This window comes from Mustela putorius, unplaced genomic scaffold, assembly GCF_011764305.1.
Source record: "Mustela putorius furo isolate JIRA1106 unplaced genomic scaffold, ASM1176430v1.1 tig00000551_pilon_pilon_pilon, whole genome shotgun sequence".
Classification (NCBI taxonomy): Eukaryota; Metazoa; Chordata; class Mammalia; order Carnivora; family Mustelidae; genus Mustela; species Mustela putorius.
In genome coordinates, this window is record NW_025421412.1 from 4,088,240 (window position 1) to 5,241,672 (window position 1,153,433).

General features: G+C 41.1%; 4 protein-coding genes, 2 long non-coding RNA genes and 1 pseudogene across 10 annotated transcripts; 3 read left to right on the top strand and 4 right to left on the bottom strand.

Annotated features, from left to right (window-relative positions):
* Window positions 1–1,940: 1,940 nt before the first annotated feature.
* On the bottom strand, window positions 1,941–49,659 carry TNFSF13B (TNF superfamily member 13b). 2 transcript variants are annotated; one of them, XM_013053086.2, is made up of 8 exons: window positions 49,614–49,659; window positions 47,749–47,860; window positions 35,338–36,649; window positions 35,134–35,221; window positions 21,152–21,208; window positions 9,694–9,806; window positions 9,460–9,610; window positions 1,941–5,674 (listed from the first exon to the last, which is right to left on the bottom strand). In XM_013053086.2, the coding sequence occupies exons 3-8, from the start codon at window positions 35,854–35,856 to the stop codon at window positions 5,562–5,564; spliced, it is 1,041 nt and encodes a 346-aa protein (XP_012908540.2). In that variant the 5' UTR covers window positions 35,857–36,649; window positions 47,749–47,860; window positions 49,614–49,659; the 3' UTR covers window positions 1,941–5,561. The 2 variants fall into 2 exon arrangements, with proteins under 2 accessions (XP_012908540.2, XP_012908539.2); XM_013053085.2 differs by lacking the exon at window positions 49,614–49,659 and having other exon boundaries at window positions 35,338–36,376; window positions 36,568–36,649; window positions 47,749–48,225.
* A 49-nt stretch (window positions 49,660–49,708) lies between these two features.
* Window positions 49,709–60,029, bottom strand: LOC123392390. The gene is made up of 3 exons (XR_006607119.1): window positions 58,953–60,029; window positions 55,546–55,760; window positions 49,709–49,758 (listed from the first exon to the last, which is right to left on the bottom strand). It is a non-coding gene; the product is annotated as an uncharacterized LOC123392390 (long non-coding RNA).
* A 6,025-nt stretch (window positions 60,030–66,054) lies between these two features.
* Window positions 66,055–83,827, bottom strand: ABHD13 (abhydrolase domain containing 13). 2 transcript variants are annotated; one of them, XM_045081328.1, is made up of 2 exons: window positions 83,546–83,827; window positions 66,055–68,888 (listed from the first exon to the last, which is right to left on the bottom strand). In XM_045081328.1, the coding sequence occupies exon 2, from the start codon at window positions 68,866–68,868 to the stop codon at window positions 67,855–67,857; it is 1,014 nt and encodes a 337-aa protein (XP_044937263.1). In that variant the 5' UTR covers window positions 68,869–68,888; window positions 83,546–83,827; the 3' UTR covers window positions 66,055–67,854. The 2 variants fall into 2 exon arrangements, with proteins under 2 accessions (XP_044937263.1, XP_004746104.1); XM_004746047.3 differs by lacking the exon at window positions 83,546–83,827 and adding an exon at window positions 78,103–78,126.
* A 2,218-nt stretch (window positions 83,828–86,045) lies between these two features.
* Window positions 86,046–94,632, top strand: LIG4 (DNA ligase 4). 2 transcript variants are annotated; one of them, XM_004746049.3, is made up of 2 exons: window positions 86,046–86,145; window positions 90,807–94,632. In XM_004746049.3, exon 2 carries the CDS (start codon window positions 90,835–90,837, stop codon window positions 93,568–93,570), a length of 2,736 nt encoding a protein of 911 aa, XP_004746106.1. In that variant the 5' UTR covers window positions 86,046–86,145; window positions 90,807–90,834; the 3' UTR covers window positions 93,571–94,632. The 2 variants fall into 2 exon arrangements, with proteins under 2 accessions (XP_004746106.1, XP_044937264.1); XM_045081329.1 differs by lacking the exon at window positions 86,046–86,145 and adding an exon at window positions 86,345–86,476.
* A 22,165-nt stretch (window positions 94,633–116,797) lies between these two features.
* LOC101689872 lies at window positions 116,798–128,415 on the top strand (annotated as a pseudogene).
* A 189,612-nt stretch (window positions 128,416–318,027) lies between these two features.
* On the top strand, window positions 318,028–928,337 carry NALF1 (NALCN channel auxiliary factor 1). 2 transcript variants are annotated; one of them, XM_045081331.1, is made up of 4 exons: window positions 318,032–320,281; window positions 893,540–893,711; window positions 926,255–926,300; window positions 928,035–928,145. In XM_045081331.1, exons 1-3 carry the CDS (start codon window positions 319,388–319,390, stop codon window positions 926,275–926,277), a joined length of 1,089 nt encoding a protein of 362 aa, XP_044937266.1. In that variant the 5' UTR covers window positions 318,032–319,387; the 3' UTR covers window positions 926,278–926,300; window positions 928,035–928,145. The 2 variants fall into 2 exon arrangements, with proteins under 2 accessions (XP_044937265.1, XP_044937266.1); XM_045081330.1 differs by lacking the exon at window positions 926,255–926,300 and having other exon boundaries at window positions 318,028–320,281; window positions 928,035–928,337.
* Window positions 924,036–928,137, bottom strand: LOC123392391. The gene is made up of 2 exons (XR_006607120.1): window positions 928,048–928,137; window positions 924,036–926,781 (listed from the first exon to the last, which is right to left on the bottom strand). It is a non-coding gene; the product is annotated as an uncharacterized LOC123392391 (long non-coding RNA).
* Window positions 928,338–1,153,433: the final 225,096 nt, after the last annotated feature.

Here is a 1,153,433-nt window from a genome sequence, read left to right on the forward strand (position 1 = left end):
GGCGCCGGGCTGCGCATGCGCCCCCTTCCAGCGCATGCCCGCCCCGCCCCTCTCGCCTGGGAGGCGCCTGCGCGCGCATCTCTCTCCCGGGACACGTGGTGAGGCCGGTGCCCGGAGCAGGTCGCAGGGACTCATGGACGGCCACGCGGACGGCCTCTCCGCGGGCGCGCGCTCCGAGGCCGAGGACCGCCTTCGAGGGGGCGGACTGGAGTCCGGGGCAGGCCACGCTGTTCTGCAAACCTCTTGTGCGCTCTCGCTGCGGTTTTTGGACTCGCGTGGGGCCGCCCTGCCGGCCCGGAGGCTACGGCCCTGTCCGCTCCGAGGCTACGACCCTGCGGGCTCGGAGGTTACACCCCTGCCGGCCCGGGGGCTACACGTGACCCGTCATCAGTTGGTCCTAACGTCCAAGGGAGTCAGCGCCGTGCGGGAAGCAGCCGGCGTGCCTGGAAGGCAGCTCAGCTCCAACGCAGCCGGCTCCATGCCCGCATGACTCCCGCTCGCACTGAGTGTCCGCCCGCCCCAGCGGGTGCCCGCGGGCCCCGCAGGTCGCGCCCTCCCCGACGAGACTCGCTAGAAGGGTCAGCTGTTTCCTCGGCATTTGGAGGGAACCCCGTGGGGGGCGAGGCCGGGGGTGCGGGCAGAGTCCCTGGTCCCTTGGGTCCCGGAGTCCCTTGTCCCTGCTCACACCTGCAGGTGGGACTGGGACGGGTGTCCCCAGAGCCCGGCAATCTCCTTCCTGCGGACGTTTTCTTTCTCCGCAACTCTCCCCTCCCCCACGACGTTGTCTAGCCTCTCCCACCTGATCCCGGGATCCTGGTTCTTTGACTCCAGTGGGGTTAAATTTAGAAAAGCCTTGGCTCCCACACTGACACTCGGGCCCCACCCGTCCCCTAAATCCTGGAAATACTTAGCCTCCAGGGCAGGACGTAGTCAGAGCTGCTGTCTGTCTCAGGGCACTGTAAGGTAGAGGCAAGTGTCCTTCTGGGACTGAAGGCGGATGGACAGTGGTATTCCCCAGCCCGAGCGGGGGCACGGGTAGGTGCTTTCTGGTTCTCCTTTCTTTCTTCTCTTTTTATTTTGGGTCTATTCAAGGTCTCTTAAAACCAAACAAAACCAGATTTAGCTTTGGATCTTTTGCTAAAATAAAACCAAACAGTGCACGTCTCTTTACTTCTTTCGAATTCCATTTGCAATCCCTCCCTTCTTTGTGTGTGTGTGTGTGTGTGTGTATCTTTCGAGCAACAACATTTAGCATGTGTAATGTGCCAGGTACCCGTCTAGGTGTTTTCACATGTTCATCTGTTTCTCCCGGCAGCTGGGGGAGTTCAGCAGGACTGCTATCCCCGGATCCTAAAGGATACAACCACTGAACAAACAGCCTTCCAGGGCCTTGAACTCCAGGGCACACCCCTAGGGACATGCCCTTACTTGCCATCCTGTCCTTCTCTCCAAGAGCTTCAAGCGGGACAGGACAGCTCCCTAATTTGCAGAGCCCAGGGCAAAACAAAAATGCAAGACCCCTTCCTCAAAAATTATTACAAATCTCAAGACGGAGCAGCAGAGGATTAAACCAAGATTAGGAGCCTCTGGAGTGCTCTAGAAGAGCTGCTTTCTAGTGTGTGTGTGTGTGTGTGTGTGTGTGTGCGCGTGTGTGTGTGCGCTCGCACATGCCTGTGTTGCAGTGTGTGTGATGGTGTGTGTGCGTGTATGTGCATTTGTGAAAAAGATTATTGCTAGTTTAATGTAGAGGGAAAAGGTGACACCGAAATTGTTCTTGCATCCCAGGTGTATCAGTATTTTTGCATTGTAGTTCTCCTTTCTTTATTCCTCTAAAATGACAAGTTAACTAGCCCTTGGGCTAGTTACAATAAGATTGTAAAATAAGTCTATATAAGCAAGAAATCCATACTCGTGCTACATTATTAATATGCATATATGATTTTATTTGATTGTCTTTATTTTTAATAATAATGATCTAAAACATAATTTCATTGCATTAATTTTAAAATAACCAAAGACTTAGTTTACTTGAATAAGGACAGTGGTGATGGTGAGGACCTCAAACCAAACCTAAAAAGTTGGTCTGGCCATAGCTGAGCAGGGACAGCCCCCAAGTGTGGCATCGCTGACCCCCCTATGGGGCCCCTCACTCCCATGCTTCACCCATGGAAGACAAGGAACCCCAAAGGAGCAGCTGCCCTGATAGCAAGACTGGGGACCTTGGGCCACTTCCTTTTAACCAATGATTCGTTTGTAAAATTAGCCCAATGCATACAAAGTTACAGAACTGATTTGTGAAAGCAAATATGCCCAAAGGTAATCAGCAGTAAAGTGTATTTGATAATCGCCAGCATCCTGGTGTGGGGCCAGGCACAGGACAGGTGGAAAAAGAGAGTCCCGTGCGGTCTGCAGCCCAGTGCTCGCCTGCGTGGCTGCAGCGGGCCACCAGAAATTAGCCCAATGGGTTGTTGCCTCCAACAGCCTGGTTTGGTGCGATTTTCTGTTAACTGTTTATCATTCAGAGATCTCTCTGGCAGTATTTACTGAAGCTGAACATAGGCGCATCCTCTGTCACAACAATTCAATTTCTAGGTGTCAGTCCAACAGAAATGTGTACATAGGTTTCTCCAAATATTTTTGGAGGCGCATCCTCTGTCACAACAATTCAATTTCTAGGTGTCAGTCCAACAGAAATGTGTACATAGGTTTCCCCAAATATTTTTGGAGAATATTCATAGAATGTTTAAATGTCCTGTTTTCATGAAACAAGTCTAGATTTTTATATTAGCAAATCAGAAGCCAAAGCAAACGCATCAGCCGCCTGTGTTGGTGCGTCGTTCACGGGTTACAACCTCAGTCCCAGGACAGCAAGTGTGATTCATAGCTCACGTTACAATAGGATCCCATAAGTTCTTCTGACAGTCCACTGCTATCCCCCAAACCAATCCTTTCTCTGCACCCCAGCTGAGACGGTGCATCGGTCTCTCCAGGACCCAGGTGGGGCTGCCCGTCACTTCATGGGGGCTTGCTGGCTTGTCCCTCTGTCCCACGCAGGTGAGCAAGTCAATACTCAAGTGCTTAGTTCCCAGCATCCTTTCTAAGTTTGCTTATAAGACAACTGTCTGGGGTCTGGGTCCATACAGTGAACCTTAGAAACGTTCTGTTATAGGAAATCTCACTATGACATCATTTTTCCTGAAGAAAATTGGGAGAAAGCTAGGGAAAGGGAGACGCTGGACCCAGTGCTGCCGGGAAGACCCCGCCTCCCACTCTCCCCACTATGGGACTACCTCCTCTTTGTCCTGTTTCCTCACTGTTAAATAAACTCTTAGAGAACCTCCCTGACTTCCCTCACAATTTCACGCATGAGGAAGACATGATTTACATTTCAATGCTGGTTTAAACTCAAAGCAAAGTAAAAGTTAAGGACGCTTTATGTGGCAGAAGGCAGCATCTGCCCATAGACTGCGCTCAGTCATTGAAGAGGAACACGGGAGAGCCGGGTGGAGATGAACGGCTTGACGGGAAAGCCTGCTGAGCCGGAGCACTACCTTCTTTACCCAGACACTCCAAGAATTGCTTCTTTTCTATCTATCTATTGTACTGATGTGAACAAATCCTTTTTGAAATATATAAGCTATGCATGACCTCAAATGCTTTGTTTCCTACCCTAACGCATATTACTTAATAATGTTTTATGGTATGTACTGTTTTATTTATTTATTCATTTTTAAAGATTTATTTGTTTATTTGAGAGAGAGAGTGTGTAGGTGCCCGCAGCAGGGGAAGGGGGAAGGGCAGGGGCAGAGGGAGAAACTTAAGCACACTCCCCGCTGAGCGTGGAGCCTGTTGTGGGGCTCGATCCCATGACCCTGAGATCGTGACCTGAGTTGAAACCAAGAATCGGAGGCTCAACCGCTGTGCTACCCAGACACCTCAGCACTGAATTTTTAAAACGTCATTTAGTTACATGGAGAGAAACCGAAAGATGAAGGGTGTTAAGCAAACTCCATCAAAAAGCCAGCCAGAAGGCACTGAGATTTTCTCTTCTGCAATTCAAGTTAGCAGCAACATGAGGACAATGACTCACCTCGTAGATCAGGGCTTCTGCTCTCCCTGTACTTTTTAACTATAATATTGTAACACAGTAAGTTTGAAAATACATTTGATTTTAACAAAAAAATCCAAAATTGTGGTAATCAGAGTTTTAAACGTTTCATCTTAGACATCTTAGACACAAAGTACAAATCGTCTTGTTTTGTTTGGAAGAGCATTCCAATGTGGACTGGAGAAAATGAATCTAGATCGGGGTCTATTTTTTCCACCTACTGTTTAAACGAGAGACGGAAATTGTTTAATGAAGTAAATTCTTTTTTGTAAAAAGAGAAGCAGAACAAGGGAGATTGATGTCATAAAGACGGTTGTGACAGCGTTTGTGAGTACGATTCTCTATTAGGTGGAAAGAAGGTGATGTTTCTGGTGTATCGAGAGCCGGGTAACAAGCACATGGCACGAACACCTTTCCGGACGCCAAGAACTTTAACGACAGTTCAACTTCCATAAACCTAATAACATGGGTGTGCTTTATAATAGCAGCAGTTTAAAACAGAAGATTAAGAAATAAAAGGCAAATAGATCCCATTATTATAAAGGTATTCATTAGCTTCCATTGGAGATTTGATTTTTACAGAAGAACAATCACGGCTATTTTTTCACTCTATGCTCGTGTACGTAAGAACTGGAATTACCCCACAGTAAAGTTTCTGAAGTGACTGACATTAGCTAGAAAAAATATACAAGTTAAGTGTAGACGCCAGAGAGAATGACTTCCCTCCTGCGAAAAATGTCTGGTGCTGCAGCCGGTGATACAATGTTACCGATAAAAAGGGCAGCCGGTGATACAATGTTACAGATAAAAAGGGCGGACTTGAAGTAAACTGGAGGAATTCAAATAGTGCCTGCGTTTTAAGTGCAAGAGCTTAATGTATCTCCGTGTAAGCTTTTAGGTACTTTTTCATGTGCCAAATGCAAGATTTTTTTTTTTTTCCCTTTTCTTTCTCATAAAACACTTCTCCGCACGTTCACGGCGGAAGGACACGGCATATTTCTATGTCACGTGAAGCCTCGGGCGGGCCGCGGCGGTTTCCCAGGAACGGCCCAGCGCCCCGCGGACACGACGGACTGTCGTTCGCAGGAGGACACGACGGACTGTCGTTCGCAGGAGGACACGACGGACTGTCGTTCGCAGGAAAGGGCGACGGCCCCGGCCACCGGCCCCGCCAGGCCGAGCGAGAGCGCGACCGCGCCCAGCCGGCTCGCAGCGGGCGGCCTCCCTTGGGTCTCCCCGGAACGGCCGCTTCCGGGCGTCCCCAGGTCATCCCCGGGCTGCGGTTGTCCGTGAAATTTCCTGTTTGGTCTAGTGTCAGGGAATCAAAATAAGCAGCTCCCAGAAAAGGCGAGTCAACCACTGCTTTTCTCCCTTCGGGTGTTTCCCGGGGAGCGTCTCCTCCTCAGAGGCGCGGAGCGAGGAAGGACCCGGCCGCGGCGCAGGTGTCCGCGGGTCACAGGAGCTTCAAGGCCCCAAAAAACGTGGCGTCGCCGTCTCGCGATATCTTGGCGTCCTCCCGCGGAATTGCGAGCTGCAGCTCGTCGCCCTCCTCCAGCCTCGCGATGCCTGGAAAACAAGGGATGCACAGGGACTTTGAGCGGGCGTGCGGCGCGGGACGCAGGGGGGTGGGGGCGCACTGGATAAAACGATGCTGTTTGGGGGAAATGTTAACCTACGCATTCACACTTCAAGGCACACCAGCGGACTGCAAACCAGTTACAATTCCACCGGCCTAAGACCAGAGTAAAAAACAAACAAAAAGCTAAAGCAAATGAGCAGAAAGACAGCAGACACAAATAAATGTATTTCTCACCTACTGTCTATAAGATGAGACTCTGAACAGAAACCAATGTTTTATTTGAAGAAGAAAAAAAGTCAGATCATAGCACATCCCTCCTTGGGATATTATGTGGTTAAAAGTGGTTTTGCTTCATTTTATTGACAAAAATGTTTATAACAGTGTTAAAAAAATAATGATGTTACATAAAAACAAAATAGAAATACAAAAAAAATGATGTTAAATAAAAATACAAAATAGAATACACAAAGTACACACACACTATGCAGATGTATAAACTGCATAGATATCACATAAATATGCACTGAATGTGCATATAAAATGTGTATATTTTTTATGCCAGTAGCATGCTGTCTTGGTGATCACAGCTTTGTAGTAAAGCTTGAAATCAGGTAACGTGATGCCCCCAGTTTTATTTTGTTTTTCAACATCTCCTTAGCAATTCAGAGTCTCTTCTGATTCCATACAAATTTTTGGATTATTTGCTCCAGCTCCTTGAAAAATAGTGGTGGGATTTTGATCAGAATGGCATTAAAAGTAAAGACTGCTCTAGGCAGTATAGACATTTTAACAATGTTTGTTCCTCCGATCCAAGAGCATGGAATGGTCTTCCAAAGATGCCCTTCAACGGACGAATGGATAAGGAAGATGTGGTCCATATACACTATGGAGTATTATGCCTCCATCAGAAAGGACGAATACCCAACTTTCGTATCTACATGGACAGGACTGGAGGACATTATGCTGAGTGAAATCAGTCAAGCAGAGAGAGTTAATTATCATATGGTTTCACTTAGTTGTGGAGCATAACAAATATCATGGAGGACATGGGGAGATGGAGAGGAGAAGGGAGTTGGGGTAAATTGGAAGGGGAGGTGAACCATGAGAGACTATGGACTCTGAAAAACAATCTGAGGGTTTTGAAGTGGCGGGGGGGTTGGAGGTCGGAGTACCAGGTGGTGGGTATTATAGAGGGCATAGATTGCATGGAGCACTGGGTATGGTGCAAAAACAATGAATACTGTTACGCTGAAAAGAAATAAAAATAAATAAATAAATAAATATGTGTATATTACTAGGAAGACAAAAAACAAAACACCACTTATCAGCAAAACCCATCCATTAACATAGTGTTTCTCTGGAGTCCAGACCATGGGGTTAGGAGACATTTGAATTATTTTTGACAGTCTTCTTTGTTTCCACGTTCCCTTAAATGACCATATTTGTCCTCATAATCAAAAGCAATAAAATACTTAGCTTCTCAAAACTAACTAATAAATCTGTATGTGCCTATTTTACAAGGATGTGTTCTGTGATTCAGGAACACAGAATACAATTCAGGAACTACCCTCGGTACATCCGTGGGGACCCGTTTTAAAAGACAAAGATGACAGAGAAGAAAGGATGATTAGGGGAGAAGAAACAAAGAAAGTAACAAACAAATTACTATCGATGTTGTTCCTATTTTCAACCAACAATTTAAAAAAGCAGTTGTATTTTCACGAAGATGCCCTGAAAATGTATTTACACGAACGACATTATGTATGTTAACATCCATCAGGCCCAAAGCACCCAGATCTCCTCAGGCGACAGCTAGTCAGTGTTTACTTATCGGAACTTACGATGTACCAGACACCTTTCTAGACACGCACAGGGCTGTGATCAGAATGACAGAAGATTCTGTCTCCAAGGATCTTGTTTTTTTGTCATGGACTATGACAGACAACAAACAAAAGAACATAGTTTCAGGTATTGCGAAGGGTAACATGCACACTTTTTAGGATTAGCAAAGCATTTGATGACTACATAAAACAATAAAAAAAAAAAGCTGGAATTTACTTGTTGAATAGATCAGTTGTTATCATAGAGACTGAAGAGAATCTAGTATTTTAACAAAAGCTATCGATCACGGAGCATTAAGTAATACTAACGCAAAATAAAGGCCGCGTGAACTGACAGTTTTCAAGAAGGTTCTGTCTGAAACTCTAACTCTGAGTTATTGGCTCTTCCAGTCCTTCCCGATCGCAGCAGCTGAGCTGTCACTTCTACAACAGACACTCGATTTGAGAGGGAAACAGCGCGATCCAGCTGTGCGTAAGACCAGTGTTTGGTGCCAGCTGGGCTCTTCCAAGGGACCGTTTGCATTTTTTCCCAGGTTATGATGTATGGGAGCATGTCCGGCTCTTATATACTAACTGGTTTGAAACAGACTGGCCCTAGAACAGATGAGCACTGCAACCCGGAATGTCCTGGAGAACGGTTCTCCTACCTAACCTACACTCTGGCACCGGGGCACAGCCCAAAGGTCCAATAAACTAGTCTTCAAAGTTGAGGCCCCGGGGAGGCGTGGCGGAGGGCAGGAGCACTGAAGGGCAATGAGCAGACACAGTCCGTGTTGAGTACTGCTGTGCCTAGAGTCAGTCCAGACGGGGTGGCCGTGCCTTTCTGTGGGTTTTCTGCAATGCCAGGATACTGGTCATCGCTGAGCGCAGGGGAACATCTCTTTATGAAAATTAGGGAGTTTGAATTCAACACACTTCCTCATCATCCCCTTACAGCTGTTCATGGCTGCGGGTCCACGAGGACACTCCCTCCAATTTCCCTTCCTTCCTGATGAGTGATTGTGCACTCGGTAGCAAACGCCTTTGAAACTTAGGGCTTCAGAGGAGGCGGCCAGGCCTCGGGCCTGTGTTTCAGGGAATACGGAACTGAAGACATGCCTCAGGGTTCTCAGTGGATGTGTCAAATCACCAGAGAGGAAAAAATGTGTTCAAGGCTAATATGTTTTTTTTTCTCCCCTCATACCAGCTTTGATGAATTTACCCCCAAAATAAAATGAAGACTCTGTTGCAAGAACAGCCTGAAGACCGGATGGGAACAAAGTCCTCCCTTTCCCTTTCCTTCCTCTCCTCATCCTCACTGCCCCGAGCCGAAGGAGCCTCGCTCCTGCAAACTCCCCTCCCAAAGTCACCTGTCTGGCCTATGTGCAGCACATGTCACCTGAAGGAGAGGGAGAGGGAGAGAAAGCCGCCGGGCAACCTGACCAGACCCTTGATTTGGTTAAGGACATGTCTTCAGCAGCACATAAAACAAAAACACAAACAAGAAAAGCTTTGGGGGCTCCCACTCTGGGGTCAGACCTGTTGGTTTCATCCAGGCTCTGGAACTTGGAAGCTGTGCCCTCTGGGGAAGCATGAGCTACCTCTCTGTGTCTCAGATGCCGCCTCCCTTAAACGGGGCGGGGAGGGGGTCAGGGGGGCGGTGGTCGGACGAAGGAGCCCAGGTCAGGATAAGACAAGGATGCCTGGCACATGGTAATCATTCCCTGGGTTCTTACGCAGCGTTATCTACGGAAGGAAATGCAGCTTGGAACTGCTCTCCGTGCTGATCGCCAGCGCGTTACGGCCCCTTCTCCATGTACAGAAGAACGATAAAACCATTACTAATGATTGTATCCGTTTCGACTCAAAAGAGCTAGCTTATCCTTCCAGAGAACAAACGCCGCACAGCATACCGAGAACCGTCCTTCTATTTACACAGAATTGTTATTTACCAGCCGAATAACAGGAATTGTTGGGTAGTGTTTCAGGCATATTTTGAATACATCGGAACAAAGTCACCAGACTCAATTCGTCCCCAAAGACGTGGACTTTCTTCCTCTGTATTAGGTGTCCCATGGCAAAGGTGTTATCGGTGTATAAAACCTGAGGAACAAACCAGAGACGCGGGTCAGAAGTGAGCACAGCAGAGAGAAACAGGCGGAGGCAGCAGGGGGCAGGGAACCTACCTGCCCATATATAAAGAAATAACCCGTTTCCTTCACCAGGATTTTGTTTTCCTTCTCCTCCAGGGCTCTTCCTCTTTTAAAGCTCAGCAGCCACGGAACGAATGTGTAAGCCCCTGTGATGAAGACAGAGCACTGGTGAGAAGAGCGGTTTTCCACGTCTGCTTGGCCGCTAAACCGGAGTCTGAAACTTAGAGGAGAAATTCATCTTTTACAAAAGAGACAAAGGAGACCATCAGGACATTCTCCTGGTGTTTCAGCAGTGGTTTTGGGCACACGACCTCCCGCACCCCTGTATTTGGGGACCCGAGGGCCAGTACATCTCAAGCAAAGTCTGTGTTTTCTTCAAATCTTGTGTATTTCAGCGACGTTCGCCAGAAAGCCTGGTCTGGATGGGGCCAAACGGACCAAATGTCTCTGAATGACACACTCACAGAGGTTTTCTGGTTTTCCTTTGGTTCCCGGAGAGGACCGAGTTAGGATGGGAGACTTTAGCGAGGGGCCTGGGGAGGCCCCCTCCCCACCAGGCACCGTAACTGGGCTTCAGGGCAGCGAGGGAAGGGACCAAGACACAGCCTCTACGAGGACAAGGTCAAGGAACTCGGCAATAGTCCTCTGCGATATCCAAGTTGAAGTGCTTCCAGGTCAGCACACACATTCTCCTCTGTGAGCCCTCAGATTTCATGGGGGAGTCGTGGGGGGGTCCGCAAAGACAAGAGCCCAAGGAAGGGGACACAGAGCCGCCAGCGGCTACAGAAACGGGTAGACAGGAGGGGGACCTCCCTCTGGCGTGGGAACACCATGCTCAGGGACAAACACCCTCTCCTGTGAATTCACAGCATTAAATTCCCTGGATTTCTCACCATCGTGTAAAAATACCAGAGTAAAGGGTAAAACTGAGGCTAGGTCAAGAATGCAGGGGCATAAATAAAATGGCATCTAACAAGTGAAAAGAAGATTAGGGAAGTGGTAATATAAGGAGAGAAAACAGTGAAATGAAACTGTGGTCTAAAATAATCTAAAAATGTTCCTTATAATGGATAATGCTGGACAACGCATGTCCCCAGGCTTCACCTCGGCCACAGCAAAGAGGGAAATAATAAAGACGATATGCCAGAAGTTCTGGGAAGAACGACTTGTCCTGGGTTGAGTTTCAAGAACAACTTTCCTGTGGAGTTTTGTCAGGGGGTGGCACGGTAGGAACGGCTGAGTGAGCGTCCCTGCCTCAGCTAGCTCCCCCAAACCCATCCTGTCTGAGCTTTTTCCGAATAGGATTCAGGAGGGAAGAGAATAAAACAAAAACCCCATATTTTCTCAACACTTCAGAGAAGTAAAGAGCCTGAGGTGATCACACAAAGCGAAGGACACTGTGAATCTGAGATCTGTTGCCTCTCGCAGCCCTCCACGTCGGCATGGCCCACAGGTGGAAGACAGGCGGCTGTGAGGGAGACCACGGAAGGAGCCACAGGTGCCTGTGGACACAGGTGGTCTTGTCCGTCCTCTTGTGTGCTCACAGGACGCGCCTCTGTTTCCCATGGGGAGGGAGGAGGGCCCCCCAGTGCTCGGCAGGCCTGGTCACCCAGCTCTGCTGTTCCCAGGAAGGCCCGTGAAGAAACTGGACTTGGATGGAAGCCCTCCGGTGCCCCACTGGAAGGGGACAGTCTCTGGAGGAAAGGTCTCCTCAGGGACACGTCGCAGAGGCAATCTTGTCATCCCGTTTTGACACAGCAGCAAGGCAGTGGGAAGATGACAATACCATCGTTTTCTGTTGGTTTAAGTGAGATCTGTGCTCACGGCATTTTTAAACGCAGACTGCCCAAAACATGGGAAGAATGAATTCTCGTGTTGTGACTGCTGTGAAATGCAGCGGATGACGAAAGGGGCCTCAGTGGTCCTGAGGACACCTGTCGGATGCTCCGACCAGCGAGCACATTTTCTCCCTCCAAAACAGCACATGCCTGAGACTGGGACCTCTCTGACCTCGGGACCCTGTAAGTCAGCTCCCTGCTGCCTTCTGCAGCCTGAGATGATGCCCCTAGGGGACAGGCAGCCAAGCGTCACTGAATTAATGACCTCAACTTTAGACATAAACTAACTCAAAATGGTGGTGTGCTATACAGTTGCCCACAAGCATCCCGCTGCATTTTAAAAGCATCATATTATTTATTCATTTATTTCTGAAAGGGTTTCATGAGCTGGTTGCCGGAACTGTGCGAGATGGAAGCTACCACAGACGTAGGACATACTCAGGAGGTGAAGGGACAGGCTCATTTCCAAACCTGCTTGCTCGTATCCTGGCTGGAGGTATTTCTTGGCTGCACATTTTTTTTTCCAATACTTTAAGTTGATTTCCTATTTCTTGAGGAAAGGCTTTTCTTTACATCTTTAAAATTAGTGAGCCAGCTTGTACCAACTTTCACTGCCGCATTGTCAGAACAGAAAGCAAAAGAAGTAGTTATTAGGTATATTCTTATGTTCTCTTGACATGTTCTTTTAGCATTTCATCCTACCTTGCTGGAAATATTCTTATTAGAGACAGTCCATGGTTACTGGTTTGTATGTACTGTCTGTATTCCTGTTCCCTGCACACACACAGTGCACACACACATACACCAGCACGCACACCCATGGACCGCACTGCATGAGGCCAAACGCCAAGAACACAGCCCTGCCCGGGGTCTGCACTCAGGGGGTACATGTGGAGTGAATCTCAGATCCATTAAGAAAACAGATGAAAGAATACATTAAGAGCTAAAGTGATTATAACTTAAGCATAAATATTATAACGTTTCTACATCTTAAAATTTACTGAGACTTTTAGCACACTAATTAGACGATGGATAAAGGCTGACAAAAAAATATGCATAAAGAACCCATTCCAGAGGATGCTTTTCTAAACTGGAATGCATCGCCACCAATAAATATTTGAGAATTTGTAAGTAAACTCCAAGAGTTACTGCTTCTCTTTATCTCCATTAGTCCACAGCTAAACACAGATGTGCTGTGGTGTATAAAGCCTGAACTTCCCAGCTCCATGGAGCTGTAAATACTTGGGGTATTTAAATGTCTCTGAAAACTTAAAATGGATGTGTACAATAATAATGAAATGAAATCAACAGAATGCCAGTATTAACATGTGAAAATCATTTACACTATATTTGAAAGCATCTGCTCTTAAGAAGAGTACGTCTTTCGTGATCTGACTTACATGAAAACATAAATTTTAGGTTGATAACATTTTATAGAAATATGATGAGCACTGGGTGTTATGTGCAACTACTGAATCATTGAATACTACATCAAAAACAAATGAGGCTATATGTTGGCTAATTGAATATAAATTTAAAAAAATTTAAAAATGCCCAATTAAATCTTGAACAAAAAAAAGAAAAATCAGATGTATTTCATGAATACTTGTTTTTTTTTTTAAATTTTACTTTATGAACAGATTTCCTTGAAAACATCCATACTTCTGGTGTTACCTCCCACAGTAACTGCAAAAACGCTACAGAGAGAAGCTGTCAATTGGCTACCTTTCTGATTTTTTAATCTTAGTATCATACAGCTGCTGAAAATAGTTTTAGGGGATAAGATAATGATAATACTTTCTTAGAAGGCAGATTATGTCAACCAATTCAAGAAGTAGTAATTTTTTTAATATAAAAAGAGTGCTTTTTGGCATGGAAACCCACAGTTATGACAGGTGTGATTCTGTAGCTGGGGCAGAGCAGGGGAGTCAGGAGAGCACGCGCAGCCAGGCAGGGCCATGGAGGCTGAGTTATATGAAGGGCCATTGGAGGCCCCGGTTGGGCTATAATCACTTTGTGGTTACCAGACAAGAAAAGGTACAAAATGGGGGCCAAGGAAACCAGCCAAGGGGAGAGATGATGGGGGTCTGGGAAGATGGGAATTTAAGGGAATGGATTTATTCAGGTTATGTTCATGGGGAATAACTGACAGAGTTTTGAGATTAATGTACTGAGTCAGAGGGAAGAGATAAGAATGCCACCTAAAATTCTGCCTGAAACAACCGAGGACACAGTCGTCACACTCACTGGAATAGGATTGCTAGAGGAGGAAATGTGGGGACAAGTCCTATGGTCTAGGCTGAGATGTCACCAAGTTGAAGGAAGATATGTTAAAAAGACAGAGTGTATATGGGCTTGGAGCTAAGTGGTTTGGGCTAAAGATCTATGTTTAAACCATCAGCACATACCTGCTAAGTGACGACATAGTAGCACTGAAAAACACCAAAGGAAAAAGAAGAATGAAAAGAGAATATGATTGTACTGGAGGACTGAAGGACATCTCTATTGAGGAAAGACATTTAAATGTAGTAGTAGTAGTAGCAGTAGTAGTAGTAGTAGTAGTAGTAGTAGTAGTAGTAGTTTTCAAAGAAATTTAAAAAGGAATGGCCCAAAGGGTAAGGAAATGATTAGAGAAATAAACCAAGGGCAGCGTGTATTTCAAGAAGGGAGTCATCAAGTGTTAAAATTCTACTGGGATATTGAAAGTAAAGTTCATCATTGCCTATATGAAATAATTAGATGGCAAGGCAGAAACAAACGAGACTTCTGCAATCAACACGATTGTGGAAATAACATCTGTCCTTTTTTACCTCCTATTGGGTCATGTGAAAGAAGCAGACAGATGTTCTCCAGAGTAGCTGTACAGGCTGCCAGAAGTCAGGGGCTCACACTGGGGCTGGGTGTGGAAGGGGAGGGGTGCAGCCAGAAAACAGTGAAAGGTCCTGGCATTGGTCAACTTACAAAAAACCAGCAAGAATCAACTCTCTAATGGTGAAGAAGCCCTCGTAGGCACACAGAAATCTCTGCAAACTCACAGTCCAGGAAATTTCCATGTTGGCTAGAAGAACGTGGGAGGCGAGGAGGCAAAATAAATAAATAAAATTTAAAAATAAATAAATAAATCATTGAAATGAAAATAAAAGTTTCAGAATGGGAAACAGGTATTGCAAAAACAAAGAAATAAAGAGTTTAGAATTTGAAAAATACATCTAGAACTATAAAGTATATAGGAGCTATAAGACAGGTCAAGAACAAGCACATACAAGTAATTGGAACCCTGACAGACAAAACAAGCCACAACAAAAGTCAAGCAGAGCCACCACAGATGAAGGGGTGCCCCTCAGGCCAGGAAAGTAGATTCAAGATAGCTTCATTAGTTGTGGGTTGCTGCTATAACAAACCATCAAGTATTCAGTGGCTTAAAAAACAGACATTTAGTATCTCACAGTTCAAAACATCAGAAGTCTCACTGGGCAAAAATCAAGGTGTTGGCAAGTCTATGTTTTTTCTGGAAGCTGCAGAGCCCAACCCTTGCCTTTTCCAGCTCCCACAGTCTTCCTGCTTTCCTTGGTTCCTGGCCTCCTCTGTCTTCCCAGGCACCAAACCCATCATTCCCATCTTGAATTTCAACCTCACATCACCTCTCTGACTCTGACCAGACCAAGTTGCTCTGCGAGGACACTTGTCATTACCCTGGGCTCACCCAGATCGGCCAGGGTAGTTCCCCCAAATCTCTTATCTTCATCACACCTACAAAGCGCCCTTTCCTGTGTGACCTACAATATTCGAAAGTCTCAGGGATGAGACTGTAGATGTCTTTGGGAGCTGTTGTGCTACCTACTCAGCAGTCAACCCTGAGATATAGAATAAAACAAGTACTGACTTTTAAAGGTAAATAAATAATTCTTTGTAAAATCAGGCAAAAAAGTCAAGCCACTTATAAGAAGAAATATTTCTCTTACCTTTGTTCTCTTCAAAGTGCATTTAATGCCAAAAGAGAGTGGAGAAATTCCTACAACTCAAATAAATAAAGGGGAAACTGGGGATTTTGTATCTAGCCATCTGTCCTTAACATATAGAAACTACAAAGATAGAGCTTTATCAGTGCAGAAGCTTAGTGAACATTTTTCTCCTGAGCCCATTTTGAGTAAAATAGAGTGAAATTCAGGAAACTAAGACATGAATGAGGAAAGCACAATAAAAGCACTTGGGTTAGGTATTGACTACATTTATCTGTAAAACCAAGCAAAAAGCACATAAAAAGAATGGTTTGAACACAAAAGTACATAAAGAGAATGACTTGAAAGAAAAGAAGGAAACAGTATTATGTCATGACAATGTAGAAATTATAAAATTTACAAATACAGAGAAGTAGAGGAGGAAAAATATTGGTAGTAAATTCATTCAACTGCCTCATTTGTAATACCTGGGGCTCCAAGGCTGTGTATTAAAGTTGACCTCAATGGATAGAAACATAGATATTTTAATAGTACATACATAACATATAGAAATATAACATTGGTACCCCAAAAATGTATGGTAGGGGAGAGGAGGAATATGTAGAATTAAGAGGAATCATATTAATTTTATTCTAGACCAGAGTGGTCAATAGATATTCCCTAAAGATGTAATTATAGATGTCAGAGTAATGTCATATAAAATGGCAGCGTAGAAAGCTCAAATAATCAGTCCCTCCACCAGAATAGCAATTAAGCTGGCAAAACTTACAGAATCAACATCTTTGGATACATGAAATCTAATAAAAAAAAAGTTACAGCAACCAAGACAGTAATTAATGAAAAAAGAAAAAGGCTATTAAATTTCATTATGGAAGTATTGTATTTTTGCTTACACACTTGCCATCTCCCATTCTCCAACATAGCAGCAGCTAGGGAGATGAAGCCCTGAGTTCTAGGGGTCACCTTGCTGGAACTATTGAGTATAATACTTACTTTGTTCTCAAATCATTGTGGCTATGCATTTTGACCTGTCTGGAGATTTCCTTTCTTTCTTTTTTTTTCTTTTCTTTTTTTTTTTCAAGATTTATTTAATTTTAGAGAGAGAACAGGGAGGGGGAGAGGGAGACTGAGAGGGAGTCTTAAGCAGACTTCATGCTGGGCATAGAGCCTGATGTGTGACTTGATTACATGATCCCAAGATCACAACCCAAGCAGAAACCAAGAGTCAGATGTCTTACTGACTGCTCTCTCCCACCCCTGGTGCCCCTGCTTAGAGATTTCTTTCTGATAGGAGCAAATCCCCAGCCTGGTGTCAATCAAAAACTTTAAAGATGTCTACTACACATAGCCTTCTGGAACAAGGGACAGCAGACTGACAAAAGCAAATAAAACAAACAGAAAATTATGGGCCATTCCAAGGAAAAAAAAGAAATTGGCAAAACCATTTTGAGGAAACCCAGATATTGAACTTACTGGACAAAGATTTACATCTTTTAATATGCTTAAAGAGTGAAGGGAAACCATAGACAAAAAGCTTAAGAAGACTAGGAGAATTATGTATAAACAAATGGACACTCTTAGTAAACAAATAAAAAATATTTTGTTAAAAAAGGAACCAAATAGAACATGAGAGCTAGAAAGTAAAATAGCTAAAATAAAGAATTCAGTAGAGAGGTTACAGATCAAATTAAGCAGGAAGAAGGCAGAATCCACAAATTTGAAAATAGAACAATTAAACATATCCAGTCTGAGGAGCAGAAAGAAAAGAAATGGAAGTGGTGAACTGAGCAGGGGACTCTCAATCAGACTAACATTTGCATTATGGGAATCCCAGAAGGAGCCCAGAAAGGAGCAGAAAGAGTATTTGAAGAAATAAGAGGAGGTCTTCTTAACTTTGAAGAAAGATTGCATTACACATCCAAGAAGCAGAATGAATTCTAAAAAGGGTTAACATGGGGATGCCTGGGTGGCTCAGTTGGTTAAGCATCTACCTTTGGCTCAGGTCATGATCATAGGGTCCTGGGATTGAATCTCACATCATGCTCCTTGTTCAGCAGGGAGCCTGCTTCTCCTTCTACCTCTGCTCCCCCCTGCTTATTCTCTCTCCAACAAATAAAGGAAATCTTTAAGTAAATAAATAGATAAATAAATAAATAAATAAATAAATAAATAAATAAAAAGGATAAACTCCAAGAGATCCATACCAAGGTGAATTGTAATTAAGTAGCTAAAAGAAAGGACAAGGAGAAAATCTTGAAAGCAGCAGGAGAGAAGCAATCATTCCAGTATAAGGGATGCTCAATAATATTAACAGTTGATTTCTCCCTTGAAACCATGTAGGCAAAAGGCAGTGGGATGAATGGTTATGTCAGCAAGGTGCAGCACAGTAAGCCTTACACATCAATCCTTCACAGAAACAGTGATGTACCAATACCTTGTAAATGCCAACTTTCTGAAAAGAAACTCAGAATCCAGCTAAGAAGTAGGAGTTACGTAGTAAAGCACAAACTGAGAAGCAGTTAACATTTATATAGGTAAGAGGAACAATTTCAATTTATTCACATCAGTCCCTCCGCCAGACAGGCTTTTGTCAGCACCAAGAAGACGGCCTCCATCTGTGATGGGGAGATCTGAGTGTATGCTTAGCCACATAGCCTCTCAGAGTGCCTTCTCTGGAACTGGTTTCCATCTCACCCCATACTTTGTGCTGAATGATTCAAAGAGCTTGGTCCCTGCAACAGCAAGAATCAAAGAAAAGGGGAGGACATTCTTTTATACCCAGCAGTTTGCTTTGCTTTGTTTTGTTTTGTATGACTGAGGAAAAACAGACAACAGATTCTTTTCCTCCAGGAAGGTAGGGAGGAGGCAAAGTGGGCCTTGCTCCTAGCCTTAAAGTGGCTAATATCAAGCACTGCTAACCAGTAAAAGTATCTCCCAGTCAAAATCAGTCAGTGAGGAGTAGGAGAGGTACCTGAATAGACAACAAAACAACTCTTCAAGGAAGGTGAAGAACAAGGAAAATCCAACACAACCGAAGGGATAAAACAAATCTCCAGTAAACCTGACAGAAATGGCTATAATGAGTATAGATCACTCTGAACTCTAGTATAAAAATTAAAAGACAAGGTACTAAAAGAATTATAACTATAGTAGTTTGTTAATAGACACACAATACAAAAAGATCTAAATCAAAGTTAAATTCTTATCAGCTTAAAATAAACTACTGTAACTAAATGGCTTTATGCAAGTGATATGGTAAACACAAATTTAAAAACCTGTAGTAGACGCCCAAAATACAAAGATAAAGGATGAAGACATAACAAATACACAAAGCTGATAAATTCTTATCAGCTTAAAATAAACTACTGTAACTAAATGGCTTTATGTAAGTGATATGGTAAACACAAATTTAAAAACCTGTAGTAGACACCCAAAATACAAAGATAAAGGATGAAGACATAACAATACACAAAGCTACAAAGGAAGACATCAAGAGAGGAAGAAAGGAACTAAAAAACAGCCATAAAATAATTAACAAAAGGAAGATAATAAGTCCTCACTATCAATGACTACTTTACGTGTAAATGGATTAAATTTCCCAATCAAAAGGCATAGAGTGGCTGAATGAATTGGAGGGAAAACAAAATCCAACTTTATTCTGCCTACAAAAAACTCTCTTCAATTTTAAGGACACTCAGAGTGAAGGGCTGGAAAATGAGATTTCATACAAATGGTAAACAAAAAAGACAAGAAGTGGCTATTCTTATATAGACAAAATAGACTTCAAGTAACAAAATGTCACAAGGGACAAAGAAGGTCATTATATGATGACAAGTGGATCAATTCATCAAGAAAGTATAACAAGCATATATATACTTGTTACCCCTAATGAACTGAAGCCCCTAATGTATACAGCAAATATTAACAGATTTGAAATGAGAAATAGACAGCAACACAGTAAGGGTAGGAGAATTCAATACCCTACTTTCAATAATGGATAGGTCATCCAAAAGAAAATAAGTAAAGAAACAGTGTGCTTGAACAACACTACAGACCAGAAGGACTTAACAGATATACAAATATTCTATCCTACAGTAGCAGAATATGCATTCTTCCTAAGCGCACAAAGAAAATTCTCCAGGATAAATAAAATGTTAGGGCACCGAACAAATCTGAACAGATTTAAGAAGACTGAAATCATATCAAGTATCTTTTCTAACCACAATGATGTGAAAGTAGGAATAAGTAACAGGAGAAAAATAGGAAAACTCAAAACTACATGGAAATTAAGCAACACACTCCCAAACAACTAATGGGTCAGATGGAATCAAAAGGTTAAGTTAAAAAATATAGTGAGACAAGTGAAAATGGAAACACAACATAGCAGACCTTACCGGGTGCCAGCAAGCAGTGGCGCTAACGACTAACAGTCCCATGCTGCTCAAGGCCTGCTGGTCTCACCGGGCTAACCTACATGTCTAAAGGGTAAAGCATGCAGATAAGCACCTGAGGTCAGTGGAGAGCAGCCACCAACAGGGACATCACACATAGTCCTCTGTGAGACTCACACTCAGGACCAAAAAGCAGCTTCATCTTTCCATGTGACAGGCAGCATTTTTGTTTTGGCCAAACGTATAAACCAAACTTTCCCTAAGTTATATTTTTCAAATTTTATCTTTGGTCCTTAAGGTCTTCTTCGGACTTTATTTTAATTCTTAGCAAACAGTCCACTGCCTACTAAAATCGCAAAGATAGAACTTTGGAAAATGCCGAGTGATAAATGATAACAGGGTTTCAAAGAGTTTAGTACTTGCGCTACATTTGGGAGAATTACATCCCCTTAGAAAAATACAGATGTAAGACAGCCCTCCTGGCACTCAGTACAGAGGCCCGTCCAAATCCATCCTCTGGGCTCCTTCTCGTTTCCCCATTCCTGGCTCCTGGCTTAGCCCCCAGACACTTGTGAACTCCCTGTTCTGGTTCACAGCCCAGATATTCCCCAGGCCCCCGCCTGCTGGAGTTTTTCCCATTGCACTTAATTTTATCATTTTACATTTCACTTGTTCATTAGCGTTTTCCCCGGTTCCCCTCATCAAAAGGTAAATTCCATGAAGGTGAAGAACAGTACACATCTGACTTGTCACGAAGCCCCAAAGCCCACACGGTACGTAGAACGTCGCGTGTCTTCAACTGATACGTGCAAAATACAAAGCAATCATTTCACATTGGATTATCATAACAGTGTCATGTTCATTTGCACAATTACATATTCACTAGTAATTGATATAAAAGGTTTATGACTTGTTCAGTTTCATCCTCCCCCTATTGTGAGTTCTAAAACCTAAATAAAACAAAAACCAGTTAATATTCATGAAAACGATCTTGAGTCATCAGAGAAGCCAAAGTGATTTCTAAAAATCTAAAACAAAAACCTAAGCATGGCTTAGTATTGGTTCTATCATAGGCTAATTATTTTACATTTCTAAGTATTTGTGTCTTTAAGGTAATTCTGTTTGTTAGATTATTACAGTAGCCTAAACATGTATTCCCCAACCGGTTTGAAGAGATTGAAGGCTCTTATTCACATCTGATTCTGAGATGTTTGCAGGCAGACAGCGGATTCGAGATGAAGTCTGAATGCAGTCTTACAAGTGACTAACGTGTAAGAAAAGTTACGGGAGGGGCTCTCATTACCTTTCCGTATGGTAGGTGTGTCATTGTCTGCAATCAGTTGCAAGCAGTCCTGAATGACTGAAAGGCAAAAATACATCCTTTTAGTTACTTGATGAGGAACAGTAAGAGAGGTAAGAGTGCACAAGGAGCACAGGTGCTCTTCCAGAAGCACGAAACCAAGTCTGCTTCCAACAGAGCCTGCTCTTTGTTCTCAAACTGCTTTATGATGTCCATGCCCAGATTTTTTATTATAACTTTTACTTAAAATATACTATGTTCTTGAAATCCATGGTTTAGAAAAACTCTATGTGCTGTTGGAACACGGCAACTATATCATCCTTAGAGTTCAATCTAACTTGCCTGAAGGTCAAGCGGGGACAGAAGGCTGGTTTAGTAATTATCACATGATCTTCCCGTCCATCATATGTATGAGCCAAACTATCAGACTACGTGAAAGTGATTTTTTTTTGTTTCAGAAAAGCCTAACATGAAGGAGAGCTTGGGTGGCTCAATCGATTAAGCATCTGACTCTTGATTTTGACTCAGATCATGGTCTCAGGTTCATGAGATCGAGGCTCTGCACTGGGCATGGAGTCTGCTTGAGATTCTCCCTCTCTCTCTGTCCCTCCCCACCCCCCCCCCCGGCATCCCAACTCACATAGACTCTCTCTCTCAAAAAACAAACAAACAAACAAACAAATAAAAACAACCAACCAAACAAAAAGCAAAAACAGAAACAAAGAAAAAGTTAACATTAAATAGTAATTCACTGTTACTGCTAATACAATGACTATTCCTGAAAATAAAAACAATTTCTAACATTTACTGAGCAGATATAAATACAAGCGACTTCACAAAAATCTTAAAAATTACATACGGGATACTAAGTCCCAGAAAGTGTAAACAGCTTGTTTTGGGGCCTGTGGTGGAAACTGACGGGGTCAGATAGAGACCCTGCCTGCTTCGCTTTGGAGCCAAAGTCAGGCTTTGGGTAATATCTCTTGGACCAAGAAGAGAAGAAAGAAAGCATCTTTAAAAATAAAATGGGAGATTTCCCTGGAACTGCAGAATCAGTCAAGCTTCTGGGAAGCTTCAATTTGCACCACATATCACGTGTATGATATTCCAGACAGCATTCAAGGACACAGAGAACGCTTCTCTCAAATAAAGACAGAAGCCCCCAGGTGAAAGCAAAATGAGAACCCTGCCTATGGGAAAAGGAAGCAGAGCAGTAAATATCTGTGAAAAATATGAAACAGCCATTTAAGCGTGCCTATTTTTAATTAAGAAAATATTAGTGTAGAGTTTTTCTTACCACAAGTATTTTATTCAGAGTTGAAGTGATCCTTTAAAAACAGGCTTCTCTGTGGTCACATTTTAAGAGTGACACAGAGAATTCCTGCTTCACTTATTAACTGAAAACGTTCTGCATGTTAATACTCACAATACAACACCCCATAGATGTAGCAGTTGTAAGCTACCCCCAAGCTGTACAGGCACACAGGCCTTCAATGAGTACCTGTGCAGGGAGTAATCGCATCAGAAAACCCGCTAAGAAGAATACCCTTGGTATTTCAAAGTGGAAACACAATGTTAAAAGCTGTCATTCTTGGGGCACCTGGGTGACTCAGTCGTTAAGTGTCTGCCTTCGGCTCAGGTCATGATCCCAGTGTCCTGGGATCGAGTCCTGTGTCAGACTCCCCCCTCAGCGGGGAGTCTGCTTCTCTCTCTCTCTCTGCCCCTTCCCCCCCACCAACCCCCACTTGTGTGTGCTCTCTCTCTGTCTCCAATAAATAGAGTCTTAAAAAAAAAAAAAAAAGAAAGCTATGATTCCTTTATAACCCTGAACCTTTTCTAACATATTTTTATGTTATCTCATCATTTCAATTGGAGCAGAACATTCTGGAGACTCTGTAATTCTTTCATTGGTCTGCAAAACGACAGTGGCCATGTCTGTGCCACAGGGAAAGTGTGACTCGTTGGTTCTGTCACTACGGCAGACCGTCTGCCACAAAAAATACGTAAAAGCATCGTTAAGAGGCAGAACGGCCATGAATAAGGACAGCGTGTAAGAAGGGAGAAACCAAACGCCCATAGCAGGGAAGTCTGAAGCACAGGCACAGTGTCTAGGGCAGCCCACCCAGCCCTACTTAAACATGTTCCTATCTTTCTCACAAACACTTCTTAAGGAATCACTACTCACAGGGCACTGTGATAGGTTCTATGAGGACAGATGTTGACAGAAGTCGAGGTCAGATTTCCGAATGTTCCATCTTTCCTGGGCTGTATGTGCACATGCATAGAGAGATTAAATGAGATAAAGCGTGTGGCATAGTTAGTACTATTCTTGGCCCACAATACTTGCGAGATATGTCTTGGCTATTATCATGGGAGCGGTGCTAACATCATTCTCGTTCACAGTATTGAACCCAATAAACTGGGCACATAAAGGAAGAGTACTAGGAGGCCATGAAGACCAAATGAATAAAGACCACCTGATAGAGAGAAACAAGAAAATCTTTAAGACATTACTCCTGATTTCAATGATTCCTTTCTTAAATTCAATGAATTTAGGGGTAAAATCCTTTCCTAAATTCAATGAATTTAGGGGTAAAATCCTTTCCTAAATTCAATGAATTTAGGGGTAGAAAAACTGGATTATAGAGTTTTAGTGGACCAGTGATAAACAGTTTGCCAACACAAGTAGGCAGAGTTTTAAAAATATTTCTAGGGAGCTAAACTGAGAAGCATGTATTTGCCTTATAGAAATTTTTTTTTTTAAAATCAGGAATTTTTAAACTTGAGGGGGCCCATCTGATACATATTGTGCTTTAAGAAGGTCATACACGCGTTCTCGTGTAGAATCAATGGTCACGCAGACAGAATGAAAGCCAAGGTTCAGCTGTTGAGTGGTAGTAACCAATATGTGGATGATCGGGTCCCAGAAGCAGTTCCATAAATATGGCGTCCAAGATAGAGTGTGGGGAAAAGAATTAAAGGTCTGTGACTAACGATTGTGTGTCTGAAGGAGAATTAAAAGCTAATAATGAAAACGAGCTTTCCATTCTGGATAATTCAGAAAGATGGCAGCATTACAGTGGCCTTCAGGCAGTACCGGGGGGGGGGGGGGGTTGTTCTTTGAGGGTTTTGGAAAGAGGTGGATAAAATAACACAGAAATCACAATAGTCAACAGGAGTAAATAAAGATATCTGAATGGAAGGTGTGTGTGTGTGAGTGTGTACGGAGTCCTAAGCACTAACATTGTCACACACCATTTAGAATGTGAGCATCTTTTATGTCTAAAGCAACTGTAAGATATGTAAAATGGTAACCCTCTGCCTTGCCTCATAAACACCAAGAGTAAAAACATGAACAGAACAAAACAAAACCCAGGAAAACAAAATGCCATCTTCATAGGTTATTTCATTTTACAATTGATGAACTATTTTAATTTAAAATTACTAATTTTGTAGTTGAGTCCCCATCTCCACAGGGTATTATTTTTCTTTGGCCATGACTTCTTTGAATTATTAGACTATTTCTCATTATTAATGGTGTCTACGCATAAAGCGCTGGATATCGGTAACTTACCAGAGAAGAAAACTAACTTCATGACATAACATGCAAACATACTTGAAGTCAAGGAAGTTCAAAACCAAGATAGAAATATACCTGAGTGTTTGAAGAAAGATAACCGGGGAGTTGCCCAATTGGCTCTTACACCTTTGACTCCCCTTTGGACACTTCTGTCTGGATATCACAGTGACGATTCGAACTCAACATGACCCAAATCTATTTCTTTATGTTCCTCCCACACACGCGCCTCTCACTCTTCTGTTTTCTCTTAGTGCTTATGGCTATCCTCTGAGCTGCCCAACCGAGACACTTTGGAAACATGCTGATTCCTTCCCTTGCCATCTTGAAACCCAGAAAATAACCCAGTTCTAATGGTTTGAATTTTCAAGTTTTGCTCCGTTTGGATTCTGTCTGTTATTTATCTCATTCAATAATTTTACTGAACACTAAATTTAGGCCACGTGTTTTGCTCCAGATAGAAAAAGAAAAGAAAGAAAAGAAAAGGAGAGAAAAAGAAAGAAAAGAGGAAAAGAGAGGAAAGGAGAGTGAAGGGATAAGGAGAAGGAAAAGGAAAGAATCAGAGGAGACACAATCCCTAGACTCATGGAGCATCCCTATGTCCATGGAGAACAGGTATGAGAGCGTCACAAATACAGAATTGAAGTTTCAAGAGAGATAAGCAAGGTTTCTCAGAATGGGGTGCTTAAACTGAAGTCAGAAGAAAGAAGGGGGTAGGAGCATTCCAGTCGAAACTAATCGTCATGAGTATACGTAAAGGCCGAGGTTGGAGGGGCACCGCTAGTACGACTGAAGGGGGAGAGACAGACAGACAAACAGGGAGGGGATGATAAGCAGGGGCAGGACAAGCACGGCAGGCGGTGCAGATCTCCACCCTCACTGCTCTGGACGACAGCACCTGCCACTGGGCTGGGGCTCTTCTCTTGTCTGACGTTTCCACTCTATCTCTTGCGTTTCTTCCAGATTGGCCTTCCTAAGCCCGAATTTGATCTTGTCCTTCCACCGTTTCTAACTCCTTCAGTGGGTTTCCCTTGTACACAAACCCAAGAACCTTCATGACCCCAGGACCTCAGCACCCCCACCCCTTGCAGAACGGAGCTCCAACTGCGACTGCGTGTCTGCCATTCCCTTGGCTACATACTCCTCACCTTGGCATCTGGTGAAACCCATCCCTCCTTCAGGGCTCAGACCAAATATCCATTCTTTCCCTCATTCTTCCCGCTAAATATTGGATCCCACTACACTATGCGCAAACATCTACTGAAATAACATTTCACTATACATCCTCATTGTTTCTATTACTGTCTCTCTCCCTAGGCTGACACTTGATGTTAAGGAGCACCGTTTACAAATCTGCACGGGGTCTGGCTTATGTCAGACTAGAAAAAAAGAAAGAAAACCCATGCAACAATTTAGTAAAAGGCAAAAAATTTATACTATCTGAAGAGAAACTTCAGATTGTGCAAACATTTAGAACAAAAATAGACATTATAATAATATCCACCTTTTCCAAATGGTTCTTTGAAACCTCATCCTTATATCCAACTTTATAATACACATTATATCAAACTGAATTAATGCTTAGGGAAAATAGGTTTCATAAAAGAGAAACAACCACTGACATCTGGACCATCTAACAAATCCTTGGTTATAATCCCAGGGTTATACAAAAAACATTTTCCATATCAAATAATCCTCAATAATAAAGATTTTGAATTTTTTTTGTAGAATCATAGTACACTATATTATTTTTTGAAGCCAATGGTTGTGTAGTTTTTCTCCAAAATTTCTCACTCTCTATTTCCCAGAAGAAGTTCTAGTGTGGCAGACAGAAAAGAAACAGAATGAGCTGTGAAGAGTGACTTCTCAGCCAGTGTCAGAAGCTGTCACTGCGTAGTCACCTGCGGTAGTCTCCCTGTCTACCCCAAAAGGCCCAGCCATAGGAGGAGGAGGAGGAAACCTGAACGTGTGAAAACACTTCCATCAGTGTTCCTTTGCAAAAATCCAAGCAAAGGAGCAATGTCAAGATGCTGGCCTATATTCTGCCTGAGCCATCCCTGATCCCTTTCCCTGGGATACTGTCTCCCCTTCCCCAAATTGACTCATACTTCAAAACTCAGCTCAGCTCTTATCCATCATGGTGTCCATCATCTGTCAGTCTGTGGTCTGATCTCACATCCTAGGATACCATTGCTTAATGGCCTCCTGTTGGTACTCATGTTAGTAACAGTCTAGGCCTCTTGGGGACCCAACAGTTTTTTTGTCAAATCCGTTATATTACTTGGATGTTAAGACATACCACTCGCACAATGAAAAAAAAAACTGAGACTTAGTAGTCAGTATATAATGGATTCAAATGTTAGTTCTCAAACCAACTTAGCTGTTTAATCATGAGATTAACACTTAACATTAAAATATTTTTTCTTCTCTGTGTAAGAAGAATAAAAATATCTGCTTCATTGCGTTGCTGTGAGAACCAACGGGAGTGGTACTTTACATGTGCTTTGTAAAAGGTAAAGAGCTTATTGATTACAGTGTTATTTTAAAATTTACGTTAATTTTTAAAAATTTCTCCAACTCAGTATTTAGCTTGTGAAGGTAAGGGACCGGTGATGTCTTGGCTTCAATTCTCTCACCTACAATGAAGACAGTAATGCCAACCTAACAGGGGTTACTGAGAAGGTGAATGGTACGCGGTGTCATAGACCCACAGAGCCCAACCCAGAGTTTGTGAGTGCAACACACCCAGTAACTTAGTTTCTCCCTCCCCTTTTCTGTAATTCTGGAGTGCCCACCTCAGACCTTGGCACAGTGGATGTTTCCTCTAGTTTTGAGTGAACCCTGTTTCTTTTCTAAGAAATGAGAATATCTTTTGTTTTCTTTTAAAAATTTAAAAAAGATTTTATTTATTTGAGTGAGAAAAAGAAAGTGTGTGCATGCAAGTGGAGGCAGAGGCAGAAAGAGAGGGAGAGACATTATCTCAAGCAGACTCCGCACTGAACGTGGAGCCTGAGGTGGGACTCGATCTCATGACCCTGAGATCATGATCTGAGCTGAAGCCCAAAGTTAAGTGACAGCCACGGAGGAGCCCCAAGAATCCCTTTTAAAAGAAAATCCAACCACAACAAAAGTGCAGCTGTTCGATACCGTTCTTTTAAATAGGACTTGACTCATAAAAATAATAAACATCGAAACTAATATTATCCTATCCTACAGCATTATTAATGAGAACTTATTCCCCAACATTATGAATTTATTTTTGAAATATCAACCCATATCTTCAATTCTTTTTAAAGTTGAAAGTATAAAGAATTAATGAGCCTTAGAGGAGGAACAGAAAGACTTGCCCCGGCCTCCCTGATGCACACTCTTCCTCTTCCCCACCCTTCATGCTGCCCAAGATACTGTACTTTCCCATGATCTGTGCCATTTTCTGGTATCTAGTAATCTATTCATTAATTGTGTCTACTGACTACTTTCTGTGTCTTTCTACCTCGCTATAACGTAATCTCCAGCGGGCAGGAAACTTTTATCTGTTGTGTTTTCTGATCAACACCCACACCTAGAACAGTGCTTGAGATCTAACAGGCCTGTGGCATGCATGGAAGGTATGAGACATCGCTTCTGGCTGCTTTGATTGACTCACTTCCTGTTCCTTCTATTTCCCAAAACTTTAAACTTGACAAGAACAGGGTTCAGAGATTTGATTATGAGATCACTATTTTATTTTATTACTTTTTTGGAAACTGAACAGAAGCCAGCTCTTGCAACACTGAAAAAGAAGCCACTATTGATGCGGAGTGGGGGGGGATAGCACTCAGGTCAAAGATCATCAAGACAGCAGCCAGCTGTTTCTGTTCTAGGAAGGAACATACCCTTACTGGGGAAGAGGCACCAGTTAACCTGATTCTGGTACAAAGTGGATGATTGAGATCTTTTTTTTTTTTTTTTTTTTTTTTTTTTAAGATTTTATTTACTTATTTGACAGAGAGAGAGAGACAGTGAGAGAGCACACACAAGCAGGGAAAGTGGGAGAGGGAGAAACAGACTTCCAACCAAACAGGGAGCCCGATGGGAGGCTCGATCCCAGGACTCTGGGATCATGACCTGAGCTGAAGGCAGACACTTAATGACTAAGCCACCCAGGTGGCCTGGATGATTGAGTTCTATATTGAATATGCTTTTAAATTTCTTTCTATAGTCTTGTAAGATCCAGCCAACCCAGAAATGTCAATGAAACAAAGACTAGATGTTATAGACCCATCAGACCTCCCATCTTTCCTTGCAAAGGAGATGAACTATGGTTAAAGAAAAAACCCTCAAATATGCAGTTCAGTTACTTGTTAAATACCAGTGTTGGTTTCTTACTTGTGACAAAGTATAGTAATATAAATTAAAGGAGATTCTCAATGGGGGGGTATATGGTAACTCTCTGTAATACTCTTTGTATTATCTGCAACTTTTCTTTTATTCTAAAATACTTCCAAACCAAGAACCATTTATTTAAAAATGGAGAAAAATAACTGAAAGTAGATTGGCCCAAATCTTACAACAGATATTTACAAGATAAAATATGGATAATTTTTCCCTATTCTTGTTTTTACATTTTGTTCATGTTTTCAACACCGTTTTAGTCTTATAACTTGAGATGAGTATGATACACACAATCAATAAAAATACATTCTGTATTTCTATAATCTTTTTTTTAAATTTTATTTATTTTACAGAGATCACAAGTAGGCAAAGAGGCAGGTGGGGTGGGGGTGGGAAGCAGGCTCCCTGCCGAGCAGAGAGCCCGACTCGGGGCTCGATCCCAGGACCCTGAGATTATGACCTGAGCCGAAGGCAGGGGCTTTAACCCACTGAGCCACCCAGGTGCCCCTGTATTTCTATAATCTAAAACACATGCAATTCTAATAACTTTTAAATTCCCTCATGAATAACAAGGGAAAATTATAAAGTTTACCTGATTTTATTAATAAAACCTGGTTTTAGCTCAGTAGCGATCCATTGGCAAGAACCCTTTCTCTTGACGGCTCCTAGTATGGTCATCTCCACGTTCTCTGAGTGGACGGGACCGTTAGATGAGCGCTGACTACAGGTATCATGATGATTCCATTTGTGAAGAAACTTTAACAGGAATATTTCAAAGCTAGATCACTTTAGTTAATAGTTTTAATTGGGAATATCTCCAAATACACTTAGGGGCTGAAAAGTGAACTTTGGGCTAATCTGAGCCATTTGGCAATTCTTTGATCCTGGATTTCCCCACATTTCTGTTTGTTATATTACAATCAGGAATTATCTTATGAAATACAGAAACCTAGTAAGGCCTCCATTTGAAACAACACAATTAAGGAAAACAAAACCAGAGCCAAGCACCCAAACAGTACAACTACAGAAGAGCAGAATTCGCCCTTGGGGGGTCTGGGGGCTGACGGTGATGTCCGCCCTCCACCTCACGTTTATTCCGGGAACTCTCCCCAGGACATACCCTTACGATCTGTGCCCTTTTCCGAACGTAAATAATATTTCAATTAGAACCAAAGCATTAAATAAGGACAGAAATCCACAAAATTAGTCACACAGGTTGTTGAACATGAAAGTTTCTTCAGCGAGCCCTAATTGTGCCTCTGTCTGGTAAACCAAGAAGGTCTGGGGCAAGGGGTCCCCAGGTGCCCCCTGCAACTCCAGCCTTGCTGTCAGACTCATCCTTTGGTGAGTCGGCTGTTTCAAATGTCAAGTTAAAGAACTGCATAACACAGCCTCTGATCAAAACCTGAGAAATGAAGAAATATGGGAAAATCCCCCCTTCCAGGGACGCCAAATCATTGCATCTTACTGCTTCATGAGCCCCAAATCCATCAGCAAATATTCACAGAACACCTCCGTGTGCAAGTATCATAACGAATGCGCCAGAGACACAGGACCCAGAGCACAGAAGCCTCTGGTCTCTAGCTGGACAGAAAGGACATGTACAAACCTCCAGCAGGTGATACGTGACGCCAGGAGTGCTGGTTGCTGAGGACCTGCAGCTTTCTAGGCCCAACACGCTGGAGTTTACTTACAAATTAGATAGACAAGCGATAAAACCGTAGTGCCTGCTGAAATCAAGGTTGGATTTACAGAGAAGTAAAAATGCACAGCAGTCTGGCATATTACTGAGCAGTACTTAGCTCTGAACCTTTCTGACACAAAGTGACAGCACAGTGATACTAAGGAGTATAGAAAACAGAGGATCCTAAAAACAAAATCTGAAAAAATATTGTAATTCTATTAAGTATAAATCCAATAAGTGTGTGGATGTGGCTTAAAACTAACAATGAGATCGGATGCTGCATTATTTCTTGACAATTCTGTACCTTCTCAAAGAGTTTAACAACCTATTTGAAAATCCCAGGACTTCGAAATCACAACAAAACCTCTTTTATAATTAACTATGAAAGAATAATAAAACCTATACAAGGAAAATTCTATCTAATTAGGAAATTCAAAATTTGATATTTAATAAAGAGATAGCTAAGCAATTAAACAATGTGAAAATTCATTTTCTTCTTCAGAGTTACAATTTTTATAAAGTCCCAACCAAAAATGTCAATGGTTCTAGAATGTATATAGAAAATTAATAAATAAGCACATGAATGGATACTTTGAAAGTAGAAGGGAGTTGGGGGAAATTGAAAGGGGAGGTGAATCCTGAGAGACTGTGGACTCTGAAAAACAATCTGAGGGGTCTGAAGTGACGGGGTGGTGGGAGGTTGGGGTACCAGGTGGTGGGTATTATAGAGGGCACAGATTGCATGGAGCACTGGGTGTGGTGAAAAAATAATGAATACTGTTTTTTCTGAAAATAAATTAATTAAAAAAACAAAATAAAATAAAATAAAATACTAAAACAAACAAACAGAACTAGGGGCACCTGGGTGGCTCAGGGCTAAGCATCCAACTTTTGGTTTTGGCTCAGATCATGACCTCAGAGTCCTGGGATTGAGCCCCGAGTCTGAGTTGGGCGCCCAGCTCAGTGGTGAATCTGCTTGTCCCTCTGGGTGTGGTGAAAAAATAATGAATACTGTTTTTTCTGAAAATAAATTAATTAAAAAAACAAAATAAAATAAAATACTAAAACAAACAAACAGAACTAGGGGCACCTGGGTGGCTCAGGGCTAAGCATCCAACTTTTGGTTTTGGCTCAGGTCATGACCTCAGAGTCCTGGGATTGAGCCCCGAGTCTGAGTTGGGCGCCCAGCTCAGCGGTGAATCTGCTTGTCCCTCTCTCTCTGACCCCACCCCTCCAGCTCATGGTCTCTCTCTTTCTCTCTCTCTCAAATAAATAAATTAACAAGTATCTTAAAAAATAAATTAGAACTAGAATAGAAACAAACAAAAAACAAACAAAAAACAAAGAAAGCTGCATAGATTCAGAATTTCCTCAATTCCAAAAAAGGACCGTACTGAAGAGAGGAAAAAAAAATCAAGGAGTTTTGGATAAACCTCTCGGTTATAGATACATTAATTTGGTCGTGCTAAACAAAATTTATTTTCCCTGCACAAAACGATAGTGTTTAAAACAGCATTCAACCCAGTTTCATGAATGAGGAAAAGTAAATATGACTGTCACCGAGGTACCCTCTTCAAGCCTCCCATCTCAGATCTATGACTGCTGCTGTGTGTGTGTGTGTGTGTGTGTGTGCGCGTGTATGTAGAGAGATATACTATTTACTGCTACATTAATCATACATATATATGATGAATTCTTACACATACTGTACACACATATACCATGCAGATACATGCATTTTATGAAAGGTCTAAAAAACATCTCAGGCAAACCTCGAGAATGACAATAGCAATTCCATCTGGACGTGGGAAACTGGGTGAATTTTCATTCACTCGATAGAATTTTGTATTACTTTCCAAACTTTCTAACAATTACAAATTATTTAGGGAAATTTTTAATCAGTACTTAATTTTTGGATGCCATAAAATCACAAATTTGTAAAAATCTGCACATGGGAGGAAATTTTAAAATAGAACAGAGGGTATTTGGGGGAAGTGGAACTCTGTAAGTTAATTAATTTCTTACTCAATATCCTTTCTTCTTAAATCTGCTATAAAGACACCCTCTTTGAGATGGTCAAGTTAAGGTTTATTTGTAAAACTAATGTGCGGAGGCTGGGAATACTAACAAAGAGGTTGAAGAAGATTGAGGTACTAGATATAAAGCTCATTATATTACAAAATACTTGAGTATTTTATTTAATACAGATAAATAGAATAATAAATCAATAAAAAGACAGTCCAAAATAGATTCAACTATATATGAGAAACTTAATACAATATAGTAAGCTGCCCAATGCAAACAAGTTAAAAAAATCATCCAATAAATTTAGTTGAGATATTTAGCAGTAATTTGGAAGGAGAAAATTAAAGAAAAAAGGGGAAGTTAAAGCTAGTAGACATGATCTACCAAATGAATGCCAGGAGGATTAAGGAGTTAAAAACCAAACTAAAACACCAAGTTATAAAAAAGTCAAAGTAGCAGCGAATAGAACAGGCTATGAAAGAGATTTTGAATAAATACAATTTTAGCTTAAATGTGTTTAGCTTTAATGTATTAGAGAAGATGAAAAGGAAAAGTTTATCATATTAAATACACAGACAAAATCTCTATACAATTAAAAAAAATATTGTGAAAATATTTACAGCAAAATTTTGATAAGCAGTATGCCTAACATAGTTTCTTCAAAATTACAAAGAAAAATTAGGACAAATGAGGGAAGTTATGAATAAAAATTAGCAGGACATAAAATTAGAAATTATCCAAATATGCAGAAAAAAATTCTTCTTTGTAAGCAAGCAACAAATTACATTTGAGATAGTTTTATAACCACTAAGTTAGCCAAAATAAAATTTAACAGATAAGATGCTGTAAGAATGTGGAGAACCCGTCCACGACATTTCTGACTGGATACATTTATAAGTCATTTTGAAAGCTAAATGGCGCCAGGCAGCGAGGGTGGTAAAGATGTTCATCCTCTTTTAGCTCTGATAGTCTATCTACAGAATTTAAGTGAAACATGTAATTCAGAAACAAGAGACCTGCACAAAATTTTGGAAGTGGTCACATTAAATAACTGTATGATATAGCAAACTAATATGGAATTACTTAGAAGTAGGGAAAAGGCTTATTGTATGATAAGTAAACACAAAGATATACCACAGTTTATGTTGTATTTTTTCAATTATGTAGGAAATACAGGTAAAATGCAAAGTATGAAAGTAATTCATTTATTAAAGTATAATAAAAATATTAGTGTTTCCTAGTTTATATATGTTTCAACCCATCTGCTTTTGATAAGACATAAAAATCATGGTTTTATCGGTTAAGAATTTTGCCCATGAACAAGGCAGGTAGTGAAAAGAGTTTCCAGCCAGAGCATCTAATGTATGTGTGTGTGTGAGTGTGTGTGAGTGTGTGTGAGTGTGTAGTCTGACGGAGAAGCACTTGGCGGGTAAGTCAGGCCCTTCCCTCCCCAAACACACACCTGTACCCACACAGCTACACCTGTCCTGCGGCCTCACGGGCAGGGTGAGTGTTTAAGGACACAGTAGCCGTGACATCGGCTATCACAGCACGTACCTGTCCGACACACCGTGTGCTCCAGACACGGGAAACGATACCACGGATTTCCTAAGTAGTGATGCTACTGAATGTAATACAAATGCTCTTTTTCATCTCTGAAGTGCAGGAACTAGAATCGAGCATTTTGGGAGGCCCTGCCCAATCCGAGGCTTGGGACTCTGGGATTCTGGGAATTAAGTGGGACATGAACATAAGCAGGAATCACTGGAGAACTCTTACAAGATTATAAACTTGTGGATTTCCTGGAAAAGCCTTAAAGAGAAGCTTTAAAATCTGTGTGTGTGTGTGTGTGTGTGTAAAATGAACTTTTTTTTTTTTTTTTTAAACAAAGGCAATAAACAAAAGAAATCACAAACACACCTGTTGCGATAGGAGCTTCCTGGGCCGCAGGGCCACCACACGCCCTCAGGACGTGTTCTCCTTGCCCTGGCTTTCTGGACTCAGGGAGACAGAATCTGCACTAACACGCGCGCTTTCTCCCGGCAGGGCTGGACCCGGTTTCTGACACAGGCATGATCTATGAGGAAGACTACGCGGCTCATTCCTCCTCCTCTGCTCTCGGGACAGCTCAGCCCCTCACACTCTGCTCATTGGAGGACAGACGTGCTGTGCACCGGTTGTGCCTAAAAGCTTCCCCTGGTTTAGATGCAACTTGCACAGTCTCCGTGCCCGGGTCGGCTCCCGGGCCCCCAGAGCAAAGACCGTCCTCCACACCTGTGGACGCAGGCTCCCTGACTCCCAGATGCTCCTGTGCCGGAAACCTACCTGCTTCTTCTGGACCCTGAAGGGCACGCGTGTTCCTGCGGCTTTGGCTGGAGTTGCCCCCTCCTGCAGCAGGTGGTGCGAAGATCCCCTAAGAAGAGAAAAACCCCAAGTTACTGCAAAGACAGCTGAGGTGCAGGAGGCAGCTGTGCGGGGCGAACCCACCCACGCCCGGAGGTGGGGGGGAGGCAGCTGCTGCAAACTCACTTTGAGAGCCGAGGGGACAGCTGGGGCCTCCTGCACAGCTGCCCTCGGAGCTGCAGCTCCGGCCTGGGGGGCGCCTGGCAGCTGCTCAGCCCGGTGGAGTTCCCGCAGCTCCGCCTGGAGGCTCCCCAGCTCGGCCTGAAGGGCGGCCACCCTGCAGAACGCCAGCACCGAGAGGCAGCTGGCCGCCAGGGCCAGCAGCAAGGTCACGGCCAGCAGCGTCCCATCTTTGGAGACTGGGACAGAGGGGCTTTCCTTCAGGGGGAGGATGGAGACACACTCCTTCAGTTTCATTTCTTCTCCCCTCTCCAGGCAGGGAGAAAGGCGTGACTGCCGGCCTGCGCAGCCATCCATGGCACTCCTGGAACTTTGCAGGTTCGGGCCCTTCGAGTAAGCAAGCGCAGGGAATGGCTCATTTCCTGTGAGCTGTGCTTGCTGGTGTCGTACACTGACTCGGGGGCCTGGCCCTGCGGTCGCCCTCAGGACAGCTCTCCTGCACTCCCCTCCGCCCACCGGCCGCATCCTGGCCCCGCTGCAGGATAGGTCTTCCCGGCACCGGCGCTTCAATCCGATTGCCCAATCATTTCCTCATTTCACTTTCAGTTTTTGTAAGAATTTCAATGGCATCTCAAGACACACACACACACACACAGGCCCCTGGTGTGACGGGACCGGGGTGCGGGCTGGCCCGCTGGGGAGAGCCCCGCAGCCGTGCAGGTGCGGGACCAGCTCTGGGTGGCACGGCCCGAGCTGCTGCCTCGGGGCGCGGGGTTCAGACCGCCGGAGGGAAGGAATGTTCAGGTTCTGCCGGAGTCAGAGTAATGACTGTGCAGGTCAGATAAGCTCAGTGCTGGCCGTGAACAGTCCCAGCTGGAGAACGATATAGGAACGGTCTCGAGGGAGGAAACAGGCGGTCCTCCGAGGAGGCACCGGAGGCCACCGGGCCATCCTCGCTTTATCCTTAGCAACACCACACAGAGAACGCGGCGAGATCCTGCAGACGTGTCTCAGCTCCACCCAAGGGCTGCTTGCTCTGCAGGGGCTGCATTTCCAAGGGGAACCTGTGTCTGCTTTTCCTTCTGGGACTCGACGCCCCCAGGACGGCCACGCCGGGAGGTCGGCCCCCCCAGCCGCAGGTGTCGGTCGGACGGGGTCTGGGAAACCCGGCCTCCTCCCGACTCCCAGTGCCTCGGTCCAGCCCCACCGCGAGCGACCCTCTCCCTACCCACTCACCCCGTGAGCTGTCTTACAAGCAGCATCTCCGCAGACGTCCTCGCGCGCGTCTCCCTGCGACCTGCGCCGGGCTGCCAGACACCTGCAGGAGAGGAGGCACACGGCCACCTTGCCCAGGGTCATGGAGCTCCCCCCAAGGAGTTCCCGTTGCCTCCCCAGGAGCCAGGGGGACACCATCCGACACTCATTTTAGGACGGTTATTTTTTTCTTTGGGTCTATGAATTTTGAAACCTTTTAAAGTGACTTTTAAAGAAGATTAAAAAAAAAAAAAACTTTGCAAAGTTATTTCAAAGACGACCGGGGTCCCCACACCAGCCGGCGGGGACCCCCGTCTCTGAAGTGGAGAAGGACACCCTCTGCGAGCACCAAACATCATGTGATCACGTCTTCGGTCACAGCCCTGGTCTCCAGGCCCGTCAGGGTGATACACGCTAGATAACGTTCCAGAAAACAGAATAATTATTCGGGGGATTGTATTAAAGCCTTCTGACTGAAAGTAAGGGAAACTCACTCAGCTTACGCGTGTGGATCTGCATTACCTCCACACACGCAGAAATAAAAGAGCTCAGGGCCGAGCTGGAAAGCGATGGCTCTCCTCTCCTACCCAGGACACGCGCAGCCGCTGCTGCTTTCTGTGAGCCGACCCTCCTCCCCGTGCGGGGGGCCACAGCTCTCCATATTCCGCTGTAAAAATTCCAGAGACGGGGAATAATTTGATCGCATTGGAGAATTAGCTCTGCCTTCCTTGCTCTTTTGGGCAGAGACCTTCATGGCCCACGATCTCCAGAGAAAACGACTGACCAGTCCACGTGCAGGTCAACTTACAACAAGCGTCTCAACTTGGACCAAGCCGTGGGCAAGCCTAAGCCTGCAGAGGGATGGCGCTTCTTCCACGGAAGACGGCAGGTGGCCGCTTCCCCTGACGCAGTGTGAGACTCGCGGCCATGGCCATGTGCGTGTCGCCACAGCGGTCACACCACCGAACTTCTCTAAAGACAGGTAGAAACTAAGTGACATTCATGTGCTCCTGAGTTTCTTGTTAGAGGAACCTAAGGAAGTTATTACCCCATACATCAAGGATCTGTTTCCTGCTGGGGACATGGTTTGATGATAATTTAACTGAAATTCTGTTCCACACATAGCATGCCGCTCATTGACTAACTCTCCACACCGCAAGTGTGTTCAGGGAAGGAAGCCAGGGTGCCTGAGATGTGCCGTGCTCTTGGCCAGGATGGAGCTATTTTTACCCACTTCTCTTTCTCACTTGGGATAGAAAACATTCCTGTGTAGTACAGCTGTAGCTACCCCAGATGGAATACATGTTCCTGTCCCTCCACTCAGGACTGAGCAGATAGGAACTTGTGAGAGTATATGTGAAAAGAACTTAAGTGAGGAGTTTATCCAAGAATGTGAACCAGAGAGTAAAACCAACATACAATCTTTGGCTGTCTACTACCTATATAGATGACCTCAAAAATATGCAAAAAGCTTAATTAGAAACTTCTGGCTTAATAGTGTTTTGAAGAGTCAGCACCTTTAGGACACCTCTCTTACACCACTTCTTCAAAGGCGAGTTTTCTTTCCCTAGGATCCGTACCACTCAGGCATTGCACGCCTTTCCCAGACATGTGGATGGACCTAGCAATAGATCTCGGTAAAACCAACTTCCTAAAGGGCTCAAAATACGGTAAAAAGGTGGATACAAGGCTCCATTACATTTGGGCAACAATCACGTTGTCTCCTGTTGGAAATATGTATGCAGCCAGGGAAATGGATTTGTAAGGCTTAGTGCTAATCACTTGGTAACTTAACTGTAAAGTCATGGTAGATCCATATACAAAAATTAATGTCGGTCATACTGATCCCTAATACTCAATAGTTTTATTAAAAATAGGAGCACGTGCATTTACTGGAACTTAATTACCCTCACTGCTGGGAAACATAGGCACGTTTGTTAAGTATTCATTTTCATTTGCAAGTATGTCTTAGTTTGTCGTGGGACTGCTTCCGGATGTAATGCTCTGAAGGAACCGTGCTTAAGGGGGAGCTTTCAAGACACTTCTGTCGGCTCCGACACCATTTCCAAGGCCCGTGCAGCTTAGTCTGCTTGTCTTGACCTTTATAATACCAACACAAATAAAATTCTAATTAGTATTAAGACAGATATGGGCAGTCAGTGCATCATCTGCTACTCCACACCCACGAATGACTCTGTCCATGTCACAGATACAGACACAGACAACACATGGACACCCTCGGACACTTGACTAAAAAACCTGGCATGATTCAACCCATCTCAGAAACACTGGGAGAAATGACAGCGTGATGACACCCATGCTAGAAACACTACTCTCTGCCTCGAAAAATTAATAAGGCAGAGCTTTCAAACATTTAAAATAACTTACTTGAAATTTTGCTGAGTAGATGTTAGAAGCAAAAGGATGGAGGTGGACACTGAGGTCAGGCACGTCTGCATGCCCAAGGGGCTTCACGACCTTAATAGACTGTCTCCTGCCCAACATCTAGAACCTGATTTCTTTCTAAATTCTGCACTACTTCATTTATTTTATTTCATTTATTTATTTGTTTGCTTGTTTATTTTTAACATCTTAATTTTATTTTATTTTTTCAGTGTTCCAGTGTTCCAGACTCATTGTTTATGCACCGCGCCCAGTGCTCCGTGCAATCCATGCTCTCCTCAATACCCACCACCCGGCACACCCATCCCTCCACCCCCCCTCCCCTCCAAAGCACTCAGTTTGTTTCTCAGAGTCCACAGTCTCTCACGTTTCTTATCCCCTTCTGATTTCCCCCAATTCACTTTTCCTTTCCTTCCCCTAATGCCCTCCTTGTTATTCCTTACGCTCCACAAGTAAGTGAAACCATATGACAATTGACTCTCTCTGCTTGACTGATTTCACTCAGCATAATCTCCTCCAGTCCCGTCCATGTTGCTACAAAAGTTAGGTATTCATCCTTTCTGATGCCTGTATAATATTCCATCGTGTATATGGACCACATCTTCCTTATCCATTAGTCCATTGAAGGGCATCTTGGTTCTTTCCACAGTTGGGTGACCGTGGCCATTGCTGCTATAAACATTGGGGTACAGATGGCCCATCTTTTCACTACATCTGTATCTTTGGGGTAAATAGCCAGTAGTGCAATTGCAGGGTCATAGGGAAGCTCTATTTTTAATTTCTTCAGGAATCTCCACACTGTTTTCCCAAGTGGCTGCACAAACTTGCATTCCCACCAACAGTGTAAGAGGGTTCCCCTTTCTCCACATCCTCTCCAACACATGTTGTTTACTTCCTGTTAATTTTGGCCATTCTAACTAGGGTAAGGTGGTATCTCATTTTGGTTTTGACTTGAATCTCCCTGATGGCTAATGATGAACATTTTTTCACATGTCTTTTAGCCATTTGTATGTCTTCTTTGGAGAAGTGTCTGTTCATGTCTTCTGCCCATTTCTTGACTGGATTATTTGTTTTTTGGCTGTTGAGTTTGATAAATTCTTTATAGGTCCTAGATACCAGCCCTTTAACTGATATGTCATTTGCAAGCATCTCCTCCCATCCCGTGGGTTGCTTTTTAGTTTTGTTGACTGTTTCCCTTGCTGTGCAGAAGCTTTTGATCTTGATGAAGTCCCAATAGCTCATTTTTGCTTTTGTTCCCCTTGTCTTTAGAGACGTGTCTTGCAAGAAGTTGCTATGGCTGATGTCAAAGAGGTTACTGCATAATTTGGCTATTGTTGATAGTGCTGTTCTAAACATTGGGGTGCATGTGCCCCTTTGAATCAACATTTTTGTATCGCTTGGATAAATACCTAGAAGTGCAATTGCTGGGTTGTAGGTAAGAAGCTGATTTTGTTTAGACGTTGGTCTTTGTGAGACTCTGACCAATCGCATGTTTCGATCCTAATCACAGAAATGTGGCTCTGCCTTTGGTTGCTAAGTGTGGACAGACTCATGAGGTTTCTAACAAGCAGATGGGAAAGAGTTCATCATCTTTAAAGAGAAACACAAGAAATACTCGCTCTGTCACATGACCTCACGGGACAACGGAGAATGGTGGCAGCCATCTGCCAGTTGCTGGGATGCCCGGGCTGACAGGCTGAGGGTAGGAGAGCAAGGTCATGGAAGACACCGGGTCTCTAACCCCACTACTGAGTGCTGAAGTAATCAACCTTCCTGCTCCACATTTGGACTTCTTATACTAAGTAACACATTTGCCTTCTTCTTTAAGCCAACTTGCTACATGATTAGGTGCTAAGCCTCCCAGAAGCGGCCTAACTAATTCTGCTAGCTGGAGGATATTTATAGTCCCGCAATTAAAGACTTTTTGTACAGAACAGTTTTGAATGTTCTTTTAGAATTTTTTCCACATGTCCCCATTTTAAAAACTATAATATAAACAGAAAAGGCCAGCATCTGCAGCTGGAAAGAAAAAAAAAAATTGGATGCGCTCGGTAAGAGTCTTCTTCCCAGTTTTACTTAGTTATTTTTCGATAACTTCAGGTATTTCGTAGTGTTAGGAAACTTAAGAAAACAACAACTTTACAACTGGTAGTTAGCTTCTGGAAAGGTAGGGAACAGATTGTCTTATCTGTGGAACCAGAAAACATTCAGTCACCTCTTCCTGAAGGGAAAATAGGAAATCAGGACTGTAGGTCTCTGTGCAGGGAGGGAAGCACCTCAGGCACACCAAGGGGACCCCAGGGCACTCTTGGGGAAACGCAGTGTGAATCCATCCCACTGTCCTTCCGACCGGCTCCCCAGTGACCTGTCTTTCGGAGGCCCAGAGGCAGCTGGACAGGAGGGATGCGCAGCGTTCGAACTGGTCTGGGACGGAAAGATGGTGTGAGGTTTTCCGTCAAGGGGCAGCTTCCAGTCCGGATGTGAGACGGGAGGCTCAGTGGCTCGGTGCTAGAAGGGGGAGCGGGGCGCTGTCATCAGTGCCACAGGAGCAGGCCACGTTTCCTGGACCCCCAGCACGTACGAAGGAACCAGATGGGGAGAGACTTAGTCCTCTTGGCCCAGGGCTGGGAGAATGGAACCAGATGGGCGGAAAGGGGCGCCTGCCCTCGGGCCTCAGGGGCAGACTGCCTTTGCTCTGCGGGCACAGAGCCGACTGGCTTCCCACTAGCAGGGCCGAAGAGACTGCAGCCACGTCATGCCTTTAAAGGATGCCAAGGACATGTTCAGGAAAGGCGAGTGGTCCCAGAAAGAAAGAACACAGACATCTCCCTGCATAGGCACAAAGGTGGGGGCAGACGACACGAATTTTTTAAATTGATAGAAGATTCAGTTGCAGATAATTTGTTTACGAACTGAGAAAGACTCCAAATAATTTTCCAGTTAAAGAGTTTAAGAGATGAACCCAGGGCACGGATGGTCACTTCAAAGCTCTGACTTCTGGCCTGCAAGCCTGAGGGGACATCACGCCTCGGAACACAGAGCACAAAAGACGGGACGGAAAGTGGTGATTAAAGACACAGTGATTTGAAAACACAAAGGGGGGAGAAAAAACTGCCTTAATCCAACAAAGACCTAAAACTAGTTTGAAAGTGGGTACCAAGTGGTAGCTCCGAGGAAAACACACCCAAGGAAACCTGATGAAATCCCTGCACAAAGTATATGGGCCCCGCGGGAAATATGCCAAACCCCGGGGGTGCACTTCAATCTCTTCTTACCGGGGACGTGACAGCTTCGATTGTGTATTTTACTAAAAGGTGGAAGATCTATGTGATCTGAGCACTGTAGCAAAGCAGAAAGGCAAATAATGAGCTAAGCATGCAATTCACAAAGTCCTGAAAAATTAAAAAAGTAACACCAAATTAAGCTTAAAGATAGGAGATAAAAAGAAGATAAAATATGAACAAAAGGGGCGCCTGGGTGGCTCAGTGGGTTAAGCCGCTGCCTTCGGCTCAGGTCATGATCTCAGGGTCCTGGGATCGAGTCCCGCATCGGGCTCTCTGCTCAGCAGGGAGCCTGCTTCCTTCTCTCTCTCTCTGCCTGCCTCTCAGTGTACTTGTAATTTCTCTCTGTCAAATAAATAAATAAAATCTTTAAAAAAAAAAAAAAAATATGAACAAAATAGGGGCAGCTGGGTGGCTCAGTTGGTTAAGCATCTGCCTTGGTTCAAGTCAGATCCCAGGGTCCTGGGATGGAGCCCCACATCGGGCTCCCTGTTCTGTGGGGAGCCTGCCTCTCCCTCTGCTGCTCCCTCCTGCTTGTGCTCTCAATCTCTCTCTCTCGCAAATAAATACAGAAAATCTTTAAAAAAAATAATGAAACAGATAGCAAGTAACAACACAATAGAGAGGATAAAGGAATCTGGTTATTCAAAACAAAAAAATGAGTAAATTTTAGGAAGACCAAAAAAAAAAAAGAAAGTACAAATTATCATTAACAAAAATGACAAATGGGACATTTCTAGAGAGACTACAGATGCCAGAAAGATAGTAAGAGGGTTTGATGAACAAGTTTTTGCAGTACTGATAAGGGGAAATGGGAGTATATATATAGAGATATATATATCTCTATATATATATATTCTGTACAAGAAAAATGAAAAAATAAACCAGGGAGAGCATGGTGGCTGAACTACCATTTGGTCCGTCATTAATGCTCTAGGTGCCAGGGATGAGAAGGAAAGAAAGAGAAGATAGAAAAAAGGAAAGAGAAACTTTAAAAGAAAGTTTGAAAACTCCTGCTTTCTGGAGGTTAAATTCTGCTGTGTGAGGTCATCTATTTTAAATAATTTCAAACTACAATGGATTTATACAAAATAGTTTCTATCTGGTTTTCAACTTATTTTGTACCTGTGGTGGTCTTTTACTATTTTTTAAAAACTGTTTATTTATGACTTCTCCCTTTATTTTGTGAAAAGACAGCTAAAAGGTATTTGGTTACTGTTATCTAAGTAATCAACAGATGGTTTTACTTGTTATCTTTGGGATCTGCTTCCTTCTACTTTTCTTAAGTTTGTTTTGTTGTTCCAACTTCTTCAGCTGAATGCTTAAATCATTCATTTCCTTTGTTATTTGATATAAACAAACAGGCTATTAAGTTTCCTAAGAGCATTGCTTAGCAAAATTCAATCATATTTGATACGTTTTTATTGTTAATATTTTCAAGAAAATTTCACCATTTGGTTTGGATTTCTACTTGGACTCAAAAATCATTTAAGAGATATTTGCTAGGGCGCCTGGGTGGCTCAGTGGTTAAGCTGCTGCCTTTGGCTCAGGTCATGATCTCAGGGTCCTGGGATCAAGTCCCGCATCGGGCTCTCTGCTTAGCAGGGAGCCTGCTTCCTCCTCTCTCTCTCTCTCTGCCTGCCTCTCTGCCTACTTGTGATTTCTCTCTGTCAAATAAATAAATAAAATCTTTAAAAAAAAAAAAAGAGATATTTGCTAAATTGTCTTAATTTCCAGGCATTTGTTTTTCATTTTCGTTACTAATTTCTCACTTACCATACTGCATTATGGTTATTTTCTCCTCTTATTTCTATCAATAAAAATTAATGAAAGCTTCTTTTTAGATTAATATTTTCATTTGTGTGACTATGACACACATACTTTTATTAAAGTTCACAATATCCTTTGTTTATATAATCTGTTACAGACTAATTAAGATGGATTAAAGTCTCCTACCATCAGTGTTTTACTTGTCTATTTCCAGTGGTTTCTCGATGGTTTAGGTTCATGAGAACTGATGCTATAATATTTAACACTGTATTTTTTAACATTATATATATATACATATATATATAAAATTAGTGGAAACATAATCAAAAGAGGAAGGTAATGACTATATCTATGAAAAAGAGATTTTTTTTCAAAACATACAAGAAACACAAAACTTACTCAACATTAACAACTCTCAAAAAGGTAGCATTTTCTATAAACTGTTGTGATGTGTGGTTTTGGAAGAGTGAGAATAAACTCTCTGGTGAAAGTCCATTTGCTGTGAGACGCCGCAGCTCTTCCTACCCAAAAGTTTCTCTATTTCCTCACCCCCTGAATCAGAGCTGACCTTGTGAGTTGATTTGTGATCAGGAGACTACAGTAGATGCAACCCAGTTCTAGTTCACCCTCTCTTGGGCTGCTCTCCTGAGATTACCACGTAAGAAAGCCAGGGCATCCACAGGGAGATGGGAAGACACATGGGGAAGCACCCCAGTGTCACAGACCCAGTGTGTCCACTGGGGGATGGGCGCACACATGGAGAAACACCCCAGTGTCACAGACCCAGTGTGTCCACTGGGGGATGGGCGCACACATGGAGAAATACCCCAGTGTCACAGACCCAGTGTGTCCACTGGGGGATGGGCGCACACATGGAGAAACCCCAGTGTCCCAGTGTGAGAGTCCGTGTGTCCACTGGGGGATGGAGAAGCACCCAAGTGCCCCAGCCAAGAGCCAGCATTAATGTCAAATGTGTGAGGGAGGCTAGCTTGAGCCTAGAAGTCCAAATTCACCAGCCATGATGATGAGTTAAGGTGGGACCAGCAGATGCATCTGCCAGAAAGCCGTGGAGTCACAAAAGTAATAAACCATCATCTTTATATGCCACTGAATTAGGGTGGTTTGTCGCTTAGCAATAGATAACTGAAATACCACATTCACTGCTCTTGGTGTAATAAAAATTGAAATCATTAAAAAAAGCTGATCAAAGAGTTATTACTTGAAAATGTTAAAAATATAGGGTCAGCTGGGTGGTTCAGTCTGTTAAGCATCTGCCTTCAGCTCAGGTCATGATCCCGGGGTCCTGGGATGGAGCCCCACATCGGGCTCCTTGCTCCGCAGGATACTGGCTTCTCCCTCTCCTCTGTGTTCTCACACTCTCTCTCCCCAACCCCCCTCAAGTATATAAATAATATGTTAAAGAAAAAAAAGAGTCTTTAAAAAATGAAAAAGGAAATGATAAAAACTACAATCACAGATAAAATCTGAATCAACGAGATGTGCAAAACTGAAGTTAGAAGCTACCTGGCGAGCACCGAGAAGGGAAACGAGTTATATGAAACGAGCACGGCATGGATCACTAATGAGAAAGGAGCACTGCACACAAAGCTATCACCCAAACACAAGAGTATTCCGCAGAAATCGGGAAAGGAATAAAATAAGTCAAAATAACCCAGGAAGTGAAAGTTAATGAAGGTAACAAGCACTGAGGGTTAGTTGTTAATTAGGTATTGTTAGTTAGAACGTGGGAAAAGAACTCTTTCAAAAGTGCAAAATAAATTGTTTTAGAAACCACTCTGGAATTACCTAGTAACACTGAAAACACATTCTCACTTCGACTCAACAATTCTGCGGCTGAGAACTTACCCATGGGAGGAGGAAAGAGTACAGAAGGACAGACAGACCGGGTCTCAAGGAAAATTAACTCTCGTTATGTTGAACCCTTTATTGGCCATTGGCAACTTCTTTTCTTGTGTTTTCTTGATCCTCAAAATGCAAAGCTAAAGACTCTTCATTTCTCAAACCATCTTATTACCAAGTCTGAGTGTCCAACATATTTATAAGAAGATTTGTAAAAGCTGTATTACATAATTGTGGGCAATCATAAAACTCATCTAAGACGTTAGTAAAAAATCATCTTATTGTTGCTTACTTCTGAATTTTCTGCATTTAAAATGGGCTGACTTTTTTTCTCTGTTCCTCTTAAAAATAGGTCTCTTTGTTCTACCACTAGAGTAAAAAAAAAAAAAAAAAAGGAGGGTGATTTCCAGAATTTTAACCAAAAGCATAATCTGTTATCTCACGGCTTCAGCTGTTTACATATTTTAAACTGAATAATGGGCTTTAATCGTTTCAAAAATTAAACACAATCCAGACCCATGTTGGTATTTCCACGCTCAGGACAGGCAATCATGATGCCGTGCAAAGTTCTGGTGAAATTCTCATTGTCGCTTATCCACCAGCAGGACTCAGGATAATTAACCAAGGATGACAACTGACATGGAATAAAGTACAAACCGTATCTGCAGGTGACTGTCAAAATCTTTTCCCATTTCAGGGCACCTGGCAGGACCAGCCAGTAAAGTAGGTGACTCGATCTTGAGGTGGTGAGTTCGAGCCCCCCATTGGGGGTAGAGATTACTTAATAAATAAAAGTTTTTAAAAACTCCTTCACCATTTCAGAACACTGATGTTCAATCATTAACTCTAGGTTATAAAATTGCATTAATATGCAAAGAACATAAAATTTACCATCTTACCCTTTATACAGGTACTCTTGAATTTCTCTTTAACATAGCTGACTTTTGAATTTATAATTTTCACCCTCACTCAGACAAGGAAACCTTCTTCACTTTGGGAAAGCTCCGCATGTCATGGATTTTGCAGCACAAAGAGGATTTCTACATCATCTCAGGCTCCAGAAGGTGGCAACATGTGTGGTCCACTCCACTGTACTCACTATGGAGAAACGTGTTTTCATTCCCAGGACTGTCCTTTGCCTGTAAGGCTGCCTCTGGCCCTAGATTTTTTTTTTTTTTTTTTATGGTGATGAAAAACATACAACATAAAATTTACCATCTCTCACTGGTGGGCAACCATCACCACCGTCTGTGGCCAGCACTGTTTCAACATGCACAACTGAACCTCTCTTTTCATCAAACTAACAAGCACCCTGCCCCCAACCCCTGATAACCATCATTCTACTATCGGTCTTTATGGTGCGGACACTCTAGATCCTCAGATCAGTGGAGTCATATGGTATCTGTCTTCCTGGACTGGCTCACTTCACGGAGCATGATGTCCTCAAGGTTCATCCACGTCGGCTTCTATCGGGGTTTCCTTCCTTTTCAAAGCTGGATAATATTCCACCGTATGTATGTCTGTGACTAATGTAGGTGGCCCTTACCCACTCCCTTGATAGCCCAAATAAAACAGAGGGTGACCTTCCCTCAAAGAAAAGGGAACTCCTCCTGCCTCCCTGCTGAACTGGGAAACAGGTCTTTTCCTGCCTTCAAACTGGAACTGGAACATGGGCTCTCTGGGGTCTGGAGCCGGCTACCTTTCAGATGGGAACTTAGAGCAGCAGCTCTCCGGGTTCTTGGCTTTCGTATTTGTACTAGAATATGTGCATACATATGCATATCCCATTGTTTCTGTGTCTCTGGGGAACCCTGGCCAACGCAATACCACATTTTGTTTATCCACTCACCCATCGGGGAGGGAGGACGATCGGCTTGGATGGCTTCCACATTTGAGCTATTGTGGATAATACTGCTAGAATGTTCTTGTGCAAATACTTCCTGGAGGTCCCGTTTTCAGTCCTTATGGAGAGATACACAGAAGCAGAATTGCTGAATCAGAGGGTAGTTCTATTTTTAGTCTTTTGAGGACCCTCCATCCTGTTCCCCACCGTGGCTGCCCCAGTCTGCATTCCCACCAACAGGCCAAAGTGGTTCCAGCGTCTCCACAGCCTGCCAACACTTGCCACTCTATTCCTTGGTGGCGGCCATGCTAATGGATGTGCGGTGATAGATCACTGTCGTTTTGACTTCTATTTCCATGATTAGTCAAGAACTATGGACAATTTTTACAGGTCAGGGAGGCTGATGCAGGTCAATCTGATTTAGGTAAACAAGGGAGCACGTGGCTGGCTCAGTCCACAGAGCGTGTGACTCTTGAACCTGCGGTTGTGGGTTTGAGCCCCACGCTGGGGGGTCCAGATTACTGAAAAACAGATTCTTAAAAAAGAGAAGAAGAAAGAAAAAGAGAAACAAGGACACGTAATGTTCCCTGCTTCCAAGAGGAAGGGAGACAGTTCTTTTTCGGGGAAAACTATGCTTTCCAATCACAACACTTACCGCACGTTTGTACCGCGTGTGCGTATATTTATTTACTGATCTGCTAACTGTTTACCTCCCCGAACCCCATGAAGGCAGGAGCTGCCTGTTTTGCTTGCCTTTACAGAACTGAAATCTAGCACAATGACCGATGTACGCAGATGCTCCATTCCCAGAAAGAAAGCGATCAGCAGTCCGCACTATGCAGGCCACGCGTGCTTCATACGGCCCTATCTATAGCATCAAGAACTTAGGCTGGCTTATCTAAATGCACAGTTGTCTATTTATGGAAAGTTATAGATCAGAACCTTATCAGCATGCCTTAGATTTCCAGTAACTTATTATACTTCAGTAACCCAACTGGTGATTTATTATACTTCAGTATCCCAATTGTGATGCACACTGGTTAAACAGACTTAATGAATTAAGATGGGTTAGTTATTATATAGAGTGTCCTTGTCTGTGTTACATCTTAGGTTTTATAAGAAACATGAAGATTGTGAGATACATGGGCACCGGGGTGGCTCAGTCGGTCAAGCATCTGCCTTCGGCTCAGGTCATGATCCCAAGGTCCTGGGATTGAGCCCCACATCAGGCTCTCCACTCAGCAGGGAGCCTGCTTCCCCCTCTCTCTCTCTGCCTGCTGCTCTATCTACTTGTGCTCGCTCTCTCTGTCAAATAAATAAATAAGATCTTCTTAAAAATGACTTTTAATTGGCAAAACCAGTGGGCTTCAAGATATGCGACCATTCTCCTGTGGAATGACAGGAGACACTGCCTTTGTACCGACAAGGATAAGAAGCCGACCGGCCCAGGCATCATAATGCTCTGCAGGCATGGATTCTATTAACCTTGTGTCTCCCCATTTCCGGGGAGATCCTGCTATCTGAGCTGCTGACCACAAAGCTGATCCTATCTCAAAAACATCGAACAACACTAGAGTGACCCAATGATGGAGGTTTTAGAGGGCAGAGGAAGGCACCTCACTCCTCTATTCAACGTGGCTGAGCCTGCTTAATCACTCGAGTCTGCGCACTTGGAAGAACCCCGTCTGGCATTCTCATCTAACCTCCTGTCTGGTCGCTGGGTGAAGGGGTCGGGGCTCATGGGTTTCAGCCTCTAACAGCTAGAGAATATAGATACTCACAGAGAAGCTCTATGGTGCTCTACAGCTGATGAGCTAACAAAAATGTCAAAACTCTGTTAAAGGGACTTGAAATTTGAAGTTCAGGGGTACCTGGGTGGCTCAGTGGGTTAAGCGTCTGCCTTCAGCTCCGGTCATGATGACAGGGTCCTGGGATCGAGCCCTGCACTGGGCTCTCTGCTCAGTGGGGAGTCTGCTTCTCCCTCTCCCTCTGCTGTTCCCCTTACTTGTGCTCTCTCTGTCAAATAAATAAATTAATAAAATCTTTTAAAAAATTTGAAGTTCAATATAAACTTTTATATATTCCAATTATGTTTAGATCCTTAAAAGTTCAACAACATGAAAGTGCTTCTCTTATATTTTTAAAAATATTCCTAAATATATTAAGTGACAAATGCATAGTGGAATAAATCACATACAGAATACAACCATTTCTCTAAGAAAAGGTCAGTGGGGGTGAATAGGCAGATAGATAGGTAGGGGATATATGGAATATGTTACAGATAGAGATGTGTGTATGCATAAACATATGTGTATACATAATGACTGTTGTTTGGTAATTCACGACTGACATATTTAAAATACCTTCTCTCTATTTCAGACGATTTTACCAGCCACAACACCCCAACTTTTAACACCATATTACTAGAAAGACTTCTATGAACTAGGGGAGGGGAAAATTATTAAAGCAATCACACACACCCCCCCCCAACTTTATCTTTTCAATGTTAGGTAAAACAAAACCCATATTTTTGTCTAAAGATCTTTTTTATTAAACATTTTTCCACTTACGCCTTAGGTCAATACAATTTTGAGTTCCATCCCAACTCACGCTGTTTCTTCTCTCTCCTACCTACAGCAAGTTTTCTCTACATGTAATCAATATCAATAGTTTAATGTATTAATGTGTATATTTACATATGAGTCAGATAACACATACAAATTCTAATCCAACCCCTCTGTGTGTGTATTTTTGTTTTGAACCTTTAATGAGAAAAACATGTATAGCTCAAGAACACTGTGTGCTTGGTGTGTCCCTGGGGCAAGGGCCGGTGTGCATTCACACAGATCTTAACATCTACAGGGTTCCTGACAGATGCTTATTATTCACATCGCACTGCAATGGATTTGCTTCAGTGACTATATCATGAGTACTTCTGCAGATCACAAAAAAAAGTTAATTCTTTCTGTAATTTGTTATTTCCCACTGTAATTTGTTATTTCCCAAGCTGTTTTGTAGAGTTTTTTTTTTGTTTGTTTGTTTGCTACTCCAAAAATGCTACATTAAAATATAATTTTACACATGCCTTCATCTAATTATATTTAGGGGATAGACTCTCCAAAGTGAACACACTGGCTAGAAGTGATGAAACCAACCTTCATGTTCCATACATAGATGTAATTTGGTCTCCAAAATGTAACAATTCATAATCCTGCTGACAACAGTTTCTTGTACCCTTGTTGGCACAGGATCTTAACCATTTAAAGACTTTATCAACCATTTAAATTTTGTTCCCGTTAACCTTGAAAAATGAAGCAGTTCATTGTTCATACACTGACACCAAATTAAATTGTTTTCCAACTATCTCCGTACTGAAATGTCCTCATGCTCCAATAACTTTACTAACAATTCAATTCTTAAGGTCTTCAAATACAATTGCCAACAAATCCTCCTAGAATTCATATATTCCAAGAGAAAGATACTACACTGAAGATACCTATCATGTCCTCTCTGGGTTCCCTCTCAGACAGCTTGCCCCATGGATACCCCGATCACTGAGTAGTGGAGCTGAGGTCACCGCTGATGGTGCCATTTACGGGCCAAGTCCAAGCACAGCAGAACCCCATCTGCCAAAACAGAGCAGAGATATGAGTGCATGTGACCCCAGAGCCTGCCACAGAGAAGCTTTGTCCATTGGTTCTTTGATCAAAATTGTCATGCGGGGCTCTGCTGTGGTGTTTAACAAAATTCTGCACTCTTTCCTAACAAAAACACTCAACAAACTGAACTAGAAGAAACTTACCTCAACACAAAAGCCGCATATTAAAGCGTGTGTCTGACATCATACTCCATGGTGGAAAACTGAGGGCTTTCCCTCTAAGGTTAAAAATAAAGGCAGAATGCCCATTCTTGACATTTTTACTTAAAACTGTATCAGAAGTCCCAGCCAGAACAATTAGGCAAGAAGAAATAAAAGGCGTCCAAACTGAAAAGGCAGTGGTAAAACTGTCTCTGTTTACAGGTGACATGATCTTATACGTAGAAAACAATAAGATTTTATGAAAAACCTACTAGAACTAAAAAATAAATAAACTCGGTAAAGTTATACCATATAAAATCAACAGAAAATCTGTACGATAACAATGAACAACCTGAAGGAAATCACAAATACAATCCCATCTACAATAGCATTTAAAAAGAATAAAATAATCAGTAATACCTTAACCAAGTAGGCAAAAGACTTGTAAACTGAAAACTACAAGACATTGATGAAAGTGATCAGACAAGACACAGATGAATAGAAATATATTGTGTTCATGGATTGAAAGATTTAATATTGTTAAAATGTCCATAATACGCTCAAAGTAAACCACAGATTCAACACAATCCCTGTCAAAATGTCAGTGGCATTCTTTGCAGAAATAGAAAGAATCATAGTAAAATTTGTATGGAATTTCAAAGGACACCAAATTGCCCAAACAATCGTAACAGAAAAAAACAAAACAAAGCAAAACACAACTAGAACCTTCACACTTCTTAATTTTAAAACATCATATAAAATCACAGTAATTAAAACAACATGTTTCTGGTATGAAAACAGATATACAGACCAACAGAACAGAACAGACACAAATAAATGCATGACCACATATGGGATCAAAGGACAAAGCTGCCAGAGCTGAACAATGGAGAGAGGAGTCTCTCTTCAACAAATGATGCTGAGAAAACGGAACATCCACACACAGTAGAATAAAGTGGGACCCTTACATGAACGCCACAAATAAAACTACCTCAAAATAGATTAAAGACCTAAACTTAAGACCTCAAACTATACCCTTGTAGAAGAAAGCATTTGGGGAAAAAATCTCGTGACGTTGGATTTGACAATGATTTCTTAGACAGGGCACCAAAGGAACAGGTATAAAAAGCAAAAATAGACAACAGGGACTATATGAAACTTGAACACTTATGCACAGCCAAGGAAACAGCAAAATGAAAAAGCAACCCAGTGAATGAGAAAATACTGCAAACCACATATGCAATAAGGCAGTGATATCTAAGATATACAAAGAACAACAACTCAGCAACCACAGCAGCAAGCCCCAAATAACCTGACTTAAAAACGGGCAAAACACTTGAATAGACATTTCTCCAAAGAAGATACACAGATGGTCAACGAGCACGTGAAAAAGATGTTCAACGTCGCTAATCGTCAGGGATATACAAATCAAAACCACAACGAGATACCACCTCACACCTATTGGGACGGTCACTGGGATGACAAACAAAGCAGAAAATAAAGTGTGGGCAACAATATGCGAAAAGTGGTTCCCTTCTGCTCTGCTGGTGGGGACGTGAAACAGTGTAGCTGCTATGGAAAATAGTACGAATGTTTCTCAGAAAACTGAAAATCGAAGTACCATATGATCCAGCAAATCTCACTTCCAAGACATACCCAGTATGATGGGAAATGGAATCTCAAAGAGATATTTGCACACCTATGTTCACTGAAACATTACTCAAGAGAGCCACATCGCGGAAACTGAATGTCCAAGGACGGATGGCTGGATAAAGACAATGCGTTATACACATACAATGGAATGCAGCTTCAGAATAGAAGGAAAGTCTGTCTGGAGTTGCAGGGACATTATACAAAGTGAATACGTCAGATGCCTGCTTCCGCTCGTATGAGGATTTGACGCAGTCAAACTGATAGGAACCAAAATGAGAATGACAATTGTCAGGGGCTGGAGGAAGGGGAAGAGAGAGTCGTTCACTGGGTACAGAGTTCCAGGTCTGGAGGATAAAAATGTTCTCGAGGGCCATGCACAAGGCACATGTACCTATCCCTACTCACTGCTCACTTAAAAATGATTAAGATTGTAAATTCTATTAAGTGATTTTTGCCACTGAAAGAAGATAATTAACTGATGACTAATAATTATAAAATGTGTAAGCTCTATAAAGGGAAAATACATGACAAAAATAGCACAAAGGCAAGAGATGGAAACACCACAAAGTATTATTTGAAGATAAATTATAATTTTTTTAAAGATCTTATTTATTTATTTGTCAGAGAGCACAAGCAGGGGGAGCAGCAGGCAGAAGGAGAACCAGACACTCCCTGAGCAAGGAGCCCAATGTGGGATTCGATCCCAGGACCCCAGGATCATGACCTGAGCTGAGGGCAGGTGCCACCCAGGTGCCCTGATAAATTATAAACTTAAAAAGGATGCTGAGAGAACTTAAAGCCTAAAGATGAATACTGCCGGGATATTAATGTGGCTCAAATTGATAAGTTCATCAGCTTGCAGGCTTTTTCTTGTTAGAAAGTAACGTGCTGATTTCAATATGTTTAGGAAAATGTAAATGAATTAGAACCGCCAAAAATTTTCGAAAAAAATAAATTTCAAGGATTTGCACTAAAAGATTTCCAAACTCCAAGAGTCAATAAGAATGGTACCGAAATACAGAGAAGCAGCGAATGAGTGCGCTCCCCTCTCTCTCGGAGTGCAGTAGGAGACAGTCAGTACTGGAGCAGACAGTGCCTTGATCTGGTGAGCTTCAAATGACTGGTTATACTTCCAAATAAAAAAATTTCAAGGTACCGGAAAGTCCAAACATAAATGCCACCATCTCTCTTTCTTACACTTTATCTGAATATGCTTGTTTCTCTACCCCCTATGTGTCCAGCTAAGGAGAAAAAGAAAACATACGAATTAACTTGGACATCATTTTTATGGTCACCATAAAGGAGCTGGCATTATTAATTAAATAAAGGTGTGGTAGTCCAGTAGTCGTGAAGGTTGTTAATAATGACCTAAATTCATGAATAAATCTTACTGGACACACAGTACACGGAGTTGGAGTGTGTGTTTTCAGGGAAGACTTTTAGCCAAAGTATTTCAGAGGTGCTGCCCGGCTTCTTGTGACACACGGAGTCAGCAAGACGGGGCTGAGAATCTCCTCCCCTTCTTGGGTTCCTGTGGACTCTGCACTGTCATAAAAGGAGCTGTTCGTTGCTGCAACACCGATTTGCTGATCTTTTTCACCACCATGCTATGTACTTTTATAACCCGTGTGTATTTGCATCAGCAATCAGTGCTCAGCAACCTCCGCAGCTCTCAAGCTGGGCGTGAAGCTCACTCATTCATTCATTCATTCCCATTTGAACAAACCTTGTTCTAAACTGTCAAGTGCTGGCTGCTCTGCAAAGACCCCAATAAAGCTTCTCCCTCTCTTTCTCTTCTAGGGCTATCTTCTGTCCTCCTAGCCTTTAAATGTTCAGGTTCCTCAGGCTAGGTCCTAGGTTCCTCCTTCCCTTTCAGACTCTTGCCCTCAACATTCTCTCTCTCTCTCTTTACGGCACCAGAACCACACACCCTGGAGTGACCACTTTCTCTGCTTCTTCCATCGCATTCAGCGCACTCACATTGCCCGCCCGGTCCATCCATGAGGGAAGCGCGGGTGGCTGCCCCGGGGCCCATCTTCAGAGCTCTTCCCAAACCTCCGTGCCCTCTCAGGTATCCTATGCCTCAGGTTGCTCTTAGCAGCAAGTGACAAAAACCATCTCTAGGTAATTAAATAGAAAAGAACTTCACTGAACAGATTCGGGGTAACTTCCAGAATCTTTGTAAAGAACTAGAGAAGTATGCTTGGGGACTCAATACCCATATATCCTCTCCCCGTCACGATACAGAAATGGGCCCATAAAGATACCACTGCTGTGGCCCCCGGCCCAGATCCTTCGGCACGCTGCCCCGTCGGCTTGCCCACAAGGGCAGGAGGCTCAGAAATCCGCACCTGGCTGCTCTCCGCACAGGCCTGCATTAGTGTGGGCTGCCCATGGCCTTCCTCTTCCACGTCACCGCTCTCCACCTCCAAGCCTGAGCAAGTGTGTCTGGTCGACCAAGTCTGGGTCACGTACAGAACCTGCGTCTTTGCTGTGAGAGGAGCGTCCCACACGGGGAGACCAGCTCTGACAGGTCAGATAGAACGACCAAAGCACAGGATGGGTGCTGGGCAGTGAAAAGAATGAAAAATACTCGTTATTTTGTTTTATAGGCACTTCATACTCATTATAAAGTTAACGTGACCTCCTGATATTTCTGTCAAAACTTTCCTGCGCTCTCCTAGTCATCCAGGTGCTAAAGAACTATCGGCTCTGTGTTCTTCCACACTCCCTCCATCAGCTTCCTCCCGAGGGTATCTTGAATCCATCCAGTTCTCTCCAGAGTCAACACTATCCTTTGAACCGAACGCCTTCTACTTAGACTATTCCTAAATGGTCTCACCCACTGTAACAGCTTTACTAAAATAATTAACATGCACCACTACTCACCCATTTAAAGGTGCAATTCAAAGATTTGCAGCATTTTTGTATAGTTCAGATACAGATAGATAATAACCTATTTTAGAATATTTCCACTACCCCCAGAAGAAACTCTTTAATTCCCCTCAGTACCCGCTTTTGGACAGACATTAGTCTCCTTCTCGACTCAACCGAGCTGCCTCGTTGGACACTGCTAATGACTGGAAACACAGAGTACGGTTGAACTGTCAACAAGGGGATTAGGCCTGCTGACCCGCCACCGAGTTGAACATTCATGTATAACTTTTGACTCCCCAAAAACGTAACTACCAATAGCTTACTGTTGACCAAAAGATAACCGTCAATTAATATATATTTTGTAGGTTATCTTATTATATACTATATTCTTACAACAAAACTAGAGGAAGAAAATCATAAGAGAAAATACATATACAGTATTATACTGTGTTTACATTTTTAAAAAATCCATGTTCATTGCAGTTTAAACCTGTATTGTTAACAGTACATCATCTCCTGTGACTCAATTCTTTCACTTTGCATGTTTTCAAGGTCCCTTCATGTCGTAGCATCTAAAAGTACTTCCTTTTTATTGTAGCATAATGGTAACTTCACTGTAGGGATACATCACATTTTTAAAATTTAATTATCACTTAATGGATATTTGGACAGGTTCCCCTTTTTTTGCTATTATGAATAATGCTTCAGTGAACAATCACGTACAATCAAGTTTTTGTGTGAACACGTATTTTCAATCCTCTCAGATATATCCCAGGATGGAAACCCTGGGTCATAGGTTAACTCCCTCTTTAACATTATGTGAACTGCTACACTGGTTTCCAAAGCGTCTCCTCCATTTTACATTCCCACAAGCAATGTGAGTGCCCACAGTTTCTCCACATTCTTGCAGACACTTGCTGTCACCATCTTTGATTATGTCCATCCCAGTGGGTGTGAAGTACTGTCCTATCGTTGTTTTGATTCACATCTCCCTCACCCCTAATGACACTCAACATCTTTTAATGTGCTTATTGGCCACCTGTATTCTTCTTCGGAGAACGTTTTCTCATCTTTTGTCCATTTTAAAATGAGATTGTCTTTATATATTTTTTTATATCGTTGCATATGCTAGAGACAAGTCCCTTATCAGATTTGTGATGTCTACATATTTTCTACACTATCACTATGCGTGTTTTTTTTTTTTTCATTTTCTTGATAATGTTCCTTGAAGCACAGTTAAAAAAAAAAAAAACCAAAAAACTTTTTTATCAAGCTCAATTTCTTTATTTTTTTTTTTTTTTTTCTTTTGCTACTTGTGTTTTGATGTCATCCCTGAGAAACCATTACCTAATCCAAGGTCACAAAGATTATGGCTATGTTTTCCTCTAGATTTTTTCCATTTTGAGTTACTATATGGTGTGTGTAGGAATCCACATTATTCATCTGCATGTGGATATCCAGTCTATACATCCATTTGTTAAAAAGATTGTCCTCTCAAGAATCTTGGTACTTGTGTCAAAAATCAGTTTTGGGGGAAATACAGAATCCAACCCAAAACACTATCTTATTTGGATTATTTATTAATAGTGCATTGATATAAAATTGATTTTTCCACTTGATCTTGAATCCTGAAACCTTGCTAAACTCATTTATTAGTTCTGATTTTTGTTGGATTCCTTAGGATTTTCTACATAGAAATCATTTCATCAAGAGTTTCACTTCTTCCTTTTAACCTGCCGGATTTTTATTTTATTTTCTTACCTAATTCGTCTGCATAAAACCCCTGGTATAATGTTGAATAGAAGTGCCATGAATATATACCCTTGTTTTGTTCCTGATCTTAAGGAGGAAGGCTTTCAGTTTTTTACCCTTAAGTATGATGCTAACCACAAGTATTTTGTAAATGCTCACTACGGGCGTAGGCTTCCTTCTATTCCTAGTTTGTTGAGTAATTCTCATCAAGATGGTGTGTTGAATATTGTCAAATGCTTTCTTCTGTTCATATAGCTTTATGGACTAAACTGTGTCCTCCAGATATACCTACATTGAACCCCTGACCCCCAGTGTGACTGTATTTGGAGACATGGCCTTTAAAAGGATAAAGCTAATGGAGAACCTCGGTGGCCCAGTGGGTTAAGTGGCCGACTCCTAATTTCAGCTCGGGTCATACTCTCAGGGTTGTAAAGTTAAGCCCTGTGTCAGGCTCTGTGCAGGGCATGGAGCCTGCTTAAGATTCTCTCTCTCCCTCTCCCTCTGGCCCTTCCCAACACTCTCCCTCTTATGAGGAAAAAAAAAATCCTTAAAGGAATAAAATAAAATAAGGTCGTAATCATGGTACTCTATCTTGATAACTGGTGTCCTCATAAGAAAGAAGAGGAAGACATCTCTCTCCATCTACTCACAGAAGAAAGGCCACATGGAGACACATCAAGACGGAGGTCATCTACAAGCCAGTAAGACAGCTCTTACCAGAAACCAAATTTACTGGCTTCTTGATCATGAACCTCTAGCCTGTGAGAAAGTACATCTCTGTTGTTTAAACCACAAATCTCCATTCTTTTATGGCAGCCCAAGCAGACTAATATATGTGTGTGTGTGTGTGTGTGTAGTGTATTGCATTAATTCAGATTTTTTGTTTTTTTTTTTAAGGATTTTATTGATTTATTTGGCAGAGAGAAAGCACAAGCAGGCACAGTGGCAGGCAGAAAGGGAGAAGCAGGCTTCCCAGTGAGCAGGGAGCCTGACGCAGGGCTTGAGCCCAGGACTCTGGGATCATGATCTGAGCCGAAGGCAGATACTTAACCAACTGAGCCACCCAGGTGGCTTAATTCAGATTTTAAACTGAATGGTTTAAATGGTTTAATTCAGATTTTAAACTAACCTTGCATTCTTGTGACAAAGTTCACTTGGTTGTGATCCATAATTCTCTCATATTTTGCTAGATCCAGTTTGCTAGTATTTTATTTTGCACCTATATTCATAAGATGCTTTGTCCGTAAATGATGCTGGGATACGGGGGATCTGAGGCTCCGGTAATCCACTTTGTTGATTTCCTGGTTTTAATGTTTGCGTTATGAGGATGTGCGCAGGAGAACCTGCTCAGCAAAAACACATGAAAATATTCAGAGATCAGGGGGCATCAGCTTGGAGATGAACTTGCAAATGTTTCATTAAAAATTCTTCCACTGTACCTTCAACTTCTTCTGTAGATCTGTGATTGTGAACGGCGACAACAGAATGAAAGGGCGGGCGGAGGATCAAGGAAGGGGGAACGCGGGCCTGACAGACGGACGCCGCCCGAGGACGGAGGGGTTCGGGAGGAGGGGGTTCGACACGGCGCCGGGGGCTCTTTAGTTCTGAGGAAAGTAAATTAAGAAAAGAAAAAAAACAGGAGGGCTATTTTCTGTGCTACGTGATGAGGGTGTGCTTTTCTCGCGCGTCAGGATCATTCCTCCTTTGCATTTTCCCAAAGCTCAGTAGGCGATAAGAACACACTCTGCCAAAGTGACCTTCGTATGAACTCTTCCTCATCAGACTTGCCCTCGGCCTTTCTACTCCAGTTCTCCTCATAATAAATAAAAATTAAAGGGCAATGAGTTACTCATGAATATATTTTCTTACATTTTAGGCTCTAAGCAACAATTATTCTAATAAAGGAAACAAATTATATATTAGAATGCAAACGGTTTATATTTTAGATTAGCTCGGCCTTAGAAAATGGAAGACAAGTAATTAAGGTATGCAAAATACATACAGCGAATACGAGGTCAAACTGAGCAAAACTAGCCTTCACAGGACAGTTCTATTAGGATCTGCAGGAAGACTGCCGAGAACCTACAATTCTTCAAGAGTGTAGGACTTGCTTAAATCACCCCTCAAGACAGCCTGCATTTTCTTTCTTTCTTTTTTTTTAAAAGATTTTATTTATTTATTTGACAGACAGAGATCACAAGTAGGCAGAGAGGCAGGCAGAGAGAGAGAGAGAGGGAAGCAGGCTCCCTGCTGAGCAGAGAGCCCCATGCGGGACTCGATTCCAGGACCCCGAGATCATGACCTGAGCCGAAGGCAGAGGCTTAACCCACTGAGCCACCCAGGCGCCCAAGCCTGCATTTTCTTTAAAAAAGTATAAAACATCATTAGCCATCTATCCCAACTACCTGGTATTCTAGTTAACGAAGTATGTCACTTCGTTTCAACAGAAACACTTTCTGTGTTTCGGGCATGAAAACATCACTTGCACGTGGCTATGACCTTCGTACTCATCCTAACTTCACTACCTAGCTTAACTTCGGAGTGCACGCTGCAGCCTTTACAAGCTTTTGAGAGGACACACGGATACAGAGGCTCCTGAAAGTTCTGGGGGCCTCTGCTCTCACAGATAGAGTCTCTGGAATGCAATGTACTGATATATATTTTCCATCGATATCATCATATATTGGAGTATTTGCTATACCCAAGGGATATTTTTTGCTCATTTGGTATTTACTGAATTCCAGCTGTGTGCCCAAGCCAATGAGGAGAGATGAGAAGAACTGTGCCCATCTTCACCAAGTTTAGTCTGCTTGATGTTTGTGGGTCTGTAATTCACATTAACGAGGAAAATGCTGGAAGCCCAAATAACAGATAATGGTGAAATACAGTACAAGACTAGAAGGGATTTTAACAATACTACAACAGTTGTCATTCAACTTCAGGTCTGCTTTAAGTGAGAATGACAACTGTTTACCAACTGCTCCAGAGATGCTGAACTTGCCCCTGGGCTCTCCCCTAACTCAGTCCATCCTGTGTTCAGAGGCCTGCCTGCAGGATGGCTACAGAGGAGCCTGGAACTCCTAAAACATATGTCCTGGAATTAAGGCCACAAAAAATACCAATATGCCACATTAAATGCATACCTTATTTTTTTTTTTAAATGGCTATAGGGATCATGATAGATTTTTTTTAAAAAGTGAATTACAAGTACATGATTAAAAATAAATGGAAGATAACAAAACTGGGACATAATCTCTATCACCCAGAAGAGAGATCCCGTGACAAGGGGTCCTGTGGCCTTCCGCTGGTGTGCCTGCTAACACTGCAGTCCTGTATCAGCTCTATTTACGGCCAGGCTTAGTGATCACGTCTGATCTCTGTTCCATACCCTCCTTCTGTGCGGTCTCTTTTTAAGTGTGTTTTCATCTCTGCCTCTTTCCTCTGCTCAGCTGAAGTTAGATCCTGCAAGTGTCACATGTCCTGCATAATCGCTCCCCTGCCCACCTCTGAAGGGTGATCTAATCACACAGGCAGCTTCTGATGTTTCTACGTTGATGACGGGCTAGGGAGTGTGTGTGTGCGTGTGTGTGTGTGTGTGTGTTTACCTTCACTTGTTGCTATTCTAAATCTAAACCTTTAAGAAATATACAATGTTACATTAATTGCCTTTGTGCATCTTCTTTGTTCTTAGAGAAGGAAAAGCGTGGACCAATTTCAGTGAGCACACGCCACATGGAAAACACACTCAGCACTACAAGGTGCTTAGCACGGTGCTAGGCACTATGTCAGACAGAGAGAAATCGCATGCAGGCTGCCGCACCTTGATTTACTGCGAAGCCAAGACATACAAACAGGAAACGAGACAGTGTGTTTAAAAAAGAACCGAATTGAATATAATCAACTACCAAACTACAAAAGGCAGTGAGTGCCATAATCTTCAGAAAGAGGAGACACTGTTCCTAAAGCTACCATGGATTTGGGTGATGGGTGTGGGAGCTCAGCAAGGTGAGAGGACATTGGATGTACAGGTTGACGCACAGGGCATAAGTGCGTAGTAGAGAAACGAGTTTGATTCACGAAAGAGTAGCCACTTTTTAGAAGGTTAAGATCACCTTGTAAAGGACCCTACAGACCAAGAAGTCTGACTCTGATCTAATGAGAAATGCAGTCACGAAGTGCCCTTTGATAGGGAAAGGTGTGGAGCTGTTTTTGCAAGTTAAAACAGGACAAAGACCAAGGAGTGAGATCAGCCAAGTCAGAAACCAGTTCACTGTTTAGTGATCAAGAACTAAATGTCAAACAGGAGTCAGAACAATACTTAGTATGTCGCAATCATTCAGGAAAAGTGCTAGCTGTTATAAAGTAATGTCAGGGACCCGTGTGGCGGGGCTAGGGAAATACACTGGGAGATCGGTGTCACAGCATCTGTGGCGCAACCTGGAGACTGACGTCCCTATTTCTTTTGAGTTTGCTTATCTATCAAGGGCTGAAAGAGAGAATGAGAAGTCTTAGTAAGGTTAACCTCTAGATCTTCCACAGAAACACAAATAAATGCTCTGGGAAAACGTGGCTTATTGTGTAACATTCCTAATTTTTGATCTATGGCCCATTGTTTGGAAGTGTTCCTAACGAGTAAATCACTCGAGATTGTCTCAAAGCTTTGCTGTGGGAATTCCGTGATCATTAACGCGCCCTACATGCAGGTCTTACACTTGTAGGTGTTTAGAAAATGTCTTTCCCTCCTTTTTCGTTAATAAGGTGACTGTTCTATTCTTTAACTGGATCCAACTGCCCATGACTTTCAGCAGGTCACGGGATGTAAAGCGAGAGTTGGGAAATAGGACTGTGAAGGTATCTTTTTTGAAAATAAAAACGAGTAGTTCTTAGTTTTTTAAACTACTTTCTTGGGCGCCTGGGTGGCTCAGTCGTTCAGCGTCTGCCTTCGGCTCAGGTCATGATCCCAGGGTTCTGGGATCGAGCCCCGTATCGGGCGCTCTGCTCAGCGGGGAGCCTGCTTCCCCTCTCTCAATGCTTGTGTTCCCTCTCTCACTGTGTCTTTCTCTGTCAAATAAAAATAAAAAATCTTTAAAAAAAAAAAAACAAAACAAAAAACAAACTACTTTCTCTTCGGATTCAGGTCAGCAGTCTTTGAGGAAAGTACACGGGAGATCGCCTCTCCCACCACATCTGCAGTGGAACGGTGGCCTCCGATAAGGGATCTCCTCACCCTGACTCATAGGGGCCGTTTAAAATGGTCTGTCACGCATTTCGTTATCATCCAACTGGTTCTGACACTACTGGAGCGTGTGAGTTTCTTGTCAGAGAAACCAAGATACAGACTCTGCAAGACTGAACACGCATCAGGCCATCTTACATCGTCCTACACCCCCAACCCCATAGTAACGGAGGAAAAAGGACCAGAATCCCGTGAGAAAGCACTTTGTGAGATCTGAAGGCAATAGGACTATCAGTAGTTAAAATGTATTCATTCCCAGATTCATTTAACTCATCAAATGCTTTGGGGCCTATTCAATCACCAGCGGTTCCTATAGAGAAAATATTCACGGGGCATCTGGGAGGCTCGGCCGGGGAAACGTCTTCCTCCGTCTCAGGTCCCGATCCCAGGGTGCTGGGACTGAGCCCCACAAGGGGCCCCTTGCTCCGCTCGAAGCCTGCTTCTCCCTCTGCCTCTGCCCTTTCCCCTGCTTGTGCTCTCGGTCTCTGACTCTCTCAAATAAATAAATACAATCTTTAAAAAAAAAACTGAGAAAAAGAAAACCTTTGAAAAAAAAGAAAATATTTACTATGAGCCTACATGAAATGTCTTCTGTGGGAAGATAATACGAAGAGAATATAAATCTCACTTCTACTTATCAACCATACCATTACAACAATAAAAATTCATTAATTTCATTATGCATTCAGAAATTTTATTTAACCCTTAGGAAACCTTAATGTCCTACTATATAATTTAGGTTAATAGAAAACTGGGGGAAAAAAAAGACTGAATACAAACTATCTTAAGACATTAATCAAACTTTTAATGTTATCAATTTATTGCATATGTCAGTACAGAAAAATAGAAAGTATATTCTAAATGAAATTTATTGTAAAAAAAAAAAAACAAATGTAAATGTTTGCTTGCCATGGCCAGCACATCGTGTACGATAACATTCAAATCTGAGTCATAAAATTGTATTACTGCTTCAAATAAAATATGGCAAATAACAAAAATATGATTTACATCATGAAACTGGGTTAACTTATTTTATCCTGGATATACTTGAATAAGTCAAAAACAACTTGACTTTCCAGTATTCACTGTACTGACGGAAACTGTCATAAATGATGTTGAACACCACACACTCATCCCCGTTACATTGTGTGCATATGGCACTTTTTGTAAAAAGTGTCTCTTATACGTAGTCCTATTTTTAAACTACATTTTTAGATACAAAATATAAATGGAGGTATATTTGTGCCTTTTGGCAAAAATGTGTTGACTGTCGTTAGGATGAATGCATTCATTTTGCTATATAAATGAATATATTATTTCTGATTAGCTTAGATGATGTGCATATATGGTAGTATAAATAAACAGAAGTGCTCTTCATTTTCTACCCTACTGATTTAAAAAATAGATGTCTGTGCTCTGTCATTTCCAACTTTACCTGAGTGATATGAAAATACATAAATTTAAGTGGATAATCTGAAAGCATTATAACGAATATTTCTCACAGTTTTTTTTTTTCTCTTCATTATTTTGTCAAACGTAATAGGAAAAACGGAGAAGGGGAGGTCAGTGCAAGAGTTCAGTATATCTCAATCATGATCTAATTTTAAAAGTGACTTCTGTGACATCCTAGGTAGAAGTTTACCTTATTTTTTTCCCAACCTTAAGGAAGAAAGGGACTCAATGCTAAAAACTGTCCTTAAACTGAGATTGTGAGAATATTTATATAAAGCTGAACGTGTCCTTCATTCTGTAATTTGACCAAACAAACCTATTTCCACCTCAAACTAAATCTTACAAAAATAAAAGATGAATATAAAAGCATCCGGTGGTATGAATTTTCAACACAAGAATGTAACTGACATATCACCAAAGCTGGAATTTGGGTAATCACCAAGTATCCACAGCTCATCATGAAAAAAATAAGCTAAGTTGCCCAGTAAAAAGAAAACTGAAAATACCATTTCAGTAAAAATATCAATTTTACAAAGTTATTTGCAACATCAGGTGCTCCAGTCAGTTTCTTGGTTAGAGACGCTTTGCATACAAATGTATTGTTTTGCACCATGAGGTATCCTTTTTGCCGACCTATTCAGTCAATCGTTTCCTGGACCTACACTCAAGAACCAGATCACGTTCCCTTTCCAGCTAGTTCTATTCATTTAGTATCTTTTATCTCTCGCCTGTCACAAATTTCTTCTCCCCATCTTTTGCAAATCCTTTTTTAGTATTTTTTGCCATTCACCCCTCTCCCAACAATCCCTTTTAAAATCATGAATTTTGATCTAAATACAATTTGTATTTTGCCGTATTTAAAATCATCCTAGGATTTCCAAAACTATAGCAGCTTAATAACTTAAAATTCATTCCTCATCTCTTAGAGCCGCTCTTCCAAAACGAGCCAGAAATTAATACACAAGGCAGAAACACCTCTATTCCCACTAAGACATGGGTCCAAATGAAGGAGTGACCCATGAAGAAGTCACATCTGATTAAGACTAACTGTTTTGGCCACAAGATTCGATATGTTTTGAAAAAATGATGCCAGAGGATTCATGGGCCCCTCTCCCCATCTAAGGACATCTCAAATACAGAAGCCAGGAAGGAAAGATGTACTACAACCCGGAACACACTCTTCCCTCTGCCGCAGGAAGAAATGCCCCTTAATCCCAAGGGAATGAAAGTGGGGGTGGACACAAGTACTTTAGGACTTTTGAAATCCTAGCTTTAGGGAAAATAAAAACAAATATTTATAAACCCTAAAAAAGGAAACAAACAACCAAAAGCAGCATATGACCAAATCACTGGTGAAGAAAAAGCTTTTATACTTCATCAGCATAATATTTACAACTGAAGTCCAAAAGCCCCTCCCCAAGCAGGAGACGGAGCCATCACAGGAACACACACAGAGTGCTCTGCAAGCTTCCGAGAATGATACACATCTCGGGTGTGCCACGTGAGCTCACGTCTAAGGACACTACATTTGTTGTATTAACTCTTTTCTTTTTAATACATTACTATTTAGGATAATCATTCTACATAGCAATGACTGACAAGATGAAAAGTATCCTTTAATCGTGGTGAATTTATACATAAAAATACACCTTCCACGATATGGATTACCAACTTTTAGAAAAGCATGACTTTCTAACAGTAATTTATAGAAAAACAGCATCCTTTAGCAATCACAGTTGCTAGAATGTATTTTTTTCTGAATACTGACATAAAGTGAATAAGAATGCTATTTGGCAAAGTATTTCTAGCCCTATCTCCATGGAAAGATTTTATAATTAAGGTCAAGAACGTTGACCCATTATTTCTCTGCTCTAGCTACTTGCACAAAGCCAATAAATATAGCTGAAATATTCAAAATATGGTATGCTAAAGCTGACGTAATGTAATGGACAGAGCTCAATTACACCTAATTTTTGAGGACGACTTGAAACAACTTAGCACAATAATACCTCATAGCTTATATTTTTTAAGGTAAATCCTGCAAGTTTAAAGGGGCTCTTTTTTTTAAGTAAGATTTTTCTTACTCTTCTATATGTCTAAATGCTATTTCTCACTTATAGCCACTTAATTGTTAGATCTGGTAGTAGGTTCTGTAAGAAAAAGTTCTATAGTTCCTTCACTCCCACATTCCTACATGTAGGAGAGAAATAAATAAGACTTCCTGACACTGTCGTTCAATGCTATCGTAACAACTGGAACATTAAACCAAAGAACAGCTTTTTTGCTTTTGTTTTTGTAACTTTTATTTTCAGAAAGTCCAATAAATGATACCTTGACTTTAGTGGGCTAGATATACCTAGATACTGGACTTAAAAAAATCAAATGTGGGAATTTCTGTAAAATAGTATGTACAATCATGTAATGTAAGACTTGCTAATTTAATTCTTAAACAAGTTCTAATTGTCATTATGACTGCTATTAATGGTTTAGCTGTAGACGTACAAAATTGACAGAAGCTAAAATTCTCTTTGCCACCAAAATTACAAATGTTAAAAAGTTCAAATATGCACATCAAAGCTGCAGTAAAATTCTAAATTTCTATTTTTACATGCCATGATCCAGACTGTACCTAACAAAACACGGTACATTTATATTGAAAAAATGGGGTCCCATTTATTTGTAAGAAAAAGCTGGATCTCAGCATTCACCAGAGCAAAAGTCAATGGCAACCTGCACACAGGCCTCAATTTCACTTCTTGCCAAGAACAAAATAGAGTTTACATAAAAATAGATATGACCCAGGTTACCATATACATTGGTATATGACCGGTAGTATTTACATTAAAAACATTGCATTGCATAATTCAAGGAATAAAATACCATCATGCATTTCATTTTAACTGGTAAGGGGAAGAATGCAGTTAACAGACTACGTTTGCTTACCATGATTGTCCCGGTATTTACTAAAGGCAGAATACTCAAAGGTTTCTCGCTTACGACTCTCCTTCCGCACCCCGCCATTAACCCGAGTGTCACACAGGGCACACCACGTAGGCAACAAGAAACTTTTGAATACAATATGCTATTACACTGGCATATTAAACTAAAGGTATGGGTACATAACCACATTGAAAGGTTGGATGAAAATGTATGAAAGAATCCCAAGAATTCTAGTTCTTCAAATGTAAAAAACTATTTGGATCATCTCAGAGGAGCACTGAAGTCCATTCAAAGTTTAATGTCACTCTTCAGACAAGTACAGACATAACACACTTCTAGGAAGGAACATTCTTTATCATTCTGCACAAATTAAAATACAGTGCATGAATCAAAAGAAACAACATTAGATGATTGTTACGTTAGAGGAAGTTTTTGCCATTTCTTCCGGAGAATGACTTTTGAGGACTTCTCTGATGAACTGTTCGAGGGCAGGAAAGTAGCCCTGGCATTGCCACGTGTCGTTGTGAGTCCCGTCAGGAAAAATGGCCAATCTCTTAGTCCGAGACGGGGACAGCTCATAGAGTTGCTTCATCATCACTGGCGGAATTAACTGGTCAGAGAGTCCAGAGATGAAAAGAGAAGGCATTCTGCACTGAGAGATTTTTCTGTAGGACAAGAATTTATTTTTGTAGCACCACAAAGGAAGGTAACGCATCGGAAAGAAGGAAAATAAAGTGCTGGCCATATGCGGTATGCTTAGAAACGTGTTCTCTACCATAATGGCTGAAATCCTGTGTGAATTTTCAGAGGCCAAGTGAATAGCCACGGCTCCTCCCAAGGAACGGCCGAAAAGGAAAATTTTTGTCTTGTCAAGGTCAGGTCTAGTCATCACATAGTCCAGGACGGCCTCGGAGTCCAAGCAGAGTCCGTCCTCGCTGGCTTCTCCTTCACTCTTCCCATAGCCTCGGTAATCAACAAGCAAAAGATTGACTTTGAGGTTCACCAACATAAGCAACGCATTCGGTAACCTGTGACCTATGTTGCCTGCATTTCCATGGAAATAAATTATAGTTGGGGAATAGGGCGAATTGTCTCCAGTGTATCTTATCAAAATAAGATTCAGACGCACTCCATCTTTGGTTCTGATGAAAATGTTTTCATGGGGAATCCCAGTGGGCATGGGAACATAAAGGCGTGAAGAAGATGGCTGTTCTGGAAAATAAAGCAATACATCCTGGAATTTATATAGAATACCTGCTATTGATACGAATATTAACAAAAGTAAGATAATGCCCCCGTACAGATGAAAAGTCACGATCAAAGGTAAAAGAGAAATACGGCAAAGAGCCCAAGACCAGGAAGCCAAGGCTATTAGCCATCTTTCAACAAAGTTCCACAGCATCCAGGACTTTTCCATGGCCACTCTCCGTAAGTATCCTAGAGAGAGAGAGAGAGAGAATCAGTAATTCGACATACGTTATTTAAAAAGTCAGATTCACGATATAATAAATTATGCTACTGGAGACTCCTCAAAGGGCCCACCCACTGCTGTCCGGATTCCCCTGCTGCTTCTGTCCCCTCAGTCTCCTCTCTCCTGCCACTGCTGTATTTATGAAACACAGAGTTATCAAATGATACTCCTCTTTTAAAAAAGTGCTTAATTACTGCCTGGTACTTTCATTAAGGCATTCTCCTTGATTTGACAGAAGAATCGGTTGAGGCCATGTTCCCAAATTTGTATATGAGGGAAGGGAGGCTCGGGGGCGTAAGTCAACAGCTGTGCTCCCAGCTTCTCAGGCAGAAGAGGCCAGAGGCCAACCAGCAGGATTCCAAAGCTCCTTGTGTGCCCACCAGTGAGCCAGGTAGGCTGAGAAAAAAAATTTCTTTGTACTGACGTCTGACATGTAACACTGTATTATTTTCAGGTGTACAAAATAAGAGTATTTATATATTTTGGGAAATGATCACGACAGTAAGTAGCTAACATCTGTCACCACACACAACTGGAAATTTTTTTTCCCCCTGTGATGAGAACTTCTAAGATCTACTCTCTTAAAACTTCCAAATAAGCAATACAGTATTAATGATAATTGCCAAACAGTGTATTGTATCCCCATGTCTATTTATTTTACAACTGGAAGTTTGTACATTCACCCATTCCATCCATCCCTGACTCTGGCAACCAACAATCTGTTCTCCGTATCTGTTAAACTTGGGGCTTGGGGGTTCTGTTTTGTTTTGGGTGTGGGAGAGGGGTTAGTTTTTGCAGTTTGTTTTTTTCTGGTCTTTCTCTGACTTAGCTCAGGAAGCACAATGCTCTCAGGTCCATCCATTTTGTCACAACTGGAAGACTTCCTTCTTTTTTATTTTCCTTGTCTGTATGTATCACATTTTCTTTACCCATCCATCCATCCACCAACAGGACGCTTAGGTTGTTTCCATATCTTTGCTGTTGTAAGTAATGTTGCAATAAACATGTGGGTCCACATATCTTTTTGAGTCAGTGGTTTTGGATAAATAGCCAGAAGCAGAATTGCCAGATCATATGGTAGTTGTATTTTTAATTTTTTGAAGAACCGCCATATTATCTTTCATAGTGGCTGCACCGTTTACATTCCCACCAAAAGGGCACAAGGGTTTCCATTTCTCCACATCATTGCCAACATTTATTTCTCGTCTTTTGGTAACAGCCATTCTGACAGATAACGAGAGGATAACTCACTGTGGTTTTTGATTTGTATTTCCCTGATAATTAGTGATGCTCAACATCTTTTCATATACCTACTGGCCATCTGTATGTCTTCTTTGGAAAAATGTCTATTCAGATCTTCTGTCCATTTCATACTCATACTGTTTGCTTTGCTGCTACTGAGTTGTGTAAATTCTTTATATACTTTGGGGACTAACCCCTTATCAGATATATAATTTGCAAATATATTCTCTCATTCAGTAGGCTGTCTTTTCATTTTGTTGGGCAGAAGCTTTTTAGTTTGATGCAGGCTCACTTACTTATTTTGTGCTTTTGCTGCCCCTGCTTTTGATGTCACAGATCCAAAAATCTTTGCCGAGACAGATGTCAGAGGCTTATGGCCAGGTTTTTCTCTAGGAGTTTTATGGTTTCAGGTCTTAAAAGTCCTCAATCCTTTTTGAGTTAATTTTTGTTTATGGTCAAAGATAGGGTCCAGTTTCATTCTTCTGCATGTGGACATCCAGTTTTCCAGCACCATTTGTTAAAGAAACTGACCTTTTCCCCCACTGAATATTTTCTTCTTAAAAAAATACTAAATTCTCTTTTACTCACTAATAAAACTACCATAAAGAGGTTATTATTGAATCTAATGTTAGTGACTGATTTTTTAAAATTTTACTGTATTCCATAAGCTAATAAATGTGACATTTTCATTCACTGAATTAAACACTAAAAAAAAAAAAAATCATAAAACCAAGTTAAATTGGATTGGCTATAAAGATGAGTTAGATGACTTAACAAATTTGATTTTTACCATTATCTCACCAAACACTACTTTACACTACTTCGCTAAACACAGACTTTCAAATTTGAGTTCTTATCCAAATGACTGTGAATGTATACCGACAACAGGACATTTTTCTGAAGTTTCTCTGAAATCAACACTGCCACCCAGTTGTAGCAAGTTTTATTACAATGAGCTCCGTGGTAAGCCAGAGAAAAGCAGGGATGTGAGGTAAAAGAAAAATTCAAGCTTAACTATTGTAGAAGCAGCAATCCCTGAGCAGCAGATATCAAGAACTGGTTAAAAACCAGATTGAAAGTGGTTGCATTATAGCAGCCAAATAATCCAATTACATTCAATCTGACAACTTTTTGCAGATCAGTAATCAATCAATGCCTTTACAACCTATAACAGCAATTTATCTACAGCGCTCAGATCAGTCAGAGCTATTCTATATTCCTTCAACACAGCGGATACGTCTCAACAAACACATCTGGCCCACTTAAACTTTTCATTATAAGTGATACCAATGATTGTCATTTGTACCCAACAGGTGTACTGGAGAAATGCAAAAACACACCAGCATTAACTTTTTACATCAAAATAAAACTTTTGTGTGTGTGTAATGATTAGGATTAACAGGGTTTGAGATAAAAAACAAACATATTAGAGCATTGCACTATTTGGAAAATAAGATACCATTTAAGAAATTTCTTTGTGAACAATTTTTTCTTTTTCATGGTTAGAGCCAATCATTTATGACAGTTATCAGAGAGAGGAGTAACTCAAAGTACCATTTATTTGGAGATTTAGTAGGAAAAATACACAGTAAAATTTCATCCACTTAAATTCTGCTCTACCGGGCGCCTGGGTGGCTCAGTGGGTTAAGCCGCTGCCTTCGGCTCAGGTCATGATCTCAGAGTCCTGGGATCGAGTCCCGCATCGGGCTCTCTGCTCAGCGGAGAGCCTGCTTCCCTCTCTCTCTCTGCCTGCCTCTCCATCTACTTGTGATTTCTGTCAAATAAATAAATAAAATCTTAAAAAAAAAAAATCTGCTCTACCATGTATTTCCTGAATAATCTTATGTTTATCACTTATTTCCAATCTAAAATTTCTTTTTCAGTAGAATGAGAATTTTTAAAATGCCTATATATAAGGCCGGTCAACATTACCAAATGAAACTAATTTAAAAAGCATTTACAAATGCTATAGAAATATGTTAACTGTATTTGCTTTTGTGACTCGTATTTCTAGCTGTACTACTATGTTCCTAAGCATGTTCTACTCAAATTAGCATCAATATCTGAATGTACCAAGCAAATCTAGAAATTTGATAAGGGCCCCTATATCCTGGATAATCAAGAATTGACCAATTTTCAAATTAAACAAAAACTACCGCACTATCTCATATATATAAATAAATAAAAAACATAGAAAAAAGAGTTACAATTTTCAATTATTCAAACTTAGAAAAATTATCCTTTTAAAGCAGGCTCTGTAATATCTAATTTCAACATAAAATATTGAACTTAAATCTATAAGCCTAAGAACTATCTTTCTCTTTTTCACTACTCTATTCCCTACTGGGTAGTACACCACTTTACATACATTCAAGACTAAAATATTTTTTGAATGAACAATCTAGTAATATACCTTATTACTGGATTGTTTCAGTAACTTATTAGACTTCTGAGGAAACATAACTGTATTCTGAGCACTGGACATATATATATTTAAGACGGGACATCAGAAAGATGGCATATTTGAGTTTACTTATGGTTAGAAATAAGAGGAATTAAATTTGCAGTTTTCCACAAAGCAGTCCTGAAAAGTCACCTTAACTAAATGACTTTGTGATAAACAACATAAACTTATATTCTTAAACCGTGGAAGACAGAATCGAAGTCAGTCCATTTGGAGGAATATCAAATGGAAATCAACTTTAAGGACAGGTGAATAAAAACTGCTCTGAAGTGTGTATGCTGTCTCTTTTTTTTTTTTTTTTTTAAGATTTTATTTATTTGACAGAGAGAGAGCGAGCACACACTTCTATGATCTTAAGAATTGAGGCAAGCAAGCCTAATATATGGAAAGACTTTTTAAATTTCCTAAATGTATTAAAACTATCGGCAAAATACAATTACTAGAGCCATCTGCTGGCATGTAAAAACAACTTCGTGTAGACCCAGATGTTATGAAAGGCAATGAAAATGAACAGTGCCTCTAATACAGTCCACTTCACAGATCATACAGCTAGTGATACGCAAGTTTTCCACGTATTTTGTCAATAACTTAGTGTGAGTAAAGGGTTAACAAAACCTCTTCTCCAGCATGAAAAAATGACCTCTGGTTAACCTTCTAGTACTGTTTCCCTGGAAACCTCATGAAGGTGGGATGCCAGCTTTTTCAAAGCAACATTTTGTGTGGTAAACTTGACCCCTAGTGGTGAGCTACACCTGGATTGAGCAAACACTGAGTAGGGCTACACATGTCCCGTAGGAATCAAAAAGAAAGCCTTCTCTCCGTGGGGACTGGACTTGGAACTGGTGTGCTCTTTGCACCTGGATGCGATGTCCTGGTGCTGTTACAGAAGATACTCTCTCCCACGGAGCAGGAAGCCGCTAAGTCAGGGTGGCACGTGCTCCCGCCCACGTCACCTTTCCTCTAACCTTAGCTATTACTGGGGACCAATGCACCTGATGCTGACGTGCTGCGTTTGTATCCTCTATCTTTCAAAAAGGGGAAAGACAGGTATGGCCTCTCAGGTCTTGAGCGTGAATATCCAGTTGAACCCAAGACCACTGCTGCCGGTCATGGACAATAAACAAGGCGACTGTACATTTTATGGGGGCATCTATGGGGCAAAACATTTATGAAATGTGATGCTAAATTTACGAAATGTGTTGCCAAAAGAGATGCATTATCTGCCAGGTTCTTCTGTATGCTCAAATGCATTTGCTGATATCACCTTCGTATACTGAACAACCAAGAAAGATGATGAGATTATATATGCAAAGTTAAACCAAAGTTTATACGAACTAGAAGGGTTGCTGAGAGGGAAAGAGCATCAGACCTACAGATAACAGAAACTCAGTCAACCAGTATCTTCTCATCTTCCATGCTTCTACATTATTATGTTTTAACCTTATGCCCACATTTAAATATCTGACTTATTCCCATTTCTCAGTTCTGCTCTTGCTATGCTATCACACAAGGTCTCACATGTCAAATGTCTCTCAAATTCGTCTACCTGTGGCTTTAACCACTCCAAAAACTCTCTACTTAGTGTCTAAGAACCTGGTGCATGAACCTTCACCACGATCTCTCATAAAAAGTAAACCTCACACCACCTCACACCAGTCAGAATGGCTAAAATTGTCAGGAAAGGACAGATGCTAGCGAGGATGCAGAGCACTGTCAGTGGGGATGCAAACTGATGCAACCACTCTAGAAAACAGCATGGAGGTTCTTCAAAAAGTTGAAAATAGAGCTACCCTACGACCTGGCAATTGACCCTAAAGATACAAATGTAGTGATCTGAAGGGGCACGTGCACCCAAAGGGTCATAGCAGCAATGTCCACAATAGCCAAACTATAGAAAGAATCTAGATGTCCATCAGCAGATGAATGGATAAAGATGTGGTGTATACAGTGGAATACTATGTAGGCATCAAAAGAATGCAATCTTGCCGTCTGCAAGGATGTGGATGGAACTAGAGGGTATTATGCTGAGCAAAATAAGTCAATCAGAGAAAGACAATTATCATATGATCTCCCTGATAAGAAGGATTTGAGAGGCAACATGGGGGGCTTTGGTGGGTAAGGAAGGAAAAATGAAACAAGACGGTATCGGGAGGGAGACAAATCATCAGAGACTCTTTTTTTTTTTTTAAGATTTTATTTATTTATTTGACAGAGAGAAATCACAAGTAGGCAGAGAGGCAGGCAGAGAGAGAGAGGAGGAAGCAGGCTCCCCGCTGAGCAGAGAGCCCGATGCGGGACTCGATCCCAGGACCCTGAGATCATGACCTGAGCCGAAGGCAGCAGCTTAACCCACTGAGCCACCCAGGCGCCCCATCAGAGACTCTTAATCTCAAAAAACAAACTGAGGGTTGCTGGGGAGAGGGGGTAGGGAGAGGGGTGGTTGGGTTATGACATTGGGGAGGGTATGTGCTATGGTGAGTGCTGTGAAGTGTATAAACCTGGCGATTCACAGACCTGTACCCTTGGGGCTAATAATACATTATATGTTAATAAAAAATAAAAAATTTAAAAAAAAGTAAACCTCATTTACTAATAAATCCAATGGATTTTTCTCAATTCACACTGCAACACCACAATCCTCAGCAGCACTAGACACTGACTCCTCCTTGGCTTCCAGTATACCCAAATCCCATGTTCCTCCCTCTGCTACACCCCTAAAAGTCGGAATCTTCCCAGGTCCTGTCCATTTATCTACTTCCCCTCCCTCAGCGATCTCATTCTCTCTCATGGCTCAAACTATCACACTTGTGTATAACTTACTTCAATTCTCTGTGTCTACTGCATCTCCAATCTCAATTTATCTATTCCCTGAGTATCTGATGCTCACTGACACCTCAAACGTATCTACAAACAACCACATCCTTTCTCCTCCCCTCACATTTTGTATGTTTTATTGTCAATTACTAAAAACAAACAAACAAACAAACAAAAAAACACATGGTGTGCAAACAAATAACTTTTTTAAAAAACACAGGTGAAATCCTGGAGTTCAATATATAATAACGTGTAAACTAAAATTTAATTAATGTGTGACAGTTTCAAAAAATGAGCACATCATTAGAACATGCACAGGTCTTAACTTTGAATGAAAAAAGTCAACATTAAAAATAATCTCGTGCTTTTTATTTAGATGAAGTGATCAGAGTCATCAAACGGATATTACTACGCACTTCTCAAGAAATGATCTATTGAGGGGCGCCTGGGTGGCTCAGTCGATGAAGTGGCCAACTCTTGATTTTTTTTTTTTTAAGATTTTATTTATTTATTTGACAGACAGAGATCACAAGTAGGCAGAGAGGCAGGCAGGGAGAGAGAGGAGGAAGCAGGCTCCCCAACTCTTGATTTTGATGCAGGGTCAGGAGACCGAGCCCCAAGTCAGGCTCCCAGCTCAGCAGGGAGTCTGCTTCTCTCCCTCTCCCTCCGCCTCCGCCCCTGCAGGAGCTCGCTCTCCCTCAAATAAAAATCTTTAAAAAAAAATCTGTTAGAAGCACTACTAATTTTTATTATAATGTTTAGATAAAGTAGATACGATCATTTTCCTTTTAAAAGAACAGTTTTGAAGTACCAGCCACATCCTGATGTACTACAGAAGCACTTTAATCAGGAACAGAAGCCCCAGACCTGGGATGATCCCCTGGAGAATGTATGGTCCTCATTAACTTGTTCTATTCACCTTTAGTGCTCCATGTGCTTCAGGTTTGTAAATGTTAGACCGTCCTGAGTACACAGTCACCAATTTAAGACTAAAAATAAAAACGATCTGAAGCCGTGAAGCTGTCAGAACCATCACGTTGGCTGCAGCGTGAGCGGGTATAAGTCACGGAGCCGGTGACAGGAGCGCTCACCTGACCTCCATTAGTCACCTCAGGCGCTCCCTCGTTTATATGCACTTGGGAGAACTGCAAATGGTTCCATTTTATTTAAATAAATATTGTCTAAGTTGATGCTCAAAAAAAAAAAAAAAAGAGAGAGAGAGACCAGTACCAAAGTAACGCCCCTGGTCAATGACACGAGTCCTCAGAACACAAGCACAAACCCCCGTAGAGGTTCTCAAAGCCAGCCCAGGCCCCTGGAGCGGACCCAGAGTTGGTTTCCCAGGCCCGGCAGATTCCAGGGCATCCTACCTGCTACTTGAAGATGAAAGACAACGCCACAAATACATGCAGATCCTACCTCATGTGACTCTCAAGTGACTCACGATCTACTCAGGGGCACGCGTCACAGCACATGTCTAACATCCACCGATCTAATCACAGAGGACACGAAGACAATCAAAGATCACAACTGCCCTTAAATACAGCAACTATGTGTCCTTTACAACAGAATTTGAGTAATCTCTACATTTCAACATGCTTGGTTACTTACAGAAACCAAGTGGAGATTTACGCAAACTTTTAAAAACAGGACAAAGCACAACTCCACGTTTAAGGATTTCTCTTACTTGCCATCAAATGGCTATCTATGCCACTTATTTTTATTACTGAGCACAACTGTTCTCAGGAACTAGAAGTATTCAAGCATAATCTAAGTAAATACTTGGCAATCAGTGTCCAGGAAATCAGAGCAGTCGAAGTGGATGATCTTTAAGGTCCTTATTAGGCCTCAGACCTTTCTACGCCAGTGGCTGCACTGCACAGTCCTAAGGGCCACAAGACCCTTCTGAGGTATCTTCAAGATCCATGTTATAATGGCACTAAGACACGATTTGCCTTTTCACTGCGGCATTAACTGTAGGAAACCACTGCGGGAGAACGGCAGCCGCCTGAGCAACAACGAAGGCAGCGCCACCCAGAGGCAAGAGCCTGGGAGTGCCATTCTTTATCCCCACGAACTCCAGGAAAGGAGCCAAAAGGCAGTTTTACTTAAGAATGTCACTGAAAAAGTCGTAAAAATTATTAATTTACTTATATCATAGCCAATAAGTATACATCTTTAACATTTTGTGTGATGAATGTGTGACAAAATGGAGAGGACACAAAAAACCCTAGGGCCCTGCACTGAAATTCAGAGTCGAGAGCTGAACTAGCTGCTTTTTTTAGGTGACAACAATTTTACTTAAAAAGATCACTGACAAACTATGGCTATTCAGACTTCGGTGCCTGCAGACATGTTATGGAAAACGAATGTGAAGTTGCCAATAGCCTCCCATGACTTCAGAGGCTTTCCGGCTGGCACCACGGTAATGATGGTACCAGCAAATGCAATTTGATAACCTTTTCGATTACCAACATTTGAAAGAATCTGCCCAACACAGCAAACAAGTATGTTCCAAATGAGCAATGAATGCTGTCACATCAAGCAGAAGTAACAGTCCATTATAAGACAAACCTATGGATTTTAATGTAACAAAGACAAAAGTTCTTTGATCCAAGTTTCAGATTCCACAATGTAACCAGCCCTTAAGAAACTACTACCTGTTGGGCGCCTGGGTGGCTCAGTGGGTTAAGCTGCTGCCTTCGGCTCAGGTCACAATCTCAGGGTCCTCGGATCGAGTCCCGCATCGGGCTCTCTGCTCAGCAGGGAGCCTGCTTCCTCCTCTCTCTCTGCCTACTTGTGATCTCTCTCTGTCAAATAAATAAATAAAATCTTTAAAAAAAAAAAAAAAAAAGAAAAAAGAAACTACTACCTGTTGAGTATCGGACCAATATCAAAGAACATCTGTAATACTCTTCTCTTTACAAGTTTTGTGTGAACCTGATTTGCTTCACACAGTTCACCTAAAACAACCTATCTTCGGAGAATAAATACAGAAACATGATAATATACCTTCTGCTAAGCAGACATTAAAGATATTTACAGAAATGTAAAACAATGCCATACTCCTCAAAACAGCTGCTCTCGACAAAAAATATATTAACACGTAATGAACTTTTTACTGCCATTTTAAAATGTTATATACGTTAAAAACTCCCAACTTTAATTTCTAACACAGTAAATATCTCTCTCTAGAGTACACATATAAAGAAACACTTCGGCATCCTTGATAATTCTTTACAATGTAAAGAGGTTCTGAGACCAGAAAGTTTGAAAACCACTGTTTCGGAGAGTCTAACTATACAACCTTACTGTCTTTTTCCTCCAGAAACTTGACTCCTTCAGATTAAGAATGAGGTACTATAGGGGAGAACTAGATAACTAGATAACTATCATCCTAAATACCCCAGAAATCTACTTGAAGACTGACAGAATAAACTCCACAACGAAGGGAGAGCAGGGGCCACATCGAAGTGGATTCCTACAGTTGGGACTTCCAAGAACTAGGGGAATAAAGTGGGGCAAGAGCACTTCCTTGGCTCGTTCCGGTCCTTAGGTGAAAAGCATTCAGTCTTTCATCACTGAGTAGGATGTTACTTGTAAGTTTAACATAGTACGGCCTTCATTATGTTGAAATAGATCCCTCATACCCACTCTGTGGACAGTTTTTATCATGAAATCAGATGTCCAATTTTTTCAGAAGGTATTTCTGAATGCTGAAATGATCTTATGATTTTTATCCTTCACTTTGTTAATGTGTTGCATCATGCTGACTGAGAATAATGAACTATTTTTGCATCCCCTGAAAAAAAAAATCCCTGACACTAATATAACACTGTATGTTAACTCTACTGGAATTAAATAAAAACATAAAATAAAACCAGAACCTTCCCCCCCAAAAGAACAATGTACTACAGTAATTTAAATATTTTGTGTCTTATAATATAGACAGGTTGCTAAAACTTGCTAGATTCTGGAAGAGAAATATCTTTAATAAAAACACCTAGCATTCTTCAGGTTCCCAAGGATCATAAACTAGAAGACAGATGGCAAACTCTGGAGGGAGAACTTTCTGCCTAGGCAAAAGTTCTATGTCACTCCAGGCGAGACTTGTACCCAGTGACTCTTGCTTCACACATTCTCAGATCACTAGCCAAGTTCACATTTAACCCACTGATCCACCCAGGTGCCCCGCAAGTCCACATTTAAATATGGCAACTCATTCTGAATGGGTATTCCCACATATCACTTTTTTACCTTGGGTCTTGGTTCCCATATTTGAAGAAGGGAGCTCTTACCTGAATAATCCGTAAGATCTCACAAATTCTATTTTATGGGTGACAGAGAAAAAGTAAAGGTAGAGTTGGAAAATAAGCACTAGATTATAAATAGTCTTTGTTAACTAGTACAGTAGAAGGTTGGAGGGCCCAGTTATATGACTTTAATGAGTAACTGAAAAGTTAGTGAGTGAGCTAAGTATGCACCAAGATTAAAAATGAGTCTCTAGAAATCTCCAATGTGCACAGACACAGTGATTTTATATTTCAATTAGGGTTTGTGAGGTATTTTATTCATCATACATTTTTAGTCTCCTTCCCAGACCACTACTGTCAAAGTCACATATTTTTAAAGCACACAGAGTTAAAGTTGTAGAAAATGACTTTGGCGGAGCAACCTTCACATAAAACACAGCATGTTTTAGGAGTACGTGATTACTGAGAGGGGAGAAAGAAGAGTCAGGAATATACAGGGAACTACCATGAGTTTTCATGAACTCTGAAATGTCTTGTTTTTTGCTTTACTTAATGGAACTCAGGTTAGTCTCTCCAATAAAAAGTAATGACACGATGGCAAGTGCTACATTAAAGATTAATTTCAAGTCTAGAGTAACAAGCACCATCAACTTTTTCCTTGCCAAGAGATATTATCACTTCCCTCTGAAGTCTGTAATCTATTCAGATCAGTTATCTATCCAGCTATATTTTATCCCCAAATCATAAAGAAAACTTAAATAAATCAAGAACTAAAACTTAAATTATGGGAATGAATACATTTTAATTATCACTGCCTCAATAGCAGAGTAGATCAGACAAATATGTTATTCTTTCAATCGTACTTAAAATCATATTTTAATAAAAGTTGGAATTCTCATACAAAAAAGTAAATGCTAACTATCTTGATTATTTTAATTGCGAGTGCTTACATTGTATTATACAGTGTGTAGTGATTTACTGATTCTGCCAACAGTCCAAGATCTTTGAAAAGTACAGAAGATGTTTACCAGTCCGTGAAAGAGAAATTCCCCCTGAGACTGACTGAAGGGTCACCAATTACACACATGCCATGGAGAAAGTCCTCAATCATGAATGTACTATTATTTTTAAAGGCCCCTAAGTCTATCTCAAACTGGTAATTTTGGGAACAGCTTGTTTAAAAATAAAAACTCATCATTTGTTAACAAGCATACCTCCAAGTGACAGAATGGGTTCACGTGAAGGCTGGAAACCACAGACATCAAATCCATGCGTCATTGTTAACGGCCAGATCACAAGGGACAGGAGGGTCCCAGGCTGCTCATCAGCTACTCTGAGGGAATTCAGTTTCCAATCACATTTCAAGTACCACAGCACTCGGGTTCAACCCTCCTACATCAACGTATCTCCTTCTCTGCTAAGCAGGGAGAAGCGAAGAAACCATGGCAGCCGCACAGCGGACGTGGAAACACAAGCAGCTATCAGTGTGCGGGAGACACCACACAATGAATTATCTACTTCCCTAATGGGTACCCACATGTCATCAATAATGAAAAAGGGGGTATTAATAGTCCTCGGGGACAAATGAACAACAACGGCCTACAGAAATGCTGGATAGGAACCGAATCGTTCAGAGCGCGCTCTGAACTGGGATTTAAACCCGCCTGAGCAGAAACCTCAGACACATGTACCAACAGCCACACGGAGAGCATGTGTGTGCTTCGGCTTTACTTGTAACATGAGAGACTTGGCAAATACAGTCAACTCTGACAGAACAAAGATGACAGATTATTGTCACTATGCAAGCCAATCACAGTTTGTTCTGAGATTATAAATAGCTACAAGGAAGAAAATTGTTTAAAAAGATTCACAAAGGCTAAAAATGCAAATAGTAATGTTAAATTAAGACTGATAACGAACTTCAAAACACTTCCAACTTATGAAGCGGGTACAGTTCTAGCCACTTTATATTAACTAGATGGATGAAACTTAAAAATTATTTTCTTCTAATGATTCTCAGGCTACCTCATTAATGCATTTAGTTCAAGCGCTAGAAATACACCTCTGCAACTTTAGAACGTACTGCTGTAGGAGTTAAGACATATTAGAAAAGGTAACAAAATATAACAATTCATTATGAAGTGTATCATTTGAGGGAAAATCATCTTAATTAGAAGAATTAGAAAAACTAGAAACTCTTTTGGTCTCAATTTAAGAAGGGCATCTATGGGCCTCAGGCCTTCCTGGGGTGATTAAACAAGAACTAGAAAGATTTTTAGAATCTGAGTTATCACTGAGTCCTAAATGAGTGAAAGACAGAGACACAGGAATAGATTCCCCTGAGATGAGAAACAAGAGACGGGCGATCATAGGAAAACCTATCTCTAAGTGATACTGTTAACCCAGAACAACTTGGTTCCTAAATGCTGTCACTCAGAGGGCAAAGGGGCTGGAGGTGTGTCTGAGAAAGCATGTGGGCCACAGGATGGGGAGGTAGAGACAGCCAGGAGCTGCCTTACAGGCACCATCTCAGATCAACGACCAATGGGCGGCAGTGCCACGCAGTGGAAAGAGACGTTTTCCAGCTTGGTCTGTTATTACCTGGGTGACTTTCGTCCACTCACTTAGCTTCTCTAAATGCATGTTTCCGCACAGATAAGGGCGAGATGAAACGTGTAATTGAAACACTGCTGGGATCAATGTAATAGGTAGTGTGTTATTGCAGCTGCTTCTACAAAACAAAATTTAAAGTGATTTATGATCCACCAGAGCCGGGTGAGTGAAAGTTAAGCACAGCTACAGGTCCTGCTAGACTTGCATTAAATAATGGGTACGACTCACCGGAGAATACCTGAGTCCTTGCGCACAGGAAATAACTCGGGCAATGCCCTACTTGTTCTGTCAAAACCCAGCTCGGGTAGCAGCTCCTTCAGAAAGCCTTCCCTGGCCCTGGCCCTGGCCCGGGGCGCCCGCCCCACGCTCTGCGCCCGCACGCGGACGGGGCACTGGCTGCCGCAGCAGGGCCGGGCACCGGTCTCGCACCGGCGGGCCGTCCGCGAGGCCCGGGCGGCACCCACTGGGTCCCACGCTATCGGCAGACCGTGCCGGGCGCGCAGCGAGGCTGCACAGGTACCGAACGGAGCAGCCGGGGGTCCGGGTCGGCCCCGGGGAGAGGACAGCGCCCGGGAACGGCCAACGGCTCCTTCCTGAAACGAATCGGACTTTCCCGCAGAAAACGCGACGCGTGTGAGCGCGCACACACACAAGTACGACCCCGAGCGGGACGGAGCCGGGAGGGGCTCCGCGCGGACCCAACCCCGAGCTCGCCGCCCGTCCGGTCTCCGGGTCTCACTCCGCGACCGGCCCCCGGCAAAGCTCCGTCGAGCGGCCGCAGAGCCACCGGGGCTGCGGGGTCAGGACACCGGGGCAGGCACAGCGCGGATGCGTTTTGCACAATAAGAAACGCCGCGGGGAGCCGCAGCACGACGGGCTCCGGCCGCGCCGGGTGCGCTCGCGCGGCTTCCCCGACGCCCCGAAACTTGCCCGCGTGCAGCCGCGGGTCCCCGCGCCCCAGCAGCCGGCGACCTTCCGGCGCGCGGCGCCTCGGGGCGGGGGAGGCCGGGGTGGGGGCGGGGCGCCGCGGTCCCCCAGTACCGGTCCCGGGGCGCCGCTGGGAGCGCCGCGGCGCGGGTTCGGACACCGGCTCCGGGGCCGGTCGCCGCCCGGCACCCGGGGCCGTCGGTCACGGCGCGCCCGCGTCGCGCAGCCCCGGGGAGGCCCCGCCGGCCGCCCCCCGCGACCCTGCCCCGGCGGGAGCGCCCCGGGCCCGGCGGCCGCGCCCCGCACTTACTTAGACCCGCTCGCAGGCTGCGCAGTCGGCCGCGGACTCGGAACCCGGCGCCGCGCAGCAGCGTCCCCCCGCGCGGCTTCCGTCGCTCCTCATCGTCCTCCGCCAGCCGCGGGGCCGCCGCCGTCGCCACGGTCGAGCCCGGAGCGCTTGCGGCGCCGCTCTCGGCTCCTCCACTTCCGGCCCACGCTCGGTGTCGCCGGCAAATGTCCCCGCCGGCTCCCACATCACCTGCTCTCCTCTCCGCCTTCCTCCCCCGACTGGGAACCCGACCCGCCCTCCCGGGCATGCGCACAAACCGCAGTCGGGGGAGTCCCCGCGACGGTGGCCCGCACGGACAAGATACCTTGGAGCCCGGCCCGCGGCGTGCGGGAGCTCGCGGGTCGCTCCCCGGTGGCTTCTGCGCCCGGGGTCCCTGGAGGCCTTCCAGCCTCATCCGAGGACCTCAGGGTGAGTGTTGGTAACGCACCAGACTTCCCTTCAGGACACAGTCTAAGCGTGCGCACAAATAAGCATTAATTACATAAGAAAGCGTGTCTGCCTGGTAGAGTTACCGGGTAGTAGAGTGCGTTCCCCCAAGTACTTAAAAGGCGTGCATAGCTCACGTTGTTTCGGTTTCTCGCAGCCCTGCCCTCTCCTGCCTCTATCAGAGGCCTGAACCTGGGGACCCTAGAGGGCCTTTCAAAGAAAAAGAATACAAACTTTATCTTATTTTTGCAAATTTTACAAAAGCACAAGACCAGAGGAACATGCGAGAGCCCAAGTCCTGGGAAGTGGCTGCACAAATGGGCCCTTAAAGCTGGTGTTTCATTAGATTTGCTCTTTTTCTTTTTTTAAGATTTTGTTTATTTTGAGAGGGAGCGTAAGTAGGGTGAGGGACAGAGAGAGAATCTCAAGCCGACTCCCTGCAGAGCATGGAGCCCACCTCAGGGCTCCATCTCACCACCCTGAGATCATGACGTCAGCTGAAACCAAGAGCCAGAGGCTTAACCCACGGAGCTACCCAGGCATCCCAAATTAGCTTCACTATCAGCCCTTCTAGGCACTCAATTGGTTTTCTACAGAATCTGTCCCTCTCCCTCAATCATTCCCCATTCTCCGTGCCCTATTTTATATATACAAAGGATATTTCATATTTAAAAACAACAGACCAACATGTATCCTCCATCAGATGGAGAGCTCCAGGTCAAGGCTCTGATAATAGCTTCTTGTTATTTGGCACCAATAATGCCAGGCACTAAGGGAGACCACTAACATAAATAAAGTAATAATCACAGCACCTCTAGAAAATACTTGATGAAAAACCCCTGATTATCTTTGAACCAAGCATTAGAAAGGCTAAAATATCATGCTGAAATGGAGACTAAGATTTGAATTAATTTGGAGTTTGGTTTCATAATCCTTGGCTCTTCTCTTGTATGAAAAATATAAAGTGAAAACTCTGACATTTTAGGAGCTCAGTAGATGCTGAACAAGGTGCAAATGTGCACAGACAAATGCCCTTTCCTAAGATGGGCAACTGTGGGGGGGGTCCTCTACCAACACTGTTGGGTGCTACTCCAAAACAAGTTGATAATTAAGTTGAATAATTATAAAGGTTGTTTCCCCATCGTCATGGATAATTTCTCAATTCTCCATGAAAGGAGACAACCCGTAACAAAACACTGGTAGAAATCAACAGCTCCTGCAACATAAGGACTGAGTTTGTTTTCTCTCAATCTTGCATGCCTAGCACAGTTACTGTATCCGTGCTGAATAAGGGTTTGCCCAGTACTTTTATTTGGAATCCTCGAACAGATACTAGAAGAGTCCATAGTTGATTTCTGGACATGCAATTCTTTATGTTTGTATTAAGAATTATATGTTATGTATTTGCATGAGTTACATATTATTTCTGGACGAAGAGACAAGAACTCACACCAAAGTTGTACCATCTTGAGAAACAAATAGGAAAGGACAGCCTTAGGCAATTTTGCAAAAAGCTTATTTTTCCATTTAAAGGAAACCGCAGACATTTTGGGTGGGAAGATGCCCCTTTTCAAATCAGGGCATTTTTCACAACAACCAGTGAGATGAGGGTTGGTACCACTGCTTACAGACAGAGAACAGAACTCTATGAGGCCGCGCAGGGAGAGGACTAGGTTCATAGTCCAAGTAAGGGTCAGTACACAAGATGCTTCCGGTTGTCGCTCGGAGACGGAACCCACTCTCTTGGGTCAGCCACTTGCGAAGAGCACCTGCTGCTTTGGGAGGCGACCGGGAGTTGCTTGTAGTCACACGGATACCAGGACTCCTTGGGGACCTCCGCAGCCTTGCAAGGCGCGCCCGTCCCGAGCGCCACTGCGCCTGCGCACATTATCCCTATGACGTCACGGACTGGCGCTGTGACGGCGGCCGCTCTCATCATCTTCATGACGTCAGGGACCTTTCTCCCCCCCCCCCCCTTCAGGGGCGATTGCGTCTGCGCCCGGAGCAGCTGGCGGAACAGCCCTCGGCCGGCGGCTTCCGGTTCGGTGACCGCTCCCGGGGCTGCGCTTCCGGTCGGCCGTGTGCGCGGCTGCGCAGCGGGGCGCGGGCGTCGGAGTCCGCGGGCCGCGCGGGCGGTAAGTTCCCCGGGACCGCGCGGGCGCCGTCCCTCGTCTTCTCGGCCCGCCACATGCTTTTGGTCTCGAAAGTTCGTTTTTGTTTCCGGACAGAAGGTCTTTCAGGCCCGCTCCCCGGCGCGGTCACAGGGGCGGGCCCGGGCCCCTCGGGGACCGCGCGGGCCGGAGGGCGGCCGTCCCTCGGGGCGGGGTTCTCGGGCCGCGGGCGAGGCTCGGGGTTGTCCGCGTCCGCCTCCCGGGGCGCGCTGGACCCTGCGACGCCGCGGTCGCGCACGTCCCGACTCCGGGACCTCGTCCTCCCCAGGCCCGCGGGGACGCTCGGCTCCGAGAGGTGACGGGACCGTCCCCGCGGCGGCGTCCGCCGGGATCGGGGCGGGGATCCGCGGGGATCGGGGCGGGGGTCCGCGGGGGCGGGGGGACGGGGGTCCGCGGGGGCGGGGATCCGCCGGGATCGGGGGCGGGGGTCCGCCGGGATCGGGGGCGGGGGTCCGCGGGGGCGGGGGTCCGCGGGGGCGGGGGTCCGCGGGGGCGGGAGTCCGCCGGGATCGGGGCGGGGGTCCGCGGGGGTCCGCGGGGGCGGGGGTCCGCGGGGTGCGGCCCCGGGGGCAGCCGCACGGACGTCCGGGGGCCCGTTTCTCTTCTTAAGTCCGTCCGTCGTCGGCCTCCGGGCTCCCTGTCCTGGCCTTTCCCCTCCGCGGACGGCTTCCCCGGGGGTCCCCGCGCCGTCAGGGGAGGCAGGCGGGTCGCACGCTCTCCGGGAAGCGGCGGGGCGGTCGCGGGCATCCAGCCCGTCCTGCTCTAGGCTCTGCCATGCCGCCTGAGGACAGCGGGGCGGCCGGTGGTCGCTGTGTGCGTTGTTAGCCTCTACGGTCCTGGTGGTGTCCGTCCCCCGCGTGTCCTGCTGCGCCGTCCGAGCCCAGCGCCCGCGCTTGTGTCCCTAACCCTTTATACAGCGTTTTATTTTACTTATTTTTTTTATTAAATTGATTTATTTGTTTTCAGAAAAACAGTATTCATTATTTTTTTTTTCTTTATTTGACAGAGATCACAAGTAGGCAGAGGCAGGGGGGGGGGGGGTGGGGGTGGGGGGGGCAGGCTCCCTGCTGAGCAGAGAGCCCGATGCGGGGACTCGATCCCAGGACCGTGAGATCATGACCTGAGCGGAAGGCAGCGGCTTAACCCACTGAGTCACCCAGGCGCCCCAGTATTCATTATTTTTTCACCACACCCAGTGCTCCATGCAATCTGTGCCCTCTCCAATACCCACCACCTGGTTCCCTAACCTCCCACCACCCCCACCCCCCCCCCCCCGCCACTTCAAAACCCTCAGACTGTTTTTCAGAGTCCATAGTCTCTCATGGTTCACCTCCCCTTCCAATTTCCCCCAACTCCCTTCTCCTCTCTAACTCCCCATGTCCTCCATGCTATTCCTTATGCTCCACAAATAAGTGAGACCATATGATAATTGACTCTCTCTGCTTGACTTATTTCACTCAGCATAATCTCTTCCAGTCCCGTCCATGTTGCTACAAAAGTTGGGTATTCATCCTTTCTGATGGAGGCATCATACTCCATAGTGTATATGGACCACATGTTCCTTATCCATTCGTCCGCTGAAGGGCATCTTGGTTCTTTCCACACTTTGGCGACCGTGGCCATTGCTGCTATAAACATTGGGGTCCAGATGGCCCTTCCTTTTCACGACATCTGTATCTTTGGGGCAAATACAGCGTTTTAAACGTTGCTGCGTCCGCCGGCGGTGCGGTGCCGGATTAGCCGAGTTTGCTGGCCGCGCCGTCCAGGGTCAGCCCGTGTGCGGGCGTCGGACGCCGCCTGGTCTCACCTTCCAGGGGTGGACCCCGCTTCACACCCACGGAGACTGGGCGAGGGTGCGGGGCTGGCCCGTGTGGCACTGCTCACGGTGGAGCCCCCGCTACACTCAGGTCGGTCGGACTCGGGGGCCCGAACCCTCGCCACACGCTGTTCAGTTGTTCTCACGAATGTAGACCGTCGGCGGACAGCCTCAGATCCAGACAATAAAATTAGAGAACGTTTACAAGGAAATCCTTTTATGTGTAATGTTCGATGGAAATCCCAATATATTTGACTTTTTTGTACATATTTTTATTTTCTTGTGCAGTTTGACACTTGATCTTAGCCAAAAGGCTGAGAAGCGATTTTCTTGTCCATTTTAAGGAGTAAAAACATTTGTCTCCTCATTTCATCCTAACTCTGGGGCCCTTGTTACATTTTTAGTAGTTTTGGGCGCCCATGTGTAGGGTCGATTTCAGTGTTGTTATAAAGTAGTTGAGTCTTTCCCTGGAACTTGTTGAGGGGAACTGAGACCACGTAGACTATTCAAATAGATCAGAAACTGTGTACCCATCTCGAACATTCCAAGAAGTGTTTCTTAATATCCTGCATTGCATAATGCACTGGCTTGAAGGGGCGCGTTTTGAGAGGTAGACGGTGAGCACATCTGACCCGTGTTTCAGTCAGTTATGCAGATGAGACCGGGGGAGCAGTCACTGTATTCAAAGATCAAAGGCTGGGAAAAGTGGTCTCTCATGGGTTTTGTCTCATGGTCTACCTGACTCCATAGAAGCGGAGTTTCCTTTGTCAGGCATTGGGTGAGAAGTGTGGCCTTTTTCCCCAAAGGCCATCAAATGGCTGTTGTGGCACTTTCCCAATGCAATCATAGCTGCTAAATGTTTTTCACAAAACTGAATCCCACGAGGCATAGTGGGGCTGGGGGTGGGGAGGGTTGTGCCAAGTGTGACCAGCCCCTGGCCTTTGCTCCTGTGCTTCTCCAGGAGCTCAACTCTAGTGCTCCGTAATTCACTCCACAAACAAACCTACTGTGTACCAGGCACTACTGACGCAAAGTACTGCTCCTGACCTCCGGGGCTGGCAGTGTGGTGACAGTGGTACCACAACCAGCTGTTGGATTTCTTGTGCCAGCTGTCAGACAGTGCGGCCTGTGCTCCTAGTGTGTGCTGTCTTGTTTGCTGCCATGGGGAATCTCCTGGTCTCTGAGAGTACAGTGCATCTCCCTCCTCCCTCTCCTCCTCCCTGCTCTCTAGGGGGACACAGGGATGTGCCAGGAGGGGTCTAAAACCGCAAGATAGGACACAGTTTATATTCCTGGAATGCACATTTTTACTTGAAGTCTTTCTTGGAAAAGTTAGTTGATTTTAATGTTACATAATGTAAATCATATAGTAGCTCTGATATCTTAGAGATTCTGATAGAATTTGCTGGGGTGCCTGGGTGGCTCAGTTGGGTAAACTTCTGACTCCTGATTTTGGCTCAGGTCATGATCTCATGGTGTGAGGTGGAGCTCTGTGGCGGCATCTGCACAGGGCAAGGAGCCTGCTTAAGAGTCTCTCTCTCCTGCTTCCTCTCCTCTGCTCCCCCCCCCTAAAAAAATTGCATGAATATTTAAAACTTCAAAGAAATTTCACAGTTGTGGTGATCACTTTGGGAAACAATCTAGACCCTAACCCAACAAGGTACCTGTTATTTCCTCTCTGACTTAAGAAGATGCTTCAGTGAAAAGCTGTCTCATGACATTTTACTTTTGTTAAAACACTTAACATTTTATAATAAGTTCCCGTTAGATCCCCTTTCTCTTTATAAAATGTATGCTTGCTCTCTCTCTCTTTTTTAAAAATGTTATTTATTTTTTTGAGAGAGAGAGAGAGTGAGAGAGAGCACAAGCCAGGACAGTGGCAGAGGGAGAGAGAGAAGCAGGCTCCCTGCTGCAGGAGTCCGAGCATCCGCACCAGTCCCAGGATCCTGAGATCAGGACCTGAGCCGAGGCAGATGGTGCACCCACTGAGCCCCCCCCCAGGCGCCCCAGAACTCAAGCTCTCTTGAGGCAGAAACAGTATGGAGCCTGGCGCATATGTAGTCAGTGAATTGTTGGGGGGTAGTTGCATGTGAATAGGAGCAGAAAGGTGTGCTAATGAGTTTAAGTTCTAAAGCCATTGAGTAGCTATGATAAAATAGAGTTAAAAGAGGTAGGTCAGGTAAGGATTTCATAGGAAGGGTGTTCTGAGTTGGGTTTTGGGCACTGGAGTGATTTGGCTTTGCTAACAGTGAAGTGAAAGTAAACACAGATAATGGGCTTTTTTTGGCTGAAAGAGAAGATAAGTTCTTTGGGTGAACTCCTACAGTACCCGCAAAGCCAAATTTCAATTCAGTGATTTGTTGAAAACGCCTGTTTTTGATGCTGTGTGGTGGTCTGACAGAAGAGGAGGAGAAGTGTCAGGAAAGGCCTTACCTCAGAAGCCCAGAAATGAAATGAATTGAGCCTTGTTTTTGTGGTTGTGTTCTTCCTTTGCACGTTGAGCTAAATGAGGAATGGAATCATTAATTGAAAAGAAGTTGGAACTTAGGGAGAAAGACAAAGTGGTCAATTTCGGTATTGTAAATGTACAGAAAGGGGCTGGTTATACTTTTGATAATAAATTCTAAATAGGATGGAAGTAAAATAGTTGATTTTCATTAAATGTGGAGAATGAAAAGAGAAGTTTCTAGCATTAATTTGGTTTCGTTTAGCAAGCGTTGATCACGAATGAGACACTATCTGTAAGGTCTTTACATGAAATGTTGAATTTTATTTTTAATTGAAAATTACTCTCTTTTTGCCTTCCTAGTTAAACCAGAGAATTCACCATCGCCTCCATGGCCGCCTCGCAGACTTCACCAACTGTTGCATCTCATGTTCCTTTTGCAGACTTGTGTTCAACGTTAGAACGAATACAGAGAAGTAAAGGACGAGCAGAAAAAATCAGACACTTCAGGGAATTTTTAGATTCTTGGAGAAGATTTCACAACGCCCTTCATAAGAACCAAAAAGATGTCAAAGACTCTTTTTACCCAGCAATGAGACTTATTCTTCCTCAGCTGGAAAGAGAGAGAATGGCGTATGGAATCAAAGAAACCATGCTTGCTAAACTTTATATAGAATTGCTTAATTTGCCTAAAGGAGGAAAAGATGCCCTTAAACTTTTAAATTACAGAACGCCCACCGGAACTCGTGGAGATGCTGGTGACTTTGCAACAATTGCATATTTTGTGTTGAAACCAAGATGTTTGCAGAAAGGAAGTTTAACCATACAGCAGGTAAATGACATTTTAGACTCAATTGCCAGCAATAATTCTGCCAGAAGAAAGGACCTAATTAAGAAGAGTCTTCTTCAGCTAATAAGTCAGAGTTCAGCACTGGAACAGAAGTGGCTTATACGGATGATTGTAAAGGACTTAAAACTCGGTTTCAGCGAACAGTCTGTATTTTCTGTTTTCCATAATGATGCTGCCGAGTTGCATAACGTCACCACAGATCTGGAAAAGGTCTGTAGGCAGCTGCATGACCCTTCCGTAGGACTCAGTGACATCTCCATCACTTTATTCTCAGCCTTTAAACCGATGCTGGCTGCTATAGCAGACATTGAGCGGATCGAGAAGGACATGAAACACCAGAGCTTCTACATTGAAACCAAGCTCGATGGGGAGCGCATGCAGATGCACAAGCAGGGTGGGGAGTACCAGTACTTCTCCCGAAACGGATTCAACTACACGGATCAGTTTGGCAAATCTCCACAGGAAGGTTCTCTCACACCGTTCATTCACAGTGCTTTCAAAACAGACATACAGATCTGTATCCTGGATGGCGAGATGATGGCCTTCAACCCCAACACACAGACTTTCATGCAAAAGGGGACTAAGTTTGATATCAAAAGAATGGTGGAGGATTCTGATCTGCAGACTTGTTACTGTGTGTTTGATGTGCTGATGGTTAATAATAAAAAGCTGGGACGTGAGACCCTGAAGAAAAGGTATGAGATTCTTACCAGTGTTTTTACACCAATACCCGGTAGGATAGAAATAGTGCAGAAGACACAAGCTCATACTCAGAAAGAAGTGATCGATGCTTTGAATGAAGCAATAGATAAACGGGAAGAGGGGATCATGATTAAACACCCTCTGTCGATTTACAAGCCCGACAAAAGAGGCGAAGGATGGCTGAAGATTAAACCAGAGTACGTGGACGGGCTGGTGGATGAGCTGGACATCCTAATCGTCGGGGGCTACTGGGGGAAGGGTTCCCGAGGGGGCATGATGTCTCATTTTTTATGTGCCGTAGCAGAGACACCGCCTCCTGGTGAAAAACCATCGGTGTTTCATACTCTGTGCCGTGTTGGTTCAGGTTACACCATGAAAGAACTATACGATCTGGGTTTGAAGTTGGCCAAACACTGGAAGCCTTTCAATAGGAAAGCTCCACCGAGCAGCATTTTATGTGGAACGGAGAAGCCAGAGGTGTACATTGAGCCCTGTCATTCTGTCATTGTTCAGGTTAAGGCCACAGAGATCGTCCCCAGCGATATGTATAAGACTGGCTGCACACTCCGTTTTCCACGAATCGAGAGGATCAGAGAAGACAAAGAGTGGCATGAGTGCGCCACCCGCGACGGGCTGGAGCAGCTTCGCGGGAAAGCCTCGGGAAAGCTGGCTTCCAAACACCTGTACGTCAGCGACGGCGATGAGCCACAAGAAAAGAAGCGGAAGGCTGCCCCGAAGATGAGGAAAGTTATCGGAATTATTGAGCACTTAAAAGCTCCCAACCTTTCTAATGTAAACAAAGTGTCTAATATATTTGAAGATGTGGAGTTCTGTGTCATGAACGGCACGGATGGCCATCCGAAGCCCGACCTGGAGAACAGAATTGCCGAATTTGGTGGTTACATAGTACAGAATCCAGGCCCAGACACGTACTGCGTCATTGCCGGGTCCGAGAACATCAGAGTGAAAAACATAATTTCTTCGGACAAACATGATGTCGTCAAGCCCGAGTGGCTGTTGGAGTGTTTTAAGACCAAAAGCTGCGTGCCGTGGCAGCCTCGCTTTATGATTCACATGTGCCCGTCGACAAAAGAGCATTTTGCCCGTGAATACGATTGTTACGGTGACAGTTATTTTGTTGATACGGATTTGAACCGACTGAAGGAAGTGTTCTCAGGAATTAAAAATCCCAGCGCACAAGCTCCTGGAGAAATGGCTTCTGTGATTGCTGATTTAGAGCACCGGTATTCCTGGGACGGCTGCCCTCTCAGTATGTTTCGGCACTGCGTTATTTACGTGGACATGTATGCTGTTGTTAATGACTTGAGTACCAGCATCGTGGGAACAAGATTAGCCGTTACAGCTTTGGAGCTTCGGTTTCATGGAGCCAAAGTGGTTTCTCATTTAGCTCAGGGAGTGTCTCATGTCATCGTTGGGGAGGATCAGAGTCGTGTGGCAGATTTAAAAGCTTTTCGAAGAACTCTTAAGAGAAAGTTTAAAATCCTGCAACAAGATTGGGTCACTGATTCAATAGACAAGTGTGAATTGCAGGAGGAAAATCGGTACTTGGTTTAAAGCTAGCTTTTCTGTGGAGGAAAGCCTGTGGTCCGGTGGCCTCATTGTGATGAGGAGTCCTGATAAAAAATGAAACTATATTTTATTTTTAATCCCTTAAAATTTATACTTAAACAGCATTATGAGATACAGAAAAACAATTTAAATGTATGAGATAGATAAGACACTGAATGGACCAAAGCCAAGAAATAAAAAATTCTTTTAGCCGTGTGGTATTTAGTGACTTTTAAAACCAAGATGAAATAAACAGTTTAAATAAGAGACATTTATATAATATCCCTACAGAGATTTTGACTCAAATATTAGTTACATTCATGAGCTTTTAGAGTCATTAAAAGTATTGATCTAAGTGGATTTTCCAAGATCAAAATTTTAATAGTTTTTATCTAATTACAGCATTACAAGAAAGAAGCAGCAAAATTGCTATAATCGGACTTATAAAAAATATTTCTTTTAAATTGAAGGCTAACATTCTTTCCAGTGTGAAATGTAAACAAATTTATTTTTTAAGGTTAAGGGCAAGCTTATGAATGAAATCTTGTTAATGATGTCATTAGGTAAATTAGGAGAAATAACTTAAAATTAGATGAATCTAATTAAAAGAAACTTGAAGTTTTAAAGTACTTGGCCCACTTTTTTTTTTTTTTTTCCTGCAACAGAGTATGTTTTAAAGAGAATGTTTTCACGTGAACTGTACTCCAGGATAGATCGTATTCACAAGGAGTGGTTTTCCTAGATGTAATCTGTTGAGTACATGTCAAGATGGCATAAGTGTTGTAACTTCCATTACAGAGAGGTAAATTGCTCTGTTTACAATGATTTTATCCCTAGATTATTTAATTTTGTGTAATATGTATTATGTCTGGATTTATATACTAAATTTTAGAATGCAGTCTATTCATTTTGAAAAATATGTTTTCATGACATCTTTGTGATACTTGAAATATAGTACCCAAGGAATTATTATTATTATTATTTGTAAATAATTTGAAATTTTATCGATACAGTGGAACAAATGTTATATTTCTTTATTTAAATAAAATATTTAGTATACTATTAAAATTTATGATGTATTTATTTTAAAACAATTCATAGTAGTTATTTCAATCAGACATTTTGTTATTGATATAATTTTTCACCAATTCAAATCAGGTTCCTACTTGAGGTCTTTTGTATTTTGTATGACTGAATGAACTTTATTAGAAACTTAGACTTGGGACAGCTGGGTGGCTGAGTCAGTTAAGTGTCTGCCTTTGGCTCAGGTTCTCATCTGAGGGTCCAGAGACGGAGCCCCCAGCTCACCGGGGAGCCTGCTTCTCCCTCTCCCTCCGCTCCTGTTATCTCTCGCACACATTCTCTCTCTCAAGAAATAACACTTCAAAAAAAATTTCAACATATATTTTTATAATACCCATTGAGGAAAACTATAAAACAGATACCAGTAAGGGAAATAGGGGGAAAGGTACATTATTTTACCACCAAAAATAGTAACATTCACTATTTTAGGTTATTGATAGTATGGGAAGTGCAAAATACATTATTTACAGTGTAACAGATAAAGATAAAACTGTAATGCTGTATTTGATCAGCTTTTCTCAGTGGGAGAATTTACGGGTCAGTAAAACATGTCTGCATCACATTAAACTGTTGTACACAATTCCACTGAATGAGTGTAATGTATTCAGGTTGGCCGAATGGTATTGTAAGACGAACAGATTATTTGACCTTGCACCATCCCCCGGCTGCACCTTTGTACTTTCCTAGTAAGCATTGTGATAAGTCTGTATCATGGTCTGCGTGTTCTAGTCCTGTTTTCTCCTTAAACATTCTTAGTACAGAATTGCTGATTCAAAGTTACGTATTTTTTAGTAAATTGATACGCAGTTATGTAAATTTGACACGTAAAATACCTTTCATTCATCTCTGAATGTTGGAGAGTTCCGTTTCCTAGTACCGGCCCTATTCTCTGTCTTCATTCGCTCCGTAAGTATTCTCATCCTATCCCTTGGCTTGAATATGCCGATAACCGCTCACATATCTCTAGCCCTGAGTTCCTTGCTGAACTCCAGTTCACGTAGGCAGCCACATAACGTCTCCACACGAAGTCTAATGAGCCTCTCATACTTAATGTGTCTAACTGCAGTTATCCTGGCAGGATCTTAACTGCACGAGAGCACAGTATAATGAGCGTGTGCATGCACACGGCTCAGTGTGAACGGTTGTCTGTGACCATCTTTTCCGTGTTTACAGACCTCTGGATTATTCTGCAGTCATGGCACCTAATTTAATGTACAGGTATTCTGTGTGCAGCTCTGGGTTTCTTGAACACACTCACGCTCTGCCAGCGGTCCCCTCCTCACGGCGTGGTGCGTCTGTTTACTGCCCTGGTCAAACTGAAAACTAGGGAGCCATCCTTGCGGCACCCCCCCCCCCCACCGCCATTCTCATGTTTCCAAAACACAGCAAGCCTTGTTGGCCTGACTTTCCAGATGATCCAGAATATGAGCTCTCAGCACGCTCCCCAGTCACATCGTCTTCCCCTTCCACTCACCGGACTGCGGACACCTTCCTATTTTGCACTGTTATCACTGTGTGTTTTGCACGACACCATTTTTCCTTCTAAAGTTGCAGTCAGTTCGTTTTTCCTCTACTGGTCACAACCACTGAATCCCCATCCCATAACTTCCAAAGCTAATCAACGGCCTGTTGGACCTGGCCCCGGTGACCTATCTTCTGTGAGCTCTCGGACTTGACTTCCTATCAGGACACCCTTGCTCACCGTACTGCAGTCTCACTGGTCTGAGTACCTTGCCTTTCAATTTCATTCAGGTCTCCTAGTTTGCCCCACTCACATCCCCAACACGTACTATCCCTTCACTCTGCTGTAGTTTTTTCCAAGGCGCTGAATCTTTATTTCTTACTGCTAGAATTCAAATTCCATGATTGAAGACGTGCTGTGTTTCATACACTGTTGTGATCAGTCACTCAATAAATATTAAAGGAATAACTCCTCTGAATCAGACGGAAAAGCCTACTTTGCTCTTCACCAAGGCCATGGGCTCTTCCCAGAAAGCAGGATGAGATATTTACCTTTCAAGAACTCTACCTTCTGCATCCTAATGACATAGCACCATTGTGACTGAGTTCGTATCTTTAGGCTGATGGCATCTTGTTTAAAAATCAGGTGGCTGCCCCAGCTGCTTCATAGCCCTGCCCTTTGGCTGACACTGGAGTGAGCATGGCTGACTGGGAAGCTTGGAATTCTCACTCTGGGGGAAATAGGCTGAGCATTGCTTTGAAACATCAATATGGAATTCCCTGAGCACTAGAGCTATTCTGTAAACCATCACCATTCAGTTTCAACGAACATATATGAAGTTCTTACTTTCTTTGACAGTCATATCAGTAAAAGAAAAGAGAGAGAAAGAAAGAGAGAGGAAGGAAGGAAGGAAAGACAAAAAGACAGCCTCTGCTTTCAAGGAACACAGAGTACCAAAAGAGAACGATAATTAGAATACAAAAGTTAAGTGCTTTCCTAGTTAAAGGAATGATGGATTCCCTGGAAAGCCATATGCCATAATGAAAAGAATACAAGCTTTTAGAATTTAGTTATCCTGGGCTCAGTTCCAGTTATGCCACCAATTATCTGTGTTATCTGAGAAAATCACAATGTCTTGGAACCTTAGTTTCTAAACTTTCAAATGGAAACGGTCTCCGTCTCACCCAGAATGTTTGAGGACAGAATTCGAGCACCTAACACACAGAATGGCGCCTCCAGCTTCTATCTGCTGCTCTTACCTGGGCCTCTACAGAGGGGTTTAATTCTGCAACGGGGGTTAATAAGTGAGTGAATTCTGGAACCATACGTTGAATTCCTTCTAACGTAGTGGTATGGAGGGGTTTCCTGGCAGAGGGAAGAGAATGAATAACAGGTATGGGGAATACAAAAATTGGGGGAGGGTGTTTGTAAAATACTCATTGGGAGGGAGAGATATAGGTAAATCAGGATTGATTTGGAAAGATTTTATTCTTTTAAGTTTTTTAAATTCACTTATTTGAGAGAGAGCAAGAGTGCATGAGCAGGGGCGGGGGGGAGGGCACAGTTGGTGCAGGGAGGGGCAGAGGGAGCGGGAGAAGCAGACCCCCCACCCAGCAGGGAGCCCTAATGCAAACTTGATCCCGGGCCCCTGGGATCATGATCTGAGCTGAAGGCAGACACGTAACGACTGAGCCCCCCAGGCGCCCCGGTAGAATTTTTGTCTCGTGTGGATTAACTAGTTCTGCCATCCTTGAATCTTTTCTTCCCTAGGCATGGCAGCAAATGTCACATTTTGAAGTAGATTGAAAATAGCTTAAATTCCTTCTTTGAGTGAGGTCCTAGCCATTCTTTTTAGAAAGAGAGAGGGCGACGGCGGGGAGGCCGAGGGGGAGGGGAGAAAGGATGTGGAGCAGGCCGCAAGCCCAGCGCAGAGCCCCACGCCAAACTCCATTTCATGACCCTGAGGTCGGGACCTCAGCCGAAATAAGACTTAGGTGCTTAACTGACTGAGCCACCCAGGCATCCTGATCCAGCAATTTCTTAGTATGGTTTTAGCTACATTGATTAAACAGCTTAGAAGTCGCTAATTTGGCAAATGTATTTTGCACATGGGAAGGAGGCGGGATCATTGAAGGTCACAGGATCGAGTTGGATGGGCGGATTGTAAGGTGACCCCCATGGTCCCTACGTGATGGTGTTCACACCCTTGTACAGTCTTCTCCCCTCGATGATGGGCAGGTCCTGTGACTTGCTTCTTATCAGGAGAAAATGACAAAGATAGATGGCACTGTGTACTCCGTGAGAGTGTGTGGGTCTCCGTCTTCCTAGCCGGCTTCCCCCAGCCTCGCTCTGCCTCCCCTCCTGTCTCCCTCCCCCTTCCTCTCTCGTCTCTCCCTCCTTCCATCTCTTTCCTCTCTTTGCCGCCTTACACAGAAGAAAGCCGCCGTGGACCCCACCGCTGACGCCACCATAGGCGTGGGAACAGGAAGAAAACGCTTTCCCCTTTGAGCCTCCAGTTGGAAATGCACCAACAGAAGTCTAGCGCACGTCCCATCATGCGCTCCTCTTCCTGAGAAGCTTGGGGAACTAAGTGAGGAATGTTATGTCAAAGTGCTAGCCGCGTTTAGGGCAGAGGAGACGGTGAAGAAATACTTCCTCCCCCTTCTCCATTTGTTCCATAAAAAAAAAAAAAAAAAAAAAAAAAAAAGTCCGAATCGTTTATAGCACATTCATATCCTGACTTCAGCCTTGTCTCTCTCTGTTTGGCCTATTCCAGCCACACCGACTGAGGACACTGTGCCTGCCCTCTCTGCCTCCACGAATATCCCGTTTTCTCTTCCGACATGCCCCCCCCGCTTTAGATCCTATTCATCTTCGAAGACTGGATACACCACTTTGACCATGTCATCTGCCCCAGTTCCCCAGCCATGACCCGTCGCCTCCCTACCACCCAGGAACTTGTCACTTTTGTGCTCTTTATAATTTTCCGCCCCCAAATCTATTTATCTGATGTTATCTTTTGAGGTAGCACTTTGAGGATCTGAAGAGCACTGGGCGACTCCTGCTTCAGAGTGCCTTGTGTTTATGGAGGCCCGGACGTGTATTTGAAGGACAAGGACCCAGGCTGCTGCACGACTTTCCATTTCTGAGACTTTGTTCTTTTCTTATGTGTAGAGTCATTGTTGTTCTTAAGGGACTTTATACTGACACTTAGAACATCAGCGTCGTTCACTGCTTACCAACTCTCCGCTGGGGGTTGGGGGGAGACAGACTTACAGGTGTAACTCAGCGGTCGAGAGCAGAGACTCTGGAAACAAGGGGCCCCACTCTGAGTTTGGACTTCTGTACTTGGACAAGCCATGCAATTTTTTTTGTGCCTTGGTTTCTTCTTGTATAAAATAGGGTAAGAAGGGTTCCTAATCTATCAGGCCGTGTTGACTAAGCATGTGTGTGTGTGTGCGCGCATGTGCGCGTGCAAATGTGGATGTGTCTGAGAGCAATGCTTGGAGGGCTGCATCATTAAATGTATTATCTTGTCTGGTAGAAGGGGGGTGACAGGTGCACGGGTACTGTGATACATGGAAGTAACAGAATGTAAATTGGAGAAAAGGACTGTTCTGGTAAGGAAAACCTTCCAACAGGCAGGCAGTCATTTTTTTGCCCTTTCTTCTACATGGTGGTTCACAACTGGGGATGATTTTTTTGCACACCCTCCTCCTCCCACCCCCCAGGGCCAGGCAGCATCTAGAGTCTGATTGTCAAGACTGGGGTAGCACAGCTTTTGTGTGGTGGGACCAAGGATGCTTTTAAGTAGCCCACAATGAAGAGGAAAGTCCCCCACAGCAATGAACCAGATGCAAATCTCCCTCTTGTCGAAGTGGAGAGAGTTGTCCCAGAATCCAGTGAAATGTGATGGGGAAGACATTTTATGATCTGTGAGTAATGCGTTCAGACCAGCCATGATCACAACTTTATTGCGAGTCAGTTTTTCATTCATAAAACGAATGCTCATTCCTGCTCATTTCTTTTAAAGGGGTTAGTATGTGGGTTAATTAGTGTTTGCAAAGTCCTTTGAAGATGTAAAGTCCTACCTAAGTGCTATTTATTATTAATTACCATTCCAGAAGACCTACGCTGTGACCCTGCTCACTTACTAGCCCAGCCAAACCTCAAAGACCTGAGCAATACTGAATGATTTTGGTAAGTTGGAACATTGATAATGAGAAAGATAGGCATCAGGGACCTAAGCTGATTTGAGATGGCTGGGATATGACTGTATACAAATTGGCTCATTAAAATCAAGAAAACTATAGGTTTTGCTTTGGGGCCTCTTTGCTGAATTGGAGTAAATTTCTTCCAACTTTGCAACACTGTATATAGCAAAGGAGGGTATAGCCAGAATCCATGATACAACCTCAATGATTATGAAGAAACAAAATAATTCATAGGAAAAATTATATTACTCATATTTATAAACTGATTTTCTTGGGCCCATGAGTCACTGTGTAATTTACACTGTCTGATAAAATGAAAGCAATAAAACAGATTGCAAAAACCTCAAGAAACCAGGACACTGGGTATAACACAAAATGCTGTTCTTTATAAGTATGAAGCATGAATTATGTCATAAATACAGTTGTACACTTTCACTGAATGTCTTTACATTTCAAAATAGCTCTTAGTCTCGCCTAATGGAACATTTTCCTTTTAGATCAAAGAGTCCAACCTGTAGATTTACGTAACAATGTTATCTTCAACTCAGCATCAGTCTTAATAAAAGTATTTGCTGGTAACATACTGGACTGAATCTGGGTGGCTAGCCTGATGAGGCATCAACCCGAGCTGTGGGGTTTAGCTTTGTTGAATTCTGCCGGAAGACCGTGTGTGAGCTTCAGTGTAAAATAGAGGGGACATTCCATGTCAATGGGGGAAAACATGCATTTTTTTTTTAGTATTTATTTATTTAGTTAGTTAGTTAGTTTAGAGAGAGTATGTGTGGAGGGAAGGGATAGAAGGGTCAAGGGAGAAAGAGCCTTTCCAGCAGACTCCCTGCCGAGTGTGGAGCCTGATGCTGAGCTCCATCCCAGGACCTGAGATCATGACTTGAGCTGACATCAAGAGCCAGAGGCTCAACCGACTAAGTCACCCAGGCTCCCCGAAACATGGATTATTTAATAAACAGTTTGGAGACAACTATGTAGTCATCTAGAGAAACACAGTCAATTTGGAGCCCTCACTGCTTAAACCAAATATATTTCGTACAAATCAGATATGCAGAAGCAAAAACCAGGAGTGCCTGGGTGGCTCAGTCAGTGAAGTACCGGCTCCCGATTTCGGCTCAGGTCGTGATCTCAGGGTCCTGGGATCCAGCCCCAGGGAGGGAGGAGAATCAGCAGGGGGTCTGCTTGAGACTCTTTCCCTTTGCCCCTCCCCTGCCCACACTCACTCTCTCTCTCTCTCTCTCTCTCAAATAAGAAACATTTAAACAATTAAAATTAAAACAAAACAAAACAAAGCCATACAAATAAAACAAATTTAGGAGAAGGGTGTCTTTTAAGTATTGAAAACAAAAACAGAATAGAAGCCAGAGAAGAAAAGATTGCTAAATTTAATTTACAAAATTTATTAAAATACTCCACAGTCGGTACCATAAATAAGTCACTGGAAGTGACCTAGTCGAGAAGATATTTGTGACTTTTTTCTTTGTGATACGTAGAGTGTCTGTAAGAAGGGCTATCATCTACATAAGAAGTAACAAATATGACTTTACATAAAAATTTTCAAAACACAAAAATATACATTAAAGAAAACAGCTATTAAACTTATATAAAGATAGATTGCTCATCCACAATAAAGACATACTAAAATGTGTTTTTCTTTTTGCTATGAAAATTATAAGCCAAAACTTTTATTTTTGTTTTGATGAGAATGTGAGAAAACAGATATTCTTATGCTTTTTGAATGCAAATATGTATTTTTATCATGTATATATTAATCCTCTATGGGGGTAGGTGGCAGTACCTACCAAAATGTAAAATGCATTTATGTTCTGCCCAAGTTATTCAGTTTGCAAGGACAGATGTTGTTACACATATACAAAAGACACGTTCACAAGGACAATCACTGTAAATTACTATGATGAAGGAAAAGAAATAAATGTTAACAACACTTTGATCACATAAGTGATGGTACATCAGCTCATGCAAATATGAAACTCTGAGATACATAGAAATGCCTTTTGGGGACACCTGGGTGGCTCAGTCCATTAAGTGTCCACTTTTGATCTCAGCTCAGGTCTTGATCTCACGGTTGTGAGTCCAAACGCCACACCCAGCTCCACACTCAGCGTGGAGCCTGCTAAAAAAATAAAATGTCTTTTCTTTTCTAAAACTTTCCCCTTTTTTCTCCTGACTCTATCTCAGGAAACTGCGGGGCACTGAGGAAAGTTTTAACTTTTGTATTTCTTTAAGGAGGAGAGAGACACACTGGTTTCCCCCAATATCCCGAAGTAGAGTGTTCCAGTGAAAACTTCTCCAAGCTCCACATGATGTGAAGAAACCATTACCATTAATTTATACAGAAATATTTTTGAACATTCTAAGGCCCCCAAAACTCGACTCTCTCTGGCTTTTCTGGGACCTTAGGACACATCTTGCTAAAACAAGCACAGAATAAATCAAGGTCAAGCCCAGATGCTCACAGAGAGATGTCAAAGCTCTGGCAGCAAGATGGGGAGATGCTGAGTATGTTTGCTGGGGAAGGAGTGGGCAGCATACAATTTACCCATGTGGAATTTAAGAAACAAACAAGCAAAGGAAAAAGGGAGAGAGAAAGAGAGAGAGAGAGACAAACCAAGAAAAGACCCCCAACTGTAGAGAACAACCTGACGGTCATCAGAGGGGAGGTAGGCTTGGATGGGGACTAAGGAGTGCATGTTGCACCTGTTGTGATGAGCACCTGGTGATATAAGAAAGTGAGGCATCTGATATTGTGTACTGGAAACTGATATAACACTGTATGTTAATTAACTGAAACTTAAATAAAAACTTTTTAAAAAAAGGAAAACCTTGTCTAACCACCGCAGAGACCCACCACTTTCTTTCCTTGTTATCATCGCCATGGCAGTGACCATACTTGCATGTTGGTCCACTTATTGTAAATATAGATTAAAGGGTAAGGTCTGGCTCATCCAAAAATGGATACTCTAGATTAGGGATGAGATGGAAAATTAAAGCACTCAGCGATTGCCAGGTGGACTGGCCTCCACTCAGGAGTGCCGCCTTTCTCTGCCCCACAAAACTAAGGGACATGCCTGGAGACGATACCAGACGATACCATGTTGACACCTCCTCCTCACCATGTCTCAGAATGACTGTTTTCCAGCACATCCTGGACTGTAATGTAAATTTATTAACTGAAGGAGCTTCCCCTTTTGTATTGGCAATCCCAGTGCAAAATCAGTTTAAACTTTTCTCAGTAGAGAACTTGATCATGTATTTCTTACAACATTTTCTCCTAAAAATAAGTTCATTAGAAGATCATCAGCAAAATACTTTTTCAGACAATCTGTTAACAGCCCGATATAATGCTTGTCTCGGTAGTAGCAGCTGCCAGACTCAATGACTCACTGAACAGGACAATAAATTTCAAGCTTATTTGATTCTGTTAATTAGTGTAAATGAGATCACTGCAGGAGCAGTTCCTAATTATCAGTTACCGTCAAATACCTGATGGGAGAGGTGGAGATGATACGCATAATCTTAATCATATTCCTTTATTTGAATGTAGTGAGAATGATCCGGTTCTCAGTTGGCGTCCCTCTTGAAAGTGAAATCCCGTATACATGGCTGGCTGCATGTGCAAGGTTGCTCATCATAACATTATCTGCAACAGAAAACAACTGGAAATGATCTGAGTGGTGATGTAAAGAGAACGCTTGGTAAAAGGATGTGGGAGGCAGCCATTAAAGGATCGAGGGAGAAAATTTCATGGCATGCAGTGTATGAAAAATATACGCCAGTCTGCAATTTTTAAAAAGTGGATATATATATATATATATATATATATATATATATATATATATTTAAGATTTCATTTATTTATTTGACAGAAAGAGAGAAAGAGAGAGTATACAAGCAGAGGGGAGAAGCAGGCAGAGGGAGAAAGAGAAGCAGACTCCCCGCTGAGCAGGGAGCCTGATGTGGGACTCGATCCCAGGATCCAGAGATCATGACATGAGCTGAAGGCAGACACCCAACCACTGAGCCACCCAGGTGCCTCTAAAAAGTATATTTTAAATGCATAGAAAAAATATAGCCTTATAGATCTTGTATCAAAATAAGACCACCTAATATATGTAAGTGCTGTCCCTATGACTTATTTTTCTCCTTTGGATTTGTCTGACTTTTCCAGTACTTTTGTGCTGAGGGAAAAATGCCAGTGGAATGGCATTACTGTGTACTTAAAAATTTAACACTGAACACTGCGCTCAATGAAAATCGAACCGTGAAATCAGAGATCTTACTTTTTTCTCCCACTGACATCCATAAGGGATGTTCATTTTTTTTCCTCTTGGCTAATCAAAGTTTTCAGACATCTATTCCTTTCTAGAGATTCCTGCATTCAGTTCACAAAGTTTTACTTAGTAGGAAGACGGGACCTGTGTTTCATTCGAATCATAACCTGGTAGGTGCAGCCCGACTCTGACGGACGCAATGCTGTTCCTGACACCACGCAGGGACAGCGGGGTCACAAACCTAGCAGCTGGGCCTGGCCCCTCCAGGGGAAACACTGTCAGAATGCGCCTCACCAACACGTTTTTTCCTGCTTTCTTTAGACAACGAACTGATTTTGTAGCACAATATACTAGAGTAAAGGTATGAAAGAGAAATTCCCCAAGTGCTCCTTGTGTCGGTGATAGGAACCATAAATTCGGAAGCTGAGAACGTGTTTCAAACACAGGATGGACGCCTGGCTCAGTCAGGTAAGTGACCGACTCTTGGTTTCCGCTCAGGTGATGGGCTCAGGGTCCTGCGATGGAGCCCTACAGCAGGCTTCATGCTGAATGTGGAGCCTGACTGTCTCTCCCCGCTCCCTTCCTCTGCTCCTCCACCAGCTTGCACAGGCACTGTCAGTAAATAAGGAAGTAAATAAAATCGTTAAAATAATGCATTATAAGTGAGTCACAGTATTGTTATTTCCAGCCTTGCCTCTGTTCCCAGAGATCTCAGGGCACCTCTGGCCCCTCTCTGCTCCTGAATGCCCGCCCTACCTGTGGGGCCCAGGCCCACCCGTACCTGCCCTCCACCTCCTCTAGCCCTGCCTCTCTGAAATCCGCCTGTATTTTTAGCCCAAACCAAACAAGTCGGTACTCAATCCCTCTGTTTTACTATAGTTATAGTAGTCTTTGGTAGGTATTTCAGGGAAATGCAAAATTTTACCTACATTTTCAGGGGTTTTTTCCTGCTTCAGTTATAATTCATAGAGCTTCATGGCAAACACCTGTTGGTTAGCTGATTAGATATTATGGTACCATATTACTTTGATGCTTGCACTTTTATCTGCATAGTGTAAAATAAATAGAAAATAAAAATAAATAAAACAAGAAATAGACATAGTGCTGAAAGGTTGGCAAATAAATAATATTTCACAGGATTGCTGATGAATAATTTATGGAACTATACTTTTTAGTAGAGATTTATAAAAATAAAAACCAGCTCCCTGGTGGAGCAATGACCTCTAATTTCAAAGGCATATATATATATATATATATATATATGTATATATTCATATTCTTTTTTTTAAGATTTTTTTAAAAATTTATTTGACACAGAGAGAAATCACAAGTAAGCAGAGCAGCGGGCAGAGAGAGAGAGAGGAGGAAGCAGGCTCCCTGCTGAGCAAAGAGCCTGATGTGGGGCTCAATCCCAGGACCCTGAGATCATGACCTGAGCCGAAGGCAGAGGCTCAACCCACCGAGCCACCCAGGTGCTCCAATATATATATTCATATTCTAACAAGGAATCATCAGAGGGAGGCACTGAACTTAACTTTAGAACATATTTAAAAACTAACCACAGAAAGTAGATGATTTACATGTGATTGGAGTGGGGTCTGGGGACTTTGGCTGGCAGGAAACACCTGCTACCAGTTTTAAGTTGTGTTAGTGCAATGGTTTCATGCCGGACCCTGCACCTGGTATTGCTGGCAAGATGACTCTGGGCTGCCAACTCTGCTAGCTCTGAGCTGAACTCTATCTCTAGAATTGTGATGATAACCAGCTTCCTTCAAGGGATTGTGGTGAAGATTAGATTAATACCTGTAAAGGACTTAAAACAGCTGGTTGGCACCAGGGATAGATTCATTTTTATGGAGGCCTCATACAATTTTTAAAATATTTTATTTATTTATTTGTCAGAGAGAGAGAGCACAAGTAGGAGGAGCAGCAGGCAGAGGGGGAAGTAGAGTCACTACTGAGCAGGGAGCCTGATGTGGTACTCAACCCCAGGACCCTAGGATCATGACCTGAGCCCAAGGCAGACACTTAATTGATTGAGCTACCCAGGCATCTCAAGCTTATGCAATTTTCCAGCTCTTCTATAAGAAAAATTTTTAAACTTTATTTATCCAAGCAATCTCTGCACCCAACATGGGGCTTGAACTCAAAACCATGAGATCAAGAATCTCACACCATTCTGAATGAGCCATCCAGGCACCCCTTTAAAAAAGTAATACAAAATTAGATATGACATCAAGTGATAACATTGGGAAAGGCAGAGTAATGTGCTTCAGAAGTCTTCTTCTCCGTAAAAGCAACAAGAAAATCGCAAACCTTGTCAAGTTCTTTGTGTCTTAACTTGCCCTGTTCCCATTGTCCTCTCCCTGATTCCATGGCAACCCTAGAAACCAGCATCTGCAGTGAAAATGGAAACCAGGGGGGTACACACCCTTTGGAGAGACTTGGCATGATTTGGCCTATCTGTCAGCTCCCTGGAAAACCCAACTATAAGGCTAATTTTAATTTTACTAGACTCAGAGAGGGCCCAGGTAAAAAGCTTTTCCCTGGGAACATTGATGAGAAACAATCAGGGGCAACTGTTTGATGTTCCGTCTGCCTCAGGGGGATGATACTGGATGAACTGCAAGCTAAGCAAAACCCTGAAAGGAAGAGAAAGGATGAAATAGCAAGGAGCGTGGATGTCCACAGGGGCCTTTGAAAGACTCCCACACATTCTAAGGAGACTCTACTCCATACCCAGGGGTGGGGGGCCTCCAGAGAGGCCCCAGGCTCTCACCTGTGGCTGATCTCAAGACTCCAAACCAGCAGGAAGTGAAGCCTAGGGCATCCTTATCAAGGCCCGGCTGAGTGTTGAAGACATATTCCAGCACACCCACACACAGAGCCCTCACTCCTGAGAGACCTTTTGTAAAATAAAGCCCTCTCAGCTCCAACTTCATCATCCAGGCTGTTGGTGTCTCTGAAAGTGTCTCCTCCTCTAGGTACATCAATGGAAACTGGCTCATGCACATGCGTCAGAAAAAGACAATATTGAGGAAAACGAGAGAACTGCCTGTATTAGGTATCACCCTATGTTCAAGGGATGCTACATTTTATACAGGTGAGATAAGAAAGCAGGTATGATAGGAAATTATTTGTTAATTACTATTTTCTAATCTTTTAAACAGAAATGGCTATAAGATTCACTTATAGCCAACAAAGTAGTTGACTTTATACCCTTGAAGACTGTATTAAATACTTGGCATTATGACTTTAAAATTTTAATTAAAAGTGAAGAAAGAGATTAAAGGGAATGGAACCTGAAATTGGATGCTGGAGGCTCTTGGACAATGGGCTTGAGGAGAGAATTTTAGAGGATACAAGATGGCTTTGGAATTGGGGAGTGACCTATGTAGGAGTAACAATGTTCCCTGTCCTGCTCAAAGCCAACTGAATGAGAGTAGATATAGCCCAGGTCCGTCAGTACACTGAAAATATCATTTTGTAAATTTGAAGTAGCTTTGTTTATATTTCACAACAGGAAGAAATGGAGTGTCATGGTGATTGAAATCTTGCCTTGCTGTGTGAGCAGAGGAAAAGAGTAATGTTATGATAGAGACACCTGACAGACAGTGCATCACCAGGTGAGGAAATAATATAACCAGCAGAGAGATGAGTTGATAGCAGGTACCCTGGATACGATGTGATGAGAATAGCACTTTACTTCTATGGTCTTGCTCCCCAAATCCCATGACCCAGATCTAACCTAAGAAAAATAGAAGGCACATTTAACAAAATACCTGACTGGTAGTCCTCAAGCTGTCCAGGTCATCAAAACCAAGGAAAAAACCTGGGAATCTCTCACAGCCAGAGGAGCCTAAGGAGACGTGTGACTAAATGTAGTGTGTCCTGGATGGGACCATGGGGGCAGAAGAGGCATATTTGGTAAAAACTAAGGAAGTTCAGGGGATGCCTGGGTGGCTCAGTCAGTTAAGCATCTGCCTTCAGTTCAGGTTATGATCCCAGGGTCCTAGGATTGAGCCCTATGTCAGGCTTCCTGTTCAGTGGGGAACCTGCTTCTCCCTCTACTTCTGCTGCACCCCCTGGGGTGTGTTTTCTTGCTCTATCTCTCTCAAATAAAATTTAAAAATCTTAAAAAAAAAACTAAGGAAATTCAAATAAAGTATGGACTTCACTTAATGAGAATGCATCAGTACTGACTCATTAATTATGACAAGTGTGCTATGCTAATATGAGATATTAACAGTACAGGAACCTGCAGGGTTTGTAGGAACCCTCTGTATTATCTTTGCACCTTTTCTGTAAATCTAAAACTATTCTAAATAAAAATGTTTATTTTTAAAAATTCCCTTAGCGAACATGGTTAGTATCTGGTGAAATGGAGATTCAGACCCCTGGTCTCTGCGCTATACGAAGGCACAGTATTGGTTTTCCAGGATGCCATCCCAAAGTCCCACAGACTTGTGGCTCAAACAGCAGAAATGCGTTCCCTGTCGGGTCCGGAGGCTAGGAGTCCAGTATCAAGGCGTGGGCAGTGTTGGCTCGTCCTGGGGCTTCTCTCCTTTGCTGGCAGGTGCCGTGTCCTCGGGTGTTCTTCTCTCCCCACACTCATCCCTCCTGTCCTCTGTGTCCCAGGTTCCCTTTCCTAGAAGGACATCAGTTAGACTGAACCGGGGCCTGCCCAAACAGCCTCATTTGATCTAAATCACCTTTTTAAAGGTCCTGTGTGAAATGCAGTCGCCTCCTGAGGTACTGGGGGTTAAGGCTTCAAAATAGGAATTGAGGGGAGCGCAATTCAGACCATTACGGTACTGTTCATTTGTGGGGCTAAAGCAGTGCATATTTGAGAACTATCTTAAGTGCATTTCCCATTTTACATTTCGGGCATGTACTCTGGGCAGACATACTGTGTGAAAATCTGGGCTGGAACTCGAAGTCCCTGCTTTTCACAAGCATTTGTCTCATATCTACAGGCCCTGATGCTGCCTCCCTTCCTTCCGCCTGCCTGTCTTCTCTTGCTCTGTATTTTATTCTCGTCCAGCTTCTCCCCTCCCTGCCCTCACGTACCTGAAGATGTACTTTTCTCCTGACTGAACCCTCTTCTTTTAGAGGCTTGTGCTACCCACCCCCACCCACAAAAATTTAACCCCCTGGAAAAATCAACATGTACCAGCACTTTTAAAGAAAGGTATAGAAAGTTCTGTGACTTTTTTATGATAACATAAACCTTTTCCCTCCCTTTTCTAGGTCTGAATGCCAACCCCAAGATTCATAGTCTCTCAATCTTTAGAACTGTCTAGAGGTAATAGATGGGTGGACATTTTTTTCTGCTCTAACTCTTTGAAAATTATAGCTGCTTGAGAATGTTTTATAGGAAATATAAAAAGGTCAAAAGACTTAAAATGGCCAATAATAATTTGGACTGAGGAATGTTTTGATTAAGCTTTTAAATTATGTTATATAAATAAATTATATGGGTTCGAATGAGCTGTGAGATTTCCCTAAACATCTAAAGAATTTTCAAAGAGAGAGGATGTCTATAATTAAAGTAGTAAATCTTTAAATAAGCAATAAATTATGCAGAAGGTCTGGAAGCACTTACTGGAAATAAAGACAAGGTAGAGATTTAGGGTGTGAATAGGTAAACGTATATATGTACGATTACGTATAGATGCCTTATGTGGTTTTTTGGTTTGGATTGGTGTGCTTCTGAAACATTGGCTATATTAAATATTCTTAATACTACAAGTATATTACACATGGTGACAAAATAGATTAGTATGTTAGAATCACGGGGTCTGAAGAAGCAATCATTTAAGTTCTTACTATGAATTTAATAATAAGAAAGTTGAGACCTGGAGAGATCACATGCATTGTTCATCACTAACAAAATATAACACAGAGACAGAATTTGGAGATAAAGAGGAAGAGGAAGGAGTCTTATGGCATTGCCGGGCCAAGGAGGCTGTGGCGGGCTAACGCTTCAGAACTGCCCACTGGGAGTAAGAGGCTAAGCTGTATGTATGGGAAAATGCAGGACCTGGGCTGTTTCGAGGATGCTACCACCCAGCTGCATTCCTCATGTCTTCAAGGTGGTCTCATGACTGTCACTGGTGCCCTGGCCATCTGGGTGTCGCTACTAAGTAAGGAGGCTGAGTTCCTAGAACAAAGGATTCTACAGAAAAACATGAGACATGGAGGGAGAGGAGTCAAGATGGAGGAACACAAAAATGTGTTCCAAGTCAAGTCTTGCTGGAGCCCGAGCCTGCCCGTCTTAATCTCCATCCATCTCTACGCTTCTATAGTGGTTTCTTCCAAGTGAAAGGAAGGAAGATGGATGCAGAGAAAGCCAAGTTGAAAATGTGACCAACTTTACAGGGGAAAGAATTCAATGGAAATATTCCAGTGCTTTCTACCCCTCCACACAAATACGCAGTCACGCCCTGAGCCCATGATGTTGATTTGCTTGCTGATATATGTTTTTTAAAGATTTTATTTATTTGTTTGAGAGAAAGAGAGAGAGAGAGAAAGGCAGAAAGAGAGGGAGAGGGCAGAAGCAGGGGAAGGAGCAGAGGAAGAGGGAGAAGCAGGCTCCCCGCCAAGCAGGGGGCCCAACACGGGCTCGATCCTTTGACCCTGAGATCATGACCTGAGCCAAAATCAAGAGTTGGGTGCTTGACTGAGCCTCTCAGGCGCTCCTGTGGGAGACTCATGATGGCTGCACTGACACTTCCTACGGTGAGAGAGGGGCTATTTTCCCTTCCTTGGAGCCTGGCCTTTCCACCCGTAGTCTGGACTGAGAGAATACAGTGGACATGACGCCACCCTAGTTTCATGGCTCTCTCTTACGGGGGCTGGCAGCTTCTACCCTGATCCTGAATCCTGAACCACCCTGTAGGCCTATCGTCGTCCTACTGAAGAGACCATCCAGAGGGACCCTGAGACCCGGGAACAGGAGTCATTCGGCTGAGCTCAACCTACAGACACTTGAGCACAGTCCCCTGGGGACCTCAGGGAACACCAGTCTGAACTCCCGGCCACAAAACCACAGGGTGACATGATGCTGTCCAAAGGCACTAAGTTCTGGGAGGCTTTGTCATGTAATCAAAGATCACTAAAATATGACACTTTGATTTAACTTTAGGAATAGCTACAGCATTAATTTCAGTAAATTACTGTATTTATCATAAATATTCAGTAAAATGACTTAGCTTAGTCTGTGAAGTCAAAATACAGTTAAGAAATACTCATGCCTTGAAGATTCAATTGGAGACCATCACACACCTATTAATGAGCACAGACACAAGTCATACTTGTTTTTAAAGTTCTGGAAATCACTGTCCCCCAGATCCTGCTGAAATGGTAGTCCAGAGGGCAGCTCCACCAGCCTCCCCAGGAGCTTGCTGGACATGCAGGGTCTCTGCACTTGCCCCAGACCCTGGCATCAGAAGCAGCTTGTTAACACGCTACCAAGTCCCTGGGTGATTTCTATGTAACTCTGTAACCCTAAACACCAAGAATCACCAGTCCAAATAGTTGTAGTAAAAGGAATGGAAGTTCATGAAAATAAATGTGGGAGGAACATTCTTTTTAAAATTTTTTTTTCTGCATAACAGTATTCATTATTTTTGCAGCACACCCAGTGCTCCATGCAATCCGTGCCCTCTATAATACCCACCACTTGGTTCCCCCAACCTCCAACCCCCCCACCACTTCAAAACCCTTAGATTGTTTTTCAGAGTCCACAGTCTCTCATGATTCACCTCCCCTTCCAATTTCCCTCAACTCCCTTCTCCTCTCCAACTCCCCATGTCCTCCATGCTATTTGTTATGCTCCACAAATAAGTGAAACCATATGATAATTAACTCTCTCTGCTTGACTGATTTCATTCAGATATTGTATCGCAGAGCACCCCTTTCTCTGGAATGTTTCCACGGTGGTTATCATAGCAATGGTTGCTAGCTTCGGGTCAGTTTTTTCCTCTAACCTCTGGTCGCTGGTAGGGGCACAATCTCTTCAAGCCACAAATATTCCAGAGTAGGAAAGTACACTTTCAAATTGGGGCATGTGTCGTATGTGTATTTCAGCTGTAGCTTCATCATAAGAATACAATCTATAAACCCTTCTATCTGTTCTTTGAACATAAATATTTTACAAGATAGGCTAGTGAAGAAATGCAACAGAAGTAGCATTACAAGTGGAATAATTAAACCCGTTCTAATTTTATGGTGCTGGGAAAAGATGCATCAAATCTGGAAGGCATCTAGAGAAGAGTAACAGTAACTGTGCTAATGCAATACGGTGACTTCCTCGGGCAAAACACTGGTAGTTCGGCTGCACACCCCGCAGGAAAAGACCTGGTCCCTTGCGGGCATCACTCCCTTGATAGCGGTCCATTGTTGCCACCTACTGGTCAGGAGTGAATTTGCCTCTGTTGGCCTTGCAGTTGTGTGGTTTGGTTTTGCTTTTTTTAAAAATCTTATTTATTTATTAATTAAATTTCTTTTCAGTGTACCACTGGGAACACCCAGCGTTCCATGCAATCCGTGCCCTCCATAATACCCACCACCAGACTCACCCAACGCCTGACCCCCCTCCCCTCCAAAACCCTCAGTTTGTTTCTGAGTCCAGTCTCTCATGGTTCATCTCTCCCTCCAATTTCCCTCAACTCCCTTCTCCTCTACAACTCCCCATGTCCTCTGTGTTATTCCTTATGCTCCGGAAGTAAGTGAAACCATATGATAATTGACTCTCTCTGCTTGACTGATTTCACTCAGCATCATCTCTTCCAGTCCCGCCCATGTTGCTACAAAAGTTGGGGATTCGTCCTTTCTGATGGAGGCATCATACTCCATCGTGTATATGGACCACATTTTCCTTTTCCATTTGTCCGTTGAAGGGCATCTTGGCTATTTTCACAGTTTGGCGATTGTGGCCATTGCTGCTATGAACACTGGGGTACAGATGGCCTTTCTTTTCACTACATCTGTATCTTTGGGGTAAATACCTAGTAGTGCAATTGCAGGGTCATAGGGTAGCTCTATTTTTAATTTCTTCAGGAATCTCCACACTGTTTTCCAAAGTGGCTGCACCAACTTGCATTCCCAACAGTGTAAGAGGGTTCCCCTTTCTCCACATCCTCTCCAACACACATTATTTAATATCTTGTGAATTTTGGTCATTCTAACTACTGGAACTCATACAGAAATTCAGTAATGTGGCAGGATACAAAGCCAATGTACGGAAATCAGTTACTTTCCTATACCCTAACAGTGAAAATACAGAAAGGGAGATTAAAGAATTGATTCCATTTACTGTAGCACCAAAAACCATAAGATACCTGGGAATAAACCTATCCAAAGAGGTAAAGGATCTGTACTTGAGGAACTACAGAACACTCATGAAAGAAATTGAAGAAGACACAAAAAGATGGAAGACCACTCCATGCTCATGGATCGAAAAAATAAACATTGTTAAAATGTCTATACTGCCTAGAGCAATCTATACTTTTGATGCCATTCTAATCAAAATTCCACCAACATTTTTCAAAGAGCTGGAGCAAATAATAATAATAATAATAATCCTAAAATTTGTATGGAATCAGAAGAGACCCTGAATTGCTAAGGAGATGTTGAAAAAGAAAAACAAAACTGGCGGCATCACGTTTCCTGATTTCAAGCTTTACTACAAAGCTGTGATCACCAAGACCGCATGGTACTAGCATAAAAACAGACACACAGACCAGTGGAACAGAGTAGAGAGCCCAGATATGGACCTTCAACTCTATGGGCAAATAATCTTTGACAAAGCAGGAAAAAATATACAGTGGAAAAAAGACAGTCTCTTCAATAAATGGTGCTGGGAAAACTGGACAGCTGTATGTAGAAGAATGAAACTCGACCATTCTCTTACACCGTACACAAAGATAAACTCGAAATGGATAAAAGACCTCAACGTGAGGCAGGAATCCATCAGAATCCTAAAGGAGAACGTAGGCAGTAACCTCTTCGATATCAGCCACAGCAACTTCTTTCAAGATACATCTCCAAAGGCAAAGGAAACAAAAGTGAAAATGAATTTTTGAGACTTCATCAAGATCAAAAAATCTTGCTGTGCAAGATTCCTGCACAGCAAAGGAAACAGTCAAGGAAACAAAGAGGCAACCCATGGAATGGGAGAAGATATTTGCAAATGACACTACAGACAAAAGGTTGATATCCAGGATATAAAGGATTCCTCAAACTCAACACACACACAAAACAGATAATCATGTCCAAAAATGGGTAGAAGACATGAACAGACACTTCTCCAATGAAGACATACAAATGGCTGACAGACACATGAAAAAATGTTCATTATCACTAGCCATCAGGGAGATTCAAATTAAAACCACATTGAGATACCACCTTGCACCAGTGAGAATGGCCAAAATTCACAAGACAGTAAATAATGTGTGTTGGAGAGGATGTGGTTTTGCTTTTATTAAGTGGGCTCTGCACTGGGCCTGGAGCCCAATGGTGGGGTCTGAAGCCAATGCGAGGTCAGGACCTGAGCCAAGATCAAGAGTCAGACATTTAACCAATGGAGCCATCCAGGCACCCCTGGCCTCGCTGTTTCAATATTCATTGGCTTAAACATCTGTCTTTCAGTAATTCAGGAATTATAAATGAAGGCCTGTTTAGGATAGGCACTCATAGCACAGCAGTCAGACACCGTGGCTGCCTCGGAGTTCATAGTTTGGTTCAGTAAAATGTCGGGGCCAGGCCAGGACATGGAGGGGGGCAGAGTGACTCAGGGTGAGGCGGCCTCCACGGGGGAGACATGGAATCCAGTCTCGGAGATCAGGGAAGGAGTTTCAAAAAGAAGTACAAAGCAATGGTTCAAATCTGTGGTTCTGGCATCAGATCACCTGGGAGCGAAGGCCTACGTGTTACATGGAGACAGAGCTTCGCCTCCCCCTGCCTCCACTTTCTCGCCGGGAACAGGGACACCGGCCTCCAAGAGCTGCGGGGGCAGAGAGAGAGGGCGAGCAAGGGGTTGAGCAGTGTGCCCGGTCAGAAGGAAGGGACCCCAAAATTAAATGTTAGTCTAGTTCATCGTATTCTTCCTGGGCTCAGGGCACACCGTGGCAGGGGTTTAAAAGTACGCCTGCTAGTTCCACCACGCCAAGAAGCCCGTGTGGGCAGGTGCGGTTTGCCCGAGATAAGCAGGGTCCTGGGATTGGAGGTTTTACCTCGTCTGACCCACATGCCTACCTTACGCGGTCAGACCAGCTGATTCCTCTTCCTGATCAAGAGGGGTTTTGTTGTTGTTGTTGTTGTTGTTGTTGTTTTGTCTTTTGTTTGTTCAGAGAACACGTTTTTGTTTCATTTTGTCTCTTGCCATATTTTTCTCACCATTGTGCCCTGACTAAATATTTCTGTTTCCTGTCTTCTGAACTTACTGTGATTTCACATCATGCTGTCTGGATTCTGGGTAACTTAACCGCTGGTTGCTCTCCTGAGTCACCGACATTGAAAAATATGTATCTACACATTGCCCGTTATAGACCTTCCAGTCCAGGAACCTCTTCACCATTGTGCCAGTGCCTGACTTGGGCGTGCTCTAAATTGATCCCAATCTCTTGAGCATTTCAGAGTCTCTCATCACACAGCAGTTCGCCCGCTACTCTGTGTGGCCATGGCACACCGTTTAGCTGGGACTTGGTAGCCTGTCTGAAGTAACCCGTTGGCTATTGCGTGGACCCTTCCCCACCCTTGTGGTTTATTGGGTTTTTATACATTTCTGGGTGGACTACTGGACACAGGAGCAACCTTTCTTTATTGTATGGATGCTTTCCCCAAATACCAGCAGGAGTAGGAATGACTGTTCCTGACTGCCATATGCTTTTGTGGGGTTTTTATTCCCCCTTTGGAAACAAGAGTATTGTGACTTTGAGTGTTTCTGCTTCCTGGATTTCAGACCTGCAGGTGAGGTGAGCATTGCCAGATGGAGAGCTCTCAGAAGGCCCGCCTTATGTTAGTTATCTATGTGGAAGTCACATGTCCATCTTTCAAGACCGACACAGAAGAATGGCGGCACCTTCTTACCTAGGTAGCACTGTACATGGTAGTGGAGAGCTTCTGAATTTCCTTTTTCTGTGAGGGTCTGCTGTGCTCAGTTAGAAGAGATGGGACCCCTGAGAATTAACAGCAAGGCCCTGGAGTTCAAGCTCCTGTCGGATCGTTTCCTGGCAGGCAGTATGCCCAGCCCTAGGTGAGTCAGGGGAGAGTTGGATGAACCTGGGGTACAGGCTGGTCTTCAGCTCTGGTGAGATGCTTCCAGCAAGCCCACTGGGAAGGCACCCAGCCCTAGGCCAATCACTGGTCTTTATGAGAAGGGATGGTAGAGAGGGAATAATTAGGGCCACCTCACTGGCCCATCTGAAGAGCTCTGCCCTCCGCAGTGAGAGGAGCATGCTCTCTCTGCTGCATTCCAGCCTCTGTGGGAACAGGTTGCAGGCTCACTTCCTCCCACGACTGTCCCAGCAGCCAGTCCGGTGACTGGCACAGAGCTCAACTCGTATTTAGTGATGGACTAGCTAATGGGAGGAATGGCCCCACCAGACAGTAAGGACAGGGAAACATGGACCAAGGTCACAGGCTAGTTGGGGAGTCAAGCTGAAAGGTGGGGGCAGCAGCAGCAACAGTAGCACTGGGTGGCACCAGGAAGGCTTTCTGTGGCTGAGCAGGGACTGGTAGCCACAGAGGGTCCCAAAATCAAGAATCCACTGGCCACATCAGCTTGTTTGCTCTGGACAGGGAAGGTATCTGGGCACAAAGGAGTAGTATATGCCTTGCCATTTTTTGTTGCTATCTCATGACTGGTACTGCCCATGAAAGTCCAAGTTACAATTCACCTTATATTTCCACCAGGTCATGTAATAAACTATTGTTTCATTTTATCTCTTTCTCCAAGCCCAACTGAAGTGCCTCTTACTCTATACTTAGTAACTACAAGGAGTAGATTTGCTACTTGTTACATTTCTCTGTATTGATGGCTGATATAATCAGTTCTCATTTCTATGTGTAAAAGGAACTGGGCGGGTGGGGTGGGGCGCCTGGGTGGCTCAGTGGGTTAAAGCCTCTGCCTTCGGCTCAGGTCACGATCCCAGGGTCCTGGGATCGAACCCCCCATTGGGCTCTCTGCTCAGCAGGGAGCCTGCTTCCCTTCCTCTCTCTCTGCCTGCCTCTCTGCCTGCTTGTGATCTCTGTCAAGTAAATAAATAAATTTAAAAAAATATTTAAAGAAAAAAAGGAACTCAGGGAGGAAAGATAACTGAAATTTGCATGGATTAAATAAATTCTATAAATTGAGGTATAAATCTATTGATCAAACAATATTACCATTTGGAGAAACTACACAAAGGAAGTGGCTTTTGTATGAGTCTCAGAAAGAATATAAAAATAGGTTTATTTCACAAGAGTTGATGAAAAGTAAACAATATATATCCTTCAACACACATTTATTTATTTATTTATTTATTTATTTATTTATTGAGGTATAATTGACATAAACATGGTATTAGTTTCAGGTGTACAATGTAACGACCGACTATCTGTATATATCACAAAATGACCACCGCAGGAGGTCTTGTTAACGTCTGTCTCCACACAGAGTTACAGAATTTTTTTTCTTGTAATGAGAACTTTTAGGGTTTAGTCTTTTAACAACTTTCTTTTCTTTTCTTTTCTTTTTTAAGATTTTATGTATTTATTAGAGAGAAAATGCATGCACGAGACAGCGCAGGAGCAGGGGCAGAGAGAATGGGGGTAGCAGACTCCCTGCTGGGAAGGAAGCCCAATGCTGGGCTCCTTCCCAGGACCTTGAGATCATAACCTGAGTTGAAGGCAGATGCTTAACCGACTTAGCCACCCAGGAGCCCCTCTTTTAACAACTCTCAAAGTAGGCAATGCATTATTACTCAGTCTCCATGGTGTACATCACATCTCCACGACTTACTTATGTTATAACTAGAACTTTGTACTGTTTGACTGCCCCTGCCCTGTGGCCCCAGCCCTGAGCGCTTATAGACCACAACCACTGTTACATTCTCTGTATCTGCGATTTTGATTTTTTGTGTTTTAGATTCCATGTGTAGTTGAGATCATACAGAATTTGTCTTTCTCTAACTTCCTTCATTTAGCATCATGCCCTCAAGGTCCAGCCGTGTTGTCCCAAACGGCAAGTTTAAGTTTTTTTCAATAGCTGAGTAATTCTCCAATGGATACATCTACCGCATCTTCTCTATCAATCCTTTGTTGGTGGAATGAATATTTATTAAACATCGGCCGTATACCAGGGCAGTGGGGCTGCTGGGAATTAAACACTGATCAAGACGTTGATCAATCATGAAAATGTTCACTTTCGTTGTTCTTTCAGATTCGCAGACTTACAGAAAACTAATCGAGAAGTCGCACTAAAGAATGGAAATATTTATAGCAGCAATGGCCACGGCCGCCAAACTGTGGAAAGAACCAAGATGCCCTTCAACGGACGAATGGATAAGGAAGATGTGGTCCATATACACTATGGAGTATGATGCCTCCATCAGAAAGGACGAATACCCAACTTTTGTAGCAACATGGACGGGACTGGAAGAGATGATGCTGAGTGAAATAAGTCAAGCAGAGAGAGTCAGTTATCATATGGTTTCACTTATTTGTGGAGCATAACAAATAGCATGGAGGACATGGGGAGATGGAGAGGAGAAGGGAGTTGGGGGAAATTGAAAGGGGAGGTGAACCATGAGAGACTATGGACTCTGAAAAACAATCTGAGGGTTTTGAAGGGGCGGGGGGAGGGGAGGTTGGGGTACCAGGTGGTGGGTATTATAGAGGGCACGGATTGCATGGAGCACTGGGTGTGGTGCAAAAATAATGAATACTGTTATGCTGAAAACAACAACAACAACAACAAAAAACTCAGTAGCACCCACCTACCCGATTTTTAATTAAAGATGCCAGCCTTCAAGAAAAAAAAAAAAAAAGAATGGAAATGTTTGGCTTGGAGAAACAGAGGTTGGAGCAAGGCTTCCTACAGGACGTGGTGTCTGAGTCTGTGAGTGGTGATTCCTGGCCTTGGGATGTGTGGGTGTAGACAGTCCCAGACAGGCAGCAGCCGTGAGGATTTTTCTCTCACCCCCAGGGTGAAGGGGTGTTTACCTGGGGAGTGACACAGGCAGCGACTCACTATAAACCTGACTCGATGGTGGAGAACACACTGCAAAGGAGTAAGGACAGGGAGTCAGATGACCTGTTCGAAGGCTGTTTGTCATTCATCTTCACAGTTACGACGGGCAGGCCCGGAAGTGGGAAGTCTTTGGTGGACAGCACCGCCTGCCTCTTTCCCTGCCCATGAGCACTCGGTTTTCTTTCCATTTCATTCCGGTCATTGAACACTTTTCCTTCTTTCTAACTCCTCATTCGCCTTTGGTGAAGACACCCCCATCATTGCTGGCGAAGGCTTGTGACATGCAGAGTCCTGCGTGTTCTTACGTGGTGTTGGCAATAATCCTGTGAAGCAGGCGATCTGCATGCCCCAGAAAGCTTGAGAACGGCTGTTCTAAATCTTTCAAAACCCTTATCAGTGATCCACAAGCCTGCGACCCACCTACCTCTCCGCAGCCTCATGTGTTCATTAACTACAAAGCAGATTCACAAGTCCACAAACACCACACTGAGGGAGAAATTCTGGACATAGGACCTCAGCTCTATGGTTTTAGACATTCTCTGTACTGGGGTGCTTGGGAGGCTCAGCGGCTTGGGCGCTGGGCTCTTGGATTCAGCTCAGGTTGTGATCTCAGGGTCATGAGATCGAGCCCCGTGGCAGGCTCCGCACTCTGCAGGGGGTCTGCTTGAGTCTCTCCCTCTGCTCCTCCTCCCACCCACTCGCTCTCTCTAACAAAAATAACTATTTTTAAAAATTCACCTTGTAATTCCGATGCACAGACATATCTTAACCCCTGATAAAGGCAAGAGAAACCTCCAATATCTGCATGGGTTTCTATACTATTTACATACTGACAAAATTGTTCTTCTTGCAGAACATTTGGAGCAAAAATATTGCATAAATTTGGTCCCATTTTATTTATGAATTTATGAATTTATTTAGGTTCTGTTGTGTGATAAACACCTGTCTGGAGACTCTGGGCTGTGTCTTCAGACTTGTAGCTATTCCTAGAAAGCTCGGGGGAAGCTCCGACGCCCGTTCAAATTCCCAGCGGTCTTGACCTTTTAAGGCATTTCATCATGGAGTTTCATAACATGCAGATACTAAACTCAAATTGTGGAAACTCAGTGTTTTAAAATTTTCCATTTCTATCAAAGCATCACATTTGAGGTTTTTCACACCAACAAGTGAAAGTCAGTGAAAAATGCACAAAAGCAAATGAAATGGGATCCTGTTTGTTACTAGGTTCAGAGCTGAGTATTACTTCGTTCCGTGTGACAAAGGCCAGAGTGCTTCAGGCACGCACCCCGGGATGCTAGCACGTGGCCTGGGTGACAGCACCCCCGGGGCCATGGGGCTTGCAACGCTCGAATCCCCGAGAGTCACCTGCTCATTAGAATTGGGACACGACGGTGATGAAAGACCATTTTCTTTGGTATCTGGAGTGCCTGTGTTAGTATTCTAAGCTTTAATACCCTATTGTGGTAGATCAGTCATTCATGTAGGAAATTTAGGCAACTCTACCACAGGGAGTTATTTAGATGGGAATGATGTTGGGTTTTATTAGCATGTTCAATCTCTTAGGCTCACACCTGCAGTGGAGATATGTTCCAAATGCTTTGGACACAGTTTTGAGAATCTTCTATTTCAGCCAAGATGATCTGGTACACAACTGGGAATCAGCTGCTTGTCCTGCATAATTTTGGAAGGTTTTCTGCCATTCCCACCATGACTCCTTCTGTTTAGCAAGAGATTTAATTTCGTTTTGGGTTCTGTGATCGGGTTTCTTTCTTTCTTTTCTTTTTTTTAAGATTTTATTTATTTATTTGACAGACAGAGATCACAAGTAGGCAGAGAGGCAGGCAGAGAGAGAGAGAGAGGAAGGGAAGCAGGCTCCCTGCTGAGCAGAGAGCCCAATGTGGGGCTCCATCCCAGGATGCTGGGATCACAACCCAAGCTGAAAGCAGAAGCTTTAACCCACTGAACCACCCAGGAGCCCCTGTGATTGGATTTCTGATAAAAATGACCACCCGGTAGGAAGAGCAGCGAGCTTCAGGAGCTGTTGTAGCTTATCGGGAATGAAAGTTCTCAGGCTAGTTCTTCCTCCGTGGCAAGCGTGCACAGTGGGGCAGCTCGTGTTGTCCATCAATGGGTGGGGGTGGGGAGCTGGGTGGGTCTGCACTTCCCAGCCCCTTGGCAGGAGGTGTGGCCACTAGCTCTCCAGCAGAATGTGAGCCTGAGTGATGAGTAGCATCGCAGAAGCAGGGGCTTCTAGAAGCAGACACTCCGCCTTCCTCCCTCTTCCCTTCCACTCCCTAGAAGAGCCACAGAAGGAACCAACCCAGATCCCGAATGGACAGGGGCAGGGAAGCTGCCGGTGACTCCATCCAACACCTGACACTTCCGATGGAGAAATGAGCTGCCCTTGTTCTGAGCCGTTATCCTTCCCAGACTAGGGTCACAGTCATTGTCTGCCAGACGGACAGAATGGCTTGGGGGGGGATGGAAGGACCGCCGGCCAACGGCGCCACCTGGAAGGAAGGTGCCTCGGGGCTAACAGAGACGGGCTCGCGAAATCCACGCAGCTGTCCAGGGCTGGTCCTCGCTTCCAGGAGTGCTATGGTGTTTAGTTTTGATGTTATACCATTTGGGGGGGCAGCATGTAAATAGTAAATAAGTTTTCTTGTTTACCCATTGGTTCAGTAATAAAATATTTCCTGAGTGCCGACTATAGGCCAGAGCAGTATGTGCTGAGGGCTGGGCAGATCGCCAACACAGAACCAGCTCCAGCCCACAGGCCTTAGCGACCAAGGGTTAGGCCACAGGGGTCGAGGAAGGGAGGAGGACGGAGTCGAACATGCTCACAACGGAGTATGACAAATGCTCTCACGGGCAGACGTCCAGAGAATCCTGGGAGCCTCCGGTTCCCCATGAAGCCCATGGGGAGTGATTCACCATGTCCAGCTGTCGGTGCTTAGGACGAAAAAACCAGCTCACTTTAGATTGAGGACATTTTTAGTGAGCAAGAACAATTAAAAATAATCACAACGGGTGGATAAAATCAGAATACCTCGCTTTAAATACTTGGAAATATTTATAAGCTGGAAAGTAGAGAATGGGATGGAACAGGAGCAAAGAGCGCCCACTGCGTGAGGACTGATGATGGGCCCGGCGGGTGCTGCGGAAGGACCTCCCACGCCGTGGGGCTTCTCTCCTCCACTCACTAGCCTTCGCGTCACCGGTGGATGCAATGCGCAGAAACGAAATTCTGTATCTTTGGCGTCGTGGTTTCATCCGCACACTTCTACTCTTGTGTCCAGGGCTTTCTGTCTGAACAGCTGTCCGTCGCGGTCCATATCAGGTTTGGAGAATCAGACAAGGTCTCGGGCACGGACGCACGTCCGCTGCCTAATGGGCCCCGTTTCCAAAAGTTCGCTGACATTCCAGTTCCTATTTGAGGAATTGTTACCTAGTGAAAATTCTATTTACATATGTATTCGATGACATAAATCAATTTTCTTTGTTTGTTGTTTTTTTTTAAAGATTGAAATTTCCCAATTAAAATTCTTTGGTGCTACCATCGCCTGAAACTGGGTGTCTCCCCACCAAATCGTATGTATCCTGTATTAATCAAATGAAGGTACTGATAAAACAGTCAAGATTTTGTATACATATTATTTATTAACTCAAACATTTTAACAGATTTTACTGACTTATTTTAGAGAGAGAAAGAGAGCGCGGAGGAGCAGAGGGAGCACAAGGCAGACTCCCTAGTGGGCACAGAGCTTCACGCCGGCTCGACCTCACTACCCTGGGATCATGATCTGAGCTGAAATCAAGAGTCAGAAGGTGAACCAATTAAGCCACCCAGATGCCCCTTAACTCAATTTTTTCTATCCCTTGTTGCTTAGCTACATGTACATGACAATGTAAACCACTAATTAATGCTTATAAAAAAGAAAGACGGGGAGGCCAAAAAAGGGGGATATAAAGTAGCTACATATGTGCAAATGAAAGCTTTATCTTATGTTAATTCTGAATTTAGAAGAGGTTTTATTAAAAAGCCAATGCAAGACTGACACTTTACGAGTGAATCTACGTATGATGAATCACACAATAAAGATCTGAAATTGCCAATGAAGAGAAATTCCCAACAAAAGATACTTTCATTTTAGCCCCCAAATAAGGGTCACCTCTCTGCAAAGTGATTTTTTTTGACCCAGCTCCAATAAATACAGATATTCAGGCTAAAAAGAGCAAGGAGAAAGCCCGAGGTTGTGGAAATCTTGAGTGTGGAGCCCAGGAACATGCCAGGAAGGTGGGCACTGCAGGGACACCTGGGCGGCTGGGGTTAAGCCTCTGCCTTCAGTTCAGGTCATGATCCTCGGGTCCTGGGATCGAGTCCTGTGTCGGGCACCCCGCTCAGCAGGCAGCCTGCTTCTTCTTCTCCCTCTGTCCTCTCTCTCTCTCTCTCTCTCTCTCTATCCTCTCTCTTGCTCTCTCTCATGTAAGTATATTTTAAATTCTCTAAAAAAAAAAAAAAAGAAAAGAAAAGAAAAGGAAGGTGGACATCCCTTAGCTGGGTAAGAGAGAGGAAAGAATGCCCCTGCAGAGGGCAAATAACTTAGGAAAGAAATATTTTTCCTGAGTCCCTATGCTGTAGTGTCCAGTATTCAAGAGATTTTCGCACACTGTCTCGTTTCATTCCCTGGCCCTGCAGGGTGGACGGCATCACCCACTCCAACTCGAACCCATGTTCTCTGACCCTAAGGGCACGCTGTTTCTGCCGGGGGTGTGCATTGCAAAGAGGGGATTCCCAGAAGTCATAGAATTAATGGCACATGCCACAATGTTTGCATTTCGCAGGGCTATGAAGCTGAAGGACAATTTAGGGATTTTTAAATTCAGTAGTGTCACCTTACATTTATTCATCCATTAGAAACTCATGTCAGAAATACCTTGACATTCTGTCCTAACCACTACCCCCACACACCTCCATAGAGACGGCTATTTCAAGCCACCATCATTTCCTTGACTTACTGAAATAGCATCTAATTGGTTTCCCTCTCCCACTCTTGACCCCTTAATGTCTATTCCTCCACACCATCCCTGATGACATTTGTCAAAAGTAAAACTCATCACTCTCCTCCTCTGAGCAAAGTTGTCCAAAGATTTCGCATCACTTGCAGAACAAAATACAAATTCTTACATGACCATTAAGGTCCGAGATACTTTTAAAAGATTTTATTTATTTATTTGACAGACAGAGACCACAAGTAGGCAGAGAGGCAGGCCGGAAGTGGGGGAGCAGGCTCCCTGCTGAGCAGAGAGCCCAATTCGGGACCCGATCCCAGGACCCTGACATCATGACCTGAGCTGAAGGCAGACACTTAACTCACTGAGCCACCCAGATGCCCCCTTAAGATCCTATATTAAAAAGCATCAAAATGCCTCTCTGATTCCATTTCTTATGTCCCTTATGCTCACTGCTTCATTCAGCCTTTCTACTGCTCAGAGATATACCAAGAACACTCCAAACCTAGGTCCTTTGCAAACAGAGAGACACGGGGTCAAAAGAACAAGGCAGAGATGATTCAAAGAATTTTGTTCACAGTAGCTGAGTTAACAGTGTTGTCTTTTATTTGGATGGTGAAGAGGTAGTCTCTTTTAAGATTTTTATTAGGGGGGGGGGCACCTGGGTGGCTCAGTAAGTTAAACCTCTACCCTCAGCTCAGGTCATGATCTCAGGGTCCTGGAATCGAGCCCCGCATCGGGCTTTCTGTTCAGCAGGGAGCCTGCTTCGCCCTCTCTCTCTGCCTGCCTCTCTGCCTACCTGTGACCTTTGTCTGTCAAATAAATAAATAAAATCTTTAAAAATAAATAAAATTTTTATTAGGGAAAAATGTAAACATAACCCCAAATTAGAAGGACAATAATATAAAACCCCACATATTCGTCTGTGATGAGAGGAACAACCCTCCTAAGTGGGTGTCTAGGATTTCACATATGGTAGCCCTGCCCACGTCCCAAGTCTGGACCCTTAGGGACCTGAGCGTAGGATTCCCACCCCCAGTTTCCACCTCGTTTTTTCCTGGGACACCTTTTAAAATAACCAGTCAGCGTTGAGTCTCTGAAATTTAGAGACCTCTGGCCACAACTACCTTGTAAGTAACAGGTGCTGTCATCCTGCTCTCTATCTATCTCCTGCTCACTCGTGACCTGGGACCGCCCTTCCCCTGGTTTGCTGAGCACCCTCAGCCCCCCACCCTTATTTGGGGGATCTGCAAGTAACACATCTTATGACTTTACCTCCTTTGTGTGGCTCTGCTAAAACTGTGCCTTCAGTCAAGGTTACCCGGAGTTTCCTTTACCCTAAAGTGGGAGATCGGATGCGGAGGGAGCTACCTGCCCACCTCATCTGGCCTGTGCCCCCTCAAGCAGCAGGCCATGATCTGCAGTTCGTAATCTAATACTCCAGCTCTGGCTTCTCAGGACATCCTCACCCAGTTGAGGCGATCAGCGGCTCACTGAGCTTGTGTTCCATCGGTACTTTAATTAGATTCTTCTGCTGCTACCTCCCACCACCGTGAGCCACACAAGCAAATCCCAGACCTCACATCCTGTAGTCTTATCACTTATTTCAATCACTTCATTATTAAATTTGTTACGCATATCACAAGGAATCTTTTTTTAAACAACCACAATTCTGTTATCATCTCTAACAAATGAACAGTAATTTCCTAATAGTATCAAATATTTATTGATGTTCAGATTCAGAGAATTCATGATGAGTCATGAGAATCAAAAGCTTTCTTGAGCTCTGTTAAGTTTTAGATGCTTATTGGAGACCTTTTTAAGATGCCAGGTAGGGAGATGATCATATGGTTGTGGAGTTGGTGGGGGGCCATGGTGGGAGATGTGAATTTTGGAATCGACAGCATATGTGCATAAAATCGTATTTTAAATGACATTTCTGGAGGAGATTCCAAAGAGAGCCAGTGTTCAGGATCTGGGTCCGCAGGCATGCCAACTCTTAGCGGATGGAAAGAGAAAAGAAAAAGTAAACTTTCAGATAAAAAAGTGAAGCCTAGAAAAGGTAAGTGATTTGGCCAAGACCCACATTGCAATTTTCATCAAGGATAGATGAAAGTTGAAGATTCTTATTCTTTTTTGAGTCATTTTATGATAGAAGTTCAGGGACATATATTTCACTTTTCAAGTCAGTTATTCCATACATCGACTGCTTCCATATTGTTATTAATTTCATTATTGCTTATATTGTCGCAGACCAGAAAGCTCATTGTGTCACAGAGAAAGCACTTCTTGTCTAGAGGCTTTGCTCGCAAAGGGATTTCTGAGTGGGGAGATATGGCGACATTGTTATTGCCTGAGCCGGAGCCTCCACGCAGGCAGGAGGGATTTCTGGACGAGGATTCAGTGAAAGGAGAGCACGGAGCCCACTGAACGTCTCGAGAAATCATAGCAACACCTCCACGTATCCCAAACCATCCAGTGCTCTCCTTCTGGTCTTCTCTTGTGGAAAAGTGACACTATGAGTGCTTATGTAACCGATTCAAAGCAAGATCTTATTCACAAGTGGAAACTTATTATTTATAATTTAAACTTTAAGGGCAAGGGGGTCTCAGAACAATACAATGTGGCTCTCTGCTCCTCTCCACTCCACAGACAGCTGCATCTTCTGGTGCGGTCCTAGTCATGTCCCCAAGACACGAGGGTGAAGGTAGGAGTAAGTGGACTTGGCCCGATTGGGTGCCTGGTCACCAGGGCTGCTTTCAGCTTGGGCAAAGTGGATATTATCGCCATCAGTGACCCTTGCACTGACCTCAACTACATGATCTACATGTTTCCAGTATGACTCTACCCACAGCAAATTCCATGGCACAGTCAAGGCTGAGAATGGGAAACTTGTCACCAATGGAAACCACATTTCCATCTCCCAGGAGCAAGATCCCGCCAACGTCGAATGGGGTGAGGCTGGTGCCGAGTCTGTTGTGGAGTCCTCTGGGGTCTTTACCCCCATGGAGAAATCTGGGGCTAACTTGAAGGGTGGGGCCGAGAGAGTCATCATTTCTGTCCCTCTTTTTAATGCCCCCATGCTTGTGATGGGCATGAACCATGAGAAGTAGGGTTTGGGGAAGCTGTGGTATGACGGCCGAAGGGGCTGCCCAAAGCATCATCCCCACTTCTACTGGCTCTGAGGCTGTAGGCAAGGTCATCCCTGAGCTGAGTAGGAAGCTCACCAGCATAGCCTTCCATTTCCCCACCCCCAAGTGTTAGTCGTGAATCGGACTTGTCACCCAGAGGAAGCTGCCGGATATGATGACATCAAGAAGGGGATGAAGAGGCATTGGAGAGCCCCCTCAAGGCCATCCTGGGCTACACTGAGAGCCGGGTTATCTCCTGCAACTTCAACAGTGACACCTACTCTTCACTTTCAATGCTGGGGCTGACATTGCTTTCAATGACCACTTTGTTGAGCTCATTTCCTGGTGTGACAATGAATTTGGCTACAACAACCAGGTGGTAGACCTTGTGGTCCACATGGCCTCCAAGTAGTAAGGGTTCCCTGGACCACCAGCCCCAGGGAGAGCACGAGGAAGGGAGAGGCCCTCAACTGCTGGGGTGTCCTTGCTCCAACTCCTCCTCCAACACACCGATAACCTCCCGACCTGCACCATTTCTAACCCAGGTTCACTTGGGGAGTCCTACTTTGTCATATATCAATGAAATATCCTGTATCCAGTGAAAAAAAGAAAGAAAAAAAAAAAAAAAAAGAACAACACGGTGTCAGGTGTGCCGGCATGGAGACACTCAGTATCTCACAGTTTCTTTATTAACTTTAAGTTTCAAGTTGTGCTATCTCTTGGATTACACCTTTTAAAGCAAGAAACTTGTGGTTTGAATTTACAGTTCCATTTGGATTTGTAGCCATAATGGCAGAAGACAGAGGACTGGCTGCTATGACCTTTATGTGGGCCCTTTTATCTGGGGAATGGGAAGCTAACGGATATAGAGAAGAAGACCACAAGGAAATGACAGCCATCTTTATTATCCAATCTTATTCCAATAAAGTCATTGAAAGCATTAACTACTCAGAAATTATGAATCTGAAAATTAGTTATGATACCGTAGTTGGTAAGAACGTTGATTAACAGCGCAAACAAGCTAGAAAAACAACTGAAGTTACTTGGTGTCTTAGCAGATGTTTTTGTGAAAATGTGCCCCCAAAAGTGGAAGTAAACTCAAGGATACAGTGTCTGACAGAACAAATCAATCAAATTTATCAGAAGAAATCACCCCATTTGGCATTTACATAACACTGTCTTCTGACAATTTGAAGTCAGTAGGCTAACGATATTAGATCTCATCCTCAGTGAAGTTCAAATATTAATTTACAAAAAGAGGAGGGGGCCTGATCCCATCTGCACAGGTTTCAGCCATGCAGCAGTGAGAACGGAATAGTCTAGGGGTGTTGGCACCACACGTATCTAGACTCCTGGTCGGCCTCTGAATAAGACAGTGAACCCTGTGAGCCCCAGTTTCCTCGTCTGCAATACTGTTCCTGTACTGTCGCTGTCAGATTTAAAAGGGAGATGTATGCAAATGCACGTACACCTCGCACAAGGGTCTGACCTACTGAAGGTGATCCAGGTATTTTAAAATCCTAAGTATGGTCACATTTTGCACTCATTTGCCAGCCGTGCCTCCTGAATGCTCAGGATAACTGCCCACCCAGAACAGCAGCCCCAGCTCTTCTGACCATTCCTCGACGCTCAGGTCGTGCTTCTCCATGATGAGTCAAGTCACCTGAGAACAGACATGGGTCTGGGCTTCCTTAAGTGGCCAAGACAAGGGAAGCAAAATGTGTTTGTGTGGCAGGACTGGGGAGTCAAGTTCTCACTTGATAGTCTAGAAATAGACTGCAAAGGGCTATAAACATATGGGTCATTGTGGATTCGTGGCAGACCACTAACAGCATTAGGAATATGAGGGGACCACTTCTTTTAGTAGAAGGCTGTGGAGGATAAGCAGCACACACCATTACTTGATGATTCAGACAAAATTGGAAAGTGAGAGGGACAAGCCTGCTTCTGACCAACATGTGTCTTCTCTAGTGCAATCACCACCAGCATGCATGAGCACAGGTCCCCCTCCCATGCCTCACGTAGAAGTTTTGGGGCTTCCTGATGGGCCAAGGAAAGGTCTTTCCCTGTGGGTGCCTGTCTGGAGAGCTGAAGAGCAAAGAAACAGGAAATACACAAACCATTTCAAGGTATGTCATCCTTCCAGCTTCCTGATTCTAGGACATTGTGCATTCTCCTCTTACACACTGAGGTTAGCCAGGGTTATCCAAAATATATGCATTTCTTTCTTATAAAGAATCTATGTGTGATTAGGGAGGCTGCGAAGTTCTAAGTTCTGAAGCGAACAAAACGGAGACACAGGAGAGCCAGTGGTGCCAGTTCCAGTCCAAGCCTGTCCAAAGGCAGTTGAAGACCAATGGCCCAAGCTGGAAGACAGAGTGAAATTTCCTCTTCCCCAATCTTCCTTTTCCACTAAGACCTCCAGTGGATTGGGTGAAGCCAACTCACATTAGGGAGGGTGATCTGCTCTGCTCAGTCTCCTGATTCAAGTGTTCATCTCATCCATACACCTGCAGAGACACACCCAGAATCATGTGTGACCAAATGTCTGGCCATCCAGTCAAGTCGACATATAAAAGCAACCATCACAATGCCTCCCCCTCCCCCGGCTGGGACACGTTAGACCAGATGTATTACTTGGGATTTAGTATTGGAAAGTTGCTTACATTTGATATGGTCATGGATTCTTTACTCTTAGGGGATCCAAGAGAGAGATTCATGGGGTTAACAACTGTGTCTGTGTATGTGTGAGTGTGGTGGATATTAGAATTTCAGAGGGAAGCCTTCATATGACTTTATGACTTCAGTTGGGTTCATGGCCTTCATTTAACTCTCGGTTGGATTCTTGACACCCAGCATGTTAACCACAATGTGGTCTGATACCCCAGGTTATAGATCAGAGTCCCAAGGTGGGCAGAGGTATATCCAGATGCACAGACTTCTTCAGAAGGAAAGCTTGGAAGACAGCTGCCACATTTCCTAACCTGAGGTTCATGGCTCTAAGCTTCTGTGCTCCTTCTAGACAGAGAATTCGATATTTAATGTTTTAGTGGTTGTTAAGTCATATGTGCTGATTCACTAATATAATTCACTCTTAGGAATGATCCCAACACTCCACTACTTGGATTTGTGACCTTTGGGGAACAGGTACTTCATTGTTTTTGAGGACTCGTGTGATGAGAGAGGTCATTGTTCCCAGAGTCTGGTTGGGGTTAAGTAATTTTAAATCATGAGAGTTATATTTTCTAAGCTTTACTCATGAAAGTCTGCCATATTATTTCCTAAGCCTCCATATGGATTTGTCTCTCACTTCGGCTCAAAGCTTGGCCATGGTATATAACAAAAATATGGCTCCCATCACAGAACCATAGACCCTGTGAAACAAAAATCTGATCAATAGTGGGAAATCAAGGAAAGATTCTGAAAGCATATTTTATATTTTCCTTAGCATTCTGAGATTATTGACTTTTTATCTCAGTGTCTCCTGGTTGTTTAGCCATTTTCCTTATTTTATGCTAAAGTATTTAAATAACAAAAGGAAAACTGCTTTATGATATCAGTAACTCAAATTCCTCTTAATTTAAGAAATGCAGTCTTTTAAATGTCACATTTGTCTCACATTCTACTTTTCATTACAACAGTCCCTGAAGCATGGCTCCCATATCTAAGAGAGCCTTTGACGGTCATTACTGTAAATACCAGGTTACCGTAAATACCAGGTTGCTCATCAGCACATCGGTGCAGCCTTTTGGCCGACCACACAACCTTCCAGAGCATTTTCAGATAGCATTTAGCTACTCGTCGAGCCACCCAGTGAGAGCAATAGCTCATAGGAATATTAGCTGAATGCACGCTTTGAGTAATATATTGTACTTGCTTTATTTGGGGTTAACGTTAAATTCTTTTTTTTTTTTCCCTTTCAGAGTTAAAATTCCTTCAATCTTTATTTGGAAAAAAAAAAGTAGAGGGTGACTAATGTCAATGTCATCGAAATGGTCATACCAATAATGGTGACTATATTTCTCTTCTTTTTCTTTTTTTTCTTTTTTTCCATTTTGGGTATAATTGACACACACAGTGTGAAGAGATGATGCTGAGTGAAATAAGTCAAGCAGAGAGAGTCAATTATCATATGGTTTCACTTATTTGTGGCGCATAACAAATAACATGGGGGACATGGGGAGTTAGAGAGGAGAAGGGAGTTGGGGGAAATTGGAAGGGGAGGTAAACCATGAGAGACTATGGACTCTGAAAAACAGTCTGAGGGGTTTGAAGGGGCGGGGGGTGGGAGGTCGGGGTACCAGGTGGTGGGTATTAGAGAGGTCACGGATTGCATGGAGCACTGGGTGTGGTGCAAAAATAATGAATACTGTTACGCTGAAAAGAAATAAATTAATTTAAAAATAAGGGGGGAGAGGGAGAGAGAGGCCTTCCGTAACTGAACAAGTAAGTCATGGGAATAAAAAGCAGAGCACAAGGAATAGTCGATGATACTGTAATAGTGATATAATAGGACTGGTGATAGCTATACTTGTGGTGAACACAGCATAATGTATAACCTTGTCAAATCATTCAGTTTAACGTGAAATTCTTTTTTTTATATAATTTTTTATTTTTTATAAACATGTATTTTTATCCCCAGTGGTACAGGTCTGTGAATCACCAGGTTTACACACTTCTATCAAACATCAGGACCCGGTTTGTCCGTTCAGGAGACGGGCACAATTCCTGAGAGGACCAGCAGGTGGCAGCATAGAACACCGCAAAAGCGCAGAAGTGCCTCAAAAAGTCTAGGCTCTCACAGAGGGTTCTCTCCTTACTGTGACGGAGTCTTCCTGCCCGCCTCCCAGCCAGCCTCAAGTGTGAAAGCAGCAGGTGTCCTTATGCTGATGATGAATTAGCTTCGCAGTATGGAGATTACATATCCTGTTAGGACCAATAATCCTAAAAATAGCTAAAATGTACTGAGGGCTAAGTCACTCTCGCTGTTCCCGGCACTAGGTACCATCTATCCAATGTGCATAACAACCTTCTGTGGGTGTTATTGTCGTGCCCACTTTACAGACAGCCAAAAGGACGGAGGGGCTTTGTCCAAGCTACTGAGTCTACTGCGTGGGACTTTAAACCAGGCTGTCCGCCTCCAGTGTTTGACCACAATAAATATCATGTTGCTTAATGGTGGGATATGTAGTAACTGATTAAAATTTAACAGGTTAGGGGAAATACGATGAGTTTTCAGAAAAGAAACTTGAATATTAAAGATAAGTGTTCATTGATGGCAAAAACACTACGTCGTTAAGGAGTTACCCAGTAAGAAATAAAGAAATGCATGAGTAAAAGCAGAAGTCATTCAATCAGGAGATAAAGCGGGATTTCACAGAATTCTGGAGTGGCGGGGCGTGGCACCTGATGGAGAGCAAAGGGAGGTGCTGTGGAAGGGCAGGAGAAGCAAGGGAGTTGTTGTTGGCACAGAGAACTTCACATGCCCATGGGGGCCGTGGGGACTGGCTCTGGAGCCTTACGGAGGGATCAGTCTTTCCTGTGTCCTTGTGCTTCGCCAACGCCGTCTAATTCCAAGATGACTTCTGTATCCTAGCTCGATCTGTGCTGTAACAAGATTACATACCTCACAGGAGGGGAGTCGGACAGAGCTTAGGGAATATTTCGACCCTTTCTTCCTTGTGTGAGCACTGGGAAGAGTGAGCAGGTTTACTGATGACCTCTGGTTGAATCGTTTACTGACACGTCCGCTCATGTCTTCTCTCCCTAAAACCTGGCAGCCTGGCTCATCTCTGAATGCATCCCTCTCTTTCATCCTGTGTATTAGTTTATCTTGTTTACTCGACCCGGAAGGGCCCCTCCCTCCCGGAGCTCATCTCAACGCCGGTTCTTAGACGCATGGCAGTACTGACCAGAGAGGCAGAATGATGGGGACGAGAAATGGGGGTGTGGAGGAGGTCAGAGGAGCTGGTGTGAAGAGCGGCCTGTGTTTTAAAAGCAAGGCGACAGAAGCCGCCTCTTGGCACTGCCGGCTCCCTGCTGGAACAGTGACTTCCCCAGCCACACTGCAGGATCTTTGAGAGGTGAGGCCACTTTTTATTTCACTTTGAGTCCCTTGTAACCTTATCTGCCGTACTTTGTGCCCAGTAGGCACTCAATGACTGGTCGTAGAAGCGGTATGCCCGGTCCAGCTCCTGGGGCACCTGGTCTACCCTGGCAGAACACGGACACCGCTTCCCCAAGTTTCTAGAGCCCATGAGCCAAGCTGAAATCAGGCAGAAAGGCTTTCTTGAATTTGGAGGAGAGAATAAACCGCCACAAAATGTGACCGTGAAGAGAATGGGCAGGTGGTCTAAGTCACAGTTGACAGAGTCCGGAATATGTTCAGGGAGGCTCTGCAGGCCCCTGTCAGAACCAGGAGCTGCACTCTTTCACTCACAGATCGTGAGAAAAATTAAAGCACCACAGGAGAGCGAGCTCTGTCAGTCTGCAAGGACACCTCTGTCGGGGGCTGGAGCAGGAGGTCGAGGTGGGGTCAGGCCTCTTGGAGGGAGGCTGGGGACGCCGAGCAGCTCAGGAAATCTCCGCTGGTAACTAGTCCCACCTCCTCCCCCCAGCACGTCGGAGCCAGGAGCTCCCCCATCTGGGGGGATACAAACCTTCGGTCCGGTCCAGAACTCTCACCATTGGCAGCGCCAGTCCTCTGGGAGCCACTGCGTTAAAAGCTTTGTGTCCGGTGTAGACTTCTTGTGAACCTTTCTGTCACTCCACCCTCTGGCATAATTCTCTCTCTCTCTCTCTCTCTCTGTTTCCCCCTACTCACCACTGGTCTTGGAGGGCAGGAGCTTCTTTCTAATAGCACTTGAATATTCTGAGATGAAGTTATATGTCCTTTAAAACTGAATAAAAGTGTAATTACGAGTGAAAGTAAAGTACACTAAGTAAAATGAAGAGGACAGAGGCCGTCAGTGAAATCACCTAAGAGAACCCATGATTGTGTGTGAGTTATAGGACTCACCTTATCGTGTAATGTTTGGACAGTCTTTTTGCACTTGAAACGTATATTGTGCTGATGACACCTGGATCTACTGGTATATATAAAACAACATTATGAATAGGATCCCAAAAGGGGCACCAGGTGGCTCAGTGGGTTAGTCATCTGCCTTTGGCTCAGGTCAATCCCAGGGTCCTGGGATCGAGTTCCACATCAGGCTCTCTGCTCAGTGTTTCTCCCTATCCCCCCCCCCCCCACCCAACTCGAGCTCTCTCCTGCTCATGCACTCTCTTTCTCTCTTTCAAATAAATAAATAGAATCTTAAAAAAAAAAAGAGTAGGATAATAAAAACTTACCTATGTACTCTGAAGTATTTTTGTCACAAAACCTAAATACAAGCAAACCCCTCTGTATAACCCATTTCACAACATACACAGGGATTAGAGGAACAAGTTAAACGACAAGCATGAAATTGGCAAAATTGAGGATGTGGGAAATTCTTTTTTTTTTTAAGATTGTATTTATTTATTTGACAGACAGAGATCACAAGCAGGCAGACAGGGAAGCAGGCTCCCCACCAAGCAGAAAGCCTGATGTGGGGCATGATCCCAGGACCCTGAGATCATGACCTGAGCCAAAGGCAGAAGCTTTAACCTATTGAGCCACCCCGGTGCCCCGAGGATATGGAAAATTCTACACAGAAAAAAAAAAAAAAAAAAAAAAAAAACACTCAAAAACCAAAAAACCAAAAAACAACCTACTTATTAAATTATAAATGAAAATGACATAATAGAGAAGGGATTGTTATAGATTAAAAGAAACATCAATAAAATGCAACATTTGGGCCTCGTTTGCATCCAAACTCAGGAATGTTTTGTTTTTTCTTTTTTTTTTCTTTTTTTCTAGACAATTGAGAAGACATGATGTGACCATTAACTTGATATTGAATTATGTTAAGTAATGGTGATTTTTATGGTAATAGACTTGTGTTAAAGCAACAGCATATCTGCTGGTAGTACATATTGAAGTATTTATAGACAAAATGATACAGTTAGTTGGTTTTGTTTTAAATATAACAATAGATACTTGTGTTTCCAGCTATAATGGACCCAATTCCAGTAAAGCACATTTTCTGTATCCCCCCAAATTAGAAAAGTAACATGTAAAACCACCTTTGTCCCCCATCTCCCTACCCTCCAAAAAATCTGTTCAGAGACATCAGAAAGCAGCCGAAGCCGCCAAAATTTGAGGGTCCAAGATCACTGGGAGAAGAGACAATCAGTGAGTCGAGCTTGACCTTCCATGCATTCCCCATGGACATTTGTTGCTATTTAACATAAGCTGGACAAGGGGCCAAGAAACCAAGGAGAAATCTGAGCAGACCACAGAGACCGTGCTGAGCTCGTAGCTCTCCTAGAATCAGGACGCTAAATGAAAGACAGCTTACCAAACCAGCAAGGATTTGGAGGACCAGTTCCTCAGGCTGAGGTGTAAGCAGGGTTTTTGTTAAGTTTCACCAGCCTGGACAAATGAACTTGGGTTTGGGCCTGCCAGGGAGGAGGCACTCTCTTAGACATCCCAGACTCTTTGTTGGAATGCTGGAAGGACTGCTTTCTAAGAAAAGTGTAAACCTGAAATCAACCATGTCTTTTAGAGTCTGAAATCCCAAACTCACCTCAGAGTCGAGAGCCTTCCTCTTGTAGCCACAGACTGGAGAGGAAACAACCTCATCCCCAGGGGGCAGACAGAGGGGCCCATGCTGCAGAAATCAGTTCCCCATCAGATAAGGAAGTTCTGTCTTTATTAATACTGCTGTCGAAAGCGAAGTGTTCACACACTCCACAATTCCTTGTTAATATCCAGCATTAAATCATTAATTACCAGGAATGTCAAACAGCAGAGAAAAGAAAAAACAAACCGTAGAAGCAGAACATGGAAACAAGTGCTCCAGATGGTAGACTTGCTAGACACAATATTGACAAAAGTCAATACAATAACTGTGATTGTGAGGTTCAGGGAAATGGGTGACAATCTGGAGGATTTCTCCTGAGAATCTGAGTGTGGTAAAAAGAATTCAAGGGTCTTCAACTGAAAAATGCAGGCAGGGAACTACATGGTTTTAATTGCAGATTATAATCGAGGGGCAGGGAAGAATTGTCCATTGAAATATCCAGAGAGAAATGGGGTGACATGCAGAAAAGTACATGAGAGACATAAATGAAAGAGGTTTCATGCGAAATTGAAGTCAAGAAGGGGAAGAGACAGAATAGGGCAAAGGAAGTGTTTGAATGGATAAAGTAGAAACAAGTTGAAAAGATAATGTAAGATAAACCTTAAAAACTTGTGAAAACGAGTGTACCACAGATTGAGGCAGGAGGAATGCAAAGGGTGTCACACCCGGGCAGATCATAGCAAACCTGCTGAAGCAAAGTAGAAAGTCAAAGAGAAAACTCTTAAAGGTAACAGAGGAAGACGATGCATTACCTTTCGAAGGCTCCAGCTCCAAATGCCATTCAGTTAGGGATGCAGGATTTGACATGAGATTTTAAGGGTGCACAAATATTCAGACCATAACAGTGAATTTGCAAAATAATAAGTAGCTGAGCATTACTGCTGCATAAATTCCAGATGGAGAAGAAAGTAGATGGAGATGAAAAACTGGGCAATATTCCATCTTGAAAGGTCTTACTAAGAAACTCAGGTTTTATTATGTAGGTTATGGGAAGCTATGGAAGACTTTCCACTGAAGAGAAGCATGGCGAGAGCAATGTCGTAAGGTTCATTCAGACAGCAGTAACAGAGTGGATGGATGATAAGGAGTAGCGTCAAGGAGGCCTTTGTGAACCCAACTACGAGGGCTGAACCAAGGCAGGGTCTAAACAGTGAGGATAGCGGGGACAGAGCAGCTGTGAGATGGACAAAGCAAAATCCACCAGACTTGGAGAAGACCAGACAGTGGAGAGAGAAGAAATGAGGGATGGACAGTTGGCAGCAACACTACATACCTGACCTGCAAAGAGAAGTAAAATTCGCTCATACGGGTGATGAAGCTGACTGAGGAACACATGTTTGGATTTGTTAAGTAGGCGCTGAAATATTTGTCCATTTGAACTTGGAAGACAGAACTTTTAAGGGCAGTAGATAGTGTCACATCCTAGAAAAAATCAGAAAATGTAAGGACAAAACACTAACCATTCAGTCTAGCAAATGTGTAAGTCAGCGGAATCCACGAGGCCCTTGTGAAAGTTGGCATTGCTTTGAAATGTGGTATAACACAGCCATGGAAAAAATTCTATATATTTATCCAGAAGTGTATTATCTAGGGGATAATTTACTGAAAAGTAAATTGACTGCTCTCCACTCAGAAAGGGTAATTACCAGGTAACACGGTGGCAGGAGCTTGGACTCACTAGTACCGGGTGCCTCGAGTCAACGGTTTCAGTGGTTGGATGTAGTTCAGTTTATTATTTTTTACTTTTTGGAAGTGGTTTAGTTTAACTTGAAGCTACCGTCATTCCAAAATAGATAAAACCAATGTGCCTTCTAAAGGTCACAAGTAATATCCACGTGAATCTCCAAAATAGTATAAAATTAATTTACTTTTCATCTAGGCTACTCTGCTATCTACCTCTGAGAAAAAAATAATAAAATTGAAGTTAATTTAACTATTTTCTTGTTGAACTTTCCTAGCCTTTCTTATTAAAACTCCAAATGAATATCTTTGATCATTCTCAGAAAATACTTTTCAAATGCCAATTCCCTTGCTGGGCCAGTGTGCATTAACAAACAGTGACCAGCCAGCGGGACGTCAGAGCAATTTAATATCAAGGTGCAAAGCAATTTAAGATGCCAGAGCACCCTACAGGAATGCAATTATTTCCTATGAGGATTTCATCATTCTCGAGCTGGAATGAAGTCTCCTCAAGTAGGATTGCCCTTTTTACTTGGGAAAATACGAGTTTCTCTGCTCATAATATTCTATGTACTCACATTCTATTGGAGGGAAAAATTGTTTTGGCTGATCTGAAAACACTTCCGCTTAGAAAACTGCAGGTGGTCTGTATAGGAAAATAATGTCCATCCATATTTATTCATCTTGAGAGATTTTTAGGGCACACGAAACTAAAGTCTGATAACTTCAGTTTAATTTACATGCACTCTGCTTTGTTTTGACTTTGAGCATCGATGCTCCTCGGCAAAGTGTGGTGGACCAGCTGGGATGGGAAGGAGTTTGTACCCAATCCTTGCTCCAGGACCTGGGGTTGTTTGTTGGCAATGTTAGTGACTATATTCATTCATTGTTTGTTTCTTTCTTTCTCTTCCTTCTTTCCTTCTTTCTTTTAACTTAAATTCAATCAGCTGGGGCAACTGGGTGACTTGGTAGGTTAAGCATCTGCCTTCGGCTCTGCTCATGATCCCAGGGTCCTAGGATCCAGTCTCACAGTGGGCTCCCTGCTCAGCAGGTGGTCTGTTTCTCCCTCTCTCTCTCTGTCTCTTCCCCCCTGCTCATGCTTTGTCTGTCATTCTGTCTCTCTCTCAAACAAATAAAATATTAAAAAAAAATAAATTCAAGTAGCCAACATATAGTACATCATTAGTTTCAGACAGAGTTCAGTAGTTCATCAGTAGTGATGATTTTCTGTAAGACTCGTTACAATATGTAAATCCATATCTGAGTGTGTCTAACACCAACACTACCATCTGGATTGTGATGACTGCATTTTCCCGTAAGTGAACACGTTCCTTCATTATAATGCAGCGAGCCTTATCCAAAACTTGGGCGATTACACACCTGGGCTTGAATCTGGACCGTGCTGCTTGCTAGCTGAGTAACCTGGAGAGTCAGCCAGCCTCTCGGTGCCCAAGACCTGTGTCCATGTGCCTGCCACATGGCCGTGGTGCACCTCTTAGAACACTTCCTGCCAAAGTATAAGGGCCCCAAATGTTTAGTATTCTTCTTCATTTTTTCTTCTCTTTCTTTTTCCCTCTACATATTGTTTTCACAATTATTATTTTTCAACATCTGTTTTAGTAATGTTTAAAATACACTTAGGAAAAACACTGCAGTCTTAAGCTATATGGAAATATCCACAAGATGTTTCCGTTTTGTCTGGAGGAAACCTTACTTTGGAAGGTGTCAAAGTCACGGGCTTAGGTTTCACTGCCATTCCTCCCGCATAGTGTTTATCCTCTGGAAGGAAAGAGCCCAGAGTCTCAGTAACCTCATTATCTTTGCTGAGCAGGGATGCAAGTGTTTGGGGATTTTCCTGGTGGCCTCCAAGTTCCTTTCTGGCTCAAATTTACTTATTAAGGTTCAATAAAATAAGAGGCTGAAAGTCTATTTGGTGAGCTGCAAAGTAGTGGATTCTGCTTGATAGACACCAAGCGCTTAGTAAGGCTGCTCTAAGCCCCTCATACGGGGTTAACCGATAAGAACAAAAGTTTGAATGAAATAGTTTCTGTCTTCAAGAAGTTTCTAGCTAAAGTGGCCAGTGGTTTGAAACAAGGGCAATTTACCACATGGTAAATCCTTTGACATGGGGTGCGTAAACAGCTGTGGGTAAAGAGAGACAGTTCTTCGAGGTTGAGAGGATGTGAGCTCAGGCGGGCGTGAACACACCGCACACACGGTGCCTGAGGGGGTTGTCAAAGCACAAACCGCACAAAGGTAGACAGGCAAGGAGATTTTGTTCAAGGTCATTGCAATGGGGGCGAGAGGCTGGAGCTCAGGCTGAGCTTCTCTCCACCACAGCAAAGGGCAGGGGATCCTTCAGGCTAGAGGAGGGGGCAACACGGCTGCCGGTGGTTGCAGAAAGGCAGCAACCGAAGTAAAAGTAAACCCGGGTCCTCGAGACAAGAAGTAGTTTTGCAAAACGCCTGCCAAAGTTAGGGTCTTACCCTCCAACAGAACCTGGGAGAGGAGGGTGTTACCTCCTGGGATGTTGACATTTCAAAGGGAGGACTCTGGGTCCTTAAGAAAGACAGTCCTGGGTTCTGTAACTTTAAGAGGCCGTTAAAAAGATGAGCAGACATCACAAACAGGAAGAGGAGGAACTCGCAGTTTTCCAAAGCAAGCACTCTAAGCAAAAGAGTAGGAGAAGCCTGACTCAAGTTTCCTCTTGCTGAGGGAACATTCGGGCTGTTCAGGGCTGCCTGTGTATCCTGAGCATGCGGCAGAAGGTGTGCCACGTGACCGGGGGTGAGCAGGTGGCCTGAGGCCCGATCGAGGACAGTGGCGGAAGTCCTGACGGCGGTTCAGGCTTCCTTCTGTAATCACCGAACGGTTTTAAGCACGGGAATGAAATGATCAAACTTCCAAATTAAGAAAGTATGAGAATTTGCAGATGAGTACAAAAGAAGAAGAAGAAGAGGGTGAGACAGGTCACGAGAGGAATAAACATGTGGAAGGGGTTCTCTTGCTCGGGGCTCAAAGCTGTGCTGTGGGTGTTTATTGTTTCCGCTTTCACAGGATAAATTCAAGGCTCCAAGTGTTTAAGTAACTTTTCCAAATGTCATGTATTTAGCGAATATGAGTAATTTCACACCCATCTGTCTCCCAGAGAGCTTCCCACTTGGCAGTGGGGCTACTGAACCAGTGACCATCACGCAGAGCATGTTGTGGGCTTACGTTGGGAGATGCGAGGTCACGTGTGAAGGGTGGTAATTCGGGGCCTACGGCACACTGTGTGGTTCTGGAGAACTGCAAAGGGAATCACTATCCCCATAGGGCAGATTGAGATGGATGTCGACGCTTCCTAGAAAACACTACCAGGATCTTGGCCACCGTCAGCTTCGTTTGGTTTCCTAGATGGAATGAGATAATGTGCGTAGCGCAGCTTCACGAACTGTGAAATCCTAAGAGATAAAGGGCATTACTTCACGTTAGAAGAATATGAATTGTTTATGAACCAGTTTGGATCGTCCTATTTTGGGGGGCTGTCTGTGGATGAATCAAAAACCACCCCTGAAATCCAGAACAGTATCGTTGAGAAAACATCCTTTGAAATCTGTGTCACAGTGTTCTGTATTGCAAGTTATAGAAAACCCAATTCAAGCTGTTCTAAACACACGGCGGGTGAATTTACTGGGCTTGCCACTAGAAATCTGGCCTTGGGAAAGCCTTCGTGTAGGAAGGCGTATAGCGCAGGCTCTACGCCCAGACCACATTTCGTCCTGAGTGTGCCCTTGGCCTCTCTGTGTCTTGGGCTCGAGCTCTCCCGCAGGCTGCACAGCGGCCACCGTGCTCCCTCCCAATCACTCCACCTGCCGCAGCAAAATGACTTCAACACCTCAGCTGTCCTTTCTCACATCACACAATTCACAAGAACGAGTCTCTCCCCGTGTCTTCTGTGGAAAGAAGAGAAAACTTTCTTTTCCCAGAAGACCTTCGTGAGTATCCCCTCACATCTTAAGGCTTTCCGTTGGCTACTGGATTTTCCCTGAACCAGCTGCTGTGACCAACACATAAGTAGGCTTCTTGACCCATTTGAGTTAGTCGGTCCCTCTCCCCACCTCATGCCTATGGCCACGGTCGGTGCAGTCCTGCCCCCACCACGGTGGTCCCAGAGACTGCGGAACCACGGCAAGAAGCAGGAGATGGACTTTCCCCACAAACCTCCTAAACCATCTTCGTGGTTGAACTTAAATTCAGCCCGTTTCACAAAATGGATCCATTTTCTTTGAGATTTCCTTTTAATTACTTTGAAGTTCATTGGTTCCTCCCCCGGCAGGTTTATTAAAGACTGTTGCATTTCCTTCAAATTATCTATATTTAATTAATAGCTTCATGTTTTGTTTCGTTGACCCTGGAATTTGTCTGGAATTCGTTTTGGTACAATGTGAAGTGAGGATCCGAGACTTTGTTTTTTGGCCAAATTGTTCTAAGTCCTTATGACCCTTTATTGAAAGTTCTTCCCTATGCGTTGTGCTGTCTCACTTAATGTATATCTTTTTAGGTATCTGTTTCATTCTGTTTATTTATTGGCCATTCTCTTGCTGTAACTCTATTTTGTTTATTGTAACTGTTAGTCAATTCTTTTTAACTTGTCTTCTTTTAAATATAAATGCAAGATATTTACATGGTGATTTTTTTCTCCATTAAGGGCATATAAAACAAAAACCCCTTCCTGTACCCTCATTTCATTCCACAGAGATAATAATTTATTATAATTCCTTCTGGAGACATCCAATGCATCTACTCATACATACACGTAGAAATCTGCAAAGAAGACTTTGCACTGCATACCGTTCTAAACCACAGTCTTTACAATTGACAACATCTGGAAATGATTTCGATATTAACAAGTAAAAACTTTATTCTTTATAGTAGAGAATGTACATTCATGGGGGTACTGTAGATTAAGTAACTAGAATTCTCTTAAAGGACCCTTAGCTTATTCATTGTTCATGCTCTGAATAGATTTCCATTTGTGTACAAGTAAATTAATAAGATAAATGCTATAGGTGGGTGACCGGGTCAAAGGACAAAAAAGGTACAAATCGTGAAGAGCTAAGTTGCTGTTCGCATCATTCCAGCAAGAGGGGCCGGCGGGGGGGAGGGCTGTGTCTTACACTCTTCAATGTTGCAAGTCAAGCGCTTCAAACTTTACCAACATGAGAGTAAAGATAGTATCTTACCCTTTCAAGTTTGTATCTGAGTAATTCTATTTTATAATAACATGTGATTTTCATGTTTCTTATGTGTAAAAGCAATGTGTCTGCCCTGCATTATCAGTTGTATTTTTGTATCTTTATTTAAAAACACGGGATGTCAGTCTTTTCCTACAAATTTAGAGTAATTCTTTATACATTTTAGGTATTATCCTTTGGTCTGGCCTATGTTTTAAAATAAATGTTTCCTTAATGTACGCTTCCCTTTCCACTTAACGTTATGGGGGGAGAGGGGTTGCCTTTCCATAGTTTATGAACGTTGACATGTTCAAGTTTTTCACTTTTTTCTTCATGACTTGTGGTATTTGTTTCGGTTTTCCTGAGCTTCTCAAACTAAACTAAACATCAAGCTCTAGGTTATTGTTGTATTACAAAGTTTTAATATCTTGCTGTTTGCTTTTCAGAACTCCAATAGTTGGGTTGTAAGCTCTGTTTTCCCTGCATACTTCAGAATCAGATTCCTTAGCTCCCCCAGAAATCCAGTTGGTGTTTTTGTTGGGAATTTTCAAAAGCATAAATCTGCAAAAGAGACAAAGAGAAAGAGTGAAAAGACAGAGAAGGTAAAATTTTGGCAAAATCTTACCGGGAGCAGGAAAGCAGAGGTACAGTAGTAATTAGGGCTGCATGGACAGGAAGCATTAATTCTAAACTAAAAATGGGCAAAGCCAAGAAGCGACCCAACTCCTACAGCTACTCCTCTGGGGGCTCATGGTGGGGAACAAACAACCTCAACAAGGAAGGTCAAAGGCCGCCCTGGGAGAAGCGCTTTTACCTACTGAGCTACCTTCTGTCCTTCCCTACAAAACGTACCCCCCAAAGAGGGTGCAACACAGACTTGCCTGATGGGTCAAAGCAGGAACAGCGGAGGATGAGGATGAGCTCAGGTATTTTAAAACACCCGGATAATGTCTTCACACACAATATCCTTTCCCGACTCCTGCTACGAAGCCGGGCCCTATCAGAGTGACCGCGGGGCAGGGCGCAGGTGTCGGCCCCGGAGGTCCCGGAATCTGGAGACCTTCCTGCGGACTGAACGTGGTGTCCGTCAGAATTCGGGCCCGGCCGTAACCCCACTGTGAGGCCGTCTGGAGCCCTTGGAGGTGCCTGGGGTCAGACTCCTGCAGCAAAGGGAGCCCCTCCCTTAGTCCACGGGAAGAGGAAGAGACACCTGAGCTCTTCTCTCTGCTTCCTGGGGAAGAAATAACCACCTGTTTCGTCAGCCAGCATCGGTCCGCGGTGTTTTGTGACGGTAGCCTAAACTGACAAGACAACTGTCTGGGAAAGGGAAAAAAAAAAAAAAAAAATCGAGGGTATGATCTTTCTAAATCAGAGGACCCCGTGCTCACGCCGCTCAGGCCCCCGCCTCCCCTGGAAGGGCCCCGCACCCTGGAGCCCGGCGCCTCCTTGGTCCCTCCGCCCTCGCTCTGCCCCGGGCGAGGCTGCTGGGTGGAGCCTTTCCCTCTCTCCTCCTCCCCCTCCTCCTCCTCCTCCTCACTCTTCCTCCTCCCCCTGCTCCTGGCCCTGGCTTCTCCAGGTCGGCTCCGGGATCCGACTGCACTCACTGATTCAAGCCCGGTCGAATTTAACTGGGTTTTGGCCACATAGGCCAGACTAACCGACTTTTGTTATTCGAAATTCAAATACAATTCGGGCCGGCAGCTTCCCTACAGCATCCGAGGTGGCCTCTGGGAGAGCCACTCTTCACGTCTTAACTAACTCTGGGTCCGAGGGGAACTTTCTCCTGTAAAATTACATGAATATCTTCTGAATAAAAGGACGTTTGGGAAAATACGGAGGAAAGATGGTCTTAATATAAACCAAAATAAACACCATCCTTTCTTGGGTATCAATCAGCTCTTCTGAAAAATGTTAGTTCAGAGTTATCTTTCAATAACTAGTATGCTTTCTGCATACTAATACAGTTTGCTCTGCAAAAATTGTCAGGAAGACACTTCGAATACCATATAGTTCTTTCTGACTTCATCTTAAAGAAGCTTGCAAACCTCTACCTAATTGACTATCAATATCTTGGAATAGACCAATAAATTACAGAGGCAAAGGAAATTTATGCCTTATTCACGTATTTTAAAAATGCACCCACCTCTCTTTTTCATGGGAGATGTGTGCATACATGGGACATATGCATTATATGTTTCTCTCCGTAGGAACACACACATATCGTCCTGTAATGCGTATGTATGGAACCCTCGATTTTGTGCTCTCCAGGCCATTCCTGATTCCTTGACTTAGATGCCTTGTTTCTTCTCCTTTCTTGTTGAACTTTCATTTCCACTCTTTCTCTCTACTTATCCAGTTTTTCCTGTTTTAGGATCATGTCTGGAAGTACGGAGTTCGTTGGGGTCAGGAGCTTCATTCCAGGTGCAGCAAAAGGGGAGCTCCGGCTGAGCGGGAGGGGGAAAGTGCAGTGTGGTTGGGCCAGCTTGGGTGCTGGAGGCACAGGGGCAGAGCCCGCCCAGGGCACAGAGTTGACATCTCCATATATAATGTGTCTTTACACTATACATTATACTAACGATGTATAATGTCATCTTCTCTATAACCCTACACATCCTTATTGGCAGGTCCATTTAACAGATGCGGAAGGCAAGGCACAGAGCGTGTGAATATCTACTCCAAGATCGGCGTAGCGGTGGGGCGTGTACTCCGTGCGGGTCTTCCGATTCCCAGCTATGTCCTGTTCTGTGCCTCATGCCACCCCAGCCACTCTACCTGAACAGAGAAACGTCCCCAGTTACTAGGGAGCGAATGGGGGGCTCGGCTCCTATGAGCATTGCACTTCAGTGGTGGGCGTCTGAAAAAGGATGGAGTCATGAAAATGGAGCCTGTGAAAACTGGTCAAAGCATCCCTGGGGAATGATTTGGCGGGGGGGCGGTATTTGCTTTACTATAACGTGACAATGATATTAAACCAGCAAGAAGGCATCTAAAATAATATATAAATACTACTCTATTTTAATTTTCTTCAGCTCACTGTTCATCCATGAATTGCTTATTTATACATTAATGTTTCCATGAGTTTAATGTTTTCCCACATATATGCTTGGTCCTATATATATTCCTGTATCTTCTGCAGAGGGTTCTATCCCAGCCAGGATAACATGGCTATTTTAACGCTGATTCTCCTTGACCGCCTGGGGACCTGCCTGCAGAGCTATTAATGAAGTCATATAAAGGAATTTGTCGGGAAGACGGATGCGAGCACCCAGCTCTGGGCCACACACAGAGAAATCTCGAGAGATAATGATAGTGTCTTTCACTGAATTAACAATGTAGCTGGTATGCTGGGCACTACTCCTTTCCCTTGATGGCGGTACTATTTCAAAGTAACCCACCATAATGTGTGCAAGGGTCAAACCTGGAGGCACCTTGCTGAGGAATCACTGATTTTTGAGAATATTTGCTCTCTCAAGCGAGAAATTACAAATGCATTTTGCAATTATGCAATTTCTACTTACATAATGAACTTATACAGGCTGCTGTCCAAGAATGCTCTGTATTATATAGAGTCTCCAGATGCTACTGAAAGCACGGAGTAAAATGCAACATTATTTCTGAGAACCAAGGTATGAACAAATCTTTACCCAAAACACCACATCTTTTTGGGCCTTGCAATTCAACAAACACTTTTGTTGATAGACTATCTAAATGACGAAGGATTTTAGTAAAATCAACTGCCTAATAATATATTTTCCTTTGAGCATTAAGCATTTTCCTCGACAAACTTATGTGAGACCTAAATTCAAGTCTGCGTTAGAGGGTGGGGTCTGCCAATTGGCAGCTGCTGGGGAAATAAAAGGAATATAACCAATAGTAAAGACAACCCTATGCCTGGTGAATAATTTAATTATCATTGTACTATTTTTTTAAGGTTTTATTTATTTATTTATGAGAGAGAGAGAGAGAGCACGCGCGTGCGCACAGGATGGGTGAGGAGGAGAGGCAGAGGGAAAGGGAGAAGCAGATCTTCCCTGAGCAAGGAGCCCAATGTGGGGCTCAATCTCATGACCCTGAGATCATGACCTGACCTGAAACCAAGAGTCGGACCTCAAGTAACCAAGCTACCCAGGTGCCCCTATCATTGTACACTTGATAAAAATATATTTTCATAGTTGATTCTCTGCAAGTGAATTTTGAGTTCTATAAAGTTACATTTCATTCACTTACAGGAAAGCAGATAGTATCCTGATGTGCAAAATAACAGATAAAATGGGAATAAGGTACTCTCACCTAGGTCACCTGCCCTAGTCACTTAGTTAAAACCCACTTTGAACAGCTGTTATTTTTATGATCTCATTTACTTCAACCAAGACCATCATTATTTTCGATATTTCTTCTTTAAGAGGCATTTTTTCCTTGACTTCTTGACTCTCTCTGTTAAATATGTTTTAAGTGTCTTTATTAAATGCAGATTTCTTCCCCCCAAGTGCAGATGAATTTTAGTTGATTTATAGATGCTCTGTAGTTTATCGTTGCTTGTTCTCCCTGGAACTGCATCATTTTAGAGCTTTTAGAACTTTGCATTTGTTGTTATTTATACCCAATAAGCATTCAAGAAGAAACGTCAAATAAATGGAAAATTGCATTTCATATAGTTAATATGTTAAGTCCTAAAGTGACATAGCATTAAAAATAGGAAAGCGTAATAGACAGATGTAAATGATCACCCTTTTCCTGAAATATTAATAGGGCTTTAATCTTGTCATTATCAAGAGCTTTGTGCCATTTCTAGGGTGAATTAAGCCTTGCTCTTTATCCCAGGATTTGACTAAAACTTTAATTATTGATATAATTCATCCCCTTTATAACATAGCTCATTATTCAAGCCAGATCTGTTAATTTATCTTGAGCACCTATTTTCCACTGGAACTGTGCAAGGTGCTTTTGGGACACAAATTAGAACAAAAGACAAAATGTCACAATCTGAGCTTTTTGATGTATCTAGAGAGATAGTAGTCCAAAGATTACCCCTTGGAACATTACAATCACGTACTGCAAAAAATAGGAAATGATATGTAGAGCTTATAAATTAATAGAGGAGACATTCACAGATATTATAATATTGTATTATTATTGTTTTCAATTGCTGAGCTGCTCATGTGATAAGGAATGACCCTTAGCTAGGGTTCAGGAAGACATGACCAACCAAGCAACGCTGTATGTGCTGCTTAAGAGGGTTTCTGGAAGCAATGTAAGTTTGGAAGACTTTGGTGGAACCAGGTCACATGAGCGAGATAGATGTGGTGTGTGTTGGAGATGAAGCTGGAAAGTGGAGGGTGACCTTACCGGTACTCACTGAATTTTACTAGGCTTTGTTGTGGTGACAAGTTGCAAATATTGACCACGTAACCAGCTACAAGTTGAATTTTTGATCAGGTCGTCTGCCAGGTATTGAGACAAATCCCCAGCATTGCTACAGTATGAAAACCTCACACTGACGTTCCAGTACAAAGGACAGACACCAGAATATAGAATCTGGAGAGAAAAACAGATTTTCCTAACGGAGTCTCATCTTGTGAAGGCGCACCTGTCCAGGACACAGACTGCACTGGACCAAAAAAGAGCGGCCCGTTCCTGAGCCTGTCACAAGGGGTCGCAGTGAGAAGGCGTAGAAAGCTGTAAGTCCCTCCTCTCCTGCCTTCCTGCCCTCCCCAGCCGTAGGTTAGAATTCCTCAGGGAATGGGGTGGTTTTTTAAGCTGCTTTAACTTGAATTTCAAAGGGCATCTGGGTTACTATTCAGACAATGCCAGACTCTAAGGATGGTCTCCATCAGAGTTAGTTTCCCCTCCTCTCCTGCCCCAACCAGGGCTGAAGAAAAGAAAACGTGTTAGCTGGCGAACTAAAATGGCAGTAATTTCAAGGCACACGCAAGCTGTGTGTTTGATAATCTAGGTTTTAGGGAGGGAAGTAGCAATTTAGTGAATTACAAGTCAACGTGAAGTGATTTCTTTTTCTTTTTACAGAGAACTGCAACACTTTTTATCCTTAAAGTTTATTAAGGAAGCCACTGTATCTCTACCACAGACATCTGCTGTTGCCATACTTCATGACTAGGACTCATATTTTAGTGTTTTGTTTCCAGTCCTGGCTATAACTTTCTCGAATCTAAGAGTCTTGTGTTACATCCATATCTTTGCCGTCACGTAAAGATTTTCAGGATGTTCCGTACATCTTTAGGGATGGCGGTGTCAGGAAGGGTCTCGTTTTGTCTTATTTATCATTCGACGTGCTATAGTGGTTTTCCTGTTCATCTTAGACCGAGTCTGGGAATATTTTAAACAAGAACTTGTCCTTAAAATTACAAATATCTGGAACACATGTGGATTTTGCTTCTGGTATGAGCTATAAGGTAGCGGGCACAGCTGTATTTTAATAGCATTAATGTGTTAGAAGGATAGGGGAAGAGTGAGAAGGGACATTTTCATCTAATCACGAATGTCCTTAATCAGAGCCCTGCCTTCCGCAGGAGGTTAGCACTAGGGAGATGGAAGAGAATGGCGAATAGAGACTCCACCTCATTAGAGAAGAAAAGCAAAGGAAATGATGTTACTGGCAAACCGTGGGATGCAGGATGAGAAAGCTCCAGAATGCGACAGCTGGAGGGAATCCTGAGGAAAAGGGCGAGCAGGCGCGGCCCCCCGGCAGGACAAGAGCTCATGGAGTGAAGAACGTGCCTTGATTTCCGCTGCCTCCCACATGTACTCATTAATTCAGTAGGCTTCCAGCATCATGAAATGGAGCTCAGAGACACTTTGAGAACATTGAACTAGGGGGAATTAAGGCATTAATAATAATATTAAATAGGTTATGATTTTTTTCCCCACCTGCATGCACTGAATTCTTTTTAACCATTGCTTTTTTTCTTTTTTCTTTTTTTTTAAGCTCGGGAATATAATGAACATTGAATTTTTAAATATTTTAGGAATATCAAGATGAAGAGAGACTCAGGAGTTTCCCTAAACACTCAGTTAGCTTTCTTATTTCTGCTTTCATGAAGGGTTGCCTTCTGCCTGCCTCATCTCTAAGCCCCAGTTCAAAGCCACCTGTCATCTGGATCACTCTGTGATCTCCTTTGATCCTTGCAGAGGTGAGTAGTATGTGTCTAGTATGGTTGTTACAGTGTAACCCTAGAGGTTATAACTTATGTTTCCTTTTCCTGTGAGGCCCACTAGGGTAGGGATGATGTCTTGTAGTCGTTTGGTTAGTGTGGCGCATAAACAGTGTAAGGACTTAAGAAACATCAGGAGAGAAAGTCAAGGTCTTGAGCAGAAAGAGAAAGACTCTGAAATCAGAGTCACAATGGGAGGGTTTTATTTCATTGACTCTCAGTGGTCTGCTTTTTATATTCCTACGTTGAAACTCAGTCTCCTCTCCCCACGTCTGAAGGGAAGGGACCTTAAGTTGGGACTCAGAAACTGAGGTCTCGTGGCTGGGTTTGTGGACATAGAGACTTTGGTGTGATAGTAGCCATAAAAGGAATGGGTTTGGGAACCAAAAAACCCACCCTTTCTTTGAATCTGTTCCCTCCCCATTTCTGTCCTCAGAGGACCCCCATTTCTGTCCTCAGAGGATGGTTTCTCCATCCTCCGACAGAAGGACCGTCTTAATGGTCATCATCACAGCCCAAGGCAGAATATTGTAAAAATAGATGTTGGTTCGATCATGAATAAAGAATAAGAACCAGAAATGAAACACAAACAGCAAATAAAACCAAATACCTGGAAAACAAAGAAACACATTTCAAATATTTCAGAACACACCAATACGAGAATTGGCACAGCTTTGCAGATATTGACGTGCTACGATTTTCCCATGATCTCTCCAATGAAAACAGAGCACTTCTATTATTTGCCCGGGTACCCACCTTTGGTTTCCTTTGCCTGAACAGGATCGAATGTTTGTATGATCTCTTAAGGCTTCAGTGAGATTTTGCCAAAACCAACAATGAGCTCTGGTCACAATTAGTTTCCCTTCATCTCACGAGTTTCTAGGTCTGTTGGAAAACTACTTTTGTATCCAGGTTATATCTCACATAGAACATTAGAAATGTATTCACAAAAGGTAAGATCTCTGGGTGAACTGCCTCCTCGCTGTAGGAAAAGGCTGTCGGTTCTGTTAAGTCAGCCCTCAGGAATTCCCACCTCTCAGGGCCCCGATGCCACGGATCGATCAGACACAGTGCTCGATCAGATACTCACTCTGTAATTCCGTTTATACGTTATTCTAGAAAAGGAGAAATTGTATTGACAGAAAGAGGAACAGAGTTCCCTGGACGGGCTGCAAAGGGGGCGTGGAGAACTCTGGAGGTGGTGGAAATGTGCTATAGCTATCATGTGGCAGGGACTAAATGACGTCACGCATCTGGAAACTTCATCAGATCGTGCATTTAAAGTTAGCCATTTTTTTTTTTTTAAAGATTTTATTTATTTACTTGACAGAGAGAGATCACAAGTAGGCAGAGAGGCAGGCAGAGAGAGAGGAGGAAGCAGGCTCCCTGCTGAGCAGAGAGCCCAATGCGGGACTCGATCCCAGGACCCTGAGATCATGACCTGAGCCGAAGGCAGTGGCTTAACCCACTGAGCCACCCAGGCGCCCTAAAGTTAGCCATTTTTATCGTCGGTCAGTTCTACTTCAACAAGGCCACTGAAGTCTAAGGGCCAAGTTGGGTGCATGATAACTTGTGATTCTTATAGCTTGTCATTGCCGTGTCCTTACATTTCAGTGCTATGTTCTGAAGAAATCTCAAAAACTCAAGTGTTTCTCACTCTTTCACAGGCAATGCTATGGGTGACAGCTGGGCTAAAATAAAACCAGTTTATAGAGGAAGCAGTTGAAGATGGGGAGCTGTGGAAGAAATGTAGGGGTAGGAATCAGTACAGTCCCTATCTCGGTTTCTGGAATAAGAATTGACAGCTTGGTTAGTGGATGCCCTGGAGTTTACTGACTTCCAAAGCTTTGCTTTTTATATTGATTAATCCACTGTGTGTGTGTGTGTGTGTGTGTGTGTGTGTTCACACGTATGTGCACACTCAAGCAATGTGTAATGGAAAAAAAAATCAGAACTAGAGTCCCAGTTCCATCCCTTACTGGCTGTGTGGCCTTGAGGGTATCATTTATATTTCGGAGCCTTTTCTGAGAGGGGACATAATGAAATTAAAAACAAAATCCTGATGCCCGATATTGTGAGAGCTTCAAACGATAGTGTTACTTTTACCAACAAAGTAATAACGCAATCAATGAAGTCCTTGGGAGTTCATGGCCTTGAGGGGAAGGGCCCATGGACTCATTCTCCAGCCCTCATTAGAGCGGGTGCGGGTTATGCTGTGCGCTGACATTGACACTGTCTGTCTGTCTTCTTGTTCTCACAGCTAATGAGACATTTTAATAATCTGCTTGATGACTTCAGGTGTTGATCTCTATGAAGCTATACCTCTGTCACTCTCATTCTCTTAAAATAACGCTAGAAAAGTGTATTAAAGGACATGCCGGTTTTGAACTCACTCAGTTAACAGAATCACCAACAAAAAATTCTCTATTTCTCAGAGGCGAATGCTTCAGTTAGTGGAATAAATTCAAAGAGAGAATAAGTAGAATCATATCTTTCTATTTGTCAATCTGTTAACACAATACATTTTGCTGTTTTGCCACATCCTCTCCATTTTAAGTGGGCCTTCAGGTAATTTGCTTAAATTAATGTTTCTCATCCTTGCCCTTCTTCTTCTTCTTTTTTAAGGTTTTATTTGTTTGTCAGATAGAGAGCACACAAGCAGGGGGAGCATCAGGGGCAGAGGGAGAAGCATATTTCATGCTAAACATGGAGCCCGATTTGGGGCTCGATCCCAAGACGCTGGGATCATGACCTCAGCCGAGGGTAGATGCTTCATGACCTCAGCCGAGGGTAGATACTTCATGACCTCAGCCGAGGGTAGATGCTTCATGACCTCAGCCGAAGGTAGATGCTTCATGACCTCAGCCGAAGGTAGATGCTTCACTGATGGAGCCATCCCGGTGCCTCTGTCCATGCACTTCTTGCTCAACAGATTTCCCTTCCTCACATGACTTTCTGGCAGATAAAAGCCTCCTCAGCCCATAACTCCTGGATCATCTTTCATTAAATCAACTCTGTTGTGAATAATCACAATAAATCTGCTTGACTCTTGACTCTTACACTTCCTGACACCTCATGTGTGGCCCTCATTGTTTGCTCGTGTCTTACAAACCTTGTCTCCTGATCTGTGGGTACGAGTTACTCCAACTCACTGGTTGCTGGGCACGCTCCGTGGATTACGCAGTGAGCTCACCACATGCTTCCATGAGCAGATGCCATTGCTACCTTGCTTCTGTAATTAAGGAAATTGAAGGAAAGAGACGCTCAGTGTGTGGCCATTGTCTCACATAGAGTAAATGAAGACCAGAAGATTAGGAGGGTCAAACTGATTGCCCCTTTAACACGTGTATTTGTTGAAATATTTGTGCCTCCAAATAGACTGATTGCTCAGAAGGCAAAAGATGTTTCCTCCTTATGTCTCAGGTGCTTCACACATGACTTCACCCATAATAAATCCTTGGTAAGTGTTTGTTGAATGACTGAATGGAAAGACTTATTTGCAAATCATGACAACCAAAATGTATTACTTTTAATAAGTGGAAAATAAATATTACTGCAGATCAACAATAGATGATTAATAGGAAAGGTAATCAGAGATTTTCAAAAGCAGTGCAATGAAAAAATGAAGGTAAACCGTGTTCAGCTGCATCAGAACTGAAAAGCAAGAACATCAATTTTCAATTTTTACTTATATTATCAGAAAACAGACGGTGCTAGAAACCATCTTCTGTCAAATACTGGGCTTTGTAGACCAACCAAGTGGTTAAGAACACAAAATCTTAAGCCAGGCTGACCAGCTTTAAGTCCCCGCTCTGCAGCTTGGTGGTAATATTCCTGGGCCTCAGTGTTCTCATCTATAAAATGGGAGGCTGATGTGCTAATTGTGCTTTCTTTAGTGGGTGAATGTGAGGATTCGGAGAACTGACCTTCATAATTTTCATAAAAGTGACATCATAATGTGTTATGTAAATGTTTGTATAACACGTAATTCTGGTGTCTCCAGGAGAGGCCAGACAGAACCCCATGTCTGCTGACAGCCAAACATGTTCTAGGAGCACCATGTCTCATGTTCTCAACTGAGCCTTTTCGTACAGATGCTGAAACCAAGAGCAAGAAACCGGGAACCCATCCGGGGCCCACGTTGAGTGGAGGAACTAATGTGACTCCTAACCCCACCTGTTAACACGACACCCTCCCTCGACTGGCTGTAAGCTTCTTGATTAACCTGGGTGTTTATTTTTGATCGGCACATTATGTATCTTATGGTATTTCACAATCATCATTGTAGGAACACATATAGATTGAGAACCGAGAATAAATTTCTGTCCTTAAGAGACTCACAATGTATTTGGATAAGATAAATGAGACACTTCAGGACAAAACCAATGATATAAATAAATTTGACATAAATGCCAACTGAATTAGAATTAAGAAGTATTTTCAGGAGTCAGAGACAATCCCTTGTGTGCTTATTTAATACTTAGTAGTTTTCTTTAAAGCTAACTCCTTTAAATCTCTATTTTTTTCTTTCTATCTCTGAGATGATGCAATCTGCGGGATGGACTTCCTTTTGTTATGGTTTTCCAGGATGGTATTCATTGGTTTACAATAACTTCAGTGTTTCTCACTCTACATAGATAAACTTAGTATTGGTCATATGGCTTTAAACATCCATTTCCTTTTAGTACTCCGTCAGAAAATATTCAATGATATTAGACTCTAGTGGGCTACATGACACGAGGTATGAGACAGAACTCCCTTTTGTCTTCTGAGCATTAGAAACCATGCTGAATATGAAACAATCAGTTATCAATTAGTGGAGGACACAATATCTCTATTGATAGAGAATAAAGTCAATAGGTCTCGGTTCAAACACCTATATGAAGGGCTGAACACACAGGGAAAACAGTGACCCTTTAACAGGTTGTGTCTCCTTGAGTAGGATCATGGGGAGCACTTCTGCGACATGCACACCTGGGCTGGCAGGGGACCCAAGATGGTGCGACTTGCCGTGGGTGTTCTGCCTGGTGACATGGAGGGCGAGGAGTTTATTTTTTGTGCAAGGATGTCAAATGGAACGCAAACTCAGGTTTTGAGAATCAAAAGGACATTATAAACCCTCATTCCTCAGAAGACAACAACTGGGGACCCCAAGAGGCGAACAGATGTTCTCCAAGTCATACTGTTAGGTAATGCCAGCTCTGGAACGGAGACAGAAAGCAGGGTCTCGACGATTAAAATCATGTCTTTATTCTAGATTCTGCGCTGGCCCTCTGAAACTTATGCCAAGTATAAGGGGTTTTGATTATTTTTTTCTCCATGTATCACCTGTCTACCTGGGCTGCTGCCCCACCGTCCGCCCCAATAATTCCTCCCCTCACCTCCCCATTTCCTCTTCCTGTACTGCTTTTAGCCGAAAATGGCAGTACTTAATTATGGATGGACGTACTGGCTGAGAGGTAGTGCTGGAAATCTACTGGGAGGTTTCGGAGACTGAATCCTCCCCCGTATGCCAGGAGCGGGGCTCCGATTGGAAATGGCGAGGTGCGGGCGGTGACTTTAGACACACGAGGCCAGTATGTCGCTTGAGGCCAGTGGAAGGCAGGAGGTCCACCCGACATCCTGGCTGAGGGGACGTTTCCCATTAGGTGTGACCTCCATTACCTGGTGGCTCCCCCTGCTTGGTATAAAATGCAAGAGGACAGGAATCGTCAAGGAAGGACTTTCAATGAAACGAAATCGTGACTTGCTGGCTTGGAAGGCTCCCAGCTCTCCAGATGCCAAACAAGGCTAAAATTTAAAAATGGCTTCGGAGCAAACCTCCAATCCAGAGCACTGTCAGGAAAGCCTGGTGCGAAGAAAAGGGTGAGAAAGTCGCTGTGAAATTCGCCATGAAAGCTCGGAAAGATCAGCCTCTGTTGCTCTCGGGGCCCCCTAAGGCGATGGCGGTGTGCCCCGTGGTCCTCGACACCACATGGTGGCCTTCTAGCCACAAGAAGCCCGAGAGCTTATTTTTTGCGCAGTCTGGGTGAAGTGTCGCAAAATTCAGAGACTTGGTTCCTAGCAAGGGTGTTAGTCAAGTTGTTAAATTGTGCAGACTTCTCCTCAGAGCTGGAATGCATTTCTCTCTCCCAGAGAGGCTCCAAGCAGGGACAAGACGGAGCCCGAAAGAAAGGAGCTCTTCTCACTCTGGAAGCAGTGTCACCCTCTTTCCCTTTCTTTCTCCAGCGGCCTTGGGGGGGGGAATGCAGCTAGGTTGCCCCCTTCGAAAGCCAGCACCTCTCCTGTGGTGAGGTTTCCTCCTAGCCTGGCCTAGCGTGGACCCCAAGACTCCCAATTCTCGTGGAGGCTTTTTAGTGAGCAGGGGAGCCCTTTCTCTGGGCAGGTTTTACTTTCAGACTCCCTGGAGAACGTGGTAGAGAAAGAAAGCAACAACAGTGATGTGGGCAGTTGCAAAGACTCCTGAGTTTCACAGACAAGCTCCTTCCGGGGCCTGATACCCAGGGGGCGCGGAGCAGGATGTCTTAATGAGGGTCTGGGGACTACACCACTTCGTGGACAGGTTCTGGGTTAAAGTGTAAAAGTTTATTTTTAGCCACATGTTGGAGTTTTTGTAGGCAAATGTTCGTAGTACTTTTACTTTTGAAAAGTTAAAAACAGCCTGTGTATATAAGCTGGTTTGAAAGGATATGTCTACACACGGACTCAAAACAGACTTCTCAAGTGTACTATCGAGCGTTTATAAAAATTACAACTGACTCCTAAAGCAGGTATTAACAAACAAATACCAAATAAAGTAACTGGTACCATACATTCCATGAACCTAATGCGATTTTATTTTAAATAAATCAAAGAAAAAGAAGAAATGAAAGATAACCAAAGAAAGCTCTCATAGTTTTATAAATTTGAATGTAGTCCTCAGTCATATGGGCTTATATCCCACAAAGCTGAACTGACAGTCGGTGCTGCTAAGGGCCCCTGTACCAAAGCAGAGACAGACGCCGAGTCCCGGATAGAGCATCATTGGCTAGTGGCAGGCTAACTCCATTGGCCCAGTTCCCTCACCGAGGGGGCCCGTAGACTTACTTTCAATATGGATCCAACTTCCATGCCTGCTCTATGTCTTCTGGAACCACCCTGTAAACTCACGAAATGTCTTCTTCTCTTTCATAGTATTCCATACGATGCTATTTCTGAGCAAGTTTTCTCTCTTTCCTTTTTTTAATTTTTTTATTTTTTAATTTTTTAAAATTTTTAAATTTTTTATTTTGGCAATGTACACGAGGCCATACACTTGTACCATGGCATTCACTCGTGTTCTGCTCCCCGTTAGGAGATGCACCTGGTTCAGGTACAGCATCAGCTGGAAGAAAATAGCTCCTGAGTGTGGGCTGTTGTCCTGTGGGGTGGAGTGAATGCCCCGAAAGATTAATGAGGAAATAATGCTGTCTCTTCCATGGCCAGAACATTGAATCAGAGAATTAGTGGTAAAAGAAGAGATAGCACTTCTCACTCTTACACCTAAGGCCCATTTGCAAAATCCTTGTTATCCATCACCAAGAATTTAGCCTCTGCTCTGTCAGAGGTCTAGGCCTAAGGGAGAGGTGGTTCCTCAGAGGACGTAACGTTTCCACTGAGACTGCCATTTTGGTTTCCTCATGTGTTGATCCAGAAGCACCACAACACTCCATGTCAGCCCAGCTTGTTTGTCCTGACGAGCCTGTGGAGCTCGTGCTCCTGCTGACGGGAGGCGTGAGCGTCCGGGATAATCATTTGGGGTACCACATTCCAATGTCAGGTCCAGTGGGAAACATTCATGCAAGACTTCAGCAAGTCCATACACACAAGTCCACGAGGGGCTCACACCCTGTGGAGATGAAGATGTGCGTCCTCCGCTTCAACCTTCCACGCAAATGAAGAACTCACCCAGCTAAGGTGCTTCCGTGAAAGGTGTGGTAGGAAAATACATTTTAAACGTCACCACGATCTCTTGATTAATTGCAGAAACTAGAACCCTGGTAAATACTCGTTTTCAGCTTTGTTTTCTTAAGCATGTATTTGTAAAAATGAAACAATTTCCTTCTCCCTCTTTCACAGCATGAATGAAAGGAGTGCCAATAGGCATTAGCCGTTAAGTCCTTAGGTTACAGGCCAGTCAGGTGGGATTATGACCGACCAGAAGAGGAATGGATGTTACCCAGGGATGCGTACAGTGATCGGTGGACTACGGTCTCCCTTTTAAGGGAGTGGGAGAGTATAAACAAAGATGACTGAGACTAAGTAAGTGTCCATGGAAGAGTTGGTATGTTGGAGAGGAGCCACAGCACTGGCTCTCAGCATACCTTCTAGTAAATCTGCAGGAACTCAAAAGCAGAAATCTAAATTTCCCAGCTTCCTTCACAGATAAGGTTCTGAAAATGAATTAAGTCCTTCCAGTTAGATAAACATAGGAAATCTGGAAGGTGGAAGTTGGGTGACAGCTACGTTCCTGGATATCTTAGAAAGCCACGTCAGCATATGTATGTATTTTCTTGCATGAATAGTCAAGACTCCACTACCCCAACATTTTAAAATATTTTGTAAGTATTAACTAATTTTGTGCCTAAATTAGAGTGGTTTCATTTCCTTAATGGAATCCTTACTGCCATAATTCTTAATAAAGAAATGTTACAGGCATTCCCCCCTTAAAATAAGAAAGTTTACAAAAATGGCCACACGTTCACAACTTCCATTTACTCTGAAGAGTGGAGTAAGGCAAGAAAAAAGAAATAGCATGTATAAGAACTGGAAAAGAAGAAAAAAACCCTCATAGACTGCTGTCAAAAAGCCTATTGTCAACACCGACTCCTGACCTTGAGGATGTCTTCTAGGTACGACCCCTGAGTAGTCCCACTCATGGATCCTGTTCATAATATTTTTGCAGTAACACGGCAACGATTTGGTCTTCAAAGTCGTAGGTATCTTGAGAATTCCAATCTCTTTCTTACCTGTTAATATGTTGGACAAGATATTTCCCCAATGAGCATATTTTGTAACACTGTACCCTTTGCAGAGGAAGATCATTCTATTTTTGTTTGGACAATTCTACGACTGGAGAAAGGGGAAAAGTCTTCGTATTTACAGAGTATAAATTCTGAAACTTTAAATTATTGGTACTAGTTCCAACTCCACAATTTCTTTAAATTCACAGATTTAGCTCTTTGTCTACATTTTTTAAACAGTGCTATACTCATTCGTATTTTTCTATTTCAGGTTAAACCTAGTCCTGCTTTTCTATAGCATAGTTAGAGATGATCTTGAATTCTGACTACTGATCTCCATTTAGTATGTCCTTGTGTCTTCTTCCGTCTTAACCTTTATGCTAAGAACACAACATGACATTTTTGGTGTGAACTTGACAGTTCAAAAATAGAGTATCAGTTACATATTTTATTCTAGATAATATATTTTTATTAATTTATTCTTATTCCTGAAGATTAGTGCCAAGCTGCCTATAGTAGCCATGTTGCACTGGTGACCCTATGTTCCATCTTTATCTGTCCTGACATCCCTCTGCTAGAGGACCTGGCTGAAATAGCCAATAGCCATTAGAATCACCACTGCCATCTGGGAGAGGAGAATAAATCTCACTCTCACTTTTTAGCTTGGCATCTCTTGTTCATAGTGGGGATTTTTCCTTCTGTTCTCCCCTCTCCTGTATCTGTAAACACCCGGCAGCCACCTAATCTTAATATCCCACACTGTAATCTCCTAGCCCAACAAGTGGCCTCCCCAGACCCTGATATACACTCTTTTATCTCACTGGAGATGGATTCCACTAATGCATTTGGTTGTGGCTCTATAACCTGTCTACCCTTTGCCAGTCTTCTCCTGCATGTGGCCTAAAGTATGAACCACATTGAAAACCCTGTCTTGACCCTCATTAATGTGACTACGAGGACGTGAGGTGAGGAAATGTTGCCCCTCTGACTGGGACACCTCAACACCTCAATCAACCGAGTAGGGTAGAAAATCGTCTCCAGGCACATCTCCTGGGGTCTGGTGGACTTTGCCATCTTTCTTCCCTATCTTACTTCCCATGGAAGAATCCTGTTCTCCAGTGTCAGAAGGAAGGTCTGTGGATAGCTTGAATCACCTTCCTCCTGAGTTCCTCCTATCTTTTCTCTGCACCTAAGTACTTTTCCTTTTTATGTACCTTCCCATTGATATCTCATCCATTGGAGAACAGCCTTTACGGCTACATCAGCCTGTTCCAATAGGTATGTTTCCCTTAGTTAGGTCATACATTAGTGTATCTTCCCGATTTCATTATGAGAGTCTTCTATCACTCTTGAGCCCTCCTCCCTGGTGTTGGAACATACCTACCTTTGACATCCTGAATCTTTTATTTGACTCAGCCAAAATTGCTGGTGATTCAAAAATCAATGATACAGCCTGCCTTTGAAGACTCATGCCTGGTTAGGTTCGATGGACAAGGTAAGACAGTGCCTTACAGTATAAATTGGGAAGGGCTCCAGTAGACGGTGTCAGCACGTATGTGAGGGCACTGACCGAGGGAAGACTGGGCCACCCTGCAGAGGTTTTGCAAAGTGAGTAGGAGTTTGCCCAATATAAATTTCTGTATTTTCTGACTAATGAGGCAGCCTACATCAAAGCCTGGTTACATGAGAGAGCGTCTGTGTCCAGAGAGCAGGGGAGACACTGTTCTGCCTGGAAGATGGTGTAGAGTAGGGGAGTGATCCACAAGGATGGCGGGAGCGAGATCATGAAGGATCCCGCTAGGGTAGGCATCTCATCAGGAAATAAGAAGCCTCCACATAAGAATCTTCAACCAAGAAACGAACAATTCTGTGTTCTTGGGAGGAAACAAAAGACCTCTCTGAGATCTTACAGTTAGTCTGGGGGAATTCTAACATTTCACTTTTATAGCATAGGTGGCTTGAAACAACTCTTCTGGAGAGTACCTCCCCTTCCAGCAGTGGTTATGGAGCAGCGCTCACATGTGCTGGGAATCGCAGTTTCTAGGGTTAATGTGTCCGGAGCGTTTATCTGCCCCGCCTCGACATGAGGATCCCCAGGCCCAGGTCAGCATTCACATTCCAATTCAGCTACCTTAGCCCTGGTCTACAGCAATGGGAGTTGCTTATTAAAGCTTATTTGGTGTTGTACAGAAGTGTTGGGTCACCACAGTGTAAGCTTGAAACTAGTATAACACTGTGTGTTAACTAACTGGAATTAAAATAAAAACTTAAAAAAAAAAAAAAAACTTACTTTGGGACCATGAGAGACAAGATTGAACATTTTCTTATCGTTGGAAGGCGTCTCTAGATTCCCCCAGCACGTTTTCCTGTGTTCCTTAGATGCTGTGAAAGACATGCTGTCTGTAAGTCCGACTTGAACTTGTCATTATTGTATCCCTGTGGCCCTGTCACAGGGCCTAGGAGCTAGTGTCGGCATTCAGTAGCATTGAGTACATGAGCGGAAGGAGAGCCGGAGTGTCACCGAGCCACAGCGAGAAGCGTCCGGGGAGAAGGCAGGGGAGGAGTTGTGAACGTGAGGGCGAGTTCGGACAGGATCCTGTCAGGCAGGAATGCGGTGCCCCAAACTGGACCTCGAAACGTTCTCTTCTTCTTCGGGCATGTCCTGTCAGAGACAAGGGGGACCAGAGTTTCAGGTAGAGAAATTGTCTAAATTCATGAACTAATCAAAGGTTTAAAGGCAAGTTCAAAGATTCCAGAAGGTTCTAGGGAAAGGTGACTTTTTCTATTACTTGTGTTTCTCAATTCTTTCTTTCTGGGTTATGCCTGAGTTATGGAGCGCATGAATGTGTACCACGACTGGGGCTATACAACAAAAGAATGCCATACCTGGGAGTGGAGACAGTGCAGGACAGTAGGATGAGAAGTATTTCCTTGTCACCGTATGGCTCCTTATTTTCTGAGTCTTACCCATCTTTAAAACAAGTAACCTTGAATCTTCCTTCATATACTCAGCCTGAATTTAGCACCTAATATTGCCATAGACTATGCTTAGGGTTGAAGGAGGTTAGTCTTCTTATGTCTGTTTATGTCTTCAGAATTCCCCAGGACGTATCGCCTCGCCTCATGGTAACTACCACACAGTAACTAGTGTATTGATCGGTGTGTCCCGGAGCAACAGGAAATGTGTAGGGACGGTAGGGGCAAGAGTGAGGCCATTTTCCCGCTGGTGGCTGAAGCATTGTGTCCGCTGAAGAGCCGCCTCCCCTGCGTGTCTCAACGCCGTGAGCGGCTTCCATACTATTCACAGACCAGCAACTCCGACAAGGCAGAGGATGACATTTAATCTCTGGAAAGGCGCCTAAAGGCTACCTAGGCTTGCCCGATGTTATACTTAGGAGACATCGGGATTGAGAGACGTTACAGCAAAGTACCCCGCGTCCCACACGTGACTGATAGCCGAGTGGAGGCGAGTACCGTGTCTTGATGGTCCAATGTGGTTTCTGCGACAGCTCGTGAGGGTTAGCGTCATGTGGGGCCATGATCTGCAGAACTTGTTTCCGTGGCCTGCACCCTCATGAAGCAGTCATTAATCATGAGATTTCAAGCACTGCGACTCAGAACTGAAATTTATTAGGCGCTTTTTGTATACAAGGTACTTTATGCTCATATCTGAGCGAATGTTCGTGACAGCCTCCTACGATGGGTATCCTCCTTCCTATTTTGTAGGTAAAACCAGTGGGGCTTAGGAAAGTCAACAGCCTCGCCCTACCCCCCTCCCCACCCCAGCCATGCTGTCGTTAATCATGAAATGAACACCCGAACCCAGATTCCATCTAACAGACATCTCAGTGCCCCTCACAAGTAAACCATCTTTCCTGAGTCAGATTTAGCCTGAAGAGAGAAGATTAGCCCCTGTCTACTGTACCTTTCTACTGCAATAATGAATGATTTGGTTCCCAGTGCAATTACGAAAGTGTGTGCGCTCAAAGACAATCATTACCTCTTAAGTTAGAACTACGGGGGTTCAGTGTTAAAACTCTCCTCACCGTCCCCTCCAAGACTACAGGGCACCGATGTCACAGCTCCCGCCCCTCCCACAGACGTTTGCTGTTGTCGCACTGAGAGAAGGCTGCCCTGATGGGAACGGACTGCAAGGTGACCCCTGCTTGCCTGTCCGTTGACATTCCTCCCTGTTTTTAATTGAAAGGATGGCACACCTAAGATTTTCCTTTGAAACTGTACAAGCATCATGCTGACAAACATTGATCTTTTCCAAATACCAGAAATGTTTGACTTTTAAAAATATTCTGCCTTCTTATTATTTTAGAGGGACTGCTAGCTGCCTTTGCAGGGGAGCCGGCGATCCGGTCAGTTCATTTTCCATGTCCTGGTGTCCCTCCGTCTCCTTGTTCTGCTATCTTTGAAAATGTTGTGCTCATTAGCAACCCCGTCGCACACCGAGGAAAGGCAGGACTGACAGAGTTTCTTCTGCCTGCTTCAAAGCGGTGGAACAGATAAACAAGGTAAGTAAAACCAGGGTCGGAGAGAGTCCCTGATGTTTCTCCATTTTACACCATCTCTCATCTACACGAATTTTGCAAGTCACTAGCTGAATATTTAGCTTTATTTCCTGCAGGCTCTGTTTCCTATAAGAAAACCAGAGAGTAGCAATGGGTAACGGATTTATTTAGAACCTCGATAATGTATTTAGCTTCTTCAACTAGTTTCTTGCTTTTACATTTCTACGTAAAGGCAATGCATTCTCAGATTTCGCTTACAAAAAGAACCTTAATATTTTTATCAGCAATTAGGCTCAGAATCCAAATTTCTCAAATGGTGGCCCCAAGTCACCTCCTAGCCCAGGAAATACTCTTAGAGGCTTTCCGCTTTTCCATGTTTTTACATTAAATGTTTGACTTTATTTTTAATTAAACATTTATTATAAGCATATTCTGGATCATCTGAATGAGCCTCAACCGAATCCCAGCTGTTTGTTTCTGCTACAATAATTACCTTCGTGTTTAACTTCATTTGGGGTAAAGACCACATGTAAACATTTGTGGTGCGCTGGAGAAAGGAGGGGTTTGCAGCCGTCTGAGAAAATTGGTGGAGGAATTAGGCCATAAGACATCTCTCTCTGGCAGAGGGTGGCTGAGTTCAAAAAGACCTCTGTGATCACAGACATTACCGCCTCCAGACTGTGAGCAGACACAGTTGTCAATTTGCAACAGTTTCTTTTCAGTGAAGACGTCTGCTCCAGGTCCTGGCAGTGATTACCGTATAGACTCAGGAAATGCAGAATTCAGTAATGCAGCTATGCAAACTTTGTATTCAAATAACACATGAATGCTAATTAAAATCATCATTAGAGAAACTTTTGTGACAGAGTTTCGTTAAAGGGAGAAGCTTGATGAGCTCCACCAGTCAAGTCAAAGTGGTTAATATTTTGTAAAACATACCAATGCAAATAGGCACTTTATATATAGTATATTTAAGTCAACATGGGAAAAAATGTTGCAATAGAAAGAGAGAGGGCCAACTTTTCCTTATTAAACACAGATTCTTTATTGTTAAAATCAGCTTTTGTAGTTTAATTTCAACAAAATAATCTAGTTAAATACACATTATTGATTGGAAATAAATTTATTTTTCTAGTTTTATTTTCATTTATTTTATAATTTCCTTGGGTTTTATAGGTATATTGGACTGGTAGGAATAAGGAATTTATACACGTCTTACAGATTTAAGTATGTGATGGGGACATGAGGAAATTTTTATTTATAAGGAGACTCTATGTTATAAAAGTCTGAGAATATAACATGATATGCTTCACAAATGGTAGCCGCCCCATCGAAATTCTTCAATATATTGGAATCACAGAACTGGAAGAGAGCTTAGTTTACATCTGTCCTGCTCCCCCGGGTCAGGAAAATGTGGACTCAAGGAGTTAGAACTCATGTCCAGACCATATAGCAGGTTAGTCATTCAATCAAGTCATGTTTCTGAGCACTTAAGACCTCGGAGCTGAGAATAAAATGTACACATGTGGCTGGTAGAGCCCTACTTGGAACCTACACCTTTTGTGACCAACCCCTAGTTCTCCGTCAGTCTTTCTAAGCTGCGCACCAGCCAAGACGAAACCTGACATCCATGCAGAAATCCAGCAAACTCTAGGGACCTTCTCCATTCTGGATTCTCTTTCCATTAACACCACAGCTCATTCTGAAGTTAGTTGAGGGGCTGAAATTTTAATTCTAATTATAGAGAAGGAAAAGCAAGGGAATGAGTTAAAAAAAAAAAAAAAGACAAATCTGACCTCAGACTGCCATACAAACTGAACTGTGGGTCTTTCTTAACCAAAGACAGCATTGTATTTTCTTGATATGGAAGGACAAGGTTTGGTTATCCTCCATGGGTCTCTCCAACTTTGAGGACAAATGACAAATTAATGTGGAAAATGTTGAAATAGTGGAAGGTGTCCATGTTATGCCTCTGCTCAGACTCTGGGGAAAGTTACAAGTGACGTTTTATGTCATTGGACATTTGGTTTGAGTATCAAACTGCATTTCCCATCAGTCCTCTGAGCTCTGCTCTCACTGATGTTTGACCTATATCAACTTGAATTCCTGGGATTTAGGTCCAAGAGGGCTTGCAAATAGTGGGTATTTCCTTTCCCACATTTTGTAGTGAATGTGGTAAATGGAAAGTTCAAAGTCCCTGTGTGTAATAACATGGCGTGTTTTTTCTCAAAAAAACACAAAAAACAAAAACAAACAAACAAAAAAACTTGCTTTCATCCAAGGGGCACTGAGTCTTTGTGACAGTTGGGTGGGAAGTTATGACTTCTGGCTAGATACCCCAAGAAAGGCATTTTATAGTCAACACTAGTACTCATCACCAAATATCCTCAACTCTCTTCCGGCAAGTGTGGGGCAGAATGGCTCTTTGTGGTCCCTGGAGGGTCTGACCCTGCAGCCCACCACATCATGGAAAATTGCACAGTTGTTTTCTTTAACTGAAACCTAGAGAAACAATTCTGATTAACGTAAGGAAAAAAGGTATTTATTGGAAGGATAGCGAGTAGCTGAAAGGATTGAAACAAGACGGGAGAAGCAGGCTCCTCCGAGAGGAGAAGAATAAACCATCTCAGGTACCAGCAATGAAACTCTTGAGCATCTCTCTGGTGTGTTGGTTTTGAACTCAGAATGAATCCTGGCTACACAGCAGACTCACCTGCAGAACCTGTGAAAAAAACTGATGTTAAAAAATTAGCAAGACAGGAAACAACATGTGTTGGAGAGGATGTGGAGAAAGGAGAACCCTCTTCCACTGTTGGTGGGAATGCAAGTTGGTGCAGCCTCTTTGGAGAACAGTGTGGAGATTCCTCAAGAAACTAAAAATAGAACTTCCCTATGACCCTGCAATTGCACTCCTGGGTATTTACCCCAAAGATACAGATGTAGTGAAAAGAAGGGCCATCATGTTCCCCAATGTTTATAGCAGCAATGGCCACGGTCGCCAAACTGTGGAAAGAACCAAGATGCCCTTCAATGGATGAATGGAGAAGGAAGATGTGGTCCATATACACGATGGAGTATTATGCCTCCATCAGAAGGGATGAATACCCAACTTTTGTAGCAACATGGGCAGGACTGGAAGAGATTATGCTGAGAGAAATAAGTCAAGCAGAGAGAATCAATTATCATATGGTTTCACTTATTTGTGGAGCGTAACAAAAAGCATGGAGGACATGGGGAGTTAGAGAGAAAGGGGTTGGGGTAAATTGGAAGGGGAGGTGAATCACGAGAGACTGTGGACTCTGAAAAACAATCTGAGGGGTTTGAAGTGGTGGGGGCAGGGTGGGAGGTCGGGGTACCAGGTGGTGGGTATTATAGAGGGCACGGATTGCATGGAGCACTGGGTGTGGTGAAAAAATAATGATACTGTTATGCTGAAAATAAATAAATGAAAAAAAAATAACCCACAAAACAACAAAACAAAACAAAACATGGAAAAAACTTGGGGCATCAACTTAAGGACCCCATGGCTGAAATTAGTTGACAGTAATACAAAGAACTGTTTTCAAGTCTAAACCTGGCAGCTAACATCTAGAGTGTGCCAAGAATTCCTGGAAATGAACAATAAATCAAAAGCAAAACTATGACCAAAATTTAGTAAAAAATCAAAATTTAAACTCTGATCTCACAGTGAATGAAGGTTATGAAGGGATAATCCCTATATGGGGAAAAACAAACCCTAAAGCTAACCAACTTATGAAGAGTTACTCAGAATCATTGACAAATATAGAGATGAAACATAAAACAAAAATATCCCCTTTGAAATTGGAAATGAAAACAATGAACACACTGGTTGTTGCCAAGAGTTAGCGAGGATGGGAACATATATAAAGCTTCATGCCTTGCTGTTGGGAGTGTGGACTGGGGCAGTCATTTGTAAGCGCTTTGGCCATCTGCCATTTAGCCAAATTATGCACATAGCACGGTATTCCTCTTAGCTGTCTATCCCCCAGAAAATGCTCACCCAGGTCCCTAAGGGGACGTGTTGAAGAATACCCATCACCGCATTATTTGTGTTACAGTGAGCTGTTTTCAAGTTGACCATCCATCCCTGGAAGAAAAGAAAGTCAAATTGATAGATATACACCAAGGGGTATTGTGCTGCTGTGAGAAGCAACAGTTAGAGGCAATGAATTTTATATTAATAGAAATGTCTAATCGGGGGTGTTAGGTGGAGAAGGTAGACAGATAAAAGGATAGATAGATAATAGATAGATGGCTTTTAAAAGCATTAGCTTAGTGAAGAAAGAAACAGTAGAACATATTTAGCTCACTATCATTAAAAGAATTTAAAATGCATGCACACCAAACAAAGATACACAATTTTTTTTTTCAAGAATGCAGTAAACAGAAGTATCCTATAGGGTTAAAGAAGATAATTAGAGTGTAAGATAAAATACATCTCTCTCTCTCGCTACCCTTATTTTTGGAGAGCTCCCCAGGAGATAATAATGTGCAGTAGGAACTACTATTGAACAAGAAATGAAAGTTAACAAAAGAATAAATAAAAAGTCTCCAGTGGTTTTTACCCCTTGTAAATGTTCTCACACCAGTTCTCAGCTCCCCCATGGGAGAATGTGATCACTTGAGCACGGGCGATGTGTGCACCCCAGCAGGTTCCTGGACTTCTACCTTCATATAGAGCAAGAGGAGCTGTTTCCCAAGAAACAAATACTGGACGGCCCCAAGCCCCACATGGGCCCTGCAGCCCCCAGTACTAAGTAGAGTAGATGTTTGGATGTTTTGATTCTCAAAATATATTTAAAACAAGATTTTTGCTTCCAAGGTGATAAAGATTTATTAATGTATTGACAATGACTCTCCATACATTCAGGATTCAATTTATTTCACTTAAAGAAATGGTGGAGGAATCTTATGTGCTTTCTTACTATGTAAATGCAGGGGACAGAGCACAAATACATTTGGATCTTGCCAAAGGGAAGTCCAGGCTAGATGGATTTCCACCTCCCATTAGTGCTACATCATGTCTTAGAATGAGATATTTACCAGAGGTTTATGAGTGATTAGGAAAAACTATCTAAAGCGATCAGTTGTATGATGTGTTTGGGTAAAATCCCCAGTATTTGTCCTGAAAGTGCTTGACAATGATCTTGAATTTCCAGCACTGGGTGGGACTCCGTTCCCTGTGCTCTTCTCTGGCACCTACACAGGCAAAATTTAGATCATGACTTCGTGCAGAACTCCATTGTAATTACCATGCATGTGTTCTAGCCACAGAAACAAATTTAGATCCAGAAGTGATCTCTGGGGTTCTTCTCATCCTTGTTTTCACTTTGATGAAAGAAAGAAGGAAAGAAACTCAAGTCCAGAGAAATAAAGTCACTATAGCTAGAATGTGGGAAATCTAGGGTCTCGTTCCAAGCTTTCTCTTGGATATCAGGACAATTTCATGGTTCTTCCCACATTTGTTTTCCCAAAGGGGATGATGTGTTCCTGGTGCATTCATGGTAGATGATACACAGTGGTGTAGAACCCTCACGTCTGCATAAATTATATGGAAATGCTCTGTCACTGTATTTTGACAGCTTAGTTGTTTAAAATTTGATGTATTCTTCATTGGAGAAGTGTCTGTCCATATCTTCTGCCCATTTTTTGATATGATTATCTGTTTTGTGTGTGTTGAGTTTGAGGAGTTCACTATAGATCCTGGATATCAACCTTTTGTCTGTACTGTCATTTGCAAATATCTTCTCCCATTCCATGGTTTGCCTCTTTGTTTTCTTGACTGTTTCCTTGGCTGTGCAGAAGCTTTTGATTTTGATGAAGTCCCAAAAGTTCATCTTCGCTTTTGTTTCCTTTGCCTTTGGAGACATATCTTGAAAGAAGTTGCTGTGGCTGATATCGAAGAGATTACTGCCTATGTTATCCTCTAGGATTCTGATGGATTCCTGTCTCACATTGAGGTCTTTTATCCATTTTGAGTTTATCTTTGTGTACGGTGTAAGAGAATGGTCGAGTTTCATTCTTCTACATATAGCTGCCCAGTTTTCCCAGTACCATTTATTGAAGAGACTGTCTTTTTTCCACTGTATATTTTTTCCTGTTTTGTCAAAGATTATTTGACCATAGAGTTGAGGGTCCATATCTGGGCTCTCTACTCTGTTCCACTGGTCTGTGTGTCTGTTTTTATGCCACTACCATGCTATCTTGGTGATCACAGCTTTGTAATAAAGCTTGAAATCAGGTAACATGATGCCCCCAGTTTTATTTTTGTTTTTCAACATTTCCTTAGCGATTCGGGTTCTCTTCTGATTCCATACAAATTTTAGGATTATTTGCTCCAGCTCTTTGAAGAATACCAGTGGAATTTTGATTGGAATAGCATTAATAGTGTAGATTGTTTTAGGTAGTATAACATTTTAACATGTTCATCATCACTAGCCATGAGGGAGATTCAAATTATAACTACATTGAGATACCACCTTACTCCAGTTAGAATGGCCAAAATTAGCAAGACAGGAAACAACATGTGTTGGAGGGGATGTGGAGAAAGGGGAACCCTCTTACACTGTTGGTGGGAATGCAAGTTGGTGCAGCCTCCTTGGAGAACAGTGTGGAGATTCCTCAAGAAATTAAAAATAGAATTTCCCTATAGCCCTGCTATTGCACTACTGGGTATTTACCTCAAAGATAAAGATGTAGTGAAAAGAAGGGCCATCTGTACCCCAATGATTATAGCAGCAATGGCCACAGTCACCAAACTGTGAAAAGAACCAAGATGCCCTTTAACGGACAAATGGATAAGGAAGATGTGGTCCATATACACTATGGAGTATGATGCCTCCATCAGAAAGGACGAATAACCAACTTTTGTAGCAACATGGACAGGACTGGAGGAGATTATGCTGAGTGAAATAAGTCAAGCAGAAAGAGTCAATTATCATATGGTTTCACTTATTTGTGGAGCATAACAAATAGCATGGAGGACAAGGGGAGATGGAGAGGAGAAGGGAGTTGACAGAAATTGGAAGGGGAGGTGAACCATGAGAGACTATGGACTCTGAAAAACAATCTGAGGGTTTTGAGGGGGCGGGGGGTGGGAGGTTGGGGTACCAGGTGGTGGGTATTATAGAGGGCACGGATTGCATGGAGCACTGGGTGTGGTGCAAAAATAATGAATACTGTTATGCTGAAAATAAAAAATAAATTAAAAAAAATTTGATGTACTCATGCTCCAGTGTTTTCAATCATAAGTAACATAGGACTCCTGAGCTGTTAAATACATTTGTCCAGTGTGTATGTATATGTGTGTAAATGTGCTATGTGAACACATGCATATGTTTTATATGTACGTGTGCATATAGAACCTTCTATATGTTCTCCAAGACACTAGTCTGGACTCAGGAAATATCATGATGAAGAAAACAGATATAATTCATGCCTCCAAGGAGTTCAGGGGAGGTGATTCTATCAAAACAAACAAACAAAGCAGTCCCCAACTCAGAGTGTGATGTGGCTTTGGTGCTGAAGTGTTTGTGCTTATACTTGTGTGTGTGTGTGTGTGTGTGTGTGTGTGTGTGTGAAAGAGAGAGAGAGAGAGAGACTGAAAGAGGAAATGTGGAATGGGACACGTGATAAAAAGAAGCTATACCTTTCTTTTATATAGGTCTTAGAAACTTGAATTAAATTGTATTTGTTTGGGTAGATTTAGGTGAATGTTTTCACAAGAACACTTTCCAGGTGCCAGAAATCACTGGGCTGGCGAGGCCCAGCACCCATGTGGGGGTTGCCTTCTTTTCTTTCCAATATCTTCCCACCAGCCCAGAGCGTGATTTACCAACTGATTACTCACTTTGCATTTTATGAGCTTTCACCATGGTGGTAGTTCACCTGAAAACATTTCTCTGGTCTTGTCTAAGTGTGTGTGTGCTTTATGTGAAGGCACAGGGACTCCGGGTAGACTACAGCTTCTGATGACCACGTGTTCTTTCGTACACATGGATGTCCGCACGCAGGACCCTGATTGCTGAGTTGACTTCCTCTTGTGGCTTCTCTCCAAGGCGTCCTCAAATCTGTGCCCCTTCTTCATAGAACAGCACATCCCTAGCAGACCTGTATGAATTATTCCCTTCCCAAAGCTGCAACCTTGGACTATGCTCTGAGCATGGGTTTCACTTGTCCAGACGCTGGTGAGCTTTTCCACGAGCAACAGCGGACATGCATACAGGATGTGGTAATTTCCTGAAAGGTGAACTACCCTGACTTCTTCATGTCTATGGAGACCCTGGCCTTCTCTTGGTCATTGTGGCTTAAGAACTTAAAAGCATTTTAACTCATCTTACACTTTTACTTCTTTTATCCATTCAGTCCCAGACATTTCTGATTCTTTTTTTGCAATCCTTGTCCCTGAGATGGAAGTAAACTGATGATGTTTTTTATAGAGACACCAATAGGCTGAGAGCCATATGGGCGCTGACCACTGGGAAAGACTTTGGCTGGGTTCCTTGTCCAGGAGAACACTGTGCGTGCTTCGCTTTGGTTCCGATTTCAACACTGCGGCTGGAAACTCGACTAGTTTTCATTTGATCATTGAGAAGATATTTTTGAAATTCCAAGCAGGTGAATGTGTTTGGGGGAATGCATTGCTGTGAATGATCTCTTACCTGTAACCAATCTCTAAAAACCACTTGAATTTCCTGGGCAGAGGGCAACTCCTAGCTTCTGTTGCTACTGTTCAGCACCCCCAACGCCAGCAAGCATGCAAGCCCAGCAGACCTGCTCCCAGACATGAGTGCCGTGCTGCTGAGATCCACCAAGCAGCTGCTCTGGAGCCTTGTGAGGTGGGTGCAAATTCGAGGTCCACCTACTAAGTGTGCAGAGACGAGAGATGCGGAAGAACCTGCTTCATTATTCTCATCTCTCAGTCGGAAAGCGTCGACTTTATCTGTTCAGTTGCCGCCGGCTCCTTGAGTCTGACCACGTCCTCTTGTCCCCACCATCAGCAGCTTTGGCAAAGTGAGGATTACTATAAAAATATTATAAAAATCTCTGCTTTGCAGGCCTCTCTTTGTGTGCACAAAGGTTTATTCTTCAAAGGCTAAAATTTTAAAATCACATATGCTACCGCTCTGTGCCCTCTGTGCTCTCAGCCTTGAGTTCCACCTTATTGGATGAGACCGTAACACCTGGGGCTTTCTTCGCGTTTTCCTTTGCTTGGTATGCCCTTGCTGTCCACTTTTCTTTTCTTTCTCTATCACCTTATTTTGCGTGCTTTTGTGAAGAATAATAAATAACAAAGAGCTTTTCTTGTGTCTAATAGAGTCTGACACTGTACGTGACCCATTGACATTTTGAGAAACTCTAAATCTTTGAGTTGTACTTACACATAATGATTAGTTGATGCTGTGTTCTCTTCTGCCCTTTCTTTATCTTCATGGCTTGGATTCTTGTCTTTTCTTCTTCTTCTTCTTCTTCCTTTTTTTTTTTTTTTAAATTTTTCCCAGTGACTTTGGAGGTTCTGTTTCCCAAGCCTTCTTCCTATTTTATAAGAACATATCCACGCTCACTAATTCTTGTACACCCTCCCTCACACACTGACTTGCCGTGTCCATGTGCTCCAAGATGAAATCTTGAGAATACTTGGGATTTCCCCGTCTCTTTTCTCTGAGAGACTCTAAAATCATTTATTTCCAGAACACTAAACACCCCCGTGACACATCTCTTTTACTTTAGGAAGCTCCTAGAACAATGATTTTTCAGATCCCCATGTTCATATCACCGTCCACGGATGTTTAGCGATGGCTTGCGAGACCCATTGTTCCCGTGTTTTCTGCCCTGTAATGTGGCTGCAGATACCTGCTCCGATCTGATGGTTGTTTTCTTGGAGCCTCCAGTGGATTGAGTGATGGCAGATGGCAGACAATGAATCAGGGTTTCATCAGAGAGAGAGGGTCCATGGGAGCTAGTTCAGGGGCTGAGAGACCTTCACAGGCCATGGGTGTCAGAGGCGTGTGGAGCAGGGAAGCAGCCGCTGGTGAGCAGTGATGAGAAGCCAGTCATGTTTCAGGGCTGGTGGGACCAGGGTATGGGTGGTGTTGCCAGCACAGCAGTGGGAGCTGGGACCGTGGGAGAGCCAGTGCCAGCCAAAGGACGCAACAGAAAGCCAAGAGGAGGAGGAAGAAAGATCCCAGTGTCTCCTTTTCTTCCCCTCCTGGTGGGTCCTGAAGAGCCATCTGGCGAGGGGGCCTGGGACACAGCCCCTGGGGAAGGGCAGGGCGTGGGGTGGGCTGACAGCCAGCAAGCCCACACCAGCACAGGCAGACACTTCCTGAACTTTGCAATCCCAGACTATCTTTATTTTGCACGAGCAGATGGATGCTGTCTTGGCTTGCCACCGTGTTCTTGGTTCCGGTCCTGGTCTTCTCCATAATTTATAATATTGCTCCACTGCCATCCAGCTCCCAGGCTTTCCCATAAAGAGTCTGATTTCATTTTTATCCTCGCATTTGATGTTTCCCATCACACAACGCACATTGTATTTCCTTTTCTCTTGGAATTCAGGAATTCCACCAGACAGGTCACCAACTAATCCTGGAATCTGGGGAAGACGTTTAACCTACAGATTCAACTGTGTTTTCATTTTCACCTGCAGCTAATTCTTTGTATTATTTTGTCTGCTGGTGCTCCTTTCAGGCTTCTCATTACCGGTGGGTTACGTCTCCAGCATCTTCCTTCCAGATCACTTGCATCATTTTTCCCCAATAATTTTCATTACTATGTTCTTACCTTAGACACTTTCTCCACCTGCTTCTCAAAGCAAGGGGTAGGGTTTCTAAACTAGACTTTCTGGGAGGCTATCATTTCTTCACATATTCAAACATGGTGCAGTCCATAGCAGGAGCTTGGTAAGCACGTGTGGATGAAAGAATGTGTCGGTTAGTCAGCAACACACTTGCTTTCAGGTTGCAGATTACAGAATATGTGGACACAGGTATAGAGGTAGAGGGATGTGGGTGTACATGTAGATGACTGTTCAAATATAAAAATAGTGCTGAATTTGGAAACATTTAGATTTCTAAGAGCTCCATGGAATACACAGATAGGACCCCTACATAAAGGCAATCACAGAAGGATATACAAGAAAATGCAGACTTTTCAGTGCACTCTGCTATTCATTTTTTTCTTTTCTAGTTCAAAACAGGAGGCGAGGGTTTGCATAAATTTATTGAACATTGTACTTATAGAAATCTATGGGTTTCAGGCCTCAAGTGATAGCAGAATACAATCTTTTGAGTTCTACTTTTTTTCTTAAACCATTTATAATGTTACTTTGTTTTCTCGACTGGGAATGAATATAATAATGCTATTCTAAGGAACAGAGTTTTTTTAATGATACAGAGGAGACTAGAATTTTAAAAGAGAACCTGGGTGATATTTTAACCGTACTAATATTAAAGCCCCTTTTACAGAGCAGCTCACAGCAGCTCCCCTACTCATCTATGGATAAGGACAATGGAAGAGCTTACCTAAATACTGCAGACACATTTGATTCGTAAATGTGGATGTTTGTGGAATCCTCCAGCTTTTGTCCATTAATTCGAACTTAGAAATAAAAAAAAAATATCAAAGGAAGCCACAGTGTGTGTCTCTTCCTCCTGAATTTCTTCTCTAATTGAATGGTAGATTGTGATACAGAACTCTATTGGAAGCCTGATTATAAATTACATACTATTTTGGCAGACAGTGTAATTGAGTCACTGAGGCATTTCTAGCAAGTGGTTTATTTGTTTATTAGTGCACTTTACTTATTCAGAATTGATATGTAATAAGCTGCACACACCCGGAGCATTCAGACGGGTGGTTTCTGACGTGTGTGTGGCCATCCCCCAAATCAAGATGTAGAATATTTCTATCATCCTATGAAGTGCCTGAGAGGATCCCAAATGCCATGCTCTAATTAGGGCTGGGGACCACAGTGCCCTTGTGGGTTGTGGTGTGTCCAGCATCCTGGGACAACAGTCTCCCCGCACCCACGACCCCCCGCCCCAACACACTCAGTGTGGAGTTCTGACCTTAGCATGGAGACATTGCCCAGTAACATGAAAAATTCTCACAGAGGAACTGAACCTCAGTGAAGACCCAGGAGTAGAGGCTGCGGGTGATCTTCACTCTGATGACAATGCCGGAGAGCAGCTCTCATTGGCCCTGGCTTCACAGGAGGATCACCCTGGGGGCTCTCAAAAGGACCCTTCCCCTTCCCCCCAGGCTTCAGACCTTGGGTTCTTTGATCTTTCATTTTATGAGCAAGTCTCCCAAGAGAGAAAATAATGAGACCCTGGCTTACTAGAATGGGAAAGGAAAGAGAAGCAACAATCCCACAATAAAGATCATTTTTCAAAAACTTTACTAACGCTCCTGGCACCATGCCACGCAGGTAAAATGCATTATCCCCTTCACACGTACCTCATGAGGTAGGGGCAATTATTGTCATCAGCTCTGTTTGACATGAAAAAATAAATGGGAGTCTGAAGGATGTGATGTGCTCAGACTCATCACTTACCAACAGCTGAAAACAGATTTGAATTCAGTTCCGTCTGAAACAAAATTTCATGTTCTAAACTGCCCTGCCGTATCACCACTCCGCAGGGTGTAATGGATTTGCGTGATAACGCCGTAGTTATTCCAACAATTCTTACTTCGCCTTGATGGGGAGAAAATTGAACCCAAAGTATGTTTTTCTCTGATAGCAATACTAGATTGTACATATAATTCTATACAAAATAAAAATGTAATTAAAAAAAACACAAGAATTTTGTCGACACCTTTGAGAACTGGGATGTTATACACTCCTCTTTAAATGCATTAGGTTTCTCCAGGTAGCCTCCAGAAAACAGACTGGCCTCTGACATAACACACTGTGTCGTGGCATAACACACTGTCTACAGTCATTGTGTTTAATTTCCAAGTACGACTTTCTCTCATTTGCCACATGATCCCTAAAGTCAGTAATAACATTCCCAATAACAACCACCAGGGAAGCACTGTTGTGTTATGGTTCTCGGCAAGTCACACCAAGCTTCAGTCTTCTTTGTGTAACCCCCAGCCCCCAGAAGAGAGACAGCGGGGAGGCTGTGTTTGTGTAGGTGTGTGTTGTGTGGTTGTCGTTGCCCCCGTCCTTTGGGTTCACATTTATGAAAATTTAGAGATGAATTTCAGAAGCCTACCTGGGAAGTCACCTTTGGAGAAAAGTAAGTAACATTTCTGGAATGCCTCACCCTGCTGTCTTAGCTTTTCCTCCCCAGCAGGGATGAGCTGAAGAACATGAAATCTCCACGGGTTGATGCAGCCTTGATTCCATGCCTTGCGGAAGCGTTCCAGAAGCCTCACTGTAGGCAGGTGCTGTGCCCGAGAGGGACTAGCTCCATGCACATCTCTTACTGTCCTGTAGACCTTGGTGCCCGACCCTAACCCAAAGGACTCCCCGTCCTCACCGCCAGCCTTCTGTCTCCCTTGGGGGGGTGGTCAGAATTGAACAATCATCCCATCATTATCACTTTTTGTCTTATTTTCACCTGTCCAAAAATTATTTTGACCTGGACATATTTCCTTAAAAGAATCAGGCATTTTGTGTGGTTCTATTGATTTGCATACTTTCTCCTAATAAATCCAAACACACAAAATATCTTCTGGTAGGCACTAACAAAGACAAAAGCCTTTAAATTAAGATTTATAAGATTTCTCACTTGTAGACAGAACCTTATAATGTCTACTTTAAGACAATTGTCCTATTAATTAGAATTTTCCATCAACATCTCCCCTTTATTCTAGGGAAATTCTATTTCTGTCAAGTCTGACAGGAGATACTTTACTTTTCCTTAATGATCTGTATGTTAGTATCAAAATGTGGATACAACTTTTACTTTTTGTACAGCCTGACAATCTCTATGCTCCCTTCTGGAAATTCAGCAAAGAATGCTCAGTGTGTTGCCTTCATTTGAATAGTCCAGTACCCTGGGTGCAATATGATGCCTGCTTAAAGTCCACCTAGCTGATGACCTATGTGTGGCATAAAGAAACCATAAAACCAATCTTTGGGGAAGATTCTAACTCATAATGACTGACTCGTTTCTTCTAACCGACTCTAGAACTCCTATCTTGCCACAATTCTACACGCCCTGAGTCAACATCCACTAAACCAACTGATAGGAGCTCTGAGTGGGTGATCTGTTTGTTCCATCTGTACAAACATAAAAAAGCATCCTTTAGATTTTTTAAGAAACATTTTCCCTGATAAAACAAGTCTAACGTTGGCCACATGAGAATCAGGCAGATATTTGGAAGACGAGATCGTGATAAGAAGATAACAGGACAAAGGATATGAAAGAACCCATTTTCCACTTAACCTTCCTCACTCTTCAAAAAAATTTCTACATTTTCTTTGGATTCTCTCTTCAGAATGTCACCAAAGGCAACAAAACTCTGAAAAGGAATGTTGCCATGAGAGTTAATGAGGAAATGATGGTAGACGTCACTGTCACCGTGTACTTCTTCCTTGCCAGGCATGAAATCAGAATGAGCCTGTCACTTGCAGTGACCTGTGAGATTAAAATAGTCTGATGTAAGTCAGGAGAAGCCAGGCCTATTCTTGAGGTTTGCCCCAAATTAAAATAAAACAATATATTTGAACTTTGATTATAGGATGAATTCATTTTGTATAATTATAATTTGCTAAAAATAATTGACTCAGGGTCATTTTTCTCTGTGTCATAATGAAGTTCTGTGAATTTCAGGGAACAAAGAACAGATTGACTTGTTATCATCGGCGATCCCTGCAGTTTATCTGCAGAAAAAGAGTGATCTATTCGACGGGCCAGCTTAGTCAAAGGTCTCTGGCGCTTGGAAATTCAATCATGCCATAAATTGGAATATTGTCATTTAAAACTCACGGTTGACCATCATGTTTACTTCTCTCAGTACTCTTTGCAATGTGACTTTGGTATGTGACAGTGATGGGGAGAGAGTGAGACACGGTTGGTCTGACGGAAACAGTTCAGAAGCCACTTGAGGATCATGGGTATCAAGTAGGAGTTACCTCTATAAAAGGTACAGTGTACTTTTACCTACCGAAAGGTAATGACCTACTGAATTACCTACTGAAGATACAAAATGGACACAGTTTATGTAAAAAAGCAGAAAATGGAAAATAAGGATACAAAAAAAATCAATTTCTCCAATTTAATTTCTACACATCCAAATCCTGTGACCTATGAAAACTCTGGATTAGAGCCTTTCAAATTATTCATGTTTAAAACACTGAAGACTTCTTTGTGCATGGAGCCCCCAGCAAGGAAGATCTCCACGTGCTTCTGGGGGTGCCCAGGGCACAGCTGCTAAGTGACCCATCTATGGGTGAGAGGTCAGGCCAGAAGGTGTGAGGCCTGCGGCTGAGAAACAGAGGTGGGGGGCGGGGATCAGAGGGTCGGAAAGTTGTCCGTTGGCAGAGTTGACCAGATGTACAAGTGGGGCCAGGAACGGGATTCTGTAAGACCCACAGCACCGAGCCACACTCGGGGTCAGGCTTGGCTAGGAACAAAGCACTGGAAGAGGAAGGACCTGGGGTTCCAGGGACAGACTGAATAGTGACAAGATCTTGTTTTCTGTGCACCTCCCAACTTCCCTTCCCTTTGGCCCTGCATCTTAATTTGGGCATTTGATTGCCCAATAGACAGCTATCAGAGGCATTTATATCTTAGTTGCCGAAGTAGATATCAGCTGTGAGAAGAAATTGTAGCAAAAATCCATTTATAACCACCCTTTCCCACCCCTTGGAAATACTATCTCCAGTCTTTCCTCAACACATGATCCAAACATTTTGTTAGGCACGCTGATTTTGCTTTTAAATACAAAAGAACTTGGGGGAATATTTACAAACACCTTGCTTGTGAAAATCAACCTCCAACTTTCTTTATATATTCCCAGTGGAAATCTAATAGAGCTGCCCAGAGTAAACATTATTTCTGGGTGCGTCTGTGAGGAAGGGTCCAGATGAGACCAGCCTTTGAATTGGCAGACTGAGATACAGGGATTGGGCTCCCCCAGGGCCGTGGGCCTTTTCCGATCCACGGATGGGGGAAGTCACCTTTCTGCTTCCTGCCTGCCTGCTGGGGCTCGGGCGGCTCCTCATCTTCTTGGGCCCTCAGACTGGGATCGGCTTCCTGGTTTCCAAGGCTTCAGACTCAGACTGAATTACACACCAGCTTTCCCGGGTCTTCAGCTTGCAGATGGCAGATCGTGGGACTTCTCAGCCTCCAGAATCGCTGAGCCAATTTCTCATAATAAATCTCCTATATATACCCTCCCTGTTCTGTTTCTTTACGAACCTTCACTAGTAGACACTGAGAGCAGGTTTTCTTTTTTTTTCTTTCTTTTTTTTTTTAATAATCAGAACATCTCTCTGAGAATGGCCAGAGATGATCAGAAGTTTCCCTAGGAACATGGACCTTTAAACGGATGCAGGAAAAAAAAGTGACCTTTGCATGAAATGTGGCCATATCGGGTCAGATTTTGCCCTTTCTCTCAAAAGCGAGGCAAACACAAACATGAAAATGGAAAAACAAAACAAAACACCAAAGCACGCTTCTATTTCTGTCAAGAATCAAACCTGAATGGGAAGGAGTATGAGACAAGTTTCTCCTCAGCTGGGCTGAGTTCAGGGATGCTGAGGAGATGGGCCCCATGAAGACACGACAGAACAAGCACAGTTGCTAGAAGCAACCGTTTTGGGAGAGCTATTCCAGCACCGTGACTTCTGTTCCCCTGTTGGCATCCATCACCTCCCCCGTGGTTTATAGGAGGACCCACAAGAAAGACAAAGCAACGGTGCTCTGGGATGGAGTCACCTCCGTTTGAGCAAGGAACAGTGACTGTCTCCCACCATCAGATAACTCTCCCAGCCTCCTTGGAGAAGATAAGGCGCTGGGTCAAGAGGCCTGGACGTCTTGGAGGAAACATTTCCAACTCGGAAACCCAGGCAGAGAGAAATTATCAGCTCCCATCATAGGAGTTATCATTATTCTTAATTGTCTAAGAAGTGGATTGCTACTTAAGCTATGGAAGAAAGGAAACCGCCATGTTCTGAATACCTACTAAAGTCAAAATTCTTTCATTTGCCTCATTTAATTGCCATCCTAATCCATGTGTACTCTGAGGAACGAAGGTTTCAACAAATTTTATCTACAGACATTATAGGACACATTAGGGCAGCTGATGGGAATTGAACAAGGATGTCTGCCCTGTGATAGTCTATTCACCAGTTTTCTGTTTCCATCTAAACTGTCTGAATTATTGGAGTCCTTTCCTCATTTCAAGGAAACGGAGAGGCCATCAATGAAACATTACACTGTGATGCCACAGATGTCCAGTAGGAAAGGCAAGGCACCTCCAGCTAAACCAGGATATGTATTGATGATGATAGGATACATATGACTCCCAGATATTAAAATACGAAAAGAAAATTAGAACTGATGAAAATCTGATCTTCTTAAGCTGATGTGAAAGTCAAACGTGTAAAATAACTCTCACAACTTTATACATGAGAGAATTTACTGGACTTAGGTTAAAAACCCTGAATCAGCCCAGCCTTTTGATAATAATTACCCACAGAATAGTTGGGTGCTGATTGCTGACACACAGTGTGCTTCCATTTCAGCAAACCCTGGAGAATAGTGGAGTCATTTTATTTGTGCATAATAAGAATGAAATAAAAGTTAGACACATCAATTAATGCATCTCCCATCATGTGCACACTTCCAGATACTAGAATGATCCTTGCTGCTAAACCCTCACTTCTGATCGACATGTTTTGAAAGTTTGTGTTGTTGATTCTTGCCTTAGCCAATGCCTTTTAAGATTTTTTCTGTTGATTACATTATCTCATAGGTCTTTCTTTAAAAGGATTAGAGTTTTGTTGCATTTGCTGGGTCTGTTATGTTAAACACAACTTCAAAGATTCAGGTTCCTGCAGAGAACGTTAGGGGAGAAAATAAGGTGATGCGGGTTTAGAAAGATGCAGGGTTCAAATTCTTTCTAGCTGCTGTGATACAGCGTAGCTTTCCTTCGTAAAGCACGTTTCCTAGAGCTGAAATAGTTATGCAGGGGTGTATCAATGCACAAGTATTGTAACCAGTAGGATGTTGTACATTTCCAATTAATACCACTTGAGAGTGAATCTAATGCTTGTGAAAGTTACTCGTATAGTAAAGACTGTGTTTGTTTTTATTTGCAGGTCATTATAGACAGCACCCACTTTATCCTTTGGAGGCATCCTTTGTCTTTACACCAATTCCAAAGTCTATAATCAGTTGTTCCTCAGGATCCCAGAGCAGCTCTTTCTGCCTGCGCATCCTGTCCCTGTGCTTTAACGAAAACATCTTTTTTGCACGGAGACATCTCAAGGATCCATTCTTCTCCATGGGTTCTGAACCCCAACATATCTACCTCATGCCTCTGGGCGACATCAGCAATGCTGTGTGATACCATTAGGGGTCAGAAAAGCCATGAAACTTAAAAAAAGCTCAGTTGTAGATGAGCTTCTCTCATCCTTCCAAGAACAGCAGAAATGCCATCGGGAGGATTCTTCCTGTCCTCTGAGCCACCAGATATCCATAGCCAGCTTATGGAAGCCCATTCCTGAAACCAACCTTTCTGCCAGATGCCGTCAGGGCCCAGAGTCAGCATCAGGAGGATAAAACTCGCAGGATACTATTTTTAAAAGCCAGTGAGGCGGGAGAGCAAGGTTCTTTTCTCGTGGAGTCGAAGAGTGAATCCCAAGGACAAAGGAGTGTGAGTAAAGCAATAGAGTTTGAGTGAGGATACAGAAAAAGCTCTCAGGAGTGAGGGGTTCCTGACAGGGTTGCCTCTGAGGGCCTTCTGGGTTGGTCTTTTATAGAAAGCTAACCAGGGCACATAAATTTTTTGACTTCTCTACTGGCAGCACCATTGAGTAAGAACTAGTGATAATGGCTTACTTCTTTGTAGGGTCTGGTTATTTTCTGTGGACCACAGAAGACTGTCCTAAATAAGACTTACCCCTCGGACACTTAGGGCAGAGTGGTCTAGATGTTCCCTTATCTCTGGTTTCCTTACACCTCTGCATTTTGGGGGATTTCTGTGAGCCTGATCACAGAGCCCCCCATCTGTCTCTCCCTGCCTAGCCCTGCCTGTCCTTTACTCGTCACCAGGAAGCACCCCACCTGCTTCAGTGAGAAGCTGTCATGTCTGTTTTGCAGACAAGAACACTGAACCGTAGAGTGGTACACCAGGCTTGAAGGGATGGTCCAGGAGACTTGAGCTGATGGAAGATAATACATGTCTCCAAGACCCTTCCATGGCAATGCTCATGGATGAGAATGTTGAAAACAATGAGCAATGAAAGCAGTTGTCAAAACTTGTGCATCGAGGATCTCCGGCCATTCTTGCTACGACCCTAGGACAGAGAGAATTGTGGTCAGATTGTGAGTCTGGCATCAGAATCACAGAGGCTGGCAGAGAGAGACAGAGCTGATATAAATCAAGGGGAGGAACAGAGGAGGTAGATCAAGCAGCTGAAGTAAAGAATCCGAACACTTAACCTATCTGCCCACTCTTGACAACCCCTGTTTTTCCAGGGCCTGTACGGAAGGCTGTGGGCTCCACAGGCTCCTTGGGGCAGGAGCTATAGCGGCCCGTGGTAGCTGCAGATCACGTAGATCGCAGGTTCTATCTTCCACCAACCCCATGTCCCCTTGGGGTAACAAACCCATCTTCTTTGTGTGTAACTCGCTTCACGTGGTTTGCGCAGCTCACTCTTCTCCCAGTCCTTGGCTGGAGTCGGGCAACACTGGGAGCTGTTCACAAAAGCCCAGTATCCACCTGGTGTACAGTAATTAGCAAACAGATTAGCATTTGACCCAAGCAGGGCTCATGAGAACCCTCCAAGGTCATCTGCTCGAACAATGACGTGATTTAATTTCCCTGGGCTTGTTAGCTGGGAGGATGATAGGAGCAGGTGCTTCCTGTCTCTGTCTTCACCACACCAAGGCAGCCTGCCAGCGAAAGAGATTATTTTAAACTCTGGGTACAGAGGAGCTCAGGGACTGACCCACTGCATGCCAATAAATTCCTTTTGCTTCGTGTAAGTTAATGTGTCTTGGGTTTGTATCATCTGCAACTAAAGTCTGAACACAGAAATAAGAGCAGTTAAACACAGTGGTGCCACAACCTTCATACTCACCTTCACCCTGAAAACGTTGTGCAACTTTCTCTTCTTCAACTAGTTTTTTATGGGTTTTGATGATGTATTCCTGCTTTGGTCCTATTGTCTGGCTGTGATGTGAACATCGAGCCTACCTTATATTTTGTATCTAAATCAGTATACCACGTGTCCTGAGTTTTTGTTTTTAAGTAGACTCCATGCCTACTTACTCCATGTCTCCTTGTGTGGAACCCAATGGGCTTGAATTCACAACACTGAGATCAAGACCTGAACTGAGATCAAGAGTCAGATGCTTAACTGACAGAGCCACTCAGGCATCCTGTGTCTTGAGTTTTCTTAGTGAAAGGAAGTGGACTAATACTTTATGTTGCTGATTAATTAACATACTAAATGTTAACATATTAATTAACATACTGAATAGAGAAACACATATGGTCACTCCCACTCTTAGAAGAGGCTATCCATACATTGCATGACTACATAACGCACACATGGCATTCATCCTTGCTAACGTCCTCCATGCAAGAATGAAGATGTGTATCATTAATAATATCACTAAGAAGGAAAATCTAGGGAATTCCCTAATATCATTTTTTTAAAGCACAGTGAATTGCAGAAATGCAGTAAAGAGAAAATATAAACTTCCTTCAGCTTCAAACTAATGGAAACATGTTTCAAAGTAAAGAACACAGTAAGTAAAAGGACACAGGAAAAATGGACTTTTGAATTTTCAACACATTTAAAGGTAGTGGAAAAGGCAGGAGTATCTTCAAACACATAATTAAATAATTAAATGGAAGACCTTGAAACAAAACCCCACAAAATGTAAGTCAAAGAGAATATAAACATTTTTCACTTTAGGAATGATTAAGGGATTTCACATTTTAGAAATATTATATAGATAATGACACAACCTTGTTCAAGATATGATACAGTGTGGAACAAACCCACTCAATGTGCAAAATAACTTCATCAAAGAACTCGATGTCCAGAAGCTGAATTAACCCAAGCCAATTGATGAAGTCTGGCTGATGAGCTACCAGGCAACAATTTCCTCTGGCTTACTCTCCCATAGATTTTCAACAAATCATTTGTCAATCATGATACCCTTTGCCATAATTATCCCTTGCCCCTGCTCAGGACCATCACTGGGCAGATGTTTGTGCTCATTAATTTGGGGTAATATTTACATTTACGGTGAACCTGTGTGAGACCTTCGGGTCTTCGTGAAGACTGCCATCACTAGAGATTTTAGAGCAAAGGAAAAGTTGCATCATGGTTTTTTGGGGTTTTTTTTTTTTTTTTTTGGCTGTCTCTTTTTGTCTTTGGCCAGCGCAAGTCTGTGAACATGAATGGCACCTTGCACAAGCCCTGCTTGTTAGCCGCATCATAGGCATGAGAACAGTAGACAGCATGTGTTCCTGAGACCCCTGTGATTTGATGGAGAATGTGGGCACACACTCTAGACTCTAGAGCAGATGGTCTTCATGCACATATACTCTACCCATTATTTATAGAAAACCCAGGACCAACATTTCAATATTGTGAGAGTTTTTCTATAAAATCAGGGCTTACAAGTTCTCTTAACTCCTATGGTAAAGGGTGTTCAGTATCAGCTCAGAAATTCTAAGTATTGGGGTTGCAGAGCTCCTCACTCATAGGGCCATAGTCGTGGGGTGAATGCCTCTGCGCTTCATTGAATTTCTAGGACAAGAATGAAAAGCCCATGATATCATTTAAGAGATTTAAATGAGTCTTCCCAGCTAGACACTATGGGACAAAAGCATACTAAACCTGTTCTTGGTGTTTTGATTTGTTCATTTATTTATTTCTTGGTGCTTTGATTTCTTCTAATGTGTTTTCATAGTGTAAGACATACAAAGAATGAATGTAAAAATACAGGAGTTCAAACTATGACCTTGGAATTGTTAAAAGGGTACATTTATGTTATGTGTTTCCCCCAATTAAATATATATATGTAATGTATAATATATGACTTAAAATGTTATATTACATATAATTAATGTAATAGAATAGATATGCATAATCTTATTGGATTATGGATTGTAATCACATCTTACAACCACACCTCACAAATTATAAAAGTATTGGATTTAAACTTGAGAGGTCCTCACTGGTAACTAACACAGAAAGAAATGGCTAGGACTCCAACATGCTCAAGTTCAGGAGCGGAACATGCATAGTCACAATCTCATTTCTAGTTTCACTGAAATGCCAGCTGGGGTACCAAATAGTCATATCCTCTCCAGCTCCCAAGAATCACCCTTATTATCCCAGATCACACAAGAAATTCCCAGTCACACAATGGGCCGGTCACAATAAGCTTTCACTGAATCTTCTCTTAGTGTTCCAGAACCAGCATCATGAAAAATGCAATATTTGCAATGTTAGTTTGGCAACTCATTGTCCTGGGGATTTTTTAAATTCATATAGCAATTAATCAAAAATAGTCCTGCCAAATACAAATTGCTATTGTAAATTATGAGTACTTTAATCCACACTCAAACGACTTCTCATTGAAGTTCTTCTGGGGTGTGATTTATGTGCCGAGTCTTACATCCACTCAGTAAAGAACAATTGTGTTCTGTTCTTAAAATAAACACATTTCTCAGAGCTGAGAATATGATTTTCCTCTTTTTTCTTTTCCTCCCAGTATCTGGGTTTTCCTTTAAAATGTTCTAGGCAGCTTAAGAATTCCATCTGAGTGATGAATATAACTGGGGATTCTGTGGAGACTGTAGCCCACAGTTGAGAGCCTTCTGGCAATATTGTTGAGTGATTACTGCACACTGGCGATAAAATTTGTTAAATGTTTTGGTGACAATGTATGGAAAACAGCAAAGAATTGTCTTGGTTTGGGGGTTTATTTTTATTTTTTGTTTTCTTTTGGTAAATAAATCCCCAATGGAAGGGAAATTAAGTTCTACCTCCTGGAATAAAGGGTAAGTACAGATGTTATTTGGAATTCTTCTGTAAGAACTTGTCTCTCCTTACCTGTTTACTTACACCAGTGTGAACTCCTGCATGTTTTTCTATACTTCAGGATATAAACAATTTTACATTATGTATTTTGTTGCCAAGTTGTTTTGGATGTATCCACTGGGAGATCTTTTAGATTGGCTTCTGGGTCATTTCATATCTCCATCATTTTGTGTGTTTATTTAGTTTAGGGCCCTTTCTTACATGGTGAGACACAAGTCTAGGATCATCTTTTATTTTCCTTGCCACACTCCCAGAATCAGCCATTTCTCTGAGGTGCTTTGGTTTCTTTTAGCGGACAATAGTATCCAGAAATAAGAACTGGGTACTTGAGTACACTTGGTCATACTGGGGTGTCACTGCTTCTAGATTCTCTCAGCAGACAGAGCTAGGAAATTGTGCATGCATGATAACCTACACATACACACATATCTGTAATTATTTCTTCATTTTCTATACACACACACACACACACACACATTCATTCTAATATCTGATTCTAATCCATTCTAAGTCTTCCATTCCTTAATTAGTTGTAGCTTCTTTCTCTAACAGTAAGAAAGATGGATCTCATTATCCACATCATTTTTTAACTGATAGAAACCTCATTCATCTTTGAACAATAGTTTGCAACAATAAAACCATTTATCCAAACCCTGACAATCTTTCCAGAGACTGGCCTATGACTGAGATCATGGCCATCACAGCTCTTTCTTATTATAGATACTATTATTAATGAGGGCAAAGATGGCAATAACCCAAAATACTTATGATTCATCAATCTTTAATAAAAATACCTCTTCATTCTTGCATATTTCTAGCACTTCTGTAAATGGTGCTCAGTATTCATTTCTCACAGCAGCAAGGCCCTATAGGGTTAGATGTATTTTCTTAATCATCAGGGTAAACTTATCATTGTTGGCCACAAAACTAATAAAAAAGGTCACCTGGTCCTGGTACTTACACAGACTTACAAACTGTCTTTAAAATTTTTTATACATCTAGTTAAAAACTTACAGAAAATTTACAAGAATGATGCAAAGAAGTCCCAGAGAACTTTTATCCCAAACCCCCAAATATTTTTTAAGGTTTATTTATTTGACAGAGAGAGACATCACAAGTAGGCAGAGAGGCAGGCAGAGAGAGGGGGAAGCAGGCTCCCCGCTGAGCAGAGAGCCTGATGCAGGGCTTGATCCCAGGACCCTGAGATCATGACCTGAGCCGAGGGCAGAGGCTTAACACACAGAGCAACCCAGGTGCTCCCCAAACCCCCAAATATTAACATTCCTTCATCAGTTTTATGTTTTTTCAACCACGTTGGAGTGAGTTGCAAACTGAACGCTCCTTTTACTCCTAAATGCTTCATTGCATGGTCCTCCAAGTGGATCCCCTCCAATACATTGTCCTGTTTGATTACTATTAGTAGGAGAAAGAATAAGAATATTGAGTGCAGAGGCAGAAAAACTGCCTTTTGGAACAACTAAGACAAGACAGTCAGGGTAATGAAGATGGCATTGGTGGTAATTATCGTGAAAAAGTGGGGTTGCATGATTTTAACCCTAAAGTCTTCATCAATGGTCTCATGCATACTTGGTCACCAAGACCATGGAGAGATGTATACAAACTATCACTGATTAAACAAGCACTAGTTACTAGTTAACAGAATCCATAAAGTTTTTGAATAGAGCAGTCTTGTAATTTTCAGTTATATTAAAATAATGACAACGTTTGCTCTAAATGCAAATGAAATGCCAAGTGCCTCTCTGGTTTGAGTCGTCCAACACTTAAATTAGTCTTCTTCCTAAACGATTGTATTTTTAATCCTACATTGATTCCTCTTGCCATTTAAAGTCAGAGTTTTAAAGTTTTTGCTTGGCCTGACAAAAATCTTATGTAGCTATTGCTGACACAGGGGCACACATTTTCTTCTCCTGCATGAGACACTAAAATATGAATTTTTATTATGCTTGTCTTTGGACAGTAGCTCAGGACTCTATTTCTCTAGAAGGTATTAGCATTCTTTAACAAGGTTCCTGTTCATCAGGGATGTAAATTTGTTTTATGACAAATAGAGAGTGGTGTCTCATTATAAAAGAACTGGGTAAACATACATTCTTCTCCACCTGCATTTGAGGAGGCTTTTTCTGCTAATTCGTTAAGAGTAATTAATGCTGGAGGGTTTGGCTCTTTTCACTGCCACCAACTCACTTGTAATTGGAGGCAAAGGTTCTGCTGTTCATCTTTTAGGAAATTGGCCAGATTTTACAGGATGGAAAAGTTTGTTCTGTTCTTTAACAGTGAATCTAGGTATAAAAAAAGTCACTTCCTAATCATAACTCACATTTATAGAGTTCTTTTACTCCTTAACTCCAAAATAGCATCTTTTTTTGGATCAAAGGCCCTTTTGATTCAAGACTGAATTTCAGGTTTTTAGGTTATTGTCGCTCTCGGCCCGCAAGAACGACCCGCAGACGAGGTGAGTGGCAAGCTTCTTCTTAATCATGGCGGCCGCCGCGCCAAGCACACAGCGATATTTATACGCGCGCGTTCTCCCCCCCCCTCTCGCCCAATCACAATGCCGCGCACGCAGCGTCCTCGTGGCACTCTTATGTAACCATACAGGACTCTATTGTTCTCTAGCGGTGATCATGCGTTTCTCTCTTGGCTCCTGGTGCTGCTCATGCGTCAGCCACGAGCGCACTCACATCCTCCTAAACCAATCATTCTTAATTCCTCAGTCTACAGGCACTGCCGTCTCCGTGACTCCCTGCATCTGCTGGATGGCTCTCCACAGGTTATTATTGTAAGTTTCTACATTTTGCTTAGGTAGCAAAATATCCTAATATTTTTTATATGTGGCCTTTTGGGCAAAATTGAAAAATCTCTAAGAAGTAACAGAACAAGGATTTAAGTATGTTTTGTAAGAGTACATAGATAGTATTTGTCCCTAATAGAATTGTGCATATTTCCAAGCTTCTGAAAGTCTTCATCGAAGTGATCATGCAGTTAATCAAGCTTGAGACAGATCGTATGTATATAGTTGATCAAATTAGATTTGGTATCTATAGGACTTCACTTGGGGAATATAAAAACCAAATATATATAACATTTATTTGCCTAAAAATAGGATTTAGTCTTCAAGCATCAGTTGACTCATTTGAGAGAGACATACTTGTCAATAGAGGTTGTGTTGTGCCATAGAAAGAGGATGAAATTTGGGACCAAGCAGAAACAACTTCAAATTACCTAGAAGTTAATTTTGTCACTGTAAAATGGTGATCGTGATATTTGCTTGGGAAGATCAGCTTTAATAAGTGCCAAGATGCTGTGTCACTTTCAGGTGTCCAAGGAGCAGATGTCATGGTGGGACCAGGTATGCAAAAAGTTTATTGAGGGAGGTACGTGAGGACCAAAGAAAGAGGGACGAGGAACAGGCAATGATCAGGGAAGTCTCCAGGTCATGATGCATGTCAGACAGCCACGGGAAGAGAGGCAGAACAGGCTGGGTAGGGAGAGGGAAGTCATCCTTCCACAGACTGATTTTGAGGTCCCAAGCAAGGCTGCCCATCGCAGGGCTCTCAGGTCAGGTAGGAGCAGGCTGGCACTGGTACCTCAGCTGACAGCGGGCAACCCAGAGAGCGCATGGCCTCAGCATAAACCTGGTACAGATGCCAAGGGTCAGCCAGTAGAGGTGACTGTCAGTATGCTCTCCACGGGGAGACTGAGAGCAATATCCCTGACAACCTCTGGTAAGGAGAGTCAATAAGGATCACATATATCGTGAGGTCCCTTTGATCCGAACGAAAATGCTGGATTTTCAGGAAAAAAGAAAAAAAAAGGTTGATTCAGAATCTTAAGTTATTTGAGGAAAGATATACTGTCCAATAAAGCGATGTAGAGAATCAGATTAGGAAGTAGAAACTGTAGACTTTACATTTTACAAAAGAAAATGCTATAGACTGAATGTTTGTGTCCTCCCTCGAATTCATATGCTGAAACCTAACCACGAATGTGATAGTATTTGGAGGTGGGGCCTTTGGGAGGTGATAAGGTCATAACGGTGAAGCCCTCAGGAATGGGATTCTTGTAAGAGACGCCCCAGAGTCCCTTGTTCCTCCTGCCAGTGGAGGACACACTGGAAAGATGGCAGTCTATGGACCCAAACCAGCCCCCACCAGACACCGATCTGTCAACATCTTCATCTTGGACTTCCCAACTTCCGGAACAGTGAGATGTAAATTTATATTGTTTATAAGCCATCTAATCTATAGTATTTTTGTCACAGCAGCCAGAACAGACTAAGACAGAGCGAAATGGCTGTGAATATAGGTGTTTGTGACCGGCTCAGTTTCTGAATTCTTGTTTCCAAGAATGCCTTCCTCGTGACAATAATGTTTATTGTGAGAAAAACCATGTGCAAATAAAATACGGCAGCCAAGACAGAGAAAAGCACACGGACTAGCTCACTCCAACAGAGAAGAAGATTGTGTCCTTGAGTGTACAAAATTCACTGGTAAATTTCTAAAGCCCACCTAAAATATCATACCATATTGGGGGCAGCTTAAAGATTTCAAAGCAGTATATTCTGAATTTCTTCCTCGAATCCCTCCTGCCAATTTTTTTTTAAAGTTTTATTTATTTGAGAGAGAGAGAGAGAACATGAGTGGGAGGAGGGGCAGCGGGAGAGAGAGAGAATCCCAAGCAGACTCTTGGCTGAGCTCAGATGAGCCTGATGTGGGGCTTGAACTCTCCACCCTGAGATCACGACCCGAGCAGAAACCAAGAATCGGAAGTTCAACTGACTGACCCAATGAGGCACCTCTCTCCTGCCAACTTTGTCACATGTTTTACTGTCACAGATTATAATCACACAATCCATTGCTAATATTATTTCTTTAACAGTGATTTATCTTTTAGAGAAATTAAAATAGGATAATGCTTTATTTCCTTTCCAAAACTCTTCATTTCTTTTAGACCCAGGTTTCCAACCTGCATCTTACTTCCCCTCCATGAATGACTTCCTTTCATGTTGCTTATCCAGTAGATGGGCTGGCCATGAGCTCCATCCGTTTTTGTCTACCTGGGAAATTTTGTTACTTCCTTTCATTTTTGAGAAATGTTTTTTCTGGATATAGATCTCGAGGATGACTGTTCCTTCCTTTCAGTGCTCTGGATCTGTCCTTCCTGCTGTCTCCTGGCTGTGTGGTTTCTGAGGAGAAGCACGCGGTTAAGTCTTACCCTTGTTTCTGTGTAGGGGAGAGTCTGCCTATGGTTGCCTCCAGGATGTTCTCTTTGTCTTTTGTTCTAGAGTTCGAGAGTTCTAATGCAACATGCTCGAGAGTGTGTGTGTCTGTGTGTGTGTGTGTGTGTGTGTGTGTGCGTGTGTGTGTGAGCACGTACGCAATATACCATGTCCAGTATTCTCCAGCTTTCTCGGCCGGCTGTTCGGCCTCCATAAGAATCTTGGAAAGTCCTCGGCCTCCCTTCCTTTGACTAGCTCTTCCCTCACGTTCTCTCCATCAGCTGCTTTGGCTTTCCAGCTGCCCACGCGGTCAAGTCTTTGATATCATCCCACAGGGGATGGCCCCTCCGTTCTAGGTTTCTTAGTATCTTTTCTCTTTTACATTTGCATTCCGGTAACTCCTCTCGACCTATTTCAAGGCCAGCATTTATTTCCTCAGCCATGTCAAGTCTACCGATGAATCCATGCAGTTTCAGCCACGGTGCCTTTTTCTCTAACATTTCCATGTGGCTATTCCTCGCAGTCTCCGTCTCGCAGCTGAAATTACCTTCTGATCTTGCACATTATCTGCCTTTTCTGTTTGTAGCCTTTAAAATATTGATCAGGATTACTTTATATTCTGTCTGATACTCACAACATCTGTTTCCTAATGGATTTGGGTCATGATGATTATTACATTGACTCTCCAGACTGTGCTGGTACTTTCTGTCTTTACTTTCCGTATCTCACGAGTTTGTGGATGATGGTAGATACGGAGGCAGAGCTCATTCTGTTCCTTCTTCCATGCCTTTAGTCTAGCATTTGTTTTCTAATGGGTGGGATTTGGGCTGGATTTGAAGGGTATTTTTCTCTAGTTATTGGAGTTGAAAATTGTTGTGGTGGTGGACGCCACAGACGTTCAGCTGCCAGTGGTATCTTATTTTATCTCCCTGGTTGGTGCTAGGTCGTGCCTTTGTGTTTCTCCCTTGAGACTGTTTCCCTTTTGTGGGTGTGTCCCCTTATTTTTTGCTGGAGCCTTGTTAGTGTGACTGTGGAGTGGGGGCAGAGAGGAGGTAGGTTTTCAATTGCATTCTGGTTTGATTTCAGACTTAGGGAAGTCCTGGAGACCTGGACCTTGGGTGTGTGGCCTTCACAAGGCCTCCTGCCCTCCTGAGGTTGTCAGTCTTCCCCACCCCTGCCTCCCCCAGCAACAGAGCCCCCAGGCTACTGTTCTGTCCCCCCTCTTCTGCAGATTAGCCTTTTCCTACCAAGGAAAGAAGGGAGGAATGAGTCTGTGCTGTGTCTAAGTGGGGCCTCTGTCCCTCCTCCAGCAGTGGTGGGACACCTGTCCTACCTTTTCTGCTGACTCAGGTGGAGTTTTCTCTAGTGAGAAAAGACGGGTTAGGTCTGGGTAGATTTTTACAGCGGGGTGCGAAGAGAAGAAGCGGGTTATTTCTGATTTCCCTTGAGATGCTGGTGGATGTGTCCTGGGGCAAAGGCCCATAGGGGTGTGACAAGCCCTCTAGGTCAGTGTCCCCCATGACACTCACATGAGAGCCCCCGTCCAGCTTTTAGCAGCTTCTTAAATTTTTCCAGTTAAACTTTATAGCAGATCCATATTGCACCCAGACAGGTCTGGCCCCAGGCAAATGCGTGAGTTCTATTTCTCTCTGCAGACTTCTGGGTCTCTCCTGTAGCCTCTGCTCTGTGGCTTCAGGTCTCTGTGGGGTTCAAGAAAAGTCATCAATTTTCAGTTTGCCTTGCTTTTTCTTCCTCTAGAATGTGAATGATACAATTTTCCAGCTCCGATACCGCTGAGGCATCTTTTTGTTGTTGATGAAATGGCAGGATTTGTTTGAAAAGTTTTATTGTCATTTTGATGAGTTAGCCAGGTGTTGCCTCTCTGGGGACCCATATTTCTGTCTTAATCAGAAGTCCAAATTTCCCATGACAACTGTGATTTTTTCATGCTTCCATTGGACCTTAAAATATAGAAAAATGATAATTTTCAGGATATCTTTTAAACCCAAAAGTAGCTTGAGGTTTCCCAGAGGGGCCCTGGATAATCACAAAGATTTGTTCTCTCATCTATAAAAAGAGGCGAGCTGGAAATCATTAGGTTTATTTAATATGTTACTATTATGGTTGAATGGGAAGATGCATCGAATTGGAAGGGATGCTGACTGAGCCTTGCTGAGAGGGAAATGCTGGTACAGTAAATATTTCAGAAATGGCATATTTTACAGAAAGTTCCTCAAGTTTTGTCCACGCCTGCACTGTCCGCGACCCGTCCTGCCCGTTCTCCATCCCCCAGACCTCCCGCTCCCCCGTCCCCCATGCCTCATTCTCCCCATTCTTCAAGCACTTCTGGTTGCCCTAAAACTAAGGAGAAAAACAACAACAAGGCAGATGGTTTGCCAATAGAAGTCACAGTCGAGCAGAGCTGAGCATCCCTCAGTTTACCAAGGTCTCATTGATTTACAAGAAGAAGCTTTCTTATCAATAACCGAACTCCCAGAGACCCATAAACTCACTTGCCTAGAGCCTTAATGTCACCCACCTACCCATAGTGATGGGAGAAACGACGTTAGAAGGGAATTTAAATAAAAATAAAATTCCCTTATGACCTGCAGCCCATTGACAAGGATTTGTGATAGGAAGAGAATAACATTCCTCCTGGAGTATCTTACTAAAGAGAAAAACAACCTTCCCTTGACAATGGCAAGGCTTCCAGTATGGTACAGGTCCTCTTTACCATATAAAAATTCCTCGAGGGGTGCCTGAGTGGCTCAGTTGGTTAAGCATCTGCCTTCGACCCAGGTCGTGATCTCAGGGTCCTGGGATCGAGTCCCGTGTTGGGAATTCCTCCTCCGTGGGGAGTCTGCTTCTCCCTCCGCCCCCTCACCCACTCCCACCCCATGCAGGCTTGCGTGCTCTCTCTTGCTGAAATAAATAAATAAAATCTTTTAAAAAATTCTTTTGAAAACCTCCCTTTTTCCTTACTCTCAACTCCCAAGTACACAATCAGTCACCCTTCACCTTTCTAATGCAGTTCTTTCTGCCCATGGGTCTTGTCCCCATGTTTTAATAAAATCACTTCTTTGCACTAAAGATGTCTCAAGAAGTCCTGCTTGACTGTCAGTTCCGGACTCACCTATATTCAAAATCAACATCAATATGTTTACTTATTATTTAAAACTATTACTTGGCTACAAACTTACTTAATTTGAGTCTGTTACTGGAAACTGGATTTGCCTCTTGGTGGGCATTGAGCTCCCAGAGACAACCAAGCCAAAGAATAGGGCAAAGTAGCGTTTTGTTTGCAACAAGAAGGGAGAACACCAAGGATCTTTCCCCAAACAGTGTCCCCTGAACAACAAAACTGGGGAAACATAAGCCCAAGGTGTATGCATGTTCATGAAGGGGTTTGCACAGTGGGAATTCAGCACAGACGGGGCAGAAGCCACCTTCAGGTGCAGAGTTTACGTGGAAGTCTCATGGGCTGTGAAGATCAGCGCGCTCGATTCTCTGGCTCTGCTGGTTGGAACCTGAGTGCTCAGAGGTTCAAATCCTGCACAAGTAGGTAACGCATCGATGTGTGTGTCAGGTCAATCTTCACTTCTGAACCAGCACTGGCTATTTTACCACTGATTTGTCGCCCTGGATGTGACAAGCTCTCTCCTGGCCCCCAGTGGGCTCTTTGCTCTTTAAATTCTCTCACAAGATGGCCTGGGGCTTAGAAGGACTTTTCTTGTGTCAGGAAAGCTGTGTCTCATCTTTCATTTTGGGGGGACTCCTAACTCCTTCTGCCCACAAATCTAGCATCTTCTAGGCCAGATAGTCTCAACTGCTGACACACAGACAGCTGGGATCAAACAGCACCAACACCCTGTTTTGCAGCTTGGCCAGGACCACACGGACATTCTGAACAACTTCTGCAAAACATCCTAAATAAGACAATGAGCCACCAAAGTGTGTGTCAACATCACGGGCAAAGGCCAGTTAAGACCTAAGCCCCCAGATGTCAGCAAAGAGAGACTATCAGCACGTGGATATTAACCTAACAGGCACACAGACACGTGACCCAAGACCCGATCGGCATCCCTCAGCACTCCTTGATTGCCTAAGAAAGTTCCACTGAAGAGCTCATAAAACCCCCTAATCTTAGAAACTCTGGGGGCAACCCCCTTGGGTCCCCCTGCCTCTCTGGGGGCTGTGTCCTCCTGCTCAGTCAGCTGTGCTCACTGCACACCACTCTCGCTCTCATCCAGCTCTGCCTTCTTCGAAGTAGCGCGACCCGGAAAGGGGGCCCTGTGGGAACACAGAATCCTGTCACCTTACAACAGTAGTGATCAAAACTTACTGAATTTTCTCATTATACGTCTTCTCAACCAAGAAACATCGAAGTACACTTGCATCATTGATGTCCCCAGACGTTTTTGTTAAATTTGGAATGTTTTCATAAAAAGGAGTTTTCATTTGAACCGAAGATTTGGGGAAGAGGAGAATTCACGATCCCCAGACAAAGGAGCCAGACCTCAGTCCTGCAGGAGGCTCCTGCCTAAGTCATGAAAGGGAAGTTTGTGTCCTAGAGCAGGAAGCCTGGTGGCCAGGACCCACTGCCCAGTGGCGAGAGGCTTCGGGCAGCGAGGCTGCTTGTCCTGCCCCAGTCCCTGCCCTCCGCTGGTGGCCGCCTCCCTCTGCATGCTGCTTTCCCACAGTACCTTGTACTTGTTTTTATTATTTATGGATTGTGAGTTCCCCGGGCTACGGAGCAGTCCGTGTTTTCCTGTGGCCCCTCGGGGTCCAGAACAAAGAACTAACCCTGTGCTTCCCTTTTGAACTAGTTCCCAACTTACAGAGAATTCCTGTGAACATACAGAAATGGCCAAAAATTTGACAAGATGCTGGTGGCATAATGGGAGCTGTATTCCTTACACTAGCACACGCATGTACACACACACACACACACACACAGACCCATGCGTGTCACACCCACGCACACATGCTGCCCATATACAGACAGACACAGACTCACACACACACAGGTCGTGAAGTCCTGGGGGAAATCCCTCAGGCACCGTCCAGAGCTTTCAGGGGCTGAAAGGAAATGACCTTCCTGCCAAAGGGGCTGCGGCTTTGGCTTATCCTCTCTGGTGCCACAGGGCTTCCAGCGTTTGGAAGCCAGGGCTGGCCTTCCTGCCTCCCCAGCCCGAGCGCCCCTCCCCCAATGTCAGTGCTCGCGTTGGCCACCCTGCACCCTGCGCCGCTCACCGTGACCTTCTCTGCCTCTGCGAACGCCATCTCCTCCGCCCCCTCCCGTGCTCTCCGTGCCGCCTCCGCCCTTCCTTCCCCGGGACGCCTGCCCCCCCAGAGAGACGGCCCTGGCCTCCTGGCCTCGGCCCGGTGGACGCTCCTTCTTTGTCCTGCCATGCGCTGTGCGTGTCGTCCTCTAAATCCTGATTTACTTGTCTTTCTTTCTCACCAGACACAATTATCTTTGAAAGCAGAGGCTGTGTTTTGTTTGACTCTGTGTCACCCGCACTTATTTTAACTCCTAGCAGCAATATTTGTAGAATTAATGAATTATTTATGAGTGAATAAAGGCAAGTAAGAAATAAATTTGACTTCGAAATCTCTTGCTCCTGTGCCTGGGAGGGTAATAAGATTCAGATCGGATAAGTGGGTGTAGAAACAGGCTTTGGGAAGAAAAATTGAATTCAGTTCAGACTGCAGAGCACGAGTAAACTGTGGGACACCTAGGCAGGTAGTCAGTAATATTTAACAAATATTTATTCAGAGCCTCCTGATTACCAGGCCCAACATTACTCATTAAAAGGGGAGTCACCCTGGGACGCCTGGGTGGCTTAGTCAATGAAGGGTCTGCCTTTGGCTCAGGTCATGATCCGAGGGTTGTGGGATTGAGTCCTGCAATGGTCTCCTTGCTCAGCGTCGAGTTTGCTTCTCCCTCTGTCCCCCACACCCCCTGCTTGCGTTCTTTTTCTCTGACAAATAAATAAAAGAAAATCTTAAAAAATAAAATAAAATAAAAGGTGGGGGTAGGGGACGTCATTCTGCCCAGGGCATATGGTCTTTGAGCCCTCTCTCAGGCAACCAGTAGGTCCACAGCTGAAAGACAGACCGAGGGCTCCGAGGGCTATGCCAGCCCGCAGGATGAGCCCAAGGGGCAGAGCCCACGGCAGAGCTGCCCCGGGTTCGCACCGGGGCCCGGTGCGCATAAGGAGGTGTTCTTGTCAGCTCTGTTCAACCGTGGAGGTGAATGTCTCCCAGTTCTCTACAATCCCGAGCCCGACTGGAACAGCTGTTGGGTTTTGTTGTTGTTGTTGCTGTTTCTGAATCACGGATTCTTCCGCAGACAAATTTTACACACAACTATTTTAAGAAGCCACTGTCACAAGTCTGCAAAAAGAAAGCAAAATGCCTATCCTTTAGGAGCTTGTATTCTAAAGAAACCCCCACACACACCATAAAATACATGCACAATAAAATCCCACCAACTTGCTCGTTAGGAATGAACGGAGCACGATGACTGTTTAATGTGGAAAGACGGAGTTTGGAGGTATTTTTGTGTATTTCAGAATTGTTCCTTGGAGAACTACATTAGGGTTAGGAGAGCACTTCCTCGTATGTTCTGTGTTCTTATTTCCACGTTTCTTATTACCTGCCGGTGAGTTGCGATGTGATTATTATGGAACATTGTTACTGGCTCTCTATGACTTCACTTTGTTTACCAGAATACAGCCACGAATGGTGGATCTCAGCGCGTTCTCCTCTAATGGCCTTGACCCTCGGGTCACCACCCTTATTTTGCCTTCACCAGAGCCCCGAGTTTCCTGTTCAGATCTGTGTGTCTGGTTTTTTTTCTTTCTTTTCATAACTCATGTATTACCCTTCTGTCTTGGAAGAGATAATTCTTTAAGAATTATCCCAGGAGAAACTATTTGGGATATTGTCTTAAATACTCAGCCATATGAGAAAGAAGGAATATTTCCATAGATCTCCTTATCACCTGCACTTTGATTAGGCTTATGAAAGAGATGGAAAGGACATTATTTTAATATTATTTAACATCTAAGATTTTAGTGAAACATTAAAAATATTGTTGCATCTTGAGGTTTCTGTGTTATTTAATAATATTTAAGGAATATTTAAATAATAAAACCTTTAATATAATTAGAAATAGTGAAAAATTGCTAGTTTTGAATGGTATAAATACTTTTGAATGAATATAGAATATACCAACAGGTTTGATAGTTATATACAAATATATAAATACATGTATGTATAAATACATGTGTATATATTTATATTTAGAGAACTTAGGAGACACTCCACTGAAGACATTTAACCCTGTAACAAACGGATAAATCAATATTCCTTGTCTCTTCTGCCCCCTCCCAACCCTCCTAGCTCCCTCTCTCTCTCTGTCGTACTGGGTTCATTGAGTAGACATTAGTCGCATGCGTGCACTACGAGAGAGTTCAGTAATGCGAAATCCTATTTTTTTTAAAGCAAAGACTTCGATGGTTTATTTTAACTCTGCATTTATTTAGCACATTTATAAAAATAAGTTCACATGGAAACATTAGGAACAAAATTCACAAGTTTACAGGAAGAGAAGGAAGATTCTTTTTTTTTCCTCTAAAGGTTCTGGTAATTAGATTTTTCTCTTTTTATCTAGTTCCATTACTGAATAGTTTTATTCAGAGTAATCTTAAATAGTGAGATTTTTGGCAACAATAAGGCCTCATATATATTACCTCTGTTTCAACTCATACCTGTATTAATAACAGCTAATTCTGTTTTGCTGTTATATATGGTTTTATTACAATTTTAACACAATTTTGATATGAGACAAAATGGAAAAAACACTCAAAGTTTGATTACTTTTGCACAAAATTTTTTAATATGTTTTTAATTATAGGACAGGTATGTTCTTTTTTTATTGATTTGGTTTTATGTAAACATTTTGTCTACTGTTATATCATGCGTATTTCTTCTTAACCATCTTAACTTATTTTAAATAATTTTATATAATATCCTACTGAAAAACTTCCTTTACTATTTCATAGTACTGAAAAATCATTTCATTTCAGATTTTTAATAATGTCCAAAATGCCATAAAATCTTTCTGCATTTATGCATCTTTTATATTTAATAATGTTTCTTTGGAATTGATTACAGAAGAGGGGATTACTAAACACTTTGATTACAGAACATGAGATTACTAAACAGCATGAAAATTGAAATGTTTCTCACAATGCACAGTCTTAGCATTTTAAAGTAACAATATGATTTTATAACATGTTTTGGCAAAGTCTGAGACAAACAGAGTCACTACCATTCTGTAGACATGAGGCATTTAAACTTTCCTAAATGCTTCTTCAATAGGTCAAAGGTTTATATCAATTCAGTTATAATTTACATGAAGTTGCATATTTTTTCATATAGAGGTTTACTTATTATTTTTACATTCATGTAAATCATATCTCAAGAATTTTACAAATTAATTTTCTCAGGTTATATATCTCCTTAGTAAAAAGGAAAACACTGTGAAAAAAACTAGAAGTTTAAATACATATGAAGATTTCCTATTGGTAAGAAATGCTGATATAACTTCTGAAAATTAATGTGTAAAATAAAATAAACTTTTGACAAAAATGAAATGATTTTTCAGTTTTATGAGAAGGATAGATTTAATGTTGAATTTGCAAAAATGGAAATACTTTAAGAATATTTAGTTATTTTGTCTAAGTCATCATTATATTCTCTTTACTTAAAGGAATGTCAGTAGTCTTTCATTATCAATCTATGAACATTTCAATGCGTGTACATTAATTCTGTTAGGAAGTGTTTTCAGTCCATGACATCAGTCAACGAAAATTAAAACAAGGGGTCTCAAGGAGAACAACACGTTCCAAATGTAAGTGGATAATTTAATGAAAAATCATATATTCAATATATCTAAGATTAATATGATTGATTGTGTCCTTGCCATTGTGATATAGGTTTTCTAAGGCACGTGGTTCCCCAGCTAGTTAGTTGATGTGGAGGTCTGCGCTTGAAGGACGGAAGAATTCTGTTGTTGATGATGGAAGAGGACAGTGGAAGCAAATAGAGAGAGAAGCTTAGAGAAATTTCCTATGATGAGATCAGCTGACCAAGTGTCTGTGTGCCTGTGAAAGAAGGGAGACAATGTCATGATATATCCTACTGATAAGGGATACAGAAGGCTGAACATTATCAAAAATATCTTGACCTGAGAAGATTAAATATGAGAAAATCTTAAAGGAGTAGAATCTCTACTTAAGTGTAGGGTATTTAAAAAAAATTACCAGAAAATTTCTTTAATCTTGTCCAGTATTTCCTCTATATTTTTAGGTGATTATTTCCACTGTTCTCTTAATGTGGTGAGTTACATTAATTAACATTTGAATGTCAAGCCTTTTTGCAGGATTTCTTATTTCTGCTCTACATATAAAGTTCTCAGAAGTCCTGTCCTTACAACAAGAGAAAAGTTAAAGAAAAAAACAAAAAGCAATGACTTTCCTTGAGCTCATCAGAGAACCGAGGTCACAATGAGAATGACTTCCTCCAAATCTGGAGAGACAGTAAATGCAGAGAATCAGAGCTGAGATCAGCTTTCCTGGAGCACAGCTGGTTGGAAGCACAAGCTGGTAAGAACCCTAACAGGGTGATTTTGAGGCAATGCTGCGGGTGAGCGTGGGCTAGCAGGAGTGAGAGAGACCTGGTGGGGGGAGCCCCACAATTGCGGAGGTCCTAGGTCTAGCAATTCCACCAGACAGAAGTGGCATGGGATGTTCAGAGTAGGTATCAGTCCAACTACATCAAGTATATCAATATCAATTAAATGTCAATAGTCCAAAAACACCAATTAAAAGACAATGATTATCAGAGCAAATTAAAACCAAGCAAATGTGACCTCACAATATGTTGTCAGCAAGAAACCTATTTAAAATGTAAAGACAAGGGGTGCCTGGGTGGCTCAGTGGGTTAAGCCTTTGCCTTCAGCTCAGGTCATGATTTCAGGATCTTGGAATCAAGCCCCACGTCGGGCTCTCTGCTCAGCAGGGAGCCTGCGCCCCACCCACCCCGCCACCTGCCTCCCTACCTGCTTGTGATCTCTCTCTCTCTGTCAAATAAATAAATAACATCTTTAAAAAATAAAAATAAAATTTAAAGATAAAAATCAGTTACAAGCAAAGAGTTGGAGAAAGATACCACGCTAATATGAATCAAAAGAAAGCTGGAGTAGCTGTATTAATTTCAGACAAACATACTGTAAACAAAGGAAATTGTCAGAGACCAAGAGACAGACATTACAGATGATAAAGAAGTCTAGTCTCCAAGAAGACGTAACAGGCTTCGTGTGCGTACTTAATTAAAAAAAATCAAAATAGTGAGACTTGCTATCCGAGCAAGTATTTTAAAACCTACAAATAAGACTTATCTATTTTCTTTTTAAAGAAAAGTGATAATATTCTATGATTTTCCTTGGATTCTCTAATTCTGTGTTCTACCAATCAACTGAACCTCACTGCTGAAATATATAGCAACCACAACAAAATCCAACAGCTTTATTTTGGGGACATGAGTGTAATTTTAGAAATATTTGCACTTCAATCTCTGAAATCTTTATTTAAATAATTTAAAATTCTATTTTAATTAAGAACATATACTAGTCATAAAAAACTAAGAAATTTGCAATAATAAGATTAAGATCATTGGACATGTGTAAGACACCAAGGGAAATTTGTTACCTCCTGACGCCATTGAAGCTTTTGTTTCAACTGAGGGACTTCTAAAGAATGACAACAGAGGCCAGAAACCCTTGATTTTGGAATAAATAGTAACAGTCACCATAGCGTGTGTCAGTTTTATTTCCATGAGAATGTAAACCCAGGCACAGCTTTGCCTTTGTAAACAATTAAAAAGTATACAGCATTGGAAGGAAAATCAACTAGAACTGGTTTCAAGTAATAAAAAAGAAAATTTTAAATGTGGAGCAAAATTCAAACTAGATGCTTTTGAAGATGTCGTAAAGACAGTTTTCAAAATAACCTTGGAAAGTGGGTGTTAAGTAACAGGGGAGCTTTTGGGAAGAAAGGCTCTTGCTGTTGGTGTACCCCAATCTCTTTGAGGGGGCCCAGAATGAGCCAATCGAGATGGGATCTGCAGGTCAGCTGCATCCAAGGACACATTTTAATTGTTTGAAAGAGAACAAATGATTAACCAACCTGGATTTTTAAATTACAGTTAAATCCAAGTCTTGGGTTCAGTGATTGCACCATTAGATTGGTTTTTGTTACTGTATTTCTACTTATAATTCTGGAGAGGTTAGTTTTACATAATTGGTAATAACACAGTTAAATTTAATGGCCTTTCCTAGTACTCAAGTTTTAAACTATTCCAAGAAATGTCCTTTTCTATTGCATTATGATTGAGAGTATATTAAAAACTAGAAAGCATCACAAACATGGGAGATGTGTGATACAATGTTTATTTTCTTCTTTCCATCACATTTGCATGCACGCGAAAGCTGGCAGATTATCGCTTATTGTATTATCAGAGATTTAAAACAGTTTTAGAGCAGCCTTGAGACTAGCAGTGAATACCTTGCAACTTTGGACCACCTCATTTCCGTTCTTGGTTCTGTGCAACATAAATTCTTTGTATCATTCTGGTCCTTGCGTACAGTGTGAGGGAGCTGTGGGTCATGCCCAGTAGAGTTTTTGGCTATGAGGCCTACCATTCTGGCAGGCATGATAATGGTTAAAAGGTATTGGGGGCTTAAATGTTTCAGCAAAATGTTCCAATGTAACTCTTATTTTGCTACATTGAAGCTAGAATTCATGGCGGTATGTTTCAAAAAAATAAGTACAAAAGATGAAATCAAGCTCTGGAAATGGGCTTCATATTTAAAGGCCTTAATATACTATATAAAATCAATGTGCTTTTCACTTACGAGCTGCTCCAAATCCCCCTCATTCTTTACGAAATGGAAACAGGAAGCACAAAACTTCCACTGTAATTACTTCAGATAATAGAAAAGACTCCTTTGACCTGGTTTTTCTTTCTTTCTTTTCTTTTTTTCCTTTCTTTCTCTCTCGTTCTTTTTTTTTCTTTCTTTCTTTTTTTTCTTTTTTTTTTTTTTTTTTGGTGAGTGGTGTGCTAAAAAAAGCTTGTCTCTAAACCCAATGTAGGGAAAGACTTACAAAGAGCTACCCTTTGATCACAGTAGGGACAGCCTCCTTATCCTCCCAATTAGCCTATGACAGACAAGGCAGTTTCAGTCACGTGGTTGGTAGGATTTAGTTTTTCAGGAGGATTCTCTATTATTTTGATACATGAAAAATAGGGGAAAGTGGCTCATTCCTGTTGATCTTCTTTGTTTTATCAGCTCCTTTTGATACAACGGTCCCTGCACTGTACCTTCTCACACTCAGAAAGCCTGTCACTGATAATACCGTGTGAGGATAGGACAAAACAGAACTGCAGGGAAACTTGGCTTTGTTCACAATCAGTGAGCTGCTGACCCTATTGCTTTTCTCCCTCCAAGTAATGTTGCCATGCCACGGCAGAAGCTGCACCCGGGCCCCAGGGTGCTAAGTACGTAGGGAGAAATCTTAAGCAGCTCCTTCCTAGTGGCCAAGTTCAACCCATCATCATCCCACTTTTTTGTTGGACACCTTTGTTTTCAGTTAGAGGCAAGACACAGAGTTTCAGTGAAAAACCATTCACGAGAGCGACTCACATAGATGAGGTTCACTCATGTTCTGTGGATTCCAAGGCACATTATTAAAGAGCACTTAACCCTTGGGAAGGGGTGGGGAGGGGTGGCTTTGCTCTGTGTCTATAGGTCACAACACAGGGGTTTAAAAGACATGGGTGCTTCCTGAGTACCAAGCACTCTTTTCCAAATACTGTGCTCTCACGAAAGGTTTCTGAAGTCGATGCTGTCATTATCTCTCATGCTGAACAATAAAACCAACGGAGGCACAGAGGTTAGCTGTCCTTGGACCCGGGCTCTCTCTGTCTACCTCAATGTGCAAACTCTTTACCACCATGCTCTGGGCCTCCCCATGTCAAAGGTGATTAGAATTTAAGACGTTATGATAGAGCAGAGTAAACATTTTTTTTTTTTAAAGATTTTATTTATTTGACAGACAGAGATCACAAGTAGGCAGAGAGGCAGGCAGAGAGAGAGGAGGAAGCAGGCTCCCTGCTGAGCAGAGAGCCCGACGTGGGGCTCAATCCCAGGACCCTGAGATCATGACCTGAACTGAAGGCAGCGGCCTAACCCACTGAGCCCCCCAGGTGCCCCCAGAGTAAACCTTTTTCAAGTCTGGTATCTTAGGACGGAAAGCACCAAATATTCTCACCTGAGGGACGAGGCTGGGAGGGGAGTGGGGTAAAGGCCTGTTCCTTCTTTGAAAACAGAAAGTGGCTGGACAGTTATTTTTTAGTTAAAAATACTACCAAAATTTTTATTTAATTGAACTTGTCCTGAACATATAAAATTGCCTGCATAAATTCAAGCCAAAGAACCATCTGTTTTCTTCCTTTTTAATGACTTTGCCAGCATGTGTTTTTCCAACATTTGTGCAGAATTCCCGAGAGCCTTGTAGAGACATGCTAAGGAACCCCATGGGCTCCATTTGGAACACCGGGTAATATTTCATGTTCTGATTACTGTGAAGAAAGCAAGAAGCTTTTTAATTGTGTTAGAAGAAGGGAGATAAATATTTTTTAAAAACAGCGTAAGCTTTTAGAGTCTCATGTAAAAATCAAATCTACTTGATCCGACATGCTCTAAAATTGGACACAAACGTCAAGTCTTGCAATCTTTGGTTGCAAGTGAAAAATATCATGTAAAAAGACTTGGTATTTTTACAAAGTTTTCCTGGGAAAAAAGACATAATACTCGGTTAGGTTAGGTTAGCTTGTTTCTGTGATTTGGTTTACCTTTGACCTATTTCTTGTGGCATTTATCAAACAAATACTTCTTATTTTCAGAAATGTGCATTAGAGATATGACAAGACTGTCAATGTTTATTATAAGAGAAAGTTTATTACAAGGTTCTTGGTTATTTAGATTAACCTCATTATAAATTTTCCTAGAACTTTATATGCAGATACACAAAAATAACCTATATTTGCAATCATGTTTTACTTTATTGCCTTTGTATTTTTTGTGTGTTTGTGTGTCTACACAGTACAATGAAGTAAAAAAATGTGAGTCTAGCTTGAGGTAAGAAAATAGAATCACCTAATGAATTGGAAGACGGTCTGAGACTTACGACCTGTGCTGAAGACCATCGGATGTGTGGTCAGGCTCCCATCGAGGACCACATGCCCTCCTATTGGCTCTGAAGGAAATTACCTAAACAAGCCAGTTTTTCTCACTGTGTTTACCTGGGTGTACATAGTTTGGTGCCTAGGAACATACTTGTAAAAGTAAAACCAGCCATTTAGATACACATGGGTGAGCAATTTCTTAGACTGCACCTCTGTGATACCATCACCCAAAACGGCTGTGAGTAGATGTGTTTTACAACGTAGAGCCGTCTGCTCACTAACACTGTTTGCATGCCATTTAGTATTTTAGAATGAAAGATGATGCCACTTCAGCCAAAAAACAGATCGGAAGAAATTCAGTCTGCTGGGAATCAGGTATAAAAACCATACAGTAGGGGTGTCTGGGTGGCTCAGTGGGCTAAGCCTCTGCCTTCAGCTCAGGTCATGATCTCAGGGTTCTGGGATGGAGCCCCGCGTCGGGCTCCCAGCTCAGTGGAGCGTTTGCTTCTCCCTCTCCCTCTCCCTCCTCCCTCTCCCCTGTGCTCTTGTTCTCTCTCAAATAAATAAATAAAATCTTTAAACACACACACACACACACTGCAGAGCTATCCATCATGATGGTGCATTTCCCAGGGTTGTAGCCTATGTTGCCCGTTGTACTTGGAGAGGAAAGGGTTAGGAGCTCAGGCGTTAGATCTAGACAACTGGTTTCCAGTTTAGGCTCTGCTTCTTTCAGGGCAAACTCTGAGTGTCTCTGTACTTCCTTCTTGTGGGAAATGAGCAAATGATGGTCACCCCGACTGCTGGTTTGCTCCTTCTCACGGCGTAAATAAAGGTCTCAGCATATCACTCATCCTCATTCCCTCCTGGGCTCATTCTGAAGTTTTCAGTCTCTGTGCACATGATCCCCGCAACACCCCAGGCTGTCATGTTCTTGCCCTCCTCCCTACTGCAACAACATAGTCGCATGTTTGAAATATAGACACGTATTATGTTTTGTTTGTAAAAATAGAGCACCCCATGCCATTGGAAGTATATGAAAGACTCATTCGGTAATATGCTTCTAGATACAAGAATTACACCGTAATGATAAAACAGAATGAACTGTATAGTTCTTATGTTTCTACAACCACAACAGGAGGAAATTGAGATGCAGTTTGGGGAAATTCATACAGAGGAGAATCCCTGAAATAATGGGGAAGTGGTTGGTGTGGCAGATAAACAGGACTAGATTGAACTTGAAGATTTCTCAAGATCACGTTAGACACTGCTCCTGCTGCTCGTTCCTCTTGCTACATGGGCTGAGCAGAGAGAAGAATGAAAAAGACTAAATTTCTGTGCATCACAGTGGCTCCGTTTTTCTCTCTGTTGCAAGCTACTGTTGCCTGGAAAGATGCTCTAGGGAGCAGGGTGGGAGAGGCAGCTGTCAAAATAGATTTCTTTTTGTATTGTTAGCAGAGACAAATTCAGTTGGGATGTATAGAAAATTATTGCCACAAAAGGAGATGAGAGCATATGTGAAGAACGCAGGAAAAATACATATTTCTGAAATAGGTTTTTTGCAAAACCCAAGTACACTATGGTTTCTCTATGTTCTCAATAAAGAAAAATTATCTATGATAAAAGTGCGGGTCATTCTAGAGACAATAAAAGCAAAATTAAGAATAGTTGGAATGGAAAGTCTTAACAAAAATTTTTCAAAGACCAAGAAGATAAACAAGAGATTCTAAATAACAGGTTTTATATAACAGAAATCGAATTAGTGACTTAACACATTTGTAAGCCAATCACAGAAAGGAAAGAAGGTAAGTGGGGTAGGATAAGGTATAAGGTAATGAAGATATGACAGAGCCTTTACAATGCATAAGGAAAAATAGAACAACTGTAGGAAAACATGTAATCAAATATATAGAGAAAAAAAGGTTCATGGACGAATAAAACATTATATGATTTTGTAGAAGACTTGCCAATAGGAGACAACAGAAGCAAAGATTCACACCTGGTCATAAACAGGCGACCATGTAATTGGCATTCAGATTTTTTAAATAAAATTAAAGTTATTTACCAAATAATACAAATAAAGTGACCGCACCCTTCTTCACAGTTACTTAACGAACCAGGAAAATAATGGTGTTGGGATCTACAAACGCTGAGTGGAAAAAATGTTTGAACCAACATAGCTCCTTATTCCCCACAGGCAGGTAACTCGTAACACTGAGCTCCTCTGCAGTGCCTGAGAATATCCCTTGAAGTCCGAGCCACTGAGAAATAAGTCCTTAAGGGGAGGAAATAAAAATATACAGGTATTTATTGATTTAGTAGGTAAATATGACAGTAAGAAACAGACCAGCCATCACCTGTAAATCCTATCAAAATCAAAATTGCTATTTCAATGGAGAAATTGAATGCAGAAGATGAATAATATTTTAAAAATTATTTGTGTTTCTATCAAAGTGACATAATTTATGTCTTTGATAAAACCAACAAATACCATTTCAGGTGTAGGTTTAGAAAACGAAAGTAGAATAAGATAAGCCGTTCCTTTTTTGTGAAGGAGAAGATTCAGTTTGACAGCATATAAAATGTGATTTAAGAATTCACTGGGCCCTGGAAACTTTTTTATTTTTTTTTCAGAGTTCTGGAAAACTCTTAGTATTTATCTCTTCAAATATTTCCACTGACCCATTTTTTTTAATCTCTTTTTGGAATTCTGGCTTGATATGTTTTTCGTTTTTTCCTTCCTTCCTGTATGTCTCTTTTTCTTTTTTTTTTCTTTTTCTTTTTTTTTAAGAACACATTATTTACTTAGCCTTCTATTTTAAGAGAGTGTTTTGGCCTAGCTTCTTTATATTTTCTATCTCTTTGTCCGTCTGTTCTGTTTTCTGGATAATTTATTCAGATCCATTCTCCAGTGCATGAACTTTCTCTTTTTAATCTGTTTTGCTTTAATTCCTGTTTATTGCTGAATGGCATTATTTCATGCATGCAAATAAAACCCAGGGCCTTGTTAAAATAATCTTTTGTTTTTTCGTCGACATAATCATGCTTAAGATGAACTGTGCATTGTGGGGCCAAATTTACGTGGTCACTGCCACGCCCTTGTCTGCTCAAACGCTGGAATCCCTGGACTCGAACTTTGTTGGTTCTGCTTTTGTAACCGTGGGGTTTTGTTGCACGAGGATGCCTTTCATCCTCACACGCAGTAAAGTTAGAAAGGGCCAAGGAACATTTCAAAACTTTTGGCGTCTGAGATCTCTTAGAAATGGCTGAGCTTCCAACAGTAGTTGAAATCATTTAAAATATAGTTTTAAAATACACGGGATTTTTCATTTAAATCATTGTTAAGAGGGAAAAAAGGCAGAGATTTGGTGTTAGGGGTTATGTCCCCCCAAAAAGACATGGTGAATTTCCAGCCCCCAGGACGTCAGAATGTGCCCTTCTTTGGAAGTAGGGTCTTCATGTAGATCAGAGAGTGCAAGTGAACGAAGTAGCTGCAGGGGGCTTTCTGCTCCCTGATAAGCTGTATCTGTTGGACCAGGGTGGGAGTGAGGTATGAATGCTTTCTCTTCTCATGTAGCAAACAGCGGGACCCGGCATGGCCTCAGTCGGTGTCCTCCTGCACCCTAGATCCTCCTCCTGTTCCACATTCGTGGGTTTCTGGAATCACAATCCTCTCCATGTTTTCTCTTCCGGGCTCCCTGATTTTATAAGATGTCTTAATTCCTGTTCAGATGCAAAGCAAACAACCAGCCAAGGGCCCTCTCCAATTCCTTCCGGCCCTCTGGCAGAATGTTCCAAAGAAAGCGATGTTCCTTGTTCTAACTCAGTGTTTCTCAGTGGGCTTGACTGGCGTTGGGGTACCATGATTCTTTGAACCTGTGGAGCCACTCGATGCTAGAGGCACTCATGGGCCGGTGATACCATTAAGCAGAACTGACATAAAGATTTCCAAATGCCCTTCAGGGTCAATACTATCCCCGCTGAGAATTCCTATGGTTAATGCTATCAAAATCAGTTCAGTTGGGAGTGTTGTTCCCTAGTTATGGGGGAGGGGGTGTGTGCATCTCTGCATCTGAGGAGTGGATGATCTATTGGGGGGAAAGGGAGTACTATGAAGAAGCAGTGTATGCTTGTGTGGCAGGTAGTCAAAATTATCAGTGTATCCACATTATAGGATACATACAAATATGGTGGATTCTCAGATCCCCGCCGCATCTGGCTTTCAAGGGGAAAGAGCTCTGTGTACATGTGGAGGAGCAAGGTGAGAGTCCACAGACAGAATTCGCAAAAGACAGTAGAGGCCACCATGAAGTTTGAGACGTGATTGGCGAAAGTAGAAGGGTTGTGGAGACTTGAAAGCTGGGGGTGAACACGGAGCGGTAGGGGCAGCTGCCATTCTGGGAAGATGGTGGGCTGGGCTCACCAGAATAAGAGAAGGTTTAAACAACTTCTCGGCAGCAAGCATATACTTTTATCTCCCACGGGCCTTTTCTAGAGAAATTTAATAAAGATAGAAATGCTTCTAATTTCCTTTTGCTTGATGTGTGTGATTTTTTTTTTGTTTAATTTCTTTTTTAAAAATTTTTTATTTTTTTTAAAATTAACATATAATGTATTATTAGCCCCAGGGGTACAGGTCTGTGAATTGCCAGGTTTAAACACTTCGCAGCACTCACCATAGCACACACCCTCCCCAATGTCCATAACCCAACCACCCTCTCCCGACCCTCCTCCCCCCAGCAACCCTCAGTATGTCTTGTGACATGAAGAGTGTTTTGATGTATGGAGGAGACGGGAGAAAAAGCTGCACCAAGCCTCGACCACGAGGATAGTCATTAACTACGTGATTGTCATTAAGAACACCAGTCCCATTTTCACCAGCATTACTTATGTTTTTAAAGACATGTTTTTGAAATTTAGAAAAACTCATGTTAAGGCCTTGACATTTGCTTTACTGGATGTCCATTCAAATAAAGACATAATGGGAAAAATTTCATTTGAACATTTTCTATACAGACAATATAGGGCATCCATTTGGCAGGATAATAATAATTATTATTATTGAAACCTATGAAAATGACTTTGCAGTTGGCTTGACCATTTCAGAAAAATGATCATTTTAGATTTCCTGAAATGAAAGCCAATGCTAATACTTTCATTGTATACTTTATTTCCGTATAATACGCCATGAAGAAATATTGCATTAGTCTGACATAAAATTAAATATTTAAAGTTATAAATTGGTATTTGGGAAGATATAAACAGGCACAGTGTTAACAGAAAATATTCAGAAATACTGCTTCGCATGTGTCCTACTATTTTTATGGAAATTAAAATATTCACTGTAGTCTATCGTGCAAATCAATGTTCCGGCTTTTGTCTCTCATTGTGTGTACTGATTTAGCAACATGCACGTAAAGCTCACAAATAATCACCTTAGATAATACAAAGTTGTTATAGAATTAGGATTGGAGTATGCTGCATGCAGCATTTTGGACGGAATGTTTCAGCTGGATAATATTGAAAATTTGCCCATGAGTTTATGATTGGGTTGGCATTAAAAAGCCCCATCTGTATTTGGGCGCATTACTAAAATTAGTTGAAGTGTTTCCACCCTAAGACTGAGCATCACCCCCCTTCCCCATGACCCCGATGGCCACTGTTGGGGACGCAGGCACCGCTTCTGAAATCCTGGGGCTTGGATGTTACAAGCCGAAGAAAAGTGATTTTCATGTTTGATTAGAAATGGCCCATCGAGTCATAAATGTATTGGGTTCTAAGGAAGAAGATGTCTGTCTGTTCACTGTGCAACACGCTGAGCTCAGCCGAGGTGGAAACCAACAGCTTTTCAGAGGGCAGTAGCTGTCCCTGGTCGGTTCACACAGTGTCAGAAGAGGTCTGTCACACTGCTGGCGGGGGTGGGGGGAGGTACTGGAGGACGATGTGGTCACAGTGCACTGGGGTTTCCTATCATTGAAATGCTACATTTCCCTGAATTTTCATGACAGGTTCTGGCAGGGCTGGTGCAGGATTAAGCGAGACACTTGCCTCCAGCTGGTAAGAAGGACTTAAGAGAAAAAAGAAAACTGTAAATAGTATCAATTTCAGAAAGCAGAGAGAGGACTTGGGGGCCGTCCGTCTGCCCACCATCTGCTCACATGTGGGCAACCTGGGACCCCCTGTGTGCAAAGAGACATGTGTGGCAGGTAGCACGCTGGCTGCCGGGACCTCCGCGGAGGCAAGGGAGATGGGAGAAAACACACTGTCGGCAGCATCATTTTCACTCACTTCACCGTGCAGGAAACCAGCTAAGCCAGCCCTGGGCTTTCCCAGGGAGACACTTTCTTCCACTTACTAGTGGAATGCTGAAAGATCACTTCTGGAAGAGGAAAAAAATAAATTGCATAGTCTGCAAATCGGAGAGCAGCTTCCCAACTGGTAAATATGTTTCCCTTTCGTTTGCTTAGCTATTCCCCTAACCTGAGGAGTGGCTCCTGAATTCCCACCTTGTTAGCCCGACCCATCCTGCAAGGTGTGTGTCAGACACCAAGACACAAATGAAAGATGGCACAGTTGTATTTGGAGCAATAAAATCAATGGTCTATTTTGGGGGACCAAAGTTGCACCCTGAATTTAGGCTGGAGGACGTGGTGACAACGATTCAGGCTCTAGGACTTTCTGAGTAGTAAACCATATGAGAACATTTGCCCAGGGTTTATTTTCAAAAACCTGAAATCCGGTTAAAAAAGTCTTAACGAATGTCTTCTGTAATTGCCCAAGGCATAAAACCCGTAGTATTTAATGCAACTCCTTCTATTTGGCAGGTGAGGAAATGGAGATTGGGGCCATAGATGTAAGGTATGTGGAGGAGGTAGCACAGTGTTGGGAGAAAATAATGAAAATGTGAATAGAAGGTAAGAGAGGAAATTGATCAATTGATCACCTTGGAACAGCTGATCTAAGAAACCCTTTGGCACAAGATTGAGCAGTAAAACGTTACAGCGGATCTTCAGAAACTAATCAAAGTTCAGGTCAGCCTCCCTGTACTTCTGCTGAAGAAAATCAGATTTACCCGCCTCTGGACGTGGGATTAGAGATGTATTATCAACAGGGAAGACTAAAAACTTAATCCAGTGTGAAAAGGTAGGTCGTCGATTCCTTCCAGTGGAGCAGCATTTTGCCCAAAACAAGGTTTTGATTCTCCCAGGTCCCATGGGCCAGTCTTTGCCACCTTTGGTACCAATTTGCTACTCCTGTGGGGTTTGGAGGCAGTGGTTTGCTGGTGGCCTTCCCAGGTAGGTGCTCCGCACTGGGCTGTTGGCAGGAGTGCATGGTCGGCGTGGGCTTTGCCATGGCACTGTCTGTGTACGTCCAGGAGATCCACGGCTGTTTGAGACCTCTCCCACAGAATCCGAGGCAGGAGGTGTTCCAAACATGGAGAATGGCTTTACAGAATTGTCAGGTTGACTTCTGCTCACGCCCAGCCCCGCACACATGGGTAAGTCCCAGAGAAGTTAGAGGTGGTCTTTCCTTAATGCCATTGGCTATGGGTTATTTAGATTCTTGGGGATCCCTTGTGGGTTTCCCAATCCTTGTTTTTGTAGCTACAACTTGGTACAGAAGTTGGGATCTACAAACCAAATCTCTGGCGGTGCCTGTGAGGGAAATTGCTGGTGGTTTTTCAAGAACACTAATGCCGTATGACCACAGACGCTGTAATGCTAAGTTTCAGTTGACAAAGGATGGGGACTGTGTGGCTGAAAAGACATGCGCAGCTAAGTGGGCTGTCTGAAATTAACACATGTTGTATTCAAATCCGTGTCAGAAGCAACCACTAGATTTTTCTCTCTGCACACACTTCCTTTATAAATTTTCTCTGTTATAACTGCTTCAAAATTAAATAACATTAAATAGCAAACACTTATTAAAATTAAAATGAACCAATGATGACAATGCATTGGTAAATGTGATAAAAACAAATGTGAGCTCAGGCCCTGAAATCTCACGTGGTTCTCGGAAATACATTAGAAATCCAGATGAACATTTTTAAATGTTTATTCAAGTCATGGTGAAAACATTAAATTTTCATGAATGACTGATGTTGGAATCCAATTGGAGAGACATTCACTAAAAGATGCCCCGAGGTAGTCATATCAAAGATTTCTTTTTTAATGTCTGTGTAAGTGTAGTAGACACGATTGACGTGCATGGTGGCTAAAGTAGGTAAATGATTTTTATTGGTTCTTATAACTCTGATGATTCAAGACACAGAGAATGGATATAGATTTGAGGCGTTTCATACAAACAACAGCATGACTGGCTGCACCAGGAGATCCCATGGACACCCCTTCACTCATCTGTGACCTGAGGACTGAGGCCATGAGCTCTGACTCATGTTGGTACAACGGAAGACCCATGGGCCCCCAATCCTCTGTGGCAGGGACAGGAGACTATAGAAGCTGGAGTCAGAATATAGAAGCTGGAGTCAGAAACTAGCTGGAACTTTAGAAACTGAAGTTACGTGCGCCGTGGACATGATACCCATCCCGATAAGCCTGTCTAAATACTATCTTTAACAGAAAGGAATGTGGATGGATGGGCTGCCCACAGGGGTCACAGAGACTCATTTCCATGGCTTGCTAACTTAGAAATACTCATTTATTTCTGGGAAAATAAACACACTTCACCTCATGGTGCTGTTCCTTTAGATCTCAGGTTCGGAGACAGGCCTTCACTATTCCCAAGGTAAAGGTATTGCCCTGATGGCATTGGTTTTAAGTAAGAGCTCACCGCTTTTTCCTTTTCTAAAACCTAGTATCAGGATCGTGCTATTGTTATACATTTATTTGGTCTAAGAAAAAAAAGTTAATTATTCATTTGCTGCCCACAATCTAGGAAAAGTCTGCCTGCTGATCCTTATAATTGTTATTAACATAATTGTCCAGTGAATAGGGCATGTCACAGCACCCAGCTTTGTTTCTAAAGAGATGACTGGGAAAAACAACAACAAAGCTTATGATGCCTTTGAGTGAAAATGAGAATTTAGTATAATCCTGATACATTTGTGTTCACGGATCTCTTTTCCTATTATGCTTTCAAATTAGGAGGCTTGATATCTTACCACACAGGATCAAGGTGGGAAGACAGAAAGCTGAACAGTTTGGGTTGTTTTGTTTTGGTTTGGTTTGAAAGTATTTAGTACAGGATCCTGGTTGCACAGGAAAGGGCGCGGGTGGACAGCTGCTGGAACTCCAGATCTCAGACAAGGGCTCGCCAGACCGGGAACCACATCTGAGGAGTGGGAGGTGCCCCCCTCCCGGCTGGTGCTACTATTTCTGAAAGATGTGATGAAGCGGTTCTGGCAGGGAGGAAAGTGTCTGGAAATAGAACCAGCTGCTCCTGGAACCCACAGCTGCTGCTGTGGAGGGACGTTGTCGGTGGAAAACCGGCAGGACAAACAGAACAAGCCAAGCTACCTCCTCCTGCCTTCCCTTCTCCCACGGGCAGCCCTTGCCAGCAGTGTGAGCTAACAGAGAGCCAAGAGGTGTGGTCTGTAAGTACCCCCAGCACGGCTGGGGGGAGGGGTAAGAGCACAGCCGCTAGCACATGCCCATCCCACCCGCTCCCCGCCCTGGATGTTTGGCAGCCAAGCACAGCCCGCCACACGCACAGGTATATCCCCGCACGGTGGAGATCGCGCTTGTGCTCCCTTGGCTGATGGGATGCACGTGTCCTTTATGCAAACGAAGACTTCTGGTCCTCTCTCCAAAACAAGGGGGGATCAAAGAACAAAACAAAATTCTATGAAGTCTGTATCCCTTGAATAGTTATGTTGGAAGGACTCACTCACGAGGCATTGGACTCACAATGTGGGCAAGGGGCTCTGACCGGAATCCAGAGATCCTCTGGGACATCGCTCACCTCCTGACAGTGAAGGCAAGACTATGGCAACCAAAGCAAACCAGGGCCCCAAAGGGTTTAGGAACGAATGAAGATCCAGCCGTTCCTATACTTACAGACACCTGTTAGCTGAGACTCCAGGAGGCGGTGAGGCCAGAGGGAATGGCTCGCGGAAGAAGGATGCTGGAGGTACTCAGAGAAAGGAGAGCTTTGGCAGCTAAGGCGGATCATTTCTGTCTCACGTGTTTGGTACATTCATGTTTGTGCACGGGCCACATTCTTGCTTGTTATCTCCTCCTGTGTGAGTGGTGGGGGAGGCGCCTCGCATCTCGCTCTCTCTCATCATCATCTACTCACCCATCTGTCATCTATACACCAATGTTTGCCTGTTTTCTTTCTCTTACTAATTTACATAGGAGTTGCACGTGAGAGGTAGTTACAATTTAACCTTTAGGCTATGGAGTATTCAGTTGGGACCATGACTGAATTTGAAGAATAATTAACATTGCCCCAGTGATACATTCAGTGAATGTTATGGTAATCAACCAAATTGATCCATGTGTTTAGGAGAGATGAAACCCTACGCCCCCATGAACTGGGCTGTCAGGCATAAAACTAATAATACAATGAATATTTATCAGTGTTAGAAGCCATTTGTAATGTACTCTTGAATGATTTTTTTCTCTAAGTACCCAAAGTCACAGGTGAGATTTCCATTTCTGTGATGGTAGCGGATCTGCTCTCTCACTGCAAACACCTGCAAATCTAGACAAGAAGTTAAATGAACATTTTCGCAGACCTTAGAAAGGAGGCAGACAGGAGACTGATGCGGGAGCCCCATGGCTGCCCCACCTGACGTCCTGGTGGAAGGCACCGTCCCAACCCCAAGCAGGACTGGAAAGCAAGCAGCGCATGGTGGGCTTGCTGGGCTGAGGAGAGGGACAATTTGGGAAGACCAGCAGCTGAGTCAGCGAGAGAGAAGGGTACGGGAGGGCTACACAGAGCGGGCGTCAGAAATTTGCTAGGGTGTCTTTTAGGTCCTTGTCGGAGTACTCAGCTGTGCCTATGATGCTGAAAGCCCATGAGACTGGGGGTTCATGGGAGCAGTTCCTGTCTTTGGCCATCGCTGGGCAATTCCCAGAGCCCTCGAGAGCTGGAGAGGAGATCACCGGGGTGCTCAGCCTTCCTAAGTCAGGGCTTTTCTTGACGCAGACTGATAAGCTCAGGAGGAAGGCTCACTGCCTTCTCCTGAAGATGCTGTGATGTTACAGCATTTACCATTGCTCGAGACCCATTCTGGGCCCTGCAGAGTTTTAAGCATGCTGCGTACATTACACACTCTACCCTCAAAGAGCTCCGCGACTTAGACACTGGTATTAACCCCACATCACCGAGAGGAAGGGAAGGCACGAATAAGCAGGTGTCACCGTGGTTCCAGAGAAACTGGGATCTGCACATTCACACGCTGCCTTGCCTTCTCCCTCTCAGCAACTCTCACCCCTGCCTGGAAGCAGGTAGACCAGGAAATTAACAATGACCATGTCATCGTAACCGGATGGTGGTTACTTTAAACTCTTCCATATTTCACTTATATGCATCTTTATGCATTTTGTAATTTAAAAAACTTTTTAAATTTAATTGGTTTTTGTATACATTTTTAAATGTTTCCAAAATGAATATTCTCAGATTGTAACACAAAGAGATTTTTACCTGAGAACATAACAATGGTTGTGAAAAATGTACAGAGGTGCAATCTTTCTAAAGAGCAATTTGGCAGTAAGAATCTGGAACAAAAACAAGACAGTTCCTGTTGTAGGTAAAGTTGAATCCTGCCTTTTAAAAAATGCACAGTATATATAAACTTAAAAACTGAGAAAAGCATAGGATTATGAATAATTTTGAGTATTTTAATCTTGCTTTCTGTGCATGTAACATATGTTGTGCAAGGAGATATATTAAATATTAATTTTAACTGAAGAAAATGGTGTGTTTTTAAGTTCACATTATTTAGCCAGTAAGCTCATTTGTAGGAACTTTCCATAATAGATATTTAAGATGGTAATGTTTATAATAATAAAACCTCATGAGCAACCTCATGAGCAATAATAAAACCTCATGAGCAATCTGTAAAAAACTGAGATTAATTAATTCAACAAAGGCACAGTTATGCAATAGAATATTATGAAGACATTAAATAATCATCTTTTTTGAAGGATATTTAAGGACTTGGAAAATAATTCAGAATATGTTGCTAAAAATTCATATTTTCAGCCATATATAACCTCTATTTCCAGTTTGAAAAAAATAAGTTACAAAGATAAACATATCCCTCCACCCACAACCTAGCCCTTGCACATAACCTAGACAGACATCAAAGCTATAACAAGTTCTTTCTGGATTGTGAAATCAGAGGGATGTTAATTTCTTCTTTATTCTTTTTGTCACTTTCCCAAGTTTACCAAAAGATTTTGTTTTTCTCTCCAGAGACAATTGCTATGTATTCCTACTGCAGAGGCAAAACATTTAATCCTATTTTTATACAGTTGTCGGGAACTTAGAATAGATACAAAAACATTTTTCTGCTTCTTTGGTGCCTCCAGTGACGGTGACTTCTGGATGTCCGCCTCCTTATTGACAAAAGTTCCAGCTTTCTTTTGTGCCACCATTTTAAAGTTATGATTTGAATGTGAGTAAACTAACCATATATGGGGAGACTATGTAGATTTCTGGCTCATCATAGAATTAGCTGAAGAGAATAAGCTGTGTATATTTTATTTATTTGGTGTAACATTTTAGGTCATTTTTTTAATTCTCCAAGAATAATAAATCACTTCAGTCACCCAGCATTCAACCAGCATAATGAATGTTCACATTTTGTGTGGCAATCTTTATAAAGTAAAGGACAACTCACATTTTCACCACTATTTGGTTTTCCTCTACATGGTACAGTTGCAAAATTGTTGGTAGTATTAGTCTCCAGAAAGGTCATTATCTGGTTGTTATGTTTTGAACCGTTACTGTTCTACTTTTATTAGTTCTTTTGTCTCTTTTCTCATTTCATTTCAGAGAAAAAATCAGTCACTGGTTGGTCCCTCAAAGGCTAAAACCCTTAATTGGCAGATATGCCTACTGCTTGAGCAGAAGATAAGAGTGAAATTCTTGAGAGGGAGAAGTAAGTGTTCTTTAGAATGGTAGAAACCGAAATCTGGAAAATCTGAAAATGTTTGGTGTTTGCATTACCTGAGAAGTGAAACCATCACGACGTGTGTAAGTTTGATGGACTATCAGACTTTCAAAGATAAAGGCAGGGAACATGTTAAGAAGTATTTGTGATTATTTGAACCCTTGTCTGCAATGGAGCCCTGTAACTTTCTCTAGGATGCTCTCACGCCGATGCAAACTGCCTCAGGTTTCATCAGCCACAGTTTGCAAACAGGCTGCATAGGTGGTTTCTAACGTAGCATGTTCATTTACCCAACTCAGGATATTTATGTTTTTAAATACTAAAAAAGTGAGTTCCGGGGCTGTGAGAATCAAAACTGTTGTGTCCTTTGCAGTATCCTGAGGGTGTGGGGGTCTCAGAGGCGGGTGGTCTCCACCAGTAGACGGTGCATGAAGAGAAGAACGTGGCACCACGTTTAGGAAACACCGCATAGGCTGTGTCTGCGTGATGTAACAATTACTCAGCTGGGCAGGAAACGGACTTTTTCTGTTTTTATTAAAGCTCTTAAATTTATAAAAAGACTACCCATTTCCCTGGAATTCAAATTTGGCCATTTGAGCTTCCATATATACATTTTTTTAGGTGAGTGACTGGAGTACAGTGAATTTTTAAATCTTGCAACTTACCAATTAATAGGGTAAATCAACACACACACATTTAAGACCTATCAGTCAGTGGGTTTATATTTTTCCAAGCCAAGAATTAAGATTTAAAATATCTGATCTGGGGCACTTGGGTGGCTAAGTCTGCTAAGGTCTGACTTCGGCTCAGGTCATGATCTCAATATCCTGGGACCAAGCCCTGAATCAGGCTCCTTGTTTAGTAGGGAGTCTGCTTCTACCACTGATTGTGCTCTCTCTCTCTCTCTCTCTAAGAACTACATAAAATCTCGTAAAAAAAATAAAATATCTGATCTGACATTCACATGTTCTTTGTGGGAAATCAGAGTATTTGAAATCAGGCCTGCTTCTGAAAACCAGGACTTTTCCTGCTATACTTGTAAGCAGCTTCCCTTTTGCAGACTCCATTTTGCTATCACCATATGTGGCTGTGATGTTTCAGGCACACAGTCAGGGGCGTCCAGCTCAAGAACACTGTGTGTATCGTGCTGTTTACACCCAGAGGCAATTCAGCCCGGGGTGCTGCACGGTAGGAATGTCCAAACATAGAACTTCTGAAGAATTTATTTAAGCTGTTTAATTTATTAAGTTTTAAAAAGACAATCAGACAGGAGCATCTGGGTAGCTCAGTGGGTTAAGCCTCTGCCTTCAGCTCAGGTCATGATCTCAGGGTCCTGGGATCAGGCTGTCTGCTCCTCAGGGAGCCTGCTTCCCCTCCTCTCTGCCTGCCTTTCTGCCTACTTGTGATCTCTCTCTCTCCCTGTCAAATAAATAAATAAAAATCTTAAAAAAAAAAAAAGAAAAAGACAATCAGACAAAGGAGCTAAACACCCCCCTCAAAAAAAAATCAAAAATATAAAACAAAGAATATCATAAATATGGACATGTTGTTTGACAGATTGAATTCGCTAAATGCCCAGGAACCAGGAGCACCCCTTCTCCAACTTCAGGGCTCAGCCTAAGGATTGTTTTTTAAAAATTTTATTCAGCAAGTGAGAGTGACCTTACTGAGCTTACACTTAAAATATAGCAAAGCAGAAATTTCAGGTACCCAAAGTGCTACGCCAATTCTTCAAATCTGATCAGCAAGAATTAATGATTCACTGTGTAGCCCTGTGTCCGCAACCTCAGGACCTCCTGCTCTGACTGTTGTTGTATCCATACTGTCCTACATGCTAACCTCTAACCACAGGATGCTATTTACAATTAGATCACTTAAAATGAAATCACTTGAGGGGGGCACCTTAGTGGCTCAGTGGGTTAAGCCTCTGCCTTCGGCTCAGGTCATGATCCCAGAGTCCTGGGATTAAGCCCCACATCGGGCTCTCTGCTTGGTAGGGAGCCTGATTCCTCCTCTCTCTCTGCCTGCCTCTCTGCCTACTTGTGATTTCTGTTTGTCAAATAAATAAATAAAATCTTTTTTTTTTTAAAGAAATCACTTGAAAAAAATCAATTTCTCTGTTGGGCTACCCACATTTCATTGTTCAATGGTCACTTGAATGCAAGGCTATTGTACTAGATGACTCAGATATAATGCATTTGCCTCATCTCAAAAAGTCCTATTGCATAACCCACAGCTAATCCCTCCAAAAATGATCTGAGCTGAAGACCCTGAAGGGAGGTGGGTCTTGCATTTTACAGCTTTATTTATCCAATATGTGTGGGGGTTTTTATTTCCATATTGTAAAGAAGGATATTGGAATTCAGAGAGAAAATAATTTGCCAAGAATCAAGAGATTAGTTGGTAGTGTACCTAGGACTTGAGCTTGGGTCTTCTCTTTCCCAATGCAGTGTGTATGTACCACTGTGGTAGGACTTGATGCCCACGAAGAGGAGAAACGGGTGGCTAAAACTGTGGGTGGGTGTGGAATGGGGGAAGGTCTGGGAAGAGCTGGGATAATTCACAGATTTAGGTGCCTGTTGATTGTGCCATTTAAATATTTAGAAATTCTGTTGAGGTTCCAAAGAAAACTGAATTTGGGACAACAAAGTTAAAGAAGTGTGGCAATGAAGCAAAAATGTGTGTGGTACATTCCTTTAATGTCACATGGGGTTGAGGGCCAGGAGAAGACCCAGAGTTCTGTTCACTACTTCCTGTTGATTACAAGTTCTAGACTACATAAAGTTACATTTTAACTTGTAGATTTTTGTCTGGTAGAGATGCAAATGATTTTTCTCCCAAGATAAAACAGAATAGGCTTTGTGTATATGGCTTTTTTTTTTTTACATTAATCAGGTTTGTATCTTAACCCAACATTCTTACCCTCTTTTTATACTTGTCTTCTTAAGGGCCTTTTGAACTGGTCATAATATCTTACTAGTTCTTCAACTGATGGACTAAACAAATCTTTGGCCTACATTCATCTCACTTTTATAAACTTCATTTTAAGAGTGTATTTGAGGGGTGCTGGGATGGCTCAGTCAGTTAAGTGTCCCACCTCTTGGTTTTGGCTTAGGTCTTGACAGTGGGGTCCTGGCATCGAGCCCCCTGTCAGGCTCTGTGCTTAGTGGGGAGTCTGCCTGGGATTCTCTCCCTTTCCCTCTGCTCCCTACCCCCACAGCTTTCTCTCTTTCTCAAATAAAGAGGTCTTTCATTTGTTTGTTTTTAAAATATATTTGGTAATGACGCATTGAAAGTTTTGGAAGTTTAACCAAGAAACCCAGTGGGAACAAAGTCAACTATTTTGCTTAGGAAAAACACCTCATGGGACTGTTTAAACTCAAGTACACATTTTCTTTCCTCCCAGAGTGCGTTGTGATGGGGCACCGGGGTGGCTCAGTGGGTTAAAGCCTCTGCCTTCAGCTCAGGTCATGATCCCAGAGTTGTGGGATCGAGCCCCACATCAGGCTCTCAGCTCAGCGGGAAGCCTGTTTCCCTTCCTCTCTCTCTGCCTGCTTCTCTGCCTGCTTGTGATCTCTGTCTGCCAAATAAATAAATTGAAAAAAAAATCTTAAAAAATAAAAAAGACCTGTCATGCTTTAAAATGTTCTACTCATGCCAGAGTGCGTTGGGGGTGGCAATAAAACTGAACTCCTGCTCTCCTCTTTCTGATGTTTTGTTTCTGCCTCCTGCCTCGACAGGAAGTCATTCCCTTTCTGTGGTAGCATTGGTAGGAAATTTGATCTAATGGTCTGAGTATTTGGTGATGTCTACTGCATAAACTTGGACAGCTGTCATCTGCCGGGTGAGAGAAGGCGGGGAATGCAGTTTCTCAGTCACTGGAGTTTCGTCTGACTGTGAGCTCGCTGAGGTCCATTAAGATACTGAGTTCACTGAGAAAGGGAATAGCTCTTTCGATCTGGTAGAATTATCTTTCTGTCTTTCTTTTCACTGCTAACTGAGGTTGGACTCAAGTTTTGCATCTCTATGTGTCTGTGGGCCTGTGTGTCTGCATTTCAGAACTAGCTCCCAGAAGAGCGTGAACTATTTTCCTAACTGCAGGAGACACCTATAAATATGAGGGAACATCTCTTGAATTAAAGGTGCCCTCTTTGATTGAAGCTTTAAAAAAAAAAAAAAAAAAAATCTAATAGTTTCAAAATTCATCCCAAATAAGAAACTTCTGATTCTGTACATGTGCTAGACTTTTAAGAAAGAAAACCCCTGCCGATTCAGATACATTTTAAGAATCTAAGGAAAAAACTGAGGTGACTCTTTCAGTAAACAAGACCAGCTTAATAATTTTTGCTTAAAAAGGAAAACCAGCTTTTCTTTGATTTATCCATGTGAAGAATAATGCAAATATACTTTTTTTTTTTTTTTGAGGAGACTTCACGCCCCATGTGGAGTCCAGTGTGAAGCTTGAACTCACAACCCCGAGATCAAGACCGGAACTGAGATCAAGAGTCATATACTTGTATGACTCTTAGAACCATCCAAGTGCCCCATATACACTTTATTTTAAAAATAAATTCTGGGGCGCCTGGGTGGCTCAGTGGGTTAAGCCTCTGCCTTCGGCTCAGGTCATGATCTCAGGGTCCTGGGATCGAGCCGCGCATCAGGCTCTCTGCTCAGCAGGGAGCCTGCTTCCTCCTCTCTCTCTCTCTCTCTCTGCCTGCCTCTCTGCCTACTTGTGATCTCTCTTTCTCTGTCAAATAAATAAATAAAATCTTTAAAAAAAAACATTAAAAAAAATAAATTCTGGATTTCTTTCATCATGAAAAAAAAAAAAACCTTAGTAATCTGAATTTCCTAAATTTTTCTTATGTGTTTACTAATCAAATAAGTTAACATCATCCCTATATAATAGATACAATTACAAAAACTTATTTACTTTATTCAATTACATTAAATCATTACTCTGGCAACTTTTTAATATCAACAATAATGTTTTGTAGTCCATCAACTTAAGCATAATTTTAAAGATCCTTGGATATTTTACTTATGAACTTGGTTTTATAAAACAGAGTAGATTAATGAATAATCCCTGAATGCCTAAATAATTTCTAAGTATCTGTAAGTACTAAAACTTTGACTACGAAACATTCTTTGGTGTTCACGTACTGCTGCTGTTTAAATCTTGATATGCTATGGAGTGGTGCTACCTTTGGGTCCTGTTGCCAAACATGGTGGAAGCGTAGCATTGGCGGGCGTAGAAGGATGTGTAACAGGTATCAGACATTTTGCTGATCTGTAAATTGATAGTATATTCCACACGTTTTCACATTTCACATCCACGTTCTCACATTTGTGGAATATAAGTTTCTTTGGCTTAAAGTTAGAGTTACTGTGGATCGTTGGGACTACAGCAGGAGTGCAGAGTGACAGACATTCAGCCATGTGTGCGAGCCATTAAGGTGAGCTTTTGTCATTTAAGAGAGAAAACTAGTACTTTGTCACAAAGTGTGGTCTCCCCAGAATAAAAGAGAATGTGACAGACACACGTGTATGGATAGAAAATGTTATAGAAGGTAAGCAGGAAGGAAATTTTAAAAAAACTTTCTTGAGTTTATAAGAACTGTATATAAGAATTCTGAAAAGAAGGAATAAAATGTATTAAACTTTTTTCAAAATTGGCTCTTATCCATAAGGAATAAAATGTTTGTGAAACTTTAAATATTTAGTAATGCAAAACCAGACTTTAGCTTTTTCCCTGTTAAAACTATAAGCTGGCCTTAGAGTTCTTGACAATGGATAATTGAAATTCTTAATTACCTTCTAGGTAATCTTCCCAAGTAGCCCGGACTCTGTGTCACTAGAATAAGTCATCTGCCAGAGCTAACTTTATTATATCATTGATTTTAAAAATTATTCTATAACTCCTTCACTTTTGAATGTGCTAAGGTATCTTCTGTTTGTTTTCAGATATATTATTGATGGGATGCTCAATTGGTTAGTTAAGCTTCAGACTCAATTTCAGACTCTTGGTTTCAGTTTGGGTGTGGGATAGAGTCTGTGTAGGGCTCCACACTTTTGGGAGTCTGCTGGGGATTCTCTCTCTCCCTCTGCCACCACCCCCCTCACTCACTGTCTCTCTAAAAGTAAAAAAAAAAATAAATCTTACAAAAATATGATATTGTCAGATTGATGAAATGGGTATTCAAGTATTGTTTCTCAGGCATGCCTTAACTAGGTGAGCTGTCTTTCCAATATCACATCATATATTTAGGAAAAGGAAAAAAAAATCCATCTATCTTCCACATATGAAACTATCTCTGAGATTTTTCCAGAGTCCTGGAAAATTACAAAGATTTTTTTTTAAAATCACCTTAAGAAAAGAGAGATGCTATATGTAATTAAGTTTGTTTGGAGATTATATATCTCCAGTATCGTTTACTGAAAAGACATCAAATAGATGCATAAGGAGAAGAGTTGGGTATGATGTGGAGAAATTCTAGAACTTGTGCATTGCTAGCGGGAATGTAAAAAGGTGCTCTCCTTGCGGAAAACAATAGGATAGGTCTCAAACAACTAAACACAGAACTCCCATATGATCCAGCACTTCCTCTTCCGTATGTGCCTAGAAGAATGGCAAGCTGGGACTAGACCAGATATTCGTACCCCCAGGAAGGCAGAAACCATCCCAGTGCCCACCAACAGATGGCTGGATACACGGAATGTATGTACGCACACTGCAACATTATTCAGCCTTAAAAATGGATGAGATTGTGGTACAGGCTGTAGTGTGGATGAACCTGGAACACGTTACAGCAAGTGAAGGAAACCAGACACAAATAGGGCAAATGCTGCAGGACGCCACACACGCAACAGACTTACCTGACAGGCGAATTCATAGAGAGCAAAAGTGGAATGGTGATGGCCAGGGGCTGGGAGGGTGGCCATGCACAGTCATTACTTCGTGGGTCCGGAGTTCAGTGTGGCATGATGAGTGACACTGAGGGGTGGTAGTGATGGCTGGACCACGTGAAAAAGGTGCTCTTAATGCCACTCAAAATGATGAAAATGGCAGAAAAAACACACAAAAAAACCCAAACCCCAAAACTTCTTTTCTCCTTGTATGTCATTTTGGATAGTATTTAGTGTTAGCTATTAAATTCCCTAATCTTTCTGTTTACGATGTGGAATCCGCCTTTAATATGATGTCTTTTGTATCTCAAACACTGTAGCTTGTGGAAATTTAATTTGTTTCTTTTCATATCTTTTCTGTCTCTCCTTAACTTTTGTGACTAGGAAGTATAGTTATAACTGCTTTAGTGTCTGTAAATTTTCAATCGATTGAATGATTGTCTCCCTATTTGGGGCCCTGTTTTCCTGTTTCTTTGCATCCCTGGTAATTTCTTATGGGATCCCAGCCATTGTGAATCTTACCGTACTCAGGAGTGAATAATATATATCCCTAAGAGTATTATTGCTCTGCGTTCTAGGATGTAGTTGTTATTTGGAAAGAGTTTCATCCTTTCAGATGTTGCTTTGAAGACCTCTCAGGCAGGACCAGAGAGGTGACGAGTCTAGGACCCATTGTGACCTGCTCTGGAGATCAGACCCCCTGTACTCTCTGCCCAAAGTGCCATGCACTGTGAACAGGCGCTGTCTTCTTCCTGCTTTTCTTTCCTTAGTTAATATCAGTCGATGTTGGACATGCCAAATATTCCTAAATAACTAAAGATTCTGCATCCCAACATGCTCCCTGATAATAACCCTCCTGGAAAACACACTTGCTGTGAAGCTGACCATAATAGAAAATGGCAATATCAAGTTTTCTATTTGTCCTATCAACATACCTTTTTAATTCATAGATTTTTAACATTTCTGGTTCATCTTTGAAAATTCTTTAGGACAACAATAAAGTTGAATTTATTATTTGTTTTATTAATAAGGAAAATTAATGGATAATCACACAACAATTTCCAGAACTGAAAAGGAATCCAGCTACCTGGATTTATTTTTCTTGGTAAAAGCAGAAGTGTGTGCAACTATCATATTTTCAAGTCTCTCTAAAGCCACACAACTCTGAAAATACATTTTAAAATATCTAGTTGTTATTATTATTATTATTATTTTCTTAAATTTGGGGCAAAACCCCACCATCAGTGAAGTCACTTAGAGACTCTGAATAAATGGCATTTTACCAAATTCCTAATTCATTTGCTGCCCCAGGATTTGATCCTGTCAAAGTCCAGTGTATAAAACAAGACAGAATACTTTTGCATACTTTTGTGACTTGTGTAAAGAAAGGTCAGTTGTGTGTAATTTACAAGCCTCAAACTGCAGTAGGAAACCAACAAAGTAAAAGCATGTTTTCTGAGAAGATATTGCAATAAAACTAGAAACACTTGAAAGAAAGAACCCATGGGTCCAGAGTTGTAGCAGGAATCGGATGTGAGACATATAATTTGGGAGGCTCAGCTTTTACACAAGGGATATATCTCTCAACTGGTGTTCACACTTCAAAGTCCCTGTATTTTAATGTATGTGAAAAAAAGGAAAAATAAGACATGTGTAGGCTAATATAAACAGAATAACCAATGGGATTTTCTTTTTCCATTTAATATGTGAGAAATAAAACACAGATAACTGTCTACCAAGTTTTAAACCTGAGGGATTTGAAGGGGCGGGGGAGGGTGGGGTTGGGGGAGCCAGGTGGTGGGTATTATGGAGGGCACGCATTGCATGGAGCCCTGGGTGTGGTGCAAAAACAATGAATTCTGTTACGCTGAAAATAAATAAAAAAAGAAAGAAAGAAAGAAAGAAAGAAAGAAAGAAAGAAAGAAAGAAAGAAAGAAAACTATAAACACCTAAAAAAAATAATAAAAGGGAGCCCCACTGTCCATGTTAGCAATCTATAACTGGGATTTGAAATGGTCACATAATGTGCATGAAAGCATAACTTCTAAAGGCTGGTGGACTTGTTCCCAGTTACTATTCAATCATGGAAGAGTTTTAGCTTGGATACTGTGTAGGACACAATTAATAGTCTCTGAATATGAAATAAATAGTTCTCAGTTAAATGCAATGTCACCTTTCCCTTGTAAATAAAAGTTTAAAATCTATTAAAAAAAACCCTTCCACTTTCAGAATTGTTTTGAATTTAAAGAAAGTTTGCAAAGAGAATTGCAAGGAGTTCCCATGCATTATATATGGTTTCATTCATTCACATCTTTCCTTAGTATTACATATTTGTCAAAATTAATGAATCAATGTTAATACATTATTATAATTATCAGTTACTAATTATTAATGCTATTAACCAGGAGTTGAGGTAGTTATTTCTAAAACACATTTCACACAACATATTAAACTATTTAACTCTTCTTTAAAATCTGGGGTCATTTTCCTCTGGTTTAGCAAACTGAACCCTGGCAATGTTGGCCATCTTCCGATGTTATGCTCTGAAAGCTGTATTGCATCCAGCAGCATGCTGGGGCTTACTAGATCATGTCAAATTTCTCTGGTGTCATGATTCTCCCTGGAATAGATTTCTAATCCTTGGTCCTTTCAGCGTTCAGTCAAAGAAAATATTATACTCTTTCCCTGGAGGAGAGTTTGAAATAGAAGACAGAAAAGAAAAAAAAAAGTTTATCTGGAGCTTTTAGAGAATATTGCAAATTTTCCTCACCCTCCCTCCCCCAACCCATTCAGTGGTCCTCTGGTCTGATGGAAGAAAAAGAATCAGGGGCCAGCAGGAGACGTGCAGACCTGGTGGGGCCAGGAGGAAGCTTTGAGACAGGGACAGAATGAACAGAAAGGTTCGTGGAAGCGGAGAGTGGAGGGTATGTGAACCCAGTGCTTTGGGTGGAACCCTGGGGAGGCAGTAAGTATCCAAAGGAATGAGAGCTCCACTAATGACTATTAACATCTTCTCCCCCAGAGGACTGAGTCCACACCGCTGGTGAGAGAGTACGCAGAGTGGGCGTTGTCTGGAAGGACAGACCTAAAACAGTCCTACAACCTTCCCCCTCATTCCAACAGGGCACAAGAGAAACAACAATTTCCATGGTTCCAAAGGAGACCCAGTAAGTGAAGGGTACCAGGGGGCTGATGAGATTCGCTGGCAGGAATTTCAAGTCATTCCCCCTCTCCTCAAAAGTTGAAAGTCACAGATCCTCCAGGGACCCTGTAGACAAATCCTGAATGATAACGGAAAGACTAGAATAGGTCAACAAAGACCAACTGGGTCACAGGACATGGAGGGGAAGAAACTCCTCTCACCTCCGCCTTCCTCTGGTCCTCACTCTGCGTACTCTCTCACCAGCGGTGTGGACTCAGTCCTCTGGGGGAGAAGATGTTAATAGTCATTAGTGGAGCTCTCATTTAGAAGTTTAGTTATAGAACTGCATACTGTGTTTTATTTTACTTTAGAGGCTTAAGTTAAAACTTTGCTGAATATTTTATTTACAAATGAAAGTGGAGGCGTGCGCGCGCGCGCGTGTGTGTGTGTGTGTGTGTGTGTGTGTCCCTGTGATTGTCTATATTTGGACCTCCTGTTCTTTTAATTCTTCTTTTGTTTATCTTTCATCACTTTCCAAGGCTTAGAGTATTTAAGGAAGTGTTTAAATTTATCTTGGAATCATTTTTAGATGTTTAAATGTTCTGATAGCTAATATGATTTCTTGCTTTGTTGAAACAACAGCTGTGCACGAACATGTCGTGTTCTTTGTATTTAAATGGCTTGAGCTCCATCCTAAGAAACAGCAATACTATTATTGTTGTGTTATGATATTGATAGAAACAACTGTAACATGAAAGTTGGAAATTAAGTTAATTTGGTATCAAGTTTCCCGCATATGTAAATACTGAAATCAGCAATGAAATGAGGCACGTGCCAGCTGCCCAGAGAAAGTAGTCAGACTTGTGAAAGCAGGCATAGAGACCAGTGAAATTCAGACTTTCTTCTGAGGGTTCTCATGAATCTTTTGTTCCACAATTATATAAAATGTGCAGACAATTTTGAATAACCCTGTCCTTTTCTATATTTCCCTTGGTTATGTCATGATTCAGTGCTTAGAAAATTGCCTTTCAGTCATAGAAGCAGGTTATGGCTGCAGTAAACAATAACTGAGTACTTAGGATAGACCGGATACTACGATGACCATTTTCATGCATCAACATATTTAATCTTCACAATGAACTGTTACATTTTTAACATTCCTCTTAATTAATTTGTCTTAAGTGCATCTGCAGGGGGTCAGGATCAGAGACAGTCCCTTCTCCTAGTCCTTAACCCTGGATCATTATTAGGAAAGCCAGGGCAAATGCCCTACTCCAAAGAATCTGCAGTGTAGGGAGGAACAGAAGAAAATCCATGTTGCTTGCATAGAATGGGAAGGAGACCGTTGCTCTGGCTCCCTTTGTGCAGTCTGCTTTGAGCCATCTTACTCTAACCCTTTGGGATGGAAATAAGTATCTCCAGGAGGTGACACGTCTGGTTTCTCGAGTTTTGAAGGACATAAGGTTGTCCTCGTGGTCTGGGGACTCTCCAGGGGAATGTTAATGGATCTCTTTAGGGAGATCTCTGGAGTTCTCGCAGGGTAGACAGCACCAAATTCACTTCTGGGGCTTGCTTTCAGTTCAGTCCAAGTTCCAGTAAAGTGTGTGCGGAAAGCCCTGACTGCGCGGAAACATCTGCATCTTCTCTTACAGTATCACCCCCATCCTGCGTTATTTTACAGATGAGACAAATTAGACAAGTGATTTTGCCCTGGGTCAAATTTTAAGCTATGGAGAAAGCCAGGATTTTGACCTCATCCAAACTCTTTACATCACAGTATGTTACTTGTCTATTGGTTGGATAGATGAATGAACCGATAAAATGGCCATTCCTCATCCCCACAATGAACTGGTACCTCACATTCTCTTTCTTCCCCCACATTCTCAAAATGACCTCCTTTCTCCAGTCAGCCGTGGAGAGCCTGTCCTACCAGTCTCCGGGTCATTTTAATGGGTTATTTACAATGATGTCGTGTTGTCTAGGTGTATCCGGAAGTTGAGGGATTGCTTAGGGTCCTCCTAGTCTGCCATCTTTCCCCAGAAGTCTTCTCACATTCGTTTTCAAACTTGTCTCATAGTAATGTAGAAAAGTGGTTGCAACTTGCATACTACTTTGATATCACTTATTCATTCATGAGAATGAGCTCTGGACTAGGGAGAAAAATGAGTGCATACAGGCGTCATTAAATAAAGATAAGGATTAAGTACAAATTTGGTAAATCTTAACATTCCTCTTAATTAATTTGTCATAAATGCACCTCTAAGGGGTCTGGATCAGAGACAGTCCCTTCTCCTAGTTCTTAACCCTGGACCATCATTAGGAAAGCCAGGGCAAATGCCCTACTCCAAAGAGTATATATTGATCTATAGATACAGTATAGATTTAAAAAGCTGTATTTTCTGATCCTTCCAAAGGGATATATAATGTAATAAATAAACTGACAAGCATTGTGCATCACACAGCATAGATGCCTGTAATTAATAAATGAATGGAAAATGAATAAAAAATAGCACTTGCTTAAAACACCTAGGTATATATGAGCATCACGAATGGTATGGGGAAATAAATTTTTGTAGTAGATACTTTGTTAGGTAAAACCATAATTCGTTGAAATACAATATTTGGCTTTGCATCTACTTTGCTCGTCTTTGCTTATAATTTTTCTTGAGAAAAGGTATTTAAAATTACATATTTAATATATTTACATTTATTATGCAATTTCTAGACATCAATACTTTTTCTATCTTAGAATAACTGACATGTGGACTGAAGAGTTATCTTAACATCTGACCATAAGTGATAGGGTGGAATTGTTTCTGCCCTTCCCCCCCAGGATAGTTGGTTTCCATAATGGCTAAGACATAGTGTGAGAGGAAGGTGGAGTGTGGAGAGACTCACTCTCATGCCTTGCCCCACCTCTAATAATGTCTGGAAAGGAAAGAGAATTTGTCGTTTTGATGTCAATACATTCCTAAAACATTTCCTTTTCAAATTTGGACATAATATGTGGGTTTTAACCCAACTACTTTGAGGAAACATCTGCTGACAAACTGGCAAATATTGGTAGCATAACAATATTATTATTGTTACTATTCTCGACAGTTTAGTAAGTGCCGGGCACTCCGCAAGGGCACCAAGACTCTGTCCTCCTGAATATTCTGGACAAATGGGGACAAGAATCCATGTGAATTAGAGAGGGTAGGAGTTCCATGGGGAAGAAGGAATGTCCGTAGAATGGAGAGATTTGGGGAATGGTCCACTGTGATTCAAAGGCATAAACCATGAAGATAGAGCAACAGATCCAAGGAAACGATGCTGAAAACAATCCTGTAACTTCGTACCTGGTTGTCAAGGAGTGGGCAAAGATGAAGTGGCCAAAGGAGGCTGAAATGATCATTTCGGGATTAAGGATTAAGTACAAATTTTATACATGAGAAACTGAAATCAGGAATCAATAATGTGCTGAGGGTGACGTTAATAGCAGAGCAAGGTTTTGATCTATTTACAGGGTAGATTTTCCTATCATATCAAACTACCTCCAAGAATTATTTCTATACATATCATTTTGCTAGTAAGTTCCACTTTAAGTCTCCAAGGCTATGGCAACCATAAACTGATGTCACTAATAAACGTCCTATTGCCTTGCTTCCCTGAAAGTAACTGTGCAAGAATATATAACTTATATTACATCTGACAAGATGGAGGTAAATATAAAATTCCAACAAATCAGGATTGCTGAAACCATCAATACTGCACAGGAGAATTAGAGGTGGCCCTAATGATAAAATCAGTAATTAGAGAAATATGGTTAGGAAATCTCAATCTTCCACAAGGAAGCAAATGAAATACCAGTATTCCATCTGGTTTCCAAAAGAATTTGAGATCATATGCATGAATTTACTAAAACCCACTGCAAGATGCTTTAGATTGCATTTAGGGAAAAGCAGAGCTGAATATGGCATTTCAGTCTACTTATTCCTTAGGAAACTTCCCTCCTTTGTGTGGGAGAGCATTTGTTTACACCCGTGGGTGAGGAAACAGGCTCCGCACCCCAAACCCTTATGCAGGAGGCAATGATTTCATCTCCTTGCCTTGTAGCAAAAAAAGAGTCAGGAAACAATTCTATGGTGTTAGAGAATGATATCAACTTAGAGCTCATTTTAATCAAGGTAGGATTTTCTTTCAATGCGAAGTTCCATTTCCTTTGCAAACATCTTTGCGTGGTACTTGTATCTGTCATGTATAAATCTAAAAACTATGGCTGGATCGCTAAGCCTGTTAATTTCACAAAAATATGCAAAGAGTCCATGGAGTCAGATGCCCGAGACAAATGCTTTGTTATGTATTGAGGGGAAAAAAAGGCAACGGTGGTGAAGAGAGAGCTGGAGAGAAGCAAATTAAATATAATAGCATATTGTAAGTTATCAACCTGACGTGCTTTACACAGCTTCTGAGAAGACTGACATCTTCATACTTTGCAATATACTTTCGATTGATAACATTATTCTCTAAGATAAAAAGTTGGATGAAAACATATTTAGTTGATTCCAGGCATGCATCCAGGTTTTATGGGGCCTGAAGTTTATATAATTTGGAGAGTCAACTTGAAGGGGAAAAAAAGCATACACAGAGTTAAAAATAAAAACACAGACATAGGGACTTGAAAGGACCATGTATAAATGCAGGACGTTGATGTTTTAAATACATTAACTAGTCTCTGATTTAGATACACAGAAAAGTTTTGGAGATTAACGTTTTATTCTAAAAGAAAACTTTAAAAAAATTAATATGGGTTTTAGTAGTACAAACCCCAGCAGCAACCAGATTCTTTGGGTAAATGGTATTTTACTTTGTTGTTTTACTAAGTCATTTTGCTCTAGGATATCTGACACTCAGGTTTAAGGGACTAGAATGATCGCTGCCCTATTTTCATGAGTAGAGCCTCCAATTTGCCATCTGCGGATGGAAGAGGACATCAAATGACAATTTGAAGTTTTTGGTCTGTCATAGGATGAAATACCATGTAGCAAAACAAAACTGTGTTGCTAAGATATGTTACATAATTATTCATTAATCCTTTTCAAAATAGCTTACATGGTGCCATTTCAATAAATAAAAAAATAGATCTATAATTTGAAATGAGAGTTAAGTTTTATTTCATTCTTCATGATTTTTCTACAATTTTTAGTTTTTAGTGCTTTCTTATTTTTTCAGATTTTCTAACCTTCCTTCAATAAGCAGATATTATTAGTATTATTTTATTATTAATTAATATAATATTATCATTTATTTTATAAATAAAAAATTTTAACATTGAGACAACAGTAAAATGTGAGCTAAATGTCAATTCTTTAACTCAAAATAAATGAGGAATAATTATTCTCATGAAATGGTATAAGTAGAATGTCTGTTGAATCAACAGTGCATTGTGCCCTCAAAGAAAATTTACAATGTTGTCTCTATGCACAAGTAAAATCTTGGTAACATATGTGCAAGCATTCACAATTTTCCTGGTGTGAAAAAAACTACAACTGTCCTATTTTTATTGCATTGAAGCAATAAAAATATAACTCTTCCTTAACTGACTGACACACATGAATTCACTGTATTTTTAAAAAGAAAGATTAAATCAGAATCCATTGTGCTTTTATCTTACACACTCCCAGGCAGCTGTCATGCTCCCACAGTGAAAGTTTCCGGTCAATGATGTAGATCTTCATTTTTTTATATACCATTTAACTTCAGTTTACCACTTAGCAATCTGGTTCACATGAGTTTCTAGCTTATACAGTGGTTTAATTCATGGAACAACAAAACCACAGGTTGTTTTGACATACAACATAGTCTAATGAAGGAATATCTAATATCAAGAAGATTTTAGAGGGAGTTAATAATCATTGAATATCCATATCATAGTTACATTGCTTTATCCAACATCTTAGCAGGTTATAAATAGCTTTAGTAAAAGGACATAAGTGCAAATCATTAAGATGACCATATAAGGGTTTTTTAAATAATAAAAAGAGAAAGAGTCTTCTGAAAACGATGGCACTTATTAAACAGTAAATATTAAAATACAAAAGCTCAGCATTTTAGACTCTACTTTCTATGGATGAGGAGAAACGGTAATGCACTGTCCAAGATATTCTCTCTTCTCTCACCCTATTTGTGAAACTTTTAAGAAAGCACAAATGCCTATCAAAATTTATTGAGAAAATTTTAAAAAGAAGGCATATTTATGCGCAAAATTTGGCAATATCCCGCTACCTCCTTTTAAAGCATAAAATATAACAAATAATCCAAAGGTAAATATAAAGAAATGTAATGTAGATGATAAAGTGTTAATTTCTATACTATGGAAAGTGCTCTTTGGTAATTGAAAATTAAAGAAAGAAATGCATAGGAAGTTAGATAAGGATCTAAGTATGCAAGGTCCACTATGATAACCAGTAGATGTATGTAGCCATTTAAATTAAAATTAATTAAAATTAGGCAAAATTTAAAAATTCAGTTTCTCAGTCATGTTGTTACATTTCAAAAAATTTTTTTAGTATCTGATAATTCTCCTGAAGAGTGCTTTCTTACATGGTCGTTTATAGAAGAGCAAAGACAAATCACCTGCTAGGGAACAAATGCCCACATTTGCAAGCAGTGGACACAACACTGATGCAAGTGGCTCAGAGTTGTGCTGAACACGCACGAAGCTAGAGAAGAGCAGTAAGACTCTCTCTGCCGGGGATTCATTTATTCTCACCCTTACCAGAACACCATGGACCGGTGTATCAGTTTCAAAAGCAAAATAACTATTTATTTAATAACCTATTTTATAACATATATGTCTATGCATGTGCCATGCATAAATCTCTGGACGGCACTCTCCACCCTGGCAATCTGTCCCAGAAATAAAAGCGCAAGTCCACGTGACCGATGACGTTTGCCCCGCCCCTCTCCCAAAACAAGAAAGGCAAAGACACAAACAAAAGGAAAAGCTAAAAACAAAGATCGCCCATCAAAAGAGAAGCAGAGGAAGATAGTACATTGCACTCACATCTTGCAATATTCTACAGCCATTGAAAATAAGTTAAAACATCACAAGTTGGCTTGGAAGGGTGCCAACCCAGAGCTGTGAGAGAAAAATGGAAGATTTAGAAAAATGTGCATGAAGTGAACCCATTTTTAGCAAAGCAAAAGTGAGAAGTAATACATTTGTGCCCATACATACATAATATGTGCATATATATATACATCAATACATGAATATCTTGTCTGGTATATGTGAGCATGGAAATGTACAAAGACTATGTACTAGACCATTCACTTTGCTGACATGTGAAGGTGAGCATGAAAATATGATGTAGGAACATGGCCAGTTAGGCATGAAGGTGCTTAGAAAGATAACGGGTTGATTTTTCATGCAGTCAGGTACAATTATATATGTCTCTATATGTGTAAAGACATTAAAATAATTTTAAAGTAGATTCATGCTTCCTAAAGCCAGGAAACATTTAAATTATCCAGATTGAATTTTAATGCACATTTCTCTTTCAAAACTCTCATGTAAGATTTTTCTTGCAGCTTATTGGTTAATTGCTTTATTTAGGTGCCATCTAATGCTTTCTCTTGTTTACATAAAGACTTATTTCACACATCCAAGGAAAAGTAGAATTTTATTTAAGTAATCACAGTTAGAAGGATTAATGTGCAAGACCAGCATTTTCCAACAGAAGTTAGTACAAGGTTGTAAATGAAAGTCACGTGGTCATTTAAAATTTTCTGATTGTTGGGCTGCCTGGGTGGCTCTGCCTTCAGCTCAAGTCATGATCTCAGGGTCCTGGGATTGAGTCCTGCCTCGGGCTTTCTGCTGGGCAGGGAGCATGCTCCTTCCTCTCTCTCTCTACTTGTGATCTCTCTCCGTCAAATAAATAAAATCTTAAAAAAAAAAAAAAGAATTTAAGGGGCGCCTGGGTGGCTCAGTGGGTTAAGCCTCTGCCTTCGGCTCAGGTCATGATCTCGGGGTCCTGGGATCGAGTCCCGCATCAGGCTGTCCACTTACCGGGGAGCCTGCTTCCCTCTCTCTCTCTGCCTACTTGTGATCTTTCTCTGTCAAGTAAATAAAATATTTTTTAAAAAAAATCTTCTGATTGTTATATTTAAGAAGTGAATGGATACAGGAAAATTTGAGTAATTTGAGTAATTAATAATTTTAGTACTAGGTTTTATTTAATGTCAAATATTAAAAACATCTTTATGTCAATAAGTACTTAACATACAAATTATTAAAATATTCCACAGTGTTATTTTATACTGAGCTTTTGAAACCCAATACACATCTCTTTGAACATTTGGCAATGTGTCCAGCCTACATTCTTGTTGGTAATCGGGGTATGGGACAGAGTTGGACTCAAGAGCTGGCAGAAAGGAAGACATTGATTGCAAAAAAGTTGCAGTCATAAATCATTTGCTCACGATATAGAGTGACTGAGAGCTATCAGATTTTTCTTTTCATAGGCATACTCCACACAGGTGAGAAATATCTCCAGATTAAAAATTTTGCCCAGTGCTTAACAAATCACTTCTTTTTCCCCCAAGTTTTACTGTGATTTAATTGATGAACAACACAGGGTAAGTTTAAAGATAATGATGATGTTTAACACATATTGTGAACTGACCACAATGAGCTTAGTTAACTTCTGTCACCCCATATAGATACAAAGAAAAAAATAAAAGAAAGAAAGAGAAAAGGAAAAAAAAATGTTATTTTTCCCTTGCGATGAGAACTCGTTCAATGGTCCAACACACCAGAGAGCAGTGGTGACTGTAGTCATCATCTTGTAAAACTCTTCTTTTAGGAGGATCCATGAGGACCTTTTTCCTTAGTGCCTGCAAAGCTACACTTCCCTCACACAAATGGTAATTTTAGAAAAAAGGGTACAAGAGAGAAACACGTGTGCCTGTGTGCGCACGTGTGTGCTTCTGGTAGACTGCGAAATTCCTCCTTTAACGAAGCAACTCATCCCAGTCATCAGGAGAACTGTTGTTTCTTACAATGCAGAATCTTGCGCCAATCCAAACTCATGGATTTAAGATATTCCCAATGGGTAAGTGAATGCCCGTGGTTTGATTTTTAAAAATCAAAAATCATTAAAAAAAATGCTCACCTCAGGGCGTTCAGTCTGTGAAGCGTCAGCCTGGGTTTCTGCTTAGGTCGTGATCTCAGGGTCCTGAGGTCCAGAGTCTGCTTCTCTTCCTCTGCACCTGCCCACCCACCACCACCCAGCTTTCTCTCTCTTTCTCTCCCTCTCAAATACATAATAAACCTCTTAAAAATATATAAATAAATAAATAATGCTCAACTCATGGTTCTGAGGTGATAATCTCGACCGGTCTTTGATGAGCCCTGTTTTAGGGAGGTCTCCCTTCCAACTTCAGCCTACACGCATCTCGGCATCTAAGTTGCACAGATGCTCCTACTGTGTCTGAATCCCCAGCTTTAAAACCCCACTGCTACTGTCCTTTCAGTTTGAATATGAACTTTCCCAACCTAATGCTGACCCACGGCACATTTTCAGCACAACTTTTCCAATAGAGAAAAAGATGGAGAACTATTAGTGTGTCTCTGTGAAACCCCTTGAACGCAGGACTGAAGGCCTGTTTGCCCCCGGCAGCTCCTTTGCTTGCAGAGATTAGCCATGTTGCAGAAGAAGCACATATACAAAGTTTCTGCTGTGAAAAACAGAATTTTGCAGCAAAACAGTCCATTGTGCAAGCCCTTTTATGGTGTGGCTAAACACTACGGTTTTTCTTCCCCTTTTCCTCTGTGTTACAATCCACAACCATGCCCTGAGTGCCCTTGAAATTCCCCCATGGTGCAGAAAACCTATGTTCTTCTGCTTACGACGGCACACAGGTAGGAGATACAGCAAGGAGGGAGTACAAGAAAGTTGAGGGGCCTTGGAAAGGAACCGGGGTGGGAGGTGGAGGCAGGACAATATCCTCATGCCCAAAGTTGGGGGGTGCATATCCAACAACCGACTAAGGCAGCACTGAGATCCCCTTTTAGGATTTGGTATAGCCCCTTCCTCTGAGGTCAGCATTGACCCACCCAGGGAGCAGAGTGTGCAAGGAAGCATGCCACGTGGGCAAGCAGTCACCTGCTTCTGGTCCCACCCCCCCTTCTCCCTCTGCCACACGTGCACAAGGCAGTGTGGGCTACAGTGTGCTCAGCAGCATGGCTTATGGTAAAAAAGAAAATGATAACAACTCAAATGGTCACAGATGGAAAATGACAAACTTGATCCCCAGACCATGGAGTATAACAGAGCAATGAAAACAGATACAGCACTTCCATCCCCTGAAAACAGATCAGAGTGAAGGCTCCACACCTTAGGGACTGAACACACAGCAAAATATAAAAGAAAACACAGAAGTGACTAAAATGAAACTGAGATTAAGGGTTACCTGCGGGAAGGTAAGCAAAAGGAAAGAATTAGGAAGAAAGAGGAAGCAAAAGCAAAGAATTAGGAGACTATGTAAACCATGGCTCATTTCTGATTTCTTAAACTGTGTGGGAGGCAAAAGTATATTATTTAAACTATTTTAAAGTCATTTATTTATTTATTTATTTTAGAGAGAGAGAAAGATCAGGGGGAGGTACAGAAGGAGAGGTAGAGAAAGAAACTCAAGCAGACGGTGCAGCGTGTGCAGCCAGAGAGCTCAGTCTCATGACCCTGAGATCACAACCTGAGCTTAAACCAAGAGCTGGACGCTTAACACATTGTGCCACCCAGCTGCCCCACTACTGTTTTAAATTGTGTGTGTGTATATATATGTTACATACACATTATATATGATGACATATATATGTATGGCATTTTATAAATATTTGCATAAATTTTATATCGATGACATTTTAAAAATTAAAATTACAGACCTGGCATTATTATAAATTTGAGTTTGCATTTCAACTCTCATATTTCAGAGGTGACCTCGATCACTTCTTTCTTTGTTTGTTAAGTGGACTTCCATGTGCAGTGTGGAACCCAATGTGGGGTTCCAACTCATGACCCTGAGATCCGGACCAGAGTAGAGATGGAGAGTCCCATGCTTAACTGACAGAGCCACCCAGGAACCCCCACCCTGAGCACTTGTCGACCATTGTGAGCCACTTTTTCCCAACTTTCTAAAATGGGAAAGATATTTTATTTAAAGGGAAAGAGTCAACAGAAACATTTTTCATTTCTAAGACTTTCATTTCCTTAAAACATTTTTTTTAACATGAAAAAACGTCAGGCTTGGCAGTGTATCGATAGAAAGTCATGCATGGGGCCCACCCTCCCCCTGATGGACTCTAGGAGCAGTCCCGGACCCCTGGAGGGGCTCATCTCCTCCCTGCTGGACTCTAGGAGTAGTCCCAGACCCCTGGATCACAGGTGGGCTCTGCACTGCAGACACAGGTTCCCCTTCTAGAATAACTCTTCCAAAGACTCTGCAATCAACTCTTGTCTCCTTGGCAATAATTTAAGTTTTGTTGTGACTATTTTGTGAAAGGGATTTCACTTAGATGGAGATTTAGTCTTTAGAGCAATTAGCCTTAACCTGTCTGGGAATGAAGACCTTTGAAGAAGTCATACTGAGAGTCCACTCTTCAACATCATCAGCATACATCTCCTGCAATCTGTTCTTTAAATTTCCAAAAGAAAATTCAATAGATGAACAGAATTTGCCAGAGTAAAACTTTAAAAACTAGATTTAGTTCATTTACAGAATTAGAGGTAATATTTCTTCACGGATTAGTATGTAAGTGGGACAAACACTTAAGGTTGTATGACTCACTGGATAGTAAACTGTTAATCTTTTATAATAAAACACTTTGTTTTTTAAATGTTTTCCGCTTCCTCTTTTTTTTTTAAAGAGCTTTTAATGTTTTCCGCTTCCTCTTTTTTTAATGTTTTAATTTTTTTTAATGTTTTCCACTTCCTCTTTTTTTTTTCTTTTTTTAAAGAGCTTATTTATTTACTTCAGAGAAAGAGAGAGCGAGATTGCGTGAGTGGGGAGAGGAGCAAAGGGAGAGGGAGAAGCAGACTCCACGCTTAGTGTAGACAGACAGACAGACCCTGATGCAGGGCTTGATCTCACAACCCCAAGGGACATGACCTGAGCCAACACCAAGAGTCAAATGCTTCACAGACTGAGCCACCCAGGCTGCCCCCCTTCTCGTTTTAAGGGTAGCTCAGGTCAGATATGTCACGCAGCATCTGCACTCTTAGCTCTCTCGACCCACCCAAAGCAAACAACTGTATGTGCAGCAGACATTCTGTCCCCAGGGAAGGTTTCCTCATTACTACCTTTCAGCCACCTTCCTGAGAAGGCTGTCATTGCACAGCAGTCCGGTTCCCACTGGGCATGGATTCTGCAGAGGCCCGTTTTATTCCTCTGCTGATGGTTCTTGCAGAATTCCTCATGAGGCCCGCAGGCCATCAGTTCATGCCAACTTACCTGGACCTTCCAGACTTGATCAGACCTGATCTCTTAGCTGCCATTTCCACCGGATTATGGGTTGCTGTTGAGCACATCCAGCCTTAGCTGCTGGGGTTAGAAATCCCTAGTTCATGATGGATGATGGTTATATAAAGTCTGAAGAGACATGCATTTGGCTTCTACTTGGTCTCAGGACAAGCCAGAAGCAGTTTCCGTGAAGGAGCGTATGTATGTGTGCAAGGGGAGATGCCTACCTCTAAACGTTTAGAGATCTGTCCTGGTAGGATCCTACTGGAGCCTGCCAGAAACTGGTTCGTCTTCCAGAAACAATCAGCACTGGGTAGCTGGGGTTTTCAGGCCCAAATGTCAGAGAAAGAGTCAACAGAAACAAACACCAGCCTGCATCTGATGCGAAGTCTTTTCTTGCTCATGCCTCTCTCCAACTGGCTGCTCAACGAGGTACACAGCAGAGAGATCAGACCAGCTCCCTCAATATACCCTATGTTGACTACGAAGATAAAAAGACCCACTTAGATAACATGCCCCATTTGAATAATATGAGGTTCAATGGGCACCATTTTATTTCCCACTTTGGAAGGGTAGATACACACTTTAGATCCCCGGGCATTCAGAGCGGCTGGATCCTGCATTTTCATGGGGTGTATCCCACATACTCCGGCACACAGGTCTGCTAGGAAGGGATTTTAGTTTTTGCTACTACCTGCTCATCAGGTTCAATTAGCCTGATATCATCAGTGGAGTAGGGAGATGTTCTGCAATGAAAATATTGACAGATTAAATTACGGCAAGTTCAGTGGGTCCTTGCCAAATAGGAAAAAGAAAAGAGTGTTTTCCACATCAAAGGCAGAGTAATAAGATCTATGCTGATTTGCTATGTTGATTAGAGAATGAGCAGTACAATAAAGCAGAGGGAATCAGAACACATGAATGCATAAAGACAAAATTTAATGAGTTAGAAGATAGAGATTGTAGAGAAAAGTAAATAAATGCGTAAGTTATTTTAGATGAGGGGAGGAGCAGAGGAAGAGAGAGAATCTTAAGCAGGTTCCACGCTCAGGGTGGAGCCCAGCAATGTGGGGCTGGATCTCACTATCCTGAAATCATGACCAGAGCCAAATTCAAGAGTGGGACACTTAATTGACTGAGCCACATAGGTGCCTCCAAAAGCTACTTTTTGAAAAACTGATACACAAAACATAGCAATTTCTAATTTAAAAGAAAAAAATTAAAAAGCTCAAATTCTGAAAAAGAATGAAGTTAAAAAAGATAGTAAGAAAAAGAGAATTTAACAGGATGATAATAGTCACAGCTCTGGAAGTTATTTTCCATGATCTCCTTATTGCTACAGATTAGGTTTACTTTGTGTGAACCCCCCCAAAAAAATCATAATAATTTTTAAAAAGGTTTTATTCATTCATTTGTGAGCGAGAGAGAGAGAGCACACGAGTGGGGAGGTGGGTAGGAGAGAGAGAGACAAGCAAGCAAACTCCCGGCTGAGCGAGGAACCCTATGCAGGGCTCAATCCCAGGACCCTGGGATCATGACCTGAGCTGAAGGCAGACATTCAACCGACTGAGTTACCCAGGTGCCCCAGAATAATGTTTTAAAAAAAATTTTTTTTTAAGTAATCTCTACAACCAACATGGTACTCAAACTCCCAATCCCAACAGGCTCTACCTGACTGAACCAGCCAGGGGCCCTTAGAATCACATTTTTAATCTGTTACTAATATATGTTTTAATATGGGTGAAATATCTTATTTTAAAAAATATATTATTTTCAAAAATGATTCCAGGAATGATAAGAAATATACACAGCCCAATTTTTATAAAATAAATAGGAGAAAATATCACCGTTGTACTTCAATGCCAAGCAACGGATCACGTGGGTAGTGCTCTGTGCAATGTTGAATCGTACACGCCGGGCCTTTTCCTGAGGTGTAGGGCGCACCCCACTAAACCTGATACTCTTGCTTCTGTTTACCTTGTATTAAAACCATATCAGTCTACTTTTATTTTATCAATATGCATTTTTACCAAGAACAGATTTTGAATCTTAAAATGCTCTTCCAGTATTAATGGAGATCATTTATTTTTCACCTTCAATCTATGAATAAGATGAATGATATTGATAGATTCCTTAGTTCTAAAAAATCTTGCATATTTGCATTCACCCAAATTTAGTCAAGTTCTAGTATTTCTCTAAAATTTTGCTGGAGCCCATGTGCTAACAGGATTTTCATTTCCTATTTATAAAGAGATTGGTCTGAAAATATCCTTTTGGACTTCTCTTTTCATTTTTATTATTTATTGTTATTTTTCTTCAAAGAAGTAAGCATTTATTTTTCTCTTATATAATCTGGAATGGTGCTGCCCATCTCTTTTAAGCAATGCTTCAGTGTAAGTCCCTGGTTACATCAGGTTCACACTCATCTGTTTTCTTCATAAGAAAGGTTACTGTTATTTTTCTAGATCATGCAGTCATAGAATTTGATCTAAAACTTTCCATACAAGTAATATGCCAAAATTGGCTACAATATATGTAAGACATGGTGCAAATAAAAATGTGGCCCTCCTTGTTCAAAAACTACTGGAAATGTTTAGATGACCACAAGAGTATTACATGAAGCATGGGCTCCTCTGCCTGACTGCCTAGTCACATATCCGTAAGCCATCAATGGTGACCCTACACATCTCTCATAAAACCACAGATATGGAGCCAGAAAGGACTTGGAAATTATACTTTGATTTCATAGAAACTTAAGTCAGTTATCTGATGCCACAATTTCAAAAAGTCTTGCTTTGTTGCGGTAGGCAGAGGTAGAAAGTTGGTGTGGGGGATGGTTGACAGAAGTCCAAAGCCTTCTAGACCCAAATTCTGAGTGTCACCCTGCCATACCTAACTGGTTTTGCCAGTTTCCTCATTTTGCAACAGGTTGTTGATTGAACCACTTGTATGTGGGGACAATTCAACAGATGGTTCTTACTACCGCATTCACTTAGAAGATGTCTTTGTCATCTGCATGCACATTGTTCACACGACTGGTCACTAAGTTGTTTCCATAACTCATGGAACTCAGTTTCCGTACAGGCGATCTCTTTAAAAATGACCACAGAGCTGCTCTGAAGGATTCAGTATTGAACCAACACTAATTCTGTCCTCTTTGAATTCTTGGCAGGCACATCAACAGTTAAAAGCCAGTAAATGTAAAAAGGCAGGTGTGAGGTTCCTCAAGAAGTTAAAAATAGAGTTACCCTATGACCCAGTAATTGCATTCCTGGGTATATACCTCGTTGTGACACCTGCAGCCCAACATCCATAGCAGCAATGTCCACAATAACCAAACTGGAAAAAGCCAAGACGTCAATTGACAGATGAATCGATCGAGATGTGGGATATTATTCAGTCATCAGAAAGGATGAATACTTCCCATTTACATTGACGTGGATGGGACTGGAGGGGATCATGCTGAGCAAAATAAGTCAGTCAGAGAAAGACAATTATCATGTGGTTTCACTCTTATGTGGAATATAAGGAACAGGGCAGAGGATCATAGAGGAGGGGAAGGAAAACTGAGTAGGAAGTCATCAGAGAGAAAAACCCTGAGAGACTCTTAACTCTAGGAAACAAACTGAGGGCTGCTGGAGGGGGAGGACGGCGGGATGAGGTAACTGGGTGGTGGGCATTAAGGAGGGCATGCGAGGTGATGAGCACTGGCTGTTTTACGCAACTGATAAATTATGAAACAGTACACCAGAAGCTAGTGATGTGCTTTGTGTTGGCTAATTGAATTTAAATTAAAAAAGAAAAAAAGAAGAGAAAAAAAGGCATGGTGTGAGGGTTTTAAGGGTAAGCTTAATAACAGCTCTTAATTCATGAGCTACAAAATGAAAACCATTCGAAAATGGCAAAACTAGGTTCCTTGTTTTATCAAAAATGGCTGACCCTGACAGGCAAAAGGATGTGGAGGTTCAGTCCCAGTGATTAAGGATTTTTTTTAAACTAAATTCTGTTTTCTATTTATTATGCAGATCTATGGCATAAATGTCCCCTGTTAGTCTCAAGGGACTGAAAGTCAAGACTTACGTCACTGAAGACCATTTATCCTCAACCTCTTCATTGAACAATTTCTAGCCCTCTGAATGAACTAAGCCCTTCTTTTTACTTTAAGTGGTGTTGGGACATTTTGTCCTTGATAAGTTATTGTCATTTGAGTTCCAAAATCATTTAAATCACTAAATATATGAAGCTGACTATGAGAAACAGCTCTCAATTACTCTTCCTTTGAAAAAGATGGAGAAACTGTGGTATAAACCCATTAAATCCTCTCTCCAAATGCAAGTCAAAGACCGATGTCCCCCATTGGTCAAGCACCAATGGTACGACAAGTGCCACACAGGTCTTGTATTCTGCAGGAGAAATTATCTATGATATTTTCATTTTCTACAGCACTTTCTTTTTTTTTTTTATTAAAGATTTTATTTATTTATCAGAGAGAGAGGGAGAGAGAGCGAGCACAGGCAGACAGAATGGCAGGCAGAGGCAGAGGGAGAAGCAGGCTCCCTGCCGAGCAAGGAGCCCCATGTGGGACTCGATCCCAGGACGCTGGGATCATGACCTGAGCCGAAGGCAGCTGCTTAACCAACTGAGCCACCCAGGCGTCCCAGCAGTTTCGTTTTTAACTTTTAAAATTACATTGTATAAACTCTTTTGAATATAGAACAATCACAAAATACTGTGATAAAATTATCTTTATCCATGGTTACAGAATTCCACTTGGACTAAATAATAGAAATAAATTTTCTTTTTTCAAAACAGAGACATTTTCAGCTTAGGCTCTATGAAACTTGTACAGGCATGCAAGTTAATGAGCCGTAGGTTGCTGAAGTGGTGGAACCACAGAGATTAAGTAAAACCACCTCATCTATTTCTTAGGGCAACTGGAGGCCCCAAAGTAAAGTGCCTTCTTCTAGAACACACCTGGCGAAGATTCGGATTTCTGACTTTAACTTAATGCTGTCACATAGGGCTTCCTTGATAAGAGGTAAAGAAAAACAAGTCAACCTAACTTATATTTGTATGTGTATGAGGGGTTATATCAATCTGGTTTAATCATCTGATTACCTTAACCGTAATAGGGTCTCAATCATCGTACATTTCCGGTTATATCTGAAAACTCAAAAGCCATATGAACAGGAAAGTGTTTACAATGATCCTAATAATGGTACTGAATTCCACATAACACAAATACAGGTGCTTTTCTTCTCGGTTCTTTCCTTTTTAAAGTACCTGTTATCATTTTTCAGAAGTCCACTGGGGCTGAGGAAGTCAAACGTCCTTGGCTACCTTTTCTATTCACAAGAGAGTTTCAGCATGGGGAGGAAGCAAGGGTCCTTTTCTGCACTGGTGACATGTGGGAACAGGGACTGTCCTAGGTGAATGACAGTTAGCTGGGGGCAGCAAAACTTCAGACAACACTTGATCCACGATGCAAGCTTTCCCTGTATGCCTTGGTATCTTCCTAAGAGTTTAATTATGAACACATGAATGTGGCTGGACTTCTAGCTAAAGGGGCCCTACCTGCATATCCATCGGTATGGACCTGCAGTAAAACAATGCACACAGATGGAAAATTGGAGGCCAAGACCCCAGAGGAAATACGGGGAGGTGGGATGCTGGAGTCACCAAGGTGGAGACCTGCGTGCGTACTTCACACTCCAAAGACAGGCTGTCCCAAACTGCACCCAGGTCATAACCTGGCCTCAAGAGAGGGAAAACTGGGATGCACCTTGGAGGGTTGGAGCCTGATACGAACATGCGAGGGAAGGAGATGAAATCCAGTGGGAAGGAAAGCAGGAAGAAAGATGGGGGAGGTAGAGAATGGAAGGCTTCTGGTGTCTTCGTTTATGAGCGAGGAAATGGGGGTCCTTAGAGTATGAACAATTTCCTCAGGGTCATGTCTCACTGCTATGTGTGGTCCTTCCCCACTGAGCTCTTCAGCTTGTTAAGATAATACTTTGTAGAAAGCACAGCGCAAAAGGAATCAGGAAATCGGTGAAAGCCACAGTCCTGGTAGTATAGGTAGCTGGAGAGATGGGACCAGAGAACTCGGGTGTGGGCAGATGTGACTCAGTTTCCTGTCACTAGAGCTTCCAGTGACTCTTGTCTTAGGAGCATATTCTCTACAATGAGTACTTATTGCACAAAAAAGTAAGAATAAAGAAATACAGGGCTTTTGTTTTAAAAACATACATATATGACATATGAATTCATTTGAGTATTAGCCTGGGATTTTTTCTGAGTTTTTTGCTCCTTTCCTCCATTAATACAGCCAGAACCTTTTGCTCCCACGTGTCTCAGGTTTATTACAGTACGTGCTTATAAGTAATGACTCATCCAAAAACAAAATTAAGAATAAATTCCCGTTCAAAATAACACTAATAATTATTACGGATACATTCAATTAAAAGGAGTGAAGACTTACAAACTAAAAATTACAAAACTTTGGTAAGAGAAATCTAGGAAAATATAAATTAATGGAGATAGATTGCATGCTCATACATTGAAAGTCTCCATATTGTTAAGAGGGCAGTTCTTCCCAAACTGATCTATAGTTCCAATTTACCCACTATAAAAATTGCAGCATCTTTGTGTGTGTGTCTAAATTAACAAACAAATAAAAAAAATCATATGGAGATGCAAAACACATAGACTAGCCAAAACAATTTGGGAAAAGGTAAAGTTGGAGGATTTTTTCACCTATCAATTTCAAAATGTGGTATAAAACTCCTTTTATCAAGATAGTAAGGATAGATATATAGGCAGATGAAACAGAATTGGGAATGCAGAAAAGAAATAATCGTATTTATAGTCCATTTATTTTTGACAACAATGACAAGGAGGTTTGGGAAAAGGACAACTTGTTCAGCAAATGCCGCTGGGACCACTGGATACCCCCGTGCAGCAAGAGGAACTTAGACCTATACCTCACACTACCCACAGCATTAACTCAAGATGGATCACAGAGATAATGAAGTAGCTAAAACAATGAAACTTGCAGAAGAAAATATAGGAAAAAAATCACTGAGACCTTGAGTTAGGCAAGTATTTCTCAGATGTGACACTAAAAGCACAGTCTATAAAAGAAAAAAAAAAGATCAACTGCATCTCACCAGAAATCACCATTTATACACATCCATTAGAATGGCCAAGATTCATAACACTGACATCACCAAATCCTGCACAGGACATGGAGCAACAGAAATTCCCATTCACTGATGGTGAGAGTAAAAAAATGGTAGAGCTACTTTGGAAGATGGTTGGTGGTTTCTTATAAAACTAAACACACTCTTACCATATGATCTTGTAATCAAGACTCCTTGGGATTTACCCAAAGGATCTGAAAAGTTATGTGCACACAAAAACTTGCAGGTGAATGTTTATGACAGTTTTATTAAAAATTGTCAAAATTTGGAAGCCACCAAGATGTCCTTTAGTAGGTGAACTATTAAACATAGGGATATCCAGACAAGGGAATATTACTTAGTCCTAAAAACAAATGGGCTATCAAGCCATGAAGAAATATGGAGGAATCTTAAACACAGATTACTACATGAAAGAAACGAGTCTGAAAAGGCCACACACTGTGTCAGGCCAAACACATGCCTTCTGGAAAAGGCAAAACTATGCGGTCAATAAAAAGGTCAGTGGTTGCTAGGATGGTTGGGGGAAAGGAGAGATGAATAGGCAGAGCCCCGAAGACTTTTAGGATAGTGAAAGCACTCTGTGTGATCCTATAATAGTAGGTGCATGTTGTTATCCATTTGTTCAAAGCCATAGAATGAGTGAACCCTGATGTAAAGTTTGGACTTTGGGTGGTGATGATGCCTCAGTGTAGGTTTGTCCACTGTAACAAATGTCCCCCTCTGGTGAGAGATGCTGGTAATAGGCATGTTGTGTGTGGGGGGGGGGGGCAGAAGGTGTAAAGGAAATCTTTCTACCTGCCTCTTGAATTTGAACCTGAAACTGTTCTAAAAAGATAAATAAAGTCACGGTGAAGAAAATCACCATTAAGAACATAAGAAAACAAACAACAGATTGAGAAAGAATATTTATGGAACATTTATCTGATAAGGGACTTATAGCCACAGTTTATAAAGAACACTTATAACTCAACAAGATAAACTGATAAAAGAAATGGATAAGACATATGAACAGACATACAGAATAAGGTATACGAATGCTTAGTGAGCTCGTAAAAAGGTTTTTAAAGTCATTAATTATTAAGGAAATGCTGATCAAAACCACAGTGAGATAATACTATTTCACACCTACAAAAATGGCTATATTAAATGACAGCCAGAAACAAGTGTTGGCAGGGATGTGGAGAAAATGAACACTCTTACGCATTTCTTGTGGGAATGTAAAGTGGTGCAGTCACTTTAGAAAATTTCTTCAGCAATTTCTTAAGAATATAAACATTAAAGTATCGTATGACCCAGTATCTCCACTGCTACGTATTTACCCAAGAGAAAAAAAATGTATGTCCATGTTAAGATTTCCATGTGAATGTTCATAGCAGCATTATCTTTAATAGCCCACACTGGAAATAACCTAAATGTTCATCAACTGGGAGTGGAAAGACAAATATGATCCATTTATATGATGGATTATTATCCAACAGTAAAGAAACTACTGACGTATGCCACATCGTAGATGGACCTTAAAAACATTATGCTGAGAAGCAGCAGCCGTATTCAGGATAATACAGACAGTATGATTCAATTTGCATAAGTTGTGCAGAAAAGATAAATGCATGAAGACAGAAAGTGGATTAGTGGTTGCCTGAGGCTGAGGGTAGGAATGGGGGTTTACTGTAAATGAATATGAGGAATGTTATTAGTGGGATGAAAGCATTCCAAAACTGATTTTTGATGGATTTATTATCAATGAACTTGGTAAAAGTAATATATGCATGCCAGATTAATTAATTTGGATATTAATGGCTCTGTCTTGATGAAGAACTTGGAGTCAATATGTTCTTCATGCAACAAATTTTAAGTGCGATGGGACTTTTGGCAGCAAATAGTAAGGCAGTCAGTATTTGCACTTCGGCACAGAGGGGACATACGGGGACACTTCAGGTTTATAAAGTTTCACATCCCATTTTAATATGTCTAATAATTGGGGAGATCATTTCTCTATTTGGCAGTGCTGATATCAGAATGGTGAAATAGTGCAAAATAACGTAAGATTTCCACGATGTGAGGTCATCTCAATTACTGTTTACGTTTATGTCAAATATGCCTAAAAACAATACTTAATTTTCAAGTAGGTTATGTCCTCTTTTTCTTCTAAGCATGGAATTGTGCATTTATTTCAGATAGCCTGTGTCCCTAGAAAGAATCTGACCACTTATCAATAGTGAATACATTAAAAACTGAATTTAACAATTACTTTCTCATTTTCAAGAAAGATGATGAGTATCGGGGAGAAGAGTTCGCCCATCATAAGGTAAAGAGAAGGGCTCACTGTAAATGGAAATACTAGATCCGACAGTGATTAAATCCACACAGAATACAGGTAGTAAGGGAAGGGTCCACACTTGGTTTCATGTTCTGCTGTTGTCATCCTGATACTCGTAATGATTTTTTAGCAACGGGCCCCCCGTTTTTATTTTGCGCTGGGTCCATCAACTTAGGATGCCGGCAGTGCAGGAAGACCACAGTGTAGTATCTGGAGAGCGGCGGCCCTTTCCATAGTAGTCCTGCTTTAATTGCCCTGCTTTGTTGAACCCTTTCCTCTCCACGTGCATAGAGAGAAGGCAACGTGTGCCTTATGGTGGGTGGTGGGTGCAGGCAAAGGGCTCAAAGAATTCGTGCAAACTTCTGAGAATCATCTTTTCTTTCAATTTACTTAGTGCTTGGAGGATAATACAAGACAGTAACCTGTTCTTTTGAACAACGTGGGAAGGTCATCCGTGGGGCTCACTGGCGGGCTGGCGGGAGCCGTGCACCACCCGTGTGTAAGCTGAGCCGGAGCAGGAGCGGGAAGGACAGCTGTCCGGCGGGCTCGCTGCTGGGGGCCACCCCACTCACAGCTGACACTGTGATGGAGAAGACGAAGGAGGAAGAGGTGCCAGACAGGATAAATGGTACTTATTTTGAAACTAAAATCCATAAATTATGCTATATTAAACACACTTGTGAAAGCAAGCTGGCATCATCTGCTAATGATGGTGTAGCTGCTGGAGGCCTCCGTGAAGGCTATCAAAAGCTTTTTATAAATGAATAAAACATGGACCAGAGAGCATATATTTTCTAGGAAGTAAAAAACGTATTTCTCTCAGCTGCCTAGGATACAACGCTTGCTTGCTTTTTTCCCTATCTGTCTTCATCTCCTTCTCCTTCCCATGTCTTTCACTCCTTCTGCAGGGACCTTTGGTTGGGGGACCTCCACACTCCCTTTTCCTTTACACCGACACGTGCACGCCAGTACACACATCCCCCCAGTAAGCGTGGCCACCACGGTGCTGGGATGCGGACTCTTCGCTGTTCCCTTGACAGCAGGGAAGTGGGTTGACTGATTAACCACATCTCACCGGAGTGGGGGACACGGAGGCTGGAGACACCGGGAAGGGGGATTCAAGGACATGGTGGTACCCATTTGCTGATCTTACAGAGCCATCTGATCTATGGCTACCAACCAGCCAACGGCCCTCACATTTGCAATTTCTGTCTGGTTTTTGCAGAAGCTTGCATTTGAGAAACACCGACTTAACCAACGAGTCGTTATTTGTATTCATTTACAAAGGGAATGTTTGATGCTCTGGAGGGTAAAAGCCTGCAGTCAGCCTGGAACCCGACGGACACCTTGACGGGTGCAGGGGACCAGACTAAAGCACAAAGTCACGGACCGGGTGAGCGTCAAGGCCTCTGGACTTTGCTTCACATTTTCTTCTTCTAGAATGCCTTGTTCAGGGTTAGCTGCATGCCATCTTAAGTGCAGCCAGAAGTCCTCTTCTGCCTCTTCCTACTCCAGTCGCCACATTCTCACTTTCGCTTTTACTTCTGCTCTTTTCACTGTCATTAATCACGTGCTTCTGTTCTAAATGCAGAGCCTCACCGAGGACCTAAACGGGGTTCAGGAAAACGTCCTTTTCAAAACACCTACTGGAGAAAGGCCTATAATTTGGCCTCTCAAAAGGCATTTATTTGGATTTACCATGTGACTTTATTTTACATAACAGGACATGAACAAGAAGGTCTTTTGTTGTTGTTTGTTTTTAAGATTTTATTTATTTAGTTGACAGAGAGAGTGAGAGAGCACAATCAGGGGGAAAAGCGGAGGCAGAGAGAGAATCAGGCTCCCCACCAAGTAAGGAGCCAGATGCAGGACTCCATCCCAGCACCCTGGGTTCATGACCGGAGCTGAAGGCAGACACTCAACTATTTGAGCCCCACAGGTGCCCAAGAACAAGAAGTGTTATGTCATCAGGGATCTGTTGTTGGGACTGGGAAAATTATTATTTATTTATTTTTTAAAAAATATTTTATTTATTTATTTGACAGAGGGAGAGACACACACAGCGAAAGAGGAAACACAAGGAGGAGGAGTAGGAGAGGGAGAAGTAGGCTCCCTGCCGAGCAGGGAGCCCGATGCAGGGCTGGATCCCAGCACCCCAGGATCATGTCCTGAGCCAAAGGCAGACACTCAGCAACTGAGCCCCCAGAAGCCCCTGAGCACACTATTTAGATGCATTGATATTTCTCTCCGTTTACCTCCTGCACCATATCACAGAGGGTCTTCAATTTGGTAAGGTTTACTAATCATTTATGAAAGACTTGTATTCATTTCTTAGGTCGGGTATGACAGAGCACCACAAGCTGAGTGCCTTAGCAAAACAGAAATGTATTGTCTAACAATTCCAGCAGCGGGAGGTCTGAAATCAAGGAGTAGGAGGGCCAGGCTCCCTTTGAAACCTGTAGGGGAGACTCTGCTTTCCTATCTCTTCTGCTGCGAGCTGTGCAGGCCATTTCTGACATTGCTTGACTTATAGGTCTCTTACTCCAACTCTCCTTTTCACATGTCTGGCTTCTTATAAGGAAGCAGACATACTGGATTAGGGACCCACTCTATTCCAGTACACCTCCCTTTAATGTAATTAACTATATTTGTAAGACCCTATTTCTAAATAAGGTCACATTCTGAGGTAGTGGAGTTTAGGACTCCAACAGTTCTTTTGGGGGGGAACATATTTTAACCCACAACTGAATTTATATTAAGCTATATATAGTATTTATTTCTTTTTTAAAGATTTTATTTATTTATTTATTTGAGAGGGAGAGTGAGCAAGGGAGAGAGCACAAGCCAGGAGTAAGGGGAGGAAGATGGAGAAGCAGACTCCCGCTGAGCAGGGAACCCAATGCGGGGCTCCATCCCAGGACCCTGGGATCATGACCTGAGATGAAGCAGATGCTTAACCCACTGAGCCACCCAGGCCTTTCTGTACATAACATTTCTAAAATGCTTCCTGCTTGCAGCATTGAGAATGCCTTAAATTCCAAAGTGAACATTTAAAATATTAATTAAAACCTATAACTTGATCATGAGTTAATTATAGAAAACTATCTTTTTCTCTTTTCCTGATTTTAAAACATACCTGGACTTTACTAAGGTTTAATCACTGTAACATGCATGTTTACAAATTAGAATAATTTAGTGTATATTTTCAATGATAACATAATGTTTCTTATAAGAAACATTATAAGTCCCTTGTAAAATAAAGCCAGGGTTGCTGATGTCACTAGCAGATTTAGTTTGGGCAACATTCAAGCAATATGTAACGAGGAAAACTACAGAATATTTTATAGAATGTTAATAAAATAAAAATGAATGTTTTGAGTAGTTTAAAATAGAGCTGTCTGTTGGACAACATGGATTGGATCTGCACAGGCCCAACTGACATGTGGATTTTTTTCAACACAGTTTAGTACTGTTTCTGTATTTTTTTCTTCCATATGATTTTCTTAATAACATTTTCTTTTCTCCAGCTTACTTCCTTGGTAAAAACACCGTATATAATACCTACAAAATACAAAATTCATGTTAATCGACTGTTTATGTATGTCATCGGTAAGGCTCCTGGTAAGACCACAGGCTGTTGGTAGTTACGTTTTTGGGAAGTGGAAGTTACAGTTACAGTCTGATTTTTTACTCTGCAGGAGGTCAGCACCCCTAACTCCTGAGTTGTTCAAAGGTCAACTGTAGTAGTATTTCAATTATTTGGATATAGCATAGTTTTGTCTTCATTATCTAAATAATTGGTTCAGTTCTCTACTTTATATTTTGCATATAGTTAGAGTACATTTTTGCCCAATAAAATCATAGTAGAAAATGGTGTCTTAGCATTACTTTCTGCATATTTGCAAGACATTTAAACATAAGAAATGCTAAAATTCAAAGAGCGGTCATCAGCAAAGCAGCAGTGTCATATTAGCTTGAGAGATTCTGTGATTAATAGCCGTGTTGGCTATCACTGAAGCCTGGATATTCAGAGAAGAATCAGCAGAGGGGGCTGATGAAAATGTACCATTCACTCTGTCACCAAGACAAAAATGAAAAATGTAACAACCTGTCCCATACATTATAGCACCCATGAAGTTCTGTTAGCTTCACATGGGAAAAATGTGTGAGTTAAAATTTAAGACTAGAGAACCGACTCTAACGACAGAGGCAGATGTGATGGCTGATAACTTCATTCTTAGACCTGGGTGCGTCCCTTGTGCATGCACATTCATTAGTAAAGAAACAAAATGGAAAGTGGACACTGAGCCCCAAATTCATGCACAAATCAAGAATTATTACCATCCATTTCATAAACTTCAATCCAGATCCATTTCAATCCAGTGGATAAAGTCGGCTCAAAATGTACTTTTATTGGGCTTCCTGGGTGGCTGAGTTGTTAAGCATCTACCTTCCACTCAGGTTATGATCTCGGGGTCCTGGGATTGAGACCCACATTGGGCTCCCTGCTCGGCAGGAAGCCTCCTTCTTCTCCCTCTCCCACTCCCCTGCTTGTGGTCCCTCTCTAGCTCTCACTCTCTCTGTCAAATAAATACACAAAATTTTTTGTTAACAGTACATTATTCTGCCTTTGAGTTCGTCGTCATGATTTGAATGGAAAAGGCTTAGCAAGCATCATTGTCACATGTTAACCATGGTGACCGTGATGATAGCTAACACTTGGCGAGTTCCTATGGTAGAAATTTAAAACCATTACCTGAACGTTTTATTTCTTCCTACCCAAATGCTACAGAATATGCAAGCCTTTTTCTTAAATGAATGTTACTATGCCTTGTTTCAGATGAACCTGGCTACAGATGGTTGGATGAGAGATAACTGCCCAAACACAGAAGCTACAAGCTCACCCTTGCTCTAAAAGCTACGAAGAAAAGGTGTGTCCAGGACCCGCAATACTTGATGGAGACCTGTCGATCCAGTTGGAGGCTCATCCCCAACGGACAGTTCTAGTTTGGAGGGAAGGGAATAATTTGTAGCAGCCAGAAGATGAGGGCTAATAAAAGCAGATACAGAGAGTAATTGGCTCAACAGGATGGCAGGGCACTCCACATGAAGCAGGAGACTGCTGCTGCTGAGGTGAGAGACATCTGTCCCCATCATGGGCTTGCACACGTCGCCTCCAGAGTGTGGGATTCAACTGAGGTTTGTCTGTGCCACTATTAAAGTGGTTTCTGACCCTCCTCTTAGTCTTTATTGGGCCTAGAAATAGACTCCATCCAGCAAAGTCACTTCAGTGTGTCTCTGATCTTTAAAATTCGTACCTCATAGTACAATGTAAAGAAGTTACATCATCTCACTACCATCACTAACGTTGGTAGGGTAAGTTTCTTTCGAATATGGAGGAAGTGAATTCTGAGTCCAGCTTGAAGATGTTTTCTTAATTTCTGCATTTGCATTTATCTTTGCCAACACAGTGTTTGTCTTCAGAAGTTCTAACAAATGTGGTACTAGAAAAATAAACATTACTGGTGAAGGTACATTCTGAAAAGAACATGTCCATTTCTTTCTTTTTTTTTTAGTATAATTTTTAAAAAATATTTTATTTATTTATTTGACAGAGATCACAAGTAGGCAGAGAAGCAGGCAGAGAGAGAGGGGGAAGCAGGCTCCCCGCTGAGCATAGAGCCCGATGCGGGGTTCAATCTCAGGACCCTGAGATCATGATCTGAGCCAAAGGCAGAGGCTTTAACCCGCTGAGCCACCCAGGCACCCCAACATGTCCATTTCTAAATAAATATAATTACAAATGCAAAAGCAATTTTAAAGGAAATAATCTATTCACAATCTATTTGACCAAGTTTTATTTCCACTTAGAAATGATACCTTATCAAAATATTATTTGCTCTTGAAAAATATACATTGGTTTTACATACTGATAGTCTTTGGCTATATATTTTCTGTGTAAGATTATCTCAAGAATTCTATCACTAACTTACCTAATTACTAGGATCCAAACAATTATGGACCACCCAATATTTAGGGTATACTGTATAGGGGTTGAAATTGTATCAAATAAGTTATAAGATCTAGATTCCAATTTTTGCTCTACCAAAATTAGTTATAGGTTTTTGGTTAAGTTACTAAATTAAAATGAAGAATCTGATGTCCCAGAGACGTTAAACAACTTTGATAAATTTTTGCTAAAATTCCCAACAGTATTTAAAGCCTCTGGTTCTGTGATATAAACTGGTCTACTGTAATGTAGAAAGTACTATTTTCAGTTTTATTTGTTTATTGTTTGACTAGGATTTACTGCCTCATTATCTCAGAAAAACCTTATTGACCAATAAGTAAAAATGCAAGGCAATGGATTTTAAAATGTAATCACAGATTGTAAGATGAAGTCTCATCATCATTCTTTGATACAGGATGATTTTAATAAACCTTATAGGATTTGAGATCAATCTGCTCTGATATGAGGCCTGGGTGCCTACACATGTTATGGTGTCACTTTTCATGTCTATCCCTTTTTTTTTTTTTTTAAAGATTTTATTTATTTATTTGACAGAGAGAAATCACAAGTAGATGGAGAGGCAGGCAGAGAGAGAGAGGGAAGCAGGCTCTCTGCTGAGCAGAGAGCCCGATGCGGGACTCGATCCCAGGACTCTGAGATCATGACCTGAGCCGAAGGCAGTGGCTTAACCCACTGAGCCACCCAGGCGCCCATGTCTATCCCTTTTAAATGAAGTAACATAATACTATTCAGTCTCTGCAGAATGTAAGGCATCTATAGCAGGTGGTACCTGTTCAGAACATCTTGACATTGTCTTAGCATTCATTCAATTTTAACTGAAAATTGTGACTTGCTCAAATGCAATTTAAAATTCAGATCTAATCATTTATATTAACACTGCAAGTAACGATGTCTTTTCCTTTATATACCGCAGAGTGGAACTGCTGTCTTCCCATTGCCTAGACTCTTCCTCAACTGAAGCATTTCATAAGTGATTCATATCATTATGGCTTGTTTGGTGATTTGGTGAGATCACCAGAATGGAGATGAATTAATACTACTTTATTTTTAAAGAAATTCAGCATGAATTTTTTTCTTTTTTTTTTTTCAGCATGAATTTTAAAGGAGCTCACCAAAGCATATATCCATTAACATTCAAATTGATCAAAACTGTTTTGCTTTATATTATTGGTTACTTAAAACTTCATCTTCTGGGCACCTGGGTGGTTCAGTGGGTTAAGCCTCTGCCTTCAGTTCAGGTCATGATCTCAGGGTCCTGGGATCAAGCCCCGCATCAGGTTCTCTGCTCAGCAGGGAGCCTGGCTTTCCCTTCTCTCTCTGCCTGCCTCTCTGCCTACTTGTGATCTCTCTCTGTCAAATAAATAAATAAAATCTAAAAAAGCCAAGCAAACAAAAAGCCTTTGTCTTCCCCCAAATACAATAGCAAGTAAAATTTGCTATTATTGTGGTGAAAATGCTAAGGGTCCTGATGAGGGAACAGAAGCCTGGCTGAGGACAAAGCAAAAGCTGACACCCTGCAAACTTCCCCCACCCCCACTCCTGGGTGGGACATATGTGACATTCTTTAGGTATCTCCCAGCTATCTTAATACCTTGCTAAGAAGGGAAAACCGACCTTGACAATGGCAAGGCCTCTGGTATCCTGTATCTTATAGGTCCTCTTTAGCATATTAAAGTTCTGTTGAAACCTCCCTTTTTCCTTACCTCCCCCAACCCCATCATACATAACCTGCCACCCAGAACAACCCCAGGGCAGCAGCTCTTTCTGTCCATGGGTCCTGTCCCTGTGCTTTAATAAACCACCATTTTGCAGCAAAGATGTCTCAAGAATTCTTTCTTGGTCGTCGCCTCCAGACTCCAACTCACTGAACCTCACCCATATTCTAGAACTTCATCAGTCCCATTTATCAAATGTGATATAGTCATCTACTGCTCTATTCCCTAAATGCATGAACTGTTATTTGATCTCAAACAAGGCCAGCACGAGGTTCTTACTCAATTTGACAATGTACATTTGAGTTACCATATGGAGGGAGTGTTATCCATCCAATATCATCTGAGTCAACACTCCTTATCTCACACAATAACAATAAATCAATATACTTGTTGGATGTCTTTTTCATCTTAACAATATTGTGAAAACATTTTAAAAGCAACTACTGTGCATCACCTCTCCATGTTTAAGAATGTGGAAATAATTAGTACTTCAAGAAAAGGGGTACATACCTTAGAAATCAGAGATCCTGCAGTTCCCTAAAGAGTTGAGGGGTCTAGGAATTGGTCAGGAGAAAACATCTCCTTCTGCGGGGAAAACTTCCTCACAGAATCAGGATCCCGGGTTGGACTCCCTTAACCAGCTGAGAGGTTTGTAGGACTTATTCTCACATGTGAGATAAGTAAACCTGCTTTGGACATCACCCACTTCCAGCTAAATTCAAATGAATATTAGATATCAAACCAATCCGAAAAATGTGAGAATGAAATGCATGTTCAAAGATCAAAGATAGTCATACAGAGACAAGATACCAATATGATTTTTGGAGGTACTTTCAGAACAAAAATTACTTTATTGAGGATGAAATTAAGCAAACATTCCAAAATAAAGTGAATCATCCCAATATTGGCTTATATTAACATTAACATCATTAACATTAATACTAATATTTGTATCATTAATATTATTGGTTACTTTTACTTTTGGAGACCTTGAAATTAAGTCCAAAGCTTCTCAGAAATTCATGTGGTCAAGATTGAGGGAGTTCTTCCCACGGGGACCTATTGTTTATGACATAATCATAATTCAATGACTCACATAGGAGTAGATTTGATGTTGAAGATGGTGTTGCTATTTCTGTATGTATCAGTCTTCAACCATAATAACTCATGTTTCCACGAAAGGAAAAATCTATACTCTCTCATGGAAAAGGCATTAATTACACTGTCTCTCTTTTCGATGAAGTACCTCTGCTGTCAAATCCTCAGTGATCCACTGCCTATAGTACATTGTGCATATATCATGAGGACTATCTAATATTTGCGATGTTATCTGCATTAACATTGATAAAAGGTTTACTTCCAAGATTCAGGGAAGAGAATATTTTGGACTTTGTATCTGCAGTAACATTCTGAGTATCAGGACCGTATTATGATCATAGATGATGTAAACTTGTCTAGATGGGGAGAGTGAAAACAGGACCAACCGTTCGCAATCCTTGGAACTGGCTTTTTGGGGGGATCCTATAAATATGTGATCCATCTGGACTGTGACTAGACCTCTTGACATACTGTCATCTTCTGCCTTCAATTTTAATATGAATTATGCTTTATAACTGGGTCTTGTCAGAACTATTTCCTAATATACTGTACTAAATTCCAAAAAGTACACACCTCAGAGCTGTTAATTAAAAGGGCCTGCTGGTATAAATAAACACATATGCTGCTGATTAGCCACCCTTTAGGGGTCAACAGTGGGGAACTCCTGCTGGGCTTCTGTTAATTGTTGTCCAAAATCTTAACAGGAACTGTCTAATGATCTCGTATGGCTTTGGCCATCTGGCCCTCTGAGTTCACTTGCCAGTAAATAGCCAATCTTTAGAGGAGGAGAGAAATATCCCTTACCAGAGGAGTACCTTAAAGATATAACCTAGCCATCCACATGTGTACAAAAGGATTGATTTGCTTTAATTCACTGATCAAACCCAATACACTCATTTAAATTACCCTTTAGATTTATTTTAATGACAACTGCTTTAATATTAGCTACAAAACGAATGTTTTTGCTTTTCTTACAGAAGCAGCATTAGATGTGATTAGGACTTGTTTGTAATGCATATTATATTTATGGTCAGAAACAATGAAGAGTGCTTCTAATAATTGCTATTTCTGCATCATACTTGACAATGTTAAGTGGTGGTGTATCTTTTTCCTCCAGTGCTGTACTGTGGAACTGATGATCAGGTGCAAAGCCTAGTTTCACATATTCTGAAATAGACTTAGGATTTGCGATGGTATTAGTCCTTTAAATGCTACAAGGCTGCACTATTAGCTGGTTTTTCACTACATCATTTCCTTCCATTTTTAGATAAATGTTACAGAGTAGAAATAACAAATTTAAAAGAGCTAAAAATAGAAGTGTTAATTCATAGTAAGACAGTCTTATTTGTCTCATTTTCAAACAGATGAAAGTCTGTATATAGGGGAAGAAATCCTTCATCTAGAGGCACATACGCACATATTATTTCATAGATAATTGTGTGTTAAAGAGAAAAATACACCTCACTACATTTGCTCTGATATGTTTACTCTGCTCATATACTATGAAAAGAGATCTAACACTACTCTAAAGTTTACCTAAACTATGGAAATGGAAATTAATAGGGTACTGTATTTTGTTTGTATTTCATCTTATTGGTATTTTGCCTTATACCAAATAGATCCTTTTCTTTCAGAATTTTCAAACTACTCTCTTTCCCAGATGATATATTTTCACCTAGGGTTTTGTTTAACTAGTGAATATTATTCTGAGGAAACTAAGTACTGGCAGAACAATATTCATGGCAGTGTTCATGTTGGCATATGACTGGTCAGTGAAGCCCCATGGATGGTCAAATTCAGCCAGCCTGTGGACTGTCAACTGTAAGACATCAGGACTGTTCTTTAGTGATGTTGCCCTGACCCTGATTATGAAAAAAATGATAAATAAAAACAATTATTTCTAAGGTTTTACAAACAAGTTTTATATGAGGAACAGAATGCCAAAATTTTTCATGTTGCAGGTTTTATCCTACTTTTCCGTCTTCTATGGCAACTGTTGACCCGATTTGAGGTATGAATGGGAAATGAGGAAACAACTCAACCAGCCACCAAATTTTTCTAGAACTCAGTTCACCAAAGAAATTTCCTTCAGACCACTTTCCCCTCTCAGAATCAAACATTTCTTTCTAGATATAATTAAAAATGAAACAAAGCAACAAAAGAAGTCTTGAATGACTGGTGTCCTCTAACCTCTACATTCTTCCAGAACCCAGAACCTATAATAACCTGCTTACTCTTTTTCGCTTGTCCTGACATATCCTGCTTAGATCATAGGAAATCTCCTTGGAAAATCTTCTCACATTGTGTTTCTTCCACACATTTCTTCCTTAGTGATTTTCCAGGGTCTCCCTACAGTGTCTCCTAAATAGATAACATCTATCCATTCACTTATGTATTTTGTCCTTGTCAACAGTACAGAAAAAAAAAATACAGTTTTCAGGGTGTAGACTTCTTGCCTCATATTTATTCTTTCCAAAAATATGTCTGCTTAAGAGATTTCGGTGAAAAAAACAAAGCTACAAAAAAGTATTTATTATTTGTCAATATTTGTCAATACTTGAGTGATTCTTTACTTCAAGTAGGCAGAAGACAAGGTAATTACACATATTAATACTAATCTATATCACATTTACATTAATGTCCCCCAAATAAGTAATTATGCTAAGCAGAAGGAAATAAAGATTTAGATGTTATAGGAAATCACCTCAAATCAGTATCTAATTAATTGAAAAATCATTAACCTGATTTGTCAGGACCTATATTGTTCACTTCTGTTGTACTTTGGATTTTTTTTTCCAAATTGGAGATAAAAATCACATAACACAAAAATTGCCCCTCAAGCCATTTTGAAGCATACACTTGAATTACCTTCAGTAGATTGAAAGTGTTGTGCAATTATCAACACCACCTAATTTTATAATATTTCCACCAATTTACAAAGAAACATTTTATTCATTAAGCAGCCACTCCCTAGTTACTGCCTACCCTCAGCCCCTGGCAACAACAAATCTGTTTGCTGTTTCTATGGATTTCTCTATTCTAGCAATTTCATAATCACAGAGACAGACAACATGTATGTGGCTTCTTCACTGAGCAGTGAAAGAATTGTTTTCAAGATTCATCCATGTTGGAGCATATATCAGTATTTCATTTTTTAAAAAAGTTTTTATTTATTTATTTGAGAGAGCAAGAATGAGCAAATACAAGCATCAGGCAGAGGGAGAAGCAAGTTCCCTGCTGAGCAGAGAGCCCAGTGTGGGACTGGATCCCAGTCTTTCTGCTCATGACCTGAGCAGAAAGCAGACACTTAACCGATTGAGCCACCCAGGGGGTCCCTCAATATTTCATTTTTATGTTCAAATATTTTGTCATATGGCCATGCCACTTTTTGTGTGTCTATTCACCACATTATGAATATGAGTTATTCTCACTTTTTAGAGATGACAAATAATGTTATGAACATTTATGTACAAGTTTTTACACTTGTTTTCAATTCTCTTGTGTATATACCTCAGAGTAAATTTGCTGGGTTGTATGGTTATTCTGTCTAATATCCTGAGGAACCATCAAACTCTTTTCCATGGTAGGTTTAACTGTTTAACATTTCTATCATCAGTGTATGGGGTTCCAATTTCTCCACATCTTTGCCAATACTGAATGAAAATTCTTCTGACTATGGACACCCTAGTGAGTATGAAATGGTATTTTATTCTATTTTTTATTTGGTTTTCCATAATGACTAATGATGTCGAGACATTTGTTGGATATATTCTTTGGAAACATATCTATGGAAATTTTTTGTTCCTTTTGTAAGGAACTAGCTTGTTTTCTGCTTTTGAGTTGCAAAACTCTTTATATAGTCTGGATACATGACTCTTATCAGATATATGATTTGCATATATTTTCTACCATACTGTGGCTTGCCTTTTGACTTCTCTAATGATAATCTCTGAAACACAAAATTTTTAAAATTTTGATGATGTCCAATGTATGCATTTTTCTTTTTTGCTTGTGCTTTTGGTGCCATATTTAAAGAAGTGTTACTTACTGAAATTTCAAAAAGATTTACTGCTGTGTTTTCTTCTAAAGACTTGATAGTTTTAACTCTTTTATGTTTAGGTGTCTAATCCATTTTGAATTTTTAAATATAATGTAAGTAGGGCCAAATTCAATATTTCCTATTCAGCTATGAGTTGTCCTAGCATCATTTGTTGAAAAGACTGTTCATTCCCCTTTGGAGAGTCCTGGCATTTTAACTGTTATTTAAAATTTTTAAATTTCTGTGTTGTCTGTAGTAATGTCTACTTTCAGTCCTGATTTTAGTAATTTGTCTTCTCTATTTTTTTATGGGTCAGTCTACCCAAAGATTTGTCATTTTGTTGGTATTTTGAGAAATGAAAATTTTAACAATTTGATTCTATTGTTTTTCTATTCTTTATTTTGTTTATTTCCACCCTAAACTTTTTTTCCTACTACCTGCTCTGGATTGTTTGCTCTTCCTTTCCTTGTTCCTTAATGTGGGAGGGTAAGTAATTAATTAATGCTCTTTCTCATTTTTAATGTAGGTATTTACAGTTATAAATTTTTCCTGGAGTTCTGATTTTGCCATTATCTCATAAGTTTTGTTTTGTTATGTTGTGTTTTTATTTTCATTCATTTCACAGTATTTTCTCTTTTCCCTTGTGATTTCTTTTTTGGCTCATTGGTTGCTTGAGACTAAGTTGTTTGATTTCCATATTTTTAAAAATGATTTATTTATTTGAAGGAGAGAGAGAGAACACAGGGGGAGTGAGAGGGAGAAGCAGACTCCCCACTGAGCAGAGAATCTGATGCAGGGCTTAATCACAAGAACCTGAGATCATGACCTGAGCTGAAAGCAGACACTTAACTATTTAACAGATTGAGCCACCCAGGCGCCCCTCCACATATTTGTAAAATTTCCAGATTTCCTTATGTTATTAATTTCTAATATCATTGTGGTTGGAGAAGATACTTTGTGTGACTTCAGTATTTTTACATTTATTGAGACTTGTTTTGTGGCCCCAGATATATGACCAATCCTGGAGAATGTTCTATGTGCACTTGAGGAAAATGTGTACCCTGTTGTTGTCAGGTGTAGTATTCTATATACATTTGTTACATCTAATTGATTAATTGTGTGGTGAAGTCTTCTAGTTCCCTTTTAATCTTCTAATTGTTCTATCTGCTATTGAAAACGGGGAACTGAAGTATCCACCTATTATTGTTTAACTGTCTATTTGAGCCTTGAACTCTGTCAATGTTTGCTTCACACATTTTGGGTCTCTGTGGTTTGGTGCACATATGTTTACAGTTGTTATATTTTCCTGGTGCATTGACACTTTTATCAACATATTATGTCTTTTCTTTTTACTCTTATAACAATTTTTCACTTAAAATCTTTTTATATAATTTTAGTGTAGCCACCTCAGTTCTCTTTTGGTTACTATTTGCATGGAACACCTTTTTCTATCCTTTTACATTCAACAGACCATGATATTATAACAAAGAAATTTTGTCTTATCCTGCAGAAAAGAAAGAGACACTGAAAAAAAAAATTGAAAAGACAGCGACATAATTACACCTTCATGTTAGAAAAAGAACTCTGAGAACTGCGTGGAAGAGACATTAAAGAGGCTGTGACGGAGGCATTCTGGACCCTGCCAATTAATGTACCTCAAACATAGTTTCTTTCTTCTCTGGTGCATTTTCCTAATATTTTTCACATCCTTCAGAGGCAGTAGTACCTGCCACAATACTTGACCCATGTTTGGGTTAGCTATTCCAATATGATTCAATTGTGAAATGATATATAGGATATATATTATATGTTTATAATATTATATAACACTGGTTTTGTTCTTTCGGGATATGCATTTTAGAAAAATGCTAATGCCTTCCTGCTGAATTGAATACATCTCTAGAACATTTTTATTTCCTGTACACACCCATGTGTTTATGCATATATAATGAAAACTGTACTATTCTGGTATACACACTTTTTATGTAAGCATTATATATTCTAAAGAAGGAATTTTGAACAGTAAAAGCAATAGCCTTCTGAAATAACATGGTTTAGGAAATAGTAAAATCAACCAGAATTGCAGTAAATATTTATTACAACTCAATATATGTTAATATCATACATCACTTATTAAACTTAATTTCTTGATTATTTTTCCTTCCTTTAGCGTGTATTAAACATTAGCTGGCAGTGCTGGCTGCTGCTCTTTACATAATGAAAGATTACCCTTATAATGCATTCTCTCACAAAAATATTTACATTTATTTTAGATCAATAATCTCATGTGAGTTTGGTGTAAAAACACATAAGGAAAAAAAAAGATTCCAACTCAGACATCTTGCAGCAGAGTATAAACACGAAGACTAGCATTTTGAAATTCCTTTGTAAACAGAAAGACTTGTATTATTGAACCACAAAACATGTCGAGAGAGTGCTTGCTTACTTTTCTGTTGCATATTATATTGGGCCTTTCCCTGAGTTTGTATTTGCATAGTGTTAAGCATGCAGAGAAAGGAATGTGTCTATTTGCATTTTTAACATTTGGTATCTCTGGCATAAATGAAGGTAGGCCCTCATATTCCCTCAACACATTTCTTGTCATGAAAATATCTTCCCAGTGATTCACTAATATGGTAGAAGAAGAAGAAGCCAGAATATTAGTGAGATGATATTCAAACATCAGTAAAAAATTTAGGCTTTTGGTTAAATTTACATCTCAAATGTAATTTAAAAATTATTTTGATGAGATTTGGTCCTGCCCTCCTTCCTTAGAAACCCATCCATTACCCCCAAACATTTCATGTGTTTGTTGATACAAACTTTTCCCTGACTTGAATATATGTATCTAACCTCAAGAAATGGTACCACTTGGAATTTCACAGTAGCTCAATAATACGCTGATTCATTTAAGCTAATATTCTAAGCCATAGGGCAGTCCAAATGCAAAAAAGAGAAACAATCGGATAGCAATGGTATCATCTGAAAATGGCAGCCCAAATTGGAGATTAAGGCACAATTCATGTATGTTTTAAATGAAGACATCCCAGATATAAAGGCTTCAGATACAGAGCAGTGGGCTCAAATCCCAGTTTTGATGCTGACTCACTGGATAAATTTTGGTCAAATTCTAATTTATTCACTCATTTTCAATCACAGATCATTATTCAATAAATACTTAAAATAGTGAATAAGCCAGGAATTTACCCACTGGAATCTTATGTTATCATACCTATCCCGTCCCTTTAATTTTAATATTATATTAAAGGTAACATATTTGAAGTACTTTGCACAAAGTATGAGACATTGTGGGGGATCTGACACATAATTGTTGAGTGAATAGATGGATGGAATAGCAATTTGTATTGGAATACAGTATAAATTACTGTAAAGGAAAAAAACAACTTTCTTAGCATACGAAACAATCTTCTTAGGTAAGAACACGTTAGATTAGATAGGCCTATTTATAAGTTCAAATAGAAAACAAACACGTAATTGTAATTTTTCCATCACTCACAATATTTCATTATATATACTTTGGTTTCCAAAATAATTTTGTGCCTCAGCTTATAAGCACTGTCATATTATCCCTGCATGGACAACTTTATACAATTTTTGTTGCGGTGTCTGAAACATTAAAATGCATGGTGCAAACTTGTCAAGGCTCTCACAGATTAAAGAATTGCTTGCTGTCTCAGAATAAAATAAGAACTTGCCTCCACTTGTGTAATTTTTTGGTCATTTTTGGGAATAATGAACATTTTTCTCCACCATGTAGTTTGTTATTTAAGAAAATGTGTATGTTGACACCCTTTAAGCAGAGAAAATTCAGCAACTTAATAAATATTTGGTTTTAAAAATATGTTGGAAAACATAAAATGTGTATGACAAGGATGTGAAGTTAGAGAATAATGATAAAATGAATCAATGCTTCACTAAGGTAAATGTATCAGTTCTCTGAGGTATCTGTGGGATGCCTTTCTCTCATTTTTCCCTCACACCAGTGTCAGCTCTTCTTAATTTGGTGATATTTATTTCCTCCTTTTCCTTTGCAGATTTACCACTAGAGTGGATATCTCTAAAAACACATCCATGTTTGAATTTTGTCGGCTTTATAAAAAGGGACTGCTACCGCTTTGTTATTCTCTAACCATGCTTTGTATTTCTCAGCATTGTTTTTAGATTCACCCAAGATCATTTATGTACCCTGTTTCAACATTTTCGTTGTTCAAAAATAGTGATTCTTGGAAACTTTGGGTCTCAGGAGTCCTTTTTCTTTTCTCCTCAATAGATGGTGAAATACTTTCCCCGCCAACCGCAGTTTACCATTGTCCATATCAACACCCGAACAAAACGGGCATGCTTGCTGATTCTCATACTCACGGTTTCCTTCTCTGTTTTTGCATATGCTCCACCCGTCCTCAGCCAATGCATGAAACATCCAGGGCTTTACAACTGAATTGTTAAGGATACACATCTGTTGCTTGCTTTTTTGTTTTATTTTTCTCCTTGTTTTATGTGAAAACATTAAGTTTTACCAAGTTATGTGAAACCATTACTTCCATCTGCTCCTACCATCCCTCCATGATACCGCTTTCTTCTTACTCAAGCACTTTCCCAAGAGGGATTATAAGTAGATCTTAGTATGGTAAACCACCTGATGCCTTGAAAAGCTGAAAATTTCTTTATTTGAACTCTGTCTCTAATAAATGGCATAAGCTTAGTTTTGATGGGGTCTTTTTGGCAGGGGGTCAGTTTTAATCTTTTTAAAAACTTTTTTAAATTTATTTTTTATTTCCAGCATAACAGTATTCGTTATTTTTGCACCACAACCAGTGCTCCATGCAATCTGTGCCCTCTGTAATACCCACCACCTGGTACCCCAACCTCCCCCCCCCCCCCCGCGCCCCTTCAAAACCCTCAGATTGTTTTTCAGAGTCCATAGTCTCTCATGGTTCACCTCCCCTTCCAATTTCCCCCAGCTCCCTTCTCCTAACTCCCCATGTCCTCCATGCTATTTATTATGCTCCACAAATAAATGAAACCATAGGATAATTGACTCTCTCTGCTTGACTTATTTCACTCAGCAGAATCTCCTCCAGTTCCGTCCATGTTGCTACAGATTTGGATATTCATCCTTTCTGATGGAGGCATCATACTCCATAGTGTATATGGACCACATCTTCCTTATCCATTCGTCCGTTGAAGGGCATCTTTGTTCTTTCCATAGTTTAGCGACCGTTGCCATTGCTGCTATAAACATTGGGGTACAGATGGCCCTTCTTTTCACGACATCTGTATCTTTGGGGTAAATACCCAGGAGTGCAATGGCAGGGTTATAGGGAAGTTTAAAATCTTTTTAAAAACTTTTTACTTATTTTTTTATTTTGAGAGAGACAGAGCACGAGCAAGAGGGAGGGGCCGATGAAGCGGGGAAGAAGACTCCCCACAGAGCAAAGAGCCCAGAAGAGGTGTGTGTGGGGGTGCGGCTCCATTCCAGGACCCGGGATCATGACCCTAACAGAAGGCATACTCTCAACGGACTGAGCCTCTCAGGCTTCCCAGTCTTTTAAGTCTTTTAAGTAATAAAATAATGTAGTGAAAATTGAGTTGAACATAAAACTACACTTTTAAGGTTTTTGAGTTAAACACTTGAAAATACTGCCAATTTTCTCCTTCCATGGGAAACCTGTAGCTACACCTGAAGTCATGTCATTTGCAGACTAGCAAACGGGGCATGGGTCCTGGAGTCGCCTTCCAATCGGCACGGGTATCTTGGAAAAGCTGTGGTCTGAAACAGAAAGGTGCAGGTGAACGCCGTCGGCCAGCGGGATCCCTGGGGCTTACCCTAATACCCGGCACCACCACCGTCCGGTCCTCCCAGAGCAGGTCTGGTCCCCCCCCCCCCCCCCCGCAAGCCCGCTCCGCGTCTGCCCGCTGGGAAACAAATGCAACATCTGTGTCGTCGTGGAAATCTCTGCGGCAACTGCACGTGACCGAGATGCAGCTGTGCCCGAGCCTAGAATCCCTGTCACGAGGCCCAGGCCCCTGGGACCCAATAATCCCGCGGTCACAGCATCCACATCAGCTCTGCACCAACCGGCACAACTCACTGTCTCAAAACCACAAAACAATGTCAAAAAGAGATGCCCCGCCGGGTCCCAGCTGTAGGCCCCCTAAGTCACCCTCCCCGAGTCCGGGGCACATCCCACCCTGAGGCTTCCCCAGCGCATGCGCCGCCCAGGCCCGCGTCCGTTCCCTCAGGGTTTGGAGCCCTCCGAGGGAGGCCGACGCCTACCCCTTCCCTTTACCGGAACCGGGCTCACCTGCAGAGCTCCAGCCCGTGACGGGTGGGGAACAGATCACTGTCCCCAGCAGCTCCTGGCCCCTGGAGTCACGCGACTCCCACAATGCAACGCGGCACCACGCCGAAGGAAGTGGCGGGAAAGGTCTGGAGGCTTCTTCTGTGAAGTGCGCAGGCGCAGTCGGTGGCGGCCCACTTTGCCGGAGGCTCCGCCCACTGCTCCTGAAGGGACGAAGCCCCAGTGTGCGCAGGTGCACGCGCCCAGCTGCCGCTTCCGGTGCTTTTCTGGGTCCCCCGGGGCGGGCGGGGGGTGAACCCTCTGAGGCTTCCAGGTCTCAGAGAGGAGAGGAGCTCCGCAGGTCTCCTGGGAGACCAGGTCTGAGAGGTGACGCGCCGTCCCCTCAGGGGTCGTAAGCGCGCAGGGATGAAGACGCGGGGAGGAGGAAGACACAGAGCAAGGCGTGCGCCAGGTGAGACCTGCGTGGGGAGGAGGCGTGGGGCCTGCCCGGGGGACCCCGCGGAGCACGTGCTGAGAGGCCCGGGCGCCGCCGTGGCCCTCGCTGGGTCCCGCACCGCTGGGAGGGCGGCGCGGGGCTCGGTGAGCGCTGGGCCTGTCTGAGGCTCCGTGTGAGGATGTTAGGGGCCGCGACGGATGTTCTCGGGCGGCCCCTCCCGCGGGTGTCCCCGCCCCCCGGGCGTCGCGGTGCTGTTGGTCGGAGGCGAACTTCCTCCGCGGCCGTCCTCTCGCTCGCGACGTGCGGACGGGACTGAGGGTTTAGTGGGTGGCGCCGTGTCACGGTTCCTGTGGTCCCCTTGTCCGCACGCCGAGTCCCGCACCGTGGGGCCTTCCCGGGGCCCGCTCCGCCTGCGCGGTCGCGCCCCCGCCTCACCCCGTCCCCGACGCCCCCGGGAGCGCGCGGCCGGCCGCCTGCGGTTAGCTGCGGGTCGCCCGCGTCCCCGGCTCCGGGCGAGAGGCGCGAGCCCCGGGGCCCCGTCGCGCTCGGAAGCGTCACGCCCGCGGCTTGACGAACTCGGGCCGAGCGGCGTCGTGTCGCCGACGTCCCCTGGGCTGCGACCGGGGCGTGAGAGGGACGGCGGGCTGGTGGCGCAGGAGCTCCCTTCCTCGGGAGCCGTTTCTGCCTTGCGGAGAAGTGCGACGCGCTCCGTGGGTCGCTCGCGCGGCCCGGCGCACCCCGGCAGCCGAGGCGGGTGACGCGTCCCCAGCCCCGGGGAGGCGCCCCGGAGCCCTGAGCAGACTGTGCTGCCGGCGGCAGACCCGAGAGGATGTGGCCGCACAGCGAAGCGGCGACCGCCGCAGGCTTGCGTTCGGTTAAGAACAAGATTTATTTCTGGGGATAATCGATAAATGGCTCCGAGAGGTGCGTTTGAGGCAGGCGAGGTAGCGCTGTCCCGGAAGCGCAGATAAATGGCTCCGAATTTGCTCTCTCGGTGTCGGGCATTGGCTGGGAACCGGGCGCACATGTAAACGGATTAAGACGAAGAATAGGAACCAGGAAAGAGCTCCGAGAGCTGAGGTGAAGTCCCGCGGGGGCCCCGCTTGGCTCAGAGGACTCTGCGGCCGTGGAGCCGCCGTCGGCAGCTTTCCCCTGAGGTGGGGCGCCCGGTGAGGAGACCAGCGCAGCGACCCGAGCGGCCTCCCAGGCTGTCGGGACTGAGGGAAACCCGAGGTTCCTCTGATGAAAGCACGTGCTGAGGAATCCGGGAAACGACGTCCTCTCCCACGGCGAGGACGGGCTCTTCGGGCGGAGCTGGCCTGGTTACATCAACAGGGGCCCTTCTTGTTCTGGAAGTGCTGTAGAGAAATCCAGATCTCACACACGTGCACCCTGCACACACACACACACACACACACACACACACGTGCACCCTGAACACACACACACACGGATCTCACACACGTGCACCCTGAACACACACACACACGTGCACCCTGAACACACACACACACACACGGATCTCACACACGTGCACCCTGAACACACACACACACACACACGTGCACCCTGAACACACACACACACGGACCTCACACACGTGCACCCTGAACACACACACACGGGCCTCACACACGTGCACCCTGAAAACACACATATACACACACACACACCCTACGCCCATACCCATAAAGACCTTAAGGGAAAAGTACCCCAAATACCAAAATGTTGAAAAAATCCTCTCTCTTACTAGTGGGATAAAGGAAGTAATTATTTTCTTTATACTTTCATGCATTTTTACAATGAGCAATTACTATGTTTGTTATTGGAAAAATATTATTAACAGGAAGAATATATACTAGTCTATAATCATTCTTTCTGCCTTCCTACAAGCATTTGGAAAAAGCCTGTCGTGATTTCCTCTGAATTTAATATTCTTTGTCTTATTAAGGCTAATTTTGGAAATAAACTACATTGATTATATAGGTGCTAATTTGTAATAAAGGAAAGAAGGACAAAGGGGAAGTATGCCACAGTGGGGGCCACGTGGTTCGTAGAACATGGCACCAGGCCATTTCTGGTACATGGTCTGTGTCTTTGATCTTTCCTTTTACCAGTGCTCCAATGATAAAAGGCTGGATTTTGACAGTCAGTTTAGTAGCTTTTCCTGTAGACATGACCCTAAATTTTAAGTATTCACCATGTCATTCTGGCAATAATCATGTAACAAAAATATTTCAGGGCAATGTGCTGCCTAATTTGTTTAAACTGTGAGCATACAGCCATGAAAAATGAACAACCCACAATAAAGATTGGGTGTATATATAGCTCATATTAAAACAACTTGGTAATTCATTAAACAGTTGTTAACGATTAATTGCTAATAATTTTTTTGTGACATAAACTTTTAGCTTCTGGACATCAGAAAATGTCCCTGACTTCACAGAGCTCACATCTTGGTGGAAGAGGTACATGGAAAATGAGTGTACAAATAGACATTCTCAAGTATAATTAGCTAAACGACACTCTGTGATGTGACCTCTATTCCCCAAACACAACATGATTACCCACGAGATAAGCCCAACATTCAACAACCCTAGAAAGTTATGTAGAAATGAAAATATTATTGCTTTTACATAATCAAGTCTTGTTTTGTTTTTTACTCTTTTTTCCTCTGTCATAACTTTGGGTGGAAACTAATCAGAAGGCACATGTGCGCATATATATATTCAGGGAAAGACACTCAAAGTACTTAGATCTTTGATTCTGTCCTTTTCCTTCCTTCCACAAGTTTTGGCCCCAAGAACATGTCTTAATAACCATCCTTCATGCTAAACTCTCTCACAGATTGTACTTCTCAGGAATCCAAACTACAACACATAGGAAATTAGGCTCTGGAAACAGAATGGCCTTTCGTAATGATCTTGAGTAGGATCACGATAGCCAGACCTTTGTACTCTCATCCACCTGTCTTCGGATAAGGGCCTCAGCCGAAGAGGCATGGCCTCAAGCAAAGTGTTTGACAGCTGTAGCCAATGGGCTTTTTTCTCCTGGGTCCTAACTCAGGCATCCTGGATGGGAGGCTGATGTCCCTTTTCTCTTCTTCCTTCCAGGGAGATCAGTGGACATAGCTTTGAAGCTCTAGTCAGTGAGGTTGCTGCAGGAGGGAGAGTTGCATCCACAACAAGATGGGCACAGAGGTGTGGTGTGGTGAGGGAATGCCCCATGGATGTCTCTGGAACCGTGAAAGCCTCTGGGTTATGTACACGGAAGAAAGGAAAGAAGTAATAGAAGAGGGTAACCAAGCCTCATAATGCTCATCCTGACCCCGTTATAAAATGCTTTACAAACATGCTTACCTTTATGACTTCAGGGATCAAGGAACTTCCTTTCCTCCCCAAATGATCATGTCCATTTCCATGCAGTGAACATTTTCTTCCTTTCATTACACATAAAGTCAAGTCATTAAAGTGGAAATTTCACATACAAGTAAAAATGAGTTCAAGTAAATAATGCCAATGGAAGTATCAAATTCTTCACTATTTTGAAATAGGACTTCTGAGGATGGCATTATCACTAGAAGAAAAGTACAGTAAAAGAGAGAAACTTGTATATTAAAAACACACTTTATTGTTTTCTTGGACTACTTTATTTTTAGGGGAATGCTTATATGTGTAAAAAAAGCTGAAATGAAGTTAAACAGTCATTTCCTGAATTCATACTTCTAATAAGAAATTGCTTAAGAATATGGGGAGGTGGGATGCCTGGGTGGCTCAGCTGGTGGAGCATCTGAATCTCGGTTTTGGCTCAGGTCATGGTTTCAGGGTGGTGGGATCCTAAGATGGGCTCTGTGCTCAGTGGGATGTCTGCTGGAGATGCTCTCTCCTTCTCGCTCTCTCACTCATACTCTCCCTCTCTCTCAAAGTAAATAAGCCTTTGAAAAAAGATTTAAGAATATGAAGAGATGAAGATATGAGGGAGAGAGAATCCCTACCCATGTGGTTCAGACATGTCTGAATTAAGAGTCCATTTTTGTTTAATTTTGTTACTTATGGGTATCTTTGAGAGAAACTTTGACTTTTTTTTAGTACAAGGTAGGGTATAAATTTGGAAATGCAAAGTATAAAAATATTCTTGATACAATTTGGAATTAAAAGTGCCCTAAGAGTTCATTGCAACATGAGAGATAACCACATCAGCTCCACTGACAGAACATTTGTGATGAAGTTTAGGAGTAAAATTGTTTTGGGAGTTGTGGAGATTGGGACAGTATTATCTTCTAGAACCAGTGCACTATAAAATATGAAATGGAATATGTCCATGGATAATAGTTTGATTTGATTGGTGGCAGGTAAGTGTACAAGGCTAGTCTGGGGACTGTATTTTAATAAGCTTTGCAGGTAGTATGGAATCCGTGATGACTTTGAGGCAGGGTCTAGTGTTCTCAGAACTACACTTCAGAAGCATAACCTAGGATCAAGGTTTGGGGTGAATTTAAGTGGCTGGAGGTAAGAGGTTGAGCTGTGAAACAGAGTAGAATAAGCATGAACATGAAAAAACATAGTAGTTCCCCAACTTGTAAATTATGTGACCCAGCCAAGTTTCTTAGCTAGTCTCAGTCTTAATTTTTTTTTAATTTTTTAAAAATTTATTTATTTGACGCACAGAGATCACAAGTAGGCAGAGAGGCAGGCAGAGAGAGAGAGAGGAGGAAGCAGGCTCCCTGCTGAGCAGAGAGCCCGATGCGGGGCTCGATCCCACGACCGTGGGATCATGACCTGAGCCAAAGGCAGAGGTTTTAACCCACTGAGCCACCCAGGCGCCCCTCAGTCTTAATTTTTGAATAGCTATAAATGGAAGCAGAATAGCTATTTCACAGAGTTCATATAAGCAAAAAGCAACAAGATTTGTAAACTATTTGAGTGTATATTTCCAGTAATTAGTAGTTCTTTCTATCCGTATCTATCAACCGTCCAGGCTTCTATTACCGTATTCTGGGAGTAAAAAAGATGTGCCATCAAACATTAGTAATGAGGATAAACAGGAGAAAAGAACACCTACATAGCCTACCCCGTGTTTGTACCCCCAACAGAACATGGTTCATTAAAATGAATGGCAATTAAGAAATTGTGGCAAATCATCCCGGAACTTCTTTTCCACTGAAAATTGTTAGAATAAAGCACCCTGATTGTTTCATAAATGACCAGCTAAAAACAATACCCCATTCGTGTTACCTAGTCTTTTCTTCATTATGGAAAATTTGTGGCCAAAAAATTCTGGATATGGGATCTGATGGTCTGAATTGCTGCCAAACTTAGGGCTTAAAGTGAATTTTGAGAATCACGGGGAAATTTGGTGATTCTGACAAGAAGAAACATTGTGAAGACATGTTGGCCATACATCAAATGGATAATCAGATTTGAAGGAGTCATTACCATGTGCATCCTGTCCTTTCTTTGCAAACAAGATTGGTCTTGGTTGTGAAATGTACCAAATTTAAACTATTGGGAGAGAGAAAATTGTTTTTTCTGTCTTGTTTCATTTGTCAGTGTGTTTTCACACAATAAGAAACCAAATTATCTCTATCACTTCTTTCTTGACATGGTCCCAAGGCTTACAAAAGGAGAGAGAAGAAAGCGGTAGAAAGATCAGGGTAACATAGAAGCAACATGATAGAATTATGTAAAAAGAATGAGAAATAACATAAATGCATATATGTATATTAAAGATACCATATTGTTATTTTAATATTTATCTGTGTGTGTGTATGTACATGGTTGGGTAAAAATTTTGCAAAAAGAGTCTTTGAGTCCATATTTAGGACAGAGACTACATCAAGAGGACTAGAGTCCTAGAGAACACAGAGGACCAGTAGTGCCAAAGACAGAGGAGGAGAACAAATAACAACTTCCTAGAATTACTGGTCCAAACAATTTTTTTCCTCTGAATTTAAATGCAATATATGTTTTTTAAAAAATACTTATTTTAGAGAAAGAAAGAGGACATGTGTGCATGTCCAATTTTTAAAAATTAGAAAAAAATGAACCAAGATACCCTGAGGTGTAGTCAGTCACTGTGCTGTAACGTGATGTGTGTCGACTTTTTTGAATACATGTATGGATTCATAAGATAATAGCACATAAATCATATATATAATCCTACCTTTATGATTAAGAATTATATTACCAGCACAATCATATATTATCTGGTATGCAGAAAATGTTTTATATTGGCTTCAGGCTATTCTGAGAGACCATCTGAACTATTTTACAGTAAGTAGACCATTTTATCTGTTATACACAATACTTAAAAATTTTTTTTATAGAGCTTTATTTTTTTAATTTTTAAAAATTTTTTTTAACATTTTAATTTAATTTTTTTCAGTGTTCTAAGATTCACTGTTTATGTACTACACCCAGTGCTCCATGCAATCTGTGCTGTCAGATTAATACCCATCACCAGGCTCACCCATCCCCCTACCCCCTTCCTCCAAAACCCTCAGTTTGTTTCTCAGTCTTAAAAAAATTTTAAGTGAATATGCTAAGTTACCAAATGTGGCTTTTTTTAGTAATAGAAAACAAGAAAGATCTAGCTCCCTTATGCTGGCTCCAGTTCTCAGAGGGAAGGAGAGTGTGTGGTTGATGCCTATTTGCAGTGTGGTTAGTAGGTAAAGGGAATTATTCATGAATTGGTGAATTGGTCTAGGTTTGTGCAAAGAGACTGTGACATGATGTTTCATGTAATGCTATCATTTAACATTGAGTAGTTACTGTGTGCCAGGCAGTATTCTGAGCCTTTTACACATAAAAACTCTTTTAATCTTCACCATAACCCTCTAGTTGGTACTAGCACGCATCTTCCTTTTACAGGTGAGGAAAATAAGGCACAAAAATATTGTGTCATCACTTGGTCTTTTTTTTTTTTTTAAGGAAATTGACTTTTTTTTTTACATATTTTATTTATTTATTTTTTTAATAAATTAATTTATTCATTTTCAGAAAAACAGTATTCATTATTTTTTCACCACACCCAGTGCTCCATGCAATCCATGCCCTCTATAATACCCACCACCTGGTATCCCAACCTCCCCGTCCCACCCGCCCCACCCCCGCCACTTCAAACTCCTCAGATTGTTTTTCAGAGTCCATAGTCATCACTCAGTCTTAAGCAGAAGTCTCCAGAGACTTATGGACCACTGTGCCCAAGCTCTCATGCTGCATACCTATCTTGCATTTGTGTCAAGATATTTAATACTGACTGTGTTTGGACACATTTGTCATGACCTTCATCATTGGAATTCCTATTTACAATTCTAGAAACTAGAAGGCAGAGGAAAAAATTTATAGATTATTCAGTGACCAAACTGCCATCTGAGATTATTACATACGCAGCAGGATAACAGTCATCTGTGAGAACAGAAGAAGGACATAAGCAGATGTACATGTGCTTAGTAGGTGTACCATCAGATATCATGCTGAAGAAATTGACCAGGTGATTTCTCTAAACAAAAGGAAATGGCATCAAAACAAGACTGAAAGATAAAGACAGAAGAGTTGTGCAGGGAAAAAACCAAACAAATGCATCCACTGAATTTTATGTTCTTAGCTAGATTTAAATGGATAGAAATTTGCCCCTAGCTGTGTTGGATGATAAGGACTGCACTTACCCTACTGTCATAACTAATTAGAAAAGTGGGAAAAATACATGAAGCAACTGTTTTGAGGCACTGGGTAACAAGTAGCCTTTCACTGTGATCTTTGAGAGAATGCAAACAAATGAGGTGAGTCCTGTGATTGTTATCCAACTTTCTGCCTGGAGGCAACTTTTAAACCTGGAGCAAAAGGAAAGAGCTTGCAGGCAGGGCCCAGAATTCCCAGTGGATTGAAGGAAGGAGATGGGATGTTCATGAGGCTGAGCAGTCCAGAAGTTGCGGGACAGAACTACAGAAGGGAGGAAGTCTCAGCGTGAAGGAGTGTTAACAGTCAGTGCAGGAACATTGGGTGAGGCTTTGCTCCCTCAGTACGAGGCCATGCGTGTGAAGAATGCACCTTCAGAATGCTAGGTGAAAAATCACCAAGGGATGGTAAGATGGAAGCATCCCAGAGCTCACACATGATGCAGGATTGTTTGAACTATGTATGACTGGACCAACTGGAGAATTCTCAGTGTTTCAGTGAGACCTTTCACAGGAACCCTTATGATCATGCCTTGTGGAAGAGTAGCACTTTCTATGGAGTAAAGGCTACCTTACATTAGGAGAACATGAAAGTAGACTGAAAAAGGAACATAGGTTTTGTTTTCCCATATGAAGTTCATAGTAAAAAGCTTTTTAAAAATCCATCCTGTTGTTGTTGTTATTATTTTTTTGGCATGGTTTTGGAAAAAATAATTTAAATTTTCTTCATAATTAAAAACATATATGAAGTGGTACATAATTTATAAATAAATACTTATATTGGGTTCATGCTCAGAATTTCACTGGAAGAATTGCAGTCTAAAGATTGTAGATCATTTGTTCATAATGGTCCAATGATAGTGGACCATTTAAAGAAATTAGGTGTATCTACTTGAACAGCTTACTAAATATAAAATTCACCATTGAATTACATGGAAAATAAATTTCCTACCACATTAAAAAAAAGCTTAAGAACACACTTATAATACATATGTTTAGTGTATATCTTTATGTGAGTTGAAAACTAGAAGTTTATCTACTGCAATGAACACAGTGTTCATTTTATCTGTCTATATATTTAGCTATCTACTATATATTTTTACTTTATTTTTTGTATTTTTTTGCATTTTCTGTAAATACATGAATTTTATAATTAAAATGTATAAATATTGGGAAGGCTATGTCATATTTGCATTTCTTTTTTTTAAATAGACAATAGTGTAATTAAATATTTTTAAAAAAATTTTTAAAATTTATTTATTTTCAGAAAAACAGTATTCATTATTTTTGCACCACACCCAGTGCTCCATGCAATCTGTGCCCTCTATAATACCCACCACCTGGTACCCCAACCTCCCACCACCCCGCCACTTCAAACCCCTTAGATTGTTTTTTTGCCATATTTGCATTTCTGACTATCATATCCCCTAGGATACTGTTGGAATTCAGTTTATGTTTAATAAATCTATGGACGGATACATGACTTAATGAATAAAATTTTATTATTTTGAAAATTTATCCTCAGAGATAAATATTTTGTTTTCTGATTAAGTAGCACTATACTAAGTATTCAAAAGTAATAATTTAAAATTCTGAGTTATCTTTTGTTCTTTGCTTAGATATTTTTAAAAATACTGATTGTGCTTTTGCTCAGCTTTTTCTCCTTGCATTTATATAACAAAATTTTAAAGTAATCTGATGGTCCTCTAGTAGTTTGTTAGAATCAAAAGCCTCTGCCACATTAATTGGTTGTTTGAGAACCACAGTTTGATCTTGATCACAGACTGAGTATTTATGATGCTCTAGTTCCTCTTCAGTGACTACAAGGTTCATTACATTATCTTTATAAGATGAAGTCAGTGAGGGTGATAAACATCATGACCCAACGAATTACCAGAGTGTGAGGGAGGGGAGACAGGAGGAAAGAGAAAACAGGGTACGTAGACCCTACATTTATCTCACATAAGAAATGTGAGGGAGAAGAATGTGAGGAACCAGGAATAGAAGGAAAAATGAGTGTAGGTGGAAGACCATCAGTCAGCAAAACAAGCAAAGCCAAATAAGGCTCATATAAGCTATTTTCATGTGGATTTACCATGTTTCCTGGTATCAGAAGTCAGTGAAGCCTCACTCAGGACTTCCAGTTCTCTCTCTGATTCCACTTATCCAAATTGAGAACTGATTACAGAAACATTCAGAAAAACAGTTGTGCGGGGTTACCAGCAAAATTTGTAATATAGAGATGATATTTTGTAGGAAGAAATATTTCTAACTAAAATAATTCAATATTTCTACATCATTACCATTAGTCATCATAATTTATTAAGTCTACATTTATTTAAAAGACATTTCTGATATTTCTTTTGGACTTACGTAATTAATTGATATGAGTCAGAGAAAATCAGAGTATGTACATATGATAATGTTTTAGTTGCAAACTTGACTAATAGAATAAAATTACAAAAATTCCACTCAATCAGAAGAAAAACACACGCTAACACACACAACACAGGCAATATGTTAACAAAAGGAACAATAAAAACAAAGTATTTCATGAGATATTAATGCAAAACCAAGAACAGTCATATTTTTCATATCAAGAAACTTTGACTGTTTCAAGTAATTATTAAAAATATTCCCAAATAGCATTACAGAATAAAATGTGACTGTATTGTATGTAAATCACTAAAACAAAGTGCCTCAAAAACACTGATAATAATCAGATGTTTCAAGCGTGCCAGGCACAAAATGAGAGCAGTAGTCCTGTTATCAGACAGTGTTAAATTTAGAGTTATTAAACACGATAGGACAGAAGGAAGGACAATTAGCATCCCTTAAGTGTGAAATCCACAAGAAAAATCTAATATTTGTTATACATGTAATGAAATATCATAAATGTTCATGAAACAAATTAACAGGTGATTCAAGGAGACGTAGAAGCAATGCGGGAGGTGATTTGATGCCTACTTGTCTTGTGACACAGTATGTGTACAAAATAATGATAAAGGTCACCCAGATAATTTGATGAATAAAAAGATGTACTTTATATAATGAATTCTGTACCTTGAAAACAGAGAATAAGGCTTTTTTTTTTTTTCCCCCAAGTGACCATATGCTCATCCACAAGCCCAAGGAAACCGTGGGTCAACTAAGGCATTTTAAACCGTGACTTTTGTAGCTGTTTGGAAAATAGTCCCCTGTCCTGTTTCTCAGACACTAAAATTATGAATTGACATGGGCCAGATTGTACAACCTGAGTCCGTGAGTGATGGATGAGGGCCTCTTCAGGTCTGAGGGCACCATTACCCCGCAGTGATGAATTGCACAGGATCTCTCAGAGATTGATGAAGCACACCTGGCCCAGGTGAGATGTTCCCTGGCATGGATTCAGATTTGACTCCAATAGGATTGTAAGCCTCATATACTAAATTGGATCTAGGAGACACTCAAGGTCTGAGGAGTTCTGGAGTGACCTTCATTCACTCCCACATTGTCAGTAGTCTGCAGCCTTGTTTTTTCCAGCGAGAAATTTCAGACCAAATGTTCATCTTGTCTATAAAAATATTGCTGATCTCTTTGATACCTGCCACTAGTTTGCTGATAGATCTGTCTCAAACATTGGTTGATTTACCTGTTTCTTACCTACTATTGACTGTTGTCACCAACGTGGCCATTTATTCTCATGTAGTCATAAAAATTGACAAAATCTCAGTCCATCCCAAAAAGAAGAAATAAAGATGCAATCAAAATGTAACAACAACACGTGAAGAATAACAAGGAAATAAGCTATATTACCAGCATTTGAACACTTTCTTTAAAGACTTTTGGCTAAGACTGGAAGCCTAGGGGTGGTGGAGAGAGGAAAAAGTGTTACTGCAGAGTATCTCTAAAACAATTACAATAAAATATTATAGGTCTGAGGGCACTTCCTTCTTGATCTCTGAAGGAAAGAAAAAGGTACAATAAAGTATGCAAATTGTTAGGTAACTCTTTCCAAGGAAAAAATAAAAGGGAGAAGAAGCAAAGCACAACTATGGAGAGCCAGACATGATAAGGAGGGAGAACCACAGACAGGATATTCAAGCACATGAATTTTTTGTTCAATGCTAAGCAAATAACTTTGAAAACATGAGTGAGATACATTCTTTTACAGAAAACTAGAAATGACCAAAACTAATCATGCAAGATATAGAAATGCTAAACAAACCTGTTATCTTGGAAGAATTAGGAAAAATTGTCAAACAATTTTTGAAGGATGTTTTAATCTGGGTTCTTTCCTCAGGAGAGTGTTGAAGTTTGTGCAGGTAAAATGTTTGGATTATTTATTAACATTTTCTTGTTTGGAAATGAAAGAGACTTTGATGAAAAAGCCTTTTTTTTCTTTTTCCTCACATCTGATTCTGTTCCTTCTAAATCTTGCATACAAAGCCTTATAAAAAGTACCAATTAAATAAATGAGCTGCTGGTGAGAGACAGGAAGTCGCCTGTGAATTCTCTGAAAGAACAGGATACTTGGGCCTGGAACAAGTAAGTAGCAGCCCAGTAAATATTTGCAGTAAACGGAGTGACACATGTAGATGCATGTAGCACCACAGTAGGCATCAGGAGAGTTGGGCTACATACTAGTTCATTACCAATAACTGACCTTGAGCAAGTCCTTGAATTGTTTTTGTGAATTTCATTTCTTTGTGCAGATGGAAGATACTTGGCTTTTAAAAATACTGTATATTAATTGGTTTCTCACCAGTGTTTGAAGGGTGCCTAAATAATAATATATTGATGGACTCCTGTCTCACGTTGAGGTGTTTTATCCATTTTGAGTTTATCTTTGTGTACGGTGTAAGAAAATGGTCGAGTTTCATTCTTCTACATATAGCTGTCCAGTTTTCCCAGCACCATTTATTGAAGAGACTGTCTTTTTTCCACTGTACATTTTTTCCTGTTTTGTCGAAGATTATTTGCCCATAGAGTTGAGGGTCCATATCTGGGCTCTCTACTCTGTTCCACTGGTCTATGTGTCTGTCTTTATGCCAGTACCATGCTGTCTTGGTGATCACAGCTTTGTAGTAAAGCTTGAAATCAGGTAGCATGATGCCCCCTGTTTTATTTTTGTTTTTCAACATTTCCTTAGTGATTCGAGGTCTCTTCTGATTCCATACAAATTTTTGGATTATTTGCTCCAGCTCTTTGAAAAATACCGGTGGAATTTTGATTGGAATGGCATTAAAAGTATAGATTGCTCTAGGCACTATAGACATTTTAACAATGTTTATTCTTCCAATCCAAGAGCATGGAATGGTATTCCATCTTTTTGTGTCTTCTTCAGTTTCTTTCATGAGTGTTCTGTAGTTCCTCGAATACAGATCCTTTACCTCTAGGCAGTAATCTCTTCGATATCAGCCACAGCAACTTCTTTCAAGATATGTCTCCAAAGGCAAAGGAAACAAAAGCGAAAATAAACTTTTGGGACTTCATCAAAATCAAAAGCTTCTGCACAGCAAAGGAAACAGTCAAGAAAACAAAGAGGGCACGGATTGCATGGAGCACTGGGTGTGGTGAAAAAATAATGAATACTGTTATGCTGAAAATAAATAAATTTAATTTTAAAAAAAAGAGGCAACCCACGGAATGGGAGAAGATATTTACAAATGATAGTACAGACAAAAGGTTGATATCCAGGATCTATAAAGAACTCCTCAAACTCAACGCACACAAAACAGACAATCATATCAAAAAATGGGCAGAAGATATGAACAGACACTTCTCCAATGAAGACATACAAATGGCTATCAGACACATGAAAAAATGTTCATCACTAGCCATCAGGGAAATTCAAATTAAAACCACATTGAGATATCACCTTACACCAGTTAGAATGGCCAAAATTAGCAAGACAGGAAACAACATGTGTTGGAGGGGATGTGGAGAAAGGGAAACCCTCTTCCACTGTTGGTGGGAATGCAAGTTGGTGCAGCCTCTTTGGAGACCAGTGTGGAGATTCCTCAAGAAACTAAAAATAGAACTTCCCTATGACCCTGCCATTGCACTATTGGGTATTTACCCCAAAGATACAGATGTAGTGAAAAGAAGGGCATCTGTAACCCAATGTTTATAGCAGCAATGACCACAGTCGCCAAACTGTGGAAAGAACCAAGATGCTCTTCAACGGAAAAATGGATAAGGAAGATGTGGTCTATATACATGATGGAGTATTATGCCTCCATCAGAAAGGACAAATACCCAACTTTTGTAGCAACATGGACGGGCCTGGAAGAGATTATGCTGAGTGAAATAAGTCAAGCAGAGAGAGTCAATTATCATATGGTTTCATTTATTTGTGGAGCATAACAAATAACATGGAGGACATGGGGAGTTAGAGAGGAGAAGGGAATTGGGGGAAATTGGAAGGGGAGGTGAACCATGAGAGAGTATGGACTCTGAAAACCAATCTGAGGGTTTTGAAGGGGTGGGGGGTGAGAGGTTGGGGTACCAGGTGGTGGGTATTATAGAGGGCACAGATTGCATGGAGCACTGGCTGTGGTGCAAAAATAATGAATACTCTTATGCTGAAAATAAATAAAAAATAAATCTAAAAAATAATAATATATTGAAATATTAAAATAAGAGGAACATTTAATGTCTTACTCACCGAAGTGAATACAGTAAGATTGGTACCACTCCCTATGGGAGCCTTGTCTTGGATTGCTAAGAACATTTTATGGAAAAGTCTGGTTTTATCAATTTCATATTCAAATCTGCAAAGTAAACTTAACTTTCTTCTCTCTCTCTCTCTCTCTCTCTTTTTTTTTTTTTGAAGCATTCCTTTCTTTTATAACTCTCTTCCCACTTGTAAGTGGGAAAATAACTCCAATGTATTAAACCTGGTTCCATGGCACCATCCAAATAGTCCTTTGAGGAATCTCTCATTGCTTTTAGAAAAAAATATATTCAGTCTCTAGTATTACCCCATCCTCATTCCTCCACCCAGATGATGCCCATGTATATGAGGAAGCTTGCTGTATCACATGCAGCTGAGTAGGGGTCTTCCATCCTCTAGTTTGTTCTTCACATCCTCTGGTTTCTTACTGATCTTCTCTATAGAGTAGTTCGTTAAGTTTACTCCCTGGTCATTCTGGCTGGAATTTATGCTAAAAATGGTAGCTGGTAAAGCATGTCGCCGATTTCCTTTTGGCTTGATTAAAGCCCAGACATCTTGCAATGCAGACTTTACACACTTGGGTGCTTACTGCTTTTGTAGATCCTCTCTGTTACTTCCTTTGCTGACAACAGAATTGACTGTGAAGTCACTACTCCCTTCAATAGTTCAGACTCCACTAGTAGATCTGAAGCTGACTGCCTGCCTCATAAAGAGACCCAAGAACTTCTGGATCAGTCTAAACCATTTAGGAAAAGAGGAAAGCTAATACCTAGCCTGAAAAAAAGAAAACAATTTCATCATATAGCCAAGGTTACTCTATTTTGGGAATCTTCTAAGTCGGTGTGGGATAAAGCAAAACACATCCAAAGTGCTCTAGAAGCTCATTTCCTTCTCCCTTCCAGGAGTCTGCCAGAATCTGATTCAGCACGTATAAACGGATTCAATGGCAGCTCTAGAAATTCTTACTTTCAAACAAGTTACTTCCTTAGCAGGAAGATCCCACTGTTACATAATAGACTTCATGTTCTCTGCCCTCCTTTCTTCATAATAACACGGGCTGATGTAGAGGATTGGATCCTTTTATTGTATACTTCCTTGGTGTCAGTCCTGCCCAACATGATGGCAAGCATGGCACGAGAATATGACAACATGGTACTCTACTAGTTCTCTGTCTCTGACTTTCTGAAAATCCCTGGTTTTACAGATAAAGGACACAGTTACGCCTGTTGCTCTGTGTCTGTGCCGTAGTTGGACAATGGGAGGAGCACTGCGCACTTCCTTACTCAGGCCAAGAGGAGCCATTTTAGGGAATCAGCCAATATCCAGTAGTATGCTGGAGAGGGCTCCTGCCCACTCATGACAGAAGATAGCTAAAACTTCAACATCGCCTTTATAACAAATGGTATAAAATTAAATGAATTACATCAAAACAGGAATAAAACATACTCAAGACACATCACTGTTTAACTTTTTTTATTACTTGTGCTCTTGAGATTTGTGACCTTTATTTCTATGGTGGAGGTACCACATCACCATGAACTACTGCATAATTCTTCCCATGTCTGTATTCAGTGACATTGTGTTGTCAGCTTGAAATTGGTCATGGCGGCAGTATTTACCCTATAGAAAAAGGCACACACTACAAACACAGACTTCCCCCCCCACCCAACGCCTTCTGGAGAGCTTATTGTTAAACATTGGACAGCACACTACAATTTACCTCTCCCAAAATGGAGACCATTGTTTGTTGCTGACTATGAGCCAGAAGAATGATCAACATGGCTGTTAGACACAGCTTGTTTTCAGGAAACTTTCTCCTGCATCGGAAGCCCAGAAAAGTGTTTCAGTACTGAAATGCAACATAGCCATTCTTCAAGATATATAATCAAATCTCAGTTATATATACCAACAAGAACTATGAAAAGAAAAGTAATCATATCAGCTTAGCTTTGTAATTCATTATCTACCTTATTTAGCAAGGTATTTACCTTTCCAGATGTGTTTAGTTTAGCGCAATCAGATGTTAAGCATCTAAGCAAATACTTTTCACTGAGGGCTCTGCAACCTGTCTAGGGAGAAAGGAAAATAGCCTGATTAGCATGTTTTACCACAAATAATACATTCAAGAAAGGCAATGTTCTTGTGATTCCTTTTATGCGAAGATTCCTAAAGTTGTTTGAAATTAACTATTCTATGGCTTCTATGGTTTTTTTTTTTCGTTCTTACATAAAAGTTTTGCTTTATTCTTTTATCTAACACACTCCGAAATATAATGATGGAGGTTCGAAGATGAACAACCAGTGGTCTCTGCCCTTTAGGATATCATAGTCTACTTGGTGGAGACAGCCAAGAAGTACCCAGCAACCAAGTGAATGCAGTGATGTAAATGAAGAAGGGTTTGTGGGAGCACATCTGTAGATAACCATGTCTTCAAGTATGTAAACATGATATTATCTCCTTTGTCCTTCCCCTCCTTTCCCATCTGCTTCCCTCCCCTTCCCTCCCCTTCTCTTCACTCTCTTCTCCTCTCCTCTCCTCTCCTCTCCTCTCCTCTCCTCTCCTCTCCTCTCCTCTCCTCTCCTCTCCTGTATCCCTTCGATGCTCCTGCTGGGTAAATCCATCTGAAATGTATGGTGATATCCCTCATCCTCAGTTGCTTCATGTGGTACTGTGAAAACAAAGCCAATTTTAGCATCAAAAGATATTTTCAAGTATTTTTCTTCACTAGGCAAGCTGTAAGAATCTTCAGCTGTTTTGTTGCCATGGTGAGTGGAGTGGAAGCGATATTTCTAGTCAGAAAGGAGAATCTAGAAAATGAATGCTAATATGAAGTAAACTAACAGCCGTCATCCTTTAATGTACTCAAGTTAACTGCGAGAGTCAGCACCTCCTCTCAGACACTCAAGGAAGCATGTAACGGTGCATGAAGGCAGGGGTAGTGGTTGCCCATTTTCTCCTCTTTGCAGATTCAGTTTTGAGTATGTCTTAAGTTACACATTTTACTTTACTTCAAAGAATGGGCTTAAAATTTGGTTGTAGTGAGAAAATAATGTTTATGGGGATAGAGGAACTAGATTTCAGTAAGTGCTACAAAAATGATCACATTCTTTAAAAATTATCATCTTCTATTTGGCCCAGGAAAGTTCATAAATTAGCAGGAGCTCAGTTTGTTTACCTATAAAGAGAAAAAAAAAAAGAACAAATAATAAGACAAAAAATAGGAAAACTTATAATCTTTGTCTTTATAGCAATATTTTGATAGTGAATGATATAATGTATTCTTTTTTTTTAAATTTTTTATTTTTTATAAACATATATTTTTATCCCCAGGGGTACAGGTCTGTGAATCACCAGGTTTACACACTTCACAGCACTCACCAAAGCACATACCCTCCCCAATGTCCATAATCCCACCCCCTTCTCCCAAACCCCCTCCCCCCAGCAACCCTCAGTTTGTTTTGTGAGATTAAGAGTCACTTATGGTTTGTCTCCCTCCCAATCCCATCTTGTTTCATTTATTCTTCTCCTACCCACTTAAGCCCCCATGTTGCATCACCACTTCCTCATATCAGGGAGATCATATGATAGTTGTCTTATGGAAAGAACCTAGATGTCCATCAACAGATGAATGGATCAAGAAGATGTGATATAATGTATTCTAAAAGACTTAAAAAGTCTTAGGAAGCAGATAAACATTCAGTTTTGCTATCACCACATGGAAATACCACACACAAAATGATGTATTATTGATCACAACAGTTGATAAAACAAATATAGAGTTCTATCTGGTCAGTGAAATTCCCTCACTATTTCAAATAATCTATTCATTACCTTTCTTTACAGAGATTGTGAGATAGCATGGCTATTTATGGACTTCTATAGCTATGACTATATTCAGGAGGCCAAACAGGTCTGCCTGTTGTTTTTGTGGAGGTTTTTATCTTCTAATTACTTCATTGTAAGGATTAACTATGTATTCCGGATGTAAGTTCTGTCCTGTTTAGACACTATACAAAAATAAATAAATAAATAAATAAAGACATAGGATTGGCCAATAAATAGAACAGGTGCTCAAATGCATTGGTGATTAGGGGAATGCAAACTAAAACCATAATGACATCCTATTTCACAACCAGTAGAGTGAATACAATTAAAATGAGTATTGACCAGATTATAAAACAACTAGAACCCTTATATTTTGTTAAAAGAATGAAATGGTACTTTGGCAAGTTTTGTTTCATTTTCTTGATACTAGGTGTTTTTCCAAAGGAAATAAAATTATGTTCAGGAAGACTATCACACACTACCACTTTATTCATAATGGCTTCAAATGGAAATAATCTAAATATTGATCTATAAGTGATGAATGAATACATAACTTATATTTATAAATTGTAATACTACTCATCAATAAAAAGTAATGAAATGCTGATTTACACGTCAGTGAAACTCAAAAACATGCTATGTGATACAAACTAGAAACAAAATAATACATACTTCGTGGTTCTATTTATTTGAAGTTCCAAAACAGAGAATACAATATATGGTGATACAAACCAGATAAATTGTTTGGGTGACAAGTGGATTGGGATTGCATTCAAAGGAGGCAGAACACTTTCTGGAGTGACAGAAATGTTCTATACCTTGAATTACGTGGTAGCCATATAGGTGTATGACTTTGTTAGTATTCATCTAATCGTGTACTTAGAATTTGCCTATTTTATGTAAAGTATAATTTATAAAGTTAATTTTATTTACTTTTTATAAGATTTTATTTATTTGAGAGAGAGTGCAGGAGTGTGAGCAGGGGTGGGGGATCAGAGAGACAGGGAGAAGCAGACTCCCTGTTGAGCAGAGACTTGGGGGATCCCAGGACCCTTGAGATCATGACATGAACTGAAGGAAGATCCTTAACTGACTGAACTACCCAGGTGTTCCTATAAAGATAATTTTAAATGGTAAAGGTGAAATAAAAGCTTTCAGAAAATAAATACTGAGAAAATTTGTTGACAGCTGAGCCACCTTAAGAAATGCTAAGCAAGGTTTTTCAGGCTGAAAAGAAAAACTACCAGACAGAAACTCAGATGTCCCTAAAAACTTTTATATTTAGTTTTTGTCTTTTAAAGTTACTTTGCTGAAAATAGGATTTCATATTGCCAATTTATAGTTTCAACACTTTAAAGGTATCATTCATTAACTTTGTGTTTCCATTGTTTCTGATGAGATGTCAGCTATTATTCTCTTTTTTTTTTTTTTAAATTTATTTGACAGAGAGAGATCACAAGTAGGCAGAGAGGCAGGCAGAGAGAGAGAGAGAGAGGAGGAAGCAGGCTCCCTGCTGAGCAGAGAGCCTGAGACGAAGGCAGCGGCTTAACCCACTGAGCCACCCAGGCGCCCCCTCAGCTATCATTCTTCATCACACTTTTCATGAATATGACAAGTCCTTTTTCTCTGATGCTTTTGAGGTTTAGTCTTCATTTTTAATGTTCATTCTTGTACTCTGGTATACATGAATGTGATCTCCTGTGGTTTTTGTTCTTGGGGTTTGTGAAACTTCTTTGATTTATGGGTTGATTGTTTACCAGTTTGGTTAAACTTAGCTCTGTTTCTCTTCTGATCATTTCTTACTTTATCCTCTCTTCTCTCTTTTTAGAAATCCAGTATCAAATATGGTTAAGTTTATTTGATTTCCTAGAGTTCCCTGACATGATGTTTGATTTCTTTTTTTTTTATTTTAATGTTTTATGGTTAGAATATTTCTTACTTACCTTTATTCAAGTTCACCAATTATTTCTTCTGCTATGTCAGATGTGTTGTTAAAGTCATTATGTACTTCACTTGATATTTTTAATCTTTTAGTTCTATAACGTCTGCTTAGTATTAGTTTAAAGTCTTTGTTCCTCCGTTAAAATCCTGGTCCACATATTCTAACCATCTTTTCCTATGAATTAATATCCTTGTCTCCAGCAGTCTTTTCATTTAGTTATTTAATTGTTAATGGCTTTATCTTAGCCTTTAATTCTTGCTTCCTAATTCCAACATCTAGGACATCTTTTGTTCTGGCCCTATTGACTGTTGTTATTATTATTTTTGATTGTGAGTACCATTTCCCTGTATATTTGTATGTCTCTAATCATTGTGGTATGCTAGATAGACATTTTGTATAAGGATTCAGCAGACACTAAAATAGGTCGTTTTATTTTGTTTTGTTTTTCTCCTCTGGAAAACATACTTTCCCTTGATAGGAGCCTAACCTTAGTAGCTAACAAAATGAATCAAAAGTAGCTAACACCATGAATCAAGAAGGTTAAGGTCCATATACACTATGGAGTATTATGTCTCCATCAGAAAGGACGAATACCCAATTTTTGTAGCAACATGGACAGGCCTGGAAGAGATTATGCTGAGTGAAATAAGTCAAGCAGAGAGAGTCAATTATCATATGATCTCACTTATTTGTGGAGCCTAACAAATAGCATGGAGGACAGGGGGTGTTAGAGAGGAGAAGGAGTTGGGAGAAATTGGAAGGGGAGGTGAATCATGAGAGACTATGGACTCCGAAAAACAATCTGAGGGGTTTGAAGTGGCAGGGGGTTGGGAGGTTGGGGTACCAAGTGGTGGGTATTAGAGAGGGCACGGATTACATGGAGCACTGGGTGTGGTGAAAAAATAATGAATACTGTTTTTCTGAAAATAAATTAATTAATTTATATAAAAAAAAGAAGGTTAAGCAATTGCAAATTTATAAGTTTTACTTTACTTCTGGTTTCAAATGAGATACAAGGAAGGATCTTTGCTTTTTTTCCCAACCCTAAACTTCTTGAGTCGACAGAGGGAATGTTGTCTTTGATCTTCTATGTTATCTGGACTGAGTCTGTTTGTAGCTTTAGTTATATTCAGCTTAGCTCTGACTTCAGCTCCAGAGCTGCCCTGTTTCTCAGCTCTGCTCCACCTCAGTTAACATAGCACATTCTTGTGGAGGAGAACTGTCAAGGGAAGGTAACCTTTTTTCTGTGTTTGACACTCTTCTTGTTACTTCAAGATTTGTTACTAACTTGTTAGTAACTACTTGTTACTAACAAGATTACTAACAAGATTTTCCAAGCAAAGATGTTAATAAAAGCTTGGCCACCTTCTTCTTTTCCTAGAAAGATTTCTTTACTTTCATCAGTCATGTGCTTCTACTTAGTTTAGGCAACTGTCTCTCTTTGCTCCCTAAAGAAGGGCTTATCCTCTCCAGAATTTATTTAATTTATATCTGTTCACACACATTGCTCTTGATGGCATTAAAGAGAAGCATGCTTTTGTTTTACTCAGTATTTTCTTGTTTCAATGGGAGCAAGAGACTTTCACACGAACTCAGTTACTATTTTTATTTTGCACTTTGCTTTTTTATCTTTAACAGTCTCCCCTTATCTTTCTGAAGAGGACAGATCTCTAAAGTAGTTTATATAACTCTGCCTTATTACCTCCAGTGACTGAATGATGTATCATATTATGGCAATATCAAAATGTATCCAAATAATCTCCTGTTGATGGCCATTCTTATTTCAAAAAATCATAGGATGGGGGCACCTGGGGGGCTCAGTGGGTTAAAGCCTCTGCCTTCGGCTCAGGTCATGATCCCAGGGTCCTGGGATCGAGCCCCGCATCGGGCTCTCTGCTTAGCCTCTCTGCCTGCCTCTCTACCTGGTTATGATCTCTGTCAAATAAATAAATAAAATCTTAAAAAAAAATCATAGTATGAAGAACCAAAACATATATGAGAAATATACTTATCTCATATCTTTGTGTAATTATTTCATTTTGGTAAATTTCTAGGATTGGAATTTTTGACTCAAGAACATTAATTCTAACTAGTTATAAATATTTCCAGATTATATTTACAAGTAAGTTTTTTTTAATTTTTAAAGATTTTATTTATTTATTTGACAGAGAAAGAGAGATCACAAGTAGGCAGAGAGGCAGGCAGAGTGGGAGGGGAAAGCACGCTCCCCACTGAGCAGAGAGCCCAATGTGGGGCTCAATCCCAAGACCCTGAGATCATGACCTGAGCCAAAGGCAGAGGCTTAACCCACTGAGCCACCCAGGTGCCCCTACAGTAAGTATTATTAATAAATGCTTCAAAATTTTATGCTATTTGCTCAAAACTCCTATCCTTGTCACCATTGCTATGTCTTATTCTTTTAAATTTTGCCAAATTGTTGGGGGTTAATTTCTTTCCCCACTCCTTTCTTTTAATATTTCCTTTTTCTTTTTTTCTTAAATTTTTAAAAATTTATTTATTTTCAGCATAACAGTGTCATTATTTTTTCACCACACCCAGTGCTCTATGCAATCCTTGCCCTCATAAAACCCACCACCTGGTACCCCAGTCTCCCAACCCCATGCCACTTCAAACCCCTCAGATTGTTTTTCAGAGTCCACAGTCTCTCATGGTTCACCTCCCCTTCCAATTTACCCCAACTCCCTTCTTTCTAACTCCCCATGTCCTCCATGCTATTTGTTATGCTCCACAAATAAGTGAAACCATATGATAATTGACTCTCTCTGCTTGACTTATTTCACTCAGCATAATCTCTTCCAGGCCTGTCCCTGTTGCTACAAAAGTTGGGTATTCGTCCTTTCTGATGGAGGCATCATACTCCATAGTGTATATGGACCACATCTTCCTTATCCATTCGTCCGTTGAAGGGCATCTTGGTTCTTTCCACAGTTTGATGACCGTGGCCATTGCTGCTATACACATTGGGGTACAGATGGCCCTTCTTTTCACGACATCTGTATCTTTGGGGTAAATACCCAGGAGTTGCCATTGCACTCCTTTTTCTTTTTAATAGTGAGTTTCATCTTGACTGGTAGCTAGTAGTTGAACTTCATCTGTGAAGGCCATTTATCTTTGCCCATATGCTTTGTCATTTCATCCTTCTTCCATTCCCTGTTGATTTTAAAGAACTCCCTGAATATTAGGAATGTAAAAACATACTTTATTTTTAGTTCTTTCTCTGCCTGTATTCCTTACTAGTTTGGGAGCCTCCCGACACTGTGTAAAAATTTATATTAGCTTTTTTATATCCAAAAAAATTCCAGTTGCCTGCCTAAAGTAAACATTCCAATATTGACTGAATGAAATTGACACAGTCATATATTTAATAATTATTCCTTTATTAAATAATGTATATACCACATGTGCTGTTATATAAAGAGTCAACTTGTTAAAATAAGTTCCAGGCTATTCTGTTTTCTGTTGTAATACTTGTGGTCATCAGTGTGCTTTTGAATTCACCACACCAGTATTGCTCCATGTTAAGTCCCAGATACCTCATCATGTGGTCTGCCCTCAGTGACTGTAAAAATATTGCCTAGTGTTTACTCATGATTCATCTTTTCCTTGTGTATCACTTGTTCTTTCTGACTCAATAATTAATTATATTCATAGTACAGACATAAGGACCCTGATCAAAAATGAGTTTGATCAAGGTGCACCTACTTAGAGTCTGATGATAAAATATGTTACAGTCTTATTGAATGTAATTAAAAAAGAAAAACTCTATTAAACCAATATATATATATATATATATGTAGAATCATGACCCTGGTTTTTTTATATTTCTGTCACTGAAAGCTAACCATGAGACATGTTGGTGGAAAAACCCCGCTAAGAATGGCAGAGCATCGCAACTAAAACAGATGTTTTATGAACAGACCATCAGGTGTTCATGCCCTCAATCCCTATGCAAGCAGCTTTTCCTAGCAGAGTCAAGACACACCTGTGTCTTGATCAGTTATAGAATGTGTGGAGAAGATGAAAATCTCAGTGTATATTTTCAGGTGTGCAAAATACATAATTTTTTCCTATTGTTCAACTTAACACTGAGTTCAAAACTTGTATTCTGTAAAACACAATACCCTTAAAATTTCCACCTCTCACATTGGGACATAACATTTCAGAATTGCCTTTTTTGAATTGGAGAGAAATAAGTGGTTTACACAAGATACAGAAATATGTGCTTACCAAAAATAATTGAAATATGTAGTCAGTTACTTTGGATAAATACTGCTGTTCCTTCACAATTTGTTGCAAAAAAAAAAAAAAGTAGATTGATTTTTTCCAACAAAATTAGCAATGTTGGATATAGAAAATCTGGATGTATCACAGAAGTGTGTCACGCATGGGAATATCTTCATTTATGCCTGCAGCAGGAAAAAAAATGTGTGGAAACTACTATTTTATAGAGCAAAATGTAATGGGGCATGACTGATGACAGATCCCAGGTTGCCATAAACAAATGAGTTAGGAAGTATACGTTTAACTAGACTCACCCAGGAAATGTTTTCAGGAAATAAATAGAGAGAAGTAAAACAGACATATTGTTTCTCTTTCAATTAAGTATATACATTTCATTACCCACTGTGTGCATTTATTAAAAATATGTGTTTAATGGGAACTAGATATCCAGGCACAGGAAGCAAGGATCCTGTTGAACATCATGGAGCAGTAGCTTTGGGCAAGTGTGGGACAGTGTCATGGTTTGCATTAAGGCATTACAGATGTGCTCACCTACCACCCTTTGCTATTGGCTTAAATTCCAAGATCTGTGAGACTGCACTCAGCTGCTAAGACTGTCTCCTGTGTCTCCTCGTGCTTGTGCCATTGGGAAGATAAGGTTCAAGTCTTTGGTTTCTGTAGATGAAGGCAGCCGTTGTTTCTCAGAAATATCCAGGTTGTTAACAGGAAGGAGACCAGTTACTGGTCATCCAAAATATAAGAAATATCTATTACACACAGGATCACAAAAACTGCAAGACTTGAAATCGCATCAGTTAATTCATCAAAATTCTTTTTTAAAAAATGATTGTTCCATGTGTACACATCATAATTTATGAACCAGTCTTTTTTTTTTTAAATAGAGGATTAGATTATGCTTTGCCCCCTTTTTTATTTCTTAAAATCATTTTAAGTATTCCAATGAACATCCTTATACATAGAATTTTGTTTTGTAGGAATTTTTTTCAGACCGTTTCATGGAAAAAAGCATTTTTGAGTCACATGTTGTACTCGTTTTACATTTTGGTGTATTATTGCCAAACTGGTCTCCTGATTGGGGATGAATAAAATGATTAAAAAATGGTAGAAAGGCAAACTTAGATTTGAAAAACATAAATCTGTAATAGACAAGTCAATATGATTCTGTCTCTTCCTTGTGAACAACAAACACCAAGGAGAAATGAATTGTAGGTGGCAGAATGATGTGAGGTCTTGAATTGGTCATTGTATTCAGAGCTTATGGAGAGGGCTAGTGAGGGGAAGTTTAGGCATCTAAGGTCCTGGAGAAGGTTCCTTTAAAATAATTGGTAAGAGTGTCTTAAGATAGCCACCAGGGCAGTCAATGATGTAGCCACTGGACTGGGGACATTGAGGAGAGGTGAAGACTTAAACACCTGTTCCTTACTAGAACTTGTGAACGCTACATAATGCCCCCCAAGACAGCCTTACATATTCAGTGCTCACTATCAGTGAACAGTATTCCCTTCAAAGTTATCTAGAAGGATGACCAACAATGTGGGGCAGGCACCTGACTGAGATCCATTCATTTCTCAGTGTTTTTAAACCCCAAACACTATAGGAGAAAGATTTCAGTATGGAGATGCAGCAGAAGGAAAGAGCCAGGGAGATGGTGGGAAAGCCAGCCACTGCTTTATTGAGCCCATCTCCATAAACTTTTACTTATTCAGAAATGTGTCCAATATCTCCAGTAATGGTTGTGGAAAGGATGCATGGATTCAGACCTGGATAAGCTTAGCAGAAATGCAACCATGACACAGACTTGGAAGCAGAGCAGATAAAAAATAAGATTAAAATTTCTTACCATAAAAAAATGAGCAAAATGAAGGTTTTCAGAGAACCTCCAGAGACAGCTTGGATTTTCAAAGCTATGGAGGACGTTACTCAGAACTAATTTTTCCATTCCTATAGTACCTAAGGAGGCTTCCGTTGCACGTGCCTTTTCACATAGGGTTTTTGTACTAAAATGAAAGACCAACTATATTTTAGATGAAATCATCTTGTAGGATTAAACTGCAAGAATGGATGGGCGCCTGGGTGGCTCATTTGGTTAAACAACTGCCTTTGGCTCAGGTCACGGACCTGGAGTCCTGGGATCGAGTCTCGGATCAGGCTCCCAGCTCCATGGGGAGTCTGCTTCTCCTTCTGACCTTCTCGCCTCTCATGCTCTCTCTCACTGTCTCTCTCTCTCAAATAAATAAATGAAATCTTTAAAAAATAAAAACAAAAAACTGAGAATGGACTTTGACCATGCCTGCTACATGCTTGTGTCTGGGGTGATCAGACCCTGAGACACTTAGGCCTGACCCGTGAGGATCCCTAATGCCCCACCTCTAAGTGAGGTACTGTGGAAACCCAGCGATCTTCATTGGAACTGTTGTGAGTTGTATGTTGGTGTTTCAAAGTGAAGAGACAGGCCCTGGAGCTCCATGTGTGAGAGCTCCAGGTGACAGCTTATGAGAGGAAGGCCAAGAAACCACGCGGTGATGGGAAAATGTAGATGCTGACGTGTAAACAGGCTTTGAGAGTGAAGACTTGTATCAGGAGATTGGACTTGTATCTCCATGGGAAAGGATCGACATGGCACATGTATCTTGTGACAAAAACCCTTTTCCCTGACTCAGGAGGCCCTTAAGGCTGGTTAGCTGCTGTGGGATTGACTGTCAAGCACAGTCCTGAACTCCCAGTGTCATCAGAACCTAGAAACATTTGCAGGAAATACAGTGCCAGAAACAGGAGTGGAGAGTTGTGAGTTGGCGTTACAATATGTCACTAACATTTTAGAGAAATGACAGGCCTATACAGGAAGTGACAGATAAAAATGGAAAGTTTGCACGGCCTGGCATTGAGAATTATATCTGGCCTCATACCCTCAAATTCCTCCATTTTTAAACTGATGCGCAGAGCACATGAACTAGTATGAAGTGATGTGGAGGGTTCCCAGAATTTTGATGTTCATTTTCTCACACAGCAAAAACCACAGCAAATACTTCAGCTGTAATGCAGTTTGGAAAATCAGCCCTATCGAGAAAACTGCTGTGGGAGCAGGCACTCTCTATATTGAATAAAATGTTTAAAAACAAAAACCAAAGGAGACTTCTGTGAGAGATTGAAGAGTAGTCTGGGTCCTTGCCATTATTGAAGCTAATTCTGGAGAAACAAGAGAAGAAGGTAGCACTGGCTCGGAAGCTGGGCTCAGTACCGGTGTGACTTAGGCCCCGTGGAAGTCCTTGGGGTGAGGGAAGACTCCCACTTCTGCTCGCCTGCTCAGGACATATACGGCATTAGGAGTTACAGGGGTAGAATTCAGTGGTTCATCGGTTGCATATAACACCCAGTGCTCATTACTTCAAGTGCCCTCCTCAGTGCGCATCACCCAGTCACCCCATCCCCACACCCAGCAATCCTCAGCATGTTTTCTAGAGTTAAGAGTCTCATGGTTTGCCTCCCTCTCTGTTTTCATCTTATTTTGTTTTTCCTTCCCCTCCCAATGACTTCTTTCTGATGTAGGAGCTGGTTACAAAAGGGCAGTGAATTTATTGCCTCACTCTCCTAAAAGCTTTAGTTGCAGTGGGATACATCCTAGAAATAAAATGAAAGAAAGGACTCTCTAGGGGGTCTTATGATGATCCTTCTATACTGTGTCTAATTTTTATCTCTTCAACCGTGTGCAAAGACCTAAAGCTCTACTCAACTTCTTAGCCTCTCAACTGTCATTTTGGCTTAGGACTCTTGGTTTCACAATTTAAATTGGCAGTTTTCTGATGGGAAAATGACACCAAATACCAAACTCATTTTTCTGGATTTTCCTTTATTTAAAAAAGTATTTTAGGATATATCCAACAGTAGGGCTTTTCTAAACCAATCTACCCCCCCTTTTTAAAAGATTTTATTTATTTGAGGGGGGAAGGGGGGAAGAGAGAGAGAGAGCGCGCACAAGCAGGGGGAGCAGCAGAGAGAGAGGGAGAAGCAAGTTCCCCACTGAGTTTGATGCAGGGCTCAGTCCGAAGACCCTGGGATCATGACCTGAGCCAAAGGCAGACGCTGAACTGATTGAGGCACGCAGGTGCCCTGAATCTACCACATTATTGTGGAAAGCCCAGCTTCTGGGTCCAGTTATTTTATGGGTTCCCTTTCCTTCTGTTCCACCTGAGTATTTAAGTCTTGTTTTATTTTTTCTCATTTCACTGTTTTCATCTGGATTTTTTGGAAAAATGTAAAATTTGATGAGTTTTGACATCTAATGTACCTTTTATGTCTTCACTCACAGTATGAATCGTTTCTGTGGTGGTAGAAGTTCCTCTAGGAAACCTTCACCCTCCGTACATAAACTCTGTCTTACAGCTTCATTGTTTTGGTCCTTCTTCTTGAGCTTCATGTAAATGGAATCATTCAGTGTGTAATCTTTTGTGGGGGCTTCAGTTTAGGGTTTTCCCGAGATTCATCCAAGTCGATACTCAGGCCAGAGTTTCTTCCTGTTGGCAAAGAACCCATTCCTTGTGTGAACATGACACATTTTGTCCATTCATTCTCCCACTAAAGCACTCTGCACTTTGTTGGTTCAGTGCCATTTGTTGAAAAGGGCTCTTTGGCACTTTGAAATCTCTGTGCCATGCCGTCCAGGTACCACTGTATCTTTTTCCTGATACCATCCTCTCTCTCCTTGATGACTGTAGCATTGCAGCAAGGCGCCCAGATCCCTCAAACAGATTTACAGTGTATTTTTGGCTGTACTAGATCCTTTACATTTTCTCTTTTATTTTAGAATTAGATAGCTGATATCTTCTTAAAAGCGTGAATTTTCACTGGAGTTGCATCAAATCTATAGATACATTTGAAGGCCTTTGATATCTTAACAATCTTGAGTCTTCTGTAAACATGGTACATGTCTCTGTTTATTTAGATATTCTTTGATCTCTCTCAACAATGTTGGATGTATTTTTTTGGTGTACAGAGGCCTCATGGTTTTTGTTGAATTTCTTCCTGAATAGTTTATATTTCTGTAAATGTTGGCTTTGAATTTTATTTTCTAAATTTTATATTTTGAATTTTATATCTTTTATTTACTGCATACCCTGAATTAGTCTGAGGAGGTCCCCGTATGTCTTAATTTGCTGAGAATTTTTATCATGAATCAGTGTTGAATTTTGTCAAATGCTTTTTCTGAATTTATTGCAATATTTCTATTCTTTATATCCTTCATTGTATTAATATGTTGAATTACATTTATTGATTTTCACTTGTTAAATGAACTGTGCAGTTCAAAGTTAAAACTATATAGTCTTCGTGGATTGTACTTTGGATATATTGCTTGATATTTTGTTCAAGTTCGTAAGGGGTCTTGGTCTGCAGTTCTGTTTTGTTTTACTTGTAATATCATTGCTAGGGTTTGGTAACAGTTACGCCAGCCTTACTAAATGAAGGCAGAGTTTTCCTTTTCTATCATCTGAAAAACATTTTGTGTATTAGTACTATTCTTTCCTTGAATGTTTGGTAGAATTCAACAGTGAAACCATTTGGGACCAGAATTTTCTTTTCTTTACTTTTTTTTTTTTTAATATTTTATTTATTTATTTATTTGACAGACAGAGATCACAAGTAGGCAGAGAAGCAGGCAGAGAGAGAGGAGGAAGCAGGCTCCCCGCTGAGCAGAGAGCCTGATGCGGGGCTTGATCCCAGGAGCCTGGGATCATGACCTGAGTCGAAGGCAGAGGCTTTAACCCACTGAGCCACCCAGGCACCCCTGGGAACAAAATTTTCTTTGTGGAAAATTTTCTGATTGTGAATTAAATGCCTTTAATAGGTACGAGGCTATTCAGATTTTCTATTTCTTACTGTGTTAGTTTGGTAAGTTTTGTGTTCCAAGAAATATGTCAGTTGTTAGGTTTATCGTCACACTGTTGTTGGTAATATGTCTTGCTATTCTTTGGTGATTGTTGTGTTAGTAGTTACATCTAAGCTTTCAATATTGATGTTAGTAATGTTTGCTATTAGTACTTAACATTTATTATCTGCCACATACTTTCTTGTAGCATTATTCTTTAATAATAAAAGTAAATTTATTATTTACTTTTTAAAATAATTATTGGACAATTACTAACTGTTAAGCACTGTTCTAGGCCCTGTTATTATCTAAATCTTGCAGCAGTGCTGTGACTTTGTTGCTGTTATTTTCCTGACTTTCCAGATGAGAACCCTGAAGCACTAGTCTGTCCGCGGGCTCACGGCTGGCAGAGGCACACCAGGGTCTGAACACAGACTGACCAGCACAGCGGCACTTGGAAGCCCTTCACTTTGAGATTCTGCGTGTGCCTTATTTAGCCCTCACAATAACTTTGTGGGCAGGTACTATTAGGAGTACCAGTTTTACAGAGGAGGGTGTTGGTTTCAATGAACTTGAATTAATGTGGGTTAATTAACTTGCAACAAGTCACAAACATAGTAGTCTGTGAAGATGGATTTAAAATGGAGTGTGACATCACAACCTTTACTAAGCACGTGAGTCTTGTGTGTTCATTTTGCTTCAAGACAATGAAGTGAAGGAGGGGAGGGGTAGTGTACACTGGGACTCTCGTGGGTGGTAACTGTCGTGGGAAACCAAAGGCATAGGCAATACTTAAAGAAAGACCCACTTTGCTTCCTGCATTTCAAGTACAAAGTACTTGGATTTTACGTAATTACTTGTGTACCCCATATTAAGGCCAGAGGCCGTCAGATATGAACACTGGAAGGTGAAATTGTGAGTGGTCACATTTTGGTGATGAAGGGAACATCGGATGTCTTAGCTGCAAGGGACAGAAGAATCAAATTGTCCTAAGCAAAGAGTCAGCTTGTTGGCCCAAAGAGCAGTCAGTTCCAGATATAGACTTTGTTTTGTCCAGTTTAGATACAGAAATTGCAAGGATGTTCTCAACACTGTCCCACGTTTTTAATGTTTTGCTTTCTCTCGCTGACCTTGGGTCTCTTACTGTACAGTCTTACCTTCTTGCTGTGGCAGTTCAGTCACCGGCAGATCCACACTTGAGTACTGTTCTCTCTTTCCAGAAGTATTAAAGGTTCCAAGACTGAACTCCCACTGGCTCTTTGGAGTTCAGGCCTGTGTTAAACAATCTGTTCCTTTAATCAGATGTGATCTTGATGGAGCAGGTCTGGGGGCGTCCAGGCTCACCTCAGGTGGATGTGAGAGAGTTATTATACTGGACTGGAAGAGAAGGATGGGTGGCCCCCTTCCTCCTTTCCCACTGATAACCTCTCTCTAGTTATATTTCTTCATAGTCTTACTGCCTATGTGCATCCCTGAACAACATGCCCCGGTCTTGTGGTTTTGTCTTTGCAAAATATTGATTGAGGTTATGACTCATTCACTGTCATTGAGGTTTTATATTTCAACTTATGAATAGACAACACTTTACTTACTCATACTATAATATAGATGGGGTATTTTCTTGGGGTTGTTTCCAGTCTGAGGAAACTACAAAAATAATGTGACGGTCACATACACATATCCTATATGAAGAGCACATATTTTGTTAGGACATGTATCTAGAAGTGAGCTTCTGGGTCACGGGATATGCATGTCCTTACATTTTAGAAGATAGGGTCAAGCTGTTACCCAAAGTGTTTGCGTCAGGGTACATCTGCTACCAGAAATGTGTGAGAATTCCTGCTGCTTTTCATCTTTGCTACTCCATATTCTTACATTACAAAAAAATTCTTTGTCAATCTGTTGCTATATAATTGTATCAAACTGTGATTGTCCTTGGTAGTTCCCTGATTGGTGACGTTAAGTAACCTCAACACGTGTTTATTAGTCATGTGAATGCCCTTTTTTCTGAAGTTCCTCTTTATTCTTTTGCACATTTATGTTGGATTTTATGTCTTTCTTATGTATGTGTTCCCAGTTTCTTTCTACAGATTTCGGTAGCTTTTATGTATTATGATACTAATTCATCGGTGCCTAAATAATATAAATTACGGTGGCATTTCTTGTGTGTTGCTTACACAGTTAATTCCTGTCTTTAAACAAGGAAGTTATTTCCCTGTGTTCTTTGTTTTATCCTTTTTCCTTTTACAGTTGATTTTAATCAGCCTGGAGTCGGTGTTTTTGTGAGGTTAATGTCAGCCTTTGCCTTTAGCATTTGTTAGTACCGTTATCCTATAACCATGTATTGATATCAGTTATCGAAATGTTCACTGAAAATTTTCCCCTGCCTTATATGGTGTTGTCTTTCACATACCAGGCTTCCATGTAAGCAGGATTTCTGTCTGCTTCTGCACCTTCCATGCTGTCCCTTGGTCTCTGTGAATCTCTGTCATCTAATTCTGATGAAGATGGCCATATAATTTATTTTCCAAACTGGACAGTTATGAGGGTAAAGGAAGGCATGAAAAAATAAAATTATGTGAATTTTAGAAATTTATTTATGTGTAACTCAATTTTATTATATTGGTGAACCTATAGAAAGTTCTATTCAAAATGATTTTTTAAAATAAAAGTATTTCTGTGGGTAGGAGGACGGACCTAATAGGGGATGGGGATTAAAGAGTACACTTACCAGGAAGGAAAAAAGTAAATTATTGGAAAAAAGAACTTGAAAAAATAGAATTACTTCCGAAAACTAAAATAACATTCATATAATATGTTGGTTTGGTCTGTTCCAGCTGCTATTACAAGACGTCATATCCTGGTTGGCTCATAAACAACAGACATTTATTTCTTACAGTTCTCAAGTCTAGGATGTCCAAGATCATGGCACCAGCAGATTCAGAGTCTGGTGAGAAAGGGCTTCTTGGCTCAAGGGCCGCTGCCTTCTCACTGTGTCCTCACATACTGGGAGGGGCAAGGGAGCTCCTGTGAGCCTCTCTGTAAGGGCACTCACTGACCCCATCCTGTGGGCTTTGTGCTCCTGATCTAATCACTTTTCAGAGGCCCCACTTCCAAATGCCATCACATTGGGGTTAGGTTTCAACATGAATTTGAGGAGTGGAGGGGACACAGAAACTTTGTCTATGGCGATATTATACATATTAAAATTGATCTTTAAAATCTTATTTGACTGTCAGCATTAAATGATGATAAAGGCAAAATAATCTGTCTTGGTCATAATCACAAAATATTTCTTACCTACATCTGCTTGTTATAGCCTGTCACTGGTACTTTTCAGAAATAATTTTTTTTTAATGCGACCTTGTGTATAATTTGTTGGAAAACTTACTGAAATTTTCAAAGACTTTTTTTATGGTTAATTTGTTTTTGAGACCTCTGATTGACTTTTCTCTGTAAACCCAAATATTTTTGAGAAAATGCCCCTTTCAAGTGTTAACTGGTAGAATCATAGCAAATTCATAGCAAATTCTGTTAACCAGATAATTTTCTTGTCTCTTTAAAAAACATTAAAAGTATATCTTACCAAAATGTTCACCAGGTACTGTTTTTTAGTCTTTATACAAAACCTTTCTTAGGAAAAAAATTTTATAAGAAAAAATCACTTTAAATCGGTTGATTCTATTTATGATTCTTCTGAATGTTTTACCAAGTTTCTATGCTCAGAAATCATAGGCCTTCTCTGTTTCCTTCTGCCCCAGTCAGAACATAAATGTACCTAATTAAAATAGAAACTTCACCAAAAATTCTTCTCACTATCCAAGAGATTCCAAATCACACTTAAAGAAGTTCAGAATTAAATTCTGTACACCCTCTGAGCTCTCTTTGATATGCTCACTTTCTCCCTTTGCTTTTGTCAGGGTGATTTTCAGGGTCTTCTTGCTAGCAAGGTGTCCTGTCAACAACCACAGTTGGCCAGTTTCTCAAATGCTGAAGCTTCTTCGCACTCTTATTTACTGAACATTTGGATTCAAGATTTCCAGTCAATTTTGAGCAAAAGGGAACCAATTTTTGAGAACTCGTTTACAAAATAATTCAGTAATATATTATCGTTTTGACTCAACCACACCATTTCTGAACTTTGCCACTTCTGAATGTTGTTTCAAGGCTTTGATTGTTTTCTTAATTCTTCTAGATCACTATGAAATACTTGGCTCCAATTGCATCCACTTTGTGGCTGTGTTTTCACTATCTGTTACAGCGTTAATAGGATTATTTTTACCTTTCTCCTAGTAATTCTCCTTTTAACTTTTACATGGATTAGGATCTATTCCCAGCAAGCCAGGACCGTTCCCAGTTGTGCCATTAGCTCTTAGCCCTCCCAGGCTTCCAGACTCAAAGCACGACCTCGTCTTTGGGGGCAAGTAGAGGTTGATGATACAGTGATTTCTGCAGCATTTTTAGGTTGTGGATTGGCTCTTTCATGTCCTGTAATTCCCATCCCACAGATACTGATTTGGGCTGGTTTGACCTCACGCATACATTTCCTGGGGTCTTTTGAGATTCCTCCTCATCTAGTTTTGTGGAATATGCCATCATCATTTTTCCTTTCACAATCTTACTTGATTTTTTTTTTCAGAAAGTGTGTTTTGGATATTCAGATATTATGCTACCAAAATGATCACATCTCTGGTTAATTACCCATTAATTTTCATTAAGTGATATGAACTGGAGGGTCCTACTCTGCCTTTCAAACCCGCCCCTCAGAAAGAACCACTATGAAGCGCTTTTTTTCTTTTTGGGGTTTTTTAAATATTTTATATAAACTTAAAAACACTATATTCTTCTTCCTATGAATTGAAATGTGTCATCTCAAAATTTGTACATTGAAGCCCCAACCACCAAATGTGATAGTATAGGGAGGTGGGACCTTTGGAAAGGAATTAAGATTAAATGAGGTCAGAGAGTGGGGTCCTCATGATGGGATTAGTGCCATTACAACAAGACCCTCATAGGAAGCCTGCTCCCTCTCTGTCTCCACCAGTGAGGACAGTGAGAAAGCCACTGTGTGCGAACCAGGAAGAGACCCCTCACCTGAAAACCGAATTGACACCTTGATCTTGAACTTTTGCGCCTCCAGAACCAGGAGAAATCAATTTCTGTTGTTCAAGCGCCCAGGCCACAGGATTTTTGTCGTGGAAGCCTAAGTTGACAAATGTACTAATACATTCATGTTCTTACTTTATTAAATCTCACGCATACATTTTTTACAAAATAATCTATTTTTAAATATAGATTTTTAGAGGTTACCAAAGAATATGAGGATTTTTACTTTTAATCAATAATGTTAAATAACTTTGTAAAACAGTCATATCAATTGACATTCTTGATAACAATGAATTTACTAAGAATGACTTCATCTATTGCCTTTAGTACTGAACTCAATCAGAGATGTACGGTGCTGGTGAATTCGGTAGATGCAGCCTGAAGGTATTATTTGAGCTCAAATAATAATGCTGTGACAAGTTCAGTGCTGTTTGTTTTAAACCTTTCTTCAACTTCTGTCCATTGATCAGCTGTTAAGTTTAGGACCCATAGTAACTAATCCTAGTCCATGGAAAAACGTGCAATGGGGGGAAAATCCTCAGAATTCCAACAGACCAGAAAAAATAGATGAAACAGGTAAAAGAGATAGTTAAGCATACCTTGTAAATATCAAGACTTGGATATATACCTCGGAGGGCAAGTATTGAAAATTTAGTTGGAAAAATTCAGGATGGAAGGAGCGTCAGGAGGCTGGCACTGGCCTGTCTGACAGTAATGACAAGTCTGCTCTCAGCCTGTGATTGAAATGACTTAGACGTCAAATAGTTGGGATCTTGCCTAGCTAGAAAAGGCCAAAGTCCTAAGCTACAATTTAGAGAAAACACAGGCAGAGAGAATAGACATTTAGAAGTATCTTGGAACCTTAGAGAATCCTGATTCCCAAAGCCCAGCCTCAAAACTTCCTGATCTTTTCTGCGGGACAAGGGGCCCATTATCCTCCTGGTCAGGGTGGTCCTGGAATACAGCTCAGGGGTCAGAGGACGATCTGGGCCTTGAAGAAAGGTCTGAGCATGGATGCCTGTAAATAAAGACATGGACATTCACAGGCCAGATTCTAAATTCAGAGATTATAACTGAACAAGGTTTCTGGCTTGGGTCTATAACCCATGGTCAGTATCCCATCATTTTCATGATGCCCAGAAAAATACCAGCTTGTTTTTCATTTACTTTGATTTAGTAGTTATTCCAGATATTAAGAATGTGCATCTACTACTTCTTTTATAACCATGGTGACCAAATTTCTGTTTGATTCAACTTCACAGCTTTTAGTTCTCTGATAAAAATTTTTGTCATGTTATCTAATTTCTTTAATGAGTCAAACATTATTTTAAATTCTATGTCTAATACTCCAGTTTCTGTATCTCAGATTTGTTTCTAATATTTGATTTTTCTCCTGAAATTCTGCCATGATATTCTTGGTCATTTTTATTACATTTCAAATATTAGTTTGAACCATTTTAGACATAAGTTGATACTCTGGTTGAGGTTAGATTCCTCACAGTAGGTTGCTTTTGCACCAGGTAGCTCCTTAAGATAGACCCAGAGCCTCTCAATCTAATCAGGAATCAAGCTCCTTCAGATTTGGGCTTCAGACCCCAAAGGGCTTGTCTTTTCTGGTCTTCTTTCTTACATACAGCATGTAAGTGGTTGAGGCTCCCATTGGTATTGATGTCAAGATGTTTGGAGATAGCTCCCAGGATCTCCTCTTTCCTGGACATTGTCCTCCCTCCCTTTCAGCCCCAAAGAACAGAGAGCTTGTTCAGTATCTCAACTGCTCCTTTCATTTTAGCTTTAAAACCTCCCACTCTTGCTTTGAACCTAACAGATTTCTGAAGAGCAATGCAGACTGTTGGTCTTACTCTCTTTCATCATAGCCTCCACCCAGATATATCTTACCTATTCAGTTTTCCTACCTGTAACCAACTTGTTTTCCAAAAATGGAAGTGGAAATACCTTTTCATTTATTAAAAGATAGCGTAGTGCACTTCCTACAGTATGTCTCGATGTGCTTGGGAGTGGGTAAACATCCTGCCTATACGTGAGTGGTCAGGCATATTTATTGATACATCCACAGTTGTCAGGCCCTGAGAAACCACATCTGTACCTGAGGTTATGGCCTATCAGTCAGAGATCCAGAGCCTGGAGTCAGATGTTGGAAGTAGATGGAAGAGGAGGATGTATTATTTGAACAATTTTTTTTTCTGCTTAATATCCATTATTTTTTTCCACCAGTGTACCCTGACTTTATTTGGGGGATCTCTCCTTAGCCCACATGATTTCTGAAAATGAACTTCGCTCCTAAATCACTGAATATGACACGTGGCTCAGGTTAATTCCTTCAGTACATTCCATCCTCTCGAGCACAGTGATTTGGTTCAAGGATGAGCCAAGGACCAAGATACATTGAGCGGGAGCAAGACATCTCAAAGTTGAGATTTAAAGGAACTTTATTTAGCCTTGGAGCTCCCAGAGGTCTCAGTGTGAACCCTAAGGAGGAAGCTAGCATAGCAGAAGGACAGGCCCAGAAAACAGAGTCTGAGTTTCACTGATGTTGGTTGACTGAGTACAGATGCATCTGAAGCCAGCTCTGTCCCTGGACCAATATATTCCTTTTGCATTTCTTAGATGTGTTGTAAGTAGACTCTTTGTGACATGCAACTTAAACAGACCTCACTGATGGCGGCTGTCTCTTTTTGGGAGAAGGGGAGAGCAGCTTGTTTCGACCTGTGCATTTTGAAGGAATACGGATGGGAAGGAGAGTATGTGGACGTTTTGGAACAACACTCTATAGGCTTTTTGCCTTTGCTGGAGTGTTGTACATCCACTTACCCTAGTCCAGATAACAGCCTTGATGTCCATTTGTAGGACAATCCCTCTTCCCTTCAGTGTGTATGGCCAGGGTGGGGATCGCACAGGTCTAGATGAGGATCACGTGAGGCCACAGTGATTGGATCAGGAGTGAGTACAGATTTAAGCCTCTGCTGTCACAGGGAGCCTCAGGCCTTCTGTGGGAGCTATAGAAGATCGGTCATTCCTGACGGTCTTGAACTTTGAAGCATAGGAGACGGCGGCAGCAGACAGCCCTTCCCCGTGAGTGGAGCACCGGCATGTGAGAAGAGCCAACAAATTAGAAGTCAGAGCAGAGAGTTAGGCAGTGACATTGGCAGAGAAGTCAGTTTTCACCCCAAGAATACAGCTATGCCTGAAAGAGGGTTTTCCTCTGGACTATTCAGTTACATGAGCTCATAAAGTGATCTCTATTTGGGACTGTTTAGGACTTCTTTTCCCCTTGTGTCTTTCTATAGAAGGAATCTGAACTTATCCTGCAGTGGCTCACGGTGTCTGGTACTGTTGTACCCTATAGGCAGATGCATCTGTCACCGAACATGTATTAGAGGGGAAGATACATAAGATCCTGTTGAATTATTCTTTACAGATATCTACGTTCACTGGATAAATACTGATACATGCCACTCCCTTGTGAGCCGTAGTCAAAGCAAAGAGACATTCTGCCCATGAGGAGCTTACAACAAAGTGTTGTCGTTCTGTTTTGTTTTTAGAAGCAGCAGATGCATGAGCAACACGGGCATTGCTTCCAGGCACGTCTCAGGATGGGAAGGTCTACAACGGATACTGTTCAGCTGATGAATGACTCGGGATGCAGTTTTAGGGATTCCGGGAACCCTGCACACTTGCAGGCAGAATGTTGAGGGTATGAGTAGACAGTCTGTTCTGGGGAGACTGCAGAACTCTCGTTAGAGTATCAGGGAGATTGTTCTCTCCCTAAACGCTTCATCAGTTAAACAGTCCCTGCTGCGTAGATTATTGTGGAAACACCGAAAAGGAAAGTAGTCAGTAGTAAAACTGCAGCTATATTTAGGCCATATTCACATTTATAGTCCTAGAAAAAAAAACAGGGTGTAAGTCAATATATACTAGTTAAATGGATTAATGAACAAGGAGCTCTGGTACGGTCAGGCAGCACTTGGATGGTTCAGTGAGAATGTCACTGCGAAATATTGTACCAAACCAGAGAATCCGTTTGTATGATGGTGAGATTGTTCTTTTTTTTTTTTTTCCAAAGAAAAAAAAAATCCCTGAAAATTTATTCTTAACTGCTGCCACATGAACATTTATCATAATATTTTTTTCTACTGTGATCTTAAAAATCCTTATTTAGAATGACATCTAATAGTTGTCATTGTGGAATCATTACCCTAGAAATAATCGCTAAATTTACCTTCTTTAAAAAATTTGCCTTTGTTACATTGACAGCATCGTTGAAGAACCTTTATAAGCATCTCAAACCAACATTAGTGGATAATATTTTAGGAGAAAACTGACCTCCATAATATGAGAGATTTTTGTAAGGATTCAAATATAAGACAGCTCCTTCTTTTACTTTTCTGAGGGATAATTTCTTCAGGAGAAATACTCTCACTTTGTTTTCAGGTGGTTGTAAATTAACTTGGAGAGAATTTCCATCTTTATAATGATTATCTTTCTTGTTTAGACAGGCTGAGTTTTCCTACTGTTCAAATCTCGTATTTCACAGTAACTTCTGTTCATTTCTCCATATCGACCTTGCACTGTGAATCTTGAAAGAAATATTTTATCTTTGTCTCTTTTTTATTTGCAAAACCGTGTGTGTGTTTACACACGTACTCAGCAAGGAATTGGGGGGAAACCCAATTTCTACGATGATGATGATGTTACAGATTTTTAGTGTTATGTGTGATGTGCTGTATTTGCATTCTATGTGCTAATTCTGAATCGCAAATATTACTTAACACGACATGCTTTCACAAATGAATCTTGATATTGGTTTAAAGTATGTATTCTAACTTGACCAACACTGGCCATTCTATCCAGCGGGGTCTTCACCTTGGATGGAAGGGTTCAGTAGTTGTGCCAGTTTACCAAAAGGGACCCTTTTAAAAATGCAGTTTCCCTGGACCTCATCTTAGTCCTACTGAAGCAGGTCTCTGGAGAGGGGCCCAGGTTTACTAAGCCCTCACTTGATGCTGTGCCCACCGGCATTTGGTGGTAACGACACGCTTGAAGTATACAGACAGAGAGCAAGTTCTAGTTTTGTCCAGTCAACCTAATCGAGTCAAAGTTATCTGAGGTTCTCAAGAGACTCTGGCCCGTTTACCATTGTTGGTAATTAACCAAAGTCCTCAGGCACCTGATGGGGCCAGAACCTGCCTTTTTCTTTAAGGAGAGGTTATATTAGTAAACTATAGTAGGCCTAAAAGCTGAAGGTTTAATCTTATTTTCTTTATAAATAAATGGGCTACTCTTTATTAGTTTTTTGAGTTTAATTTGCTTTTAAAAATAGAGATATGCTGGTCAAGAATTTTCCCATTATCTATGAATTTCAAAAGCACAACATTCCTTTCTAGACTAATAGATACTTAAAGATCTTATTTGCACTGATATATGGCACATAAATAGTGTGTAATAAAATCAGAGGATGTGCCTATTTTTGCACATCTAGAAGACATTCGTAATGAAAGAAAGAAAACATCTCAGGTTGATAATATGTTTGATTTTTGGAGTGGAAATATTCAAGTAGTGGTTCTCACTAGAAAAGAAGATGTTAGATTTCACTTTCCATGGTGAAATTATTTGGCAGATGTTAACTCTAAGGAATTGGGACAAATGTTTGAAGGCAACATTAATATATTGTTATTTATATATATTATTTTATATATTTTATAATACAGGAACAGAGTTCGAAAACTGTCTCCCTTACAATGTATAAAAACATTAGCCATTTAAATAAGAATAAAAGTATAGCTTTCCATGAAAATAAATCTAATCAAATATTGTAACAACTTTGAGCTCTTTGAAAGACAGAAATGTAGATGATACCATGAGCAGAGCAAAAGTTGCTATGGTATATGTGTAGATCGTTTCTGCAATGTTATCTTGTAAAAAGCACGTCCAGTTGCCAGATCCCTCAATATAATGCATTTGCAACTGTGTGCTGTTCAACAACCTTCTAAAATGTGCCTGTGCTATTAAACTACTCTGTACCATTAGTCACACTCCTAGGTGAAACCCACGTAGGAGTTTCTAGACTCCACAGCCTGCTTTTTCTGATAAATGAAACCTACATTCCAGCCAAGCTATTTGCTCTTCCTTTTTACTATGCTACATTTGAGCTGATAAGCTAACAAGAATCAACATTTACTAATCTGGTTAACACCTTCTCTGAACATATTTCTCATTTTGATTTTAGTGAATAGTGATGTTAATGAAAACGAACTTTCAAACCATTATATACATTTCCTTAATGAATCCCTACCACATTCAGAAAAGCCAGTTTCCTTTGCTTATTATGCATTGTCATTTGTGATGGAGCTCCATGCCTTCTCTCTAATCTCTTCCTGCACTTCCCTACATGCTCCCACACTCTAGCACAGCCCACTCACCCATAAATTCTCCCCTCAGGCTCCTTCAAGCACCAGAGTTCTTGAACATTGGAGGTCTTCTTCAAGAATACTTCCTAATGCCATTCAGTGCCCAGGATACCTTCCGATCCTGATTCCTCTCAAAATCAGATGCGAGTTCACCCCTCCTCTCCAGTCTCTCAAACTGGTAATCCTTAAGCGTTCCCCATTGTATTGTGGTTGCTGGGCTGGTCATTTCCTCTACTCTCTGACTAAGCTTCATGAGGTCAGACACGGTCTTTCATCTCGGTCTCCCTATAGAGAGCCAACGTACAGCAAGCAGAGGTGGGTTTGGTTGTGAAGGTTTGACTTTCAGAGGTCATGCACCCTTGAAGCTGTCTTACTTTAAAACATCTTAATTCATGGGAACTATTACAGGAAGGCAAGGTCCAGATTACTTAAAAAAAAAAAGAATTGCCTATAGTCTATTATAGAAAGAAAGTATTACTGTCCCAGTTATAAAAGAAAATTAGATAAAAGAGCAGGCTCCATAGTCTCTGTTGTTTGAGTCTAGTATATCAGACTTCTACTAAGCATCATTGAAATACTTTGTGAGGCATAATTTGACTAGCTGTGAATAACAACAAGATACAAACAACAGTGCCTGGTTTCTCTGCTTCCCCTTGTTTGGGAGTAATGACCTTTAATTTTATATATTGCTCATTTTTTTGATTTCCTCATTCCTAGTCCTCTTTCTGATTTAATCACATACTTAGAGAAAAGAGAGAGAGGGTAATATTCTGACACCATTAGAATTCATGTGTCTCTGATTAAAATTAACAATGCAATACTGAAAGGAAATTTGCATTATTATCTAATAAATGTGGATATGTATGCTACGGTATTTTTTACTCTGATCCTCAAAAATCTGGTTTAGTAAATATCCTAAAATGGGATTTATGATATAAAATAAATTTCAAATACTACAAAATGGAAATAGTGACTGTATATGGGTGATGAGATTACTTATGATTTCTAAAATTGCTTGTTATAATTGTCTATAATGTGCATATAGTAGCTGCATAATAATATATATGAACACACATATATTAAGTTTAATTTTTTAAATACTGTGGCAGAGAGTCCATATATAAAGAACAGTTGCCTGATTAATAAATAATATGGTTAATAAATAATATTTTTATCTGAATTATGAAAAAAATTCTGACATTAATCAGACTTAACTGATATTTGTCAATTACCTCCTTAACTTTGTATTGGGCAGAGAGGTTGAGAGATTGTCTAGCTAGTTGAAAATAATTCTGTAATGAGGTGTATGATGAGGTGATGATTCCAGGTGAGGAATTTTGAGACTGTAAATTCCTTGAATATAAAGAAAACATTATAGCTATATCTCTGACACCAGAGCTTCTCCCATACAGACATGAGTTAAGTGACTATGACTTTGGTACATTCCTAGAGCAGCGATTCTCAACAGGGGCGATTTTGCTCCCAGGCATTTGGCAATGCTTGCAGACATTTTTAGGTGCCAGAACTGGGGAGAGGTGGGCGTGCTGTGCTGGTGGTGTTTCGTGAGTAGAGGCTATGGAACCTCCTGCACCTTATACAAAATACAGGACAGCCCACCCCTCCCCCAAGAATGCTCTGACCCTGCATATCCGTAGAAGTGATGCTGAGACACACTGTGTAGCGTAATTGTAAATAATTTGATCTCAGTAGCTCTGTTGGTCCTTAGCTTTAAAATACCTCCCTTAGGGGTTTTTATGAGTCTGTCTCTTGATAGCAGGAACGCTCACCAGATCCCAGCTCCAAGCTTGTATGTGAAATTTGAAGCTGAAAATAAACAAGGACTGGTTGGGTTGAGGAAGGGAGAGAGTAAAAAAATTATAGTATACTGGATTTGAGAGAAGAAAGACAATATGTATTTTTAAGAACAAATAAGATAGTTCATTTCAGCACAAATTTTGCCCCCCCCCTTTTTTTCCTGGAAGAGGAATGTAAGGTCTTTCTTTTCATATTCAACCAATGTGCTTTGAATTACTGTGGACAAGAGTATGTGTGACCTAAGTTGAAAATGGCAAGATTAGAGGCATTTGGGGTGCATAGGGTGCTGGGTTGGCTGTGGTGGGGTGCTGCATAGCTGGAGGTCAGGAATTTCAGCTTTGGATCCCTTAAGACAGCTACTTTGACCACCTTTTTTTCCTTTCCGGGTACCAGAAGGACTGATGGGTTTTCCATTTTCATGTGAAAAAGCCAGTTGCCCTCATAGCATATTTCTGTTTTGAAACTCAGTCTGGTCTGCCTCTGAGCTTTCTTTGTGAGGTTTTTAGCTAAGGGACTCTGTGCGGTTCCCTAGCCAAGCATTTTTTGAGCTTTCTATCTTGCACAGGAGAGATCAAGAGAAATATAAAACTGTCAAATTAGGAAGAAACAAAGTGAAGAAAAATGAAAGGGTAGATATGAGAAAGCAGTGAAATTAAATCCCATCACCCAGGCTTTAAACTACTAAATGTAGAGATAGAGATAAAGATAGGTAGATAACAGAGATAATCAAGAAGAATTCCTTTTAACATTATTCAAAGTTTTCAAAAAATCCTGGCTTTGACTTTATAAAAAGAAAGGCCTTGAATTATTGCATTTCATCTATATTTTGTCACAAAGTCCAACCGGTTCAAAACAAAAAAGAGAGGCGATCATCTCAGGATTTAGAATATGAAATGTTTACTTTCATGTTCTGCAAAATCTTTTATGGAATAACAGAAATGAAGACTTCTGATATTATCTTCCACATTTATTTATACAATAGATAATGCCAGACCCCAAACTCATGTCCAAAAGCAGACTTTATGTTGTATTTAAATCTGATTTGGTTTAAGAAGGTTGGAATTTTACGTTTAAGAAAAGAGCAATCATGCTAAGAGGGTAGAATAATGCTCTCTAAAATTTTAAGGGATTGTTCCATGGATCTCTTTATCTACATCACTGGTTGAGATAATAGTATCTTATTCGATGCCGAGAAATTTAAGCTATCAAAAGTGAGAAGAATTAAAAGACTATCTCCAAAGCTTAAGCTGGGTTCAGATACAAAGCTCAGAAAAAAAGTTTTATTTCATGCTTAATCTTCAATAAAAACCTCATTTTTTGCTTCTTTAAAGATGCTTTGAGGTAAGAATAAACTTGCCATAAAACATGTATCAATTGGTTTCAGATATCGTATGTAATTAAAAAAGATTAGCATGTGGAAATCCAAGGTGTCAGAATGATACACCCACAGGAATGGTCTTTTAAAAACATTACAGGACACATAAAGATCAGCCAGCTCTCAAACTGCACCAAGCTTTGATGGTCAGTGCATATAGTTTTTAGGAACTTAGGATTTACGTGAGTAAAATCTGGTAAACATGTATTATGCTGCAGAAAGGGCTGACTGATTGAAACCTGCCCAGTATGTTTTCCTTCTTGCCATTTTAAAAGATACCCGGTTCTCCCGTGTCCCAGCACTCACAGCGTCTCTGAAAGGAAAGGGGATACTGGCTGATGATCCATCCTCTTGGTTCCCCACTGTATTTAATTAGAACGGTGGCACCCTAGTATTGCCCATGTGAATGTGCACCGGAGTATTTGGGTCATTAGAAAGCAGAGGTGGGAGGCTGACACAGTGAGTGGCCGGGTGGAGCCAACCGCTACCCTACGAGACAGCTAGAGAGAGCTGGAGACAGGGCTGCGCTCCGGGTGCGCGCACCGGGGAGCTGGCCTCGGCGCAGCCTCCAGCTACTGCCGCTCGGGTGGAGGGAGCGGCGGACTGGGCAGGGTCCTCAGGGAAAATGGGACCTTTGCTCACAGCGTCGACCGGCACGAGTCGGAATGGAGGGGACCCCATGTTTTCCCGGCGCGTCTGTTGCTTTCCATTCTCGGAACTCCGAGAGCCAACGCTAAGGGGCACCAGAGGCTCGGACTGCAGCGGCTGCCTCCTGGGCAGCGCGGTAGCCCGCTAGCCCGCTGCTGCGGGAAGTCCTAGCGGTAGCAGAGCCCAGCTCAGTGGGGGCTGGGGCGTAGGCCCACGGAGGGGTGGGGGTCATGGGAGTTTGGGATGCTCCAGATGGGAGGAAGAAGCGTTCGAGATCAAGACGTAGAGCCCAGAGCAGAGGGCTAGACGGTGACCCCCCCCCCCCCATAGCCTAGGTCTTCTTAGGTACCCCCCGCCCCACTCTGTGAGGTTGCGTCTCATCTTTTACTTTGTAATGTGAAATACGTCGCTGTAACATATACAGGTACAACTATAGATGCGCACAGACACACATGCCATCCTTTCCAAACACTAAAATCACTTGACAATAATTTAACACACGGGTCGCTGTCGATCCCTAGTTGTCTAGGGATCCCTAGGCACATGCTGAGACCAGATGTCACCTCTTCCCTTCTCTAGCCGATTCGTGTTTACTCTCCCGTCCCCATGCTTTCACCTGAAGTCGACCATTCCTTAGTTAAGCAGGCAATGCCCAGACCCTCGCCCCAGCAGAAACCTCTAACCGCCCGTCTGCAGCTCGGACTTTTTCCGGAGGCAGAGAGGGAGCCGGAGATGCTGTAGAAATTAGCCAGCATCTTCAGCCCTGCGGTCCGCATTCTGACTTTTATCAGTGGTAACAGGAAAGAAAAACCGAAAGGTGGGGAGGGCGCCCGGAGCCCAGAAGCCCAGGCGGGGCCCGCGGGCACAGCTGGCCCCCACCCCGCCGGCCCCCGTGCGTCCTCGCTCTCCTGCTGCGCCCGGGCCCAGCCCGGTGCCAATGCGCCAGGATGGAGAGATCTCGGCGCGGGAGGAGATGACGCAAAAGCCAGTGCTCCCCCCCAAAAAAGTGTTTCTCCAGGACGAAGATGGCGGCAACTTAGCCGGGGACTGAAGATGACTGTGGCTCTCGGGAGGCCCAGCCCAGGCGATTCGGCCCCGAGGTCCGGGGGAGGCGGCGTCAGCAGTCGGAGCCCGGCGGCGGCGGCGGCGCCCGCGGGCAGACCTGCAGCGGCGGCGGCGGCGGCGGCGGCAGCAGTTAGAGCGCGGGGTGGGGGGTGGGGGGGAGGGAGAGCCCTGCCGGCGGCGGCTGCCCAGGCTCCGGACTCGGGGAGAGCGAGCGAGAAGTAGGAGCAGGCGGAGGAGGAGAGAAAGGAGAAGGAAAGGAAGGAGGAGGAAGAGGAGGAGGAGGAGGAGGAGGAGAGGAGCTGGGGAGGCGCTCTGGTCGCCGTCAGTGGGCAGCGGAGACGCGGCATGCCCCTGGCAGGGGAGAGCGGGCTGTCCGCAGCTGGGCCATGGGGACCCGCGCTGTGACAATGCCTGGGTGAGAGGAGCAGCGCCAGCCACCCCGCCACCTCCACCACCATCACCTCCTGCACTCAGCTCACCACCGGCCACCAGCCCCAGCCTCCTCCGACTGCCTCTCTCTCTCTCTCTCCCTCTCTCTCTCTCCATTATTGTTTTCCACTCTACAGAGGATGGGGTCGGCTTATGATTAGGTCGGGAGCAAGTCAGATCTTCCTCCAAAGCCTGGTAATATTTATGTAGTCAAAAGAGAGAGAACAGAGGGAGAGAGGGAGAGAGGGAGAGAGAGACAGAGAGAACCGGGAGGAGGGGATAAGGAAATTAAACCCTTTAAGTCAATGCATATTGTGGTGACACCGGCACAGGAGCCCTCACGGTGGAGTCGGCCAGGGCTGTGCGTTCCCAAAATATGACCAGGGGTGCTTGGATGTGTCGGCAGTATGACGACGGCTTAAAAATCTGGTTGGCAGCACCCCGGGAGAACGAGAAACCGTTCATCGATTCAGAGAGGGCTCAGAAATGGCGACTGTCTCTGGCATCTCTCTTGTTTTTCACAGTCCTGCTCTCTGATCACTTGTGGTTCTGCGCCGAGGCCAAGCTGACCCGGACCCGGGACAAGGAGCAGCAGCAGCAGCAGCAGCGGCAGCAGCAGCAGCGGCGGCAGCAGCAGCAGCGGCAGCGGCAGCAGGAGCCCTCCTGGCCCGCGCTCCTGGCGAGCATGGGGGAGCCCTCGCCCGCCGCCCAGGCACACAGACTCCTCTCCGCCTCCTCGTCCCCCACCCTGCCCCCCTCCCCGGGAGACGGCGGCGGCGGCAAGGGCAACCGAGGCAAAAACAACCGGAGCAAGGCTCTTTTTCTAGGAAACTCTGCCAAACCCGTGTGGCGCCTGGAGACGTGTTACCCCCAAGGCGCCTCCTCGGGCCAGTGCTTCACGGTGGAGAGTGCGGACGCCGTGTGCGCCAGGAACTGGAGTCGGGGGGTGGCGGCCTCGGGGGAGGAGCAGCAGGTGAGGGGGACGCATCCAACTCCGCTCTGGAACTTGTCGGATTTTTACCTTTCGTTTTGTAATTCCTACACACTTTGGGAGTTGTTCTCGGGGTTGTCCAGTCCCAACACTTTGAACTGTAGTCTGGATGTGGTGCTCGAGGAGGGCGGCGAGATGACCACTTGCAGGCAGTGCGTCGAGGCTTACCAAGACTACGACCACCACGCTCAGGAGAAATACGAAGAGTTTGAGAGTGTGCTCCATAAATACTTACAGTCGGAGGAGTACTCGGTGAAATCGTGTCCTGAGGACTGTAAGGTAGGAACAGGGGATCCCCACCCTCCCCCACTTCTTGAGCTTTTCTGTCTTGTGTGTGTTTGGCTGAGATGTCTTCTGGAGTTTTAAAATAGTCTTTTTATTTATTTCCTTTTTAAATGCTGGTTTTGTTACTTCAGTTGTTGCTTTTGTGGTGATGAGGGCCTGACTTGCTGCTTGAGTTGGGAACAGTTCCAGGATTGCTTGTGGACTGGTGCCTTCTTCTGGGAATCCCTGGAAGCACAGTGAAGACCCTGGTGCTCTGAGACCACGAAACTGATGCTTTAACTATCTCTTATGGCTATGCAGTTGGTACGAACTCTGACCCTCCCCCCTTTTTAATGGGATTTGACTGCAGCTTGCTAGGAAGACAGACGTGAGACTGCATCCTGATGACCCCAGGTAAAACCAGTCAGTGACAGGCATGTACAGTTTGGCTTATGGACCTGCATACATTATCTCTCTCACAGTGACATCTTTAAGTTGGTTGATCAGAGGGACAGTGGACGGTGTTTGTAGTTGTTATGTAGGAAGAACGAAAAAGCATTTTGCCTGTTTTACAGAGGTACTTCCGGTTGTTTGTGAAGTATGGAGGCCTACCTAAGCATATTTATTCATCAAAAGTTTCCCATTTTCTCTTAGACATTTGTATCATGATTGATTTGAGACTTACTATGAGTAGCAAGTTTTAATTGAGTATCTGATGATAGATGATCAGTGTTAGCTTATATACCAGACACCTTATGTAATTAGCTTTAATTTTCAGGATGTTCTTCAGAATGGCCAAATGGCAAGTACTCAATGCTGTGAATGAAAAATACTTAACTCCTCAATATATATGTTGTATTCAGCCTCTTCCTGTTGAATATAATAATGTATAGAATCTTTGCTGATTGACAAAGGAGAAGAGAATGCAAGTTTCTCCAAAAATAGTCCATGTAATTGGGGGTTATGGTAGTAGGCATGTCCCTGTCCGTGGTGCTGAAATGAGATTTGCGTGAGAGCTCTGTTGAAGCTACTGCAGTGACCTTTTAGTAGGAAAGATATGATGACAGAATCTCAATAAGCCTTTCATTCCAAGGGTAACTCTTAAACAACACAACAAAATAGTATTGCTTTTCAAAATCATATACACCACATTCTCTTCCTTTCTTCTCACTACTCCCCCAGCCCCATGCAGGAACCAAACAACTGTCTTCTGCCTCACTTACTTTGTACTGGAGAAGTGTAATCAAGGGCAGTATGGATCAAAGGCTTTTGTGATACTTTGACAAGAGAACTGGGCTAAGAGATACCTGTTCAAAATGAGCATGGTTCAAGGGCTGTATTTTACTTTGGGTTGATTGATTGTGCTTTTGACAACTAAGCTAGAGTCAAAGTAAACTTGCTTTGTCAACATTCTTTAAAAGAACAGAAACAATCTTCTTTGCTAATAGTCATGTTGAGTTTACAACATTCATTTAAAATGCTACTTCACTAAATAAAGGGATCTTAACTTTCTACCTATTTTTCTTAACCATACCACAATAACTCATGCTTGGGAATCAAAGTTATTCTTAATGGCTGAAGTTGGTGAACGACTGGCATATTTATTGCACAGTTGTTTATTTTGACAAGATATGTTGCTTCAGAATTGTAAAGGTCAGAACACTAATTCCACTACTAATAAAAAGGGTTCAAGGGCTTTAGCATAGTTAGGTTTAAAAGTGGTACCTTGTAGTAATATCAATTTGCTTGCTTCCTTGAATGCAAAGTTATATAGAAATTTCTAGTAATTCCAACTTGCATAGGTTCAGTATTTAAAAGGTGGTTTACATTGTCAATAGAATGCAGAATATTTTCAAATAAACATGTCAAAATATCTTTGTTCAAATCCCCAGATTTTAAATATATATGTGTATTTTCTTCTTGCCTGAAATAAATCTCCACTTGATATTTAAATTATTGAAGTATAGCATAGATTAAACTAATTTGTCATGTTGCAAACTACTTCTGAATTGTGTTTCTGTATAAAAGAGTCATCATTACTGTATACCCAAAACATATCATAAAAAATATTAATTCCTTTTTAGAAAGATTTCTTCCTCACATGGAAAAGTAAATTCAGATATTTGAGTTTTTCATTGCCATGGCACAGAATTTATTACCCATGATGTCTTGTAGCTATTTCTTGGTTGTGTGATTTCAGTTGATTTGTATATTTGACGTATTTATTCCACAATAACTGTTTTCAAAAATTACACTTTCAAATTTAAGGTGTCCATGTTTTTGGGCTAGTAACTCACAAATTGAGAGCTTTAGTTTCTTAGTTTAACATATAATTTCTTTATGATTATGCAAAAGTCACAAACACATCCACACCAAACTAAGTTACATGGCTTAACATGCTACTTGTACACATTTGAAGGATGTGTCTCAGTTCTTTCTAAACAAACTGATTTCAAACATACTTATAATTATGAAAAGAGGACTATAATCAGGGGCCTTGTTCAAAATATACATTCCATGCAAAATTTTCCAAATTTTAAGGTAGCCACAAAGTCTTAGGCTACATTAAAAGTAAATGCATTATATTTCTGGGATTGGTAATATATGCATGAAAAAGATCCAATTTTGATAGCTCATAAATTTATTTGTAGAATTATAGACAGAATATTTTTAATCATATTAGCTATACAAACTATTAGAATTCATACTTTAGGAGAAATAGATTAACTTTATTATATCCATATATAATCAAAAGATTAATGCTGTAGTTTCTAAGTTTTAAAAGTTAGAGCATGTATTATTAACTTCCAGTTTTTATATTCTTCATTCCATTAAGAAAAATGCCACATAGCGTATATGTATAAAATTAAAATAGATCAAATTTAATTTTTATTTAACCTTTTAAAAAGGCTTTTTTGCCTATTATGCTGAAAAACAAAGCAAAACAAAACCTTAAAATTGAGCGAAAACAGTCATAATGTCTTGAGTCCAAAGCAATTGGAGATCAAATATAGCTTAGATTTACTTTAGCAAACCTTTGTATTGTAACATATAATAGAATTTATTTGTATCCAAGAATATTTCCTAATATTCTGAGAAATAACTGATTTAGTTTTTTGAAGAAAATATGCATATTTATCTAGGAAGTAATTTATGAAAAAATAAAGAACAAAAACCATTGCATGTATCATTTATATTACAGCATTCAAGCTGCTATAGTACATAAATCAGGTAGCAAAAATTATGACAGTAATTCTCTGTAGTTTGCATTGTTATTCAAAATAGTGTTTTTGATGTAGACTTAATAACAACCTGACAGATCTGTAAAAAACTTCAAGTTGGTTAGTATTATTAAAAATGCACTATTTAAGATACAAAATTATATATGGATATTATTAACATGCTGGATTTTTTACAAAAATATTTTCTGTTAAATATGCCAATCTTTAGCTCCTAAGCATTCTTGAAAATGTGTATTATAAAAGATTGTGATACTTAGGAAATATAAATATATGTGTGAACAGGTGAACTTTTGTTACTGCTAACTTTATTTACTTAGTATACCTTAAGACAGATAGATGGTCAGTGAAAGCAGGTTTGCGATTAGATTCTAATAGAAATCATTACATCATCTGTATTTTAGTTCTGTCAGCACAAACTCTAATCTTTACACTCCCACGAACATATGCATTCTTATTTTTTAATTTTGATAATCTCCTATTAATGTAGATTCTCTTGCTTATTTTTATTTAACAATCACTGACCAAGAGCTAACCCTGCCAGTGTTAGGCATATAGGACAGCTGTGACACCTGAAGCTTTCTGCATTGTTTGCAGGAACGACTCACAAACAGTAACCAGTCTGATAACACAGAATTTAGATTACATAATGTGCAGACCAACAAAAAGGCATTTCTTAGGTTCTTATTTATTTTGGTGTCATGCACTATAGACTCTTACAAAATAGTTTTTTTTAAAGAAAATCAAATATCTAATAATTCTTTCCACTAAAATACCATTTTGCTGTTGATAAAGTGCTATTGTATGTGCATGACACCGTCCAGAACTGTGGAACACATCTGCCAATACCGCTCTTTTATATTTCTCCACTTTGTTACTGCGGAATCAGACAGTCTAACCATGCAGGTGATCACTTTAACCATTAGTAAGGCCATTTGTAAGGTCAAGGCCACGATCATAATCATTTTTATGACCCAGATCTTTTCTTTATTATATTTTTGCTCCATATATAACTACTAACTTATGATCTATGTTATATTTTATAGGAAACACCCCAAATCTTAATTTTAGATGTCTGTTGTTTTATAGACTAAATAATATTTTTACTTTGAACTTGTAACTGGGTCAAATTAGTAGCTATATAGGGCATAACCACACAATTTCAATAATTGCTGTTATACGTTGGTTTAATCACTTTAATTAGATGAAGAGGGTGTCTGTGTATGCAAGATGAATTGAAATATGAAGGAAAGGAGATCAAACAATGCTTTTAGCCTCATGCTCCCCCACATATAAGTCATCAGACGTTAAGATATCTTTTCTTGCTAGATTGAATATGCAAGAACAAATCTACAGATAGCTATTTCAAACGAGAGAATATTTTACTTTGAATTATCTGACCTGTTGCTTTAACTTCAAGTCCTGCCTTCCTGCCTAATCTTCATCTCATTTATCAACACCACGTTAACTCAGCACCAAACAATTTTGTCATTTATTTTATATTGACTTATACTGCAAAGACGTTTCTTCAATATCAGTAAATATTTAGTCTAGATCAGTGGTCCTTGGAGTCACACTGGAATATCCTGGGGGATCTTTGAAGAAGCCCCTAGCCCTGAAATGGATTCTGGTTTCATTGGTCTGGCTTGTGTTGTGGGCTTGGGATGCCCAGTTTCTCTGGTGACTCCTGTGTGTGGCAAAGGTTGAGAACCTCTGTTCTGGTTGTCAGTGACAGCTCAAGTACAAAGACCTTCCAGTTCTTGTGCCTCTGTAATATATAATAGGCTCATTTGCTCAACTGATGAGAATAGAATTCAGATATTTTTGAAAAGTGGTAGAGGAAACAGGACATAGCCAGAGGGCAGGAGAGCAAATATATAGTAACTAGGCTGAGGAAATAGGTGAAAAGTGAACAAATGGGTTGTAAAGGTTAAGGGATATGACCAGAGAGAACAGGAAAAGGAGGTGGATGCAGGAAAGACCAGAGTTTCGATGACTAAGGATGGGTCCGCTGGCTGTGCGTGTTCTTTCTGCTGGGCAGAACTGAGTCATTATGCCAGTGTTCAGTAAAGGGTTGATGACATGAGGGCAGAAACTGAATGATTGTCTCTCTGAGACTGACCAGTTACTTGATTAGAGGAGCTCCAGTCTCGTGATTTTTGTCTCTAGTTTTAGCCCATGTAAATGTCCAAAATTTAGACTTTTTTTTAAGAGTACATATTTGGTTTTAAGAGAAAACCTTTTCGCTTTTCATAATATTTTGCACGATTCTGGTCAATTCTTCATCTGTTCACTTTATCGATCCTAGGAAATCACTAATTCTTTTTCATTTTTTTCATTGTAATGATGAGCCATTTTAAAAAACTTATTTCTTTATTACTATAATATCTGCTTGACATACCTACAGTTTTTTGAAGGTGCAAATCCTATGTAGTCACAAATTATAACAAAGCTTAATTTAGGAATTAGTTTCTAGATCTTATTGTTCTGTTTGGAAGTACTTATAATATCAATGATATTTTATTTTTTAGCATCTTGGATGATAAATTGCTGTGAAATCTAAGTTTTATCTAAGAAAAAATTAAGTATTATTATAATCCAAATTATGTTTATATAAAAATACTTATATTTATATATAATTATATAATAAATATATATAAATATTTTATATAAAGAAATAGAATTTCTTTAATGAAACGTGAATTTACTTGGATTCTTTAAAACTGGAAACATTTGCTTTTTTTGTAACAAATGATTACGGATTTATAGTGTGTATTGTATTGGAATAGATGGCAATACTTAATTCTTGGCTGTTTCAAGTGTTAAAAGGTAATAGTTGACCCCCCTCCCCCCACCGCCACCTCTTGGTAGTCCCTTCAACCATTTATAAAGAAAATGTTGTATAAGCTACCACAGATAGTTAAAAAAAAAAAAAAAGTCTTGCAAAAATGAAAGTTTGATATCTGTTCAAGAACTGTTATTGATTTAAGCAGTGACAGGAGCGTATCCGCACATAGCATGTGACGGGTGAATGCAGCAAGTAGTTCTGTGGAAATGTATAGGGATTCTGTGGGTCGGCTGCTTCACCCCACACAGGAGGGAGAGTGAGTTCTAGTCAAAACTGTGTCTTCCTGCCTGGGCTTTCTTACCTTCCTCTCCGTGTGCCTTCTTATTATCACTTGGCCGAGTATTTTGGCATCTGGAAGTGGCATTTCCAGGGCCGGTGTCCCACGGGAAACCCAAGGTTCAGGAGTATTTCTTTGCATCTCTACTGCCATCAAAAATGATCAGCCTCTTTCTTACTGAACTAACACTGACTTAGTTTATTTGAAAAGAAAATTGAACTGAGATGTAAATGGGTGATCGTGACAACGTATTAGCTCTCACAGAAAAGGATTTGAATCACTCTTGGATTTAAGCGCTAGAACAGGCTTCAGCACGAGCTGTTTGATAAGCTTTGGAGCTTATTAGAAGTCAGAAACTTGTCTAATTCATTTAATCTTTACATCACCTCTTTATGAGGTAATTTTAATGACAGTTTTTATTGAGAAGTAAAGCAAGGACAGAATGTTAACTATTCCAAGGTAAAACTGCTGGGCAGTGGTAAAGATCAAGTTCACTTTGTCACTTTAATATATTTTCTCTTTTTCTTCTATTATGAGCATTACCAACATACCAAAGAATGAAAAGCTTAGTATGATAAGCCCACACATACTTTCACATAGATTTAACAACTGTTAAAAAGTCTTGCTGTAGGAGATACCTCTGGGGAGGTGCTTGTGCACAATCGTGAAGGCCCAATGCTAAGGCTTTTGAATTTTATTTTCTGGATGAAAAAATATCAGAGGAATTTTAATCAAGGGGAATTCATTTGGACAGAGATTAGATGACTTAACAAAAGCAAATCATATGGAGAGAAGGCCAAAGATGAATCCTAAGGAAGAACAACTTCTAAGGGTTTGGACAAATAAAGGACTAAGGAAGGAGAGAGAGAAGAAGCACAAGGAATGAGAGTGAAAATATGAGGGAGAATGAGAATGGGGGCAGGGCCTGAATGCACAAGAGAGAGGAGGAAGATGGAGAATCAGAGGCGGAGGGAAGGGAAAGGAAATCCTGAAAATGTCATGACCTGACAGGAAGGATTTTAAGAAAGATGCAGAATTAGTCAGGAGTGTCTTATCTTGCAGAAAGGACATGTGGGGTGAAGCCTAGGAATAGGTCACTGGATTTGGCAATTAGCTTTTGTCAACCTTACAAGAGTAGTTTCAATAGCTTGGTAGGGAGAGATGTCAGACTGTGATGGATTAAGGAATGAGTTGGAGCTGAGATAAAGGCTAGTCTGAATGACTCTTTCTTAGGAGAGAAAATAGAAGGAGGCTGGAGTAGGTGGGAAGATAGAAATTTAAAGAAATAAGTGTTTTATGATGAACTAAACTTCAGCATATTTGTAACTTTTGATGTGGGATCTGGATAAGAAAACGAGATAGAAAGTACCATATTCAGAAAAAAATTAGTAAAGGCACCAGATCCCGAAGAAGAGGTGATGGGTTCTCATCTATTCCTACCCTTGAGGAAGAAGAGAGGTTGTATCTGTGCATTTTGCTATACATCTGAGATCCTTTGTTTTGTTTGTTTTAAATAGGAACAATGTTTTAATTTCAGGATTTTAGAAAAGAAACACATTTGTCATCTTGAATATGCTTAAGTGAAGTAGAAAATTCATTTTCAACTAATCCAAAATAATGACTGCTTATAAATATCAACATAGTACGTGTTATTATAAATACTTTCTTAGGAATGTGTTGCCCTGGGGTTTAATCGTATATTAAGGGAACCCACTGAATTAAATATGGCTATCTCTTTATAGGACTTCTTTAAAAAATATTGAAATAGAAATAGAAATTAATCTAAAACCCAATAGAGAATGTCATAAAATGGTTAAAAGAACAATTGGGGAGAGCCTGGGTTTGGGCCTCAGATTCACCATTTATTAGTTACATTACATCATCCTAGTTACTTAAAATAGGAATTTTAGTATCTCTTTCATAATGTGGTAACAAGGAAGAAATCAGAAGGCTCCCATGCATATAAATGTACCCAACCTAGGGCTTAATGATGCTCAATAAATACAGATAAATTCATTAAAAACGGTGGGGAAAAAACCATAAGAAAATCAGTAAAATTAACATGGTTTTTACTTAAGGTCTCATAGAAATTATCTGGTAAACAACACTCATTTACAAGAGTTTTATAAGCAGACTTTGCATCTTGCATGATAAAATTCTCAGTTTATTACATCTACATCATCTCTAGAAAAGGAATAAATTATTGAACAATGCTAAAATAAAGCAGAAAACATGAGTTCAGCTAGAGTGAAAATGTTCCATTCCTAAAGCTTGAAGTTTTTGCCTGTATTAGATTAAAAGGTCAGTGTGCTGAGATCCCCTTAGGTTACCCCAGATGGATTTGAGCCTTTTTGCATACAAACCTGTTTGAGAGGACAAGTGGAGAAACCATTGTAATGATCTTCCATCTCCTGGAACTCTCTTGGTTAAAAAATAAATCTTGGGGAAAGTTCTTTGTTTAGTGGTTTGTAAGGCATTGCAAAGTCCTGCCTTCAAAGTCCACTTTAAAAGACGAGGCCCTTTGCCCTGCCTTCTAGATACTTGGCTTTATTTTTGTTTTTTCGTGTCCTTGTTATTTTCTGCTCTGACCCACATTTACCCACTGAGCCAAACTTAGTATTTTTATTGATTGGGGAAGGAGAGGAAGTCGGGTAAAAGATTGCCTTGGTACTGAACTAGAGCTAGCAGACAAGGCAAACATGGCAAGTGCCAAGACATAGAGGACTGAATTAAGGAATAAAAGATGAGGCAGTGCTGTGTGTGGTAACACGATTGCCCTGAGAAGACACAAGGACACGCAACAAGATTCTTTAACCAGATAAAAATCAGCCTGTGGAAGGGGAGTATTATTATCCAATACTTCCAGTAGCTCTCAAGGTGAGAATGAAGCTCTGCACATAGGTGTTTTATGCAAAAATATCTCTAGTCTCTCTAAGGAAGAGTGCTCTATGAAAGAGTACAGTGGGACGAGTTGCCTGAGGAAATCCGAACACGTTGCTGCAGTTGTTCGGATGGGGTGGGAGCTCTCTGCTGTGACCCTACAGAATGTCGTGCCTGAGTGTAGCAGGTTGACCAGGTGATTGTAAATATTCCATTCAACAGCCTTTGGCATAAGATGAGGCTCCCAGAAGTGATACGTTTGCACAGTGAGTACTTATTGCTAATCCCTGCCAAGGAAAAATTTTCTTACACACAAAATGTAACTAATTTCCTAGTCTAGCACCCCACTCATAGTAATACTTTGCTTCAAAAAATGAAAGTCTTGACAATGTCAAGTTTAAATTATTCTCTGGTTTCTGTTTATATTGTTATCTGTCTGAATAAGTTTTTAAAAGAATGAATCAGTGACATATGCTTATCCTGATGATGTATAGAAACGGAGTTAGACTAATCAATAAAGAAAACTTGTTTTCTGTTATTGCTGATTTGCAGAAATACTCTTTATATTCTGATCACAAACATCAGTCACTGCTCTAGATTCTCACACGGGACTCAGCAACATGGTCAGACTGGGAAGGAGAAAGTAGGTAATGACTGTTCCTTGTTGGTTTTGTGGCACTTCTTTCCATGCATCGACTCACCTCATATCCAGTTCTTTGGGGATATTATCACCGGGAACAAAAAACACTCTATTAAATTTCCTGCTCTCATGGACTTGTACTCATTTATTGAGTTTTTACCACAAATAAGCCCTATGCTGATGACTGAGGGTTAGAGAGTTAAGGAAAGGTGCTCAAGTTCTCATAGGTAGCTATGGCGTAGCCAGAATTTAAACCTAGTAGTATCTGGGCTTAATCTCAGAGGCTTAATTTATCTATTAGATTACACTGTCCACTTCGTTATTCATGTCTAGTTGTTTTTGGCTTTGTTTTTGTCTTTGACTTTTTTTTTTTTTTAAAGGGTGGAGAATGTGGGTGCAAAATGGCAGGAGTAGATGAAATATTAAGTTCTTTAGCACATAAAAAGAAACAACACACTTCATCCAGATTTCTTCTTGCTGCGGCAGCTTCTTGTGGGGAATAAAGAGGGCCTAAAAGTCAGAGCAGCCGAGATGTAAATTGCCATTCCACCAGGTCCTGTGAGGTAGGGGTGCGTCCTCCAGTCTGAGGTCAGGGAGAGGAGGAACAGACAGACGGGGCAGGCGGATAGTAAAACGATCTGGCAAGCTGTCCTCTCAGCTCAGGCCATTCTGAAAGGAGGTGAGCACCTCCTACGGCACAGCAAAGCCCTTTTGAGACACAGCTGGTAGAAAGCATTACTTCTAACCTAGTAATTAGCTTCAGATCAACTGCCTGACAGAGTTCTTGAACTTAGTTTCCATAGGGGCGTGTTTAAAAGCTCTGCAATGTATTTGACCTTGGGAATCACAGAGACCCTACATAGATAAGCTGTGATCCTCTGCTTGAAGAGGAACAAATGTATTTCACAGGGTCAATCTGAATCTTAAACCATTTACAAACAGGATTTCTCCTTCCTGGCAGTGAAAACTGGGCCGACTGCTAGGAGGCATCGGCATGAAGGTGCGGGGCGCCTGTGTTTTCTGACACCGTGGCTTCAGCCCAGGTCGCAGGGAAGTCGTGGCGAAAGAGACCACACGCAAGTGCAGGTGGTCTAGCTGCCCGTGCAGCCGTGAGTCTGTGTCCGATCTGCTCCGTGGACGGCTGGCCCGTTTGGGCGGTTTCTGGATACGTTGTTTGTCCTGTGAAGTGGACATATACACGGAAATTTTAAAAGTCATTCGGGGAAAATGAATCCTTCCATATCACTCAGGTTTAGAATTTTTAAACTTTTCATTTTTATTCAATGTGTCTGAAACACGGCAGCAAAGAAGAGGGGATTCAAGTCTGAGCAAACAAAGTCCTTGCGGGCGCACTTTGATTTCCGTGATGCATGTAGATTATTTGTGTTTTTCACCTGCTCAGCCATGGACTTGATTTCCCCCTTCAGTTCATTGGCCTGTTAAGATTATTAAAATAACTAACTGATCTGCAGATAGCTTGATATCTTTTGTTCTTATGACTTAATGGATGAAACAAACCAATCACGTAGAATGTAGTTTTTACCTCCCAGGAGTCAAAGGAGGCTATTTATCTATATTTGGGGGGGGGGGCAGGGGGCAAAAACAAGCATCCTGTAAGAGTACCTAAACTTTTGGTTTGTTGATTTAGTCTTTGACAAATAATTTTCTCAAATCCAAATACTTCCAAATCTGAGGAAGTTAACAAAATCTTTTGATATTTATAGTTCCAAATCTTTAATCTGGCATTCGTAGGTGATATTAAAAACTTGAACTTTTTCATAATAAAAGTCTAAAATGCTTCCTTAAAGCTTTGGAGATTAAAATTTTTTGATGTTCCTCAGTTATTTAATAAAGGGTAGAGATTTTTGAAAGATTTTAATTGCCGTGAGGAAGGGGTCTTTCTTTGTCCCAGTCACCTGGTCCAGACAGGCAGCCCTGCAGATGTGTTGACGGGGAGCTCACTGTCTTCTGGCCCCATCGCATGAACGTTGGTGCTGTCAGCTTTTCCCAGCTTCCTCTTGGCTGTGTCCACACAGGAAAAGAAAAATAAGACCAATAAATAACTATAGCTAAGACAAATACAGATTCCCAAAGATTTGAAGTGCTGTTTTGTTCCTCACCCTTTTGACACGTGGTCTTTCTCAGAAATATGGTCCGTCTCTGCAGAGGAAATGATGCTCAGTTCTCCCGTATTGCACATTAATTGGATGGATGTTTCGTTTTCTCATGGTACGCACTTGAAACAGAAAAGTGTAAAAGTTAAGCAGTGCAAATTTGGATTTCTTTAATGTCTTGATTATACTAAAACGGTACAGCTAAAGGCACTATACAGCACTCACCAGTTTTGTTTTCTATCTTTTTTTTCCCCCCAAGTCAAGACTAGGATATATGAAGAATTGTAGAAAAGTTAACGTGTGATAGATAGGGTTCAGGGAAAAAAAAATCTTCTCCTCATCCGGATATATTAATTTATTGTGATAGCCTGCTATTTGAAATACATGGGTCCAGATAAAGTCAACTGAATTCGTGGTGCCGGTAGAGCAAGGAAAACAGGCAGTGATAGCGGAGAGTTCCCATTTTCTACCTTTGACCAATGACTGCAACTGACTCTTGCCTGCGTTGTGCTATCTCCATTCTGGGCAACTTGATCCTATTCTTACCACATTAAAAAAAAAAAAAAAAAAAAAAAAACAACATGATAATATGTGATGCATTTAGTGAGGTAAATTATTAAGGATAGTTTTCTAAGCCGCTGTCTGACCAAATTCCTCTGACTTCTCCAATTAATGGTTAAGGCTTGTTGTCTAGGGTTCCTGTTGCTTGTTGTGGAACGAGCTGGTGGATCAGAGGGGCCAAATACGTGTCGGTGCTGAAGAGAATGCACGCATTTTCTCAGAATGAAAATTATTTGTAGAGGATGTGATACTTGTCGTCCAGATGTGTTACAGGATTGCACATACAGGATATTTTAATAATTTAATTTGTAGTCATGGCCTCTGGGAATGCATTTTGTTATACAATTTTTGTGTACTATATAGGAAAAAATTGTATAGGGACAAGTGAATATTGCTTTCTAAAAATACATCTTTAGTAGAAACTGTTGTTGGATAGTCTGAGCACTGTTATTATATGACAATAGTAACTTAGACACTGAGATAAAAAATATCCCACAGTGCACCTAGTTAAGGAAAGAATAATCAGACATTTCATCAAGTGTGACTCATAAGTAGAAGTGCAAAAAAAGTAAGAAATTTATATATAAACAGGTAGTTGTTAAAGCAAGGGAAGAAGGGAATATGAGAGAAAACCCAGGAGAATGCTTGCTTTTTGTTTTTTTTTCTCCAAGATGCATATAAATGAGAACAAGATTAAAGGCATGTAAATATCTTAATCCAAAAGCTGTTGTGCTCATAATGTGTTACTGGAAAAAAAAAAAAAATCCTGGCAACAAATTTACTTTTTCATATGGTCCCACTTTTAACCTGTAAGGGAAAATTAGATTTTACTCAGAGTTTTGAAATTAGGACCATGCTGCAACTTACTTATGAAAACGTCATGGTTTTTCTCTTAAAATACAAGAGGCTGATAATTATAAAATACCACTTTTATAAAATATGGTGTTTGTTATCTTTGTTACCGAACAACAGTGCTTTTTATATGGGGACTATAAACAGAGTATTTTATTTGAATATGCTTCTTTATGGGTAATTATGGGTTTGAAAAGTCATAAACAGCAGTGTAATTACTTCTTAGCTTGCAGTGGGGGATGTGTTTTCTTAATCTGGCCACTTAAAGAAAGAAATAAATATTCATCTCTGAACCTTTCCAGAGAAGCAATTTTTAAAATCTGATGTTGTTTCCCAAATTTAGAAGACTTTAGCAAAATGTGTCTTTGTTTGGTTCTACTGATGAGTTTATGACTTTTAAGAAACTGGAAAGATACTGCGCCTTGATGACTTTGTGCACCAAAGTCAGAAAGACACTGAAAACATTTCATTTAATAGAAAAAAGCAAAAGTGAGACTATTTGACAGCGTAATAGAAACTTTTTCATCACTCCAAGCATAAAATAAAATCTGTAGATTTTTTTTTATTACAAGATCCTATTCAGATACTTAACTAGGAAGTTCAGAGCAGCAAAATTATTATATTACCTGAGAAATTACCCGTACAGTTCAAGTAGTTCCCAAAATTTAAATTGCTCAAGGGCAAATATTTTAAAATAATACTTTCTGAACATTGTTGTTATTCTTTACATTATGAAATGAGCTAGAGTATTAGAAATAAAACAAGGAAGAAGCTCAATCCCGAATGGCTGTTCAAAGACTTTGGTAGAAAGTCTGTTCTGCAGATTCATAGATGGTCCTACAAAGAGGATGCAAGCACGCCTTCCCTTTGGACCTGGGCATGCTTGTGACTGCTTCATAGAAAAGACTGGGGCATAAGTGATGCTCTGGAACTCCATGGGAGCTGATAGATGGCCATGCATTTTTAGCCCAGTTTGCTGGGTCACGTATCCTGGAAGGTTTAAGCTGTCATATAAGATGCTCAAGGAACCCAAGACCACCCTGTTGTAAGGAAGCCCAAGATACAGAGAGAGGCCAGGCTAGGCTTTCTTGTAGAGAGTCTCAGTTGAATCCAGACTTTGAGTTGTCCCAGGCCAGGTTCAGACGTGTGGGTGGAACCTTAAGATGAGTCAGACACCAGCCATTTAGGTCACCTTGAGCCCCTCAGATCTTCTCAAAGCTCCAGACTCTTTAGAAGAGAGAAAAGCTACCTCCTTTATGTAATTTAACTTCCTGACCACGACTCTTAGGTTGTACTAAAAGGGTTGTTGTTTTAAACTACATTTTTGGGTGATTTGTTAGGTAGCAATAAACTAAGTGTTGTTCAGTAATTGTTGAATGATTCTCCATTGCGTGAGAGGTTCCATTGAATAAAACTAATGAGAACGGAAAACAACAACAACAGCAACTAAACAATTGATGTGGCTTCATATATTTTACTGAATTTTTTCCCTCTCCAGTTAGTAAGGCTGGTAAGTAGTTTCTTGAAGCTCTTATTGTGACATTTTCCCCTGCCAGTTCATTTAATTCATTTAGCAGCAAATATGAATGCATTAACTTTTGTGCACAATTCATCATCTGAGGAATTAAGAGATGTATGAAAAAAAAACAATGCTGCGAGCGGGTTGTGTACAATGTAACTGAAAAGAAACAGTTTGACACTTCATGTATGAACTGTGCTAAGGAGGGGTATAGCACACTCCTTTGGGAATTCAGGATAGACCAGCACTGCTTTCACCAGATTTTTTTTACTAATATGTTTCTCCATGTGTCCATATATGGCAAATGAAATAGAAATTAATGTAACTCTTCAATCAAAATATATCTTCTGAAATCTTTGAGAGAAGCAAGTTTGAAGACTGCATTATTCAGGATAGTCTGCTGAGATCTTCGTCCTCATATTTTAATTTTTGAATATTTTAATCTTTTTAAAAGATTTTATTTATTTATTTATTTGTCAGAGAGAGAGAGAGAGAGAGCAAGCACAACCAGGCAGAGTGGGAGGCAGAGGGGGAGAGAGAAGCAGGCTCCCTGCCAAGCAAGGAGCCCCATACGGGACTTGATCCCAGGACCCTAGGATCATGACCTGAGCCGAAGGCAGTGGCTTAACCCACTGAGCCACCCAGGCATCCCAGAATATTTTAATTTTTTTAAAATAGAGAAACCATAATGAACGCATCCTCTTGAGATTGAATTATTTATTATACATTTATAATAAGCATTTTCAAGTGGGTGACTATCCGGATACTGTCTTAGCCACTCAGATTTTACTATTCTTTGGGAGAAAGTAGTTTCATGCACGTGTTACAATATCATCTCTTTGCTCCTGTACCTTAGCCATAGGTTTGGGATATTGTAAACAATGCTTGCACGAATTTGCACATTCAGTTTATCTGAAATATTTGGGAAGCATTAAAGGCCAGTACTCATAGAAATCACAGAAGAAAACTGGGTATGGTTTAATCAGTAGCAAGTGGCGTCACCTAACCATTAGGTAGATTATAAAGAGGTGAGCAACAGTCATGAAAACACCAAATAGTTTTCTAGTTAACTTACTAGACTTTTTTCTTTTTTTAAGATTTTATTTATTTGACAGAGGTCAGAAGTAGGCAGAGAGGCAGGTGGAGAGAGAGGGGGAAGCAGGCTCCCCTCTGAGCAGAGAGCCCCATGTGGGGCTCGATCCCAGGATCCTGGGATCATGACCTGAGCCTAAGGCAGAGGCTTTAACCCCCTGAGCCAACCAGGTGCCACCTTACTAGACTTTTTATTCAGTGGAGTGGTTGCCATTTTTCATGGGTTATTTCAAAAATGAAATCATGTATTAGATTCCTTTTCAATGTGTAGATTGAAGTGAAGCATCTTGAGTTTATTTTTTTTTCCTTTGCAAAAAGAAAAAAAAAGAGAATTCTGTTGTATTAGTTATCTATTGCAAATTACCACAAACTTAGAGATTTAAAACAATGCATGCTTATTATCTCAAAACATCTGCGGGTCAGAAGTATGGACATGGCTTAAATATGTCCTCAGAAAACACACAGTCAGGTTGTGGTCCAGGCTGGACCCTCATCTGAAACTCGACTCGACTCTTTATCTGAAAAGATCAGATAAAGCCCATGTGGTTATTGGCAGAATATGTACCTTGCAGACTGTGGAACCGAGAACTTCAGATACTTGCTGCCCATTGGTTGGATGACTGCCCTTGGTTCTCTGCCGTGTGACCCTCTGTGGGACAGTTTACTTTTTTAAAGCCACAAGGGAGAAGGATTCTCAGCAAGACAGATTTATAATTGTATGTAATGTAATCATGACATCCTTTTATGTTCTATTCTGTTCATTGGAAGCAAGTCCAGTGACGTCTACACAAAAACATAAAGACCATAAGAGGGGATGATGGGCCACCTTAGAGACTACACTACCATTCCTTTTAAAGGTCCCTCAAATACATTATTCTTTAGATAATCAAAGATAATTTTACATATTAATCATCTCAGAAAAGATAAATGGTTTTGTTTTATGTTGCTACTAAAGAAATATTTGATAAATATTTGATGGTAAATGTAGGAAACCATCAGCATTATTAAGTGCAAATAAGTTTTACTGTAGGAACAGAGGTAAGTAAAAATTTATTAGGTGTGATCTATATAGGGAAAATGGAATTTTAACTGAAGAAATTGAAAATGGTCATTTTGAAGCCTTCTTACGTCTTCTAAAATTGTTTCTGTATAAAATTAAATTCTAAATTTGCCTTGAAATAGTTCCTTAGCATTTAATAAATCTGCTATGATTATGGAATAATAAATCTCATATAATTGCTTGAGAAGAATACAGTCTGTTTCCTAAAATGTATTTTAGGGTCAGTTTATGAATCTTTATAACCTATAGTTTCTAAGTGGTTACTTATAATTCTCATAAAAAGCTTAACTTATTTAGACCAATACAGCAATCACATATGCCTATTTATTTGTCCATATAAATCTCATTTGTCTGGAATGCTGTCCATAATGCTAAGTTCAGATTAAAGGTTTTAGCATTGGGATTTAAAATAAACCTGAAGGCACATTAGGGCAACTGCCTTTATGAACAGAGGCCTGGAAGCCCTCTCTTTTCAACCTTTCTGACCCTATTAGAAGAATTTTTTTCTTTTTGTGAATTCTAGAATGCCGGATATTCTTCTGGGGGCTGCATTTCTGCCTTTAGACCTTGGTTTTCATCAAAGTAGTTGCTTATTAGCTCATAGAAAATGAAACACACAGTTTGGAGATAAGATTCTAGTTTCTGGGTTCATACTCATTGAGGAACTGTCATGTTTCTGTATGGAGGGGGGAGTAAGTTAGATTGGTTTATTGGGCAGACAGGGTAAGAGTCAAATTTACTGCTGCCCTGTGCCCCTCAGCTTCCAACTCTTCCTTGACGTCAGAGAGCTCTGCTCCGCAGCACAGACCGAATCTTTGGGCTGTTTAGGAAGTTAAAGTGGGTGACTACAGTCCCTCATCACTGTCTGAGAAAGGATTCCAAGCCTATGTCACCCAACAGCAGCATCTTAGTAGTAGGGAGAGGTGGAATGAGCAGCCCTTCATCTGGCCTTGGGCCATGCCACAGTGATGAAAGTGTGCGAAGTTGTGGATTCAAAAATACGTATTTCTGTGTTTTCTCTGGCTGTAAAGGGAACTGTCTTTTAGACATTCTGAACTGACAGTTAAGCTATATGTATGTTGTTCTTTCTTTCTTACGTATTATTGCTGACTTAGAAATTATGTGCTAGGTTAAGGTGCCTGGATTGCTCAGTCCTTAAGCGTCTGCCTTAGGCTCAGATCATGATCCTGGGGTTCTAGGATTGAGCCCCACATTAGTCTCCTTGCTCAGTGGGAAGCCTGCTTCTCCCTTTCCCACTCCCTCTGCTTGTGTTCCTTCTCTTGTTGTGTCTCTCTCTGTCAAATAAATAAGTAAAATCTTGAAAAAAAAAAAGGAAATTATTTTCTATGTCAAATTAGGTCCAGAACTCTATTATTTACCCTCGTGCTACACCTGGTACACTTGGTACTGTTCACTAAATATTCATTGATTAGATGTTATTCATTTGGAGAAAATCTAGTTTTAATTCCATAAACATATTAAAAAGTTGGGTAGCCAAATCTGTTGTGATCCCAGAAATCCCTAACCATATGCTACCCTTTTTTTTTTTTTAAAGATTTTATTTATTTGACAGAGAGAGAGACCACAAATAGGCAGAGAGGCAGGAAGAGAGAGGGGGAAGCAGGCTCCCCACTAGCAGAGAGCCCGACACGGGGCTCGATCCCAGGACCCTGAGATCATGACCTGAGCTGAAGGCAGAGGCCTAATTCCCTGAGCCACCCAGGTGCCCCCGTATGTTACACTCTTGAAGAAATTAGGCACGATTCATTTGTGGTCTTTTCCTATGCAGTTTTTAGATGAAGTCATGCTGGATCACGATGTCAAAATCTTGTTTGAATCAGGGAAAAAGAAGTTAAACAAACCATCTCTTCATTTCAAAGTATATTCATTCCATTGTTAAACTATCAGTCGTTGTTGGATTTCTTCAAATCAAAGCATGATTCATGTAATTACTGTGTTATGATTCGGTTTATTAAAGGGGTAAAGGTATTTTAATGGTTTGTGACGAGTGAAGAAGAGATACGTTCTGAGGGACTTGTCTGTGTGAGAACTGCTGCGTATTGAGTTTAGTTCGAGTTGTTGTTGAATATTCTCTTAATGTGATTGGATCCAGACACAAGACATTTTGTTCCTTAAAATCCCACTGAATTGTATTTTAAGAATGACCTACATAATAACGAATTTTCAAATTTTTATTAACATTCTGCAAAAAAGAAGAAAAAAAAAACTCTGGCATAATCACCTGGGTTTTCAGTTTAAATTCATGCTTGTTATTATGCTTCTTCCAGTTATTTCATAAGAATTTGTTGAAAAGTTATTGATTTCCTAGATTTAAACAAAAATCTATATTTTATTTATAGCCAATTAGAACTTGCTGCTCAACAGACTGCATTTTGTTCCAGTGATAAATATTAGAGGAGGGAATATTAAGTTACTCTTTTTTTCTTTAATTTCTTTTTTTTTTTTAAATTTGACACAGAGATAGAGAGCATAAGTAGGCAGAGAGGCAGGCAGAGGGAGAGGGAGAAGCAGGCTCCCTGCTGAGCAGGGACCTCGATGTGGGGAGCTCGATCCCAGGATCCTGGGATCATGACCTAAGCCAAAGGCAGCTGCTTAACCAGCTGAACCATCCAGGCGCCTCAAGGAATGTTAAGTTATTCTAATTGATAATTTTTAGAACCCTACAAGAAGTAAATTCCTTTAGGAATTTGGTAAGAGGAGAGTGAGTATTAATATCCGTTATTTGTGGGGCACCTGGGTGGCTCAGTGGGTTAAAGCCTTTGCCTTAGGCTCAGGTCATGATTTCAGGGTCCTGGGATCGAGCCCCGCATCGGGGGGGTCCCTGCTCAGTGGGGAGCCTGCTTCCTTCTCTCTCTGCCTGCCTCTTTGCCTACTTGTGATCTCTGTCAAATATATAAAGAAATCTTTTAAAAAATCATTATTTGCTAATTCACATCAGGTTTAACTCTGCAGAAAGTAAAGACCAGGCCTGTTTTGGGGCTTCAGTGCTTGAGCCGAAATTGAGGAAATACTTTGGCAGTACTTCATTTGTTTGGAAACAATAGCATTTGATGTTAAGGAACCGTGTCTGTTTTATAAAATAAGATTTTGATCATCAGTTATTATGTAGTTTCTCTCCAAACATCTATAAAGTGCTACTCAGTTTTTTGTTTCTTTCTTTCTTTCTTTTTTTTTTTTTTTTGCTTGATTCTGCTCACAGATTACTTCGGTTTCCATTAGCTGTCTTCCATGACTTTGGGGTCAGTCTCGTTTTTTTCCCAAGAGGGCAGCACAGAGGTCTTCCATACGGGCACTGGAAGCTTAAACTGAAACAAGGGATCGGACTGGTTAGGCTTATTCACTTGTGGACTTCATTTACCTTTACCGGGTGAGCCACCTGGGGGTCTTATTAAAATGTCAAGCTTGATTTGTAGCCTTGGGGTGAGGCCTGAGCTGCATTTCCAAGTTTCTAGGTCATTGCCATGATATGCGTATCTGGAAGGGACCATCGTTAGTGCTGCGGTTGCTAGGGATGTGAGATGATGATACCAGTGAGAAGGTTCTGTCCCCCTTCTTCGTTTTGGCAGACCCTTGACAATTCTGACGTGACATCCAGCTCATTACCTCTAGGTTCCATTGATACTACCACTGAGGTTCAATTTTGAATTGTAAACTACACGAGTAAATCATTCGTCGATTAAACACACGTGGACTGATATCCTACTATGTGCTAGACATTCTATTGGGTGCTGGGTCACAAAGGCGTACAAGCCTCAGACAAGTAGAGATCGTTGTAATACAGTGTGATTATTGCTACTTAAGGAAAGTCCAGGTACTATGTGAGGCTTTGGAAAGCCTGCTCAGGGGAACGGATGCGAAGGCTGAAACCTGAAGGCAACCAGGGCGCATGTGGGACGGGACAGAGATGCCTCCGGATGCCCCGCTGCCCACAGTGTGCTCCACAGATCAACAGCGTAAAGCTGACCGCAGAGCTTGGTAGAAACAGTCGTGGGCTCCTCGCCAGACCCCCTGCACCCCAGATCCAAATCTATATTCTCACAAGATCCTCCAATCATTTAGTCAAGGGAACGGTGGCTGTAGGGGAGAGAGCAGGGACATTCAGCAGAGACTAAGAAATTGACTTCCCTGGAGGAGCCGGCCGGCAGTACCTTGAAGCGATACTTTGAAGGCCAGTTAGTGAAAGAGATTATTCTTGAGTTTCTTTGTTAGTTTATCAGAAAGTGTACATTCTTTGTATTATTTTTAATTAACTGATAAAAACGTCTGGAAAGGCTGGGTACAAAGTCCATTGTTAGCCCAGAGCGTTCCCACTGTCTGAAATGGGGCTCGTTATCAGAGTTGGACTTCTCAGGCTTCATTCAAGTGCTTTACTAAAGTCTCTGTGCTACGTCGTTCGGGGAATAATCTCGGTTTGAAAAACTTCTGCCAACCGTAAGGATGATTGCTTTTGCCATTCCAAGAAAGTCCTTTTTCTTTCTCTTTTTTTAAAAAAAATTCATTTTAACTTATTTTTATTTTAAATTTTTATTTAATTTTTAATTTTTTTTTTATTATGTTATGTTAGTCCCCATACAGTATGTCATTTGTTTTTGATGCAGTGTTCCAAAATTCATTGTTTACGTATAACATCCAGGGCTGCGTGCAATATGTGCCCCTTTCTCACAGACCCTCTCATGCTCTGCGCTGGACTTCATGGGGCGTTCATTTCCAGCTGTGCAGGGGATGTTTGGTTCTTGCTGACAGATGCACCCTATGTAAGTTCAGCGTTCAAACAAAATAGGCTGGGATCTCAGATATATGAGAATCCTCATGTAAAAGTACAAAGCAGACATAGTCTTTCTAAATTCAGCCATATTTACTGGTTGCCTATGGCAAAGATGTTTTTTTGCTTTAAGTTGTATTTGTTGTAACTTTCATAAATCCACCCAGTTTCCTTTTGGTAAAAATTGGCATCTCACAAATCCACTTTCTGTTCCATGCATCGGTCACTATCCTTGAGCCGTAACTGATGCATTCAAGGATGCGTTTTTTCATTAGATTCATTAGACAGTTTGTATTTAATGCATGATCTATAGAAAGTGAGTAAGGTGAAGAGGATAGAAACTTACACGTAATAGTGAAGAAAGAAAATTTCGGATGCTGTGAGGTCCATATTTAAGAATTTGTTTTAAAAGTAACTGAGTTTTGGGGCACCTGGGTGGCTCAGTCTGTTAAAGCATCTGACTCTTGATTTCAGGTCATGATCTCAGGGTGGTGAGACCGAGCCCAGGTGGAGCCGGCCTCGGATTCTCTGTCTCCCTCGGTCCCTCCCCCACCCCGCCCACACCCCACTCCAAAAAAAAAAAAAACAAACAAAAAACGAAAACTGAGTTCTTACTTGTCAAGTTTAGCATTCTGGGCATTTTATTTTAAAAATGTTCTTTACCTTTAGCCTGTGTGATGGTAATGTTTCTTAGCTTCCTTCCTCTCTCTATGCCTCCCTCTCTCCTTCTCTCTCTCTCTCTTTCTTCTTTCTTTTATCTGAAGCTATTTCAGAAGTGTATCTCACTCCACTTAGATGTATGGCTTTTCTTCTCTGTGGCTAGAAATGTTAATTATTACCATAACTTTGAAATATCTCAATGTAAGAAGCCCAATTTGTTTAATGAGTCGTCCATAATTTATAAAAGTTGTCAAGCTTTATTGGATCATTTGCATTAAAGTCTATTTTAGATGGGGAATCTCCTAAAAATAGCCATATTTAAACTGAGAGATTGCTTGTTTGTGATGACAATAATGTGAAGACCATAGCATGCATGATATTTTTCCATTTTAAGTTAGGTCTTTCTCTGATGGTTTGGAGCTTTTTAGGCTCATTGAGTGTAATGTGTTTCATTTTCAATGTCAAAATCTGATGAGATGCTGAGTCATGGGTCTGATATGGTACTGGGCCAGACCATGATGTCTCCCGGGAACTTCTGACTCGGGCTTGGATCAAGGTAGCTTTTACTCTTGGTTATTTGGAAAGAAGCATCTTGCAAATATAAATAAATTAGCAACATGGGTGGGATTGTTTCAAGACACCTCTGTGGATACTAGAAAGATGTGTGGAGACACATCTACTCACTGTGGGTTGCTGCCTTTTCCACCTGTAGCTGTATCAGCACAGAAACATTCATACCGTCTGAACTCTCATATCTCCTAGGTGTATCTCATGCAGACACTGGAATCGCCCCCTTTGACTCCTTGGGCTTAGTTCCAGATTTCTCTCTCTGTCCACTTGGGACTTCCCATGCGCGGTCTTGACCACAGCCTACTGCTATTATAGTATTAACTTCCGATATCCAGGAGATTACTTATAGAATTCAGAGCCCTTATGGGAGGCGAGGAGGGTGAGGTCGGTCCAACGAGGTCCAGGAAAACAGTTAGAAAATTAGAAAGTCACACGCATATGGGCAGTTACTCAGGCATCTTCAAAAAAACCAAGTAGAAGCTTTCATGTTTTAGATCGCATTTCAGAATTTAAATCATTTCACAAACCTACCACTTTTATAATCTCAAAGTGATTTTATATTTCTTTTATCTTATCTTATATCTTATATTATCTTTTATCTTAAATATAAAACAGTCCTTCAAAAGTTGTACAAAAAGGACTAAGATCTCGTTAATTACGTGAGCTTCCATTGCCCTTCATTTTGCAAGGAAGTTGCAGATGTTTGACCGTATTTGAGCTCTGGGTATTCAAGAGCAGTGCTGCTCCACACAACTTTCCCGAGCACAGAAATGTCCTGTATCTTCATTGTCCAGTACCGTAGCCACTAGCCAGCCACTTGTGGCGGCTGAGCACTTGAAAGGTGACCAGCAGCACAGAGACTCAGTGAACTCCTTAGTTTTGCCTAAATGTAATTAGTTTAAAATGTAATTGCAGTATCCACATGTGGCTAGTGGCTCCACAATTCTAGAGAATAGCAGCGATCTCACGAACATCTGTTGCAGCTCTGTGACCGTTTTGGGGTATCTTGCATACCTCCTGGGCTCAGTTGATGAATAAGGTGAGCTGTCACTAAAACTCACTGTGTCCCAGTCCTTACTACAAAGTCATTTTTATCCACATGAAAGAATGTAAGACCTTCAGTAAGAAGCTCTCAGCTGATTGTCAGTTCTTTGATAAAGTCAGATGAGTTTGCTCCAGTGGTTGTAAGATCAATATTATAATCATGTAAAATGCACAATTATGGTGATTATACCACGTGCCACCAATTGGCAGACGTGGCCGGTCAGTAGGTTGAGCTTGGAGGGGCTCCTGTCCTATGACGATCCCTCTTTTGGTGGAGCAACATGTGGTAGGGATGATTTTCTAAGTGGTGCCTGAGTTCACAGCCAGGACGTCTTCCTGTTTAAAATCGGTGTGACCTCGAGGCATTTACTTAATTTCTCTGACTTCTGTTCTTCTTCTCTAGTAAGGGGAGAAATACAGCACCTAAATCCCAGAACTGTTATCAAGATGAAGTAAAGCCACATTAGGAAAGCACTTCGAAGAGTAACTGACACATTGTTAGTGCCACAGAATTAGTCGTTAAAGAAACACAATATACATGGCATGGAAAGCACAGCCATTGGCCGTCAGTCACTACTGATGGGCTGCTAACCAACATTCTTCAAACGTCACCTGTATTTCTGCTATTTAGGCAAGTGTCAGTGGCCTGGATAACATGTACTTGGCCCTTGAGACTGAGTCCTTCCTTGCCGCATCTAAAAACGTCTGGGTGATGTTCTTATTGAAGAGGACACGTGAAAGCTGATTGGGGTGCCAGGGAGGGGAGTGTCCTAGCGATACCTAAATAACAAGCTGGACTAAATATCACACTGGCAGGTGTCCTCCTCCCTGACTCTTGTCAAGGTTGGATTAAATCACTGTCAAGTCTTCCAGAAGAGTGTGCTGGGGAATGACTAATTAAACAGGAGGTTACAAGATGTTGAAAGACAAAAGATGTTGTGCTCAAAAATATCTGAGAATTAGCAGCTTTAAAAGGAAAAATTAATTATATTTCTTTATGGCAGGTCTACTCAGAGTCTTTCATGGACCACTGTGTTTAGTGAATCTCCAAACTTGCTTGAGTATGAAACTCTTTTTTAAAGGCATTATGAGGGACTTACACCCACTACAACTCAAAATACTGTAAAATAAACCAAACGACAGTAAGGAGAATTTGAACAAATGCTAGTATTTGCTGGCAAATGCACAAATTTCTGCCTTCCATCTTTATATGTAATATACTTTTATAATCTGTGTTTTTTTTTTAAAAGATTTATTTTTTATTTGACAGACAGAAATTACAAGGAGGCAGAGAGGCAGGCAGAGAGAGAGGAGGAAGCAGGCTCCCTGCTGAGCAGAGAGCATGATGTGGGGTGCGGCCCATGACCCGAGCCGGAGGCAGAGGCTTTAACCCACTGAGCCACCCAGGCGCCCCTATAATCTATGTTTTTGATTTCGAAAGCAATTCTAAGTTCACATCATGGTGATTACCACCACTTAGTGAACTATAAAAAGACAATGTACCAAATATTTGTAGCGGACACATTATTTCTTTGTGACCTTGTACAAGTAATTTGATCTCTCTCGGTTTTGATCTTATCTATAAACTAGACTTTGTTTTCATACGAGTAAATGATGAAAGAGATCTTTTTTTATCTTCCAATTCTGATATATTTGAATATATGAATTTTGGATTACATTTACTTTCATGATATATTTGGTATTTTAAAGAAAAATAAGTTGTCTGACCTTACTATATTTAGAAATCAAATTGGCTAAAATATCCTTAAATAATTTTTTAAAAGTAATTGTTTTAAAAAATTACCATGTGTATATGAAAAGAATATGATATTTCACTACATTAAATAAGAAATTTCATAAATATAAGCAGAAGGTGATGTATTTTGATTCTTCATAACTATTCAAATATATGTAGTTATTCATATACATGTAACTATATGTGTTCATAAACATGTAACTATTCCACATCAGATATGATGTGGAATAGTTACATGTTATATAGATAGATAGATAGATAAATATGAATGTATATCATAGTTACATATATATGAACATATATATGTACACATATACACATATATACATATACATATATATGTATTTGTATACATATATATGTTCATATATATGTAACTATAATAGTAACTATATATGTAACTATAATACTCTGATAGTATATATAATGTATACTATACTATAATGTAACTATAATAGTTACATATATATGCAACATATATATATTTTTTTTTTAAAGAGAGAGAATGAGAAAGTGTGAGCAGGAGGGGCGGGGCAGAGAGAGAGAGGGAGAGAGAGAATCTTAAGCAGGTTCCATGTCCAGCACAGAGCCCAATGCAGGGCTCCTTCTCACAATCCTGAGATCATTACCTGAGCTGAAATCAGGACTCAAGAGCTCAATTGACTGAGCTACACAGGCACTTCCTATTCAATAATATTTTCTGTCAAAGGATAGAAATTTTAATATAAATGCACATTTATACATATGGCTTGTGAAAAGCATTCTTTTGCAAGAATATTTGAGATTTCAGTGACACTTCAAGCATTCAGGAACTATTACAAATAGGAAAACAGGCATACAATCAGCATCTTTCCCAGAACTTACTCAAACAGTATGTTTCCCCCGTGGCAGTGTAAAAGCAGTCTTTGTGAAATGTGGTGTGTAAAAACAAAACAAAACAAAACAAAACAAAGTTAAACAAAAAAATTGAGGACATTTTATTTTTTCTAGTTTGGGCCTTTTTTTTTTTTTCCCAGTTTGGGCTTTTTAAAAGATTTATTACTTTAGAGAGAGAGCGCATGTGTGCCCACATAAGTGGGGAATGAGAGAGAGAATCTCAAACAACTCCGCACCCAGCCCAGAGCCAGATGTGGGGCTCAGTCTCAAGACCCCAAGATCATGACCTGAACTGAAATCAAGATCAGATGCTCAACTGACTGAACCACCCAGGTGCCCCTCCAATTTGGGCTTTTAAAATATTTTAATAAAGATTTCAGCTTTTCTTTTGCATTTCTGTCTTGTATGGGCCACAAAAACCCTGAGTCATTTCCATAGAGAAGAACCAAGATCTAGTAAAAGAACATTTGCAACCGGTAATACTTAACAGTTTCAGCGTCAGCATTTTCCCAGGTCTTACCCGCAAGCATTTCAATATTACTTATTAATATTGTTAATTATCTTGTCACAACTAATATTATTACTATTTACCTGTTAAGTGAAAATTCTCCTGAGTGGCCCATCCCAGTGTCATCAGCTTTGCTAAATGGTGATGCTCGTCTTGACCAGCCCTTCTCCTTTGGGATGGCACATGTGAGCACGCAAAGCCAGGGCACTCGCTCTGTGGCGAAATCCTTTGGCAGTAGTTTTGGCTGTGGCAGATGGAGGCACTGGCATTCCCAGATTGCCTTGACCATCGTTGGAGTGGGAGACCTAAAGTGCTGTTGAAATTTTATTATTTGAAATCTGCTCGGTACGATTGCATAAATTAACAAATATGTTTTGAACATGTTCTATACGCGAATCATGGGGGAGGTGCCTATAATAGTCACTCCATTCGTGCTTTTGAATAAGAGTGCTGAGGACCCCTGTCCTCCAATGACCTATAATTCAAGGGGGGATGCGGAGTTGCTGAGAACCATTGGTATTCCAGGCCAGAATGCTGTGAGTCACTAGGAGAGGGTCGAGTTCAACGAGGAAGGATTAGGAAGGATTTTATTTAGGAAGTCGTTTTTAAATGGAACCATAAGGATGAGTGGGATCATCCATTACAGAGAAACAGTTATTCTCCCTTTCCTGGTTTCTAACAGAACCCCAATATCCTGATATGAGTTGCAGGTCTATGGGGCCATGTGATCAAGTCAAGTACCAGCCAATAAAATGCACGCAGCATTGAGGGTAGTCCTTCAGTGGGGTCATCTTCAAGGGCAAGGGCATTCTTTTCCCGGTGATGGCTCCACTTGGCTACCTGAAGGCTGGGGTGGTGCTCTCCAGCATACACAGATGTCTCAAACCCCGACTAGGACGGTTGTTATCCCACGCATAGTGCATTTCAACCAGGGACATGATGAGTACCTGGAACTGCTAAACGTAGGGAGATGACTTTGAGCCACCAGGGAAATAAATCACCTGCTTGAAGGCACCATTATTTTGGGATTTGACTCTTACATGTAGCTTGCCTGAATAAGTGACTGAAAATATGCATGTAGCCATGGTGTTGCTGAAGAGGTTTATTGGCTGAGCTCATTCCTTTAGTTTCTTTATACTTAGATCTTGAGATAGACCTAAGACCACTCTGTGATCTCATTGATCTATACAAGAATATTGGAAGTTCATAGTAGGTATATATCTGTAGGGTATTTGTATTTGTATCTTTGTATATTAAGGGGAGGAGGGTACAAATTTAAATGCAAACTGGATATAATATATGGTACCATTTTATCATTTGAAATTATGCACAGAATAGTCTTAAAGTTATACCTAAGACATTACAAATAATGGCCTTTCATCTTCTTTATTTAATCTTCTCCATTTATCCCTAGGCTTTCGTATGTATTCCTTGGCTTCCAAATATTTTATGGGTCATGAAGATCCCTCATCTAATATGTAAATAATATTTAGGGGATATTTTTGTCTTAAAGTTGCACACATTTTTTACACTATGGACCCAGAGTTGGGAGTCCAACGCTGCTGCTTTCCAGCTGGGTAACTTTTGGAAAGTTTCTTAAACTTTCTCTCCTTGAATTTCACCACGGGTAAAATGGGGAATAATAGAACTTACCCCAAAGATGGAATTAATATATGGAAGGGCTTCTGTGGTTCTTGGCACCAATAGACACTATCAAATGATGACAAATTTTTATAGTGGAAATCTATCCTGAGAAGCTGTGGAGTTTAGACTTGATTGATGAACATGTAAAATAGGAAACGATTTAAATTGGGAGCAGAAGCATACTGGATGAGGGAACTGGAATTTTAGGTCGGTTAAAGAGATTGGACTTTGGAAGAGGGCCTGAAACTAGGATCAAGTACCAATGTTAGAACATCATTTAAATAAGAACTAAGGGCTTGCCCAGGTGTCCAGAATCAGAGCACTAAGTCTGCTTTTGTCTGTCCAGCCTAAGGACAGTTTTTAGCCCTAAACTGGTTAGGTCAACTAAGTATCAACCTTCCATGCACAGTCCTTTAACGGACCAGGCATATTTCTCCCACAAGGATGGAAAGATAAGTTTTTAACTTAGTTCAGGGTGGCAGAGGTCATCAGAAAACCTTGTTCTCTGAGAGGGCAAGACCCAGAATGAGAATCAGAATCTGAATTTTTGCAGCCAAAGATAAGGCACCTGAGATTTGTGTGGGAGAAGCATCTGGTATGCGGTGTCTCCGCGAGGCAGAGCTGTTAATTCTTGACTCACTAGAACATAATAATTATTCACCAATAAAATGTGATAGAAGAGGATTTGTTTTCGTATAATGACTTCTGTACTCAGAACATCCCCAGCCTCCTTGCAGATGAATGATCGAGGCGCTCCCTTACCCTCCCACCTGCTCAGGAGCGACTGGAACCTCCACCAGCAAGTTTTAAAGCCAAGTGAGAGCACAGTGGGGGAAGACTGCAGTGGAGGTGGTGTGTTTGGCATTCATTTAAATGATAGCTTGAATAAAATAGATCTATCTCCAAAGCACTTTTTACACTCTTGCTGTCTTCATTGTTTCTGCTGAGACCTCGTTAATCAGTGGGATGGCCGGATGCATATTCATGAAGGCCTGCTCCCCACCAATTAGCTGTCGCATGCTGTGCAGTCCGAAATGCCTTTAAGAACTGTGTCCCTGAGCCTCCTTTGAATGGGAAGAACAAAATAATTTTCAAATTTCCAATTGGGATGCTCTGTACAGTGTAATTCCAGGAAAAAAAAAAAAAAAAGATACTGGAGCTGAAGAAACATTCCATGTCATTCCTCTTCTTGCTTAAGGAAAAAGTCATCGATGGATCGATGGTGGTTGTGTGTGTGTGTTAAAATGCTGACTCTGATTCCATAAATGGGGCAGGGTCTGAGAGTGTATTTCCAACAGGCTCCCTGATGATGTCGGTGATGCCGGTGCTTGCCCTGTGTCCGTGGCATGAGGGGATGCTCTTGTTAGCGACGTGAGCGAGGGGCCTCGCTCTGCTGTGAGTGGTTCTGGAGCTGGGCCGACTGGGCTTCCGGCGTCTAGAAACTCAACCCAAAACTGAAGTCTCAGGTGCTGCTCCTCACATCCTGAGCCCAGGATATAAACACCAAACCAGAGCCCATCCGTGCAGCACGGGGTCCAACATGAGTGTTTGGACCTGCGTTTTTGAAACATCAGGATAATCTCACGATGGGAGGCCCTCTTGTAAGTCATGTATGATCTTTTTCTCACAGAGAATTCTCCTTGGAATGATCTTGGAGGTTTGGAGGTTTTCAGGCTATTTTATTTTTTTTCTTCCCGGAAAGAACTGGTAAAGTATCATTTCCATTCATCATCCTCCAGTGTCTTTTCTGAAACCGGGGTGGGGCTGTGAAGTGCTTTGTCGAGTAAGTGGAGGCAGATGTCACTCGGACTCCTGAGAGAGTCGGTGTAGGGGGCGGGGCCTCCGGGGTCCCGAGACCCTCCCCAGACTGTGCCAGGTTTTCCGGTGGCTCAAGCTGTGATGTTTTCCTGTGTTGCCTGCACCCCGTTCCTATTTTCAGGACCCACTCTATGTAGCATCTTCTGTACTTACAGACTCACCTCAAATCCCTCTAAAACGGGGGTGTCCCAGGAAGCGTGTGGAGGTGCACCGACAGTGGGAGAGAAGGGCCCAGGGCCCTTCATTGCTGGAAAGAGTTCTCACGAGCCCACAGAGTGCTGCATTCAGTAGCTCAGAGCTTGCAGCGGGGAGAGAGTCTGCTGCTCTCTGTCTCATCTGCTCTGGGCACCGGCCCAGTGCTGCTTCTGCATAGGTGCTCTTCAAGACTGGTGAGCTTGTAAAAAGACTTGTGAATAACATCTCCCATCAGCAGCATTCATAGAGCGCCTTACCATTTACAAAGCTCTTCACATAAATTGTCTCAATGATGGATGTTGGGCAACTTGCCTGAGGTCACTCGGTTAGTGTGGATCTCAAAGGTGTTCTAAAACCCGGTCCGGATTCACCACTGGTGAGTGCTGTCACATACGTAGTCTTCAGGCATAGACTAGTATTTATTTCCAAGTATTATGCAATCCTGAGTTTGTTCTTTTTTATGTTATGGTGCGTTTCAACTGTTTCCCTGATTAAAACCAAAATCTGATAAAAAAAAATTTTTTTTTTAAAGATTTTATTTATTTATTTGTCAGAGAGACAGTGAGCGAGAGCGAGCACAGGCAGACAGAGAGGCAGGCAGAGTCAGAGGGAGAAGCAGGCTCCCTGCGGAGCAAGGAGCCCGATGTGGGACTCGATCCCAGGCCGCTGGGATCATGACCTAAGCCGAAGGCAGCTGCCTAACCAACTGAGCCACCCAGGCGTCCCAAAATCTGATAAAAATTTTTAAAAGTTCCATTTCATGAGCAAATGGGGTCCTCCATTTTTCCAACAGTAATTTCTCATTCTTGATGATGTCCTTGTTGGCATAGCTAATAGGAAAAGAACACTATAAAAATGTTACTGTGCCACCAACTACCTTTATTTCAAGGCATATTATATGCTTCCAAGGGCTTCTTGTATCCAATACAGATAATTTAAGACAGTGTTGTAAGCAGACAGGACGGACCATAGCATCATTTCTGTGTCATGCTCAAGGTCCAGCTGGCTCTCTGTGGCTCTGCCTGGGGTCAGATCGTTGTTGTGATGATTGAAATAATAACGTGAAGCACATAGCCATAGAGCGTAAGCATGACTGACTGCTAGCTCTTTCAATTAACATTGTCATTTCACATATTTTATGTCATCATTTATATCCTTCAAAAATCGTAATGACTAGCTAAGTCCCGAGTCACTGCCTTGTCTTTTGGTCCTGGGCCTGCCCTTAAGTTTGCTCGAGTGGATTATGTCACTGGGTTTTGTGTTTTGCCTTTCCTCAAAATCCGTGTCACAAAAGATTCAGTGACAAATGTCGCTGGTTTTCTCATTCTTGGGGCACAGTCAGCTGAGGGAAGAGACAGTCCCAGAGTCAGGGTTTATGTCTCCTGTTTTGGGGAGCAGCGGGTGGCTGGATAAAATGGCTCTTTTTCTCATTAAGGTAAATCACTCTCATTTGTCTGAGCTTTCACGGTACACGAAGGAGGAGTCTTCAAGGGGGCGAAAGACATTGATGACGTGTAAGAAATTTTTAAGAGTTTTATTAATTTTTAAACTAATTAATTAGTTAATTCCTCTATTTATAAGATTTTTTTGAGAAAGAGAGAGAACCCATGTGCACCAGCTGGGGGAGGGGCAAAAAGAGAGACTCCTGAGAAGGCCCTGTGCTGAGCTCCAGGGCTGGATCCCAGGACCCGGAGATCACCGTCTGAGCTGAATCAAGAACCAGACGCTTCACTGACTAAGCCACCCAGGTGCTCCAGGGGGTTATTTTTGTGTGTATTTAGAATAGAAACAGCAGCTCTAGGAGCCAGTGTACTTGTGCACCTGTGTTCTTACTGCTCCCTATCCCGTGGCACTCCGGCTAGCCAGTCATCTTGTAACTAAACACTGTGCTACATCAAAGGGAAAAAATGGTAATTAACCAGTAATTAACCCTATATAAGGCACCATGGATGATATACTATCATATATTGCAATGAAAGGAGGAAGCAGAAGAAAAAGGAAGGTGCTAAGTTACCTGTGTCTGCCGTGTTGCTCTAAAGTCAGTCCTTAAAGTCTGTCACTTCAAGCGGTTCTCCTACATGTTATCTTCCCTCACTCCTTGGTGCTATTTGCTGCCATATTAAGCCTGGAATTAGACTGCTGCTCTCGTCTGGTTTCCCTAGGAACTCTCCCGAGTGATTCGTTATACAGGAAATTATCATCCCACAGTTAGGAAAGTAACGTTACAGGTGAACGGTGTTTTGACAGAATTTTCAAAATTAAGTTGCATACCATACCTTCACAGACTTGAGATATCTTAATGTGTATGCCCTGGGAGACTTCTCCTTCTAATCCAAAGAGGGGATATGAGAATGAAAAATGATTCTGGGTTTTTCTTGGTTGTTGTTGTTATTGTTGTTGTTTTTATAAAAAATTGGAGAGTAGAGCTTTTCTCCAGGCAAATGATACAGCTGTCTGGGGTAACATTTAGACATGAAATTCAGAATCTTTTTAATTACACTCATTAATTGTTTACCCAGTTATTACATCATTAATTGCCACTCTTGTTGGGCCAGTACCCAGATGACTACCATCTCACAGCTTGGCTGATAAGTAGGGGATGATTCACTGTGTTTTCCTCACTCTCTTGACATCAATGCTTAGAGATTTATTGTTATTAAAAATATATATATTTATATTATAAATTTACAAGCTATATATTATTATATGAATTATATATTTATCTATTATAAATATATAAATTCAGTCTTGTGTTCCCTGACTTGAATATAAGACAGAAATGGTCTTATTTAAGATTAGTTTGAAATTCGTCCCTCACAGTTTCCAGAGTTCATACATATGTTAGTGAAAGACATTATTAAAAGGAAGAAGCACATTATATTAACTATGCAAAATACTGAAAATTTAAATATTACTATGAGAAGAAATTAAAATGGCATCACGCTACAGTACCTTTTCACGGAAACCATATATGATGGCATTGATGATGAGGTGGTCAGAAACCTTGGTTTTCTTTCTTTTATTTTTTGTACTGTGGTAAGAACAGTTAACTTGAGATCTACCCTCTTAATGAAGTCCCGAGTGCACAGCACGGTATTGTTAATTATAAGTGCTGGATTGTACAGATGGTCTCCCATACTTATTTATCTTGTGCGACTAAAACTTTACACCCCTTAAATAACAACTCCCAGTTTTCTTCTCCACCGTGGCTCTCTCCACTCTTGCCTCTGGTAACCAGCCTTCTACTCTGGGAGTTTGTTGGTTTGTTTGTTTAGACTATTTTAGATGCCTCCTTAAGTGCCATCTTGCAGTATTTGTCCTTTTGTATGGCCAACTACACTTAGCACGGGGTCCTCAGGCTCCTCCGTATTGTCCCATACAGTAGAGTTTTATTCTCTTTCAAGACTGGATATATTGCGTTGTGTATGTATCCTGCGTTTTCTGTATCTGTTCATCCAGCTGTGGAAACTCAGGTTGCAGAAATCTCGGCCTTTGTTTCGATACTTACAGTAACTGGTGGAGAAGATTTTGACTTATCGTTTGGTCTTATGATCTTCCATTGCTTTGCTATAGGAAGCATCTTGTTTTTAGCATCTTTCCTTCAGAGACAATTGTCATGGGGAGTGGGGAACCATTGAACATGAGTGAAAAGTAAAGTTCAACATGGCATGCAAGAAAGCTAAATAAATTCGATAACAATTCAAATCATGATTGGGAGATTGGGATGTACAGGACGGAGTTTAATAGATGGAAGTAACCCGTGTAGTAAGAGAACTAGCAAGCATATTTTTTCCTGTAAAATTCTCTAAGTGGGAAAAAGGAGGTAATTATTAACCCAGCTAGCACACACTGCAGAGTGAGCCTGATCTGAACCCGATATAAAATGATACCGAAACATTCCTACTTGTACTCAAATATCATATCTGTCTTCCTAGGGTTAAAAATTTCAAATTCATGGAGAGAAAGTAGAATGGCCATTGCCGGCGACTGGAGTGACAGAGAAATGGGGACATCTTGTTTACTGGGTATGGAGTTTCAGTTTGGGAAGATAGGTATTTTGGTTTGCACAATATAGACTACCCATTTTATGAATCTGCAGAACGTCCTCTGAGTAGGACTGCTGGGAATATACCACAGCAGGAGGTAGAAAGGGTCAGGGGCTGTAGGCAGGTGGATCCAGGCAGTATCAAAGTACATTTCTTACTTATTTGATGAGAGCTCCTGGGGGGTAATGACAGCATTTTTTTGGGGGGGGGTCACATAAAAAGGCACTTTTGTGGATTAGGGTTGGCACAGTTTGTGAAATTATCATGTTACGCCTCCTTGCTAAGCCTCACTGTGACGTCAGTGTCCTCTACAGTGACACTATGAATAAATTGAAAGCTATACACCTCCTCTGTTATAGATGACAGTTGCATGAAGAGAGATGATTTATGTATTTAATCCAGCATAGCCTCCTGTTACAATGCAAACCTTACAGAATATAGTGAGAAAGTGATTTCAAAAAGTATATACACATAAACTCACTGAAAAGAAACAGGCGAATATAATACTACGTTAGAAAACATTCAGACGTGAGTAAGCTCATGATCTTTTTTTCATAATTTGTTCTGATGCACTGATAATGCTTTGTTTCATAATTAATCCAGTTGTCTTAAGTTTTATTATAATTATTATAATATCAAAATGGAAAAAGGAAGTTCCATTGATAATATGGTCCCTTCCATGTCAGTGCTTTTGTCTGGAACTATTTGAAGACCTGGCCACTGCTAAGAAAACAAATGGCTCAGGTTCTAGACATTTTTTTCCTTTCTATTGTGGACACACACAATGTCAACATCAAAATGTCAAGTTCACCTTTGTGTTTCTGGTCTAGTACATTTCTGAAGTGTGCATGGGGTTTTCATGGCACGTGAGTCCCAGCCTTTGACCGTCCGACACTATTAGAAGCACACCCATCCCTGGCTAATGCTGTAGAGCACAGAGCACAGATGGAAGTAGTGGGTAGAGGAAGGCCCTTTAGTTTACCTGCATGTCTTTCTGACACCTGCCAAAGACCTTTTTCTCTTTTCTTGGAATAACTAAGAATGGGAAATCTCTGTGGTGTAGATGCCTATGTTCTCAGGTTTCCATCTCCACAGTCTTCCATGCAGAAAAAGGGCGGGGAAGGGGGGGCTCTTCTTGTGGCAGCTAGCTTCAAAAGCTCAGTCCTAAGTTGAGACAATGAATGCAAGTTGTATTGAATTCTGGGCCAGGAAAACAAAACAAAACAACAACAAAACAACTGTGCACTTAATCTACTGCTTGGGAAATGTCTTTGTCTTGGTAATGATATACCTATAACCCAAACTGTGGAGTGGGCAGTGTTCCTCCCTGCCGATCTGAAACCACAGCCCTATTCACATAGACCCAGTTGCTAGTTTTCAAGTGCAAATTTGAATTCACATTTGTTTTGTAAGGTTCTCCAATAGGTGAGCAATTGTTACGCTATTATTCTTTTATCTGCTTCTGTAAGCAGAAATAAATCTTCTCTGAAAAGAGGTATCGAATTGGATGCACTAGAAATGGAAATCATATTTGTTGTTGAGAGAGAGAGAGAGTGTGTGTGTGTGTGTGTGCGTGTGTGTTCTGATTGAATTTGCTATGCATTATTACGTACTCTGAATTTTCTCATAGTATTCTCTTTGGGGAAAAAAAAAAGATCTCTATGGTTCAACTTTCAAAAAACACTATTTTCTGAGTGATTTGCTTTAATCAAATTAAATAAGATGGGTTACAGAAAAATGATGTATGCAGGTGCTTTTCTCCACGGAGCCTGACCTGGGGCCTTTTGCTCCCCGTGCCCACTGCGGCGACTGCAGATTAGAACCACACACAAGGACACTGATGATAACCAAGTTGGGGATACAGGTGCTGCAAAGGGGAATCTTCATGCTAATTACTCACAAAAACCTTTGCAGAAAGAAAGATAAGTTTGTGTAATTTAATAAAAGTGCTACCAGCCTTTTCAGACTAACTGGAAAAGTTGCCCGAATGAGAAACGACGTGAAGTCTAATTCACAGATCCCTTCGGTTTGCTCGGACCCTGTAAGACAGACCTCGGTCAGCTGCCTTGTGCCCATCCAAAGGAACACGCAGCAGCACAGCGAGCTTGGTGGCAGCAGGAGACTGACAGATGGACAAACCCTGCTCGCTTGCTTGTGGCCTTGCTGCAGTTTTGTTCAAAGAAATATGTGAGCATGGGTATTCCCAGGATTGATCTTTTCTGTGCTGACATATTTTTAACTGCCTTTTCCAAAATGTACACAAGTTCAGTTTTCTTAAAACGGTAGCCAGTAATTATAAGATTTTTTTTTCTCAATTCTCTACTCTATGGACAAAGATGGGATTTATCCCATTTTTGTATGTCTGTGACAAATAGGGGCGAGTGTGTACAAATAGAATGTTGTCTTAAACATGTTTGTTGAATAAAATTAGACTATCTATTTGCAAGTTGCCATGGGCTAAATATGTCTCCCCAAAATTCCTATGTTGAAACCTAACCCCCAAGGGGATGGTATTTGGAGGTGGGGCCCTGGGGATGTGATTAGGTCAGAAGGGTGTAGCCCCCAGGAATGTGATTAGTGCCCTTGTAAAAAAGACCCCAGAGTCCCTCTCTCCTTCTTTAATGAATTGGCCCAGAGGGGACCTAATGCTGCTGGCCTGGGAAGGTGGGTCTCGGCCATTGAATTCTAAAGCTTCCTTATGACCATGGGAAGACCCTGGGCTTGTTCCTCGGAATAGATCAGTTCTCAGTGATTCTGTGGCACACTCAGACTCTGACAAACATTATTCTCCGGCACCCAGGTGGAATTTTTCTGAAGGAAACATGTAACTCACTGGGAAGGAGTCACCATATTCCTTCAGCTCAGGCACACGGTCAGCTAGCTGAAAAGTAGCAGAGAACAGAAGGAGGAAATGCAAAGCGAGTCTACAAATGGAGTTAAGACCTCTCCTTTTATTTTTTAGGAAAAAACCTTATTTCTTGAATGTGTACTCTACAACTATTTTTTTTATCAGTTATATAAATAAATTTATAAGATGACTCAAATAATATTAGGTTCTCTTGGTTAAAGCAGCCATCCGGTTGGAGGTGTCTGCTCCCCTGAGTTGACCGTGGTCTGCACTGGTCTGCTGTGTCTTATGCGGGCAGCTGCTTCAGCGTGACCAGTTGTGGTTCCCCCGCAAGCTCATGGGCAGCAGGGAGCCTCAGACAGACAGACAGACAGATGCTACTGTCGCTGGAAAGGTGTTTGTGAGCCGTCTTCTTTTATGAAAGGTTTTTTTTCTAAATTTTTTTCCTGCTTCACACATTCATCCTGGAGCCCCCTTGGCATCTTTCTGTTACACTGGACCTTTACAGATGATGCTTCCTTCCTGCTCTTCCTAGGGTGTGCTCTTCTGTTTCAAGAATGCAGATTTGGTTCCTGCTTTGTCTACCGCTGGTGGTCTTCACGCTGTGTTTGATAGCTTTTCACCCGCGGGCCTTCCCTGAGGCCTACGCTCTCAGCTTGTGCTGTTGCTTGAGTGACTTTGCACTGTGGCAGGGGTTGTGCGTGCGTGCACGTGCTCTCTCTCTCCTGCAAACGCACACACACACGCCTGTGCACACACACACACACACCCGTGCACATACAAACGCACACACGCGCACACCTGCAGGAGGAATCTGGAACCTGCGTGGAGTGGACTAGTGCAGAAGGATCACTTTTCAAGGATCTCCGATGAGTGCACATTCTCTCTCCCTCCCTGCCTATTCTGTCTTTCTGTCTGTCTTCCTCCTTTTCTCAGTCTGAAATAGTCTATTGTGGTCTCCAGCTAAATGGCTGCATTTAAGAGTACCAGCGGGGTGCTTTTAGTCTATAATGAGTTACACTGGTTGTAGTCAAAACACAGATACATTATTGAACTTTGTTTGGAATGGTAACTGCTCATTTAAAAGGTTTATGAAGGCTCTCCTTTTTTCCTGGTTTTTTATGGGTGAAGCATGGCATACACGAGTGATACGGGAAGTCAGTTGTTTTCTACAAGTATTTGGATTTGTTTACTTTCCATTATCTCCAAGCTTTGATTATTAAATAGTACTTCCAATAGTTACTCAATTAGTGCTCTCTATGAACTGTATTTTTAACAGGGTGCCTTGGACTGTGGCCTAGGTGTGGACTGGGGTTAGAGTTCAGAGGAAAGAAAGGAGGTTGTCACGAAAGATTATAAATACAGTTTTTTAAAAATAAGCACCATCATTTTCTTTATAGCATAAGACATTTGATATTGACAAATGGCATTTCACCAATGAAATAGCATGCTTCTTTTTGGCTTGGTTAGACACAATAAATTATATATAAAGAGAGACAAGAAATTATAGTTATAAAGCCTTCTAATCCTTGGAGATCACCCAGTGCAGACCTGTATCCTCATTTTGCCAACCAGGGGTTGTCTACAATGTAGATTTTAAGTTACTTATCGCAAAACAACAAAAAGCTAGTTAGCAACATAGGCCCAAAATTCTAACTCTTCCCCAGGCTAGGAATATACCTAGGGACTGACAATTGCATTTTACTTTTGTGAATGAGGAGTTTACTACTCACAGCATTGCTTTTCCTTTCTAAACATGCAAAATACTGTTGAAATCTAAGTGAACAAGAAAATAAATAATAGCAGTGTAACTCCTCGATTCAAGGTTTTGGATTATGTCCTTGAACTCAGGAGAGGTGGAAAGCAATTTCTTCCTTTATCTTCTACTTTCATGTTTCCAGCATTGGCCACTGAAGTGAGAAACCAAAATTCATAAAAGCAGTGATGCAAAGCAGGCATAGCCATAACTATGGAACACCCAAGACACACGCTCTGGAAAAAGGGCACACACTCAGGTGGACTGCTACTTCTAGGGTGTGCTTTTCTGTTTTAAGAATGAAGGTTCAATTGCAGGGTCATAGGGAAGCTCTATTTTTAATTTCTTGAGGAATCTCCACACTGTTCTCCAAAGAGGCTGCACCAACTTGCATTCCCACCAACAGTGGAAGAGGGTTCCCCTTTCTCCACATCCTCTCCAACACATGTTGTTTCCTGTTTTGTTAATTTTGGCCGTTCTAACTGGTGTAAGGTGATATCTCAATGTGGTTTTAATTTGAATCTCCCTGAGGGCTAATGATGATGAACATATTTTCATGTGTCTGATAACGATTTGTATGTCTTGATTGGAGAAGTGTCTGTTCATATCTTCTGCCCATTTTTTGATATGTTTGCCTGTTTCGTGTGTGTTGAGTTTGAGGAGTTCGTTATAGAAGTGACGGGGGGGTGGAAGGTTGGGGTACCAGGTGGTGGGTATTATAGAGGGCACGGATTGCATGGAGCACTGGGTGTGGTGAAAAAATAATGAATACTGTTTTTCTGAAAATAAATAAATTGATAGCTGTAATAAAAAAAAAGAATGAAGGTTCAATTCCTGCTTTCTTTACTGGGCATGGTCCTCATTCCTCTTTCCATAGAGCTCTGTGATCACCCGTATTTATGTGTGAAGGGGAGGGACCTGTACATGTGCAGTGGAGTTGGGAGATGAACGATTTTGGTTGGAATCACTTAGTAGAAACCCTTTAAGCTGGATTAGCTGGGGCAAGATTTTTCTGCCTGGAATATCATGTCTGTGGCTTCTGTTCTTCTGGCTTGCTCATGTTCTCAATCCTGACGAATGCTTCCCCAGAATCATTAATGGAGAATGAATTCCGTTACAAGCTTTTCATTTCAATGAAGTATCAGCTGAAAGGCAAGTCGTTAAGGAAATTATGGAAGAAAATGGCTTGAAGTCAATCTATTCACCCTTTATTCTCATTTATTTTCTGAATTGGTTACACATTCAATAAGGACTTCCTCTGTGTCTGGCACTGTTCGGTACTGAAGTCAAAGCCGAGGACTTTGATATGGTTCCTGCTGTTAACCATCGCAGACTGTCTCATGGAAAAACAGAATTATATACCTAGAATAATTATTTTAAAATGTGCTAAAGATGATGGTAGATTTAATCATGTGTTTATTCAACAAATATATATTGAAAACCAGCCATGTACCATTAACGCCTAAAGACTAAAAATTAGAAAACATCCTAGTCTTTGAGGTATGTGGAGTCTGACGGGGATGATAATCAGAGCAGTAAGCACAGTGATAACATTGAACATTTTCTAGATGCTAGTGGTACAAGAAACACTTGACATGTCCTAATTCACTGACTCCTCACAGCAGCTTTATGAAGGAAGCACTCTTCCATTCCTGTTTTATAGACAAGACAGCTGAGAACAGGTAGGTTAAATATCTTTCCCAGGATCACACAGCTAATAAGTAACATATATTCAGACCCAAGTTCTTTGGCTCCAAAATCTTATGCTTATTTCACAAACTTATGTAAGGTTGCATCAAAGGAAGACCACAGAAGGTCTCTGGAAGGTCACAGGAGGCTTCTCTGAAGACATAACCTTTGAAAGACGGTATAGACCTTTAGCTGGTGGACTCTACTTGGTGTGGAGTAGACCATAAGCTGGTGGAGAAGGGAGAGATGACTGTAGGCAGGGGGACACACTGACGCCCCTGGAGAGGGTGTATAGACTATAGGAAATGCCAATGAAAGCCAATGGGACCAGAATGGAGTGGAAGGTGAGGCAGGAGACGTGGGCTTCTTGGCTGCAGAGGAAGCTGGTGCGTTGGCGTGACTACATGTGAAGAACATTTGGATGCGGGGCAGAGGGGCTGGTGGAGGGTAGGCAGGGTGACTTTGGATTTCCCTAGTGAGAGATGACGGTGATGTGTTTGTTAACCACCTAAGAAGGAGTCTCAATTGTTAAAGAAAGAGCCAACAGAGAAGTAACAGCCATACTGGACACAAAAGGCATGGGTCTGCCAGATAAACGAGGAGGGTGACTGGCTCTTCTCCACAGAGGAAGGAGAGATATATTGACAGAGGAACTTTGGTAATTGGACTGTCACAGTAAAACCAAGCTAATGCTCTTCACAGCATCATTTCCCTTGGTCAGCTGTATCCGGCACATTTACAGGTCCTTGTTCTCATCCTGCCGTGGTGTTCGCTCAGTTGTGATGGCCACTGGCAAACACTCTGTTAAGACCCAAGTGGAAGCAAGAGCAGACTTCCTCAGAAGAGTGAACTAATATTCACACACCATCAATTTCCGGCTTAAGTAGAGCAGTTTAACTGCCCATTTCAATCTTCAGGGTAATACATTTACACTAGAATTTTTTGTTCTTTCTTTCTTTCTTTCTTTCTATTCTATCTTTCTTCTTTCTTTCTTTTTTTAAGGTTTAACCATTTCTTTAGGTCTTACTATCTGTCCAGAGGGCTATCTATCTATCTATCTATCTGTCCCTTTAACTGCAATGTCAAAATTTGGAATATTTTCAATCAACTTAGTGCTAAAATATAAAGAAAACAGGCTGTAAACAGAAGGAGCCCAGGTTTTAACAATACGCGTGATTTATCAACCCCAGTAAGACTGTATCGCTGTCCATGTTAATGGTTTCAAAGCGTTTCCACATTGAATTGCGTTATTGGTGAAGCGGTTGTTCTCACAGTTGCATGTGTTGTGGGATCCACACTAGGGCTACAAAGAACATAGACAGCTGGGCCTCTCCCAGAGAGTTTCTGGTTCACTAAGTCTTAAGCTGGAATCTGGAAGGAGTTCCGGTTGATGCTGATGCTGCTAATGGAGAAACCACACATTCACAATGGCTGGTGGGGAGAGAAGGTGGTTTTAAACCACTTTTCTCTGACACTGGGCCGCTGCCAGGGCTGGAGAGAAGGGATGTCACACAGGCTGGGCTTTGTTGTCGCTGCAGAAGATGACGGCCACGGCCGCTGTTCTAGATGTGCTGGCACTCTGACACTAAGGGGCTCTGCTGGTAGAAGAGGTTGTCCTGCGTTCTTGATTAACGCACTCCTCTCAGAATGGCACGTATGCACACTTTCTAAAAGAGCCACATTTGCAATTAATTTTTTACATACACAGCACAGTGTATGTGGTGTAACACAAGAAAAAGTGTTCATGCTGCACCACTGTGCACCTGAACTGTGATGTCAGAGTTTGAAGGTTTGCCACGGCCAATTATTGATGCGGTGCCTAGAAAACTTGCTGGAGTGCAACGATGAATTATGACATAATTAAGAGAAGTTGTTTAAAGGCTTAAGGAAGGACAAGGAGAATGACACACTATTTTCACAAATGAATCCCCATTTAACGATTGGTTTATACTCTTAGTTCCTTTTTTGTTAACATGGTTCACAAGTAGACTTTATTTGGGTATCACTGGTTACCCCATGAATGTCTTCTTTGTGTTCCAGGATCAAAGCCAGTCCAAGCCACCACACTGCGTTTAGTTGTCATGCCTCTCCAGTCTCCTCTGGTCTGTGACAGTTCGCATTATTTCTTAACTTTTCATGACCATGACAGTGTGAAGAATACTGACCAGGTGTACTCTAGAGTGGGTCTAAGCTAGATTTGTCTAGATTTTTCTCAAGACCTGACTGGGGTTATGTGTTTTTGCAAAGACTACCACAGAGAATTAATGACCTCATCATGTGTAAGAGGAGGCTTGACATTAACAGGGCACCACAGCGTTGTCTACTTTTAGACTGATGCCTCTGTTTTTGTAACTATAGACAGAATGACTGATGTTAAATGGTAATGAACACACAATTGTAAACAGGTGAGCCAAGCCCCATTTCAGTAGTTGAAGGGTATCAGGGTGTAAGCCATCAGGAAATCAGGTAGAAAATTTTCTTCCTTATAAATATTGTTATAATAAACCAGTATTTGATAAACATGTTGATAAGATTACAAATAAATAAAAATCATATTTAAGCACAGAAATATTTTTGTTAAAAAATTCGTTATCAGCTCTAGAGACACATTTTAGAGTAAAGATAGGTGAGACACACAGGTACATGCTTATATTCCCATTTTTTGATAAAAGGTGAAGGGAGGAAGTATGCAAAATAAGGAGATTTGCATTTTATCTATAAACTCGGGTACAGAGAATACAGTTGTTTTTTGCCAATACCTGGAGTAAATTTGTGGCAGGGGCATTTTGCCGCCGGGTTTCTAACATTGATTATGAACGACATTGTGAAATAGTATCATATTTTGCCAAATCAGTGTCTCCTGTGGTTATTAAGCTACAGAGTAGAATTAGAAAATCTCTGTAAGCAGCAGACACTGTGACAGAAATATCAATGTAGTGAGTACTGGGAAACATGTATTTTCTATTAAAATGTGAAGCCCTTCAGCATGAAGAGAAAGATTTATATAGTAGATAAGGGGAAACAGATGAACTCTTCCAATATTCATTTGGAAATTGTCATTTAGGATTTTGCACTCCCTAAATACCATAAGTTTCTGCCTGGCAGGTTTTGAAAATAAGTTGGCATGTCAGCACCTTTACAAGGTAGACGGGGAGCTGTAGGGAGCAAGGCTGAGGGCAATTTTAGCTGGCTTGTGAGATGCATTATGAAAAGCCTGGAATAACCCATTCAAGTCCATGTCAGATTGTGTGCACATTCAATTTAAGAAAAACATGAAAGTGATTCAGGACATTGGACTCAGTCATACTCATGAAAATACATGGTTATCAACAAGTCTAGTGACTCTAACATTTCTTTGGAAGAATAGGAAAATCTTGCATTCACAAAACAGCACACACATCATCATGAAACACGCATTTCCTGAGACCTTGCCTTGTTCAAAACACCATGTGCGGTAGTGCTGCCGACGGTGCGAACGGCGTGAGGGAGAAAGAACCCACGCGGAGGTGTGTGAGTAAGAGCGTCGATGTCTGAATGTCTTTTTGGGACCAAGAAGAGGACACAGTGAGCTGTCAAGCTGGGTTACATGAAGCGAGGCTAGGTAACAGAAGAACAACCTTGACTTTGAGATCTGGGCTGGAAATCCATGTGTGTTTCAAGAATTTAGCTTCTAGATTCCCTGTGAATGGATCTATTGTTGGTAGTAAGACTGAACCAGTTTTGACTGCTGTGTAAGCAAGTAAGTACAAATCAGAGGTCTTGCAAAAGAGCAAGTGGCAAGGGCCACAGGAAGGCATAGATAACAAAATCTGTTGGAGAGATGGGAGGGAAGGATGGGAGAAAGGGGGAAAGGAGGTCCAGGGAGAGACAGGGAGAGACGGCGCGGGGGAAGGAGAGGCAGAGAAATTCCCCGTGGAGGATTTGGCTTCATTTCACAGACTGTAGTGTCTGAGAATTAGTAATAAACTTCTGAAGGAATTCATGTCTTGATCTCACTAAGTGCCCAGTGGGAAGTTATCAGTGTTTGTAAGTAGTAAAGGAAGATGCACAGATGTGTACTTTAGGGGGACGGGTTTGGGTAGAGCACTAGCATGTTTGTATCAGTGCCATATTCATTTTCATTGCCGAATGATAGTCCATGGTGTGGCTGTGCCCCATATTTTTTATCCATTCTCCAGCTGATGGACATATGTGTCATTTACACAGCAATGAAATATATAACATGTATGTAATAATAATAATATGTAACAAACAGTGCCTGATATAGATAGCCAACCTTAGAGGAAGATGTAAAATCACAGAAAACAGCAAATAGTAAAATGAGTTTGAGTTTGCCAAAATTTATTTATGAGCTTTCCAAAATGGAAATATTATGGGAGGGATTAAATACTTTGGTCTTCTCCATGTATGTTTCTATGGTGTGTTCTTTATTTAGGTAGTAATCTGTGTTTCTAAATCAGTCACCTTCAAGACCTGTAATGCTGCTGCAGAATATAATAGTCATTTTTATCAACTTAATTATGGCTTTGGTTTCTTCATTCATTGTGATAATTTGCTGTGGGCAAATAACTCATACAAACGAACATATTTATTCAAAGCTTTGATTCACAATTTATGAAAATTTGGCCAGGCCTGTGCTATAATGATTATACATTAAGAAAGTGGCTCATCTTAGCCTTATGAAGCCAAGGCAGAAGAATCTTTCTAAAATCTTTTTTATTTTAATTTAATTTTATTTTTTCAGTGTTCCAGGATTTATTGTTTATGCACCACATCCAGTGCTCCATGCAATACATGCCCTCCTTAGTACCCACCACCAGCCTCACCCAAAACTCCATGTCCCTCCCCTCCAAAAGCCTCAGTTTGTTTCTCAGAGTCCACAGTCTCTCATGCTTCATCTCCCCCTCTGATTTCTCCCAACTCACTTTTCCTTTCCTTCCTCTAATGACCTCCATGTTATTCCTTATGCTCCACAGTTCAGTGAAACTTGATAATTGACTTTCTCTGCTTGATTTATTTCACTCAGGATAATCTCCTCCAGTCCTGTCCATGTTGATACAAAAGTTGGATATTCATCCTTTTTGATGGAGGCATAATACTCCATTGTATATACAGACCATATCTTCTTTATCCATTAGTCTGTCGAAGGGTATCTTGGCTCTTTCCAGTTTGGCGATTGTGGCCATTGCTGCTATGAACATTGGGGTACAGATGGCCCTTCTTTTCACTACAATCAGTATCTTTGGGGTAAATACCCAGTAGTGGTATCACAGAGTCATAGGGTAACTCTATTTTTAATTTCTTAAGGAATCTCCACACTGCTTTCCAAAGTGGCTGCACCAACTTTCATTCCCACCAACAGTCTAAGAGCGTTCCCTTTCTCTACATCCTCTCCAACATTTGTTGCTTCCTGTCTTGTTAATCTTTGCCATTCTAACTGGTGTAAGGTGGTAACTCAACGTGGTTTTGATTTGAATCTCCCGGATGGCTAATGATGATGAACATTTTTTCATGTGTCTGTTAGCCATTTGTATGTCTTCTTTGGAGAAGTGTCTGTTCATGTCTTTTGCTCATTTTTTGACAAGATTATCTGCTTTTTGGATATTAGTTCTTTTGAGGAGTTCTTTATAGATCTTGGATATCAGCTCTTCGTAGTGTCATTTGTGAATATCTTCTCACATTTCCTGGGTTGCCTCTTTGTTTTATTGACTGTTTCCTTTGCTATGCAGAAGGAAGCAGTCAATAAAACAAAGTTTTCTAAGATCTCGTAATATCGTGGATGGAAATAATATAGCGTTATTCAGAAATTTCGGCAATATTATACTCCTTGAAAACAGGATATGGCTTGAGAAAAAATAAACTACTTAGAGGTGTAAGATGTTTTACATGCCAAATATTAAATAAATTTTAAAGTTCTTGATTGATCCACGGGTAATATGCATGTATCAATAAGGAGGAGTTTGAGTGTTAGTTAATATTTTAACACAAACTTTGTCATCATCATCAGAAATATTTTTTCATCAATGTGATGAAAACATTACATTGCTCAGTGGAGCTAGACTGGGATCTCTTAGGGCTGCCTGTTCTCTGCACCTTAATTAAATTAATGAACTCATTTCGAGTGGTCTTTTTCATTAATCTTGGTGAGAAAAACTATCTTCAAGTATCCTAGAGCTGTTCACATTAACAGTCAAGACATACTATTGTGATAGAAACATTTAATTCATTAAAGTAGCTCCACGGTGTTTATGCTGGTAAAATGTGGTTGGTAGTTATGTTTACTTAATGAAAATAAAACGGTGTTTATACTTGGTATGATAGCATTTATGCCAGATCCAGACTTTTCATTAATGTAGCATAAATCTCAGGAAAATAAGTGAAGCTTTATTTTTTCGTGGGACTTAAGACTCTATCCGTTATTAGTAGTCTTGCTTAAGTGTTTGAGTCTATATGGTATCCAACACTGAAATAGTTTTTATTACTTAGAGTTCATTTCTCATGCTTTATAAAAATACTGAGTAGAGAAAATTTTTGACTGCTAGGATTAATTTTTCTAGATGAGGTGGAAAGAACAAAAGGTGTAAATACGCAAAAATGCAGAGATTTAAGTTTTGCCTAAGGAAAATTTTAGACCACAGGGGGCTTATAAACATTAAGAAGATGTATTTTCTGTCTTCTGTGAACTCCTAATTAGAGTGGATGCTTATATCTTATGTAAATGATGTCAATCAACATAAAATATAAAAAATATAACATAGAGACTAAAAGGCATATAATCAGAATGAAAGCAACAATTATTTCTAATTGGGGAATCAGGGACAGGCACAGAACTGTGACATTTAAGTTGGGGTTTGATGGGTTGGTAGAATTTCTTAAGTGGACAAAGGGGGACTAGCATTCCCCCTGAGGAGATAGCATGAGTAAAGCAAGTATGAGACTGTACCCCATGTTTCAGTGGCAATTAATTTTCTGGTGGATCTGATGGCTCTTTTCACCTGTTCTAGGAAGGGGAGCTTGCCTGCAGTTCATATGAGCAGAGGCAGTGGAGAAGGGCCTTCCAGGGTTCGGGGTTTTGCTGAAAAACTGTGAGAATGTTGTTGGCAGGTCCACAGTGTTGGAGAAAGACTTTGAATGACATCAGCTGCTTATCTCAGTAACTGCAGGAGGTGGTGGGGCCCTGAGAGGCTTGTCTTTGGAAAGAAAGTGGTGATGGTTCAAGAGGGCTCCTGTGGCTTGAGAAGAAAACTTATGTACACGGTCCATGCCTAGTTGACCACATACTTTTAGGTTTTGTTAGGAAATTCATGGGCTGATTCACAGTGGGTTTAGGAAGTGGATTTAGAGAAAGAAAGAAAACGAAACAGAAGGAAAAATAAAATGAGACAAAACCAGAGAGGGAGACAAACCATAAGAGTCTCTTAATCATAGGAAACAAACTGAGGGTTGCTGGAGGAGGGGGGGTGTCTGGGAGGATGTGGTAACTGGGGGATGGGCCTTAGGGTGGACATGTAATGGAACGAGCACTGGGTATTGTATAAGACTGATGAATCACTGACCTCTGCCTCTGAAACTGATATATATTACATGTTATTTAATTGCATTTAAATAAAACATAAAAAAAAAGAAGTGGGCTTAGTGTTTTATTTCTTTGCAAACCACAAGCTTAAAGAGAAGCTTAAGAGAAAAGTGGAATCCAAAAGCTTCCAGTCTGTACCGTATGTTGACATTGAGGCTGCTGGCTGCTCTCTGGGCTCTGATTCCCAGAGTAGATGGTTTCTTTCTCCCTGGTTTGATTTTCACTGCAGAGGTTGCATCGTCTTTGATGTCAGAAAACAAGATTTCTTAGCCCTGGTCTTGATATTAGTAAATAGAAGCAGACTGATTAATCACGGGTTACCAACCCTGAGAGTGGGTCCTGAATGAGACTATCTGGTTACAAAGCACTTTGATTTGGACCTGTCTTCTGAGGTGGCTGGACCTTCTTCCCAGCTATGTCTAATGTTGTGAGCAGAAGCAGGGGGATCAATTTTAAGAGATTTTAGGAAATGATCTTCCAAATGCCTTTTCTCTTACTACATTGTTTTCCATGTTGTTCTTCGACTCTTTCCAAGGAGTACTTTTTATCTGTATAAGGAGGATTCTGTCACAACTAGAAATGAACATGGAAATAGGTGAGACCACTCCCTCTCTCAGCTTAGCTTTCTTTTCTCATGAGTCCTGTGTTCTCTAAAAGCCTCTGTTCGTGGTTGATGTTCATAGCAAGGGGAACTGTTGAAGCTAGAGCAGTGCTGTTGTCATCAAGTCAGGAGAAGGAGAAAGTCGGATTGAAACGAGCCCATACGTAGGAACAATCTTGGAAGAAATTCTCAAAAACCTAAGTGAAATTTGCAATTTTGGTGGGGTAGGTGGGAAGAAGGAAGGCTAGGGGGAGATTCCTTCGGTACTGAAAAATCTAAATAAATATAAGCATTTCACTGTAAACATTGTCTGCTCCAGGCATTTACAGGGTAGTCTTATTAAAGTCTTCCCGTGGAATATGTGTCTTGACTGCATAAGAACTGGAGTGCCACAACACCTTTGCAGATTGGGTTATCATTGTGCTCCCCTTGGATTAATAAACTACATGAGGGCTGAAAAGGGGAAAAAAAAAAAAAGTAATCTTCCTAAATCAGCCTCAGTGAGGAAAACCTAGAACTCAGTAGGTAACGTTTGCTTCCTGCGTATGTTGCTGTTTGTAGAAGGAGCTGCACTGAAATCCCTAAGTTCGTATATCAAGGATACATTTACTATGTTATCACAGTACGAAGGCAGGTAATGCTGCGTGGGAAGCATAATATCAGATCTACAAGTGCTGCTTTGGTGGCCACAATCTATTGGCTTCGATTTGTCTTTTTGGTGAAAATTAACGCTGATCCATTTTGAAAATGTTCATATCTTCGTTGGCATTTTAAGCTGCTTGTGGATTATTTAGTTGACATTAAACCTTTTGTTTTTACTTATGTGATATTTGATTTTTGCAGAATCTTCCAGGTGCAGAAATATTATTCAATAACTTATCACAATGTGTATTTATGCCTGGTGATAATTTCTATTCTGGATGCACATAGTATATATTAGATTTTGAGAATGACATTACACCATAATACAAAGTGTTCTATGAAGCTGAATAAGCAAATCTTCTCAGATCAATGAAATCATACTTGTATATTGAATATTTTATAACTAAACTTACGAAGAAGTCATGACAAGATTGATACTAGAAGAAACTAAATACATTATTATGTTTTTTTGCAAGTATGTGTCACTATCAGGTATTTTAATAAGTGTCACATTTAAAGTTGTAAATACATATTAGAAATCACCAAAATAAAAATAAGAGGAACCTGCCAAAAATTGTTTTAGCTTTGAAAAAGAATTATAGGGTGTGTACTAGCAAAGTAATATGATTTATAAGGATGCTTTTGAAAGAAAAAGAATAAAGCACAACACAGTACCTATGAGTCAGGAGTTTTGAGGCCTGTGTTACTGATTTCTTACATTTAAATTCTTGGGGTTAAAAATGACCTATTAAAATAGCCTTTTTTTTCTCTCATGACTTTATTTTTTAAATTTAAGTTCAATTAACTATTTGTTTTTGATATAATGTTCAATGATTTTATTTTCAATTACTTGTAGTTGGTTGGAGATACATACAGAAAATAAAATCCAGACATTTCTGGTTCCTTAGAAATAATCATATTGGCAGGTCAAAGATTAAGCCATGAATTTTTTATTTTTGTTTTATTTTATTTTATTTTATTATTTATTTGACAGACAGAGATCACAAGTAGGCAGAAAGGCAGGCAGAGAGAGAGGAAGGAGAGCAGGCTCCCTGCTGAGCAGAGAGCCGGATGCAGGGCTTGATCCTAGGACTCTGGGATCATGACCTAAGCTGAAGGCAGAGGCTTTAACCCGCTGATCCACCCAGGCGCCCCTTAGCCATGACTTTTGTAGGAAATATTCTCCCAGTGAATTTCAGATTTTTCTCATCTACTTGGTAAATAAAATCAACCCTATGTAAAAAAGCATTTTGGCTTTTCCTACAAGATGTCACATTTTGACACCATAGTTAGTGATCAATGAACAATCCCCCGCTTTATAAAACTCATGAAATTATATGTTATCATTTAAAGGATTTATAAAGTCATATTGAGAGATGGGCACAATGCATAATTGGCTTTTTTTTTTTTTTTTTTTTTTTTTTTTTTTTTTTTTACTGGTGTGCCCCAAGAGTCATTACTTTTTGTGGTTCTCTTCTGAGATAATTTATTTCATCTAGAATGTTTTAGCTTTTCAGGGTTTTAATACTTGTACAAGTAGTAAAGCACAGTATATTTTATTTCATCTTCCCCCAAATTAAAAGGTCAGCATGAAGCCGCATCATAAGTGCTTGCATTAAGGAAACACCTACAGGCATAGAGGGTTTTAAAGCTGTGAACCTGGAGCACGGCAGAATATTGAGTCTTAGAAACTAGGTCATCCCTGCACAAATGCATGTACCTTCCTTTTCTCTCTAGGTCACTTTTGAGGTTTATAAGCTCAGTTCAAAATACTTGCAATCTGAAACTGTTACAAAAGGGTGAGCTTCCGGAATGTTTCTCTCTTTTCCTTTCTATATAATTCTACAGAATCTATTTAGAGCATTGAATAACAGTGAAAATGTATTTTCAAGCAGTCAGCCTGTTTTCAGTTTAAACCGTACTTCAAACCTACAGGTGCTGGGCCTGGCCCTTTTAATTCAGTGCATGGAACGTCTCCTATGATTTTATGGTTGGCAGCCCTGTCCACATCAGGGATCTGGGCCAGAAGAAGCCACAGGCAGTTAAAGTGAAAATCCAGCACTGACAGGAGTTAGAACTGTTAGCAATTCATTAAGAAGATGCTCGCAAAATATTTATTCAAAACTTCCGAAACTATAAAACATGCTGTATTTGCATATAATTTTCTCTCGTGATCCTCATCTTGAGGTTTCATTGCACCTAGAATTAAATAAAGTGTACCATTGCTCAAGAAATGTGTATTTCCTCATGGAATGTAATTTGGAAATGTTGAAACCATTTGATTTTTTTTTTTCATGGAAATAAAGAAGGGGTCAGAAGAAGATGGACAGACCCTGCAGCCTATTAGAGCTTCTCCCGCTTCCTTTTCCTCCATAAGAAGAAAAGAATCCCTAGGAGGAAGGACAAAGAACGTGTTTATTTTGTAATGATCAAGCAGTAAGAGTATCTTGGGCACCCTGAAATCTTCTCTGTACTTGTGCTGAAGAGCCTGCAAGTCAGACACTGCAGAGAGAAATTTGTTTGGAATTTTCAGCGCTAGTGACCCTGACGGGTTTTGGCAGAAACTGATGGCAACATATGCACATTTCAGAAGACCGCACAAAACATAGAAGAGTGATACACGGAATATGGGAGTGCAGAAACATTCTTCCACGGAGAGAAAGGAATCTGCTCAGTTCAGCGCGGATGTGTTCCTGTTCATCAGGGTCTGAAGTGCATTGTTCTTTCTTCGGGAAGGGGAAGCTCCCCTGCTGGGGGTGGGGGCCATTCTACGGTAGATGCCCCAGGCTCTGTGCCTCGGGACGATGTGAGATGAGTTAATTCTGTGCGAAGGTTGCAGAAAGCCTCTCAGGGAAAGAAAATAGCCTGTAAGCTCTGCTGAGGAAGGGGGAAGTGCAGGGAATGTGGAGAGAGCCTGCGGGTCCTTTGGCTCCTGCCTCCCCACAGGCACGGGGCAGGGTCTTGGGCTGCACTGACGCTGAAGACGTTTTGTCCGTGGAGGACGGAGGAGCCGGAGGAGCCCGCGGGCGCAAGGTGGGAGGTGGCTGCGTGCGAGGTCGTGAAGACACAGAGACGAGCCACGTGGCGGGGACGGGATGGCAGCGCTGTGCTTTCGCTGGTGCTGTGTTCAGTGTCAGGCGGGGGAATTCAGAGGGGGTCGCGTGACTGCGTCTCTACTCAGGAGCGGGAACCCTGGGGAACTGCAGGAGAGACGGGACCGTGACCAGTTGAGTGGGGAACGGACAGGACCTGGCAGTTCATCACGACGAGGGGAAAGTCAGCGGAAACCACCGCTCTTAGGACTGAGACAATCCCCTGACATGGGAGGCAGGGGAGAGGGACCAGCACGTTCTGAACATGATGGCCGAAGACCCTATTGGATTCTCCCCTCCCTCTGAATCAGCGACTTCAGGAGGAAGCCGTTCACCGTGCAGGGCATGCCAGGTCTGTTTTGCAGAAAAGCAGGAGTGGAGAACTGAAGCCGACCCCAGGACTCGGATGAGCGTCTGGTCCTTCGGTCGCTCCTCAGGCTGGTGGCTCCCGAAGTCAGGTGGAGTTTTCCTCGGGGTCCGTAGCCCTAGCCATGCTCTTGGAGGAACTTCTTGATAGTGAAGAGTAAAGGAGAGCCAAAGACCAAAGTCTGGGTAACACAGCCCAATTCATTTAGAAAGCTTAGCGCCGTGCACGTTCAGACCGGAAGCAGACCCGAGGGAAGCGGTTACTTCCGGCCGACAGGCCTGTGGCCCTGGGGGTGCACGTCCAGCCCGGAAGCAGACCCGAGGGAAGCGGTTACTTCCGGCCGACAGGCCTGTGGCCCTGGGGGTGCACGTCCAGACCGGAAGCAGACCCGAGGGAAGCGGTTACTTCCGGCCGACAGGCCTGTGGCCCTGGGGGTGCACGCCCAGCCCGGAAACCGACTCGGAGCTTCCGGCCGCGTCTCCCCGCAGGAGCGGAGCCGCACAGCGAAGAGCAGGATTCCCAGGACGGATGGCGACGGGGAAAACGTGGGGCCGGTGGGGCGAACTGAGCAAACGCTGGTCTGAATTATTCGCGCAGACCCCCGCATGCCGGGTCCCTGACTACGCCCCGGGCTCGCCCCCGTCTCTGTCAGGGCCAACGGCGTAACTTTCTGGGACTGAGCGTGGCCATGGCGCCTTTGAGAGGTTTTCCTCGGGTGCATTTTCACCGTCAGGGGAAGCGGCGCTCATGCTGACCCTCACCCTTGTTCCCTCGGCAGCGAGGCTGGAAACTGCAGGCTCTCGCTGCTCCGTCGCCGTGTCTGTGAAGTCCTCGTCCTGTCCCGCAGACCGCCTCAGCCTTGGTTCAGAGCCTTAGCACACGGCGTCCGGCACGAACCGCGAGCGGCCGATGCCAGGCCTGCAGTCCGCCGGCACTACTGGCGGCTCGGAGAACAGACGGACGTGACGAGCACAGCCCTCGCTCGGCCGTCCGGAGGCGCGGCGGTCAGGACCAACCCGGACCGCTCTAGAAAGGCCGCTGTGAGGGCAGAGGCCGAGGCGGGATGGTCAGCGTGCGCCGGCGGTGGGGCGAACACCTCACACCCTGTTTGTTATTTTTAAGTTCTTTTTGTTCGTTTTCAGTAATCTCTACACCCAGCACGGGGCTTGAACTCGCAACCCCGAGGTGCCGCATCGCTTACTCTTCTGAGCGGGCCGGCCAGGCGCCCGAGTCTCACAGTAGATTCCGGAAGTTCCTCGTATGTTCCGGAAGCCATTAGCTGAGGTGAATTCCGGAAGTAACTCCACCGTGCCTGGAAGGAGCAGGACGGGCGCCAGAGGCGGGGCCGTGGCGCGCTCTGTCCCCGGGCAGCGTGCTGCCCCCTGGAGTCCGTCCCGCGCTACTGTAACGGTAAATGAGGGCCGGTGAGTCCGAGTATTGAATGGTGCTCCTGGAAGGCGTGCTCAGTGTGTCGTTTTGGGGTCGGTTTGTTTCTGGTTAGTTTAGCAAATCAAAACCATAAACAAAAAAATTCTCCATATTCTGATGTACTTTTTCTAAGGGGATTTTTGGTTCACTGAGTCTAGTACTTGCCCCTGTAGAAGACCGCATTCCATCCTGGTTATCATTACACCAATACGTGCAGATAAGGCCCAGTTAAGTGTAAGTGCGGTAGTTGCGAAAATAGATAGAAGTTTTCATTAGAGCCTTTCTGAATGGTTTTTGTGCTGAATCATAACACAAGCTCATTTTTTAAAGTTCTCATTTAGACTAGGCTATAAAATAATAATCTGACTTCATAAAGTTCTCCATGTCTGAACAAGTTACCTGGGTCCGAGCAGTTTTCATTATTATTAACTGGAAACGAACTAGGATTCTGAGAGAAATACTGACCAAATGATGTTAATTTTAGAAATGTTTAATTTAGAATATTGATGGCATTAAACTGTTGCCATTTCCCCTTGAATTTATGCCACACAGTCCACACGTCCAGTCTCTGTGGGCTTCTGGCTGTTCACTTGCTTATCTCAAATAGTAGGCCCAACTCAGGGACATCCTAATCTGAGAGGCCGAGGCCCATCTCCTCTGCATCTGGGAGCATTAGTCGCTCCTGCAACACGGGCTAGCACGTAGTAAGAAACGGGTTCAGAAGTATTTCTGAATAACTGCGTGTATGATTGAATGACACCAAACTGGAGATTTTCCGGGAAGTTTTTCCTTTGACTCCGTAGAAGAGATCTTTCCCTTTCTACCTGCAGGGTGCAGAGGGAGGCTTGAATACCTAATGCAATTGAGTTGATTAGTTCATTTGATCCAGACTTTCCACTAAAAGTTTTTTCTTTGTTCTATCAGGGTAATGATCACCTTTAATCTTAGCGCCAAGCATTTGAACTGATAAAATTTCTAGCAATGGGCACAGTATAAAATTGGCTTTTCCCTTTTTATTTGGTCTAGCACATTTCGAAACCTTCCTTTTGTTCATTCAGTGATCCACATCCTAAAATTTATCAAGTCTTAAGCATTGTGTTAGGTACTACAACTGATGAAACAGAAAACACAGTCTGTTTCCTCAAGGAGCCCATGTTTTGGGCAACTCTTCTCCATTCTGGAAGATGTATGTATAGATTATGTGCTTGTGCATTTTAGGTGACTACAGAAAAAAAGAAGATGAGAAAAGGGTTAGAGGAAAAACAAATATAAAATGTTTTGTATGATACCTCTTCTAGGATTTACAGAATCATTCATAAGTTATGATTAGAAAATGTATCTGCAAGATGTTTGTAAGGATGTATTTTATAAATAGGATGATTTTGGTATTGTTTATAGAAGTCTTTAAGTTTGTATTATATTCAGGTAAAAAAAGATGTAGCTAATAAAATTCAAAATGAAAATATCCCGAAGGCATGTGTTGGGAAGACTAATTTTGTCATTTCTACTTGTAGGTAATAAAATATCTTTCTGAGGCTATCTACACTGCATACTAATTTATAACATGCTAAACGAATAACAAATTTTCTCAAATGGAACACAAAGGGAATGTCTTGTGCATTGAAACAAAACAGTTGTAAAAATACGACAGAAAAGACTGGTAGCCTATATTGGCCTTTGACAAAATATCTTTCACCTGTGAGAGGAGCCGTCTAGCAAATAATTCCTTAATCGCAGAGCTAAAGACATTGAGGAGCTTTTCATATTGAGGCGTTTGCAAAGACGTATTTTTTTTTTTTAATTTCTAAAACACATTCCCACCTAAACACATAAGCAAACGAGATGGCTCCTCAAATCGCTGATACATGGTTAGTTACAGAATTCAGGCAAGGAAATGTTCAAAAGACAGAGAGTAATTCTCAGTGATTTCATTCAACCAGTGCAGGCAAGGGCGCGTGTCAGGAAGGAGGAAGAAGGCAGGCGTCGGGGGAAGCTGAGTGTATGCATATATTCACGGCCAATTTGAGAGAGCTGAGAAGACTTGGTTCATCCTTGTGAAACATTTTTGAAATTGCTCTCTATCAGTGTTAATTAGGATGTGAAATTAAAATCTGTTCACATCCAACTGAATATGATGTTAGCAATATAGGGCACATATTTAGTTGGCCCTGATAGGATTTTAATTTCTGCAGTCAGTTTCTAGAAAAAACTTGTAAGGAAGGGAATGTACTGATCTATAATTTCTATCGACAGCTGCCAAGGTCCTGCCGAAACCATCTGTCTTATTATTCTTAATACCTGTCATTGGATTTTCTTGGAATTCCTTGTACTTGGGAGAATGGTACCTGAACGTCGCCTCTGTCCCTGTTGCAACGGTACCTCCTTTAGTGATTGCTCATCTCTTCAGAACCATTTTTGCAAATGTCTTAAAACAAATTGGCATCATCTTGGTACAGTTCAGCCACTCTTCTGAAATATCTGGGAGATGTCTCACTACGGTGCTTTGCATGCCTGGGTATCTAGGAAAGAAAATTAGCCATGGAGGCAGTGTAGAATATTTCGGTGAAATAATTCTATCCAGTGATCTGGAATCTCCAGATTTCTATGTCAGCGAATGACATCGTAGTTCTAAATGCTTCTCTAACAAATATCTTAATATTATGCTACGAGCGTACCTTTAATTTTCTTGTTAATGTGTAAATAAGACTAGAGGACAAAGTAAGTGAGGGCCAGTGGTATTTAAGTGCTTTTAAGCAGTTTAACTGACAGATTGTGCAGAACCTGCAGCAAAATAAATTATGCAAGCCGGTTCCCTTGAAATGCAATTGAGGAGCTGGAGGTAGTATAGAGTCCTTTGTTCATTTTACTAATGTTCTTCTGTTGGATGACAGATGATTTTCGAGCACCCAACGAGGTTTTGCCCAAAAGATCTAGCTTATTATTGTAGAGAAGGAGCAAAGTATTCTAACTCAGTCCAAATGAGGCTGAGAGGCAGACTTGGGTGTTATTTCATTTGTAAATTAGAAATTACTTTGGCTTTAAATTCATCTTATTTAATTGCATGAATGCAAGCCTCACTTCATAGCATCTAGAAAAATAAAATAAATAACAATAATAAGGGCACAGTAAGCCAATTGAAGCAGCTTTTGTATAAAATATGAAATCTGAATGTTTAGTGTCTCGAACATCCTTCTTCACCTGAGTACTCGCTCTCTTGCCCACAGAAGTTAGGCAGCATCTGACTCTGTACTTGATGAAATGAAGATTAAACTCATCTCAGGCGTTTGTTCTTATCAAACAGAAGAAGAAAATGTGGATAACAGCCATGTCAAAGGGAATCCTATAAGTTAAATACAGGCAAAACACTAAAACAAAGTATTATATTGAGCTAGAAACAAATTCAATTTAAAACCTACAACTGAGCAGTTCCATAAAGGGGAAAGATGAATGCTAGCAAGGCAGATGCTATTTGATGTGACTAAAAGCTGCACTCAATTTATTATAGGACTCAAAAAGTTTAAAGAAGCAAAGTACATAAGATAAATAAAAGGAAATCAATAATCATGACTTTAATCTGAAAAGGGAAATTTATTTAAGGTAGATTATTAGTCTATATAATTACCACACGGAAAGATGACTTCACATTGGCATCAAAACATATTTTGATGAAAAAGTGATTTAACTATCAACATTTTACATTTAAAAATATGTTCGCATAGAAATATAATAAGATACAAATATACTATCGTGATACACTTTGAGGCTGGCAGCCATTGATCTGTTAAGAAACAAGGTGGGTTTTAAGGCTCCAGAAGAAGGGGAAGGAGGAGAGAAAGAACAGAGAATGTTCTAGAGTGTAGGAGAATTTTCCTCACTTGTATTGACTCAGCATAGGACTACTGTGAAGAAAATTGAGGAAGAAAATGTTTTTTTTTCCAGAATGCTGTGGTCAGTGGAGTCCTGAAAATGTATGTTAAGCCTTCACTCATTATTAGCTGGTGACAGTTTGGGTTTACGAACTGCACAATGTAAAGTGCTCCATGCACTCTGGTGTTATTAGGGATAATGGCGGTGGTAATTACTGTGTGTTCAGCATTATGCTAAGACACAGGGGTAGGTGAAAATCATAAGGGAACAGAGCCTTCTACCTTCTGAATATGGAGTTTCTTTGAGGACAATGACTTTATACAGAAAAACATAAAGTTCCTTTCTTCCATCTTCGTACACCTCAACCTGGTGAAGGGCCAAGGGATGTGTGGCCTCACCGAGCCTGAGCTGACCCAGCGGTCCGGACTGGTCATTTCAGTGAGACTTTCTGACTCTGTGCCGATGTGTGGCTTCTGCAGAAGGAGGCCTAACGGGGCAAACTACATCAGAAGGACGAGCCGTGGTAAACACATTTTCCCTCCTTCCCTAGGTCCGTGGCTTTTCTCTTGCTTCCACAAGACGTGTACTGATTTCTTATTTACGTATTTTTGGCCCGAGAATGAGCAAATTAGATTGACCTAAATATTGCTCACCCATAGTTTATTTTATCCAGAAATACGGGCACGGTTCCTAATTACCCTTGTGTTCTGAGTAAAAGTTGCAGATGTGTGGTTCTAACATGACCTTGGCTCATTTTTGCCTGTTTTACTTAGCATGTACTCTGTTTTCGCAATTATTCGGCTATGCAGATAAATATCTTGTGAAACGAGTGCCTGTATTCACGTTGTCTCTCTGAGTTTGTTTTTTTCTTTTTGCTCTCGTTGCTCACGCTTTCTGGAGATCAGGTGACCGGGAGTGGATGAATCCAGAGATATTCTCGTCTCTTCACTGCTAGAAGAACCTGTTTGGAGAGATTTTTTTCCCCTTGCTGTTAAAGAACTTATACCAATTATTTGGTTCAATTGAAACATATCTTGAGGCATGAATATATTGTATAAGCATTCAAAATATAACTCAAGGAGTGTAAGTAGAGTAATGATTCAGTGCCTCCTTTGTGATAGAACTTTGCCTTCCAGGACATGAAATTCCTGCTGCGATCCTCTGATGGAGTTGCCATCGTTGCTAATGTCCCATAGGTAGAAAGTAGGGACAGGAGGATTTTTAAAAATCCAATTATGTAAGTTCCAAGAATACTTGTGGAAACTGGCAATACATGTCAAGTTGTAGTAGGGATTTTTTTTTTTTTTTTTTTTTGGTGATGAGGGGAGTTTTGAAAAAAATGACCTTAAAATATATTGGCATATTTTGTGTTAAGCATTTAATACTGACAGTTAAAAAACCTTCATGGCACTCAGGATAGAGAACAAAAGACTTTCCCTTTTATAATCAGGATGATCAGATCCCGTGTGTCTCTGTCCATTTCGGAGTCTAACACTAAATACAGTTTGGGGTAGAGAAGGACACAGCAGTTATTCAAGAGGAGAGAGGGCAGAAACTCACAGGGAAACAACCACACTTGAGATTGGGTATCAAAAACAAAAACCAAAACAAAAACCAAAAACCAAAAACCAAAGGAGGGGCATAACCAAGATCATTCAGACCGAATGAAAGAGTAGCACGTAGCTGATCCCATTTCTGTGGGCTCCCACCAAGAAATAAGGCGTTTGCTGCTGTGCAATGCCTTTTCCTTCAGACAAATTGGCTGTAAGTTAAATACAAACAGTGGGAATAATTTACTTAAAGAAGATATTTGACTCTTTTTTCTGGACATATTTGAAAACAGTGAAGATTCTCTTCCCTGCTGGGAACGGTGTAGGTATTAGTTCCCCACACTTGAAAATAAGAGGGACTAGAATGAGTTAATGAAATTCATATTCAGGATCATATATATTTTCTTCAGAAAATTTCAGGCAACTTTTAAAGACTAAAATTTAAAAAAATGTGTAATGATTCATTGTCAATTTATAGACTAAAGAAAATAGTTAAGCTGAGGTGGGTTTATTTATGTCTGGATACCAGAATTTATAATAGGCTCTGTAGGTGGGAGAGAATTTATAACCTAAAATTACAGTAGAAATTGATTCAGAATAACTAAGTCTGATTCAAACTTGAGACTTGCTAATGGGCAGAAACTTTTAAGAAGAGATTTAAGAAGTGCTAATACTAAAATCTTGACATAAACCCAGTTCTTAATAGAAGCAGAATCAGGAATTACTTGCTCTGTGCTTGGTGTTCACTCACGTAGTTTGGGGAAATTATAAAAATAGGTTGAGTAAAACATTCCAGATTCCATCTTGCATGATACTGGGTGACCGTTTCATTTGGTAAAATACACTGACATGACATTGACTCTAAATTCATACCCTAAGTCATACGTTTGAACAGTTTTTACAGCAGAACCAATTCAGGGTGGACAGTGAGGACATCATTAGTATTGTAGAGACTGGTCATTCTCTCTCTCTCTCACACACACACCCACCCACCCACCCCCACACACACATGCACACACAGTTTCTTCCTTTTGTTTCAGAACATTTCCTGACTTCTACCCTTCATCCAGTTCACATGAGGCTGTGATTCTCTCCCCTGGAACCCGAGGGAACAGTGTGGTGGGAACAGAGCCCCCCGTCACCTGTTTCTTTACTCCAGTCCCAACACCTTTTGTGGCTTGGGTGTCTCTTCAATCTAATTAAGGTTCCATGAACTTAACTAGGCTAAACATACTTGTTTTCTGTTATCATCAACCTCCAGGACAATTTGTAGTCATTGCCATAAATTTCTGAATTTTTCTTCACCAGCACTCCAACTCTCCCTGTCCTTCAACAACTTGACAAAACGTTTCCCGTAAAGGACAAAAACAAACCAGAACAAAACCATGCAGTCACTGGTTGTTGGACATGTCCCAGTCACCCCATCTAATGAAGCTGACACCCCCCCCCACAAAAAGCTCTTGGTCTCCAGATCTCTCCTTGGGTAATGTTGCAAGTGGGCCAGTGGTGATTAGTGACCGGGATTCTGTGGAGCTGGGGAATCGAGGGGGAGGAACAAGAGAGAGGATGGGAGTGGGGGTGCAAGTTCAGATCGGGGATGCCATAGGAGGAAAGAAGAGGGGCTATTTCAGGCAGGAAGGTAGTGAGTACAAGGCATACAAAAGGAGGGCCTTCTTTCCACAAGACTCCCCTTATGGTCACCAGTGAAGGGAGAACAGAGAGATGAGGCCAGGGCATGGAATGGCTCAAATAGAAGGATGGAAAATGGGAAACATCATGATCAGGCCGGCATTTAAGACCTAACATTGGAAATTTTACTAAAAAACAAAACAAAAAAAAAAAACTAACATTGGGTTCCCCATAGGGACAATCGATTGACAGGGACAAATTTAGCAGTTACTGGCTTCAGTTAGTGACCACAGCTGTGGCAGAGGCACCCCTAATCTGGAGACAGGAATACAAATATGAATCCAGGTTTCATGATTCACAGCGATGGATGAAACTCCTGGGTCTCAAAGGATGAATGCTATCGCCTCGGAGGCCCTCATCAGCCGAAGCACTTTCAGTAGAGTATTCTGAGAAGAGTGGTGTTGTTCCTTAGTCTGTGAGCTGTGCATGTTAGTTTTCAAGAGGTTTCACCCTAGTAATAATATTTTTCTAAAGAGACAACTTTGGAAATACTTAATTTTACTTACAGACTCACCAGAATAAGTGATACAGTAGTTGTAGGAAGGTAGGCAGAGTTCAGATTCAGAGCTCTGAATCCTGTTTCCAAAAACTCCTAAGATGTACAAACATTGACAATACTTTTAATCCCTTTACCAGGAGCCACTTAACATTAGGTCTGGTGTTTTGTTTTGTTTTTTTTTTTTTTTGTAAAATTAAAGACATATAAACTGTGAATCAGACAGGAAACAAAGAGCATAATCAGGACTCAACTCATGGGAATTTGCAAAGCTTTTGAGCATCTAATGAAGTTTGTGTCTTTGAATAAGCCCACTTACTTAGACATTCTCATTCATATAATTGTGATGATAATATTTTCTGCCATATGTAGCTATTACTGGAAAAATGTAAGGCTTGAGTTTCAGATTGGCCAAAATAATTGGAGTGTATGCATGTGTATGCATTTCTCATCAGCATAAGAATATTTTCTGGTGTGGCCATGTGATAGAACTGCTTTAAAGAAATTTTACTCTTTAGTAACAAATAGTGATGAGAGCTTAATATAATAATAAATAATAGTAGATATATGTAATAGTTTAAGGCATGGGAGATTTTCCTTGTAGGTCATTTGTAACCATAGGATAGGAGACAGGTTAACTGTGAGACGTGATTATATCAATGCTTTAGGGTATCTGTTTATTCAGTAGCTTTGTTAGTCTCCCTGGAGTCCAGTATTCTTATCCCAAAAAGAAGGCGACAGATACACCAGACCTCTGTTTGTCCTAGCAGACCTACACCCTGCCATTGTCTGCTCTGCCATGGGGGCGGACCCGTCACATCTCCTCTAAGCTGTATCTTAGTAGTTCCTTCACCATTTGGGCCAGGAAAGTGGTTGCTTCAGGAGAAGAAGAGAGAGCGGGAGCACGCTGTGTTTAGGGCCGTCCCTTAATTCTCTTCCTGGATGTTGTCTTGCCTTGGCTGGGTTCTCAACAGGCCTTTGATCTCCAAAGGAGATCCCTCTGAAACGCTTTCCTTCCCACTCTCCCCTGCCTGCTGTCTCTTTGAGTATCTGTTGTGGGAAAAGCTGGGATCTGCCACCCCCTGAATTCCATGCTGCCCCTTATGGTGTCCCTACATCCTGCTCACAACTGTCCCTTGGTTCAGGGGCACAGCCTCCCCTCGTTATGCCAACCATCTCTATTCTGTCAGACCCTCACGTCTCTAGAGGTCCATCCAGGAAAATTATTCTTTGCCCCTGTAGGTTTTGAGAGCTGCCATCTTCAGAATAAAACCATTAGGATTTTGTTCAGGAGAACAGTTACTGTAGATACTTACTTGCATCTCAGTGGAGCAACACTTCTTAACAATGTCATAGTAATGTCAGAGTTATGCCTTGCCAGTGTCAGAGTAAGCCTTCCACTGGTTCACCTGTGACACTTTTATACAACCTGAGTTTTCTATTCTATATAAGAGAACCAGGAGTGAATGATTTCTGAAGGAAAATCTTCCCAAACCGACTCTAGGAGTGGATCTTCTGGCTTGGTGCTGCTGTTGCGTACAATGTAAGACAGCTCCTGTCTCAGTGGTCACTAGCAACACACAGTTTCCGGAGCTGCTTCTCCTGGTTTGGTTGCTCAAAATCACAATGTTTTTTTGGAGATACATCACTTGAGTAGAATGGGGTAATAGTTGTGTGGGCCATGTCTTCATGAAAATATTTTCTAAAACAGATGAAAATGTGCAGAGCCTCAACTGTGCAGGTTTTCCTCATGCCCCATGTACCTTGTCCTCTCATGTGCCATCTGCAGATGTCATCTGTTTAAGGCTCTCGGGGAGAGAGAGTAGGGGAGAGGTGCCATGGCATTGCCTCTCTGTGACCTGCCAGTCTGCTGGGAGCTCAGCTCTGTCGTTGAGCCCTAGAGAGGAGGGAGTTAGAGCACTTCCAACAGTGAAGAGATTTTCATAAGATTTCCTTCTAAAATTGGTGCACAGAAATGTAACTTGGCCTTCTTTATAATTTCATCATCTGCCAGGGCATAAACAAACAAATAAAAATCCCAGTGTGTGGTTCACAGGACTCAGGATTGTGCAGAAAAATAGTCACAGTTATGACCATAGATAAATCAGTTGTTTGGTTTATTTGTCCATTCAGCAAATTTTACCCAGCCCGTGAGGGTATTAAAACGATGAAAATACATATACTTAATTGTCCACATAATGGTTACAGTTAATGCAGGCAATATTTAATTCAATAAATAATTACAGTCAGAAGACAGAGCTTTTAGAAGCATCAAACTAAAAATTAGACTTCCAGATGACATGCTGTAAGGAAGAGCTGAAGGGTAGGTAGACTTCTGACACGATCTAGTCAACTGGAAAATTTCTGCCTCTGTCAATTAACAAGAGTTGTTGATAGATTTTAAGTGATCAGACCAAACATCACACTCTTAAGACACAGTTCAAACATGTAATATTATTACTGACAGGAACAGACGTGGACAGACGCAAGTAGCACCTGGAGTTAGGAAAGGGACAGAGTTGACTTGTGGAAGTTGGGGCGAGCTGAATTCAAATTTTGTAAAGATCCAGCCTTTAGATCAGATTAAAAATAATTACCCAGGCTGTTTCTTCACCCGGATGTTGATTTTTAAATTTCTTTAGACTTGGGTCGCACAGTTTCTGCTTCAGGTAGATATTCTCTGATATAACACCTTGATTCAGAGTAGAATGATTAATGTGGGAAAAATTCATTGACTTAAAAATGAGGTTTTTTTTTTTTTTTTTTGTAGAGACATCTCTTGTTCCAAAAATATGCAAATTGATTTTTTGTATAATAATATTGGCATAGACAATATTGATTATTTTTTCCCATGCATAAGAAGAAATTTGTAATATTAGCACAAGTAAAAAGTAAGTTGCAAATCCACCATAAATTTGAGAAAAATTTATTTTTGCTAGTTCTAGTTTATGCAGCTAATAAAATACATAGCAAGTATTGATTAAGTAATTCAGTTAATGAACATCTACATTGTGATGGGCAATAAACTAAATGTTGGGAATATAAAGATGAATAAAAACCTGTTATTTATCATCTAAGAACTCATATCCTATCATTGAAGGTATTGCAAAAGAGGGTTCCCCCCTGGATTTATGAAAATATAGTTGACATGTAATATTGTGTAAGTTGAAGTAGACACTGTGATGACTTGATACTTTTACATACTGCAACATGATGACCACAGTGAGATTTAGTTAGCATCCTTCACCTCATAGAATTACCATTTTTGTTGTTGTTGTTGTTGTTCTGATGAGAACATTTAAGATCTACTCTCTTAGGAATTTTCAGTTATGCAATAAAGTACAACTGTAGTTACCTGCTGTACATTAGACCTCCAGAGTGTACTCCTCTTACACCTGGAAGTTCCTATTCTTTGAGGAACATCTTCTCATTTCCTCAACCCCCAGTCCCCGGCAACCACCAGTCTGCTTTCCCTGTCTATGAGTTTGGCTTTTTCAGATTCCACATGAAAGGGAGGTCATACAGTATTTGTCTTTTTTTTTTTTTTTGTCTTGATATATTTCAGCTAACACAGTGCTCTCAAAGTTCATCATTGTTGCTGCCAGTGGTAGGATTTCCTTCTTTCTTATGGCTAAATAATATTCCATTGTGTGGAATATATCATTTTTTTTTCTGTATCCATATCTGCCAGTGGACACTTATGTTTCCATGTTTGGTTATTGTGAATAATAGTGCTCTCTCAACGAGAGAGTAATTTTATTTCCTTTTGCTAAATACACAGAGATGGAATTGCCAGATCATATGGTGGGTCTGTTTTAATCTTTGGAGGAAACTCCATACCGTTTACCACAGTGACTACATGAGTTTATGCTCCTGCCAACAGTGCACAATGTTCTCATTTCCCCATCTCTTCACCAGGATTTATCTCTTGTCTTTCTTGATACTAGCCATCCTGAAAGGTACCAAGCAACAGCTCCTCATGGTTTTGATTTCCATTTATTTTATGATGAGTCATGTTGAGTATCTTTTCATGTACTTGTTCACTACTTCTGTGTCATCTTTGGAAATATGTCTATTCATGTCCTTTGACTATTTTTTCCATTGGATTATTTATTTATTTTTTTCTGTTGTATTGTATGAGTTCTTTGTATATTTTGGAGATTGGCCCTTATCAGACATCTATTTGCAAATTATTTCTCCCATTCCATGTGTTACCTTTTTTTAATGTTTTCTTCTCTTTTATTTTCTATGTGGAAGCTTTTTAGTTTTATATAGTCCCACTTAGTGATTTTTGCTTTTATTACTTTTGCTTTTGGTGTCATGTTCAACCATTGTCAAACCCAGTATCAAGGAGATTTTTTCTTATGTTTTCTTCCAGGAGTTTTATGGTTTTAGGTCTTAAGGTTTGAATCCTTAAACCAGTTTCAGCTAATCTTGTGGTTAGTGTAAGAGAGGGCTCCGGTTTCATTCTTTTACATGTGACCATCTGGTTTTCCCTACACCATTTTTCGAGAAGACTTTCCTTTCTTCATTGATTGTTCTTCACTCCTCGGTCAAATATTAGTTGACCATATAGGCATGGGTTTATTTCTGAGCTCTCAATTCTGTTCTGTTAATCTATGTGTTCTGAAAATCTATCTGTTTACTTTTATGCCAGTACCATCCTATAACTTTGTAAATATAATTTGGAATAAGGAAGTATACTGTTGTCAGCTTGTTCTTTTCCCAAATATGCTTGTGCTTTGGTTCTTTGAGGTCTTTTGAGGTTCCGTACAACTTGGGGCTGCTTGTTCTATTTCTGTGTAGAATGCCATTGGAGTTTTAATAGGAATTGCTTTGAATCTGTAGATGGCTTGTGAGGGCTTGTGATAGTGTGGCTAATTTAACAATATTAACCTTTCCGATCCATGGGCAAAAATATCTTTCCACATGAGGCTTTTAATGTCAGTTTGGGGCCCATGTAAAATGGTTACATAATAAGAGCCATCCTTGTATAGTGTTTTTCAGAAATTTATACTGTTTTCAAATATATGAACTCATTTGATACTTTCCACACTTCCGAGAAATAACTATTATTTTTATCACTCTCATATTATAAATCAGGAACTTGAAAGTAGAGTCAGGACTATCCTCTATGGCAGGGAAAAATTGTGCTAGATGGTAGTGTTGGAATAAGCCAAAACTTTGAACAACAGAAAAAAACTCAAATAGGGACACCTGGGTGGCTCAGTCAGTCAAGTGTCTGCCTTTGCTCAGGTCATGATTCCAGGGTTCTGGGATCAAGCCCCACATCAGGCTCTCTCTCCCTCTTCCCCCCGCTCATGTTCTCTCTCTCTCTCTCTTTCAAATAAATAAATAACGTATTTTAAAAAACAAGAGAAAAAATAAATAAAAAGTTGAAGTATTTAGACAGGTGGAGAGTAAAAAATGTGGAAATTAAGAGGAAAAAATGAAGAAAGAAAACAAAATATAGTTAAAAGGTTGTAAGTAGTAAGCAAAGCCTGTGATTGGCTAACTGCCAGAGTTTTTGAATTTAAGAACAATTTGTATAAAGGAGTACCAAGGACCAAATGCTGCTCCAATAACCACAGCAGCAATAACAATCGTAAATTTAGGGAAAAAATACATGTTTTGAATATAGAGAACAAAGTAATAGTAGCACATTTTGTATGAAAATAAAAAAAAATCAGTATTCATTTTAATAAATATAATTTTGTTTTCCAGAGCGTTTAATACCATGTATCACCTTTAAATTTTATAGAAGAGGGTGTCCAACTTCAAGGCCTCAGCATGGCATGGAAAGGAAATATTAAATTGTTGGTATTTACTTCCTAAGTCAAAGGAAGTTACTTGAGGTTTTAGGAGAAAGTTGAAAGAGAATAAGAGAAGAAATTCAAAAGACAGCTTGACAGGACTAATTAAATCATCAGAGATCCTAGCTTACTGTATGAAAATACTCATGTTAAGCCTAGTCTGGAAGGCAGAGAAGTAGAGAGCTAGCTTTTGGCATGCATAGAAACGATGTTCTTTCACCAGCTATGAACGGTTTGGCTGAGAAAATGTGAGAAGGGATGGGCATGTCCAAGAAGAAAATTAGGACAGGTCTCCTTCTCTCTGCTCATTATACTTGGAAGGGCACATGGAAACATACCAATGCTTGAAAGCCACTGAATGTGATTTGGATACAGTATTGTTATATGTGTGAATCAGAGATTATGAAGTCTCTGGTCTGTAACTGTATGTTCCCTCAATGAAATATGGAAATGAAAATTACTTGAAGAAAGGTGTCTGCATGGCCCAGTAGGTTAATCACCCAAATCTTGGTTTCTGCTCAGGCCACGATCTCAAGGTTGTCAGATAGAGCCTGTGTCGGATGCCCAGCTCAGCAAGAATTCTGCTCCAGAGTCTCTCTCTCCTTATCCCTCTGCCCCTCCTGTTCGTGCTCTCCCTTAGATAAGTAAACGAATCTTTAAAAAATATTAAAAAAAAGAAAATTACTTGAAGATACGACATGTAGTTACGAAGGTGTTATCAGAGATGGGCTTCTCTCTAGCTCAGAACAGCAATTGGCAAGGTTGAAATTGCCTAGGAAGAAATCACAAACTCAGATATTTGAATTAGTTCTATAACAATGCTAATATGAAGATGTTTATCCTCATTTAGACCAATATGATGAGGTGATGAAATATACAGCAGAGACTTGCAAGAAGGTCAGTGAGATTTATGCATGAAAAAACATAGAGGTTTGGAAATATTGCATCTCTCTATTGTAATTCAGCCTAAATATTCTAAATATAAAATAAGGATGTTCATCCAAATCTTATTGACGTAAGGAAGAAAGAACTTGATAATACATTGAGTATAGAGAATGTAAGATTAAGAACAGTTAAGGGGCACCTGGGTGGCTCGGTCGGTTAAGCTTCCAACTCTTAATTTTGGCTCAGGTCATGATCTCAGGGTCCTGGAATCGAGCCCTGCAACAGGCTTCCTGCACAGCAGGGAGTCATCTTCTCCCTCTCCCACTGCCTCCTTCCCCGTGCTCATGCTCTGTCTCTGTCTCTCAAACAAATAAATAAAATCTTTTTTTAAAAAAAAGGCTAAGAGCAGTTGAATAGTAATACTTTTTTTTTTTAGTAAAAATATTTGGTACAGCGTGGGTGGGCGGTTGGGGGAACCAGGTGGTGGGTATTAGAGAGGGCAGGGATTGCATGGAGCACTGGGTGTAGTGCAAAAACAATGAATACTGTTATGCTGAAAATAAATAAATAAAAAATTAAAAAAAATTCGGTCCTGGAAAAATCAGAGTTTGTGAATAAAAACATAGATTTAGGAGGTGATGGTTGTCTCCCAGAGCAGAAGCTGTTGAGAGCCGTTGACTGTTGAGTAAGAGTCCCCAAGAGGAGGATGCTGGCCGGGGATGCACGCACTGGACAATGAAGGGCAGGAGGAATAAGAGCATTGAGCAACAGCTGGGAAGGATCTTAGGGTTTATGGCCTGTTTATCTCCTGTCCATACATAAAACTTCTGCTTGGACCCTTCTAGAAGTAGGGCGTTCACTCTCTCACTGAGATGGCCCCGTTCCTATCTTAGCCTTGCCTTGAAGTCTGCCTTCATCAAACCTCCAGCCAAGGATTCTGGCCTGGATTCTAGAGTCATCCCTGTGGTGGTCCCTCTTCCTTCAGGTCTTTCTAGGTGTGAGCTGGGCAGTCACCCCCTCAGGTCCTGTGTTCCTGTTTCCTCCACCCGCTCCTCACGTGGTATCACCTTTGCTTTCTGCTTTCCTGATTCTCCTCCTAGGGGCACACTCTAATTAAGTTCCTTCCTGAAACGTGGTGCCCAGATTTAAACAGGATGCTCCAAATACACTCCACACACCTAGGAACAGAGGGAGACAGATGTTTCCTTTGTTCCGAGTCCTGTGTTTCTGTTCCCGCAGCCGAGGTCTGCAGGGGAGTCTGGCAGCCAGGTGTCCTAGTTCACTCCTGTTCATGTTAAATATGCAGCCACCCCAAGAGCCCTGGGTGTTTGCAGCAAGTTCTCTTATTTATGTAGGTCTCCTTCATTTCTGGTTTCAGATTCAATTCTTTAAAACTGAAAAAAAATGTGCAATTTATACCTGTTTTATTAAATTACATTCCTGATTCGCCAGCAAACGAATCTGCAGAGTAATCTGAGCAAGATTAAAAAGTCAGCACAGTGTCATTCACAGGCATGAGGGCCATTTTTGGGGAATGTGTTGTAAAAATATGTTTACCAATTTTTAGCAGTCTGTTACATAAAAATCCATGGAAAATGTGACTAGTTTTTTGAAGTTTATTTTCTCCAGTTTCTTTGAGGTCTCTTTTGCTTCCTTTCCTCTAAGAACATCCATAAAATTAAAGTTCTGTCCTTGAAAGGCACTGGTGGCTCCATCTCCCTTCCTTCACTGCTCTCCTCCAGTGACAGCGCAGGAGGCCGACTTCCGACTGCACCTGTTACGAGCTATGTGGCTAGGGCAAATCTGACATTGTCTTTTAACCTTAGTCTCCTTATCTGTAAAATGGGCACACTAACACTAGCTTTCTTAGAACAATGCTGGGACGATTGCCCAAGATACCGTATATGAAGTGCTAGACCAGTTGCCACAAACAGAAAGGCCTCAGTAAATATTAGGTATTTTTATTGGACTACCACTGAATCTGAAAATTTTTTTTCTCATATATTTCGGCACTTACGTCAAAGGCATTTCAAGCATTTTCCAAATACGCATTCACATTTTTGCTTGTTCTAAAATCTGTTATATCCTAAAGAAAGTGTTTCCTGCTCAGCTTTGTTTCCCTAAGATCTGTCAGGGTTCCTGGTATACAGTGAGTCCTCAAAGAATGCTCATGAAATCCATGTAATAGATGTATTAATAAATGAAGACGTGAGGCACTCTAAGAGCTTGTGTGTCGACTTGACTGCAACTTGGTGATGGCACTTATCAGGATGTGATGCTCCTTTGTGCCTGTGACCTGTTCTTTGCCCGTTAAAGACCGTGTTACTGCCATTGCTAGAAGCTTACCACGTGCCAGCACCGTTTATTGGCACTTTCTCTTTAATGGTTCCTACCACCCTCTGACATAGGTTTGATCATAAGCCTCCTCTTCCAGAAGAGGAGCGGGGGAACAGAGGCTTGCTCAGCTGGGGAGGGGTGGCGACAGAACCAGCACCCACACCCCGTCTGGCTCCAGAGCCCAGATAACTCACCACTGCCCTCTGTTGCCTTGCATCCTGCTGATTTGCACAAGCTCCAGGTTTCTACTGATACTAAGGATTTAAACAAAGAAAGACTTTGCCCCAGATTTAGGTCAGTTTGTACATTTGTTTGGTTCTCTCCCGACTGCCTTCGAAGCTACAGCTGATGGGCCATGGCACTTCCTTCTTCCCTCTGGCTGCCGAGCCCAGCGAGTTGTGCATGTGAGAGAAACAAGGTCAACTGTCACGTTAGGACACTTTTACTGTGTCAGTGTTACTGAGACATCACCATTGAGCTGTTCCAGACAAGGTGCATCACAGCCAACTTGCTCAGTCACTTTCTACTCCCCCGAGATAGACCCAGCCTCCCCAAACTGTGGTTCCTTTGTTGTCTAACTTAGAATAAAACTTGTTTTTCTCACCCAAATGACATGATAACCCAAAGGGAGGCACAGGAATTCACATCAATAATGCAGTATGATGTAGTCTCTGGGACATAGTGTATGAGGCGGTACGCAGGGAGGAAAGATCCCTCCTCAGTCCAGAAAGAATTGGGATTTCTTCCTGGTCCTTGAAAGAAATGTTTGGCTTCTTCAGAACCTGGCTAATTTAATAGCGATCTGTTCCCTTCAGCTGCGTGGGTGCAGAAACAGGGCTGTTTTCCCAACACTCTCATCCCCACTTCCCAGCACCAAAGCCTCACACACTGTAGAAAGTCAATAAATACCTGCTGGATGGATTAGTAAATGATAGGGAAGTCACAACCAAAGGGATACATTGTGTGTTAGGTCATAGGTATTTTTAACTCCATTCTACTGCTGGAAAGTCTAGACTCAGAGAGGTTGTAATTGGTCTAAGTAGTTCATCTAGTCAGGAATAGCGAGCTGAACATAGAATTTCTGTAAAATCTGTGACTATTTTTTTTAAGGGTTTTATCTTCCTAATTTGGAAAGAAATGCCAGAACAAAATAAATGTTCCAACTGTTTTGGAATCCAGTGGTGATGTCTTATGGTCTTGATTTTCCTACGTGAATTAAAAGTCCATTGAATCTGTTGCGAGCTCTCTAGTGAGGAGCCACCGCGAGGATCTGCAAACCATTTGTGCAATGCTCTGCAACACATGCACGCACATAAAGAACACTACGCACCTTTAGACGGACCCAGAATTCCTGCTTCTGCAACCAGCCTTCTTCAGTACATTGGAAATGTCAAGAGAAGCGATAGAATTAAGTGGCTGCTCTTCTCGCATTCATTAGGAGGTAGATATTCTAGCTTGGTATCAGTAGCATAGTAGACACTCAATTAATGGTTGATGAGTAGAAGCATAACAGGCTGACTTAATTAAGTAATTAATTTAATAATGAACTCCTAAAAATACTTGAAAATGATCATTTAAGGGGAAAAACTATCTTTAGCAGGATTGAACACATAAGGGGACCTTTACAACGTCGTTGATCCTAAACTCACACAAAATTGTGATATTAATTCTTATTTTTAAATGATGAAGAAGTCAAAACTCTAACACAAACATGCAAATATATTTTTATTAAATAAGGGAGAAAAGTTTTGTAGGATGATTTTTTGTTTTGTTTCGTTTTAGAAAATTTATGCAGAAATAGAGATACATGATTAGAAAAAGAAGAAAATAACAATCCCTTGAGATTATTTTATAAGATTCTTATTTTGTTCACCCCATGGCAGAGTAATCACAAGATTATTCTATTAATAACATAACTATAAACATAAAATAGCTTTAAACAAAAATGGCAGTCTGTATTCATCCTTATTAGTATTTATTTATTCATTTTAAGAGAGGGGGTGGAGAGGGGTGAGGGAGAGAGAGAGAGAGACTCTGAAACAGACTCCCTGCTGAGTGTGGAGCCTAACTCAGGGCTCAATCTTATGACCCTGGGATCACAACTGGAGCCGAAACCAAGAGTCGGACACTCAACCCACTGAGCCACCCAGTGGCCCCCCAACATTATTTTTTATGTAGCTTATTCCATGAGTATGATCTATATACCTGAACTGTGGGCTGTCACGTATTGTAAGCTAGGTTTCTATATTCTAACACTGTCTTTGATTTCGCCTCATATTTCTATTAAGAAGATTGAAAATAATCCGTCATGGTGGAATATGACCAAGCTTGAATATGTCAAAGATCTGAATAAAATATGTATCACAAATCAATAACTTCTGTAGACACATAGTCAGTATGCTGTTTACCTTGATTAAGAACCAGTGCTTTCACTTTATTAGTAAAGTAAAGTAAAATTAGTAAAGTAAAGTAAGAGCGGGAAATTATTCATCCTAAATTACTTGTGCTTATAGTAAAGTACATTCTCGGTATTCATTTAATGTTCATTAAATGAAGCAAATATAAGATGTAAGAAACCTCTTTTTAATGTAAGAAGTAATAAAGGTATAGCCTGCAATGTTCCATTCCATAAAATCTAAACATTAATTTTTAACTGGAAACAATCATAAATGGCAGAGAGTTTGCATATAATTTTCAAATACTGCATTTTTATTTTTTTTAAGATTTTATTTTAAATCTTGACACACAGAGAGAGAGAGAGAGATCGCAAGGAGGCAGAGAGGCAGGCAGAGAGAGAGAGGGAAGCAGGCTCCTCACTGAGCAGAGAGCCCGATGCAGATGCAGGACTAGATCCCAAGACCCTGAGATCATGACCCAAGCTGAAGGCAGAGGCTTAACCCACTGAGCCACCCAGGCCCCCAAATACTGCATTTTTAAGAAGTGTGTTTCATAGAACGCTGCTTTCAGGGGTTGTTAACTGGAGGTTCTCTTACGTAGGACCCAAGCTTTTCAGAGTTTTTATTTTGATGTGTTAGTATTCAACACTCTGACCCAAGAAGAGATCTAATTACTGTTTCCTACCATCATTTCAGTGCAGAGTTTCTTTTTTTTATTCAATATATTTTAGGAAAGGTCACCGTGAATGATGCTGTGGATTTCAGGTTAGATAACTTATCCTTTGCTGTTATATTTACTTCTTTGTTAATAAGAAGTTGGTTTTTTTTTCACATAATATTTCATATAATTCCACAAATGCCTCACAGAACTTATATTTCAGGTTGATTATGTATATACATGTATATATTTTATGTCTCTATATTTAGGGAGATAGATAATAGGTAGATATGATGGTTTCAAATCTATTTGCTAGTCATTAAGTGTTATATATTGATTGCTATCATAACTTATATACCTAACATCTATTTATATGTTCAATTGCAAAACATTTTAAAAATCAAAATTCAAATGCGTATCATATACTAATAAATACTTTATAATAAATATAATCTCAAACCAGTCTAGAAATTTGGGATTGGGAAACATCCAAAAAGTAAAGTTAACATTTGTATTGGCTTTATAATTTGCTTAGATTTTTTTTTAGCTTTAATCACTAACAGTACAAATCTAAACTGTAAGATAAAATATTATGTTTTTTATAAGTACATTTTCTTTCTTTTAATGATTTATTTATTTATTGGAAAGACAGAGAGAGAAAATGAGCAGGGAGGGACAGAGGCAGAGGGGGACGCTCAGGCAGACTCTCCACTGAGCTCAGAGCCCGAGGCAGAGATCCATCTCATGACCCTGAGATCAGGACCTGGGATGAAACCAAGAGTTAGACTTTCAACAGACTGCACCTAGAAGGTGCCCCTATAAGTACATTTTCAACTGAAATTACTTTATGCCCCTTTTGGGGGGAAGAACGTAGGTGAAGAGAGTTTATGTACTGTGTTAAATGCAGGTTCCCTTCTATCTCAGGAGCAAGAAGATAAATGACTGCAAGGACCTTGAAAGGTCAAGGAAAATTTAGGCCAAAACCAAGAACCGAACAAAAGAATTGCCAGAAGCAAAGAAGACACAATGAAAAGGAAATTCTTTAAAAAGGGAAGGGAGAAATACTAAAAGGGTGGCAACAACCTCAGGAAAATATGCTTTAACCAAATGGGGAGGGGGTTTGGGAGAAGGAGGTGGGATAATGGACATTGGGGAGGGTATGTGCTTTGGTGAGTGCTGTGAAGTGTGTAAACCTGGTGATTCACAGACCTGTACCCCTGGGGATAAAAATATATGTTTATAAAAAATAAAAAATTTAAAAAAAAAGGGAAGGGAAAAAAATGACAGTTTAGGTCATTGAAGATTTAAATGACTCCTCAAAGTCAGAGAACAGAGCAGTCTGAAGACCTCTCACAGGAGTCCTACTGAGACAGTAGTCCTAGTGAGGCCACTACCATACCTTCCTAATATGCTCAGACAGGCTACTGGTAAACCCTGGTATTTTTGAGAAAAATAATTGGATAATTGCTGGAAAACAATTAGGCACACTCACTGGGTAAGAGATTCTGTGAGACCATGGTAAGTCTTACCTGTAATACCATGGTAACTCTATTTCAGAAATTAAAGCCCAGTTATAAATAATTACGAAAAAATATCTTTAAGTGTAGAGCTTTTCTTGATTAGTGAACTAGAATTACGATTCTTTAGATCTGTGGATAATTTACTGTGCATGAATAATGTTAAACGACTCTCTGACCTTTAAAGCTTTAGGTCTACAAGGGCCGTAGCACATATATGGTCGACCTTGGCTCTCACGGATACTTACAATGTAAGACTTGGATGGGTCATGAGATTTCAGACCATGGCCCTGAATTTCAGGTAGCTCCCAACAACAGAAATAATCAAGAGACTGTCTTGGATAACTCTGACATCTGTTGGAAATTATCATAATTACAAGACAAACTAAAGTAGACTTTGAATTTTAGATATTTGGAGGATCTACACTGATTTTTTTCTTTTGATGAAATTTTTGAAGTAGTGACCACAGCCCACAGACCACAGATCCTTTAGGCTCAGGATCAAGACATGGTTGTATCCACACGCAGCCCTGATCTAAGGGGGACTGACCAGTTTAATTAAGGTTAATTGAACAGTTCTTTAAACAAGCACTCTACTTCTGAACTCTGGAGAATTTCTGCATCTGCCAATAAGTTAGTCTTGTTTCAATTTTATTGGTGTGTGAATTTTAAGAATTGATCCTCTTATGTCCAAAAAAGATTAGATTTCATTTTCTTCTACTTGTTCACTAGGTGTTAAAGATAGAAGAGACCCTATTCCAAGGATAGTTCAAATTGTCCAACTCTGTTTTTAATAAATGTTTTCCGGAGATCTGTCTTAGTAGAAAGAAATAAGTCTCAGTGATTCTGTTTGTATCCTGAGTGTTTTTGAAATTACCGTATAGTATTACTTATTGTGCTCCTTCATGTTAAGGTATTTTCGTAGGATAGCCCTACTCCTGCAAAAGAGTTCCAGTCATAGAGAAGTATGTTCATTTTCACTTTGCAGAAGAAAAGCCGAGAATCAGCATAGTTGAATGACTTGCCACCAAGTGTACAGTATTTAGCACGTCAGGGTCAAAATTTAGAAATTAACCATAATTCATGTATTGAGGACTCACGATAGGCCAGACACTGTTCAAGGAACTGCAGATGTAATGTCCAATTTTACTGGAATGAATCCTAGAAGGCAGTTTCGTGGACTTCATTTCCAGTTATGGCAACAGAGGTCCAAGCCGTGCACTGACTTGTGCAAGGACACAAGACTCAAGTGATTTTCTAAGATTCGCGTTGGAGTCAGTTCTACTCCTGGCTGCCCCTGCTCTCCGTAGGTCCCTAGGAGTATACCCTGGAATGACCGCCTAGTGACAACAACTCAGGGTCCTTGCTTTCTCAATCTCTCTTTCTTTATAAAGATTTCCCATTTTTTAAATGGATCTCTTCTTACATAGAAAACATGGAAAGAGAAAAATCACTCTGTAAAATCACTGTAAAAATCACTCTGTAAAGATTTAGCAGTGTCTTAAGGTATGTTCTAGAGCAGGGTAAGGTAACAAATGGAGAAAATGTCTATTATAAAAGGCATTATGAGGAGACACGTATAAATACACCCCCCCACAGCTGGTCCTCAAACAATTGGGGGGTTAGGGATGTCAACCCCCAAAGTAGTTGAAAATCTGCATGTAAATGTGCTTCCCTGTAAACTTCACTACTAACAGCCTGCTGTTGACAGGGAGCCTTACCGATAACATGAACATTGATTAACACGTATTTTGTATGTTATAGGCACTATAAACTCTTTCTTAAGATAAACTAAGATAGGGGAAAGAGTGTTATTGAGAAAAATCATAAGGAAGGGAAAATACATTTACAGTGCTGTACTGTCAGAAAATCCACATGTAGATGTGGACCCCATGGTGTTCAGGAGTCCACTGTATACACACACATATACAACGGCATCCATATAATTCTTACACTATTACATGAAAGCATGTGATCGTTCATATACTGTCCCTAAATTTAAGGTACAAATGTGACTCTCGGCTTCTTCTCAGAAGGAGTGTCCTTGTTCCCTAAATTGAAATCTAGATATGTGACCATAGAATATTCCGGTGAGGACTACAAAACTTCTAAACCATTGTAGAGCATTTCAGGACTCTAGAATGGCATTTAATAACCAGGTATTGCGACAGAACACTAATGCAGGGCTTGAGTCTGCCTCTGCAGCCCATCCACACTTGGACATAGAGCAGGGACTCTTGACTTCATTCGTCTCACGTCGGAGGCACGTAGCCGGAAGCCCCATACCTTTTATGCACCCAGTCACAAAGCACAGAGTGACTTTAACTTATGAAAAGCTGCCTTAGAAAGCTATGCAGTTTGCATTTCCATGTGGTTGATTTTTTCTGTTTTTATGCACATGTGCCATTTATTTTGTTTTTATGTGAGAGAAGCACACTAGGGGGTATTTCTGCGTCATTTTCTGTACCTGTGTCTCTCTTTATGGTTGCTCCTATCCTATTGCATTTTCGCTCTGACTCTCTTATATGTTTTTGCTCCCACCACCCCAATTTCTAATTCTTTCTGTTGTCCGTTGCCTGCTTCCTTTGGCCATAATATAAAACAAAACTGTAAAAGATAACTCTGAGATGCTTTTGAGCCCTTCCTGTGATTATGACAGCAAAAATTAATTTGCTGTTATTTCTGTAGCTTTTTGTTGATGCTTTTTATGGATCAGATGCTCATTAAAACAAAGAATGGGACAGAAGTGCACATTGTGTGCCTTTCCGTGACTGTTTTGAACTGAATCCACGAAATCAATATATGACCATCGGCAGTTTAGAAGTTGGATTCCATCAGTTTATTTTAATGGAGTTTGCCTTGTGTTTTAAATTGGATCAGTGTTCTTCTTTATTGCTCTAACACAAAGTGTCAGTATGTTTGTAATAGGAGATTTTTCTTAAGTTTTACACGTACAGATGTAAATCTTCTCATAGGCTGATCACAACTCTGAAAATAGTCTGTGTGACCCGTAATCCATCGGCTTAAGTCTTACACATACTATTAACCCAGCCAATGTTTGAGACAATGAATTGATTACAGATTTCAGTATGTACTTCTCCTGTAACTGTTAATGCTAACAGATCTGCATTTTGATCTGTTTTGTAGTGCAGTTTCAGTGGAAAGAAAATTAATTTTTAGTGGCCTAACCCTACATTTTCTTTACATCTGATTTTCACTTATTTTAAAAAAGATAATGTTTGGAGGAGTACATTGTGATGAACAACTTAGTCTTCTGCAAAGCAGCACTTCTGACCCATCTGCTAAGCTATTGTTTTGCGTTGGTTTGGTGTTGACCAGGAAAGGTGTCTGTTTTGTTGACTTGATTGGTAGGGATGATACAGATTCATCTGAGTGACACTGACCAAGGCTCTCTGGTGGTCGTTGCCCATAGTCCCCTCCTGGTGGAAAGGGTGCAAAAAAAAGGTCATGGTAGCTACACTTTTATGTACAATTACATCCACTGCACTTTGTAACTGAAGATGAAGGATCATCAGGACACGCGACTACTGGTGGCCTCTGATGGAGCTGTTATGGATGGTGGTTCTCTTCTTTATGTTTTTTATTTTTGCAGTGAACAAAGAGAAAAACCAGCTAATATATAGCTATTTTTAAAAAGAGGCTAATGTGACCTAGATAAAGAGGAATTTAAAACAGCTAGTTGATTAGACCCTAAAGGATGTGATTTGTCATAGACATAATATGTTCCTCAAATATTTATAAAGGCTTAATAATAGGTGTGCTCTAAATATTTCATTCCCTTCAAGCCCCCCAAATCTAGGTAATAGTCATTAGTTTAAATATTTATTAATTTAGTAGGCATAAGTAAACTAAGACAGTATTTCACCACTATTCAGTGAGACCAGGTTTTATAAGTGAGGCAAGCAAAGCATCTATTTTCATTTATTATGAATATGAATAGTCAGGAATTCTATTTACCGAATGGTCTCATGAGAGACCATTCAATTTCACTTTTAAATCTGTCCTCATTTTTAAGCCTATTTTCATTTTAAAATCTGTCCTTAAGTAGTGTAACCATTTGTATGTGTACATATGGTCAGAAGCATACACGTTTATATACATACACACACGTAACTGGAACTAATAGGTAAATACTATGTAAATAGGCTTGCAAGCTTCTGTGCTAAGTTCTAGGAACGGATCAAGATAAGACGGCGCTTCTGTACACCATGAACCCATAGCAAGCTGTCCTCTTCCAACCACGTCAACCAGATCCTCACCTTGCAATTTTGTTGTTAGAGAAATAAATATTTTAGGGAGAAATTTAGAAACCCTGTTGAACTGTATTTATTCAGCACACATTCTGATGATACCCAGCATTTTGTAAATGGGCATTTATGGCTTGTGGAATATTTATGGTGCAGCAAAAATCCATAAATTGCGATTAACCCAACAACGCTGGAAAATGCAGTAAGTGGTGATTTCACTATCCGGCTGAGTGCCTTGCACGTGTGGTGGTGGGGTGCCTGTGGGAGTCTAGTCCTAACTCCATATTTTCTTTCCATGAGGTGGTAAGTCTCATTTGGTAAAGTGACAAATATATATGGTAGATGTCTCTTTCAGTGGGCGAGGGACAGCTCTTGATTTAGAGAGCACTTACTAAGGACAGTAATTTGCACTCACTCGAAAAGCAGGGGCTAGATGTCTTCCATGTACAAGCTGCTCCCAGGCTGTGAGATAAATCATTTATAATCTGTACTGGTTCTTTCAGTTCAATGGCTGGGAAATTACTAATCAAACATAGCCCTTGAAAGGGCTTGACTTGATATCATATAGTGGACCTTAGCACAGACAATGTTTTGCTGGAAAAATTGTAAACTCCACTAAAATATGTGCCAAGTCTGTTCCTGGTTGTTTTGCACTATTTCCACTGATTTTACTGATCTTGGTCATCTGATGAGTATTTTTGGAAGGGAAGAGACTTCTCAGTATGAGCTGTTAAGCTTTACATGTTTGACAACACAGAATGGCCATTTTGACATAATCACAGTAATTTCTGGGTGGTGGTTTTAAGAAGTCAGACGTACTTGGTTTTCCCTTTCTTGATTTTTCTTCTACTACTGTCACTTAGATAAGACAGTCCCTTCATTAGAGTACTTTATCACATATTGATGTCAAAGTCTCTGTCTCTCTCTTTTACTCTCTATATGCATAGATAAAATATGGTTATGGATATGTAGTTATAGATACAGAGACACAGTTATAGATGTTTATAGATATTGTGTGTATGTGTGTGTGTGTGTGTACCTGTACATATACAATAAATCTTGACCTAGTGGTGTTTTAATATCTAGCGGTTTCCTCTCCTAATATGCTCATAATATTCCCACTGTGACTGAAAGAAGGGGAACAGGAAACAAAGAGGTCACCACAGTGGGGACAATTCCTTGATGTTATGGTACCTCACTGTATGCTGCCTGGCAAGCTTTCCTGGAGGTCATGGAACAGAAGGGGTCAAAGGCCAAACCAAGAAGATCGGATTGCTGAGACTGTCACATCAATGGAAACATGCAGTGCAGAGTAGGAGGAAGAAAGTGGTTGGTAACACACTTAGGAAGGGGTTCCAGAGGGGGGGACAAGTAATCAAGTAAGGTGGACCTCTTGGCCTTTGGTGGAAAACTTGTCCAGGTGGCTAGATACCTGCTAGTCCAGTGTTTATATACTTCTGTGTAATACCATTTATTAATGCAGTGAGGCAAAGTGGTAGGGATTGTACTAGTAGAATGTGTGTATTATATTTCTGTGTATAACTACAAGTACACAAGTTAATGACAGAAATCATTCTGTATCTCCCCGTTTTCTGGTAATAGCTATTTGCTGCTTTTCTTATTCATGTTGTGTGTTTCAGACATGCAGAAATAGGCCTCCGAGCCTTCAGAAATAGTTCTGAAGGAAACTTAAAATGGAAACAATCTCATCTACTGTTTTTCTCTGCAGTGAACCAGGAAGGCCGGCCATTTTTTTTTTTTTTTAAATTTCAGTATGGAAAACTTTAGTATAGGATCCCAGATGTTCTGAAAGTACATAATTTGACAACTAGTGATTTAGTCTGAAGAAAATAATAATAGGACAACTAAATAACTATTTTAAGGCTGTAAGTGGACATTATATGGAGGATGGCATCTAGTGATACTTAATTTACTGGAGTCGCTATTTTTACCCCTCGAGGTCTGACTGGTGACTAATTCTTGAGGGGAGGAGGAAGAGGCTTAAGGGCACTTTAACTGGACATTTCTTATTTGTGTAGATATTGATTTTCTCATTTTTATCATTTCCCTTGTATTATGTTTAGTAGATTTATAAAATATATAAAAAGCTTTCAAATGATTTGTTGGATGTCAGATAATTGATTCTTTTTTGTTTGTTTAGGTTAAAATTTGACACCTATTAATTTAAAAAAATTATCAAACAGATATGCTTCTTCTTATTCTTTTCAACATCCTTTGAGGCTGATGTCTGGAGGTTGGAAATTCTATAATTATTTTGCTTGTCTCAGTTCTCTCTCTCCAAACCTCATAATCAATCAGTTCTCTTCACCACACAGATAAAATCCAATTCCCTAAGGAGCTATATGACTTTCTATTTTATTATTTTATTTTTAACTGTGGTTAAAAAAAGCCCCACATAACCTAAAATTTACCTTCCTAGCCATTTTAATTGTACAGTTCTGTATTGACAAGGATATTCACATTGTTGTGTAAATTGTCTCTAAAACTTCTTCAAAAGTCGATTGGGGTGGGACAAACCATAAGAGACTCTTAATCTCATGAAACAAACTGAGGGTTGCTGGGGGTGGAGGGAGTAGGGAGAGGGGGGCTGGGTTATGAACATTGGGGAGGGTATGTGCTATGGTGAGTGCTGTGAAGTGTGTAAGCCTGACAATTCACAGACCTGTAACCCTGTGGCTAATAATACATTATATGTTAATAAAAATAACTTAAAAAAAAAAAAACCCACCACCACCACCACCAACAACAACAACAAAAAAACAAAACCTGCCTTTCCAAAGCAGGTAGACAACTGTCCATTCACTCTTTCCACAGCCCCCGATAGCCACCGCTTTGTGAGACTTTCTTCATCCGACTCCTGTTTCTGCTTTCTGGATTTTCTTCTCTAAGTCATCTCAAAACCTGCTGTTCAGGCACACAAACTTTCATTTCCCATTCAGGCTCTAATTTTAAGACCTTCATCCACATTGTTTTTCCACCTCTTGTACGGTTAACTTCTGACTCAACTTTCAGACATAGACTTACAAGACTGTCCTAGAGTGGGAGATATACACCTACTATGTGCTCCTGTATGCACCCTTCATTTCCACCTCTCGCAACAATTAGCTTAAAACATCTTTTTTTTTTTTTTTTTTTTTTTTTTGATAAAACGTGAGTCCTTCAAAGGTAAAACCGATAGCTACATAAAGAAGAACATCTGGTCCAGCCCATCATTTTATTCTTGGCACCGTAACATGCACTAAATAAATAATTGTTGACTGGATAAGTGGGTCAGTGCTCAAAATGCCTAATTTGAATATTTTCTGTCACCTGTTGACTATGTGCCTTTGGGTACATAAAGATAACGATGATGATGATTCTAATATTAATTACAACACTAATGACAGTAGCAGCAAACAGCCATTGCTGTCACTTACACAGCACTTACTATGTACGAGGCACTTTTAAAACTTTTACATATATTAACTCATTTACTCTTCATAATAACCCTGTTCATGAGGTACTGTGATTATGTCCATTGTCAGATGAGTAGAGAGGACAGGAATGCAGAGTGATTTATTCAAGGTCACTTAGCTCAAAAGAACAGAACAGTTCCTGGAATCAGACACTTTGAATCTGAACTCATGTTCAGAAATATCACTGCTTTATGTGTTGGACCTTCATTTCTTTATTTACAATAAGGGTTATTGTAACTATTTTAAATATGGGTGATGGCCATAATGTTGCAATCCCCATGTCACAAAGGATCCCCAGTGACTTACTGAGGATGAGTCGTTAGGGTATAAAGAAGCACTAGAGATTGTTATGTCAAAATGTAATTCATCCTCAAACTGGGACATTTTTGAGAATGGAAGAGGACCCTTAATGATTAAGTTAGGAGAACAGACATAACCTGGGTCTGCCTGGGGTCTGGGAGGAGGTCTGGGACCCCTTTTTCTGCTCCCCAGATTCTCCCTTCCCTTGCTCACCTTTCCCTCGCACAACAGGCATCACCTTAACTTAAAATATTCTTCTTCCTTGATTCTGAGAACCAGTTCTTCTTAGGGTGTCCGTCGTTCCACTTGCTGTGCATACAACATTGCTCATTGTGAAAATCAAATGTTATCTATTTGAAAAGAATGAGAGGTTTACCTTGATGCCATGACCGCACATACGTGTGTGTGTGTTTGAGATCAAGGCTGAGGCCGGCCTCCTTGGCTTGGTTTGCGTCCGCGGTGGAGCTTCCTTTTGCTCTCTTTAACCTCTTTTCCTCAACTATGTTCAGTCAGGTGCTAGTTTCCTTTTTTTGCTGTAACAAAGGGCCTTATATCAGATGTCTCAAAAGAACAGACACTTATTGTCTTACAGTTCTGAATGCCAGAAGTCCGAAATCAAGCTGTTCGCAGGGTTTGGTGTTTTCACAGGCTTTCGAGGGAGAATCCGCTCAGTCTCTGTCTCCAACTTCCGGTCAGCCCCACTCTTACCTTGCCTTGCAGATAAGACACGTCACTTCTGTCCTCTGTCTTCACATGTCATCTCCTGTGTGTCTGTCCTTCCGGTGGGCCTCTATAGCCATACTGAGTTAGGGACCCACCCTACTCCAGTATGACCTCCTCTCCACATGGTGTTTACAGTGACCTTACTCCCAAATCAGGTCACAATCTGAAGGTCTAGGGGTTAGAAATTCAACTTTTTTTGGCAGGAGGAAATTCCACTCATAACAATTAGTAAGAACAACCTAACCAAATTGTATATGGAATAATTTGCTAGTGTTGCAGTCTGTATCAGTCTCTCTTTTGTGATAATTTGTGTCTTTGGAAAGCAAGAAAATATAAGAACTAGCTGTGTCTGCTGAAGATATGACCATACAGTGACCCTCCCTGTTCATTTCCTGGAAGATGGTCACAGGATGCAATTTTGTAGACAGGAATTATAAACAGAGTTACTACAAAATTAGCATTTTGCTTAAACTATTTTCTTCACCTGCTGTGTTTAAAACATATGAAAATTATTTTCCTTTTAAAATTAACAAATTATATTAGTGTTCTTATTAATAAATATTTATTTATATGTCTTAGTCATGAATAGTTGCTGATTGGAATGGGAAATAGTTTGGTATTTTAACAGAATTACAGATTATTATAAGATAGATAGTTCACTCTCCAGAATGTTGAGAATGACAAAGAAGTTATCACTCTAACCCCCTCTGGCTTTGCATAAGCTACAGAGTGGCATCTGGACAGCTTCCACATTCCCTGCAGGACACAGCTGGGGGAAAGAGGCAATAGGGCCAAGCAGAAGGCACTCTGGGAAGAGTGACAGATTCTCTGGGAAGAGATCGGCAATCCCAAGCAATGAAGTCTCAAAGAGAGGGGCAAAATTGAATGCCATTGAAGGTATAACTCCTTGAGGCACCAAACGGAGAGGGTCATGGAGGTGCTGAGCAGGAAGGACAGAGCAAGCACAGGTAGAGTGCTGGCTGATGGCTTCTGTGAATGTGGAAAGGCTGGGGTTAGTGCCTGGTGTGGCATGCAGTCCCCAGGACTAGTTCAAATATCTGTCTGGACTCAGGAGAACCAGGTTCATGTGAAGACACCAGAAGCTCAAGTTGCCCTGTTTCCTCTCCCCACTTCTACCAGGATAAAGGAGCATCCTTAAAAGACTGTGGCAGCTAAGTGTCCTGACCTTACAGCTTGCTACTTATTCTGAACCCACGGACTCTTTGGCATAAGACACAAGCGTCTGTCATGGCTCTTCTCGGAGACCTCCATGGTTCCCCACCAGGCAACTGACATGGTTCCTCTCCATCATCTTCATCCTCTCTCAGACTAGAGAGTGTGTATGTACACTTCACTATGTATTGGCCTACGTTTTTCAAAATGATTTAAAGAGATACTTGGGGAGTAATGCTAGGTACAACGGTTTGTACCCGCAAGAACTCCTTACTATCTCTCAGACAATATTCAGAGTTTCTCAGAGTTCCGGCCTGCATCTTTACAGACCTCCTACTCTCCCTACTGTCAAATAGACTCTCAGTAGTATCTACTGGGGTAGTGAAATCAGGCGTGAGGCTGCCATAGCGTTGCTCTTCGTCTCCTCCAGATTGCTGTTTCTCCTGAATGAAGGCTCATGTGATGGTGATGTCCATTCTCTCCACCAGCCGCTGACCCTTTTGTCACTGCGACAACCTCCATGGAACGTCTTCTTTCCCTGTTGCTGACACAGACACACTCATACATTATCATGCAGACTTGCGGCATTTCTGTCTTCCTGCGTTTATCTGGAAGGCCTGCACCTCGGTTCATGGGGCCTCATCACAACCCTGCTCCGGGTTCAAAGGCACGGACGGACTGCATCCGGCGTCTCCTCCAAGCTTGCATCAAGGGAGAAGATTGGTAAACCCGCAGAATTCAGGTCAAGAGACCAAGAGAAAGGACTTGAGAAGCCTATTTACCTCAATCATGGAGTTTTCCTGAAAGCGGCTGCTCATGCAAGTTACGCAGTGTGTAGGGCAAGGCTTTTGTGTGCATGTGTCTTCAGTGCAGAGTCACGTTTGCACCTGACGTTTTCCTCTACAAAGTAACTTCGAATGAACATTTATCATGAGGGACAGCTGGAAGTGAGGACACACATGACAGTTTGTAGCACATTTTGAATGTGCCTCTGGCTTCTGTCCTTGTGGACTGTGCACAAAGGGAAAGCGCAGATCTCTCTGAGGCTAATTGTTGCTTTCACAGCTCACTCACCCCCTTCCCTTGCGCTCTGTAGGATTGTCTCTGACATATGACGTTTTTGTGAAAATTGATATCCATGGTTTATGGCCCACAAGGAGTAATTTAAACGATGACAGATCCCTGGAGGTGTGCTTTTAGTTAAGCAGCCATGTTTTAAGATGACAGTTGTGAAGGTACAAAAACTCTGGCCTTCCCGGTCTCCCACTTCCCTTACATTAAAATGTGGTGTCCCATCATGATTTATCTACTTCCGCTTTATATGCATTCTTGTATTTATGCTTTCTATGCATTGACATTAAACAAGTTTAATATTTGGTTGTGATCGACTCGAGTGCAAGTCTACACTCTGCACCTTTGCTCCTCAAAGTGCAGTCCCTGGGCCAGCCATGTTGCATCACGGGAGAAGATTGGTAAACCCGCAGAATTCAGGTCAAGAGACCAAGAGAAAGGACTTGAGAAGCCTATTTACCTCAATCATGGAGTTTTCCTGAAAGGGGCTGCTCATGCAAGTTACGCAGTCCTGGAACCTCCAAGACGATCTAGCTAAAAGCAGCCCCAGGAGTTCTAAAGAGTTCCTTCAACAGCTGCTGGAAGAGGCGAGACAGTATTGCCCCAGAACCATAGCTCTGTCTACACACCAAGATCCTGAGGATTAAAGAAAACAAAAATTCTGTATCGGGTTTTGTCAGTGGAAAAGGACAGCTAACCATTCTCCCAGCTCCCCAGTCAGCCTCTCACCCAGTACCGCTAAGTGCTGGCTGACCAGATATGTCTGCGACATCAGATGTGTCCGTGGTAGCTGATGTCGCCTGCAATGCTGGTGTTCTCCAGGCAGAGAAAAGCACCATGTGCCAAAAGATCAGTTAGTACGGATGGCCACGAAATGCATTGAGGACAACTCCAATTTACTCTCACACTCTTCCAATATTACTAAATTTAGAATAAAAGAAAACATCCAAAGGATGAAACAGAATCTGACCAGAAGCCAAACCAACCCCACGGAATCTAAGGGAGAACACTAGAGAAGAACTGATCCTCAGGCAGGTCAGAAGCATCCATGTCCCTTTCCTCAAATTTTATTGCCAAGATACCACGTTTCAAGGAAACCCAGGTATCTGATGGAAGACATGTCCAGTACAGAGGTTCATGTGGAGATGAAGGAAGCAGCCTACAAATTAAAAATTGTGGCTGGTCGGAATGAGAAACCTTTGGAAAGTGAAATAGAAGTTAAATCACCTGGTAGTAATTCAGCTTGTCCCTGTGACCTTAGTGTTTCTGAGGATGATTTATTGATCGAGGTCTCTGAGGAGTACAGATTACATCTGAATCTTCCAGAATCTGTGCATACTGAAATGACTACAGCAAAATTTATCAAAGAGAACGCTACATTAATCATCCCAATGTTCCTGGTGGAAGTCAAGAGCATCGTCTGCTTTGGGTTTTCCGTGCTAACGGCGTGTGAATTACAGGACCTTCGTGAAGGGTGAAGAGACAGTGGTTTATCTTAAACACTAGTTTTGTGATTTTTCACCAAATTGTTCTTTTTCACCAAATGATGTTTTCTTATCAACTGTTTTTTTATTTTTTTTTTTTAAGTCACTCTTTCTCCTTCTCAAACTTGGAATGAAACAGAAACTGCTAAAAACTGTATTGCCATGATACACTTGTTTGGAAGGTATTTCTAAAGGTCTTAAGGTAACGAATATAATTTGGGAAATTCTGCTTGTTTCCAGGAAACATGGGAGAATTCTCGGCTTACTCGTCAAAAATAAAACGTTTTTGTCTAGAAAATTTTTACATCAGGGAGATGAAAATAAAAATTTTTAAAAAGCAGAGTTCAGGTGCAGCCCTGAGCTACTACATCAAAGTTGCAATTCATAAGAAGTTTTATCTTGATGTTTTCTGTGCACATTAAAGTTTGAGCACTGTTCTACATTTCTATGGAATGTACTCTTGTTTGCTGTGAGTTAGTGTTTGGTTTTTGAAACATTGACATTGTTTTTGGGAATGTAGAGCCCGCAGAAAAATAACTTAATATTTTATACTCACATGCACACACACATATACACACAGATAATCTTCTAGCTTCCATCCAGCAGATACAGTTTTACTTTGGGGTTACACAGATGAAATATTATAAGGAAACACTAGACACAAAGTGTTTGGTTACCTGAAAAGCAAGATTTCATTAGACACTCTGTGTTTAATAGGACTAAATAGTATTGAAATAAGTTCTTTTTTTCCTCAGTAGTGACCCATTTTCCCTTATTTGTCACATCTATATTTTATGTAGAAATCTATACTTTTGTTATACTATTATATATAAGTAAAAATTGTGGCCGGGTGAATTTGCTGGGTCTGATTTTTATTGCTCCTTGAGTAAGGAGTGATTGTCCTACACATGCTTTTATTTTCTGATGAATGCTACCAGCTGCAACTTTGGTTTAGTCTTAAGTCTGCAGTAGACTGTAACTTTTCCCTACATGTTTATTACATACGTGTGCAAACATACCTGCACTCAAGCATACTTGGAATTAATTTTGAGCAGCTTTAATAATTTTGTCTGTCAACCTAAGTTCATTATAGGAGCTGTAGAAATTACAGAGATTGGCAGAGAACAGTTCCTACCGTCTGGGCATTTATAATCTCGTATACAAAATAAATTGAACAGAATCAAAACAAATTGAACAGAATCAAAATAAATTGAACAGAAATCACTTAGGTATGAAATGCAACAAAAGAGCCCCCTGATTACTTTTGGACAGGGGAATCAAAAAGACATTTTTTTTCATTTATTTATTTTCAGCATAACAGTATCATTATTTTTTCACCACAACCAGTGCTCCATGCAATCTGTGCCCTCTATAATACCCACCACCTGGTACCCCGACCTCCCACCCCGCCCCCCCCTGCCACTTCAAACCCCTCAGGTTGTTTTTCAGAGTCCATAGTCTCTCATGGTTCACCTCCCCTTCCAATTTACCCCAACCCCCTTCTCTCTAACTCCCCATGTCCTCCATGCTTTTTGTTATGCTCCACAAATAAGTGAAACCATATGATAATTGACTCTCTCTGCTTGACTTATTTCACTCAGCATAATCTCTTCCAGTCCTGTCCATGTTGCTATAAAAGTTGGATATTCATCTTTTCTGATGGAGGCATAATACTCCATAGTGTATATGGACCACATCTTCCTTATCCATTCATCCATTGAAGGACATCTTGGTTCTTTCCACAGTTTGGTGACCGTGGCCATTGCTGCTATAAATATTGGGGTACAGTATGACCCTGCCATTTCACTCCTGGGTATTTACCCCAAAGATACAGATGTAGTGAAAAGAAAAAGACATTTTTTGATTAACTGGTATCTAATGAACTTTGAAAGATACATGGCATTCAAACAGGTAGAAAAAAGCAAGAGCATTTTAACTGGAGGCAACAGTAGGAACAAAGACAAGAAAACCAAAAATAATGAGCCATAGAGAGAAAATGACAAATTCCCAGAAAAATAAAGTGAAAGATGTTATAAAAAAAATACCAAAAATTGAAGACTGAGTGCATCACTCACGACTACTCCACGATATGCACATCTTCTAGACTTTCTAAGAGCTTAGGTAGATGAAGGAATTATTCTCATTAATACTGGCAGATGAAAATGCTGCAGTGAATTTAGAAGACAAATGTGCAAAGACATTTCTTAAAATAGTTAACTACAAAATCACATGGTATCAGAATGAAAATATCATTGAGGTGTGCCTGGGTTGCTCAGTCTTTAAGCGTCTGCCTTCGGCTCAGGTCATGATTCCAGAGTCCTGAGATCGAGCCCTACATTAGGATCCCTGTTTGGTGGGAAGAAAGAAAACATCATTGGGAGACATCACCCACTTTCACAGAAAGGATAGAAATCCTTGGGGGCACCTGGGTGGCACAGTGGTTAAACCTCTGCCTTTGGCTCAGGTCATAATCTCAGGGTCTAGGGATCGAGCCCCATATTGGGCTCTCTGCTCAGCGGGGACCCTGCTTCCCCCTCTTTCTCTGTCTGCCTCTCTGCCTACTGTTATTTGATCTCTGTCAATAAATAAATAAATAAATAAAATCTTAAAAAAAGGAAAAAAAAAAGAAATCCTTTCTGATCTCCTTTATGGTTTCCATTCAGGTTTTGCTAAAGTTCATTTCATTACAGGTTTCTTTACTGAAATTTGCAACATAGCTTTTGGAAAGCTCTTTTTTTCTTGAGTTGATTGGAAATGAGAGGAAAGCCGAAAATCAGGAAATCAGAAAAAAGGACAGACCTACTTGTTTGTCCATCCCTGGGTCCCAAATTAAGAAATTGGGATCACGTTTTTTTCTTCTCCTTAAACCTGAGGTTTGTGTATTATATATTCTCTGTCTAAATCGGTATAAAAATTCTGATTACTCTGGTATCCCTTTTTGGACTAGTTCCCAGACTTTTGAGTCTAATGGACCAGTAAATTTAAATCAGATCAAAGGTTTGTCAAGTGATTGCATTTAAAAAAAAGTCACTATCGTGCATCTAATTTCCCTTCTATTACATAAGTAAAAATATAAATTTCAGTGACAAAGTGGGAAGAAAATAATCTCAGAATTGAAACCGCCCATATCTGACAACAACTTAATCTTGTCATATTTTGTTAAACTATACGCAATGTAGTTCTTAGGTTTCTCCCATTTCTCCATAGATTAGAGAAAATTTCTTTATCATCAAGAGACCAACATTTTGAAAGCACTCTTCTGTGCGACCTCCATTTTGTAGATATCTCTGGTTAAAATGTCCTATCAGAATTGAGCACCCAGACTACCTGGGCAACTCTGTTGGGGAAGCAGCTTACTCTTGATTTCAGCTCAGGTCACTCGATCTCAGGGTCCTGGGATCGAGCCCCCTGTAGGGCTCTGCACTCAGCAGGGAGTCTGCAACTTCCCCTTCTCCCTCTGTCCCAGCTCCTGCAGGCTCTCTCTCTCTCAAAAAATAAATCCTAAACAAATAAACAGACAAAAACTACTGTGCTGTCCACATCGTTTTCCCCTTTTCAGACCTGTCCCTGAGCAGCCACATACAGCTCCTCTTGGCGTCGTCAGTCTGTCTGCTCACCAGGCGCTCAGACTCTAGGAGCCACCACTCCACGTCTTTACCTGTGCAGTGAAGTTGTTAAACCTAAAGGCAACACTTGATATTTATTTTTGTTCAGCTGTATCCTGTTCGTTTGTCCTAGGGTTGTGTCCTGTTGAACATTTTAAAAATAATAGTGATGGGTCTCTATAAATTTTATTTATGATGTCTTCAGGCTGTCAAAAAAATTTGAGCAGAAAAATGATATAAAGCTCTTCATTAAATATATTCTGTGTATCAGTAGTATGTCATTTTCTCTTTTGCTTGACATAAATAAAAATTGAATCAGTTTTATGTACTTTAAAAAAATTCTGTCAGTTTGAAGTTTTGGCAAACACAGCTTTGTATGTCTTCATCATCTGTTCTTTTTTTTTTATGAAGAGGTTTTTAAAAATAAAAATTCTATATATTTAAGGTATATCATGTGATGATTAGATAGGAATACACATAGTGAAATGATTACTACCATTAAGTTAACCAACATCTCTTCACAGTCAGCACATTCTGGTGTGAGATGAGTGTACAGTATTACTAAATATAGTCATCGTACCTGTATTTTAGATCTTATTTATCCTACATCACTGCAAATTTGCACCCTTTGCCCAACATCCTCCCATTTCTCCAGCCCCTTGTAATCACCATTTTACTCTCTGCTTCTATGAATTTAACACTTTTTAAAATTCCAGTACAAGTGAGATCATACGGTATTTGTCTTTTTCTGTCTGACTTATTTCACTTAGCGTCATGTCTTCTAGGTTCTTCCAAGTTCATTTGTGTCGTCACAAATGGCAAGATTTACTTCTTTCTGAGGAATGAATAATACTTCATTGTGTGTGTATATCTTCTTTATCCATTCATCTGTCAATGGACATTTAGGTTGTTTCCATATCTTGGTTATTGTGAATAATGCTGGAGTGAACATGGGAGTACAGATATTACTTAGAGATACTAATTTCATTTCCTTTGGAGATTTTGGATCACATGGTAATTCTACTTTTAAGTTTTTGACGAATCTCCATAAGGTTTTCTACAATGGCTGCACCAGTTTGCATTTCCATCAAGAATATACCAGGGTTTCCTTTTCTTCACGTCTTCTCCAATATTTCTATCTTCTGCTTTTTTCATAATAGCTGTCCTAAGAGATAGGAGATGATATCACATTGTGGTTTTGATTTGTATTTTTCTGATAGTGATTCATGTTGAGCACCTTCTCATGTATCTCATGGCATTTGTATGTCTTCTCTTGAGAAATATCTATTCAGGTCCTTTAACCACTTTTTAATCAGGTTATTTGTTTTCTTCCTGTTGAGTTATTTGAACTCCTTATATATTTTGGATTTTAATCCCTTATCAGATGTGTGGTTTACAAATACTTTCTCCCATTTTGCAGATTTCCTCTTTACTATGTTGTTTCCTTTACTGTGTAGAAGGTTTTAAATTTGATGTAATAACACTTCTCTGTTTTTGTTTTGTTGACTGTGCTTTTGCAGTCACATCCAAAAAGTCATTGTCCTGACCAGTGTCAAGAAGCTTTCTCCCTAAATTTTCTTCTACAAGTTTTATGGTTTTAGGTCTTACATTTAAGATTTTAATCCATTGTGAGTTGATTTGCGTGAGTTAAGGGTCCAATTTCATTCTTCTGTGTGTGGGAAACATGTTTTCCCAGCACCACTTAGTGAAGAGACTACTGTTTCCTCCTTGTGTGTTCTTGGCACTTTTGTTGAAATTTAACTGACCATAAATGCATGAATTTTTCAAGTTTTGGCAAACCTAACTTTGTATTTTTTCATCATCTGTTCAACATTTTCAAGAAACGTCTCTGTTGTTTTTGTCATGATCAAACAAGTTTAAATTAAAACAATAACAAGAAAGATTTATTATTTTGCTGCCAAGGAACTCAACAACTAATTTGGGGTCAGAAAGAATCAGGAGATAAAATCTATTGGTAACCTGTAAGCAGAAACCATTTTAAAATAGGAAAAATGGCTATAAAGAGTTAGAAAAATAATGACTTCATGAAGTTAGAAATGTGTAAGGAACCTAGGAAAGACCTTAGATAAGAAGACAAATAACCAAAGGGCAGGTGGCCACAGACCCAGGACTAGAAGGAATATTTCAGAAGAAATTTGTCCTTGTGTGGACCATTTACCTAAAAGGTGATAAGCTGACTATGAACAAATTGTTGAGTCTGAAATCTCTTTGGAAAGATTTAGAGCATAAATGAATTGACTTTAAAAAGCAACTATGAATCTCATAAAATCTGCTTTCATCTTATTAAACCATGGTGCTTTGGTTATAGCCAAAGTATAAATGTTGGCTAATACAACTGTGCAAGATAATGAAGAGATTTATAGATTGAAGCTCTTATGTAGAAGAAAAAAAAGTGTATGATTTGTGTAATGACTATAGCATTGGATATGTAGTTAAAACATCTGACATTCCATTAGTTACTAAATTCAAGTCATTTGGTATTTTTGTTTCATTGTGTGTTATGTAGCAGTTATTAAGTCTTTCTTATATATAATACTGTTTTTCAAAAATTGACACTGATAAAGTAATCAAAATGAACATATTTTGCAAAATTTAAGATTTATATTTTTGTTATACATGCAAAAATTCTGTGTGCCTTGCTTACATGAATTTCACTTGAGGTTAATTTAAATTATAAATGTAAATGTTTATAAATATGTATAATGTGTTTATAGTCAGTAATAAAGCATTGAGTAAGTCTGAGTTTCTTTTAAGTTATTTAAAGGTGGGCAACCACTTTACAGTCTATAATGTCTATGAATTTCTGCAGATTATTCCTCATCATGATTTAGCATTTGAGATGTAACTATTTTACAAGGTACTGCCTTAATAGAACTTGCATTTGTTGCATATTCAATACCATTCAGCAGGTGATATATACAGTAGAAAGTTCTATTAAAATTAAGTAGATCTCTTTTAAAGAACAATTGTTATTTTTTATTTATTCAATAAACTGTGCATGCATGAGATAACCCAATCTAATCTTGTAATTGATAAATAAATAGATGTTTTTAAAATAAAATAATTATGTCAGTTAGTTCTTTGTGGTTAATCCAAAGACCAGTTATATGGCACCATACAGCAGTTACTTTTTTAATCTAAATAATGTTCTCCAACTCCTTACAAAGCAGAGCTATTCTTCAAGGTCACTCTCTCATTATCTTTAACCTGGAAGAAGGCTTCCATAAGAATACAAATGTGACCTCTCTTTTACCTCTACCTTGGGCAAAGCAATGTGAAATATTATTGGAACATACTCTGCTGTTTTGCTATGAGTCTTACAATAATTTACCCACTCCATAAAGGTTAAGTCATGTCATCCCACCAAAACCTGCTAAGCCTACAAAATAGATTATTTTATGGTAAAGCAGCTTTCCTTTCCAAGTGTGCTTTGCCCTAGAGGAAATGAAGTTGCCACTTTAGAATGCTCAATAACACGTTCCGCTCAGCACTGTAACTCACAGAGATTAATCAGTTTCTGCTCTGTTTCATCACTCAGTCCAGAGGCTTCCAAATTATGGCTGCCAACCTTCAGGCTGTACCTATGCACTCGAGGACACAGTCTTTAAAGCAGGTTTTCTCCATTTTGGTTTTGGTTTTTGTCTTCCATTATGTATATAGAATAGATTTTAAAATCAGTTATTTCAAATTTAGCAATTTTTATGCTTTTAAAGAAAATTAATTTTCCTTATAGAAGTTTATTTTATAATTTTAAGTATTTTATTTTATGATATTTTGGTGTAAAGGACTTCCATGGTAACACTTAAGAAAATACCACTTAGGAGCTAAGATTCTCTACTAGAATTGCCCACTTAAGTAATACAGTGTAATTATTATTTTAGCGGAAATCTAATATTTACTTTATTGTTACTTATCACTGTAACATCACAATTTGTGAATTTTTGTTTGCTTATTGCTTTTGATGTTAAAGAAATATGTGACTAACTTTTAATTCATTTTTCTGCCTTTTTTTTTTTAAGTTTTTTTTTAAATTTTTTATTTTTTATAAACATATATTTTTATCCCCAGGGGTACAGGTCTGTGAATCACCAGGTTTACACACTTCACAGCACTCACCAAAGCACATACCCTCCCCAATGTCCATAATCCCACCCCCTTCTCCCAAACCCCCTCCCCCCAGCAACCCTCAGTTTGTTTTGTGAGATTAAGAGTCACTTATGGTTTGTCTCCCTCCCAATCCCATCTTGTTTCATTGATTCTTCTCCTACCCACTTTTTCTGCCTTTTTTAAACATGAAAATAGGAATTCGTATTATCCATATCATTCTAAATACATTCTAAAATGCACTCAGATATAAAAAGCTAAAATGGATTATAGTTTATGAAGAGACTTTAGAAAATGTGACCCAGCTCAATTTGGTATGAGTTAAACATGAGTTATATCATCTTATCCCCCTTCCTTGAGAAATTTCATTCCCATGGTTGCTATGTGCGGGACCAGACAGACCTTCCTGGGAAGCTTGAGGTTCTTGCTGCATATTCTGGTCCTGGTGGATGTGTCCTGGCAGATGATACACGGAGCCTCCAGACCCTGCTCTCCACATGTCGCAGCCATTGGCCACATGTGGCTCTTGAGCCCTCGAAATGGTGTTAAGTAAGATGGAGGGTGTGAGGTTTTACAGTTTTATTTCATTTTGCTCAATTAAATTAAATAATGGATTAAAATTAGGTAGGCAGTGTAAAGTAAATTTAGATCAAGCATACATTTCTTGTTTTGCTAGGACTGTACGTGGCCTCTGACATTTCAGCCTATGAGTAAGACATGCTGCAAATGTAAAACACAAGATTTCAAAGATAAGGTATAAAATGGGAAAGTAGACCATCTCAGGGAAAATTTTTATTTTGATTACATGCTGAATGATAAGATTTTGGATATATTATATGAAATATACAACTAAAATAAATAAAATAAACAATTAAAATAAAATATACAATCAAAGTTAATTTCATTTGTTCCTATTCACTTTTTTTTTTGAAGATTTTATTTATTTATTTGACAGAGAGAGATCACAAGTAGGCAGAGAGGCAGGCGGAGAGAGAGAGGGGGGAAGCAGCCTTTTTCACTTTTTTAACATGGCTACCAGAATAGTTAAAATTACCTATATGGCTTGCATTGTATTTCTGTTGTGTTTATTTCTATTATGTATTTGCATTGTATTTCTAGTGCAGTGGTGGTTCAGGTGTTGGAGACTCTGGTAGTTCTCTGCATGCAGGGGAAGTTGGCAGCAAATTCCCACAAAACTTAAAATGTCCTCTGTCGTTATAGATCCTTTCAAGAGAAAAATCACTTATGATGCCGATTTCCCAAAATATGTTTTTGGCAATGTCCATGAGATTTCTTAGGGCTTGAGTATGCCACATGCCATGTATATCTAAATATTATACCCTCAGGCAGCTCCCCAGATTCCAGGGAGAATCGCCACGTACAGCATTCTGTGCATCAGATGATCAGGGGCGCTGCGTGGCTCAGTCCGTTGAGCATCTGACTCGTGATTTCCACTCAGGTCATGATCTCAGGGTCATGAGATCGAACCACCTGTCAGGCTCCCTGCTCAGCAGGGAGTCTGCTTGAGAATCTCTCTCCCTCTGCCCCCACCTCCCAAAATAAATTAAAAAAAAATCTTTAGAAAACAAACAGACAAAAAGATGATCAGCTGTTGGTCAGATATAACATGATGCTACTCATTTTGTTGCTCGTCTTCTTATTCTGATGTCATTTGTGATATTATATAATGTCCCCATGGACGTCATATATATATATATTTAATTTTTTACAGATTTTATGTATTTATTTGGCAGACAGAGAGCACAAGTAGGCAGAGAAGCAGGCAGAGAAAGAAGGGAGCGGAGTGGGGGTGGGGGGAGCCGGCTCCCTGCTGAAGCAGAGAGCCTGATGCGAGGGGCTCGATCCCAGGATTCTGGGATCATGATCTGAGCCGAAGACAGCGGCTTAACCCACCTGGCCACCCAGGCGCCCTGTCACATGGACATTTTATATCGACACTTTCCCCTACAGTTAAATGCCCTTTATCAGCCAGCTGACGTTAGATTCCTCACTTTCTTTCTCTCATTCTTTCCCTCATCCTCAGACTCATCCTTGGCAGGTAAAAAGAACACATAACACGAGTAAATCAAAGAATGTGTGTGAGATTCCCTACCCCAGTATTTAGCACACAGATTTTCATATGCTAAACATTTCTAATTTTTATTACTAGCTTCAATTAAATATTCAAAGCATTAAGTTAAATACCAGAGGGCATTCAATTCTTCTGATTCAAAAATTATTTCTGACTAATGAGTACTAATTAATTCTCAGGTCAGTTAACAAACATTTATTGAGTTTACATTGTTCAAGGAACTGTGTTGTCAACACTGAAGATTCGGCAGAAATAGAAACACATGAAATTTAATAATCTGAACTCACAGAGAATAATTGTATCAGTGAATGAATGCAGTATATTTAGCAAAAAAAAAGCCAATGCTGGTATAGCATACAGACTTGTTCATTTATTATTTTGAGATTTCCATTCTGTTTCTTATGTTAAACAGGGTATCTTGTGTGCAACTGCAAAGCAACCATTTGTACATGTAAAATAATGCTGAGTTTGTGTCTTATGAACCGCAAACTCCAATCGAAATATTTTTACATACTTCGACTTAGTAAAGTATATAAAATTACTTCCTGGGAAAGCAGATGGACTCGTACTTCATGGAGTTTACATGCTTCTCGTTTTCTTGTACCTTTTACTTTTTTCAGAGTGATTTGACACATAACATCCCATTTGCTACTTGATAAAAAATGGGGAATTTGGGATATTTTTGGTAAAATTACTGTAGTGAGGGGTGCCTGGATGGCTTGGTCAGTTGGGTGTCTGACTCTTGGCTCAGGTCATGATATTAGAGTCCTGGGATTGAGACTTATGTCGGACTCTGCGCGCAAGTCCGTTTGGGGCTGTCCCCTCTTCTCTCCCTCTCCCCCTCCCTCCCCGGAACTCTCTCTCTCTAAAATACAAAAGAAGTCTTTAAAAAAATACTGTAGTTGAGATTCAACTTTGTCATTTTGTTAGAATTGAAATCCTCACTTACAAAACAACCGGAGATCTCCCAACGGATAGCAGCTCGCTTAAGATGCTCCTGATCAGCAATCGGAACAGAGACAGCATTTGGTGAGACAAAATTCTTCTAGGAAATGTGCTGCTGACTGCATGCAAGAAACAGATCAGAAATAATTAAATTCAGAATTAAACATTTTACCTTTAAGTTTCTTTAACTTTAACTTTTTACGATCTCAGTAGAGAGTCATCTATAAGTTTTAACAGTGAGTTATTTGATTTAAAAAATGTCCAGGGGCTCCTGGGTGACTCAGTGGGTTAAAGCCTCTGCCTTCAGCTCAGGTCATGATCTCAGGGTCCTGGGATTGAGCCCTGCACTGGGCTCTCTGCTCAGCGGGGAGCCTGCTTCCCTCTTTCTCTCTGTCTGCCTCTCTGCCTACTTGTGATCTCTGTCTGTCAAATAAATAAAATCATTTAAAAAAAAATGTCCAGAACTCTCCTTGAAGAAGCACTACTCTTTCCTTCAGGGTTATCTTCCAGAAGACTCTTTATGACATAGTTTTAGTGACCAGTGTTGAACAAAAGTGAAAGACACGATGAGTGTGGACTAGAAAATATGGGCATCTGAGACTCTTCCCTGCCTCCCATATATTAAATTTACACCAGAGTCTGGTCACCTAGTAAAAGTATGATCCTGTTGAAAAAAAATATTTATTGAGCTAGGTATTTGGGGAAATGAAGAAATAAGTACAATAGTCTTTGCACTCAGAATTCATAGAGTAGAATAGGGCAGAGTGAGGTAAAACAAATGTACAATTAACAAAAACCAAAGAATGGATGTTCATTTCCTAACAGCTGGAAGAGAATCCCGGTTTCAGTAGATTAGGAGAGAGATCCCATCTGGTGAAAGTCTGGATCTTCACAAAATAAGCATTTGAAATTAGCTGCACAGGATGGCAGATACTTGCAGGTAGAGATGGAACAGAATGTTTTACAAACAGAAAAAAAAAAAACTATGTGGACATAAGGAAGAAAATGTAAATCATGATCAGGGTATAGCAAATAATGCTTGATTATAGCATATGGTAAGTGTAAGTGATTAGAGCTCAAGATAGAAACTGAAGTCAAGTTGTAAAGTTTTTGACTATCATGACATGGATTTTATTCACCGGACAATGAAAAGATACAGTTATTGATGGAACTGTAGGAATGTTTATCTGACAGTAGAATGGATTAGAGTGGATAGAATTTGGAGGAGTATTGGTTGGCAAGAAGACAAGTTTTGTGAGCACTGAAGCCGGCTTTCTTTGGGATCCAAGTCCTGGTGAGACTCAGGTAGTTCGGGAAACTAGGCTGCATGGAAATATTTCCAACAATAAATTTTAAAAGCATTCACAAGTAAAAGGTTTATTTAGATTTTTAGATTAAAAATGTTCTTTATTTACTTAATCTCACAAAACAAACTGAGGGTTGCTGGGGGGAGGAGGGTTGGGAGAAGGGGGGTGGGGTTATGGACATTGGGGAGGGTATGTGCTTTGGTGAGTGCTGTGAAGTGTGTAAACCTGGTGATTCACAGACCTGTACCCCTGGGGATAAAAATATATGTTTATAAAAAATAAAAAAATTAAAAAAACAAAACAAAACAAAAGTTCTTTATTTAATTATTTAATTCAAAATATAAATGGCCTTGGTCCGTTTGAGTGGGATTCCTTCACACACAAGCACGAATCAGTTTAATCTATTTTCTTCTTCCCATCTGATTTCACTGTAATTTCCCAGACAGATATAATGATTTAGAATTGGATACAATTAACAAAAAAAGCCTCAAGTAATGACAGAGCAAAACTGGTAGAACTGCAGAACTTTACTGTCATAATGGGAGCTTTTAATATATGTCTCTCAATTAGTGATAGGTCAAGAAAATGGAAAAGGAGCAGAAATAAAGAAGGTTAAATACCAAATGTGATTTATTAAAAACGGTACGTAAAAGTACAGGGTTTATACGTAAACACTTTTCTTAAAAGATTTTATTTATTTATTTGACAGAGAGAGAGGCAGCAAGAGAGGAAACACAAGCAGGGGGAGTGGGAGAGGGAGAAGCAGCCTTCCTGCTGAGCAGAGAGCCTGATGCCCGGGTTGATCCCAGGACCCTGGGGTCATGACTTGAGCCGAAGGCAGACGCTTAACTATTAAGCCACCCAAGAGTCCCTTATATATAAACACTTTTAAAAATAAGATCTAGTGCTCCATATCACTCGGCATCAGGGAAATACAAATCAAAACCACAATGAGATATCACCTCACACCAGTCAGAATGGCTAAAATCAACAAGTCAGGAAATGACAGATGATGGCAAGGATGCGGAGAAAGGGGAACCCTCCTACACTGTTGGTGGGAATGCAAGCTGGTGCAGCCACTCTGGAAAACAGAATGGAGGTTCCTCAAAGTGTTGAAAATAGAACTGCCCTATGACCCAGCAATTGCACTATTGGGTATTTACCCTAAAGATACAAACGTAGTGATCCAAAGGGGCACGTGCACCCGAATGTTTATAGCAGCAATGTCCACAATAGCCAAACTATGGAAAGAACCTAGATGTCCATCAACAGATGAATGGATCAAGAAGATGTGGTATATATACACAATGGAATATTATGCAGCCATCAAAAGAAATGAAATCTTGCCATTTGCGACAACATGGATGGAACTAGAGCGTATCATGCTTAGCGAAATAAGTCAAGCAGAGAAAGACAACTATCATATGATCTCCCTGATATGAGGAAGTGGTGATGCAACATGGGGGCTTACGTGGGTAGAAGAAGAATCAATGAAACAAGATGGAATTGGGAGGGAGACAAACCATAAGTGACTCTCAATCTCACAAAACAAACTGAGGGTTTCTTGGGGGAGGGGGGTTGGGAGAAGGAGGTGGGATTATGGACATTGGGGAGGGTAAAAAAAAATAAAAAAAATAAAAAAATAAATAAATAAAAATAAGATCTAATCATTTATTTGAGAGAGACAGAGCAAGCAGGAGGAACAGAGGGAGAAGGAAAAGGAGAGAGAGACCCCTTGCAGACTCCCTGCTGACCCCCTGGCTTGGGGCTCCATCTACGATCTGGAGATCATGACCTGAGCTGAAACCAAGAGTAGGACACTCAACCGACTGTGTCACCCTGGTGCCCCTATATATAAATACTTCTTAATTATATATTGTGCATTTATTTTTTTTAAATCATCTATGAAGACATGCATCAAGTAGATCTCAACAAATATAAATAAATTTTGAAGAATTCGTATTACACAATGACACAGTGGGGTGGTAGGGTTTAGTGGAGGAGTATGGGCTCCGGAATCCCACTGCCCAGTCTCGGATTCTGAGTTCTTCACTTACTGAAGACTTTGGGAAAATGAATATCCTTTTTCTACCTATTTTCCCAGTTGTGAATAGAGATAATAGTAGTACTGATTTTATAGAGTTATTGGGAGTATTCCATAAATCAATACCTGGGAAGTACTTGGTACGGTGCCTGGAACATAGTAAAATGATCTAAGAATTTGCTGTTGCCAGATCATAGTTTTGTGCGGTATGGGAGCAATAGGGAAGGAAGTAGTCTTTTTGAGCAAATCAAGACTTTGTCAGGACAGAGAGCCAGAATGGGGGTAGGGGTAGGGGGGGAATGAACAAGATAAAAGGCAGGAGGGAGGCCAATAAGGGGGAGACAGAGAGAGGGAAATGGGGGCGGGGAGCAAAATCCTCTCTATTTTGTATCCAGTGGGTTGGGTGACAGTGATGGCGTTGGGTCAAGGCTGTATACCATGTTCTTGGCCCGGGTTCTGTCCCTGACAGCTCTGGAAATATCCTTTCAAGCCTCAGGTAGTGGCACCTTGGGGGATAATGGCACAGGTGTGCCGGTAGTCTCCGTCCTTATCACTTAGGCCCCTCCCAGGCTGTGAGCTGGGGCTTGACTCTGGGCCCTTAGATGTTCTCATGGACCTGGAACAGAGTGACAGTGATGGGGCTTTCGTGCTTCGTAGGTTACCGAACACACCTGTTGTGTTACATGTTTTTAGGCAATTTTATAATTTCACTACCAGTTTTCTGTGAGGCTCAAAGACTGTGCCTTTAAGTTCGGGTCATGGTTTACATGTTCACAAATGTTCAGATAGAAAGTAGAAGCTGCGGTCATCTTTTGGTCACATTCATTACAGTAGGAACCTGTTCTGTCCCAGAGTGAGGGCGAGACTCCTGCGTGAAGGGCAGACACTTCACTCTTCCCTCGCTCTGGTTTTGGGGAAATCTGCAAATGTTTGCCTGAAAGGCCCCGTTCAAAGAGTTATTCCGTCGTGTCCCTTCCCGATTAAATCTTGGGAAAAAGCTTCAGAATTTTAGTGCATCTCCAGCAAAGATGTAGGAAATGACTGTGTAAGCAATCAGGCTTTCCCACGGCAACATCCGAGGTAAATAGAGAGGAACCGCTAATGCCGTCGTGGATGACATAAAGAACAGTCGATCTCAAAAGTCCGTGCTAAAACAAAGTGCTAAACAGTGAAAAATCAAGTGCTCTAATGGAATGTTTTCATGTAATGTCTTCAGAGGAAGCCTGATTCTTTCCCCCATGACAGAATATCTATTTCCTTTAGACACAGATTGAGTCATCAATATTTATTAAACACCCTGAGGTGAGCCTGGGATCTGAGTTATTGCCTGCCTCACTGGCCACGATAAATAATAAATATTAGCGTGAGTTCGAGAACAGGAATACCCTGATTTGAGGGTGTTTTTTTTTTTTTATCAGAAAAAAAAATAACATAAGTCATGATGAATATTTCACAATTTAAAAATTTTTTTTCTCTCTCTGTGAACCGCTTTATAAAATAAAAAGGAGCAAAAAACCAGGTCGGAGCTGTGTTGGCTAAGGAGCGGGAGGCACTTCAGGGAGGATGTTAGAACTGGGTGCCAGCAAGCAGCTGGAGTGTGTCTCCCGGGCTGCTCTGGGACGGAGGTGTCAGCTGACTTCTCTCCTCGCTGCAGCCTCCCACTGTGTCCGGAGACTCCCTGCCTTCAGGCTTGCTCTGCCGCACTTTCTATATAGGTAGAAAGAAAACCTTGCCTCAGTGGTTTTAAGAAAATAATAAAACCACAGGTTATGTTGTTTCTCCATGACCTTGCATTCTAGTGGCAGTGAAAAGCCAACTTTGAGTTTTCGGGCTGCAGAACTTCCCGTGGTAGATCGGAGTACCCATCGCGTCGTGTTTGGTAAGAGATTTCTGCAGACGTTCATCAGGGTTCCGGCCCGCTCGCGGCCGACGAGGTGGTTATGGATATTAATGGAAGAGAATGAAAAAGCCGTGCGGTTGAATCGTTCATTCGGGAGTGTCGAGGGCTCCCAGGTGCCAAGCACCGGGCGAGGGATGAAATGTGCAAACACATCCTTTCCGCTACGTTCTTCTCAGCCCAGAGCGCAGTCTGAGGGTTTGCAGTCTTGGACACTTGAATTTGTCTTGGTGTTGAATATCTCCATGCTAAACCATGGCAAGGGGAGAATATGCATGAATTTCAAACGGGAATTTATCAAACTTCCATACAAATACCGCTTTCACAGAAAGCAGATGTCTCAAGTTGGGATGGCCAGCAGACCAAGGAGTGAAACCTAAGGGCAATCTCAGGGTTGTTTCGAGATCCTGGCTGCAGAGGGAGACGCGTGGATCGCACGATTCACACAGACCAGTGTGCTGAAATGGGCTGCGGGCATGCGTGCCTGGCTTTCGCCCTGCTTTCTTTAATCATTAGTTCTGGGCTGATAAACGGCACCTTTCTTCTGATTAGTGAATTCTGTATTTTGAGGGGTTAACACCTTTGGCTAAGTTTTGGCCTTGGGGATATCATTTTTTTAAGGCTTTGAATACTTCTTTATGCTTCAACAACAGTGACAGTAACTATCCTCAATCATGTGCTTAATATTCTCCAGGCCCCGTTCTGGACTTTAAATGCATTATCTGTTTGAAGCCTATCCAGCCTGTGGGGTATGTCTTCTTTCCTTTCTCGCGAATGAAAATGTTCACATCTTAGAGGATGAAAGAGCCTGCAAGATCTCATGTTGGATTAAACCCAAGTCTGTCTGAGTCAAAGCCTTCTATGTCTGCTTAACTCTCCGTGTTTCCTCCTCATAGTCATGTCCTTGACTTACAGCCGGCCAGGCTGCTTCTAATACACACACCTCTGTCATTTCTTTTCCATTTTTTCTGTTGTAACCTTAGCCCTGGCGTCATTATTTGCTACCTGGACTGTTGGGCTAGCCTTCTAGAGGATTCCACAGCTCTTTTTCCTGGTACTAATCTACTTTACACAGTTGGAAGATCAATTTTCCTAAGGCACATGCAGATCGTGTCACTTGCCTTTTAAAAGAAATCATTAAGGCTTCCCATGGCCTCCACAAAATAATCATAGTTCTTGGTCAGATACACGGTATGCTCTGTGTCTAGTGTCCACGTCCCCTGCCCAACTGTCTTCCTCCTAACCCCTTTCGCCGATCACAGGGCCAGACAAACAGAAACACTGTGTTCTCCGTGCAGATCTGTCCCACAGGCCCCATATCTTTCTCATCCCTTTTACTTGGTTAGGAGTATCCTCAGTTTCTTCACGTCTCTATCCTAACCATCACTCGTGATTTAACCCGATGAAGTTTAACCTACAGCAATGGCCTTGGGATAGAATCCGTGGTTCCCTTCTTCATTAAATGCCCTCTCACCTCAGCTGATGCTTCAGGCCCAGGCCCTCCCGTGAGCTTCCCCGGTACTCCATCTGCACTTCCATCATGACCTCTGTTACTGTGGGTGTTATACCAGAGTGATTTTAGTGTGCCTTTTCCTACCAAAATATAAGTACCTTGTCCCGGAAGTTAAGACCCAAACAAGGATTTGAGTGCAAATAATTTATTTTGGAGTTGACCCCCTTGTGGGGAAATGGGAAGTGTGTGTGTGTGTGGGGGGAAGGATTTGTGTTAAGGAGCAGGTTGATGCTCTGAGAAAGTGAGATTCAGTCCTCTGGAAATCTGTGACTTTTTGTGTGTTCCTGCCAGGGAGGAAAAAGCTGGGTTCTTTGTATGCTGAGTTCCCCTTGGCACTGGGTGAGGTCAACACCCGGGTAAACTTAGCTCCTCACTGGGTCTGTGCAGTCTGAGCCAGGCAAGCCATAGGAAGCACTCAGGGATGGGACCACGGGCTGTGCCTGGGAAATGTGCGTGCCAGGAAACGTGTGTGCCGGGGAAATGTGTGTGGGTCTGACTGACCATGTCTGCTGCGTGCCTCCAGGGCAAAATTTTGTGATTTATCTCTATATTCTCAGTGGTGTCCATAATGCTTTGTGTGGTTAATGCATTTGCTCCTTCATTTAAAATGATCTACCTGGTGTCGGTTAGAGGCCAGGCCCTGTGGTCTGGGGGCTGTGGCGATAGCAGTGAACAAGACGGATGTCAGTGGGGCTCATGTGAAGTTCACACATGGTGAGAAAGGGTCAGGAAAGAGGGAAGGAAATAAACAAAGGGGTATTTCTGTACCTACTAAATAAGGGATGCTTGTAAGCGAAATTTTGTGTGTCTGTGCTAAGTTAAAGAAGGAAAAACTACACCAAGAGAATTTTTTAAAAACCTAGTTAGTACAGCTTCAGGATTGAGATGCATGCCAGTGGGCATGATTGTAAATGGCTGTCTTTTCACATAAAAAAAAAAAAAAAAATCCTACCTTATTTACTTAAAGCATTTTCTTCAATTAACATATAATGGTTTTAGCCATAGGAATTCAGTAAGACTGCCTTTCAGAAAGACCATAAAAAGGTGTTTAAGCAGTTGCTCAATAGCTGTTTCTGCATGATGAAAGCATTTATCCTTTTTCATAACTTTATCCACAAAACAGTAATTAAATTAAAAATAAACTGATTATGTCCTTGATCAATTTACGCTTTTGCAAATATATATCCTAGGAAAGATTAAATTATTTTCCGAAGTAGAACTGCTATTTTAGTAAGGTTTCCCTGTGTAATGGTAGGGAGTATTCTAACCACGTTTGCCATGGGGGATACCAACACTCAGAGAAAGTCGCGAGAGTTGACGGAATTCAACATCCAATTAGCACCAGAACCTAATGTGAGGAATAAATATGGGAACTGTATGTCAAATATGCCATTGATAAGTCCATGCATATTGACGTGAATGAATTATCTTAGTATTGAGTTAATCTTGTTGTTTCATAACTAACAAAATGCTACTCAAGGGAATCAACATAGCATCTAGCATATACTAGGAACACATTAATGTATATTGAATGAATGAATGAATAAATATGATGGTCACTGCCATTCAAGGCCTTAAATTTAACAACATCTGAACATGTTGTCTGCTGCCTTAATGTGCACCCACCCCCACTTCAACCCACACAAATAGTTTACCTTCTTTTGTTTACATTTCTGAGCACATACCTGATCCCTCACTCATTCACACATTCACTGTAATCTTATTTTTCTGACCCCAAGAAAACTGGCAGGAACCAACAGAGCATTCACACAGTTGGCAAACCATTCTTGGATTAGTGATGCATGCAGAATGCTGCCGATTTATAAAATGATCATGTGGACAAAGGGAGTACATTCACTAATGTCTGAGAGTTGTCTAGGTTTCTAATCATTTGATTTATGGTAAAGTAGGTGAAACTAATATATAAACACTTCTAGTTTTATAATTACAGATATTAATGTTATTATACTTCATGAATCTGAAAGGTGACTAGTGATTAGTAATATGATGACAGATGCTGTGTAATTTCAAAAAATTCACTGTAAATGACATTTCATTGATTTTTAAGTATTTCTTCAATAAATCTCCCCAAAACCAAAAGTAGTCATTTCAAAATCTCTGTTCTTTAATCTCCAGAGATAAAGAGATCAGACATAATGTTATCAGCAGATACCTCACCAATTGGGTCTATCCTGATTCTATTCTATGGCTTTGTTTCTATTACTAATGGGATATTCTCATTCTGCATCTGTCTTCCAGTGGGAAAATGCAGTTTTCCATATTCATACATTTTTTTATCTAAGATAATATAAAGACATTATTTTTGGAATATAATTTCCACAAAGAGTATATAAAGTTGTACTGGTTTGAATACACAGTGAAGATCAGCTCCCTCAGGCCCTAGTAAATAACACAGTCTTCCTTGTGTAATCCGTCTCTCGGCATTAGTCCAGTAATACATTAGATGTGTGTTTGTCACCGTAGGCTCCTGATGATTCAGTGGGGTCAGTACCAGCAGGTGAGTGTTTGTCCAGTGTATGGCCAGAAAATCTCTGCAGTCAGATTTTTGAACAAATGAGATCTTTGATGATAACATTTAAACTACACTTTTCTTTTTTTTGCAAATTATACACAGCCCTTTTGAATAAGTATTGACTCCATTTCCAACTGCCTTTTTATTTACGTATTTCAAAGTTGTGGCGGGAAAAGCTTTTAATAATCTGTCGCTATTGAGCAGAGTGGTATTGTCATCATGTCCTCGTGTATTCCCAAGGTAGTGATCACTTAACCGGAGTCAGAAGTCAGGAGGATGAAAAGGAGTTTGGGGACAGGGAATGAGGAGAAGCAGAGAGATCAGGGAAAGTGCAAACTCGTGTAAGACTCATACAGTTGAGATACCATTGGTCCCAAGGAGGCTGTCCATCAAGGTCATTTTATACAGAATATATAAAAGCTCGTCAGAACAGAAAATTGTGACTTTTATCCAAAGCAAACTTCTCATATGTATAAATAGATATTCATTGACAACATTTGTTTTCCTGAAGATTTTATTTATTTATTAGAGAGGGGGGGACAGGCAGAGGGAGAGAGAAAGGGAGAATCAGATTTTCTGTGGAGCATGGAGCGCAACGTGGGGCTTGATGCTAGGCCCCTGGGATCATGACCTGACCCGAAGGCAGAGGCTCAACTGACTAAGCCAAACTAGGCATCCTAATCGGAAACATTTTTTTTTTTTAAAGAATTACAGTATCCTTTTCTTTTGTGGCTAGACAAAAATTAAATGTGTATGCTATTAGTTTTTTTAAGATTTTATTTATTTAGAGAGAGAGACAGTGAGCAGAGGGAGGGCAGAGGAAGAGGGAAAGAGAGAATCACAAGCAGATTCCATGTTGAGCGTGGAGCCCAAAGTGGGGCTCAGTCTCAGGACCTTGAGATCATTACCGGAGCTGAAATCAAGAATCAGACGCTTAACCAACTGAGCACCCAGGCACCTCACTGTAAACAGTTTTAATAAGAATTCTCAATAAAAAAAAAATCAAGAATTCTCAAAAATATCGCCAAGTTTCTCCTAGAAACAACACTTGAATGAGACCAGTGATAAGTAGTGATATTGACTTACCTTTCATTCTGTTGACTTTCCACAGCAAATAGTGCTGAGCGCAGACATTTATATTTTTAAATGTATTAATGTTTCACCTTAGTATCAAACTGAATGAACTAGTACCATCTTCACTGCTTCTTCTGTGCTCATTTTTATGACTCTGCAGAGATTTTGTACTGTCCAAGTGACTTCATGTGTTTTAATCTCTCTCAGCTCCCAAATCATACTTGGATGCATTTTGTATTCTTCAGAAAGAATATTCTGACCTCTGCATTAAGAGAAGAAGGAAATTGTTTCTGCTAGACACACAAATGATACGATGTATCACATGCAATACTTTTATAGTTAATTGATACCTCACATAGAAATGTGAAAAGAAATCTACAGGTAATTAGGAAATGTTTCTCTATTCTGGTTCCTTTAGCTCCTCTGGGAATTATTTATTCAGGAGTACACAGTGAAACTAAATAAAATTCAGTACTCCTTTTTCCAGAAACCAGAAAATCTTTTAGGATTAAGAAAAAAAGCGAGTTTAATATAGGAAATGTAAGTGGCTAACAAACATGGAAATTGATTACATATCATTATCAGAGTTATACATATTATATTAATAATGATCTTCCAGTTTGTCCCATAGTATAGAAATCAATTAGTTTTAAAATGAGCATATCAGATGCTGTTTAAGATTCAGTGAATGGGAATTCTGCCTTGCACTGTAATGTGGATAAAACCTATTTCAAAAGTCATTTGGCTCAGTAAGCTTATAAATATTCATCACTTTTGACCCAGGAATTTCATTTATTGTTAGCTACATAATAGAAGCAATAGCAGACTATTGAGAAATGGTCTCCTGAAATCATTAATGATAATCACAAAACCCAGAAACTACATCATGGCTAATAAGGAGGTCACTGGTGCTTTTGTGGGGTCTACTGTCCTGGGGCTGTTAACAGTGCTGTTTACAAGGACTTAGTAATGACATTTTAATGTTGAGAACAAAGGAACATCATGGAAAGGTTGATGAGGTCCTCAGCTGGCTTCCAAAACTGGATGAACCAGGCAAACCATGAAATGACAGTTCATGGAAATATATGTAATTAGAGACGCAGACCTGTTCCAGGGCTTGGGACAGGCCACTGGGACCTCTGAGTCTCCCTTGCCAAGTTAGTGTAGGAAACAGGAGGTTAATATGGTGGGGTCGTGTTCATTTTGTTTTTTCTCTACTAAATTTCGGAGAAAGGTCTTGTCTGCCTCTATTTCGACCTTCTTTGTTAGCCTTCATTTTCCTCCTCTATCAGTGCCTCTTCAAACTCACAATTAGCTTATGAGTCTTTGATTCCGTCCGGCTTTTTTCATAATTTGTTAACTAAAAGCACTAACTTAAATGACCAGAATTTGTAGGCAGCAGGATTGAGCTGAAAAAAGGGACTGTCTAAAAACCCTTACCCCTTTTTAAAAAGATTTTATTTATTTATTTGACAGAGAGAGAGGGATCACAAGTAGGCAGAGAGACAGGCAGAGAGAGAGGTAAAAACCCTTACCATTTGAATGGTGATCTAACACCCGAACTAACAGTGGGAATATAAAATGTCACTTGGGGCCACACTCCGTACTTGCTCGTGTAGTAGAACCAACAGTAGGTACATTTTAAAGAGATTCATAACTAAGCACCAAAGAATGAGCAGGTTTGCTGCTTATTTGTGCCGATTTAGTCCTGCCTGTGAATTGCAGTATCTTATTTTCAGGGAAAACTCCTGATGGTAGCAGTAGCAAGGGTGTAATCAACCTGTGGGAATAATCCAATGAGCGAACTCCAGCAGGAAACATTGTAGAGCCTACGACCCACGGCTGCCGCCGCTGCCACCATAACTCCCGCAAGGGTGTCCAGATTTCCCACACGCAAGGGCGCAACTGTTGGGTACAGCTGTGTGTGTGTGTGTGTGTCTTGGTGCACTTACCAAAGAAGCCATAAAACACCACCTTCATTCTCCTACTTCCCATTGGGCTGTAAGTCCTGTCCTATCACCAGTCAACACTGGGTTATGGTCCCTGCCCCCAGGGTCTTCGCAGTCTACTAGGGGACATAAAATTAATACAAAGACAACTTCAATACAAGGTTAAATGAGAAAATGCCAAGAGAGGCCTAGGAGTCATAATAGAGAAAAATTACCAGCAAAAGATTAGGAGTTCAAGAGCGCATGGCAGTCATTCTCGGGTAATACTGTGATCAGAAACTCGGCTGTGATCAATAACTCATCAATTAGCTATGTTGATTCACCTTCCAGATTCCAGGGCTTGTTGTGCACCCCCGTTGTCCTCACGCCGTGAACAGTTTGTGGCCAAGGGGATGTTGAAAGAGAAGCCTGTCTTCCTTGGACAGTGATCTGTCAATGACATGAATTCACAGTTTCCAGCTGACAGATATCTGTACAGAATCTACTATTTTTACTCACAGGGTAAGATATTTTAGGAAAAACAGGATTTTGTGACCATGACTTCTAAAGGGGTCTGTTGGAGGCAGTGCAGGGAATCCTTTCGCTCTTTCCTCTTTTGCCACTTACCCTTCTCCTAGCTCCATCCGAGTAGAGAAAAATGAAACATATGTGCATTCAGATGGGGAGTTTGGAGAGGCGAGCTTCTGTGGTTTCATAGTATCTTCCTGAATAAAGTGGGCTAGTCAGCACACTAAAGCCAGGAGAACAAGGCAAGCTGCCAGAACTCAAATATTGGCTGAAAACATTTGGCCACTCTCTGCAAATTAATTATTTCATTCATCCAGCCATGTTATAGTCCTGATCACTTGGAATCTCGAGATGCCCGTTACTTAGGCCGTCACAAAGACATGTTGGCGTCTGTGTGCCTTTGCTGCGAAGAGGAGCTATGACGTGATGAAAACCAAACCGTGTCATGAACATCCTCTGTCTCTGGGACTCTGATGAGAGTAGGTGATCTTCGTTGGGGTTCCCACCAACTGGGTCAAGTCTTGATCAGTGCTTTGAGCGATCCGTGTTCCTCGACCAGGTTTGCGGATAGAAAATCAGTTTTGTGATGCAGGCAGGCTCTCCCTTTCACACCTATCTTTTCTGATCCCAGGCCCCATGGCCTTTGACCCCGTGGATACCCAGGTGGCACTTGGCTTCCCAGCCAGCTAGCACAGTCTTGCTTCCCCTCCTAGGGGGGATCTATAGCAGCATCTGCAGTTTGTGCTGTAATGGTGCAGAGAGTGTCCTGTGCGAGCGGAAGCAGAAATAGACCTTCGTTTGGAGAGTCTAATGTAAGATTACGTATGCAGATTGCTGGTGTACAGTGAGAGGACAGCCAGTGGTAGGCATCATCATTATTAGTAACACGAGTACATTCCACACCTTTTAAATTTCATCCTAGTAGTGTTTTTATGAGATAAGCATCGTTATTATATTATATGAAAAAACTAGGCTCAAAGAAATCAGTGTCTTATCCATGACACCCATCTATTGGCAGGAAGGGCTAAACTGCATCTTTCTGGACCCAAAACTTAAAAGGATATTTTTTTTTTGAGACTATTAGTATTGCAGCAGAAAAGCAATATATTTTCATTATTCTGCAGCTAATTCTTGGCTCTTTAAGTTCACTGTGATACTGTTTAAGGCATTAAAAAAATCCTCAGGTTTTCTCTTGCCTCACAGTGCCACCCCATCGATGCTCCCTACTGATGACCTTCCCCGATGTCCAGTTGAAGGAGTAACCATGACTGATGCTGCTCTACGTATAAGCATAATTAAGTGACGTGGTAGCAAGGCCAGGTTCTTCTTTGTATGTCTCCTGTCATTTGCCTTCTTATTCTGGGAAGTAGATATGAATTACATGCTAGGAACAACTTTGATATCACACGGTAGCTATATAAATTAAGCTTTACTGATGACCCTAGTGGCTTTTAATGGCATAGTTTTTCTACCAGGTTTTTTTTTTTTTTTAAGTCATTGATTTATCTTCATTATGAAGACTACTAACAAGTAAAACTTCTTTCCTTAATTTTAAGGTAATACAAATATATCCCTATGTTAGACAAATACTAATATATGCCTTTGCTTTTTAAAAAGGTAATAGAGGGTTCCCCTTTCTCCACATCCTCTCCAACATATGTTGTTTCCTGTCTTGTTAATTTTGACCATTCTAACTGGTGTAAGGTGATATCTCAATGTGGTTTTAATTTGAATCTCCCTGAGGGCTAGTGATGATGAACATTTTTTCATGTGTCTGATAGCCATTTGTATGTCTTCATTGGAGAAGTCTCTGTTCATATCTTCTGCCCATTTTTTGATATGATTGTCTGTTTTGTGTGTGTTGAGTTTGAGGAGTTCATTATAGATCCTGGATATCAACCTTTTGTCTGTACTGTCATTTGCAAATATCTTCTCCCATTCCATGGGTTTTCTCTTTGTTTTTTTTTTTTTTGTTTTTTTTACTGTTTCCTTTGCTGTGCAGAAGCTTTTGATTTTGATGAAGTCCCAAAAGTTTATTTTCGCTTTTGTTTCCTTTGCCTTTGGAGACATATCTTGAAAGAAGTTGCTGTGGCTGATAGTGAAGAGGTTACTTACTGCCTATGTTCTCCTCTAGGATTCTGATGGATTCCTGTCTCACGTTGAGGTCTTTTATCCATTTTGAGTTTATCTTTGTGTATGGTGTAAGAGAATGGTAGAGTTTCATTCTTCTACACACAGCTGTCCAGTTTTCCCAGCACCATTTATTGAAGAGACTGTCTTTTTTCCACTGTATATTTTTTCCTGCTTTGTCAAAGATTATTTGCCCATAGAGTTGAGGGTCCATATCTGGGCTCTCTACTCTGTTCCACTGGTCTATGTGTCTGTTTTTATGCCAGTACCATGCTGTCTTGGTGATGAGGGGATGTGGAGAAAGAGGAACCCTCTTACACTGTTGGTGGGAATGCAAGTTGGTGCAGCCTCTTTGGAGAACAGTGTGGAGATTCCTCAAGAAATTAAAAATAGAAATTCTGTATGACCCTACCATTGCACTACTGGGTATTTACCCCAAAGATACAGATGTCGTGAAAAGAAGGGCCATCTGTACCCCAATGTTTATAGCAGCAATGGCCACGGTCGCCAAACTGTGGAAAGAACCAAGATGCCCTTCAACGGACGAATGGATAAGGAAGATGTGGTCCATATACACTATGGAGTATGATGCCTCCATCAGAAAGGACGTATACCCAACTTTTGTAGCAACATGGGTGGGACTGGAAGAGATTATGCTGAGTGAAATAAGTCAAGCAGAGAGAGTCAATTATCATATGGTTTCACTTATTTGTGGAGCATAACAAAAAGCATGGAGGACATGGGGAGATAGAGAGGAGAAGGGAGTTGGGGTAAATTGGAAGGGGAGGTGAACCATGAGAGACTATGGACTCTAAAAAACAACCTGAGGGGTTTGAATTGGTGGGTGGGTGGGAGGTTGGGGTACCAGGTGGTGGGTATTATAGAGGGCACGGATTGCATGGAGCACTGGGTGTGGTGAAAAAATAATGAATACTGTTATGCCGAAAATAAATAAAAAATAAATAAAAAATAAATAAATAAATTAAAAGGTAATAGATTCAAGGTGTTTTAGTATTTATGTAATTTTGCTTTTTAAAGCACATCAAGATAAAATTAAATGTATGTAACTGCAAGCTGTTGAAATCTCCACGTGCCCAAAATTCCATCACTGCCTGTAGAAATTCAACAAGAAGAGAAAATAACTGAAATTTAAGCCACTTGGACTAAACTAAAGCCTTCAACCTGGTTATAGTATGAGTTTTTGTTCTTGAGCATAGCTCAAGAGGCTCTGCGGTAAACCATGGGGACATTCTGGGAGGTGTTGATGGGAAAGTGGTTCTCAAGGTGCTGCTTGAGCTTCTGCAGCCTGTGGGTACCTGGGTGGCTTGTCGGGTACCTGGGTGGCTTGTCGGGTTAAGTGTCCACCTTCAGCTCATAGCACAACCCCGGGATCCTGGGATCAAGTCCCGCATCAGGCTCCCAGCTCAGCGGAGACTCTGCTTCTGCCTCTGCCTCTCCCTCCTCTCATTCTCTCTCTCTCAAATAAATAAATAAAATCTTCAAAAAAAAAAAAAAACCCACTTCTGCAGCCCAGCATCCTGGGTCACTCAGGCTGGTAGAGACTAGACATTTGTCTAATTTAAGAAACTGCCATAAGGAATGAGTGACTAATGTACTAGTGCTCCAGGCTTTTTTGATCCTAATAGAAGAATTTATTAACCCAAAGAAATGCCCAGTATTCTAAAGGATTTGAATGAAGGTACTTTTGATCCAGGAGTTGCTTCTCTTTCTCAGGGGTCTGCCTTTATGTAAATCACGAGTTTTCATATTAATCCAATGAATTAACAGTTCTTTCCCCATGCACTGGTGCCCTCACTACTGGCTCCTAACCTTTCTCTGAACTCTAAAAATAACTCAGAGAAAATGAAGTTTCTCCTGAGCAGGTGAGCTAGATAAACATTTGCATGCACCTATCTCTACAGAAGAAAGGGGAGGCTTGGAGGAAAGATTCGTTGATGAAGACATGCCATGTATGTTATTCTTTGTGTTTAAGTGTTCTGTTTTAAAGATGTATATTGCTTTGCATAGTTATTTGTCATGACCCCAAAAGCAGGCAGGGAGACAAAGCCTCAGCTCTTGCTATTAAGAAAAGTAGGTTAGCTAGCAAGAGTCCCATTCCCTGGAGGGGCAGCTCACTGGTCAGCAAGTAACCTTCCCCCAAACCGCTTGAAGGACATCTGGGAAGGAATGAGTGGGCAAGATCAAGTCATTTCTCCCTAAGGGTGCAGTGCTGGTGCACCAAGCCTCTGATGTCCCAGGGACATTGGTCCATCCTGGGGAAGATGACTTTTCTTCAGTGGTGCTGCTGGGAGGTCTCTCCAGTGTCTGGCACCTGGCAGGGGGGGGATGCTTTCTTGTATGGCTCCTTCCAGACCCAGGCCCCCTTGTTTTTGGGGTCTCTTTACCTATGCAGACTTGGTGAGGCTCCTGTGTCCACTCGGAGTAAACACACATCTTTGCCAAAAGGTGGAGGGCAGGCTGCTCCTTCTCTCTGCCTGTTGTTCCACCAGCTTTTATCTCCTCCTGCTCAAGAACAGAGGACCCGTTCAGGAAAGTTAGCATCCAGACTGCGGCAAGTGCAGGAGAGAGCAGAAAAAAACAAGCAGAAGGACGAAAATTTTCCTATCATTGTAATTCCAAACTGGGAACTCAGAATTCCCACCAGCTGATGAATATGTGATATATCCCTATAATATAAGGATATATTATGTGTGATATATGTGTGAATATGTGATAGATCCCTATAATGATTAGAATCCTGTTGTGGAAATATGAGTCCATGTACAACGTGGTGAACCTTGGAAACGTGCCCAGTGAAGAAGTCAGGCACAAAGACCATGGATTGCATGGTCCCACTTACATGAAATGTCCAGAATAAGCAAATCCATCAAAGCAGAAAGCAGATGAGTGGTTGCCTATGGCTGAGGGAAATGGAGGAGCTTGAGACGGGCATGGCTAAAAGGTGCAGGGTTTCTTTTTCAGAGTAATAAAAGTCTTCTAGCATTGTGGTGGTGGGGTTACAACTGTGTGAATATGCTAAAAGACATTGAGTTGACACTTTATTATTTTTTTTTTAAGATTTTATGTATTTATTAGAGAGAGAGAAAAAAAGATTGCACGAGAGAGGGTTGGGGCAGAGGGAGAAGCAGGCTCCCCTCTGAGCAGGGAGCATGACATGGGGCTCGATCCCAGGACCCTGGGATCATGACCTGAGCTGAAGGCAGACCTCAGCCAATGGAGCCACTCAGGCGCCCCAAGTTATACAGGTGAAATTGATGGATTTTATGGCATGTGAATTATATCTCAATAAAGCTCGGGTTATTTATTTTTTAAAAGAAAGGGTGTTAGATTAAATGCGCCCCAGGAGGCACCGATTGTCATCTCTATTCCAGTCCTCTATGATTCTCATGAGAAGCCACGTGCACATTTAGGAGACTACGTCCAAGATATGGGGGTGGGTGATCACATGGCATCCTTCATGGTAAGGGGGTAGACCCCCTCTTCAGAAGTGTTGGAGCACCACCCTGCTGTTACACAGTGACGGGGGAGATGCCAACCCTAAAACCAGGCAGGCTGACTTGCCAGGAGACCCCCCCAGCTACTGGACCATTTGGCTTTTAGGTAGCTAATGCATCTTTTCAAGAGCCCACAGTGTTCAAAGCACCCCAGCTAATGAATAATTCACTGAGTGTACGGCCCACAAATACAGACTTTCGATTGAATGGATCAATATCAGTGCACATCATTTTTGTGCATATATGTGCTATTAGAAATATACACCATGTATATATACTGCCTATGGGTATATATTCATACTTATAGGGTATGTAGTATAGTATATGTGGTACAGTGTTCAAAGTCAAGTGAAAAGGATCTAGAAATTCTTTGTGAAGAAGGATGAATGATGTTGCATTTCAGGGAGGTCAGCAAGAGGCAAAAATTGTTAGAGATGAGGGGGATAATGTGTGAGGAATTAAGCTGTGAGAAATAATACAGTTTAAAGGAGCAGTAATTCCTAATTCCCATTTTCAAATATCTGGTTTTCCTTGTACAGATTCCTACAGTTCCACTCTAGATAGCTTGGTAGAGAATCCCATAGGGCACAGGGAGCAGGAATGGAAGGCTTTTCAGAATTTTTAAATAAACAATGAGTTCTGGAACACTAAAAAGTAATTAAAAAATAAATAAAATTTAAAAAATACTATAGCATAATTAATATGTGAATCCTTAACTGTTCCCCCCAGGGCATAACATTTTGTTGAGAATTTACATATAAAGGCTATTACAGATAGGGAACCGTGACATTGTTAAAGACCAAAATTTCCTTACAGTATACAGGGATAGAATTTAAATCTCCTTTCCTTGCGAAAACAATCCTTTGTGCAAAGATCCTTGCACAGTTTGTTTTCTGGAAAGCTATTCAGCATGCTAACTTCCCACAGCAAAATCATCACCTAATGAGGGGGTGCCTGGGTGGCTCAGTCAGTGTGCTGTCCACCTCTTGATACTGACTCAGATCATGATCTCAGGGACCTGTGTTCGAGCCCTGCACCGGGCCCTGTGGTCAGGTCAGAGTCTGCTTAAGATTCTCTATCTCCCTCTCGCCCTGACCCTCTGCCAACTCCGGTACTCTCTGTCTCTCAATCAATCAGTCAATCAATTTTTTTAAAACCACATAATTCTCTCATAACACAGATTCCTGTACTTTATGCTGTAGGAATAGCTCTTGTGCTCTTCCAGCATCTGGGGCATGCCATCCCACTCTCGGTTTATTAGCATACAGGTGGTGTGTGGTGCTGAACACTTCATCACTGGTCTGAGTCTGAACACCCAGAGGTAATTTGCAGGGTTTTTATGCTAGGTGCCCATAACCGCGCGCAGAGTTTGAAACCAAGCATTTCAGTGCATGTTGGCCCACAGGGAGGAATGTTGCTATGTTCCTGCAGTGCCACTAGCTCCGATTTTAGGTTATATTACTCACTTACTGACTTGTAATAAAAGTTAAGTGCATGCCAACAAGTCATTCCAGGATGCTTACTTGATTTCATACAGTAATAGCAGACACTCCACAACATTAAAGAAATATGACATTTTTATTGAAAAACACATTGAGTATGATCTCTGTATGACGTTTAAAAAATTGTTTCTAAGATATCATAGATTAACACAAAGCAATACTGCATGTCTTTTAAGGAAAGCTAGTACTGGATTCAACACTAGGAAATATTAGAGACTCATTTCCAACTTCAGGCAATGAACTAAATCAATGAATACCACAAAACTGGGAAACATTAAATCAAACTGAAGTCCTAAGTTAGATTTATGTCACGGCTAAAGGTAAAAACAAACAAACAAACAAAAACCCCACCCAGATACCAAATGAGACCAACCAACCAACCAACCAAATTATAACGATAAAATTCAGCAGCTAATGTTAGTCACAACAAAAATAAAATTTCAGGAACCATAGTCTGTCTCATTTTCGTGTGATAAAGAATGTGGCTAGATAAGAGAATGTCGTTAGATAGGAGAGTGTTGACTGAACCAGAATCTTACTGTGATGAGCAAACCGCGCAAAACTTTCATGCATCAGCAATATTTTCAATAACTTATCCGTGCTGACATCCATGAAGAGAATTATTTTTACTTAAAACCAATAATAATAATAATAGTAATAATAGGAAGATTCTTGGCAATAAGTCTGGTATTTATAAGTTTTCTTTATGAGCGTGCTCTGTCTTTGTTTCTGGAACAAAGATATCTTTGTTTCTTGATCTTTCCTGTACCAACTTTAGTAGCCAACTCAGAAAACATCCACCGTAGAGATTATGTTATAGATAATCAGCAGGAATGACTTTTGTTAAACTAAGCAAGAATTTTACAGATTTAGGAAATTGAATGTATTTTGACTACATTATCTAGAGTAGACACTCAGTAAATGCTTGAGGTGTCCCCTCAAAACCCATCTGGTATATAATTATATGTGGCCAAGGGGAGTAGCACTGTTCTAGCTAGCCGGATTTACTTTATGCCCTTCCACGGACGAATGGATAAGGAAGATGTGGTCCATATACACTATGGAGTATGATGCCTCCATCAGAAAGGACGAATACCCAACTTTTGTAGCAACATGGGCGGGACTGGAAGAGATTATGCTGAGTGAAATAAGTCAAGCAGAGAGAGTCAATTATCATATGGTGTCACTTATTTGTGGAGCATAATAAATAGCATGGAGGACAAGGGGAGATGGAGAGGAGAAGGGAGTTGAGGGAAATTGGAAGGGGAGGTGAACCATGAGAGACTATGGACTCTGAAAAACAATCTGAGGGTTTTGAGGGGGCGGGGGTGGGAGGTTGGGGGAACCAGATGGTAGGTATTGGAGAGGGCACGGATTGTATGGAGCACTTGGTGTGGTGCAAAAACAATGAATACTGTTATGCTGAAAATAAATTTTAAAAAAAATTTTAAAAAGGGAAAAAAAGAAAAAATAAAAATACATTAATACCTAACATCTTAAGAACATCATCATACATTAGATTCCATATTTATTTTTTCTCAGGAGCAATGCAGCATATCACATATTAGCATCCCATGAGGATAAGGCAGAAAAAGAATTTATGATCAGCCACATAAGGGTTTAAGTCAGTGATGGGCAAACTTTTCTGCTAAGGACAAGATAGTAAATGTTTTAGGCTTTAGGCTTTGTAGTCAATGTATAGTCTCTGTCACATATTTTCTTTGTGTTATTTTTGAAACAACCATTTTAAAATGTAAACGTATTCTTAGATCATTGCAATACAAAACAGATGCATTTCGATCTGGGTCTGAAGTTTGCCAGATCAACCAAATTCAGTGTCTAGTTGGTGGCCCAAAGAGTTAGTGCTTTCTTTTCAAGGGCTGCTTGGTACATCCCATAAGGAGAGGCATTTCAATTGGCATTCTCTGGGATGATGAAAAAATATATCATACATAGACCATTTATTAGCCTCAAGAAGTTAATTAGAATATCTTCCAACTACTGCACGCCCTAATTTTTCTCTTCTTGTAGCCTATTCGATGGATGTCTTTTGGTCTGTTGGCTCCAAACCTTTCCCTTGTCCTTGGACCTGATGTCACTGCTATGCCTCATTCTGAAGGAGAATGGGTTTCTACGCTCTGCCCAGGTGGTGCATTTCAAAGACTAACAGCACAGTCAGATTCTTCTTCCTCTCCAGATTCAAAAACTGAAGAAATTACAGACACTGGGACCAGTAGCAGGGACTCTACTAGATGTCGCCTGCTGGACTCATGGAAGCTTTATATCTTTCCCTATTGTTTTTAGGGATCTTCTGAGACCACCCAGTACTGGGGTGTTATGGTTTGCAGATTTTATTTTATTTTATTTTATTTTTCTTTAAGAATTTATTTATTTGACAGACAGATATCACAAGTAGGCAGAGAGGCAGGCAGAGAGGGAGGAAGGGAAGCAGGCACCTGCTGAGCCAAGAGCCCGATGCGGGGCTCGATCCCAGGATCCTGAGATCATGACCTGAGCTGAAGGCAGAAGCTTTAACCCACTGAGCCACCCAGGTGCCCCAGTGTGCAGATTTTAAAGGGAATGATAGCACTTCCTAAGTTCTGAAACCCTCAGCCTGGGTAACTCTCATGAGAAGTGCCCCAAGACCCAGAATATTCTTCATGGAGAGTTTTTGGAACAACCCATAAGAAGCCAAATAGAAGGAATTAATGTGCCTACCCATTTAAATCTTTTCAGATGAAATTTTTACAAGATTATTTTAGTTTGTATCTTTATGTATACTGTCACCTTCTTCCCCTTGGCAAGCTGTGCTTCTGTCCTTCTTTTGAGCAAAAGACACACTGGTCCCAAGTCTGTGCCTCCTTTGCCATCATTTGGTCTCCTTACATCACTTAAACATCTTTATTTTTTTCTTCCTTTTTGGTCAATTTTCTGTTCTGCCATGTTGAAATCTTAGGGTTGTATGGTTTGTACCAAAAAGAGAGCATGAATCTCAAACTTAGAAAAACAAAAACGAAGAACCGCCAAAACCTTGCAATGAACCATTTCAGTTTTGGTTCAAAACCAAAGCATGAACTGCCAAACCTTGAAAATAACAGCTCTTAGGAAAGAAAACCAACAGAGGCAAACCCTTTGGAAACTGGGGGTGCAAAATAGTCTTTTGAGTTTCTCCTTAAAAATATACATGGAAAAAAATCCCTCATATTCTCATCTTTAATTTTCTGTGTTTTCTTTGTAAGCAATAGTGTGTCTTTGCAAATTAATTTGCAGCCATCTGTTCCCCTATGAAAAAAAAATCCCTTATTTTTCAACTTCAGTTATTCAGCTTGAAATTTAACTGTGAAACTATCTTTTTCAATATCAAATTCCAACAGGTAGGTAAGGAGTTTTGATAAATACAATGATACGTGAGAGTATTTTGACTTTTTAGTTTTTCGAATGAAAGTTAGATAAACAGTAAAAGTGGTGACTAGGAAACATGTATCAAGGATGGAATATAAAAAAGGCTTCACAAAGAAGTCCAATAAAAATTGGAGTGTGCTGAGGGAAACAATGGAAAAATCACAACCCAGGTATGGGACCACTTTATTTTAATGAGCCTTCTGTGAAACCCAGTTAGACATTTAGAATTGTTTTATGGATAATTCAATAAGTCAAGCCACTAAACTAATCCTTGCCTGATTTCTTTAGGTGGAATTTTTAACTCTAAATTACATGATTGGCATTCTTGTCATTTTCACGCACATTCTTTAATCAGCTTGTACCTATATTGGACCAATTTTTTCTTTCTTTCTCTGCAAGTCCATTCTACTGCATGTGAGCTACGAGGAATCATTTTATTTAAAAAAAATAATAACGGGGGCTCCTGGGTGTCTCAGTTGGCTAAGCGTCTGCCTTTGGCTCAGGTCATGTTCCTAGTGTCCTGGGATCGAGCCTTGCATCGGGCTCACTGCTCAGTGGGGATCTGCCATTCCCCCTGCTTGTGATCTCTTGCTCACTCACTCGGTCTCTCAAATAAATAAATAAAATCTTGAAAATAAAAAAAAAAAACAAAGACTACTGTACCCTATTGATTTCAAATTTACCTTCTCTGCATTTGTGGGCAATGTATAATAAAAACATGCAGTTCTGGTAGGTAGTGAGACTGAGCTCTCAGACAATCCATAAGAAATTAGCAAGAAAATTTATTCTATTACATGTATTTTTATGATAAAGATTAATGCTGTTTTTACATAGTATATACTTATATATAGTATAGTATGAGTTCATATAGTATATTATTTAATATATAAACTGCAGCAATGTATCATATAGTATATATCATATGTTTATATGTTATTCTATACATATAGTCTATATAGTAGATATTTAAATATAGTAAATTAAAATAACTTGTTAGGTACTGATTATTTAATTTAAATTTTAAAAATGCACACTTAACTCCAGTGGTCCAGTGTGTCTCTGCAGCCTTCAAAGTTGATGAATGCAAAACTCAGTTTGCAAAGCTTCCCTAGATTTATCAAAGAGAATCCTGTAAATAGGCATCATACAACTTTGGTGCCATCCTTTTCTTGCTTGTCCACTGTGTCATTCAAATATATATATTTTTTACTCTTAAATAGGCATTATTTTCCAAGAACTAGCTGGAAAGGGTTAACTCTAGAGTAGTTCTACACCATTGGAGAACTCTTGACATCCATCCTCATTAAACAGATGGTAGTAAAATTGTGGCAGTTCTGGACAGACGGACCCATCCAGTCTCCAACATGTTATGGGTTGATGTAGCTGCTGACTCCAGCTTAGGTACATGTCCTCACAGTCCGAGATAGAGGACATTGAGGCAAGCAATGTGTTTTCCTCTTACCTGTAGAGAAAGTAAGACTCCAATTAATTGAATTCAGTTAACTTCATATGTTCTGAATAACAAAGAAACTTATTAATATAAGTCAGTCTCATGGAGGAGAGTGTAATCTGATATAAATGGAAATTTGATATAACTTTTGTCCATGATTTTATTAAAAATATATATCTATATATAACAGCATGTATGCCATTCTGTTTTCTATAATTTAACCACGCAAAATCAGGGCTTGTTCAGTAAAAGTAAAATAAGACCAAATTAAAAAACAAATATATATATATATATATATATATATTCACACAGGATGCTGCTAGCGTAGAGCTATGGGAATTGAATCAATGTATTAAGTGTAAGTTAACTACATCTTGACTACATACTTCCTGGTCTGGCCAGCACTAAGAGAGTTTGTTCCTTTTAAATGCCTAACATCAAAATTCAATACATGTATGTTAAAAATCTTGAACTAACTGATTCTTTCTCTAATAACCAAAAAACAGAAATATATCAGAGATATATTGATATTACACTCTTTAAAATGAATTTTGGGGGTGTGGGGTAGCTATGGTTGAACGAGAGACGCAGTGTGACTTTAGCGTCTTTGCTGATCTCTCTGTATTTAACAGGCAATCAGCAATGCTCACTGTTATATATAATTCCTACTTATAAAATATAAATTCTTGACTTTTCCATTTGGAAAACATCAAAAGTGTGCCTTCTGTTTCCACTCTACATTCAGTAACTCAAGGAAATGCATTTCCTGCCTTAGAGGCTTGCATGTGTGGTCTGTTTATCAGACAGTGAAGACCCAGCACGTTTAAAGCTTGACCAACCTACTCTAAGTTGTACTCTTACAGTTTTCTTGTGCAATGCCTTATTCTTATCAGAGAGTTAATGTGTGTGTTCACGTGTGTGGACACGTGAGTGTATGATGTACACATAAGTTCAGTGAGGACAGAGACTGTGTCTCTTCTGTCGGTTACGTGTTGGGCATTCAGTCATTGGCTGAACAAATGAAAGCGCGTGGCATTTAAAGAGTGTTTAAAACCAAGTGTTAGAAATTGCCAGACTGGACTTGGGGGTTAAAGCGGACGGGAAGGAAAGTGAGAAGGAGACTCGTTGAGAGAAAACACCACAACGAGGCAGAGTATATGATGAACATGCAGTTGGAAGTGACTAAGGATGATAAAGGACATGATACCGGAATAGATTATTTTAAGTTAAATCTTAAAACCTTTACCGTAACATTCACCTTGCTTCCAGTCGTATGGTACTTGTTCTGCTTTATCCATGCTTCACAATCAGAAAAGCTTAAAGCGGGTCCTCTGGGATTAGTTACGTAAACAGGGGGATGTTGTGTTGCCTCTGTTTCCCCACAGGTGCCAGCAAAATGCCTTGCGATCAGGAAATACACAGATAAAACCTTTTTTTAAGGTTTTATTTCTCTATTTGAGAGAGAGTACAGCATGAGTGAGGTGAGGGGCAGAGAGAGAAGCAGGTGTCCCGCTGAGCAAGGAGCCTGATGTGGGGCTCGATCCCAAGACTCTGGGATCATGACCTCAGCTGAAGGCAGACACTTAACAGTTGAGCCACGCAGGCACCCTGATGCAGGGTCTCTTTTAAGTTTCCTGTTTCAGTCTTTGAGAATTTCTCAGCTGCATTCTTTTTAGCTTTGTCTAAAGAATTTACTTTTTAGCATATGTTAAGGGTTTGCCAAAAAGGATTTTTTGAGCTGGTGCACTAGATGATGAATTTCCAGATTCTGGAGGATACCCACATGTGTTGCGATGGGAATTGCAGGACAAAAGATACAGAGAATCATCGGGGACGACAAAAGCAGTCAGGCGCTCTGGTACAGAGGCATCCATAAAGGCGCACCCCAGGAATCACATGCCTGATTTCACATTTATCATCTTCATGGGTACCCAGTGTACTGACTCAATGTTATAAATGAATGCAATAATTAATCAGAATTTATGACACAAGGAGTTGCAGCTTTGGGTATAAATTTTAACTAGCTGGCCTGTAAGATTTTCTTAAATATTGAGGATCTGTGACAAATACATGCATAGAACATTCTAAATAGTGTGATCATTATGATAAGCACCCTTTGGGGTCCGCTCAGTGCCAACGTGCATTGTGCCGTCTGATCACAAGTCAGGTGTGTGTCCACGGACATCCACCCCTCATCGTAATGATCTGCCCTGAGTGGGGCCCAATGCTTTAAATCCAGTATTTGAGATCATTACAGCCACCCTGGAAGTGGCGTTTTACTGCGTCCATGTTACAGATGAAAAGAAATGTTAGGCTTCAGGACATTTAGTGACCTGCCTGGTGCCTGGGCTAAGATACACCAGGTTTGATCTCGAGTCTGGATGCAGAGCCTTTCTCCCACACTCAGCTGCTAGAGCTCCGGGCGGACATTTTACGAAGGGAAACAATGGTGTTGTAAGGGGACGGCAGGAAGGCTCTGCAGAAGACACTCCATTGCGGAACAGACGTGCGGCTTCACGCCTGAGTCTGCTGGTGCTACTTCGGTCCCCTTGATGCTGGAATGAGAGCGTGAGGGCAGCCAGAGCAAGAAAGGATGTGGCTGAGTTCCTCTCAAGTTCCTGTTCCACGACCATCAAGTCATTCAGTCTCATAGAGCGTTTCTCCTTGTTTCCTTTCGGCTTGGGTTTTCTGAATAGAAACAGGATACGGACGCCCCACTTTTCTTTAAGATAGGATCACGTGATGAGTTCTTGAATGTTCTCTCCCTTCTTTGTCTCTGTTTAGATCATGGTCTATATATGATTCCCCTGGGGTGTGTCCATTTCTTAACCTGCTAAATGCTTCATTTTGCATTTATAATGGCCATACATCTCCCAGGTTGAATACAACCCTCAGTGATGACTTCTCCGGTTTGTCGTTGGCCAGAATGTGTGGACAGACGGAGCGTGCCAAAAGGCTCATGAATGTGTAGGTCGTTCAAGAAAGTTTAAAAATCATTCTGGAGGGATAGCAGGGATCCGTTGGAGAGATCTGCAGTCGCCAGAAGGCCTCCCTGCGCACTGGAGTTCCTCGGTCTCGTGGGAGAGATCAGGGAGGACGTCACCTCTTCGGCTTGCCGGAGCTAAGCGCTCGATTCAGTGTATCGAGAAGCTGAAATGTGGATCGAGGCTGTCCGGGGCATCCAGCACTCCCTGGGAGTCAGGTGTTTGCATCCCGCCCAGGGAGCTCTCTGGGGACACCGTGGTCAGAGCCCAGAAGCAGGAATCCCTTGCCTCCATTCCCAGGGGGTGGATGAGACTGTCTGCGGTTCCCTGCAGCACAGGCCACACACGGCCAGGCTGGGGCTTCTTCCATCCGCATGGAGAGAGAGTCGAGTTGGCACCACACTAGAGAGAGCTGTATGCTGCATATTTTTTCAGGAACACATAAAACCTGAAGTATTAAACCGGCTTTATTTGCAATGCAGTCTGGCATTGAAAATGAGGACGTCTGTATGGACTCAGGCTGCCTGCATGGCTTACTCCTGAAGATGAGAGCAGTTGGTTTTTGCTGTGCTCCCACAGGCCTGCTGGGCTCCGGGCTGGACTGGAGAGGATTGTATTTTTCTCAGTCCTGGGTTCTGCGGAAGCGATGAGGGACCTGCTCACTTGGGGAGGGCAAGCAGAGACAAGGAGCAATAGAACCACCTTCCTCCTATACAGTATCCCCTAAGAAGCTACATCGTTTTCACGTATTAGCTTTATTTCATATGATTTGGTGGGTGTTATCTAGAGCATTCCAATCCTATCCTTGGTATCTATTCCAGAAATCAAAGTTAAGATTACTTTATTATATGTTCCTTTATATGTGTTGAGATCCAGTGTCAAACTCAACTTAAACTAACCTGCTTCAGAGTAAATAATGCAATTATCAGATCCCAAGGTGACATTCACACAACGCACTTGATGCAACGCCCCAGGCAGCACTAACGTTCATGTGCATCCACGTGGGCTTAGAAAACAATGTCTCCGATTATCTCAGTGTTCAGCTCGGCTCTGATGACACAAATGAAATTGTGCTGGGTTACTGTCCCAGGATGGAAAGCAAAAAGCATGTATGCAATTTTTGGTGTAGACAGATGTGTTTCAACCTGTGTTTACCCAGAAGGTAGGAGGACTAACTATCCCCAGCCCGGCAGGATTCTGCTCCAGAGTGATCCCTCATTAAAAGGACAAGGATTAGAACCGCAGTGCAGACAGATGGGTGATGCTTAGGAAGTGACAAACCCTGTCTATGTCCCCAGCCAAGTTCTTTCCATCATTTGATTCGGCTAATTTGCTGCTGTGATCTTTTAGGTGGTCAAATGCAGAGCTTAAAAATTCAGTTCAACAGGCATTACTGAACTCAGTACTCTGGTCTTGGAGCTGTGGCTGCTATGAGATTGAACAGAGCATACATATGGTTGTCTTCAAGGAGAAGTAACAATACACAGAAGCCGTGCACAGAGCTAATGAGAGGCGCTCTGATACCGTGGAGGGCACCGCAGTGTCGAGGGATAAAAATGATGTCTTGTTGGAGGGGAGCAGGGGAGGCTTCATGGAGGTGGTGACAAATGCAGGATGATTTGGGGGTGGGGGCATAGAAGTTGGGGATGGGGAGGGCACTCCAAACAAAGAGAAAGTAAAGAATGATCATTGGAGGGAAGAGAGAACAACACGACGCCACTGTACATAGAGAAATCAGTCCGATCGCCACATCTGCGACGAATGCAAGTGTGGGAAGCCCAGGAACATGCCCGTGAAGAGCCATTTTATTGGAGTCTGGGTTAGAGGTGATGAACGGCTGGGGGATGGACGTGTGCACAGAAGCACGTGAGCATATGTGCGGAAAGAAGGAAAAAGCATATACTATGACTATGGGCTTTCTTTTCTTTAAAAAAAGTATTATTTACTTTAGGGGGAGGAGGGGTAAAGGGAGAGGGAGAGACAGTCTCAAGCAGACTCCCCACTGAGCTCAGAGGCCGACATGAAGCTCAGTCCCATGACCCTGAGATCACGACCTGAGCCAAAGAGTCGGTCACTTAAACGACTGAGCCACCGAGGTGCCCCAGCAGGGAGCTTTCAAAGCTGGATCCCGGCAAATACTCCCACGACCAGTAGCACAGTGTCTGAAGGAGACAGTGCAGTTGCAGGTGAGGAGAAGATCTAGGGCCGGGCTAGAGTGATGAGTTTGTGTTGCTGGAGCATCTAGAAGAGAGCTGCGGAATTGTGGGTCTGGAACAGAGGTAGGACAAATAGACTTTGGAAACTTCTTTTGACAGGCAGGAACCCCGTGGAAAGCGTGATCGTATTACCAAAATAGAGGGTGTCCGAGGAGGGAACAGAGATGCATAGCTGCTCTCAGGAAGAACGATAGAAGAGCTCCAGACGTGGCGTCCAGGGGCAGTCGTGGGAGCTGTGGGCAGACAGGCAGGCCCCGTTGGAACATTTCGCAGAGATGCAAGGACTCCACACAATTAAATAATGCCGACTTGGAGGAACTCTGTGAACTTGCAAAGCAACGGTTATCGGTAACGTTTGCCCACAGTCGCCAGATTTCAGGTATTTGCAGAACTTAGGTATGAGGAAGTAGGAATAGATAGCTCTTTCAAAATGTTTGCGTTTTGTAAAAACAACCACCACCACCTACTTGGTAACCCGAGAAGTGATTATGATGATACCCCCTCATTAGTGTCTGCTGGGGGCCAGGCGCTACGTGTAACTTACCTCATTTAATTGAAACGCACGGACCTGGGATTCGGGTAGATGAAGAGAGATGAGGCACAGAGGCCTCCTTCACCCCTTTCTAGAAGCCTTCCGCAGTCTGAAAGATGGTAAAGGCAGTAGGTAAAACTTGTTTCATTTCTGAGAATCAGCGCTTCTCCTTCTGGATGCAGCCCCGCCCAGACGTGATCCTTCCTGATCGTGACTGTGGGACCCTGTAGACCGGACCTCACCGCTTACTTGGCATCCCCCAGCTGCCCTGATGCACAGGGTCTGCTCTGTCCTGGATGTGTCACTCGTGGTTTCCAGGTTTTCCTCTCCTTCCCTTCGAGAACTTTCCAGCCCACCTGTTCTCACATCCTGGTGTGCAACAGAGTCCCTCAGAGGGGTTGTCGAACTCCATAGATTTATGATGAGACCCAAGCTTCTGCACTTCTAAGAAGTTCCAGGGCACCGCACGTGGGGAGTTTTGCAGTGTAAGAATATACTGGATGGGTTTTGGAGAGGATGGTGGCAGTTTCAGTGTCAATGTGGTTGTCAGTCAGAAGACGGATTTTGCTGCTGTTTGGTCCCAGTGAGTGGACAGGAACCCCAGTGCAGAGGGGACAGGAAAGAAAGAATTGAACTCACAGACAGGGTGTGTGGACGTGGACAGCAGTGGACGACACGGACAGCCGGGAGGACACCACCAGGGGCTGTCAAAGATTCCAGCGTGGTCGGGCCAGTGGAGTCGGGCATCTTCAAACGGCCTCCAGACTCTGGCATGCAGTGATTTTGATTTTCGTCGTGTTCAACATTTTTATCGAGTCGTCCAGGTCCCCTTACTTTCCCAGAAATGCCCCCCCCCCAAACAAAACAATCAAAAAGGTGTGAAAATGAGTTCATCTTCACAAGGCCAGCCTTCCTGTCACTACTGTTGGTCATGGAGCTGCTGTGTGAACTCCTTCTACCAAACGCTGCTCCGACCAGGCGTGGGGCCCAGGGAACCAGCCATTCTAGAAATTTCATCAGGAAGAAATAAACCCGATCTCCTGTCTCCAGCTAAGGTGCTGCTGTGTAATACACTCTGGGGAAGGAGGTGTTTTCAGCATGATGTCCAGTAAAGGTTTCAGAATGTGCCGCCAGCCTGTACGGGAAGGGGAGAGAAAGTGGGCTGCCCAGACATCTTGACTGAGAGCGAGAGCAGGAGGGGTGACTGATCAGGCGGTCCTCTCCTGCCCTTCCCACTGAATGCTGATAAGGCCTCAGCACTGAGGCCGGAGGAGGAAGTGTGCAGTGAGATATGACACACTGTCTCTTGCCCCCGTGGGACACCTGGCTGAAATCATGGAGCAGTGTTCTGCAGTGACTGAAAGTTCTCTTTTCCAAATGCACGCCCTGATGAATCTTGAACCCTGCAGCACTCTCTTATGGTAATAACTCCCGCTCAGAAGTGCAAATGAGTCTGATGCCTTTGAGAAGTCTTGAATAGCCTTGATGGAAGCATTGGTAAGGGCGAGGCGGGTTATTAATGTTGCCTTGAAGGTGACAGGAGTGGGTCTGAAGTACCTTATCACTTGAGATGGACACCCTCACTTTTACAGGTAGCACCCATCTTTTAGCTTCCTGAAGTTAACTGTGTTCCATCGCATTGAACTTAGCAAACTTTGATCAAGCAATCCCAATCATCTGAGTTTTTGTTTTCATTTAAAAATGTCTAATGATGCTCAGTGGCTAGTCCAGCCAACTGTGACCACCCCTAGTGCTGAGCCAAGTGACAGCAGAGGCCCCGGTGGTAGACATGATGCGTTCGAGCCTTGCTTCACAAACTTCTCTGCTCACTTTTTCCCTTGCCTCGCAGTCCATGATGGTCTCCTGCATGGGCCCATACAGAACTCCTCACGGAGTCTCCAAAGCCTCCAGATATGTGGTCCCCTGCTTGATAAGATGACTGACCATGCACAGGAAAGCCATGTGTTATCAAGCTGTCCTCAAACCATTCCCCGACACCCTCACTTTCTGCCTTTGTGCTGCTGTGGACAGTAACTTATGCCATGGCTGCACTTGGAATAGAATGCTCTTTATTGAAGAAGTTGGTTAATGTTTGAGACATTTCATAATATGAAACTTTTTCAGGCACAAAAATTTTAGATGCAGCATGTTGCCACAGACCTCCTCCTTGGATTCTGGACATTTAACGTAGAAAATATATTGATACAGACACATCTATACCAACATTGTAGGAAGTAAGCTCCGAATATCAAAGCAGAACATAAATACACAGAAAAGATCAAAGTTCTGTTTAGATTAAGGAGCTGCTCGGCTCTGTGCAGAGGAGGTGACTTAGGGCAGTTTCTGGGTGTCCGCCTCCTGGTGGGAAGAAGCTGGGTCCAGGAACCAGCCAGAAAACCCTGAAGGACAGCTTTGGACCTTGCTGACTCTAAGCTTTTTGCAAGTAGACTCATGTTCTACCTCATGACTGGTGATAGAATTTTATCCACAAAATGGATGCTTTATGTAAAAATTTGTAATCATAGAATTAAAACCTAGAAGGGGCTTTGATGTTGATCTATTTCATTATACTGTGAAGTCAACTTGGTCTGTAGAATGAGGGGCACTCTGGAACTTGGTCTGTAGAGTGAAGGGCACCCTGGTAATGAAAGTGAAAACTGGTCCTTACCCAGAGCTTCTACTCCGTACCTGAGATCTCCCCTGTGTCCTCTTCTGTCTCTCTCTCCATCTTGATTTTTATTCTTTTCTCGTAATTGTTTTAAAACCCTTTCTTCCTTTAGTTTTGACAGAGTACTGCCCATTGTGCAATCCTTTTTTTTTTTTTTTTTTTCTTCAGTGTCAAGGATCTTTTTCTTTTCTGATGAGGCAGGAAGGGCTGCCTGTCTTTAAAAAACACAAACACAGAAAAATGTCTGATAAGTGTATAATAATGCACGTACTGTTCCTGCTGGTGAGCTCCAACTCTCCATTTTATGGAACTCCTGCCTCTTTGCTGTGGTGCTCACTACAAGATCGGGGTCCAGCAGACGGGCGGAGGTAAGGTTGTGTTATACAACCTGCTCTTAAGTCTGGGGTCGTGGCCTCCCATAGCACATTTAATCTCTGTGATCTTTGGTAGCCTCATCTGTAGAATGTAGATGACAAGCGCCCCTCCTTCCCAGTCCCATGTGAGGGTGATCTGGGGTCATTTACTGAGACATGTGGGCGCAGTGCTTGCCTTGAAACACACACGCAATAAACAGCCCCCTTGTCCTTATAAGCTTATATCCATGTACTCTACAGAGAAAACAGAATTGGAATCCTTCGAAGAGAATAAAGAAGGGAAGTATTATGTGATGAACTAAGAAAGGAACAATGACCAATTACATTGTTGTGCTCTGAAAGAGTAAAACCATTTGTTGGCTTTTATTTCCCTCAAAGGATAATCAATATTTGAAGTGCTCTGCTTTCTGAAGGAACAGGCGAATTAGAAGAATGTAATTAAATTAAACAATACATTCAAGAGTGCCATTTCTAGGCAACATCAGATGCTGCCTTGCAGGGGCCGTGCCTTACCTGGCCGGGTCTGACCCGCAGATATGGGTCAGGAAAGCAGCCCCCCAAGCCCCCCACACCACCCCCATCCCCACTGAAGGGAAGCACAGTTCTTCCAGGCCTGCTTGGAAGGAAGAGGAAGGCAGGAGCTCCCATCTTGGCTCCAGGTTACCAGGCTGGCCGCAGTCCGTGGCCATGTGGGAATGAAGCCTGGGTGGACCTCGAGACTCAGGGCCTGTTTGGTTTGTGGGTTAACGAGTCAGCTTCCGTCTTTGAGAGCACACAAGAGAAAGTCTTTTCAATTTAAGGAATCAAACCACTGCAGCTGTTATGAGGCAACAGTTTGAAAAGCTTTTGTAGACTGTGTGCTGAAAGACAGCTCTGTACCTTTTCATACAAGCCTTTCACACTGCGTGACATTTTCAGTGCTTGCATTTTTTTTAATCCTTCTAGCACATGCCACAGTAAAATTACAAGTATAGCAGTCCACCATCTGGCGAGACTCATTCTCCCCGAAGCGAAGGTGGGGCCGTGGAAGATGCTTTGCATTTTACGTTTCTGCTCTCCCACATCTGCATCGTTCTGTGTTGTCTCTTCTCTTGCTTAATCAGATCTTGAAAAAGAACCTGCAAGATTAATTCTGGAAGCTCTAGAGGCCTCAGCTTCATTCAGGATCTCAGAACCGAGTTTGTGTTTATGGCTCGCATGTCACATGTTTTAGGCGGGTATTGCCTGGGTCCCTTTCTTGCTGCTCTTATTACCATCTCTTTGTTTAGGGTCCCTTCTGGTTTTTGCATCCTGCTTGGGAATGTCCCTACTGATTAACATCTCTTCCAGGGGAGAGCAGGAAAAGATGGAACACAGGCAGAGAACATTCTCCAAATCTGAACGTTAGTGTCTCAGTTTAATGGAGTCACTGGTCCACTTGGGCAATTTTTATTAAATCCTTATTATCAGATCAAGGTACAGTTTATAGCTTGTGTGCTTGTTATAGGATTGAAAGATAATGTAATTGAAGGGTGTATGCATTAAGGTAATTTTATTAAGGTAAAAATTCAAAGGGCTTATTTTTGGTATGGAAGGGACTGATGTAATTAAGGCCTTATTTATAAATTGTGGCTGGGGATTTTTTGTGTGTGTGTGATTTTAGATAATCCATATAAAAACCTGTTTCTCCTTAATACATTATTGCAAGCAGCAGACCTAAAGTGTTGTTTTCATTAACAATGTTTTACTGTTGTCAAGGACATGTTTTCTATGAACTGGAAATAAAAAAACAAGATCAATAGTTACAACAAAAATGTGCTTTCTTAGCCTGTCTCCCAGTCTGTTTCTTTAAGAGGTTGTATTTAGAAGTACTCCTGAGAATGCTGTTTGAAATTCCAGGTGAACGCCCTGAGGTGGTCATAGATTAGTAAGATATTTCTTCTTTTTACAAAAGCCGCCATACAAACCCTCAGGGCAGGTAGATGTCCCCAAGGTGATTTGGCAAGCGTGGGATACCATATTCATGGATACTTTCCCTCCTACTTATGTAACTGGTTGCTTTTTCCTTTGTAAATGCCTATACTTTCCACCAGGTTGTATAGGGAGCTCTATAGAAGAAGGATGATGAGTGTAATCTAGTATCACACTACAGCACACTTCAATTCCATCGACTTTTCTGGAATATCTACAAAGAAATGGCACTCATTTTGTCCATGTGGGTAACACTACGATGTGCGAGATACAGCTTCGTCTTTCAGGTTGCTTACACTCGTCAGGAAATAAGGTCAATATACAACCGCTCAAACATATGTCTGAGTGGTGAGTTATCAAGCATTTCAAAAGAAGGAGGAATCACATTATTTGGAGGTTAAAGAAGTATAGAATAAACAATTATCATTTGAGATGGTTTTCATAAAATAATTACTAACACCTAGCTTCAGCCATTCCCAGGCAATTAAGACTCACAGAGATATAAAAACTAGGGAAAATTTGCTCTTCCACATAGAGTAGATGCCAGAGGGCAGTATCCCTGTTGACTTGATAGAATCATATTAGTGCCATAAAGTTTAATTTTCTATCAAAAACATCAAGTGTAGGCTTTTCTATAAAGCATCTTGGAGTTATGCACAGCCTCCCTATCTCCTTAACATTGGAATGCCTGTGCTCTCAAATTTGACCAGCTTCTCAAGTCCCAGCGAAACTATCATCATAGGAACAGACATCAAATTAATAATTAAGATTTCATATACATTTATAAATGTCTCTCTGTTTTTTATGTATCAAGCCAAATAGAATTAATTAACAGGAAGAACTCAGTCTTTGTTTCTTTTCTGATGGTAACATTTTAACTATTTCATCATAAAAAGGAAATTTATTAGATAACTATATTGTTTATATCCCAAACAGCAAATATTAAAAGCATGGAAAATAACAAAATGAGGAATATTTTGTGACCCTCTCTAAAATTACTTTCTTAGCTGTTGTCCACAAAGCCTGCATTATCCCTTATAGCAACTGCTGGCCATGTCTGGCTAATTCAATCTTAATTTCAATTCATTAGAATTAAATTAAATTAAAAATTTATTTTCTCACTCACACTGGCCATGTTTCAGGTGCTCAAATGCCACATGTGGGGATTGGCTTCTGTTGGACAGCTCAGATAGGGAGCATCTTCATTTTTGTAGAAAGTTCTGTGGGACAGCAGGTGTGATGAGATTCCTCTAAGGGTGGGCCATCATTTTCCACTGCTTAGGAGATTAAACAAATATATATTTTGAATAATGCATTGAAAGGTAGCACTAATCTAGAACTTTTGGTCCCCTAGGGTTTCTTTTTGGGTTTTGAAAATTTCTGTCTTTTGTTCAGTATAAATAGTAAGCTAGGATGAGTCTGGGTTGGTGGTGGTGATCGTGAGGATGACAGACAGATAAGGATGATGATTTTTTTGGTGGTGAGAATGAAGAACAAGCCAGCCTAGGAGGGGTGAATTTTTGTTATCTAATGAGTGACTGTTGCCAACTCTTCCAGTGGGGAAGTCTGTTACATTTGTGATGTGGGTACAGACCCATTATGTACTCGGAGTCCTCTCAAAAGATCCGAGGGCTGGTGAGAACTTCCATTAGAAATGTTCTATATTTGGGGTTGAGTGGCGTGGAATAGACCTAGAATGTGTGTGTGCTCCTGGGCTGTGGTCTACCCCTGACGCCGGCTTGGGATTGTCATATGCTGCAATAATTTTCTAATGGTGTAGAAGAGGCATTGTTGAGTGTTTAGTCTGAGCTTCTTAAAATGTGAGATGGTTTAGAAGAGTCTCTGTGATCTATTGCATTCTAAGACTTTTGACCCGGAATAATGAAAGCCCACTTCACAAGGGGCCGATGGATAAACCGGAGTTTTCCCAGGGGTTTTACTTTAGAGGAGGCGTCTTCTCTGTGATTACAGTGATACATTTGCAATCTGGATGATCTCCTTTCCAGAGTAAGTTCCCCCGTGAAGCACATTCCTGATCCGACAGCTGCCTGCTCAACACCGAGTCAGAGCGGAAGCCTTTCAGACTCGTCTGATCGCGAGGCCAGCGAGTATGTGATGAGTTACCCCCATTCTCACTGCAGGGCACTCCTCACCTCTGAACCAGAAATTCTCCCCAGCCCCTGGGACAGTGCAGGCTACACGTGAAATAACTCCCATCCTACGCTTCTCACTCACACCCACCTGTTTTATATTGTCATAAAGACGACTTCATGTCTCCGTGGGGTTTTGTTGACATCCTTATCTGAGTGTAAGCGAAGCTGAGTCCCTGAAAGTGGTGTGTGTAGATTCTACGTCACTTTAGTTTTTAATATTCCATAGTACAGATGAGAGACTCGTCTTCCAGTAAAGCTGAAATAGAGCATGCCAAGTGCTAGAGGACTTTCTGGGCTTTGGTTTAGCCATTTTTCCTTCTAAAATGTCATTGGTGAGATCATCATATTGTTCTCTGGTTTCTGTACACAATTTATTTTTATGTTGCCCCCAAAGCTCTGCTTGTTATATACTTCTGATAAATATGTTATTAGTATAAGTTATTACAATATATAATATATATGTTATTATTATAAGTGTTATTATTTATACATACATTTTATTTTTAAAATATACATATTTTTAAGCTTTATTTATATTTATTATTTAAAATATTTAAATATTTTATTTTATTTAATATACATTTTATTTAAATAAGAATAAAATATTTATTATTTAAAATAATAATACATTTTATTTTTAAAATGAAAACTTCTAAAACAAGGAAGGAAAGAAACGGCTATAAAATAATTGGTTGGTGGTGAAGTTGTTGGATTATGTTTATGGTTGAAGTTGTACCATCAACATCAAATTCTAAATGGATTACTTGTCTAGATTCATATCCTTCATGAGCCCTTCTGTGAGTCCCCAAAAGAGTGAGGACTTCTGTCATTATAGCACAATGATACTTGGCATATATCTCTCTTAAGATAATGAAATCTTGTTTTTTTATTCCTATTAGTTAATACTAATCTTAGCTTAAAGATTATACTGTAAGATTCTCGAGGGTGAAGAGTTTGACTTAGTCGTCTTTCCCTCTCTCCCACAGCTTACACGCTGTCAGTTGAGCCAGTGTCCTTCTCTGACTTGCGTGTATGTTAGGGGCGAGACTATTTTAGAAAAGCAGGTAAAAGTAACTGAGGGAGCACACTTTTAGTCTCAAATAAAAATGGCTGTTTTCCAGAGCAAGATTACCCTGATTCCTGATGTAAGGGGAAAAAATGAAAGCAATGTATTTTTCCCCAAGGGTAGACTGTTCCCTGGAAGCAAATTTTATCATGGTTTTATAAGGTCCCATCATTATCTTGATATAAAAAATTTATATGAGCATTTTCTAGATGGCTGCAAATTGACTCCATTCATCCTTTCTTTGCCACCATCCAGAAAACACACCTATCCATGTAAATAATTTGAGGGAGATTGTAATTATTGTATTAGAATAACATGCATTTCCAAATTAGAGATTGTTATGTATCTTCTTGATCTAGATAGATGTCCCAAAACTGAAAAATTAGAGCAAACAAGAAACATAAAGAGTATCAGTCAGAGTTCCTATTTGCAGGCAATAGACATTGGCCAGTTGTATGACTCATTTAAACATAAAAGTAAATTGCATTTAAGCCTATTAGGTAGCTAACAGAAACTCTAGGAAAGCCAGCTAGCCCAGCTTGAAAGTTATGCAGCTCGGGACCATTCCGTCTGTCCTCTGAATACCTAGTCAGAGGAGGACATCACCACAACCATCTGTGGGACAGTGGACACAGCTGCCACCGCAATCCCTCCCAGACCCTGATCTGTGCAGTTACTTTCTGCTTTGCATCATTAGCTTCTTGTTCAAAAGCAGGGGATGCAAGTGCAGGGCTGGCGGAGCTCAGATCCTTAGGACCTGCCCTAGCCAGGGCTCTGGAGGGGAAAGGGAGCGACTGGAATTTTCAACTTGGTTGTGAAAATTGGATTCTGCCAAATAAAGAGGAGATTTCTTAAACATCCAAAGGGGATTCTGAAATGCAGCAACTACAAATAATGAAAAAGCCCATTCTGCATAAAGTCTGGTTAAATCTCTTTATCACTGACATCAGATGCATCATTTTTATGATTCAAGAAAGCAAGGAAATTAAATTTTGCGAGATTATTAGATTTACTTTGGCCTACCTGAATGGCCAAGAGAAACAACATTTGTATGAATGTACTTGTTCTTGAAGCTGGAGGACAAAATTCTCTCTCCGTGTACGTTAAATGACTAAGCAATTGCATTAAACTACTAATGAGATTAAAACTATTAAGAGAGAAACGTTTTCCTGTTGATATTTTGGGTTGGAGAAGAGGAAGTTTAAGGTCAAAGAAGTGGAGACCCGTCAGTATATCCAATCATTGAAGCAGCCTGAGGACAAACACTCCTTCGGCTCCTTCCCATACAGCCTGCCCTATGTGAGCGGGGACTGGGATTATAGTCTATTTTTAAAAAAAATCCATTCTTTTGTTTTTTTGGATGACACTGCTTTGCTCAGGAGTGCTCCTGCTTTCAGGTTACCAAATGAAATAGATTGCATTAAATGCTAAATTTAAATTTGCATTGAGCAAAGACCTTGTGGAGAGGGGCACATAGGCAGGCATAAATGAAATCTCCTCAGGATAAAATTCATCTACTTAAAGGAGCCCATGTGAGAAATCTCAGTGTAACAAGAATCCTTATCAGGCTTAATAAAGTAACTGCCAGTATGATCTGTCTTGCGGAGCTGCTTGTCCTTACCCTCCACACATCACGTATCCCTAGCAGAAAGAGCCACAGGATGGAAGAAGACATTCATAACGTCTGGAAGGGAGCAGAGGTTCTGGCAACATTTCTGATTAATAATTTCGGCGTTCCCTCCTGCATATAGAGCCCAGAGGAAGCATTTTTCAGGCGTTTCATTGCCACTAGAGATTGAATCTTAATGTTTTGGAATATCGCAGGCATCCAGCTTTCTCTTTCTCGACAGATTAGCAGGATGCTGGGAATGTGTCCTTAAACTAAATAACTTGTCATTATTCCAGATGCCTACGTTACGTCGCCATCAGTGGTGTCGCTGGGGTTAAACCTCAAGCTTCCCTGTAAAGTTCAGCTTTCCATGGCTCCATCCGAGTTACAGGCACTGCGGCACTGAGCAGGGCCCCGTCCGTACCCGCAGGATGTATCAGCGGGAAGCATCGCCAGCCAACCCCTTGCTCGCTGCTGCTGCAAATCTGTTCCCAAATATAAGTTCTCAGTAGAAAAAATAGCAATAAAAGCAAACCTCCCAAGTTTTATGTAAGCTTTTTCATTAAAGCATCTGTTTATGTTTTCTTATTCTGAAAGGTATCCTTTTCTTTTGTCCTCAGCAGAGGGTAGTAGCTAATTCAAGCTTTTCTTTTCCTTTCTTTTTCTTTTCTTTTCCTTTCTTTTTTTTTTTAATCATAGAGGTTTGGTTTTGGAACAAAGTTGAAGGACAATTATATTACTTTCTCACTTTCTTTCTAAGCCAGTGTTTTGCTTAAGTTTGATAACACCCTTATTGTGATGTCAAATTCTGTGTTGCTTTATACTTATGTGTCACTGTTCAGACATGACCCAATTTGGATTATGACTGTAAATATATTTATATATATTTATATATATATATACACACATATACACACATTACCCATATTCCATACACACACGATAGCATAAGCTTTCTAGCTGGATGAAACTTTGTTTGGGTCTTGTCGCCATGATTTTATAGAGTTCTGACCTTGGGAATACCTTTTTCCTTGTCTATAAAAGAGATTAATATGTGCATCTCTTTCGTACAGCTGATATAAAGTTGAAATGAGAGGATGTTTTTAAAGCCAGACACATCATGTACACAAGAAGGTCAGAACACGGAAGAACTCAAAAGTTCTACATGCCAGGCATAAGACTGATCATAGGAAGACTGGTTCAAAGTCAATTTGCACATTTACTAGACACATACGTAGGGACCTAGACATCTAGAGAGAATTATATTCTATGTACTGAAAGGTGGGGTTCTCTGTCCTCATATCCTTTTACCTAAAAATGCCTGTGGTCATACATATATTCTCCATAACTGGAGATTGTAAATAGTTTCTTCTGATAAACCAGGAACCCCTAACCAAAGCTCTGGTGACATGAAAGTTTGGGGTTTGGGCAGCCCCAACGAATATAGCTGGGTCAGGATAAACACTGCTGCATTATGGAGTAAGAATAAATACTGCCCCCCACAAAAAATCCTTCTCACCTCAAAATTGTTTATGGAGAAGGAAAATTCTTTAAATATGCTTGCCGTACCTTTCAAATGAGGCAATAAGTTTGCCTCCAATTATTTTTAAGAGTTTTACTGCTAATTATGAAAGGAAGTTGATAGTCCAAAAAATATGTGTGAAAAACTAATAAAATTTATAGAATCTTTAAAAAAAAAGAATACTAAAGAATACTATAGTAAGTAAATAATTGTCAGAGAACTGAAAAGAACTCTTGTAAACCAGGAATATATATATTCACTGAAACAAAATTCTTACCTAAAGGTAAGGGAATTTCCAAAAAGTACAATGAAAAGGGAAAGAGATAGACAATAGCACAGAAGAGACTAGTAGATGAGACAAAGTCTTAGATCGAACTATCTGGAAGTTCAGCAAGGGGAGACAAAGGAAAATGAACGGAACAGTATCAAAGAAAGGAAAAATTCAGTAATCCAGAATTGCAAAATACGAGTCTTCAGATTAAAAAGACCCCCACACATCCAGAAAATGTGGGGGCAGGAGGACCCCCTGGAAGGTATACAGCCTCACAATTTAAAACTGCCTAACATAATATTTGGAGCCAACAATGTCTAAAAAGGAAAGAAATTTCATGCACATGCATCAGATTTAATTAAATGTCTAAAGAGCAACACTGGAAACTGGGAGACAGAGAACAATGTTTTTCAACTTATTTTGTACTTGAATTTTACATCCTGATAATTATCACTAAAAGTGAGAGAAAAATTCAGTTTGGGACACTTAAAATTCTCAGAAAATAGTTTCAGTCCCTTTCAGTATTTATCATGAAGCTACAGAGGTTGCGCTTCACCAAAACTGTGGAGTAAATCAAGAAGGAAAGGCATGAGCTCCTAGAAACGGGGTATTCAATGGAGAGGAGAGTAAAGAGCTTTCTTACGAGGGAGGTCTGGAAACGTCCCAGGGTGAAGGACTCCAGAAAAAACACAAAGGAAATGAAATTTATGGGTTATCAAGTGCATTTGAAAGTAAGTGGATTGGGTTGGTAGGGTTTTTACAGGGATCTTGGAAAAATTTTTACAATGGATATGTTAAAAACAAGCAAACGAAGAGATAACATCATTTTTTAACCTTAAGAAGGCATTCGTGCAAAGAATAAGTGCCTAATAGTTTGGGTCCAGGAGGGAGCAATATTTAAATAGTCATAAAATATAGAAACTAATTACTAATTTAACTAAGAGACTGCTTCAGAGGACACCATACCCATCCACCATAATGGAAAATAAGTAGAACATTTCTAAAATGTAGAATTCAAGAATCAATTTTTAAACATCCCTTTTTAAAATAAATACAACTTTAAATGCTAAAAGAAACAGCTAAAATGGGTAATAATGATTGCTTCTGAGAAGCAAGACTAGTGAGTCAGAAGGGTGAATAGGAGACACTTGTCACAATAAGCTTTGTCATAGAAATGGATATTTTAAACTTGCTGTTGCCTGTATTAATTTTAGTAGTTGCTACTCACATCATGACTTTTGCAGAATAGAGCTGAAAATCAAGAAAATTTAGTAAGTTTGCTAATGCCATTCTGATAGTAAGTGAAAGAAGTATGATTGAAATCAAATCTATCTAAGTCCAAAATTCCATATTTCCAACAATAACACAGTGTCATCAACGGCAGGTTCTCCCTTATACGTATAGATGCCCTTCCTCTCTCTTTGCTTCAGTAAATAACACAGTGTGTTTTGCTGTCAAAGAGACACCTGCCCAGTTGAATTGGTCAGTGTGTGACTTTATTATAGTTCATGGCCAGTTGTGATTTCCTTATCTGTTTGTTCCACATAGCTGCCTATGGTGTCTGCAAAGCTGGAGTAATGGTACAGAAAGTGTTCTAACCTTACTTACACATCCCGATTCATGGTGACTCGTTCTTGCCAATGCTTATAGAACATACTTCTTTTTCGTGGACTTTTTGGCCCATGCGAGTTGCTTTTGTATTTTTATTTCTCTTCTTCCCTTCTTCCTAAAGGTAGATATTGCTAGTCCTGGGTCAGATGTGACAACACAGGCTTGGAGGGTAAGGGGTTTCCTTAAGTTCAAGTTAGTTGGGGGAGCTGTGATCTGTAACCAGAACCAACACTAGAATAATGTCATAGAAGCAGAGAATTTATAGAGGAGGAAAAATAACTCTATTTTTAAAAGAAAAATTTATATAGCTTTTTTTTTAAAAAAAAGATTTTATTTATTTATTTGACAGAGAGAGATCACAAGTAGGCAGAGAGGCAGGCAGAGAGAGAGGGGAAATCAGGGTTCCTGCTGAGCAGAGAGCCCGATATGGGGCTCAATCCCAGGACCATAAGATCATGGCCTAAGCCAAAGGCAACCAGTTAACTGACTGAGCCACTCAGGCACTCCTATATTGCTTTTGTTTTGTTTTTGCTGAAGAAATCAGGAATATTTTTGATGTCATTAGAGTCTAAGTAAGAAAATTGCTGAAATTAATAAAATGTGTCACAGACAAGTAAGTCATTAGTCATTTGGTTTGGTACCTGAGTGGCTTGTTGGTGGGTCTCAGTCTTTGTAACATGCAGACCTCCCCTCTCCTGGCCACTAAAAGAAAAATCCGATGTATCAGAATCCCCAGGAGTGCGTTCCCATGCAAACCCATGGCTTCATGGCCGATTGGACTTTTCAATGAGATCGATGATATTTGGATACAAGAGATGGGGCAAGGGGAGACTGGAAGTAAATGCAGTCTGTTTTTCCTTAATCTATCAAATTTAAAATGAATTGGAGAGCCGGAAAAAAGTGAATTCATAAAGTCGGTGGGAGAGTCAGGAGCATTGGAGGAAGCAGAAGTGAAGCGTAGTTGACAACCGATTTGAAAATCAGGGTTGAGGTTGAGAAGTTCAATTCCTGAGTACGTAGGATTTGGGACCCTATCTGCAGCCCGTTCCAGCCCTTCCTTGCTTCAGCATCTGTTTGAAAACCCCCTGTCCTTGTCTGTAACAAGCTCCCGGCCTCATGTTATTGCACAAAGTGGTTCTATCTGTAGCAGAAGCCTTTTTCCGTCGAGTTCTTCTTTTCACTGTGAAGCGCAGAGAAGCCAGATGGTGTGATAAAGCGGTTTGCAATGTCACCTCTCCTTCCGTGACCTTGTGTGTGGGATTGGATCCTTCTCCACCTCAGTTTTCATATCTGTACATGAGGGTGACCGTGTTTACCCCAGGAGGTCTTGCAGGGACTCACGAATTAAGTGTGTGAAGCAGCTAGTCCAGTCCTTAGAGAAGTCCGTGGCTCCTGAGTCTGAGAGTCCCATGTTAGCATGTCCAAAGTCGAATCATTTTATAGTGACTGTGTGCATGGATAGCATCTTTTCTCCTGGGAAACACGTTCTATTCCCTTCGTTCGTGTGGTCAGAGTCAGTGGCACTAAGAATGGCAATATGGCAGGAAGTCTGCAGGATTCAGTCATTATTTAGCTGAGGACCCGGGTGCACCCAGTTCTCCCTTTACCCCCGTTATAAAGAAAAAGAAGAAAAATGAGTTTCTAAAAGAAATTTGACTCCCATATAAAATAATGGTAATTCCCAAGCAACTCTCACCAAAAAATGTTTCTCTTCTTTCTTCTAGATATGTACTGTTACGTTGTCGTTGTTGTTATAAACCTAGAAATTTTATCAATGTTCATATAAGGACCACTGGTGTTTTTTAGTCATTCGTACATGTAACGAATTGGTAGATTTCTAGCCAGACATCTATATGAAGTAGACCTCGTTAGTTTGGAATAGCCATAAATATATGCCAGATTAAGAATATTATTTCCAAATATGTCATCTGCATGGCTTTTCGTAGAGGTTTATGAGAAAATTTTTACTCAAAATGAGTGGTTTGGCTTTACATTTATCACATTTTTATTTGATTTTGATTGAGATCCCAGAGAAGCGACTTAAGAATCACAGAGTCTGGGTTTCTTTAGCAGCAAGTATAACACTTTAAATCCATAAATAGCCAGAATTAAAGTAATTTCTAGATTACTTCAAACTGGGCCTGATTTGCATAATATAAAAACAATTTAGATTTGATTTCTCAAGAAAATTGAGATTTTAAATGAAAAAAAGTTTGTGTTTGGCTACATTTCATATTTGTATCAAAACATAGTACCCAGTACATTACCAAATTTGTTTTTTACAAAATACCAATATTTGGGAAAAAAATTATATTATTTACATAATAAGTTAGGAATCCCATATGGTTGTGGATCATAGGAAGGTAGCGAGAAATTGGCATTGATGACAACACTTTCTCACTCAAGGGTAGATTAAAGCTTTTATCTATTTGTGCCCTTCTCATAGGTTGGAATCACCAGGTGAATGGTTTTAGGTATCTATGAATCTCAAAACATTTCTACTCATCTCTTTTTATACAAACAGTCATGGTTAAATTTGTGTTATGCTCATGTGTCTGGAAGGTTTTATTTTGCTTCCTCTATTCCCTTGTAGACATGACAAATACTTAGGAAACCTGTCCAGTGTGCTCAGAACTGTGCTAGAGGTGAAGGCAGAAAAGATAGCTATGCCATTGGCTTGTTCTCATTCTACCCACATGATAACGGAGGGTTTGATGTATTGTGATTTAATGTTTCTTATCAAATCTCATTCAGACTCTGCCTGTGTGTGTTTTATTTTATTCATATGCCTTTTTTGTTATTTTCACATTTGTGGAATAGATCACAAACCATCCAACAAAGCATAACATTCATATGTTATATTTGGGAATATATTGTATGGTATAAATGGATTTCCGATGCTTGCCTTTTTTAATATTCAAGAATATTCAATTATTAATTTTTAATTTGGTTCTGAACATATTTTAGTTTGGAAATACTGGATTTTTTAAATGATCTTTAAAAACTATTTATTTTAGAGAGTGTGTGAGCAGGGGGAGAGGCAGACAGAGAGAAAGAGAGAGAATCTCAAGCAGACTCCTTGCTGAGTGTGCTGCCTCTCTCGGGGCTCAATCTCACAACCCTGGGATCATGACCTGAACTGAAACCAAGAGTTGGTGGCTTAACTGACTGAGTGAGTAATAGAAAGATTGCGTAATTAAGGAAAAGCAAAAACAAACAAACCAACCTCTGATTCATGTGAGACAATGAGGTTTTAGTTTTGCTTTGACTCTAACATAAACTGCAGTGTGTGTGGGTGACAATTTCATGATCCCATGCGGTCTGTATAGAAGACCGGACGAGGAACATATCCTTGGCTACTTTATTGGCCTGCTAGGGAGGCCTTGCACAGTACTGTAGACCTCACATAACAGAAACAGTCTGTAGCTTAGGAGTCCAAGTTAAGATGGCAAAAGCTGACAATCTTTGGCATGCTTTGGCTTCCTCAGCGTCACCCCGATTCCTGCCTTCATCTTCCTGTGGTATTCTCCCTGTGTGTGCCTGGGTCCAAATTTCCCCTTTTTATAGTAAGGATGTTAGTCATATTGGATTAAGGGCCTACCCTGATGATCTCATCTTAACCTGATTAATTGCATTTACAATGATCCTGTTTCTCTCTAGGGGTACATTCTAAGGTTTTGGGGGTTAGGACTTTAGTAGATGAATTGTGGGGGGATATAATTCAACCCATAATAGACCATGAATTCTTGGCTCAGCTTTACATAAAATTAAATGGATCTTCCAAATCTCTGCAAGAATACATGTATGACCTGTATTCTTATCATCCTTTTGTTTTGTTATTTACCTTCTTCATGACTGTTGGAAAGTCTCCACATGTGTTTATAGTACGAATAATTACATTTCTACCTGTCATTATTTCCTCATTCTCTTTTCTTTCTTATGCTAGTCACCATACAAGACATTGTTAGTTTTTGATGTAGTGTTCCCTGACTTACTGTCTGTGTGTAACACCCAGGCTCCATGCAATCCGTGCCCTCCTTAATATCGTCACCTCAATTGTAGCACTTGACCCTTTGGTTAGGGTGCCATCTATCCCCCATCCCCCACTGGCATGGCTTCCAAGTGTTGGTTCTGACCAGATTTGGTGTTTTTCCAACACTACTTTCGTCTGAGGCACTCCCATTGACTGCTATTTAGTTTTTATTTCCTAGATTTTAAGCTGAGCACTCTCAACATAAACATTTGATCTGTTCCATTTAATCAAAATATCTTTAATTTTGGATTCTTTCTTTAGTTCAAATCACTCAATAATTCCCCAGAAGACACTGCAAAAATCACTTTAGTTTCTCAGAACAAATACACCTAAAAGCTGTCATTCTGAATGTCCTACATTGAATTCTCCCAGGAGAAGTCAAGCCCTGGAAACTTGTAGATGCTGTTGAACCTGTGAACTGCATATTAAGAATTTACTATTCCCAATTTACATCCTTTCCCTCTTGGCGAAGCCCTGGATCGCTTCTTCTTGGACCGGGAGCAGTCTCATTGGAAGCTTCCATAGCGTTAATCCTCAAAGCGTAATAAAATGCACCACATAAGGACTTGGAGCACATAGGGACAGAACTGGAGTCTCAGTTAGTTTCTTCTTACCTCTGGAGCAATTCCTTCAAGTCCCCTGTGCTCCCATGCTTCATCTGTAAAATCAAGACAGGAAGATTAACATCTCATATTTCTATGAGTACTAATTATCTAAGACTTAAAGGCAAAATGCTTAGGTCCTTTCCTGAACTTGCCTTGGCGTACTTTTTTTTCACTTACTTTTACATTCTCCAATGCTATATTAAATAAAAATTGCTTAAGAAGATTGCAAGTTAAGGTTTAGTTATATCTACAGGAAGCTATACTGTTTAATCACTTAAATGGTAACATATATACCACTCAAGATGTGACCTTTGACGGTGTCTTCAGTTTGAAAAAGGGAATGGAAACAAATAAACCAAATGGAGTTAAGAGACAGGAATGAAATGTTTTCACACTTACTGTAACTTCCTCACTTACACATTTCAAGAATCTGAAGACTTTCTAGAACACAAGATATGTCTCTTTCCATTGCTATTACGTTCTCAGATTTGCATGGAGAATTTAAGAATCCCCTAAATAAAACCGTTTCAAAAAATATCTGTCTTGACTTTTTGGTGTCTCGTTTTTTTAAATTAAATCTTTCAATATTATTATTGTTAGAGTTCTAGTTTAGGCTTAAATGACCATCCCCTGAAATTCCTTTTTGCAGGACCTGATGTATGTAGATTCCTTTTGATTGCCAAACTCTCACCAGGGTAGTTTTAATTTCACGTATCAGAAAGCTGCTACAAAAATTCATTTCCAGTGTGACTCTTTGTTTACTGGGATCCTACAACAAAGAATAGTCATAGATTATGAATTATATCAGTTATAAAAAAAATTGTGATCATCAAAATTAAGCAGTAGGACTTAGTGAGAGGGAAAAAGAGAAAGAAGAAAGAGAAGGCCAGACGGCTGGACAGGGGAGGGCGGGCCAAGGGTAAGAGCTGGAAGAAAAGGTGAGACAGCTCTGGCGGGGACGGAAGAGGTAGAAAAGAAAAATCTGACCCCTGGAGAACGCTTGCAGATGTCCCGCATCGTGTGCATTGTTGGCAGGGCGACTTCTTTCAGGGTGTTTCAAGGGGACTAAAGAGACAGTATCCCCAGGGAAGCAAGCTGTCTGATCAACCTTCCTGCTCAGTCCAATGACAGAACACCATTCTGGGCTTTTCGGGTTGGGTCTTTTTGTTCTGTGTCATTTTGTCCTTCCACTCCATTTAAAAGTGCTTTCTGCTTCTCCTCATTACCATCACCCTCACCAGCGACCTCCACTCGGAGATGCTTGTCTGCTCGGCTTTGGTGACATTTTCATTAGGTAATGCAGTCATGCCACTGGACGTCCTGCTTCCCTGAGAGGTTCCTGCAGTTCTCAGGCAGCGAGTCCTTGGCCTTGGGGCCAGAGTGGCCTGGGGAGGATCGATAGGGATGACACTGAGGAAACCTGCCTTTGACACCACCCCTGGCTTCCCAACCACCCCTCCCCCCTGAAAAGTCTTTCTTATGCAGAAAAAAAGAGGTCTGGTTGCATTTTATTTGAACAGGCACCTCAGAACTGTCATCTTGTATCATTTTTTTCCCCTTTAAAAGGTTCTGAAAACAATTGCCTGAAGCTTTGCCATGCATATCTAAGGCATTTTATATTGTTCAAGGCATCGCTGCATATTTTCCCATTGTTGGTCTATCTGTGATGATCTTCCACTCACCCAAGCGAACGCAAAGGACACATAATTGAAATTTACTCATGTTGAGCTCTCACTACTTGAGGCAAAGTCCTCCCTTGCCCTCTCATGAAAGGTTTGCAAATTCTCAGCAGTGTCAGGAGGGACAATGATTGTAGAACAGGTGCGTGCCCTGTTCTGTTTGGTGCCCCTGCTTCACATGGCAACAGCCCTGAGGGAGTGAATGAGTGGTTCCTGGCCTTGGTCGCCACGGCCCTCACATCCCTGTTACTGTAAGAGAGCCTGTGGTATCAGATGGTAATGACAGTGATTTGAAAATGCGGTTACAATGTTTAGCATTGAACCAGCCACGTACAAAACAACCCCAAATTGTCAGCTATTATTATAATGCTGAGAATTATCACATTAGTATATTATATTCTATCTCGAGATATAAAATGTTACATGAGAGGTCATTAGAGGAAGATTGTTACTTTTAGAATTATATTTACTTCTTGCTTAAAGTTTGGTTTGGAGATTTCAGGTGTTCTTCCCAGTGCTGTCCAGTAGCCCCGTCTGTTGTGAGGGCGCTGGGCCAGGTCTGTAGAACCGCAAACTCTGTGTGGCTGTTCAGTGCTTGACCTATGGCCAGTGCAACTGACTATCTGAATTTATGATTTTATTTAATTTTAAGTAGTTTCATTTTAATAGCCTGCGGTGGGCAGATTTAGCAAATAAAAAGTACAGGATATCCAGTTCAATTTTAGCTTTAGACAAACAGCAAATGCATTCTGAGTATATGTATCCCAACAATTACATGGAACATACTTTTACTCAGTATTTTATCTGCAAATATAAAATAGCTACATGCCACTAGTGTTTACAGTATTAGACAGTGTGGCTCTAGGCAACTCCTTTTTTTTTTTTCAGGAGATGAAATTGCTATACTCATTTAACAAGAACGTATAAGATGTATCACTATAATTCGTGCCCCCACCTCACTTTAGACTTCGTCTCTAAAATCAAAATGTATGCTTTCTTGGTGACATTCTGGGAAGAGTCAGAGATTTAAATAAAGTTAAACTGAACCTATTTGTAATTTCTTATATTTTAATTTACTTAATTAATTAAGTGTAATCAATTGTATTTAATTCAAATAACCTATCGTAATTTCTTGTAAAAAAGAAGCCACATAAGTAAAATGGTGGTTAACTTCAGGAAATGACCTGTGTTCTTTGAGTCAGGTAAGATAATGTACGAATGTTAGGTGGTGTGTAGACAACTCTGAACACCTAGTGAGAGGCGGCCCTGGGCGATGGGGTAGAGATAGAGTGAGCAAGGGTTACAGATTTCAACAAAATAATGTTCGTTCCTTAGTTACCACACGTGTAAGTCCCGGCTATAAGGAACCTGAAGTACCAGCGGCCATGTGCTCTCAAGAGAGGTAGCAGGAGTAAATGCGCTGTTTTTGACCTCTCATCTTTGTAGACTATCTTTTGTAACTTCTCAAACTTTAAAGAGAAATTATTGAAGGATCATCATTATCATTATCAAATTCATCATTGTATGCAGCCTAATGTATTTCATATTCTGAGACTTCAAAATTGGTTAGATGCTTTTTTCTTATTAAATTATTAAAACTACTGTTAAGATAAGGGAGTTTGCATAATCCTGGGACAAACTGCAGGGGACAACAGAGAAAGCGGACTAACAAGACTTCCCTAGTGGGATCATCATGGCGGGGACTAAAGGAGTGAATGCAGTTTATGGACGTCCAGACCTCCCACAGTTGTAAGATGTATTTATGATGCATAGCCTACATACCCGTGATCTTGTACATACCTCTCGTTTCCTTGTCCCTCACACCAGTCTAACAGCCATCTTCTCAAACCAACAACCCCAAGATCAAGAGTCTTCTGCTCTACCGACTGAGCCAGCCAGGGTATCGCACACCGTTGTTTGGCCTCTTACAACACATTTTACATTTTCTTTTTCCTTTTATCTTCAAAATGGAGATATTAATATTGCCTGTACCACAGATTTGTTAGGGTTTAGAAGAGTAAAAGCCACGTAGAGGGATTTACGCAAGGCAAGGACAGGCCAGAGCCAATGTTACTTGAATCTGAGTATATGTGGAGTCTATGAGAGTTCAGGATGGACATTTACAAACTGCATAACATATCCTGAAACAGTCTCTTTTGATGTTGGAAGTGTGCTATCTAGCCACATCTGTCAGTGAAATAGCCAGGGGTCATTTGGGTGCTCTGTGGTTTTGGGTGCACACTGTCCAGGATAGACGATGATAGCAGAGGCCTCAGGACGCTCTCACTGATTCTGGAGAGGAGTGTGTCAATTAGGCCACTGCATTATTTCCACTCCTCTCCTTTGCTGCTTCCTGGCCTTTGCATCTATAAATAGGCGATGCTTCTGGGACAAGCAGTGTCAAGGCCGATGACAGGAGACATGGAGGTGGGGTGCTCCAGTGCACTTGGGGCTCCCTAGAGAGGATGGCCTCCTGTCGGCACCACAATGACCAGGATAGTCCAGGATCCAGGTGGCAACATTAAGTGTCACAAGATGGAGCAGGCTGTGGGGTGTGGACAGTTCGTTCCTGCATTTCCTCTGCCTCAGCCTACCCTGCTCACCCCAGGGGCTGTCCTGGCTGTCCCTCATGCCTACAGGATCCTATTCGATAATCAGGTTCAGAGAAGAACAGGACACTGAAATTGTGTAAAGTGGTGATGTTTTCCCCACATTTTTCCTCTTTGGAACCAGGGGTTCCTGAGTGTACCCCAGGGCTTTTTAGGGAGAGAGGGGTCAGATCCAGGAATATGTCCCTCAAACCCGAGTTCAACCAAATTAGCACCTGTTTGATTTCAATCACATTTTAATTAGGGATTGCCGACACCTCTCATTCGAATTATACATACACACATACACACATAAACGTGAATAAATAGAAGGAATAAATGAATGAATGGATAAATGAATGAATGAATGAACCAGTAAGTGAATAAACAAGAAAATTTTGGTCCCTGAGCTAATGAACGTCTTTATTTTATTGGTAGAGAATCACACTGTCTGCATCAGAGAGGCTGATCTCTTGAATACTGTGTGTGCCCTTCCAGATATGCCCCCAAGTAACATAGGGTCATGTGCCGATATTATGGGAGAGGTCATTCAAGGGTAATAATATTATTGATAATAACTGTTTAAGACTCATTCTTTAAACATTTACCCAGGTGTAACTAAATTGAAAATATGTACTTCCAAAAAACAGCAACAAACAACAAACAAACATGATAACATGCACACACATGCTGAGGGCCTTGGTGTTAGAGGAGGAGCTCTGCAGCAGCCCCGCCCCCGCCCCGCAGTGCCTGTCCCCACCCCCTCCAGAAACCCAGAAGATGCTGTCCAGCGCACACCAGTGCTGAAACTTCCTTGGCTGGTTGCCACCACAGTCATCACAGGCTTTTGTACGGAGAGAAGTTTTCTTCTCTGGGAAAGTACAAAGGTAAATCATAGCAAGAGGTTAGTTTGGCAGCAGTGACTCCTCTTGGCCTTGCTGCTGACCCTGGAGTGGGAGTGGCTGAGGCTACAAGGTTTCTGGGAGCCCCAGTCCCCTTAGAAGGACCTCCCGCCATCCCCCATCGCCCATGGCCCCTGGGGAGCCACTTTCAGAGGTACTCTGTCCATCCAAGTGGGGGAGTTCAACCTCCTCCACAAAGAAAGGGAGCAAATGCAGAGTGGCAAACAGTGCTTCCCTGCTTTTCAGGAAAGGATCTGTGAATAGTCACTAGACTCAAATATACCCAGTGCAGAGCCTGGAGGCTTTGCTTAAGAACTCCAATTCTTAAACCTAGGTGTCCTGTGAAGTCCACTAACAGTGAGCTGGGGCAGCTTTACTTCGAACGTCTTTTAGAGGTAGGTTGTTCAGTGCTATAAAAACCCACAGAGGTCAGGTAACAGAAGCCAGTAAAAGCAGGACAGCTGAAGGCACAGAAGCACGTGGTGATGGGGCTCTGGCTAGGGCAGGGAGGGGCCTGTCAGGGGCCCTGCAGAGGCCCTGAGGGTGCGGCACGCATCTGTCGGGTGTGGGGTCCCACATGGCGCTCTGCCCCTCGGCTCCGATGGGTCCATGGCTGCCAGGGCTTGCATTCTGTGGTGATTATCAGCACTCTCCCCAGGCTTCACCTGCACAACAGGCGAGGTAAGGGTGAAATCGCCTGCACCGTGAGCTCTGGCACTGTCAGTAACCCCCACCCACCCAGCCCCAGGTTCTGCTGTCCTTGGGCAGAGCCTAGATAGTCTTTCCTTCAATAAATATTTTGTGAGCAATTATTGTATGCTAAGCACGAGGTGTACCAAAGGGGTGATTAATAGAGAAGAGCATGCCTCAAGTCCTATGCTTGCATCATTTGTAGCTAACGATAACCACAGTTACTAAATAAAACAATCTGAAACTGGTATTTTTTGCTATAAATTTATGTGAAAGATTGATAAGCTTGTGAAAAATGAAATAATAAATGCTTGAGCTAATAAAATATCACTTTGAATTAAAAAAAAAACTCTAGGAAACTGATTGATTTCAGACTATAAAAAATATTCAGGCTAGAAATGAAAGTCAGATAAATCATCATTTAAGCTGCCTTAATTTCCTCCCTGAAAGGAGAACAAAATATGTATCAGACTCCCAATTCTTTGCTAAATGCTTTTGGCTTGCCTTGTGAGGTACGACAGATGAAACAGACGTTCAGAGGGGTTGGGCACCTGCTTGAAGTCACCGAAGGATATCTGGTATTGTCCCACAACCATGCAGGACAAGACACTGTTGTAGGAAATTGCAGGAAATCTCCCTGCTCATGTTTCAAAAGTTGTAGGGATATTTGTTCACTTATTTATTAATAAAGATTTTATTTATTTGACAGAGAGAGAGAGAGAGAGAGATAACAAGAGAGCACAAGCAGGGAGAGCAGCAGCTAGAGAGAGGGAGAAGCAGGCTCCCCGCTGAGCAAGGAGCCTGACACAGGGCTCCATCCCAGGACCTGGAGATCATGACCTGAGCTAAAGGCAGGTGCTTAACCCGGCTGAGCCCTCCAAGCACCCCGCTGTGGGAGCATTTAGACAAGGTGAATGGGTTTTTCTAGGATGATTTTTGCAGCTGAGATCTGGAGATCGGCTGACTCTGTGCCCCTTCTGTCCCCTGCACTCCCTGCCTTCCCACCATCCCAGCAGGGACATGCTGGTGCACAGTTAATCCCCCATGTTAGAGTGTTAGAAACGCCCTCCAGTGTATCAAATTCCTTGGGGGAGGAGAAAGCTGTTTAAAACACAGGCTGAATGTGTGAGCCCTATGGCTCTGTAAGTGCTTCAAAGAAGGTCACCAGCTTCTAAAATATCTAGCCCAGAATTATTTTTCATTTTGACACACACACATTAAATGGACTTGGTGGTTTCTGTAATTGTTCATGGCCTGCTTAGTAAGAAATTCAAAATTTCATGATTCCACTGAGAAAGTAGTCAGGCCACGGCTGTGCATGGGCATTTTTCACAATTTGCTGAGGCAGAAACGCACATAAAAGGTCACGAAATAAGAAAAGGTCACTCTAAACCCGCACACAGGGAGTGTTCTAGAAAGTTCAGTTCAGACTTTCTTAAGGCATCTGAAGAGAAGGTGTCTACTATTTTATTTTGTTTGCTTGATTGTTTCTGCTATTATTGTCTTAGATTTCATATTTTAGTCCTTCCCTATAATCACAGATTTGGGGTGACTGAACAGCGTAATTGACAGGAGTAGGTGGGGGCACCTGGGTGGCTCAGCCAGTTAATCATCTGCCTTCCGCTCAGGTCATGATCCCAGGGTCCTGGGATTGAGCCCTGCTTTGGGCTCCAAAGCAGGGCTCCAAGAAGGCTCAGCAGGGGGCCTGCTTCTCCCTCTGCCTCCTGCTCCTCCTGCTCGTGCTCTCTCTCGTTCTTTCAAGTAAATAAAATCTTAAAAAAAAAAATTCAGTAGATAAGTCACATGATTAAAAAAGGCTTATAAGCAGGATTTTGATATTTTATGCTCGTTTGTATTTTTTCACTTGGCAGTGTGTGGTTAGATCCTCACATGTTCTTGTAAGAAATAGTTTTAATGTCTATATAATATTCTATGATGTGATTTTTGCCATGAAGAATTTTACTCTTACCCTGTTGTGGAGCATCAAGTTTACTTTTTTTTTTTTTAATACTATAAATAATTCTGTTGTTAACATAGTTGATGACACAACTTTGACCCAAGTCTGGTTACTGCCTATGATACAATTTTAGGAAGGGGATTATAAAATAGAATGCTTCGCCTTTTAAAGAATCTTGATAAATATTGTTTTATTTTCCTCTGTAAGGCAATGTGGCCCTCTAAGTGAGTCTCAGCCCATCTGGCCAGCCTTGAATCACTTTGTTTTCCCAAGTAACCCACTTAGTTTTCTGTTGTCTACTATGCCCAAAATGAGTGGCCATTTTTTTTTTTAATATATTGTTTATTTATTTAAGAGAGTGAGAAAGAGCACAAGCATGTGAAGGGCTGGGGAGAAGCAGGCTTCCCACTGATCAGGAAGCCTGATGCAGGACTCGATCCCAGAACCCTGGGATCATGAACTGAACTGAAGGCAGATGCTCACGGACTGAGTCACCTGGTGCCCCTGGATTTTTCTTCAGGTATTCTTTGAATATCAGAGGCTTTCCAAAGGCCGACTCTTTAAGCAAAATGCACAGAATGCTGACTGCCCATGTCATCTTCAGAAAGGATCCTACTCAGTCTTTGTGACTCTGTTGGTTGAAAAAGTAGGGTTTTGTCTGTTTGTTTTAGGAGAGAGTAAGAGAGAGTGTGGGAAGAGGGGCAGAGAGAGAATCTCCTCGCTGAGGTGGAGCCTGATTCGGGGCTTGATCTCAAGACCCTGGGACCATGACCTGAGCTAAAATCGAGAGTCAAATGCTTAACCAACTGAGCCATCCAGCTGCCCTGAAAAAGTAGTATTTTTAATACAGGCTCACGAGCAAGGCCATGAGGTCTGGAGTGATCATTTGATCTTCATGTGAATTTGTTTAGTTTGATTACAGACTTTCAAGGAAGGGAAGGGAAAAATCACATGGTCCCTTCTGACCAGGCCTGGGTGTTCTTCCATGAAAGTAAGTGACAGTCCCTGAAGTGACTTTGGGGAAGGAAGGGTCACAGGATGGGAGCATGCACTCTTCCCTTCACAGGCTCTGAAGTTCTACCGGAGGCTGGCAGTTTCTAGTTAGCCCTTCTAGAGATTTGAGAGTGGATGGCTTTTCATTCTTGGAAGGAGAGTCCTGACATTCCCCTGTCCCAGACCCCCGGCAGTTAGTGGCAAGAAGAGGATGGGGTAAGAGAATCCACTGTGTGTGTGTGTGTGTGTGTGTATGTGCACGCGTGCGTGTGTGCCTGTGTGCATGCGTGTGAATCTGTTTTTAAAGCCCCGTATGGGACTGACCTCTAGGCCTCACCTGGATTTGCTCCACAAGAGTGACCCTTGGCCTTACTGGCTTCCTCGTCACAGTGACACAAAACCATGCGGAGACTAGGGTTGGCATGGACCAGGGCACACGTCTGAGGACAGCGCTGGCAACAGCTCTGTGTCCCTTGTCTTGACCACATCTCTTGGTGTATTCACCACATCCAAGTCATCTGACAATAAATGTATAGCAAGACTTCTAGGATATATTCAGCACAATTAGCTACTCCTTGACAATCAAAGACAAGGACTGCATGTTCTGTTTATATGTGATCAGATGTGTGAGAGAGTGGCGGATAGAAGTTTACAACCCGATTGAAATGGAAGCCACGGAAAGGCCTCTGGCATTCCTGGTGGGACCAGGAAGGGCGTTCCAGGGGGGAGCACCTGGGTGGAATTCAGTGGCGTGGGCGTGAAGGCGGACCTCGCAGACGTCCAGCCCTGGGATGTGGGTGCCGTCCTGGCACCTCGTTCTCTATTGTGTGACCTTGGGAAAACAATTGAATCTGCAAATCTCATTTTCTTTGTGAGAAGGAAGAACCTACTTCTTTGTATCAGTGAGGATGAAACGTGAGCATCATGGCGCCTGCCGCGACACCAAGGGCTCTGAGGCCGTGTCGCGCATCATTCTGTGAATCAGTAGGAGCCCCTGGTGTGTGTCGGGGGTGAGATGCCCAGGCACGTCGTGGGGAGGAGACCATTCCTGCCGGCTTCTCCACCTCCTGGGCATGGGGTAGGCTCAGCCTGAGGTGAGGCCAGACCAGGGGGTGGAGGGCAGGTGAGAGGTGACACCGGGCTGGACAGGCAGGGCCCAGAGGGAAGTAATCTGGAGAGGACAACAAACACAGGACGTACAAGTCACACCCGTAGATGGGGTGATCTGCGGGCAGTGGTGGGGGAGGAAGACCGACACGGAGTGAAGCTGGAAGCTGGGAGACCCTCGAGAAATGCACGAATTTAAAAGGCTGGGGAGGGAATCGAAGGGGCAGCAGCCGAGATGACGGAAAAACCAGACAAAGGGCAGTAAAATATTTCTTTCCTGACACAGTACACGCAGCACATCTCATGCCCCTATTTAATGAAATGAAAATGTTAATTAAGGAATGTTTGTGCTGTTCAGACGAGGGCAAACCAGGGTTCAGTTAAACAGTTAATGCCTGAAGAGTAACAATCCATGTGCTTTATTTTTTTCAAATCAACTGTTTATTCCAGGGTTCCAGGGGCACTTCCTTGCTACATGTGTTTTCCTCATAAAACTTTCCTCATGTGAAATTGAACATTATGCTACTGCACCTTCCAAACTATGGGGGTTTTTCTTAGGAAGATTTACACCAAAGACAGTAGGTTGATGGAGACGCCTCCTTCTGTGTGCTGGGCAGGGAGTGGTTCTGTTTCTACGAACAAGGATTCTGATATTGGGGGCACCTGGGTGACTGAGCTGGTGAAATGTCTGCCTTCGGCTCGGGTCGTGATCTCCGGGTTGTGGGATCGAGCCCCATGTTGGGCTCCCTGCTCAGCGGGGAGTCTGCTTCTCCCTCTCCCCCTGCCATTCCCTCTGCTCATGCTTTCTCTGTCTCCCTCACAAGTAAATAAATAAAATCTTTTAAAAAAATTTTTTAAAGAAAAGAATTCCGATATTGAACAGAGCCAACAGCAGTCCTCCTGACAAGTAGATTTCTGAATTTATATACACACATACAGAGGAAGGGCCCCAGCGACCTGTGCTCTGACCCTGTGCTTACTCTCAGAAAGGGGGCCCTCCAGGTATCTGGCTTCCCTCCTGGAAGCTGTCAGGGTCATTTCCCACGTCACAGGCCTTGCTTGCTGTCTGGGATTTGTTGCTCTGGTGGTCTCTGGCTTACATAACTGGAAAGGACAGGGAATTTTCTTGCCTGCCACTGCTGCCCCCGTGAGTGATCTCCCAGTGACCAGGTAGCTGTCTCCAGCCTGCACGTGATCCGTTCGCACCTTAAACATATTACACTCTAGACAGATTGTTCGGGTTAGACCCCAGGTCGTTGAAGGTTAGCTTTGAAGGGAGAAGGAGGGAAGGATTCTGCGTGTGCACCGATAATGGGATTGCTGACACTGTTGCGGCCTTCCTTTAGTTTGAGACATTTCCCCTGAATATTATTTTAACTTTGGAAATCCTCCTTGGCTTGGGCAGAATGCTGTGGTCGACACTTATTTTAGGACTTCAGTGTGATTAATGATGCATTTTCACATTTCTAGAGACTCCCAAGGAAGAAACGAAGGATAAAGGAGTTACACTGCAATATGAAGACACTTTGAGCATTTTTAGCAAATACATAGAGACGTACCCCCTCCCCCAACCAGCCATTAGAACAACTCTAATCACATTTACTCGGCAGGTGTCTGCTGGGTGGCGGTGCTGTCTGGGAGCAGGTGCTGGGGGGTGGGGGTGCTGCGGAGAACAGGGGGGCCTCTACCCCAGTGTGGAGAGCTCACTCCAGTCTGTCTGCTGATTCTGTGCCCGACCAACCGTAGGAACACAGCAGCAGACAGAAGCACATTGCCATGGAAATGGTGCACAGAATCCCATTTTTCTTCTGGAAGGGAAGGTTTAATATGAGAGGTGGTATTTGGATTGGACCTTTAAAAAAAATTGTAGGAATATCTCTTGGTCCCAGCTGCCCCAGCCCCTGGAGGCTGCCTTGTCCACATGCAGCAGAGGAATCTCTACACTTGATAGCAAGCCCTGTGGCCCCCCCGGGTTCCCTGATGCCTACCTCCTTCTCTGCTGGTAGAAAGCAGCCCTCGCGGCTGAGATCTAGGCTTCCACCAGGACCTTACTTCCGAGCAGCTGGAGGCAGAAAGGCAGCAGCAAGATAAAACAGCGTTGACAGCCTTTTCTCCCTCTGCTTAGCCCTCCAGTCCTGCCACCTTGAACTTGCCTGCGGTCTCTGAAGCAGGCTCCTGATTATAGATCACCTCTGTATTTGTGAACGTCTTGCTTTATAGCCGTATGTTTATCGGAAGCAGGTTTTGGTTGCCCGCTATGTGGTTCACACATGCATGCTTCACAGTAGAGGTTGTGGGGCTGTGGTCCTCTCGCCGGCAGTCTCGCTGTGTCGGGGGCTGAGCCTCCCGAGGGCAGGCACAGGGCCTTCACATCGTGTGATGAGCAGAATGGACCACGGAAAGGTTATTGGAAGCAAACACACAGTGCAGGAACAAATGCTGACCATTCCAGGAGAAAGAGAGTGGAGAGCGGGGCATCCAGGTCAGAGGGCACCGCGTGAATGAGAGCTTCCAGTCAGGAAAGCACGCATCAAGAAGCAGATGTGTCCAGGCAGGACGTGGAAACGAAGGTGGGTTTTTTGCATCCATGAGGATGATCAATAGCATGCTTGTGTTGCCTGGAACAGGATTTGTGGCGGGGCAGTTTTTGGAAAACAAAAGTGACACTCCTTTGTGGGTCCCATCCAGAGGGCAGTGCAGGGCAGTGGCGGGCAGAGAATCGAGGCGAGGACTCTCTTCGGGCTCTTGGCTTCTGTTCTTTATGTTTGCATCTTCCCCTGGGGCACGCCAGGTCTAAGGAGCCGGCCACGCTAGGAAATAAGCTTAGATACTGAGCTCCGTGCCGAAACTGGAAGTGAAAATAAAGGGGCAGGTTGGTGCTGTCCCCTGTCTCTGGGCCACTCCTCCTGAGGACAGTAGATACTCTCTGGATGACAGTTCCTGGCCTCAGCTCAGAGCATGAGGTGCTGGACCCACCGTGCGGGGAGCACATGCTGTCTCCTGGTCCCCCCGCCCCCGTGGCCCAGCCCCAGCTGGTGACCACAGCTGCAGCCTGCTTGCCTCATGCTTTCCTGTAGCGCTGCTGTTGGTGTAGCTGACAAACACTGTGATCTTGGGCTCACAGGTCCCTTTCCCAAGTGTGGCCAAAGGACTGTAAGTCTCGATCCCGGAACAAGACAGCATGGTTAGGAAGGACAGAATCACCACACTTCTCCTGTGGGGTCTGGCCCTGCCACCTGCCAGAGGATGGAACAGGTTCCGGTCCTAAGGACAAGCCACATTGCTGGCTACAAGAAGGGGTGGTGATGTGGGCTATTTGTATACATTTTCACCTAAATTTGGTAAAACATTTGCCCCGAGAACTAGAATCCACTGAGCTAACAACTGAGAAGCCAGGGAAGAAAGAGGAGGAGGAGCAGAGGGGGAGCCGTGGACATCTCCGGCAGACAGGACAGCCCCAGCAGACCACAGTGCTGTCACAGAAAGGGGAAGATAGCGTACAGGACATTTTGGGTTTGGGGCTTTCGGTGTCTGTGAGATCAGAAATGGACCTGTGTCTGCCATTAGCATTGCTGGGCTAGAAGTGTTTCAGTCCAGGCTTTGTGGGATGAATGCCTGTCCGTGGGAGCCAGGAAGAGCCAGGGAAGGAGCAGTGAAGGGCGGGGACAGGAAGGGGCTGATGGGAAACAAAAAGGGTCAGATACTGGCCAGACGGTTTCGGGATGACAGTTTATGATGAGTACGTGAGTACCTTTTCCATGGAGAAGGTTACAACATTCACCTCCCAGACTTTGGTGAGAAAGCTTGTGCAGAAGGAGGGAACCTACGCATGGAGCTACTTTCACTGATTTCACTGGCAGTGGACATAGGAAAGTAGAGCTTCTTGAAGTAATGAGACAAAGAATGATGTCAGAGAAGCATAGATTTAAAAAGGAATGGTTTCCATTTCACTTAAGAATTCCATGAAATTTAAGCGAGTGTCCCAGCAAGTATCCTCTCCGGCCCTCTGTCTCCTTTTCTACAAAACTGTAATAAGAATCCTGCTGACCTAACTTGAGTTGAACGGCAGCCACATTTTCATGCTCTGTGTCTGTACTGAGCATCTACACTCCATGCCTGGTCCTATACTGGATGCTGTGGGTAAGACCTGAACCAGAAATCACCTTCTAGGATAATGTCGTGTTATTTCTAGCATGTCATGTTATTTCTGGAAGGTAAAGGGCAGGACAGATGTGTGAAAGGTACAGTAGATTGAAAGTACAATAGCTATGTTAACAAGTCTTATATTTTAGCAAGTTATTGGGAAGGTCTTGTGACTCTTGGCATATTGGATAGGATTAGGTGACGTATTTAATGATGACTCACAGCTGATTAGCAGACACAAGCATGTTCATTGATAAATGCGTGGCCGGGGAGACTCGAGTCTTAAGAATGAGAAGCAGGCAAACTTACATTGTCCAAATGTCCACTGTGCTGGGTGCTGTGTTTGGGTCTTCAAAGGCTTGAGTTTCATTCTTTCATAAACATAGGAGCCCAACATTTTCAATGTAGTTTTACCCTAGAAGCAGAAGTAGGGTATTTTTTTCCTTTTATTATAAAATTTATTATCTTTTGAAAAATGGAAGTTCAGGAAGGGACAGGGAAAAACCCAAAATATTTCCCAGCACACGGTAATGAACACCATTAACATTTTGGCGCATGTCCTTCTAGGCATATGACTGTCTCCTGGACAGGAACTATTATATCCTACTAACTTCTATTCTTTGATTATTGAAGAGTTTGTGCACATTTTTCACATAATTATCGGTCATTGGTTATTTGACATTTGTGGATTTTTCTTCATAAGTCTAAGACCACCTGAAGATAATTAGCTGGTCTGCATAAAGGTGAGTTCATTATATAGAAGACTAGACTGAGACAGGCATCAAAGATGAATGTACACAGGATTCTGAAATGCACCCAGAGAGAGCATGGTCTTAGTGACTCCCCTCAAACAACCACAGAGGGCCAAGATTAGACTCACCATTGCCAGCTCCTGCTGTGGACCAAGAACAATGCTGGGCACTTTCTAGACAGTAGCTCATTTAACACATGTAACAGCCCCAAAAAAAGATACCATCATCGTCATTTTATACGAGAAAACAGATTCAAAGAGATGTCTTTGTTAGGGACCTCCCTTAAGTCCCTTACCTCATGTTCACTCATACTATCTGGAGAATGATGGAAGAAATGAGACTCTGATCCTTCCTGTGCTCTTGTGAGTGTGTGTGCATGTGTGAGTGTATGTGTCATAGAATTTTTTTTCAGGGTATGACTATTTTTCCAGTAACTATCACCATTCCCTTTAGGTGCATTTCATATATTTTTTAAATTCTTTTTTTTTTTTTAATTTCCATTCAATTTATTAACATAGATTGTATTGTTAGTTTAAGAGGTAAAATGAAATCTTGCCATTTACAACAACGTGAATGGAGCTGGAGGGTGTCAGGCCAAGTGAAATAAGTCAGTCAGAGAAAGACAATTATCATAGGATTTACTCATATGTGGAATTTAAGAAACAAATCAAATTTTTTAAAATTGAAGTATCATTGACACGCAATGTCATGTTAGTTTCAGGTGTACGACTTTGTGATTCAGGAAGTCTCTAGGTTCTGCTGTGGTCAGTGCTATGCAACCATCCCCAGTCACCACACAGCACTATCACAATACCATTGACTGTACTCCCTCCACTGTACCTTTCGTCCCCACAACTTATTCCATAAACAGAAGTCTGTATCTCTCCCTCTCCTTCACCCATTTTGTCCATTTCCCTGCCCTGTCTGGCAAATACCAGTTTGTTCTCTGTACTTATGGGTGTGTTTCTGCTTTGTTTATTTCTTGTTTTGTTTTTTTGGATTCTACCTATAAGTTAAAATATTTAGTATTTGTCTTTCTCTGACTGACTTATTTCACGGAGCATAATACCCTTTAGGTCCATCCATGTTGTCACAAGTGGCAAGATATCCTTTTTATGGCTGCATAATATTCCATTTTTCTTTATTCATTCATCTGTTGATGGACATTTAAGTTGCTCCCAAATTTTGGCTATTGTAAATAATTCTGCAATAACTATAGGGGCACGTGTATCTTTTTGCATTATATTTTCATTACATTTGGTAAATATCGTTTTCTATTTTTATTTTGAGGAATCTCCATATTGTTCCCCAATGGCTGTGCCTGTTTGCATTTCCACCAATAGGGTTCCCCTCTCTCCATCCCTGCCAACACTTGTTGTCTTCTTGATCCTAGCCATTCTGACTGGGGTGAGGAGATTTCTCATTGTAATTCTGATATGCATTTCCCTGATGATCAGTGATGTTGACCATCTTTTCATGTACCTGCTGGCCATCTGTATATCTTCTTTTAAAAATGTCTATTCAGGTCCTCACTCTATTGTAATTGGATTATTTTCATTTTTTGGTGTTGAGTTGTAGAAATTCTTTCTACATTTTGGATATTAACCCCTTATTAGAGACATCACTTGCAAATATCTTCTCCCATTCTCTGGGTTGCCTTCTTCTTTTGTTGATGGTTTCCTTCACTGTGCAAGAGCTTTTTATTTTGGTGTCATCCCAATATTTTATTTTTGCTTTTGTTTCCCTTGCCTGAGGAGATGTATCTAGAAAAATGTTTCTATGATGTCAAAGAGATTGTTGTCTGTGTTTTTTTCTTAGTGTTTCAGAATTTTATTTCAATTCACCTTGCTAATGCCTGTCTCAGTCCATCCTTCTATGTAATGGATTCACTTGTATGCAAACGAGCTAATTATCTTCAGATGGTCTCAGATTTACCAAACTTTATGAGCAATTTTTGTAAGTGGATCTAAACTGGAGACATACATTTATCTCTGTGCACCAACATCTGGTGAAGTTCAGAGGATTAATTTCCTCAGAGAGGATTTAACGGCAGCTATTTTGCCTTTTCCGTGAATCATTAAAAATCATAGGGTGAGACCAAATAATTCCAAACATCATTTAAGTCGAGTCAAGCTTTCATCACTGAGAATTTGTAGCATCATTATCTGCACAATTTCCCGACCTGGAGTGAATAATAAAACTGGTGCTTCCAGCAGGTGGGAGGGAGGATGTGTGGAAATGGGACTTCTGAACGGTCCCCGTGTTTGTTCTGACTTGCATTCTACCCCAGAGCACTTTCACTTTTTCTCACTCGCTTCTCTCCAAAAAAGAAAAGAAAAGAATCAACAATTGTTTCTTTAGTGCTTGGTTCCTACACCAAGCTCAGGAATAGGAACAGAAAACACTGCTGAAGTGAGGGGGACGAATATGCTGCGATGAGGTTCCTCTCTGAGAAACGCGGTCGTGTTGGTAAACCTCTGTATTGAGCTCGCAGAAGCTCCACTTGTAAACCTGCTGTAAATAACAGATGTTCGATAGTTCATGCAGCAGCTCCGTGTTCCTTCAGGGAACCCGATCGTTGCGGCAGGCCCCAGCCACTCTTTTCTGTGGTGTTGCGTTGGTTTGCTCCATGAATGCCCTTGGTTTGCCTCACATGTTCCTATTTATTTGGAATCAAGTTGGGACTTGGATAAATATGTACAAAGCGCTTGTACAGTAACACTCAAAGTTTAACATTTCATAATTTGCAATTATTTTCTGTGGTATACCCTTTTCTGCACAATGTATAGAACAGTGACTGTGATTACTGGTTGTCACTCAAGGAAGTAATAAGTAAATGCACATAAAAATGCAAAAGTCAGGCATAAGAGAAGGTATCACTATCATGTTTCATTTACACAGAGTATCTCCCAAATACTAGAGTTGAATCACTCCCCTTTTCCCAGGAACTCAGGCGAAGGACAGTGTTAATGTACAGAAGGGTGTTTATAGATTATATTAATGAATTTGCAGTTACAAATGTAAGAAAAAATAAAAAATTGACATCAATGACATGTAATTAAACTTTTCAAAATGTATCTGTAGAGTATAAACATGAAAAGGAAAGTATAAAAGTAAGGATTTTAGAGACTTCTGATACCGAAGCTATTAGAGCCTTTTTTTTTTTTTTTTTTCAAATGTGTTATCTGAAAGTGAAAACTGGAAGATCATTCCAGTACTCAGTGCACTGTTTAAGGGCTGTGTGTCTTCCAAGAAGATCACAGACCCAGTCTCATTAACTTCCATACCATTCCTCTGAGGTCAGTGATGAGCCATCACTAAATTATAAATGAGAAGCTGTTAGATTTATGACAGAGTATTTCATGCATGGAGTCTCAGAGGGCAGAGAGGCCTGGACTCCCGGTGAGCACGACTTAGAAATCACAGGGCCGACTTGCTCCAGATTCTAGTGCCCTCAGTGTGTAAGCTCTGGGGTGAGAAGGGACAGGAGGCCCCATGGCCAGTGCTCACCTGCCTCATGAAGGTTGCAACTCCTCTGTGCATGTGGAGACAAACCAACATAGGCAGAAGGAGTTAGGAGGGTATCTGCTGCACAGACCAAACTGGCTTCCAGTGGGGGCTGCTCTAGGGAGGCTGAGGCCCCGGCCCAGCAGCCCCAACTCTGGCAGCACCCTTGCCACCCCACCCAGGGCCCTGCAGCCCTGAAACTGCCTGGGAGCTGAGCCTCACTGAGGTACAAGAGGGAGGACATGCTCAAGGACTTTTCAGAGTTGAGAAAGGACATGGATGAGTAGGTGGAAATGGAAAGCCCAACCAGACAAGGGACTAGATGCTATTCTCTTTTCTTTAAAATGTGTGTGCTTCTTGTTTGGAGAGAGAAAATGAAATATCTGGATTTACGTGGTAGATGTTTCAGTGGTATATGCTGAACCACCCTCCAGTAACAGGAGAAAGGGCGATTTCAAAATAAATTGCAAATCACTTAAACGACCAGTGTGAGTTTTCAGCTAAATATGGGCCTCACCATTTCTATGTAAAAGAAAAATCACTGATACAGATTTTCACATAGCTGTACATTTTTATAATTTTAAAGATGTTAATTAAATTGGAATTGTGTATATATGATATAAAAATGAATATGTAATAAAAAATGGCTCATCCTGCCATCAAAAAAATAAGAAAATATTTTCCATTATTATAGAGAGGCGACTTTTCAGAAATTGAAAGGCTCTTCTATGATTCTGTAATACTTTGATGAGATGACTTTTATGACATGAAATAATTATAGTGCCCCACCTTTTCTGTAAAGAACTTCTTTCTGACATCTATACAAGTTACACAAATTAATTTTATTTCTGATGGATGACACTTGGCTTTTTTCTGAAAGGAAAATTGTAAGAACAGAATTTTCAAAAATTGACTTTGAAAACTAAAATTTGCTTGAAAACATGTTGAACCAAGGATATTAATATTTTGCCTTTTTTTGTACTGCTTCTCTACGTTCAGATAGGTTTTAAGAATCTTAGCAATCTTCTAACTTAAAGTTTCACATAATTAATAAGGAAACTGAGGCCCAGATTGTCAAGTAACATAAATAATGAAATGGAAAACAGACCTTTCTCTCATTTTAAAAACCAATAACCAGAATTAATATTAGACCTTCTTTTCCCTTTGACTCACATTTAAAATTGGAGAGGAAAAATCTTGCAATAATATGATAATAAAACTTTTTTAAAAAAATTATTTATTAGAGAGAGAGAGAGAGTGAGCACAGGCACAAGCAAGGGGGAGGGGCAGAGGATGAATTCAGAATATCACTCCAGATTAAAAGAATACTGTGCAAAAAATAAAGAATAGTAGGGTACTTCTACTGCATCAGATGCATCCAGGGAACCATTTTCTTGTGTTTGTATTTGTTGTCAAAGTAACAAAACTTGGTGATTGGTGACGATTGGGGTAGAGGAGATGTCTGTTCAGGGAAAAGCAATAGAAAATACGTTCATATCTTAGATTGAGGTGTTGTGGGAAATGCAGATTATATATGGTTTACAGATCATCATGATTATGTTGGCTTTTTCTATGAATGAAGTAAGAAAAAATGGAAGATTTGGTTTGGAAAGAGAATATGATCCAACTTACCTTGGCTATGGTGTTGAAAGTAGACCTAAAGGAGAATGGCAAGAGTGCAGGTGACCATCAGTTTGGAGGTAAATGTGGTGACCTGTGTGAGCGGGTCTTGGACAAGATGGAGAAGGGGTTGAAAAGTGGCTGGTTTGTAAGTATAATTGAAAGATAGAACCTCCAGAGTAAATGTGTGGACAGATGAGATATGTGAGTGAGAAGAAGAATAGAAGTCTTTCCCGAGAACTGGAAGAATGGAATCCCCACTACTTGCAATGGAGAAGTAGGTCAGGACTCAGTCTTTTCTGAGATGCCTGTTAGACATGAAGTAGGTGGTAGTGCACAGAGACCTAGTCTTCAGTAAAGATTTTTGAACTAGAGATGTACATTTAGGAGTTGTTAGCGTATAGAGGACATTTAAAGCCATTTCACTGGGGGGGTTCACAAAAGAATAAATGTAGAAAATGTAGGAAGAAAAGGGGTCCACATAAAGAGTTCAACACTAAGACGTTTAAGAGTTGAGGAGATCTCTTCAATAAATGGTGTTGGGAATACTGGACAGCCACATGAGAAAGAATGAAACTGGATTACTTTCTTATGCCATACACAAAAATTAACTCAAAATACATTAAACATTTAAATATAGGACCTGAAACCATAAAAGGATTAGAAGAAAACTTAGGTGGTAAGCTCCTTGTTATTGGTCTTGGCAATAGTTTGTTTACTTATTTACTTATTGGTTTGACACCAATAGCATAGGCAACAATGGCAAAAGTAAACAAGTGGGACTACATCCAACCCAAAACATCTGTACAGCAAAGGAAACCATCAACAAAATGAAAAGGTAACCTACTTTTTAGGATGAAATATTTGCAAATCGTATATGTAATAAAGACTTAATGGCCACAATTTATAAAGAACTCATAGAACTCAATAACAAAAAATAAACAATTCAATTAAAACAATTGGTAGCAGATATTTTTTCAAAGATCACATACAGATGGCCAACAGGTGCACAAAAAGATGCTCAACATCATTAATCATCAAGGAAACTGAATAAAAAACCATAGTGAGATATTACCTCACACCTGTTAGAATGGCTATTATTTAAAAGACAAGTGTTGGCAAGGATGTGGAGAAAAGGAAATTTTGTGCACTGTTGGTGGGAATATAAATTGGCTCAGCTACTATGAAAAGAAGTATGGGTATTTCTCAAAATATTAAGATAGATTAAAGATAGATTAAATATAAATATAATCTTAATATTAAATATTAAGATTAAGATAGATTAAATATTAAATAGAACTACCATATGATCTAGCAATCCTACACCTGAGTATTTAGCCAAGGAACACAGACACAGTAACTTGAAAAGATACATGCACTCCCATGTTCACTGCAACATTACGTACAGTAGCCAAGACTGGAAATGAACTCATCCATTGAGAGATAAGTACATAAAGAAAATGTGGTATATATATATACAATGGAATATTATTCAGCCATAAAGAATGAAATCTTGTCATTTGTGACAACATGGTTGATTCTTGAGGGTGTTATGCTAAATGAAATAGACAAAGATAAATACTGGAGGATCTCACTTATATGTGGAAACTTAAAAACAACAACAACAATGATAAAAAAAAAAAAACAAGCGTAAAGATACAGAGAACAGATTGGGGGTTGTCAGAGACAGGGCATAAGGGTGGGGAAAATGGGGGAGGGGAGTCAAAAGGTACAAACTTCCAGTTATAAAGTAAATAAGCCATGGGAATGTTAGGTACAGCATGAAAACTGTAGTTAATAATGATACCATATTTTATATTGAAAGGTTCTAAGAGAGTAAATCTTAGAAGTTCTCATCATTAGAAAAAATTCTGTAACTACATATGGTGGTGGGTGTTAGGTAGACTTATGGTGATAATTTCACAGCATATACGAATATCGAATCACTTTGTTGTACACCTTGAAGAAATATAATGAGGGGAACAAGAGTTGAGGAGAAACCGTAAGTGGAGAGCGAGGAGGAGAGCTGGACCATGTGGTGTCCAGGAGGCCTAGTGCGGGAGGTGGTTGAAGGAAGGGGGGCTCCTCTGTGCCCGTGCTGCTGAGAGCACCAGGTGGTCACCTGCCATTACTGGTGGTCCAGCAGGCTACTGGTGACTTTGTCAAGGGGAGGCTTTATAGAAGGAAGAGGGCCAAGAGCTGACTGGAATGTCTCATGGGAGGTGAAGTGATGATGGTGGCGATAAAACCTTTTAGATTTTTCTGAAACACATTTTAATGTATTTCCTGAGCAAATTGCACTGAGAATTTAACATGCATGGATGTAGTTAAGCTGTGACATGAAGTATCAAGCTCTATATTTTTAAAAAAAGGACTAATATCTTGGTAGTTTTCATTGGAGTTTTCTGCTTTGAAGATCATAAAAAATGAACTAAGTTCCAATGACTGAAGGTACCTTAATTGTGTGTCTTTCCTGGAGTAGAGGACCCCCTGTACACCTTCTGGAGGTTCCTATTGGCTGCAGAATACAACAATTTTATTTCATCAATTTTTTGTAGGGCCTATTAACATTGGACACAGAGGAGAAAATGTATTCCTTAAGGAACTGATGAGTGACTTTTGTTGCTAAGTTATGAGAAGAATCATGAGAATTTGTCTTCTGTAAACATAGGAACATTCTACTTCAAGTATGATATATCCCAGGACATTTTAATGTAAAATCTTATTGCCCCGCAACTCTGAGATGGTACCTATGTGACACGACCATAATCTCTCTTTTAGTTAAAAAGAGTCACTCAGACTGAGTATTTGGTGCCATAGTAAGTGGGAGGGAATATCTTTTTTGTCAATTTAGATTAATTTAATTAAACTTGCATAATGGACATATCAAAGTGGATAATGTACAAATACCAAAAGCTTTAAAAATTAAATTAGAATTTAAATTAATTTAAAATAACTAATTTGAGTTCATTTTAATTTCCCAAATCTGTAAAAGATACTTATCCTGGAAAACCATAGACTTATTTTAGTGGGCTAAATCCGTTATCAATTTGATACCTGTTCACCAAGCCCCTGAAAACTGAGAGTGTATTTTTACAACTAATAATAGCAACCCTTAATTTAATTAGAATATGTTAATGAATGCAGATTCCCTTTTCTTTCATTTCTTAAAAATAGAAACTTACATAATGACATCTTACAGAAAAACTTCCTTTTGATTTGGTAATTTCAATTTTCAGAATCTTTCAAGTTATAAAACATCATGAAAAGGTGGATTATGTGACATTAATTCAGTTTTCAGATTACTTTTAATGGGCATGTTACTTGAGAACTACATGAAACACAGCTGTAGGAAATGATGTTATGATGTCTGAAAACAATCCCAATTGCGGAAAAAAAAAATTCATGTATTTTTTCTTTTTTTTTTTTTATAGAAGATTTTATTTATTTTATTTGACAGAGAGAAAGAGAGAAAAAGAACATGAGCAGGGGGAGTAGCAAACAGATTAGAGGGAGAAGCAGACTCCTGACTGAGCAAAGACCCAATTTGGGGTTCGATCCCCGGACCCTAGGATCATACCTGAGTCAAGGCAAATGTTTCAATGACTGAGTCACCCAGACCCCTCTGTATTTTTCCAATGATATTTTTTTTTTTCCTGATTGCTATCAGAATTAGTTTTCCCTAAGGAAATACTATGATGCTGTCAATAATTTTTAAAGTCTACTAAATAAAATGATGAGCATTAGTAGATAATGTATCTTATTTGCTGTTCTGTCCTATCACACAGAGACATATCGTAGAAATAATAACTTTCACTGGTAACTGGTTGACTCTAGTGCCCAGAACACCATGTAGATATTTTCTGGGATACCTATGGGTACTTCCAACATGCTCTTTGCCAGCCCTGGCCAGGCTATGATGACGGAGCCAGGGAACATAGAGTGAGAGATTATAGGTAGCCAGTGTGGGAGGGGAGAGAAACATAAGTCAGGAGACTTCCATGCCAGGGGCGCCTGGGTGGCTCAGTGGGTTAAAGCCTCTGCCTTTGGCTCAGGTCATGATCCCAGGGTCCTGGGATTGAGCCCCACATCGGGCTCTCTGCTCAGCAGGGAGCCTGCTTCCCCCTCTCTCTGCCTGCTTCTCTGCCTACTTGTGATCTCTGCCTGTCAAATAAATTAATAAAATCTTAAAAAAAAAAAAAAAAAAGGCTTCCATGCCCAAAAATATCAGAAGAAGAAAGCTTTTGTTTTGTGACTACACATAGTGGGGATTCTTGAATCTAATCCTTCCTAGAGAAGAAGTGAATGTTAATAGTTCCTTCCTGCAATTTTTTCCAAAGACTGTAGTCATAGGAGTAATCCATAGAATCATAGGATTATAGATTCGGTCAAAGAGTTGAGAGAATTTAAGAATCCACATAGATCTCTTGCTTATCTTTTCTTCATCTCTTTTTCTTTCCTTCTGGATAAGGCTGTAACAGGTTTAAGTATCGGGCTTAAAATATGTATAAAATTAGTGTTGTGGAATATATTTACTCCTTGACATTTCTTATTAGCTAGCATAATTACCTCAATGTGAATTGGGCTGGGGAACCCATGATTTTCCCAGCGATGATGGATGACAGGATGTTATCTCAAACTGTGAGATGGGAGGTAATTCAGTTCTCACAGAACATTTATGTAATGCTAATTGAATTAATCCTTGGGCTATGTGGCATTTGCTGTTTAAGGTATTATACGCCTAGTGCTTTTATTTGGAAGGAAGCTTTTCTATCATGCATTTTCTATTTGTCTGTAGTCCTAGTCCAAATGGCCGCTTGCAGAAGACATGGCTGTAGTTTGGTTGTTGGGCATCTTTGGGTCGGTATTCTTTACTTCCTTGAATGTGTCATGAACAGTAGATACAAACGTAGAAACCAGCTGATCAAACTGCTTTCTTAAGCTGAGAAAAAGCATGTACCTTACAGATTAAATTAATAGTACCTGATGGAGCTTGATTGAATATACTTGCTAATACCCATTGCTATTAGTAGAATAGATTCTGCTCCAGGTAGATAAGCTTTGGTGGGGAGTGAGTGTGGAGTGGGACTGGGAAGTAGATGAGGAATCCTGGGATCAAATTTACATAGAGCTGTTCAGTAAATATTTTCTAATGATGAATGCAAACTTTTTTGAAAAGTTCCTAGACTTAAGAAGCTCAGAGTACTGAATACAGTTTGTTTGAGATACAGTTGCATCATTTTCCCTTCTGACAAAGTAGATTTAGTTCTGTAGGTCTTCAGTAAAGATGCCAACCACACACCCTAGAGGGGAGGAGGGAGATGGTACCTCTGGAATAAACACAATGTTGGCAGTTTGAGGGGCAAGGACATCCCTTTTTAGATATTATCCATTTGATTTTTTTTCTTTTAGTGCCAACAATGTGGAAGACACTGCACAGGGTACCAGAGATACAAAGATAAAAGACACTCTGTACTGATAAGGCACCAGCAATCCAGCGTGTGTGTGTGTGGGGGGGATAAATACAGTAGATTATGTACAAATTATAGGTTAGGAGTATAAATGGGATGGTATATAGCACAAAGAAATGACTCTTGATTCCTCGTGGGAGGTTTGGGTGGCTTCCCAGTGGGAAGAGACCCTTCAGTGGATTCTTAAAATACTAACTAGGAATTAAGGAGGGAAAGTATGTGTTTACATGTACATGCATGTGTATGGTGAGCTGTGCTTAGTTGAGGAGGCTATTTCAAATAGAATATTTGACATGAAAAGACACAACATCATAGAGAAAGTAATGGTGCATATGGGTAAGGACAAATTGTTGCACTTATGTAGACCTGGAGCAATGGAGCACATGGGCTAGAGTAGCTGGAGACATAGTCTGGTTTTAGGTTATTATGGGGCTCCTTGCATTTCATGAAGAAGTAATGGGGACCTATTGAATAAAAAAAAATGAGTAGGGAATGACAATCACATTTTTATTACAGAAGTATTCTAGTGATAGTGAGGAAGAAGGATCAGAACAAGGAGTGAACAGAGGGATTGTTTTCGTAATACTGTAAGATTTGATGAATGTGAACAAGGGTAAGGCAGCTTCCATGGGGCTGAAGGACTAGGATAGCCAAAGTAAAGGATTTGAGTTTTGAACAATATAAAGCTATGGGCAGAGTAGGAATTTGGAATTTGATTTTCAGAACAATTCAAAATAGAACAATTTTGAATGATGACAAGAAGTGGGGTTTGAAGATGACTCTAGGATTTCCAAAGTCACAGTAATTGAGATAAAGGGTTCAGCCCATTTTGTAATCAAGGTATAAATTCAATATTCAACATGAAGTACAGTTTAAGGAACAAAGTTTTGATACATGTTACAAACTGACCTGAAAAACATAGGTGCTACAAAGGAAGTGATAGAAGGCCATGCAGATTAAAAAGCAGACCAAAGAGATGGAGAGCATGAGAAGAGACCAAGAATCATGGATAACGGGCAGACAAGGTCCTTGTGGAAGCTCATGAAAGGTGCTAGAGAGACAAGAAATAACTGACAGGAGGCAAAGTTAAAAAATAGGTGAGAAAATTGCAGAATCAGAAAAACTCACCAACCCTCATATTCAGGAGGCTCACCAAATTTTAACAAAGATAAATAAAAAGACTTACACCTAGTGACAACAGAACAAAACTGCACAACAAACAGAAAGGTGGTACAAGTAAACCATAAGGGAACCACTGTCAGACCAGCACTTGGCATCTTAAAATCATCAGTGGAAACCAGGAGACAAAGTACTCAGGAAAAATCACTCACATCTTAGAAGTCTGTACAGACTCAAATTCTGTCTCAGAGGGAAGGTGCAGCATAGACTCTTATTTAAAAATGGACACTCAGCATATTCAGTCATCGTCCCTGGCAGCAATGAAGGAAAAATACAGCTACACAGCCTTGACACATGTACCCACAGCATTAAAGTCATAGTCAACAAAATGCAGCCTTCTCTCCACAACTCTCTTGGTAAACTTTCTCTTTTCCCTGAGGTCATTGATCAGTCCCTTTTCCTCCCAAATACACACACACACACAGACACACATACACACACACACACACACACAAACACACACACATGTGTATGCATGAATACACATGCACAGACACATCCACATAACACATATTCTCACACAAAATACCAGGTCCCCACCCACACACACCCCTCACAAAAAAAGTCAACCCAAGCACCTTCTTACAAGCTGCTATGTACACTGATGATGTTTCTATCAGGAGAGAAAGGAGTGGTTGGTTTTGGGGAAGGAGGGAAATAATTGTAGTACCTATAGAATTTCACAATATATTCACATGAAAGAATTGGATACTTTTGTCTGGGGCTCAGGGCAAAGTCTGAACCGAAGATGTACATTTAGGAAACAGTCAAAAAAACAAAGAGGCAACTCACGGAATGGGAGAAGATATTTGCAAATGACAGTACAGACAAAGGGTTGATATCCAGGATCTATAATGAACTCCTCAAACTCAACACACACAAAACAGGCAATCATATCAAAAAATGGGCAGAAGATATGAACAAACACTTCTCCAATGAAGACATACAAATGGCTCTCAGAAACATGAAAAAATGTTCATGATCACTAGCCCTCAGGGAGATTCAAATTAAAACCACATTGAGATATCACCTTACACCAGTTAGAATGGCCAAAATTAACAAGACAGGAAACAACATGTGTTGGAGAGGATGTGGAGAAAGGGGAACCCTCTTCCACTGTTGGTGGGAATGCAAGTTGGTGCAGCCTCTTTGGAGAACAGTGTGGAGATTCCTCAAGAAATTAAAAATAGAACTTCCCTATGACCCTGCAATTGCACTACTGGGAATTTACCCCAAAGATACAGATGTTGTGAAAAGAAGGGCCATCTGTACCCCAATGTTTATAGCAGCAATGGCCACAGTCGCCAAACTGTGGAAAGAACCAAGATGCCCTTCAACGGACGAATGGATAAGGAAGATGTGGTCCATATACACTATGGAGTATGATGCCTCCATCAGAAAGGATGAATACCTAAATTTTGTAGCAACATGGACGGGACTCGAAGAGGTTATGCTGAGTGAAATCAGTCAAGCAGAGAGAGTCAATTATCATACGGTTTCACTTATTTGTGGAGCATAACAAATAGCATGGAGGACATGGGGAGATAGAGAGGAGAAGGGAGTTGAGGGAAATTGGAAGGGGAGGTGAACCATGAGAGACTGTGGACTCTGAAAAACAATCTGAGGGTTTTGAAGGGGCGGGGGGGTGGGAGGTTGGGGTACCAGGTGGTGGGTATTATAGAGGGCATGGATTGCATGGAGCACTGGGTGTGGTGAAAAAATAATGAATACTGTTATGCTGAAAATAAATAAATTAATAAAAATATATTATTCTTAATTTATGATATATAATGATAAGAGAAATTAATATGGTGCCTCAACAGAATCACATATTTAATTAACCCACTAATAATCAACACTACTTGTTTTTTAAGAGGAAGTAGTGGACTGAGTTTGTGGGCAACTATTTGGTATTTTCTAAGTTCATTTGTTATATTAAATAATAAGAAAGGTTGAAATTTAAGGATAAAAATAATCAAGTGTTTTGACGTTTACAAAGGCACAAAGTGTTGGTGATAATTGAGTTCAGCCTATCTTCTGTTTCCTTTCTTCTTTTACTTCTCCTTATCCTTCTTTTCTTCTTCTCGTTAGTCTCTGGAAATATGGCATAGAAATCAAAGGAAAATGCTAGTTGATTTTCAATTACCTGCTATTCCACTAATAATTAGTTTTGCTCCCTCAACCTGTGAAATTTCATTGGTGCCCCTCTCCAGAGTTAAGTTTCCCACCTCTTTATTTTATAAACTGTATTTTAATTGCTAAGTAGTTGTGTGACTGTGGCCACATGCCAGGCACGCTGCTGGAAGCTGTGACGGACAAAGTGCTGAGCAAGCAATTCTACTTCCTTCTGAAGAGCTAACGTAAATTAAAAACAACAACAAAAAAATGTATTCAATTTACACTGCTTTTATAAATAAACCATGCCATTTCTGTAAAACTGGGAACTGGGTGGGAAAAATACATCCTAGCAGAGGAGTGAAGTGGTCTGGTTGCTCTGTGTTTTGTCGACGTGGTGCACGGAGTGAACTATCAATCCAAAGAACCAGCGGAAGAGCTGCTCTTCTGAGGGAGAGAATGCCTCGGCTGTAGAAATTTCATGAAAGGATTTGATAAATATTTACTGTGTTTATAATATGTTGAGTTCACTAAATCGGAAAGTTGTGTCACGTAAACACAAAACCTGAGAGGGTATTCAAACATCTTCGTTGTGTAGATAGGCAGCACGTAGACACGGCCGTTAAACGACACCAACAGGATGGCGTCTTCCACCTCAGAGGGGTTTGCCAAACACAGAAATAAGTAACCCCTGTGTGTGGAGTTTGGGCCCAGTGTAAGAAAGTGCTCCACAGCCTGCACGTGCCACAGTTGTCCGGTGCAAGTTCTACAAAGCATCAAAGGAGAAAGAGAAGAGAGGGGTGCGATTCAGTTCTCAGACTAGTGTTTAATGTTTAGTTTAATTCTTCGCTTTGAGGTCAGAAGCAGGAAGAATGCTGTTTTCTGAGAGACCTTTGAGGATCTTGCTCATATATTCTTCCTCTCTCACCTTTGTTACATAGAAATTTTTTCTCCTTCATTTGAGATCCTCCTTGTCTGAAGGACATACTGACTGCTCACAACACAGAACGGGTGAGCTGATGGTTTTCATTCCCTTTGCATGCTTTGAGATGCAGTATATTCACAGAGTCTGGGTCAAGGCATACAGTGCCCATATGGTGTGACCTATAGAACCCCAGCAAGTGGAATTACCTTATTTTCCCTGCTGTCCTGCACTAAGACTTCCTTCCCTGCCTGCCACAGACAGGTGACTAACTAGGCAGCTAGTCACAACACCCCGTGACCTGAGGCAGGAAGATGCTCTCCCTTTCAGGTCTCCCTCACTTTCGGAGGCATGGGCAGGAGTGAAGTGGGCTGACTGTACTTAATATGGGCACTTATATTTTCACTTGCTTGATTTTTAAATTTTTATTTATCATTTCCCACATTCAGTGTGTGTGCATGTGTGCATATGTTTGAAGGTCAAGGAGTCGAAGGCAAGCAAGCCTGACCTTGAAAATACTCCCAGGATTGTTTCCCGGGGAACAGTTGTGGTGTTCTTTGGAAACCTTAGCTATGGAGGCCATCCCTCAGACTCTTGTTCTTTGTGCACTGAGGGGAAGAGTAGAAGGAACATATTCTATTTAAGGGTACTTTATCTATGCAAAAGGCTCTAGATGCATTTTACTGAAAGTAAAAATGGCCTAATGACTTAGTTGACAGACTCCAACATTTCTATACTTTAATTTGTAATAAAAGAAGAAGAAGAAGGGGAGGAGGAGGAGACTTCTCGGGAAGCTGATGCAGTAGGAGGATCCTAAGCTCACCTTGTCCCACAGGTACAAGTAGGTAAGAGCCACTTCACTGTAAATAACCCAGAAAATGACCTGAAGACTGGCAGAACAGACTTTTCACAGCTAAAATAGAAAAGAGGCCACATTGAAGAAGGCAGGAAGGGTGGATATGCAGTCGGGAGCTCAGTAGACTACAGAATGCCCAGTGGGAGAGAGGAATGTTGCTTCAGAAAGAGGAGAGAAGTAGACTCACACACCAGGGATCCCACAGCTGTTTGTCTCTTAAAGAGCGGGGACTCTGTTTCCTCTTGCTCTCTCAAGTCTCCCAGGAGCCAGCTGATTTTAAAGTTCCATGTTTTAAACACCACTAGTTGTAAGAACTTATGAAATTTGGGCCCTCTGGTTTTCAAAGCCAAATGTTATTGGGATTCATCCTTCACATGCAAGATCCCAGTAATGAAATCGGCAGTAAAAGCAACAAAACAAAATAGACTCTTCCACAATAGGAAGGAAGTCTTCCAAATTCATTCCGTGAGGCCAACATTTCCATGATACCCAAACCAGATACAGACACTAGTGAAAAGAGAACTACAGGCCAACATCTCTGATGAATAGAAATGCAAAAATCCTTTAACAAAATATTAGTTTAGTAAACCAGATGCAACAATACATTAAAAAAATCATTCGCAGATCAATCAGCATGATACATCAGATCAACAAGAGAAAGAATAAAAACCATATGATCGTTTCAATAAATGCAGCAAAAGCATTTGACAAAGTATACAACATCCATTCATGATAAAAGTCTCAAAAAAATAAGTTGAGAGGGAACATACCTCAACATAATAAAGACCATATATAAAAAACCCACAGCTAACAGCTAACATCATAGTCAGTGGTGAAAAAAACAGAGTTTTTTTGCCTAAGATCAGGAAAAGACAAGGAGTCTATTGTCACTTTTGTTCCACGAAATACCAAAGTGCTAGCTACAGCAGTCAGGTAAGAAAAAAGAAATAAAACTCATCTAAATTGGTAAGGATGAAATATAACTTTCACTATTTGCAGATGATCTGATACCCTCAAGACCCTACCAAAAACTACTAGAAGTGATAAGTGAATTTCTATACATTAATAATGAAGTAACAGAAAGAGAAATTAAGAAAACAATCCTATTTACAATCGCACCAAAAAGAATAAAATAGGGATAAACTTAACTAAGGAGGTGAAAGACCTGTGTTCTGAAAACTGTAAAACGTAGATGAAAGAAGTTGAAGATGACAAAAACAAATGGAAAGGTATTCCATACCCATGGATTAGAAGAACAGAAAATGTTCAGACTATCCAAAGCAATCTAGATTTAATGTAATCCCTATTAAAATATCAATAGTGGTTTTTTTTTTTTTTTTACAGAACTAGAACAAGCCATCATAAATTTTTATAGAACTGCAAAAGATCCCAAATAGCAAAAACAATCTTGAAAACGAGGAACAGGACTGGAGGTTTCACAACCCCAGATTTCAAGGTATACTGCAAAGATATACTAATCAAAACAGTATGGTAATGGCATGAAAATAGACACATAGATCAATGAAACAGAATAGGGAAACCAGAAATAAATCCTCAATTATATGGTCAATTAATCTTTTACAGTGGAGACAAAAATATGCAATGGGAAAAAGAAAAATCTCTTCAACAAATGGTGTTGGGAAAACATGCAAAAGAGTGAAACTGGACCACTTTCTTATACCAGACACAAAAATCAACTCAAGAGAACATGGGCAGTGATTTCTTTCACATTGACTGTATGGACAATTTTCTAGTTGTGTCTCCTCAGGCAAGGGAAACAAAGGCAAAAATAAATTGCTACATCATTTTTGACTACATCAAAATAAAAATCTTCTGCATAGCAAGGAGAACAATCAATAAAACTAAGACAACATACTAAATGAGAGAAGACATTTGCAAATTACTTATTGATAAAGGCCTTGTACAACTCAGCAGAACAAAACAAATAATCCAATTAAAAATGGGCAGAAGACATGAACAGACATTTCTTCAAAGAAGACATACAGATGGCCAACAGACAAATGAAAAGCTGCTCAACATCACTAATCATCAGGGAAATACAAATAAAAGCCACAATGAGATATCACCTCACACCTGTCAGAATGGCTAAAATCAAAAACACAAGAAACAAGTGTTAGGATGTGGAAAGAAAGGAGTCCTTGTGCACTGTTGGTGGGAATCCATGCTGGTGCAGCCACTGTGGAAAACAGTATGGAGAGTCCTCAAAAAGCTAAAAATAGAAGTACCCTGCAACCCAGCAATTGCACTGCTGGGTACTTACACCCCAAAACACAAGAACAGTAATTCAAAGTGCAATAAACATGCACTCTTATGTGGATTGCCACATTATTTACAATAGCCAAACTATGGAAGTAGCCTAAGTGTCCACTGATAGAGGAATGGATAAAGAAGACATAGTATATATGTATATTAAATGCAGTATTACTCAACCATAGAAACGAATGAAATCTTGCCATTTGTGGCAACAGATGGATCTAGAGAGCATAGTAATAAGTGAAATAAGTCAGAGAAAGACAAGTATCATATGATTTCACTCATTTGAGAAACTAAAAAAAAAATGAGTAAAGGAGAAGGAAAGAAAAACAAAACGATGACTTTTTTTTTTTTTTTAATGTTAAGTTAGCTGCCATGCAGCACATGATTAGTTTTTGATGTGGTGTTCAGGGATTCATAACTTGCATGTGACACCTGGTGCTCATCACGACATGTGCCCGCCTTAATACCCATGACCTGCTATCTCTTTCCCTCACCCCGCTCTCCCCTGAAACTCTCAATTTTTTTCCCAGGGTCTATAGTCTCTCATGGTTTGTCTCCCTCTCTGATTTACCGCCCTTCAGTTTTCCCTTCCTTCTCTTATAGTCTTCTGTGCTATTCTTTATGTCCCACATATGACAGAAACCCTATTTCCCTGCTTGAGTTATTTCACTTAGTGTGATCCCCTCCAGGTCCAGCCATGTGAATGCAAGTGGTGGGTGTTCATCCTCCCTGATGGCTGAGTAGTATTCCACAGTGTATATGGACCACATCTTCTTTATCCATTCATCTGTTGACTCTTAACTATAGAAAACAAACTGATGTTTAACAGAGGGGAGGCAGGTGGGGGATGGGAGAAATAGGCGGTGTGGATTAAGAACACACTGCCATGATGGGTACCGAGTAATGTAGAGAGCTGTTGAATCACTATATCATACACCTGAAACTAATAGGACACTGTGCTATCCATGCTGGAATTACATATTTTAAAAAGAGAGAAATTTTACTTTTTGCTAAGACTAACAATGACTTGATTATATTTATCAGAGTTTGATGACTAGCAACTAAAATAAATAATGCCCCAATATAAAAATAGCCAGATGATTAGTAGGTAATTCTTTCCATCACCAAATTCACTTTATTTTCCCTTTCAACGGTCAGATCCTTTCAGAAAATTGGCTTTACAATTCGGTAATTCCCAATTACCTCCTCCCCCTACAAAAATATATGGAAATATATGGAAAATAAGGATGTATTAATCACTAATCACTGTTACCAGACTAACAGTAAAACCAACTCAAAATATAAAATTTATATATTTAATTCAAATGTGGTAAAATAAAAGAAAATAGATTATTTTTCTTGAAATACAGTGTGCTTACACATGCATCACAATGTCTGTCTTTGTTTACAGTATTTAATCACACAAAAGACATTTACTTCTTAAAGAAGACCATGATGAATTTGTTTGCAAATCAAAAACTAATTTTCCATAATGCAAAATCCTTAATTTATTTTACCCCATATATCTGATTTATTTTATCCATTTATGCATCATTTAAGTGGATGCTGATTGAGGTTTGACTGTGTGAAATTGATGTTCTTTGAGTTGGAGATACAATAGCAAATAGGTGGATATAGTGTTTCGCTCACCAAGGGTTAGTCTGCAAGCAAAGTGATTAAGGAAGTAATAACGTGTGTTATGGTAGAAGAACACATAGTATTGTCGAGTCTCCACTTTTCCTCTATGCTGAGGGTATATGTGTATGCATCCCTGTCCTTAATGTGATAACATTTGGACATTTTTAAGTGGCATAATGCAGGTTCGGTACATTAGAAAATCTAAAAAGGAAGAGTTTAGGGGTGCTTAATTTCTGTTAGCTAAAGTCTATTTGCTACTACTATCTAAATTTTAATATTTTCTTTAAAGCAGAGTACATATATATTACATAGACCAATCATCATAAAATAATCATCAAAATTATTGTTTATATATAGTAATGTTTATTGCTTTTAACATGTATTAATCCCAACATCTATGTGTCTTCAAATATTACATTGTCACTAGTCCTTCCCATGTTTGTGGTAAAAGTGGAAATGAAAATAGATTGCTCTAGGGTTGCCATATAGATGCGGTAATTTTGCAATTTAAATAAATTTAACTGGTGTAATCTAAGAGATAACTGTGCAAATTAAATACTACTTTGGAATAACATGGGTCCTCTGAGTAGATATTCAAATTGCACAGTATATCTAAATAAACTTCATTTATTTAAGAGACTCATTCAAAGTTATCTGGATTTTTCAAATGATATTGTTTCAAAATAATTAGTTTTGGCATTAAGACATTCTGGTGGAAGAATTTAACCATGTAAGTGAGATAAGAACATGAAGTACCTCATGTTCCAGGGATCCTTCACCTGGACATTATTAAGTATACTTACATATTTAATTCAGTAGTGTATTTTCTGTAAATTGTGTTTGAATCAGCATCAACTCAAGACAGAATTAGTCTTGACCAAACAGTGACATTTTAATCACACTGGAAGTCGCCCATTTGATTTTTCACCAATCTTCTTTCCATTTCCACTTTGTTGCATCTGTGTTGGGCCCTGTGTCAGCATATCTTCTGTTAGAGCCTGAGGTTAGATAGTGCCTCCCAGTAATTTGACCATGGCGTCTTTGTGTGGAAGTATTTATAGAGATGAATATTGCATTTATTTTCATAACCTACAGCTTTCTCTAGTTCCTCTGACCCCTACCACATATCAGACTCCCACACATGTATACAAAATAACAGCAGAATAAATGAACACTAACCTCTGCCAAGAAGGCTTGGGAATATATGCAGAGTTTTCTGTACATTCAAAAGAGTACTGATTTCATTCAGCTGTCATGTTTTCAGAGAGAAGGCAACTGAAACTTAGGGAGACAAAGGTAGTTACAAAATTATATGGTGTTAATATTGAACTCCAGAAAGTACTGAATTTTTTCTTTATTTTTCTTATCCTGCAAAGTCAGGAGCCTAGACACATTTTATAATGTCTCATATTAGCATCAGGGAAAAAAATTAAAAAACAAAACTGATAAAGCATTTTAGAAGTCACAAATTATTATTTCTTCTAATTTCACACAATCCATGTGATTGGTAGGGTGGTGAAGATGATCACATTGGTGGAGAGTGCAGATAATTAGGTGGTAATCATTAAATCAAGCCAGTGAAGCATACATTTACCATTCAAGTAGCTCTAAATTGTTTTATGTCAATCTATTTTCTCTCCCAATAACGGAGAACCTTTTATTATTATTAAAGATAAATGAAATTTTCTGATGTTATTCTTTCACAAGGAAAGGGCTTTGTTTTCCAAAGAGATTGGATTCATCCAGCATATCTGCTTCTTGAAATTACACAAAATAATCTTTAACAATACAGAAAAATCACAGTACCAGAATCTTTAAGTGTGAAGAGAAAATATGGAAGGGTTTCCACCAGCAAGAGAAACTGGGTTTTAGAAATTTCCTGACAGAACTCAAGTTTGTTTTTTGTTTTTTTGTTTTTTGTTTTTTAAATCAATGTGTATTTTTTATTGGGTTTCCTAGAATAAAGTGCAGGGTTACCAACCTTGATGGCTATATTTTAATATCCCTCTCTCCACTACAAGGTAGCCTCCCTCCCTTCCTCTCTGTCTCTTTCTCTCTTTTTAAAGATTTGTTTACTTGAGAGAGAGAGAGAGGAGTGAGTGAGCATGTGGGAGTGCGTGAGAACACACATGAACATGGACGTGGCTGGGGTAGGGACTGAGGAAGAGGGAGAGAGAATCTCAAACAGACGCCCCACTGAGCACGGAGCCTGTGTGAGGCTTGAGCTCATGACCCTGAGATCATGACCTGAACCAAAATCAAGAGTCAGATGCTTAACCGACTGAGCCACCCAGATGCTCCGAGGTACTCTTAATTGGAACACTTTGTCTTCCTTTAAACTTAATTCTCAAAGCTAGAAATTCTACTAGAAATAAACCAAAAACACTTAGCTAGTGTTTCAGTGAGGTTCATATAAAAAAAACAAAAAACGCTTTTGTGTGTGTTGTAATTTTATTTCTTGACAAGTAGGGGGAATGTCATAGTTATTCCCAATCTGGAATCTTTGGGAAAAAAGGTTTCCTATGACCTTCAATTTGCCTCTGTTGACATATAGTTAGCAGATGTCATGAAGGGAAAAAAGTGACCCGGGGGGACAGAGAGCAAGTTGTGGGTTAATTCCAGATGCTACAATCCGATACATCTAGTGATACAGGGCTTCCAATTATTAGTGTTTCCATATTGTGAAAAGAAATTAATTGATAAAGTGTTGCTAAGGATCAAGTCCTGTATTGATAATGTGAGGATTAAAGAAAAAACAAAACTTATCAAAATAAAAGCAGGCAGAAAAATAAAAATTGAATAATGCTACTGAAACATTCAAAGGACTGTAGCTCAACACTTCAACATTTAAAAAAGTGATAAAAGACAAAAAAACAATCTCTTTTTAAATGCTGTGTTTCCTGCCTCTACACATACCTTCTGGGGAAGAGTTTGAAAATTCCAAGTTCATTAAGCAATTTGATAATCTGAACACGTGTGACCATTATTTTCCTATTTGCTACCTGGTGTCTTACTTATTTTTATGTTTTCCTGCTCACCTTACCTGCTGTATGGCATTAAGTTACAAAATACTTTGAAGTAACAGCTTGTTTTGACCAGTAGATTAGTCTGAAGACAAAGTAAATAAAAAATAATACAATATTCTGCATCATAACTAAAAGTTTACTTTTTTTCCAGCAAAGCATGCAAGCTATTTATAGAGATAATCATGCCTACATTGACAAAGAATTTTTTTTAAGATTTTGTTTATTTGTTTGACAGAGAGAGACACAGTGAGAGAGGGAACATAAGCAGGGAGTGTGGGAGAGGGAGACGCAGGCTTCCCACTGAGCAGGGAGCCAGATTCAGGGCTGGATCCCAGGACCCTGGGATCAGGACCTGAGCCAAATGCAGACATTTAACTACAGAGCCACCCAAGCGCCCCATAAAGATTTTCTTAAAGTCACATATTACTTCTTCTCATTTATGATCTCACATTCATTAAACTGGAAGACTTCCAAGTTTAAAATTAACTGTGGTGTATTCACAGAGGACACTCTCCACAGCCCTTGTTAAACATGTGAACACCAGGGTGGAAAGATGCATCCTCTCTCTTTCACTCAACCCGGAATCTCGTTTGCATTAGACTCGATCTTTGTATTTGAGAGTTAATAATCTTCAAGCATATATTACTGACAGCCCAGCACTGTGGACCAGTTCATTAGGAGCCTCATGTAACAGACTGAGGCTTCAGCTGTGTTCAGAGACAATGGCAAGTGCTGGAAGATGGGGTGTGGGTGGGGCTCTCGTTTCCTTCCCTGAAAAGAGAGAAGCTGAACCATCTGATCCATTTCCAAGGTAAATAATAGGCTATGCCATTGAGCGGGCTCGTTTTGAAATCGCTGTTTAATACTTGCACCCATCACATTTTTCATTCTTGTAATGGCAAGAGCAATCTCAATACTTCCATGTGAAGATTTAGTCTGTTTCAGCACCTCTCTCACCTCCCCCCACCCCCCACCCCAGAAAGAAATCAGGTCTCTGAGTCTCAAAACACTGGCGAAAGTCTCAGATATTCATTTAAATGAAAGAATACAAAACTGAGCTGGGTGACTCACCATTTTGGCATTGCCCAGGGGGAATAGTGACATGTTTTAAAGAAGTCCTGGCGTGATCTGTGTCCAGTGCTTCCTGATGATTGCTCCACACAAATGAAGAAAGAGGATGGAAGGACCCTGGACCAAATGCCTTGAGTCAGAGCTCGTGCATTATATATTCCTGGGCAAGTCCCTTACCTACTCTCTCTCCGTATGTCAAATAGGAAAAATAACTTTTTTTTTTCTTCTCTTGTAAGTTTTTGAGATTGAATTCCGTAATGGATTTGTAATGTTTCCATAAGCAAATACTACTATCTAAATGTTTGCCAAGAATGAGTTAGTTGGGGAGCACCAGGGTGGCTCACTTGGTTAAGTTATCTGCCTTCCGCTCAAGTCATGATCCCAGGGTTCTGGGATCGAGCCCCTCATCAGGCTCCCCGCTCAGCAGGAAGCCTGCTTCTTCCTCTTGCTCTGCTGCTGCCCCTGCTTGTGTTCTCTAGTTTGGACTCTATCTCCTTCAAAAATAAATGAATAAAATCTAAAAAAAAAAAAAAAAAAAAAGGATGAATTGGTTGGTTTTGTTGTAGCAGATCAAATCACTACCACTGGGTGCTTGTGCCCTCCATGGGGCTGGGTCTGGACTGCCAAGCACTCGGTCCCTTAGATGGGGAGACTCTTGGCTCCACCGAAGCTAATGTGACCTTCCTTTGCAAACACTGTTGTCAGCCTGGGAGGCATCTGTGTCTGCTTTGTTTTATTTATCAGGCAGATCAACAGCAGATTATTAATAACCATGCAGGATATGCCCGACCAGGCACAAACTCCTCCAACTCTGGACTTAACCCCCAGCTTTAAAATATTCATTTTAAGAATGGAGAGATGTGCAGAGTAAATTTAATCTCTTTAACCTTTAGAGTGTATTATCAAGTGTTCTTTTAGGTCTATAGTTCTCCTTTTTTAAGTTCCATAGTTTGTAAGCTGAAGTAACTCACAAGTATCAGCAATAGTGTATGCTGAAGCATACTTCTAAAAAGGCTGACTTTTAGGAACCAGAGCCTGCCCTGTGCCTATAACATTGTGCCTAGCATCATGTTTGCAGCATGAACTACAGTGCACCCCCAAATACAAGGTCTCCTAAAAGAATATGTCTTATAAAAGGTTAAATCTCTTTTTAAAAAAAGTTAAATCTCCTATACTATTCCAAATAATCTATTATTTGGAATAGTATATTCCAAATAATAATATAATAATAATATCTATTATTAATAATCCTATCTACTGTATAACATAGCATGACTTTTAAAAAAATAATTCTCCAGGATATGTTCATTGTCCTCATTTTTCTCCTGTGGCTGATCAATTTCTTACTTTTGTGAAAAATTGCACAAAATAATATAATATATTAATATTAATAATTAATATAATATAATAATATAATAATATAATAATAATAATCTATTATTAATAATCCTATCTGTTGTATAACATAGCATGACTTTTAAAAAAATAATTCTCCAGGATATGTTCATTGTCCTCATTTTTCTCCTGTGGCTGATCAATTTCTTACTTTTGTGAAAAATTGCACAAAATAAAGATTGGGTATAGGTAAATAAATGGAGAAACTGGCTGATGTGCCTCATGGAAAAGGAATGAGGTGATTACTCTATAACCCAGGACTCAAATGTAGGTGCTCAACAAAGGAAACATCTGCTTTAAGAATTTTATACAAAAATATAACTTGGGAAAAAAAATAACTACACGGTCATTACATTTAAGAAACTATTTATTTAATTGTACTGTGTATAATATAAATCCAAAATATAATCTTTAAGCATGTGTTTGGTGTAAACAGAACATAGCTCTATATCCTCATATGTATCGTGACATTTTAATCTCCAGTTTAAGAAATCAAAGTCCCTATAGGAGATTCTGAATATCCATGTAAACAATGAAAATTGAAAGTTCCCACAGAATGAGATGAAAAACAAAGTAACAAAGTTTATGCACAGTATACTGGTAATATCATTTTTAACATTTTAAATCAGCGATATTAAAGAGAATGAGAAAAGGCATAGACTGAGAGAAATATTTACAAAACACATACCTGATAAAAGACTTGTGTCTAAAATATACAAAAACTCAACTCTAAGAGAACAACCTATCCTACTAAAAAATGGGCAAAACACCTGAACAGACTCATCAGCAAAGAAGGTATCAGATGGAAAATAAGAGTATGACAAGGTGCTCGACAACATGGATCATTTGGGCATTGTAGATTGAAGTCACAGTGAAATACCTCCACACACCTATTAGAATGATTAAAGTCCAAAACACGGGCATCCCCAAATGCTGGTAAGAATGTGGAAAAGCAGGGACTCTCATTCATTGCTGGTGGGAATGGAATATGGCTCTGCAGTTTCTTACTAAATTAAACACACTCATACCATATGATGCTGCAGTCATGTTCCTTGGTAGGTCCCCAGATAAGCTGAAAACTTCCTTCCATACACAATTCCGCACATGAGTGTTTACAACAGGTGTGCTCATATTGCCAAAACTTGGAAGTAACCAGAATGTCCTACAATATGTCAGTGGGTTTACAAACGTTGGTACACCTGTACAATGGGATATTATTTAGTACACAAAGGAAATGACCCATCAAGCCACAAAAAGGCCTGGAGCAACATTAATTGGACGTTGCTAAGTGAAGGAAGCCAGTCTGAAAAGGCTATATACTGTATGATTCCAAGGAGAGGAATATTTTAATAACTCTGTAAGCAGATATTACAATTTAAATATCTACCAAGAATGAGTTAGTTGGGGGGGGCAGAGAAGGATACTAGGTGGGGCACAAGTTATCATTAGGGCAGTGAAGTGATTTTGTATAATAGTACAATAATGGATGCATTATTAAAACTGTAGAATGTACGACACCATAAGTAAACCCTAGTGTAAACTATAGGCTTTAGTTCATCATCATGCAATATTGGTTCATCAATCATAACAAAAATCCTGATGTAATGTGTTAATATAGGGCACTTTGGTGTGGGGGGTGATAATCTAGATTCTGTATGATCTACTCATGTTTTCAGAAATCAAACACATTATTGTACACATTACATAGAGTGTAGTAATTCACATAAAATAATATTTCAGTCATTGTTATTTCAGTATAGAGTAATAATCTAAGTCATCTGATCAAATCATTGAACATTTTTAACTGTGGGAGAATATAGTACAATATGATATGCGATAAAAAAGAAAGAATAAAGATCTCTTCTAAGGTTTTTTTGTTTGTTTGTTTGTTTTTAAGGGGACAGCTTTGCAATAGTTGGGAAAATTAGAATCCCATCCGATGGCATTTTTTTTCACCATATCATTAGAAAATACCCCTGTTAGTATTCAGAATTGGGATGGTTGTTACCTGTCTATACCTTTCTTGTTACTTATTTCCCCTTTTATCTAGCTGCCGGCCATCCAGGGACTCTGTGTGAAAAACAAGGTAGGGAATGTTCATGCTTTTCATTTGGAACGTGAAACTCCTTACTCTTCCGTTGTGATGGAACAGTTCCTAGTTGACAGTGCTCCTTCTGAGAATAAGTAGAGTTCTATAAAATAAGTAGGGAATAAGTAGAACTCTATAAATAGAGAATAAGTGGGGTTCTATAAAATGTGTAATAAAGAATTGAGAGTATCACTGATGAAACCGTCAGAACTGGAACGATCATGACCAAGAGGGAGAGGAAGACACTGGTGTCAGCCAGACTCACTGTGCTGCATCCATCTCCCATGGTGGTGGTTGCCGACTGCTGATGCGGCGCAGGAGACCAGGAGTCTGGCTGAGAGCCCCAGCTGGGAGGCAGAGAGAGTACTCAGGATCTCTGCAGCCCCTTGGAGCTTGAAAGAGAAAAAACTTGGGAGTTGAGCTGTGCCATGAGTCCCAGGAATGAGGAACATAGGGAGAAGAGAGACACAAAGCAATGAGTCCAGCTCTTAGTACCAATTTCATTTTGAGATATTTGCTGATTTAGCTGCTCAGGGCAAGAAGCCAAGCATAATACAGCTGAAGAGTAGAGCTCTTTCTCCTCCTCCTCCCCCTCCTCTTCCTCCTTCTTTATCTTCTTCTAGCGTTTTCAGGATGCTCAGGACAGAGAAGTTAGAGTTTGGAGCCCGCAGAAGAGGAGAAGCTGTGGAAAACCCAGGTTGTCTGCTCATTGTCAAAAGAAGGCAAGAAAGCAGAACCACAATAAAACTTGTTTTTACAAGTAGGTCAAATAGATTACTACCAAGTAGTAAAATGGTAGACATAAATCCAAACATATCAGTAAAACCAATAAAGTCAGCAAAACATATATAAAGAGTCAAAATATTCCATTTTACAATACTGAATGGAATATAGTATGTGACAGTATGGCACCCAAGGATGTCAAAATCCGAGGAGATTCAACGTGAAGGTAACAATGGAAAGTAAAGAAATGGGAAAAATATATCCTAAAACTTTAAACAGAAAATTGGCTTGGCTACACTAACATCTATCAAGATAGATTATATAAATAAATAATAGCATTTCATACACTCAAATTATTTCCCAGAAAGATGTAACAATGTGTGCATAACTAATACTTTAGCTTCAAAATGAACAGTCATAGATGTAAAATGGAAAACTCCCAACTGCAAAATCCCAGAAGAAAACTAACCTGCCTTCCTCAGAAACTGTTTGAATAAGCAGGAAAAAAAAAAAAAATAGGATTTGAGGATTTGAATAGCATGATTAGCAAACCTGACCTAATTTCCGTTACCACCAATAAGTTGACTTTATCTGTTCTTTTCAAGTTCATATGAAACATGTACAAAAATTAACCATAGGCTATCTCAGAACAAAAATGAAACAAGTCTCAACATAGGCTATCTCAGAACAAAAATGAAACAAGTCTCAACTAGATGCAAAGGGGGGGTTGCCATCTTTCAGGGTGCAGACATTTTAAACTGACTGATCATGGGAAGATGATAAATGAAAAGTTACAGAATGTAGCCAAGCCTGTAGGTAGAAGGTCATTGATATCCACAGATACGTTACTGAAAAAGAGAGGTGAAGAGTCAGTGAACTAATTCAAAGAAAGTCGGTAGACCATAAAAAATATGAGCCGACATTAAATTGAATGTAAATATTGAGTGACTAAAAGTAGACAAAGTCTCTCTAAATCGGGTCTTTGAAGAGATTAATAAAATGGACAGATGCCGGGGGCACCTGGATAGCTCAGTTGGTTGAACATTTAACTCTTGATTTCAGGGTGGCTGAATGGAGGAGGCACCTGTTGTAAAGTTAATTAGAATTCAGTTCGGGGGGCGGGGGGCGGCACCTGGGTGGCTCACTGGGTTAAAGCCTCTGCCTTAGGCTCAGGTCATGATCCCAGAGTCCTGGGATTGAGTCCCACATCGGGCTCTCTGCTCAGCGGGGAGCCTGCTTCCCCCTCTCTCTCTCTGCCTGCCTCTCTGCCTACTTGTGATCTCTGTCAAATAAATAAATAAAATCTTTAAAAAATAAATAAGAACTCAGTTCTGGGGCACCTGGGGGGCTCAGTGGGTTAAGCCTCTGCCTTTGGCTCAGGTCATGGTCTCAGGGTCCTAGGATTGAGCCCCACATTAGGCTCTCTGCTCAGCAGGAACTTGCTCCCCCCTCACCCCAGCCTACTTGTGATTTCTCTCTCTGTCAAATAAATAAATAAAATATTTTAAAAATTTGAAAAAAAAAAAGAATTTGGTTCCAATCTCATCTCTGATACTTATTGGCGACTTCACCCTTGGACACATTTTTTTTTTTTTAACCTCCCTTTCTGTGTATGTAAAGAGAGGGAAAGATCACCAAACCTGCTGGGCTGGTGTGAAAATTGGGAACAGCAGAAGCAGGGATCTGAGCACCCAGTACTGTTCCAGGATGAGCGGAAGCTGTCCCACAGCTGTGGGCACCTGTTGTTCAGTGTTGATCAGAGATTCAGTGGCAGGAGTTCCAGACCATGAACTTCTCTCTTTCTCAGGGCCACATCCAGCTGCTGGATGAGGCAGGCAGTGTTCCTGCTGTTTTGACACCTGATCCCCCTTAGGCTCTGGGAGAATCGAGTTATCAGAAGATCCAAGGTTGCTAAGTAAGCAGGAAAGGCAACAAAGGGATTTAGTTGTAAGATTCACATGTTCTGTGTCATTAGGCATGGTGCTTTCTTTGTGGTTCATAAAACCCTCTCCTCTTTTGAAACTGAAAATGTTTATGTTTATGTGGCGAGAACACTGAAGACCATCCTCTTAGCAAGCCTCAGATATACTCTACATTATTACTAGCTGTGGCCACTGTATTCTACACTGTCTCACTTCCTTCCATTCTTCCTCACCCAACTCCCCCCACTACTATATATGTGGTTTTCTGTATCTTGAGTTTTTCTTGATCTCATTCTTTTGGAACCCTTTTCTAAGAAACATAACTTACATATTCTTTGAAAGTATATTATAACTATATTGTATTCCATTCCACCCATGCCAATAACCATGAATCATTTATTCATTTATAACACAAATCATTTATTTGCCTTTTGTAACATATATAAGGGACCATGTTTTTGAGGAAGAGCATCACTAGCCCATAGATCATCTTCATGGGAATAGGAACAAAAGATCCCTTCCTTCTGTCAGACCACACCCCAAGCCAGGGCTCAGTGGCTGGATTGGGGAATGCAGCCCCTTCCACCGCTCGGGCTAGATGCACCGAGCAGAGAATGAACTGCAGAACTTAACATCGCAGCGGGGCTCTTGAACCACTGGTGGCCGTGATATATGCCGTCTGCTGACTCATGCTGAGATTTGCTCTGTGCCTCCGCACACTGTGGCTCTCCCTCACGCATGCGGTATTATGACGAGGCAGAAACTCCAAGACAAGGTGTCGTGTAAGCTGCTTCTCCTCAGATACCCTTAGTGCAAGGGAGACCATGGCCATAGAAGGACACTGTGTGTAGAGAACCTGCTCATAAACCTCGCCTAGATGGTTCTCCTCAACCCTGCGGCGCCACCCTGGCCCCCCTCTCCCCCACCGCCCCAATTCCAGGATGTGAGGCTGATGTAGTTCAGGAGCTCCTAAGCTGGGACTGTGTGAACCTGGCATCACCTAGTGCAAAATGGAAGGCGAGGTAAATCTGGGTGGCCGGCTGCTCTCTGACACTTGAGAAACGGAAGCATCGGTCTGTGTGCACACTGAAGAATCAACCAAATGCATCAGAACTGAGATCTTGGGGCCCAGGGTTTTGGTTCCTTTTTTGAGATCCAGCTACACGTACTGACTTTAGCGTCTGCAAAATATTTCTACATCTTTGGAAGAAACACCCCTGTGGAGGTTAGCTAGCTACTACCCAGTGATTCTTGACTAAGGTCGTAACTGATCAGTTTAAGCAACAAGGTTTGAAAGTCCCACTGATTATTAAATTATAAACGAACACATTTGTTCACATTTCCTTCATAGAAATATACTGTCTGAATGGCATCTTTGATGAAAAAAATAGGAAGGTGAATGCATGAGAGATAAAGGATGCCAAGAGAGGAGCAGCCACAGCTTTCCTGATGACACTGGGTCATTTTGATCCTACAAATACATTGGTTGGTTCTTAGCTGTTGTTGGCAACTTACCAGAGAGAAACCCAAAATATGGGTGAAAGTTATGTAAGGGGCGTACAACTCTCCTCCATATAGGACCTGATAAACCTGATCTTCGTTGTTTTGGTCCACTTCATTCTCCTGCGAGGGGGTGGATGCATGATCAGGTTCCCTAATGAAGAATGTTCCCACCAAAGCAGCTGGAGATCCCCGGAAAGTTAAAACTGATGCACGGAATTTGGTGTTATGAACTTCTTTTCTTAGCACTAGGTATGTAATTTGCAGAGGCGAAGTGTTTTATATTCATGGCCCTTAATTTTGAGGAGACCCAGTACAGTTTCTTTTACTTGAACATCATTTTATAAGTGATGATAGGATAGACAGACATTCAGGATTTAGATCCTCCTCGAGTGCGTTCAGATTATAGCTCTGCCACGTTCTGTTGTGTGACCCTGCACTTCCATTTCAGCACCTGTGAAATGGAGTGATGAATGATGCCCCTCGGATACTGGGGCGGGGGGTGGATGCTAGAGATGCTGGAGATATTGATGGGTTGACAGGATTCAGTGATTTCAGATCAAGGGCTTAGGATAGGACCAGCGGTGCCTGTGGTGGTAAATGGTTGTTTCGAGCCATTTTTACTATTCTTGCTCTCACCACCATTTTATCTTCACCCATTTGTATTTCTCTTCTCCAACTAGGAATGCTGATGTCTTATGCCTTTTAATCCTTTCCGTCTCATTGTGGGCCCTCATGCTTATTGTACTCATTGAGTCGAGGTCCTGGTGTAGTTCAGGAAATGTTAACTCCTTGCATTTAGGGATGTTTTATTATTTCTGTTCTCAGGTCTCATAATGATGTATCACAGACTTCAAGTGTATTGCTCTCAGTAAGCATTATTGTCAGAAAAATATTCACGCAAATGTAGTCTTTGGGGAAAAAATTCTTATAGGAGTATTTTCACAAATACTCTTCCTTGCGTACACGTATTTCCATGAAGTCATGGATCAAAGTCCACTCTGAATAACACTCGATCTACAGGCCAGTGTTTCAGCCTCATATTCACTAATCCCAAAGTTTAGGGTTGTTGTGGGGTTAATGAAAGGTTATCAGAATGCTACTCAGAGAGTTCAAACACGTTCCCACTTTATCATAAAAGTGTATGTATCACAAGAAATAAAGCCAAACGAAGCCGATACATCCAGGAATGTTTCATTCTAACTTATATTCCAGAATTCCTTGTCTTGACTTTTTTTAAATCCTAAAAAGACTTACACTGCTGTGTAACCAGCCACATTCTCATCAGTTTGGCTGTAGGCTATGTCATCTAGGGCAGGTTATAATTTTTATTTTGTTCCTCTGACTAATGCCTTGGTACTTTGTGGTTAAGACACAGAATTTGTTATAACCTGAAATACTGTGTAAACTTGTCATCTTCTTCTTTGGCAGAAGACTCTTCTAATTACAATTTTAAATGATTTCCTTTGCACTCACCAAAGCAATGCCATAATAAGAAAGCAAGGTAAAATATAAATATTTGAAGAATTAAATGATTCTAATCTTTCTGAATATAAGCTTATCTCTGATCCTTTCATTCATTTTCTTGGATGATGTTTGATTTTAAAGATTAGTTTAAAACAACCATAATATGAAATAAGTTGAATGATACTTCAAGTATTTATATATTCAACAAATACCTACTACATGCCAACTGTCTTTCTCAGGTACAGAGAATGCCAACATAAGTAGAACCCGGTCACAGTCATAATAAATCTTTCTAGGTTGCCACAGATAGAAAAGTTAGACAATACATGGGTATTAAGAGGACAGGAAGCCAAGCATGCTTATTTCCACTTGGGATATGAAGCATGGCACCAAAGCGTATATCTGTTTGACATGAGTCAAGAAAGTCCATTTACTTTTAGCTGAATATCCATTTTATATCAAGATTTGCTCCTATGTGTTAGGGATATGAAGATTGATATGCTCAAAACCTGTGTCCCAAGGAAGCCTGTGAGCTGGTGAGGATAACTTTCATTCCTAAACAAACAATGGCGGAGAATCATGCAGAGGCTAAAGTGAGGGCATAGTGGGGAGGGGGAAGGAAAGAGGACAGTCAGTGCAGGTGGGGCAGTGCAGGAGGTCTCTTAGATGAGACGCCACCTCAGTGGAGGCATAGGGTAAAGACACTTCAGGTAGAGACCACAGTGCGAGCAAATGCAGAGACAACATGGTGTGTCTGCAGAGCTATAACGTTTGTTTGGCTGGACCACTGAGACAGAAGAGAAGGTGACTTTGATGGCAGATACTTTTGAAAAAGTAGGGAAGGGTCAGATCAGGCAAGGTCTTGCATTCTGGATGAAGGCTGTATTCTGCTGAAGAGCGGAGGGGCATGGCCCTCCACTCTGCCTTGCAAGTCAGTCTGGCTGCCACAGAGGACGGTTTAGAAGTAATCCATCTGGCCTCCAGCAAAATAAATGGCTATATTAGGTAAATTATCTCTTCCATGGGACAGCTATCTTTTTCATTATTTCTCTCAGGAGAACAATTTGCTTTTACTGGGAATGTACTGTAATCAATCAGCTGTTCCAACAATAATCAATCAGCTACTGTTTATTGAGCCCCTGTTAATGAAAAGCATTTTACATGGTATGTGTGGACCTGGAAGCCTCATGAGTGGCCCTGGATCTGCCATCCCTGTGGGAGGGGTCCTGGCCCCCCTGCGCCTATGAGCTCATCACCGCCCCCCTCTCTGCAGCTTCCTCTTCGGACTCTCCAGCTCACCCTCCCCATGTGGCCCAGGGCTATTCTTCCCTCTCTCTGCTCAGAGAGCTTTTCTCCAAAATCTTCAAATGGTTGCCTTCTGACTCATTCAGGTTCCAGCTCTCCAGAAGTCTTTCCTGATTACACCATAGAAAAGCCCTCTGCTGCCCCCTTATTTCATTACTCTCTTGTCTGTTTTCTCTTTTAAAGGATGCCCCATTCTCTGAAATTGCCTTATTCAGTGATGACCTAAGTTTGTTGTTACCTGGCATCTGCTTCTTTCCATGCCTTGTCCCAGTTATAAGACTCATGAAAGCAGGGACCTCTCCTGCCTTATTCACCACAAGCCCCCAGCCCCTGCCAGCACTTTGAGCAGAGTTCAGCCCACAACAAGCATTCAGGAAAGATTTGTTGAATGAATGGCAATGAGAAAACTCTCTAGAGGGTACAACCAAATCAGGTCGATGGATCAGGCTTCCGTCATATATTTTGGGTTTCTAAGTATGCGAGAAAGTGAAACTTATGCAGACTAGCAAGTGTTAAAAAATAGGAAATGAATTTGCTAAGCACAGGAAGACTAATAGTTAAGTAAATTATGAGATTAAGACTGATTAAAAGACTACTGTAATTTCACACTTGGAAATGCTTTTCCCCTTTCCATATAAAACTGCATAAGAAGACTTAAAAAAAAAAAAGTCACCAATTACTTCCAGGAGCCATCAAAAAGCAAAATGAAATGAAGCCTGTTAAAAATAAATTTAAAAAAAATAAGATAAACATACCTCCTAGTTACAAAGGCATCTGTTCTGTTAGAAAAATCAGGAAAAGGGTTTATCTTTTCAGCATTTTTTTTTTCCTGAAAATAAGTAGATGATTGTATGATTGTATAGTCTTCTGGACCAATTTCTATCTTGAGCAATCACAAACAAATCTTTTAAATAAGATACAAAGAAAACATGTTTTAGTTCGTTTTGCAGGTTCTATGGAATTGGCCACAGACAGTTCCAAACAATTATGTGATTGTTTAAGCTTTCAGTGGATGGATGCATAAGCAAACCTATCCATATTTCATTCTAGTTTGCTTCTTGGTTGGCAACTTTGCTTTTTGGATCAAATTATACTGGTTAATGGATTCAATAATTCAACTGTTCGGTGCAGTGACAGTTTGTGCTTCTCAGCCGTGTTGGAGGAACTCAGTTGACCCTCTGTTTTATGCTTCCTTTGGTACAGATTCAAACTGCACTAATGAGAGGACTCATTCTTTGAATTGGTAGAGTTTCCTACTTATCTTTCTTTCCATACCTCCAAAAAATGTTTTTGTTTACATCTCCTGTAGATAGCTTTTCTTCCAACATCTCTCAGTCTGATTTGGGTCTGCAAGTTTAATAACCATGTAAACTAGAGTGGAGAGACCAAATTATAATTATAAATTTGAAAAAGGACTTTTGCTCCCTATTCAAGCCAATGATTTAGCTGCGCAACTAATAGTTTTGCTTTTGGGGGGCTGCTACTAATTATCACCACAGGCATTGAAGAGCAGTTACGTGCTGTTTGTGGGGTTAGGTGTTCTCCATGCACTGTTACATTCCTCAAACGAACCTACAAGTTCACTGCTATTATTCCCACTGCCATGTTATGAATAGGAGATTGGAATTTTGAAAGACTCAGTGAATGAGCCAAGAACAAGCAGCTGGTAAGTAATGCACTTCAGACAGAGACCGCATTAGAAATGTGCATTAGCCGCCAAGGGGAGTCAAGTCCTGAAGCAACTTGAGTTTGCAGGTTGTGAAAGTCAACAGCCCCACCGTAGGGTGACGATCTCGCTCTCCGTTAATGCTGGAACAGGAGGCCATCACTCATTTTACTCCCACCCAATTCATTCCCTCCCTTCCCTGATCTCTGGGATGCTCTGTGGCCTGGACCCCATCACAGTCACACTGCCACCTGTCTAAACCGCCTTTCTCTTTTCTTTCCTCCTTTAAGGCCTTCAGTAATAAGAAGAAAACAAATCTCGACAATTTCTTTTAAGTTTTTCTCTTTTTTTCTTTTTCTTTTTTCTATCTACATTTTTCACACATGAGCTGAAACCCCTCCTCCAGAAATCCATCTTTTCCTTTGGTCCAAGCTCTAGAGCTTTCTCCTTTCTCCAAACTTCTGCAGCAACACCACATGTTTTTGACACAAATTTGTCCTCCGATTTGCTCACGTACGTTAATTACATTTTCCCAGGTGGAATATAAATATGTGCAGAAGAAGGGAAAATAAATCAGCGTGTGCAGAAGCGTGTTAGCTACTCACTGCCTCCCTATCATCCTTAGGAAGAAACTCCAGTCATTAAGATGTTCAGCTACTCATCTTTGGTCAAAACATTTTAATTATTGCTGATTATTGCTTATATGTACTATTAATTGCGATTTGGATAAATATGAAATAGAAAACCAAAGATCATGTACAAATGTACCAATAATTCCTTCCTTTGTTTGTCTAACCATAATAACACACCCCTTCCTGGGCTTGTTCCCAGCACTTTCCAGAAGGGGCTGTTTTCAGAGTTAGCTGGAACTCTCAGTTTCAAGTCCATCCTCAGTCTTTCCCTCAGCACCCTGCTGCAGGCTTCCATCCAGACACTGGGGTCCTGCCCTTCATCTGCCTCTCCTCTGCCTCCGTGAGAATCACCGACTTTTTTAATCATCTCAACATTCTTCCCTTTGATTCCACCCCTGACTCTACTGTCTTTCCTTGCCCGCGGGTTGGGGCAGACAGAAAGAGAGAGAGAGAGAGAGGAGAGAAGAGGGAGGCAGAGAAGGAAGAAGGGAAAGAAATGAGCGCGGGCGGGAGGGGGGAAGAGAAGGAGGAAATACTGCTTCTGAGAAGCAGGAAATACTCTTCGTATCATCTTCCCACCTCTGTGTTCTTTCTCTCTGCATGTCTGCATCTTCACACGTGAGCTGAAATCCCACCTCCAGAAATCCATCTTTTCCTTTGCTCCAAGCTCTAGAGTTTTCTCCTTTCTCTAAACTTCTGCAGCAATACCACGTGTTTTAGATACAAATTTGTTCCTTGATTTACTCAAATACATTAATTACATTTTCCCAGATGGAAAAGAAATAGGTATAGAAGAAGAGAAAATAAATCAGCGCGTTAGTTACTCACTCCCTCCCCATCATCCTCACCTCCCTGCCCAAAGGCTATTCACTAAATACACCTTATTGTAGAGTAAGTGCTTGTTAATTAACCAGCTAATGTCTCCTGCTTGGAGTCAATCCTATAATTCTACACAGTTTCATAACAGACTAAAGAGCAGATACTTAGCATATCTTGATTTTAAAATATACCACTAAAACCCAATAATTCTCTGAGCAATATAGTATCCAGAACAATAGGAGACAAACTGACTGATTTTGTGATCTACATATGCATATATTCTATTATACATATTATTGTGTATGCACACACACACACACACACTGTCATACATTGATACAGGTCTACATGTATGTGAAAAATAAAATGTTGAACAAATGTATGGTAAACTTAAACTTGTCTGGATTTGTTTTCTTCTTATTTATTTATTTATTTATTTGAGAGAGAGAGCCAGGGAGCACAAGCAGGGAGGGGGACAGAAGGAGAGGGAGAAGTGGACACCCCTCTGAGCAGGGAACCCGATTTGAGGCAAGGCTCCATCCAGGACTGTGAGACCATGACCTGAGCCAAAGACAGACTCCCAAGTGACTGAGCCACCCAGGCACCCCTACTGAATGTCTTAATAAGAAGGGAAGAAAAGAGAAAAGAGGTTTAGACAGGTGGCAGTGTGACTGATGAGGTCCAGGCCATAGAGCATCCCAGAGATCAAGGGAGGGAGGGAATGAATTGGGTGGGAGTAAATTAGCAATGGGCTCCTGTTCCAGCATTCATGGCGGAGCATGCTCATTTCATACAGATAATCTATAGCATGTGGCATTGGTAAAACCAGGGGGCTTGAAATGACTCTAAAAATGACTTATCGGAGCTACCTATACTCCAGGTACAATGTCTGAAGAGCAGAAAGATGTAGGATTCACTCTGGGTCAGCATAACACTGAAGTGCCTATGTGTCCTGACCTGATTTTCTTTCCATGTTACATTATTGTTTTGGGAATTTCTTATATCTGTATTTTAGATGTGCATTTTATATACCAGGAGAGCTTTAAACAATTATTTTTGAAATGTCGCTAACAAGCAACATAAATTGTCTACCTTTATATGAAACTATACCCCCTTGTAGATCTGAACGTGTTGCTCATCCATTCTTTTACTTGTAAGCAAAGCCTATTTCCTCCTCCCCAAATTTTCAAAATGAGGTACAAATTGTAAAATCACCAGATTGATTATTCCCCTTTTCTAAAAATACATGCATGCTTTATTTAGCATGCCAATCCTCCCTGAAGACAGGTGTTACTTGAAAAAAAAAAAAAGGAGCTGCATTAATTGAAACTTGTCTATGAATCTACACACCTGCACTTCCATGGTTTTTTTTTTTTTTTTTTTTTGTGAGAACTGTGATAAAAGTTTCTGCACCATTTTTGTTTTTCTGGTCTTTCTTTCTTTAGAGAACATGTAGTACAAATAATCATATTCAATTTATTCCATCATTCCTTTTGACTTTAACATTTAGGCTCATTTTGTCTTAAAGTCATTGACACATATATGTTCGCATCATAATCTACTTAAATGTAAACTGCCATCGAATTTAGCTTTTAAGACTTCTGGGTGGAAGCAGCTAAAAGTGGAATTTATTTTTTCACCCTCTATTATTAGGTTTGGTGAGGGAATTAGGGGCATGTGATGTCAGCCTGGAGAGGCAGGTGGAGACATGGTAAAGAAGGAGTTATTAAAGGATGGAAGATACGGGTACCTGGCTGCTCAGTCAGTGGTGCATGTGACTCTCCATCTTCAAGTCCCATGCTGGGTTAAAAAAAAAAAAAAGTTGGAAGAGAACGTAGGAGAGGACCAGTGACCTTGGTACACGCCCATGTGTGGAAACCACAAAGTTGGAAGTGTTACTAGGAAGGTGGGTTCTTAGCGAAGGGGAGAGAAGAATGGTCAGAAGAGAGCCAAGAACACACAGAAAGGGGTCTTGTGCAGGAGTCAGCCACGGTCAAGCCTTCCCAGCTCACCCTTTTGTGCTTCCTCCCCTAGGGACCAGAATCCAGAACAGCCACACAGACGTATGAATAATCCAAGGATAGACAGATAAAGCAATTGAAAGTGTGTGTGTGTGTGTGTGTGTGTGTGTGTGTGTGTAGCTAGATGGGGATAGACAAATACATAGATACATAGAGAAAGATACATAGATACAAAGATGAAGAGCTAGACATAGCATCTGTCACCAGAGCATTGAAAATACATATATCCTATTACAGACACTTAATAGCACTAGGATGTGGCGCATGAGACCTAGTGTAAATTAAGTAGTATATGCAAAGATTTCTGTCAATTACACATGTTATATAAATGATAGCTCTCGTGTATTATCAATATATTAACATGTAAATTTTAAATTTTGTACTCAGAATATGAAATGTGGAGGATTAAGACATTGTGGTTTTTTTTTGTCATTTTCTGAGGTCTATAGGCCAAGGCTTTGATGAGGAGATTAAAGAGGAGAAAGAAGAAGAGAGAAAGAGAAGTGGGGGTGGGGGCAGGAGGGAGAGAGAGAAAGCCAAGAATATTATAATGTAGCTGAGTTGCCTTTGAAAAATAAAAAAGAAATTATGGGAAATTTTCAGCTCTGTATAATCTGTATCAGACAAGCTTAGTTGTCCCTTGATTTGATGTCAGCAAGGATTTGTGGGAGCTTATCATAAAGAAAACAAATCACTCGTACCCGAGGGCCTGGAAGGTCTGTGCGTGACTAAAATCCGTGGAACCCGCCAGCCAGGCAACTTTCGGGAGCGAGACCTGCTGTGCACCCTGCTTGCATGTAGCCTGCCTTCTGGAATGCACGTTCTGAAGACTGCCTCCACCCCGGATTCGGGGGCCTCAGTCACCTTGCTGGCACTGCTTCTGCTATATTAGCCAAATTTTGAAAGTCATTTTCTCATATCTTAACTCAAAATTACGATGATTTTTCCGTTGCTATCTCACAACACAGTATTTTCCCCTTAAATTTTTTTTTCACATTATTAAAAATAGGCTCAGATCCCAATTCTCATTTGTCAGCGAACAAGCAGGATCCGCCCCGCGGCAGTAGGAGGCGCCCGAACCCCAGCCCAGGTTATTTTATTTTTTTTTAATTATGTATTTACTTATTTTTAAAATTTCTATTCAGCATAACAGTAGTCATTGTTTTTGCAGGTGTTATCATTACATACTCAGTAAAGATGATGTGAAGGCACAGCAGTAGGAAAATATAAAGCATGTTGCCGACATAAGGTAGTATTTCCAGAATAGCACTCTATCGAAACATGGAGGTCTATGGATTCAGAACACTGAGCGACTTGGAATTAAATTGCCGAGGTGACTGCCCGGGCTGCCTTTTGCATGAGCAGGAATTCTCATTGTTCCTGTTCACTATTTGATCTGTTGGTCAACCCTGAGATGAGAATATTAAAAATATGTCAGAACATAACAAACCATATGTGTCTTACAAACTACATGTCAGAACTCCTTTTTGTCTTGAAACAGTTATCTTTTTATGCTGGACTTTGTTCGTACCAGTGTGTGCAAAATAACATCTAAACCAGCTGTTAATAATTATAACTAAAAATACAATTTCATCCCAATTATTAAGTAAACAAATACCTATTGAGAGCTTACTCTATGATAGGGATGGCAGGTAGAAAGAGGGTAAAAACTGTGTCCCTACTTTGGGGGGCTCTAATGGAGGAGAATGATACATAAACTTTGTACAATGGTGGCTTTTGAGTACTCTGAGAAATCCCTGTAGTTCAGTGGTGTGCTTGGGACAGAGGATGACGCTTGAACTGCTTTTGAGTCCTATGTTGAAGTGTTTTAGGAACAAAAGGCCCTGAAGTCAGAGAAGTCATGATATATACAGTGCGGACAAGTGAGCCAGAATCCCTCAGGACTGCAGCAGTCTCTGGGGGGAAGGAGAGGGGGCTTAGCAAACTGTGAAGTGACAGCTTAGCAAACTGTAAAGTGCCGACTGGGTAAGACAATGGACTTAATTTAATTAGAGAGAAGGAATTCATCAAAGGGATAGGGATAGATAGATATACACATAGATGACAGATATTTTAGAAAAGACATCTTGAATGTTTTGGGTTGGAGTGAGAAGAGCTTGGAGGCAAAGATCGTAGTTAGGAAGCTGTCATGCTAATTCAGAAAATAATGATGTGATTTACACTGAAAATAGAAAAAAATAAGATGGGATCTCACACACACACACACACACAGAGATACACTCTGTACACTCTGAAATAGATAGATCGGTCTATCTATCTATCATCTATCTATATCTGAAGTAGCATTCACAGGTTTGGGTGATCAATTGAAAATCAAGGAATGCAGTAAAGGAAAAAAATTTTTGAGAATTACTGCACAATTTGTAGCTGAGTTCCAAGATGAATGATGTCATCATTAATCAAGTGATGAGGAGACAGAACAAATGGGAGAATTGGGTGGATGGGGGAATCCTGAGTTTGGAACCAATTCTAACAAAGCAAATCCAAGTGCATTAGCCAAGGGGTGATTTCTAGTAGACAATCAGAGAATATGGATGGTGACGTTCAAGAGAAGGATTGGAGTTGACGCCCGGTGTAGATCCGTGGACCCAAAGAGTATTGTAGTTGGAATGATAGAACGGGCAAAAATCTCAAACATAGGCTTCATTGATGGTTTTTACACCTCAGAGCAGAATATTATAAATTCCTTGCAGATAACTGTAAAATAGATTTTAAAAATTATGTTTGTTTATGTTGACCTGGATAAATGATGTAAAATGGTTGACAATAGAATGATATATTAATGGTTATAACTGTATTAGTATTGCTTTCAAAAATAGATCATAGAGCCAGTGCTCAGATAAATAAAGTCAATTTTGACCATTGATATAAACATGAGCATTTCATAAAGTTGACTTGGCCTTTGATGATATGCCCAGAATTTTTTCTTTTTTTGTGCACTTTAGTCTTAAGGGATATAATTCCTCCCCATGCTTGATATATGAGAGGGGGATAAGACTTTGGAAAACACAACTTGTCTCAAGTACATCTTTATGAGATAGAGGGCAGTCTATCAATATTCTTACTTGTAAGAACAGGCAAAAGTAAAATGAATGTCTTAAGGATTAGGAAATTTAACTGGGAAACAAGTAAAGAAGGAAAATATTTCACAGAGAAAGGGAATAGTAACATCCCCCTTTTTTAAAGAAAGATAGCAGAGGCAGAGGGAGAGGGAGAGAATCCCAAGCAGGATCCTCCACACCCAGCACCGAGCCCGATGCAGGGCTCAGTCTCACAACACTGAGACCATGACCCGGGCAGAAATTAAGATGGATGCCCAACTGACTGAACCACCCAGGCGCCCCGGTAACATCACTTCTCAATCCTAGGTTAAATACGTTTGGCCAAGAAGCACTTTGATGTCCCAGGGCCCTAATTATTAAAAATTTTCCAAGTTTTTAATAAATTATTTTGAAGTAGAAATAGCAATAATTACTAAAAGAGACATATCATGTTTGGCATTCCATGAGCAGGCTAATCAAGGTTTTGTTTAGATATTTTTAGGTGAACTTTGCAGATTGGAGGTATTGCTTTAGACAGTGGTTTCTTGGGGTTCCTGGCTGGCTCAGTCAAAGAAAGCTGTGAGTCTTGATCTCAAGGTTCAAGCCCCAGCTTGGGTATGGAGATGACTTTAAAATAAAAAAAAAGGAAAAATCCTATGGAGAAAACAAGACGATGGCTTCTCCTTGAGTAAGGGCGGAAAAAAAATGTGTGACTGGGGGAATGCTCCAACTACTCCTTAAAACTCTGATTTTCTCATTTTAAAAGAGCATTGAGAATTACCTCAAGCCCCTGAAAAGCTGTGTTGCCTTTTGATATGCAAAAGACTTTAGCAAATTTATTTTAGGTAATTATTTTTCCCATTTGCTGTGTAGTTATGAGCACATTGAATCAACACACTTCTTAATAATGTGAAACACATCTTAAAAGTAGAAGAGGTAAAGTGTTTCTCAGACATTTCTGTGACACAAAAACAGGAAGGAAGGGGCAGGCTGCCTTGAGTGAAAGCCTGTCCTCTCTAACAGTTCTACTGGTGGCCTCAGTTTCTAATTGAGACTCACAAAACAGCAAGAGATCAATTAGTATCCTCACTTGACATTCTTCTTGAAAAAAAAAAAAGTGACATAAAGGGATAGCCTAATGAAAGCAAAGTGGGGGTTGGGATATATAATGTTCATTACATGGAAAGCGCTTTGAATTTTGCCTTGAAGCAGCTCAAATGCACCATAAAAAATGCAAAGTGAAGCAGTCAGAACTGTCTGTTGATTCCTAACACCGAATGACCAGAGCATGAATCTTGGCTGTCTTTTTAGATGAAATGCCTTGCTTTGGGAAGATGTCAAGTGTCTGTTACAAGGGTAGCAGGACTTCATGATGGTTTATTAAAAAGCAAACCAACAGACAGACAGACATAAGAGATCAATCACATGGCGAGGAGGCCGTCCACGTCCCTGAAGCAAAAGAAGTCTGTTTTGCGGGATAGCTCGTACATTTTCAGATGTTGTAAGGAATCCATAAATGTGGTGGAGATGAAATTATAGATAGATAAAATCTCTTCTTCATACCATTTGTGGAGTCCATATAGACATTACTGAGCTATGAAAGTGCTCAGTATATATAAATATATTTATATATATATACTGAGCTATGAAAGTGCTTTTATATATACATATTATATATATATGTATATATTTTATATATATATTTTGTTTTTGTTTTTGTTTTTTTTTACTTTTCTAGATTTAAGGCAGAAAAAAAGCCTTTCAAATTGCATTTCCTATTGTCCAAATGAGCTGGGTTTTAGAACAACTCGAAGGTGGTAACTAGCCTCCTGTTTAAGGCAAATGAAGCAAACCTAGGGAAGGTATTCACACTGAATGCAGCAAATGTGTACTTTCTCTGTAGAAAGCGGGATGTTTTCAGAACTAAGCTGAGAATCAATAATAATAGAAGGGGGATGAAAACAGAATCCACAGTTACAGTTCGTTCTGCACAACAGTGTATTTCATTTGATTCTTTGTTCCAAATTGCTTTCTGAGTGGCATTACGTGTAGGCTTTAAAATATAAGTTTTATAGGAAATTGCACTCCTGGGCTTATAGGGAAGAATGTGTCCCGGTTGCTGACATTCAGTAGAGAAAATGTAGGAGCAAAAGACCCCTGCATTAAGGTTTCACGTGTGCCTGTGAAAGACAGCCTCCCGGCTCCCTCCCCCACCCCCTGCTAAAGAATGCTGAAAGGAATATGACTTTCTGTTAAAATCTGGACTCCGTTATGGGCTTTTCTGATAATAAACATAAGGAGGAGAAAACCTCATGAAGTCTGTTCATTTTAATAATACAGGGTTTGATGCATTTGTTTCATGCAATCAAGCTGCTGCAGCACTTAATCTCACAAGTGCTCATTTTCTGCCATAAGTTGTTGAAAGTCACTCTCCAATTCCCATACCTCAGGGGAAATAATAATATTTTCCCAGGTAATTAAATCTTGCCTGGGGTCCCTGGTACATAGAGCACTGGCTAAGTCAGTTAGATGAGAAATATTTGAACCGGGAACAGAACTCCCCTCCTGTTGGTTTTGGCTCCAGGTCTAGTGTGTGATGCTACCTGAGATGGACTCCGCTTGTGGGATTCATGCTTGCGGTGGGTGGCAGAGAGGGAGGGGAACCGGAAGGTGCCTTTGTCTGCTGAAACCCCTTTCTTTACTGGAGACCTTGCTTGTTTCCGCTGCCTAGTTATAAATAATAATGCAGCGAGCGCCTTTGCATATAACTCCTTCACAGCTCCTGTGATGGCGGTGGATTTATAAGAGGGAGCTCCATATATTTTTTGAAGATTCCGACACATCTGTCACCAGATCAGTTATTAACAGAATCTATTAAACCTCAGTGCCATTATTTTCTGTAGGGCATAAGATCAACAAGTCAAAAAAAAACCTCTGTCTTCTACGTAGTCAATACTTTTTAAAGATATGCTATGGAACCAAATCAACACTCCGAGTGTTGAGTGAACTACTGTACGATTTCACTGCTTTGAGTACGGAACCCCTCATGTATCATTCATGCACTAAATTGACTAAGCTGGTGTCGACATTGCCAAAACAACCTGTCAGTTTGGGGGAAATAATCAGTCAAAACAGTTATTGGGTGTCAGGTAGGAATGAATACTCTTTTCAACAGGTTTTGCCAGTGTTGTGTAGCTCAGACTTAGAAAGCACATTTATTCCAGAAACATTGTCCTTCTTAAGAAACTATCACATTCCCTTGGCCTGGAAGACAGATGGAAAGGCCGTGTTAGGGGATGATGAAGAGGAACTGAGCATTGGGATTAAATGGAGCAAAAGAGACCAGGTTATTTTTTTTCCTCAGCGTGTCATTTATAAACTTACATTTTCCAGAAACATTTTGTAAGCCAAGCAGTGCGTCACATAAAGTGCAGCACTAACAGGGAGAAATGAAAGATGGGAAATTATGGTGTGTTTTTTTTTTTTTTTCAATATCCCCAAGCTACTTTTAAACATGTTGTGATGCTGTGTAATTGCTTACACTGTAGCTGATGATTTGGAGCAGAACGTTCATATATGTTCCGTTGTTTGCTAAATACAGGAAAGTCAGTATGTTTTCTGAATGTTCAGATGCTCTCCATTTACTTCTTTTTATCAAAAACATTGAACTATATATATACGTATATTATATATAATTTATTTATATATATATACATATATAAAATTTATTTTTAAAGTTACGTATCTTCTCGTCTGTGCCATGATCTTTGCTCCTTCCTTAGAATAAATGACTCCATGGTAGGCAAAAAGAGATGTGCACAATAAAAGTGGTGGATTATGAGAAGAAATCTATGTGTTAAAAGTAGAGACTTGTCACTGTCCACGGTTTAGCACATTTGAATGTGTTACTTTTAACTTTGGCCTGAACTGCAACCTTGCATTTATCTTGAAAATTTGAAGCTTGAACATCTAACTCTCATCCCGCCGTGGTCTCCCCTCCTCTGCTGAGAAGGCTGAAGAGGGCGCTATTGGTGATGGAAGGCATTCTGTGAGCCAGAGGATCAGAAGAGGGATGGAGGGAGGACTGAAAGTCTGAGTCCATGGACAGAGGTAAACCCGAATTTACAATTTAACAATGTCTCTTCTGTGAGTCACCATTCAGAAGTTTCACACCAAATGTTAGAATGAGCCCAAGCACTCATCCACAAACATCCACACATTGAAATACTCTGTAGCTGTTAAAAGAAAATAAAAATAAAAAAGGAAAGTGATTATATTGTATTGACTATAAATTATCTCCATATAATTCACTAAGTCATCTCTAAATTGATAAAAATTATCTATAAATTTTAAAACAGTATAGGGTAGGTGTCTATTACTCTACAATTAATGTAATAAAGAGGGAAGTGTGAGTGTGTGCGCATGTGTCTGTGTGTGCATGTGTCTGTTTGGGTGCACATGTGTTTGTGTGTCTGTGTGTAAAAGCAAGCAGTCTGGGGGATACACACTGTGAGGTTAGAATGGATTGGTAGGTGTGAAGATTGAGGACAGCTGAAGTCAGGATAAGAGCACAACTTTTAAACTACAATTTATTAACCTATTTTGATTTCTAGGCCATATGGATGAATTACTATTCAAAATAATGAAGTTCACTTAGAAAAAGAGAAGCTGTATACCATTTAAAAAATTATGTTATCCACCTCAAACAAATAACTTGCTTGAAAACAGTATTACACAAGATGACATCCTGTGGTTTTCCCCAGAACTACAAGTGGAATCGTCTCTAATTTCTGAATAAACTCCAATATATGATGGAGGGCAAGATGTAGAATACATAATTTGAATTTCAGGAGCTCCCGTAATGGCCTACTAGGTTTTTCCTTATCCTTCCTCTCCACTGGCCACTTATAATATGTACTTAAATTTGTATAAACGCACGAAAACTTAGTAGAAGAACATTAGACAGTAAATCAGAAGTAATTTGCATATAACCTCTTCCACTTTCTTTTAGTATGCTTAGATAATTGACTAACATTTCTGAGACTTCTTTCCTTCGTTTGCAAAGTGAAGACGATTATTCCTCCATTTCTGAGCTACTCTTCATCAAGGACTTAATGCTGCAATATTCAAAACATTTTACAAATGGTAAAGTACTATGCAAGTGGAATTTGATATTCTGGTTATTTTGTTGTATTACTGAATGATATTTATGGTTCAATAACCAGTGTACATGTTGACCTACTATGCACATCTCCTGTAACCTTCTTATCCATTGTCTTGCTTTAAAATGTTTCTGCATGTCATTTTCTCTACTTCTGGAAATTATTTCATCATCCTTTGGGCCAAACCAATTTCTTTTCTTCTGTCCCCTGATTAAATATTATCTAATCCCCAAAGTCTTTCCTAATTAATACTGTCTTCCGTATGTGGCCATTTCATTTGCTTAATTAATGAATAGATATTTACGACCACTTTCTATAGTTAGAATTCTCAGAGATGTTAAGGATGGAGGAGCACAAGGAATCAACCCCACCTCATGCACCTGACTTTACAACAAGCGTGCTGTATCTCTGCATTTCTGCAGAGCTTTTGTGCAGCTGACTCAGATGGTGCATATGTTGGGGAGGGGAAAATTTCCTTGTACCATTCAAGATTGCTTGGGCTCTTCTAAAAATTAAATCGACATGAGAGAGATTAACAAAGGAAAATCAAATTTAATTATGTATAGAGGCTCCCAGGCAGTCAAGCATGCGAAGCTTATATGTCACCTCGAGCTATGGAGCAGGGGGTAGTGGTCTGAGACTTCAAAAGGAAGGAAAGCAACTCACAGGAAGATGAAAAAGAATACATGTTCGGCAAACAGGTGTTTGGGCTGTCCAGCAACAATGGGACATAGTGGAGGATTTTAAAAAACAGACTTTGCCAGGCTCCTCCCTATCTATTGTACCTGGCTCATACCATACTGTAGCCATCTATCATGAAAGCTTCCTCCCTGGAGGAGGTCCTCTATCCTTGTTCTTTTAGGCATTTGGGGGTAGGTCAGAGGTTTTTCCTGAGACTTCTGCTTCTTAAAAATAATCAGCCTGAAATAATCCACATCCCAAAAGAGATACATTTTGGAGTGATTAATTTGGTTATGTATACAACCTACACATACAACCAGAAGAAACAATGGTGCAGATAGAATATTTGCCTATATTTCTCTTAAGACATTAGGATATTTTAGATTTTAAGATTTTTTAAAAATTTCTTTTCAGTGTAACAGTATTCATTGTTTTTGCACCACACCCAGTGCTCCATGCAACCCGTGCCCTCTCTAATACCTACCACCTGGTTCCCCCAACCTCCCACCCCCCGCCCCTTCAAACCCCTCAGATTGTTTTTCAGAGTCCATAGTCTCTCATGGTTCACCTCCCTTTCCAATTTCCCTCAACTCCCTTCTCCTCTCTATCTCCCCCTGTCCTCCATGCTATTTGTTATGCTCCACAAATGAGTGAAACCATATGATAATTGACTCTCTCTGCTTGACTGATTTCACTCAGCATAATCTCTTCGAGTCCCATCCATGTTGCTACAAAAGTTGGGTACTCATCCTTCCTGATGGAGGCATCATACTCCATAGTGTATATGGACCACATCTTCCTTATCCATTCGTCCATTGAAGGGCATCTTGGTTTGTTCCACAGTTTGGCGACCATGGCCATTGCTGCTATAAACATTGGGGTACAGATGGCCCTTCTTTTCACGACATCTGTATCTTTGGGGTAAATACCCAGGAGTGCAATGGCAGGGTCATAGGGAAGCTCTATTTTTAATTTCTTGAGGAATCTCCACACTGTTTTCCAAAGTGGATGCACCAACTTACATTCCCACCAACAGTGTAAGAGGGTTCCCCTTTCTCCACATCCTCTCCAACACATGCTGTTGTTAAAATGTCTATACCGCCTAGAGCAATCTATACTTTTAATGCCATTCTGATCAAAATTCCACTGGTATTTTTCAAAGAGCTGGAGCAAATAATCCAAAAATTTGTATGGAATCAGAAGAGACCCCGAATTGCTAAGGAAATGTTGAAAATGAAAAATAAAACTGGGGGCATCACATTACCTGATTCCAAGCTTTACTACAAAGCTGTGATCACCAAGACAGCATGGTACTGTCATAAAAACAGATACATAGACCAGTGGAACAACACTGGGCCCAGATATGGACCCTCAACTCTATGGGCAAATAATCTTCGACAAAACAGGAAAAAATATACAGTGGAAAAAAAGATTTTAAGATTCTTAAACCTTTGAAACATTTCCCAGAATAACTTTAGAAATATGGCTCAAGGGTAGTTAAATTATTTTCTGATTTATTAAACCTGTTCTGAAGCTCGGAAATATTTCCTCCCTGAAGGATGTAAATCTTCAACCTAAACAATGTGATCTTGCATGAGAAACAATACTTTCTTGAAAAAATTGCAGGCAAAGAAAAATTGCTATATGATTTGGGTTTTTTTAATAGAAATTAAATAAATAAGAAATCATGATAGGAGATATTAAAACAGTGGAGGACATAAACTTTCTATATTATATTAATAGGAACTTGAAAGAAAAACTAATCATACATAGTACAGAGTTAATAATGTATGTTTTACAGTAATGCTATCCATGCATTCTTGTGAGGAAGCCATGGACCCAGGTGACTCCAGCCCTTGTGATCAAGCTTGGAACAGGACCCACAGCATTCTTAACAACATGTCTTTGGAAACAGTGGCAACCTATTGCAGACTTTCTTTTTTAATTTAAAAATAATTTATTTTTAATTTTCTTCCAACATTATTGAGATAATATTGACATATTGTGAAAGTTTAAAGTATACAATGTGTTGATTTGATATACTTAAATATGGCAAAATGATTATTTCTGTAGTGCTAGCTAACACCTTCATCACATCACATAATTACCATTTCTTTTTTGTAGTGAGAACATTTAAGATCTCCTTTCCCAGCAACTTCTAAGTATATAATAGAGTATTAATAACTATAGTCATCATGCTGTACATCAGATCTCCATAATGTACTCATCTTATTACTGGAAGTTTGCACCCTTTCACCAACATCTTCCCATTTCCTCCCCCACCCTGGTAACCACCCATCTACTCTGTTTCTATGAGTTTAGCTTTTTTATATTCCACATTAAAGTGATATCATACACTATTTGTCTTTGATATACTGGCATATTGTAGATTTTCTGGTCAGATCAGGATTATTCAATGATCTCACCAAGTTTCCAAGGTTCAATGAATATGTTTCCCAGATATACATGGTCTCATATCAATGTATTTTCCTCACTATGACAGAAAACCAATGAAGATGGTATCAGTCAGTCCCAATTCTACTGCTATGACAAGTTTCTGCAAGTTTCTGAAGATCATTCCCTATGGGTTATAGAGTTTAAAGGAATACATACATACATACATACATACATACTAAATAAAGTAATAAATTAATTAAATTTAAAAAAGCAATACTTCACCTGAACTACATCTGAAATGGAATGAGTTTTGCCGGTGACTAGTGATTTGCTCACTGACTAATAATCATTGACATTCCACCGAGGCAGGTTGATTCGTAAATCTCTGGGGTGAAAGTAACTCCAGGATTCTGTACACTATATTTTTCTCTTTCCAGTAGCTTACCTTTGAGGTAAGCAGGTGAAACTCTTCAGAAACAGAAGACTGGAGGAATATTCATCCTTGGGCAGACTCTGTCTTGGGCATTTTTCAAATATCATTTCCATGAATCACAGCAACATCTCCTGTGGAGAGGACAAATTCATTCCTAGTTACCTGTGTCAGAACGGAGTCTTAGAACAAAGAGGGAGATAAAGTCTCGATCACTCAATTGTCCGGGATGATACTTGGTCACAACCCAAGAAATTTAATCCAACATGATTTCTGCTCAGGAGGTCAGAGCCTTGTCTAGGCCTTCATTATAGCCTCAGTGGAGTGGAATGTGTCTCAATTTTTTTTCTTGGGTTTCAAGTGTTCAGTATTTGAGTAGGGGTGATGGGTCAGATAGCTAAGGCATGGCTTTGAGGTATTCCTGAGTTAAACATGTGTTGTCCCAGAGGAATGAGAATACCTAGATGCAAAAGGTAACATCCTAACAGCCAGAATAGAGGAAAAAATACAGTACAATAATACAACCATCTAAAAGTAAGAACCTGTTAACAGTAAGTAGCACAGTATTGGAATGGGGACCCCAGGTATGAAAAGCACAATTGCCTTTGGCTAGGACAGAGGGCTTTCAATGACTCAAAAACCACCTCTCTATATTTTTACATCTGTCCAATTTAGCTTAAAATTTCACCAAACATGAATCTCACTGTCCTGTTTCTTAGAGTTCAAAGTTTCTTGATAGAGATTAGAAAATTTAACATTGTCATTAATCAAAGATATGTGCTCTCATGTTTCTACAATTATTTTTAGCCTCAAGGAACCTTAGTAATATCAGAAAATATTTATCAAGAAATATATTAGGAATCTAGTCATATGGACCATGAAATATGCAAACTACCTCATAGCGAACTAATGCGTTAACATGGTAATTTAGGAAAGGAAGAATATGGTGAAATTGCAGGGAGAGTTGAGGCAGTCAGATGTAATTGTTGACTTGGTCCATCAGAAAAACAAATACTTTCTCTGATGGGATGGGCCAGCAGCAAAATTTTCAAGATCATGATTTGGTCTGATCTTAATCACATGATCTGCTGGGCAGATTGATGCTCCCTGGGACTTTCAGTCAAGTGTATCCTGCATTTAAGCCTCTAGTAAGTTAGGTGGCATGAAAGCTACCAAGAGGGGAATGGCATGAGCCCTCCCTAAGGAACACAGAACAGAGAGAGAAGAGGGAGAGAAAATGTGACTTGGAGTGAGTATGAGAACGGAGTGCTTCTAGCACTGGGGACCAAAGTTTCTTTTCAAAGAAATCAAAGACATTTTAGAAAACTTAGAAACACTCAGGAATGGTTATTAATTGATATGAGGGGAAGCTTTAAGTTCATGAGATGAAAAAATTTCCATCATTTCTTCCCTGCAAAGACAGTTCTAGAATTCTCCACTACATGGAAATGGTCCTACGGGAATAGAATATCAAAGGAAAAATAGTGGAGCTGGAAATCCATGTAATATTTAGGAGTCTCCATTTGCCATGATTAGTTGGTTGCCATCTTATTCCCTATACACTGATGGCCATCTTATACCTAAATGTCCAAAGAGTGGAAGAGAGAAACAATGCATGTGCACCAGGGGGGCTTACTGCTGCCACCAACTCATTTTGTTCAGCAGTATCAGAAACCACTGCCCATCCACCAGGGAATCCATGGATGAGAAAGATATCCTGTGGTTGATAAAGGCAAGAAATGTGGTAGATAAAGAGTCTTACTGGTAAAGAAACGGGTTAGGAGATTTGTGAATATTCAGTTACAGAATTTCAAGACTGGAGACTTTTCAGTTCCTAGAATTTCCAGATGACACATACAATTAGAGATTGTCCTGTGTTGTAGAAACAATAGCATGTCATTCCCCACATAGATTATCTCTATTAGTGTATGATGGCTCTTTGTGGCTCAGGTACTGATAGCTTTAAACACCAATGGCATTTCCCATTTGACCAAATCACCACCATTGTTTTGGAAAATCCTTTCTTTGGCTCACTATCAAATTGTGGTTCCAATGCATACTTTGGACTTCAATGATAAGCTTCCTGGCTAAGGATTGGCAGTTTTTTTTTTTTTTTCCTTCTCTGTCCTAGAGGAGGCTTTTTTTGGAGCAGGTTTCAAACATCACAATTAGGGATTATTCACTTTTAAAGGCCCTATAAAAGCCAACTCAAAAATGCCAAGAAAAAAATGTTCAATTGATGTGTGCCAGATTACTTAATAATGAACACACAAAACACCTGTTTTTTTCCAGCCCCCTAATCTATTAATGATATGGGAAAGTTGACAAGAAAACAGAATGTCCAGGCACTAAGGCCACTGAAATTTCTATACTGGCCTCTTCTGGGTAGGGATGGAGGGAGGGGGAGCTTTGACTGCTGTCGTTTTGCTTAAATCTTATCATATGACACGGTTACTTTAGAAGTTTGAATGATACATGCTACTGATAAGGAGACCTGCTATCTTGTCCCAGTCCTGTCATTAACTAGTTGTAGACCTTGAGACACATCACCCAGCAAGCCATTTTCCATGTAAGCCAGGTAGCAGGACTCCATGATCTCTGAGTACCTTCCAGGTCAAACTCTGAGATTTTCTCTCAAATTGGAATAACGTCATAACTAATATTTTTCTTATCTTTATAAACTTGAGTGTAGGAAAAGATTGCATGTTTGGCTGTGATCTAAGAAAGAAAAGGACAGTGCACAAAAGATTTCTTTTATGTTCTGAGGCAATCCCCTCTGAATTTTCTGTCATTGAGTTGCCTTCCTTCCAAAATCCCTACTGACATATGTGAAGTCCACAGCCAGTCCTCCAAAATACATCTTGTATCAGCTCTCCCCGTCTCCAAAGCCAGCACCACTCCTACCTGCGCAGCTACAGGAATGTTTAGAGTGCTCTCCAGTTTTCAGCTCTTGTCCTCAGGGCACCTCATTTTCCACACAATGGTCAAAGGCCCTTTTAAAAGGTAGAGGGGCATCTGGGTAGCTCAGTCGGTTGGCCGTGGCCAACTCTTGGACTCTTGGATTCAACTAAGGTCATGACCTCAGTGTCATGGGATTGAGCCCACGTGCAGCTCCGTGAGGAGTCTGCTGGAGATTCTTTCTCTCTCCCTCTCCCTTTGCCCCTCTCCCTGCTCACTTTCTCTCTCTCAATCTCTCTCAAATAAGTAAAAATAAAACCTTTAAAAAATTTTTTTAAATAAAAGCGTAAGTTAGAATATGTCACACTTTGATTTGAAGCTCAAGGGTTGGGGCGCCTGGGTGGCTCTGCCAGTTAAGTGTCTGACTCTTGATTTTGACTCAGATGATGATTTCAGGATGGTAGGGTCGAGCCTCACCTCAGGCTTCACACTCAGTGGGACGTCTGCTGGAGATTCTCCCTCTCCCTCTGCTCTTCTTGCTCTCGCTCTCTCAAACAAGTAAATCTTTAAAAAAATAAATAAAACTCAAGGGTTTTTTCTTTGATGAAATGATGAAACATGACCCTGTGGCCCTATGACCTTCCAACCCACAGTGCTCCAACCCTACCTTCCTTTGCTTTTCTGTGGAAGTTTTCCTACACTGTGAATAGCTGGTTTCTTCCAACCTGTGCTGAAATCTTTATCCGAAGAAGATTTTCCTGACCATATTACATTAGTCCCTCCCATATTTTCTCTCTCTGCACCATGTTTCTATGTTCCAGGGCACATATTGCAACCTATGCATAGCTTTTAATGTGTTTGTGTTATTTTTTTTTATTATTTGCTTGATGAGAGCAAGGATCACACTTGTCTTATACATTGTGGAATGCTATAGTAGACATGTGTTGAATAAATGAATAAATAAATGAACAAAATGCATTTATCAGTCTAGTTACCTGCATCAGCCCCTTCTAAGAAGGAGAGACAGGAAAATTTCAAGAAGAAAAGGGATCGCCAAAATTCTAGAGTCTGTAAGTTATTTAGAGTGGCCAATCAAGGACAGTCGAGAGCAGTGTGGGAACTCTGAGGAATAGAGTGTTGTAGGAATGCTAATGAGAAAAACGAAGGGCAAGACTGAGACAGTATCAATACCCCTCCATAGGCTTGCTTTTCCAGTAGCTGCTTCTTCCCATTTGTCATTCCTGAGCTGCTTCATCGGCTTCGACTTATTTTGTCAATCTGTGACCCTTCCCTTACTTTTTGCCCTTCTCTACCCCAGGTACCTTTTTTTTTTTTTTTTTTTTTTTGCAGCTCATCTTTATTGGAGGTGCCGGGGTCCAACCTCGGCAGGTCCAGGTGTCCCCAAAGGAGGGGTGGTGTCGACGAGATGAATGGGAGAGCCACACAGCGAGTTCTGATTGGTAGTCAGGCATCTCTATTTTATTCTGATTATCGAGCTTGTTATATAGGCAGTTTAATTCAGGTAGGGGATTACCAGCACTTATCGGATAATTTCTCTTTGTTCACCACATGTTATTTTAGTTAAGTCGTAAAGGGTACAGACTGGTGCCAGGGGTGGAAGACAGGGTCTTGCATCTTGAGTAATCATGTCTCTCAGATAGCCATGGGAGGTAGCACAAATACGTACTTTTTGGTAACTTATTCTGAGGTCTGCAGGAAAGCAAGATATAGGTTAATGGAAAACGAGAAGCTATAGGGATGAACTAGATAGTAAAGAACTGAAGAACTGTAGGAAAACAAGGTATAGGTTAATGGAAAAAGAGAAGTGATCTGAAGAAACTAAGTATACAGGAGAGAAGTAAGAATGAGAAGGCATTACCTTTGCAGGAGGCCAGGTCTATATCATTGGCTCGGTTTGGGAAAGCCTTGGACAAATACCAACTTAGGGAGGAAACCATCTATTGTGGTACACATCTAAGTTCTCCATTGTCCTAGGTACAGAATAATTTACCTCCTTGGAGTTGCTCTGGCCCACAAGCCTGAGAGATGTTTGCGGCAGATGAGCAAGGGGCTGTTTATTTGAGAGAGATACGGGGATCAGAGGAAAAGGCAAGAGACTATCAGACCATGCTTATCTGTGGGGTTAGGCCTGCATTCGTTCAAACCTTCACCTAGTGGGGCAATGCCATTGACCAGGCCTCTTGGCTCCTAACATGGAGGTGTTTGTGACCGGCCAATGACAATACCCCCGTGGGGAAAGACTGTTGTTAATTCTAGAGAATTGTTTTGTCTTACCTCACATACAATAGTCATTCAGCTTCTGAGAAGTTGCTATTCAAGCAGCGTCTTATGGGGCATTCTGTTCTTCCTCATCAGTGTAAATGGAAACCTATAAAGTCCTTTCATGGAATGATAATACCTGAAGATACTCTGGCATGACAGTTCAATGTGATCAGTGGGTTGTAAATTAAACAAAACAAAACAATACAAAACACAAGACTCTTTTCATGGGACGTTCATAAAGGGCTCCATATCATGAGGTGTACCCAGATTGCTTCCTCAAATGAAATCAGGTTTTCAGAAAGTTTTCATGGTTGAATTTTGAGGGACATAAATATGTTCAAATTTAAGGAAGCAAAATTTAAAATGTAAAATGCCTAATTCCTTTTACCTGGATGATTAAATCCCGTGACGAACTGAATGAATCTGCCATGAATTTAGCTTGTTTCCTGTCATGTTGTTTACATATACTGGAGAAATCCCATCTTGTCTAAACCCTGGCATCCTTCTATTAGAAAGAATTCTTCAGAATGACTCCATGTCATGCCCTCCGTGGAAAAACCAGTCCTTGTTCTAGAACAGCTTTTCCTTTGCCATACCCCGATGTCTTGCTTGAGTGTTTCCATGCTCGGTGGCATGTCGCTGTCCATCCCGCTCACCAGCTGTCCAGCAAACACCTGGACCTACGTCTGCTGGTGGTGCTCCCTCTCTGTAGGTGGCGAGTCCCTGGCAGCATGGCCACTGCCTTGTCCTTTTCTTCTCTCACTCTTCCCGGTGATCCGTCAGTGCTGTATGTCTGTGCCTGTCAGCACACCTGGCGTTGGTTCTACAGAGGATGACAAATTGGTAGCTGCTGACATCTGTGTGGGACTCAAGGACGGGAGATAGACATCTTGTTATCTGAGTTAGTCTTGTCACACATGGGCTTTCAGGAAGCTTACCTGAATTCTGTGGCAAAACCGACTTTTTATTTTCAGTTTTGACCTTTTTTTTTCATCAGAAACGTGGAGATCGATAGCTTGGAAAGAGAAACTTAAAAATTGGGTTGCAACATAGATGGCAACAAAATGCTCAGCATGTGTCAAACTGAAACTGGCAAATGACCTTGGATTATTACTAAGTGTGACTGTATCCATATGATGGGGACGCATCTCACCAAGGACTGGGAGATCATCAGGCAGATTGACAGACTCCGTCACTGAGACCGCAGGTGCTCACTTTAACCCTGTGCATATGTGTGTGTCTGTGTTCTTGAATTTTAATCTCCTTTTCTATTCTTATAAACGTTTATCTTAAAAATAGATTTTTATTTTCCAGGGCATTCCTGTCTTGTTGATACAAGCATGCATTTCACATCTTCTCCTTTACCTTCATCAGGAGCATAGACATCACGTGAGAAAGCAGCTGTCACTTACTGAGCATCAGCTGTGTGATGGACAGGGCACTTCGATACACTTGCTTGTCTGGTCCTCACTGCAGCCCTGCGTGGGGCATATCAGCACATTCACTTACAGAGTGGGCATCTCCCACTCACAGACTGGGCATTATGAAATTCCAGGGCACTGTGGAGCTTTCAAATGGCAAGACTGAGATTATAAACCAGGCGTGGGAGACTTACTTTGAGGAGTACATTCTTCTGAGTAACAACCATATGTTTGGCTTTCTGCTAGACAGAGACGGTGTAAGTGATAGTGTTCATCGGTCTTGGAAGGGTTGATAATTTAGCTGAGTAGAATGCACATCTGCATTAAAACAAAAAGCCATTCAAGATAATCATTTCTAAGTTTACATGGCTACTATGAACCATTTCTAAGTTTAAATGGCTACTCAACCTTTTTGTATTGGGTGCACACAGAATGGATGGGGCTGGTTCAGAAGGAAATGATTAGTCCATGGGCTCTAGCACCACCTGACTATGCCCTGTTGATCTGGAGGAGATAGAGATTGATAAATTAGCACCCTTTTGAGCTATTTCCTGATTCATGGTATACAACTTCAAATTATAGACCATCGGAAATTGAGGGAGCGAAGTCTGCAAGGAGCAGGTCTTTTTATGATGCAGGTGGGGGTTATGAAATAATGCTGGGATTTGGACAAGAGGACAGTTGTGGGAGAAGGATGAGACTGGGGGCATAGTAAGAGCAAGCATCAGTAGGTAAACCTGCAAATAGTGGACCCTTCATGCAAAGACCAGGAAATGGAAGGTAGGCTTTACTGAAAACTTCTGTAGACAGAGCATTGTGTTCTTAAAGAGAGAATACGTACATTCACAGATGATTTTTATCCCTTGATGAGAAGAAAATAAATGTACAGAGTGTTGGTTGAATTGAGGGAGGGAGAGAAGAGGTCAAACTTATGCAGACTGGATTCTGAAATCATGACTTCCTATTTAGGTATTGGTGATTAGAACCAAAACGATACATGGGATTGAAATTAAGGAGCCTGTAACCCATTGACAGTGTAGGAGAAGAGTGTGTGTGGTCGATGGGGACAAGCTCCCATCCTCCTCCAGAGAACAGAGAGTACATTTGCTTGCTTCATGAACATTTAAATAATAGCTTTGTATTTTCCTGATATGTTTTTAAGTGGTTTATCAATACTAATGCATCAAATTCTAATACCTTCCTTCAGGAGAGACTGCACTTCTTTCTTTTTATTTATTGTGGCAAATGAAACATAAATTTACTCATTGTCTTAGCTGGGTTCTCTAGAGAAGCAGAACCAGTCGGTGATTAGATATATCTGTAGGTCTATATCTGTATCAATATCCATTTATCCACGTATTTATAGATCTCATAAACTCATTATAAGGAATTGGCTCACAGAAGAGGCTGACATGTCACAAGATCCGTAGTTGGCAAGGTGGAGACCCTGGAGAAGCATGGATGGTGTAGTTTCAGTCTGAGTTGAAGACCTCAGAGCCAGGAGGAGCAGTGGGATAAGGCCCAGTCCGAAAGCTGGCTAGAGACCAAGGAAGAGCTGATGTTTCAGAGTTCAAAGGACACAAAAGACCAGTTTCCCAGCTCACTCAAGCAGGAGTCCCTTCTTAATCAGGCTTTTTGTTCTATCCAGATCTCCAGTGGATTGGATGAAACCCACCAGCATTAAAGGAGGATGAGGGGTTTTACTTGCTCTACTGTTTCAAATGTTAATCTCATCCGTAACCCTCACAGACACACCCAGAATCACACTTGACCAGATCTCGAGGCATCCTGTGGCCCAGTCCAATTGATACATAAAATTAACTATTACAGCCTCTTAGTAATTATTAAGCATACATTATATATCATTAACCATATGCTCTTTGCTTTACCGTGGTTGTCTATAAATTTTTTGCCTTGCTAACTGAGTCTGGATGCACTGAACAGTAACTTCCTAGCCCCCTGCCCCTGTCCCAGGCCCGGCCTCTGCCTCCCACCATTCTATTTTCTGTTTCTGTGAGTTTGAATCCTTTAGATATCTCATATAAGCGGAAACAGGCAAGGTTTTCTTTTTTGTGATTGGCTTATTTCACTGAGTGTAATGTCTTCAGCATTCATCCATATTGCCACATATGACAGGATTTTCTTCTTTTTTAAGGCTGAGTCATATTCCATTATATCTGTGCATCACGTTTTAAAAAATGTATACATTATGGAACCCTTAGGGTGTTTCCACATCTTACTGTGGTACATAGTCCTCTAATCACGGGTCTTCAACATCTTAGTTTCAGTTCTTGTGACGAGACCCCTGGCAGCAGGATTGCCGGATATTACAGCAGTTCTGTTTTCAAATCTTTTTGAGGAAGCTCCATAAGGTTTTCCATAGTGATGGCACCATTTACAATCACCAACAGAAACTCCACTCTTTCCAAAACTCTTTCTAAAACACCTTTTCTTGTTTTTTCTTAGCACAGCTGAGGCAGACTGAACTTAAAAACTATCAAGTACCAAGGGAGAAAAAAAAGAAGGAAAAAAAATGCACAAGGTGCAACATAAAAATAGTTAAATCTAAAAGGGCAGTTTCTGCTCTGAAGATCCATGTTCCAGGTACAAGTAAGGAGCTGACTGTTTCTTGCACTCTGCTCTGTTTCTCTCAGTCCATCTTCCTGCAACGTCTACACATGGAAGACAGCCCTGTGCTACTGACATAAGCGAGAGCTTTCCCTGATAACTCACTCCTTCACAGACAGTGCCAACGTAATTCTCAAGGCTCCCTAGTGTCAGCTTGCTTGCTGTGTGCCTGTTCCTGCACTGATGAAAAACCATTCTCCATGGTGACTTCTTTCCTCAAATAGTTTGCAGAATTAAGGGACCCCGATGGCTGGACCTACAGGTTAACATCACCCACACATAAGCTCGTGTACCCCTTTCCTACTTTCCATTTCCACTTAAAAAAGTATTTGTTTCCAAGCATCTTTTTTTTCCCCCAAGCATCTTAATATAACTTAACTTTTATAAGGAAAATAAACTTCAGATCCTCTTACGTCCCTGTTGACAACCCAGAGTCAGCCACTATCATGGATTTGACATATTACCAGCCAGTACAATTTTCAAAAATTTACATACATATTATACTCAGAAATAATATATGCCTATTTAAAGTTTATAAATGACAGTATACTGAATGCATCATACTGTGCTTTGCCTTTAAAATTATGTGTATGAGATCTTTTCATTGGTAGAGATAATATTCCTTTCAGGTGTCATCTCATTCAACCACTTAGGTAAGTGAATGGGTAAAGGCTGTTCTTAAATTCTTTCTTTTTCTACATAGCGGTGCATTGGACATGCTTCCATAAATCTTCACCTCAGTGTACAACATGAGTGTTTCTCTAGTATGTACTCTCGTAAGGAGAACTGAGAGGCTGTAAATGAGACACACACACCCAGTTACACGAGACAATGCTAAGTTGCTGGTCAGAGTAGCTGGAGCTGTCCACTAACACTGCCTGTGAGTTCCTTTCCCACATCGCTTCATCAGCATGTGATGTTTCCAGCCATTTACATTTGTGTGACTCTGAGAGCGGAAAGAGGATTTCATTGTAGCTTAATTTGTGTTTTCTTCATTACTGATGAGGGAATTTCTCTGTCACCTCCCTCCATCACAACCGTTGTCTATCGATCTTCTTTTTATTTATGTTTTGTCTGCTGTTGTAAGTTATTTGCCAAGACACTCAGAGCTTAATTTAGAGCAGTAATAATTATTTTATCTTAAATCTATAAATTGGGCATTCTCTTGCTTCTGTTATTCTCTTTTAATTTTTCTCTTTCTCAAAAAACTATTTTTAAGAATACTTACACATGCACATACATGATATAGATATATTTATCCAAGTTGGGACGCATACACACACATATACATGTTAGATAAATATAGAGGTATTGGGGATAATTGTTTAAGTGCAAATATTTTCTCTAAGTGTGTTGCTTATCTCTTAAATCTGTGACATTCTTTGACAACAATTGTTAAGAATTTTTTAAAGGAATGGGGATTTTATTGAATGCCTTTTTTCTGAATCACTGCACATGATCGTGTGATTTTTCTACTATAATCTTTAAATGTGGTTAATTGCACTTGATATATGTCAAACGCACTATAATCCATGCTTACATTTCTAGAATTACTTGTATATCAACAAGTACAGCTCTTACCTGCCACCCAGTCACAAGGCTACTCATATAGCTGTCAGGTTTTCTGATAGGGCAACGCCCCACTTATAGCAACACAATTATTGTGTTAATGTATTGCTCTGTACTAAGGACCCGGAGCTTAATTCACAGCAATAATTATTTTATCTTAAATCTGTAAATTGGCACTTGGCATCAGCGGAAGTGGCTTGAAGGAGGCCTGGAACCATCTGGATATTGTCTCATTGGAATATTTGGTGATTGATACTGGCTGTTGGTAGGACCCGTAGCTGCAGCTGCTGGGCAGAACACCGTTCTGTGTTCTCACAATATGGTGGTTGGGTCCCAAGGGCAAGAACCCTAGGAAAGAACCCATGGAAGCTATGCCAACTTATGTGACCTAGTATCAGAAACTATGCAGTCTCACTTCCAATACACTCTGTTCCTCAAACAGGACACCTATGCTGGTCCACACTTAAAGGGAGAGAAGTTACACCACCTTTGGTTTGGTAGAAAGTTCACAGAATTTGAAGACATGTTTTAACACAAATGAAATGGACGTTAAGGATAGGACAAAGTTTCTCAAAGAGCAGCATCCAATGCTTCAGCATACAATGTGGTCCATGGAAAAATTCCAATCCTTCTGTGAAGAAAAATCAGGGGATTTTATTTATTGGGTAACGATGTTTTCTGTGTTCAGGTATGGTTCTAAGTATTTTATGAATTTTGTTCACCAAGTCCTCAGAAATCCCTATGATTTAGGTTCTATGATTATTCCCATTTTTAAGATGCGGGGAGTGAATCAAAGGTGGTTAAATAAGTTGTCTAGGGCTGCACAGGTAGTAGGAAAGGACTGGGACTCAGACCCTTATGGTCTGTTTCCAGAACCTAGGTTTTAGTTACATCCCGATTTTCTGTCTGTAGTAGAGACAGACTGGGGCACAGGAGGGACGGGAAGGGGACACAGGGCTAAGTGGCGATCCGTAAGTGAGCCAACGGAATGAATGGACTACATCTTTTTTTTTTTCTTTTAGACTTAGTTCTTTAAAAAATACAAATCATGCTGGCCTGAATTTTTTTTTTTCCATTTTACTTCCCGTTTCAAAGAACTAACCTCTGATTTGTTGAAAATCTCTTCTACTTCTGCTAAGTATTTAATTCTACCTTCTTTTTCATTCTTCATTTCTTTCTTCTTTCTGTGGGTTTTCCATAAGCTTATATTCCAGGCTTTAGAATGTAATACTTAGGTTATTTATTTATAACTCTTCTCATATTTATACTACATCTTCATGCAAGTTTACACACGTCGGAGACCTGTGCAGTCGGCTCTCTGTTTCGGGATGCAGCGCTCTTGTTGCTCTTCACAGGTCCATTGCAGTTTCCTCTTGGTTCTCTTTTTTTTTTTTTTTTTTTTTTGCTGATAAACCTTGAAAATCTCCAGCCACATTGGGATGAGGACGTATACATTATAGCCCTTCAGAGAGTATTTTCTAGAAACTCCCCAGGAATTGTAGACTAATATGAGTAACAATTAACCTTCATAGTATCACAGAGGGAATTACCTCCAGTTACAAAAGGACTGGGGCAAAGTTCAAATAGTGCCCTTTGTAATTGAGCAAAATTAGATTGCTTTGAAATGAAAACAAAGGAAGCCTAATAAATTGTTAAACTTTTCAGGACCAATAAAGTTTTTTTTAAAGAAATCCAAATCATGAGTGCCTCAGAGAAACCTCACAGCGGAGAAAGTATGGAACCAGCCCACCCACTGACTAAACATTCAGCTTGGAAACAAGATTTGTGTTAAGAAATTAAGTTTTAAGTTGGATTTTATTTTTATTTATCACTAAATATACTTTAAATGTTTTTCCTCATAAGACGCTAAGAAATAGAAAACCAATAGGAAGAGAAAAGAATGTTTCCTCAGGGAGTAGTCAGTCCACATCCAGTGCTTAATTTGGTCATTGTAAGCAGTCAGAGTTGAAGCAAGGGGTGAAAAGTGCTCATTTGGGGGCTTTTAATGCACATGTGAGTTTAAGCAGTAGAAAGCACATTTGTCTCAAATTGTGCGTTTTGCCTGCAGTGTAGATAGGAGTGAAGAATTATGTTCTTTAGGGTATGTCAGGAAATCTGTTGGAGATTTAACTATTGAATACCAAAACTCAAACATCTCTAGGTTTGTGTTCCATGATGGATTATGATTTGAATGATATAGCCTGGCTGGGTCTACATGTCTTTTTGGAAGGAATTAACTGGTGCATAAGAGGTAAGGCATTAGCTTCTCAGCATGGGAACAGGTTGTCTGCTGGAAAATGTTTCAACAATTTTTTTTTTCAACTAATGTGTTTCACTATGTGGAGGGGATCTTTCCCCGCAGCAATGACTCCATTCTGCTGTCTCTGCTTAATGGGAGACACCCTCGTCTGGCTCTCTAGAAACAGACCATATGGGAAAATACGCCATATTTTCTGCCCGTAGAACATTGCGCTGTCATATGCACATGGATGGAAATTTCCAAGAAGGCTCAAGTTAGGATTCTTCCTTTCCTAGGAGTAGCGCTTTATTTTCTTTAACAAGTCTTATTTTTTTAATGAAACTTATAAGTAATACCCATAGAAAAAGCAAATGAGGGAAATATTAATTATATCATAATATATCAATTATATCATAATATATGATAATATAAAATAGTATATGATAATATAAAATTAATATTACTAATAGTGAATTTATTGTTGAGTCAATTATAATTCCGCACAGCCCAATCCTGAATCCTTTAACAGGGAGGTCGAAATATGTCTTTAACTTCTTTTAGGAACAGTTGGCTATGACGCCCGTTAAGCTGGAAAGAGAGCAGGAGGCTCTGTTACATATTTGATGCCATGAACAGTAATAGCTTAAACTATTTCACGGAAGAGAAGCACATCAAGTTCTTAGAATTTTGATTTAAGAAAAACACAGGATGTTATTAGATGTGATTATGTGAAATGATGTCCTTGCCACAAATGGAAGTCATGCTTTGATCAACACTTTCTATAAATCGTCTTTTTGAAGTTCAGGACAAAGCAGGACAAAGCCCATCTCTGGAGCTCACATGTTGTCAGGCCCTGCAACCCATTTGTCCTGTAACCTTGGGCAAATCATGGTTTTCTCTCATCTGTAAAAAAGAAGCTACCCTGTATCTATTTTAGAGCATATTTTTTTAAAAATAAGAATGTACATATAAAATACTTAGCATGAGCTTTGGCACATAGTAAGCACTCAGTGAACGTTGTCGTTACTAGGTATGGCATTATTATTTTATGGCTAATGGGGTGATTGCAGAGGAAAACACCTGTGTCTGCTTTATGACAGAATTCAGCCATGTGGTCAGCACAAAGCAGAACTTCGAGACCATCCTCCATGGTTCATTGTCACCAGGTAACTTGAAAGTAGCACAGAAAATTTTCTTAGATAAATTTCGTCCTGAAGACTTCAATTTTTTTTAATGGAGATGTATGTATGTATGTATGCATGTATACTTTAGAAAGAGACAGGACAGAGCATGTGTGTGAGAGGAGGAAGCGGCAGAGGAAGAAGAGACTGTCAAGCGGGCTCTGCCCTGAGCACAGAGCCCTGCGGTAGGGTTCCCGCTGATCAGCCGGAGATCAAGACATGAGCCAAAATCAAGAGTCAGATGCTCTACCAACTGAGCCACTCAGGGGGCCCAAGGACTTGAATTCTTTAAATCAAAATATTATGGAATATTAATGAGGCCGACTGCTATATTCTGCCTCTTTTCTCAGCCCGTGTTTTACCCCCCAGGCTTAGAATAACTTTTCTATTTGTGTTTTCACCAAAGTCTTCCAAAAGAATATCAAACATGTAAACTAGCATGCATTCTAGACTTTTATGAAATAAGAAATGTTTTTTTTTTCAGATACATTTCCCAAGAAATGAAAAAAATCTACTAATTCAGGTTGAAATTACATTGCTTTGAGTATTTTCATTTTGATTCCGACTCTTCTGAAATGCCTAATTATACAAATAAGAAAAATTGTTTCTCAGTTTCTTAGAAACAGGGGAAAATGACTAAAATCTAAACGTAGATAGAAAAAAAAAAAAGAAGCAAATAATTGTTTAGACAAAGGACTAGCAATTTTGACAGCAGCTTCTCAATTCCCCTAAATAGGAAAAAAAAAAAATATTTTAACAGGCTTGCATTTTGGGGATGATGATGGTGGTGGCGACAGTGATGATGGGCAAGAAGGCGATTATTAGGAGTGTGATTGTTTCTGATCAAAGGTCACTGGTTTAGAAGACCTTTGGAGGAGGAGTGACATTTGCATTTTACCTTCTGCTTGGATGCTTTTGCGATGGACTTTAACGTTTAGCTACATGGTTCATTTTTTGTCCTCAAGTATGATTAGAGGACCAATTACTTCTGGAAGACTTAAGATTGAAAATGACTTCTTCCTCAATTAAAAATAAAATCTGAGAGTTAAAACACAGCCCCCTGCCCTATGGGACCATACTCCTGCTTCTGGGCAGCATTGGGGAACAGTCTCCTGGTTCTCAGTGAATGAAATGTAGGTCATCAGAGAGTCAAAAAGGTACAAAAAGCATGGCCTTTTCAAAGTAGATAACTGTATTCCCTGAAACCCTGTTGGCATTAGGAGTAACAGATAGAAACATGGAAAATGGAGGAGCCACACACAGGTACAGGGTTCACCGAACAGCCCCATGGTAGTCGAAGGATTTTCATTTTAATCATTGCTTTCTTCTTCAATTTAGTTCTACTGGTCAGATTTTAAATTGGCTCTTTGTTCATGTGCTATTACTAATCTGTTATTAGACTTTCATTTTTTATACACATTGGCATGTGTAAAAAATAACCCCTTATCATTGATTTCAGACTGTGATATTTACATGGTTGATGACTTTCATCTTTTAAAAACAGCCATGGTGATTCATTGCTGCCTCACATTATAAAAAGAACCCCTCGTGTTTGGCCAATGTTTCTGATTCACCTGAGAGTAACTTCCTACATTTGAGCAGTTTTGGGTAGAACATGGCAATCTTTCTTTTTGAGATATGAGCTTTTACCTCTACAGGTTTTTGACAAACAGGAAATTAAGTCCTGAGTCCATAAGTCACCTAGAAAATGTGAATAGAAAGTGTATTTTCATTAGATAAGCTTTGACAATACAATTTCAATAGCATTTACAGAGAATGATTGAGTTTCATTCTTTTACATATAGCTGTCCAGTTTTCAATAGCATTTAAATTTCACAGCTAATTATTAAGTTTCAGACATGTTCAAGAAAAAAGAAAAATGATCATTTGGATTAATCCTAACATTGCTTTATGGAACAATTAAGGTGTTTTGTTTTGTTTTGTTTTGTTTTTTTAAATCTCAGTAAGGAAGAATTCTGCATTCACCAGAATTTTCTCCTCACAGATAGTGTTGCGACCAGAGAATCTGTATTAGGACAACTGCTCACATGATCCTCATATTCCTTATTCCTCTAAATAAAACTTTTTATGGGGCAACTGAATGGCTCAGTTGGTTGGTTAATCATCTGTCTTCAGCTCAGGTCATGATCTCAGGGTCCTGGGATCAAGCCCCACATCAGGCTCCTTGTTCAGTGGGGAAGCTGCTTCTCTCTCTTTCTTTCTCTCTCTGTCCCTCTGTCTCTCCCACTTCTCATTCTCTCTCTCTCTCAAATGAATAACACCTTGAAAAAATAAATAAATAAGCCTCTGTTCTAAGTCACTTCTGTAGAATGAAAAGATTTGTTATGTAATTACTAGACAAGTTATGAAATAAACATATATTGTTAAATCTACAAAAAATACGAATATATAAATATACAGAAATATATAATTTTTATGTAGAATTTTATAGAAATTATAGAAATATAAATATATGTATGTAAGTATAAGTATATGTGTTTTTGGTCCTACCAACCTATGAGTGGTATTGAGAACTTGCAGATATGAGCATATGAATTGTAAGGCTAGATACCAAGGATAAATTTAATGAATCCAGTCTTTTATAGAATCAAACTGAAGATTAAGTTAAGCCATCAAATATTTCTCAAACGTTTAATCATAAACTAGAATACAATTGGAAATCTGTTGTATAATATTGAAGGAAAGTAACAAAGTATTAATAAGCCCTATCACAATGATGTATAACTATAGTATGTATCATTATATGTAATGATTATATATATCTCTATATATATCACAGATTATATAATGTCTGCATTATAGATCAGTATAGTTTCTCATCTGATCTATCTAGAAAGTATTTGAGATAAGAAAACAGGTTTATCATTACTCTTTTAAGAGATGAGAAAATAATACTTCACTTCAGGGAGCGTGAGTAATGGGGCCACAGACCCCAAACTCATAGTGATGGAGGCACATCTAGATAGATCTCTGATGGGAGTGTAGTCTGCACACCTTCCATCATAACAGGCTATACCATCTCTCCAAAAATTTAATCCTTTCTCAACCCTTTTCCAATTTTAATACATACAAAGCCTTCCTTCTTATGGCTTGAGCATGCAGCAGATTAAAATCTTGTGGATTTATAAAGTAGTAGAATCAAATGATCTATAGATCTTTTTGTTCAACATTGTTATTTGATACATATGCCCACAAGGCCATAGGAGTTGGAATGACTCACTCAGAAACGTAGAGCTCCTGAGTGACAGAGCTGGAAATCACAACCTGGCGTATCCCATGCAGTTTAGGAGGCTTTCTGTATAATCACACCATGTGAACCTCACTTTCATGCAATTATCCAAATCATATTGCTGATCTATAAGAAGAAAAAAAATGCTTATGGAAACAATGGGATACTTGTCCTATCAAAGAAAGGAGGAAGGCAGAGTGAAGGAAGGTTCAGTATTTTCACTCTAACTGGGTGAAGTGGCCACTGGTTTGAAGTCCCAGCATAACGGATTCATAGCTAAGGGTTTGTCTCTATGAAGAAACAACTTTGGGCCTACCTTTCTTAGCAAAGATGATCCTGTGTTGTGTGTCTGTGTATGGGAATGTAGTGTTCATGCGCTTTGTCTTCTTTCTTTATTTCTTTTATTATATTAGTCACCATACAGTGCGTCATTAGTTTTTGGTGTAGTGTTGTCTTTTCTTTTTTTTTTTTTTCTTGGAAGCTTCAAATCATGCCTAAGGAAAAGAAAATGCTGTAAACTAGTTGTGAATGAGGTACTGCATTAATCTTTTTTAAAATGTGATAAAGAGGGCAGGGCACCTGGGAGGCTCAGTGGGTTAAAGCCTCTGCCTTCGGCTTGGCTCGGGATCCCAGAGTCCTGGGATCGAGCCCCGCATCGGGCTCTCTGCTCAGCGGGGAGCTTGCTTCCCCCTCTCTCTCTGCCTACCTCTCTGCCTGCTTGTGATCTCTGTCTGTCAGATAAATAACTAAAATTTTCTTAAAAAAATGTGATAAAGACATTATCATTTCTTAGGGTATCGATACAACCTTGTGAGATTGTAATCAGGAGTTAATTAATAATTTAGTAAATGACACTCAAAGCCTCTTAGTAAAAAAATAGGAATGCCAACTCGATTGGAGTTGATCAAGGAAGAGCGCCCAAGGGACTCTAAAATAACTCTTTCCAGTGTTGGAAAGATGTTGAATGTGTAACTTCAGGAAGGTATACAATAGGTGCCATTGGCTGAAAATAACTGTTCTATAATAAATTGGCAGCTAGGTAGCATCTCAGTCTATGGGGCAAGCAGACTATTAACAAGTGTTTTTCTGAGTATTGTATTAAAATATTATATATTAAAATGATATATTTATTATGAAAATGCATGGCCACTATTTTAGAAAGAATTAAGTCAATACTGTAATTCAGGGACATCTATTTTTGTGAACTTTCTGTATGTTTGGCAGATTTCCCTGTGGGATGAAAATCTTAAAAGTTATTCTTTTAAGAATAGATGGCATCTGGATGGCTCTGTTGGTTAATTAACTGACTCTTGATTTTGGCTTGGGTCCCAGTCTCAGAGTCCTGGGATCCAGCCCTGCATCAGGTTCTGGACTCAGCAGGGAGTCTGCTTGAGAATTCTCCCTCTCCCTCTCCCTCTTCCTCTGCTGCTCCCCCTGCTTGAGCGTACACATCTCACTCGCTCTCTAAATAAATAAACCTTTTTTTAAAAAAAAAGTCATTCTACCTATAAAATATTGATAACATGACAGAGACATTGACAAGTTAACATTGTTCTGTCTTTGCTTGCTGCTGGTTGCATATATATGAAAATTCTATCAAAGACTATCATATTAGCTAGAAAAACTTAATTAAATAGGTTGTTGAATGCCTGTCTTGTCTTCATAACACAGTCTTCAAACTTTAACTTCAAATGTCATGATTATTCTCTTTCCTATAATATTCCTGGAGAGGTGAGTTTCCTACAGCTTTTTAACTGGAGATGAGAATTTGATTGCTATAAGCAACCACCAGGTGACAGGCTATTGAGACATTGGTCTGCAGTTTGGGGGATGATATTTATAAGATATGATAGTTTTGCTTGGGTAGTAATGACATGATATTAGAGTTAGGCTCTATAATGGGAAAATGGTTAAAGTTTTAAAATTTGCTTATTTGCACAAAATTTTATCTATCTATCTATCTAAACACTTAGATCCATTTAATTAGCCAAGGACTTACCAAATGCCTGTAGGTATTCAGGTATAATTACTCTAACTTGTCCCATTCAACATACTTAAATAAAGAAACCAAGTAATATTTCTTCATTGGATTTCTCTTTAATAATTAGCATTTGTTAGCTCCTGATGCTTAATTAAGTCAGGGAGTAGACCCAGTCATTTTGTGTCAGAAGAAGGTCTTATGCAGAAGGGCCGGTGAACACCAAAGCGTGGATGTCAGAGGAGTCGTAGATTGCAAATTCTGGCTGGAGAAAGCGGAATGGTGGACCTTCCATTCTGCTCATTTGCACAAGCCTGAGGAGGGAGCATTCTGGGGAGGGGAAGAATAAAGCATTAGGTTTGGGAAACATTAGATTTGTTATGCACATCATGCTTCCATTCAATGATGTTGTCTTGGCAACTGAATAAATGGAGCTGGTGTTCAAGGAGAAAGTTCGGGACTGGAGGTGTGTATCTGGGAACTTCGGTCTATAAATTGATTTGAACCTCTGAGATTGGCTGTGATCATCTAAAAGCTGGGTATGGACATTAAGGACTGAGCCTTGGGTTATTTGAATGTTTAGAGATGAGAAGATAAGAGAATTCAGTGAAAAGAGAATATGAAATTGTTACAAAGATGAAGGCTGAGAACCAGGAATGCTTGGTGCCATAACATAAAAATTAGATAAAATGGAAATCATGCATCTATGAAAAATTGGTGTGTGTGTGTGTGTGTGTCCATAAAGCATTATGTGGACAGACAGCAGAATTTTTCATAGTAGCTAATACCATCTAAGTGATAGGAATAGGGGTCAGGATATGTATTATGTTATCTTTTATTCATTAATGTACTGATTGATTTTTTAAGTAATTATGTTTTATTTTTATAATTAGCAGGAAAAACTTTTTGCATTAGAAAAAAATCGGCAGGCTTTTCATAGACTCAGTCTCAGGATAAGTTTCTCCTCTCATTTACCATACTATCGATCTGCCCAATATTGATTATTTTTCTTTGTAGCTTTTGTATTTTCTCCCTAGAAGCCGGCCATTTGCACAGTTCAATACCTTTTATCTCACCTCTATTATTTACAAGAACAAAAGCCCTGGAGAGAAAGAATTTTCATGAGTATGAGATTGATGGTCTCAACTAGACCTTAATGTACACACTAAAGTTCATGCATCTTCACTGTCTTTATTACATTAAAGAAAGCTTTAGAATGAATGATGTGGGAATTGAGGAGAATCTTCTGTAGAGAGTCCTTAAATTTTGCTCCTAAAACATAACTTAAACCACTTTTACCTTAATTTACCTTGTACTGCACAGGCAGGAGTGCCCTGGGACGGGTGAGTGTGTGTGTGTGTGTGTGTGTAGGGTGTGCTACACAAATCATGAGGCATTAAGACAGTAACGTGCTGCTTTCTGCTAGTGTCTTCAATAATAAGTAGTCGTTTTCAGAGACTGACTTAAAGAACACTTTATTTGCAAGAGCACTTCTCATATTCTCGGAGGGCAAACACGAAGAGTAGCCTTCTCAGAATGTGCAAAGTATTGTGTAAGGGCTATCTCAATGCTAACATAGATCAAAATATCACAAGCAAAAGAAGGGAAAGCAGGACAGATAGAGTCACATGTCTAGAAGAGCAAATCATCACTCTTACTTTGCGTGATGTGACATAATTTCAAGAAGTTCAGTTTTTTCAAAGAACAGGCATGATGTCTTACCTAAGATAAGTATAACATCGAGTACATTGCCAATTTGGGAAAGAAAAAAGCCAAGAAAGAGGAAAGAAAATTGCTTTTTCTTCTGAGGAGGCACTTAAACTTCTCTAAAGCATCTGACAGATAGCATGGTTATCTTCCTGGTGGGATTCAGGGCGACCTTAATATCATGGGACATCCGCAACCATGTGTTTGCAGAGATGCTCCCTCCCTTAGATGACAGCTCCTCCATGAAGATGCCTCCTCCTGTTGCCCTCAGAGCCTGATCTCTTCCACCCACACGCCCATAACCCCCTACACACATGCACAAACACACACACACACATGGGCTCTCACCGGTGGACTGGGTTTTGGCAGTGCCCATAATCCCCTACACACACACACACACACACACACACACAAACACCACAAACACACAGGCTCTCACCCGTGGACTGAGTTTTGGCAGTCTCGGCCTGGAAGTCTCTAATGTTATTTATTTTGTTTATCATCTCAGTAACTAGTGGCTAACTATCTAAACAGAAGCCCCAGAAATAGCCAGAAGATGGACTGCCCCCTCCAGGGCAGACTTGTAGAAAATTGTGGCAGACCAATCCTACAAGCGTCTGTAGGGTGGGACTTCCCTACTCCTTATGTTGAAATGTGTCTAGTTCTTTGAGCTTTAAATTTCCACTCATTTGGATTCCTGTATTCTCTCACACACCACTTGTGGTCATGGGTGATGCACATGATGGCCACTCCGACGAGACATGTTACTCAGAGCTTTGCATTTATCCTTTTAAGTAGTGATTATCTGAAAAATACGGCAATTAGAAAACATGCTTTATAATCTTAAAATAAAGGTGTTGCAATTTTTTTCCATTTCTCTTCTAAAAAAAAAAAAAAGAAAAGAAAACATGCTTTGGAAACACATCGATTCTCTCTTGTATAGAAGTATGATCAGTCATGGTGCTGCACTTAACTCAGTACCAAAAGCATATATCTTCAGACAAAAATAGAAAAACTTCCCTCTGCGAGCTACACCCATGGCTGTTTTTAGTGCGATCCATAGAAAACATGAGAAACCCCCTTCCAATAATTTTGATCTACTAAAGTTTCTGGACAAGAGGAGATGCCGTGAATTTGTTCTCATTGTTTAGAATGTTCTGTACAAGGATAATCTTTCTTAGGGCCATATTATGCTCTCACTGTGTTCTAGATTTGATGTATTCCAATTTACAAGGAAAAATTCCCCCTGGTTATGAGCAATGTGACAATTTTATTTTATTTTTCTTTCTTTCTTTTTATTTATTAACATATAATGTATTATTTGTTTCAAGGGCAAAGGTCTGTGAGTCATCAGGCTTACACACTTCACACAGCACTCACCGTAGCACATCCTCTCCCCGGTGTCCATAGCCCAGCCACCCTCTCCCTTTCCCCTAACCACCCCCCCCGCAACCCTCAGTTTCTTTCCTGATATCAAGAGTCTCTTGTGGTTTGTCTCCCTCCTGATCCCATCTTGTTTCATTTTTTCCCTTCCTGCCCACCATGACCCCCCGCCCTGCCTCTCAAATTCCTCATATCAAGGAGATCATATGATAATTGTCTTTCTCTGAATGACTTATTTTGCTTAGCATGGTACCCTCTAGTTCCATCCATGTCATCGCAAATGGCAAGATTTCATTTATGATGACTACATAGTATTCCGTTGTATATACATATGACATCTTCTTTATCCATTCATCTGTTGATGGACATCTAGGCTCATTCCATAGTCTGGCTCTTGTGGACAGCAATGGGATTATTTTAAAACAATGACATTGCCGTTTTAATTTAAAGAGGCTAAAGGATTTCTATTTCCCTTTACTTTGACACTAGAACACTTCAAGTGCACGAGTGTGTGCGCTTAGGAGCTCCTGTTCTGAAATGTTCTTTAATAGAGTGTGTGAATGTGTGTGCATGTATATCTATGTGTTTGCACACACATGTGTGTGCACACATGTGTGCAGGAGCGTGGGTGCTTATGTGTGTGTGTGTTTATGTGTGTGCATGTATTTATGTGCATGTGTGTATGCATGTGCCTGTTGATGCCTGGGTGTATTTGCCTTTGTTTGTGTATGCATGTGTGTGCACATGTGTGTGCATGCATGTGTGTTTGTGAAAAATGGTAACAGGCTCATAAACTTCTGGTACATCTAACACTGGAAATAATACCACTTTAAGAGATAATAAACTCCTGGCCTGAGAATATATGGAAGGTTCAGTGGATGGTAGCTTTGTGCCAAGATCTAACTTTTAACAGAGTTGTCATTAGGAAGCAGCATTTTGACATATATATTTTTTTAAGGAAAAATAGCAATTACTTTTATTTTCCAACTTTAAAGATAATTGTCCTAGTTGAATTTTGGGTAACTCAAGAACTATTATGCTCTTACAGAGAAAATTTTTCTTTAAACATAAACTTAAATGAATATATGAAATTATTTTGGCTGTTGTGGTTCTCATCATTTCTGGCTCTCATAAATTAAACTCTAGTGGGTAAAAATTATTTTTAGGATCACCTTAAGGGCAGTACATATAGGATTTTTAAGTAGCATGCCAAACCAATCAATGTCTACATAGAGAAAGAAAAAAAGAGAAGAGGGGAAGGAAAAGGATGGAGATTGGTGGTCTGTCACTAAGTGATCAACTGTCTATTTCACTGTCCAGATTAATGCAATTAATTCATTTATTCATTATTTGTAAACTAGTCCATAAAATATTTACTGAGTTTCCAGTTCCCAAGCAATAACGTAGGAGGTAGGGTGTTCAGAGTAGAACTGATGGAGGAAGACTTGGCACTCACTTTGTCCTGGTGACTGCCTTGTGGAAGGCAGCACAAACCAGATTTAGGAGTTACAGTAGTAAGGGAGGGTTGGCTTGTGGAAACACTGAGAAATCGTCAGTTAGTTGACTATTAGTGGAGGCTTGAAAATGGGTCAAATTTGACTCATATTTCTAGGTTAGTTGACAAAGTAATGATCTAAAAAAAAAGCTAAAAAAGAGTGGTTGCCAAGTCTCTGACCAACATAATGTACATGAGGTGTGCATTTCACAGACTATAGGACATCAGAACCTCAGAACCTCAGAGGGCTGAAGGTGGTAATGTGGGGGTATCACTGTGCAGGTGAGAGTTGAAATAAAGGGAGTACATGGGACCACAGAAGAAAGTATAGAGAAAGCAGAAAGTATAGAGAAAGTAGTGGAAGAATGGAACTCTACAGAAAAACCCTACAAAAACGTTTAGTGGAAGAGTCAGCAGTGTAACTCCAGAGAGGAAGATCAGTTGTCAGTAAAGGCCACACTGGTTTTGCCTCTGGCATGCTTCTACCAGGGAAGAATATAAAAAGAGAAGACTTATATTTGTGAGGTCATAGAGTAAAAGAGTCAACTATGGAGGGGAAAAAAAGGCAGAATATAATGAGTTGAAGTATTGGTTGTCAAGAAAGAGAAGTAGGTAGCGAGTTTCAAGAAGGTTGACAATATGGAGTATAGAAGGGAGATTAATAAAATCAGAACTGGAGGATCCATTCAATGTTTCTATTTCAGTACGTTTGGGCCCAAGAGCCTACTTTCAGTCCAATTGCAATGAATGGGAGAGGAAAGAAAAGGACTCTGTTAGGTGGAGAGTTTTTTTTTTTTTTCAAAGATTTTATTTTATTTATTTGACAGAGAGAGATCACAAGTAGGCAGAGAGGCAGAGAGAGAGAGAGGAGGAAGCAGGCTCCCTGCTGAGCAGAGAGCCTGATGCGGGACTCGATCCCAGGACCCTGAGATCATGACCTGAGCCGAAGGCAGCGGCTTAACCCACTGAGCCACCCAGGCGCCCGAGGTGGAGAGTTTTGAGAAATTTGGTTATGAAGATGGATGAATGGATCACCATCTAGAAGGTTGAGATAAAGCTGGTGTCTTGGTTTGTTCAGGCTGCTAGAACAATACACCACAGACTGGGTGGTTTCTAGACAAATATATTTCTCACAGTTCTGGATTTTAAGAACATATTTGGGGATTAAAATTAACATTAAAATAATAGACTACATGAGAAAGGAGGTAGGGGAGGAGTCAAGATGGCAGAGAAGTAGCAAGCTGAGACTGCTTCAGCTAGCCGGAGATCAGCTAGATAGCTTATCTAGAGATTGCAAACACCTGAAAATCCATCGGCAGATCGAAGAGAAGAAGAACAGCAATTCTGGAAACAGAAAAACAACCACTTTCTGAAAGGTAGGACCAGCGGAGAAGTGAATCCAAAGCGACGGGAAGATAGACCCCGGGGGGAGGGGCCGGCTCCCGGCAAGCGGCGGAGCAACCGCGCACAAAATCAGGACTTTTAAAAGTCTGTTCCGCTGAGGGACATCGCTCCAGAGGCTAAACCGGGGCGAAGCCCACGTGGGGTCAGCGTGGCCTCAGGTCCCGCAGGGTCACAGAAGGATCGGGGGTGTCTGAGTGTCACAGAGCTTGCGGGTATTGGAACGGGAAAGCCGGCTACAGAGACAGAGCCGACAGTAAGCTCGCAGCTCGTGTTACCTTGAACCGGTCGCAGGCTCGGTGAGCTCGGAGCGCGGCCGGAGGTCAGGCAGACGGGAGTAACTGGGCGCGGTTCTCTGAGCGCGCACTGAGGAGTGGGGCCCCGGGCTCTCGGCTCCTCCGGGCCGGAGACCAGGAGGCCGCCATTTGTATTCCCGTCCTCCGGAGCTCTACGGAAAGCGCTCAGGGAACAAAAGCTCCTGAAAGCAAACCCGAGCGGATTACTCACCCCGGCCCCGGGTAAGAGCGGTGCAATTCCGCCTGGGGCAAAGACACTTGAGAATCACTACAACAGGCCCCTCCCCCAGAAGATCAACAAGAAATCCAGCCGAGACCAAGTTCACCTACCAAGGAGTGCGGTTTCAATACCAAGGAGAGCAGCAGAATTCCAGAGGAGGAGAAAGCCAAGCACGGAACTCATGGCTTTTTTCCTGTGATTTTTTTTTTAGTCTTGCAGTTAATTTAATTTTTTCTTTTTCATTTTTTTTTTTTTTCTCGCCTTCGGGTAAAATTTTTTTTTTTTAACTGTTACCTATTTCTTTTTTAACGATTTTTTACTAGTTTATCTAATATATATATATATATATATTTTTTTTTTTTACAGTTTTCTTAGGTGTTTTCTTTTTTAAAAATATTCTTTTCTTTTCTTTTTTTTTTCCTCTTTTTTCTTTCTTCCTTTTTGAACCTCTTTTTATCCCCTTTCTCCCCACTCACGATTTTGGATCTCTTCTAATTTGGTTAAAGCATATTTTCCTGGGGTTGTTGCCACCCTTTTAGTATTTTACTTGCCCCTTCATTTACTCTTATCTGGACAAAATGACAAGACGTAAAAATTCAACACAAAAAAAAGAACAAGAGGCAGTACCGAAGGCTAGGGACCTAATCAATACAGACATCGGTAATATGTCAGATCTAGAGTTCAGAATGACAATTCTCAAGGTTCTAGCCGGGCTCGAAAAAGGCATGGAAGATATTAGAGAAACCCTCTCGAGAGATATAAAAGCCCTTTCTGGAGAAATAAAAGAACTAAAATCTAACCAAGGTGAAATCAAAAAAGCTATTAATGAGGTGCAATCAAAAATGGAGGCTCTAACTGCTAGGATAAATGAGGCAGAAGAAAGAATTAGTGATATAGAAGACCAAATGACAGAGAATAAAGAAGCTGAGCAAAAGAGGGACAAACAGCTACTGGACCACGAGGGGAGAATTCGAGAGATAAGTGACACCATAAGACGAAACAACATTAGAATAATTGGGATTCCAGAAGAAGAAGAAAGTGAGAGGGGAGCAGAAGGTATACTGGAGAGAATTATTGGGGAGAATTTCCCCAATATGGCAAAGGGAACGAGCATCAAAATTCAGGAGGTGCAGAGAATGCCCCTCAAAATCAATAGGAATAGGCCCACACCCCGTCAACTAATAGTAAAATTTACAAGTCTCAATGACAAAGAGAAAATCCTGAAAGCAGCCCGGGAAAAGAAGTCTGTAACATACAATGGTAAAAATATTAGATTGGCAGCTGACTTATCCACAGAGACCTGGCAGGCCAGAAAGAGCTGGCGTGATATTTTCAGAGCACTAAACGAGAAAAACATGCAGCCAAGAATACTATATCCAGCTAGGCTATCATTGAAAATAGAAGGAGAGATTAAAAGCTTCCAGGACAAACAACAACTGAAAGAATTTGCAAATACCAAACCAGCTCTACAGGAAATATTGAAAGGGGTCCTCTAAGCAAAGAGAGAGCCTACAAGTGGTAGATCAGAAAGGAACAGAGACCATATACAGTAACAGTCACCTTACAGGCAATACAATGGCACTAAATTCATATCTCTCAATAGTTACCCTGAATGTGAATGGGCTAAATGCCCCTGTCAAAAGACACAGGGTATCAGAATGGATAAAAAAACAAAACCCATCTATATGTTGCCTCCAAGAAACACATTTTAAGCCCGAAGACACCTCCAGATTTAAAGTGAGGGGGTGGAAAAGAATTTACCATGCTAATGGACATCAGAAGAAAGCAGGAGTGGCAATCCTTATATCAGATCAATTAGATTTTAAGCCAAAGACTATAATAAGAGATGAGGAAGGACACTATATCATACTCAAAGGGTCTGTCCAACAAGAAGATTTAACAATTTTAAATATCTATGCCCCCAATGTGGGAGCAGCCAACTATATAAACCAATTAATAACAAAATCAAAGAAACACATCAACAATAATACGATAATAGTAGGGGACTTTAACACTCCCCTCACTGAAATGGACAGGTCATCCAAGCAAAAGATCAGCAAGGAAATAAAGGCCTTAAATGACACACTGGACCAGATGGACATCACAGATATATTCAGAATATTTCATCCCAAAGCAACAGAATACACATTCTTCTCTAGTGCACATGGAACATTCTCCAGAATAGATCACATCCTCGGTCCTAAATCAGGACTCAACCGGTATCAAAAGATTGGGATCATTCCCTGCATATTTTCAGACCACAATGCTCTAAAGCTAGAACTCAACCACAAAAGGAAGTTTGGAAAGAACCCAAATACATGGAGACTAAACAGTATCCTTCTAAAGAATGAATGGGTCAACCGGGAAATTAAAGAAGAATTGAAAAAAATCATGGAAACAAATGATAATGAAAATACAACGGTTCAAAATCTGTGGGACACAACAAAGGCAGTCCTGAGAGGAAAATATATAGCGGTACAAGCCTTTCTCAAGAAACAAGAAAGGTCTCAGGTACACAACCTAACCCTACACCTAAAGGAGCTGGAGAAAGAACAAGAAAGAAACCCTAAGCCCAGCAGGAGAAGAGAAATCATAAAGATCAGAGCAGAAATCAATGAAATAGAAACCAAAAAAACAATAGAACAAATCAACGAAACTAGGAGCTGGTTCTTTGAAAGAATTAATAAAATTGATAAACCCCTGGCCCGACTTATCAAAAAGAAAAGAGAAAGGACCCAAATAAATAAAATCATGAATGAAAGAGGAGAGATCACAACTAACACCAAAGAAATACAAACTATTATAAGAACATACTATGAGCAACTCTACGGCAATAAATTTGACAATCTGGAAGAAATGGATGCATTCCTAGAAACATATTAACTACCACAACTGAGCCAGGAAGAAATAGAAAGCCTGAACAGACCCATAACCAGTAAGGAGATTGAAACAGTCATTAAAAATCTCCAAACAAACAAAAGCCCAGGGCCAGACGGCTTCCCGGGGGAATTCTACCAAACATTTAAAGAAGAACTAATTCCTATTCTCCTGAAACTGTTCCAAAAAATAGAAATGGAAGGAAAACTTCCAAACTCATTTTATGAGGCCAGCATCACCTTGATCCCAAAACCAGACAAGGATCCCACCAAAAAAGAGAGCTATAGACCGATATCCTTGATGAACACAGATGCGAAAATACTCAACAAAATACTAGCCAATAGGATTCAACAGTACATTAAAAAGATTATTCACCACGACCAAGTGGGATTTATTCCAGGGCTGCAAGGTTGGTTCAACATCCGCAAATCAGTCAATGTGATACAACACATCAATAAAAGAAAGAACAAGAACCATATGATACTCTCAATAGATGCTGAAAAAGCATTTGACAAAGTACAACATCCCTTCCTGATCAAAACTCTTCAAAGTGTAGGGATAGAGGGCACATACCTCAATATCATCAAAGCCATCTATGAAAAACCCACCGCAAATATCATTCTCAATGGAGAAAAAACTGAAAGCTTTTCCGCTAAGGTCAGGAACACGGCAGGGATGTCCATTATCACCACTGCTATTCAACATAGTACTAGAGGTCCTAGCCTCAGCAATCAGACAACAAAAGGAAATTAAAGGCATCCAAATCGGCAAAGAAGAAGTCAAATTATCACTCTTCGCAGATGATATGATACTATATGTGGAAAACCCAAAAGACTCCACTCCAAAACTGCTAGAACTTATACAGGAATTCAGTAAAGTGTCAGGATATAAAATCAATGCACAGAAATCAGTTGCATTTCTCTACACCAACAGCAAGACAGAAGAAAGAGATATTAAGGAGTCAATCCCATTTACAATTGCATCCAAAACCATAAGATACCTAGGAATAAACCTAACCAAAGAGACACAGAATCTATACTCAGAAAACTATAAAGTACTCATGAAAGAAATTGAGGAAGACACAAAGAAATGGAAAAATGTTCCATGCTCCTGGATTGGAAGAATAAATATTGTGAAAATGTCTATGCTACCTAAAGCAATCTACACATTTAATGCAATTCCTATCAAAGTACCAACCATCTTTTTCAAAGAAATGGAACAAATAATTCTAAAATTTATATGGAACCAGAAAAGACCTCGAATAGCCAAAGGGATATTGAAAAAGAAAGCCAACGTTGGTGGCATCACAATTCCGGACTTCAAGCTCTATTACAAAGCTGTCATCATCAAGACAGCATGGTACTGGCACAAAAACAGACACATAGATCAATGGAACAGAATAGAGAGCCCAGAAATAGACCCTCAAATCTATGGTCAACTAATCTTCGACAAAGCAGGAAAGAATGTCCAATGGGAAAAAAAGACAGCCTCTTCAATAAATGGTGCTGGGAAAATTGGACAGCCACATGCAGAAAAATGAAATTGGACCATTTCCTTACACCACACACAAAAATAGACTCAAAATGGATGAAGGACCTCAATGTACGAAAGGAATCCATCAAAATCCTTGAGGAGAACACGGGCAGCAACCTCTTCGACCTCTGCCGCAGCAACATCTTCCTAGGAACAACGCAAAAGGCAAGGGAAGCAAGGGAAAAAATGAACTACTGGGATTTCATCAAGATCAAAAGCTTTTGCACAGCAAAGGAAACAGTTAACAAAATCAAAAGACAACTGACAGAATGGGAGAAGATATTTGCAAACGACATATCAGATAAAGGACTAGTGTCCAGAATCTATAAAGAACTTAGCAAACTCAACACCCAAAGAACAAATAATCCAATCAAGAAATGGGCAGAAGACATGAACAGACATTTCTGCAAAGAAGACATCCAGATGGCGAACAGACACATGAAAAAGTGCTCCATATCACTCGGCATCAGGGAAATACAAATCAAAACCACAATGAGATATCACCTCACACCAGTCAGAATGGCTAAAATCAACAAGTCAGGAAATGACAGATGCTGGCGAGGATGCGGAGAAAGGGGAACCCTCCTACACTGTTGGTGGGAATGCAAGCTGGTGCAGCCACTCTGGAAAACAGCATGGAGGTTCCTCAAAATGTTGAAAATAGAACTGCCCTATGACCCAGCAATTGCACTATTGGGTATTTACCCTAAAGATACAAATGTAGTGATCCAAAGGGACACGTGCACCCGAATGTTTATAGCAGCAATGTCCACAATAGCCAAACTATGGAAAGAACCTAGATGTCCATCAACAGATGAATGGATCAAGAAGATGTGGTATATATACACAATGGAATACTATGCAGCCATCAAAAGAAATGAAATCTTGCCATTTGCAACAACATGGATGGAACTAGAGCGTATCATGCTTAGCGAAATAAGTCAAGCAGAGAAAGACAACTATCATATGATCTCCCTGATATGAGGAAGTGGTGATGCAACATGGAGGCTTAAGTGGGTAGAAGAAGAATAAATGAAACAAGATGGGATTGGGAGGGAGACAAACCATAAGTGACTCTTAATCTCACAAAACAAACTGAGGGTTGCCGGGGGGAGGGGGTTTGGGAGAAGGGGGTGGGATTATGGACATTGGGGAGGGTATGTGATTTGGTGAGTGCTGTGAAGTGTGTAAACCTGGTAATTCACAGACCTGTACCCCTGGGGATAAAAGTATATGTTTATAAAAAAATAAAAAAAAATTACAAAAAAAAAAAAATAATAGACTACATGAAACATGAAATAAGATGTTTCAGAATCATATAACTGTAAATGTTCTTAGACTTTAAATTTCCAGATTAAATTAATGATCCTAAGGTGTTAGAGGTACTTCTTTATTTGGAGCCTATTGTTTAGATAATTAATGAAAATATAGCCAAATATGTATTCTATTAAGTTCTAGCATTATTTTTTTTAATTGTTTTTTAAGATTTTGTTTATTTATTTGACAGGCAGAGATCACAAGTAGGCAGAGAGGCAGGCAGAGAGAGAGGAAGGGAAGCAGGCTCCCTGATGAGCAGAGAACCCGACACATGGCTCGATCCCAGGACCCTGGGATCATGACCTGAGCTGAAGGCAGAGGTTTTAACCCATTCAGCCACCCAAGCGCCCCAAGTTCTTGCATTCTATTAATTGTATTCTATTAATTATTAACATTAACATTTATAATTATATATATATATATTAAAAGATCACATTTGCTGAAGACCTCAGTAATGTTAATTAAAGACTATTTTTTACATATCTATAAAAGACATATGCTTGCTTATATTTCTTTAGACTATTACCCAAATGCCAACAATACTAAAAATTTTGATTTGGGCAAAAGGACATAAAAATATGTATGAATGTCATGTAAGGACAGATGGCTTGCATCCTAGAGGGTTTCATTTCTTATGTATATTTTTTAGAATTCAAAATTTGTAGTTAACTACAATTTGTAGTTAACTAATTTGTAGTTAACTACAAATACTGTTAAAAGTCATGCAAAGGGTCACCTGGGTGGCTCAGTGGGTTAAGCCTCTGCCTTTGGCTCAGGTCATGATCTCAGGGTCTTGGGATTGAGCCCTGGGTTGGGCTCTCTGCTCAGCGGGGAGCCTGCTTCCTCCTCTCTCTCTACCTACTTGTGATCTCTCTCTCTCTGTCAAATAAGTAAATAAAATCTTTTTTAAAAAAAGTCATGCAAAGAAGATCATTTAGGAATGTGTGAAATATCTGTTTAGACTTGTATACCTACTGGTTTCATCCATTTAAATAGAATGTTAATTCCAAGTACATCAATGGACCTGGTCAAACCAAAGCAGGGTATCCTATTATTTCTGCCATGGAATACAGTTACCCCCCGCCCCCAGTTTTCACCCTGCTTGTAGACCTTATGGGTTTTATGTGTCATGGTAATTTTATCCCATTTCTTCCTTTCTTCTTAGAATTAAATAAGTTGTGATTTTTAAATAGTAATGATATAAAGAATGTCAAAACACAAGTCATACTTTTTATGAAAGTGTGGCACAGCATATTAAAAATAGCTGGGATAATATATTAAACTATTTCTAATGGATTATTTTTGCTAGAAAAAATATAAACTTCACAATGACAATTACAAACTTATTATATGATTTTTGATGTATCTGTAGATTAACTAGTTTTGCCAGTCTTGCATCTTTTCATTCATAGGCATGATAGCAAATATAATATTTTGAAGTAGATTAAAAGTAATTTAAATTCCTTAAGTGAAATTCTAGCAATTTATTAGTATAGGAAACTTAGAAATAGTTAAAATGCTTTCATTTGGCCTTTCCTAAAAAATAAATATTTTTTGTTGTTGTTGTTTAGATACACACACAAATACATTTTTTTTTTTTTTTGGCCAAAAAGAAATGGGGTCACAGTATAGCAGAATTGCAAGAATAATGAAGAAAAGGTCTAGAAAGTGAAATCTTTGCCTTTGGTTACATAAATATTTGAAATTATAAGGAAAATATTGTCAGTTTTCTACTTGGTGTCCCACAGGCTATAGAATCTCATCCATCTTTAATACATTGGAAATAACAGTTCTTTCATATCAGTTCATTGTTGGGGGAAAATGTGCAGACTACGTTTAATTTTTAGAAACTTCTTTACCAAATGTTTGAATTTCTTTAATCTTCATAGTTGAAAAAACGACACTGAATCAATCTTTCAGAAGCTTTTTTATTTAAATTTCCTTTCAGAATGAAGTGTTTTTCTACAATTCTAAAACCAAAAATGGCTGAAGAAAAGAAAGTGACTTTCTTCTTGCCCCAGTGGGAGGAGATATAAAATCCATCAATCCTAAATCTAGAGTTATACTTCAGTCATTTAGAAGTAAAGTCACCCTTATAATAAAAATTAAAATAAAATGAATATGAATTACTTCTTATGTTGCCTCTGGCATTTAATTGACAGGTGTGATGAAGTAAGTAAACATGCTCTATTCAAATTTTACATTTGCACACTGCCATTCATCTAAGAGGTAGTTTCTCCACATACTCAAATATTTCCATCAGTCTTTGAAGAATTCTGAAACAATGCTGACTGCCCTCAGCCTATTTTACAGTTAAACTTGGTCGCTCAAATCAGAACCCTTACTCTTTGGTCACTGCATTTACTTGAGCCCTGGGAAGGAGGAGGTATCTGGGAGTTCCATCTTTACTCGTCTCTCACACTCACATTACACTCGCTGCACATCCCTTTCTGTTTTCAGTGCTGAACATAACTTTATTAGGATGTCTGTGTAAAGATACTTTGGTTATATAAAAATAATACTTGGGAACCTTTGAAATATGGAATTTTCCTGATGTGAATTCTGTTGTGTTTCTCATTCTTCTTCATCCCATTAAATATTTGGTCTACTGGCTGGTCGTTTTCCTCTGCCTCTCCATTTCACATTCAGACATTCTTTCTTTCAACAAGTTCTGTAGCAGTCCTTATAAACTCCGTTACAAAGTTTTATGATTGTAGGCTTAGAAAAGAGTCACACAATCCCTATGACTTCAGAGTTTATTGGTCAACTCTAGGTAATGTACTGGGGTTTCCAGGTGTCTGTAAGATGAAGCCATATTGCAGATGGAGGCAGTGGGAAGTGGGTAGCTGATGAGCAGGGGAGTTGCCAACAGTGCACACAAAGAAAGGACCTGGGTCCTCATCTTGCTGTGAGGAGACACACATGGCCTGGTTTCTTACCTGTAAGACAATTAAAATGATCCCCATATCCTGCTACTAAAAGACAGCTAAGAGAAATTCACAAGTCATAGATAAGTAGATAAAGAAAGGGGTTGAGGATGGTTGAAACTGGGGCACCTGGGTGGCTCAGTGGGTTAAGCTCTGCCTTTGGCTCAGGTCATGATCTCAGGGTCCTGGAATCAAGTCCCCCATCAGGCTCTCTGCTTGGCCTGTTTCCGCTCTCTGCCTGCCTCTCTGCCTACTTGTGATCTCTCTCTCTCTCTCTGTCAAATAAATTTTAAAAATCTTAAAAAAAAATAAAGAATGATTGAAACCTTTTCCTAACCTCTTGAGAAGGACTCCATCTATTTCAAATAACAATTTTTCTGTGTTCAGACTATTTCTTGATATGACCAAATATGCAAAGTGGTTCCATTTTACTGTATGCTGTTGTACTCCAGAAAGATTTTTTATACTTATGAATAATAGTTATGAAGATTGTGTAATTAATAATCTATAATTCAAGCAACTTCACTTTCTTTGAACCAATGAGTGAATGTATTCAGCACATGATATTTAAGACGATAAAAGGCCATCCAGTACAATAATAATGCTCAATATCATACGTTCCACTGTTTTTTCCCAAAGCAACTGTACGATATTTTGGAAATCAAGAGGTTAATGAATTCATTTCTGTTTCCTGTAAGAAAAAATCATGCAGATACAATTCTCACTTTACACAGCAAATGTTGAATGTTGTAATTTCCATGCAATTGTTACTATTCATTAAATATATTAAATCCTTTTATTTATCTTTATGTGACAAAGATTAAACATTTTCTAACTCTATGATGGTGGTAATCTTCATGATAATAATATTTGTCAAAACAGTATTTGTGACTATTACAATTATAATCTTGATGTATCTCTAATGTCTTTTTTTGCCAGCAGAACACAGGAGTAGAAAGAAAATTGAATTCTATTCAAGTATAAGATAAAGACTATTAGCCTGTTGACTGATAGAAATGGAAGTGCCTAAGAGCCTACCACTTCCTTCTTTTGGCCGAATTGTTAGTAATCCAGCTTCTCTAAATACGTGATCTGTTTGGTCATCCTGGCGGATGTCATAAGTTTAAGCAAATACCACGTGCCCAATCACAGCAGATAATCACTGTCTCAGGAGAATTTCCCCAAATCAGGCATCAATGAAGAAACTAGTTTACTAGATAATCTACCTCCTTAATCAGTATCTAATTATACATGGATTGTTGTGTTTTGGAAATATTTTACTTTAATGTTTCATTTCACAATTGCAGCTTAATTACACAGAATTTAGAGGTATTTTGTTAAATGTTGGGAAAACTAAGCAATAGCAGATGTACTCTAATAACCTTAATTTAATGTTTAGGGACAAATACCAGTAATTCTCCACTATACAGGGGAAAAAAAAATCTTGAAGAGATCATCTACCCTCAAGCCATTGATGATTTTTGTATATGGCAGCAAAATTCAGAAAATAAAATACTGAAATTTTCCAAAAACATAATTAAGTATGGCATGATTCAGTGCACTTGTACTATTGCAAAATATTTCAGGAATTACTTTCTTAAATGGATTTGTTATAGTAGGAAGTCTTGTAGCTCCTGCTTAGTAAAAAGCTACCAGAATTTAGACAGCGGGAATTTGCTGTGGCCTCTCTCATAACCGGGAAAAGTAACCAAAATTTAATGGTGGTGAACATAGTACATGTAAATTTGTCTTCACCCTGATTGCCAACCACTCCTAGGGAGCCAATATTCATGAAAATGTTAAAAGGCAGAAAAAGGTAAGACACAAGATAAACAACAATTTGGATAATTCACTGATTAACATTTGATCCTTGACTTCTTAAGAATTCATCATATATACTACCCCAGTGAGAGAGAGAGAGGTCATGACCAGAAATCTGTGGTCCAAAATATCTTGGCAGTAACCTGTTTTCTATTTTCTGTCCTGAATATTTTAAGCAAATTTTCAATTAAAATGGATTGTAATTAAATTATTTTGGGCAGAAATGTGCCCTAGCCTTTGATTAAGTTGATTATTTCAGCATTTTTAAATGCTTAATCTGTTAAAATAACATCAAGTTGTGATATTGCCATTTATGGAAGTTCACTTGCTCTTGGTGCGTTTAAAGGTTTGGCTCTCTTTCTCTTTCTTCATTACTCCTGGAAAATATGATTGATTCAGTTATATACACATGCAGAATGCCATCAACATGGTGCCAAGCATGCCCCATTCAGAAAAAAAGAACAAAAATTCAAAAGACCTTACTTTTTCTGCAGCAGCCAAAATTATGCAGATGTAGAAATTTAAAATCCTCAGAGTACACAACAGAAATTGTCCAAGGGAAATTTAGTTATGTTATTCCTTTTCCATTCACAAATAACAAGATTTATCATACCAGAACAGCATAATGGGCAGAGTGGTTCTTTGATGACTCCTTTCTCTCCTCCATTTGTACTCAAACCATTGTATCTCAGGTTCCTTTCTCACTACCATTTTTTTTTTTTTCAGTTGTGCTTCACTGGTCCAGTTACCTAGAACTTTCTTCCAGTCTCCAGACACCTTAGATGCCTTAGACTATTATGGCCATGTTTTTCAACTCATCCTTTCTAGGCCTTTACAACATACCCATGTGCGTTATCATCTTGGATCCAGCCAGAGACTAAAATTGTCTAATGTGATATAGATCATTACCTTAGTTGAGAACCTCATTTCTCTTAAGGCTCTTAAATCTCAGCTGGAAGGTGTGTAGGTTGATCGTGGCTTACCGTTGACAAGCTCTTGGATGGTATCACCATGAGAGAAGGAAGGAGGATGTTGATGACATGCTCACTTGATGTGGGCGCTGTGGAAATAGCCCTCAGCAGGTGGGATGGGTAGATGAATTAAATAAATCGCTGAGAATAAAGTCTTGTTAAAGCCAACAGGAACATCTTTACAAGCCATTTAATGATTCATTCATTTTCATTTAAAAAAATGTATTTATTTTAGAAGCAGGGAGAGGCAGACAGAGAGGGAGAGAGAAGCAGACTCTGCCCTGAGTGTAGAGCCTGATGTGGGACTCGATCTCACAATCCTGAGATCACAATCTGAGCTGGAACCAAGAGCTGGAGGCTTAAGGGACTGCACCATCCAGGCTGCCCCCATCCATTCATTTCCTCACCACACTGCATTGTGCTCTGCTCTGAAGATGGAGGAGACCATCTGAATCCCTGTGTGATTTACTGTCCACCTGGGCTGCGCTTGTGCCTGTGTGACTCGCATCTATGTGATTTTACTTCAGTCCAGGTAAAAGCAGAAACAGAGACAGCAATCATGCAAAAAGCAACAACGATGAAAGTTATTTCTTGAAGGCTGAATAAGAGCCAGACACATACTCATTCATGTCCTAGACAAGGTGCATTTCATCCGCTTCCCATCCTGTTGGCTGGCCTTTCCCCTCCTGTCAGGTACACGTGCATCAGGCTCTCAGGTCCCCTTCTAAATGTGCCTGCTTTTTGTCAACTCTTCCTCTCCTTTCTTCTCACCCCCTCTTCCCAGGAGCTGCCCACTGAATGGAGCTTTTGGCAGCAGGGACCATCTCAAAAGCAACGTTTAGATTTGAAACCTCACCTTCTTTACAGAGAACCCAGGATTTAAAACAGTGCATAATTGCAATAGGGAAGGATGCTCCTGAAAAAATGGAGCTCAGAAGGATGCATATTTTGTTAAGTTGGTAACTGACCTTTCTAAAAGACTGACTTTTGTAAAACATAGTTTTTAAGTCTTGGCTGAGAGAAACGCCTCAATCCCTGTAATTCAGGTAGAACGGTTAGTCAGTCTTGTGGAATTTCTGGGTCTCATAGCACTCCCCTTCTCTTGAACCTCTGAGCCATGGGGAGAGCATTTGAACTCTCAGCAGTCTTCATTATTCACACCCCTCCTAACACCAGTCCTTTATAGCTTCACAGAAGTATCTAAGGATGACAGAAGGGTCACAGTAAATGTAAGGAGCTTTTGGTTTGCCCTTCTGCTGTCATGTCTTAGTTCTTCCTCATTATATCTCATCCATTCCTCTTCTCTGTCCACAAATCTTACCCAAAGGCAACCAAGGCAGAATGCTGACAATAAAAGAGTATAGAAGTGGCAGTGCCAGATGACCTGGTAGTGGTCCCTTGGACAATGTTCCTTACGTGTGTCTGTGGTCCTTGCTCTAATGCATTTTGTAAACTCACTCAGCAAAAATCTGCTTTCTGAGAGCTCTGAGTAACAACATCATCTTGAGTGATCACTGTCTTAAACTATATTCCTAAAATGCCAGTTAAATAACCTACTCTTGTAAATTGCTAAATATAGTTATTTATTTAAGTAACCAACAAAATAATTGGAAATGGACCCCAATACATGGGGGTCCCAGCTGCATGTTGAGGCCATTGCACTCAGTCCTGGAGCCCTCTGGACATAAGTCAAAAGTCATATGTCCCTTTTGGTGAGCATGTCTTTTTTTTTTTTTTTTTTTTTTTAAAGATAGATTTATTTATATGAGGGGGAGCACAAGCAGGGGGAATAGGGAGAGGGGCAGGGAAAGAGAGAGAATCTCAAGCCAACTCCCACTGAGTGCAGAGCCTGACTTAGGGCTGGATCTCAGGACCCTGAGATCATGACCTGAGCTGAAACCAAAAGTCGGATGGTGAACTGACTGAGCCACGAAGGCATCCCTTGGTGCGTATGTCTTTAAGCCATACCAACTGCTGGGATGCTAGTTAGTGAAGGATGGCGGGGCTCCAGCTTTTAGTGCTTTCCTCTCCTCATGGCCCCTCTGCGAAGTTGGTGGGATGGTTAACCACCTCACTTTATAAATGGGGAAAGTGAGGTTATGAGTCTCTGCAGTTGCAAATCCAGAGCTGCTCTTGCCTATGGCGGCTTCCCAGAGCACCACGCTACCACCAGGGGCCCCGTCCCTTCCTCCTTGCCTTCACACACAGCCTTCTGGATTCAGCAAGTGTAAGATGAATGTTATTGCTTGACTACATTTTGTCACCTGCTGAGGTGACGGGCAATCTTCCAGAGCTTAAGCTTCCCCGTTAGATGTTTTGGAGTATTACCTTTACATCCCATCGTAGGCAAATGTTCCAGTGCCAAACATATGGTCAGAAGTAATCAAATACGTACTTTGCTTGAGATTTCAGAGAATTGATATTTGTCCCCAACAGGAAGGATTTTGTGAAAGGAGGGATCGAACTAATGAAATCCCAGGCAGTGTGTTTATGAGGTCGATATGTGACAATGGCAGAAGATAAACAGAAAGAGTGTCGCTTTGTTGTTCCGAGGTATTTAGTGTCCCTGACTGGGATCCAAGAACAGATGGGGAGGCTGTCAGCTGGGTGGTGAGGCCCCGGCAAGCAGGAAGTAGGTGATGATAAATGATGGGTAATTTCCCACAGTGGAGCAACTCTGCAGAAGACTCTGCTGAGATAAACACATGCTGGGCTGAGACATCATTGACAGGATCTTGTCCAATACTTCATTTTTTCCTCCAAGGAGAGAAAACACGGAAGTCTCATCCTTTGCCTTTGTGAAATCTTCTTCAGAAACCTGACAATTTGTTTTGCCCTGAAATAAGATTTTTGGCCTTATCTGAAAGGTGAAACTGCATAGTTCTTAGATGATGTGTTGGCTGTTTCTTTCCCTCTGTGAGCAGTTGGCTTGACCCAAGACTTCTTGTTTGCTCACCTTTGCTGGCTGACCATGATAGGTTTTGATCTTTGGTTAAAGGTTCGATCTCATAATTCAATCCCCAAATTTATCTGTACCCATTTGCAGGCAAAGGAACAGAAGAGATGCTTTATTTGATTTGTTTCACCAATTGATTGTACAGGATCCATTCTGAAAGGAGACTGGTGCTTAACAGGACAGAAAAGTTGAGTCTCTGAAACCAGAATGAGTTCAAATTGCAATTTATCTCATTCGGTCTGTGAGTCCATAGTCAACCACTTTATCTTTCTGAACCTCTCTTAATCACCTGGGAAATGAAAAAAACAAAAATCTCAAGACTAGTGTGAGGATACAGTATTTTAATTATTTACAGAAGCCAGTTGCTATATGACATAGTAGCTCATAGACATTTAAGAAATGGTAGCTGGATATAACGTGGTAGTGACAGCTCTGGTAGTAGTAATACTAAAACTAATACTAACACTAATACTAATGCTAACACTAATACTAACACTAACACTATTGAGAATACAATAGAGTGGAAGAAACAGGCATGGGATTGGGAGGAACGTGAGAGCCACCTAGCCCATGGGCTTCAGACGGAAAAATATGTGACCCAGAGACCTTCCACCTGAGCAGTGACCAAAATAGTACTGAGACCTACCTCCTATCAGAAAGCAACCTCTCTCCATTTATACCAAGTTAAAAGTCTAAAAAAGGTGAAAGCATGTGACAGTTCAGTTGATATGTGGTTTAATATTATTTACTGCAGTGATAAAGAATGAGAACCGCTTAGATATTTGACATTGCACAAGAAGCAAGCCTTTAAAAGCCTCTTCCCACTGTCACCTGTGTTTGACACATTGATCACTGATTCTTTGAGGTTTAATTTATGATGTTAAATACAGGTATAAAGGGATAAATGAATGTAAAAAAACAAACCAAAACAAAATAAAACAAGATCTTCAAATCGAAGATTTGGAAGAAAATAGCTCATTTCCTGAAACAGCCATGCATTAAAATACTTGTCAGTGAGTCTGCTTAAGTGTGGTAACTTTCTGACATTCCAAATGTCAGACTCTGACATTCCAAATCACAGTTTCTACCAAATCTCTTAAGTCACTCTGGTTTATGCCTAATTTTCTTATGTATGTGATCATATTAATCTTGTGTTCACTTGACTGATGCCTTGTCCTTATGTGTTATTCATTTAAGCATATGGAGTGTTTCTTTTAGAAACAAGAAAGAAAAAAAATATTGGAGAGTCCATAGGTTGTTGCCATCTTTAAATAATTTTCTGTGATTTAGAACCATAGGTTCTATATGTCCAGGTAACAGGGACTTTTTAGAATATAACCTACATCCTGTATGGTCCTCAGGCCTCATTGCTGTACCCTCCCTTAGGATGGATAATGGAAAATTAAGGGAAACCTTTTTTTTTTTTTTTTTTTTTTTTACTAGGAATGTTCTGGAGAAAACCTCTCTCCCTCACTGAAGCTAAAGGAACAGGGAGTGAGGAGAGGGGAACAACATAGAGAAAAGACTGCATGAGTGAGTAGGTGAAGGGAACATTGCAGTGTAATTCAGTGGGTAAGAACTCTTAGAAACACTCTGTTTTCGAAATAGGAGGAAAGCCAGGTCTTTGCATCCCTGTAGAATGTATATACGCACAAGATTCTATGTATAATTTCTAGAAAGTTGAAGTGCCTCCTAAAATGTTCACCACATTTTAGGTTAAGAAGCCCAAGTTTCCTTAGGTAAGAAACTGCCAACAGTCACATATACTAACCTAGTCTACTTTCAATGTCAGTGAAGCTGATGGCTCAAACCCCTGCTTTCTTCCCAGAGGTGCTTCTTAGAGGACATTTGACTTAAAGTCCTAAAGGCCTTCTCGGACTCATCATTGTGATGGATTCTCTCGCTGTGTTTTACCATCACCAGCCACACACCGTAGACAGCTAGTATTTATTATTCAGAAACCAAGATCATGGATGTTTTACCAAAGCATGCTTCACAGTTTGTAACTGAGCTGAAATAAAATATTTTGCAATGTGAAACATATTCATAAAATTATCTGAAAACTTTTTCATCTGATAAAATATGGACTTAAATCCTAAAGTTTAAGAAGCACATCACTAAACTGATTCTGGTAAAAATACATATATATTATAAATGTTACATTTTATAAATTGTATGTTTTTAGAACTATATATTGTATTACATATATATATATATATATATATATGTTTCATCTGTCAAATTCAGAGTCTTTCTATATCAAAATACTGGGTGATTCAGAAAAAGAACAAAGAAAAAAAGAAGGAAATCATAATGGAGTAGTTCAAGAAATGATGACAATACTCCCACCTTGAGGTGTACTACTGGGAAATTTCGTATCATTAATGAAGAAACTAAAGCTCTGAAATCTTCCAGAGCCAGGGAAAAGGGACATAGGAAGAACTGGGAATCAGAATACCTTTGGATTTCCCAAGAGCAAAATCAAAGTGTGACAGCAGTGCCTGGAGACACAAGTGCACGTAGATTGCAAATTTGAAACTGTCTGCATTCTACATGAACTTTTCTTTTCCACCAAAGGAGGAAAATCATAATTAAAGTACTGTTCTTAGGATTCTTTGTTCTTAAATATGAACTTTTCCATGTTTGGTGTATATACATTTGCTTACCTGAAAAAAATATTTTATATACTCAACTTCAAATTTACCTTAAATCTTTCCCTTAAAAAATTTTTAAGAAACAATTTGTAAGTATAGCTTTTAGTTAAAACAGTCTATACATTTTGACCCAATAACCAGGTATGCTTCCTGCTCCAAATTCAGTTTATACCTCACCATGCTGGACATTTGGCATTCCTTTATTTTTTTCTTGGTTCAGAATGGCTTGGTGAGACCTCTCTTTAGGGTGTGGAATGTTTTCAGTCTGTAAGGACAGATTCAGTTTTTAGCTGTCTGTGAAACCTTCCCTGCCTCTCTGAAAATACAGAGGAACGTCTTCACCAGTGCTTCTCTAACAATTGTATCTCCACTATTACTGTGTTTTTCATTATGTACAGAATTTGTCTGTTTCCACATCACTCTTACTCCATTAGCAGAGCAGAATCTGTGTGTTCTCCAGGTCTGTCCTCTTCTTCTTTTTTTTTTTTTTAATTTCTTTTCAGTGTAACAGTATTCATTGCTTAATTTCATTCTTAGAGCTTACTCAGAGTATGTTCTTAATGACTGTTTAAGAAGCACATCTACGTCTTAGGTGTTCATGTCATTATATTAATTTTTTAACACCACCTAGTCAATAAAATTTCCTTTCTTAGTAGTTTTCAAAAATTGTGTATGTAATGCAGGTGATTGATACCATGACCAGGGCTTTGTGCTGGGCAATCTATGGCGTAGGAGACTTGGTTGACCAAAATACAAAGATTTCTGGAAGAAAGCCTCTAATTCTAGAGTAAGTGGGTCATTGGGGAAGTCAGTGACCCAAGGGAGCTGGTGAGCAAATGGTCACCGTGATCTTGTAAGGAGCAAGAGCAGTTGCCATTATCAGGGACTCTGATGATGGGTGAGAATGGAGTCCCAGGAAGTGGGGGTGTTTGATGTGAGCTGATGAGGGTCTGAATGGTGCAGACTGGATGTAGAGAGACACATCCCTCATGAAGGAAGGGGCAACAGGACACAAACACTTGTCACGGTTATGTCTATTATCTGGACGCCTCCTGGGAGATACTTTCATTTTGCTTTATTAACTAGAACTACTTTTTTTTTATATTAACAATGATCTGCTTTGTTTCTTGCTCAGTTTCCTCTTCCATTACACAGTTTTCTTATATGACACAAGCTTTTTATGTTGGTGTTTAGTTAAATCATCAACACCTCTGAGTTTAAAAGGTCATTGATATCTTGGGATTGCCTCACTCTGGACAATAAGTAGACACTACGTTAACCTTTTGAGGTGTATCTAATAACTAAGGTAAGTGCTAAGTCAGGAACTCAAAAGGTTTGAATCAGAAACGAGTTATGGTCCAAGTTACAGAGCTCTGCTCTGTTGATTCAGTGCACCTCTTTTTTGGCCTTTAATGGGGTTACTTTTTTCCTATATGAAAAATACCACATGTTCACATTCAAGGAATATCAAAAAGAAAGAGTAACACAACCATTAACCAGCCTTTGACAAATGCTGTTTTGAATCAGTGGTTAGCTTGCCATGGCCTAATCGAAATGCCTCCGAGGAACAAACAGTGCCAACGAAATGGGGGAAATAACTCTATTTTCCTTCAGAAAATCATTCCCAGGTCTTGGTTTTCAGTGCCAGAGCCTTTTACTTAGGTCTTATCTGGGTTTACCGTGTTTTGGCCATTTTTCTCTGGTCTCCAGCTCAGTTAATGCCTCTCTTGGCTCCTGTTCCTACAGGCACAGCAAAGGGCAGTTTTTCTTCTATTGTTACAGTGGCTTCCTCTTTCCTTTTGTTCTTCAGCTGCCTTTCCTTTGACTCCAGAGTCACCACCAAGCTGCTAGACCTTGCAGGTCAAACTCTGGCATCGTTTTTCCCCTGTCATAAACTGTTTAGTTATGATTCAGAAAGAGGAGAAAATCTGTGCATTCAGCGAGATCTCCTGAAGTTTTCAGCTTTGTCCTCCAAACTCAGAAAGAGTTGTTGTTGTTGTTGTTTTTAGTAAATAGCTTTATTTATTAGGCAAATACAGATCAATTGTCTTCTGTGTGCTAGGCATCCTTCCAGGCCAAGGAAATAGAGCAACAAGCAAAAAACCGCCCTTTCTTTCATGAAACCTACTTTTAAAAGAAGACACAGAAATACTGAACAAGTATGCAATAGTATAATTTTAGAGAGTGAAAAAGACTATAAAAACAATGAAAGAGGGTCATGTCATGAAAAACACCAAGGCTGGGGAAGTGCTACTTTGGAGCCATTGGCCAGGGCAGACTGCTTAGAGGTGCCATTGAAGTTGGGACATGAGTGATTAAAAAAAGGACCCAGTGTATCCAGAATGGAGGCAGAGCATTCTAGGAGAGAATAAAAACAGGTGCAAAAGCTCTTGGGTAGCAATCAGGCAAATTTGTTTAGAAGCAAAGGGAAGACAGCCTGGAACATAGTATTTGAAAAGAAAATACTGAATGGATATTGATTTTGAAATGAATATTGAAATAGAAAGGGGCCGTGATATGGATTCTAGGAGTCTCACCATGGAAGCTTGATGACCAGTTAATAAGTTATTATAGTCATTCAGACAAGATATAAAGATGGTTTGTATCAAAGGGAAAATAGTTGAGAAAAGGGTACAGTAGAAAGAACAAGACTTGCTGATAGACTCATGTGGAAGTTGAGGGAAAGGAAAAATCCTAGATGAGACCAGTTTTTGGCTTGAGACTCTGTGTACAAACATCAAAGCCTACTTAATAAATGAAGTAAAATTCAGCTAAGAATCAGTGGCTATTAACAGTCTAGATCTGATTATTTATATATATGGTTTCATCCCCTAGAATTCAGATGGTACTAAGATAAATAACAAAAATTTATTACTATGTACTAAGGATAATTCAATTTACTATTTTCTATGGAATATAGAAAATAAAAATAAGGTACCTGGGTAGGACAGTCATTTAAATGTCTGTCTTGGGCTCAGGTCATCATCCCAGGGTCCTGGGATAGAGCTCCGAGTCAGGGTCTCTGCTCATCGGGGAGCCTGCACCCCCCTCTCCTTCTGCCTACATCTCCCCCTGCTTGTTCATTCTCTCTCTCTCTCTGCATCAAATAAATATGTAAAAAGTCTTAAAGAATAAAAAAGATAAAAATAAGTATGATTCATTTCACAATGAGATAATCTAGTTGATAGGTAATAAATATGATTTTGTATGTTGAAAGTATAAAGGCAATATATAATGAGTATGAATTAACTGTCAGAATATTTACCTAGACAGTAATTATTGTTGAAGAGACCACAGAAGACATTTTAAGATAGACTTCAATTTAATAAGCATAATCATTCAATTCAAATAAGCTTAAGCGTGGAAAGTGTACTTGGTAACAAAAGCATCACACAGAAGGATGAAAAATGATTCAATCAGAATGTTGAATGGATTGATGAGTAAATAAAAAAAAACTAATCTGAAATTAGTAAGTTTAAACAAGGCCTCACTGATGTTTAAGAACCAAATTGGAGGCAGGCACATGTTGGGGACCAGGGCACTGTGCTAGAATAGAAACAACCTGAAGAGATATAAACTGACTAACTTAGGAATTATTTAAAGAGTCAAAGGTGATGGAACAAGTTGGATAATAAACAAATGGAGAGGGTCAAGGATTCAGATTTTAAGGTCTAGTGACTCAAAACACACTCCCAAATGAGTAATAGAGGAGACAAGAATTGGAGAAGGGAAATAGTCTCAACTCAGTTTGGGACCCATGGAGTTTTAGGTCTCTAAGAAATCTGTGAGAGAATGGAGATTCAGAGAGTTTTAGGCTGAGGTTTTGCATCTAAACGTAGAGTATTAGAACTGATACTTGAGGATGAAAAGAGGGATGATACTGATGAAAAGGTGAAAGTCTTCTAACAAAATGAACAAAGACAAAAAGTTGAGCTCAAGGAAGGAAGGAAGGGGAGGAACCAGGAAAGGCAGAGAATAGAAGGGGAACTTGAAGAGATTTGGAATAATACAACATTCAAGAAGCTAATAGAGTTGGGTTGGGAGAGTCTTAAGAACATGATGGTTTATGCAACACACTGAAGGCTACAAAAATTTGAGGGAGAGAAAATATGCCAATAAAACAAATTCACCAAATCATCTAATAAGGAGATCTTCACAGCAGAAGCAAGAAAACTTAAGCAAATCCTTTAAGTCAGAGGGAGAAGCAATGTGGTACACACCTTGACTTTGCAAAGTAATTATGAACATATATTTCCCAGTTTACAAATTACTTGGTTTGGAAGTGTTGTGACTTTACTAGCTTGGGGTATGCAGACTGCTAGCTTTTTTCCCCCCCAAATGCATTTTCCTTTTCATCCTGGGTCTGTAGCTGGCCAACTAGCACATACAGATCACTGTCCTTGCAGCTAGGTTTGGCCATGTGAACAAGTCCTAGCCAATGGAAGGTGAAAAAGAGATATATCGGATTAGTATTTGTTCTTTTTTTTTTTTTAAATCTATTATTTGTTTCAGGGGTACATTATTCATCTGTCTTATATAATACCCAGTATTCATTACAACACATACACTCCACAGTGTCCATCACCCAGTTACCCCATCTCCATCCTCCTCCCCTCCAGCAACCCTCAGTCTGTCTCCTATGATTAAGAGTTTCTTATGGTTTGTCTCCCTCTCTGGTTCCATCTTATTTCATTTTTTCTTCTTTTCCCCTATGATCCTCTGTCTTGTTTCTTAATGCCACATATCAGTGAGATCAGATGATAATTGTCTTTCTCTGACTGACTTATTTCGCTTAGCATAATACCTTTTAGTTCCATTCATGTAATTGCAAATGGCAACATTTCATTTTTGATGGCTGTGTAATATTCCATGGTGTGTATATGTGTATGTTTATATATGTATATGAATATGAATGTGTGTGTGTGTGTTTATGTATACACACATACACCCCATCTTCTTTATCCACTTATCTGTTGATAGACATCTGGGCTCTTGAAATTGCTCTTTGCTCTTCACTCTTTCCCACTCCCAAATGGAACTTGAGCTTGCTGGTGGCCCAACTTCTATGATGCATTTGAGAACAACAAGAATATCCAAGATGAGGACAGAGCTAAAAGATGGAAATAAGCTAGAATCTAGAATATCTTCATAAAACAATGCCATCAGGCCAGCCTGGTTTGCCCCTTTCCCAGCCTCTTATGTGAGGGAGAAGCAAACTTTTATTTTATTGAAGACCTAGGACACTAAGCATTTATTTTATTCTAAAATCCTTGCCTAACCTCTAATTTATAAAAGGAATACAGTCCTAGAATATTAACCAGCCGTGAAAAGGAATTAAATCTTGCCATTTGCAACAACATGGGTAGAGCCAAGGAATAGAATGCTGAGGGAGATAAGTCAGTCAGAGAAAGACAAATACCATATGATCCCACTCATATGTGGAATTTAAGAAACAAAACAACTGAACAAAGGGGGAAAAGGGAGAGAGAGACAAGCCAAGAAACAGACTCTTAACTATAGAGCACGCACTGATGGTCACCAGAAGAGAGGTGGGAGGGAGGAATGGGTTAAACAGGGGATGGGGGGGTGACGGAGTACACTTGTGGAGGGCACCAGGGGTTGTAGGGAAGTCTTGAATCGCTATATTGTGCACTTGAAACTAACATAACACTGTATGCAAACTACACTGAATTTTAAATAAAAACTTAAAAAAGAAGGGATACACTCCAGACTTCACACACCGCGAGTCTCTGTAGGGTTGGCTATGATTTACCTCCTCTTGTGAGAACTCTCATTCACAGAAGATTCCAAAGATTTTTGAGCCATCGTTAAATAAATCTCCAGTCGAAACTAGGAAATATTGAGTTTCCATGCTTCTCTTTTTCTAGACCTCTCATTGCTGCCGTTCGTCACACGCTGGATGCCATTTCACCCACCCTTGCTCTTATGCAGTTGTCTTCCTAGAATGGTCTTTCACACTCTTTGCCTGGCTTTTCCCACCCAGTTCTGGGAGACCTACATCGTGAAGCCTTCCCTGAATTAATCAGACAATGAGTCATTCCATTCCTTGGCCTATATAGAGGTGACCCACATGCAGGACTTCACACGTCGTCTTACTCTACTGTATCACACTGTGTGGTAATTATCTTTTTACATTAGCCTCCTCTATCAGACTATTCCTTCCAGTTGAGTAGGTAGCATGATTTTTTTGTCTTTGTTTTCCTACCTGGTTTACCCTTTAGAGTTTTTAAAACTTGGTCCAAGCAAAGAATTCTCAGGAGAATAAAGAAAAAAAAAATGTTCTATTCTCTTAGGTAGTTATTGTGTCACTATTAGGAATTTTAGACCCAGGTCAGACATCTGGATGGCCCATTTGCCTTTGGCTCAGGTCACGGTCCCAGGGTCCTGGGATCGAGTCCCCCGTCAGGCTTCTTGCTTAGTGGGGAACCTGCTTCTTCTTCTTGCTCTCCCTGCTGCTGCCTCCTGCCTGTGCTCTCTCTCTCTCTCTTTCTGACAAATAAATAAAATCTTAAAAAAAAAAAAAAAGGAATTTTAGACCCAAGAAAGAAGGCTGTCAGTGAATAGGTACAGATTGCTAATTCAATGGCTATACTCTGAAATGGAACTTCATTGTGCATTTAACTCTAGTATAACAAGACCTGAATCATTATCTACCATGATAAGACCTGTCAGAGAGATGCCTTTCATCCCGACATAAAAAGTTGAAGAGGACGGTAGATCGTACTCTACTTTCCTGACTCAAGCCGGACAGAGAACTAATAACATCTGAGCTTGTCGCTGTTGTATGCCCTTGCTCTTGACCAGGAGTCAGACATTACATGTATGAAACCTGCACACACACACACACACACACACACACTCACACAGGCACAAACACGCGCACACATACCCCTTCACAAATATACCTTCACATTCTCAAAGTGGAATCTAGAGTCCAAGGCTTGTGTTGGACAAGGAGAGAGGAAAAAATATCACCTTAATATGCTATGATTTGGGTCATACTACCACACCTGATATTTTCACAAACCCTCCCCAAATACAGGCAGGTGGCAGGAAGTGGTAAGCAGGGTCTATCTTTAACTAAAGGAAAGAGAAGAGGACCATGAGGATTGCAGAGGGGGTGAGAGAGATAGACCACACTCAGGAGTGAAAATGGCATAGTGTGGGTGACAGCAACAAGTCATCTCTGTAGAGAAATGAACACAGCCTGCTATTTCCCAGCACCACCGGCAATGCTCATGAACTCTCACTGTGCTGTTGGCCTTAGCGTTTTTTTTTTTTTTCTTAAAGATTTTATTTATTTATTTGACAGAGAGAAATCACAAGTAGATGGAGAGGCAGGCAGAGAGAGAGAGAGAGGGAAGCAGGCTCCCTGCTGAGCAGAGAGCCCGATGTGGGACTCGATCCCAGGACCCTGAGATCATGACCTGAGCCGAAGGCAGCGGCTTAACCCACTGAGCCACCCAGGCGCCCTGGCCTTAGCGTTTTGAGGTGGTTCTGCTCTCCTACATGCATAGAAGAATGAGGTAGAGCACCCGAGCATGTTTGCTGAACTAATTTACATCGTAGAACAGAGCTCCTAGAATGGGGCCATGGACAGGTGGGCATCCTGGATGGCTCGCTGGTTCTGGCTCTGCCATGACCTGATCGACCTTGAGCTATTCCCTCCATCTCTTTGCTTCTCAGTCTTCTCAAATGCAAAACAAATACATTCCACCAGATGACCTTGGAGTCCCTCTGAATCTAAGATTTTATTCTTTTTATCCCTGGACTCTACTTACCAATTTTGTTAATGTCAAATATCCATTAAAGTCCTAAGTCTCCGTTCTACTGTGCATAATTTTATATTCTATATCCAAATAATTTCCTATTGCTAGTAGAAAATAGAATTTCACAGTAAGCCTTGTTCATGCAAGCCTCAACTTTTCCTTTACTTTTAGTACAGAAAAAAAGCCCTCCTTACTTTTTTTTTCTTTTAAGGTTTTTATTTATTTATTCGTCTGAGAAAGAGATCACAAGTAGGCAGAGAAGCAGGAAAAGAGAGAGAGGGGGAAGCAGGCTCAGCGCTGAGCAGAGATTCCAATGCGGGGCTCCATCCCAGGACCCTGAGATCATGACCTGAGCTGAAGGCAGAGGCTTAACACTCTGAGCCACCCAGGCACCCCAAGCCCTCCTTTCTAAATCTCAAGAACTTTATGGCATGAATCCAGGAATTTTATTAGCTGAGAATATTATAATATAAATTATAAGCGCAAAATACTTAAAATGTAAGAATATTTATTGGTCACTGTACTATTTCCAAGTTAGCAAGAGCTTCTGTGCCTACCCTAGATGGTTCTTTCTTTGCCAGCCGCTGTTCTACTTGGAGGGCAACCTTCTGCTTATAATTCAAAGATAATGTCTCTGCTACAAAGGGTCTGTTCACTGATACAGAGATTGAAGCATTGGGTATGTCCTTTAGGAGTTTCAGGCTGTGGAATCAACCACAGGCCTACATGTCAATAGGGCCACAGAGCCTTTTACCTTGTGAGACTGATCTACTACCAAGGAGTCGCCAAGTTTTATGTGTGCCTCGCTTATCATGAAAAAGCAAAGCATGATCTCCAGCAAGTGATTCTAAAGCAGATATAAGGTTTTAGCATCAAATAAATCTGCTCATGATTTGTCCATAGTAGCAGATGAATTGTAAAAATTCAATGACTGATTCATTCATTCACACTTTAAGCAGGGGTTTACTGAGTGCTTGTTTTTGTACAATACCCCTAGGTCCATACCCCTAGGAATGGACCTGTTGTCAAGAAAAGAGCCTCTGGGGGCACCTGGGTGACTCAGTGGGTTAAAGCTTCTGCCTTAGGCTCAGGTCATGATCCCAGGGTCCTGGGATTGAGCCCTGCATAGGGCTTTCTGCTCTGCAGGGAGCCTGCCCCACCCCCCACCTGTCCCTCTGCCTACTTGTGATCTCTGTCAAATAAATAAATAAAATCTTTAACAAAAAAAAAAAAAAAAGAGCCTCTGTCCTTATGGAGCTTCTTGTTCTAGTAGGAATGAGGAGGAAATAGCAGACAAGGCACAGAGGAAACAATAAATGAAAAAATCATCACATCAAGTGATAATAAGTGGCAGAAGAAATACAATGCAGTGTGAGGGTCAAAATGATGGGGCTGTGGAAGCGAATTGGTTTGCCATTTGCATTAACCTACTTGGTGAAATCTCTGAGCACTGTAGCATTTAGGATCATGTCTTGCCACATAAAATGGAGACTCTAAAATAACACTGGTTTAACCAAGACTGAAATTTATTTCTCACATGATAGAAGTTCAGAGGCAAATTGTCTAAAGCTGTTATGTTGGAGACCTGAGCAACATATATTTATGGTCTTCTGTCTTTTTATGGTCTACCATCCTAAGAAGGAAGGAGCTTCTGTCTTCAGACATCTCATTGATGTGGAAGCTCAAGCCATCATGTCCACATAACAGGAGAACGAGTGACGAAATGCTCTCTAAGCAGCATTCTTGGATATCACTTACATGTTCGGGTTACACCCTGTGGACTAGAACTTAGTCTCTACACCTGGAAGCAAGAGTGACTGGGAACTGTAGTCCTTAGTCAAAAACACTGAAAAAAAATAAAAAGAAGAAGAAGAAGAGGTATATTTGGGACAGAAAGTTCCTTCCTCAGACACCAATTATGTGCTAAGTACTGTGGGTGTTCTGATTACCCAAGTCAATTATTTCTCCTACCCTGTACCCCGGCGAGCTAAGAGTTCTAAAGAAAGCCAAATTTGGGTCACAGCAAAACAGACATCTACACAAAAAGGCACAAAATAAGAAAAATTAGATAACTATGAGCAGAACCACTTTGGGAAAACAGTAAAACTATTTGGTCTATCACATGATGCAGTTCTGTTTCAGCAGGAGGTCCTTGGGCTATTTCTCGGTGGGGTTGTTGGGTCTAGAACAAGTCTAGTGGCGTGAGCAGAAAAGTAAAGAGGACCTTCCAGGCATGTTAGTTTTATTGTGTGGCTGCAGAGTTAGCAAAGGGGAGCATGGCTTATGATGATTTCTGAGAAGTAATAGGACACCAGATTCCAAAGGGTCTTGTAGGCTGTGGGTAGCACTTTGGATTTTTCTCTAAGTGGGATGGAGAAATTACTGATGTGTTTTGAAGGAGAGTGACATAATTTGACATGTTTTAGAAAAAATGTATTTCTGGAATAAATTTCTTTTTAAAAGAGATACATTAAAATCAAGTGAATGATCACTTTCATTCCTGGACATTGACATGCTGTTTTGTAAGTTACCTTTTTCTAGGGGCTTTAAAAATGACTTTGGTCCCTCATGGATGAAAAGTTTACCTACTAATGAGTTTACTCAATGTAAAGCCACTAAAATTATCTGTCACTCAAGGACTGTGAAAGGCCTAAGACTTTGCCCTACTTACAAGCTTACAAGTTAGCCCGACAGTTTCATGAATTTGGTGGAAATCACAGGAACACGAGGTTTCAATCATAGAAACACTGAGTCAGAACAAAGGGCAGTTTATTACCAAACAGCAATATCCAGACTATCATTACTTTGTGCATGTTGCTGAGCCCTAGTCCCCAGAGGCCAACTCAGAGGGTCTGGTGCCACCCATCTACCTACTGGGTTGCATTACAGAAGGGGTAACGTGAGCTTAGAGAAATCACATCTTTTATAAGGGGTTGTAGGTATGCCTGCCATTCGCTTCCTGGAGAGACCAAGAGAATGTGATGCATGATGGAGACAGATCTCTGTCTCCCAAGGCCATTCTCTATAAAAGGTTCTTGGAAAAGTAGACCAGACAAAGGTCTGGTCATGCAGACCTTTTTTACAGGACATGCAGAAACGCAGGAGACACTTGGAGAATTATTTCCCCAAAATACATTTTTAGTGGTATCATTTGGAAGTATTTGTGCAAGATATAACAATCCCATTATTTATGAATGATCATTTTAGTAAATTATAAATTTTCATACAGCACCTTTGGGTAAATTTGAAATGCTAGTTATATTGGCAACTGTAATGTGCCATTCCTTAGAAGCATGGAGAATTTTTTGTAATACACCAAACAGCTTACACAATGATATTCTTGTTTTTTATACGTAAGAATATTTTTTTCTGATTTAATTTTTTTATTATTGAAGTACAATTAACATACAATTCTATTAATTTCAGGTGTACAACATAGTGCTTCAACAATTCTGTACATTCTTCCGCACTTCCCACAGTAAGCTTCGTTACCATCTGTCGCCACACCACTCACATTATTATTGACTATTTCCTATGTTGTACTTTTCATCCTCATGACATTTATTTTGTTACTTGCTGATTTTTAAATGTATTTTTGTATTTATTGACTTCCTTTTGCCCATTTTACTTATTATTTTTAAAGTCTTTATTTAAATTCCTGTTAGTTAACATACAATATATTAGTTTCAGGTGTACAGTATAGGGGTTTAGCCCTCCCACACATCACCGGTGCTGATCACAAGTTCACGCCTTAATCCCCGTCACTGTTTCCCCCATCCCTCTACGCACTTCCCCTCTGGTAACCATCAGTGTATTCTCTATACTTAAGGGCCTGTTTCTTGGTTTTCCTCTGTCTGTCTGTCTGTCTCTCTCTCTTTTCCCCCACTCACAGTAGTATTCTTTTAAGTCAATGATTTGAACACTTTGGATCTAAAAAAAGACAATGTTCATTTCTTGTCTTACGCATTGATGTTTATAAAAGTATTTTCATGTCAAATGTTTTTTCCATCCATTACAGCTGTAATATTAGGATTTTATTGCCATAGCAATTGGTAGGGACTAAAGTATGCAAATATCACCTAAGAATTATAAAATTTTCTATCTTTTTTTTTCTTTTCAATATACATGAGATACTTCTGATTATTTTACTAAATTCCAACAAAAGCTTTGTCCAAAAGACATAGTCATTTATATTCATTTTAAATAAAGTACATGTTTATATATAAATTCTATACAAGTTATAGATAAAATATTATAAAGTAAATTCTGATTTTTTTCCTACAAGTCTCCATTATGTAATATTGAAGCTACCTGGTGTTTCCTCTGTGAGATACATCAGGCAATATTTTCTTTGCATCATGTGGTATTTTTTTTTCGTGCACCTGGTGATATATTTTCTTTGCTGGTAGAAGTAAACACGGACCATGTGGGACTTATTTCAGGTAAGACAGACTAGTTCAGTAGTTGAAACCCAATCTATGTAATCCTCCATATTAACAAGTTAAAGAGAAAAATCTAATGGTCAATTAATTTACACATAAAAAACATGGGACAAGATGACATATCCGTTGATGATAAAAGGGCTTAATATGCTAGCCTTGTGTTAAGAATATAGAAAGAACTCTGAAAACTCAAAATTAGGAAACAATCAAAAAATACAAAGTACATTCAAATCATTTCCACTGAAGAGGGCATACGGATGGTAAACAGGCCCATGAGAAGAGGCTGACCGTCATTATCCAGTGGAGATGTGTGTGTGGGATCTGCAGTGAGAGGTCACGACACACCTCTCAGAATGATCCAGACAGTAAATGGTGCCAAGGACAGATGCCAGTGGGGGTTGGACACCCACATCAGTCATCCCTTGCTCATAGGTATATAACATGGCATGGCACTCTAGAAATAGTCCAACACTTCCTTTCAAAACTAAAAATGGACTTAGAAAGGACCCAGTAATTGCCCTTTTGGGCACTTATCCCAGATAATGAACATTTATTTTCATGCAAGAGCTTGTACATGAATGTTCATAGTGGCCAAAAACTGGAAATGACCCAACTGTCGTTCAATGGCTATACGGTTGAATGACCTGCTATATACCCTGTGGTATGAGGTGCCGCTCAGCAGCTAACAGGGGTAAAGTACTGAGAGCACACAACTTGGATGAACCTCAAGGAGACTATGTGAGTGATAAAAAGCCCGTCTTCATCATCATACTGCCTGGTTCCATGTACATAACACTCTTGAACTGACACAGCTGTAGGGATGGAGAATAGGCTAGTGGTCACGAGGAGTGAGGGCTGGGGAATGAGACAGATGTAGATATAAGCTGGGAGCTTCAAGGAGGTGACACTTCTGGAATATGTTGATTCAAGGATGGTTACACAAAGCTACACATAGGATAACATTGTGTAGACCACACACACACACACACACAGATAAGTGCATGTATAATGTATAATGTCTAAATGTATAAACCTAAATAAATTCTATGGATCGTAGCAATGTCAATTTCTTGCTTTAGATGTTTTTACCCTACTTGTGTGAGATGTGAACATTGGGGTTAGGTGGGAGAAGGAGATCATGAATTTCTCTGTACCGTTCTGTGTCATCTTCTGCATATCTATAATTATTTAAAAAAGAAAAATTTTTAAAAGGTAAAAGTGGGTGACATTTCAAGTAGACTGTCAAATCAATCAGGTGTGTTAGACTTGGGGCACCTGGGTGGCTCAGTTAGTTAAGCATCAGACTCTTGATCTCAACTAGGTCCTGATCTCAGGGTTGTGAGTTCAAGCCCTGCACTGGGCTCCATGTTTGACATGGAACCTCCTTAAAAAAAATAAAAAGGTTATGTGTTAGACTTCATTCTAATTATTTTCTGACTTTGGGTCCTAATAACTATTATCATTTTTTTAAAGATTTTATTTATTCTTCTGAGATAGAGCGAGTGGGAGGGCACCAGCAGGGGTGGAAGGGGGTGAGGGGAGGGGCAGACAGAAAAGCAGACTCCCGCTGAGCAGGGACCCGGCAGGACCTCAGTCCCAGGACCCTGAGATCATGACCTGAGCTGAAGGCAGATACTGTACTGAATGGGTCACCCAGGTGCCCCAAATAACTGTTATTTTTTTAACGGCTAAATTTAATAGTAATGTTAGTTGGGATTATCACCCTGAATTTTACAGAATTTAAAGTTTGTTATCAAAGGTCTAATGTATTTTATAAGTAATGAAAAAAGTGTACTTGTCGTGGGTATATACATATACAATATATAGACCATTCTGATTCTTAAAGCAAAGGTTTATATATGTGTATACATACATGAGTAAACTGATTTTTTAAAAATAATTCTAACAAAAGTTATGGAAAAAATTCGGAGAATGTACATTATACTGTGGGAGATAAGTTAATTTGGGGGTATAGAACATGGGCTGTTCTTTTCTTTTCTACTTCTGACATTGCATATTTCATTAGCATTTGACATTTGCATACCTTAGTGCTTTTCTTTTAGTTGGAAGAAAAAGTAAAAATCAGGAGAAAAAAAATGAAATCTGGCATTCTAGCTAGACACCAAAACATTGCTGCATCTCATTAAATAAAAAGATTCAAAATGTACTCACGTACCCAAGCCGAGGTCACCTGCCCAGCCAGCGGCTGCTCAGGGGCACAGCCTCTGAGACTCCCAGCCTTGGAAAATGGATCTTGCTGACAAATGTCACATTCCCTCGGTTCACACAGCTCTCTTTTAGATTCCCTAATGGTGACCCATAAAATTGGACATCATCAACAATATGACAAAATAATTTGTTACAGAAGGGACCCAGAGCAATCGCAGGATGAGTAAGCAGGGAAGAAACGTATATGGATGAGATTGTGTGAATGTGTATACAAGTGTCCACAAATGGAAGAAACAACTTCTGCAGAAAGCAAATTCCGGAGCCCTCCCGAGATATGCTCTCTCCCTGTGGGCTGGCCTCGGCGGCACCCCGCTCTGGCAGAGGCGGGAGACCATTGAGGGTGGGCTGGCCCAGCACCGGGAGCTGCGCCTGCCCCCACACAGGGTGCCTGTGGCTGTCCCAGCTGAAACCCAAAAGGCCCCTGCACCGCTGCAATCATGCCTTGTAGAATCGTTAAAATGCAGAGAGGCGTGGCTGTATGTAGAGAGACCGTGCCATCTCTCTTTTTGGGAGGGATGAATTCAGGTTCATCTTTAATATGCAGACACATGGGGCGCCTGGGTGGCTCAGTGGGTTAAGCCGCTGCCTTCGGCTCAGGTCATGATCTCAGGGTCCTGGGATCAAGTCCCGCATCGGGCTCTCTGCTCAGCAGGGAGCCTGCTTCCCTCTCTCTCTGCCTGCCTCTCCATCTACTTGTGATTTCTCTCTGTCATATAAATAAATAAAATCTTTAAAAAAAAATATGCAGACACATGCATTGTGGGAGATGTTGCCAGTGCACCTTGTTTCCAATCGAATGTGCCTTCTGTCAGATCCTTCCCGGCCCGTAAAATTGCAGATATCTTCTGTGAAATGCCTCTCATGAAATCCTCCCTATCTCCATGAATAGGATGAATGTTTTTATAGAAATTCTTAACTTCAGGTGGGAAAAAGTATCTTCTCAGTTTAATGTCGCTGAGAACAATTTCCCTATCACCAGAATGTTCTCTTTTAACAGCTGCTTCCCGGCAGGAAAGAGTATTTTGTCCCACCTCAAAGTAAGTTATCGTTCGTGTGTGTGTTAGCGTGAAGATATTCTTTTACTCGCTCTGGAAACATAGAATAGCTTTGACCTGAAAAGTTGGGCCTTACTAGTCATAGGATAAGCTACTTTTAAGATGGAGAAAAGTTTGTTTCTGTATTAAGGAGATATTTAAATGTTCCAGATCTTTTCCCATAAGAGGCTGCTGGTCGCGAGTGAAAAAATTGCAGGGTTTCATAGAGAAATTCAGCATTGTACCTGAACAAAGTATTACAGACTCACCAATTTTGAGAACAAAAGGATTAAGTAGAAAAGTCCGACTCTTCTCACGTTGGAAAAAATAGCAGCCCCAAGAGGCTGTGAGTTACAGGAAAAAACAAAACATAAAAAACTAAAAAAGAAAAGAGAGCAAAGATAGGTCATGCCCTGGTCCACTGATAGGCACGCGCAGGTGGACGCACATTCGCACATGCACGCACACGTGCCCACGAACACACAGCACACATGCACAGGCGTATGCGTGTATGCACATGCACGCACACACATGCACACACGGTGCACACACATGCATGCACTCATATGCACACATGTACACACATGCACACACAGACACACACGGCAGACACAGGCACACACGGGCGTGCTCATATACGCACGTGTGCACACACATGCACGCACGTATGCACGCACACACACAGGCACGCCATGTGGTGCCATGACAACCGTCTCCTGTTACGGATGAGGACATCAAAGCCCACGGAAAACAACAGTCTGCCCGACAGTGTATTTGTGGCAGATTTAGGCCTGGGGAGATTTGCCAACTCTTAGCATTGCTTTCTTTCCAAAATTCCTCTGTGCCTCTTCTCTAGTCCATTGTACATGGGGACTCTGTTTTGATTTTTGGTTTTTGTTTGATTTGAACATGGCTTCCTTCTTGGCATATTTTGTTTATCACATTCCTAGAATTCCTGTTGTATCATTCCTCTTCATTTCAGTAATTCCTGCTTTCAGGCCATTCTTTTGGTTCCTCTGGCAACCTCTAGATTTCTGTTTCTCCTTGTGTGACACTGTTTGTTTTCATCTGTACCGGTTGCTTGTCTTTGCTTTTGCTCTTTTCTCTTTCCCTCTGAGGAGGCTCGTTTCACCCCTGCTCGTCCTGTGTCCCCGCCCGTCCCTCCCTGCTCCTGCCTTGCCCTTCCTCCTGCCTGTACTTCAAGTTACCTTTCGTCTGTATCTTTGTCTTTATTCTGTGTCTTTCTCTTTCTGCCTCTTCCTCTTCCATTTGTTCTCTCCCTTCATCAGATGATACATTTCCTGGTAATACAGGTTTGTTTGTTTGTTTGTTTGTTTCTCCTCTCACTAGAACGGGTTTCACCTTCCTGATCTTCTCAGATGTAAACAGGATTATATGCAAGGTGAAAACCAAGGGCAGTGTCTTTTTTGGCAGGCGTTGCTATTGCATCGGCCACTATAAGAGTTAAGATCATATTTATGCTTTTATATATAACCCTGCTCCCAAAGTACATCCATAATGTTCTCTTAGATTTGGGAACCTGCAGAAATTCTTGTGGTGAGAAGTCAAGCATGGTCCCAATGAAAGCAATGTCAACTCCTTGGGACAGCCTTACTTGTGGGGGGAATTTGGGCTCAGAATTCCAATGGCTTGTCTTAGATCCAAAGGATATAGGGACCCCGCTGCCACTAGCGACACTTTGGATGAGGAAAACTGACCAAAATTGAATCCCTGGACCCCTTGCCCTCATCCCTCCAATTCTAGAGCCAAATATGCTATAGGCTGATTCAGAGCCAGTGACCCTCTCCAGGGGAGAGGGAGGAAAAAGTGCCGAGGCTCTGTGAGGAGCAATTAGCTGTGCACATGTGGCTTCTCAGGTTGGGTGTTTGTCTGAGCTGGTCTGAAGAGAAGCAAGGTTCAGCCTCTCCAGGAATAAGGCTCCAGGATCTAGGTGGCTGGACCCCAGGATCAGATTGTACCATGTGGAGGAGAAGGAGCAGCCAGGGTGACTTCAGGAAGGTCTGGCCGCATAGAACAATCTCCCTGCTGTAAGGACGTGACTTATGCTTCCAGGCCTCCCAAGACGTGCTTGAAGGGTGATGGCAACTGCTTCTCAAAGAGCTCCAATTTGAGGAAGCAAGACCGTTTTGAGGAATCAGTCAGTCTCTCTCTGCCTACACCCTCCCTGCCCCCATCGTCATAACCACTGTGTGTTACAGTATGCATTTCTAAAACCTCTGAAATGAAACAGAAAGTAAATCAGAATCAGTGGGTTTAGAGCTGACAAGATCTTACCATTGGTGAGTTACAGATCTACACTTTGGATTGTAGACATAGAGGAAGCCCCGTTATCCCCAGCTCCGTCGGAACGGACAACATCTCCCTTCCTTACACAGCTGCTTTCCTGATGGGTCTCCTTGCCCAGCGTGGCTCACATGTTCCAGAACGTGCTGAGGATGGCCAGAGTCTCAAATTCCTGCTCTGGCAAACAACGGCAGGTCAAATGTGTGCCATGCGACCGATGTTGAGAGATCTTTGGAAAGGTATTTTGGTAAGGTTATAGAGGGCTTGTAAATAACATTTAATTCTCTCTCCTATTCTAAAATGGTTATCTGCCTGACATATTCATAGTGGATTAATTTATGCTTTTTATCTGGCCATGGATGGATAAACTAAATAGAATTAGAATTACACAAGTAAATGTTATTTCAAACCCTCCAGTAGCAGGAAATAGCTTTATAACGAAATTACGTAACAGCTGGCGCTGCCGCCAGTGACCAGAATGGTAATGTCTTCTTTCAATTCCCTTGCAACTGCACTGTCTTCAGAGACTCTGGGCAGAAGGGGACAGAGCTAAGGGGCATGAGGACTTTGCAGGAATCAATAAAGTGTATGTTGTAGTAGACACCGCATTCTCCGTTCATAGGACGTCGACTCGACAAACGTACGTCACCACTTCAAATGTAAATAGAAGAATAACACGGTCACACGAGTGTTTCTCAGATCTCTGTGCGCGTCCAAGGCACCTCAGTAGCATCTTGTCTGCAGGATTTATTTCCAAGTTCTGGCCTGGGCCAGAGATTCTGCTTGTCTAAGGAGCTTTCGAATGACTATGGTCCCTGAACTGCTATTCTCAGGGACAGAACTCCACACTACCGATTGCCTTTGCCGAAACTGATCGCGCGCTCTGGCCCGACTCTGAGAGGACAGATCGGTGAGGACTACCTGTTCTCGGGGGCGAGTTTGTGCATTTAACCCACAGCTCAAGTCCACATCAATTTGCTGTCTCCTTACCACGCCAGAGTGCCCTTGAGGCAAGGACCGTGTCACTTTCCATGTGTTCATTCCTCCGAGTGAAGTGCCTTAAGCTAACTTTGCGCTCAGTAAATTTAAAAAAAAAAAATCAAATTAGAATAAACAGTGGTTAAAACTCATTAGACATATATCCACTCACAATAAGCTGTGTTTGCAGAAGCCTTCCCGGCTCTGAGCTCAGAAAGCTTGCCCCTCTGAGTTCCCAGGAGGGCCGGCTCCTGCATTCCCCAAGTCTGCGTTGGCAGTTCTGAGGCAGAAGCCAGCGGAACTTGGATGTTGAAGCTGTGAAGACTAGCTGGCTGCGAGGTGACGGTTTCTTTAAAAAGAAAAGAGCTCCTAGCACCCCGTCTTGCTCCGTCAGATTATCGGGCGGTTCTGGGGGGCAGGGATCCGGTACCCTTACCCTGGTCGCCTCCTCCAGCCTGGAGCTCGGAGGATGGTCAAAAACATCGGAGGAATGAGTTCCTAAGGCCTTGGGCACCAAGGGCGTTAGGGTTCCGACGTTTACGTCTGGGGGCGGATGCCTGCGGAGGGTGCGAAGGAGATCCCAGTTTCAGAGACCCACAGGCTCCCGAGCACTGCTCAGCTGATTTGTTCGGAGCCCCAGACCATGGAAACCTCGGGAGTGAGGGCAGCGCGCTGCCCCGGCCGCTGCTCCGGCTGCGGGCTGTGTGCAGAGCCCAGAGACCCGGCACCGGGGGAGGCTGAGCGAGCAGAGGCGGCCGTCCCGAGCCTCGGGAACCGTCTCGCGGCCAGAAGTGGAGTGGCCGGTGAGGATCGAACACGCGCACCGCACACTCGCCTCTGACGGCCGTCCCTGCGAGGAATAAAGCCGCGCAGATGCGAAGGGCGGTGTGTTGGGGAAGGACGACACTCACGTCTGGGCCGAAGTACACCACCTCCGTAGGTCCCCTCGCGTTCTGAGTCACCGTCCGGCCTCGCAGGGCAGGGCCCAGGAGTGAAAAACAGCATTTTTTTTTTTTTTAAATTTCTAAGACCTCAAAGCAGAGTCAAAAAGCAAAACCTCCTTTTAAAATGTTCTGCTAGTCCATTAGGCAGCGACTGTTAAGCGTCTATGAGTATGATTTTATAATAACGCTTAAATCCAACGGATTACAAAATGGGCTCCCTTTTGCATCCCGTGAGTCTAAACCGGCGAACGTCGGAGGATTGCTTTCCATGGACTCTAAGTCCCTTAATAATAATGTCCCTCATTTGCAAGACTGAGAAGTAAGCGCTGGCAGTATGTGGTCGCTGCCTTTGAACAGTCAGAAGGGGGAGGAGAGCTTGTGTAAGCCCCGCGCCGCGCCCCGCAGCAGGGGCACCCGCGGGCGGTGCAAAGAAGGCTAGCGCATCAGCGGTGCTTGGGGACGGGCACGTCGCAGGCAGAAAGACGACAGTCCTCAGACATACCAGGTTGGAAGTCCTGAACTAAAATCCGACGAGCAGAGCATCTGCACGCGCTCAGGGTTTCCCCCTACCTACTGCTTGTCGGTTAACGGAGAACGTGGCAACCGCACGCCCCTTGACCAGGAATTCCAAATTAGCATCTCCAGAGGGAGCCGAGAGACACGGGGCCCTGAGAATCCGATATGTGTGCTTCCAGGGGTGCCTCCGACAAGCCCAAAGTGAGAAACTCCACAAAATGACTTGCTTTTGGCCTTCGAAACGCCCATGTCATGAGGGACTGAGTGGAGTTGAGGAGCGGCCGCAGGTGGAAAGGAGACTGAAGAGACACGGCCACCAAGGGCAGGATCTGATCTGGAGCTGCCTGCCTGTCAGAGCGGGGAGACGCGACGGAGGACGTCACCGGGGCATCCCTGGGTTTGTCACCGTTGCAGTGTGGGAAGTATGTTCGATGAGACTCCGAGAGCCATGGTCACACTTGCTAATTTTGCTACCTGCACTGTTGCATACGAGGATATCCTTGATCTTAAGAAATAAGAACTTAGGGGCGCCTGGGTGGCTCAATGGGTTAAAGCCTCTGCCTTGGGCTCAGGTCATGATCTCAGGGTCCTGGGATCGAGCCCCGCATCAGGGTCTCTGCTCAGTGGGGAGTCTATTTCTCCCTCTTCCTTAGTCTGTCCCCACCGCTTGTTCTCATTTTCTCTCAAATAGATAAATAAAATCTTAAATGTGCATTAGAGGGTAAAAGGACCTGACCTATATACATAATCTTCTCCCACATGGTTCAGGGAAAAAAAAAACCAAACAACTGGCAAAGTCATGCAACATTCAAAACACACATGGGATCACACAGAATATTGAACTGACATGAAGTATTTTTAAAAATAAAAATGTTCCTCACAAAAACATGAGATTAATGCTAGGTGGTAGAAAATAAGGCTAGGGAAAGGTATGTGGGGAATCAGTAATGAACTTTCTACTGAACCATGATGGGCAGTTTATCCTATGTTTATAATGTTCCTGCAAGTATAAATGTATGAACATTTAAAAATATACTCATTTTAACAGAGTACCTATAGATCACTGGAGAGCACAAAGTGGATGTACCTTTGTGTGTGAAGGGGTGTGTGTGTGTGTGTGTGTGTGTGTCTGAGTGGATTTACTACTATGATGACAGGAACAGAAAGAATGCACTAATAAAAACATAGTCTTGGGAAACTGCTCTCCACTTAAGAGAATGTAAAGTTTGGGGTGCGTGGGTGGCTCGGTCTTTAAGTGTCTGCCTTTGGCTCAGGTCATGATCCCAGAGTCTTAGGATCCAGTCCTGCATCAGGTTCCTTGCTTGGCGGGGAGTCTGCTTCTCCCTCTCCCACTCCTCCTGCGTGTGTTCCCTCTCTCACTGTGTGTCTCTGTCAAATAAATAAATGAAATCTTTAAAAAAGAAAATATAAAGTTTAACCCTACTTCATACTACTTCATACCATATTACAAATATACTTCAGACCCTTTTCAAAAACTAAAACCTAAAGAGTGAAAGTAAAAAAAAAAAAAAGTATGAAATCTTGGGTTGAAGAAGGACTTTTAAGTACAGAATGTAATGCCAAGAGCTATTTTGCTTTGTTATTTGCAGGGCCCTTCAGAGAAAGTCATCAGACAAATTCTCGAATACTTCTTCACTTCAGGGAGTTCTCTGTTCTAGCTCTCTGGGTCCCCACATCTCTCCTTCCCAGTCCACCCTGCCTCTCCTCAAAGACCCCTCCTCCTCAGCTTTCCAATCTGGAGTCGACTGTTTCTTTCTTTTTACCTTGAAACCCCCTTCACTTATTTTTCTCTACATCCTGCCTAATTTATTCTCTGCATCTATGAGTTTGTTTTTTGTGGGTTTTGTTGTTGTTGTTGTCTTGCTTTAGATTCCACATGTGAGAGAGATCATGTGGTATTTATCTCTCTGACTGACTTCTTTCACTTAGTGTAACACCCTGGAGGTCCACCCATGTTGTCACCAACGGTACAATCTCGCTGCTTTTGTAGGGCTGAGTAATGGAACCCATTTTTGACCTTGTCTCATCCAACCCACTCCCTTGGTGTTTCCAAATGCACGTTCCACGAAGACTGTGGATCCAGTCAGCTCAGCTCAAAACTTTCACTGCTTTCAATGTGCAAACCTACTTGTTTTCTGCTTTCTCTACCTGCCCCCCTCCAAGGACCGCGGTCATTTCCTTGGCGCCCCTTACCTTGCTTGATGGGCTCTCCCTCTGCGCGGTGAAGGGAGAGACCCCGGAGCAGTTGGGCTTCCTGCTCTCCTCAGCCGGCTCTGTGCTCCTCACCACTGATCCCATCTCTTCACAATGTTGTTCCTCTTTCTCTGCTTTTCCTGCACCAGTTGTGTTCTATCAACAACATCACTATCCGTTCCCTTTTACAAAATATCTTAGTTTTTAGTTTAAAATTTTATCATGAGTAGCATTGAAAGACGATACAGGTAGCAGTCCTGTAGATTTTGTTATTATTTTTGCGTAGATCTAATGCTGAGTGTATGGTGCGTTGTGAGGCCTTTACATTCCCAAGAAGGAGGACAATCTCCGTCCTGAGGAGTAGCTTTTCTCCCCTGAACAACGTAACTAACAATGCGTGTGGACCGTGTGTATCGCCTCTACAGATGTGATGACGACCAAAGCTGGTCATATTTCGTCCCTTACTTTGGATCCAAGAAGCTCAGACAACAACCATTAATAAAGTATTGGACATTTACTTTTCTTTTGATTTCATCTTATTTCTCTTGTGTGTATTTTTCTCGTTCTCAACATTTTTTTAAATTATGCTTACATTTTACTATACTCTGTATTTCTGTCAGCTACTTTAACTTGTTTTCTATTTATAAAGCAAAATTTAAGCAATCAGAGAATTAGTCCTTACCAGAGCTATTCTCTCTGTCCAGCCTCGTTCATACTATGCAAGGTTTTGGGGGCCACTGATCAAAGCCTATTCTACCACCTGTTTGTGACCAGACAGGTTGTCCCCCAGACACTGTCCATCCTCTCTGCTTGCTTGCATTTACTCCTGTGGTTTCCTCCCCACAGGATATGTCCACACGCGCAGCTCTACCTACGACCCCCATCTCTCCAAACCAAATTTCAGTTCAGGTCACCCTTGAAACCAGCAGCAAGCACAGGGAGTGATTTAGTTATGCTCTCATCATGACAATAACCATATGTAACCACAGTTGTTCTTACTATTTTATTTATGTGGTCACATTAGTATTTTCTTTTAAGAAATCTAGAATACTGTATTTGGACATATATTTAGCTTATTGCTATTCTGTAAAGGAAAAACCCCAGTTTATCCACAGATTTGCCATTTGTTTTCTGAAGTACTTGGGACAATTAATTTCTCCCTCCGAACCGATCATCAACATTTAAATAACTTTTTCCCTTTTAGGAGAATCTCAGGGGAGGCTCTCAGTGTTACTGGCCCAGTGGCCTGAGTGTCTCCATATGTATGCAGTTTGGGTTAAAGCTCTGTTTCCTCTTTCTGAATGTGAGCGCTTTCCAATGTGAATGACCACTGTGACTGCGACCCGTCCCACAAAAACACAAGCCCACAACTATAGTACGTAGACGCGTCATTGAGAACAGGCACTTTGGATAAAATTTTAAATGTTTTTGTTTCACAATAAACAAGACTGGAGTCACCGTGGAGCCTCTTTTCTACTCATCAGACATGTGTTTTGGTTGTTTGTTTGTATTTTCTTACGCAGTGTGTATGGTAGAAAGCATATTGAAATGGGATTTGGGAGCCACAGATTTTGTGCCTTAGGAAAAGCCTTAAATTTTCTGTGCCTGAATGTTCTTTTCTACAAAATGTGTTTTCTTTCATCTTGAAAAGGCCATCCTTCCGAGAAACCAAAATAATTAAAGGGAGAATGGCCATCATCCATTTCCCGGGACAGCAGTGACGGCAGAGCGAGAGCAGCCTCATCATGTGTGTCAGCAGCACACGTGAAGCATCTAGAGTCCCGGATGGTGACAGCAGTGCACTCAGCTGGTTCTGAAGGGGGATTTGCACAGTGCTGGGCAGGGATTTGGGCCATATTGTTTCTCATTTTCCAAGTTTGATTCCCCAAGTTTTTAGGTAACTTTATGTTTATTTTCTGCTATAATCAGCTGAAACCCATTTCTTTTGCTGGAAGTTAAAAGTAATACAGTCGACTTATATGGTCAACAATCATCTACAGAAAAAATTTAGAGTAAACTTAGACCAAGATTGGTTGAACATTTCATATTTGGAGCTGCAGCAAACCTTAGAGTTTATAGATAATGATATTAATATTACTACTGCTAATCAGAATCTTTATTGAGAAACTACCATAGGTTAGGAGTTATAATAAGCCTTTACATGGATTATTTCCTATAATTCATGGAAGATCATAGGAACTCAAAAATATAGGGACTCATTTTCTGGTGAAAAGGAGCCAGATGAAAAGGCATGACCTACAGCCTAGTGGAGGATGATGACGATGATGATGCTGAATGACGACAACGATGATGACGATGATGACAATTAGAGCATGATGACAATGACGACAATGATGACAATTAGGTCATGATGACAATGACGACGATGATGACAGATCATGATGACAATGACGACGACGATGACAGTTAAAGCATGATGACAATGATGATGACGATGACAATTAGAGCATGATGACAATGATGACGATGACAATTATAATATGATGACAATATCTAGAATGAGGAGGCTCGCAGTTAGGGTCAAAACCCATATATAACAGGGCTTGTTTGAAGTGTCTCAAGTCCTGTGCTCTGTTGGCAGTAACCCCAGCTCTGGTAAATCTCCTTCATGCTCAGAAGGAAAGATAAGACTTGCACAACCATTGCTTGTAGGGATAACCTCTACATCTTCTGGAATTAGCCTCAACTTAGTGGTAAGCATTCAATTTTACAGTCCTGATGAGCTTAGCTGTGAAGATGTTAATCGCTACCAGTGGGTTGATGTTTAGGCCAAAGGGACCATTTGAACAGGGGCAGTAGCTCAGCCATGATGCATCAGCATGATTTTCGTGGGTTTACCCACTGGGAGGAAAGGCATCCATGGTCACTCTTTGGTACAAAGAGTAGCTGGTTGACTAGTCCAATTTCAGTAAGTTCTCTTTGATGTTAAAAAGAGCAAAAAGTAGCTTACTTTTAATAGACTGGTGAAATGAGTAAAAATAATGTATAATTAAAGGTACTCAAAGACATATGTCAAATAAAAATTTTAGCAAAATAAATATTAAGAAATATTAACAGCCTGGGTACCTGGGTGGTTAGGCATCTGCTTTGGCTCAGGTCATGATCTCAGAGTCCTGGGCTCAGAGTCGTTCAGTGTTCAGTGGGGAACTTGCTTCTCTCTCTCCCTCTGTCTCTCCCTCTGCTTGGGCTCTCTCTCTCTCTCTTTCAAATTAATGAATGAATAAATAAATAAAACAAATATAAAAATAATTAGTTTTCTGAATTAAAGAATATTAAAAGGTCTCAGGGGCAAAGAAAAATAAAATATTCCAAGTTAAGTTTGAAGTGGGGAGGTGTGAATTGGGGGGTTGCTTATGGCAACCCAGAGGGGGCAGTTCAGACCACATATAACTAGTAAAGACCAGGCTGTTCCTCTTCTGCCAGCTGTAGGGAAACCTTTAGCATCCTTCCCCCATGTGCCATATCCAAGTTTCCATGTTCTTCTGAATTTATGTGAAATTATCACTATATCCTCCCATGTGCTCCTAGAGAAGCTAAATAAGAACTCTGTGCAGACTCTGCTTCTTCACGGGTTTGTCATGTTTATGGCTTTAGCCCCAGCTTGGAAGAGTCCCAAGCTGTGGTCAGCACTCAGTTTAGGTGAGTGAATAGATAGACGAGTGTATGAGCTCTAAAAAATACTGACAAGGGGCGCTTGGATGTCTCAGTCCTCTGAACCCTGGACTCCTGATTTGGCTCCGGTCATGATTTCAGGGTCCTGGGAGCGAGTCCCGCCCGTCTCTCTCCCTCTCTTCCTCCCATCACTCACACTCGCTCGCTCTCTCTGTCTCTCAAATAAATAAATAAAATCTTAAATAAAAAATACTAACAAAACAATATTCATACAGAGAAGCAAGGCTCTGGCCATAAGAATTGATCAAAAACATTTTTAGGTATTATTGTTTGGGGAAATACTTAAAAATCTAATTAAACCATATCACCATTTTGGGAAGGTGAACGGCTATGTGCTAAACCATAACCCAACACACACCTGCATGTCGGAGGCTGGACATTCGTGTTATGAGATAATGTCGTGTCGAGTGCTCTTGCTTCTTTCCTGCGTGCTAGTGCAGTATTCCTTCCCTCACCCCCTCCCGCACACTCCTGTCCCTCCGCCTGCTCCTCCCCCTCCTCTCCCTCCTCCTTTCCTTCCTTACCTCCTGCATCTCTCCTTCTTCCTCCTGTCAAACGCTGGCAGACAAGCAGAGCTTAATATGAAGGATCGGTTGAACAATAAAACATAAATTCATACAGAATGCATATCTATAAGGCTTCTGAGTTTTAATGTTCAAGAAAAAAAAAAAAAGCTCTAACCCAAATATTATCCAAGGCTTCTCCACTTACATACCAAAAAATATGGTTTGGGCCCATTTTTAAAGATAAGCACCAAGAACTATTACTGGTCTACATTTGTGGCCAGTAAAAACCTCCCCGCCCATCTCTCCCTCGCCTCTTATTAATTCCCTCTCCTTTATTATAAGTATGTCTCCAACGGCCTCAGATGTGTAAGAATTTGGCTGAATTCTCTTCAGCTAAAACAGGTTTAGTTTAACTATGAAACTAGAGTAATTTTCAAGAGAAGAATATATCCTACTTTTTGGAAAATAGAATATAATCTTAGACTAAACAGAATTTTATTGATTTAGAGTTTGAGAATATTCAGTGATAATTTGAGTAAAGGAGTCATTTGAGAATATTCCTAAATCAAATTATTTTTTAAATAACATTGGGACACTTGTTTTACTTTAAACAAAAGTCTAAACACATATCGTTTGTACCCAGTCATTAAAAGAGACCTTCATAACTGTTGGTGGGAATGTACACTGGTAAAGCCATTATGGAAAACAACATGGAAATTCCTCAAAAAATTAAAACCAAAACTACCGTATGATCCAGCAACCCCACTTGTGGGTATATTTTCAAAGGGAATAAAATCAGAATCTTGAAGGGAGACCTGTACCCCTATGCCGTTGTAGCATTATTCACAGTAGCCAAGATCTGGAAACAACTCCAACTGGACACAGAAGATTGGTGTGTCCACACAATGGACTATTAGCCTTATAAAAGAAGGGAATCCTGCCCCATGCTATAACGGATGAGTTTAAGGACATCATGTAGAAGGAAATGAGCCAGTCGCAGAAGGACAGACACTGTAATGATTCCACGAACACCGTGAACTATCCAAAGTAGTCATTTCACTGAAGCTGAAAGTAGAATGGTGGTTGGGGGAGGATGGAGAGTTGTTGACTAGATAAAATATTTAATATTATATATAACATATAATACACATTTTATATATTATATATTTTACATGTATATTTTTATATTATATATAAAATGTGTATTTTAATATAATAAAAATATAATATAAATAATATGTTTCATCTATGTATGATGAAAAGTTCTAGACATGTGCTATATTGTGTTGTGTCTGCAGTGGAAGTACACTTAAAACTTTGTTAAGAGTTTGGATCTGGTGCTGGGTGTTTTGGCCACAGTGGAACAATCAAAAAAGATCTGCATAGATTGTCCTGGTGTCATATTTTGCTAGCTACTAATTTTTATCTGACTGTATGAGCTTGCAGGTGGTAGAACTAAATTTCTTCTAAAGTTATTCTATAAAACCTACTTTTAATTTAAATAGCCTCCTCCCAATGATTCCCAGTTATCTTTCTTTATTCCTAAGGAGGATACCTGATGAATGGCGCGCAGATTAACAATCAGGCAACCTGAATAAGCAGAGGAAAGTTCATGATTGTTACCCAAAGTGAACTTGGGTTTCCAGAGAGCTTCCCGAATTTGTTTTGCTACAGTCAAACATTTTCTCCGCTCACAGAATAAACTCTGAGAGAGAATTTCTCGTGAAGAAATTTGTATTCTCCTGTGCCGGCCCTATTGCGATGGTTGGGGGTCAGGCTAAGCAGCCTGCTGCGTGGTCGAGGGCATCATTTTGGTTGCTGCCCACTGGAATCATTAGAGAGTTGCCATGATAACACAAATTAAAGTGATTGTTTTATACCCCACCTTGTCTTCTTTACCTGGAATATTTAGGAAACAGAGAAGGGCCTCCAACCGCAGCCTTCCTGGGCAGCCGGGGGCTCACAGCCCTTTCTGTGCTGTTGTCAGGGCCCTGGGACTTGGGTCCTGGTGATGCTCCCTGCAGGGTAGAGGGCTACAGTCCTCGGGCAGGCCCTCCTGTTTCCTGCCTGCCTGCCTGTCTGCCTGGGCCTCTCCCTGCTTAAGCATTTTCTCCACTGTTAGCCAACACGCCGCGCTCCATCCCTGCGAGCTAACGTGGCACATTTTGCAGAGGGGAAGACCTTCCCTTCCCTGAAGGAATGGCCATATTTATCATTCAGCCCTGGTGGTAGCTGGAGAGGGAGAGAGATACAATATGACACTGTGGCAGCACATGTGGGCAGTGAGTCCCGCTCAGGGCCTATTAGAAAGGAAGAGTGCCTTTCAAACTCTGAAGTCGAATGTGTGAAAAGAATGTATCCACGTTGGTAGGGACCATGGGCCGCTGTGACAGCTCCTCTCCAGCTCCCATGTGTCAGCTTTTTTCAACGTCTTTGGGCCTCCTGCTACTGCCCAGGCTGGGCCTGGGAACAGGCTCCGGAGGGACCGCTCCCACGTGCCCAAGCTGCAAAGTCTCAGGGTGACTAATTGCACTGCCTTCCCTCGCCCTCCCGTGGTGGACACACACTGTGTTCCATGCGAGACCCATCGGCTCTGCTGTGACCTTCTTCACCCTCTTTCTGAAGCAGCTAAGTTTCTAATTCAGGCCTCACAATATCTGTACCTGAAGGGGTATTTTTAACCGGTCCTTGTAGCCTGGGGTTTCTGGTCTGGACCATGGAACTGGACAGAAGGACAGACCCTGTTCATCTACAAAAAGCTAAAAACAAAGCTTCCTGTGAAGAGAAGCTCAGGGGTCCTCCAGCTGCTTCTTGTAACAGCCTGACCCTGGGCTCAGAGCTCGGCTCAGACTCCCTGCCTCGCATCAGGAGACCCTACAGGGTGCCGGTGCTTTCCGCAACAGGGCTCACCCTCAGCCCAGCCGCATAAGGTCACAGGAGTATCTTCAACTGCAGAGCGGGACACTGAGGCCCCCAGGGACGGATCGGCCGCATGGCTCTTAGCAGTCTGAAGCAAGTGGGGATGCTGGGACTGGAGCAGGTGGATTCCCGGCTCTGTCACTTCATTAAGGTGCTCATTAAGTAGGTGCGGATTCCTCTGTGCACCTGCTTAACGGAGGCCAAATCAAGTCTACAATGAGGCCTAACGTGACCTCCAGTAACAGAGCAGGGATGCGGGAAGCGTGCAGACGCTTTAAGCCTGGGAGATTCAGGTCTGGCCACTTATAATTAAATCAGAGTCGAAAGACCCTCTATTTGGCGGCTTACTATTTGCTCTAAGTGTATCAATAAGTTTGTATAAATTAATGAGGCTTAATTAACTCTTATTTATATTAATTAAATGTCAAGTAAATCAATGGATATTTTGAATGATGAGGTTTTATTGAAAGGACGGATCAGCTAGGACCTTAAGAATAGAAAATCATCATATTAATACACAAATTTTTAAAAAATAAAATTAAGATAAAAGTACTATGTAGTAAACCATAATGTTAACTTTAGAAGCAATTGTTAGATTTACTGAAAGATTAGATGATGCATGTAAAGGATTCCTTATGATTCCTAGAACATAATAAAAACTCTAAATATTAGCTTAAAATGTAGTTACATTTTTAATACAGTACAACTCTGCACATGTCTGCTGTCAAGAGTGATGGGTAACAGGTGGGGATTCGAGCTGTGGGTTGGAATGGGATATGATTATTAATGATGGCCTAAAGCATGATAACAAAAACGTTATTTTTTTTTTGAAAAATGAAATGCATTAATTACAATGGGGTTTCTTACATGCCATAAAACAGTTTTATTAAGATTGAGTAATGAGTTCCCAGCTTTTACAGGCCAGCAAACACACCTTATCTTTAACCACTACGTAGAATTTTCTCTCAGAAAAATTCTCTCCTTTCACTTTGCCTGTGTTCCTTTTCACTTACTAAATATAGATGTTGCTGAAGATTCATCTATTTGTATTTATGAGATGGAGCATCTAAACCTTACAAAATTCAATGAGGGTCACTGAATATCTAGTTTTAATTCATGGTTTGCTAAAGAGAAGTTCAGAGTTAGTAGAGATTGATGTAATGGGTTATAAACCTGTCACACTTTGAGTATACACTATATTTGGATACACGAATAGAAGTAAATCACTGGTACATCATACATTTTTTTAATTCCTAAAAATGCTCTGTAACTCTATAAATATATTCCAGAACCCAAAGATTAAAGTACCATCTGAAAACTAGAAATGCTTAATGCAGAACTATGAGATAATTATCCATCATTTTCGTATGTTCTTTTCTTTTGCAGGACAACTACTCATTATGAATAAACATGTTATAGTTCCCAGAATGTTCTACAATGGGGCAGGGCTGAAACTTAGAAAGATTGAAGTCAAAAGTGTTTTCGTGGTACCGGCAAGAGGCGCTCCCCACATCCTGTGTTTATGAGAAGACAGTAAGCACTCATGAACCCAGTTCATATGCCTGCAACCTCATGGCTCCCTTATCTTTTGGGAAAGCATTTAAATTCTCCTCTGTAAAGGAGGAAATTCTATTAAATGATCTGTATCTTGATTAAATGATCTGTTTTCCTGATATAATTTAATTTGCTAATGCATAATTTCCCCGGAGCATTAATTTAATTAAGTAACTATAGGCCTATTTTGAGTCTTGGCAACAGGCATATGATATATTTATCACAGATCACATATCATAATTTACATGTATGACACATACATACATGCAGGGTATAGACGTTCCTTGTTGTATATATTGTGCGTTGTAGGTAGTATATGGTTTAAATATATACGCGAAATAGGAGACCACCTGGTTCACATTTAGCAGGGCGATGGCAAAGAAGAGCACCAGCCGTTCCAAACGGCGCTCTTAGTGCTACAGGTTGTGGGAACTGGGAAAGGGACAAGGGACAGGGAGGGATGCAGAAGCTTCAGGAGGAGTGTTAGGAGACATCTTGAAGGGAATGCAGCACTTGATGGATGGTGGGGGAGGAGGAAGCAGTAAGTTGGCGCCAAGATGGGGCAAGGATTTCTAGAGAGTGGGAGCAGGGGTAAGGGCGGGGGCCTCCTACTTCTTCTTTGCTAAGGGAGATTTTCTGTTCTGTAACCGCTTGTCCTCCTGCACGTGGTCTTAACGGACACAGCTCGTCTATCTTGATTTGTTTAAATATTGTTGTTTCACCAGTGGTCTCATGGATTTTAGGCTAGATCAGTATGTTTCAATTTAATACTAGTGTGTATTCACCACTTCGTTAAAACCGGTGTTAGCCCTAGATGAAATTACTCGAATGTGGCTGCCGGGGTTGAATGCTGAGACATCCCCAGGGAGGGGCCATATGTGTAGGTGTCGGGAGCACGGACTCTGGACCCACTGGCTTGCATTTAGTCTTGGCTCTGTCACTTGCCACCTGTGCCAGGTTGACAAGACTTGCCTTGATGACCTCACCTGTAAACGGGGGATAACGTTAGCTGCTACCTGCCAGATCTGTCCTGAGGATGGATTAAGCGGATGCATCTAAAGTACTTTGCATAGTATCTAGCCAATAGGAAACACAGAAAAGTCATTGGCTATACTGTTATTCAACAACCCTTAACAATTAATTTGATAATCTGTGGGTGGTATCTATTGTAGACGCTCTTAAATTTCAAAGTATATGAAATTTATGTTACTCTAGTAAATGTCATAAAATGGAAGGGTCTGGGATTAAATGCCAAAATTCAGCTTTTCTGGGTTTCAGTCTCAATGGAGCATTTCACTTTAGGGAAAAGACTAGAATGTACACTTCACCACCTCTCCTCTCCCAGTCATATGAATATGGTAAACCCTATGAGTCTACATGTGAGTTACTTTCCAGTGCTACTAGAAGGACGATATATACTGCACATTCTATTTCTAAAGTGTGACTATTCTGAAGTGTGATTATTATTAATGACCATTTATTGGATACTCTCCAAGTGTCAGGCACTGAGAAAAGACTTATGTATCATGGACTTATGTATTGTGTGTGTGCATACACACACACACACACACACACACACACACAATAGATACCTATATCTTGGCTATCATCTATCACAACATTTCCATTCTTTTCTTACAGTGGTACTAATACGTGTGACAGCATTTCTATTTTTTTTTTTTTTTAATTTTATTTATTTATTTTACAGACAGAGATCACAAGTAGGCAGAGAGGCAGGGAGAGAGAGGGGGAAGCAGGTTCCCCGCTGAGCATAGAGCCCCATGTGGGACTGGATCCCAGGACCCTGAGATCATCACCTGAGCTGAAGGCAGAGGCTTTAACCCACTGAGCCACCCAGGTGCCCCAGCATTTCTATTCTTGACTAAAAGGTAACTTCATTTATATGCTCTCTCAGTAGGATTTTGTTAACCTTTTCTTTTTTTTTTTTTTTTTGATTCAGTAATCTTCTTCAGGGTGTTTTGTAGGCAGAGCAAGGCTGGATGTCTAGGTTGAAGAAAGCTAGCTGAGAGAAAGAAAGAGAAACCAATAATGAATCTCGCCTCATAGTGAAGTATTATTGATTTGTATTTGCTGTGCTGGTCATTGCAGCTACAGCCCTTTGCCCCCTGGAAATGCAAATAAAAAGGTCAATATAGAAAATGAATCCTCAAATGAGTGCTGTATTTAGGGGAGTTTATCCTAATTTAAAATGAAATAACTCGGACCATTACACGGGACACTTAACACCCATGAGGTCAATTAAGGAGAAGCACACAAGAGATTTTGCGGGCAGAGCTACTTTAGGGAAGGCTGAAAAACCTGGCACCACGTGTTTGTGCCTCCTACTGGTTCCTCTTGCCTGCAGGACAAACACAGTAGGTATCTGTTAAGAGCACGAAGTTCAAGTGGCAAATTTCCCTCTTACGTAAGGTGTGCACAGAGCAGCAGGACAGGGTGAATCGGAATGGCCTTCCCCACGCGGTGGCCCCAGGATGCCTGAGGCCAAGTGGGAGCTTGCAAGCATTTCTGGGTTGCTGGCTGTCACCTCCCCGGCTGAAGGAAACCCCAGCGACTTCAGGTTATTTGTGGGTGGGCGTGGGGAAGCTGGACAGTGTCCTCAGGTGCCTGACCTAGAGACTGTGAACATTTCAATGTCAAGGAAGCTCTTGTTTTTATTTGCTGAACAGAACACAAAAATGCATTCTTTCTGGAAAGGTGTTTACTGTTGGGGAGAAGTTACCCTGCAGAGGCAAATTAGTTATTTATTAGAGGTACAGGTATTTCCCACTTTGCAAAAGATCGTGTTCCCACACTTCGCCTTTATGGAAGAACTGCAGGGGTATCTGTTTTCCCTAATGAGAAGAAACCCAAATAGGGTTCTCCTTTCACGCATAGAGTGCTAGGTGTTAGTTCTGTCCCCCAGCCCCTCTGGAGACAGCAGGAAGCCCACGCGGTGACAGCAGCGCCGCCCAACGCCTTCCCTGGGAACTGCCCCATCTCTGCCCCAAGCTCTAGAGGTCTGAACCCTGTCTTTGAGCATCTGGGCTTTATCGCAGGGCATTTTGCGCATATCCATTAGCAAAATGCATCCGAAGGCATCAGAAAAGCTCAAGACCAGTGATTTTTGGGGGCCTTGGAATTCTCAAAAAAAAAAAAAAATTTTTCCGTATAAATTAATGGCGATCATTTCTTTGTTTTATGCCGTTTCCGCTTCGAAAGGCTTTATGGGAGTGCTCTACTTTTGGACAGCGGGGAAGCCCTGTATCCGTGTGTCCCTATGTTAGATCTATTCCTGGGTGTTAGAGCTTAAAGGAGCAGAGATTCCTTTCTCAGTTCAAAGGGTCTCCGTGACCTTGCCCTGACTGCCTGTCTCAGGACCCACAGCCGATTAGTTTCCTGGGATGGCTGGACCAAAGCTGGGTCACTTAAAGCAGCACACATTTCTTTCAGTTCCAGAGGCTTGAAGCCTGACATCATGGTGTTGGCATGGCCACGTTCTCTGAAGCCTCCAGAGGAGAATCTGTCCCCCGCCTTGCTCCTCGCTTCTGGTGTGGCTGGTGGTCTGTGGCATTCCTTGGTTTCTAGCTGCAGCCCTCCGGTCGGCTTGTCATCACAGGACGTCCTCCCTGTGTTTCTTCACATCTTCTTTCTCCCCAAGAATCTCTTTCTGTGTCTTTCTCTTCTTACAAAAAGATCACCCGTGTCTCTACCCTAATGACTCATCTGAACTTGACTCTGTCTGCAAAGATCCTATTTCCAAATAAGGCTACATGTATAGACACCGGATAGGACTTTACCTTATCTTCTGGGGAGAGACAATTCAACCCCTAACATTGAGCAACCTGTATTTGTCCTTCAGTGCACCCAGGATGGTCTGTCATGATGATTGTGCGGTGGTGAATTGTGTCGGGCCTGTCTGGTGGGTGGACTGTGAGCTCCATTTGCCCATCCCCAGCTCCGGCAGCTCCCCACACGGGGCTTGGCACAGAGTGGCTCAGAAATGTTTATGAATGAGTGTCTTTGCTATTCCTTACTGCATGTGTGAAGTATCCCCCAGCTCTTCGTCCCCCAAAAGCAGATGTCAGTAATGGTGTCCTCCTTGGATTTGAGTAGGAAAAAGCCTCCACAGAGAGATGATGCCAGACGCAGAGGTCACGTCAAGGTCGGTGCTGGTGAATGTTCATGTTGGCATTCTGGCCAGTTCGACAAAAAATATGTATTGTTAGGCTCCAGACTAGTCTAAGTTTAGCTGCAAAGTGGCTTAGAAGAAACTGGAATTCTGGCTTTGGAAATTGCTCATGCTTCTATTTTCTTTTGAGAAATTTTTTGTTTATTGTAGTGGAAAATTTTGAGGGAAATTGCTGTTTTTCTTCATTTTGGATAGTTAAGACATCTATTCTCATTTATAGCTAGACTCGTTTGAAGTAGAGAAGTCTCTGAACGGGGAATATAAACCACATTAAAATAACATCACACATGCCCAGCCTTTCTAACTAAAGATTTGGAAAAGCCAAAATGTTACTCTCTTTGGATGCCCCAAAGGGTATGTTTGAAGTTTAGAGGCCACTTACCTAAAAGCATGCGTCAGCCCACCTCCTTTATGTTTGCGAATTGCTATTAGACGGTTTGTTTAGATTGATTTGTATAATTTACCTTGCTGTGGCCCACTCTTACCAGGTGTGCACACTTGGGTTATCGAATGGCAGCAGAAACGGTGCATGTGGTAGATTAGATTTGAGTCAAGATACTTTGTTTTAAATTTGCCTTTTGGATTGGTTTTGATTGCTCTTCTGGCTAGAAACATCCCCCACTTTTTGATTCAAAAAATTTCAGCTACATATTGATAATAAAAATATTATATCAGCCATGGATATTTTAACACTGTAATCTGCTTTCTATTTTATATTTCACTTGTAGTTTCCTCGGCAACACTGAAATGCTGTTCGGGTCCAGAACTCTAAAACTTGTCATATATATAATACATTTTTTTTTCCTTGAGAAAGATCTCTAGTAAGTAGAAATTCTCTGGTGGTCGCATGGATTACACCTGCTTTATCGTGTATCAGCTCCAGTGACTATTTGGGTCGTTTTCCCCATAAGTAAGTCCACATAACATCTCGAAGTTATTATACTTGAATTCATAATATGAGGCTGTTGTTTGGTGGTTGTTACTATTTTAAATAAAATGAGCCACAATTGAATTATAACATAGGATGTAGCATTAATTTCATATGTCAATACTTACCATACCTTGAACTATACTTACTCAAGTTTGGAATCTGACGTAGGAACTGCTTATTCTGAATCTAAGAACAGAATTTACCCGAGAAATATTAATGTTTGTTATATGTCTCAGAGTATATAAGCTTCGTGGAAACCCTCCTCAGTGTAAATCCTATAGTTTTGCAATAATTAAATTTATTTCTAGTGCATGTTTTACTTTTTCAAAAGATAATTTGACTTCTAATATTCAGGAAGTCTATTAGGTAGTTTTTATTCAGAATGCATGTTGGTGATTTAACTGATCTCTGTAACTGAGTAAGTTATCAGCACTTTACAGAAAACAGAGATGAGAAACTTAATCGCAATGATTTGCCAAGGTGCTGGGTACCCAGTGACTGCTGTACAGGTTGAGGGAAGCCCGTTATGACAGATGAAGGCATTAAGAGAATTTATATAAATTGTCAGGGAAATACAGGATATCTGAATGCCATGGCTTCTAATGTTTTTAAAACCTGAGTTAAGGAGGGCACAGATTGCATGGAGCACTGGGTGTTATACACAAACAATGAATCATGGAACACTACATCAAAAACTAATGATTTACTCTATGGTGACTAGCATAATATAACAAAAATAAATTCATTTAAAAAACTGATAAAAAATGGGCAGAAGATATGAACAAACACTTCTCCAATGAAGACATACAAATGGCTCTCAGACACATGAAAAAATGTTCATCATCACTAGCCCTCAGGGAGATTCAAATTAAAACCACATTGAGATACCACCTTACACTAGTTAGAATGGCCAAAATTAGCAAGACAGGAAACAACATGTGTTGGAGAAGATGTGAGAAAGGGGAACCCTCTTACACTGTTGGTGGAAATGCAAGTTGATGCAGCCTCTTTGGAGAACAGTGTGGAGATTCCTCAAGAAATTAAAAATAGAACTTCCCTATGTCCCTGCAATTGCACTACTGGGTATTTACCCTAAAGATACAGATGCAGTGAAAAGAAGGGCCATCTGTACCCCAATGTTTATAGCAGCAATGGCCACGGTTGCCAAACTGTGGAAAGAACCAAGATGCCCTTCAATGGACAAATGGATAAAGAAGATGTGGTTCATATACACTGTGGAGTATTATGCCTCCATCAGAAAGGATGAATACCCAACTTTTGTAGCAACATGGACGGGGCTGGAAGAGATTATGCTGAGTGAAATAAGTCAAGCAGAATCAGTTATCATATGGTTTCACTTATTTGTGGAGCATAACAAATAGCATGGAGGACAAGGGGAGAGGGAGAGGAGAAGGGAGTTGAGGGAAATTGGAAGGGGAGGTGAACCATGAGAGCCTATGGACTCTGAAAAACAATCTGAGGGGTTTGAAGGGGCGGGGGGTGGGAGGTTGGGGGAACCAGGTGGTGGTTATTAGAGAGGTCACAGATTGCATGGAGCACTGGGTATAGTGCAAAAATGATGAATACTGTTACCCTGAAAAGAAATAAAAAAATTAAAAAAAAACTGAATTAAAATGAGAAATTACAGCATCATTTTAAAAGTCCATATTTATAATATTTTAGCATATTTTCTAAGTAGAATTTCAAGTTCCTAATTCAACGTTTGATCTTAATTTTTGAAAAGCCATGTAGGATCTTCATCATAACCTGCTCTAGAATAACTTATGTTTTGGTTTAACTTATTTTTCAATTAACATGTGTACTGATGAAAATCTATGACCTTCAGCTTCATACTGAACCACATGTTAAACCAAAGAAACAAATAGATTTTGCTTGGATAGAAATATTGAAGTTCTTTTAAGTGAGGAAAACACCTTTGGACCAAATCCAATTCTACTAAAACAACAACAACTCAGGTTTCTAGAGATACTGTTCAGTACAATTCAGTTCAGCTGTTCATAGTGTTCTAGTGAATGGGTCATAGCATATAACAGAGATTTAGACAAGCCTCACCACAGTGAACGTTGGAACGTTTTCATCACTGCAAAGAGAAACCTGTACCCTTTAGTTTTTACGCTTCTATCCCTCCGTTTCCACACCCACCCCCGCCCTCAGTAACTGGTTACTGAGTTTCTCTCTGGTTCTGTAGGTTGGTCTATTCTAGACGTTGTGTGTCAAACGTCCCCTGTGACTGGCTTCTTCACTCAGCAGTGTTTCAGGATTCACCCAGCCCGTACACCATGTCAGCGCTCCTTTTCACTCTCGAATAACACCCCGTCCTATGGATAAAGGGTAACTTGTTTTCCCATTCATCCTTTGATGGACATTGGGTTGTTCTCACCTTTTGGCTATTGCCAGTAGTGCTGCTATGAACATTTTAAACCAGGTTTTTGTTAACACACCTGTTTAAATTCCTTGGCATAGCCTCCCAGAGGAAGAATTTCTGGATTTCTGGCTTCTTGGTAACTCTGTGTTTGGACAATTAAGAACCTGCAAACCTGTTTCCCAAAGTGGCTGTGCCATTCTCCAGCACCCTCCCCTCCCCCCACCCAGCAGTACTGGAGTTCCTGGTTTCTCTGTGTCCTCACCCACAGTTGCTTTTCGTCTGACTTTCCAAGTCTAGCCATCTCACGGACTGTGAGGCGGTGTCTCACTGTGGGTTTGATTCGCATTTCCCTCATGACTAACAATGCCAAGCATCTTCTTTTTATGGACTTATTGGGCATTTATTTATATTCCTTGGAGATATATCTCTTCAGCTCTCGTACATCTTTATTCACTGGGTTAATCTGACTTATATTTTAATCTTAGTGATTTTAACTCTTTCCCATAACTTCCTATCTCCATAGTCAGACTGTTTCTAACAAAGAAAGCAAAGAAAACTCTCCTTTGTCTTAGATCTCTTCTTGCCTCCCCGCCGCATGTGGCACAAGCACACCTCTTGTTCACACCCCTCCCGTCTCAGTCCTAGGTCACCTGCACAGGGAAACTTTCCTGATGCTTCCAGAGTGGGTGGCAGCCCCGTGAGGGCTTCCATGGAAGGGAATGCTTGTCTCCGCAGCCCCAGAGTTGACAACATTTAATTCAACACAATATGGTGGACGTGTCTCCAGTTTCTCTGCGTGCACCTTTGTAGCGAGCTTTACACCACTGAGGAGTTAAATAACTTACCAAAGAACTCACATCTATCCTGTGAGTGACCTGGGATTCAAGCCCGATGTCTGAGTCCAGAGCTCAGCTACTTCTTCTTCTCCTTCTCCTCCTCCTCCTCCTTCTTTTTTTAAAAGATTTTACTTATTTGACAGAGAGAGACACAGCAAGAGAGGGAACACAGGCAGGGGGAGTGGGAGAGGGAAAAGCAGGCTTCCCGCCGATCAGGGAGACCGGATGGAGGGCTCAAACCCAGGATACTGGGATCATGACCTAAGCTGAAGGAAGACACTTAAAAAGCCTGAGCCACCCGGGGGCCCCAATAGCTCAACTTCTTAATCTACGCTGGATCATGTTGCTCATTTTTGCTCTATTTGGTTGTGTTAAGTGATCGGCTTACTGTAACCCCTGACGCTGGAGATTTACAGGGGCGACACGGGGTGTTTGCTCCCCACAGGATCCCTAACACTCATTACAGGAAGTGCTGACTATGTCTCCTCTCCCAACTGCACCATTCCCTGAGGCCTCAACTGTCTTTGCTGAGCTCACCCTCGTTCATCTTTCAAAGCACACATCGGATCTACTCTATTATAGAAGTGGACTCTCCTAACCAGACTACATGCCTTGTGAGTAGCCAAGAAAGCATTTGTGCTTTCCTAAATCAGAGCATTGATTGGGCTATATTTTAGCTCTGGCTTTGTCTCTCACAGTAAACTGTGAGTTCCTTGGGAGAAGAGAGCAATCACCCACCGTGCCCATAGTGCATTCCACAGTGTGTGTTTTGCATAAACAGAGTGACCTGCACTTGGTGTGTCCTAGTCATGGCTGCATACCCACCAGTATCTGTAACTGCGTTCAAGTAAATATTTGCCGTTTAGCTGTGCAGAATTAATAAACCAAGATAAAGTATTAACCAAAAAAATCAGCCTCTCTGGGTTTTGAATAATACACTAGTTGCAAATACAGTAGGGTTCCTAAATCACCTCCATGGTGGCAAAAATTCTATATACCACAGCCATAAACAGGACAGGTAAGATTTCTTTCTCATTCTTCTGGGAGGAGAGACTGAGGTCGTGCCATTCTATGCTGCCCGGCTCTAAAAGCTTGGTGAATTACATAGGCTGGTGATACAAGGCCATCCATGAACCCTGCCATCATATTTTGCTTTTTGTGTTTTGTTTTAAATAGGCTCTATGTCCAGCGTGGGGCTTGAACGCACAACACCGGGGTCAAGAATCACATGCTCTACTGACTGAGCAAGCCAGAAAACCTTCTGCTTTCATATTTTTTGGATTCTTTAACTTCTTCTTCATTCAAATATATATAGAGATAGATAGATCAATTGCTTTTTATAGATCAGGTATAAAAAGCAATTGATCTATAGAAATTTATTTCATAGACATATTTCTGGAGTGTCACTATTCTTAGTTATCAAGGGATCTTTCTGATTTCTTTCCAAGGTAAAAAGGACAGTGCAGTGGTGATTGCACACTTATTTTTGAACTACACTGACTTAAAGTCTCATTGAGGCAAAGCAGTCATTCAGGGATAGAGGTTTAATGAAGAAGTAGAGCAGAGTCTGCTGATTTTCTTCATCTTGGGAAATCTATCTGTGGTTTATCATGTTACTGCTATTATAGGCTGTTGGCTGGAATTTGAAGACATTTTCCATCTAAAGAACTCTTGGCTCTAGGGTCACTCATTTTAATAAGATAATCTTGGTTCTACCCAGTTTTTGTCTGCAACACTGACATCTGTTGCTTCACATTATATATACATATCACTGAAACAAAAATGGAATGCATTATGCAGGTTTAAATCTATATATAATAAAAGTTCAGGATTTGATTATGGTCAATAGGGGGCATAAATCTCTCTCTCTCAATGTCAAGAGATTGGTCATTCAGATATCTTGAATTTGGAATAAAAACTTTGCATTTCCTCTGCTTAAAAGCTTCTTTTGATCTAGAAAATGAAGGCTGAGAAAGGATACTTTTGCAGATACAGATATACGAAATTAATACATTGAAACCATAACAAGACGACGGACCATTGAAACCATAACAAGACAACGGACCATTCGAACGTAGCAGCCTCTTTAAGAGCGAGCTAGAACAGCCACTTCAGTAACCAGCTTCCATTTTGAACTAGCGAGAAGGGCTTCTTCAGACCTGCATATGATGATGATACTAGCTTTGTGTTCTTTGACAGTTGAATAATCAATTCAATAAATTTATAAGATTATTAAAAGCTTTGGATTGGGTGGGGGAAGTAGGGAGCATAAATCTTGCTTTCCATTTTTTTGTTTATTACAAGTAGCTGTCAGGACTTTTTAAAATTCATTTAATATTCTTATTAATAACAAGTCTAATTAAGAAATCCATTAGAAGTCTGTAAAGTTAATTTAACAGGGGGAAATCCTAATGGAGTGTTATTGGAATTGTCTTTATAAAAAGAATGCCACAGGCTTTCACGGATTCTTAATCAGAAACCCCTATCTTCTAAATTAGTTCATGTGTTCAAGCTTGTGCATTTTCAGATTTTTAGTTTGAGCCCATCACAAAACATTTTTGGCATATGTTGTATATGTCACAGAGTAGGTATATCTCTCAGACATTAATGTTGGGTATATTGTCAGGAATTTGGAAACCGGATGACTAGATTGTATAACATGTTCTGAGTATGAAAGAAAACTAGATGACTTTTAATCTTAATGAATTCAATCTCTTAATATTCAGTGACCAGCAGTCACTGTGGAAATCAACGCCAGTACATTTAATCACTTGTGCATTACAAAAGCAAATCCTTCATTTCTCTACAAGGCCTGTATTCTCTACCTCCCCGTCAGCGTATATTTACACGTATAAAATATCCATTTTAGGAAATCAAGATTGCAACTTTAAGATATATGATACTATCTTTTGATCAGGATAGAGAAATTACAATTTCAAATGTTACTTATGTAGCAGTTTGCCGATAAGTGGTGAAATCAAAATCAGAGGCAATCTCTTCCAATTTAACAATACTTTTTATATATTAGGTATTTCCAGGTTTAGCAGAGGATAGAGAATATAGAGTTTCATTTCTTTCTAGGGTCCCGGAGCCTTACTGGAAAGAACAGGAGTTGATGTAAAAACCAGTCTCTGTTGTACCCAAGGAGAATGCCATTCACACTTACCTAAAGTCTAAAGGGCAAGCCTCAGCCATGACAAAGAGTGACTCAGTGTTATTCTGCTGGGAATTTCCTACAGAATTGTATATGTTTTAGAAATCTCCTTATAGGGGCGCCTGGGTGGCTCAGTGGGTTAAAGCCTCTGCCTTCGGCTCAGGTCATGATCCCAGGATCCTGGGATCGAGTCCCACATCGGCCTCTTGGCTCAGCGGGGAGCCTGCTTCCTCCTCTCTCTCTGCCTGACTCTGCCTACTTGTGATCTCTGTCAAATAAATAAATAAAATCTTAAAAAAAAAAAGAAATCTCCTTATAGTAATTATTATATGACTTAGGAACCCTTTAAATTCCTATTGGACTAACAGTAGCTAGTGGCTTCTATCTACTATCTACTATCTGCTTCTTTGTATTTTCTTGGTTTTTAATGATATTCTAAGAAACTACTTATGAACTAGAACAATTCTTTAAGTTATGTTATCATTAGGAACTTTAAGAAAAGACTTTGTAAGTGTATACATCTAAGTAGTGAACAGCAAGACTGATGCCTCATGCTAGTTAAGAACACCTGCTTGGGAATCAGAAAGAACTAGGTTTGAATCTCAGCTTCACCAATTATAATATAGACACTAAGTCATAACAGCTGTACTTATAAACACACATTCATGTGATCTTTACCACTTCAAAGAGCCAAATAAAGAAATAGATTATAAAAGAAAAAGTAAAGGATGCTTTTACTAAATGACTTAATTGGAAGGTAAACCAATCAAATATAGAAAACAGATAGACCGTGGGTCAGTTGTGGTCTACACATGTGTTTGTATGACCCCATCTTCCTTCTCTCATTCATGGTGCCTCTTAAGCTGGGCTTTTGAGCTGGCTATCCTGATTTTGAATTCTAGTAATATCATCTTTATCATGAGTCTGTAAAGTATTGTTGAGATGGCAAAGTGTAAAACCATCCCTTGAATTATAGAAATCAGATGTTAAGGGAAGGCTCGATCCATTGAAATTCTCCAGTGGAATAATGAAAACGTAGCCCAGTCACTAAGTAAACAAGCTATGAAAATGAAGCCAAAGAATGATCAAATGTTAGTTCTCAGTTACAAAACAAATCACACGTGTAAAGGGAGTACATGTTCAAGTTAATTTCCAAATTAGGGTAATGAATTACATACAAAGCCCTTCCATGAGAAAGGCTCATTTGGAGGTCTAAAGGCCCTGAAGTAAATAATTAGATGAGGCAAACATTGTGAGGTGAACACATTAGTGGTGCATGAGAATCCCCACTGGAGTTTTTTGAAACAGATGTCCAGGCCCCGCTGCAGAGTTTCTGAGTCAGTAAGAATGGGTGGGACATGAGCACTTGTGTTTCTCACAAATTCTCACATGTTGCTGATACTGCCAGTTCAAAGACCAGCTTCCTTCTCGTCCACTGTCCTCTCCACCTTCATTCTCTCCATCAGTGATGCAAAGAACTTCCTTCTTGTAGCCCTTTGCCGGGCAGGATATTCACTCCCCTGGATCTCCCCAGGCAACAATCCATCTCTCTATGCCTTCTCTTCCCCACTGTCCAATAAATCAGCTCCTTATGTCATCAAACAGTCTGAAAACCTGTTTCACCTCATGCCATCCAGTGACATAGGAAGACACCCTTTCAGAAGTATTAAATTATTAAAGAGCCCTTAACCAAAGCCACAATCTTTGGGGGTGTCTTTCTAGGCGCCATGGAGTTGCATGAAACACAGCAGGGAGTGGGGAGGTCAAGGAGCTGCATGAAGCATAGTGGGGCGTGGGGAGGTCCTTGTAGTTGGTGAGTTTGTATTGTTTTGTTTTCCAAAGGAAAACTCCAATTCAAAAGATTCGTGGACACACGTTAAAGAAATGATGCTATAACCATAAATTTACTATTCTGCAGTTCAAATGTATAAAATGATGAAAAGTTTTAACTAAGGGGCGCTGCTTTGGCTCAGGTCATGATCTCAGGGTCCTGGGATTGAGCTCCGCATAGGGCTCTCTGCTCAGCAGGGAGCCTGCTTCCCTTCCTCTCTCTCTGCCTGCCTCTCACCTACTTGTGATCTCTCTCTGTCAAATAAATAAATAAAATCTTAAAAAATAATAAAATAAAAAAAAAGTTTTAACTGAGCCATCAAAAGAAATGAAATCTTGCCATTTGCAACAGTGTGGATGGAACTAGAGGGTATTACGCTTAGTGAAGTAAGTCAGTCAGAGAAAGACAACTATCATATGATCTCCCTGATATGAGGAAGTGGAGATGCAATGTGGGGGGTTTTGGGGGTAGGAAAGGAATAAATGAAACAAGATGGGATCGGGAGGGAGACAAACCATCAGAGACTCTTAGTGTCACAAAACAAACAGGGTTACTGGGGGGGGGGGGTAGGGAGAGGGTGGTTGGGTGATGGACATTGGGGAGGGTATGTGCTATGGTGAGTGCTGTGAAGTGTGTAAATCTGGCGATGCACAGACCTGTACCCCTGGGGCTAATAATATATTATATGTTTATAAAAAAATTTTAAAAATTTAAAAAAAAAGTTTTAACTGAAAGGATAGACAGCAGTTGGATCTAGGCAAAGCAATCCAGTTTCTTAAATGTTATTTTAAGTTTCAGCTTAGTATTTATACTTAATTTGTTTTCATATCATTTATTTATTTAACTTTTTTTATATCATTTAAAATATTGTGTAGCTATTGTTTTTAGGTAGTTTTTAAAGTAATTCTGTTTCTAACCTTAATGTAATTTTTTAAAACAGATTTTATTTTATTTATTTGATGGACAGAGATCACAAGTAGGCAGAGAGGCAGGCAGAGAGAGAGGTGGGGGGGGGGGAAGCAGGCTACCTGCTGAGCAGAGAGCCGGATGTGGGGCTCGATCCCAGGACCCTGGGATCAGGACCTGAGCCAAAGGCAGAGGCTTTAATCCACTGAGCCACCCAGACGCCCCTTAACGTAATTTTTGAAGCCTATCTAGGGACTGACATTTTGTCTTTGGTCAACATAATTGCAGTTTTATCTTAAAAAACAACATGAAAAATGATTATATTTCTAAATTAATTTCTAAATTGCTCTCTTTTCAGGATTTATATTGTCTTTAATTGAATTTCTTGAGAATTTCATTAACATCCAAGGCTCATCATATAAGTGGACTATGCATATGAGATGGGAAAATTAAAGTCAAATGGTATCTATGAGAAATAATCAGACATTTTAGATAATGCATTTCAAAAGATTTGGGTATATAGTAACTTCGTGAAGTGCATTTTTCTTCATTTTCCAGTAGTTTATGAAGTGCGAGTCTAGACTAGCTCACACCAAAAACCTTATGTTTCACAGAACATGCTCTCTCAACCTTATTAAGAGAGATTCCATATTTGTTGATGAGGATGTACACATACAGGCCACTAGACAAAACACTTCCTTGAGAAACACTGTAGCAAAGAAACAATACAACCAATGTTTGTTATTCATTAAGAAAGTAAGTAACATAATAACCCATGATGACAGCTGACATAATGACAGTTCATTCAAAGGAAATTAAAAAGCACTGAACATTTTTAATGGTTCTTCAGGACTTATCCTAGAATAGGAACACATTTGACCTTGGGGAATTCACAATATTTCGAGGGTCTGACAGAGTTTTACTTTAAAAATCCACCCTTGAGGATCTGTCGTTTTTGAGATTCAATTTCTGTTCAGTTTCTCCTATTTCTCTTTCATTTTGTTCTTGGTTGACTCTAAGAAACTATATTCGGACCCCAGCACATAAAAAGGATTTAGTGTATGATAAAGTGACTTGTAAATCAGTTAAGAAATGAAGCATTTTACAGTTCATGCTTCTTGAGTTACCAGCTAGCTATATAAGAGGGAAAAAAAATTTAAGTTAGATAAATACACTGAATCAGCTATATTAAAGACTTAATTATAAAAGATGACACCTTAATCACTAGAAAACAAGTACATGAATACCCAATTGCGAAATGATGAAGAACTTCATAAGCATAAAAGTTGCAAAAAATTCAAAGGAAATTATCCACAGGTAAGCTTTAGCAAATCTGAAACTTTGGCATGTCCTTTTAATTTAAAAGACAACAACTGGATCTAGGCAAAACAATCTGTTCCTAAAATGTTATTTTTAGCTAAGCACCATTAAATTAAGATATAAGTGAGAACCTGGAAAAATTATTTGCAAAATATCTGGCTGTCAAATTCAAACCAAGATGAGCATGCTGACATAAAAATGGGGAAAATACATATGAACAGAAAAACCATAAAAACTCCAAATGTTCAATATAAATTTAACCAAAAAGTACCATTTTAAATGTTCAGTTAGAATAAATGGAGAAAATTGGTGACAAAATTGATGCTCCTTTTTTCAGAGGAGCACATTAAAATATATTCTAAAATATACTGGAATATATTTAAAAATGCATATATATAAATATATTTAAAATATATTTAAAAATGTATACTTTTTGATTCCGGACTTCTTCTCACAGGGTTTTACCTTAAGATAACATCTCAGGTGCAAGAAAAATATTTGTAAATGCTTGGCCTATCTCTTTAAGATTTCTCATACAGTTAGAATTTCATCACTAAAAATTGCAATAAACATAGGGAGTAATCTTTGCACAGGGCCGGACACATTTCTGACATTTCTGTATGATTCTGAAATTTTACTGACAGAAAGGGGGAAACGGTTCATAGTTCATCCATTACTTAGAAATGCTTGTTTTGCTTTGTATGGTGTAAGCTGCTTTTCATAGATGATTAGCCTCAGTGTTCTGGATGGATTCCAGTTCATATAATTATAATGTAATTTGTATTATGTTTTCCCAATAGCTTTGGTGGTTTGCAATATTGTTTTGCCTCCTGTATGTCATGTCATAGCTGTTCGTTTGTCCCAACAGGGAGCGTTTCTGCCCTGGCATATTTGAGTGGACTCAGTGTTTAATGCGTGCAGGTGCATACTGTGGGCATACTAAAATAATTACATTGACTACATTTAAACTTAGGCCATTTCTTTCAACTTCGGAAATATTAAATCAGAGAAATTTGCTGGGTACTGATTCTTCCAGTGTGCATAGTTCTCACTCACATAAAAATTTCTCACTTACCAAGCACCACGTTCTTCATGCTTTGCGTGCTCATGGGGGTACAGGGCAGGAAATATGATATCAGGCAGGGATACTTATCGACTGGGATCTATGCTATGAATCGAGCAAAGGGAGAGTGTCTCATTGTGGTGGAGGGTTTGCTCGGGGTGGAGTCGCGGGGCACTTCGAGCAGGTGAGTGGACGTAGATATGGGACTGAGCTAGTCCTCTGGAGAGAAAGAAGCCTGGAGGATCGAGCCTTGGAGTTGGAGAGGTCGAAGGGCTTGTTCTAAGGGAGCCCACTGCAGCTGAAGGAGAGTGACCTGTGCAGAAAGTGTCCGTAGGGTGGCAATCGAACCCTTGCTTGTTACCCATGACAATTTTTTAAAAATTATTTTTTATTATATTTTGTAGTCACCATACAGTACATCATTAGTTTTTGATGTAGTGTTCCACGATTCATTGTTTGCTTATAACACCTAGTGCTCCATGCAATACATGCCCTCCTCAATTAATACCCATGATTGAGCCAACCCATCCCCCCACCCCCTCCCCCTTTGAAACTCTGTTTCTCCGAGTTTTACCCACGGCTATTGACCATTCCCTTCTCTTTGAGAAATGAGACTTCTAGGTTAGGTCACCTGGGAATTGGGCTCTCCTTTTTTTAAGAAAGCTACCTTGAAACCTATGGCCACTAGATAAAGGGATACCAAGCCAAGAGACCAGCCAGTTACACTCCCACATGGATCACATCTATCACTATCAAATCTACGGAGACATCATCCTCTCCATCAGGTGATGCCGGGCATCTCTCATGTGGCTGTCTGCACTGGACTCCAAATCTGAACAAAATGAATCTTGCAATCAATGCAATGTGTGCAAAGCTACCACACATTTGGCTGGTACTCCCCAGGGCCATCCTGGAAGAGCTGGAAGCCGGCATTCTGTACCTTTTATCTGAGAGTCAGAATTAGTGCAATGGAATGATGTATAGGGGTTTTGGTGTGTATCATATGAAAATGTGGGGTTGTATGATGAGTCAAAAATATGAAATTTGAGGGCCATCCAAACTTGCTGTATCATTAGCTATTCCATGGGAAAACCTCACTCCCTTATATCTATCTATTTCCAAATTCCCTTTTCCCTTTCTGGAATGTTCTCTTTTCCTGACTCCCTACTCAATTCTTACTCATCCTTTTTAAGGCTGAGGAGTTAAGTGACTTCTCAAAGCCACACAACTTGTTTAATGTATGAACTATGGTCTCATCTTCTGTGGATCATTCCTCTCTTCAAATGTGGGAGTTGGGGCGGTGCTCTGCCTGCCATGTGGTAAGCCCTGAGAAGATGATCATGATGAAGACCATGTCCATGATGTTAGGCTGCTCACTGTCCCTTGAGGACCCCGGTTGAGCAAATGGAATGGGATGTAAATGAATGGATGGGGTGCTGTAGGGAGACAGAGGTGGGGCTGGGCAGCCTTGGAGGAAGGGGTTGTAGAATTCACTCTTTACCTGAAAACTAATTAGTGGTTAGCCAGGAAGAGGAAAAGGGTCTCTGGGCAAGGGCCACACACAGCCTGCGTGGCCTTGAACTTCTACAGAGGTTCATGATACAAGGTATTTACATGATTTTTTTTTATTCGTTAAAATATTAAGCTTTTCTCTGGTTTCTTCAGTGATTAAGTTGTGTCCCCAGATTTTGAAAAGCACAGAAGTAGAAGTTTCATTGCAAGGGATCAACGCATGGTCCTTATTGGCACACCCTAGAGAACCACATCTGTACTATAAGCGGGACTCTAAAGGACTTCCCTAGGTGCATCAGCAACAGCTGACAGCAGCTTTTGTTAGGAAGGAATGTCCTCTGTTGTCCTTAGCTGATGGGGTAACACCTCAGGGCCAAATGGGTACTCCATTTTGACCCCAACTTCTCCTCAAACTTGTCGTCATCCTATTGAGAGCAGGACAGTGCCCATAGATGACCTCAGGATGCTGACTTCTTTGAAACTGGACACCTACCCTGGAGGCTTGTCAAGAGCAAACTTTGGATCCTCAGATAATTCCAGTAATTTTATAGGATAAAAAAGAAACAAATGTTCCAGGGACTCAGGTAACAAATCCCTGATTAATTGGACAGTTTTAATTAAAAGCACATATGCTCCTATACAGATTGTAAGTAACTGGTATCTCACACTGTTAGAATATATTTGTATACTTTTTCTTAACTAGAATATGTCTTTTTAACTTATTTTTATTACAACATAAATGGAGTTTCTGTTTACCTTATTATGTAGATGAGCAAATTAGACCCATTGTGAACATTATTCCTATCTAATCAGTAAAACATGTTGATGTTTTTTTAATTGCTATTACCAACATGCACATTATTGTATTATTGTCTAGATTAATTGCAGAGAATAATTTTGAGCTATCTTTAGCACATAATTTGCTGGTAATTTAAGAATATTTATGTTTATATACACTTATATTTTTTAATTAGTCAATGATCTTTTCAATTATGCTAGTAATGACATCATTCATTTTAAAGTATGATATGTTTGTATTCCTTTTTAATCAACTAAGTACTTTTTAAATTTTATTATTTATTTATTTTCAGCATAACAGTATTCATTATTTTTGCACCACACCCAGTGCTCCATGCAATCTGTGCACTATTGACATATCATAAATCTTGTTTTTTAAAGAGAAAAAGTCCAGGCAGGCTTAAGCTCTGTAGAATTCTTTTAAATGGAGGCAAAAACTTTTTGAAAAGTTTGAAAGTAGTTAACTTTCAGCCATGTAAAACATACGTGTGTGGGTGCACACTCTTGCTCATACATAAATGTGATCATCAATAATACTTTGTGTTTGAAAATTCAATATTAATGGTTCCAAAATAGAGCATATCTGTGCAAGGTCTCATAACACTATTTTCACCCCCCTGGACCATCAGGGTTCCTCTGTTAATATTCCCACAGATGCCCTCTGAACCTCTTGCAAATGTTAACCATTTATCACAGAAGAGCCAAGTTAAGCACAGAAGGGTATCAAGCATGAATCTGTTCATCCTCTAAACATCAGAATGATCCCCATGACGGTGGGTCAGGAGCTGTGATTTTCCAAGTAAACATCAGCACATCATAGCCCTTCCTGTCACTTTCTCTTTTCCTTGCCACTCACGGCAATAGAAAATCATGTTTGAAACTTCACTGGGGTTAATTAGAAAGCTCCAAAAGGCACAGGGTGAGGACTGTGGCTTATAGGAATCAAGGCTGCTCTCATTTTCTAGGTTGTTGTCTAAGAGCCTCAGTGGATCGTCAGTGGATCGATTGGGTTGTAACTAGGTTAGATTCTACTTGTTCTCGGTTTAATTTCCTCTTGTCATTTGGTAGACAAAAACTTGCCAAGCTCTCTTCTTTTGAAAAAATTTTTATTTGAGCCAGAAGATGATGTTTCTTAATCATTAAGGATCTCTAAAATTGAATAGATTTCCATTGATTTTAATGTCTTCATTTGAATGTTCTCTAAAAACACAGAGGCATGAGCTGCACCTCTTCAGAAGGCTAATCCCAGGCCTGTAATTTTAGATTATCTTCTTTTGTTTTGACCTTTAAATCGTATCAGTAACATCAGTAACACAGCAATTCCTATCTCTCTTTCAGGATCCCCTTGCTAAGCAATTTCTCACTGTTTATCCTGCTACAGTAATCTTATTTGTAGTTACAGTGTAACTCAGTCCTCAGAAATTGTCAGGCTTACCATAGTGCCTTGGAAAATCATGCATGAGATGAATAATAAATACTAAATTATTGGCACAAATAACCACCCTGTACAAGGACTCCTGTATTTGCTGCTGGGGGATTGATAGAAGACATCAAACAATCAATTGAAACAAAGTTAAGTGATAAAGCCATTGGAAAGTGATACATCAGCTGCTGTGGGGGAAGCTTTCAGACAGGGATACGGAAGAGATGAGCTCTAAGTCACTGTTTCAGGTCTTGCTAAAAGGTCAATCTACCTTAATAACATACTTCAGTTTATCTGAACAAGGAGATGCTCAAGAAAAAAGAAAAAGTGTAGCTAGAGAATAAGTATCTCTAGAAAGAAAACTAAAGGAAAGCAACAAGATAAAAAGAAAAGAAATTGGAAACTTTTGCTCTATGAATGGCAGTTAAAGAGTAAAAAGAAACTAAAACCTGGGCAGGGGAGTGATATTTGCAAAGCCAATCCTGCATGGAGAGTGGATGGGGAACACTCAAAAACCATTAGTAAGAAAAGCAACAAGCCAATCAAAGAATGGGAAGAAAATGAGTGTGGATGCTCTAGCAAGGAGGGTGGATGGTTAGCACACGATAAGATGTTCAACATCAGTAGCTCTACAGAAATGCAAATTAAAACCCACTCTAAGATTCTGAGACATATTAGAATGACTAACATTAAATACACTTATCCGTGTGTGTGTGTGTGTGTGTGTGTGTGTGTGTAGACAATATCATGTACTGGTGGATATACAGACAACTGGATCTCTCATACAGTGTTAAAGTAAAGTAGAGCAAAAAAGTACAAAACAGTAGAGCCTCCTTGGAAAAGTTTGTCAGTTTTTTCTAAAATTAAATACATACTTACCATATGCCCTAGAAACCCCACTCCTTTCTTTTGAAAGAATATTTGTAGGGGCACCTAGGTGTCTCAGTCAGTTCAGCATCTGACTCTTGATTTCAGCTCAGGCCATGGTCTCAGGGTCCTGGGATCAAGCCTTGTCCCCAGTTACACACTCGGCAGGGAGCCCGCTCAGCATCCTCTCCCTTGCCCTCTTCCCCTCCCCCACTCATGCACACGCACACTTTCTCTCTCTCTCTCTCTCTTTCTTTAATGAATAAATGTTTAGGAAAAAGAATCTTTTTTTTTTTTTTTTTACCCAGGTAAATATATATTTTCCCAGGCATAAATATAAACATGTTTATACAAGTTTGCATATAAATTTATGAAGACTATTCATAATGGCCAAAACCTGGAATCAACTCCACTACCTTCTAGTGGGTGAATAGATAAACACACTGTGGTATTTCCATACCGTGGAATACCACTCAGCAATTAAAGACAACGAAATATTGGTACATACAACCACACAGATGCATCCCTGGTACATAACTGGAAGAGAGAAGTTAGTCTTGAAAGGCCACATGTTGTATGACTCCAATTGTGTTTTATCACATTTTGGAAAACCCAAAGTTCTGTAGAGATGAGAAATATAGTAGTGCTTGCTGGGGACGTGTGACTTTAAAGGAGGTTTTGGGGGGTGGCTGGACTGTTTCGTATCCCGATTGTAGTGGTTGTTACACGAACCTACAGGAGCCAAAATTCATGGCACTTCACACACAAAAAGGTCTGTTCAGCTGTATGCTAATGTAAGTGTAAACTCTTTGAGAAGAAGGTTCACGTAGTCTCTTCAAATATTCAAGATTCACTGACTCATCTGTAGGTTAATCTCTCTGAAGCTCTGAAGCCCCATAAGGAAAACAAAGTCAGAGATGTGGGGTGAACTTGAAAATCTTGGAAGTACGTTGTGTCTCCCGAGATCTTCGTTTTCTGTGAAAAACTTCTTCTGCTGTTATACTGAAATGTTTAAATTCACAGCTTTTAATCTGCAGCTGCTGAACTCTGGCTCTGAAATCATGTGAAAGTGGGAATGTGTAAATATTATATAAGCAGTACTCTAGAAGGGAGGCCGCGTTTCCTTTCTTAACCCAGGCTTGGAGTCCCTGACATCATCAGGGTGATGATGTCGTCCACCGAATGAGCCTCTTTTTGTTCAAGTTTTTCTATTGATTTACTCTCCCTGTGCCAAGGGTATTCTAAAATTCTGATCATTAGACTGCAGTGTGCTTTGAGGCTTTGGGATATAGAATGATTCAAGTGCTAATTATTATTATGTGGCATTCTAAAAAAAAAAAAAAAATCTCACCTACCGTGCCTGCTGGTGCAATTCATTTTTATTTTCCCACCAGCTCACTGATCATTCCATTCTAACATTTTTCTGGAAGTCTACTTTCTCTCACCCTCCAAATGTTGACATTTTGTTGAGATTGAAACTTGGATCTATCCGGTTTTGATTTTTTTTTTTTCTTTGAAAATTTTTTTTTTCTTTTTCTTTGAAAAATGGCATGAATGATTGTGACTTCCAAAACATCTTCTCTGGCCTCTTTTGTGAACTGTGGATACCTGTTTCCAATCAGCTGGGTCTTCTGTACTTGACTTTTCTTTCAACACCTTACGTTTTCTGTGTTTGAAAAAGTCCCATTGCTGCTGAGGGCTGGAAAAGAAATTATCTCACATTATTGGGAGAAATTAAAACCAGAGGCAATTTTGGAACTCAGGTTGTCGAATGGTGCCTGGGGTTTCCGTGGCATGCCCGTGAGCTCCATTACCACCTTGTGGAATAAAAATATGTACATGGATGGATAATCAAAGCTCATCTGCATTTTATAGCCAAAAATTTTGAAAAAAGCTTCAACATTTGTAGGTTGGCAATTGTCAAAATAAAGGCATTTCCCTGTGATGCACTTTCCTATAGTCATTGCAGGTTTACGTTTATTAGCCTCAAATATACACACATTATATTATTTAATATAGCCTAATGTACAACTGCTTCTTTCTAATTTTGATTTTCATTGGCCTCATCAGATCATTATTTTTATAATCAGAAAAAAAAAGGATAACATTTTAAACAAACTTTCATCTACAATGTACTCATCATTCCAATTTGTCTTTATTTCCAACGAGAGGAACCACAGTCCTCCAGACACGCATACTTGAAGCCTAAAGCGATCTCTCCTTCTCCAGCTTTCACACCATCGACAAATTTTGGCACTTTGAAATCTGCAGCAGTGTTCTTCAAGAGAGGCTGGGGATCCGGCTGTATAGATTAAACCTTCTATGGTGGAACGGTATGCGGGAGCACTTTTGCACCTGAGACCGAAATAGCTGTGAAGGCCTCACCTGTGCCACCTGGAGAATCCTCCAGCATGACAAAGTCTATCCCTGACCAGCGTTACCCTATCTGCGGGTGGCCCAGAGTAATGAGGACATTGAGGACCACAGCTCCGAATTCCATTCCTTCCTCATTATTCCTTCTCAATTCCTGGGTAATTTTATGAATCATCATCCTTAGCTGTGGGCCATAGTCACCTCATTACATAACAAAAGACATCTTTATCCATCCCCTCTTTTTGGAAATCCCAAGGGTTTTAGGAGCTCTGTCCCAGAAACAGGGGCAAAAGTCTAATATATCTTTCTTATTAGACATCACAATATCACACATGATTTAATTTTTTTTTTCAATGAAAACCACCTAGCATGTTTGGACATGCTCTCCTGGGAGGGATTTCTCGAACATCTGCTCCCTGGAGGTTATGAGTGGACTCTGCAGTCTGCTTTCCTCTTGAACCTCCTGTAAGACTTCTGAGTTGCAGGATTCACAGCGGTTACTCAATCTCCTTGTGCCTCAGTGTCCTCACTTCTAAATGGGAGAACTGGTAGGAACTCTCTTACAAGTTTGTAATAGGATATTCTGTCTAAGGTACTTATATCCGTGGCTCAGAAAACATACCAGTGTTACCTAGGGGGTTGATGATGGCTTATTCCCTGATGCAGTTTATACAGCACTCCATACAGCACTCCATGCAACTCCAAGTACACAACCTACAGCAGTCACCAGCTCAGGTCTTTGAGGGCTGAGATCTGTCCATCTAGTTCCAGCAGATAGGGGCTTACAGTTGGGGGTGGGTGGTACAGTTGGGTGTAGGGAGGCACATGGGGCTGTCAGAGAGGACCGGAGAACCCTAGATCGATCTGTGAGTAGGGATACGGATTGCTGTGCAGTGCACTGGCCCATTCCCCCGTCGTGAGGAGCTATTGCAGCAAATGACAGAAGTAGCCCATTGAGAATCACTGCATACAGCGGCTTGCATAGAGGAAAGGTTTGGTAAGTTAATTAACGGTTGAGCGAATACAATTCATTTACGAGCATTGATTGTAGAGTGCTTAGTCAAGTCACTGGGAAACTCTAATAAGTGTTAGGTACTGTAGTTACTGAGAACACTAGGTTAGGAAAGGTTTCCTTGCTTTCAGATTTAGGTCCAAAAATGTTTCATCATCTCGGAGCTTGTTTTCTCCAGGTACATCTCCGATCTCTACCTCTCTCTTATTGCAACAATATTTCTCCCTCAACGTTTTATTTCCAGACATTCAACGTGGAAGTACACTGAATGAAGAAATGTATGGGAGTATGGGAGTCCTGAAGCTTCTTTACATTCTTTTAATCATGATGGTAGAGTGCAGCGTCCTCATCTCAGAGAAAACTGATGAAGCAGACAGATTTAACAACAGATTGTGTTTATGTTCATACTCATTCCCTTTGTACGGGCATGAAAACGGTTCTCATTTGATCTGCAGAAGCATCTTCAAAGGTATGACTTAGGCCAGTACGAATGAGCTTCAATTTCCTACCATTTCTTCCTGTTCAACCTGCAAGTGGTGTTTCGGATGCTGTCCTAGTAACTACTGAAGAGCTTCCCGAGTCATCAAAAACTGAAGTCTGTGGATCATAGTATTCACTTTACTTCTGGGATTTCACTTGTCTCACTGAAGCGTGTTTGGCAAACAATATTAAACTAGTGCCTGGTGCCAACTGTGGTGGTTTGACACATCTGTACATTACAAAGTCATCAGAATAGCTGAGCAGCCACTGTCACCATGCAAAGCTGTTACCATATTCTGACCACATTCCCCATTCCCCACTCTACATCCTCGTGACTTCTTCGTTTTACAACTGGAAGTCGGTGCCCTTTAATCCCCTTCATTTATTTTAGCCCTCCCCCCCACACCGCTCCTCTCTGGCAACCAACAGATTATTCTCTGTACCTGAGCTGGTTTCTATTTTGTTTTATTTGTTTGTTTTGTAGATTCCACATATGAATGAAATTCTAAGGGATTTGTCCTCCTCTGTCTGACTCATTTCATTTAGCCTAAGACCCTCCAGGCTCATCCGTGTTGTCACAAATGGCAAGATTCTATTCTTCTTATGGCTGAGTAACAGTCCGTTGTATATATATGCAACTTCTTTATCCATTCATCTAATGGTCAACACTTCATTTGCTTCCATATCTTGGTTACTGTAGAGAATGCTGTAATGAACCCAGGGGTGCATATAGCTTTTTGAATTAACGTTTTTATTTTGGGGGAATAAATACCCAGATACCCAGAAGTAGAATTGCTGGAGCATATGATAGTTCTATTTTTAATTTTTTGAGACACCCCCATACTGTTTTCCATGGTGGCTACACCAATTTACATTCCCACCAACAGTGCACAAGGGTTCCCTTCTCGTCATCCTCACCAATACTTGTTACTTCTTGAGTTGTTCATTCTAGCCATTCTGACAGGTGTGAGGTGACAGCTCAATGTGGGCTTGATTTGCATTTCCCTGGTGATGAGTGATGTTGAGCATCTTTTCATGTGTCTGTCGGCCATTGAATTCTAATTTTTAAGCTGCCTTCCGTATGAATTAATGCATGATATTACTGGCAGTTTTAATCTAACCGGAGCACTTCATTTATTACAATGTCCATTCTCTAACTCTAGTTAGAGATGATTGCTATCTCCAGAATTAACTTGTAGTTCATTTTAACTGAATAATGCCTGGGCAATGTCCCCCAAGCCACTCCTTTTCTGTCTATGCCTGTGTCTTGGGAGTGTCAGGAGACACGTGCAGTGGAAGGAAAGAATTACTTTGCTGAAAGGATAGTTCATTTTATTAATTCATGTAGATTTTGTTCCATTTAACATTTTAATGTTAGATATTTGTATTTTGACACTTCAGTTTCTGTGGCTAAGAAAGAGTTAAAGTAGGGTCCTTTAGCAACTTTCTCTGTCCCAGCAAAAAGCTGCAACACTTTAACAACTTAGATCACCTTTCTAATAACGAGCAAATGACCACCCCTGGGAAGCCACACACTGAATGTTGTGTCCTCGTGAACTGACCTCCGGAGGCACCACCCCACGTGGCTCTCACAGCACAAAGTACTTTTTTAAGTTATAACTTATACTTACATAGGCTTCAACAGTTTCATGCTTTTAATGAGTGTTCCTTGAAGAGTTCTCTTTCTTTCCCTACATCTGCTAACATGGCATTATATCCAAGTCCTCTTTATCATCCACGTACTCCAACTTCATTGTTAAATAACCACTGCAATTGGAATCTGGTGCCCTACAAAGTTTTCATCTCTACTTGAGAATCTGAAATACTATCCTTCTGATTGGAGATCAATGTGAACAATAATGACATTTTGCCTGGACCTGTGACTGGTTATAAACACAAATATGAGCCGTTGCCTAATGATTTTTACCAGATACTAAGCAAAGCTCCCTAGAAGATGCACTCTAAGTTCTCACGATATCCTTTCCACCGGAAGCCATCCTTCGAGTGCACACCATCCTTGTGCTGGTCCATTTGTGTGTTTGCTTTGTCATCTGACTTTCAACTTCATCCCACTTGGTTTCCCCGCGAGGGGCACTGTGGTCTTATCTTCATCTTATCTCATCTAGTCCCATCTTACTTACGTTTTCTCCTACGAATCACTCTGGCCTTGGAATCTTCTCTGATTCCGCTTCAAACTCACTTTCTTGAAGAAGTAATTTCATGCTGTGGAAATGGTCTCATTCGTTTAGGATGCTCCACCTGAAAATCACTGTGCTGGCAAAGAAGAGCCAGAAGCAGATGTGCCTTGTCCCAGGGCCACAGAGTGTAACCAGTAAATATCTGTTAGGTGAATAAGTGAGTGAAAAAATATATATATCTGTATAGAAGAAAGAAACTTAAAATTGAGGAAGTAGCCTAGAATTTTCTCTAATTGGGAAACAGAATTACTATCCCTTTTTTACAGACGTGTCCCATCAATGTGTATCTGTGCGTTACGGAAATATAGGATATATATTTTCAATTCACCATTCACTCCCTTCAGGCCTTCCTGGGGCTGTTGTCCTTCTCCTGTGAACTGTCAGCTGCTACAGAGTCACAGACCTTAATGTCATTTCCTAGAAAAGTGGAGAGCATCTTTCTTTCCAGATGTGTAGAGGAGCACCTCAAATTGCATTTCACCAATTCCACAAAAACTCCCCAATTTTGAGTTTGCTTCCCATATTTGAGTTTGCTCCCCACATTTGAGTTTGCTTGCAGAGCACGTGTAAGCAACTAAATGAAACCCATGCCATGTGCAGCCCCCAGAAAAAAAAAAAAAAAACGATCTACTTCATATTTAATCATTTTGGGGCAACATTTGACTTCATCTATTCTGTTCCTGTTCTGTCCCTTCTGTGATAATGTTTAAGTCCTCAAATTGAAATTTAACCATAAAAAATAGCATAGGTTTTCAAGGGAGGGAAAATAAAACAAATATTTTTCTCATAGATGAGAAAGTCATTTAATACCTCTGTTCTTCCTAACCATTCAGACTTGTGATCCAACGCAACAGGTCTTCTCGTCTCTTATTTGTTCCTCTCGACCTCTTTGTGTGCAAGCTTCACGAGCTGTTTCCAGGTGTGCTGCGATCCTGCCTTACTCCAGACGACTTCTCTGAGCTTACATTAACTTGTAATTTCCTTTTGTTTCCTACTTTAAAAAGGAATTTCCCATCATTACAGAGGAAGAAGTTTCTTCAGGGTTGTTTTTGCCATCATCACCAATATTTTGCTGCTATTTCTTTTCCTTTGGTTTTTCAATATATTATCTCTATTTTATATAAAAAAAATCTGACCTTTTCAGTTCTACTTTCAATGCATTGAAACTATGTATTAAATAGCACAGAATCTTTTTAAAACATCGTTGAAGACCAGTGGGGATAGGATGCAAGACACACATACACACACACGCACCCATGCAAAAGATTACGTACACACGTAAGTGCACATGCGTTACTTAAAATGGACATGATAAAAGGTAAGGAAGGAATAGAGAAATAGTGAGCAGCATCTTCCTGTTTCACACTGTGGAAGGGGTTTGTTGGAGTACAACCAGGCACCACGCTTGATCTTCATCCTCCAATGTCAGGATGGTAATACCTCCATTTATCCCATCTTCGATTATCCAGCATCTTGAAACTCAGAAGCTTTAGAATCTGATGTTTGTTAAGGAACCCATGTCCACTCTTGCCAACTGGTCAAACACAAATTTAAATGTTTATTTTGGAAAATATCAGTGAACCTCCCAATATTTAGTAAAACTGTGATTAGACTGGAAGTCACAGCAAATGGTGCTTCAGAAAATTTCCATGTGGTGTGGGAATGGGGCCGGGCTCATCGTTCCCACAAGCTAAATTGAATTTGTCTTTTAGTAATGGAGACTCTAGAAGAGTAGCCCCACCACGGAAAGCTTTGCTGTCCTTGCTGTTGTCATTTTCCTAAGAGTGATTGCTGACCGCTACAGGGTTGCCTAAATGACTTGGTGCATTACTTCACGCAGGATCTGGAGGCTGACATTAAGTTGCGAGCACAGCGTGCAGGGGTCAGACGAGAACAGTCAAACGTGGATGTCAGATGAGACAAAATTCTTTGTTCATCCCATGGCCAGTGTTTGTGTGCAAAGATGGCTTCCCAGTTCTTGACGTAACAGGAGTTACTTTTCACTACAGTGTGTGGTTTGTGTTTGGGACGGTCAGCACGCAGGGTGCACTGTGCTTGGACATGCTGCTGTCTGCCGCATTAGTGGGCTTGTTCACCGTGTCTTTGCTCTCGGGTCTGCCTTTTCTTTCTCCCCTTCGGAGCCCCCAGACCCAGACTCTGTGCATGGTCGCCTTGTTTTCTGTCATCTTAGAAAGCTGGATGGGAACTCTTCATTGCCTGTGGATCAAACATCTGCCTTTTTCTCCTGAAAACCCTGCAGGTCAGGCCCGTCCCTTCGACCATGGAGTGAGTGTTCTCATTTTGTTTCCAGAACCGCTGAGTGAGGCCATGCTGGAAAGGTGGTTCTCCCACACAGGGCTGAGCCTGGAAGAGCAAATTCACCTTCTCTGTGAGGGTCCCGGTCCCTTGCACACCCAACTCAGTGCCTGAGATTCGGTTTCCTTCTACATCAGTGGGTCACCTTTTCTTCCATCTTCTGAGACCCGGAGTTATTTCTTTTTCCTGACACCTGTGTTCACACTGTGCATAAAGTAACACCATTTCCACTCCCAGTGACTCCAGAAATGAGCCTGAGAGGGGAGCTGTCCCAGGGCACGGGACGCGGGACGTGTGCGGCTAATGCGCTGTGAAGACAGTACTGAGGGGAGAGGGGAATAAAGATCTTGACGTCACGGTTTCTGCGGTGAGTTACAGCACTCCGCGCAGCAAACAGTACCTGCTTATCGTTAGCAACCACAGTTAACAGATAAGCATGACGGTTTTGTGGTTTCAAACCCAGCATTTGCTGTTACGAAACTATCTGATTTGGGGCATGTCAGGCTTTTCTATGCCCTTTGCTGTTCCTTGGGGATCATGTCAGCACCTACCACGGGAGGGGGTTATAAAGATGAAGCGGGGGTTATTGATGTAATGGGCTTCGCGTGCTGCCTGACGCCTAGAAAGCACTCAGTATACCGATGCTTGACAGTTCCTCTAAGCATGAATTTCCAAAGAAAACCATGTCTGGCAATCTTTATTTTCTCCTTCTCTTAAACAATGCCCCACTGCCAACCTTCCCATCCTTGCTGTGAGACCAAAGGTTTTGGCAACGGGTGTCACTCAACTGCTGGTCCTCCTTGTACTTTCTCATCTGGGCAGAGTTGGGTGATGCGGTGATGACAGTTGACTTTTACAGAAGGAGCATGTTTGGTCCACAAAGCTGCCATGTGGAGGGCACCACTACTTCTCATATTCTGTGAGTGAGTCAACCGTTGCTCAGAGGGATTAAGTGACCTGCCTAAACCACACAGCCGGTGGGTCACATAACCCATTTTATCTTCTTGGAGTTATTTGAGGACAGGGTCTATTCTTATTTATTGCGGAAAGTACAGGGATGATATCTTTTATGTCAACAAAGGTCAGATCTGACCACACTGTCCATTGCCTATCAATGATCTATATAATTCCTTAGCCTGACCAATTGTGTGTGTGTGTGTGTGTGTGTGTGTGTTTTGTCTTTGTCTTGTTTCTTGACCTTTCCTGTGGTGGGTCCAGTGATTCAACCACACGGCCGTGAACAACTAAGTAGGTACACTGTGGGCTTTAGATCAGATGGACCAGAGTTTGACGATAGGTTCAAACATTTATTCCCTGAACTTGAGCAAACTCCTTAAACTCTCTGAGCAAAGAAAGGCAGGATTCAGCAAACAAAAACAATGTGTATGACTTATTTCACACTGCCATTTGAAAGGTGTAAATCTTTCTCAAACAATCCATGTCTGCAAGAAAATTTACCTTACGTTCATCTAAATCCAATCAGGGAGGTGAGTTTGATGTTCATCTTTGTTGCTGGCCTGATGGTCACTCGCAGGTCTCAGGATTCTTACACTAAAGGAAAAATTAGAAGAGGCTTCAGCCATTTCCCCAGATGACCTGCCACCTACAGGAGACAGGGGTCCAGTGTGAGGAAGAGAACCTAGGATCTCCTTTGGTTAGGCATCATCACCATCTCCCTAGGCTCGAGGCAATAGTTTCGCTTTCTAGTCTTATTTCTACCACCATACTTCAAAGGCACTTCTCTTCTCTCTTACAATAGCAATACACGCTTAATTAGTTCAGATTTCAGTGAGGAAGAAAGCCAGGATGCTCTAGTTTTAAACAAAGGCTTCTTCTTTCCCCATGATACAAACCTCCTCCGAGGCAGGGAAATACAGAAGTCTTAGTAAGGGCTTGGAGAGAGAGGAAAAAAAAAAAAATCATGGTGTAATGACAGCACAAAAAATATCATTGGGGCAACTCTTCTGTAGGTTTGAATTTTCTCAAAAAAAAGTTGAAAAAAATGACAATTTTTTCCTCAACCAAATTAATAGCTTAATAAATTATTTTGCCACAGAGCACATAGAAGAATGATATATGTTAAGCGTGCAGTAATGAATAACCTCCTCAAATGCCCAAATATCAAGAAGAACATTCTTTTTTCCCCTGAAATCATCCTTCAGAAAAGATGGCATTGTCTTATATTTTAGTCCTCACGAAGTTCTTTCAACTATGATGCATTTTCTTTAAATGCATATTTTGCAAGGATTGTTCTGGAAAGACATACTGGCTTGAAGTATATTCAAGCAATGCTTTTTGATGTCTATTCCAAGAACCCACCTAATGATACTTTAAAAATCAAAGAAATTTAAAACAGGTCTAATATTTACTCCTCAGGGTTATGACCCTACTGTGATAATGAACATTAGATATTAAAACAAAAAGCTTTTTCTAAAAGCAATGCAGTATAGTATGTGGTTCAGATATATAACTCCACAAGGAAACAAAAATAGCCAGGAACACTGGCTTTGTCCAGATGCTTTTTGTGGTTTGGCATTTGATTTTCAGGAAAGTCATCAAGGATGGTCGAAGTTATCACCTTTTAGACATTCCGGATGTGAGCGTGAGATGCTTTGGTTAACTGCTCTGAGATATTCAGAAAATGGTTGAACGTGGGCACTGGGTACAGGTATAAGAGATGAACTATGTTCATGGACTAGGCATGAAGCTGTCATACTTGTTAAAGGACTGTATTGTTGTATTCAGTGTCTAGTATACAGAACAACATTAATAAATGAAACCACAAACTCCAGAGGCCTGAGGCAGCTCTTCTCTTTCTCAACTATTTTGTTACCTATAAATTGGGTCTAATAATATTGATGTTGCAGGATGATAGTTAAGAAATACATTAAATAGGGGTTTAGAATAGTTGACATGGTATCTGAATGATATTAAGCACTTGACACAATTTTGTATTATTTCATTGTCAGCTTACAAAAAAACTGGGACCCAAGCAACACCCAGGTCTGTAGTGATTCTGACCTTGATTTTATGTTGAAAGCAATGAAACAAAACCCTCTGTTGTTGGCTCAAATGGGACAGCATTCCTCTTCTATCCTGCTTAAGACCTCTCCCGGACAGGTGCCTGTGGGAATCATGGTAGGAACCAGGTAGAATTGTGGACCCTCTCCAAGAGTTAATGAGAAAGACTGGGGAATTTGGGGAATTTGGTGTGGAAACGTAACTTAAATAGCACCAATGTCACAAATGTATTTGAGCTCTGAGTATGTGCTACTCAAGAACACACACTTTATGAAGGAAAAATAATAGCAAGCTTGAATTTTAGTTAAAGCAGTTGTTCTGTTAAGAATTTCATAGGGAAGTTATTTCAAAGTTATTTTCTCATGATGTTTATAAGGAAACATTTAGAAATGATTAGTGGTTACTTGTTGCCAGTTTACTTGTTAATGTATTACTCTCCTAGTTTTTTGTTTCTTTCTTTTGTGTGTGTGTGTGTGTGTGTGTGTACGTGCGTGCATGTGTGTCTAAATGACGAGATGAATCTGCATCTAAAAAGAGATGTCCAGCTTCTGCCTTCAGCTCAGGTCATGATCCCAGGATTCAGGGATCGAGCCTCACATCAAGCTCCCTCCTTGGCAGGAAGCATGCTTCTCCCTGCTTGTGTTCCTGCCCTCGCTCTCTCTCTGCCAAATAAATAAATAAAATCTTAAAAAAAAAAAAAAAGAGAGACAGAGATGTTGAAATTTTGGGGAAAAAAATGGAACTAACCTTGTAAGGGTCGTCTTATGGAAAGTGCCCCAGGCTCAAGGACACCCCACAAATATTAGGTCTTGAAAGCATGAATATTAAAAAACAAAGGAATATCCCATGTTCTAATCCCCATATATCAGTTTTAAATTATTTCTCACCAAGTCCTTTCCTGATACAGTAAACTTAACCAACGGTTCCCTAATTACTAATTTGCCTTTTGATTATTATTTAAATTTCTTGGGGTTAAGCCACCAAAAATATCAAAAGCTGTCAATTCCATCAGATAAACATGAAATAAGATCCCCAAGAGTGACTGGTATGTTTGTGTGTGGGTGTGTGTGTGTATGTGTATGTGTACAGTGCTACAAAGCAGTACTATGTAGATATATTGCTACTAAACACAGATACAGTAAATAGGGGAAGTCAGTTCTGCATAAACAGTAGGCTGAATTTGTTTATTTTGCGTATTCTCAACTAATTTTTGTTTGAAACAGAGAAACTGATAAAATAAAGCTGACGTATATATAGGAAATACTTAACTTCATTTGCTAACTACTGGCGCTTTGTGAAAATATGATTTGCAAATAATAACATATTTTGATGTTAGACTTACTTTCATGATAAATGATTATAGTGTGCTCTAATAAGAGACATAGAAAAGTTTCCCAGATTCATCGGGCACCTGGGTGACTTGGTCTGGTTGAGCATCTGACTCTTGATTTCAGCTTGGGTCATGATCTCAGGATCATGGGATCAAGCCCTACATCTGGCTCTGGGCTGGGTGTGGGGACCTGCTTAAAATTCTCTCCCTCTCCTTCTGGTCCTCCCTGCCCCACTTGTGTGGGCCCTCCCTCTATCTTAAAAAAAAAAAAAAATCCCCAATCCAAATATTCAATTTGTTAAGCATGGAAAGCATCTTATATTCTTGCTTGTTTGTTTGCTTTGTAATAAGGAAGAAGTTTGTTTAACTCTGCTCTTCATTTATGAGGCTGATTTGATTGGATTCTTCTCTCTGGTTTTGCATCAGTCATGAGATGGGGTTTATCTCTATGTAGCTGAAACCTGTGGTAAAACACACCTGAACTTTTCCTTCCGATATTTGTTTTTGGTTTTGCTTTTCAACAACCTGCTCAAGGAAAAATCAGAGTGAGTTATATATAGTTATATATGTAACTATATATATATATGTTTTATATATATATATTATAGGTAACTATTATATACTATTAGTAATTATAATATGCATAATTATTCAAAATTTATACATATATATTATATATATATATATATATGGAACTTACTAATATATGTTCCTTAGATTACTTATTTGACTGAAGTATTTTTGACCTGAGAAATCCAAATATTTGTATTATACTAGTTAAGACAAAGAGGGGAATCACTGGTTTCAAATTTTATAAACCAAGCAGCTTTGCCACTAATGCTTACTTACCATCTCAAGCATTATATTGTAAAACGACCACCATGAATAGTTCTTTTCATGCTTCTATTAAAAGCAAAAAACCCCAGACCATTTTCTGTTGTCAGAGGTCATGATAGTGAAATTTTTAAAGAGGATGGAGCAGGATCCTCTTTACTATATAGAGCCACTTGAGGTCTGATTTATTGTCCTCTATACTATTTTTTCTGATAAATGAACCTGATCTGTTGTGATGCAGAAGCTGGAGTTTCAGAGGAAGAAGGGTCCACAAAAACGTGTGGTGTCTGGGCAGGCTCAGACATGGAGGTCAGCCCTTCCGCTCTGGGAGCATCCTGTTAACTGAAGGAAGTTTGGTCTCCTAGTTAACATGGCCTTTTTTTTTCCTTTTCACTTAGGCTTTTCATGTGGCTTCGCAATCATCTATTCAATGAGTGCTAAATATTCCCTCCTATTTTTGTAAGTGTGGCAGGTCTGGTTTGAAGGTATCCCAATAGGAGGAACCTAAGATAATTTAAGATACTTAGAACCCAAAGTCCTGATTCCAAAGCCAGTTCACCACCCCAGAAAAAGTGGGCACTTGGAGCTACTGTGAACGTTACTGCCTGGATTGTTTCTGTCTTTGTCTGCATAGAGGATGGAAAATGAAAACACACTGAGGCGACTCCCCCCACCCCCTAAAGGATGTGACTTGGGCTTTTAAACATGCATAAGCAGATTTATGTACCTTTGGTTGCCTCAATTTCTTGTTCCTCATGCACCTTTCTTCAGTCATTAAAAAAAACAAGGGTTCGAGCACATGAACTGCACAGATCTTTTCCGTGACCAGGGACAAACACGTGCCCTCCATTCTAAGTTAATAAAGACAAGTAAGTTTGAAGAAAGCCTATCTTCTTCCCACACTTTGCTGCCATTTTTATACCTTAAAAAATCTGCAAATACCCCAAACCCACTGACTAGGAAATCCCTAATAAAAGGCTTAAACTAGGTCAGCTTAACATAAAATTCTATTTATGAAGTTCTATTTACAATATAAATAATGATTCCCTCCCTGGGAAATGGCTTAAAATTTTCGTATGCGTCCATTTAATGTTCCATGTATTTTGTACATGGACGCTCTCTCTGTGGAAGAACTCTCAAGTCAATTAGAAATTAGCAATAACCCAGAAACATGGTATTCTTTTTCCTCCATATTTTGCAACAAAAGATGATTTTCCTGATAAATTAGTGTCTTAAATGCGTAATGGTTTAAAAATAAATGTGAAAATACTACTAGCCAACATTTATGCTCCTAATTACTTCAGAGAAATGAAAATACATGTCCACTCAAAAAATTGTACAGGAAGGGGCATCTGGGTAGCTCAGTCGGTTAAGTGTCCAACTCTTGATGGGTGCTCTGATCTCAGGGTTGTGAGATTGAGTCCCTACATCAGGCTCCGAGCTGGGTGTGGAGTCTGCTTGAGATTCTCTTTATCCCTCTCATGGTCCCCCTCCCCCTGCTTGCTCTCTATCTCTCAAAATAAATGAGTTTTTTTTTTTTTTAAAGACTGTAAGAGAAAAAAACAATTATATGTGAATATTCATAGCAACTTTATCCATCATAGCCCAAAGTGTAAACAACCGAATTGTTCATCATGTGATGAATGGATAAATAAAAAGTGGTAATCATAGAATGAAATTCTATTCAGCAAAACAAGAATGAAGTTCTGATACCAGTTATAACATGGAACCTTGGAAATATGCTCACTGAAAGAAACAAATCATCCCAAGAGACGACATATTCTGTTATCCTGTTTATATGGGATTTCCAAAATAGGAAACAGAGAGACAGAAGGTAGAATTGTGTTGCCTTGCGTTGGTGTGGCTGACTGGGAATACATAGAGATTTCCTTTTGGGGGGACAAGAATGTTCCAAAATGAGATTGCAGTGATGGTTACATAGTTTAGTACATCTTAGTAACTGTACTAAAAATCATGGAATTGTACACTTTAAATAGGTGAACTCTGTTATATATGAACTATATCTCAATAGAGTTATTCAGTTTTCAAAGGATACTTTTTAAAAATTTTAGTGTATTTATAAAATGCCTTATTGAAGTATGATTGATCTACAAGAAGCTATTCATAGTTACATATACAACATAGTTAGGGGCAAACATACACCCGTGAAACCGTCTCCCCCATCATGGTCAGAGCCATATTCATCACCTCCCAAATCCCCTCTTGCCCCATTATTGTTATCAGGATGTAAGATGATGATGATATGTGTGTGTGTTAAGAGCCCTTAACATAAGATCTATCCTCCTGGCAGATCTTAGTTAAGTATACCATACAGTACGTTAACTGTAGGCACAGTGCCCAGAGGGCTGTGTTGTCCATGCACAACTAAGATGTTACAACTTGAAAAAAACTCACAATAATATGAACATGTCAGAGTGGGTACCTCCCAGATGTCTATGCCCAGCTCTGGAACTTCAAGACTCACTCATGCAGTGGCATCCTAAAAATCTCCCTTGGCAAGCACCATCTGGACACAGAAGAGACACCCCAAGTTCCATATGGAGCCAGCGGACCTCTCAGCCTCCGCTGCCCACAAGCAGGCGCTTCCATCCTGCTCCCTGCTTCTTCCCCGCCCCCGGTTGTCGGGTCTGGTCTCACACGTCGAAGTCATGCCTGGCGCTCTCTCTCACTCCCACAGTCCAGCATCGGCGATCCTGCCGACCGACCTACTTTCCTATAAATCAGACCTCAAGGAGCCCTTCCCTTCTTCCGGGAGCTTGCATCACTCCCTTGCATCCCCGCCAGGTCAGCTCCCTGCTCCCTGCCTGCGCCGTGAGCCTCCAGCCTCCCCAGGAACACCTGGGATCCCGTCATTGAGCCCTGCGCACACTGGGAGGGAGTCCACTCCGCCATGCCCTGCCCCGAGGGCCTTCTCCCATACTCCTGCACAGCAGTCGCTCCGGCCCCACCATCCCAGCGAGTTCTCTTCTTCCCGAGCTGCCTTCCAGCTTGCTGCTCTGTGTCTCTGGAACAGTCTGCCCTCCCCACCTGCCTCTGCTCCCTCACGGTCACCGGCTCCTTCTCAGCTCGTCCCTCTGTCCCTCTCCCTGTAACTCTCCCTGGCCTTTGTAACTTCTGGCACTGACGGCAGACGCATACGGGTCTATCTGTATCTGTCTGTTAGCCCTGCTGGGGCGGAACCTCCCTGCGGGCAGGGACTTCTGTCCCTTTTGTTCAACAGGGCATCTCAGGGGCTGAAAGCAGGGCCTGGGGGAGGCAGGCGTTTCTATTTGCTGGGCAAACACGCGTGGAGGGGCAGTGTGGAGGCCTGGCGGCTCAGAGCAGCTCTGCCCAGGATGCCCTCTCGCTCTAGACAACAGGCAAGACAGGAGGCGGGCGGTTACAGTGACACCCAACGCCGTCACGGGGGCTGAAGGCAAAATAGAGAGGAAGGCCTGACTGAAAGTTTATTTGTACTCGATTTGGGGTGAGGTTAGGGCATAGGATAAAAGTGAAAAAATATATATTAAAGGCAGGGTTTGGAGAAGCCTTCTATAGCAGCATCAAGAACTTTTGACCTTCAGGTATATATATTTATAGTAAAGACTGTGAAACTGAATAATGATGGGATTGGAGGGTTTTGTTTGTTTGTTTGTTTGTTTTGTTTTGTTTTATTTTGTTTTTGTAATTAAGCCTTACTGATAAGAAATCAGTTGTCCTTAAAACTTACAAGTATGGCCACTGGAGACCATATTAAAAAGTTGGCCTATTTTGTCTCCTCACATCTGTCTTCTGTGAAAGACGCTGTTCGGGCCGCAGTTTCGAATGTGTCTGAAGATAGGTGAGGCGGCAGGGAAATGCACGGACGAGCCGGCCTGCGTGGCGGCCTCCCGAAGGCATCCGTGCTCATTCTGACGGGTTTGAACTTGCAGTCAGCCAGCAGCGGTGTGCTGGGAGCCTTTAAGGGGAGGGCTCTGACCCTTCCAGAGTTTTCTGCAGGTTCTGCTCAGCTATGGTGCCATCCTCCGCTGCGGCTGGACACCCCTCAGAACAAGCTCTGTTCAGGACGTTACCTGCCCACCGCGGAGTGCTTAGTTTCACAAATACAGAAGTGACCAAGACGCAGCCCCATTTTTTAAGAAAAGATTTTATTTATTTATTTGACAGAATGAGAGCGATCACAAGTAGACTGAGAGGCAGGCAGAGAGAGAGGAGGAAGCAGGCTCCCTGCTGAGCAGAAAACCTGATGCAGGGCTCAATCCCAGGACCCTGAGATCATGACCTGAGCCAAAGGCAGAGGCTTAACCCACTGAGCCACCCAGGTGCCCTGCATCCCTATTTTTATAGATTTTTTTTTTTTAAAAAATATTTATTTATTTGACAGAGAGAGAGTGAGCGAGCAAAGTAGGCAGAGAGGCAGGCAGAGGGAGGAGGAAGCAGGCTCCCCACTGAGCACAGAGCCCGACACTGGGCTCCATCCCAGAACCCTGGGATCATGACCAGAGCCGACGGCAGACCCTTAGCTGACTGAGCCACAGGCTGTATTTTCCAGAAGCTTTTAGGAAGTTGAATTGCACAAAAAAGCCCAAATGTAGGGGGAAATCTAGATGTACTCCAGTGTCTGCTTTCACTTTCACCTCCCTGTCTAAACCGCAAACGTTCTAGAATTCATTATTTGGTCACGGGAAACACAGTACCCCATGGGGATGCTGGTCTCCCGCAGAGGAGCAGCTACAGTGCTGTGGGCTGTGATGAAGGGGCTCGCACCAGCGCCCTGGGCAGTACCTGCAGTACTGGTAACCCGGGGCAAGCAGGTGGGGTCCCCACAGGAGGGCTCTCAACACGGCCGTCGCTTGTCTCCTCTGTTTTATGGCCTCAGATGACACCTTCATGCGTCTCACTCGTCGAGATTAATGACAACTGAGCTGTACCGTAATGTATATCATTAAATAAAAATATCCCCAGGGATCTAACTCGGAGAAGTGTAGGGATGGTTTAAGACTGTGGGCTAAGCGGTGGGGTGTGGGGGGACCCGATGGGGAGCCCAGAACGCTCCGACATCTCTCAAAGATCTTTCCTGAAAAGCCGAAAGTGGTATTAACTCTACGTTTCTAATTGTCACACAGTCAATATAAAACCTTCTCAAAGTGTTTTTCTCATGTTTCTATTTTCATCAGACTCTCCGAGAACATGAAATAGGAGGAGGCGTTGACATAAACGTCACCTTGACCTTACAGGGTGGGCACTCAGTGGGAGAAAGAGATTGTTCTGCCCACAGTCTGGGTCCTGGAAATAATCAGTCTTGTTCTAGGTCAAACAGTCTGCAAATGACGAAACATTGATCCAGTCCTTTTAAATTTGAGGGAATTTTTCCTGTCTCCTCCAAAGAGAGCCCCAAATCATGATCCTTTCGCATTTGTTCATGCGGAAAGCTGTGAAATGCCCTTCTGAGGTTCCATTTTTCCAGTTGGAGATAAATTGTTGGTTGTTCCTATTATACATCAAAAAGACTTACTCACATTAAAGGGAATGCCTGAAAGCGTATCTTTCATAGGGTCGAAAAATGCAAAGAAAAAAAAATTCCCTTCTCTCTTATTTTCTGGTAAATCACTATTTCATGTATCCTCCTTAAACCACCACATTCAACAAAAAGTGGAATTCGCTTCCCATCCGTATCCAGTGTAAATAATTCACACGCCTCTGCTTCACGTTGTCTGAGGAAACTGACTTGGTAAATGCATGAAATCATGTCCACCTGATTGTCTGACATTCAGAAAATAGAGCTTCTCTTTAAATACTTTAGTTTATTGAGTCACTGCAAAATATTTGCAGCAGACATCTTCATGCCAAGAAAGAGGACACAATGGAAATGACTGTAATAATGATATAAAGTGAAAATGAATAAATGAACATGATGAGGAAAATGAGAGCTGCAGTCAAATGATATTAGACATACAATAACATTTTAAGACATAACTTTTATTTTAAAGATTTTATTTATTTATTTATTTGAGAGACAGAGACAGAGGACATACATGAGCAGGGGTGAGGGAGAAGCAGACTATCCGCCAAACCCTACAGCTGGACACCAGGACCCTGAGATCACGACCTGAGCTGAAAGAAGACACTCAACTGAACGAGCCACCCAGTGTCCCTAAGACGTAAGCTTTTACAAGCACAAGTAACAAAATGGTAGGGAACGTTCTTGTATCTCCGTCCACTTTTGGAGTAATACATGTCGGAGTGTCGAGCCTTCCCATATCCTTGTTGACAAGCTTGATGTAAGCTTCTAGCCTCATACATAATAATTGATACAGTTGACCTATAAGCTGTGTGTGATCTGTTTTGATGGTATAGGTAATCTTGATGCTACTTTTATATCTGACCTTTTAAACAGAATGTTAAGATGAATTTCAGAGATAATGACTTGCCTCGGAGAAACAATAGAGTTGTCTGTCAGCGTATTACTTGAGAAGAATGGATAAAAATTGTACTAGAGGTAGAAAGAAGGTAAAGAGAAGTCCCAAAGTCACTTGTATCTCAAGGAAAAGAGGAAAGCACACACACACACATCAAAGACATTTAGAATAATTAGAGAAGAACGTGTAGAATTAAGAATAGCAGGAAGGACAAACCCAAGGCATTAGGAAATAACGGATTGTGTTCTCCTTTGGTCTCTAAATATCAGTCTCTTTTACAGTGTCCTCAATTTTCAGGATGATACTGTCAAAAATCACACATTATTAAAATAGTGTGAAATAGTGATTTAATCAAGTTTATGCTTAAGACACAGACCCTAGAATTTCTAACTGAAAAGTAATATTTCCATTGCTTTCAAGACCCAGTGACTTTAAAAAAAAAAAGACTTCATTGTATATAATCTCTAGATATAAGACAGAGATTTAATTTGTGAATACTATGGGCCTCTAACTCTCAAAATGTTTGATAAAACCAGAATTTCAGTGTTTGAAGAATTGTCTTTGAAATGAACTATAGTAGTACATTTTATTAAGTGATGGTATATACTTTTTTTTTTCCCACTTCTGGCATTCATTTACTAAAGTAATCGAGATAAAAAGAAATCACACATCATCTTGGCTGTGTCATGGGGCGTGTGTGTGCATGCACATGTGCGCGACAGATATGTAGCGGCAGACAGAGACGCCAACATCCTAATAACATTAAAAAGATCCATTACTATGACTGTCCCTACATATGTCCATTCTCACTCAGTTGTTCTGCAGGAAAACTGCTTCTAACTCTTCCACCAAAGATTTTTTTTTTTACCTGAAAAATGTCCTTTCTAGCCCGTTACCGTAGGCAAGTTGTCAGGAATTGCTGTTTTTCTTTCTCTTTTAAAGACACTTGGACTCATTGCAAAAATAACGATAACAACATGAACAAAAACCGAACTCCTGTTTAATTTTCTCATAACCCGCACGTATCCTTTCCTTTTCCTTCCCCTCGTGATTGAGAGAGTCTCATTTGCCAGGCATCTCCTCGGCCTGCCATTGCTTCCCAGCTCCACACTTCTCTCTCGGTGTCTCCTTCCCCAGATTTTCTCTCCTTGGAACTTCCTTTGATCATTAGTCATCATCTTCCCATATCTCTTTCTGCAGAAAACTTGCTTACCCTCGCAAATCACTGCCCTAATTCAATTGGCTGTTAGAAACCTGAGACCATTTTTAATGATGATCAGCAAGAGACATCTCCAGGGCTTTTTGACTGTCTCCAATATAAGTTGTTCCTCTTCACCTAGACTTATTTCTCAAGCCCTCAAATTCATCTCTTGTGCTTATTCTGATGTGCATCCAGCAACGGGAGCCTTTTCTTGGGTTTTCCACTGTCTGACACATTTTATCGTCATGACGTCTTCGCTCTGGGATTAATATTGTCCTGCCTTCTTTGTTTGGATGTAGGAATAAGTCTGTCACCAAATACAACTTTTTTATTCTTTCCTGCTGTTTACATATAAAATCTGTGTACAGGATTTATTTATGTGATCTCTCTTCATTTAGGTCATCCAAACCCCATCTATTGTGACCTTAAATTAATAAAACAAAATACCTAATCTGAGTAGCTTCATCTTAGCTCCCTTGAATATGGGTCAGAATGTGGGGGGCAGTCAAATCCCAAGGTTGTATTTTATAAAACTGTATCCAGTCTTGCAAAGATTCTGATAAACAGGGAACAGGTAAAGTTTACAACTGCTGGCTTTACCTGCATACAGGTGGTATAAATAGATGTTGAGTTTTTTTGTTCTGTTCAACTGTCAAGTGCAACAAAGACATATTCAGTCATCATCAGTTGATGGCCTCTACCTATGAGAGGAGCTGGAAGCTTACGAAGGTCCTTGAGGCCTGGCTTCTGACTCTGGCCTTTCTCTATCTGATGAGGAAGATTTCCATGCCCACTAGTGTTTCTAATACCAATCAAATTATAGGAAAGTTATATCCAGAGAGCTGTGGAGGCTGTAGAGGGTTATTAATTTTTATTGCTTTGGTTATAAAAGCCTTAATTGATGGAGTAGCATTGACTATGGATCTGAAATCACCCAGAAAAATGTAATTGAAGGAGGAGATACTGACTTTCCTGGTACAACCTTGGTGATCAAAACGACCGCTTTCTAGGGAGACAACTCCAGATACAGCCATACCAGATGAAACAGAAACAGGACAATGTTCTATATCATTGGGGATGGTGTGCCTATGTGTCATTGCTTCAACAAAATTGGGAAACATTGGTGTTTGTTTGAGATGATAGTCTGTATTACTTACTTGTCTATTTTATAAATGCTATTAAATAATAGGTTGGGATGCCAGGGTGGCTCTGTTAGTTAAGCATCCAGTTCTTGGTTTGGGTTCAGATCATGATCTCATGGTCACGGGATCGAGTGCCCTTGGGGCTCTGTGCTCAGTGTGGAGTCTGCTCTGGATTCTTGCTCCCTCTCCTGCCCCTGCCCACTTACACTTCTTCTCCTCTCTCTGTCTCTCCACTAAATCAATAGGATAAAAAAACAAACACAAATAATAGGATGAGTTAACAGTGTCAGTAGTAATTAAATAGACTGACGAGTCAAATACATATAATAGAAATATAACAATGTTTTTATAGCATTTATTTTTGTTTTGGGGTACAGCCAGTGATTTTAAGTTTTGTTAAACCCTCTGTTGGCTGCATTATTGTGTATTCCCAACATTCATAAGTGCGGAAATTTTACAAAGGAAATACATAAAAACAAGACTAATTAACCAGATATTACCTATATTTGATTAAAATGAAGAAACAATGCTGTTATTCTCTGCCCTGGGGTACAGTGCGTATTTTTACCCTCCGTTTCCTTGTGCAATGACACGTCTCCAGGGTGTCCCCGGCCCTCTTTCCTTGTGCATGGTAGGAAAATGGCGCGCAAACATGCATTTCACTTGGAGTGTGGGTTTGGTCTTGTCAGACCCACAGGGGACTGATGGCCGGTGTCAGCCCTGTGTGATGACATCCAGCGGACGATCCTCCCCACGAAGGCTTCAGCGCGGGAGCAACTAAGGGTTTTCCTTATTAGCCACAGCAGGTTTCAGACTTGGAATTAATTTCCAGCTTGCCACAGATGCCCTCCACTTGGCACCTACGGGCTTGTTGGGAGTCCAGCTGCTTGTCAATTAGGTCCTCTGCATCAAAAACGCATCACACTGGCTCTCTGTGACCAGAAGGGTTGACATTTTTAAACATTCCACAGCACCATGGTCATGTCCTTCTCAGGAAACACGCTCTCAGAGCACAAACATGATTTGAACTTGTGAAATCAAAGTTCGTTTCCAGCTAAGTTATCATCTTAGTAAAGAAATTGAGGAAGGACTATTTAACTCATTTTTCCTTTTATGGCAACTTTTATTTATTTATTTATTTATTTTAATTCTTAAGCAGTCTTGTTGAGTTTTTCACATGGCCTACACAGAACTTGGTGCAACTCAGGTGTGGTCTCCCTCTGGCCCCTTCCAAGTTTGCCGACCAGTTCCAGAGGAACAGTGTATACATCTCTAAGGACTGTCGCCCCATTCTCTGTTCTCATTCTCACTGCACTTCCCAATTAATGAAGGGCATCCTTCCTTGTCACACTTTGAAAGTATAATCTCCCAGCAAGTCAACATTTTAACATCTTCTGTGACTGAGACAGTAATAACCACTGGTCTATGGGGTCTCTCTTCTAACATACCCGTGACTTGAAAAAAAAAAAAAAACAAACCTCATTAAGTGATTCTACGTATTTTGAGGCAACTGAACAGTGACCAAAACTTTTACTGTGAAAGCCTCACCGTCCCAGGGTAGCAAATCACACCCATTTAGCAGTGTTGTATCCCAGGTACACAGCACATCTGGAAGGAGATTTTGGGGTGGGAGCGAATATACAGTTCATAGTCTCAATCCAGTGTGCCAAACTTTGTATGCCACGTATGCAGGTAGGTGAGCTGTGTCTAGTTTGCATTTGGACAAGACATCAATAGTCAGCAACTTTTTTGTTTTATGTTTGCTTTACTTTCATTAAACTTTCATAGAAATCAAGATGACATCTTCAAACTCCCATTTTTCAGATCAAAGTACCCAAGAACTAGGAAGAACATTTTTTCTTGCTGTCATTGGACACACCATTTGATACATTACAGAAGGCATAACTTTTGTTAATATATGGCAAAAATCAGCTCTCCACAAAAAAGGTGAACATATCTGTTGTCAAAATTCTTTCTGACACTTACGCCATAGCTTCTGATTTATGAAATGTAACTTTACTGTGTTTCATCGAGCCATTGAGAGAATCGTATGTTTGTGCAGTGGCTGCTGTGTTTAACCAAGTATCAGTATCTTTGGGGGAGACAAAATTTTTTTATTGATTTAGCAACCTGCCCATTTTATGCTGCTGGGGAGAGATGGTTCCCATACGCACTTTCACATCCCCTTCTCCGCCATGACCAAGCCCAGATTCTTCTCCACACGCTGCGAAGTATCCTCTCTTCTGGCTAGTACCTCCTTGACCCAGTCATACGTGTCCTTCCCCCTGCCATTAAAATGACACCTTCTTTCAGCCTTGTTTTTCCATGATGGCCATGATGGTCATGCTGGCTTGGTATAATCATTGCTTACTCCATGTCAACTCTTGGGAAACAGGACCACAGTTTTCCTTAAACAACTGAACTAATGCCATCTTGATACAGAGCACGATAGATAATCCGCAAGCAAACAGACAGACTGTTAGGATTCATGATCGATGCCTGTAAGCTGGACCACTGTGAGTGATATGGTAATAGATGGTCCAACCCACGATCCACGTCATGGTTGTCTACTTCCATGGTCAGGGAAAACCAGCATGGGTGACTGCAGAAGGCAAATCATCTCCTGAAAACTGTGCTGCTCTCAGCCTGATTTCTTTGGATTGACATTGGAGGTGTGTACTTCTCGGGAGGCTTTTCCTGGAATACGGGACTCCGCAGGTAGAGAGGAATGTTGCTCAGCCCAATAATTTATGCATCTTGATTGCTTGGGGTGGGAAGGTGCATCTGTGGTTTATTATCCCACAAATAAACATTCTTTTAGCTTAGGTCTTTATGCTAAGATGCAAATTTTACAAAGAGATACGAAAGACAAAGATTACCATTTGTTTGTACTCTTATTATGAATGAGTCTGCCAGAGAATGAAGCGCGAGCTAGGAGGAGCTCTTTAAGTGGACTGGTTTGTAGGAGGGATTGAGCAAATCACCTGTAACTCTTGAAAGGAGATCTGGGAAGACAATAGACAAACTTCCCACCTCAAAGTGTTGCCTATAGTTCCTTCCCTTTTAAGGGACCTTAACGCATTTGGTTTTTTGTTTTGTTTTGTTTTGTTTACAAGGAATTTTTAGCAGAACGAAGGGAATATGGAATCCCCAGAAAAAGAGCAGTTGGCCTTGGGAATGAGGATGAAGTTGTTTAAAGTCATTTCAACTAGAACATTAAATTCCAGCTACTGTACCAGACAGGGATTAAGATTTAACTTTTGTCCTCACAGACCATTTAAAATGTCAGCCACAGTAAGCGTTACAGAGGGGAAGCATGATTTTTAAGAATGTGATAAAGGGTAATGGACCTGGTCAAGAGAGATCGAGGAAGGTTTATCTGGGAAGAAGACCACTGAGCTGATATCTGAGGAAAGATTTAGAGTCCCTTGGGCCAAAAGCTGCGGTGTAGGTCAGAAGAATGGCATGTGCAAAGGGCATGTGGTAGAAAACAGTTATTGATTTTGAGGAGCTGGAAGCTGACCAGTGCAGTAGTCATGATGGAGGAAGTGGGCATGGGGTGATCAGAGGCTGGGCAGCAGTTCAGCTTCTGTGCTGAGTTGAAATTCTGGGTGTGTTTTCACTCTGTCTTGTTTTCCTTTTTCAAGGAAGTCTCTCTCTACATCCAGCCGTTTCTGTTTGGAGCTGAGTGAGTAATAACCCCACTGACCCCTCTGTCCACCCAGCTGTGGATGCTCGCTGCCCTAGCTGCAGAGTCGGTCTGTCCTCTCTGTCGAAAGCAGATACTTCCGTCTGCCCAGATTCTGTGGCTGCTTTCTCCCCTCAGTTCAACTACGGCAAGGGGCAAACACTGGCCCTGTATGAATATGCTTTTGACTCAGCAACACATCCACATCTTCTTATCAGTATTTCTAAATATTAATCTCAAATCATATCCATTTGCAGAACTAATCATTTGACCTATTTATAATCAAGCAAAGTAGTTAAATGCTGATGAAACAAACTGATATGTCTTCTGCCTAGGCCATAGGTTCTTCTAAAAATTTTGTCTTGTTTGTACCTGCTTTTTACCCCTAACTCCTCAGAACCCTTACATTTCTTTACTTATAAACGTTCCGAACTGTGCATTTCACTGCCGTTGGTATTTTGCAAGGGGACAAAATACACCAGCTCCTGTGTTTACCGGCTGAGACTCCAAATCCAATGCTACAACATGGTGGCCGCCCTGAGAGCCTGACTTGCCCATTTCTTAGATTCTACGCAATATGAGTAAAAGGCTTAATATAAATGTCCCTTTGTACCATTTTTGGGCTCTTTTTCTGGGTTCAGGTTTTGCCAGATAATGCCTGTCTGTCCATTCATCACCATTTTTAGTTTCTTTGACAGTCCTGAGCCTCAGTTCAGGGAAATCTCTTTACCATTGTGGATGCTATTTTCCTCATACATAAAATGGAAATGAAAATATCTTTCCCTGTGTATCAGGGCTATCACAAGAGGATAAAACCATAAACAATATACTGGTCGTGAAAGCCCTTCAAACAATTCTAAAGGCTATAAAACAGTGGATGATCCTCTATTAAAATTCCAGCAATAAATTCTAATTCAGCCAGACTTGTTCTTAATAACAGATTGCTCCATTTTTCATAATTATTCTACATAGTAATATCCCTGCAAAGTCATTTTAACAGCTGTCTCTTTTGGTTGCAGATGTTTCACCCTCAAAGAACATGAAATTGTGTACTTTATTTTTCTGGAGTTTTGGCTGAACCAGTGTGGAATTTAATAACTACAAAAGGTCTATTGTTGCCTATCCACGAAGGGCATCTAGTAGCAGAACCTAAATGTTCATCGTTTCTGTTATACTTTATTCCTTTGGTATCTAAGAAAACATCCTCCTGGTAGCCAGCAGGAACTGATAGAAAAGTAGGAGCAAGGACAAAGAAACAGCCAGTTATACAAGTACTGTGGGATCGTGGGCCTAGAATTCTGGGTTGGGTGGGAGTGGGGGATGGGAAAGCAGCCTTCGGGGAAGGCAGCAAAGGCTTCTGGGAGGAAGACTTCATAAAGTGAGGCTTTACAGAATGAGAAGTTTAGGGAGGCCATGGTGCAGAGAAAAGCACAAGAAGACCTGTGAAAGCAAGAGTAGATGTTTCAGTTTTCAGACCATCAATCTGGTGCTATTTCTGGTGCCATCCATCCTCCGAGTCAGCGGACGTTTAAGACAGGCCTGTGGAAACGAGGCCAAAATACATTTGGAGCCGGGCAGAGCGACCGGATGGGCACATGCACGCGGACCTCGTTTGTCAGGGTGGCAATCATGGCAGTAATAGAATTGTAATTATAAAATAATTACATATTACAATTATAACTCTTTTATCATTTAAAATGATTGACCCTATCGTTTCTTCACTGTGCCTCATTTTATCTGTTATATTCAGGGATTTTTTTTCCTCTTCTTCCTCTTTTATTCTTCCCCTTTCGACCCAATCTTTGTAAGAATAAATTAAGTGTAACCTGTAAATCTCCTACTGATTCCTGTTTACTCCAAACTTGGGAGGTATTCTAAAGAGAGCCTGTGTGCCCAGGGCAGGAAGGAGGACGGTGGGAGTGGGGTGGTGCGCATCAGTTGACCAGAAATGACATGCCATGCGGATGAGAGCCAGGCAAGGTGTATTAGCAGCATCTCTGATGTTGTTATTTCTGTGGCTTTCATATTTCAGGTAACATTTCTGCCCTCTCCTGCTACAATTTTAATTTAGTCTTTGCAGGGTAGAAAGATAAGGCTGCCCTAACACACATGGCACCTTTCAGATTTGGATTGAGGTAGCTCTTCCATTGGGCACAGACCAGGTGGCTGGCCTTTCACTCCCCCTTGCTCTTGTGGCAGGGTACCCCAGGCCCTCCAAAACTATCAATTCAACTACAAATGCAGACTCTAGGCTCCTCTGGAAACCTTGTCTTCTTGTAGGTATCATTCACTTTTTCCTTTCGGTCTCAGAGCTGGAATCAATCACCTACCGCCATATTGGTCATCCTTTATGACTGCCAGAGTCATTCACATGGGACCCTAGAGGGGTTCTTCAAGGCTCTGTAAGCATTCTAAGTCCCAAGTCCTGGCGTGCCACCTGCACTGTACAAAATGTCCTGTGGTTTGGTTCCATCTCTGTCAGACCTCCCACCTGGCTATGAAGCAAGTCTGGACAGGCTGTCTGCCATGATTTCTTCTTTCCTTTCTTTTTAAAACAAATATCTTCTGCTTTAATCCGCCATCTTGTTAGACTCAGAAGGCATTCACTATTCTGCCTCTGTGTTGCCTCTCTAAGTTGAGTATGTTAAGATGCACGGCTTAGTTTTGCTGAGATAAAACAGTAAGTTGGGGTAGGCCCATGGGTGTCCTTATTCCTGGAAACCGAAGGGTCCAGGCAACTTCACAAGGTTTCTCTGCAGAATGTATAGTAGATGAGTGGAATTAATTAATGTTTTTATTAGTCTCTCGAGTACATTATATTACCACTTACCCCATTTTGATAGGCTGCAATGAGTTCCTGAAAAATAAACCTGAAGAGCAAACACCAAGACAGTGATGCTCACATAAACCATGGCACCTTTTTTTTAAAAATGTGACAGCCTGCACAAAACATCATAAAATGTCACACAGAGTTTACCCGCAAACGAATATACGTTTACAACACTGTGGATACGCCACATGGCAGAAATGGGTCCTGAATCCGGGAGTACTGAAACTCTCATACTGTCAGTCAGAAGCCCCCGATCTGCTCACAAAGGCCTCCTATTTATTTTTAAACACCTCATCAACGACAAATTCACTGTGCGAAAGAATACGATGTATCCGGATCCCTGGAAACTCACTTCCTAAGTCTTAGCTGTACAGCATTGTGTGTGGAAATGACCAGTGGTTTGTCTGGTCCTGGTTACCCCAGACCATTTTCCGTGACCAGTGATGTCCGTCGGAAGGGAAAGTCTACGCATTTGAAAATAAACATTTTTGAGTTGCCATGAGGCTGTTGGGGTGTGTGTGTGTAGGTGAAGGTAGTACATAATATTCTTTCCCTCAGATGATCTCAAACTAATCAAATGATGTGGAGCATAGTCCCCCCCCCGCCCCCCCGTAGGTCTTGGGAACACCAGGAACCAGACAGACAGGCTGAACTACACCAGAGGAGCCTATGTTCTAAACCCACAGCCCTTTCTATTATATATATATATAGAGAGAGAGAGAGAGAGAGAGAAAATTATCTCCTTACATGTTGCTACAAGCCTTTATAAAATTAGGATTTATTATCTGTATGGATATACAGGTATATTTTAGGCCCTTAGTGTCAACTTTATTTTTCACACAGTTGTAATATTTCTCAAAAAATCAAAACAAAACCAAAAACTACCTCTAAGAAAACGTGATAGAAAAATTGACCCCGTAGGGTGACCAAAGACAGAGCCAAAATATTTTATGAGAAAGAGGGAATGATAGGGAGGAGAGAAATACTGTGTTCATTTTCTTGATTTCTCCCTAGGAAAATTCCATTTGGAAAGAGAGCCTGCGAAGGCCAAAAAGAGCTCTGGCCGGTGCACTCCCAGCAGTTGGGTCCCTGAAGCCTTTCTGGTGTCATGGTTGAGTAGGGGAGGGAAGCGAGTTGTGGGGGTGCACTGTGCTTCCTGGGGAGGCAAGTAGGGTCCTGGTTTCCAAGCTAATGATACCCGCTCCGAGGTCTGCCCCGCGCTGAGCGGCCTGGCGCTGGCCGATGGAGCTTCCAGTACAAGCGGACTGCTGTCCCCGCAGATGCCGGGGGCTGTAGAGGGCTGGGCGACATGGAGGGGACTAATGCGGTCCAAGTACCCAAGCTGCCGCAGCTCTAGCACAAGTGCCTGTAAAGTGTCTAATTAATTTTTACTAACTAGCCATCACGGAGCGAGGCGGCCGTGAAAGGCACTGCCGTCACCTCCGGAGGGAGCGCAGACCCCAGGGGCGAGCCTTCGTGGCATTTCGTTATTACCCAGGACGCCCCACTTCCATACTGCTCCTCTAGGACACCTGCTGAAAAAGACGATTTCAAGCCCTAGGAGCCTCTCTGAGGCCGGGGCGTCCTGGCAGCGTAGGGACAGAAGCACAAACGGACATGCCATCGGGTTCCGCCGGGTTCCGCGGGTCCGGTCTTCTGATCTTGGAAACAACCCAGAGACCCCCGCTCTGCAGCAGCGACGCCAGGAGAAGCTTCGCACCAAACACGGATGCTCGTGGCCGTGGACTCCAGCGTCTTTGCAGACCGTCTCGGCTCCCACGGCCGTGGCGCTGGACGCCAACAGCGGTGACCGCTCCCTGGAGAGCCGCGCTCAGGGTGCTTTGGCTGAGACGTCTGTGCAAACCCCAGAACACCTTGTGGGCGCCTGCGGCCCTCAGCGGGCCCCACGGCTCGAAGTGGGCTGCACCGCGCGCCTGCGGGACGGGGACCGGCGCTGCCCGCGGGCGACAACCTGGATTCCCGAAGCATCCGTCTCCCAGGTGCTGACTGGCTGGCTCGGGGAACCAGAGAGGGGTCCTGAGAAGCCCTGTCGGAGCCTTGGTGTTCTTCATCCGACCTCGCGGAGGGAGCAGGGCCCTCCCAGCCCAGACTGCACGCTCGGTCCCTGCTCACCTAGTTCTCCTTGCCAAGGTCTTACGGGCATTTCAAAATCCCGAAGAATAATTTGAAGTTCAGACATCTAATGTGTTTTTATGATTGAAAATATGACCGTTCCCCAAAGTAATTTTCCGGAAAGTGTTTATAAAGCAAGAGAGTCACAAATGGACACAAAACTAGTTCAATTCGATATTGAATATAGAATATGCAGGAAAAATGAATAATTCTCCTTTTTTTTCTAGGAGTACTGTAATATATAGGGATATTGGACACATATTTCTTTATTTCAATTACCTTCTTACTGTCAGGGAGCTGTAATGAATGATGAATTTCTCATTCTCTTTTGGCCTTCTACAATGTGCTATAGTTATTTGAGGGGGAAAAATGATATTTTGGAGTTAGGAAATTTGCATTGAATATTGGCTTTTCCATTTACTTGCTCAGGGACTATGGGTAAAACATTTAACCTTCAAAATTGTGGACAGAGGGAATAATAGTAATAAACCAGTAGCTATTCCTTTAGAAATTTTTGAGACTCTTACAACGTTTTTATACACATACTTTAAATATCATACTTTTAATATATATTGTATATACATGTATATTATTTTTTAAAATACTTTTCTAGACTCCAAAGACATTTTAGCTGTCATATTTACGTATCAAATTTATATTTATAAAACTGTGGTCCTTATTAGTGTTATAGTGTTGTAATGCCACTAGTGTTAAGAGTTTAAAAATAGGCTCCAGGGATGTCTGGGTGGCTCAGTTGGTTAAGCATTGGGCACTTGATTTTGGCTCAGGTCATGATCTCAGGGTCATGTGGAATCCCGAGTTGGGTTCCACACTTAATGCGCGGTCTGCTCCTCTCCTTCTGTCCTTCCCTCTACTCATGCCTACACGCTCTCTCAAATAAATAAATAAATAAACTCGTTCTTAAAAAATAGTTTCCAGGTTGAAGATCTAATCCCTTTCTGTGTAATTTCACTCTTGTCTAATATAATAATAATGATTGGTTCAAAGCTCTCTGAAAATAATTACGTGGTCTAAAAATCATGCCAGTCCTGTAGTCATCTGCGGTCTACTTTGTCTTACGGTTCTTTCCTTAGGAGGCCTATATTTGTGTCTGTAGATTTACAAAAAAGTAAGAAATACTATTTACGGGGCACCTGGGTGGTTCAGTGGGTTAAGCCGCTGCCTTCGGCTCAGGTCATGATCTCGGGGCCCCGGGATCGAGTCCCGCATCGGGCTCTCTGCTCAGCAGGGAGCCTGCTTCCTCCTCTCTCTCTCTGCCTGCCTCTCTGCCTACCTCTGATCTCTCTCTGTCAAATAAATAAATAAAATCTTAAAAAAAAAAAGAAATACTATTTACTTTTTGCTGCCTTTGCTGATTTAATAAATCAGATTTCTTTGTGTCATGGGTGGAAATCTGATTGGATGAAGACCACGAGTACCCTGCATGGCCTCAAATCAAATATGCTCGCAATCAGCAGGCCGGGGAAAAATAGACAAGTAAAATGTGACAAGCTGTTGACTTCATTACACAACCAGACTTTAGAAATCTGAAGGTGTGGTGGGTAAAGTCTCAGAATCAAAGAAATTTGGGATGTGAGATGGGATGTATGTGTGTTTTATCGGTTAGCCAAAGCATCCATGATGCTGATTATATACATACTTTCTACATGGACATAAACGTGTTCCTTCCTGCTCTCACTTGCTGGTAAGTGCTGAGAATGTTTGCTGTGTGCAGCTGTGATGCCTGATGGATGAGAACAGGCACACTCAATGCAGCTTATTTCTATGTGGAACACACGTGCTGTTTGGGAGGGGACACTAATCTGGCCATCCCACTGATAAATGTAAGCCCCCCCACCCTCCTAAGTCCTGCTGGGTCCCCTGGTCCTGGGAGGGCACAGAGTTTCATGAAGCTGTGGCCGGGAAGATGGCAGGATATTAATTGGGGAGGAGCAGCAGGAGACGGTGATTTCTATTTTTAAATTACTCTCCATACTGAACTTAGGCCCTGTGACCAGGGAATCGCTGTGGGGTTTGTCTCCCTTGTGTCCATCTTCTCCTTGCTTGCCTGAGGCTTCCAGTTTCTCCCTGATGTAGACCGCTGTCCATTTGCCCTGTTGAACAGGTTCAAATGCATCTCTGCTTTTCCAAGACAATGATTCCAGGCCACTTCCTAATCTCTTGCTGCAACTTCATCTACTGTATGGATTGCATTGATTATTCTGCTTAAAAGGGTTGCTAATTTTTCCTATTTGTTGCAAAAATGTGGCTCCTCACTCTACTTAAAATGAAACTAGCTGCCATCTCTCTCTCTTCATCCACCCCTTCTCCATTCTTGAATGCTGTCTGTCCTATGTTCACATCCTTTGCTCTGCTGTAGACATAGAAAGATACTCTAAGATTTCTTTTGTTGAAAAGTGATGTCCTATTGGGGTCCCTGACTATCAGTCAGCACTCTCTAGAGGTAGAACATAGGATGTGTGTGTCTGTCAGTCTGTATGTCTATATAGAATTGGCTCACAAAATTGTTTGGCCTGGCAAGTCCAAAACCCACAGGGCAGGCTAGAGACCAGGGAAGAGTTGATAATTGCCTTCTTAAGTCTGCGGGCAGAATTCCCTGTCCTCTGGAGTACCATGGTTTTGTTTTTTCTTTTTTGTTTTCTTAAGAAGTGGACTGCATGCGGCCCACCCATATTAGGGAGAGTCGTCTGCTTTATTCATATCTGTGGGTCCCAGTGTTAAAGCCATGTAAAAAATAACCTTCCCAGCCACCTCTAGACGGGGACACGAGCCGAGCCAAGCTGACACATAAAATTAGCCACCATGCTTGGATCATCAGTCTCACTCAGACGGTAGAAATATCAGATAATAGAATACTTTCTATATGGCCTAAGTCAACAGCCTCCTTTTCTACTAAAGCTGCCAGTATTTCTATTATTGATCAGGTCAGACCACTTAAAACTTACAGTGTCATGGAGCAGAGGACTCCTGTCAACCCTCCTGATCTTTTGGACACTGTCAAATGTCACCCTTGACCAGTGTTGTTTATGCTGTTAATTAGACACACACGGACTTTCCACTGAGCCCCCGCAGCACCTCACACATTGTCCCCCTTGGGTTTTCACTCACACTGCTTCACCCACAACCCTCTCCCTAAAGACAGGACTCTTCTTCATGCTTTGTCCTCCTAAGTGGTACCTTTCATAAGAGGCCCTTAATAGCTGCAAGTTCAGTGCATCTGTTTACATGCTTTTGGGAGAAGTAACATAAACAATTGTCAGTTCAGTATGATTACTTTCATATAACAACCTATTTTTAGTAGAAAAGGAAATATCACCAGGTCTTTTTCCACCAGTGTCTGAAAGGAAAGCAAGAAAGACTTTTATGCTATAAGTCATTTTGGATATACCTTTGTGACAAAGGTAGCATTTCATTTAATAGGAATTTTATGCATGGGCAATTTCCACTCTTGGAGGGAAGTATCATAGTAGGAAATCCATTCAGCTTTGTGTGAAACGAAAACTTTCCTTCAGTGACTTTTGCGTAATCTCTAAGCATTTTAATGCAATTGCTGTCTGTTTTGCTAACTAAACTCCTAGCCATCAATCTAGCGGTTATGTATTTGTCAGATCAGTTTACGTGTAATTAATAGAGGAGAAGATCTTCGGCCTCAAAGAAGCAAGGCAACCTTGGGCCGGTCAGAAGAATCCAGATATTCAGGTCTTGTTCATCTTAAGGAACAAGAAAAGGGTTACGTCAGTATCAAATGATCAAAACTCTTTCCCACTTTGTTCGAAATATTTGGAAACTTTGGAATTGCTTTGAAGAATAAAGTACAGTTAGTAGATATATTAACCAAAGGATATGAAGTGCCTTCATCAGTACATTTTGTTTAAAATTGGAGACTTAATAGTGATCCTATATTTAGTGAATCCTTAGTGCTCTAGAGTTTACCTTATCTCACACAACTGCTGCTTTTAAACATTCACCCAACATTCAGCTTCTAAAATACTTCATTTCAGACCAGAATAAAAAAGTGCAGTAGGTCTCCGGTATAAACAGATTTAGCTCTTTTATAGACACTCCAAAGACCCATGACATGGAACAACTCAGAATGTTACGGAACAGATTGGAGTCAGAATATGTGCATAACAGATAGGCTAGCATGATTTAGCTAATGACCAACTCAGCGAATGAATGACCTAAGGAATGAATGACTTAGCCAATAAGTAAACTGAGCCCTTAAGAGGCAAACTTAGTGCCGTGAGAGGTGAGTCTCTGATATCAGCTGCCAGGGTTGAACTGCGACTGCCCCCTCACTAGCCAGGTGTCCCTGGAACCCCACCCCCGCTCTCTGAGCCTCCCGGTCCTCCACTGTGAATGATATCAGCAGCAGGTGTGCTAAAAGAAGTTAGCTTTCAATGACGTTTGTATCCATGTTATGAGTAAAGTAATTCCTTTCCACTGATTATGAAAACTGGACCCTCTATATACATTTTTTTTCCCCCTGCCGTCCTTCAAGCCAGAAGTTCTGTAATGGGCTCATCTTCCAGAGCTTTGATGTCGTACTTGGTGTTACAGCACTTCTCAGGAAGGTAAAACTTAGACAGGAGCTGGAGCAGGGGGCTGGGGCGCAGAAACGGAGTGGAAATAATCCTGCACAACTTTTGAAAAAACGATTGAAGTTCTTCCACAATATTAATTTCCTTTAAAAATCCAATTTAATTTAAATAAAGTTACCAACAAGTTTCAAATACATGACGGTCACTTCCATGTGTCTAAAATAATCATTTTACAACACGCTGAAACTGGTAGGAACATAATACCATCCTTGATATTATTTAATTAGTAAGCATCAGCTACTCCTCTTTCCAGGATTTTTTTCCCCCTAGAGCAGATCTCACTTCAAACCTCAGCTAGTTCTTGAATTCAGTTTAGAAATTAGTTATTTAATAATTCTAACCACCAAAGAGCAAAAAGCCGCAATTGTGAAAATGGATACATATAGAATAAATACCAGCGACAAATGCAACTACTTAAAAAGCTGGTGTGGAGGAGGGCAGGATGAGAATGAGTCTCCTCGGACAGATATGTTAAAGTAATGAGGTAGTTTATAATACAGGAGATGAATATACTATTCCTATTTCTTTAATGTGACTATAAAAGTAAAACAAGACGGGAATATTATGAAGAGAAATTATTCATAAGAAGCTAATTGTTCTGTCAGGAGTTTTGAAATTCCCAAAAGGCAGAACTTGATTATACATTAGTTATCTTGGGGATTTTGCATTGTCACTTTTGAGAGACAAATGTTTAAGATGCCTGGGCAGGGAGGGCAGAAATAGACCAGAAGGGGGTGGCTGGTCCTCACTTGGCTTAAGGGACCGACGTGAGCAGCATCCTCTGTGGGAAGAAGGCTGGAACTGATAGCGTGAGCAATTCCTTTGGCACTCGGAACCATTGGAATAAAAAAGTAACTTTGATGTGAAGAATTTTTAATTCTCCTGGTTTGCCAAGTATTCTGCATGATGAAATTCTAGAGAAAATTTTGAACTGCAGCTTTTATAGAAAGTCTGAAATTATTTCATTTTAGGATCTGGAACAAGTACATTTACTTCTAAAGATCCTATATATTAACCAAATGCATATTTTAGTACTTAATTCAGCTGTGTAAGATATTAATATAACGGAGATTTTTGTGATGCCTGTTACTTGCTGAATATTCAATAAATAATGGCATATATTATCACCTTTTAAGCTCCCATATGTGTGCTTTACCTTGATGTATTATATTACATTTATAAAATAATCTCATTAGAAGTACATGTGCTGTGAAGGATAAAAATATATGTTTATAAAAAATAAAAAATTTAAAAAAATAGGAAAGAAAAAAAAGAAGTACATGTGCTTTGTATCATTTCTAAATATTTACTTATCAATTTGCCTAATTAATTAGATTTTGTTAAATTCCCTGTAGAAAAAAAAATAAGGTCCAACTAGAAATAAAAATCATTTGCACTAAACTCAAGTATGTTTGAGCTGTGCATTAGAAATATACATTTTTTCTTTAAAGATTTTATTTATTTATTTGAGAGAGAGAGAGAGAAAGGGACAATGAGAGAGAGAGCACGAGAGCGGGGAGGGGCAGGGGAGGAAGCTGACTGCCCGCTGAGCGGGGAGCCCAATGCGGGACTTGATCTCATCCCGGGACTCCAGGACCATGACCTGAGCTGAAGGCAGTAGCTCAGCCAACCGAGCCACCCAGTCATCCCCAAAGTATACATTCTCGTGTAAGAAAATTAACTTTGAGTTCAAATACTTGAAAGACCGCACCAAAGTAGAACTTGCACCTGATGAGTTTTAAAAAAGCCGGCAAGAATTTATTCAAGACTGTTGTAACAGAGGCAAGAGAAGCCAGAATATCATCTGAGTCCACTCTGCCCAAACAGAGTGTGGGGTGGGATTGTAAACTAGAGTGTGCTGATTGTTTTTACTTCTCCCCCACAAAAGTCAACTTTCCATGACAGAGGGTACTGTGGTTGCTATACACATACAGAAGGCAGGTCCCTCCCCCACCACAGAGACTAGGAATTGGGGCACAATCTCATCTGATGACTCTATTTCAAAAGGGTGACTCCCAAGTCCTCAGAAAGATGCTCCTGGATTATAAACATAGCAAGAGGCTTTACAACAATGTACATCTCAAAAGCACAAAACTTGCAGTATTTACAATTATAGGTTAAAAAAAAAAAAAGGTGCTCGAAGGGAAGGGAGGTCAGGGGTCTAGATTTAGGAGGAAGCTTGTATCTGTGGTTTTATCACATGGAGGAGAACATTGGGTCATCGTGGTCAGCCACCAGACTAACGTGCTGACCAAGTCAGGTTCCATTCATTACCTCCACTGTGGGGGGACACATGACAAAGTATTTCAGTGGCTTTGGAAGAGAGACCCATGGACAAATATTTTTGTGCTTCTGAGGTCTGGACTCAAAGGATTTAAGATGAGTCCTTCAACTCAGGGATCTGATTGAGATTGTGTCAAGGTCATGATACTATAATTTAGGACTGGTAGACCCAGAAGCGCAAGTGTCTTGAAGCAAGATTTTACAAATGAACAGTGGTTTAAGTAGAGAAGGGCGCTATTTGGGCAGTTTGTTGGTTTGAGGAAAGTTCCTGGAGTTTACAATGAAGTTACTTACTGGCTTATATAACCTTATCTTCCTAAGAAAAAATTTGCTGGAACAAATAATAAAATCAGGTTGATGTAGAAGGCCTTGTTGATGTTGGTTCTGGTCATGAAACTCTGGGATGACTTGAGGTCTCAGTTCTCGGGAGATAATTAACGAGTCAGCTATATGTGTGTATGTGTGCGTATGTCTGTGTTGAAAATTGAAATAGAAGACAAAGATGGTTTTCATTTGCTTGGACTTGTTTATTGACTCAGTTTCCCCAACTACAAATACCACTCCTAAGAGCTTTGGGTATTTAATGAAAATCCTTTTTAAGGTCACATCAGTATTATTTGTATTTTTAAAGGAATTAATGTCCATTTAAACACTCTAGTTACTCTCCTAAATTGTTTGTTGACTTACAAATTAATTGATCCCTGAGTTTCTAAATACCTCTTGGCCCATTAAAGGAACACTTGCATTAATTGACTCAGCAGAGGATCTCTGTGGTCGTCTCTGCTGCCAGATAATTTTTACCAGGTGAGTCCATTTAGGGATTCCAGTATAAACCTGTGATCACATCTGGATGAGATTGAACACAAAAAATCCCAGCTCCATGTGCCTAAAGTGAAATGTAGTTATAAACAGAATTAAAGTCCCAAGGTTATGTACACTTTAGTCACTGCGGTGTGAGGGATTCGATATTTTGGATGGTTTGATTCTGTCCAAATATAAAGAAATACTTTAAAGTTCTTACTCTTAGAATGACCATCAATATGCTTATAATATACTAAAAATTAATTTAATATTATCAGCATTTTTAAAGAAATAGAAATATACTTTTGCAACCTAAATTTAGTTTATCTTATTTTTCTCTTACATTGTATGCATGAGAAAAATAGGCTCAAACGTTTAAGGATGTGGTCAGAGAGTGAGTAGGGAGTCAGACTTTTTGAACTTGCGTGTTATAGCTTTTCATTCTACGTCACACAGTTGGCTAGGTCAGAAGAGCTGACCTTTTACAATCACTGTCTTGGGAGAGGGGTTCATATTTCAAAATTCAGAGCTCAGGGGAAATCATTGTGTAGAATGAGTACTAATTTGTCCCCCAAAAGAATGGGGTTTTCTGCAGACATAGAGACTCTGCTTCCCAATGAGTGTGTCCCCAGAGGCGCCCTGGGCCAACACTTACGGGGTACTGGGCTGCTTTCTCTCTCAGTTCTGCACTTGTTTCTACTTCTCTTTCGTCTCTTAAAAAGAATACAGGAGGAAATTGTATTTTTGCACTGGGCGATGGCTGTGGGTATGCGTTTCTCTGTGAGCTCCTACACAGCTTTGGTTGAACAGCCCTCAGTAAAGAGCTCCTGTGAGGAAATAATTTCTCCCTTGAGGTCTGTTCCTTTCTGCTGTAACTGTGTCCATTTAATTGAACTGAAAGAGACAACAAGTTTCCTGAGAATTTCTATAGCGGTTTCTAAAATAAAATTAAGTTATAATTATACTTGTTTTCATATTACTTTATTACTTGCATCTTCAAGGGTATGTTTAAAACACTGATTTGAAGAGTAAATCCTTATTACCCAAAGAATGCCCAATAAACCCATTGTCAAGAAGATCGGGCATTAGATCACTTGACGGTAATTGACAGGTATGCATGGGAGCAAAAGTGCTGTGTGCGAACCGGAGGGAGTGTCTCTCTCCCGTGAGTTTGAATGTAGAGCTCAGAGCTGCCGCCAGTCACTGGGTCAGCCTCCTACGCATCAGCTCTTCTGCTGTCCTCTCAAACACCCTACAGCGGGGGCGCCTGGTGGCTCAGTGGGTTAAGTGTCATCTTCAGCTTAGGTCATGATCTCAGGGTCCTGGGATCGAGCCCCACCTCAGGCTTCCCCTCAGTGGGGACCTGCTTCCTCCTCTGCCCTTCCTTGTGCTGTCTTGTTCTGTCTGTGTCAAGTAAATAAATGAAATCTTATAAACAGTCTAATGCCTCCTGACTCTCTGGCAAGAATCTTTGCTTCCATTTTTCTGGATGGAACCAGTTCCAAGTATCATGCCTAGAGATCTACGGGTTTGTCTCTCCGTATCTCCATGCAGGATGAATAGCTTTGTCAGCAGGGTTTGGATACGAGGGGCTTAATGTCAAAATGTCACCATCCACCACGCTTCATTTCCCTGCTGTCGGGATCGTTGCTCCTTCTCAGTCCTAAACTGTCTGTGTTCATCTTCATTTCCAATTGCAAAATCAATTTATAGTCTGCAAATACCAGACCAACATAAAAATCTAGAAAATAAAGTCAAAGGACCCCAGGATCATGACTGGAGCTGAAGGCAGACGCTCAACTGACTGAGCGACCAGGTTCCCCCAATAAAATATTATTATTTTTTTTCTTTTTAAGAAATAGATCACAAATAGGCAGAGAGGCAGGCAGAGAGAGAGAGAGGGAAGCAGACTCCCCGCTGAGCAGAGAGCCCGATGCGGGACTCGATCCCAGAAACCCTGAGATCATGACCTGAGCCGAAGGCAGCGGCTCAACCCACTGAGCCACCCAGGTGCCCCCCGCCAATAAAATATTATTAATAAAAATATTTAAGGGGCGGTGTGGGGCATCTAGGTGGCTCAGTCGATTGAGTGCCTGACTCTTAGTTTTGGCTCAAGTCATGATGTCATGGGTTGTGGGATTGAGCCTCACCTGGGTGGGGCTCCGTGTTCATCAGGAAATCTCCTTGAAGATTCTGTCCCTCTCCCTCCGCCCCGCTCCCCACTTGCTTACTCACGTGCACTCTCCCTCTCTCAAATAAATAAACATTTTGAAAAATATTGCATGGGAGTCCTCTATCAGTTCATACAGTCTCATACTACTTTTCATGGCCACATTATATTCTATGGTATGTATGTCCAATAAGCCACTGAACTACATGCTGTGAACCGGCTTTAGGCTTTTCCAGCCTCCTTAGTTTTGGAACTAATCCTTCAGTAAACATTTTTGTGCACTGTCGTAGTCAGCCTCGGTGGCTATAACAAAATACGATAGACCTGGTGGCTTAGACCGGAGACATTTCTTTCTCAGAGGGCTGGAGGCGGGGAGATAAAGGTGCCGACAGATCTGATTCTGAAGATCATCTTCCTTGCGGACTGCTGTTCTCTCACTGTGTCTTCACAGGATGAGAGAGAGAGCGAGAGAGAGCGAGAGAGAGAGAGAGAGAGAGCGAGAGCCAGAGCCAGAAGGAGAGAGAGAAAGAGACAGAGCGCTCCTGTCTCTTCCTATGAGAACACTAATCTCATAGGAGGACCCCGCCCTCCTGGCCTCATCTGAACCTGATTCCCTTCCAGAGGCCCCGCCTCAGTCTACCCTACTTTAGGGTTAGGGCTTTAGCATATGGATTTTGAGGGGGACACGTGAATATATAGCATACATATATACGTGTGCATGGATATAAATATTGCTGAAGGATGGCTTCTACAAAGGAAATTTTTGGTCAAATTAACTTCTGTTTTTATTCGTAAGAGATTATGACTAAACAGTGTAAGAACATACCCAACTTTCCTGAACATATTACCATTACATATCACAGCACATCACTGTTAACAAGGATTTATGACCTCTCCATCCCCGAATATCCTTTGTACTCAACTCGGTGCCTGAGAGACAGTTTCATTTTCCTTTTGAAAATGAAAATGTTTAAATAATTGACCTAAAGTACTGAAAACTCAAAACTTTCCTCTATTACCTGACTGAACTGTCAAATCAGTAAAGAAGTAAGGCAAGAAATTCTTAATTAACTATAGTTAATAATACTGTATTGCATACATGGAAGTTGCCGGGAGAGTAGATCTTAAAAGTGCTCATCACAAGAAAAAAGTCTTGTTACTCTCATGATGGATGTTGGCTCTGCATACTGTAGGGATCATTTTGCGATATGCACTAATACTGAATCACTATGGTGTATGCCTGAAACTAATACAATGTTTTATGTCAACTATACCTCAATAAAAAATAGTTAAATAATAAGTATATGCAAGATAATTACTGTTTTAATAATAAATACTTTAATAATAAGTATATGCGAAATAATAATAACTATATGCAAAAAATTTAGGAAGAAGCTGAGGTAGAGATCTTTAGACCTTTCCAGCAAAGACTTAATCATTCTAGCATTTTTTTTCATAGCAATTATCTTTATTATAAACTTACATGGATTTATGCTTATTTGACTCAATATCTGACTCACCAACAGGCAGTAATAGCTATGTCTATTTTTTTGCCCATCATAGTAGCCACCATACCTGATTTCTAATAGGTACCTCTTGTATATTTATTTTTTTTAATTTTTTCTTATTTATTTTCAGCATAACAGTATTCATTGTTTTTGTACCACACCCAGTGCTCCATGCAATCCATGCCCTTTCTAATACCCACCACCTGGTACCCCAACCTCCCACCCCCGGCCTCTGCAAACCCTCAGATTGTTTTTCAGACTCCAGGAGTCTCTCATGGTTCACCTCCCCTTCTACCATGTTTTAAAATGATTTGGCTTTTTTGAATAATTACTATGAGATAATTACTATGCAATCCAAAATAGCCATAGATGTTGGTTGATATGCTCTAAGAAATATGCCATAAATTTATCTTGACTAAAATGATATACTTTACACCCATAGTAGACACTTTAAATTTTTTCTATTACTATGATTCGACTTACAGAAATCATGTGCCTATATTGTAAGCTTAAAAAATGACTCGAGGGGCACCTGGGTGGTTCAGTGGGTTAAGCCGCTGCTTTCGGCTCAGGTCATGATCTCGGGGTTCTGGGATCCAGCCCCGCATCGGACTCTCTGCTCAGCAGGGAGCCTGCTTCCCTCTCTCTCTGTCTGCCTCTCTGCCTCCTTGTGATCTCTGCCTGTCAAATAAATAAATAAATAAAATCTTAAAATAAATATGACTTGAAACATCATCTATGAACATGATTGTCTATAAACAAAACAGTCTTTTATCTCTCAAAAGATATGTTCAAAGACTTTATATATAGCTAGATTGTAAAATAATAAATATTTTTCAAGTAGACTACCTTGTTGGAGAGGTGAACTTATTAACACTTTTTCCTCACTGTTTTCCAAATATCAAGTAGATTTTTAAATCACATTAAAAAAATCATTATATCTTTGAAAGTAAGACTTAGCTTTGAGAGAAGTCATGGTCATATTTTATGGTAAAAATTGTATTGAAGAACTGTGCTCAAAATTCAACAAAACATAACATCTTCTGTGTATTATTAACTATAATCATACTTCTGTGTGCTTATTAAGAAATCATCACATAATTTGTAAGTGTTATTAGTGCAATTTATTTTTTTCCACTGCATTATTTTTTAAATTTTACTTATTTATTTGTATTTATTTTTAATTTTTATTTATTTTTTAAATTTCTTTTCAGTGTTCCAGAATTCATGGTTTATGCACTGCACCCAGTGCTCCATGCAGTCCGTGCCCTCCACACTACCCAGCACCAGGCTCACCCAAACTCCCTCCCTCCTCCCCTTTAAAACCCTCAGTTAGTTGCTCAGAGTCCACAGTCTCTCATGCTTGTCTCCCCCTCCAGTTTCCCCCAACTCCCTTCTCCTCTCCATCTCCCCATGTCCTCTGTGTTATTCCTTATGCTCTACAAGTAAGCAAAACCATATGATAATTGACTCTATCAGATAAATTTCAATAGCTAATTGTGTATGTTACTATGTGCATTTTGATCTGATACCATGCAAATGTACCTGTAAGATAATTATCTTCTCTCACTGTGAATATTTCCCTCCTCTTTCTTTCTGAAGTGCTTTGCTCAGAACCCCTTCCTTCCTCCCTCCTCCATTCCTTCCTTCCTTCCTTTTAGAAAAAAATTAAATATAACTTACATACAGTGCTATATTAGTTTCAGGTGTACAATATCACTATTCAACAATTCTATACATTATTCGGTGCTTTCTTTGTCTTTTTATTGAAGAACAGTTGACATTCAGGGGTATATTAGTTTCAGGTATACAGTAGTCCACAGTCCTGCACAGGAAGCGATGCTTATCATGGCAAGGGGTGTTACCATCCATCACCACACAGTATTGCAATATGGACTGTATTCCCCAAGCTGGACTTTTCCTTCCCTTGTCCTATTTATTTTATAACTAGAAGTTGGTCCTTCCTAGCCCTTTTCATCTATTTGCCCAGCCCACATCCCTCAACCCCCCTCCTCTGGCAAACAAGAGTTTGCTTTCTGTATTTATGATTCTGTTCCTATTTCTTTGTGTGTTTGCTTGTTTGTTTTGCTCTTTAGATTATACATAGAAGTGAAATCACATGTGTTTCTGTGGTTTGTTTACTTAGCATAATACCCTCTAGGTCTGTCCCTGTTGTTACAAATGGCAAAATGCCCTATTTTTTAATGGCTGACTAACACTCATATCTTTGCTATTGTATCATTGTAATGCTACAATGAATATAGGGGTGCGGATATCTTTTCAGATTAGAGTTTCTGCTTTCTCTGGGTAAATACCCAGGAGTGGAATGGCTAGATTGTATAGCATTGCTATTTAAAAATTTTTGTGGACCCTCTCTACTGTTTTCCACAGTGCCTACACCAGTTTGCATTCCCACCAACAGTGCACAGGGTTCCCCTTACTTCACATCCTCAGTCAACACTGGTTCTTCCTTACCTCGTCGATATGAACCACTATGTTAGTTATTTGTCGCCCTGCTTGATTCCTCCCTTACGATTCCGTAAGCTCACTCACTGATTAAAAAATGTTCACTACAAGTTTATTTTGTCCAGAAGCTCTAGGTGTTCTGTATCTACAATTTAAAACACATATCTGGTCAGCCTATTGCTGAGAATAGACACATGTTCACATCTTGTTTCATTTCATTCTCATATTTTCCTTATAACAACTAGTGTTCAAGAGAGGAAACAGGCACAGTATGTTAAGTGGAGGAAGCACTGGTGACAGGCGTGACAGTTGTGGCTCTGAAGACGTAGAGCAGCACATGCTCAGAATTGATTTCATCCGACCGTGGACCAGTGTCAAGGGTCGCTGCCTCCTTCTTCTGCAGGTATTAAGGTTTATGGGGGTAGAGACATGAGCAGCTCTTCTTCTGGTTCCTGAAAACATTTTTGAATGGAATCTGGCTTTTCAGATAGTGGTCTCTGTTGCCCTGTAATTACAAATACATTTTAATAAGTTGGGATTGAGTTAAATTGCAACAAAAATCACTATACAGCTCACCAGAATGTTTAGCAGTTCCTTTCTTTGAACTGTACAACACATCAGCAATTTGTTTCTTATTTGCATTAATTTAGTGCAATGCCATGGCATAAGACAGAGGCAAGAAACAGTTATGTGACCTTTTCTTAGCCTGATGGTTACTGGTTTTAACAGTTCCAAAATATTGATTGTTAATTTGTCTAAAACTTTTACTGATAGTTTAAAGTATTTGATTTTTTAGTAATCATATCTGCTTCTCGTATAGCTATTCCCCTGCTAAGTATAATTATTACTAACAAACTTTTTAATTGATTATTTCCATTAATCATAAAACATTGTACCATAAGAATTAGGAGAAGGCCATGGAATTTTTATTGTTTATCTTAGTAGCTTGATTTCACAGCCACATTAAGGGGTAAGTGGGACTTGAATACACTGGATCCTTTTGCAGGTGGATTGCAGAATTTTTAAATGTATTTTACAGAGTAATGGGAGAATATGGAATAGAAATAATTCTTTTAGAGAACATTTAGCCTTTCAGTTAAGAAAGTATCTATCTAAAAAAAAAAAAAAAAAAGAAAGTATCTATCTATGTCAGGTTGCCAACATTGTACAGATTTTACCTTGCTTGTTTGTCATTTCTATCCTTGATAGAAATGTCACCAAGGTTCACCTACTTCTGTGTCAGGGTGAAATGATGTGGCTTGTCTATAAATTCAAGTGGGCAAGAACATATGTTACACTATATATACAAAATCTATACATGTGTTTAAAGAACATATTGAAATAATAATGAAAAAAATAATAAAAATTCCCAAGAAAGAAAAGGTGGTCACAAGTGTCGTGTGAAGTTTTTGTGAGACAGGAAATCAGTCTATAAGTGGTTGTCAGGCACCACCAGGTGAGGGCAGGGCCACATGGACATGAGTGAATGGGAAACTTGGAGTAAATGAATTTGGTAGAGCAATTTGAAAGAGGCAAGAGCAGATTGCAACACCACCACCCCATCTGCACATTGCCCAAACAACCCCCAAATAGAGGAAAAACTGAGAAAACACCCTGAAACACACACACACACACACACACACACTTTACGAGAGGTTTTGAAAAACCATATGATACAAAGAGATTTCCCCCAGTTCATAGCCCATTTCCAGCTTAACTCAATGGGTTTCTTTTTCTCTCTCATACATTGAGGAAGAGGCCTTTGAACCATCAAATAAACTCTCCATCCCTGCTTCTGCCTGATGTTGAAGAGACCAGACAATTCGAAATCTAAAGATTTTACAAGACGCCTACTGTGCTCTAGGCCAGTGGGGGGGGGGGGCGGAGGAGCAATGGTTGGGCTCCAGGAAGCAAGAAATTCTTTGTCCCATTCACTGCAGACCCGACACTGAGTGTCTTGGTGCCCACCCCCCCCCTTGGGGCTCCTCCCTCCATCTCTCCCCGTTGCCCTTATTACCAGATCCGTCACATTCCTGAACTCACCCCCAGCGACCTAATCCATCCTTACAGCACGATTCTAGGTGTGGAGCAGGATTTCTTCCCTCATTCTTGTTGGTGAAAATGGGCAGAAGATCGTTCTATAGGAAAGCATTAACACAGGCATGTCAGCACAAGCACTGGACCAGCAGATCACCTCAGAGCTGCTCTGTTCATGCGGTCTTCTGGGATAGAGGTTCCCACAGAACAGAGAGGACCAGGCAGGTGCAAAGATATGAATGAGTAACAGGAGTTTGAACAGGTTTGGGGGGGTGCAGAAAGATTCAAAGGAAAAAATGAGAAAACCGTAAGGATTTTGCTGAACAAAAAAAGTAAACAGAGAGATATTTAAATAACTACACCATTTGATTAATGGTGTACATTAATAATATACAAATATTTAATAAACCAGAAACCAAACAATATTTAATAAACCAGGATGCTCTATGTGATTACTTTTTTTAATTTATTTTTTATTTTCAGCGTAACAGTATTCATTATTTTTGCACCTTATATTTAAAAAAAATCTAAGTTAAAAACATCTATATTACCAAAGCCCCAGATAATTATAATGACAGAAGCAATAATAAGTAAATATAAACCAGACTTGCTGATTTCTGTGCTCTAAATAAAAAAGTTAAAAGTAAAGCTTATACATAAAATGTAAATTTAATAAAAAGGAAAATGTGACCTGTAGGGCCAATCCTTTGTGAAAAATAAAACACAAGGCCACCTCATAGAAAAGTGAAGATCAGATCATTCTTGAATTATTTTACTCATTTAAAATTTCAGGTTGCATACATTTAAACCAAGACATGATTTCCCATAACAGGAAGATTCAAAGTAAGTCTCATAAGCATTTGGAGCTCACCGTGGGATACTCTCCTCCAGGCCCTTTGCTTGGTCACCACAGTGTCATTTTGGCTTTCCCCCTCTTAGCAGCATACAATGGCTACAACATTGTCAAAGAGTTCACATTTAAATTTCCTTCCTTTTCCTGTGTGATCACAGTTAACAGCCAACCATCACTCAGTAGTGGTCCTGTATCAGTCACTTTGATATGCCAGGTTTTGTGTGAGTTGGTGAAAGAATTGTGTCTATAATTGACAAAATAGCCAAGATAGACCTTGGTAACTTCTTCAAAGTAACAGCATTGTGGTTTAGGAGCAAGGAATCAGCCCCCTGCCTGAATGGGAGCATGGGTTTGATGTCTGACAGGTGGATTGGGGTCTAGGACTTGTCTTGCTTTCGAAGCCTGATTGGTAGTCCTGTTTCTCAAGTTCATAGCCCTTTGCTCCTGGCTCTTGTATTATCCTGATCTATGAGGGAGGCAACTTCTTTACACCAAAGTTCTCCCCAACTGGCTTATAAGCATTTGAAGGGCGAGAAAACAAGCCTTCCTCTCATTATGCCAGCAACAAGCACAATTTCTCATTTGATGCAAGGGCTTGCTATTTTTTGTTTTCTTTTTCCCTTGTGTGTAAATACATCCATGTGTCTTCCCTTCTCTACTGAGTGTCCCTTACCTTATGAGAACTCTGTTCTCCACATTTTGAGCCTCCATAACACTACTTCTGTCATGTGCAATAAATGAACCTTATTTTGGGGTGCATGATACTAGGGGACCTTTATGTCTATTTTATTTTGTATTCTCCATTTATGTCTATACTTTTCCATTCACAAGTGTTTTGAAGACAAAAACCAAAATCTCTTCCACCTTTTTCAGTGTATCTGTATTGCGCACAGAGTAAAATTCAAATTCTGACATGCATTTTTTTTTTTTTAAATCCAGCTCTGTCTTTTTCCCCTCATTCTTCAGTGTACCAGATATTTACAATTTCCTTAGCAGGTCATAGGGGATGATGCCTCAGTGCCCCCAAGGATGGTGGTGAGGCATGAGCTTAGTTGTCTAAACCACCTGCCTTGAAATCTTGTATCCTTTCTTTCTGTCTGTGTGTTTTCCTCATTAGTAAAATGATGATGCTAATTCCCACATCAAGGGTCACTGTGAGGACAGCATGAAATAATTGGTATAAACTCATAAAGCACCAATGTTAGTGCGAGTAGCTACTCATAAAGAAGAGTCCCTTCCCTTTCCTTCTTTGAGATCACACGTCTCCTTCTATCTCAGGTCAGTCCTGAATCTCTGTGGAGACCTACCTCTCCTCTGTGCTTCCATCACGGTGTACATACCCATATCAGGGGTCTCCAGACCACGCGTGAGTTTGATGATTCACTAGCAGGTCTCACAGAACTCAGAAAAGTTATTGTGCCCCTGGTCATGGTTTCTTACAGTGAAAGGATGCAGGATTACAATCAGCCAAGGGAAAAGGTACATAGGGTGAAGACAGGAGAAACCAGGTGCTGGCTTCCAGGGGTCCTTTCTTGGTGACATCCTACTGATAGCCTTCGTCCCCTCAGCAAGGATGAGATAGAACCTGTGAAGTGCACAAACCAGGAAGCTCATAGGGCTTTGGGATTCAGCGTTTTGTTGGGGTCAGTCACACAGGTGTGCAACCCTGACCCTTGATATTCATTCTCCAATTCCATATAGGTCAAACCACTGAGACTGTAGGGCTGAAGATCTCCTATAAGTAACACTGTTGTCATAATGTATGTGGTTAAACCGTGTGGCCCAAGGCTACACATGTGGCACCGTGAGCAGGGAGAGCCTTCCAAGGAGTAAGAAATTATACCCCAGGAACCCATTCAAGACTAGATCTTCTGATGCAGGTCTTTTTCTGGAAAGTGCAGGACTTGAAACAATGAGGCTGCTGAAATAACCCTTCACTTCCCACTGCCTTTTTTTTTTTTTTAAGATTTTATTTATTTATTTGACAGAGAGAGAGATCATAAGTAGGCGGAGAGGCAGGCAGAGAGAGAGGGGGAAGCAGGCTTCCCACTGAGCAGAGAGCCCGACCTAGGTCTCTATCCCAGGACTCTGGGATCATGACTTGAGCTGAAGGCAGAGGCTTAACCCACGAGCCACCCAGGGGCCCCTGCTTCCCACTGTTTCCTTACGACCAATATCACATATCTGTTTCTTCTGTATTTCTACTGTGCAGCATTTTATACTTAACAAGTCTCTGTGGAGTGGGTGAATCAATATCTGAAGGCATGTCTGAAACTCCTACTGTGACCTCCCATTTCTTTACCCATATGTGGTAATCATTCTGCATTGCCTGGTTCATCATTGAGTATAATGATTCAGAGACCAGTTTGTTTCATTTCTCTTTTAGTTTCAGGGAATTGACCACAATATGAACTTCATATTTGTTCGTACTTCAAACTTCATATTTCTTTGGATTCTTAGAGAGCCTTTCAAAAATTCTTAGTGATTTTCAGGTACAGGAGAAAATAAAGGAAATCAACGTCAATCTTTAATTTGGAGCTCACACAAGGGCAAAATGCACCATTTCGAGGTGAACAGAGACATCTTCTTTGGAAGTCTTTGACCTCAACTAAAAACCCCAAAAAGATAAAGGTCAAAGCTGAAGTTTGCGAAGGTAATGTTAGATAAGTGACTGTCTGAAGAAATGAATGGGAGGAACCTGCTGTCTTTTTTAAACTCCCTCTTTGTGACGAGTGGCAGGACCTGTGGTCTGAGGCCAGGACAAAGTTGGAAGAAGAACATGGCTGGGCTCCTCCACTTGGTTCAATTTAGTATTTCCTTAGATCTTAAGAGTATCATCAAAAAACATGTTTTGAAAACTTGTGGAGGGTCCTTACTGAAATGGGTGAGGAAAAGGAAAGAAAAAAGCATGTATAATTTCTTAAAAATGCCTCTGACCTAGTTGGAGACAAAAAAAATGCACTGAGGAAAAGGACACATTTTTTATTCCTCCTACATCATGGTCAGGCAGTATGTAGAGTGCTTTTATGGAGAACACAGCGTTTTGGAAGTTCAGACACAGAGGTGAGGGAATGTTTCTGAAGCATCTCCTAAAAATCTCATGTTCTTCATCTGGCCGGGTCTAATAGTCTTTGTAGCTATTTATTTCATAAATGACATGACAGGTGAATATTTATGTAAGTCATAGCATGGTTTCACCCAGCTTTACTGACTTTATGTTAATGATAGTTTTCATTAATACAAGGATATTTATCATTAATATATTTTTCTACTCAATGAAACTATACTTTCTCAAAGTTAATTTTACTAGATCTAGTTTTTTTAAAAAAGGAACATAGGTTATTTCTACTTAACACAATGTTAATGGTAAATCTGAAACCTTGGGGCCTAAACCATACCTTTGGTCTTCATTCAGGCTTCTGGTTTTATTTTTGTCCCCTTAAATAAAAATATCTTCTGAATTCTGGTCTTTTAGGTGATCAGTTAAAATCAACTAGTATAGTCTGATTTTATACTCTATATTTAATAAGGTGTGTTTAAGTCCCACATTAAATATTAAAAGGTGTGTCCTTATGTGCCAACTGATTCCTTTGTGAGGAGCAGGGTTATGTTGAAAACGACCTTAATGTTGTACATTTCCTTCTAACGCGCATGATTAGATTATACTGCCATTAGTCCAAGGCGTTCTTACATGTAAAGGCTAACTTTGATGCCCCTATAAGGAAACTTTAGAACAAAAGTAATTTTATTTTTTTAAATTTTTTAAATATTTTAAATATTTTATTTAATTTTTAAAATATTTTATTTATTTATTTGACAGAGAGAGAAACAGCAAAAGAGGGAACATAAGCAGAGGGAGTAGGAGAGGGAGAAGCCAACTTCCCACCAAGGAGGAAGCCAGATGCAGGGCTCGATCCCAGGACCCTGGAATCATGACCTGAGTTGAAGGCAGATACTTAACTGACTGAGCCCCCTAGGTGTCCTAAGAAGAAAAGTAATTTCAGAATGACTTAGCTTTGAGAAAGACAAGTTGAGAGAAAAGGAAAATCATATTTTAAAAACCTATGGTAAAGGGGCACCTGGGTGGCTCAGTCAGTTAAGCATCTTCCTTTGGCTCAGGTCATGATCCCAGGGTCCTGGGATGGAGCCCTGTGTTGGGCTTTGAACACAGCATGGAGTCCGTTTGTCCTTCTCCCTCTCCTTCTAATCCTCTGGGCCCCAATAAATAAATAAAAACTATACAAAACAAAACCAAAAACAAACAGACAAACGAAAACATGGCAATTTTTAATTTTCATTATATACAGTCTGGTACATGTAATAGTGAAAACAACTATAATAGCTATGAAGTTTTAGATCTGTAAAATGTGCCACCTTCCAAAAAACAGCACCATACTGGAATCTATCATGAAATTGACCAGGTGCAAAACAGATCAATGCTTTGCTTAACCACAGAATTCTGTGTACCTTTTGCAGAAATTGAGTTTGATGCCCGGAAACATCTTTTATAGAACAAAAGGCCTTGAAACAAGTAAGCATATTGGGACAGAGCACACCCACTCCTAGCACAGAATAATACCCTGGATGTCAGTTGTTGGTTCATAATATTAGAGGTAGGTGCTAAGTCTGAGCATTTTTGAGATATGTGTTAAATTAGAAAAATAATTGGATGTTATGTAAAGAGTCACTAGCCCCGGCTGCTGAGCTCCCAGCTATGGTCCCTCTGGGTACAGAGCCTGGTCTGAGGGTTGCACAGCTCTGCCTCTGGGGAATAAATGTGGAGGTTGTGAATCCCTAGAGATGTCCGGGCTTCTGGCTTTTTAATTTATCATCTTGTCACCTCCCACTCTTGCCTCTTTGGGGGAGAGCTGAAAGAAATGAGGTATAAAGGAATATTCATTTCACTTTTTAATTAAACATTTGTTTGGTTCCAAAATTCAAAGCTTCAGTTCACATGTACAGAAAAGATGTCAGAAAAGTGGAGGGGGGAAAAAAAAAGTTAAGCCTAGAAAGGATTTTTATACACAAAGGACTTATACTTACTTTTGCCTTAGGAGAAAAAAAAAAACTCTTCCTGGGGACCCAATTGGCTTTTACTTATTGCAGCATTGGAATGAGGATATTTCTTGAACTCTGTCAGTGCAACCGAGGGCCATGTGCCATAAAAGTACAATATTATCATGATCTCTGATAAAAAAAAATTTCTATTTTATATGTTTTATGTATGAAAATTTGTCAATCTTTGGCTTTATTATCTTTCACGTCTCATCTGAGAAAGCCTTCTTTCACAGCCTGTTTGCAAAACGGATCTGTTTGTTTATGTTTATATTGTATTTTAAAAGCTTTTTTATCCATGTGTAATTTATTAGCTCACTGGTGTTAAGTGAAAAGATCTATTTTAAAAGTAATTGACGCTTATTTTCCAGCTGCATACCTTCTTTGGTGAAGTGTCTGTTCAGACCTTTTGCCCATTTTTAAATTAGGTTCTATCTTTTCTCATTGTTGAGTTTTCGTTGTATACTTTGGATACCCACCCTTTTTCAGATATGTGTTCTAGGAGTACCTTCTCCTCAGTCCTTCTTGACCATGTCTTTACAGAGCACAAATTTTTAATTTAATGAAGTCTAATTTACAAACTTTTTTTTCTTTCCTGGATTATGCTTTTGGTACGATATCTAAACTGTTCTTAAAAATAGTCTAGTTGTTTAAAGAAGTTATTAGGCCAGTGACAAATATTAAGTAACTCCTTTATTTATATTGAAATAACACTTTTGTTATAAGTGGAAAATGAAAACTTAGTTCCAAACCTTTTGTTCTTTCTCTCTGTATGTCCATTTTGTCCCATCAGTATATATATATATATTTTTTTAGAAAATTTTAATTTGAACCTTTTACAAGTACATAAATCAAAGCAGTTTTCCTCAAGTCCCAAAACACGTTGAAGGTCAAGGAAATTTCTTTTTAAACTTTAAATGCCTTCCTGTTGAACTTCACTTTGTGCCTGATCTGTCACCTGCTCCTTTTTCTATCACAACTCCAAGAACTAGCAGTACTTGACTTTACCTGGACAGGTGTTTCCTGCCCAGAGCAGCACACTCCTTTGGAGAGTTTCATCCCTCATTCTGTCAGTCTGTGTTCTGATGAGTCCTCCCAGTGTCCCAGGCCACTCCTGAGAATGAGGCAGCCCAAGGCTCTTGGGTTTTGCACACCCTGTTCTTTCTCCTTGTAGTGCCTTTCCCACTGCTTCCTTTTTCTTCTTCTTTTCTTCTGTTGCTGTCATATACCTAACTCCACACATATATCATATATATGAAATACAAGAACTATACATAATTAATATATACACTTTGATGAGCTTGAAGGTACATGTACATCAGTGAAATAATCAGAATGATCTGTGCCGTACACCTATCATCCAAAGCTTCCTCCCACCCTTTTATCCACCTATTTATCTATCTAGTAAGAACACCTAATGTAAGATGTACCCTCTTGGCAAAATTTTAAGATTGCAATACAGTATTACAGTATTGTTAACAATAGGCACTATGTTGTGCAATAGATTTCTAGTATTCATTCATCCTGTTTAGCCAAAATTTGTACCCTTGACCATCACCTCCCTGTTTTTTCATCCTCCAACCCCTGACACCAGCCATTCCACTCACTACTTCCAAGAGGTTGGTAAATTTTGATTCATTATATAAATGGAATTGTGCAGTATTCATTCTTCCATGATTGGCTTATTTCTCTTAGCATAATGACCTCTGGTTTCATCCATGTTGTCACAATGGCAGGATTGCCTTCTTTTGTAAGGCTGAATAATGTTCCTTTGCATATAGATACCGTATTTTCTTTATCCACTCATCTGTCAGTGGACATTTATGTTGCTTCTATGTCTTGGCTAATGTGAATTATGCTACATTGAATATGGGAGTTCAGGTATCTCTTTGAGATCATGATTTCAATCCCTTTGAGTTTCTACTCAAAGTAGAATTTCTGGATCATATGGTAGTTTTATTTTAGTTTGTTGAGGAACCGGCATGCTACTTTCCACAGTGGCTACACTGTTCCACCAACAGTGCACAATGGTTCCCTTTTTGCCACATCCTCTCCGACATTTGTGGTCCTGTTTTTTGTTTTTTTTTTTGTTATTGTTGTTGTTTTTGATAAAGTCATCTTAATAGTTACAAATGGCCAACAGTCATATAAAAAGGTGCTCAACATCATAAATCATCAGGTAAATGCAATTCAAAAACCACAATGAGATATTGCTTCCTTTTGTTCACTCTTGCTAGGTAAAGACCAGCTGTTTCTACCAGAGACCTTCTCTGGTCCTCTCTATCTAATAAAGTGTGCCTTATATCTCTTGCCACGGTGGCTCTATATTGCTCATTATGACATAGGTGAGGGACGGTCACTTATTTATCTCCCCCGTTCCTCACCAAACTGAACTGTTCTTCCATAGGATCAGCCTGCCCTCTGTTTTCCAATGTTGTGTCTAGAATGAAATTAACATTACGTAGATGGTCTATTTTGAACCAAACAAACAAATAAAAAAATGAAGACATGCATAAATGCAAAATATTTCCCTCTGTATTATTTTCTTCCTCTTGCTTTGTTTTTTGAGAGCAGTAAAATGATAAGTACAGAGCAATAGTGTTACAGAGTGTTTGTCTGTTAAACCATGTGGCCTGAACAATGTAGAGAGGAAGTCACCACACAGAAAAAAGCAGGCGAGGTAGAGGTAAAGTCTGTGTTCCCATTTGGAAATATCTCTGAAGACTACCAGAATCTGCACTTGCAACAAGTGGGGAAAAAATTTTGAACAAGGTTGCCAAAGATAAATAAATAAATCAATGGAAGCATGCTTGGAAAGTGTTTTTATGTTGGGCTTTCTTAGCCAAAGCAAATGTTAGAACATTTGTTTAAAAGACCACTTAGATTTCTGTTTACATCTGTTCATATTATCTTCAATTGGCCATTTAGCCTTGAGGAATAAATTAATCGTAGCATGTTCAAAACCACATATATACTTTTGTTTTATCTTAGCCTAGAGAGATAGTTACCAGTTCACCAAATGGAATATCAATGGAATGGAATATCAATCAACCTCCTAACGAGGTTTTATGCTAGTAAGGATTCAAATTACGGAATAGAATCCATTCCTGCTCCTCTCTTGCCCATCACAAGTGCGTGGATCTCAGCACATTGTTTGAAGAGGCAATTTTGCTTAACGAATTATTTCATCAATTATATCGATACTGATGTTAGTTCTGCATGTCTGAAGATCTCAGTGTTCATCTACAGTCTCTTGATTTCACATCCTGTGTCATTTACCTCGTGGAGAGGTTTTACTTTAAGCCAGACCATCACTGTTGGGCTGTACACTTCCTCATCACTATTAAAGCAGGTTCTGGTCAACTTTAGTGGGGAACTTAAGTAAGGAAATACTCTTTCCAGCAATTTGATCATTGAATCTTTCTGTGTCACCTTCCTCCTGGCATTCTTCTGCCTTCTGCTATCAAGTCAGCATATACCACATAAATATTACCCTCTTAAACTCCTGAACTAAATGAGGATCGTCACTTACAGACCTGCTTAATGGTGACAGACAACATATTACGGCAACTGTCGTGAAAAGTTCATATCCATCAAATCTCATCTCTCTAATGAGATGATACTTTTTTATTTTAAATACTATTTTTTAAAAAATCTGAGCATGACAGTATACTTCCCATGTGCCATCCATATAAACCACTCCAGAGCATAGATGAGTTCCGTTTCATTTGTCTGAAATAAAGCCCATAAGAAATCTGGGGGTGCACATGGAGGTCAGAGGGTTCATAAGACCTCTCTCGTTGCTGAAAATAAGATTCTTGCTGGAAACTCTCATGGTGCGAAGCGTTTCTCCATTTCTGCTCCAGGGAGTAAAAGCCTAATGCAGAGACAGGAATTACAGTTTAGAATCTCTAAATATCTTAGTAAACTGAATAAGGCCAAGTAGAGAGTTTCATATAGATGTGGTGTGATTTATTTGGCTGATTCCTACTGGTCCCAAGCAAAGATTTCATTGTTAGATTACTCAGATAACAAGCAAATTCTGAAAAATTAATGATAAATGTCATGGGAGGCATAAATCTTGGTGATAGTGTGGTCTAGCTGTTGACCATTGCTTTCAGTTTTATGCATTGCAGTTTAGCAAAAAATAGTATCTCGTGCTCAAGCTCTGCATTACACAGGGGCAGTGGTGTCAGGAGAGAAAGTCCCAACTCTTGGCAAATTCTGATTCTGGGCTGCTCTTCCAGTCTCTGACATGGATTATTTATAGTCTGTATCACTGAAGAAGGTCCTCACAGCTCCCTTCCCCCACTACCTAGATTTTTTTTTTATGCTTTGCTCTATATTTTATATCTTTTAAATTAATATATTATGTCTTATTGGTTTTAGAGGTACATGTCTGTGATGGACCAGTCTTATGGAATAACCAGAGCTCATTATATCACATGCCCTCCTTAATGCCCATCATGCAACTACCCCATCCCTCCACCCCCTTCCCCTCCAGCAACCCTCAGTTTGTTTCCTATGATTAAGAAACCCTCTCTGGTTTCACCTTGTTTTATTTTTTCCTCTCTTCTTCTATGAGCCTCTGTTCTGTTTCTTAAATTCCACCCATCAGTGAAATCATATGATAATTGTCTTTCTCTGATAGATTTATTTTGCTAAGGTTTTTGACATATGTATATGGACAGTCCTGCAGTCAAAAAGGGAACACTGCAAAATAAGGTAAGACAATCCAGGGTATTTATCCAGTGAGCTGAAAACTCATGTTGCACATGGATGTTTCTGGGAGTTTTACTCATATTGAAGCAATCAAGATGTCCTGTAAGTGAGGGCATAAATGACAATCCGACAAGAGATAATTATTCAGAGCTAAAAAGAAATATGCAATGAGCCCATGAAAAGACACGGAGGAATCTTAAATACAGATTGCTAAATGAAAGAAGTCAGTCTGAAAAGGCCATATACTGTAAGATTCTAACTCTGTGACATTCGGGAAAACGTAAAACTATGGAGATGGCAAAAGAATCTGTAATCTCTAGAGGTTGGGGAAGAAGAAGAGATGAGTGGGTGAACCATAGGGGGTTTGTTAAGGCAGTGAAACTGTTGTGTATGATCCTATAATGGTGGATGCATGTCATTATATATTTGTCACAACCTAACAGAATATGCAACATAAGAGCTAACCCCAGGGTAAACTACAGGCTGTGGGTTGGTGGTGTACCATGGGAGGTCCACCAGCTATAGTAAATACACGGTTCCATCCGGGGATATAGATATCGTGGATGGTGGGGGAGGGACTGTGCTTGTGTGGGCATGGGGACTGCATGGGAAATCTCTTTATCGTCCAGTCAATTTTTCTGTGAGCTTCAAAGTGCTCTAAGTTTTTCTTTAAAAAAAAAAAAGCAATAAATTTATGTTCAGTTATAAAATTTTTGAGGTGTCCAATTTAACGTGTGATTTCATTAAACATTAACATTTAATAACTTAATTTAGCTGGGAGGCAGCATGTTCTATTTCCAAGTAAAGCAAAAACTGGATTATTAAAAACACTTCCATTCCACTTTAATTTAACTTAATAAAAATGTTCACTAGCCAGCTCTATGTACTGGTAATAATACATAAGTCTCTTTCATCTGCCCAATGGCAAAAAGATTTAACTCCTAGCAAACAACCACCGTAAAAACACAATCATGAGAAAGGGTCCATAGGCCAAGAAAGCCATGGGAATGGTGGACAGTTTCCAGAAGGACCTTTGGGTAAGCCCAGGGATCGTGTTCTGTCGAGAACGATGCTGTTCAACTGGTCGTGACATAGATGTATTTCCAGATTTTTCATATTTTCAGTAGAAGCCAGAGCATAAAAACCTCCCAATTTAAAAACCGTGCCTCCATGTTAAGTGGGTCCGGGCAGGTGAAAACAAGCATATCGGTAAGATCAGTGCGGCCTGTGGGTCACTCGTGTTTCACCTGCGAGAGTGAAGAGATGGTTGAGAAAGACTCCTGAGGGGAGCCGACCTAGGGCGGGGCTGAGCGGGAGGAGGAGGCGGACTAGCAGGAGCAGGCCAGCAGGGAGGTCAGCGGAACCACCTGTGTCGCGGCGTGAGCGAAGGATAGAGACGGGCTGGACCGAGAGAGAGGGAGCAAGGAAGGAGGAAAAGGCGCAAGTCCAGGGAGCGATAGCGCAGAGAGCAAGCAAGCAGCGTGAGGGGAGATCCGGACCGGGTCCTGGAAGTCACATCCCAGCAGACGAGGCTGAGACAGTCCGCCCCGATGACCTTGACTTCCGCCACTCTGACAGCAGTCCCGCATTAGGGGGATACATGTCCCGTAGGGATGGGGAAAAGGAAAAGAGGGTGAGAAATCGGAAAGCATTAGGAAAGCTTTACTTATTTGAGAAGTCTTATGGCTAAAGGAGAAGAAACTGATCAGAGACTATGGAGATAAGGTATAGTCGAGAGAGAAATAATTTTCCTGGTTAAGGGGAGAGATCTGTTCAAGTGTAAAGCAGAGGTGAGAAAACCAGCAATGAGGACAGTGAATAAAAAGTGTTGGAGGAAAAGAGGAAATGGGCTGAAATCTCAGGAGCGTTGATTTAAATTTGCTTCTTCTTGCTCCTATTTTTAAAACGACACTATGCCCTATCATTCCGGAAGCTCCTCTTATGTCGCATACTCACGGCTTACGAAGTGCTGTTTGTTCTGGGGATTATAACCCTTAAGTGATCTGGACACTGTATGTTATTATAAAGCTTTAAATTCATCTAATCTAGCCACTGTGCTTCAAGAGCAGATATCTTTAGACACCCACAATATAATAACTAGGAGGGGAGATCAGGAAAACCTAATTAACTCATCCCAGACCTTCCTGCCCCGACTGACGCTTCCACACGGTTCTATAAATCTCACGGATGGGTCCTTATATCTGCATCTGTATCCCCGCACAAGAGAAGCAGGCATTTCCGCTCCCCGACGCGTTGGCAGGCTCCTGCCATCGCTGGTGTGCGGCCACAGAGCTCGGAGCCCGCCTGTGGTCCACAGAGCCCGGCCATCCTAATTGCCTCCCTTTGGGTTTTCAGTTCATCTACAGGGGAGCTGGTTTCCGAGGGCCGCATCCTTTGTGTAAGCAAAATAATATGAAATCCAGCATTATTTCCTGTCCTGTGACTCACGCTCCATCTGGCACAGCCAGGGATTGAAACATTGTGTCCAGGGCACCAAATATTTAAAATGTAGCTGATCGTTTGAGGTTTCCATGGCCCATTCAAAGCCTATATTTTCCATTGGTTAAATATTTAGTATTGGCAACATGAATTTGGATTCTTTCATCTTCTGGCAAATTAGCTCTTTGTGACTATCAGGGATGCCTAATCAGATTGGCATGGCCTTCCATCGTCCCTCAGTTTTAAGCTGGCTCGGGCCACAGGGGCTGGGCGTACGGGCATGGCATCTGTAAGGCACCTTACACGTGGCAGCCTTGCTTTCCTCTGCTCCTCTGTCCCTGCATGAAGCCCACTCCGGCTCCTCATCATTCCCAGACCTCAAGTCACTTGGGGCAGCAATCAGATGCCAGGCTTCTGTTTGGTCACCTCACTCCTCTACTTCATCCCCTCATATCCCTTCCCGGAATCACTGTGGACATAGCTCTGTAAGGAGCTCAGTCTTCGGGAACATCAACTCTTCCAATTGCCTTTATTCCGTTCTCTTCCCAGGCCTCACCACCCTGTCTTGCTCCCCTCTCCAAAGCTGGCCAGAAAGCACCTTCTTGTAGAGGACCTCTTGGTCCCTGTGCTTCTGGGACAGGTATTTTCTTGTTTGTGCACATCTCTTCTGCTGACTCCTCCTCTGTCTTTCGCAGGCACCCATTTCCCTGCCCCAGGCCTTCAGAGCTTCTAGCTGCACGCTCCTCCTCACAGTGCCGCCTGGCACGCCCGAGCTTAGCCCTCACTCTTAGAGCCAGCTCTCTGATTGGTCTTCTGTTCAGGGCACTGAGTGGAATCCGGCTCTGGGCTTGGCTTGCAAGGGATGAGTGGTGGAAGGTGTGCCACTGTTTCTGTCATATTCTCAGTTCTTGTGCCTCGTTCCTGCCACCCTCCCTCACTGTCTCTCAGCCCCCAACGCCCCCTGGACAAGCACCAGGAAGAAGACTGCAGGTGTCTAAACTGGCCAATGCAAGGTAGTGAACGAGAGAGGTGAGGGGAACCAGTCTGCTCTGCCCTTACTAGCTGTGGAATCCTAACAAGGCATCCAACCCCTGCGTGCCTCTGTTTCCCTATCTGTAACATGTGGAATGGAATGTTAATGAGCCCTACTGCATAGGTTGTTATGATATTAAAATGTGTAACTATATTTAAAAGACTGAGAATAGCCTCTGGCATATATTAAGAGCCATGTGGACATTAGCTATTATTATTAAACACAGTTTTATTCGCTAACCTACATTTCTAACACTAGTTTTTCCCCTGAGCTCCAGGGGTAGATTAGTGTCTTGACCTCCATGCTCCCCAAGGTCCTGACAACAGGATCAAAATCCAGTTTCTTTTTACCTACGTCGACCAGCCTGCTTGAGTATTATCTTCCTGGGCTTCTAAAGGAAAATCATCATTATATGCTCCCAGCATTCTTGCTTGAATCTCCTCAGTCACTTTAATTTCTTTATCTCTTTTACCCTCCAAATATACCCTCTGCAATGTTACCTCTTCCCTTTTTATCCATTTCATTCTTCTAGTTCCATTGTCAGTGATCTAGGTCAGGCTTTCTTCTCTAGTTTGGACAATGAGAAGGTCTCCCAACTGGTTCTTCTTCCATTTTTCCACACCACCCAACCCACCCTCTGGTCCCGCTTGTTTCAGCCCATGTGACCTTCAGACAGCACAGCTGGGCTCTGCAGGCATTCAGGGGGAGAGCCAGAAAGGACTCTTCTCTGATCACATCAGCTTGGAAAAAGCAATGCTTATGTGAGCCCTATTTGGGGCATAACACCGTTATTCCCTCAAATCTCTAACACGTAGGTCTCTTGTGCCACTTTCAGACATTTGACTGTCAAAAGCAATCCAGGGCTGCTGGTCTACCAAAGTGTGGGCCCATTATGGACCCTTGTCCCTAAGGCAGCTTCTGGCGGGTTGTAGGTGCTCATTCTTTGTGTCACAAATGATTGAATAAATCAGTAATGCATACAAAAGTGCATGAAGGAAACTCAAATGTGAGTCTGTGCCATGACCCATCCTGGACACTGCCATGTAAATCTTGTATAAATATTCTATTTCTCCACTTCCATGGACAAGGCCAACACTATGCCAAGGTAGGATGAAGTGATCCAAGGTATCAGACGATCAAAAATCATTTCCTCGACTTCCATGACATGGGACTGGAATTCCTAATACAAGAATTTCTCCTTAGGTTCAAGTATTGGAAAGAGAAGAGCACTGTTAAAAATTCGGATGATCTCTTTAATATATCTGTATGATGCCCGCCCCCTCCCTTTTTGGTCCAGTTTGCTCCACACACTGAGTGGGCTCTGGCTGAAACACATTGCTTCATGTCCGGTTGGAGTCAGGTATGTGTCATGTGAGACCAAGACACAGGGTGAGTAGAACTCAGGAAAGAGCAGAAAGGCTGACTGAGGGCCAGAGGTTGTGCTAATGAACACTGTGGGAGAAAGAAAGGGAGCAAATCCAAGTCTAGGGGGCCAGGCAGGAGGTAAACAGAAGACAGGGGGTCAAGGTCACTTTGTTTTTGAAAGAGCAGCCATCAGTTTCCCCAGAACCTAGAGCTGGATTAGAAGCCCTATACATGCTCCTGAGTGCAGCAAGCTCATACCAATGCCTCTGAACTGCAGCCCGGAAAGATCAAGTGTGTGAGGACAGCCCCTGCACTTCGGCGGTGGCTGCAATTATCAGTTAGGGTCTCATGCTCAGGGCTCTTGAGGCTGTTGTAGATCGTAAGCCCTGACACCAGGAGGCTAGCTTCAAGTGCAGCCGAGCTGATCGTGGAGGCTGACCTGTGGTTGAGCTCACTGCACACACAATGCACATCGGCACCTTGCTGGGTGAGTGACCTTGGCCGTTTACTTCTACTTGCTATGCCTCATTTCTTCCTCTGTGAAATGGGACTAATAGCAACAGAAAAAGCAATGGATAAAATAATACCTGTAAAGCACTCAGTAGGGTGCATATTATGAAAGCTCCATAAAGCTAGCTCTCATGATTGCTACGAGTAATGCAGAAAGGGGAACATGTCTAGTAGATTGAGTCACTCCATAGAAATAAGCTTACCAGAGTGATTGGGCTCAGAATGGTACACGTTTTGTGGAGAGAGGAGAGATGGAGGTCTAAGTGTGACGTCCCCAGTCGGGTCTAGTTTGGGTGAACTCTGCAGAAAAAGGACCAAGGCAGCAAGAGGGAAGCCAGAGCTTACAGAGATCTTGTTGGGGGGAAATAATAGTAATAGAAATAATAAAACTTGGAAAGCAAAATGTTGTTACTTTATAACTTAGCAACTGGCCACCCTTGACTTAACCAGTATGGCAAAACAAGAAAAGAAACTATAGGAAACATTCTTGTTCATGAAAGTGTTCACCAAAGGGCTGAGCACACATTTTTGAAATGCAAACACCTATGCAGTATCACCTCGGTTCATCAGACAAATATTTATTTTGTATCTAGTATTTTTCAAGCAATGCCAGATGCTAGGTTTACAATGGTGAGGAAGAAGGTCACTGCTTCTGCCCTCACAAGCAAACATAGGTCCTCTGGGCTCAACATGAACCATGTGGTTACTGCAGACATTGCCAGACTTCTTGATGTATAAATGTCTCTGCACAACTGATGGACCCTGCAAGGATTGAGTGGTGTCATATATATATATATATACATATACATATATATTTCCATCCAGAGGACATGAATAATAAGCTTGCAGAATAATGTAGATGAGGATTTAGTCCTAGACCCAACTTATTCTCTTGACCACTTCTTTATTTCAATATAGGAATAAAGCAAACCAAGACACAAAAAAAGTGGAGGGGAGTAACTGTCATAAATTATACATCATCCTTGAGGACACAATATCGCTCTCTTCTGGTAATTAACCTCCAAAAATAAGTATACAACACTAAAAAGACATGTGAATAAAAGTGCCATCAGTATAGTAGTTATAATACCAAGAAAATGGGAATTCTTTCAATAAATTATATTCTGTCTGTGAAAGTGAAATACTGTACTGCTAAAAAGAATAATGTTGATGAGCAGTGTTGGAGGAAAAGTCACATGATACACTAGATTTCTAAAAGTCAGGAAGCAAAATATAGAGAGTATGATTCCAATCTTGTAACAATGTGTGTGTGTTGTGTGAGTTTGTGTGTGTGTGTGTGTGTGTGTGTGGATTATATTGAATTATCCCTGAGAGATGAGATTTCAGGCATGTGTTTTTCTTATTCCTTTGTCTCCTCCTTCAGTTATTTAATTCATATTTCTCCATTGAACATTATTTATTTTATAATCAGAAATGTATAAGCACATGGAAATTTTTGGGAAATAACCTAAAATGCTACTAAATGGGTTTAGATAAAAGAACCCACTGGAATTCTTCTTTGCTATGAAAAGCAATCTGTCCTAAATGTAAACATGACATATATTTTTTAAAACATTACAGACACATGAAAAAATGTTCATCATCACTAGCCCTCAGGGAGATTCAAATTAAAACCACATTGAGATACCACCTTACACCAGTTAGAATGGCCAAAATTAGCAAGACAGGAAACAACATGTGTTGGAGAGGATGTGGAGAAAGGGGAACCCTCTTCCACTGTCGGTGGGAATGCAAGTTAGTGCAGCCTCTTTGGAGAAGAGTGTGGAGATTCCTCAAGAAATTAAAAATAGAACTTCCCTATGACCCTGCAATTGCACTACTGGGTATTAACCCCAAAGATACAGATGTAGTGAAAAGAGGGACCATCTCTACCCCAATGTTTATAGCAGCAATGGCCACGGTCGCCAAACTGTGGAAAAAACCAAGATGTCCTTCAGTGGACGTATGGATAAGGAAGATGTGGTCCATATACACTATGGAGTATGATGCCTCCATCAGAAAGGACGAATACCCAACTTTTGTAGCAACAGGGACGGGCCTGGAAGAGATTATGCTGAGTGAAATAAGTCAAGCAGAGAGAGTTAATTATCATATGGTTTCACTTACTTGTGGAGCATAACAAATAGCATGGAGGACATGGGGAGATAGAGAGAAGAAGGGAGTTGGGGGAAATTGGAAGGGGAGGTGAACCATGAGAGACTGTGGACTCTGAAAAACAATCTGAGGGTTTTGAAGGGGCAGGGGTTGGGAGGTCGGGTACCAGGTGGTGGGTATTAGAGAGGTCACGGATTGCATGGAGCACTGGGTGTGGTGCAAAAATAATGAATACTGTTATGTTGAAAATTAATTAATTAATTAATTAATTAAAACAACAAAAACAATAACAATAAACAACAACAAAAAACATTACAATAAAAAGTCCAATTAAAAAATAAATCACAGCTGAACTGGATGGGGTCATTCTAATTAAAAATGAATTTTTCTGCTCAGCCCCATTAGCTGCCGGGGAAATGCAAATGAAAGCCACCGTGATGTACCTCAGCACATCTATCAGAACGGTTAAAATGAAAAACTCCAAGTGGTGGTGAGGGTGCCGAGAAATAGGATCGCTCACACCCCTCGAGTGGGGACTGTAGACTGCCGCAGCCCTTCTGGAAAAGAGTCTGCTGGTCTCTCAAAATGAAACACACACTTGCCACGTGAGCCAGCAGTTATCCCAGAGAGATAAAAGTTCACGCTCAATCTGAGGGTTTTGAAGGGGCGGGGGGTTGGAGGTCGGGGTACCAGGTGGTGGGTATTATAGAGGGCACAGATTGCATAGAGCACTGGGTGTGGTGCAAAAATAATGAATACTCTTATGCTGAAAATAAATAAAAAATAAATTTAAAAAAAAGTTCACGTTCACTCAAACAGTGCACATGAATGGTTATAAAAAGCTCTATTCGTAAGCAGCTGAGACTGGAAACAACCCAAATGTCCTTCAGTGAGTCAATGGCTCGGCAGACAGTGGTCTACCCAGAGACTCTCCATGCCGAGTCTCTCGACGACTAACCACTGATACAAGCAACTACTTGGAGGGATCTCAAAGGAATTCTACTGAGTGGGAAAGCCAGTCTCAGCAGGCTGCATAGTGTGTGAGGGCCTTTGTAGAGCATTGGTGAAATCACGAAATTGTAGAGACAAAGAACAGATTTGTGGTTTTAAGGAGTTAGAGGTGGTGGAGAGAGAGAGTGGCTGTGTCTATAACGGGCTGGTGTGAGGGCGTATGAGATAGCTCTTCATCTTGAACGGAGCGGAGGTCACATGAAGCTGCGCAAGGGATAAACTTGCACAGGACATGCATGTGTATGCATGCACATGCACACACAGATGCACACACAGAAGCACACACATGTGCTTGTATGAAGCATCACACCCGTGTCGGCCGGTCAGTTTTCTGGTTTGGTAATATACCGTAATGATGTAAGGCGTACTGGTGCAGGACGCTTGGTGAACAGTGCAGGGAACCTTGTTTACCACAGTGGTTTGGTCTTGTTTCCCACCTTTCTGTGAATCTATAATTATTTCAAGATAAAAACTTCAAAAAGTGTGTGGCTAGGAAGAGACAATATAAGATTGGCAAAATGTTGACAATCGTTGAAGCTAAGCAGGTTAATTATCTTATGATTTTGTTTTTTTACGTATTTGAAAATTTCCTTAATAAAACAGGAAAGAGAAACATTTTTAAAAATGAATTTTGTTTTTTGGCGGGGGAGGGGGCGCCCGGGTGGTTCAGTTGGTTAAGCATCTCACTCTTGATTTCAAGTGAGGTAGTGATCACGGGCTCCTGAGATGGGGCCCCACATCAGTCTCCAGGCTTTGCAGGGAGTCTGAAGTCTGCTTGTCTCTCTCCCTTTCCTCCTTCTCTCTCTCTCTCTCTCTCTCTCTCTAAAATAAGCTTAAAAAATGCTTAAAATAATTCTTTTATTTTGAAAAAGACCCATACAAACACTGTAATCCTTGTCCTAATAAATAATTATGAAAAAGAACAATGTCCTGTGAAAAACAGAACAATCCACATAAATAGGATTTACAGTCAGGACATGGCTCTGGGACAGCCCATCGAAACAAAAAAGAGGTGGGGTGCCTGGGTGGCTCAGTGGGTGAAGCCGCTGCCTTTGGCTCAGGTCATGGTCTCAGGGTCCTGGGATCAAGTCCCGCATGGGGCTCTCTGCTCAGTAGGGAGCCTGCTTCTCCCTCTCCCTCTGCCTGCCTCTGTGCTTACTTGTGATCTCTGTCAAATAAATAAATAAAATCTTAAAACAAAAACAAAAACAAATAAGAGGTTGTATGACTGTGAGAGTTTAGTCGAGGTTTATTCTAAGCCCTATTTTTCCTTTTTGTTTTTCACTAATGTAATTTTTTCTGCATTATTCCAGCATTCTTCTTTCATTTGGAGAATGTCCGTATCCTAAGGTGTATGGATGTTAAGGTGCTTTCTGGTTTGCTGGGTTCATAAGTGCTCCTTCCCCTCCCCTCAGAAAAGCTAATAGTCTCCAGAAATTTGTGGGCAATAGAATTGGCCACATTGAATCATAAGCTTAAATCCATCAAGCAATTCAGATCTGCTAAAGGCTAAGGACTCCAGTCACAGACTGCACTACCGAGATTTTTTTCTCTTTAAATAACCTAAATCTTGATGAAAATCCATGTTAGAATTGCATACTGTAAGAGACTAGGTTAAAATGCTCAGTTAAAGGAAAGTGCCCAGTAAACATCTTTTTCTTTATCTTAGTCTGATAAGCAGAACATTTTAGAAATATTCTTAGCAAGTGATTTTGGTAGGTGTTCTGTTACTAAAGTGAATCCTGATTTTATAATCCATTTTTATCTTAGACATATCGAAGGAGTCAGTATGTGCAAGGAAAAATAGGAAAATATAATTACTGGGAAACCAAAACTAAAAAGAAAATTATTTAGCATGGTTAATCCAAATACTAAAAGTGAAATGCCCCTCCTGTCGCTCATAAAATTGGAAGACGCAAATTAAATGTATTAGCAGAAGGATGGCTCCGATTATGCGAAGGACATTTAAACACACACATTTGAAAATAAATTAAATGTCACTAACGATTTTTCTAGGTCCTTCTTTAGTGAATTGCTTCACACAAACCTCCTACCAAGGAGTCACTTAAAACACGGTGGTCTCTGAGCACCTACTAAGCACTGCCATTCTATGAACCCAAGGTGGGGAAATAGCATTTTATAGACATGCCCTTCTGCAAGTCAGAGACTCCAAAACCTTTCCCGGTTGCTAAACATAATTGTAAATAAATAAAATTAGTTTAAAGAGAAGGTGTTCTCTATATCTGGACCTATTTATAAATGAGAATTTTTCTACAAATACGCATTAACATTTAAGTTCATATATATGGTGTTTCTAGTGTTGTAGTGAATCTTGCTTTCCCGAAACAAATTGACTTCATGTTCTTTCACAATTTCACCCATTAGAAAGGCTGATTTTTTATGTAAATTATTCAACATGTCAGTAAATTTATTTTTAAGCTCCTTTACTTTACTATCTTGCCTGCGTTAGCGACTACTCTGATTAATTATGTTTTCATGCTTTAGTCCCAAACACAGGATTTTAAAATATCGTCTTCAGCATCATCGGAATCTGCACTATGAGACTGTTTCAGTTCAAATTTTAGCCATTATTTCAGGATAAATTTGCCATTTTTTTTTTTGTTGTTGTTGATTTATATCTTAATCAGCATTTTAAAAAAATTGTGACCCTAATGCATTTTATAAGATTTAAAAATTTAAATAGTTAAAATATTAGTTTGCTTAACTTCTCTCCTAAAAAGTAAAATGGAAATGTTTGATATTATTTAAAGGTTTTTGGGTAAGAATAGGACAATTGCAAGTAAAACCAGGAATGTGACCTTGACCCTGGTTCCATCAAGCCAGGTTGTCTCTGTCCCTGAATTCCCGTCCACGACTCTGGTCCTCTGCTCCATCACATGCGGTGGCTTGTAGAGTCAGAAAAAGCCTATTTGAGCATGTGAAAATGTATAGATACTCACAGACAGACTAGTCAAACTAGGGGTACACAGAGTGTGAGAAGACCTTGTGCATCACCAAAGCTGATCTTTCTCTTGCTTTGTTTTTTTCTTGCTTATTTATTCAAAAAATAAAGCAGCCACACATTTAGGTGCTATCTACCTAGCAATTAAACAAATGGACAGAATTCCTGTCTTCATTCTAAACTATTCCTGCCCGGGGGTCCCTGGGTGGCTCAGCCTGCTAAGTATCTGCCTTCATCTCAGGTTGTGATCTCAAGGTCCTGGGATTGAGGCCCACATCAGGCTCCCCACTCAGCGGGGAGTCTTCTCCCTCTCCCTTTGTGCTCTCTCTCTCGCAAATGAAAAAATAAAATATTAAGAAAAAAAATAGTTTCTGCCCAGACCCAAACCTTGCTAGGTGCTCAGGACCCCAAGAGAACAGGGCTCTCTCTGTCCCTCTCTGTGGCTCTCTCAGCTGGGTCTCCAGTGGTTTTCAGGCATCTGCCTTAGTTTCTCCCTGCTGTGATCCCTGCCCACTTAAAGGCTCCATTTTAAATGTCACCTTCCACAAATCTAGTGCTTCTCGGGGGGATTCATCCTATTCTGGCTTTCCTCCTTGATCTCTCTGTCTTTATTAATTTCACATTGAGCTCTTGCTGACTTTAATTGCTATTTTTCTCATTTTCCTTTTATCTTTTTCATTTCCTCAGCCCTATTTTACATGTTTTTCTCCCTCTCCGTGTTTCCGCACACATTAATTTATATTATTAAACCTACTGATCTGATACTCGACCAGAAGGAGCGGTCTCAGACGGGCACTGCTGCAGTGGTGAAGGGCGTACCACACGCCGTGTGTTCCCCGTGATCACGCCTCTCCCTCCCCGGGCAGCGGAGCCGGTAACCTATTCCCTGCTCCTCTGCAGCTCCACAGTGCCAGGCTCTAATTGCCAGGGGACCATCCTTTCCTGAATGCCCTGCTGGGACCTCACATTTAGTAAATGCTGAAGTGAATTCACTGCTGTTCCTTTGAAGGTCTTCTAGGTCTCCTGTCCCACAAAATGCCTAGTTTTTCTAGTTTCTGATTTTTGTGTTGTTTTTAGATTTGGCAATGCTACATTCCCCGGCGACCACACCAGGACTGACTCCTGCTCTATTTTCCTCTCATGGACCACTGTTCACGCTTCTTCTTGTCACTCATGGCTGACCCTTCCTCTCTAACTCTGTGGAAAAGCCTGTGATAAGCCACTGTCTGCATCACCAAAGCGGGCTGTCCATGAATGTGCTTGCTTCTTTTTAACTGTTCTACACAACAACTGGAGAGCTTAGACCTTTATATTCATTCTGTTATAACGCAGAACTGAATTTCCACCTTAAGCCCTCAGGTACCCACCCACCATGCACTCTGAACAGGATGCCAGATATCTGAGAGCCCTCCCACACGTACACAGTCAGTAAATACGAACGGAGAAAATTCGTTAATGTGTACGCACCAATGTCCACACACCAACAACTAGTATCTGAGAATCTTTTAGGCCAAATGAAGATTTTTAAATTATTTTGTATATCCTTTTGAATTTTAGTTTTATTCCTGCATAGTGCACAAACCATGGGGCTTAAGTTCTCATCCTTTTCACTAGCACTTTAAGTACCAAGGGGAAACTAAAAATCATCTCAACAAGAAAATAAACTTGCAAAGAAGTTGTCACATTCTTCTATAATTTGACCTTTCCATAATTACAAAATAAGCCTTTTGGTAGTACCTTTGCTGTTGACATCTTGGATCACCATCTTACCTATGTTTGTCCAGCACCAAGGCTACCCAGATGAATAATGAACAAAGAGAATGAGAACCCTACAGAACTTTTAGAAAGATAAAGAAGACATTTGCAGAGCATCCATTCGACATAGGGAGCAATTTGGGATTTTAAAAGCTTATTACTAATTGGAAATGATGCTCTTAAAATTTGAAAGATCTCAAAACACCGAAGCAGCATCTTGCCGGGTGAAAGGAATAAAAGCTTAAGAATATTACTCGCTTGAATGTAATGTCCATATCTGAAAACTAATTTCATCAGTTCCGTCTTTGTGCATGCACAACAAAATACAACCAAATGAAAATTGTAGTCACTTCAAAAAATTATAGATGCTTCAATTCAGGATTTTTTAAACATGTGTTTGGATTGAAGTGTAGTTGACACAGTGTTGCACAGAGATTCAGCATCTCTTCATGTTGCACTGTGCCGGCTGGGAGGACAACTCCATCTGTCACCACGCAGTGCTGTCACAGTATCATGGACGATAGTCCCTATGCTGTGACTTTGCTTCCCGTGACTTATTCATTCTGTTAACAGGAAGCCCGGATTATTCACTTTCATGACAGAGGACACTTCGCTTCGTTGGCGTCATTTGGGCTGGTCATGTAGTCATGGACTAACCTTTCCCTTTAACTAATACCGGAGACCAGCACCTCTCCCTGGATTGTGACTCATTCATGCCCATTTCACAGTTTCTTAGCTTTTTTGTTTGAATATGGGATATTGGTCCCATACTGGCTTTACCGTTTCAAACTTTTGGAAAGCTCATTTACGTTACTGTGCATTTTAGCTACTCTGTTAGCTGATGTTCTTGGTTCTTCATTTAATCGTTAGTCAGAATGATGACAGAACCTGAAATTGCCTTTTGCCATAAAACAGCCTCTCAGTTGACAGCCATTAAAACATTTTCACATGGTGTCAAACAAAATATGTTGTTTGGTATCCTCCTGACCAAAATGGATGTGCTTTTTTCCCTTGCCATCCGCCTAAATGTGTATAATAATAATAAGTGAAATGCCTTTGGTATTTATTAAAATACTGCATGATAAGCATATTTATCGTATCAACTCATCCTCATAACAACCTGAGAATCGGTATGACCCCTCCTTGCAAGGGTAAGAAACAGGTTTAGACGTCCCCATGGCTGGTAAGCTCCGAGGATACAGACCTACATCTGAACGAGTCTGAGATGATTTCATACTGATCCACAGCTGAGTACCATGAGCTCCTGAGGATTTGGGAAAGATTGCTACTTAGGTGAACGCAGTCTTGATGCCTTCATTTTAAAATAAAAAAGTGGAGAGAAACTTATTAAGAGACCTGAGGCATTTTTGAGTGAAGAGATGACAAGGATTAGTTAAATGATTGAGGGGCAGGAGGAGGAGGGGGAAGAGGTATAGACGGGAGGGTTTCTATGGCAGCCGTACCAATAGGATTTGCAGGCTGATTCCTTCCAGTCCTCCAAAAGAATAGGAAATAGAATTGGATATCACAGATGAGGACTCTTTAGTGCTGAGAGAAGTGGGAAATGAATTCATATCTACTTTCTGCTCTCTTCATTTCTTTTGTTTTTCCTTTTCATATAATGTCTTTACTTTTTTTTTTTAATTTCTTTTCAGCATAACAGTATTCATTGTTTTTGCACCACACCCAGTGCTCCATGCAATCCATGCCCTCTCTAATACCCACCACCTGGTTCCCCCGACCTCCCACCCTCCTCCCCTTCAAAACCCTCAGATTGTTTTTCAGAGTCCATAGTCTCTCATGGGTTCACCTCCCCTTCCAATTTCCCCCAACTCCCTTCTCCTCTCCATCTCCCCATGTCCTCCATGCTATTTGTTATGCTCCACAAATAAGTGAAACCATATGATAATTGACTCTCTCTGCTTGACTTATTTCACTCAGCATAATCTCTTCCAGTCCCATCCATGTTGCTACAAAAGTTGGGTATTCGTCCTTTCTGATGGAGGCATCATACTCCATAGTGTATATGGACCACATCTTCCTTATCCATTTGTCCGTTGAAGGGCATCTTGGTTCTTTCCACAGTTTGGCAACTGTGATCATTGCTGCTATAAACATTGGGGTACAGATGGCCCTTCTTTTCACTACATCTGTGTCTTTGGGGTAAATACCCAGTAGTGCAATTGTGGGGAATAGGGAAGCTCTATTTTTAATTTCTTGAGGAATCTCCACACTGTTCTCCAAAGTGGCTGCACCAACGTGCATTCCTACCAACAGTGTAAGAGGGTTCCCCTTTCTCCACATCCTCTCCGACACATGTTGTTTCCTGTCTTGCTAATTTTGGCCATTCTAACTGGTGTAAGGTGATATCTCAATGTGGTTTTAATTTGAATCTCCCTGAGGGCTAGTGATGATGAACATTTTTTTCATGTGTCTGAGAGCCATTTGTATGTCTTCCTTGGAGAAGTGTCTGTTCATATCTTCTGCCCATTTTTTGATATGATTGTCTGTTTTGTGTGTGTTGAGTTTGAGGAGTTCTTTATAGATCCTGGATATCAACCTTTTGTCTGTACTTTCATTTGCAAATGTCTTCTCCCATTCCATGGGTTGCCTCTTTGTTTCTGCTTCCTGGCTTTTCAAACCAAATGTGCTGTGCGCTATACTGGTCCCCACGTGGTTCTTGTACCCTGCTGTAGCCGGCACCTCTGGTGACCAAGAGGGGCTCAGAAGGAGGCTCCTGTCCATCCCAAGCACTGAGACCCCCCAATGCTATTTTGCACATTTGCTCAGTCCCCATATAGGCCCCCTTCACAGGCCCCCTTCACATTGTGGTGTGACCTGGTGAGGGCCAAGCAGTGTGCATGGGAAATCAGGGTACAGTAAAACATATTCAGTGACTACGTTTTCCTGTTTCATATCTTCTAGAATTGCCCCGTGTGTGTGTAGCTTTGTCTAACCAGAGAAAGGACTGATTCAGCTTTAGCTAGACAGGACCACACATAACAAGATCATTTCGATACCTCTGCATATATCATAGGGATGTGTTTTTGGTCAGGGGTTTTCAAATGTCTTTTAGGAGTGGAGTCTTACCTTCAAAATGAAGCACAGGAACTGAAAAAAATATGAATATCTGAGCTGATTATTGTGATGTAAATGAAAATGTACAAAGAATAGTAATGTCCTCTAGAAAAAAATATATTGGGCAGATGGGAAGATGGGTTTCCTTAAACAAGGCCTGGACCCAGGACCACCCCGAAATGACTCAGGCCAGCCCATCACCACTTCTGTCTGGAGACCTGGAGATATAATTCTCCATTCATAGTTAAATTACAGATAACATCGGCATATAATTAGAGCACACATTTTCAAAATTGCCTCTAAAAAATGCCATCCAGGCCAATAAGACTTTATTTTTACCAAATTGAAATATCAGCATATTTTAAAAATGAAAGTGTTAATTAGAAGAAAGTTTGGTCAGCCAGGAAGCTTCGTAAAATGAGCATCACAGAGAGAACATTGGCAATACCCATGAGAACATGGCGGGAACAGAAACTGATCGGAACTACAAATCTATAATCGTGGCCCAGGTAATTAGAACAGCCAGAACAACCAACTTGCCTTTATTGCTATGAGCCAGATTTTGTACGAGGTACCCTACCTAAGTAACTCCATTAATCCCCCTAACCACCCTATGAAGTAGATGATTATGCCCACTTCACATGAGAAAACCGAGACAAAGAGAACTTAAGTTATTCGAGGTCACAGAGGAGTAGAACCAGAGTTTCAAGATAGGTAGTCTGGTCCACAGTCTGTGCTCTACCTGGGCAAGAGGAACTGACCAGGAAATTAGGCAAGATTGCCTAACACCATAAATAGTCCCTTTCTGGTAGGCCAACTTGACTTCTTTGATGATCAAAACGTAACCTTCTAGTGATGAGTTTTACCATGTAGCTCTGCTTGTAGAAATCATGCTGTCCAATCTGATTGATCATTTTACTTCAAACAAATAAATATTAAATAAGCATTTTGGTTTTAATCATGTGTCTTATTTAATGAAATCCATGTAAACCATTTCCTCTTGATTTGCTGGAAGGTGACAATTGTGGGCCTACAGAGCTGATGGCCAACCCGGAGCCACTGCCCAACCCATCGTCGTTGGTGCATTGTGTGGGCAGGCCCCTTCAATCACCTTGATACTTGCCTTCTGCTTCTGTTTGTTCCTTTTATGAACCAGTTCCAGAATGTAAGGTGTTTCTGGCTGTTCTGGCCTTCAGGTCAGTAATCAACACCAGGAGTGCTCCTATACACCCTGGGAAGGTAAAACCCTGTCTAAGGCTCAAGGACATAAGCCCGTGGACTGAAAAGGAAAGCAAGGAGCTCTGTAGGGCATCAGACACCCTGTCTCTAGTCTTCCCACTCCCCCACTTCTACTCCGAAGCAGCAACTGATCTAAAATTGATCCCACTTCTGTTAGACCCTCCTTTGAGTTCTTCTTCCCTTTGATCAAAAGATAAGATGCTTCCTGTTTCACTGTAATGGAGTGACGTTCCACAGTTCGGGAGTGTCCTCCCTCCACACATCTAGTCAAATAAATCTGATTTTGTTAAACCACTGGCCTTTGAGCCCTCTCTACCTCATCTAGATCCAACACCTGGGTTCCTAGGCTCCTAGCCTGGGTTCAGTCCCGACGGCCTCAATGTGCTGCTCTTTTAATGAGTCTAATTTCTAGTCTCTAAAACATGACCTGTGATTCACAGCCAGTTCACCAGGCCCTTCTATTTACTTAAATTCACACTTCTTAAGAAAGGCACTTACACACACTGGTAGAGCATAGAATTGGTATTTATGCAAGCCTGGTCATAGGAAGTGCTATGTGATCTTGCAGAAATTACTTAAAACTTTGGAGATTTAGGTTCCTCATTGGTAACATGAAAATACTATCTACCTCGTCTACTAATGTCATGAGGAATAAATAATGAAATTATAGAATGTGTCTAAAAAATAATAGTATTTAAGAAGTTATCTTCCTTCTCATGATACTGTTCACTCTTCTCACCCTTCACTGACCAAGTAGAGCCATGGCCCAACTCCAACCATGGTCTTTGATCTCATATGTAATAATAATAATAAAACAAGAGTATTGATTCAATAGTTAACAGCACCTGTTGCTAGATGTTACATGATACCCTAAGCAGTTAAAATTCATTTAACATTTCCAACACCTCTGTAAAACAAGACTCATTAAAATTTTTCCTTTATAGCTTAGAAAATAAGAGCACAGTAAGGTTAAGTTACCCACAATTACACAGGCTGATATAGTGCTTTAAAAGGTTGAATTCGTGGACAGTATTTTTAGAAATTCAAAAATTTTATCTAAGACTCCAGATTTCCTAGCTGCTTTGGAAAAAGGTAAAACTGTAGCAGTGCCTGGCCTGAACTGTGATGGGGCGAAAGTTAGTAGGGTCCGAGGGATTGACTTAGATGGGTGTATGCCTTTCGGCGGGTGTCTCACCATCTAGTGCGTGCACCTGCTCCTTTGCAGCATTTTGTAGAAACCTGCCCCCAGACTCCCAGGAAGCCTTGAACAAAGACTGTATTTGTGTGTGAGAAAATGCAGTGTGGTAGTAAGCAGAGGAAGAGAGCGTTCAGCCTTTGGAAGCTAAACACTGGGAAGGATGGAACTCTTCTGCTGTTATGTGTGTTTAGCTTTCAAAAATTAAAAATTAAACTATGGACTCTGACAAATTGATAGCGGTTTTGCTCATTCCAGTGTCAGACTTCCTTCCTGTAACATTAAAAAAATTTAACTCATGCATTGAGAGGAAAAAAAAACTTACTAATACAATTATGCTATATATTTTTCTAAAAGTGAGGATTTGTCTCAGTTGTATATTCTAAAGGAAACAAATTAAACATTTATTTTTGAAAATTAAAAGTCATTTATTATATGTAATACTAAATATTATATATTTTATTACTTTAAGCAAAATAAATCAGTTTTTCCAAATTACCCCCAAAGAATCCTCCTAAGAAGAAAAGATAAGCACACATTGAAGAAAAATGAGTAACTTGTAGGCAGAATCAAAGGTATGGCCAGGGAAACCTTTGACTGTCTTGCTTAGTATGTAAATAATTTAAGAATGAAACTTAAAACCTAGAGTCACTCAGTTTACTTCAAGCTAAATCTGAGGTAACGAGGGCACTCCACTGGTGTTGACTAAGGGGAGTAGAATTTTAATGCAAAAATATATAAAGACAGAAATTAGTCAACATTTCTTAGAGTTTCAAATATATTTCTGAGGCTTCTCTGTCCCAGAGGGTTTCATGTGGAGAACGGCTTGGAAAACCTCCTTTCAGGATTCTCTGATTATGCAGAATCTCCCAGGTGTCGGTCAAGATGGCAAATTATACAAAACCAGATTCTTGAAGGGATCCTACCAGACTCCCAACACATTTTTAAAAGCATTGATTGGGGGGATTGGGAAGGGACATTTTAGGTAACATCTGCCAAAGGTCAGATGAAATGTCCCACTCCATAACCTGGTCACATTGGTTGAAGACAGGAACTTTTGTTGTTGTTACTAATTTTACAATAGCAGCCAAATGAAAATTACAACTGCAAAGATTGTCTGAGGTTTTGATACAGCTCTGTCCACAGAAATTCTTTGAACAAAAACACAGCAAAAGAGTTATGAAACAAGTTCAGTCTGGTGACAGAAATTGGCTTAAACACTTAGATTTTAAATTTATAGAATTTCATTACTTCACTAAAATCCAATTTCAGGCAAGAGACCGTGTTAACTTCCTCCCAAATAAGAATAAATTGCAATAAAGATGCACAGTCAACAAATGCTTGATTTCTGAGTGTTCCTGCTCCTTCATACTTCACGCTTCAGCACCAGACCCTCAAGTCTCTCACCACATAGGCCATCCTCTGCCCTTCCTCCTGATGCTCTGTTAAAACACTGTCACGGACTTCTGCAAAAATGCTTCCCCCTGCTCCTGCAGCACTTGGCATGGTGCACATAGTAGGTGCTAAGTAAACACTTGCTGACTCAGTGCAGGGACACACGCTGTAACCTCTCCTGACTGACTTGGTCCAGCCATCTATCTTAAACTGTAACACGCTCCAGTTAAAGCAACTCTATTCAGCTGATGTTTTGCTATGATAACTATTTATGTCCTGCTCACTCTCCACTGTCCTCACCTCTGTATATGTTCTATAAAATCCTTTCCTTGACTTAGGTCACTAGTGTACTCCACTGTTGTTGACAAAAGTAGTGTGTTCATGCAAAAATACAAAGAGGTGGAAAGATACAAAGAGGTGGAAGAAATTAGTCAGCGTTTCTCAGGGCTTCAAAAGGTGGTGGGTATTATAGAGGGCACGGATTGCATGGAGCACTGGGTGTGGTGAAAAAATAATGATACTGTTACGCTAAAAATAAATAAATGAAAAAAAAAAAGATATTTCTAAAGCTTCCTCTGTCACCAAAGGATGTTGGTCTAGAAAACCTCTTGTATCTCTTCTTTCCACAATTCTCTGATCCTGCATAAACTATGGTGATAATAGGTAAAGTGCATATCCTGAAATAGTAAATGGAAGCATTTGTTTCTAAAAGTCCAGATACTAAAATATACATATAATGAAAGCACGTATTTTCCTTTAAATCTGCAACTTGCTTTTGCAGTTTCAGTCACAATGGAAAGACCATGCAGTCAAGGGTAAATCATTTTTCTTCCTCCCTCCTCTCCCCGCTTCTTCACCCCTGCTCAGAATCACCTGAGACTATATCCAGGGAAACTCATTTACTTTGGTGGCAACATCTGGTCTCACGATGAAGGTGGCTTATTGAGTAGAGATTCAAGAGACAAATACCGAAACCCTGGGAGTGGGGTAACTGGTTTACCACACCCAGCTCAAGGCAGCAATCCCCAACAAGCGGGGGAGTGATGTGGCTATTACTGAACCCAGAGAACGGGATGATCAGGAGAAGACGGTACACGAGGGAAAGAAACGGGAAAGGATGTGGGGCGGCACGGCGACAGGGAGAGAAGACAGGCTAGGTGTCTTTTCTTCTCAAATCACAATCCAAGAGTGAGCGAAGTTTCCTTTAGATGTCCCAGAAATATTGTCATCCCTACTGTGAAGACTCGGATCAACATATTAATACCAGCAGTGGGGTGATAAGGTAGCCGAGCCCTGCGTCCTGGTGAAAACCAGCCACAAAGGGGAAGACTAACGAGGGTTTTTTGTGTGAGAGTGAGCATTAAGTAGAACGAATATAAGGTTTTAGGTATTTGGGGGCATCTGGGTGGCTCTGTCCGTTAAGTGTCTGACTTCGACTCAGGTCTTGATCTCAGGGTCCTGGAATGGCTCCACATAGACTCTCCACTCAGCGGGGAGCCTGCTTCTCTGTCTCCCTCCGCTCCTTCTCCCTTTTGTGCTCTCTCTCACCCCCTCTCCCCTCTCTAAAATAAATAAATAAAATCTTCAAAAAATAAACAAACAATTTTAAAAAGAGTTTAAGTATTTGTAAAATTAAAAAAAAGAGAGAGACATCTGCGTTTTAGCTTTTGGCCTATGTGAATTCTCTTTTCCTCAACCCATTAATAATAGACATCTCTGAATTTAAACACAAATGCCAAAAACATAACAATCTGAGGGTTTTGAAGGGGCGGGGAGTGGGAAGTTGGGGGAACCAGGTGGTGGGTATTGGAGAGGGCACGGATTGCATGGAGCACTGGGTGTGGTGCAAAAACAATGAATACTGTTACGCTGAAAAGAAATTTAAAAAAAAAAAAAAAAAAAAAAACAATATGCTTTAAAATGAATGGCCACAGCATGTACAAGATCATGTTGCTTGTACACAACATTGAGTCTTAAAAAGCAAACATAGGTGCGGTGGTGAGAGTGTACACGCTTGCCTTGTTCCCAGGCTTAGTGGAAACACCCACCATTTCACCATTAACTCCAGTGGTAGTTTTTCCTAGATGCTGCTTAGAAGGCAAAGCAACTTCCCTTTTATTCTTTGTTTGCTGACAGTTTTTATCATGCATGGGCACTGCATTTTGTCAGATGCCTTTTCTGCATTGATTAAAATAATCCCAAGTTTGTTTTTATCATCGTTTTGTTGCTGATACGGTAAATGTCATGAATTTATTCTCAAATGTTAAACCAGTCACGTGGTTCAAGATCACCCACACTCAGTCATGACCTATTATCCTTCTTATGCACTGGTGAATTCCTCCTCTTTTAAAAATTTTCTAGGTTTGTGATGTGGTTTTGCTCACAGTTTTTTGTTTTTTGTTTTTTTGCTCACAGTTTTTTCAACAAAGTGAATTTTCCATGTGGAAGATGCTCCAAGCTACTGCTTGTAACTGCAGAGTTTTACTTCTGAGACCATGTGTAGCAGTATTTAAAAATGTATTAGGAAGACACCATAAAAGCAGAGTAAATATATTAATATATGCACAATGTCCCTTGGCCAGAATTGCTTGTTTACTGTTCTCGTTGGTCTGGCCCTCTAAGGTGAAGTTTTCATCTCGTGGTTTTAGAAAGGTGGGCCTCTTAATGAGGTGAGCCACTGACCCAGTTTTGTGCATATGTGACAGAAAAAGCCCAGCTCCACAGCCCGGGCGGAGTTCTGCAACACCAGCACACTGCTGTGAAGCAGGGTGAGGAGGTGGGGGCCCTTCCCGGGGCTGGGGAACCTATAGGAAGCTCTTCTGGGATCCATGGAGCCGTAGCCCATAGGCCAAGCTCTCAGAAAGGAAGCAGCCCTTCTGGTCAGAGAGTTGTTCTGATGATGTAATGTCTGTCCCCCACACCCCCACTCTTTCTCGCGGCCTGTGTTCAGTTACGCGGTGAAGATGTGAACATTTAGCAAAAGCTTCCACATCGCAGGCCTCAGACCGTTACCGTTACCCCTTCCACGGCCTTGCTGTCCACCTTCCAGAACACTCTACTGTCAGCCCGTTTGATCAGAGGGAAAGTACCAGTGCTATCGCTGTGGCCTTCAGATGCCAAATAGCCCGGTGAATGGCTACGGTGAAACTGCTCGACTTGTCGGCAAGTTAACAGCAAATGTAATCATTTCATGAGTGGAAAATAGGCCTTTATGTCCCTGTAGAATCATGGAGAACACAGTTAAGAAACGAACAGATTCGTCCCTCAGGAAAGCAGATAAACTGCTGCATACACGTATTCATGTAATGAAGGAAAACACCTCGAGTGGATCTGCTAACATCCTTTTGAGCTAACTTGACTTACTATTTTTCCCTAATCAACCTCTAAGATGCTATTATTTTTAATATCACGTCAGCTCCACATTTGGGTAAGATTTTCAGGAGCCCATGAAGCAGCTCTATGGTCTGTTTTGGGACCAGAACTAGATTATTTTGTTTTTTATTATCTTTATTTTCATTTTTAATTTATTTTTATTTTTACTTTTATTTTTAATTATTTATTATATATTATTATAATTAAAACTGTTGTTTTAAATTATTATTTATTACTTTCTTTCTTTTGTTTCTGAGAGAGAGAGTACACAGGAGGGGAGAGGCAGAAGGAGAGGGAGAGAGGGAATCTTAAGCAGGTTCCACACCCAGCGAGGGGCCCGCTGCCGGGCTTGGTCTCACAGCCCTGAGATCATGACAGAAACCAAAACCAAGAGCCAGATGCTTAGCCAACTGAGCCACCCAGGCCCAGGCCCATGTTTCTTACAAAGACAAAATCACAAATGCACATATGTTGCCAAAACTACCCCCACAAATCTCACTGAGCCCATCATTCAGCTGAGGCAATGGCCCTAGGAAGGAAAACATTTGTCCACACACCGAATCTTTCCATATATTTCCTATTACTTGGTGACTGTTGCCATTTGGAAGCCAACTTGGAGATGAGAAGTTTGATGTTGAAGAAGAAAGGATTCTCTAGGCAGTGTGGTTGTGCTTCTGTGTGTCTCTAGGCAGTGTGGTTGTGCTTCTGTGTGTCTCTAGGCAGTGTGGTTGTGCTTCTGTGTGTTTCTAGGCAGTGTGGTTGTGCTTCTGTGTGTCTTCAGTAAAAGAGGATGAGGGTAATGATGTTGAATGACCACTCTCCACATTTGGGGCCCTCTGCTAAGCTCTTTATATCCACCACTGTGTTCAAACTTGACAAGAATTCTGCAAGACCAAATACTCTTTGCATTTGAAAAATGGGGAAAGCAGATCTTGGGAAGGACATTTCAGTCCCTCGAAGTTGAGGCTAATGAGTGCAGAGCTCGAATACAGTACAAGACGTGGCTGGCCCCCAACTCTGTGTTCTCAAGTGCTGAAGGTGTCTCTCCTTCTATGATGCACGTCTTATGATCTAGTGGTCTGTGTCTGTGAGCTTTTACTAGTGTTCATTTTTGGGAAAACATAAATTGTTTTGGGATTCCAGGGGCAAAATGAACAGAGAAAAATCTAACCAAACAGCATGCTATGTTTTGTATGGACTTCTTCTACGACTGTAGAGCTGGTGTGAATTTCATCATCTTTATGATGATGGGTCTTTATGAACAAATGAAGAGAAGATCCCATATCTCTTCACCTACTAAGACAGGAGTAACAATAAATGATAGGTTTAAGCATCAATGAAAAATCAACCTGCAGTAAATTGGTATAAAACTTTTAATTTCATGAATATAGAAATTGAAACAGGAGTTCATGGCTCAAGAATTCTTTGCACATTAGTGAAGCAATTTTCACCTGCATACAGAGTGGGATTACATGGCACTGATATCAGACCTCTTCTTCAAAAAAATGACATAGTTTTAGCATTCTAAAGTGGATATGCAATTGGTCAATTCACTTCATATTTTAGTATTTTCATAGGGCAAGGATGTCAGGCCCTGGATCTTGACATTTTCTTGATGTCCTAGCACATCTTCCTGTTCAATGGACAGCTAATTTACTCACACTTCCTGGTGGCATAGAGTCTTAAGTGGACAAGGCTCATTGGCCATGAGATCATGTGTCCCTTTTTCGTGCAAAGAAGTCTGCGAGCTCCTGAATGCTCATCTTCACATCAGCTGGCAAATGCGCGTTTCTTGAGATGCATTTCTCTATTTCAGCACAACATCAGGGAGTCCATCTAACCTTATACACTTAATGGAAATTGATCTCTAAGGAAATCTTTTCTTTTCAATTCTCTGAGAACTTTTGATAAGATATGATCAGTGATCATTGTCCTTTCACAACACAAAGATGAATTGTCTTTTAACTTAAGAAAGGGAATGTTCGACCAGGAAAAAAGAGAACTAATTACCTCTTGAACCTCTTCTCCAGAATCTGTAACTCTAGCAGCAGATTAATTGGGATATATTTGAGTAAACTACCATAAAAACCAAATCTGTGACCAGGTGAGAAGATGTAGATTCAGACAATTTAAGATAACCTTATTGGTAGAAGAACTACTTAGTCTAATCTTAGAAAGTTATCAGTCATTATTATGTAGAATCTAGTCTCTTTTCTAGCTCAAAGTTACTATAATATATAAAATTCATCAAAAAATAATAGTGCATAATTAATCAAAAAATAATAATGCATCAAATAATAATAGTTATATATTATATACTATATAATATATATTACTATTTACTATATGCTATATAATATATATAGTATATAATTTTATAAATATAATATATAAAATGCATCAAAAATAATAGTGTACATTAATGTTCAATGATAAGATTAATTTATTCCATTTTTTTTTCATTTATCTAGCAGGTGTAACAAAATTTTATCATGGTAACTAATGATATGAGAATTTTTAGGTTTAAAATGTTTTTGAGAATATGCTTGCATGATTTACTGAAAAGTGAAGTTAGAACGGTGGGGAATGGATGTCTCTTCATGGCCAAAACAATAAAATCTGGGTCATACTTCTCTGTAAGATCAAGTGTAAAAGCTAACTGTGGGATGGAGATGAAAGAAAAGATCACAACGTGAGTGAGGGGTGGGGAGAAGGGTCCATGATCATGAGTAGGCTTGGGGCTCGGTGGAAGGAAGTGCAGCAACTTTGTGAGAGGTAACTAAATCACAACTTTGTGATAAGGTAACTAAATCACAACTTTGCGATAAGGTAACCAAAGAATACTGTAAGAGAGGAACATCTCATTTGTGGTCCTAACATTGTTGCCTTCATGAATGTAAATTCCTTTTCGATTGTCCAAAGTAGTAAACGAAACCAATCATAATCTGAATTTATTTGACTAGGCAAATTATGGAAATCCCAAAGAAAAAGTGAAAACAGATAAGGCAGGTAGTGGCAACCTAGGGTTGAGGAATAAAGGCCTGAAGGAAGTTGAGGTATCTTCTTGAGGGTTGTGAATTTACACAGACAAGCAATTTTGGATCCATGTCCACCCTGTCTGGAGGGCAAAGCTTGAGGTGTGGCTGACAGCTGGTTTCCTCATACTTCTATTTATTCACAGCAGTAATTCTTAACCTTGGCCACATTTTGAAATATGCTTGGGTAGCTTTTAATACTTCCTAACACCTGAGCCCCAACCCAGAGAGTCAGACTTTTGTTGGGGGGGGGGATTTGAGGGTACTGGAACTTGACCATCACTATTATTTTAAAGCTTCCCAGATAATTCTAGCCTGCAACCAAGATTAAGGAGTGCTTAACTTTGTGATAACAGAGAATATAATGCTGAAAATGTTGTACAAGCAAGGAATTTGGAATGGTCCACTTTCTCAAATGAGGTTCCTCATTGAATTATAGAACATCCAAAATTATTTTAGGTAATTCTGTTTTTAGTTCCTCCAAGGATTCATATAAACACTGCCATCTAGATGCATATGAACAAAGTGAATTCATTACATACGATGACTGTCTTGGGGCAATTAGGGCTTAATTTTCTCAAGGATCCCCAATTATCTGGCAGATAAGAGTGGGGGCATTACAAGAGTGAAAACTGCACACAGGGTGGCATAAATATTTGGGGGTGCATTTCAAAGTCTTGAGACAGTCACTCCTGTACCCACTAAGGACATAGAAAAACTAAGTAATCATGGCACTTTTCAAAGTTGGGAAAACCTCTGTCATACAAACCCCTTCACATTTGCTCCTATTTGCAGCCAACACCCAATCAATTAGGTTATGCATGCGTTGAAACTAGTAGCATCATGATGCTAAGCAAGGTCACCAAATTATTCATCGTCCAAACTGGGGCAGTGTGTGCATTCATGTGTTCAGGAAGGACCATGACGGTTAAGCTGAGACATCAGGGGTCGACCGGGACATCTTCAAGCACACCAAGAGGCAGGCTTGCCCCAGTTCTGGATGGTAAGGGTACTATTGGGAGGGAGACTCATTGGCCAGCATCAAGAGGGCCACATTATAAAGAGAACAGTAGTATGTTCCCTGGACTCAGACAGAACTGGGTTTAGTTACAAACCTCCGCATCAGTTAGATTTTCCTGGCCTTGGTATGTCCTATGCTAGGTACTTGAATATAATGTACTTGGTCTACATTATATTCCAACTGTCAGATTGCTATGGAGTAGCTTCTCAATGAGTATGTTTTAATATATGGACAAACAAATGAGTAAATATATTCCAGAATCTCTCTCCATTTGATTTACTCTGCTGTGAATGTACTCTGTAGAAACTGTGCTCTGTAGAGTGTACTCTGTAGAAACATCAGTTTCTCCTAATATTAGGACTCATAACTGAACACCTGAATCCAAATCTAATCTCTCAGCCCTTTCCTAGGGAAGTTAAGCACTCTAATAGTTTACATGTTTATTTAACAGCTTTATCAAATGCTGTTCTTATTAAACTGGGATATATTAAAAACTCCAAGGCTTTGTACATCAAATTGCCTTAATTGTCTCCAAAGTGTACCTGCATGTTTGATAGGTTGAATTTAGGATTTTTATGTTTATCCCTGTTAAATTAAACTAAGGTATTTTGGTTCTGTGTTTCCCCTACATTTGTTTGCTTTAAGTTTTAATGTATCTTTATCATCATGTTTCTTACCAACAGTACTGAGAATTAGTAAGTAGTCTTAGGTCATCGATATCAATATGAATGGGAAATAAGAAGGGGAGAAGGGAAGAATACAGTGCCTTCCCCTAAAGGCTCTTCTCTCCATTGACATTACTTAGTTCATGATCATAACTGGGTACAGTTTTCCTGTCAATAGCAAATCGACCCAACCGTGCTATCAATCCACACTGATTTTATCATATTATCTAAACAGAATCTTAAAGAGGCATTACAGGTGGCCCTCTGCATCCCCCCTCAATTGCTTTAAGGACATACTCTACCAATCACCTTAATTTATATTTGGCAGGCAAGCATAAAAAATACATGGAAAACATTTTGAATGCTTTATAATCTTTTCTTTAAGAGATCTGAACAATCCATACTGAAAGCTTCCAAAGACATAGTTACATGATTAAGACCCAATATAACACCTGGTCCATAGTACGCACTCAAGAATCATGCTGAAGAATGCATCTTTAAGTGTCTGAAGATTTACTTAAGGGCTTAGACAGAGGATTTCACTCTAAATAGTGAAAAGGATGCAGGTTTCTTATTAGCCAGATCAATGTTTTGTTACACCAGGATATTCTTAGCTTGCTAAAATAAGAGACAAAGAGGGCATCATAAATAGTTAATTAACAATGAAATATTGAGCTTAAAACTTCCTCAAAAGCACTGGATTTTTTTCAGCATATTTGCTTAGACATTTGAGAATCCAGAGTTTAATGACATGCCACCATGTTGTTCTCTGTTGTAAAGTTTCCTATTATTTTGTGGCTCAGTGCATTTTCTTGGGCTGTTTCCTGATTCTGAGAGGTTCTGTCCTCAGAATGTCAGAGCCAGAAAAGATCAAGCAATAATACAGTCTTATATACCCCTCCAGTAATCAGTGGTAAGAAGGAGATTCAGAAAATGACTTTTGACCTGCAGCTGTCAGTAGCTCTCCTCTGCAGACTTCCAGTATGAGGGCAGCATAGATCGTGGGAAAGAGCCCAGGTTCTTAGTCCAAACTGACAGAGATCAGATCCTGGTTAGGTCATTTGCAGAAGTGTGATTTCAGCTGAATGACTCATAACTTCTGGGCCTCAGTTTCCTCATCTCTAAAATGGGATAATCACTTCCCTGGCCTCCTGGGGCCATTACCAGGATCAGCTTGAGCTAACAGAGGGGAAAGCCTTAGAAGAAGGGGTGCCGTCTATGAGTTAGATTCCACTCTTGTCAGTATTACCCCCCCCCACCACCGCCTTCAGGGAGGAGCTCATGCAATCCTCTTCCAAGAAATCTGTCCAGCTGTTTCACCTGTTTCTTCCCCAGTAATTCTGTTTTGCCAATTAGTTCGTTCTGTCTTAGATAACTCAGTGTCTTTCTCCCTGGGTCAGGTTGCCCGCCCGATAGACCCAATGGAATATTTCAAATCAAATACATGCTTGTTGAATGGAAGTACATTTTCCTTTGAGGTATTGAATTTTAGAGATAGCTTTATCTTTTTTTTAACATTCTTAGTAGTTTTTAATAGAGAATTTTTATTCCTGGAACAGAGCTCTCAGCGAGCTTATGAACAATTCCTGTTAGGCCTCCTGAAAGAGGACGTTCCTAATTGGATCTGAGAAGGAAGCCCTGTTCCCTGCATCTGACCGCCCAGCACTGAGCAAGCCCGAGAGAAATCAGAAGGTGGGGGTTTTGCTTGCTTGCTTGCTTTCTTTCTTTCTTTCTTTCTTTCATCAAAGAAGACAAAGATGTCAAAGAACTTTCTTTAAATCTTTTTCTTCTCTTTTTGCTAACTTCATCTCTCTCTCTCTCTCTTTCTTTTTTGCTGTTCAAAGTTGATTGATTTGAAGTACTATTTAAGACCTTATTATCTGGAACTGACTACTCTGCCCTGGTTCCCTGGACATTCCTTCTGTTTCTTAAGAAGTTCAACTTTTAAGAAGTGAAATTCAAAGAAATGTGCATGTTTATACTTCAGGTAATATGTCTCTTGGAAAAAAAATTTTTTAAAAATTCAGTCCAAATGACTATGATAACCTCTTACCAAATTATAAGAGTACTTCTTAAAATGTAAAATAAAATGTTCTGCTTGTTACATTCTGGAGCTAAAAAATATTTTGGAAGAAATGTAGTAAGAGTGTAAAAGAATGAACAGAAAACACAAACATCTATGCTGTTCTGGAAAACAATGGACAAATAGTATAATCATATATGTTCAATGGAATAAAATAACTATTTCTAGGGAAAAAATAAATTTTACTGGGACGCCTGGTTGGCTCAGTTGGTTGGACAACTGCTTTTGGCTCAGGTCATGATGCCAGAGTCCCGGGATCGAGTCCCGCATTGGGCTCCCAGCTCCACAGGGAGTCTGCTTCTCTCTCTGACCTTCTCCTTGCTCATGCTCTCTCTCACAGCCTCTCTCTCAAGTAAATAAATAAAATATTTAAAAAAAAAAAGAAATTTCACCTTCCTCATCTGTGTATATTTACCTATTTGACATGCCAACATATTTAAAAAAATAATGAAATTATCCATTAACACACACCATCACATGATTTTATTTTTTTAATTTTCTCTACATATAAATTTGGAATATATACAATAATAATTTAAGTAATTGGCTAACTTGTTTAAGCTATATAATGAGCTAGGTAATTATTTCACATCATATAAGATGAGATATATTATCTTAGTTTTATGGTGTCTACAATGATCAGTTTTAATAACTATATTATAATTCATTCTGTTATATCAGGAGCCTGAAATCTGAATTATTTTATGACTCAAGGTAGCATGATGTCATTGAGCCCGAGTTTCCAAGAAGCAAGCTGTGTGGGGTAAAGCAGAGAAATACATCTTGGAAGCAATCTCATGAAAATCTTTGGTCTGTGTCTTTGAAGATAGTGCTTCTTTGGTGGAAAAATATAGAAATTTGAAGGCTGCAGTTCCATTTTGAGGATAGAACAAGGTCACACAGAAGCAGTTATGGAGACCATGCTCTGACCTCTCAAAAGCACTTTCGATTGGACCTTTTACAAGTTCCTCCTTTCTTCTCCCTGTATATTCCACGATTCTTTGTGACAATATGAGGGGAAAAGTCCTCCCAAACACTATTTTGCATTTCAAAACTGGTACAGTAGCATGAACATTCAGATGTGGTGAGATCTTACGTGAATCTCGTGTGACTCTCAGGTCAAGGTTCAGGTATCTATTCTGTCTGTAGGTTTCTTACCTACCTTGGAGGGTATGAGAAAAGAAACCCCAATCTTTAACAGCTTATAACAGAAACCCTTACCTGGTATGACATGTCAAGGAAGCCTTCTCTGAGGGAGTGATCTTGAAATGTGAGAGAGTGTAGGAGTAAAGTTAGAATGTAGGACGGAAAGAACCCAGTGGGGAGCATCTCATACAGAAAAACAGGAAGTACCCACTTCTGGAGTGGGGGCCAGCATGCCTCTTCCAGGAAGAAGAGAAGGCTGTGTGGTGGACAGGATTTCAAGCAAGAGATTGAATGGAAAACGTCCGACAGTCTCTGGAACAGAGATATTTGAGATGTTCTTTAAAAATAAATAAATAAATAAATAAATAAATAAATAAATAAATAACCGAGTGAGTAGGAGGTCAAACTTTTCCTAATAATTTAGTCTTAATTTAGTCATTCTCTTTTTGTCTTCTTCTATACTTCATATAGAAATATATACTCTCTGTGCTATTCTGCAACTGGTTTTACTATATTCTAGGCCAGATTCACTGATGACATGTTTCTCTTTAGAAATGACCTCATCTGTGAGGAGTTATCATCCTCCAGGAAGAACTTGCCCACGTGTTCACCCATGATTGATTTGTGGTAGTGCCTATTGCTTCCAGCAATATAGCTCCACACTGCTCTGCCTTTGGTAAAGAACATCCTTGTCTCAAAGTTTACTTTTGACTGTTAGTTTAGGCTTTGCTCCCATCAACTCTCTTAATGTTTCCAGTAAGGAAAAATTAGGAGCTAAAGACAACTTTCATTTGCTAGAAAAGTTTTGATCTGCTGAACAGAGCAAGGCTCTAGAACAGGTACTTCTTTCTTACCCAATAGGAGGATTGAAGAACTTTGCAAATGACAAGTGCAAGGATGTATGTTTTGTGTGTCCCATTTATAGGGGACATACTAAGGAACAGGGAAATTGTAGATATGGCAAAGTGTCATTTCTTCATGTGAAATACCAAGGCACTTATCGATGAAGGTTTTAGTGACATGCTGATAACTCAGGAAATTTTAAAAATCCCTGGAGAAGTTCTGAAAATTGAGTTGAGATCACTAGGGACTTGAACAGAAAGATGGCCACCTATCGATGGCACATGTCTAAGGAAAATCTGAAATGCTAAATGATTCTCCCTGACAATGACATCAATTACTTTACAGAATCTCATTTTTTAAAAGTGGGATGAGGTGATAAATCGGTCTTCATAAGGTCATCAGTAATCACCTAAATTAAGATACTGTACTGTTAATTGCGTGCAGAACCAATATGCAAACACGTGGTCTCTCCGATCCACCCACGTGTGTTCTAGAAGGCAGCCTGTCCAGACAGACTAAACAGTCCCCAACCACTTTGGAAAATTATGCAGGAGTCAGCTACAAACAGTTCACTTGGTGTGCCTCCTGTTTTATGAGATCTGATCACAAATGCCTGCATTAGAAAAGAACTGAAATCTTGGGGTGCTTGGGTGGCTCAGTGGGTTAAGCTTCGCCTTCAGCTCAGATCTTGGGTCCTGGGATCGAGCCCCACATCGGGCTCTCTGCTCAGCGGGGAGCCTGCTTCCCCCCCTCCACCCCGCCTTCCTCTCTGCCCACTTGTGATGTCTGTTTGTCAGATAAATAAAATCTTTGAAAAAAGAAAAAAAAAGAACTGAAAGCTGAAGTAGTGAAATGATTCTATTAGAAACACTTTCTTAAATTCTAGATGAATGCTGATAGATAAAGGTGTTTCTGTTCAGTTAATAATTTGGTGTTCTTTAAAAATAATTTGATAAATTAAATAGCATCTACTCACTTGTCCAAGGTTGGTTGCCCCAGGAAACTGGCAGCAGAGTTTTGCAGTGAGTTTCCAGAGGTACGAAGTGTGTCAGTGTGTTTGTGTTTGCATCACGTGACTGAGGTAGCCCGGCTCTGGTTCTAGAGTCCATGAATGCTTCTCTCTCTAGCTTATTGATCCTTCCTGCCTGATAAATCTTCAAAGAAGATGCTTATTAGTCAGTAGAGCAAAATGATTATAAGCAGATTTTGGAAGAAGATAGTCTGGCCTCGAGTCCTGGCTTTGCTCCTAAATGTATCAGTTACTTGAGGGAAATCATCTTAGTGCTTTCAGCCACCCCCACCCCTTTGTAAAGAGGAGATGATCTCAGTACTCTCCATGGGTGGTTATGAGTGTTCAGAACAGGCACAGGACCTGCTACGGATAACGGCTCCACGAACTGTTGGATACTGCTCTTAGGAGGGGAGGAGATGGGAGAAGTATCTTTTTAGCCTGTTTAGAATATTCTGAATTGTTGGTAGGTGGATAGCTGGTAAAGAGTTCTTACAGAATTCATGACTACAATGCTTGAAAGGCAGCACGGACTGCCTTCTTCTGGTGGACATTCTCCTTGGGAGGTGGTGGGTTCTGGAGGCAGGTTGCTTTAACCCTTAGTGCCAGGAGACCCAACAATGTGGTTTACTGAAATAGTTCTGCCTCATTGTCTTTGTCTAAATGTGTGAGACTCATATTGTGGTTGGGAGATTTCCTACAGAGTGTCCGTGGTATGTAGTGGGCACCTCAGTGAAGGTAAGCTACTATTACCTGCAGGGAAAAGCATCTATCAGATAAAAGAGAAAGGACCACTGGGTCTGTCGTTTGTTGAGTGGGTAGACATGGGTGATTCCCAGCATCCTACGCCCATGGGGGTATCTTAGTCCATTGGAAAGACATAGGTGATTTCAAATTTGTTTTTCCCTTTAAAGGAAGATTTTTCTTTTGTTTACCTACAGCGCAAGATGGAGAGAATTGAACCTGCACTAATATTAAGTATTAAGATGGAATCCCAAGAGGTTGAAAGAAGGGGGATGGATAGGTTGTTTTGGAGAAGCAGGTCTGTACCAGGGATGCCAGCCGGGTCTGAGAGGTAGATAACAGCTCCCCGTGCGTCTCTAGGGCTTGCTGGAAGCTGGCCAGGATTCTCAGCTAGGAGATTGGGAAGGGTCCATCTTCCAAGCAGATCGCTTTTCTTTTTCTCCTTCTTCCATTCCCTGCCCTCCTCCACATGGATCATCCTCTTCTTCTGTTCTCATATGTACCTCTCTCAGGGTTTATAGCAGCCAAAGACGTTTGACATTTGACTACTGTGTTTGGAAATAGAAATCCCAGTATCCCCAGCTCTGCCCCCATGACATCAGTCAGGAGTCATAAGGGGGTATTAATAGCTGTGTTTTCTTCATTACAGTAGAAGTACAGTTAATACATACCAAAGGGATGATGGAAATACCACCACTGAGCAAACGCCCCAGTAATAATTATTTCAGACAATTGGCATCGATAATAAATATAAATATGGATGCTAAATCTATAGCCTATAGTATGATGAAAAAGAAGACATTTGCATATTCTGGAAGTATCTTTCCATAAGATATTTATTAATTGCAAAGGAGGAAAATAGTAACTTCACAGTGGAGAAACCTGGCAGACATCACATTAACCGTGTCATCAAAGTGAACATCGCAAGTAATGAGATGTGTCAACACCACACTTTCCCCGGTATGATGTAAAGAGCAGGACGCAGCACCACTCTTGTGCTGTTGCCCAAAAGGCAGACTGAATTTAATCTTGATGAAGCATTAGACAAACCCAAATGGAGGGACATTCTCAAAGTAAAAATAATTATTTTCTGGGGATTACTTAAACAAATCATCCTGAGCATATAATCCAATCTTGCTTTGCAGTAAAAACATCCTGCAAATAAATAATTACAAGATTTGTATTCAGCATATGGAATTATTCTAAAGCTTTTGGCAGATAGACAGAATTATCCATATGTCTTAACTAAATTCATAACAATAACTTATTGCCTTTCCAGAGCAATTTCAAAACCAGACATTTTACCAGGGCTCCAAAATTTATTTTATTTTTTTTATATAAGCCAAAGCTGTTTAATATGAAAATATTATAGGATTTTCTGTCAAAAGCAACCGAGATGAGTATACCGGGAAAGCTTACTGCAGGGTTTATTTGCACATTTTCTCTCTCTTGTGTTTTTCCCTTCCATCATTTGGGAAGAAAATAAGAAAAAATGCATTTTCTTCATGTTGTTCTTCTCTTTTTGAAATAGTATTCGCTGTTTGAGAAAGAGGCTCCTCGTTTGGAGCCCTGGTTTCCCTTATCAGAGGAGGTAGAATATTCCACAACTAACCAGTGGTGACAGTTAGGGTTGCAGAAGACAATGGGCAAATAGCTCCCTTTCCTGATTCTGGCCTGTTGCACCACTGACTACGTCTTGGACTTCCTAGATTTAGGGACTTTTGCTCCAAATTATCTGTCCCTTCTTATCTTTCCTCACTTTTCTGAACTCTGTTGGTTGGAGCCTACTCTCAGCAATGACGTTACTAGTTCTAGATTGGCTTTTCCCTGTGGCATCAATAGGGAAAAGAAATTCATTGGTGTATGTCTGCCTCCCAATGGAAGAGCCCATGTCGTCATGTCCCAGATGTGAAAAAAACTCATGTATTTCAGAATCAGTATATCATCACCGTATTAGTTTCCCATCGTTGCTGTGACAAGTTGTCACTACTTTGGTGACTTAAAATAACGTGCCTTTGTTATCTGATAGTTCTAGAGGTCAGAAGACCAAAATGGGCTTCACTAGGCCAATGTCAAGATGTTGAGAGGATTGCCAACCTTCTGGGTGCTCAGGAGGCTTCCTGCCTTCCTTGGCTCTTGGTCTCCAGGCAGCTGTCACATTTATCTGACCTTAACTCCTCTGGCCACTTATTTCTCTTGTGAGGACCCTCTTGGTGACCCTGGGTTAGTCCAGATAGTCCAGAATATTTTCTCTGTCTCAAGAGCCTGAACATACACGTGTCCGCAGAGTTCCTTTTGCCATGGGAGATAATCTATTTGCAGGTCCTGGGGATTAGGAAGTGGACATTTTGGAGGCCCATTACTCTGCTTATAAGACTCAACCTGCCATCAATATGCAGTAAGGATGTGTTGAAAAAGCAGGATTTTGAAGATGTGGGGAGCAATTGACCTAACCAGGGTTCACTGATGTGCTGAATGTGATTATTAATATGCATGTGGTGGTTTTTAAACGTTATCTCATTAGTCACTAAGGTGCATGGACTATCTCTCTGGCTAGTTTCAGATAAAGTCTGCTCCATGAGTAATTTGTTGATTGGCTCTCTTCTTCATCAATGGCATGGACCAAGGTAAAACACACGGCAACAGCTGAGATCCTAAGGCTCAGAGACAATGAAGGATATATTTTCACATCAGTCGTATCGGTATCAACTAGTAAGTTGCTAATGCGGAGGAAAATGAGTTTAAATTTTTGGTATGATGCCTGGCATAGTCACATGTACTGAGGAATTTGATAAATGTTTTCATAAGATGTGGTGCATAAATGATGAATTCAGGAACACTGAAAATAAATTTAAAAATAAATAAAAAATTAAAAAGAAAAAAGAATGATTGTCGCCACGATGATGAATGGGAATAGTGCCCCTTCCCTTCGGAAGGGTCTATAAAGTATGCGGGATGATTCATGAGTAAGCATCAAACAGTGACATGGAGAGAACCATTACTCCCTGGGGAAAAGGATAGCAAATCAGAATCTCATGCCTCATTGATGTCACCTTCAGAAATCACAGCTCGAGTTGCTCTGCTTCTTAAGCCCCAATATTGTGGATTAACCTTTTCCAGAGATATGTGAGAGTCAGGGCTTTGGTGAAGATTGGGCTGCAAACTAGCAACACTCTGACATCGTACACTACCCAGGACCCTTCTTTCCAGTGTCGGCAGGAGAGGGGAAAATCCACTCAATCCACGGGAGGGCGAGCTTGCGGTCACGGATGCTGATGCTCCCCCCAACCCTCCCTGCCAGTCTTCTGAGGCAGCAGTAGGGAGCTCCCCACTGCTGCACCTGTGAGATCGATCAGAGTAATTTAGCTCAAGGAAGCAGTGCTACAGAAATGGGCATTAAAAACCCTCATGTCTACTCTTCTGGCTCTTTATATTTATGGAATAAAATAAAATTTGCTCAGAATATTTTAACTCTCATTTATAGTTTACTGGTTTCTGAATCAGAGTTATCATGCCATCTGACTAAGGAGTAATTCCACATGCCTCAATGGCACAACACATCTCCAGTAAACAAATAGAGCCATCACTGGCTGACAAGGAACTCACCCTGGAGCAGTTGAAACTCTTCCTTCAATGAGAATCGGGATATAAATGTTGAGCAAACCCCAAAGAAAATGCAGAACAAATCTGTGCTTAGGAAGATTATAAATCTTCAGAGCTCGGAGGAGACGACTATTTAAGATGGCAATACCAGTCATGAGGTTATGTGAAATTGTTTCCCTCTTCCACTCTTGGAGTAGAGAGCGTGTGTTGTGAGAGGGGAGGGTTGCACTTCGGAGAAAGCATGCTATTTCCTTCCATGTTTCAAGCCACTTTAGTGCTGTGTGTTGGTGAGAAAAAAACTGATCACGGCTCTCCTTTGTGACCTTCTGTCTGCATTGTTTCATGAAAGTAGTTAAGGCTGCCCCTAAAATGATAATAATGGCACAACTCCAGGGGTATATTGGAGAGCATGCCTAGAGAAATACACAAAACCACAAAAAATGGGAAGTTATACACTGTTCTCCAGCCAGTGATAAATAAGGTACACAGAGATGAAAATGTCTCTGTGTGTGCCCGTGCGTGCGGCTGACCCCTAGAAGAGTGTATGGAATGGGTTCCACTAGAAACCCAAAAGAGACAGCGTCATTGCGGACATGGAAGCCGTCCAGGCAGTTCTCCTCTCTTCTAGGCGCTCAGCCCTGCGTCCTCACTTGAGGTCCTGGGCCAAGGTCCTCACTCCTCCAAGAGCTATGCCAGGCTCATGAGCTTCAGCAGAACTTTTTTTTTTTTTTTACTTATTTGAGAAAGAGAATGAGGGAGGGAGAGGGAGAGGATGAGACGGGGGACGGCCAGAGGGAGCAGCAGACTCCTGGCAGAGCAGGGAGCCCGATGCAGGACTGGATCCTGGGAATCCAGGATCATGATCTCAGCTGAAGACCATCGCTTGACCCATTGAGCCACCCCGGCGTCCCCTGGCGGAATTCATTTTTATCTGCTAGGCAAGGACAATAGGTGGCATCATCATAAGAATAACCATAAGTACGTATTTTTTTTGTTTTCCCTTGCACATGTTTATTATTTTATTAACTTTTCTCTAGGATAGAAGGACTGCATAATGAACAGTGTCAAGTCAACAGTTTTCGAAAGACTTGTATTAGGGAATCTACCTAAATAAAACAAGGATGACTTTAAAACAGTCTAATGATTCTATTCGTTTGTTATTTTTTTTTTAATTTTTTCTAAAAATGAAAAAAAGTTGTTGCCTCTGCTGATTATAAAAACATGCAAGCAATTCAAAACAATATCCATTTGAACAAGTATTCATCTTTTAATTCTCTTTGTGATATACCTAAATTCAATTTTATAGCTATCGTGCCTTAGTAGCAATCGGGTATAGAAAGTAAGAGGCCACGTGTCTTTCTAGGGCATCAGTTCAGACTCATTCCACTTCTTTCCTTTTCTTTGTAATTTTTGCAACGTTGCAAGTATAACTGAGGCTGGTCCTCATGAATTCCAGACATGTAACTTGTAAAGTAAATTGCCATCCACCAGTCCAGAGCAAATTGACTTATGATTTTTTTCAAATATTTTTACGACTCACTGAAGAACGACTGAATGTCCAGATAATAACAAAATCTATATATAAAAACAAAACATATTATAGATGGATAGATAGATTATTTATTTATTTATTTATTTATTTGAGAGAGAGAGAGAGAGCAGAGCAAGAACAGGAGTCGGGGGTGGGCAGAGGGAGAAGCAGACTCCCCGCTTAGCAAATAATAATGCAAATAAATAAATGAATACTGCTCACTAAATACCAGGCTCTTACTAAGAGCCTGATGCTGGGCTCCAGCCCAGGACCCTGAGATCACGATCTGAGCCAAAGGCAGATGCTTGACTGACTGAGCCACCCAGGCGCCCCTAAAAGCTATATGTTTTTACACATGTTAAAATCAAGGAATTACTTGGGTAATTAATACGCTTATTTTAGTTGCCAGTGTAATTGTTATCTTCACAGTATTTTATACTTCTTGCTTCTTTTTTCATAAGGAAATCGTTCCTATACCATGTTGATTGAATATTTTGGAAGACATGACGTTAGAAGGGCTAAGCAAAGAAATTAAAATGTTTGCACCATTTAATTATTTCATTAAATTGTAGGTTCCGAACTGGAGAGGGCCTCCAAGTTGAGCACTGAGTTGGAGCAGCCACCTGTGCCTCAGTATCTTTGCCCGGGTGTGATCCCATCTATTCTTGAAACTTCTCTAGGTCGTGAAGTCTGCTGCCTCCTACAAGAGGCACTTCCGTTTGTATTTAATGCTATTCTTTCTTTTCCAAAACTTATATCTCTTTTTTGGTACATTCCAGGATTAGCTCTATAGCAATATTACATGAGTCATGTCCTATCTGCAGAAAACTGCCTGATTTTGGATATAGGCACAGATGATATACCCAATCGCTGATATTATGTTAGAGCGTTTTCATTCTCAAAGGAAGCTTTAAAATTCTAGAAATTTTTAGAAATAATGTAGCTGTTTCTATTTGATTATGTATTTAATTAGAGAATTACTTTTGAACTAATCATAAACAAACCTATAAACCAAAGTTAGAAAGAACCGTAAACTCCTCTGAAGAAGAAAACAATCTACTCAGAACATAGGCAGTTCAACGAATCCTTAGTCTGTGGGACCTTATTCCCAGAAGGCAAGAAATTCCCCTGATGGTATCAGAGTATTTATTTATTGAATATGAATACATTACAGTTTTATACACTCAGCTTCCTTCAAAGTACCACTCTTGCCCCCGACTTTTCTTCCCCAATTTTATATCCAATGGAAGATAAAATTTAGTGTCTGTCGGACAGTTCTTTGAGGAAAAGTTAAGAATTCTGATTCTAGATCACTTATGCTTCATTTTTAAAGAATAAGCAATCTTTATTTTTGTGGCATTGCATGGACGTGTATGAAGACTAGACTGTGCGTTATCTCTTGCTGCGTACAAATTATCCCCAAGACTTAACAACTGAGAAAAACAAACGTGTTCCATCTCACAGTATCTGCGAGTCAGGAATTCAAGAGCAGCGTAGCTGAGTGATTCCTGAGTCTTCCTGGGGGCAACAGCTGTAGGTTTGGGGTCATCACAAGGGACCTCCAGGCATTGGTATTAAAAGGTCAGGAGACTGTGGAACAGAGCGGGGAGCGATCTGGGGAAGCAGGACGAGGAGGAGACTCCTTCTGCAAACAGAGCTCTTGGGTCAGTGTCTACAGAGCCCTCCCAGAAACCCTCTCCAACAAGCAGGCTTTGGGAGACCCAGTCAACTCAATGAATAAGTCCCTCATCACGTTTACCCTTCAGTGAGTTGGCTTTTGGCCATGATGTCTTCAGCAAGTCGTCCAGAGTCACAGTGAAATTGGCACAGGAATGGGCAGCAGCTCAGGGACAGAATGGAGACCCAGAAAAACAACCATATACGTAAATGGAATGCAAATAAATAAGGAAATATCGCTCACTAAATGCCAGTGGGATGGTGGGGCAGCCATTGAAATAAAAACTCAGAGACAGAAAGAGGGAGAAAAAAAAGGAATGAAGGAAGGGGGGAAGAAAGCATTGTACTTTTTACCAAATTATTATCTGGTATTTGATATTTATTTATTCAATTATTTAATAATTATTTAATATGTATTAAATGTTAAGGTGCCTTAATGTACAGCTCCCTCCTAGCTTTCCCTAGCAGTAAGTGATTTAAGAACAAGAACCAGAGCCAGAGTCACAAGCGTCAGCCTTTTTTAACCTATAAAGTAAACAAGTCATGGACATGAAATGTACAGCATGGGGAATATAGTCAATAATATTGTGATAAAGTTGTATGGTGACAGATGGTGACCACACTTACCATAGTGAGAGCATTGAGTAATGTGTACAACTGTCAAATCAATATGCCGTACACCTAAAGCTAATAGAACACTTTCTGTTAATTATACTTCCATAAAAAAAAAAAAAAAAGACACACAGAGACTGAAACAGAAGGACTAGGGAAAGATAATCCAAGTAAACAGGATGAAAACCTGATCTACAGGAAAAGAACTCACTCTGGGAAATTAGAATCAAGTTTTCAGAGCACAACGCAAGGTTCGGGGTCCAACATGCTATGACTCTGAGATCATGGGACAGGTTATTCAGAATGTCTTCCAGCCAGTCCCAGCAAGTAAATTCTACATTATATTAAGGAGGATAATTGAGAGAAAGAATGGTGTTTTGAAGAAGAGTTAAACAGCGTATTGGGTCGTAGATCTATTGTATGAAATTGAGTGAATGAGGTAGCATCAGGAATGGGATTAATGCTCCCAGGTTGGCCAGGTGAGTGTTGGAAGCAAACTCTAGCCATGAACACTGGTGTGATGGGACCCCGAGTCCTGGTGAGGCAGGAGAGGTCAGCAACAGGTCTTCAAAGCCAGAGAGTGAGGACTGATTTCTTCATTCAAGGGTATGTTGATTAAGTGCGATTGACACGGAAATGGAAGTATGAGAAATATATTGTACAAGTAACTGTGTAAAGACTGGCAGGAAGAGGCAAGAGTCTGGGAAGAGGTCAGTGGGAAGTATTTGCAAAGGCTGGGAAGGCACCTTTAACTTGGGTGGGTCTTAGATGTCAGATTACAGGTGTCACTCACCCTGGAATTCATGTGTCCAGGTCGGATTTCTCAGTGTTGTAGTTAGGCCCTGGAAAACCTACAGAGCTGCCGGGTCATAGTGGAAACAATCACTTCGGTGGGTCTTTCAAAATATATTATAGATGATCCTCAATGGAAAGTGCAGTGTATAATTAGATGACCTAATTTGGTTGCATTTTCAGCGAGAGAAAAGATAAGCTATGTGATCACATATGCGCTTATACAATTTAATTTTTCTCATATTCAGAGTGAGGTCCTTTTATGACAGCAGTAATTAATTTGGGTGAAATGTCACAAACATATTATTTTTCTATTGATTTTTGGAAGTTTAGAGGTTTCTTTTTTTTCAGGATGATGAAATCTGCTATGTTGTCAGTAAGATTCATGTGAAGGAAAGCTTGCCAGTTTTCGCCCACCGCTAATCCTAAATCTGTTTCAATCTAGGTAGTACAGTATGTACTGTTGTTTCCAAGCAGAGGAGAATTTGTTGTGCACAGAAAAAGAATTTCTCATTTTGGACCTCACTTTTTTTTTCCCCCCTTAGGATGTTGGGCATTTGGAAGTGGACATAAAATACAATAAAATTTTACTGTCTTGGAGTTAATATATTCTTTGATTAATCTTTTCACTTTTTTAACTCATTGGTTCCTCATCCTCATAATAAAAATGAAGAAAGATAGCACTTGTTTATGAAGACAGAATATGTACAATGTACAAGGCAGAGAGAAATTTGCAAATGCATTTCTTGTATAAAAATTATAATAAAATCAGTTAACTTTGTGTATCTCAATTCACCGATCTATGACATGTTTTAAAAATAAGTTAGCAAAAGTAAATTTAAAGAACTATGTTAAGTCATACTTACTAAAATGTCCCACAGAGTTTGTTCTGAAAATGCAAATATTTCTAGACTATGGTTTTTCTCCCGTGGGTTTTATTTGAAGTTAAACATTATAATTCATCACTTAAATTTTTATCTGGCAATGGCAATTGTGATTTTATCTTTTTTTTTTTAAGATTTTATTTATTTATCAGAGAGAGAGAGAGGGAGAGAGCGAGCACAGGCAAACAGAATGGCAGGCAGAGGGAGAAGCAGGCTCCCTGCTGAGCAAGGAGCCCGATGTGGGACTTGATCCCCGGACGCCGGGATCATGACCTGAGCTGAAGGCAGCTGCTTAACCAACTGAGCCACCTTTATACAGAAGTTATGAAACATTTACTTCTAAAATGTTGATCAGGGGTAAAATTATCTGTAGCTATTGATAAAAAGTAAATTTTAGAATAAGCCTATTTTTAAAATATTATTTTAGTAGCCTGGTTATTGATGAGTTCCACTTTTAAGAATTGTCCCTTTCCAAAAAAAAAAAAAAAAAAAGAAAAGAAAAAAAAGCCACTTACACATATATAAACATGTTTTTACAGAAACATTTTTAGTCAAGATTGAGAAGTAAGATTTAAGTTAACCTGTATGGTAAAAGATAAATACAAATTTAGTTTACAGGGAGCCATGCATTCAGTAAGATTTGGTACCATTCTTTGTAACTGGAAAGAAGAAAAAATATTATTATTTAGGGATGATATGATCTTTATCTTTGGAAAATGCAAGATAATTTAATGAAAATCTGGTTGAAAAAAATGGAGGTCAGTTTCATATATATATACTGAATATAATGGAAGAAAATGGCCTAAAAATTTAATATTGAAACAATAACAATAACAATTACTCATAAAATACATAGGTAGAAATTTAACAAGGAATAGCTGAAATCAATAAAAAGAACACCATATAATTATTGGAGCAAACAAAAGAGAAAGAGTAAATGCAGAAACATTATTTCTTGCTGTGAAGCTCCATGTTAAAAAACACTGATTAATACAAAATCTCGTACATAGATTCAATTTAAGCTCAGTCTCAATTTAAACACTCTTGGTTTTCAACTCCAGAAAATAATTCTGAATTGTAGATGGAATAAACAGGAGCCAATGGGCAGAAGAGAAAGATTTGAGTAAGGAATTGGTTCACTGGCATTGGTTGGGGAAATAGAATTAAATATAAAACCATCTCCCAGCCTAAAAAACTTCTCCACAAGGGTAGGAGAACAAGGAAGCACTGGTATTCCTGACTGAGCCTTAAACCAGAAGGTCAGGAGACTGTGGAACGGAGCGGGGAGCGATCCGGGGAAGCAGGACGAGGAGGAGACCCCTTCTGCAAACAGAGCACCTGGGTTGGGGACCACAGAGACTTCCTAGGACCCTCTCCAACAAGCAGACTTTGGGAGACCCAGTCAACTCAATGAATAAGTCCCTCATCACGTTTACCCTTCGGTGAGTTGGCTTTTGGCCATGATGTCTTCAGCAAGTCCTCCAGAGTCACAGTGAAATTGGCACAGGAATGGGCAGCAGCTCAGGGACAGAACGGAGACCATACGTAAATGAAATGCAAATAAATAAGGAAATATCGCTCACTACATGCCAGTGGGATGGTGGGGCAGCCATTGAAATAAAAACTCAGAGACAGAAAGAGGGAGAAAAAAAGGAATGAAAGAAGGGGGGAAGAAAGGTTCATGCTTTTTACTGAATTATTATCTGGCATTTGATATTTATTTACTCAATTATTTGATAATTATTTAATATGTATTTAAATATGAAAATGTGACATCATGAAAGTACAATATATATATAGGATTCTTTAAAAATGATGTTCAGCATGGGAAGCACACGATCATTACGAGAAATTATTTTGGCATGTAAATTTGACAATATAAAATTTTAAAACAAAATATGAAAGATACAACCGTCCAACAAAATTCCCATTTAAATGAATGGAAGTTGAATGAAAACTTGAGAAAAAGTTTTTTCAATATATAGGACAGTCCTTCTCTCCTTAATTTGTATTCATAATAAACTATCAATGTGAAGAGGAAATCCTCACAGTAGACAAAAATAGTAAAATACATAGAATTGATTTACAAAGGGAGAAAAATAAATGGTCATTAAACATGAGATACTCACCTTTTACTTATCCTGTAATTTTACTTCAATGAACTCGTTTCCACATTTCAATTATATCATTCTGATTTTTTAATTTAAAATTGTATTTTAATTTTAATTTAATATTAATTTAAAAATTGTATAGAGATGATTTGAGAAGATTGATGAGTTTGCTTTTGCCATCCTCTTATTTGCCTATATTATGCAAGTAGGACTTATTAACGGACGACACTAACACGTAGAAATTGTGTGTGTGTTTTTTTAAAGATTTTATTTATTTATTTGACAGAGATCACAAGTAAGCAGAGAGGCAGGCAGAGAGAGAGAGGGGGAAGCAGGCTCCCTGCTGAGCAGAGAGCCCGATGCAGGGCTCGATCCCAGGACCCTGGGATCACGACCTGAGCAGAAGGCGGACGCTTGAACCCACTGAGCCACCCAGGCGCCCTGAAATTGTGTTTCTTATAACCAAAATAGGACTTAAGACTATTATCATTTAACCTTTTTATCATTGCAGATAACATGTACTTGGAATTAGGTGGTAATTAATTATTCTTTTCAAGTTTATTTATTCAGAACCACTTGCTAAAATATGCTATTAATACATAAACATAGATTGTACAATAATACATATTAAGTATTTCCTGTATAAAAGCCAAAGGCTTCTTTTCATTTTGGCTGATAGAAATGGAATCATTCTCTTCTTCTTTGTGTTCCCTTCTGACTGGGTCTAGAAAAGATGTTCCTCCTTTTGGCAAGAAAACTGCTATTAATGTGTTCAACAAATCCAGCTTACATTTTTTTCTTTTCTTTTAAATCTCACATGGCTTTCATAGACCAAAGACAATGGGAAATCCTTCTCATAATATTTCCCTAATGAGAAAAATGGGTGTTTTTGCTGGATAGCGAAGTGACACTCTACCTTTTGTTAGGTAGACACTGTGCACCGCTACAAAAGCGTATTTCTTTTACTATCACCAATGAAGATTCTACAAGTTCCAATACAGCATGAACTCTGACTCCCTTTCTGAGACGCCTTCCTGAGGCCAGATGCTCTCCCGCGGTATAGCTGGAACGGGAACCCTCGCACTGTGCTGTGTTAGGGTGTTAATGGGTGGGTGGGTCTGCATTTTCTTGATATTACAGTTCACAAATATTCTCGAGGCAAGATCGAAGAACCACTGTCCGATGCTGTGCATCAGTCATAACATTATGTGACAGTGACATGCAAAACACGCTACATGCTATACGAGCTCAGCAATTGTGACTTGCTGCAGGGGACATAAACAGAGCAACTATCCTTTAGGACAACCTACGGGGCTGGTGAAGACAGCACATCTAGCAATCTGGGAGTCCAATAAGAACACTGCAGTGGCACAAACAAGTCCCTATTCTGATAACCTGGAAAATGGTGGCCTTGCAGACAGCAGATGTCATGCATACCCCATCCCCGTGATCATTTACTAATATTTTTTAACTTGGTGTGAGTTATTTTTAATACCACTAAAATTCAAGTACTTTTTCACAAAATGAAAATAATAACAGTGCCCGATCCTTAGCATAATGCTCAGGATTAAATGAGGCAACTTCTGCGACACGGTTAGCCCGGTGCTTGTTATAAAGAAACCTTCAGGAAGTGTGAGCCGTTCCTGTTGCTGTTGCCTCGGAGAAAGCTGAGGCTCCTCCCGGAAACTCATTTCAGTGCGTGGAAATCTGGACCTTATGGTGTTTCTGTCTCTGTCACTCGGAGTCACAGCTCATTTAGCTGTGAAATTGTGAGTTGGACAGATTTTAATAATTTGTAGATTGTCAGGTTTTTAGAAGTGCAAATCAGATTGTGTGCACGGCTTCCCATTGTTCTTAGAATAAAATAATGAAGGGAGCTAGACCTTTGCCAACCTCGCTGGCCTCGGCTCCAGCTTCTCCCTTCACCACACCACTACTCCTGCACCCCCAGATCTGCAGGGGTGTTCCAGAGGAACCTCTCACCAGCATGCTGTTGTTGTCTTTCTGGACTTCTCCCAGGCTGTCCTTTGACCGGCAATGGCCCCTTCTGCCCAGTCCTATTTGCCTGACTAGCTGTTCTCATTCTTTAAAAGCGATGTCTCCCAGGAAGCTAACGGCAAGTCCAGCCCATGTCAGCGCAGCAGTGTGTGCAGGGATGAGAGAGGGAGGGAGTGCATAGTGCACTCTAAGTGCTCAGTAAATACAGCTCGTCTTGCTTTCTTTTGAGCCCTAAATACTCTGCTCTCCTTGGTGACCGCCTTCATTCTCTGGTCACTTACCCTAGTGCCGTGAAACACAGTGAGGGGGTACCACTGTGGTCTGTGTGCACGCCCTGTCTGCAGAAGCGAGTGCAGCGCGAGGCCCACAGAAATACTGGACCCCTGACTATCTGCATGTGGAGTAAATACATGATTTCCAGTCAACTTCAGACTTTATATTTTATCTTCAGCCTGTGGGCAAGATTGCAACAGACCATCCCCAGAAGAAATGTATCATGGGCCCTGCCACATAGGGAAACCCACAATCTCCTTACATTTCCTTGAATTTCACTCTCCTCTCTTTTGTTCCTAAGGCTTCTCCAACCATCCTTAGGGTCTTAAGAGCTAAGATGTAATTTTGTTGTAAGAGTATATATATAAAGATGCAACCTAAACAAAACAGATGCCTAGTTTTAAACATTTCTGTTGGTAGTATTTTTTCTTTCTTTTTTACTTTTTTAAAAGATTTAAATTCAGTTACTTAACATATAATGTATTATTGGTTTCAGAGGTACAGGTCTGTGATTCATCAGCCTTATATAACATCCAGTGCTCAGTACATCCCATGCCCTCCTTAATGTCCATCACCCAGTTACCCCATCCCTCCGTGCCCCTCCCCTCCGCAACCTTCAGTTTGTTTCCATAATTAAGAGTCTCTTATAGTTGGTCTCCCTCTCTGGCTCCGTCTTGTTTTATTTTTTCCTCTCTTCCCCTATGATCCTCTGTTTTGTTTCTTGAATCCCACATATCAGTGAGATCATATGATAATTGTCTTTCTCTGATTAACTTATTTTGCTTAGCGTAATACCCTCTAGTTCCATCCATGTCATTGTAAATGGCAATATTTCATTTTCATGGCTACATAATATTCCATTGTATGTATATATACCACATCTTCTTTAACCATTCATCTGTCATTGGACATCTGAGCTCTTTCCATAGTTTGGCTATTGTGGACATTGCTGCTATAAACAAAAGGGTGCATGTGCCCCTTTGGAGCACTACCTTTGTATCTATGCTATAAATACCCAGTAATGCAGTTGCTGGGTTGTAGGGTAGCTCTATTTTCAGCTTTTTGAGGAGCTTCCATACTGTTTTCCTGAGTGGCTGCACTAGCTTGCATTCCCAACTGTTGGTAGTGTTTTGACTCTGAATTTGCTGTACTATCTCCCACCTCCAATCCTAACTGTTCTTAAAAATCTCATGACTGTAGAGCATCTCTGGGCTGAGTTTTAAGGTCTCTCTCTCTCCCCCAGAACAAATGTTTCTAATACAAGTGGAAGGTACGCATAGATCTTTTAGACAATAGATGCAGAATTGCCATGTTTTTTGCACCATCACCCGTACCCCTTTACGATTTTGAAAAAGAAATATGAAGCATAGGTGAAGTAGATATTCTGAAACTGAATCATTAAATTTGTATCATTGCCCTCTCCCTGAATGATTTAATCCCTGCCTATCTTCACCTTCCCATCATTGAGGGTTTACTTCAATTCCTTTCTCTCTGTGAAAATACCGCATGTCATTTTCTTGTATCTCTTTCTTCCTTCAACTTCTAATTAAGCTTTCCGCCTTTAATCATAAATTGCTTCTCATCAATTTTTAACCAATTTCAATTTGTGTCCAATCTTTGTAATGCATGAGAAAGCTAACATAAGTTAAGAGTTCAGGTTTTGCAGTCAGATGGAGTGAAGTGAAACATATCCATCCAGTCCATAAATATTGGTTGACCTCTCCTTCTGTGCTGAGAACATGTTGTGTTCTAGACACTAAGATGCAACAGTGAATAAAACATCAAAAATTCCCGTTTTCTAATGGTTGACATTCTAGGAAGTGGTGACATCATAAAAACAACTAAACAATACATATCATGATATCAAGTATTGATATGTATATGATAGGTGGAAAGAAGTCCAAAGAGATAAAAAGCGAGAAGGTTGGGAGCATGCTGTTATTACTTAGGTAGTGTGGACAAGAGACACCTGTCTGATGATATAGGACAAAATGTGAGGATATAAGAAAGAAGAATATTCCAGGAAGAAAAGGATCAAGTGTGGAAAGGCATGGGGGTCCTTGACATGTTCCAAGAACAGCAAGCAGTCAGTGCCTGGGGCAGAACAGCAGTGACGTAAGCAGTGAATCTGGAGAGGAGGCAAGGTTCTGGCCTTGGGCACCAGGACACATATTCTGAATTGCATTGGCAGAAGCCATGGAGAGTTGAACAGGACAGTGGTGTGCTCACACTTGCATCATGAAAGAACTTCCCTGGCCGTTCTGTGGATAACAGATTCTAGGGAACACCTTTTAAATGTTTGGACCATTAAACTGGTATAAATCCATTTACAGTGTGGCTCAGTGTAAATACATGCATGTATTATGCATGTTTATATCATGAATAATAGTGTCATGAAATAATCCTTCACAAAGTGCAACACACATTATATTTCCAATTCCACTTTGGTTTCCCCTTTACTTTTATTTTGCCAAGTGACTACAATACACTAGGTACATTTTCCCACCCAGTTCTGAAACGCACTACTGTGGGACATAAAGAATAAAGAGCATGTGTACTTATCAGGAAGCAGAAGTAGAATTTTAAGTGAGAGACAATGACGGCCTTAACTAAGGTGGGTTCGGGGAGGTGTAGGGGGCAGTTTGCTGGTGGACTAGATGTTTGGTGTGAAAGAAACAAGGTTGTGGAGATTTTTATTTCTATTTCTTCCCCTGAGCAATCTAGGCTTATTCAAGAAGGCACAGAGGACTGAAGGAGGAAAGTTCTGGAGCAGAGAATTAGTAGTTCAGTTTGGGATATGTTCAGTTTGAAGTTCCCTTAGACTTCAAGTAGCATTATCAAATAGCCATCTAGAGGCACAGGTTAGGGCAGAGGCTGAAATCGGAGATAACATTTTCAGGGCTCTAGCCAAAAGCCGTTGGCTGAGTGAGATCATAATGTAAGCAAGTGAAGATAGGAAATATCAAAAGCCCAAAATGTTCAGAAAGATTGGACATATCACCAGGAAGACAAGGAGACCCGTGAAAAGTCCAAGGAAATGAGGGAAAACCAGCAGCACAGGACATCTTGGAAGCCAAGTGGAAAGGGTGTTTAATTGATAGGAATCACCTACCACAGGTAATGTAATGAGTTGAACCAAAGACAGTTGATCTTCATGGTTTCATCACCCCAACATAAAACAAAATCTCTTTCAAACCCACTAATATTTTAAATATTTACCACTTCTTGGGAAGCTCCAAAAATTGCTTTATGCGTTTGTGTGTGTGTGTGTGTGTGTGTAGAGAGAGAGAGAGAGAGAAAGAGAGAGACTATTTTCATAAATTTGTCATAAAACTGCACCTTTGAAAGCTGGTAGTACACCTCCCAATTCTGGTATTCTGGAATAGGTATATGTACCTTTCATTATCACATACACTTCTATTAAATCCCTTCTCCTCATCTGTAGTTATGGTGTATCCCATTCCCAGCATCTGATGATCCAAATTTAAAAGCTATCATGCTTTGGAGTAATCAATAGACAGGGAAAGGTGGCCCATTGACAATGCTTGGGTTTGCTCTGAAGAAACCATGTGTAGGGGTGGGGCATTAAAAGAAACTGAGAGTTTCTGGGGTGGGTGATCCTGGTGGTGGGTATTAAGGAGGGCACAGATTGCATGGAGCACTGGGTGTGGTTCATAAACAATGAATTTTGGAACATTGAAAAAAATTAAATTAAATTTAAAAAAAGAAACGAAGTGCAAAGTGGTAGAAGGTGCTCTTTGGTGTGTATCACATGAATGAATGTAAAGTAATTAATAAATATCTAAATGGGAGGGAGAGAGGCAATGTATTGGACAATGATGGTGTAGCTAGAAATCTCCAGTCTGGCTGTAAGGTATATTTATGTAATTCACACGAATTGATGTTATCAGCTCAAGATCTGCAATTCACTTTCTGGATATCTATAAATAAGATAGATATCTTTCTGTAAGCCTTAGTTTCCACATGTACATACTGAAAACTGTATTCGAACCAATTTTGTCGGTTGTTGTAGTGGACATGTGCAACACCACGCAGAGCTTGTTGAGCATGCCCACTCCTCTCCTCTAGTTCACCACCACTGATGTTCTTTGGGTTTCCTGAATGTACCAAAGTCATCCTTCACCCTGAGACTGGGCATGGACTATTCTTCTAGGCCTCATGTTCCCCACTCATCAATTTCTGCTCATCCGTGGTGGTGAAGCCCGGGCAGCAGGTCTCCAGCAAAATCTTCCCTGATTGTGCAGACTCTTTTCCAGATTTCCCTCTACCTGGCCTTTCCTTCTCGCACTTTGTCTTTTTAGAATATTAACATGGTGATCTGATTAATTTCTTCCAAGACCATAAGTTCAATGAGGGATCATTTCTGTTCTGTGCATCATTTTATCTCCAACATCTATCCCAGAGGCTGACATTCCATCAATATTTGTTGACCGAATGGTTGATGAATATCATTATTTCTTTGCAGTGGTGATTGGGTGGTAGGTCCCTTTTAAAGAACCTATTCAACTGACATCTGACATCCACCATTTGGGGCCCAGGCAGCAGCCAACCCTTCTGTTCTGAGAACTTCTTTCAGCATAAAACTGATGATCTATACACTTGAGTTTTCTTTGTTGATTCATCTTTTTAAACTCCTCTCTATATCTGGCTCAATATTGTTTTGCTATGCTGTATAGAATCCATAGGATTCATTCTGTAGCAAATTTCTATTCCTTCTATACATGGTAGACAGCGTTGGAATATTTGTTGGCTTTCCAGCTTCATCTCTGACATCCCTGTTTATTATTTTGTACTGAAATTCATTCTCAGCTTTCATGAGCACATTCTGCTAGCTCTTTTGATAAATGCCTTCTTAGGAATCAAACATTTCTTCTTCAGAATTTGCTTTCTATGGGTCAATTTAACCTTACAATTTTTCAAAGTTCTACATGGCCATTACAATAGTTGCAAAAGTATTTATTTTTATTCTCTGAACGTGTTGTCTCAGTGCAAAAATCCACTGAAGCCATTGTTAATTCAGGGGAGCCATTATGGGGCTGCTGAGAGACCTGAACAGCCATTTACTCTTCAACTGCCCCCTTCCTGGAATGATTCGTGCAAGTTTCAGGAGTTGTTTTAACCTCCAAGTTGCAAGTTTCACACCAAAAGAAGTTCAGTGAGAAAATTTCTCAGAATTAAATTTTAGCGAGGAGAAAAATATTCCCCCCTGAGGTAGGAGTCGGTGGATAATTTGGTTCATATCTCTTTCAAAAAGCTGTATTTCAGGGTGGGTTTTAAGGTTACTTTTATCATGATGACATATTTTCATCTGCATGTCTTACAGAGAGATCTGCAAATAAACTTTTGTCTTTTCAGAACTTGTATGGGTTGCACTCTGAGGCATGATAAAATCATCAATTAACCCTGATAAATCTTCAGCCTGACTTTTATGTAAGCCAGTTACGAGGGTTAAAGGATAATGGCACTCTATGCTTTTATTCCTTTCCAAAAACTAGAACAATCTTAGGACTACTTTAAAAAATATATATAAGATTATGGTTATATGAAGTAAAAATAAGATTCTTTTAGTTCAGATATAAAAAAGAAAGAGAAAACTGAAAAGGCATATATTTTCAATCATAAATATAATGTTCCTAAATGAGATGAGCCATTGCTTTTCTTGGCTCTTTGAGGGGAGAGAAGGTATCAGATTCCTTGTGGAAGCACCTGCCTTCCGTGCTTAGCATTTATTAAAACTACTGACCACTTTCCTCGCAGCTTTGTAGGACTGATTTAGCAACTTGCTTAAGTATTACATCCAGCATGTCATATAAGCTGTGAAAAATGCATTTGTTTTCATCTTCACAGAACATCTCAAACGTTGAATTATGCATTTTAAAGACCAAATAAACAGAGTTATTGAGTAGCCAGGACGTCTAATCACTCAAGACATGCCATTTTTTTCCCCCAGACCAGATCTGCCTGCAGAGAGGCTCTTTACTCAGCGGGATTCCTACCAGCTGCCTATGTGCTCTGTTAGAGCAAATATATTCATTACACAGGAAAGCAAGGTACTGAGGATTGAAAAATAGCTGAAAATAATTTTTAAGTACAAGAATTAGAAACTTTGAATTGTGACTGTGATCATCCTTCTATGCCTCCAAGCCAGAAGAGATTATGGAAAGGCGGGAAGCAGAATTTGGGGTCAGATAAGGAACACCAGCTCTATGTGTGGCGAGAAGCTGCAGTTAGTGAACTCGGAGGCTAACTCATCAGGCCTGTGGGCACCCAAACCTAGACACCTTGACAGTGACAAAACTCTGGCCTCTCGCAGGACACTTCTTACACAGTTTTTGCTGAGGCCTGAAGTTTGGGGCAATAGATTCAGCTGAAAAGTTGAAGAGTTGGGGTGGCAGAATGTCCAGAAACAAGGGAAAAGATCCTAAAAGTCATGGATTACAATGTTATGTTCATAACTAGTAATCGTGATAATTCTAGATAATCTATTAAGAGGATACATCATCACTCCCTATATTCAAGAAGCCAGCCCTCTTAGGTAAGAATGATTGCCCCTTCTACAGGCAAGGAAACTGAGGCCTAAAGAATTTAAATACTTTGCATAAACATAGAGATTTCATATTCAGCTCCTGCTTCAAAGCCCATACTTTCCATGTCTCTTAGTGAACATGTGGTTGCAGCACGATACCTCTAGTTGATGTATTTATGAGCAAAAGCCACGAATGACTTATTTAACTCAAATAAAATCTAGATAACAGTGTCAAGTACTGTAGTTAGTTATCCTCTCCTATTGCTCATAATGTATTGCCACAAATGTAGCAGCTTAAAACAACACTGGCTTACCTCACAGTATCTGAGGGTCAGGAGTCCAGACACAGGAGTCTAGGCCCTGCCTCACTGGCTTCTCTGCTCTGGATTCAAGGTCTTGGGCAGGGATGAAGTCTCATCTGAAGCCTCGACCATGGAAGGATCCATTTCTGAGTTTGTGTAGTTGTTGGCAGAACTCTGGTTCTGAGGGTTGTTGGACTAACGACTGCTTGGCGGGAGGTCTTGCTCGGTTCCTGACTATGTGGGCCTCTCCAGTGTCGCTGTTTGCCTCATCAAAGCCAACAAATGAGAGTCAGTCAGTAAGGGTGGAATCTCTGCCTTATGAAGCCTTAGTATGGAAGGGATATCCCATCAGTTTTGCTGGGCCAGCCCACACTGGGGAGGAGGAGAGTACACATGAGCATGAAGATGGGGACCCCTGGGGGATATCTGAACATCTGCCCTCAATACTATGGAGATTAAAATGCCTTTTTATAATAAATGATAGGGTGTGATTTCACAATTCAGTTTAATGCTAACATAAAGAAGTAACTTAATGGATTAATTCAAGAACAATTATAAAAGTCGGATTGCTTGTATGGAAAGTCCTTGTTGCCTTCACCCTAGTTCACATGTGTCACACAATCATGTACCCCAAGTCACATGCCATTAGAACTGATTGGTAATTATTATAGAAAAAAAAAAAAAAGAAGCTCAACATTGTCTTTTAAAATGACAATTCTTTCAGTTGGGTGAGGATAATTTAAATGTGGTCTGTTTATTTTAGAGATGCATAATATTTTTCCTTTGACATGGAAATGAGCAGCTCTAGAGAAAAGCCTGTCATACAAAACCCAGTTGACAAAATAATAATTTGCTTTAATTTATCTCCAGTATTTGTTGTGATAAATATATTTCAGATTTTATTTTAAAGAGACAGCATAGTCATCAGTGGAGCACTGGACAAGAAAATGAAATCCTTTCAGCATCCTAGAGTGGATGCTAGGTTCCCTGGGTTCGACATGTTGACCAAATCAGAATATACACATAAGCAAGTCATCATTTATTCTGCAACATTCTTGAACCCATCTCGTGGGGTTGCACTAATCTGGTATCTAAATAATTTCATAGGGGTAGGAGGGTCTATGTGGGGTCTTACCTAAACTGGCCTAGTCAATTACTTTTCGGCACAGTGATATATCAAGGTTTGTTTTATAAACTGTGCTGTTACAAAAGATTGTAAGAGACTTTTAAAGATAAAAAGTAAGATTGATTTTGTTAAGACAAGTTAATAAAAGCAAATTTAAGCGTGTGTTATTAATTTTTTTACTAAAGTTCAAAGGACAATTCAGGAAAGATAAAACACATTTTAGAAAAATACAAGAGCACTGTAGTGAAATTTGATCAACCATATCATTTGCTGCCTGCCTGGAGACAATTTTGAATATGAAAAAGGATATTTGAAATATGTACTTAAAAAATGTATGTATTGATTAACAGATTGCTTTATTATATTGGTTGGCTTAGAAAAGAGTTCTATACAAAAATCATTTTAATGAAACCTCTTCAAAAAAAAAAAGAGCAGAATCCATGCATATTAAAGTAAAACTCCTTAATAACCTCATATTAATTATTTGAACATTAAATAGTAACACAAACAGAATAATCATTCTTGATGCATTCTCACATACTTTTAATTGGTGTCTTGGCTACATCTCTCCCAAACACTGTACCTCTGGTATTTTCCTGTAGGATGCTTTTTAAAATATGGTCTTAATTTTTTAAAAATATAATTGTCTGAAATCTTTATTAAAAATGCATTTTACATTGTCTTGTTTTATGTTCCCAAAGTCTGAAAATATCAATCAACATGCCCAATTAACTGATCATACTATACTATTTTTAATTTAGGAAAAAAAGTCTTTATCTGAGAAATTCAGAGACAATTTTGCTAAGTGGAGTGTAGTCTCAATATAACTTTGTTTATATTTAAATGGATAAATATTTGAATGTAAACAAACATCATGTTTTTTGTTTCAAGTCATACCACCTTTGTTTGAAAATACTTTTTGTGAAAAAACTGAGCAATGTGTATTTATTATTATTATTTTAAATATTTCATGGATTTGGGGTGCTTCAAAACCGTAGGCTTTCTAAACACCAGGCAATTCTGGTACAGGGTATAAATTTCTCTAGTTAAAAGTAGGAGTTCCTTCGAAGATTCTTCCTATGAGCTGACATATTCCAAGGCTCTATGGTAGAACATCAAAAATTAAATCCTGAATGCCATTTGAACTCTTACCACATCATTTTGTTCAAATTAATCTTTTCTGTGTCTTCCTTGCTTTTATAAATCTATAGTTTTATTTTCCTTTTTATACTTTGTTTTTGATTGCTAAAAATACTGAAAAGCACTACAAAAAATCAGAAGCTGAAGTGTTTTTGGTGCTTTATTTATCAAATACTTTGATTAAAAATTTCCACTTTATTTTAACTAAGTAGAATGGAAATTTACAGGCTTTGTTTTCAAAACAGTTCAATGACAGTTACTGGTATGCTTGGAATGATTTGCCACATTGTTCTCCCATTGTGCAAACATTTCTAAAATCTGATCAAAGCTAAGTTTCCATTGTACCTAAACACTGTAACTGAAAATGGGTGAACTTACCTAAAAGAACAAGAATGACACATTTTACTATTAATACAACTAATTTCTAAAAGTTTTACTTTGATTTCATGAGTTGGCTGAAAAAAATCAAACTTACTGGAATGAGCTGATGTTTAATCTGGAACATCTGGTGAGCGTGCCATTGTTAATCCCCACTCACGAAGGTTAACTGCGGATGATCTGTGTCTTGAAATCTCAGTGCTGGTAGTTCCTTGAGGTTGACTTTGTCCTGAAGCCGTTTTCAAAGTGTGGATCCCAAACCAGCAGCATCATTGTCAACCAGAAATTTTTAGAAAAACAGTTTCCCAGGCTCCAACCCAGACCTCCTAAGAGGCTAGCAATCAGTGTTACTGCCAGTCTCCAGATGCCTTTGATGCTTGAAGTTTGAGAACCACTGCCAAAGAGCATATTTGAAGGCCACCTTCTCCCTGTTGATATTTATTCTGTGAATGCAAATTTTTCTTAAGGTTTACCTAAAATAAGCCTACTTACATAAAAAAAAATCAGCAAGTGAAGTATTTACTATTGAAAAAAACTCAGCTACTCTATGGAATAATCCATGCCTCAATTTGCATAACTAATTGAAAATAGGCTAAATTCATATATGTTAATATGCCTAATTATGTTTGAAAAGCTAGAAAATTAGATAATTTGTGAATCATTTATTAAACAATTACATGCATGAGACATAGTGCACAATTCTGAGGTAGAGGTATAAATATGATATTAAGTAAATGTCATGCAAACATTTAGCAAAATTTTAAGTCTAGTTTCATTTTTATTATACATTGTGGTCCTGTAAAATTGTTTAAATGAAACATTATGGTCTTTTAAAAGAAGCACCATTATACATTGACTTATGTTAACATCATTTTATATAAATAACTTAATTTTGCAGCAGTAAGGTACACAGAATGATATAATTATTGCATACCTTCTTGTTTTCTCCTGCTTTCAATGGATTGTTTTTGTTTGGTCTTTTTCATGGCATGTTTATAGAGGAAGAATCTGAGCCATTTTAATAGAAATCAAAGCTGAGATTTGGGGCATCCTTTCCTCTTGATAATATGTCTCTGATTTCCCCATCGCTTTAAACCCTGAGAGTGTTGGTGGGATCTGAAGAAGGTCTAAACTCTTCCAGGGAGTGGAAAGTCAGGGAATTTGAATTCATCAGGGTTCTGCAGGCAAGAGACTCAGGGCAGATGTATCTTTTTTTTTTTTTTTGAGGGTTGTTTTATTATCTTTTCTTTTTTTTTAATTTATTTTTTATTTATTTTCAGCATAACAGTATTCATTATTTTTTTCACCACACCCAGTGCTCAGGGCGGATGTATCATGATGGGGATGTGGCCAGAACACGGAGTTCTGAGGGGCACCAGGACAGAGCAGACAGGAGAAGAAGACCTTTTTTTTTTTGTCAACTAAACTCATTTCTTCTCTCTGGCATTGTGTGTGTGTGTCTTTTGTTTTGGTTTCTTTTAATGTTGAGGTTTTTGTTTTCTTTTAATTTTGGAAGTACAATACAAGTTAGATGAGCTGTGAATGTTGAACATCTCACTATATTGCGGGTGTTTTATTGTGTACCTCATGGAGACACACACACACACACACACACACACACCTATAGGCACACACAAAACACACAAGCACACATGTACATACTCAGGCACATTCAAACACACGTACATTGTTCTCTTTTATATGTGTGTATCTCCATACAAAAGAGCACTGAGATTATACACACACACACACATATATATGTGTCCATGTAATATATAATTATATATACCTATACGTTTCTGTGAAAGGTTGAATAACATCTCTTTCCTCAGAATATGACATAATACATAACTGTGGTAGATACATATATTTTTTGAGTAGCTTTCCACCTCCATTTTTTCCCTATGAAACAAATAGTGAGAGAGCCGATTCTGAACTTTTTGTTGTAGGTCCTTATGTCTAGGCACTGAGCTGAGGCTTCTACAATAATCCCAGGCATGCAACCCATAGCTGGATTGGTTTTGTGGGGTTTTGTTTGCCAGAGCTCTACTTCCTGTAACCTACAACCATGCTTCTCATTAGGGTAGATGCTTCCCAGTGCCACCAAGACATTCTGCTCTAAAATGGAAACATTTTTTTAAAATTTTTTATTTTTTATAAACATATATTTTTATCCCCAGGGGTACAGGTCTGTGAATCACCAGGTTTACACACTTCACAGCGCTCACCAAAGAACATACCCTCCCCAATGTCCATAATCCCACCCCCTTATCCCAAACCCCCTCCCCCTGGGGGGGGGATCAAGAAGATGTGGTATATATACACAATGGAATACTATGCAGCCATCAAAAGAAATGAAATTTTGCCATTTGCGACAACATGGATGGAACTAGAGCGTATCATGCTTAGTGAAATAAGTCAATCGGAGAAAGACAACTATCATATGATCTCCCTGATATGAGGAAGTGGTGATGCAACATGGGGGCTTAAGTGGGTAGGAGAAGAATCAATGAAACAAGATGGGATTGGGAGGGAGACAAACCATAAGTGACTCTTAATCTCATAAAATGGAAACATTTTTAACCACTCCCTGAATTCAGCCTTCTTCACTTATAGAAGTGCTTAGGGCCAAAAGTAAGGAAATCAATTTTCTAATTGGTCAAAATTCAAAGAGAATGATTTTGTTTCTCTTATCTTTTCAAGTTGGAAGAATATATTGCTTATGTTTTCCTAACCGTCAATTCATTCTCTTATTCATATAACAAATACATGCTAAGTATTAATTACATGCTGAACATTGTATTTTGTGTTGAAAAAAAATGTCAGTAATCAAAAAACTTATGGGTATCAACTTACTTACTCAATATTAATAGGTGAAGTCTGCTTATCCTAAATTACATGTGGATATAATTTGAACTGGGGATAGCAGTAAGTAAAGAAAAATAAATGAATTTCCAATCTAGCAAAACCTGCTAAATATGTGGAATATTTATTCCACAAAGGAAGAATTACCCCAAGAGCCACCATTTTAAAATGCTTCCCACTCAGTTTTGAGAAGTATCCATGAGCAAGTATATACATTCTTAAATATTAATATTCACACCGTCCATTTATTCTGTATTGTTTCAGATTTTTTGGATATCTGTGTATGAAAGAATTCGTTACAACTGCCAACATTTAAGATTACATGACTCTTTTTCTGGTTTGAGGGTAGAAACTCCCTCTTCTGAATCTGTTGGATAAAACTGGGAAAAATCTGAATCTTAACAATGTTATGCTTTTATGTTTATTGCTTTGGATAGCCAAAATAATAGGGAAATATGCAGAAAAGATAATCATTTTGCAAAGAGAAGCATTCCACACTTCTTTCAAAATGATTTTCAAAGGTGGGAATTATAACCTTTACCATGAAGTTTAGAGAAAAAATACCAAATTCCTTTTTGAAAAGGACAACCAGGGTGAAAAATGAATTGCCCATTATTTTTCTGCTTCTGGAACATTGTCAGGCTGGTGGAGGGAAAATGAATATATATCAGCCAAGTTCATCTATATCGGGATCAATTATGTAACAGCGTATTAGCCACCCCAATTTAACCACTTTTCAGGATGGCCATCATTTATATCATAAGCCTTATAGGCCAAACCCTGGATTATTTTTAGGATGTTGGAATTTTCTATATATGGGAAGACAGATTAATATTAAACATCAAAGTAAGTTTTTGATTCCCCTCCTCTCTTTGACCACTAATTAAATAGATAAGAGCCAAGGATTTGGTCCTTATGGCCCCAAATTGGAAACTGTAATAGGTTATCCTACTTGACAAATATAGAGCAACGGGATGAACCCAAGGTTGTGTCTATGGGAAGCTCTAAAAACCAAAGTGTTGAAAGCCAAATGTTAATATCAAGTAATGTTTGAATGCAAACAGAGACTCTGGCAGATCGGGGAACAGCTCACACACAAAATGAGAATAGGATCCTGGGAGGATTGCCTCCCATGACATGGGAGTGCCTGGGCATCGTTTCTGTTGGCTGACACATACAGGCAATTAGTAGCAGACCTGTCAGTCTGCAGAGGAAGTACCAGGTGGGCGCAGGGAGTTTGAAACACACGCCCAAGGTTTCATCCAGATTCCTTGACCTTCCGTGTCAGGAACACACAGGAACACGACACACATGTCAGGAACACACAGATGGGTTGAGTCCTGGAGCATCTCCAAGTGATTCCCCTTCTCTTGGCATCTCTAAGGCTAGCAAGCAGAAGGGAAACTAAGGGACAAGAAGGCCATCAGCTACAGGCACTGCTTGGGGTTAGAGAAGTAGGCGATTGTGGATGGACTTTGGAATGGCAGACATCAGGACTGGCCTCTGTGTGGTGAAGTAGCTTCCCTACTGGGATGGCTAGCTTGGTGCTTAGAGACCCTCAACCCCAGTTTGTGGTGCTGTGGGCAACGTAAAACAGATCCTTAACTTGCGGTCACAGGTGTTCCCTTCCACAAGGGGTAGAGTTCTCTCCTCCAAATATTTTCCCAGAACCACCTTGCTACCTTTAGCCTCTGGCATTATCTGAGCTGATCTTCTCTATATCTGTATGAACACACACATGCAGTCTAATATCGATCAAACAATACTTATAATTTTTTAAGATCTTTCTCATAAAACACAGACACACACACACACACACAGGGAAGTCTGAAGTGAGGATGTGAGCAAGGAAGAAGCCTGAGAAACCCAGCCCCAGGACTGTGAGGGACTTGCAGTAACTATGCTACTTTTTCTGATGTGATGTCGCTCAAATGAGCAAAGATGGAACTGGAGCATTTTATTTCAGTTCCTTCATTTGGTGCTAGTGATGGGGCTTTTCATGAAACTTTCTGTGAGTGCCCTATGTCATTATTCCTGGCCTCACCCGAGAGGCTTGCCTCCCTGATACCTTGCAGTGCCTCCCTTGCTGTAATGGTCACTTTTTGTCATTGCACTCTTGACGATCAGTCATAGAAGCTCAGCTTCCTTGAGTGCTTTCAGCTTTGGAATAGGATATTGAGATGGCTTCCTGACTGAAAAGAGCCGTGTACGTGTTCTTCTTGCTATCAAGCTGTGTCTCCAGGAGCACTGGTATTGAGAAGCTTCCTGAATGTTCTGTCTTGCATGCCTCCAAAACCAAACACGGAAGGGGCCACAAGAGAGTTCTTTTGATAACAGGCTATTTCCATCATGGGTCGGATTATGCCACCCTCCCCATTTGTGTGTTGAATTTGTCTGCAGACAGAATTGTTTCCCCCTAAATTCATATTTTGAAGGGCGAATCCTCAGTGTTGACTGTATTTGTAAGAGAGACTCTGAAGAGGAGACAAAGCTTAAGTGAAGTCATAAAGACGGACTGCTAATCTAAAAGGGCTGGTGTCCTTATACGAAGAGGAAGAGACACTAGTTCTCTCTATATGTATACCTCATGAGGCCAAACAGGAAGAAAGCCTTCTGCAAGGTAAGGAGAGATGTCTCACCAGACACCAGACCTGCTGGCACCTTGATTGTGGACTTCCAGTCTTGAGAACTGTGAGAAAATAAATTTCTGTTGTTTAAGCCACTTAGTGGAAGGTATTCTGTTATAGCATCTGAGTTCACAAACACATTCTTAATCCCAGACTTTGGAATGTGACCGTATTTGGAGATAGGGTCTGTAAAGATGTAAGTAAGTTAAAATGACGTCATTAGAGTACACCCTAACCCAGTATGATTGGCATCCCTATATAAGAAAAAAATTGGAAACAGACACAAAGGAGAGACCACGTGAAGACACAGGGAGAAGGTGACCCTCTATACATCTTAAAGAGAGGCTTCAGAAGGAACAAAACCTGCTGACACCTTGATCTCTGATTTCTAGGTCTCAGAATTGTGAGACAATAAGTTTCTGTTTTTCAAGCTCCCTGTCTATAGTATTTTGTTATGACAGCCCTAGAAAATTATTAGAGTTTCAGAGAAAATTACAATTTTTTTTTTTTTTTGTCTAGCAGAAGCAACAATAACATAAAGAGGTAAAATGCAGAAAGACATGTCTGTGAGTTCATGGGGATGATCTCAAAGGCTTAGCCCTGTAGTCCTTGTAGTTCAAAAGGAACTAAGAGGTGGTTCCATTTGTCTGTCTCTTCAGGAAACTCTGACTAGTTACTGGGATGTTTACCATGACCCTCAGTCAAAGACCTTCATTGAGGCTGTTACAAACCTCGGTGTTGGGAAGATCTTGACTTTTCCTAGGGTCGCTCCTTGGCTGACCAAGTGAGTATGGTCATCAGTCAACTCAACCACCACCACCATAGTAAAGTGCCACCAGTGGAATCAACTCATTTAACGCTGTCAATAAGATTATCTCAGTTTTTGAAAATGACGTTTCAGCTACTTGCTGCCATGAACACTAGACTAATCCCTTTTCCTTGTCTTATAAATGCCTAAAATGTACCTGCAGAGATAGTAGATATTCTTAACACTATTGAAACTTCTCTAAAACATTAACAATCTCATTGCTGATATCGCTCCTGATGGCCTATTCATTTCTTTGGGGCAGAGAGAAGCTATGCCTTCTCTTTTTGTGTCTCTCTTAGCACCTAGCACAAAATGGGGACTCCAAAATACAGTTTTCAGTTTAACGAAGCAGGACATTACTGGTTCTCCCCACTAGTGTGCCCCACTTGTCTCATCCCTGCCACTTTGTGGCCCATAAGCAAATGGATGGAGATGTTGGTAGGGTGTGTCTGGCTCTCCCCCCTCCTTCCCTGACTCTGGCTTTGTTTCTGCTGCCCTTGTCCCTTCCTTACCCCCCTTCAGCTGCTGATATCCACCGCGCACGGCCCGCACGTTTCCGGCAGACGCCCTTGGCTCCCAGTTAGCACGGTGTCGCTGTCGTCGTCGTCGTCGTTTCTCCTGTGAAAGTCTCATCGAGCTTCTTTGCATAGAAAAAGTCTCTAATGACAGAATTTGTCCTGAAGTTTCAATAATGTTAGGAATATATACAATCTCTGCAGGTACATTTTTACTTCAAAAATAGATGCTTGGGATGCCTGGGTGGCTCAGTCCATTAAGCCGCTGTCTTCAGCTCAGGTCATGATCTCAGGGAGATCTTGTCAGGGAGCCTACTTCTCTCTCCATCTCTGCCTGCCTCTCTGCCTGCTTGTGTGCTCACTCTCTTTCTGTCTCTCTCTCTCTCTCTCTCTCTCTCTCTGATAAATAAATAAATAAAATATTTAAAAATATAGATGCTTAAGGAAGCATTTTCATAATGATATTAGTTAGTGTCTGCAGAGTCACCAAACTCACCACCTGGTCATCAGAAACTTTTATGTGTACGTGGTCCTCAAATGATGCCAGTTTATTCCTTTATCTTAGCTTAAATATTCATAGCTCCTCCTTGGGGTTCTTGCGTGGCTCATTTGATGAAGTGTCCAACTCTTGATTCAGCTCAGGTCATGATCTCAGGGTTGTGATATCGAGCCCTATGTCAAGTTCCTCACCCTGTGGGGAGTCTGTTTGAGATTCTCTCCCTCTTTCTCTGCCCCTCCCTCTGCTCACTCACTTTCAAAATAAATAAATAAAATAAATCTTATTTACTTGGGGCACCTGGGTGGCTCCATCAGTTAAATGGCTGCCTTCTGCTCAGGTCATGATCCCAGGGTCCTTCACTCTCAAGTGCTCCATTTTGAATGATGTATTATGTGGTCAAACCATGGAGTCCACACATTTATGAGGATAGTTTTGACTCCCAAAAAAATTTGTTTTAAGGTCTCATTTATGCCAAGATTTCCAATAGATTAGTTATTTATTACCAGAGTCAGTCTGAAAGCTGCAGAACTATTTCCCAGTGTAATTTTAATAAGTTACCAAACTAGGGTGGAGACTACCATTTTTAATTGGTACCTTTATGTGAACATCCACTAAACCAGTAACTTAAGTGCACTGCTTAAGGGACAGGAGTAACACAAGTTGGTGAAGTACTTAGTACAAATCTTTATTGTGACTTTATTTGTACGTTACATTATCCCGCAGTATCCTCTGGTCCCTGCTTCTTAGTTACTTTGATACATCTTCCCAGCTGTCAATCTGGACATTTATTATGTGACATTTGATTCTTATTCTTTTAGTAAAAAATCTTGGAAAGTATTTCCTTTTCATTTCTTTGTTAGCTGTAATACCCAAAATTCTAGATGGAGATATATTTTGCAGATCACTTTTTTCCCCCTATCACTTTTGACTAAAAATGCACAAAATTATGATCAGGTAAGATTTTACATTGAAAAAAAAAAAAACAAAATAAAACAAAGAACCTTCAAGTCACTTTGCTAAATCCGTTGTTGACTTTTCTGAGATGACTGTCAGAGGATTGTTTTCTTATATTGTGGTTTATTTAATCATCAATAACTTCTGCTGCTTGACATAAACATGATCCCTATGTTGTTGTTTTAGCTATTTTGTTGTAATTATCTCTGTTGTTTCTCTCTCAGTGGGGATGGAAGCCATGGGCCTGCTGATCCATGGCATTATTGAGAATTCCTCTGCAAGAGGAAAGGTACTCCTAATGAGTATAGACATGGGCTTTTGGTCACCTGAGAAGGTAATCATTCCAGCCTCATGGAAAAGACCTTGTTACTGCTCATATCAAGTTTGAAAAATGTATAAAATTTGGGTGAATTGCCATGAAGCCAAATGAAGTCCGTGACTTGGAACGGTAAGAGGTTGACCGCCTCTATTTCTTTCCCTCTTCCTCCTCCTCTTCTTTTTCCTCCTCCTTCTTAACAGAATTACTCACATTGAAAAACCGTTCTGAATTTCCAGAACTTGAATAAGATTATCAATCAAAGTTAAGGGATCTTCTTCCTCCCCATATAACTTCTTCTGATAAGTAAAGCATCAGAGCAAACCTTCAGTGTCTTCAGTGAACGACTAAGTTAACAGGGATAACAAGATCTCACGATGCGCCTTCATCTCCCCCCTGCTCCTCTCCATCTCTTCCTTTTTTCCCGCCGCCGGACCGTTATGTTCTGCCACACACGGACATTCTTTCAACCACCCCTGGGGTGTGACTCCTCCATGGAATGCTCATCTGTCCACTCTGACTGGATCCTTCTTGAAATCTTGATGAAACAGGATATTAAATGGAACTATTTCACCCAGATTCTGCCAAGGCCCAAAACAATAGATGTTACCTTCCAGAATGAACCCACAGATACATACATAGGGAGGTAGGAAAACACTGATGTGTGCTTTACCCCCCGGAAAATCTGAGCTGGGAGATCCTGGCCAGCCACTACTAGAAACAAGGGCATGAAAAATTTCTGCATGAAGGGGCTGTCTCTGTCTGATGTTGGTCTTGTCAACTATCAGAATTTGACAGGAAAAAAAGGATGCATGAGTCTCTAGTTTGCAGCATGTACAGGAGACAACAAGCAAGGGATTGCTTTAGATCCTATGAGATAGAGCAGCTGAAGGGGCAAAGGGCATAGTGCAAAGAAGCTAGAGGTGCTGTCCGATGCCTGCCGACAGGCGAGCAACCACAGCAGACCAGCTAGACCAGTAATGCACTGGTCTCTATGCAGGGCCTTCCTGGGGTAGACCTCCAGGCATTGGAAGGGGAGGAGTCTGGAGATTCCACAAAAGTGCCCCATGAACCAAGGGCTCGCCCGCATCAGGCCGCGGCTGAAGAGCGCTGATGCCGAGTGTTAAGCAAGAAGGGGAGGACAGGACACAGGAAAGAGAGAAGCCAGTGATAAGACGCAGGGAAGAAATCAGAATTTCAAATAAAGTCTGGGTTTTTTGTTATTACTCTGGGCTGGGTACCTAAATTCCTGAGACCATGACTTGAATTCAAGTGTCTAGGGCACTGTTTCATCATCTGGGAATGAGGAGACGCTTCTTGGAAACCGTCCTGGGTTCCATCGACAGAGGTGAGAAGAAACTACCACATAGATTTAAATTGATGCTGAAGAGAAGGAAAACGTTGCTTTAGTACGATGCCGCCAAATATCTTCCCTGTTCAGGTAGTGCTTAGATCGGTTTTGATGATCTTGCCTCCACATCTTATCCCCAGACTATTGTGTCAGGCATATATTAGATGGTTAACATTTTTCTGAAGAGATATTGTTGTAGTGAGCAACCTCTACCTTTCCTTCCATTCTTAAAAGAGTCTTGTCCAGGGCGCCTGGGTGGCTCAGTGGGTTAAGCCTCTGCTTTCAGCTCAGGTCATGATCTCAGGGTCCTGGGATCGAGCCCCGCATCGGGCTCTCTGCTCAGCCTCCTCTCTCTCTGCCTGCCTCTCTGCCTACTTGTGATCTCTCTGTCTGTCAAATAAATAAATAAAATCTTAAAAAAAAAAAAAGAGTCTTGTTCAAATCTGACCATTGAGTTAATTTCTCTGTGCTTTATCTCTCTCATCAATAAAATGACAGCATGGTCTGGCTTTGGCCTCAGATAGTTAATCATGTCCACAAATCAGCCTTTTTCTCAAGTTAATTCTAGTAGCACCAGTTTTGCTTATTTGTTTGTTCTAGCGTTTTTGGTTTTGTTTTTTGTGAGGTTTTTTTTTTTTTTTTTTTTGGTTTTGTTTGTTTGTTTGTTTGTTTTGCATCTTGGTTATGCTTCAAGATGCTTAATTGATCCAGGATTTAAAAATTGTAAGACATTAAGTGTCTTAAATTAAGTTTCTGATTAAAAGCACATAGTGAACCAACCACTAATTTCACTTAGAAATTATAAGATAAGTAGAGATATAATTAGAAAAAATGCAAACCTACAAGTCTCATTTTCATGTTTCAACATCTGACAAGTCACATTGAGACACAATATTAATGAATAATTGAATCATTAAATCCAACTTCTTTTCTTTAGTTTTTAGCTCCAACTGTCACATCAAATTACATATGAATTGTATAAATTCTGACCCTTGAAATAATTTACTCATTCAATAAGTGTTAATGGAACAGAGCTGAATGCCAGGCACTGTTCTCAGCAGCTCCAAATGTCAAATGATCAATGAACAAAACAGACAAACTCTTGCCTCAGGAACTTCCTTCTTAGGGTGTAGATGGGAGCGGGCACACCATACATCATGAAATCATAAATAGCTACATCAATTAGATAGTGAGTGTGTTCATTTTCTAGTGCTATCACAAGAAATTACCATAGTCTAGGTGTCTCAAACAGCAGAAATTTATTCTCAGTCTGACAGCTAAAGTCTGAAATCAAGGTGTCGGCAGGATTGGTTCTGTCCTTGGCCATGAGGGAGAATCTATCCCAGGCATCTCCCTCAGGCTTGTACATGGCGATCTGCTCCCTACTTCTTTACATCATCTTCCTTCTATACATGTGTCCAAACTTCCCCTTTTTGACCAATAAGGACACCAACCATATTGTGTTAGGACATACCCTAATGCCTCATTTGAACTTGATTACCTCTATAAATTCTATCTCTAAATTAGGTCGCATTCTGAATTCCAGGGGTTAGAACTCCACCATTTTCTTTCTTCCTTCCTTCCTTTCTTTCTTTTTTTTTTTTTTTTTTAAAGATTTTATTTATTTATTTGACAGACAGAGATCACAAGTAGGCAGAGAGAGAGGAGGAAGCAGGCTCCCCACTGAGCAGAGAGTCTGATGCGGGACTCGATCCCAGGACCCTGGGATCATGACCTGAGCTGAAGGCAGAGACTTTAACACACTGAGCCACCCAGGCGCCCCTCCATCTTTTTTTTTTTTTTCCTTCATATGGGGGCACAATTCAACCTGTAACAGTGTGTGAGAAGGTGATTAGTATTTTGGACAGCTAGCCGGAGTGTGGAGGGGGCCATGTGTGTAGCTATCCGCGGAGGGAACAACCTTGTGACAGGCAAGTTGCAAAGCATTGTCACACCTCCCAGCAGCTTCCCTGTGTCTGAATGTCAAGGGTCAGGGAAAGCCTGAGTTGCCACGGTGGGTGGGGGTGGCCCTTTAGGTTTGGCAAAGACTCTGCTATGGGACCGCCTCCTCTCTGAAGCTGAAGAACCGCATTATGCAGACACATTCCCGTATCATGAGTGCTGCAATGTTCTAAAGATATTTATGGTTGTAATGGGTTTAAGAAACATGAACAAGAAATGTTTAATGTGATGTAGGGAAGGCTCTGTTCTTGCATTTCTTGCTGCATGACAGTTCTGGAGATGTCTTTTCTGATGGACTGGAATGACCTTGCTCTCGCTGTCCAGTGGGCTCCCGGATTACAGCAGCTTACAGGCTCCGATGCTGTCCCTCTTTCTTTTCCCCATGTGCCTTGTGTACTCTGATGACAGTGCGGAGAAGCAAGCACCATTTCCTCTTAATAGAGTTTACTCGATGGAGTGCATTTTATTTAAAAGGAGTTGAGTGTGCGATCTACAGTGTCTCTATCCAGGGCAAAGAATTTCTCCTGTAGGTTGTAAAATCTTGTGTCAAATTACATCTGATTTGTTTTGTGTGGCACTGAGGTCTTGTTTATTAGGAGATGATTACTTTTTCAGATTATAGGGTCTTTTTCCCCCCAATTTCTTAAGTATTAAAAAAGAGGTAGTCTTAGGACAGACACGTGGATGAGAATAGAACAGAGTTATGTGTGACCATAGTTTCTTGGTCCTCTGTAGCTTTACAGTTTTCAAAGTGTTTGGGAATAGAAGCTTTAGTGTAGAACTTTTAAGAAATAGAGGCATCTAAGCTTTTTTTTCTTTGTACAGTACCCTGTCTAGTGGACACATTCAGGGTAATAAAATATACATGACAGTTTTTCTCTTGCTTCAGATCACAGTTGAAAAAAATCTCTTTTGAGTAGATTTCAGAAGATCTATGTTATGAATGATTAAGCACTATAAACGAAGTTCTGGGAGCATTACATCTTATCTCTGATACTTCCATAAGTAGACTGAAGATTAGCGAAGTGTTTATTTCTCAGAGTAGGTGGATGGGAAGAGAGCTTGGTGCGGTTACCATGCTGTAGGCCTCGGCGGAAGGGAGAGGACGCAGAGAGGAAGCTTGTGGCAGGAGGTGTTCAACCCTTGGGCACCAACCAAATGCTCTCCAACTGGGTTGCGGTGAAGCGAGCAGAGAGGGAAGGAGAGATGGACAGAATCCCAGACTTCTGTTTTAATCACGCTAAGGCATGACTTAACTTAAAAAATGCAAATACTTATGAGTCCCAGCCAACTTTATGCAAAATTTGGGCCGCTGCCTAACCAGTTGTTACCACCACAGACTTGAACATTTGGCACCTTTCCTCCCGCACACGTTTGGAGTCTACCTCTGGCAGTGTCGGGGCCTCCCGTGACACCACGGTTATATGATCTCATCTCAGATCTGAATCGATCTTTGAAATTGCATCACACTGGTCGGGACAAGGGAGGCTCAGTTCCTGGCGCGGAGCAGATTCTCGGTCCAGCCCCGGACAACTTCCTCTGACTCCAGCGGCGAGCTTTCGATTGAACGAGGCGGCGGTGCACAGGCAAGCGGCGAACCCCCGTCAGGCCCAGTACAGGTGTGAAGATGAGTCGCGTCTCGCTCGGGAGCCTGGGGCGTTGGGAGGTAGGGGGGAGGCACCTGCTCTTCGCTCGTGCCTGGTGGGGGCCGAGCCTGCGAGGGAAACTCCTTGTCAAATATCATCCTGCCCGCGGCCACAGAACAAGACGAATCAGTTCATACCAGGAGTGATACAGATTTCGGAAATGTCTGCATTTTAGAAGCGCACATTTGGATCCCTTCCAGAAGATAACTTAATTTCCATCAGGTTTGTCCAGATCTTGATGACATTTTAAATGGCTGAAGTGCCATTTAGAAGAAGCTTTTCTTCTCCCTCCCCAGGGATGTGTCCCTCCGTTGGCGTCATCCTTAGGGATGCTGTGGTGAGTGTTTTCCCGCGGGGGTGGGGGCCCATCCCATACATGGACTGCAGCCTCTCCAGACTGAGAAAATGTGTCATCCTCTGGTCAGCGGAGCCAGCTACCACATGAGAGACTATTTGCAGCTCTCTGTTTAATGTGTCACTTCTACTTAAAAGATAACTTTGTTCTTATCCCTTCCCTGGGATATCTGTCACCTTCTATTACTTCCCTTTGACCTCTACGCTTGCTGTGTGGAAACTAAGTGCTTTCTGAGACACAGGTGACAGCACTTGAGTGGAGCGTCCCAGGAAACTCGAGAGAGAGGTCTGTGGTGAAAAGTCTGTGGACCTATTTGTGAGGGTCACAGGAGCATCCTTAGAATATTCAAACTTTGGGGTCATGGAGCCGTTTCCCTCACTTTACCAAACTGAGATGATTGTCAAGGATCCTCTAGTTAATAACGATGAAACAAGCTCCAAGACTAAGTGCTAATCCCGAAATCAGGAGGAAACTAGGGATGCAGGAAAGTCTTCCCAGAGCAGGTGACACTTCAGTGGCATTAAGGAGAAGGAAGGTTGGAGAGTGCTGCGGATGGAATGTGTGTGTCCCCCACATCCAGATGTGGAAACCTTAGCCACCCACAGTAGCATGACGAAGGGAAGAGATTCGATCCTAAGGGTGGGGCCCCCATAAAAGAGATTAGTGCCCCCCACGAAGGGGACCTCAGAAAGCTCCCTCACCCCTCTGCTGCAGGAGGACCACCACGTGAGTTTGTGATCCTCAGTGAGGAAGAGGCTCTCATGGGTCTCCTCCGTGCCAGCAGCCCGACCCCAACCGTGCGGCCTCCAGGACTGTGAGAAATCATTGCTGTTGCTTATAAGCCACCCAGGCTGTAGCACTTTGTTACAGAAGCCTGGATGGACTACAGGAGAGGAAATATGGAAGGGGCTTTCCAGATAGCACAAAGAATTGTGTGAAAAGCCCAGTTGGCAGAAAGCAAATCGCTCACAGCTGAAGAAAAGATGTCGCTCACACAATCATATCTCAGAAAGGGAGAAATAGCTTCACATTTATCGGGGTATCAGTTTGACCTACAGAAAACCAATCTAGGAGAATTTGTCTGTAAATGTTGCCTTTAGACACTTTATTTTGTAAAAGCTGTGGACATTGCATTAACTCAGTTCTGAGGAAAACTTATCTCTCTTTGAGCTATACTGACCCGTCAATCTCAATGCCATGCTCACGAAGCGTGTTTTCACTGAGAGGACCGAACGTGCAAAGAAATAACAATCTCTTATTCAATGATGTTTATGAGAAGTCTGATTTGATGTCCTTTAGAAGCAAAAGGTTTTCCTATTTCAAAATTAAGCAATGGAAGTGTCTGGCTTTAACTGAATCCAAGGTGCCTTCATCCATGGACAGGACCCATGTTTTAATCTACAGTTTTGAGGTATTATTTTGTCATACCATATCTGGATTGAACAAAGAAAGGTCATTTTGGTTCAACTTAAATATATCATTAACAAGCGAGAACAAAATTTTAAAACGCACGATGAAATAACATTTTCTATCAATGGAACTAGTATGTGGAAATATGGAATCTGCCCCTTTAACACTGTTTTCCAAGAATTGGCACACACAGATTACAAACTATTCAACAAAACGGAATCTTGTCCTCCAAGTAGCATGGAGCTGTTATTTTAAGATCCTGTCAGTGCAATTAATTTCCAAGAACTTTAAAACATTGGCTTTACCTCTCCTCATCATCGGCATGTTTTCAGGTAAATAAAGGATCTCTTTATTTAGAAAAAAAAAAAAAAAAGAAAGAAAAGGGAGGGGATAGATTTATCTTTTGTTTTTTTTTTTTTTTTTTGTTTTGTTTTTTTTTTAACTGAACAACAACAACAAAAAAAAAGTGTTAACTTCAGAGATTTTTGAAATAACGAGGATGGGAATAATAGCTAGCATTTGATTATTTCTCGATATGTGCCGGAACTATGTCAACCACTTTACTCTGATTCTATAACTTAATTGTTATAACCATATATGGTGCGTATGGAGATTACCATCTGCTTTCTACAGACGGAGAGACAAATTGACAAGGATACTTTGCTTGCCCCAAGTTCCCCAGTGGAAGGTAGGACTGAGATCCAGACCAGGCAGCCTGACTCCCAGTCCTAACGGTGGAATCATCGGGAAATGAACGAGGCATCGCATCATGCTTTAAAAAGAAACAGTAGCAGATCTCCCATATGAAATTCTTTATTTGTGCCTTATTTTCATTTTTTTAATCACGTAGATGGAGGCTTGTTCCTTAACCTTTTCTCTCCTGGTTCTGATTCAACTGGTTTTGTCGTTCGTAAAATCATACTCAGAAGGAGGGAAGTTGATTGGAAAAAAAACCATGTAGGATACTTGTAAATAAAGGTTCATACATTATCTTATATCAGGTTGTAAAATATGCCTTGTTTGATTTCCTTTATTTAAATTATGATGGATTTACTTCTAATTTAGGAAGAATTATTATTTCATTTCAGTCACTATAAAATAGGGATATAAATTATAAGGGGAAGAAAATTAATAAGAAATTGTTCTCCACTCCAAATAAAATTTCAGGAGAGTAATTTGCTTCTTCAAAAACATAATAGTTGTTTAGGGGCTCTGGCACTAAATTTCCAGATTTCTTAAAAAGTAAAATAAGAGGCCAAATATAGTGTTCTCTAAAGGCACACTGACTTTTGAGAAGTACATGTATTTGGTTTAAAACAGTACTTTTAAAAACAAGTGGAAAAACCCAGGGCTCTTAATTTTTAAATTTCATTTAACTTGAATTTATAAGGCAAATAACACCTACCCACACTAAGAGAATGCATTAAAAATGAACCAAGAGGGGCGCCTGGGTGGCTCAGTGGTTAAAGCCTCTGCTTTCGGCTCAGGTCATGATCTCAGGGTACTGGGATCGAACCCTGCATCAGGATCCCTGCTTGGCAGAAAGCCTGCTTCTCTCTCTCCCTCTGCCTGCCACTCTGCTTACTTGTGCTCTCTCTCTGTCAATTAAATAAATAAAATCTTTAAAAAAATGAAACAAGAAATTTATCTTTCACATAGATAAATAATTTATTTGTAATTTTTATTTTACTTATTTTTTTGAAGTATTTATTTATTTTTTAAGTTATCTCTACACCAGTGTGGGGCTCAAACTCTCAACTCCAAGATCAAGAGTCATACTCCACCGACTGAGCCAGCCAGGCCTTGTATTTGTAACTTTTAGAATTACTTCTAATTCTTAGAAGTTAACTCATTTTTCAGAAGCTTTCTTCCCCATTTTTTAAACTTGAGTCATTTCAATACCATGGATTTGTTGTTGCTTCAGGGAGAAAAAAAGGCAAAAAGGCAAATGTTGTCTGGCAAATTGTTTCTTTGTTTCCATGAAAATGGAAATTATATTCCCCAAATATGGCTGTTATACCCACAAAATATTTTTTTAAGATTTTTTATTTATTTGAAAAAAAGAGATCACAAGTATGCAGAGAGGCAGGCAAGAGACAGAGAGGAGGAAGCAGGCTCCTGCTGAGCAGAAAACCCGATGCAGGGCTCCATCCCAGGACCCTGAGATCATGACCTGAGCTGAAGGCAGAGGTTTAACCCACTGCCCAGGTGCCCCTCCCACAAAATATTTTTAAACACACAAAACAAATTGAGGGTTGCCGGGGGGAGGGGGTTTGGGAGAAGGGGGTGGGATTATGGACATTGGGAGGGTATGTGATTTGGTGAGTGCTGTGAAGTGTGTAAACCTGGTGATTCACAGACCTGTACCCCTGGGGATAAAAATATATGTTTATAAAAAATAAAAAATTAAAAAAAAAAGAGGTAAACATTGATTATTATCTACAAAGAAATTGAGAACTTATTTTCTGAAAAATATAGATCTTTGGAGCATGTAGAACTTCAAAATTTGATAGTTTTAGAATTAAAAGAAAGGGAGATCAAAAGTAAGTGAATCTTTAAAAAAAAGTAAGTGAATCTTTAATGTTAAGTACACAGAATGAATACATGCACAAAGATGGAACTTTATGTAGATTGAACAAGCGTGTCAAATCCTAACCAGGTTAGTAGAACACCACAGATGGAGAAGAGGGTCACCAACTGATTTTACCATTTTATTCCTAAAGCTGTGTGTTCAGCAGCAGGGATCACATAGTACCCTCAACAATTGTTATTATTTTGAAGCTATAGATGTCTTGTGGACTTGGGCTGAAAAGCATCTTTACAGTTTAACGAGGTCACAAAATATTCACAATGAACCCAACTATGAAGTTTCAGGATTTAAAGACTAAGGATGTCTGCAAAGAGATGAGATGGGCCAGTTATCGGTCCTGGTGTTGCCTTCCCCCCATCCCTATCGGCTGCAGCAGGGAGCTCCCGGGCCACGGTCTCTGAGAACCTGGCAATCACTTCTTCACCTACTAGCTCTCTGCTGTCTGTTGGACATCCGTGTTTATTCCCTACAGCAGCGCTAACGTGAGCCACAGAGCCATAAGCTGATGAATCGTGGAAGGGCAGAACAGGTCAGGGAAAAGAGATTGAAGTCAATATCAGATGACACTGTGCTTTGTGTCCACTGACAGATGGAGGGACCCCTCTACAAAACAACCAGCATTCTCCCAAAGCGTCAGAGTCACTGGATGAGGAAGGACAGAAGAATGGTCTCAGAGCAGAGGATACTTGCGGGGGTGGGACAACTAAAGCAATGTGAGGTGTTGAGTGCCTTCCTGACGCAGCAAAGACACGGGGGTAGAAGAAGAGCTGTTGTTTAGTTAATAGCGTTGCACTGATGTTGATTTCTTAGTTCTCATAATTAAACCATGATTACACAAGACGTTACTATTAGGAGAAGCTGGGTAAAGGCTATATGGAAATTCTTAGAAATATCTTTGAGTTCTTCTGTAAGGCTAAAATTATTTCAAAATTAGAACTATAAAAAGTTAAGAAGTAAGGCACACTAAGGAAGAGAGGGTTGTATGATTCCAAATCATGCATTATGTCTTGTAAAAATTTATCTGCTGACATCTAAACCCCAAGGTGATGGTATCAGGGGGTGGGGCCTTTGGTCATGCGGGTGAGGCCTTCACCGATGGGATTCCTGCTCTTATGAAGGACCCCCCCCCCCCCCCGCCGCTCCTTCTCCCACGTGAGACTAACAAGGAAGGGCTATGAGCCAGGAAGAGGAGCAGACCCCGAATCTGCCTGTGTCTTGGTCGTGGGCTCCCCAGCCCTCAGAACATCGAGAAATAAATTTCTGTTGCTTGTAGCCACCCAGGCTATCGTATCCTGTTATAGCAGCCTGAACGGACTAAGACAATAAGAACATTTGGCCAAACTCCTCTTTTTGTACTGGATTATTAATACAACTATTCAAAATTGACTTTTACTTTTGAGTCATTATTTATCTATCACTGTCCGCCAACGTACACGTACCGTGCATAAGCTGTGTACTCATCATGTGTGCAACACTGTGCGCATACCCACCAGCTCATCATTTTATGATGGTTTCGTGCTTTCAGACATAAGATGTCTGCGTGCCCTACTGATTAAACAGAGAGACTTTTCACTTCAGCCTTGAGTACAAAGAGGATATGGTCTCCTTGGTTGATTGTTTCTGTCTAAATAGAAATGTGTTCTGTGATAGGTTGTCTCGAGGCATGTTATTTGTCTGAAGGTTTAATTAGTTTAGAGCAGGTGTGGAATAAAGTGCTCAGGCTGGGGCATAGCTCATCAAAGGAGGAGGTCTGTTGGGTGAGACGTGGGGGCGAGGAGACAGGATTCTCCCTCAGAAGGGAGGGGGCTCCCGGTGATCCCGGGATGGATGCAGAGCTTCTCTGCGGCATCTCGCCTCCACCTGACGTGCTTAGAGGGCTCCGCGCACTCTGAAACATATTCAGAGTGGGGAAAACATCCTATCAGCAAATTATCCTTTCGGCTTTGTGGAAACAGAGAAATCCTAGACTGTTTGGGCAACTAATGGAGAGTTACTATAGCAATAACCAAATCAAGTCTGGGTTGGGACTAGGACATTTAAAGTCATCGTGATTTGTTTTTGTCCGTTTCCTTGGTGATAAGAGAAGCTATAATTAATTAACTGCCTACTACTATGGTTATTTCTGGGTTATCACTGAACAGAACATAAAGTGATTTTTTTTTTTGAGCTGTGTACCTTCCAACTCTATTTAAAATAATTTTTAACAGACAAGGTGGTCTATAAAGATAAAATAATTTCTCTTTAGAGGATGCCCTGCAAGTTACCTAGCAAAGCAATTATTCTTTCATGATACAATACCCAGTTGTATTAACTATGACTTATCCACCCACAGTGGTGATCATTACTTTAGCCAAAAGCTACAAAGAATAAAGGCTTCCTAAATTAATGTGATCTTCATTTTATGTTTCACTTACAATACCAAGCCCTGAATTTTCCCATGTTTCAAGGTAATCAATACACCATTTGTTTTTCTTCAAAGAACCTGATTTTTTTTTTTTTTTTAAGAAGAGTCACTTCCTCTCCATCTTGTTTTTCAACAATATTAAAAATCGGGGGGGGGGGATCTACTTGTTACCCAAGATTTCTTATAAGGTTAATTATGTATTTTTTATTCTGTTCTTACCTATGTTTTTCAACAATAGCACTGACAATAATTCAAATGAATTTCCAGGCTTCTAAACATGAAGTTAAATCTTTTGTCCCTTTGAAAGACCTGTGCTAATTTCTCATAGTGTGCATGGCTGGAAGAAATGTCATGATCCTCAGAGAAGTTTTATTCTTAGAATAAGTTTAGAAATGGATTTTATTTCAGAGTGTTCAAAAACACTCGGTGAGGTACGGTCCACGCATGTTTAATCTGAACATATAGTAACACCAAAACTGACCCTATTACAAAAATACGTATGTATGTATCTCCCACTTTTAATCTGCTAAGGAACAGATACTTAATAATAACTACCACTCACTGCTGTCTATAGAAAGAGAGCTCTCAATTACACAAACCCAATACTTCCAGCATTATTCAAATTTGGGAGGATCCCTCGGTTTACTCTTGGAGAAAAAGTTGTCTTTACCATTCTCTTTAGCATCACAGAGAAGATAAAAACTGGTGCCCCTTTGAACTTGCAGCCAACTCCTGTGCGTGGCAGTCCAGAACTTACTGTCTCTTGCGTTTTGAATTCCTGCTCTACTTAAACTCTGAGGCAGCAACAGAAGAAGAGTCGGAGAGTGAGGAGACAGAGCTTCAGCAGAGAAATCATATCTGACAGAAGCCAGAATGGCGAGAAAGAAGAAAAGGCTGTTTGGGGACAGGAATGTGCACGCGCATTCACCGTGTCCATTCGCCACCTCGGTTCTCACTTAAATTTGGAGCTATAAGTGATTTATGTATCGCTTTTGAAAAATTAGTCCAATATGCTGAAAAAAAAACAGATACCTACGTCTCGGGGTATTTTACGCCAGGGCCCTGAGTCAGGGAAAAGACCCCGCCATCCCCCCACTGCCCCCCCTTCCTTGTCTGTGTGAACCTGCGGAATTCCTTTTACCTCTGCGACCCCCTGAGAGACCCCTGTCCAGTGAAGGAGCGAAGGGCATGTGTGCCGTCTGCCACAACCTCTTCGGGGATGCAGGGGCAGGGCTGGTGACATGGTGATTCAGGAGAAGACCTGGTCCCTGAGCCGCTCCCAAGGGTCAGCCGTGGAGGTGTCTCCTTCTCAGCCTTGCGCCTGCCACTTGCCCGTCCGCCAAGGCCCTTGGGCTCATCTAAGCCTTCCTCAGGAAGAGGAGCACATCTGCGGACCAGTAACACTCCCAGCCCTGGGTTCTGATAAGCCCTCTGTCCTGGGGAGGTCCTACGGCAAGGCTCCTTTCCCGTCAGAACAGGGAACGACAAGGTGTGGGCTCTCGGCAGAAGTATGAATTGCTTTCTATGGCTTTTGTCTTTTTTTGCTGACTAGGAGGCCAAGTGATTTAATTGTCCTGGGGGGAAGAACAGAGACACTGGCCGATATTAAGTGGCTAGGAGAATAACGAAAGCTTTAGAGCCACCCTGTGCTGAACAGGACGGAAGTGACAGGACAGACACAGGGCGACTGCTGGCGTTCGAGTTGGCTAAGGTCGGTGACCATGGGCTTACGGGGCAATCAGTCCTCTTGGCTGTGCCAATCTCTCTGTTTTTGTGTAGAACATGTGGGATGAAGTATTACTGGTGAATCTGTGTCCTCCTTTCCAATGGGACAGCTGTGGGTTACAACCCTGTCATTGGTAAATGGACTCTTCTTCAGGGTTTTGAAACATTGGATGTATTTATAGCCTACCTTCTTAGAGGTGGAAGGTAAGGTATTTTGAAATATTGGACATAATTTGTGGACTCTGTTACATTACAATCCTCACCAACTCCCTGAAGACCGAAGGTGACTGATTACATTTGCAAGGTCTTCTGGTTTTCATATGGGCCCAGTGGCATTTCTGTAATTGAAACAATTACTCATTTAGTTGATTCAACAAACATTTATTGAGAATCTGTTACGTGCCAGTAACAGGAATGGGATGTTTTCTAGGCATGGGAATACAGAGATAAACAAGGTAGGCAAAGTTGCTGCTTTTGTGATGCTTACATAAATACATGCTAATTTCCTTAAAAAGAGAGAGAGAGAGAGAGAAGAAAATGTTAAGAAGAGAAAGTGAACGTTTTATCCGTGGAGTGGGAGGGTGTCCATGAGGGTGTGAGTATCAGGGAAGGATCATTGATGTCATCTTGGACCCTGTCTATCAACCCATTCTCCACTTTCCCAATTCCACTCCTTACCCCAGTCTGATAGAGCCTTTCTGAGCTGTCTCTAGAACATTCTCCTCTTTGTGCTGTGAATGTTTATCAAGATAAGGGAGTAATATTCTGTGCTGACCCTTTCTTCAAACTCGGAGCTACTTTTTTGTTCTTTCTTTTCCTTATAGAGTTCTTATATTGATTAAAAAATTAGAATATTGAACTATTGAAAATATAAAATTGAAGCTTAAATCAGTATGTTATATTCCCATTTTTCTATTTTTTTCCTCAGTTGATGATGGGAAATATGCAACATGAGGCAGTTAATCACTGAAATTGGACAAAGCACAAAGATGACATTATTTCCTAATTACCTACATGACTGATATTTTCTGGAGTGTTTCTTCTTCTTTTTTAAATATATTGTTTTGAATATTTTATTTATTTATTTGAGAGAGAGAGCATGAGCTCTGGGGGGAGGGGTTGGGCAGAAGGGGAAGTAGACTCCTTACTGAGCTGGGAGCAGAGAGCAGGGCTCGATGGATCCCAGGACCCTGAGATCATGACCTAAGTAAGCTGCGGGCAGATGCTTAACTGACTGAGCCAGTCAGGGACCCCTGGTTTTTTTTTTTTTTTTTTCTTTAACATGTATTTTCATACATAGTGATATTTTTGTGGAATGTGACCAAGCGTTTTCCAGATTTACTCTTTGAGAACATGAAAAATATGACGGGAATCTCCCAATTTATCTTCATTGGTTTGGTGGAAAAGAAAATGTCCAGTGCGGCTTGCACAAATTTAACGGATATGATTAGGTGAGAATATTGTATTTTTGAAACCACACACTTGAAAAGCAAAATACACGTACGAGCTATCACAGCCTAGCCCAGTTAGATACCGTACTAGTTTTTATTCCTTGAACTGTAATTGCTAAAATGATAACAGCGTTATATTTATTCTACCAAAGTTAATGTAATTGGATTTATGCACTTTTTTCCTGTAAAACTGAAGAAACATAATTGAACCATATATATAGTTAGAGGATATAGGAAGTGATAAAAGGTACCACCTCAGTTACACCTCAGTTACAAAAGTGTACCTCCTTGCCAAGCCTACCTAAAAATAATCAGTTGACCTTTTTCATTTCATCAAAATAAATTGTCAATCAAATTATTGCCGAGAATAAATTAGCAAAAACTATAGACAGCAAATTCTCTTTTGTTGACCTTCTGAGATTAGGGCAAAGCTCCGCTTCTGGGTGCAAAAGGTCGGGGTGACTTCTAGCGTCTCACTCAGTATTTCTGTGAACAATTGCTTGGTGATTACAGAGTGTGCTTCTTAAGTGTAAACTGCTTAATTAATGTTGTTTTATACTTATCAAGAACTTGTATTACAAAATCCATCAATGTCCTCCATTTTTCCTGTTTTCCTATGCAAATCCATCTGCTTCGGTGAACCTAGACCTGTTATCTCACAGCTCACCATGCCTCCCAGCATTCCTTCGTTTGAATTGTCCATGGAACCTGCGCGTTCTGTGCGGAGCAATGCACTATCAAGAACATGCAATTGTTGTAAAATAACATGAAAAACATTCTAATTAAGGAAATATTGGAAAAGTCAGAAAAGTGAATATGTTAACACAATTCAATTCTTTTCATTGAGAAGAAAACATCCCAAAGGTATTTTTGAGTTGGCAAGAGGAAAAAGGATGCGGACTATCAGGGGCCATCTATTTTTCATAAATATTTTGAAATAGCAATCACCGTAAATAGGTTGTGTTGACTGATAATTTTAACCTTCTACCGTGCTCAGTCAGATTTCCTTGGCTTCTATGAATTGAGGTTATGTGCTTCTGTGTGGTGAATCAGACTGAATCTTCATGTTCAAAAAATAAAAAAGGAAAGAAAGGCAAGAAAAGATGATCGTGTTGCCCTCTTGTGGCTGTTTCAAAGCCCAGGATGATGCCTACAAAGGTCTGAGAGGAGGATTCTCTCTTCTAGTCGGACGCGTTGGCCCCGGAAATGTGGACAGCTTGTTCTATTTGGTCTGGTTTAGGAATGTCACTGGACCAGTGAGTTCTGACCCAGTTGAGGCCCCATCTTCCAGCTGCTGTAGGAGCTACAGGGAAGTATAAAGTAGTCAGGTTTGGTTAGGATGCCAGTTCTCACTGGAATCTTGATAAATCAAAACTCCACTCTCGAAGTGGAGACTCTTAGAAATTGAGATTTGAATTCTTGCTCTCATACCCATTCCATTTGGACTTCAGCGTGGTCTGGGGTCTGCTTCCCTGCTGGAAATCTGCATCATCGATTATCCTGTCCTCTCCCCCAAGGATGTGGGCTGGCTGTCTCAGATTGGCTTCTCACTTGTAGTCCTTACAAACTTATATTCTGCTCCACCTTATTCCTCTTTAATAAAGAATAAAAGGAATAGATAAGGGGAGCCCACACTTGTTGAGCTCCTAGCAAGAATCTTCTTTTCTTCTAGGTATTCTGTCCACCTTACATGAAGGTATCATTGTTCATATGATGATTATGTCACTCAGATAATTATAGGAACTGATCCTAAAGGAATCAGAGTATGTATTATTATCCCCAGGTCACAGATAAGAAAATCAAGGCTCATAAATGTTAAGTGACTTCACTGAGTTAATAGAGGCTAGCAGTGGAGGAATTAGGGTCCTATCCAAATCCTTTGATACATTGTAACAAGTGTCACTGAGATTGGGCAAGTTACATTAGTAGATCCCTATGTTTGAGAAATGCTGAGCTGAACAAAGTCAGGTAGATTTTCTCCAGTGTTTCTCTTAACCTTTGATATCTAAATGTGCACAGCCATGTGTGGGTGTCCCTTTCCAAACCTCTTTGACCCCAGATTAGAGCTCTTCTGGGCATACCTGGAAAACGCCGTTGGATGTCCGCATATTGCTTTCCACTGTCTTGCCGAATCAAAGATCTTCCCCGATTATTTCCTCCACCTCTGCAAGCTTTTGTCCTAACTCGTGTGTCTTTCTATGACTGTCTTTAACAATATTTATCGTATGATTTATTTTAATGTGGTAATTTCAAGTATGTCTTCTGTGCTTAAACCTTAAATTCCTAGAGGTCCAGTGTCGGTCTAGAGATAAGTACAGTAGCTTTCAAGGGACAGGCTCTTGGTAAATAGTTGGGGAATGTGAGAATAAAAGGCTCTGCTTAGGCAAATTACAGTTCATATTTAAGTTTGCCTGGGACGTTCACGGCCAGCATGTCAGATGACCCTGACAAATTATTATTGTTTCGGCAGTGGCTTTACATGTCTGACCCAGAAGGGTATCTAAAATAGGAATTGCAGGCATTGTGACACCAGCAGATGGATCGGATTGGAAGGAGGTTTCAGGGCCCTTGAAACCACAAGCCCGTTGTTAGAACCTTAGGGGATTATAGGAATCTGAAACCTGAAAGAAAGAGAGACTTAGTTCATGTGTAATGATCTATTCTCTCTGCACTTGTCTGCTGTGGCTACACAGAGCTCTGAAGCCAGAGTCCACTCCAGTTCACTGAGCCCTATGTGGGTCCCAGAGCAAAGACACAGTCACAGAATTGGGGGGCTGGAAGAGCTCTTAGAGGTCATCTTACCAGGTTATTTTGAAACTGTGTAGGATCCTAGGACAAGGGAAGTCTGGAAAATTTGATTCAATTTTTATTTCATGAGATGAGTGAATATGTCTAAAACTTACTAACATTTTAACACATCAGGCATCACTTTTCCTTTGACTAGTGCTGCAAGTTTCTAACCTCTACTGTCTCTCCCTGATTAGGAATATCCTAGACTGGAGGGTTAATTACTACTTTTTTAAATTTTGATTCCCCAGGGTCAGTACAATCACAAGGACATACATTGGATATCAAGACCTTGATAAAGTCACAGCCCTATGTCCTGACTACTAAATTCAAAATTATGTCTTTGCCAAAACCACCACTCTTGGCCAATGGGCTTTCTCATAATGAAAGGTTTAAGGACAATCTCATGAAATATGCTTACTCTATCACAGTCCCACCTACGCTGGTGTATATTTTGCGTTTTTCCTGTGACCGTGTCTCAAAACTCTTGTTTCCAAACTCATTTCCTAGGTTTGCAGTGGAAGAAATACAGGCTCAAAGGAAAAGGGCTAAAATCTGGATCTCTGAACTGCAAGTTTGTTGTTTTACTTTCCAATATTCTCTGCCACATTTTTGGTTAAAGTCAGATACTGACATGGAGTGGTGGGTGAAGAGGAAATAAGTCATTTAATAGATGAGACATTAAAAATTATAGAGCTTTCATTTTTTTTCTTTACATAAAGTCACTTTAAGATGGACATGCAGAACAGCCCCTATGTGACTGATTGAAGCCATTGTCCATCTGAGTTCATGATGATGACCAAAGATGGACCTTGGCCGTCCACCACCTACTGAGTCAGCCTTCGTAAGTCTTCGAGATTCCTCGTTTTGAGAGCACAGGAAAATACACAGACCTTTGTAATAATGTATTTGAATTCTCTCTAGAAGTCAGGAGACTCACGTTTCTTTCAGAGTGGAGTCATACAGACCATTGGGGGTTTGAGGAAGCCTGTCTCCCAGCCAATGCCGATTCGTCTCACTGCCCGTGGTCAGGACACACTGGCTAGGGATTCATCAGTGATTGCTGCCAGGCAAGTATTATGCAGCAAAGCTAACCTTCCCCAGACTATAATTTGGAAGGCAGAAAGTGAAACTGGTTTTCTTTTTTTTTTTTTTAATTCTTTGTCAAGTTCATAGACTGCAATCTCTGTGCCTCTGGCTAATAGACACTTAACTTTTTGAAAATACGATTCATAGCTTTCAGAAGGTTGGCATTCTGTCCACAAGCTTTCCTTGATCACTATTCCCCCTGCGGGGTCATTTGTGTTAATGTGAATTCATAAAAATAAAGAATTCATGATAGCTTATTTATTTTCTGTTCTTCCTTTGATTTAGTAAATGAATGGACCAGACATTTATAATAAGGCCTTAATTACTATCCTCTCACATTTGCCCTAAGACCATCTTTGAAAAGGCACTAAAGCTCAGAGCATGGAGAAAAAATCCCAACTGTCTTTTATTATATCTTAGAACATCATAAATAAGAGGTAATTTTAAGAATAAACTACTTTTATAGTATCCATTATCCAGAAGAATTTCATCTCTTTCTGTTCTTAAAAACTATAAACAATTTGGATAGTAATTAAACCCGCTTTGATAGGATCTTAAAAACAAATATTTAGAAAACCAAGCAGAGGCTTATATTTGGGCCATAGTAATGACTTCTCCAAACCTTTTGTTCCATGACCATGTTAGCTTTATGTAGGAGGTAGTTCTTAATTTTTAATATATCAATGTATTAATTTACTCAACACGTATCTATTGAATACACTGTTTCAGGAGGACAAAATACGTACAGTGACTAAAATGTCACTAAAATGTCACATTTTATATGCACACAAATGTGTACACACACAATGGAAAAGTTACAGGGCACCTGGGTGGCTCAGTAGGTTAAAGCATCTGACTCTTAATTTCAGCTCAGGTCATGACCTCAGGGAGCTGAGATGGAGCCCTGCAGTGGGCTCTGTGCTCAGAGAGAAGTCTGCTTCGAATTTTCTCTTTCTGCATCTCCCCCCATGCATGCCCTCATGCGCATGTTTGTTCTCTCTAAAATGAATAAATACACCTTTAAAAATACATAAATATTGGACAAATATGCACCCATTAAATGTTTGCTGTTTTTATCTCTTAGTGGTAGGGTTAGAGGCAGTTACAATTTGTTTCTTTTATTCTTACCTAACTAATCTAAATTTACTTATAATAAGAAAAAGGTTTTGAAAAACATTATAGAGCACCTAAGAAAAGATGTCAGAATACATCATGAGTGTCTAGTGTGGCTGTGCACTAGGTGCTATGGAAGGCCAGAGGAAGAAGACCCAACTGGCCTCGGAACATTGGAGCATGGAGGCCAAAACTAGGAATTTGGGGTCAGATAATGAGTAGATCACAAGTAGAGCAAGAAGGGAGCAACATTTCATGTAGAAGGAATGGAGTGTACAAATACACAAAAACTCTGGCATATTTGATAGTGATGAGTCAAAATATAATGCATTAGAGGCGTGGTAGGAGATGAGATTAAAATGTGCATAGGAAGCCACACCATAAAGGGAGTAGTGGCCTGAACTGTGGCCCCCCCAAAAGATATCTTCTTATCCTAATCATTAGAACCTGTTACTGTGACCTTTGAGAAAAGGAGCATTATAAATATAATTCAGGTGAAGATTTTGAGATGAAGAGATCATGCTAGATTACCAGGATGAGCCCTAAATCCATTCACAAGCGACCTTATAGGAGACACTTAGAAGAGAAGCCATGGAGGAGATACCCACATAAAGACAGAGGTAGCTATCAGAGGACCGTGTCTACAAGGAATGCCAAGGGTTGTCTGTAGCCACCAGAAGCTAGAAAAGGTAAAGAACAGAATCTCTCCAGGAGCCTCTGAAGAGACCCCAGCGGTCCCGGACTTCTGGCCTCCGGAACCAGGAGACCATACATTTTTGTGGTTTTAAGCCACCAAGTTTGTGGTGACTTGCTTTGGCAGCCATAGGAAACTAACAGAAAGGGCATCATCTGCCATATAATGAAGAACTGTGGACTTCAGTTGGGAGTGAAGCCATCATGTATGTGTTCCAACTCTGCAAAGAGGAAAATAACCCTTTGTAGCTTCGATGCAATAGCTCATGGGTTTTTCTAAGAATTGTAGTGAGTCATAAAGAGCCAATTTGAGTCTGTTTGTCTCAAAATAATTACACAGAACCACATACTTTATATAGATAGAGTTTAAATACACAATCATTAGAGCTTTCCATAGGGAACCTGGGTGCTCAGTATAATGTCTGTGCTAAAATCAGAGAGAACGTCTTCAAAAAGACATCCCATTTAAAATAAATATGATTGATACAAATGCACGTTTTGTTTTGTTTTGTTTTGCAAAGTCAGGTGGTCTCCCCGAGTCCCTTAAGTCTTATCCTGATTCGAGCCATTTTCTTAGCCCATCAGAACATTTTCTTAGTACTTTGTCAAAGGATAAGGTGGTTATGCCTCTTTGCCTCTCAGGGTAATTATGAATATCAAAGTGCAAGGGGGTGTGGAACTGGATGTGAGAACATGGGTCACTATGGGTCACTCATGTCTGCACATGACAATGATGTAATATGATGGAAATCTGCTAGACAGTTTGTCCTTTGGGCCCACGAAACTCCTAGCAAAGCCACAGGCTTTGTGTGCATCTGCCAAGTGAACCACAATTCAGGCCAACTTCACAATGAATTCTCCCCAAGTCTGGTTTTCTTCTGTCAGCCAGGAAAGATGCTGAACAAAAGGGAAACACGGTCAGGACATCCAAACAGGAAATGAAGGCAAGGCTTTGTCCTCTAGCTTCCTGGCCTGAGATAGGAAATCAGGACAATATGAATTCTGGAACAATACTCAGGCCAGGCTCATTCAGACTGAGCACCCCGTGTGCACTGAAGAGGCTGCGGCTGATGAGGTACAGGCCTGTGGTATGGCACAGAGTGGGCCGTGGCTCTCCCCGTGAGCTTGGCTCTGCAACTCAGTCTTTCATCACAGCCATTCACTCCTCAATTGTATATTTACAATGAACATGGACACATAGTTTACCCTCAGTTCTTATCGCTCTGTGATTTCTTTAAATTAAATCCCAAATTTAAGCACATACATCTGAATTGTGGTGGATCTTTCCTTGCCCTAACTTACGCTCCCTGCTCTTGTCTTTCCGTGGTCATCCTTGCGTACAAGACTAGCTGCCCCCAGTATCCCTTCTTCTCTTCCCCAGAGGTTAGTCATGCCCAGGGACACTCAGAATAAAGAATCCATTTCCCACATAACAAAGTTCGGGCCAGTGGGATAGAAGTGGGAGTGACACGGATATTCAGGAAGCATCTTAAAGGATGCCTCTCTTTCATCCATTTCCTCTTTTTCTTCATGGTCCCATCTTTAGGTGTTACCTTGATATGGAACCTATATTGAGGGCAATGGATCAACCAAGGAGAAAGAGGGGCGGGGGCAGATGATGTGGGAACCCAGGCCAGCCATGATGACTTACAATTAATGGACAGAGCTACAAACTTCTACATTGTTTAAGCCACTGTTTTTCCTGCTTTTTCTGTACCACAGTTCAGTCTCTCAAGGCAAAAGCCAGGTGACAGAGATGAAAGTGTGTGGTTGAAACTGGCCATACTGCCAACATGTCAGTGAAGGAATGAAACAAAGGGGACATAATAGCCACCAAGAGAATGTCTTGTCCCCAAAATGAGTTGGCCTGAGACCTTTTGTTGATATACTCGTGGTGCGCTTACCCATCCCACATATGTCCCCTTCTTTTTCCTTGTGGGCTTAGAGCAGGCCAGGCTCTGTGTTTAGTAGCAGACACAGAATAAAAGGGAAAGAATAGAGGAAGTTAAAGAAACTAAAATGATTACAATTCTTCCTTTAAGTTAGATATTTGAAATCATGTCTCATCATAAGAAGGGATGTATCTCTGCATATAATCTGATTTGGGGGGGGGTATTAAAACCATAGCACAGTGAACACTTTCTATTCCCCACATCTATTAGCTATGAATCCAGATTTCATAGGAACATTAGTACAAGAGAAGTTCTCCATGAATGAAGCTCTACATCAACTCTCTTCCTGGCTTTGAGCCATAGTACCTGCTAAGAATGACTTTGTTTTTTGTCAAAATAAATTGGGATTATCATTCTCTCTGTCTCCGTGGTGTCAGGATGGTGTCTGTATTAGCCGTGTAACTTATTTTGTTGTATTCAGCACATAGAGAAATACAAAACAGACCCACAATCGGCTTCATAATCTCACTGTTGCTCATTGAACTTCCATTCTTGCCACACTGTAGTCAAAGAGCCAGGTGTGTGGTGTGTGGGGACAGCGTACTGAACAATGAAGCGAGTAGGGTCAAGTATATGCAACTGCATGGGGGGGGGGGGTTATTTGACAAGCCAGTGAGGTTGTAGCTAGAGGATCTATTAAAATTAAGTTATTTCTAGAGGAGGATCTCTCTCCTTGGATTTAAATGGCCGGCTGAATGTCAGACTCCGTTGCCCAGTGAAGCCACAAGATTTTATTCTCTTTGTTAGTCAGAATGTCTCCACAGGAGACATTTCCCTTCCCTCCTCTCTCCCTCTCTCCTTCCCCCCACACTCCCTTCCTCTCTCTCTCTCTCTCTCTCTCTCTCTCTTTCTTTCTTTCTTTTCATGACTATGACTTTTCTCCTCCTTTTCATACTTGGTCTGATCATTTTCCCAATAAAACCACATCCATCCTTATACAGGATGGATTTCTGCCCACTGCAGGCGTGCCCTCCCAGTCCCTGAGAGAGGCCAGGAGGACTCCTCCCATACAGGTTGCAGAGGAGGAACAACCCAGACGACATCCATATTTTAGGTCTCCAACCTCCAGAACAGTAAGGCAATAAATATCTGTTGTTTTAAACACCCCAGTTGGTGATGTTTTGTTATAGCTGCCCTGTAAAACCAATAGGACTGCTCTTTCCTCCTTATGCAAATCATAGCCAAACCATGACCTGACCTGGTTCTTGAACCATCAGGGTAGCCTTGTCATTTTTTCAATCAGCCAATATAGGACAGAATATGCTCTACCAACAAGCAGCTCCAAAATTCAGCAGCTTAAGAAAATGCCAAGTTTAATTCTCCCTTCTTTACCCGTGGAATGTAGCTCAGTGCTGGGAACTCTGTTTATCACTGTTTTCCAGGTCCCAGCAATGCCTGTGCCATCTCGAAACAGGGATTTAGTATTTTCTTAGACGGATAAATCATGCGCCAACTTCTAAATGGTTCAAGCCAGAGGGACATCTTATCTTTCACTCACATTTCATTGCCCCAAAGCAAGTTAGTTGGCTTTGCTTTATTTCCAGGAGATGAGAGAGTGTGCGTGGAGGCAGAGGGGAAAAAAACACAGTGATGGCCACCAGCCATGTGACCACATTTGCTAATTGTCTAACTTCATTTTCTCCCTTATAAATGGGGATCTTACTACGTATTTTATTTGGTTGTTCCGAGACCACGACAAATACCGATTCCTTCCCTTTCCACCTTGTTTCTGCATCTTTTGTGCAAGACTGTCCTCTGTGTTTCACCATCCTCTGACTTGGGAATTTTCCTCTGGTGCATTCAGTGCTTCATCCATTGCCCCCTGTCCTCAGCCCTTACGTTTTCTCTTGACTCCTCCTCTTCCAAATTCTGAGATCCAGGCTCTCTACAATGTCTTCTTTTCCCATTGTGCGTCTTCTTTCGGTGCGGTCTCTCATGTCCATTACTGCATCTCCTCTCTTTGTGTAGCTCTCTCTGATCTCTAACTCTCCTTGAACAGCAGAACCCGAATTCCAACTACCTGCTATTTGCAATTCCCCGAACCAGCCCTGTCCCCTTGCTCCTCCAGGGACTTTCTGCAGCAGCCTCCATGAGGCTGCCAAGTTTGCACCAAAGGTCACTTCCTTTCGCAGACATTGCCTAAATTCCTCCAGCCTACTTAGATATGATGTTTGAGTAATAAGTACTTTCTGTGTACCTACCCAAGGACGTACTCATGAAAAGAGGGCTGGAGCATAAATTGGCAAGTAAGGGCAGCAAGTGCTTGCTCGCTGATAAACGGAGTAGAATATTGCCACGGATGTAAGAATGACTTGGCTGGAAAGATTAGAGCCTGAAACTGATCAAGCATATAGATTTAACTGTCAATTTACAGGAAGCAGGGGAGAAAATATTACCAACACCACTGATAGGCAGTCCTTGAACTGAGACCATACAAAACTAGAGGAAGAGAAACTTTTATTAACCAAGCGTATTATGTGGAAAAGAGAGAGAGAGAGAGAAGAGGAGAGAGAGGGAGAGGGGAACAGTGGGGACAGGGGTGGGTGGGGACGAGAGGTGGCTGTAGACTAGAAAGGATTTTTAAAAATTAACCTGCTGCAAATGTTGCATCCTGATTTGAACAACCCATTAAAAATTATGAAGTAAAAGAAATTTGACTGTTTTCAGGTATTATTGAATTTTCAATTATGATAATTTTATTGAGGTTATGTACTAAAAAGTTATTTAAATTTGTTTTTAAATAAAATATAATGTCTGGGCACCTGGGTGGCTCAGTGGGTTAAGCCACTGTCTTCAGCTCAGGTCGTGATCTCGGGGTCCTGGGATTGAGTCCCACATCAATCTGCTAGGCAGGGAGTCTGCTTCCCTCTCTCTCTCTCTGCCTGCCTCTCTGCCTACTTGTGATCTTTGTCTCTCAAATAAATAAATAAATAAAATCTATTATTAAATTTATATATATAATGATAAAATGTCTGGTATTCAAAATAGCCCAGAGTGTAAAAAAGTGAGTGGGGATATAGATCAAGTATAATTTGGTACAAGTTGAAGCTGAATGGTACTATGTGAGTGTTCTTGTATTATTCTTTTTTCTTCCTATAAGTTCAAAATTTTTCATAATTAAAAAAAAAAAAAAGATTGGCTGACCTTGGTAAACAACTAAGCCTCCACCAATTTTCCTGATATGAAAGGGTGAGATATCTCATTAGCAGTTCAGTTCCAAGTGGATTTGATGATCCCGATGGGTTTTTGATATGGAAGTGAAGAGGAAAGATAATTTGCTGTCTGAATTCTTTTGGGATCCAAGAACCCCATAGTTTAGTGGATGGCGTTACAATTTAAATCAAGATTAGGCTCTAATATACTGTTGAGTTAGAAATAACTAGCAACTTTACACAAACTTCTTTTGCTCTAATTCATTTCATCTCCAATGCAATTTGTTGACTTGTAAATGCATACAAGAGTCTACTTTTATTTTGTCTTTATTAATGCCATAGCAACCATCATCAAAGCAATTATTTGTATCGCCATGCATTTAATTTTAACTTGTCTCTTGCATGTTGCTACAAGTCATTTGCAAATTCTCACGTCTATGCAATAGCATAACCACATTTGTGGTCGTCAACTTTAAAAATCAATTTCTCCCTTGTGCCCATAGTGAAAATGATTACAAGTTATATAAATGCAAGTTTTATCATGACAGTGGAGCAGAACTGATGTGGCATACTAATTTAGTCATTAAAGCGCACACAAACAAATTACGGCGGAAGGTGGTCGCTTAGTTTTTTGATTTTTGTTTTTTTTCTGCCCCAGTTGCACTGTTGCATGAGAGCACCTCCCTTCTGATGGGATACTGACAAAGACCTAATCGCTGAAGCCCTTAAGGGCACTTTGATTTCAACCCCACTTAGAAAGTGATTAAAATGTTACACTCTAGAGATGGCAACATTTTTTACTTGGTTCCTAAGTTAAGAGTTTGCACTCAGCAAACAAGAAGGAAGGAAGGGGGGGGGGGACATTTAGGAAGTAGAACTTTGTAATTTTTATCAATAGGACACTCAGTACTTCCTTAATATTGATTGTGAAGACATATTTTGTTTGTGTCTTCTATGAGGTGACATCACAGCGGCTTTTCAACAAGTCCTTAGCCATAAATCTAACTAGACCACTCATTTATTCCATTTTACACACTGAGCAGTGGGAAAGCAAAACCCACTCTAGCTCAGACTTTGAAGCTGAGTAGAAGAGTCAGGACAATCACAAAACACAACAGTGAGGCAATACAGAGCAAATCAGCAGGACAGCAGAATAAAGGTAAGGTGGGAGATGTTCACTCTGGGTTTCAGTGTCCAGGGAGAAATTTCCAGGAGAGGAAGAAGACTGCAGGAGACAAATAGGAATCCTTTGACCTGGGAGAAGAGGAAAGAGGAAAGAATGAATTGCAAGAATGAGAGAGCAATGCACACTTTGCTCCTTGTGAAAGGGAATGTTCAGAGCATGTTTGGGGAACTTACTGGAGCAGCCTGGCAACAGTGCAGAAAGTTTGATTAAAGGGAAATTCAGCGAAGTAGTTCTGGATCTCCAAAAATATCCAGGACTTTAAGCAGCTTTTAAAACCAGGAATTAACACAAAGTGACACTTTCAGAACTTGCTCTTGTGGTTGAAATGCTGGTAAAAAGCAGCTGCAAAGGTGAGCATTCTCTGTGCACTGTGTCTTTCACCTGGTCCCAAAGGAACCTGTACATGAATAGAAAACATAAATGTTGCCCATCAAAATCAACATTTCAATTATACGTATTGTCATGGTTTCCCAGCTTGTACATTAGCGCAGCTCTCCCTTCAGGGACGTGGACTAAATTCGCTCGCATAATGTAGTGTGTTCAATGATGCAGGGGGCACACATATGGTTGCTTCTCCAGGCGATCGCAGACGACGTTGTAGTTTTAATTTGCCGCACTGCAATTTCTTTGGATATTTTGGAAAGATATGCTTCTGGGAGTCTCTTCTTAAGGAGATCTACTGTTTAATGAGCTTTCTTTCTCTCTTAGAGTGTGGCTGACACAACCATGCATACAATAATAGGGGATCAGCATATGGGGGGTCTGATTTCCAGCATTTGTCAGGTGTCATGTCCTGCAGGGAAGTTCTCAGCTTTACCTCGCCAAAGCTTACACACTCTGTGCGGTGATTACCATCAGTCACTTTCTGTAGAAGGTGGGGAAACTGAGGCCCAAAAGAGCTAGGTCATTTTCAGAAGGTAACACAGCAAGCAAATGATGAGGCAAGGAAAGAAATTATAGTAATAACATTAAACTAATAATAATTTCATTAAGACAGTAATAAATTTGAATTGTATAATACAATATGCATTATGTAGATAAAGTAGGTAGAAAACATACACATATCTGTATGTGTACATGTGGGCACAGAAACATACGTACATGCATAGATTCACAAATATATATTCATGTGTGTACATATATTCATGATATATGTAGTTCATTTGTTTTTATATTTATTTATTACTGACACAATAAGGGCATAGCCTAAATGGCCTGCTGAAATGATTATTTGACTAACTTTAATACTGTCCATGCAAATTACAGTCCACAAAGGGCCACAGAGTTACCCCTGAATAGCAGTGAGCTGTGCCGAGCTGTTTATTTGAAAACTCCTCAAGAAATGGTCCATTAAACTAAAGTCTCTAATCTATGCCCATATGTGACGGCATTGTTCCCTGCAAGAAAATATGGAACTATTTCCCATTATTATCTCCTGATTATATCTCAGCACTTGGGTGGCAACACTTATTTTTTGGAGGAGGGAATGAGTATCATGGAGAGAATAAAAAGATCACCCACTGGGGGTGTCCCACCCCCCCAACCCCAAGTCAAAGCTGCTTTCTCCATGATGTATCCCAGAAGCCATCTCTCTCTCTCTGAACACCTGTCATAACGTTGCTGCACAACATTTGTCCGCTTTCTGTATTGCATTATATGTATTCATTTGTGTATATCTCCTTCCTCCTTTATTCGATTTCTGGCCACATTATGTTTGATTCATCTCACCACATGTGCACGAGTAGGACACTGCGGTAGTCACCAAAAATGTTTCTGGTCAGCAGGATTGTCACACAGAAAGGGCCTGAGTAGAAGCACCGTCATTGAATTCTGAGTGGTTGGCCTCTGATTTTCAAATTGTTGTTCAAAAGGCGAAGTAACATTTCCCCTAATGAGTTGGATGATCTGATTAAGTTTGTTTTGGCCCTTGCTGAATTTGACCACAGAACCTGTTCCTGTCCAGCATGGCTAACAAGATGACTTTAACAAGAGTGAATTAATTGTAACAAGACTTAGATTCTCTCTAACAAGATAAATTTTATGTTAGCGAGAGTTTTAGGAACTTCCCTTTCTTGATGGATCATGAACATTCACAAACACAGGTGCCAGCAATCCCTAGAAGTCATTTGATCCTATAGTTTGGTCTGGTGCTGTAAGTTGCCTGATCTGTGCATCCGTGCCCCCTCCCCTGACCCTGAGTGCTGGCCACCGGTGAAGGCAGGGGATGAGTGGAGAAGTCAGTGACAGAACAGACACATGCTAGAAGGACAGGACAAAAATATCGGGTTAATTTGGGATTGATAAAGGCTACCCCAAAATGTAATTTTTTTCCTCTCCAAGCCATTTAAGGTTCCTTCATAGACAGACAGCAATGTGGAAGGACCTGAATTTTAGGAAACCACCATGGCCCTGAGCTCACTGGAGACCTAAGCTCCTATTTTGTGGCAGACCCTTGACATTTTGAAAATTTAATTAACTGAGCAACCCTGGGGTGTAGTGGAGTGTCTGTTTTTTGTTAAACTCCCCCTGCCTGAAATATCTAATGCAGATTGCCTTTGAGAACTAAACTATAGGCATGAAGGACTCCAGGGTGGCTCAGTCGGTGAAGCATCAGCCTTCGGCTCAGGTCATGATCCCAGGGTCCTGGGATTAAGTCCCACATCGGGCTCTCCACTCAGCGGGGACTCTGCCTCTCCTTCTACCCCACCCTCTTTTCCTGCTCATGCACGCTCTCTCTCTCTTAACACTTTCTCTCTCTCAAATAAATAAAGTATTTAAGTTGTAGACATGAACTAGTCATACAGTATGGATCCTTTCGGGGCAGTGGTCACATCTGTACAGAGTCACAGAAAATCCATGATATCTCTGAGGTTTGGTCTGTGCTGTGTCCGCATGGGAGCACTGCATCAGCATGTGTGTTTGTTGAAGCAGAGGGCACCCAGGACCCCATGGAACTGTCTCTCAGAGGGACAGTAATTTCTCATAGTAGAGAGAGCCTTTATGTAGATAGAAGGTGCATAGCCAACAACCCTATATTTTCACTGAAATTGTTAGGTGCTAGGAACCTTAATGATCAAAGGCACCAATGTACCTTGTTGAGAAACAGATACCCTACTCTAAATTCTTTCATCTTTTATTTTCTCAATTTCTACTCAACATATATTTTTTTTTCTGTACAGGAGTCTTCTTTAGAAAAATGTAAAGTAGGTATATTCTAGAACCTGTCATCGTTTTGCCAAAGCAAAGGGTTGCCAAAGCCAGTACTTCCCACACTGAAATTAGAGACGGATTCCCATCCATAGCCTTGCTTGGAATGCCTTTAACTTAGTTTATTCCCCTCTCCCTGTTCTTTTCTTTTTCCCTTCTGCTTCAAAAACTGACTTTCTGTGCCCAATTACTTGTTGTTTCCTGAGATGACATACCCATGCATTTGAGTTTACAAACCTAGCTATGCAAGCACTATTTTCTATGAGACCTGTCAGCTCGCTGTAAAGCGCTGTCCCCAGAAAGGCAGTGGCACCATGCCTAACCACAGGCACAGAAAACTAAGGACAGCGGCTGGCATTGCATTGCCTGCTGGGGCTCCCTGCCAGGAAGAAGGGTTTGCAGTTCTCAGCTGCATGGCCTTCTGGAATCCTCCTCCTCTCAGCTGTCTGAAATCCCGAGACCAGAGCTCCCGGCTGGGGTGGGCGACTGCGTTCCCCTATCTTCTCTTTCAGAAAGCTTCTTGTCTGGCAGAATTGCTGTTGTGCCCCATGTCATTGCAGATGTGGAGCCTAAACTCTTTGATGGCTCTCACCGACACTTCCAAATACAGGAGCCTTTACTGAGGAGCCAAGGGCATCAGGAAGGGGCCGGGGCTGGGGGTGGGGGATGAGGGCAGGTCAGATTGTCAGTCTCCAAAATTTCTCTGAGCCATCTGACCTCCAAGAGCCGACTCTCACCCTCAAGAGGCTCCCAGATTTCTTAGTTGTGTCTTTCTTCCTCTTCCGTAGCATCTTTTCTGCTCTTCACTCCTTCCTCCCTCAGAGTTCACGGACCCCCCCATGATACCTCCCTGACATCAGGCAGGGCCGTCTATGGCTCTCCCCTCGAGAAACGGGGCCGTTCGTTCCTGCCTCCAGAGAAGAGGGGAAGGTAGAACGCTCAGCAAGTGAGTAAAATAAAAATGCTGGTCACGTTTTTCACAGTTCTAAACATTTCTTTTAAGTGAAGTTAAAGAATGATGGCTTTGATATCAAGGTGATCTTGGCCTTCATTTCTGTGTGATTTTAAACAAGCTATTCATATTTTCAGAGCTTTGGTTTCCTTGGCTGAAAATGGGACCAGACTCTGAGGTTGTTGTGAGAGGTAAAAGCGTCAACACACATTTTACTTTTAGGAAGATGACTGACACATTCTTGATGCTCAATGGATACTGTTGCTTGTCTTTCTTGTTCAAAGTAAAGTGTAACTATAAATGCCCATCAAGTTTATGGAGAAATTAATAGGGGATCCCTGATTATAAACCAGCCCCTACCAGTATGTCTTGCACAGTTACTGGTATATGTGAGCATGCCAACACTGGGATAGTTTATTGCAGCCATAACAAATCACCATAAAGTGTACAACTTAAGAGAATAAAAATGTTAAAAAAAGAAAAGAAAAGAACACCAATATCTTATCACATGGTTCTATGGGTCAGAATTCCTCATTGGCTCAGCTGTGGCGAATCACAGGCTGAGACGGGAGTTTGTACTGGCTCTTATCAGCTCTGGGACAGATTCCCCACCAGGTACACTCAGGGCATAGCAGAATCCAGTTCCTCAGGGTTGTAAGACTAAGGTCCCCATTTCTTGGCTATCAGCTGGGGGGGGCTGCCCCTAGTTCCTAGAAGATGATCTCCAATCCCTACATGTGCCCCTACATCTCAGAGCCAGAAACAGCACCCCCGTTGTTCTCACAGCTGGGGTCCCTCTGACTTTCCCTTCTGCTACATTTTTCTGTTTCCCGTGGGGGGGAAAAATCTCTGCTTGTTCCCTGAGATGACATAACCATACATTTAAGTCAAGGACGCATGTGATTAGATTGGGACCAATCTGATCATCTAAAATGGTCTCCCTGTTTTCAGCATCACCATACATACGTATCACCATACTTATATATGCAAAGGTGAGGTATCCATCTGGACATCTTTGCTCTCTACTCCTTACAAAGGAAGTTAGCATCTGAAACAGAGTGGAGATTTAAGAAGACCAAAAGGAAAATGAGCAACATATGAAGGATACATTATATCAGATTTCATTAATTTTTATCCTTATATTTTTAATGGTTTGAAAATACCATCCTATGCAGATTCCAAATATTTTAATATCATTAAAATATTAAATATTGGCTTTTTCTGAAAATAAATGACTTGTCACCAAAAGAACTAAGTGAACATTCTTCATTAATATTAAAAAAAAGTTTATTATATGCATTTTAAGTTGACCCAATTGATTTGTGACATTTATCAATATCTGTTGAAGTGTTAAAGTTAGTTCTGAGTAAATTTACCTTTTTAATGCCAATGAAATTTTTTTGAAATCTGATAACTCTTAGTTTACATGAATTATATTAAATTATTTGATCCAATAAAGTGCACAAGTGATATTACTATTAATTTTCCTTTGAAAATGCCCAGGGCAAATCAATCAACCAATCAAATATTGAAAAGCTTTTTTTGTTTTCTACAGAAGTGAAATAAGATAAAAAAAAAAAACATTCAAAGTTAGTTCCATACAGCATTAAAAAACAATTGAGAAATATTTCAGATATTTAAATGCAGCCAATCGAATAACCAGAATATTCTGAAATGGGTGATTGAGGAAGAATGTCAGTGGTGTTTGACATGTCTTAATTAGAATCAAGGGGATGATCAGTCTTTTTCCTCTGCTGAGCTGCAGTGTGACAGACCAGACCATCCTGGTGCATGATAACTGCTGGTATGGGGAGTGTTCTTGCGACAGCATTTGCGTCATAAGGACTGCACATCTTAAAAGCTTGGAACATTTCATGGACAACCAACAATTAGCTCTCACCCTGTACCATGCTCAGCGGACATTGCTGAAGTTTAAGTTTATAGGTTGTTATTAGCATAAGTACAATACTTGCAGCCACTTCTAGAGGTATGGTTAGTAATTAGAAAGTCTTTTTCTTTTCGTTTGACGCAACCATAGACTTTTCTATTTGCATTCTGTAGTATTAACCAAGAACCCAGAAATGAGGACAGGCCCACAGACTTGGGGCCTGGCCTTTCATGCTCGTCTTTAGTTGACTTGGCCGGGTGGTCTGCCCGTGAAAGAGAAGAGGATGTGATCTTCAAGTGGAGAGTGGCACAGATCCCATCATAAGCTAGTAATAATTACGCAGACTATTTTGTGCACCTTGTTTCATAACTCGAGACATTGTTTGCTTTTCTAAAAGGCACAGAATTTAGAGATGTCCACTTGGAATTTCAGGTGCCAAAGAATGCTTGCTTTAACAGGTAAAACAAAGTGTACTGGGGAAAAGGTATCGGATGGTTGGTGGTCCCCTGGGCGAGCAGGCATCCCTTGATGTCAAGAACAGAGTGATGGGGTGAGGCCACAGGTAAATGAAACAGGCGGAACCCAGAAGTTAAGGCAGTGAGCAGCCCACCCCTAGGAGGAGCACGACAGCCCGGCTGTCAGTGGGGGTCTTGGAGAGGAATCTGGCAAGATCAAAGAGAAAATGTACCCACATTCAAGACCTCATTATGGCTCCTGTGGCCTTTCCTCCATAAATAAATAAACGAACACACACACACACACACACACACACACACACACGTGAAAAAAATTATGTTTGATGACTTCATTAGTATAAAGATGAATGGTATCCAGGCTGAATTGTGTTCACCTTTTGTTTTCTTTTCTGATTAAAAAACACTCATGGGCCTCTAATTGGAAAGGATTTAAGACAATTAACCTAATCCTGATATCCTGAACATAAGAATAGTTTGAAAGACCTCATTAGTTGAAATTGTGAGCCTCCTCCCCAAATTCCTAGAAGGGAGAAAAATAGGCAGTTGTTCCAAATTACATAATCTACAATACAGAGTTGGTTGCATTGTTTCTCAAATTTTGTCAGAATTCTAAATCTGTGGCAGTGCAAAAATCAGAGATTATCCCTTAAGACTAACAATTTCAGAGAAAAACCATCAACATCAGACACTTTAATTAGCCCCAATATACCAATGTTTTGTCAGCTTCCTTTCAGTATGGCTTGTTCTCAAGCATTTAAAGATGCCTATAAAAACAGGAATAGCCCTGTTTACTTCCATTTCAGTGGTGTCTGCATACATATCTTTACTGCATACCATTTATATTTTACTTTATTCAGCAAACACATACTATGTTTACTTGGTGACATCTCTAAGACTTTTACAAATATCAATCCCCGGTTAATCTCCACAACCATTCATTATGGGTTGAATTGCATCACCCACAAAGCTATGTTAAAGTCCCAACCCCCAGAATCTGTGGATGTGACCTTATTTGGAAAGAAGTACTTTGCAGACATAATCGAGTTAAGATAAAGTCATATTAGAGGAGTATAAGCCCTAAGTCCAGTGTGGCTGGCATCCTTGTAAGAGGGTATGTATTTGTTTTTATACCACAATAAAATATAACCCTTATCTATGTTGTAGTTAAAAATTGAAGACAAGACTCTATTACATAATTATGAGAACAATTTAAATTATCCCTTTATAGTTAAATAACAGACAAAAGAATTTGAAAAATACAGAATGTCACATCCCAATGAAAGACTTCATAAAAATTAGGCTATAACACCTGTCATAAAATTGAAACATCAAGAGCAGGACTAGGGGACGGGCTTTCTTTCCCAAGTGAGCAATTAACCTCTCTGAACAGACTCTTCGTGTGCAGATTCATGCCTTGTCAACCCAGCCTGCTGTAAGAGGAACTATTTTTCTGGATGGCATCTTCTGAGCAAAAAAAGAAAAAAAATTGAACTGTGAAGATAGGGTCTTTCAAGTATCGATCTATTGCAATGTCTGAAGATGGCCTTCAGCCCTAGCTTAACAAGAAAATAAAACTTTACTTGAAACACAACTAACTTCCCAATCTTAGTGAGAAATACCTTGCCATATATCATTCATATAGGCAACAAAGCTGAGTGGTCAAAAGCTTGGACTCTGAAGCAGTTGAATTCCAACTTGGCTGCTCACCAGATGCACAGCTTTGGGCAGCCTGTCTCTCTCAGTGCCCCACATTCTTCCCTGCAGTGGGAGGTAATAATAATCCCACCCCCACGGATGGTGTCTAAGTTTTTAGGATTTCCATGACAAAGTACCACAACTGGGGCTTAAAATAACAGAAATTTACTCTCTCTCAGTGTGGGAGGCCAAAAGTATGAAATCAGGGTTGTTTCTTCTCAGGTGCTAAGAGGGAGAACCTATTCCGTGGCTGTTCTAAATTCTGGGGGCTGTCCATAATCCTGGGTAATTAATGGCTTGTAATCACATCATTCTAGTCTCTTCCTCCATTGCCATATGGGTGTCTTTCCTTTGTGTCTCCTTTTCTCTGTGTAAATACATATATATTTGCAATATGAAGAAAATAATAGTGAAAATAGTAACCTTGGGTTGTGGTGAGGATTATAAAGCTAATGTAGAGTATATGGCTTCTTCCCCTCTGTCTCTCTCTGTCTCATTCTGTCTCTGTGTGTGTACACACACACACACACACACACACACACTCAGTGGGTTTGGGTCAGTTTACATAAGCTAACTGTGTTTATCATGCCACTTTATTGTATCATATGTTTTCAAGTACACTGAAAGTGAAAAACAGTCCTCTATATGAGATCCCTGTTCTAAACGTTTCAGAGTTTATAAAAAGATGGGCTCCTGAAAATGTCTCTGTCACATTTCTTGTTTTTGCCGTCAATATAGTCTAGGCCTCCTAGTCCTTAGTATCAAGTGTCTGCGGGAAATCACTGCCATTCTCCAGCGTGTTGGCAGAAAGAAGGAAATGTGTGGGTGTTCCAGGAAAAAAGATAATAGGAGAAAGAAAAATTGGGCAGTAACAGAATTTTTTCGAAATCTTTCCAACTAAGTTTCATTCTATAAATCAACTAGAGTTCTGCAGAGCCAAAACCTGTCACCAAAGTTCTTTCCCTGGGCTGCAGGGCTGTGATTGAGTGACTTGTCCAAGTCCCACAGACGTGATGTTCAGGAGCTGCCCTTTGCAGTCTGTGATGAGGCAGACATTGTTTGCTTAAAATAAAATTTTTATTAAAATTGAATTTATGAATAAACTAGGGATATAAAGAGAATAGTTAAACACCAAAACTGAAAATGAACAAAGCATAGCCTTAAATGAACAAAGCATAGACTTCCAAAAGCTGCAGTGAAAATGGGAAGGAAACACCGGAGTTGTGGGCCGTCTCATGGCCCCAGCACCCTTCAAACACAATGGGTTTGTATTCTGCTGTCAGTGAAACATACAATAATTCCTCTCTTCCCTCAAATGCTTTTTCCCTTTCTCACTTTAGTTTCTATCTTAAAAAAAAAAAAAAAAAAAAAAAGAAAAGAAAAGAAAGAAAAAGAAAAGAAATACACAGGAAACATTTAAAAGAATGCATATGACAAGACACAATTGTAAGGAAGAATACCAGGTTGGGCATGGAAATGGCCGTACCTGAAGACAGAGATCTGTGAGGGAGTCCTGGTGTCTTTGAAACACAGAAGGCAGGAGTGACCTTCCTTTCAGCAATTTTACATTTTTCAATCGAGAACTGTGTTTTGTTGTTGTCTAGACTCAAAGGCGGGTTGAATTACCCAAGGATAGGAAATATAATAAAGGAATTGAAGAAGGAAGTGTTTTCCTTAAGGGAAAAAATATAGTGGAACACAATTGGGGATGTATGCATATTTGTGTACATTCACACCTGTGTGCTTGTGTATATACACACAATGAACTAGATCTAGACAACAACATTTCTATTAATTCTGTTATTTGTAAAGGACAAAAGCATAATACATTCTGACTAGTGTACAAATCTGGGTAGAGTGGAGGGAGAAAGTAATGACCTCTTCTTTAAAATTGTTGTTCTGCCATTAGTGGCAAATAGAATACGGAATTTCTCATCTTAATAAAATAAGTGGCATAGCTTGTCCAAAGCCACTAAATCCTCTAGTTCCCCCAAATTTGTGTGTGTAATTCCATGATGCCATTAAAGAAATCACAAGTTCCTTTGTTGGGGGGATGTGATTTTTATACATCATTTCTGGGGCGTTCTGGGCCAGTGCTTCTCAAAGAGTTCTCCAGGGATCAACAATATCAGTGTCACCAGGAACTTGATAAAAATGCAGATTTCCAGGACCCCACCTCAGACCTACTCAATCGGAAAGGGGCAGGGGCAGGAATCTGTATTTTAACAACCCCTCCAGAGGACTTGTAGGTGCATTGAAATTTGAGAAGCACTGTCATAGCACACAGACATGATTATTTGACAGCCTAACACCTTTGCCTTCTTTCTGTGCTCCCAGTAGAAATTTATTACATTTTAAATCAACCCAGTACACAAATCTCTAAGCCAACAACAACAAACCCCCCCCAAATAATAAGATTTTTAAAATGTGAAATAAACTATAAAATTTTGAGTTATGGATATTTGGGGATACCTTTAGATTTAGGATACGACTCCGTCGTGTGTTTTATACACGGAGCTTCCAGAAAGACGGGGCAAATGGGCACAGCAGTGCACAGCAGTGCATCCTATTTCTAAACGAGCCCTCCGTTAATCTCACATCTTTATCAGATAATAGATAATAATAGTAGCCACTCTTAACTAGCGCTTCCTGAGTGACAAGCCTTTTCCAAGAAACTTCACAAACACAAACCAACTAAATCCTTACAACATCCCCATGATGTGTTGTTCGATTATTGGCTCCATTTTACGAATGGGAAAATCAAGACCCTGAGGGGTTGGTCAGTGTGTCAACATGTCACGCATGTAGGAAAGAACAAAGCCAGTAATCAGAGGCATGCAGCCTGGCTCCAGATGGCATGTTTTAACCACCACGTATGTGACTTTATTTATATTATTTCGCTAACGAGAAAGGTGGAAGTTCCAACGCCTTCTTAAGGTCACATAGTTGCTACTTGGCAACCCAGTTCTACCTCCCTGTCCAAACTTGCCTGTCTCCTATTCCGTCTCCCTCCCTAAATACCAACCGCATAAAATGGCCTTCAACTCTTATATAAAGGGATTCCACCCCAGTGAGATGGTTGTAAGAATTAGTCCAAATAACCCATGCAAAGTGTTTAGTGCTTTGCACAGAGTAAAAACTCAACTTTAGCAAAGATTATTCAGCATTATATTAAGTAGACAAATATTACACTGATTTCATAGTGTTTAGAAAGTTCTTTTAGCTAAGAAACATCTTCATCTCAGAGATGTTAAAAAGAGAAGGTGCCTGCATGTTATCATGGATAAAATATGGCATTCTCTACAATTAGGTTTTCAATCAGTGCCAAATATTGGATTACTCCAGCATAACCATACCTGAGTCAATTTTCTAAGTTATTATGATGACAGGGTGGCAGGTATATATATATATATATATTTTTTTTTTAATTTTTTTCTCAGTAATCTGCTAAGGCATTTTTATTCTTTCACTGCATGGAGAAGACATTTGAGACTTAGAGAAATTAAGCAACTGTTTCACCATGAAACCATCAAGCTCCAGAGTTAGGGTGGACATGTGGTCCCTCTGGTCCCACCCAGCCTTTGTACTACCCTACGGTGCATCAAGGGTCCCAATCCCTGGATGCTTTTCTTCACTCTTTTCTCTGTGTGAGTCTTTCAGCTCTGAGATCCTGATTTTTTCCCAGAGGAAACAGCCATAACAATGAACTCAAAGGGCTTCATGAGATCCAGGGGGAGAACAGACAAGACCATTGAGGGATAGCATACCCAGCCTGATATATGCTCTTTATCAGTGTTAATAGCACTTGGGAAATACATTATGCATCAATGAATTTCAGCAATTAAGTGAGAAGTCCCAAAATGCACCTCAGCTCCCTCAAGAATTAGAGAAGGACAATAAATTAAGAAGAAAGAGGTGACATTTGAAGGCAATGCAGATAGGGCTACTGGGTTTTAGTCTTTGAAATATTCACATAGTACATTTGGTTTTGCTGCAAAGTAATTGCGCTATCATTAAGTTTAAATAAATAATAGAATTATTAATTTTGATATTGTGTTGTGGTCTGAGATAGGCACCTCAACACCTGACATTCTAAAGGACCAATCCTAGGCTTTCTGATCTAACAAAACAAATGCATTTTCCAAAGTATGGGCCACATCATGATGGATACCATGCCCAGAATAAGCCCTGTTCTTCTAACGTGTTTTCATAGCTGCAACAGAATGCAGAAAACATTTTATTTTCAGGAAAAACTAAATATTAAGGATAAAAGAACAGTGCTGGTTTCTTTTCCTTTGATTGATCATTATGCATTATTAATTAATATTGATTAGAAGTGGTCACTCCAAGAGTGTACTACCTTTTCTATCTTGATCTTCTTGCCCCTGTAAAATAAAGTAAGGAGAAACAAAATGACTATAGACTCTTCAAACCAAGCTCAATCATAAATTTCAATTTATTTTTTTCCCATTCAGAAATTTTGCTTGAGTCAGACAATTGGAAAACAAAATGTAAATCCGTTCTGTAACAAATTACTTTCACGGTAGTTTCATAAAACAACGGCAATAACAAACCCCAACTACTTCTACGACTGATAATTGGCTATACTCCCAGTTTTGTGCTGCATGAAATTAAGGTTCAAGTGCATTAATACAGAAAAGGAAGGTGTAAGGTCTGGTAAGCTGATAGCATGTGACCCCCCCCCCCCAACCCCAAACACCTAGCCCTTAATCTTGACAAGGTGGAAAACAGCAGCTGTGTTGCAGTCTGTGTAGTTTCAACAACTGAATTCACAGCCTTCATAGCTGTTACACTGGTGGCAACCACGAGGTTCAATAGATACAGAATTCACTTATTTTAATATTTGTACTGTGAATGTTCTGGAATACAGTTTTGTCACTCATGCATTTACTAGTAGATTTTAGATACTAAAAAGATACTAAATATGTAAGAGAAATGAAGACTACCCAAAAGTCCATCACCATTCCCTATCCTTTTCCTCACCATCCTGTGGTTCCTCGTCAAACTTGCTTCATGGTTTAATTTTGAAAGAAACATTTTCTACAACTGAAAAAATTAGTTAAAATTTGGAAATACCCAGTTTATAAAACTTAAAAAAAAATGAACTAGTGAAAATTTGGAAATTATGTCTATTAATGAAGTTAAACACCAGTGTAATACAGTGGATTGGGATGATAAAAAATTAGTATAAGTTGCTTAAAAGAAATGCTATCAATTATGTTGTAAATGGCTAGAGATTTTGAGATAGCCCTGAAGAAGTCACAAACATGCCCCATGGTTGAGATTTTAAATTTTTTAAGAGATGGAAAATTAAAAAGAGACCGTCAATTGTAGATGAAAGTAAGAAAAGGTCATTGCTCTGTGGGATTTGATAGGAGGTCTCATATGTGCTTCCTCTAGACTTTCTGAAGACTGGCAAAGATTAGTGATAGCTTCAAACCACTTCATGAGTTTTATCTGCAGTACATAGAAAATGGGAGATCCAGGAGCCGCTGTTCTAGTGACAGTGCCCAACAGAAGTGTCAGGTGTCATTAACAGTCTTGAGAAATTTAAGGCTCTCGTCTAGCCAAGCCACTAATTTCAACATCCAGGGGATTTAAAATAAGATTATGGATATTAATTAATCTTATTCTCTGTTTAGCAGAAGGCAGTCTCTAGCTCTTGGTGCGTGAGAGCACACCGATGCTGGCCTTGCTGCCAACGTGGGCAGAGGACGGTTCTCTCCAAATCGGTGTCCCCAGACGTGGTGCTGGCTCTGCCGCTGAGGAGAATTACCAGGACTGGGGGAAGCGAGCCATTTCGAGCCCCCCAGCTCCTAATCTCTGACGGCAATTCTCAACATCTCAAAACCAAAACCATAAAAACACCACCACCAATAGTAAGCAGTGACATAAGCCTCCATCGTGAATTCTGCCCGAGGCTGGAAGATTGCTCTTCAGTCCACCCAGCAAAACAAAACACCACAGAGTTGACAGGCTCAACAATTAAGCAAACATGACCAGCATTTTGTTCACCAGCCATGTATTCAGGTGACTTCATGATTTATGCCTCCCCTCCAAAAAAGAAGGAGGTGATTGCTTTTAATTTGTGTAAACAGCCGTTCAAGAGCTTAAAAAACAATAACAACAAACAGAAGCCAAACAAACAAAAAGCCCCCACATATCCCTAAAGATAAAAAGAGCTCCATTTCTAGTAGGAATTGCAAATTTCAAATACATTTTATCCCTGCTTTCATTTTTCAAGGTTAAAAGCATGCTCTTACCTCTGGTGAACTCTCAAAGTCTTTCACTAGGCGTGACAGAGACTTCTGGAGGAATGGGTAAATCAAGGGAGATGTAAAGGAACATTCTAGAGAAACAGAGCTCATTTGACAGCATGTTTATGAAAGAAGCGTTGGAAAAGATTCTGAATAGGAAAGTGAGGGTCCCTTTGAGTTGAGCCTTGGTTGTTGGTGCAGTGGGTCACATGTTCTTACCTGTGTGATCAAATCAGATGATCGGATTCACCAATGAAACATTTTTCAAAATACACACATTTGGGGTTTTTGTTTTGAAAAGATCTCCCAGGTTTCTGTTTTGAGAAGATCCCTGTATGCAAATCTTAGAATATTAATGCTATGCTACCTAAACTTTTGTTGAAAAGTGATTTCCTTGATTTCTGTCAGGCATCACATTAATTAAAATGTAACAAGACTATTTAGTGCTCACTTTCCTTTACAATGAGGATTTTAAAATGTGCTGAGGCATTTCTTATATTCTAAACATAACTTCATGAATGAAACAGTGACATGAATGAACAGAATACATTCCCTTTATTTAAGGGAAACTCAAAAGAAAATAAATATACAAAAATAAAGATACATCCTTTTCCCTGAATTATTCATCAGTGAGGAATTCTGAAACTTGCAGATCAAAATAGGTTCTCGAATAGCAGGGAAAATACAGCCCAAACCAACCAACAGAAGTAATCCCTCCTACAGATTGGAAGCATTTACTGTCCTCTCAGGAAAAGAAAGGAGGGCGACTGATCATCCTCATTGTGACTTTTCCTTGCTGTACATTGTAACACACACGATATTAATAAGCATCTTACAGAGCAGACCTTTTAGAATATCTCAAGTATTGGAATATTTGATGTGTTTTTTCAGATTCCATCAATCTCAACCATTTGTTGATTGGATTTTTGGGGATTTACCTACTCATTAAAATTTATTTATAACCCCCAAATCAATACTCAGGAGTTTTCATGATTATTCGGGGACATGCTTAGAGCAGCAAAAATTTTGTGTTGCTCTATGGGCATGTCACCAGAGGAGGTCACACAAGACAACACTCTGACTTTTGCTATAGCTCTAATATTGTAAACAAGTACTGTTTTCATGGTCTGGGTAGTGCCATGTTTTTTTGGTTTTTAAAATGCTTTTTGTTTCTTTGCTCACCATTTAAAATGGCCCCGAAGACTCATGCTGAAGTGATGTGTAGTGTTCTTCAGTGCAAGGAAGCTGTGAGGTACCTATAGAAAAATACATCTGTTAGAGGAGCTTTATTCTTTTTTTTTTTTAATTTTTCCATGTTAAACATATAGCTTCCTTCTTTGTATCTGTTTATTACTTTTTATTAAAATTTCTTTTCAGCGTAACAGTATTCATTGTTTTTGCACTACACCCAGTGCTCCATGCAATATGTGCCCTCCCTAATACCCACCACCTGGTTCCCCCAACCTCCCACCCCCCGCCCCTTCAAAACCCTCAGGTTTTTTTTCAGAGTCCATAGTCTCTCATGGTTCATCTCCCCATCCAATTTCCCTCAACTCCCTTCTCCTCTCCATCTCCCCATGTCCTCCATGTTATTTGTTATGCTCCACAAGTAAGTGAAACCATATGATAATTGACTCTCTCTGCTTGACTTATTTCACTCAGCATAATCTCTTCCAGTCTCATCCATGTTGCTACAAAAGTTGGGTATTCGTCCTTTCTGATGAAGGCATAATACTCCACAGTGTGTATGGACCACATCTTCTTTATCCATTCGTCCATTGAAGGGCATCTTGGTTCTTTCCACAGTTTGGCGACCATGGCCATTGCTGTTATAAACATTGAGGTACAGATGGTCCTTCTTTTCAAGACATCTGTATCTTTGGGGGTAAATACCCAGTAATGCAATTGTAGGGTTATAGGGAAGCTCTATTTTTAATTTCTTGAGGAATCTCCACACTGTTCTCCAAAGAGGCTGCACCAACTTGCATTCCCACCAGCAGTGGAAGAGGGCTCCCCTTTCTCCACATCCTCTCCAACACATGTTGTTTCCTGTCTTGCTAATTTTGGCCATTCTAACTGGTGTAATGTGGTATCTCAATGTGGTTTTAATTTGAATCTCCCTGATGGCTAGTGATGATGAACATTTTTTCATGTGTCTGATAGCCATTTGTATGTCTTCATTGGAGAAGTGTCTATTCATATCTTCTGCCCATTTTTTGATATGGTTGTCTGTTTTGTGTGTGTTGATTTTGAGGAGTTCTTTATAGATCCTGGATATCAACCTTTGGTCTGTACTGTCATCTGCAAATATCTTCTCCAATTATGTGGGTTGCCTCTTGTTTTGTTGACTGTTTCCTTTGCTGTGCAGAAGCTTTTGATCTTGATGAGCTTTATTCTGGCACAAATTATAGTTTGTTGGTTGAGTTCAATGTTAACAAGTCCCTCTTATATATTAAATAAGGTCTCTTTAAATAGAAACACACATGAACAAGGAGAGGTACTCACTGGTTGATGAAAATGTTGTGACCAGAATTTCTCAGGAACCCAACCCTATGTGTCCCCTAGGAGCAATGGTTCAGTATTTGCTAATTTGGTGTTTGTGGCATCTTTATGTTATCACAATGAGTAATGAAACTACTGTAATTTTTCCACAATTTATTTAGACTTGTTATTAGGTATAGAATTGCCTTATTCTTTTATTGTTTTAAAATGGGTTTTGAATACTGATAGGAAGTCCATGTCAGCAGTGAGTTTCTGTAGAAATATGCTCATATTGTCACTATTCTTCAGTGTGACCATGAGTGGAAGGGCTACAATCTATACCCTGAAAATCTGGAGCTACATCTCTAGTCATGAAAGAGCTGTGCTCCTCTCTGTAGCCCTGAGGAAGACCATCTGTCACTGGAGATGATAAGGATACCCTCTGGGTATGTTTCTCCAGTCCTACTGCTTCTCTGCAGAAGTTTTTTTTAATGTTTACACAGTTTTGATTTAACCCTCTTCCATGTTTAAATTCTCTATTTGTATGCCAGGTGGCACTGCGGTTAAATATAAGTGTTTTTGTCTCTTCTGCAAAGTGGGCAATCAGTATGGGGTGGAAAGGCTCATTCCAGAGTTGTTATGGAACAAATAAATGAATGTTTTCAAAAGTAGGCTGTTTATTGCTATTTTAACAAAATCTATTATTCGAGTTATATACACAATATAGTTATTTACAAAGGGACAATTCTAGGAACTAAGCAATAATATCCATATCTAGAAATGGCTTTTTTATTGATAATTAATTTAAATTTACTGGCAATTTTCTTTAGAAAGGAAATATTTTACATGTGGTTTTCTTTTGAAATAGATAATAGAAACTGGATACTTAGTGAGTTTGCCTTTATTTTTTAATAGGCTGTTTTGATGTCCTTTGAAATGTGCTCTTTCTCCCATGGGTTAATATTCAAGGAAAAATGAAATGCTATTAAGAAGATATTCGTGAGCATTTGGATTTTCTTTTCTAAATCTTAAACCTTTATGAATCTTTAATATATGCATAGTAATTTCTTCTAATGATTAGTTGAAAATCTATTACAAAAAATTGCTTCATATTCTAATGAATTATCTAAGTTTAGAGAAAGACCCCTGATAACTATGTTTTCCTGATATCTATCAGAAAAAGAGGAGTTTAGTACTGACTCTGCTGCTTGTTCACTATGTAAACCTCTATAAGATAGTTGATTTTTCTGGGACTCAATAATTCTAATTGTGAATTGGGGTGTTGACATAGAGTTTCCTCTCTGACTCATGTCATCTGGGGAAAAATATGATAATGTGCACACACCACAGGAACTTTATAGTTAAATCATTTTTATGATTTATGAAGAAATTGTTTCTCAGTTTCACAAACAATTGAACACTTGTTCTACAGTCTTCAAAATATCATATTACTGAGAAAGGTATCAGAAAAAGAAGTTAGGTTCGAAATGTCTCTAAATGGTAACAAAAATTGAAATCAATATGCACACACTGAGTGTTATACACAACTAATGAATTATTGAACATTACATCAAAAACTAATGATGTACTATATGTTGGCTAATTGAATTTAATTAAAAAAAAAAAAAGAAATCAATACACAGATACTGTTGTTCAGTCTTATAAAACTGAAGTTTCCGGATTGCCATCACCACTGTTTGTAAACTTGATTTGAAACATTTTAGGAAAAGTGAATATTTGAAATTACTAATATTTTATTTTCTATTTTCTTCTCAGTTCTCTTACCATCTTATTCTCATCACCTCCCTTATTGCATATTTTCTGTAAGTTTGGGACCATCTTACATTTCTGTATTTCATGAAACCAGTCATCACCAGCCATTAAAACGATTCACTCTGCAGTTTAGAGAAAGGGCAGTGTAGAAGGAGAAAACGATGTGGTGCCAAGGGATAAGTTGGTAAGAATGTGTTCATGTATTTGAAAGAATTTTGTTAACATAAATGTTTATTTTTATTCTTGTTTGGGCCATTCTATGATGTTCTTCATGACAAAATTTGAATTTAGATTTACCACATTTGAAATAGAAAGATCCAGTTCAGCTGTTTGTACACAAATATGAAACGATTATTGCTGGAAGCACATTTCTTCCAGTATCCCCGTGTAACCATGGTGACACAGCCCCACAGCTTGAAAAATTGCACAGGACTTGCGTCTATGAAGAAGCCTGATGCTATAATTCTGGATCAGCCGAGAGAAGAGGGAGGAAGCATGATATACTTAACCCCGGAATAGGCAGTGCCTTTTACTTGATGCTTTCTTACTTGGGGTCACATATGTAAACATTTCCTCTCATAGTTACCTTGATGAATTTTTCACCCAAAATGAGAATCAAATGAGTATTAGCATGATTCAGGGTTTTATTCCCTAAATTTCATCTACTTTATCATCACAACAAGGATATAGATAAAAATTGAAAGATTACTGATATTACAGATATTAAATATCAGGTGTATATATATATTTGTCAAAGTCCTTTCCCTTTTGACATCTAGTAAACAAAGTCTCAAGTGACTCATCATCAGAGCCAGAATAACCAATCAACTCCTCTTAGTTCTGGGGGTTAAAAATCTCCTGGGCTGGGACCATAATGCATATTCTAGTCAAAGATCCTAGAATTCTGGCAAGGGCGCTGCCTTGAAGTGACTGCCTGTGATTGTGGTCAGTGTAGCTAATCAGCGCAGCCAACTTAAAGCTACTTTCACCTTCTCTTGAGAAGCCTGAGTCTGGAGGCGGTGCTGGGAGGGATACTTCCTGTTGAGCTGCTTCTCCTGAGTTCTCTAGAACCAAAGATGCTTCAGAAGCAAAATTCAAATGTCTCATCCCCCAAGTTCACTTCTCCAAGTCGTAGAACCTCGCCTTAGTCAGCTCAGACTACTTTAATAAAATAGTACAGACCCGGGGGATTAAACAACAGACACTTATTTCCCATAGCTCTAGAGGTGGGAAATCCAAGACCAGGGTGCCACATGGTCAGGTTCTGGGGAGTTTACAGATGGCTGCCTTTTTGCTGTGTCCTCACATTGCACGGTGGGGGTTAGGGGGAACCACACACTCTGGTCTCTTCTTATAAGAGCACTACTTCCATTCATGAGGCCCCCACTCTCATGACCCCGTCCAACCCTAATCACCTCTCCAAAGCCCCAACCCTAACATCATCACACTGGGAGTCAGGGTTTCGGCATATGGATTTGGAGGAGATACATCCCATCCATGAGAGGCCTGAAACGGAAGGTGGAAGGAACGAAGTGATCTAAATTTTCAAAAGTTGAAGTTGGGCAATAAACCAGATGGGGACAATTTCTTTCTCTCAAAAAGGAAATTAAAGAGGCAAGTCAGATTTTCGTCGGAGAGTAGCTGCTAAGTAGATGAAAATTAGGTTTGTTGAGAAACAGTTACCTAGGTCAGGACATGATGTTTCCTGGATACTCAACATCAGATTGCATGTTCTAGGGAGCAATGCTAGTTTGATTATTTCCACAACATTTGATTATTAAATCGCTACATGGATTTCCAGAAAAATGTTGCAGACTTACTTGCATTGAAAATTCAGTCTCTTATATCAAAGCAAACATTAATATCCACCGAGATTTTATTCTTATGTTGTACTTTTCTAAATTCCATAAGGCTTATTTAATTTTTTATGAAACAGTATTTTATGGAAATGTAATCACTTTATGTTTTTGGTCTTGAATATCAAATATCTCGTGATCCTGATAATGTAGCTTGACTAAGAAGCTCTGCCTCATTTATAAATGTTATAATGCCAAACTCTGAATTACATCTCTAACTTATTAAAGATATTTTTGTAGACATATTAGCATAGAGTCTTTGTTCTGAAACTCCCTTTTGTTCTTCAGTGGAATTGTGTTTGCTTGAGATTCTGCAAAAGAGGTAAATTTCTGATGATTTAGACAACTAGTGTGGATGAGCCCAGAAACGTGTGTGTTGTCTCATTTATTTCTTCCTATGAATATAAGGGCTTAGACTTTGGGTTGAAAGTTTATCCTTCTATTTCTTCCTTTAAAAAAAAAGTCAGATGAGAGGGGCACCTGCGTGGCTCAGGCGATTAAGAGTTTGCCTTCAGCTCAGGTCATGATTCCATGGTCCTGGGATTAAGCCCAGCCTGGAGCTCTCTGCCCAGTAGGAGTCTGCTTCTCCCTCTCCCTCTGTCTGCTGCTCTCCCTGCTTGTGCTCTCTCTCTATCTCTCACTGTGCTCTCTCTCCCTCAAATAAATAAATAAAATCTTTGAAAAAATGAGATGAGAAAAGTGTGTTCCTAGAACATGGGCAAAAATATTTATGAGGCCTTATGCTGATCATTTGGAAATGCATTTTACTCCTCCAAACACTGGTGTATCCTCGAAGCAAGAGAAGAGAGCAGAGAAACCAGAGTTGTGCCAAAGCCATCCTGTCAAAGTGCCTGAAATAACTAAGTGACGGAGGAAATTGCATCCTGTGAGGGCTTCTGATATCAGGTGGGATCTTGAGTTTAGGTTGAACAAAATTAGATAATTATTAAAAAAAGCAAAAAACAAAAAAGCTTCGAGAAAAGCTTGTTTGAAGCACCAAAAGCATTTCAAACAGTGGGGATAGAGTATGACAAGTCTAGGGAGGAAAATCACAAGAAAACAGAGCAGTGAGATCCGAGCCAAAATGTGCATGTGTGTGCGTGCACACCCATGTCGGGGGGAGGGGCTTAGAGAGACAAGGGATTTAGGACAGAGAAAGTCACAATAGAATCAGCTCTGAACAGCGACCTCGAGCTGGATGGAGAGAGCCAAACTCTCATGACGGAAGATGGGGGACATCAGTGTTTTCCCAGCCAAGCCGCACAGTCACCAGTCACCTATAATCCATAACCACACCCTTGATATCTGACGGCTGTGAGGCCAATTGCTAAGTACTTAACAAGGCATTATTAGTCATTTGAATGTTGCTATTGCAACCCCCAATACACAAAACGAAGAGAAAGTGAAATGATTGCCTACAGTGAGATGCGTTTGGGGTCTGGCCGCTCAGGGTTAAGGAAAGTTTTAAAATAAAAGTATTGCCATCATCATGTCTCATCAACCTGGAATTATTCACAAGCCTGATCTATTACCATAGCTAGGACACCCAGTGACATTTGATTAAGTGGTAGTCACACCAAAAGCCTGATAATAGGAAAGCATGTGTTCAAATATGTGAATGGCATCCTATTAGAATGTTACCCGTTACAGGTTGTTTGGACATGGCCGTCCCATTCATATTGCATTTGTCTAATAAAATGGTCTCTCGCGATGAGTGTAGCCTGACAGAGGTCCGTGCGCACAGAAGGCAGCATCTCATACCTCCCCTCTGACGGTTCCCTCCGAAGGTACGGGAAGCAAGTGGCCCGCAGAGCTATAGCCTGTGAACCTGAGGCAGCGGTCAGACCCCCGTCTGACAGTTCTGTAGCTTCCGGTATCTAGAGACAGGCGCGAGTTGGAGATCCCCTTTCCTACAGCTTGGTTACCACACAGACTACTACGGTGGAATCAGACTTCTCTCTAAAAGCAAACATTTATTAGCAGCTTGGCATTAAGCCCGTCGATAAGGCTGTGCCTCCCACTCAGTTCAGCCCCAGCTCTCCAGCCTGGCCCTCGTTGGTGGTGAAAACTGTCAGTGCAGGCTTCCCACAGAGCAGATTCTGGGGCTCTAAAGATCTTCCTAACGTGGTTGGATCTTGCAAGCGAATCGTCTAAGGCCACATTCAGGACCATTGGGGGCTGTAGCAAGGACAGGGCTCCATGCGGAAGAGCACAGATTGCATGCTTGGTACTTCCCCATACCCTGGTCCTGCAGGGTCTGCAGCTCCCAGAGCATGTTTAGAGCCAATGCACCAATCTTCAACGTTCCTTATACTAGGATGGTCATTACAATACCCATTCCATTACTCAGGCCTTGGCTGTGGTCTGAGATAAAGAACGTGAGTCCAAATCTGGGCAGCTTCACTTGCTGGGAATAGGTGAGTTACTTAGCCAAGTCTCAGTTGTTATTTTTATAGAACGGCCAAAGAGAGAGTTGCTCTGAGAATTAATTGAAATAAGGCATGTGAATCACTTAACACAGTGCCTTGCACATGGGAAACGTTAATAATTAAGAAAAGCTCTAATGCATGTGGTTGGCAATATTCTCAGAGTCCAGGAATGCCTTTTGGGCTCAGCCATGCTTGGACAATCTTGTTTATCTGAAGGAGAAGGGATGGAAGTGTATTTGTTGGTACACAGGGCTATATGAAACTTCACTTTAGGCATGCCTTTAAGCAATGCCTTCTGCTAATTTTGCCAGATGATGCATTACTTAGATAAGGTTCAAATCTCCACCTCCTGCTTCCTGCTTCCTAGCTTGTCAGCCTTCCACATTTTTTCCTATTACCACAAATTTTTAAAAAATTGTTTAAAATTTGTGTATTCTCCTTTTCTGATGACTCGCTGCTAGTTAAATGATTTGATGACAAATAGGAATATTTTCGTAAAAACTCTCAGATACTATAGGATAAAATAGTAGAAGTCAAAGGAGAGAAATTGGCTTATTTTCTCCTCTCAGCTCTGAAACTAACCAGCCGATTTTGAACAAGTCATTATTTTTCATTTATTCCTTTCTTTGGTCAAATCAGGACTATAAAATGTGTCTCACAGGACTGTCCAGAAGATTAGTTAAGAAATAGATGTGAAAGAACTTGGAAAATAGAAACACTTTGAAAAGATAACTCATGATGCATTCTATAATCAAGTTACCAGATTACATTATTTTATTTGTATATTAGTCCTTATAGTACAATATGCACACTGTGCTTTTCAAACTATATGGTACTTGTTAAGTGTCATGAATAATTTTAGAATGAAAAACCAGTCCTATGTTAACAGACTTCTTCCACATTTGTAAAGAAACCACTGACATTTGCAACGTTTGATCACACAGACTGTCCCTTGCAGGACGGAGTGGATTGCAACAGTCCTCTTCACCACCGATCCAGTGGTTTCAGCAAATCCACTGTGTGTCAATAAAGAGGTCATTTATGGGGATTAAAGGAAGCAAGTTGATTTGTCCAGGTCAACAGCATAGTATAGAACTGGTCTATATGGCACTGAAGAATGTCCGCTGAGCTACTGACAGGACATATTTTGGCGTAACTCTCCTGGATCGATATATTTTGTTTTAACTCATCTGCAATGAATAATGATTTCTTTAGAAGTCACATAAACTACTGAAAACTGGAAATTATTTCAGGGAAATCTGGCCACTGCTTAATGAGATTACATACACATTGTGTGCACACACGTGCACAAACACATGCAACAAGCACATGGATGCACACACACACGTGCACACTGAGTTCATACACTATACACCATGAATTAATGCATATATGTGGTGAGGAATGCAATGCTTTGATTAGTTGACTGTTAAGTCTTTATGCCATGTTTTATCCGGCACAAGGATACCTTCTTGGAATTTAGGAATTTTCCCGAAATTTGTCTCTGAATATGTAGAGATGTCCCAATACTCTTTAAAACAGAGTTTTGTTTATTTGTTTGTTTTTTGTAGACATGTACTACTTTAATATGCTAACCAGAAAGTTAACTCAAGGCCAACTATGTAAATTTGACTTCGGATATGCAAATTCGAAATTTCCTCTTGTGAGTTTATGGAACCAAGAGAGAGGAAAATTTAGAATGGGTTTAAAGATTTTCATGATTAAAAATCAAAATGTTTTAATGGGCGCCTGGCTGGCTCAGTGGGTTAAAGCCTCTGCCTTCGGCTCAGGTCATGATCCCAGGGCCCTGGGATTGAGCCCCACATTGGGTTCTCTGCTCAGCGGGAAGCCTGCTTCCTCCCCTCTCTCTGTCTGCCTCTCTGCCTACTTGTGATCTCTGTCTCTCAAATAAATAAATAAAATCTCTAAAAATAAATAAATAAATAAATAGCAGAATGTTTTAAAATAATAGACATTTTTAAGTGCATGTTTGATTAAAAATAAAAGATAACTATGACTTATAAAAAATAATAGGAAGTAGTGGAAAACATTTGTCAAAGTGTTATGACAGTCATAAAAATGTATTCTTTCTGAAGTCACATCTTTCCCACTGGTGGGAAAAATGAGAAAACCCATACAGGAAATAAATGACAGATACATCCTAACTGTCTTTCTGATATATTCAAATTTAAAATGAAAATTTAGGGGAAAAAGTCTTTCTGATATATTCAAATTTAAAATGAAAATTTAGGGAAAAAAGTAAGGATAAGCAAAGGACCAAGGAAATATATAATGAATATGTGTTCATAATTCAGTTACTGTGCATTTATTTTATTCTATAAATATTTACTGCAGGCCTGCATGCATACCTGTACTGTAGTACACTCATGGGCTGGAGGAACAAATAGATAGTTCTTGTCATCTGATTGGAGGAGAGATGAACAATTAGGAGCCATTGGTAGATTTCCAAGCAGAGGAAGCTATAGTCCGACTTGCATTTAAAAGATTTCTCCGAGGACAAAGTAGACACATAATTGGAAAGGCAAAATCAGGAACTAGCTCAGAGGCTGATACTATAACCTTTTGTCCAATTCCCAAAAAAAAGCAACAGAGCTGTAGAAGACTGGAAATGTGGGAGCAGAAAGGATTTTCTCAAGAATTCTAAAATGACGACTTGAAGATGAAATCCATGCCCAATTGAAGAAAGGTCATTTAAGTGTCCTGAAATCAGAATGGAGCTTTTAAGGCTTTTCAGTAGACACTGGGGTTCACAGACATTGCATTGTTTCACTGAGCTCTCTTCAAGAGAATCAGAAGCTGTGTAGACGGGGGCATCTGGAGTTTTGTGGGGAGGCGGACCTGAGCCCCGCCGCAAGTGTGGCTAGCGAAGGTCCACGGGCCAGTAATCGCTTGGCAGGTCTTTGCTGGCTGGTTCTCGTCTGGCGTCCTGAGGAAGAGATAATAAATGCTTCTTGAAGAGATAGATGACTTCCCTGAAAATGGAGAACCAACTCTAATTGTAATGTTACTTGAAAAGAATAAGTGAAGTCAGTGCTGGTAAAATTCGCCTTGGTATTTACCCCCAAAAGCAGGGATTAGCATGCAGTGGCCAAGAGATTACAGGTGGAACATTTTTCTGAAATTCAAGAGGAAGAGAAATGGATTTAGGAACAAGTAGCATAATAACGGTCCAAAATTGGTTTCTTACACTGAGTCATTGGTTTGCGGTTACTTAAGAAACAAGGAGTCGTCACAAGAATCCACACTTACTTTAGCCAATCTGCTGCTAAAGATTGTTTATCTGCTAAGGCGACTTTATTGTTGTCAAAGAGGCACTTCACAAATTCCAAAGCCTTTCAGGTGAAGACACAGATACGTAGGCTTTTCATATTACATGTAGATGCATTTATAGCTGCTTCAAGTTCTTTTCTAGAGGATGTTTTTGAAGGAAAAGTACTAGTCTGAAGGGAGCTCTGTTCTACAGGGCTTACAAGGAACGTTTGGATTAGTGTGACCAACTGACTGAAATAACAAGTCAAATTTGGAGATTGCGTCAATGTTTCAGGACAGTCTCTACAAATACAAGACAAGGAGACATGGTCTAACAAAAATACTGTGTTCAGTAGAAACCAGGCGGGTAGATGGTATGCCTACTAAAAATGACAAATAATAATAATATTGTATTAGTTCTATTAATAGAGAAAAGAAGGCAAACCCCCCCTCCACCTGGATTAATTGAATATGTCAGAAATACAGTTTTCTTTAAGTTTTGGAAGTCACATTGAAAACCGGGAAATCAACGGAAATATAATTTAAAAAGCATTAACAGGTGGAAAGTCTGTGGAAACACCCAAAATGGTGTGTTTTAAAGAAATTGTGGATCGAGTCTGTGTCGTTCCAGATGTCGGACCAGGAACAACTCAGAAATTACTGGAAATCAGAGTTCAGTTCCAGATGAGGACAACCTTTGTACCATTTGGAGTTGTCTGAAGATGGAATGGGCTCCTTTTCCAGAAGGAAAAATGTTGGCCAATGTCCTGGTCCTCAGAAAGTCATCATGCTAATTATTCCTGAAATCAGCATTTAAACACTTGGAGCAAACTTGCTAAGTGTAGCTTTTTCTTCAACTCACAAAACAAATTTAATGTTTCCAGTGGAGTTCGAGATGTTCTTCTAACAGTGAAAATTGTTCAAACTACAGGGAAAATGATTAATACTCATTATCAATCACTTGCAATGTTCTCATATTTTTGTCTCAATATTCAGAAAAATAAAATTGCTTTTTCTGTTCTTTTAGGCAGCCTGTTCCCTTCAACTCATTAATTTATCTTGGAAACCCCACTTTTCAATTTTAAAGGCTCATAATTAGAATGTTTAATATTGATTGGGAAGAGTAAAATGAATACATTACCAACAAAAATAAAAACACTTGCCAACCTTTTGAATAAATGTTCGGTAGGCTTGCTCCATCCACCATATATCTTAAGATCCACTGTGTGATAATATTGTAAATTTCTCCAAGTTTTAAACATCTGTACCCTATAATGTCAACATAAAATCTTTTTTACGAATGCTCGCAGGAAATAATATTCTGAAAGATACAATATTTCCTGTTGAGACAAAGTCATCGATAAAAGCTCACGGTTCAGAGCCAGAGGGAGCGTTAATGGTCATTTGATACAACTTTTCTGTTGTAAGATGGAAACTTGCTCTTGATCAAGGTGAAGCAGGTAGGCTTGTCCTGGCACAGATCACGTACCCAAGACATAGAACTTAGTAAATGTTCATTAAGCCATGGTTCCTTCCTCAAAGGAACTGGTTCTTGCAACATTAAACATGTATTTATTAGTAATGAAAGGCTTGTCAAAATAATTCTTGACTGTTGCAAGGTTTGTTTTGTACTATTATTTATTATCTATCCCAGACCCCGCAGGATTAATGATTGAATTCTGTTTTGGTGCCTTGGTCCTTTGACTTCCTTCTCAGTAACAATGAAATCAATGTGGGGAAGTAAGAAAATGCCTCAAAGATTTGGAAGAGGCCCATTTGAAGTTGTGGTTTCCCTGGCAACAGCCCGGTGGGTCAGAAAAAGGTAATTTTGTTTGGTTAGTTGGTTTTCTTTGTGGTTTTGCGTTTGGCGGGTGGGAAGAACTAGCAGGAAAACTTCCAAAGGCAAAGGGGAGTTATTGTCCTTAACTGTGTATTCTCAGGTTTACTCTAAAGGAGTGAAAAAACGGCCATGTCTTCCTACTCCCAGTCAATGTCTGTTTACTTTCTATGCACATATTTAAAAGACTTATACTAGGGAAGTCTATTACACATAGCAAGCCAGAAGTCCTGGGATTTGTTTTCCTGGCAAACCACTTCTATGCCCATGTCTTCATATACCATATGTTTGCCAACGAGGTTTGAAATTTATATCTGGAGCCCTGTTCTCTTCTCTAAGCTCCTGCTAAATGTCTCAACTTGGATGTGTCACAGACACTTTAAATTTAAACTCTTTAAATTGGCCTGCTGGTCTGTCCATTCAATCCAGCTTCTCCATTTCCAGCGTCAGATTGGAGATGGCTTTTCTCACCGTTCAGCTACATGGGAATCCCAGCATCTCTGACCAGCTCAGAGTCCGCAGGGGAGCCCGAGTGCTGCAAAAGGCACCCACAGTGGCACGGGTCTGCCTCCGCCGAGAATTCTGGGGCCACTATTCACTGACTGCATGCCCGTGGACAAGTTATTTAAACCTGAAATTCTATGGTTTAATCATCTCTACAAGGAGGACAATTCTATTAGAACCTACCTCGCATAGATGTTTTGAGGATTTAACAAATTAATACTTACTGTTACTCTCCTCACAGTGCGTGACGTAGCACTTTCTCTCCTCCCATGTAACCAGTTACCAGGTTTCATCAAGTTCGCCCTTTAATTTTTTCTTCATCTATTCCATCCTTTCTGTCCCCATGGCCAGTGCTTGAGTTCAGGCCCTTGTCGCCTCTCCATGAGATACTGAAGTTGCCAATTTATTAATCGTTCTAGGTTGGTCTTGCCTGAAATCCATTCTTTATGCTCCTGGCAGAGCGATCTTCCAACATGTAAAGCTAATCATCATAGCATTCTGTTCAGTGTTCATCAGTTCAATATTCTTTGGTGACTCATCATTCTAACACCTAAACCGTGTCATATTGTTGAGACCATTCGTGAATAGCCTGCCTACCAGTCTGCCCAGCCTTGCTATCTTGACACTTCCTCTTTCACATCTTTCAATCAATACTAATCAGTACTATGTCTCTGTTGTCTAGCATCTTGTAAGGCTGTTAGGTTTGGGGTGGTTTAGCACACTGAGCTCCTACCTATGCTGCTTAATCTCCTTCCCCCAGACTGTATAGGAAAATGCATAGAAAAATATGCCTTTGAAATATACATTCATTTAGTTTAGAAATGTACCTGTAAACAGGAGCACTTCTACATTCACCTGGTTTCTATAATTTCACGGTACCTAGCGGACATACTTCCATAGGTAGTCCATATAGATCAAAGCCTTTGAATCATTGTTTTATGAATTTTATGCAAGAAAGTCCCCACCAATGAACTTTTACTTTGTCCCCATATTTTTTTTAAAGATTTTATTTATTTATCAGAGAGAGAGAGGGAGCGCAAGCGAGCACAGGCAGAGAGGCAGGCAGAGGCAGAGGGAGAAGCAGGCTCCCTGCCGAGCAAGGAGCCCGATGTTGGACTCTATCCCAGGACGCTGGGATCATGACCTGAGCCAAATGCAGCTGCTTAACCAACTAAGCCACCCAGGCGTCCCTGTCCCCATATTTTTGTGGTGGAAACAGTGTGGCCACGATCATCCTTGTACATAGTCTTTGTTTCCACATGTGAGAATATCAACTGGGAAGATCACCAGAAGTAGAATTGTTAACTCAAGGGGTGTGAACATTTAAAATGTTTATAACTATTTCCAAGTTGCACTTCCAAAGGGAGCCCTTTTTTGACTCTCACCACAGTACACATGAGATCTCGTTACTGCCCTCTGTCCCAAAGCATACAGACAGTTTTGTCTGCATAAATCAGAATTCTTGACAACTGTACTTTATAAATGCTGCCTTTCTCCTCAGAGATTCTTTTTAAGTTTAAAAAAGTGATAGTCACATTATGGTTTAATATAGAATAAATCCAGGTTTTTTCAATTTGCATGCATTCCATGACTCAGTAACTCGGAGAAACTTATTATTTTTTTTTTCGGAGAAACTTATTAAATAGTGGCAGATTCAGTGCAAAAATAATACAAATATGAATTCTAGTTTTTATTTCTTTAAGCATTATTTTTGCAGTTGATAATAAGAGAGACAAAAACTCTAAAAAGTCTTGTTTATTATGTGCTAATCAACACTGGTGTAGTTCATATATATTCTCAAAAAGCCATCCTTCCTGGGGCGCCTGAATGGCTCAGTCAGTTAAGTGTCTGCCTTCAGCTCAGGTCAGGATCCTGGATTCTGGAATCAAGTGAGGCATCAGGCTCCCTGCTCAACAGGGAGTCTGCTTCTCCTATTTTTTTGTTTGTTTCTTTTTAAAGATTTCATTTATTTATTTGACAGAGAGTGAGACACAGCAAGAGAAAGAACACAAGAAGGGGGAGTGGGAGAAGGAGAAGCAGGCTTCCTGCTGAGCGGGGAGCCCAAAGGCAGGCTCAGTGCCAGGACTCAGGGATCACAACCTGAGCTGAAGGCAGAGAATTAATGACTGAGCCACCCAGGCGCCCCTGCTTCTCCTTCTCTCTCTGCCTGCCGCTCCCCTGTGCTCTCTCTCTGTCAAATGAATAAATAAAATCTTAAAAACAAAACAAAACAAAACAAAAAACCACTGTCATTCATAAGTAAATCCTTAGTATTTTCCTAATGAATTGAAAGTTAAGGAAAAAAAAAAACTCATTTGCTTCCTTTACATTTTTATCTGACACAGTCTTGTGCACAGTCTTATCACATCTGCCTGCCTCTTGCCAAAAAGTAGTAACAGGAAAGTACTGGAATCCCAGTGACTGTTCCTCATGTCAGTTCCATTATCTTGTGGTACGGGGTTTTGCATGCTTTTGAAACACTCTTCATCCCAGAAATTCAGCTTTTTTTAAGACCTTATTCAACTCTTTTGTTAGTTTTTGCTTCTTCTCTGTTACCACCTTGAAGAATTTCCGTGACTTTATTTTAAAAAATTATAAAGTTAATATTTTTATGCATTGATTTATCTAAAAGCTAATGTCTTTGGTTTAGCTCAGTTATCCCAGATCGTTTTTATGGTGTGAGGATTGTGGTTTGTAATTGCTGTCACAGGGTCCAAAAACACATCCATCATTTCCTGTTGTTAAGCTATTTTATACAAACCATCAATATGCATGCTATATACTATGTAATATAATAAGTACTCTAGGAAGTACTCTTAATATTGATAAGATTTAAACCAGACTAGAAATCCAGTCTATTCTGGACATGTTACTTATCGTGTCCAAACTAAAATTAAACATTCTGTTTTGAGTAGAAGGTTTAGGAGCTGTCTTGATTTTGAAGCTAAAGATGATTCCAAGGGATTCCACGTTGTTTTCAAACCTCACGTTTGCTTAAACCTAACATATGTAAGACTGTTTCCAGTGTCATAGAAAAAATGGATAGAAACTCAGTCTTTTTTTACTGGGATCTTAAAATGGTTTTGTTAAAAACCAGTGCTTGGGATTCAAGTGCCTATGTTCTTGAATATTTGTCAGAAATGCACTAGGATATAAACTTAATTAGACAAGCGTTCCTGTCTCGATGAAGGATTTTATGTATGAGCTAGCTAGCTCCAGAAAACAGTGCCATTGTCATCTCGACTATCTGCTTATCCCCAATCACACGCTCCTTCCAAATAATGGTTTATTTTGCTGAACAAGTTTTCTCATAGAGGATAAAAACTTAAATGTAAGATGAAATATTATTCGATCAAAACAAAAAATCAAAATTAGAGTCTTGGTCTCCAAGGTTTCAGCTATAGTGTTAGATAAGTTCCATATCTATCCACTGTCTTTTCTCTCTTTCTAGAAAATAGCTTTCATTTACATTTCTAAAAATAAAATAAAAACTGAGGTGTTTACTTGAGTAAATGTTTCAGAACTTCCCACTTCTCGCTTGCTGTGATAGTCGCAGTGATGACTTAATTAAAAATTTAGGTGCTATTCTTTGGCAACAGAGGATGTAAAATGAGGTCCGAGTGGCAAATAAATAAGCAAAATGCAAAGCAACTACATTTTTTAAAAAAGAGAACTACAACTTAAGTTGTAAGATTTTTAAGACATTTGGGCTCTCATTTCATTTGCCGTTTTTACTGGGAAAAGAATATGCTCCCTTCTACGACTTTGGGAAGAAAAAGCCGAAAGCAAAAATAATTTTCAGTCAAGAGAGATGCTATAGACTTAAAAACAAACAAACCAAACAACCCCACTGAACAGAAATAGAGACTGAAGCCGAACAGAGGACACAATGGCCGCTTTTGTCATCCTTGACTTCTGGTAAGTTTAGACCTGGAGGGAACTGCATTTCAGTGTCTAAAATAGAAAACACTTATTCTAAAGTATATCTGACAAACAAAGCACATTGGAAATTGCCTTTGCTCAATACAGGCATGAAGTCGCTTGTGACGTTTTATTTTACATTATATGACCAAGTAGGTAACCAAGAGAAGGCAGTTGAGGTGAGATTCTGGAAGGCTTTTCAAGCCACACAGAGGAAAAGACTCATGAGCGACAAAACATTATGAACTCCTTATTTAGTATAAAAACAGCTCAGTGCAGTCCAGCATCTTAACAAAACCTGTTTGTCAGTAGCGTTCCCCAGAGACACGGGAAGGAGTTGGGAGAGGCAGCAAACGGGGCAGGGAGTCTGTCTTAGAGGGGAGCCATGAAGCAGCGTCAACCTGAGAGACATATTCCAGACAGCACGAAGGACTTATTACTGAGGCACTGTGTCCTGAATTCCTCCACATGTTCTATCTCAACACCCCAAAAGGGTATTGAGAAAAGAGCCAATCTGAAGGGAAAGGTCATATTTTTAGTGTTGCTCAAGTTGCATTTAAGGTGAGGACAGGAAATTCCCATCGAAGTGCCCAGTTCATTGTTGGAGAGCATGTGGCCGTCCAGGAATAAGCACATCAACAGAATCCATGGTGACAATGTGTGGGGACAGTGAAGGGACACTCGGTCTTTTCAGACTCTGCAGTTACCCTCCTCCACCACTTGGCAGTTGTATGGCTTTGATGCCATGACCAGAGTTGCATGACCTTTTTCTCGTTCGTGTGTTTCTGAAATCCACAAATATTTGTGAGTGACTACTAAGTATTTTTCATGGTGCTATGTTCTAGAGATGCCAAGAGAAAATAAAGAGGTTCTTTCTAGGGTAGGCAGTATATTGGAACATACAGACAAAGCCAGTAAGAACCCGAGGGGTAAGTTCAATGTTCAACGAAGTGTATAACCCCACCTACCCCGGGCAGGGAGGAGGCACTCGGAAGGAAACGTTCCTGGAGTGGATAATTAGGGTGCGACCTGGTGTGGGGGAGGGAGGAAGAGCCTGCATGAAGGGATAAGGGAAAGAAGGGAGATGACTTCATGTAGGACCTAAGAGAAATCCAGTCTTGCTATGGCATTAAGAGAGGCTATAACTAGGCAGAGAGAAAGGAGGTTCAGAGAGGGTGCAAAATAAAGCTAGAACCGCTAAGTCAGGGCATATCATCAGAGTCTCATTAAGGAACTAGTTCATGATCCCGGGCAATGAGGAGAGGAAAGGATTTGCATTTCTAGATGATTCAGACCATCCTGAGGAAAGTGGATTCCAGGAGGCCAGCTGGAGGCCCCAAGCCTAATTAGAAAGCAATCAGAGTGTTCTAGGACAGCAAGGATGAGGGCCCTTGTTGGGATGATGGCTCGGGAGAAGGGAGCAGCTCTGAGAGTGATGTAGAAGACGGTCGGACTCGGTGAATGACGGAGACTCACAGGTGACTCACAGGTGTTGCCCTTTCTTCTTTCATCGCTCTAATTTGGTTTTAGAGTTAATTTCGGTTGCGGTTATGATTCGTCTTTTCCAACTGGAAGCTCCCGTCTTCAGGGCTGGAAAATACATTTACACTACTTTTTAAGAAAATCTGGTCCCTCCTTATCTGTGGTCTTTTTTATTGCTCCTTCAATGCCTGCTCTCGAGCCTGACCCTGGCCTTGTCCCTGTCCCCCTTCTTTTCTCTTCTTCGTTGTTACTTTCCAGAGACTTCCTAATTTTATCCTTCAAACATTGTATTGAGCTTTTGTTATTTCAGCTCTTATATTTTAAATCTCTAAGAGGTCTTACCTCTCCATTCCTATTTATAGTACTTAGTCCATTCATCATGAATGGAGTTTTTTTTTCAAAAATATATTTATTATATATTTATTTATTTATTTATTATTTTTATTATATAAAATATATTATATTTTTCAAAAATATAATTTTTGTAGTAGTGGCATTTTCTTCTGCCCTCAGTATTATGACAGCTCCCAAGTTCTCCCTCCTGATTTGTTTTGGTTCCAGTCTTTTTAAGTAAAGAGCAATTCTTAAATATTTTGTGATACTCCCCTTCCCCCACCATGATTAGGAGTGAGACCCTTAGAAAGCTGACTGGCTCCTCTCTTGCTGGTGGGTGGGGACTTCAGAGTCATTCCAGAGTTTTTGGTGCTCGTGCCCGAGCGCTGGTGGGCACCTGAAAGTTCTTCCTCTGCCTCGTCACTTATCATTTCTGCATTCTGTCTTATGGATTACGATTGTGGGTTTTCAGTATCTGAGTTTCATAGAAGCTGGAATTTATTTCTCTGCTCTGATTTTCCTTAATTTTATTTTAATGATGTCTAAGTACAGAGAACACTTTTAGAACTGTCTGAATTTTGCCACCTTAAAATCAGATCACTTTTTGGGAAACAGAATTGTGGTGAATTTTCTCAAAGAGTATTACATTATTTAATGAGTGATAGCACAGAGTTCAGTCTTAAGAAAACACTGTTTGGATGAAAGTGCTGCAGTGCTCGCTTCTAAGCCAGTAAACCCCAGAAATGCCAAATAAATAGATGTTTTATTAATTAGAAAGCTTATACATTCTTAGAGATGTGTTTTAAGATCTGAAAGTTTTCAGATTAAAGGAGCTACATCAACCATTTCACTTTCTGGGGGGTTCTTTGGAAATTGAAATCCAGTTTCAATCACAGCTTAAACTTGGGTGGTAAACATGTTTCTCTTTTACAGAAACAGGCTGGGAGGTAACAGGAATTCTCCGTCTGTGCTAAGCCTCTTGTACAGCTCCTTTTTTCATTTAGATCATAGATGAAGTCCCTTCAAGCAAAAATAATACAAACCGCACGGTTACTAGACATGAGGACAGCTGAAGAATGATCTCGTTTGGTAGGAACGAAACCATGTGTTATACCGTCATTCAGGATATTTGGCTGGCTCCGAGTCGTTTTCTTATCAGATTGAAACCTTTTTCAATCTTTTCTTTTTAACTCTTTGTGTTATTTTATCCATTTGTGTTGTTTTATCCCTTGTGTCTTATGGGAGGAGGGCGTGTGGCTCTATTGACATATTTCACATAGAAAGAAAATCAGGGCTTTTTTGTTATCATCACTTCTGTGTGATTTTTCCTTTCAGGAGAGCTATATTTTCCCTTTATATGTGATTAAATGAAATTCATGGTGATACTTTGATATAAAGAAACATCACTGGTGAGAAGAAAAGAAATCCATTTGGGTTTTTTGTCAACATTATAGAAGAAATCGCATCCTACTATCTGAAGCATGAAGACATTAAAAGCAGGCGTACCTGGGTGGCTCAGTCATTTAATTATCTGCCTTCAGCTCGGGTCATTGATCCCAGGGTCCTGGGATCGAGCTCCACATCGGGCTCCCCATTTATCAGAGAGTCTGCTTCTCCCTCTCCTACTGCTCTCCCCCTGCTTATGTGCTCTCTGTTTCTCTCCATCAAATAAATTAATAAAATCTTTAAAAAAGAAGACATTAAAAACAAAAGAAAAACAAAACACACAAAACCACGTAGCCCTGCAAACGCAGCCCCACTTGCTGGCTGCTGACTCAAAGCGCCATGGGATTGACATCTGGGATGTTGGAGATAATCTCTTGGGGTATTCTGCTTTCAAAGTAAATAAAATGGCCCTTCATGCTTACTTAAGAGGAATCCTCTCTACTGTAGAACTCCGAGAATGAATAAAATCGTACAAGAAAACCACTTCACCACAACAAACATGAAGCTGAAATGCAAGCCACGTGATAATGTCATCCCTCACGTAAGCGGTGTGTTTTTGAAGAGGAAGACGCTGTGCGTTCAAACCAGTGTCTTGGCGAAGGAAATGTTAATGGAGACCCAGAACTGGGAGCGGTCAAACGGACTGATTCTTTCCGAGCGTGGGTGTGCCTACTCCGCGCAAGCAGCATTGCCCCCTAAGCGCACAGGTTCTCCAGCTGGACCTTCCCTGCTGCTGGTCTTACTACAGGTGCAGGTGCTGGGCTCTTACTGGGATGACGCCGCTTCATTACATACCAGCTCAGGCTTTCCTGACCTGGAGTAACTGCCTGCTTTTGGCAACGTCCAAGTCTTCTTTGCCTCAGGATTTCTCTCAGAGCTTTGAGAAATGTGCAGTGAAAGCGATCTTGGTCTTCAGTATTTAGGAGGAGGAGTATTTCTGGGCATAAATGAAGCAGTCCAGAACTCTGGAAGCCATCGTCCTGGGACCACTTTGCTCCAGTCTGTGTTCTTAAGCTTCTGTGTGTAGAGGGACAGCATTTCTCTGGAACAAAGAGCTCCATTAGCTCCTGCTTGTATTGTTCACTCACTCATTAACATTTTGCTGAAACTGTAAGATTTAGGCAGAGACAAAAATGAATGAGATGATGACTCACCACAGTGAACTTCGTTAGCCAAAAGGAGAGTTAAGTGATAGACACATTTCTATGGGAACAATGCTCTTATAAAAGATAGATACACAAGCAGACAAGACATATTTGGTCATAGCCTAAATGGCTTAAGTTGGATTAGAAGTCAATCCAGCTTCCCACCTCAAAAATTGTATGGGAATTTAAAAAAGGACAGATAAGGCAGGATTCGAGTCTGAAGAGGCTGGTGGCTCCGAAAGGGAGAGGAAGGAACATGTCGAGATCTTTGGAGATTAACTAGAGGAAAATAGTTTATGGGGCCATCCCTTTTCTAGAACCCCACATTCTTGCTAATGTAAAACATTTTGCAATAAATCTGTGAGTTAAAATATTTTTCAGATTTGGGTCTTTTTTTTTTTTTTTAATAGAGACTTCCAAAAGTAGAGCTAGTGGATCCAAGGTATGAGCCTTAAAAATTCCCTAATACATATTGCAAATCCCTTTCCCAAAGAATACGCAGTTGAGATTCATCCATGATATCTGAGAGTGCTGGTTTCCCCAATACCCGTGGTAGGATTTGTTTGTTTATTTATTTTTGTAACTTTCTTTTGGAGTCAGGAGAACTCTTGGTTTCAATTTGAAAGCAATCGATGTTGAATCATTTTTCTCAGTCATCAAATGAGTGGGGCTTGCATTTCCTTTGTTCCAAATCATCATTTCATGCTCTGCACCCAAAAACTTTTGGAAACTTAGAGTGTCTCTTTATTTATGATTCATGAGAAATTGGTGGTAACATACCAAATGGTTACAAAATATTTTTTTTTACCATTGTGGTTATGGCTGTTACGGCCCTTCACGAAATAGAGCAAAGAAGAGCAGAGACACAAGTTGGAGGAAAAAAAAAAAAAAACAAACAGAAGAAACAGGACACAGAAATCTAGTGCTTCCCCAGGCAAGATATCCTGTTGAAAAACAATGACATCAAGCAGCACGGTTACCATATTTACTACTTCGCCCCATAAGTGGTATACCAAGGATGTAAGATGACATATTCCATAATACTAACTGTGCCTCAGAAGACAATCACAGTATCATTAATGATAGCTATAAATTTCATCATAGGTTACAGTATAATATATCATTTCAAAGTAATTAACTGCCCAAATCATTAATCATAGCAAGCTTATACGTCCACTGAAAATATCATAAAATGAAGGAAGACTTCTTTTTGGCCACTAGATTTAAAGCCGTTCTGTTTGTATTAAAGAATACCTCATTGTCCCCATGGGTCCAGGGTGAAGGAACTCTCCATGGTGGGGCAGAGAACGAGGATGGACAGTGGGGGTCTGAGATGGAAGCCATCACCTGCTTATCTTCTGTCCTCACGTTGAATGTCAACATCATAGCTCCAACAGCTTTTTCTTAAAAAAAAAAAAATGTAAATATAATCCAGAAGAATCAAACTAATCAGAAAAAATGACCCTCCCTTGAAGTGAATACATTCTCCCCCATTCAGGGCTGCTGAACTGAGGCTCATGCCCAAACCGAATCCGCTAAACCTCAGCTTTCCACCCCCTCACTCTGTCTTCCCATCTTGGTCCCCAGAAACAATGCATTTTCTTGATGTAGGTAATCCTTTCTGTTGCCATGGCAAACAAGAGAAAACAAAACATTCTTTCCAATTAGGGAGGGGGACAGTGGGCACAAAGTAGGACAGATGCTCGAAGCTACTTGTTCTCCAACTTGGCCACATATTGATATAATCTGGGGCTCTTGGACAACTCCTGGTGGCTCACCCCCGGAGGGTCTTATTTGAGGGTGTGCAAGCTGGACTTTGGCATTCTAGGCTTCCCAGGAGGATTCTAGAGGTGGTAGAAGCTGAGAACCACTGGTATGTGGGGTGCCACCCCTCATGCCCGGCATATACACACTGACAATGAAAGTGACCAAGAGCCCAGATGTAGCCTGACTTTGTTGAGGGGAGTGGGCGTATATGCTTTAAAAGGAAATAGACATACAAATGAACAAAATCTTATATTATTAAGAAAAAAGTGTCAAGTCAATGTTTCAGGTGAAGTTGGATATTGCAAAGACATGGTATTCTTTAAAAAACAAGTTGCTCTTGGTCCTCATGGTAAAACCATCAGGTAATGTTGTGTTTTCAATCAGTTCTTGATTGAAAATAAGAAGTCACTCATTTTTTTTTTTTGTAGTGGTAGTGGTGGTTACTCTTTTTGGTATATCATGATCAGAGCTTTTTTCCCTGAGCCCCAACACTAATAAGTGATAATCCACTCAAAACTATTTACAAATCACTGAAATGCCAGATTTTATCCTCAATACTAAATCATCTTTGATCCTAATTGATAGCAAAACCATTGCTATTGTGTGACAATTTACCTATGGATGGTAAAACCATATGCTATGTGTGAGTAATTTACCAATTACTCACATATAAATATAAACACACTGTGGACCATGATAGTGAGTTTTGACTTGATTCCACTGTTTCTAGAGGTTCCACTGTTGCTATCTGGTTCATTGTTGCTGTATGATTCCTCTGTTACTATGATTCCACTGTTGCTATATGGCATGGCAACAGATGGGAAGTGGGGGACACCTTTGTGATTCATTTCTGTAACCACATTCCAATATCCATCCTCCGTCAGTGTGAGAGGTCTCACTATAGTTTTTTTGTTTTTGTTTTTGTTTTTAAATTTTTGGCCTGTCTAGTGGTTTCTCTTTATTTTCAAGGAAGTTAATCAGAAAAAAAAAAAGAAAAAGAAAAAAAAAAAACTTTTCTGAATATACTGAATAATTACTTTGAGTAATATTTTACTCACAGTTTTTAATTTTTAAATTTTATACAATTTTTAATATTTAATCATTTTTAATTTTTTTAATTTTTAATTTTGGGAGACCTTAAACATATACGAAGGAATAAGAATAATGTGTCACCATACACACATCACCCAACTTCAACAGTTAACATTCTGCCATTTTTATTTCACACTTCACACACCCTTCTTTGCTTAATTTGTTACCATTTTTACTTTTTAAAGTAAAAATTACACACATGCATACATGTTTGTATACATGATGTATACATGAGATGCATACACCTCAGCCATGCAATTTAGACAAATGCATATACCAATGGCATCTATATTTTTCACAGCATTGAATGTTTTCTCTTCAAAAATGATTTCCCTCTCATTATTCATCAGTCAGTCCCCAGGCTCCAGAGGCAACCACTGTTTTTATATTCTTCACATTTTATTATTTTTGACTTTTTCTAGAATTTCAAATGTAAGGAAATATGCAGCATATATTTCTTTTGTGTATGGCTTCTTGTGCTCAACATAAAGGATGTTGTTTCTTATATGAGTGTTTTATTCTTTTTCATTGCTGTTCAGTATCCAGGGAGAAAATAGGATTGGTTGGCAACTCAGTGATTCCCTCAAGGATTCAGGCTCCTTTCTACCAGCTTCTCTGTGTCTGAGTTGCAATTTTTCATAGACACAATTTCTGTCTTTTCAGGACAACATCTAAAGCATGAGAAGGGAATAAGCTTAAGAAACTTTAAAATTTGGGGGGTGCCTTGGTGGCTCAGTGAGTTAAGCCTCTGCCTTTGGTTCAGGTCAGATCTCAGGGTCCTGGGATCGAGCCCTGTTTTGAGTCCCGCATTGAGCCCCTCATAGAGTCCTGCATCAAACTCTCTGCTCAGCAGGGAGCCTGCTTCCCCCACCCCTTCCGCCTGCCTCTTTCCCTACTTGTAATCTCTTTCTCCCTATCAAATAAATAAATAAAATCTTTATTTTTTTAATTTTTAAATTTAATATGGAATAAATAAAATTAACATTTGGATAAATAAATGCTATTTGTTTAAAAATCTCCCTAACCTATAGGCAACCAGCTTCTTAATTTCATTTTTATACCCCAATTAATACTCTAAAATTCTGCCTAGATAAGGAACAGGAATTTTGAGATTTTATGATTTATGATTTGCTTTTCCTAATATAATTAACCTAAGACAGTAAAGAAAAAACATACTTTTTTAAAGCATGTTTGGTCCCTCAGCAACTTTCTGGAAACATTGTAGAGATACAACAAGAGTTTCTAACTAAGCTGTAGAAGACGGTATGGTTTGCTGACTTATAACCACCCAACTGGAGAACATACGGCTATGACCAGGAGTGAGCATCGGGTTGAATTGAAGGATTGATTTTTTTTTTTTTTTTTTAACCAACTGTGAGTTAGAAAACCACTGGCCACATTCATTTAATACCTTATTATTATCACCGGGCATGCTGAAGGACTTCATCTGAGTTCTTATCATTTTGTATTCAGAAAAGGACCTCCAATAAGACCTTGGAAGACTTCTGCATTTATTTTCCAGGAGTTAGCCTGTGCTCATAATTACCTAATGGTGCTTAGTATATTCATGGAATAATAACAACAGTGATAAATATGAGATGACATTTGCATAGGGCTACAAAGTTGGCAAAGTCCCAACCTCACTCTGGCAATTGACGTTCTGATCACTGCCATCTCGATTGACACCGGGTTCCCATAGTTTACTAGCATGTTATGGATCTCCTTTCCTGCCTCATTCTGTCTTATTCAATTGGATTTTCCCCCTGCTTCTAAGTGTAATTATTATTCCAGGTTCTTAAGGAGCAGTAGACCTAGAATGAGAAAATAAGAATTCTAGTCTTAGATCCACATTTTAAGCCTTTATAGTGGATGCCATTAAATCTCTCAAGCTGCAGTTTCTTCGACCATAAAATGGCAGTTTCATATCTTTTTTATTAATGTTGTGGTTTGTTGTCATTATCAGGTGATGTGTGTCCAACACTCTGAACACTCAAAGTGTTCAGATTTATGGCACTGCAATTTCTCTGATCTCTCTACCATCTCAGCAAATGCATGTCTTTTCACTGCTCCATCAGGAATTTATGACTCTCAAATGTAAAAATATATTTTTCTATTTTTGTCCTAAATTTTGATTTTTTTTAAGATTTTTTTTTATTTTATTTATTTTGACAGAGAGAAATCACAAGTACACTGAGAGGCAGGCAGAGAGAGAGAGAAGGAAGCAGGCTCCCTGCTGAGCAGAGAGCCCGATGCGGGACTCGATCCCAGGACCCTGAGATCATGACCTGAGCCGAAGGCAGCGGCTTAACCCACTGAGCCACCCAGGCGCCCCCTAAATTTTGATTTTTAAAAAATTTCCAAACTTCCTACCTTAACATTCATTAGTACCTCTAATTTGGTGTTGAGGAACCAGTTGTCATAGTCAAAGCATATAAAGGAAGCCAGATATGAACGTAACAGCAATTCCACCTAGAGAAAGGGTGATGCCCCCTTCTGTGTAATATTTACATTATTACAGATGTCTCTGTGACCAAATTTGATTTTTTTTAAGATCGTATTTATTTATTTGACAGAGAGAGTGAGCAAGCACACAAGCGGGGGGTGGGGGGTTGTGAAAGAGAGAGAGAGAGAGAAGTAGGCTTTTCCACTGATCAGGGAGCCCGATGCAGAACTTGATCCCAGGACCCAGGGATCATAACCTGAGCTGAAGCCAGACGCTTCAGTAACTGAGCCACCCAGGCATCCAGCAAATTTGATTTTTAAAGTTACAATTACTATTGCTATCTTGCCTAAAGCATATAGGATAAGATGACATGATTTTAAAAAATGATATGGCCATAAGAAAGAGTGAATATATCTAAATTATTTATAAATCTTGAATGAGAAGCTGAACCTAAAGGAATAGGCTGTGTTTTGACTTATTTTTCAAAAAAATCCCATGAAAAATAAAATAAGGAAGTAAATTAAGATATATTTACTTAAAATACAATAGTATTTAGACAATTTAACTATCTGAAGATCTCTCTGGCGGGGATCTCAGTCTTTTAAAAGACAGTATCTGGCATACTTTTTTTAAAAAATTTTTCTGCCATACTTTTGAGTTGCCTTTTTTGAAATTCAGTTGTTCACAAAGGAAAGTATTTATTAAAAAGAACAGCTAATCCTTCATGAAACTGGAACATCAAGAAAGGATTAGTGTGGTAATGTGTTGTGTAACTGTGTAGCAGAAAGGCCACGTTGGAAAAGGAAATTTCATTACTTTGAAGCATGTAATAACTGAGCTAGGAAATGATGTTGAGTCGAGCAATATCTCCTCTTTCAGGAACTTGAGAATCCAGACTGAAACAGGTCAGACTATATCGATTCTAGATCTCTGATAACAAGTGTCTCAAAAAGGGAGGAAAGAGAAAATCAAGGTAATCTACTTGTGGCACAAACATTCTAATGTTTTTGTCACATATACTTTTAGTTGAAATATCATATACCTACAGAAAAGTGCATAAAACATTCATGTGCGGCTTGGTAAGTTTTCTCTCTTGCACTAGGTCACTTGAACTTGTCAATCTATTTCTGTTTGAATTTTATGATAACCACTCAATGTCCAGAGTACAAAGAACTCCCACAACTCAACAACAAAACAACAAACAAAAATAGTCAAAGGACTTGGATAGACAGTTCTCTGAAAAAGATTTACAGTTGGTCTGCCAGAGTACAAAAAAATCCTCACCTTGTCAGTCCTTAGGGAGATGGGAATCAAAACCATCATGAAGTGGTGCCTGGGTGGCTTAATGGGTTAGAGCCTCTTGCCTTTGGCTCAGGTCATGATCCCAGGGTCCTGGGATCGAGCCCCGCATTGGGCTCTCTGCTTAGCGGGGAGTCTGCTTCCCCCTCTATCTCTGTGCCTGCCTCTCTGCCTACTTGTGATCTCTGTAAAATAAATAAATAAAATCTTTTTAAAAAATCATGAAATCCCACTTTATACTCACCAGCGCACCTGTAACAAAACAAGGAACAACAATAAGAAAAAAAAATGGAAAATCCTGAGTATTGCCAAGGATGTGGAGTATGTTATGTAATTTCAGTTCATTAAGAAAGAGAAGGTCAAAAATAAATAAATAAAAGAAAGAAAAAGAAGGTCACCTGAGGCTCTAAATGGGAAGTAGGCAGTCTACAGCCTGCAGCCCTGACCTGGCCCACGGCGCCGTTTTGGTCAGTTGTTTGTTGTGCTGTCTTTGCCACAGTTTATAATTCAGCAAATGCTTCAAGGCAAAAACGGACAAGGAAGAAGCTGCTTTAAATACAGGGTCCACCTCTCTGCTGCTCATGCTTCTGTAATCTGGGGGTCCTCACATCCTCACATCTGTGGTAGCTCTCTGATCATGTAAACGGAAGAGATGTTCCTCCTGACTTCTCTGGTTGTTCTCGGCCATAGTGCTGATTGCTTAGAAGCTTGTCTGTGACTGCTTGGAGGATGTAAGTCTCAGGGTTTTTCTTATCATTGTTATATATGAGTTTTGCTCCTTTCAGCAGAGCAAAATATGTGAGAATAACTAATGTGAAGTATAAACTATAAGAACAGTGGTCAGGGGACGCCTGAGTGGCTCAGTGGGTTAAGCCTCAGCCTTTGGCTCAGGTCATGATCTCAGGGTCCTGGGATCAGCCCCGCGTTGGGCTCTCTGCTCAGCGGGGAGCCTGCTTCCCCCACCTCTCTCTGCCTGCTGCCTGCTTGTGATCTATGTCTGTCAAATAAATAAATAAAATCTTTAAAAAAAAAAAAAAAAAGAACAGTGGTCAGAAGAAGTTCAGAAAGGAGCAAAAGAGCAATAATGGCATAACATAACCTGAAGGAAATAATTCCATTAGGAGGGAATTGTCTAAGCTGAGTATACATGTGATGGTAAGTTTATAGAAATGTAATCCCATATAGTGCTCTCACCTTTGGTAGGAACAAATGCAGGCCAGTGGATAAAGGACCTTTCCACATTCACACAGTAAGTGATATCAAATGCCAATCGAGAGCAGAAGTGTGGTTGTCGGCCTTAATAGCACCTCTGGGGGGCCAGGATTTGGAGGGTACTACCTCACATTACCACTTTTGTCAAATTCCCATAATTTTTACATTTGTTTTACATTTCTTACTCTATTAGAAGGATCGCCTTGTATGGTTTTTTACCTTTTCACTTTTTCATTCTTCACATCACAGTGCTTGGTGGTCCTTGGTTTTAAATTAGTGAGTAAAGAGATGGCCGAACATGTGCATGACTGTCACACAGGCCAGGACTGCAAGCGTCCAAGAGCCACCAAAGTGAGCTGAGGAATCAGGATGGGGGACTCAACCCAGCAGCCTCTGTTAAGTTTTATGGGTGGTCTGCACACAAGGAGAAATAGTTTACATCACAACCTGGATGTGAGTGGAGGGGGGGGGGTGCCTGGATGGCTCAGCCGGGGAAGCGTCTGCCTTGGGCTTAGGTCGTGATCTCGGGGTGCTGGGATTGAGCCCCACATTGGCCTCCCTGCTTAGCAGGTGTCTGCTTCTCCCTCCCCCACCCTGCTCTCTCTCTCAAGTAAATAAATACAATCTTTAAAAAATAACTGACTAACTAAATAAATAAATAAAAATAAAAAGATGAAGAATTCAGGGAAACCCCAAACCTTGAATGTTGGCATCCTGTTTTTATAATAGTTTAACCTTAAAGATTTAAGAATATAGAAGAAAGATTTGTTACATAATGTGAATTAAGGCTTTTAACTTGCACCTGAATTTTGGCTGCACTGAATATTTATCTAGCTTTGGGGGACTTCCTGAAATAAACAAACACTTGAACAGTTAATCTGTTCCTTTTGCTAGGACCGTATTTTAGCTGATACATTTTAAAACTGCCTGTGGAGGGTAAACCAACATGAATGTTAGATACTTTAATAAGCTATTTATTTAGTCAATTGCATTGTTTCCCATTGACATTTAGATGCAATATTTTCATGTTTTATTTCATGACGTGTTAATGAGGAAGTGGCAACTGTTAAAATATTCAAATAGCATGAAATTTCGCTTACAGTTAAAATTTAAAATGAAAATAATACTGTTCTATTTTTCATCATAACCAAATATGGATACTTTGAATATGGTAAAAAAAATTAAGAAAGTACACTTGTATGTTCATTTCCTGTCATTTATAAGTAATACAGATATTAATATTAATCATTCTAATTGCCCAGATGAACTCCATTAAAGCAGCAGGGTAAATGACTCACCTTGTTGAATGAAACTGCAAGCACATCTGATTAAAATGTGGGCCCAAGGCTGTAAATGCAAAGAATACATTCCTATCATGTCTTTATCCTGGAGTGGAATTTTCTAGATCAATTTTAGTGCTGGCTGTCTAACTAAGCAGAGATCCAAGGCAGGGCTACAGCATGAATAACGATCAGAGCAGGAACTCCGGGTAATTGGTATTTCTAATCTCTCAGAGTAATAGCCTTTAATAGTGTAACTCTCAGATCCACAAACCTTGCCAGGCCGTGGGTAACAGTGGACTCGGTTGGTGTTTATGTCCAGATTTTGGAACCTCCCCACCCCATTCTGTCCAAGCAGGACCTCCAGTTCCTGCAGACATTCTGTGGGGAGTCCTGCGGGGAGTGGTGTCTTACATTACCGATGAGACAACACCTTTTTCCTGCTCTGGGCATCCTCCTCCAGCAGTCCTTGAGCCCTTGGGCCCAACTGGGTCTTCCTGGTACTTTCAGAGTGAAAAAATGCGTGAATTTAGAGAACAATTTATTTTTAAAAACCTGTAGCTCTCCTTTCCCTCACAAGGAACTTGACAGGAATGCATTCATGTTACGGTTTCTATTCTGGAATGAAAATTATCATTTCCCGCCAATAACTGCAACGTTTTTAAAATAGTCTGAAATCATTTTGCCTCCTGTCTGTCGTAGGAGATGCACAGTGTCTGCCCCCCCGCCCCCACCCCCACCCCCTGCCCTGCCCCTCCAACACAGAGGCAGGTGGGAGCACACACACTCACCCGTGCGTGCCTTGTTCCATCGGCACCCCTGTGGTGTGTAAGTAAATAATATTCCCCTCACATCTTTCCAGTCCCAATAAAATTAGGTTTCTGGTGAGGCTGAGGCTCAGGTTACTTTGCCTGACATGACCAGTATGCCTAAATCTCTCCAGCTCCGGCTGAGTCTTCTATTATAGAATTATCCAGACGCAAAACTTGCAAAGACAACCTAATAGTATACTCATTGCTATTTAATTGAACTAATATTAGCTGAAAACACGGTTAGTATCTAATTTGAGAAAAAATTATTTTACAGTATTTGGGTAAATATGTTGCTTTTCAGCATAAATTCTTACATTTCCAATTCTCAGCAGTAGTCTTTTTCCAGATGCCGTTCTCTAAGAACAAGAACCAGGGTTTTGTTGAGAAATGCCTGATTCTCGGGCAGGACACAGAACATACGGGAAGAGCCTGAAAGTCGGGGCAAAAGATCCTTTCCGTGGCGATCTTTCCAAACCTCGCTTTCAGCACGAGATAATATCAGACAAAGCCAAAATGAGAGACCGTCTACAAAAAACTGACCAGTACTCCTCCGGAGTGTCAAGATCATGAACGATGAGGGAATCATGAACTGTCCTGGATAGAAAGAGAGAACAACGGGCAGTAGCGAGGCGCAGTGTGAGATTTTGGCTTGGATCCTGGGGCAGAGGAAGGACAATGGGGGGAGAAAAAGACCCAAGGAGATCTGGTGGACGTGAACCGACTATTATATTTATTTAAGAATATTATTCCAAAGTGAATCACCTCGTTTTGAGAATTGTGCTAGAGTTATGTACATCATTATCATTAGGAAAACCTGGGTGAATAATATATGAGAAATCTCTATACGCTTTTTGTCATTTTTCTTTAAGCTTCAGGTTCTTTCAGTGGAAAAAATAAATATATGTCTATGTGTGTGTGTGTGTGTGTATGTGCGTGTGTTTATAAATATATGTTTCTTGACTCACAACCTGATCTGTTAAATTCGCCCAAGCTTCAGTGCATAAATGTGGAAGAGGTTTTGAGTACAGTTGGGGACGTGTTTGGGTGGATAACAGATGGCTTTTACTGTAATAAGGGCTCCCTTTAATTGTTCAATAATTCCTCAGTGAATTGGATAACATTGTCTGACCTGTGTGCATCCATGGAGATATTTATAAATGTGTCCTGTTTCTCATTTTTCTGCTAATGTATGCACAATTCGCATCCATGTGGCTATAATCTGTTCAGCAGTAATTCATTAAGTCTGCCCCATGTTGCCGTCTGTTAGATAACTTCAAAAGTCATTACTGAAATATAAAAATAAGTCTGATTATTAAAGTAGGAAATTATGCACTAAATGAGTTTAACTCAAGTTTGGATTCTATCTCCCAGGCTGTACCGCTTTCAGATTTTTTCATCAGTGGTGCTGATGGTCATTGTCTTTTTACAGAGGTTCTGAGATTCCCCTGATTTTTCCCTTTCTGCTTGTAAATTACATTTCCCCAAATCTAGTCTTTTGGGAATTTCTGGCTATGTTCTTGGATAAAATGTAAAAATAAAGTTGCCCCCTCTTTTTAATATCCTGAGGTCAGATATCCTATTCTGTAAGTTTTAGACACAGAAGAAATTTCAGTGATATAACCCATTTTATTGATAGGGCAGTGAGACTCACATAGATGAATTGTACAAGACCTCAGTGATTTTACTAGTAAATTGAGAAAAACACTGTTTCTTTTCATTATCAAGGTAGTCATTGAGTCATTCAGCAGCCTTTAATTTTGTGTTTCTAAATCCTTAACACCGGAGGTAAGACCAATAAAAAGACATGATCATTTTTCCCACAGAGGGTCCCCCCATTTAGTGAGAAAGGAAGGAAAACCAACAGTTATAATAAAGCAGAGAGGAGAATCAAAATAAAATCATGGACAAGAGCTGAGAAGGTCATGGATGCTCAACATGAATTTCATTTGTATTTTCTATTATAGCTCTATTAATCAATGAAAAAAAAAATACTCTGGCCTAATGTGGGTCCAAAGGTGAGTAATAATGCTGTATTAGTTTCCTAACTTTCCCCCAGACACCTGTTGCCTGAGTGTGACCTGAAGTTAGCATCTATCCACAGTCATTTGTGGGGGTGGTTCCTCCTTGACACTGGAACAGAGCCATTGAGCTAAGAACCGCCCCCTCCCCTGAAAACCTAATCAGTAGACACTCCCAATCACATTGCCACTCTTTAAGATTCTATCTTTATTCACTTTTACCTGGTAATTGTCTGTCTTCCCTTGTAAAGACCTTGACATTTGTACTCTGCTGTGACCCAGAAGATTGTCTGACAAGTCAGTCCTTAACAAAATGTTCGTTAAGAGAGTGAAATACAGGCATAGGCTGGATACTCCTGCTTGTCAGTTTAAAGTGAAATGCTTTCTCTTAGGAAGTTCCTCAGTGTAGTTGAAACCAGTAACTAGAGGAGCTTTACTGAAATGATGTTTTCTGGGGCATGCTGTTTCCCAAGTGAGCAAATAAAGCACCTTCCTCTTAGACCTGGTCCCCTCCTAGCCACTCTCGAGGAACATATTATTATTATTATCCTTTCATAGCATTTTGGTCTCACTGATTAATATTCACCCAATAGTCTTCTAAAAGGTAGCCAGCCTCACCAAAATAAGCTATGAGCAAATTTAACTGTAACTTTTTTTTCCTTTTTTTTTTTAGAGAGAAAGAGAGAGAGATTGATTGGGTGGGAGGGGCCGAGAGAGAATGGGAAGCACGCTCCACACCCAGCGTGGACCTGAGATCAGGACCTGAACCGAATTCAAGTCAGATGCTCAACCGACTGAGCCATTCAGATACCCTGATCAGTAACTACTATTTAATAGCAATAGGTCTGGGTATCTCCTAGTTGTTCTTCTGACACATTCAAAGAAAAAAAAAGTGCTATAATGGATTACAACTGAAAATGCAGTTGGACGCATTACAAGGACTCTATTGGCAGTGTTTCTTGGCAGAGAAAATACAGTTTGGGGGACTGTTATTAATTTGATGATATTGTGCAATTTTTTTGTTTTTTTTTCATTAATTCACGTCTTATTAAATTAGATAAGAAAATGTACATAAAAATCAAAATGGAGCCAAATTGGCAATGCTTAAAAACAATGTTTTGAATGTTCCCGGTATTTTGCTTAACAATTTTCAGAATATATTTTGGCAAGCTTTCTTCTTCAGTTCTTTAAGTTCTTGCATTTTAAAGGAACTCAGAGTTTGTCTCAGAATTTACACCGAGAGTTCAAAATACCAACTTGCACAGAGGAACTGAAATAACCAGTCTTTTCTGTAAGAAAATTTGAGAACCTTTTAAAACAGTGTTTCTTTAAATAATCAGATTTTGACACATAAGGGTGAATTTCATACCCATAGGGTCTGGTTCTAAAGTAAAACAATAAAATTTGATCTAAAAAACCCAATAGTTTAGTCCAAAGTCAAAGTAATTCAATATGTACTTCTGTTCTGGAGCCAAGCATCCATCCCTCTCCCCCCGCCTCCTACCCCTCCTGTTTCCGTGATCTGGGGGAGGCTTTAAGCAGCAGAGCATGAGAGCTAAGTCCGCATGGAGAAGGGTCTCCGCTGTCTGTTACTCAGGTGAAAAGATGGTACATTGTATTGTTGAATAAGGATAATCCCAGGGAAAGTACCTGAGACACTCATCGGCAGAGGAGGGGACCTTGAGGAGATGTCTCTGAGGAGATGCAGGACAGGGCTAGCAACAGCTTTCTGACTTCAGACATGTTTCTTCAACTTTTGTCTCTGTTTCCACATCTTTAAGGTGGGGATGCCCATCATCCTGTCTAGATAGTACTCATGATGATTCTGTGACTTAGAACCTGGAAAATTCTCAGACAAGTAGTCAGCACACATTACCCACTAAATAAATATCTTTGAAATGAATCAATTTTTCAACAAATTTTAACTATTATTTTGCTTGTTGTTGCCATCACCATTAATTAGCACCTCCAAAGTTCTATAGCCTGTATGTGATCCTGGTCTCAGTTTGAATTTTGGTTCTGATATCTTATAACCATGAGACCGTGGGCAAGTTATGTAGCATGAGGTTCAAGTGTGGCTATACCGAATGAGAAAAACATTACCTTCAAAGAGTAGAAGGGTCAAATAAAACAATAAAAGTCAAAAGGAAGAAACAAAGCCTGGATCCGGCTAGCTTTCCTATCAGTGGAGTCTGAGGTGTAACGCTCCTTCTTTATTCTTCCTTCCCCATGCTCCATGATTGGCCCTTCCCCAACCAGTGGAAGTCTCCCAGGTTAGCTGGACAGCACAAACAGCCAGCCACCACCAGCAGACCCCGCTGGCAAATGCATCCATTAAGCTTACCCTGCAGTAAAAGAATGCAGAGCAAGTTTCTATCAGGCCTGTGTAGCTAAGGTGGTCTAACATGAGCTTAAACCCTCCCGTTTTCTCCTTTCAATGTATGCTAAATTTGCACCCTGTGCCATACAATATCTGTGCTTGTTTTTGCATAAAATAATAAGGTCTTTTCCTCTAAGTCTCTAAACAAAATTTCCTTTCCAACAAGATGCTTTATATTTTCTGGTTTGTTTGGGTTCGTGCACCCTGAAGCCTGGTTTCTCTAAACAACCCTAGGGACTTCTTACAAATGCATGTTCCCAGGCTCCATTCCAAAATCTCTGTTGGCCAGACCTAGGAATTCACATTCTTTTTTTTTTTTGACAAGGACCTAAGGAAATATTAAATCAACCCTAAACGGGGGTGACTCTATTAATTACCACTGGATGCTTGAAGTTGAGTTTTTTCTTCTGGAAGCCTTTTGCTGGTTGTTGTGATGAAGCTCAGTCAAGTCCCATTGAGTGGGAAGCCGGGAAGTGAGGACCAGAGGATGCCAGAAAAGTCTTCAATCGTCTTCAGTTTATGGTGGAATAGCGCACAATGACAAAATCAAAACGTGCTTTTCAAAGAATCATATTCGAATAGGGACAGAAGAGCTATATGGTGAGATACTACTTTTCATTTATAAATTTCAGTATCCTTCCATACTGAATTGCATAAGACATTAAAGTGTCTTGTGACTGTGTTCTACTTGGAAATTAAATCAATTTAGAATATGTATTAATTGTGGAAGTAAAATATCTGAAACATTTAGTTGAGATAAACAGAACATTTCTTTGAAAAGTATTTTCCTTGCCTTTCTAGATAACTAATTTCTAGATATCTCAAGAGATGAGTTATTGTCCATTTTTGGCTTTAAAGGTAACGCCAGGTTATCCTTTATTCATACAAATCAAATAAAGGAGGGATTTTATTTCTTATTATCAGTGCTTTTAGAAAATGTTAAATCAGATATAGTTTGTCATTTCGTTGTTCACATCAGTACAGCAAATGGGTAAAGAATTGGCTTCCAGCATTAAGGTATACATTTGGGGAGAGGATTTTACATATTTGATTGCCAGTAATTGAACTAGTCAGTAAGCATAATCAAGCTACAAAATATGACACAGTAGACAGTGTGCCTAAGGAGAGAGGATGATAGAAACACAGTGTAGTTGGTTCAGGCTGAGCCTCAGACAAGAGGGAGCAACCAAAGGTCTTTGTTCCTGAAATTTCCCTCCCAGTCTCAAGTGAGGACTCCAAGACACTCACACTTTGATTAGTAACTGTTTCCAGTTGCGTCAATGAAGAGTTTCCAGTTGCTTCAGTGAAGAGTGACTCTTTTTCCTTTTGTTAAATATCAAACAAATTTGAAGATAAACTGAGAAATCTATGCCAGTCTAAAATACTATAGATGCTACATACATAAATATGTAAGGAGCAAATACTGGTTTTTTTAATGTATCCCTACTTTTTAAGAGAAGAGGAAACCACTGCTTTCTTAAATCTCTAAAACAAGTTTCATGATATGAAATTATCCACCATAATTTGTAATAAGATGTATTTCAATTTCCTGCTGCTATGAGGGAGTGGGGTGGTGAGGAACTTTCTGAGAGAGGGGATACTTAGTAGATCTAGTAGATCCAAAAACTTAACAAAGGAATTCTATCAATGAAGTCTACTGAAGACTAAGCATCCGGACTATATGATAAATCTGCCATTATCTTGTCAGAACACACAAGTGCCAGTATCCTGTCACCTGTCACCCTGGTTCTCCTGAACATTCCTGGGTAAGATCATGGTCAAAACTCTTCCGCATCCGAACGGGCTCATTACTGTGACTGCTGGTTCTAGGAAATGGCTTGAGTTTCAAATGCACTTATTCTTCGTACCTATTCGTTCACACTTTGTGAGTCATGGAATGGCCATATTTCTTTAATGTTCTTTTAGTCATTGAAGCATCTATATTCCAAGCTATTCTGGTAGAGTGCTGGTGACGAATTCATCCAGGAAATAGCCTGTTTTATCCCCAAATGGCTCTCAGCTGGATGACTGCAGATGGAGACTGATGGATTTGCGTGTGTATACTCAGATGTCTACACTCCCTGAAAGGATCAGTAAATTTGGATCTGATTATCTTCTAGTTCACTGGTCTTTAAACCATCAGTAAAGAGTTTTCAACACATCCCTCCAATAGGGGTGTGTGTGTGTGTGTGTGTGTGTACATATATAGCGTGTTGTAACACAGTATTCGTATGTTATAAAGGTATGCCGTGATATGCTTCTATAATGCATACTTATATTATAAAACAAAAAGAACAGAAAATACAATGGTTCCGAGAATTTATCAACTCTCTCAGTGAGTGTTTACTGGGCACCTGTTTTGTGGCAAGCACTGTTCTAAGCGATGAGGATTCATCAGTGACCAGGACCAACTTTGATACTTCTATAACATAGTGCCAGTGATACGCATCTGCAGGAAAAAATAGGGTGCTTTTCAGAGCATGATGAAAGGGTATTATTTTAGGTAGGGTAGTCAGGAACACTAGAGCAAAGACCTTAATAAGCAGAGGGAGGGAAGAACAGTGTTTGAAGCAGTGGGAATTGAAAGTACAAAGACTTCAGACAATGGGGGACGGAATGAAGATAAACACAATTTACGTATTAATACATAATTAGATACTGGTAAGGGCTCATGTGTATTTCACATGGTCTTTTTCATACTTTGAATTTTTTGGAGCTAACTGCTTATCTTGTCTAATGGATTTTTCATTGTTGTAACGTCAAAATATAGCTAACAGAGAACTTGTGCCAGGAATAAGGGAGAGTAACACTGTCCCACTGTTTTCTTTTATCCATACCTAAAATACTTTCAGATCATATATTTTCCTACCAAGACATAACACTAGTCTGCTATTAAATATAATTTTATATGGGTCAATTGAGGCGTGACTTCAAATCTTTTAAATAACAGCAATAAATTTTGGTTAGACAGGATTATTTTATGATAAAAGCATAGAGTTATTAAAAGTTTACATTTGGCATTTTATCATCCCATATTAATAAAGAAAGACCTAGAAGGCAAGGATCAAGTCTTTGGGAGTATCTGTATATCACAGCGACATTATGGAACCAGAAACACACAGCAGCTTACATTTATTAATAATGACCTTGTAGATTTAAACAAATATCAAAAGGTCATTTAGGTTAGGATATAAATCTCATATTCGATAATCAGAACTCCATGTAATGTAACAAACCTGTCTTTGAAAAAAGCTCTGTGAATTCTGGAAGAAATCTAAATTGCTTGCACTTTGACCTGTTCAGAGTACCAAAGAGGCCCTAGCTAAATAAAAACCCAAACTTCTAAGAGAGCAACTGAGAAGCATGACATACTAGCTTGCATTATGTATGATTTGTGTACATTATTGCAGAAGGGGAAAAGTCTGAACTAGAAGGTGTTTATAATGCACACTCATAAATAGAGGAGGCCAGATTGATTACTCGATGGTGTTGTATTTGCTGTAATATTCCACTGACAAAGTCTGGATCTGTTTGTACCAGAATGGTTTTCCAAACAGCATATGTTGATGGATTATAGCAGAGGTGGAATGAAGACTATAGTTACCATATGTTTTTAGTCACTAACAGCTCTTATCGATTTCTACAGCAAGGTAATCATTTCACACCTTCCTAAGAATAGGATTCATGTGTCTGTCTATTTTTAAAATAGTTCATTGAAGTGGAATTTACATAACATAAAATTAACCATTTTAAAATGAGCAATTCAATAGTGTTTCAGTGTATTCACAAGGTTGTACAACTACTACCTCTATCTACTTCTCAAACGTTCTCATCACTCCAAAGTAACACCCCACAAGCATTAATCAATTTCTCTCCATTCCTTGTCCCTGGCAACTACCAATCCATGTTCTATCTCTACAGATTTTTCTATTCTGGATATTTTATATAAAATGAATCATACAATATGTGATCTTTTGTGTCTGACTCGTTTTCCTTACCATAATGTTTTCAAGGCTCATCCATGTCTTAACATGTGTCAGTAATTTCATTCTTTTTTTGGTGACCAAACAGTATTCCATCGTGTGTATATGTGTGTGGGGGTGTGTGGGGGTGTGGGTATAAGTGTATCACAATTTGTTTATCTGTTCATCAACTCATGGACATTTGAATTCTTTCTACCTTCTGGCTAATGTCAGTAGTACTGCTGTGAATGTGTGTGTCCATGAGTTTGGGTACTTGCTCCCAGTTCTTTTATTGGGAGGTCATATGATAATTCTATGATTAACTTTTAGAGGAACTGCCAAACTGTTTTCCACAGCAGCTGAACTAATGTACAGCCCCACCAGCAATGAATGAGATTCTCTATTTGTCTTTAATTTTCAACAGTTTGATTATAAAGTGTCTCAGTATGGACGTCTTTGAATTTATTCTACCCAGAATTTTTAGAACTTCTTAAAAGTGTAGATTGATTTATGTCAACAACTCTGTGGGATTTGGGCCATTATTTCTTCAAATATTCTCTGTCTCAGTCTCTCTCTCTCTTTTCTTTTTTTTTCCTTTTCACATTCTTGCCTTCTGGGACTCCCATAATGCATATATTGATTAACTTTACAATTTCCCATAAACCCTTCAGGCTTTGATCATATTTCTTCACTCTTTTTATTTTTGATTCCTTGGGCTGGATACTTTCAATTGTCTTTATTTTATTTTATTTTTATTTATTTTTCCATCTGCTCAAATACGTTGTTGAATCTCTCTAATGAATTTTGCATTTCGGTTATTGTACTTTTAGTCCCTAAACTACTCGGTTACTATATGGGTTAACAGGCCGCCATAACAAAATACCATAGAATGAGTGATTTAGACAGCAGAAATCTCTCTCTCAGTTCCAGACAAAGTCCAAGATCCCAGTGCCAATATAGTATGTTTCACCTGCAATCTCTCCTCTTGGCCTATAGGTGGCAGTCTCCCCCTCTGAAGGTACACACAAGAGCTCTTCTTGGTGATATCATGAAGAGAAACAAGGAAAGGGTGTCCTCTGGTGTCTCTTCTTATACAGCAATAATCCCACCAAGAGGCCAGAATCACTAGGGGCCAGCTTGAAAACTGGCTACCACACCAAGTATCCAGTTAGCCAACAAATTGGTGAACAAAAAAGTTCACCAATTTTACCTCCAGTCCATTCCTCTGCTGTAACCCTCATCTAGGCTTTAAATGAACAGATTATATATTTTACTTAAAACACCCAGCACTGACCCAGCACATTGGTAACAAGCACTCAGTAATGGCTATGATTATTTACTCCATCGTTTGCCATATAATTTAAGCCTGACCTCCAAAGGCTTGTCTGGGGTAGACTATTTGTGTTAGGGCTCCTCGCTGGCTCAGTTGGTTAAGTGTTCAACTCTTGGTTTCAGGTCATGATCTCAGGGCCCCACATTGGGCTCCCTGCTGGAGATTCTCTCTCTTTCTCTTTGTCTCCTTAGGATCAAGTCTTTGCGAGTAACTGTATATCACAGTGACATTATGGAACCAGAAACACACAGGAGCTTACATTTATTAATAATGACCTTGTATGGTTTAAACTAATATCAAAAGATCATTTAGGTTAGGATATAAATCTCATATCCAACAATCAGAACTCCATGTAATGTAACAAACCTGTCTTTGAAAAAAGCTCTGTGAATTCTGGAAGAAATCTATATTGCTTCCACACCTGCCCCCCCCCCCCAAAAGAAAAGAAATGTTGATGTTAATGATGACAGCTTGGAGTTTGGATACGGCTGGTCAAATCAGCAGTGCTAGTTATGTGTTATACCAGATAAGGTTACAACCAAGGAAGAGTCTGAATTTACCTGGACCCTTCCTCTTCTTCAGCTCAGGTGCACCAGCTCAGCTGGCAATTGAGTTGGTACAGAGTGAAAGCCTTCATGTCAAGTTCAAGAAGTCAGGGCTCTAGACTCCTTGCCTTCGAAATGCTTCGTCCAGGTGAGAAAGCCCATCACCACCACTCAAGGGTCTAACCACTGTCATTTTCATCATTCCCTGCTGCAGATGTCTGTTCTATTTCTTTCTGCATCATCCGGCTTATAGCAGGACCATAGATCCTCAGAAATATTCTCTTTGCCTCTTTTCATTTTATCTCTTCTAATTAAAATATTTTTCCCTCATGTTCAAAGTATACCAGTTGGTAAAGGATCAGTTCAATACCACATTTCCTGAGATGCCTTCCCTGCTCCTTCTTGCTACAGAAAACCTCATTATTTCAAGAAGTCCCATGGCATTTCATCTGTAAAGCTCTTATGGGATATGTCATTGTCAACCTTGTGCCAGAGTTCTTTCTGTATATTTCTTATGTTCCCTGTTATTTGGGGAGTCCCTTAAGAGCAGAATTTTTGTTAAATCATCTTTATATCCCCAAAGCACCTATCAGGACTTGCATGCAACAGACACTCAATAAATATTTTTGGAATAAATTAAAATATTTGCCAATGAATATAGGTCAGGGTACAACAGTAACACAGATATAGATCTTTATGTCTGCATGTGTATAGGGATATAAAAAGATGGACTTGCATCCTAGCACTTCTCATAAAGAATATTAAATTAAGCAAACATAAAGCTGTTATGGCAAACTGTCAATGATAAGTGCTACAATATTCTATTTCTGATCACATGCATTTTAAAGCCAGTTACAAAAATGAGGGACATGGTATCTAGTTGTGAGACTTTTCAGTTTGAAAAATAAGTTCATATTCTCACAGTTTCCAGAGACAGGTGATAGAAAAGACAGGTACAAAGTGGAGGTTGTAGGGCTTGATGATAAAACAGAAGAAAGGTAAGCCTGCTGGTTGCAAAGAAGCAAAGTTCGACTTTTTAGAACAAGGAAGCATTTTATAAGCAGAGTTGAGTGGGTAGAGATGGACAGATTAAAGACGGAGAGATACCAGGATAATTGATGGTGAAAGTTCTGGGAAGAGGAGATTTCAAGAGCAGTGGTGGAAAAATTTACATCAGAAACGGTGGAGGATCGGGGTAGCCATTTCTTCCTTGTGTGTGGAGGAAGTAGCAAGCAGATGAATGTTTTGAGTAAAAGAAAAAGGAAATTGACAGCTTCAATCAAGATGTCCTTGATCTCAGTCCAGCTAGAGGCTGATGTAGAAATTGGGAGGTTAGGAAAGTGCAGATGATTTGTGGAAAAAAAAAAATACTAAAAATACCAACAGGCAGAGGAACAGTTAAGAACAGAAGACATTCATTTACCTTGAATCCTATCACTGTTTTTTCCAAACTTTTTTCCAGTAACCTTGCTGCATTGTGGGAAGGGGAATTTTATATAACATGGGACGTTTAGCTGAATATGCAAAGCAGATAAAAAAAATCCAATGTGCTCTGGAAAACATGCAAAATATTCAAAAGCTAATGCCTTTCTGTTAACTCTTCTGCTTCTTAGACCATTGTTTGTAGCGTAATAGGATCAGGTAAAAGTATTATCATTGTGAGATTTAAAAGAACAAGACAACTCAGTAGGGATTAGCTGGTAAGTGGTTTCATTTCCTATAAACAAACTATTTTATTGGGCATCCCAAATTAGCTAATATATTCAAAATATCTGGTATTCCTTTTTGCTCTGGGGTTTTTACATTATGAGAAACATGGTAGACTCACCCACTCGTTCACTTTTTCATTCACTTACTCATCATGTTGTTGGAGCTACTGAGTGTCAGGGAATATGAAAGGAGTGTCAGAGAGAAGGAAGGCGGAAAACGCTCCACGCAATCCCTACTTCCAGGAAGCTTACCGTTCGGTGTCTTATGTCATCTTCATGTATGTACTGCATGAACAAGTACCAAATGACATGGACTTATTAGGAGTGTTTCTAATTAAAAAAACAAACCAGCCAACCATTGTGCTTTGGAAGGTAGATGGTAATTCTAACATTACACCAGGAGTTTAAGAAAGGCAAAGTTCAACATTGAGTACAGATCTATTTCTAGTATGAAAGGGGCTTAAAAATATGTGTGTGTGTGTATGTATTCATTTTATTTATATATATTTATATAAATATATATTTTATGTATTTATATTTTACATATATATGTGTGTGCGTGTGTGTGTGTATATATATGCTATATATATATATGTAATATATATATATGCAACCTACCTACTGACTGACTCTTACTTCTACTAAATACACTCAAACTTTCATTTACCTGAATGACAAGTGGACCATTAGTGTGACCTCTGATTAAATGGGTAACTGATATTTTGCAACACGTTTTAAGCATCTTATAAAAACTTACCCTTAATCATGATATAAAAGGAAACACATTGGCTGCTTTTGGTCGGCTTTTCTCTTCAATTTTTAAATCAGCAAAGTTAAAGGCATAAATATAGTAATAATATATAGTAAAAATTTAACACACTGTAAATGGGAAAGAACATTTACTTTAAAAGATTCATGGGAGGATTACCTGATGATAGTGTAGGGCAAAAATATAAACACCTACCATCATATTCATTTCATCTATGAAACTCTTACTAGCTTGCTTGTTCTCTTAGAGTAATTTTGATTAATGCTTATAGTTTAGAATATAGTTAGTATATCACTTCCAGAAACTTTCTTACTGATGTTTTTGAAATAACAGGTGAGTAGAAGAAATGGCAGAAATTGATTGATAGAATATGGGTCGGGACAAAAGTCGAAATTAGGGACACAGAGGAGAGAGCTGGAAATAGGAAACACGCTTATACCCTTTAGGCATTAGCTTTAAAAGCCAGTTTCAGTAGCAGAATGAGTGACTTCAAGTAGCCATTTTCTAATGCAAAGTTAATGAGAACCTGACAGCCAGAATCCAAATTTAGATACTGATAATGGCTCTTCTTGGCCTGCGGACAACTTAAAACAGCTAAATCTTGACCAAGGGAAGAAATAGAAAGCTTCTCTTCTGCGTTGTTGAGTTTTAAAAGGAAATTGCCTAAAGTAGACATGAATATGTCCTTCTTCCTTTTCTGAGAGAAGACAATTGAGGCAAAACTAAGAATACCTATTATCAATTCTAAAGATGGTATGGTTGATGATAACAGAAAATACAGTTTTATTAATAACGAGGATAATTGTAAAAGGAAAAAGAGTCTTGTAGAAATAATTAAGACATTTTTAACTCCAACAATCAAAATGCTTCTCAGTCATTCCAAATGACTGTAATCTTAAATTAATAAGTTGGTAGCTTTCCAATTGATACCCACTGTACGTTATTTCTAAATCAGTGTTAAAGAAAACAGTTATTTTAAATTACCAGAAAGCTCAAATAATTCTGTAGAACTGAATAAAAAACTGGAATATGAACACAACATTCTGTATCTTGTATAACTTATTCAGGAGAAAGATCATTTAATTTCAAAATATTTCTTGAACAATTTTCTTTTGTAATTTTGTATTTTCTCTTCCTTTATGTATTCATTTTTTTTAAATATACTTGTTAAGGTTAACAAAACAGACACCAATATTTTTAGTCAGAAAGAGTTAGGAATCAGAATTCATATATATATATATGTATATATATATATGTCTAGCTAAATTAAAAGATGGCTTTCAGATTGTAGAATGTTTTAAATTGTATTTAATTTTTTTTAAGATTTTATTTATTTTGAGAGAGAGAGAAAGCGCAAGTTATGGGAAGGGCAGAGAGAGAGAAGGAGAAGCAGACTCTCCGCTGAGCAGGGAGCCCGATGCGGGACTCAGTCCCAGGACCCTGGGATCATGAACTGAGTTGAAGGCAGACGGTTAACTGACTGAACCACCCAGGCACCACAGAATGTTCTAAATTTTAAACAACAGTGCATAAAATTAGATTTTTAAAATTTAGAAATGATGTGTTTATCTCTTGGTGAAGCAACGGACTCGGAGTGTAACAGACTTTACTCTGACCTACCAGTGTCACAGCTTTGCCAGGGGAGCCACATCTCCACGGTCCTTTCCTCGATCCCTCCAGATCTAAGCAGTTACCCAGAACTGGCATGCCTTCGCTGTGGCCTTTTTCAAACCCTTCCTTCTTTTCTCTTCTCACTTCTTTCCTGCCAACCAGATAAAGCACGTCCCAGTTAACTCCACCTGATCCACCACGGTGGCCTTTTCTAACAGATCTCCCTGCCGGGATGCTTTTATATGCCCAGGGTCCCTCTCCGAGGCCAGAGTCCATCTTCCTAAATACACAGTCATCCTACTGCCTCTGTGGTCCAGAAGCTTCACTTGTCTTCCACAACCCAGAGATTGGGTAGAAAAGTATTTGGAGCAGAAATAATGTCTCCTAAAAGTGTGGCTCCAATCTTTCTTTGCATTGTTCTGCCACATCGTCCTGCCTCCTGGTGTTAGCGCTACCGAATCACTCACCGTGCCCTCACTGCTGTCGGTGTTCCACTAAAGAAAGCGGTTCCGTTGTTCCCTCAGTGTGTGAAATGCAGCCTGTCGTCCCCCGTGTGGATATATTCACGACATGCAGTAGTGAGCTTTGGGGATACGATTATAAAAAGATACAAATTCACCAGTACAAAATTTTGTATGAAAGTGAAATATCGGTTAAAATAAAAAAAAAATTAAAATAGGTCATTAGAGCCCTGGAGATTCAGGTTCTTTTGAAAGCTCCCTAGAGAGGTGGTTATTAACTTTGCTGGCATTGCAGACTCCACGGAGCAGGTCGTAAACATGCTGACTCCTCTCCCCAGCAAAGTGCAGGGGAAGGCCCCCACAGAAATCCGTAAGCCGTGGACGGCATTCACAGGACCCCTCACTCCACCTCTGTGATCCAGGGATGCCTCGATCAAACACATCACAGCAGGATGTCTGCGGAGCATCTCCCTCTGGAGAGTGCTTTGTTCTCTCTCAGAGGCTGACCAGGTTTTCACTATGGAGTTCAGCTAAAAGGAGATTATTTCCCTAAGGAATCTGCCTACCATTGTTCTTTTTCATAATTCTTCTTTCGTGGGGCATTTTTCCTTCTTCTCGGCACTATCGCTTTGCACCCCAAAGAGAGTAAACATGTTAGGTGTGCCAACTTAATATTTGCGATTCTCCTCTGTAACCAAGTTGAAGATCTATCTTAATGACATCATATGTTAATTCTTCAGGTGAAAAGCAAAACTTTATACTTGTATAATGTGGAAATAATCCCTTTCTATATGGGCAGTTAAATGTGACAATGGCTTCTTTTTTTCTTGTCGACTGAATAAAACTATGGAGACAGAGATGACACTGTTCAATCTACTCTTTATTTTCAAGTAGTATGGTAGGACTGATTTATTGGTCCGATGGTGGAAATTTTACAGTGAATTTAAGAACCAGAGCTGCAAAAATAAAAAAACACTTTATACCTATTGAAATTAAGGATACATTTATTTACAAAGTTATTTCCACGCATTAAATACTGGTTTCTTTCCTGTCATCTGTGTTAGCAAGTCCTGATGTTCTATTAATTACAATTATGCTTGGCAAGTTTCAAAGACCTAAATCTTAGTGCCTTAAGCAAAATAGGGATGTCTTACTCCCTCAGATAAAGGGGGCCTGGGCGGTGAGGACGGGAGGGCAGCTTTACGGTGGCAAGGACCTCAGCTGTCTCTGTGGGCGTGCCACACGTGGTTCTTAGGATATTCATGTTCAAGAATGCTCCCCCGGCTCTGGCTAGTCCCACAAAACACCTGGAAGAAGGGGAAAGACAAAGAAGGCCTTCTTGCTCCTGTAAGCACATTTTAATTTTCCTGCCTGGTTTCTCACGGGGAAAAAATTTAGATCCCATGACATGTTTAGCAGCAAGGAAAGACAGGGAATGTGAACTTTTAGATGGAAGAGAATGCACCTGGTTAAAATGTGATGATATCGTGCACATCCGTGCATGAGAGTAATGACGGTTTATTTTAACGTCTGTATCTTAAGGTCAATCTCGGTATAGATTTTTTAAAAGTATTTTATGACTGAGGGAAAGGAATGCAGCTGAAGCAATGCTAAATGAGATATCCCTGATATGTATGTGTGTGCATGTGTGTGTATGATTATCTCTGTGTGTGCTTGTGTGTGTGTGTTTGTGTATGTCTCTGTGTGGGTGTCTGCGCATGTCTGTCTGTGTTTGACAGTTTTATAAATAATTTTGCAGAAGGAAAAGTTTAGAAACACAACTTAGCTAATAAATGACTTGTTAAAATATTAGTGACACAAGGCACCCAAGAGCTTACCCTAAAATAATCTTGCTCTGTCAACAAGTGACTAAGCAAATGATGTTGGAACTCAGTGCTGAACTGGTCATAATTAAATTCAATTCAAATTAATGTAAAAGCAGGTGATAGTTCCTGTTTTTGAGAAAAGCCCTAGCCAAATGAGCCAGCCCTTTCTAATCTTTGGTCTGATACTTGGTACATACATTGAAAATTTGGTCAAAACGTTGCATGTAATCTGCTTAGAAGAATTAAAGGATGACTGTCATTTTTAAAGCCTGATAAGGTAAAAGGTTCCATTCTGTTATCTACCAATAGATTAGGGAGCAGAAGAAATGAAGAACCTCCATGAGAAGCCACGTCCTTACTGAATCACGACTCTCCCAGTGGCTCCCTCGTTCTCAGGTGGTGCAGTGTGGGGGGGGGGGGGTTGTGGTAAATGCACTGTTGTGTGTTTGCAGAGCTAATACTCCCAGACACACCGCCACCCGAAGGAACTGTTACCCCTCGGAATAACTCCGTGGTGTGTGCTGTGGTGCAGAAACCTATGACCACTTCTTGGTTTCTGGATAGACGTCCTGCTGGTAGAGCTTGCTGCCACTCTCCACTGCTCCTGGGATGCCCGATGCTCTTCTCAGGGACATGGGCCATTTCTAAACATCTCATGATGATTTGTTCCCATGTGAAAATAAATGTAATTGCTTAGGGGTACAAATAATACAAAGAAAGTCCGCGTGACCCTTTCTCATTTTCCCCCACTGGTCTTACCTTGCAAAGTGAAGAGATCACAGCGGGAACGTGGAGGATGCTTTCCATCAATCCTATGATGTTCCTGCAGGTTCGCCCGTACGCGTTTACTCAGCTGCGTGTGCACGCGTGTGTATTTGTAAACAATTTAATCGCAAGTGTGGGGGTGTGTATACACCACCCCAGACCAAACACAGTTCCTAAGAACCCTCATGAGTCCTTTTTGTAGCCGGCCCGATTCCCCTCGCCCGTAGCAAACCTTCATGCAGGTCCCTTTTAGCCTGTCCTTTATTCATCTGTGCTTCTGCCACCTCTTCGCATGGCTCTATCGTCACTGATTCTTATTTGTCTGTGGTCCTGGCTAGACTGTAACCTCTGTGTTGACCCCTATTTCCAGCTTCTTCCATGTCGCATGGTGTGAGGTGGGTGACCAGTAGCATGTGGGGACTGACTGCCGGATTCTGAGGGAGAAGGAGATAAACAAGGTGTGCTGGAAGGAGCCTTGGCCAGGAGAGGACCGATCTGGGAGAGGCCTGGAGTCCGCCACCGGCCTCGCAGGAAAATGCTTGCTTTGTGGAGCTCAGTTAACCCTCGTAGAGAATGAGGCAGAACAGGCCCCGAAGCCGTGCTTGTTCAGTAAATGGCCTGTGCAGGAGGAGAACGCATCGGGCTCTCGGGTCACTGCCGGCTGGGTTCTACTGCGCCCACCGCCTCTGAAACTGAGGGGCCCGACGCCGCTGCCGTGCCTCTCTCTGGAAGACCGTGTTCAGACTCTAACGGTGGTGCCGGACCCTGGCCTGAAGGACAAACTGGCCCATCACTGAGCGATAGAAGGGAATTTTGTTAGCAATTCACACAGCTAATGTTGTGCATAATCATGGTACCTGTTCTCTCTCTCCCCTCCTTGGGCAGTTAGAAATTGCAGTGGTGCACTGTGACTTCGCTCAACTTCTGTGGGGTGCTTTCCCCATGACACTACACTTCTGTGTTCATAGTTGAACAACAGATGATCTATAAAGTCATAGGTGTGAACCTCTTTCAGCCAAACACGAGAGGGGGGGACACTTAGAGCAACGGGAACAACGTGAGTAAGAAGGAGGGAATGCAACAGGGAAAGCAGGTGCTCGTGGAGCCGTGCGAACCCTCGTTAACCAGCCACAGAGGTCGGCATCTATTTGCCAGGATCGGTGTGGGCAAAGCACCCTGGTAACTTACCGTGAACAATGATGTCTCCTGTTTTACAATAAAAATGTGATTTCTCTAATTTCAGGAGAATAAAGTAATAGGCAAAGTTTCTATATTTTAAATAAAATATAAAGACAAAACACTTATGAGTAGTTTGTACCCATGCCAAAGTCACACGGGAATGACGAGGTTGCTGAAAATCTGTCCAGGGTATAGAGAAGCGTACTTTGCAAGAGAAGAGTGTAGATTTACACTGTATCTTAGGCTTGCTTGTAGAATGCATATGCTATCTTGCCGAGGTCACTGAACCTTTCCTTCTTGCTGGGCTGCTTTGAAAAAACATTTAACCTTCCTTTGTCTCCTTTGCTAATATTAGGAATAGAGATGATGACATTTGATACAAATTTCAGAAAATTTGAAAAACTTATCTCTCCACACTTTAAAGAAAATCCAAATATTATCAGTCTCATATTTTTGTAATTCCCTACAGTGAGGCTAAATTGCTTATTTCTTCCTTAAGCAATAGTTCAGAAATACTTAAATTATTTAGTTTGTGTTTATACCACTCTCCTATGGGAAAAAAGTGACAAAAGTTCCAACATATTAATTACCTCGGAAAAATAACTTCATATTCTAGACCAAAGGAATTGTTACGATTTTTCTAAATATGTTTCATTTTAGAAAATGGCAGGTCTATGGCATGCCTTGAAACTAATGTTTAAAGTTTAAAGACTTTAATGTTCAAAGTTTAAAGAAACTAATGTTTAAATTTTAACATTTAACAGTTGAATTAAAATAAAATACCGTATTGAGGGATATGTTAATATTAGTAATAAACAAATTCAATAATGGAGAATAACATAGAAATTCAATAATCAAGGAGGAAAAGACAAGCAACCCAAAAGCAGTTCATGAAAGGAAAATAATTGGTCAAAAATAGAAAAGATATTTAATCTTATCATAATTAAAGAAATAGGTAATATAACCAAAATTCAAGCACTTTTTAAATCAAGCAGTTGGCAAAATTAAAAAAAAAAAAAAAGGGTGGATGATACTAGCTTTCATAAAAGTGTGCTGGCAACATTTCTCAAAAGATAAAATTCCTTCTGACCTGTGAGGTCATCTTTAAGGAATTTCTCCTGTAGAAATAATTCCAGAACCAAACACAAACCTAAGGGCAAGACTGTGTAATGCAGCAGTGTTTGAAGGAGAGAGAGATAAGAAATTAACCAAATGCCCAGTGATCAGGAAATGATAGATTAGGTCACAAAACATATGGCCATCAAGATGAGCATTGTATAATCACAGTCATCTCTAAGTCAGCATTAATCATGAAATCAAATTGAACAACAGAATCATAACAATGTGATTCTATTTATATATATTATACATACATATATAATATATATATAAAACCAAAAAATAATTTTGCACAGACATCTGAGTAGCCACACAGGTGCATATAAATGTAAATGCATAGAAAGACAGCTGGAATAATAAACTAGTCCCTGCTCTTCCTTTTACGGAAACCAGTGGGACATGACATTGGGTCAGGGTAGAGGTGGTCGCAAAAGGCATGCTTGTCTTTTTTTAAAGTCACACTACAGCCGTATTTATAAAAAAATATTCTTGGATGTGGGTGGCCTCATGGACTGAGTGTGTCATTAACAAACAAAAGAAAGCTGCGTGAGCCCAGTTGATGATAAGAGCATGCAAACTTGTAACGGCAGTCGTGAGAATCTACAGAAAAATAAACCACCCAACTATTCCCCATCACTCGACCTGGGAAGTTGCTTCCCTACTGTGAGATCAGCCCTTAGTTTTATCTAAATTTGCTAACTGGTTTATAAACAAAGTTGGGGTAATTATTTCAATTTAGTCAAAGAACCATATGCTTCCCCAATGCGTTTCTAATAGAAACCAGTTAAATGAACATAATCTTTGAAATGTGATGAGAAGCAAATTGTGTGTGTGTGTGTATAAACCAATGATTATAAACCAACTTTTTAAAATTATTTATTTATCTAAAATGACCTCAAGAATTTTTAAGAATTTGGCAACAGAGTTAATGAGAACATCATTAATTCATCCCAACGGAAAAATCCTATTCAGTCATGATAGAAAATAAGGATTATAACATCAAAAGCAATGGCACAATTCTCATATTTGGGGGTTTCAATATCATGAAGGGGGGAAAACTTATCTTGTATCTGAATCTTCATCATGAAATTAAATCTGGCCAGAATTTCACAAGGAATTGTCGGCTCCACTGCTAGTTCAGCCGAAGGTTTTCCATCAACTCCTGCTGTGAGGTGTCTGAGAACACCAGCTGGGCAGAAAGGGGGGCTGTAAGCCCTGCCCACAGGGTTCCCCCCTATGGAAAGACCTAAAATAATTTTTATAGTAGAGCGATCTAATAGGATGGCACTTATGGACCATTAACAAATAAATGGAGTATAGCAGCCATAAAAGTAGGTGGTAATCTACGTGTTCGGGAACTTCAGTGACCTAGTATGGTTTTTGTAATAACCAAGCAACGATCCGCAGAACGCTTGCTGTGAATCCGTGGGTGTAGGGACATGCTGTATGAGTGTACGTATGCACATACGTTTGCTCTTGTATGTAGGCTGTATGTGTTAGCACGTGCGTATTGACATATATGTATGTATTTGGATATATGTATGTGTGTGTGTGTGTGTGTGTGTGTGTGTTTGCTGTCATTGCCATTTTGTGGGGTACTGGGAGCCTATGTATTTATGCATAGAATATAGTTTAGCTGCTAGATTAAAAAGAACGCTCCAAGAGTGACCAGCCGTTCTATCTGCCAAGAATGTTTTCTAGGATGTGGGACGTTGCTGAAGTCCCCAGGAAACCAGGATGGTTGGTTAGCTTAGCCCTCCCTGGCATTTTTTATTTTTTTTTAACCTTTGCCACCCACTTAAGGTCATCGCTCCTGATCTTAAACATTTGACAGAAGAGCCTGGCACCGTCCCATTATGAGCTTCAACTCTGTAATGCTCTTCACTCTGCCCAAGTACTCCCACGCTGGACACCACAAGCAGACAGTACAATTACTGCAGATTATTTAAAGTGATATGTCACTTTGGTTTTCATGATATATTGAAGTCACTTATACACAATGACATGATCTTGCCCAAGAATGAGAGAATGAGCCCAGGGCTAGGCCACTCAGTACAACCCAGTCATACAGTTTTTGCCCTGATAGTATTGGCCATCTATGTGAGTCGGGAGCCTCAAGCTGGTCAGGTAGTCTAAGTGATGTCGTTTTATAAGCAGTACTTATTTCTATCATAATGTAAAATTTTAGCATAATGTAAAACTTCTATATCAAATTACTTTTAGAAGTGAAGGTATTCAGATGCCTGGGTGGCCCAGTCTGTTAAGCAGCTGTCTTCGGTTCAGGTCATGATCCCAGGGTCCTCGGATCGAGTTCCCCATCAGGCTCTCTACTCAGCAGGGAGCCTGCTTCTCCCTCTCCCCCTACCTACTGCTCCCCCTGCTTGTGTTACCTCTCTCTTTCTCTCTCTCTCTCTCTCTCTGTGTCAAATAAATAAATAACTTTTTTTTTAAGATTTTATTTACTTATTTGACAGAGAGAGATCACAGGTAGACAGAGAGGCAGGCAGAGAGAGAGAGGGAAGCAGGCTCTCTGCTGAGCAGAGAGCCCGATGCGGGACTCGATCCCAGGACCCCGAGATCATGACCTGAGCCGAAGGCAGCAGCTTAACCCACTGAGCCACCCAGGCGCCCATAACTTTTTTTTTTTTTAAGTGAGTGTATTCATCTGGGGAAATAGATCCTATGGGAAGGAACTGCTGTTTCTGTTTGATATATAGTATAAGCATTATCTGAAAAAAATACTGGTTTCCATGCATTCTTTATGGTAACTTCCTTTATTTGTTACAATCTTAGGTAGAAGCTTGTTCAGTGTTATTTATTCCTTAATGTGACTGGTAAGCATGTAAGTAAATAAGGAAATAAATTAATAAATGTGATTTGTTGTTAGGTCACATTATTAGTGCATTGAAATAAATACTACTTTTTGTTTTATTTTAAAGTTCATTTATAAAATGCAAAGTTAGCTCTGACACAGTGAGTACAAAATGAGTTAAGTGCAATGTAACGTTGAACACTGGAGAACATTAATCTGGGTTTCAGAAAGTTAATGATCTAGCTGTCGACAAATGATCCCAGAAATGCTTTGCAAAGATACATGTGACCTAGATAGATTTCCATGCCCAGATAGTTTGTTGAAATGCATAGAAAAAAAAAAAGGAAAGTCCTATCCCTAAAAAATGTGCTTTGAAATTTCCACTTTGAAGCTGCAAAAGTCAAGCTATTTGTCGTCTGATATATTTATTACTTTTTGTTGAACAATAGGGGATTTATTTACTCAAGTTACTGTAAATCTAGAAGTAGTTCAGTCTCCGAGCTCAACTTAATCCAGTGGTTCCTGCCCTATTCTCTTTATCATTTTCTCAGCTGTGACCTTTGTATATGTTGACTTAGGGACATCTTGTTTTCCCTTTTTCTGGATTCCTTCTTTTGATTCCCTGGGACCTTCTAGCCCTGGTTCTCAACACTGACTTTTACTAACTGACCACAAATGGTTCTTTGTCACTTGGTCCTCTTTCTCCCAGTCTCCGTGTGCGTTTGTTTTTCAAACTTCATTTTGTGGCTTCCTGGTGGAAACATTTTGCACAGTGTGGGTTAGAATCCAATTATCTTGCTAAGATGATCTCTGAGAGTACGGTTTTACAGAATGAACAGGCTTGGTGTTTGGAAAGGGACTAAATGATATCTATCCCAAGTCTTGGGGCTCTAAATTCCTCCATAAAATGATTTTCTATAGATTTTGAATACAAGCCCTTTATCTGATAAAACATTTGCAAATATTGTCTCCCATTCTGTAGGTTGCCTTGTAGTTTTGTTGACTGTTCAGGAGGACGCTGGATGTGATAAGCATTGGGTGTCATCAGCAACTGATGAATTACTGAATTCTACCTATGAAACTAGTGATAATAATAATAATAAAAAAGACCATCTACTTTCTGCCTAAATCCTTTTAAAGATAGAGAGCTTGGGGCCCTTTCTGCCTCAGAGAGCTTTCCTGTGAACTCTTCTTTCTTTTTCTTGAAACTGAAAGTGAACTCCATGAAAGTAGCACTTGGCAGTTTTAATTTAGTATTACACATCCACACATCCTGTTACACCATGAACATCCTTCAGTATCGAAAAGCAACTTGGAGTTCTTTTGCTCTCTGTGCCTTGATGCATATGTTAGATGCATCAAGTATTCTGAATTTCCTATCATTAATCTATTCATAAACACAATTCCTTTTATAGATCACTTATCATTCTGGTCCCCTTGTATTTGGATGTTTTTCACTTTGTCAGTATAGGGTAAGAATTTAACCCAATACTCTGTGTGTGGTGTCATCAGTGCCGAATAAATCTATAGTATTAGCTCAACCTGGTAACATCCTCTTCTCCAAGAACTCCAAGATCAGCTGGCGTCGTGGTGTCCGTATCATCCTAACGGATCACATCAAGCTTACATAATTAGCTGCAGATAAATCACACCTCAGGTAGTTACACAGCTGGATTTTAGACTTACGAAGGGACTTTGTGTGTCTCCTAATTAAATTTCACCATGGTAGATTTGAGCGATCTTTCAAGCTAATTATGATCTTTGACTTAGAGGCTATTAGCTCTCTCTTTAGCTGGAGGAATGACACATGACAACATGAAATGTTTTGTTTTACCTTGAACTTCAAATGCTTTGGGAGACAATGGGAGTGGGATTTTGCATTGAAAAACCAAAACAAAAAGAAACCATGTCTGTTTTACCTGAAACACTGATTTAGTACCCTAAAGTTAAAAAATAAAAACCTAAAATAAAAAGTAACACTCAGTTACTAATCATTTGCTGTTGCCCAAAATAATACACCAGGTTGTTTCACAAAGGTATATACTAACAGGAAGCATATTTCCCTTTGAAAAGGAGGTCTGTAACTTGCTAACTGCATCCAGCAAAGCCTAAGTTATTTAGAACTGAAATTTCCCTTATTCCAATCCTGATAGAAGATTTTCAGAGCCAATACAGAAGGGTCTTTATGATGTTTCGTTACCCCTGTAACACCCCAAAGCAGTCTTTCTGCACAGTCGTATCACTCACCTGCTAAGGTCCTTCTGCAGAGATGGCTGCCCATGCCTCTGGCTACCTCAGGCATCAAGTGGTGGGAAATAGGTCACTGGCCTCTTCACAGATGGGAGAGTCCCCTGATGCAATTTCTTAAGATCAAAGAGAGAAACCCATCTCAGTGATGCTCTGAGGCTCTTTGTAACTATCCCAGCGGTTTTTACCAGAGCAGATGAGATTAAATCTGAATTAAAAAGTAAAATGTGGGAAGGATGATTTTGAAGTCTCCTGAGTGCTCATCATAGCTCTTTTACACACTGGCATTTTCTCCAAATACTAAGCATATGTTAGATGCATCAAGTATTCTGAATTTCCTATCATTAGTGAAACAATCCTTGCTCCATGAAAGGTGAGACCTTGACTATCTGATTTACTGCTGTACCCCAGGGGCCGGGGGAGGGGGGCAGTCAATGGTCAACAGCTGAGTCAAAGGTTATGCATGACTGTGTGCATCTAAGTTTGTTATGCATTCTACTGAGGTAAAGAATGCATAGCCCACAATTTACAAAGATAGGAATACACAGTACTCTCACTTGTAAATTCTTTTTAACCAATTGATTCTCACAGAATGTTTTTGCTTATTTTTGCAAACTCTTCTATAACTAATCAAACTATGGTTGCACTTGACAAAAGTGTGCAATCCCAAGGTGAATGTTGAGATATTTTTAGTTATATTAACCATGAAAAGAAAGTGATATCGTAAGAAGTGTAATAAAACTTCACTCATTTTTCAATGTCATGATGAGACCCACTTCCTTTCTGGATTGGACATTGGCAGCGTATTTCCTCCACTTTTGTGCTGCTTACAAGGTGACCGTTATGTACATGAAGTATTTTTAAGTTTAGTTTGATTGAAACATTTTCTTCATCACTTTCTTAGGACTAGACCATCAACACAACAATGAATCAAGCTGGATTTATATCATTTACTTATTTCTGTGCTGTAAACTTCCATCCCTGCTGATCTCAAGGTACAACGTGACATCCCTGAATGCGGAGTGCAAAAGAGATACACAATAGCACATCGATATCTACTTTTCAGTGTCTCTGCCCCGTCCCCCAAACAGATGGGACTTAATCTCAAACCCAGATAATAGTAACATGCAGTACAATAAGAAGTGAAACATTTTGGTTATATATTGTCTTTGTTTCTAGTATCATTTATTTAACCATAAATTTCTATAATTTCATTTTTAGTAATGTCTGCTCCTGATAACTACTTTGCAAAATCCCTAGAAATTTAACAATGGAATTTCCCATCAGTATGAACTGGCCCCACAAGTCATGGACTATCCTTGTTGTCTAAGAAGCATATTTTCACTTTGAACATACAGTGTCAGATAATGTTAATATCACTTGTGCCAATATCTGAGTTCTCAAATTTCTTAACATATTGATGATGTCTGCCTATATGAAGAGGCCAGTAAATGTGTTGATCAGTTGACACAATTCTACCTATTATTTGAAGGCACAAAAGGAAAGTGACTAAGAGGCAGACAAACTGAGTCCAAATCTTGGGTCTGCCCCTTACTAGGGGGACATAACTAAGGAAATGACCCTGGATGCTTCACATTATAACATGGTGATAATAGTAAAAACAATTTTAGACGGTGTTATAAGCATTAAATCAGAGGTTGTATATCATATATGAGCTTAGCATATAGTAAGAACTTGGAAAATATTAATAATTGCCAATTTTGAATTTGTCCTTCCAAATGTTTGTTTAGCAGTTGAATTTTGAGGTCTAAAAAAGTAGAGCTGGTCATTTTTGCCTTACTTAAACCTTGTAGGGATGTCAGCCAATGACTCAGTAAGGCTGTGACTGTTTCTCTGTCACTCAGAGAGTGAAGGGCCCACCCATGGGTGGGTTATACCTTGCTCAGCAACCACTGTAGACAAAGAAGTTCAATGCTGACCCATCCTCTAATGTAATAGGAATTATTTCACATTAGGAAATACTAAAATATAAAGGGATGAGCAGGAAAAAAAAAAAAAAGCAAAGATCGTTCCTGATGATAATGAATATAGATAAAAAAACTTTCTGCCAGTAAAAAAGGAAAGGCTAAAAGAGTTCACTATGTTTTTGGCCAATACACCACTATTCGGGGAGAGGATACACAAACTTTAAAAATGTGTCTATTTTTCTTGCTTTGAAACAGGAATTGTATGTCTATGAATGAAATATATGTTTTCTGTGTACCTATATCCTCTTCCTTGAGAGGTAGAAGATTGGAGAGTATTTGCAAAATGCCTATAAGGAGAAAATTAAGAGAAATTCAACATGTCCTCAGTTCAGCAATCTTACACTTTTAAAGAAATACTGTAATACAGATAAACTAATTAATTTGGAAGAGAAAAGATAAAGTAAATATGGATTGCCATAGATCCAATAATATGTATTGACTATTACTGTGTGTTTTCTTGAGTTAGTATAAGTAAACTGGATGTTTTAGGGTGATCAGCCAATAGGCTAATAACAACCAGGAAGTATTTGTTTGATTGAATTACACAAGAGTGAAATGTAATTTTTCAAAAATTGGAGACACATTGGGGGGGGGTGAAATTAGGCAATGAGAATTTTTAAATGATTTGTCAGTGACAGAAGATTTCACTCATGATATGGGCTGTGTCATATCACTTATCGCAGGTGGCGTACTTACTTGAGGACAAGTGTTTCACAAATGTTCCCATTTGGCTACAGAGATCATCATTCCTCACCCCAATAATGATTTTTTGGTTATAATGCTAAAAACTCTTACTAAGCCATTTCTATGACTTTGCTGACCTCCATCCATCCCCATCTCCACCTTGTAATGTAGACCCTTCTCCAGCTCCTCAGTCTGTCCAACGTCTACTTACTGTTCAATGCCCAGTGGAAGTCTCATTTCTCACAGGATGCTTTTCAGTGTTGTGTGAGGCTAATGGTGTGAGCTTCTGATGGAACAATCTGAGTTCAAATCCCTGACTCTGTTACACTGTCCCTGTGTCCCCTTGACAGGCTAATCCCTTTGATCTCTGTTCTATAAAGTAAGATTGAGAACATCTCCCTCACAGGACCGCTGTGGTGTTTAAATTGCCGGAACACGTCAAGTGCTTCACCCTTCGCCTTCGTGAACTTGGCATTTAATGATTATGAACTCATCTTATTCTTGCCAAGTTCCTATGTGGTTATAGTTTAGATAAACCCATTTAATGCTTATTGACTCAACATCTGTCACATTACAGATATCGTCGACTGCACTGGGAATAGATTCAGTGGTTCGTGAAAGACAGAGTCCTTGCCGTCATCAAGCTTATATTCTAGTGGGAGAGGCACACGGTAAACTAGGGAAGACATGAATGCACAATAAGGTGGCACACGATGGAGTCTACGAGGGGTGGAGTCTCCTCCCCTGGAGAGCTGTCAGTTGAGCAGGATGCTGGGGGACATATGAAGGTCCTGGAGAGGCAATGATGAGGTGGGCGGAACCGAATGGGGAACGCGCTGATATGCTCAGAAAGACGCATCTTTCTATGATCAGAAAGAAAGCATATCTTTCTGATATGCTCAGAAAGAGGCCTTGGTGGAGGGAGAGAATAATCCTGATTGTGACCGATTAGGTTATAGAAATTAACTAGAGTCACGCTAAGGAGCTACTAGTGTTCCATAAGTCAGTTTATAGACCGTGCTGTGGGATTTGTATTTTGAATGACGTGATCTGATGACAGCATGTGAACATCATCAGAGATGCTGGGGACACCAGCTCTGAGCTGAAAAGGACTAGGATGAGGGGGCCTACCTGGCCTCTGTGTGGAATTTAGGAACTAAGGTAGCTTTCTACTGCTATGGGTGGTCTCCTGAGCAGGGCATGGGAACATCTGCAAGATAGTCCCAAGCGTGTCTGCCACCTGGAGAAGTGCAAGCTATCAGTCACTTGGTGTCTCTTTTGATTTACAGGCAAATGAATTTAGGAACAACCTGCCAGGTGTCTAAGTTATTGCTAAGTAGATGTACTTCATTGTTCCAAGACCAAAGTGGTCACTTGGTCAATGGAGGTAATAATACAAGAAAGAAAAATAAAAGAAGCGGGAGAAGGAATTGATAAAAAAGAGAGCAGATAACATCATTTCAAAGTCTTCGCAAACCTAAATTCATTTAACCTGTCTTTAAAAATTCTAGGTACTGGTTTTGAAAAGCCATGTAATAATAGAATGAAGCTATTTCCAGGAAATGAAAACCTACATGCACATTCTAAACACCATTCTTTCATAGACTCACACAATCTCACTTTTCTGTCAAAATCCAATCATGTAACTCCCAATTAAACGTGACAAGAAAAAGTCCCTCTCAGTAGCAGACCACTGATGAATGAACCGTACATTAGCTTATACTGTGTCAACACCCTGCCTTTTTTGGATTTTCCATAATTAAGTTCCAGGGCTTTCTTGGAAGCCACCTCAAAGTTTGTAAACTCTTCCTGTGCAGCAGGTCCTAGGGCAGCAGGCCATTGGCTGTCGCGGCTGACAGGTGTTCCTCTCCTGCCTGAGGGCACTTAGTCTGAGTCTGGGAAGGCAGAAAGTTCTACCTCTCCCTACGCCCGCGCGGTCTGCATAGCACAACTTGCTGTTCCACTTTTACCAGATTTGTGTCTTTTTAATTGAGACAAATGAGCATGTGCCTTACGTTACTAATCCCATGACTCCATTTCTGATCGGCCCAAAGTGTGACTTGCTAGGACTTCCTGGGTTTACTGCTTTTCTGAGTGGGCTCCGTCTGATGAGGTTAAAATGGAGGCATTGACTGGAGAACAAATTCAACTCCGTGATGTGCCCAGACTCATGAACACTGGCATTTTGCTTGTTTCTATCCTCCAAAAACTATAGCACAAGGTGTTAATGAAACTAAGCATGGGTAGTGCTCCAATCGCATATGTCCCACATCTAATGTTACTACTGCCCATGGTTCCCTTATGGTCACGAGGGAGAGAAGATGTGACCATCCTCCTCCTTCTAGCCTTCTCTTCTCCAGCTCCCTTGTTTGTTTGTTTGAAGTATTTGAAAATTCTTGTTAACTGGAGTGCCTGGGTGGCTCAGTGGGCTAAGCCTCTGCTTTTGGCTCAGGTCATGATCTTAGGGTCCTGGGATCGAGCCCCGCATGGGGCTCTCTGCTCAGCGGGGAGCCTGCTTCTCCCTCTCTCTCTGCCTGCCTCTCTGCCTACGTGTGATCTCTGTCTGTCAAATAAAACCTTAAAAAAAGAAAAGAAAATACTTGTTACTACTGCTGAGGACCATATTTGGAACTCTTTTTTTTTCTGATATAAATACACTAAGTACCTTTTTGTTTGATTAACAACAGAAAATAGTTTTTAACTAATCTCAAATATGTAAATTTACTTTTCCCGTGGTATTTTCTCTTGGTAATACGTTTCTTAAATAAATAGATGATTTTTTTCTGGCATATAACCAGCACTACATGTGAGTCAAACATCGGGTCCCGGTGATAGTAAAGAATTTATCTCATCTGCACTTCTGAACTCTTGCTGCGTTAGTATTAACTAAGAAGCTTGGAAGAAAATGCCAGCACCCCATAGACTCTGTTAAAATTGTTCTGATTAGGAGACAAAGCGTTTTCTTATTTTAAAACTTTCCCAAGTGATATTAATGAGCATCTAGGGTTGAGAACCAGTTACGTATAACTGACAGAATGCCCCTCATGGCTAGTGAGTGTTTAATAAAGTGATCGACAGATAGACATTTAGTTGGTCCTTATGAAAATCAAACGTTATGATTAAGTTAACAAATACCATTCCCAACTAAAACTTATATGAAACAAAAGCTTTTAGACAAAAACCCAAGGACAGCATGATTTATGAACGTGTTTTTTAAAAAGATAGATTCTAAAAGAGAGGGAAGGAGAAGACAAAATGACAGAAAAGCAAGAAGACACTTAGGATACAGTGAAAGTATCATGTATCTGTAGTTTAAGAAAATTAGCATTTTGGTCAGTTCTTACAACTGTATTCAAAACTGATACTGTTCTCTTCTGCATCTAGAGATGAAAGCAAAACATTTGTACATGGAAAATAGACGGGAAGGAGTCACTACAAAGCTATCCAACTTACAGTGTTTGGCTTCCCAAAGTTGGTAGTTTCATTAGAATAAGAGCATTAATTGGCCGGGGTGAGGGTGGTGACGGAGGGCGCGCCTGGGTGGCTCAGTCCATTAAGGGGCTGCCTTCAGCTCAGGTCATGATCTCTGGGGCCTGGGAAGGAACCCCTCTTGGGGAATCCGTGCTCAGTAGGGAATTGGCTTCTCGGCTTCTCCCTCTCTCTGCCCCCTCCCCCTCCACTGCTGCATGCTCTTTCTCTCTCAAATAAATAAATAAAATCTAAAAGAAAAAATTAATCAAATAGACTCAATTTTTAGCATCCTCCTATGCAATTTTCTTCTCTGAATTGTAAAGACCGTTTGGGATTTTTTTCCCCAAATAATATTTTTTTTTTCTTTCTGCATTCCTCTGTATTTATTCCCCAGTAAGAAGATAGGATTGTCAATGAACTCTAGTTAATCTAGATTTCCTTGCCATAAATCATCACAATACACAAGTGTAAACCTGTGACTGAAAATACAATTATCTCCCTATCATGTCTTTATCAATAAAATCCCCAAAGATAAATTTTGCTTTGATAGTAATCTGAGTCACTTTCTATCATTTTGTACAGGTGATATTAAGTAATAGTAGCAATCTTACTCTGAATAGAATAAGACTAAGGAGAAGGATACAACTTCTAGAATCAGGACACTTTCTGAGCTGTTTTCTAACATGTTCCAACTTATGACATATTATAGCTGTTCTAGAAATACATTTTACTTTAAAAATGTATGTTTACATGTTCATGTAAACAAAGCACATTTCTGTGTTTTATGTTTCTCATCTTAAATCAGCCTCCCAGAAATATTAAATTTTTTAATTAAAAAATTAAAAAATTTTTAAATTTTTGTATCTGTTGCAATGTCTCCATCCACATTCATTAATGTGAACACCATTTGCTTAGAAACGATCTGTTTCTGGAACACTAGAACAATCCTTGTCCGTTAGAACTTTCTGGAAAGATGAGAATATTTATATCTTTGCTGTCCAATACGAACACACATGACTATCAGGGACTTGACATGTGGTAAGTACAACTAAAAACAAAACAAAACAAAACTGCACTTTAAATGTTATTGGACTTTAATTAATTTAAATTTAGAATATCGTCTGTGGCCAGTGGCTACCAAAGTGGATAATGAGCTCCCAGAAAACAACTAGATAACTTAGACTTTATTAAGTTTTACTGCTAACTTTTCCTTAGGCTGCAGGGAATTTGACCATTTTGACTTGTTAAATTGGATGAGAATTTAAGCTTCTGAATAGATTACTTTCAATGGGTGTCTATGATACCTGAAAGTAAGCCATAATCAGTTGGATAACGAAACTAGCAAGACCTCAGTGGGAAATGATAGGTTGTAGCTTGAATGCTAAGTGTGGTATTCTTCTAATGAAGAGCACCTGCGTTTTGTACAGTAGAAGTTTTGCATAGAATTTCCTTCCAGATTCTGCAGAATACTTGGGTCTTTTTTCCTCTTAATGCATGTTCTTTTGTTTTCTGACAGGCCCCTTTCCCTGCCCTTGTGAAGAGCCATATTCTTCTGCCCTCATGCCCTTTTTTTTACTTTTATCTTTCCAAATAATATTCCTTACCCATTCATTGTTGCTTCAGCAAAGTGGTGGGAATATTAATAATAATGTTAAGATGCCTGGCAGGGCACCTTTTCATCTGAGATGCTTGATACTCTTGCATCAATGTGAGTATCCCCCATGATGCTTGATAATTGTTAACGATTTCTCCGTTCCTTCCCACTTCCTCACTCAGCTGCTCTTATGCTAGACTTGAGCAAAATGTCCAGGCATGACCTCTTCAGACACTGCATAATGATACACAGATTTCTATTCAGCACATTTCTGATACAGAAGTCAGCCATATTGAGCCCATGGTGGGCCTGTAATTCCGTCCTCCCTCTGTGAGTTCAAAATCCCTCCGTCCTTTGAGATCCCTGCTTCCCCTTCCTGTATTCTGATCTCATTCCATCATCATTACCTTTTGTCTGCTACATCGAATTTAGTAAATTCCTTTCAGTCCAAATAACAAATATCCCCATGTCTTCCTGGAGAAGTAGAGAGTTCTTTCAAGTATATGCAGTTCAACAGCTCATGCAACTTCTGGTCTTTGTGTACAATACTCTTTCCTTTCCTACTATTTAAGGCAACTTTTTTTTAAATTTTTTATTTTTTCAGCGTAACAGTATCATTATTTTTTACACCACACCCAGTGCTCTATGCAATCCATGCCCTCTCCAATACCCACCACCTGGATCCCCCAACCTCCCACCCCCCGCTCCTTCAAAACCCCTTCAGAGTCCATAGTCTGTCATGATTCACCTCCCCTTCCAACTTCCTTCAACTCCCTTCCCCTCTCTATCTCCCCATGTCCTCCATGCTATTTGTTATGCTCCACAAATAAGTGAAACCATATGATAATTGACTCTCTCTGCTTGACTTATTTCACACAGCTTAATCTCTTCCAGTCCCGTCCATGTTGCTACAAAAGTTGGGTATTCGTCCTTTCTGATGGAGGCATAATACTCCATAGTGTATATGGACCACATCTTCCTTATCCATTCGTCCATTGAAGGGCATCTTGGTTCTTTCCACAGTTTGGCGACTGTGGCCATTGCTGCTATAAACATTGGGGTACAGATGGCCCTTCTTTTCACGACATCTGTATCTTTGGGGTAAATACCCAGTAGTGCAATGGCAGGGTCATAGGGAAGCTCTATTTTTAATTTCTTGAGGAATCTCCACACTGTTCTCCAAAGAGGCTGTACCAATTTGCATTCCCACCAACAGTGTAAGAGGGTTCCCCTTTCTCCACATCCTCTCCAACACATGTTGTTTCTTGTCTTGCTAATTTTGGCCATTCTAACTGGTATAACGTGGTTTTAATTTGAATCTCCATGATGGCTGGTGGTGATAAACATTTTTTCATGTGTCTGATAGCCATTTGTATGTCTTCATTGGAGAAGTGTCTGTTCATGTCTTCTGCCCATTTTTTGATATGATTGTCTGTTTTGTGTGTGTTGAGTTTCAGGAGTTCTTTATAGATCCTGGATATCAACCTTTTGTCTGTACTGTCATTTGCAAATATCTTCTCCCATTTCCTAGGTTGCCTCTTTGTTTTCTTGACTGTTTCCTTTGCTGTGCAGAAGCTTTTGATCTTGATGAAGTCCCAAAAGTTCATCTTTGCTTTTGTTTCCTTTGCCTTTGGAGACATATCTTGAAAGAAGTTGCTGTGGCTGATATCAAAGAGGTTACTGCTTATGTTCTCCTCTAGGATTCTGATGGATTCCTGTTTCATGTTGAGATCTTGTATCCATTTTGAGTTTATCTTTGTGTACGGTGTAAGAGAATGGTCGAGTTTCATTATTCTGCATATAGCTGTCCAGTTTCCAAGCACCATTTATTGAAGAGACTGTCTTTTTTCCACTGTATATTTTCTCCCGTTTTGTCTAAGATTAATTGACCATAGATTTGAGGGGGGTCCATATCTGCCTTAATATTAAACATCTTTTAACCAAGGATTTTTAAAAGTTGCTTTTCTAATCTAATATATTTAAAAATAATAAAATTGTATTTCTTTTCCTCAATTGCATTGATTGCTTATGCAGATCAAACTCATTCTGGTTGGGGGAGGGGGATGTCTCATGAAGAACACCAACTATCCATGGCTGTTGAGATAAGGGAAGTCAGCAGAGTTAGTCTGTCACCATCTTCCTAAGAGTTTTATTTTAATGGATAACACTAGATAAAATTGAAAGATAAATGGACTGTCATTCTTAATTCTTAAAAAAATTCCCCTGTCAATATTAAAGAATAAAAAGGAGTCACAGACTTAAGAGTGACTTATGTAATATTTTGCTATTGTGTGTCTCAACCAGGAGATTATGGGTGGCATTAGTCTGGATTCAGACTAATTCAGACTGTAACATTTCCAACTGTTTCCTTTTCCTCCTTCATGTTAATCCAAGGAGATAAAAAGGCCAAACTAATTAAAAATTAAATTGGATGAGAAGAACTTATTTCCTGGCTAAGAAATGTTCAGTTGCAATGTCTGAGTAAATTTTTACAGATGAAGAGGAAGTCCTTATGAATAGGTCTCATAATGGAAACACTAGAATTCTCAAATAAAAGTACTCCGGTGGAAACTGCCATAAATGTGTGCAATGACTGTATTGGAAATGTACTTTTCAATCCAGGAAGTTAGCATTTAATTAGTTGTTTATCATGATTTCAGGAAATGCTGTTGAGAGATGGAGCTCTCTCCTCTCTTCTTTCCTATATCTAAACATTAGCATGATGTTTGGTAATCTATCACAAAGAATAATTTACAGAGTAGTGTTTTCTCCCGGAGCAAATGTAAACCATAATTTTCTTATGTTTAAATAGTCTTTGGTTTTCATATTTTTAGTGTCAAAAGACTTCAGCAAAACCATCTGAATAGGGAAATGTTTTTTTTATCAGACTTTACAATCTTCAGCAGATACTTATGAAGCATCAAAATATATAAATATGATTGAACAGTCTTTTTGAAAGGTGTGTCTTTTATCCCAGGAGAATTCAGTGTGACTTCTCACCCTGCTCTGAAAAACAAAACAAAGACTTTTAAAGAACAACTTGATTCTTGAAAGAGAGCAAAGAAGATGAGAGGATAGAAAATGTTCATTCTCTAACAGGATTTAGTGTTAGTATTTGATAGTGGAGCAGGACTCTAACTCTCCCTGTTTTTATTTCTTTAAAAAAAAAGTTGTTAAATATAACAAATTAGAATTTAATGTATAATGTAAAAAAAAAAAAAAAAAAACTTCTGATATGGACTGAAGTAAGCCAGGGAAGCTGGGTCTTAAAGAGTGAAGAAAATGATTTTTTTCCTGTGGCTATCTAAGGAATTTTTACATGTGAAAATCTGCAAGAAAAATATCCCGCACCATTTGAAGCATGTCTTCACATGAATTTTCAAAAATGCACAGATGCAGAATGTGCAAAGGCTGAGGGTTTCCGAGCTGTGGAATGCTGTTGTTTGTGCAGAATGAGAGAGACACCCATGGTGGGGGGAGGCACACCCTCAGAGGCAGCAAAAGTGGAAATGCCGAGGGAGGAGATGCCAGGTGGGGGGCAGGTGGTGGTGGCTATCTCACTTGAGTGGAGTTCAAGGGCGAGGTGGTACTTGCTCCTCCAGAAGGGAATGCCTGTGCTCCTTTCACGACGGGGAGGTGGGCCTCAGGAGAAGACAGCTTCGGTACAGACGTTTGGCTTCAGGAATCACCCACACTTCGGCAACGAATATCCACCTGGGGGAGGGACTTAATTTAGACTGAATGTCCAAGAAAGAAAATTCTTTTATTTTAAAATTTTTGAGAAGGGATTATTTTGGGAAAAAAGTATCAAAGATGTGACTTTTTCCTGCATGGTTAATAGGCAAACAGAATGTTGTTTTTCTTGTTCTTGTTGTTTTTCTATTTGATATGATTTCAGTCCCTTTTGGAAAACATGTCTAGGATAAAAGATGTGAAGGAGAAAATTAGCAAAATGAATATAACAGTGTGTAAAATGACTAAAATGGTTATCTTTAGACTTACTCTACAGTAAAGATAAATTCTTAGACAAAATTATTATTAAACAGTACTGACTTGGAAGTCAGTTATTTCTTATGAACAAAGACCGACTATGTCTTTCCTTTGACTTTATAATAATAGCTTACACTTGGAAGTAGTTTCATAATTCAGTAATTGGTTTCCCGTCTACTGCCCACGTACTGTCTGTAGTATTTTCATTACAAGAACAGTGTGAGGAGCAGGAGATGTTACTTTCCTCCATGAGGACTTTGGGTCAACTGTGCAAACAGCACCATTCAGATCCAAGGAAGGGAGAAATGATAGATAAGCCTCAAAAGATATATAAGAACCAGATGACGCAAGTTCCCCCAAAACACTGGCAATGCTCAAATATTGCCAAGAAGAATGTCATAGGAAAGAACACATCTACCCATGAAGACAAGCGGGTTAGTCATAGTAAGGCTAGAATTCATGTTCACCTTTTTTTTTTTTTGGTCTATCGGAGGAAAAATGGGTCTATTCTGTAAAATGCTAGGTCACTATGATAAAGCTCATGCAGCATTTAAACAAACGGTGAATTTGGTGTGAATACACAGCTCTTGGAAGTGATAGCCCATGGGCTGCTCAGGGTGTGGTTCTTTGAATATGAGACCATCAGAAAATTGTAAGAAGCATATTTTCCCCAGAAAAATCACTATAGCAATTAATACTTATTTTATTAACATCAGAACCCTGTGCTGGCTCAGGTTTCTGCGGTGTCATTGTCCAGAGTCAGGGGTAATTCATCGCAGGATTTGAAATGACATCCCTTTGCGGGAAAATTCTATAGCAAACCTTGCCACAGAACGGTGACACAGACTGTTGCAAAGCCCTTGACGTGCCTCTTATGGACGAGGCCAATACCCAGGGCAGCTTTCCTGTGGGTCCACAAGGCCAGCCTGCTTCCTGTGGCTTCTGAAGCTTTTGGCACTGCTTTGTCTGTATTTCTCCTCAGTGACTAGAGTCGTGAGGGAGGAGAGACGGTAAATGAGAAGTACCTTCAACCACACAGGCTTTCTTCGGCAAACCTGAATGACTCACAGAAGCCACAGCGTGGGAACCAAATGGAGATTCCACATCCTTCTCTCTCTTCCAGCTGCTTCCCGGGGCCCCACCAGAGACCATCCTTCAGTTTGCTGATCCCTGCCTGTCAGTCCTGCTTACACATAGAGCGCCGGCTGTTCATCTAATGCTGTGGGGAAAAGAAATAAAAATCCAGCTTTAAAAGAAATAAGGAGACTGGAAGGGGAAGTAGGATGAGATATCGGAAGGCCCTTCTCAAGCTCTTTCTGTCCATACGGATGTGTGCTCCAGTCATTTATCCATGATTCCTTTAAAAACTATTGAGTGAGGGTCTAGCATGTTCCAAGCAGTATGTTTACTGCCGACCAAAAAAATGTGGACAGTTATGGTCCTAGACTTACACCTCAGTCAAACAGGTTCAGGACTCGGATGAGGGGACGTGGACAAGTCCATGAAGACATAGCAGCACGCATTGTGACAAAAGTCACGAAGGAAACCAGCTAGGCGGTGACCGGGAACGAGGCGGCTGAGACGTGGGGCCGGGCTGAAGTCAGTCAAGTGGCCCGGGGGCTCTCTCTGAGGAAATGGAGTTTACGCAGAGATCTGAAGAGGGTGAAGGAAGAGGTACAAAGTGGGGCAGGAAAACACGAAAGATGCAGAAAGAGCTTAGCCTGCAGACTCAGGGGGGGGACCTGAGGACACGGGGCAGAGCTACGCCGTGGTCAGATCCCCGCACAGTGTTGGAGGCGAGACCCCAGCAGGGACGGCCAGGGCAGTGAGAAGGGGGAGGGCAGTGCGGGCGGGAACGCAGGGGCTGAGGAGATTTGGTCAGGAGCCCTCCCCGCTGCGTGCGGCCGGATGTCACTGGGACCAGAACGTAAGTGCTGGCCAAGGGGAGGCGGGCTGGCCTGAGGCCGGCAGTGGGGAGGGCAGGAAGGGGCAGCTTGGAGATTCTCCAGAGGTTCCTTGCGGGTAGGATGGATGGCAGGGAAGAGCGGTGGTCTATTTGCTAACGGAGCCCAAGTCCGGATATGGCTGCGAGCTCATCTGTCCAACAAATTCAATTTATTTAGGAGATGACTCGGGAGTTTATATGAGGTGCGTACTCTCACATCGGAAAAGGGACAGAGTCTGTAGCCAAGTCTTCTTACGGGGGTCTTTTTCCAGCAACACCACCCCGCAAAATGGATCTTCAGATACATAGAGAGACGCCAATACCGGGTTCATGGCTATCCCTTTGAATTATTTATGGGTTCTGTGTTAATTAATGGTGATCGATTAATTAAAATAAATGTAAATTAATTCAAAACGTATCATTCATGGCTTGTTCAAATATTATGAAAGGAAAATAATCTACCACTGGCAAAAAAAGCAAAAACAAAAAAACCCCACGATGCCCCTTGATTCTGTGCATAAGTGGGAGAAAGCTCCGGGTGTCTAAGGCAGCCCGATGTTGCTCCCCGTTTCCCTTCTGGTCCATCTTGCTGTCAGAGGCTGACGGCGCCTGCCGGGCGCACACCTGGCGCAGGGCAGGGTGGAGGAGACGGAAGGACCTTCCCGGCAAGGGTCCTCCTCGGCCTCCGCTGCGGCCTGGTGAGGACAGCAGGCTGCGGGCAGTCGTGTGCGGAGAGGCAGGGAAGGAGGGAGGCCAGCTGCTCACTTAGGGCCAGAAAGTTCTGGATCACTCACTGGCTGCACAAGACCCTCTTTGAAGAAATGTTTATATTCTCTTCTGAGCTGGGAGTGTCTGCCAGGAAATGGACTCTCAAGGGCAATTTGAACTAATTTAAAAAGCAGGGATGAGTGACTAAATGTTCTGTTTGTCCAAGGGCTTCAGAATTCAGAGGCTTTTTAAGAGTGATGCTAATGGGTAGATGAGATTTCCCAAGACCCTCCAGAGTCAGCAGGCACCCCCACGTGTGCCCATCGGGGAGCTTCTGCCAGGGTCTTGGGGAGAGGCAGCCTGCGGGACAAGGAAGGGACCCATTCCCGGCCAACTGGGCGAAGCGAGGCCCCGCAGCATTTCACCTTCAGGGATTCATTCCGCACGCCGATTTCAGTAACGCCTGTGACGCGGATGGTCCCGTTTGGCAGGCAAAGAAACAGAGTGTCAGAACAATCACAGGACTTTTACAGGACCTGACCTTCAGTAACAGTAAGGACAGACATGCCAGCTTTCCACACAACAATAAAATAGATCCCTATTGTATACCGGGCAGTAGCATGTGATGGGCTCTTCTTACGTGAGTCACGGAATCCTCACAACAGCCAGCAGGCTGTGTCTCAGTAACAGCACACTGCAGGGGGGGAAACTGAGGCACGCACAGGCTCAGTATGGTGCTCATGGCTGCCGAGCTAGCAAGTGGCTCCGCCAGGAGCTGAAGGAATTCACATTCTTCTCCAGGAGGCTTTGCTACACTTATTCAGATGACAGGTAATTCTTTCGAACCAGTATCAAGTGTTCCAGGTTTCTCTGTGATCTCATCCCAGCATGTAGAAGACACCATCACTGGGAGGTGACCGGCCAGGACACCAGTGGCCCTTTTCACTTAGATGGTCTTCTCATCTGATGTGAGGTTATGATGACTATGTTTTTGGCTGAGCTGACAGCCCGTTTAACCGCAGGATATCAGAGCTGGAAGAACGTCGAGGCAGCAGGGGACATGTTAACTTTGATTTTGGTGCAAGCAATTTAAGTGTAAATGGATTAAGCAATGTGTTTAACACAGAGAGTAAGTGCCAGGGATGTGAGTCTGAGGGGCCAAACCAGGTGCTCTGAGCTCTGCCCCTGCCTTGACTAATACCACACGCAGTAGCTTTGTGCTATGCCTGGGGAAAAACAAAACAAAAACAAAAACAAAAACAAAAGTGAAATCAGGAGTGTTTGGCAAAATGCCATGATCCTACAGAGGACGGATGGTATTGGAGTAACATTATAGTCTAATTAAACTCTGAGGATATTGCGTTGGCTCCAGAAAGTTACTCTGAAATTTATTTTGCTACCGTTTCTGTTGAGTCTTAAGCTTTAAGCTAAAGGGTATAACAGCCCGCTTTCCTCGTTTACCATAGCCAATATACACTTTTGTAGTGTGTGTCTTCCCGGTGTGGAGTCATAACAAAGCTGTCATTGTTTAGGAATAAACATTCAGTTTCTGTGTATAAACAGATTTTTCTCTCTTACTGAGAAGATTCAAACCTATCGTTCCACTCTTAGTCATAGATTATGTATTCATCACTAACTGAATGACTTTAGATTGATGGTTTTAAAGCTGGGGGAATAAAGTGCCATCTATGGAGAATTTCTGTGTTGAGTACAAGTCATGGTAGGTAAGGAGGTGAATCCAAGTGAGTTGGGGCAGGGGTAGGAGTGGGCGGTCCCTGTGCTCTGGCCTTGGCATCCAGAGGAGCAGGAATGGCCCACATGGAGTGGGGGGGATGGTCTCCTAGCGGTTCACCAGCAGAGGAAGATTTTGGAAAGACCAAGTTTCTATTAACCACTCTGAGATATAGACAAAGAATTTCTTCTTTGAATAAAGTCTAGACACTTTAAATCCTCAAATTGTGTCCTAACCAAAAAAATCTGATGTACAGTCTCACAGAATTCTTAAAAGTGTGCTCTGACACGGACATTGGGCACGGATTCCCACCTCTGCGGAAGCTGCTTTCTCATGGATCTTCTAGAGAACATGGGGTTGAGAAGAGCCTGCGTGGTCTCAGGAAAGAGCCCTTATCTTTGTAGACATCAGCGTCCTCTGGTGTAGTAAGACAGACAGTAACAGATGAGCACTTAACGCAAGACATTCCCTGAAGGGGTGATGCACTTTAATCTACTCATTGCTACTGTTGTCTCTGTCCTACACATTAGGGAACCTGAGAGAGAAATAAAGTAGCCTGTCCCAGGTCCTGTACACAGTAAATGTTCCCAGGGACCGGGGAACCGGGGAGGTCAGATGCTCAGAAGCACAGTCCACCAGGTCCTGGTGTGGTTGGGGGGAGGAACTGAAACAATGGGTGGGGACACCCAGCCTCGTGCCTGGCTTCCATGCTGTTCATCCCAATGTTTGAAAATAAGTATGACACCTGTCGGTCACCTGTTTGATGCCGATTTTCCTGTGATAGTGATCACTTCATAAAGATAGAGCGCGATCCCCCTACCAGGGACGGTGGTTAGAACCCAAGAAGTAATCACTGTGTGAATGAACGGAGGTCTCATGATCTTGGACGTTGTTTTAATGTATTATTTAATTTCCACCTGCCGCAGGCACTGTGTCTATTAAATATTTTTGTAGAGCCCATTTATATTGGTTTGGTAGGGTTGCCATCCCAAAGGACCACGGACACAGTGGCTAAAACAACAGAAATTTATTTTCTCACTGTTCTGGGAACTGGAAGTCCAAGATCAAGGTATTGGCAGGGTTAGTGAGGCCTCGAGGGGAGGCCTGTCCTCTCGACTTAGAGCTGGCCATCTTCAGCCTCTGTCTTTGCATGCTCTTCCCTCTGTTGCCTGTGTCCTAAGTTCCTTGTCTCATAAGGACACCAGTCATAACTCATTTTAACTTAGTTACCTCTTTAAAGGCCTCTCCAAATACGGTTACATTGTGAGGTAGTGGGGGTCATGGCTTCAGCATGTGGATTTGGGGGAGACACAATTCAGCCCATAAAACCATTAACGCTTCCTATCAATTTACAGTGACTCCAAAGTTACATTTCTAGTAACAAAAATTGACTTCCTCACCAGATTTGCCTTAACAGGGCTCTCAAATTCAGAAACTTAGAATTCTTCTGACTCCTTTGGCCACCATGATGCCTCCCTTCTGGCTGTCTGCTCACCACCATTCTCCCCAGATGCTTTCCTCTGGCTTCACAAGGAATTTGTTCCTGAAGATTTGTGCTACTGTTCTTCTTTCCCCTGATTCTTCCTGGGAAAACACATATGTTTCTATGTGTCAGTAGCTCCCGAATTTCTATCTTAAACCCCATTCTGTCTCCTGAGCTCTGGCATAGTGTGTCCAACTGTTCATTAGCTCTGTTCACCCAACATGTCTTTCTAAACTCATAGGCGTCCTCCCTAAATCAGCTTTTAATGTTCTCTTACAATAAATGGCACTAACTTATCCAAACTAGAAATATGTTAGAGGTTGAATTGTGCCCCCCCCCATATATGTCGAAGTCGTAAGTACTTGTGAATGTGGCCTTATGTGGAAAAAGGGTCTTGCAGATATAATCAAGCTAAGACAAGGTCATTTTGGTGGGCCCTAATCCAATATGGCCAGTGGCCTTGGAAGACGAGGACACTGCCATGTGAGGACACAGATGTACCCGGGAAGCCATGTGATGACAGGCGGAGCGTGGACGGTGCAGCTGCCAGTGACATCGGAATCTGGGAGGGAGACATGGAGTGTCTCCAGAGCCTTCCGGAGAGCATGACTCTGCCAACACCCCCATCTTGGGCTTCAGTCTCCAGAGGTGTGAGAGAATGCGTGTTGTTTGAAGCCCACCCAGTTTGTGGTCCTTTGTCACACTAACCCCAGGGAACTGACACAACGCTCAATCTAAACTCATTTTTTGCTTTTTCCCTTTTGCTTTCTACATTCAATCAGTGCTCGTCTCCTGTATTATTTACCCTGTAAATTGTCAAACGCATTTCCTCCTTTCTATCCAACACCCCTGCCCTAGCTCAGGTTTTCATGACTTCTCCCTCTGACCATTGCATGTCACTTGTTTCTCTCTCTATCATGCTCCCCCATTTCAGTGTGTTCTCCATACAGCCGTTGCCATGATCTGACTAAAACATCTCTGCGAAGGGCTCCTCTTTCTTAAAATCCTGTATAATTCTGTGGCTTCTCTTGCAGGACATGACAAAGTCCCAGTTTCTTGCAATGACTTACAAGGCCCTGTCTCTCTGTCTGATTGTCAGGCTTCATTGCCACAGTCTGCCCTGCAATTTACAAGAACAGCAAATTGCTGAGATTCTGCCCACACAAAAGCACATCGTTCCATGACTCTCTCTTGTTGCCCCTGTACCGTCTGTCTGGAAAGCCCTTTCCTTCTTGATTCCCTGAGTGAAAATCCACGCATCCTCCCAGATTCGGTTCAGGACCAGTCCCCTGCAGGCAGGCACCTTGAACTTGCCCCATCAGGCCATATGTGTTCCCACAGCTCGCTCTCTCGAGACGCTGTCCCAGTCTCCACCAGTGGACTGAGAGCTCCCTGGTGGCCCGAGCCATTCTGAGCCGACAGAGTGCCTGTAGAGACGACAGTGCTCGGTGCCACTGTGCGTCATACCTGAACTGTCTCCTTATCCCCACGGACACAGCTGCCCAGTGTAGAAGTCAGCTGCGACATCCATGCCCCACTCATCCCCCAAACCATATTGACTGAGTGGACACGACAAAAAGGGCCCGTCACCTGATTCTGGTAGGAAGATGAGGTTTTCAAGAGCTAAATGACGTGTCTAAGGCCTCACGGTTGGTAAGTGGTGATTTCAAACCCTAGACATGTCACATTGCATCACACGGGCTCTATGTCTTGTAATTTCAAACTTGCCACAAACTACATTTTCTTAACAGACAGTATCCCTCTTGTACGAAGTTCAATGCCATTCTGGAAAAGAATTCTTATTTTACACCATTAGTCTGGGCTTTTTATAATCTTCCCGATTAGAGGTAACAATTTTGTTCATCCTGTGTCTATCTTCTATGGGAGATTTTACTCCCCATGATGTGTGTGTGTGTGTGTGTGTGTGTGTGTGTGTGTGTGTGTGTGTTGGTGGCTCCTGAATTCATATCTTAAACTCCAATTTCCTTCCCGAGCTTTAGACCACTGTGTCCAACTGTCCATGATACTATGTGTTTGTGTGTATTTATTTATTTATTGTATATTGGTCATGTATATCATTATTTATTAATCATAAGTATATATTCTGGGGATATACTTGAGACACCACAGCAATGTTAGGACACTGAATATTGCTACATACTTTTATACTTTTGCTCGTACTTGGAACTTTAACATTCTACATGCTGGTCACCTACATGTGGGTTCTAGAACTCGCTATCCACAGAGTTCAACCTCATACCTATCTCCACGTTTTATTATTAAGTATTTCTCATTCTGCAATTTCAAATTAACTAAATTGCTAGTTGAAATTACTTACAATGTACAACTTCTATATTTTGCTCATAAAATAATCAAGAATAGAAAAATAATAGAGGGAGAAGGATGATGCAATATGCCTCCGGAATGTCACTGGTCAATCACACCGGTCAAACATAATTAAACCACTGCAGAGGAGACTTGTGTGTATGTTCTACTAATTTGTTGTGTAACATGGAGAAACAGGTCTGTCTTCCAGTTTTCGAAGTGAAAATATTCCTGTGCTGGCCTGGAGGGTCTCCCGTTCCGCTCTCTCTGGGCTGTGCCGGGGAGAGGAGCTGTCCTTTTCTGCTCCTGTATCCCGACCAGAGCCTTGCGCTTTACTGGACGAGACCGACCTCTAGTCAAATGCAGGGCCCCCAGAATATTTGAAACGCACTTCTCTACAGAAACAGTGGAGGCTTTGTGCTGTGCAAGCTTGAGAGATTGAGGTACTTCCCCGGACCTTTTCCCCCATCCTGTCCCCTTTTTTCTGTCCTTCTGCAGACAGCGTGCCTGGCACCAGACAAAATGCTGTGACCTGGTGGTGCAAAGTACAGCAGGACACAGAGAGCCCCCAATAGTAGCAGGCCCCGGGGGACTCCAGTCCTTGTCACCACCAGCCTTCCTGTTATCTCCGGCAGATGGGCTGCGGCGGAGCTCCAAGGAGGAGAAGGAGGTAGCAGACATGGGTACCACAGCTGTGCTCCCGAGCAGTTAGGAGATACTGAGTGATGGGATTCATGCATGAGTCGCGTGCTTTTCTTTTGGAATATTTTCTCTTTGTAAAATGACATCATTCTGCATGATAATATTTACAAGCGTGGAGAACTCCTTCACGTGTCTTCGAAATGTGGATGACAGTAATAATGACCAATGCCTTTCAGGGAGTAGACCCACACTAAGTACTAAGTGAAATGAATAGAATAATATCAATCTCTCTAATTCACATAATTCTGTCCTGATTCTTTGGCAAACATTTGATTGAAAGTGATGTTTCTGTGCATCATAAAAACAAATTACTTTGCTCTGGATGCAGTGATTTTTTTTTTAAGTATGCATTCAAAACCACAGATTATTTTTATGTTACTATTCAAGCAGCAAAATTTTTTAATAGGTGGAATTATTCGTAAATGTATAACAATCAACTACTTTCAGGGATCTTTTGAATAATAGGAAGGTGGTATCCTTCATTAGTAAATATTGGCTGTTTTGTTGATTTGTAATAAGATTTCTACTAAGTTATAAAATGATTAATGGTATTGTGGTACCTTAGTCCCTTAAAGTAGTTCAAGTCAGAACTCTGCAGAAAAAGAAGGTGAAAAAGGAAAGGTGACTGTCTGTGGCGGGTTTCGAGCTTCCGTCTTCCGTCTTGGAGGAAGGCTGCGTGGGGGTTAATTTGACATGAGGATCATCGGGACAGAGGAAGCTGAGAGGCAGAGTGTGCGGGAGCCGCACTGTAGCTTGTTAGCCTTCGGGAGAGCAGAGCGTTAGGGTTGTCTGTCATCAAGTCTGTCTGATGTCTAGGAGGGGATTCTGGGTGTCAGTCAGTCAAACGAATTACCCAAAATAGAGATGTCATAAACCAGTTCTTAGGAATAACCATGTTGGAAGGCATTTCAAAAGTGTCAAGAGTGGCAGACCCTTATATATATATATATATATATATATATTTTTTTTTTTTTTTTTTCTTTTTTACTGAGCTCATACCTGGATTCAGGGGAAGTCACCTGAGATGGCTCTTGGCCAGGCCAGATAGCCCTCGGTGAAGGAGAACAGATGATCTTGGAGGAGCCTGTTCTGCTTGTCTTCCACGTGACCCAGTACACCGCTGAGCGCTGGGTCGGTTGACACAACCTCTCAGGCCTGCCGGGCGGGCTGTCCAGCCTGTCTTTGATGTTTATAAAAATGGCATCCTCATTAAAGCAGAGAACACAGAATCGTGCCACCTCAAGGACATGTCCCCCCCCTTGTGAGAGGGGAATCAGGTCAAGGCTGGCACAGACTCCCCGCGCAGGTGGCGTCGTCTGGTGTCTGAAGATGCAGCACAGCCGGTCCCCTGGTTTCCCTGACCAGAGGGGGCTCATCGAAGCTCTGGGGAAAGTCCTCTTTGCCATTGGATTTCAACCAGATGCAAATTTTCTTTGTTTAAAGATACAAGGAGGAAGGAGGAGAGTGTTTGGAAGAGGATGTTGATTTATCGCCCTTTAAAAATGGAACATGACAAAAATCTCCACTGAATTATGCTGGTTCCATTTAAAATATAACATTGACCCTAATATCTAACTTCTCAAAAGAGACTCGGAGTCCTGGAAACCATACTTTGTACTGTTGGAAAACTAAATATTTTTCAGCAGTATTCCTCTTTATTTCTGCTACTGTTCTATTTCTCATATAGTTTTCTACGGTAATGCAGTAATTTGAACAGCAGTGTAACCAAAGGAATGCAGTGATGGGAAATGGTAATAGTATTTACCATCTGAGACTCTTATTCTTTACCATTTTGCAAAGATACTATACACATTCTTGATGCAGGTCTCTTTCTTCATTTAGCTCGAGAATGAATAACAACTTTCAGAAGTGACTTGTTAGCCATTTTATGCATATTTTATGAATTAGATTCCTCCCAACCATGACTATTTGACTTACTATTTGACTTTTACATTTGAAATACCTTTACGGTCACTTTTCCATTGACTTTTTAAAAAAGCACACATTTTTAAATGGCAAATAATTGTTAGACAAAGACTTTCAAGAAAAAAGACACAGAAGAAAGTATTCTTTCCTGGGGTGCCTGGTGGGACGCAGGAGTCATTTCTAGAATGAAGACTAGGCTTCCCTAATTACATTTCAATAATAAAATATTTTTAAAGGTAAGGGGATAAAGTTCCTGCTCAGCTCAGTATTTGATGGTTTATATTGGGAACAAATTGCACTTTGGTGTTATTTAAGTCTCTCTCTCCCCGCCCACCTCTGGCCTTGTGCGGTAAGCGTAGCTGTTCAGGCACTGAATTCAATTGAGCTGTATTGATTGTTGCTGTGCTCTTCTTGCCTAAGACCTGCTTATGTAACATGTAGCAGAGCCAGACAGAAATACGCCTTCGTAACTCTGTAAGCAAACCACTGACGGGTATTTTGGTCCTTTTTTATGCTCCCAAATTTTGGCTGTGATTGTGTGTTGGGGGATGTTTTCCACTCAGCTACCTATTTCAATACCCATAAAGGTCCTTTAACTCAAGTTCTCCTGAAGGTTAAAATGGGTAGAGGGCGAGCGGGCCCGCACTCTTGGCGGGGAAGGCTGTACCTGTGTGTCTTCTACGTGCTGGGTTGTTTTCAGATACAGATACAGAAACAAGAGATGCTTCCTGTTTTAACTGGTGATCCTTTCCACCTAGGAAAAACTGATTCCACTTGTTGGAGAAGACTTTGAATCCCTGCTGCCGTGGTCTTTGGCTTGTGGCCTGCCTTGGTCATTGTGCCTCACTTCCCCCCAGGGCCCAGCAGTACATATCTCTTCCCGCTCCGTGCAATCTTCCTGAGATGGGGTTTCAAGCTACGACTGTCTTTTGATTTACGTTGCTCAAATTTGAGAATTAAAATACATCCCTTTTCAGCTTAACTATTTTAGTTGTTGTATGTCAGTTCTCAATAGCAAAGAACCAAAAGGCTTCCCTTTGAACTTAAAACAGTCTCCAAAAGAGAAGGCATGTATTGGGCAAGAAGAACGTGGACGCTGAAGCTAGTCTCTTTGAGCTCCAAGTCTTGCTCCAACAACCACCACCTACGCATGTGATCTTGGGCAGATTCCCTAACTTCTCTGTGTCTCAATCCTTTCATCAATGAAGATGGAGCTGTGGCAGTTCCTATCGTGTGGGGTTATTTGGAGGATGACACGAGTCTTCTCATGTGAAGGATCTAGAATGATAATTTGAAAGGAGCAAGTGCTCAAAATTTGTAGGCTCTTTCTATCGTCTGTTTTATTAGTTTTTCCAGAAGCTATGCACAAAATCTTTTTACTTGAGGTTTTAGTTCTCTGTCTCTCTGAGTGCTCCAATCTAGCCCAAGCAAGTGCTCTCATCCCTTCAGCTTAGATCACTAGGGAAGTGAGGAACATTATTAAAATCATGAAATTTCCTAAATTTTAAGTACACATCTAGCACTTGTGAGCCTATCAACTTGGTAGGTATTGTGAAGAAGAGCCCTTTTGTGTCTCTTTTCAAAAGATTGTGATTAGGACGATGCATTCGGCTGATTTCAGTGTCCGTCGTTTGGGCTAGGTGAAAGAACCTGGAAGCTTAGAGATAGAATGCATCTGGAGATCCCATCTTTGTTTTCCTGTTCTGCCCAAGTTGAGATCTCTTGTACTCTCTGTAATGTCAAAGATGATGTAGCATTGAGATGACAGTGCTCTGGGACAGTCTTTCCATCACCGGGTAGCCTCCCTGATTAGCTCCATTGTTCCCCTTATTGGAACTCCCCGTTTGTTCATCCTCTGATGTGGATGCCAGGCACCCTGGTAGAAATAATAGGGCATGACCTTCTCTACCTAATTACCTTGGCTTTGTTTCCAAGGGCTTACGTAAATGGTGACTGTGAAGGAGGAAATGGCCATGATTTGTAGGACTGACGTTCTTGTCTCTCCATTCTTCCCAGACCTTATTTGTAAATGTTTAAATTTAGATCAAAGTGCCTTGATCAAGCATGCTCATTAAAAGTGCCCTAACTTTCATACTTGCCCCGACACACTTCTTTACACCCAGCCATTTTGAACTCTATTATTGGAAAATAAAAGGAAATAGATTAAAATCGCTTAAAAATGTTGGACTCCTTTCACATGAGATGAAACATCAGAACTTCTCTGCTGCAAAGGATGCTGTCTGCAGTCGCCAGTTAAGCAGGAGATTTAAAAGATTTTTGAAGGGCAGCTAATATTTTCAGTTCTCTTCCCTTTGACTTGATGCCATACCTATGATTTGGGGTTGCTCTTCAAATGCACAAATCAGTTTGGTACTCAAAATTCCAAAACTTAACAGTTCTTTTGAGCGCAAAGAAATTTTTGCACAGCTTAAAAACTGCTTTTTTGTGTATGGTAGTCAGAAGGCCTGAACGAAGAGCTACCATCAGGACCGAATTGTAGTTGATTAATAGCAATGCTGAGATGCAAAAAGATGAAAAATATGGGCATGAATTTTTTTTTTTTTTTTTTATGTGGAGCTCTTCCATGTTAAGGGAATTCTAGTCTGAAACTAAGGCAACTTGCAATATGCACAATTCTTCACAACAGGGGGAGACACACAGATCATACGAACCATGAAGAGAGCCGCCATCTGGAAGACTTTACTCTCTAATGAATTTTACCAACGTAACATTTAAAATCATTAATATTGTAGAAGACATTTGAGATAACACAGACAAAAATATGCAAATAAGTGAGGATATGTGATGCTTTTTGTCTAAAAATTTGTAGATCCTTTGCATGTGGATGGTCTTATCCCTTCCTTACCCTTCCCTGGGCAAACATGTGTATCAAAACTGCATTTACCATTTTCCATTCCAAATACATGCTACTGGGCTTCCATTTGATAATCTGCAAACCCGTGAATCCAGGAGAGCCCACAGCCATCACTGGTTTGTCGGCATCTTAGGACATGCCCAGGATCCTTGTTCTCTACCTCCCGGCCTGGCTGCCTGGCTGGATTTCCCTTTTACCATCTCTTATCTGGTTCTTTCTTGGGTTTCCTTTCATTTTGCCACATCTTGTCTTTTCTGCATTCTTCACAATACCTACTAGACAGGCAATAAATATTTATTGTCTTGAAGTTTGTAATTGTCCTACTTAATTCTATCGTTCCGTACATACTGAAGGTGGGGGGGGGGACCCAAAGAGAAGACACGTGCTATGGAAGTAAATGCAGTAATGCCAATATAGGCACACAGAAGAATCTTCAAGACTTTTCCACCCCAACAGGGAACCAAAGATAAAGTTGCTGATTTATTCTGTGCTTCAAGTCCACATGCATAGACTTAAAAATGCTTTTGAAATTCAAGGGCATAGAGAGATGAAGGAGAGACAATTTTGTGAGCATAGTTTTTCTTCATGTACAAAATCTAGAGTCTCTGGTTTATTAGGTTGAATCATATACGAACGTGCCATTTTTGCAGAGCAAAATACTTGAATATCAGGAATTTCTTATGGCTTGACCTACTAAAATTAGCATACACATGAAATAGTAATTTTAAATTCAGAAGTGTTTCTGTCCGGGAAGACAGACGTTGGCATCTCCACGTCAAGTTAACTGCACGCAACCAGCAGCAACTCACACACATTATGTCACAATAACTCGGATTGTCTTTCTTCTCAAGGGCAAAAGCACAGGAGAGAAGTCTTCTCTATCATGTGGCAAATCTCCCATCACGGAATGGAACAAGGCTTCTCTGGAGTTCCTTTTTCCTTGCATAAACTTGAGGCTTAGTTTGAAATCCAAGGCAAGAATAATACTTTTGCCGAGACGGCAATGAGAACGTAAGTGAACCTGGAAAAGCCCTACCTGGCAAATGAGCTTTCTTGAGCCCTGGGAGACTTTAATTAATGTTAATGGAGAAACCTCCTTCAAAACCCAATTAAGCACTTAAATGTGTTCTTAATGATCTCTGCTCCCTGAGTCAGGGTGTGGAGAGGGGAATTGATTTAACACCAGAAATAAAAATATAAATGTTCATGGGTCCTCCGCACTGCTTTTTCTGTGGAAGCTTTGCTTTCTCTTGGTAAACAGGCTTTCCTCCAGACTTCTCATGCACCCTGAATCTCCTGTCGACCCCTTGTCCTGCTCTCTTGAACGATGCCGTGCAAAGGTTAGCAGCTGAGCCAAAGGCATTCTTCAATGCATAATAACAGTTATATAAAGCACTTTTAAAATACAAACAGATTTTGAGTACCTAATTATGCTGCAGGTGTTGCCTGTCCCCCAGCATGAGAAATGATCCTCACACTCTCTTAATCACAGGGCTGACTTAATGAAAACTCCCTGTCCTCAGAGAGAGAATGTCTTTCTCCAGCAGTCTGTCATCCCCATCATCATAATTGGTATTGATGTTAGATGAGCGTGTATTTCCCATGATGTATCTCCACATTAAATTTTTTTGAAGTGACATCCAAAATGAATTTGCTCATCTAGGCTTACTATTACTTCCAAATAGTTGAGTATCTCTGTCTGAAAGATGGCTTATATTTTATCTAACATATTTTGACTCTCAAATTGTTTGATGCTGGAAGCCAAAGGCAAGACAGTTCTAGGAAATACTATGAAACATTCACATGACAGAGCGTCTATGAAGCTGGTGGCCTGGAACCATCGAAGGTCATGGATTTGCAGAAGAGAATCTTAATAATTAATATGGAGAGTTTTTCAGGGAGGCAAGTAGAAAGGTCATCAACCGAGAGTCTCTGAAATCCTTCCACTTGTATTTTACCCTTTTGTGACTCTCCATATGTATGTTGTTCCAAGTAACAAAATAAATGACTCGAAACGACCAGATTCTTTTCGGTGTATGTCTGAGATGAACTTGATGACAGACTGTGTTGGGTGGTTCCCGTCATTATTTGTCTCTCCAGCAAAGGTATACGTGTAACTTCTGGGCCTTTCCCCATGTGGTGGCTCCATGGTCTTTTCTTGCCTGCTTCCCTTACTTTCCTGCTTTCCTGAAACTGGGTTCTTCTTCCCATTCGACCCTTTGAGATGCAGGATCTTCCAATTATACAAGAGATGTTTGATGATTTCATTTCCCTGAATTATACTGTCAATCTGGCAACAAGGAGATCATTCCGATAGAATTATAGGAGCTACATTCATAATTTCATGCTGCCCCGTTGCCTTTATAATGTGTTTTCAAACAGGCTACAGTAGATTAGAGCCACCATTAGCCTCCTTTGAGATTCACCTTCGTGGACATCACTGTTTATCTAAATTAACCCAAAATCCAAATTGATCAATAATGGCCCCATTCCTCTTACCAGTGTATCTGGCATATGCTTCTCACGTGATAGATACTTAGTAAATGTTGGCAGAAGGAGAAAGCCAGTTTTTAAAAAGGCAGCTCATTATTCTACCAGCGTGTGTTACACATAGCTCGCATTTTGAACTATGGGTCTTTCTTTGCCAACACATACCACTGGCAAAGTCTTATTAGACTTGACTTTCCTTACATGTGTATGATTATTTTACCCTTCCTGAAGTCCTGTGAGGTTGGGATTGCTCAAGGAAGCTCAAGGGAATAAGCTGAGTCCAAATAAATACACTCCTTTAACATACACCAAGGAATAAGTGGCAGGGCTCATGGCTTCCCGTGGCTCCTTGTCCTGTGAAGGAGTCTATTCCTCCACCATATACTCTTCTCCATTAGATGGTCAACCTCATCTTGTAAAACTGGCATATATGGGGAGTGTGGGATTGTTTCAACCATACCTACTCTCTTGTTTATCAAGACATGAAAATCACCAGTATTGTGCCATCGCGTATTATGTAACGAAGATGTTTCAGAAAAGCAGCTCCCTAGGATTTTAACTTAGGATAATTACCAAGATAATGATCAGAAGGTCTGAATTCATTCAGAATCACCGTTTTGATGTTTCAAAGCCCTCTACAGATATGCTGTTTACTAAACACTTTCCTTACGACTTTTACAAATCTTGTGTCTTGAACATCTTTAGGAGCTTGCAATAATCAAGCCCATTCAATAAATCTTCATAGATGAGCAAAGCTCAGTGCCAGACATGGGTGCCTGTCTACATATGTCAGAGAAAGTTTTGTCCTAATGACAAGTCCAGGAGATGGAAAACTGCCTTAACATTATCATTGCTGAAGGAGAAATTAAGGTAACCACACAGTAGGTCTTAGAGGATTCACAGCCAGTGAGAACCACAGGATTTAAAGGCATCTATAGTGGTCATCTGAGGGGCGACTAAGGCTGGCCATGCTTATTGTCTACAAAAAATCCTCGGGAGATCTACACACACAAATGAAGGTCTATGTGGAATTACACAATATCTGTTTTGCAAGATGGAATGTATGCGGAAAGGGGTGAGGACTTTGACTGAAATAGGAAGAGAGCTGTTGCAGATGGATGGTCCTGCCTCAAGGAAATTTCCATGCAGCTCTGACGATGTGTTGAGGCACTCAGTCTATACTACTATTTCCTCGGTCTTAGGACCTGAGCTGAAGGCAGATGCTTAACCCACTGAACCACCCAGGTGCCCTAGATGTTGACATTTTTTAGACTGTAGGTCTAAGAAATGCAAGCATCAGGATCCCATATTTCGTTACTCCCTCATTTTATTCCCCAGCGAATGAGAATCCTTTCCGAGTGGCTTCTTACTTGGGGACAGCCTAAAAGAAACAAGCTACCAGATAATTCTCACTAGAAAAGAAGCACTTTCCATCTAAATGTTGACACATTCCAATAAAATTGTAATTAACATTATTTTGCTCTTAGAATAGAAAACGGAAAAGATATTTTCTAGCTGAATCTGGTTTTAAATCATGGAGAGAACTGTCTATTATAAAGGTTTGATTGATTGATTGATTGATTGATTGATTGATTTGACAGGAAGAGAGAGACAGCAAGAGGGAGAACACAAGCAGGGGGAGTGGGAGAGGGAAAAGCAGGCTTCCCACTGCAGGGAGCCCAATGTGGGGCTCAAACCCAGGACCCTGGGACCACGACCTGAGCCGAAGGCAGACACCTAATGACTGAGCCACCCAGGTGCCCCAAGAACTGTGAATTTTAACAAATAAAATCAAACTCTCTCTCTGTATATATATATATATTTTTTTCTTAATGAGGACATGTATGTTTTAGCTACACAATACCTCCCACATACTGAATTCTTCATTATTTATTTTCATTTTTTTTTAGTTGAACTACATTGGATACCCAATGTTACGTGAGATTCAGTTGTACAATATAGTGATTCGTTTACCTTATGCTGCTTTCCCAGGTCCATCTACCATCTGTCACCTCCCGGGGCTGTTACAAGGCCGTCGACCCCATTCTCTAGGCTGCGCCTTTCAGTCATCGCAGGACTGAAATGAGACTTTTGCCAGGATTTTCCGATTTCTTCACCTGATAATATACATCTCCCCCAGAGTCTTCCCTCCAGTCTGTTCTCCGGATGTCGGTGACATCAGTGGTGACGTGGGTCTACACCCCAGGCACTCACGGCAGTAAATCATTTTCCTTCCAGCTCCCTGACCCTCAACAGAACAACCTCAATGAAGGGTACTCAATTCTGTAAAGACTTTTGGGAGTCACAGCTCTACCCCCAGGGGGTGGGGAAGAAAATGTAAGGAGTGCTCATGGATGTGGGTTTTCTTGTTTGGTGGGTTTTTGTTTTGACTCTAAGGCACCCCTCAGCTCTTATTCTAGGCAGGTGGTGTTTCTCCCCTTGATATGGTAATGCAATTTGGCCAAATGTAAAGAAAATGTGTGTGTGTGTGTAGTGAAAGTATGCGAACATAATGGTATTTTGATTTCATTTTTTTAGTATCTCGATGTAATGAAGCTGAATGACAAGTTAACTTTGTTACTGGGGTTTCCGAATAGGTATTTTAAAATGTATTCCTGGGTCTCCCGGGAAGGAAAGATGGGTGGCTCCGTCCGTGCAGTATCCAACTCTTGATGTCAGCTCAGGTCTTGATCTCAGGGTTGTGAGTTCAAGTTCCGTGTTGGGAGGTGGGGGGAAGTGTTCCATTTACACACGGGTCTGTCTCCTCCCCACTCCGGCCCCTGCTGTTGGCGGCATTTTCATTTTAAGTGTTCCCGTGAGTCTTCCCATTTTCCTATTTCCAGGTCTGTTTTATTTTATCTCCATTGGGTCTTGCTGTTGTTTTCCACTGAGAATCACGAAGAAAATCAATTTATTAGTCACGGATTCTCTCCCATCGTGATAAACTTGTAATGACTAAGGCCTTATTTGGTTTTATCTATGCGTTGTATTCTTTTACTTTTTTCAGTTGTCGTTTCTATGTTTTAATGATGGCCCAGCTTTCTATTTGGCAGCTTTTCTTTGGTTTTTAAAGCAAACAATTAGGATTTGTGTATTAAAAATCACATTTTAAAAAACAGTTTGGGGGTTTAAGCCACAAAGATATCACTGCTATTGATTCAAAATGATTGTTAAGGGTCCCTGGAAGGCGCAGTTGAATAAGTGTCTGATTTCGGGTCAGTCATGATTCGTGGGTCCTGGGATCGAGTCCAGCATCAGTCTCCCTGCTCCATGAGGAACCTGCTTCTCTCTCTCCTTCTCCCCCTGCTTGTGCTCTCTCTCTGTCAAATAAATAAATTAAATCTTAAAAAAAATAAATAATAAAATCAACTTTAAGCCTTATTATTTGAAATTGAATAAAACCAACTTATTAAAAAATGAATAGTTATTTCAGGGACTATGGCAGTCAGCTCAGCAAAGCACTACGAAGAAGCCAACTTAGTTCAAAGCTCGAAGGCCTTGTCAGGGACACAAAGCCCATGAGCCGTTTACTAACCAGCCTTGCCTTGACCCACGGTGTGTACCTGATACTCAAACACGGACGCATCATTTATACGGGCTGTGATTTATGCTTTATTGATACCTTTGGACATGCGTTCTCAACACAGAAGAGTCTTCAAATTTAATATCCGGATGTTCTGATGTGAGTCTACATAATGATATGAAAAAGTACTTTCTTAATTTAATTTAGGCATTTTTCTGGTACAGTTACGGACTTGCTGTCAGGCTTTCCTCTGAATGAGAAACTAGGTGCTGCTGTCTTCATTCCAAACAATAGAGAATAATCCAGCCTGCTCTGAGGGTGCCCCTTCCACTGTTACAAGCAATTTGATTATTACGGTAAATCCCATTAATTATAGTTTTCAGTAATAGTGAATATTGTAGTGCCTCAAACAAGGCACTGTTCTGTGACAAGCGTACTTCTGCGGTGGTGCTAAGCGCCGGGTGAAAGGAAGCAGACCAAGAGGAGCGGTCAGCCTGCGCACCCAGTACTGTGCCAGGTCTAGTTCTGCAGCAGGGGGCCAAGGTGTCTTCCCGTCCTACGGTCTTGTGCTCCTAAGCACAGTATTTGCAGGGTGAGTGGAAAGGGTCCATTAGCCTATATTCCTATTCTTAACTCCACGGATAGCACAATTTATTTTTCTCCAAGACATACACAACATACTTGGAGAACAGAAAATGCACTATATTTTACTAACCTGCAGGGTAAGACTATGAAAATATGGGACACAAGAACATCCAGTTAATAATTCTCGTAGGAAATGTTTTAGGGAGGAATGAGAAAGCCTTACCTTTCAACCTGACGGCTTGCCTTAATTTGAATTATGAAGCCGTTGAGCCTGAGTGAACTTATCTCTATGTTACCTTAAGCACCTTAACTTTACCACCCGAAGACATGATTTTTTAGACAACTACAAGATCTAAAATATTAACAGACTACATCTTGCTTAATCTCTGTGTTCATTCAAGACGTAGATGAACAGAAAAATTCAGGAAGAAAATGTTTCCCTCTTCCGCTGTGCCCCCCAAATTGTTGAAACAGTTGAGAGTGCAAAAAAAAGGAGTTATTAACAATGCACTTTGATTAGGCTTAACAAATTATTTAATTTTCATAGGATGCCTGCCAATAAATGTAGTATTAGCAGTTGCAGATTCAAGTCTTAGCAGCTCAGTCTGCTAAGTAGTAACAATCAGAAATAATGGCTTTTTACCACTCCCAGTGCTAATTAAACTCAGCACCATGATGGTTTATCCAAAATTGTATAATTTTAGCCAGCTTCTACTGCTTAGTCTCAAAGAATGCATCAGGGGAAATGGATATCATTCAGTAACTAGACTAGTCATAGAAATGATTAAGGGTTGGTCCAGAAAACAAATTCTACTAGACAGAGCAGGAAGGATCCACTTCACTGGCCTACACCATGTGGTCTCACCTTCAACTGATTTATGTACCAACTCATTCATCATTCAGGAAATAATAACCAAGTCCCGCCCAGGCCAGAGCCCCCCACTGGTAGATTTTTTCATTGATGAGTAAGGACAGACCAGATTCTTGCCTTCATTGTGATTCTATCTTTTATCTTGCCAGTTAGATAAAATCCATTAATATATGCTTGCACAGTCCAAGCAAATGCTCAGTTTAAATGTCTAGCCAACATAATGTCACAATCGGCATGACTTTTCCCAGTACTTAAAAAGTTTATAACTGCTGTTTTAATTAATTCAGCCTTCTCATAAGTGGTCTGTACACACCCAAGCCATTCATTGGGTGATCCATTGGCATGTGACCGGAAAAACAGTAAAATTCTATTCTATTAAGCTCTAGTCTATTCTCTGCAATCACTTGTGTTTGGTGTCTGTTTCATAATGCACATATTATACAATGGTTCATGTGTATACTTTATAAATCAATATTTATGGAAGGGAAATATGCTAAAATTTTTAAGCATGTGAATAACACACATTTTCAGCAAGTACTGTTTAAAATACATACAATTTAATGTCACTTCTGTATAATGTAATAGTTGAATAAATGTTTATGGGAAAAATAACTAGGGTGAAGTGAGGAGGTAGATTTAGGACCAGGACTAGAAAAATAAGCTGCCTGATTGGTGGTAGCCATTAGTTCTAGTGAGAGGCTTTTTTTTTTCCCCCAGAGATAATTCTGGTTCCTTCTTCATTAACAACAATATTACTTGTGTCACCAATGCTAGAGTTTGAAGCTGTTAGTAAGACCACAAACGTGATCCTTTGCAATATTTAAAATCTTTCACTATTGAGTAAACTGCAGAAAAGTTGCTAAAATATCTTATTGAAATATGCAGTAGATTACAAAGTGTAGAAAAAGTTTGACTCTCCAAAGCTCACCCCCAGAGGAGGGGTTCCCCCCAGCGCAGGAACGACTCACAGGAGCTCCTAGAGGTTGACACTTATCAACAACTGGTGTGGGTGGTGGTGGGAGGTAGCTGGGGAAGATGACCCCCGTTCTCAGCCTGGCTCTGTTCTCTTCTGCTGTGAGACTTTGGCCAAGTCGCTGGTCTTCACACTTGTAGAGCTGGAATAATCACACTCCTCTCACGTAGCTAATGCTTTGAAGACACAGAGCAGGATAACTGATGCTAGCAAATATTTAATTATCTGCTTCCACCCGCCGTCCTCCCCCTGCCCCTTGTCCTGCTTCTTTCCTTCCTGTATCACAAGCACGCGGGCACCTACGCCCTCTCTTAGACGAGCCATGTCACTCCTTCTCATGGACTGTCCCCTTCTCGGGTCCAGAAACCTCCTCCCCTTCCGTCATTGGGGACCTCTGCTTTCTCCAAGCGCAGGAGCCTGATCAGAGCGCGCCCCCAGCTGGTCTTGCTTGTCTCCTTTAGTCTCATGATGCTATTTTTGATGCCGGGAAAAATGTCTTATGGTGAAGTTTTAACCTGCCCTGCACCCCCTGCTCTCAGGAGTATTTACATCATGTCCGGCTCACAGCCTGCTCTCAATAAATAATTCTGGATTAACAGATAGACGGAAGCCTCAGTTAGCTTTTCTGTTTCATGATGACAAGCTCTAAGTTTGTATCCTAATTGGAGTTTTGAAGTGTTCACTCTGTGACTACTTTTTTAAGATGTTTATTTCCTTATTTGAGAGAGACACAGAGCATGAACAGGGGAGAGGGGCAGAAGGAGAGAGAGCAGCAGACTCCCCGCTGAGCAGGCAGCCTAAGGCCAGTCAGGACCGCAGCCCAAGGCAGAGGCTTCACGGACTGAGCCACCCAGGCACACGTCCCTCTGCGCCTTCCTAAAGCTATAAATTCTAAGAGGATCACAGGCACTTTTCTGACAGTCACTACAGACCAGTTTTAAATAAATAGCATATGCGAAGGGCCACGTGACATGTCGCTGTCCTCCCAAGGCACCGGTCTGCTCCTCGTCTGCAAGGACAGCTGTCGTGTCTCCGCGCCCCCGCCCCTGGCCGCCCGCAGACACGTGAAGATACAGCAGGAAACCCCACGAGGCTCCGTGTTGGCTCCAGTGGTGCATCGACTCCGATGGCAAAGGCCCAAATGCTCACCTCTGTGGGAGACAGGAGGTCTGCGAAGATGAAGAAATGAATACGTCTGAACTTAGTGACTCTAGAAATGAATACATCTGAACTTAGTGACTCTGCCGATTACTTTTTATAGTTCTACTGAATGCATCGGTATTTTCTAAATATATTTTAGATTCTTCAGTTCAACACTGATTCGTGCATTAACCTGCAAGCGTTCCACGTACTCTTACCTGAGTCTGGCAGAATATGGGCACTTTGACACAGTAACACATCCATTCTCCGTCTTTCCTTGGTAAATAATCCCTTCACAGGCCTAGAACTGGTTGTAGATTTCTTATCTACAGACTCACGTCACTTCTCTTTCTTCCAAAGGCTTATTCCCGGCCTTTTCAGCCGGTTTCAACTTTCTAAACTTGATCAAGGCGTGGAACCCAAAACTGAATTTATACTGCTTTCTTGGAGCTGTGAATTCTGATAGGGTCACTGGTACTTTGGCGGCAGTTCCTATAAGCCAGGTTTAAGCACGCGGTGTGTTTAGAGGACCCAGTGACCAGCAATTCTGCTGCCCTCCCACGTCGGACTGGCTGATGGTCTACAAAAGGAACCTCATCCACTCCTGTACCCACAGCTACGTCCACACGTGGCTGAGACTTGGACGTAGTCTCCACGAACGAAATTCTTTCCTTTCCAAAGTCCATAGCAGAGCTCCTGATTTCTTTGTCACTAATACAAAAATCTAGAGACTCTGACTCCTTGAAAAAGATCTTTCTTGACACTCTAAGAAACGGCTGTTCACTGTAAGCTGAATTCACCTACTATCATCTCCATATTTCTTTCTGAGCGTGTGGTGAACATTTTGGGAAAGTTATGAATTCGTGGAATCTGTCTACAAAAACTGTTTAGCCAAAATCTCAGCCAAAGCAGCATGTCCATTTTTTTTTTTTTAAGATTTTATTTATTTATCTGAGAGGAGAGAGAGAGAGATCGTGTGAGAGACAGAACATAAGGCGGGTGCGGGGAGGGAAGGCGAAGCAGGCTCCCCACTGAGCAGGGAGGCCGACTCAGGACTCAACTCCTGGACCCTGGAATCGTGACCTGAGCCAAAGGCAGATGTTGAATGGACTGAGCCACCCAGGCACCCCAAGCATGTCCATTTTAAAAAACAAGTCCAGAATAAACTTACCCTCCAAAGCTCTGCAGACCTTCCCAGCCGCACCCCCTCCTCCCCACCGTGCCTCCTGTCTGTGTCCCAACCCCCACTGCTTGCCTCCCAACCCCCACTGTGCCACAGGACCTAAACCATGCCCGCTGTTTGGAAAGAGAGGTTTGGCCCATGAGGTAGGCTTTAAAAGTCTTATTTCTTAAGGATTTATTTGGCCTCCAGTAGAAGAGTTAGCTGATCCCATCGAAGACATCCGTAGATTCACTCTCCTGGAAGCTCATCAAAGTCTTCGTTTGAGCCCCTACTTGCACAGGACCTCAGACCAGGAGGACTGCCTCAGACTACCCAAATCACAAGACAGAGCTGTGCAGACGTGAGGCCTGTGAGCTGATTCTCCAACGAGCGTTCTGAGGAAGGCACACACAGGGCCCTGGGGCGCAAAATCACACAAGCGCTCCCGGCAGGGAAGGCAGAACAGGGGGGAGCTCCGCGTTCAGGGCAAGCCCATAGGGGCCGTCCATTTCCAATCTTGAGAGGCCTGCGCCGACCTGTAGACAGGGCCACGCGGGATGGGAGGAACCAGTCTGTCTAATGTGGAGAGCAGCACAGAGGGGGAGTCGTGCCTGAAGTCATAACATGAGGTCCGTGGCTGTGTCCGTGCGGCAATCTAGGGGGGAGACTGATGGGGACACCATGGTGGTGGTGACAGGAATCAGGAGGCATGAGCAGGTGCTAGAGATACTTAGGAGGTGGATTTGGAGCTTAAACAGTTGTGGGAGAAGCAGAAGGGGGTGTCCGGCGTGACGCCCGGATTTCACACTCTTGCCTCTTCCTGGAAGGAAGTTGCCAAATTCCACTGTGGATGCGCAGCGATTCGGAGGGTAAATAACTGAAACCAAGACATGTTGGAGACCCTTGCAAGAGAGACCACACACGTGAGAGAGAAGATCAGTGAGAAAGAAAGGGGCTGCGGAAACTAAGATTTTAGCTTCTGTTTCATAGATGGCTACTGATTCATCATGGGAGTGGATGATGCCCCCGAAGAATGTGTGGAGCAGAGTCTAGAACAGAGCCTGAGGGATTCCAACATTCTGGGGAGCAGCCAAGGAAACAAAGGTGACAACAGAGCCCCAGGTGCAGACGGGGAGGCCTGGCGGGGAGGGGCTGGCTGGAGCCCCACAGGCAAGGCAGGACGGAGCTCGGTCAATAGCATTCAAGGCTGCCAGGAGGTCAAATAAGAGAATAATCGATGCCAGCAGCTGGGTCTGTCATCACAGCGGCCAGCTTGTTCAGAAAGAGCAGCATCTGTGGAGTGGCTCCAGGCTGACGCCAAATAAGGGAAAACACAAGTGGTAAGGGAGCGTGGGCAAAGCCAGGTAGGTAGGCATGAGAAGGAGAGGGGAAGGAGAAGCCGAGTTGGCTTTGTATCCCTGGGATAGCTCTGGAGATACAGGGACACATTCTCCGCTCAAATTCTCTGCCTGTTTCCTCTTTGCATGGGGTTTCCTCTTTGCGTCTCTGGTTACAGAAGTTCCGTGAAAATGCTCTGCTTTTTGTCATCTGTAGCATCTCACGCGTGTCCACAGACCTCGGGAACAGCATCCCGGCCGGCAGACTGGCCCGGCATGTCCCCGCCTCGAAGGGCCCCCTCTCTTGTGCCAAAGGAGCCCAGGGCTCTGGTGCGGTGGAGAGCACAGTTTGGGTGGCCTTGGAAATGTAGGACATCGCCCGGAAGCCAGAGGAGTTCTGAAGTTCAGGGAAAGGACCAAGTGCTGTAACAGCATCCCGAAGTGGGTCATCGACAGACACTGGAAGACATTTGCATCTTTTTTAGGAAATGGAGCCAAGGCATCGCCCTGGAGGACAAGGCGTGCTGACACGGGAGGGTCAAGGAGCTCGGAGCTCGGTGCACTGTCCGTCTTAATACATGCCACCGAAGCCTGAGCTCATCCGTAAGGCAGGGGTTTGTTTTCCTGTTTCCCTCATAGAATACATGAGCGTTGCTGGGCTCTGGGTGCACTGTGCTTTAACGAGACATGGACACGAATAAAGAAGAAAGCAGACACTTGGACACAAGAGTGTCTTGACTTCCACCGCCGTCCACAAGCGCAACAGCACACCGCGTGCATCGAGGTGCTCAGCCGACGATCACGCCCATAACCAGCTCTTCCACACTCACACCCAAAGCTTGGGCCACTATTGCCTCAGAGCTGACAGGAAAGCACCTAACAAAACAGATCAACGCACCTTATAAACGTAGGAAGGCTGTCCTTGCTAACGATTGCGGAAATAGGACAGCAACCTTTTAATAGGAAGATGACAGCCACTTTCGATTCCAGACGTTTTCCTTAATGATAAAAAATAACCCTGGTTATTTTTTTCAGCAAGCCAACGTATATTTGCCCCGTAAACCTGCTGACTGAAACAGACACGGCTCTGGGGGCGGAAGGCAGGCGTATTGAACAGGAATGAGAATCTCCGCTTCTATTGGAGACATTAATCTTACGCGTTTTTGAAAGGCTCTCCACAGGATTCGCCACATCCAAATGGAATGTCCAGAGCCAAGAGAAGTAATGTGAACCCGACATGGTTTAGGCTACGACCATTTTAAATGGCAGTCCCGTTTGCCGTGAGGATTCAGGGCCCCACGCATAAGTCTAATGAACAAAATGGTGACTAGTTTAGGCTCATCCTTCTACCCATGTAAACCGGTCCTTTGCAGAGGCCAGCAGCTTCCCATCGCTTCCCATAATTGGGAACCAAGCAAAGAAGCCCCCACCACCCGGTCTACTTCTTGAGATTTTCAGATGTTCTCCTTTAGGCCATGTTTATCACCTTCTGTGTTGCACCTCTAAGTCACTAGTCGTTTGCCAGGGGTGCAGAGCGGAGTGCGTGCGGGTGAACAGATCGTTTGCGCGTCCTTCGGGAGCGTGATGGCAAACATCGCTCTCCAGACGTAAGAGTTCCCCTCGCGCTCGAGCGGGCGTGTGGGTGGATGTAGTTCAGCCGGGAGTTGTCCTGACCCCAGCGCCTCGTCGGAGGCCAGCGTGAAACCCCAAACGTACTTAAACGTTGCTGTATGTTGACCCTTTGACAGATGTTTTCCACTTGGGGATACGGGGGTGGGCTTGTGAAATCCCTAAAATAACGTTTAGTGGATAGAAGCTTCCATTGTAGAAGCCCCTGTTGTTTCATCCCCAAATTACTGCTCAGCATCCGAGGCTCATTGATGCCAGTGAGGACACCTGGGAGTGTCCTCTCTAGAGGAGAAAGCGAGGCCCTGATAAGAAGAGACTGCTGACCTCCCTCCCTACAGAGCTTTTATGAGGAGAAGAAAACTGGATTGACTTTCCATCATGTGCTTTGGTTTGAAAATCCTTTCGTACTTTAACAGAAATCAATCATTTCGTTTCTTCAGCTTCGTGCCACTGAAAACCATCCAACTTTCTCCAATTCCCTTCCTCAAAACATTCTAGAAGGGCACGGAATAGTTTCTCAGAGCCATTCACTTCTCTCACCATCCTACCGAGAAGCCTCCTCACAGCACACTGGCGAGAGCTCACTGAACTCAGTACCTCCCAAGACGGCCCGTTTTATTCCTGTGCATCTCCTGGGGCAGGAACACTTTTCAGGCAAGAACACCACAGACCTGTCTGCCTTCCCTTTCACACTCAAAAACTGCAGCCTCTGATTTCACACTCAAAAATTCTTGGCCTCGGCACATGGCAGCAATGCCCTTAAAGTAAAAAATAAAGACCTCCCCTTTCCCCTTTCTTTTTCTGCCCGGAGCTTTCCCTAATGGCTTTCTGACAGATCGCGTCGCAGCACTCAAATTTTAGGAGATGTTTAAGGCTCCTGTGAGGAAACTTCCATTGCATTTCGAAAGTCTCGGAGTTCATCGAAACCTGGCCAGACAGGTGGGAGGTGGCCTCCCATGGGCGGTCCAGAGTCCTGAGCACTTCTGTCCATAGCTACTAGCTGATATTAATAAAAAGCACTTTCGCTACTTACTAGACCTTAATGCAAAAAAATCTGCAAAGGAAATACAGTGGCAGTAGCATTTAAGGAACTGTTTTAAGGGGGAAAAATGGATCCATTCCGTTGGGTGATGCAAAAAGAATGTGTGTATTTCCCTGCAGACTCCAGTATGCAATACCCCATCCCCACTGTCTACGAGAGGGGACAAAGTTGTGCCCAAGATGGTGTCTACCAGGGCCAGGATGGGACTTGCTCTTCAGAAACCCCTTGATTTTGAAAAATGGTGCAAAACCAAAGTAGGAGGCAGAACGAAGAGCACATTCTGGCCCATAAAAATACCTGCAACTTTCTGGAATTAAACTGGGGCATTCCCTAAGAGCAAAGAGGGATCTCTACATCTAACTACCCAGAAGTATGCGGAATGTCAGAGCTCCTTATAATGGAGGTTTACTGTTAGCGGTGTGTACACAGTCCACTTCCCCTAGTACCGAGAAAAGGAAATTAGAACCAGGAATCACAAGATAGAGACCGCCATGCCTAGGTCAGGGCTTGGTTTATATTACAGATGTCCTCTATCAGATGATACATTGTGTCCAGAATGTCCGATGGCATTTTGGGACAATGCAACTGCTGTAGGCAGTTGGACAACCACTCCCTCTTCTTTCTTCCAAAACTCATCCTCCCAGCCTCTTTCTGACAGCAGGCGGCACTTCCCCACTTGCCACCTCTGTCCCCGTGGCCCATATCCACACACCTGACCGTGTTGTTTCCACACGGAATTTAAGAAATCAGGAGTTCCCTCAGCTATTGCGGTATCGTTTTTCTAATATATGCTTTTATGTGAAGATGTGTTCAGAAGACCTATGGGATTATAAATTATTTGTATGTTTCCCTCTCACATTTTAAGGAATTATAAACCCTTATAAATAAAGTACTGATGGGCATATCTGGTGGCTCAGTTGCTTGGGCGTCCGACTCTGGGTCCTGGTTCAGGTCTTGATCTCAGGGTTGTGAGGTCAGCCACCATCGCCCCCCACTGAGAGCGTGCAGCCCACTTAAATTAAATAAGTATATAATAGATAAATAAATAAGGGATGACAGCAACTAAATTACTCAGCTGTCTAGACTTACATCTGAATTTCACATGTTTCCCATTTACTGCCATGGAGGCACCTTTGATCAAAGAATAGTTTCACTTTGCTCAAACTGATGCAAAGTTATGAATAAAATTTCAGCACCACACAGACATCGGCCAGGCACTCACCATTTGGTGCTGATGTCAGATCAATTCCACCAACTCCTTGTGATTTTACAAGTTCTTCTTAAAAAAAAATTTTCAGATTAAACATAGCATAATTTTGAAGACATAGGATCTGGAGTCCGATAGAAAGTGGGTTTGAATTCTGGATATTTAATTTACTTCCATTACTAATTATCATTTGTATGCAAAGCATGACTTACAGTTACCTCCTAGGTGTGTCCTGAGAATTTACGCGGGGGGGGGGGGGGAGCCTGAACCGTGCTTAGGATAAAGTTGACAAACACTAGGTACTGTTCTTCCTCTTGTTGGCAAGGGTTCCTGAGCTCTTAGCGGACATTTAACGTAAACCATCGCGTTTCTAGGTAGGACAGAGTTGACGAAATCTTCCCCGAATATCAGACGAACAGCAGCCCTTGGTGCCTAGGATCTGGGGACTACCCGAATCACAGTGACCTGGACCATAGATGGGTGCTTTCCTCTTTGTTTTCTTTGGACTCAGGTGCAGTTTATTTCCTTATAATAGAAAACGATCTTTTCTTCAATTATTATTTTTTTCCTAAATAGCTCTCAAACACAGAGATAAATGGGGTCACAATCGTTCCACACTTAGAGTAACTAAACACGAACACGCACTCACGTGCATCGGGCGGTGTTGTCTAAGGTCCAGGTTGGGGTTTTGGTGAGGTTTCCTTCCCACCCTCCGAAACACACCAACGCACGTTAGGTCTGACCGAGTTTGGGTGCTTCCAGGCTTGGGGGTGATGAGGCTTTCAGTGCACTCGCGAGTCATCAATGTAATTCCCAGGGCTCCCGGCTCTGTGCCCTGGAGCCCAAGCCCTCGCTGGCCTGGCCGGGCTGGTCTGCACCACCCGCTGGCTCTGGTGGCAGGGGACTCAGCGCCATCTAGTGTCCACTGGCAGCATAGCTAGACCGACTTCCTGCTCAGAACCAACTCCCCTTGCACACTGCAGTTGGTGACCGCAAGGGACCACACATTTGATTGCGGTGTTTTTTGTTTTGTTTTGTTTTGTTTTTTACTTTCTGTATCACTGGGTGTTGAAACTCCAGGCTCTGATGAGCTCCGTTGTTTTTCAAAGGAGCTACATCAACTCCAGTGCCGTGGCCCCGTTCCCATTCCCTCAAGGCTCCTTCCCCCCGTGTTCTGCTCTGTGGCAGACTTCTGTTGCTCTGTTGTCACCCCCTGCAGCTGGTGTTGTGTACAAGAGCTTTCTGGAAAGGAGAGGTTCCTTAGGATCCACTTGGCACCATAGCATGCTTCTCCTTGTACAGCATGTCCTGTGTTAGAGACAGAACTCTTGTCATCCCTCCCGATTTTTGATTCTTCTCTTTTTTCAGATTGTCTACAAAGCCTGGCTGTGTTCCCAGTACTTTGAAGTCGCTCAGTTTAACTGCAGAAAGACAATTCCTTGCAAGCAATACTGTTTGGAGGTTCAGACGAGGTGTCCGTTTATTTTACCCGACAATGATGAAGTCATCTACGGGGGACTCTCCAGCTTCATCTGTACAGGTACAGTGGGTGGTGGGGTCTGGCCCACAGCCCCTCCCACTGCTCTGCTTTCCTGGGGGACGCTGGTTGGCTTTGTTGTTTCCTTCTACGGATCGATGTAACCTTGAAGATACGCCTGGTAGTTTTCCATGCTTTCCTCAGAACTTGGTGTGGAGAGATCACGTTATCTACAGAGTGCCCGTGACCCACAACATTAGCTTTGCAAAAGGATGATTCTGGGGGAAAATGTTAGCAATCATGAGGGATGTTTGAATCTGACTTACAGTAGTCGGATGCTGTGTACATCGTGGCATTACATAAGAACAGGGGACGTGACAAGGCCAGTTAACTTATGCTGCTTCTTCACATGGGGCTGTTTTTCTGAGAAATTTTGTGTTACTTCACCTTAAATAAGTGTCAAAAGCATAAAGAACCATCTATGTAAGTTGTTTATGTGTGTATGTGTGTGTTAGAGATGCACAACAAAGGCTAGATACAATCTTATCTTATAATATCCATAACAACGTTTGCTTCTTTCAGCAAATGACTCAGACCGGGCCAAACACCAATATCAGTGTTCAATTTCTGGATATTCACAAGCATTACATAATTTAGACACAGAATAAAATGTAAAGAATAAGAGTAATTTTTTAAAAGATTTTATTTATTTATTTGACAGAGAGAGAGAGAAAGATCACAAGTTGGCAGAGAGGCAGGCAGGGGAGGGGAAAACAGGCTTCCTGCTGAGCAGAGAGCCCGAAGTGGGACTTGATCCCAGGACCCTGAGATCATGACCCGAGCCGAAGGCAGAGGCTTAACCCACTGAGCCACCCAGGCACCCCAAGAGTAGTTTTTTTTGTTTTGTTTTTTTTTTTTTAGTAAATGGTGAGTAAACAAGTGAGAACAAGCCCCTTTGCCATGGTGAAGTGATAATCAGAGTCGTTGCTCTATACTATCCCAGTACAAAAAGTGCTGGGCGGTCCTTCCCACTAGATGGCTTCAGTTGCGGTAGGGCTAATTTTCAGGTTGTAAGGACAAAATGCCACCATACGTATCGAGAAACAAGAAAGACTCCTTCATACTCCTTCATGTAAACTTTGTGAACCCCCCTAAAAGGGTGCCATCTTGAGATGTTCAACATGAGAGTGTATCAGATTAGTTCTAGATCCCGTATTCATGCACCTCTCCACCAGCCATACTGTTCTTAAGTCTATGTGATAAGACTTAGAGTCAAGAGATAGTTAACCACATTTCTCCATTAAGAATTTGCCTTAAGAACTGACTCTTTCCTGTGCTGCACAGTCTTGTGGGAAGAAGATCTAAGTGAAGTCTAAAGATACGGGCTTTTGTCCTATTTCCATCGAATACTTTCTCTCTGAGCAATCAGACAGCTCGTCATTAGTAAATTAGTGATAGCAAATACCCCCCGGTGTGTTTGCTCTGCAGATTATGGATAAGAGAAAAGCACGAGATCCGTCATCAAATGGCAAGAGCCATTGTACATAAGAAAGTGATTTGTAGAATGTAAATGAACTTACCAACCATTTTTTGTTATTCATTGAGACACCTTCCAGCTCCTCTCTGATGGGAAGACACGGCAAGAGTGCGAGAGAGAAGAGGGAGAGAGACAGAAAATGAAAGGGGAAAGAGGAAGGAAAGGAACAGGAGAGAAGGAAGGAAATAGACCAGCATCATCTCCCTTTAAATTTGAGCTGAAATTCATCAGGCACAGGCTGTTAATTTCCTTGATGTTCACAAAAAAACTTCCCGTAAATGGTCATTAGGATGAGGTCCTCTGCTCGACATCACAGTCCAGCAGGCGTCCATGTTTTTAACCTCAGAGAAACGTGTGGCATTTCACGTAAAGGCTGTATGTTTGTTCATTCACAGGTAACTAGATTTTTTTCCTAGAGAAAGTCAGGAGCTTTCACCAGGTTCTCAAAGTAGACAAAACTTCAAATGAAGGACGAGATTGTTGAGGCTTTGAGGTTGTTGTCTACTTTGTTCGAATATTCATTCTTCTTCCTTGTACACTTTCAAAGTCATCAGAAAGCTAAAGATGGGTCATAATCTCTTTCTGGAAAACATGGGCAGAAGGTCCACCATATATATATATATATATATACACATATATATGAGAATATATATATATATTTTAAATTGAGGTATCATTGACACACAATGTTACATTGGTTTCAGGTGTACAAGGTAGTGATTCAACAAGTTTACACATTAGGCTTTGCTCACAACAAGAGTAGCTTCCACCCTTCGCCACATAAGACTATTATAATTCATCAACTCTATTCTTGTGCCTTGTTCCTGTGACTTAATCATTTCGTAACTGGAGGTCTGTACTTCTCTCTCTCCTTCACCTATTTTGTTCATCCCCCCACACCCTTCCCCTCTGGCAGTTTATTTTCTGTATTTATGGGTCAGTTTTTGCTTTTGTTTGTTCATCTGGTTGGTTAGTTGGTTTTTTCGATCCCAAATGTAAGTGAAATCATCTGGTATTTGTCTTCCCCTTCATGATCTTAATTGTCTTTGAGTTTTGGAAATTCAGCTTTTTCATAGCCATGGCTTCAGCATTACAGGAAAGAGACAGGAACAGGGAGTTGTTTCACTGGGCCCAGAGAAAATGCCACGGAGCCTAGAAGACTTGGGGGAGAATCCCATCACTCAGTCCCCAGAACCTACCTCTTCATTCACACTCGCCGTTGGGCTCGCCTTCCTTTCACTGCTCAGCTTCTCAAAAAATGTGCAGAATAAATTCTGAAGGCATTTTACCGAGCTCTACAATTTTTTTTTTTTTGACAGAAAAGGTACTAATCTTCAGATTGAGCTTTTTTCTAAGGTGTGACCAGGCCTTCTTAAAGAATTCTTCTCTTTCTTGGTAACTAGCAACCACAATGTCTCCCTCAGCTGTCCTTTGAATTTTGCTGCTGGACCTGGACGAGAGAGATGTTTCTATTGCTGGCTTCTCATTACTGATGATGGTTCCAAACATGACCCCCCCAAGAATAGCATCCTTCTGGGAAGAAATTAGCCCAGAGCACAACTCCCAGGGACCAAGGGGCTTGTCACACTTCTAGAAGAACTAGGTAGACTTTTATAGGTATATCATTTATTCTCGAACATTGTCACACAGTTTTTGGTGGTTCGTCTCTTACAAATAGACATGAAGATCCAAACAAGTCACCATTTTGTGACTTGTGACTTTTGTGATGGAGTACATATGAATCATGCCAGGTCCTTTATGCATTTTGAATGAAATATCCTCAGTACTCAGGCAGAATTGGACTAAATATAGTAGAGAAATAGAATTTTTTTTCTAGTTTCCCATCTGGCTGCAGATAACCTAAGGCCCCCTGGGATGGCAACTCGGCTATCCTATGGCAACTCTGCATGTTCTCAAATGGTCATAGACTTGTAGGATGTCTTCCTTATTGAAATAGAGCTAAACACAGTTCTAGGAAAAGAAATTAACCAATAAGTTGGTCTTAATCTTGCCTTCAGTAATTCCACTTTTTGTTTTAATTTTTTTCCCATTCTATATAGTGAAAAATATATAATCATTTATCATCAAGAGTTGAAAGAATACACAGACTGCCCTTAAAACTCCACGTATTTAAATATGGAGGTTTCTCACTATTGGAAGAACATCCGATGCACAGCTTCCAGAAGAATAGATCTCCCCTCTAGAGCCAACCTCAAAAAAGAATTCAATAAGCACTTTCCTACAGATGGCTCCTTGCCAGATGCTGTCCGAGGGAGTCTCAGTTTTGTTCAAGGTTCCTCTCCATGGTAACAAACCAGTAGTGTGTGATGCCCTTTTCAGAGAATCCTCTGCATCCAGTCTTTTAGGGATGTGGGATTATAGGACATTCAGTTCTTCCTCTCAGAGATGCTTTTTTACCTATAGACTGACACTCAGGATTCCTGTCATTTACAAAAAGGGCATCTCAGCCTTTGGATTCAGCTTTGGTGACAGTTATTAGATTATTAGTGACAGTTATTAGATTCAGTATTAGTGATTATTATTAGTATAGTATTAGTATTTAGTGATGATTAGTAATATTAGATTCAGTATTTGAATGCAAAATATTTTTTATCTTAATCACCTGCTACTTCATATGTCTATGATCCTTAGTAAGCCCGTCACTTAGGAAAAAACTTAACTATCTGAGAATCCCTCTCTAGCACTGCTCGTTGTCTTTGACGATTCTGCAGAAGGTCATGGCCAACGGTTCTGACCACAAACGTAGATGACCAGAAGAGTACCTCCGTATACGTTAAATTTTGATTCCGTTTTAGGAGACAAAGGAAAGTCGCTTTTTCTTTTAAAGCATAGAGCAGACACATCACTGAAGGAGTGTTCGAAAAGCTAATTGGGGAGAAACCGCGCGCTGTCAGGGTGAACGCTGTCCTAATGGTAGGCAGTGCTGAGCTCAGACTTTGCAAGGTGGGTTCTGTCCCCGGGCTCCTTCCACGTAATGCGCAGCTATTCCAGACGGTTCCTTCCGCTTCCAAGTGCAGGGGTGGGGTCGGGCTGATTCGGGGTCAGCCCGCCCCGCGGTGATCACGCGGGCTTCCCCGCACCCCTCCTCCGCGAAGCCCCGGGAGACGTCCTGAGCGCTTGCCCGCACGGCGGAGCACGGGTCGCGGAGGACCCGGGGCTGCGGGCGCCCTGGTCGCAGCATTAGGAGAGTCGCCGCTGGGAGGCTGGACGGAACCGGGTCGGCAGGATCTGCCGCCGCATTTGTCCTGAGTTATTGGGAGAAAGTACAGTTGGCCGGCCGGGGGCTCCTGACCACGGGGATGAGACCTATGTTGAGAAATCTCTGTAAATCCTGCATTTCGTCTTTGGGGGCTGTGACAAGAATAAGGTTATGGTTCTGTCCCCGGGGGGAGCGCAGTGGGCTGCTGGTGCGGGGGCTGCTGGTGCGGGGGCTGCTGGTGGGGGGCGGCGGCGGCGGCGGCGGCGGCGGCGGCGGCGGCGGCGGCAGAAGCGGTGGCGGCGCGCGCCCCCTGGTGGCGCGGCTGCGCTGCTGCAGCCGGCGGGCGTCGCCTGCGGCGGGAGCAGGACGGAGCCCCCCTGAGGACAAGGGGGGACCCTTTGAAGTGCATATTGTTCAGATTAGAGAGGAACTTTTTTTAACGTCTTACGGAGGGCATTCCCAACTGGGAGAGATTACTCCCAAAACCCAGTTCCGACACGACTGGGAGCTGATAAGGGTGTTTTTTTGTTTGTTTGTTTGTTAATAACATCAAAGATTTTCTCATTAAAGAAGAGTATGTGCGTGGAACCAACGGCTGCCCGTAGGTGTTAATTTGTACACCGGCGCCACCTTCGATTTCTGTATTTTCCTCAGAGCGTGAATGTTTTCACCGTTTCCTGGAATGCGCTGGAGGCCGAGAACACAGGGACCAAATGACGCTTTTGTGCCAGGCCCATTTATAGCCCCAGACCTCCTAACCAATATATAAAAAATAAGGTCAAAACAGAAATTTGAGGGGAGATGGCATGACTAGAGTAAAATAAGGAAATACGAAACTGGATTATTAAAAAAAAAAAACAAAAACCAAGTACAATGTAGTAACTCTGTGTGCTGGGGATGTCTTCTTCCATTACAACCTGGTACTTTTTGAGGTTTATTCAAATCCGCATATTCCAATCTGAGTTCCGGTCTTCATCCTCAAGGCTGTCTTCCCCGATGCCACTCCGACAAGCTCCCAACAGCTCAGACCTGCCTCGAACAGAGGGATAATGCAGAAAACAGGCACTGAACAGCAGCTAGGATGTCTAGGTTCTGCCCGTAACTTGAACTTTGGGAAGTCAGGCCCTCTAGAAGGTTTCCGTGTCTTCATCTCTCCGAGAGGCTAACAGAATCCGGAGTTTAATGGAGACCATCTCTGGTCTATATGGTCCTCCTGGAAAGTGCCGTCACCCCAGAGCAAAAGGAAGACCACACGTTCCTTCAGGTCAGGGCAGAAAGATACCTGCCTCCTGAGTGATTCCAGGGGGAGCTGTGGGTAAACTCAGCTAGTTCCAGCCGTGCTGAAAGCGGGGTGCACACCCGTCACAAGCCTGCTCCCGAGACCAACTCGGGGAATTCTAACAGAGCTCAAGGAGTGCTCCTGTGCTCCATCTCTACGCCCCGCCTGATGGAAGAGAACTGGAAGGGGTCAGACCAGGAACACTGAGGAAACCAGGCGTGGAACCAGCCCGGAGAAGCGTGCAGCCTGGATCGCAGCGAGCTCAGAGCGAACTGCTCCAAAGAGCCAACAAGGGCCACACCTGGGGCCATTTCCTGACCTGGCATCGGGCAGGTGAGCCCTGCAGGTGGACTGAGCAGAAAAGCAGAAAAGCTGGCCTCCTTGAGGCCACGTCCCAGAGAGGCTGCGAGGGACATCAGCCCACAGTCGCCTGTTAACCTACAGCACAAGTGACCCTCCTATGTCTGACAGCGAGGTCTGGTCCTCTCTGAACCCCCAGGATGCAGAGTCACTCCTTGCTCAAGACAGAACCGCTGAATGCGACCCTAATGGAGGGGCAGTGCCGGCCACCGGGACGGCAAGTTGGTCAGCGTGGACTTCGGTTGAATCAAACTGTCCGAGATTCTCTCTGGAGCACGCAGGGGGGTGAAAGACTCATCCTCGGCAGGTTTCCTGGACCTGTGAGTGGCCGGTGAGACGCAGAAGGGCTTACAGCCGGCACGGGGGCCGGGAAGGGGGTAAGGTGAGTGAGAACGCGAATTGGGAAATTTCAGTTAGGAAGGGTCCGGCAAGGAAGAATCTCCCAGAACAAGTGAAATCTTACTTAACGACGGTGTGTACCTGCTTCATCCGGATTCGACATCTCTGTGAGGCCCCGTGTCCTCCTCGGAGCTGGTTGAGACACCAAGCTGCTGTAGACATTGTACTTTCCTCACAGGATCATGGAATTCATCCATTTCCGAGCTCAGCCTGAATTACACAGCTCGCCCCGTCTGATGTTCACTTTACAGACAATTATAGAGCCCCCCCCCACACACACACACACACACACACACACACACACACCCAAAAAGAACGTTGTTATTCCAAAAGACGGGACCCACATTCCCTGGCTGTTGGTTCGGTGTCTGTATTTCTAGCACCACAGGAACTGAGCCTTCAGTCCATCCTGAGATTAGCCTGTAAGTGATCGCTTCTTTCCCGCACAACCGCTGGAGAGCGCGGGTCCCTGGATGAGAGGGAGGACCGACCCCAGCTCACAGCCTGCGTGACGCGTCTTCAGCTGTTCAACACACACGACAAATCGAGCGTTGCTCATGTTCTCTGCCCAGCCCATTGTTTTCCAATCGAAGGAAAGAGAACTGCCAAGCTCTGTTTTCTGGAAAATGCACTGAGATGGCAAACTTTTTCAGATCACTTAGCAAGGATTTTAGGTGGTGTACGCACAGACCTGCACAGGTGTTAGAGGAAAAGGTTGTGAGAAAAGCCCAAGGTCCCTAAAATGTTTGGGTAAATATTGTCTAAACAAACTTTGTGTTTGGTCATAAATGTATGTTTGTGTCATGTAAGGAAATAATACATTAAGTAAACTTTAAAAACGAAAATGAACCAATTTTTCTCAATTTTGAACTCCTGTGCGCTTTTTGTTTCTTTGGTTTTTGGGTGGATTTTGTTTGTTTGTTTGTTTGTTTTGATGGCTTGGCTTGAAATTACCAGAGGAGATGGTGATTGTTAATCACAATTTCTAGTTTATCAGGTAATCACAATGTCTACGCTTTAGGAAAAGAATATTAGAACATACCTTCAATGTCCAGTTTCTTCAAATTAATATAATTTAGAAACTCAGTCTTTATACTCATGATGCAGTCATTGTCTGAAACAAGTTACAAATTTTCTTTGAAAATAATTTTCACAGGGTCACCTGGGTGGCTCCAGCTGTAAGGGTCCACCTTCATCTTGGGTCACGATCCCAGGGTCCTGGGATTGAGCCCCTCGTCGGACTCCCTGCTCAGTGGGGAGTCTGTTTTTCCCTCTCTCTCTACTCCACCCCCCAACTCATGCTCTCTCTCTCTCCCAATTAAATAAAATCTTTAAAAAGAAAATAATTTTCCCTCTAGAGTATTCTCTTTAGGCCTCAGGAGATTTATCTGAAAGTGTGTGTACACATGCAAACACACACAGACATGTAGCCATATATATATAATTAACTCATATATACAAGTCACATATACAATCTAAATGTGCATATAACTAAATGAGCTAAATTTCACAAGTAATGCAAGTAATTGTGGAAGGAAATATGTTTAAAAATTGTCAATCAGTTTTTAAGCGTGACTTTAAAATTAACTTTAAAGCCAATTCCAAAAACAGGAGTGAGTCTAGTGTAGGGAAGACCACATGGACGGAGTTAATGTTTAACCTCCCCAAAGGAATGCTTGGAAATACAGAGCCCAGTTGAGGATAAAACTTCTAGGCTGCTATTTAAGACAACAGTTTTATTGCCTTTATTACCCTATTGGTTGCGCTACCTTCAGTCCCAAACGTGCCATATTGTCTCTTTATTTACCGGCTGATGCTACCCGAAGTCAAGCAGAGAGTCTGAAAACACTAACTTGGCCACGACACTCCTTCCCTCTAGTGAGCGTCAGGTTCGGGGCTGCCATCGTGACATTCCCTCCTTACTGGACATTCCATTATCAGGGGGAAAAACAGCTTTGTTGGGTTGTCTTGGGACACTGGCCATGATTCATTCTTTCTTTGTGTATGTGGGCTTGGAAAGCCCCAGAAAGTCCAGCATCTTCCTCCACCTTTGGGGACAAACACGGCAAGGGAAATTAAAATAATTCCAACCACAAGAGAAAGAATTGTCCTGAGATAGGATCTCTTGCTTCCTGCCTCATGAATTCTTACAGAGATCATTTAAAAATGTGAAGCCCCAGGCGCCTGGGTGGCTCAGTCCTTAAGCATCTGCCTTCAGGTCAGGTCATGATCCCAGGGTCCTGGGATTGAGCCTGGCATCGGGCTCCCTGCTCAACAGAAAGCCTGCTTCTCCCTCTCTTGCTCTCCCTGCTTATGTTCTCTCTCTCGCTGTCTCTCTCTGCATCAAGTATATAAATAAAATCTTTAAAAAAGGTAGAATCCATCTTGAATGTGCACGGCCAATGTGGAGTGTGATCCTCCAAGGTCCAATGTTACCTGCTTATCCCATGAATAGATAAAGTCAGTATCTTTGCCAAACACGCCGTGTGGTAGAGGCCAGTTTTCAGGGACTGGACACAAAGCCACACTAGTTCTCACTAGCTGTCGTGACTCCTGCAGTGTCCTTCACTGTCCGCCGGGACGGTGGGTAGACATGGGTGCTGGGTCCTGCCCTGCTCACCGCTGCTCTGCACCTCATAGATAACAGAATTTCTGCCCACTGCATCTACGGGGAGAAACAAAACCTCATGACCCCACTGATGTCACCGAGACTAAAGCAGCTAGGACACGCACCCGAAATGAAGACATTGTATTTGCTTAGTTTTGAATTGGTCATACGTGCACACGCACAGTATTTGAAGGATACCAAGGAGTGGAAATGAAGCCAGGCCCTTCCCCACTCCACCCAGCCACACAGTCGTCGGCTAGAAATGTATCACTCTCCAACCAGTTCCAAATCGACGGCATTTAGGTAATTTTTAATGTGTTATTAAGTCTGGTTTGGCAAGGGCTGTTTTTGGTGCTGTATCATTTCCTACACTTGTGATATTATCTGCAGGATAAATGCTGCACCAAGAGACTCGCTGAGTCAGAGGGTCTACGCAGTTAGCATTTGGAAGAAACTCACCCTGTGGCCCATTCAGGGGAAGGATCATGCCTTTCTCAAAGTCCTCATGCCCTTAGGTGGTCCCTAAGCTCCTGCCCCGGATTAGATCTGTGCGCAGTGACCCCCCTGCCCTGCCAGGCTCACTTGTCATCCCTTCTCCTTTGGATCCCTGCCAGGCACACCCTTCGCCACAACTTCACCTGGCTAGCCCCTTGCCATCCGTCATTCTCTTAGGCCCCTGACACCCTGAATAGGGGCTGTGGCCTGGTCTTGTAAGCCCACTGTGCTGCAGGGCGCTTCCTTACATGGGACTGGCCCATCCCCCTGCCTCATGGTGAACTGGGTGGGGGCCAGAACTTAATGGTGCTTCTGACCATGTCCCCAGGGCCCAAAAAAGTGCCTCACCCAGAGTGCTCAGTAGACAAAAACCTAATGAATGAATTTGGGTAACAGCCCAAAGAGTGGTGGGCCCCGTCGTAAGGAAGGAGAGGCCCTCTGAGGTTGGGGAAGCACCTCAGGAAGGTAGGGTGGTGTGCGGCATGTTCCGGGAGCCTGCAGGTGCCTCTGCCTGGATCCCTCTGCCCACAACATCACGGGAATGCACACAAAAGGGAACTGGAAGTTAGATACACTTTAACAACATGTTCTCCTGTGGAGACAAGAGAAAGTCGTCATCTCACATTAAAGTGATCTGTTCCCTCACATTTCAACCCTGCCATATGCATTAGGAAGACTTGCACACGGAATGGAATTCAGACCATCACCCCACACCTCTATTACTCAGAATAGCCTTCAGCACTAGGACTTTACAAAGGCCTAATAAAATGATGTGACATCTCGCCTTATGGGATTTACACTTTTCTTCTTTCTTTTTTTTTAAATTTAATTTAATTTTTTCACTGTTTCATCATTTATGAAATGTTTCATCATTTATGCACCAGACCCAGTGCTCCACGCAATACAAGCCCTCCTTAATACCCACCACCAGGCTCTCCCAACCCCCACCCCCTCCCCTCCAAAACCCTCAGATTGTTTTTCAGAGTCCACAGTCTCTCATGGTTCACCTCCCCTTCCAATTTCCCTCAACTCCCTTCTCCTCTCCATCTCCCCATGTCCTCTGTGTTATTTGTTATGCTCCACAGATAAGTGAAACCATATGATAATTGACTCTCTCTGCTTAACTTATTTCACTCAGCATAATCTCTTCCAGTCCCGTCCATGTTGCTACAAAAGTTGGGTATTCGTCCTTTCTGATGGAGGCATCATACTCCATTGCATGTATGGACCATATCTTTTTTATCCATTCATCTGTTGAAGGGCATCTTGGTTCTTTCCACAATTTGGTGACTGTGGCCATTGCTGCTATGAACATTGGGGTACAAATAGCCCTTCTGTTCACTACATCTGTATCTTTGGGGTAAATACCCAGCAGTGCAATTGAAGGGTCATAGGGTAGCTCTATTTTTAATTTCTTAAGGAATATCCACACTGTTTTCCAAAGTGGTTGCACCAACTTGCGCTCCCACCAACAGTGTAAGAGGGTTCTCCTTTCTCCACATCCTCTCCAACACTTGTTTCTTGTCTTGTTAATTTTGTCCATTCTAACTGGTGTAAGGTGGTATCTCAATGTGGTTTTGATTTTAATCTCCCTGATGGCTAGTGATGATGAACATTTTTTCATGTGTCTGTTAGCCATTTGTATATCTTCTTTGGAGAAGTGACTGTTCATATATTCTGCCCATTTTTTGTTGTGATTATCTGTTTTGTGTGTGTTTAGTTTGAGGATTTACATTTTAAATGCTTCCTTCCACCCCGCCAAACTGAGTGTCCCAATTCTGTCCCCAACCCCCTTAATTCATAGCTTGACGTCCTAACCCCCCAGTGCCTTAGAATGTGACCTTATTTGAAAGTAGGATTTTATGGAGGTAATCATGTTAAAATAAAGTCATTAGCCTGGGCCCTCATCCAATATTGATTAATGTATGCATTAGTTTGCTAGGGCTGCCATAACGAAATGCCACTGGCTAGGTGGTTTAAATAGCAGAAATTAATTTCCTCACAGTCCTGGAGGCTGGATGTCCAAAACCAAAAGGCTGATGGGTTTGGTTTCTCCCAAGGCCTCTGTTTGTCCACTTCCTTGAAGTGTCTTCACATTGTCTTCCCTTTGTAAGTCCTCCTGGTGTCTCCTTCTGTGTCCAAATGTCCTCTATCCCTAGGACATCGGTCAGAGCAGATTAAGACTCCCCACCACCAAAGATCTCATTTTAAATTCATCACCTTTTTAAAGGGACTATTTCCAAAGACAGTTTTAGGGGACACAGTTTGTCCCACAAGAACAGGCTCATAAAATAGGGAAAGTTGGACACACAGAGAGAAGACACTGTGAAGAGGCACAGGGAGAAGCTGGTCATCTGCAAACCAACCAACCAACACCCTGACCTTGGACTCCCAGTGCCCAGAACTGTGAGACCAGGCATTCCTGTTGTTCAAGGTCCCCTCTGTGGCACTGAGTCATGTAAGCTCCCAGCAATGACTAGCAATTTTGGAGTAAAACAGACACATTCAATATTGTTTGTTCAAGAATATAAAAATGTCTAAGTCTTATATGAAGACAAATTTTATATACTTCAAAAGTTCTGGAGGATTAGAGGAGAGGAAGCAATAAAAAGGAATTATAAAGGCAATGAGAGAGCTCAGCAGAGAGGATTTAGAGGATAATACTTATGTAGGGAGAGCAATAATGAAGAAGAGAGAGTATTAACCATTACAGATCATTTTTAATTGTAAGATAAAATTATTTTTGTAAATTTCATGAATCTCCTTTTGAAGTTTAGAACCACAGTTGGTTTGCAACTGTTGCTGTGTGTTCTGTGTCCACATTTTCATGGTCCAACAATTAGATTTTTAACTCTGAATCTGAAATCTGTGGTTCTCAGGATACTGCTGTTAGAGCACTCTTGTTTTGGAAAAATTTAACCACTTTCTGTACATTCTGCTTAATACTGCTGTATAAAGTCTATAGCAAATGAGGGGGGAGGGGAAAACTCTAGCCAAATAAACTTTCCATCTCTAGATAAATAGTCTCCCATTTGGAAATGTCCTAATCACTTCTAACCTACTCTTCTATCAGAAGGAAATGTAACATATAACAGTTGTACTAAAATTATGGACAGCTTTTGAATTCTAAATTTTAATCCTTTCAAAAAGAATGGTTTATATCTATGTTCATTGCTGTTATTCTTTCCAAAAAGACATGACTTTTGAAAGCTTGGAGAAACTTCCATTAGGAAAAGCATCAAATGTATTGAAAAATCACGAGCTCCATCAATGTATCGAAAAATCATGAGCTCCATCAATTATCACAAACAGAAGCAAATGTGGGGATTAGGGGGCTTAGTCCCCTAGGGGGACTTCTTGTGTGAAGGAGACTAGGAGACTCCTTGTGTGAAATCATGAAAGTTCTTGCCTGAAAGGAACATGGCTGTCACCCAGTGTTGCAGTAGGTCTCACGCTGGCTCTAAGGACCATTCCCTGGACTGAGGAAGAATTGAAGTGTCGCTGAGAACAGGTTCAGTGATCACTAAGAAATACCTGCAGGGTGAAATATCAGTCAGGGCTTTGCTTGACTCATATTTATCCAACACAATAGCTCAGTGGTTAAATCTGACAGATAAGAACACTGAAGAGTAGGGAAATTAGGAAGCCTTCCCAAGTTTCCATGGAAGCTGGCATGAGAAACCACAAGAAAAGCCACAGAAGAAGCCACGGCATCTGACTTCCGGCCCAGCACAGCACCTGTTCGTGCTCACTGGTCCTTTTCACCAGGACTTTACTTAGTAACTGCCATATCTGACCTTCTCTTCACTGTGACTTTCTTACCACATACTTGACTTGACAAAGTCTTAGCTCTTCTGGCTTTTACTGTAAGATGCCTGCTATGCTAGATAGAAATGTCCAGGGATAAATGTGGTGAATGTATATAAAATCATATTCTTGGGGCACTGGATGGCTCAGTTGATTAGGTGTCCGACTCCTGGTTTTGGCCCAGGTCATGATCTCAGTGTCCTGAGATCACACTGGGCATGCAGCCTGCTTAAGATTCTCTCCCTCTCCCTCTGAGCCTTCCCCTTCCATCTCTCAAATAAATTAATAAATCTTTTTTTAATTATATTCTTTCTCCTCCATATTTTACATCCTGAAAAGTATGTTCTATGTCCTTTCTTTCTAAGTATTTTCTTTTGCATTTTCACACATTCAACAAAAATTTCCCAAGGACCCATTGCATTAATTTTCTTTGGCTGCCCTAAAAAACTGTCACAAGCATAGTGTTTAAAGGCTTAAAACAGCACAGATATGTTATCTCACAGTTGTGCACACAGATATCACCAGGCTAAAATCAACATGTCCAAAGGCTGTGTTCCTTCTATAGACTCGAGAAGAAGGTCTGATTCCTGATTATTCTGATTGCGGGCAGAATTCATTTCCTTGCTGTCATCGGACCAAGGTCCCCTTTCCGTGCTGGCTGTTTGCTAAGAAAGCTCCCAGGTTCTAGAAGCCACCCACATTCCTTTTTTTGTGATTCCCCATCTCCACGTTCAAAGTCAGCAATGGTGGAGAAGGTTCACCCATCTCTCTTACCCACGACTTGAACTTCTTCTTTCCATTTTAAGAGATCATGTGATTAGGTTAGTTTTACTTGGATAATCTTCCTACTTGAAGTTTGGCTAATAAGCAACCTTCATTCCATCTGCATCCCTAATTCCTTTTTTGCCATGTAACCAGATGTTCACAGGTTCTGGAATTTGGATATGGGCATCTCTGGGGAGCCATCATTTTGCATACATCTATTATTAGGCATTATGCCAGATGCTGGTGATGGAAAGATTAATAGATGTGATTCATAACCCAAGAAAAACATGTTCATTTGTAGAAGTGAACAAATTACAGAGAAGCTGGCCTGGCGTCATTACACTTAAAGTATGGACCAAGTACAGAGGAGGAAGGGGACAATTCGCTCTATCTCCATAACTTTCCTTATAAGTATGGAAAGTGTTATTATCTCAAATGCACAGACATGAAAAGGGGTTACAGAGAAACTATATTTCCCTAGGTTTAAACAGGTTATCTCCCATGCAAAGATAAAATCCAGGAAGAAGATTTAGTCCATGGCTTTGGGGCTACCTTCCTGTGTCACTACCACTGCTGTTACAACCACTGGGAAGATTGTTACCAGCCACCAGTTGTGATTGCGCAGTATGGGCAAGACATTCTGCAGAGCACTAATGGTACATCATCTCTTCAGGGCCTCACCATGTCTCCGTGAGGACACTGTGTGTTGGGGACTCCTGCAAGTTGCAGAAACCTAACTAAAACTGACTGAAGCAAAATGAGAATTCATTGGTTTATTTAATTGAGGAACCCAGAGATAAACTTCAGAGTGTCTTATATATTATTCATTAGATCAATGACAGATGGATAGATACGTTGATGGACAGATTATAGGAACACATGGATCAGTGAGATATATCAGTATATTGATCTATAGGTCCACATGGAGAGATTAGGTATAGATGTGGATCAAACACTATTTCTAGCTCCAAAGCTCACTCTACTCTTTCTCTCTGGCTCTGAGCTCTGCTTTTCTCTCTGTTAATTGATTTTACCAACAACTACAAAATTACAACTTCTCAGTTTAGAAATTGTAGCAGGAAAAGACCACCCCATTCCCAACATTTCTGCAGAAGACCTGCATTGAACCAGTAGTCTTAACCTAGGTCCTATGCCCACACGTGAGCAATCAGGGTGGCGTAGCCCAGTCAGGTGACCCAGGGATCCTCCTGTAGGGGGTGGGGGGGAAGGGCTGCCCAGGCTCACCTGCACTGCATCCATCCAGTGGAGGAGGACTTCTCCCAAAACAAACTGCACCTGCTGTGCTCAGGGGTGAGCCATGTTCTCGGTACTGAACTGTGGCTGCTCACCACACCACACGGTCCTGCCCCCAAGGAGACCAAGGAGGCATGCATGGCTTCCCCAGAAGCCTGGTAAGCCCTGAGGCAGAGCCCAAAGCAGCCTCATCCTAGACACTGTGCTCAGTGTCCCTGTGCTACCAAGGACATGAAGGAATGAGACATCTCTTTGAAAAATCTAACCATTTTGGTCAAATAGCTTAAAAACCCACAGCATCTTTTCCATAAAGTAATATTTAGTGCTATATGGATACTCAAAAATCATTTTAAAATGTTTAGTGAGTCTGCATGAACAAAAAGGAGGTAAGAAAAACCCTAATCTACCACCAAGAGGAAAATAACATTCTACACAGTGAATAGGGCTTTGAATTATTAAATATGCCTCTATGGCATAATTTAATGTTTGGATAACAACACAGTCCATGAGCATAGTATAAATTACTTCAGTGTTTTATGGAGTCCAGGACTACAGGAGACATCTACTCAGGACATATATGCGCACTTACTTCTATACACTTTGGGATTAGTTCCCTAAACTCACTGAAGTGGGCTTGGTGGATGAAAGACCACACACAAGTTTAGCCGTGGATGTTTATTGCCAAAACCTCAGAAAGTCGGGGCGCCTGGGTGGCTCAGTCGTTAAGTGTCTGCCTTCAGCTCAGGTCATGATCCCAGGGTCCTGGGATGCAGCCCTGCCCTGCTCAGCAGGAAGGAAGCTGCTTCTCCCTTTCCCACTCCCCTGCTTGTAGTCCCTCTCTCTCTGTGTCAAATAAATAAAATCTTTAATAAAAAAAAATACCTCAGAAAGTTTATGACAACAGAGATTCTCACTAGCAGTGTGTTATACTTCTCATTTCTTACTCCTTTGAGGACATAGTGGGGTACCATGATGAATGTTTCTCCAAGTTCTAAGTGAAGTATTATGCATCATTACTTTTCAGTTCTTCAGATACTAATATTTGGACTTTTTTTTTTTTTACATTGGTTCTTTTTATTTCTCCTTTCTATTGCTTCCTTACATCACTTTCAATTTATTACACAATCTTTTCTTTTTTCCTTTCTGTCATCAGCCACACACATTCTCTTTTTCCTGCATCTGTCTCTTGCAGGCAACACAGAATTGTTAAGAATGCTGTTTCACCCACATGGGGTGGGACGGCTGACATGTCAAACAGTGCAGATGTCCAGCAGAGGGGACGCGGGGGGCTGACCTTCTCCACACATCAGTTTATATTCTGTTGCCTCTGAGAGACATTTGCTTCAAAACACATCCCTACTAGTCTCCCTATCTTCCCAGTGTAATAGGTCTTCTACGAAACCCATTTTCTTGGTCTCTCAAAGAAGAATGGCAACTGAGTGTTAAATCCTGTCATATATCAAGAAGGTGGAGGGGACGCCTGGGTGGCTCAGTTGGTTGGGCAGCTGCCTTCGGCTCAGGTTATGATCCCAGCGTCCTGGGATCGAGTCCCACATCGGGCTCCTTGCTCAGTGGGGAGCCTGCTTCTCCCTCTGCCTCTGCCTGCCGTTCTGTCTACCTGTGCTCGCTTTCCCCCCCCCCTCTGATAAATAAATAAAAATCTTTAAAAAAAAAAAAAAAGAAGGTGGAGGAGGAGGAGGAGCAGGTGGAGAAAGAGGAGAAGGTGAAGAAGGAGAAGAATGATTCTCGGGTGTTTTATCTCAATCACTTTAAACTTATTTTTTGGCTAATTAGCAACCATTGTCAGGCTCCTTTGCATTTTGTTAAAACTTGAGTCTTTTTTTCAATGGCAGACCTAAACCAATGACAATCAGAAAGCAAAACAGAAATAATTCAAAATGTCACTGGGTGAAAGGAATCATGATTATGCCGCTCTACCTGGCATTCTAACTAAGGAAATAAACAATTAACGTGCTGCTGCCTAAGACATTCCCTCTGGCATGTGGCGTGCCAGACTCTCCCTCGGCGGAAAATATGTGTGAAGAGAAGATATAACTTTGTTTTTCATGGAAGTGTGCCTTCTGACCATGAGTGATATCATCTTCAAATGGACCCATACTCTGTCCGCCAACTCCCACCTACCTGCCAACAGTGTGATTGCTTCCAACGTGTCTGTAATTCCTCTTTGAAAAATTGTTCTTATATGACCGCATTTTCCTCTGAATGGCTTACTTCAAATGTAGAAACTACAAGAAATCGGTTCAGCTCAAAATCAGACAAATAAAGGTGGCCAATATTTCCAGTCAATATTCTTCTTGTTGAACGTAATGTCGACTCTAAAATACTGAGACCGATTTTCTCATCTGGTCCACAAGCTGGTCTCGTAGATTCGTTTTCCTTCAGAGTCAGAGCGTTACCAATTTAGGTTTCAGCATTTGTTTTGGGTAAAGACATTTTGACTGAAGTCACAACTGTTTTTCTTCACATTTAATGTTTCAAAAACTGGTACATCAAATTAGGAAAATAATTTTCCCCTCTCTCCTTGAAAAGAAAGCCTATTTTTGAAGTCAGGGTCTACTAATGGGGTGTTTCCCTGCCTTGAAGCCATTAATGTGTGTCTGTGCACACATGAGTGTACACAGACGTCAGGAGAGTTCTCTATGTGCTCTGTGATTACAGAGAAAGTCTGGTTTTCTTTTCAGAAAGAAAAGCAGGAAATGTTGTTCGTACTCTAAAAACACTGACGGATCAAAGCATTAGCAAAACTGTCTCTTCAATTACAACTCAGGGTTTGAGATACCGCAGCCACAGAATTATTTATATAGAGTTTCCTTTCACAAGGGTATTTCCTTTGCAGACTCATAGTTTCCAAGGATTTCCAAATTAAAAAAGGACTCTGGGATATGCACTAAACAATGAAACTGATTTATAATCAGCGAGCCCACAGTGCCATGTCACAGAGGGAAAAAATAACAAATAGAAGCAGAGCGCAACAGGTAATGTTCTTTTCAAGGACCATATGGTCTTCTGCATGGGAGTTCTCGGGCAATGCTGCTGAACTAGCTAGTGCTAAGCACGAAGTCACAGAAACATTTAGGAGAGGGCGCCAACATTTCACATCCCCCTGGGATGGGAAGTAGTATGACACACTTACACGAATTTCTCTGGATTTCTGAAATGCGCTTCGTGAAGTTCCTCCAACACTCTTCCCATCTGTGAGAGCCGTCGGACCACAGAAGCATCTCCTAGCGGTGCTGGTTCATGGTGAAGAAAGAGAAGGAGTTGGGATTTTTATTCCTTTCTCTGCTAACTCTTGTAAGCTCCACTTGAGTCCCTGGTACTTTGTAACTTATTAAAATAAAGAGGAACATTAGTCTTTCTGTCCCAAAAGTGCCCACATCCCTGAACCCTGCCTTCTTTTGGTGCTTTGTGGAGACACCATCAGCCACATCATCGCGTGCCGACTTCTCCAGGAATCCTTAGGGTTCTCCTCCACCCCATCCTCTCACGTCTCCTTCAAGGTGACCAGCAAAGGATTCATTGGGGGAGGGGTGGAAAATTGAAATGACACATTTGATGAGAATATATCTTTTTTGTCCATCACTTTTTTTTTCTTGTCTATTTTCTTAGAATAAATTTTTGAAATGAAAAAGTCTCCATAACCATTTTCAGGAAAATAACAGTGTGAAATGTGATATGTAACAGCGTGTGTTAGATTTCTGTTTGGATTATATTCCCTCTGGTTGCAGACAGTCTTTGTTTTTCTAGTACAGTCCTGGAAAACTTTAGGACCCATTATCAACACATTTCAAATGCTCAATTTCTTTCTCGACTCAGCTTATGACCTTAATAAATGAGTGAATTCTTTGTAGAACATCTCGCCCATTTTAACGTGGGCTTTTGATTTTCATTTCATTTAGACCATTTTCAGTTTTTTAGAGCAATTTATATTCTGGCTAATGCACAGTCAACTTTCAACTCTGAATGGCTTTTATATAAGCAGGTGTTTCTGCTTTGTCATCTAATATATTCATATCCCTGAAACATTGTCTTACAATTCAAGGTACAATATTCCTTGCTTCCTTCCCCTAATCAAACAAATACTTATCGTTCTTTGGGGATAAACAACCTGCTATGTGTTTAGAGCACTAGGATTGTAAAGGAATGATAATTATTCTCAACAATGTCAACTGGAAGAAAAGTAATAGATTGCTTATTAATATTAAACGCAAGACCACGCTAGCATTTTGTTCATCATACTGATCTGATACACCTGCCACTGCTCCCCTCGAAAAAACTATTCAAGTATCTACCTTAATTACCTAAAATGTGTCCCTGCTTAAAAAAGATATTATAAAAATTTTAAGTATACAGATACTCATAAATCTCATTCTAATTCTTTTCTGTAGATGGTTATTATGATTTGGTCATTATGAGTCCTAAATTTCTTAGCTTGACCTGTCATTTTATATTGTTTTATAGAAGAACCCTAGAAAAAGCAGCAAATTCTCAAGAGATGGCTTATTTTTATTATGTTTACCTTAAAAAATGTGGACAGAATTTGGATGCTGGTGCTGATTTTGTAGTTTTTGTAGGTTATTTCTGAATAAATCCTACATTGCATTCATGTGAAATCATTCTTCTAGTCAATATAAAGTGAAGAAGTACTAAAATTGAAACACTATGTTCTGCAACACTAAGGATTTACAAGATGGCGAAAAATTATCTTGGTAATGAGTAAACCATTGCAAACCATGGGTGTGACTTCTGGTTTAAGCTGGCAGGCGGAAGCCAAAATTTTACTTCCCATCTGTCTCCAAATCTTATTGAAATTAAAATTAAAACTAAAACTATAAAATGAAATATATCTGTAGGAGCAATAAAACCATTTGTTTTGTTTAGAAAGTGGGACATTATTAAAATGGAGACTTTGCAAATTTTTTTTCTGTAGAAGGGAAAAGGCAGGCTAAGACCTTTGATGACAGAATTGGGGAAGCTTCGAGAGCAGGCTCTAAGAGAGCCCACAGAGGGAAGGACACGGTTCTTCCAGTAGGACCCTCTGCTGATCTTGGCTGGTTTTGAGGATGTACCATGACTGGGAGAACACGGAGACCACAAGTGATCTGATGGACTGAAGGCTCTCAGCAGACACGTGAGCCAACTGGTTTTCCCATTCCATCACATGACATGGTGGTGTTTGACCATAAACCTAAGGATCTACTTTCTGGTGACATTGAATGAGCTCCTGAGAGGGATGTGAGGAAGCCTCTTAGCAATGCCTTTGGGAATGATAGAAAGGGAATCTCAGTTTGTCTTTTTGTCCCCATTCATTCAACCAAGGAAAATGCTGCTCCGTAGAGAAACCTGCAAACCAAAGGCAATGAGAGACAGAAACATAATATGGAAGGGCTAGGAGCCACACAATATAAGCTTTTTGGAGACAACAAAACCAAACAAAAAAGAATACAAAGTGAGAGTTGGGTAGGGACTGGTTTTCAAAGCAATGTGCCAAGGACTTCCAGAATGGAAGAAAACCGTGGTTTCCGATGGAAAGGCTGGTAGAAGCAGCCATAAGGAAACAACAGGCAAATATATCCTCTTGAGATTTTAGAATATGGCAGATACGTGCAATATCCAAAAAGGTGTCACAGAGGAGAGCAAGCCCTCCGGGAAACCAGAGGGATGTTGATATCAGTGTGGAGGCAGGATTTGGGTCTCCTTGGTCTTCTCCCCCAGTGGTATGCCTGTGGGCACATGACATTACAAGGCAGAGAGCACTCTGCCCGTGGGATTATGATCCCTAACCGGCTCATCTTAAAGTAGGAAGACTGTCCTTGGTCATCCCAGTGGGCCCAATGTCATCACAGAAGAGAGAACTGCGGGCCAGAAAGAGGAATCAGGAGGACCAGAGAAAAGGAGGGTTGGCAGGGCTTCCGCCACTGTTGCTGAATTTTGTGATGGGGAAAGTACCCACCAGCCAGGGAGGCAGGTCACCTCTAGAAGCAGAATCTCTAGTCAACATCCAGCAGGAAAACAGGGATCTCACTACCACGACCACAGGAGAGTGAGTTTTGCTAATGTCCTGGATAGTCAAGGCCAACACCTTGATTTTAGGCTCGTGAAACCCGGAGTGGGGAACCCGTCACAGTAGCCAAGGCTTCGGACCTACAGAAACGGGAGGTGATAAATGGATGTCATTTTAAGCTACTTTGTCTACGGCCATCTCTTACAGCAGCAATAGAAAGCAAATCCACATCTTGGTACTGGAAACCTGGGGCTGCGTAACCAGGAAAGGTGGGCATGAGTTTGGAACCAGACAGTGGGGGAACTTGGAATAGTGATAACGAAAATCCCAGATTGCCTGGAACAGGATGTTGGTAGAAATGTGGCATCAAACACCACCGGCCAGGGCTCAGCGGGAAATGAGGAGGGTGTTAAGGGAAACTAGAAACATGTTACCTGGCATCAAGAAGCTTGGCAGAACTGGGTCCTACAGAAGCACGGAAGGCAGAGCTTGAAAGTGATGGGTTTGGCTCTAGAACTGAAGAGATTTCCCAGCAAAGTGTTTCAGCTCTAGCCTGGTCTTTTCTTGCTACTTAAAATAGAATGCAAAAGGAGAGAGATAATTGAAAGAGCTGTTAGACAAGACAAATCCAGAATTTGATTATTTGGGAGAATCTTCATGTTCCACGATGGCAAAAGATTAAAAAAAAAAAAAAAAAAAAAAGTCCTGTCAAGAAAGCATGCTCTGGAGAAAGCAGAACAGAGCAGAGGGTAGAGCGGCACAACCAAGGCCAACACCTCAGAAAGTCTGAACGGTCGGAGTATGGAGAGGTAAGAGGTGTGACGAGGTGTGACTCATAGAGCCTCTCAGCCACCTGAGCGGGGGCCAAAAACAACAAAGGGATCATCTAGGAAAGCTCTGTGGAGGCGCTCCTTGTCTGATGGAGTGAGTTCTTGGGACACAGGTAAGAGTCTTACACAGTTACTGAGAATTCATGTCCGTGAAAACACTTCCAGCCTGCGCTGGCAGGGACAGAGGCAGGATGAAAGGCAGAAAGGGTGTTGGACGCCCTCAGACACGCTAATGAGAGTGCTCAGCTGCAGACACGTGTTGTTCATCATAAAAGAGGAAGGATGAGCTGGAGGGCAGAGCTCTGAGCCCAAAAAGGAAGCTGAGAACCACACAGGATAATTCCCGAGGCCAGAAAATATGTGGAGTTTGTGCCGCTGGACCACAAACCTCATTTGGTTTGTCGTCTTCTATTGTCTTCCTTTCTGAAGCAGGGTGTCTCTAAGTCCTAGCCTGTGCCTATCTCACCATTGGATGCTGGGGGCAGATCATTTGCTTTCTGCATTTTCCATAGATGGAGAGGGATTTTGTCCCAGGATATTGTCCCTCTGATTATGCCCAGAGTCCCAACCATACCTGATTTAGGTGATTTGGATCAGGAGATTCAGGGATTTGGAACTACGATTTAGAGGTTTCCACACTTTGATTTGATGCTGTATTGGGAGCAGACATTTGGAATCTTGGGATGTGGTTTGCATGTGGCATGGATGTGACTCTTCAGAAATCAGAGGGCAGATTGGTAGGCAGAGTAATTCCCCCCTCAAAATAAATAAATAAATAAATAAATAAATAAATAAATAAATAAATAGACGCCCATGACCTAATCCTCAGAATGTGTAAACGCATTGCATGGCCAAAGAGATTTTGCAGAAAAGATTGAGGTTTGGGACCTTGGGGGGATGTTCCTCCTGGACCATCTGGGTGGGCCTATTTCTGACTACTGAGCCCTGAAAACCACAGAAGAAGGCAGACAGTTGGCCAGAGACACAGTGTTAGAGGCAAGAGAGATGAAGCAAAAGGAGAGGTAGGAGAGAATGAGAGGACTCCGCAGGTCATCACTGGTTTTGAAGGCAGACAATGGGGCCGTCAACCAAGAAGTGGAGACAGACAGCTTCTGGATGCTGAGAGTTGCTCTGCCAACAGTGTGTGAGGACAGCAGGACCCAAGCCCTATAAGCAGAGAGAACCAAATTCTGCCAACACACCAAATGGCCTTAGAAGTGAATTCTCCCTGGGAATCCCTAGAAAAGAACTCAGCCCTGCCAACAACTTGATTTTGGTTTGTGAACACAGGCCAGAGAAACCTGTCAGCCCTGCTAGACTTCTGACCCACAGAAGTGTAAGTAGATAAAGGGCTCTAGTTTCCCAGCTGAATGTGTGGTGAGTTCTTACTCCATCAACAGGAAACTCACACAACTAGAGCTTCCCCCTCAACACCGGACTCTGAGATACAGCCAATGGATGTCTCCAAAGTTATTAGAACCAACGAGATTGTGAACTAGGAAATATACCTGACAAACTGTCTTTTGAATGTGAGAATGAAGTTTATTTGTTTAAATTAAACACAGATGCTCTTGAAAGTTTACCTTCTACACATCCCACGTGGAACATAACTTGAAGTTCTACTTTAGTGAAACAAAAGAGTAGACTAAGAAAGAGGATACCGTAGGATCTCGCGGTGGTGATATAATGAAAAATCAAGCATAAAATATCTGTACAACAAAAATAGCCTTTTCCTATTAAGACACTGAAACTGGAATGATTATGAGCCTGGATGCGTCAGTGAGACAGGAAAGAAGGGAAACATTTTTTTCTGATTCTATGAAAAATTCAAGACAATGAGAACCTTGGGAAAAGTGTACAAGAGAATCCTGGGCCTCAGAGAAAGCTATCTAAAACTTCCATGATCTTTATGAATTGATGAAGCATACAAAGTGAGAATCTGCTTTGCCTAATGTTTAAGTGATCTTGGATAATATTGTAATGAAATGAGATTAATGAATTCTCAGGATGTACTTTTTTCTTACTTTCAATATTCAGAATTAATATATATATATAACATAAACCCAGGGGAAAATGTAGTTTTGGAAAAGAAAACAATGATTGGCCGCATTTAGGGGTCAATAACGGAGGACAGAACTGCAGCGGGCTCCTTAGCGGGTCTAACATCACTAGATTAAGAAATAGATGAGGCAATTTGTTATATAAAGTCATGAAGATAATCGTTCCTAACCAAAAAAATAAGTAGATAAAATAAATAAGCAAAAACCAGAAACAATCCATCAAAAGTGTTTACCTTGGAGAAGAGGATTAGGATTGAAGAGAAAGGTAACAGTTTGCTTTCCATTTTATAGTTTTGATGTTGTTTAAGTAGTTTTACTTTCATACTCATGTAATGATTTTCTCATTGCCATTGTTGCCCATTTATTTTCAAAATATTTATTTTTATTATGAAAATCCATTCCATTTAAACTCTCCTAGGTGGGTATAAGTAAAGGTTATCATCCTGTCTTATCCTTTAGTATTTTTAACAATTGCTATTAAGGAGGGGAAAGGAGCAGACAGTAAGTGGCAAAGTAAACAGAAACATCTGACTGTCCCACTTCCGACTCCAGTGAAGTAACCAAAGGGACCTGAAATCTAGGTCATCAGAGAGGGGCCATCCATGTGCAAGAACCTGAGCCATTTCCTTAAAAGGAATAGAAATCGGATTCGAGCATACAGGGGACTTCCTTGCAATTCTTCCCTCTCAGGAGAAAGAGTGAGCACCGTTGGAGGTAAAATGTGGAGCTCTGTGATTCCAGCACTCCTTATGTGGAGGAAAGTGGCTCATAGACAAGAATGAGTTCAGAGAGACAGCTGGCAAACATTCTACTGGATTTCCTGAAGTCAGTGTGGACCAGAAATATTCTCCACAGCTGTGCGGGGCCCTCAGGACCAGGCTTGGGCTTCTTCTGAAATGCAGCCCAGGAGGAGGGGTGGGTTGTCATCTAGTGTCAAGGCAGACTGAGAGAAGGTTTGGGCAAACAGAACTAACTTGGGAAGGTTACCCAGAGCACCGGATCCCTTACTGCACTTGTAACAGCATCCTTGGGAGAGTGCGATGTCAAACAAAATACATAACAAAGTCACTATGGCTGTTTTGGAGACAAATGGAAACACATGTCTGTTCAAAAATAAGTATACAGAATATTATTTCCTATGGATGTTGTAAGAAAAATGTCTCCCACTTCTGGGTGTTGGTAGGGTTGATTCCTCCTGAGGGATGTGAGGGAGCGTCTGTTCCACACTTGTCTCCTAGCTTCTGGGGGTTTACCAGCCATCTTGCATCCTCTTCGGCTTGTGGGTGCATCACATCTTCACATGACCTTCTCCCTGCATCCATTTGCAGTCTTCCCTCTTTCCATGCCTGTCACTGTGTCCAATTTCTTCTTCTTTTTCATTATTTTCAGTATGTGGACTTAGATCATATTGAATTAGGTATCCCATGATGACCTCATCTTGACTATGTCTCTTAAGACCCTCTTTCCAGATCAGGTCACATTCTCTGGTACTAGGTTCAAGGTCTTTAACATTATCTCTTTGGGGGACTTGATTCACTTTAAACATACAGAAAATGAAATATGGAATCTAACTAATATATACTTTACATGAAATAAGGAAGACAGAGTTTGAGAAGCAGAATGATGTACCACATATATAAGAAAACTTACTGTTAGGGTAATTTCAGACAGCATGTACTCAATAAAATTCAAGAACACACATAACCTTTAGAACAGGGAGAGAAGAGTGAAAAGGGAATTTGGCTGGGAAGCAGGCAACTGTGACACTGGGTTTAGGTTAAAAAGAGAAAATATCACAGAGCAACAGAGAAAATTTGCAAATACATTATAGATGTGCAGTATCAACCGTCCAGAAGTAGGAATGAGCAAAGGTGACGGACGTGAAGAACGTAGGGACGAGGTCCGAGGAGATGAACAGTGTAGAAACGATGACGTAGGGACGAGGTCCGAGGAGATGAATAGTGTAGAAATGATGACGTAGGGACGAGGTCCAACGAGATGAACAGTGTAGAAATGATTGACAGGGAATGTGATCCATTGAAAAATTGTGAAACATAAAAGTGAGGAAAGAAACAATCAAAGAAATAATAGGAAATATCTTTCCTGAGCCGCAGGACACTCTCATTTGGCCAGTTAAAGAGATTCTTCCCAACTGGCAAAATTAAAAAAATGAGATTCAATTCCCAACATTTCTGAATTTTGAGAATGAAAGAAGTATCCTACAAGCTCCAGGGGGAAATGACCGTATTTGACCACTGATGTTACATGTGTCTTTCAGAAGAGTGGACAATGTCCATAGCTGTGTCCGTTCTGCAGGAATCTCCCTCTAGCTTGTGGTTGGTTAGACCAGTGGGGATGAGCAGAACGAGTCACACAGATTTGCCTCTCCAGGACTGTGTCACAACCTGATGGTATTGAATGGAAAGAACAAAATGATGAAGTCCCGTGTGCCCTGGGCATGAAACGGCAGCCCAGCCTGCCTGTCCAGGGAGCTGGGCAGCAGGAAATTGAGATCACAGTGCTCATCTGTACCAGGTGGAGGGTATGTCACTTTCTGATGGCCAGTCTTGTGATTTATTCTTCATGGTACCTGGTGTGCCTTATATTTCAAGGAAAAGGCTTGAATTTTTCCAATATTACTCCCAACACCTATTCTCGTTCTTTTCATTTTTTCACTTAAATTAGCTCCTATGCATTTCTCTTCATTGCAAACCCATCATCCCGGAATGAGATCAATGTAAAGCATTATGCAAGCATTAATAATTAATAAGAGACATGATATAAAATATGAGCAATTTGACAATAACTGGGTTTAAAACATCTGATGGTAGCCAAAAAATGATAAAAGAATGAGTGGTTGAAGGAAAAAAAATTTTTGTTAATTTCCTTACCAGTGATCCTAGTAATTAGACAAATATAGGTTCACCTGTGTGTGGTGTTTTAAAAGCCAAGGTCTAATAGAATTAACAAGAGCAAGCATTCAACAAATCATGAAAAAATAACATTTAAATATGTTCACACAAAGAAAGAAAACAAAGTGAGTAGTAAAGAAACATTTTTAAATGTTTGGAAATGCAACTATAGGATGTTAAAGGTAAGATCAAGCACTACAATAAATGTAATAAATGTACAATAAATGTAAATGGGTTATACTCTCCTTTTTGATCATTGTGAAATTCTTATATGTAGAACACAGTACAGAGAAAATATAAAGAGAACAAAAATATTAAAATAATGGACAAAGATATATCAGATGATTGTGCTAATATGCATGGAGTTTACATTAATACCAGACAAAACATGCTGAAAACCACGACAGGAACAAAAACAATAGAACTTCACCAAAAAAAAGTATATATATGTACTTTGTAAGAACAAAGAGTATCATGTTTCCTTGATTAAGACTAAAGGTCTAGTGAAAAATGTGAAGAATTATTCATTTTCTGTACCTACTGATTTAATAGTCAAATGTATAAATCAGAATCATCAGAAATGGTTGTAGAAGACACGTATCTCAGTTGATGACATTATGAATAGGAAAAAATATATAAACATAAAGACTAAGCATTGTTACCAATGTTAATACTTGCAAAAAATAATTAGATAATAATTTTACAATACAAGAAGAAAAACCATAAAAAAACAATTAGAGAAAATCAACTTTTTAAAGACTACATTTATGAAATTAAGGTAAATAAAACTTGAAATTAGTGACAAAAATCATTTTGAAAATGCATCAGTGACATTTTTTAGAAGCCACAATACACTCCTTTAAGTCATTTAGATATAAAAGGAAAATGTATATTGCAATTACAGAATATGCAAAATCACTGCACGTTAAAACATAAGAGAACTGACTGAAGCATTCTCAGATGGAAATTCAGAGCAATAACTAACTTATTAAGGAAAAACACGAATTTAAATGAGTAAAGTGACATTCAATCAATACAGTTAGAAGGGGAATAATAAAAGAAAATTCGACAAAAGATGAAGATAATTAAGAAATTGATGCATTAACAAGCAGAACATACCAATCTTTAAGAACTGTATCCTTGATAATGCAAAGCAAAGTGGGCAAAAAAGTAATAAAACTTGCAAATATTACTAGGGACCAAATAAAAAGATGAAATAAAGTATTATTAAAATGAAGGAGAGGATTAGAAAACTAGTCTTCAAGTATGTGTAACTCTACATGAATAAATGTAAAACTCTTAATAAAAAGGCTATTTTTAGAGAAATAAGAATGATCAAACCTGACCCAAAACAACTTTGACAGATTAATAGCCATGAAAGAAACTGTAAAATTATGCAAATTACCTTAAAGAAAGCACTTGTATCTGGAAAGTTTTATAGATTCCATGCCATATAAATTATTTTTGGTTAGTAAATCTTGAATATAATAGTATATATAGAATATACATGTATATTATATGTATGTTACATATGTAATCTCAGTAATATATACACATCTAGAATTATTACTAAAAAATCAAATAAAGAATAAAGTTGTGAAGTACAGTCACACACGTAGAGTAGAATTTTCCATGTGAAGTCTAGAAATTACATATTCTGTGTGTATATATGGGTGTCTGTATTAATAAAAAAGTTGGGGAAACAAATTCCAGCAGTTTCTTCTTGCTTCTTTTTTCATCCTAACGAAGTCAGATTTGGGGTGATTTCCCCCTTCTTTTTACTTTACTGTTTTTTAAACTTTTGCATTCAGAAAAATAGTAAGTATACACTCATTCAGATATCTGAAAAAATTAGTCTCATCTATGACGGTAAAAGGTAAATTACTGAGCTAATGAAGGACTGTATTTAAATATTATCATGTGATTGTTTTAAGGATTTCCTTAGACTATTTGGTTTTCCTGTACTTAGATAATATTTATAATGATTATGCTAGAAGTAATTGCTCTGAACTATGAAAAGTAAGGTTTTTCCATATGACTTGGAAACAGAAAAAGAATTTGGATTGGATGTTATTCAAAGTTTTTCCTCATAATAAATTCTGATTCCACTATTTGTCCCAAGTTACAGTAGGAATAATAATTAATGTGTGAGATTTTACTATCTACCAGGCACTGTTCTAAGCAATTTATGCATATTATTTAATTTTCAAAAAAATCTCCATGAGGTTGCACTATAAGATAGAATAATAATTGCCATTATTATATTATTAAATGTCAAATGGCAACTAGTGATTTATTAGATTGCAAATAGAACATTTTTTAAGCAAAATGTATCAGAACATTTCATTCACTGAAAGTTTCCTTTTTCCTTTTGAAATCCCAATAGCTTATACATCTGTGCAATGAGATGATTGCTTGAAAAGTGATTTATTTTCATTTGGAGACCAGTTTTTACAGTCCCTTGAATGGTGCGGAAAGAGTTAGCTGCTCTGGGTAGGCCTCCCAGGAAGCAAATCGGTGGGCAGGCTGTCGACCCGTGTGCACCTGTGCCAGGGTCAGGGAAGGGGAGGATTCAGCAGAGGGCCTGGACCTGGACCTGGGATAGCCCTTCACTGATGCTCTGATGATTGGAGCCAGCTGCCCAGGTGCCCAGAGACGGTTTCCATCTGTCAGCAGCATTCCCAGCTGGGGACTGAATCAGAGATGGAACAGAGCAGAACAGGATGGAGAAACGTGTAGTAATGTTTTCTAGGCAAACCCAAAAGGAAAGAAATCATTTTTAGGCATAAATCCAAAAGAAATGAAGACTGGATAAGGAGACAACAAACCAAACCTCTCAGAAACAAAAACTGGTGCACAGTAAAGGGTTTATTGAAATCTTTGCTGACACAGCAGGGGGAACCCAGCAAACCAGATTCACATCCCAGATGCTCCAGACACAGGGACTCAGGGCAGTAGATACTGTGGAAGCAGCAGCAGCGAGAGCATAAGGTGGAAAGTGCAAATCTGTTTAGAAGCCATCAGATGTCCACAGCCCATGCCTGCCCTTCCCAACCCAGCTGTTGCTCTCCTTCATCCCAGAGAAGGACTACTGCCCATGTCTTTATGCAGGGAGGATGATTTTTTTGGAGATAGTTGGAGAAAATTGTTGGGTTAGGTGCCACCAGGAGAGGTAGTGAGGGAACCAAAATGTGGGTTACATGAATGTGTGCATGCTGGATGGAGATTCCCTCACCCCTGTGGTCTTCTCCCATTTGGTTCTCAGAAAACTGACAGCACAGCCTTTGCTCTTCTGGACAGAAAACTCCGGATGTGTTTTGGCAAATCTGACCGACGTAAAGGGAAGAAATGCACAAGTGTCTCCATTTTAAACAGTTCAGATGGGTCCCCTTCTCCAGCATAGGTGTCCAGATTGCAATGCAATTCAATCAAGAATGCACAGCCTTCCCACTTAAAAAAAAAAAAAAAAAGGAGAGCAACAAACAAAGAAAAAAATGGCTTGGAGAAAACAGGGCCATGAAGGGAGGAAATCAAACGTGAAAATAAAAGTGCTCCGAATATCTCAGCGATAAGAGGATACAGTGCAACTGTGCAATGAGACCAGTCAGTTCAAAACAAAAAAAAGAAAAGAAAAGAAAAACCCAACATTCAGAGTACATAAAAGAGCTCTCGGAAATTAAAATGTGATAGAAAAAAAAAAAAAAAAACTCAATAAAATCATTACACAATAAAGCTCACCGAATCCTCCTGAAAGTAGAGCAGAGATGAAATGGCATAAAGTAAGAGAGATGAGATAAGAGAATGAAAGGACAGGTCCCAGGGCCCCAACCTCTGAAGATGGGAGTCATGCTTGGAAATTTGAAGGATAAGAATTTCTGAACTAGAATTCCATGCTCAGCCAAACAATTAGATACAAGGTAGAATAAACACACTTTTAAGCAGGCAGCATCTTGGAAATTTGTTCCCATGAGCTTTTCCTTAGGAAGATCCTAGATGCCATGGTCCACCAAGTCCAGAAAGGATGTAGATAGCAAACCCACGGACAGAAGCCAAAGAATCTCCCACGAGGGCGTTCCCTGAGGCTGTCCGGCTGGTAGCTGGCGTCTAGGCATCAGAGCAACAGGTCCAGATGAGAATAAGACTCTAGGGGATAAATCTGATTGAGCACCCTATTCTGCTGAAACAACTGGGAAGTATTTGAGGTTTGAAGTAGTAAGTACATAGGAAATTGCAAGATAGTGGTTACCTCTAGGAAAACCAGAGCCGTAAGTCACAGAGAACTCAAGTTTCCTGCATGTCTGAGTTAAGGATTGTTTCTGTAACGTCCTAATGAAGGGAGCTTTGTTGAACCCCCAGGCGGGGGGTGCGTATGCGCTGAAGAATGAATATTATTCCCGATTATGTTCCCACTTGTCCTGGGGAAGGAGGGGGGTGTCTTTAAAGACGAAAGGTGAGAAAAAAATCAAGACAAGCATCTAACATGTTATTTACAGAAATGTAGCTAAATACAGAAACAGCAAAAAGAGGTTTGAGTATTTGCCTCTGAAAGGGAACAACTGGGGATGGGGGAGGAGGAGGCATCTTTAAAGAAAGAGCTTGTGGAATTATTTGATTATTAATATATACGCATGTGTAACTCTGAAAAAAATTGTTATTAAAAGGATGGACGAGGGGAAAAGAAACAGGATGAATTTTATCAGTTGGGAAGAAGAGTACATTTATTGGCCTGAATGAACTGCCTTATTCTTTCTAAAATGACTTTAGTTACAAATCAGCAAAGTAGCTTCTGAGCGGGTTTGGAAGAGCTTCTTATTTGGAAGAAATTGTTAAATATATTCTCATTATTAGCATTCTAAAATGTTATCTAATTGACCTTTAGATTTCTAATCTTACCTATAAATTCTCTTCATATAATATAATTTTGGAAAACGTAAACTTCGATAAATGATTAGTCTACTAGTGAGATATCGTATATGAAAAAAGAAAATATCGTACGTTAAAAATGTCGGAGCTGCAGACCTCATTAATTCAGTTTTTTTTCCATATTCTATCTAGGAGAAGGTGAAGTTTACCTTTGAATGCCTAAGAAGAAATGAATATTGTAAGCATCATTATAAGGATATCTTGGTCATTTCTTTAAAAGAAACTGAAGATTGCAGTGTATAATATCTTATTTAATAGAGTCTCTTTTTTTTAAGCAAATATATATTGAGTGTATTTGTGTAATAAATGCTTGTTAAGGATCTATTTTGTTCAAGCATTCTACTACATATTGGGAACAGAAAGCCAAAATACATAGTTCTTGCATTTAAAGTGACAGGTGAATAAGGAAACGGACCTAAAATTAACAATTGTGCTGAAAAGGACAGATAACAATTGCTCCGTTGAAGAGGTACACAGAAGGCACGAGCAGCCCCAGAGTTAGACTTCACAAGGGGTTGTCAGGGGAGCTGAACCAGAAGCATAGGTGAGAGTGAAGTCCATGAGTCGATGGGAAAAATTCCAGGAAGAGAAAGCGCCTGGGGCAGTGGGGACCAGTATCCCGTGTTCCGGGAGGATGTCTGGAGCACTGGTCAAGGAGTCTGAAGAGACAGGAAAGGTATTTTAGATTGTTACTATGTAGATGGATGCAAGGAGACACTATTAGTAGCTATTATTATTAACAGTAGCCAAAACTTTTCAAATTGATTGTCTACACTTGGCACTAAGCCAAGCTCTTTACCTACAAAATCTTATTGGATCCTTATAACTACTCTCTCCTCGCTTTGAAAGCTTCAAGCTTAAGGATAGCATAGTGAAATCTGTGTAGAAACCTGATGGTAGCACTCTTGAGAAAATGTTGCAGTCAAGTTTAAAAAAGGGGCAGGCTGGTTTCTGTAGCTACTTAACATGTATATAATAGAGCAAGAGCAAGACTGGAAAGAGAGAGAGAAGGTGTGCTATTCTTCTCATCTCTCTGAACATTTCTAAAATATCCATTAAGCCATTTAAAAGTAAGAGCAACGTCTTACTGTAGAGGAACAGGGGAAAGGAGAAGGGGGGAGAGAAGAGATTCCTTGAGGAGGGGAGAGCACGAGGCAGACTTGCACAGGAAGGCAGCCTGGAGGGGAGGTCGGAAACAAACGCCGAGGACCCTCTTCCCACGGCGGCCCAGGCGCAAGATAGGTATCCGGGGGTCGGATCCGAACGCAAGAATAAGGGCAGTATTTGCAGAGCGAGTCCAGAGGAAGGGGTCCCCCTGGGGATGCTTGGGGGGCTCTGCGCGCTGCCCCAGGAGGAGACCCCGGCAGGGCCCCCAGGACAGCCCCGGCAGGGCCCCCAGGAGACCCCGGCAGGGCCCCCACGACAGCCCCGGCAGGGCCCCCAGGACAGCCCCCGCAGGGCGAGGAAGTGGCGGGGACAGGCGGGTCCCGGAACGGTCATCCGTGGGCTCCGGCTTAGCGGGAGCAGCGGCCGCTCCTCCGGGCGCTGCCTCGCGTCCTCTCACTCGCGGGGAGGACGAGGCACGCGGCGCGCCCTCGCCGGCCCGGAACCTCGGGTTCTGCGCTCCGCCCTCAGGAAGCTTCCGTCCTAGGCTCGCGAGGGCCCAGCACGCCCCCGGGCGCGGCCTCCAGAGTCCCAGAGGGCACGGGGAGGAGCGTGCGCGCGCGGGCCCGAGGGCACGGCGGAGGCGGCCTCCGGGCGGTCCCGCCCTCGCTCCCCTGCGCCGAACGCCCCGCGGCGCGCGCGCCGGAAGCCGGGGCCGCGCCGTCCCCGCGGCGGCCCGTCCGGACGGGGAGCGCCTCCCCGCGGCCCCGGCTCGCTTCTAACCGGGCCCCTGTCTTCGTCCCCCCAGGGCTCTACGAAACCTTTCTCAGCGCCGAGGACCCCGCGTGCTGCGACGTCCGGAGAGAGGAGCGCCCGAGCCAGCCCCCGCCAGGGACGCGGGGCCCCGGCAGCCCCCGGCACAGGACGTCGCTCGCGGCGTCGGCGGCGGGCAGGGCGGGCGCCGGCAGACTGAGGCTGTGCGTGCTCGTGCTCGTGCTGCTGCACACCGTGCTGGCGGCCTCCGCGGCGCACAACGGCACGGCGCCCGGCTGCGGCGGCGCGCACGCACTGCCCGGGCCCTCGCCGCGCGACGAGTAGCCGCGCCCCGCCCCCCGCCCGCCCCGCCCCCCCCCCCCCCCGCCGCCGCCGGACGCCGCGGCGCCCCGCCCCCGGCCCCGCCCCGGCCCCGCCCCCGCCGCCGCCCGCGGGGCCCCTGCGGCCGCGCCGACCCGAGGAAGCCGGGCCCGCACCCGGACGGGGACGCCCACGCGGCTTTTTACCGACGGAAAGGCTGCCCAGTGACTTCGATTTCTCACACCATTTTATACACTGTGTTTCCATGTTCGGAGGTTTCAGTTGCTTTCCCTTGGTTCGGGTTCATTCGTTCGTTGATTTTTGCACTTGTTAATACAGGATTTATTTTCGGGGATGGTTGCTCAGAGGTCAACTAAGTCTCCACCGTCTCTATTTCTAGTCATCGTGTGTGTCCATCCGGTAGTTCTGTCTCTGTCCTGTCCGTTTCTATTAGAGGAATGATCGCTATGACCTCACGGTGTAGCAAAATACAACAACAACAACAAAAAAAATCATAAAAGATAAAAAAGACAAAAAAAAAAAACAACAAAAAATACACATAAAAAACCCCCCTCGAACTCTTCGCTCCTGCCTCCCCGGCCTCCCCCCCGCCCCCCTGCCCACCCTGCCGCCCCCGCCCCCCGCCCCCCGACGCCCTGCTCCCCACTCCCCTGCCCCTCGCCCCCCTGCCCCTCGCCCCTGCTCCCCCTGCCCCCGCCCCCCGCAGACAACACGGCTTGCTTCTGTCTGTCTGCGCAGCCGCAGTTTGGGCGCGCACGCCCCGGGCCCGGGCCGCAGTGGCCCCCCCACCCCCGCCGGGAGCAGAACTAGGGGTTCCTTTTTAGCTGAACAAACAAGCGCTCTCCACGGTAGGCGGAATCAGACAGTTATCACATTTTTTACGTTGACGACAAAATAAAAGCAAAGAAAACCACCACGAACTACGTTGCTCCAGCTCCCCTCCCGAGGCCCCGTCCCTCCTTGCTGGTGGTCCGGGGGCTGCGGCCCGCCCTGAGCCCCGAGTCAGGACGGGGGCGCGTGTTGGCGCTGGTGGGCCTCGAAGGCGACGAAGGGACCGAGGACACGCAGCTGGGTTCTTTCTCCTCCTCCGTGGCTGTGGGGGAGACCGTACAGATGCTCCGACACCTGCAGTGTAGACAATAGAATTTTAGCCCAGTATCTCCCAACCTATGATTTTCAATTATTCCAGGTATAAAGTGTATGCAATTCTGCATTATCACAAAAGAACTTGTTTAAAAAAAAAATAGGTTAGCCATTTTCATTCAAGCGCAAAAATTTTGTCACTTCGAACACGCTCTAGGTAGTCGATGAGAAGAGGAGAAATCAGATCGCTCTGTTTGTATTTTTTCTTTTTGTGGGAACATTTCACCTGCTGAGTGTGTATGAATTTGCTTTCTAAAAAAAAGGCTTTTATGAGTTTACAGTAGAATCAGTGGAAGGAAGAGTTCATAAGGGCTGTTTTTAAAAAAACAAACAAACAAAACAAATAATTAAAAAAAAAACACTTTACATTCCTTCCTATTCTCTAACTACATTTGGGAAGTGCTCTTCAGATGTGTTTGCTGTGTAGCTGGGAGATGAAGGAAAACCATAGAAAAGGTCCTCGTAGCGAACAAAATTTAGTTATTAACTTTATAGCTATGAAATTCCCCCGGTATTTGTTTTTGTTCAAACAAACTTTAATCTCTGCATCATACTTAACCCTGCGACATGCGTACAGTATGCATATTTTGTTTTGAATAAAAAAAATGTTTTGTTCCAGTCTGTTAAGAATATTCAAAAATAATAAAGGTATTGCTTAATAAAATTGCTAGAATTGTTTAGCAGTACATGCACAAATATTTTACTAGATTCTTCGTTTTAATAGTGTTTTGTTGGGACTGAAAATCCTAAAATGGTCTGCGCAAATACAAAAAAAAAAAAAAAAAAAAAAAAACACCAAAAATGCAAAATTCTCCAGTTTTTGTTCCTTTTTTAAAAATCGTTTTTTCATGAAAATGTCAACACACATTCACAACTGCACACATACGCACATAACACACACAGTATTTTCAGTTTATAGAAATCCAGTGCTATTTCTGGGGCCCCAAGTGGCTGGGAAGAGGCTTGGGGGAATTGAGTTGTGGCAACTGTTAAACACTGGGGGAAATGATCATGTTCAAAGACCCCTCCTGGTGGGCCACAGATTTTGGTGGAGTTGAGGGATGACAGAAGTTGGGGAGAAGCAGGGAGTGGAGGGTTAAGGGGTTCTGACTCCTAACAAAAGACTTAAGGTGAGCTCCTTTTCAACTAACCTCTTAAAGGCTTTAAGATATACAGCCAGGAAAAAGTCTGCTTTGACCTTCCCCTACCTCTGCCAGACGAAGACCAAGCCCCGGGGCCATTTCTTCAGTGTCCCCCATGCTGTTTTTTGCTCCATGGAAATTTCCATCCTTTGGGAAAATGACAAATCAACACAGAGGCAAATTCCACCCACTCTCAGGACAAAAAGTTACTATTTCTAGACCCTGGGCAAAATGATTAAAAACAAAAACCAAAAAAACAGTCTCCCATAACAAACAGGGTTTCATTTTCTCTTAATATCTCTTGCAACTGGTTGCAATTCAGGGGTTGGAAGATTCCACTGGGCCATGTTTTAGCTTTAGTTTGGGGAGAATGGCAGCTGAACGAGGGAGACCAAAAACTATCACCACTTTATCTGACTGGTAAGTCCTCCAGAAGACAGTTTCAAGAATTGAGAGAAAAAGCACAGTATTTAATTGTACAATGAAACTATAATTTAGGTGTTGAAAGGCTGGCAAGGAGAGAAAGGGAGCAGGTTATTTCCCCAATATCAACTAGCCTTGCAATTGTGTCTCCTTCTGGTAGGATTCTTTTGCCATACACATTTGTTGCTATTATGTGAGAATGACCTCAGCGCCCAGTAATTATTACTGTAAATGTGTAAGCACTTCCATATGACATTCCCACTGACACAGTGAATTAAAGCAGCTTTTCTTGGGTTCAGCCAAAGGATCCAAACAGGCAATGAATGACTCCTAGACGGAGTCAAGAAACAAGCATTGAAGAAACAAGTCACTGCACCCATGGGTCAGTTATTTATTTATTTATTTTTAAAGATTTTATTTATTTATTTATTTGACAGAGAAAGAGACACACACACATACACACAGCGAGAGAGGGAACACAGTGGGAGAGTGGGAGAGGAAAAAGCAGGCTTCCTGCTGAAGCGAGATGTAGGGCTAGATCCCAGGAACCTAGGATCATGACCCGAACTGAAGGCAGATGCTTAAGAACTGAGCCACCCAGGTGCCCCTCCATGGACCATTTAAAGTAGTTTTCTACTTGATCAACAATACGCATGTTAATTCTGATACCAAAAAATCACACTTTGCAACCATCATCCCGTTCTATTTTTCTCATGGTGGATATCCATTGTGTAGTAGACAATGAACTACAGTATTGAAACAATTATTTCTGAAAGCAAGTTGATAATCAAGAAAATGATATTTCATCCACAAATGAATAGAATATGTTTCCCCGTGTTTATGACTGTCTTTTCTTCCTCAATAGAGAAATTCCAGCTTGTGAGAGATTTTGAGTCTGCCAAACCAAATGTCACAGGTTGGGTGTCATTCCTTACAGTATTTACATTCAGTGAAACTTTATACTGACTGTTCTCTCATTGAAAAGATAGTGTTGTTTTGGGGCGCCTGGAGGGCTTAGTCCTTAAGCATCTGCCTTCTGCTCAGATCCTGAGACAGAGACCCCCGCACCAGGCTCCCTGCTCATCAGGAAGACTGCTTTCTTGTGTTCTCTCTCTCTCTCTGTCAAACAAATAAATAAATATCCATTTATATCCATTGTGTAGTAGATAATGAATTACAATATTGAAGCAATTATTTCTGAAAGCATGTTGATAATCAAGAAAATGATATTTCATCCACAAATGAATAGAATATGTCTCATGCTTAAGTTTTCTTCTCACTGTCTCACTGTCTCTCTCTCTCTGTCAAATAAATAAAATCTTTAAAAAAAAAAGAAAAGAAAAAAAACCACTACAGTGTTGTTCCCCTCTCCCACAATATAGTAAGTGAAAATTGCTCATTTAAATGGCATAATTAACAACAAGGGAATGTAGTTACTCACCAATGAATTGGTACCATTAAGTTCTAGACCCTGTAGTTATTAAAATAAGGCAGACAGCCAGGAAAGAAAGTAAAGAAGGAAGGAAGGAAAACAAAAATGGATTTTATATGAATGACTAAGAAATCACGTTTTCCAGGGCAAATACATAAATGAAAGATGCAGTTGGGTGTCAGATTCATGTGCCCTAGAAACAGTGTTTGATATCTGAACACATTCACGCACTGATCGATCTGAGGCACCATTAGTGTTATTTCTAGGTAACAACTAAATTTGCTGCGGATGCATTCAGTGAGAGACAGAAAAGGTACGTCCTGTTTTTACTAGACTTGCAGACAGGTTACATACACATGCAAATGTACATATAACGGGGAAGGCTATGAGGCCCCGACGTGTCTCCATAGTGATATTTGGGTGTCTAATGGATATATTGTTTATAAGTAAAACCTGAACCACAGAATTATTCAGTCCAAGACACATACATGTAACCTAATAATGAATGATTCCTATTCTTTTTGCTGAAGTTTGAGCAGAATGCTCATTTAAAGACTATACCTACCTTAATGTGGAAAACAGACTCTCAGACTGTCTCCACTAACAAGGGAAGAAGAATTTTTTAGAATCTTTGTCTTTCAAGTATTAATGATGTTTAGAAAAAATGGAGTATGGCAGGCAGATACTGCACGGCAGTGAGTAACAAGGCTTTTTAAATGGGAGAAAACAACAACAACTGAGTGGAACATACAGCAGCATCCCTACAACATTTATAAGAACTTTCAGGGGCACCTGGATGGCTCACTGGCTTGGGTCATGGTCTCAGGGTCCTGGGATCGAGCCCCGCATCGGGCTCTCTGCTCAGTGGGGAGCCTGCTTCCGCCTCTCCTCTCTCTCTGCCTGCCTCTCTGCCTGCTTGTGATCTCTGTCTGTCAAATAAATAAATAACATCTTTAAAAAAGAACTTTCAAGCTGCTTCAGAGCCTAGAAATTTTCCGTACAATGATAAAATGGCAAGAGAATCCTCTTGGCCTTGGAAGAAAACTTAAGCATGAAACCAAATATGTAAGATGTCCTGACACACTTCAGGACAGAAAACATTCAGATTAAAATTACAAATCATAAATTTCCCGCTGGGTCATGCCAGTTCACACAGGTCGGTAGCAGAAAGTTGGAGCTCCCATCGCCTCGAATGGTGAATTCCAAACGTGGGCTTTGGAGCCCGATTAGAATCTTAGGTCTCATGCACACTTTGGGAGCGTAATTTATTTTCTCTAAATTCTAACATAATTATGAAATTCCCAAGTTTTCAACTTAAAAAGTTAAAAAAAAAAGATTAAAAAGAGAGAGAGAGAGAGAGATTTCCAAAGTCTTAAGCCACATCTGCTCACATTTTCATTTTGCTGCTTCTCTGGTCATTGTGGTGAAGCGAATGAGGAGGTTGTTGGAAACGTCTCGATGAATCCCTAGCCATGAATGGTAGTACTATGTGCCTTTAAGATTGTTTTTCCTACAAAGAGAAAAAGCACAGGATCTCAGGGGCAAAGCCAAGGTTTGGGTACCCGCAAACATAGGGCACAAAGGGGCGAGGGACATACTTGAATGTGATATCACACTAGGGGAAATACCTTATTGGACCACTTGAGGCTTAAGTGGAATAAATGATATAAATGTGCCTGACAAGATGGGCTCCTCGGTAACGGTTGTGATGATTCCTTGTTCACGAAAGGAAACTCACTGCTTGCTTATGGCGACCACTCCCGCAAGGGTTTCTGAGTCCTTGGATTATGCTGTTTTTTCTTTTAATAGCATATTTTGGGGAACACTTCACATCTTTTTTTTTTTTTTTTTAAGATTTTATTTATTTATTTGCCAGAGAGAGAGAGAGCACAAGCAGGAGGAGTGGCAGGCAGAGGTAGAAGCAGGCTCCCCACTGAGCAGGGAGGCGGAGCTGTGGGGCGGGTTTGATCCCAGGACAACATGATCATCACCTGAGCCAAAGGCAGATGCTTAACCACCTAAGTCACCCAGGCCCTCCAACACTTTACATCTTTAATATAGCAAACTGACCACGGATGACCTCCCAACAGTTTGTTTGTTTTTTATATAAGTTATAGAATTAAGGTGAACACTAATGACTTCAATGTACATAACTTTTTTCTTTATGTCTTTATGTCTTCCCCCTCCAACACAACAGCAACAACAAACCCACTATCATGAATTGTAAAAGAAATCCATAAGAATGGGGAGGTGACCCCCTGTGCACGTGTGAGTTGATTTAAGATTGTCTTAAAAATAATGACACAGCCTCAAAGTGATTTCTAAACTCTTCGTAGATTTTTTTTTAAGTTCAAATCTTTAATACCTCTCGATTCCATAAACAAAAACATAACAGTAAATTTAAACTTATTTTGCATGAATATATATCTAAACTGAATTGATATGTTTATCTTTTTCTAAAAGATTTTATTTATTTATTTATTTGAGAGAAAGAGTGAGAGAGAGAGCAAGAGGGGAGAGGGTCACAGGGAGAAGCAGACCCCTGCTGAGCAGGGAGCCTGATGCAGGACTCCATGAGGGAATTCCAGGATCACAACCTGAGCAGAAGGCAGTTGCTTAACTGACGGAGCCCCTCCAGGTGCCCCAATATGTTTGTCTTAAAATAGCGCCATAATCCCTACAGAAAGAAATAACAGTGAAAAAAATTTAGGAAACCTGAGAAGTTTTTGAAAAAGTGTAAGAAAATGGATTCTCCCAAGAATCCATTCTCTAAGAAAATGGAGCTGGTTTTTTTGTGTTTTTTTTTTTTTTTTAAGATTTTATTTATTTATTTGACACAGAGAGATCACAAGTAGGCAAAGAAGCAGGCAGAGAGAGAGGAGAAAGCAGGCTCCTTGCTGAGCAGAGAGCCTGATGCGGGGCTCGATCCCAGGACCCCAGCAGAAGGCAGAGGCTTTAACCCACTGAGCCACCCAGATGCCCTCATGGAGCTGGTTCTTGAGTGACTTTTCTCATTTCACTCATTCTAGTCTCTCTGCCCCTCCTACCACCTCTCCCCCATCCACTAGATATTTTAATATATTTGCATATGCTCCACCCACTCCCTATTACTGACAACAGCTGACATCTGGAAGTGCTTCCCCATTTACAGCTCGTGGAAAGCCAGACTATGGATACCCGTCCATGGAGATGGGCTGTTGATCAGCACGTATTGCAATGGTGACCATTTCTCTGGGGATCTGAGCTCCGACCACGCTGGCTGCCTCAAGCTGCAGGCTGGCTGTCTGAACGCCAGCTGACTAGAAGGGCATCTGTTTTGAAAAGCAAATTTTCAACGTCTGTTCTTTTCTTGTTGACTGGGCCGCCTAACACCAAGTGAACATCCAAGCGAAAGTTCAAGTTCTATGTGGATGTAGGGAAAGTCTGAAATGGAGACTACATCCGTTACTTTCTCTTGGCTTTTCTTCCTTTTACTCTGTGTAATTTTTATTTCCATATCATGATACGCATCGGAATGTATGCCCTAGAACGTAATGGGCCAGATTTCCATTTTTCGTAGATTTATTGATGAACTATGATTTAATAAAAATAGGGATGGCTCTACAAACACATACATAATATTAATTTTTTGAGTTCATTCAAATATAATTTTAAGTGAATAGAGACCTAGAAAGAACTACAAATACCAGCCAGTACTGAGGGCTGAGAATGATGTAAAAACAAGTAAATTTCACTAAGCTTTTATGTAATATGCTAGCAGGTGGGGGAAGGCTCTGTTTCTTAAATTGCAAATTCTAAAATCATTAAAATATTGACCGTATTGGAAAGACATTTTTAAAAATTTTATAAAAGTCACCGGTAAGTTTTGTTTATGTCCTGTTTCTTTGGTCGGCTGGATCGCTCATTTGTTTCTCCTTTCACTACCATTATGCTGCTGAGCAAGCGACTCCTCTCCAAATGGAATGCAGACTTTGTTGCTCCGTGGAGAAGACAAGGAAACCATGCCTGGGTATTGAAGGTGACCTAAATGGTCGGTCAACTACAGTCTCGTTCCCAAGGTCAACAGCCACTGATGTGATGTCTTGAGATAAACCAGGTGCTGATGCCGCCCTATGACCAGGGCTCCCACTGAGGCACTTGGCAAGAATGTCATTATCTTGTAACACCAGAAATAACATGTCATTTGCTTTTTTCCTTCCCCTTCGTTTGGAGGGTACACAAACGTTATCAATAAATGAAATCCAACAGCAAAAAAATGTGTTTCTAAGCCTTTAAACAATGATTCAATTTTGTTGAAAATCTTAGTAAAACATTTGCTGCATCCCCATGCAAAGTCAAGTTGAGCCAAAGCATGTTGATTTAATGTGATTTTCTTTTTCTGAAATGTGATACTGTGAAATAAGGTTTGGGATACGCAAAACATACATTGTGGTGAATAAGTAATCAAATATATTTAAAATACACTCAGGTATTTTTGCCGTAATTAGAGTCTGAAATCTGGTAGTTTTCTCTTTCTTGCAGTTTTCTTTTCCCCTCAAAGCAATGTAACTTTTTATTTAATTTATGTGGTTTTTCAGAAACTGTCTTTCAATAGCTTTCTGGATCTCTTCAAATTTCATATGGAATCTTGCAGAGTCATACTTATGTTCAGTAAGAGGTTTGAAATTAAAATCTCTACTCATCGGTTAGGCACAAGACGTATCAAGCAAAGTACTCCGGTTGTTCCAAGTTATTCGAAGTAGATTCAATAACTTGCTTTGATTCTGATCTCTATCACCTGTTTCTCCCTTTTCCTAATCTCTATTCCTCTTTCCTCTCTGTCTCTTTCGCTGCCTCTCTGCCTCTCTCTTTTAATTTCAGGATTTTGAAATGAGGGGACCCTGGATGGCTACATTGGCTAAGTGTCTGCCTTCATCTCAGGTCCTGGGATCGAGCTCCGCATTGGGATCCCTGCTTAGCCTGCTTTCCCCTCTGCTCCCTGCTCATGCTCTCTCTCTTGCTCTCTCTCTCTTGCTCTCTCTTTCTATTTCTCTCTTTCTCTCTTTCTCTCTCAAATAAATGAATAACCTCTTTTAAAATGAACTGTCTTAGTGTCAATGTCATTGTTGAAACTTGTGGACTGTCCTATGATTCTTAGACTTAAAAAGACGACTAAATGATCCTACCAGAAAAAAAGATGATTTTAAAAGATGTGAAATATATTAAATGCTGCAACATTAGAATAAGTTTGGCTGTGCAACCAAGACCTTTTAATTTTCTGGTGAAAACTTTGATGCTCTAATTTATTGCCATGACTCACAAAGAAACATTCTTTCTGAAATGAGTTAGGGAAGCTGTCAGAGCATGTGAGAAGCACTAATATAATACCTTTACAAGAATGCATTTAAAAAGGAAAACAGTGACTTTGACTTTTTCATGGTTGGATATTTGGATTTTCATATATTATAATATAGAAAATTTACTTTCAAAATTTGATTTTGGAAAAAAAATATGTTTCAACTGAAATGGAAATTTAACCTCCATAGAAATCCAGTTGTATTGTATATATTGTATTGTATATATTTTTTAAAGACTGAAGAAATTTTCATTTTTATATTTTTATGGAGAAGTAGCATCTTAACAAGAGCCTGGCCCTCTTCATCAACACCCACAACATCCCACAACACCACTGATTTGGTATTTACCTGAATAATTTGCAAACTATACAGTGGTATAGTATAGTATAGTACAGTATAGTATAGTATATAGTATAGTATAACACTATGCCTTCAAATGGGCAGATAGATTTTCAAAGATCTAAGGCTAAAGAAAATACATTAAGGGAGTCTTTCTTTTAAGGGTAATTCATCTCAGGACACCTGCATGGCTCTGTCTTCTGCTCAGGTCATGATCTCAGGTTCCTGGGATTTAGTCCCACAATGGGTTCCCTGCTCAGCAGGGAGCCTGCTTCTCCCTCTGCCTGCTACTCCCCCTACTTGTGCTCTCCTCTGTCCCTCTCTGACAAATAAATAAATAAAATCTTAAAAAAAAATAAGAGTAATCCATCTCGAATTTTATAACTTTGTGCAATGACAAATAACAGCCAAATCTTGCAGAATATTTATTTAATGTATCAAATCATTTCATTCATAGAAACAGATAAACACCAGATTTCTTTCTTCTTTTCCCTGTGAACTTGGGCAATCAATTAATTTATTTCTCCCTCAAGCATTTCTAAAAGGTAAGTGTAAAGTGAAAATTTATTTCTTGTGTCATTAGGGGAGAAACGATGAAGCTCAGGCACAGTATTATTTGTATCCCTGTCAAAAAGTCCCTGGTACATAAGCACTCATCATCTGAGGAAACAGCCCCAAATCTCCCAGACAGCACACTCCTCTGATGACTAAGACCTTCCACCAGGAGGGTTGGGAACCCTTCTTGAAGCAGCAATCAAGCTCACATTAGAACAAGATGTAGGGGAAGAGAATACATTTCTTGGGGCATATGGGTGGTTCAGTCATTGAGTATCTGCCTTCAACCCAGGTCATAACCTCAGGGTCCTGGGATCGAGCCCCACATGGGGCTCTCTGCTCAACAGGAAACCTGCTTCTCCCTCTCCCACTTCCCCTGCTTATGTTCCCTCTCTTGCTATGTCTCTGTCAAATAAATAAATAAAAAACCTTAAAAAAAAGAAAGAATAAATTTCTTCTTTCAATCATATGATGAACACCAAAAAAAAATTTCTGGGCAATAAAAATGTCTTCAGGTATTCAAAGGGAGCATTATATAAATTTCTTCTCTTCTGTTTTATTAAAGTTTCCAGAAAGGAAGGAAAAAAAACCCTGGGGGTTAAAATCAATACCTAATGCCTTTCATTTTGAGAATAATAGGTATATCTTATTTGCCATTTATTAGTTTATTTAAAACAGACATATAAACTGCTCATGTTCATGACTTCCAATCTTTGCTTGGTAAAAACTTTGTGTGAAGCCTCCAGTCACTGACATGAAGCTAGGCTTTGCAGACACTGATATAAAAGAAGTAATTTTGGTTACTTCCAGGAGTTCTGGGACAGTGAGGAAGAAGGACATAGGATGACGATATAGAGAGTAAGTCCGAGAGGGTGGCAAACTTAGAGTACTCTGGGAGATTTCAACTCTGAGTGGATGAGCTTAAAGTTTCACAGTTGAAGTGACAGCCTTATAATCAAACACGAGGTTGGCAAGTAAAGGACATTGTACGTGGTCCTGTGCAGAAGACCAAAGTTGAAGGGACTGCTTTGGCAGTGTGCAGAGACGAGCAGGAACAGACTGATAGTTGGAGAGACAAGAAGACGCTCTTGTAGCCCAGCTTAGAAGTTTGGATTTGGCTCTCAGAGTAAGAAAAAAAAATTAGAGAATATATTGTGTAAGGAACTTCATGCATTTAATTTTTTTTTTTTCTTGGCAAGAGTATAGAGCCTAGACTGAGGGAAGTAAGGCAGTAAGGGACTGTAACATCGGTGGGAAGTAGTGAGACTCTGAGCAAATACAGAAGTGAATGAGACCAAGAAGAGGGATGGATCTGAGAAATAATTCAATGTAGAGTTGGTGGGGCTTGATGGTTTTCTGAATGAGTGATAAAGATAAGCAAAATTCTATTAAAAAAAAAAAGAAATGCACAAAAAGGAATCTCAGTTTTCCACTGTGGTCATTCATCAAATACAGCCTCCAGGAAGAAGAATAGATTTGGGACTGTGGACAATCTGTGCACATTTGGAAATGTCTGGGAGACTGCTCCCCCAGCAGCATAACACCCACTGTTACTTAGGCTAACACTACCTGCTCTACAAAGCAGACAACACATTTAAACAGCTTAGCACAACAGAATTGTGCTAAGGAATTTTGCTTTCTTAGACATCCAGTGGGTGCCTCTCCTGTGGCTACTTCCAGCTCCCAGGCTTCTTGTCTTGACCTCCCACCAAACCCAAGGCCTCATCTGAGCCTTTATCAATTCCAGTGAAGAGGACAGAGTAGGCAAGGTGTATCCACTTCTCAACATGACAGTGAAGAAAAAACGTTGGAGATAAGAGCTCTGGGACAGATGAGCAATGTCGGGCACACTGGTTAAAAAGACAGTGCTGAAAGGAGACATAACTTTTTCTTTAAGCATCTGTCAAGGTCAGGCACTTTTCATAATTCATTTCTGGTTCTCACAATAAAGCTCATAAAAGGTGTTTTTCATCCTAGATTTTTGGAGGAGGTTCAAGTCTCAGAGAGAGCATGAAGACAGGTCAAGGTTACACAAGTAGTGAACACCTGTGTTCAGACGTAAGCGTGATTTTTCTAATGCCAAGCCCTTCTGCCTCCCTCACAAAACACTTACTATAACCCTGCTTTCCTTCATCTAGGAAGAGGCCAGAATAAATCAAACTAGTTAAAATTCAAGTTTAACTTTAAATAATAAAAATAAGTTACATTTTTAATGTCAAAAATATGGGAGAAATGCAGTAGAATTATCTGGTGAAAGCGTCCCCATTTTTCTATTCTTACCTTTTGGTCTTAAGGTTAGTGAATTTGCAGAATTTTCTCTCCACAGACTTATACTTGTCAAATCTCTGGTCTTAGAATGAAATTCTGGCTTCATTGTTGATTAAATATGATCATATCACTTGGCTGTGGAATTCCAAAGAAAATTAGTTGACATTAATTGAAATAGGGTACTAGAGCATTCAGGTCAATGGTCAAGATGAATAATAGATGTTATCCTTAATTTTAACAACTTTACAATTTGGTGAAGGCTACAGGCATATGCCCTAAAGAGAACTGGTAGCCCTGCTTTTCCCTTTATATTCTTGGTCTCCTGTTGGCAAACTATCAAATTATCTTTGTATTCAATGATTTAGTGGTTGGGATTCGTTCTTCCAAAAGTGATAGTGAAAATGACTGTTCTCCAGAAGGAAATATATCACAAGAGAGAACATAAATGATATTACTAAGAACATAAAAAATTGAAGAGGGGCCCATTATAAATCCAACATTACATCCAGTTCGGTAATGACAATGGTCATTTGTGGACAAGATTGGAAATTCTTCATGAAGACTATACATGTTGGGGTGCCCAGGAAAATTCCTATAATTTTATAAAAACTTATTTTTCAAGGAAATATTTAATTTTTCTAAGTGACTCTTTAATCTGTTTTTTACTTGATTTTCAGAATCAAAGAAGTACAATATATAATTTTTTTAAAAAGTTATAATCTGGACTTCATTGTTTTAGTCTTAGTTCTTCTAACTTGTGAAATCTTTAAAGCCTGCCTCTGTATTCCAAAATAACATAAAATAAGCAGGTTTGGAAAGCACTGGGTAGTTGATTTTACTAATTGGTAAGAGAAGAAGTTTGCATTGTACTTACTTTCAGTTGGATGATATTAATGAGTACAATTGTCTATGCGAGCAAAATGGAGATTCTGGGTATAATAGACTAGGATGGTTTTAGTCTACTTTCTGATAACAAGCCAAAATTAAGTATCTTCATAACATCTGCTAGGTTTTATGTGCAGAAAGTACAAGTTACTTGCATTATTCAATATGGTAATGTGACTATTATGAAAATCCCAAGCTTCTTTGTGAGCTAACACACTGAATAAGAATTTGCTAGAAATTAAAGAATCTATATACTGTTGTTCTTATGGGGAAGTTGTTCAACATAAATCTGGTTGAGGAACAACACATTTGGAAAGGTTAAATTAATAAATCTGTAGTTAGATTATCTGGGATTATCTGTCAAAACTCAATTCCCAGATAAATATTAATACATTTTTGCTTAATGGAATATCTCTATTTCAGTGTACACTTAAACCAGTGACTTTGCTAATGGTAATTTAATTACAATAGTGAGATTTAGAAAAAAAAATTAATGTCAATGTATTTCTATATTACTTATCATGGTAGAATTAATCATTTAAAGTAACCTACCTACCTAGCACATCAGTAACTAACAGATAGCTAATGCATCGGTTACTTAATATCATTAACACATATATAGATATTTATCAATTACATACCCAAAGAAGATGCCAAAATCTCACTGGGTCACTGTCAAATATAACTATATAGTAAAATTATTATGAAAGAGACATATTATAATTTTAATAACATTAGAATTTTAATGAAAATGAAACATTGCTTGATATTTTAGATAATAAAATCAAAATTATAATTTTTTTTTTTACCTACTGAACATATGAACTAAAATTCTTATTTCATCATCAAATAAAAAAGAGAAAGCCAGTTCACTTGTTAACTAATCCAAATACTCCAGTTTTACCTGAATTTGTGGTGTGATATTTGTAAACATTATAATTTGGTGCTGTTCTTAGCTAACTTTGCCCCTTTGGAGTTTCTGCTATTTTAATAAAATTTATTTCTGATTATCAAAAACTTTATAATATTTTTTGTTACACTGAAACAATCATAACCTTGCAGAATAGTTGCAAGAACAGCCCAATCAACCTTTTCCCTCTTTTCCAAACCACTTGGGAATAAATTGCCAACCTGAAGTATCTTTTCTGAGTGTTTTAAGTGTGTATTTCCTTATAATTAATTATATTTCCTTATATTAAGAATAAAAACATTCTTCTTCATAACTACAATACAATCTTCAAGATCAGAAGGCTAATATTGAAACTTTCTACCATCTAGGCCTTGGATCCTATTCAAAATTTCATCTATAGGTCCCAAAGTGACATATAGGATAAAATAACCCAATTTAGAATCACATGTTACATTGAGCTGTCAAGTCTCTTTTGTCTCCTTAAATATGAAACAGTTCTTTAGTATGTCTCTTACTTTTATGACCCTGCTATTTTGAAAGTTATAGGCCAATTATTTTTTAGAAGTTTACTTGATTTTTTTTTTCTGAACATTTCACAATATTATATTAAAGGAATATAAGAAAAGTTTATCCTGCCTCATCAGAATAAACTGATAAATCAGGATAAACAGGATAAAAAGTTATCCTGCCTCATCAATGATGATATTCACTTGGCTGTATGATAAAAGTGGTTGCCAACCCCACACCTGGGGACATAATAGTAAAAAAAACAAACATAGACAGAAAAACCAAAATAAATTCAACTAAAAACGAATATCATGAAAGCAGCCAGAACAAAACAACACTTTATAAATAGAGACCAATCAAGCAAAGAGCTATCAACACTTCATCAGAAATTATGGGACCAGAACAACATTTTTAAAATTCTGAAAGAAAAAAAAAAATGAAAGAACTGTCCATCAAGACTTCTGTAATAGTGAGAACAACCTTCAAGAATTAAGATGATACAGGGGTGCATGGGTGGCTCAGTCCGTTAAGTGTCTGCGTTCAGCTCAGGTCATAATCTCAGGATCCTGAAATCAAGTCTCACATCAGGATCCCTGCTCAGCGGGGACCATCCTTCTCCCTCTGCCCCTGTCCCTTCTCATGCTCACTTTCCCTTTCCCTCTTAAATAAATAAATAAAATCTTGGAAAAAATTAAGATGAAACAAAAACATTTTCAGCTAAAGTTAAACTAAGAGAATTTATAAAAACCAGGCCTGTATTATAAAAAATGTTAAGAGAAATTTTTGAGACTGAAGAAAATGGACTCGGTGGGAAATCAGGATTGTCAGGAATAAATGAGGAGTATTAGAAAAGATAAATATATGGGTAAATACAAAAAATAATTTTTTCTTTATTTTCTTTAAAAGCTACTGTTGAAAACAAAAAGTATAGCATTGCATCAGGGAATTTATAATGTTATTAGGTATATTACATGAAACAACACTAACAGGGCAACCACCATGATGGTGGAAGGGAAACGGATCTGCACAGTTTCAAGATTTCTACATTTTATATAAATTGTTATAATACTAATTCTAAGTATTGTGAAAACCTAAGGATGGATACTGTAACCCCAAGAACAATTACCAAAAAATAAACAAATACAGAGAGACATAGCTAAAGACATAAATTAAATTGAAATTCTGAAAGTATTCAAAGAATCTAAAAGAAGATAGAAAGGGGAGAACAAAGGAACAAAACACAGAAGGACAAACAGAAAATAAATAATAAAATATTAGATCAAATCCAACTATATCAATAATTATATTAAATGCTAATGGAATAAATATTCCCATAAAAAGGCAGAGATTATCTGACAGAATAAGTACTAACAAGACCCAACTTTATGATGTCTACAAAAGAGACACTTTGATTATAAAAACACAACCAGATTGAAAACAAATTGATGCAAAAAATATATATATATATGCTATGCAAACAGTAAGCTTAGGAAAGCTGAAATGGCGATATCAGTTAAAACAGACTTTGAAGGGGCGCCTGGGTGGCTCAGTGGGTTAAAGCCTCTGCCTTCAGCTCAGGTCATGATCTCAGGGTCCTGGGATCGAGTCCCGCATTGGGCTCTCTGCTCAGCAGGGAGCCTGCTTCCCTCTCTCTCTCTCTGCCTGCCTCTCTACCTACTTGTGATCTCTCTCTGTCAAATAAATAAATAAAATCTTTAAAAAAACAACAGACTTTGAAAATCCAGTATTATCAAAGTTAAAGGGGGGTTATAATGAAATGGATAAAATATGACAGACATAATGATAATTCATAGCAATCATAAATGTGAATGCATCTAATGAGACATTCAAAACTGATGAAGCAAAAGTAGAATTACAGTGAGAAATTCTACAGTGATAGTAGGAAATTCTATTACTTCTCCTTCAGGAATTGACATACCTGAACAAAAAAACAGCAAAGATACAAGTATCAGAGCGCTAACAGGGAGGAGGGAAGATGGCAAAAGCGTAGGGGACCTTGTTTCATCTAGTCCCTTGAATTCAGCTAGATATGTATAAATTAGAGCACTTGTGAATTTAACCTGAGATCTAAGAGAAAATTACTGGAATTCTACAAATAGAAAAGTGACCACTTTTACAAGGTGGGAGGTGAGGAGAAGTGAATCTGAGGGGATATATCAGAAAATAACCGGCAGGGGAAGGGAGCTTCCATAAGCCAGCTACTGGAGTGCAAAATCGAACTTTTAGAAGCTGCTCCCATGAAGGATGGAAGGACATCCCTGCCTCAAAGGTGCTCACGTGGCCAAGCAGGGCAGAATTCTAGGTGGGACAGTGTAGTCTCAGGATCCCCAGGGTCACAGAAAGAATGGGGGTGCCTGAGTGGGCAGAATTCCCGAGCGCTGGAGCAGGGAAGCCAACTACAATCAGCAAGCCCGGTAGTGGGCTTTTAGCTCGACTTGCCACAAACCAGGAACCAGGGCAAGACTCAGCAACCACTCCCCAGCAGGGGCTCTGCAAGTGGCAAAACCGTGGTGGCCCTCCCCCTCCCCCAGGATGATCAGTTGGGTTGTGCACTGCAGGAGTCTGCAGAGTTTGACCACACAAAAGTGATTGACTGTGTTCCCCTGAGGGTTCACTGAAGAGTGGGAGTGGTGATCTTTCAGCTCCGGGGCTGGAGTATCAGGGAGCTGCCATTTTTTATTTTCATCCTCTAAAGAGGCAACTGGCCTCAGGAAAATACACATCAAAAACACAATAAGATACCATCTCACACCAGTCAGGATGATTAAAACAACAAATGTTGGCGACAATGTGGAGAGATGGGAACTCTCCTACACTGTGGGTGGGAAAGCAAGCTGGTGCAGTCACTCTGGAAAATGGTATGGAGGTTCCTCAAGAAGTTAAAAATAGAGCCACCGTAGGACCCAGCATTTGCACTAGTATGTATTCACCCCAAAGATACAAGTGTAATAATCCAAAGAGGCACATGCACACCAATGTTTGTAGCGACAATGTCCACAATAGCCAGACTATGGGAAGAGCCTAGCTGTCCATTCATAGATGGATGGATAAAGATCTAGATCTAGATAGAAATATAATGAAATATTGCTCATCCTCAGAAAGGATGAATACTTACCATTCACATCAACGAGGATAGAACTGGAGGAGATTACGCTGAGTGAAATAACTCAATCAGAGAAAGACAATTATCATGTGGTTTCACTCAGATGTGAAATATAAAAAGTAGTGCAGAGGATTATAGGGGAAGGGAGGGAAAACAGAATGGAAAGAAATCAGTGAGAGAGACATGAGAGACTCTTAACTACGGGAAACAAACTGAGGGTTGCTGGAGGGGAAGTGGTTGGGGGCTGGGGGTATTTGGATCATGGGCATTAGGAGGGCATGTGATGTGATGAGCCCTGGGTGTTATATGCAACTAATGAATTATTGAACTCTACATCTGAAACTAATGTATTATATGTTGAATTTAAATTAATAAAAGAAAAAAGATCAGAGCACTAACGATCACTTAGTTGTTCTTGATACTTACAGAACAGTGGTAAAGTACATGTTTTTTTCAAGTGCTGGTAGTATTATATAAACAATAGAATAAAAATCTGTATAAATCATAAGATGTATACAGGGCCATAAGACATGCCTTTAACGTTTTTCGAAGATGAATGTAATTCCGAATATGTTACATTATCACAAGTGAATTAAATAAAAAGCCAATACAGAAAGATATCTAGGAAAACTCATAATTAGAAATTATTTTTTAAATATTTAAAAATTAAACACATTCAAAGAAATTACTTTGGAAATTAAAAGATATTTGAATTCACGATAATAAAAATATGATATATCAAAATTTGTAAAGTATAGTTAAAGTAGGATTCAGGTAAATGTATATAAATTCAAACGTTTATATTAGATGATAAGAAAGGTTTAACATCAATATTCTGAGGTTCTACTGCAAGATAGGAGAAAAAGAAGGGCAAAGTACATTCAAAGCACGTAGAAAGAAAAAATAATAAAAATAGGAGGACTCCTTGCTATGGACTTAATGCTTGCATTCCCTCAAAATTCCTATGTTGAAGCCCTAATCCCCATTTATGGTATTTGAAGATGGAACCTTTGAAATATAATTAGGTCATAAAAGTAGAGCTTCCTGATGAAAGTATTAGCCTTATAAAAGACACATGAGAGTGGGGTGCCTGGGTTGCTCAGTGGTTTGGGCTGCTGCCTTCGGCTCGGGTCATGATCTCAGGGTCCTGGGATCGAGCCCCGCATCGGGCTCTCTGCTTCCCTCTCTCTCTCTGCCTGCCTCTCTGCCTACTTGTGATCTCTGTCTGTCAAATAAATAAATAAAATCTTTAAAAAAAATTAAAAAAAAAATAAAAGACACATGAGAGAAATGGTGCCTTCCTGCCATCTGAGGACATAGCAAGAAGGTTGCCATTACAAACAAGAAAGAAGGCTCTGGCTGGACATTGGATCTGTTGGCACTTTCATTCTGGACTTTCCAGCCTCCAGAGCTGTTGTTCAAGCCACTCATCCTATAATAGTTTGTTACAGCAACCCAAACTGGTCAAGACAGGAATCAGCAAGATTATAAAATAAAATGGAGAAAAGTATTCAATCCAAAAGCTTGTGTTTTGAAGTGATCAACACTGACAATATACTAGTTAGACTCATCTACAAAGGTAAGAACATAAATCATCAATATAACAAATAAATGATTGATTATTGCTAAAGATTCTATAGACATTAAAAGGATACTACAGTACCACAACTTTGTGCCAATGATTTCGACAAGTTAGTTGAAATATAAAAAGTCCCCCCAAAAAATAAATTAAAATTCCCTGAAAGTTCTCACAAACTACAGAAACTCACTCAAGAAGAAGCCAGTAACTCAAATACTCTGTATCTAGTAAGGAAAATTTAAATCGCACAGTCCAAAATTTTCAAAAAGAAAGTCCGATACAGGGGCACCTCTGTGGCTCAGTCAGTTAAGCATCTGCCCTCTGCTCAGGTCATGATCCCGTGGTCCTGGAATCAAGTCCTACATAGCGCTCCCTGCTTAGTGGGAAGCCTGCTTCTCCCTCTTCCCCTGCTTGTGCTTTCTCTCTTGTTGTTTCTCTCTGCATCAAAAAAATGCATAAAATCCTTAAAAAGGAAAGAAAGAAAGAAAGAAAGAAAGAAAGAAAGAAAGAAAGAAAGAAAGAAAGAAAGATTAATTCCAGTACAAGGTGGTTTCATTAGGGAATCTTTCAAACAATTAAGAAAATAGTTATACCAATTCCATACAATGTCTTTCAGAAAGTTTAATAAGAGGGAACATTAACGTACTTATTTTGGAGGGCCAGTAGTACCCTTCAAAACCATTTGATTTATAATAAAAAATAAAGCAACAAAAATTATATCCTTTATGAATGCGGCTGAAAATCTATAGGTCTTTTCAGTCAGAATGAATACTTTCTGGTAGCCTTATAGGCAATCTAGCTCCTCTCCTTTGTAACGTCTGACATGTAGATGCCAACAAATTAAAAGGAATTTAATTTTTTTTATTTGTTTGAGTGCATTTTCAAAAAAACTTGAAGTTTTATTGACATGGGCAATACAAGTGCACAATCTCTAAATTTAGTTATGTGCCTAAGAGTATTTTGTGTATGTTGAGATAGCAGAAAATGAAATGAAAAAATTACACTGTTTTTCACAATATTAATAAATACCGTAATTACTCAGACAGTTACAAGTATCAAACGTATCAAGTTACAAGTATCAAGTTCAAGTATCAAAAATAAAGGTCAGTCATCTCCAAATATACAAATTCTTTTTTTTTTTTTAAAAGATTTTATTTATTTATTTGTCAGAGACAGAGGGAGAGAGAGCGAGCGAGCACAGGCAGACAGAGAGGCAGGCAGAGGCAGAGGGAGAAGCAGGCTCCCTGCCGAGCAAGGAGCCCGATGCGGGGCTCGATCCCAGGATCCTGGGATCATGACCTGAGCCGAAGGCAGCTGCTTAACCAACTGAGCTACCCAGGAGTCCCAAAATATACAAATTTTTAAACTTGATTGAATATTGGCTGAATAGGTCAATACCGATCAGTATTATTTCCTTATATGGGCATCCCCCTAAGTGTTTCTTGGTTTGTGACAGCTTCATCTCAGTCTCTGCCTCTGTCTTCATATGACCATCTTCCTTCCTTCTGTCTTTGGCTTCTCGCTTCTGTGTTGTTCCTTTACTTGGAAGACACCAGTTATATTGGATTAGAATTCCTCCTAATGACCTCATCTTAACTTGATTATATCTGCCAAGATCCAATTGCCAAATAAGGTCACATTCATAGGTACGGGGTTAGGATTTCAACATATCTTTGGGGGGGGGGATGTGGTTCAAACCTTAAGGAATAATATTGTTTGCCTGCAGGATCAAAGCTGATCATTCTTAAAAAGTGAATCAAGCACTTTGTGATAATTTTCTAATAAAGGAATTCGAATTGCTAGTATTTTCCCTCTCATTTTCCTGTGCATATTTGTGCATTGTCTGATTGGTCTGTAAGCCCTAATCAATAGACTTAACTATAACTTTGTTGAATTCAGCAAGGAGCACTTACTCATATACAGGAACAACATCTACACATGAGCTCTCATTAGCAATGTTTTTTAATACTGATTTGATCAGTTAATTATTCAAATGTTCAATATCAATGAGATTTTTGTCCAAGGACTAACCATAATTCCCTTAGACATATTTGTTTCGTCACACTGGAAGGTCTGTAGTGACTGCCTGACTGGGTTACACATGAAGAGCAGTCATTCTGGAATCTTGATTCCTTGTTCTGACTATCATCTAAACAGGAATTGAGGGACGCCTGGGTGGCTCAGTCAGTTAAGCATCTGCCTTTGCCTCAGGTCATGATCTAGGGTCCTGGGACTGAGTCCCACCTGGGGCTCCTTCCAAAGCAAGGAGACTGCTTCTTCCTCTACCTGCTTCTCCCTCTGCTTGTGTTATCTCTCTCTGACAGATGAATAAATAAAATATTAAAAAAAAAAGATGAATTGACATTCTGAGATTCATTATTTGGATCCTAATTCTTTCTTTCATGCTCAAGTTGACTCTTCAAGTAAGCTTTTCTTCTTGGATATCCAGATTCCTGATTTTTTTTTCTTTATAAATATATATTGCAGACCCTTCTGAGTCATTTACTAATCACTAGGCTTAATAACACTTTATGTCACAAAGGGAAGCATCCCTATGGCCCCTCTTCACAAAAAAAAAAAAAAAAAACTGTCTTTAGGTATTTCCAGCTTTGCACTATTGACATTCTGGGGTCAGTAACTTTTTTTGCCATGGGGGCTGTCCTGTGCTTTGCAGAATGTTTCTCTCACAGAGGTCTCTACCACTAGAGGCCAGAAGCACCCCTGACTCCTGCTGTATTGTGACAATCAAAGCACCTTCAGACATTGCCAAATAACCTGACGAGAAAAATCAACCCTTTTTGAGAACCCCTGCACTAGATTGAATTATGATCCCAATGAATGGAACTGGACTGGCTCTCACTTATACAGAAATGCCAAAAATGTTGGAAATAATCTTACAGCTCTTAATGTATTTACTTTTCCAAGAGAGAATCTTTAAAAATATATGTAATAAGTGTTGGCATTATTTATTGATACTGGCAGGATAATATTGATATTATTGTTATGATAACATGGCCATATTTATTTATTTTAAATACTTTATTTATTTATTTAGAGAGTGCATGAGCTGGAGAGGAGGAGAGGGCAGGGAGAGGGAGAGAGAAAACTTAAAGCTAACTCCCCACTGAGTATGGGGCTCAATGCAGGGCTCCATCCTGTAACATGGAGATCATGACCTGAGCGAAACGGAGTCACACACTTAACTAGCTGAGCGACCCAGAGGCTCCAATATGGCATTATCTACAGATAAACATTTTATTGGGAGTCATTTTGAAGGAGCTCTGTTTGGTGGTGTTTTGTGATTAAAATCTGAATTCTTGGGGCACCTGGGTGGCTCAGTCATTGACCATCTGGCTTTGGCTCAGGTTATGATCCCAGGGTCCTGGGATCAAGCCCCACATCCATCTCTCTGCTCATCAGGGGGTCTACATCTCCCTCTGACCCTCCTTCCTCTCATGGCTCTTTCTCTCACTCACTCTCTCTCAAATAAATAGATAAAACCTTAAAAAAAAAAAAGAAGAAGAACATTTAAAATCTGAATTCTTCATTCTCTCACACCACTTTGGACTTCAATTTAAGAAGCCAGTGTTGTGCCCTAATTAAAATCATTTGCTCAACAGCTACAAGTGAAATAAACAAACACAGGTAAGAGGAGAAAGAACTTAAGGGTGGTAGATGCTTCCAAATGATTCTAAAAACTGTTATGCTCTCTTCTATTTTCTTTCAGGTAAGGAAACTAATTTGGAAGGAATAAAATTATTGACCTAGCTATGACAGCTCATTATTTATTGTTTTGTTTTATTACAACAGGCATACAATTTTACTTCTTCATATATTGATGAAAAATCGGACATAAAGTTCTGAAATACTCAGTATCAATATGTCATTCCATGGGTGTCCATATTCACTAACCAAATAAGTCAATACCATTCTGAATCTTGGGGTGACTGTTTTCTACATAAATAATCAATCTTAGCAAACCAAACCTAAGAGAATCTTCCCTAATCTTATGGGCCTTTTACCAGGACTATATCCTGAAATTCATTTTTGTGTTCATAAATATTTGTGATCATAAATATTTGACTACCCTTGAAGCTCATGTCTTCTGAGTTCCATAAATAATTAAGTTAGGTAATAAAGCATTACTTTAAAAAAGGAAGTTGTAGTCCTAATAAACACAAGTTGGTATTGCTGCTAGCAGTCTCAAACAACAGACAGAAAACAACACCCAACCTGAAGCATTACCAGAGCAATTTACAATTAAAAAAATAATAATATTTTTTATTCTAGTTATAAAATAAATAAGATACAGGGATGTAATGTATAGCATAGGGAATATAGTAACTAATATTATAACTAGATTTGGCATAGTGTTCATTTCATTATGTATATAAATATTAAATCAGCATGTTGTTCTCCTGAAACTGATTTAATGCTGTGTGTCAGTTACTCTTCAGTAAGAAAATAATTTCAGGGAAGTAGAGTATAAAAAGAAAAAACTACAAGACTATTAAGAAATCATAAAGACTTGTTTGTGGATCTAAATCTATAATCTAAATTATAAGTTGAAAAGCAAACAACATGCTCAAGTTATTATGTGTATTGTCTCCGTGATATAAAAAATATTATTTCACCTAACCTAGGGTTTGGGTTCTTAATGAAAATTAACGGAGCAGAAGTAGCATGTTTCTAGAGTCTCAACAGGAAACTTCTCGTTTCCATTCTACCACACTACAGGTTTCAAGAGCAGAAAATGCTGTCCTTTCTGTCACACTGAAATGCCAGCCCATAAGACTCTGAGGCAGGTCACCTCTGCCACTTAACGTACCAGAGAACTGTGTTCTAAGAGGCCTTGACAGCTTGGGCATAAGAAGAAACAGAACAGCTCCCGGATGAAGTAGAGCGGATGACGTCTTAAAAATTAAATGAGAGCACTCGGGTATTAAAACACATCAGAAAACACATGTTTGGGGAGATTTTTTTTTTTTTTTAATCTGATTACTGAAGTAAAGAGTCAGGTACTAAATTGAATGTTGTGGAGATCCACCAGGCCAAACAGGAAAATTTTTCAAGTCATAGAAAAATATATGAAAACAATAGAAATCACGAACTCAAAGCTTGGGGACTTCAAGGAGAGATTCATAAGACTTATGATCAGATATAATGAGTAGAAGATAGCCAATTAAACAATTAATAAAAGAATATTTCCCTCAGAGGAGGAATTATGTCTGGGAATTGAGAGGTATCATTGAGTTCCAGATAGGATTGGTGAGAAAACCCAAATATCCAAATGTAGACTTGGTTCAAAATCTCGAAGCTTCAAGGATAAATAAGAAACCTTATTAATGTATACAGATATAGAAAAATAAGTTCTTGAACTCTTATTTTTATGTTTTGCATAATACTTTCTACTCTTTTAAGTTAAATCAGTGGATTTCATCATTTAATGAAAATCATAATGTTTTAATACAAATTAACATATTTTAATACCGTAATAGCATGGTGGAAATAGCAAGAACTTTGGAGTTAGACAGATAGAACGTTTTAAATCTTATGGCCTCCAGAAAGGAATCCATCTTACCAAAGCCCCAGTTTATTGATCTGCAAAGTGGGGATATTTATGTTGCAGACTTGCATTAGACATTAAGTGATTGGCTAATTTCACAAGCATGTATCAAGCCCTACTCTGTAGGCTAATATACTAAGACCAGGGCATAGTGCTGTGAACAACACAAATATAATCTCCTTCTCAAGAAGCGTATAGATGTAGACTATCACGATACAGACAGATACTACATGGGAACCTTATTGTTTGTCATTTATTATCGTTGTGATAACTCTTCCAGGGAGAAGCACAGGACGCGTTGTGATGGCAGCCCATGGTGGGGCTGAAGTTGGAACAGGTGTTAGGGTCCATGCAGACTTCCTTCACAGCAGTCATGGTGGGCTCCAAAGGCTGTGGGGCTGAAGATGTAGAACTTTGATATAATGAGGAGAAAACACAGGGAATAGTGGAAAACTATGGAGCTTACCAGGTAGAGGGGAAGGCATGGACACGAGGAGTTGGTGTGTAGGCATTTGGTAGTTTTCAGGGATTGGCAGAAAACTCATGTAGATGAGCAAGTGATGGCCCTTGAGCCAAATCCTGCTGCTCCCTGTTTCTGGATGGCTGGTGAGCTAAGAATAGTTTTTTCACTGCTAAATAGTTAAAAATGTTTAGCTCCGATGTTGTTTTCTTACCACAATAACATAAAATAAAAGTTTAAGAAGTTAGTATTTTGTGACACATGAAAATGTTGTGAAGTTCAAATTTTAGTTTCCATAAAGTTTTATTAGAACACAGCTGACCACTTACTGTCTGTGACTGCCTCTGTGTTTGGATCACAGCTCTGAGGGGTTGCACTGGAGAGATCCATGGCCCACAAAGCTGAAGTACGTACTGTCTGCCTCTTTGCAGAAAGTGTTTGCCAACCTCTGAAACAGAAAAATCACAAAAATTCAGTGAAGAGTGGGCCAGTGAAAACCTGATGAGGTAGGTGAGACACAAATCGTAGGTGGTAATTAACAAGTAGTAGGCTGTTGAGAAATGGTGGTTGTTATTATGATGCTAGAAACCTAACCACAATTTGTATCACTGCATCTACAGGAAAATGCATTTAACCGTTCTAGCCTAACAACTTTAATATCAACTTTTGGATCATAACCAATTCCCTTTCTGAAAGTTCAAGAATTCTTTTGTTTAAAAAATAGCTCTGATTTATATACAAACTCTGGTTTATAAACAAGTTTTAAAAAAATGATGAACATCTCTTTATATTCCTAGTTGTACCTGGAGGATAATTAGCTACCCAGTGGTAAAGAGAGATAGTGTTATTAGCCACTGTTGGCAGAGCAATTTTTCTCCTCTGAAAGTAAAGTCAATTGTGGTGCTGTGTTATGAGATTATGAGCCAAAAAAAATATTTGATTGAGCCAAATGGGCCACTCTATTGCAGGTTACTCAAATCAGAAGGGACACATCTTGGAGAGATTATAAAACAAATTAGAGAAGAGGATGTTTTCAAAGTAGGGAACGCAGTGATCCCTACTGAGTTCTAGGAGTTGGGCAGGTTTTTATACAAACGCTGCTTTGGAATTTCAATCAACTGTTAGTTATCCATGCTAATGGGGAAGAGAGGAAGTAGAGACATTGCAAAAGCATGATAACCCCAAATCATTTTTGTCTGGTTCTGGTATGCTTTCTACGTGTTTTTGGGACCTGGCTCACCTTAACAATTACATTAGATTAATATTAAAAATTATATTCCCCAGGCACTAAGCGAGGACAGCAGGGAGAAGTCATTCAGAAACAGCTTGGGAGAAGCTTCCCTTGAATTTAAAAATGTGCTATTATAGCAAAGTGGATAATTCCTGGATGTGTTTAAACAGTAGAATATTGACAGCTGTCCATATTTGCCACATGGAGAGAGCACTAGCTTGGCTAGTCTTCTCAGTCTTTTGGAGATTCCTTTTGCTGAGAGCTACAAAATTTCATGTGACCTAAATCTCCTCATGACAACTCCATGTCCTAATTCTTGACTCGTCCTGACTCTCACGTCTTTTGCGAAGATTCATGCATCAGGAGCTGATGCAGGGACTTTCTTGGCAGCAGAGAGTAAGTGATGAGACATAGCAAAACAAACAAACATCCTAGATGTGGTACTGGCCGTGATGAAGTCACATCTGGCTGTACTCCTCCCTGGAGGGACCAGATTCCAGAAAGTGGAAGCCCAGCAATCTGGTCTATGTAAGAATCCTAACCATTTTCCCATAAGTGAGATAATTAATAGACTGCAACCAGAGAGAAACAAAAGACTATTCAAAAAAGGGGAGCCTGGTTTTAATTTGAATCTCCCTGATGGCTAGTGATGATGAACATTTTTTCATGTGTCTGATAGCCATTTGTATGTCTTCATTGGAGAAGTGTCTGTTCATATCTTCTGCCCATTTTTTGATATGATTATCTGTTTTGTGTGTGTTGAGTTTGAGGGGTTCATTATAGATCCTGGATATCAACCTTTTGTCTGTACTGTCATTTGCAAATATCTTCTCCCATTCCGTGGGTTGCCTCTCTGGTTTTTTTACTGTTCCCTTTGCTGTGCAGAAGATTTTGATTTTGATGAAGTCCCAAAAGTTTATTTTCGCTTTTGTTTCCTTTGCCTTTGGAGACATATCTTGAAAGAAGTTGCTGTGGCTGATATTGAAGAGATTACTGCCTATGTTCTCCTCTAGGATTCTGATGGATTCCGGTCTCACGTTGAGGTCTTTTATCCATTTTGAGCTTATCTTTGTGTTGGAGGAGATGTGGAGAAAGGGGAACCCTCTTACACTGTTGGTGGGAATGCAAGTTGATGCAGCCTCTTTGGAGAACAGTGTGGAGATTCCTCAAGAAATTAAAAATAGAACTTCCCTATGACCCTGCCATTGCACTCCTGGGTATTTACCCCAAAGATATAGATGTAGTAAAAATATGGGCCATCTGTACCCCAATGTTTATAGCAACAATGGCCACAGTCGCCAAACTGTGGAAAGAACCAAGATGCCCTTCAATGGACGAATGGATAAGGAAGATGTGGTCCATATACACGATGGAGTATGATGCCTCCATCAGAAAGGATGAATACCCAACTTTTGTAGCAACATGGACGGGACTGGAAGAGATTATGCTGAGTGAAATAAGTCAAGCAGAGAGAGTCAATTATCATATGGTGTCACTTATTTGTGGAGCATAACAAATAACATGGAGGACAAGGGGAGTTAGAGAGGAGAAGGGAGTTGGGGGAAATTGGAAGGAGAGGTGGACCATGGGAGACTATGGACTCTGAAAAACAATCTGAGGAGTTTGAAGTGGCGGGGGGATGGGAGGTTGGGGTACCAGGTGGTGGGTATTATAGAGGGTACAGATTGCATGGAGCACTGGGTGTGGTGAAAAAATAATGAATACTGTCATGCTGAAAATAAATAAATAAATAAATAAATAAATAAATAAATAAATGAAAAGGGGGAGCCTGGGAGAAATGCTCTTAAAGTAGCCACATGTGATCCATGCCTCCCGTTTCACCCCACCCTTAACTCAGATATTCTCTATTAGTCTTGCCGGTCAAAAATCCCATCCTTGGGGTGCCTGGGTGGCTCAGTGGGTTAAGCGTCTGCCTTCGGCTCAGGTCATGATCCCAGGGTCCTGGGGTCAAGCCCCACATCGGGCTCTCTGCTCGGCTGGGAGACTGCTTCTCTGTCTCTCTCTACCTGCCTCTCTGCCTACTTGTGATATGTCTGTCAAATAAATAAATAAAATCTTAAAAAAAAATCCCATCCTTGATCAATGTTTCTCCATGTTTTTTACTCAAAATGCTAGGAGTGCCAAAAGAAAAAAAAAACAAAGACAACGATGCTGCTTGACGCCACCATTACAAATACAGAATGTCTGCTGATGACAACAGACACTTGTTCTGTGCTAACTTTCCTTTCTCTCTCCTGTGCTCTTCAGTGGTTATTTCAAACCATCTTTTCCCTTCTCAGATCACTGACTTCTTATCACCCACTTAATTTAAGCAAATGACCTCACCTTCCCCTTCTCAAAGGAAAGTCAAGCCATCACAGGAGACGTTTTCACTTTCTGTCCCTAGTGATGACTATCCACTTGTACCTAAACACACAGACACACACACACACTCATACTCACACTCACACACATGTGCCACACACGTGCATTCTTCCTCTGCTTGCAATGGGCAACATGTCTGTCCCTGTCTAGAGTGATCCCTTCTTTTGCCTCAGGACACTGTCCCGGCCTGATGTCTTCAGGGACTTTTTCTCTTGATTTTTCTTTCATATCTTTAGCTTATTTTTCTCGATTGGGTCCTTCGAAGCACTACTTAAACATTCCTCATCCTCCATCCTAAAATAAACACTTGACCCCGCTAGCTATAACTGTATTTCTTTCCTCACTCCAGCTAGCTTTTTCAAAGACTTGTTTATCCTTGCTATCTCTAGCTCGTCCCCTTCCTGCCCTGCGCTGGCCCCTGAAATCCCCATCTACCCTTTCGCTTCAATATAATGCCTCTCATTGAGACCCCCATGACTTCCTTGTCAATAAATCCCGGAGACACTTCTGGCTTTATCTTTCTTGACCTTTCTGTGGCTCTTGGCCACTCCCTGCTTCTTGAAATATTTCCTCTCATCACTTCCATGACTGTAAACTCTTCTGATTGTCCTTCCTCTTTTAGCCAGTCCTCTTTTGCCTTTATCCCTGCGTCTCCCATCCTTCCAACAGACCATGTCTAGTTTCTGTCCTAATCCCTCCCCCTCGTCACAGTGCCCCGGAAGAGCACGTCCTTTCCATGACAGTTACAAGCTGTCAACTTTTCAGCTTTCAGTCCAGGCTGGATTACAGCTGGGCTCCATAGTCCCAACAAAATCCCAGCAAACCCCCACAAAAGCTCTCCATCAAGATATCCTTTTGGCATCTCAAGCTCAAAATATCCAAAACCAAATGGTTCTCAGACTTCTGCCTCCACCTTGATGGATGATTCCAAGACCCAGTGATATCACAGAGAAATCGGAGACGCTCACTGACCCCTCCTCCTTCAAACAAACCTAAAGTCCTGTTGATTCTACCTCCTGAACGTCTCTCTTAGGTGTTCCTTTTCCTCCTTCAAACAGCCCGTGCCCTAGGATGATATTAGTGTCGGTAGTGAGTCCCTGGAAGAGCTTTCTAAGGGATCTTTGTGCTTCAGTCGTGATTGTCCTCAGTCCCTTATCCACAGTGGCCCTGTGACTTTCTCAAAAGACACAAATCTGATTATCCTTTCATTTGTATAACATTATTGTTATGTTTTCTGGTCACACATTCACACATCCTTAGAGTGGCTGATAAGGATCTTACCAAATCTTTTTTATTGATCAATGCTGTAATTTCTTTCCATCCACCAATGTCCTCTTTTTCTTGTTTATGACTACATTTCATTGACATGACAGGATTAAGCAAGCATTCCAGTTAGAAAACCATCACACGGGGTTCTCCAAACACAGCCATGTTTTGGTTCCAGGCTTTCCCAATTACTGGATGTGAACTTGGGCAAGTTATTTAACCTATTTGTGTCTTAGTTCCCTCCTCTATAAGATGGGGAAGCTAGTAATAATCGTTCCTAGCTCATGGTACTATTTTAAGGGCTGAACGGGTATTTCAGCACATCCTGAGTGTTCTGAAGGTGTGGCCCACTTTTTTTTTTTTTTTTTTTAGTATAAATAACTTTCTTTTTCAGTATTCAATGATTCATGTCAGTATAAATACTCAGTATTTTATTACAATTATTTCCTTGCAATTGTTCAGACTCCCTTGATGTTTCTCCTAAGGTTTTTACTGGGAAAACTCCAACACAGGAAAAACAGAAATGTACACAATCTGCGGCTTGTCCCATATAGAAAATATTCCTGGGTCTTTCCAGCACACAAATATACTGATCATATGAGCCCTAGGCTCCAGTGGGCTTGCAACATTGCCCAACAAAATGCTAGGTTTCTTCATTATAATGCAAAATTTTTTCATAACTTTGCTCAGTTCTCAAACCTCCTAACCTCCTTCCCACAAATCCCCATTTTCAGCTGATGAATCTGTCTTGTGTCTTTTGAGAGACCAGAAAACGTCATGCTGAGACTCTGCGACCATCTCATCTCAAATCTAAATCTCCACTTGGATCACCTCCTACTTCTCTCTGTCCTTTCAAAGAAAAGGGTGAGACTTCTCTCATCAAAGAACAATACACACCGTAGCTTTCTTAGCTACCTGCCCCTCTTGCCTCCACATTCTGGACATCCACACCCTCACACACATGTTCTTGTCTAACTGTCCCTCTGCAACTGTGCCCCAATGTCTCTGCTCTGCTGACAGCCAGGTTTCTATACACTTTCTATACCAGGTTTTCCTGCTGCTTCTCTCCACCCACACCCGTCTGAACTCTGAACAGGTGCAAGTTTCAGAATTACTTCAATTTGTTTTGTGCACATTTCTTTTTTATGTTCACTCAAAGGTGACATGTGATTAGAAAAATCTATGTCTAAATATGTCTAGAACAATATCTGCTGATAAGTATAAAGAGAGATTCTAATTAAAGGACAGCTTTGGGTTATAGTTTAATTAGCCACATTTTCCCCAGTGGAACATATAATATCAATGTGTCCTATAATCAGTGCCTCAGAGTTGTGACAGGGAACTTACCACAGATGCACAGACACCTTCACTGATGACCAGGAATACCGGGCTCCTCTCCCACCAGCACATGCTTCTTTTCTCCTCCAGGTGCTTATTCCAATGCTACGTTTGTTTGTCTTTTTCTAGTTTCTTTTTTTAAAAAATTTTATTGATATATAATGTATTATTTTTAATTATTATTTTATTTTATTTTTTATTATCTTATTTTTATGTATATTTTATATATTTTTTATTATTATTGTTTTAATTTTATTAACATACAATGTATTACAATGTACAGGTCTGTGAATCGTCAGGCTTACACACTTCACAGCACTCACCATAGCACACACCCTCTTTGTTTGTCTTTTTATCTGCCATGTAACCGTCTTTGCAACAAGGGTCTTTGAAGGCAAAGCCATGCCTGTTTGGTTCACGCAGTATCCGTTCTGCCAATGGAGGGCCTGGTTTATGACGGGCTTTCAGTACATATTTGTGGGTTTACCGAGTCAGTGGATGAAAACCTCCTTTGGGAAGCTCACTGCATGTCAGTAACAGAATGTTAGTTGCTATAGGCTGCAAGGAAGTAAAAGACCACCGACTTTGATTTTCACCCTGGACTCGGTCCTTAAGTACTAAAACAAACTTGCTGTAAAACACTTTAACATGAGAACACTCTGGGGCTTTATCAAATGAGACATAGAAGAGGCCATTGGTTTTTATTTAGCAGTACAGTTAGGACAAAGCTTTAAGATTTGATCGCTGGATTACCCGGGCGAACCTTATTAATGAAACAACCCAAATGTACAGTCAAGAATGTCCTGCAAGCACGGCTGCCGACCTTAAAAATGGGACTTTTCCAGGAGACAAAAGAGAAAACAAACATAAACATAACCCTGGAAATTTCTTGCACAAATCCAAAGTAAATATTCCCCATCTGGGTTTCCCTTTGTGCAACCATGGATATAAACCAGAGTACAACAATCATTCCATAATCTCTCAAGTCCTTAAGCCAAAGATAAATGCAATTTTCTCTTCTGGATACAAAAATTTAAAAAGTAAGTGCTGATTTGGAACAGGTGTCAATGCTTAAGTGGGTCATAAATCATAATTAAATATAAATGATGCCCTATCTCATCTTTTGATCTAAGTGTTTTCTTTTTAAAGACAAAGTGAAATGGTAGAAATTCCTAGACGAGTTATGTTTCTTTGGAAATGTGGATCTGTCCCTTTGGTTCTGGGTGGAGATCAGTGTCATTCCAAGAGACGTCATAGTTTGTGCATCATTTATATCTGGGCACTGTCTTTTGCTGCTATTGTAGGATGAAAAACATAACTGAATCACAAAAGCAATTAGAGGTCTACAACTTGCGCTTGAAAAATCAGTTAAGAGCTGCCACAACAGACCTAAGAAGCTGAACAAATGAAATCTAATAATTTGCTTCCTCCTGGGGATAATGTGAGACTAAATGAGAAAACACGTATTAAGTGCTCTTTGAAAATGTCTCAGTGCATGGTATTAACAATCATTATTTTTCCTACATTTTCTGGCTCATTAATTGATATCCAGATTTCAAAATATTTATGCACCATTTTTAATTTTAGACAGTCCCATGAAATAATAATTTTAAAATAGATTATGTGTAAATAAAGGAGAATGTTTCTAGTGTGCAAATGATTTTTAAAATTTGGTTACTTTTTGAAATCCTTTTTGGAGCTGGTAGGCCAGATAAAACCAGGAGAGGGCAGTCATGCTTCATACGTTCACATTCTGCCTGCCCTTAGCTGGAGCAGGACTCGTCATTTCAATTTTTCATTGCAAATCAAAGCATAATTATAAGCTAATGTCCTATTCTGCCACCAGCCTCAAAGGTCATCAGAGTATGTTCTATAAATGAAAAGAAATTGTTAGTTCTAATTACATGTAAAATTAGTATTGTATGCTCTGAAACCGCTTGTTTCTTCTTGGTTTTACTCTTCATCTTTAAATGGAATGTCGTTGGAGACAAAGAGTAGCTACCGATATCCTTCATGGATTCAATTCTATCATTGTAGTTCCATCCAAATATTTGATTTGTTATCTCTAAAGCTGAGATCACATCAAATGAAATTACTATGTTTTTGTATCCTCCGAATTTCTCAGCAAAGACTTAAATTTACTAGAGTGAAATGAAACCAAACAAAAGAGTAAATGTAGGTTTTTTTTTGTTGTTGTTGTTGTAAACCGGATACTTTTCTTACAGTTTCATGTATTCAGGAAAACTAAAAATAGTAGACTTGCCTGGGTTCTGACCTGGCTCGTGAGGGAATGTGGCCGTGTGTGCATTGGGAACCCGGCTCTCCTGAGTCTTGGAAATGGCATGTGGCTAATTCGAACATAAGACGTATCAGCAAAGAGGAGCCCTTGATGCAGAAAAGATAACATTCTCGGTGACCCTGAAGAGCAGGAGAGCCCAAGGCAAAATTCTCAAGTAAGCAACTATCTAGGGCACCATCATCTGTTTGGGCAGTAAGACACCCAGATTCAAGTCAAATTTAGCAGAACCGAGAACAATGGATGGAAACAACAAGGAAGCAGATTTCAGGGCAGATTTCAGACAGAGCTTTGTACCCGTCAGGTCCAGTGAATGAAAGAAGTTTTCTGTAAGAAATGAATCTGTGACTGAAGACTAGCGTGGCGACTAACGTTCCAGCAGGACATCTTGAAGTCCGCTGACAAATCTAGAATACTATAAGGGCGAGTTCCCCCTCTCCATGAGCCCTAGTGCCTTTATCACGCCCCAGATTCTGCTTTGGTGTCATTCTAGAGCCAATGCTTGAGGAAATACTCAATGAGTTTCCCTTCCCTTTCCACTTGAATTGGCCCCTAGATCTGAATCTCACAAGCAGGTACAATCTCTACCAAAGGAAAGTGTACAATAAGTGTGTGTCTGTTCCGCTTTCTCAGGTGACTATGGTGAGTGGTCACGCTGTCAAAACGTGCTGTCAAAATCCCTCCGCCCCTTCCCAAATGTGCTTCCCCAGAAATGTGCACAACGACGTCCCGAGGATATCCAAGACTTCACGGTGAGCAGGAAAAGCCAGACTTTGTCCATTGCACCTGCGTCTTGCTGGGGCACAGCCTGAGCTACACCTCACCTCTCTTCTCCCCCACTTAACCCCCTGCACAAGCTTTGTCCTCCAAGTGACTTCTTTTTGTCCATCAGTGCCCAGAGACACATTTGTCAACATGACATTTTAGAAGACCACATACCCTATCTATTCACATGAATTTTCTTCCCTCAGCATTGCAGACCACCCCTGGTGTGGGATGGAGGAAGGCCCCTTCTCAGATGACTGGGGTCACACATGCGTAGGATCGAGGAAACAGCCTCTGTTGGGACGAAGGAGCATCTCATGGCTCAGCCAGTATGTTGTTAGGAGAAACACCTGCTTAATGCTTCATTTGTAAAGAGCAAGAAGAAAGTTCTCTTATCACCCATGCTTAAGCAAATTCAAATATACTTTGAAGTATTAACAAATGACGGATACTAAGGGGCATTACTCTGTTGGGCAACTATGCTACTTATTTTTTCTGATCTTCTCAAGGCAATATTAACCAGTGTTCACACTTTAGCTCCAGATGATGAATCAGGACTATAGTTTCCCAGAGAACTGATTGGGTGTTTTCTTGTCTACAGTTGACTCATGCATATTCTGGAAGCTTCCCCGCCATCCATTTCCACCCCCACTTCAAAATGGAAGGGTTCAAATCCATTCATTCTTAACGGGGAGTTCAATTTTGCAATATAAGAAAATGAATGGAACATCCCTCTATTTAAAAAAAAATAATCAATCAATCAATCAATCAATCAGGAGCATAGACGGTCTTACTGGGAGCATTTCCAGTCTTGACAATAAAATTAAAATGTCATTTGCTTGCATCCCTCTGCAAGCAAGCTGTTTTCCGGGAAGCTGTTTCACGTCCTACTAGTACCTACAGGTCACTTGACGGGGCTTTCTCGGAGCAGAATGGCCGTGCTGAATGGCGCGGCTTTCGCCAGCCTCAGATGTCTCCCACACTCCCTCATAAACTCTCAGCCAGTCGTCATGGAGTCAGGATTTATGTTAACTAAAATTTATTGTCCATTATTTGCCAGACACTCTGGTGGCTCCTCGTTCCACAAAGCGGGCAGTGCTGTTATCTCCAGTGTACACGTTTGAAGATTCGAGACGAAGAGATAGTGAACAGCTGCTGCGTGGCAGGGGTTAGATTTTAGCCCAGAGCCTTCACGTCTGAACTTTGGCTGAGCATTTTTGCTTGGGCACTAAAAATGTAAAAAAATCCAAGAAATCTCCTGTTAATATAGAAAAGTTAGAAGATGACATATAAGCAAGAAAAGGATTATAACGTGATTGGTTTCAAAGTGCTGTTATTTACGAAGTGATACGGGGCTGGGGGGGGGTCGCTGACACGGAGCTCCTACTGCGTGCCATCTAGCTTCCTGGGCACCTCGCAGGTGTTACATCACTGACTGATCCAATTAAGTTTCTGAGGAAGCTGTTATTGGGCCATGTAGAAATGGAGAGGAACCATGAGCCTGGGGAGCGGTGTCTAGGGACAGGCAGAGAACAGACAGAAGAGGCTCTCACTTCATGGAATGGACACTGACCGTGTCCTCCACACGGCAAAGTTGGCTACGGGTTCATCAAGCACCAGGACTTTCTCCAGGTGGGTTCACAGCCAGAGCCATCCCCCGGCCTTCCCTGAGTGAAGTGAGCTCCTGTGACTGATTTCTGGCCAGTGGAATGTGAGTTTAAGTGATATTCACCAGGTCTGGGCTTGGCCCCTACAAGCTCCACCTGCCCCTTCTCCCTCATCTGCCAGCCGGAAGCAGAGTGTCCCACGCAGACGCAGACTCTAAGCCACAGGGCACAGTAGCCACCACGTGGAAGGAGTCTCCATCTCTGGACAATGGCGGGAGGGACAAATCATCCTGCACGGGCCTGAGCCGCTGCGGGCTGGTGGTGGTCTCAGCCACAAGCTTCCCCTCCGCATCTTGGTCGCTGGTTTGGTTTTAGAGAGGGAGACGGTATGTGTTGTGAAGACAGATCTGAAGTGTCTGCTGTTTGGCAAGAACTGAGGCTTGTGACAAATGAGGGGGAAATCATGAAAGTTCTGATGTTCTTCCAATTTAAGTCACAAACATTAGTTTATGCTACTTTGGGAACGCTTGCCAATTCTCGTTGAAACAATTTCTAACCGGCCCAATAAAAACCTATGAATTGACCAGATAGGACCTTTAAAATTCCTGTAGAACACCAGCTCTCAAATTTACTGTGCGCAACAAGCACCTGGGGACGAATTCAGATTTCGACGGACACGGTTGGAGACCCAATCGCTTTTACTTCTAGCAATCATCCAGGAGATTCTGACACAGTTAAGAGCTAACCTCATTTCGGAAGAAGCTGCCTAAGGTCTAATCTGCAGGTGGTGGGGTCCAGACTCTGCGACTAAATATGAGAATAAAAATAGCACCACCCAGCCTGCTCCAAGAAGAACTGCACAGGCAGAATCCCTGGGCATGGCCTGATTGCAGCCCTGGGGCGGGGGCTAGGGGGTGGTCCCAGGCCAGGGCTGCCAGCGAAAACCCCAACTCACCTTCGTTCACCTGCAGCAGTTTTCTTCTCGATCCGCAGGACATCACTCCAGTCCCGGTAACTGGAGAGGGAAGCAAAGAGGCCCCAGTGGCTTCTCGAGGCCACATTTCCCGTGATCTATTAGAGAGACCAGGATGGCGTAAATAATTTAAATAGGGCTGTATATAAAATACACATGAGAATCTATTTCTGAAACCAAGACGCTGTTATGAGAGTTAGTATTTTGAATAAATGTGAATGACCTCTGGGTGTTCGTCACAGCAAACTGACCACCGGAAAGTGTAAAATGCAAACTGAAGGGCTTGCTCCTGCTTGTTCACCAGCTCGCCCGGATGAGGGTGATGGCTTGTTCACCCGCTCGCCTGGATGAGGGTGATGTTGTTTCTTCCTGACAAGCTCCCTGTTGTGCATTCCTTTTCTCCTCCTGCTCTAAGGTGGCGGGGACGGAGCAGGTTCCATTACGTTCCATCTCGGCTCTAATCCCTTGCTGCCCCGAGAAGTGGAAAATGCAATTAAATGCACTTCTGAAAGCTGCCCCCAGAGGGCTGTTTACAATATTGTCTGCATTAAACAGGCTGGGCAAGGCCATGCGGCCTCTCTCTTTGCATCTGGTGGCTTTACCCAGCTTTGGGAAACCCGTTTGCAAATTAAAGCATTCAATCAGCTGGTGTAGGAATAAATCCCAGTTTGTTATAAAAGAATATAGTTTAAATAAACACTCCTGGGAGCTTTATGTGGACTCAGGTTTCAGGATGGGAGGGCTGGCGGGAGACTCCATGGGGGCTGAATTCGGGCTCCATTTTGCTCAGAAAATGTCAGTGGACTTTAAATATTAACAGACCTTAAAAGGGCCTTAAAAATAGGATTTTTAACCGAGCAGGACTTTTCCTCCCTCACCTTCCATGTCAGTCCATTATCTGGTTAAGCAGAAACATCACGAAAGCTACCCATTTCTTTAGGTGAGGGATACTGCTTTCCCGTCAGAGTATGTTCCACTGGCTTCTCTCACAACGAAGAGAGCTAAGTTGCAGGCGGGTCGGAGCCAGCAGCAGGTGAGACATGTTCTTGGCTCCACCTGGTGCTGGTGGGTGGCCACGGTCAGGACATGGAGGCTCTTGGTGATGCCATTTGCCTGTTTAAATAGAAGACGTCGGGTGGCCGAGGTGGTCACACTTTCTACCGACGGCGTCCTTGCTCTGTCTTTAAGGGCCTGGGAACGAGACGGGGTGGGCACACGGAGCAAAGACTTCTCCCGTGTGTTTCCTCAAACGGTGGCCAGTTCCCACCCTGCGACCTCCTCTGGCAGATCCCCTTTCCCTCTCCGAAATGCTGCTTTCTCTTTCCGTTGGTTAATGATCATGTTCCCAGGCATCGCCCACGCATGGCCGGGTCTATGCCAGAGGGGACCAAGTGGGAGCTCCGGCCTCAGGGGTCCTTCACTGCCTGCTGCATCCTTTCTTCTCTGTCTTTATTTCATTTTCACTGGTAAAATGTTGGCATTTTACCGCAGAATCATGAAAAGCTGGTCTCTGCTGTCCACTGCTTCCCCCAATGCGGACAGTTTCAGAGCACAGACATTTCGTCTCCCGTCTGTATTTGTCCTTTTCCGCTCCATCTCTGTCCTCCAGTGTCCCCTCTCTGTCTCTGTCTGCCCGTCCCCCTCTCTTGCTCTGCCTCTGTCTCCTCCCCTCCATGCACTGCTCTCCTCCTGTAAGGCGGTAAGCAAACCCAAGACGACTTGCAATTCTCTTCAGTAGCAGCAGCAAATGTGTTGAGAGGCTGATATGAGTCAAGCACAGGGCTAAGTGCCTGGGATCAAAAGAGCCATCACAGAAGGACACCAGTCCCCGAGTTTCCCAGAGCCTTTCATCAGGGAACACTCTCAGCTTCACAAAGGCATTCAGTCCCACTCATCCACAAGCCCAAAGTGACCATGAAGCTTGTGTGTCAGTCTTCTCTGACCACACGCCCATGGGTGTCACTGTCCCATGAGGATGAGGAACCCCCATGCTCATACAGTCACAGCACCCTCCTCCCCCCAGCACACTGGACCAGCCTTTGTAATTATTTTCAGTTAAACTCTCTTTTCCCCTGTTGGGATTAAGGTCTTAGCATGACTCTAAGCCCCCGGAGCTAGCATCTTGTCATCATACCTGTGTCTTACCAGCTCTATCTTCTAGGCTGGACTTCAAACTGCATCCTGAAGCCAGGTGCCGGGGGGCCCTCCTGGGTCCCACCTGACCCCAGCATTCTGTAACATGCGTGTCCATCAATGTGCCTCTCAACCAAGATGGTAACTCTGTGCACAGAAACACTGGCCAGGAGGAAACTGGGGAGGTCTTCTGGTCACCCTTCTCAAGGGTGGTCAGCTTTGCTCTTCCCCACACATAGCCCTTCCAGGCTGGGCTTCCAGGGTTCAGTGAGTTTCAGGTTTCAGGTTTCAGTGTGTCCCATGACTCCTTCCACCCCACTCAGGACTCCATGAAGAAATAAGTTCATAATCTGGTTACAAAGACTTACATTTGGCAGAACATAAATAACAAGTCAGTTATGTTTATAGTATTGCTACAAACAAGAAATTTCACAACAGGGGAAGCAGGAATTATGAGAAAGTAGGAAACTTGCAGTAGACTCACAGAGGCAAGTGTTCTGAGGGGGCCTAACAATGAATACAAAGTCGAGAAAGGGGAATGATATGTAGGGACAAGGACTAAGACTAACATGCAAATGTGGGAAGTGGAGACCTATAGGCTTCACTTGGGATGTAATGACAAATCTTCAGAGACTTCACTGAAGTCAGACAGGGGTGTATACCAGGTTAAGCAGTAAAAGGAAATTTCCATTGACAGCCAAGAGAATTGGCTTCTAATCTCAGCTCTCTCTTGGCCAGGATGTATCATTTTGGACAATTATTTATCCCCCACTGACCTTATTTAATTAATGTTTTAGATATTAAGGCGTGTGTAGATGGGATCAATAATGATTTTTGTGATGATGTACTATGTAATAAGGTGACTCTGAGGGACTCTAGAAGAATTCTGAAGGAAAGACAATTTTATGGAGTTAGAAAAATCAATAAGGAGTACCTCACGTGTTGAGCAAGTGGGCAAAAATGTAACAGGAGGGAAATTAACTAAAGGACCTTTATAATTATGGTGTCATGAGTGCAGTGAGTATAAGAAAACAGAATAGAACGTGAGAGACTTTGAAATGAAGGAAATTTACAGAATGATTTTGTAACTAGAAATGGAAGAGGTGAAAAGGAAAAGTCATAATGACATAGGGTTTTTAGCTGAGTTATAGCAAGAATGATAGGGCTATCACTCAAAATTAAGCAATTTGGAATAGGGATGACAAAGTTTTCTGTGAAAGGCCAGAGAGTGAAAAGTTTCTGTGGCCAAAGTGTCTCTGTCAACATCGCTTAATTCTGCTATTACAGCACAATGGGAGCTGTAGATAACATGTAAACAGATGGTCATGGTTGTGTTCCAATAAAACTTTATTTGTAAAAACAGACAGTAGGCCAGATTTGGCCCCTGGATGGTAATCTGCTGACCCCTATGCTAGATGAGTTGACATTTGAAAAGTTGATTTTTGAGAAATGACAGATTTAAATACTTACGGTGTCTAACAGGTATCACACTTGTGTGAATCCACTCATTTTAAGTCATAAGGAATGGTGGAGTCTGCAGCAGAATGAAAAGTTTACATTACATGTGATGAAATTGGAATTCGAAACATTAAAAATAAATGTTGTATGAGCTCATCGAAACAAGTGGCAGACATGGGAACAGGGCATCCGGCAGAGATAACCTGAAGTGGCTAAATCACAGGGTGAGATTCTGGAGTTATCTACAGAAACTTGATGACCGGTTCTATGAGTTTGACTTGTCTTGGGAGAAATTAGAAAGAAATAACGAATTTTAGTGTGAAGTCCCAGAACACACCCACTTTAGAGAACAGAAGAATGTGGAAGTCACAAAAGGGGAGACCCAAGAAACAAGAGGATGGTGGAGGAGAAAATATTTCCCGAGGAACTGAAGATGGAAGAGAGTGAAGAAGCAACAGTCGGGCCATTAGGATGCTTTGCTCCTCAGCAGTCCCACAGAACATGAACTGATGGGAGACTCATCTGCTTGGAGCATGAAGAGTGCTGATTTCCTTGGAGAGGTTGTCTCAGCGGAGAAGTGTGAGTGGGAACTTCAGCGGTTTAGGCTACATTGTGAGGGTAAGACATGGTTAGGAGCACAACCCTATAGACAGAGCATTTGATGGAGGAACAGACAGGTCTGGGTTCAACCCTCTGCTCAGATTCTCCTTAGCTACTGACTTGCAACTTTATCTTGTTGTAGTTAATTAAATCTCTCTGAGATTCAGTTCTGTTATCTTTAAAATGAGGAAGTTATTCTCCCTCTTCAGGATTGCGATGCAAGTGGAAATGAGGCAGATACACACACACCGTCCTACTCTACTCTCCACACTTGTGTCCCTCTGCTCTCACCTCCCAATCCTCTTGGAATGAGGATCTCAACACCCAGGTATATCCTGGCCTAAATCAACCACAAGTTCTGGTCCGTGTGACAACCTAAAGGGTCAAGTTGAAGCCATGAGATAGTCACATGTTCTTCACGTCAGAGAACATACCAGCAAGAACCAGAACTTGCTTGTACATCTGCTCAACCAGTTGGGATCCAGTGCAATGTTGGGAGGTGGTTGTTTTTTTTTTTTTTTCACTCTATGTGCTTTTATGCTAAAGAAGAAGACAGAAAGAATTTTTTTAAATGTTAAATAATTTTCTTTACTATCTTTTGAAGAAGAAAGACTTTTATTTCAAGATGAATAACAGATAAGAAGAAAGGATTCTACCCTATGATTAAGTCAATATGAATGTAAGGCCATTGTGAATTCATTTTTTCCTAATTGTCAAGTACATGAATTAAAGTTTTAAAGTCTCAGAAAATTAATGTCTAACATTATTTCAATTGCTTTAAGATCGTATCACCCTACAGACCAAAGATTCAGAGATTTTTTTTAATAAGAATATTTTGGATTCCATATTTAACAAATAGTTGATTCATACAATACAGGTTTGAACTGTGTGGGTCCACTTACATATGGACTTTTTATAGTTCATACTATAAATGTATTTTCTCTTTTTAATGATTTTCTTAGTAACACCTTTTTTTCTCTAGCTTACTTTATTGTATGATAATATAAAACAGATATAACATAAAGCATCACAAGTGTTAATCCACTGTTTATATTATCGGTAAGGCTTCCAGTTAATAGCAGACTACTAGTAGTTAAGTGTTTGGGGAGTCAAAAATTATATACGGGTTTTTGACTGCATGAGAGTTGGACAACAACAACCCCCACATTGTTCAAGGGTCAACTATAATTTGTAATAAAATTAATGTATTTTGCAAACGTCTCATATAAAGGCCTGGCACACTTCTGAAGTTATTAGCCTAATTTAAAAAACACTTTACAGTGACTTTGTTTAGTACTTTATTAAATATCAATCCCCAAACTTTTAAGATGAACTTTATAATACCTTTATTTAAGATGAGGAAATTGATCCTACAAAGGTTAATTAATTATCATGAAAGGTCTCAACTTTTTTTCTACCTGGTCTCATCTGTAATGTTTCTCCTTGCATAAGAGAAATATTTACTTCTCCAGAGACCCCTGTAAAACCTGAAAACCATTAGGAAGACTCTGGTTTGCATCTTCACCTTCACTTGAGGCAGATCCAGTTCCTAGAATAATTATCTGTCATCTCAAGAGTGAGAGGCTGGGATGGTTGGAAAATATGAATAAGCCAAGCAGAGTTGGGGGCACGGCTGGAGAACCGAGACACAATGTGGGTAACCAGCCATCCATACCACAATTTCCTAAGTTATGGCACAAAATAAATTTCAATCTGAATTTCCCCCTATGTCTGAGAAGTTTAACCTTGCAGATGGACACCTAAGAGGAATCTTAAGCATAAGATTTCTAGGAGACTTGGTACCTTTGCAACAGAGAGGCGGACGGGGCTAGTGAGGAACCTTTAAGAAAGCTGACTCTAAAGGCAAAGAGTTTACAATGGAGGAAAAAGGACAGAATGCATTCTTTCATTCGCTGATCAGATGATTGTCATCTCCTTGATAGTAGGTGAATGCGAAGCATGGAGAAGATAGTGACGGACAAGACACAGTCAGTCCTCTCCAGGATCTTTCCTGCAGGCAACAACCTTGAGATTTGAAGCACTGAGTGGCTGGGGAGATGGGCAACAATCCAGTCCCTGAGGAGAGGGCTGGCCAGCCAAACCAAGTCAGCTGGAATCCAGGGCCGAATTCCATTCTCAGAAGGGAATAATGGTACAAGACAGGAAACCAAGACAGACACTCGGCCCCAGACTAAACAAACACAGGGGAGTAGTGGGGTAAGATTATAACTTGATGCACAGGGAGTGAAGAGAGGCTCTGCATGGACTCCAGGAAGGATAAGCATGAACTGAGACTAACTTTAGACCCCACCCAGTGAAGAATGGATCCACCAGCTGAAGAGCATCTGAGGCTGGGTGGGACTTAACCAAGACGAACTGAGACTTAGTCTTTGGATAACAATTATCACATGGTGTCTCCTAAGTAGTTAATTTTGGTGTGTACTTTTAAAGTTAACTTTTATCTCTGAAACTTTCATGTTTTCCCTCTGTCCAAAATTTAGATTACTATGAATATTATAAAAGAAGTCCAAGTTGATTATATCTTCTAAAAAGTAAGACATTGAATTTGTTATTTTTAGGGTATTCATGTCACTCTAATAAACACCCATGGTACTATCCCTCAGATGTGAAAGAGGAATATATGGTCAAGTAGATAAAATATCCTGGATATTTTAAATTAACTCTTTAGACCTATTATCTGACATGTGGCAAAATAGGTTATCAATGGAAATTTTTAGGTTTAGGTGGAACATTAGAATAATACCATTTTCCAAGTATTTCCAGATTTTTCTAATTTTATGTTTTTTTAATAGTGTAAACTACTAAAGCAATCCACATTTTTAAGAGGGCACATAAACAGCATTTCCTGCAAGGGTTACTGGCAAAGAATATGGCTTTAGTTTTCTTGTACCCCAAATACCCAAAAGTCTACTGGGAGTGTTAGCAATTGCTAAAAATTATTTGATTTGTATTTCAAGTAAATTTGAGCTGACTCAACATTTTTACCTATTGGGTATACAGATGATCTCTGAATTAGGATGGTTTGATGAGACTTTACAATGATGCAAAAAGACTTTACGATGATTCAGGAGAAACTGAACTTCAAATTTGGAATTTGGATTTTGTCCCAGGCCAGCAATACGCAGTTTGGTCCTCTGTCTTGATCCTGGGAAGCAGACACATGTCTCTCAGTCAGCATGTAGTCATGAAGGTCAACAGCGGATATGCGGACAACAATTGTGCACCCATGCATCACTTTCAGTACTGTATTCAGTACTGAATACACAAGATATTGTGCATTTTCTTATCAAATAGGCTCTGTGCTCAATGATTTTGCCCAACTGTAGGCTAATATATGTGCTCTGAGCAACTTTAAGGCAGGCTAGGCTAAGCTTCGGTGTCTGGTAGGTTAGGTGTATTAAATGCATTTTTGATGTATGATATTTTCAATTTACAACAGTTTTTTTAGGGGGAAAGGGCAGAAGGGGAAGAAAAGAGAATCTTAAGGAGGCTCCATGCCCAGTGTGGAACCCAACGCAGGACTGAATCTCACACCCTGAGATCATGACCTGAGCTGAAATCAAGAGTCAGACACTTAATAGACTGAGCCACCCAGGAACCCCTACAATAGGTTTTTCAGGAGGTAATCCCACTATAGGTTGAGGAAGCTCTGTATGGTGAGACTTGTGTTAGGCCCTACTGGAGAAAGACCACCAGGATGGTTTCAGGCAATATCCTGAAAAACTGATCTGGAAGGTCTCCAAGAGCCGGAAAATATCCATTTTCCTACCATAACTGAAATGTTTGGAATACTTACATAGATGAAGGGAGTTTTAGAAGTACACAATGAATCACCAGTGAACCAGGGCTGAGTGTTCATGCATTCAGCAAATTTTTATAGACCTTCTGCTCCATGCCACATACAATGTAGGCCAGGGATACAGGGAAGCCTAAATCAAAGATTCTAACCTCAAGGAACTTCCACTCTTATGGGGGAGCTCAGAGAACAAGCAAGAAATCACAGAAGAGCACTGTCCCTGGCTCATAGCAACAGCAGTCCTACTTGGCCAGAAGTAATCAAACAGCATATTTAAAGGTACAAAACCCCAGCACCAATCTTAGAAATAAATGCTAATACTACTAACTCCTTCTTTAAAATATTTTTCCAATTCTTCCATTCCATTTCATTCATTCAGTCATCCAAACACCTGCTCAGTAGCTTATGCCAAACACTTGGTGAGGCGATACAACTACAAACTTGATACAAACTTGACCCTTTCCACCGTTTAAGACCATATACATGCATTGAGGAATAATGCATGTAAATGACATTACTAAATGTGCTGATAGATACATAGATAGATAGATAGATAGATGATAGATAGAGATCTCAATGCAGAAATTCACAAGAAGAAGTGCTCAATTTTGTGTGCTGGGTATAAGGGGAAGGAAGGCTTCCAAAAAGAAGAACGTTTCACTGGAGTTAAGCAGAATTTCATTACACACGAGGAACTCAGGAAAAGTTTCCCAGGTACAGGGGCAGCTAGGATAATAGCAAAAATATTTTGGAAACAGCAAGAAATGTGGCTGGGCAAAGAAATTTTGGAAACAGCCGGAGATGGTCCCACAGAGACAGGGAAGAAAGATTTTTTCTTTGACACTCAAAGGTAGTCTGGAGCAGGCAGTGAAAGGCTTTGCAGACTTTGTGGTGTTTCATTTGATTAGAATCATCCAATTGTCTACACGTAAGCACTGGACATCCTGTCTGTGTGTACTCACGACTATCCTCATGTGACTTCCAGTGGGGAGGAAATCACTATGTACATAACCTTAGAAGATAATTATTTATCACTATATTATAATCTACATAGAGTGGTCGTTAGCAGTCACTCTTCTCAGCCATAAAAGGCCATTAATAAGGTGAAAGACTTAGATATACAGCGAGGGCGATTTGCTCAGAGTTTTATTTCAGTGATGGAGAATACAATATAAATCACATTTTAGTGATGATGAAATGTGTGACAGCAAATCTAAGTGTCATATATCATAAGGAGGATTTTGTCAAACATCGTATTTCATTCTGCTGACACAAAACTATCAAACATCTCAGACACCTTCTCTGCCTGACTACATAAATTTTATGTCAATTTTATTGCCATTTTGTTAATGAAATATAAAAATTAAATGTATTGCAATGAAACTGCAAAATAAGTCGTATTCCACTTGCCTTTGGGTTTAAGAAAAATAGATTGGAATTAATGATAATCAGGTACTGAGCCCAATGGGAAGAAAAGAGTGAAAGCGTATAAAATAATCTGATTGCTATTCTCTACCTTTCTTCCCTTCAGATTTCGTTTGCTTGGGAATCTGTATTGAGATAAGTCGAAAATTATTCTCTACGAGCCAGGATTGATTGACTAATTGATTAACGTTTTTTAAATTATTGGGTATAGTACACTAAACCTGATCTTTTGTTTAATTAATTTCATGATAGCACTCTGATGAAGAAACAAAGGGGCCAAATCATAGATCCTTACCCTATAGATTCATGAAGTCGTAAGCAAAATGCAGCTGCGAAACGGCAGTGTAGCTAGCCGCTTCCGTTCAGGGAGCATTCATTTGTCTCCAGCTCTGTGCCAGACCCTGTGCCTGTAAATAGCCTCATCATGACCTCATTACATTTGTGCTCAGGTTTTCAACATCATTTCTACGTTTTCCCAACCCATCCTGCGCAGAATGGATGATACTAGGAAGGTGAGCCACATGGAAGATGCTAGGAGAATCAGACATAGCACGGAAGAGCCCCAGCCCAGCTCGATTTCTGAGCTCCCAGGGAGCTAGATACACTCACAGCAGAATGCCAGGAGGTCAGGACGGCCGGTGGCTGCATGGCTAACCTACTGAATGAGATGACCCCAGAGGCTGTGTCCCCACTTCCACGAGCATCACACATATCCTCTGAGTCAATAAAGGTTACATAAAGGTGCAGGAAATGTGAGCAAAACAACCAAGACGGACATTTGGGCTGATGGCAGGACTTTCATCAAGTATCAGAGACAGAACCTCCTAATGATGATTCCAACATAGGACACTGAAAACAATTGTCCTCTATAAATTGGCTCTTGACTTGAAGAAAACAGAAATATATATAAACAGGGGTGAAGGGCATTTGATACAGGCTAAGGCTTGATTTTCTCAGGCTCTGCCCCTTGCAGCAATGAGTGAATCAGTTCTAAGCTTATCTAACTGTTGCTGGAGCAAAAGATCAGCTCATCGGATTCTGGCCTAGAAGTCCTCTTTATGAAGGTGGAGAAAATTATGCCTACTAAGAATTCCATCTCAGTTCAATTTACTCCCAGCTCTATAGAGCGTCTGAAGTGGGAACAATATAAAGGGATCAGGAGGGCTTTGAGAAAAAGGAGGAGAATTGAGTGTGTGCGGTGGGTGGACTGAAGCTTCAGCACCAGGCAGAAGGCTTTTACAGGGTGATTGTGTGTGTGTGTGTGTGTGTGTGTGTGTGTGTGTGTGTGTGTGTGTGTGTTTATTGTATTGCAACTTATGTATCACCTGTTTTGTAATACTTTTTCTCACCACAAAAAAACAAAGAAGTTTTATTTTTTGAAGATTTATACAACTCTCTTTTTTACCCTCAAATGTGGTATTCTGTACCCAGAAAGCAAATATAATTGAGAAAGGACTAAGTCCCTAGCAATGAATTAACTCTTTCCTGTCCAAACTTCCAAGACTCAGAGCAGTCAGAAGGATCCATCAGTGAAACTCCGACAGTCTTACTCTGATTATCATATAAATAAAAGCAAAAATTCTTAAAATTATGAAAAGGCTTGTAATCACTAATTGACTTGACAATAAAGAATAAGAATAGGGTAACTTCCCCAGGAGTAAGAAACTCATTATTTACATATTTAAACCACTTGTCCAGAATCAGTTTTCTTTGTTGTAGACACTGGACAATCCTGACATGGGTTCTATTCAAAAAATTCCTAGTATTTTGCTACTTATTAAGTAGGTCTCTATTTTACAGCCATTCTGCCCGGAACCTTAGACACTATGTAAATATTTGTAATTTATTTCCTTTCTGTCTTCCCTAGGGAAGATCAAAAGGTTTTATGATGTATGTCAACTTGGCAAAGAACTAGTGAAATGCCCACCGGCGCAGGTGAGCCCTGTAAGTCACTTATCTCTTTAACTGTGTGCTTAGATCGGTGGAATTCTAAAAGCTTATAATACTTCTCGAAATGTATCTTCTGAGCAGGATTTATTATTAATGCATATAATTCTGTCCTTTGGTCATCTTACCATTTATTTTATTAATAACAAGAATATAGGCAAGCACCCAACTCAGGCTGCTCTCCAAAGGCCCACGCTGTTACTGGTGCCGTACCTGGAATCTGGATCAGGCGGGTCACCTTCACAGCCTCGCCATAGGTGTCTACCAATTACCTTGACGCACCTCCTCTCAAAACCGGAGTCCCCTGGCTGGAAGTGATTTTTTTTTTTTTAAGTTTTTTTTTTAAGTCCTTCATAAAGAGGACTTCTCCAAATGATTGGAGTAAATCATTTTCTTGATTCTGTTGTGCTTTAAGCACATTCTAAACTCCGCTTTCCCAGTGAAGCCTGGCTGGGTGAATGCTTCCTCTGTGAATGGGCTGGGGCTTTGTTCTTTTTTATCATCTACACACAGGCACCGAGGGGTCTCTTGGCTGAAGTAGGCTCCTCCGGGCTGAGGTTTTCGTTGTGATAACCTAACCATTCAAGGCTTTGCCCTTTAGATGGGCCCTTCAGACTGTTTAATGAAGCGAAGAGCTGGAAACGGACTTTGTTCTCCTGAGGCCCTTTCCACCGTTTGAGACCATATTGTTTTACAACACACTGATCGAGTGCTTTTATAAGATTTGTCTCAAGTAAGTGCATTCTCAGAAATTCACATAATGCTTGGAAGAACAAGATAATCAAAGATGGGACAGGAAATGGGACGATGATTGCATTTTAAAAGCGGAGCGTATGATTGGATGTTACAAACAACCTTCCCAATGTTCCAAAGTACCAGATTTTAGTATTCACATGCAAAAATGCCATGGTAGATTTAATAGAAATGCTTCACTTTGAGATTAAGAAAGTGGAGAAACAGAATGTGGTCAGGTTCTGGGTAAAGGCTTTCCTTTCAGACACAGAAGCTAAGTTTCCAGGACAGGGGGAGGCTGCGAAGGTCCTGTGGGGGTGTGTTGGAAAGCACCGTGGTCCCCGGCAAGGAAAAGCTCTTGATGGGGACAGAGTGTTATTATTATCCTGACAGTCTGAGACACCCTTAACTGCAATCATTCAAAAGAACGCTGCCCAACCAAAATATTACAAAATTAACCTTTTGGGGAATGGGGAGGCAGTTATCAAGTATTTGGAATTGAGAACAATTTCAGGGAGCCATCAGAAACCCCACAGAATGCTGTGAATAAAGACTGAATCCAAGGAAGGAACAGAATACTGAATCCCACCGTCCTGCAAATGCTCCGCAAGAAGAGACATTTCAGAGAACGGAGGCTGTGATTAGTCTCTGCCGGGGAGGATGGGCTCCTCCTCTCCGGACCTGCATGCACAGACCGCAGCCGACTGGCCAGGAGCCTTCCCAGGGAGGGGAACGAGGATGCCTGCTTTTAAAGCCGATCTGACCCTAGCTTAGAAACTGCGGAATGGTTTTAGAAGTTAGATGCGAGGGGTAATTAATATATCTTATCAAGTTAATCCCAGGTGATTGTCTCACCTGACAAAACCCAGTTGAAAAACAGAAATAAGAACACTTGACTGCGCTCCAGAAGCCCTGGTTTGTATCCCAGGGACTCCCTTTCCTAGTCACACGCTCGGAGTCGGAGTCGGATCGCTGAACCAGGTGAGCCTGCTTGTCCGCTGTCACATGGAAGACTCTGGACAAGACGATCACTGAAGGCACTTCTAATGCTCCGTGTTTAAAAGTCAATATACCTAACATCTCCCTCAATACAGCTAAGCTCTTCACTTTATAACTTTATCACTTTATAACTTAGTCGACAGACAAGATTCCCACAAAAATGGGAAAGTGGTAATGAGAAGAAGTGTGTGTTGAAGGATTTTGGGGAAATCATGATTGCATCAGTGTTTTCAAGTTGCAGCCTGAATGTAAACCCTCCCCCATGCCAGGCATCGGGCGGGGGGTTGGGATATAAGGAACCAAACCCACCTCCTGTGCTCAGTCCAGCTGGAAAGCCATGCAAATAAATACACAAACTAAAGTGTGATCAATATTATAACAAAGGTTTCTTCCTAATATTCTTTTTTTTTTAAGGTTTCACTATGTTTTTATTTTTACTTATTTTTATTTTTTTAATTTATTTTTTATTTATTTTCATCTTCCTAATATTCTGTGTGTGGTTTCATATCCACAAAACACAGCCTTATTTGCCGAGCAGAAAGTCGATCTATGAATAACACGGGCATAATGTCACAAGCCTTGGCAACAGCTTTCTGTTCAAAAATATGAAAAATGGACCTGTTTTATACGCCACGTTGGCTCTGGGTTCTAGGCCTGTCTGGAACCCTTCTCCCCGCCAGGGTCCCTCCCCCTTTCGTGTAGCTAAATCCCACCGGTGCTTTAGGCCAACTTCCACTGCAACTGGTCATGACCTCGGGCCAGCACGCTGCATGGCCACGGATCTCAGAGTGTCCTCCTTGGGCAGCGGCATCGCCTGGGACTGGTTAGAATGCAGACTCTCTGCCCCCTCCACACACCTGTGGAATCAGTAGCCCTTAGAGGAGAACCTAGCGATCTGTGGTTGAACAGGCCTTCTGGGCGATTTGGATTCTGCTTACCCATAAGAACCACTGCTTTGTGACCACTGCTCCCTTGAATGCCCTGTAGATGGTCAGCTCCAACAACCATACTTCCCAGTGCCCTGCTATTATTCCCAGTGTCTGATGCATCCTGGATAGTCAAGTATTTTGGAATGAACAACAGAAATAATGAATGAAATGTCTTTCTGAAAGACATTTCTCCTTCTACTAAATTCTTTTAAAAGCATCCATTGAGATGCTCCTGGGTGGCATAGTTGGTTCAGCACCTGACTCTTGACGTTTGGCTCCAGTGGTGATCTCAGGGTGGTGTGATGGAGCCCATGTAGGGCTTCATGTTAAATGTGTCATCTGCTTTGGATTCTCCCTCCTGCTCCCTCTGCTCCCACCCCCACCCCCTGCTCATGCTCTTTATAAACTAAGTAAATCTTTAAAAAATAAGATAAAATAAAAAATAAAGGCATCCATTTAAAACACTCTAAAAGCCATAGGAATAGAGAGGTTACAAAGTCTAAATAAAGAACCATCCTGCTGGAGATGATAGATAAATCCCACTTAAAGCCTTCATTGTGTACTTCCTTCCTTAATAATTCCCAGAAACTTCTAGCTACTGATGTAGTTAGATCAGTGGCTCTCTGCCGGGATGCTTTTGCCTCCCCCCCCCCCCCGCCCCGCAAGGGAGTATGTCAACGTCTGGAGACATTTTTGGTTCTGAGAACTTGGATAGAAGGTTCTTTCTTGCCTCTATGAGTAGAGCCCACAGATGAATATCTAACAATGTCCAGGAGAATCCCCCATCCCACCACAAAGAATTATCCAGTTAAAACTGTCAACAGTGCTGAGGCTGAGAAACCCTGATCTGAGGTTGAACCCCACATGAATCCACCATCATCAGAAGCTTGCCCACACACGACCCGAGTGCTTCAAAATGTCCTGGATTTCCTCCTCACCTGTTATGTCTTGCCAGTGTAATTTTTAATTATCTGTAGGATCTGAATTAAATATGAAAACAATTCCTTAGACATAAAACTTTCTTCTCCTAAGACTCAGGTACAGACTGTAGTTCAAGGTCTTATAGCAGGGGCATATCTGCACCAGAGATCTTGAATTTCCAGATCCAACAGAATTCCCCTTAAGGAGTGATTTTTTTTTTTTTTTAATCCTTCATAGAAAAGAGGACAGTGAAAGAGCCGCTATCCCCAAGGTTAGGAAGTCAATGATTCTTTCCCTCTGATTCCTTGCACGGAGGTAAAGGAGACTATAGGTACTTCTCTCTCTCTCCTCTCTCTCTCTCTCCTCTCTCTCTCTCTCTCTCTCTCTCTTTTTAAATTTTTATTAACATATAATATATTATTAGCCCCAGGGGTACAGGTCTGTGAATTGCCAGGTTTACACACTTCACAGTACTCACCATAGCACATACCCTCTCCAATGTCCATAACCCAACCATCCTCTTTTTAAATCTGTTTCCCCATCTGTAAAGTGATGGGTTTGAATAAGCCAAGGAACGACTTGCAGTTTGAAGATATTTCAAGAAGTGCCTTTTACACCATGGCCAACAAGGTGAATCAATGGCACTTTCACCACTAAGTCTAGATAGAGCTTCAGCCTAGCATACAGCAACTGCCATGGGTTGGCTACTATAACCCGGGAACTAAGACCTGTTTGTCTTACCCTGAGATACTCTCCGAGTGTGTGCTCCTTAAATGCCCCACCTCCGTGCTTTCTGGGCAGGGAGTGCACGTGGCATACCACCTCCCCCATGCAGTGGTTAACTCCAAAAGGAGCATAGGAGCCCACGGTCGGTGGGGTTGTAAACAGCCACTCCCAGCAATGGAACAGAACACTCATTCCCAACACAACAGTGGAAACAACATATTCAGCCATGACTTCTGCAGATCTGTAGGACCCAGGCCACCAGGGGTTACCTCTTGCCACAACCTGCACAGGAAGATGACAGCAGAGGGCTACATGGTGGCCGTGGGGCCCGAGAGACCCTGCACGAGTCTTGTTCAGGGGCTGCGCGCCCGAGCTCCGGCGGAGTCCCACAAGGCGTTGCCTTCAGTGCAGGTTTTCCAATGCTCTCCTTCAAGTGAGACCACAGACTAAGACCTGCAATGACACAGGTGTCAAACTGTACCCCACACCGTACCCCAAGAAGTATGAAGACACAAAGGACGTTCAGCTCTCAGGTAGCCACGCAGGCTCAGCTTTATGCTCAGTCGTAGTTTCCAGGGACTATAGGGTGCAGGTGCATAATTAGATGCTGGGAACAGTGATTTCAGAGCAAATTTTAGCTTACAGCTGTTGTTAGGACAAAGAGGATAATGATCGGCTGTCTGTTAAACTTGGACGTCACTGGTTGTAAAGGATGCAATGGTGTCCCCGTGTGAAAGGTTTGGGCTCTCAGAGTCCATGTCTAGAAGCTTGATTTCTGTCAGGACACTTAGAAAGGGTTGGATTTGAAGGACCAACTTAGACTGATAGAACTTACAAGAGATCAACGGATAAGCCAGTATTCCATTACATTAAAATCAAAGGAGAGAAGCGTGTTTTACAGAGACCAAAATACTTAAACTTACAATGTAGAATTTACAGGGTCACTGCAGTTTTCAGGAACCCAAGGATGGTGGGCATCAGAGCCAAGGTTTCATCGTGTTATAATCATTGTCCCAGAGAATTTAGAAACCCAGTGGACCTGCTGGTCTTGATATTGAGCACACACACTGCTCTAGTGGCTGCAGATACGAGAGGTGCAGGATTTCTTTCTGTTAAACGTTAAATGAATACTATAATTTGGGGTTTTCTGACTTCCACTATTCTTTGTACAGATTTTCCCTCTTTGGTTGATATTGACCTTTTCTTGTAGAGTCAATATGCTAATTTTATCACAGAAAATCCCAATTAATCATATCCTCTGCTTCTCCAATTTGGATGGAGACACCGCTCTGCAGTTAGCTCCCACTCGTGTAAGTTAAATTTCACTGGGTTATTTCCTAAGGATTTAACTTATTTGTAGTTTTTAGGGTCATATTTCTATAGATCGATATCCATTGAACTCACATTAGATGAGACCATTGTTTCAGCTGGTTCATGCTCTCCATAACCTCCAGCTCAGTGCTGAGCTCCAGACAGCATGACAGATGATTGTTAACACAGTAAGATACAGAGTGAAAACCATAAACAATCACCTATTTTTGGTCTACCCAGTGCTAAGGGTCAACTCTGCCTACTTTTTCTTTTCCCCCTCACAGAATTAACTACTTTGACCATATTTTCTGAATCCCCTAGAAACACAATATTTCCACAAAATCCTTTCCTGTTGCTTATGCATGAAAGGAGTCTTTAAAAGTTTTTAGGAAATTGATTTTTTAAAATTATTGAGCAATCTTTCCCCTGAAGTGCAGTGAAGAGCATGGAGTGTAAGTTTCTGGGAAGGCAGGGATCAGCCACGGACAGTGCTGGACCTTCTCTTCACACGGCACTCCTTGCATGCCACAGTTCCCAAGTATTCTCCTCGTGAAGACAGTCTTTGTCCCCCCACCTCCACGCACTGCCATATACTTTAAAAGCAACCCTCCAATGATACAAAAGTACAAAACTTATACGAGAAATCCACGCTGACGAGCAGTTACCTGGTGCCCTCTGCATGCAGCGTCCTGCCGGAAGCACTCAAGCCGCAGACGGAACAGCAGCCGGTGGAGAAGGGGGAGATTGATAATGGGGTGAACTAGGTCCGTTCATTCTGGTTCTCGGCCACTGCCATCAAGCAGTTGTTTGGGGCTATTTCAATATGTTTTTCTCACATCATTGGAAGTCTCACACGTGTCCCTAAATGAGCCTCCTTGTAGATGATAGAGACTGTGTGGGCGTCCCAGACGCACCCGGCTGAGTTCCTGGTGATGCTGCAACAAAATGGCACCCAGGGGTCCAACACTTTCTGATTACATCTCCATGTAAAAGGCCCACTTCAGGGACAACCGGGATTGTGCTAGCTTGCACAACCTCAGTGATGCTCCTGAGGAAAACTGACGGAGTGTTCATGGTTCGGCACACAACTTCACGTGAAAGGCAACACACGCCCCCATCTAGGCAGGTGAATGAATTGGGTCAGCCACCAACTCGTGAGCTCTACATGGGATGTGGCGATGTTATAGTCATGATTATTTAAAGTACGTTGGTCCTTTGGTTTGGAAATAGGCTAGAGTAGCCAGAACGACCTATTCCAGTTCTGTGACTTTCTGAAAGTCAACGTTGGTGGTGATCATTTTGGGTAAATAAAACCTTCATTGGTCCTAAGAACTTGGACATTATTCTTTCCTGAGAATTATTCACCCAGTAGCCACAACGTGTGATTTAGCACCTTCTCTTTCCAGCATCCTCCCTCCTTCTTTGATGGCACACTGTTAAGTTTTATACTAAAATCCTTCGGTAATTCAGAAGCGTGTAATGACTGCCTTAAAGCCTAACCACAATACACAAAAATGTATTTATACTCTTCTACTATAAAATTGTATCTATGAGAAAAGAAAATGTGTTAAAGACTGAGGAATATTGTTTATAAGCAAAATGAGAAGTGACACGTTGGATACCAGACACTTAAAAATTGCTTCTTTCAATATTCATTCATGTACTTTGATTATTAGTATTTCTCACCTTCATGTTGTTTTTCCTTAGCAGAAAACAAATATTTAATAAGTTTGATTGACGTTGAGGCTGACTGGGATATCATGCCAATAAATTCTGAAAAACCAGCTAGCAGCAGAGTACCGAGAAATGCAATGTCACTTCATCATTGCAGAAATAAAAATACATTTTCAATTTTTCATGACGTTTAACCATCCTTTCTTGAACTCAATGAATCTAAAATATGTGGTTTGACAAAAGTAATTAAAGTGTGGACGTTTTGAGTTATTTTGATACTTGAAACGAGAACTTATCTACCTTACTGGTCCTCATCTGCCAACCTTCTTCTTCTCTCTCTTTTTTTTTTAAGCTTCAAGTGACCTTCAAGTTATTTAGACATGGTAACCTTGAAGACAGGTTCTGAAATTTTGATAAGCAGCCCTTCTTTATTCTAGTAAGATTTCCTTGACACATACAGTAAGATCAAGGGCTCATTCATTTTCACTGGAAACTGAGGCCATAACTGAAATCCACCTTCTGCTCTGAAAAAGCCTGTCCTCAAAAGCAGTGCTTTTATGGATCCAATACACATAATCATGTGGGCACCTCTTTCTGGTTCCAGAAACATTGCAACAAACAAGGAGCAAAAGCCGTGCTGTTCTTGTGGAGCACCTGGGTGGCTCAGTCAGTTAAGCTTCCACCTTCAGCTCAGGTCATGATCCCAGGGTGCTGGGATGGAGCCCCTTATTGGACTCCCTACTCAGTAGAGAACCTGTTTCTCCCTCTCCCACTCCCCCTGCTTTGGCTCTCTCTCTCTCTTTCTCTCTCTGTCAAATAAATAAAATATTAAAAAAAAAAAGCTATGTTGTTCTTGAACATGATCTTAGCTTATGATAATTTATTGATTTTAGAAGTGGTGCAACAGATACCCTCATACCCTCATAACATGCCCATGGTAGATTGATAATATCCTATCTTCTTCCAAGTTGCCAGTCTGAAAAGACATTTCAAAAGCAATGACGCCACTCAAGTGATTTTTATTCCCAAATTATGGACATAATGTTAATTTTATACAAAATGCAATGCTAGATGGTATAAGGGTGTAAGACATGCTTATAACTGCACAGATGTGGATGGTAACTGCCAAGTAAGAGATGTATATTGTAGGAATGGTATGTTAAAGGACTGGGTTTCCCTTCTACAGCACTGGTTCTCAAACTGTGGTCTCCAGATCAGCAGCACCACCCTGGGAAGTTGTTAGAAACACAGATTCTTCAGCTCATCCAGACGCACAAGTCAGGAACTCTCATGGTGGAGCCCAGAAATCTGCATTTTAACAGCATTTTAACATCAAGATTCCGAGACACACTGATCTGAGGACCACAGTTTTGTAGTAATGGTTCTCAAAGCATGGCTGCAGGCCTTCACAGATCCCCAAGACCTTTTTAAGCTGCAAAGAGAACTACTTTTATAGTAATACTAAGATGTGCTTGCATTTTTATACTGTGCTTGCATTTGTTCTCTTGCTTTAAAAACAAGAATGGATGGCACTGCTGATTCCTTAACCAATCAAGGCAGCGGCATCAAGCTATATTCATAGTCAATATGTTTTTTACAACCACGGGCATGCAATTTTACAAAGAAATGCTAATTTCACCTAAATACGTCCTTTCTTACATTGTAAAAAAAAATTACTTTTATTAGAACTTGACCCTTGGGTGTCTACTTTTTATTATTCTGTGTGATGAAAAGGGTAGTATATGCGAAATACTGGTGTACACCAAAAGGATATGATTGTCTGAAGGAAAAGTAATGATATTGCTTGAGTTGCGAGCTGAACTAGCTGCTTTCATTCATGGAACATTATTTTTACTTGAAAGAAAAACTGACATGCAGACTGATTATCCAGATGTGAGTATCTGGCAGACATTTTCTCCAAAATGAATAAAGTGAGTTCATCATCACAAGAAAAACAGTTGCCCGTATTTGTTGCCAAATGTTGAGTTGAGAGCAAAAAATTAGAATTTTGGACACTGTGTCACTGTGTCACTGTGAGCTTAATGGTCTTCCAGTGCTTGAAGAGTTTTCTAATTAGATCAGTTAGGATAGTCACAAATGTGATTTTTAAAATATCATATATGCATATGTTAGCTGCATAATTTATCAAATTGTGTATCAGTAAAATAGCCAACCAAAGTGCAAGCCAGACGGAAGGCTTCTAAAGGAGCAGCACATGGAAAGTTCAATGACAGGATTTTGGCTTCCATGTTTCACCCGACCTTTCCAAGACAAGCACTTGTTGAGTTTTGCCAAAGTATCAAAAGAACACCCAGAATTATCTGAAAAGGCTTCCATAGCACTCCTTTCTTCTTACATTTCAGATTAGTGTGAGGCCAGATTCTTTTCTCCTAGACCCAAGCCAAAGCAATGACTTACAACAGATTGAATACAAAGGCATATCTGAGAACACAGCTGTCTTCTGTTAAGCCAGACATTAAGAGATTTGCAAAATGCGAAACGATATCATGCTTCTCATTTGTTTACATGTTGGAAAATATGGTTATTTTCATACAGAGGTGGTGTTTATGTTAACATATGAAGGTTTCATTGTTGCTATTTTTAAAGAATTAATTAATAAATACATTAAAATTTTAAAGCCTAATATCACAAATGTCCATAGTTATAACTCACACAAACAAAAGTTCTTGGGATCTCAGTAAATTTTACCTTCCTCTGAGAAGAAGTGTTTCCCCGTCAGAACAATACACTGATGGTGTTGGTCACAGGAGGGAGACGTGGCCTGCCATGCTCCTCGGTTCTGTACCTAGAAGAGTCTTTGTTATTTCCATGGGCCAGACTTCAGGCCATTCTCTCTGAAAAAAGAGCTTTTCCTCATCTTTTTGCTCAGATCCTTGCTCAGGCTTCCACTAAAGTAGAAGAGACCCTGATTTGTTTAGGCCATCATTGTTAATGAAAGACCTTGAAATTAACACTATTATTATTGTTATTATTATGCTAATAAAGAGTTGTTTTCTTCTCACAAAAGACCTATAGAAACTATACTCCAAGGTGGGTAGCTGCACTCCATGTTATGGCATCTCTCCTTTTCCTTCTCCCAGGGCTTCTGTTTCTCATTTTCAGGATCACAAGTTCCCTGTGGGGCTTCCAGGAATCACACTAACATTCCTGAGGGCAGAAGGGGAAAGGGTTGGATGTTCTCCTACTAGATGTGTCCTTCTTCTTTGGAAAGGGAAGCCTTCCTCAGGGACTTCTGCTTGTCCCTTGCTGGCCAGAACCGGGCCATGTGACCACCCCAGTTGTAAGAGGCTGGGATGTATGGATTTTACCCTCACGGCCATTACAGCAGTGGAAGGTGGAAGGGAAAGGGGTTGAAACGGGCTTCAGGGAGCAAATCTGGGATGTCTGCCACAGCATCCGTTAGTGCTCCAGCCATTGTCCCTTTTGTCTCTCCCACCCATGCTCATGGCCCCTCCACAGGGAAGACTCGCCTGACATTCTGTCTTCATCCTTGTGCTTATCCGCATGCCTGACTCCATGGTCTCAGCAGGTTCTTCTGTGAACATTTTATTTGAAAGTTATAACATTATGAATTTTTCCCACAGTGGGCCCTCCTTATACCTTTTCTTGCTTATTCTTTCTCCAAGGGCAATTGTTAACATCTAATACTCTCCTTCTCTCTCTCTCTCTCTCTCTATATATATATATATATATATATATTAGAGTTGAGATATATATATCTCAACTCTAATACCAGCTCAGAGTAAAATGAATCCCCCCCTTTTTTAGCAGATTCTGTCTCAGGTTTCAGGTTTATTTATGCAAATACCATAGGAGGGCGCAGACAGAAGTCGGATGCAGACAGAAGCTCAGGTGTGGCCCCAGTCCTTCCATCCTCACATTGGCTGGCAGAAGTCTCTACACTGGAGCCTTCCTGGGGCCGTAGATATCTTTGGGAGCCTGAGCTGGAGCCACAGCTAAATCTTGGCTTTGTTTTGAGCCTTGGCCTTTGGCCACCAGAGCCTGAGACCGTTGGCAAGATGAGCATGGACACCTTTCCCGAGCTTGAGGTGAATGACATCGGCAAGTCAATTGAGCTTGTGGCTGTCCCATTTTGGGACCTTGGGTTGATCTCTTTGGGCTTGATGAGGGCCCTGATGGCCTTGGCACATGTATTCATGGCCTTGGCAGTGTCAGCTTGCATCTCCTTCAGGCCTTTCTTGTTGTGCTTCTTGGCAAAACACATGTTCATCAGGAACTTGGGGTCCACCCTCTTCGGAGACTCATGTCTTTGTAATGGGGGTTTCTTGACGCCATTTGTGTACCATTTCCATGACTAGTTGTGCATGGGTGGTTCTTGGACTTGACTGTGTCTCCCCCGAAGCCAGTGGCTCCCGAGGTGCCTGACACCAGAAGACAAAGAGTTTTTCCTCTTTGATTTACTGCTCCATTTCAGGACCTGGAACCACGTCCACAAATACTTTGTTGAATGAATCAACTGCAGTGAGTGTTCCTGGAAGGCAGATAAAGAAAGAAGGAAGGAAAGAAAGAGGAAGAAGAGCAAGACCAGAAAAACTCATCACTTTTTTCCAAACCAGTATTTTATAAACAATTATTGGTGAAAAATAATTTTGCGGGAGATAGGAAGTATGACTACACCTTCAACTTGGTGCCAACTTTAGCATAACAGAGCATTTCTTTGTATTACTGTCTTTGGGAATACAGCATCCCACTTTCAGAAGCTTTACAAGTAAATGTGATTATATGACTCTCTCTCTGGTCTTCAGAATGAATGTTGTATGAGTTCAAGATGTTATCATTATAATAATTTTATTTTGCTGACATTACTTTGAATCATGCTATGCAGGCAATTGACACCTTGCAATGACTCATCGGAAGCAGTAAGCCATCTTTTGAAATCTGAAAGACACATTTTCTCAGAAATATACATTTCTCAAAAAAAACCCCACCATTCTTAATATGAATGTTATATTTCTTTCTTTGGAAGACGCTATTTGAAATTCTGAAGACTGACAGAAAGCCTCACAAAGGCTTAATTTATTTTCTGTAGAAAAACCTTCCGAGAATGGGAGAGCTGCTCTCTGAATGAAGGGTAACAGTGCACACTTGAGTTTACAACAAGGACCTGCTGTTTTGTTGTTTAGACCTGCAACACTACTGGGCCACACAATGCAGTGCATAGAAAATATTCAACCATCATTCCTTCGCTAATGTTAATTGTGACTGACAGTCGACGGCGGTGTGCGACTCTTCTGGAAAAAGAATCCCATTAGTGAGGTTTCCATTCCACGTTCTTTTAAACAAATGCAATAAGAAAAACCACTCAGTACTCTGAAAGACTCTTACGCAAAATTTCCGAGGGCCAAGCCAGTGCTCTTCCATTCATCCCTACAAGCAGGCGGCAGGCGGACCATCTCATATCCCTGTTCAAGGTGAGAGACAAGCAAAGGAACCTTCCAATATGGAGCCGATGAGACACAATATGGCAGTCACCCGGTCCCTGCATGTCAGCCTCCATTCTGAAAACCCTTTACACAAGTTCATTAGAACGGTGCTGCCTTTTCAAATAATCATTATCAATATTTATTTTTACAAGCTTCTAAAGCAGCTATCATCCTATGCTTCTCAAAGACTTGGCCACAGAGGCTCAAAACCACTTTGTTCAAACCAGGAAAGGGATGATAGCTCACTGTTAGTTTTATAGGATCCTGTGAAGTGTTAAAAACAAGCTTGTGTGTTGATAATTTATGCTATTTTTAAGAAAACGGAATGTTTAATTCATCATCTTCCCCATCATCTTCCCCATCACCAATATATCTTCTGGAACTTCAGGACTCCGTTGTGTATGTGGCATCAATCTGTAAAGAAACACCTGAGCCAGAGATGGCAACAGGTAGGTGGGAAGCTAGGTTTTTTAAAACAATTTCCAGGACTGTCCCTGGCAGATATATTTGTGCATAACCCTCCACAGGACTCAATGATATTTTTGAAGATAATATTAGGAAGGTCATTTTCATAGGGATAAAAGCAGGGAAGTGATGGTACAGAGAACCCATTTGGAAGGCCACTCAAACCTCTACATCAAATCAACAGGAGGATATTGGTATAATGCGCACACAGGCGGCGACCGCACATGAGAAGGCTGCCCTAACCCTGTGAGAGGGAAAATGGAGCAAGAAACTGCCTGTTTCCATGAACCATTTATGTAACTTAGGGGCTGACTCAAGCCCTAGAGGAAGCCCTAATGATACGCCATCCAAAGCACAAAGAAGGGAGAAGGGTGTGATGGCCAGCTCAAAGCGCTCAAGGCTCTCAGGGCTGGGAAGAGGCAGGAATCTCCTGTGGAAACCCTCCAAGGTCTGATACCCTGGAATGGGTGTGGGGCCTGATTTTCAACCTTGCCTGACTTTCACTGAATGGTGAAATTGGGCTAGCGTGGCTGTTTGGTCGTCCAAGTAGTGGAAGTGGACCGTGGAACCCTTGTATCCATCTATGACACAGACACAATGCTGGGGTCCTGGGCTTACTCTGCCCCAATGCTGGTTAAAAGGAGGCAGGAAGATGCTTCAGGGAGGGACAACCAGAACCTCCATCATTCCTTGTTCACAGGTGACATGAGGCTTTGAATATGCCACTGGAACAGCCATGCTCCACCAGAGAGGGGGCGCTGCTGTGTTCTAATGTGTCATCCTGGCTGGCACCTCATTTGTAGTACTGGGAAGTGTTGAATGCATATGGATAAGAATGGGCACATGAGCCATTAAAAGTAGGCTTCCGTTAATTAGAATTTTTTATGTTCTCGTCTCTGAGTTTGTGAACCCTTGTGATGGATGTAGCTTCTCTTAGATAATTGGTTGGGATGAGTGAATACCCTGATATTTATTTAGCAAGGATGTCGATGAATTATGAATGGAAGCAAATAGTTCCATTGGGCAAGCACTCTAATTAATAAAGCCAGTTTCCCGTGGTCTCGTGTATGCAAGAGCGGTACCAGGGCTCTGCGGCGATGTAGCTGATGCATGTAACAGATGTTAGAGGTATTCCTGGAGACAGAACAAGGCCCAGGGGAGGAGAGTTGGCTGGACTCCGGAACAGCCCCCTTTTATTCTCTGAAACTCTTTTCTCTCTTCTCCACCACAAGGACCTGGACCATATCAAGGTATTTGCATAAGACAGACTTTGCCTACAGTCTGATCGGCTTAATCGCTAGCCCTGAGGAGGGTTTGACAGGCTACTTCTCTAGGGCAATCTCTTGGGAGGTAAATATTCTTAAACTACAAATAGGGCCAGTCTATAGCCAGTATACACATGTTGCATACTGACTGATAAAATAACCAAACATCTCTATACCTTTTGGTAAATAAATTGCTCAAACCCCTAGGCCCCACCTTAGATCATGGAAACTCATCATCATCCTTTAAATGAAGAGTTCCCCCACAAGGAGTCTTTAGTTCCAGCTCCAGATAGCAATCTGGCCCTTACTGGAAATTTCTGGTGTCTTACTCATTGTGATATATTTGGAATGCGATGTCTGGGTGACCTCTTCAACCCCCAAACCTTATGTTCTTTTTTTTTTTTTTTAAGATTTTATTTATTTATTTGAAAGACAGAGCATGAGCCAGAGCCAGGGGGAGGGCAGGGGGAGAGGGAGAAGCAGGCTCCCTGCTAAGCAGGGAACTCGATGTGGGACTCAATTCCAGGACTCTGGGATCATGACCTAAGCCTAAGCCAGACCCTTAACCAACTGAGCCACCCAGGTGTCCTGCCAAATCTTACATTCTTAAATTTTACCCCCAACGATACAGAGTGGAATGCTATTTGAGTCTGCAGGAATGCCTGGCATCTTTTCAGCCCCCATGCAGGCATCCATCTACCTGGGTAGCCCATGGAGGAAGAGCAGCAGGAATATGAAACAATACTAAGTATCTGGTAGGTTCAGTGTTGCTCTTTTTATAAGTCACTCTGAGCCTGACCATGTTGCTAGGTACTTTGATGAATGCATGTTTTATGTCACTTAATCCTCATGATATAATGCATGGGTGAAGGTATTACTGTGTACATTTTACAGCTGAGTATAGGAGTTTTGCCTCTCTTCAATGGAATGTGGGATGTCACACTTACTGTCAGTTGGCCCCTGAAATTCCTGCCCCTTGTGTACATACCCTCTATAACTCAACCCTTTGGGGATGGGTAAGACCTCTGAACACAAGGCAAAGGGGAAGAGATTTGCAGTTGTCATTAGGGTCTCCAATCAGTTAACTTTAAGTTAATTAAAAGAGAGATCAATCTGAATACATATGGCCAATCAGGTAAGCACTTTATAAGAGAACCCAGAGGCCAGAGAACATCAGAGAAGCAGCAAAGGCCCTCATTGAAGAAGGAAATTGCAGTGATATGGAGAGAAACACATGACAGAAAGTGTCAGGTAGCCTCTGGGAGCTGAGGTCACAGTCTAACAACCACAGAGAACAGCCTTCTGCCAACCACTAGTGAACTGTGGCAAGGATATGAGCCTTGGATGGGACCAAGGCTCAGCTAGACCAGGATTCATACCTTAATGAAAACCTGGAAGAAGAACCCAGCTTATCTTCTTTGTACTTTAGACCCATGAAAACTAGGAGAAGACAGACATGTTTTAAGTGCTGAGTTTGTGGGAGCTATTATTCTAGGCCTCTGGTCAGCTCAGAGGTGATGTATATGAAGGTCACACATGACAGACCATTCACAAGAAACACACAAAGTAATCTATATCTTGCCTGAAAAGGCATAACCAAATCAGCCCCGTGTTCAATTCATACCTGCTATTGGTTGCTAATGGATACCAGCATTTAACCTCAACGTGAAAGAACAGAAGCTCAGGTCTGAATTCAGTCTGGCAAATATTTGATGTCTACATGTCAGTCAATAAACCAAATGATACTGAGGTTTCAATAATAAAAAAACAAAAGAAACAAGGTAGGTGTTTACCCTATGAAGTATCAAAGACCATGTAACTATGAATCAGAACTAAGTTAGTACAAACATGGTTAAAATATACCTTGAGGGGCAGGGTGAATAAGGGGGCATCTCCTCAGCCAGTGAATCTCCATTGGGTTAAATTTATGTCTGTGTTGGTCATCTGGAAAGTAGGCCAAAGATAACAGTCTTTGCATTTTGATTCAGCATCGTTGTACACCATTGACTTAGGATAATGTGAATTACTTTCTCTTAAGACTATTGTAATGGACATAAATAACCCTGACAAATATAGCAATCAGAACCATCAAAACTTTACTATGTGGCATTGCATTTGGCTTGAAGCCTTGAGATATGAAATCTGTCTGATATCTGTCATTACAAACAGCCCATGCATAAAGATAGGAGCAGCTGTTAAGCTCTGTAACTTAGAGAAAGGTCCTCTAGGTATCAAGGCATCATTGTTTATTCAGCTACACATCCAAATACCAATTTCCCTTCAAGGCTGACAACTCCTTCTCTTTCCATAGCTAATAAGGATGTGGGACTATTCTGCTACAGTACCAGTATATCTACCTGGGGTTCCATCCATCAGAGTCCTTGGGATTCCCTGTTATACCTTCATTTAAGACAACTGGAAAATGCACAAACATCATGTTCTGCCAGTGCTGTAGAGGTGGATGGAGATTAGAGATATGTCTCCAGCCTCACTACCAAATCAAGCTCCCCGGGGACTGAACATGGAGGGCTATTAGTAATTATACCAGGACAAGAGGTATAAATGAAGACTCTGCAGGCAAATCAGGTCTTATGATTACCTTCATTATGAGGGTTATTGATCTCAGCAAACTTCAGCCATGTTTGCCGACATTTGATGGTACACAAAATGGACAACAACCCATTACATGAGCTGTGAAGTTCCAGCTCTTTCCTTTTGGTGATCTGAAAAGTGTTCCACTGAAGTTTCACCTTGGACAAACAGAGCAGTGTTATAGTGATGGGTTTCACATGACCATCTGGAGTCAGGTTGGAGTAGGCATCACACAATCACCTAGAGTCAGATGACCATGAACCTTCTAATCAGTGACAGCACAGGGACCATGCAAAGTTTATTGCCTGGGATGTCATTCACAGGGTTAGAAAGTGAAGGTTCTCCTAGATTCATAGAGCCTTTCATACAAGACTGGGAGTAACTCAAAAATATCTGAGCCATCCCATGGGTCTTGAATACAGGTGCTACGGATTGAATTGTGCACTCTAGAAAAGATATGTTGGAGTCCTCACTCCTGATGATCTCAGAATATGATTTTATTTGGAGGTAAGGTTTTTATGGAAGTGATCCAGTTAAAAAGAGGTCATTAGAGTGGGCCTTAACCCAACATGATGGGGGGCCTTACAAAAAGGGAAGATTAGAAACAGAAACTGATAAACACACAAGGAGAATGCTATGTGAAGATGAAGACAGAGATGAGGGTGAGGACTCTACAAGATAACAAACACCAAAGATGGATAGCAAAACCCCCAGAAGCTAGGAAAAGGCAGGAAGAATTTTGCCCAGAGTCTTAATGGATCATGACCCTCCTAACACCTTGATTTCATATTTTTAACCTCCAGAACTGTGAGACAATAAATTTCTGTTGTTTTAAGCCACCCAGTTTGTAGCATTTTATTATAGCAGCCTCAGGAAAATGAATACAGCCTCATTCATAAGCAAACCAGCTATCACAATTAATGTGATCCTATTTTGAAAAAGGAAAATGGACACATCCAGGGGCTCCAAATTCTAAGTAACTGAGCACAGACATAAAGGTGAATGCCAATGTCAGGAGAATAAAGACTGTAGCCATGCAAAAGGAGATGCCCGCCAAAGGAATAAAAATATGTGAATATGAGTGACAGGAGATAACTATCCTGCTGAACTATAGCCCTCTTTTTTGTGTTGTTTTTTAAAAAGATTTCATTTATTTATTTGACAGACAGAGATCACAAGAGAGGCAGGTAGAGAGAGAGGAGGAAGTAGGCTCCCTGCTGAGCAGAGAGCCCGATGTGGGGCTTGATCCCAGGACCCTGGGACCATGACCTGAGCCCAAGGCAGAGGCTTTAACCTGCTGAGCCACCCAGGTGCCCCTAAACTATATCCCTCTTAAACACTCCCTCAAGAACACCATTTGTTCAAGGATTTTTCCATCTCAGGACACACTGGGTGGGCACAGACTTCCCTAGAATACACAAGCTTGGTAGATGTATTCTCATCAAACCAAAAAAAATCACCCCCTCCTCTTTTACACAGACTCATTTTCCCGACTAATCACATAGGTCAGGAGGCCATCTTCCTGTTCCTTAAGGTCGTCCTGGACTCCAACCCACAGTGATTTCCCTTCTCTTCTGTCTCCATTCCCTAGCACCCTGTTCCTTCTACCCACTCACAGGAATGTAAGGTCCTCCCTGGAAAAACACCCTCAGTTTCTACTACTTCTGCTTGAATAAATTGATTTCAGAATAACTAATCTCTTTCCCTCTGGCTGGAAAGAAGTACCACTTCTCCTCTCCTAGGGTAACCTCTCTTTATTCATTTTTCCATCGAGTATCTGGTGATTTTCTGGTTTATGCCAAACATTGTCCCAGGAATTCTCCAAGCAAAATACCTCTGCATCCAGGGAACTTAAATCTCTTTGGAAAAGACAAAGGGAAAGAAAGCTATGGTGCAGAGTGATGAGCTTAAAGTCAGGATACAATGAAACCATTCCATCCCTACATCTAAGTTACAATTTTTTTTTAATTAGTTTTCAGTGTAACAGATTTCATCGTTTATCTACCACTCCCAGTGCTCCATGCAATCCGTGCCCTCCACAATACCCACCACCAGGCTCCCCCAACGTCCCACCCCCCTCCCCTTCAAATCCCTCAGATGTTTTTTCAGAGTCCATAGTCTCTCATGGTTCATCTCCCCCTCCAATTTCCCTCAACTCCCTTCTCCTCTCCATCTCCCCATGTCCTCTGGGTTATTTCTTATGCTCCACAAATGAGTGAAACCATACGATAATTGACTCTCTCTGCTTGACTTATTTCACTCAGCATAATCTCTTCCAGTCCCGTCCATGTTGCTACAAATGTTGGGTATTCATCCTTTCTGATGGAGGCATAATACTCCATAGTGTATATGGACCACATCTTCCTTATCCATTCATCTGTTGAAGGGCATCTTGGTTCTTTCCACAGTTTGGTGACCATGGCCATTGCTACTATGAACATTGGGGTACAGATGGCCCTTCTTTTCACTACATCTGTATCTTTGGGATAGATTGTAGTAGTGCAATTGCAGGGTCATAGGGAAGCTCTATTTTTAATTTCTTAGTGAATCTCGACACTGTTCTCCAAACTGGCTGCAACAACTTGCATTCCCACCAACAGTGTAAGAGGGTTCCCCTTTCTCCACATCCTCTCCAACACATTCTTTCCTGTCTTGTTAATTTTGGCCATTCTAACTGGTGTAAGGTGGTATCTCAATGTGGTTTTAATTTGTATCTCCCTGATGGTTAGTGATGATGAACATTTTTTTTATGTGTCTTATAGCCATTTGTATGGCTTCATTGGGGAAATAACAGTTCATATCTTCTGCCCATTTTTTGACATGATTATCTGTTTTGTGTGTGTTGAGTTAGGATCCAATGCCACATTAAAAAGATTATCCACCACGACCAGGTGGGATTCATCCCTAGGTTGCAAGGATGGTTCAACATTCGCAAATCAATCAATGAGATAGAACAAATCAATAAGAGAAGAGAGAAGAATCCCATGGTCCTCACAATTGATGCAGAAAAAACATTTGACAAAATCCAGCATCTGTTCCTGATTAAAACGCTTAAAAGTATAGAGATAGAGAGAACATTCCTGAACTTCATAAAATCTCCCTATGAAAAACCCACAGCAAATATCATCCTCAATGGGAAAAAGCTCACAGCCTTCCCATTGAGATCAGGAACACAACAAGGATGCCCACTGTCACCACTCTCGTTCAACATAGTATTAGAAGTCCTAGCAACAGCAACCAGAAAACAAAGAGAAATAAAAGGTATTCAAATTGGCAACGAAGAAGTCAAACTCTCTCTCTTTGCAGATGACGTGATACTTTATACAGAAAATCCAAAAGACTCCACCCCCAAACTACTAGAACTCATACAGCAATTCAGTAATGTGGCAGGATAAAAAGTCAATGTACAGAAATCGGTTGCTTTCTTATACACTAACAGTGAAAACACAGAAAGGGAAATTGGAGAATTGATTCCACTTACTATAGCACCAAGAACCATAAGATACCTGGGAATAAACCTAACCAAAGAGCTAAAGGATCTCTACTAGGGGAACTACAGAATTCTCATGAAAGAAATTGAAGAAGATACAAAAAGATGGAAGATCATTCCATGCTTTGGATCGGAAGAATGAACATTGTTAAAATGTCTATAATGCCTAGAGCAATCTATACTTTTAATGCCATTCCATCAGTATTTTTCAAAGAGCTGGAGCAAATAATCCTAAAATTTGTATGGAATCAAAAAAGACCCTGAATTGTTAAGGAAATGTTGAAAAGAAAAACAAAACTGGCAGCATCACATTGCCTGATTTCAAGCTTTACTACAAAGCTGTGATCACCAAAACAGCATGCTAATGGCATAAAAACAGACACATAGACCAGTGGAACAGAGTAGAGAGCCCAGATATGGACCCTCAACTCTATGGGCAAATAATCTTTGACAAAGCAGGAAAAAATGTACAGTAGAATAAAGACAATCTCTTCAATAAATGGTGCTGGGAAACTTGGACAGTTACATATAGAAGAATGAAACTTGACCATTCTCTTACACCGTACACAAAGATAAACTCAAAATGGATAAAAGACCTCAATGTGAGACAGGAATCCATCAGAATCCTAGAGGAGAACATAGGCAGTAACCTCTTCACTATCAGCCACAGCAACTTCTTTCAAGATATGTCTCCAAAGAGAAAGGAAACAAAAGCGAAAATGAACTTTTGGGACTTCATCAAGATCAAAAGCTTCTGCACAGCAAAGGAAACAGTCAACAAAACAAAGAGGCAACTCACGGAATGGGAGAAGATATTTGCCAATGACAATACAGACAAAAGGCTGATATCCAAGATCTGTAAGCTACGATTTCTACTCAGACAACCTAGATCTCCTCCTTCCTGTGCTGTCTCAGCAATGACATCCCTGCTCTCCACCTACACCTTTCTGTATTCCATCTTATGATTTTGCTTCATGACTCTCTTACCAAAACCTTGATGCATAATCATTATTTTAGAGTATATAAATAAGAAAAAGTCCCAATCTCATAGCATAACTCACATGTTTTACATTTGGTGTGTATTAGTCTGCCTCTGGAAATAGATCAGTATTTTTAATTGAATCATACAATACATACAGTTTTGAAATCTTTTTAATTTTGCCTAACACCATATTACATCACAATACAGCCTTCCTTCACACATGGTACATGCATGTTATATTATTAAATCTTATTGTATATAGTTAGATATTTTCAAGATTTCTGTTAATGGAAACAACATTCTTGTGAATATCTTCCCTTATATGCAAATGTATTGTACATCTCGGATCACTTCCTTTGGAATTCCTGGCTCAATATGTACCTACAGTATTAATAACTTATATAGATAAATATTCACTTAAAAGCTTTTTTTTTTTTTATCAATTTATTCTCCCACATGCATTTTAAAGGCTAGCCTCCTTTAATTGAAAGGAACAATGACTTATTCAAGTTTCTTAAGTACTGTGGAGGGTGTAGGAGTAATATAAAGACACACAGGAAAGGGAACCTAGAGAAAGTCAAATTATCTGAGAACAAAAAGGACAAGGACCATAAAGAGACCATTCGATTCTAAGAACCAAAATCACACATTTGTACTTGCTTCTGGATTTTCATTATATCTTTCCACCATGACTATGATCCTATTATTTTCTGCATTCTCTTTTGTAGATATTCCCACTTTATATTTTCCCTGCTGCTGGTTGCTTCGTGCTTTCATTTTATCTGTTAATTTCTCTATACCCCAAGGGAAGGAGGATGGCAGAAGAGTAGGCAACCGGGGTTTCAGCTGGTCCCTTGAATTCAGCAAGATATCTATCAAATCATTCTGAGCACCGGTGAATTCAACCTGAGATCTAAGAAAAGAATTGCTGGAATTCTACAAATAGAAAAGCGACCACTTTTTGCAAGGTAGGAGGTGCAGAGATGTGAATCTGAGGGGATATGTGGGAAGATAAATCCCAGGGGGAGGGAGCCTCCATAAGCCAGCTACAGAAAGTGATATGGCAGCAGAGAGCAAAATCAGAACTTTTAGAAATCTGCTCCTGTGAGAAATATCCCTGCCTGAAAGGTGCTCAGGTGGCAAAATGGGGCAGAATCCTAGATGAGACAGTGTGGTCTCAAGTTCTCCAGGGTCACAGGAAGAACTCTTGAGTTGACAGAGTTCCTAAGCGTTAGAGTGGAGAAGATAGCTATAATTAGGGAACCCTGGAGTGGTCTCTCAGTTAGGTGTTGCCCTAAACTGTGAACTGCTGACTGATGGAGGAACTGCTCCAATACCCAAGTAGGGCCCAGAAAGTGACAATCTCTGGGAGATCCAGTTCAGTTCCCTGGGAGGAATGGGTCCAGTGTGCACAGGATTGGACAAATGTATCCCGAGGAGGGGTACCGCCAGTGGTAAGACTAAGACTTCCCTCCCTCCCCTGGGAGTTGGTGCAGGTGTGCACCATGGGAGTCTACAGAGTTTGGCCCATATGAAAGGGATTGACTGCCTTTCCCTGAGGGTGCCCTGAAGGGTTGGGACTGTGATCATTTAGCTCTGGGGCTAGAGATGGGGCACTGCCAATTGTTTTGTTTTGTTTTATTCTCTAAAGCAGTGTAAAAAGGCTTCAAGGAACAAAAGCCACATAGGGCAACCCAGAGCAACTTACACTGAGCCTGGCCCCCTAATAGGGGTGGTGCAACTCCTCCCAGGCTAAGACACCTAAGTATCAGCGCAAGAGGTCCCTCCTCCAGAAGACCAGCAGGATCCTCAGGTGAATACCAAGTTTATAGATCGCTCAGAACCAAAAAACTCCTGTACAAGGGAAAAATAGTATATGGAATTAGGGGTTTTTACATGTGTTTTTAGTCTTTCAGTTTAATTTTTTTTTCCTTTTCAATGGGTTTCTTATTTTGTCAACTCTTTGTTTTTAAGTCTATTTTTAAATATTCACTTTTACATTTACATTTTATAGATATATTCTTCATTTTTTGCTTCCTTTCCCTTCCTTCCTATATATATTCAAATATATAGATATAGATATAGATATATCTATGCATAGATATATCTATATTATACATCTATCTTTATATATAGATATATCTATATCTATATATATCTATCTTTCTTTACAATTTTGGGATTTAGTGTCTTCTAACAAACAGACCAAAACACATCCAGAACCAGAACCAAATGGATCACCCTGTTTTATCCATCTGGGAGTCCTTTTTTTTTTCCCCTTTTCTTTTCTTTTTTGGTTTCTGACGTCTTCAGATTTGTCTAGTGTGTCTTTTATTTGGGTCTTGGTTGATATTTTTTATTTTGTTCTCGCATCCATTTTTCTCTGGGCAAAATAACTAGAAGGATGAATTCACAACTAAAGAAAGAACCAGAGGTAATATTGTCTGCCACAGATCGAATCAATAGAGATATAAGTAAAATGTCACAGCTGGAATGCAGGAAAACAATTATAACGTTACTAGTTATGCTTGGAAAAAAAAAATAAAAAAGACACTAGAGAATCTCTTAATGCAGAAATATAATCTGAAATAAAAATATGCTTTAACTGAGATGCAATCTAAAATGGATGCTCAACCATGTAGGGTAAATAAGGCAGAAAGAGAGTCGGTGACATAGAATACAAGATGATGGAAAGAAAGGAAGCCGAAGAAAAGAGGGAAAATCAACTGATGGATCATGAAGGGAGGCTTTGAGAAATCAGTGATACCATAAAGTGAAACAATATTTGAATTGGGGTCCCAGAGGAAGAAAAAAGAAAGAGAGAGACAGAAGGTATATTTGAAAAAATTGTATCTGAGAACTTCTCTAACCTGGGGGAGGAAACAGGCATTCAAGTCCAGGAGGTACAGAGAACCCCCTCTTCAAAATCAATAAAAACACATCAACACTCCAACATACAATACTGAAGTTTGCAAATTTCAAAGATAAAGATAAAATCCTGATACAAGATTCCTTAGACTACAGACGTAGGCACATTAGACTGGCAGCAGACCTATCCATAGAGACCTGGCAGGCCAGAAAGAGCCAAATGAGAAATGAGAAAACATGCAGCCACGAGTACTTTGTACAACAAGGCTCTCATTCAGAATGGCAGGAGAGATAAAGAGCTTCCTGGACAAAGAGAAACTAAAAAAATTTGTGATCACTAAGCCAGCCCTGCAAGAAATATTAAAGGGGATCTTTAAGTGAAAAGGAGCCCAAAAGTAACATAGACCAAAAGAAACAGTCTATAGAAACAGGGACTTTACAGGTAATACAATGACACTAAATTCATATCTTTCAATAGTTACTCTGAATGTAAATGGGCTAAATGCTCCAATCAAAATATACAGGGTATCAGATTGGTTAAAAAAGCAAGACCCGGGTGCCTGGGTAGCTCAGTGGGTTAAGCCGCTGCCTTCGGCTCAGGTCATGATCTCAGGGTCCTGGGATCGAGTCCCGCATCGGGCTCTCTGCTCATCAGGGAGCCTGCTTCCTCCTCTCTCTCTCTGCCTACTTGTAATCTCTCTCTGTCAAATAAATAAATAAAATCTTTAAAAAAAAAATCAAGACCCATCCATATGCTGTCTACAAGAGATTCATTTAAGACACAAATTGATTGAAAGTGAGGTGGTGAAGAACCATCCATCATACTCATGGACATCAAAAGAAAATTGAGGTAGCAATCCTCATTTCAGACAAATTAGATTTTAAACCAAAGGCTGTAGTAAGGGATGAAGAGGGACACTATATCATACTTAAAGGATTTATCCAATAAGTTATAAATATTTATGCTCCTAACTTGGAAGTAGACAACTATATAAAAATTAAAAGAAACATGTTGATAATAATACAATAATAGTATGGGACTTCAACACCCCACTCACAACAATGGACAGATCACCCAGTCAGAAGATTAACAGGGAAATAAGAGCTTTGAATGACATACTGGCCCAGATGGACTTCACAGTTATACACAGAACATTCCATCCTAAAGGAACAAAATACACATTCTTCTCAACTGCCTATGGAACATTCTCCAGAATAGATCACATACTGTGTCAAAAATCAAATCTCAACCCAAACCAAAAGACTGAAATTATTCCCTGCATATTTTCAGACCATAGTGCTTTAAAAGTTGAGCTCATTCACAAGAGGAAATTTGGAAGGAGCTCAAACACTTGTAGGTTAAAGAACATCCTACTAAAGAAAGAAAGGGTGGACCTGGACATTAAATAATAATAATAAAAAGAACCACGGAAACAAATGAAAATGAAAACACAAGTATTCAGAGAGGCCTGGGTGACTCAGTCAGTTAAGCAGCTGCTGTCATGATTCCAGGATCCTGGGATTAAGTCCCACATCAGACTCCCTGCTCAGCAGGGAGCCTGTTTCTCCCTCTGCCACTCTCCTTTCTTGTGTTCTCTCTCTCTCTCTGATAAATAAATAAATAAATAAATAAATAAAATCTTTTAAAACAACAACAACACAGAAAACACAACTGTTCAAAACCTTTGGGATACAGCAAAGGTGGGCCTAAGAGGGAAGTACATAGCAATAGAAAGTTTTCTCAAAAAATTAGAAAAGTCCCAAATACACAAACTAACCTTATATCTAAAGGAGCTGGAGAAAGAAACATAAGTAAAGCATAAACCATGCAGAAGAAGATAAGTAATAAAAATTGGTCAGAAATCAATAAAATGGAAACCAAGGACAGTAGAACAAAACAATGAAACTAGAGACTGGTTCTTTAAAAGAATTAATAAGATTGATAAACCCCAAGGCAAACTTATCAAAAAGAAAAGAGAAAGGACCCAAATCAATAAAATCATGAATGAAAGAGGAGAGATCATGACCAACAACAAGGAATACAAACAATTTTAAGAACATATTATGAGTAACAACATGCCAACAAATTAGACAATCTGGAAGAAATGGATACATTCCCAGTATAAACTGCCAAACCTGAAACAGGAAGAAATAGAAAACCTGAACACACCCATAAAATTCTCCCAACAAACAAGAGTCTAGGGCCAGATGTCTTCCCAGGGGAATTCTACTAAATATTTAAAGAAGAACTAATAACCAATTCTTCTGAAGCTGTTTCAAAAAATATAAATGGAAGGAAAACTTCCAAACTCGTTCTAAGAGGTTAGCATTACCTTGATCCCAAGGCCAGATACCCTACCAAAAAAGAGAATTACAGACCAATATCCATGATGAACATGGATGCCAAAATTATCACCAAGATACTAGCCAGTAAGATATAACACAACATTAAAAGGGTTATTCATCATGACCAGTGGGATTTATTCCTGGGATGCAAGGGTAGTTCAACATTTGCAAATCAATCGCTGTGATACATCACATTAATAAAAGAAAGGATAAGAACCATATGATCCTTTTAGTTAATGCAGAAAAAAAATTTGACAAAATACACCATCCTTTCTTGATTAAAATACTCCACAGTGTGGGGATAAAGGAACATACCTCAATATCATAAAAGCCATTTATTAAAAGCCCATAGTGAATATCATCGTCAATGGGGAAAAATTGAGAGCTTTTCCCCTAAGTTCAGCAACATGACAGGGATGCCCATTCTCACCACTGTTGTTCAACATATTACTAGAAGTCCTAGCCTCAGAAATCAGACAACAAAAAGAAATAAAATGCATTCAAATTGGCAAAGAAGAAGTAAAACTCTCACCCTTCACAGATGACATGGTATTAGGTAGAAAGCCCAAAAGACTCCACCCTAAAATTGCTAGAACTCATACAGGAATTCGGCAATGTGGCAATATAAAATCAATGCACAGAAATCAATTGCATTTATATACACTAACAATGAGACAAAAAAAGAAGAATTTAAGGAAACGATACCATTTACAATTGCACAAAACCATAAGATACCTAGAAATAAACCTAGCCAAAGAAGTAAAGGAGCTATACTCTAAAAACCACAGAACACATATGAACTAAATTGAGGAAAACATAAAGAAATGGAAAAACATTCCATGCTCATGGATTGGAAGAATAAATATTGTGACAATGTCTATGCTACCTAGAGCAATCTATACATTCAGTGCAATCCCTATCAAAATACCATGGACATTTTTACCTGGGCTGGAACAAATAATCCTAGAGTTCGTATGGAAACAGAAAAGACCCTGAACAGCCAGAGGAATGTTGAAAAAGAAAACGAAAGCTGGTCGCATCACAATTCTGGTCTTCAAGCTATATTAAAAATCTGCAATCATCAAGACAGTATGGTACTGGCACTAAAACAGACATATAGATCAATGGAACAAAATAGAGAACCCAGAAATGCACCCTCAATTCTATGTTCAACAAAGCAAGAAAGAATATTCAATGGGAAAAGGACAGTCTCTTCAAAAAATGGTGCTGGGAAAATTGGAAAACTACATGTAGAAGAATGAAACTGGACCATTTTCTTGCACCATATACAAAGATAAACTCAAAATGGATAAAAGACCTAAATGTGAGACAGGAATCCATCAAAATCCTAGAGAATAACACAGACAGCAACCTCTTTGACCTTGGCTGCAACAACTTCTTGCTAGACATTTCTGCAAAGGCAAGGGAACAAAGGCAAAATGAACTATTGGGACTTCAGCAAAATAAAAAGTTTCTGCACAGCAAAGGAAACAGTCAACAAAACTAAAAAACAATCTAAGGAGTGGAAGAAGATATTTGAAAATAACATATCAGATGTAAGGGTAGTATCCAAGATCTATAAAGAATTTATCAAATTCAAGACCCAAAAAACAAATAATCCAGTCAAGAAATGGGCAGATGACGTAAACAGACATTTCTCTAAAAAAGACACGCAAATGGCCAACAGACACATGAAAAAATGCTCTACATCACCTGGCATCAGGGAAATACAAATCAAAACCACAATGAGATACCACCTCATACTAGTCAGGATACTAAAATTAACAAGACAGGAAACAACAAATTGGTGAGGATGCAGAGAAAGGGGAACCCTCCTACGCTGTTGGTGGGAATGTAAACTGGTGCGAATGTAAGCTGGTGTAGTCACTCTGGAAAACAGTATAGAGGTTTGTCAAGAAGTTAAAAATAGAGCTACTCTATGACCCAGCAGTTGCACTACTGGGTATTTACCCCAAATATACAAATGTAGTGATCCGAAGGTGCACCTGCACCCCAGTGTTTATGGCAGCAAGGTCCACAATAGCCAAATGATAGAGCCCAGGTGTCCATCAACAGACGAATGGATGAGGATATGGTTCACTATATACGATGGAATATTACTCAGCCATCAGAAAGGACGAATACAAACTGAGGGCTGTTGGATGGGGCAGTGGGGTAACTGGGTGATGGTCATTAAGGAGACACATGATGTGATGAGCACTGGGTGTTATATGCAACTGATGAATTCCTGAATGCTACATCTGAAACTAATGATGTAGTATATGTTGGACAATTAAATTTTAATTAAAAAATGTATCTATGCCCCACCCCCTTGTCATTTTCCCTTTTTCAAAACGTGGGCATATCATGACACATTCTGGACCTGACTCCTTTTCCTCCAGCATTGCTTCACTCTGCTTTTATTGGTAAATAAAATCTATATGAATAACTAATTACTTGCCCTACTTCCTTCTGCTTTTTAGATCTCAATATTTAACTGCCATAATGCCATAAGTAGAGCTATCTGTAGGTCTCATAGGTACAGAGGAATGTATTCCCTTCCTCCTAAATCATGGTCTTCCTTCTTTATTCTCAATCTCAATTAATAACCTCATTGTCATCTAGAGTTCTACACTAGAAAACTTGAAACTTCTCACTTCTAAACAACAACCAAATAGTATCCATTCTCCTGTGGGTTCTAATTTTTTGGCACTGTATTCCACTTACCCTAACACTGTGTGACCCTCGTATTTTTCCCGCTGAAGTAATAAAGCATTTCCATCAGGGCTTACTGACAATAGTTTAGTCCTGACTTCCAAACATGCGTAGTTCAACCCCTTTATCATACCACTGTCAAAATAATCCTTCAAAAAAAAAGAGTGATCAAGCAATTCCAATGCTTATAGTATACTTAAGGGCCTTCAACTCAGCAACAATCTACCCTTTTTCTGGCATCTGTTTCCGCTTGTCACCGCGTACTCCATCTCCACCACGTTCCCAAGACTTGTCGATTTCTTCTGCCACCGTACAAGCCATGCATGCCGCACAATCTCCATCCATACCCTCTCACACCCTTCTTAGCTGGAAAAACTCCTACTGTAGGCTCCGTTCAAACGACCCTCTTCACAGAGCCCTTCCTGACACTGCAGACAGAAACTTGCCTTTTTTTCTGTATTTCTATATACTTGTATGTATTTATCTGCCTCTGTCACCCATACTATATGATATCCTGTTTCTCATACATGTTTTTTCAGTTGAATTTCACACTTTTCAAGATCATTTTGCATCTTCTTTCCATTTCTAACAATTAACGTGATACTTATCACAGAGCAAAAACCTCAGTCATATTTGATAAATGACTAGATAGCCAAAATAATAAAAAAAGACATTATATATAACATATACAAATAATTTACATGTAATATATACATATGTAATGATTTGAAAAATTTAAGTGTGTGTGTTGAACACAGCCTCACTACTTGCACCTGATGTGTGACATCTGATTATGTTGTTCTATAGACATATGGTTCAGGAATGACCATTAAAAAGGGGTATGCCTCTGTCTCCTCAAAAACAGAGAGCAGAGCTAGGGTTTGCAGCAGTTAGAGAAGAGAGTTCAAAAGTTCTTGAGGTATGCCTGATAGCGATGGGCAGACTCCTCAGACATTTGGCAAAGCAAAGCCAGTTAAATCTTACAATGAGGAAATGCTCAAACAGGATTATGCAATTTGTAATATTTCAAAGCTTCCTTTTATCTCATCAATGATATTTTAACACACAGAATTAATGTATGTATTATCTCAGTTAGAGTCTGAATTTGAGGCCCTCTTTTTTGGCTTGTTTGTAAAAAGCTGGCTTTGTCACTTACCTTAACTCAGTTATGCCATTTTGGTGTCCACAATGACAATCCCCTAGAACCTGGGGTCAGCCCCCACCCATGGTGATCACCGACCCCTGAGCCACACCAAGCCACGACCACGAGGCTGGAGCCCATAGCCTTCCCATGGGTGGGGCAGAGCAGACTGAGAATTGCGGGGAGGGGTGAAATGTCTACTCAGGACCGGGTCTCAAGACTGGGTCTGACCAGGTGTGGTTCAGTGGTCTCTCTGGACTGCAGGTGAACAGATCTGCCAGCCTATCTTGGTTCTGCTGCTTTATTTTTTTTTTTTTTTTTTTTGACAGGCAGAGATCACAAGTAGGCAGAAAGGCAGGCAGATAGAGAGAGAGGTGGAAGCAGGCTTGCCGCTGAGCGGAGAGCCCGATGCGGGACTTGATCCCAGGACCCTGAGATCATGACCTGAGCTGACGGCAGAGGCTTTAACCCACTGAGCCACCCAGGTGCCCCGGTTCTGCTGCTTACTTGACAGGTAGCTTTAGGCAAATCACTTCTTGTCCCTCAGTCATTTTGTTTCCTGGTTAGTGCCACTAGTAAGATCTCCCAGGAGTTCCAACTCAGACATGTGCCAGCTTTGCCACCTCTACTGAATCATGACCATGTGAGGTCCTCTTTCAGGATGGAATCTGGAGCAAGTAGGCATGTCGATTAGTCCTCATGAGGGGGCGGAGGGTGGTGGCATGTGAGGAATCATTTCTTTCTACATGTAAACACTGCTGAGCTTTCCCCAAGACCGGGCACCATGCAGGCAGGTGACAGAGCAATACATCAGATGGAGATCCTTGTCCTTGTGGAACTTTCATTCTGGTGGCAAGAAGGCAAGAAAGAAGCAAATGAGGCTCCTGGGAGGTTCAGGCGGTTGAGCTCCTGACACTTGATTTTGGCTCAAGTCATGATCTCAAGATCCTGGGATTGAGCCCCGTATGAGGTTCCAGGCGCAGCATGGAGTCTGCTTGTCTTCCTCTCGCTTTGTCCCTCTCTCAGCACTCTCTCTCTCTCTCTCTGTGTTAAATAAATAAATCTTTTAAAATAAATAAATAAACAAAGAAGAAAACGTTAATGATGTCAGAGTGGGCAAGTGCAAGAAAGAATAGAATAAACAGGACAAAGAACCCAGCACATCGCTGAGGTTGGGCACTGAGCAAGATCCAGCCAATGAAGACTCCTGGAGGAGATGTATTAGGAATGGGTTCTGGATGCCAAGGTGGAGCCAACCATGGGAAAAATGCAGGGAAAGGGTGCTCCTGGCAGACAGAACGATGTACTCAGGGCTGGAACAAGCCCAGGACACTTGAGAAAGAGAGACAAATAGTGTGGCCGCAGCAATTGGGGAAGAGGGTAGGAGTGACATGAGACAGGAGACACAGCCATGTGACAGATCCTGCCGGGGTGGCCCTGGCAGAAATGAGGAAGCTGAGGTTGCTTGTGTCTTCGCTTAGTAACTGCACGCCTCGGCCCTGGAATGTCAGCTCTGTGAGCAAAGAAAACCTGTCTCCTTAACCCCCATGACCTCATTGGCGGTGAGCAAGGGCACTGTAACTGTTTGTTGAATTACTGAATGAGTGAAGGACGTTGCCCGTGGCAGGAGCCCAGACACCCATTAGAAATTCAGTGGAGGGAATATGGTCTGGAAGACACTGAGTATTTACCATGGACCAATTGCGCTTTAAGCCTTTTCTCTATATTAACTCATTTAATCTTCATAACACACAAAACCAGGTATTATTATTACCCAGTGAGGCGACTGAGGCACAAGGTAACTTTTGCAGTAGCACATAACATTGGATGGCAGAAACTAAACAATCTTAACCCTTCGTTTAAGCTGCCATCTCTCCACTGGCCATGTAGACAGCTGCCTAAATAAGCCTAGAACCCAGGGTTGAGGTTGGGCCAGGAGGTGTAAGCAAGAGAACCATCAGCACAGAGGCTCTGGTTGAGCTGAGGCGTCCACTTTAATAGCCAGGGCCACCAGCCACATTGTGGGAACACTTTACACACATAAAGTTGCATCTGCAATTGGATAAAGCAGTGACTTTATCCATGCTCTACGATAAAAATCAAACAAACAAACCTCAGAAAACTGAGGTTCAGAAAGCTTAAACAACTTGACTGAAGCCGGGGGGCTAGAGAATTCGAGCCCGGGGAGTATACTCCTGGCAGAACTCAATGAAGCTGAAATGATTTATTATCCAGTGGAAATCAGAGACACGAGAAAGATTTCTGCCGTTCAGAATCCTGACCAGGACTGACAATATGAGTGTCCCATGTTTTCCTGTGGCAACAAGAACAGCATCTCTGGCTCGGTCCCCAGTTAGAGAATTAGGAGACTGTCTCTGACCCCTAGAGGACTTTTCAAACTGGGAGAGATTTGGGGTTGACTTCGGCATCACACGAAGTGCCCCCAGCCACTGTGGTGGGGTTTCTTCTCCCCGTGAAAACCAGCTGGCTGTTCGAGGTCTGCCTCCAAGCATGTGCCTTCGCTCCAGGAACAGGCTGGGGGGGTTCCGCCTTGTGCGCTGCTCCGCACGCCCTGCTCCGCATTCCATGTGTGGCTGGCCCCCTCCCCCCGGGAAGACAGCACCTGTAGACAGAGATTAGCCCCCCATGCACAACCCCCCCGTAACCAATTCCTGAGGGGGGAAGAAAGTGAATGTGGAAATGATTGCCCTTGATTATTTTCCTGTTTGCATATGTGTTATTTGTTTTATTTTCTTCTTATGATTTGCTTCACCCTGTTTCAAAGTGGCAAGTGGTATTTTTGAACTTGGGAAGACCTACCTGAGAGTGTGTTGTCAAAAGAAGGGGCGGAAAAATAAGAATAAGAATAAATTCTCAAGACCGTAGGCACTGAAACCTCGTGGGCTCTCTTCAGGGCATAACAAATATGGCTGTGGCGGGTCCAGCTGCCCAGCGCGGCATTTCTGGATCTCCAGGGATGGAGTCATTGGAAAAGCGCCTGCCGTACTATAACTGGCTTCTTTGGCTGCTTTTATATATGCACCGATTTCAAGTAACATTAAGGAAAGTTTTTCTTTGTTTACCAGAAGGTCGAAGAGGTTTTTTAAAAATGTGTAAATAAAACATAAGACTCTGTCCTGGCATCCACGGTGGCAGGGACCTTATGCCACTGAAGAGCCCACACCAATGTTACACAGTCTCTCAAGTCCAAATTAAGTTCAAAAAAAAAAAAAAAGACACTTGAAAGAATTCAATTCAGATCAATCATCTCAGTAACCGATGGAATTTATTTGTTTGTCAGTTGGGCACGTCCGGAGTGTACTCTGGGACATATCCTATAAACCCCTCCCTTGGGGCGCCTGGGTGGCTCAGTGGGTTAAGCCTCTGCCTTCGGCTCAGGTCATGATCTCAGGGTCCTGGGATCGAGCCCCGCATCGGGCTGTCTGCTCAGCGGGGAGCCTGCTTCCCCCTAGCTGCCTGCCTCTCTGCCGACTTGAGATCTCTCTCTCCCTTGCAGGTCCCACCTGCAAAAATAAATAATAAATAATGAATCTTTCCTTTCCTCAATTCTTCCTTGGAAAGGGCCATGCAAGAATTTCCACTGGAAAAGACCATCCTTTTCCCTTGAGGAAAAATATAACCTCCCCCTCCCACCCCCAGAACACCTTAGTCCCATACTCTCATTAAGATAAACATCCTCAAAGCCTACAGCAAGAAGAGAGATCTGTAATTGCGTGTCTTCAAAATAATAGCTTGATAAAAATGACAGATTTGGCCACTGCATTGTCTTTTTGTCTACCTGACACCAAACAATCCTGGTGGCCAATATTTCTGTGGAATTAATTGGACGAAGTGTCAGGCACGCCCGGATTTCGCAATACACCGCCCCATGCAGCCCGGGGGGGGGGGCAGGCTGCTCTCCTCCGTTCCAAGTTATCCCTTGGGGAGTTCGGCTGTGAAGTCCTCAGCATCTTAGTGCTGCTCGGTGACTCATCCCAGACTCCAGCACCCGCTTCAGCCCATCACTGAGAGAGCAGCCTGTCATCAATGATTGGAAAACGAAATCCAGCATCCCCACTCTCGTCCAGATCCTCTCCAGCCCTCAAATCCGCCTGAACTCCCAGCTCCTACACAACGATTTCCCTCACATATGTCTTCACTGATCCTTTTCTTCCTGCACATTTCTTGTTCTATTTTTAAAATTGCTCTATGTGCCAATACTCAAATGCTGCCTTGTGTTATTATTTAACAGTTTTATGTACATCTTGATGGTGGAAGAAATTGTGATTTATATTTAGCTGGGTTTACTGCCCTTCCTACTTCTCTTGTCTGTCCGCATACCCCAAAAGTTTTTATTATTATGAATAGCTATATATACACATATATACACACATACACATATAATTTAATAAATAAATGTGTTAAATTATGGCTTTTTTAAATTAATAATTTTCAGTGTGTTCTTGTGTTGTATAATTACCCAAGTGTCTGTGTTTTTCAAAGAAAGGTGTCTCTTCTCTGTTTTGTATAATTCTTGAAAGGTATTTCTACAATTCCCAAAATCCGTCCAACTGGTGGATTCTCCTCTCTCAGATCTCACCTCTGAACTGTTTCTGGAATTTCATCAAAGAATAAACTTAGGAATTTTCAAGGTCCAGTGCACTACATTTGTTTTCTTTAACTTTGTGTGCATTGCAACTTCATCACACAATCTGCTTTTCTTGGAATATATACATTCTACATGGATTATATTGTTTTGACCTCTGGCTCACCTTCAGTGGGAGGGTGGTTTAAAAAACCTTTTATTTTAACCACATCTGCACCCCATACTTTTGGTTCTATGGAAATAATAAAATTTACAAAAACATTTCATTAACAACTTTTCATCTTACTTGCTTTTTTATGTATATTTGCCATTAAAGTAATTATCATTAAGTTTTCCCAAATTCTTCATTGATGAGTCTCCATTATGCCAATTTGCAAGAAGTCTTGGTTATTTGAAATATCTTTGGTCTCGCTAGTGGCTTTTCCACTAGACTCAGTCATCAGTCCTAGCTAAAGATCTCAATTCTTACCATCGGTTGACCTGCGATTAGTTCAGCCCGACTCTAAACACAAGTTCAGCTATTAAATCACTCTGAAAGATGGACTAAGTTTCTTAAAGATAATCCATAATAGGGGTTCTTGACCCAACATCTTTATATTTCCTAAGAGTTATAAACGGAATTCGGTGCATGTGGATATGTTACTTTTCTGGTTAAGGGAACATATCTTTGTTAGATTCACTCAAAAGTTCTATGACTCCAAAGGAATAGTGAATATTCTAGAAATAAGTGCTGAATCCAGAGCAGAAGCAAGGGGAACTCGGAGATTTCTGAAGTTTTTATTGATCTTCTCACGTTCTCTGTTGACAGATGTGGCCTCCTTTGGTGATAATATACAAACACTAATTTTACATGAGCAGAAATACACAGTTATTTCAAAGGACTTAGGGATACAATCGACTCTCATCCCTCATGGCTTAATTTGACATCACCTAAATTAGGGGAATGCAGGGGAGAGGAAGAAAGGAGATTGGATTTAAATATGGGCAGCAGTCCAGTAAGAAATTTGGTAAGTTCACATTCTGACATAAGGATGGTCTGAGGAATACGGCTTCATCCTTTAATGAATTTCTCAACATCATGCACGTACACGTGAAGTCCAGAAAGAAAGACATAAGTGACCTTCCTTTCATCTGCCTTTCCCACCCCATGTCCAGTGTAATTAAGAGTTGATTCTCAGAGAAGACATCATATAGACAAAAACAAACAAAGAGTATTGAAAGCCCTTGAGGAAGAAAGCAAAGAGAAACATGAAATTATCCTTTCTAAAATCTTTTAACCTCACTGGGACTCAGACCCGCGTTTTATCCTAGAAGAGGGAATTAAATTAGATGTTCTCCACAGCCCCTTTCAAGTCTACAATCCTTGGATTTCTGTGATCTTGTGGTTTCATTATTTTTATTTCCAGTTTCAATAAGCAATTTCATCCTCAGCCTGCTGAGAAATTCTTTGCCCACGTCCCCTGCCACAACCCCACGGGCCCCATACTGTGAAGACCCCTGAGGGACCCCTCGCTCCCCGCTGGCTGAAGGCCATCAGTGGGCGGGTTGCACGAACAGGGTCTGTAAACAAACACGCGCGCACACAAAGAAGCCTTCTTGTGACACGGCCGAGAGGCTGCAGGTGTGTTCCCTCCCCCTCCTCCCAATCTAGGTAGTTGAAACCAGCGGGAGGCAGAGGGTAGGATTTAGCACAGTGACTGGAAAATGAAAGGGACGCCCAGTGCCCGTCTTGGGAATCATGGGATTCTGGAGCAGCCAGGACTCATGCAGCAACCTGACATGACAGGACACGTAAGTGCCGCCTGGAGATCCATGCTTGCCAATTAAGTCGGCAATTACTGAAGTTGTTTTCTCCTGTCTGGGTATGAAGTGATCACAGGAGACACATACCGGGCGAAAGTGGGAAACGCTTGCTCAGAAACACAGGCTTTCATTTGGGGAAATCAGGCAAGCATTTTAGAAACATCCCTTTGCCTGTAGAGATGCAAAGGAAAGGAACATGAAGCCGCACCCCTCGCCCAGCTCGCCGTCCCTTCCCTTAGAACACACAGAAAACTTGCATCCGTACTGGAAAGAGAGTCCGAACCCTACTGCGGTGATTCGTGCTGCTGGAGAAGCAGCAGTCGGTGATTGGGTTGTCTTCGAGAAACAACGTGAGTGCCTGGGTCCCCTTTCTCTAAGTCCTAGTTATAGTGTTGTAGGAGAAAGACACATTTTTGTGGGAGGAGCACTGGCTTCTGAGTACCAAGGAACTAGCAAATGGTGGACAGGAGGGTGTGAGGGAACAAGACTCCCCAGGAGAAAGAAACTCATTTGCAACCTTAAGAGGCAACGTTCCTCTTTCTCTGCCTGTCCCCAGTCACTTAACCTCCTTCTGGCTCTGCTCTCTCACACGTGAAATGGAAGCAATAAGGTTGACCACTCCTTCCTCTTTTACAGGAGTGTTATGAAAAAATATAAATTATTCAACAACTACAAAGGTATTTAAGATTCACAAGTGAATTTCCTCTTTGGGTTATTAATGACCGTGACTCCACCATGCCCTGGAGAATACTAATGAGGGATCACAGCCTCCTGTCTTGTCTCCTGGGACAGACACACCTTGAACAGAACATCAGGCTCAAGAATCCTGTTTTCCATCAGAAAAGGAGAATATTCTGGCATAATCCGTCCTCCTTCCTCCAACACGAGCTTTCTGGATGTGAACGGAGTACCGCCTTTCCGTATATGTGGGCTAAGAAAGGAGTGTCACTGAAAGAGGGAAGAGACGTTTGGGTATGATGATATCTTCTACCTGTGATTCTAGAGTTGGTCTTCAGAGTTATCTTTCTATACTTACTGTGCCATTTGCATTGAGAATAATAAATTTGCTTCAATTGCCTTGTCACCGTATAATTGTCAGGGCTCCCTGGAACTCTGTGTCCAGGAGGATTCTGAGTATGCTTGACCTTCCCCTGCGTCAGCTCAGTGCACTGACTGTAAGAGAGGAAGATCAATGAGAAAAGCAGCCATAAGAAGACCCATTTCAGTGATCCTAAAGGTAAGGGGGTCATATCAACTCTAAATGCTGAAGAAAGGCTAGAAAACTCTGTAAAACAAAGTTTCTAAAAAAAAAGTTCAACTAAATTATTATTTTAAAGCCCCTCTTTACATTCAAGAATAACTCATCATTCTTTCTGAAGGTCTTGAACCTACCAGACCTAAATAATATGAACCTACCACTTGGACTTTCATTTAACGCCAACTCTCACATTCTCATTAGCACTGACGACCATGAAATGAGTTTAATTCTTTTTTTTTTTTTTCACAAGAAAGAGTGAATAATTTGAAGATTTGTTTTGCTACTAAAATAATTATCTGCCAATTGCTGGTGGGTGGGGTGGGGTGGGGCTGGGAGCAGGAGGGGGAGAGAGGAAGAGACAAGTGGTGCATTCCACTGAGCAGTGCCTTAACTTCCCAGAAGTCATCCTCCGTTGGCACGCGGTGCCCCTGTGAACATGGATTTGTACGCCAGGGTGTGGCACACCCTAATCCATTTCACAGCACCGGATAACCACATACCAAAGAAGGGGCACTTTTTTAACACCACCGTATTGAAAGAAAGTAGTGAGCACCACAAGTGTGGAGTCTGCCATGATGTTCGGTGGAGCGTCAAAGGTGCAGTGTCCCATATCTGTTTAATTTTTTTAGCATGTGATTTTTTTATCGTAGAATCTATGGACCATTATTACTGTGCACAAGTTATTTTCATATGGTAACATTACATCTCTCTGCTGATGAGCATTTTTTTAAACAAATTATTTAAGGGGCACATAGATGAGGCATTGGAGATCGCTCCCTCCCAGTGGCAACCAGCCTGCTCAGTGACTATCTTTTGAGTAAGTTTAATTCCGTTTTTTCAGAACTTTATTGAAATATGTTTGACCTATAATAAAGTGTACATATGTAAAGTATAGAGATTTATAAACTTCGCCTTATGTATACTTAAACCTATCACCACAATTAAGATAATCAGCATAAACACAGTCCCGGAAATTCCCTCATGGTCTTGACAGGGCTCACTCTTGTCCCTTCCTATGGTGGTTTGATTTTACGTGTTAACTTGTCTGAGCCAATGGTCTGACATTGTTCTGGATATTTCTCTGAAAGTGTTTCTTGGATGAGTAACAGTTACATTAGTAGATGCTGAGTAAAACAGATTGCCCCCGATTTCGTGGGTGAACCTCATCCAATTAGTTGAGGGCCTTAAGAGAAAAGACTGATCTCCCCAAGTAAGAGGGACTCCTGCCTTCAGAAGGCCTTTGGACTTCAGCTGCAGCAACTACTCCTCTCTCCAGATTTTGGACTTATACCTGCACAATCATGTGTCTGTCCTAAAAATAAATCTCCCTCTCTACGTATCCTGTTGGTCCTGTTTCTCTGGAGAATCAGGACTAATACATTTCCCATTTGCCCACTGGCCCCAGCCCACTTCCCATCCCAAACCCTGGGCAACATTGTTACTGTATATTAGTTTGGATTTTTAAGAACTTGATGCAATTGTAACAATACAGTGTGTGCTCTTTTATTCTCTGACTTCCATTCATTGCCATTGGTTGGAGATCCATCAGTGTTGTGTGTATTAAAAATTTGACTTTTTATTACATATAGTAGTAGTATATATATGCTGTAATTTTTTTTTATCCATTTGTTCATTACTGGACACTGGAGTAGTTTCCAGTTTTCAGCTATTGCAAATAATTTTCTATGAACATTTGTGAGTGGAAATATGTTTTCAGCTCTCTTGGGTAAATGCCTTGGAGGATGGCTTGGGGTCATATGGTAGGTGTATGTGGCTAATAGGCTTTGAACTCTGCTGTTCTCTATTATATAATAGAGAAGTCAGAAGTCCAATGTATCATTCTCCTATAAATTCTGGCTTGGAATTATGATTTATTTCCTCATTAGAGTTCAGTTCCACTTTTTCTGAATGACTATTTACAGGTATGCCTTTGAAAGTCAAAGGGAAATAAATCTAAACTCACAAGTTCTAAAAAATGCACTCATTTCAGTTAAAAGGAAGATTGCTTTACATTCCTTCCATTTAACTTCCGTCAGTGAAGAATAGAATCAAATTCAATGGAGAATAGAATTACAGGCTTTTTGTAGGTGTCAAACGTTTTAAACATATGCCTCAGTCTAAAGAATAAATATAGTCGTCTTTTCCCATTATAGAGTAGTCTGCAGGGCAATGTGGGACCTGGTTGAGCAGGCCAGACCGGTACTTATTGAAAAAAGCGCCATGCTTTTACCATTGAAATAGAGTTGCAGGGACATGCCTCGAATTACCTAGAAACTGAGAATTCAGTAGACGCTTTGACCAACTCAGCTCTACCAAACTGCTGGTCTTCCTGCTTTCCTCAGACCCAGACTTGTTGGCTCTCACCTGTATAGGGGAAATTTGTCACGAGAGCAATGTTTCCACCATTAGCAAGCTTATCTTCCAGAGCCTTCCTTGTTGGCAAATGTAGGGCTCAGAAGCAAAAACATATTAAGTCCTGGGATACTAAGGGAAACGTTATTTGAAGCGGTATTACCATTGCTCTGTAAGTGAATTCTTGGCTTATCGCTAGCATCAGAAAGATAATTTTAAAATAAATAAAATAAAGCCAATCAGTTCTTGAGCCCTGAGGCACCATCAGATAGGAAGAGTAATAAATCAGGCTGATAGCCTTAAAGCAGCCCCTGATTTTTCCTACTAATCAAATGAGATCAGAACTCCTCCATCACTACAGGAGAAAAGCCAAAATTAATTAGCTTATCCAACAGTGTCATTTACTAAATCAAAAGCCTTAGAAAGGTCAATGAATCTTGCCCTTATCATCTCATTATCTTCTACCAGTAATGAGGTATCATTAACCAGCCCCAAAGCAACAGTGTTTTAGTGCAGCGCTCTAGCTGGGGACACTTGGCGGCTTCAAAACCAGTAGCATGTGGGAAAGTCTGTTCTCCTACTTCTAGCTCCGTTTTTTGATAATTTAACTTCTCCATGTCTGTGATGGAAATAAAGGTTTTCCCTCCCTCACTTAACACAGTTTAAATGTAAAGGCACCATAAATTCATCAATGCTGGTACCCATGCCAAACACGGCCATGTTTTTTCAAGATTTATTTATTTTTTAGAGAGAGAGCAGGCATGTGGGGGCGGGTAGGCTTAGGGAAGGGGAGAGGAGAAAAATCTCCAGCAGACTCCCCGCTGAGGGCAGAGCCCACACAGGGCTCAGTCTCATGACCCTGAGATTGTGTGCTGAACCAAAGTTGGTTCAGATGCTTAACCAACTGAGCCGCCCAGGCACCCCTCACAGTAATTTAAGTAATAACCTTTGTACTGTTTCGTGGGTCCACTTGGTAATATTGACTGAGCACCGACTGTGTGCCCGGCGTTCAGTGGGGGCGCCCATAAGCTCAACATCCTTGGTCGCTGTTGGTGAGGAAGTAACTCACTCTTTCCTTGAGATTTCCTTGGGCTATAATAGGGATGAGCTACATGAAAATGATGCACTGGACACAGAGTAGGTGAGGGTCCACTCGGCATGCTTGGGATTTACTGGTTCTGCAAGACCCTGATGAGCAGAGCATTGGGTTGTAGAAGGAAGGCCTCTCCTCCTTCAGGGTTTTTAGTCTTTTAAGAGGGAAGAGACTTACAGAGTTGGGAACTTTGATGGGAGCCTGGGAAGGGCTGGAGCACTGCAGACTGACTGGGTGAACTGGGAGATTGGGACTCACAGCAGGAGAGGGAGAGCCAGGGCTGGGGTGGGGAGGAGTTGGTCCTCGAACGAGTACAAGTCTGTCACTTGGAGAGCAAAGTGCAGCGAAGGGAGCCCATGAGCAGAGGCACAGATGCAGGAATACGGATCCAGGCTTTTAGAGAGCAGCACGTATTAATGTGATGAGGACAATAGTCGTGCTAAGAAGAGCAACGGCCACAAACAGTAACACACACACACACACACACACACACACACACGACCTAAGCAGGCTGCACACTGTATTTCATATAAGTTCTTTCTCCTTATTTCATCTTTCCAACCCCATCATTACCGTCATGACAGACGACCAGATGGTAGTCATGACATAAAGGTCCCTCATCAAAAAGTGGAAAACCTGGAATTTGAGCTCGGCACCACGCTGCCTCTCCAGGACAGCCCTTTGTCCAGGAAAAAAAAAAAAAAAAAGCTGCAATCCATATTTCTCACACAATTTCAGTGGCTTCATGGGTCGTGAGGGTCTCCCCAACTTCAGGATTCAGCTGTTTGAACCTGTAGGGCATTTGGTAAAAATGTCAAATGAGCTGCCTCTGGTGGGAAAGAAGAAACACAGAATATTCCTCAACTGGGAAAGATGCGAAAAAAGTCTAGTTTGGGAAGTATGGAGAGACAGTTACCACGGTCAGCCAATGAGCGCACTTGAGGTGCTGTGCCAGCCACTTCCACGCAGAGTTTTAGTCTCTTCATCCTTCACTAGCGCCATCTTTGCAGGCAACTCCTCCCTTCCCCTGTCACACGCGCATTCAGGTAAGGAACCCCGTCTTCTGACAGCGTGAGTAGTTTTCCCAAGGTCAGCGTAAGCGGCAGGGTTTGTGCTCAGTTTCCCCTCCCCAGGTAACATAGAATCTGTGTCTTTCACCAGCTCTGTGTGCCCTTGCCCCTGTGAGCTGTGCTTCTGTGAACTGATCGGTATGGCTCCCATCAGTCACTCTTGGACTGGTCTCACCACCCAAATCACTGCCTAGTGGGTAAAGGGAGCCAGAAATCCTCTTGAGCACCACCAGCAGCAAGAGCTCAAGGTCAGTGACTGGTATGAAATACAAACACCCAATAGTTGGCCTTGAATCTGAACACCCTCTCAGAGCCCCTGCAGAATCCTGGGGGTTCTGGGTCTTTATCTGAAACCCCGCCTTTGCATGGCTATCTTTTTCTGTCCTGCTCTCTCTGGCACCCTGGAGCACTTCCTGATTAAGTGCTTGCACTCAGATTCTTAGTTCAGGCACTCTTCCTAGAAGAACCCAAACTTAGTCAAATCAGCAGTAAGACGAAAAGGATAGCAAACTTGCATTTGATCTGCTTTTATTGGCTTCATTACATCATACAAGCCAAGAGCTACAGAATCATAAAAAACCAGCATCTAGAAATAAGTTATTTATTTGTAGCATCATTTGGACAAACTAATTCCATGGACCCTTACAAGTGGGGGTTTTGTTAAAAAAAAAAACTTGAAGATAAAGTGGAGCATTAATTATTTTACATTACTTTTAATATAACTTCTAATGACTTAATTTTCAAGTGTGGATTATAAATATGTAGATTGCACATGATGCATGAGCTCCCGAAGGCTTCTAATACCACCTAAAGGTGAGAACTCTTGAGTCAACTTCGATATTATGAATGAGGGCAGCTCTGAAAGAACTATGATAAGAAATTGTACCAGGAATGCACAATTAATAGGTCGTATTCTCTCTGGCTCAGTCTGATGTAGGTTTTTGAAGGTATATCTCTCCTTGCCCCAGCCTGATCTGTGGTTGGAGAGCTCTGTACTGCATACTTTAGCTGCCCATAGTGATGACTGAGGAAGACATGAAGGCAGGACCAACGGACTGCGGGGCCCACAACAGTCATGAGAGCTGTGGCTACTGGTGCTAAGAATGTGAAGAAGCAGCACATCCACAACAGATTTCCGAGGCACATTTCTATGGATCATGGTCCTTTGTGTGCTTAATTTTTTTCTTTAAGGAAGAAAAAAACCCAAATTGAATTGGAGTCCTATAAAACATAGGGTTTGATGGAAGCAAGCATGTTGGTCACCATAATTTAATAAGTGGCAGGGTTTTCCTTCAATAAATCATGGATATGAATTTATTTTAAATATGTATTTTTTCTCCAGCTTGTTCATGGAGACAAAGATACTCTGATTTTTGAAGAGAATATTTTTCTTTTCCTTAGGAAAACCTATACTCAACATGATGTTTTTAAAAAAATTACCATTTTTATCAGGGAAAGTTAGTTCACTTCCTACTAGAGGAAAACCAAATAAGCAGAACTTAATCTTTTAGAATGTTTCTTGTATTTTGATGTCAAAATATGTTATAGCCTTTTTAAGTTATATACTGTAGTCCTCCATTCGGTCCATATGTGGTATTTTTAAAATGCTTTTTATATGTGTGAACCAGAGGGATCAGTCACAAGAAGAATCCTATAAAATGGAAAAAAAGAACTCTAAAGCAGAGAGTCCCCAGAGGTGGGTCTGGATGAAGAGTTCAGATGAGGAGTACCCCAGATAAAGCTACTTCCTTTCATTTTGAATAAAGTTGTTCCTTCCACTCACCGGTGGGGGTCCTGCAGTGAGCTTATAGGCCCCATTCCGAAATAGCACGCCTTTGGCCAAAATTCATGGGACTTTTTTACACAAATAATCAGATGGAGAAACCCAGTTGGGAAAAGAACAATCTTCTTAAAACATAAACATTAGCGAGAACATGAAGAAAGCTGTAAGAAAAATAAATGTCTTTTAGAACATCACTTTTTAAAAGAAAGCAACGGGTCTTCTGCTAAAACCACCTCTGATATTCATAAAGCTGCTCTTTATAATTCACTTGTTTTCTTGTGATGTTTTAAACATTAGTGGTTTTCTCTTTCGATTTTCTAGAGTTTGTTTGATCAGAATCTCTGAAAATGTACTCATGTGAACTTCTGTCAAGTGCCTGAATGACAGTGTGAAAGAATGTTTGGGGATGGGAAACATCAGGGCATATGGGATTGAGTGACAACTTCTTAAGGAAAACCTAAAAAAGGAGGTTCTAGCCAAAATGTTTAATTACTGCCTAATCAAGACAGGCCAAGCCATCTGTTGGCTGGGATCTGGTCCCCACCTTGCCTGGTGATTGGTCCGCCATGTGTGAGAGAGCCATCTCCAACTGACATCTGTCATCTGTCAACCCCCCAACTGTAATGATGAGCAAAGTTGCTATCAGCTGTCAAAGGGCCATATGGAAGGATGAGTAACGAACAGATTGCAACCACATCACACAGGCTCGGAGTGCTTAAACAGGCGAACCAACATGCCACTCCCTAGCCACTTCCGCCTAGACTGGAACCCTGTAGGGATGGTGAGGGAAGTGGGGTCATGGGTATTCATTAGATGCCATCTTGTCTTAACTTTTTACTGGACAGTGGAATAGAACACATTAATAAATAATTCCATAAATCAACCAACTGATCAATTAATGAATCGATATATATTTGTTAAGGTAGAATGAGAACAAATCTATACACAGCAATCCGCTAATGTCACAGACACTAGCCTCATGAGTCCTGTCAGTAGAAAAAAGCCTCTTTATTGATTAGTTTGAAAACTAAGGCAAAAGCATCCACAAACAAAGCTCTAATACCATCTCACTCTGTTTTGGGGAGACTTGTGTAGATAAGCAGATCACCAAGGGAGAATGTTTTGGCCTAAATATATAAAAAGTGCAGTAGACTACTTGGCAAATAGGACAGTGTTCTTAATGTCATGTTCACACATTAGACTTTCCCAGCAGCCTTGTTCAGTCCAGTATTCTGTTATTCTAAGATTTGCTCATAAGGATTTATTATGGTGAGTTATTTAACTTAAAGAGTCATCTCCCAGCTTTTAAAATGTGGAATGCATTCATACTACCTAAATTAAATTAAAAATTGATATTGAACCCAAGACATATAGTCATTTCTAGAAGTGGAGTCAAAAGCAAGTGGGAGACAGCATCTTTTTATAACTGAGGAATCAATTTGCAACCCCAGATTTTTCAACTCCATTTAGTTGTGGACACTAATGAATTTTGCTTAGTGGTTCTCATTCCCAGCCACACATTAGACCAATTAAATAAAAATCGTAGGGACTGGGTCTCAGATACGAATGTATTTTTAAGATGCTCTCTATCATTCAAATGTATAGTTGAGGGCCGACTGGGTGGCTCAGTGGGTAGCCTCTGCCTTCAGCTCAGGTCATGCTCTTAGTTAGGGTCCTGGGATTGAGCCCCGCATCGGGCTCTCTGCTCAGCAGGAAGCCTGTTTCCACCCACCCCCCTGCCTGTTTCTCTGCCTACCTGAGATCTCTCTGACTCTGTGTCAAATAAATAAAATATTTTTAAAAATGTACAGCTGAGAGGAATTATTCATAAATTCACTTCAACTGAATTTTGTGCTAAACCTGATGAAGCCTAGAGGGCATAAGAAAGCCCAGCTCCCCTCAAGAAAAGGATGAAACAAATTGGTTTTGTCCAGTAGCTAGTGTGCCTGCAATGCAATAGGGACCTTGGGTTCATCAAGGTCCAGTCTTTTTGCAGCAATTTCTGTGTGTACCCATTTCATGCAGATTGTTTTCTGCATGAATCTCCTGCCAGCACTCTGGTTCTGTGTAGACCAAAGCTTGTCTTTGAACCCCGACCTATCTTCTAATTCCTTTGCTGTACAAAATGGATTCTCTAAGATTACAAAAATGTCACCTGTTCAGACTTGACCCGCCTCATAGCAAATAGGGGGTAAGAATTATGATCACCATTTTGAAGACAGGGAGAAAGAAAGCTTGAAGAGGTCAAATCATTTGGTTGCATAATTATGGTGCTAGATATCATCCCATGTGACTCCAAAGTTGACATTTGCCAGTTTTAGCCAGGAACATGGATTTACAGCTCCCCTCCCACAAATCTGGATCTAACTTCTCTAGAGAGAAGCCAGTCCTGCTGTTCTGGCCCCATCCAGCTCCAGCTGGTTCCCATCAGCCTCGTCCTTCCCACTGGAGGAGGTTTCTGGGTCTGGTCCCATCACCAGCTGAATTACAAGAGGGTCAAATCTACATCCGGCTTTTCTTTCTCATTTACTACCAACCAATCCAGGCTTCTCTGACCTTTTTTACATCTTGGATTTTCCTTTTCATCATCATAATGTTGGTCTATGTTTAAATGCTCTATGTTTGATCAATAAAATAAAAGAGCCTAATAAATGGATTATCTTTTCCCTAACTTTTGGAGCAATTTTTTTTGTATTTAATTTTGATGAATTTCATTAAAACTTCTGAGATTTATTTTTCTTAAAATGAAAAGAAAAACAATGTTTAAACATGAATAATACTATTAATTAAATTCACTCAGAAGTAATGAAACTCTACATTCAAAGTAAATAAGACAATTTGATTTACTGAATTTTTTAAAAGTAAAAGGAATAAACAGCATGATAGACTGAAAATCTACTTCATCTCTTATTAGTTCTGAGCTCTTTCTAAAATTGGGTTACCATACTGTAATTAAGAACATTAAAAATATTTGCCGGGTACTTTTAACACATTTATTTGATTAAAATGATATACTTTGTTTTTGCTTTAAAAATAATATGCATTTGTGCATTTGTGTTATAAAACTTGGAATAGTAGAGAAAATAATAATCAGAAAAACAACTGTTAATATTTTAATCCAAGTGTTTGATTTTACTCAGATTTATTGGAAAAAAAGAAATAAAACTAAAGAACTTGTTAAATGTAAAATAAAAATTCCTCTTAACACTATGTACAAATTCTTTTTCTAAAAGATTTTATTTATTTATTTGACAGAGAGAGACACAGCAAGAAAGGGAACACAAGCAAGGGGAGTGGGAGAGGGAGGAGCCCGCTTCCCGCTGAGCAGGGAGCCTAATGTGGGGCTCAATCCCAGGACCCTGGGATCATGACCTGAACTGAAGGCAGATGCTTAACGACTGAGTCACCCAGGAGCCCCACTATGTATAAATTATTAAAAGTACCCAGAGATACAGAGGTAGTAAAAAGAAGGGCCATATGTACCTCAATGTTCATAGCAGCAATGGTCACAGTTGCCAAACTGTGGAAAGAACCAAGATGCCCTCCAACAGACGAGTGGATAAGGAAGATGTGGTCCATATATACTACGAATATATAATGTCTCCATCAGAAATGATGAAACCCAACTTTTGTAACAATGTGGACGGGACTGGAAGAGATGATGATGAGTGAAATAAGTCAAGCAGAGAGAGTCAATTATCATATGGCTTCACTTACTTATGGAGCATAAGGAATAACATGGAGGACATGGGGAGATGGAGAGGAGAAGGGAGTTGGGGGAAAATTGGAGGGGAGGACAAACCCTGAGAAACTGTGGACTCTGAGAAACAAACTGAGGGTTTTGGAGGGGTGGGGGTGTGGGTTGGGTAAGCCAGGTGGTGGGTATTACGGAAGGCATGTATTGCATGGAGCACTGGGTGTGGTGCAGAAACAATGTATTCTGGAACACTGGAAGGAAATTAAAAAATAAAAATTTTTTAAAAAGTTAAAGTATAAAATTTTTCAAAAACTTTACTAAGTTGGTCATTATCAAAAAAGTGATAAGTCATTCTCTAGAAAAGAAAATGATGGTAAAGTAATTATGGCTTGTGCCGATCATAAATCCTTGAACTGAGACTATCAGTCAGCGTTCTGTCTTCACAGGAATTACCTGAATATTGTTTGTTTGACTTTATGATTTTAAAAGGCATTGCTCTTTAAACTCCATCAATTGTTAAAAAATTATGTCAAGCTTTCATTTTGGAGACCATGATTTATTTTCACTTTTTTTTAAAACCTTACTTTGTAATTGCCTATTTTTTTCTTGACAGAAAAGATAATCACTCATTTTGGATGACACTATCAATTTTCTTCTTGAAGACATTTTCATGCAGTCCTCAGACCTCACGTTCTAAATTGGAATGATTATTTCCTTACTAGCAGTAAAATAGTCACTCTGAATTGTATCTGTTATTCCTACTCCTAAGTTAGTCCTACTTTTCTTAAAAGTTATATCCTCTTCTTCTTCGTATTTCTTTTTGGATTTATTAAATTTATTTTTAATTGTTTATAGTCAAAGACGATGTGCATGACCAAATAAAGTTTCTCAGTCTCTCTGTTTTGGAAAGCACCTAATTTTGCCCTCAAGTTTGAATGCTAATGTGATTTCCTTCATTACAGTTGTTGTCCCATTGTTGGCAAACATTAGATTTTACTAATGAGAAGTCCTGTGTTTCTTTAATACTTGCTACTATTTTTTTATGAATAAAGTTTAGAATTTTTCTCTATCTGCAGATGTCTGAAATGCATACCATGCTATATCTCTATGTGAGTTGTTCTACAATTTCTCAGAAATTCCTCAGAGTTTTGGTTTGCTAATAATTCTTTACTTTTTCACTGTCAGTTCCATCTTTGTTATGAAGTAGCATGGTCAATGTTCCATCTTTAACTAGCATTCCACAATTGCTCTTTCATTTGTCACTAACTGCTCGAGGAAACACAAATATTGATAGGAAAACTCTCGCCATCCACAAGGAAATAAAACATGCAAAAAAAAGTTGCCATACAGAGCATTTAGGACACTTGTCGTTAAGTGTTTGGGAGTGCAATCCTTAAGTGACAGGATGTCTGAGGCAGGAAAAATCTCTTTCAGTTGTAATAATCAAGAAAGTCTGCATAAAGGGAAACAGCACTAGAGCACCATGGGTAGGAATTGAAATGGTAGAGAAGAACCTAGTCCGGATAGCCAGGAAGGGAGGAAGAGAAAGAGATCGGTGGAGAAGAGTGAGTAGAACAGGGGCTGTACATTACATGTTCAAAACAAAAACACTTGTGTGAGAAATTGGTGGGACATGTAAGTTGGGAGGGAAATTTCATGTATTTGTGAAATGCCGGAGCATCTATGATGAAGCTGTCAATAAGCCCAGCATGGAGGCAACAGGTTAGATGTGCTCTTTGAGAGAAAAGCCTCTGGGGAATTCAGTGAGGTAGAGGAAATGTCATAAATAGATCCAAGTTTACAAGGTGACACACGTTTGTGTGTATGTTTTGTGTGTGTGTGTGTGTGTACAATGTGTTAACTATATAGAAATTAAAATTAAATGTATAAAAAATATGGTATGAGACAAAAAAGGAGTGATTTCTTTTCTGGAAGTGGGTCATGAGTTGGGGCTAGGTGGTGGAGTATAATTCTACAGTGTGAGGATAAAGCCATTGGACCCGGATCAGTAGGAAACTGGGTGCTTTTGAAAGCTTTTGATCCTGGGAAAGACATACAAAATGCACTTTATAAACCTAATTCTGATGGTGGTTTATGGCAGTCAACAAAGAAGAAAAATTATGAGAACCCTGGAGCCAGTGAGTATGTTCTTACAGAAGAACATTTGAGAGAGAAACTCAAGAAAACCAAAACTCAAGAAAAATGAAAAAGAAAACCAGAGGCAAATGCAAAAGTTACGTCAACAGAAAGTAGGCAGATTCCCACACCTGAGAGATGGTGGCAGGGATCGAGGGAAGGAGCACAGAGGGAGCCTGGTCAGCAGCAACGGCGATTTTCAATCTTAGCACCTGGGCTAATGTGCGCTATTTTCTATTCTAGAAAATAGAAACCTCAAAATACAACACAATGAAGGGGAAAACACAAAAACGCTGCACGTGGCAGATCGACATCAAGTCATGTTTCTGCCTCTGTTATGGAGCCTTTGATGAGTCTCTATAGTTCTGGGGCCTCACTTCCTTCATCGGTTAAATGTATATGGCAGAAGATATATATTTTTTTTCATCTTCAGATTAAAATTCTGTAATTTTTACCAAGTTTGCACAGTATTTTTGGTGTTATTTCTTTAGTACTTTTGTCCCATATATTCATAAGAAACACACCAATTCTATCTTCTATGGGTAATGATGCTCATCTCCTACCTGCACATCTTACCTTAGGAAGGTTAGTTTTTAAACATCCCTTATACTTTCCTTCACATTCCAGAGCAGGAGATCAAGTAGGGGAATTTTAATGTGGATTTCAGTTTTCTATATAAATCATCCTGTCATTTTGGCACTGCAGCTGAGTTTCCTCATATTAGCTGGAGAAGATCATGAATAAATTTGCAGCATGCTGCACAAGGGATTATGCGTCCATGAAATAATTCTTATTGGCAATTGCTTTTACAATTCGCTGCACAGAAAATTTAACATGAGGGCATGGGATCCCATTTCTCACACTAGAGTGAAAACCAAGAGCCACACATACAGATGTTGAAGAACTACTGCTACGCCGACCAACGTGTCTTCTCTGAAAACCTTTACTTCCCTGACCCAGTTCTACATCAGGAGTGCACATCCCTACTGGCCAGGGGCTTCCAGGGGTGGGCTTTAGTGCTCACAGAAAATTGTGATCCTTTCAACTGGTAATGAAGATCTGCCACATTGATTCTGATTCAGCCCTGAGTCTATTTTGGAATGTTCTTGTGCAGGAACAAAGAGCATGGGATGCAATTGCTGACCTCTGTCCCATCCCCACAGAAGGCGCCATCACTGGACCGTGGTGTTTCTTCACACTGAGTAGTAACACAGGCTCTCGAGCCTTCTCAGCATCATGTTCCAGGCAGCAGCTAACAGCTGACCGGTGCAGGCACGCCAGCTCATACAGATCTGTTGCTCTCTCCCCTTATTTCCCAGTCCTTGTGGCTAGGACCCCTGAACTTCCATCTCCAGCTCAGCTCTAATACAGGCTCTGAGGCCAACCTTTCCAGTAAGGGAAAAAGTTTAAGGAACCGTAAGTCAGAATTGTGGAGGCTCAGAAAGCAGTCAGCCTCTTTATTGGTGTCACAAGATATTGATCTTATACATTAGTTCTATTTACTGGGCTTTGACTGATTCCTTGAGGTCCTCGGTATATAGTGTCAGATCCGAGTTTATATCTTGGTTACTTGCTAAGGATACATCATTTCTTTGGGATTTTGGTGTTTCTTTATTCTTCACAGGCTCTCTAGAAGGCCAGAATCCTTTCCCTGATGCCAACTGTTTGTGTTACCTATTTCCTGGAAACCTAGATATGTTTCACAGTTCTCCACTTCTGGGGGGACACACACTTTGGCCTTCCTTAGAGTTGAGCATTACCTGCTGCCAGGCTTCCTAACATTACACCTGCCAGTTCAAGTCTCTCGGTTAAAATAGAATAAACTTAACACTTGCAAAGCATTTCTGAGTTGACAAAATCTGTCCAAAATCTGTCCTCTTCTCCTCGGCTGTATCAGACTACACCTCCCTGAGTCCAGTTTTTATGCAATACTACAGAAACTTCACCTTAGTCAGATTGATCTGAGTGTGTTTGCTAACTTTTTCCTCCTCTGCAGATTTCCTCAGAGCATGCTCCCAACTCTGAATCCGCCCGTGTCCTCCACAGTTATTAGCTTCCCTTATTCAGCCCAGAGCCACCTTAGACCCTCTCACTTTCCTCGAAACTTACTTCTTAGAACCAGTACCGTGATTAGATCTATGGTCTAATAATTCTTGGTACTCTGTCTCATGGAATCAAAAGCCCCCGGTTTTGGAGGAGTAGTGAAAACCAAGTTGTTCAAATATCACCCTGGTGTGATGAATGGAGCTCCTCCACAAACTCCAGTCCAGTGTCTACCCAGGCCACATTTGAGCCTGTCAGTGACAAGGAGCTTGTCAGTGACAAGGAGCTTACTACCCCTTCCATTGTTGTAAATTTTTAACTAGCAATAATCTCCTCAATCACTTTAGTTTACTCACATGATTCTAACTGTATTCAGGGTGGAAACAAAAACCCCACTACAAAAAGATGGCCCCTTACGTGTTTAAGACAAGTTCTTACGAGTTTCCCAGTCTCTTGGCCTAATACCTTGAGACTTGAGTTTTTTCTGATATTATATGGTTTCTAGTTATGTCATAGTTCTGGGCCTGACATATTACTTTTTCTTTCTATTGGTCTTCAGAGAGACTCATTGGAGATAAGTTCCATTCTACATTGTGCTCTCCATAGCGATCGTTGTCTTTGCTTGAATACATATTGTAGAGCTGTTGATTAAAACTGACTTTTTAGTGAAGATTTATAAATCACAGGCTAGTATTACTATATGTGTGTGTGTGTGTGTGTGTGTGTGTGTGTGTGTGTTGCAGGATAGAACATATGGGAGGCCACCAAACAAATCTCAATGAATTAAAAAGATTGAAGCCCTACAAATTGTGCTCTCCAAACATAACAGAATGAGATTAGAAATTAATTATAGAAGGAAATCTGAAAAAAAAATTCAAATGTGTAATAATAAATGAAATCCTCTTAAATAACTAGTGTGGTCAAAGAAATTGGAAATTGTTTTGAGGTGAATTAAAACAAAAATATGAAATACCAAAACTTATGGAATGTAGCTAAAGAAGAACTTACAGGACATGTATAGATGTATATTAAGTTGTATATAAAAAGGAAGAAAAATGACAAATCAATAACTTAACCATTAATGTGAGAAACTAGGTAAAGAGGAGCAAGCTACACACAAAGTGACCAGAGAGAAGGAAATTTAAAAATATTAAGGTAGAAATAAATGAAATAGAAAATAGAAAATCAGGGTGCCTAGGTGGTTCAGTGGGTTAAGCCTCTGCCTTCAGCTCGGGTCATAATCTCAGGGTCCTTGGATCGAGCCCCGCATCGGGCTCTCTGCACAGCAGGGAGCCTGCTTCCCCCTCTCTCTCTGCCTGCTTCTCTGCCTACTTGTGATATCTCTCTCTCTCTGTCAAATAAATAAATAAATATTTTTTTAAAAAGAAAATAGAAAACCAATAACAAAAATCAACAAAACCCAAAGTTGTTTTTCTTAAGGTCAACAAAATGTACAATCATTAGCTCAACTCTCCAAGAAAAGAGAGAACAGATTCAAATTACTAAAGTCATGATGGAAAGAGAGGGAATTGTACTGACCTTATGGAAATAATGAGAATTATTAAGGGATACTATAAACATTTACATGTCAAAAATTTAATAACATTGATCAATTGGATAAATTCCTAAAGAGAAAAGAATTAACATAGTTGACTCGAAAGAAATGAAAAATCTAAATAGAACAATAACAAGTGAAGAGATAAAAGAAGTAATCAAAACATCCCACAAAGATAACCTTGGTTTCAGATAGCTTCACTGTTGAATTGTACCAGATACTTAAAGAAAATTTAACACCAGGTCTCAGCAAATTTTCTAAAAAATAGAAGAGCAGTGAACAGGGGTCCCTGGGTGGCCCAGAGGGTTAAGTGGCCAGCTCTTGATTTCAGCTAGGTCATGATCCCAGGGTCCTGGGATTGAGAACCCCATCCAGTTCCACACTCAGTATGAAGTCTACTTGGGATTCTCTCTCTCCCTCCCCCTCTGCCCAGCCCCACTCACACTTGCACACACACCACACTACACACTCTTCTCTGTCTCTCTCTCTCTCTCTCTCTCCCACTAAGGAAAAAAAAAAAAAAAAAGGAACAACCACATGATCATCTTGGTAGATGAAGAAAAAAGTATTTGACAAAATCCAACATTCTTTAATAATGAAAACACTCAACAAACTAGAAATATAAGAGAACTTTCTCTTTTGATAAATTGTATCTATGAAACCCCAACAGCTAATATCAATCATACTTACTGGTAAAGCCTGAAAGCTTTCCATATGAAATTAGGAATAAGACAAAGATAACCACTGTATTACTTTTATTCAACATCTACTGGAGGTTCTAGCAAGGGAAATTAAGAAGAAAAAATAAATAAAAAGCATCTAGATTACAAAGGAGAAAGTAAAACGATCACTGTTTTCAGATGGTATAATACTGTATGTAGAAAATTCTAAGAAATCCACATAAGAAATTATTAGAGAAAATTAAGTAGTTGATCAACATTGCAGAATACAGTTACCAGTACACAAAAATTGATTGTGTTTCTATACCTGGAAAAGAACAATCCAAAAATGAAATTAAGAAATTGATTCCATTCACTGTCGACTCCATCAAAGAATAAAACTTTGGAATTAATGTAGTAAAGGAATTGCAAGACTCATACACTGAAAACTATAGAATATCAGTGAAAGAAATTGAAGGCTGGAAGATAATATGTTAAGGTAGCAGTACTCTCCATATTGACTTGTAGGTTCAACAAAACACTATCAAAATCCCAGCTAACATGTTTGCAGAAGTTGACAAGCTGATTCTAAAATTCATATGGGAATGCAAAGGACACAGAATATCAAAGAATCTTGAGAGAGTGAGAGAGAGAAAGAAAGTTGGAAGACTCACCCTTCCCAATTCAAATTCTTCAACAAAGCTACAGTAAACGAGACAGCATAGTGCTGGCATACCAATATGCTTGCAGACCAACGGACTATAATTGAGAGGCCAAAAATAAGCTTAAACATTATGATTAATTGAGTTTGACAAAAGTGTTAAAAAATTTAATGGGGACAGAAAAGTCTTTTCCACAAATGGTACTGGAACAACTAGCTATCCACGCGAAAACGACTGAAGTTGGACCCCACATTTCATCATATCAGAACTTAACTCAAAATGGGGTAAAAATAAGACAGGTGTAAGTCTCTGTGTCCTTGGGTTAGGCAATGTTTTTTTTAAATGTGGCACCAAAGCACAAGTAACCAAAGATGAAAGAGACAAATTGAACTAATCAAAATGAGAACATCTGTGTTCCAAAAGACACTATCAAGGAAGTCAAAAGATACTGGCAGAAGAAGGGAAAGTATTTGCATATATCTGATAAGGATCCTATAGCTAAAACAAACAGAATTCTTACAACTCAGCATTGTAGAGATAATACAATTACAAAATGATCAAAATATCTACATAAACATTTCTTCAAAGAAGGTATACAAATGGCCAATAAGCACATGAAAAGACTCAAAACTATTAGTTTTTAGGAAAGGCCAAAATAAAAAACTGCAGTGAGATACCACATCAACCCACTAGGATGGTTATAACCTAAAAGATGGACAATGCCAGATATCAGTGAGGATGTGGAGAAACTGAATCCTTCATACTTGGCCTGTAAACGTTTTAACACGGTACCACCACTTGGAAAACATTTTGGCAATTCCTCAACCTGTGAAACTGAGGATTATTATACAACCCAAGAATTCTACTTCCATGTATATGTTTAGGGAATTAAAAACATTTGTTCACACAAGACCGTAGACATGAATGCCTATAGCAGCATTATGCAAAATATTCAGAAAGTAGAAACAGCCAATGTTTTCATGAAATGGTAAATGAATCTACAAAATGTGGACTACATCATACAATAGATTATTATTCAGTCACCAAAAGGAGTGAAGTGCTGATCTGCTACAACACAGACGAACCTTGAAAATATTATGTTAAGCGAAAGAAAATGAGACATAAAATCCTACATGATTCAATTTGTACAAATTGTCCAGAAAAGGCACATTTATAGAAACAGTATTTTTCAGTGGTTGAGTAGAGTTAGGATCTATGGAGAAACGGAAAGGACCACTAATATGTACAGAGTTTCTTCTGGGGGTGATGAAAATGTTCTCAAATGGATTACCGTAATGGTTGCCTAACTCTGGATATACCACAAATCACTGGATCGTACACTTTAAAAGGATGAATTGTGTAGTGTGGGGATGTATGTGTCATCAAAACTGTCACATTAAAAAATATAAATGGATGAGGCTTGGAAGGCTGAGCAAAAAAAATATGCATTTAGAAAATTGATTCCTGTCATTTGTTTATTTAACAACTATTTATAGGTGCTTAATCTGTGTCTGGAACTATTCTAGACGCTGTGGCTACAAGGGTGAACAAGACTACCTCCCTGCAAACACATGCCCAAGAACAGGACAAAGCATGTGGTTTACAGGTGCCTGATGTATGTCCTCCAGGGTCGCAGAGACACACAGACGCACAGGAATGCGGATGAATGGGCCAGCGTAGGACGCAGTGGGGGCGAGAGAGCATAGGCTGGTCAGGGTAGGATTTCCAGTAACTGTACTCCCGGGATGGGAAGACCGGCTAAGAAACACGTTATTGATAGACCATGTTTTTGACTTTGAGCAAAACAGAACACGTGATCTGGATACACTGGCTTTTCTATCAACTGATTCAAATACCAGAGGCTTTTCAGATCTACTTCACTGGATGAATAGAAAAATCTCTATCTCCAGCTTCTATAATGTCCAGGCATTAAACAGCATTCCCTGTCTTATCTCGTTTAATCCAGGGACTCACCTGCATTTTAGAGAAAAGATGAGCGAGCCTGTATATTCAATTGCGAAGTCAGGATTGGGGCAAAGTTCCTTTAACTCAAAGATCCTTTCTTTCTGTCGCATCACCGTTTCCTTTCTGCAGGGCAGAGTGTCTCCGTGCAGATGGATGTCTGCTTGGTGAACAGTGTCTCCGTGCAGATGGATGTCTGCTTGGTAAACTTCCACGCAGGAGGACACAGTGAAATGACATCTTTTACGCACTCTGAGAGAAGCATCTAGGAACACAAAACACCACAGTTCTACACCTCACCGTCCCACCCCCAGAGAAAGGCCTCCGCTCAGTGATGACTTTGTTTCCTGACACCACGAGCCTCCAGGGACCCTCTCCTACCTCTCCCAAGACTCAAGTGGCCACAGCTGGGCCAGGCCAGGGGACACCTCTGTGAAAAGTCACACAGAAGCTGAGAAACGCATCCTCCTTAATTTAGGAGGAAATCAATTAGTTTAAAGTCTCTCAAAAATAGGAATGGCTTATTATTTGAGGAAGAGAATTTGAATCGAATCATTCTAATGGGTGGTTCAGTGAGTTCCAAACCCCTCATTAGAATCACAGAAATTTTCCCATTTAAAAATTCTGTTTAGTCTTCATTTTTTTTCCCCCAGAATGGTGAATGGATTTAAAAAGAAAAGCTTTAGTGTATTTTGATGGTATTCATAATGCGAAGTAGAGAAATTCATGCAGAAATCTTCGGCTCCTCCAAATGCCAACATGAAGTGTCATGAAGAAACGAGAAACCGTACCTTTGCCAACACGAGCAGGGGATTCATTCAGCCACGAGTTCCCGCTCTGCTGTGTAAATGAAACGTGTGCTAAAGTTGATGCTGAATTTGTCTTGTTTGGCACTCTTGAACATTTTCTCTCCCATTTTTTGGCCACCGGTTTAAAAAAAAAAAAAGGAAAGAGTATTTTTGACCATCAATCATTTAAAATCTATACTCGTATGTGATTCATAACCTCATTCCGGCTTTGCAATGTCCTGGATATTCAGATGGCTGACTAGGTTGCAAAACTATTTATATCGGCATTATATCATTTATACAAATTTGATTTTAATTCAGCACTGGTTAATGGGCCATAAAAATAAAGGGTGAGCCAACAACAAAAGGAATATGGTTTATTGCCTGAGAGAATGTCTTGGGACTGCGGTTGCTTGATAAGTTAATAATAGCAAAACATTAACTTCCCCCAAGGCCTTTGTCATCTGTGAAAGTGAGATGGCGTGATAACCGTTTATAAAATAATAACTTTAAATATATACTCCAGAAGAAAGAAAATATAAAATGCAGGGAAATTGGGTGATTTCCTGCCCGAACAATGAAGCTGAAAGTTCAGGTGTGCTTGTAACACACTGAAGGAGAACCCTGTGCTTTCCACCAGCGTCCTGCTACGGCTCCTTCTCCATCAGCATCCCATGGAAATAGAAGGGCTGGAGACAGGTTTTTGGTCAGGTGTATCGGCCATAAAGTATAAGCAAGGGCAGTAAAATCTGTTCCATATTTTAAGAACACTATAACCACACTTGCAATCAATCTAGTTTAAATTTCTGTTATTTAAAAAAACAAAAACAAAAACAAAAAAGCCACGCTTCCCCCGAGGATTGTGTTCACAATGGAGCATGCCGTGAAACATGGCTGAATGCGATCTACTTGGTCCTCTTGCTGAGCTGACCTCAGAGTTATGGCTGGAGACCAACATATGGGTGGGGGAGAGCCCCTCCCCTTCCCCCAGAATAGATAAAACTGATGTGTTATCTGATTCGGGAGAAAGGGTTTTTCCCAAAGGTTTTATCCTTAGAAGCAGGACATTTTAGAATAATGAGTAGAAGAATGAAAATTAAAGATGCTATTTTGTTTTCAATTGCTGGCAGTACTATTTAAGCAGCATTTGACTGCCCCAGACGCAGAGAAAATGAGGCGGCAGGGAGACTTGGGTGGAGCATTTCTAAAGTCCAAGGGTTTGAGGATGAATTCTTAGGAGGAACATTCACCATCACAGTACAAAAGTGCAGGAAAAGTGAATGCACACCATTTAAGTATGGGCCAAAATTCTTTAGAAAGAGAAAAATAATTTTGTTGAAATAAAATTGCACTTGAAGAAATCTCCTTTGAATATAAATTTTACTTTTCAATATTTGCATTTCATAAAAAGTTGGTTTTTGTAGATAAGGTAATAGGAATAGCCCCGTGGCCATAGGATATTTCCTCTACCTTGAAATAGTGTTCCTGTGGTGCGAATGTAAAAAGTGGAAGAGAAAAAAGCACTTTTCAACAAGATGCTTAAAGATGTAGAGGACACAGCTTCCACCGCCATTACCGTAGTGGAGATTCTTGTGATCAATCTTCTGGTTCACAGTGACAAGAATTACTTTTCATCTGACGGTCACCTGGCATAAAACAAAAGTTCTAGGAGCACCCAGCTCAGTTGGTAGGCATGTGACTCTCGATGTCCAGGTGATGAGTTCAAGCCCCACACTGGGCGTAGAGATTATTTAACAAAATTAAATGGAAAAAAAATCTAGAACAATTCGTGTGCCGTGGTCCTCTACCTTCTTGATGTTTGATTGCAACATTTACCTGTAACCTTTGTTTCTTGTAAGTTCTCCTGCCCAGCCCAGCACCGGGAGCTGAGACCCAAACGCGGTGAGGAGCATGACGGGAGGGAGGACAGCCCAGTGCAGGGCTCCTCCCCGTGCAGAGTCTGGATGGTGTCCATGTGAGGAAATGCTCCAGCCCAAGGTGTTAGAGTTCAAGCAATGTCAGGAGCGTGGCCCTGGGGTGGCAGCCAGGCAGGGGATACCACAGCCTGCGTGAGGCTATTCTCAAATAGCTCAGGGTCGTAGGAAGGGAAGATTGGCTACAAAAAGAGGAATGGATCACATAAGCCAATAGTCTAAAGGTTGTAGGAGGCAGGTTTCTCACTGTCGGAAGAGAAGAATCACAAACGTGAAAAGAAGGAAAACTAGAAAGAATCCTCTGTGTTTGCATTAGATATAAGATCTCAGAGTGAACTCATCACTTTCAATAAAAATAAATAGATACAGAAATAATTTAGATGTAAATGTATGTATGTATGTTTATAATTCTCTTCTCCCAACAGTGAGAAAAATCATCTCATGTATTCCTGACTTTATGTCGTTATCTGCGATAGTTCTTCCCTCTGTCCACTAAGGGGACCTGGGATTATTAGCTACAGGACAACAACCAGCAGGGCTTGTACTCAGACTGTAGCTTCAAAAACAATTTTCCTCTTCAAGGAACCAGAGCTTTTGGAAGAAACGGTTGATTCCACGAGAGGGGCAAGGAGAGAATACAATGGTTCTTGGACGTCGTGTGCCAAATAATAAAGAAATGTGCTGCAAAAATTGTGAGAACATGTTACAAACACCTGGAGTTACTACTGGTCAATCTGGGACAGTTTCAGCCTTAAAATAAATGATTTCAATAACAGATTATAACCCAAACTACCTATGAGTGCCTACTGATATTACATGTTACACAAATAAATTGACCATTTGATGAAGAATGAGATTTTTATACAATTTTTAAAAGTCCATCCCCCCCCCAAGCAAACCAAGGAATCATCAATTACCATGATTGATACCTCACATTTTAGAGTGAGGAAAGTCAGCAGATACTGTCTAATCCAATGATCAAGATTAATTTAATCAACAATGCAATAAATTGAAAGTATTTTCCACAGGGAAGGATGTATTGTGCAGGGCACAGCATCACAGCTTCTGAGATATTCCTGAAAAATGTATATAACCTGAATTCAACCATGAAAACCTCAAACAGAGCTCAGTCTAGGGAGGGACTACAAAACAAATGGTCTGGAATCCTCAAAACATTCAAGATCATAAAAGCCAAGGAATGACTGGAAACACTTCCAGGTTCAATGAGCTAAGGGTCCCAACAATGAAAGGCATGTGTGATTCAGAGACAAAAGATTTAGCTGCATAAGAATATTTTGGGGACAGCTGGAAAGATCTGGAAAGAGGTCTGCAGATTGGATGGTGATACAGCATGAAGGGGGTTTTCCTCATCCAAGGTCTAGATGAGTGTCTTTGTTTATTGGAAAATACAAGCCAAAGTGTGAAGGAGGAATAGGGCAGCTCATTGGCAACATATCGTCAGATAGCCCAGGGGAAAAAAATGTTTCCATACACTGTCCTTGCAACTTTTTAATAGGAAAAGTTTGTATCAAAGTTAAAAAATAAAAAATAAAGAAAAAGTCATCAAGTATCAGTTGGTTGGCTCAGTCGGTTAAGTATCTGCCTTCGGCTCAGTTCATGATCCCAGGGTCCTTGGATTGAGCCCCATATCAGGCTTCCTGTTCCTCGGGGAGCCTGCTTTTCTGTCTGCCTCTCTCTCGTGAATAAATTTTTAAAAATCTTGATAAAAAGAAAAGGAAAAAGTCGTTGAAGTGAAACTGCATTGCAGTCAGCCTGACCCGAGACGATGAAGGAATTTGGTCTGAGCAAAGGGAGACCCAAGCATTACCGAGCTTGACCTTGCATGGGTCTTTAAGTGGGATGGCATAGCTCTTGCAAAGAAGGTTTGTGAGCTCCCTTACCTGTGGTCGCGGACAGGTTGCTGTTTTCCACATTTCATGATGGTCACATCTCAGTATCAGCTGTGAATTACTTGATCTTCTCAGGATTTCCAGTGGAAATTCATATTACTATAAGAATTGAGCAGTTCAAGAAATCGGCCAGTACATTTCAATTTAAATACATGCTATGGTGCATTATGCAAACTTTGGGATCAGCTCCTACCAGTGCTGTCATAAAGTGAGCTGTCCCTTTCATGCCTATAACTCCTTTCTCAGGGGAAAAATTTTTCTTAGGGTTGATGTACACAGTCTCCAGTATTCCTTCTTTGGCTACGAGCTGTTACTCTCCATTACCCCCCATCCATGCCAAGATTAACCTTCACCCACTTCTGCTCTGCTCCATGGCTCAAGAGACTGACCTCTACATCGTCTGGGCTCCTGATCCTCTGGCTTCTTGGGGGTCCACTGGAGGCTCCCCCATAACTTTAGGTCTCACAGAGGCTCATTTGTTAGTGTTTCCACTGACAGACCCTTTTTCTAGGCCTCCAATCGTTCTCCAGGTTCTGTACCCTCCATCTTCAGGCCCAGGGTGGTAACAGCTTCCCATGATAGCTCGTGGACCCTTCACTCTCCCACATTCAACCCTCTTACAACCTTGCCTCCCATCTGCAAAGAGTCCCTTATCAACCTCACGTCAGTGAACCCCTGTGAGTGTACCAGCTGCTTCTTCCAGAGCCCCAATGAAATCTTCATATGTGGCTTGCCTTGGGGTATCAGCTAACCAAATGTGAAATTTGGAAATCAGAAACTGAAGGAGCGGGTTGTAGAGGGGAAACTTTTCCAACATTACGTGAGATTTGGAGCATGGGGTGTGCTCCAGGTGGTGGAGGGGGGCTGAGGAAGCAGCTCAAGGTCCCTGTGAACTGTCTTCTTGGGGTAGAAGGGGAGAGAGTAAGGGGGAAAGGAAATATATAAGTTGAAAAGGAAAGTCCTTCTGGCCATGCCAGCAACAGAAGAAAAATGCACATGGAAGGCTAGCCAGTAGCTTTATATCAGCGTCAGCTTTGGTAGTAAACATGCTTCATTAACATATGTGTCCCCTCACACGCCATACATGGAAACCAGAGAGTTGAAACGATCTGTATGGATGTGTTTCCTGAAAACGGCTCACATGGTGTTGAGAATGCCCTCCAGTTGGGCCAAGTCAAGCTGGAGGGCGGAACATAACTTCTGACCTCTTTCAAAAGTTCTCATCATCCTTCTCTTTGCTAAAATAAAAGTATTATAGACCAAGAATGAAAGCCTAGATAGTTCCACTTCTAAGTTTATTTTAAAGTTGTACCTATAGATGTTAGCCCTTATTTGAACTTCCGAGGGATGGATTTGCTGCTTTCAATCATCCTGAAAAGCCTGCACTGTTTTTGTTTTTGTTTTTTTCTTTCCCTAGAATTGTACTAGATTTTTTAAAAGAAAAAAAAAATATATGAGGGACCCATCATCTATTGAAGCAACTACCTTTCTTTGAGTTGGACATTAAGATGCAGGTCAGAACTTCGAAAATCAAGATCGTGTTAAAATAGGCAGGATCATCAACCAGCAACCAGGGATTCTTTTTGCCTCCATCAGAAAGGACGAATACCCAACTTTTGTAGCAACATGGACGGGACTGGAAGAGATTATGCTGAGTGAAATAAGTCAAGCAGAGAGAGTCAATTATCATATGGTTTAACTTATTTGTGGAGCATAACAAATAGCATGGGGGACATGGGGAGATGGAGAGGAGAAGGGAGTTGGGGGAAATTGGAAGGGGAGGTGAACCATGAGAGACTATGGACTCTGAAAAACAACCTGAAGGTTTTGAAGGGGCGGGGGGTGGGAAGTTGGGGGAGCCAGGTGGTGGGTATTGGAGAGGGCACGGATTGCATGGAGCACTGGGTGTGGTGCAAAAACAATGAATACTGTTACGCTGAAAATAAATTAAAAAATTAAAAAAAAAACATTCTTAGAAAACTGCTCTTAAATTGAGCTCAGGCAGAAAAAAATGAAGACACATGAGTCAATACTGATATTCTGTATCTTCTATGATATTTCAGAATTACTACCATTTTGTACCAAAATGAATAAGCAAAACGGTTTAGGAAAACATGGGTTTTGAGGGGCACCTGGGTGGCTCAGTCAGTTAAGCGTCTGCCTTCGGCTCAGGTCATGATCCCAGGGTTCTGAGATCAAGCCCCCGTCAGGCTCCCTGCTCAGTGGGAAGACTGCTTCTCCTTCTGTCCTTGCTCCTGGTCTCTTTCACTCTCTTTCTCTCTCTCTCAAATAAATAAATGAAATCTTTTAAAAAAAGAAAGAAAGAAAGAAAGAAAGAAAGAGAAAAAAATAAATAAAATGTGGGTTTTGAGACAAAATTATCCCATGACTTTATGATGGGAATGGTTGGCACCTTGAGCCTTTCTTTTCAGACAGAAGGAGCTTGGTGGCTTGTAAGTCACATGCCTTGTCAAGAACCAGCTAGTGGTCGAGCAGGGATTGGAGCTTGTAGCTTGGGCTGCCAGGTGGTCCTGGATCTTTGTCCTGGTGCCGCCACATGGGAGCAGCTTGGTCACTGTTCATAAAAAAAGCCACCAACCCCACAGAGTTCCCTGTAGCCTCACCTGTAAAAGAGGGATTTATGACAATCCTGCATCTAGTCATTGTGAGTAACAAATCAGTAACACATGTGGAGGCATTTTCAGAACCTACATAAAGACCGCAAGAATTATATATTTGTATCCTGACATCACACAACACCCTTGGTGTACCTGATGAGAAGCCTGGAGCTGGGGTTGCGGGCTGACTTGGGAACACTCACCCAGGAGGCAATTCCAGAACTGGGCCTCAAATCCAACATTCATTCTCCCATTTGAATGTGGTTTCTACCATCATCATCTTCCTTCCTATGACATTCCTACCAAACCTTGGCAGTGTGGGAAGATTAACATCATATCTAGCAGAGCGCCACCTAGAGACAAGTATGCGCCAAGGTTAGGCGATGCTAGTACTGGTCTTAATGGCCATAAAGATGGTCTCTCCTCTGTAGAGCTCAGTCCAGTTTGTGAGATGTCCAAGGGTAAGGAAAAATCTTATTAATTCCTACATCGCTGTATAATAATGGAAGTATTTCACATTTCAAGAAACCTTCAGTATCCTACATCACACAGCATGGTTACTTGGATGCAATCCCCAAAACATGCTTTTGTTGGGTGTCCCAGGTATTCCAAAAAAATTATAAGCATCACAGTGCCCGCTGTACAGTATCATAAATGTTCCTCAAATGTATTTGTCAACATAAAGTAGATTTGCCTGTCTTTTATGCTTCAGTTTTAGATATTAATAAACGTCTTGAGGGCAGATCTAAGGCAGAAGCATTTTGAACTTACGAATTCCACAGTGGCCTCGAATAATTAAACAGCAGATGGAATCCTGACATTATCAGCCTCTGCTAGAACCAATATCTTCTGTTCCTTCGACATTTTAATATATAGGAGAGTGACTGTCAACCGCATGAGGCATGTAGGAAACAGATGCCTAGTAATACTAGCAATAATTTTTAAATTGCTCTGGTCTGACGTGACACATTTTTAGTAAACCTACAAGATTCTTTTCTAAAGATTCTTTTCTGGGGGCATCTGGGTGGCTCAGTTGGTTAAATATCTGTCTTGGGATTGAGCTCCATGTCAGGTTCCCTGCTCAGCAAGGAGCCTGCTTCAACCTCTCCCTCTGCAGCTCCCCCTGCTTGTGCTCTCTCTCTCTCAAATAAATAATTAAAATCTTTTTAATTTTTTTAAATAAAGATTCTGTTCTAAATACACAGAAACAATCCACTAAAAAGTATTAATTGCATAATAATTGCATATGTTGGACAAAATTCACGATAGTCTAGTTTCTGGAAATTCCAGAAGATTTGCAATATTTGCCATATACAAAATATTGTCAAAAAACATACACAAAAAACCTTTTCATATAATCTATACATCTTTGAAAATTATAAAGTTTTTCTAAGAATATGCAAATTTGTCATGTTCTGACGTAATTCTCATGTACACAGGAATTTGAATTTGTTTAAATTGATATGCTTTTTGCAGCTAACTTGAGTTTTGGGTTTTGCCCATCAGATTTGCCCTGCCCTTTACAGTTTGGGACTGCTCTCTGAGTTGAAGGCACTAAAACTAAATGGAAATTGCATAGTTTTACCTTTGGTCAACATTGCATTCTTTGTTCTTGTTGCTTCAAACCAAAAAAGCTCTATTTTTTTTTTCCTAGCATTTCTCATGAATTTCATTTGTCATGGATTTGAGCCTTTCCTGACATTATTCTTACAGGTCTGTTTCATGTTTTCCTCATGTTTCCATTTAGTTTTGTATGTATATGTCCGATTAGCAATGGTTTGTGTGATTCACCAGAAGTTGGGTCAGTGATGAAGAAAATCAAGCAAACACGACAAGAAGCAAAAAGGTTATGGGATCGGCACATTGGAAGAGGAGCACACACAACTTTCCAGAACCCTGTTTCCTAATGCTTACCTCTTCCTTCTCCTTTAGAGGTCACTCCTCAGGAGAGGCTTACTGGGAAATGTTCTGGCAGTGGTTCCACTCGCTCTGGGACGGGAAGCCCCGAGTGTCCCCTGAAATGCCTCCCCAGCTTTACCCCTTCCAGCTGCAGAGTGATGGTTTTAAGAAACTCCCCATGCTTCCCAGAAGAAGCTTTAGGAACTGGGCCTTCATTCATTTGTTCGTTCATTCATTCATTCATTCACCTGATATTTTTTGAGTGCCTACCACATGTCCTGGCACTGTCCTGGGCATCCTGAATACTTCAGGGAACAAAAGACAAAAACCCTACCCTCCTCAGCTTGACCTTGTAGGCATTCTACTGGATCTCAAAGGACACGGACACACACACACACACACACACACACACACACACACATAAACACACACAGAGAAAAGAAACTTCAGAGGGAAAAAAAAAAGCAGCACACACTAAAGCTAGGAGCCACAGAACACACCGGTGTTTTACCAGAAATCTCTGCAGATTCTTCAAAAATGCTGGAATTGGAATGTAATGTAGAAGGTGAAGAACAGCCAGGAAGTCTGGAGAGATGGGACAGTCCCATCCAGGAGGCTCTGGGTGTTGCCGGGTCCACTAAGGTTCCTACTTATGACAAACAAATACTCATTGAAATGAAGTAAAAAAAGCTATGGTATGAAGTTTAAATTTTATTTTGAGAAGCACATTTGTTCTTTTTTTTAAAAGATTTTATTTATTTATTCTAGATAGAGAGAAAACAAGAGCTCAAGCTGGTGTGGACGGGCAGAGAGAGAGGGGGAAGTAGGTTCCATTCTGAGCAGGGAGCTGGATGTGGGGGCTCCATCCCAGGACCCTGGGATCATGACCTGAGCTGAAGGCAGATGCTTACCTGACTGAGCCACCAGGTGCCTGAGAAGCACAGTAGTTCTTATAAAACTAGGAGTTTATGGGTAGTTTTTGATGAATGAATAAATGGAGGAAGGAATGAGTGGCATGAAGAACTAGAACAGAGTCAGATTTGTATTTTCAAAAGATAATTACTCAGTCACTTTAGAAAATAGATATGAAGGGGGGGAAAAATCAACCAGAATGGAGGGGACCAGATAAAAATTAGCAAAAGCCCCAGGATGGAAATCAGAGCCTTGCCTGGCCTCAGCCCAAGGAGCTGGAGGGACACCAATGGAGCTGCTCACTGCGCAGGTGGCACGCTGTCCCTGGAGTTGGGTGGTGGACCACCCCTGGATGCATGATGACAAGGACAATGGAATGGAATGTGGGAGCAAGATAAAAAAATACTTAGGGAATCAAAACAGATGGACTAGAGGCCTGGTTGGGTTTTTGAATTTAAATTTCCTTTATGGCTAATGACAGAAGTACTGAAAATTACATATAGCTTTCCTTAAATTTTATTTGAGTGACCATACTGTCCATTCCTAGGTTAACACTGTCAAACTATAGAATACAGATAACGATTCTGAAAAATTGAAAAAGCATTTTTTCACCTGTTATTCCCCGAAAGCCTAAAAAACACAAACTCTGTTGCTCTATCTGTACACGTTAAATTCAATGCACACTTAGTTTCCTTCATGAAGACTTTGAGTTGACCATGATATCCCCGTGGATATCCCCTCTTTGTCTAGACGTCTGCTGCGTTCAAACGCTTTAACACATTTCTTAATGCTTGATCATATAGAGCTTTCTAATTATTTCTACTATTAAGGTGCCGATACTCCTTTTACAATCACCATGAGGGCAAGCTCCTCTTTGTAGGTTAGAGGTAGCTTAACATAAGGCAGGGTAAAATAATTAAATTAATGTAATTAATAATTTCATCATTTTGCAAAAGCCAAGCCTCCCTCTTCCAAAAAAATCTTTTTTTTAAATTTATATTTTCAGTTAAGTGGGTTTTGAAGTGTCTTCATATAAAATTAATGTGTTAGGAAAGATAGTAAATGTCTTCCTATCTTAGCATTAGAATGATTAAAAGTCACCGATCTGTTCTTTTGGGGGCCATTTAATTTCTTCATCTCAAAAGTTTATTGCAAGTTTGTAAGATTTCATGTTTCTCAGTTTCTATTTCCAATGTGTGGATGTTATTTCTATATTTGTTAAAAATGTGTCTGCATTTTGCACATTTCTAAGATGATCTGCAGGTGTGAAGTTTCTGTTCGGATTTTTAAGTAACTTGGTTTTAAAAATCTTATCTTTACATTAGAAACTCTAAGGTGCTGGAGGCCGATTTGGTTTTCAGAAGACAGGCTTGGATTTTAATGGCTTAATTGCTTTAAAAGTAAATTCAGAATGTTTACAAAAACCTTACTAATAAAATTTAGTTTCTGTTCTTCACATCATGATTTGGGACCCTTTGTGAGGTGAAGAGACTATATACCTGGTGGTATAAGAAATTTGGGTAGGAATAAAAGAGGATCATGTATTTTCCAGCCATTCGTGAAATTTCCTGGAAGAATAATTTTGGAGTAGCCAGGGGATAAGGAAGCATATTTCATCATATTTGCTATGAGCGACCTTATACTGGAAACCTGGTGAGTGTTGTACTCCAGGTGTAGGTTTCATTGGGGGGCCTCGGACAAGAAGGAAACCCCCCCAGAAGGAGACTCCCAGGTCAAAATGAGATCACGGACATCAAGTCATCTGCAATATCCGTGGTTCCAGATCCTGCGCGACTGACCTCGGCTTAGCCAGGCCTACCCTCCTCACACACCGCTGCTCATGCCGTCTTCCTGAAATGGGGCCACAGTGAAGGTGCGTGGCCTAAAACAAGAAGGTTACCATTTGGTCACGAGTATTTAAGTAGTTCTGCAACCCCACTAGAAGCGCAGGCAGACTTACATGCAAACACTGATTTCCTGCTCAGAATTACTCTGTTACCCCAAGTGCACTGGACGGATAAAGCAGAGGCAGAAACAAAGACAGCAGGAAAAGAGCTGGCAGCTAGATGATACATCTCTGTTCAGCCTCAGTCGTGTTGACTTATGATCTTGACCTTGTTGATCTCCGCTTCCTTACTCTGAAATCTGGCTAGTCACTACGGTTCAGGAAAGAGGTCAAGACCAGAAAGCACTGGCAAACATCCACAATCTATTTATAAGAAATCAAGAAAGTCACTTCATGAACTTCATCCTTACTGGGAGTTCTTTGTGTTCGCATGGGTTCTTTTACTTGATGGTGACTCCGTGAGGACCTGTCTCCTGGCTCGGTTGTAACCTTCCATACCATCTGCATTTTGCTTCATGTGGAAAATGATGAAGTCATAGAGCCTCAGAGAGGTCCTCCCAAAGTGTTCATAACTAGCCAGGTTCTTGACATTTCACTACATTTCTGCCCAATGCGCATTGTGGTGGTTAATTTTCCGTATCAGCTTGGCTAGGCTGTGGCACCCGTTTTTTGGTCAAACATGAAATTAAACATTACTGTGAAGGTGTTTTCTAGATGAGATTACCATTTAAATCAGTAGAATTGGAGTAAAGTCGATTACTCTCCACAACATGGGTAGGCTTCATGCCCTCCATTAAAGGCCTTAAGAGAAAAGACTGTGCTCCCCCAGGAAGAAGGAAGTCTGCATCCATATGGCCTTAGGATCCAAGACTGTAACATAATGTCAACTCTTTCCTGGGTCTTCGTCTGCTAGCCTACTCTGTAGATTTGGAACTTGCCAGCCCCCATAATCTCATATTAACCTGTACTATATGTATTGTGTATATATAGTTCTGTTTCTCTGGAAAACCCTGCCACATATAACCATCTAGCCAGTTCTCAAATGCTGTCAAGTGATCAGGACTTTTTTCTAACATTGGCCTCTGTAACAATATAATCTTAGGATTGAACCCCACCTCAACAAGGCACTATGTTTTTGAGAAAATTACCTAGAACTTTCCAAGGATCTCTCTCCAACTGCAGAACAAGTATAATGCCAACTGCCCTGCTAGAATGTCTTGGAAATTCCAGATGATATGTATGAAGCATTCAAAACAAAAATGCCTCTGGATAAATGGTAGTCATCATTTTTTTTTGATGAATTAAATGTGAGTAAGTCCTGCCATTAAGAGTACAAGCAACTAATAGCATAGCTAGTTTGAACTTCTCAAATGAATGCACCTTTTTTAGCTAGCAATGATCTGAGCAGTGCATACCAGGAATCACAACTGGCAACCAAGGAATTGAGAGACAATGGTTTGATGAGCTGATTGGCCCACGGCACTTGCTTTAAAACAAAATAGTATAGGGATTCAAAGGAGGATCCTTTTAAAGATAGGCCCATAACTCTTAGTCATACTCTCAAGTGAATCGGATTTTTTAAAAGTGATCATCACTAGTCTAACGTGCATAGGTGGTATGGGGTATCTTTCTTATATGTGAGAACTCATATTTTTTCTAAAGACTGTAACTACTGTGTAGGTGATTATTTTCTAAATGGAAGTATTAAAAATTTCAAGGGCATATCAGCATCATGACTGACATTTCAGATATGAAGTCATAATAAATTATTTAAGATAATTTTTAAAAAGGAAAATGTAAGCTTATGTGAAAATAAATGCTGATATTTCATATTTAATTTGATACTGTGATGGTTTTAGAAAGCTAGGTTTCAAATCAACATTAACTCACTACATTCATGCTATAATGACTTTCACACCTTTCTTTCTGTTTTGGGTCCCAAACTACTTCAGACAGGACATTGGGACTTTCTTTTTAATTAATCAGTATCTAACATTCATTATATCCAAGAAAAATATCAGAACAGCTTTCAAGAAAAATTTTGTTGCCTCTCCTTTTTTTTTTTTTTAATATTTTATTTATTTATTTGACAGAGAGAGTATGCACATGCAGGGGAAGCAGCAGGCAGAGGGAGAGGGAGAAGCAAACTCGCTGCTGAGCAGGGAGCCCGATGTGGGACTTGATCCCAGAACCCCAGGATCATGACCTGAGCTGAAGGCCGATGCCCAGCAACTGAGCCACCCAGGCTCCCCTTGTCACTGCTTCTCAAAATACACTTCACATTGAGAACATGGTGTTGCATACAGCACAAGTGAGACCGCGCATTTGAGAATCAAGATAGGGTGATGTGGCTTTAAAATGAGAAAGAGAGTCAGGAAGCACAAATTCTCTCACCTAAGGATAATGTGGTTGCATCGGGTAGACGTAGCCAGAGTCCTACTAAGCTTCAATGAACGTTGTTACTGAGAACCCATTTGGATCACTAGCTCCATGCCGAAGGCCATTCATCCTTAAGCAGCAGAAGCTGGTTGTCACCAGTGATTGGCCCATAGCCTGTGGCTGTGTGAATAATCACACAGAGTTGGAGCCCCTTAGAGACGCTTGGCCTAAGTCTACAATGTTGACTGCAACCACCAGAGACAGGATGTTTGCTGGAATCCAACTAGTAAGCTAAGTAAGGAAGATCAACCAGGACTTGTCTGGAGTATTCGGAAAACAGTGGTTGGAAGAAGGTGTAAATTAAGGAAGTTGAAGAATGTTTTCTTCAGTAATGAAAATGCTACAAATACTGACAAAAGCTTATGCTTAGGTACTACCTATGTTCAAGCCCATCACTTTTGGGGGAAAATTGTGAGAAATGATGCCATTTTGCATTGGTCTTTTTGAAAATGACCATAAATGACTTTAACATCCATCACCCGAAGAGTTTATTCAACTTTAACATTTGTTATTTTATCTTCTTCCTGTTTATTTTGTCCTTTAGCATTACTTTTTTTTTTTTAAGATTTTATTTATTTATTTGACACAGAGAGAGATCACAAGTAGACAGAGAGTCAGGCAGAGAGAGAGGAAGGGAAGTAGGCTCCCTGCTGAGCAGAGAGCCCTATGCGGGGCTTGATCCCAGGACCCTGAGACCATGATCTGAGCTGAAGGCAGAGGCTTAACCTACTGAGCCACCCAGGTACCCTTAGCATTACTTCTTTAGGGATTTTTTTTTTTTTTTGATTTGTCAACAATATGGGATAAAACTGTTTATGACTCTGTGAGAGAGTGCACAGAATCAGGACATAGATATATATCCACCAGCATAAAAACCTAGTCCTCTAGATTGTTTGTAAGCCAGCAATTTAGTATTGTTTCTTTCCATGACCTTATGATTATTCAGGAACAAAATTATCTCTCTTTGCTTGACTTTGTGAGGCATCTGTTAGGTTGGTTTTGCTCTTTCTGTCATTTTAAGCCAGTCTTATCTGTCTATTCATGGGAGCTGTCTCAGCAGTTAGCTCTTATTTTAGAAAAAAAAAAAAAGAATCTGTACAGTAATATTTCATTTTGTCATCATAGATAACAAATCACAAAAGAGCTGTAGCTCATAATGTACTGAAAGAGAATAGTTTCTAAAGATGCTCGTTTTAAAATAATACTAAAAAAAAAAAAGGCAAGCTCTCTTGATTAGTGATTTTGAGAATTACTAGCTCTTGCTTCTATTTGAGTTTAGGAAAGCTATCCTCTATCAAATAAATATTCTTTTATCAGTATGGTACACAATCTTCAAAATTTATTGAAATTCAAACTGTATACAAAGTAAACAGTCCAATTTTTAAAGTTCCCTTTCGTAGCCTGTGCCTTTTCTTTATGCTCTATAAGATGCATTGTTAAATTTGGACTTAATTCCCACATATGCTATTCACTGCGTGAACACACTTAATTTGAAAGGCCCTCCTCGTGTTCCTTATAGTTTAGTCTCTAGTTGGCAAAGAGGGGGAATAAACAACATATTTACCCGCAGGAATGTTAGTGAGAGGAACACGGATCCCTGCAGAATGCTTAAACAAAACAAAACAAAGACTTATATTTGAGAGCTGTATGGTGAGGTGTTTAAAGACAAGGATCTGGGACTATGAGCAGGCCTGTGTTTGTGACTGGATTCTGCTAAATTGGAAGTATGTGGCCTGGAGGACGTTGTAATTCAGCTTCTCTAAAATTACTTATCTATAAAATTAGGACAACAATCATACCCACCACACCGTGTTGTTGTGAGGACTGTCTGAGATAGGAAAGGGCATTTAGCGTGTATCCTGGATCTCAGGACTCAGCGGGCACTGATGACCGTTTATGCCTGCACAAATAATAGTTGATGAATCTATTTCCATCTCATTAAAACTGTTTCCTTCAAGCTGAAAAGCAGGACTGGTTCCAGTCTCAATCATGTTTCTTAGAGTAAGTAGGACGCTGGAAACACAAGTGGGGATCTGGGGGGAAAAGTCTTAGCTAGATACTGCTTTCGTAGTCACGGGTCATTCAGTCATAGTCATAGGTCATAGGTCATTTCAGAGTCAGAGTCATAGGCCATAATTGGAGCCCCACACAAGGATGAAACAACCAGTAAAATACAGAGGGAGAGAGAGAGCAGGAGAGAGAGAGGGGGAGGAAAGAGAAGTGAGGACAAATTCATAGGGCGCACACAGAGTGGAGGTCAGGCAGAGGAAGGAGAAAGTGTCAGTCTTCCCCTGAAACAGGAGGGATAGAGCTTGAGTATGGATACAACCCAAAATTTCAGCTAGGACAAAGGTAAAGCACTGACACATTTAATGACCTCTACTTGCTCTGATATGGGTTTTGAGATGATTTATTAAAAAAAAAGAGAAGACCAGAAGCAGGAGCTGTCCAAGGACCCGTTTCAGGAAGGCATGTCATCCACATAGGAGAATGGAAGGCAGGGTTTGAAGGAGCCACAGGGCCAGGCAGGAAGGATCTTTGCTGTATCTTCCTACCGAGGGAAATGAGGAGCTGAACACAAAAGTTTTGGAATCTGAAATTGCTCATAGAGTGCATGATAAACTGTAAATAAACTCAAGTATCGCCTTTTCAGGATTGCTCTCCTTAACACGTGGTCTGATCTTAATATCCCTCCTCAGTATTTCCAGAACAGCCTATCAAGAAACTCATCGTGCTGGCTTATCTATTCGTATTTCTCCCCAACTATCTGCAAACTTCCTAAAGGCAAAACCATGTCTCCTCATTCCTTGGCATCTACCGCGTAACCTGGGACATTATTAAAATTCAGTTAAGGTGAATGAAAGTGAATGAATCAACCAATAAATACAGAAGCTAACTACAAACTATGGATGTAAATAATAAAATCATGGGGCTCCTGGGTGGCTTAGTCTGTTAAATGCCCGACTGGTGATTTCAGCTCAGGTCAGGATCTGGTGGGTCATGAGATTGAGCCCCACAGGGGTCCCCGCTCAGTGGGAAGTCTACTGGAGATTTTCTCTCTCTGCCCCTCCTCCCACTCATGGGCACCTACTCTCCCTCACTCTCTCTCAAACAAATAAATCTTTAAAAAAATTTTTAAAATCATAAATGAAACACGGACATAGCATATTTATAGCAAGCTATGTAAAAATGGGTCTTCTAAGAAAATGAAAGATAATTATTGAACACTTTTTGCAGCAAAGGTCAATAAATTCTTGTTAAGCCATTCTGGCCAAAATTTGCATTCAAACAGTAAGTGTCTGCCTCAGGATTGCTCCCAAGTTATTCTGCGAAGCTCTTAACAGATGCACTTCGCCTGTCACTGAGAGCCAAGAGAGTAAGAAAATAATGAAAGGGCTTTTCTTTTCATCTATTCTTGAACAGGCTTTTCTCTTATAGAACCAAAACAGCCTGACCTTCCATGCAACTAGTGATATCTTTCCAGTGTTTGAAAAATGCCACACGGATGGTAGTGCCTTTTCTATGGTGAGACTATGCCTAGGGCCACACCAAGTGGGTGATTTTACGGAACTGGTTTGCTAGTGACTTGTCACAGCTTGGATGTGGTCTGCTGGAGTGATTCGGGAGAAAGCTCCTGTGTCTTTTATCTGGGCCTAGAAAAATTTAAATCTCCTAACTCTAAGGGCATAATTTATTTTAGCATCCCTCTATGCACTGTTTTCAAATCTTTTTAACAAGTACTCATGTGATGACAACCTGGTCATTACTATATGCATAAGTGTATCAGAAGTGTCATGAGTTTTCTTCTTTTACTGATCGTTTCACTTCACTGTTTTTGTTTGTTTGTTTTTGTTTCTTTGTTTTGTTTTTAAAGAAAACCAGGAACAGGAAGATCAGGAGACAGAGCATTTTGGACAAAGGAAAAAGGTAGAATAAGAATCTTTTTTTTTTTTTAAAGATTTTATTTTTTTGACAGATCACAAGCAGGCAGAGAGAGAGGGGGAAGCAGGCTCCCTGCTGAGCAGAAAGCCCAATGTGGGGCTCGATCCCAGGACCCTGAGATCATGACCTGAGCCTAAGGCAGAAGCTTAACCCACTGAGCTACCCAGGCGCCCGTCACGTCACTGTTCTGTGGATCTTTGTGAAGTCCACTCCAACCCATGCACTGATTTCTCAGCCACCAGGGGGTCTCAGTACATGTGAGAAGCGTTGCTTTGCTAACTACCCTGCACTACAAAATGGCAGAAGTACCAAAGTCAGGGTCTCCATTGTATCTGTGTTTACTCTTTTCCCTAATTTCCTTAACCCAGCTGAATGATTCAGTCAAATGTTGGGCTCTTCTCTTATGATTAATTTTATCTGTCAACTTCTTTGTGTTGCCTTTTGTCATTTTGTTTTGTTTGTGGTAGGAGCTTGTGCTGAGAGAGAGAGAGAGAAGAACACCAGACCATGGGAGCTTTGTCTTGGGGTAAAAGATAAACTTTGAGAGTCCTGGAAGGCAAATGAGACTTTGGTGTGGCCCATCTCGACACGCTTGGACCTTTACCTTGGTTTTTGACTCTTTCAGGCATCTGTTCAATAGACATTCTGTGGCACTCAGTAGCTATCGAGGTCTGTGCCAGGCCTTGAGGATGCAAAGATGAAACACAGCTTTCTCACATAAAATGCTCGTAATCTGGAAGGAAAGCAATGTGGGGGAAATTAGAAAGTTCTTATCTTGAAAAATCAAACTGTTCTTTAGGTCTTCGTGTCCCCATCTGAGTGAAGCATGTATCAGTTCAATAAACTGCTGTAAGACATGTTGCAGTGATATTTAAATGCCAGTCAGTGGAAAGATAACCTTTCCTGCACTACCTTTGAGGAGGAGAGGGGATTTGAGTTTAAGATCTCCCCACCCGTGAGCTCGTCACAGCCCCCTTCAAACCACTCATTCCTTCCTGATTTCAGACCCTCACTCGTCTCTGGAGGGACCATTTGAGACGCTTCTCAGTGATGCTGACTGCATGGTGGGGGGAGGGAATGTTATCTTAAACCCATTCTGCCAGTCTTAGTGCCTATCTTGCTCTGCTCTGGAGCCTGTATCCACCTCATTGTTAAGTAAGTATAATGCAGAAAAGACTTCAGAAAGCCAAGGTGTAGATAACTTTCAGTGTGGCTTGGTACATATTTGCTTTCCTCCTGTGGATAGCTGGAGGAGATTATCTTGTGTCTGATACCATTTGCTAATAGTGATATAAAAATGCATGTCAGGAGAAAGAAATCCAAAAGCATGAATAAGCCCTTAATTATTTTCAAGGAAAAAAAAATGTATAAATAGACCGCTTGCTGGGAAAAGATTTACATTCTACCTTATAAGTCATTTTAATGGCTTGTGTTTGAACTGAAATGTGATATCTAAACTAGTGACTAAAAATACACAGAGAATTCCAACCAGAACAGGAAAATTTTGTAGGGAAAGGAGTAAGCCGTGAGAATAGGTATACGGCAGGGTCTGGTTTGTATTTGCTTCGGAAGGCAAAGCCAGCCAAACCAAACCACATGTGACATTATCAATGACAACTGTCTACTCTGCACAGTTTCCAGTATCCGCCCCTGGGGCCCCGCTTGAGCCTGCTGGGCAAGGTGCACAGAGCTGCCCTGGGTCATATGGTCCCCAAACCCCCTGCTCCCCAACAGGCCATACTACCTGTCTCATCCCCAGACGTCTCCTCCCCCACTGTGAGGTTTCCATGCCCGTCTCACCAGATTATGCTGGTCACTCCATGAGGCCATGTCAGTGCAGAGTATGAACCAAAATGGCAGCTGCGTTAAATCTGAATCGGAATTTGTTCTTTCCATTCTCTATTCCTCGAACGTGCCATCCAGTCCCAAGACGTCCCCTGTTGTCTTTAGACAGAAGATTACCAAATCCTTTCTCTTGCAGCCAAATTGCATTGCTTGCCGAACATGTCCTCTTGGGTAGATCACCTGCATGTCCAACTCGGTGTGTTAAATTAGTGCGTTTACCTTCACGCCAGCTTCAAGTTCCAGTTTCTTTTTCTCTAACTGATAGAATTATCCTGTTCAGTTGCCTAAGGCCAAAACGCTGGGTTATCTCCCATTCCGTCCTTCCATTCATTAATGCCACACCTACCCCTTGTATGCACGGCAGCATCCACACTGATGAGCAACCCGGACATTCAAGACTGCCCAAACCCAATCTTCTTCGTTCTTTTCCTCCACTTCGGTCAGGTCGGCTCAACTTGTCTATTACCCTCCATGAAACCTGCCTCCGCACCCTTTGGTGAACTCCCCACCCTCCTGCCAGGCTCCTACGTGGGTTCCGCATCCTCACACATGACTTCAACCATTGCTCCCACCTCTAGCCCGGTCGCACACGCTCCTTACCACACTGTAATGGAACAAAATCACCTTTCCCATCATATCCAGCACAGATCTTTGTAACTCTCCAGTCCTAGGACATGCTGGGAGCTCTTTTATTCCTTTGCTTGGACTTAAATCTCTTCCCTCCACTCCTAAAACACAGAGGAAGGTTTGTACCTCCACTTCTGAAAACTTTGTTCATCTTCAAGGTAAACTCTATGAACTTTTCTTCCCTAGAGACTTTACAGAACATTCTTAGCCAGGTGCTGATACACTCAACCATTCCGATCTATGCTTGATTTTATGGGAATAAGATTTCGGAATTTTCCTGCTTATCAAATAGCACGTTTAAAATATTTTTTAAAAAATATTTTATTTATTTATTTGTGTGTGTGTGTGTGAGAGAGAGAGAGAGAAAGAGAGAGAGAGAGAAAGAGAGCACGCAGCAGGCAAAGGGAGAAGCAGGCTCCCGATATGAGACTCTTCCCCAGGACTCTGGGATCATAACCTGAGCCAAAGGCAGATGCTTAACAGATTGAGCCACCCAGGCATCCCTCAAAAGCATGTTGTAGAGTTGAAAGTACTTTTATTGACAGGAGTTAAAGTTGCTCTGCTTGGTGGCTTGAAACTTCTGGTCCAGAACAGGACTTACAAACTTTTAATGGACTTCCAAATGAAAATAACTCTCCAGATCCTCTCTCATCATTGGCTAAGTTCTGACTTGAGCTGTGACTTGTCTTTGCTTGCATATATACTTTTCTTTCCAATTTTAATTCTTTTTCAAAGAATATACAGTAGTTCTTGAGAGTTTGCATGTTTACTTTTGTGGTGTGGAGCTTCTGAAGAGTTTACGTTAAATACTTGAACAGATGTCAGAAGACACAAGTTACAACAATTTTCTTCGTAATAATGAAAAAAATATTTTCCTGACAAGTGAAAAAAAAGTACATTTATTTTCCTTTGTTTCTCCAGATTTTTTAATCAATTGTGTCATGTACCTACTGTTCCTCTTTCTCTCTCTCCATATACATGCTTGTATATCTATGATATTATATACACTTATATTTACTTATATAGAAAACATGTATCTATATTGAGGAAAAGGTAGAATTCAGAGCACCATCCTGCTTATATGAAAAGCACAATATAGTTTGGAAATTTTGTATCATGTATGATGTTTGTGTGTAAATAATTACTTGTAAAATCAAAATAAAAATAATTGGCCTCCATAGCCTTCAACAGTTTACCACCAAAATGGCTGAGATATGCATCCAACAGGTAGGACTCTAAAGAAATCTTGAATAAAAATGGCCTTAGTTCTTTTCAATGGTGACCTCAGCTCTTAAATTCACTGAAGTTTTCTTTTTCTGTAGCTAGGTCGTGATTGATTGTTCTGAACACAAACACCAATAGATCAGAGAATTAATTAAGGGGAATCTAAATGTTTCTCCTTTACTCTACTCTGCTTCTGGTGCCTGCTGGGCAGATGCATGCAGGCTGGTAAGCAGGTTATTTCTCTTTCGGGTATGCAGGTATTTGAAACAACAAATGTTTCGATTGCTAGGCTGAAGAGGTTTATTCTGAGAAAAGGCTTTATGACCTAGCTAAAGACTATTCAAAGAAATCAATTGCAGTTAATCTTTCTAATTGATAAACAAATGGGTACTAAATTGAAGAAAAAACCTAAAATCAAAAAATAGGAAACTACACTAATATATAGTCTGAGAAAATGATTTCATAAAACTAACACATTTGGAGTTACAAATTTGTAATTTCGAATGAGATAAATTACCTTCTGGTCTTTTCACACATTTCTTTGAAGTAGATTTATTACCAAGAAAGTTTGCACTGCAAATATTTATGCATTGAACTATATTTTAAAAGGCACAAAGGCACTACTACAAGGTTGTTTTGGGAAGAGACATTCGAAAGTAAAGTGCTCTTTTGCCATTTATATAGTGCACCTTAATATATGTGGTATAAAAATTTGTGGCCTCTTGTTTCCTGCTGCTTAGAAACAAATGAGAAGTCATTTACTTTTTAAAATGTTTCAAATTGCTTTTTAAACTTTTTGAAATGTGATTTCTAAAAATCCTTCCCCGAATGCACCCTCTTCCTCCTTTTAATTGCTTGATGTGCAGATCTTTGCGCTGTCCAACCCAAACACCTCCCTCTTAACCTGTTAATACCTCCCTTCCTGGCTTGCTTACAGAAGAGTTTGTGATTTGGTTAACATCTATCCTTTTTTTCTTTCCTTCTTTCTTTCTCCCTCCTTCCTTCTCCCTCTTTCTTTCTTTCTTTCTTTCAACTAGGTACCATACCCAGTGTGGTGCCCAGTGCAGGGCTTGAACTCACGAACATGAGATCGAGACCTGAGCTGAGATCAAGAGTCAGACGCCTAACCAACTGAGCCACCCCAGTGCTCTGTCTTCTATTTCTGTCAATGTGTAGTCATTGTAGGAGTGCAGATCGATTGCCCAGCCTTAAGGTTGTATCAGTACCTGTGTTTCCAATCAAAGTTAAGAGTTCATGAACGAAAACCTGTAAAGGTCGAAGAAGGTTTCTGTTTTGGATAAAAATACTCCAAAGTTCTTCCCTACAGCCTGACCATGTGATAATACTTGAAGTCTAATCATAGCACTATTTAGAAAATACTAAAACAAAGCTTTTTAACATGATCTTCAAGACCCTTCCTGTCTCTGCCTACTGTTCTTAAGTATAGTTCTTAAGTACTCTGCCTACTGTTCTTAAGAACAGTGACCTCTGCCTACTGTTCTTAAGCTTCCTTTCTCACAACGATGTCTCTGAAAGGTTGTGCCTCACCCACATCCAAATTCTTCTAGTGTCATGAGGTCAGGAGCCATGTTCTCTCCATTAGTGCTCTCCATGCTGTCTCCAGTAAGTTTCCATCTTTTGTCACTCAACCATAGAAGGAACCAAGTGGCCAGCTCCCCCATCATGTGGGTGAGGATCATCCCACCCAGCCCCCATTATATTCCCTGAAGCTCTATTGTATTTTAACTGTATATTAATTGCTTAATCTTCACCCATGTCTGCCTTGAAACTCAGAGCCTAGACTGGCACTTGACATTAAGAAAGCACTCACAAAAAAAAAAAAAAAAAAAAAAAAAAAAGAAAGAAAGCACTCACAAGCTCTTTTTGAATGAAATAATAAATTAATCCATGTGTGGAGAAAATTATCCATGAATGTCTCTCTGAGCCCACTGTGGATTATATTGCATTTTTCTCTTCCCTCTGATTGATCTTCCTGCCCCTGATACAGTTCTTCTATGTGAGGACGTGCTTTGGACATGGAAAAAGGGTTGCTTGTTGATCCCCATCCTGAAGCTTCCTTCTTGAGTGCAGTCGCTTGCAGCTGTGAATTTGATATAACAACAGAGGAACATAGAGACCGAGAGGTCAGAGGATCTCAGGAGTTATGTTCTACGGAGCTGCCCCAACCATATGGGGAAGGCCTTGTTTTCATTGATTGCTGAATAAAAGCCAGTTTCCTTTGTGTTCTTCCAAAAAACAATTACAGTTTAGGACACATCCTTGTCCTTGTGTGATAGTCTCCATGGTGAGGGTGGGGAGCTGAAGAAGCAGCTTATCCTCTCATGTCTGTCAGGAGATAGCTCTCTACACTAGAGGTTCTTAATATTTTGGACTATCAATATATAATTTCAAAAAAATTAAAAATATGTTCTGTGTACCCATGTAGAATGAAGGTGTTCAAGGGTTTTATTTACCTCCTTAATTAGTGGGGGAACCAGGAAGATGATAAATCTGGACCCAAGAACATCTGAGGAAGAGGGTTTTGGATACATCCTCTAGAGATGAATTTAAAAAGCTGAATATTAGAATCAGATATAGATAAGCTAAATATAAAAGTCTACAATATTCTATAGAACAACAACAATAGGGGAGCCTGGGTGGCTCAGTGGGTTAAAACCTCTGCCTTCGGCTCAGGTCATCATCCCAGAGTCCTGGGATGGAGCCCTGCATTAGGCTCACTGCTCAGTAGGGAGCCTGCTCCCTCCTCTCTCCCTGCCTGCCTCTCTGCCTACTTGTGATCTCTGTCAAATAAATAAATAAATAAATAAATAAATAAATAAATAAATCTTTAAAAAACAAAACAACAACAAAGAAAAAAAAAAACAACAACAAAACCCCAAAGTCTTTGGCGATTATTTTTTTTCCTACAGAACAGAAATCTGCAATTAACATGTATCTTCATGGTGCCTACCCTGTAGTCACAGAGCAAATAGCCAAGTCAAACACAGTGAATACGGATTGGGTGAACCTGATGAACAATGACCCAATATGATATGGGAGAGGCATACAATTCACGTTTTTGGCTAATGCCCAAGTTTCAAATGATTCTACTTGATAATGGTTAGCCTCTGGGAATTGATAAAAGCTTGGGAGCTCCCTGAAGCCCATCCACAGGTCCCCTGTGGCCCATGAACCCAAGAGTGGGCACTCCTGGTCCTCATTCTACATGGCTGAAACATATGCACAACACAGGAGACATTTGGTCACAACCAGTATGACCATGTATCTTGTTTTCCTTTCAAGGAGAACGTGCAGGAGACCCAGGACAAATGAAGTGGATTCATACTCAAGTGATTGGGCCAGCTATCTCTTCTGTCTCTAGGGTAGCAGAGACAAGGTAGCCTTGTCCTACTGTTTCAGTCTGCCAACTCCAAACAAGAGCCAGCTGGGAGTAGCCACTGCCTTGTGCTGTGAGAGCCACGAAGCCACGGAGTTGCAAGTCAGCTGGCTCTACGGAAATGTGAGAAACTCTGGGCTGTATATGTGAAAATATGAGTAGGAGATAGGGGCTGAGCCATCATGACATAGGACAGAGAGAGAGAAGTCTGTCTCCTCTTTAGCTGAAAAAAATGCAACTGTTCATTATTGTTTTATGATGCTTTTCCTCATTTTTCAATAAATACTTTGGACAACTAAAAACAAAAAAATTATTTTTAGTGAAAATGAGACACTGAGTTTCCATTTTCTAAGAAAGTTGATGATGTAATCGTGTGGATTGGATTGTTTTTTAAAGTTCACTGTCCACAGAGGGAGAAGAGTGGGGCCCTAATGATGTTACCAACTGCTTTTGAAAGCGCCCCAGTGTCTACTTCCAAAGTTAGTTTTTATATTTGAGATTTGACCCAAATATTATTTGACAGCTTTAGAGAAGGTCATTTCCATATCACTCAGTAAAGCATGATGTTTCATGTAGATCAATGATTCTTTCAATTAATTTTACTTATTTCCTTTCTTCTTTCTTTAGTAATCTCTATACCCCACATGGGGCTGGAACTCACAGCCCTGAAAACAAGAGTCATATGTTCTGCTGACTGGGGCAGCCAGGTATTCCACACTTGTTCTCTTTGACTCCAGATTTTCACATGTACCATAAAAAGTGAAATCTTTCCATGTGTTGGCTCCAGTTGGGGAAGAATATGTCAAAGAGTTAACTAAAGAGAATTTTTTTTTTTTTAATTTTTTTACCATTGCCATCAGGTGATGCAAAGGGGAAAGAAGTTAATCTTAACAAGAGTTCTAAGTTTTCATCCAGTTCACAGAATCAAAGGAAGGCTCTTGGAGTTTTGGTCAAAAGTGAAACGTGATTGTACATGATATTATAAAGTCAAATGAATAGCTCAACATTGAAGATAGGACAATGTGTCATTTTGTTGTATTATCTGGTTGTTTTTAATGATAACATGTAATATAAATTTTGGTCTAGCACAGCTTTCTGGTAAAGCAATTCTTTTACTAAATTAAGAAACCGAGGAGCTTGGTTGTGGTTTACACATAATTCATAGTTACATCCAAATAACTTTCAATATTCTGTCAAATATAGAATGGTTACAAATATTTTGATATTTTTACATTTAGAAAGACTCGACACCAAATTTTTGAAGAAAGCTGGTAAGAATACAAAAATCCCTTTGGCATGACAGTTCATTCTGCCACCTGGCATCAGTCAGGTTTTGAAATGTTTCAGCTTTTGAAGAATTAGTTTCATAACTAAAGTAACAGAGAGCTTTAGTTTCAATTCTGTTCAAAGTCACATGAAAATCTTTATTCATATTATTTAAAATATTGAGTATCCAAAGAAAATCAACTTAGAAAACTTTTAGCAAATTGCAATAATTCAAAACAAAGCTTCTGAATTAGAAGATATTATAAATTGTTGCTAAAAAGCAAGGGATGGACCAAGCAAATATAATGGTGAAAATTCAAAAGGCATTTAAGATTTAAATGTGATCTTTTACAACAACATTTTGAAATATATTGATTCAGCATAAATTTCATTTGATGGAGCTCCTATTTTTAATTGGGTAAATCAGTAATTAGTAACAAATTAAAGTTAACTAAGAAGGGCTATATATGTGCAGCATTTAATTTAATTCTCCTAAAAAGAACTGGAAAAAGACTTGTGAAAATATCCTTTGAATAAAAGTATCCAAAACGAAAAATAAAAAAACAAGTATCCAAAACAGAAGTATGGGGGGAAATAGTTAACATGAAATATTTACATAATTTAATATGAAAACAAATCAGAAATGAGACTATTATTCATGTACAATAATCTGCTTTCAGAATGCCAGCAATCTCAGCTCCCATAAAAAAGTGTATTTCCACATTTACAAATATTATGATCATACATGTATTTCCTTGAACTTTCAGCTAAGTGCCTGGATGCAGTGATACTCCCATAACAATAAGCACACCTGAGGGCCAGATCTTAGTTTCTAATACCATCCTCTAAGAAGAGAACTCAGGGCTCTGGGGGAAATTGGCTGAATGGACGACTGCGCAGCAGATACGAGCCTGTAGCATCTGGCAGTGCCAGAAAACAAGATAGTGCTAACAAAAATAAATATCCATTGATGGGGTTATGTCAAGGGGACACAGGAGCCAAATAAAGGAGCTCTCAATGGCCAAAGCTAGAACAGATTGGGCAAAATATAAAGTAATACCAGAATATAATCCAAATTATAAAATACATGTCTGAATATCCATGAGATCCCACTAATACAAGTAACTAAATAAATACAAACACACAAACAAACAAACAAACAGGGGAGACTACATGAATGCCCCATGCAAAACGATTCCAAATAATTTATCTGGATGTTCTTCCCTCAAGGAGGTAGAGCATAACCCCCTTCTTCTTAAGTATGGACTGTGAAGTGACTTTCTCTCAAAAAGGACAGTAAGGAAAGCTGAGGGGAGTAACTTTCCTGTGAGGAAACCTGACAAGACTTCTGCTACCTCCGTCGTGTGATCTGTGTTGGTATCGACAGCGATAGTTCATGTTGACAGCATGTAACCTGGATATCATACAAGCACTTCTGTGGTCTTCCTCTTCAAAACACGTTATCCTAGTGCGACCTTGAAGACAAACAACAACAACAAGAAGAACAACAAAAACTAGACAAATTCCAGCAGAGGGGTATCCTGCAAAATACCTGACCAATACTCCTCAAAACAGTCAAGAGTGTCAAAAAAAAGTTTAAGAATCTACCATAGCCAAGAGGGACCTGTGGAGACATGACGGCCATGTGCTCTGCAGCATCCTGAAAAGAATCCTGGAATAGAAAAAGAACCTTATGTTAAAACAAAGGCAATCTCAATAGGCTGTGGACTTTAGTTAATTATAATGTGCCAATACCGGTTCATTAATTGTAACAAATGTATCATACTAATGTAGTATATTAATAACAGGAAACTGGGTGAGGACCTCTCTGAACTATCGTTTTAATTCTTCTGTAATTCTAAAACTGTGTTAAAAGTAAAATCTATTTTAAAAGAATAATAGAAGTATGTAGACAAGGCCTCATATCTTCCCTTTCACCTTGAGCTCCCTCATGGCTCAACTGACGATGACTATATCCCAACTCATTCAACTGGAAGGTCCCAATATTTTGTATGTTCATTTTAAGATTGTCAATGTATTTCCACTGAATTTGAGCGAGGATCTAAAAATACTACAGTATGATATGATTTGGGACAGTCAAGACCCTTAGTAAGTAGATATTTTATAAAAAGAAATCATCTACAAAGAAGCGCCAATTTCAAATTCAGTAGCCATAGAACGATGCTTTGAAAAAAATTGCTAGTAATTTTATTTTAAAAATTAAAAATAATAATACACTATTGAAAAATGTCCTCAGAAAAACATCAGTGCTACAAATCAATGTAACATATCTTTGCTGTTTTTCCCCTCCTACAAATGACTTCTACTGAACTTGCTCTTAATGTTAAGGACTCATAAACAGTGTGAGGGGACTCACTTTCTATGTATTCCTCATAGAGAAATTGTTATATTTTGTGAATAATTTAGGGGAAAAATCCCTTTGTACATTTTCCTAGTATCGAATCTGATGAATTCCCAAGAAATAGTTTGCATTCGTTTTGTTTCTATTAATCAATCTCATCTGATGCATCTTAATTCTTCAAATGAAGAGTTTCCCATTTCTAATCTTTTTCACATTGAAGGATGCAAATATTTCATCCTAAGTATTTCTCATAGACATTGCCTTCATGCCTCCATTCAGAGTAGCTTTCTTTAACATTTTGCCACTAAATATGATCTGTCTACTGGCCCATTCTTGCTGCTGTACTTGTTCTCACATCTTACTCTCTATAAGATTCTTTAAATCATGCAAAAGATTATCTTTCCACCACAACAAAACTTGGTATTTGTTCATCTTTGCAAGCAAGGAAATGCACCACCCAATATGGCAGACTCCCATAAAACTTTTTGTAGGAGGAACAATTTGGACCAAAACCTGTCAGAAGGACGGTTGCAACCATAGACTGAGGTTAATGAAATGATGTTTCCAGAACATAGGTAAACCCTAGAAACACTATGGTGAGCAGAAGAAGTCAGACACAAAAGACCACGTATCGTATGACTCCATTTACACAAAATATCCATAAAGGGAAATATACGTAGAAAAATAGATATGAAGACCAGCGATGCCCAGGGTCAGGGGGTGGAAATGGATTGACTGAAAATGAATACCTCGATTCTTTGGGTGGTAGAAATGTTCTCAACCTGGATTATGGAAATGTTTGCCTAATTATGCAAATTTACTAACATTCATTGAATTATACTTAAAAGGGTACAGTTTGTAGGATGTAAATTTTACCTCAATAAGTTACACCTCAGTAATTTAAAAATGATGCTTGACAAGATGGCGGTAGAGGCGGATAACTGAGCCAGTTTGACCTCATTAGGATAAACTTCTAAACTGAAGCTTTATTATAGTTACTTTGTCTCTGAATCTGCTCTGAATTTCACAGGGAGCAATCCTCGTGTATAGGAACAAATGTGTTCAGGCTGCCTTAATACATGGTAGAAACTGCAAAGTACTTCACAATGAATCAGCTCTACAGAGAGCTTCAGAAATTAATTATTCTGGGTCTTGTAATTACTTTCCGTTTTATTCAGCCATTACTCCTTCACTTCTATCATTTCTGTTTGACAACTTTAAAAAAAATAACCCCTTATCTTTCTTCTTTTCATAGTTTAATGTCAGCCAGAGTTTTAGATGCCCCTTTTCTTTTCATTAATGCAAAGTTCCTTTCTTTGTGTACATGAGACTACTGAGTTCAAGCAATTAGTTGTAGAAAAGCTATGAAAATTTTATATTTCCAAGTGAACTGAAGCTCCTAACCTGTGAATAAATAAATGTCATTGATGGGCTAGAAATCAATAATGAAAAACTACAAGGGAGGCTTTGTTGCAAGAATGGGTGCTCTTAAGCAACCCTTAATTTCTGGATATTTAGGGTAAGTATTCATGAATGTGAAACAAGGGCATTATTCGCCTCTTTGTATGATTAGGGGAAAGGACCAGAAAGGAGCCAGTTAATAAAAAAATTAAAAAGTCCAGCGGTGAGAAATTGAACATACCAACCATGAAATTGTGTTAATTTGATAATTAAAGTGTCTTAGTTCAAATGTAGATCCTGGACACTTAACAAAATGGTGACAAAATAATTAGGAATGAAGGCATATTATACACACATTAATAGCTGAAATGGATCAAGTGTAAAGCTCCCTTCGAGAAAATGCTTTTTGAACAGCACAGAGCAATTATGCACAGACCTTATATGATTTCACATTCAAAGAGGATCTGGGAAGGAAGACACGGAGCCTTTCTAGCCCGGGCGAGTTCTGAAGGGCACAATCAGAAACAGAGGAGGACCCGAGATGAAAGCAAGCAGTGAGGGATGCAGAAAAGTAACAAATGAAGAAAGATGAGCACGAAGCGTGGGGGCTCAGGCGCCCCCTGGCTCCCGGCCCCCCACTCTCTGCTAGGAATCTCCCCTCGCCCGAAGTCATCCTTTGACACTTTGTCCCTTCCAGATTTTCTCGAGTCTCTTCCTATAGCCCATCTTACTCCTTTCTTTCCTCTCTTCTCATAAAAACATTCATTAAGGCTGGAAAACTCTTGAGAAAAATGAAAATGAATGGTTTAATTTTTGCACCGACTTCTGGACGTGGCAATGAGAAAAAGGGAGCAATTCATCACCTCTTTATAGTTCAGCGGGGATGGCCACCTTCGGAGAAACTCGCAAACTGGGGGCTGGAAACAGAAGGCTTTCAGGGAAGATGGTCATTCATTACAATACCCATTGTTCTGAGGTTGGGCGTGTGAGCTGATATTTGTACAGTTTCGGCTGCGTAATTGGGTTCTCCGGCTTTGTCTCTTTCCCTTGAGGAGTTTAAATTTTTCCTTTTAGAACCATAATAGAAAGATGAGTCAGTGGCCCAGTTTTTTAAAAAGTAGATTTTTTTTAAAACGTAGTTTACAGTATAGTTAGAAAAGAAATGGCCCCAATTCATGCGAGGGTCTTCTCTTGGACATAAAGCATCCATGAAGCTAACTTTGAATGATGAGAAAAAGGAACGTAGATGCTGTAATATTATATTACACATCAAAGCAATATTCCTCAAGTGGTTTTATATTATCAAAGCCACCTTCGTATTTACTTCCTGCATCAGCCACTGGTACTCATGACTATAATAATAATAATTATTATTATTATTATTGTATGCTTGTTATTTATTATTTGGGTTTTTATTTATATTATGTATATAAGGCAATTGAGGCTAAAGACTGAAAAGCCCAATCCCATCATCTTGCAAAGAGGAATAGAGGTTGCAGGGGAATCCGGGGACTCGCCCAGATTACGCTGTTAATTGGGAGTGGACTTGGAGCTGGAAGTCCGGCCTCCTAGGGCGTGCTGGCCACTAGATGAAGCTGCCTTTTATTTGGCCTCACAGGGAACCATCGGCATGGAAACAGGGATATTTTACACGTGTTTGCATTCTTTTTAACTAGATCACAAAGCAAATCACAAAGCACACAAACTAGTCTGGATGGGCCAATGCCAGAGACCTCAGAAGATTCTAAGATGGAGATAGTAATTCACGGGCAGCCCTGGGCTGCTCTCAAGCACCCCCAGTATTCCAGGAACTAGAAGTTTTGCCAGGACAGCAATGAGGAACAGATACCAGGGAGGGGGGTGGGGGGTAAGAAATCTCGAAGTCGACCCCACCCCCACCCCCATCTTTCTCCCAGCGTTTGCTGAACGCAGCTGGAGCTCTCTCTGTCTCTTCTTTCACTCTCTATTTCAAGTCAGCGTTCCTTCAAAGCCTTAGTCGTTCTCCTTGATATTTTGGGGGGGAAAAAAAGAGTGCGATCTCATCCACCGTCCCCTAAGTACACATGACATAGAGGCAGGCAGTGGGCATCTGTGGGCTCCTATATCATTGACATTCCCGAATGTGGGTACACATCACAGCATGACCCCAAAAAGAGAAAAGAGCAGAGCCTCATGAATATTTTCATAATCAATCTTCGTTTTCAGAGATGTTTTATTTTTATGACATTTCTCAGACAAAACTCAAGATAGGTTGCATTAAAGTTGATTTTCTAAGAGAGCGGCTCTTTATTACTTCCCTCTGGTGGCTTCAGGCCAGTGATCCTACCTCTCCGTGCCTTCCTTTCCTCCTCTGTGAAGTGAAGTGAACAGCAGCCCGTAGCTCAAAGGCCTCTGTGAGGATTAAATGAGCGAAAATTCAAAGCCTTTACAGGAATGACAGGTGCAGGATCAGACCCAAATAACAGCTGTTTACAATTTTTCCCCGGAAAAATGCTAAAGTTGTAGATGAATGATCCATTCTAGATGAGATTATCTTCTAGAACAGTCATACCTGGTTAACCACAGACTGTTCACTATGGTCAGTCCCTTGTCCATGGATTATAAGACGGCAGACTGCCCTCCGAACCTCCAGGTCTTCTGGGCTCCACACTCAGGTCCAGTCTTAGGGGCATAGAATGTTACAGGCATAGAATGTTATCGCCAGTGCGGTGGGGGAGGGGAGGGCGGGGAAGACATGAATTCAGGTCTTGATCTTCCCACCTTAGCACTCAACCTGAAACTCCAGCAGATCACGGCTCTGATGTCTGTAGTGTTCCTTGGAAATAGTTAACATGTGCGGGGTTATCTTTATTATGGAAATTAATACTCTCACTGTTTTATTCATTAATATTTTAATATGTTTACGATAAGACACAACCCAAACCAATTTCCAAATCAAATCTGTCCCTTAGTAATTTGATTTGTCGGAACAGAGAACAAAAGCATTACCAACAGAGTACTTTGAATGAAATTATAATTAATTAGGCATCCGAATGCACTAACTAATTTTGGATGAATAATTAGATGGCTAATTATGTTGAAAACAGAACCGTGTGCTTAATGAGATGACCACGGCCAATTCCACCCACAGAGAATTTTTTTCTCTTAGTTAAACTTTTGACTGTGTTTGATGATCCAAGGTCACCTGTTGCACGAAAAGGTACGGAGAGGTGTGAGCTGAGCCTGTTTCGACTTGTACTTCCCATTATACACCAATTTAAAGCCTCTTTCCAGAACGTGTGTTCCCTGATAATCCTCTGTGGATTTATTGGTTTCTCTCTCTTGACACCGTCTCTCTCCCTTGTCACCCTCCGCACATACCTACCTCCCCACCCCCACTTACATCCTATCATAGTTGCTTTGAGTTCCTAAAAATAGCGACAGTGTATTGTTTCTGCTTCCGGGTAGGATCTACACAATGATACATTAACCAAGAAGAGAAATAACACATTGATGGGGCTATAGATAAATCTTCATCTGTCCAGGAGAAGTATCTGAACTAGCAGATACTCCTTTGAAAAGGGAGACCCGCTCAGATCACAGGCAACCTTGAAGCCCTCAGCGGTGCCGCTTCACGCAGCTGGTTCTAACTAGCACCTACTTGGCAGAAAGCTACATTCAGGATTTCTGGTTTTAAGTTCAAACCAATATTTCATAGCAATTGTGTTGTCAGAATTCAGGTCAGGAAGATGGCAGATGTTAATTTAAACCAAAGAAGCAAAAACAAACTCTTTTCACTTTTTCTTTTTTTATCCCAGAACTGGCAGCTCTGCACAAATTCTGAACACAAAATCAACTGCAAGTGGGCTAGAGACACATTGTGTAGAGGAGACTTTCTGAAGGTATTTTGGTGTCTAGGAAATATAGAATAGAGTCTAAAACCAGGCAAATCCTAGAATGGTGGGAAAAGGGCTGTCTTTGAACATCGCAAAGTAATACTGTTGATTTGCTTCATCTTCAAGAGCAAGCTGAAAATCATAATGATCTCAGCTTTTGTGAAAATGCTTTTCCTGGTCCATACTAACCAGTGAGACAGATGGTTAAGATCAGTCCCCAGAGAAAGGCCCTAGTCTCCGTCTCTTCTTGTTTCCTAGACTTGGAAAGGACTCCCCTTTCAGCAGGGGACTCTGCATAAAAATGAGTATTAATACCTGGAATCCAGGTAGAGTCAAATCTACTCTCTGATTAAAATCAAAATCCCGCATCCTTTTAAGGTAAATGCAAAATTGAGGAAGGATCCTATGAAATCACGTCACTATATCTGTATGCGGGCGTCTGTGTACGGGCAAATAGCTGAGCACTGGCCCTTCTCTTCCATCTGTCTGTGAGCTCCAGAGAGCAAGGAAAGACGTACCACTGAGCAGCTCCCTGTTCTATCTTAAGAGAACATGGTACCTCATAATTCCTCACATTCTTCCCGGTACCATCTATCGAATGAAATCAGAGTTCTTTTCACACCAAAGCAATTATTAAAAATTATCTGTTGTATTCCTCAAATCAGTCACCAATTATGTGACTAGTGTTTGAAGATTATCGAGCGGAATTACCTGTCTGATCAGTACTTAGTTTCCATGACTCCGGTAAACTAGGTGCGCCCCCGATTCCTTTTATGGCTTGCTTGTCGACCAAACATTCCCACAGAGATTGACCGTCACTCCCAAGCAGTTCTTAGGTCTAGGAAGTGATAATCTTATCTGCTTTGCCATTTTATTTTGGTTATTTCTGCTGACCTTTTCCATGCCCAAGAAAGCTTTTAAAAATGTGGGTCCTCTACCTGAGGATCTCAAAACATAATTTACCTTAGATTAGGCACTTCAGAAGGTCTTGCTGAAGGACATACCTCATGCTTCCACATCCTTCCTTGAAAGATCACGTTAGATACCCTGGGGGTCACGTGACGTATTTCCACGCAGACAGCGTTGCACTTAAGGAAAAATGGGTGACTTTTTGCTTCTGCCAGTTTAACCCCAAAAACAAAAATAGAAGCCCACTTTATAGTTTACTCCTCTATGAGAAAAAAAAATTAAAAAAGAGAAAACTTTGAGAGAGAAAGGGGATTCTACAAACGTCCTGATGTGGAAATGCAGGCCAAATTCGGGAATCAGCACAATAGAATCCTAAGAATTGTCTTAGCTTGTCTTCTTTTCCTGTTAATTTGTCCCAAGTTGGGCAACATGATGCACTTTCCTTTAAAGTAACAATTCCTCTGACCTCAGAAGGCTAGGTATTCTTTCCTTCCTGCACCAGAGACTTACTAGAAAAATCTATACTGTGACCAAAAAACCTGCCAATATGAACAGATAAAGGGATTCAAAATAGTCACGAGTTTTTTTTTGTCTTTCAAAGCTATAACCTTAGGAGCCACTGCCTGGCACCTGTTCACAACTTGAGAACGTTCTGTCCGTTATTCCTGCATCTATGTCAGTGTTAAACATGCTAGGGAGGATGTTGCAAGAATATGAAGATTAAAAAAAAACAAACAAAACTGTTTACTCAGTCCAGACCACTACTGCCAATTTAAGTGGCTTTCCATAAATCAGGAATCTATACATAATCCTGAACTCATTCCAGTAAGTCCAGGTTAACAAATATTTATTGAGTGTCCCTAATATGTGCTGAACATAAGCTTGGCCTTATGGAACAGAAAACACTGGAATTCAGGAGAAAGAAAAAACAGTTTGCGATCTATTATTGACCAAGGGTTAACTCAGCACTAATATGTGTTGATGTGTCAGTGTATGCTGTGTGTGTACGTGTGTTTGTGTGTGTGCACGCCTGCCTGTATGTGCATGCGTGTGTGTGTATACACACGTTTGTTGTGTATGTATGTGTTCCACATTTGCTGAAAGCATATATTTTCTAAATAATGTGTAATTTAGATTGGTGTGTTTTCTTAACTCTAAAGCAAAAATTCTTCTTTTTAATTTTTATGTCTCATTAAACTGTATCTGCTCTCATGCACTGTTTATTACAGAATTCTACTTGGTATTTGTATTGAGAGATCTGTTTCCCTAGCTTTTTGGTACAGAACAGTATGCACTTTTCCAAAGAAAATGCATCAAACACATAAACAGGCTTTGAATTTTGTGTGTTTAAATGAATGAACTTCCCTGGTGATGTTTGTCTGATCTGCGAACATTTACTTTTTAGTCCTTTGTAGAAAGGACCTAAGTTTATATTGGCCACAAGAACTAGTGTTCCAAATAGAGTTACTTCTTTATGTAACATTCCATGATTGAGAATGCAAAGTATGTCTTCACTGCAGTTTATTTATGGGGACTTTCACTGAGGTCCATGTTCTAACTACAGTGGAATTCCTTAGGCAAGTTACATTTCAATATACATTTAGAAAAGATGCAAGCCTTTAGAAAATGATTGGAAAGAAGTCAAGAGAAGGTTTCATACTTTGTCTCTTAATGAAAATTCTCAGGCAGAGTTGGTCAGTGAATTCTATCGTTTCTAAACTTATGTTTAAAAGATTAGGATGACTTTATTGTGTTTTATTGCTTTATAGTTTGTGGGGATGTGATAAAAGACTATTAATGCTACACATGGGTAAATCCTTTCTGATAATTTATTAACTACTCTCCAATTAAGCTATCACAGAGCTCAGAGGCTATGAAGGGGAAAACAGGTGTTAGATCATCTTTATCAGGCACCAGGTCCAGAACTGTGACTTCAGCGTCAGGCACGTGGTGGGTGGGCACTGAATGGTCCTCAGGAGAATGCTACCCAAACACAGACGCCACAGGTCTGCAATCAAACAGAACAGAACAAAACAAACAAACAACAGAAAATGGCTATACACTATTAACAACTCATGAGTTGAAGTGTTCAAGCATCAACGATCAATTCTAAGTTGAAAATGGAGGAAGAGACCAATAAATTCAGACATAGTTTCTGCTTTTCATTCCTGGTTTCAGATAGACTTTAATAAGTCACATCCTTTCCCCTGGTTCCCCGGGGAGAAGGATTAGCATCCTCACTGCAATTCTGTCGTGGAATACCCCATCTCTGTCCATGCATGAAAGCCATTAAGAAGGACTTGGTCCAAGGTCAAGTATAAATTCAACTGCAGAGGTTCCTCCAGGAAGGCAAAATTATGATTACTTCAAGATGGCTCATGCTCCCCCATTAGCCGAGGCGGAGAGCCCTTGCAGCTGTGCCACAGCTGGGAAGGCACCTGGCTTCCCACCATCTCGGGCTGAGCCCGCACGCCACGCTGGAGCCTCCTACCCTTCCTCGCCGGTGGTGAGGTGGAGACGAGAGCTGGGAACGGAGTTCAGAAGTTGAAGTCTTCTCTCCACTCCAGGTGGCTACATAACAAATACCACCCTATGCAGATCTAAAGGACCATTTGTCAACAGGAATTCTTCAAAGCAGTGGTATGTAATGCTGCTTCAAAATACCAAAAAAAAAAAAAAATCCTCATATTGTGAATGCACTTAAAATAGTTAAAAAGTATTGATTTATAAAAGCGAGATCTTACTCATAATCCTCGTCAGCTGAGATGCAAATAGTTAAATCCTGTATTTTAAATCACCATTTTAATCACATTTTGTAAAGGCAGGGACAAGAAGAAGACATGATCAAAACACTCATCATTAACTCAATGTTCGTGAGTAGTAGGACGGAAAGAGAGGAATTAGCAGTCAGGAAAGGGTCATTTGAGGGTAACAGTGTCTGCTGTCCTAAGAATGAATGATCGTATAAAACAATGATTAATAATTCAAATGGGAATATCGGCATTCCTTTCAAATGCAACCACAGTGGGTGCCTGCATGGCCCATGCAGTTAGGCATCTGACTCTCGATTTCATCTCAGGTCATGATCTCCGGGTCATGGGATCGAACCCTCTGTTGGACTCCTTACTCAGTGGGGAATCTGCTCTCTCTCCCTCTACCCTTCCTCCTCTCCCCCCCCCCAACATAAATAAATAAATCCTAAAAAAATTAAAATGCAACAATATTACTGCCATTCAAACTGGTGTCATTTCTTGAATTGTGTGCAAGGTCTACACCACAAATCAGCCCTGACATAACGCACAGCTATTATGGTTCCTGATGTACAAGTAAAGATACCAAGGACCCACAGAAGCATGGCAGCTGCATTGCAAAATTCCCGTGGGCACGATCCACATTATAACTCTCAGGTGACGTTCATCAAATACCAAAGATCGTCAGTGACAGAGCTGGACGTCATTGGCAAAGCTTCAGAATGTGAGCATGAGAGTCATGTGGGCATTTCCCAGCTGGGTGCCTGGGTCCTGATGCTTATCATCACCATTGTCAGGTGTTCTTTGTGCCTGTCTCCTAAACTGCAAAATAGGGTAATAGTATTGTTTCACACGTATGCTGGGAGGACTAAGGAGGAATGCATGCAAAGCACTTAGTATAAAGTAGACATTTAATAAATAAGTTTTAAATAAGTAAACAAGAAAGTATTATTTAAGAACGAATGTCTTCTGATTTTTGGGTGAGAACTCATTTTGATGCATTGGGCTTCTTAATTTTTTAAATGGGTGGATTCCATATAGCTATTTTTTATAGGTATTTTACGTGTTAAATGCACACAGATACACATACTCATACACATAATAAATGCATTATAAACTTCCACAAACTCAGATGGTTTGTAAAATCTGTGAGAATTTGTCTGGCTGGAATTTGCATAATAATTTTTACTGAACATCAAAAACTTTCGGGGTTCTTGGTGGCTCAGTAGGTTGGGCCTCTACCTTCGACTCAGGTTATGATCTCGGGGTCCTGGGATCGAGCCCCGCATCGGGCTCTCTGCTTGGCGGGGAGCCTGCTTCCCCCTCTCCCTGCCTGCTTCTCTGCCTACTTATGATCTCTCTCTCCGTCAAATAAATAAATAAAATCCTTAAAGAAAAAAAAAGCTTTGCTGTTGCAATAGCTTAAAAATTATTCCTTTTTTTTAGAGTAGTCTAATTATGGGTTATAAAAGTTTGTGTTATTAAATTGGTATCAGAAATTAAATTTGTAGTAAGCAGCTGAATTAGTATGTTAAAAAATGCTTCCTTTCAGGACAAGGTGATGATGGTGTTAACTTTCTTTAAAAAATTTCTTTAAGTTTAATTTAGTTAATCTGAAGATAATTAAAAATAATAAAACAAAAAGTCATACAAAACTTAACTTCCAATAGAGGAAAAAAATCATTATTGGAGCAGGAAGAAAGACGGAGTTTCCTCTTTAAAATGTGGCTCTTAGCTTTGATAATATAAGTTTTCAATAAAGTCTCTTCCAAAAGAAGTTCAATCAAATGAAAAAGCACCAAGGATGTGTATGATTAAAAAGTACCAGCGGCCTAATCCATCAATGTGTGTTCAGGATATTGCTAATACACCATAAATAAATCCTCTCCAGATTTTGTATGTTCTTCCCATTCGCTAAAGAGCCAAGTATTTTTCATTCATTCATTTTGTACTTTATTTGCGTCATCGTTTAGTCCATCAACAAGGATTAATTTAGCAAATGGTAATAATAGTGTGCACCAGGGGCTGGGTAAGATATGTCCTTGCTTTGGAAGAATATAATGTACATGTAAGTCAAGACACTTACATATCCAAAACCAGACAGAGAGTAACCCGGCAGAAGGTGACGTCTAGAAAGCTGGATGGAGACGCTGCTGCCGGAGGGAGTGGGACAGTCAGAGATGCGTGACAGGACATTCTAGATGTGAGAGGATCTAAGTAATGTAAGAGGTTTTGTGGGGGATCGAGAACAGGATTACAGAGGCTTTTAAGAGCAGATTTGAGAACTATTTGTTGTCAGTCATGAATTCTACCAGCATTTGGGGGGTTCTGTACATGGACCAGGCATTTTCTTCTCTACTGTTAGTGCAACAGTGAACAAAACACGGGCAGACTTACATTCTACAGTGATGCAGGGTGGGGTCAGGAGAGACAGACAACAAAATAAATACATAATATCAGTGTATACATACTGTATTGTATTGGGGCTGAACATTTTAAGTTGGCTCTCAGGGATGGCCCCACTGAAGCGACATTTGAGTAACAACTAGCCAGGAAGAGGTGAAGTAGAAAGCCCTGAAGACATGCGAGGAAGAAGCTTCCAGGTGCAGAACCCAGCCAGCTGGTATGTGCCTGGTGTGTCAGAAGAACGGGGAGGGGCTGGAGTCGTTGGAGGGGAGTGAGCCAGAGCTGGGGACAAGGGGGTGAGGGAGGAGGCGCTGCGTAGGCACCGGAAGCAGAACGTGGAGAGGGAGGCTCCTCTAAAGGCTCTGGCTCTTACTCGGGTTGGTATAGGAAGTCTCAGAGAGTGACTCCATCTCCCTCGATAATTAAAGGACCATCTCTTGAGCGTGATTTCTAGAGGGCCAGTGTGGAAGCCAGCGGAGGAGCTGCAAGGCGGTAGAACGTCTACAAGTGGTCAGGGTGGCTGGGACCGGTGTGGTTCGAGTGGAGTGACCCATGGTGATCAGGCCCTGGAGGCTGTGACGGTAAAACTGACAGGATTTGCTGTGGAGGTGTGCAAGGAATGGCGGGTCTAAGAGAACTCCAGCCCTGTAGACCTAAGTCATCAAAAACAAGGATTTGTCCTCAACTGGACAGGAAAGACAGTGGGAGGAGCAATCTGGGGTTGAGCGTGGTCAGGCTGCGGCTACTTTGGTGTCTGGTTTGGTCATGGTGCTCATTGATTACTGATCCGTGATGTGTTAACTATGTTTATTAATCAATCTCCTATACTGGGATGAAGTCGCACAAACCTACAAAATAAGGCTATTTCAGCATCCACGGCTATGTCATTAACCAAGAGTTAAGAGCTTTACATCTCTGAAGAACCCAGTATTGCCAGTGTTAATTGTTGTATTTTATTTTAGTTGTTTTCTTTTTAGTGAATACAACAGTTGAGCAGCAGAGTTGGGTGATGGCGTGATGACGAACGATTTCTGTGAAGCAGGCTATGGAGATTTCTTAATGCCAAGGTCGCAGGACGAGTTTCCCGAGTGTTTACTCAGATACTGAAAGAGACCAAAATGGCCCATCGAGCTCCTGTATATCTAAAACCACCCCAAACTGGAGAAAGAGAAATGGGGAGCCTTGCAATGAGAACCAGGGACCGTCCATTCCTGTCCTCCCCACATCTGAGAATGTCGTAAGCACCAACTCTGATTCCAGCGTTTCAAACTATGGAGACATAAATGATGACGGGTGGCCCTGGGATTTAATAACCTGCCACGTTAACGACAAAGAGCTGTACCACCAGTATCGGTAACTGAGAACATGTGAAGAAATCCGCCAGATATCTAGGAAGCAAAAGAGCGAGACATCTTACCATACTTCTTGTGCTAATGTCCACTAGGTGATTTTAAATGCCTTTTTTTTCAGTTTTATAAATGTTCAAGCATCTATTTTTTGGCATATTACTTGACCGATGTCAGCCTTACATAAAGAAACAGGCATGTTTTCTGGAAGAAACAAACGTGTTTTCTGGAAGAAATTTTTACATACTTGTTGGTCACATTTTTTAAGGACACAAGTAAAACTTTCACTTTGGAGAGGTTAATTATGAGCGCTACAGTGACTACTCTCTCCTGTGTCTCACGCATCCTCAGGTTTGATCTATTAGACTTCCGAAAGGACACTTTTTAAAAACATTATAGACCCTCATTTCTAATGTGACAAGCTGATATTCTTCTATTTCTTAAACTTTCCTCTTTTTAATATGAAGTAATGGTCTAATTCATCTTTAATTTTCTGCACAGAGGACTTTTTTTGTAAATTAAAAATAGAAAATTGCAAATTAAGGTATGGTTGGATGAAATATGTAAAGCCCATTTGCTATTAATGGGTTTAACCTCAGGAAACACAAAAGCAAAGCAACTTTCTGTCCATTCATCGCACATTGTTGATGCCAGCGGCCGCTGAACTGGATGGTACGATGTGTTTCATAAGCAAGGAAGGAAGGGAGGAAATAAAGAAAGAAAAAGAAAGAAAGAAAGAAAGAAAGAGTGAAAGGAAGGAAGGAAGAAAGAAGAAATAGAGACAGGGGGAGGGAGAAAAAAAAGTTAGCGATGAAAAAACGGAAATCAAAACGGTAGAATTGTTCCTAAATTAAACCGGAGTGATGCTGTGGACGAGGAGCTCGTGCCAGTACCATGGAGCTCTGTTTCTTGGTTTGGGTCTCGCTTCTATCACGGACTGCGTGTTTCGTCTCTCCCCGATCTGCCTGTCGACCCCCTACCCCACTGGAGGCATTAGGAGGCGGGGCCTTGGGGAGGTGACAGCCATGGTCCCCTTAGAAGAAGAGGAAGAGCCACCAGAGCTTTCCCTCCACCCCTGACCAGAAGGTGAGACTTTCGCCATCTGAGCCTGGAAGAGGACCCGCCAGAGCCCGGCCTGCTGCTGTCCGCATCTCCCCAGACTCCCCAGCTTCCAGAAGTGTGAGGAATAAGTGTCTGATCGATGACGTTCTGTGACAGCAGCCCGAGCTGACTACGTGACTCTTCCGTCCCCGTCTCCATCTAGGTTGCCGTGTCTGGTGGGTCCCCCACAGCGCACTTGAAGGCCCACTGTCCCGTCCTCATGCTCACTGTGCTGTGTGTCGGGGAGAAAAGGCCACACCCTGACCTCAGAGGACCCAGACACAGACACGGGGAACGAGTTTTATTTACTTGTCATATGCAGACAGGTATTCTCAAGGAAAGCCTGATACACAAGGTCAAAAAAGCCAGACAAAAGCTCCTTCATCCAACGCCCTCCCTGCAAATGTCAAACAAGGGGCTGTTGGTTCGCCAGTCTTTAGCGTGGCCTCCGGAAAGAAACCAGAAAACGAACATTCTTTACATTTTGCGCTGCTGCTTGGAATACGTATTAATTTGTTTCTGACAAACGAATCTTCCCTGTGTTCAGCTTGTGGCCCCATCTGGGAGCGCGCGACTCTACGCATTACCTTCCACGTGCATTCTTAAGAGAAGTAGTTCACATCTTTATTCTCCAAGATTTTGCTGCCAGCCTGGGCAGCTTTACTTTGGGAAGTTTACATTTTCGACTAGTCACAAGCCAGACATACCGCCTGCGTTACACTGACTGGAGACCCCGTCCTCTAGGGACAAACTGAGTGACGGTCCTTGCCTCACCTGTGCGGACGCGACACCGTAAGAGTGAAACCGTGTGGCAGGGGATGTACCTTGTACTTCTTATGTCCAAGACCCAGGCTGGTTTCTTCAATGGAATGTTTTTCAAAAGATGAGCAAACAATTCATTGAACAGAACTAAACTCACCCTCTATTACACAAAGCCAAGTTACGCTGATTTTTTTTTAAATACAAACATTATATCCACCCAATCTCTTTTCATGAGTTATGATAAAGACCAGGGGAGGATCTAGGTTCTGGAGAGCCTGAAGCTTAACAATTTTTTGGATCTTCTTGAACAAAAGGAAAACAAAATGTTTCATACATCGCAAGGGACCCTGCAAGGCCTTGGGTGGGTGTCCTGAAGGAGGCAGGAGCCGGAGCTTGGTCACCGGCTGCCTGATCCTGCGTTTCTGCTTAAAATCTTACCAGGGGAGAAACAGAAAGAAAAACGCCACCTTAGATGGCAGCTCTGTCATCCTCTATGCTCTCCCCTCACGTGATCAGGGCAGAGCCACCACGCTCATTCTCGCCCGGTCTCGGCCCCTCCTCGGGAGTTTATCCTTATCCTCGGGCCCGACTGGCCAGGCTGACGCACGGCACTGTCACCCCTGTGCCCCCTCAGCAGGCTGGCACCTTCTGTCATTCATGATGTCCGTGCGCTGGGTTTGCTCTGGGCTGATCTGCAGCTGTAACACCTTGGGGACAGGACCAACGATTGTATCCTGTAATTTGCAGTCCTGGCCTCCATCCTCCAGCAGATGGGCGAGCGGTTTCGTCTCCCTGCGCCTCAACTCTAACATAGGGAGAATGATAGCAGTGGCCTCCCGGTTGTCAGGAGCACGGAGTAAACGCTTGGCTCTAAGGCCCTTGCGAGAGCACCTGGCACAGAGAAGATGCTCCGTAAATGTTAGTGGCTGGGATTTCATGAAAAGGCAAGTATGTGCTCTGAATCAGGGAACACCTGCCCTGGGTCTGTTTGGCTCGAATCTCCGCATTTGAGCAAAGGCCTGTACACAGTGAGTGTCAAGATGTTTAACTCAAGTAATATGTCTCAGGGAGACTAGTGCAGGAGAGGTACAGGGCGCAGGCTGAGAGGACATGTCCCAGACCTCAGCATCTCACCCACAGGCGCCAGCGCGATGGACAGCGGGCTGAGCCTCCAAACAGTGGTGGGGCTGGAGTGGACACCCGCAGCGGGGAGCGCTTTCAGAAGAGGTAGACCAGATGCCGATGAATGCATCTGAGGAAAAAACGCTGCCATAAAAATAGGTATCACCGGCAAAGGTAGAGAACATTCAGTTATCTCACAAACCCGTCGGGATAACCTATTATACTGAATAATCACTTAGTTAATGTTTCTACAGAAAACATTCATTTTTATGAGAGCTACCTAAGGTGTAAATCACACTGGGGCTGGGAGAAAAGTCAGGCACTCTGAAATCTGAGATTGCATTGGTAAATTTATATTACAGGAGGAAAAGAATGTGGTGGAGCCTTACAGGAAGCGTCGTCTCTCTGGAGATCGTAGTTAATGCTACGACGAAGTGTCAGTGCTGTGCCCACTTGAGTAATAAACACCATAGTACTCAGAGTCCACGCTATGGACACCAGCACTTAAGACCCACATTGGCATTCACGATTTTGACTCATGTGGGTCGACTGTCGAGCTTGAACTTCAGATGCCGAATCTTTCAGAGGGCGTGACCCCAGCCCTTCTTCGGGAATCGGTCACTGTGAAATACGGGGATAAACACGGTTGTATTTATTCCCGCACTCCTTCTCAGTGCATTCTACACGTCGTCGGTCAGAATTAGCTGTTTTAAGAGCACACACAACCTGAGGACAAGAACTAAATCCAATTTCTATGCACAGCCGCGCACACAGGAGGGCACTTCATTGGTATGGTTGATCATAAAAATGAGTAGCATCAAGGGACTTTAACTCGGAGCTGTTGGCGCTCTGGGCTGGGTAATGCTCCCCGGTGGGGGCTGCCTTTGCACCGCGGGATGTTGGCAGCATCTCTGCCCCTACCGTCTTGGTGCCGTTTACACCCCACTCCTGAGGTGCCAACCCAAAACGTCTTCGGACATTGCCGCTGTCCTCTGGGGGGCAGAATCGCCCGCATTTGAGAACCACCGCTCTGAAGATGTGCAGCACAATGACTTAGCGTAAAGGCAGTCACAGCAGAGGAAGGACGCAAGCCCTTCCGCAGCCATACGATCTTGGTGTGCTGGGCTGGTGAGGGTAGAAAGAGGTACACGCAGGCCATAGATTCTGCTAGAATCTGACAAAATCACTCACTGGATTCAACATTATTAGATGGCATTTCTATTTTTAAAACTTTTTAATAAGGGGACATTGAGAACCCATCCCTTAGGGGTAACAGACATAAAAGAGCCATGTAGGGTCACAGGTACAGGAAGCTTTCATAAATCAACAGTGCGATGTGACTGGCTGTCAGATCGACTCCAATCTAATCGATTTGATCTCCAGCTGCATGAAGAGTTGCATAATTCATCAAATGGAGGATTTAATACTCTGCACCTTAATTTCTGGAATGTCCTGAGACTACATTTTAGGAATATCTAGGGCATATGGTGGGAAATATTCAAGGAATTGTACACTATCAGAGAAACCATTCATCTTGAAAAAGAATAAACTGTCTTAGGAAGTATGAGATGCTTTAAGACTATTAAAACACAAGCACATATACCTAAAGGCCATTGATAAGCCTGTTATAGAAAAAGAACTTAAATTCCACATAAGTAGTTAAACTTGAATGTTCGTGCTCCTCCTAATTCCCATTAAATGTGATTCCTTGAAATGATCAATTCATTTTTTTCTCTTTGGCCCTTTTAAGGCCAGGACCAGGGGGAACCTGGGTGGTGCAGTCGGTTAAGCTTCGGCCTTGGGCTCAGGTCATGATCTCAGGGTCCTGGGATCAACCCCTGAGTTGGGCTGCCTGCTCAGAAGCTGTCTGCTTCTCCCTTTCCCTCTGCCCCTCCTCCTGCCTGTGCTTTCTCTCATTCTTAAATAAATAAATAAAATCTTTAATAATAATAATAATAATAATAATAATAATATGACCAGGACCAGAAGGGTTCTGGGATGGGTCTTTTCAGCCTTCAGTGGGGAATGAACCTTCACTGCACTTTGTATTTTGATTTCATAGGCACATGAATAACTCAGCACCCCTTCACAAGCATCTTCTTCTCATGGTCTTGCTCTCTTAAGAACAGGATAAATAGCAAGCCCCTGCTGAACACGACTTGGCTTCTGCAGAAATGCAGAATCTGGTTCAGACCAAATAAATTATTGACTATTCTGTTTTAATACAACAGAATTTATCTTTTCTAAATAGCTTTAATCTTTGTTACCTAGTGCATCATTATTTGCACAGCTTGAGTTTATCCATGAGAAGGTCACCACGAAGGGTCTGATCAGACCCAGTTGAAGGACCCCACCAATAAAGCTGTACTCACCCAGCTGGCTTGTGACGACGTCCTCAAACATAAACGTCCACAATTACCTGCTAGCCTTAGCACTCTTTATGTCTTGGGTCATCCTATTCAAAAATAGGGTCTTCTTATTGACTTATGTTTCAAATATTAGATTTGAGTCACTTGTGAGCCCAAAGTGACTTAATGCCGGAGCATTCTTGGGTCCCTGTTGTATAGTATACTTCCAGAATGTGACGTGTGCTTACTTAAAAATGTAACTTTTTGTTTGTTTCCAGTTCAACCATAAGATGGCCAACATGCACTGGTCTTAGTATTTCTTGCAGAACACACATAGCTTTTTTATTTTTAAAACACAGCATTATGTCTCCAGTTAGAAAATATTTTGAAATCTTCTCTTGTTTAAGTATCACTCACACTCTTTTGTGTAATCCCAATCTTTAAATTCTAAATCAGGTTCATTCCTTACCAAGTAAAATATCAAGTTTCCTCTCACTCCAAAGTCAAACATTTTTTGAGGGCAAGAGAATTCTATGAGTGAATTCATCTGATAAAATTCTACCACAAAAGGACAATCAGTTTGTCAGATGTTTCCATTATTGTCAAAATTCCCATCGGCCCTCCTCAGCAAGTTTCTTCACTTTGTCTCCTATGTGCGAATTTGTTTGCCTGACTCAGTATTGTTGTTGGAATTTAGTAGATGGTGTCGAAGTTAAAAGTCAGGAAATTTGTTTTTCTCATCATCACGAATCATGAATCTTTTCATTTCTGTATCAGTCATCTCCTACCTGTAAGGTGAGCTCTGGTCCGAGGAGAGGATGTGATTAGGATCAGTAAATAAATATCCAAATGTTTTCAAAGATACTAGACAGATGATGGCACAGATTTTTCTATTAGTTCTACAACTTAACACGAGGTCTTAGGGGTTTGGTGTTTATGAATGAGGGAACTTATAAAGCCTGATAATACAAAACATGGAACATGCCCTAGTAAGTTCTTTGAGGGAAGATGCCCTATTGTTTCTTCCTGTAAAGCTCGCATATACAATTGCATATTTCTTTATGGCTCGGTGTTGTCTTAAGCTATGGCCCTCTATGGAGGTTACTGTCAGTCTGAGGGGAGAAAGACCTCTAGAGGCATCCAGTGTCTTTCTCTCCACATTTATCACAACATGGTAGCTGGACAAAAGCTGTCCACCCGCCCACTGTGTCCTCCAAGCTTCTCTCTCACTCATGCCCCCATCTATCCATTCGCCAGGCTCTTACCTGGGGGAACAGACACTGGCATACTCCACGCCATGCCTCTTCTGCCTACCTCTGGCTTCAGCTGTGAGTGGATGGACAGATCCCTGTTTTCTGACAGAGCCCTTATACAATGAGCCCCATGTGACTCTCAATTTTTTGTCTCTGTGCTTTCTCAAAGCCTGGAAACATCCAAGAAGTTGGGAACGTGGCTCCCCAGGACAACCTTTGCTGGTGGGTGGAGGGATGGGCAGACAAATGCCTCAACCTGTTGTCCTTCAGAGGAGAGTTTGGGCTCCATGCAATGCCATTTCTCAGAGGGTCTCCAGAGGATCAGAGCCTCATGGCTCACACTGATAACTAACTCTTATTGACTTTTTTCAACGGCACACCCTTTATTGACATTTTCCTTCCCCGTGCCCTCACTCCTGGAATCATCTCCCTAACACACCTCCTGCACCCAAGACCTGATCTTGGGCTCTCTTTGTCAATGAACTGAAACTAAGACATTTCCCAAATCACTTCAGTTCAACAAACTTTGTTTGGCTATTAGCTCCTGTGCTGGGAAATGTGCTCAGGTTTGAAGTTAAGTAATGTTAGAGCACGTTCTGATCTCAAAGAGTAGGAGCTTTCTTTAACAGATCAACACAAAGAAACGCATCATCACGATGCAATACTGTAGTTGCTATCAAAATGGCACGTCCAAAGGTTTATGGTCGCTCCAGAGAGAGACCAGCAATGTCTTCGTGGAGTGGAGGGCAGTGGAAGCAGAGAGTCTCTTGTAGAATGCTTCCAGGAAAGATGTTTAAACTGATGCTATGTGTATCAGATAATGGTGTACTGCACAGAAAACAAGAAAAACAGAAGCATTCTGAACAAAAACTAAAATCTTGGAATATTTATTCCTTCAGCGTGAGTTACAGAGCACTTGCCATGTTCCAAGTTTCCCACGCAGCACTGGGACCAAGTCGGTAAAAGAGTCCGCATTTTACATGAAGTTCTGTCAGGACCCACTCTAGGTCCCAAGGACATCACTGACTTTCCACTGTACAGCGGACATTTTCATATCCAGAACTACATTTTCCTATTTTTTTTCTTTTTCCTTTTGAATTTCATGCAGATTTTGTCAAAAATCTCCCATTTCTAATTTCTTACTCTCCGTGTACATAATTAGGCAGTGTGATGTCTTGAGCCGTTTTGAGGAGTGACTTGCTGGAGAGGTGAAGGACCCACAATGATGTGTCTGAAGAGCTTAAAAATGGTTGATATTCTTGGACGCAAATTTCTAAAATATTCAGATGTTCTTGGTTCCACACTTCTCCTTCGCTTCTCAATGCGCCACTCACCCTTGAAACGACAGCGTGTGAAACACTCAGCTAACGGAGCCCCTCACCCAGGGATGATCACATAGGACATTCGGATCTGCCAACCCGACCCGGAGTCCTTCAGAAACCAGCTCCGAGAACTTTATCTGGAAAACTCTGTCAGGGTGCTGGAATCAGAAGTGGAAACGCAGGTGGAAAGGGGCACAACTGGCTCCTGACCTATTGAAATGCACCCCCATCTGCGTCTGCAGGACAGATTTGTCGCCTGCTAACACATGTCATTCCTGTCTCCTAACCATGACTTGAGCCCACATTTTCACACCCACAAGGAGAGACAGAGCAGGAAAGGCAGCATGGCCTGAGCACTGGGGCTCGTGCACACCGGGCTCGTCTTCAGCCACGGAAGGTCACACTTCTTCCAAAGCCAGCGTCTGCCTACCTCACCCGCAGCCCTGCACCCACTCCCGGTTTTTACATGATGATCCCAGTTTCTCAGTTCAGTAAACTGCCTCGTTTAAATATTCCTCTCATCTATTTCTTTCCTCCTCGGGGGAGCAAAGTATTTCCTGACATCTGTTTTGAATTTGTTTTTCTTTTAATTTCTATGTATGCCTCTTTTTCCTATCATCTGCCCCGAATTGAAAACAACATATGGGGTTGAAGGGTTTCCTTCCACTTCCAGAAAAATACTACCTTTCACCTCAGGAGACTCCAGAAGGACATCTGTGCTCCCTGTCCGTGGATCACATGGCCAGGGCAATGCTAGCCACCTCTGCGCAGGGGACGGAAACAAAGCCGTGTGTCCCTAAAAACCAAATATGCCATACGCCTAGAATACTTACTGAAAGAAAACGATGGGTGGCCCCTGTTAGGAAGTCCATATTCAGTTTGTATCATCCCCAAAATCTTATGCTGAAGCCTCGACCCCCAACGTGATGGCATTTGGAGATGGGGTCTTAGGGAGGCAATGAAGGTCAGGTGAAGGTCTAATGAAGGTCAGATGGGGTCAGAGCGTGGAATCCTCACGACGGGTTTAGTGCCTTTACAAGATGAGACACCAGAGTGCTCTCTTGAGATCTCTGTCTCTGCCCTTTGAGGACAGAGCAAGGTGTGGCTCTCGAAAGCCAGGAGGAGAGCTCACACCAGAGCCTGACTCCGCTCACTCCTTGAACGGGGAGACACTCTCACTTCACCTTGCATGAAGGGTTGCCTCACTCAAATCACCGTGGCTTAATCATGGTGCTTCAAGCCACCCAGTGTGTAGTGTATTGTTACGGCAGCCCTAGCGGACAAAATTCCCTTTGTTGAAGAGATTGTCACTGTTGCTCTCTGTAGATCCCATGATGCCCCTAGAGATGTGCAGGGAACCCTTCCTGCATCTGGGGCTCTACCGACTCTGTTGGCCGTATTGATATATTCCTCCGGGTTCCCTAAGCTCTGCTGACTCAAGTCTAAGGCAAAGCCTTTGCCTCTGCCACCTGCAATGGGCTATTTGGAGCATGTTCCTCATGTAATCATTGCAGACTTTTTGGAGAATAAATGGAAATGGACAAGACATTATCTATAATTCTATAATCCTAAGATAAATAACAAGTATGTGTAGCTAAGATTACTTCCAGTCTTTTTAATATGCTTATCTATGCTTAAACTGAAGCCCATGTATGCATATGTTTTCTGTGCATATGTTTATGCATATATTATTATTATTATATATTCATGTATATTATATATGCGTGAGTCTAGCGGATATGTATCTATGTGTGTGTATACATCCTGACTGATACATCTGCCTGTGTGTTTTATACACACACACACACACACACACACAGACATACACACATGCTTCACCTATGATGTCAGCAAAGGATTCTGCCAACTAGATTCTTTGTGATTCAGAATCTAGAGAAAGCAAACAATTGGAAAGGGGAGAAAATGAGTTTATGAGAAGTGTTGTTGAAAATCAGAAAATGAATTCCCTTAAATGTTCTTTGAAAAATTAAAGTAAAAATTAGAATTCTTTGTATTTACTGCCTGATGGCTGGACTCTTTGAGTGCCGCTCCACGCAGAGACTATGTCGTGTGGCCCCTTGCTTAGAGGTAGGAGCCTATAAAAGCTGAGCCACCAAATCATGCTGATAAGGTCACTTCTGTTCCAGCCTCTGTCCCTTCACAAAGGGCCTCGTTGTTTTTTGCAACACATATCGGTCTCCTTAAAGGAAATATTTTACTTTACTTTTTCAGTAGTAGAGGAGGATGTAAATGTGAAACAGTATTTGTAACAGTCGTGGAGGGAAAACTCAGACGTCAGAGCAAAACGTGGAGAAGGCAGAAGAGCACGACGAAGATCCAGCTCTTGCCGTCAGCTCCGCCAGCATTAGGTCTGCACCGAGGGAAGTCACGGCCGGGCAAGCGCATCCCCAAGAGCCACTGGCTGCCCAGTGCGGCTGGGCTCTGGGTCCCAGGGAGGCTCTGCCACCTCTGACTTACCCTGGCAGCCCATCCACATTCCCGTGTTTGCTGGCCCCTGGCCATTTGTATTTTGAGATGTTCACAAGAGTGGGAAAATATTTTCCTCTCATTTCAAGCAGGAAATCATTTCTGCGAGTGATTGGCTGCTCTGAACAGTCTTCATTCGAGAATCCACATTTCCTAAGACGGGCATCTCCTTTTAGAAAATGGAGTGTCTGTTCACACTGTCCCACAGTTCAATTCTCACGGTCTCCGGTGACCTTGGAAAGGAAAGAACAGGCCTGGAGGGGCTTGTTGGGATATGGTGTTCCTTAACTGTCCATTATGAACTTCTAAAATTACGAAGATGAAGAAAATCTTGGAATATGTCCTGAAGGTACTTAGTCTGTGCTTTTCAAAGTCTGTTCAAAATGTGGCATTATGATGAAACGTTAAGACATAAATAATGATTTTTAAACATCATAAGAAGTTTTTCCAAATTAAATGATTACATGATTCTTTAAAAAAAAAAAAAATGGTTACAGGTGTTCGGTTTCTTTGCAGTTACCTGAAAAATGATTTCCTGAAGCTGATCAAGTCAACTGCCCCATTACAATTTTGTATCAATTCTAAAGGATATGGGGTGTCCAAATTGGGTGAGGAAGGAGGGGGAAAAAAGCATGAGAATATGAGATCAAAGCACGTACACGATAGGAGAAAATGCTTTTTCTTTGTGGCTTTGAAAAATCTCTTCCAAGGGATCCCCCCCCCGCCACCTACTTTGGGGTTTGGCATATGGTGTGCACTACAGATGGATAGGCAGTAATACAGCTGTAAAGTATCTGGCACTCTCTTGCTCCGTGGTGCTCTACGCCAGCTGGCCAGCAGCAGCCTGAGCTTGGAGCAGGAGCTGATTCCTCCCAGCTGTTATGCAAAAGAGAGGAGAGAACGGTTGTTGCTCACCAATTTTCCTTCTAAGCCATTTTAGCTTGCGCTCCATCCCAACAAAATAACGCTGCCCCCCATGGCTACTTCTTGCCACCTGGCATACTTGGTCCACATTTTGCAAACCCTCCAACACAGTTACATTTGGATATGGTTTAAGGAACGGGAGAGTGCACAGTAGCACAGCAAGTTGAGAATAGTGCACGAAAGGGGGAATCTCTGTTCTGTGCAGGGGGTGTGGGGTGTGGAGGTGTCCCTCAGGCCCTCTGCATGCCACCAGCCCCGATGCAGCCCATGCAGAGAGGCGGCCAGTAAACGGCTCTCCCTGCACACCTATAGGACCCAATATGAGGATATCACCTTGCTCAGTAGCTTGTTTCTGGCAGAAGATACATCAGACAATATTTACAATAATAGATTAAAAAAAAAAGGCTCTGACTTAGAAGAGACATTTGGAAAGGAGTCTACACACTTCAGAGACTGAAGCACAAATCCTGTCTGGAAGACTGGAGATGTGGGGAAAAGGTTACATGATGGAGTGCCCAGCGAAGTCATCAGACCATTTCCCTTAGAAAGCACAAGGGTCATATCTCCTTTTAGAAATGTGCATGTTATACTTTCCCGAGGAAGAATGCGTTTCATTGGTCATTTTTTGTGTGTTTTGAATTTATACCTTTTTTAAAAAAAAGATTTTAGTTATTTATTTGACAGAGAGAGATCACAAGTAGGCAGAGAGGCAGGCAGAGAGAGAGGAGGAAGCAGGCTCCCCAATGAGCAGAGAGCCCAATGTGGGGCTCGATCCCAGGACCCTGAGATCATGACCTGAGCTGAACAGGGGCTTAACCTACTGAGCCACCCAGGCACCCCTTGAATTATACTTTTAAGGATGATTTTTTTCTCTAACCCTGAACATACACTGGAAAACTCTAGTCCCTCCCTGGACTCTCCAGAAACTCCTCCAATAACATTTCCCACCCCACCCCTAAATATTCCTCATAGATACCTGCCTCCTTAGCACAGTAGGCAGCGCATCAGTCTCATAAATATTCCTCACAGAGCATCTGTTCTTTGTGCCCCCTTGGGCAGCTCTGAGGTGGGGAGGAAAAGGGTAAAGCACGATTTACTGGAAAATGAGATGTTTGCAAGATTCTCTGAGGTGATTCACATCACCTGAGATGCTGCCAAGGCCTAGAGCCGATATCTTGACCTCTGCACAGAAGTAAAGGAGAAAACATGGAGAACGCACAGAGGTTCTGCCTTTGCCCGAAAGGCACAGACCACCAAGCGCCTATATGTCCACTTCCTATGACTGTGTGTTGGAGTGTGCCATGTGAACACCCAAACCCAACACGCACGGTAAAACCTAAAAGTCACTGGTCACGAGCAAGTCTGTTTAGCACAGCGAAGGCCACGTGTCAAGGCCAGCCATCCTGGAGAGCCCTGCGGGTGCCTACAGTCGCCATCCTTCCGACCTGCCTCATAATTATGTTGTAAATCAATGGCCCTCCATCTCTTCAGATTTGACGGACCCTTTGATCTTTCCCTAAGTTCAACAAAAAGTTGTCATAAACTTAAACATGTTGGGATGCCTGGGTGGTTCAGTCAGTTAAGGGTCCTGGGACCGAGTCCTGCATCAGGCTCCTTGCTTGGTGGGGAGCCTGCTTCTCCCTCTGCCTGACATGCCTCCTCTTTGTGCTCTCTCAGACACACACACACACACACACACACACACACACACACACCCCTGAGATGTGCTGCCTATGACTGGGGAGAAGGAAGGGTACCAGTGGTATAATGATTGTAGAACAGGAATAGAAAACCCCAAAAAAGAGACAAATTTATAATTTACAGACATCAGAGAGCCATTGTGGAAAGCCTGGAGAGGATATATGAACGAATGCTGGTTTCCCTCAATACATAATCATGAAATATTTTCGTTAAACACATTTGGAGGAAAGATAACTAATATTTTTAAATAGCGTTTTTTAAGACATCAAGGTGAAATTAAAGAACTGAATTTCTCACGGAATATACACTATATTTCTGCAATTCATCTAGGACCTATGAATAAGACACTTTCAAATACCCTTTTTATCTCCCCTGACTGCCGGCTTTATCACAAGTAGAAGCAGTGCTTTAGGAAGTAACAGAACATTGACCAATAAACACTGTCTGATTCAGTGATTTATTTTCTTCAAAAGTTATAGCCGTATTCAAAATGAGACCCAGTGAAGGGTCACACATTAATTTAAAAATGTTTCAGCAGGACAATTTATCTGTGAACTTTGTGATATCACCACATCATTGTAAAATACCTACTCTTTTTTTTCCCCCTCTCTGGCCAGCGATAATAACAACATACCTCACAAATGCTACTAATACTCAACAAAACACATCTGTTAAGCACTTTCTGTGTGCCGTGCTGTACGAGGCAATACGACAGGTGGGGATGGTAGGGGAAGGAAGAAGACAGGGAAGGAAAAGTCTTTTCCAAGGAATGGACTTTGCACTGACGATCCTAGTGAGCTAAATTCTCTCAGTGCTAAAGAAGCTATTGATGGAAGTTTTAGGGGGCAGGAGGGAGGGAAGGAGCCCCCAATAAATTCTTCAGAGCAGATAGGCTTAGATGAAGAGGAGTAAATAAGGTAGAAAGATGGATAGAAACAAACTATGTCTGCAACACCTCATAGCTAATAAATTTATGAAAAGATTGAGAGAAATAGGACTTATTGTTTCAGTGATAAGAAAAAATTCATGGATCTTCCAGAGAACTCTTCCAAAAATTGAGTTACTTGGTCCTAAGACATTGTTTCTCGTACGTATATACAGGTCATTGGATCAGATTATATTATTTTCATTACATGGGTGGATTTGAGGTTTGTGACAAAGAATCGTGGATCAACTGCCTTCACCAGTATCACGCTCTCTCCCTTGAGATTTTGTGGGTTGCTTCCCTTTCTTTACTCTGGAACCCAGAGAAAATTTGCCATGCTCTTACCCAAGAACAGTAGCCCTGGAAATAAACCTTATAACGTGGGAAACCCTGGGAATACACGCAGAAGAAAAACCCAAATAATGTCCAGGGCAACGGGGAAATACAAGTTGCAGAGAGGTCTTGTGTGGTAAAGGCACCATGGGAAATCCACCTTCCTTTCCAAACCTGATCTTCCTTGTGTCGACAAACAAAGTCTTCGTGCTAACTAAAACTAACCACTATTTGCCAGACTCTTGGTGAACCTCTGTATCTCTATATTCTCTTCCATGCCAATTTCTTTGGATGCTATAGGGTAGCTGTGAACAATAAATGAGTTTGTATAAATATCGCTCTTGCCACAAGTTCTAGTACTCAGCTAGATGTTGGTGAAGATCAGAATTTAGCAATAAGTCTTTTCTGGTCCAGTTCACAACCCGGGTTTTCTATGTATCTTTTGTGAACATTCGAAGCCACTGTGACCCATGCAGAAGAAAAGAGGCAGCTCAGCAGCTCTTCCAAACAGTAGGTCTAATTTGGTTGCCTTTTTTCATGAATATGTGTTCATAGTAATTACATGCCTAGTTCTAGAGCCTCTTTTATACCTTAAGTGTTATTTTGAGCTGAGTATCATATGACAAGAAAGTTAGAATAGTAGAACACTATAATGAGACAAGGTTAGTGGGCACTAAAGAATAAACATGTGTGAAATGAGACATAGGAAGTGATCAGTCACTAATAGAAGCCTCAGTCTTCAGAATGTTTTTCTTCTTATTTGGGTTCACCTATTAGTTCTCAGTAGTCTTATGACTTGGCTAAATTCCTTAATAAGCATGGATGTGTTAATTGTAGAGAGAACTCAATCTGTCTTCTGTCTCAAACTCTTCAAATTATATTAATTTCTCCTACTGGATTTCTGTCATTTCAGCACTGTCTCCTTCTAACTGCTCTTCCACATATCCTTGAAGTGCCAGAAAAACTGATCTCTCCCAATACTAATGTCCTCGGCGGGGGGGGGGGGTAGAAAAAGAAAGGAAAAGAAAAGAAAAGAAAACCCCTGTTGTAAAAAGATGGAAATCAAGTAGGTGGGAAATTCATAGAAGTCTCTGGTTTGGGCAGAGACAGAATAACTTCTAAGTGGAGTACAAAGTAAAAGCACACTTAAAGTGAAGTCTTTCATTCTCTGATTGTTATAATTATTTTCTGCCTCGGTCAACTTTCCAATCCCTTTTTCCCACTGCAGGATTTGGGGCTAAAAGAGATAACTCTACTATTTCACTGGGATCTGTCTATGTAACTGTGTTAATCTCACTTAACTTTAGTAGAGGCTACCTTCACTGTAATTATTGTCTGTTCATTCAGTTTTTACATAAACTTACTTGGTGATGCTTCTGCATCAGGTGCTGCCTCTGTTCCAGGGATACAGCAGGAAACAAAACGAACAAACGTCTTTGCTCTTACTAAACGTTATTTGCATGGCGGAGGGGGGCAGGTGATATGATGAAAAGTAAATATATAATAGGTTAGGTACTCCTAAATCCAAAGAAGGAAAAAAGAATAGGAAATACGAGGACGGGGGTGGAGATGACATTTTAGATGCGATGGCCCAGGGAGGAGAAATGAGGAAAAGAGGGAATTGTCAAGAATGCCACCATGGCGTTTGGGTTGAGTGAGGGAAGCAGAGAATCCATTACCTGGAAGAAGTCGGGTTCAGAATAGGTTCAAATACCAGGAAATATCAGACTTTAGACTCATGGCTTATTTTCAATAGGAGACCAAATAGGAATGTCAAGAAGGTAGTTGGGTACTTGGAAGCAGAGGGAGAAGTCTGGATTTAAGATATCAATCTGGGAAGCACTCTCCAGATGCTGGTCAAAATCATGTGTCTGGAGAAGATCCTAAGGGTGCAAACAGGTAGGAGAAGAGTGGAAGGACTAAGCTCTGCACAGGTCAGGGAGAGGGAGAACTCTGCAGAGGAGCAGCGAAGCCAGGAGGAAAACCCAGACAATGTGACGTCCTGAAACCCCAGGAAAGAGAACATCTGAAGGCAGAGCATCGTGTCTATCAAATGCTACTGAGGGAAAAGGAACCCAGAAACTCAGAAATGGACACTAGATTTGCAACATGAAGGCTAATGATGACTGAGATGGATGGTGTCCTCAGGAAACTAAATTTCAGTGGATCCAGGCAAAAGGGGAAAGAAAAATTGGCTTCTTAAGAATCAGGCTTTTCTCCTCCAAACCTTTCCTTATTAAGTGGATTGGCAATAAGAACTTTTTTTTTTAAACAAAAGAAATAAATGCTTTGTTTTCTTAAAAAAAAAAAAAATTTGAAAGACACAGGGACACTTGTTTAGCTAAGGTATTACTTGAACAACTTGGCAAAGGCAGTCTCCTTTCCAGCAATACCAGTAGCAAAATTCCTTCAATAAGGATGTTCCAAACAACACTCAAGTGAGCTTTCAGTCCAAAGATCCAGAGGCATTCTTTTTCCCCCTTGAAAATGGTAGGCTGGAGTATGATTACTAAAAAATCCTGGAAAGCTGGCATTTTCTTTTTTTAGGAATAATCTCCTAAAAGCTTTTTCTCATGTACAAGTACCAAAATACCAAAGTCAATTTCATTTTTCTAGCCCTTCATGGAAAATATTTCTCAACCTGGGAATGAGTCAAATTTGCACTCTGGAAATATAAAAGCTACATCAACTTCACATACTATAGAGAAAAAAGTCAGGAGACGTATCTTCAAGTAGTAGATTCTGGGCTTGATTAAGAAGTTTCTGTGCCAAAAGAAAACTAACAGTGTGTTTTCTCTACCTGGGAAGGTGGAAGAACAGAGGGCTCTCATCTTTGCCACGTGAGACTATTAAAGGGATTATACTGCGGTAAAAAGTATTAATGAAATCTCACTAACGGTAGCCAACCCTTGACTTTCTAACAATGCCTCACTCCGTTTTTGGTGAATGAGAAGCACATGGGTGTCTGCCAAAGAGCCCTAAAATCAATTTCCGACTACTAGAAAGGTTCTTTGGCATGAGAGGAGAGACTAAAAAAACCATGAGCTTTGCAGTAGAATTTTGATACATTTAAGAAATCATAGATCTGATGCTGGTTAACTCCTGAAATGCCAACCAATGTCATTAGAAGTTCTGCATCAAGAGGAAACCGGGTCCTCTTCAATCATCATTTGATATCCACATGGGCAACACCTTTGTAACTTGGATTGTCATCCATCAGCCCGCCTGTGATCAAGGAGCCCCCGTTCAACATTGAGTTCCTGAAATCTAATATTTACCAAATGTGCAGCCTTGATCCTTCACAATCCTCTTTGCAAGTCAGAAAGTGGAGACCACTGGCTTCCACGAAGCCCTGCAGCGACTTTGATTACAACTGATACACAGCTCGAAGTCTACACTGTTGCCATTGTGTTTCTCATTCCACAAAGCTGCGTCCTATTCTAGACCTCTCTCAGCAAAGTTAAGTCAGTTTTCCGATCTAACACAGTGGCACTTGCCTTTGGATGCTAACCATTTTTGAAAGGCATTTAAGGCATGTACTTAGGTCTCTTAACTAACTAAAAATTAGCACCCCCAAATTGCAACATTATTATTTAAAATACAAAATCACCTCAAATTTTACATTTTTAGAAATTATGGAAATTTGAATATAGTCCTAGACTATGCCCGTTTTTCCATTAAAGTGGTAATTTGTTTAATTGAAAAAGGATGAACTAAATAGGCTATGAACTTACTTTTTTTATGGCTCAATGTAAAGTTTGCAAATTTAACAAATTCATCCATGGGGTATACTTACACTGAAAAGCCATTAGCTATTTATCTTACAGTCGAATTTAACTAGATCTTCCATATTTTATCTGGCAACCCAGAACAGCATCACAAAACAAAATTCATCACAGACATGAACAGCATTTATGTGATTCCTTTCTGGAATGGCGAAGGGAAAATAATGTTGTTTTAAGATAGCACTACTGTATTTAAAACATGATAAAAAAAAATTCTTCTTAAACTGAGTCCAGCAGCAACAGTTAAGAAAAGCAGTGATTCCCAAATGTGTCCTAAGGTCCACACTTTCGTGTCACCTGTGCGTGCTAGAATTGCAAACACACTCAGTTCCCACCCAGACCTCCCGAATCACGGATCTGGACGCGGGGGTCTCACATTCTGACACACGTTCAAGTTTGACATCCACTGAGGAGCGAACTGTTCGGTTTGCCTTAACATCTCAAGCCAACCAGACAACACTCATCAACTTAAGAACCTAAGTTTTGATTGCTACGGGTTATCTTTTTTCTTGTTTTCTGGCTTTTGTTTTTCGTAATAGAAACTGAGGACTTGAATCCTTTTTTAATTAAACAAGGAGGCTATGGGTCTGGGGTGAGGGGAGGGGCAAATAGAGAGCAAGGTTTTGACATCTTGCTCTACACAACCTTTCATCTGAGGGCTGGCCTGAGATAGTTTCCCAAGCAGCAACATTATTTATTGACTCCAACTGAAAGCCATTTAATCAAATGAGCTCTAGTGTCAGGTCACTTTTGCAGATAGCAGGGCTTCCTTATCTAAACAACGCCTTAGAATGGTTCTTAAGTAAGAGCAGGTAATGAACATTCTGAAGCTGCTGGGGAAAATGCTAGATATGGTGCTTTTGCTTTTCACACAGGAGTCTGCATCCAAGATGTAAATAAAGAAATGTTGTAACAAAGATCTTCTAAAGCATTGGATGATCTGTGAACTACAATCGCTTGCTTACGAACATTTTCACTTTGGGAGAGTTTGGTTGGGTAATAGATTATCCTAATTATGGTGACAGGGAACTTAATACCATGGGCTCAACATATGTATGTCATATATCCTAATGATACTAAAGTAGAATTGTATCACGTGATGACAAAAAGGTATCACCTTGCTGGGATCAACAATCTCATATCTTTTTGTTTACTATACATTTTGGTATGGTCTAAGGGTTTTGATCAAATAAGTATATGTTCTGTTTGTTTTTTTCTACAAGGGAATAAACATAAATTAGCTTTGATGTTATTAACCTCTTTGTCACTAATTCCTTTTTGAGTTTTGTCTCTTAGGTTCTTAATGTAGGAAATGACTACTGCTTATACATGATGTTCTGTCACCCTTTGCAATATAACATTAGATCTTCATTCAAAGAGGTCTGATTAAATGTTTCATTAAATATTTATAATGTTACAGGCATAATACATATAAAGACAAATAAATACAGATGTGTATAACTGTATTTACAATACAGATGCATAAATATATATATTACACAGATATCACATCTGTCAACATTTACACAAGATTGCAATCATCTAGATGATGGTGTGGTTTTCTATGCTTAGGCTATCCCATGCCCACGGAGAACTGCTCAGTAAATACACCGGCTGCTAACAGAGAGTGTCCTAAGAAAATGAGATAAGGACTATGATGCCAGACGAGGTGCCTTCCCAGATCCTGATGGCAAACACAGGGATTATAACTGAAGGATGAACAACTCACACACATGAAAAATTTCCCCAAAACATAGCATGACAGAACATTACCCATCACAATTTGAGTGAATAGCTAATTTCCAATAAAAACCCTTGAACTAAAACTCAAAGGGTAGGACATTCATCCTTGCTAAGTGGGTCCACGCATGAATTAGAAAAGGACCAGTTCTACCAGACTTTGGCTAATGTCTCCAGGATGAATCCAGTCCTTACCAAAATTCTGCAAATCTTCTCCGGCCCGGTGTCCTCAAGACACCACTGTGTGGCACACAGTGAAACTGCGTGAGTGGCACAGATGACCAAGAAGATACCAATTGGTCACAGAAGCCTACAGTGAGCCAACCAGGTGTTCGTGCATTGGCAGTAAGAGGTGTTTGGATTAATCTTATTGTGAAACTAAACACATTTTTAAAATGGAACAGTTGCTACTGTGATTAAAACTGTAAAGTACATTCCAAAAAAAAAAAAAAAAAAGGAAGGAAAGAAAAAGAAAGAAAACAAAATATTCCCCTTTAGCTATACACTGACTTTAGCTGAAAGTCATGTGAACAGTAATAAACTGCATCTGTTTGAAAATACAGTTCCCTAATTCTATCATTCTCCAAGGCAGAAACAGCTATGACAAATAATTATCTTTGTGCCACTCAAGCATGAAGAACCCAACATTGTTTTGAAATCTTATTCCAGCTAACTTCAAGGAGAGTCCTCTAAATTCCCTTGATCATGAACACGTTACTCTCTCTTTTAAAGCAGAGGAGAAAGTATTCTAGAGGGTTCGAGCCACATGTGTTCCCTACAACTCATTTCTTTGTGAAAAGGATTTCATCTGTATGACAAATCACAAATTCATTAATATTTTTATGGCCCAACAAGTCAAGACATGCTTTTGTAGGTAGCATCAAAGCAAAGGAACTTGCTTTATTGTATCAAATGCTCTAATATTTGCAAAAAGTTATTAGACCTAAAAATGCTTCTGCTGAACAAATAAAGCCACAAAAAACTAGAGAGAAAAAATCATTTTAAAAAGGAACTATTACAGTATTAGTCTTAATGTTTGATTTGGGTTTAAAAAGTATTTCAGTTGAAATGTTCCGGTGATGTAAATTTCCTTCTTGCTAAACTGAACTGAAGAGCCCACAGTGCATTTCCTCAATGATAAAGGGTTTCTATACATTTTCTCATAGCCTCGTTTTTATAACTAGTGTTCACATACTACTGAGGTAGTTTGATTTAAAATGCTCACATGGCTAAATTCTTCTATTTTACATGGCTAAGTACATTCTGGATAGTGAGTCTTTTTATTTTGTTCAAGAGAATATAGTTTGACTATGAAGGCTGAGCAGAAAATTTAACCGTGAGTTGTAAAATGTGGCATGAAATGCTATGAAATTAAGATGTAAAATGCTGCCAAAAGGGTTTTCAAAGAAATAAGGAAAAATGTTCCACTGTACTAAACTCCCCTCTTCTTCATGTTGATGTGCCCTTGTGTCATGAGAGGCATGTGCCCAGGAGAGACAGCGATATTGGGGATGAGCTGGAAATCTGTACGTGGAGGACAGTGGACGTGAGCATTCCCAGATGCCAGGCTCTTGGACCAAACCAAATTCACATTCCTGAGAACTCCAGTTCCACTCAGGACACTGAATGTGCTTTCAAGCAGTCACTCCAAACAGGCCAAGGTCCCAGGAGGGCAAGGATTGCAAAGAAGAGGAAAACGCTCTTAGATTTTGCAGACTCTGAAGGGTCATGTCTAAGTAGGAAAAGAGGAGATGCTGAGACCCGAGAAAGCCACATTGGGTCATATTATGGATGATGATAAAAGCTGTTGCGAGAAATTTGTATTGACTTCATTACCGAGGAGGGCTAGAAAGTGTCCCAGTGGAGTGGAGACATGACCAGAGCTAGTTGGCCGATCTGGGGGAGAAGCTGGAGGAAGAACAAAGATGTGGGAGACAGTGGAGTGAATCAGGGAAAGGATCAGTGATGTCTGGCTCCTCTATGAGTAACAAGCTCCAAATGTCTCCAAGTTTCACTCCTGGCTATAAGGAGCTTACAGAATGATAATTTGGGCATCCCGTTAATACCCAACTGCCATTCATCGATGCAGGGAGTTGTATTTACAAGTTATACATAGAATTTTTACTAGAATTCCATTTTTACATGTGAAAGCTGAAGATCAAGTGATTAAGTACATCTTATTCCAGTCTTAATACATCTCCCACCCACCCTGCCTCACGCCCCGCCCACATCCCACCTAATGCCCACCCCCGCCCCTGTGCTGCTGCCTGAGGTATAGTCAGCCGCTTGGATGGTCAAAGCCATGTTTCTCAAGAGTAAGAATCACATGGAGACCCTGTTAAAATGTGCTCAGCTTGGGGCCTGCATTTAGATTCTGCATCTAACGAGTTCCCAGGTATTGACGATGCTGGTGGTCCACCAACCACATCTTGAGTATAGAATGAAGTATTTAAATACTTTTTTCTTGCATCATGTATCGGAGGGAAAGTGGCTAGAAGTGGGCAGAAATAGATCCACTATGCATAGAAGTAGGATCTTCATTAAAAATAGTAATGATATGGGGCGCCTGGGTGGCTCAGGGGGTTAAAGCCTCTGCCTTTGGCTCAGGTCATGATCCCAGAGCCCTGGGATCGAGCCCCGCATCGGGCTCTTTGCTCAGCAGGGAGCCTGCATCCCCACCCTCCACCCCTGCCTACTTGTGATCTCTGTCAAATAAATTTTTAAAAAAATCTTTAAAAAATAGTAACAATTATAATAATAATACCTTACATTTATTTAGTGTGTAATAGTACACAAAGTTCTTTTAGAACATTAGCCCATTTACTACTATCCAAATTACCTATATATTACTATCATCTCACATCTGTGTATAAAATTGTGATCAATTTGAGACCATTTATTTATTTATTTTCCTTAAAAATTTTATTCAGAATCACATCTAGTGATGACTAAAATTTTCAAAGAGGCGACTACCTATAATAAAAATTTTTAGGTCTTTCTGGATTATATGGAAAATAAGTAGAATCGCAACCTTGGGACACCTGGGTAACTCGGTTGCTTAAGCAGTTGCCTCGAGTGCTCAGTTCATGTTCTCAGGGCCCTAGGACCAAGCCCTGCATTGGGCTCCCCACTCAGCAGGCAGTCTGCTTCTCCCTCCCCTATCCCCCTGATTGTGAGCTTAATATCTCTCTCTTCCTCTCTTTTACTCTCTCTCTGAATAAGTTAATAAAATATTTAAAAAAAAAGAACTGCATCCCCAATCGTCATGTTGCCCTAAAATCAGAACTCCAGCAAAAATATGTGAATTCAAAGCCTTTACTTATGTATATCTGCCAAAGTATCTGGAGTTTTCCATAGGCGCATCTCTCAGTGAGGAAAAGTAGGTTGCAAGAATAGAAATTGCCATTTAAGAATTTTCCCTCAGAACATTTACATCAGTTATTTCCATACAGATTTTTCTAAGTCAGGTCCAGATAACAAAGTATTAAAGAAGAGATGTGGGAGTTTTCATTATAATTGTGTTCAAGCTTTACGTCCTGTGAAATGGATGAAGAAGTACATAGCAATACTCCAACTGACCAATGGGAAAATTCAACGTACATTGTATTTTTTTTTTAGAGAAAAAGTCAAGTCTACTTAAGGAATGTAGAAGCATGATGAAGGGGCAATGTTTCAATCTCTTTTCCCAAAAGAAAGCATTATAAATCTCCATCTTTAGCCACTGCCACCTGGTCCATGAAATCTGGGCAGCACGGGGTAGGAGGAATGGAGGGCCTGCCATACAGACCCAGGTCAGAATGCTTCTGTGGTGTCTGGAGCACATGTCTAGCTGGGCTGGGATCCTGGTGATGAGGGTTTCTCAGCTATTCCAAATTTCATCTGCTTCTTCTCTGACCACAGTAAATGGGATCCCCCAAGGAAAGATACATTTGATTATTTAAAACACCATAAATGTTCACATGACCTCATTCTTCCCTGATGGGACCAATTCTAACTCTGCTATAGATTCAATGGAAAATAGAAAAATGGGGTAGAAACAGGCTCAGTACAAAGTGGAAGATGCAGGTACCACTCTGGTAGATCTGTCTCTCTGGGGTGAATGGGTCTGCCTAGAGGTCCCACAACAAGTTCATAAATTGCCTGAAGAAGGCTTTCAGTTTCTCTTGATTTTCTAGGCCCTTCAGTTCTTGGATATCTACCCCAAATATGGTTGACTAGCCAGCTTTCTGTCCATGTGAGCATGGCCCAATGTTGAAATGCATTTTTCTTTTAAACTCTTGGGGCGAAATGTAGATGTTGTGATACAATTTTGAACTTGTGTAAATATCTGAAAGAGAAAACTTTGGTCTGGGATATCCCAGTTTTGCTCAAAATGTGTCCAAGTCTAGAAAGGTAAACTGGTAGCTGTTTGGCTTGTGATCGAAGAGGATGCTGATGCCATGCACTTGTCTGGGGTGGTAGTTCCAAGCCTTCCTGGTGTCCCAGAGAAGAGCAAAAAACCCAGTTTAAATACTATGTGACTTTTTAAAAAGATATTATTTATTCATTATTCATTTGAGGGAGAGAGAAAGCATGAGCAGGGGTGAGAAGCAGAGGCAGAGGGGAAAGCAGACTGCCTGATGAGCAGGGATCCAGATGTGGGGCTTGATCCCAGGGATCCAGGATCTTGACCTGAGCTGAAGACAGATGCCTAACCATCTGAGCCACCCAGATGCTTTTTTTTTTTTTTTTTCAATGCAGGCAGAGGACCTTGAAAATCACTAAGTCATTGAAAATGTGGACATATCAGCATGCCAGGGAACATGGGAGGAGCTCATAATTGAGTTCCATGAGTCTTGTTTCACCTCTTCCCCAAATCTACAGGTGACTTCCGGGAGAGTGCCATTTTCTCGTTTCTCCTAGAGAATTCCCGCTCTGGCCCCATGATGTGCAGTCACCTCTTCTTATAAAGGGAAACCAGACCAGACATAAAGCTCCCTCATCTCACTCCTGATGCTTGTAAACTGTGCGAAAAAGAAAGGAACAAAACACATGAATGAATGAATGAATGGTCCCCCTCCACTATCCAGTAAATGTCTATACAGGCTAATGTGAACAATAACAAAACAGTCAAAACGACCAATACAGACCAATACAGTAATGATGGTGAATGTTTTGTAAATATATTGGCCTATGTGTTGTGTGCTTTAATCTTACTAGCTCCTGGCCTTTTTTTTTTTTTTTCTTTTCTTTTTTTTTAAGATTTTTCATTTATTTATTTGACAGACAGGGATCACAAATAGACAGAGAGGCAGGAAAAGAGAGAGGGAGAAGCTGGCTCCCTGCTGAGTAAAGAGCCCAATTCGAGCCTCGATCCCAGGACCCTGAGATCATGACCTGAGCCGAATGCAGAGGCTTAACCCACTGAGCCACCCAGGTGCCCAGTTCCTGGCCTTTCGCATCCCCACTTCTTTTATGTGTATGCAGACTGCAGTTAAACATTCAAGTCATGATGCTCCCCAACATAACCCCCCAAAAGTTTAAGAATTAACTGAATTAGCTTCTTTAAAAATATGTCTCCAAAGGCAGAGGAAACAAAAGTGAAAATGAACTTTTAGGACTTCATCAAGATCAAAATCTTCTGTACAGCAAAGGAAACTGTCAACAAAACAAAGAGACAGCCCACGGAATGGGAGAAGATATTTGACAATGACAGTACAGACAAAAGGTTGATATCCAGGATCTATAAAGAACTCCTCAAACTCAACACACACAAAACAGATAATCATATCAAAAAATGGGCAGAAGATATGAACAGACACTTCTCCAATGAAGACCTACAAGGCTATCAGACACATGAAAAAATGCTCATCATAACTAGCCATCAGGGAGATTCAAATTAAAACTACATTGAGATATCACCTTATACCAGTTAGAATGGCCAAAATTAGCAAAACAGGAAGCAGCAAGTGTTGGAGAGGATGTGGAGAAAGGGGAACCCTTTTACACTGCTGGTGGGAATGCAAGTTGGTGTAGCCACTTTGGAGAACAGTGTGGATATTCCTCAAGAAATTAAAAATAAAACTTCCCTATGACCCTGCTATTGCACTACTGGGAATTTACCCCAAAGATACAGATGTAGTGAAAAGAAGAGCCATCTGTACCCCAATGTTTATAGCAACAATGGCCACGGTCACCACACTGTAGAAAGAACCAAGATGCCCTTCAACAGACGAATGGATAAGGAAGATGTGGTCCATATATACTATGGAGTATTCTGCCTCCATCAGAAAGGATGAACACCCAACTCTGGTAGCTACATGGATGGGACTGGAAGAGATTATGCTGAGTGAAATAAGCCAAGCAGAGAGAGTCAATGATCATATGGCTTCACTTATTTGTGGAGCATAACAAATAACATGGAGGACATGGGGAGTTAGAGAGGAGAAGCGAGTTGGGGGAAATTGGAAGGGGAGATGAGGCATGAGAGACTATGGACTCTGAAAAACAACCTGAGGGTTTTGAAGGGGCGGGGGGGTGGGAGGTTGGGGAAACCAGGTAGCAGGTATTAGTGAGGGCATGGATTGCATGGAGCACTGGGTGTGGTGCAAAAACAATGAATACTGTTACACTGAAAAAAAAAATAAATAAATAAATAAATAAATAAATAAATAAATAAATAAAGCAGCAATCTAAAAAAAAAACAGAATTACCTGAAGTAGTAGTTTGTTAAGAACCGATGAATGAAACTCTTCAATAAGGAGTATTGCAGGGATGACTATGCAGGGAAATAAACAATTCTATTCCAAAGGAGTTGTTTGGAAACCCAAACACATTTTTCCATAGGATCTTTTTCTCATGATGGGACCCTGAGAAGCGCACTCAGTTAAAAATCTAACTGGGTTAGAGCCCTGTGAGTACTACCCCATACCACCAGCGTTCAGAGAAAGGTGTTCAGATTCCCGACCTGGCCCTGCAGGGGAGGGACCTTGGAGAGCGTCCAGGCTGAGCACCGCCCGCAGGAGCCAAGGAGGCTGGGGGCAGCTGGACGCTCAGGACCAGGCTGGGGACAGCCTTGGGGAGCGGGTGCATCTCAGCCGCCACCACAGCTCAGTTTTACCCTCACGGAGTTTCTCTCCCTCACTCGCCCCACCTCCGTCATCTCTTCTACACGGAGAATCCCTGGGGACACTGTCCTGTGCCATCTGTACCCTTAGCTTCTCTGCTCTCTGGAAACCTGACCCACTCCCCTAAGCTCAAAACTCCACTGAAGTTACTCAGGACCTCTCCCTTGTTGGATTCCACTGTCTCTGTTCAAGCCCCACTGCTTCAGTCCTCCTCCTGAGAATTTGGCACCGGCCATCTGCACAGGTGTCCTCCAAAGCTGCTGGTCATCTCAGCCTGTGCCTTCTAGTTTCTTTCATTGTCTTCCTCTTCACGTTTGCCCATTCAGTGTTGGCTTTCCTAAGCTCTCTGTCCTCTCTCTGCCTCTCAGCCTTCGCCCTCTTCCCTCACCATGGCACCCACCCTGGGGTGCCGCCCTCCTGCTGCACATGGCACCGGCCTTGGTGCCCCATCCAGTTCCTGCACCATGGCACCCAACCTGGGGCCCTGCCCTCTCCTGGTAATAGTGACTATAAAATGGAAAGCAACAACAAAATACTATTGAATAAATAGTTGTTATGGACATTAATTTTTAAATGAGTAAGTTGTTATTTCCTATATCATGTAATTTTAAACATCTCTTCCATGTTTTCTTAAAAACAAACAAACCTGTTCACCAATCAAATCAGCTTAACCTAATGATCCTAACTTGGAGAAAAAACAGATATACCAAATCTATTTTTAAAATTTTACCCTTTCCTTGCTTCCAAGAGCGTGTTACGTTACAAAGATGCGTACAACATAACAAAACAAAATCAATTATATAGGTCATGAAAATCTAAGAGTAACATGAAAGGTTGAAAAGCGAAATGGAATCTAGAGTGAAGTCAGATTGCAAAACACTTGCCATAAACTTCCTGTACCTCCCTGGGGCAAGACCCCAAACCCGGAGCAGAGTGTTCTAGAACGAACAGAGGCAGGAGTTACCCTGGCCTGAAGTTACAAACAAAGCAGTTTCTCAGAAGAACTACAGGTCTTTCTAATCGTAAAAACAGAAGAATTTTCTCCCGTGAGTTTCATGGGATGAACATAATTCTATGAATAACAATGATTTTAAGGACAATATCTTTTCACCAAAACTGATCTTCATTAACTCATTTGAGAGATACACTCGCATGTGACAAGAAAGGTGATGGTCTACAGCAAAACCAGCATCCGTATTTCTAATCTTCTGTTTTCCTAGAATACAGTGGTCAGTCATGCATCTCTTCGATAATGTACATCACACTTGGTGATGTGCGAGTGAAAGACATCTTACGTGCAGAAATAAATGCAAGTGAAGTATATTTTCCATACGCCACATCCTTGCATTCTCATTTTTTAAGATATAATGAGAGAAGAAATGCAAAGATGTAGAATGTGAAACACATACTTCAACGACATTTATTTCTGCCACTAAGGTGTCTCTCATTCGCATATCAAAAAAACAATTTTTAAAGTGCTTCATTTGAATTTCGGTGTTCCTTAAAAACATCTTAGCCACCAACAGATTCGATTTTGGAAAAAAGCTTCCTTTGAAAAACATGGCATTGATTTTTTTTTTTTTCCCTTAACACATAAAAATATTTATAACAGATACTATCAGGTTGATCTCTTCCTTGCCTTCCTGGGTTCATGGCAGGGTGATAACGAAGGGACTCAAGGATCAGATTTTAAATTAATCGTCAATTTGAACTTTGAATGATTATTGCTTTGTGCCTGTTTGGGAAACATGATTGCTGGATTTAGAGATGGATAGGGACAAACCGCTCTGCTCTGACAAACCATTCCTCTGAGGAAATTGAACTGTTCTTTTTCCAATGGGGTAATGATACCTAATCCATCGAGATGTAAAAACTCTATAAGAAAGGCCTTTTTACAGAGCACTCGGTCAGCTGGTTAAAGAAAGGGAGCAGTGGTCTTAGTGGAAGATAAACAGTTGCCCTATAGGGTTTTATCTGTCATACTGATCTCAGAAAGCGTCTCACATAAAACTGGAGTTAAAAAGACTGTCAAGGCGGGCCGCACCACTCCATAAATGAGTATTGGGAGCTTAGCTCCCGAGCCCTGCACATGCGAAATGTTTAAAATATGTGGAAGAAAGCTTTTCCCTCCACATTAGTCCAGGCATACTCAGTGAACCCAATGTGAGATAATCCAAAACAATTCAGGTTCAACAAAGGTTGGGAAAATATTGTAGTAGACATAAAGCTTTGATGGGGAGCTTCTTTGATCTAAAGATTATAAAATACACCGTTTCTAATCTGACAAATTTTGAGCTGAAAAGCATAGTATCTAAACATTCCTCTTTTGTCATAACAGTTTAATCCCTTAAGAATGTGATTTAAACCACTGAGAGCAAAGGTTACCATGAGATTTGTATGAAAGAGGAAAACTGCCTTAGACACCTTGATAGAAGTATGTGAGGGTCATTAAATTATAGAACAATTGGCTTTGCCAGGTCACCTTCGGTTCAAGACATGCCGAATGCCCCCTTTTTCCCTGGCAATTAGGTAAAAGATGAAACAATTCTCCAGTTCTCTTCTCTCTCTCTTTCTCTGTGGTTTTACCTTAATGTCTACCTTTCCATTTCCTTTTTTTTTTTTTTTTTTAGTTGAAGTGGAAATTTCCTTGGTGAAATTTCAAGCTTCTGTACATTCCCCAATAGCTACAATGAAATTCTCTGTAAAAATGCTGCCAGGTTGCAATTATGTGTTTTCCGTGCATAGAGGTTTTCCCAAAAATGCATACATAGTTTTTTTAACCAACAGTACCAAATGTGAACCACAGGAATGGCCATCGATTGTGACAAAATGAATAGACTCGTTTTCACGTGGGGCCAAATGAGGCTTGAAATACTCACTGGGGCCAGATGCATGTCCTTGTTCCCTCTCGTGGAAGAGAATTGATGCTTCTGAACACAAGAAGACAAAAGCTGATTAACCACACTTGTCTTAACTTTCTCCAGCCACTAAGGTAGATAGAGCTGGGGTGGCAATACGTTAAACGTATGACGGTCTGTCCACTGATCATTACGAACTTGGACATCATTGATGCATCGCCATGAGTTAAGTGTCCTTGTCTAGGATTCCAATAGAAAGAGATTATCAATGATGTGCTTGCGTGAGCAGCAGAGGCATCATAGAAATGGTGTTTGGTATTTAAATTAAAGCTGTACATGGCACCTGTACTCCACCTACCACTTTCTGCCGCAAACGGGGGAAAGAAGACTGGCTAGAGCAGAGGGATGTAGAGCTTCATTCAGCAAATGCTGCTTCCCAGCCCCACGACTCCAGATGGTTTGGAAAGCCTAGAAAACATGCATTCTATTTCTCCCAGAAGTGCGGAGTTAGGAGGAATCTTGCAAAATCATCTGCTCCAAGTAGCCAGATTTATGTATGTAAATGTCTAGATGCTTCGGGAAACAGATATTCTTTTCTTAAATATTTTATAAGCAAATTAACCCATAAACCGAGCTTGCCAGATGACTAATTTGACATCTATTTCTCAGGAATAGGTACCAGAAGACACAGACGCATAAAACGTGAGTCTGAGGTCCCTGTGCTTTTAGGTTCTTGTCACTGCAGAGATGGCAAAACACCTTGAAATGGCACGTCAATACAACAGGCCTCCTTGAGGGTCCAAGCCCGTCATCAGGGTGATGCGAAGAGGTTCATGGATATCTAAGGAGAGTTCTGGACTAAATCCCATCCTCACGGTGAATGAGGACACAGAGTTGATTTGGGGGAGGTGCATCTGAGAGCATCCTAATACAAGTGAGAAAGAACCTGTTCCTTCCAGGGGATAAGATTAGACCACAGGTCACATGGCCCAACCCCAGCAGAGCTCTGGGCCAGCGCTGTGCAGCCATTCACTCACTGAGCGTTCACTTAATGCCCTGAGCCTCTTGCAGAAGCACAGTATCTGCCCACGTGGAGCTCGCAGTGCCTTTCCCTGGTGCCTAGATATGGTCCTAGGTCTGATGGACTGAGCCAATTCTTGCCAAGGGCCTGGACTTCTCTATCAGCCATATGGATTTGCAATCCCGATGAAAATCTTGGCAAGAGCAACATTGCTATATTCACTTTTTGCATCCATTGTGGGAGGGGCGTAAAATTAGCGGGTCACTATGCAAACACATTGTTGTGTGTAGACGAGAAAAAGTAGAAATTGCACTGAATGGCCCTTTCCTATCGAAGCTTGATGGTGTTCCCTCACCAGCACAAACAGACTCCCATCAACAAATGGTTTTCTGCCTTTGTCTTGTTAGATGTCCATCTTTGGCTTCCTTCTATTTAAAAAAAAAAAAAAAAAAAAAACCATTTTAAAAGAAAAAAGTTTTCAAATGCACAAGACTAACAGCTTAGCATGTGAGAGGACTCGGCTGAAATATCAGCTGACTAGCTATTATTGGTAAGAACTCGTGGAGGACACTCGTGAAGTTCTAGAGGACTGAAAAGGGCAAATGTAGTGTCTATATTTAAAAATGGGATTGAACAATGACCCTGAAACTATAGGCGTCAGCTTATTTTTCTTACCTGGAAAAACCAGAACAAATCATCCAAAAATCAATTTGCAAGCACGAGGAGAGCACATCGTGCTAGCTAATAATTCACCGGCCATCGTGAAGCAAAAGGTTGTCAAAGTTTATAATTTCTTCCTACGATAGTGATAGCCTGGTAAATTAGAGGGCAGAAATGGCATCATATTTCTTCCCTAATAAAGTTTATTGTCTCTTATTCCCATATAATCGGAGTAAATATGAACTAGGGCTGGAGGTCATAATAAAGTTACATGGTCACAGACATAATTTTGACGTTTCACTGAAACATTCATCAGTGAATAATCCCATTTCAATTTTATTGCTTAATAAAGTGGGATTTTTGTAAGAGGTCCAGTTGGGATCTAGTCCTATTTGATATTTTCGACTTGACTGCATACAAAATAAACTCTAAGCTTATTACGTGAATTGATGATAGTCTAAGCGGTTTAATTATCACTTTTAGCCGCAGAGTTGGAATTCAAAATAACACTGAAATAATAAACAGAGTGGAATTTAACAGTGAAAGGAAAGATACAAGAAATCTATGAAGAAATGATCATCCAGAAATTTTCAAGTATAAATTAAAAGAAAAAAAATAAAGGATACCTAGGGTTTCAACTGGATAATTGTTCAGCAACAACAACAAAACCAGTATAGAAACAGAAATTTGGAAATAAAAAAGCATTTTTAAAGTGATCAAATTCAAAAAAATAAAAATTAAAAGTAAAAGGATCAAATTTATGATTTTGCGTTTAAATAGAAATGTTTTTAAAAAGAGGCTTCCAACAAAATTACATAGGGTTGAAGCACCTGATTTGTCTGAAATGTTACATCAAACCATGAACCCATTCCGGGTGGGACATGGGTCTCTCTAGTGGGTTGACTCCCCAGTAGGCACCCCTGTGAGCATTCCATGGTTAGAGTGCAGGTCCCCTTGCTCAGAGTAAATGTATATAAATATAAATATTCTCCATGCTTGGATGCTAGAACAAAACTGCTACCTCTCATTGACTAGACAGGCACTGAAATTGAGAACAATCATTCGGAAACATCTAGAGCATTTTGACAGAGTGATTTTACATGTGTTGAATCTAGTAATAAAAAAAATTGAACTTATATTTTGCGTACATTTTCTGCTCATTTGCCTATCATTTCACTTCTTTTGTAGTTTGCAAAGATACGGTTTTGTGATGAGTTGGAAATTTAAAAACCAGACTTTTCACCACAGTTTGAGAAAAATTGATATGGAGCACATAGAAAAATGAAAAAAAAATCCATTCATTATATTAACATCAGCTTGGTTTATTTCAAACCATTTCTAGAAAATAAACTACAATATGTGAAAAAATATCAAAAAGATTTAGAGTTAAGAATCTGGTCCGCAGGTAAGATATAAGAGCAATCGATGTATTCTCCACCTGCGGACATGAAACGCGCTCTTTAAGCATCTTTCTGTTTCATGATATCATCTCTAGTTCTTCAGGGTTACGTTTTAGTGTCTTTCCCTCTTCCGGAACACTTAAAGCAAGCATGTTTATTTTAGTATCAATGGTCATGCTAGTAATGGTCCTCAGATTCTTCGTTTTAATAGATTATTTATTAAACTATAAGTAGTTCTGGTCCTCTTGTTGTTTATGTCTAGAGTCAATGTGGAATCAGTTGCTAGGTGCTACCCATGATCAAAAGCCCGAAGTCCACAACGATGGTCTATCTGTCTCCCTTTATCTGTGTTCCTATCACTCCCCACAGAGCACAGTGAGAGCAGACTGGGGGAGGAACTGGGGTGATACCTCACACCTTATTTCTCTAGGTTCCGGCCTGATTGGTATCCTCTTTTATCTACGGAGGGGGGCACTTTCCATCCAAACTCACACCTTCTACATGTCACTTTGCAGTAATACATAATGGAAGGTCTCCCAAATGTAAAGATAATGAGAAGTATATGGAAACACCCACAAGTTAATAGCCTGATGGGGAAAAGTTCATCTCATCTTTTCCATCTACCATTTTCATAACACTTTAGCCTTTGACATTCCCAGGGAAGGACAACAGTGAGTTCCCATACAAATCACACTGGTGTTGCTAACTGAAATATACACGTTCCAACCATAATGAACCACGTGGACGGCCAGCATTTGCCAGTAAGACCTTATTTGTACCACAGTTTTATAGGTTCTGTCCATATGGGTCCCTTTTCCTGTTAAGACCCGTCGTGAGCTTCTCAGTGACTACCCAAGGAGCAACCACGGAGACCTTCTGAAGAACAGAACACTGTCCTCATCTAGAAGCCAGGGCCTCTTTAGTATTTGACTCCTGCTCAACTACTACAGAGGAGCCCATTCAGTACCTCCTCAAAGGCTCAAGCCCAGAAGACTTATCCAAACACTGAAGTCCAGCACTCTGGGATGCCACCGTAATACGGCCATGGCATCCGGGCCTCCCACTCAGGTCCACCCAGACGCCTCGAGTCTGCTGTGCCCTGCAACTTTCTGGAATGCTCCCTGTTCTTAGACCATCGCCAGCCTTCCTCCAACCATACTGCAGCCATCTGTCCGGGCTCAGCACCCTCATGTCTTCCTGGTCGGGGCCAGACCCCCTGTATGCGCCCCTATAACATTGTGCTTCCATGGGTTCTTCCCCTCCACGACCCCACAACTGACAGCTTCTTCACAGCCTAGAGCTCCGTTCCTGGTCTCAGTCTTCTCGGTGCCCGGCACACGGTAATGAGCCTGCGTTCCGAGTGTACCTTCTCACGCTCTGGGCCTGGACATGCCAGAAGGAGCAGTCAACCTGTTCTATGGGAATCCATTCAGAACCAACTAAGCACTCATGTCCTGTGTCCTTATCCTCCTCCCTACTCTCCAGAATGTAGGTGTCTCTGCTCATTCGTTCTCTCCTGAGGATAGTCATATAAACTGTCACTCTGCAATTCTCTGTTCTTTCGCTTTGGTGGCATCTGTCACAGATGCTGCTCTGAAATGTACTTCCTTTTGCTGGCCCTGCCTGGAAACGATGCTCCTCCTACACTCTTCCCTCTTCAGGATGTCTTTCTCCTAATATTGCCTGCATCTTCTTCCTCCATTCCATGTCCTTTCTGGTTCATTCGCCATCACCCACAGCCAGGGTCTGTAGTCTCATCGCCCGGAACTCCCTTTCTCCACCATGCCGTCCATCCTGGTCTGTCAGCCTTTCCCTCCCTCACACCCACTTTCCCTGCTAAGTCCCCCCACTCCCCATTCCTCTGTTTCTCCTCTTTGATTAGACACTCTCAGCTTCCCCTCTTTTTCGTCGTGGTTTGATCACACTCTCTCTGTGTGATCACCTGTACAGTGTTCTCACTCCCTTAGTGTCCCACATCCCCATGTCTACCCATGCACCCCCCTCACAAAATCCCAACCCTCGCTCGTCTCCAGAATCCTGCAGCAAAGAGCCAAGAGCCGCATGACCCAGGCCTTGAGGAAAAAAAAACAAAAAACAAAAACAGGAGGAAAGAGGGTTCTGCCACGATCTAATGTCCCCCGAGGGGTGCGAGCTGCCTGCTGCGCAGAGTTCTGGGCACAGCAGAGGACATGACTGTTTCCCATGAACCCTCCAGTGCCTTTTCTGGACCTCTAGTTGAATCTGGACCTCTAGATTAATCCTGTTTAATGGATTCTTTCTGTTTTTCTCTACTTTGTCTTTTGCAATAAAACTCTTTTTTTTTTTTTTTTTAAGATTTTGGTTATTTTGAGAGAGAGTGTGTGTGTGAGCATGCTCGCTTGGGCAGGGGGGAGGGGCAGCGGGAGAGGAGGGAATCCGCAAGCAGACTCTCCACTGGGCACAGAGTTCGATCCCATGACCCTGAGATCTCAACCTGAACCAAAACCAAGAGTCAGACACTCAACCAACTGAGCCACTGAGGTGCCCCATAAGACTCTTATTTTTGAGTGAAATCGTATTAAGGAATCCTCAACATTAAAAATAGATGAAAGTGATAAAAGAGGCCCTCAGGCAGTATCCACTTCAATTGTTTGGCCAAAATAAATGTTTAATTTTCATAGCCCCAGAAACACCTTCTTTCACCCAGGGTGGCATAGGGCTCATTTCAAGAACTGCTCTGCTATTCCTTTAGGCTACAAGATTTATTATAAAATAAAAAAGGCAAATTGCACAGGAGTACACTTAGTATCACTCCATTTATACAAAGAATATTTTGTGGAAATCGAATATGGAAATTAACCTTGATTTCCTCCCAAGACCAGGAAAAGTATATGAGGAAAAAATTACATTCTTCAATACATTGAACATATATACATACATTTACATATATATTTATTTATTTACTTATTTGTATATATATATTTACTATAAATATGTTATTTTTATCATTATTATGATTTTTTAATTACCATTTATCAAATAAAAGAGAAGGAAGTCACCAGGATATAAGTCTTCTGAGATACCTCTCAGCTCTAAGGTTCTGCAATTTTGTCTCCTGTGAGTCAACCTCTCTTCTTGCCCAGTACTTGCAAATGCTAAAAGTCACCTGTGAAAAGGGCTGCTCTACAACTTAACAGAGTTGTTTCTAGAAAGGAATTCTGCCTCAGAAGCTTATGGACTGAATTGTGTCCCCACAAAAAGACATGGCACAGTCCTATGTTCCAGTACCTCAGAATATTACGTGACTTGGAAAATAGGCAGATGTGATGATTTAAGTTAGCATGAGGTCCTACTGCTGAAGTAGGGTGGGCAACTGAGCTAACGTGACAAGTGTCCTTATAAGAAGAAGAGAGACGCAAGAGAGAAGCATCCATGTGAAGACCTGGAGATACAGGGGAAGGCCACGTGAGGAGGGACTAGGGACCAGCGTGATGTGGCAGCTAGTCATGGAACAGAAAGGAGATGTCTGCCACCAGAGTCTGGGAAGAAGCAAGTGAGGATTCTCCTCAGAGAAGGAGCCAACCCTGCCAATACCCTATCTAGACTCCAGCCTCCAGAGCTGCAGGAAAATAAATCCCTGTTGTTTTAATTCACCAGGTTATGTGATATTTTGTCCCAGAAACCCTAGAAAAAGAACACACAAGCCTACCCTCAAAGACATATCTTTATAACCACCACTTCCCATGTGGCTGCCTATCCTGCCCACATTCTGAACAGTTGTCAGACCCAATAATGAAGACACAGTAAATGGAATTTTTTATTCACTGGCCCCTGGATTCAAATTCAGAAGGGAGAGTTAAAATCAAGGATCTAATCATTTTATGTCTGGTTTTGAACTACATGATGTATGATAATATAACAACTAGAATACAATAATATTCCAACAAAGGCAATTAGAGTCATCACACAGCTTTATTTGAGATCCAACTGAATCTATAGTGCATTATTGATATTTCCCCTCAACCATCAGTAAAGAAATGGAATTGAACCATGAATATTTTACATCTAGAAGCCATCAATTTGGAACAGCCTTCAAAATTACACACATAACAGGGATCTGGAGATAATCCTCACAAAATGCATTAGATTAATTTTGATTTTAAAATGTTGTCCATATAATTCTTAGGCAGCATTATTTTTTCACTGTAATAAATTTCTAGGATTAGACTATATTCTATTTCAATTTGTCACTAAGAATAAAATCACACACTTCAGATACAAGAGGAAACTGTGAGGTTTACTTCATGCAGCAGGGACTCCCACACAACTGACCTAGAAACATCCGAAAGTTGTTACAATAGCTGTCTTTGAACTTAGCCAAAAAAAAATTCAGAATTTCCTGTCAACAAAAATCTCAACTGCGCCTCTGGAACCTATAATTAGCCAGTTTTCAGGTTTAATTTTTTCCTATTTCTTTTGAAGTCTCTCTTTCTAGAAATATTTCAATCTCCTGATGGAAAGTGTTTGATGTGAAATGGCCTTTGACCCAAGCAATGGTATTCATGGTGTTTTTAAGGTGCTCTTTCTGTATACCCAATATTTTGGTCTTCATGGTTTTAGATACAAAAGCAAAAAATGAATATGATACAGAATTATATCAAAGTTCACCAACTAAAAATGCAGTAATTATACAAATAGAAGAGATAAACATATCAATAAATGCAAAAATAAATCAAATTTAGGTCCTGTCCCAGCTGGGGACTCATACTTGAGCTTTCTTTGAGGTGTTCATACTAGAATTCTACTCTTCCTCTGGAAACATTAAGAACATCAGCCACTCTTCACAACTGGTGGGCTTCCAACCCCGTCTTCCAGGGATGTGTATGCCACGCATGCCTGTATTGATGAGCAGCCTGCCCTCGTTCCTAACCTCCGTGATTTTGAGGTTTAGGACACCTCCTCTGCCCTAGCCCTCCCCTGGGTGCCCTCCTAGGAGTGGTGATCCTTGGTTAAAATGGAATTCATCACGTTGCCTGATTTCAAGCTTTTCTACAAAGCTGTGGTCACCAAGACAGCATGGTACTGGCACAAAAATAGACACATAGACCAGTGGAACAGAGTAGAGAGTCCAGATATGGACCCACAACTGTATGGTCAAATAATCTTCGACAAAGCAGGAAAAAATATCCACTGGAAAAAAGACTGTCTCTTCAATAAATGGCACTGGGAAAATTGGACAGCTATGCATAGAAGAATGAAACTTGTCCATTCTCTTACACCAAACACAAAAATAAACTCAAGATGTATAAAAGTCGTCAATGTGAGGTAGGAATCTATCAAAATCTTAGAGGAGAGTATAGGCAGTAACCTCTTCAACATCAGCCACAACAACTTCTTTCAAAACATGCCTCTAAAGGCAAAGGAAACAAAAGTGAAAACTAACTTTGGAGACTTCATCAAGATAAAAAGATTCTGCACAGCAAAGGAAACAGTCAACAAAACAAAGAGGCAACCCACAGAATGGGAGAAGATATTCGCAAATGACACTATAGACAAAGGGCTGATATCCAAGACCTATAAAGAACCCCTCAAATTCAACACTCAAAAAACAGATAATCACATCAAAAAGTGGACATAATACATGAACTGACATTTCTCCAAAGAAGACATACCAATGGCTAGCAGACACATGAAAAAATATTCATCATCATTAGCCATCAGGGAGATTCAAATCAAACCACATTGAGATAACCACCTTATACCAGTTAGAATGGCCAAAATTAATAAGACAGTAAAAAACAAGTGTTGGAGAAGATGTGGAGAAAGGGGAACCTCTTACACTGTTGGTGGGAATGCAAACTGGTGCAGCCACTTTGGAAAACACTATGGAGATTCCTTAAGAAATTAAAAATAGAGTTACCCTATGACCCTGCAATTGCATTACTGGGTATTTACCCCAAAGATACAGATGTATTGAAAATTAGGGCCATCTCTACCCCAATGTTTATAGTAGCAATGGTTACCAAACTGTGGGAAGAGCCAAGATGCCCTTCAACAGATCAATGGATAAAGAAGATATGGTCCATATATACAAAGGAGTATTATGCCTCTATCAGAAAGGATGAATACCCAACTTTTTATCAACATGGATGGGACTGGAAGAGATGATGCTGAGTGAAATAAGTCAAGCAGAGAGAGTCAATTATCATATGGTTTCACTTATTTGTGGAGCATAAGGAATAGCATGGAGGACTTTAGAAGGAAAGGAAAAGTGAATTGGGGGAAATCAGAGGGGGAGACGAAGCATGAGAGATTGTGGACTCTGAGAAACAAACTGAAGATTTTGGAAGGGAGGAGAATGGGGGGATGGGTGAGCCTGGTGGTGGGTCTTAGGGAGGACACATATTGCAAGGAGCACTGGGTGTGGTGCATAAACCATGAATCTTGGAAGACTAAAAAAATAAAATAAAGTTTAAAAAAATGGAGTTCAGCTAATTATCCTTTCTACCTGCAAGGTGTCTCCTACCATTGGCCTGGGTGAGGGGATGAAGGGGAAGCTACAGAAATGGAGTGGGAAAGTGAAAGGAGAGTGGCTGGGAGAGGAGCTGAGAAAGACCTTGGATGCCGGCGGAGAAGGCCCATAGGGTCAGATCTTTCTCTGAAAGCCATTGTTTGATTCCCGGCGCCTCCTAACACTCATGTGGGCAGCCATGTTTACATCCGAATGTCACAAATGCCAGATTTTACAAATGAATTATTTTCCATATAAAGTGCAATCAGTATTATTCCCATAATAATGGAGTTTCTCAAAGTTGAGTAGTATATATACTAAAAAGAGAGAGAGAACGAGCAAACAAACTTTTAATGGTGACCAATCATTTTCATCATAAAGTTATTACGGCTGTCTGACAGGCATCCCCCTCTCTCAAAGATATTCAAGTCCTATTTTCTGGAACCTGTAAATACTACCTGTATAATCAAAAAAAGGGAAGGTAGTCTGAAGACATGATTAAATTGAGACTTTGAAATGGGGAGGTTATCCAGGAGTATCTTGGTGGGTCCTAAATGCAGTCATGTGTGTCTTGTAGGGGACACATGACTGCACTTGTAGAGGCATAGGTCAGTGTTGCACAGACAGAGGAGAAGGCAGAGGAGAGAAAAGTTTGAAGATGTAGCCACAAGCCAAGGAAAACTCATCACCATCAAAAGCTGGAAGAAGAAAGGAACAGATTCTCTTCTGGGGTTTCTGGAAGGAGGGAGGCCCTGCTCATACATTGATACTGGCCCAGCATTAGTGATTTGGGACTTCCAGTCCCCAGAACTGTGATAAAATACATTTCTCTTGTTTGATGTCACCAAGTCTGTGGGAATTTGTTACAGGAGCCTTAGGAAACAAATACAGCTACCGATTATTTCTATTATAAAGTTGAGGTAGAGACATCAAAGAATGGATAAATTCCTTATTCTTGTGTCTATAATACACCTGCAAAAAATCCCAACTAATTTATAAATTAAACAAAAAGGAAGCTAGCCAATAAAAGAAATGTAAGTTGCAGGATGACTGCAAAATTTGTCACCATTTGTACCAGGGATACAACTCTGAGAGCCATGGTACCTGCCTAAAACACCTGGTGCCATCTGCAGACTTAAATCTCCCAGCACTCTTGCCTGGTTGAACCACTGTGAGACCTCAGGGAAACCCACCACGCTCAATGTTTACCATTGACATACACAGGCTGTCTCTGTCCTGTTCTCATCGCCCTTTGAAATTCAAAGAGAACTAATTGGTGGCAATGGAAGAGTGAACCCAGACACCAGCAGGCCTTGGTAATATTTAGAGGTGAGCCCCCAAAACAGTGCTCCTTACACTTTGGTGTGCAGCAACAGATCTGGGCATCTTCTGGGCGCCATTGGAGAGTCCAGCAAGCAAGTGCCCACCCAGGTGATGTCAATGTTGCTGGACCACAGTTTGAGAACAAAGGAGCTAAAGGACCCATCAGAAATGTGCTTACTTTACATTTCTTCATATCTTGATAGAAATCTTTTTCAAACCTTCAGTGAGTGTGTAGAGCCCCGGCATACACCCCAAGAGCTACATCAGTCTGAGTCACACACCCATTGACTGAGACAGGCAAAGAAGACTGTGTTGGCAACCCCCACAGGGAATATCAGTGCTTAACACACAACAATGCATTTTACTTTTACATGCCAAGACCACTGCCCGGTGAAGTAACGTGCATTCAGCAATATCTCTCCAATAGCAGCTCCCCAAGCTAGGGGATCCCGGCTTGCAAATTCTCACAAGGGTACCATCTGCAACGTGTGGCCTGACGTGTGGGGCCACAGGGAGACCAGGCTGGAGAGCCGTGCACCAGCTCCAAGACACTTGTGTTTCACAAGTGAACACATTGCCTTCTGGCCATCTCCCAGCTTCTCGAACTGATCACCCGGCCCCATATCACATCTTCAGCAGTAAATATCTTTGCTGAAACAGTGACCCATAATGCCTCTTTTGATCACTCTCTTCAAAGTACTTGATGTGAGAGGAGGAGCAGAAAATACCGGAAGCCTTCACAGGTTGGGTCTCGTTTAACCAGCTTGTCTGTGACACGGATGTAGGAAAACATGCACGATTGTGTTCCTAGTCCTCATACTCATGTTAATTTATCATACTTAGCTTAGCTCCCAATTTTAAAAACTACACATAATTTAGGAAGACAGAAAGGGGTTTTCACATGTCCGTTCAAAGGACATTCCCTTCTCCGTTTTACCAGGGTTCAATTAATTCTATAAACATATCATTTACTCTAATAAAAGCAGAGGTAGACAAAGTCATTATTTGTGTGAAATTGGCAATATTATTTATATTACAAATAACATGTCAAATTATGCAAATTCTATTATGTATGTTTTTAAATAAAATAAGAATTTGTATAGTTATTGTTTAATACTATGTGCTTGCTTTTTAAAAATTTTTATAATGCATGTGATTGAGATCTGGAAAAAGGTCAACATTATATTTTAAGTCTTTTCTATTATAAAATAGGATATAAACACAGAAAAGCACATATTAATGAATATTTAAAAATTATTTTTACATAAAATTATTTTAATACATATTTGATCAAAAGACAGGCCCCCGACCTGGAAATGGGCTATAGACGTAGCAGTTAGAAATCAGTAGAAACATAAATATTAAGATCATTGACCATACAGGAACTATTAAAATTACATGTCTAAATACATGGGCACACACACAGACACTCACACTTTCATTTGGATTCAGAGATTTTTTTTGGATAAAATAAACTAAAATAAATTTAGAAGAAACCATAAAGTTATGTCACTCTTGCAGAACAGCTCTTAAGTAAAGCTCATACACACACAAAAAATGAAATGCTGAAGATCGACAAAATAGGCTTAATTAATTAGAATATAGAATATGTTACAAGTTAATTTTTTTTAAAAAGGGACAAACAACCCAATAAAAGAATGGGCAAAACTTGTGAATATTCTGCCATTCACAGAAAAGAAAATGAGATCAGCCAATAAACATATGAATATATTCCTGCAACATCATTAGGAATCAAGGAAATGCAAATTAAACTGAGGATGAAATTCTATTTCAATTCCTCAGACTGGAAAAGCTATTAATGGCTCAGTGTGTGACAATGAGGAGGCCGGAACTGGCAGAGAGGGCTCCTGGGTGAGCAACCCTGCACTACCCGGGGAAGATCAAGATGCATATTCCCTCCATGTAAGGGATCTGCTTCTAGATAACAAACTTTCTACTCTAGCCCGTGGAGTATGTGCCATACGCACACAAGGACATTCAGGATTTTTGCAGCCGTATTTGTAACAGTGAGATAATGGGAGAGTTGGAGCGGAATTACTACCCCTCAGTAGGGGAATATATATAAATAAACGGGTTTATTCCAATTTTGGAATTCCATAAGACAATTGATTGAATGAACTGTATCAGCACATATCAACACACGTTGACGACAAAAAGCAGGGTGCAAACGGGCAAATACAGTGTGGTATAAGAGAAGTAAAAATATAAGAAGAGCAATAATAGAAGTTGCTTATGAATATAAACATATCTAGGGATACAAACATCTGCACAGCAATGATATATAAAACTTCAGCCTCCAGGGAGAAAGAGAAGAAAAATGGACAGGAGGCCAGTTTTACTGTATCTCTAACTTTTTTTTTTTTTTAAAACAAAGAAAAGAACTCTGAGGCCAATGTAGCAAACTGCTAACATCTGTTAACGCTGGGTGGTCGACACATGGTTAACTGTTATACTATTTTCATTGCTTTTTGGTATGTTTGAATTATTTCGTATAAAAATAAAAATGCTTAAAATCAAAATTGTCAATTTATTTGTTTTTCCAGTTAAATGACATTTTTTATATCTTCAAATGGTTGATTTCATGACTTGCATGCTTTTAAAATATTTTAATGATGATCACACCCAAAAGATGTGGCAATCGTTGCTTTATTTGGGGGTATAGCAGTGGGGAGGGAAGGAGAGCTGTCATCCGTGAACACGTGAGTGTGTGCTTCCGTGAAAGTCAGAGCTCATGAAAGACTGAGAGCTTTTGGCACAGGAAGGTAAGTCGACAGCAGGATCCAGGCTGGACAAGAAAGAGCCTGGAGGCAGAGGTCAGTTGCAGTAGTGGGTGACCCAGCAAAGTTATGAAGTCTTAGCTGGGGGGAGTACAAAATTAGAGACTAAACAAATCTATTTTAATGGCAAATTCAACAGGATTTGGCAATCAAACCAACCTAAAGCCACGTACAGGAGAGCACCCTGAGATTTTACGTCTCAAAGGAAGCGATATTAAGATAAAGGAAACAGCACTTTTAAATGGAGAGATTTTGGATATGCTCAATTTTGGTGAGGTACTTGAATGTACAAAATGCTCTTCCTTTTTTTTTTTTCTTAAGATTTTATTTATTTGAGAGAGAGAGAGAGAGAGAGAGACAGCAGGAGAGCAGGGGGAGGGGCAGGGGAGAAGCAGACTCCCTGCTGAGCAGAGAGCACAAAAATGTGGGGCTCCATCCCAGGACCCTGATATCATGACCTGAGCTGAAGTCAGATGCTTAACCAACTGAACCACCTACGCACCCTGAAACGGTTTTCTGAGTGACCACATGTCACCCAAATGACCTGGAATTTGGGCTGCTAGTGGATCGTGAATGTGCGGTCTCCCGTAGGAAGCTGGAGATGCCGGTCCACAGACACAGTGGAGGTCAGCCATAACAAGGCGGGGGAGGGGGAGCTCCGCTCACAGCTCTCTGCCTTGATCTCCGCCCCTTCCCATACATTTCCTTTCCTCTTCCTCCAGCCAATTTTTAATATTGTTTATCTCCTTAAAAGTGCAAGGGTCCTTATCACATCTTTATAAAAAAATAATCAAACTATATCTCTTGCTTTAAGACACACTATACACAGTATGAAATGACATATTGCGGTTTGGTTTGCTTGTTTGAGGGTCTTAGTAGATCTTTTTCTGGGGTTTATTGTCTTTTAGGAGTGAAAGAAACATCCCTAAGTGTTTCTGTATCATCACCACTACCACCAAGTAGGCCGCCCCCGAGTCTAAGGATCTTGGGTATCTCACCCTTGGTCTACACAGCCCAGCCTGCTTTAGTCTCCCCAAACACCCATATTTCCAATTCCCTAGAACTGATCTAGGGTAGAGCATTGCAATCTGCAGAATTTCAGTCGCCTCATGACATGCTTATTCTTGGCCAGGAATGTCCAGAACATCTCCATAAATCTCTTTCATGTCACATATGCTAAAATGAAAGAATATTTATCATTTCTCCCACCATTCTAGCTTAAATTTCTGCCTACCCTAAGGTATGACTTGTAAAGAAAGGAATATGGAAACATTATTATTTATTCAATATGTACCAGTTCCAGGCAAAAATCTAGACACTGGGATATAGTAATAAATGTTAAAAAAATTAAAAATTTGTATTCTTATAGAGTTATATCCTTTGGAGTATAGTATATTAAAAATACGTAAGTAAAACATCAAATCATTAAACTAAAGCAAGAAAGGAGAAAAGTTATTCAGGAGGATTTACAGGTTTAAATGGAGTTTTCCAGGGAAAGATTCACATATAACGAGAACATAAAATTAAGCAAAGACCTCTGAGATGTAAGGGATTTTACATGCAGGTAATGAGGGGATGACTCTCCATGCAGAAAGCACAGCACATGCAAAGGCCCTGAGGTAGAGCTTCTTGCTGTGCCAAAGAAACAGCGATGAGGCTGATTTAACTAGAAAGTGAGTGAATGAGAGGGAGAATCTTAACCAAGACATTGTCAGAGGATGGGTGCCAAGCTACAGGGTCATTAAGGCCAGAGTAAATATTTTTCCTTGTACTTGGGCTGAAATGTGGAAGACACACACATCACACCTAAATACCTGTGCACCTCACACCTGCATGAGTGCGCACACGCATACACACATAAACACACACCCCTCCCTGGGACAAGGAATACTTTTTCAAAGACAATGAGGTCCAACTCCACGTGTAAGAAAAATAACATTCCCCCCAAAAATGGAAACAAGAGTTACTACACAGCCCATTTATATTTTTAAAAGGAGAACTCCTAGACTTTTGGTCTGAAGCAAACTTCCCTAGCAGCTGTGAGGAGCCCCAGGTCTCATGTCCACAACATTCTGCAGCTCACAATGGGCCCCCACCTAGAATAAATGGCGAGGACCCCAAAACAAACTTTTGCTCGCACCTCAGAATGAAGAGAGTGCTTACTGTTACACTAAGAAGAATGCCCCACCTTCATTAAGTTTGAGTCCTACGCTGTATTGAGCACTCTTTATATTAACAACAAAATATTTTTCAATACATTCAGCTATTGTATTCACTATAATAATGTAAAGTTACTAGTAATTGAGAAAATATATTGGGATACTAAAAGAGAACTCCTCCTAAAATAAAAAATAAAAGTAAAAAATATATAAATTAAAAGGGAACTACCCTGGAATTCTAGCGACTGAAATGGCCTTGACACTTGTCAGGTCCAACCTCACCTGTAAGAGTTGACAAGAGCTTCAGACTTGAGATTTCCTGCTTCCTTGCCTCTCCTTCTTGCTGTTCTTCATGACAAGGTGGCTCTTTCACGGGCCTCACTTTCTCTGGTTCCTTCCTGCTCCAGGGCCTTCTTTCCTTCTTTTGAAGATAAGATACAAGATCACGTCTCCAGGTTTATCCATTCTTAGTGATACTTTCAGTTCTGTCTTCTTGATCTCTCTTCTGGTGCTACTTCCAATTCCTTCTAAAAAGATAGTAAGTAGAAAGGCTTTCAAATTTTCTACACAATAAAGAGCTCTGTTATTTGTGTGTAACTTTTTTTTTTTTCTGCTGAAAAGGTTTCCGTAGTCCCCATATAGCGGATGACATCCGAAGGTACGGAAGGCACTCCTTCCTCACATTGCTATCAAGCGAACACTGCTGTGCCTGCTGCCCTTCGAGGCAACGTGTACCGACTGTCAGCTACTGCTGTCTACAGGGTCCACGAGAAATGGTCACTTTCTCAAAGGGGTTCAGAATCTGGTGGTGCCGAGATAGGCATGTATGTAAATAAATGCGTCCTAGTCAAAAGCATTCTGATAGAAATATGTCATGTGGAATCAGAGGAAAATCAAAGCAGCTTTCAGGGCAAGTCTGTGGTCAGATGAAACGTCTGGGCTGGTATCCCTCAGGCAGGGAACAGTCTCGGGGTGGGGGGGGGGGTGGAAAGGCCACCAGGCAGACAGAAGAGCAAATGCGAAGGCAGAGGTGGGGATTAACACGACCCTTTGGTGAAGTTCAGTTGGCCTGGTGGCACCTGGAGCAGGGTGCGGTCAGGAAGGAAGAGATGGATGGGAACTGGCTCTGATGTCGACGGTGGAAAGCTTTGCGGGCTCAGCCAAGCAGCCCAGACTGTATCTGCTTGAAAAGGAGAGCTGTTGAGGAATGCGTGCAGAAGGAAGTATGGTGAGAGTCTCTGGGGATGGAGGCCGTCAGTAAGTGGCCACACTGTCCTAATGTACGAGAGGACCCGCGAGGCTGTGCTGCCCTTCTCCTAGCCCATCAACCCAGACGGCTGACCTTGATCTTTCTTTTATTCCATTACACTTCCAGTGACATACTTTTCAGAGAACTACTTTTTATTAAAACAAGATAAAATAAAATGGAGCACGTGTTTATTCTATTTAAATACCCTTTTGAAATTAATGGACAATTATTAATATATAAGTATCTTATAGATGTGTGTATGTGTGTGTATACACACACACACACACACACACACACACACATATATATATATATAGAGAGAGAGAGAGAGAGAGAGATTTATTTTAAGGACCTAACTCACACAATTATGAAAGCTGGTAGATCCAAAGTCTGAAGGGTGGGCCATCAGACTGAAGTCCCAAGGAAAGCTATTGTTCAGGTTGAAAGGTCAGCAAAATGGAGAATTTCCTCTTGCTGGAGATAGGGCAAACTTTTGCTTCATCAGACCTTCAACTGATTGGATGAGGCCCACCAACATTACGAAAGCCTGTCCACGTTATGAAAGGCCATCCAGTTTCCTCCAAGTTCATTGGTTTAAATGGTAATCTCATCTAAGAACACCCTCCCAGAAACATTAAAAATAATGCTTGATTGAATCGCTGGGCTCTGTGGCCAGCCAAGATGACATAAAATTACCATCCCAAGAAGGGCAAAGAAGAATAGAGAGGAGTGTGGAATGCATCTGTGTGCGTGTAAGAAGCTGTAGCTTGTTGCCGAGCATGGACTGGACCTGACGTGCTCCATACATGAAGCACGATGGATATCCAAAAATCGGCAATGCATCCCAAAAGACCCCACAAAAACATATTATTATTTTATGTTTCCAGTTAGATTGAAGATTGACATAAAAGCTAACTTTCTCTCTCGATTCTCTGTGGATTCTGTGAAATGTACTATCCCTAGACTCACTTTCCACGGCATCCAGGAAAATATTTCGGTGTGGCTGTTCAGAACATGCAAACTTTATACGTTACGTCCATGTGAAATAAATGATTTTTTGCAACCTTAACAGATCATAAAAAGTGCCATGGGAAGGATTCGGCTATGACATCCCACCAGGCCGCACTCCAGTCCCCTGTCATATACTGGCATGGCCCATGTGGCTTTAAACCACTTTTTAAGCTATATTTAGAGCTTCTCAGGATATAAAAATTTGATCATACATTCCTTTATTTTTATGCTCGATTTCCCACTTCATCCCCTCTCACTTACTTTCCACTTCAAGTAATGCCTCCTGTCAGAGTCGGTTGTGTCTGAAGCTTTCCCCCCTGTTCTCTGAGGCACAGCGCGCCCCCAGCCAAAGCCATCTTCCTTTCTTCCCGTCAGTTTGTCTGACCCATGAGAACTCAAGCTCTTCAAGGACGGGAAGAGTTCAGACCTTAGTGTCGTGGTTTCCACACTCCAGGGCCTCCCTGGAGACAAGGAGATGACTGAGAAAACCCACCGCCCACACCCTCACTGTGCCAACAAGGCCATTTGGACATTTTTCAAGAGAAAACTGGAAAAGTATTTGTTTATGGGAGAAAGTTTCCTGTACCCAGACTGACATGCTGGAGGATGGGAGGTCTTGGAGCAGCACATGTAGAGGGGGTGAAAGAGTCTTCTGGAATAAGAAATCATTTAAGAGGAGAAGTGAAGGGAAGGCATGATCTGCGGCCCAGCCATGGCACACTTAGCATCTGGATTAGGACAAGAGCCAGCCTTCGGGAGGGTCAGTGGTGCAGTGGCCTTACCTTGCTGTACCTTGGTGAACTCAGGAGCAGATTTCACCTTTCTTTGATTTGAGACTATGTGATAGTCAGTTAGTGGGAAAGATGAAAGTAAAATTATAATGGTACAAAGGATTTTCACAATGGTTTGAGAAGAAAAGACCTGTGAGATTGCAGAAAACCGCAGAGGATACAGGACAAGACGATTTCTGTTAGTTAAGTAACATCCTTCCTGATGAAGACAAAGGCATTCTGCCAGCTTCTGTTCGAGACTTTAGGGGGAAATGATTTTTCTTATTCAATGTAATCATTTTCAAGATTCCTTGACTATGAGGACATGTTTCGAAACGATTTTTTTTTTTAAATAAAGCCCTTTTAAAAGTAGATAAAAGGTGAGTTGGTGCCTGAATTGTTCTTCGCCTCTCCCCCTTAATTCTTGTGGAAAGTGGTGCTGATTCAGAAAGTGACTAAATATATCTATCTGCTGGGGAAAAAATGCCAATAAATTGCTATCAAATTCCTAGTGCTTTAATTTGAAAAATAATTAAGGGACTATAACCTTTTTGGTATTTCCACCTTTTCATCTTTTAACTTGACCCCTTTAAATGGAATTATATATAAATTACTGAGACTCAGGACATTTTTTTCCAAATTCACAAAAGCCCAATAAAATCATCAAAACTCATGACAGCTGACCCCATGATAATTGTGGAACCAAAATCAAATGATCTTCGGGTAAGGAAATTTTAGAAATGTATGACCATGAATGATAATTTCCCTTTGGCTCAATTTGCTCCCAGTGCTGCACAGGGGAACAGTGTATTGACAAGGGCCATGTTTGGAAGAGCCCCATGGTGTTTCTCCCCAGCTCCCGGTGCATTGATTCTGTGAGTTTTTTCACGAGAGAGCTAGTCACTACATCATCTTTATCTTCATTTATTTCTATTTAACTGAAGGAAAAGGAGCTCCTCTCCATTGCATCAAAAGTAACACCCCATCCTACAGGAAAAAAGTGAGGTAAAGTGATAAAGAAATCATTCTTGAAAATTTCAATAGATCTTTCCTGTTAATGATCTGATGAAAGCAACATATCCTTTCCCTATCTCTCTCTCTCACCCCCGTCTCACTCGTGCTTCTGAGTGAGTACTTGGCTCAGTCCCTGACCTTAAGCAAGAAAGAAATCACTACTAGCAATGGGGAGCCATGTCCCTGCCCGAGAGGGAACATGCTCTTAAACCAACACCAGAGGGGAAATTGTAACTTAGCGTTGCAATTACCTGACTTCCTATGATGGTCTTTTCGTGACGCATAGCCACATATTACAAGTTCTTTTCTAAATTCATAGCTCAGCTCCTGCTTTCTAATTTTATGTAGCTAATATCCTCACACTATTCAAGGACTCTTCATTCCCTCCGTCACTTTTAGAAAGAAAAGGAAATTATTGTAATAAGGAGAGTATTCTTTAAGGAACCTAATCAGTTAGATGGTGAAGAGATTTAAAAGCAAATTCAAAGACTTGGAAAGTAATAAAAAGAAGAAGAAATCTTCAGAAATAGGTATTGCATCCCTGATGTTGTCTTAGAGTGTCTCAGTTAAGGAAATGGATTAATCAGTAGAGTGCATTAAGTGGAATCAACTGACATGATTTCTAGTCTGAGGATAAATGTGAAGAAAAAGAAAAAACAAAATACAAAAACCGCTGCAAGGCCAACCTTTATTTGTTTGGAGAGTTTTGCTAAGAAGGAACAACTGTAAAAACATCTGAAGGCAGCTGGTACTACATTTCCATCACCACAGGGCAGCTGAGATTCATCCAAGCATCTCTTCGAGGACATCAAAAAAGGATGAGCCTAATTGCTTTAGCCTTGGCTGGTTAAATAGTTAAGTGCAGGGCTGGCTCTCACTGGGTGCGAGGGAAATCAGTGATCGTGTGATGAGATTGAACAAGAACATCCTGATAGAGCTTCCCTTCCCAAAAGCTCTCCCGGGGGTGCAGCGTGAGACGGGGTCAGCTCGGGATGCTCTAACTCGGCAAAGAGGAGACGCTTTATGGTCCGACGCTTTTAAAGACTGCAAAAGACGTTTATTTTTCTGAAACCTAACCCTTTTGGGGAAAGTGAAGCTTCTAGATTGAAGGCAGGCAGTATTCTTTCAGATTTAAGCTAAACAAAGCACTGTCTTTTAAGACAAATTTGGCCCATCATACCTGTGAAATTGACTGCACTTACTTATTTTGCTAGAAATTAGTTGCTACTGTTCACTGATTTTTTTTCTATTCCGTTTTCCTTCCTCAGTGTTCTTGCAGATGTTAGTCTAGTTGTGGCCATACAGAGCATGCCTCCTTAGGGCTTATCCCCCCTACGTTTCTACTGTGATGTCCCTCCTCTGTTCCTTTCCCAATACAGTGGTCAATTTGAACAGAGAACTCCACAAACGCACCTGAGAAAACCGGAGAAACCACCACCATCAAAGTGCTGTGACCAAAAACACTTCACCTTGGACCATTCATTTTCTCCAGCTTGTCACCTCCCTCAAAGGTGAAATTCTCTTTTGGATAATGCTAGTGAACGATGTCTCTCTAAGATGTGGCATCTACCTACTAAGTGTAATTTGGACCCATCCACCTTATTATAACGATGTCCTACTAATACTTCCTTTTCATGCTGTTGTGTGTGTGTGCAGAAACAGTCATGTAATGCTATTATTTTACTGTACCCACTGTTCCTAAGAAGGGCAGAAAAGAAATAAGCCATCATTTGTTCATTTTGGATAAACGTACTTCTCCTTACCACAGATGGAATTAAATATCAGCACTTAATTAATTTCCTTGGACACAAAGATAAAGTTCATTGTAAAGACTTCTGAGTGAATCCAGAAGAGAGATAGAAGAAAGAATTTCCATTTTTTGCTAATGGAAGACAAAGGGTTTACCCAAAGACCACCTCTAAAGGAGAAGAGATCTAGACCCATGGATGATGTCAAGATTTCTGAAATCCCTAAAGTGGAAGATAAAATCTGCTAATCATGTACATTTTCTACGAAAATATTTCATCAGATTTTCAAATAACTCAAAAAGCTTCAAAGTAACTCTGAGGGAAAGCTGTTAGAGTCTATTATTTTTAAGAACTACAATTTAACCCTGAAGGGAATCTGGGAAGCAGTCATTACATGAGTAGATCCTACAATGCTCCATAACATACAGACATGCCCTGACTTACAGGCAAAGGAGTAGGGTGTAAATGGCTCCTGGCATGAACTGCCCATGAAGAAGTTGCCAGCGTCCTGTTTGCAGGCTGGTCCACTTGGCTTCCTGTGAGAAAAGCAAAGGCACTGGTTAGCTATCATCATCATGTTGAATATTACCTCCCTCATACTTATTTATCTAATAACCAGAAGTTTGTCCCTTTAGACCACCTGCCTCCAGTTCCCCTCCACATCCCCCTGCCTCCTCTGGTAACCAAATGTCTGATCTCTTTTCTTTTCTTTTTTAATAAGTTTGGCTTTTTTTAAAAAAATTAAGATTCCACATAGAAGTGAGATCATACAGTATTTGTCTTTCTCTGACTTATTTCACTTAGCATAACGACCTCAAGTTTCATCCACGTTGTTGCAAATGGTAGGATTTCCTTATTTTTCATGGTTGAATAATATCCCATTATATTTATATACCAAGGCTTCTTTACTCTCTCATCCACTGATGGGCACATAAGTAGTTTCCATGTCCTGCTATTATAAATAATGATGTTATGAACATGGGGTTCTATATATCTTTTTGAGTTAGTGTTCTCTTCTCCTTTGGCTATATGCCCAGCAGTGGAATTGCTGGGCCATGTGGTAGCTCTATTTTAAGTTTTTAAGGAAACCTCATACTGTTTTCCACCAATTTACATTCTACAAATTTACATCCCCACCAACAATGCACAAGGGTTGTCTTTACTCCACATCGATGCCAAAATTTTTCTCTGTCTTTTGGTAATAACCAAAGGAGAAGGAGAGACATGATATCTCATTAAGGCTTTAATTTGTATTTCCCTAATGACTAGTGATGTTGAGCACCTTTTTATGTACTTGTTGGTCTTTTGAATAATTCCTTCAGAGAATAGTCTATTCAGCCTTTTTGCCCAATTTTAATTAGATTATTATCATTAATTTTAATTTCTTGAAAATTTATTTATTTATTTATTTATTTATTTAAGAGAAAGCATGAGTGGGGGTGGACAGAAGGACAGAGGAAGAGGGAGAAGCAGGTTCCCCGCTGAGCAGGAAGCCTGATGCAGGATTCATATCCCAGGACCCTGAGATCATGACCTGAGCCAAAGGCAGGCACTTAACTGATGGAGACACACAGATGTCCCTTTTAATTATTTTTGTTATTATTATTATTGTTATTGAGTTCTTCATACATAAGTCTTTTATGTTTTTGGTGTTAACCTCTTACTAGATATACGGCTTGCAAAAAAGTTTTCCCATTCCACAGTGTGTCTTTTCACTTCGTTGATGGTTTATTTTTCTGGGTAGCTTTTTAGTTTGATTTAGTCCTGCTTGTTTATTTTTTATTTTGTTGCTGTTCTTTAAGTGTCATACTGAAAAACTCATCAGTAAGACCCATGTCAAGGAGCCTTATTCCTGTTTTCTTCTCAGAGTTTCATGGTCTCTGGTCTTACATTTAAGTCTTTAATTTATTTTGAATTAATTTCCACGAGTGGTATAAAATATGAATCCAATTTTCTCTCTTTTACATGTGAATATCCAGTCATTCCAGCACCATTTATTGAAGAAACGGTCTTTTATGCAATGAACATTCTTGACTCCCATGTCAAATATTGGTTGACCGTTTATGTTTGGGTATATTTCTGGGCTCTTGATTCTGCTCCATTGGTGTATTTGTTTTCATGCCAGTACCATACTGTTTTGATGACTGTAGCTTTACAATATAGCTTGAAATTAGGAAATGTCTTACTTCCTACACTGTTCTTCTTTTTCAGGATTTCTTTGGGTATTGGGGGCCTTTTGTGATTCCATAGAGTACTTAAGACTGTTTTTCTTTTTCTTTTTTTTTTAAATATTTTATTTATTTATTTGACAGAGATCACAAGCAGGCAGAGAGGCAGGCAGAGGGAGAGGAGGAAGCAGGCTCCCCGCTGAGCAGAGAGCCTGATGCGGGACTCGATCCCAGGACTCTGAGATCATGACCTGAGCGGAAGGCAGCGGCTTAACCCACTGAGCCACCCAGGCGCCCAGGACTGTTTTTCTAATTTTGTAAAATATGCCATTGAAATCTTAATAGGGACTGCATCGAATCTATAGATGGCTTTAGTAGTATTGGCATTTTAGTGATGTTAATTCTTTCATTCCATATAGAATGTAGAATGCCTTTCCATTTATTTGTATTTTCTTCAATTTCTTTCAGTCATATCTTGTGGTTTTCAGCAGAGAGATCTCTCACTCCTTCAGTTATATTTAGTTTGAAGTATTTTGTTGTTTTTGATGCTATGGTAAATAGGATCAATTTCTTTATTTCTTTTTCAGGAATTGTATTGCTAGTACATAGAAGCATTACTGATTTTTGTATATTAATTTTGTATCCTGCAACTTGACTGAATTTGTGGATTAGAGCTGATAGTTTTTTGGTTTGGTCTAATAGTCTTTAGGCTTCTCTTTTTTTTTAAAGGATTTCATTTATTTGTAGAGAGAGAGAAAGTGATAAGGACAGAGATAGCAAGAGAAGCATGAGCTGGTTGGAGAGGGAGCTGAGCAGGAAGCCTGACGTGGGCTGAATTCCAGGACCCTGGGATTGTTACCTGAGCTGAAAGCAGATGCTTAATCACCTGAGCCACCCATGTGCCCTTCTTTAGGATTTTCTGTGCATAAGTTATGTCCTTTGCAAATAAAGACCATTTCATTTCATCCTTCCTAATTCTGATACCTTTTATTTCTTTTTCTTGCCTGATTGCTCTGGCTGGGACTTCCTGTCCTACACTAAAAATGAGTGGTGAGAACAAGCACCCTTGTCTTGTTCCTGATCTTAGAGGAAAAGCTTTCGATCTTTCACCAGTGGTTATTATGTTAACTGTAGGCTTGTCATATATGACCTTCATCATACTGAGAAATGTTCCTTCTATGCCTAATCTGTTAAGATTCTTTATCATAATTCATTGATGAAGTTTGTCAAATGCTTTTTCTGTGTCTATTGAGATGATTGTAAGACTCTTGGACTCCATCCTGTTAGTGGATGCATCACGTTGATTGATTTGCATATTGATTTGTGTTGAGCCATCCTTTTACCCCAAGGATGAATCCTAGTCGATCATACTGAATGGTTCTTTAAGTGTGCTGCACATTCGGTATGCTAGTGTTTTATTGATGATTTTTCATCTCTATTCATCAAGGATATTGGCCCATAGTTTTCTAGTAGTATCCTTTTCTGGTTTTGGTATCAAGATAATGCTGGCCTTGTAAAGTGAGTTTGGGTGTGTTTCCCACTCTTCAAGAGGGTTGTTCAGAACACTGGTGTTTAATGGGTGCTATTTCCTTGTCAAATTTCTTGTTTTGTTCATGCATCACTCTCCTATTTCATATAGTTGTCTGTGTTTTCTTGTAGTTCACTAAACTTCCTTTAAAGGATTATACTGAATTCTTTATCTGACAGTTCATAGATTATTTTTTTTTTTAGGGTCAGTTATTAGAGCTTTATTAGTTCCCTTTGCCGGTCTCATATTTACCTGACTTTTTGTGATCCTTGATTCCTACATCTGTATCTGTGCGTTTAAGTAATGAGCCTCCTCTCTCAGACTTTACAGGTTTACGCTGGCAGAGACAATTCTTCACTCATCAGCTCATTTTGGGTTTCTGGGTATTCTGATGGTCATGTTTTTGGGCTGGTGGAGCCTGCTGTTATGGTCTATTTGAGGTAAGGCAACAGTTTGAACTCTCAGGATGGGGATGGAAGTGTGTGGCCACTGGCTGCCGACAGTTGGATGGGACTATTGACTTGGTTCTCCTCCCAAGTGAGGCTATAGGATGGGCTCCACGGTTGTGTGACTTCTCTGGTCAGGCTTTCAAGATGGCTGGGACTGGGCATTATATTCAGAAGTGCATGGGCCAGTGAATTAGCTCACCCAGTTCAGGGTGATCTGACAGGGTAGCAGGCCAGTACTCAGGGCCTATACAGCTCATTGTTTGGCGACCTGAATCAGGCCTGTGTGTGTAATGAATTTCCTGGTTGGGAGGGCACTGGTTTGGGTTTGCAGGCAGGGGAAGTCACAGGCTTTCTGTTCAAGTGCCATGTGCATAAGGCTGTTGCATGGGTGTTGCCGTGTGCCATGGGCTCTGGTGAGGTTCCTTGGTTGGACAGACTCCAGAAAGCTGGAATCAGAGATGAGTGGGGCGATGACTCAGATTCTCTGCCTGGCTGCTGAGGGAGAAACAGTTCCGAAACAGGAAGGACTCTTGGATTATTGTCTTCACTCAAGCTGAGTGACCCTATCCCCGCCTTACCCCATCCCAAGTTTTCTGACCAAACAGAGCCACTGGCTTTGCTCTCCCAACTGTCAGCGCTGTTTGCTCTTCGGGTGCCCCAGCTCAATCCAGGGGTTTCCACCAGCCCTTCTGGTCGATGGGGCCGGCGGAAGCTCTGTCCAGCAGGTGGGGCTGTGTCTCAGCACCAGGCAGGAGCAGAGACCGGAGAGGTCACCCCAGCTACTCTCGACCTCCCAAATGGGCTGGGTAGGAGAGGACAGGAGCCACCCTCAGGCTGGGCTATGAACGAACCCCCTGCCGTGTGTTGCACAGCAAGCCTCCACACCCAGCACGGCCTTTGTTCTTGGGACAATCAGCTCTGCCTCCCCGCTCTCAGCCGGAGCACCCCTGGGCCACACAGCTTCCAGGAGTGCTCACCAGACTTCTGGTCACATGGGACTGGAAGACCCTCTCCACAGCACTGGTGCTTGACGCAGCACCTTGCCAGGACCTGGAAAAACAAGTCTCTGGGGCTGGCAAAAGTCTTTGTCCGATGATCCAAATAAGACAGATCTGCACCCTGCTAAGTTCTCTGGTGCATCCTTCTTGTGATTCTGCAAGTGAGCAAAACCACTGGTCGGGGTTACTACTGGGGCCCTGCAGGTGTGGACTCAGTATTCCCAGCACCATGTGCAGGCGGTTGCAAGAGCTCCCTCCTTTCCTATCACAGTCCGATTCCCAGCGGCTGGGCCCTGAGAGTCCCCTGGAGTCTCCATGGTGGGAGATCAGAGCACAGGCTCCCACAAAGTGACCCACAAAGCTGAGGAGGGGCTGATTTCCCCACTGGTTCTCTCTTCCCACCAGAGGAACCGGAGGTGCAGGACGGGCCTCTCCGCACGGTGCAGGGCTGTCCTGGAGGAGAGGCAATGCCCTCCAGAGCAGCCTCTGCTCTTCCCCTTCCGATGCGATCTGTCTTGGTCCCTAAAGTTCAGGGGGTGCTTCAGCCCCATCCTGGTTCTAGGACTCTCTCGGTGGTGTCACAAAGTGGGGCAAAGTCAGGAACCACCACGGTGGCCACCTTGGTGACGTCACTCTCATTGGATATATAATCCACTAGGTAAAACATATACTTGTAGAAACACATGTATTTTCACTTATTTGCATGTACATCGACAGTGATAAATCAACAATTACATTTATGATTATTTCTATTTCTGATTCAAATGCATGGGACATGTGTTGTGAATGAAGATGCTAATTGAGAGAACTAGAGACTAGTAATAGATTGACAGAGCATCTCCAAAAGGAAATCTCTTTGCTTTCAGGTACAACCATCCGAAGACACAATGGAGGAAGAGTCTGGAACAGAGACAAACTGGATTTGATGAAGGTAAAGGAAGAGAATGAGAGGAAGGGAGTAAAACTTGTTCTTGTCTTCACAGGGTCATCGACACTGATGAACAGTATTACCAGGACTAGGGGATTCCGGGGATGGCATAGATGCAGTGACCTGCCCGTAGGGGGCACGCCCTTCTCAGACGACGTCCATGCTCAAGGCAGCTTTCTCATCTTCAGGCTGGAAGTGCTACTGATATCATGACCGTTTCCCGAAGCCATTAGGTAGAACCCAGTCCCAGAGTCACACCCCGTTGACACGCTTCCAAAGCTAGTGTATTGTTTGTGACAGAATCCAAGTTTTTACCCGCTCCCTATATGTAGGAGAATTCTACTTGAGAGAGGAGATATTATAGGTAAGTAAGGAAATAGGACCCATGCACGGATGGTAAAAGTGTAACAGTTAGGTCAGCAGTTCAAGGTTTGGGTTTCTCATTAGAGCTTTTTTCAATCATGTTCCTTAGATAAAGTAACAATGGAAAAAATACGAATGACAATGACTAATAGCACCACCAGCGGTCATCACCAAGGAAAACTGGCAAGGATGACTAAGGACGGATGTAAAAAGCTGCGCAGTTTTCATGGGACCCGAGCTGGACCCAGGATCCTGTCTAGAAATGTACGTGCGGCCGATCCCACGAGGTGTCCTGCCAGCTATGTCTCCTGGTGGGAAAAGACACAGGAAGACTCTGATCCAGATAAAACTGAAGGGAAATTAGCAACAAACTAGAAGGAGTTCACAGCAAGGGGGTCTCACCACAGCCTGAGATAACTCTGCCATCGTATCCTAACGTCAAACAAATTGTAAGTGTTGAAAAGTTTAGTTAAATTTATCAAGAGTTCTAACTAAGAATATTTTAATTTTGTCTGCTTTTAGCGTCTAAGTATTCTCAGGTGGGAGCAGATTTCCATGTGTCAGTTAAAAACACAGAGCTGATGATTCTCCCCCTTACAAAGTCTGGTACGGAAAACACCCCTGCGGCTGCAAATACCGTGTCTAACACACTCCCCAAAGGCTCACCTTGTCGGCTGTGCGTTATCACTCAAGCTCATTTATACCTCCTTTGAACACCAAAACCTTAATATTTGGGGGTGAGGGAGGTAGTTAGGGTGAGCAGTGTCTGAATATTTGTCATCTTGTTTAAAGGGTGACAGGTGGATGAAATCACCATAGTGTAAGATTATCGTAAGTCAGAGCAGGAGGCTGGCTGGCTCAGCTTCTCCGTGTTGAACATCTAGTTTGAAACTCCTAGTTCTAAGCTCCGTTCTTAAATTCCCTATGAACACCAGACATGGTGCCATTTTCCACTTTATCCAAGTTCAGTTAAGGCTCAAACGTGGACCTCTCTAATTACATTTTTTTTCTCTCTTAGCAACCATGTTACTGGTATTTAGGATTCACTGCATTTTTCGTTTTGTTTTGGCTGCAACAACTCTTCCAATATTGTGATCGAGGCCCCACAAAATGAACTCTTTTCTGGAGTCTGATCTCCAGTTTGTCTGGATAATACTGTCTGAAACACAGACACATTAGCCTTCGAAGGATAATATTTGCATTTCATTAAGACTGAGGAGAAGATAACATTTTTATAACGTGCCGGAAATATAGCAGTGACTATGACCTGACCTTTGCTCTTGCAAAGGCTTTATAATTCCCTGCTGGAGACAGGCATGGGATTCATTCCACGGGGCAGAGGGTGGCGTGGGGCTCCACAGATGCTCACAGAAAACCGGTCAGAGAAGTAGATCATGGAAACAAGTGCGGGCCAGGCTCATGCGTGAGGATACTTGGGAAAGCCTGGCAGAAGAGTTAGCCTTTAGACTGAATATTGAAAAGGTGGGCATTTTGTGCTGGAAGGGCTATGGGAGGACACTGGGGGCAGAAAGAAGGGAGGGAAGAAACGTACTGATAAAGACAGCTAACCCCGGAACATGTCTTCTGAATCCAACCCCATTCTAAGGGCTTTAACTATTGCCTTGTTTAATCTTGCCAACAACCCAGTAAGGTAAGTGCTACTTGCCCCCACTTGATAGATAAGAAAGCCTGGAGACATGGACAGAAATCTTCCCAAGTTTACAAAACCCCAAAGTGGTGAATGAGAGGCTGGACCCAGGTGGACACTTTCCAGGGTCCGTGCATGTGGTTAAGGAGCAACAGGATGGTGTAAGCAGACATTAGATGCGTATGAAGAACGGGACAACCAGATGCGCGAGGACACTCGTGTGGTGTGCTTTGTCTCATCCTCAAGCTAAGGAGCTTGGAATTTATCCAAATGGAATTGATGGAGAAACACTACAAAATATTAGAGCAAGAGAATTCAGTGTGTTCTAGAAAAATGGTTCTAGGGACACCTGGATGGCTCAGTTGTTGAGCGACTGTCTTTGGCTCAGGTCATGATCCCAGGATTGTAGGATCAAGCCCCACATCGGGCTCCCTGATCGGCGGGAAGCCTGCTTCTCCCTCTCTCACTCCCCCTGCTTGTGTTCCCTCTTGTGCTGTGTCTCCTTCTGTCAAATAAATAAATAATGTTAAAGGGGAAAAAAAAGGGGGGGGCATCTGGGTGGCTCAGTGGGTTTAGCCTCTGCCTTCAGCTCAGGTCATGATCCCAGGGTGCTGGGATCGAGCCCTGAATTGGGCTTTATGCTCAGCGGGGAGCCTGCTTCTCCCTCTCTCTGCCTGCCTCTCTGTCTACTTGCGATCTCTCTCTCTGTCAGATAAATAAATAAAGTCTTAAAAAAAAAAAAAAAAAGAAAGAAAGAAAGAAAAAGAAAAATGGTTCTGGCAGCCTCTGTGGATGGGACCAAAAGAAAGGGGAGAAGTTACAGGACAATTGTAAAGGAAGAGCCAGGAGACACAGGTCTAAGAAAGTCACCCATCAAGCCCAGCTATCTCCTCTGCAGAGTTAGTGAGGACCAAGGAGCCATAGCTTCAGGAGAAGACATCCTGGTGGTGGTGTCCTTTGGAACTTACCTGAGTAGGTAAGAGAGTTACCGGGGGTAGGGATTGTGCTTATTAAGATCCCTTACTGCGGAGGGAGAAAAGAAGAGGCTCATCTTGTCCCCACCCCCTGCTCACGTGTCCTCACACTCTCCTGGCATCTCTCCCCCTGCCTCTGTCCCTCACTCCTCTCCCTAACTTCTAAGCAGCCCCTTTATTCACGAAATAAAATGAACAGACTCACTCTGACTCCTAGTCACTTCCTAGCTCCCACCTTTAGCTTTCATTCCCTTCTCAGCCAAGTTGCTTGCAAGTGATAAAAGTGACATCTTCCTCCTCTCCCTTCCCTTCCTCACCTCCCGTGCGTGTTTCTACCAACCACCATCTGTGCTCTGCCTCCTCGATGCCACAGAAATGACTCTGGCAAAGGGTAGCGAATTCGTCGTTCTCATCAGAGCTCTTAGGCACCCTCCAGCTCTTATCTTCCTGGGTCTCCACAATCAGTATTCTAGAACTCTCCTTGGCCATACTTCAATCTCCTTTCCAAAGTACACATGTATTCAGTAGTATTTTTTTTTTTAATTATGGCACTCATAGGTGAATCTTTAAAACTTCAGAGTCAGACTCAATTGGAAGTTGTTTTGTTTGTTTGTTTGTTTGTCTGTTTGACTTTCAACAAATTCTATGTCTTAGAAATACAGCTTTCTCTCCTCTTTACTGGGAATGTCCTTATGCCATTTCACAGTTTTGGTAGAGAAAAAGCTACCTAAGAAAAGAAATTCGTCCACCATCTCAGTGGACATAGCCTAATGGATGTTCTCCCCTTGTGGGGTGACATGCCTCCCTCTCTCATTCTGGAGATGATTCACAATGATGCTATGGTATTGTACCCTCTTCTGTGTCCTCTGGGACCCTGAGAAGGGCGTTATCTCTCTACCTTAACAAACAAAGAAAAGTATGGACTACGAAGCATTAAACCATTCTCAAGGGGAGCTTCCCTCTACTTGCTCCGAGGGGTACTGCCCTATTCATGAACCATTGAACCAAACCAATTAGAGTTTCCAAAAAAATTCCCAAAGCCTGACCAATAGATACAGAGTGAAAACTTCCTTACAACAATAGCTCCTCCTCATTAAACAATGTATGGAAACTCTCTGTAGAAAATATATGGATCAAGCATTATAACCCTAAACCCCCTTTCCCGAGTTTATCAACTCCTGATGAAGTTTCCAGATAAACAGACACTGTTTCACGACAAATGGTCCCTGTAGAAAGATTGTAGAAGGATCCGCCTGCACCGTTGGGACGATGACATTATTCCCTTATGATCCTTCTTCTACACACCGTTTTTCTACCTCATGTTGGGATCCTCCTTCCCACACTCTCAAAACTGGCATTCCCGGGGTTTTTTCCTTGGCCTGTTGGTCTCCTTTCTCTCATCGTCCTGGGTGATCTTGGTATTTCTGAGGTTTTGGTGGGATGTGCAGACTGGCATTCACAACCCTGCCCTGTCTCTCTACCTTTCTCTCTACCTGTGCTCAGCAGATATCCAGACAGGCTATGGGCTTCCCACTGGGCTTATCCCATGTGGACATTGTACACTGGACATGTGATCTCCACAACTTCCCATCAGAACTGGTACCCTTCAAATTCCCCCACTCTTGAATCTTAGTACTCTCAACAAGCCAATCGCTCAAGCCAGAAATTTTAGAGTATTCCTAGGTAACTCTCCCAAAATGAACACTTCGTTAACTATGCATATATCCCTTATCCCGGCCCTCCAGGAGAAGTCCTTCCTCACAAATTTGTTTCCTACTCTTCCTGGGTCAACCTCTAACTCTAAGGTCAGAGCATGGGGAGACCCACTAGCCTATGCATAGGAGAATATGGAGAAAGGGAGCATTTCTCTTAAAGGTAGTGGACATATTTTTGTAGCCTTATGTCTGGGATCTTTTTCAATCACCATACCATGTAGGGAAATTTGTGAACAAAAATACTTGGATTCGATATGCATATTCTATTGATATTAGCCAAGGCCCAAAGAGATTAAAACTACAGTTTAAGAAAAAAACACATGAGATGGGCGCCTGGATGGCTCAGTGGGTTAAGCCTCTGCCTTCGTCTCAGGTCATGATCTCAGGGTTCTGGGATTGAGTCCCGCATCGGGCTCTCTGCTCAGCAGGGAGCCTGCTTCCTCCTCTCTCTCTCTGCCTGCCTCTCTGCCTGCTTGTGATCTCTGTCTGTCAAATCAATAAATAAAATCTTTTTAAAAATAAATAAACAAATAATAAGAAGAAAACACATGAGAAATAGGACAGCAAGTTCATCCATCAGAGAAGGAAAACAAATCCATAATTACACCGGTAGTTCACCTTCTGCATGACTTGCCTGACTCTACTGTTAATTGGGTCAAATACATAAACTATAACATCAGTCACTTTACTAGAGGGAGGAAAATTCTCCCAGGATATATTCTACTTAACCAATATGTCACCCTGAAGCAGAACAATTCCCCCGTATCTATTCATGTCAAGTCAACTTACCAGGTCATCTCGTTTTGATTCCTCATATGGATTCCCTACAAAAGAGCCCTTCTCCGCCCCCAAAGGGAGAACAGTACAACTGAACAAAAGCAGGGTGGTAAAAAGAAGAGCCTGCCTCCCACCCAGAGATACGAATGGGATTCAGTCGCCTGCAAGATACCCATGACTTTGCTTCCAAATCGGTAAACCTGAAATGTGTGTGTCTGTAACTTACTTCGTCCTGGGAGCCTAACTGTCACTTGGCCCATTCAACTAAGTATAAACCTTGGAAATGATTTAATGGGTCCCCCTTACAAGTCCCGCCCATTGCTGATGCAAATGAACAAGATTTCATTTTCCATTGATCAAAACCATTAACTCATTCAATACATCTATAAATTGGCCATGGGTTTTCACAGATGGAAATGATTCATCCAAAACAATCACAATTCTGAATTTGAAATTGAGCCCCAAGCTACTCCCCTTCCCCCGCCCACGGCCAGCCCCGATCAAGATCAAAGATCAAAACAGATCAAGCTGTTTTGGAGTTCCCGTGGTAAATGCAAGGAAATTTTACCTCTTTCCCGTGATGACCTCTGGCATTTTCTACACTTGGGAGGAGGGGGAAGAAGGGAAAAAACTCAAATTGTGTTCTACCGATACGTGCCTCCATGTGATTGCATCTACGGCTGCGGGACTGGCTTCATGGGTGAACTTTCTCTACTGTGGGAGTTGGGGGGGCAGTTCTGAGAATGAGCTCGGGAGAGAGCAGGGTTTCAGAGTGTGATTCACCACCATGTTCAAAGGATGGCACCTGCTTTTTAGAAAGTTATCCAGTACGTTGTGTGTTGTCTTTTGTAAGAAACTAGTCCTGAAGAGGCAAACGAGGAGCTAAAAAGGCAAATTGACAGAAAGATGTTTACATGTTTGACTTCCATGCTACCCCATCTGCAAATCAACCATTGTGGCAATCTAGTCCTTGAAGATACCAAACAGCCGTATGTGTTGGCTGAGACAACTTGCGTTTAGAAGTGTTCCAAACTGAGAGCTGAGTATATGCTCGCAGGTGTCCTTAAGCCCCAGCTCTCTGGGATACAAGCTGACATTTGCCCAGAAAAGCTTTAGACTGTTTAGTGAAACTCAAAATAGTAACATAAATATTGACTTTAAAAAAAAAAAAAAAAGAAGAAGAGAGAGAGAGCCCTTTAGGTCTCCTGGTTCATCCCCAATGGGTTCTCGGTGTTTTTTAGGACTACATTTAGGATGGCAGATAATGCACTGGTGATAAAGCTTTTTATTAATAAATAATTCAGTAGCCAGTGAGTGTAAAAACATCATTTGTATTGTGGCTGAGCGTCTTGTTTTCTAATTATCAAGCGCCGGGAAGGCCTGCCGCTCCAGGCCCCGTGATTTCACCAGGTTTGTTCTGCGGTTCCCCATTGTCGCCCTTGAAAAGAACATTCCCACAGAGCGGGCTCTAAAGACAATAAACATCATATGTAAAAAGAAATGACATAATCTTCAGCGCTGATAAGAGGCTTTTCCCAGGAGCTGCGTGGGACTGCAGGGGAGGGCCTGCCCAGGCCAGTCGTCTGCTCTGGGTGCCTGGAAGGAAGTGTCCACACAGGCCCACAGGCCGTTTACTGGGGCCAGAAGTGGGCAGGTCCCTCCCTGCCTCTGTGAAAATCAATCCCAGGAAGTCTGATGCCATGGAACGGTTTCCTGTCCACTGTGTGGGAAATTTAACCGAGTGCAAACGGCCAGCAACAATGGGACAATATATTATAATAAACAGGAAAGATAGCATTGGCCACGGAAATCAATGCTGGGGTTCATGAGGCATTCATAAGATTGACAAGTGAATAAATTAAAACCAAAAGGTTAGGACATTGAAAGAGAAGTTAATTTTATGTCTGCCCTGGAGCTCCCCTTTTCAGACTCAAATTAAGACTGTGTATAATAAAATGAACATAAAGTCTTAGATGTACAAAAAGGACTTCGTTAAGACCTACATCATCAGAAAACCAGAGAGCCTTTCACAAACCTCCCCTCGCTTCTATAGTCGGTGCTCATGGTGCATTAAAACCCCCTCGACAGCGTGACCAAAGACTTATTTAAACGAGTTTCTTGCTTTAAATAAACCTGCTCTCAGCAACCAACTGTTCATCCAGGAAGTGATGTGACACCCGAGTACACTGAAGAAGTTTACTCAACCAGAACCAAATGGAAATGTGTGCAACTCCGCTCTTTTTAAAGGACCCGAGGAAAAGCCACAAGAGATCCTCCAAAACCCCCAGTCATTATAGTGAACAGAACACAACCAAGCCTAAGACAGACCTCGGCTCCACCAACAAGGATCCATCCATGACCTGCCATCGTCGCATCCCTTTCAAAAGATGCTTTAACATTCGTGTGTGTGTGTGTGTTTTAACAACAAAATGACTTTAATTAGATTTCTCCACTGAACCCTGGTTTTGCAATAACGTGTGTGACACACCAAATTCTTTCTCCTAATTTCTATTAAAGGCAGAACGTTGCTCAGCAGACAAAGCAATAGGCTGGGGATTTTGAGACAATTAATTCCAATCCAGACGTGGCCACTAACTCCCATTCGATCACGGCTGCTTGGACAAGTAAGCACGAACCCACTGCGTCCTTTATGAACGTTTGTTTTAAGTTATTACAAAGCCTGGAACGGTTTGGCGGCCGTTGCTAGTGGGCAGTGGCACCTCATCTAGTATTTAGAAGCCGTGTCTCAAGTGTGCCCTGCGACGTGTTGTGTCGGCTTCAAAGACGTTCCCCTGCATTATTCATTGTACTCTTTTCTTTTGGACCAAGATGTTCTCCCTCCACATCATGGATTATTGATAGGGCCTAATATTTTGGAAAGTGATAGGACCTCGTCCTTATAAATAAAAATTAGCCCGAGAACTTCTGGTCTCATACGGATAGTCTTCGGTACGTTAGAGCAGAGAGAGCATCCCCGGGAGCCAAAGTCTGGTTTGGGGCCAAAATCAAGTGCACTGCACTGTCAGGAGGCTATAGCAAGGTTAAGAAGTAACACGCTCCAGTCTGCTAATTATTTGAAATGTGGTAACAGCTTAGATTTTTTTTTTTTTTCCGGTTTGCCCATAAAGAGTTAAAAAAAAAAAAAAAAGTCGAATTTCTGTATTTCAGTGAGTCCCACCTGCCGCTGGAAGCCGCCGACGAACGGAGCGGGAGCGGCCAGCAGAGGGCGGTGGGTCCCAGCAGAAGCCGCGGGGCCCAAGGCTAAACCCCAGCCGGCCCCCCAGACCCCAAATGCGTCTGTTCGGCCCACGGGAAGCGAGGTCTGGCCGGAGCCGCAGGAACGCGGCATCGAACAGGAATGAAGGCGCAGGAGGCGCATCTCAGGCTCTCGCTTGCCGGGAGTCCGCCCGCCCCCTGCGGGGACCTCGCCCCACGAAGGCGCCCGCACCCCGGACCGCGTTGTGTCTCTGCAACGTGGAGCAGCGGCCCCGCGGCGCAGCTCCGGCCCCTCGTCGTCTCGGCTCGAGGCCGCGGCGCCGCAGACAGGCCCAGGCTGCGTCGGGCCGCGGGCGCGGGGGGCCTGGGGCAGGGGCGGCGGCCGGCGGGAAGGCCTGGGCAGCGCCTGGCCGCCGCTGTGCCCGCGGAGCTGTGCCCTCCCCCTGCAGCTGCATTCCTGCCGCCCGCCCCGACACAGGGCTGGCCCTCCCTCCGCTCGTCCCCTCCTCGCAGGCTCAGGTCTCCCATGCCCTCTCAGGAGCCAGAGTCTTCCAGAACATTCTGAGAGACCGCCGAAGATGGCACAGAAAGCCCCAGTCCTCCCAGGAGGCTGCACCTCCAGTTTGGTCCTCTGGGTCTTCCATATCTTTTAATAGAGTCATGGAAATTAAAAATAGCTTGCTTTCATTCAGAGCTCAGGCGTTGGCCCCTCTGCCTCCTCCCTCCATGAGTCCAAGGCCAGCTGTCCCTGGGCTCGCCTCCCTGCCTTCTGTGTCTCTCCACCCCCAGCACAGACCCCCCCCAGCAGCTCTCACTCCCTGTCCCCTTCCCCGGCTTCCACCGCTTCCACCGAGGGCCTGGATGCTTCCTGGTCTGGCCTCTTGGGCCCTGACCTCTCATCCCCTCTTCTGGGACCCATCCCCCCCGCTCACTGCCCCCCGCCGCCTACTTTGGGGCTCCCAGGCCTCTTTTCTTACTGCCCACCTCTTTCGTTTCAGTCTCCTCCTCAGGAAAGCCAAGTAAAGGCCAAAACCCAAAGCGGACTATTAAAATCATCACAATAAGAAGAAGGAACAGGCTTCCTCCCCCACCCCCATCTCAGGGCATGGCAGAACTCCCAGGACTCACAGCAAATCCCTGTCCCCTGGTGAGTAAGATCTCCCTAACAGAAGGATCCATGGGGCTCACTTTTTAAAATTCATTGCATTATGAAAAGGAGAAACAAACAAACAAACAACTTAGTTCCTAAGCAGCTGCATCTGCAGTGAACTCAGCTTGGGGCTGGTGGAGAGGAGCCTCGCTTCCCTCTCCAGAGAGGGTAACAGGATGGACTTCACAGGCCCCGAGGGCGCAGGAGGGCAGCCAGCTTGATAGAAAGGGGATACAGGACCCCCACTGTCAACTGCTTCAGATTCCAAAGGAAAAAATGTAAGTCTTCACACTTATAAAAGAAATTTTTGTCACCATCTAGATTAGGCATGTTTGATTTTAAAGGAAAGGGTATTTTTAAATGCCCTCTTAGGGTCATGTGATTTTCAAGGGTGCTACAAAGTCTCCACATTCCCCTGTATCTCACTACCTACCTCACAGTTGGACTTAATCAAGTGGACTTAATCTTTTCAGAAAGATTTCACTCTGGGGGGGGGGGGGAAGTTTCCATGGTTTACCCCAACAAGCCTACTTTTGAGAGAAAACCTTCTGTCCACAGTAGCATTTCTTCTCCTTATTTCCAAAATGAATTGCCCTAGACTGCCCTGGCCAGCGTGATTTTGAAAATCATTGTATCACTACCCACATTTTCACCTCCGGTTGAAATTCAGAAGCCTGGTTATTTAATTTGTACCAAATTTCAACAGTTTAATCGTGCTCCTCCGCCTCAGTGCAGACATGCGGGTTCTCCAGCCTGAGCCTGAGATTTCGAGGAGGCCTGTGTCCTGCACTCAGAGAGTGAACCCCGGGCCGGGCTCTGTTGGAAGCTCACCCACAGAACCTCTCACAAGCCTTCCTCCTTCCTTTTCAGAAGGGCCGTGATGGAGAAGTCGCTATCTCAAAAGGCGGTCTCCTCTGTGCCTAGGTAATATCATGGCAATATAATCCATCCTTATAGTCAACCCAGGTTTGCTCATAGTTTCCATTAATCGATCCAAATTCTAACTCTTGGGCACACATGGGGCAAGAATCCGACAGTCCTCTACAATCAGACTGAATAAAGCTCTCACATCTTCTTCCAAAGTCCCTGGGTTAAACGGGGCTGGCTCTTCTGTTGCCGTTTGTGGAGCAGCTCACCCAGCCTCCTGGCTCGGGAAGCACCAGGCACTGAACACAGTCCACTGGGGGACTGGAGGGGGGGGTGGGGCAGGGGTTGGTGGGGGCGACCAGCTCCTGTTGACGCGTCTCATTTTTCTTTATCGAATAGTTTTCAAGCTTTCTTGTGTCCAAGAATTCCCTGGGGAACTTGTTAAAACTGGACATTTCTAAGCTCCCTTCCTAGACATTCAGATTTCTAGGGGCCCAGAAAGCTACATTTTAAACAAAAATCACCCAGATTTCATGTACAGGATTCCCTCAGCTCGTATTTCAGAAACTTTCCCTTAGGGGGTCTATTTTTTAAAATCTGGCCTCAGATCTTACTATTTGTTTTGCCGCACTATAGACTCACAGTGATATCACAATCCACCTAAACAATGTCTTCTTACAGGAACCCCTATCAGTGTCCCCCATCCTACAATTGTATAACCGAGTTTTAAGGCTGAAATTCATGAAAATGCATTTATTTCTATGTAGTGTTGCCAGATAAAACACAGGAAACCCAGTAAAATTTGAATTTCAGATAAACAAGAAATCAGTTTTCTGAAAATACTAAAAATACTAAAACATTATTCATCGTCTACCTGAAATTCAAATGTAACTCCCATACATTTATTTGCTAACTCTGGTCAGCCTTGCCCTATGCCACATATTCTGATTAAGCATGATTTTTCTAGTTGTGCCCGTTGTGACCGGTTTGGATCCTCGTTCTGTCCTCAAATGTTTTGGGTACCCTAAAATACCCTAAAATACTTCTCTTGCTTCTGTCAAGTTACTGTCCCCGTTTCCATAAACTTCCAGGGATGGGCTCAGCGTTGATGTTAGCACACCAGCTGTAGATCTGTACATCCAGACCCTCCATCCCACAGACGTGATTGTATACAAAATTCTCCTCTGTCTTGTCGCCGATCTTCCCCGAAGTCTATGACGGCTGGTTTCTCTTCAGCTGTCGTGTAAAGAGAAGCACACAGGGTGTAGGATCAGCAGGCCTGCGTCAAAATACTGGCTCAACCTTCCAAAAGCTGTACAACCCTGGGCAATCACTAGACTTCTCTGATTTCCTCACTTGTGAAATGGAAAGGCTTCGGGTCATGACAAGAAGTTAGGGAGCTGACACAGAGGAAAATCTCAAGTGTTGTGCTTAATAATTGATAATTCCTCAAAAATAATTCTTCATTCATGAATTTTTTAACTAGGGATGAGAGCTTCAAGTTCAAACTGGCAGGAGTTAAGTGTGTGGATCACTTCCCATTTCTCTTAAAGTCCATCCGAAGTATGAAAAGGAATAAATCCATAGTTATAAAGGAAAAGAAGAGAAAAGGAGTCATTATCAGATGGACGTTATCTAAGGTTACAGGAAGAGAAAAAGCCAGGCCAAGGCGCTGGCATGTGGAACACAAGGAAGGCAGCACAGCCCAGAGTCCACCTGTCTGTTAGGGTCCCTGGGGAAGGGGAAGCCATTCGGGGTGTTTGCACCCAGAGGCAGTGGTTTAATAGAAAACTGGCAGCTATGGAAGAAGATGGGGAAAGCAGTATGACTAAGAACGGGAAGCACGTGAATATTTATTTTCTCTGAAGATCTTTTGTGCATAGGTAACCAGGGAATTGTTATCACTAAAACAACAATAGGAGGAACAATGTGGGTGTGACAGTCCCGTGCTGTGACATTTTCTTCTGGGAGGGGGCGGGGCTTGCCGCCAACAGCGGGCTGGAGGGAAGGCTGTCCCCCTCACAGGGACTCCGGTCCATCTGCCCACAGGAGGGAGGAGCCTGAGAGCTGGGCTGTCTGATTGCCATGGAGAGAACCCCAGCCAGCTCCCTGGTCCGTCTTTCAGTCTTAAAACAGGACGGACTGGCCAGGAGGAAGCTCCTCCGGATGAGAGAGCAAGACAGAGAAGGGAGAACACCCAGGAGGAAGCGCCCGACTCAGAGACGAAAGAGGAACTTTAAAAAGGAGGAGGAAGAGTAGGGGAAGACACAGAAAGGGAAATAAATCTCTTGTCGATAAAATTAGAGAGATTTGACAGGGGGGGAAATCTGTTTCAAACAGAATTCTATGAAAAAGCTATGCTGCGCGAAAGAAGTCCATCAGAGGGACGGTTTTCATAGGGTTTCGCTCGTAGGTGGAATAGAAGAGACAGCACAGAGGCTCGCAGGGGAAGGGACGGAAAACGGAATGGGAAGAAATCAGAGAAGGAGAAAAACCGAGAGAGAGACTCTGAACTCTAGCGGACTGAGGGTTGCTGGAGGGGAGGAGGCGGGGGACGGGGTCACTGGGTGGTGGGCGTTAAAGAGGGCGTGGGATGTGACGAGCACTGGGTGTTTCGTGCCACTGACAAATTACCGAACGTGACATCTGAAACTAATGATGTACTCTACGTTGGCTAATTAAATCTAAATTTTAAAAAAGTTACCATGTAGATAGGTGAAACTATACAGGATGGATGAAATGGAAAACAAATACATCAGTGAAAGAAACAACCCGGACAGTCTAGAATATGGAACCACATAACGGAGGCAGAAAGCCTAGAAGAACATACGCAGCACCGAGGACGAATCCAGGAGGGCTGATATGCCAATGGTGCATGTCACAAATGGAAAAAGGGGGAGGGGGAAAGAGATTATCAAGACATAACAGAAAAAGAATTCCCCAAACCTGAAAAAAGTCACCCGTCTTCAGATCAAAAGAATCCAGTGTGTATAATGGAAAATGGATGGAAGAAGACCCAGGCCAAGGTACGGGCTCCTACGTTCCCCCAGGAGCAGAGATGAAAGTCTCACGTGCGTCTCTAGGGGTGGGAGAGGTGTCCTACCAAAGAACAGACATGCCGTGCAGTCAGATCCCTTGTCGGCAACTCTGGTAGAAGGAGAAAATGGACAAACACCTTTAAAACCTAATGGAAAACGATTTGGAACTCAAATTAGAAATCAAATGTGAGAGGCCAGCTACCTTGCTAACTATTCAGAGATCCCTAAATTTTACTTCTTCTCTGAAAATCTGCAAACATAAGCCACCAAAAGTGGGGGGCGGATACAAAAGGATGAACCATGGGATTCAGGCAATGATGGGTCCAGACCAAGTTGGATCCATCCCAGGATGAGAGCAACTCAAGCGGAATCGATCCAGAAGCCAGCGGTCCAGCTGGGACCACTGAGGAAAGGGCGCATCATTATAAACTTCAGGACTTGCAAAAAGCTGGAAACAAATTGTGGTCCAGTTAGGACACAGAGTAATGATGAGGTGAGAAGGCCGGGGTGGCCAGGGGCCCGCAGGTAGGGGAGTCACCCACGCTGCTGACAGACCCTGTGGGAAGAAACGGACTCGGACTCCTACGCAGAAGCCATGCCGTTTTTGAGGTTAGAACGTGGGTGACGGCAATGGGGAGAAAGACATGGAGATTCGTGTGGAATGTCTTGAGCCTCAAAAACCAGGGTGTGCGGCTGCCGTAGCTTCATTTTCTGTTTACAGGAGAAGGAGGGGCTGCGATCTCAAGGCAGCAATGGGGAGCCAGAAGAGAACCCAGGCCTCACCCCGTCCCTGGGGGACATTTAGTACACGACAACACACAGCCGTTTGGGGTGGGGGCCGCAGGGCAGGACGTGGCCCCGGAGGAGAGCCAGGTAAGAAGAGTTGGGGGACACAAGGAATCTGTGTCACAGAAGGCTGTGGGAGGTGCGTGATGGTGGAGGCTGGGCAGAGGGAGCGGGGACCCTGAAGCAGGATGGGGAGTTCGCGGGGTCTCTTCCCCTGACGCACTGACAAATGAAGACAAGAAAGAGAGACGCTATGGGCTGGAGTCTCCCCAAACTGATTTGGGTGGATTCTGGGTTCGGTTTGTCTTTAAGTCCTAGAAAATCAAAAGGTGCCCTTCCAGCTACGGTGCCCCAAATGAGCACAACTTCCAAAGACGTGTAGTGCTCATTTATGAGATTCTGTAATCATCCAAGATGAAGTAAAATAATCACGGAGAGAAGGGTCATAAGAAAAGGCTCAGATGAAAAAACAAACAAACAAACAACAGAGAGTCCATGGGGGAAATGAGTGATGCAGATTTTCCGAGGACAAGGGGAGGAATGACAGGGAAATGCTAGTATTCAAGAGAACTTTGGAACCGCCTATTAACCTGGGAGCGGAAAGTGTATGATCACGCTAAATGGTGACAAAACCCTAATGGGAGAGCTGGGGGTGACGATCAGTGCACCAGCTCACATTTAGATCTGGGTGTGAGAGGTGATGACGTCGGCCCGCGCTGCTCAGGCGCCATTTCTTCTCTCGTCCCACGTGTCAGGGCTTTAGATTTAAGACAGCGACACTAAGACACTCACGCAAACAACGATTTGTTTCGTGTATGTCGTCCAAGGAAACTCAAAGTCAAAGGGGACTCAAAGATTAGAAAGTCTGAAAAAAGACTCAAGAAATCATGCTGAATGAAGGAGCTAATAGAGATCTCTGTGGAGAGGGCTTTGCTGTAAGAGCCCTGTTTTATCAGAATAATGCTTAAGAAAATTAGCCAACATCCAAACATTAGCATCAGAAGAGCAGCAGGAGCCATTGTGGTCTTTGCAAAGACCCATAAATATCCCCAAGTGCCATTAGGGTGACAGCGTCGGTGATGAGCGCAGGTTATCTGACACATAGAAGCATACTCCAGACACGCCGAACTGCTTCCAGAGTATATCATCAAGGGACACCAATGACTTTGGAGATGGGGACCTCAGCGCAATATAGAGCGAATCATAAGAAAGATGGCTTGTAATTAAAGCCAGTGGTCAAAGGTGTTCGAGGGCACAGAGTTGTTCAGCAGGACCACAAAAGGGGTGAGGGCACCACGGCTTTGGATACGCACACAGGCCCCTGCAGGCAGTAGGACACGCAGGGACGCGAGAACGAGAGATGCGCCGGGACATGCGGAGAGGATGGGTTCTGAGTTCTACAGTAACGGAGGTAACGTCCTCAGACAAGACCTGTAGTTACCAACCATGCTAACGACGCACGGTAGCAGTCAGCAGGACTTTCTCTTAAGGGAAACAAAAATTTGTGATACATGTTACGCTCTATTAGCCCCCCCAAAAGTTATGTGTGTGTGTGCGTGTGTGTGCATGTGTACGTGTGTGCGTGTGTGTGTGTGCGTTAGGGGTGGAGAAGGTACCTAAGTTGAGGCCCCTGCAGTAGACATGACTGAAAGTCAACTACAGGGGAGGCGCTGGGCTGGGAATTGGAGGAGCAATGGAAATATGAGATGGTGAGGAGTTTGCGGTGTAGACAGGGAGAGGGACCATGAAAACAGCTCAGTATTCCATGTGTTCGAGACAGAGCATAGACATGGTGTCATGGAAAGGCCATGGCCAGGGAGATTCTCCATAATGCATGGCATTTAAAAAAACAAAACCAAAAACTCTGTCTATGGCAAGAGGAGGGGCCAAGGTAGAGCGTGGCGCAATGGCATCCTGGGATCAGGGTCTGCACTTGCTCGTGGTCTTGGCGGGGGAGAAGGTTCAAAGGGGGCAGAATAGAAGTGGAAGAGGAGATGCAAAAACCCCCACAGCTCACGGGATCACGGGCGACCTTGTGTATCAAGCAGTGATGAGGGCTTTTGTCCTCCAGCGGTGGAGTCAGGACAAGGCTTCAATCCGGAAGCATCATCGGGCGCTCTGGGCTTTCCGTGGATCATTCTGGTGACAAGATAGTGAGACACATCACCAGATGGACAGTGACAACGGGGATGTCCTGGGGAGCCGGTGTGTCGGGAGCCCCTCCCCCAGCATTATAATTATAGCCATGAACTCTTAACTGCCTCCTGTATGCTGCTTACCTGCATTACCTCCCGTACTCCATCGAGGAGCCAGCTGTCTCTCTGTTGCAGATGTGGACTTCTCCCTGCAGCTCAGAAGACGCACCTCTCAAAGGCACGTCTGAGTCCCGGAGCGGCTGTAGAACTCACCCTCTGCATATCACATGTGCTCGAGAAAAGTCTTTTCCTAAAAATCTGTAAAACCAAATAGATCTGAAAATCCGTCCATAAATTCACTTTGGTAAGGAAGGCAGCCCACGCCTCTTCCCTAAACTCCCATCTTATGTATCCAGCTGGACCCCAAACCAGTTCTTTCTGGAAGAGTATCCTGAGTTGAGCCTTTTGCATGGGCTACTTCTGCAGACACCAGGCTTCCGAAGGGCAGAGTGTCCCGTGTCTCTTAGCCCTCTGTCTCTGAAAGTGCTTGGCACCGAGTAGACTGGATTACTGGCTAAATGAATAAAAGATTCTTCTCTGAATTGTTTCTCAGCACTGTAAAACAACATTGGCAATGGCCACATTACCGCTTAGATAGTGGTTTTAGCCTCGAAGCGTTAATGTCCCTCAGGCTTTCCCAGACGATGGCTGAGGATGCTTCTTCCTTCCTCGGACCTGCCCGACGACCAAGCTTTTAACCAGGGAATGATAAAGAAATCAACGGGTGCAGATCTTTCCTCACTGATCTTTACTATGAGGTCTAATCATTAAATAGGCTGGAAATCAAAGAAGACTACATTATGTACATTTATAAACTATGATCGTTTTAAACGCTCAAGTCCGATGGCCACTGTCAGCGTTTGCTTATCTGGCGTGCAGATTCACGTGGCCACCCTCACTGTCTTTGGAAGGCGTCTTCCTAACCAGGTGCGAAGTTGGATTTTAGGGTCCTGGTGCTTCCGGAGTTGACACATATCAGAGGGACCTCAGCCGTGGGACACTAGACCATCTTGTGTTCTCGGGGCACTCCGGTTTCCCACACCTGCCAAGGGTTTCCTCTCCGTTGCTTACCCTATATCCACTCACCAATTAAGGCCACTCATGCTAATTAAACGGCCGGTCTCTCCGTGGGCCTGTGTTTACCATTCCAGAATGTGCTTTCTCTCCCTTCCCATCCCCCGGCTCCGCTCTCTACCAGGGACCCAGGCGGGCAGGAAGCAATTAAGGTAATAAGAAACCAGTCTGCTTTTTATCTCTGAGTCTAGAAGACCCCTTCACACCTGACTGCCTCAAGGGATTTTCTTTACTTGCTGCCTTTTCTTTTCTTTCTCTTGATTTTGAGACCATTCCCTCCCCTGTTTACCTGTTCCCTGATCAAATCTCTATTTTATAAACAAAGACTTTTGTTATTAACTCCCTTACAGCCTTCAAGCTTCTACTTACTCAGTGAAAGGGGCTCTACCATTTTACACAGATCTTAGGTTTGAAAAACCGAACCCCAGAAGGATTGAAAGCTCGCATTTTTGCATAGTTTTCCCTTAATAATCTGACCTTTCTCTTGGGTAAATAAGATTCTCATCTTTCACTCGATAAAGCAGGTACACTTCAGAGGAGTTCAACTGCATTGCTAAATATATTTTCCCAGCTGACTGAGGAGGGCAGTCAGCGTCACCCAGATGGAAAGCCTGGAGCCCTGAAGCCGGAAGGCTGTCCTTGCAACGACAGAATGCTGCTTGCTCCTCACGGCAACGGCGGATCTCAGTCCTCCCTACGAACCTGCATCGTAAATAATGCAGCAACAGTAGAGCAAGAAAATGTCCTAAATAGATGCTGGGGGCATGAAGGTGATGTAAATAATGATGGTGATGACAGAGAAGCATCACAGAGAGAAACCCGAAATCCTTGCCGTCGTGAAAAGAACCCTATTCATCACCCTGCTGAACCCTCTTGCCAGTTCCCCCCACAGAAGTGGATACTAATATCATATTAAATACAACGAAATATATTATTATTTTATTTATCCTTTTCCCCAATCAGAACTTGTTTTTCTCAACTGGAATACTAATATTATATTAAATGTAACAAAATATATTATTATGTTATTTATTAGTGTCTCCCAACCAGAATTTGTTTCTCTCAACTAGAATTTTCTCCCCAAATGGATTTTAGTCTGTGCACTGCTGAAACCCAGTCCAGAATCTAGCATCTGGCATGCAGGAAGCACTTGGTCAATACTTGTTTAATTACTCAGTCGATTCATACCTCAGTGTCGTCCAGCTTACACGTAGACCCTCTGTGAGGGGAGGTTCACCAGCTCCTTAGAGACCCCGTTCTGCCTTTGGAGAATTCTGATGTCATCTTCTTAGGTCTTCTCCTGCTTCCCCAGGATGCAGGGTAAAGCTGTGGGGCTCAGCGAGGGGGTTTTTACCTGTAGACTCAAAATTCCCTAAGTTTCATGACACCATAGCACTTAGGGACCATGGGTCCTCCCCTGAACAGCTGAGTGCTCCAAGTCAAGTCTCAGGAAACCATTTCTCCTCCACCTCATGGAGCCAGAGAGAATTAAACTCCTCAGTAGCCAGATGCGAATGATTACTGGGCTACGCCATTAAAAGCACGGCATTTGCAATGAGAAAAACCGACATTTTAAGTTCAGCTCTTGTACTCATCCCTGTTTGTGTATCAGAATCATCTAGAAACCGAAACGGGGGTAACAACGCCAGGCGACTTCCAGAGACTTGGATGAAATTCACCGAAGGCGGGTCCCAGGCACAGACGTCATATCTTGGCTGCCCTGTTGTTCTAACGCGCCGTCGCCATTGAGAACACGCACACATGCTCACGCACACGCACCCACGCACGCATGCACACACACGCACACGTGCACACACACGCTTCAAATGGTGAGACTCAGACAAGCGCTTACCCGCCTTGCATCTCAGGTTTCTCATTGGCAGAATGGGGGTTGTAACTTCTTACTTGCCTTGACAAGGTAT

What these genes read in the sequence shown, in the direction of transcription:
- TNFSF13B (XM_013053086.2), bottom strand. Translation starts at nt 35,856, where the DNA reads ATGCGGCCGGTGGGCGGAGGGGAGTGCAGGAGAGCTGTCCTGAGGGCG. An exon ending in TCAGGGTCCAGAAGAAGCAG is followed by an intron (nt 21,209 to 35,133) that starts GTAGGTTTCCGG and finishes TTTGCCTTTCAG; the next exon opens with TCATTCAGGACTGCTTGCAA. An exon ending in ATTTCTTTATATATGGGCAG is followed by an intron (nt 9,611 to 9,693) that starts GTAGGTTCCCTG and finishes TTTGTTCCTCAG; the next exon opens with GTTTTATACACCGATAACAC.
- ABHD13 (XM_045081328.1), bottom strand. Translation starts at nt 68,868, where the DNA reads ATGGAAAAGTCCTGGATGCTGTGGAACTTTGTTGAAAGATGGCTAATA.
- LIG4 (XM_004746049.3), top strand. Translation starts at nt 90,835, where the DNA reads ATGGCCGCCTCGCAGACTTCACCAACTGTTGCATCTCATGTTCCTTTT.
- NALF1 (XM_045081330.1), top strand. Translation starts at nt 319,388, where the DNA reads ATGACCAGGGGTGCTTGGATGTGTCGGCAGTATGACGACGGCTTAAAA. An exon ending in CGTGTCCTGAGGACTGTAAG is followed by an intron (nt 320,282 to 893,539) that starts GTAGGAACAGGG and finishes CTCTTTTTTCAG; the next exon opens with ATTGTCTACAAAGCCTGGCT. An exon ending in CTCCAGCTTCATCTGTACAG is followed by an intron (nt 893,712 to 928,034) that starts GTACAGTGGGTG and finishes TCGTCCCCCCAG; the next exon opens with GGCTCTACGAAACCTTTCTC.